This window comes from Neodiprion lecontei, chromosome 5, assembly GCF_021901455.1.
Source record: "Neodiprion lecontei isolate iyNeoLeco1 chromosome 5, iyNeoLeco1.1, whole genome shotgun sequence".
NCBI lineage: Eukaryota > Metazoa > Arthropoda > Insecta > Hymenoptera > Diprionidae > Neodiprion > Neodiprion lecontei.
This window is the reverse complement of record NC_060264.1, coordinates 17,243,416-18,252,181: the sequence shown is the minus strand read 5'-3', so window position 1 is coordinate 18,252,181 and position 1,008,766 is coordinate 17,243,416. Positions and strand designations below refer to the sequence as shown.

The 1,008,766-nt window shown below is 37.9% G+C and overlaps 5 protein-coding genes and 4 long non-coding RNA genes across 12 annotated transcripts; 5 read left to right on the top strand and 4 right to left on the bottom strand.

The window, feature by feature from the left end:
• Positions 1-7,003: 7,003 nt before the first annotated feature.
• Positions 7,004-9,082, top strand: LOC124294765. The gene is made up of 2 exons (XR_006904694.1): positions 7,004-8,216; positions 9,024-9,082. It is a non-coding gene; the product is annotated as an uncharacterized LOC124294765 (long non-coding RNA).
• A 19,800-nt stretch (positions 9,083-28,882) lies between these two features.
• LOC107225511 (arginine kinase) lies at positions 28,883-55,656 on the top strand. Its single transcript, XM_015666009.2, has 5 exons — positions 28,883-29,035; positions 50,523-50,880; positions 51,484-51,858; positions 52,899-53,096; positions 54,379-55,656. The coding sequence occupies exons 2-5, from the start codon at positions 50,536-50,538 to the stop codon at positions 54,526-54,528; spliced, it is 1,068 nt and encodes a 355-aa protein (XP_015521495.1). The 5' UTR covers positions 28,883-29,035; positions 50,523-50,535; the 3' UTR covers positions 54,529-55,656.
• Positions 55,657-59,351: 3,695 nt separating this feature from the next.
• On the top strand, positions 59,352-66,320 carry LOC107225504. Its single transcript, XM_015665995.2, has 6 exons — positions 59,352-59,572; positions 60,718-60,891; positions 60,984-61,185; positions 61,503-61,698; positions 61,773-61,858; positions 63,129-66,320. The coding sequence occupies exons 1-6, from the start codon at positions 59,386-59,388 to the stop codon at positions 66,280-66,282; spliced, it is 3,999 nt and encodes a 1,332-aa protein (XP_015521481.1). The 5' UTR covers positions 59,352-59,385; the 3' UTR covers positions 66,283-66,320.
• A 10,144-nt stretch (positions 66,321-76,464) lies between these two features.
• On the top strand, positions 76,465-879,295 carry LOC107220243 (UPF0489 protein C5orf22 homolog). Its single transcript, XM_046741662.1, has 8 exons — positions 76,465-76,802; positions 78,229-78,374; positions 81,744-81,893; positions 495,429-495,555; positions 557,313-557,507; positions 665,152-665,270; positions 874,548-874,766; positions 879,044-879,295. The coding sequence occupies exons 1-8, from the start codon at positions 76,746-76,748 to the stop codon at positions 879,174-879,176; spliced, it is 1,146 nt and encodes a 381-aa protein (XP_046597618.1). The 5' UTR covers positions 76,465-76,745; the 3' UTR covers positions 879,177-879,295.
• On the bottom strand, positions 92,311-134,952 carry LOC124294751. Its single transcript, XR_006904684.1, has 4 exons — positions 134,924-134,952; positions 109,591-109,936; positions 109,406-109,485; positions 92,311-92,386 (listed from the first exon to the last, which is right to left on the bottom strand). It is a non-coding gene; the product is annotated as an uncharacterized LOC124294751 (long non-coding RNA).
• Positions 110,618-130,190, bottom strand: LOC124294750. The gene is made up of 3 exons (XR_006904683.1): positions 130,178-130,190; positions 127,867-127,869; positions 110,618-110,795 (listed from the first exon to the last, which is right to left on the bottom strand). It is a non-coding gene; the product is annotated as an uncharacterized LOC124294750 (long non-coding RNA).
• Positions 614,314-627,075, bottom strand: LOC124294749. Its single transcript, XR_006904682.1, has 2 exons — positions 625,720-627,075; positions 614,314-614,486 (listed from the first exon to the last, which is right to left on the bottom strand). It is a non-coding gene; the product is annotated as an uncharacterized LOC124294749 (long non-coding RNA).
• Positions 879,296-943,649: 64,354 nt separating the features above from the next.
• LOC107227996 (U2 snRNP-associated SURP motif-containing protein) lies at positions 943,650-960,890 on the top strand. Of its 2 annotated transcripts, none has more exons than XM_015669336.2 (19): positions 943,650-943,972; positions 944,059-944,175; positions 945,157-945,253; positions 945,763-946,077; positions 947,202-947,266; positions 947,361-947,526; positions 950,104-950,267; positions 955,123-955,182; positions 955,602-955,645; positions 955,847-955,951; positions 956,294-956,521; positions 956,616-956,858; positions 956,947-957,133; positions 957,815-958,001; positions 958,599-958,732; positions 958,845-958,933; positions 959,071-959,230; positions 959,407-959,561; positions 960,248-960,890. In XM_015669336.2, the coding sequence occupies exons 1-19, from the start codon at positions 943,949-943,951 to the stop codon at positions 960,543-960,545; spliced, it is 2,838 nt and encodes a 945-aa protein (XP_015524822.1). In that variant the 5' UTR covers positions 943,650-943,948; the 3' UTR covers positions 960,546-960,890. The 2 variants fall into 2 exon arrangements, with proteins under 2 accessions (XP_015524822.1, XP_015524821.1); XM_015669335.2 differs by having other exon boundaries at positions 945,763-946,080.
• A 10,459-nt stretch (positions 960,891-971,349) lies between these two features.
• LOC107227995 (titin) lies at positions 971,350-1,007,855 on the bottom strand. 3 transcript variants are annotated; one of them, XR_001525736.2, is made up of 10 exons: positions 1,007,681-1,007,855; positions 995,982-996,117; positions 993,561-993,735; positions 992,288-992,577; positions 991,238-991,418; positions 983,786-984,748; positions 982,241-982,444; positions 980,952-981,027; positions 979,646-979,720; positions 974,516-974,651 (listed from the first exon to the last, which is right to left on the bottom strand). XR_001525736.2 is itself a non-coding variant. In XM_015669333.2 (9 exons), the coding sequence occupies exons 1-9, from the start codon at positions 1,007,685-1,007,687 to the stop codon at positions 972,781-972,783; spliced, it is 3,903 nt and encodes a 1,300-aa protein (XP_015524819.1). In that variant the 5' UTR covers positions 1,007,688-1,007,842; the 3' UTR covers positions 971,350-972,780. The 3 variants fall into 3 exon arrangements, 2 of the variants coding, with proteins under 2 accessions (XP_015524819.1, XP_015524820.1); XM_015669333.2 differs by lacking the exon at positions 979,646-979,720 and having other exon boundaries at positions 971,350-974,651; positions 1,007,681-1,007,842; XM_015669334.2 differs by lacking the exons at positions 979,646-979,720; positions 983,786-984,748 and having other exon boundaries at positions 971,350-974,651; positions 1,007,681-1,007,834.
• Between the last annotated feature and the right edge of the window lie 911 nt (positions 1,007,856-1,008,766).

Below are 1,008,766 nucleotides of genomic sequence, written 5' to 3'. Positions count from 1 at the left end.
TTGAAGCTTGAAAATCAACTGCGCATGCGCGAGTTTTATCGGCTGTTCCTGCAGGCTGGCCATCCCGAATCTCGTTGTCAAACTGTTTCTGGGGGCGATGTAGGCAGTTGATACGAATTTTCGAGGTTAGAATATCAAATAATTGAGGTGGTGACTCGGAAAGGTTTGGGAAGCATTTTTTATTTGGTCGTAGAGTTGATTCTTCAAAGAACGGTCGGAATTTAATGCTTATGCTCTTTCAAAATTCAAACGTACACATTTTTTGTACGTTGGCCCGCCTGCATCGCAAACAAGAATATCGCTGCGGGAAGATTTCGCCGACCAATGAGGTTGAATTGTTTAGCGCATGCGCAGTTGATTTTCAACTTTCAAGAGATTATCCCGGTGTAGAAATTTGCGATGAAAAACGAAAATACGTAAGGACTTGTAACCAAGACTGAAAATTTTTCTCTGTCAACAAAATTCATTTATTAACTCTTGTTTGAAAACAAGAAATTGAACGCAAGTTGAAAAGTCCAATCGCACAAATTTCGATCAATTACCAAAAAGGTTATAAAATTTCTTCAATCTGACGGTGCTTACGATCTCATTTTCTTCCAATATTAGTTATGTTCTGTTAATATAGGTAGAACTGCTATTAAATAAACACAGTGTTTTAAAACACATGTTAAATTCCATACAGAATTTTTACGCTTAGGGACAGGAATGTAAAAAACATGCCCGGATAAATTTTTCCTGGTTCGCAAAACGATTACTTTTTCTATTTACGACCTTTTGAAATTGTTGAACGCGGTATGTACTGCAGATAACAATCATATTCGATGCTTTTTCTTGCGTCAATCATTGAATGAATATTCAGACAAATCTAATGCCACTGAGTGACGTTTTTTTCTGGTCATTCAATAACGAGCTTTCGTAAAGTAACAGCGAGTTTCGAATTGAGACGAATCATTAAGATGCCATTTAAGTGATTGCTTGGTAGATTTTTTAAGTGAATGTTTTCAACATTTCCAAGCACCAAAAAAATCGAAAGCATACGAAAGTATAAAAACAATGTCATTGATTAAATCCATTTAAAAAATCAGAAAGTTGTCATCTTTCATAATTATGAAACAGGTGTTTATGCAGTAGAAAACACAAATTATTTTTTCCATTCTAGAATGTTTGTTGCGATAATGAAGAACGTACGTACAGTTCGGTCAAAAAAATTTTTGATTCAAAAATGATAAAACCAAGTTTTCAATGCACCGTCTGAGGTTCATGGAGTTGAATTTCATGGAAACAATAATTTGCTCTCGTGCCATAAAGACGAGGCAAGAAAAGGAATTTTCACCAGCAACGCTAGATTGTTAAAAACTTTATACACATGAAAATGCAAATTGGATATCGATCGATCCATCAAAATTGGAGAAAATCTTTCTAATCATCAACTTTACGTGCTATTTGGTAAAAAAGTCACTGTAACAATTTGTTCGTAACCTAATTTTCTACATGTTACAGATTTCTTTTTTACCTACTTTGTTGGTGCTAAAAAAAAAAAAAATCATCACAAGGTGTAAAATCATTGCAGGTACGATGAATAGGGAAGTAACGTCTTACCATAAACAAAATGAGTTACAGAACTCAAATTTGAAAAATTCGATGTTTCTTCAAACGCCGATAGCCAGAAAATGAAGAAATCGAACCTCATTCATTGAATACGCTTATTGATACTTTTGCGAGGATTTTCATATACTACAATGAAAAACTTTTTGATGTATATGTATAAGAAAAAAAAATCTTACAAAAGCGAAGAAATTGAACAGTCTGAGAACGCGATACAATAAAATGTAAGGTGAATTTCAAAATCGTTTATATTTTCAAAATTATTTGTTATCGTGCGTCCCCTTTTGATTACAATTATTCTAATGCTAGAGAGCGCACAGAACTTTACAAGTTAGATGACGAAGTATACGGGGCATTCCATGACATCTCAATCAAGATTCTACGTCGATGTTTCAAATTGGTTTTACAATTTTTTGTATTAAAGGACATGACAGAAAACGCAATCGCAATTTTTTTTCAGAATTTTTCGACCCAGCGTATATGAAGTACGACTTATGAACTTGAAAAAAAACCTCGCTCTTCAAAATTTGAAAAAATTCAGAAATTTCTTACAAAATACAAAAAGATTTTTGACACCTATTAGAAGATGGAGATTTCTTAACTATAATAAATAAGAAAAATAGAAAAAAAAAATGTATGTATTCTTATTGGGTTGTACTTTTGACATAAGAACGAACATAAAATTATGTTTTATAAAAGTTTATCTGAATTTTTTCAGAATTTAGAAAGTGCGGTTTTTTTTTGCAGTTTTTAAATCACACCTCAGATACGCTGGGTGGGTAAAATTGTGAAAAAAATTACGGCCGCGTTTTTTGTCACGTACCTTCATACAAAAAATTATAAAGCCAATCTGAGACATCGGCGTAAAATCTTGATCGAGATGTAATGGAATGGCCGATAGATTTTTTTAACTTGAATTGTGACGGGAGATTTGAGCTATAAATTCTATCCTGTTGAAAAATGTAATTTTTGACAAACGAGCCCCAAGTAACACACAATTTTCCAAAAATACAGACTTACTTTAATCCAGTGGAGGGTTCTCTTCAAGTTGCGCACGAATCTAGTATATATATGAAATTATATTACCATGTCTTTGAGTGTGTGATAATTGAAATCGCGAAGGCTGGTATCCAGAAAATCGATACTTTTCATTAATCTTAACACGAGATTTATTTGTAAACATTGTACATTCAATATTTGAAAAATTATTGTATTCTCAAGTTACGAAAAACTCTGAGAAACAAGAAAATATAAAGTATAATGGAACTGTAAAAAAAAGCTTAGATATCGATAATTTATTTTAAATCGTTATATAATTGTTAAAAATCTGGAAAATTCGTTCGATGTCGATTTGCGATGGTTCACTTCATCTAGAGGACTATTTTATAAAAATTGAATAAAACTGTGTTTTTTCCGTCATACTGGCATCATTGAACATCGAATTTCATGACACGACACCGATATTGATTACGATTATAAAATGGAAATTTCGAATTGACTGCTGAATAAAAAAAGAAAGAGTAATCTGTTTTAGTAAATTTTTAGAAAATAGTATTCTCAACGAAAAGAGCCATTGCAGAGTGAAATAAAACTAATCTAATAGATCTACAGGGATATTGAAGTGATTTGACATCTGTTTATTTTTCCAGTAAATATTTCGATTTTTTTTGCGTGTTTTCGAAATCTCCGTACAACATGAATATAATAATTCCATAAATGCTCAATGTACGTTTATATCGTAAGAAAATTAATTGAAAGTATAGATTTTTCAGTCGAAAAACTTCCTTCTATAAGTAAAATGTTTTCCAAAATGCACAAAGATCAATTGCCTGTAACTATCATTCCTATATTATTTTAATTACTAATTCATTGTAATACATTCGATTATTAAAATATTTTGCGACTCTTCAAAAAATGTCATTTAATTTGAAGGAGAATCGGAACCTCGATATGTATGTAAAGTTAAAACCTCAAATCCCAAATCCACTTCCTACAATCCTCCGATATATTTTGGTCCCTGTGAATAAATCTCACTAACTTTTTCCAACGCAGAATCGTGACTTGGCTTGGAATTTCATCGGAAATCGATACGAGTAATTGCCTTATTATTAAGGTTGGTTGAATACCGGATCAGGTTCTACGAGCAATACATGGAGCATTCCATGCCAAATCGGCCAGATCTTGACCTCATGCCGTTTTTGACACGATAGAATTTTTTTTCGGTGTCACAAGTAGCAATTACAGCAGCTTCAACATCTTTTTTTATTCATCCCTCGTAAAATTCTAGTTACGATTATTCAAAAAATTCTTACGGAAACACATTTTTTTTTTTTTATTTTTGAATTACATACGGCTCTTTGACAATTTTCATACTTGCAAGAACGAGTATTCGAACGTTTTGGATATTTTTATGAAATTCCTTAATCTTTTTGATACTGTAACAAACATTTCAAAATTGTAGTACGTAAGGTGAAATTTAGCACTGTATTATTTTTCACCATATTTTGAATTAATCCAGGTGAACAATTACCTTGCTACTTTTTTAGATTGTATATAGAAAAATGAAAAAGGTTTCAAAATAACTACCTAAATTGTAGTACGAAAAGTCAATTTCATTTGTAAACAGATATCTGCAGATTGTATAAAATGAATTTTGAACAACGTTAATATGTCGTCTAAAAAAGGATCAATTTATTATGATTTATAATCTATAATTATTTTGCGTAATTTGCTTAACAATTTAATGATAGTATCTACGGATTTCGGTTGCCAACAAAAATACCCATGATTATTCAATAAATCAGACGAATTGAAATTAGTCTTTAGCAAGGGATATTCGGATAACGATTTATCGAAAATATATATTTCCAACCGATGGAAATTTCCAATAACTATTTTTTCGCGTAATCAAATTATCGGATAATAACGGATACTAGAGTTTCCGGTAACAGCTAGAAAACTAATTTTACATTTTGTACCTAGAGCTATATTTTTCGATTGTGGCAAAAAATGAAAATAGTCAAGGACTGAGCGGTGATCGTAACTAAAAATTTCCTTCGGTGTATAAAATGAGCTTTTCGATTACTGGATAATGATTCATGGCATTAGAATGATCGTACCAAAATTTATCAAAACAAGTTGACGGATTCACGGAAGACTGCCGGAAGAACTGCCGCTTAAAATAGTAAACCCATTTGTTTGAACCTTGAACGAAAAAATCGATGATTGATAAAAAATTAATCGCATGCAGCCGCCGTCGAGTAAATGAGTTGAATCGATGCAAAGCTGGACGTAAAAGGAACTTGTGCAAGATATTGTTTTGAGGGGTAACACGACTGTGAAAATAAAAGAAAAGCCCTTTTTAGACATCTTTTTTTTCTTATCGATGGTCGTAAAGGTAATAAGATATTTAGGGAAATTATCAAGCACATACTTAAATATGATACAAAAAATAATTATCAACAAATATTAAAAAACGGCGACACTGGAGCCATTCTCGCGAGTCATGTTGAATTCTAAAACCACTTGATCTACGTGTTAATAGCTACAGAAACACGTAGGGGAATTTTAAAAATATTGGTCTTGGTGTAATTGGCGAGCATTTAAATGAAAATGGTCAATTTTCGACCAAAGAAATTTCGACCACTTATTTCTTGATAAATAATGTTTGAATTAACTTATCGAAAATCCCCAACGCATTTCTGTAGCTATTAATACATACTTAGGTGAGGTGATGTTTTTGTTTTCTTCCATAAAAAACAAAAACAATAATTAAATAAATTGTGGAATTTTAAGATATTTGCAGTCGTCTTATTCCTTAAAAAAAAAACAAGAAAGCTTTACTTCCCTCCGATTCCAGACAAAAAACCTTCAAATACTTATCATATTTACGACGTATAATTAAAGGGTAATAATTGACATCATGTGTCGGTGGAATGTCGTAATATTATAATAAATTCTATTAAGTGAGAGTCTGAGGAGGGGATTACAGATGGCCGCCTGAAAACAGCCGATTGATTTTCGGCTCTGAAATAGCCACCTGCTCTTTGTTTTTCATCCGTGAAATATTCTTAAGAGAATATTTCTTCAGTTCACCCCAATTTCGCTACGCTAATTTAACGCGACTAGAAATACACTCAACGCGCGCGATTCTATATTATTCAAATCCCCCGGTTTTCTTTCCAAGACAATTTCATTTCTTCATTTTCAAACGATGTGCTAGATTCTATTCATACCACACACGCACATTTCTTACACAACTATCTGGTTGACTTTTTTTCTAGACAAATGTACTTTCCGAGCGACTATTTTCATTTTTTACCACAGTCGAAAAATAAAGTTCTAGGTAGAAAATGAAAATTAGTTTTCTAGCTGTTACCGGAAAGTCTAGTGTTATGGAATATCTAGTAGTCAATTCATGCAGCGTGCAGATAAGTAATTATTGCGGGTGACAAATAGCTGTTGACACAGTAATTTTAAACCGTACTGTAACACTCGATTGTGAAGATTTGTAACGAAGAAAATTTCTGATCAAAGTGGAATCACCTATATAAATAAACAAATTAGAAGTATAAAGTCTTGAAGAAGTTCAACCTGACTTGAAAGAAAATATTTTCAATCTTTGATCGCAGTCTGTGGTTTGTTCGGAAATTCGTTTGTGCGTTTCGATTGAAAATTTATTTGGATATAAACGAACCGTGGACTAAGTAAACAAAGCTTTATCGATGCCAAATACATAATCGGTAAATTGAAGTGTTTAAAAAATATGTTTTAATTTGGAAAATAAGTAATTACTTGATCGAATTAAAAATGAACCCTGTGAGAGGCGGCAAAAGTCACACCACGGTTCTTATTTTCTATCTATGAAAAGCAGATTAGCAAATTTAAATTAACACTTGCAGACACGACGAGCAAAGGCAAACTCTGAAAAGAAGAATCTTAAAAATAAAATTGAAATAATAAATGCGAGACAAATGTGGCGCGCGTGAAGTATAATAAATAAGTTTTTTGTAGGTGCGCCTAGCTCCCGTTGATTAAATGAAACACGTTTTGGGCCCAGATCCAAGTATTCGAGTTTCCTTTTTTTTTTTTAGCTTCTCGAAATTACAAAAAAATAAGAAACGCGCGTGGACTGAAAAATGTGTTTGTTTATCCAACAGATGGTGGGATTATATTTGATAAATGAGCTTGGCCACATTCTAAAAATGTGAATGAATGAAAAAAAGCCTCGAATGCAGAACTGGCAAAAATTTTTAAAATATTCAAGTGGTCCAACTTGAATAAAAAGCTTCATGTAGGTTATGGAGAAAAGTTCGAAGACTCTTTAGTAAGCTTCTTAAGTCGTTGCCGGATGGGATTGAAAATCTTTGCGTCGCTATAATCGAATCCTTTCCGATGAAATCCTAAAAATAGTTACTCCGAAGACAACACTGGTCGAAAAAGAAGCGCGACGAGGAGTCGAAGGTTCCGGAAGCAGCGAATCGCTCATCGATGAGAAACGATCGTGATACCGAAGCGAGTAGCCGGGAGGAATTCGCAAAAGTTCGCAAATAGCAAACCACCAATCGTTCATCGAGGGAACCGAGTCTTCCAGATTTAAAGAAAACAGGGAAACTGATAAACTCGACTCAACGAGTATCGATGAAGTACTCGTGGCAATGTTGACAGCAATATTGTGCGAATTAAAAGGCAACTATGAAAGTCTTCGTTGGTTCTTCACCACGACTAAACATCGTAGTGTATCATCCTGATTTATAATCGATCATACAGCAATGTTGTGCTAATCGAAGAACAACGACGAGTGTCTCGATTCGTTCTTGGGTAAAACCAAACGTCATAGTGTATAATTCTGATCTAAAATCGATCGTTCGACGACGTTGCGTCGATTGAAAAGCAACGATGAAAGTCTTCACTGTTCGTTCTTGGGTACAACCGAACGTTGATCCAAGATCGATGATTGGAACGGAAAGATAAAGAATATAAAATGAAACGATGTGTTTGAGCGACATTGTGAACCAAGAAATAACTTCTGAATTCGTCGCAGTTAAGATGACCTCAAGTGGTTATAACTATAGTGTATTAAGAGTTGTTATGGGGGTGGGGAAAAGTTCCTCCTTCTACTTGGCCGGCCGCTCTTTGGGGCCGGGTGGAATAGGTTCGTTGCTTGGGGTGATCAAGAGATGGAAGCTCTTGGAGATGGACGTTTCGGGCTCTGGAGTCTGGTCCAGTCTTCAGGAGTTGGTACGTCTGATGACCGCCACTTGACGAAAATTAATAGAAAAACCGGTTGCGAGGTTATGTTCGATGATGTCATGGAAGTGATATCCTTAGATGTTCGATCGATTCTCGTTATTCCAAGTGAACGAGGACGTCGGCTATTTGTATACATGCACCGATGAAACTCGATTTGAACCACAATTTATACAGAAATCTGGAGGATAACTTGTGAAATGGAATGTTCGTTTTGGTTCTTTGAATTCAAGTGATTTTGGTTTTAAACGGTGTGCTCAGTGATGTCACGTGTGAAGTGTGTTACAAATCGAAAACGCAGCTTTTCGCACGATAAAGAAATTTTCCAACAGATCCAGACCGAAACCGGCGGACCGATGAAGGTTTGTGAAGCGAAATATTTTGCTGCCTTTAAATACGGAAAAATGTTGTTGATTTCAGCAGTGTCACCGATGAATCGAATTGATGCTCGTGACGACTTCGAGAGAAAAGGGAACACGTCAAAACTTCCCTTAAAACTTCGAGTACCGATCAAAAGAATTTACCAAACCCTAATATCAGAAATTAATAGGACTATCAATGGAATATAAGCCTCGATCAAATAGTGTCACGAATTAGCTACCGATTTTTTTTTTTTGTCTGAAATTATTACCGTACAGCTTTTATTCTGAAATTTTTCCTACTTGTGCCGCAGTGAACCGATAATGTAGCTCAATATTTGTGGGTTGGGTAATATTATTACTGCCATTTTACGTGTGACATAACCTCGCAACCTTCGAAAAGGTAACCGAGAAAATAAAGAACTGTGTGATAAACTGTGTTGTTATAATCTCACCTAGTAGTTGAATGATGAAAAATCGTCCATAAGATAAAGTGATCGGAGAATCTGGCGTAATAAAATGTTCATAGCGCGAGAATTTTCAATAAAATGGCGACTATATGCAACTAATATTTCGAAAGATTTACTGAAAAAAATTCTTTCATGTTTAGAAAATTACTTTGTCACATTAAAAATAATGGTAATCGAGTCTTAAATTCTTGTCTTTCGAATAGAGAAAAATGAATTTTAAGGTTATGTTATATCGGACATAAAAATGCCGCAAGCATGTACAGGTACTCCCTATCCCAAAAACATCAAGCTCTATGACTTGTAACACAGTTTCACTGTAATACAAGTGATGAAATTTCAGAATAAGACCCTAGCGAGAATAATTCGAGGTGGGAAAACCCGAATGAAACCTCACGTAAGTAATTTTCAAATTTTTGTTTGTTATAATGCTTAAACGTGAATCTACGTAAAGATGAATCGGTAATTTCGATATTTAATTAGCAATTTTTCCCCGTACCAATGTAATTTCTGAAATTTTACGGTAAAAGCCATTTTTGCTGCGCGATAAGTAACTTTCATGATTTTATTTTACACACGAAGGTTTTACATGAAAATCCCTAATAAGAAGGGTTTGGTCCAAGAATATCTTAACACATAAAATTCATTACTGTTTATTCAATTTGAGACCACATCCACATTCTTCTTGATTCCTTTGAAGTTATCACAAAATCAGTTTGAAATTTACAAGACTGCGTATTTGAGTAGTCAGCATTGCATGGATTTGAGTATATAATTCTCGTATTTGACCCACGTGTAATAATTTCTCATTTTCACGGTTAGAGTTCTATGAGATTGCTTATTTTTACATTGTTCCTAGACTTTGTAGACAGTGGATAGGGTATGAAAAAAGTATCTTCAAAGTTAATGTAGCATCGGTCAAGTTTAAATGCTTCATCGTCTTCTACTTCTTTCAAATTGTTACAAAGACAAGTATTTTTTTTCTAATACCTTGAAAACGTATGGCTCAAAAATAATTTTATTCTAGCATTTGAAAAGGGAAACTTTTCCGCCTTTCAAATATGGATTACAGTCGCTAGTAAATGGGACAATTTGATTGCTTCAAGAGAAACTGTGGAATTGTTTCAAATTTTTATTTGAGGAAAATCGTCGCATAGGAGAGATTTTTGAGGTATAACATTTTTCGACGTTATCTGAAATAACGTTTGGAAACATATCTATTAATACAGTAAATCCGAACAGGCAGGATCGCATTTGCTTCGCGAAACTTGATTGATAATAAAAATTTCATGTCAATCAAAAAAGCTTGGAGTTTTATCGACGTGTCCTCTTGATTCGTTATCAAGATGTTATCAAGCTAGTGGAAATGCCGTACGTCGGTTCAATTCGGCCAAATTAGTAATTTCATTGGAAATGAACGAGTAATCAATCAAACGACAAATATCACTAGAAATTGTCGAATTTAATCACTGAAATAAAATTATTCGAAATGCAGTTCTCCGTGATCGAGCTCAGCAACATCTTCTTTGTTAAGAAAATTAGACGGAAATCAGTCTGAAAAAAAAATTCAGCAAAGATAAAAAAAAAAGAAAAACCGTTCAAAAAGTCTCTCGCAATGTTATTGATTGGCTAATTATAGTGAACATGAATAGAATACCATCCCTACTGTGCAACAGACGTGATTCTAAGCTAATTAGAATAACACAAGTTAAGACGTTGACAATTTGAGAAAAAGGTTTTATAATTAGAACGTTCAAAATGCTTAAACTCTGGTGTTTTTGATTCGATTCCAATCCTCTCGGGTCTATTTTTCTCGCTGACCAATTCTCCAAAAGTTGTTCTGAATATGTATTCAAGAAATCGCACATTATAGTATAGTTATGTCATTGTTGACGAATATCTGTTGTATCGTATTTACAAAAATCCATTCGTATGCCTTTAGATACCATTATTCGTGAAATTTTTTCCATGCGATCACTGAATATTTCTATGATGAACAAAATGAGCTCGACAAGATTAGAATTGGATAAAAAATATCAGATTTTAAGTATTACGAACGTTTGAACTGTTGAACATTTTTTCAAACATAGATATATCTCAGCTTGGGGTACAAGAATTCTCTCGGATTCATTTCCGCTTCATAGTGTAGATTTTTTTTTGTTATAAGTGTTCAGTATCTGCAGTGGGGAAAAACATTGATGGTGACTTTTTAGTTGCCGATTTTTTCTTTTTTTAACTTGGTTCTTTCCGGAGGACAAGAATTTGGGTGAATTTGGGTCAAACGTGAAAAAAAAAGAAAATTCAATTAGTCCACATAACGAACTACATACCTTGGAAAACTGCTCTGGGAAAAATTTCATTTGTTATAGTAACTAGGAAAATTCAGTAAAACAGGTATCGTTGAAAGAACTGTTTCAATATTGATGGAATTACGAAAAACGAGGTACGCGAAACCATTTTGCGCTATTGTCGATCATTTTTTGGTAATTGCAACGCAAAATCAGTTTCTGAGGTTGACTCTACTTTTTTAGTTAAACAAGGCTTTAACCTCAATTTATTGTTGCACAAGCATTAAATTTTTGCAACAGTTGCAAGAAAATATAGTAACAGCGATCGTGATGAGAAAGAATAGTAACGGATACTAGACTTTCCGGTAACAGCTAGAAAACTAATTTTCATTTTTTACCTAGAACTATATTTTTCGATTGTGTTAAAAAACGAAAATAGTTAAGGTCTGAGCGGTATTCGAAACTAAAAATTTCTCTCAGTGTGCAACCAAAAAATCCTCCCAACAATTTGTAATCCTAACGTGCAAAAGTGTCGAAAGAAAATTGTATCCTTCTGCGATTAAAGTTACGACACACGCAAGGAACTTTTCATAGAAATCTCAAGAAAAATATTCGCAACTATCAAATCGCTCGACTCATCAAGCTCAAATTTGATTCGAATTTTAATTTCATGGTTCTGGATGAATAGTCAAAATTTTAGAAATCCTCACAGATTCAAAGATACGAAACTTTTAAAGATCACCGAAGTATTCCACCAAGGATGGAAGCACCAGGATAATTGCTCACATCAGTGCTTCGAAATCGCGTTCAATGTATTATAACGTTAAAAATCTCTTGCCGTCGATGAACGCGGAAATCGATGTACCAGACAAATGACAATATTTCCCCAATTTCGATACGAGTTCGGGATTCTATCCATCGGATCCCTGTTTCTTCAGACTCGCTCTCTACGAAACCGCTTCTGTTTCATCCAACAGGCATCGTCAACTCCACGCATGCTCTTTGGCCTTGCTGATGCACCTGCCGTCTTCCGGAGTGCAATTAATAACGCATTCGAAACGCCGCGCCACGAATCAGCGACGCGTTGGTCCATCTCAATGACGTTCCAATCCCGTCCGCTTCTATTTCAGAGTGCTTTGAGTCACGAAACGTGTTCTAGAAGCTTTAGTCGAGGATAGCCTTCCGTTTCTAATTATCAAGAAGCAAAGTTGTTGAAAAATAAAACAAACAATTTACTATTCAGATCTTAACACGTCTTCTTCAAAGATATACAATCCGTTTGGATGAGGGTCAAGTCGTGGATAATTTTCATAAGTTTTTTCAAATTATTCAAAAAAAAACAACATATTTTCTACAAATTGATGTCCCTGTTGTGAAATATTAAACATCGCGACATTGCACTGACATTGATGGCAATATTGGATTAAAAACAGCAAGCATCCTTAACGGCGAAACTTTTCTATCGCCATCTCAACTACTGTTCCAAGAGTAAAACAGCCGGCAATATTGATAAAACGTACCGTGATATTAAAAAATATTAATCGTAATTTGTACTAACATTTAGACTCGGAGGCAAACAACAGATGAATTAACGAAACACGGTCTTCTTATATTGTAACGAATGAATCAAGCACTGAGTATTATCGAAATCGACACATTTCTGACCGTACTCAAAAATATCACAAGGTTTTTTGACAATACATAACAAATAAATCAAACTAATCATTGAAAAAAAATTATCTTCAAAAGGTTGATCGTTGTGTTTGAGAAAATTCAAACCGTTCCACATGGTGTGCAGTCGATGTAGTTTTTCTTCGATCACAAAATTGATATAATACCGATTTACAATTTTCTCCGAACGCAATGTTGTTTTGGAATTTTTTCAGAACACTATTATCATATCGTTTATCCCTTTGACATCGATGATTTGCGAATGATAGGTTTAGGCTAGCATGGAAAATTCACAGAAATATGAATTTGTTAACGTCAAGCTTTGCACGGAATTCCGAAGACAGTTGCATAAAAACATCTTCATTGTTTACGACAGTAAGTTGTCAGCAATTGTGAATCATACGGAAGCCACGATCTAACATTTCGTTCACCGCGGACTGTTTTACCGACGGATTGATTCGTGCACTGTTCCCCCTTTCGGGCGGTGCGGGAACTGAAAGTAATTATGGATTCCGATCACTCGTATATCGATCACTTCACAATAGACGATTATCATAGGTGGCAAATTTTGATATTTAAATTTTATTGAATAAAAAAAAAAAAACGATTTTTAGGTGACTGTGTTTGGCATTTTATGCTGAATATATGACAATAGTGAAAACAAGTCACATATATAGCTTTATTTTATAATCTAACAAAAAATGTTATTTCTGATAACGATGAATATTGATTGCATGCTAGTAATTTGAACGTATCAATCGGTTTAGTAGCACATTTCTTAACAATAGTTTCGGTCGGTAAGAATCGAATCCAGCATATCCTTAAAAACATAAACTGTTGCCATTTGCCAAAGAGAATGGCGATGTGTGGTGAATTTATGAATGCAGGAAAACGACTGGAAAAAATGTTATGCAATTTCACTGTAAGCACCTAACTTACTCTTTGCAATGATTTTTTCTTTTTCTTGGATGTTTACGTTGGAGAAAAAAAACGCGTTTCAATCAGCTGCGTATCCAGAATTTTTCTTAAACGTTGTCTTTCAAAGGTTCACTGATTGTGTCGAGAAATTTATACTGTATTTATTACTCAGGCTGCACTTATTGGTTATTTCAAGATCGCTACGTTTAACAAGAAATATAGTTTCATACATCAACTATTCTGACAGGTAATTCTCGTGATTATGTTTAGTGACAGATGTGAGTAGAAAATTAGTATCTGTACAACGATTACAAAATAAGATTAGCGTCGTGTTTCGCTCGTGATCAGCTCAAATATTTCATTGAATAAATGAACAGTTGTAGAAAAATACGAGATTCTATAGTGGCAACAGCTCCATCGAGAAAAGTCCTTAACTGACTATTTTTATTATTGTTAATAACCAAAAAATATATTTCTAGGTACAAAATGAAAATGAGTTTATTTATCTTATCGTAACCAGAATATCAAGTATGTGTCGCTAGTTCTTTTCATTTCGACCACTCTTACCATATTTTCTTACAATGGTTACCATAATTTGATTCTAACGTGACAATAAATTGACGTTAAGATATTGTTTAGCTGGAAAAACAGATTTAACGTCGCAGTAACTGGAGAATCTGAGAATTTAATATTGAATACTGTAATTACGCTGAATAGTTACTTGTAAAATATATTTTCTAGTAATTCGAACATGCTTAAACCGTTCATGTAACGAAACTTTTTACCATAATTTTCTAGTAACTGTAACAAATCAATTTTTTCTCAGTATAAAATTGTATAAAATAGTACCTAATTTGCACTAAATGTTTCGTACTAATTGCAAGTTTTGATTTGCAACAAAAATAACTGTTCATCTGTAAATGAACTGAAAAAATCTTCAAGAGGATCGTGAGTTGAATTTTCAGGTGACCATTATTATTCCTGCACTGAGAGAAATTTTTAGTTTCGGTTACGGTTCGGTCCTCAACCATTTTCATTTTTTATCACAACCGAAAATATAGTTCTAGGTAAAAAATGAAAATTAGTTTTCTAGCTGTTACCGGAAAGTCTAGTATCCGTTACTATTCTTTCTCATTACGATCGCTGTTGCTATATTTTCTTGCAACTGTTGCGAAAATTTAACGTTGGTGCAACAATAAATTGACGTTAAAGCCTCGTTTAACTGAAAAAGTAGAGTAAATCTAAGAAACTGATTTTGCGTTGCAATTACCAAAAAATGATCGACGATAGCGCAAAATGGTTGTCGCGTATCTCGTTTTTCGTAATTCCAACAATGTTAAAACAGTTTTTTTAACGATACCTGTTCTACAGAATTTTTCTAGTTACTGTAACAAATGAAATTTTTCTCAGCGTGGTCCGTGAGTGAAGTTGCATTTGACTGCAATAACTAGGCGTATAAAAAAGGGGAAGATTTATCGTCTGCACGATGCGTAGGTGCAGCAGTAACGAAGTAAAAGACGCGGTCTTGCACTTGCCTGCATCTGTTAAACACCGAGCTGAGGGTCAGAGATGCGCCAAAAATATAATTCGCTAGCCAGAAGACGCCGCGACGCTCGTTGGATGCTGGATAATTTTGCACTCTGCAGCATGAGACGAAAATACGCCACGACACGAGGCGCATACCTCGGCGTGTGATTTCTTTTTTCTAAAACCATGCACAGCCCTGTACAGTCGATGCGAAAATCCCGATTCACGCACGCGTAATGGGGAATGAATTCACAACTCGGTACTCTCCGAATCTCAATTGCAAGCAATTTTTTTGCTCACACGTACGCACTGGTCGTGTAATGAATATACATTTTTAAATCGCGCGCCATTTCTCCGTCACAAAAAGTTGACAATCGATTCACGGTAATCTTGGACGGAAATTGCCGAACTGATCCGAACCAGGCCGATTGTTTGTTTGAATATTTAACGACAAATCGGTAACAGAAACAAATTTTTTACGAGTCATAGTGTGATTCAAACGGGAAGACAAGCTTTTATAATATAAGTTCATTGTCAAACTGATGTTTTTTTTGTCTTGTTTGATGTTATTTTCACCATTTTTATATGCATAATACGAAGTATTTGTGACAGCCACATTCGCAAAATATTGGCACGATTTTTGCGAACGTCAGGAAATATGCGTATGTTCGTTACGTGACCGTAGAAGTTAGTCACTTATTGTTAGAACAATATCGTTTCTTACAGTTGCCAGAAGCTTAGGCACCGAAAACTGTAATAACACTAAATGGCAAGGTGGCCGTTATTTCGACTTTGACGAATTTGTTTCCAATCTCATCCTGAAAATATACTCAAGGTGTGCAAAAAAAATGTTTCTAAGGTTTGAAAGCACTCGGATAATTTTAGCCCATGCCACCGAGCGATTGAAATTTTAAACGCAAAATACATATTGTATTTTCTCGATGCCAATACTCAAATATTTCTAACACACATAATATCGATGAAAAATGTTTGTAACTTGGTGCAATCTTTGAGCATATTGTGAGATGTGAAATTAAATTTTTGCAAATTTTTTTGATTTCTGATTGAAAAATATTGAACGATTGAAAACAATTATCCTTAATATCTTCCTAACTTTTGTAAGTAAAAAAAGGACACAGTTTTCACTGCATCCAGCGTTTCTTGAATATTTGATATATATCTGTAGTCCGATAGTTGAATTTCAAACGGGTCAAAAATTAGTTTCAAATGTTGAAGAGTGATGTCCTAAAAACGATTTGTGGTACTTAAAAATTCTTATAAGATGAAAATTCGACGGCTTAAGGGATATGTTATTTCAATCGGAACGTTAATTTCTTTGTGTAATGACCTCAAAGATATCGAGATCGTCGTGGTTTTTCGAAATCGAATAGACAATTTTTATTTTCACGCCGTTGTACCGCGGATTGTGAATTTAAAAAGAGTAGAATTATCCTCCGAGAATAGATTCGCTCGGAGTCTCGATGTTCGTGAGATGAAATTTTCGGATAAATAAATACGCTCTGACCAGGCATTTAATTGAAAGCTTGCATGAAATCTGCAAATTAAAACGACCAACAAAAGATCTGACAGCTGACGCGTTACGTCATTGATTATGTAGTGATGTTTTTCATTTGATACGCTTTGCTATAGATAGAGCACCGCCTATACTCAAAGAAAAGTTTATTCAAATGAAACAAGATTACTGCAAATTTAACCAATCTTTGCACATCCTTAAAGTTGAACAAATTCTAATTCAATTTTAAATAACATTAGATGCAAAAAAAATATTTCTCTAAATCAACCAAGTTCCTCAGAAAAACCATAATTTTCATGCGAAAAAATGTCATTTTTTTCTTCTCGTGCAATCAAACGAAACTTTGATTCTTCTGACGTTGAAACAATATATTTTACGCTTCGGATTGAACTATAAGGTATTCGAAAAAAATGTAACTAGTTATGATAGATGAGTTTATTTTTCCGACTAGAATTCTCTACTTAACCTTTCGATTGAAATTTGTTTTTTTTTTTTTCTCCGTGTCCTCAGCTTCGTTCGATAATACTCAATAATTTTGAATGCGGTCTGTAACCTCATTTCTTGATACACCAATACAACGAATCTCTCAAGCGCCGTTTCATCTTCCATCTTCCATGCAGGCACATTAGCCTCTGTTAATGAGGAAGAACTCGAGCAGATGAGTAAAAATATCAACGAATATATTTCGGGAACTCTCATCTCAATGTAACATTTTGTACAATTCGAGTTATAATTTCTTTTTTGAAAAAGCAGGTTTATTGAGACGAATTTACTAAATTTTTTGTGAAAATTTGTGTTCACAAAACGTTTTTATTACTGCTTTAGTCCTGGAAGCCTAGATTGTTCGAATTTAAATGAAAAAAAAACCCGGACCTTGACACAAAAATCTATTTTCACGAGAATCGATACTTTCTGTTCATTTTCTACGAGATGGTCACACATTGAGGATTTACCAAATTCATCGATACGCAATCTATAAGAGTTTTCTTGAAAATCCCTCTCAAAAAAAAAAATTCTTAAATTAAAAACAATCGAGCGTAGATATCGACTTTTCACTTCGAATCGTTGTTTAAGCAATCGAAAATCAAAGTGATTCGATCTTTCTAATTTGACGCATTGTTTCATCACATCATTGTCCGTAAACATTAAATTTTTCAAGACAGTTGCACGGCTATTGAATTTGATGAGAGAACCGGCATTGCATCTTTTAAAAAAAAATTTTGTTTCGATAAAGCGAATAGATGAATAGTTTTCCTAACAAAAATTGTGGCAAAACAGTCATCGTGGAGTAAAATCTGAGAAATTAACTAGATTCAACCATTTTAATGCGAGTGGAAACGAATATCTACGAATAATCCCTTCGTTTACAACTTTGGTATTTATTATTCTCGAATATTTAAAAAAAATCGTCCCAACTTCCGAATATATGAATTTGATAGAATCTCGATGTTTGACTATCGCGTAATTATTTGAAAAAAAAAAAAACACACTGACTGTGAGAGAAATTTTTAGTTCCGGCTATCGCTCTGTCCTTAACTATTTTCATTTTTTACTATAATCGAAAAATATAGTTCTAGGTACGAAATGAGAATTAGTTTTCTAGCTGTTACCGGAAAGTCTAGTATCCGTTACTATTCTTTCTCATCAGGATCGCTGTTGCTATATTTTCTTGCAACCGTTGCGAAAATTTAATGCTTGTGCAAGAATAAATTGACGTTCAAGCCTTGTTTAACTAAAAAGGTAGAGTTAACACCTCAGAAACTGATTTTGCGTTGCAATCACCAAAAAAGTATCGACAATAGCGCAAAATGGTTACGCGTATCTCGTTTTTCATAATTCCAACGATATTCAAACAGTTTTCTTAAACGATACCTGGATTACTGAATTCTTCTAGTTACTAAAACAAACGAAATTTTTCTCAGTGCAGATGTGAACAAAAATGTTCAATTAATCGAACGATCGCCGAGACGAATATTTTTAAGATCCATACTTTTTTCACCGCCATTCTGCGACCGGATGTTCCCCCTTATGGCATGAGCGCAGTTCCCTCTTTAACATAACCGTTCCACAATCCTCCGTAAGACAGCAGACTTCTCGTTTTACACACCTTCCAGACTTTCGAGAAGCTAAAAAAACACTCAAACATTTGGACCTGGGCCCATAACCTGTTCGATTTTATTCACAGGAGCCGCTTCGCGAAAGAAACTATTTATCGTACCACCAGGCTTCGCACCTGTGTCATTAGTCCGCTTCGCTCTGATCTTGAAAATAAGTCACACGTCAAGAACCACCCAGCGGCAGGACCTTGGCATTGAAGACCGAGTTTATCAATTATATTTACCTACACTAGGCTGTTTCAAAAATGAAAAAAAAAAATTAAATTCTTCTGAAATTTGGATCAAAATTTCGACAGATTATCTCGAATAAAATACCTCAGCCAAATATGAGCTCTTAATATTGATATTTTGAGGTGTCTATTTTTTTTTTTTCTTTCATTTTTTACTCAAAAATCACACAAAAAAATCGGAAAATTTTTTAATTCTTTTTTATCGTTATTTTCGGATTGTTTTATTTTAATTCGTTGTTATTGTTACAGGAAATTTTACGCTTTATGAAAAAAGTACCGACGAACGGATAGAATTTTCCTTACGCTAACCGATTAAGTATATTCGAGACTCAATATTTATAGGCGAATATCTCACAACTGGTTAGAGTTGGGAAAATTTTGTATGAGTACTTTTTTATGGACCGTAGAATTTCCTATAAGAATCTGTATTTAAACAGTTTATAAGTCAAGCCGTTTAAGAGCTAAAAAAAATTCCAAAATTTTCCCATTTTTGGAAAAAATCAAATAGGCACCTTTGATTATCAATTTAAGTGTTTTTAGAGCTCATATTTGGCTGAGATATTCCATTTGAGATGCTCTACCAAAATATTGATTTTTTTTTCAAAATTTTTCGGTACACTAACTTACACCAGGGAAGAGTTTGTTTGAATTCAATAAAATTTCTCAAAAATCAACAGTTTTAGGCATCTCTATACAGGGATGACAGGGGAACAATGAACCCCCCCAAAAAATGTTGGGAAAAAAACCATTTTTGTTTTTAATATTCAGATATTAAAGGATTATTTGATATGTGTTCAATCGAAGTATGCAACGTATTTTTTGGGAATAACAAATTTTTTTAAGATTTAAAAAAAATGATGATTTATCGTTAGGACAAAGGCTATTTGCTCTGGAATATAAATTTTTTTTTGTCATACATATTGATCGATAATCAATGATTCATTCGATACAGGTAGAATTAATGGATGCAGAATTATCTAAAAAAATTTGCAACATTTTTGGATGGATTCGTCGTGTTTCGAAAATTTTTGATTTTTGTTTTCTCCTTTATGGGAAAAAATTGATGAATTTGTCTGAGATAGATCAAAACAACTTGTACCCGGTGCTCAAAAGCCACAAAAATAATGAGTGGCCCGGTTTCCTCTACAGTTTATTAAAAATTCATATTTCATTGAAAATAATGTATTTTTTTATTCTTCTCTGTGCAAATGCATGGCTTTTTTCGGTAAATTTTTTTGTAACAAAGAGAGAAGATTTTTTGAATATTCTGGAATTGCACAAGACCTCGATTACTTTGAGTACGTTTTGGCTTCGGATTGAACCAACGGCTTAAAAAAAATATCATCTTACATTAAACAATTTATTCCTTCGATTTTAGTAAAACCATAACTTTTCACTCTCGTGGCCGCTTACGTAATAACTATCCCCTATTTACCGGCATTAAATACAAGTTGAAAATGTAACATTTAGTACAGGAAAATTATGAAAACCAAACACGCAAGAAGCGATCAACGTAAAACTCATAACAATCCATCTGTTTCCACTGCGAACGATATTACTTGTAAAAAGAAAAAAAAAAAAAAATCAAAGCATATTTTGTGTAGACAAAATTAAATCCGTTACGTAAGAAGTAGCGGAGCACGTTGAATAGAATCAAATATATTATTTAAAAATGTTCGGGAATAAATAACATTTAAAAACGGAGGCGTGCTCAAATCGCGCCAGCAGCTTATTTCTAGTACATATAAATATCGAATGTGTGAGATTTCGTTGTCGGAGGACGTGAATTATTTCCCTCTATACGAGTAACGGGCGTTGCAAGCGATTAGCTTAGAATTAACGTCGAACTTCGCGTCGTCCGACAACCTACTTGGAGAAATTCTTTTGCCAAAGCGCGTGTCTGTCAGAGGCTTATTTTTTCTAACCATTTTTTGTTGCGCGCCAAATTATGTCATGCTTTTGAAAATAAATTGAACTTGGAAGCTGTCAAGACTCGAGTTTGAGTGACGGATGGTTAGCCACCGGTATAGATCGGTGTCGTAATGAGGAAGACCGCGGAATTCGTGGTTCGGCATCCGTGGAGAAAAACAGGCTGCTGACTCTCTTTAAAATATCTTTTTTTTTTCGTGAATGACCGCACAGTGATTGTAAAACAATAATTACATTTTTTCGCAATGGACATGTACGATTTGTATTTTAATGAGTGCGTAACGCGTACAAGTCTGAAGGATTAGAAATGTTGCAGGGATTTAATTTTCAAGCTTACATTTTCTAATCCTGTATCACGAGATTTATATTTTGATTGATACAAGGGATGTGAGTCATAAATATATTGCAGAACAGCGTTGACCAGATATCAAGAGATTTAGTAAGCTATTGAAAGTTTGAAAGAGGTAAAAAAGGCTAGGATTGATTAGTTCTTTCATTACTTCCTCACGAGGTCCGTTTTGTTTCATTTTTCGAGTAAATTTGGGAAGGTGATCGCAAAGTTTTGAGAAATTCAGAGATTATGAATGTCCATATTCGTTAAGGGTGTTTTTCGTTTGGAAAATTTGAACAGACTTTGTTTTCATCGCTTACACCTCAAAAATTTGTACATTCCAAGGAAGTAATCCTCGTCGAAGGATATCTCGTAAGTTTAATTCTGAAATAAGTTCACTCTTCGCATTTAAATAAGACGTTTTGGTTTTTTCAATTTTCACCGCTCAGCCGTATTTTATGGTACTGACTTGATCGCGTATACTTTTTGTAAAGAATTAAAATTCCGTACAAAACTGTCCATCGAGCAAACTCTGCAGTTCGGATGGTTTGAAAGTTACGAGTCCCAAGAGTCGACTTCATGCACAAATTCATCGGTGAAAGTTTTTAGTGGTTAAATCATTGACTTTACGACAAAAACTGTAACGATACTTTTCAAGGTGATTCAATTTTCTACACAATGCCCGCGGGATGAGTTTTGTATCACTAAATGCGACTAAACGACGAGACTCGAATAAAAAAATGTTACCATTCCAACGTTATTCAAATATGAAAACTTCAAATTCCGAGAGCAAGCTATTAAAATTGATGATGATTTTTCGATTTGCTAAGTTGGTACATCAGGTTTTTTAGGTAGGAACGAAAATAAGAAGAAAAATTGCTTTCCAACTAAGCATCCCGGTATTCAAACACGTGACGTTGCTTACGTTGTCAGTTTGAAAGAAAAAAAAAAGAAAAGAAAAAAAAAAAACGGAAGACCTACGTTGATTAGGTAACATTTAGGTAGGATAATATGTTGGCTAGGTGCCAACGTTGTGGTAAATAGAAGTTACGTTTCGGAGCTGAAAATCCCTAGACAACGAACGTGGACGAAGTATTGATCAGGCACCTTCGGGTGACCTTTATTCTTGAGCGCAGAATCCACCCACAAGCCAGTGAAACGCGACCTACAGCAACCCGGCTGTCCTACAGCTGATGCCCAGGCAAACCCCCGCGAATACGATACCTACCGATTCTGCATTATGCGTATTTGCTACGTCCAGAGTCATGGTCCGGAACGAGGAACGAGAAGTTGTCGCTTCCTGCTACAATTTGCGTCACGACGAATGATCGGGAATTTTTGGGTGGGGGTAAAAATGTGGGAGGGTCAGACAATGGAAGAGCCAAAATATCGAATTGAACAGAAACGTAAAAATCCGATTTGTGGAAGGATAAAATGTAGGAGGTTCGAGTACGGAAATGTCAGAACGTACACTGAGAAAAATTTCATTTGTTGTAGTGACTAGAAAAATTCAGTAAAACAGCTAGAAAACTAATTTTCATTTTGTACCAAGAACTATATTTTTCGATCGTGGTAAAAAATGAAAATATTTAACGACTGAGCGATAACCGGAACTAAAAATTTCTCTCAGTGTACTAAGTTCAAAGTGTGGAAAACCGAAATCCAGAATCGTTAGGATGAATGAGAATATGATTCAACTTTCCATATTTTGAGTTCTTTTTTACTTCGATTTTGTACATGAAACAAATTTTGGCGCCTTTGAAAATTCGATATCGTGACCTTTTCGTTTTCGCATATTTTTGCATCCACCCCTACACCACATTTTTCACGGTTGTATTATAGAATTACGAATTTCTCAAAAATGATCGAAAATCTTACGAATATATGAATCGATTTTTTAAACCTTGACAGATCAGCGAAAATCTCCGGCGCGTGTGACGAAGATTTACGAAATTACATAATTCACTTCGCATAGTAGATCTCAAGGATATCTGAGGAGATAGAGAGATTGTTGCGAACTGTGATTGTTGTTGCAGATCACTGGCTATTCGATACCAGAGTTTTGAAACATCCTACTGACGATTCGCTAGCGACAACTGTACGAAATTATGATGAATTCGGTGTAAAAAATTTCCAAGATTTTCTAAAAAAATATCAAATCAGTTTTAAACACGATCGTAGTCTTCGAATAAAATTTTTCCTTTTTGTAACAATAATCGTTGAAACAGATGTCAATTTTTGTAAAATTCTGGATTCAAAGAAACAAGTTCAAATTTGTTTTTCCTATGACTGTTCACTCACTGTAACCAGACAGGATCAAAAACATATGACAGATTCTACAAATCCATCGAAATCATACTCGAGACATGAGGATAACCTTCTAACGCTGACATACTATTCGCCAAGTACTTGACTTATCTTCGGTGAATTTCTGTTGTGGACGACACGCGACATCTGGCGGTGGTTTAAGAACAGTATTTCATACTCTCTCGCAAATATTCCTAATCCTATAGTGAATTATTCTTAGACATTCATTTTCTACGAAATTCTATGGAAAAAAATTTTTCCATTTTCGAGTTTATTGATTTCCTCAATACTTTTTAGAAATCACGATTTTCTTCAACTACCCCCGTGAAACTATCATTCTTTCTAATTAAATTGTAAATTTTTTGTATGAACTTGTAGAATTCCCCCAGAGTTCGTGAAATTTTTTTCCCTCCTTAAGACTAGTAGATTTTTACGTTTTTGCTCCCAAAAAACTATCGACTATCATAATTTTTCGCCTAAGGTCTTGCTATTTTACAAAAATTAACAAAGTTTTATTTTCAGTAAAGATTGTTGTTTCAAGTATCGCGACTATTTAGTTTTTGGAAATTTGAATTTTTATTTTGTTGCGACTAATTGCAGACAGTTTCACAAAAAAAAAAAAAAAAAAGAAAAGATTCCCCCTGCAGTAAAAATTATTCTCACCATGGCCGCGAGTTTTTCAAGCTCATTTGATGACCGATTTGTCTCTTGCTTTTGGTTCTTTATCACAGACAGCGTGGTAGGTCACAAATTAATGCATATATTATCCACCATAAGTCTGTCGAGTTATCTCATCGCGTGACTGACATTCAATCTGGATTTTGCTGAGCTCACTATACGACATTCGTATCCGAGCAGGGAAAGGAAGGAAAAACTTGCGTGCCTGTCGGAACCACCCGTCACTGCCAACCAGAGCTCTTTAGATCCAATTTGTTGATATTGATTAGCAGAGCATCGAGACAAATATACGTGACATCTTCCACGAGCCTTAAATAATACCTATTCGCTTCAAAACATTGTACGGAAAGTAGTTACAGCTACGGTATCAGTTATTTCCTCAAATAAAACTTCACCCAGTTTTCTTCTACTCTTACGATAACTTTGAATTATCATTAGGCAATATCTGTTCACAAATCATTCCCGTCCCTTCGGACTGGTTATTCAAATCAAAGTCACTCTTACATTTTCAAGTGAAAATTTTATTCTGTGCTTCAAGCTCCACCTAACATAAATAAATCGGCCCCCTTTTTGATTCTTTTTTTTTTTTTTTGTTACCGATAAACTCAGGAAACAGCGAACCAATTCACACGAAATTTCTACCAATGTGCAACATCAGTTTACTCAGCCGGTCGATATCAAAACATGTTATTTGTTGTTATAAAAAGTACAAATCTAATGAAAATTTTGAAATTACGTTTTGACCGGTTTAAAGGCGAAGCGGCATTGAAGTATCTAATATATAGCCATGAGACGAAGCTTTGAGTATCTGGCAAGTTAGCCTGTGTTTCCACAACAGTCAACCTGGTGGTCTAACATTACTGTCTCAAATTTCAAAGCTGTCCGAGCACAGCTTGGCATCGATGCAAGGAAATGAGACCAATTGCAATACGATCTAGGTGGTATAAATTTCAAAGGTACTTAGAACAGATCCACCTTTGGCCCTTTTTTCTTCGGGGGAACTGAAGAATATTATTCACAATAATTGTTGTATTTGATTAAGGAGCAATTGAATTAGTTCCTTAAAGATGCTTTTTCACTTATTTAAGAATAGGAAAACTATAAATTCAGTAATTGCATCACTTTGCTAATGTCTTGAAGAAAAAAATGGCAAGAGCTGCACACATCGTGAAAACGAATCTCATCGTCAAATTTTGGTAAAATATCTGTAAAAAAAAAACTTGGGGGAAATTTATTAAACTAATTCTTGCACAAATTCAACAAATACATGCATAACTTGTTTCTGCATCCCGAGACAATTGTGTGTTTGATGAAATCTATTCACCAAAAATCCTGGCTTGTTTTCTCTCCGAAACTATTTTTTTGCCACATCGTACAACAGTTTTGATAAATTTATTTAACAAAATTATCATGGTATATTTTTTTTTTTTCTTACGATTCTCGACAGTTGGTCGTATAATTTTCTGTTCCACTGTAATTTCATTTGTAGGTTATTTTCTCGAGAAGATCAAGTGTTGTAATGAATGAACGACATCCCGATTCCTTGTTGCAAGACGAGTTAGAGATACGCGAAGAAATTCCCATTGCACAATTGCGAATAGGATGCGGTGTATGGCTTCATTTTTCCGTTTAACAACAAATACTGGAATTTATGTATGCAACGCGAATCCACCGTGCCATATTATTACCAATTAAAGTATTAAATACACGGAACTCACACCATAAGTATAACTCTGATTCATCTTTATTCATAACATCTTCACGATATGCCCATTGCATATTTTTTATCAACACGGTTCGTTTTCTCTTTGATTTTTTTTTTTTGATTTTTGTGCAAATATTCTACCTGACGTTTAAGTATTGAGAAATTATTTTTTTTTTTTCAATCCGACAACGAGCTATTCTAATTTGCGGGCGAAATTTTGAAAATTAAACGATCTTTTGAAGAAAATGGTCTTCCTGACGAAGAGTAAATAAGTTTTTGCATGGAAAATTAATCTAGGGCAGTGAAGAACGTCAGAAAAACTGGCATCGATGAGTCGAAAATTGTAAAAAAAAAAAACTCGCTATTTTATTAGAGCTCATCAACTGATATAAAAAATGAATTTCTCAATATTTGCATCTGCACGAGAAAATCAGAAGTGCCAGAACTTTCGGGTTAGCCCTCATTCATAACTGAATAAGAACTAGTTTTGCTTGAATAATAATAACACTCTTACCCTTGCGGATTTTAGTTCGTATAACAAAGTTTCATCTCGGAACTTGTTCTACAAGCCTGATCTGGTTTTAATGGTCACGCTGTGCATTTGCATTAGTCGGAATTCCGATGACAATTACAGAGGATCGTTTATCCTCCATGAGATCATTTTTCCGCGACAGTCGTTATTTTGCAACCACAAGTAAGAATGAAACTGAAGTATACGTAAGTAGTGAAGACCGCCGAAGTCTATTTCGCAATTGCTCCTTGGAACAGCTTAGTTATCTCCTTGAAATTATTGAGACAAACGATGAACGGATGGTAATATCCAGTCTTGGGCCTATTACAACAATTACAAAAAGTATCAAACCGACGATTCATTTTTTAAGTATTTCGCGGCCGCAGCAACTCGACAGCGTATATTTTTAGGCAACTCACTAACTGAACTTCTAACAAGTTTTCGATCGATCATGAAACATTGAAAACGAATCCGACATGGCAGATGAATTTCAAAATTTGCCACCGCTTCTTCGTCTTCATCGCTGTAACGAGAAAATTGGATGTTCTTTAAACCCTTCGGAACCTGATCTAGTTCGAATGGTTTTGCCAATATGTTTACTTGAGCGACACCAACGAAAAAAAATGAACTGTGGATTTTACGTAAACTCTGGTAACAACAGTGATAACTGTTGAACCAGCAACGTTTTTCGGTAAAGGATTTACAGTAAATGGACTGAAATGTATAACTCACAATCAGTGATGTAATTTCACCACGATTGCTGCAGATACAAAATAGTCTGCATTTTTATATTTCGAAGAACAGTACAAAAACGGTGTTTACAAGGATTATTGTTAGATTTCCTTCGTTGCTTCTTTAGACGATAAACATTTTTTGCAGTGACTGGAAAATTGACCTTTCAATAGTAAATATATTTGCTTGTTTTCCCTCATTTGCTTCATAATTCGATTAACACGTAAAATTTACCCAGACGATGTATCCAGTTTGAAAAAAAAAATCATTCAAATTAAAACAATATTTTGGGAATTTAAAAAGTCCCAATTAATTGACCAGTCCTAGAACGATATTGAATTGTCATTAGCCGTAAAGAATTGGATAAAAAAAAAAAAAAAAACTGCGAGCTTGGGGGTGAAATTTGGGGGAAAAATTTTCAGTTTCAAAAAAATGTTTGAATGAAATTTTTAGGATTTTGGGATCTGAAAAGTTTCTGAACCGCAGGTCTTACGGTTTGTGAGAAACAAATTGACAACTTTTTTTAGTCTCAACAGATCGATTATCACGTGCAAATTTTTATCGGATCGTTGTCGTGGGAGAAAAATATAGAGTCTGTGTTCTAGATGCTGAATTTTGATTTCTACCACGTAACAAATAAAAAAAAAAAATTGTTTTATTAAGTACAGTTTGCTTTTTTAGAAACTAGAATTCAGATTTTAGGGAAAATTACCTACATTCTGAAACATTTATTGTTAATAACAATTAAACGAACTTCAGTTTCTCGTTTAAATCACTTTCATTCAGAAATAATAATTAATAATAAACTGTAAACGTCCAAAGAATCGATGAAGAAAATTCAAAAATTAGTATTTTTCGTACTTCTATGTTTGTACGGACATTCTCGTATCAAACCATAAACGAAATCTTCCATCATGCTCTCTTTATACCGCCCCTGATAACGTCGATCAAAGTTCATCGCATCGTGGTAAAAACCTTCTCCTTGTTCTTCAAAAATTCTGCAGCCCATGATTTTAAAGCTTTCAAGCATAGTTTCAATCGATACGTTACAATTCTCAGCACTGTTATTTCCGAAAAAAATCATGAACAACCGTTTTAAGGCTGTTCCAGACTTGATTGTCGCGAGTATCGAGTAACTGTATAAATTCGTCACTGTCCATTATTTACATTATTCCCGATCCTACGAAAATACCCGCTTTCACATCGCCTTCAGATAATTCCGGCGAAAAATTCTCCAAACATTGGAAAGCTTCGGAATCTCGATACAAAAGCTGTTAAAAATTGAAGCTCGTGAGAACGCGGCCTAATTTCACATGCAACGGACGCCTCACAACCGGTTCCCGTTTCAAATTTGCATCAACGAAAAACTTGTAGACAAAAGCAAACTTTGCAGGCAACAAGTGAAGATTTTCGAAGATGATTCGGTGCCCGGAATAAAGATTTTTTTATTGCAAAATAGAAAAAATTCACATCGACCCGTTTACGATGCACGTTCGTCGTGACGTTTCGCCCGTTCTTCTCACACCCCGCAGGACCATTTCCGGGGATACGTAGGGAAGGTTAGGTCCGGGGGCACCGCAGGACTCGTTTCACCCCCGAATTTTTTCGCCGCCCCTGAAATCCCCTCCTCGACTCGGCCGCTGCAGCTGCGTCGTTTCGCCAGCCCTACGACAAGCGATTCTGATAGGGCGATACGCGGTGCGAATCGTCGCGTAACTGGTTCAGGACCAAGGTGGGGGTAGAACGCGGACTACCTTTGGCGAACACGACGCGACTCCACTCAGCTTCTGGCTAACGTATCTGACGTATCTTCAGCCAACCTCGAGGGTATTAGTGCCGTGCGGTATCTCGTAATACCTTGAATTGCTTGCCGCTAGGTAAGTCCAACCGCCTCGACTTAATCTTCATCCCATCCAAAAGATCCCAATCGTGCTTTCGATTATCGGAATTCACCGTCGTTATTTACGTTTCGTTCTCATTCCGGGCGGCTCGGTGGGCAATAATTTTTATCAATTTCGAGCGCTTTTACTTCGCTTCTGGACAATTTTCAGGGGCTGCGAAAGCTCGCACGTGCCACTAAACTCGCTGAAATCGATTAGCGGAACTCCTTTAATATTTCAACTCTGGTAGTTGACGGCTTGAGACGCGGAATACTTTCGATCGACTAACCCTGCAGTACGTCTGACTATAACGCAAGTTTCTACTTGTGCGGCTACACTATCAGCGAATTGTGTATTTCAATATTCTAGTTTAAATCGTTGCAGGTGTTACAAAAGTTATTCTTCGTACTTTTTTATACTCTGCTTCGATTATCTGGTTTCGAAAATTTTCCAACGGAAATCAAGCTTTTATCCTTGCTTTAGCCCGCGTCGAATTTCAGGATTGCCTGTGAATTTCGGAATCTGGTTAAGCTTTGAAATTCGATCGACATAAAATTTTCAGAATAATTATTGGAAATTTGCAATTGTCAAGGGTGACGGATAGAAATAAAAGGAAGCAACTCGCTGTGAAAACCTTAAATATTCACGATGTATCTGCAAATTCTCCCAGATTATTCCAAAAATGACGTATAAATGGTCAGTAATTGAGTATACAGTTCTCTCCGCTAGCTTGGCTGATTTGAACTCATTTTCCATGTATTCCTTTTATTTGCCAACGGTGTGGAAAATTTTTAACGAGTAATTTGATGTCGGAAAAGAATATATTCCCTTGTATGAAGGAATAGAATCCTGAATAAAGATTCTTCAATTGCAAAGTGCGTTTTCACTTGAAATAGGACGAACCATCATGTTACAAACTCCTTTTTGCGTTTCAACAACGTCGAGTCGATACAAAGATCGATATAAAAACAATAATTTATCACGCGATCTAAAACTGAAGTTCAAACACGTCATTTTTCTTTCTTTTTGAATATTAATCAAACCGGATGAACAACGACGTATAAACAAACACCATTCGTCAAGTCTATCCGAGATGTTACAACGAAACGATTTATATTGGCACACGTTACTTAATTCGTCGAGCCGTCGCGACGGTAAAACGATATCAAGCATTTATTGCTTGCGATTAGATTCAGCCGATAGATAAGCCTCGGTCGAGGCAACGACATCGTCAGAACTGCATATCCGGTACGGTAACTCAAAAAGTTGCTACATAGCCGAAGGAAAAAAAAAGTAAAACAAGACGATATAAATAAACGAGCAAATAAAATCTCGAAGAATTTTCGCAAAGCCTTCAAGGCTCAACTGAAAAGTCGAAAATGACGGAAAATTTGATCACAGGGTTTTGAAGCGACGATTGATGAAGTAATTTTGCTCTATTTAAGCACATTCTTCGTTGTTCTCGAGCTTATAGACTAACTTCGATATTCCACCACATATATATGTTTATATAATATACATTTACATAATATATATTATATATGTATGAAAAGTTACGTATGAGTCGGTGGGTGCAGCTCGGTTACGTAACGTGGGGCGAATCTCTGTCTCCGCTAGTTATTTTAACACAGCTGCTGGGCACAGATTTTTTTCCGAAGCTTCCAAGAAAAATAAAAGACTACAATAATATATTGACAAGCATTAGTGATTCGATTCCTTGTTTTTTTTTTTTTCTTCAACTTCTGCATACTTCGGCGCCCCAATTTATAAGTCGATTTATTTCCTCGAGTTCAAGCATATCGGATATAATATTTTAAATATCATTCGAGATTTTTTTCAACAACTTTTGAATATTCTGCCTTGGGCTCGTTTCGTAATTCCGATTTTTTCATAACGTGATTTCAATGTTTTCATGATATTTATTTCTGAGATGGAATGATATATTTTTTCCAATATAGGTTAAATTATGAATTCTCCCACGCTGGAATCTATCAGAGTAGAACATCCGTTTCTTTTTTTTTTTTAATCATTGCTGGGTCAAAATAATAACCTCGCACGGAAATGGGATTTTGAAGATTACGCTTTTTGAGAAATTCGTTATAAACTGCAAGAGACTGACGATCAGAACTTGTTTGTGTAACAATGAAAAAAACTCGTAACATCCTTACAGTAATGACGTGTTTGAGGAAGCTCGCGAGGTTCGTTTAAGCTTTCGCGAATTACACGGTTTTGAACGGCTTCAGAGATTCCGGCCAGTCCAATTTTCATCCCTTAAAGAATGAAAGAAGTCGATACCACGCCAAGTGGTTGAGGGGGGATTTCGGCGAAGTGTTGATAAAAATGATTTTCTCATTTTTGAAATGACCAAAAAAGATGACTGACCACAACTTTTACTCGTGATATGAAAAGTACGAAACCGTGATCTCGATTTCTTATTTCTCATGCCATTTCTTCATTTTCTCGTGAAACCAAAATGAATCGATATATTTTTGGTCGAAATTGCATGTAAAACACGATTTTTACGCCGTTTCTTGCGTTGCGAAGCATAGCCTCTGATAATAGCCTAAATAAAAGACGCGCTACTCAGTCGGTAAGACTGACTACAGCATCCCCTTAATAACTGCACTTTCATTGAAGAATTAATTAAATTTTTTTTCTCAGCCCACATTCCAGCACCATTTGAATCTTATAGGAATGATTATCCGACTACGTCGTTTATTACTAGTTTAAAAATACACCGAGATAAATTTTATTTGTTACAGTGACTAGGAAAATTCAGTGAAACAGGTATCGTTAAAAAAATTGTTTGAATATTGTTGGAATTGCGAAAAACGAGGTACGGGTAACCATTTTGCGCTATTGTCGATCCTTTTTTGGTAATTGCAACGCAAAATCAGTTTGTGAGGTTTACTCTACTTTTTTAGCTAAACAAGGCTTTAACGTCAATTTATTGTTGCACAAGCATTAAATTTTCGTAACGGTTACAAGAAAATATAGCAACAGTGGTCGTAATGAGAAAGAATAGTAACGGATACCAGACTTTCGGGTAACAATTACAAAACGAATTTTCATTTTGTACCTAGAACTATATTTTTCGATTGTGGTAAAAAATGAAAGTAGTTAAGGACTGAGCGGTAACCGGAATTAAAAATTTCTCTCAGTGATGTGAAAAATATTTTCCCTTCAAATCACGCGATATTATTTGCGAATTCGTTGCGCGTTCGTCTAAGCAAAGATCTCGCCGACGCAAATTCATACTTGCATTGGGTTGTCGACCGGAGATTCGTTTCAGCTGGCGCGCGCATACATTATAATGCGTTTGATAACTCGGAGCGGAAATTAGTTGTTAGCTACGCCCGACCAACTCCCCGCGCTCTTCGACGATCATCTACGAATTTCAATGTCCAATTATTGCGTCGGTGAAAAAATGGCGAGCAATAGTTGAAACTAATTTGCGATTAACGTGCGCGTTCCGTTGATAAATTACGTATATGTATGTACAGCGACGCGATGTGACTCAACATTTCTACACACATGTGTCATGTAAGATATTCTCTCGGGTTTATAAAATGCCGTGAATTACATCTGGTTAGAAGTTTAGTTTCTGATTTTATGAACACTGATTGTGGAAGATGTTGAATTGACAGGGATATGAAATGAACTAGGTTTCACCAAATACTGTTGAAAACGATCGTAAAATCGAAAACATTAGATCAGATCTACGTCAGTTGCAATTACATGTTGAAATATTCGTCCCATGTACGGAATAAAATTTTATTCGATGCGTAGAGTTTTGGCTCAACATTTTCTGTCACGTTGCGAGAAAACTACTTGTAACTAATATTTTATTACTGTACCTGAATGTGACGTTTTTTTTTCCTTTGGTACTCAAGCTTTAAGTTATTTTCTTCGAATAGTGCATAGATTAATACATTTGTATAAAAAAAAATGAGCATTTTTCATTCAAGACGAAATTCTGTAAATATCATGTACAGCAGTTTTTGAGAAAAGCGTAAAAAACGACAAATTTTGCTGTTTCCTCAAAACGTCAGATATGCATGTCAAAAATGACTCCAGATTTGAGTTCCTGAGGGTCGAACACCCATATACACAAAAATGCAGCGATACCCCGAATATTTTTTAACTCAGACCTGTTTTCACTGGACTACGAATGTCTGGCTTCAAAGAGCTTCCCGCAGCATGACGAGGAATATACCGGGATAATCTCTCGAAACTTGAAAATCAACTGCGCATGCGCGAGTTTTATCGGCTGTTCCTGCAGGCTGCCATCCCGAGTTTTCAACTGTCAAACTGTTTCTGCCGAATTGAATTTTCGAGGTTAGAATCTCAAATAATTGAGGTGGTGACTCGGAAAGGTTCGGGAAGCATTTGTTATTGGGTCGGAAAGTTGATTCTTCAAAGAACGGTCCGAATTTAATGCTTATGCTCTTTGAAAATTCAAACGTACACATTTTGCGTACGTTGGCCCGCCTGCATCGCAGACAAGAATATCGCTGCGGGAAGATTTCGCCGACCAATGAGATTGAATTATCCGGCGCATGCGCGGTTGATTTTCAAGTTTCAAGAGATCGTCCCGGTACAGTGCGGTAGGTCGTCTGGTGGACCAGAATTCAAGGGTGAACGTTATAGCTCGTCTCTCGGCGCGCGGCGCAAGCGCCCGAGTGTCTGTGAAACAGGATCGATTCAAGGAAGAAATCTGGATTCCCGGATATCGCTGAAATTAGTTCAGTTGGTCAAGGGCGTTTCATTCTAAAAATCAGTTGAAAATTTTCGAATTAAATATGACCGGAATAAAAGTGATTACACGAACGAACAAACTCGGAATAACAAAACTGAATTTTCACCTTTTTCCATCGGCAAATTTCAGTTCAACTTTTCACACGTGTGTATTGAACTATGTACCTTTGATGTTAAGAAATACAGCTTTGCACGATCGGCGCAACATTATGTGAACAATTTTGACTTCCGTCGCGAAACGTGAAACTTTTCCGGATTCACCGGCATTGTAAGAAAAAGACAACTATTTTGACGGCCGGTTTTTCCTGACAGCAAACGTTCAATGACCACGATTGTCTTTGAACGATAAAGACACCGAGTAATATTGTTGCGTCATTCTTTCTACAGCTCTGATTCCAGTGATCTATCTTTTTTCCTGCAACCTTTCCGGATATATCCTGAAAGTTAATCTGACCACCTACTCTTCAACTTTCCTCAACATTCATTTGTTTTTATATTAGAATTTCTGTAGTTAAATAGTTATCGTTGTGTCAAATTTTTCAATCACAGATCTTTCAGCTCAATATTTCGGCCTGTATTTTGTTACTCAGAGGTCTTTGAGGCGCTGATGACGAACTGCTGTCATAATCAGATAATTTCTACATCCAAGATGGCCGATCCAATATGGCGGATGTAAAATCGACAAAAACTATAAAAATTCGATGATTCTGGGCGAAACTTGTTACTCTAAGGTTTTCTGGGGGTATACGAAGTAACAAAGATCATTTTAAGTTGTAAATTAACTGTGATAAGGCTAATAAATGAAAATTTTTGTGACTGAAAGGCCTTGATGCTGGAATGTTTTTTAATCTACAAGAAAAAGTGATACAATTACTAACTATTCAGTGTAAAGTAACTATGGTTGTCAATACTATATTTTCTGGCTATGCGGAAAGTTTAAGCCTGTTCGTTCGGTTCGGTACACTTTTTTCAGTCGAACAAGTCCTTACCATAATAAAAAAAAAAAAAGAGAGAATAGTAAGAAATGCTCGGAAAAGAAGACCGAAGTCCGTGCGATCATTTCTATTATGACATGGTCAAGTGCTAATGTGTTATCACGTGAGATTATTAGGCAGCTGGCGATAGGCGGCAAAATCGTGACTGGAGAGCTCGCATTATCGCTGAAATTATAATCGGGGTAGATTAGAGGTTTGATTAACCTTGACTCGTCAGAGGCAAAGCTGGTTTATCTTGAGGGAACCCGAAAATTCTGTACAACTCGGTCGTGACGGTTCGAAGCTGCATTCTAATTTAGAAATTTATTTACACTCGTATTTCATACTTAAGTGACCAGGTCAAAATACTCGAGGTAATTTCTTGCGTATATCGGACAGGTATAATTTTTACAATCTCGAATATTGGGTATGATTTCAATTTGTCATCACAATCGTCACGGCGCAGTTCTGAGAATTTTCACCACAGTGCTTGATCGACGCGTTGTTTATCTTTACATATTATTAGTGATAACATCAATGTCGGTAAGGGGTAATTTTTTTTTTTTTTTCTAAGGTATATTGAATTACGAGAAAAATTGAAACTATCTAAATTGATATCAGTCGATGAAAGATACGAGCATACAGTGTTGAAAATGATTATGAACTTACCACAAATTTATTGTACAAAATAGTTGTCAAATTACGAGATCAGGCTGCAAATTTACAAATTTGGTGTAGCGACGTAACAAAAATGTTCAATTGTACTGAAATGTATAAAAAAACAAAAAAAAAAAAATACAAAAAAGTTCTCTGAATTTACTAAATTGCTTAGTGAATTTATTGTATTTGTAAATAGAATAAATAGAATAAATAGTGAACGTATGATGAATTCGCTGTTCCGTATCCGAATAAAACTTCCAATACGGTGTAGGCAGAAATAAGACAGAAATATTTAAGAGTATAAATGTTCTCTTTATGACGTTTAGCGTAATGTTATTTAAATACTTCTCAAAATCTTGCGAATAATCATCTTCAGAATTTTCGGAATTGATTTAAGAATATAATACAAACGACCATTTAGTGTGACTATAGTTATACATCAATGCTATGTTTTCTGGTTACAACTAGAAATTTTGTTCGGTATATGTTAATTCACACCGACATTTTTGTTACATGTAATTTTTTACAGTTTTAAAAAAATTCAACATCGCAATTCTCTTGACAAATCATTTCACAGTCAATTGAATGTTTACACGATGCGTGTAATTTTTTTTTTTTTTGTTTTTTCCATCAGAATCAGCCCCTCAAAAATTTCTCGGCTGAATACACGTCATGCAATTCTTCTTATCAACTTATATCATTCTCAACGTGTATCTTTAAATCGGGAATAATTTCTGTACAGTCTACTACTGTTTTCATATTTTGTCATAACTGAAAATCTAGTTTGCGTTACAGTATTCTTTATGGTTATGGTTAATTTTACTATATTCTCTTGAAACTTTAGCAACTTTTTGTAAATTTTATGTACGCCGAGAGAAATTTTTAATTCCGTTTACCCCTCAGTCCGTAACTATTTTCATTTTTTACCACAATCGAAAAATATAGTTCTAGGTAGAAAATGAAAATTACTTTTCTAGCTGTTACCGGAAAGTCTAGTATCCGTTACTATTCTTACTCATTACGATCGTTGTTGCTATATTTTCTTGCAACTGTTGCGAAAATTCAATGCTTACCTTACGCGTACCTCGTTTTTCGTAATTCCAACAATATTGAAACAGTTTTTTTAACGATACTTGTTTTACTGAATTTTTCTAGTTACTATAACGAAATGAAAACAATAAATACATGCGAAGGGCTCATAGGATTAAACAATTTGACGTAAACTGAAAAAGAAAGAACAGATTCAATGTCACAAATACCAGAAGTTTTAATATCGGCAGCAATAATTGCAATAAATATTTACTCGTGCTACATTTTTCTGTAATCTCAACAATATTCAAAACTGCTCTACCTGATTGCAGAGGCGGCACTTTGTTCTATTATAAAGCTTCGGACTCGGCTCACATCTGGCAGCGTAATTCGCGTGTATCAGCGAGTGCATGGTGGCCTATAAATATACCTAATGTTGAATTTTCTGGGGATGTTTACCGTCTCGGCAAAATCACCCCCGCCTAAAGAATCGCGGGCCTGGCGAGCGAAATTAGCTTCGCCTCGGCTCGACGTGAATCTTTTCAACACTTTGAAGCTGGACCCTTTCCAGATGTTATATAACACAATTGTTCCATATTTTATTGCGCAAAGACGAAGCGTGACTCGAGACGTCAACGAAACTTTTCATATAACCTGTCGACCGTTGTTATTAATTATCGGGCTTTTTCATAGACGAGAGGAATATTCGAGGCGAGGTAGGAGACAATAATTTGGCGCACAGCGTCGGAATCTTGATTTATGAACGCTGTGTAGCTGACTTTTTTTTTAATTTAACATAATTTTACGGATCGCAAGCCTCGTCACGGATTCGTTCAAAGCTGGTAATTTCACTATTATTGGAAATCCCGGGGCGCGTATCTTCATCTTTCTTGTGCAAAGCCAGTGTACTGCCAAATACAATATTCAGGAGGCTTCTGTGGTATGATGAAATGTTTTTGCGAAAATACTCTTTCAACGTTGGGTCAACAAACTTTGATTCTATTCAGTTGTACCTAGAATTTTCACGCACACGGGAAAAATTCTAAATTATAGTAAGTTGAACAAAATAGCGTCCAATTCTACACCGTGAAAATTTATATATATATATATATATATATATATATATTATATATTTTCTCGAAATTTTTGAATTCTGTCATACAATTATAACAAAATCTTAGCGCCTAAAAGCTCTACTAAAATGATTTCGATTAACCTAACGTGTCTTTGCGCTTTATTTGAAATAGAATTTGTACATACGAAATTATTTTCAGAAATTTCCAAAACATGTTACACGTATGCGAGATTATTTTTAATTCGCTGTGACAAGTTTCATTGTTTTTTTTTTTTAAATTATTTGAGCGTCAAGATTTTTACCGCCAGATGTAGGACGTTGAATAAAAGATGTAACTCTACAGACGGAAATAATTTCCTCACGTTTCTGCACGAACATTCAGCTAATTGATTGATTTTATTTTTACCGCGAATCTCTGAATAATCAGTAAGTATCGAGCTCTATAGACGATAGATTTTGGTTATTTTTAAAAATCAAATTATTCAAACGCAGGGAGAAAATGCGCGTTGATTTCGAACTAAGGGGCAGAAAAAATTGAATTACCAACATCCCCGAGAGGCCTGCATGTCACTTTTCACTGATAAGAATACGATCAATCGGCTACGAAACATTGCACAATGTGTTTTCGCCTTGTTTCTTGGCGTCCACACGACTTGACCCGGTTACCTTGGCTGGGTCAATAAGCTTCGGGACCCGCGTTTTGTCGGGCACGAATTGAGGACATGGAATTGTTCCAGGAAAGAAGAAATGAAGATTTTTCGATACGTTAAAAATTAATTATATTCCTTCATACGATAATCGGATATTACTGGAAAATCTTTTACAAATTTTCTGATAAAAAGTATAAGCACGAAAATAGAGTTGAAACGTAATAAAATAATTCATGGCATATGTGACACAATTTCCAATGGATACTGATGATCGATGAATGACGAATTACTTTTAAGGAAATTTCAGCTAGAATTTTAATGAAAATATTCACCAGACGAACAAAGAAGATGAAAAGACGAGTAACTCGCGTAAAAGCGTCGAGATTGGGCGGAGAATTGAAGAGAAGAGCGGAACGGAACGGATTGCAGATTCGCATATATTCCGGGAATTTCCTGCAGTAACGGCTAATGCAGCACCGCAGCTGAATATTACGTATGCCAGTCGTCTGCGGTAATTCTCATCACTGGTCCGTGGCTTGTCATCTCCGGTGCGTCGTCACTTCCTGCTTCGCACTTTATTCTCTCAATTCGTAGCCGCCTCCGAACCGGCTTAATTTAAAATCCCCCGCACAACTCGCGGCGTACAACGCGGCAAGTCCTTTTTCGTACTTTAGATTAACCGTCCAACCGTTACGCCACATTAGATTTTTTTGACTACTTCCGTGCTTCGTGTTTTAAGTGTAACGAGGATATAAACGCTTAGTATCGAGAGTTTTCGGTGAAAGTAACCACTCAACGCCAGGAGATAGGCAACCGAAGCTACATATCCGAAATTTAGCTGTCTTAGACAGTGAAACCTACATTTTATGTTAACGGCGTATTCAAAGTACAGCTACTGGACCAATGAAGCTACAATTTTTTTATTCACGGGTTCGAAATTCAGCTTGAGATTGATGTCACGTTTTGTATTCTCATGCATTCGAAATGGACGTATCAAGTGATCAAAGCTACATTTTTTACTTAGGCACAAACGAAATATAGCGATTGAAGGCAACCGAAGCTACATTTTGCAATTTTACAGATTTAAGATAATGCCACATTCTGTATTCCTTCCTAGACATTCAAAATTCAGCTAATGCGTGATCGAAGCTACATTTTTTTTTTTTTTTTGCCACAGATACAAAATGTAGCTGTTATAAACGAATGTAAGCTACGCTCTGTATTTCTATGAAACGAAACTACGTTTCATATTCCTACATACTCAAAATATCGCTATCAAGAAATCGAAGCCGAAATAATTTGTACCCCGATGTTTTCGAAATGTAGCTTTTGAGTAGCTGAAGCACACTTTGTGGTTCTAAACACCTAATTAAATTCTATCGTTCAGATTATCGGTGTTACGATTGGTATTCCGGCACATTTAAAATGTAGTTTGCACCCCGATGTCTTAAAAATGTAGCTGTTGAGTAGCTGAAGCACACTTTGTAGTTCTAAACATCTACTTAAATTCTATCTTTCAGACTATCGGTGTTACGATTGGTATTCCGGCACGTTTAAAATGTAGTTTTGGTTGCCTATCTGCCGGTTTTGATACTAGACTAGCACGTTTCACAGAAAACTCTTGGTTTGTACGACGCGAATCCCGTACAACGCCACGTGGTTTCTTTTTTCCTTTTTTCAAGCGAGGTTCGGAGGTCTCAGCGAATTAAAGTACACTTTTTAACCAGCTGTCACCGTTGATTGGTATTTCATTGCACAACATCCGAGACTTTGTAGCTCAACGCTCTGTCAATAATAGATTAGCCTCTGCGTTGGTAATGAGTTGCGAGAAGCTCTTCTATGCGCTTGACTCAATTTGCACGATAGGTACGTATATTTTTATCACGCCTACGAATCCGGAGATTCGTTATACGATATTGAATATCACCTTAACCTGATATTTTAAATGTGATATAATTTCTTCACATCGGTCACCAGACCTTGTTCATAATTTTACTCGAGTATTCCTGTGGGGAAAGTAGAAAAGTCATACTGCGGTAACATTCCCGCGGGATGAGAAAAACTCTGAGAAAATCTTGTCCGAATTGCGCGTGCGGAACGCTGGTGGAAACGGCGCTGCGCCTGAAAACTGTCAACCCGCATGCCGTCCGTGTATGCGATGCGTAAATAATAATAGCAAGTAGAGTAGGTAGCTCATAGGTGCGGCACGGTAAGAGTGATGAGTCAGCGTACAAATAGTACCTGTGTAATATCGTGCCTCTTTGTAAGAATTGAACTGCAGAGCGAAGCCGTCGCTAATAAAACCGATTAGATTACGCGATAGGAATTACACAATTCTGCGGCGAATGGCAGACGGGGGAAAAAAAAAGAAAAGAAAATCAAACAAACGATCCCAGCTTCTGTCGTAACTACTTCAGGGAAATACCGAATGGCGAGGAATTAACTGAAGAGTAGTATTAACAGCTTTCAAAGCTTTCGATACACAATTCGACCTGATATACGTAATATATGTAAAAATACTTTTTTACGGGCTTTCTGACCAATAGGATTAATATCCCTCACGACTACGAGGTGCTTTATTTCACGTGGCAATTTCCCGTTTGAATAATATGTCGAAGAAGATATTCATTCCAATTATTATTCCAAATTTTTTCAAAATAATCGTATAGTCCTGGCTTTATTTCAATATAAACGATAATAAATTTACTATGAAAAACTTCGGAAGGCCAGTTTCAGTCAGCCATTTTTGAAAAAGCTTTAAACAAGTTCCCTATCCCGGTTGCTGGGTCGTAAAAAAGCTAGTATCATTTTTGAATATGATTTAATTACCCACACGATTATATTCAAATGAGAAAGAGTCACGTATGGTACCATGAGAAAGTTGTTAGACCTAAGTTGAAGTTCTATGCTGAAGAAATTTCTTTGTGTCGTAAAATCTAACGTCAAGCTGTAAAAAAAAAATCGTGATAATTTGACTTGATTCGATAACAGTCAATATCATACATTCGGCATTCCCTCTATGAAAACGAAAAATGGGATTCTGACGTGCATATATCGATAAGAGTTTGAGATATATTTTGTTATCAATCGTTCTGCGCCATGTCATATAAGTCGTTTTTATTACAGGACATGTCCGTTCAATTATACAGCATACGTGACGACCGTTAACTATGTATATACATCTTCGCTCGATTTTTCGCACGATAATCGACAGCCTTAGACTCGAGTGTTTGTAGACTGTTCTGGATCGTTTGTCATCAGTTATACATACGTAACTGCTGTACATGTGTATTGTATAACATAATATTATCAATGAGTAACTCTCATAGAATTGAACAGTCATTGGCATTCTGTTTGAACTCAACAAATAGAGTTGTTTATTCGACATCGAATAATTCACTGCCTCCATTCAAAAGAAATTGGATGATTCATGATTCATTCATGATGGATTCCATCTCATTTGTATTATAAATATTGTCTAAAAAAATTTCCGCCTCACCGCTGGTTTCGAATGACAAATAAACCAACTGGCTACGGGTCAGAGTTTCGAATTGATAAGATTCAACTGAGCGTTGCGTCAAATTAGGATATTTCTCTATTTCAATCATTCGATGTCAGTCTGAAATTTGACAATTCGGAACGTTGAACACTTTTGAAAAAAAGATTTTTTTCGAGGCATCGCAGAAACGAATACATTCCTACGAATTTAAATCCCTCGTCCGAAAACATGCAACATTTTTTTTCCATTGTCATTTGAATTTAATTTTATTTCGACACCGTTCGAATATTTGTCACCGTATCAACTTTAAATTTCACGTGGTTCGAACAAAATTAATATTCACCAAGTCTTGTAGTTAATTGGTAACCTTTGATGAAGTAAGAACCAAATTCTCTGCAAAGTGTCGTGAGATTGATGATGTCAAAGTTTTGCAAACAAAATTTTCATCGGAAAGCAAAAATTCAACGTCTTCGATACGTAAATCGTCTAAAATCGAAGCAATTGTAAATTCAGAATTTCCAGGATTCGTATTTTCTAATATCAGCTAATGTCTATTACTTTACTGCAGCATGAAACGATATTAATAGTCAGAGTCGCTTACAAACAGGGAGAAGCTTTCTTCTAGGAAGTGAAGGAATAATAAAAATTGCGTTATCATAAAACGAAGGAGGCTTTGAAACAACTTTTCTGACAGACTCGAACTCTTTTTATAACTTCGGATCGTCAAAACTGTGACCGATTTCAAATAATATCGCTTCGAATTAGCACTGTGACTTCTTACGTGCTACGTCTTGGTGCTTTGATGTAAAATTTTATTTATCTAATTTCCAGTATTCGGATAATCATTTCATCCTCGATAACCGTGCTGTGATAGAAAATTGCAAACTCCCCACCAAATTATTGTTTCTTGATACTTGCTCTACGAATAATCGTTTTCTTTCGAAACTTCAAAAACGCGCGAAATTCAATTCTTCCGAAAAGTCCTCTCGTTCACTTTAGCGGATCATTTTTTCCGAAACATTTAAATTTTCACAAACATATGGTTACACCGTGAAAAATTTTTAGTTCCGGCTACCGCTCAGTCCTTAACTATTTTCATTTTTTACCACGATCGAAAAATATGTACAGTTCTAGGTAGAAAATGAAAATTAGTTTTCTAGCTGTTACCGGAAAGTCTAGTATCCGTTACTATTCTTTCTCATTACTATCACTATTGCTATATTTTCTTGTAAACGTTGCGAAAATTTCATGCTTGTGCACCAATAAATTGACGTTAAAGCCTTGTTTAACTAAAAAAGTAGAGTAAACCTCACGAAATGATTTTGCGTTGCAATTACCAAAATAGGATCGACGATAGCGCAAAATGGTTAGGCGTACCTCGTTTTTCGTAATTCCACCAATATTAAAACAGTTTTTTTTTAACGTTACTGTAAGAAATAAAATTTTTCTACGTTGAGAATTCTGTCAATAAAAAGTGCGGTGACATTTTACTCCTTATTAGCCTTTCGAACGCCTTTTTTTTAACAGGGACAAATGTCAAATCGCTGTGCTTCTGGAGTGCAGGTGACGTAACGGGACACTTGAATTTGTCGAAGGGGATTTATTGCCCGAGGTTTTAAATTTCAAGTGGGCCTCACGCCGTCTATCAGCGGATTAATCGGATCAGCAAACAAGTGTGACATACATACATGCACGCGGACAATTGACGCGCTATCACTCGAGTGATAAAGGTATTGAGTTGCCCGATGATTACAAGCACCTCGTTTCTTATCGGCAACTTGTAGACGCAATAAGAAACTTACGCGCGAGGCGCGTCATTCCTGTCATGCCTTGTACAAGCGTTGCGTTTCAAGTCACGTGACACTTTGATCATGTCATCCGGTCTTTGATGCTTTGGAAATTTTTCCAGGATCAAACAACGAATCAATTCAAGGATACTGGTGGTCCAAAAGGTTGAAAATCTATTAGATTCGTCGGATTTTACTCTGCAATTGCGCATTGTATTTGAGATAGTATTTTCAACAGATTCGACGGAAATGTCTCGTTTATCATTTTGCATCGTTCGTAATTATTTTTACTATTGAATTTGCTGCTGAGCAACAAGTCTGTTTCAGCTACTATTTGTGGAAAATAATCTGGTGAAAGATATGGTGCAACGTTGAGTAGATATCGACAAATCCTTGGATTATTTTTTCAACGATTTTTAAAACGTATTTGAACGAAGTATCGATATCTAATTGTAAGGTTTTTTTTTTATAACTACGACATATTCTATTTCTGTACTTTGACTTGAAATTATTTCGATAACTTTATGAATGCACAACGCACGATTATGTCCTACAAAAATCAACGAATAGTTCCGATTTTTGGCCAACCAACCTCTTCAAAAATCAAACTCAAATGGACGACAATCCTCTTGAGAACGTTCATCGCCCGTAAATTACATTTGCTTGTATAAAAATAATTCAATTCATGCACGCCGAAAGATATCTTTGAGCTGATATTTTTTAGTCAAGAAAATCAGTTGACTTTGACGAGCTGATTGAAAATTTCGAAAAAACTTGGGAACCTTTTAAAATACGAGGTGTATTCATTTATGGTGAAGGATATGGCTTCTTCGATTGCGATACAGTGAATTTCGAATTGTATTTTATACCAGGGAAGAAACTCCCGATAATTCTTGAGACTCTAATATCAATTTGCTATTTTTTCGATACTGGTCAACGCGTGTTTATTAATTTTCTATCTTTTCCCCTCTTTTTACTGAAAAAATAATAAACGAATTTATTACAAACACACGGAAAATAACAAGTTGAGTCAACATTGGTCGGAACCGACGCAGCTTTTCTGACAATCATTCAAGAAGTCGCAATATCTTGGGTCTTATCGCTGAAGTGGTTTCCGATTTATTTGCACAACGAAAGGAAAAAAGAATCTTCTATTTTCCATTCGTCAATAATAAAAAGGTCGATACTCAGACCAGTCCGATCAAGATTATCCAAGACAATAACGACTAATTCGTTGTAAATTAATCTTGCACCGTATAATTCGGCGAAGCTTATTGTTAATAACGCGGTATTCTTAAAGCCGCGTAATCATCCATCGAACGGATAAATCCCTGTTCCCAACAAGATCGACTCTAGGCGTGGTTGGTCGGACCGGTAGAGATTCACAAACACTACCAAGTACAGAAATAGGAACACATGCAGACACGACTGCGAGTATCCAACGACCTGCGTAGAAGTGCGTCGTCCGCGTCGCGACGCCGCCGCACGATGGCCGCGTGTTATTACGAATATCGACCGATCCCTGGCTCCAGGGTGTAACGCCGGCGTGCCCTCAGTTTCCCATGACCGACGAAGGATGGGCGGGGGTGCAGAAGGGGGGGGGCGATATGCCTGGGACTACAGGGGTGTCGGCGAAAGCTCGCCCCTTCACGCAAAATCCCGAGTACCGAGCTTCCGAGCTTTCGCCGCCGCCGTCAGGCAGGAGGAAAGTCTTCTCCGCCGCTTAGTTAGTGATAGCGTAGATACTGTAGTGTTAACATCAAAATATATCCCGGTGCATATAAATATACGAATATATATATATATATATATATATATATAATATATATATACGTGTATGTGTAGTTATATATATATACATACGTACACCTATCCACACCTTCATTTCGCATCGAAGAACTTTATACATTTAATACATATATACATTCGTACATACGTAGATGTAACAAACGCGCAGTCTGCATGCGATCGCAAATATTTCATTCTAAAAACGATTTTACCATCCACGCGACGAGAAAAATGTCAAATTGTACAGGTTACTGTACTGCGATTCTTTCGGAGATTTTGTTGCATACGAGTATACATGCGATAGTATTCGACTGAAAAAGTGGGCGAATTTTGGGAATTTTTTAACTGGACGATGGATTGTTGAACTAGATTGCCGTTCGTTTCATTCGAAAGTTTGTTGATCGAGTTTTTTTGAGCATGTTTTTTGATTGCGATGTATTGATTGAAAGTATTTTTGTTGACAATCTAACGCCACTATTTCGATCGGTGAGATGTTTTGCGCTGCTCGCAATATCTCAGAAGCGGATGGGACGGATTTAGTTGAAATTTTGGAGACAGGATTCTTGGTTTGTTCATCCCGTGATCCGAATTTTCTTCGCATCAAATGGCTGGTGTTTTGAGTTGGGATTCGAGTTTTGTCCAAATCAAGTTCAAGTCAGTTCATATTTTATGTGAATCGGTTGAAACGTTCCTGAGGTGTGGTGGGCACCGCAAAACATTTTACCTTGCGCAATTTTCGACGTTGTTGTCAAAAACAATAGGCATAATCATAGAATTTGAAAAAAACAATCCTACGATCGAACTGAATACCTGGTGGTCGAGATATAAATTCCCAAATCTCATCCTTTTCAGTCTTCGTCTCGAACACGCGCTTTTAAACTGTGTCCATTTTTTTTTTTTCGTAATCTAAAAATACAATTCCGGGTTCAAAGTGAGAATGGATTATTTTAGCTGTATACAGAAAGTTTAGAACGTGTAACTATTACATTTGATAACTATCGCTCGTACTGTATTTTCTTCAAACTCTTACGATAATCTGATGTTGGTACAATTGGTTTTATTTTATTGAAAAAACAAAGCAATCCAGGCAAACAGATTGTAACATTGTAACGACCAAAAAATATAGTACCGACAATTACAAATCGGTGAATAATTACTTGTGCCAATTTTTTCTTATTACCGATACGATGTGAAAAAATTTATTGTAACGATACTCGTTTCAACAGAATTTTCCCGAGTACAATAAACTGTAACAAGTGAAATTTTTCTCAGTCCACCCAGCTATTTTCTAAAGAAAAAAGAGAGAGAAAAAAAAACACACGATAATCTGGTGACAAAAATTTCGAAAAAAAAAAAAACAAAGCAAAACAAAAAAGTGCAGTGTAGACGTAAAAGTTTACGTATACACACGTTGATTAGGGGAAAAAGGGGTCTCAAATTGAGTGATTTTCTCGAGTGAGTCGGCCTTACAGATTTTTCTCACCACACCCAAAACAGGCGCTCGTCTAAGGGGCGCAAAACTGCAGCAGCGGCAGCATCAGCAAAGAGGAGGAGAGGACGAGAGGAGGAGAACCCGAAGGGCTCGATTCTCCCCTCCGAGGAGGCCGGCTTCCCGATCTGCGAAGCGAAGTGTCGTGTTGTCACCACAAACTTAATCGCGTGTTGTGTGCCGCGAGAGTGACACTTGAGATTTTTTAATCGACGACGGATAATTTTTTTGCACTTTTATACAGTACGATAAAATTCGATTGTAAAAACACCCTGCGGCGCGGAGCTGTCGAAGATTAGAATTTGGTCTCGTACTACTTTCGGCACAGCTGAAATACGGTGCGATATTTTTTGGCCAATTTTTTTCTACTCGCTTATTGATCATCGGTGTTCAAATTTTACTCGACGATATTTTAGTGGAAATTTCTGTGTCGGTATAGTGTTGATTGTTTATGTACGTATACATAATTCGTATACATATAGGTACCTGTATGTACTTTGTACCTGGTCACGTCGGATATTTACCCCGCATCGAGTGACGATCGTAGAGAAGGAGAAAACAAAGGGGGAAAAAATAATAATTTATTAATCTCAGTGAAAATTGTTCGTTGTTTATCATTGCAATAGTTACAATGGGTGGATGTACATCGAAGGATTCCACTAGTGGCGACGCGTACGTATACGACAAAAAGTATATATTCTACAATTTTTATTTTTATTTTCATACATCTGTATCGTTGAACAAATCTTCCAGCTTCGGAGTCGATTTTTGTTTTTTTTTTTTTGTAATTATCCGTTTCATCGACGCTATTGTCACGACATTCGATCAAAGAAGTAAAGAAGATGGTATCGATTTGAAATTCGATTGATTAAAAGCGTGCGTTAATTATATTGTACGGTTATTTTTCCGAAGCCGATTACGGAGCTGAATAGGAATTTGAAATCTGTCGAGAAATTCACGAGTAGCATTTTGAATACAGTGAATTCAGAACATTCGGCGAAATTTCTACACCGAGTCTTATTTGAACATTCCACGGGAGCGACAAATTTATCGGATGAAAGACATTCGAAGGGGAAAGTTTTTTTGAAACTGTGCATTAAAATTATAAGTTGATTCGTTCACGTAGACGATAAGAAAAAAAGTTTAATGAAATAGACAAAACAATTTGTTCGACAAGCTTTCTCTTGCTTACAAGGAAGGCATCTGGGACTCCAAATCGCCCCTTGACATGCCCTACTTTAAAGGGTGGTTTCACTCTCTTAAAGCGTTTAATGGCAGATATAAAGAAATACGTACCGGTTAGTGTTTAGCCTACTACAACGTATTACAAAATTATTCGTTCTCAGGATAATATGTAGTGAGTTTGATTGCGTGATGACAATACGCAAGTTTGTTGAACACAAACAAAAATTGTTCGGATTGATTCAATTCGTCACTGCATACAAGTGCCAGTTTTTATCAATTATTTACTTCATTCGTTTATAAGAAATGCCAACAGTGACTAAACTTTTCCGGTAACAGGACATATCATTGTAAGATGCAATCTCACTACGTACATAACAGAAGTACACTGGTTCAAATGTGCGTTGATAAAGAAGAACAAAGTTGATAAACCAATTGGTTAAACTAATTGAATAACCTCATCCTATCACCACTTTCTTACTTGAGTTTGAATGTGTAAAATGTATTTCGCCTGAGCAGTGTTTTTCTGCGATACTCAAGTTGTATGACAAAAGCATTTCCCATCGCTCAAGTAATAGTTACAGATTTTCAAAGTTCTATGTTTTCGTGGATACAAGCTACGGCTGCAAAAATTTTCGGTGATTAAATTCGAGTCGTTTCATCAATTAAGACGATCTTTCCGGATGTTTGTGAACCATTGGACTTTATGGCGATGCTAAAAGATCGCGAGCAGCTTAGATCTAGATCAAATACAAACCGCCTCGAAATACCCTCGTGATTCGTCTTGTTGATAATAAGTTACAAGTTATAAAATTCACATCTCGTTATCGCCGGGCATCTTTCAGCTCATATGCTTTCGGCTCGATAACGCTGAGAGGTTCTAATCCATCAAATTTAAAGGCACTGCTTACGTAATGAGCGATAAGAGGATGATAGTCATCTGATTTCAATCCGAACATGGATAAAACTTGAATAGCTGGTATGAAAAAATTCCATTGCCAGTAAAGGATCTATCAATTTGGTTCATTGGCGCTGCAAGCGCAGAACGACCTTTACTCTAAATATGACGTAAAATTGGACGCTGTAAGAATTAAACCACAATTTATCACGTTTACGCCAAAACGTACCGTGATCAATTCAAACCTCCCGCATTTATGCAATTCAACGTACACATCAGCAAAATACGTCTGCATTTATGCAATTCAAGGTACACATTACCAAAATACGCCTGCATTTATGCAATTCAAGATATATGTCAACAAAATACGCCTGCATTTATGCAATTTAAGATATTCTTCAACAAAATACGCCTGCAGTTATGCAACTCAAGATACATGTAATCTAAATACTTCTTCGTTAATGCAATTTTCGATGCATTTAAAGGAAACAGCCTGCATTCATGAAATTTAGAGTATATTTTGCCGACGTACTGCTACGTTTATTCAATCACAAAGTTCTTATATGACTGACATATAACCTAAACGAAAAGTTTTAGCTAGACGTAAAACGACTATAATAATAATTGTGTTGTTAGAAAGTTTTTTCAACCAATGAGAATTTTGTAATAATGCTTTAGTCAGTTTCGAATTAAACATGAAGGAGCCGAGCTTAAATTCATCCAATTGAAACCCAGTTTTACGTATATACCGATCAGACGTGAAGAAAATGAATAAGTGAACGCGCCGGTAAATAAACGATGGAATTGAATCGACAACTTCAGTCGGGATAAAACGTAAAAACTGGAAATCTCTTGTTCATAAAACGTCCAAACGACTTAAATTGCTTGTAATATCGCTATAGTCGTGGCAATACTCCGCCAGGATGAACGCTGGACGTAGTTTCTGCGGTGCTGTGACGAAACTGGCCCCGATGAACATCCTCGCGAAAATATTCGTCAGAAACTCAGGATGCGACAAAGCGTGAGTAGCCCTAAGAGGCTGGGGGGCCGAAATTAGGCAGCATAAAAAAGTCACAGCGAGTGGCTTTCCAATACTTTCCTTTACATGGAAACCCGAGTCGCTCTGGCAATTGTTACTGCATTTGTTTCTGCACGCTCCTTTTTTTTTTTTGACGCTCTTCTGTTTCTTGCCTGACGCCGCACGCGATTGAAAAGAAATAGCGTCATTCGTCGAAAGAAGCTCGTGCAGTTATTGAAAGGAATATTATATTACGTAAACTAGTACATTAAACCAAAAGTTAGATCACAATCGCGCGTGCGACATGACCGCCGTAGAAATTCGCGAAGGGATGAATTTTTTCACGGAGCGATCAGAACCAGGGTAATGTCTCGAGAGATTCTCACAATTCATACGTTTATATTATTGCAACAGTATCGATAATATTTGTATCTAGTATATTATTGAAAGATATTATAATCGCTGTATTATCATCATCCTAATCGCGTCTTGTGTGCAAGTGTGTGGTTGTACTTTTTCGAGCCCTGCGTGTGTGTTTTTTTTTTTTATCCTCTTCTTCCCGTTTTAAATTTCACTTTTCACCGCAAGAGAGTTACAACCAATGTGACATTTTTTTTCTTTTTAATTGAGAGAAAAGAGTTTGTTTATTCATTGAATCGCATTTCGTTGTCTTGCAGTAAGAAAAACACGATGGTCGACCAGGCAGTGCTGGACAAGCTTGAGACAGGCTACGCCAAATTGGTGGCTTCGGACAGCAAATCGCTGCTGAAGAAATATCTGACCAAGGAAATTTTCGACCAGCTCAAGACTAAGAAGACTTCCTTCGGCTCGACTTTGCTCGACGTGATCCAGTCCGGTTTGGAGAACCATGACTCCGGCGTTGGTATCTACGCCCCTGACGCCGAAGCGTACACCGTCTTCGCTGACCTCTTCGACCCCATCATCGAGGACTACCACACCGGATTCAAGAAGACCGACAAACATCCACCAAAGAACTTCGGGGATGTTGACACCCTTGGAAACCTTGACCCGGCTGTGAGTCATTCGCGACTTTCTTTCTGCTCTGTAACGGATAATTAAATTCAAGTGTACTATTTGAATATTAATCCGTGGAATCTCACTGTTATCAGCGAATGGTCACTCGTATTCGTTAACACGTGCATTACTGGATAAAAAATTGTGACCGTTAACTTTTACCAATGAAATTTCACTGATTCATACTAAGATAGCGGATTGGACGAGCATGATCCGAAGATTTTTTTGCCTCAACATTAAAAAAGTGAACGATTCGAACAAGATGTAATTCTTGTAGTATAAATTTCATACGTCTACGACTCAGGACACAGAGAAACATGCTTGAACTTACAAAACCTCGTTTCGTTTGCGGGTTACATTAATTTAAAAAATTTGAGCGTCAACTGTGTCAAAACTTTGTGTCTAGAAATAACGTTGAGATAGAAATTTTGAAAAACTCGTGAACACTCTTTCCGATAGGTAAGACAAATGATTTTAAGAAAGAACGCTAAAGTGATTTAAAAATTCGATTAAAAAATCTAATCGGATTTCAAAAACAATTCTCTATGTACAGTATTATAGACTGATTGTTATCATAATATTTAACGTCAAATCTAATTTCAGGGTGAATTCATCGTCTCCACTCGCGTGAGGTGCGGACGTTCCCTCGAGGGCTACCCCTTCAACCCTTGCCTAACCGAAGCCCAGTACAAGGAAATGGAAGACAAGGTTTCCAGCACCCTGTCTGGTCTCGAAGGCGAGTTGAAGGGTACCTTCTACCCTCTGACCGGAATGGCCAAGGACGTTCAGCAGAAGCTGATCGATGACCACTTCCTCTTCAAGGAAGGCGACCGCTTCCTCCAGGCCGCAAACGCTTGCCGATTCTGGCCGACTGGTCGTGGAATTTACCACAACGACGCCAAGACTTTCCTTGTTTGGTGCAACGAAGAGGACCATCTTCGCATCATTTCCATGCAGCAGGGAGGTGACCTAGGAGAGGTGAGTTTTACACAGGAAAATAAAAATTTGAAAATTAACGATCGGATGTCAGCTTAAGATCTGTCCAAATTTAATACTTTTCTTCTGTTAACCTCGTTACTAGCTGATGAAACATAGAGAATTCATGAATTTTATAAATACGCAACCTACAATGATTCTTCTGAAAATTTATGATAAACAGTTACTCGAGTTGTAAAGAATAGCTCAGATATCGATTTTGCATTTCAAATTGATTCAATCAGAGATGAAAAATCTTTCAGAGCCGATTGTTTTCGGTTTTTCTCCAAAGTTTAATATTGCTGTTTTCAATCAAAATCAATATCATCCCAATATCAAGGTGATAAAATTTGACTATCGATGGTCTATCAAGGAAACTATATTTTTCCATTCAATTTAAGAAACGATTGTTCGAATCAATGCAAACAGCCAGTTACTTGCAATGAAAATTTCTTTAAGCCTAATTTTCAAAGAACCGTAGTTCCATGATTAATAATAATAATGCTAATAATAATACAATCTCTTTTTATCACTTTACGGGGGAATCGCGAAAGTTTCTAGTAGAAATAATGAAAATCGATCAGACAATTCTTCGACAGTGTGTTCAAAAAGCACTCAGTTTTATTTTCCATCGTTTACTGCAGAACTTAAGTCGAAAATCGTTGTCACTCAATTCTTTCAATTTCACTAAACTTATAGGATTTACACAGAACCTTCACAAACGTTTCAAAATATTCTCTCATTTATCAAATCGTATGTATTGAACATAAATGTAGCCACATTTTCTGAAAAATTACTATCCAACTCTTTGAAATTCCCTAATATTTCACAAAATTTCGATAGTGATATGGAAAACGATGAAGGAACGACTTGAAAAGAGGGCATGAGGATTCCTCCATCGTATAAATGATTTACAAGTTTCCTACAAACGACACAACAATTTCCGAAATGAGGGGAAAAAGTTGCAAAATAGAATTTGGTCCAATTTGAATGACGATAACTGGACGTTTAGTAACACCTAATACATCCTTCGTTTTCTCCAGGTTTACCGTCGTCTCGTAAAGGCTGTGAATGACATCGAGAAGCGCATCCCCTTCTCCCACCACGACCGTCTTGGCTTCCTGACCTTCTGCCCCACGAACCTCGGCACCACTGTTCGCGCTTCTGTACACATCAAGGTGCCAAAGCTGGCCGCCAACAAAGCTAAGCTGGAGGAAGTTGCCAGCAAGTTCAACCTGCAGGTAAGCTGAACTTGCAAGAATTCACTAGACAATTATTACCAAGGTCACTCATTGTCAATATGTACACTTAGGGACAATGAATCTGAGACGGCTAATTTTTTGTCACTAGACAATTATGTTGGCAACACACAAGGTCCCTAGATTATACAGGCCAAGACACGCGTGTTCCAGTTTTTCTCACTATAACGTGGGTAAAAATGTTCTATGCGCGTTCGTCCAAAAAATATCAAACATACATTACCGCATTAACCAGTTTTGACCAACCTTGCTCAATTTTTTGAGGTTAAGCATTAACGAGTTGCGCCCCTAGTGTCCTGACGTTCACGAAATAAATAGAAGCACGTATATATTTTGAGGTTAATCATTGTGACAGGTCAGGAATCAGAACCACACCGGGTGCTTTCCATTTATAGCACAGTGTGACACAGTGTACAAATTTCTATTGTAAGCGACCAATCCGGGCAAAGGAATAGACCAGAAATGTTTACACCGTGTCATATTGTGCTCTAAATGGAAAGCTTCCATTGTCATACCAAACTTTTGGCGCATTCTCACTAATTTTTTTGCCCAAGAGTGTCTCGACCTGTATAATCTAGGGACCTTGGCAACACAGAGAAACGTACAGCGCCACAGTCGGCAGAGTGCGAAACAAACTCAATCTCAATAAACATAACATAACCCATAACCGTCGAACCTAACCTTAGAACACCTTATAACCTTAGATAACCTTAGAATGACTTTCTTCTGAAATTCTCTGCAAATCTACAAAATCAGATTTTGGATAACGGCGGAGTTTTTTTTTTTTTTACATCAAGTTATTGGTTTACTAATCGCCACTTGAAATTATTTTACCTATAGTGTTTCGACTTCATTCGTTCATCTGTTCAGAATTCATCTACCATTATGATAAACCCTAGTTCATGAAAATCGTTCAAACGATACGATTTTTTCATTGTAGAGATTTAATACTGAGATATCATCGAAGTCAGCAATAATTATGCTGTTGAAGCTGAAATTTGTGTTTTTTGGAAAAAAATGTTTCTTTCAAGAAAGTATTGTTCCAACTATATTCAACTCGGCGAATTTCATTCATACTTTCAAACTTTCGTTACATTATATTCCGTCTTTACGGCTCTTTAACTGGACTGTACGTTTGGTCATAGGGATTCTTTTTTTTAAATTTTGTAACCATACCTCTCCTTCATCTATCTATAATCGTTAAATAAGAATAGCTTCCGCTTTCCTTAGACTGAGAAATTATCTTCTTACCGACATTTTTTAGGTCCGTGGTACTCGTGGTGAACACACCGAGGCCGAGGGTGGAATCTACGACATTTCCAACAAGCGACGCATGGGCTTGACCGAGTACGAAGCCGTGAAGGAGATGCACGACGGAATCGCCGAGCTCATTAAGATTGAAAAGGAGCTCTAATAACTCGATCCTTTCGTTAAGAATGAAATAAAAAAGATATTTAAAGCAAAGAAAAGTAACAAATCATAAATAATAACTATTGTTTCACGCGGACATGTACAACAGCAATAACAACATGGAATAGAAGGAAAAAGAGAGATCAATTTTCACAACAGCGAACAGCGGAAACCCCTAGATTTGTTCCATCAGTCCCTCAGGTCGCTGCATTCTGTAAAAGAAAGTTCAGAGCTTTTTACCCCCGTACTAATTACCACCCTTCGTCTCGTTATATTATATATACATATATATATATATATATATATATGTGTGTAATACATATTTATAGCAATTAACACGCAGCTATATTAATATTATGTTATTATTGTAATTATTATTTTAATCATACGACTACTACGTTAAATTACTGTATCGTTATTAATAATTATTACTGTTATTATTATTAATTATATCAACTTTATCGTAGTTCCTTTTAATTAATATATTCAACGTATACCAAAAAATGAGAGATTAAATACTGAAAATAGTACGGAGATAGCAATTTTATGTATTATAACAATACAAAGTGCATCGCATGGTCAGTATTCATATTTATATGTTGTAACGAATTGAGAATTACAAAGAGCCTGGTATATACTATCGACCTGTGTAAGGAGGTATTACAAAACGATGTACGTTGTACATAACTAAAATGCAGTATTCCTCAGGGCACCGGATGCTGTTACATTATCGACTTGTTGTTGTTCTTTTTTTCGCTTTTATTATTGTTACGTGCTATGATAAAATATTCGTCGCCGCACAAACGACAAGTCAGTGCAGACGAAAAACGAATATTGTGATTTTAATAAACCGTTGTTATTGTTGGGTGTAAATTACACTGGTGTAACGGTCTTTGATCGGTCTAGCAGACGCATGCGTATAGAAAATTGTTCGTCTATTTAGGTATAATACACCATTATTATACTGCTATCACAGGCGCTTACAAAGTGCCGGATTTAATCTAGTTGTATTTGACTGAAGATTTGACCGATGTTTTTGTACACGCGCGAGGCTTCAGTGCAAGCCATCACCGCATTATGTACCAGCCAAATAAATTGAACACACCAAATAAAAAGACATACATCTAATCAACCCGATCGAGTTTCGTTTTTCCACCGAATTCACACCTTCCCAATAAACAGGCGATGTTATATGATACGTCATATATACGTAAGGGTGGTTTAATTCGAGTATTTATAAGAAGAAAGTTATAAACGTTTAGAAATCTACGTTGTATGTACTGATAAGTATTATACGGCAGCGATAAACGTTCAGACCACGTTCTGAGAATTTCGTTTGTTTATTATACGTTTAAAAATGAACAACTTGATGACGCATAAAAATAAATTCCAACATCAGTATATCTCACTGACGAAAAAGCGTTGAATAATCGTATATGTAGAAGTTGTATCGACTTGCAGCCTTCTACCGTTTAATTTCGACCATGATTATTGCGTTGTCAACTCTACTGATCAACGTTCAGAGTAGTGGTTGCAAAAAAGTATATTACTAGTAGATTAATACGTGTTTTGTATACCTGACACGTATGACTTTCAAACATTAATTCTACATCCTACCATCAAGTAAATAGGTATGTCCGTTTCTGTTAGGTGTGGAAGCGTAACGTACAGTTGCTCTGAAAATGATGTAGTAATTTCCACTTTAACGATTTAGTGAAATGCGCGCTATTTTATCTTACAATAGACAATCTGGACTTCACTCCATGCCTTAAGTCAACTTGTGAATCTATTCAAATTGTGCGTGTTTAAACTTTATACAAAATACTTAATAGTATCAGATTTCAGCAATACCCAAAGAATTGCCATGTCAAGTCTCGAATAAGTAATCAAATTTTCAATTTCAGACAATTACACTGCAAATTTACTGTATATCTAACAATTTACTAAATTTGTAAAGTAAATGCTCTTGTAAATTTATTTAAAATTGTATCGTGAGTGCGAATTCTGAAATTATAATCTTATTGATGAGTTTTTAATGACTGTATTATTTGTTAAAATAGTGTCCGCGCTTACGAAAAATCATTGACATCAATTCTCCACGGATTTCTGATCTATTTTTTGGAGTTTACTCCTTCAGAAACGATTTGAGTTATAGGGCCCGGTACGGAAATTATATGAGGAGTAAAATCAAGTGTAACACGAAAACTTGAGGCGTTATAGAAAGAGACAAACATATACATTGAACGTGCTAAAGAATGAGATGGAATACATTACACAGCGTATCCTATACTCGGGGTCTCCTCCTTGAGAGGTGCTTCGTAGTCTCACTGTATAGTTCATTACCTCTGGTCTGAGAGATGAATGTGTGCGTATGTTTGTACGTGTGTGTTGTGTGCATGCGTATGAATTTATAAGACGTGACGTTATCACGTCAAAATATTTGAAAATATGGAAAAAATTGATTTAGATGGTAATGAAGAAGAATCCGAAAAACACATGGATGCGGTTAATTGGTAAGCTTGAGAGTCGGAAAACTTTACAACATGGAAGGCTTCCGCGATTCTGTATTAAAAAAAAATTAGGTTTGAAGGATGAGATATGGAACGAAATAAAGTAATCAAAAAACTTGATTGAGCCAAGAAAAATTGTTGCAGTTTATTGACTCGCAGGGGAAAAGCCGCTGAGGCATAAAAACCCCTTATTATATAATAATAAAGTCGTGTCAAGAGTGTATGAGGTATCAGTGTATGATTAATGGTTTTGTCTCGCATGTGGAGAGCTGCCGTGAGATTAAGAAAAATGAGAATACCTAAGATGATCCGCGGCGATGTTATCGTTGCCGTAGATTCGATTAGACTGAACTCTACGAGCGTCAAATCCCGGTCATTTATAAGCTATTCATGCAACCATCAGCGCCATCTTTCACCATTAACGACGATCCACCCAATCGGTAGAGATTCCGGGTATCAGATGGGCTGGAAAGCGCGCGCGGACATGGGAAGGAAAGGATAGGTTCGGTCTGAACACTCGGAGGGAACAAAAAATTGGGCAACAATAATTCGAATTTTAAGCAGTAGGAATTACAACTGAACTCTCTCTACAAATCTATACACATGTTCAACATGGAACAAAGTAAAAAAAATAGGTGAAAAACTCTTTACCTAGACAATAACTTTTCGTCATGTCGTTACAAAAACTTCTTTACCGCACGATAATCACGTTTACAGTTGGTTGGTTGTGCTTGTCTAACTAACTAACTGATCTTTTCAGTGAAGAAATTCGGAAGCCGGTAATATGTGATTTGTTGTGTTGTTACGAATGTTATTAATTGATGCAGCCATAGTTGAGCCGATATTACCAACGGTGTTACGAATGTTTCCAAAGTCGTGAAATTTGAAATCAGTTGTATGTAACTCATTCTAATTGTTAACTACAAATCATCATATCCTCTTCGTACATCATCATACATAGTATTAAAGTTTGAAATCCGAATTTCGGATGTCCGGATGTCCAGAAATTGAATTTCGACGTTACCGAAAATTTTTTCTCTTCTGACGTCATTGATCGATAATCTTTGAGGACGAAAATCAGTTAGCAGAATTCCTCAGTCCGAAAATAAGCGTGCAGTAGAGAGGGCGTACGAAAATCGCGCTCTGCAAAATTCCAGCACCAAGTCCTCTACCTCCTGGATCCTGCGTTCCAGGCCCGCTAACTGGTGAGACCTAACTTCCAGAACTAGCGTTCCGTAGTTTATTAATCTTTGTTAAATGCATAACGATTGATTAATATTTATAACACGTAATAGTTATAAACTGATAATAGAATAATTATAATGAAAAAACAAAAGAATAAATTTACAAGTGTGCTTTCTTATTTATTTACCCCTGACAGGCAAACATCCAAACTGTATACCTCTCGTAGCAATGAGTGTAAAAAATACCCGGCGGAAATTAATTTCAAATATTACAGCTTCTAATAAAGCTGGCAAGATTTTTTTTTTTCAAATCTAAGTTCAAACAATTCCGCATAATATGCTTGTATTATAAAAGTAATCAAGTTGAACTAAACAAATAAAAATAACCGTTGAAGGGGTTCAATTCTTACGGTCTGCTGGAAAAGTACAAGATTTTTTGGGAGGGAATTTTACCCTCATAGCCTGTCAGGGTTAACGAAGACAACTTTTGAAAAGTGTTCTTTCGAAATCATAAAAATTTAGAATGATTATGATCTGAAATTATTTGTTTTTAATTTGTTTTCAGCCCACGTAAAAACCTTTTTTAAAAATAATTCAGATTTTCAAATTGTGTCAATCAAAAATATGGTTTTGAAAAATTGTAGCAAATTAAAACCTTGTTGAAAAAACTAAAAAAAAGAGTGTCTTTCAAACTCAGAACATTCATGTAAAAATCACGGGCCAAATGCGAGAGGTCAAGGGTTGACTCAAGTAAAAATAGTATGGACCGCCTCATATATTTTCCTCTCTTATCACTTCGGCTGCATTTATGCGAGGTCAATCGGATGGGTAGCTCCCTCCAGTGGTATATGCTCTGATATATATATACATATGATATATATGTATGATGCTTGACAGTTGTCTCTAGCGATGGATAGAACGATAAAGATTTTAGAGTTTTCTGTGTTCAACTTCACGTAAACGGAAATTCGTAAGGGCGGGTTCACATAGGAGTTTTCTTGACCGACAGGTATATTTCCTGTATTACCTACAGAACCATGTCAAAATGGTGGGGACATGTGTAGTTTGCTCAAGTATCTCTAGATGGCAGTGCCGACAGTACTGACAAATATCATTCGAAACGACATTCAAACGTCAAACACGCGTTGTAAGTTGCGATAACCTAAAATGTCCCGTCAAACGGCGCACGAAATAGGTTCAAAACCCCGTACAACCGACATAGAAATTCAAGAAGATGTCACATTTTTCCAGATGGGTGTTAGTCAACGCGTCTTGGACGGGCTTACAAACGCCGGTTTTCAGAAACCGTCACCGATCCAACTTAAAGCTATTCCGCTTGGTCGTTGTGGATTTGGTAATAATCATACACTAGTTATTGCTTGAAAAAGTATAGTCAGTATTAGAATAAGCATTATGTTTTTAACACCATGAATTTCATCCCGTTTCCACGTATTATTTGTGCGGTGTGTTGCAAACATTGTCATTCATAAATATCAAACGACAACCGTCCCATTCACATCGATTGTACCGCAATCTGAATTCCCGGTCTTTAAGTTTTTATATCATTCTATTACGAATGACAATTAACAATAGTTGTTTCAATTAATCTATAAGAATCGAGATGACGATTCAATGTGAGTTTAAGATTCCGAATGTTAATACGATGATACTTAGGAAAAATCTTTATCTTTATTTTGGAATGATTCAAAATTCAGTCGACCGCACTGAAGCAAAACGTAACTCACATTGTACAAACTTGACACTTTCAAAGACTTTGTAAAATTGTGTATTCTTATTTTTCTCTATTAATATGTCTTTACTAAGGTTACTAACTGCAATCCCATAATTGAATCATGATATGTTGAACAAAGATGTGATTTAAGTTCATAATATTAACACAGTGAAATTATTTTCAAAAAACTCAAGAATTGTTATAAAATCATAAATTATGGCACAACTAAAGCAATAGAGTCCCATTTTATAACTACAGGTCATATAAATTAAACATTGAATTGTGAAATAGTAATTTATTATTATCGCTTAGTTACATCAACAGTACAAATTTCAGCCACAGTAGATCAACTTGTGTAGTTATGTTCTCGGCAAGTGTGCATAAAATGAGAATTTTTTGATTACTGTAAGGTGCAGTTGAAGCCGAACTCAAGTACAAAACTTACACGAGTCAAAAAGTCCCTACACGGCAACATGCCACATATCCTATTATATTTAATGAGAATCGTTATTTCCGTAACTTTGGGATTATCTGGAATTGAGTATACTGTAATAATAACGATGATTTTTAATTTTAATATTTCTTGTCATTGACGTCACTTGCTTCAACCTTGTTCAATGTTTCAAAATAGACCATTTTTCTCATTGTTTCAATCTTTAACTTTATACCGGGCAACCACATAATACAATAATGCAGATACAGGCAATCCGAACTTGTAAAAATTTTAAACATTAGGAATTCTACTTTAATACTTTTTTCTTCTGCAGATTTAATTGTACGAGCAAAATCTGGAACTGGTAAGACGGCTGTGTTCGGCATAATTGCCTTGGAAATGATCGACATGTCTGTAAAAGGTGTGCAAGTCCTGATTCTTGCACCTACCAGAGAAATAGCTCTACAAGTGGCTGGAGTAATAACGTCCATTGGCTCGGAGTTCGAGGGTGAATATTTCTTATTTGTTTCAGGACCAAAGAATGTGGTACGTGAGATTAGTTACACTTACACCATGTAGTAAATATTAATTCCGTTCCAGGATTAAAGGTCGAAAGTTTTATCGGTGGAATATCGATTGAAGACGACCGTAAGAAGGCCAACAATTGTCATGTGGCGGTCGGCGCTCCAGGGAGAGTGAAACATTTGATAGACAAGGGAATTCTCAACGTGAACAGTATCAGGTTATTCGTCCTTGACGAAGCAGACAAGCTGATGGAAGTTAGCTTCCAAAAAGATATAAAGTAACTAAAATTATAATGTTACATTTATATATTATGTCAATGACAATCTTGGGCAATTCTGAATTTAAAATTTGCCATAGGATTCAGGACACAATATCTTCTTACAAAAATGATGGAAAATGCTAGCAAACGGTTGTCTGAGATATGAAACATGTTTCCAAGTCCAAGACAATTTTCTTTCGAGGCAATGTTTTTTACAATGACAAATACTTGAGACATTCCGCTGTAGACTCATGTCTTAACAAGAATTCTACGTTTTTCATAAGGAATGTAGAGAATTATCGAAAGATGTGTACACAGATTTTTGAAATTTTCAGTTACATATTTTCAAAACTACCGGTAAACAAGCAAGTCATATCGTCTAGTGCCACTTATCCTGGAGATCTCGAGTCCTTTCTAGGAAGATACATGCGTTCTCCCATTCTTACATCTCCAAACAGTGACGGTCCTGTGTTGATTGGTCTGCGACAATTCGTAGCGGTAGTTCAACAGCACCCGAACGCTATGAGACAGGTATGTATGAAACTTAATTTCATAGATGTATGGATTGATGCAACTGGAACAGTGTTAATTTTTTCTGACTTTAGGTTCAAATAAAGGTGAACGAACTTGCCAGAATATTTTCCAAAATACCATTCAAGCAAAGCATCGTTTTCTCGAACTATCAATCTAGGTAAAATTTTTTTACACTTACTGTTTATTGTATTTATTAACGTATGAGGTAGTTGTAAGTGAAAGTTTTTGCTTAAAATGGTTTAATTGGGAGGAATGCAAAAGCAGTTATTCAACAATTCAGTAAGAACTCGATATATCAAATCTTTAAACAAATTGTCGATGTGTTTCAAACTCTATAGTATTTACATCTCTGTACTCTGACTAAAATCTTCAATATTCTTCGGACTAAGGAAGTTAGTGGGTTGAGAATCAATGCTTTTCCGTTTCATTTTATTACAATATATCCGAATATTGAATATTCATCAAATTCTCATCTTTGTAGAATATGAAGAAATCCAATTTTCATTTTGACTCACTGTAACATTGACTGAAATCTGATAAAATACAGTCAACTTGCGGTTAAAGTAGACAAAGTTTTGCAAGGCGTTGTCGGATTATCAAATTTTTCGGACTATCGAATGCTGCCACTGACCCCTTGTATAGTTCGGAACTTTTTGAAAGACTGTACCTTGTAATCTGACAAATTATGAAAATGATGAGATGAAATCGATATTCATGGTGTTCAGTGGTCGTGGAAATGTCCTTGAATTTTGCTTGTCATTAAAAAGTCCTGGAAATATTCTATATTTAAAGTTTACTGCGAATGATACATTTATTTGTGTTCACTGAGTAATTGTTTTTAAAAAGTGGATCCCACCTCGAATCGCGTTTTTCATTATTCCCTACTAACAACAGGTTGTAGCAAAAATAATGTATATCTTGTACGTCGCACCGATTATGTACAGAGCCACATGCCATCTCCATTTGTGTGTTTTTCTGAAAATTTCCTTGAATTTGTTACGGATTTTTTACTGAATACTATGAACAATACTACATATACATAATTCACATGTCGGATTACAGAAGGCACTGGATTAGACATTGGCTGGATTATCGAGGGTCTACTGTAGTTCGATTCCAAAACATATGCCAGATTATTTTGTTGAGAAAACTATACTACACAATCCCACTAAGAAACTTTTTTTTATCACTGGCATCAATATATTGAATTTTTCAAAATTACTCTGCAGATATCGATGTAGATTAAAGAAAAAGTAAGATTGAGTTCCTATTCACAAAAAAGAATGTGTTGATCAAATTTGAGAAGAATAAGCCATTGTGGATTGAAATCGTACAAATCTTCGAGGTGTTTAATTATATTAATGCGATTTGAAATGAAAAATCGTAACATTTGCTATAATTTTCATATATCAAACTAATATTTTCAGAGCTCAGTCAGTCTGCAACAAACTCAACACGATGGGTTTCTCTGCTATATACATAGTCGGCAACCAAGAGATGCGCAAACGTATCGAAGGGTTCAAAAAGCTTAAGGACTTTAAGTGTAGGATAATGGTGACAACCGATCTCACAGCACGAGGCATAGATGCCGAGAACGTCAACCTTATTGTCAATTTGGATGTTCCGCTAGACGGAGCAACTTACTTGCACAGAATTGGCAGGGCCGGAAGGTACGGATCCCACGGTATTGCGATAACGATCATCGCCAACAACGAACTCGACAACTTCAGGGAACTGATCGGCTCTGTTGGCGGAGCAGGATTCCAAGTCCTTAAACTACCCCAAAATTATCCAGAAGACATTTGGATGGAAAACGACTCGAGATTCGAAAAATTGTCGGCAAAAACTGATAACGATTGCGAGGATGGCGAAATACCCGCTGAAAATGTTCTTTATTCTCCAAATGGAGCTCCTTTTGTCAGGATTGAAGAGACGTCGAAATGCAATTCTAGGTTTAGTCAGCAAACGGAGATTGAATTTGATATAAATATGAGCCCAACTCCTGAAAATGTCAGCACAAAAATTTCTGAAGGCACTAAAATTGCGTGGAAAACGAATTCTGAAATGGAAAACTGTCAGTACGAGACGAAGAATGTTCGCGTCTCGTCGTGTAGTCACATTGACACAGAATCATGCAATTTTGAACCAAAGTGCGTAGAGAGTAAGATTAAATTGGAATCTTTATTTAGCGACGAGGATGACGTATTTTCCACTAAACAGATCCCTTCGAAATCGATAAAATGTACAAAAGATCAGCGTGAGCGAGTTTTAAATGACAGGGTACATAAATTCACGGTGAAATCGGATAACAAAAAACGTTCGACGTTGCTAGAGTTGAATAAAAATACGAAGTTTGAATTGAATCTGTCAAATTTGTCCGATAACGACGACGACTGCAGTGCGGCACAAGAAGCAATTGCAAAATACACGGCAACAGGGCCACGCAGAGCATGTTCTACAATCAGCAAAGCTGAGCAGAAAAAGGAAAGCGAATTTGACAGCGAACCTAAAAGTCTGAAGACATTTGACGCGAAAAATATGATCAAGTCGCTGGAAACAAGTTTAGAAGAATTGTCGGCACGAGATCTAAATGATGACAGAGTTCCAAAGCTGAAGGATATTGTTAGCGACTTGAAGAAACTGAATTTTGACAACACTTCAAATTCCAGCAACGCAAAGCTGACGCGAAACGAGCTGATGCAATGGAAGGGACAGATCAATATCGAGATTGGTTGCCTGAAGTCTTTGACAGAGGTTCCGGCATATCGTGTGAGCCACACTTGGCATCGATTGTTGTATGAAAATCGCCATTCGGCCAAGTTGACGTTCCTAGAGATGCAGAAAAAGACGCTTCTGTGCATGTATCCGGATATTCAAAGCGACCTAGACGACTGTCCACCAGTGAGAATCGAGATATTCCGGGAAGTCGACGAGTTCAGGAGGAAACATCCCGTCATCAGGTCAAAACTTGATACCTACTTTCCCTATCCAACGAACATCGAGGCGCCGCTGCCGATGCTCGTCTTTTCCAAAATGGATATTGAGAGATATCGCGAGGCTGTGAAATGCTTGCGATCGAATTCTCAGCACGAGACTGTAGCGCTGAAAAAAATCAGAATTGCGACAGCTTTCATGAGTGAAAAGGACAGATACGAGTTGGAATTGAAACGTCTTGTTCGCGGCAAAATGTCTTATTCGCAGCTGGTATCTTTCGTCGAGCAGCAAAAAATTGAAAAACGAAACAGCAATGAGATTTTGGAAGAAAGAGTCACGGGCAGAGTTTCGGAGCGTAAAAAATTTTTGAGATTCTCAAAGGAACGGCTCAAATCGTTTTATCGAGACTACGATTCTATGAGCAAATTGTTAAACAATCTGACCGATTCGATTTTCGAGAAATCAGAGTACGATTCAAACGATTCCGATTCCGATTCGACGGACTTGCAAGATGACCAATGTGAAATAAGTTGTCAGGTTGAAGAATCATCAACCGAAATTTATTCCAGGTTGAGGGAAAATTTGTGGTTCCTGATAAGCAGAGAGTATTTGGAATGCCTCAAAGCATATCGTCAAATGGAATTCGAAGTTGCGCAACTCGACGATGTTCATGCAATGAACGAAGACGAATTCTGCGCTTTGATCGAATCTTATTGGCAGCTAGAATCTTCGAGGATTTCGGGTATATCTTTTCCTAAAGCGAGAGAATCCGACAAACTGTCCTCGAAATTAAAAACCCTCGAATCCGCATTTGATGAAGAGAAATTCTCGTCGCGATTCAGCGACGAAAAGCGCAGCTGCATGGAGGAATGTGTCAAATACCTGATACATGTCGATCCAATTGAACTGTGTGCCCGAAGGTTTGAGAGAATACTTGGCCTGATTGACGATCCGCGTTTTTCCGAGGTACGTGAAACTGCGTTAGCCAAAGTTGCTGAAAAACGGAATTCAGACTCGATTACCAGTTACGACGAATTTTTATCCGTCTTTGAATCCCGGGAAAATTTCGACAGACTGCGGGGGACGAATTTGAGGAACATTGATTATATGGCGTTTTTTAAATTTCTGGATGATGCGGAGGAAGAATCAACTGTGAGCGAAGCTGAAAAAGCGACAGAATCTTTCGTAAAGCTCGAGGAAAATGATTGTCAAGAATCAGACGGTGACGTTACAGATTCGTCATCCGATACGTCGGAGTCAGTGGAGTTGAATGACTGGCCAGAAGCGAGAGTAAACAACGATAGCTTCAATTTGGAAAAAAAATCATCTCCGAATCTTTCAGTGCGCCAGAAATCGAAATTCGTACCCATTCAAACAAACAACTTCGTGTACAACGATCAACCGCTAAGTTTCAAACAGCAATGTTCGATTGTCAATGAAAATAACTCGCAAAATGATCGTGAACATGCAAAATATTCGTCCAGTTATATCGACGAGAGTAGTTTTTTGTCTGACCGGGACGAATGTGAACCAACAAATGAAATGGAAGAGCTTGACAAGTGGTTCGAGGAACTCAGGCATCAAACGAATCGATTACAGATGGAAGAATACCTCAAAGGAATGATGAAGTATTACGTTGACCATTGAATCACTGTCGTTGCCGATTGATCAGTTAACGAATATCGGTCTCTAGAGTGTTTAAATAATGTAAAATATTCTTAGTTTCAAGGTTCGGATCTACGCGTGTCTGTGTGTGATATATTGTACGAAAATACATGATTCCATTTTGCTTGTAAGTGTTTTTCAGTAAGAAATAAATGTGAATATTTATTATACGTACTCGTTGTATTATGCGGTTACAATTTTTCCTTCAGCTCCTGATTATGGTGAGAATTATGTGGATCACCGGCTCTGTATTTACTTGAGCAATTTTCAATTTCTTCCAATATAAAATTGGTCGAAATTATAATATTGATTAATTTCTTTTTCAATTTCGATTCGAAAACTCATGATTAGTTTCGTAAAAATAATTTTTTCTAAATATACAACAGATTCTTCAAATCCACTAGGATCATACCGAAAAGATTAGAACAATCTTTTCATGTTGACCAACTATCTACTAGATACTTGACTTGTTTTCGGTAAAGTTTCATTGCAAGAGAGATGTGACATCTAGCGGTGAATCAAGGATGGTACTTCATAATTTTTACTAGATATTTACAATCTTATGGACAATCATTCCTAGAAATTCCTAGAATTCTACAAGAGTTCGCGGAATTATATTTCGATCTTTACAGCCAGTGAAGTGTTTTTAAATTTTTGATATAAAAAATTATCGATGACCCTCATTTTTCGCACCAGTTCGTAATTTTTTACGAAAAATTATGAAGTCTTAATTCAATTTTATGGGTAAGTTGATTTTTCATCTTGTAGGCAATTGCGGATGTCGCAGTTTTCCGTAATATTTCATCGTTTCATCAAAAAAAGCTTTCCAAAAATAACAATTTCCTACGAAAAATAGCAATTTTCTATTTTCTTATGTTTTTGTGAAATGTAGAAAATCAAAAGCTTCTGGTTCAGTCTGAAAAATGTCACCAGACCGCAAAAATTGACGAATGTGTAGCAGATCGAAATTCTGTGCACCTGAATCCATTCTGTGGGGAAGTTTCATGCAAAAAAAAATGTCTGCAATGTATAAATGCATCAAGTAGAGCGTTTGCACGTAATTAGTTCGTTTTTCGGCTTTTCAGCTACCAACGATAATTGCGCAAGCTACAAGCGACTGAATTTTAGTTTCTGATGGACTTAAATAAATATAGGCATGGGTATCTTTTCTCAACCTGTTGAATTTGCTTTAATTACATTTATTTAAAATGTACTAAGGCTAAATTATTCTTTCCTACTAATACGTCAAATAAAATAAAAAAACCATGAAACGTCAAAACAATTTCAAGAGTGTTCATCCTTTTAACATTCATAGTTTCGCCGAAAACCGAAAACAATGCCAAGAGGGACAAAAAAAGACAAATTTTTTTTTTAAATATAATTTCCATTCGAGAGGTTTGCCACTTTCAAATCTAAAACCTTTGCAAACCCTGAAATATTCTGAAATTTTCCTTTTACCCGAAACATCATGGAAAATTCGGGAAATTTTGTCAAATTTTACAGAAAAAAAACTGAAATTTTAAACCCAAACTGTTACACTGTTTCAAATGTTACAGGGCTGGCCAGATTTTGGCCGTATCCATCCGTTTAATGCGTGATTCAGTTTCAAATTAAAAATCTAACCATCAGTGAAGTGTAATGACTAACAAATTAATACATTAAATATAATTCGTAGCAATTGAGTCAATATTATTTCATTCAGAATTTTAATCTTAGACGGTAGGAAGAGTGTCGAAAAACCTGCAATTTCGGCTCGAGAAAATTACAAAACTTAAGCTATTCTACAATCTAAAATAAATGGCAGCTTTCATTCTGATAACTCCAAGCTTTGCAACATTTAGTCACGCACTTGAACTAGCAGGATGAATCTACCAGACTATCTGAAACATAAGTTAGGAAAATTCGTTCCAAAAATCTCTATCACTGTTATTTTCGTCAATGATGCTGAACGTGAATCTAACAACATGTCTCCTATGACCTATGCAACAGAAATAAATATAAACACATTTGAATTACAAGCTAACGTATCAACAATTCACGTAAAGGTTTCACATAACTAGATAATTCAAAATGATTAAATTCTGGTGTTTTTGAGCTTATTTCACTCATCACGAAGATTTCCACCAAACGCTTATCTCCAGGGTGGATGAAAATAGATCTATGTAAGCACGATAAAGCAGATATTCGTAAAAAATTGAGAAGAATGAACTCAAAAATGTAGCAAATGAATCATAAAAATCAAAGTTTGATCATATTGGACGTACTAATCATGAAACTTGTTTCAAATTGTTCGTATTTTATCTTGTGTTATTTAAAATTGCTCAGATTGATTTCTGTTATACAGTAGAGATGTTAATCCAATCATGTTCACTGCATAATTTTTGCAAATAATATTACCGTTTTTCTTTTTTTCTTGTCTGAACTTGCTATTCAGACGTCCCAGCCCAAACTTTGCACCGGATCCAATCCACCCTTATTTTGAAATTTTAACGCTTGTTTTAAGCGAAACGGTCTTAAAAGTGATAGAACTCAATGTTTCTGGGTGAGATAATATTTCTACGTTCATTCTACGCGTGAAACAACGAGGATTGATTATCGCCATCATCAAAAGCCAGATGTGTGTATAATGAAAAGAATTATAAACGCATTTATCTCTGTATTCCATGGAATGATAAAAAAAATCGTTCATAGAATAAAGTTGATTGCCAAAATTTGACGCAATGAGACATTCATACGGAGAAAAAATTCCTGGTGGTATAACTACCCGGGTGGAAATAATTTCTATGCCTAAGAGTTTGATCTTACGACAAAGTAGAGAAATCTGAACATTTTCGTAGTTTTGACGTAAAAGTTTTTGTAGATTATGTATTATTATACTCTTTCGTGAAATATTGTAATTTTTTACAGATAGGTGATTGTAGAATGGCTCAGGTTTATGCGATCGTTTTTCTTGTATCAAATTTGTAATGGATACAATTTATTGTAGAATATCGTATAATTCTTAGTTTAGAGAAACAACAAATGTTAGTTTTTTTATAAGACTCACCTATTGAAACAAGGGAAATTCAAAAATATACTACAGTTACTTCAAATCCGTCTAGGTCGGACTCAAAACGTGAGACGATCAGTCTTCTAATGTACATCCAAATTCTGGTAAGTACTTAATTTGTTTGCAATAAGTTTTCCATGTAAGAAATGAGAGAACCATCTAGCGGTGGTTCAAAAATGGTGTTTCGTACCTTCTCGTGCATATTCGCAATCTTATCGATCTAAATCGAATTCTAAAATTGCGTATCATCATAATTTTATGTAGAAAGTTGTGTTCTATGGAAATTCACGGAGTTAATAATAAGTTATACTTTTCACAGAGATGAGTAGGGAGATCTCCAACGCTCGGCTTTTCGTGATACCAGCTAAGTTGGAGCGTCGACGTGACACCTAGGCGGCCACGCACCGAAGGTGGCCCATTTCCGACCTGACATCAAGCGGCCATGCACCGAAGGTGGCCCACAATCGTGTATATATAGATACACTCGGCTGCTCGAGCAAGTGGTTGCCAATCGCATCCTTGTCCCCGCTCGCACAGATGTTTCCAGGAATGCAAGAATTGGGATTTTTTTTGTTTCAGTTATGAATGTCAGCGAATAAAAGTATCTCCAGATTTGATAAATCTTGGAATCAATTAGCGGACGCTGAACCAAATTAGTTGACTATTCCCAGTCCGAATACTTTTTTTTTTTTTTTTAATACATATTATTTTTTTATTGATATGAAAATATGTGACGCCTGGTATTCTCGAATATTTGTGCACGCAGTCTATGGAAAAATATACGAAGCCAGCTCGATAACATTTATGCAAAATGTGCAATGGGCAAGTGGTTGGGGGAAATTTTTTTTTTTCTCGAACTGAATCTTCCAGAGAAGCATCAGCGAATTCCAAGCAAGCTCCATAAACATACCGAGCAAACGCGCGCTCACGGACGTAGCTGTGGTGTGGCTGAGTGGATACCACATGAGGATGAATTTTCAATCACAGGTTTTTGCGCGAAGTTTTCCTGTATTTAAGTTAATTACTGCTGCCTTTGCTATAATACTGTATTCAAGTCTTAAACAAAACACTAAAAAATAAGTTAACCACTTAATGTAAAACAAAATGTTAGATTGAGCTTAAAATTTAAGCCGGAGTTACATAAGCTAAGATAATTACAAGTGCAACATTGTAAATATTGTACATTTATTGTTCATCTAAATAAATATGGTTTCTTTCTCAAAAAAAAAAAAAAAAAAAAATGAGGATGGAGTGATGCGGGACACGGGTTCGATCGCAGTTCACTCTTTTTTTTTTTTTTTTTTTTAAATTCAATCCCGGCTTTTGTTTTTGTATTTTCGGAGAGAAAAAACAAATGAAAGAAAGAAAATTTCCAGAGCCGGTCAATTTTTTCCTTCTTTCCTTTTGCTTTTTGTTTTACTGAACCCACCCTTTTTGTAGTGGGGGTAATCCAGAAGAGAACAAATAATTGAAACAATAAAATTCCGAGTGTGAATCGATTTATTCCCCGTTTTTGGCGCCTCTTTTTTAATAAGGAAAAGTTTTGACAGTAATGAAAAATAGAGATTACTAAAAACAAATGTATTGTTTTTTAATAACACCGGTCCACAAAAATAAAAAAAAAGAGGTCTGTACTTTTGACCGGACCTACCTATCTTTATGTATTTTGACGCACTGAATCCGAATCTGAAGTCAGTTTTGCCCGTACACCCTCAAAATTTTGAGTAAATTGCAAAAAACCATAAAAATAGCCAAAAATTAGCAGTTTTGGTAAGAAAAAAATTTATGGAAGTATAGACCAAGTATGATTTTTATGCATTTTGGTCCGCTAAACCCAAATCTGAAGTTTATTCAACCATAAGCCTTTTAAAATTTAATTGGGCCGGTGTTATTAAAAAACAATACATTTGTTTTTAGTAATCTCTATTTTCCATTACTGTCAAAACTTTTCCTTATTAAAAAAAAAACGCCCATTTTATATCAGTCTTGACGAGCATTTCTTAAGAATTTTGAGAGATGCGAGATCGGAACGACAAAATTATTTCAGTAGCAACAATGTATGGACCCCTCTCCTTTTCTGATATTGGCAGCCAGTTAAGAGGCTTCACAGTGTTCAGTTTAATGCCAGCAGCTCTCGAGGTATCAAGATGGTAAGTGAATTACATAATTATTTTACATGCATGCAAAAACCGGCAGGTTTGACGCTCGTCTATTTACTTTATAGATTAAAAAGAGAAAAAAAGGGAAGGACCTGTAGTCGTATTTTATACTTTATTTAATTTTCCTTGAATTGTCAAACTTTTTTATTTTTAATTGTATAGGAAGAAAATGTGTGGGGAATTCCATTCTAGTGCCCAAGAATGTAGTACACATTTTCGATCGTTTTAACTTTTTTTTTTTTTAGGAAAACATGTTCCTAAATTTCCAAATTTCCTTAATTTTTTGGTATTCAAATCGATTCTTAACAATTTTGCGCACAGGTGGGATTTCTTTAATTATTTTTTCCCTAAACCTGAGGATATTTCCTATCTGAGATCACTGTCAATAGGCGAGATTCCGGAAATCATTAATTACCTTTTTTTCTAATTAAAAAGAAAATCACATAAGGCCACTAAGAGCTCGAAATGAAAATCTGAAAAAATTAGAGATGGTTTTTTGTATTCGAAGCCATTAACGTAAAAAATCCGTTTAACGACCATCCTAATAGATATACATTGTATGTTGGGCATTCCACGTCAAATTTGCAACCCATGTACCTCACCCTCTTCGCTTTTGATAATTGTTTGGTATGATGTTGCAACCACGGTTTCAATCGACTTAAAACAGTGTCGGAATTTTTTTTGCAGATTTCTTTAGCCACCACTGAAATAGAAAAAAATTGTAAAACCAATTCTGAAAAAGCTTCTTTTAAAATTCTGAAGAAATTCAAACTAATTTTATAATTAAGAATATTATTTGTAAGTACGACACGATAACGTGATCTCAACATCTACTACTTTTCCAGCAAGTTTTTTTTCTCATGCCGGAATTGGAGTTTCTATTTATTTATTCGGTCATAAATTTCTCTATTATTAATGGATTTCAATTTTTCTGAAATCTAGAGGAATGCCAGAAGGCCTGAATATAGTTCATACCATTTCATTCTTTTTTTTCAAGTTATTCAAAGATCCAAGAAAACTAAAAACTTGCGAAAACTATAGTAAATGTAGAGATCCCGTTATCGTGTCGTGCTTAAGAATCATATTTTTAATTATAAAATCAGTGTGAATTTTTTCAGAATTTTGAAAGAAGCGTTTTCGGAATTGGTTTTTCAATTTTTTTCTATTTCAGTGGTGGCTAAAGAAATCTGCAAAAAAAATTCCGACACTGTTTTAAGTCGATTGAAACCGTGGTTGCAACATCATACCAAACAATTATCAAAAGCGAAGAGGGTGAGGTACATGGGTTGCAAATTTGACGTGGAATGCCCAACATACAATGTATATCTATTAGGATGGTCGTTAAACGGATTTTTTACGTTAATGGCTTCGAATACAAAAAACCATCTCTAATTTTTTCAGATTTTCATTTCGAGCTCTTAGTGGCCTTATGTGATTTTCTTTTTAATTAGAAAAAAAGGTAATTAATGATTTCCGGAATCTCGCCTATTGACAGTGATCTCAGATAGGAAATATCCTCAGGTTTAGGGAAAAAATAATTAAAGAAATCCCACCTGTGCGCAAAATTGTTAAGAATCGATTTGAATACCAAAAAATTAAGGAAATTTGGAAATTGAGGAACATGTTTTCCCAAAAAAAAAAAAAGTTAAAACGAACGAAAATGTGTACTACATTCTTGGGCACTAGAATGGAATTCCCCACACATTTTCTTCCTATACAATTAAAAATAAAAAAGTTTGACAATTCAAGGAAAATTAAATAAAGTATAAAATACGACTACAGGTCCTTCCCTTTTTTTCTCTTTTTAATCTATAAAGTAAATAGACGAGCGTCAAACCTGCCGGTTTTTGCATGCATGTAAAATAATTATGTAATTCACTTACCATCTTGATACCTCGAGAGCTGCTGGCATTAAACTGAACACTGTGAAGCCTCTTAACTGGCTGCCAATATCAGAAAAGGAGAGGGGTCCATACATTGTTGCTACTGAAATAATTTTGTCGTTCCGATCTCGCATCTCTCAAAATTCTTAAGAAATGCTCGTCAAGACTGATATAAAATGGGCGTTTTTTTTTTAATAAGGAAAAGTTTTGACAGTAATGGAAAATAGAGATTACTAAAAACAAATGTATTGTTTTTTAATAACACCGGCCCAATTAAATTTTAAAAGGCTTATGGTTGAATAAACTTCAGATTTGGGTTTAGCGGACCAAAATGCATAAAAATCATACTTGGTCTATACTTCCATAAATTTTTTTCTTACCAAAACTGCTAATTTTTGGCTATTTTTATGGTTTTTTGCAATTTACTCAAAATTTTGAGGGTGTACGGGCAAAACTGACTTCAGATTCGGATTCAGTGCGTCAAAATACATAAAGATAGGTAGGTCCGGTCAAAAGTACAGACCTCTTTTTTTTTATTTTTGTGGACCGGTGTTATTAAAAAACAATACATTTGTTTTTAGTAATCTCTATTTTTCATTACTGTCAAAACTTTTCCTTATTAAAAAAGAGGCGCCAAAAACGGGGAATAAATCGATTCACACTCGGAATTTTATTGTTTCAATTATTTGTTCTCTTCTGGATTACCCCCACTACAAAAAGGGTGGGTTCAGTAAAACAAAAAGCAAAAGGAAAGAAGGAAAAAATTGACCGGCTCTGGAAATTTTCTTTCTTTCATTTGTTTTTTCTCTCCGAAAATACAAAAACAAAAGCCGGGATTGAATTTAAAAAAAAAAAAAAAAAAAAGAGTGAACTGCGATCGAACCCGTGTCCCGCATCACTCCATCCTCATTTTTTTTTTTTTTTTTTTTTGAGAAAGAAACCATATTTATTTAGATGAACAATAAATGTACAATATTTACAATGTTGCACTTGTAATTATCTTAGCTTATGTAACTCCGGCTTAAATTTTAAGCTCAATCTAACATTTTGTTTTACATTAAGTGGTTAACTTATTTTTTAGTGTTTTGTTTAAGACTTGAATACAGTATTATAGCAAAGGCAGCAGTAATTAACTTAAATACAGGAAAACTTCGCGCAAAAACCTGTGATTGAAAATTCATCCTCATGTGGTATCCACTCAGCCACACCACAGCTACGTCCGTGAGCGCGCGTTTGCTCGGTATGTTTATGGAGCTTGCTTGGAATTCGCTGATGCTTCTCTGGAAGATTCAGTTCGAGAAAAAAAAAAATTTCCCCCAACCACTTGCCCATTGCACATTTTGCATAAATGTTATCGAGCTGGCTTCGTATATTTTTCCATAGACTGCGTGCACAAATATTCGAGAATACCAGGCGTCACATATTTTCATATCAATAAAAAAATAATATGTATTAAAAAAAAAAAAAAAAGTATTCGGACTGGGAATAGTCAACTAATTTGGTTCAGCGTCCGCTAATTGATTCCAAGATTTATCAAATCTGGAGATACTTTTATTCGCTGACATTCATAACTGAAACAAAAAAAATCCCAATTCTTGCATTCCTGGAAACATCTGTGCGAGCGGGGACAAGGATGCGATTGGCAACCACTTGCTCGAGCAGCCGAGTGTATCTATATATACACGATTGTGGGCCACCTTCGGTGCATGGCCGCTTGATGTCAGGTCGGAAATGGGCCACCTTCGGTGCGTGGCCGCCTAGGTGTCACGTCGACGCTCCAACTTAGCTGGTATCACGAAAAGCCGAGCGTTGGAGATCTCCCTACTCATCTCTGCTTTTCATCGAGATTCTTAGAATACTTCGAGAAAAAAAATTTATATTATCTGGGTCCGAAATTGTAATTATCTTTTATAAACAAGTGTAGAATATCTTGATTTATGGTGGAACTGATCGTTTTTTTTTACGAAATACTACGATTGTCTACGAAAAAAAGGCTATTTTGCCTGTGTCGGAAATTGTAATTATTTTTTACAAAAGATTATAGTTTTTTTAATAATTTTTCGTAAAAATTTATAATTTTCTACGTAAAATACGATAATTTTCGACGACTTTCCACAATGTTGTACGCTCTTCAACGATTTTCTACGATTTTCGAATAGTTCCTAAAATTTTCAACAAACTGCATTAGTTCGGCGTAGAAATTACGGTTACTCAATTATGCAATATTTTCAAGAGATGACCAAACCAGATCATTCGCGTTTACGAGATTATCTTGATATACCAAAAGTAACGGTCATCGATGTTTTGGCTTCGAAACAGCTGAAAATTAATGTCGAGGTCACGGCTTTACATTATACAGGTCTGGAAACTCCTATGCTGGGAACACACGATTATGTGCGTCATTTAGCAAGGGCAAGTTTCGGTTCTAGCGAAACCACTAGCTGTCGCTGCAATTCACTGATATTGCTGCAATTCTAATACCAGTAATGCCATGATATACATAACCTCGTTTGGCAACTAGTGCTGTCCTTGTCTGAACCACGGTCTCCCATGCGGGGTCAAAGGTATGAAGATCGCGACGAACCTAGTGGCGACTAGTGAACTACGAACGTGTGTAGTTGCCAACCTGTATGTAAGACCGTGATCGAAGTTGTATGGACTCAGCCGAAAAAATACTAACTAATCCTGACAATATTGAACTCCATCACTTACGTGATGACCGATTCACCACGACACAAGCGAAGAATTGCAGAATAAGGGATCTGAATATTTTATACATGCACACAGAACTATAATTTCCGTGTGATCCGTGTATGAATAATTTACAAACAGAAATTACAAATTTGGTTATACTGAAATTGACGATATCAGTAACTCGGCGACCCGAATGCGAGAAAATAATAATGCAATAAGCCGGTGCGCAGCAGGAGATGCGAGGGGCCGCTCGGATCAGCTTTGACCGTGGTTTAAATTTCAACGGTCCTCCGGCGAATAAGATTTGAATGAAAATAAGAAGAAAGCACAAAACCGAAGTACTGCCGAACAGTGCGGGCAGTAACCAGTCCCTCGGGATCCGCGCATAATAGCGCCGGGGTTTCGTCTTTGTCCGTGCGAATAATCGCGATTTGAGGAACCCGCGTAGCAGGCTTACCTTCATCAGTCGATTACCGAGGGTTATACCACGTGTATGCGCGTCGCAAGTGAGTTTCACGTATTTCCGCGGCAGTCGCGTGTGCATCGCATTTTATACGCAACACAGTGTCCCCTCGTTCGTTTTGTCCCGTCATTTATCGGCGTCAATCGCTTCCGGTTTACAACCGCGTATATACCCTAGAAATCACGGAAAAATTCGCCATGTCGCGTAAATACTTCGCCGAAACTCCCGTTTACATCGTCGAAAATCACGACGAGGTGAGTTACCATTTCGGCCGGACGAACGACCGTGTCGCGTCTGACACACCGACTGTTTACATTCGCCTCACATCACGCGTACACCAGCGACCGTTTTTTCACAGGCTCCTACCCACCCGCCAAGCATCAACTCATGCGGCAACAATATCTCGCAGTAGTGTTCCATTTTTTCCCGGACAAATATCGAGGCATCGTCCTATTTCCACGAGGAATTCACCGGGATAAGATTAGACGAGACCTGCTTCACGCGCATGATTGTTGCTTCGATAATTTCTCGCGTTATTAATTAACCTAGCGTCACAACGGATTCGCGGTCCACTAGAGTCAGTCGGCAATGTACCTACGTTGCCGCCCTTCTTTATCGACCGAGCCCCCCCTCCCCACTTTGAGCGCTCCGGAATTGCGCTTTAGTCGGTATCGAAGTACTTGCATACCGTCCATGTATTGTCAATAATTTTCAATGTTTTGCGGTACAGTAAGGATCGAAATTTATAAATTCCTTCTGAAGTGAAACACCAAAGAGAGCCAGATTCCATTAAAATTTAACAAAGTTTCAAATGACTTATGACGTCACTGATAAAATTTTAATGTGATGCGACGGAGCTAATTTTTCGGCATTCAAAATTTTGTAGGCCTTTTATGAAAAGTTGTGCTCTATGACCCAACGACGCATCATTTTCTCACTTATAATTCGAGAAATAGTTGCGAGATGTTTAAAGCTGTCGATCTCATTTGGACGGTGCGGCGGGATTTTCGAATCGTCAGTAATGGAAATTATGATTTCATTTTTTAGAATACGTTGGAGCTAAAGCGTTAAATAGATTTCCGTTTTCGTATTTGATGATTTTGTTTAGAAATAACATGGTTTAAGCTGAGTATGGGGGTGTATTGGCTAGAATCATGGAAGAAGAATTGTTTACACTAGTTAAACGTCAATAAATTATAGATTACTTCAAAGTACATTGTTATTTTCGCATAAATTTGATCAATTCATATTTTCGGTTTTATATGTAGATTTGTGAATTTAGACTTCTGTCCGTCGATATCTTATCAGTGGTAAATAATATTAGTAGGCAATGAACGAACGCATGTGCTGAAAATTTTTTCGCGTGTCAATCATGACCAGATATGAAAATGAGAATTGATTTCGTATTTTTTCGTTTCTGATTTATTTGACTCACTGAAACCTCATGTACTGACGACTCGGACGCCGTAGATAATTACTATGTCGACTTACATTTATGTGCGTGGTTACCAATTGCCGGTATAGCAGTTCGGCCACATTTGTATCAACGAATTTACAAACAAGCCGGAATGATAAAAAACCCTCGCGTTCATCCGGATTCTCACACGTATTTCCGAAAGTGTTAAATTCTTCGTGGTAAACATGGTGATTTTTTTTCGTTCTTGTTCATTTTTCCTCCAGATTTTGCCGTTCGTTTATCGTTGCTTAGGTTCTAAGCATCTTCCGTTCGAAGGAAACACCTTTATCCACCTCGATTCTCACCCCGACATGCTAATACCGAAAGATATGCAGGCGGACGTTGTCTGGGATAAGAACGAACTTTTCGAGTGAGTATCCAATTACCTATATCATCTATGCATCAGTCGGGCATTTCCTTTGCTCAACGAGCTAAAACACGCAGCCGATAAGTAGAGTGATTGATTTTTGTGGTCGCAGGTAATACGAGCTTAACATTATCCTTTGATTGAAAAAGGATAAAAATATAAAAATGAATTTATAATACCGATACGTTCTACGATTCCGCGAGTTTGTCTGATCTGCACGATGATTGTTTTCATTCGATATTTACAATGCGTTTTTTTTTCTTAAATTTTTGCGACTAGTGATAGTCTTTGGACGAAATGTTTTTCCGTTGTACATTTACTCACCTCGTGCACGGTATTGGTTTCGCCGATTCTACTAATTGTAAGAACCAAGCTGATTTATGTGCACTGCATACTTTATATTATACCGACGAGCGAAGTACGCAGGTATAACATTCGTGCCAAATGCCAATTACGCAAAAACGTTCTCATCACGCAGGTATACCGACATTATAACGATTAGGGTAATTGGCGCAATTGTGAAAGTTCAGAAAATAAGTTGCTAAGAAATATATGTGTATATATATGTATATAAATATATGTGCATTTATACACGTAACTTATATATTTATGTATAATGGTGGCGTTGTTAATCTTCAATGATTTTTCTTTTCTCATAATAATGGTACATTTGTTTCTTCTAAGCCGTTCGCGTGCACAAATCGTTTCGCGCTCGATTATATTGTGCTATAAAACGTATAAAGTCTGACGTATAAGGTGTACATACATCAGGTGCACCATTTGCTTTGCAAGGTCTAGAAACTTTTGCGAACCATCGCTAGAAGAATCTTCTGTCTGTGAGTCGTGAGTGAGGAATAAGTTAAAGTTTATGTACTATATTTCATTGCGGATCGGTCAGATCATTATTCCAACACGTTGGAATCATGATTTATTCTTACTGCTGAGTGATTTCATTGCTTCCTCTTCGGAGGAGGAAAAAATTTCATACCGGCATAACTGATTTTTCACAGAAATGCAATTTCTATAATAAATTCATAAGTTTATAGATCTGCTTATAAAAATCATAAATATATGGCATCGTGAATGTGTCATAGATGCCGCAAGAAGTCAGAGGTGACTGAAGTTGATTTCGCATTCAGGCATTCGCGATTTGACGAAAGCAATATGTATAAAAAATCTCGGAATGAATCACCACGTTGTGGAGTTTAGGCTATGAACAAAAAAACAACTTCAGATTGTAGAATTCCTCGTGATTCATTCTGATCGTAAATTGAATTTCTCTTCATTCAAATACAACCCACATTTAGTTTGAAGTCATTCACCTGAGTTCTTGGATTGCCGAACAACGTGCGTATGATTTATAGCCGTGTCGAATTGCAGAAACAAAGAGTTGTAGGCCTTACAGTCTGATCAAACTTGCGAATAAGGCGGGTCCATAAAACCTAGCAAATCTGGATATTTGTGGTGATGGATCATAGATTGTGTCTGAACTCGACGTTCTTTCAAATTCACGCTTTAATTTCGTAGAATTATGATTTCGGTACCTAGAAACAACGTCTTGAAAAATAAAAAATCTTACGAAAAATCAAGTGAAAGTTTTTTATCCAGTAAAAATTATATTCCTTAATATTTCCGGTATGGTGAAATCTGGCTTGGAATTTAGACCAGGAATTTAGGTTATAAATTTATGCAGTGGTCCGGTTGATATAAAAAGTAAATCTGAAATTAATAGGATCATATACAGTTTCAAAATTCAATCTCTTTTGATTTTTAGATCGTTATGTTTATCTTTACGGACGTATTTGATGGTCTTCGTTGGCTTTTTATTCCGGCTATTAACTTTCAGACTTGTGCCGAAAACCAGTTACAGTTATACTATAAGACCATATATTTAATGCGTCGATTAAAGACTTTTACTGTACCGTTAAAGTCATTTTAATATTTTCTATATCATACGATGACTCAGATTTAGAATGCAAATACGTATATTCTGGACAAGGATATCCGAAATACTTGGTCGATACATTCATTCGACTTACTTGAATTGCTTTTCTGTTCCACAAATGTCGCAGAACATCGTTAGATGATGACCACAGTCAGAAATAACGAAAAATTGCAATCAGTTCAAAAAATGTGATTTCTCTAGCGATTCAGTAATCGTATAATGTGACACTTTTTTATCCTCCCGAGAAATGATTGTAATGATTGAAATTAAATTTCTCCGGTGGGAAAAAATCAATACATGGTTTTATAAAAAAATTCCTAGAATTAATAAAAAACGAATTTAAGATACTATCGTGGTTTTTGAACAGAATTTTGAATTTAATTTCTCGCGGTTTTTGAGAACACTTGTAGAATGGCTTGCACTTTACAATTAATAGTTTTTCATACATCAATCGTTGAAACGGATGTCGTTTCTTGTAAAATAGCATAGATTTCCTTAGTTAGAAATTAAACTACTAACGGTCGTTACTTCTTACACTACTCAACTAGTGACGCAAAACGAGTTTAATAATATGTGACAGAATCTCTAAATTCGCCAAAATCTTAGGAATTGATATTTTTCTGCAAAATTCTATGAAAAACAATTATATCGTCTTCGAGTTGTGGATTTGTCGAATGTTCATTTACAGAACTTGTCAGTTTCTTTACAATTATTCACGTGGGACTACAATTATTTCTATTTTATAGTAGATTTTCGCACGAATTAGTATAAATCTAAAAGAGTTCACGGAATTTCATTCTCATTTTTACGGTCAGTGAATTCTGTCATTTGTATTTTGTTGTAGCAAGTTTTCTATCATCATAATCTCTCTTTGATATTCGTACTCTTTTACAATTATTCCTGGAATTTTATTCAAATTTTCTCGGGTAGTAGATTTTTTATTCCGTCTAAAGTTAATTGTAGGTGATTTAAATTTTTCGTAATATTTCATCGTCTTATATACAGGGAAAAGCTACAAAAGACAACGACTTTTGATTACTTTTTTTCTTTTTGTCTGTATTTTCGCAGCACATTGTGGAAATTCTTTTCACTAGCCGATCGTGTGCGGTTAATTATAGGTTCGGAAAATTGAAGGAAACATTGAAAGAATCGAAGCTGTTAAAAAGCCTTCCCGAGGCATATTGATGATTCAAAATTTTTGGCTTCTTTACCACACGAAACTGTTCAAAGTATCTATAATGTGGGATTTGAAAAAGTCGAAAAATTAACAAACCCCAGATTTCTGACCCTTTTTCCTTGTACACATCGAGTAAAATTCATGGGGATCCAAATTCCCAGCCAGATTTCAAAATCCCCGACTTATGTTTCGATCGTCATTGACGTCTGCGTAAATGAACTGAAAGATTTTGTTTTTGCTTACGTCGCAGTGAAATCAGTATAGAGAATTGGATGCTTCCGGCGGCGTATGCGGGTCACCTGAAGCACCTGATCTGGGTGAAGCCGCCCTGGGCAACGCAGATGCAAGACGGAGTCTCCACTTTCTTAATCGGGAAGCACAAGGACAACGGATGCATAAGGTGAGTCCCAGGCCCTCGGCTCAGCTGGCTTGTATAATCGTTACATGCGATGTCAGCTATTCCATCACACCTTCATGCTTTTAAATTAAATGCCAAATTCACACAGTTATACGATATTCGTTTGTAGTATGTTGTAACCTAAATGGAATATAGTTAGGCCAAGGTCCGATGGACAAGTTAGACACATCTGTGTCTGAGACGTCCTCTCTAAATAACCAACTTTCTATGGCCCACGCCAAACGGCTTCATTTCGCGTAATGATACGCGTAATGTGGAGAAATGTAAAATACTGTTATTCATCAATTAATATTAACTACAATCATTCGTTGTAATGTGAACTCTTCTGGGATTTTATTTGATCCAGACTAGCAAGTAACCTCTTAAAAGATACCACAAGTATGTGTACCATATATATTATATGTATAGTACAGGGTGATATCTGTGTTTGTAACATCGTATGTATCATTTGATGAGGAAAGTCTCTTGTAAAGTATAATACTTCGTGAGTGAGAGATTAATACCTGACAGCATGATCCAAGTGAAAATAAAGAACGATGCATTTTTTTTCAACGTGTCGAAACTTTTCTCCTTTCAATTTTCTCCGGAAGTCCTAATGCTGTGAAATTATGAAATCGTGTCAGCGAAACCGTTATGCAAAGTAAATTCTATTGAGATCAGATTATGGAACAAGAGTGAACTCAAGGAATGGAAACGGCGACGATTAATTTGTATCCTTGTTTCTCTTTTTGCGAAACATAACATAACTTCCGTAAAAAAGTGAAAAAATCATGCAACGTTGAACAAAGATAAATGTCCTCTTTAATTTTCACACATTTTTACCTGATCCTTGACATTGGTACACATCGTTCGTACTGATCCACATTTTTCTTATTACAAGACAAATGATTGTACGTAAGCTATTGAAAATGAAGCGTTGCAAACTGTATAGCCGTCTATTATATGTTTGATTAGAATTCTTAAGTTTGAACACGACAGTTTCACAGCGGTAAAAAACGAATAGAGTGAACGAATTGCGACTAGTTTTATTATTAATTGCAGGCATATAAAATATGTAGACACATTACGTAAAAAATTGAGATTTATCATCAAGATTTCAAGCGTGATTTTGTTGCGTGATTTAAAAACGGCTCGGCGTACTTTTACCCCAAATTTGGAGACAGTAATCTTGTATAGTTTATATAATACTGCATAAGATGAAGCATCACACGCTGATAATGAACCCGATTTCGGTTCATCAATCATCGATTTGCTTATCTTTGTACAGTCGCTTTATTTGCACTGAAAATCGAAACTTTAAAATGATTCTTTCTAGTCGAAAATTCACAAACTGTCACAGTTCGTTATGAATATCGCTGTTTCCTCGACGATTTCAATGATTAGAATTTCCCGATCCAGTGGTGCTGCATGGGAGTGAAAATTAGAAGCCTTTCTACGCTTTAACGATCCGATTCGCCAATCTATTGTGAAATGTTTGGTATCGATATCTCCCGATCAGTGATCGTCTTGACAATATATTTATGTACTACGGAGAAGACGATCACCTGCCCTCGATTTACCGATTCTTGTCTTCCACAGTGGCGTACAAGAATCTTGTGTCCTGCAAGGCCAATTCAATGAATGAGAGAATAATTTTTTTCTCCGATTTTTTGTTTTTTATATCTTGAACACTTGTACCGACGCGACGGCTTGCTAATTGCAGGATCTGCAAGGCGTATTATACACTGAGAGAAATTTTTATTTTTGTTTACCGCTCAGTCCATAACTATTTTAATTTTTACCACAATCGAAAAATATAGTTCTAGGTACAAAATGAAAATTAGTTTTCTAGCTGTTACCGGAAATTCTAGCGTCCGTTGTTATTCTTTCTCATTACGATCACTGTTGCTATATTTTCTTGCAACTGTTGCGAAAATTTAACGCTTGTGAAACAATAAATTGATGTTGAAGCCTCATTTAACTAAAAAAGTAGAGTAAACCGAACAAACTGATTTTGCGTTGCAATCAGGTACCAAAAATGGATCGACAATAGCGCAAAATGGTTACGAGTACCTCCTTTCTCGTAATTCCAACGATATTCAAACAGTTTTTTTAACGATACCTGTTTTACTGAATTAATTACCGTCTTTCCTCCACACTGAGAAAAATTTCATTTGTTACAGTAACTAGAAAAATTCAGTAAAACAGTTATCGTTCAGAAAACTGTTCGAATATTGTTGGAATTACGAAAAACGATGTACACGTAACCGTTTCGCGCTATTGTCGATCCTTTTTTAGTAATTGCAACGCAAAATCCGTTTGTTCGGTTTACTCTACTTATTTAGTTAAACACGGTTTTAACATGAATTTATTGTTGCACAAGCATTAAATTTTCGCAACAGTTAGAAAATATAGCAACAGTGATCGTAATGAGAAAGAATAGTAACGGATACTAGACTTTCCGGTAACAGCTAGAAAAACAATTTTCATTTTGTACCTAAGACTATATTTTTCGATTGTGGTAAAAAATGAACATAGTTGAGGACTGAGCGGTAACCGGAACTGAAAATTTCTCTCAGTGTGCAATACCGAATACAAATATTCAGAGAACAATTGTTTTAATTGTTTGACACAGCAATAATGTCAAGAAATGTATTTCTGTAATTGAATCACTTGCACTTATTGCACTCACAGATTTCCTGTCGTTTATGTTCTCGTATGAAACAAGAAACTAAATGGGTATTTTTTTCGGCGTTGTATAGATAATGGGATTATCTCCAGCTCATTTTTTAGGTTGGTAATGCGTAAATGTGAAGGGTAATAGTAAAATTAAGTGAAATTTCACTCGCTCGGCTCACACGACTATAGCGCATCCTCTCAAGTACTGCGAGGAGTATCCCACAACCAGAAATATTTCCGCCTATACATTGCATTGATTCCGTAACAATTTGTAATAACGCGTAGCTAATATTTCTGTGTAGATTTCGAATCGTGGACGTGGCGACACTGGGATTCAAAATGGAGGCGTTACTGTACAATATGGCGTCACGATGCGTCAACAGCTGATCGTTTGACCCAAAATATGCGATAAAAAAGAGATGGAAAACTTTTTGCACGTGATTCAATTGCTGTTTACGTACGTCGATTGAATATTCCCGAGTGAAATATACGTTGAAAAATGACTTTTATCGGGATTCTCACTTTGCAATGTGTCATATGGTGGAAAAAAATCAAACCAATGCAACACGAGGCTGACAGCTGACCGTTGACCGTGGTTTTTTCGCTTGTGGATGGTAGAACAGGTTCATCATTGATTGCGTTTCGTGAATCTACGCGACACGAGTAATTTGAAACCCTAAGAATTATGATTTGCCTCCGTTAAAATAAAAAACTTTGGTTAATACGCGGTAACAAAATGGCACGGACAACCAGACTCTGACGTAACGGGGACATTTTCCAACAGTCGAATCCGCTTCGGTCAGTGTAGTACATTTTCCTGCCACCAGATGTCAACGCTCGATATTTGGCGTCGTCCGCTCTTTCGCCCGGCAAAAATGACGGAGCGGGATCTCTGGTTCTGTAGAATTCGCGGAATTCTCATATATATTCCGAATAAGGCGAGCTGCCGCCGCGGCGACGGAACGCTACAACCGGAGGCTTAAAGTAGACTCGTGGAGTTATCCGCACTGCAGGAGCATGCAAGAGTGCAAATACTATCCGCGGCGTGTCGAGTGCCTGTCTGCCTATCCGCTTATATTCCCTGGCCGCCGCAACGCGGGACAGTTCGCAACTGAAGCTGGCAGCACGGCGTAAAAACGCATCACTTCCACCGTTGCGGTATGCATTCTAAGCGAGTGACTGCGTTTGCCTGCCTGCCTGCATAACCTCTCGGCTAACAGTATGCGGCTAACAAACTGACTGACAGTGGCCAAGGAAACGTGTCTCTATGCACGCGGTGAAAGCTCGGTGATCGGCGCAAAGGACTGCAAGCGTGTCGTGAACCGGGATCGCTTGCCGCGCCTCGATCATTTTCACCCTTTGGCATTCTCGGTTGTACGGATTATGCCTCGATGCGTTGTGCGTACACTGCACTCGGGAATTGGAAAAAAATAATTTGCCAATTTCCACCGTCGGGTCCCTCTCAAAAGTTTGTTTTGGATTTAACGGGATTCGCAAGTGAAATTCTAGCCCTACGATACGTGCACGTAATATGCTAAAAAGGTGCTGATTTTTTTTTTTTTTTTTGCTTTTTTGTTTATGCCTTTGGACAAGAAGTGACGTCCCATTTATGTCGAAAAATAATTCCGGTAAAATTTTTGCCATTTTCGAAATGGATATTTTTGAACGAAGAAGAATGAAGTTTATGTGAATATATACAAGCTCCGTCACTATGAATTTTTTGTTTTTTTTACTTTCCCGTATCACTCCTGCTGCTTCCGCTACTTTTAAGATCTATATTTCATGACAGTAGAAGACATAAAAAATGAAATTGCGGAGCAAGATTCGTCGATTTTTCACAACATGTCCTGTTGATTATTTCGAACAACTTCACGCATTGATTTTGCAACTTTCTCCTTCGATCAAATGCATTAATTTTGAAAAGAGCGAAGATCTTGCCGGAATTATTTTTCGACCAGGGACGTCATTTCCTATCCAAAACCATGTCCAAAATAAAAAAAAAAAAAAAAAAATATCAGCGACTTTGTTGCATATATGCATCGTAGGGCTAGAATTTCACTTACGGGTCCCCTTGACGAAAGGTTGTCTTATAAAATGAGCTTTCTACGCAACATCTAAGATGGCGCTCATTCGATTTTTCACTTTTTTTCATATATTTTTCAATTTATGCCGGGGTCCCGTTTCAATATGTTCTGGAACGCGCGCGATATTACCTATAAATATGATCTTATTTCTCTTACCGCTGTTCGCTACGTGGAACATAAATCCGCGCATGTTCCAGTACATATTGAGACGGAAACCTAAATTGAGAAAATGTGAAAAAAGTGAAAAAATCCAACGTGCGCCATCTTAGCCGTCACGTACAATGCAAGTTTTTTGAGAGAATCTTTCTATAAACCCAAACAAACTTTTCCGAGGGTGCCACGGTGGAAATTCTCTAATTTTCAGGCCACCAAGCCTCACCGTTCACGAGAAACACTTTCATCAATTATTTATCATGTTTTCGAACTCAACCTTTGCCTTTGTCGAAAAAATACAACCCAATGTATTTTTTGTGGAAACAGTCAATCCTTGCGAATGTGAAACTCGTTTTAAGATAGATTCTTAGGATCTGACAAATATAACATTTTTTCCACCTATCGAGTCCCGTGCATCTAGAGGATCAAGAAATATATTGTTCTTCATTTTTTCATGTCTATAATCAGATATCTCAAAGAATATCCTGAAGTATCGGAGTCGGATGAAACTGAGATTATCATTAAATCGGTATAAGTATTTCCAGGATCTCGATTTTTCTCTCTATATTCGATAACCCTGGAATATTTATACCGATTTAGTTCTGATCCTATTTTCATGCCGCTTTAAAAATTTCAGAATACACTGTAAAATCTTTACTTTTCCACACGAAAGAATTGAAATAATTCATTTTTCCGTCTCTTGCAGGCACAGAACTCGTAATGTCGAGAAATTTTTTTTTTTTTTCAAAGTTTCTGAGGATCTACCTCAAAGTCTATTTCATATTAGGAAATATCAGACTTTTTCACACGAAAAATATATTGCGCCATTTTTTTGATGACGGGAGGAAAGGTTTGATCTATTCCTTCGTGTTTTAGCGGTTCCAAAAAACAAACATCGCTTTCACGAAAAATTAGGCGTAAATTTGTTGCGCAAGAGATTTTTCTGAAATTCTATCAAGGTTTCTTACGAAATTTGATCTCCGGGGGTTATTTTCATCCTCAGATTTGAACTTGCGAGTCCGAAACTTGATTTTCATAATGGCGGTTCAATATGGCGAACATGAGGCAAAGTGAAATTAATCGATCGCGTCCGAATTGAAGCGAAACTCGATGTCTGGTGCTTTTCTCAAATCGTTTGTCTCGAATTCTGATGAATGTTCTATCATTTCGACAAAGATACTACATTGGATCGTGAAATTTTATAATAAATAAAAAACAGCGAAGTGTCAAGAAATTCTGATCTCAACAAGAAATCAGAGTGCACAACGGAGGCTAAATTTTCGTGTCAATTAGATGTTCTTGGGCGTTATTTGTAAACTTATTTGAGCGTTCAGTCATGTCATTTGGATAATATTTTACGACTGTAGATAATGTAGTTATAAACTTTATTCACAAGTTTTTCACTCTGAATTTCCTTGTATTTACAAATTATCAGTAATTATATCTGTCGCAGATCTTAGCTGCTCAATTTAAAATGAAACAATTCGAACTAATGCACTAATTGAAATGAATTCACGGAAATTAAAATGATTTTATGCGTGTCATATTAACGGGATTACTTTTCTCCATTACTTAGGAATGACGATATCATTTGTAGCAGTGAATGTTCACGAGAAGAAAATTTAGTATTTGCCGTTTGAACATATGCACTGAATCGAGTTGTTAATTTTTGTAAGCAAACGCACGAAAAGAAAAACATTGTAGATTTTAGAATTTTTAGGAGTTAGATCTACAGCAATTGTGACAAGATTGATAAATCCGCTGATAAGAGTTACAAAACCAAAAGTAAGAGTTAAAATATGATCAATTCATGTAGATTTGAGTCGAAAAAAGTGCTGTCCATATATTTATCACAGATGTAAAATATACACAACATATTTTTTTCGTGCGAGTTTTTTCAAAACGTCGGCGATAATTGCAACTACTCGAGTATCAATAAAGTTTTCGCCAAAAGTTAACGTTCAAATTGAGCTGATGAATATTTGTATAATTATTTCTTTTAAATCAATTTCACATTCCAACCAGCATTCATCCGCAAGGAACAGCGACATCTTTTTCCAAGTATTGAGTATCTAAGGATTTTTCCTGCAATACTCACAAAATACTGTTTTTTATGAAATTGATTCATTCACATACCTATTTGAAGAACTTTTGCTCGTATATAATAATAACAAAATAAAAGTAGTATAAGTTTTTGAGTTACGAATTGTTGAATATACGGGCATAAAAAGAAATTATCAGGAGAATAAAAGTGTCCATTATATGTAAGGAGAAATTCAAAACTTTCACATCTTTAAACGAATATATCTGAAATTTTTACCATTTATCGAGAACCCCAAAATTAGAATTTCATGCAAATACGAGCTTAATATTTATAATCGAGCAGTTTAAAGTTACGAATAGTGTTTTTAATTTACTTCAAAGGTTTCGTGCACATTAAGCTTTGATCGTAGCAGATTGAATTGTCTTTCGACACATGCGAGTAAGGCATGGATTGAAAATTATTACAAAGATTTTATAATAGGATTTTTCCAAGTTGTTTCATTCGTTACCTCAATTAGCTGACTTTTTTTGTTCTTTCATATTTAACGAAAGTTGCATGGAAGTCAACCCTTAAGGTTTTGCAGGGTCAAGTTTCTTGTTTGTACATCCGTCTTTCCTGTAAATAAATAAATCGCTGGTTGAAAATCATCGCGAATAATAAAACAGCGAAGTGCGCTTATCTGCAGGCTCTCTTGTACGTGTACGTGACGCACGTGAAGCTCGTAAATCGGGAGATACGAGTTCAATCAAAGGTGATTCGACGAGCCAGCTAGCAATCTCGGCAAATCGGTGTGATTTGAACCTCGTAAATCAAACGAACGCGCCATCAACGGCTCCTTATTTCACGAGCTCACGATGCAGGCGTAAGGTGAAGATCGATCGCGTTGAAATCGATGCTGAATCCTCGATAATACCAACGCTTAAACATTGGGAATGTGTTATCAACTGTTCTTCGATCAGATTTTTTTTTAATTCAAATATTATTGTTTCACTCTCACTTACAACAATATTGTTGATTGGAATTTTGTTTCTGAAATAATCGAATAGATCTAATGACGAAAATTTTTATGCGTTTTATCTTCATTTTCGTCTTGTTCATTTTAAATTGTAGATTTCGGACAATTTGTTTTACCATTTTTTTTCTTTCGTGACACTAGGTAAATTGATTGCATTTTTGAACAAATTTATTCATCGTATTAGCCAACAAGGATGTTACAATCATTTGAGTACGGCCCTGTCCGAGTCATTTTTGTGGACAATAAGGTTGCTAATTTTTGAAATCAGAACGGGATATAAGAGACATTTTAAGGGTATATTGATATTTTGTGCAGCTATAGGGAAAAATTGTAATAATCCTGTAGAAATCATCTTTAGGAAGAATAGTTAATAGCTGATACAATAGTGTCTACACTGATGTAAAATATAGAATTTATTTTTTTCGTATACGGTATCGTAGAAAATATCTGACGTAAGCTGTGAGATATAGATATAGGTTCCAATTTCAAAACACGCACGTTCAAACACTTCTAAAAATTTTCTTCAATGTATTATTTTTCATTTTTTATGGAAACCGGCGCTTTTGTACCACTCTGAAATAAAACGATGAATCTCCATTAATCTAGGAAAATATCTACCTTTTGATATCTTATTGTATCGGAGGCGTACTAAATAAAAACAATGCAATCAATTGTTTGAAATTCGATTCAAAAGATTGAAAAAAGGAAAAACGCCGAACAGTTTTATTAGTGACGATGATGATAAAAAAAAATGAAACAACATCCCTTCTATGGGATAGAAATGAATTTGAGCAATATTTGTAACGTTCCAATCAAAGAGATTTTTCTCCAAATTGTCATATCTTAAGCTTGTGTTATTCGAATTTGCTCAGATTCATTTTTATTGCATATAGTAGAAATGACGTTTTTTTCGTGTTCACTATAATTAGCGCAAACAGCGATGCTGGAGCCGTTTGAAACGGAATTTCCTCTTTTCCCAACCTCCAATTCAATCAACGACATCCATTCATTCTCAACTATAGATTGCGATACGTAACTGATTGAGTCGTCATTGGGGGTGAAGGTGTAAATTAGAAAACGAAAAGGTCCGGTAGCAGATCCTCAGCACCCATAAACTATCGATGATACTGGATTCCGGAATCCTTTTCCACGTCGCAAGTTGATACTCTCAAGTCGTGATCCAGCGTTAAATGGATACTCTTTGTCACTCGGCGATGATTGGCGGTTGCGGAATGGAACTTCTTACGATTTGCCAGCGGTAGAAAGTGCTCCGGGTGATGCAATACACACGGAGCAATCCGACGAGGCGTTGAATACTTATGGAAATACCTGGCGCAGCTTTGCGGGTACGAGCCGAGCAGCTTACAGTGCGTTCGGACTTAATTCAGCGGCTCGAGTAAGCTGCCAAGCTTCCACAACTACACAGCCTTGCAAGGTAATCTGGCCGATATGTGCCTGACCATTCACGCGTGATCCATGCTAATCCGCATACCGCCAATTCAATTTCACCACTATGTCAACCGTCAATGAAGCGTACAGGGCGTTCCCCAATGAACCTCGCAGCACAGCAGCTGGCTGTTCGTTATTGTGCCCAGCCAATCTTGGTACCGGTTGGTAGCGCAGAGGGTGAGACCACCGTGGACTGCCTCAAGTCGTTGATCAGACCTGCGACAAGGCAAAAAGTACTATGCCGGTTACGACAATCCTTGTGAATCTTATCGAAGTCTCCGGCAGGATAAAGAGGACTATTGGAGTTCCTTGTTTGTTCGACTAGTTCAAATTGGTAAATCAAGTTTGTCAAGTCGTATTCTTATCAGGATTCGATGCTGATGGAACATCTGGAACAGTAGGTGAATGGATTGGATCCGCAATAGGACCTTCGAAAATACACTATACCCCTTTTGACCTGTACCTAAATTCGAGTTCAATCCGGACTTTCCGAATCCATTAATCTTCTCGCGTGCAATCAAAGTACATATTCAATGAATCCTGTGTCCGAACTGGTTGTAACGACCAAGTTTGTCAAGTGGACCCAAAGTGATGTTTAAAATTAACAAGTATTCGAAAATCTTCTCAATGGCCGAAACTTGTAAATTTTACTTCTCACTAGATTGCATGGTCAAATCAGTAAAACTGGGTCACTAGATATGTAAACGCTAAATGTATCGCTTAAATTATTTCACTAAAGGTTTATAACGGTGTTCATGCTTCCGCAACAACGTAGGCTGGTAAAATGAAGAATCGATGTCGATTACGTTATCTTATCTCGAGTGAAATTAACAAAAACTGTAGTAGAAATTTTTACTATCATAACGTTGCACTCTGGTATTAAGATTTTCTTCCGTGTGGGACGGTTTGAATTCTGTCTGTATCATACGATTCGAGTGTTTCCGATGATGCTTTTAGCCGCTCCTTACGGATGTAAAGCAATTGTCACGTTAAAAGTTTCGATCCAACTTTTCACATAACCTCTCAATGTTGTCTGGACTTGGTTGATCTCTTAAGGAAGACTGTCCGGATGCTGTGAACCGAAAACAGGTTATTGCACAGCGTAATTGGGGAGTGTATGGTTGTATTGTTACAGTTTCAAGACGCTCCCTGAAATTAAATTTATATTTTCTAGTGCTTTGATGCTTCTGCTCTTGACGAAGTAACAACTCTATCAAAATACCAGCAAATAAGCACAAATAAGTGGTAGGATAGACAACTTGATGTATGGTTTGTTTGCATTCAGTTGTTATTTTACCTGCATTGTGTTTCCATAAGTGAACTCGAGTGTATTAAAATCAGTCCTTAGGTCCTGTAAGTTGAGTCAAAGTGTCGAACCGAAGACTCAGAATTCTTGGTTTTGTAAGATCCGTTGCACGGTACCGATGCAATCCGTTATTTTAAAAATTATGTAAGTGTTTAAAAAACAGGAAATTAATCTACCGGCTCGATTGAACATAGAATAAAATAAATACTTATCAGCAATCGTACGCTCATTTCAACTGGAAAATGCTTATCGAGTAACGGCTTGATACGGTTAAGTAAGTGAAACTGCTTTGCACAATTACGAATGCATTTGCGAGAAGCGTACTGTGTTGAAATCATGGCTCGTGTTAGATAATGATCAACGATCAAGCAGTGAACTGGATACAGCGTAATACACGTAATCGCATGAAATGTTACTTAATTGCATCGTATTCACATTGGTGCAATTTCCTGCAGTGGGTAGATGACATTATTTCAACGCTTACCGTACTTTCTACGTTTTCGTTACCTTCCACGTTTGTTTAGTGAGAAGAAAGAACAACATCTTTACCTACTACCTATTTATTTTGAGGAATGCAAAATCGGGAACATTCCAAATCAATCCATAAAACTATACTCCAGAGGAATTTAAGCGTATTTAGTTTATGCGTTGTCCTTGCCACAATATTGGTAAGTTGCACTTGAATCAAGTATACTGCATGGATGCCAACACAAGTCAACGACTTGGTTATTAAAAGTTGAGCGTTTTCTAAGAAACATCCTGTACAGTAAGAGTGGACGGCTATTCGATGCAATAAGTGAACACAGGTTAGACCAATGTGTACACGCGTTGGTCGCACGATGTATATCAGCAATATCAAGAACAATGATCTTACGTGTGAGTGGCGTTAGACGCGTGCTCAAGACAAGTTGGACTTGCTCCAGTTGAAGATATATGTGCGGAATTCGTTCTAGCGCAGCTGGAGCATAAACTACATCAGATATTAGATATCAGATACGTTATCGAACGTGGACTAATACTAATAATACCTGTTCGATTTTCATATGATGTGAAAAAATCTCGTCCCACTGATACCGTGAGGGCCGCTGGTGACGGAACGGAATGCCGTTCATTCGGAACGCGAGGTATTTGGGCCATTGTATAAAGATTCCGGTGTACCGATACTTACCGATTTCTTTCATTCACTTATCCGTGATCTCGTTTCTTCTCATGCAGTTTCTCTCCAATAGTTAATGGGCTTGAAGTATAACCTCAGAGTTTTCAGCCACTTAATATGTCGGCACACGCACACCTCCGCCTGCATGAGAACACGAGTGGGCGTCGGGGACACTGGTGATCGATTACTATAGAACTGTACGCAATTTAGATTTAGACCGGCGATTTACGAGTGCACCTCAAGTAGGTTGTAGGTATGCACACGATGTGACTGCGGTCAGACGTTTTAACAAGGTGCGATTTTTTTATTCCATTCTCTTCATGGTTCACTGGACTAGTCCTGCCGGCCCAGAAACCTTCGCCTTAAACGCTCCGTCAAATCGGCTGTAGAAATGGATAGCCAACTTCTGCAGTACAGGCCACTGCATTTTCAAAAAAAGTCATCAGATACTCTGGCCGGAATTTGTGTGAGTGGATTTTCAAATTACGTTCCTTGAACCAGCTATCAGTAAAGTCACTGGGGAAATTCGAATTCAATACATCAACTCCCTTGGGGACTGAATGTGTTGTAACTCAAGTTACAACATTCAACGGAAGTTGGCATTGCCGAACGGTTATCGTTATTCAGTCCCCCTAAATAAGCCTCATAACTCTTTTCCGTTTGCAGTAATTGATCGTCGCTATCTTCGTATTCCATAGTCACCATCGTATCTGATAGTATAAGCGGAATGTCATGCCGGCGATGCGAGGAGCTTCTGTCCATCGATTCCAACAGTTTCATAACTCGTACGAAGCTACTTGTTACCCTACATGGTATGTTACATGAGCGGCTGTCGGAAATTTTTTTTTATTGCTGGTTGATCTTGTCGTTCAACAAGTATATGACGCATGATGATCCGAGGCGATATCTCGCGGGTAGTTGAAATTGGTGAACTTTTTTTCCTACTCTCTTCATCAGTGTAATACGGTGCCGAAATTCTTACCGTCATTTTTCCGTTCGCTTGCCTTACGGCCAGGAATGATCACAAATGTATTTAAAGTATAATTTACCGTAGTGGCATTGGCTGCTTTCACGTGGAATTGTAATAGATTTGATTCGAAGGTTTTCTGATAACATCCAGTTTGGCAGCGCTGTTAAAAACTTGTTAATCAAACAAAAACCGTCTCATTCCGGATGCTTTTCTTCTACCGGCGTAAGTAGTACAAAACGTGAGAACACGTATGCGCAATGTTTGTATACTCACGTGCATGTACACCGCCCTGCATTCTTTCCGGTTGAAGAGATATTTCTTACGTCGTCAAATGCTCGACTCATTCAACCCGAACGTTTCTTATTCCGAGCCTACGAATCATTTGTATCGTCAGGACGGACTATTTCGAAGCCAAATTCTGAATCAATTGATCAAAAAAACCTGTGGTAAGTAGGTAATAGTTTCATCAAGATGTATTGAGTTTTAAATTTCAGTACATTTTCCGATCCAAAACATCGGATCCGCGATTTCCGAATGCTCGGTCTCTACCTTGCAGTTGAGACAAAATGAATCACGACTCTTTGAAAACTTTGAAAGTATCGTAAAATGGCGGTATTATTCGTTTCGTTTGTAATAAAATAAAAGCAATCTTTTTCTTGTTTGACTTCCACTTAATCCTTTCAGGACTGGTCGATAACGGACCACCTGACACTAACTCTGTATCGAATTCAGTAGAATAATGCAAAAATTCACCTACTCCCTCACAATTTTCAGTTCAATAAGGACCTTCAGAATCCCTTATTAAGGTATCTTCAATGAATCTTGTAGAATCGTTAGCTATGTCGACAGGTCTGTGCCGTAATGGCCGCCGGTAATGAAGTATGTATCAAGGTGTCGGAAGGCTTCCGAGGAACGGAAAGAAGCATGAGGCGGGGGGGACTAGGCGGAGCACCTGGCCAATGGTGGGGGGCGATTTTTTGGACGACATTAATGCGAGGCAGTGTACAGAAGCAGCGGTAAAGGACGACGAATAGCGTGACGGACGTATCAGCGGATGTGCGCCGGTAGGCGGTCGTTACAAGTCGTCTTGTAGTACGCATACCTATACACGCACTGTGGGAGATCTCCTGGCGACTTGTGCAATTATGCGCATAGGAAATTGGTGCGCAGTAGGCGCGCATTTTATGCGTAGGTATAGATGTACAGGGAGCAGGGAGAAATGGCGGCTTCATGGGAAACCGCGAGCCGGCTATTTGTCAAGGGGTGACTGACGGCGGTCCTTCGGGATTCAATTCTATCCTGGGAATCCCTCCTCGACCGTACATATCGATTCAATTGCCGCAAAGAGTTGCCCCTCCGCAATTCTGCGCAACTAAGATCAGCTGAGATCGCATGCGCCTCGTTCTTCATTCCGATCGCATTGATCGGATATCGGCTCGAGTACTCGTATATATACATAGAGATTGTACGTGTGTTGGAAACTCGAGAGTGATTTGATGCGATCTGCACTCGTGTGCAACTTGGATTATAACTCAAGAAGCGGCTCAAGTTTCATCCGCGATTAAATAATATATGAACTCGGGCAGATTTTCAAGCTGTGCGATGAGAATTACAAAGTGGAAAGGGTGAAGTGAAAAGTTGACGAGAATGAGTAATAATCTTTGAATTGACGGTATTCGCAGCGGTAGGTGGATCGTAGATCCATTGCTTTGACTTGGTAATGCAGTTCATTGTAAATCACCGCACGGGCAGTTGAAATTTATTAACCCCATTGCGCATTAACGCGCCTGGTGCTGTACTTTATACCTCGTACATGGGGGAACATATTTATGGACTGTGGCAACGCGAGGAAATCAACATAAGTTGAATATGTTTATGCGGAAAGAAATGATTTCGGTTAGATTACGCTGACGCAGTATGTCAACGCAGTAATGTACATGTTACCATTTTTTTTTAATTCCTTGTACCCTGAATACTAAAGCCACGGATGAATTGAACAAGTTCAGTGCTCTTTTTTCACTGCAAGTATTTTCTTGAAAAGTGAATTTACCGAACAGGAATAGGATCGTCGCATTTGGTTTCATTCGTTTCTGAAAATTAGAGTATAATGGATATCAAGTGGGATATTCACCAGCGTGTGTATGGCATGATTATTTTATACGTTTAATTTGAAGATTGGAATTGGTATATGTTCAGTTCTTCCCATCAATTGTATCATTAGGGTACCATTTTTTGTTTCAATTCTGCGAAACTAATTCTCAATTATAATTTCCACTGTTACTTTCACAGACCGTCCGTGTTTAAACTTGGAGGTGCATTTAACTCGCAGTACTTCATACGACTCTTGACGGGTGTAGTCTAGGTGTAGCAACAAATGCCTACTCTGTGACTCGCCACGACATAAAATGACGCAGGAATAATAAAGGTTCATCAAAAAAGTGTAGGTAAAACGTCAAGGGAGCGACCGAGTTATGAGAGATCTTGTCTCTTTCACCCGTTTCATGAGGATGTATCGATACTTACGGTTCAAATGGATACTCGAATAAGGTGAACAAGGTGAACATCTGTACACTGTACCAAAAAAGTTGCAGTCGAAAAGACCTCACTTCCTTCCATAAAGTATAGGTGAAAGTTTGTAGGTATTTAAACTTTCTACTTATGGGATGCGAGAGTTTTGCCACATCATTCTTTCTCTTCATTCACCAAACGTCTCGCAATGGAGATCCGAGCGTCGGTCTGATCCCGGCACTAATGTAACAGCCGAGTGAGCGAATCTGCAGCAATTTTCATCCGACGTGTGGGAACGTGAGCGCAGTCATCGGTGTCCTGGCATGTGGGCACTTAAGGAGTATCCACACGTCGATGTGCGGATATTCATATCGCTCATGCACACACGCATGAGTGAAGGTAGATTGCAGGACTGGGTAGTACCAACATATTGTATTGGCACTCGACCGCGCTAAACAATGAGATCTTAGGGCACATATGTGAATGTGCCTGCGGATGGTTTCATAATTCCATAAATCACTCTGGCAACCTTTACGTACACGCGGGACGCCAGCTTGGATTCTGCTCCCACGTGACGAGGACGGTCTGACATTTGGTATCAGAATTTCTACCATTTTGCAATAATTATTACCACGTTACGTTGTAACGTGCAGCTTTTGTAACCGTTCAACTGTATAACCCTAACTATAGGTACGCCGTATAAGCACTTGGGTATGTTCGCAAGAAATTTATATCATAGCACGAAATTGATTCGTTTCTCACGTCATTATCATTGTAAAGGTATTTGTCAGCCGTAGGCGTTAGTACCTAGCTTGTATACGATTCAGACAAATTTTAACCGTCGATACTCCATTTCACGGAACAAATTTATTTTTACCTGACTGGATTGACTGGATTCGGTATGTTTCTATTACGAATATTAATCCAAACGACGTCAAAAATCGTTGTTTTCATGATTATTGGTCAGATGATCCGAATTTTTCTGATTAGTTCCTAGTGCTCGGATTTCAGTCCTTTGTGAAGAAAAAATCTTTCGTTCCCTAATCCAATCTAATATTTACAATTATGAATAATTTCACGCAGCTGTGAGAAAAGGAATTTATTCCCGACTCAGTCGTAAAGTTTAATTTTTTCACCTCAAAAGCGGGACAAAGTGGCATATTTTTCCCTAAAACGCATTTGCGGGAAATATGAGCTCAATTTAAACGTCCCAATTTTCAAATATATATTGCGGCCAGAGTCGAGTCGGAAATAAAGTCTTGTATGTAATACAGGAATAAAAGTCGATTATTCCCTCGGGTGATTACTTTATTCCCTTATTACATAATCTGCTACTTTATACTGAATATTTCTCTGAGTCTAAATGTATGTACACAGTGCTTTCTTCCAATCGGAATCCACATCAGAATCGGGGCGCTTACTTTACTCACGATGGAATTCCAACTCGAAAATTCCCCCAATTTTCAGGCCCTTGATCGTAAGCCTTACCGTTTACGAAAGTTTACCTATACGTTGATCATTTTTATCGCGTTTTCAACCGCAACCTTTGGTTTCGAATTTTTGGCCCTCTTGTCGTCGAAAAAGATATGACCTGACGTGTTTTTATGGTAAAAAGATGCAATCTTACCGAAAATGAAATCCATTATTGAGAAGATTCTTACGATCTGTCAATCAAACATTTTTTGTGACAAAAATAGATGTTTCTCATTTTTATTCAAATCCAATAATTTTGAAACACACTACAAAATTTCTACGTTTTCAGGCAAATACATAATAACAATTGTTTTTCAACAAATATTCAGAAAATTCAAGATTACTGGAACATTTATACCGATTTGATAATTGTCCCATTTTTGCTTTATATCAAAAGAAAAAAATCAATTTTCTGGTCCTTTGCATATACAGCGTTGAAAACGTGAAAAAAGTTTAGTTTTCTCGCATAGTTTCTGAGTAGTTACCGAATAATGAATTTCATATTCGGAAAGTTCAAACTTTTCTGCACACAAAATACATTAGATCATATTTGTTTCTCGATGACAAGAAGTACTGAATATTCAAAGTCGAAAATTTAATTCGAAATCCTGGCAAACGTGATCAACGTGTTTCTAGTGAACGGTAACGAAGGTCTGAAAATTAAAGGATTCTCATGCCTCAGTGTACCAAGATTGGCAAAAGCCCGGTAAAAGAAAATCATTTTTTGAAAACAAAAGACGATTTTTTTGTAGGTTTTTCCTATGGAATCCCTATTGAATCCGTATAAAATTGGGTTTGATTCATTACATGTTTGTAATGCATTAATCATTTCATTTTATTTAACGTCATCAAACATGGAATTAGTGAGAACACCCATACGGTTATTTTATTAACTATTCATCAATATTTCAGTGTATGAGTCAAACCATACTATAAAGAATTTGTGTGTTTTCGTAACATGTTCGGTATAGTTTGCGCTATTTTGCCCGAACACTGTGGTTTTTCAATACTTAATAAACACGTTGATCTAAAATTATACGCTTCTCAGCTTTCTTAGAAAAACAATATTGAAAGCGAAGAAAACGTTTTTTGTAGGCCGTATTTTTTTAAGGTAGATAAAACCCTGTCGGCTTATTTTGGCGTCAGCGAAAATTGGGCTCATCCTGCAGTCTACTCAATAACATGTTCAAGTATTACAGCCGGATCGAAATTTCGAGCGTAACGAACTGGAGAAAAGTTTTTGCATCTTTACTAATATACTTAAAAGAATCAAACGATCCAGAAAATCGATGAAAATACACTTTTTATCACGAAGGTTATGGTAGACTAGACATTGTGAAAATTATAATCGAGTAATTTTCACATCAAACCACTCATGACTCGCAACCAAAAACGGGTTTTTGCATGGTTAACAATATCAGGATTCTATAGGTATCGAAAAATACCTTGCTTGTCGGAAGTTTCAACGAAATATTTAACGATGAAATAACTAAAAAGTTCGAAGAATGGATTTACTCGTCGGTGCGTATATGTATACTTGGCAACGAAATTTGACGGATACAACTACACCATTATAATTAATATCAGTTTAAATTTAGGGAAGACTTACAAGAACGGCAAAATACATTAAGTTCTGAAATATATATTATTTTATTTTGCTATTGATGAAAAAATTATTTAATTGTTTTTTATTAACCGTATATTTCATGCTAACGTAATATTGAGAGCACGTCATATGAATACTCTGTGTTTATTTGCAAAAGTGAAAAATTAACTTTTTTTTTCCTAGGTGACTTTGGTTGAAGCTGCAAGTATTTTGTGTTGTTTTTCTTTCACTTTTTGTTTCGTTAACTTTCCTTTCATCCTTCCGTGAGAATTTCTCACATTTTGTCTTATCGTATTGGATATTTTTTCAATAATTCCATTAAATTCACTCGACTAAAATTTCCACGGTAACGTAACGACTCCTCAAATACAAGACATTTTAACATTATTTTCAGATTTCGTTTAATTCAGAGTTTTTCTGGCAATATTATTCATGTCAATCCTACGATTTCATGTACACTTAGTTTTCGCAGGGATCGGTCAATTATCCGCAATATGACGTAAGGGCCCTAGCTTGGCACCCATCCGATACGATACTTGGGTGGAGAACCACCTCAAACATTCCATGAAACGGTGTGAGAAGGCAAGAAATAGTAAAACATGAAACTGTCGCAAGTCTGTTTCACTCTGCAATGCACGGCTGCAGCTGTCCGTGTTCCTCGCCTCGTTCCGTTTCGTTCCGTTTCGTAGGGTCTTCCATAACGATTCTTGAGGCAGGATGACACGCGTCGTCCTCTCCATTTACAGGGACTTCACGCACGCGAGGATATCGATGAGGCGGAATCGATCCTGCCGATTAGCATATTAGGCATAGCCCGCCTCTTAGGTACGCCACTGGTATTTGTAATCGCTTTTAATACCGTCAAGCCATGACCGACGATGCAAGCTGCAAGTTTCGTGCTATGCGTTTTTTGTTTCAAGTAATATGCGCTCTTGAGTTGAAGAATGCGTTTATCGTCTGTCGAAACAACTGTCCGCACTTGTACTCATTTTTCATCGATCTCTGTATGTATTTACTAATTGAATGGTCGAACAGCGTCCTCGGCACGACGTCCTGAGTCGATTAGAAGCAGACGAAATCGACACCAGCGCTTCAATAGCTAAAACGGAACTAACGAATCACGTGACTTTTGTTCACGAGGCGTATCCAGTAAAATTTTCCCACGCTCTACCACGTGACTAGATCTGTTTCTGACAGGCCATCACCCACGTGACTCGTTAGTTTAACTTCGGGTATTGCAGCGCTAGTGTCGATTCTTCGGGCTCCAATCGGCATTAGCTGCCGCGTGTGCTGAAAGTATGGGAATCAGATGACCATTTATAACAGAGATCAGTGCAATTTTTGCATTCGGATCGCAATACTATACTTTGCGACGCGTAGAAATTTTATATGAAAACTCTAAAATCAACACATCCATGTTTTTTGGCTTTTCACGCACAGAAAAATTCTTTTTTAATTCTGGAGCTGCTTTGTATTTCTTTTCTTGTTTCTTTTGCTGAATATTTTTTACATCCATCGATAATTTCTGTTTGGAAAAGTCGGATTTTTTTTTTTTTTTTTATAATTACAAATTCTAAAAGTCATTTTGTTACTGCGACAAGGATCTTGAACCGGAATTTCGATATCGACTTTCGTTCCCTACGCTTCTCCGATAACTAAACAAATAAAAAAAAAAAAAAAAATTGTACTCAGGGTCTTTTAAAGAATGGTACTTTTTCAAGTTGTTTTAAATAATACGATGGCACAAGTGGAACATAATTGATTGAAAGTGGGTTTTCAACTAATTATTTAACGAAGCTTTCTTACGAGTTCAAATTTCAAGCAAATGGAAATATCATCGATTTTCACTGACGAGTCACATTGTTAATCGATCGCCATGTTCGTGATGCATGACTGTGCGGTCGGCATTTTGTTAGCATAATGTGAAATGTGTCGTAATGCACGGATTGTCGACAAGATCGAGACAAGACCGGGAATGACAAATCTATATCGGCCAAAGCGGGCTCAGCTGTTATAAATAATCTCAAAAGAAGGAGAGGAAAAGAGGAAAAAACGAGAAAAAAAAATGCCGAACAATGAAGGTTAATGACGCAAAAAATACGAGAGCAGGATGGCGGCCGCGCGGTTTGACGATCGCGGACTAAGTACGTCTGTCCGTTTCAATCTCCGTCAGGGATCGGGTTCTCTTCAAGTACGGGAAAATACGTCCTCTTGGGGATAAGCCAGGCACGTATATTCAAGCGAGTTCAAGCACGTATGGGGTATTCCGTGACAAATCGAAGTACCATTGCAGTTGCCCTTTATCCTTCCGAACTCCATTTTTTTCTTTTCAACTTCTCGTTTCTCTGGTTTCAGAGAAAAAAAGAGTTTATTGTAATTACCCTGAAAATGAAAAGTCAAGTTTTCACTAGATCTCCACGTTTTGAAGTTTATTCGAGAACGAATTACCGGATATCAATGATTTTGGTTTCAATCGACGTGGCTTTTATAAACTTAGAGCTGGCTAGATTTTGGCTTTGATCGGTTCGGTACTGTTTCAATTATTTGGATAACAACATTCCAAAAGACGAAATACAAGTTGTGATATCTTGAGAATGGGTGAATGGATTTGAATGAAAATTTGTAGCATGAGTTTTTTTTTCGGTCGCTAATCACGGATCTAAGGTCAGATTTGCAAAATTTAAATTTGGGGTATTCAATAAGCTTAAGAAAAAAATAATAGCATTTGGATTTTTATGGAAATTGGTACTCGTCGGTTTGTCGGGTGGCTGTACACGAATCTCAAGTCAGATTGCCAGATCCAAATTCGCAATTTAATATGATGGAAAAAAATCTGAAAATGTTCCGATTTTGGGAGAAATTGGTAGGCGGAGGTTTTCAGTTTCATTCTGATTCATTAATTTTTATTAGTGTTCACCGTCATCGACGGAGACAACATTACTAGAGATGTTTGAAACGATTTTTTCTAATCTTTCAACTTTCGATTTGAATTCATTTGTCATAGTATCTAGAAAAATTCCGTAAAACAGGTATCGTGAAAAAACTGTTCGAATATTGTTGGTATTACGAAAAACGAGGTACGCGTAACCATTTTGCGCTATTGTCTTAGAACTTGTGTTGAACTTAGAACTATATTTTTCGATTGTGGTTAAAAAATGAAAACAGTTATGGACCGAGCGGTAAACGAAATTAAAAATTTCTCTCAGTGTACGGAACAATCGTAGGTTGGCACTCCTGCATGCTATCCCATCATATTTGCCCAACTCAATTAACGTTCGACTTGAGCTTTTACCGCCCACCACTCCGAGAGAGGTGTAAAATCTTGGTATACAGGTGAATCTCTGAACGTGGGGTCATCTTCCAGACTGCGGAGCGCACACCTCGGCACGATGCAGATGTGAAGACGAACGGGTAGACAAGTAGACGCGGCTCACGGGTGCTGAATATCAAGCCTTCACGATGTGCCAGCTACCTGCAACGCGGCTCTCTACCTTGGGCAGGAAACGTTTTGACGTCCGCCTCTTTCGACGCCTTGCAACCCAGACGTGTTGTAGCCGTATACCCCTTCCGTCGTTCTACCATTTATTCTACCAGTTGCCGCTGGAGTCGTGGCAATTACCGTAATTAATTGCGCAAACTACTCCGCGAGTCAATTATATATATTCTCAACACCACGGGAAAATTCTTTTCTACTATATGTGTAATGTCCGATTATGTAGGCAGGTATAAGGCGCGCCTTATGCTTTTCCAGAAAACGATTCCTGCGTACCAGGTGTACCCATTTCAAACGGAACGTCAGGATATCTCGCAAACCTTAAGGGTGGTACTGCACGATAAAGTTTTCGATGAAGGTTGTTCAGTTTCTATAAGTGCATCTATCCTGGAAATCGATGACACATTTGAGAAATCTTCGCGAGGATCATTTTTATTTTCGAACGGAAACCGATTTTTTTCCAAAGTAAAACTTGTAGCTATTAACTGTAGACGAATTTATATGTTTTGAATTTATTCGTTCGGACGGTTTTCCATCGAGTTAAAGTGCTTTGAATTTTTGTCGTCCGGAGTTCGAGTGTACAATTTCAATTTATGAACATGCCTTAAGACTAATTCCAAACGCTATCCGACCTCGACTATAGCCAATACGAAAATTCAAAGCGCTGCAATTCGGCAAAAATTGTTGAAATGACAAAATCCAAATACGTTTGGCATGTCTGGATTTGATTTGCTTAGAGATGCAAGTTTTTATTCATTTATACACGAACATTTCATATTTCCCTCTGGCAATTGAATAACTTTTTTTTATAAAACTCAGTGTTTACCACGCTTAGTTTTCTACGCATCCTGGTGACTCGTTCAAAATAGCACACCTTGTATATACAAAAACGCTTTTATAGTAGTCGGCATCACGCGCCTGCATTCACGCTTAATTAATCCGGTAGAGTACACGTGACGTATGCCCATCAGCTTGCATCGCGAATTGAATTAACCCAAGCTTGTGCGAATTTCTATCGTTGAATACTCAAGCTTACATGTACACTTCGATTTTCAAACAAAATAAATATGCAAGTGTAAGTCAAAACATTACTCAAGGGTTAGGACCTTATTTTTTCCTCATTATGTGAGCTTATCCTTGTCGTTTTCATTCGCTTTCTCGTCAGCTATAACTTTTTTCTTTATTCAGTTCGAATACCTGTCCAGAATTGTTCAAGTTGTTCATTTGCCGATGGTTGAGGGAATGTTGCTTTCAAAACGATTGCGGAGTAGCAGAGAAATATTTTGACCTCACTGAATTTGTATTTAGGTGTATTTAATCTTCTGAAGTCAGCTCCAGCCAATCTGACTCGCTTTAAATTATGCGTAGACATCTTATTTCGAATCCTGTGAAGTCATTCGGAGTCAAACACATACCAGTATAACGGTCTGTCTACTTTCCCTTATACTGGAAGTTTGGAAACTTTTCTGGAACATCTTCACTTGACGTTCCGTGACTAATTAAATGTCCTCCTCAATCCACCGAGTGACTTTGGTGTTTAGAAACTTGTTCACAAGCGAGTGATTGAACAACGATTTAAAATTTGAAAACAGATACAGTAGTTTGATTGATCATCGTTGTAAGAATTTTGAATCTTGATTTTCTCGTAATTTCCTTCCAGCAGGATCTGATTCAAGGAGTGAATCTTTACGAGTTCTTTGCCCGTTTATAAACTCGAGCGATTGGTAGTATTGCTGTAATGATGTATCTCTCCGTCTACCGCAGATAAAACAAAGTGAACGGCTGGAGATAATTTGTGCAGCAGATCTCAATAAAATGAAATAATTTGATATGAATTTTGTATATGCGTACATTTTTCTCCAGTAGAGAATAAAGAACCCGAGTGACTCCCTGCATTCGAAAATCTACTCTTCGTAGTGGCAACACATTTCAGAAGTTTGCCCTGGAGGAATTCAATCACAATACAGAGGATCAACATTCTCAATGAGCAACATTGATAGATAGAGCAGCCGCTCGATATAAAAATAAAACGTTGTGTTTTCGGAAAAGGAAAACGAATAAATAAACCATGAAATTGTATCAAGATGAGGAGTGAAATGATGCGACTGTCCACTTATACCTTTCATGATTGAGAGAGCTGGGTCGATGACTATGCTTTGGAATAAACCGTTTCTCATTTTGACTAAAATGAAGATTCTATACAGCTTCTCGCCGCGGTCGTAATACCCATCACAAATAAACAAACGATCCATTGAACAGTACAAAGATGAAGTGAGTAGTAGAACGATGTGACCGTCTAGTCGTGTCTTTGTTCATTGATAGATTATGTCGGACGATAACTATGCTTTGGAATAAAAAGCCCAGCATTCGGAGTGAAATAATGATTCGCGCTCACAACACCGACTATAAAAAAAATTGAGACCCTCGGCTGGATGGATTAAATAAACGAATCATTGAACGGTACAAATGGTACAAAGACGAATATTGGGTACATTATAATGGGGTGAACGTTCAATCAGGTCTTTTTACATTCCTAGATATGGCATAACAACCGTGAGTCGGGCAGTGACCAGTCTTTCATTTCGAGTAAAATAATGATTCTGAAGAGCTTTTCGAGCTCGTCGCAGTATCCACTAACAGTCCGGCAATAACCATCAACCTTTACGAGTAGCAGGTTCCACTGATACTGCTCGTAAGGTAAGAGGCGCAGGCTTTACGGGCGGTGGGTTTTTTGAATTATCAGGAAACCGACGTCAGCCTCTGCAGTGTCTCCACACGCGATACTGCTTGTAACCTTTTCTTGCGTACAACATCTCCGTAGGTTCGAGGACGGCGCAGACTGTGCACCAGTCCGAGCTTCCACTTCCAACGCCACATACTGCGCAGAGCACTCGGCTCGGAATTGTTCGTGCAGCACGAGTCGTTCAATAAATAGCTAATTTGCGCAGGATGCTCAATGCTCGCGTATCCAGTTTAACGAACCCGGGGAGCAAAAATATAAATTATTGCCGTGTAATAAACAGCACTCGCATACACGCTGCGCGCTATGGGGGTATGAAACTCTATAAGGAGGCCTTGCGTCTGCGCTGCACCGTATCGAGAACGGACATTTTTTTAATACCGAGCTTGCTTGTACGGAATTTTATTGTAATAACGCAATTTCATTGCGCCGGTTCGCTCCTCTTTTGAAACTGCGTCGATCTCCGGTTCGAGTCGGGATTTTTCTACGTACAATTTTTTTTTTTACGCTTCGACGCTGTCGATTTTGAAACTGGCTCGATGCGTGTAAAATCACGTCGCAAGCTCTCACAGGACAAAGTACCTGGATATCTCAAAATACGAAACTTCATTCTTTGAATCGTATTTAAGGATTGCCACAGACGGAATTGTCCACTGCTACATGAATTCGTTTCAGATTTTTCTTCAAGCCTTCCAGATTCTATGAGGTTTGGATAATTCGAAAATCAGTATGATACGTTACAACGAAATGCATAATAACGTGTTTAAATTTGAAGTTTTGCTGATTCAACAAGAATAGTATCATCATGAAAGACAATAAAAAAGGAAATAATAATCCTGTCTCCACTTTAAGAGAAACTTTACGATAATACAGATAATTTCAGATGCACAATATTTCTTTGTTTCATTGTCAAAAGATTTTTTCCACTCACACAATTTCTCTGATCGAGACATATTGACGTTACGAACTATTTATGAATACACCAAACATTTTCTCAAAGAAAGAACACAATTTGGTATGGGTCCAAAATTAGCTGAAGAAATGTTTTTTCAATTTCCTTACTGGTACAAAAACATTATAACGAATTGGAGGAATTCTAAACGCCGATGCACGTACAAATCCACAGTATTCTTTGTCTTATCGTGAACTACCAAAAAGTGAGACAAACACTTCGGTATGCGACGAAAAAACGAAAAAAAAAAGATAAAAAATCAGCAAGAGACGTTGGAATATGCGGAATTTACACGACGACTGGCGCCGATATCGTGGTGAAACATCCATCACTGAACGATCGAGTTACACTAATTGGAAACATCATCAGGACGCCTGATGAATCGCTCGGAGATATCGCACCTATCCAAATTAGGAACACTCCTCACGATAGAATGCCGGCATCATCCGATAGCCAGTGAAATAAAATACCACACATGAAAACAACGTAAGTTTTTGTACTTGAGGGTGCAGCAAGAACAGCGATTAGGAATTTAATTTGTATCACCAAATATACATTGGCAATTGAATATAATATACAGCGATTAGGAATTTAATTTGTATCACCAAATATACATTGGCAATTGAATATAATATAATATATTCAATTGCCAATGTATATTTGGTGATACAAATTAAATTCCTAATCGCTGTTCTTATATATATATATTCTTAATATATTATATTGAACATTGGTATCGATAGGAAATATGGATTTGAATCAATCGCATTGAAAAGAATTATAATTTTTTTTACCGATGTAATAAAAAATTTTCTCAACTTGTGTTCTTTGAATATGCTCGGTTTCGTTTCCGTCACATTCTGAGGATGTTTTTTTTTAGTCACGTTCACTATCAAAATTAGTTGAAAAAACCTTACTCGAAATTTTTTCAATCGGTTTTGTTATTTTACAAAGTATCGAAAGGAAAATGCAAGAATCTGAGATTTCAAATTAATCAAGCCGGGACAAGTTTTAACAAAAGACCATAAATCTCGGTGGAAACAGTTGAGTCGTAACAATTCAGATCAGAAAAGAATTCTATTAAATTCACCTGACATGAATTCTGGATTTGATCAAAACATTTTCAAACAAAGCATTAATTCACTATAAATATGCAACCTGTATTATTTTGCGTGTGTCGTTTTTCGCAGTCGATCGAAAAGCTCGATTAAAATTATTACAGCCATAATTAACTAAGGTTTACCATAATTTTATGCAAAGTACAGTTTTTTAACTTCCCGTTTCTCTGTTTTCAGAGAAAATATGAAGTTATTGTAAACACCCCGAAAGTGAAAAGTTGAGTTTTCACGAGACCTCGACATTTAAAGATCTAAAAACTCACCTCCGACTATTTTCGGATTCACGTCTGGATGTTTGTACGTATCTATGCATGTGTGATAAATTTTTCGCCCGATGATATCTCGAAATGTAGTCACCTAGATTTTCATGTTTTTGGTCTCAATCGACGTGAATTTTTAAGACTTAGAACTGATCAAATTTTGGCTTTGATCGGTTCAGTACTTCTGAACTATATGAATAACAAAATTCCAAAAAATAAAATAAAAATGACGATATCTGGAGAATGAATGGATGGATTTGAATGAAGATTCGTAATGTAAGGTTTTTTGGATCACTAATCGCACGAATCTAAGGTCAGATTTGCAACATTCGAAATTAATGTATACGAGATGGTGAAAAAAAAAACTAAGACCATTTAGATTTTTAAGAAGATTGATATTTGTTGGTTTTTTGGGTCGTTGATCTCGAATTTTAAATTAGATTTCCAAAATTCTAATGAGATAGTGACGTTGTTATTATTATCATTCATATTATTATTATTTTACTCACGATCAGCCCAAATCCACTTGTTTTGGCGGGTTTCAGCGGCCATTAAGTGCCCCATGTCGCTTTGTGACTTTCCAATTATCCTGGAAATTGTACGATATTATTGCTCAAAAACAGACGCGCATTAATTGCCAACATATGATTTACTTCGGGCAATTGGCAAATACGTGTATATACGTGGTATATACCTTTATAATACGGCCTGGAGCTGGTTTAATTGCATCTTATACGCTCGGCGATTAAAAAAGGGTTTGTCCATCCCGGCAGCAGGCTCGCCTTACGACCGCGTCGTCTTCCCAGCTGTGGTGTTTTTAATCATGAGAGACAAAGGTGTTCCGATGAAGAAGGCAGGCACGAGCAGTCGTATACCTTTACCCTCGATTCTTTATTTGCGGCGTAACTTCAGCAGCATTGCAGAAGAAGCAGCGGTAGAAATACGGCCGATAAACTTCGGCCCAAATAAGGGTAAGAGCTGCATCGATCAGGGCTCGGCAGCAGGCGCATGATGCTCGTTTTAAGGAATCATTACCCACCCTTTAAACGCCAGCAAGAATGGCCGTGAAAAAGAATAACGTGAGAAAAATCGAGGTCAAAAAAGCTGCAGGGTATGAACGAGTTGAACGTCAAATGAAAATAGAGGATACGAGAGGCTACCTCAGGTTTGACCGATCTGCAGAACTTGATCATTCATATTGTCCGGCTGATTCCCTATATCTTTATCAATTTACGGCGCGGTTTATATTATATTATAGGGTGGCCTTATTTGAGGGTCGGCAAAATTTTCATTGTGATCACCCCCAGACCTGTTCCAAATCATAAAAAAAAAAAAAAAAAATAAACTATTGTGACGATATGCAGTGAAAATAGGAGAAAACACAGAGTGAGAGAGACAGAGAATATAAGACGTGTGACAATAGTGAGTTGAAGCGTAAATCCTGGCCAGGTAGAAATTTTAACAGAATATAGGACTGAGAATACACAGACTTCAATCACAATATTTTTTATTCATTTTTAAAATCATCACCGTCTTCTGGTACATATCTACATGTCCGACTAAAAAACCTCTCTCGTCTCAATTTTATTTTACGGACAATTTTCTCCTCACTCGTCGTTTTATTTTTTCATTTATACGTCTGTGTGTCATTTAGTAAGTGTTTTTTTTTTTCTTCTTTTCAATCAGGCTAAGTTCGTTAGACCTGCGACGAGTAGCGTCCCTTTTATACTGTCACCATAGAATAACGAATTTAAGAAAGAGTGGAGAAATAAAAGAAAAAAAAAAGAAATTCCAAAAATTGTACAAATGACTCAATTTCTCTTGGTGTCTGATTTTATGTGTTTATGTCTTTGTCTGATTTTATTGCGTAGATTGTAGAAGAAACTAAAAATCGTTACACTGTGCAAAGTTTCAGGCCGCTACGTCAATGGTGACTCATGCCTCAAAAACCCGCGTGGACATTTTCATCACCGCCCGATCGGAGCCTGACCGGAAATGTAACGTGCATCGTTTCAGAATGCCCTGATGGGGCTGAGTTCAGGCTCGATGCGTTCAGTCCCTGATCAGAATCAGGGATAATGGCCTCATCAGGCGTTTATCAGGGCAAACTGAGGGCACTACCTGATCAAACTCGGGCAACAAATGTTCAGATTTGTTGATTTTTGAAACAACGCGAGAAATTACTTAGTCGTACGTGGATGCAAAGCAAAAGATAAATAGAATGAGAATCTGTTATCTGTAGACAGATGTCTATAAAAATGATAACTTACGAAATGATGTTTTGCATGATTTTGCCGGTGGGTGGCCACACTTTATTACAAGTCATCTGATACTTTTATCATGAGAACGCCAAGGACTTTCACGACGCCTGGTGGCGACTCGCGGTACTTGCAATGCGTCAGGCTCGGTCGGGGTCAGATCAGGTGCACCGTAGTAGAGTTAGCCTGACCTGAGCCTGCTCAGAGTCAGATCAGGCGTGCCTGATATTAACCTGACCATAGCCACATCAGGCGCGCCTCAGCAAGGAATCCGAATTCGAATTATTCTTGAAACTTTACACATATTTTTTTTTTTCCATCATTCCAAATTGGTTTGGGGAGCGTAGCAGTAAAAAATGTTCCTACCCTTAGACAAGGACTATCCTAGTATATACATAAAAACGTCCAACTTGTTTTTCCCCTCTGTGGGTATAACTTTTATCGCGCTATTATAACCGACACGTTTACTATCCTCTGGCTACAATCATTCTGCAATAATAATGGAGCGGTCATCACCAGTAATTTGTACCGCGGAATCATCAATAATAGTTGTTAAAATAATAACGATAATTGGCAATAGTTGATAAAGCCGTATGTGTATCCGACGTGCCTGTATGTATGTGTAATATGTACTGACGTATTAACAATTGCTTAGGTATGTATATTCATATGTATAATATGTGTATGTACGTGATACGTACGATTAAACCACTTACAAATTAGGCATGCACGGGATGTACAGTCAGCCCGAAAATTTTCTTCAACCAAAAACGTGATACAACGAAGGTTTGAAAAGTGAAATTAAAGTTTATTAAATTGAATCGAAGCCAGTCGGACGAACAAAAAAGCTCGTGTGTCGTTCAGTCCCAAATAGCTTAGTTTCTTTTATTACGCGTTCGAATAGGGAAAACTGGGGAAAATTGTCGCGTAGGAGAAAAACTTTGAAATGAAGAACGATACTGACGAAGAAACGAGTAAACGTCAAAACAAAAGTAAAAAAAAAAAAGACTATTTGAAGAATCGAGTGAAACGTTGCGGGATGAATTGTATCTAAATATGTAACAGTCAGCTAGAATAAATTGAGAACGGAAGGTCGTCTATTAAATTCTAAGAAAATTCTAGAAGACTTCTGAAAATTATGTGTTTTTTTTTTTGAAGTTTCTGAGGTACCGTCATTTCATAAACGGAAATTGAGAGATGATTCAAAAAAAATAAAAATTTTGTGAATAATGATATAATAATGTCGGTCTTCTGAAATTGTTCGCCCAAGTGGGTGTTTTTGCTTCAAAACACAGCGTTTAAAAATTTCAGTCTCAGTGAGAGTTTCCTAAACTTTTCGATTTCTTCATTCCACGTTTCGCCAAAGTTCAGTAAAATTAATAATATGATTCGTTTAAATCGATCAAATGAAGTTATTTTTAGTTTCGTTATTTTTCTCCGATCTTGTGATACGAAACATCGCATCTATGTAATTTGATTGTGAACCGTTTCGAACAGTTTGGAGTTTTTTCATGTTCGAATTAAAAATTCAAGTTTCTGGTACTTCTTTTTTTCGGTATATTCACTACAATTCGAGAAAAGCTATTACTGAAAGTCGAATAATATTTCCTAAAATAATTAAACACTTGATCATCAAGAAAAAAAATCACAACGTTTAAAAATAGTGATTAATTGGCATAAGAAACTAACGACCGGAGTTATTTTTTTCAAATACCAGATCATCTTCCTCGCTGTATTTTAGTTGAGGTGAAACGAATTAAATCAGAAAAGCAATCGATTAGAAAATCCATCATGAGGATTTGTCAGTAATATTATCTGTGAATTCGGAGCTAATGTTTAAATCACATATAACGAAACGAGACAATTTGTAGCTGCTATATTATCTTGTTGATAGATACGCCAAAAAGAAAAGTTCTGACGTGTAAAATATTCAGAACTTGACGTTGAATTTTCATTCGACTATTTTCTCGTCATTACTTTGAAATTTTAAACTGCAGTTGATTCTGTCATCGACAAAATTGATCGACTGTAATAAATTCGTTCGATATACATATTTACTAATTTCCAGAGCAGAGCAGAAACATTTTCAGTGACAATTAAACAGTCTGATAATCATTAACATTAAATCATCATTATCGTTTGAGTTCAAAAGCAGTCGCATGGTGCTAGAAGAAGAAACAAACCCGATTCGAATGCGATCTCGACAAAATAATTATCGTAGTTTGCATAATGGATTGTATTAAAAAATCGCATTACTTGCGTAACGCTTAGCGTTATGCACGGTTATTATTTTCTTTGTCATCGGCCACACCGTGTATCTATTATAGTCGGTTTATAATAAGCGGTGTGTCACAGTAATTATTTAAACCGTAATTACGCAGGTCGGTAGATTCTCGGATGAGAATTTCCCGTATATTTTTGAAATTGAATCATTCACTCGCTAATAATTCGCGTTGTTAGTATAACCGGCCCTTGCAATTAGGCCCGTTAATTTCGCGTGAGTTCCGAGCTGCCGCTAGAAAGTTAATTAAGATTTTAAAATATTCTCTTTAAAATTCTGCCTCGAAGCCAAAAAAATTGCCCTCTCTTATACACGCTGACACACACGAACGCAAAACGCACTACGCGCATCGACATGGACCCCTAATTAAAATCTTATAATTGACCACCGCGAACATCTGACGTAATAACAGATAATAGACGGATCGGGGAACGAGCGGGAATAATTGCTTATGGTTTGAGTATACCGCGTTACCTTATACGTATATTTATCTGCCTGGTATGGATTTCAAGAGTGAATTTACAAAACTGAAATTAATGTCTTAATAAATAACGCTAATTAATGAGAACTTGTTTTGAAGAAAGGTATAAAATAGCATGGTCGTTTATTCTGAACTTGCTTAATGATCAGGAATTGGTTGGACTAGTTGGATGGAAAGTTAGGAAGAGAGAAAAAATCGTTTGTAAAAATCTCAAGCAACGCTGTTTGCCACAATGATATAGTGAACACTAATGAAATAGCAGCCCTTACGTGTGTTGGAAGTGAATCTGAGAAAATTCGAATGAGATAAGTCAAGATATCAACGATTTGAGAAAAGCTTTCATCAGGAGAAAGTTTATAATGTTTGAATGCTGGGGTTTTCATTCCCATTTCAATGTTTTTGGACTCATTTTGGTTGCAAGAGCTTCGCAAGTCGTCTAAAAATATTTCAGTTTCTTTCGATTTTCACACAAAGCGACGAAAGTTTGAAGTCGAACCTCGATTTTTCATCAAAAATTGACGACTTCTTCTATTCAGGCAATTAATTGACCAGTGAAATAATGAAAAAAGTAGGATAGTGGCAAAGAGGACAACTATCCGAAAACACTGTCACTGAATTTGAAGTGAATTGGTAGCGTCAGTTTTGCGACATCGTAGATACTACAAAGCATGTCATGCAGCGAAATGGTTGACATTATTATCAACACCAATGTTTACTGTTAATTGATTGCAGTCAAAAAAATATGAACGTGAAGTTCGATGTGCATAATTTTAGATAAAATAAGCCCCAATTGAAATGGATCGTTTGTTGTTGAGATATAAATTACAAAATTATATCAATTTTTTAACCGTTTCTAAATTCGCTTGCGAGAATAAAGTAAAATTCAGAAAACGGTGTTTCCGCAGCGATACAATGGTAACGTAGAAAAGTAATCAGTGAAATATTGATAACTCAAGCTACGGTCTTAAGGGAGGATTTTAGGGTGAGCACGTTTTTTTTTTTACAAAGTTTTCCCGAATTTTTTCGTTAAAATCTAGGAGGAATTTTTGGATGCAGGTTTTTGTGGTCAGTAATACAAACTTCGAACTATCTTTCAGACTTTTTTTTATTGCAAGATATTAGAAAAAGGCGGCTGTAAGTACAATAGCGTAAAAAGTTTGCTTCTTACTGTTTGACGTAATTTTTGAACATCCAGTTGTTCTAAACTCCAAAATTCAAAAATATTATTCAAATATACGAGTATAACTATGGTCCGAACAACAATCATTTCATCTGGTTCGGTAGAAAGTATTCAAGTATTACTTTGACTCTAAGGTTATGCGAAATTGCGAATTTTTGTGATATCGACTTGAGAAAGTTGTGATTTTGCCAAATACCGAAACGCTAGTATCAACGTAACGTTAATTATACTCGTCTTGGATTCCTTATCATAACTTCGAGCCTTGAGAAAACCGGTCAGTTGAAAATCAATACCTTTTTCGTAATATATTACAGTATGGTCGCATAGCGAATATTTGTCAAATTATTACCGTTTGTAAGCTATTGTGTTTCCCCTAGAAATGCTACAAAAAAAAAAAAGAAAGTAGACTCGAATCACGAACAAGAGCTTGAATATCTATTTTTCATTTGCACTCGCTTGAGAAACGGTGAAAAATTTATTCAACTCGTTCGATTTCACCCTCCGATGACTTATTTGGCCACCTGATTTTCACAAATTAAGTGGTACAGATTTTTTTTATTCTCTCACTAAAAGTCAATATCAGTAGAACGTTAAAAAATTGCATATTCAGCGATACGAATGTGGTGAAAAAAAAAAGCAAATTAAAATGGTCTCTTGATCTTGTATACAATTTTAGTCTTTCTTTTTTTATTTCGAAGAAAAACATCACAGCTTAGGTAATATGTAACAAGTTCGTAGATGTTCGACATCTGAATATCTTATAATAAACTTATGAAAAAATACGGATTTTCAACTGTACAACCTCGTCGAATTCCGAGAGAAGCTGCTCCAGCAAAGAACACCGTCCATGATGTCTGTGCGAGACGTGAATAGAGGAAAAGTAAAACACGCGATTCCCGTTTTTTTTTTTTTTTTTTTTTTAAATTTTTTTTATTGGTACTGGTCAAGGCATTCCGTTCTGGCACGTAACTTTACAGTGTCTTATATTGAGCCCAATCTCCTCCTCTTCTTCGTTTATCCTTGCCTTCTTTTTTTTTTTTTTTTTTCATTCTCTTCTTTCTCTCCTCATCTTCGATCCTGGACCCCAACCGCTGCATGCGGGTAATATTTATTATACAATGATTTATGGGAATGGTTGAATAATAGCCGCAAGTGCTGCGGGAATAGAGTTTTACACAACCAGATGAATGTAGGTACATATATATATATATATATATATATATATATATATATATATATATATATATATATGCGACTGTGGCAATAGCTCGTGAATCTACCCACGGCCTGTTTCAACCGGACGCTTGTTTTGTTGTTCCCTCTTGAACTTTCATTGCCTACTTCGGGATATTGGGAATTTACGAGCTCGGCAGCTACGCACAATTTTCACAAGATTACAACAATCATCGGACCAATTTTTTATCCAACTCTATAAAACGCTTATTTTAACCTGCAATTTCAACACTCTCGACTGTCGATACGCGGTAAATAAATTTAGCCTCTGATGATGCGGTGATCTCAAGTGCCTCGCACGAATTTCAAGATCTTTTAATTCCGTTTCGTTCCGCATGACGAATTGCGCGCTTCGATTACACTCGAATATTCCCAGACTTTTGGTCGAGTAAGTTAATTCGACCGATGGATTGTTGAAATAAATCAACTGCCAATAGGATTTTTGTTGAATTTTTGAAAAGAATCACTACAAACACTTCAAAACATTCCGGGAACTTACGTAGAAGTTATGAAACTCTCAAAATAATGCGTGTATGCTTATGGCGAAGGATATTCTTCAATTGCGGTACGATGACTTTTTAATTAAGTTTACTCACAAACGATGTCTCCAAAATACAGGAAACTTGGACGTCAATTTGTCTCCATTAGAATTCATCAACGAGATTTTTTTTTTCCCGAGACAGAGAATTTCAGTATCAATTTCAACGAAAATTGGGAATTATCTCTTTGAGGATTTTGAGTAGATTTTCCGAGAGATTTTCTCATGCAGGATTTCAAGATTTCAAGTTTGATTAACCAAACAAGTTAAAAGCGATTAATGAATGGTTGGAAAATTTGTAATGATTTATGAAGTATCAGATACCGTAAAAAAAATTTTTTTCACAAGAAGATAGGTGGCTTCTATTTCTCGAGCTAATTATTTTTTTTGAAAGGTAAAAACTATTAAACTAGCTAGACGAGCAGAAAAGTTTTACTGTTTTGCTTTAGGCACGGACAGGTATTCCAAGTTCTCAATTATAGGTAAATTCAGTTCGTCGAATGTTCCATTAAAATTAAAAAATAAACAATCCAGTTAAACTGTTTGGAATGAATTACGTCTAAATAAGTTTCGATGAATTAAAATAAATTAAAAACGAATGGTCGTGTGCAAAATTCTAGAAAAATTTGCGAAAAGTTCCAAGAATCGTATGTTTTTGAGTTTTTTTTTTTTTTCTACTTCGAGCTTACTAGAAGATTATTTACTAATAGAAAATTCTACTTTATGATCCATCCGAAGGTTATTTATTTGTGTTTGTGAGCAATCGCAGTTGCGTCATTCCGCTAATGGCCTTTCAGAATTTTCACCAGTTGTGTAATCTAAATTCTATAACTTCAAATTTCGATACCTTTACATTATATTTCCATTATTTCTGACTTAATAAAGATTCACCACTTTGTTCTTTCGTAATTGTAAGTTTTCGATATATTTATGTTCGAAATTCTGACCATTCTGATTTTCGGTGTTTCTGATTTTTTACCAACACCCGGAATGTGGGTCCACGATCCATGTATACGTTTGCCAGGGTGTCCAACCGTCATAAATTCAGACGACAATTCGCCGCGATGCATGTAACCTAAAATATTTTTACAGCTGCCGGTGTTGACCGCGCAACTGCCAGCGACAAGCAGTGAGAAAATTTTTGAGGTTACGTTAGTGACGGTTGGCCATCCTGGCAAACAACCGCTCTCGAATCGTAGCGCATGCGCATCAAGCTAAAGCGATTCACAATGTATTGTACAACAATTCCAGAGTGTACTCGAGTACATATTTCAGCATTAAATATTATACACGCTGTGCCGCGTCGCGGGTTCAAAAGTCTCGGAATCTAACCGTAGAAAATTAAGTGTCAATCCATCGGCTGTGGCGTTCTTGGATCCGTCTAACGCCAAGAGACGATCACCATTGTGTGTATCGATTTGTCGACGGTATTACATACCCAACGTTCTATGTGCAGTTGCAGCGAACCGTTAGAGCTGATAATAATCCCGCACTGCCAGCGTGGCGGTAAGAATTTAACCGATTGTTCACGCGGTGTGTGTAACGGCTGTGCAGGCATCTCGAGGATAGAAACCAACACCTGCAGCCAGGCTTACACTCGTAATCAGCATCGCAGCGGGCATCGTTCGGTGTGTTTGCCGGACATGCATAGCCGGACGATGTGGGTTGATGGGTAAATGGCCAGGTATCGCTGCCGACTGCCTACGATTTTATTATTCCAGGGTTCGTACGCACAGGGAAAACCTGGAAAACCGGGAAAACTCGGGGAAAAGTCAGGGAATTTCGAAAATAAGACTGGAACTTTAAGTTTTTTGAAGAAATGAACTCGTTCTTGTACGTAAATTACTTGATATCAAACCTCCTTTCGTTTTTTTATTACTGAAAATCGCTGGCTGTTGTTTGTAAATTAGTAGTCGGACGGTAAATTAATTACTAGGTGATATTGAAGGTATTAGTATTAATAAGCAAAAAAATGCTCATTAATCAGCGGCATATTTTTTGGAAGGTTACTGAAAAAAATCCTATTTTCAGGCTGGAACACCTGGAAAAGTCTGGGAATTTTGGGTTCCAAAAAACGTACGAACCCTGTATTCATGTGTCGATTTTTCTTCCCCCTCACCCTCCCCAGCACCCTTCTATAGCGACTTTCTCCTTGTTACCGGTTCGCAGTAATAACACTGTGAACGAAACAACGCCTCTTGACAATATATACGAAGTTTTCGACTCATGCTGCTGAAATGACGAGAGTCAATTTTTAATACGACTTGCGGGTTGTATTCGAAAAATTGATTGACGAACGCCTTTTCTGTAAATACATCCGATTTTACATTATCTCAATTTCCAAGATTTTTTTATTATTTCGAGCATGTTTTAACGTGACTTCAGTTAACGATTTTAAGCGATTTTAAGAGAATTTTTTTCATATATGCGGTTTGTTATAAACGATTTTAAGAAGTTAATAGCCTATCGATTTTTTCGGTATCATATGCTATGATTCTTTGTGAATCAATTTAAATTTTGAGTTTATTAGGCTCAAGAGTCTTTGTGAAGTGTGCGAAATCTTTTCAATTTGTTAGTCTTGGCGTGACTTTTTTTGTCGCCGTGTCTAGAATCAGGCTTAAATTGTGGTACTAACTTCTTCAAGCCGTGCAGTGACTAAAAAATCGCATCATTTACACAAAACGCGAACAAAAATAATTAATGAAATTTATCTCGATAGCTCCGAACTCACATTTGTCCTTTAAGGAGGTTGGTCGATCGAAGATCAATATTTGATAATAATTTTTTCATGAGACTACATTGAGTATTCATCGAATTATTAAATTTGTAAATTTCAAAGGGTTTTTTATAAAATAAAAAAATAAAAACAGCTATTATTGGAATTTCGTACGAAAGCGTTGGATGTTGAACCCTTATTTCAAACCTTTTCAAACTGATGGAAAATATCGTAGATTCGTTAGATTTAAATATACGACGGCTCATTTTATTTGGACGAGTACTTTTTACAAAGTCGCTGGAATAGATTTGATGGAAAAAATTGTAATATCGATAAAATGACCCAGCGTAAAATGAAATTGAATAAATCTGCTTGATTTCACACTATTTTGGAGTGATTTGAAATGCAGCATACATGCCTAATTTTCTGATTATACTTTCAATATTTTATACGTTTGTATTCTTGAAGATATCTTCGTACTGTACAAATTTAACAAGTGGCGAAATATTTTTAAGCAGCCTCTTCGAAAAAAAATCGGCCCTTTATGGACTCGGTCTTGAAATGTTGGGCATATATAATTCAATTTTTGAGAATTTAAAAAAAAAACATTCTTTTCAAAGCCACTTTACATACTTATAAATAATTGAGCAGTTGAAAAAAAATCTGAAAAAATTCAGAGTACTGTTTCGGAGTACGGTATAATTGCAAAAATGTTTTTTTTATCAAAATCAGACGTCGGTCGGGTTCGCATGAAATTTCCCACATATATCGACATGATAAAAAATAATAAAAACATACGGATAACAGGTTTTTCTGCTCACAGTTAAAAAACAAATGACCATTTTGTGGCCGTAACTGAATTTTTCGATTATTATACCGTATCCCGACCGCGATAGAAATTTCCCTCAGTTTGTGCAGGGAATGTTTTATTCTCATCGGGTTTTGCTGGATGATCGGGTGCCGGTAAAGTACGAGCTGCATGATCTGCAGGATTCGCCGAGAGGCTGCTGCTGCACCGGACGTTAAGTACAGGGGGTAGAATTTGCCGCCCGCTATTAGAGGCCATGAACTTTTTTACGGCCTTGTAAATGCGGGATGGTAAAAGTTTCAAATTCACTGTGCCGAGCATCTCCCGCACGGAATTAAAAGCCATCCTACCTTTTACGTTGCTAATTCTCTCCGTTTCACTTGGCAATAAGGGCCACGCGGTTCACTCTTCGCGAATTATCTCATCACAATATCCCTTCTTCAGATTTCCGCGAGGCACGTTCGTTTTTCAATCGAGTATTTCGCAACAACGTTGCAATCAGCCAACGAGTAATTGATTCGTCGAAGGAGTCGCTCAATCAGACACCCATTCTTTCGAACACTACAGGAATCCGTCAATTTACGATGAGATATTTCAAAGCGTGAATTTTTCGTTTTCCATAAAATTTACTCAAATTTTTGCATCATTTATCATTTTTTATTTTTTATTTTCATCATATTTCACATTTTTCATAAATAAAAATTTGTTGCTTCTAGTTTAGGAAATTTCGAAATCGACGTGAAATCAATACAAACCAAGAGTGGGTTTTGTCCAACTTAGATCAATTTTCTTCCTCAAATCCTTTCGAGGATCAATCTTCATCTAGTTTCTTGGTTTTGGTTTTGCGACTGCAAAGAAATGCGGAAAATCTTTTTCTTCGACCCGATACAAGATTGAAATAGATAGAAAACGAATGGTCAAATTTTCAACGTGCCAAATTTATCCCTTGAACTTGCGCCAAAATGTTTTTCAATTGTAAAGCAATGTTCGTTGAATGAATTAATTAGCTTCTACAGATAAATGCCCTGATAATATTTTTCAAACATTATATCACAGTACATCAATTATTACAGAAGAGAAAAAAAAATGTCCTCTGCATCAACGTGCGGTTTCACCTTTCACAGATTCCAATGCTCCGCACGTCAGGTTCTTTTCCTTCCTGTCTCTCTCTCTCTCTCTTTCTCTCTCTCTCTCTCTCTCTGCGCGGGAAGAAAAAAAAAACTGCCTTCAAATTTTTAACCATTAGTGTAACGGCAGATGATCACTCTGTTCGGTAATTAAGATCTCGGGTTAGCATGACGTATAGCAACCCCGATTAACCTTTGACAACGTTGTAATGCTTCGCCGCATCGCATGGAGTTATTTTAGCGCCGGAAGAACCTTTTCCTTATCTCTGTGCTCGTTCCGTAATCTCGGCCTCAAAATCAGCGGCGAAAGGTGAAACCGGACGAATTGAGGATGCATAAAAAGATTTGGAACGGAGAACTTCGTGAACAGAGGTTTAAAATCAATAAATGACTTAGGTTCTGGCGATATTTCGCAAAAAATTGACCCTATAGTACGAGTAAAGTTGAAAACAGTCAATTTCGATCAAATAGTTCGGTGATTGATAATCTGAGATGGGGTTACAGTATCGTGTATTTTTATCAAGGATCTTGATGAATTGAAATTCAATAACTTTTCGCTAATTTATTGATCAGATCGTCGAACATTGAAAAATCAAAAAATTTATGTAATCGATGATGTTTTTAAAATTCGGGACGAAAAATATTTTTATTGAAAAGGACAGTCAAGTTATTGACATTCCATTCAAACTGCTTGAAAACATTTAAAGATTTAGTCCAGATTCGTTCGATTTCAGTCCACGACGGCTAATCTGAAACCGTTTTTCACAAATTTACTGAAACGATTTTTTACTGTCAATAGTAAATTTGCTATTTCCGTTTTTTTTTTTTTTAAATCCGGATTGGCATTGGCCCAATCTTGCAGAATGCCATTTTTATCGATAACAACGTTATAAACAATCGTGTTGGAGTGAAATCGTACCAACAGTCTTCTCAACAAAATAATTATACAACACTTTCAACCATTTCGAAGTGATCCGAAACGAAATTCGATATTTGGGAAAAATTTTCGATATTTGTATTTCATAAAAAAATATGGGAATAATAAGCATCAATTCTTCACTCACCAACTTCCTCAATACCAAATTCGTATTGTTTGCCCAATTCCAACGATAATGGATCATTTTTTTTCATAACCAATTTCTACAGTATTCACTGAACGTGGATTTTCGATGAAATTAATGCATTTTGAAATTAAGCATATAGTTTACCGTATGCAGACTATATTCATTTATCACGAGTAATTTTTTCAATCAAAATCAGAGTTCAGTACATATGGGGCATTCTATGTCAACTCGACCGATGATTTTCTATTACCATTTTTGATTTTTTTCATGATTTTTTATACGGTTCTTTGGTCGCAAAAAAGCGTTTCTTAGTTATTTCAGATTTTTTTCCTAAAACCGTTATTTTTTTATGATCATTTAAATCTATCTAAAAATTGGCTTTGTTTTTTGATCTCAAAAAATTCTCAAAAATCGTATTTTTCATCTCGATCATTCTGACATTCGTCACCTGGTGGGGCGGTTTTTTATTTTATTTTTTCTACCACTTTAAACATTTTGAAAATACACAAAATACCATGTTTCAACGTTCCGAAAATTCGCGAAAAATTACCGAAAATTCTGCGTCTTTACGGAAAAAGATTCAGAGTTAAATATCAAATTTTCGATAATTCTTTGAGAATTTTCGGAACGTTGAGACATTGTGTTTTGTTTTTTCCAAATGTTTGAAGAGCTGGAAAAAAAAATAGAAGAAAAAATCTCCCAGCATGAGCATGAGTCGGGTGTCAGAATATTTGGGATAAAAAATAAGATTGATGAGAATTTTTTGAGATTTTCAAAAACTGCCAACTCCAAGATAAATTTGAATAATCGTTAAAAATTAAGGGTCGTAGGAAAAAATCTGATAAAATTAAGAAGCCCTTTTGTGTGACCATAGAATCGTATGTAAGATTCTGAAGCTAATCAAATACGGTGAGGCAAAATCATCGGTCAAGTTGATATGGAATGCCCGATATGCAGATAATCTGTTTACGTGGCATGGCTTTTGCATTAAAATTAAGAAAGCATAATATTTTATTCAAAAATTTCCAGATGACTGAGTTTTTTGATTTTTTTTTGCTTTTGTTTCTTACAATATCGAGATGGCATTATTTGGGTCTGATACAACTTGACGAAAAATTGAATCGCAGTCGCGTTTGTTTGGTCCATTTAATAATTTCACTATTTTTCATTTCCAACGTTTGGAAATGATCTCGACTGAACAGTATCTTCATAATAGTGAAAATCAGTCCGTCGTGGGCGAGTAAAAAATTTTACACTATCAACATCGCGATATCAATTATTAATAAAAAATTGGCCACATCTTCATCCAGGTGCGCGGTAGTCAAATTTATTTCATACGCGCTGCAGTGGCAACGACTCGGACTCGACTCGTAGAATTACCGACAAGCTGCGGTATATTTTAGGTGTAAATCACGTATCCGGTCGTTCAAGCATAGGCACTCATTACTCCAAGTATCGCCGCCTTCAGAACGCCGTCGAGCTTCGGTCATTAAATCGAATCCCCGTATTACTGCCCGTAAACCCGGCAGCCAAACATCAGGTGTCAAGTGTCAATGCGCGTCGGACTCGCGGCGTCGTTGGGAAGGCCAAATGACTGTTACTCGGTGGAAATAATAATCCTTAGATGCCTCATAAATCGCGGTTGTCGATAAAACATCATTTATGCCACCTAAAAATCTCTGTAAAAAAATACAAGCGGTTCTTGAATGTGCTGAAGGGTTGATCGACGGCTGAAAAAATGGGCAAATTTGGGAAGCTTATAAACACTCGGAAAAGTATTTTTTTGTAACGACCAAAATATGGCCCCGTAAACCAAATTTAGGTGGAAATGTTTTTAGTTATATTTGAGCAAAGGTTTCACCCAACAATCTTAATGATTCTGTTGCGATTGCGAAATCAGATTTTCGCAATGAAGTCATTTTGTGAAGGTTGAAAAGTGATTGTTGAATTATTGTAACTTAAAAAATTGTCGTTTCATCGTTTATGCTTCGTGAATCAAATGTCACTATATACAATTGTCAATCGACAGGCTGATTCAATCATGTCAATGATAAATGAATTATAATACTGTTCATCCTAGAATTTAAAGAATTGTCGAAAACGCGAAATGTTAGGTCTTCCAAAATTTCCCGAGTGACTAACTAAACGTACCAAATGTGACCAGATTTTTAGAATACAATCGTTGGTCCATCGGGCATTGCAGCTTATCGTTAAGGTCGTGTAGTACTCCTACTCTTACCGACCGAGCAAACTCACCCTTTTTCTTCCTAGATTATATAGACAAACAAATTGAAAGGATTAAAATTTCTACGGTGTTCTTTTGTAGCGGAATTCAGAAACGTTACTTATATCACGAAAATCGTTTAAAAAATGGTTGGTTTTTTGACACGTGTCATTATTCCCACATTTCCCGTATTTCGGGGGCTAAAAAGCGCATAGCTGAGATACTTTGCGCAATTCTGGAAAGAATGAAGAAAAAATGAGCCATCGTGAGACTGTTTTTATGCAATATTGAGGTCGCTAAACGAGACTAGGAATCACAAAATGCTAAGAAATTATTGTAATTCCTATATCTTGTCTGGCGTCCTAAAAATTGCACGAAAACAGTCTCACGATGGCTCATTTAACTCCTAATAATTTGCGGAATTGCTCAAAGTATCACAGCTATGCACTTTTTGGCCCCTGAAATGCGAGAAATGCGGGAATAGTAACACATGTCAAAAAACCACACATATTTTTGACGATTTACGAGATTTGAGTAACTTTCCTGAATTTCGTTACAAAAGAGCGATGCACCGTCAAAATTTGAACATTTTCCGTTTGTTCGTTTATTTAATATAGGAAGAAACAGGGTGAGTTTGCTCGGTCGGTAAAGGTAGCAGTAGTACATGACCTTAATGAGAAACAGACGTGAATCTGGGGATAATTTCGAGTTCACAGTTTACTCATGCTTTTGAGAGATTGAATTTACTATCCCCAAAGTATCGATACTGTAACGATACTATTTTTTTTCACGGAGAATAAGTTGTAGTCGGTATTGGGTCGATAGTTGGATGGTGGGCGCCAAGATGATGTCGTTAAACAGATGCCATGTTTTCAGTCTTTCTCCCTCTCTTTCTCTACGGGCACGTTTGAGTGCCGGTAACGGTGTTTGAAGTTATCGAGAAACTTGTTGATTTGTAAATGCCAACATGTTAACTAAACACCCGGATAAGTGAACAGTCGGAAGCTTTGTACCCCGGTAAGGATGGTTTCGAAGGAAAATTAAAGGTCTTCTTTGATCGTCAGATGCATATTAACATTAACGGTAAACTTAACCTGACTCTTTTCCGAATGTAGTTACGACTCGATTATTTCACTCGTTATTCCCGTATTCTTAATGTAAATATAGGATGATTGGTTGGTTTTTTCTTTCTCTTGACGTCTACATTAGTTCTTAATTCAATTTGTATCATTGTAAACAAACTAATTGCACTTCTGAGGAGCGACCACCTTAAAGTGCCGAAACGCAAATGAGACTCTAGTCCTTGATTGACTTATGAGACCGAAGAAATATGGCAAAAGGAATGCTTTCTCGATTCAAACACCTGAAGTTACACTTGATAACACAAATTCACGTAGTTCGTAATATTTTTCATGATTCAAACAACGTTTGATTGAATGAAAAAAAGAAGACATTCATTTTTCCGTACAAGTTCGTTTTCTTCGTGTTGAACTTGAATGCGAGAAGCTCTGATCAGAATTAGTGAAACGGTAATGGCTGCTCAATCATCGCCAGACGTTTTTACTCATCAGAGACTAAATGCGTGTCTTCGGGTCTTACGGGATTCCATCGATCGCTGATCCTATCGGGAATACGTCATATGGGACTCTCGTCAGATCGCGAGCTGCTGGAAGAAGAGGCTCCCATGAAAGAAGTACAAACCTCAAAGCAATTAGGAAAGAAATACCAACTTCTTGTGCGGTAGAAGCTCTTGCTGCGACTGCAGGCCGCAAATTAGCTATTTGCCACGGTGCGCAGCACTCGCATTTGTACAGAATAACCGACCTCTAAACGTGCCTGGGAGCTGTCGATACTTCACTTCGGAATTTCTTACCGATGCGATATTCTACGTATCATAGCGTGCATTTATTCACGTTGAAGAACAATCTCGACTTCGAAATTTGCGAAAATAGAATCCAAGGAAACGAGGCCAAGCCGAGAGAAAATTAGGTAGGTACTTTTTTCTTCCGTCTTCGTGTTAATTTTAAACTTGTAGAAAAAATTCGGTCCGTTTGTCACGGAGATCAGTCGTGAAAAGTACGTTGCTCAAAATATCGTTCTTTGAATAATTTTCGAACGAAATTTATCATCCTCGTAAGGTTTCTAGGCGTATAATTGTAATTTTTATTCGAACATTTTTGCAATCTTTAGCCTTTAGAAACATCTGGACATTATTGGTATCTCGAGGAATTTTCAAATTTATTTCCACGGTTGTCTGACCCGATGAAATTTTATGGTACAGTATTTTTGATGAAATAAAATCTCACGCAAACGCTGTAAGAAATATATACGACAAAATGCAAACATGTAATCTTCCAATGCATTGTACATGAAAGTTGACGTAACTAACAAGGCAAAGAATCTCATTGTCAGTTACGTAAGTGTTCTATATAGCAATATTAAACAATATTATTATAGATGAAAAAAACCATGAAAATTATATTGGCTGATTTCTTTTTTTTTTACGTAAAACTTTTCAACACTGGCTCTGATGTTCTTTCCATCCGTTCATTCGCGTCATGTGTCACGGAGCTGACGGATTGTTTACAAAATGAGTTGTTCAATGAGAGCCAAGTCTTCTGTATTTTCCCAATTCTTGTTCTTCGCTTATTGCCAGCGTTCATTTTATTTTTAATGAAATTGGCGCGATCTTGATCCATTGTCGGAACTAAATATTTTTGAAGGCCACGTTACCGTTTTCTGGTATGATTAACATTGTATCATAATAAATGTACATTTCTTCGTTTGTTGGTCATATTACATATATTGTGACGTGGATTTTTCCCGCTCCTCGGTCACTCGGAGAAAATCACCGAGAACTTATCGCGTGCACAATAATTTGGCGTCCACGATGTACCCTGGATCTAAAAACAATATCGCGAAGATTTGTTGGGCGCCTGGCGTGATCAACACGCCTCGAAATCATCAATGCGCTATTCCTCGGGCATATGCTCGATAGCTCAGTACCGCGGAGAGGGGAGGGGTAATTTTTGGAGAGAGAGAGAGACACTCGAAATACACACGCTATTTAACAAAAGTAAAATAAAATCTTATATTTCCCAATAGCGGTGATACAAAAACAAAAAAAATATAATCCAAAAGTCGCTCGTCGCGATTCTAAAATTAAACAGAAAACTACACGTAACCTACCCTATTTCTTACTCTACTGAGCTCGCGGCTCCCTAACTAAAATGTCACTCAATAATCACAAAATCTTCATACGCAATTCTGAATTTGCAAATTCGCCATTTCTTCTCCATGGCGATTATTGCTCGAAACCGAAACTAAAACTAATTACTCGACGGTGCGCCGTCGGGCTACCGAACAGACGGCGTCCTCGATCTCACCCGAGATCTCACCCGACTCGGAGCTTAGACGCTACCGCGAGCTGCCCTAAATCTAAACGTGACAACATAACTTAACCTAAAGCTTATTTCCTACTTGTCTCAACTAAACGAATCCGCAAACGTTACTATATTTCAAACGCAACCAAAACTCAATACTCAAACTTCTCGTCTCAACTGCTGCTCAACGCAACGGCAATTTCGACTATACATCACCTCAACTCGACTAAACACTATCTTAACTGAACGTAAACTTAACTAAGCGCAAGCACCACTAAATGTAACCTCAACTAAACACAATCTCAAAGTAACACGACTCAATTGACATTATCTTAACTAACGGGTACGGAACTAAACGCAGGCGCAACTAAACGTAACCTCAACTATTCGCTATCGCAACGCATCCGAAATCAAACCTTCTCAAAATCCTCAGAAACGTTATCCGCTAATCCGAGCACTCCGATTCGGCACTTCCCGACCTCCTCGAGAGATGACACTGAAAAACCCGATAACGCGGCCTGACCCGGTACAGCGAAATTCGGCTATACTTGATTTCAAAAACGAGAGAGACTCAAGTAAAACCCGTGACTCTACTCAACTTTCTCAGGAACTCAAAATTTACTCTACTCTAACACGCGTACTCAGGCTACGGTCATCAAGCAAAAGAATCGGCAAAAGAATTTCGAGTACTTTTCTAAAACGCAAATCGAAAACGGCTATCCGTTACTCGGCAAGCCTTTTCGCAATTATGCTCGAAATTCAATCGCGGGGATAGAAGCAGCGCTTACCTTCTACATCCTTGCAACCCCCTTTCCATTCCCCTCGCGATTTTTGGGCGACTCCATTACTTCGCGAAACTCCCCAAAACGTGACTACTTATCACGACCGCCAGAACTAGAGTGGTTTCAAAAACCTACGACCTGCCGCAACACGGATCTCGATACGCCATCCCACACGTGACGTCATACCCACAAGAATACGCAATAATCGATCCGTCATCGATTTCGTCGATCGCGCAACTCGACGCGCACCTTCGACAGCATCGCTGCGCAGAACTTGAAGCTAGATCGCAATCTCGTCCTCCGCGCAGCTCCATGACGTCTTGGCGGTGAGCGTGGTGCTCCCTCGTCGCTAGTCGGTCCGTCGCAAGTTCGCCGGTCAATTGTTGGCGGGGTGAAGGGGGAGAGGCTGCGGCGCGCCGGCCGCCAGCGGGAATCGCGTCCACCTTGGATTCCCGCGATGCGGGGATCTGCGTCGGCTCCCCCTCTGCAGCCTCGACATCCTTCCTTCGCAATTGTCGCTAGTCCGCCACTTCGCAATTTCCTCGAATTCGGTGTCGACTTCTTGCCTGACGCCGTTGTAGCTCGAAGAATAAAAAAAAAAAACAAGAAACCTGAAATATCTTACGCTATTCGCTAAGGTGTCACCTCTCGTAGTTTCGGATGCGTGACTCTAGTCCTGGCGCTCTTTTTCAAAAACTTGGCGACTCAATTTCGGAAATACCTAAATTTTGGTTCCGCCCAGGGTTCAAGGAGCCCCTTGTAACGGGCATCAAAAATGCCACGTTACAGAATATACATATTTTTTACCAACATGGAAAATGACGACCTTGAGGTACTTTAACATTTCATATTCAAAAGTCGCAAACATCATAGTTTCGTGCTTAACCTTAAAATTATGGAACGTGCGGTATCGCATATTGTTGTAAATTTAATTTAACAAACACATCAGACAATGTCACGTCAAAAACAGACGTATCGATAGAAAGAAAAACAAATGTTTTGTTAAGCATTTTTGTTAATTTTTTGTGTAGCCTGAAGATGGTTGACGGGGCCTGGAAAACGTCGTTTTCTACGTTTGTAAAAAATGACCAACAACCGACGAAATCTACATTTATTAAGCATCTACCTGGTGACGAATTTTCACTAAATAACATGGTATCGTTGTTGTTTCTGCTAATTTGGGCAATCAAAATGATCAAGCTGTACTTTTTTGAAAAAACGAGGATGGGGGTTAAAATTCCGAACGATCAAAAGGTCGACTGGTCGAAAAGCCGAAAGTTTCGAGACACGAATTTTAAAATAACGAATGATCATTGGACCGAAATTGAGATTTTCGATGAATCGCCTAGTGGAATAACTTTTTTCCCGAAAGTTTATTCACACAAACGCTCTTTTATCCAACACTGAGAGAAATTTTTAGTTCCGATTACCGCTCAGTCCTTAACTATTTTCATTTTTTACCACAGTCGAAAAATATACTTCTAGGTACAAAATGAAAATTAGTTTTCGAGCCGTTACCCGAAAGTCTGGTATCCGTTACTATTCTTTCTTATTACGATCACTGTTACTATATTTTCTTGCAACTGTTGCGAAAATTTAATGCTTGTGCAACAATAAATTGACGTTGAAGCCTTATTTAACTAAAAAAGTTCAGTAAACCGAAGAAACTGATTTTCCGTTGCAATTACTAAAAAAGGATCAAAAATAGCGCAAAATGGTTAGGCGTACCTCGTTTTTCGTAATTCCAACAATATTCAAACAGTTTTTTGAACGATACCAGTTGTACTCAATTTTTCTAGTTACGATTATAACAAGTGAAATTTTTCTCAGTGAAAGAAGGATTTTCAGCACAGTCTGCAGTCCGAATGAACAAATCACAGAATGTGAAGATCTAGAAAAATGAAAGTTCAGAAATTAAAAATTGAGAGCGGCTATAAATACTTCGAACAGCTAAATAACCAAAAAAATTACATGTCGAAAACGAAAATACAGAAGGAGCAAAATTTTGATCCGCAAAATGCAGACGGATCAAAATTTCTAAACAACGAAATACCGAATCTCCTAAAAATTCGGAATTTGTGAAATTCGTCAATGAGACACTTGTTTTATCAAGATCATTTCATTGCATTAGACAATCGTCCGTGTCACGAAAGAAAAAGAATAACGCAATGAAAAAGGCAAGATATTTTTAATGATATTCAAATAGTAAATCGTATTTCCCATTCACTTCACAAGCGTAACTCCATCTTTTAGCTGCAGCTGGTGACGTTGGAAAGAATAAATTTACTTCCGAAGTTTTGCAACCTTTCGGTATTCCATCCATTCTATCTTAATAAGTTTCGGGATTTTGACCTTTCGAGTCTTTGGTCAGTCGTCATTGACAAATTGGGATTCGTGCATTTTCGAAAAAGGCACGAGTCCGACATTTAAAAAGCCGACTTTTTGACCGTTCGGTATTTTCGCAATTCAATTATTTGCGCTTCGCAATCTTGCCCCTTTTCCAAAAAAAAAAATAAAATAAAAATATATAGAATATCGTTACAAATTCATTTATACATTTTTGCATTCTCGACTTTTACGTCTCAACAGGAAATGTTTTCGTATTCGCGGTCTTTATACGTTTTTAACCGTCGGTAATTTGACTTTCGGGACTTGGTCCCTCGGGCTTTTTGGTCTTTAGCATTTTTCCACCCCAAAGAAAAACGAGGGGTTCCGGTATGCGTAAAACTTTGCGATATCGAGCCGATCGCGCGACAACGATGGGAAAATCCAGTATGGCAAATGTTGTAAAGAAGTTGGTAGTTTATAGTTCGGAGCAGAGATATTCGCCGACTAATTGAATTTACGACGTTAGTTCAGATCGGCGGAGTTCTCCATCTTTGCTCGGGCATCCCGAAGCGGCCTCTCATTTGTACTCCGCTTCAAGTTTGCCGGCGCTGCGCAGCTGTTGGCTCTCCCAACAAACGGGACCCGATATTCCGCTTGCAATAATCGTAAGTTCGAACCCCCGACGCGACGCGCCCTGCAAGAGGATACGAAAAAGTGGCAAAAGTCCGGTTCGCGCCGATCGCGCCTACTTGCAACCTAACTTGACATGCCGCAAGATAACTTGCGCCGTTTCCTGCCCACAGGCCAATGAATAAGGTACTTCCCAGATGAGTTTTCTTCGTTGCTATCTCCTCTGCATCTCACATGCCGTCTGCTGCGTATGGTTTTAGGTTGAATTTCTACTCGAATTGAAGAATTTTCTTCTAAATTTTCCATCACGAGCAGATCCGGACATGGATTTTCCATTTCAAATAAATTTGGACGTACATTTTTTACTCAAACCAGATTCGAACATGCGCTTTTCATTCAAAATAAACTCGAAAATGTATTTTTGAAGTGAAAACTTCTGCAGCACGGGAGTGATTTGAAACTCGATGGAAACGGAACGAAACGACCATCGATATAACGAAACGGAACGAACAAGATCAAAAACAGTAATTGACGCTGTATTTCAAAGATATATCGATCGAATCCAAACCAAAGCATTTATTTCATACTTTAGTTACCATAAGCCACTCGTGTCATTTGTTGATATTAAAAACATGGGGTCGGAATAATAAAATGTAAAATAACTTTTAAACTTGGTACCAACATTACATATAATAAATAAACCCTATAATTATTCCACTCCTGATACTGCATTCTCCTCATTTTCTCGCAGTTTAATTTCTGAAGGTTTCACTTCTACCACGTGTGAACTGCAGACATGTTTTTTTTTCATCCCACGAATAGATTCGTACATACATATTTCGCACAATGTTGTAGACAGTAATGTTTACCACTCAAGACATTGGCGGAAAAATTACTATTCTCAAATTTCGGAATGATTTCGAAGGAGCTGAGTTTTCAAAATGTATAAGTACATTTCCGTTCGTCAAGTTCACTGTATTTTGCACAAGCCCGAAATTGCAAGATAAAAAAATTTTATGAACATGCATCGTTACAATACCGTCGCTAACTTCAATCTGAAGTCTCTCATTTCAAACAGCTTCGTAAATGCATTTTCTACTTGTCATTAAAAATGAGAAAATGTGTGCTTTTAGCCGTTTACCGAATGTCTCTTTTCGAACGTATTTTACATTTTCTTTCAGTATAATTTTTTCCAATTCGAGTAAATTATATTAGAAACTCCAGGCGCATCCACTTGAGCGTTAACTAGAAGAGAGTTTACTTAGCAAATCATCAATCCATGCGATCGAATAAAGCAGTGATTCGATGACACATATTTTATCATTAAACTGGCATTCAATCTTCAATATAAAAATTGCGGATTTTTACAAAGTACTTATAATTTAGTTTCGTTAATGTATTGAAAATTTGTAACGTTTATACGAGCGCCTATTGAGGCATTTCAAGAATTCACATTTCAGAGTAAAGAATTTGAACTTGGGAATTGAAATTTTTATACTCTCTCTTCGAGGGTTCAAGATTTTCTGCTTATTATTGCACACGTTTTTAGGCTTCACCAAGTACAACCAATATCTGCAAGTAAAGAAGTATGAGGTATGAATATCGAAGCCGATAACGTCGAGACGAGTATCTAATAATTTTAAGGACACTTTCGAATTTTGAAATTTCTGAATTTTTGAATGCTCACGTCTGAATTTTCGAAAACACAACGGCTTTTCAAGATTTTAATATTCAGTGTTGGGTTTTACGATTACTTTTCATAGCATAATCAGTCACTTTTTACTGTTTCATGTTTCGCGTGATGTTGGAAATTTAAGCAACTTGAGACTGCCACTTTTTATTTCACGTACGAAATTCGGCAAAGCCAAAAGAAAACTAAAACACAGAATAAACACCAGCGGCTCAATACGATGAAAGTGCGTTATAAATTCTATAAATTCTAGAGATGATATGACTTGTTACTAGACGTATTTAAAATGTCCTCACATCCAACAAACGATCCGAATCATCCAAGAGTTACAATACAAGTTACAATACTCATTTTTGCTTCGTGAAAGTGCTCGTTTTTAGAAAATAGCATTCTAAATGAACCGAGCGGTGAAACGAATCTCCCAGATTTTTAATAACGTTGAAGCGAATCGAAACGAACCTTCGAAATCCAAGCCGTTGTATATAATTCTTGTATTTTCAATTTTTCATTTTTATTCTTGAAGAGACTTTCGTAGACTGATAAAAATTTCATTTGTTACAGTAACTAGAAAAATTCAGTAAAACAAGTGTTGTTAACATAAAACTGTTCGAATATCTTTGGAATTACGAAAAACGAGGTATGCCTAACCATTTCAGTAGAAGTATGTCAAAGGGAAGTAGCAAAATATAGAATTAGTCATAATGACTAGATAAGTTGATAAAAGTGCCTTAAATGCATTGTCAACTGCTAGCGTAGTCAGATGAAAATATACTCAATACAACCTGAACTTGTAACAAGACGTTGTTGATACGCAATCGTTTTGAAACAATAATTTAATAAAAAGTTGTAGTTTTTACAAAAAGTTTTTGTTTTTCAAATTATTAATATGTGCAGTAAAAAGTTCCTCAAGTGGACGTAAAAGTAAAGAGGAAATAAAAAAAGCACAACATCCTGTGCCTGTTTTTCAACCAACGGTACGTTATTATGATCTTCTTCTCTTATGCGCGAAACTTTTGCCAAAGCATACCTTTATCGACTGAGCAAACTCACCCTTTTTCCTCCTTTATTAAATAAACAAACGAACCGCGAGGCTTCGAACTTCGACGGTGCATCGCTCTTTTCTAGCAAAATTCAGTAATGTAACTGATATGCCGAAAATCGTTAAAAACATGTGTGGTTTTATCATTTTCGCGTAGGAAGAAAAAGGGTGAGTTTGCTCGGTCGGTAAATATAGGAGTACTACACGACCTTAATTGTACTCTATTCAATGGACACTTTCTATGCACGTAGATAGTCCTCCTTACCTCTACCTTCCATAGTAAAATCATTCGTGTGGCGAGTTGTGGAGCCGGCTACTGCAGCCTACGCTTCGCTTTATACTTTTTCATCCCACCTTCTTGTACGTTGTAATTCTCACTGTCATCGCTTCACAAAGAGCTGGGTGTGTTTCTTGATCGTGGCAAGCCGGTTGTGAATTGGTAAAACACATACAGGGTGGCTAGGAAAAAAAAAAAAAAAATGTGTCGAACTAATTATCGCCTAAACATTGTATTCAAATTCTCGTTTGAATAATTCGCACTAGTACGTTGAAATCGCAATTCATTGTTCAAAGTGGCTTATTGTGAATAACAATTATTGGAGAATATTCAAAAAAATTTGAGCACAGTATTCTTTTGGTCGATGATAGCTCGAAAATGAACATTTATTTCTGGAAAAATAAAAAGATGTCGATCAGTCCCTTTGTAATAATTATACGCTTGATTTCCATCCGAATATTATACGTTGAAATCTGGTTTAATCTAAACGATACAAATGACTGAATATTGCTTTTGAGATTATCAGTTTATTTATGCTGTTTGGATTTTCTTTGAAGCAATTTTCCGGTAATTTTATAGTACTGTACAGATAAATTTGACGTTCGAGTCACTGGCAATGTTAAAAATACAAGATTGCAAATAAAAATTTGCATGAGAAATATTTCTGGATGCGTTAAGTTTTTTTTTTTTTTAACCGTCATAGATTCCACGATACTTTTAGAACTTCACCTTTGAGCCCCATTGTACAATTTTGGTATGTGGCATTGGGAGGAAAAAAATTACTAGTCAATTATCAGCTTATTGTTGGTTATGAATTGGAGCTGGAAAGAAGTAAAAATTAATGCTAACGTGAAATTCTAACCCAATCTATGCTCAACTACGAACTGTTATAAGACATTCTGCCATTCGTTGTTCAATCGAACCGATCAATGCAGTGTTTTTTGAATTCATTCACACTTTATTGACTCGAAAAACACAATTGCTGCCAGGAAAAAATACGAGTCGCTTCAAAAATATGTAAAGGTAATTTGAAATGATTTTTATTAGAATATTTTTTCTTATATTTGAAATACTTCCAAGCATTATCGCACTTTTCCAGGTAAATCAGGAATATCTACGAAATCGATTACATGTTTGAAATAAACAAATCACTGAACGGCAGAATGTCCAATTCCATTATACATACAATATAACTTTCATCTTATACACAGAACTACATTTTTCGGTTTCGGTAATGAACGAAAACAGTCCAGGATTGTGTAATATCTACAACCGGAAATCTCTCTCGATGGATGGAAATTACGTGGGACGAGATAATATTCCGGCAGTTTAAAAATTGCCAAATCATTTTTGCGGACGTTGAAATGTTCCTGACGTGTTGCTGGAAGGTTAGAGCTGCAATGACTTGCAATCCTTGTGGAATATTTGCAAATTGCAGATTGAATATTCTCAAATGCTTTTGGCACATTTCGGGCCGTAAGATCGCCTCGAATCTTATACATATTGATTGGGCCAGCGAAAAGTTTCTATGGAGGTGAGAATTTTTTGCACAGTCATGCAGTAAAAAAATATTGACACGTCCATGACGTATAATGCATAATAACGAATTTTTTCTAAATTTTATAACAAAAAGTGTTGCTCAAATTATGTGCACATTTCTTTTCTTCGATGATTTTCGCGTCGATAGCAATCAAACTTAATTTGATCGATGAGTGGAAATCGATTACCATTCTGTTTAATCTACTTACGATATTTGTTTATGAAATTTGCGTATCCGTGAGACGATAATCTTCTTCGAAATTCAAGAAAGGCTCTTACTATTATAAAATTATAAACAGGAGCTTGGATATGAATTCTCCATTTCGAAACGCTTTTAGATTGTCAAAAACTCACCAGATTTGTTCAATTTTACTCAACGCTCTCTTATATTGATTCGAAAAACAGTTTCTTTTAAATAATTTACTGAAACAACATTTTTCTGTCGATATAAAAATTTTATTATCTATGTTTCAAAAACATTTCTCAGTGCGATAGAAACAAATAAAATTATGAACCTATCATCTTTCCACAATTTTGAAGCGATTTAAAAGGAAAAGTCGACACCTAGACTCTTTGAAAAAATCCAGTACTTTGTTTTTTTCATTTTAATAAAAATCTCTCCAAACATAATCTGATCTGAAACGTATTGATCTGAACGATCTGAAAAGTATTCGGTCCTATCGTATTAAAGTTAGTAACATTATCGTTACGATTCGTGCTTAGAAAAAACCGTCATTTTGCATTTTTGGAATTGTTCGAAACTCAGTATACTGTAAAAAAAAAAAAAAAAAAACTCACATTTTCAAATTTCACATCCTGCAAAGTAGTTTTAAAAATAATAGGACACAGCGATGTTTACCCTGATATTTCGTTACGATTACATTACTAACGTCAACCTCGTTCGATCCTCGACTTGCCAACCGTTATTAAAAAATTCCTACCGTTTTCAGTTTCTCAATAAAAAAAAAAAAAAAAATCCCCCAGCACACGGACTGGCGTCCAGTCCTTCCGTCCTGCACTGCATGGATAATTCCCGTGCATTGTGTTATTGAAATACTGATTGAAGAACACCTGTGTGTGGGTAGGTACCACTTGATACCTGAACGACGCGGGCTCAAACGAGCGCATTATAAATATCGTACCAACCGGCCATCGAAGCACAAGCGTGTGTATTTATACATATATATATATACACGTGTATATAATATATGTTGGGCACAAACACGTAGGACAAAAACGCACACAGGCGTGAGAATTTTTTGTGGTCAGTTTCGCCGGCCGGGCTTTCGTATAATGGTTCATTATCGAGTTAGGCCCCCGCTGGGAGCGCTGCCCGGTCCCTGAAACGGGTCTTCGGGCCCACGGGAAGACCGTAAGTCCCTCCTTTCATTAGTTCTGCGCCTTACGCCACGTACAAACGGTCGTCGCATCGCCTCGCGTCCCGTTCGACGATCATCCAACAGGATTTCACGCCCTGCAGGACCGACTCGTGGTATTGATCAATCATCATTAGACTCTGTCAGATCACAGGACAATATATAGATATTATTTACGCGGGAACGAGGTTTAAACGGTAGTCTTATAATCCTGAAATAAAAATCATACCCAAGTATAATTAGAGAAATATTCTTGGCTAATGTATAAAACGAGTCCCGCATTCTGTGAGAAAATTTTTCCGTTTCAGGGATTATATAGACGGTAGAAATTAGATAGGTTGACGGTAAGTTGGAGGATTTATGTTTTTTACGACTGTGGCATCATCGATTTTCAAACTTTTAGGGTTTTTTTAATGCGCACTGAAACGTGTGGAAATAAATTGTTTTTTTTTTTTTTATTTGACGTGAAATCATTACTTTCGAATAGCCCGTAGAGTATTGTTGCTGCAGGATGTCTTGTCAGGTGATTCCTTGGTCTGGAATGTGACGGAATTACAAAGAAAAATTGTACCGTTCTTTACGAAATCACATGATTCATGAACTCGACAAAAGATAAAAGACTTTGACATTTGACAAATAATGCAAGTTGAAAAAATAAAGTACGGTTTATAAAGAAAGTTCTCAATTTCGTAAACAACTAAAGGTATGTATAAAATTGCAAGATGAAAATAATAATAATTATGATGAACGAGAGCTTAGATATCGATTTCTCATTGAATTAATTCAATGATTTCATAAAATTTCACAATATTGCATGAAATTTCAGAGGATTTCAAGTAAGATTTGATGGGATTTCACTGGATGCCAGAAGATTTCACGGAGTTTAACGAATTTCACGAAATTTCAGATGAATTTAGAAGATCTCAAATGATTTGATATAACTTTGTATCGGAACTCTCAGAAAATTGGTGAAATATGAGTTTACACATGAACAATCAAACCTCGTTATAAAATACTGCAAACGACTTTTATTTGAATCAACTAACCGTAATTTGGTTTATAGGTAAAGTTTTCTCAAGACAAATGAATTTCATCTTTGATAACGATCGCGTCACTCGAAATGATGAGATAGTCATGTCATAAATAAAACTAAGTCGCAGTAGTAAATTTGTAGAATTTATGCCATTTCTTTATTTCTGCTGCAAATGAACATCCATTGGAGTGTTTTTGTTCAGAATTGTGTATAGAATGGGACTGTTAAGCCCTTTTTCGCTTTTGAGATACGTGCACTTCGATATTTGGAGATATTTACGTCAACGTGGAAAACGACCAGGGCACGATTTTTTTCGTTTTATATTAAATAAACAAACGAACGGAAAGGGTCCAAATTTCAACGATGCATCGCTCTTTTGTACTCATATAGTTAGTTACTCATATCCCGAAAATTGTCAAAAAAAATGTGTAGTTTTTTGACACGCGTCAATCTTACACAAATGTGATTTGTAATTGAGACCACAATAATATACGAGTTACATTCTTACTTTGAAATGCGAGGAAAAAGAAAATAGAAATTACATCGTATATTGCGATCATAGAACGAAATAGAATATAAGTTATATTATAAACATATATATGGAAATACGAAAAATTAGATTCGTTTTTGTAATTTTTAAATAGTTTATTCGTTCAAACGAAATTCAAATCATCGATTGTAAATAACAAATGTAATTTTTTTCACAATTACCAAATGAAAATATAATATAAAACTTATTTCATCCTTGTAATTCCTTGTAATTGTAATGGGAATAGTTACACATTGTAATTATGCGCTCCTAAATACAGAGTACAAGTAAAAATTTGATATGACTATAGTTTTAAATACGAAAATTTAATATGATCATAGTTGTAAATACTACATTGTTTAGAAATTTCAACAATAATCCGGTTGTTCGATTTACTACTTTTCCTCACAGTCAAATGGGATCTCAACGTCACTTTATTGTTGCACCAACATGGAATTATGGCAACGCTCAAAAGAAAATACAGTACAAATGGCTGAATCCAAAAGAAGGTACTTTTAAACAGGCTTAACTGTTTGGTCACAGGTGAAAAATAAATTCTGGTTCATCATCCATGACCACAAAGTTTTTATGCTCAGTTAAAAAATAAGAAATAACCAAATGCTTAAATTTGTAGAGAAATTTGTCTTTGTACACGATCTTCGTTCGCCACGTAAGCCCAGCTTGTAGTTATTTTTGCTCCTCTTCCGGTGACCATCGGAATACGCTCGTCGCGAACTGCAAGAAACATACCTTTGAATCACTCTGATAATAAAGAACATCCAAGACTCCTTTTACCCGGACGACAATTCACCGAGTCTATTATTCTAGCTAGACGACGAAATGCGCGCGTACAACGGAATGGAACCGTTGATAATCCGAACAATAATTATCCGCGTTGGTACCTGCATTGTGCCCGTACCAAACCGGCTACTTTGAAGTGCATCCCTCCCACGATAGAGAAAAACGACTAGAGGGGGGAAAAAAACAAACAACCCTCATTGGACTTGGGTAAACTTACGCCGCCAAACACGCGGTCCCGCACCTGTGCAGCGACTACCAACTTACCGAGGAACTCAGAGGGCTCTATTGTATTCATAGAACGAGAATTAAGTGGAAATAGTTTCGCTGGTCGGCCGGCAGAATCCAACACGTGGACTCGCTTTGGGAATTCCGTTTTTTTGCTCAACCCTTTTAGTTACAGCGGGATGCTCAGGGTCCCGCTTGAAAAACTTCCATGTCCAATGCACAGTTTATTTACGACTTCGAATGATCTCTGTTGCTTCGTATTATGGTTATTAAAATATGGAAGTGACAAATCTCGGCCGTATTTATAGAATTTTTATGGTTTCTTCGATTTTACATCCGCCATATTGGATGTAAAAATTATCAAATTCTGACTTCAGATTCGTGATCAGCGGCCCCAGATATCATCGAGCGTCAAAACTCAGGTAAAAATATTGAGTGAAAAAATGTTAGACTGAAAGGGTTAACGGAATGCTGTAGTCGGTTTTTACCGACTGCGTTGGGTTTCCCTTATTTTTACTATTATTAAAGCTTATACATCACTGATGTGAAAAAACGCAGTCAACGCAATTCTGCATGGAATACTGAGTATAAATATTCAAAAAAAGTTTTGTTTTATGCAACGATAATGCCAAGAAATGTACTCCCATAATTAAATTATCATTTACTACAGGAATACGTTTCCTAGAGTTACTTTCGCATGACATTGAGAAGTTTTTGGATAGTTTTGTTCGGTATTGCATGTAGAATTTCTCTGATTGCAGTATTTTTGCATCGGTGCTACGTAAGTATTGATAATACTCAAAATAAGGGACGCTTACTCCGTCGGTAAGACTGCTTATTGCATACTCTTAAGGGCCATTCCACGTTTACTGGGCGATACATTACCCACAAATCTAATGTTTCTATTTTTTGGTATTTCATTATTTATATTTCAGTCTGAAAAAAACATTTCTTTTCGAACTTCGCGAAGCTTCTTTCACGAGCTGATTCTGGAGAGTTTAATTTATCAATTATTGGAAAGACGATTATTTTGAATATTTCACCCTATTAAAGACGGGTCCTTTACCCTTTACTCAAAAAAATAGAATACTAAAAGCAACTCAATTTCAGTGCACATATGTGACCCTACTTGCTATATATAAATATACATATACACATATTTTTTTGAAGTTAATGAAGTGCCTTAATCTCATGAATGTGTAATTCTCCGCTCTTGTTAAATTTTTAACGGGTTCATACGCAGCTAAAAATTCCGTAAGTGCTCCTCCACCATACAACCTTCCATCTCATCTTACCAGTGTAAAAAATGTTGGTATAAATCGAGTCTGCAGATATTCATAGAATGATATATCAACAAATTTTCAAAAGGATTTATCAAATCTTGGATGCCGTGTTGGGTTTCTTAAGAGATATTGATAAGTATGACTGCAGAATACTCTATTACTCTATTTTCATTGTTTTACAAGCAATGTCGTTTTCCTAAGTAATCGTTTCAATCGTTTTCTTGAAAGTCACAAGGAGATATATTTCATCTTGTTGTGTAAATTAGTAGGAAATCATACACAAGAAAATATAATACGAGTGACCGAATTCAAAAAACTCGTAATACATACCAGGGTTTTTACAAGTCACAGCCAGACGAAGCTAATTTTCATTTGCTAATCAGATCTATATTCTCACATAATTATACGGAATGAAAATAGTTAACGAGGGTACAAAACCACAGCTAAAAATATTCTTTATTGCGCAATAGGTATAAGAACAGAACTATATCATTACCAGTTTTGACTCGATTCATTGACGACTATAACAATACCATTGAATTAGATGGCAGTGATCAAATTCAAGTCAGATAAAATTTTTTAGCTCTCAGTTTGCCAAAACTTTGATTATCTGTATTCTCAAATCGCAAAGAACAAAATGGCTCGAAAAAATACGTTGTTTTATCCAAAGCGAGAAAATGCGAAGAAGCGAAATAAAAATGTATGTGCCAAACGGTTCTGATTGGTCCGGAGTAAAAAGATGAAACAAACGGTGAATCCTAGACGATGAAGTTACGAAAGAATCCAGATGAAAACCTTCTAAATACATCGATTGTAAGCAAGTAGGTAATTTGGCTGACCTTGATGGGCCAGCCTGAGAACTTCCCGCTTCGATGGGTTTCGAGTTCATAAAACACTCAACAATGAAACGAAAATTTTTTTGATTTTCTTATTTGAATATTCTGAAAATTGCCAGCTCAATCAAATCGAAATTCAATAACATTGTTCTAAGCTAAGAGAGCCCCGTCGATTAAGACCAAAACCATTCAAATCCGTTGCTTCCTTCTCGAGATACCACTGATTTTGTTATTGTAATAACCCAAAAACTGCCAAAATTCTCACAAATCTAACTTAAAAAGGCCCCATCGATTGGGACCAAAATCATTGAATCAGTTTATTCGTTCCTGAGGTACCGTGGGCCAAAAAGTTCATAACACACACCTGCACCCTTCAAACTTCAAAACATCACGATCTAGTGAAAACTTAACTTTTCACTTTTGAAGTGATTACAGTAACTTCACTCATTCTCTTTTCCCCGTGGAATAAGAGGGACAGGAAGTTGAAAATTGGATTAACGAATCGTGCCGATCGATGAAAAACGACGACTTTATTTTTCCAGGAGGTATTCGTTACCCGGAAGAGGATCGCAATGTTGCGACGGCAAGTTGGCTCCACGAGCAGGTTGAGCACCACCAGTAGCGGTGGCGCAACCGTAGGCGAATATCGCGCGCGCGCCTGCGCACGTGGTTGTCGGTTGTGGGGCCAGGTTCTCCATTGCGGGAAAGTTTTTCGCCTCGGATGGGTGAACGGGGGACGCAAAAGAAGTGGAAAGGAAAGGTCGTTCCATTAGCAAGAGGTGAGCCGGAGACGCGACCCATTGTCGGTCGACGGAAACGTCCCCGTGCACACCGACTGCGGCCGGCGATCCGCTGCTCGAATCTTCGAGTCACGTACGCCTAGACAACCGCTGCTTGAATTTTTTCCCACCTTCTTTACGATGGGAGGGAATAAGGAACAGGGATTAACGGAAATGCTGCCTCCTCATGAGAAACGAACATATTTAACTTCCTCCGGCCTACGGATTGTAAGGGGGTGCGGGGGTTGGAGGAGGGTTATTTCACGTAATCCGATAATGAAAAGTTATGTTTTTACTAGATTCTCGCATGTTTAGGTGTAGATAATTATTTTCAACCATTTCCAAGGGAATGGCTAGGTGCTTGTCTGTGGTCAATTTATCGTCCGACGATACGTCGAGAAGGATCAAACGTCTGGTGAATTTTATGATTTTCTTCCCAATTCGCAGCCTTCTTTACGTAGAACTGAATAAATTTTGGATTTGATCAGTCCGGTACTTTTTGAGTTACTCCAGCAGCACGAAAAGAAGTTTTTATCCAAGAAATTGATGATATTTCAAGCACAGATCAACGGAGTTCGATGATTTCAGCTTCGATCGGCCAGGGGGTAGACAAAACTTCGGGTTTGTTTGAAAGAACCCAGGTCCTCAAAATAACCTGGGTAAAATTGGGTTTGATTCATTAAATCTTTGTGGTGCTTTTTTGTTTATCTCTCATTGAACATGGAATTAGTGAGATAACCCATTTGGTTATTTTATTAACTGATGATCAATATTTTAGTGTATAGATCAAATCACACTGTAAACAATTTGGGGTTTCTGCAAATACGCTCCTACAGTTTTCGTCTAATAGGTGTTCAGAAAATACTACGAAACAGTTCACGCTCATGTTTATTACTTTCAAATATAGTTACTACAAGGTACTATTTCACGGTCAGTCGTTCACCTTGTCGTTTTTTCAATGCATAAACTCATATAATCTAAAAATATATGCTTTTCGTCATTTTTAAAAAGCAATATCAAAAGAGGAAAAAAACATTTGTTTTATACTGCGTTTTTTGAGGTGGTTTTTTTCGGTTGAAACCCAGTGGGTTCAACATAGTACTTCTTGGATTTCTGAGTAATGGTTTCACGGCATTCAATGCAAGTTTTCATTTCGCATAAGATCGCCTCAATGTTCCAGAATAAAGTGAATAGCTGAATAGATGAACTGTGTATATAAATGCATTTCTAAGGCCGAGTCTCGTTAGGATCGCATCACACGTTGATGTCAAAGCGTCTTTCGAGGCGGAATCATACTCGCACTGAAAAAGAAAGTGAAACCTTGGAAACTTATCATTCTCTTACAGCCCCAGGGGAGGTAGGAGAGAGAAGGGATGGCTGTATGGAGAGTGAAGAGCGATTCCATTAGAGTGGGCGGAATAACGCCGCAAGAGCGGTAGCGCGAGACTCGCTGTTCTCTAATTGTCCCGATCCAATTATTTTCGAGTTGGGGCTTGCGAGCTGAGCTCTCAACTTTTGCGCCAAAGCGCAACTCGTCCTACGAAACTTGGGTAAAACCCGTCTCGACATCCTAAAACTCATTCTGCAGAAATACGCTGCAGTCTCTTACCATGGAAGAGGATGGTAACAAACGAAGGTCACGCAAGAAAGACGCTGTATTAGAAAAAAACCTTTTTCCTCGCGATTGCGCGAAAGCTTGATAGTAAAAAGTTCAAAAGTACTGTTTTGTCCATTGAAAATAATTATGCAGTTCTTTGAAACAGTCGAACGGTCTGCGCCGAAAATTGGACAAACACTGAGAGAAATTTTAGTTCCGGTAGAAAAGGAAAATTAGTTTTGTAGTTACTTCCAGAAATTCTAGTATCCGTTACTATTCTTTCTCATTACGACCACTGTTACTATATTTTCTTGCAACTGTTGCGAAAATTTCATGCTTGTGCAACAATAAATTGACGTTAAAGCCTTAATTGTTTAACTAAAAAAGTAGAGTAAACCGAAGAAACTGATCTTGCGTTGCAATTACCAAAAAAGGATCGACAATAGCGCAAAATGGCTACGCGTACCTCGTTTTTCGTAATTCCAACAATATTGAAACAGTTTTTTTTTTAACGATACCTGTTTTACTAAATTTTTCTAGTTACTGTAACAAATGAAATTTTTCTCAGTGTATTGTACTATTTCGTGGTCAATGTTATATTAATATGTTTTTTTTTACTAATTATTAAAGAAACCATTTGGTATAGTTGTATAGATGTCAACAGCAATTGTTATTGGCATTACCACTGGCCTGCGGTCACTGGTCACTTTTGCAAACGTTACGGTGACAATTGTTGATTAGTGATTTTACTGTTCGAACAATGTCGAGAAAACCATTTGGAATGATTGTACTGATGTCAAAAGCAATTGTTACCAATAATTTCTATTATAACTGGTCACTGTCGCTAACATAACAGTCTGCCAAGTTACAGTGACGGTTGTTAAGTAGTAATTTTATTGTACGTAACTATTGAGGAAATCATTCGGAATGATTGTACCAATGTCAACGTGAATTGTTATCAATACCAATTGTTGTTGCTGGTGATTGTTGCCAGAAAAAACAATCTGCCGAATTACTATAATAACGACCGAATTGTTGAATGATAATTTCGCAGTACGAGTACAAACGACACGTTGAGAAACGTTTGCAACTGATTTAAGGCACTTGTACATCCATCCAAATCTTATGATATAACCAACCATTGGTGAACGACAATTCACTATCGAACATTGGTCCAATCGCTATAATCACATTTGGAGGATTGTTCTTAGTTGATGGCGGTTAATTTAATGACGTATTGAAATTGATGATCACACCATTGAAAGAAATCGATTAAAAGAGATGTAATATCAGGAATATTAAATTCTCCGTACGCCGTAGCGTCGAGGTTTGAATTTCTTAGGATGGCAAAAGATACGGTGCCTCGTATTCTCTCTTTCTTTCTCCTTCTTCTTCTATACACGCACACAGGTAAATGTGAATACATACCGCCGAGAACAAGGAACCAGGAACCGGAAAAAGCGCCCGCCAGAGAAGGAACTTGCTTGACGGGTTTCTTCTTGGTTTTCGAGGACGGTGTCGCGCCTTGACGATGTCGTGGCTTTGGCTCGGCACTCCGGCCGCCGCACCGGTAGTCGAACTCGGTGAATCTTAATCGTCCACACTTAACACGGTCTTCGGTCACGCGTTCACCTCTCCGCTGTACCTTGCACTGATAATCGTCAAGGGAGATGAAGAAGGAAAAAAATAAAACAAATAAGAACGAGAAGAGTTACAGGAGAACCAGAAACGGAGATGGAGCGAAGAAAGGGCTCGGCTTGCACAATTTTGCGCCTGCACGTTATATCGATCGTTATCCGACTTGTTCGAAAAAATTGGTCCAATCGATCGGAACTTGCTCGAGTTATTAAAATTCGATCAAAAATTTACGCGGCCTGAGCAAATCGTTTAGTTATCTACTGCAAATTTTAGTCGGAACCTACCAAATGATCGTTAGTTGAGTGACAGATGTATTATGTTTCTACAAATAATTTGGTTAGTCGTATATCGTGATTTTATAGAATCCACCGAATCTCTGGTTTTATGGCAGTGAGTATTATGCAATTAATTAAAGTAGATGTTTCAATCATTGGATTACTAATTTCAATCAAGTATTTGTAAACTGATTTGGAGCTATTGCTCATTTCAATGAGAAGCCGATCTCCCAAGTATGTATACACTAATTAGTGACAAATTTATTGATCATCATTTAATGTTCCGTTTGACATGTAAGAATGCTGTTTGCTTTCCTATTAACGGATGAGCAATGTGAGTTTTCCTGAACCACACGGTGAATGCGTTAGTAAATGATCAGAAACAAGTCAATGACTGATTCAATTGACGGATGAGTTACTCTTGAAGCCAGTTATCCAGCGATTTTTACTCTCTGCTCATTTTTTAGTGTCTTGTGTTATAGTTCAATATCATGAAATCCACCGAAGTCTTGTGAAACATGTTCGAATCAGACAAAGACCCATCTAATATTCAACACTCCATTCAACAGAAAATACCGTAAAATGACTTGGAATCATGTCATTTTTTTTTAAATATTGACCCCCAACTTCGTTCACTCTTTGATACCTCATTGATCACACGAAGTCTTATGAAATCAAGTGAACTTCAGTCAAGTCTTATTTAAAGTTCTACGAAGTGTTGAAGTTCATTATCGCAATTTTCCAAAACGATAAAGCTTTGTTTTAACGAAGCATTCAAGCTGCCAGAGACAGTGAAGGCAAGTAGTAGCGGGAAGTAAGGGTCGGACTTTGGTAGCCACAGGTTACCGAATGCGAGATACTTTCGCGTATATTATACACTGACAATGAATCCCTGAGCTTGGGTACGCACAGTGCCTTGTAAGTACGGTATACTTACCTGCGTGACATGTGATTAACGCCATTTATTCAACTCCACCTTGTCCAGCAGCCGCGATGAAGTGTACGGACAATGTGACCGGCTTGGATTATGACAGCATATTATATGGACAGTACTGAAAGGCCTTGCCGGTAGTAAAAGAAGCAGGATTCACTAAAGAAATTTAGTGCTTTCACCAAATCGTTACGATTGAAGGACTTTTTTTTCACTGAAATAAATGGAATAACTCTAAATCAACTGAGCATTTCGTTGCGACACTGAGAATCCAATGATTTTTTGAATGAATTATTTTGTCGTAAGTACATACAGCTTCATTGTACAATTAAATACTTCACGGAAGTCACTCAACAAACAATTTCCTCAATTCAAATAAATATGTGTTTCGTCAAAGGGCAAGGCGAGAATTGGATTCATTCTAGCTAATTCGAGTTGATTGGAAATTCACTTGGGCAATGTACTCTTAGAGACTCAAGTAAATGCCACTGCACTTCGATTCAAATCTGACGTACCATCTCTCTAATTTTTCAAAAATTAAATGGTTCCAATATTTATTGCAAATTTCAATATTTTTTCTGCAGACTTCCATTGCTCGGATTTTATTGAGATTCGAGTCAAAGCGGATTTTTCATTCATCTTCGTGCTTAGTATTATTGATATATACTAAATGGTGCATGGTTGTATAGAATCTCAACCTTGATTTATGATATCTCAATTGTAGTTTGTACCATTTTTATGGTTCCATAGACTTTCAATGAAGTCTGTGCACAACTTTTACGTACCATGTATTTGTTCCAGTAGAAGTGGATATCGTGTTTCCTGAAAAGGAGTCTTCTCTACTTAATCCTTTGCGGGCAGTGATATTCCGAGCATGACACGTCGTTCTATGCGGTTTTTTCAAATTTTTTCTGCAAATGAAGCAATAAGAATCGAGGTTTTAAGCTTTTGAGACTTCAAGATAGTTAATAAACATAACGAATTGTTTTTTTATTTTTTTTTATTGCTAATTTAGCAATCGATACCAGCAATTGAAGGTTGAAAAATGTGTTTTTTTATGCATTAAATTGCTTGATGACGAAAAAAGTTTATAATGTCCCCTAAAAAAATTTATGAACTAGGAAAAAACGAGACATTTAGTAGAAATGTTTTCGGATTCCTATGAAATTTGGTACAGGAGGGTATTTTCAATGGATCATTACGAATTCGTCATGAGAATTTTCATTCGAAGTCGAATCTGCTGAACGGATTTCGATGAAATATAATATGAGATGATTTCTTTGGTCACCGATCACGAATCCATCATAGAGATTGCGATTTCATGGCTGTCCACGGATGAATTACTCAATTATTTGGCTACCGGAACTTCAAAAACGACAGAAAGAAACTACGAAAAATGGAGCTAGTACATTCCAACGTGCACATCGTTAGCTTTGGGTAATTCTGAGAAAGTTGACGTGGTTTTCAGAAAGCTAATATTTACGATATGTTATGAAAAATAGATTGAACTACAAAAAAATAAATAAATAAAAAAATAATAATCCAATTGTAGATTACCATAGTAACAAAAAATGGGCAATTTGTCTGTGGACAGCCATAGAATCGAAATTCTGATGACGGATTCATGATCAGCGACCAAAAAACCAATCCTATATCAACTTTCATCCGTATGGCAGATTTGATTTCGCACCCAAATTAGAATGAACATGGCAATTTCCACAGTTGACAGCCATGAAATCGAAATTCTGATGATTGATTCGTGATCAGTGATCCAAAAAATCCCCCTGAACCAAACTTCATCAAATTCCATTCGGTAGATATATTATGCCTCTGAAAAGATTAAATTCCAAGTGGTTTTTTTCCCATTTTAAAGACCACGATGATATTTTTAATGGATTTTGTGGACAGTTCATGGGTACCACATATTTATCTTTCAGCGAAAGTTTTGTGTTTACTAAACGGAAACCTTCCTCACTTGGATACCAAGTATAGATTTTACTACTTTTATGGTGATGGTAACGTTTTCAACGGATAACCCCGTCTTAGAATGAAGTTTGTGAACAACCCTACTAGCGTTGTCTTCAGTTGCAGCAAATTTGAGAAGAGTGCGGGAAGTTTCTCCACAGAGTCAGTACAGAGTCTTTCCTGACAGTAACTTTTTGCCATCTGACAACAGACTTATGTAAGATTTTGAATAATGCAGATTTTGATGTTAGACCCGCAGTCAAATGTGGAGGTAGACACGTCGAGTCTGCAGTTGCAGCCTATAAGTAGACATACCTCAGAACGCTACTAGTAAAGACTCAGATACATCATACTTTACTACAAATGGAAGTACTGTGCTTTCGCAAAAAGAAAACTTCCTTACTTGGAGTCGGAATGTTTTTTCACCAGATTATACGAATGTTTTCCTGATATCCATAATTTCCAAATAAGGGTAAGACCGAAACAAGGTACCATTCTAACTTCGATCCTCCACAAGTCGAATGCCAAAAGCGTACCGTATCCACTGAACGTATTCCCAGACATCAAAGTTCACCCCAAGAGAAATCATCTCGAGTAGGTATTATACTTTTACCCAGTTGAAGGAATCTATACCAGGGGAATAAGGAATGGCGTCGTGAGTCGCGGGTCATGCGCATGCCACCTGCGTAAGACCAGCGCCATGCGTAAACTCACTCAACACACTCATAGCCACGAACATCAGTGCCTGAAACCCACCCACTCGATGCTCCCTGAAATGGATTATACGTATTCTTCATGGTCGGTTGGGCGGGGCAACAGGAAGCTGGCGGGCGGTCTGGATGCACGGTACATTACACGTACAGGGTACATGTGACGGAGGGAAGTTGATCCCTAGGGGTGCGCGAAAGTGAATCTGATCCCGGTCGTCATGGCGACCGCCACTCTTCGTGGGCTCCCTGGGTATGAATACCTACATCTGCATTTGCGGAATCGGGGGACGGGGCTCGTCGAGACTGACGGAATCAATGGCGGACGCCTGCGAAACTGGCGTACCCTACTTTTCACTTTTTTAATTGCGCGACCTGAAGCGGCGGGGCAACTTGGCGCAGTACGCGAGCTCCTCGCCTTAATGACGAGCAAAGAGGGACCGGGGAAAGAAGGGAGATGGGGAATTCATCCAGCGATCGATTCTCCGTCTCTCCGCCCATGTATTTCGGAATTCTTCACCGTTATCAGCATCAACGTTGCGTCAATCGCCCATTGCTGGAAATTCGGGGATCATGAGTCGAATGTGCTTTTGCACTGTATTGTAATCGAATATACTCAGCATGTATTGGGACAGTATCCGTGGGACAGAACTTCATGGAAATAGGTAACGCGAACTTTCCTTCCTTGTTGCGTATAGGATTGAAAACTTATTGAATACATGTACATTGTACATGGATACATGAGTCAAATTTGTATTTTCATCGTCTTGAAGACATTTATTTTTGCTTTATTTAGCCTCTAGGATTTTTTTTTTTTTTTTACATTCAAGTTTCTACTGGCTACTTATTTTGTTGTTCAAAAGCTCTCATTTTGGGAAGTTCACTCTTGGATTCGAATTCAACTTGCGCCTCTAGGAAGTTACACGAAATAAATAGTTACAATTATTAATAATCATTAGGAATCTCACTATGGTTCCTGCAGGCACGAATTGCTGAGATTTTATTGAGAGTTGAGTCAATGCAGTTTGTTTATTTCTTCTTGAATAGATGTTATTGAAAAGAAACTTTTTTGTGGTTCGTTCGATTTGTAGACCTCTGAAATGAACCTTCGTATCGTAAGAATTTGTTCCGAAGTTTGGGAGTTTCCAAAGAACAGCTAACAACACTCGGTTAAGGTGCTGTCTGTCTATTCGTTGTACGAAAAAATCTGAACACATTTGAAATTTGCAACCACAATTCGTGTCTGGAAAAAGCGTCTGAGAGCAAATTGCAATGACAATGGGATTGGTATCTCGTCATTGGACATTGCCAAAAGGCAAAAGAATTAGAATTAGTAAAAGAAACTCCAGATCAAAATGACTAGTGGCCAAAAAAAAAAAAAAAATGGAAGCCATCTCCAAAAGAACAGAACTTTATATAGACATAAGACTTGTTTTGCTACTTGCAAATCATTATTCATCTCGATCTGCATTCACCAGCAATAATTTGCATCGTAGTTTACTTGGCATTGTAATAAAATTATTCAAATACTCCGTTGTACCATGCATGTTCAGTAAATTATTCTCATTGAAAGAGAATAGCGCAAAGAATTTTTGAAAGAAATCGACTTTCAAATTACAGCCTGAATCAGATTGTACAAAAGATGTGCTCCTTCGTTTCTCTTTCTTCCCCGGCTTTTTTCTTCGTCCCTTAATAATCTGGCGAGGAAGTAGAAGAAGGCGGCCGACACTTAAGCGATGGATTCTAGCTGGGCGTTGAGCTGCGGGCGTCGCAAGATTCAGGACCCACGAACTTCCGGTTTTTCGGTGCTTTGCGGCGAAGCGCCCCGCCCAATTCTGTTACGGTTTTTGAATCCTGCTGACGAACGGAGAACCGTTACCAGGGAAACAAGTCCCGGGTTTACACCCCTCGTCACACCCTCGTCATGATGGCTGCTTGCCTTTACCGCGCGTCGATACGCGGCCAAACCTAACCTAACCTAACGACCTTAACTGCGCATGAGCGCCGTGGCGGCGCTGAAAGAGGTGAAGTACGAACTGCAGTTGCCGTTGATTTTCTATCGTACGATCCATTCCACTAATTATCCCTGGACTATTCGGCGCCAAATTATCCATTTTGCCGAAATTTTAATATCTTTTTTTCGTGTACTGACATGCAAAAATCCGTTAAATTTCAGAACTCTAGCTTTCACAGTTCAGGAGAGGAAACGTGTTGAACGATTTCTTTTTTTTTTAACTTTGCATAAATCCGTTCTCCCTTCGAAGATTTCCAAATTTTATCTCGAATTCTACATTTTCATCTAGGTGCTCGATGATTTTCAGAATAGAAATTAAGTTTCTTTTCCGGCAAGGTGCTTGTGATTGGATCGTTTCAGCGTGAGCTACAGTTGATTTTAAGAAGTATCATACTTTTTTTTAACGATATTTGTAGCGGGGCAAGTTTCAGAAACGTTGGTCAAGTTAGGTTATTTTGCTACATGTGTAAATGACGGAGAAATATTTCGCTGAGACATGAAAAATGTTGTGCTTTTTAAAATCAAGTATATGAGCTCCTGCACAATGATTCAATTTCCAGCATCCTTCCAAAAATATTATTTTACGATGTGAAAAATTTCGATCTGCTGAATAAAGATACTGAATTTAGGATCGAATTTTGGGAACATCGCGGAAAAACGGTTTTTCACCTTCTTGTTAATAAAGTGTATTTTTCATAGTTACTGAGAATCTAGCCTATAGAACAGATTCGATGATCGGAAGAGAGAGATTTTTCTACAGTAAAACCAACTTGGATCATAATTATTTTTCGGCGGTAAAAAATGTAAAAATCAATCCGTCCATAAATTGAAGAATTAATCAATGCGTTTCTTTTAAGCGGTATAAAACCAGAGGTCTAAAGCTTGCAGAATTTTCGCATCTCAGCCACGTACTGTAACGTATAGAAACTGTAAAAAAATCGATACTTTGATCCAAGTTTATTTACATGTGATTCATGAATTCGTCTAGATGTAAAAATACATTCGGACTAAGGACGTGATATCATAGTTTGCAATTCAGCTACATATTTCCTCATCCAATTTGAGGTTAAAATTTTGCAAACCCTTACGACCGGAATTGTACAAGGAAATTAATCCCGTGTTTTGTGTAGAAAGAAACAGAACTACCCTGAGAAAAATTTCATTTGTTACAGTAACTAGAAAAATTCGCTAAAACAGGTATCGTTAAAAAAACTGTTTAAATATTGTTGGAATTACGAGAAACGAGGTACACGTAACAATTTTGCGCTATTGGCGATCCTTTTTTGGTAATTGCAACGCAAAATCAGTTTCTTCGGTTTACTCTAATATTTTAGTTAAACAGGGCTTTTAACTTCAATTTATATTAGCACAAGCATTAAATTTTCGCAACAGTTACAAGAAAATATAGTAACAGTGATCGTAATGAGAAAGAATAGTAACGGGTACTAGACTTTCCGGTAACAGCTGGAAAACTAATTTTCACTTTGTATCTAGAACTATATTTTTCGATTGTGTTAAAAAATGTAAATCGTTGAGGACCGAGCTCTAACCGGAACTAAAAATTTCTCTCAGAGTAGGGGTCACCATACATCATACTCTGCTTCTCTGTGTTTTTCGCCTCTCACCCGCAGTCCATACTTTAGACCTTTGGTGGCGCTGGCTCCGCTATAGCGCTGATCCCTTTGTTTCGCTGCCCCAGCACCCGTGATTTCAAGCCACGTTATACGCTGTATTCGCGAGGGGGTGTAGATCCCAACCACTCTGCAAAATCGGAGATTTTTTAACCGTCTCTTTTTACCCTCTTCAGTCCTTGCCTTTTATTATATGCGTGTAGATATGTATGTGTGTGTATATATATATGGGTGTGTGTGTGTGTGTGTGTGTGTGTGTTCGAAGCTGCGTCAAAGGGCTGCACGGAGATTTTGCGCGGTGAACACAGTTTCAGGTCAATAATCATTCTCTTCTGCTGATATTTCCACAGATCATATAGTACTTCCACATTTTCGAAGATTTTTTATTTTTTTTTTTTTTTTTATGATATGGAAAAACTTGATGCCCGTTATTTTTTCAGGTTCTGTGACTTAGGAATGAAAATTTTATGTGAAACCTGCCACTTTCCATGGTGGATGATAATAAATTATGATGTATTCCGTTCTTGTTTTTCAAAGTTTCATAAATAAAAATTTCATATAGGTACAATTTATTTTCGGATCGAATCTATCGTTCGAATTTTTACGGTTCATTTACGAAATATCACGACAACGTCTTGTCACGCCTGAACGTGATGCAATTTATTGGTCAACATTGCCGATTTGCTGAGTGAATTGCGAAGAACCGTGTCTGTCAATAAATATACATCCGACGGTCTGAATTCTTATCGCGAGTTTCAGGTTTGTATTTCATTCGTTCGAAAGTTTTTGTTATAAATTTTCGAATGAAATATTATCACTGCTGACTAATGGAAATAATTCTGAGAAAATTCGAACAGGAAATGCTCAGATGAAAAGTTTTGTAATCGGAACGTGTGAAATAATTCAACATTGGTACTTTTGGTCCCATTCTAATGTTTTTGGGTTCACTTTGCCGGCGCACCAGATCGTTACAAATTTTCCGAAGACGATTCAAGAAATGTCCGATTTCAATAAACGTTAACACAATAAGCCCAAAAACATTGAAGTTGCACGAAAAATATTAGAATTTAATTATGTCGAACATTCTAATCGTCTGAAAACTCATCTCAAATTATTTATATCTTAGCTTGTTTTGTTTGAATTTGCACAGGTTCATTTTTATTACGTAGTAACGATATTTCTTCGTTCGTATTTACAATAATCGGCGAAAATCGCATGGTTGGAGATTTTTTGAACGATCGTTCTTTGTTCAACTGAATTTTCATTCGGCCCAATCAGCCTTACAAAATCGCAAATGAATAAAATAAAAACAAAAAATAACGGATCGTCCGATAGCAAAGAAAAATTACCTACATTTTAATATGCTTCTTTGAAACAAAAATTTATCGCGATGAAATCTTTCGTTCCAATTGAATGAAAAACAATTACGCTCCTGATAAGTAAATCATTCAACAGACTTGTATTCAAATAGATAATATTTTCGTTTCAAATAAATCCGGAATAAATTTTATGCCACTGTGTATCTATCAAAAATTAATATATATCGCGAGTTTGCCGCAAATGATGCAAATTATTTCACGAGGTTATCTTCTCTGCTGCATTTTCAACGCCGCCTGCATTCTGCGCTCGTTTGTTTTTGTTCTATTTACTTCTGATCTTTCTACTTGTACTTCATTATCGCTGCAGGGACGCTATAATTAATATCCGAGCACATATGCCCGCGAGGCGTTAATATAAGGAGATATTGCGCCCGCTCCTTTTGCCCCCTTCCAGCTCCGTCCTCCTTCCTCCTTTTTCCACGTTCTTCTTTCTTATTTTTTACCTTCATACAAAGTACGTACGCAGAGTGTTTTTTTCCCCCGCTCTTATGTCTCATTTTTTGTTCATTCTCAAGCATTATCCAAAGTCTTGACGCACCGTGAGCGACGAAGAGGCGTGAACTTGTCTTCCTTTTCCAGCTTCGCATTTCCCTTTTACTCCCTCCGGCTTCTTTGTACCATCGTCTCTGTAATTCTTGTTTTACAGCGATGTTGTAACCCTTGCGTGAATCGAAATGTAAAAGGGAGAATATAGCAGACCTTTTCTGAAGATCGAAGTAAAACAGTCCAAAGATATCTCACGCAGGATAAACGCCGTATTGATAATGAAAAGTGAAAGTACATCTACAGCGTAGGTTTCGTGCAATGGAACATGAAAATTGTACAGTAATGTTCGTTAATGGGTTTCCAGTGGTTTACTTTCTTTTATTTTTTTTTTAATCAAAACTAAAACAAGTTTGCTTTGTATGAAAATTTTACGTGTATATGATCAACGTATCGTTGTATTATAAAACTTACGTTGAAATAAAATAACGTTCAATAACACAGATCGAACAAGAGATTGATTCTTCTTAAGTCAATATTTAAATAAATGAATTTTGATTTTATACATCGAATAATAATACAAAGCTTCATTTATTACTTATAAAGTTTTCTTTCGTCTTTCTGACGTTCATAAATAACACCGGATAACACGATTTTTGAGTTTGTGTTCTGGATGTCAAATTCTCGTTTCTTCCACGTAACTAATAAAAGAAAGAACAGTTTTATTAGATTAAGTTTGCTTTCGTAGAAACCGAAACAATATTTCGGATTTAAAAAAAAATTACCTATTTTCCTCAAACATTTATTGTGAATAACGATTAAACTTTGAAATTGGAATTTTTTAATCAAAGTGATTTAAATGCAAAACTGAAGTTTGTTTAATTGTTATTAACAACAAATATTTGAGAAAATAGACAATTTTTCTTAAAATCTGAAATATCCATCTGGCTTCTACAAAAGCAAACTTTATCCAATGTAACTATTTTTTCACGTACTAGTTACGTGAAAGAAATCAAAATTTGACATCGAAAACCTAAACCCAAAATTCATGTTCACCGGTGTAATCCGATCGGCTTAAATTTACAAGTAAAGTTGAGTTTTGGAATTTCATCAGATTAAATATACAAGCCGATAAGTCCGAGAAAAATTTAATACTTCTCCGTATATTTGCACAAGAAAAATCACATCAGTAATAAAATTGCAAGCAAAAATCATTCAACAGCAGAATAATCTTCAAAAAATAATCACGAACAAAATTTCATTTTTGAATCGAGTTTTTCGGTACCTTGTAAATTCCTTTTGAAAAGTCAATATTCTATACGTTATTTTTGATCTCCTACCTGCATACAGATATGAATTTCATGCAATTTATGGTCGCTGGAAAATTTTAGCGAAACGCGTGTCGGTTTGTAATTGTTGGGATTACAAGGAAATTAGTTAAATCTCGTGGAAAGGTGCGATTAAATATCGAAAAACGGATATCGCGACGAAACTACGGGGGTGCTTACCCGCGGTTCGTGGTTGGCAACAGCTATTATATACTCATTTTGTCACGTGACGCCTCTCCAAGGGTTCCGGTATTGATTATGCCGCCTGCACGGCAACGCCCAGTCGCGGCCATTTTTCTTGCAATTAGTGGATTCGCATTTAATTAGCGTACTTAGCCTCTCGGCGTGCCTACGTTATACGACTTGGGTTCAAGGTGTTTTCTGAGATCTCCAGGCATAATAATAATAATCCTTACGCAACGACGCCCCTTTCTATATATATGAGGTATTCCATGCCAACTGAGAGGACATTTTCCCTGACCCCCGCCAATCTGATTCATTATTTTTCATACGATTCTACAACCTGAAAAAAGCTCTCACCATTTTTTTCAAATTTTTCGTGCCAATCGTCCGTTTTTAAAAAATGTTACAAACCCTTTTACGGTACTGAAAAAAAACGCCATTTTTTATTTTGTTTTACAAAAATTCACATAACTTCTGGCTCCCAAAACAAACATTTTGAGCCATAGTTCAGAGTGGAGAATTGATTATTTGTATTTTTTAAGTATTATTTCAGAGGGATAATTTTTCTTATTTTGTACGTATACAAAACATATGTTATGTTTGTAATATTTTTTAAAAAAGAATGGTTAAGACGAAAAATCTGAAAAAATAGTGAGTTCGTTTTTTTAGGTTATAGAATCATATAAAAAATAATGAAGCAAATTAGCGGGGGTCAGGGAAAATGTCCTCTCAGTTGGCATGGAATACCTCATATGTATATATATGTATATGTAATATAATTCTATATAATAAATAATACATTATACGAAGTATAATAACATCCATGTATGCGCGTGTTGAGCGTCGAGACGTTACGAGGATCGCCGAGATTAAATTACTCGTTGGTTTGAGGAGGCTGGTCGGCCAAAAATCCATACCTTTCAATTTAATTTTACCTGGAGATATTCGTACATGACATTCGGTATTTATGAATGATTATTGTTGTATAAAACTACGAGCATCCCTCTGAAAGTCCAAGAATGGAAGATAATTGACTTGCCACTGACAGAAAATTTTCGTTCCGGTTATCGCTCAGTCCTTAACTGTTTTTGTTTTTTACCACAATCGAAAAATTTAGTTCTAGGTACGAAATGAAAATTAGTTTTGCAGCTGTTCTCAGAAAGTCTGGTATCCGTCACTATTCTTTCTCATTACGATCACTGTTACTAGATTTTCTTGCAACTGTTGCGAAAATTTAATGCTTGTGCAAATATAAATTGACGTTAAAAGCCTTGTTTAACTAAAAAAGTAGAGTAAACCGTAAAAACTGATTTTCCGTTGCAATTGCCAAAAAAGGATCGACAATAGCGCAAAATGGCTACGCGTACCTCGTTTTTCGTAATTCCAACAATATTTAAACAGTTTTTCTAACGATACCTGTTTTACTGAATTTTTCTAGTTACTGTAACAAGTGAAGTTCTTCTCAATGTGCAAACAAAAGTTTAAATATCGAAATTTTCTGGAACGCGTTTTTTTTTATAGCTCGTCGATATCTTTGAATATTTTATTCTTCAACATTATGATTAACAAATGGCAACATTGAACTGTCCGAATGACTTCGGAAAAAACAGTTTTCCGAATAAAAATAGCCATCGTGTAGTTAAATCTAACGAATCTGCTAGATTTTCAACAATTTCGAAGCGTTTCGAAACGAAGCATCGACATTCAAGCTTGCATTTGTAATTCCAGATCTTCGTATTTTCATATTTTTAGGAGAATCTTCGTAGCTGACTAATATACTAATTCGATAAATACTCGGCCTCATCGTAATAAGATCCTTAGTGCAAAGTATCGTATTACGGCTGATCAACCTCTTTACGAAAAGGGAAAAAATGATTCGATATCGATGAATTAAAAATGTTTGAAAATCAATTATTTGTTTCATCGTTCGATATTTTGATAAATAATTCCTATCGTTTCATCGGTGCATGTAACTGTGAATCGCAAATATTGCCAGCGAATGTTGTTTGGAAAATAATCGTGCGAAGAGAGGAGTTGAACACGATTCGCTTCTAATTCGCTTCTAATTTCTCCCCTGAAATTTTCAACCGACGATCTTAAAGTCGCTAGACATTTCAAATCGAATTCCTCCGCATCGATCGTCGCATGATCACGCATGCGTATATCATCGCTTCTTCTCAGCTAATGGGCGAGGTTCACAATCAGTAATAAATAATTGCCCGTGCATGGACGTTACAATCATCGCCGGTCATATTTTCATTTATTCAATTTAAATGTAAATCGCGGATATCACTCTCCGAGCTTTTAATTTGCAAATGATCGGCACGGCTCTTGCTCTTTATATATATATATAAAGTCATGCAATATCTATAAATAAAATACGGCATGCTGCTTCTTTCCTCCTCCTCCTCATCCTCCTCATCCTCCTTCACATCGTCCTGCAGCCTTCTGCCGTTGCACATGTCGAGTCGTCGTGCGTACTTAGGCCTTACAGATCCTACGCACACCAAGCTGCGTCCAATGACACGTGAGAATTATACGGAAACCGGTTAACACGATCAGAAACACGCAGACTGAACATCCGAATGTACATCGACCATATTTCACCGTCGTTATAATCTCTTAATCGCGCATTTCCGGACATTTTTTCTTCCTCTCCTTGGGTTAATTTTTTTTATTTTTTATGCCCAATTTTTAACCTTTTTCTTTCCAGACTGGTACTTTTGGATTTTTAGCGGAAATCTTTGTACAGATTTTTCATCGCAAGGAATCAAGCCTCGCAAAACCTTGCCTCGTAATCCTACGCGGAAATACGTTTGATTTTTTGCTACAATTTTTACTCCGAAAAAAAAAAAAAAAAAATCAAATTTTATAGCTGTTTTTAAATTTCAATACTAATTTCAAAAATACTAGGATGAACAATTGTTATAACAATTGTATACAAACATTAATTATTGTTGTGATAAGTTTTCTTCGATATTAATTTCTCATCATTTTCGATAGCAAGAACTGAAAAGCGTGAAGAAAGGAAGAAAATATCTTTGAAACATCCTCGATTTCTGTTTTCATTACATTCCGAAATTTTTTATCTGGTTAATTTTACTGATGGTTACTAAAAGGTTTCAGTATAAAATGATTATTCTATGGAATATCATTCGTTTGACGGGAAAATGTGGTTTAATTAACTATTGAATGTTATTATACAGTAATCAATGCTGCTTTTATTGGTTACTGCAACACCAAATCTGTTCGTTTCGTTTACCATATGTTTTCGGTTAAACAAGGCTTTGGTGAAAATCAGGTTATGGAAAAAAATGTGACTATTAAATATCGCATAGTAACTATAACCAGCAATTTTTCTTGACGCACCTAATTTCTATTTATTAAATGACCTTCTTTTTCAATTCTTCTGTTTCAGGTAAGATTTTTGCCTGCAGAGATATCTAATTGCCGGAAGAAGATTTTTCGATAAAGGGACAAAGTTAGTCATTTTCTGGTTACAGTTACAAAACGCATCTTTATTTCTTACCCGGAACTATATTTTTATTTAAGAAATTAATTTTTATTGAAAAAAAAAAAATGAACACTCCAGGATTGGAAAGCAACCACAAGTAAAAATTTCTTTTAGCCTGCCTTTATTTTATCCACAGGCTTCCACATCTCCTTTCAACACTAATTTACATACTTTAAATAAATACATACGATATACATTGTCTATAGACGCTGCATATTTCTGTTATAGGAGCTGTAAGTAGATTCGAAAAATAAATTTGTAGTAACGGCTTTTCTATCTACATCCAATATTTCACGTACCAAATTTCATCGTAGCGGATGAGTTCCATTCGAAATTGAAGTCGACTAAAATTCAAGGTTCATTCATGCGATTTCTCCTTCAACAGTTATATTCGACTGAAATTCACGGTTAGTTAGATGCTATCGAAATTCTTTATAAGTATTCGACAATCGTGTAAATTCATAACTAATCTTTGATAGCACAGGCCTGCGATGGTTTCCCCCTGATAAAACTGAGTAGTAATTTCGAGAGGTATTAGTTAGGAATGTATGAAAAATATGTTTATAAAATTCTGTCACGTAAATTTTCTGAGAAATTTGTTTACTTTGTCTGTTTCTTAGTACTACTAGTGTTAAATTCCAATTTCTATGTTAATCACATGTTTTATTGGTAGTGTTGACATTTAAATATTCATCTACCATCACCAGTTGTTGTTTATGGTGATTTTAGGCATACTTAGAGCTACGTAAGTGCGATATAAAAAGATTGAACAGTAGTTTTGAAGAAAGTAGAAAAAGTTATCATAAGTCTTTTTGATTAATCTAGTCTCTAAATTCTTGTTTAAAACTGCTGCTGTTCATTTTATAACTAAAAATTCAGTTTTATGTCAGGTACATTTTACTTTTTCATAAAAATTGTGCAATAATTTTGTAAATATGCATATCTTGCATAAAAATAAATATCGATGTGTTGTAAAAAAAAACAGCGTTACATTTTAATTCGACATACCTAAAGACGTAAAAACAAAGCATTATTATTTTAAGGGGAAATTGAAAACTATATTTCGCAGGCCTGTGTAGTATTTGAATCAATTTTCAGACACGAGATTTCGTGTTCAGTGCTCAATTTGTTAGAATATTTGTGCAAGACAGAAAAAAATTGCATTTCCGCAGAAGGCTGTCGCAGAATCGGATTCTTTGGTCGTTTAAATCGTGCCGCGGTAATATTTTCGTCCGTTGGTCAGGGGAGCCAACTTATTCAAAAAATCTGTCTTTTCACCGTCAAGTTGCGAATTGAAATTATGTTGTTTGGATGACTAGTAGCAGTAATCAGTGATCAATCAGTAAACAATAAAAAGTTTTCCTACCCAATCCGAATCTCTGAATAAGCTATTTGAGATCTGTTTAAGGTAGCCGAGGTGTTATCTTATCAAATACATTTTTAGACAAGAAAACAAGGAGGATAATACTTCGCGGTGCGAATACCAAAACGGGGTATAATTTTTTTTCATTCTCAATAGTTCCGTAGACTTATTTTCAAGCTGAATGTGGAAAAAAATATGGACGCCCTTTTGGCTTCAAAATGTTTTTTTCAATATTCAATTTGGAAACAAGTCTACGGAATAGTTGGGTGTAAAAAGAATTTTGACTTTAGATAGCTCTCTAAACCCAAGAGGGCGTAAAAGAGGTATAAGCCCTTTTGGCATTAGCACCACGGTTTGTTAATTTAGTTATTCATCCAAGAACACTTATTCGAGAATCATTTCATTGCCGCTGAGCCTGGATTCTTTCCAACTTTCATGAAAATCTGACATAATCATGCATCATAACCTCACTTTTTAGCTTCGAAATTGAGTATTTGCTCTCACCGTTTGGTATCCTAATGTTTTTTGATCAAATTTAGAATCACTATGAAACCCTCAGCGCTGCGCCTCGCTGTTCGGTGATTATACTTTCAAAGATAGATTTATTATTTATAACAACATTTATATTTATACCTTTTTCTCTGCGGTATTCACCCGGTGACTCGGTGTAAAGTTTTTTTACACATGAACGAAAAATGGTCTCTTTTCATATATTTGAATATCAAAGTGTTCCGCAAAGTGTGTGATTACGTAATGGTGTCACCTTGGCTTATGATGAATTCGCCTCACTTACAAATCCCGCATAAGCTGGGCTTCACGGCTAAAGCTTGAGTTGGCAAGCCTGCAAGAAAATTGTACGACTAAACTCGCGCATGCGCGATTCCGACCCAAGTCTTACCGTTTCCTCTCAGTATCTGTTGTAACTCGCGAATGGCGGATCAACGTTTTGAAAAAAAACAAAAAAAAAACGAAAAAACGACTACACGAGAGACACTCGTTTCCTGGAACGTCACTAATGCCCGCCCAACGCCCCTCGAACCCAATGATCATAACTCTGGATTGGCCGTGGATGGATGGACACTCGAACTCCGCATGCTGGTTGCGCGATTTCAATCAGCAGCCGATATTCATCATCTCTTCGGGATACGTACACTGAGAGAAATTTTTACTTCCGGTTACCGCTCAGTCCTTAACTATCTTCATTTTTTACCACAATAGAAAAATATACTTCCAGGTAGAAAATGAAAATTAGTTTTCTAGCTGTTACCGGAAAGTCTAGTATCCGTTACTATTCTTTCTCATTACGATCACTGTTACTATATTTTCTTGTGACCGTTTCGAAAATTTAATGCTCGCGCAGCAATAAATTAATGTTAAAGCCTTATTTAACCAAAAAGGTAGAGTAAACCTCAGAAACTGATTTTGCGTTGCAATTACCGCAATTACCAAAAAAGGGTCGACAATAGCGCAAAATGGTTAGGCGTACCTCGTTTTTCCTAATTCCAACAATATTCAGACAATTTTTTTTTAACGGTACCTGTTTTACTGAAGTTTTCTAGTTACTGTAACAAGCGAAACTTTTGTCAGTGTAGCTTGCTGTGGGCCAGCCCCGTTTCTAGTCGTAGGTACAACCGATTCTCGGAACATGTAACCTACGCGCATTGCACCCACTTATAATGCGACGGGAAATATGCCGGGCGGGTGTAATTGTACATGCTGTATTCGGTGTGTGTGTGTGTGTGTGTATTGTAGGTACGTTGAGGATTGTATGGGCACCAGCTGCTCAAACTCGGGTCAGAGACCAGGCGTCCTGCGACTGGATAGGAAAACTTTTTAAGGACGGATCGACCGGACCGTCTGGATCAAAAGTTAGGAAAGGAGAGCCAACAAGTTTAAAAGTCTTCGGCAATGTCATTTGTGGAAATGATTGTAAACTCCAATGAAATAACACATCTTTTATGGCGATCACGTATGGCGAAAGAAACTTTTTTTTGATTCAAGTAAATGTGACTTTACTCAATAACCTAAATTTTGTCTCCGAATACGTTTCTGGTTTAATCGAAATAAATCTTTCCCGCCATATTCGATCGCCATGTTCGATGAATTCAACAAATCCTTTCTCTGCGTGTAATGGAAATGAATCTCAGGAAATTCGAATGGCACAAGCTACGATATCAACAATTTAATAAGATTTGAACAATTTGAATTCGTTTGGAGATTGCTGAAGAAAAAACGATAAACAATACTCATTGTTTTGAATAAATGGATTCGAAAATCCGTTTTTGATAATGCATTTCCAAGAAATATGAGATATATCAACATTTAAGTAATTTTTACTAAACGTGTTGATAAATGTAGTATCAAAGTGAAGAGTAGATTCATGAATTTTACATTCTATGAATACTGATCTAAACTTTTCCGTTGTAGAAATATACACAAAGGTGTAGAATTATGATTCAATCAAATTGTGTTTTGCAGAAAGGAGTATTTTCTTTTAATTTAATTTCTCCTTCTTTTTCAATTCAGTCCAATGATTCCAATTTCAAAGATGATTTGCTTTGACTTCCGCATCTTTCCGGATGAGATTAAAAACTATTACCTATAAGAAAAGAATGTTTGTTGAATTGATCAAATTTCGGAATTAAAGTACCATTTTGACATTCGGCTTTATACCAATCAACTAAAATGGTTTACTATCGAAAACAATTAGAAATCAATTTGGAAATGAATATTTAATGATAAAAATTACTGTACTGCGGCGCAACGTTGAAACGGAAATAAGTATTGAGAAATTTACGCATTGTCGTTAATTATTAATCAGTAGAAGCAGTTTCGTCACGGAATTGACGTCGATATTCGGAGAAATTCAGACCATTGACAAATATTAGAGGTTTTGCTTGAATTTCGAGTACTTTTTGTTTCATATACTACAGAGGTCAGTCAGCGGAGTATAAAAAAAAAAAATGTAAAACACGAGTTACCGGTCAATTAGACAAGCCTGCGGTAATTTTTCATTCACCAGACAATCGGGCGTCATTAATATCAATTAAAAGTGAAAAATTCATAGCCGTGTATTACGAGTAGGTATCCTATTTCCGTCTATGGAAGCGGAAAACTATTGTTTCTCCGGATCAATTGTGCCGGGTGAAGTTTCCCCCGCGTTGTTTCGTCACGTGCGTTTGTCCGTCGCTTTAATGCCGGTGAATGTACGAACGATTCGTAAAACCTTCACCTGTGAACTCGTCGCTGCACTCTGGGTGAAATTTTAATAAATTTATCGAATTATGGGAACAGAAGATTCAAACTCTATTTCAATTAATTAATTAGAAAAAGCGGTACACTGAGAGAAATTTTTAGTTCCGGTCACCGCTCAGTCTTTAAATATTTTCATTTTTTACCACAATCGAAAAATGTAGGTTTAAAATTAATAACGATACAAATATTATTGGTGTTGCTAGAAAATTAGTGTGATCGTAGTTGTGATTAGTAAACTTTCCGATTACAGAGGTATTAAATCTGTCCGCTACATTTTTTTCAGCAACAAAAAATGGGGCGGTGTCAAAGTTCCGAATTTGAAAAGTTCCGAAGGCGCAGAATTCCGAACTTTTTCGTGACGAAACTTAAAGTAAAGAAACGAAACTTCGAGGAATCATCAAAGTTTCGAATGGCCAGAAAACCGACGGCTCAAAGTTCCGAAATGCAAGATTCCGAAAAGTAAAGTTCCGATAGCGCAAAGTTCCGAAAAGCAAAAATTCCAATACAACAAAAAACTCGAAACAAAGTTTATCGAAAATTTTATTTACTACAAATTTGGTTCACACCATTTTTAATGTTTCATTAACCATTAACTATATATTCAGCAATAACCGTGTTAAAGAAAGTTTGACGCGCTATAAATAAAAACCTATGCATTATACAGAAAAAAGTTTCGAATAAAAATGATAGGAAATTTTATCATCCACAAAATCTATTGTTACTACATTTTTGTCGGGTGCGGGTAAAAAATCAGAAAACCCAGTAATCAGAATGGTCTTCATGAAAACAGTGTCACGATGGCTTGTTTTATACTCCTTATTATTTTCGCACTTTTGGAATTTTGTCTTTTCGGTATTTTGTCCTGTCGGAATTCCGCCTTTTCGGAACTTTGTACTTTTGGAACTTTGTGCGTCGGATTTTCGACCATTCGAAAGTTTGATGTTTCGTCAAAGTTTTGTTTCTTTACTTTAAGTTTCGCCACGAAAAAATTCGGGATTCTGCGCTTTCGGAACTTTTCGAATTCGGAACTTTGACATCGCCCCCAAAAAATAACAGTAACCCAGGAAAAATTTTGCGATCGCAGGTAGGTACATAACTCATTTCAATTTCATACCCAGAGCTGTATATTTTTTATGCTATGGTAAAAAATTACTATAGTTAAAATAGTAAAAGATGTTAAACATTCCGCTGAGCGGAAAATACACAGTCGGCACGTATTCAAGTAAATTATAAATCGTTGCGAAGGCGTTTTTGGTGTGTGGAAAATCGCACGTCATTTTTACAACGCAATGTAAGTACAGGTTGAAGTACAAACAGCTTATTACACAGAGCGTTTAAATTGGTGTAAATGTAATTGTTTATGCCGCATAAATTACCTGCGGTTGTTGAGGCAATAACTTATTCCTAGAAGCGTTCAGTTATGATCCGCAAAGTACAAGCCGTAACTGTACGTGCTGCAGGTTCATTTCCGTTGAGCCGATACCATTGCAGCTCATTTTTAGTGCCCGGTATTCGCCATTGCAACAGTTTATAGTTCTCGGCTTATGGATAGAGAAATTCACTCCTAGAAATTGTGAACCGCAATCATCGATTCTTTTACAATAGGTCGGTTAGCTTATTTTTTTATAAACTGAAAACCAGGAGAACGCCGAGGAGTTTGATTCGAAGTAGGTACTAGGAAAATTTTTAGTTTCCTGATCGATTTTGAACGGATTATTGAAGCAGAGCTCTCTTGTATTCGATTTGAATTTTACGAGGAAAAGTACCTTGGAGAAAAAAAGATGAATGCTGAATATTCACCGTGGCAATAGAAAGAATTCGAACCAGCTTTAACTGTCGCAAAATAAGGCGTTTGAAGTAGCAAAAAATTATTAGATAACCGGAAAAAAATGCATATTCTTAGCATTTTCAAATATATTTTCTCACGCGTCAAGCGTCATTATTTTTACGAAATAAATCGATTCCGCTTCCGTGGGATTAAAATTTTCGGTTATTTTTAGCGTCGTGTAGAAAAAACATGTCCCTGACCATCGTGAAAATATCACAGAGACTCGAAATGGACGAGAGACAAAAATGATATACCTAATTTGACAAACGTAGTGTATCGAGAATGAGCGTAAGTTGGATAGAATGTTAAATTGGCAAGTTTCTGTACGATGTTTCTCGACGTATAGATGTGGGAAAGTTTTTCCTAGAGGAGATAATAACAGCGAGTAGGAAAAGGGAAGGCATTATACTTGTAAGTAGGGTGTGAAATAATTCCGGGTTACCCAATTAATTTAAACGCATGGCTACCTGTAATGGGCAAGATACTTACCGCGTGGGTGTTACATAGGTGTGTTTAAAAATATATTACAGCATTATATACAGCGTGCCGGTGTACATAATAATACGCCGGTATATTAAATGTAATTACGCAACCCGCGGACCACATCGGGCCACGTAATTAGGATAACTTAATTACCGCAGGCTAGACACACGTGTACCTTTGTATCTGTAATCCACTTACCGGTTTCACCTTACAGAAGCGTTTCGAATTTGAATCACGTATCCGAAATTGATTAATGTCCATGGGCGAGGTTCCGTAATCTACGAGTGGTCCAGCTTCCTAGATCGGTATATTAATTACTAGATTTAATCGCTCGCCGCCGCACAGCTGCACCGATGGAAAATATCTTTGAGCAATAGTCACGTTACGTGCGAGGGGCCGTTCGCTCAACGAAGGTAAATAGGCTTGACAGTGGGAAATTGAATTGCAAATGAACGGAATTTGAACGACTTAAATGTTCTTTGAAATCGAGACGAGAAATCAATTCGAGGTGTGTAACTGAAACTCATTGGGAATCACTGCGGATCACTTGAATGCTAAACCCAAGTCGTATAGAAACAGTTGCAAGTGTTGTGGTGAACGCAAATGATTCGAGTTCATTAACTTTTATTGATTTCTATCTTGTAATTTGCTTTCATTGATTTCCAACGTGTTACAAGCGTTCTAGACGATTCAAACCTATTTTCTATGTTCCTATGCAATCTCGAAATCACTGAAAATAGTCTTGAACGCTCAGAAATCACTGGAAATCGGTGAAAATCACTTCCTGCATTGAAGATTAATAAAAATCACATGTCCGATTAGAAATTGTTAGAAATCACTCGAAATGTATTTTTTTAGAAAGCGAAAACATAGAATCAACGAGTTTTTGGAAAACCATTTCAGAAATAACTTCGAAAATCATTCTGCTCCTCAAAAACTGTTCATTTTTCAACACCTGGACCGTTAAACTATGAGATAACACCATTTTTCCTCAAAGTTGGTAAATCTACAACGAACCTCAGGTTTACCAAAAGTTCATTAGAGCTTACGGCCAAACCCCGCAGTGTTTCATCGGCAGGTGGATACGCGTGCACATCTATAGGTATAGTTATTCACTTATTGCCCAGAATTGATTAGCGGCAAAACATGTGCATGTCCATATCTATTATCATTCAAGCATATCGCATTGCGTGAAATCGTAAATTGCGTCGTCTGCAACATTGTACGAATTAACACTAAAACAACAACAACAACAGCAGTAGCAACGGCGACAACGATAACACTGTGATCATTAATTACTTTTGTAATGTGCAATAAAAAGAATCAATGAATTCTGTAATAAGAAATGAAGAAAAAAATTGACCGTCAATCAATTTCGTATCATGTAATTTACAAAATTCGCATCACTCCAATTACCTTTGAAATTCACTTATGTGTATGAAGAAAATTCAATTCAACATCATTTTTGTTCTCACATTCTTATAATATTTATTTATTCACAGGACAATATTGACGTTCCATTTAAGGTTCTTCATATTACACACACAAGCTGCTCGTATGCATGTTACAAAATCAATTCATCGTTATTTTTTCCTACACATACCCATTAAAAAATCGATTAGTACCACACCTTCCGAATCACTCATTACAAAAGTAAATCGTGGTTAGATTTCTTTTAATCTAGCAATGTAAAACTAAGCGTCACTCGTACATGTAATTGAAAAATTACAGCATTGACTTTCTGAACTTCCACTGATCACTCATAAAAACGGCACAAATAGGTTTCAACATTAATTGGCGGTGATTATCCACGAGTTTTCTGGCCGAGTACTTGCCGTTTACAGAAATCCGCTCTTCGCCGTATCGCCATAACTCGTTTCATTTACACCCTAAATAAAAAGTGCGAGTGGGGAGCAAGCATCGTTATAAATATACGCGAAGTTACACGTAGATCGTACACTCGACGTGTCAGATTTTTGCCGATTCAGGTACCCCGCGTATTATTGGGCTCAAACACGAAATTCAATGAGAACCGTCTGATACGTCGATAAATCGGTCGGTAAAATCGTGCGCCTGGATCACGAGCGGGTCGGATATTACACAGCGCCGATGCGCGTGTTACCGACGTATCAAACGGTTCTCATCGGAAATCATGCTTCTGCCAAATACGCGTGCCCCTGAATCTTTCAGAGTCCAATATATTGCGTGTTCGTGTGCAGAAGGAACTGCGGACAAGCTTGTCTGCGCTTAATAAATGCGAAAGAGAAGGAATAACCCCATCGCACCGTGCATAAGGAGGCATGACCGCGGTGCGGAGTCAAGAGACGCCCACAACTCTTCTTCTGACGAGACAAATTGGAGAACCTGCGTTTCCGCTTGGCGCGTACCTAGGTGCCGTAACTCCGATCTTTAATTAGACACGATGCTCACATATTGCAGCTGCAACTAGTCCCCTGCTACGAATTTCATCTCGCGTTTCGCTTCGTTGCTGAGGTAGAATTTTTTCGAAACTTTTTTTTTTTTCCAACTCCGAGCTGTTCTTTTTCTTCCTCGTATTTCGTGCCGTAGGTGCGGATTGTTTTTTTATTTATTTTTTTTTTTATTACTAGCACTCGTTCGAAAACAAATCTGTAACTGCACGTTGTAACTGAGGTTAGAAGTTGTGCCGGATAAATTGGATTAATAAAAAATAAATAAAAACGAACATTATTTATAAATAATACATACGTGTAGTAGGGTGACTCGAAATAAAAAATTTTTTTTCTTCCACAATCGGCTACCTTGCGAAACTATAGTTAATAACATCGTATTGTATCTCCTGAAAGGAAACCGCTGTGCGATTTTTTTTTTTTTTTAGCGCATCTCCTGCATCGACATTTTGTATCTGACATTTGAATAACACGTAAAAAAATCAAATTCCGATGATTGGATGGAGATTATCATTTCTCTATACGTACATGGCAATGGACCGAACTTTGTATGGAGATATTCAACAGAGTGTATAACACAGTTATTGACCTTTCGAGAAATCGGTACCGAGAATTAAATAAAAAATGCTCGTCAAATACGTGGAAGTGACTTTATCCTAGGCAGTGATTTTTTTAAAAGTAAAAAACTACGTTTTGCACGATGCCTCGATTCGAAGGAAACCGAATTGGTTGTCAAACGCTACCATATAAAGTTGCGTCTATTGTACGAGGTATGATAATCTCCGTCCAAGGGTCAGAATTGGATCTTTTACATGTAAATTGAATATTCCATCGGATCATCTGATCGAAATGTAAAAACATGAGCGTGGGAAAGAAAACAAAAAAAAAAAAAAAACAAACCAATAACGATGATAATGAGTAGATAGAGAAATATTCAAGTTTTCTTAAAATACCGCGGTTATGTGAATAACGTTGCTTATGATATCTTCGTATCTACATTAAGAAACGTGTTTATACTGTTTATGTCACAATTAGCTATTTCCTGTCAACGATCTCAAGGTTAATGTTCGTTGATTTGGGCGTCCGATTTTTTTTTTCTCTTACGTTCAGATATTTTCTTATGAAATTCTATCGCTGGATTTCATCAGACTTTACGGTATCTCATTGAATTCCATACATTCAAATTCGTTTTAATACGGCACCCTAGAATACAGATTTTTCCAGACACGCGACACAAAATGAAATCTGAAAAAATATTGCTTCTTTAGAAATTAGTTCTTAATTTCTAATAAAAGTCTAGAATTTTGTCCTTAAACTTGAGTTCGATTTAGTCAGAAATAGCCAATAACTCAAAACCGGGCGTTTATCAGATTTTCCGCGGTAAAGTTACTCCGAAAATTCATTTTGATATTCACGTCTAATTCAATTCAGTCATGAATAATCAGAAAGAAAAAAACCTTTTAGTTTATCAGAGTATCGATTAAAAAATAACTTGCAAAATAATATGAACTATGGTTGGAAAATCTATACGGTTTCGAGAAGTTGCTCAGATATTACTGGAATAATTCCAACTTTGCCAGGAATAATACAGAATTTTTTTTTGATCATGAGAACTGTTAAAAAACGATGGACGAATGTAAGACGTGGCAGAGATGAAGGTAGCGTTTTTTTACAACATAAAATGAGAGAGAATAACGTAATTGAACACTGCAAGAAAGTTTCATAGAAAATGACAATTGTGTTTGAATTACTTGGCAACTGAAATGTTTGGCTTAAGAGTTTCAGTATTTTAGTTTAGACGTTTCTATCTCTTACCGGTTCCTCGTTTTTTCCTATTTGGAATTTTGTCAATGATTAAAATATTCCATGGAATCGCGTCGAGGAAGTTTAAAATCCTCAACAACCTCGGCTGGAAACAATTGACCAAACTTAGTAAAGTTTGACGACTCGACTTTTCATCCTTATTACGTATATCGATTAATTCAATGGATTTTACGACTCATTTTCAGGTTACCTTTCGCTATACAATCCTCTTTTTGGGTGAAACTTACCGTTCAGTGTTTCCAGTTGTAGCGAATTTCATTTATCTACAGCTTAATAAGCGAAAGTAGAATTAGAGCATTAGTTAAACTTTGGCATGAGGTCGGGTAAGAAAATTGGGCACATATTCTGATTAGCATTCGGACCAATATGGACAGATGTGTTTACTAAAGAGGATATTGACATGTATCTAACGACAAATGGATAACAATACCACTTTTTATAATCTTGACGTAGCGTTGCACAATGTGAAAAGACGTGCAAAAAAGTATACACATCTATTCATCATCCAACTTATTCACATTAAAACGGTTCAATTAATTTTGAATTCATAGAAAGACGAAACCTGTTACGAATGATTCTAAGTCGAGGAAAGTAAAATGTATAAATATAAAATAAAAAACAACTTATCACGAACAGCCCATTTAGGATTTTGCCTCGTTTAGGCCTCCGTTTCCTCTTTTAATTTTCATTGATCCCCTTTACACTCTGAATGAAACTATCGGTTATACGTTTGCTTTACCTCGATCGTATTTGTTTGCAAACTGTGTATTTTTTGTTTCATCACGACGAATATTGAAATTTAACGACAAACGTAGATTTTACAGACGTTTATAGTTTTTCGAAGAGCACACTCCACATTTGCTCTAGTCAGATACGTGTTTATTGTTCGGTCGTCGTCAAAGTGACCAGAAAGAGTCAAGGGTTCACCTATAGGCTTACTTACTAAATTTAACTAATTATTACTGAAAAAACCAATTAGTCAAGTTGTACTTTGAGTTAGGCGGGCGTATTGAAACTGTTAAAGTAGCCATCACCAGACTTTAAAATGTGTGCTTGACTCCTCGGGCTGTCGGTATTACAGTTTCCACATATTGCTCTGTTACTTGTTCACAGATGTCATTCCATGTGCCGTGTTGCCCAGTTTAAAAATTGCGATTCTCTCAAATTCAACGAAATCAAGAAATTCTAGCAGAGGTTTCCGATGTTTCAATCCTGCTCATTTATATTTGAATACGAATGGCACTGTTTTCGCAATTCGTAGTAACCACTTTCGTGTTCAGTAGAAAAACTCGTTTTCTCGCGTCAGATTCTGCGCAGTCGATGATTTACTTTCCTGATCTCGTAATGTCTTTAGTTTCAAAAACTTGAAAGCAAAATGTCTGTTACGCAAGAACGCTACAATGTACAATTTTCAGTATTATTAGATCTCAGATCGATACTAACCTGAATTCATTACTCGTCGTTACTTTTCCTGATCGATGAGGAAAATAGCCTGACTCGCGGTGTCGTTTTCAAAACATTGAAGCACATTAAATTCCACGAAAATCTTAATTCTGCGAAAGCTGCGGTCATGCATCTCACGGTATACCCTTGATTGACTTCCAATTAATTTAATACATAAAAGCATTTCTTCTCACCAATTGTACAACTCTTAAATCTTTGATCTAAACCTTCATAAAACATTTGTTCATTCAGAGAGCAGAAATGCAATAACTTGGGACTAAATTCGGTTGATCCCAGAACTTGTATCACTATATAATCACTGTTGTAATCTGATAAACATACGTCCCGCAATTTCGAGCACTTCATTTTATCTCTTGTAATCTCAAGTGATTCTTGTAATGGGTGTAATTCATTGCAATACTTTGTGAATTCCTTCAATTCTGCATATTAATCTCGAAACCGTTGTCATCGATGTCACCATTCGTAATCCTCGTTTCCTTGTCATCTTTTGTAATCCCTTTGTTATTTTTAATGTCATATTTGCTACCCCTAAATCCCTATAATCTTTGCAATCACTCGTAATCTCTATAATTCTTTATTACCGTTTGCATTTCCTTTGTATTTTTCATGTTATCTACGTTATCCTACGAATGAATTTCGCAATCACTTGTAATCTTTCGAATATTTTCGAGTCTTTTGTAATCATTTTGTATTTTTCACGTTATCTTTGAAAACCTCTTGATCGCTCGTTGTCTGAGCCATCCCTTGTAATCATTTGAAATTATTTTGGCACTCTCCATTTTATATACTTGTGATCCTTGAAAGCCCTGTGATCGTTGTAATTACATGAAATCCTTGTAACCCTTTGTAATATGATGTGCGATGCTTTTGTAACTTTCATATCATGTTTGCAATTCCGTAAATTGTAATAATTCTCGTAACCCGTATAACCCTACTGTAATTTTTGCAATCTCTTGGTAATCCCAACGATTTTTGTAACAAGGTTTGTAATCTTTGCAATCGCAATCGGTCTACCAACTCCTCGGATCGATCGAACCCATCGAAGTGCGAAAAGTGCATAAATTTCTCAAAATTCTTATCAATCAAGGAAGCTTGAATTAGCCTCACCGTTTTAGCGAGCAAAAAAATCGCTGCGTCCAGTTACAGCCTCTGGCCGATCATCGCTCCGGCGGCGGTGAGATGAAAGGAGACGAAATTCCTGCACGCGAGTGATTCTCGAGCCAAGGATGCCAGTATGTGAGTGCAACTGACGACAGTCAACATGTCGTACTATTAAAACGGCATTTCTGCAGGGGATCCTGATCTTGCCGCCGGCCGGACACTGCCGCAGTTGACATTTTCCACCATTTACTATGCCTGTCGAATCGAGGATGGTAACGGTGACTCTTTAAAGAGATTTTTCGACCCGTTGCCACGAGTCACATCACGATTGTAACGATAAATCAATTCATTCAGTCCCGAGCATAGCGGTGTGAGAAAAGTGCGAGGTTACCAAAAACGTCCGCGTTTCTGTATCGGGAGTTTGAAATTGCGATGCGACACTACCGGGCAATCCGCAAACTAATAGCGAAGGCGTCTCGGTTTGTACGGCTTCCAATTATGGAGGGTGGAGGTAAGGAGAACCGTCTCTGTGTAAGAAAAAGTGTCCGTCGAAAGGCGTGAAATTGAGGTGGCGCTACGGTAGCAGATGTGTACATTTTAAAGAAAGCGCCAAAAGTAATTAGAGTCGGATAGAGAAGTAAACAAGGAAAGTAAGATTTCCGCTTTGTTATGGCGAACTTTTTCAAATAAACAAGAAAATTGGAAAAGTAACGAATCGTAAATTGAATAAATATTTCATAAAAAATTATTTTACATACCGTTGGTACGAAAAAATAAACGAGACCGAGGCTCGTCGTTTCTTTTGTTTTTCATTTTTCGCCCACTTGGACAACTTTTCAATATACAAATTTTCTCCCATTATTTTTCGATTATTTTCAAAAGTTTTATTACAGTGTATGCTATAAAATCACTGAAAAATACTATCAAAAGTTCCCAAATATTAAATCACTCTCCGCGTTATCTCGCAGCAGTTTTATAGGTTATGTTTACTAAATTATTTTGGACTACGTAAATAGTTGATGTTTCGTATACTGCGATTTCATCAACTCAGCACACTTCACTCCGATTACAACAGTTAAATTCATGTCATACTCTTTTGCTGCGTTAGCGCTATTCTGGTGGTTTCTTGAACTGTTATTTCTAGCTTACAGCTGGACACTTTTTCAACTTTTCCCCCGTATAAGACGGTTCTCCTTACCTCCTGAATGTGCTCAGATGCGCTTGCACCGCGCATAACGAATCAATCGTATCCTGGCTTTCGATCATCTTTGGTAACGATGGCGTCGCTCTCGCAAAATCACAAATTCACGTCCAAACGTAATTACAACAATTGAAATAATTTTATATTTGTTATCTCGTACGTAACGGCATTCGCATCTTATAACATTGTCGTCGTAATTATTATTTCTGAACGAAATAAGCCGGAAAAACATTTTCCTTAAACAAGCTTCACAAGAATCAGATTTCAAAAGTTGATGTTTAAAAATTTTTTTTCCTATTCGAATGAAAACTTTCGTTCAACCTTCGGTTGTTTAGGTACCTCAAAAAAATGTCTTTGCGTACTTTGTTGCTTATACGTAGTGACGATGCTTTCTACCTCAAAGATTAATCTACGTTCGTTAGATTTTCACTTTTATATGAATTATATAATAATGATTAAAATTTTCCATGTTTTTATTTCTTCCGTGTTCTCCGAGGTACCTCCTCTCCTACATTACCTCGAATAAACGAGGTTCAACCGTATTCCTTTGATTTTAAATTAGAGATTGAGGATAGCTTACAAATGATCGGAACAACGGTCGGTCTTCTCAGCAGCTTTTGTCAAATTCGGTTTCGTACGTCAATACGAATTTGTGTAATATGGACGCGAGGCAGAGTTCCGCGAATTGCAATTAGTTGGATAATTAACGCCTTCGATTCTCATTACCGTGACATCTGTTTTTGACGGGCTCCGTTTTCATTCCATTCAAGATTTGCAAAAGGTGGCTGTGACGCGCGTTGAGAAAACAAACACCTTTATAATTACGTACACTTACCTAATCAGCGCCTTGCAGTTATCGATCTTACAACTTTGTACGAGATTATTCATGTGAATAACAATTAAATCTTATTCATTGTTCTAACTGTCAGATGGTCTGTTTTCAACAGCTCCTTGCCGTTCCGTGTACGCAGGCAATTTTAGAAACGGAAACATTTCATTGCATATATTACGCTAATCCATGGACGGAAAAGTACGATGCGAGATTTAATTCTATAGTCATCGAAAATTTATTTCGAGGTTATTCGTTTGTTTTGGAAAGAAGCACTGCATTACAATAAATCGTTGGATCGGAGGAAGAAGGTGTTGTTTGTGCTTCGATTTGAAAAAGGTTACACTGAGAGAAATTTTTAGTTCCGTTTACCGCTCAGTTCTTAACTATTCTGATTTTTTACCGCAATCGAAAAATATGGTTCTTGGTACTAAATGAAAATTGGTTTTGTAGTTATTTTCAGAAATTCTAGTATCCGTTGCTATTCTTTCTGATTACGATCACTGTTACTAGATTTTCTTGCAACTGTTGCTAAAATTTAATGATTGTGCAAGAATAAATTGACGTTAAAGCCTTGTTTAAATAAAAAAGTAGAGTAAACCGAAGGAACTGATTTTGTGTTGCAATTACCAAATAAGGATCGACAATAGTGCAAAATGGTTACGCGTACCTTGTTTTTCGTAATTCCAACAATTTTTTCAACAATACCTGTCTTACTGAATTTTTCTAGTTACCATAACAAATGAAATTTTTCTCAGTACAAGGTTTGTGATTTGAAATTCGATACTTTTTCGTTGTTCTGATTATCGAGCATTGAGGATTTATCAAATTTACAGAAATAGAACATATCAAATTAAATCTATAATGGAACAAACACCCTTCAGAATATGACCCTTGGGCTCTTAGCGCCTGTTTTGAAGGCAATTCCTCGAGATATCTAACTCGTGAATCAAAGTCGAGCAGAAATTTCAGATGAACACCTTTCGCCCATGGTGGCGTGATGAAATAATTGCACCTCCTGCGTTAAACCAACAGCGCAGCAAAATCTTAATTGCTTTGAAGTTTCCGTTTGCAGGTAGATGCCACCAAAAAGTCATTCTTACAAATATGCAATTTAATCGCCCATTGTTCTGTGGGAAATGCGTCATTCTCTTGCAAATTTCCTGCAGCCTCACGTTTTTCTTCGTATTGCAATAAAACGCCACTTCCGCAACTCCGCGATCCATCGCAGATTGTCTCAAGTTAATCTCGACATGTTTTTTCCGGGTAACGTGGTTTTTATTTTTCTTCTAAGTTACCAGAGAACGGAGGAAACCTTACGGACTGGAACTCTGAAATCAGTTGAACCAGCTGAGGCGGTTCATTTTTATTTTTCGGTATATTTTTCATGCCTCGCATTCATTGATTTTATTCTTCGATCGATTCTCGCCTGTAAAACAGATCGCCAGTTTATTTTAGTGAATATGAAAAGTGCACACAATGACTGAAAAAAATAATAGTTACAATAAATTGTCATTACTATGCAAATTCAGAGTTTTGTGTAAATTTAAATAAAATTACGTTGAATATCCCGTCGTTACTCCATTTTTTTATAAATCATGATCATTCGGATGTTTTGCGATTGTCACGAAAAATCGCAAAAGCCGTAATTTACTTATTCAACGAATCAAACCTGGAGAGAATACACTTCAAGATTCGAGCAATGAAAAATTAGTCTGGGTACATTGAGAGAAATTTTTACTTCCGGTTACAGCTCAGTCCTTAACTATTTCCATTTTTTACCACAATCGAAAAATATAGTTCTAGGTAGAGAATGAAAATTAGTTTTCCAGCTGTCACCGAAAAGTCTATTGTCCGTTACTATTCTTTCGCATTACGATCGCTGTTGCTATATTTTCTTGCAACTGTTGCGAAAATTTAATGGTTGTGCAACGATAAATTGACGTTAAAGCCTTATTGAATTAAAAAAGTAGAGTAAACCTCAGAAACTGATTTTGCGTTGCAATTACCAAAAAATGATCAACAATAGCGCAAAATAGTTACGCGTACCTCGTTTTTCGTAATTCCAACGATGTTCAAACAGTTTTTTTTTAACGATACCTGTTTTACTGAATTTTTCTAGTTACTGTAACAAATGAAATTTTTCTCCGTTTAACGACGCAAAATGGCCGTCGCATATTCGTTGATGGTTGCAGGTGCGTGACGGTTCTTCGAAAGATCGACTCGAACGATATCAGCTACCTTGATTGATTGATACCGCTCACTCTTGCCGTGGGACGTTGGGCGAAGGTTTCCGCCTTCGTACTGCGGGAAGTCGTAAGCCGAGACGTACGTTTTTCAAATACACAAATAGCTGCATCCAGTCGAATGTAATGAACTCGTGCAGTTTGGTGCATGATAAACTGTACGAGGGATATAAAGAAGTTTCCGGAAATTACTGTGGAAGAGGAAGGAAGCAGAAAAAGGGCAGTTTTCATCGACATTGGATTTTTCACTTTGTAGATTATTTCGCTAACGTGAGAAGCTTACGTCCAGAGTTTGCATCTCAAAAAGATTCATTTTCCGACTTATTTTTTAAAATAACTTTCATAAAAACGATAGATTGAAAACAAACTTTTCATCGAAGAGAAAAACTATGCGTACGGTTAAAAGACGAGGACCTCATTTTATTTTTTTTATTTTTAACACATATGACTTTTCACAAGATGCAGATGAGATTTTGCTATCCGTTTGTGCCCAAGTTCAAAATTTAATTAGACGTCTTTTCAAATCCATTATTCAAAACGGTGAAATTATCTTGCACATTGGCAAAAAGCTTCGCTAATTTTAGCAAACGTATAAATGTAGGTACAGTTTTTTTCTGCTTATGAAATATTTATTTCATTTTCGATAAACTTGTTGCTATTGAGATTTGAGAGATGGAAATATTCTTTTCATTATTTAAAGGTTTTGCGGAAACAAGAAATTTTATATCTGTAAAGGATATTTCGCTGTTTCTGATGTCAGCCAAAAGTGTGCCACTAAAAAACTCGGCCTTTTTTTCTCGTGCTATCTGAAAAGCCTTTTTAGGTTGACCTAACAGATTTTGCAAAAAAATTTCGGGACGTTGTCATGTCAAAAAAAAAATTAAATTTTATCCGGTAGACATATCTTATAGAAATATTTACTATAAATTTCAATTCAATCGGGCTTGTTAGTTTAGAACTCATGCACACCAGGAGATTGAAAATCAAGCTCAAAGTTCTGCTCAAAGACGTTCGGTATCTATCTTCATCCATTAATTTCTTAGCGAAAAAAGCATCCTTCTTGTTCCTGGAAAATTTCTGTATAATTTCTTAGTCTTCTCCATTCTTTTGTATTCATCGTCTCGATTCAAATCTGCGATGATGTCCGCGATTATTCAATTTTTGCCAAAAATTCTCTTACGATCTTATTCCAGAGACTTTGATCCGTAGTCTCAAAATGGAAAAAAAGCTGCAACCACCCTGAAGTCAAGCTGGTTGCATTTTCCCTGAAGGATAAAATGGACTGACGAGAGAATCGCATTCGAGTACAGTCATAATTCCTATAAATCCTCTCTGGAAGAGCGCAGACAAGCGCAGAAGAAGCCGTAAATTTTTGTTAAACGATAAGCGTTGAAGCGCGGAACAATGAGCCAGTAACGAAGGAATGCGATGGTCGTATTACGGCGAAGTTGCGAACCGGCAATAAGTCACGTGATACGTTATGGCGAAACTGCGAAGTTGATAGCAAGCCTGAAGCGTAACGGGCCGCGGGTCACGAAGTGTAATGGAAATAACGAGATTTTGATTGCACCTTGTTCACTGATAAAAGTAATCAAATCACTGCAGTTTCCTGTTCGGCACGATGCGCCTACTATCTGCAAGGTAAACCTCATTGCAGGTGCAACTGCACCCCTCGATCCCTTCGCTATGTGAGGTACTTTTGAGGATATGGGCGGGCACTCGATTAAACCGCATCAGGAAAAATTGAGTTCTGCGTAAGGCGAATAAATTTATGTGTGTTTCGCGCGTTTTTCCATGCGTTTGTATGAACACAAATTGCCTGGTTCTGTGACGGCCGAGTCAATCTGCGAATGCGCATGCGCGGAGTACGGAAAGGACCACTTTTCAGTCCTAGGAGTTTAAAGTCGTCTCTTTTGTACCGCGCGCATGCGCCGTCGCTAACGCATCTGGCGTTACGCTATCCTAACCTCAATTCCGCAATCTGCGAAAAAACCTGTAATATAGTTGTCTTGTTGTACCGACGCTTGTCGTATAAATTGTATTTAACAATTAACAGGTAAGGGAGTTTTTTTAGAGGATGCTGCAAAATGCTAAATGTACACGGAGAGAAAGTTTTAGTTCCGGTTACCGCTCAGTCCTTAACTATTTTCATTTTTTACCGCAATCGAAAATTTCAAAATTATCAAAAAAGAATCGACAATAGCGCAAAATGTTTACGCGTACCTCGTTTTTCGTAATTCCAACAATATTGAAACAGATTTTTCAACGATATATGTTTTACCGAATTTTTCTAGTTATTATAACAAATGAAATTATCCTCAGTGTAACACGAGTTTCTTGTATTTGTTTACTTTAGGTTTGGGTTCTTTACCGTATGTTTTCAAATTTTATATTTCATATTCGTATTTATAACTGCACATAAAGTGGTGAAATTTTATATAGTTTAAGAAATTCCTAGCTGTAAGTCGTATAATGTATATTTTCCAGCCCTGCGCACACGTAATAATTCTTACCTCTGCAAGATTGCTAATGCTTTGTATTTGAGGACATTTGAATCCGTTTTTTTTCTAATTTTTTGCTGGTTTCGATAAATGAATAAAAATGAATCGTGCGCAACGAGGAAGCGACGGTCGTTTCGCCTCGCGTATTTGCAATATTCGCCTTCTGCTCAATCCCGAAGAATTTTAGTCATGGAATGTTTATCCTTGTTCAATGAAATACAAAGTGAACAGTCTTTGCCGTAAAATTTTTCATTAAATTATTCTTAAAAATATCCTTCAATCCCGTGACGAGGTTCTTTCAATGCTCAAATCTCTTGGTTGGATATTTTGGTTCTAAGAAACTATGACCTGTGATTGAATCAACCCCAATAAGATACTAATGAGATGCCGACTGATAAACACTGCTGATACGTAATTAAGGTGAAGGACAGATTCGTATTAAGAAATATTTCCGATGCATATCCGATAATATGATTTATTTGTGTGCGAAATGAAAGCAGATTTAAACTCTCCTCAATTCACAGGCGGTTGAATAGTCAAGAATCAGTACTTTTTCTCTTATTTTATTGTGGAATAGTCACATATTGCAGATTTATCAAATCCTCTGTTCACAAGCTACGATAATTTTCATAAAAATTAAAAAACGAGAGCCTTCTGAGCCGATTGACTTTGCAATACAAATTGCTTTGAAGTGTTTAAAAATTTAACAGATTCGTTCGATTTTATTCCATAATTGTTCATTTCGTTAAGAAGACTGTACTTTAGAATTTCACTAATGCACGGTTTTATCATCACGTTGGTATAGATAAATATTCTACTTTTCAAAATTGCGCTGATACTGACTTTGGGTTAAGAAAAAAAAATAAAATAAAATGAGAAAAACTCTGTTGTAATCAATCTGTGCAAAATAGTTATCCAACAAAACGGACGGTGATGGAGTGAAAATTGAACGATACTACTACATTTTCGAGCATTTTGAAATAAAACATTCATAACTGTACTCTCGTTAAAAATTTTACTACTTGTTTCTCTTGAAATCTCACGAATCTCTAAATTTGACGAATTCACAGTGTTCAATCATCTCGTAATCAATTGGTTGCCAAAATGGTATTGATTTTCGAATTACCAAACGCTTGAACCAATTTAATTGGAAAATTGATCAGTTCCAACAGCTATTTGCAACTGAATTCAATCCGCATACATTTTGTTCCCCATTTCTCTGAGACATTATACAAGACCGGCTGGTCATTCCTTTGAAGAATTATACAGCCTGAATAAAAACGGCGTGACTAGTCAAGTATTTTCGTATTTAAATTTCACGCCGACAACGAGGTGCTAATAGATTTTCTAAAAATTCCGACTTCCTAATTCATCGATGACGTGGCTTACACTTATTCGCCGGTATACGAAATTCGTCCGGAACGGTGATTCGCATGTCTCTCGATGGGGGCTTCTAGTTTCGACAATTAACGAGCTTTCTGCGTACGAAAGAGGACCCCAACCAATCTTGAATCTGGATGAATAATGCAGGCAGATTTTCTCACGTCGCGGTCGTTTCGTAACAACCTGCGAAAGAAGATTTTCAAGCAGCTATAATACGTGTAACGGAGTTCCTCCGCGGGTTATTTTCACATCAACGGGTCGCGTATAAGCTTTCATATTTACGAGGATATTCTGGCGGATCGTACATCGTGCGTTTTTATGTCTTACATCACGGATGCCAGGCCTGTGATACAAGGTATGTATACATCCTTCGACAAAGTGTTGCGTTGTATCTTGACACTCGTGACATCGCGATTGAATTCTCGCTTACTTTATACCGTTCCGAATAAAGACGGAGAGGAATGATGTAAAAAACGAACTGAGAAAATATTATTGCCGCTTCGACCGTTGCGAGAATGAAAAAAGTACGAAGCGTGGGTAGACGGTTGTTTGGATAGATCACGTGCTCGATGTAGGAGTTGGTGAATTAGTATGTATTCGATGTCACGAGGAACACGAATGGAGAAACTTAAATAAAAAATTACAATTTCTTCCCACCTCAATCGTCTGGCTACATTTCGTACGTGAGAGTGAAAATTTCACACTTTTCAGCAAAGATGTCGTTGATTAACTTCTGCATAATAATATGCCGCGTCACTTGCGTCATCCTGTAAACTTGATTCCGAATTTGTCCGCTTTGGTTTCGAGTTGTTTTATCAAAAAATCACGGAAACACGGTACAGTTTCGTTCGAAGGGATCAAATCCGTTAGCAACTTGTTAAATACGTTATTCAGTGACAATCGTCTTGCTGATGAAATGTAGATGAAACACTGATTCTTTAATATTCGCGTAACTGTCCTGTTAAATGGTTCCTGTACAATGCAGAATATCCTTCGATAGTTTTTGTAGATTAGGACTTAAGGTTTGTACTGTCTCCATGAAAATTTAGTCTCAGGATAAGAGTAGCATACTCATTTTTGGATCGTGTCGATGACTTGTTCAGAATTTTTTCACCATTCCAAAAACTAGAGTTAGTGTAAACATATTTCTATGAAATCTTATGACTATTCCAGGATTTTGGATCAGTTTTGATAGTTGTTATAAACGTTTTGTAGTTATTTCAGACCTAATTTGGAGAGTTTTAATAATTCTTTTTTATAAGTTTTACGACTATTTCAGGACTTTAGGTTGACGTAGATTATTTTTTCAGAAGTTTCACGGTAATTCCTGGCATTTAGGTCAGTGTTGATGATTTTCACAGAAGTCTCGATTAGTGTTTATGATGTTTTTAGACCATTTCAGGAATTTGGATTGATATTGTGTAATGATTCGAATATACCCGCTAAATGAGCACAACGAGAGCGGATGAAAGTTGACACATGGAGTGGGACACGTGGCGTGTGTCTTCACCAATTTCGGATATAGTCATAAGAAGCGGGGCTTTTGGTCAACGACTCTCTTGGAGGAAGGAAGTAAGGAGGTTGCAGTCTCCGTAATCGAACATGAGATACCGAAGATGGACGAACGTCTTATCGAAGCAAAGTTACCGTAAAGATAGAAATTTAAAACTCAAACGGTAAAAACTCCAAAAGCCATATCAAAATTAGAGAGGGACGATTTAAAAGGAAGAAGCAGAATAAACCAAGTGAAATCCAAGAGTAAAGTGCATCGATGAAAGACAATTATTTACAATTTTAACAATATATACACCATTTTAAAGAATATACACATGGAATGAATGAATGACGGAATGGACGAACGAATGAATTTTAAACTTAACGACGGCTCGTGTTTTATATATCGATAAAGGAAAGAATTTGTGGTATGTTCGTCGTACCTTATGAAAAATGCGTAAAGTTTATTCATTAATTAAAAATAACATTAAATATTAATAAATTCTTAAAATTGACGTATACAGAAGTTTGACGATCCTCCACGAATTTGGGTAAGCGTTGACGAATCCTACAAAAATTTCCGTGACCATTCCCGCCCTCCAATCCAACGTTGAAGATTATCGCAAAAGTTTTGCCAGCATCCCAGAATTTGTAAGCTTCGCATGAAGGAGTGACAAAGTGACGGGTCGAAGGTATATAGAACTTTCTATCCGTAGGTGTAAGAAGAAAAAACCGGCCATCGCTCGTCGGCTGGAAGTCGAAGGAGGTGCGAGCCTGTGGAAATTATCGAAACGCGTACGGTAACAGATTGAACAAGCAATTGCAAACAAGCCGTACGGCATGTAATAAATAACAATAAAAACCGGCGGACCTTGCTAATGCAAACTTTATGTTCACCGGTTCTTACCGGGGTGTTTATTATACACCCGAAGGAGACGTGTGCGTGCGACGCAGGACGCACGTTGTCGACGAGGCGTCGGGGATGCGACGGGAATTCCTTGCCGTCGGACACGTTATACCTTCCCTACCTTTCCTTACCGACGCGGACGACTCGCGATCAAGTGGCAATTAGCCGGCAAACTCGGCGGCAACTCTTTCCGTAACATGCTGCTGCGTTCGGGCAATCAATAGCAGAAGTTACGGCCAATGCGGGTTACATGGCCACACGATTCGCATCTAATCGCAATTCTGGATCTATGAGAAAAAAAAAAAAAAACAATCGCCGTGCTTCATCGTTTCGAACGGATTTTTATTCTCCTTGGTCGTTTTTTACAGCTCCGCCATGTTTGCGTCTTTTTTTTTTTTTTTTCTTGAAACTACCATCAGGTGAATAACCCCGACTCGCTTTACTTGGCAGAATTTTTCGTGTACCTTGATTTCATGACTTTGGAAACAGCGAAATAAAGGGACAAAACGAATGTTGATTTCCCGGTCTTGTTTTAAAGAAAATACGAAAATGGTGCGAGAGGTTTTTTCAATATCGTTGCAAGTGATAAATCACCGAATCTTGGCGTGGGAGACACGGATAATGTACTTGATCGAAGTGACGTCTGATTTTCGGAAGACCGTTGGAGAGATTTTTGGCCAATTGCGATAACAATGCCGGACATCGTCGAATGTCTGAAAGTATTAGTAAATATTAAGTATCAAGCCGTTTTGCAGCAGTGAGAAGATCCGAGGAAATTTATACTCATCAGTTCCGAAAGCATATTCTTTCGTGAAACGAAGAAGCATATCAGATCTAATTTGAAGAGTTGCATCGATGGACGAACTTCAAAGTCGGTCAGAAAATAGCGAGTCCCCATCCTTTGTAGCTAGAATTTCCTAAACGATACCATTCCAAACGAAGAGGAGATTTCAATAACAGTCGCAACAAGAATATCCGGAAACCTAATGTACTTGCGACAAAAGCTTAAGGCTATCGGGTGTATGAAAATAAAAATTCAACGAGGCACGGTCTAATCGGTTGTTTTTTGTCTGCGATCGGAACACGATCGCAAGTTGAGAATAGAAATTTTCTTCTTGAAGCGCTGCTACTCGAGGCGTAGGTACAAAGGCCGCGGAGTGGTTGGGAAAGATTCGGATCAGTTTCGCCGGTGGTTTAATCAGATAGACGAACACGGTTCTGGGCAAGAACCGGAGTCGGCGTGGGGCAGAGATCAGTTGAAAGTCGAATTGATGGTCGGCGGTGGCGGCAAGCGTGTAAATGCGAAAACGGTGCGCAGACAGGTTGTGGCGTTCTATTAGCTGCTGCAGTGTCCTCGTCCGAGGCATGGAAGCATGACGGATCACAGACAAGTAGAGACCGTGGAGCGGCCTGCTGCCCTCGTTAGCCAAAGTTACACCTGCGCAGTGAGAAGAACGAATCAAAAACGAGAAGAAAAAAAATGAAAAACGAAAGAAAGAAAACTGGCCGACGGCTAATCACGACGATCAGGTGCCGAGATGTAGGTGTTATTATTCTTTCTTGTAAGAACGATTCGCAAATATTTCATACGGTACCATCTCTGTCATCAGTTACACTCCAGAGGTTGATCATCCTCGAAATCTAGTGCACACTGTTCGTGGAATCGTGTGAATTTTCTGGGAAATTTCATGCGAAACCTTTTGACATCTTTGAAGTATCGTGAAATCCATTGAAATACCATGGAATCGGTTGAAATGATGGATGATGTGTTGCGAATTTGTAAAACTTTAGGAAATCCTGAAATTTTAAGAAATTCTCGAATTTACATGGAACTTATCAAAGTCATAAACCTGCGATATTGCTTGAAATCTCTGAAATGTATTGTTGCGAATGGCAAGAAAGCTTTTGAACGTGGTGAAAACTTCGAAATCGCAACAAATTCAGGATGAAATCCCACAAGTGCTTTTGAAATCCTGTGAAGTCACCTTGGAAATAAAATCTTTCTAAATTGAGTGGAATTTTTTGAAATATCTTAAACCTTCGGAGTCACAAAAAACCCTGAAATTCTATGTAATCGTCTGACGTCTGTAGTCTCACAGGAAATTTCTTAAATTCTATGAAATCCTTTGAACTTCCGTAAAAGCATTTGAGACCTCTGAAAGTTTCGAAATTATAAATAATCCTATGAAATCTTCTGCAATCTTGCGGGATCTTGTAAAATCCGTTGACGGCTGTTGAAATCCTTCGAAATTCTTTAGAATTCTTTAAAATCATGTAAAATCACATGAAATTTCGTGAAAGCCTATAAAATCCTTGAAATGCGCGTCGACTAAAAAGTGGTTAACCCGTCGGTTACATGCAACGTGGCGATCAGCCGAAGCCACCGAGGCTCTCATGATGTCGGCGTCCCCATATGTGTCACCATGAGCAAATGCTGATCCCCTCCTTCTGCAGATCCATTCATTTCCCTCGCACTCCTCCGTGCACAGCTGGTGCAATGTCCTGGTCTGCAAGGATGTGATATTAACGCGCGCTCAACGGCAATGGAGGTCTGGTAGGTGAACCTACCTATGAATTAAAACCTTGTACAGCTACTCCGAGCGCTGCTGGAGTGCGGGAATCAGTGCAGCGTGAAACAGATGACTACCAAGTATCAGGTACTATTACTACTCCTAATTGCTTCCATCCGAAGATCAGCCGCACGATAACTGATCGGTCCAGCATCCTGGTCTTTTTGGTCCCTCCTTGCGACTACTAGAGATCCTAAGCGATAGGCGATAGGCCTACGCATTTTTACACTCCGCCATAGTCCGGTAATCGACCCAAGACGGATGATTGATATGACCGCCCTGTTCATCGGTATGTATTACCGACTCTGAATACGGTTATTGAAGACTCGGAGTGAGGACGACTCGAGTCCAATCAAAGCGTACCTACGCTTATTAGCATTCATCTTCTGTATCTGGTTTATGGTTACATAGGATCATGCGTCAACGGTTCAATTTTCAAATAACAAATGGAAACGTTCCGTGTCGTAACGAATACTTCTGATTTGGTTTTTTGGAATACGCAAAACCATGGCTTTGATTTGGTTAATCTCTTTGACCGATTACACGTTGGGGATCAAATTGTCGACATGATTTTTTTTGAGACTTGTACCGACATTCGGTGTAATCAAAGAACTTGAAACTGAATGAAATGAACTCATCTCACTGAAAATACGACAGAAAACTCAATGTCACGTAACAATTTGGATCGTTTTTGAGAACCTGAACAGTCAGAGTTCCCAGCAATCTATCGTCGGTGACACGTCTGGTAATAAGGACCTGTCGATAAGGATTTGGGTAAGAATACGATGATCCTTTTAGTTCAACGTACTTCTTCTCTAGATCATTAACCAAACTATGGAACACTGTAATCGCAAGGTTCGGAAGAATTCAACTTTCGAGTTACCGCTAGTCTTTTTCGACTACCAAATGAATGGGCGAGTCGACTCGAGAGATATGCGTGCAGTTTTAAGTTATCGCCGAGAGTACGATTTGGGACTTAGCGGGAAAAAAGGACAGAGGAATGAAGCGTTGCTCGTTTTTCCGGCGAGATGGAATCTCAAAGAGTTGCGATCAGTATGGCCGCTGCGCCTCGCGGGTTACGAAGAGTTAATGAATACGTTGAATCGAGCATTGTATGAAAATCCCTGTGGTCTCGGAGCCGCGGTTGGCGGTACATCGGGCAAACATCAAACCGGCCCGAAATTTCTGTCTTTCGATACCGCCGGAGGAAACAACGATCAGCACGTGGCCAGCATGCGGCGGTCTTGCTCTCCGTGCCGCGTGGACGACGTTGTGACTTGGGCAAGAAGAGAAAAAGGAATAAGAAGAAGAAGAAGAAGAAGAGGTAAACCATACTAATGAAATTACCGCCTTTGCTCCTCTCGTTATTCTCCTTTCCACACGCTGAGCACACGCGTCGCTCATTTGAGGATGAATAGGTTGGACCGTCTTGACCAAAAGTTACGAAGAGAGAAAAAAAACTATTTGAAAACTATATTCACCAGTTCCATTTGCGTCGGACACCATGAACACGAATGAAACAACTTTAAGCGACGCGAGTGAAGGTGTTAACAATTTGAGAAATGACTTTATAATAGCAACGTTCAAATTCATTGAATTCTCATGACTTTTATTCGGTTATAATATTTTTTAACCTGTTTTGTTCACCATAGAGACCTTTACGGATTGCTCCATGGTTGAAAAAAGTGGATTTCCACCAAATTAAATAGGGTAGAACTGATGTTCTTCGGTACTTACAATCACACGTGAAACTACGTTGCGATGCAACATTTTTTGAATGGTTTTTCAATAATATTCTTAGGTCTGGTTGATGGGTGAAATGAAATCAGAAGCCTGAAAATCGGTCAATCAAAAACATCCAAGTTTGGTGCTTTAGCACGTCCTAATTTGCAACGTTTTCTACGATTATCGGTATCTACGCTTGTGTTTTTAGAATTTTCTCAGTTTCATTTCTAAGACATAGTAGGGATTTCTTTTCAATTACGTTCACCATAACTGGCACAAATAACATTGCCGGATATTGAATGAACGGGTTTTTCCGAGGACTTATTCACTTGGAAGTGGACTGGTTGATTTCGACTCATTAATGTATTGATTTCCAAAGGTTTTCAATGATTTCCGGATTGGACAGAATCACATAAAATCACTCGGAATGCTGGGAAATATTTAGAAATCAATGGAAATCACTCGACGAACTGAAAATAAACAAGCACACGACGAGATAGAAATCAATAGAACCTCAACGAAGTGAAACCATTTGGCGTTCGCACCGCAATACTTGCAACGATTTCCAAGGATTGCCGCGGAATTTCTTCAACGTTATCAAGCAGTTTCAAGTGATTTGCAGCAATATCCAATCACCTCAGTCACCTCTATCGATTCCTCTTTATTTCAAAGAATATTTCAGCCATCCGAGTTCCTTCGAAGCCCAATTCCACTTCCAACGGTTAGATCGACGATTTTTTCGAGTGAATATCCCCTCGATTTCTGTCTATTAATATAAATTTGAATAGCATAAAAGAAGCGTGATCATCGGGGTTAGTCAGCCGGTCATTGAGGAGGATCGGCTAACACATGCCAGTTTCATAACACGTAAACAACCATCAGCCTCCTGGGTGAAATGAACAACGGTTAACATCCAGGAAGCCGTTTATAATTCGCGTGCCATTTCTCCGTGGCTGTCCGCGTATTGTCCGGCTGTGCAACTTGGCTGATTATTTACGCTCGTTGTCGTCCGACGTTCCTATCCCGCAGCCCTTCGTGCTATTCACGGTTTCCACTGATCGTCTCGCCTAGCCAGCCTCCGGCATTGTTCTCTCTGGAGCTTTGCGCAGCGTCTACAGCCATGCGTTAATCGTACTTCCGCCAACGATGCGAACGTGCGTTATGCCTTTCCAGTCGTATGGAAAAAAGAGCCATTTGCCGAGAATACTCTCGACGACACAAACGGCTTGTATTTTCTTTCTCACCGCCAAAACGATTTCTATCGCTTCTAAACGCTCGCAAGTTACATATCTTTCACGAGTTGTCGCATTCTCTGCAAGCCAGGAGGTCGTATTTACTTCCGATTCAAGTGACAAACGGTTTCGAATTGCGATCGAAGTGATTTTAAACGGTTTCAAAGCTGTTCCAACCTGCCGTAGACTAATTTCAACCGGTTCCAAACGAATTTCAAGTGGTTTTAAAATGATTGCAAAACGGTTTCAAACTAGCTTTAAGGAGTTTTGAATGATTTCTAGGTGGCTAGAAAGAGATTCCAAGCTGCTTCAAACTATAACATTTTTAAAAAGTATCAAACGATTACCAAATCGTTTCAAATGATTTCAAACAGATTGAAACTTGTCTTATGGACATTTGAAGGATTTCTGAGAAGTTTTGAAACGATGTCAAGCTGTTTCAAACTAATTTCGAGGATCTTAACACGATTTCTACATGGTTCAAAGTAATTTCAAGTGGTTACAATCCAATTCAATGAGATGCAAATGATTGCTAAATGGTTTCAAATGATGTCAAATAGTCCCAAACAATCACTAATGGTTTTAAACTGATTTCAAGGAGTGTCAAACGATGTCAGAATCTGACCTCGAACAGTTTCCGAGTGATTTAAAATTAATTCAAGCAACTTCATGCAATTTTTGAACAATTATAGCCAAAAGTGGCTGGTGATTCCAACAAATAGCCCCTCAGACTGCACTGGTTGTTACAAAATAGTATTACACACGAATGACTTTCTCGTTTTTTCGGCTGATTTGGAAAACCATTTCGAATTAAAATATCAGCGTGTTGAAATTTATGCTTTTAAAACAGAGCATATAGATAGTAGTTTAAACTAGTGGAGTCGGTAACATAACCCCCCAAAAAAATGTGCACATGATTATCTTCGATAAAAACCATATTCGGTACTGTGTTTTTACCACGTTTCAGTCACAGAAAACGGTTTCTTTCCAAGTCGCACGAGTCACTGCAGTTTCATCAAACGCATATCGAATCATTTCAGCGGCGTTCTTTTTCAACTGTGACACGATTTCAGTAATCGTGAACATATGTTGCGCGTTTCTCTGTATGCGTAAGTATAACAGATGGGTTTCAATCAATTCGAACGGTCGAACAAAGCGTGTATGATTTTCATTTCGAACAATTGCGATCCACACACGAGGCACCGGTGATTTTACTGCATCGTAAGTTGTGCGAAACGGCGAGCTTGCGTCGGTGTTTACGAATCCGTATGTATCCGGGTTTGATGCCGCATTTGACGAGCGTCGTTTTTACACCATTCGAAAGGCGACGTGGGTAATAAAGGTGATTGAGGTGAAGAAAATGTAGGCGCGAGTGCAGTTTTCAGTTGAGAATAACCCGCGACGAGTGGGTAAAAATTGCATCAGATGTATAAGGCATGAGAGCGCGCCGGTACGGCGTGATAAAAATAAACTAAACGATGGTAATTGCTCGCGTAATGGGAATTCGCGGGTAAAAGATCGCGGTTCGCTTTCTTGCGGAAAAGTAGGCTTGCTGCAGCTACCTTTGCAATCCGCGCATGCACCTGAGATTACGCGAAATCGTCCTGCCGCGTTCATACGTGTGCCTGCCTACTCTCTGTAAGTGCCTAGTCTTTAACCGCTAACCGCGCCGTTCCGCTGCGGCCGTAATCAAACTCGTCAGGTTTTAACTGCGGCCGTCGCGTCGCGTCGCGGCGTTTCGGTAACGCCGCGAAGAAACTGTAATTCCTTCGATTATAGCAGCAATTCTTTTCTAAAATAGTCCCAGAGGCATGGCGCGGCCATTTTTCACCTAGTTTATGCATGTAATATAAATTTAATAATGACGATGACGACGATAATAATTCTACCATTTCTTGTATACCTTGTTACCGCATTTTGCAGGTCGTTAAATCGCCTAGATTATACCTACCGAAGAACGAAATAAATATTCCAAAATATTACCAGGCGGTTAATGTTTGTTTAACTGATATACTTACTTTATTTGTTTACCAGCATGTATTTACTTTCTTTTGTTACGAACATGCGTGATACTTGTGTATGTATTCATTTCCGTTTATTCACACTAATAAAATGAAATACACGAATAACAGTTTCCACAAAGTTATCGGACAGATTTGATCCACGTGTGATCAATTTTAGGGATTTTCAAATTTTTCAATAATCTTTCTTTTGTTGTAAAATATACTAAACAATACATGATATGTATAGATATTGAAATTATTTATCGATAATTTATAGCAATTTTATCAGCTGTTCCTTTGATCCCTGACGAAATAGTAAAAACCTATCAAAAATGGTAAAGAATATTGGCCATTCCACTAAATTCTTCACTCGGATCCAGCCGCCAAATTTTTGATTTTTTTAAAACAATTCCTCACGTTATTTAGGTGCTAACAAAGAAATTTCTCAAGTATGAAAGATCTCTGACTTCATTCAATAGGGGTTTTCGTAATTATTGAATTTTGCTTCGAAATCTTCCAACCTAATTAAAGGGTTCAAAAAATGACTTTAAAAAAAATTCAAAACGTCGTTTTTGATTGGAAACTTTCTGAATTTTTCGAAAATACTGATCGTTATTTTCTTACTTTCATTTTCAGCGCTGAATACAAAAACTAAAGCTTAAAATGTCAATTCCACCATGTTCCCTATCGTTTTTTGAAAATTATATTTTCTTCTGAAAACTCAGAAAATTTCCGATGTAAATCATACCTGCAAATTGTCCCCTTGTTTATCTCCAAGTCGCAGTTTCGGTTTAAATAAAATTTGATCGCTTATCTTTCAACATTTTTCATTAATATTATACCCTGTGACTTGGAGGTCAAACGAGCGGAAAATTTATATACACAATTTGAATCAGAAATTTCTTGAATTTTCGGAAAAAAATCCAATTTTCAAAATACGATGGAGAACATGGTGGAATTGACATTTTAAGTTCAATTGTTTGCATCTTGCGCTGAAAATGAAAAATAAGAAAAAAATAATGATCACTTTCAAAAAATTCAGAAAATTTCCGGTCGACAACCGTGTTTTCAATTTTTTTTCAAGGCATTTTTTGAACCGTTTAATTTGATTGGAAAATTTCGAAGCAAAATCTAATAGTTACGAGAACTCCTATTTACTGAAGTCAGAGATCCTTTACACCCGAAAAATCTCTTGGTTAACACCTAAATTTTATAACACGAAGAACCTGTAAAAAAAATCAAAAATTTCGAGGCCGGATTTGCGTACAGAATTTGCTGGAATGACCAATATACACAATACTTCTGGACTTCACAATTTCAAATTGTAAATCGCAAAATGATGCAGTAACGCATGTACGCGACAGGGAAAAATTCAAAACTAGTCCGGTAAACTTCGGAATCTAAACTTTGCGACCGTTTTTTTATGACGTTACCAGCGTAATCCACAAATGCTTAATCGATGTAGTTAGAAACGGCGATTTTGATACAAACGTGTCACGCAGAAAGTTAAATTAAAAAAGAAACCTCAAATAAAAAATATTAAATGAATTTGGTTTAAAAAATCGTACGTTATAAACAATTGTTTTTTCAATATTGTCAATCAATGGGGGAAGAAGTAAAAAAAAAAAAAAAGAAACACAAAGACATCCGATCGATTTTGACAAAAATCGACGTTTTGATTTTTTTTCTCTAATTATATCAGTTCCAATTTTGCACCGGAAATGGTGAAACATATGAAGTGCAAATCTCAGATTGACGAAAAATATTATAAATATTCCGACGTGTACAAACAATAATATCGAAATATCGTACATTGCAGTTGTTTATTAGGTAATCCAAAGTATCTTATCCAGAATTGACAACAAGAATTCGATAAATTCATTACAGTACCAAAGTTTCCGTTCTTCCTAATCTTGATACATCACATCAAATTCGTAATGTTAATCAGACTCGTCATAAAAATCGCTAAAGATTCACCTAGAGATCAAAAATGTTTCTTAGCTATTTGACATCCCTCAGTTGCACATCCCACACATAGCATAATCAAATTCACATCTAAGTATATATACTAAAAACGTTCAGAGAAAAACCGGTTTACGTATAATATCGATCGGACATTGACTTTGTACACCTCAGAAATATGTTTAGAATGTTTAATAAACATCGCGGTGTCGATAATTAGAATGAGAAATATTGGATAAGGAGGAAATGCAGTTCTTATGATGTCTTTACCTTCACAACGCGCAATACAGGACTGTAAAGTCATTCAGCGAAAGTTATTTATTCATTTAGTGAATAAAAACTTGTTGTTGTGCGATTGAGAAATCATTTTGCTATGGACTTGACTGTTCTTTTGCAGATCAACATCACGTACCGATAATTGTGGAAGTTTGTGAAGCTGCTGCGATCCAGAATCTTTCCAAGATTTAGTTTCATTCCATTAATTCTAACCGCGGTGTCTGCAGCATTGCTAATTGAGGAACCGGAAAGCCGGGGAACTTGCAATTTGTAAAATGAAAAAATCCCGAATACTTCAGTATCTCAGGAACAAAAGTGAAGCCTTATACCGGCAGTGAAATAAACTACTTATCTTCAGACGTATGGTGAAATTCCTGCATACGATTACGTATATATATATATATATGCACGCATAGCGGAGCAGCATCGTTTATCGTGTTTTTTGATGGGCTCGTTAAACGCGCCAATTGATAGTAAGTAATAATAAACAATCCGGTAACGAGTGAATAATAAATTTGGCTTTGGTGCGTTTGTCTGCTGATTTTAGTATACGTTACACGAGGCGTGCACGGCGTATAATAATTATCGCCGAATCGGCGTGCCTTGAAGAACGGTCGTAAAACGTCTGTTCGAGTTCGTCTCACCGCGATTCTGAGCATCGCTGTGTTGCAGGAGAGGGACTGTGAAAAGTGTTACGTGTGTGCTTTCGGAAATGCGCTTGAAATGGAAAGCTAAAGATCCTTAGATATATACGTAGTTCAAATTGACAAATAGAAATGCTTTCCTCTGCGCTATTTAATACGGTAAATGATAATTCGGGGTTTCGGGGTATTTCAAATAAGTTCGAAAATATAAAATAGCGTATGGATACAGTGCATGTTCATATAATTTCTGATAATTGGGTATATATATACCTCGCTGGTTGTAATTTCATTTTACATGCGAGTAATTTTTTTCGACAAGCAGTTCTATGTGCCATTCTCTGTCATCGATGTGTCTCATATTAAACCACATTATCTTTCTACCGTATGAGAACAACCGTGAAACTGATGCGGATGGTTTTACACAAGTATGATAATTCAAGAAGAATATTTTAATGATTAAAAATAGGCATTATTGACAACGCTCGCGGTTTAAATCAAAATGTACGAAACTGACGATTAAACGTATGATTTTGATACAATTCGATGATTGCTCCGAATTTACGTTGTGTCAAATAGTATCTGTGAAGAAATTTTGTGTAGAAAAACATTGTGCAGAATAAATGACGGATAATTGTTTCTGATGAGAGTCTCGAATTCCTTCTTGTAGAAAAATATTGTATAAAGCAATACTTCTGTAGAATAACTTATGCAAGAATATTTCTAATGTAAATATCGAATTCTTTTCTGAAGAAATGTGTCTATAGAACATATTCTGTAGAAAATTTGCTCTGTAGAATTGATTTCGGTAGAGTATATTTATCAATTAAATTACTGCTTCACCGGAGCAACAGGATTAACGCATCGCTAAGTAAACTTTTCTCAAGTTGAACATTACGTGAAAACAAAATAGAAAATGCATGTTCAAATGCATTTGTTTAAAATAAATGTCCAAATTTATTTCGCACACATACTTGAATTGAACGATACGTGACATGTCCCAATCTATTTGCTTTGGAAAATGAATGTTCAAATCAATTGGAAGTGAAAAATACAGGAAACGTACGAGTATATCAAGTACATATTTCAAATAGAAAATGCATCTTCGAATCTATTCGAAGTTGATAACGCCGGCCTACATCCATTTGCAGTGAAAAATCTATGCTCGAATGTATTCTCGACGTATGTTTTTAGTGAAACCATTTCGATTATCATTCAGCCCTGCACGTCCATTAGCCGGAGGTAAGAAAATACTCGGTACCACAGCCATCCATGCTGCTTGCGACTTATCTACGCCCCCTGATCCCTTGGTCTAGGCGTTTACGACGGTGGCTCGACCTCACGTACGTTTCTCAACTTGTCAATTAACCCCTTGGTTCATCCGAAGCTAAGAAGCTGATGTCTCTATGCCCGTTATGTGCTTCACCGTTCGTATTCCTCTTCCCTCTAAACATCAGGTGTGCACTTCGCTCTTTGCCTGCACACTAGACCTGTCCTTAAGAAGGGCAAAAAGAAGGTTTACTGCACACAGTCGCGTCTCACCGGTTGAAAGGTAGCGAAGACGTTTTTTCACATTTATGCTCTTAAATGCAAATTGGTCATTGACGAGAGAGATCGAGAGAGTTGAGAAACCATGACTGACACTGAGCCAGTTCGTTATTCACCTGTAGCTCGACTAATATCGTAATCCAATTATTATTGTTTCAATTTTTATGACGAAGAACGGTCCTCGAGGAAAATAGTTTGCCGGCTTGACAAAGTGTGTTTTCGTAAGAAACGAATAAAACACTCTTTTCATCTAACTGTACAGAGTGAATCGCTCACGACGGAATGCTTCGTCGTCTGCTACAGCTTAATGCGCATGCGCTACGATTCGAGAGCAATTGTTTGCCAAGGCGACCAACAGTCATAAATTTAGACAGCAGTTCACCGCGATGTGTATAAGATCAAAAATTTTGACAGATGTCGGTGTTGAACACGCCTAAGTACCAGCGAAAAGTGCCAAAATTTTCGAGGTTATCTTCACGACGGCTGGTCGCTCTGGCAAACAATTGCTCTCGAATTGTAGCGCATGCGCATTAAGCTGTAGCAGACGACGGACCGTTCTGTCGTTAGCAATTCACTCTTGTATATTCTCTCATCGACAAAGCGTAGAAAAGTCAGCTACAGCAGCAAAATAAGCTTACGCCATCTGTAAAGAAATTTTCATTCGGTTAAAACAACCTTTTAATCTCTTTTCGATATTCCTCCTTATCTTTCCGTTGCTCCTTTGTGGCTGACTAAAACTGTAGGTAACTCATCAAAATTTCAAGTTGAAAGAATTCTCTAATCAACATTGGAGAATTGGGTATCGATGAGTAACATATGACAATTGTTTAGTAGACTTAGAACTTCAAGACCGGCCCTAACTCTCTAAGTCAAGAGCGTAATTATTAGTTTGCCTACACATTATTTTGCGCACCTTTAAATCGTCATAAGAATTATTAAAGTGCTTCGAAAAATCAGTACAGAATTTTCGGATAACTTGCGAGATTTTTAATGACGTTGGTGAAAGTATTCCAACAATTTACGTCGGTAAATTTATCTAACAGCTGAATATGCGGGTAATAAACTCCGAGGTTGAACGGCACTTGCAGGCTAATTCAGTCGCGATCTGATATACATACCAAGCTGAAGAATTTGCATCAGAAATTTCAAAGTATTTGCAGCTAAATAACCTCCCGTATTCTCGCCCAGTCCATGACACATATCCCGGCAGTCTACAATCACTGTTGAAACTCAACGCAAAATAAAAAGGTTTTCAAAAATTTGCATCTGACATGTAGAAAGACTGACTGAAAAAAATCTCTCAAGGTATCCAAATTGTCCAATTTCTTCCAAAATGAAAACATTTTCAAATATTATAACCGATTAAATTTTACTGATTTAGTACTATGCAAATATGCCGTAACATCGATGACGTCGTTTTGTTGTACACACGGCGAACGAACTTTACGAAATTGACCAAATATAGCGAAAGAAATTTTTTCATCTCGATTGACGAAAGTGTCGTTTGATTGAGCAAAAAAATTTGTGAGAACAATAACATCCGTTACGAAACAAAGCCACGTTTATTTGAACAGGTAAAAAAATATCTTTCGCCATGTTTGTTAAATTCGACAAATCGGCTCTATGTGCCTAAATTTTAATCGAATATAAAAACGAAAAAATATTACCTCATTATTTTTGCTTCTTCCGTTCAAATACGTTGTACATATGCATGTAAGTTTTTTCCAATCGAAATATCCAATTGGCGACAATCTTAGCGCGGGAATTACGGCGCACTCCTGACGTTAATAATCCTGCACGATGCAGGCGGCCGTATTTGGGCTGACGATCAGAGGTGAGGGTGTTCGTACAACGGTAGCAGGTGACTGTCGAGTGGCCGCTTCAATAACCATCCATCACCTCAGCGAGAAATATTTAGGTCAACCGCAACCCCGGGCGTTCTTCTCCCCCTCGAGTCGTAAATTGAACGCAATTCATTATATGTACCCTGAACATTATTCCATGGATACTGTATAACTGCCCTTCGGACGAGTAACGTATTACCGCAATGATCGCGGCACCGTGTGGGTGGTTCACGCACGCCAGTCGCATGACGGGAAAAAAGAGAGAGAGAGAGAAGCGTTTATTAAGAAATGTCCTGGAGCAATGAGTCCCCTAAGGACAACTCAAATGCACCGACAATTTACAGCTCTCGATGAAGAAAGTGAAATAAAATTAAAAAAAAAAAAGAAAGAAAAAAGTAAAATAAAATGAAAATAAACGTATAACAATATATCAAATATTTAAATTGAATCTATCCTTATCAAATAACATACGCTTATCAGGATAATATTACTAAAACTGGTCAGCTAAAAACTAATCCTACAAAGCAGATGTATGTATGAGTTGTAAATTACTCTGAAAAAATTGGGTATCGACATATTAAATTAGGCATAGGTGGTATCGGTTAGGAATAAGCGGTATTGCTGGTCAAATAATCCCTAACTTTTACTTTAAAGATATTTAACGAAGACGATTCCCGAAGAAAGAGAGAGAGAGAGAGAGAGAGAGGGAAATGCGCTCATTAACGTCGTATTAGGATACTGGGTCCTCTAAGAAGAACATAGTGTGTTCAAAAAATAAATTGTTCGACACCTTTGGAACTCGGTCTGTCGTCAGCCACTTTGATCGACTGGAGATGATTATAACCTTTGATACTGTACGTGAAATGTCTTTTCACTGGACCAGCGAGTTAAAGTGTTGATATAGAGACAGCAAGAAAATGTTGCAACAGGTATAATTTTGCAGGATTACCCAACGAGTTTGTTACATTGGGAAGCCCGATTCGCTATGCTCGCAAAACATTTGCTATTTCAGTGAAAATTCTCCCTATGTACGAATAATTGTAGATATTTATACAATGCAAGCATGCTTAAGACACTGTTTCATACTTGTGTTCGGTATGTAAAGTTACTGTTTCAGCAATGGTGAGAATGAGTCACGACTGCGCATGCGCGGAGTACAATAAAGAGAATTTTCAAGTTCTGGGAGTTGAAAGTGGTATTTTTTCTTACCCCGCGCATGCGCAGCCACGAGCAAATCGGACATTACGCGATCCTAACCTCAATTTCGTGATATGTATATGTATAATCATCTGCAATGTGGATACCGCATCGCAGGAATGATGAATTTTTTGGACGACCTTTTTTTTATTCAGAATTGATCTCCTAATAATTCAATATGAATAAAAATTTGTATTTCAAATCTTTAAGTGCATTAACAACGACAATCAATTACCACCTTTATTTTAGAATAAGAAGAGGCACAAAAAAAAATTTCGATGATGGAATGGAAATGGTTTTTTTTTTCCCGACGTATAATCTAACCAGTTTTTTTTTCGAGTGAAGAAATTAGTTTTGGAAGAAATTGTTTTGTTAAATTTATTGAAAATTTTCTCTGATTGTGTTGTTATCACCAATCAATCATCGTTTCTCAGTAAATACATATATAATATTGTTTAAAAAAAATGAAACACCTCCGAGTTGGGTCAATTTTGAAAAAACCGTCAACTTTGATTGAAAAATATCAAGTATGAAACTTTTTTTTCACTTCCATAAGAAGGTTTCGAGATCCGTAAAAATAATTGAAACGTTTCGGTGTAGAAAAAGAAAATGTAAGCTAGATAGATGCATCTTAAAAAGGTATACCTTGGTATTTTAGGGTGATTTTTGAATTTACCTGTTTTCTTGTACTACTGACATCATTTTTTTCCAATTACTTGTATATAGAGATCCGGTCAGTTTTTCTGTATCTCGTTGAGTTGTTGAAAAGATTTCTTCATATTACATTTTCAGAGAGAATCTCAGATGTAGACAAGAATTATCGTTAAATACCCCCGATTCGAACGAGCATAGATAAATAGGTTTGATAGATAAAATAGTCTTCTTCTCGATAAGCCTACATTCCAATACTTTTGTTTAGACAGTAACAATAAACGATGTTACTAAATTCACCGAGCGTATTTAATTATTTGGAAGTCTGACACCACAGTAATTTAGGAAAACGGTTTTTTGAAAAATGTGTAAAACATATATAGGTATAAATCACAGTCTGCGGCTTATCGAGAGAAATGCAGTTTTATTCCATAAATCTGTTATTCGATGTTTATTTAAATCCATACCAATGTAAATGTATGTCAAAATAGTATTTTCAACAGTTTAAACAGATACAAAAATATTAATTAAAATACGACGAACAAAAAATGTATAAAACATCAAGTAATTGGTGCATACAAATAGACTGTTTTATAAATTCGAAAAAACGAAAGAAAAAAAAACGGTTTCGTCGTATTCTTAAAATTATAGATCAAGTTTCGATTTTAAGGTCCAAAGTCCACATGCATTCAGTAACTCAGAATTTTGGCGCATTTTTCAATATGACTTCCAATCCATTCAATCACTCAATCCGTTTGACAATTATTACTTCGACCAAGACTTGAACAGGAATTTTTAACATGTGATATACTTTACACTGTTTGAAACGTAGTGCTAAAATTAGCCGGTGTGAACTTCCATAACAGAAGATTGTTTGTGGTGAATTAGAAAATTCGGCATCAGGCAATATTAGACCGACATGCGACACTCAATTATAGTCTGGAAAGTCCTTGCGAGCATTTGTCTTACCGTGTATTGTTCGAAAATTGGTTTCCGTCGACTGAGATTAAACCACCTCTGTATCATTTGTGACCACAACTGGTCTGTAAGTTAATCAAAGCCGACAGATTTACCCTAACTGAAATATTCCAGATAATATCGAGGTAAATCATTCAAGTGCGTGATGTATTAAAACATCGCTATGCGAGAAAATGACGATTCCATTCACTGGTCCCGTAAGTGAAAGCAAGTGTGTGTACCCTGTATAAATCGATAATCCGTTCCCCATCGAACTGTCCGAGGAATTACAGTTTTTTAGGAAAATTACGTCAATTACTAGATTCAGTGTCTCGAGGGAAACTTTTTTTTTTTTGATCGAAAGGACATAACCAAACATTCCTGCATCAGGCTGAGATTGAAAAGATGTTACCTTTCTTAGACCACCATGATGATCGCCTTGATCTTGATCGACTTGATTAACTGACATGCCGGTGAGAGTTGGATTGCGCAATTGTCGGATTCCGGAGGTTGATTGTTATTATAGAAAAGATTCTATCAGAGGATCAATTTCCGTTGGATTCCAAGTGTGCGTAGATCGAACCGATGAGCGTACATTGCAGGTTCATTCGCTTCTACGGTGGATAGACGATTCAATCGAGATTAGTCCGACAGTTTTGAGCTCCTCTACGTATCACCAGCGGCAAAGAGATGCGATGTCTTAAATTTATTAACCTGCCCGGATGATTACCATTCTCAAGGATGATTTAATACCACCGGGAAATAGCCGAGCCCACAGTAGCAGACTCTCTTCTCTTCTCTGGGTCAATGTAAATTCTGATTCACAGATATTTCACCTCCAATCTTCCTCAACGCCCGGAGGTTCCTCACGCACTCGGAAGACGGAGTTACGCAATAGGGAAGACCGATTAGAATCGGAAATTTTCGACACACTCTTGGAACGAAATAAACAGGTCCATGGTCCGGCGTTTCACGAAATGGTGGGCATTCATTGGTAATGAAAACTGTGCCGAAAACAAATGGTTTGGAGAAATCTCATCTAAGAAAGGTTTCGTTCACTTGTTTCAACTACTTTCTAGTGATTTTCAAGTACATCACATCCGACAGAACCTACTCATTTGAGGAAATATGACAGCACAAGCTATCATGTACTCGACCAGCGAACTACGAAATTTTCATTTTGTAGCGATGATGGTTAAAATATATATGTGAATTTACTGCTGTGCAAATAAGCTTGAATAATTTCGACGGGTTATTACGTTGGGTGCGAATTTTTTACTTTTTTTTTTTGTGAAGATATGAGGTGATTGAAGAAAATTACCTACGTGGCGGTATGTTCTGAGAAAATTCTAAGATACCGGAGTGTTCGTCAGAAAACATAGAACTACGAACAACTCTTCGATATATTTTTTTTTTTTTTTTTTCTGTGTAAAAAATATCCATTCGATGAATCGTCGAAACACGGGTCTGTTTATTTATGCTGAAGAGCGTCTAAAAAATGTCATGTTTAAATCAGTCTTACCGTTTGCGTCACCCCTCCTTGTCAGATTAGACCATGACGAGAATTATCCTTCCTCTTCATCCTACTCTCGAGAAGGCTATCAAAGATCATCGGGACTCCGGTGAAACATGAAACCGACTACTCGTCTCCTCCCCCTTCTTCAATCTTCGACGCCTATACTTTCAGTTCCTTGATATTTCTCCTATAATTCATGTTTTCTCCTCATCGCGAGGAATGCCGGTACGAGTAGAATCTCTTCAATAAGATTCGCGCCACTGCATGACTTGTTTTCATTGGATGTTCTGATTTGATCACCGATTAATTTATTCTTTGACAATTTTACAACGTACCCTTCGATTTAATTTCTAGCATTCTAGTCAAATTTTCTTCCAAATTAAGTAAAAAGTTGAGAAATTTATTGAGCTTATAACAATGAACAGTGAAAAGCCATCTACGAAAACGAAGTTTGTGTAACGAAAATTGCGGAAACGACTTCGATAACGATAAACAGAAGTAAAAGTCATATGAAACGAAGAAAAAGGAGAACAAGGAATAAAATGTTGTTGTTTGAAGAAGAAGACTAGTTCAAAGCATTGTCACAAAAATAGTTTACCCTGAGTATTCTGTGTCTGAAAGGTGTATTCTAATTTTGCGGACAAATGGATGGACGAATGAATGATTTAAAACAGTTAATATCCACAATTTTATTTATACAATTATACTCTACGAATCGATTTATTAGTTAAACAGAGAGAAAGTGTCTTTTACGTTGGTGTTATACCTAAACTTTTTCAAATATGTTTTTACAAGATACAGGCAATGTATTTTAAATTAATTGATCACAGCATTGTCGAGTAACATTTCAAGAATATTTTGCAGAAAATTTCAGTGAAAAATATTAAAAATCAAGCCGTTCGCAGCAAATCTCCGGCGACGTCTCGAAAAAAAAGTTGTTTTGCGGTGACAGTTCTAACTCATCACTGGGTCATCGGAAATCAAAAAATCAAATTTATTTTATCAGTTTATGAGTTTCCCCAGGTAACGCTGACGAGTTTTTTTTTAATTCTATTTCTTTATTAATTTAACAACTTTTGCTAACACTGGAAATTGAAAGACGCGATTTTCGCTACAACAAATTGGCAAATTTATTAATGTAAAATAAAAAATAACAACAAATCAAAAGAAAAACTCGACAGCGTAAGTTGGGAAAAATCATAAACTGATAAAATCAATTTGATTTTTTGATATCCGATTACCCAGTGACGAGTGAAACGTTATTCTACAATATTGTGATCGGTTAATATAAAATACATTGCCTGTATCTTGTAAAAAAAATGTTCAAAAAAGTGTTTTTTTTCACCGAATCAACGATACTCCCCCCCCACCCAAGCAAAATTATAACTTATAATCAATGTGTCCCGTTTACTCTTGATACTAATGAAAGAACCGATTCGTCGAATATCCAAAAATTGTTAAAACAAATCGTGAGAGCGGTCAATCGCATCGAAGGAACTCCGAGTACCTTGTACTCGCAGGATCGGGAGCTGTTATTTCTAGCTTAATTACGCATCCCGAACTATCGCGTGCGGCGAATGTTAATGAATAAATAAGGCCTCGCGGCCCGCGGTGCGGACGGACCACCCGGCTCACAATCAGCCAATGGCCATTAGGTGTCCGGATGCCGGACGGCCATGCCATAAGAGAAAAAGCAGGCGCTGGTATTGTTCCTCGCGCATGGTAGCATCGGTGTCTTTAAGCCTACGTACGCCGAGGCGGGTCTCGAAAATAACCACGAGAGATGTTAAATTATGCTCATCCCACTTCAGGCATTCAGGACCGGTGCTTTGTGCTTCCCGTGTCTGCCCGCTCGCCTGCCTACATACGTACAGAGGAATTTTATCTTGAGCACAGGTTTATGGGAGGCTCTTGATGATAAAACACGTTGACTGCGGGCTGCCTTTCCCCTTCTCTAAATACCGCCTCGCGGCTTTGTCGCCTCGTTATCGCTCTGTTAATAAAGTTCCCGTTAATCGAAGCCACCTCGTACGGTTCTGTTCGAAGGTACGAATAAACGAACCCCGATCAAAGACCTTCGACGAGAATATTAGCACTTGGACAATTGCTACCTTGAGCAATTTCCACCAAGGGCGTAGAGCTTGCGTTACTTTGACGTTTGAATGAACTACGAAATGTCGATGAAGGTATTCGCTTTGTATCCATTTAAAAAAACGTTTTCTCACGATTGAAACTACTGTTTTTTTTTTAAGGCACAAGTTTAAAGCAGAGTCCCCGTAGTATTTGTCATCGTGAAAGACGTCGTTTCCAGACTAATAGAAATTTCTTGCGCTTGAAAATTGTACGTTTCATCGTTCGCGCAACTATTGTCGAAATTTTTTTAACAGTCCGTACGTGTGTCTTCAGAAAATGCCGTGCCTCGAATTTTGGAAAAATGGGTTCAACGATTTGGATAAAAGTTGGGTGAAAAATCAACTATGGAGTAGAGATGATCGTTGAAACTTTTCAAGCTTCTACCGGTTCCGGTTACCGAACGGTGACTTTCTTAACTTTTAAAAAATGACTTGACCGATTTAGACGAAATTCTAGTGATACATCAAGCATTCGGTAAAGATATGTCACGAAGCTTTTCAAGCTTCTACTACTTTCAGTTATGTGCATCCTGATTTTCGAACAAACGGCAAAATCTTTTCAGAAAAAATTCAAGAAAAAAAAAAAAAATCAACTTTTCGGTGGAGTCATCACGTCATGTTATTTTATATCTCTTGACTCCCGGTCAAAAGACTGTGATACCTGAACTTGCGAAAAAATCATAATCCTCAAAAATAGAAAGACTTGAATCTTCGAAATGTGTATGACGATTCACTAAATTTCAGAGACTGTGTACACGGTACCCAAAACGTGAACTTGATGAACTTGAAGAGAAAACGACGTTTCAATTTGTGATCTCGGAATAAAATTATTGGCATCTTCTTCGAGCTAATTCTTGTAACTCTCGTTATTTTCCATTTCACTATCCAGTCTTCTCACAGTGAGGTGTCTTCAAAATCTACCGCAGCAGTGCTTTTAAATTTTCTTTAACCGTTGGCTTATGGTTTTCATAGTATAATTCTCTCGACGTACGCGAAGCGTGCCGCGTTTCAGTCACACTGAATAAAAATATCATCATGAAAACCATGACGCCATGAGTGTCATTGTCATGCTATTCTTTTTAAATCCTCACGGTGCAGTCCTCACCCTAAAATTCCTCGGCATGGATGACGAACAATGACAAGTGTTGTTACGATAATATCTCGGAGCAGTAATTAACACGCGGTAATTAATTTTCATTAGTATTTCTTTTCAATTGCGCCTGTGGAGGATAATTGTGCTCCTCTTGTTTCTTCCTCTTCCACTCGCCCAATACTTTCGTACAACTCAATGCGGGGCCGAACAACGTAACGCGCCGATTACAGTCAGAGATACTCGCATACACGGGGCATAATAAATTCCTTGAAGGCGTCCATGTTTTAATTCTGCAAGTGTCCCGAGGCAGGTATGAATAACTTGGCCAGAGTCGAAGGACACCCGTCATCAAAAAAGGCGTAATATCCTCACGCTGGATACACGAGACATTATTATAACTGTACGGCACAATGCAGTCGGCGGAAATGGCTAATTAATGGCTTTCGTTCAGCCGAACTCCACGCTCGCAAGCCAATTCTTTTAATAAGTTTTAAACCGTATTACCGATCCGCGTGTTCGTTCTTTGCCTTTGCTCCAAGCAATTCTTAGACCCTTAGGGGTGGGGGTAAGGGTTTCAGCGTAAAATAAAACACTTTGTTTGTGAATTTTTTTTAAAAGTATGGATTGAGCAAATTTAGTCAAACCTTTTGAACATTATCAAGTATACTTTTAACAATATTCTGTAATTTTTTCATACGGAAATATTGAAAAACAAGCCGGTGACAGAGCTTGCCCCAGAACGTTTCAGAAAAAAAAATAATTTCCGGTGTTCACTATATCTCGGTCGGAAATTATCTGATATCAAAAACCATTAGAATTTAGTCAAAGTATCATCAAATTCTCCCCCCAGCGTTCTTTGATTATTTTTTTTTTTTATTTCAAAATTTTTGGTGTCCATCTAAAGTGTAAACTGCTATTTTCCACGAAAAATTCCGCCATTTTTTTGGTGGGAAGCCCCCTTAATGTAAAAAAAAAAGTTTCAACTAAACGTTGGGGGGAGGTATTTTATATGTAGAAAATGTGTACCAAGTTTGAAATGAACCGGTCAAGTAGTTTTTAAATGGCAGTGAACACAGGCTTTGAAAAAGTAGTTTTGAGAAAAAATCACAAGTGCACGATCGAACGTAAAACGACAAACTGTCGCTCGTCTCTCGTTTTAAAATATTGTACAATGTATAGTATACATACAAATATAAAATATGTCTTTATGGCTTTACTTACCTGTCTTTACTGAATAAAATATTCTCGAAACAGGATAATGGACCAGAACGATAGAAGTGAATAAGCTGTATACCTGCTGTCAGAGCTATGGTGTTAAAGGGCAGGAGACTAACTAGACAATAACTTCAAGAGTTTTGCTCAGATCGACTTAAAATTTTGGGAATATATTCTTGAAATGTTTAACAATAAGATAAGACAAAAAAAAATTCGATTTTTCGAAAGCGCAAAACCTTACCCCCCCCCCCCCCCCCCCTTAATACCCGGCTATATTTATTTTATCAAGCGCGTATTCAGCACAAGATTTCAGGATATTAAATAAATAATGTAATGTACCGAAAAAAGAAAAGGGTTAGACTCGTTGATGAATATGATAACCAATAAATGGGAAATAACAGAATAATAAGAGTCAAATTGAAATTTTGATAATTTTCGGGCGATGTTCCTTGACAATGCCGAATCATTTTATAGTCATTTCCAAAAACCAAAAATGCTAAGGAATATCGCAGGGAAATCATTCCACGAAAATTCTCAAGAGAAAATAGAAAATTGCAGAAATTTCACTTTCAATTCTTACTATCCTCTCATTTTGTGTTTTATAATTCTCTTATACATGTATAAATACTGATATTCTCCGATATGAAGAGCCAGTTATCGATTGATATTCAATAACATTCATTATTAATAATCGAGTTGTGAATCAGCTATCGACGCATAAAATTTGTCCAGCTTCTGCAATTGCCGCTTCTTACAAAATGGCGCGCGCTGTGAATTTTGAACTATTCAAAATTTCCACGATTTTTTACCATTACTTAAGAAATTCGTTTTTCATTTTCATAATCAAGATCATTAGTTTTAATCTCGAAGAACGATTTGTTTCAAAAACGCATACTATTAAATACAAGCATTTTACAGAAGAAATGGTTTCGATCTTCGTCACTGGATTTATCATTGAAAATAGTTTACCAAATTTCCAATACATTTAAAACAATCAGAGTTCTCTACCATCTTTTACGAGGGTTGTAAGAAGTATTGAGCTGGACAATGAAATTGTTCATTCATTTATATGAACACGTATTCATAACGCAATCAACAGTTCTGATGTAACATAATGGCGACATAGATTAAAGTTCATGGCATCAAAAATGGCTCCTTTCTTGTCTTGTCACTGAGAAACATGAAATAAATCTGGAGCATTCCCATTACCAGTTCTCTATGTCAAGTACTCAAAAACTGACCACAACTTATCGAGTACAGAGTATTAATTTTTTAGGACCAGAGCAATGTCGCTTCGTTTTTTTTTTTTTTTGTAATCTTTTACTGTTACACCACGAAACTTTTATCATTTTATTTGTACAGTTTAAAGGTGCATCAATCAGGCAAGACCGAACCGATGAAGCGCTTCTGTCCATTCATCGTGAGAAAACGATGAAGTCCGAGAATGCCGTAATTACGCCCGGGGCGACGACGGTGAAGTCGCCGATTAATATTTTGACGTTTTGTCATCCGTCTTAACGGGGCGACGATCCTCGATGCCGAGCCGTAATTGGCTGGCCGTCTCTTTCTCCCACGTCGCGCATTATTCGTAGGTACCGGAGGTCATCGAAGGGCCGTGTTCAGCCGGCGGGAAGTGAGCACCTGTACCGATCCATCACCTACGATCGCGACCGATCCCCCGATACCGCCTCGGAAGGCCCGTCCACCGATCAGCCGGAGAACCACCCAGCGCTCCTGGTGGCGAAACCGGTCGAAATTCTACCTCGCATTCGTGCCGACTACCGTTGGACGTTGTACAACTATTCGTGATGTACACTTGGGGACAATGAACCTGAGACGGCTAATTTTTTACACTAGACAGTCATGTTGGCAACACAGAGAAACCTACAGCGCCACAGTCGGCCGAGCGCGAAACTAACTCGATCTCAATAAACGTAACATAACCTATGGCCGTAGAATCTAACCTTAGAATGCCGGGGGAATAATGACTTGTTGGATTGACGCGTATTCCAAGGTTAGATTCGACGGTCATGGGTTATGTTACGTTTATTGAGATCGAGTTAGTTTCGCGTTCGGCCGACTGTGGCGCTGTAGGTTTCTCGGCGTTGCCAACATAACTGTTTAGTGTGAAAAATTAGCCGTCTCAGATTCATTGTCTCTAAGTGTACGTGAGTAAGTTCAACCAGAGGATCCGGTCGATTCTTCAAATCTGTCGAAAATTATTCGAAATCGTTGAAAATAGTTTGAAGTCGTTCGAAAGTCAAATAATAATCATTTGGAATTCGAGCGGAAATCGCTCGATCTTGTTTATTATCACGATGTAAGTTGCTTGAAATCTAAATGATTTGAAATCGGTTGGATTATTATCAAATCGCGTGAAATTAGATGAGAAGCTCCTCGATTTAATGAAACTTATAATCTGAATCGAAGTTTTTTTTTTTAAATTTCTGACAGTTTTATTTGCGCTAACGATGATGAACGCGTGTAAAATAAAATATATAATTCTCGTGTAATAAACATAAATCATAAGCTGAGACGCTGATAATTTGGTAAAAGGTTTTATGGTTAGAAGGATCAACGTACTTAAGCCCTGTTTTTTTTTTCTTTTTTTAAATCTTACTATCTGGAATTTCAAAAATAATCTTGGAAAATGGTCTACAGCTTTTTGCATGATATCTAAGATCTCTCAGTAAGAGAATGTTAAAATTTGATAAATTCAGCAGCCGACTGCGCGTGCGCGAGTTACAGAATTTTCATGCAGGCTAGCCAACTTAAGCTTCAGCCGTCACAGGTAGTGTATTGAGGTTATGTAGGTGATGCTAATTTTTTGTAGGTTGCCCAGATTTTAAACAGTCGCTGTATAAGTGACTTTTTTGCCAACCGACTAATGACTGATAATTGCTACGCGTCATCCTACCAACATAATTTCAATTCACCATTTTGTTTCACGTATCTTACCCCATTTCGATCAAGTTGGCTCCCCTGATGTGCGTTCAGCCACCAACTTTTCAAGTCGTTTCATTACCTCTTGGCATAATTACGCCACCTGCAATTGTTCCTGGTATTTGAATTATCATTGAAACGTCACGGTTTAGTTTATCTTCAGTATGTTTTTGGTATTGATTCGATATCAGAAATCGAGTGAATACATTTTGCTCGGAACTGAATTCTCCAGATCACTAATGCTAACCTCTCGTTTCCAAATGACTCAAGCCTTAATTGGCGTCATTCGACAATTCATCCTGCACTAGAGTTCACTCGTGTATTTGTGAATAATAGAATATCTTAGAGTAGTTTCCACGTGTAAAGATAGAACGAAATGAAATTGGACGATAAATACTATTCCAGTACCCACTAATAATCGGATGCCGAAAATGACAGTATCCAGGTACAGTGAAAGTGATAGCCGCGATGGTCATTATATCACCTTCGGTATACCTATCGCAAATTCATGTAATTGATTGCAGTAGATAGTCGTTGTCTGCCTCGTGTTGGCATCGATTTTACAATTAACACAACTTTCTATCAAACAACTCTGCACTGCATAATTCTACTTCAATTATACACACGTATTTGCAATACCGGTATAAGAAAATTATACAGTTGTAGAGACTAGTTTGCGGTGAATTGATGTTTCCCTTTACGACCAATCATGTTTTCTGCAAACACTCTGACAATCAGCGAATTATGACCCCGTCTAATTCCTCCGAAATCCCTGGGGAAGAAATCGACTACAGTAAAGTTATATTTTTCTTACCGGAAGCGGTGGAGCAGTTGGTCAAACGGTCTGATAAAAAACCAGCAACTTTTGGGCCGGTCAACTTGCTTTACAAGCAAAATTCAACGACCGAAGCCTTTTTTCTCCTGATGTACTGGTTCGAAAAGTTTAAAACTGGTGCCGTACTCAAATGATTTTCACTTGTGAATAAAAGCAGACTCATAAACCGAAGCGTAGTAGGATACTATGTGAGGTTTCGGTGACTTGTGCATCACCCGTGATAACGACCCACAACGCTTTGATTGGCGTTCGCAGATGTCGTGTATTCATCAACGACGTCGCAGCGAAATTCAATTCACCAAGCTTTTAGAGGCGTGTTGGATGGTGAAAACGGAATCATGTACACGTGAAACGTATTCGCGAAATGGTTTGTATAACACGTTGTACTCCGAGTTCATTTGCTCCACTATCTAGATGCGCGTCAATCATATCGTTATACCCTACACGTGTAATTCTCCACCGTGCCTTCCTCATCAAAGGCCGCGGTCTAACATCAACGTCTGACATCGTACGTTCCATTATTTTCACCGCCTTAGCTACAGCCTGAGTCTTAGCTCTTGTGCACGGCGATCAGGGGCAGCAAAGATTTTCTTGAACGGAATTCAACACCTGAATCATCGTCGAATAAACGCAATGCAGATGGTGTCGTTGAATATGCGCAGAATTTCGTTTAATCCTTTCCGAAAATTTCTTTATTTTGAAACAGCTCATTTCTCATTTTTACTGTTATTCATGGAACATTGATTAGCTATTTTTTCTTGACGGATATTAATTTTTATCAATATTGTTCATCATTGATTGACGTCATATCGGATTTCACGTACTTTCGTTCCGACGGATTATGATTTTTTTTATCAATTCACCAATCAAAGAAATCTGTATTTTTCAACGATCGACAATTAGTCGGATTTCGATACTTGAACAATCGAAAGTACATTCTGTGATTCTATTCCAACGTGTTTCATCCGCCGAAATTTGAAATTCTATTTCGTTTTTAGTAACATCCACAGATTTCTTTTTAATTTTTTTTTCCCCACAAGGTTCGAAAGGAACGTAGCTCACTTTTCTATACTCGTATCCGAAATTCCGATTTATTTTTTTTGTTCGACGCGGTGTTCGGGCTATTTATCGAAAGTCCAACGACCTTTACGGACGTATCAAGTTGCGTCAGGTCTCCCAGTCTTTTCTCATCTGAAAAAAATCTCCGAAAACAGCATTCTCCGAATGGTAGGATCCCCTTTCTTCGAGAACTGGCCTTTCATCTGAGGTAGGATAATTTCGACGGGCCGACCGACAACATCGGACGTCTCGTAAAATAAGTAGGTGATTTTTAGTGCGCGATAGGCTGGACAGATAGGGCCAACGTAACGTCGTTTGAAATACCTAATGCCCGCTGAATGCTCGGGGTCCGTACGGGTATAATACCTATTTCAAGGGAAGAGGGAATGTGGGCCGCTTATTAAAAGAGAGTTGGTCCCGAAACTGCCGGCGAGGGGCCCAATAAAACCTGGCTCGTATCAAGTCCCTTATATTCCCGCTTTGCCTCGACGGAAATTTCTATTCGTTAGGTTATAACCGTCGTGTAGGAAAAGTACACGAGTGTGCATTAATACACACAGTACACACGGGGGGTAATAAACTGCCGTCTTGTTACCCGACGTTTAAAGCTATTTGATCGTTATCGAATAAGTTGAACGGGCACCGAACGTTTGTTACTTCGGTATTATGCAAATACAACCAGCATAGGGACGTACGCCGTGTAGGCACATACCTTTTAATACGTACGCCATATATGCACACATCAGCTGGGTGTAACTGTGCAACGCTCGCAACGAAACCCTCTGTGTGGAATGGATCTTATTCGTTAACGTTATGTTAATTCTAATAGTTATGTGCTATCGCTACTCACCCACTCCCTCTTCATTTCTATTACTCACGCACGCACGCGCATACATTCAACCACTTTTTACTCGTGACCTAGATATTCTTCGACCATTACGGAATGAAAAATTTTCTAACCGCTCGGATGTGAAACCGCGGAGGAAGAAGAACGAACAGAAGGAAGATGTCAGTGATGGGAAATAATTCGGTCGATGAAATAAAGAGGTTTTACAAAAGTAGCATCTAAAGAAAATGCATTTTTGATTCAATTCCATTGCCCGGTATGGCCATTATTTTGTCATCATCATCATCATCGTCATCATCATCATCATCGTCATCATTATTATTATTATTATTATTATTATTATTATTAGTCAAATTCGAAGGGGAATCAAGCAGAGAATCCATTTTTTAATCGTCCTCTTGATCGTCCCTTGAAACGTACGCCGAATGCAACTTTGGCACCTGTCTGAAATATCTGGAATATTTTTGAAATGGTTTCAGACTTCATGTAAACGTTGAAAAAAGTTCAAGATTTTTCACATAGTCGAGACGCCTGCACGAAAAGATATTGACAGCATTACTTTACGAAGGTTTCGGATTAAATTATAATTGTCACATTTTGAGGATGTATCAAATTTATGTTCCCGTATGTGTGATGAGATTTTTGTGAAAATGCGAGGAAAGTGAAACACTAGAATTATGAGTATACTAAGAAAGAAGAAACCACATTACCAGAAGTGTGTTCCGAAAAGCACAGAGAATAATACGAGTATTTTTCATACGTAATGCGAATGCAGCTTCGGTACAATATTAACCGCCAAAACGTAACTTAGAATTTAGATGTGGTTAATTTGCGCTTAGGTTCATGTTCAAAGGTTTTTATTGTCTTAAATTTTCGGTTATTTTACAACGGGTTGTACATAGTTTTGATACCTGGTCTTTGTACTTCACTTAATTTTTGTAGATATGGTAAGTATTGTTCGTTTTGCTAATTAATATGGTATAATATTGTGTGATGTATTGATTTTGGGAGAAAGTATTTTGCAAAAACCTAATTATGCTTGAAATGTGCCTTAAGAATTATTTAAAACACTATTTACATTGTTTTGTGGTTTTACATCCATTTAAGAGCATATCGGTCGGTTTTATTTATTGTTTTGTGGCCCGAAGGTTCAACTTTCATAACTCAAGATATTTTACTGTCTGGTTATTTATATAATACCTTATATTTTTTTTATATGCATCGTTTGATCTATTTACAGGTATGTGTAATGGGAAATATAAAGTTAGTGTTTATTAGTATATAGGTATTTATTAATTTGTAAAATGCAATATCAAGACGTATGTGTTGTAATGAAAATACATAGTTTAAAATATTTATCTCATAATGAATCTTGTGAGTGATAATAGTACAATGGTTATTTTCTCTAATTATACAAATTTCAGATTTCTTAATCACAGCAAAACTATCTCAGATTCTCAAAGTTTATATGTCTTCTTTCTTTCAAATTAGACACAATGATATAACACATAGGTACAAAAATTACATAGATCATACAAGATTATACAATGAGTTATAGCTGTGTAGAAAAATCGAAAGTGCCAGACATCGGTCTGGTATTTGATTGTTATCAAATGAACCAATATTTAGGAGTGTATAAAATTTGCAAAACATTTACACATGCAACTGTCAAGAGACATACGATTTTACGCAATAAAGAAAGCATTCGAGTCAAAAACCGTTTGACAGACGCGAAAGATTCAGTGAACAATGTTTCCACTGGGCCAAAACCACACTGGAGGTCGCTTATGGCTGTACGAAACAGATTAAAAGTGAGGTTATCTTATTGAAAACCCCGCGAAATGTGGATGTCATTGGACATGTGGCCAAAGTCATTAGTTTCTATCTTAACGCTATCTACTTGTCATAACGCGAAAAACTTTGCCACGGATTATTTCATTTCCGCTAGGGGGCCTGATATTATATTTATCAGCTCTCGGTTCCTATCGCGAGGTATATACTCAAAGAATGCGATTCAATCGCGAGAGGCGAACGCCATCTGGCGTGTGGCCCAAACGCGTACCGCGTACTGCTTGGTTTTGCCATTTTCAGGAAAACGATCCCGCGAATTTCAAAATATTGGGCAAATTGCATACCAGCTTCAGAACGGTTCAGGTTGTGATACTTGAAACTCACTCGGAAACTCGCAGAAGAAAACTTAGTTTTTTTTCTAGTATTTATTTTTATATTAATTTATTTTTGATCAACATTTGTTCAATGTCACTGTGTCGACTATTTTACAATTTTTTTTATAATTGAGATTTATGCAAAAACAAATTTTTATGCGCGTAAATAATCGTATATTTATAGTTTACATTTTTTATCATCATTTTTCACGACTTTATTTCTATACATTTTTCTACAATGTACGCAAATTTTTATTGTTTCTTGATGTTTTTATATTCATGTATTATTAACTTCTGATCTACTTTTACATCAAGTACAAATCTTGATTTCTATACATTTATCTACAGTTTACCTTACATAGTCTCTTAGAAATTTTGCAATAAAATTCATAATATGTATATCTATTATTAAATATTCATTATGTATTTAATAGAATTTTACACGTGAGTCCATAAAAATGAGGCTCTCGATTAATTTTAAAAAAGTTTACCAAGAAACAATCGCGTAAAGATAGTTTCATATGGTACAGAATCCATTCCGCCGGAGCGTAAAGCCTAGGGCGATAATTGAATGTGTAAGTGGATACACGTTTAAAAATTATTGCTCTACGCTTTTTATTATTACTTTAAGTTGATTGTATAATGTTTATTTTTCATCAAAACAGCGATGTGCTATTAGTAATGTAACGTACGAATTCCGCATCATGTCATACCTCCAAAAGTGATATTTCTCAATTTTGAATTTCGCGGTTTATTGTTCCTGAATATGGCGTCTGCCACACTGTTCCTAGACCTCCTAGACCCACTGTAGCGCTGACTCGCCAACAGCGCCATCTGGCTAACGTAAGTAAGCGAGGCTGTTTGGCTAGTATTGTAAGGTAGTATACATTCCGTGTCAAAAGTCAACACGTTTATCATATTTTTATCATTTTTTCAAGCAACGGAACCCATTTTGCATAACATATTGCCTGTGTCACTCTACGGCTCATAAACAATCTCTATGCAAAAAATCACGTCGCTCCGTTGCTGCTCGAAAGAAGGTCAATTCAACAAACCAACAAACAAACTTTCGAATTTATAATATCATCAGAGATCGTGAATTACAGTTTATGGAAAAGACTGCGTTTAGATAACATTTTCTCGTCACGTCAAGATCGGTGCACACTAAATTTTTGAAGATCGCTCTGATATTGATGTTAAAGGAAACAGTAAGATTAAATTTACTATTGTCGGAAAAAAAAATTACATCAGTTTCAGTGAATTCGCGAGAAAAATCTCCCCAACAAAATGAAACATCGTGGGGTAAAAATCGAATGAATCCACTACGTTTCTACCCATTATCAAGCGATTTATAGGTAAAATATATATGTAAGCTCAAGCTAATGATATTAGTATTATTGTTTCTTGAAATTTTACGAAGATTACCGCAACTTCCAACGATACAAGATTGGTAGATTCTAAATATTCGACTATCCCTTAATCGAGTTATCGAAAAGGTATTTAATTTCGGCCCACCAACTGACTTGATGAAAAAAGAATGCAATTGACGGAAAATTATTATATACAGCGCATATCGCAATTTGTTCATATAGTAGAGTGTTGCGTGAATCTGGGCGATTGTTTTCTCCTCAATCGGCAGAATTTTTTTTAAATGACAACTTCAAAGCCAGACTAATTGTGCAAGAACGATGATAAATTACGTATCGACTAAATTCAATGCATTGTTCTCGTTCTCATTCTCCTGCTAGAATATGAAGACCCTTGTTTGTCCAGATGTCAGTCAAGTTGAGTTTCATTGAAGCGTGCGACAGTAATTTTCTCGTTACATAATTCACTGCGAATTCTGAGAGCTGTTTGTTCGTTCACTTTTAGTTCAACTGAAATTGCGTTTCGATGCGGTTAAAGCCTCAATTATTACGCTTCGTTACCAAATAATCATATAGCTTGTGTGCATTTTGCGTACTGTTGAAGGTCCAAATAAGTTGGTAGAAAAAAAAAAAAAAAAATCAGTCGATTCATTTGTCAAACCCGGAAATCCGCAGCCGGCTCAATTAACATTTTATAATCGACCACGAGACGATTTTTAAGAAGTATACGAATATCGAACACTTGAACGAAGAAAAATAAATTGCTAGGAGAGTTTAAAAGGTCTGACAGACGTTACAAAGTTTTGTAAAAGTTGTTCAAGAATCAAGCAAACTGCAAATCACGTGAAGTATTGGACTTATTTTTTAACTAACGAGAAACAATTGGTCAAAACAGGGAGTTGTCAATTTGTTAATGATTCAATGAAAATGCTCAACAAAGTCTATGAAGCCAAGAAAGTCGAGTATTTTCGAAATCAGTTAATGAGAACCTTCTTTGAGCATTTATAAGTCTTATATATTTACTTTGACGATCAATTTTATTCGTTCTAAGGTTTTGACAATGAGCTACAAGCACTATTTTCAAAAATTTAGTTTTTGCCAGACTTTTTATATTTTAAAAAATGTGTGGTTAATTAATTAATTAATTATACATGTCCTTCTAATGAATCGTTTTTTTTTCAATCGAACCGTCAATCGTAAACCTAGATTCATTGTTTTTCATCACCAAAAAAACAATCATCGATTAATCGGAATTTTTAATTAATCGCTTTCTGGATTCAACGATTTCTCGAATAATTATAAAAACAATCAATCGAATAATCTTAGATATCGATTATTTGTTTATACAAATCATTAACTAGTCGTTTATTAAAACAATCGCTGATCAGGCCTTTGAATCAATTTTTTTTCGGTTAAACGACGAACCAAATAACCGAAAATACATTCGATTGAACTATATACCGGAACAATCTCTTTAAACTTGAAAATCAAGCGCGCATGCGCCAAATAAATCAATCTCATTGGTCGGCGAAATCTTCCCACAGCGATATTCGTGTCTGCGATGCAGGCGGGCCAACGTACGCAAAATGTGTACGTTTGAATTTTCAAAGAGCGCAAGCATTAAATTCCGACCGTTCTTTGAAGAATCAATTTTCCGACCCAACAACAAATGCTTCCCAAACATTTCCGAGTCTCTACCTCAATTATTTGAGATTCTAACCTCGAAAATTCGTATCAACTACATCGCCGCCAGAAACAATTTGATAGCTGAAAACTCGGGATGGCCAGCCTGCATGAACAGCCGATAAAACTCACGCATGCGCAGTTGATTCTCCAGTTTCTATATATTTTCTCGGTATATAAAATAACCGAAATTTAATTATTCATATTAAGCGATCCTTTTCTATCAGAAATGCTCGTAATAATCTGGGAAACGAAAACTCAAGATTTTGGACCACTGCATCTTGTCTGCGATTAACCGACAATTTTTTTCTCGCAAGATGCATGATTGGACTGCAGCATCGTTCACTGATCGCTGCCATTAATCATCGAACAAAATTCGTACATGTATACGTAAGTAAATTACACATATATGGTATGTATATTATACATATGATACGTACTCGCTTAGCATTTACGAAGCAATTAAAACTCTTACTTGTTATCGGTACGTTATACCCTAAATTACAGGGTCTCGGGACATTGATTGATCGATTGGTTAGCCGGATGATCTTTTTTTTTTCACTCTTTACAAATATTTCTTCTCTACCTTGGAGACAGGTTGATATATATATATATATATACGTACAGTGCATATATATATATATATATATATATATATATATATATATGCACTGTACGTATACTACGCATCTAAGGAGTTAACTTTATAAAAAAAAAAGAAAAATAAAAAAAGTTCCGAGTTTTCCAATTATACCGAATGAAATTTTTCGTCGATTCAAATAAATGTCTTTTGGTTACTATCTTTTTTTTTCATTGAAAGGAACAGAAAAACAATCAGATTCTCGAAGTGACAATATTTTTGAAACAGAACAGCGTCGTGGTCTTTGAATTTCATGCTGATTACTTTTTCTCAATGTTCTTCTTCTAGCGAATAAAGTGCCTCAATTTTTCCTGTTTGATTTTGTTTTTCCTCCAGCTTTCAGAGATGCTTATAATTTTGCTTGATCCAATTCACAGAACTCGCTTCAAGTTAACAAATGTGAGTAAAACGAATTGTCGTTCCAGAAGCGACAACAAACCTAAAAAAATGCGTATTTATGCATCAATAATTTCATCTGTTTTAAAACCTTGTCTTTATTCACGTCCTAATTTTTTAACCAATCTCAAAATACACGAACTAATTTGCTTTTGTTACGTAAGGAAGAATCTTGAAAAAAGTCAACATCTCTGAATTTCTTGCTAATTTTTTTGCTTAGAAAAGCCATGTTTGCAAATATTGAAAAGTTGGCCGAAGTTTCAAAGTTCCGTTGAAAAAAACTGTTCGCCTCAATTCTCAAATCTTATTTACGTAATATGAAAGATGTCCAAATCTCTGACTTTATCCAGGGTTTCATTAAAATTAGAAACTTCGCCAAGGATTTTTCAAGAATTTTTGAACGATTTTAAATAATTTTAAGACTACATTAAGCATGCAGAAATCCGATTAAAGTTTTCTTAAAACTCTCTAGAAGTTCTAGTACTGCTTGTTCAATTTGAGCAAGGAATCACTTGTCAATCAAAAAACAAAAAAGTTAAAAGAAAGTCTAATCAAGATCTAATTAGCTGGCACGTATAAATTGATAAATATTGGATCCCAAATAATTAAATAAATATTCAGCTAAAAGTCAAACCAGAATTGAATAACTTTTTACAAATTCACCAATCTCTCAGTAAATCATCGTCAAAAGAGTCAAATTTCTGAAATATTTATTCTTATCGAAATGCAAACATGCGTGATAAATCTTCAAAAAATGTTCCCAACGACTTGAATTCACTTTTATGGTTAATATTACCCAGGGCGTTGTATCATGGTTAATGGCTCCGGTGAAGGAGTTCCAACGGTACAATAAAGGGTGTAAAATGGTTTTATTCCTGTCGTCGAACAGACAAAAAGAGCTTTTTTTGCTACCGTGACCCGAAGAGAGTGGCGAAAAAAACTGGGATCCTAGGCTTCCGTGAGACCAAAACCAGCGAGAGATCCAGTTCCAAAGGGCGGTTTTTTGTTCGTTTCTTGTTTTTTATTCGCTACGCGTTGTGAACCTCTAAGCATGGGCATAGACAAAAGGAAGTACAACACGGATAACATAATATAGTGCCAAAGATCTGGGCGGACTCATTTCTAAAGGCCGTGTAATGTGACTAAACTTTGGATTGTAAGATTGCCTCACGCCTCCACATTTTCCAAACCCAAATTTGCAATTTTTTAGAATCTCTTTGCGTTCGTAGGAATAAAAATGAGAAACAGAAAAAAATTTAATTATAGCATACAAAATCAAGTTTCAAGTATAAAATTTCTCCAGAAATGCGTGAAAAATTTCTCAACTTTCTCATTTTTTCAAATGTTTCATACATTCTCTTTCAATTCTCTCTATGGCATTTTTTTTTTTTTTTTTTCATTTGAAACATGGTTAGAGAAAGATGAAAATTGAAAGAAATGACGAAAACAAAAAAATGCGACCATACTGGTTTGAAAAACTTTTTAGTTGGTACTTTGCGCACGTTACAGAATGAAGAATTTCTTTTCTCCTTAAATTTCACCAGTAGCTGCAATTAAGATCTTGAATTCCCGTGATTATAGCCAGATAAATTATAGTCTTGAATGGATAATTTGTATATCTCAGCCAGAAAGAGCATCCTTCTCAGTTACAAATTATAGATGAAAAAGTTTTCACTCACAAAAACACCTTAATTCGATGAAACAAGTCATTATTTCGTAATGTGTGACTTGAAAATCTATGAAATTCAAATTATAATTTCACTGTTTCGTTTATTTGAATACAATTTAAGGTATCTACATTCATTATTAAACAAATTTGTTAACGCCAGACGCCAAAATGAAAACAGGAGTGTTGAATTATTTCCAACCGATGATGAACCCAATGAGCGCGTTTCAGTTTTTGGAATTCGTAGCTTTCCCATTCAAATAACATGGAAAAAATGTCATTATTTCAAATGGTTAACATTTGGCGTTGCTTAATCATACGCGGTTGAATGTGAAACCCATTTTCTAGAAAAGTAAACTTTTTTTTTTTCGGAAAAGTGCTCCTTCAACTAAACCCGTAGCTCAAACGGTTTCCATATCAGTTGTACGATTCTTGAAAATCATGAAAATTCATTCTCCGACGTTTTCAACGATTAAACTATTGATTTTAGAAGAAAAAATGCAAAGACCAACTTGTAGGATATACAATTCTATACGAAAATTTTCCAAGAGCAACGTCTCTAGCTCCGGCGGTTCGCAAGCTATAATTCTTGAAAATCAATTTTATCCTCAAATTCTTTCTTAAATTCTGTTGATGGCTAAGCTATTAACATCACTAAAAATATAAAATTCCAAAGAACTTTCGTATAGAATATTTTACTCTACAAAATACTTTCAAAATCAAGTCCGTATCATCGAATGCAACCGAGTTCTGACAATTTGAAAAAAAAATCATATTTTCTCCACGTTTGAAAATTGCTGGTTTTGTTTATATTAAAGGAATAACGGAAATAAAAAATGTTTAAACTGAAGGAATTTTCGTGTTTTGATGATCTCGATGAGACATCAGTTTTACACAGCACATAAATGTGTTTTTCAGCCGAACATGAGAAAATTGGTAGTAAATAATTATCATGTCTCATTATTTTCAATCACCTCCGATTTAAAAGCTTCTGCTTTTTTTAACAACGGTAATTTCTCAGTACAATTTACAGTGTTATTCACTAATCTCTGATCTTCTGCCCGTTTTGAAATTAATTATTAATTTCAATTTAGGTATCCATTTTAGCAAGTTATTTAACCGAAAAGTAACTAGGCAGTCAATCTTCTGGTTACAGCGTATAATTAAGTCTGCTTGGTAAGTTTCAATGAATTTTTCCAGTTCAATAAGCGCTTTACACGAAGTTATTTTTATACCAACAGCAATCCATCGACACGCTTGTATAATCAAAAAGAATATTAACACATACTGTAAGATTTTCTGATTACAGCCAGGCAACTGATTTTCATTATGTATCAAGAACTGTATCTTTAATTTACAGTGAAAAATGAAAACGCAGCTTTGTAAGACTTCACTTTAACGATTCTTCAAGATTAACTTCAAGAAAAAAAAAACAATAATTAATCGGAGAAAGCGAAAATTCGTATATCCACCATAAAATTCCAACAATTACATCGCATTACGGCCTCGATTCTCTTTCGAATCTGTGTAATATTGTATACAGTTGCCTCAAGAAAATTGGATGATTGTCAGCTTCCAGCGCGGTTAAAGAGTTGGAAAAATTCATAACTCTGAAAATAATCCCAGAATTACTATATACGGAGAAACTTGGCATTATAATTTTATAATAGTCTATAATTTTCAGATATCGAGCGGTCGGTGATTCGTTGAATCTTTATAATTAAGACCGTATAATACCTACCCGCGTCACGACGAGTTATGATATTATCACGTATTTGCGCAAAATGAGCCGCGATTGAATTACGGATAAAATAAATAAGCGAAAAAGAAAACGAGAATGAAGGAAGGAGGAAATTACCAGCTGTTGTTTGAGAATCATCGGCTCGATCCTTAATGAGCGGGGACTCAAGAGCGCATTAGCGAGATTACAATTACACATCGAGTTCGCTAATTGTTAGTGTAGGTTCACCTCACTCTCGAGGCATACGTACGTACGTGAATCGCGAGCCGCATACAGAGATGAACGGACATCTTTCTCGTGGGACAAGCAGCCTGCATTGTCTGCCAATTACGCGTTTTAAAACTACTCGTTTCTCTTCGCCGCGTATCTTCGCTGCTTCTACGTTACGGAAGACGGTGGAGTCGAAATTCAATGCCTTTTCCTTAATTCCGTCACGCGGTCGTCGAACATTCAGAACTTATCAAATTTTTATGCAATGTACACTGATTGTGAGAGAAATTTTCAGTTCCTGTTATCGCTCGGTCCTTGACTACTCTCACTTTTTACCACGATCGAAAAATATAGTTCTAGGTACAAAATGAAAATTAGTTTTATAGCTGTTACCGAAAAGTTTGGTATCCGTTACTGTTCTTTGTCATTACGATCACGGTTACTAGATTTTCTTGTAACCGTTGCGAAAATTTAACACTTGTGCAACAATTAATTGATGTTAAAGCCTTATTTAACTAAAAAAGTAGAGTAAACCGAACAAACTGATTTTGCGTTGCAATTACCAAAAAAGGATCGTCGATAGCGCAAAATGGTTACGCGTGCCTCGTTTTTCATAATTCCAACAATATGCAAATAGTTTTTTTTAACAACACCTGTTTTACTGAATTTTTCTCGTTACTGTAGAAAATGAAATTTTTCTCAGTGTACAAAGTTACGACGCTCTTCACGGAGGTTAAATAAAAGCAATAAGTGAAATTGTCAACTCGAATTTCTTTACTGAAAATTGATTTAAAATGAGAAAAAAAACAAAATATTCCTAATCGATTTTTATTCCATGACGGGTTGGGTTGACCTAGGTAAGGTTCTGTGTCTGAGTGCAATTGCAGAAAATAGTCTTCCCAACAAAATAAATTATCTCGGAATAAAATCGAACGAATATTTACTCAATTTTCAACAATTTTCAAATGATTTGAAGTGAAAAGTCAACCTACGCTTTGATTTGTAATTTTTGTATATTTTATTTTCCTTTCTCTGTCAGGAAAATCTTAGTAATAATTTTATAAATATGTAAATTTTGTCAATCCTCTTTTGTGTAAAAACTGATTTTCCAATTAACAGCAGAGTTTCGAGTCTGAAGTAAGATTCCAAGTCATTTAATGAAAAGAAAAAACTGGCTGCAGTTACTGCGCCGCAGCTTTACAATCGATCGCTAATATTATCATTGATTAATTTCGAATAGCTCAATTAATAAAAAACTTATTATTGTTAACAGATTTTTCATTGCAAGTGTTCAAATAATTTCGATCCAGCCTGGGAATCGAAATTCAAGTCTGCTTGAATCTGCATTATTTTACACTATGAATGGGGAAAAATAATTGCCAAAATTCACTTTTCAGTAACGTCAATTTTTACCCTCGACATTAACATAGCGTTTAATATATCAGCACTTCGCATCTTTTGCAAATCGCGAACGATTTTTGTACATCTCATTTGTGACGTGGTCACAAAATTGAAGCGTCTGTTTTTAATTCCATCGTTTGTACAATAGTTATTATCTAACTATGCAAACGGTTTAACGAACCTTCTAAACTCACTTTTCAATCCACATTCCAAAAACGTCAACAAAACTTTGATCTCATTTATCACAATTTGAGAAAAATTGTAACGTCAATCGGTTTATCGATTACTCGCTAAATCTAATTGTACACATCGGCAAATAATTTCAGAATCTCTCTATCTAATAAAAAAGTTTCAAACAAATGAACGTAGAAAAAGATTATAATAACAATAGTAAAAAAAGATTATAATAACAATAGTAAAAAAAGATTATAATAACAATAGTATACGCATGAAGTTGGCGGTGGGGTGAGATCCCGAAAACAAAACAAAAAGCATCTAGCAAACCCTTTGACAGCTGTCATCGGCTGTTTATGACAGTCTTTGACAAATATCTTTATAGGTATCTGTTTCTGACGCGCAAAAAATGAACATGCAAACGAAAATTATCAAGATGATTCCCGACAGGAATTGTCTTTTTCGCGCGTGGGCGTATTGTGTATACGGCACTCAAGATCGACACGCAGAGGTGAGACTGAGTATCGTTTCAAATATAGTGGATAATTGGTCTACATTTGCGGGTTTTATTACAGGTAATGAGTCAAACGGTGCTGTGATTAGGTGACCTGGTGATTACAAATCACATATGAATAAAAATGCAATATATGCAGCTGCGGATATTTTTAAGATATGTTTAATCGTGTATCGCGAAGAACAAATTCATCCACACCGGAACGGATCACAAAATGGAACACAATTCTCGCTACTCTTCACCGGCGACGGAGACAGTGGACACTTTGATGTCTTGCAGAACCAAAATAAAATTCAGATAGTGAGTAATAAGTATGAAAAGTAACAATTAAATAATAGTAAATCTAAATATATCACCAAACAGTCAAAAGGACAGCCAGGATTTACGATGACAATGGAGAAAGGAAGAGTTTCAAGCAGCAGACAAGGCGATGAAGATGGTGAATGGTCGGAAGTATCACAAAAGAAAGAGGAAAATAAAATTGTAAGTGCGAAGAACCAAATAAGCCATAGAATAATATCCATCAAATATTCGTATAACCAGGAAAGAGAACGACCATGATCGATGTTGACCACAAGAGAAAGAGGTGATTTACGGAGTGAACAGCAACATAAATATAGAGAAAAAAATAATGTAAAGAAGGTGATTTTGGAGAATAACGGGCAGAGCGGTAGCAAAAATAATTCAGCAAGTCAAGGAGATAGATAGATATCAATAGAGAAGGAACACCAATTTTCAACCAACGAATGGAAGCTTAGATTGATAAAAAAAAGAAAAGTAAGCACAGAAGGAATTGAAGTGGACAGCAAGTGCAGACCTGTCATCAAATCAACATGAAGGAATTCGCCTGTCTACTAGACAATGCGTAAGGAAATAGTGAGGCGCGCAGCGCCGAGTGCCCGAGGCGCGTAGCGCCGAGATGGGGTTGGCGCGCGAAGCGCGCAGGGGCGAAGCCCCTAGTGAATAAAAAGAAATCGCCAGGCGCCATGAAACTATTTGACGGCGTTGATTGACTTAAAATAAATAAATCAATCTATAAAATTATTCATAAATTACAATGGAATGCCTATTTTCAATTCAATGACTTTTTCACTACGCGCACTACGAAAAATTTCATTTGTTACAGTAACTAGAAAAATTCACTAAAACAGGTATCGTTAAAAAAACTGTTTGAATATTGTTAGAATTAGGAAAAACGAGGTACGCGTAACCATTTTGCGCTGTTGGCGATCTTTTTTTGGTAATTGCAACGAAAAATCAGTTTCTTCGGTTTACTCCACTTTTTTAGCTAAACAAGGCTTCAACGTCAATTTATCGTTGCACAAACATTAAATTTTGTAAAAAAAATGAAAATAGTTAAGGACTAAAATTTCTCTCAGTATGTTTGAAGACAAAAGTTGTGCTCGATCATGTGCAAAATTCCGAAATCCAGTGATGGGAAATTTCATCGGTGTTAGAAATGCAGAGAACGATTCAGCGGTGAATTTCACGCCTAAATTCAGAGAATTCGCCTTTGATGACCGAACTTACGATCCGTTTTGAGATATAAACGCCACCGTCTCGTATTGCGAAAATTTCCTCTGCATTCTCACAGATCTGTCTTGGTATGCATCTAATTGCCCATTTATCTATCCATCTTTAATCTATCTATCCATCTTTCTACCCGCAAGCGACGATGAACCGATCATGCAGCTTATCGCGATGAAGGGGACTCGTTACGATTTCATTCTGTATCTCAGCTGGAATCCGCGGTTTCGTTTTCGTTTCGAAATACATAAATATGGTCAAGCAGAAACAACCGAACAAACAAAAGGATGAGAAGAAATATTTTAAAAGCGAGACGCGCTTACGATATTTCCATGAATCATTGTCGATGCGTACAAGACGCCTTGAAATTATATTCATTATGTAATACGATGTGCGAGTGATAAATGTGACGTGAAAGATAAAATTTTATTCTCAGAGGTAGATAAGTGAAAGGTAAATTTGAGAACCCTGAAAAAATGTTGTATTCTTTTTTTTCACCGTGGAACGTCACTCTTTTCGTCATTTTTTAGTTGAGAGAAAATCAAATTCGACACTTTTTTTGCATGTGAAATTTCGACGAAAAATATGACGACTTTTGAATTTAAAAATGTATGTAATGTAAGCTGTATATAATAATAATTCAGGAACTTTATTGCAACAAAGTAGAATCAAAAAGTTTGTTTTTAATTCAGTTTTTTAATTGACTCTTCGAACAAAAATAATTTTTTAATCACTCTGAATTCGAGTTTTTCAGAATATAAAGATGAGATTATCTTTCATTTTTCAACTCTTACTTGTATTAAAATTTTGTGCTCCCCCGAATGGATTCTTTGTAGGCTTGTGTCAATGCATACTATACAAACATTTTTTCTTGCTAGGGAATTAAAGAATAACCTGATGACAAACGATTCATGAAAGACAAAACGAGAGAAAAAGAGAGGAAGGTGAAAATACGAAGAAGTTAAAAACCTAACACTTGTAGAAAAAAAAAAACGGTTTGGTTTCATGAAATGTAAAAAATCAACCTACTTCGCGTAAAAACGCATTTTTTCACAAATATTAAGTAAATATATCTTACAGATTTAATTGAGTAGATTTGGGCTCAAAAACAATAAATATTTTTGGAATACAAGTGTAATTAATGCGCTGTATCCCTGATACAAAAAAACACAAATTTATTAAAGTTTGACAAAGAAGGCTAGACAAAATAATATGCTTTGAAATTAAGTAAGAACCTGTTCAACTGTAAACAACGATTTAGAAATTTGTTGGATTTCAAAGAGCTTCATTGAATTCGAATGAAGTTTTCTGTGAGTGAAGAGTAGATCACTGCTGAACCGACAGACGAATGAAACAGTTTCATTTTCTGGGTTCAAACTAACCCCTTTCTTTACCGAATCAATGAGCGAAGTTAAGTCGATATAGTATTAAATGATCTGCAGCTACGTAAGAATGAGACAAAGCGAAAATCGATATTTTAAGAATGCAGTAAAGAAGAAAGTTGATGACAGAAGCAGATCCCAAAAAGCTACGTGTGAAAACGAATTTGGACGAAGTCCTGTTTTATTTTGGTGTCTTTTTCACGAATTCGAATAGCTGGCGAAAAAAATAACTGGGTTATATTTTTTATTTCTGCAAGTGTACAAAAGTTATAGCTCGTACATACGATGGATTAAAAAAAAGGGTTACGACGTTACCTTTAATGCTCAGCTATTATATCCATACGTAGCAAAAGCACTGAAATACAGTCCCTTAAAACATTGGCAGTTGTTATTTTTTGAGAAAAAAGACATAAATGCGGCACAATTGTTTCAAGTTAATGTACCAAATGTACTTATCAGCATTCGAAAAGATCGCTACCCTACCATCGGTGACTCAGTGCTACCCTTAAAGCCGGCAAAACGCTTCGTTGCGGTTCCACCCTCGGCCGATTTCAACCCCTAGCGCTGTCGAAGTTCGCCGGAAGCTGCTGCCGCTGGTGACGAGTGACGGAATCGAGCGTTTTCCCTCCTCCCCGAACCCTTCCTCGATCCTTCGCGCACGTACCGGCCATTGGATACAGAAAGAGCGTATTCGCCACGGGGATCGGACGTAGGGAACGCGATGGTTGTGGGAAAAATGGGAATTCTAAATTGTTTATTACATAAAGAATGTGCCAATTTTTTGAATATTTGGCAGAAGAGAGAATCAAAGTTTGGATGACATCGATCACTTATTTATTGTAGACATGAATTTGTAATAAATTTATCTGTTATGGTAATTTGAGAGCTTAGGTGTCAAATGGTGTGCATATCGTGCGTGAACGATGAACTCCTTTCCTGCAATATCATGCTACGAAATTTGAAAATTCGCCAATTTTGCTAGAACTGACAGAAACGAAGCACGTGATAAGCAGTATATTAGAGAATTCATGTTTTGTTGATGTCATCGACAATTTGTTTTAATCTGGTTCAAATTATCGCTACTCTGATATTTCGGAATGAGACAAACTTAAAGTCTGAATCTAAAGTTAAGAAAATGTTAAACACTGTTTGAAAAGTTTTTAGCAATATTGTTTACGATAATGAGGTACTAATTTGGCGAAAACAAAAAAGAGAACCGGCTCTTTGTTAGCATTGAAAAAGAAATAAAAAATATTGCCACCAGACTATCGAATAAGAAGCAAAAGTCCCCTGAAACTTTGCACCGAGACTGATAGTTCTGAAGCTACGGCTTGCTGAAGTACTAATCTATAAATAAAAAAAAACAGACTTTTCATTTCCATTAAAAACGAAATAAAAAATATTTCCACCACACAATCGAATAAGAAACAAAAATGTCCAGTGAAACTTTGCTCTGCCAATGAGACTGACCGTTCCAAAGCTACAGCTTGCTGAAGTCCTGGTTAAAAAAAAAATCAGAATTTTCATTTTCATTACGGACGAATTGAAAAATATCGTTCCTGGAGAATCGAATCAGAAACAAAAAAGTCTATGGAAACTTTGCTCTGGGACTGATATTTCTGAAGCCACAGCTCGCTGAAGTACTAATGTGTCAAAAAATTGGACTTTTCATTTGCATTAAAAACGACATAAAAACTACTGCCACTAAACAATCAAATACGAAACGAGAAAATCCTTTGAAACTATGCTCTGACAATGAGACTGATGGTTCCTAAGCTACACCTTGTTGAAGTACTATTGAAAAGAGAAAAAAACCGCATCGTTCAGTTGCATCAAAAACGTATTAAAAAATACTGCCGCCAGACAATCAAATACGAAACAGAAAAGGACGAGTGAAACTTTGCCCTGACAATGAAACTGATGGTTCCGAAGCTGCAGCTTGCTGAAGTAGTAATTTGAAAAAACAAACGGACGTTTCATTTGCATTAAAAACGAATTAAAAAATACTGCCACCGGACAATCAAAGACGAAACAGAAAAGTCCATTGAAACTTTGCTCTGACAACGAGACCGATCGTTCCGAAGCTGCAGCTTGGTCGCGTAACAATTCTTTCAAATGCAGAAATCCGAGCGCCATACCGTCAACCGGTAAGGTCAGAGAAGAGCTCGAAATTTTCTTGAGATTGCACAACGCATGCGCGTAGAGCGTAGATACGTTCACCGATCGCTGCACGCGTCGAGGTGCCGGGTTGTACGTTAGGAAAGAGAATTGTCCGGTCCAACCGACGCGGGCTGTGACGGCATACGTTCGAGCACCAGGCGGGCACCGGGCGCCTTTGTTTAATTACAATACAGCCGCTCTCCCGGCGCGTAAGTAGAGAGACAGGGTAATTATTGGTTGCAGCGGCTACAGCGCCGCCCGAGAGAAAGGGTTGCTCGCTACGCGGCCAGCCTTTTTTGTTCTAGCTCTACGGCTACACGGGCAACATTTGGTATGCGAAGAGCGGCAACCTTCTCGCCGTCTAGGCATATTTATGCGCGGAGTTGTTCAACCCTCCGCATCCTGCGCTGACTTCGTGCTGCTCGCGAGGTACACTTGAAGACCATGAATCTGAGACGGCTCATTTTTTACATCGGACAGTTGTGTTGGCAACACTGAGAAACCTGCAGCGCCACAGTCGGCGGAGCGCGAAACAAACTCAATCTCAATAAACGTGACATAACCTATGGCCGTCGAATCTAACCTCAGAATACGCGTCAATCCAACAAGTCAAGTTAGATTCGACGGTCATGGGTTATGTTACGTTTATTGAGATTGAGTCAGTTTTGCGCTCGGCCGACTGTGGCGCTGTAGGTTTCTCTGTGCTGCCAACATAACTGTCTAGTGTAAAAAATTAGCCGTCTCATTGTCACATTCATTGTCCCCAAGTGTACAAGCATCTACATCTTGTCTATTCGGTTTAGTTGCGGGTGAATTGAAGCATCGCGACTCATTTAGAATTATTAATATCGTCCTGAAAACGACGGTCTCAATTTTCCTGTTATTACGCCGCCGTTTGAGAGGCTAATTGTTTTCAGAAAATTGAACAACTCGACTGAAAAATTCTTAATCGGAAAAATAACCGACCTAGAGGTTACGGGAAAGTGTCGCATTCATTGTTGTTGTAACTTAAGTGGATTGGAAAAATTTCATTCGTTGACGTACCTCTTCATATTTGGAGAATAGTTATACTTGTTCTGTCAACTCACTCGGTATAAATCAAAATAAGTAGGAAACATCGATGATTGTAGTTGGGTATTCATTTCTGATATGACATCAAGTTCCACAACGTAGATAATTTCGAACTGTCGATATTACGCTGAAAACATCGGTCGCGATTCATTTTTCTCATCACGCCGCCATTTTGGACGCAAATTTTTCACCACCAGAAAGAAGATAGCAGACTTACAGGTGACAAGAAAGTATCATCGCAATAATTTTATCGAACTTGTATACGATTCTAATTTGTACGTTTTACGTTAGCATATTTTAACATCTCGAGGATATTGACGTTCCTTTTTTTAATTCTTCCGGTACAATATGTTGAAACCAGCAGCAGAGATCGATGTTTTCGGTTCGGGGCTTATTTCCGGTATGACGTCAGCCTTCCGCTGCGTGTACAACTTACAAGACCAAGACTGAACCGAATAGACGAGCTGTACGGTCCCCGATACGTCCACTCAGGCACCCTCGCATCAATAAGAGACTCGGCGTGTCCTTTGCGGTATAAATTTCGTCCCATATCGTCGTTGAATGCGCCACTTTGTACGCGGCCGGAGGATAATTATCGTGTCTAACACGCCTGCCGCTCGGTAGCTGCATCTGGGCCCAAACGAGGGGCCACGTTCACCGAGGGAAGTTGTAAATTTCACAGTTGGAACATCGAATTGTAAATCAAAGAAACGATAAAGTGACCTGCGACGAGACGGCTGAAAAGGTGGGGCAATTTTCGGAATTTATACCTCGACAAACAAAACTGTTAAATTTGACTTAGAATTTTTTTGTTCAAAAGTGTTTCGATTGTGCTGCATTTGGTTCTTTGTTTTTTTTTTTTTCCATGAAATCAGTTATCAGGACAGATGGGTTTTGCCAATAAAGCCATCTGTTTTATCGGGTGACATGTTTTGCAATGTCCACGATAATACGGCTCAAAACGATTTACGTAGAACATTGACACCGTATTCCATTTTGTTTAACCACTATAATTTTGTGTTTTTTTGAATAAAAAAAATGAAAATTTGAAGTAAAAAATTCTGGGTAGCGGAAAGGAGGACAAATTTTTCAAGAATATTGTCGCGAAATTTGGAATAAATTGATTGAGACATTTTTTAGATACGTCGGGACTGCAAAACACGTCACTGAGCTAAACCGCGTACGTTACTGTCAATAATTATTCTTCCTGTTGATTGATTTGGATAAAAAATTACGTATATAAAACTTGATTAATGTATTTTTGAACAAAATAAACTCCAATATAATCAAATAATTTTTTGTCCAGTTATAAATTCTGAACCTTCACCCACGTTTTTAGTCGTCCACTTGTACGTGCATATCCGCTCAAAATTACAAGGAATCAATCGAAATAGTTGAAGCGATTACAAATATTTGCACATTAAAAACAATTTCAGCCACGCTATCCTCGTGTAAAAAACAATGCAATAACAAATCTCGGATACGTTGTAAAAATAATTTTAACAAACTTGTAATTTCTTGTAAAAGTTGCTTTCTCCGAATTCTAATTTCGAAAGTTTGACGAAAAATCTTTTACAGATCACTGAATAATATTGCGCTTATGTATCAACCTAACTTCTGTATTCCAGCGCGGTGAAATAAATCACATTATTATTTTATTTCCCATTGCATAGTCGAAAGTCACAGAGTTACAAATCCGCAAAATCGACGGCGAGGATAAAAGAGTGCCGTGAACAGAAATAGCATCTCAGTTATAATATAATGTGAAACGAATATTATAATACCGAAACAATTTTTCACGGTTTATAAGCACGGCCAATTTGCATGTCGGACAAAAAATCTTGCTGCAGACGCATTGTAGGCTTAGAAGGTATGGTTCTGAGGTTCTATGTACACCGGTATATAAGGGGTGTGTTTTATTTTCAGACGAGCGACTAAACGTCTCGAAAGTCATTGCGTTAAAAGAAGCCTTAAAACTGCATCGACGGAAAAAGGATCAGCTTTTTTTTGTCTGTTTTGAATCCATGGAATACGATATTGGATAATTTTTCAATTTTTCTTGTAGCGATGATGATTATAATGACATGAAACCAATAATTTACAGAGAAATGTACAATAACGGGAAAACCGTGTCAAATATTCGAACCATATCAACTATACATGTGTTTTTCTGCGGTAAATGTATCGGTGAAAATAGGATATGTAATTAACAACGTCAGGCGATGATGATGGAAGTCAGAGATTTTCGATGTGAAACAGGACAAACCGATTATAGTGCCGTGAATATTCAAATTTCCGGTTGTGTTTATACCGAAAAATTTAGTTCTGAGCACAAAATGAATATGAGCTCTTTATATGTAACCAGAAAATCTATTATACGCGTTAATGTTCCTCGTTATAAACCTCGGTCGACTATATTCTCTGGTAACTATTGCGAAAATTTGATATTGTCGGAAAAATGAACCGTCATTAAGGTCTCGTTTGACCAAAAAGATGTAGTAAACGGAACGAACCGAACACACTGAATAGTTGTGATAAATTTATTTGCGAGTTAACCGATCTCGCATTTTATTAGAATCTGGTTACCGTTATAAAATGCAATTCTTCTCAGTGCACACGGTTTTCGGAATATTTGACAGTCTACTTTGAAACGAGTCACCCTGTAGACGAATGCAGATATACATTGCACGTGGCTGTATAAACCAGGGTACTGATTATTGTTAATAAATCAGTGTCAAGAACAAGCTGAGGCTCCGCGTCGTCGTTTGGTTTTTGCACTCTGGTATACACGCATACAACAAGTCGTGGTGAGCTCTGAATCACGTTGGGTGTAAACAGCATAAAGCGAAGGCCTCACTTCACTTCACTTCACTTCACTTCACTTCCTGTTAAAAGTTGGTGCAGCAGCAGCAGCAGCAGCAGCCGTAAAGTGTGGAGTCTCCGTCACCGCGACATTCACGTGGCTGACAAGTGAGCTGACTATATCCAGTAAATGTTTAAAGTCTGACGTAATTTATCGCTGCGATGCGCGATTGTCTTTTTATCCCTCCCCCTCGCACTCCTTGGTTTTTTTTTTTCAACCTCTTTTTCTCTCTCTTTCTTTTCTGTCGACTGTTTTCCTTTTCTTTTTTTTCTTTTTTTTTTTTTCTTGTCTACAATTTATTTGTTATTCTATTTTCATCCGACACGTAACCGTGCATGCAACAACAGCTGTCGAGCTGTTCTACGCTCACGATGTGTGCAGGAATTTATAGACAGATTAATACTTGAAGCATCGCCTTGCACCCACACCTTTAGCTCTTTTAAACAAGCGGATCCAGAAGACCTTGGCTATCTCTTGCAATGCTTGCAGCATCCTGTCTCTCTGTACGCCTGTTGCAAAAATATTCTATGCCGAGAATGCAATGACGCGTGACAAGGCTGCAATATGCCGTAAATATTGAACCGCACCTCGGCGATATAAAATGAACATGTTTGAATTGGTTCAGACGTTCTCCAAGTGTTCGAAAACACACTCGAATAAGAATGGAGTTAGATTCAGGTGTGGTTAACAGTAGTTAGACGGTAACGTCAAATTGAATCTTAACCGTAACCCGTGTGCTCCATGTTCTTTATTATTTTTATCCTTCACTTTTTCCTACGTTGCCGAATGTTTCGCTGCAGACATTTTACCGAAAGACTTGTTCTTCGTTTATCGAAACGTCAAGCTCAAACAAGCAAGTAAAACCACAATATTGTAAGATCAATCCAGTTTTTCTTTCTTTTTTTTTTTTTATTTTCTTGGTAAATATATCATCATTTCACTCGTTCTATTGTGTAATACCGAAGTCGTATAATTTTGTTGATGTACGGATATTCTATAAGTTATGCATAACTGCACTCGTCGGAAGATCGCGTTAATGAGTGAACAAAAAAAAAATTGATTCTACGGGGATTCTCGGGTGAATTTTATGCCCGGATTCTCGACGGCCGTAAAGTGCTGCTTCTAGACGGCGAAAGAGCGAATTACGAATCGAGGCGCGATAAGCGTTCGCAACATGTATCCGAGTATCCGAGTAAAGGAAACAGGCGTCCGGAACTTTAGCGATGGACAGTACAATAAGACCTATAACAACAATTGGTATAAATAAAACAAAAAAAGAAAAAAAAAGAAAAAATTGTTCGCTTAAAACAATCGGTGCATCGTCGTTTAGCAAAGACTTGAGGATAGACACGTGACACCGAATTGCACGATGCAGTCCAGTATGGATTGTCATGTTTGGAACATAATTTTCCGACGAATTTATTGTTTTCTATGTTTGCTTATTGCTCCTTGTCACTTGAATTTTATTTCCGAGTGAAAAAACGAACACGACAAATGAATAGATATTTTTACGTTTTATATTTGATGTTGAAATTCTCTGGTCAACGAAGTGTTCGGAAAATGACTGGATGTTAATTTTCAAATGTCATTTTTGTGAACTTCCGACGAAAGCTTGAATTATAAATTCATACAGACTGATGACGATATGCATAGAATTTACGCGATATTGAAAGTCTTCGTTTCTTTTTTAAACACGATCTAAAAAAGCAAAACTAAAAATCAAAAAACAGACAATTCATCACACCGTCAGTTTTTGACCAAACATAAATAGAAAATTCTACAATAAGGGATTATTTTTTTTAGTTTCCCTGTAACATGGACGGAAGATTCTAATCGGTACATTATTTTGTCTAATTAATCGATTTGAGTTCTGTGTTTAATTTTTAATGTCAAAAAAGTGCGCTCTCTACGTTTCGTTTCGTTTTGCAAAATGGAAAAATTTCAATTTCACTTATTATAGTACCTGCAAAGTTCAACGGCGGTGGTCGACTTCAAGTGCAATCTGAAAGAACGTGCGAAACCGAGGAGAAAACGACGAGAGATATTTGTCTTGCTACCGGTGGTACATGACGGTCAATATGTACCCAGCTTCTGGGCAAACAAGGCTTGTCCAGCAATTGCTCTTCCTCCCTTAAGCCACATGCATACACACACATACGTACAACTACGCACACGCGTACAGTCGCTCTCAAAACTGTCGATCGGAACGGTATAACGCGTGTGCGCTTGAGTACGTAATTTCAAATTCGTATGATTCATTGTCAGTTATCGTTTAAAAGATTTGAAGAAACACGGGAAGAGGCGCGAGTTTGATAATTGTTGTCGTGACAAGAAAAGTAAACATTGCGCGTACGAATTATCAATATTCGTAACAACTGTTCAATTTCTTCATCTTGTATAATTTTTCCACTTGTGCAGATTTTTCTTCACTCTCAATTTTACAATCAGCCGGATTTCGTTCTGCACTTTGGATTTGCAGTAAAGGCTTTTGGGCAGGGTAAAAAATCCGATAGTATCGCAGGTGCGAGTTGAAAAGTATGATTCGGCAAAGAAGTTCTTTTAAAATGTTTCAAATTCGTTGAATTCAACTGTATGATTGTTTAAGCTAAACAGCGGATCAATTTCTCGCTAATTTAATTTATAATTATGAAAAATAGTGATGAAGTTACTGTCATTTACACATGTTTTTCAATTATCGAAGCATGTGTCGCGATAAATTATCCCGTATAAATTCGTTACCCAAGTATAGAAGAACTGATCTGAAAACGAATCTTACGGAATTACCTCATTTGTATGAATAAATTTCACTGACAACGAATATAAAGAAGTTATATTTAATTTCAATATTTTCTCTCCTCGGAATATGAAATTTTATTTCTGAAAACGAATAGACATTTATTCGTCATTCGAATGTCACGTAAATGAATCAAAAAATTTATTTCGTTTCCCGTTTTTTCTTTTATATGAAAAAAAAGTTTAATCGTTACGATAACATTTATTTCCGAAAAAATTTTTATACAGACACTTCTTTTGCAATCACTTTCAGATCACAGAAGGTTGAAATTTGACAAAAATCCATTCCGCGATGATTTCAAATATGTAGAATGAATTGTCTTTTATTTATATATATATATATATATTATGCATTTATACGTGACAGAAGTTATTGGTCAGAGAATTTAGCGCACGTGATCAGTTTCGCACGCAAACTCTCTCTCTCTCTCTCTCTCTCTCTCTCTCTCTCTCTCTCTCTCTCTCTCTCTCTCTCTCTCTCTCTCTCTCTCTCTCTCTCTCTCTCTCTCCCCCCCCCTCTCTGTCTCTCTCCCTCTCTCCCTCCGGAAGGCCGGTGACGCGGGGAAGCCCTGCGGTTTTAGTGGTCTTCCTTAATCAATTTGCGCCCGAGGGCTCGCGCCTTTAACAATGGAAACGAGGATCCGAATGGGTCAAGGTCGAGGTAAGCGTTCGAGAAATAGCCAACCTGCTGCTTTCGCTGTAAAGAATTGTTTGTCATTTTTATAAAAAGAAAAAATCTTGAAATTTTTTTCGATAGGGGAAAATAAGATAATACCTATAATTAGCCGTCGGTTAATTTTTTTTTTCGTCAAACTTAGTCGATTGTTTTTTTCCTTACCGCGCAGAATCAAGAATCTAATTATATTGTGGATTCAATCTCAAGAAAATGATTCCTTTATACATAAGTATCGCGATTCGTTCAAATATATTGCGATTTATTTAACAATCCCAACTCTCGGGCAGATGCCAGTATTTTCTTTTCCTTTCTCTTTCTTTATTCTCGAATTGAAAAATATTTTCTTTTCATGATGTTAAAAAGTTATGTTCAATCCTTCAATTCCCAGTTGAATAAACATCAGTTCTTGTAAAAAATTACTGTTTCGTGTGAAATGGACAAACCAAAAATCCGAATGAAAGATATAATTTCGACTCAAACAGTTCTACAAGTTTAATAAAGATTATTTTACCGTGTCAGTTAATTTATTAAATATTGAAAAAAAAAAATGAAAGAAAGAAAAAAATTGTTCAAAGTAAAGCAACAACTGTACATTTTTCTCTTTTGGTTATGAATTCCGTAAAACTTCTTCAATTACGAATTTGTTCAACTGTATCAAAGCCGTTGGAAAAATTTGGTTAAAATTTCGAAAATTTTATCGCACTCGAATAAACCTTACTCCGAGTGAAGGCATAATTAATCGTATTCGAATTGTACGGAGTTGGTAACGGTGCCTGGTAGTCGAGTGAATTCCGGGTCTCGTGACCGTGAATATTTGGCCCCTGTCCTTTACCTGTAGCGACCTGCGGCTCCATTGATATTCCGATTACAAGACCAGCAGCAGCCAAGCGAGCCTCGCTGTAACCCAAAGTGTTGTAAAGGTGTTGCAGCTTCTCCCGAACTCGACTACTTAATATATGTGGGAAGAAATCCCGTCGCTGCAGCGAGATCTCGGTACAAAAAAAAAAAAAGAAAAAAAAAAGGAAAGAGTGAAAAAAAAAACTATCCAACGCTGCAGGTGATTTGAGGCGAACCGGCGGGCCTGCGATTGAATAAATTTTATCCTATCCCGTACGTAGATCAGGACTAGGCACGGGAATCCAGGCAATTTAATTTAATACCCGATAAGCTTGTCCGCATCGATTTAATGGTTAGGTGGAATAACAAAAACGATAAATAATGTTCGTAAGAAGAATATGTAGAAAAAAAAAAAAATAAATAAAATTAAAATTATCCATCGACCCTGTAAACGATTCACTGATTTATGAACAGACCTGTGACTATCTACTTTAGTCCGGAAGCGTTACACGGCAGCAGCAGAAATTGGCCTTGTTGAATATTCAGTCTTTTACATCAAGCCTGAATTCATTTTCCATTCGGCAAAGACAATTGTACACTTTAAACAAGTAAATTACCGTACTTATCGCTGTTGATTATTTTTTTCCCACACGAAATTCAAAAAGGTGGCATCGATATGCAGGCATGTTTTTTATTCATTCCATACACTCGTATTTCTTACAGGACACAGATGCTTGTCTAGGACCGAAAAATACGATCATTTTCACTTAATTCTTCAACTTTTCAAACCTGAAAATGATCACGCTAGGCTCATGTAGTACATAATTGTGGATAAATAGCAGTAAAAACAGTATTTTTTCCGGTTCTTTTCGTCATCTTACAAAGCGATTTAATTACTGGAAGTACTACGATGAATTATGTTTCAAATATTATGTTAATAATTGCCTTATTTTCTTCGTAAAATAATTTCGTCATATTTCCCAGCATCGTGTAAAACGCCGTGTATTTCAGATTTTTCGCAACCGTATTTTAGATCACAGGGTCGAAAAGTTGAAACAAAATAAAAATAAATACTTAAAACAAAGAACGGTTTGTGACAATTATTCGTGTACAACATCCGAATGAAAACTACCGTAGATTTCAGATTTTTCTCATCGAGATCATTTCGAGACAGTTTTTCGAGACAGACTGACAGACGACGTCTTTCTAAAAACGTACTTTTCTTATACCGTAGAAGTCCGAGCACGTTAGAATTCGTTGAAATGAGTAAAATTATGCTTGTTTTTATCAAAATACAACACTTTTTCCTCAGTACCAGAAACGATACGATGTCAAATGGTATTCAAACACTCTGTATATTAAAAAAGATGAAGTTTGGCATTTCCTCTAGTCGTTTTTATCCCCGAAATTAAATTTCCCCCGCCGGCGATAAATCTTTCCTGTTCTAATCGGCCGTAGTTATTCTTTCCGATTCGATTCAACCCTGTAAATTTTGTCCCGCGCAGCCTGGTTAGGCAGGAGCTGAGACTTGGCGACGGGTGCTCTCGAGATTTTCAGTCGAAACAAAAGCTCAGAGTCGGGGGTTGGCGAGCATGTTGTAGACGGGGAGGAAGGTCGACCCCATGGTTAACGTACCGAGCATGGCTGCGGGTCCCGAAACCGTTCGACGATTTAGCTTAGCCAGGACGCAAATTCTGTCTGGCAAATAGCGTACCGTATGAATAAAAAATGGCGTGTAAATACGTGTATCGGTGCAAAGGTGAGCGGCATCGAGGGGGGGGGGGGGAGGCAAGGAGCTCAGGGTTGTGGGAAAAAAATTAACGTCAAAAACATGCGTCGCATTGTCCCCGATTTTAGCAACGATGCGTCGTACCGCACGGAGAAAGGAGAGACTGAAATACAGAGGGGGAAGAAGAGAGAAAAAATTAATGGTAATTATGCGGGAACATACCTGAGGTGAAATATGCGCGCTAAATACGAAACACTATGCGTGAAAGGCTGGAGCGCGACCTAGCCTGGGACAATGGGGTCCTCATGGTGAGCCCATGGTGAAAAGCTCTGGGGGAAAAGAACTGCGAGGCTCTGGCGCTATTTGCATTTCCGCCTGTCGCCGTTCCGTAGTTCGTTAAACTCCCGTGGTACGTAGGTACGTCAATGGGAAAGGTGGGTTTGCACACTCGGTCGTCCGTCCATCCATCCATGAGGAGTGCGTGCGACCCATCTCCGCGTCTACTTTGCGACCATGCAGTTATTTATGTGACATCGGCGGGATTATATTCCTCGGGACAAAGGATTCGTTTGCATGTCGTTTGTACTTGATGAGAGCTATTTAGATCACAAGTACCGCGGCTCGATACTTGTTCGAGTTATTGGTACATGCCGGGTTTATTAGACCTGGTGAAAAATGCCCGCTCGTTGGCAAACACGCATCCATATTGTGCCCTGTACGTCTCAATGTACGAGGGCTTCCACGGAGTTACGGAGAGAGTCAGGAGAAAGGCTGCGGCAAAGGTGGAATGTGTGATTCCAATACATCCACCTTCCAAAACAGTCCCAAGGTGTTTCGCATGGTTTTCAAACAACACGGGGCAACGGCGCTGCAATGAGAGACATTAATTCTTAATGTGGCAAAGTTCAAGTTATCTCTGCCATTGTGTCGAAAGTGATGAAAGCGTATTTAATCGCTCAAGCACAGAAACTGTGGTCTCGGAGTAAAGTAAACGGTTGTCAATTAGTCGTCGATGGATAGTAGTTGAGTGGTCCGATTTCCAGCATTGTCACTGATTATACATGGCATATTTTCTAAGCACTTGAAATAAGTGTGAGACTCCTGATTAGATCGGTAAGAATACATCGTTCGAATGCCGAAGTGTCTGAGCGATGTAAGAATATGCATTGTCACTAGCACTACAACTGTAAGCGAGTCATCGTCCCGCTTTCCTCCATTAACTCGATCAATTCTTGAATTTAGCAAATGACTTTCATAAATTCAATCCTACGACTTCAAAACGTAAACAACTTTGCCATTGATGAAAGGTCGAACCTGAGTAGTAAAAGCTATACACAATCGAATAACTTACTCGACTGCTAACAAGGAGAGTATCAGGATGCTAAATCATAAATTCTACTCGAACTACCGTGGTCGTTGCCTTGGCCTGAAATATGAAGCCTGTGATATGTAGTTTGTTGTAACAACCTTCTCTACGTTTTACGAAAATTTCACAATTTTCTAGCGTAGTTTCAAAGATACGATCTCATGGATTCAGTTATTGCAAACGGATGTATTATTTCAAAGCAATAATTGTCAATGTAGGAATTATAGATATTCAATAACCCGACTTGTTGTAAATAGAGGAATGGATAACCCATCAGATGAAATGATACATCAGGAATTTCACATTTTGAACCAAAGAAACAGCCCTGAAAATTTCAAGGGAATCCATAATTTTAACATGTTTTGCGGTGCCCACGGTATTTCAAGCACAGCTCAACCGATTTACTTGAAATTCGGGGACGTTATTCTTAGATAGTTTATCCGCTTCGTCTAATAAGAAAGAAATACAAAAGAGGTTAAATTTGCACATCGAAGTAGAGCGAACCGCAATCGAATCGAATAATTGTTTGTCGAGTACAAATTCCCAAAATTCACTCCATCCTCTAGCCGTCTTATGCTCGCCTACACCCCTTCAATCGGTCCTCCTTTGAAGTCCTGTGATTTTTTCCACGTTTCGCCGCTGTCTCAAATTGCCGATGACTCCTTGAAGTGAGTTCGATTCCTTTTCTTCGCGGAAGCGTTAACTTTTAAATCCCAAGTCGTCGAACCCCCCAGAGGTGGGTCGGGTACAATACTTGAGCACAATTGGGGAGTAAACATCGCTCTTTGGCCTACTAATAAAATATACGATTACGTTTCGGGGTCGAGTGGTGATCCATAGATCACCGATCAACTTCGATGAATGGGGGTCGGCAGACACAAAGCAGGCCCGGGACGCAGGTCCTACTGCCAGCGGGGGCTCGTTAAGAGCCAAGGGTCGCTAGGTCACCCTTGCAGCCAGGATTCAACCCTTCCCGAGCACCTCTATCGGGGTGGGGATGACGGAGCCCAAAGGGTCCTACCTGTGCCCCTCGGGTGGCAAAGCTTACGTCAATTGGGACTTGGTCTTGGTTAGTTGGCTCTGTGAGTTTCGTGGACTGCTTACGCCTCTGGAGCCCAATTCGAAGTCCAAAGTGTGGGCCGCGATTCATCGCGCCAAAAGTCACCGTAAGTGTGTTGAAGTGGGATCACCGAGTCATGAGTGAGTCTTAACCGTTTGGCGCATTCCTGAACAGGAGTTGGCCATTTTGGAAGAAGAAGAAGAAGAAGAAGAAGATGAAGAGTCTCGAGAGTCGTCTGGGATGAGCTGAAAGCTGGCGAAAACCGTTTGTGAGTACTGATAAACGAGACATTATGGGATGTGGAGAAGGTGGCGAACGTAGGTGAATTAGCGTTTCGCGATTATTCCATCTCTGAAATAAACACCACCGGTTGCGGTACAGAGATTAAGACGTTGCCTCGGCTCACGAAGCGGTGATGAGACGTGACCTTCGCAGTTATGCGCCTACGCACCTACGCGGCTGATTCTGGTTACGAGATAATCATGCAACCGGTTCTCCGGTATTCGCAATCATGCCGATACCCGGCTACGTTTCATTGTTCGCGAAAAAGTGCATCCATTTCACTTTAGAATTAGGGTGAAAAAATATTACATGCGGTTAATTGACATGTGACATCCAAAGTTTTCTTCTAATACGGGAAGAATAGCGTCATATTCTATGCGTAAGTGATTGAATGTGAGTAATTTTGAACATCAACCAATATACGAAATCCTTTAAACCCTTTCTGTTTTTATCCGTATGCGTGAAATTTAGGTGCATATATGAGGTTACAATTAGTTGGGAAAACTATTTTCATTAGAAGATTACGATCTATCTTCACTATACGTATGTTGCTTAATATGATGATAATTATGAATCTTTTCGCTACCAATTTTGATCATATTCGAAGCTGCTTCAAGCATCGCGTTCCTCACGTCAAATGCACTATATCATATTATTATTCCCAGTTACCCGGATGTCTGTCGATTTCGATTCCTCAATGTCTCCATTATAATACATAACAATTTCGCTAAAGTATTACTTATTTCAAGTATAGTTTTTGATGGCTGAAAAATAATGGCAAAGAATTTTCAACCAACTGACCCCACGACTCACCCACCCAAGCCTTACTCAGTATCATTCCTATTTTCTGGTGCATTTGGCGAATGGACAATAATATGCGGGAGAAAAAAAAACACGAAGAGAGAAAGAGAGAAAGAGAGGTGCACGTCTCACTAGTAATTTCTCAAAGTACTCCGCACCCGCACACTTTTCCATCTATGAAAAAAGTGCACCAAACAAAACGGGGGAGACGCTACGGCACGGATGTCATGCTGCGACAGATTGGCATTTAGAGTAATCACTCCAGGAATGGAACGGGATTCGAGCATGCGACAAAAGCTAAGTTAGCCGCCCGTCTACACGCACAAGGAAAGTATCCAAGGTGTGTACCTCGCCGATTTTCTTCATTCTGTGATATGCTGCGGTACATCGAAAAACTTCAGACACTTATTTTTTTCTACGTGCCGATTTAGCCGTTCAATGGGTAAGAGCCACTTCTAAAGTTCACTACCAAAAATATATTTTTTACGATTTCTCGATCAAGATGTGATATTTTCTCACAATCCCAGTGTGACATTATTCGTTATCGATAGTCGATAACGTGCGCAGTGGTCTTTACCCGCGGAGGCTGCATCACTTGTTTTTTGGAGGTGGTTTTTATTTATTCAAAGCCTGAATTAGCACGGGAAAAAATATTTGTCTGATGATTTTTAACCTACCTACCACAATATATATCACGGAATGAATAAACTCGGTAAGGTACACTTGAGACGCCTTTTGTCATTCCATGTCGATCCTGGGTGACGGATGATGATCCAATAGAGAGAGAAAACAATTTCTTCAAGCTCATTTATCTCTGAAATTGAAGTAGATCGGTTTAGTAGTGGACTTAAACGCGGGGCTGGAACGAAAATCGCGCTGCCAGCGGCTGAAGGCAGCGAAGGTGATGGTCCGTATTCCACAGCGAGATCGTTTCTCTGTAAAACAAATACTTGAGATCAACATTTTTTCCGTCATGCTAGCCAGAGCCATGGAGAGCTATATTTCTTACATCTAGCATTAATTCATCTGCCCATTTTATACATCCAGAGCCAGTCTGCACTCAAGCTCTTACTGTGCTGGAACAGCACTCTTCTTTCGTTGTGTAGACCTTGTGAAGTGATCATTATGGAAAACGAGATAAGAAAATCTACCCGCGTGATCAGGTTCTCTTAGAGTTCAACATTTCCCACCTCCATACCACCACCATATCCTCGGATGTTGTTTGAACAAGGCTGTATAACTCGACTGATGCTTTTTGTGGGAATAGAAAACACGTGAAATATGGTCGGCTGGTACGAGGAATCGACTGTAGAAAGTGAACTTGATTCGTATGAATCTATTCCTGAAAATATTTAGCTACCTAGATAAACGCCGAGAAGAAAATTTCTTCAAAGGTAGCCCCAGGAAAGGTCTAATTTTGAAAATGTCCGACTTCATTGAGCCGCCGAAATGTAGAATCGTCTTAGAAGTTTGGCAGGTTGATTTAAGTGTATCAAACTGACTTGTCAAAATTTCAATCAGTAAAAATATACTCACATACAGTGCTATTGGATTTCCATTGATCGCGAGTATATCGATCACTGTAAATCAGTCTTCTAACTGTATATTTGAACTTTGAGTGTACAGCGTAAGTTTTATACTTGGTAGAGAGAATTTAGTCGGGAGATGAATTGCCTCGATTGTTAGAAAATGGATTTTTATCTCGGCTTGTCCCGAGCCGCGATTCGTGATCCAAAGCATTGAAACCTCGAATTTGGTTACCTGCTGGTATTAGTGAAGTTCACCGGAGTGCCTGCGCCACCTGGGAGGACAGGTTATGTATGGCATAGGGTGTTGTTAACTATTCCCAACGGAAATAAGAGTTGAAGTAATAAAAAGGCCGAGATAGCGATCCGGCGCATTCGACGCTGGTCCACGTGACGCCCATCAAGCTAAGTGATACTGCTCTTCGACATGCGATCTATAGCCGCTCTGACCGGCAGTCCTCAGCGATCCGCGTTGCGTGGTCAGCTTCTAATAAATAACGAAGCAATTTTATCCCGTACCTTGCAGTTTCCGGTCTCATGCTCGTTCACCGGAGCCTGAAATTCAAACAAAAAAACTGTATTCAATTCAGATGATTTTACATCTTATCTTAAAATCACCTACATGGATATCGATTGCATTTGTTGATTAATATTTTCTCCTCAAAACAAATTTTATAACAGACCATTGGCAGTAGTTTAGATTTCGAATAGTTTCGATGGATTTATGCGAATTATTTCGCAGATAGTCAATTTGTCTTTTTTTTTTTGAAAATGATTCATGAATTATCCTTCGTGGTTACCACTTTAATAAACTATGGTGCTATATTTTTTTTCAGATACTTCTGAAATATTCAGGTCTTTCGGTATTACAGAACCACCAGAAGCGTAGACCCGAATTTTTCCTTATTTTAAAAACCGATTTATCTAAAACGGAGCTCAACATCGGACTAAAATTGACTTTCTACGCTTCTGGTACTCCAACTTAATACCAAGCTCAGGCTTGCGGTATCAGGTCATTTTTCATTTGCGATAATTACACGGAGTGAAATTTTGTTGGCGAGAAAATATGGGATAGACTACCTCCTAGTCGTTTAAAACTGGTACGCGGCATTGCGAGGTAATGTGACTGACTTCAAGAAATTCAGAAACCTGTCCGTGCGCAAGAAATAAGCAGTATTTGTAAGACCCTATGAAAACTGACGAAAGACTGCACTTTACAGCTGTATATTTGGTTGAAACTTATCAAAGTGTAATTCGATACCGAGGCAGCTTCTACGTTTCTCCGATGTTTGACCAAGGGTTTCGTATGATTTCAGACAAGCCTTGCGATAACCTGTGAAAGGAAAACATTTGGAAATGCACACTTGAATCACAAGATAAAAAGAGTCAAGCGTTGACCAATTCGTTTCGGAACGATGCTTTTTTGAAAATCAGAAACTCGGCGAAGCGTCGCCGTGCCAATTTTCCAAGTATCGGGTTCCACTTTCGCTTACCTTGATTCGAACCTCTCTCAACCGAAGCCTTGCGCCTACCCTTTATGTCGAGGTACTTGCGATCAATACGGCATAATGATGCGCGGCGGCACTGCTGCTAACTCTGGAATAAACTGTGCCGTATACTGTTTAAGCCGATGGCAGGGAAGAGACGCAGAAGAGCGAAACGGAATTCCGGTTCATAATTCCTTTGGAAGTCCTTCCCTGTCACCCATGAGTCAATCGCCCATTCATCACCGGCGAAGGAAAGAGTTAGGCGGTGAAAAAAAAACCCTCATTTTTCGGCTCATTGGATACTGAAAGGAGGCGCTTTATCGCCCGTTTGAGCCCGAGGCCCGTCGCTTTTCATCGGGCAGCTACTTGCCTCTATGGTTTATGGACTCCTCGCGTTGCGTTTCAGTGTTGGGGCGATATAGTTTGCGATGCTGATCAGGTGGCACATTTTTATCTAGGTAATTTACCGGCTCCTTTCGTATATCTCGTTAGGGAAATTCCCCCATCGTTCGTAGCGTAATATTGTCACCGGATACTGTTTATGCGATAAAAACGATTGCACCGATTATTCACTTTATCCGTAGTGTTGTCGCAATTTTTATCGAGTCTTGAAGAATTTTGGGAAGAGTTTAGATCTGGTGGAATTTTTTTTTTTAGAAAGTATAGCGAGATTAGTGAAAAAATTACACGGGTCATCTCCACATACGCGGTAAATCTTTGATAATCCCGCAATGATTTTCTCACGTCGTGAATTGTCATTCGTGTAATTTTTTTCCATTTTTGACTGACCAGTCTTCTCTACGGATAAATGACTGTAATTTTACCGGATCGTAAAAAGCGCATTCGATATAAAGCCGCAAGGATTGAATACAAGAAGAATAATGAAAGGACACGAACTTTTTCTAGTTACCGACAATGTGGAAAGTTCAGAAAAACGTTGAAGAGGATGACGGAAAGAGATGTCTGCTTGACAAAAAACCTACAGCTTAATTTCATACAACGATGATCACAGCTGGGTGGGATTTTGTTAAGAATAAGCGAACGGGGAAAATTTATTATCAACAACAAATGAACGGGGTGAAAGTTTTTCATCATTCTACGAAATCTGAGATGTCACGTCGTCTGGACGTTCGTGATTCAAATAATTTGTTTTCCTCGAATCCAAAACTTATCTCGCATAGAAGTTTGACCGTTGCGTCGTAAACTTTGCAAAGATGAGTGTGTTGAAATTTCAGACTCTCTGTGCTACGTAATAACGTATATGATATTTTTGTATTATATACGTATTCTTCGCAGACGAAAAAACAAACTTGATGAAAATATATGTCGTTGTTAATTGGACAACGGTTAACAAGATCAGCTAAGCATGCTTCCCCAAACTTCTTTCTTTTCACCCTCATTTGCTTCTCTTTCACTTGTTCTTCTATAATTTCTAAACCCATGTAAAGAATGACTAGTGCGATCGAATTTGAAGTCGACTCTTTGTATCAAGATTAGAAAAATGAATTAGGAGAAGCATTGTAATAAATATCATGAGGAATCCCTGTTTTTCAAAAAGCATAAGCGATTAATTAGTTTCAGGATTAATATTACTAAGGCTGGAACTTGGCTGAATGCAAAAAAATCAGATCATCCACTATTCAGAAATTGAAAGAATTTCAACCCCACGAAGAATTTTCCTTAGCAATATCTCTTTCACGAAGAAAAGCATCAGTTCGATAAGAATGGAATACTATTCTGGATAAAATGACATTCGCGATGATTTATTCACTTTACAAGTCCAAGTATTCTTATCACGTAAAAAAGGTATCGCGACCGGGATTTCCAGAGTGAAAAAATAGTGTGAAATCTGCACTAAAAGAGGCTGATGGAGTTCCCCTGTCACTGAAACACTTTCGGCAATCAATATCAGACAGCTAGATAAATGGAAAGGTTGTCAGGTTAAACAAGTACTACATTCCACGACACGATAAGTTTTTCTTCAGAGTCTCGCACCGCTCACGACAATTCCTTATCACTATTCAAGAGGCGTCAAATTCTCAGCAGTTTCGTTTTCGGATTTCAGTAAAAATGATCGAAACGGTTGCTTTCGACGAAACCTCATTTTTTTTTTTTTTTTTTTTTTTTAGGACTACGGGGCCACAAAATTATAAAACATTTTTTCAGTAATATATTTGTAATAAAGTTCAACTCGAGGTAAAGAAATTGATGTACTTGTTTCTGTCGATATAATCATTTTCTCTGTGGCGAAATTTTTTTCCAGAACTCGTAACTTAGGATGAAACATGAATTTGAAAAAAATAAAAAAACTCTGAAATTTTCTTCGAACGGATGAAATATAACGGAAAGCGAAAAACTAGGCTAATTGAAAATAATCCGGTTGAAAGTTCGGTGAATTGGGCATGTATAACCCCTTAGGTGTAAACGAAATAGACTAAAAAATTCGACTAGACGGTAAAACGAATCGCTGCATCATTTTAAAACTGGAAAGACGATTTCTCGCACTGAGAATCAAAGTACCTCACACGGCACGGAGTAATTTGTCGGTCTTAGTAGGATCAGGGTGGATGTTACGTCCCCCGTAATACAATAAAGAAATCACGATGATCGAAGAGGGATGTGGAAAATCCGGAGTTAATTTTGCGGCGTTTACTCGATCGTCCGTAGGACCTTAAGAGGGAGGGTGATTAGCAGAGGCCGCATGCGCCGGCTGGCTCGTCTCATGGAGCCAGCCGAGCTAAGACTAGAGGGAAAGAGAGGGACGTATCGGCGGAACGGTGGCGCGACAGAGTCGGAGAGAGAGAAAACGAAGCCTCCGTGGCTGCGGCCAAGGGGGGTCGGACGAAGACGCGGGGGCGGAGGGGGGCAAATTAATACGGGCGGGCAAGCGGACCCCGCTAACGAACGAACCGACGCCAAGTCTAGCTCCGACCGCCCGACCCTCAGCGCCGGGACGGTATCACCCTTCTGGCCATGGTGCCGCGACTTTTGACACTGGCGAAGTCTCGTGCGCATTGTTCTAACCGTCCTCGATTACACTCATGTTAGTTTCCCTCCTCGTTCGTATCCCGTTTACTAAATTTTACACCCACACGAGCTGGATCCGTCGTCGATCGGTTCACACTCTGTCAAAAAATGGTTGTGTTGAGTTAGTTGACCAATATTGACCGGTGCGGAACAGCCATGGAACGATTTTTGTGCTAAATTCGAAAAATCAACATTAGATAGCAGCAGTAGATTGACATCAAATGTTGTTAATCAAATCACATGAGATAGTGTTAGATCCGACGTCTAATAGTGTTGTATTGACATCAAATGGTGTGACACTGACATCAGGTAGTGTTTGATTGACATCCGTTAGTGTTGAATTCTACTTGAATAATGTTGAATTGACATCAGATGTCATCGAATCATATCAGATTATCATCAAATAGGGTTAAATTGACATCGTATGGTATTTGATCGACATCTTGTAGTGTTGGATTCACATCGAGTAGCGGTAAATTGACATCAAACGGCTTATAGATAGATATAGTGTTGTATTCTCAGCGAATAGTGTTGAACTGACATCATATTGTGTTGGATTGACATCGGGTAGCGTCAAATTGACATCGGGTAGTCTCAGATTCGCGTCGAAGAGTGTTGAATTGTCATTAGTTAGTGTCACATTAACATCGAATAGTGTTAAATTGACGTCGTATGGTGTTCGATCGAGATCAGATTAGGCAATGGTGAGAATATGCCGGGTAATTATGCAGTGATGTTCGGTTGAGATCAGACAGTGTTGAATTAACACCAAATTATCCTCAACATAACTCTGTAGCGCATTTTTCTCAGAGCGTTCGAATTGACGCCTCGCATCATCGGTTCACGCTTCATTTCTGGTCCGATTCGTGAACCAACCCTGCAGTTTTACGTACAACCGCACGCATGCGTCAATATCCTGCATGTACTTTTCGGTAGTACTTACAATTCACATCGTTAACAAATGTACTTGTGTATCAAACAGTGCTGCGTCAGTTGACTCATTATGGTGGAACTACACGAAAGGTAAATCTGCCTGCCGCCAACCTGCCACCTCTTTTTAGTGATCGATTAACGACCTTCTGCCCATCGACCCGTGATCGACGATCCCTAAATTCATCTAATCGAAACTCTCGTTCGACACGGCTTTTCTCGCTCCTTTGATAGACTTGAACCCTTGAGTGATTTTTCGTGTTTGAGCGTAAAAAACTTAACGTCGATGTATCGGTTTTGGCCACCGTAGTACCAGTTACGACCATCGTCTTAATCCAGTTATGGCCATACTGATCACGTGTAATTGGAAGTTATGGCTGGAAATGCAGGTACACAGGTACTTCAACCACACACAAAATTGTACCAAGGTGTTGAGAACTTCGGGTTGAAACTTGCTCAAAGTCGAACTTCAGTCGTGAATTGAATGATTGCAAAGATTGAAAATCAAATCATCAACTAAGAATTTTCTGAAGTTGACCAAAAGCGACAGAGTAACCAAAAACGGTTGTACCTTACTTTCCGGTTCAAAGTTCTGGTCTTTTCCTCGTAGTTGATTCAAGCCGAATATTTATCAGAACATCCAATGATTCACATTCCAGAATCGCTTATCAACTTCTTCAGAGTTTCGTCACATCGATTCGACTATCCCAACGCCTCTTGCGTGTCCGCCATTTTCGATTGTCTTACCGTCGCTATCTCCGCGCCTCGCGGCTTGCGGCAAAATTCCTTCAAGTTCACAGGAGGTCCGTTTTTTTTCCCTGGGGTTTCGCTAAAATAAAGGAGAAAAATAAATCGTAGGTTGTACGGTTGATACCGTGTAATAACACAATCGTGTTGTCTCATTCCCGGAATGATCCTCGTTTTCGAAACGTTGTAGAACCGCGTTGCATCGCACACATAATTATTTCGGGCGTAGGGTGTAAATGCCTATGCACACGGACTTCGCCCACCTCGAAATACCGTCCATGTGTTTTCCCCTTGGGGCAGGACATAACGCGAAGTGGTGCGAAGGGGTGGGAATACGCCCGGTAACCAGGCAGTGATGTTGCTTGTAGTGGTGACGGTGGTGGTGGTGGTGGTGGTGGTGGTGGTGGTGGTGGTGATGGTGATGGTGGTGGCGGCGGTGAAGGGGAAAGGGGCGGCGGGGAGAGCGAAGCGAAAGATCAATATAGGGAGTGTCGGTAGGAGAATACTGAACAGGGTGTAAGATGAAACGAGAACGTTATATGTACGTGTATACGGGGAAGCGGGACCCTTATACAGAGGCACTGTTTTCTAAACGGTCATGCTAAACAGGTCACCGTCACACTATCCCGATTCTGGACCCCTTGCCCTTCCCCTTTCCCTTCCTCCTCGTGCCAGGTGCTGGATGCTCCTCACAGACGGCAGTTAGCATTTTTTTCTTTATCAGCGAGAAAAAATGAACCGAGAAGGGGAAGGGTCTCGTGGTGTTTTTTTAGGACTCGAACAAACCGACCGTGTCAATCACGTTGTCTAAATTTAAGGAATGTATTACCACTTTCAACGAGCATGAGAATCGTTCAAATATCGTCATCCTGTCGTTCGAAGATGAATATTTTTGAATTTTTTTCTCATAAGAACCGCCTCAGTCGAGTTAAAATTGTTTCAAAATGTTGTGTTTGACGGTTTCAATTGTATTGGAAGTTTTACTTTTTTGTTCAGAGAAGACAACATGGGACATCGGCTGATATTTATAACGAGAAGTAAATGATTGAGATTTTTTTTAATTTTTGTAACCATGGAACAGACCACGAGGCTTTACAAATTTAACAAAGTTTGCTGAAAATTAAGTATCCTAATTGGTTTCATGTATATTACAGAAAAACAATGTCGTTCACGTAATATTGGAAATTGATTGTGAATTCGTTAATTCAGTTCAATAATTCTACAAAAATCTAGTCGTTCTACAAGAATTTTAAGAACTACTAAATGCACTGTACTGCGTGATTAAATGAACGTTGTCATCGCGCAGATAATGGTGAAATTCACATAATTCCATTATAAACGAAATAGAATTTACAATTCGTAACGACTCGTCGATGAAAAAATTTCGTCCCATCTGATTGAATATATTTGAGAATAAGTTTAAAATTTTAAATAAAAAAAAGTAAATTCTTAAGCCTAGAAAAAACTACGACACGTTAAGTAGTAGAAACAAATCAACTGACATCTTGGTGGATAAAAATCAAGTAATTCATTAAATTTGAATAAAATTAATGAAATTGACTACGTGTTCACGATTTGTACAATATATTTGATTAGACAATTAGAAATACAGTATAAACAGTGATCATATCTGTAATCAATAATATGATCGTGTAATGTAATGCATTCACTAAAAATATTCAGATAATAATAAAATTTATCCACAACGTGTATGTGTGTGTATATATATATCACAAAGAAGATTGGGTCCTTTGTTGCTTTGGCTGTCAACCCTCGCGACTTAGCACAGTAATCTACTTGCGGATTTTACTCTGCCCTCGTGTATACATCCAAGACACTGTAGCACACGATACACATACATTTGAAATAACCTACATGTTATCTAGATGTATACACAGGGTTCTGGAATCCGATCCCATTGAATTGGATAACTTCAGACTGAGGTTACGTTAGATTAACAAAGTGAAATATACAGAGCATTGACCCGATTGATGAACCGAATATCTTTCGAAGATATAACTAAAAACACGCAGAAAGTGATAAAATTTTTCGTAATTTCTAATATTTTCGTTCAATATACTTCATTTTACTATCTTTGGAATTTTAAATTCGTGCAATTTGTCGCGTTATTCAATAAGGATTTCATTTGTAATAAAACGTACCAATAAAAAATATTGCGAGTATCTGAATAATTGGCATCTGGAAAATAAAAACCTGGGTAAAGTCAAAAATTTCTATTAATTTGATGGAAAAATTATAACGACCCTTACGTGGCGGGTAGTTTTTGTTTAGTTGGACGTTGATTGAGCGTATATTATGTTTACCTCAAGGAATAGATCTCGCTATTGCTGCAGATAACAATACTTCTGAATCGATAATAATTTGGCGTGAGGCGACAATTGTGCTTTAAGTTTGCCTCATTAGAACCTGGAAACACAGAAGAAAAAATGTTTATAATACAATTAAGATTCGAATAAAAAAAAAAAAACCTGCGAAATAGGAATAATTACGATGCCTCGGTCGATAAGATTGAAATTCATATAACATTGACGTAACCTTGCATTTGTATGAAAAATTATTATTTCGCCATTGTAACCTTCCAGTGCTAGTCGAATTTTTTCATCAGTATCGATATTTTTAAAAGTGCTTTTATTCAAATATAATAACTTGGCACGGTGAAATGTTTTTCTCCAATTGATTGAAACGGGTGTCAGACTTGAAGTGTTGTAACACACGTAAATACTTTACAACCCCAACTACACAAAAAAGTAATTCCAGATTTGCAAAATATCGAGATTCTGTCTTCTCACATATTTCAACCTCTTTCAAGCCGTTGGTATATAACCTCTCCTTGCGTGTGAATTTCAACCGAAAGAACCTGCCCGAGGTTCAAGGTTTTCTCGGGGTAGGAAAAACCAGCGTCAGCGGATCGTGGCAAAAGCTGAACTCGTCTCACCGGTATCACACGGGTTATAATATCACGGAGAATGGATGTATAATATCGCTGGGGGTGGAAATGGGGGGATAATCCTGCAGGCGGTGCGGGATTACGGTGGATTCTTTGAGCTCCGCGACGTCGTGACGTCCTTCGCGCGCTGCAGTAAGGGTATCAGGCTCCGCAGAGAAGAGAAGAGAAGAGGCGTGGAGAGGAGAGGAGAGGAGAGCAGAGCAGAGGAGAGGAGAGGAAAGAAGCGCCCGGCGGGCTGCAGAGGCAGGACGAAGGAGGAAGGAGGGAGGAAGCGAAGGAAAGGAAAAGACGGAGCACTTCCTCCGCGGGTCGAACCCGCGTCCTCCGGCAACCCCCGCTGATATATTGTTCGCCTTATCCTCTCTTCTTGCATTATCCCCCTACCCTTCATCACCCTCCTTGCCCCTCCTCCACGCACTCACGCACACTCGCAGGTGAGCGCGTTCAGCACATTGAACACGTATAGGAACCCCTGCATCGAGGGGAGGAACAACCCTCGGCGAGAATCCACCTTCCGAGTTATTCCCCGCTTGTAATATCATACACTCGGCATAAAATAAATAACGCTCTTATACATTTTTTTCCCTCGGAACGCAAAAGTTTGCCGACAGTCTTTACCCCATTCCACACGCTTTATCTCTCATCCGCACTCCAGGGCTGCACAAACGCGTGTCTCATGCTGCTTCTCTTCGCCTTTCGTTGTCTTACTTGGGTGCTCTTGTTCTCCACGGTTTCACTGTTTAGGAATTTTCACGAAGGGATCTGGATCCCAATACTGATGGTTGAGACTCTTTGTCATGCGATTTTGGAGCCGAAATCTGGGACTTGGTAAATTGTGTGAACAGTTACTCGTCGCCGGCTTGAATAACCGTTGTGCCAATAATACAAAACTTGATGTGTTTAGGAATGAAGTGTATCTTCTAAAAATATTGACGCATTCATCGTGCTATTTTTTATTCAAAACTCAATTGAACATGTGCAACAAATGGGTCTTGAATGATTTTTCAAACGATTTTTGGGAAAACTGGAGGATGGAGAGACGATGCCTGTTATGTAACTCCCATTCCTGAAAGTTGTTGAGCAATCTCAATTGGGGAAAACAAAAATTAAACTTGTATCATATTACAATATTATGTTCACTAGATCCAAGTAAGCATCTAGAGTTTATCAAATGAGAATAATCTTCGCTGAATGATCTTCTAACGGTTCATTGTTTTGACGTTAATCAGCAATTTATAGTGATTAGAGAGCGTCAACAGCCTTTAAAATTTTTGGGATAATAAAACACGAAAGGAAAACTACGGTTAAACGCACTCGCGTATTAGGAACTTGATGGAACCATGTGAATCCTCGAAAATACGAGTATCATAGTCTCAAAATTGCGTGACACTATTCACCGTGTTGACATGTGTTCTGTATATTCTTGTCACACCGTTACTGCAACATGCGTCAAAAACAACATATTACCGTACCCTGAGAAAATCAGGGTCTTCCGTTCTGTGAAAAGACTCCAAGAGCTGTTTCACCACTTATTCTCTCTTCCCGGGCGTTTCTCGTAGGAGGTGCAGAAAAGTTGCGAACTCAATTGGTGCCCCGGTTCAGCACACGCATGTCCGTTTCTCCCTCTAAGAGCTAGCAGGGGTTGGCTAACTCGTGGGGCTCGATTGCTCGGCTGGGTGGTTCGACTGAGGATTCTGGAGCCGCGCGTCGAGGATGTGGAGCCACACCCACGTCCATCAATCACGCGCTCTTTACTTCGGATGAGCGAAATAAGTGCCCAATTTCCAGGTAGCACACTTGGCGAGATGGCGAGCATCACTTGATTGGTCAAAGCTGGCATAATGTCATCATATGACAAATTTGACTTACAATTGGAAGAAGACTGGAAAGACGGTGACTATTCTCCTAAGATGTTGCGACGACTGTCAGTAAGCCAAAAGTCGAAGCTGTGTTGATATACCCTGCTTCCACGAATGTCTTTAAAAATGTCAAGATCAAGTCAAAGCAGAAATAGAAATCAAGGAGAAGTTGTCTTGAACCGAGGATAGAGCATTGGGTCAATAATATCCTGAAACAACTTGCATTGCAGATTGGTGATCCAGGCCGATACCGTGAATTTGGGAATCAAGCCAGGACGATATTCTGGATCCATAAACAAACTCACAGCATTGACAGATCCTTCGGAATTGGATTGCTTTCGAAAAATCCTGCGCAGAATTATTGAAAACCAATGTATTTGCAGAAATCATTTAATTTTTTTTACTGAAAGATGAACCGTAATCTACCGTCTGGTAGTCAGTTTTAAAATTGAAAACTTGATGTTGTTCGGACTGTCGGGGATCTGGAGAAGGGCCGACTAGTCTACATTCATTTTTCTTTTTTCTGCACTATCCTTTCTCGTGTCGTATTCTTCCATCGAAATCGAATCACTGCCTCGAGCGATGGGGTGAAGAGGAGGAGCAACGAAGGCAGACGTCGCGTCCCGGCTCGACGTCTATTGCATTCCAGAGTTCGGCAAGAGCCAATCTCTGCCAGTCGTCAATCTCGCTCTTCCACTGTACATAAACGCGATCAGTTCCCTCGAGACGCGATTTCATTTTCCTCAATGGATGTATATGCCTACCTAGAGTCGAGGATTCGTCCTCTTTCATCATTTACCCGAGAGCGATTCCGGCTTCGATTCCAATCCTCGAAAACCTGGAACCCTACAGTGTTCCACCCGCGTTATTAGGCAGCAAATCACCCGCTAGCCACCTTTTCACAACCCTGGCTCATCGGGTCACTTTTTCATGCATGCCAAAAACCAAGGGTGAGGGTTAAGAAAGGTTGGAAGCGATGCATTCCCTCTGATACTCAGATTAAATTGTTATTGAATCTATTACTTTTGCGCTCTCTTGTGAAATTGTCATTTTATGTTACATGTTTTGTGCCATTGCTCGTACAATGACTTCAATCAGCCACGTCAGATTATGTTACGTCATTTTATATTCTTAGATTCGTGCTCTGTAGAGGTCTTGTAGTATTTTCTGACAGTTTCAGCGATCTGGAACATTGCATCTAAGTTAATTGAAAAAAAAAACTCGACCTTAAAGTCAGTACGAAAGTATTCTGATAAGTGGGTGTCGTTTTATTGGGTATCACATAAATGTAGAAGTTACAGATTTGGAGTGGTACTTTAACGTTCATAACCTAATTGGCCGATATCTAGGTTGAAATACTCCAACGACTTGAGTACAGCATAATTTTTCAGTGTACAATAACGAGATGAATTACGGTTCATTTTCTAGTATAAAATCAAATTGCATCTGTTGATTGATTGCGTTTCAACAACGTCGCGCCGGATTTTGCGAAACCAACACATTTCCAGTGGACCTGTCAACTCTGCGAGATTCTCTACGAACACAAGAAATCTTCACTGTTTGATGTCCGAATTCAGCTTGGAAGCTCGCCTTACCTACCTGTATTGTGACTTGTTTCCGGAAATTATGAGAAATGACCCAATGTTCTATCCCTGGTGCCAGCTCCTGCGAAATGCTGCACCATAAGATTCTTGCATCAGGTGTAGGTACATAGCCACGAACAATATTTTAGCATTTGCATGGAATCGTATGCTTACGAATATGACCCAGGTTGTCAATTTAGTCCACATTACGCAAGGTGACTGTAAATGCACCCGTTGTCATAAAAAAAATGGTCAAACGATACTTTGAAATTTCAATAATAACCAGACTTTGTCGATCCTCTTACATTCTCTGTAACAAGTTTTGTATGATATGTAGATTTTGTCTTAACTTCGTATTGATCTCAACGTTTTTTAAGACATCTGTCGACATTGAATTGACACAGCTTCCATTTCAAGCTTATTTACAGTCATTGCTACAGCTCCGGTGAACATTCACCACTTTGCTGACTTTCTGCCAATTCTAATAGAAATGAAACGTTTTGTCTGTGAATATTATGCCAGATTTAATTGATCAAATGATAGTCGACGTTACGACAAGTGTGCTATCCGGGCTACTTACACGCCTTGGTCATATTCCAAGAATATTGGCCATTGGAGAATGATCTTCAGGAGGTCTTTGCATTCAAGGTGTCATCGGAAGTTAAGGTTTAGTAAAATACGATGACCGTCATGAGCTGTTTACCGTCTAATGCGGATGTCCTTTTTGTGCGGCTAGATTACGGCGAGACGGTGAGACATACCCGACCAATGTTTTCGTTGTGGGGACACTTTGATCTATTTCGGGATGAAGACTGCCGCCTGGTTTCACGCTCACGAGAAGGCCTGCTGGCGGCTCAATTTATGAATTCACTGCAGTAAAGGTGGATTTACTGGCTGTGAATCATCCGAAAAGGATAGTTGAATGAGTGGCGTGCGGCGCGAGCGCTCTTAAAAAAGGAGAAAAGCGCTGGGAACGTCAGTTCCAGGCACCAAAGTGAGGGTGATAAATCTTTGGAAACGTGTCCAGCACTGTGTACTTAGTAAATTTGTTGCAATCAATGGACACGTTTCAACGGACACTGCAAGGTCAGCTATAAAAATCGTGCGTAACTGCGTCAGACAGTCTTCTTCCGATTGTTTCAGATCACGCTAAACAAGCTCTACATCTAAACAGCAGTCTTGCTGACAGATAGTAGCGATTTTTCTATCACACAAAATACACACGCACACCTCCTCTTCTTTCTTCTATCAAAACTTACCACTTTCAGAGACCACCGCTGCACGGATCGTGACGAGTTTCTGTACGTTGAACAAACCTTCTGCCATACTACCGTAAACCATGCTTCCATCATGACGACGGAATCCTCGCACGGATTCCACCATCGGCAACAGAATCACATTAAATTTCCAAATGGTGACGTTGTTCTTGGTATACAAATCGAAGAAGTAAGGGCTTGTTGCCTTGCGGTTCAAGAATTTGGTCGCTCAACGAAGAAGTAATTCATTTATAGTGCCAATGTTAGAAGCCTGGTTATGCTTAGGTTGACAGTGAATTAAACCCTTCGTTGGCAACACTGGTCGAATTGGCTCACTTGTATTATAAACGGCTGATGCGTGAAAACCGTACCTTCAATTTTGCCAAAGATATTGTGAAACATGCTTTAAATATCGTAGAACAAGTAGTTATATGGTGCCTTGTAAAATAATCTTCACGATATATTTCAAAAAATGGTAAAGCTCTGAATTAGCAAGAAATAAAATTCGCCTGAAAAATCTTATCTTTTGCAAATTTCGATATTCTTACAGAAAACGTACGAGAGATACTAATGACTCATATGACTGATAGGAAGGTACTTCAAGGAAAAAATTCTTTTCATGTAGTACGTCATTTTTAGGTACACGCATGTTTTTATTGGCAGTGGAATACAGTATTTATTGGGCCATTATAATCACAAGTTACGTTTTGGGCATTCACCTGACAAAATGGCTGAAACTGTTTCCAGTAATAAAAGTTAGACGTCAACCGAAGCGATTATCATCGACCATGCAATGGTTACAGTCTGAGCGCCAACAACTGTCATACACGTGTAACAACCAAGCTACCTCAATAAATTCCCACATAGTTCGTTGAATGAAAATTCCTTTCATACATTATGTACGTGGCGAATTTTATGATTACGGTTGGAATATATTATTCAGGTATATGCGGAGTTATAAAGGGGCGTAGGTAAAGAGAATCGTCAGATTCTCATGGCTATAAAATTCGGAAGGTCGACTTAGGGTCAGGATTAGGGATTTGGGTCCGCTGTTTATTATTCAAAGGAATGCACGACGCAACCGGTGACCGGCTAGTTTCTTGCAGGAAATGTTCCGACGGTTGCAGGTTATGCCGAGCGATGGATCTGAGGATCCACAGGGGTTTAACAATGCGTATTTTTGCGGGCATGCGTTGCGTACCCTCAGACAGGTATCATATGAATACATATTTGATGCTGACAATGGGACATAAGTGGAGAGTCGAGACTCGAGTCTTGACACTTTGAGCAGCTTCTGGTGCCCAGATTTAAATAACGACGAGGTATTTTACCCAGAGCGCACCGCCGTGCATTTACGTTTAATTTTGTGTCTAAATAATTCATACAGAAATAAAAATGAAAGAGGCAGGGGAAAAAAATCGTTCGTCTGCTCTTTGTCCAGCGAAAATACGTACACATATATTATATGTTATACATGTGCGTCCGTTTGCGTGTCGCGAAAAAAACAAAAAAAAAATGGAGACACAAATAGAAGAGAAGTTGTAAAAGTGAAGATAGAAATAAATATGTCAGGAAAGAAATGTATGGCAAGTGGTTCTGGAATATTCGATGTATAGATATATAATACACTTCGTCGAATTTATAATGTATTTCATAGTCATACATCGACCGGCTACTGTTGATTTGATTTTGAAATTCTGTGTCCTCATTTTTGTATTGCTGCATAATTTTGAAAAAATACAATGATGATTCGAAGTAACGAAATAAAAATTCTAAAAACTCTGTTACCCTTGTGGCATCATTTTGTAGATCGTTAGAAAGAAAAAATGAAAAAATAATTATAACCGAGAAAATATATACTCTCATCAGATTAATCGAATACTCGTGTCTAGTACACAATTCTAAGTATACAATTTATTGAAGTCGAATACTAGGGTGGCCCAAAAAAGAAACCTTATTTTTGGCGTGGGTAGTAAAAGTTGATTTTTATGCTAAAACAAATTCCCGTGAAATCAGAGCCCTGTAACTCAATTTTAAAAGGTCGTCCACGCGACTTTTGCACTCCGCATCTGATTAACACATGAAAAATCGTAGGGCCAGCGACAGGGAAATCGGTAAGTTTTGAATGTTTTTTCCCGCATTCATACTTCGCTGAAGCTGACGATTTGAAAAGGTGCAAATATCGCTGTCGAAAAAGCTCAAGATTTTTAGAATCAAGCTCAGATTCCCGTCCACCCGATACAACTTTCGGCTGTAACTGTCAAAGAACTTCGCCAAACAATGTACAAAACGACAAGTGCACTCTGTGCTTATTCAGAAATAGAGTGAAGTTTCCCCTGTTCGATTTTTTGGTTTCAGACCATCGATCCCAGAGATTTCATCAACAGCGCAGACCCATCTTTTCTTTGGACCTTAATCTTCAACTACCATTTTCGTGTACAAAAACTAACATGAATTTAAAAAAGTCTTTCTATGTATTTCTGGAGTGTATGATCCATTACATGTAACAATTTACATATCAATATTTATAATATAAGTCTATTAAAAAAATTTATGAAAATAGTCTTTTTTTAGCGCGCCATAAATTGGGTACACCCCTGAAGTATGTGCGAGTCCAATGGAACAGGAATTTTCTCAATATAATCGAACGGTTCTTTATTTTTCCTTCGCAGGTAAACAATTCTTTCTTGATACTAGAAGAGACAAAAAATAAAAAAAAAAAAAACAAAACTTGAAAGCGAGCCGCTGCGTCGAATCAAATAAATGCAAGTCGGAGAATCTTTTCTCATTCGAATTTGATCTGATAAATTTTCATTACACAGTAGGTATGTTGTTTCGTTCGTATCGAGCAGTTGCGTTACAAAGGTTCATCGGTTGTGAGCGTAGTCGGCGAGGATCGAGTGTCGTCATCTGCAGGGCAATTATAATACGTCTATTACTCTTTTTTGTCGTCCTCCCGTATCCCATATTCGTTCATACATCTCTCGCCCAATTTTTTTAATCCGCTCTCCCCTCCTCACCTCGTCGACAGCAGCGAAGCCCGCGGCGCGCATCGAATAACGAAACTCGTCCATTCGACGCAACGCAACGCTGCAAGCGCGATAACGAAATGGTAAAAAAAAAAAAAAAAAAAAAAAAAAAAACAAGTGTAATTTAAAAGGGAGCCGGCTCAACCCGAACACCTTTAACGTCCCGATGTATCGGCAGGACTCTGGGAACGGAGGTGACCGGTGTCCAGCAGCCGGCTGCTGCCGCTAGCCGATCGTGAGAGCAGGTGCATCTCTTCGTGACTTACAAGCCCAGCGCTCGATGCAACCGATATGTTACATACACGTGTTACGCGCCTCCTTGCGCTTATTCTACTTTATAAGTGCGCGCATAGGCATCGATTCGTTTCTTTGCGCCGCCGTGCGGCTGCGTTCGAAACGGACGTTTTTTTTTTTTTTGTTTCCCAGCAGCAAGAAATTAACCAAATATTGTCGATTACCGCTGGGGATATAATTCCACGAGGTATCGGTCGGGATCGGATTTTTTAACGGAATTTATTTGTTCCTTATTATTATAACGATGATTGAAATTAAATGTGAAACACGTTCGTCAAATCGCAAAATTTTCCGTTATCTTGTTCTTCTTTTGACAAAAAAAAAAGTTAGAACAATACTACGAAATCCATAAAATTACCGGGATGTAAATCTGTCTATAAGGTGTACAAATAAAATGTATAAATGTAAAAACTTGTCACGAACAGCCCATTCAGGATTTTGCCTCGCTTAGGCCTCCATTTCCTCTCTTCATTTTCATAGACCTCCGTTGCGGTTTAGATACAACTGTCAGTTATACGCTTGCTTTACCTCAACCGCGTTTGTTTGCAAACTAGGTATTTTTGGTTATATTGCCACGAATATTAAAATTTGAGGAGAAACGTGGATTCGATAAACTTTTTTTGTTTTTCCTTTTCAAGAGCGCGATCCGTATTGCTCTAGTTAGATACGCGTATATGGTTCATTCGGCGTCAAAGTAATAGGGGCGAGAAATGGTGAGGACGGAACTCATGGGCACAACAACGGAGGGCAAGCCTTTACGTTTACTGAGTTAGTCACATTATATTTCGATTTAGGCGGGCTTATTCGAGTGTTACAAAGTTGTGACTTCAGATTAGATCCATTTTTTTTGGGTGGAGGTGAAAATGTAGAAGGATCAAAAATCGAAGGGCTACAGTATCGAATTCTCAAAAAGGGCAAACTTAATATGTATAGAATTTAAAAATGGTGAAAATCGAAGTATGGAGAAGTGAAAGATTAGAGAGGTCAGAATATAAAATGCCAAACTGTTGAATTGTCAGAATCCCTCTCGACATATATAATCGTATACAGATTCTCCATTTTGCTGTTCCATGTTTTGACCTGTCTATAGTTTATCTTTGTATATCTCGACTTACTATGCTTTCAATTTTCTGTACTTGAACTTACCTCATTTTTAAATTCCACGAATAAAATTTTCGTATCTATGAAAATTCGATAATCCGCTCCTTCTATGAAGCAGCTATTCTAGTTTTTTATCCCTACCCACTTTTTTATTCGGTATTGCTGGTTGAAAAACAGAGCCCCATTTTCTTCTCATTTTTTAAATCAAACCTATCTGACGTGCGATTCGATTTTATATTTCCAAAGTGCCTCTGATTAAGACCCGAAGTAATTCAGTAGTATCTGGTAAAATGTCACAAAAAATTTTTTACCTTTGAAGAAAGTCAAGTTTTTATTGCAGCAAAAGATATATTGTTATGTAAGCTAGTAAATAATAACAATGATAATTGAAACAAATTTTTTACATCGAAATGAAAAAAAGCGTTCTAGTAATAAGGGTTAAAAAACACGTTCAGGCGATTAGGCGATAGTAACAAATATACATATTTAACATCAAATAAATATCACTTATAAATATTTATAATTATCATTTGAAATATTTTATAATATCATTCGAATACCTTTTGCAACAAGAGTTTTACTGTAATGAAAACTTCGGTTTTTACTAGGACTCGAAAATGTTGTTATGCTTGACTAGATTTTACTGAATTTTTTCGAAACGAGTGTTTCGGAAATAACAAATTCAATCATATCTCAGATAGAGGTTGTTAAAAAAATTCGAAATAAACGAGACTCTGCTACGTAAAATCTGCAGGTGAATCTAAAATCTCGGCTTCTGAACTTTATCGATACCTCGTACAACGAGTCAACTGCTACATGTGCTCGCATTTTTACCCAAACAGCACAAACCTGTAAAAGTCTTCAAAACCATATTTGAATGATGTTTTGTGATCCTTTTTTTGATGTTTAAGGCTCGAGGAGGGCACGCATCTCTTGACCATGGAGTTATTTTTTCAAGTTCAAAAAAACAGCCCACAAGACATCTTTTAGACGTCTTTTTAACGACTTTCAATATTGTGCTGTCAAAATTTTTTTTATTATTTTTCGTACATTGGGTGAGAGAAGTGAATGTTCATAATACTTGCGGGAATAAATAGATTTGTTGAGTTCAGCGTATTGTGAGGTTAAAGTTCGTAGTGATCTCATATTCAACAATGAATTTTTCGAAAAAAAAACTGCTATTTTGCAATTTTAGCGTTGCTTGAACGTCAATAAACCGTAACGAAGTGAAGATAATGATCAATGAATTTGCAATCTATCGTTATAAGCTTAACGTTACTATATACTTATAAATAACTTCAACGTCGACTGAATTTTCACCTTTTATTCATACGTCAATTGTTCATTTAGAGAATTGATTTCTTACGACAAGGAAAATCTTAAAATCTCAAATCGAGTAAAACGTGTTCGATAAATCAAGGTTCTTAGCTGGCAAAACTATAAAGGCTTCGATATGCGAAAATGCAATTTTTAATCCGTTCTAATAAGCTTGCATTTGAGGACGCACAATTTTGAGTCAGGTGAATGGAATTGGGTTATACTGGAAGTGTATTATTGTTGATACCGTTACTTTCACTCATTTTAAACATCCTATAATCATGTGTACATATTTTGAGGGCTTCAATGCCGCAGTGAAGCGATGAACTTGGCATTTGCGCAAATATCTCATCTCTGCTTAACTGGAACTGCATCACACTCGCAAATTCCTTGTCCAACGAATATTGGGATTCATGGGATTTCTCTCGTCACGTTATTCCACGTAAGAAATGATGACAACCTGGAAGATTGAAACCGTAATATTAGATTGCGTTTACTTTAATTGTTGTAGAGAAAAGAGGTATGTTTTTTTTTTCTCGAAGGAACCAAAAATGGCCACTATATTATTATTTCGAATCCAAAAAATTAGTTTTTACCTCAAAAGAGTATCGATCATTTCAATGTCACTCGTTAGCATCGAATTGATGTTCTCATGCTTTTAAATTGGCATCTTTTTTTGCAAATCCACTTTCTGATACAATTACGAAGCAGAGTCGCCTTTTCAAATTGGAATAAAGACTTCAAACTATACAGCAAGGACACCTACGACGAGTAATCGCATTAATAATGTCAACGTTAATGCTGGTATAGAAGCCGTTTGTTTGTGCCAAGAATCTTGGCTCGCGGATTGCGAAATGCGCTAAAGAAAAGGCCGGATTTCAAAGAGACTAATTGCTTCTTAGCTGCAGTACGCGGAATTGTTAACAAACGTGAATTCCGCGCCAGGTTCGACTGCTTAGCACCGGCTAAGCAATTACGAAACCGCACATCTCGCTGCGGGAACAGTGGTGATAATTATTGCAGTGAATTTCATGTATTCATGTTCTGCAGTTATGCGAATTTCGTGGTTTAATCGTTGGTCGAGAGGAATATTTTTCCTCCTTTTTTTTTTTTTGTACAAAGAACGTCCAAACGATTGTGTTCACGGGACTCAAGATCTTGCCAAAATAAAAATACAGACAGTATTTCCCTAATTCGAAACAGTCTACTCATCGTTATACGGTTTTTAATTACTACGGATAAAATTGTTTTTTTTTTTTTTCAAAATTCTAAATTTACCTTGATCTTCGAATATCATCCTCCTTGATTTTGCTAAGGAATTGATATAATGTACAGTACGTGTAATTACGGCCAAGTTGTTATAATAATATCCGCAAAAGTATAATTAAACCCACTTTTCTTTCTCTTATCATTTTCTTCCTCGACGATCGTTCGACCCGTGTACAGCAGCGATTACGACCCATTACCCAAATAATTATACAGAAGAGCGGAGTTATCTTTCGATCAAATGTTGTTACAACGAGCGATTTCCGATCAACTATCAAGCGGAGCCCGAACGTCGATGGAGATGTAAGATTAATAATTGATGGATACGGGATCATTTTTTACGTCTCATTTTTCCTTACCACTTCTCGACACATTCGACTGATGTTATTTGCGCTTGTCTTGCTCACCACCGAATTACGCGGGCAGCCGTAATAATTGCTACGGCAAACTTGTCCACACTGGCGCCCAACGAGTCGAATGCCAACCGGTAGCCACTTGTTAACTAATTGGTTAAACACTATGCAATTTCCGTAGTCAAACGATCGTTCGTTATTTCGTTGCAGAATTTCTTTGGTCGGCACCTTTTCTGGCTTTTACTTAATACCGATGTTTGCTTTTCTATTTTTATTTCACTTAACAAGAGTCATTTCCGGTCCTGCCTCATGCCGGAACAACGAGTTTGAAAGACTTTTCAAACTATCACTCTTGTCAGTTCACTTCGTGCTTGTCAAAAAAATGATACTCTGATATTCTTTTCTGCACAAAAAAAAAATTCAATTCGACAGAGATGTAGAAAAAAATGAAAGTTCTCACAAGTGTTCAATGTTGATTTTTCTGTGATATTGCATTTGCGTTGATCGAGTTTTTCAGTTACAGAAAATTATTATTGAAAAAATCTTAAATCGAATTTCCGTCTAGTTACACTAATAATAAATGAATTCAATTATTAGTTTAAGGCAACGGTCCGAAAACATCTGAAGTCTTTTATAATCTTCGAAATCTCTTGGAATCCTCTGAAATCTTTTTAAATCTTTTGACATCCTTTCAAATCTTTTATAATTTTTTAAATCTTCTGAAATCTTTCGAAATCCTTAGACAACCTCTGGATCGTCTTGAAATCTTGTGAAGTCCTTTGAAATTGTCGAAATCTTCTGATATTCTCTGAAATATCTTGAAATTTTTTAGAACCTCTGAAATCGTTTGTAATCCTTGTAATCTTGAAATAAGATTAACATCAAGTTGGTGAGCTATTGGCACTTCGGTTCGAGGCCTGTGTGGTTGGGAAAAAAACAGAAAGATGAAACACATTTTGGGGAGATGATTGAAAACAGTCGTTCGAGAGCCAATAAAGATGTCGCTTCTGCTGTGGCTGCTGCCTCCAGCAAAACATCTGGCCAGTTACTTGAATCTCCTATAATAAAAGTTCGCCCTGATCCTGTCTCAATCTATCGGACTAAAGACAGCGCCGTTCTTTTTTTGCTCTTTCCATCTTGGCAGCATCGCTCAACATCCGTAATTGCAAAATCAGTTTCTACACGGAGAGAAAAATCTGAGAAAAATCACCCTGCTGTTACTAATCGTAATGTAAAAGACACCCAATGCAGTTTTTATTGATGTATGTTACAAAAATTATGGGTTTTTGTGAAAAAAATTACTACCCTGCTTAGAAACTATGTATTTCGGCAGCACAAAATTTAAAATGTGACGATCCATTTTTCCGATGCAGCACGGTAAAAACTGCATTAGGTCTCTTTTGCATCACGATATAGATTATAACAGCAGGGTAATTTTTCACAGATTTTTCTCTCCGAGTAGTGGGGCAAGGAATTACCGTTGAACGTTGGATTCCACTGTGACAAGGTTTCAGTCTTCTTTTTGAAATGTGAACTTGACATCAAGTTCGTAATTGTGAGACTAGTTTAATCCCACTAAAAAATTCATAAGAACTTACGTTCTTTAGGCAATGATCAAAATGTGAGAAAATTCGTTGTACAGTTTTTCACCAAGTATTTTGGTATATTCGATTTTCACACCATTTTTGATTCGAAAATTATGACCCAATCAGGTATATTGTGGATATTTAAATTCATTGTAATGATTTTTGTCAGAGTTTTTTTGGCCGCAAACTCGAGCGGTTAAAAATCTTTGAGGTTTAAAACTACCGATTGCTAATGAAATTTACAAACTTTTTTTTACATCAGGATGAACATAACTCGTAATTTTTTCCACTTTTTTGGACACGCGTGCGATTGTTGAAGAAATTGTACCCCATTGTGGTTTAGCATTTTTTTACACGGGAAAATGATTGCTATTTTTTCATTATTCGTTCCCTTCATTGTTCTAGTTTTTGTTACAATCCGTAACTACTCTTTCATTAAATAATAACGAGCTTACGAGTTAATGACGTGTTTTATTATAATATCTCAGCTTTAATAACTTCTAAATTTACAAAATGAAATATGAGAATGTGCCGAAGTGGCATAAAATTTTCCGAAAATTTACTCACGGTATATAATTTTTTTTCTTAAGACAAAACGTTTCTCTGACGATGATTATACCTGCAATTTTCGTGTCCAAAACGGTTCCTTTCAAATATTTGAAACAAAATCGCAAGTCAGTTTCCCCGAATCGAATTCGAATTCCAAAAATTTTGAAAAAAATCCGAAAGCGTTGAGGAAAAAGTGGCTCAGCCTTCGAAACGATGCTCCGCATAGCCGAGCTGTAATGAAGATCGTGTCGAACGCACTTATTTTATTTCGTGGATCGAAATAAAATAACCACAGAGTTGCCTAACGAGTGCATTAAGAGCCGAATATACGCGGAGAAGTTTATTCCGTTCAATAAAGTGGCGATTTTGTTACCGTGCGGATCGTCAAAGCGCCGCGATGCTCGGAGAGTGCAGGCGTACGTAATACCGCAATCCGAAGCCTGCCCATGGTGAAATTTATTCGAAATTACGCTCTTGAATTTCCTCGCCGGGTCCGAGACCACACGTGTGCGTATAAGGTAACCCCGTCCTCTCATCTCAATTCTCAGGCGCTTCGGGCCGCGCCGCGTCACTCGGGCCGCATAACATGCCGCGGCGACCGCCAACGAGCCGGCGAAACACGGTCATCCTACTCATCCAGTGCTCAGCCTGCATACATCCGGCGTATCTTTTACACCGAGGCCTCTTCCTCTCACCGTTCTCAAGATATCTGCAGAATCAGCAGCGAGCGAGAGAGGGAGAGAGAGATAGAGAGGGAGAGAGAGAGAATGTGCCGCAGAGCAAAGTTGCAGCGCGCAAAATTTCAAGCGGAACTTGATCGGGCGCAGGGGGTTGAAGTTTAGAATGATCACGATGTCGGGGTTTTACAAAGATGTGGCAATTTATTTCGCAGAATTTGCGAGGGTGGAAGATCGAGGTATAGAAAAGTTGAATTGGAGAAGGGTAGAAGTATGGAAATCCGAAATACGTAATCGTCAAAATGCGATTGGCCACACAGTAGACGGATTAGAATATCGATATTTCATACGAGTGGGACTGAAAATGTGGAAAAAATATTAGAGGGTAAAAATGTTATAATAGCGAAAGTCAAGTAGGCGAAAATATATCTGGTATAAGTTTTTTTTTTTTTTTGTTTGCAGCTATTAAAAGCTCTATGAAAAGAAATTACACACCCAAAACCTTGATAGGCAATCGTCCGAAAATAGAAGAGCCACGTTATTGAATTTTTTCTTAAACGTGAAAATCTGTTTTATAGAATGTAAGAAATTTGTAGAAAGTTGAAATATATCATTAATAAAAAGTGAAAATATAAAACAACCAAAGTACAAAAGACTGTAGCATGGAATCGTCAGTATTTTAAAGAGATACTTGATTAAATGTTTACTTGTTAACTACAGTCAAGCATAAATCGTTTCCTTGGATCATATTAGATTTTTTAGTCTTTTTTTCGGAGGGTCGGATTTCAAGTGTCTTGAGTTTTCAACTCTTAAGAAACGAATCAATCTTCAACGTCTGAAAACTTTTCAAAATTTTGCTAGATCTAATGCGATGTTGTCGCACAGAAATAAATCACAAGCTCACACGTATAACTTGTGTAAGACTTGCATTAAGTTGAATAAAGTTGGTGAAAATATTCCCTTCGTCGAATATAATTTACTATAATTCAATATGTTCTGGTATCTCTAAATATAATTCAAAGTTAATTTCATTTTACAAGTCTCACTGTTACATGAGTTTATGCGTTTGAGATTAAACTTGATGCTCATTGATCCTTTGCAACAAACTTTTTTGGATATTCTTTTCGACTACGATCAGCCAAAGAATACGTTAAAATTAGGAACAAATTCTCTGTAAGAAAGCAACGAACGTTTCTACGAAACAGTTGCACCTGTATAAAGAGAAATCCAATGATTTTTCTCCAAACTGATCATTCGTTAGATGATCAAGTAAAGTCGAATGATCAGCCTATCTACATGCAGAGTATGGTGGTAAATGCTTTCGGAACGGCAATTTTTTATACCTCAAAGTTACGCGAATAACTGACAATTCGATTTAATGTATTCCAATCATAGAGAATCGTTGTGCGATGTTCGGCACGAAATTTTGGGAAAAGCGTACAGTCCATTTAAGCACAGGCGTTTGGCAACAGATGAATGTACAAGTTTTTTTAATTTACAACAGAAAATAGAAAGTGCATGTTCGAATCTATTTTCAATGGAAAATGCATGCTCAAATCTACTTGAAGTGGAAAATACATGTTCAAATCTGTTTTAACTGAAACATACATGTTCAAATCTAAATATGTTTTCCATTTTATATATAAAATAAAAAACGCATGTTCAAATCCATTCGAAATAAGAAGGACATGTTTAAGTCTAAACATTCTTTCAATGTCAAATAAGAGTTGGGAAAAATTCATAAATTACATCTGTTGGAAGTAAAAGGTACATTTTCAAATCTAAACATTCTCTATATTTCACACAAAAGTTGAAAAAAATCGTGTTCAAATCTATTTCAAGTGAGAAGTATATTTTCAAATCTAAACATTCTCGCCTTTTCAGACAAAAGTTGAAAAAATTCATATTAATATCTATTTCACGTAAGAAGTACATGTTGAAATATAAATATTCTCTCCACTTCGGACAAAAGTGGAAAAAGTCATGTTCAAATCGTTTTTCAAGTCACAAGTACATGTTCAAATCTAAACATTCTCTTCGATTCACAAAAAAGTTGAAGGAATTCATGTTTTAATCTATTTCAAGTGAGAAGTATATTTTCAAATCTAAACATTCTCGCCTTTTCAGACAAAAGTTGAAAAAATTCATATTAATATCTATTTCACGTAAGAAGTACATGTTGAAATATAAATATTCTCTCCACTTCGGACAAAAGTGGAAACAGTCATGTTCAAATCGTTTTTCAAGTCACAAGTACATGTTTAAATCTAAACATTCTCTCCATTTGAGACAAAAGTTGAAAAAAAATCGTGTTTAAATCTATTTCAAGTAAGAAGTACATTTTGAAATCTAAACATTCTCTCCATTTGAGACAAAAGTTGAAAAAGATCATGTTTAAATCATCTTTCACGTCACAAGTACACGTTCAAATCTAAACATTCTCCCGATTTCAAAGAGAATTTGTAAAAATTCATGTTCAAATCTATTCGCAGTGGAAAATGCACATTATCAACGAAGCCATTTCAAACATCAGCCAGTTCCGCTTATTGAAACTCAGTGGAGGCCAGGATAAATGAGATTGTAGATTTGAGTCTGAGGATTGAGAAAGGAGAACCGTGTGATTTCTGCTAGCGGTTGTAACGCATTAATTTTCGCTTAGGGATGAGCGGGCGGGTATGAGTCGCACTCACGTACGTACGTACGTAGACTCACACGAATTCGAAGCAGGTAATTGCGGGAGCCCCGAGGTTGGGTCCACCGCAATGAGCTTCTGCCCGAGGAGTGTAACGCGCGGGTGAAGGAAGGGTGTGCGGCAGGTTGGTCGGCTTACATGTGGAGCACATATCTGGATGTTGATGTCAATGATTATACCCTGCTGTACATACCCACTCGAACGGGGCAGAGGGGTATAATTAGTCGGTACATTAAAATTACTTATGCAAATATGCCCACAATCGCTCGTCTGCGTCGTTCCTTCGGATATTAATCTAACCGACGAATCGCGGACCACTCGCGTCGCTCCGCACTCCATTTTCAGATGCTAAGCAAATTGATCCACCTACCCAACTCGGCGTGCCTCCCCCTCCGTCTTGGTCCTCCTTCCTTCTTCTTAGACTGTGTGAAGTTCTACTCGTATCCGACTTCTACGCTGCTTCTTCGAGCATGCCGAGTCATGAAGTATACGACCTTCTTGCGCGGAACGAGAATTTTATCTTAGAATCGGGACTAGAAATTTAGCTGAGAAAATAACGCGAGTTCAATACTCTGCGGAAATAATTTACGAGGGATTCATATCCCGATAATCAATCGTTTGAAACTATTGAGGTTTATTTTATTCAAAGGTATGTGAACCAAACTTCGTTAACAAATTTTTCCATCGGAATAGATGGTATATGGGAGGCATTCTATAAGAGGTATCTCAAAAACGGCTCAACCTATTTACTTCAAATTTAGACACGGTGTTCTTGGATAGTTCTTCCCCTTAGTCGTGGTCCGAAATTTGTTCTCCTTATTTCGTAATTTAAATTAGGACCATTCGCAATTTGAATTCAATTCATATTCCAAAGTTTACGATTTTCTTACCTGATAAACGGAAAAATGTGATGGGTAAGATAACGCGGTTAAGCTTTAAAGAGAACAAACTATCATAGACTTCCGTCTTAAAATTTGAAGTAAACCCTGTCAACCGATCTCGAGATGTCGTGAAGACTGCAAAACAGATCATGGAAAGAAATGGTTGACGTAATTATCGATAAAATTGCTTTTCATCAATTGGTTTGAATGAAAATAATGTGTCACTGAAGTTTAATTTACACAATTTGACAAAAATGAACCCCAATCGAATTGAATAATCGGTTGCCGAGTTACTAATTTCCAAGACTCACCTACTTTTTCGGCATGTAACAGATTGATATTATCTTTTTTCTTAACACATTGAAACTGTGTCCAATCTCGACGATCGATTTTCGTTTCACAAAGGAAAAGGCGTCAGACCTTCTGACGCATTTTTCTGCGACTTCATTGGGCTTCAAAACCCGGTGATATGAATCGTTACAGTACGTTTACCTTGCAACGACAATGTAGCCAGGTAGATATAATTAAACTCTGATATTAACAACGTGTCTCCTCGCTGATTGCCTGCTGCTACTGTTACGTGCACCATGTGGTTATAATTACATCCGAGTGGTTGTCAGACGTCCGCGAGTTTGCCACGACACGTCCTCGCACCGATGGAAGATCGCAACCATGGAAAGACGTTAAGATTCCTGCCCGGTAGATATTTTCTGTGAGTTACATGCCGCAGATGAAACGAATGAATTCTGTTTTTCCGACTAATACAAATCAAAAGAAAAATAAAATATATTATTTAAAAGAAGAAACAAACTTTTCCGTCTTCAATGGACACTTCACTAAAATATCAACTACAGTCGAAGTCACAGTTTTACAGTTGTAATAATTAGAATTCAAATTGGTTGCAAACTGTTATTTGCCATACCATGAGAAATGCACCGAAATTATCCTGAATTCAGACGATTATAAAGAATGACGCAAGGTGTTTTTTGAACGTCAAATTTTGAACCTGAAATATTTATGATCTTACCGAATGCAATCAATTGTAACAGGTTGAAAAATTCTGTCAACGTATTGCGAAACTTCACCGTTAGTTAAAGTTTCATCCTGATAGAAAAAGTTTGGACCTTCCGCTGATGGGCACGTCCCCTAAACAGGTGGTAGAAAAAATGAAATGAAAAATTGAAACATCTTCGCGAAGATGCGAACTTGCGCGACTACTTACTTCAGCCCACATGCGTTGTACCTACCATAAATATGTATGAATTTATTGCCTGGTGCACACGTACGTGTAATACACGTGCCTGTGCGTCTCTCATTATACCTACTTACCGAAGTAAGTGCGTGCACTGTATACAAATACACGCCGGTGTATTTTTAAGTCAATAAATCATGGGCAGATGCCTCCACGTTTCACTTAGTAGGCAATCAGAAGATCGTTACCCTTGCAGGCTGGGTTACTCCTCCCCTAAGGACCCCAGCTTCGACCTCCCTCCACTACCGGAGCAGTAGAATAGCCGAAATTGGATATCAATTATGTCGGATGATTATAACGCGAGTTTCGCCGGGCTTAAGAAGAAGCAAACAAACAGTTACTATACACGCTGCGGACCATAATTGGGTGAAAATTATCGTCTTTCGAGTGCAGAGAGCCAGTTGCTCGGCGAGCGGAGAGCTGTAATTTTCTTTAATAGAGTAAATTTAATTAATCTCGAACCTCCCGCTCCCGGAGCTTCGTCGTTATCCCGGCAATAGCGATAATTTTCAAAGCCAAAATCGGAGCTTCTAACATCCTTGTTTTATACTCTCCTGTAACACGCACTCTCTTTTTCCCTCTTTTCTTCCCTTTCTTTTTTTTTTTTTCATTTATATTCCTTTTCTCGGCAGCTTGTCTGGTGTTTTTTTTTTCTATTCTTTTTTTTACATTTTACCGCACTACGGTTTAACCGGCTGTAAAAATTGTAACTCGAAACTGAATGTCTCACTTTTCATCATGCACTCTCACGAAACCGCCAACGAATCAAGGTGGTGACATAAAAAGAGAAGAAAACAAAGCGTCGACAAACATCGCAGGGTATTTCTTTTGCGGTTTATGCGTATTTTTCATTTCCTATCGCTGCAGAATTTCTTCGTGATTATCAGATCCTTGTTCTTTTTTTTTTCTTGTCACTTTTATTTCGCGGGAAAAATTGCTAGATGCCTGCATTGGTTGTCCGTTTTCCCGCACAATTATGGCATCAATTTTTAGCCGTGACGCGGCAATGAGGCGCCAACGAAACGCCAACAAGGCGCCAACGAAGCGGCTAATGATACGAATACAGAATGAAATATTCCCGCCATTCCGTATGCCGTTTTCGATCGCAACGGGTCAATTTTATTCACGAATTCAACCTAACCAGGCATCAAGAAATATTTAATTTTTTAAAGTTAATAGGAAATTTTAGTAAAACGAGTAAACGAAACGAGGCACTCGTGATTTTGATTGCTGGATGAAACCACGAAGAGGTTGAAATGATATTGCAAAGCTTTTTAGTTCGACAGAGTTTAGCATGTGGTTCAAGCACAATGAAAATTAATCCAGCAGTCGAAGTTGACACTCAAACGTGCTGTTTTCGTTGAAATAAGCACAGTGATCAAAATTTTTCTAATTCCATGGAAATATTAAACCACCGAAGAATCTCAGGAGATGCAAATTTCTCTCGTCCTAATTATACGAGGAAAAACAAATTCATAATTTATTAATCGCATCAGTGACTTTTTTTTTAAGAACCGGTTGAAAATTTTTCAGACACACGCTTTGGAATTCTCCATCTATTTCAGCAATTGAACGCATGTTCCGTCTTGGACAAACACAATTACCAAGCGTATTGGCAAGGAAAAGGGTCAAAGACTGAAAAAAGTAGAATCTCCGTGCGAACATTTTTAATAAGTATTCAACATTTCTCGAAGGTGATAATTGCAAGACAGAAGGACAAGGAGCAACTGAACTTTAGTTGTATATGACCCTACGATAAAGTTAATGGGTTGTTCTTGAATCTTCAGTTGCATCAATGAAGTTTACTAATCACACAATTAAATATTCAGCTATCAAAATTCAGTGTTATTTGTGTAATTTGAAAATCTTCTTCCAATTGAATCAAAATTTAATACCACTAAATTTTCGGCAGAGCCCTGAGTATCTAATAATTCAGTTTCCTCAACAGCACGTCATTTCTTCAGGTGTCAAGATTTTGGTGAATATTTGAAGACGTCCAAAAATGATTTTCAGTGCATCAACTGTATAGGTTAGAATCGTAAACGCTAGAATTAAGAGTCTCTGTCACAAAATACATGCAAATATCTAGACATATTTTATGCGTACGCCAATTAACTGAAAAGAAATTTCCTCCTGTAAAAGTATCTCAGAAACAAAGTTGAAGTTTGACTAAAAAAAAAAAAAAAAATGGTACATCAGCTATAGATGAAAATCTTAACAGAGTCGGAAAAAATTTGTACAGATTTTTCGTATGGATAGAGAACTTCCAGTAAATTTTAGGCCTGCTGAGGTTATTCGCTAGGAGTTCTGCGATCTTTCGATTGTCACGTCCCACCGCTGTCACCAGATTTCGTTCACACCGAGGAAAAAAAACCGAAACCTTGACTGTTTAAAAAGACTATTACCTACCCCGCAGCTACTTCCAGGTAAACGAGAAGGTTACGACGTTGAATAATGTATACATAATACTCGTGCCTCCATGAAATCTAATACGAAATGCATAAGTCATTAACATTTATAAACAAATATGCCAAAGAGTGAGGTGAGGCTAAGTAACACCAGGACGGTCGGTTCTTTTTCTCCTTCACCTCCCTTTTCCTCTTTCATCCCTCCTCGCATCCTCCATTTTTCTCTCTGTTCACCCGCCAGCAGCAGAACTGCGAGAGGTAACTCGGACGAATTTCCATTCGGAGACGCCTTTCGCCCCCCTCCTCACTTCGCCCCGTCCTCTTCCCGCTCTCCACCATCCAACCCGTCGCTAACTTCTATCCAATACATTTTTGCACTCTCTCACCCGCGTCTGGACTGTTCCTGCCTTATACCTCGCCAATTCGCGTTCGCCGATCTTTCTTCCTCCCGACTGTACGTGTATTCCATAGGTACCAGGAAAAAGTGCCTCGCTCTTCTCGTCGTCGTCTCCGAGTCCCAAAGTCTCTCGCGAGAGCTTTCAGAGGCGCGCTTTATACGCGGAATTCCAAGCTGGTCTCAAAGCAGCCTTCTATTCCTCCGGAGTGCTACGCCGCCCTGCCTTTGCCACTGCTGCTGCTTCTGTTACTCTCGGAGTGAAACCGGCGAACATATTACGCCCGAATACCTGCACAGCACTTCAACAACCGAGATATACACAATTGGAATTAACCGGCGAGCTCTGCAATAAAAGTTCCGCTTTGCCAAAGTCAGATCCCAACGTCGTCGTTCAGGCGAGAAAGCTATCAATTTGGCTTGCATTCTAATTCCGTTTTCATTTCTTATCCAACCTTAGTTCAAGCAGCACCATGAATCCATTCTTCTGTGCCTCGGCACTTCACCGTCCTAGACAATGATCTACTTGTCTCACCGAATGGACGCATCTAGTCAATCGATTACGCAGGTGCTAGAAGATCGCAGTAATTGGATGTAATTATCGAGAATGACTTCTTGATAAAGTATCCTCACGGCCGCATAATCGTGACAATCAATCGCCATCAATGATTATCAGTTCCGTCGGACTTTTAACTTGGAATCGAAAGTGTCTAGTTCCTCTCAATTATCCACGATTCAACTACACGATGACTATTGAATTCCAATCGATCTTTGACGCGTGGCTATTTTTCCGCGACAAGCGCTAATTGACGCTTCTGATCGATCCATTAACTGTCGGTCAGTTTTTTTAAGTGAAAATTTCGATCTAGCTATTTGGCGATGTTATGGTCTATATTAATTTTTTGATGTGTCTTTCGTGTGAAAAAGATAGATCTTTCCAACTGTAGAATTTGTTTCATTCGACATGTTTTTTCGACATTTTTGGTCCTATACGTGCGAAGACCCAAGAAATAAAGTAGTTTCATTTTTGTATTTAAAAAAGCAGATACTTTAGAAATGAATCCCAAAATTTTTAGTAAAGGATGACAACAGACTAATAATTTCCGTTCCGTGGTCGTAGAATTTTTGGAATTTATTTTTCTATTGATTTAAAAAAAAAAATAAGTTGTTATTTGTTTGTGTAAAAAAGTAGACAATTTGGAGTATATCCTGAAACTTTGAGATCGAGATGAAAGTGAAAGAAGATCCAGAGATCTCGATTTTTCATAATGTTCATCTAACTCTAAAAATTTCGGGTTATAGATCAAGATGTTCGATTATTTATACGAAAAAATCATAATAACGTCTTGATTTCTCCGCACATACATTCCTGAAAATTTCGGAAAAAATGCATCTCTTTCCAGTTCCTGAAAATTTACCTCAAAATGTATTTCAATATACGGAACGATCAGACTTTTTCTACCCAAAAAACACGTTTGATCATATTTTTATCGATGGCAGGAAGATCTGAGTATTCGAAAACAATGAGGATTAATTAAAAAACTGAATAAAATCGACCAACACATTTCTTATGAACCGTAACGCAATGCCTCGGAATCGGAGGATTTCCGTACCTTACAATAAATTATTGCATATCCAAATTGCAGCCAGGTCGTAATTTGGAGCCCAAAAAGCTGGCGGAAAGTCGATGGATCGGCCCATATAACGTGGGTTATAGGTATACATAATTGACCAAGATGCAGGATGGGAGCATCTTGATTGTGACCGAAAGAGGCGACCGTGTACCACCTACCCAGAAGGGTGCTGAACCGGAGGAACAGCTGCAGGTTGCCTCTCGTCCCGTTTTGGAAAGGCAACCGCCTCCCGGACGGCATTAATACTCATGCTCACCGTAATTTGTACACGGGCCATTGTCCACCGGAGGGAGGAGAGGGAGAGAGAGGGAGAAAGAAAGAAAGAGAGAGAGAATAAGAGAGACAGAGAGAGAGGGAGAGAGGAGTGTAGTCGCTGGTAATGAGATGTAAGCGAGGGACAAAAACACCACGTAATATATACTTGAGCGAGGTATACGGTGAATCTCGCCAGTTACCACCAGCTATACCCTGAACTGTTGAACAGGTTGGCAGGATCTTGGAGAAGACTGTTTCGACACCGTCAAATGACCTCGACTAACGTCTCAAGCGGATTAGCCATTATCCGCGAGTGGCATTATCCGTATTCCACCGTTGAACATCTGATTGCGTCACATGCGAATCCTTGAGGATTGATGCCATCCGAGCTTTCGAATCCGCATCCTGCGCAACGCTGTTTCGAAGTATATACCGCACGATGCAATTACATCCTCGTTAAGCGATGTACCGTAGTGTATTTTCTGATGTCAGTTATGAATCGTTGCATTATCTTATGTAGCACTCTCATCTTTTAGTATCGTACATGCGAAAGTCGCGAGTTGGACACTGATTATTTTTACAACTTCCAGCTTCTCGCTTTGTGCCGATTCTTCAAGCTTACTATCGCGTGGTTCATTCATCGCGTACTTTCTAGGTCACGTCTTCAAGGGTGTGCGGATGTAAAGGTTGAAATTGTGCCAGGTCTATGAAAATCATACAAATTGTTCTCATTTTTATTTTTAATACCTGTGTAAGATTTTGGAGTTAATTTACTCTCAATTTTTTTACTTCTTTTTTGTGATTTTACATTGATTCTTATGGGAAACTGTCAGATTCAATTTTAAATCATGAAACATGAAAAGTCTAATATCTCCGGTATGGCTTAGCCAACTGCTTTCAAATTTTACACAGGTATTTAAAATAAAAGTGAGAACAATGTGTATCATTTTCATTGTCCTAGTACGATTCTGACCTACACGCCTGTGCATCCTTTAATTAAAATTTGTTTCTTGACTTGAGAGAATCTAAAACAAGGTTCATTATATTCAGATATTCTTGAAAACACAAAACCAACTAAATGAATTTTTTCCGAATAATCGCTAAGTCAGCATCGTGTTAAGTTAAACCGTAATTGGCATGATAGCCCCATAATTCGTCTGGAATTTTTAGTAACCACTTATGGTTTCTTTTGAGATGAAATTTTTCTCCGCGAAGAAAATGAGATTAAACTTGCTGGTTGATGGAGCAAAGCACCGAAATTTTGAACACAATGTTTTTATAAAACCCATAACACGGCATGTATGTTGCATATGTTTGCCAAAATATAAGTTTTGACTGTCACGGATTTGTCTCACTCGTATTTTCTTATATATATATATATATATATATAAAATGATAAGCTGTCACAGTGACGTTCTTTCAGCGTATTGATAACGCCGAATGGGTCAAGCGGTGCTTCAAATCGCGACGTATGCGTCGGCGTCATGAATTTTTCAAGACGAAAAGAGTCCGATTAGCAAGTGCTGCAAAACCTTGGCGAACTTTACATGCCTCTCTGCGAAGTGAGCGCAAGCGGACAGTGAAGAAAAATCCTCTCGTGCAATAGAGAATCTATTATGTCGGAAAAATGGTGTGTAATTGCGCAAAGCGAGATAATATCCGGGTGTTTCCATATCAGCGAGTCGTGCCGGCCTTGCGATCCTCGACGGGCAATCGGAGATAATCGGGAGCAGTTTCTCCGTGCAATTAAATACTACGACCTGGTAATTCTGGCCTCTTTTTATCACGTATCTAATTCCATCCTCGAGGGGACATTGTCGGTGCTCATTGCGACCCCGCAAATCGCTCCGTGGAGAGTCAAACCTCTGCCGTGAATGGCGCATAACGTTTCCGTCGAAACGATTAACCAGTTCTCCTTCCTCAAGATCGTTGCAATTAACCGAAGCGCTAATGTCTTCTCGTTAAGAGCTGGTGGCGCAAGAACTTACGTACTGCTCTACTGAACTGCCTCTCAAATTATCGGAAATCGCCGCTGGATCTCTTTCCGCGAGGTCTGGACCTTGGAGGTTGGGACTTTAGAGCGAAATCCGCGTTCCTCGGAGTTCATGAAAAAGACAACAAGTGGTGAAAAAACATATGATATAAATTTCAAATATATTGTTAAACGAATTGGGTAACTAGTTTGGATCTGCGTCGAAGTGTTTCGATTGGGAGGAGCGTTTACCCTCCCTCCCAAATGAAAAACTTGTATATAAGAAAAAGGAATCTTCGAGGAAAAGTATGTCCTGAATTCAATTTTAAATGGTCGCTCTCTGGATTGAAACTTTTCCCATTTAGATAGCAATAGTTATCTGAATATCACTTTTTCCGAAAATAGTTGCCAACCAGTCGCATTTAACGATACGGACTTGATCCTGAAAGCATTTTGTGGAGAATTCAATTTTCTAAAAAAGTGGCATTTGAACTTCTGTTGAATAGTTCAGTAATTAAAGATGTTATGATATGAATTTTTACGTAGAATTGACCTTTAACCCGAGGCTTACTTTCGTTCAATAAGCACTTCAGTGGAATGACTGAATTCTCTACATAATGCAGATGTGTGGTGACAATATAAAAGAATGATGACATTTTCACCGTGTCATTTAAATGGGAAAACTTTCTTATTCGACCTTTCGAAATTGGGTCTAAGAGAATCCTTTCGCGAGGACTTTTCTCCTTCATTTTTTACTCGGTGCGTTACACACATACAGTTATTCAGATGGGATTGAAAAAACAATTTTGCTTCCAAAGGAAACACCGCAATCTTTATACATGTTTGCCGTTGAGAAAATCAGCTACGGGAATCCTCTGTACACATAGGCTCCTTTTTCAAGTCCCATGGGAGGATGAAATAGCGAGTGCGAGTGCCACCAGTGGAGGGAAGCAATATTGACGGATGAAGGGCGGGCTAAGAAATCCAAAGTAATAAAGGCGACCAAAACTCCGCGAATCCTTTTATTAATCCCCGTACCAGGATTGGATTTGGAGCCTTCAGCCTCCAGCCGGCGCCGAGGCGCCTTCGCTTCGTACCCGCTTTTCCTTATGCTCTCTTGAAAAGAGGGCGAATACGAGATTTCGTAACTTCCTTCCCTCTGCCGTCTGCTGATATCAACTAATTTTGAAAAATAAATTTCAAACCAAAAAGGAAAGAAAAACATGCACGCGAACCATTCCTATTAAGTTATTTAAACTTCAAGCACGGATTAATCACTTTGTGAAATAAAAGGCGCTTTAAATTACTGTAGGTGATAATTTTAAAAACTTTAATAGAGCATGTCAACTTGAAAAAATCCACGCGTAAAGCGTTCCTTGTTGGGAATCACAAGTATTTGATTTTGTAGCTTTTTACTTACAACAATTTACAATCACCCGATTTTACTCTGGTTTTTCTTTTTTTCTTGTTGTTGTCTGTCACATGTACAATTTAAAATGAACCAAAATCTGCGAGTATAATGAATATTCAAGCATAAGATCAGGTTTACGTGGTTATTGGATTAGTAGGAAGTTCTGAAGTATTTAGCAAAATTTTTACAAATTCTTCCTCTCCTTGTTTCAGGTATGTTGGGGTAGTATTCATCGTCGTTTCGACGAAAACCGGAAACAAGAAAAAGGAGATGAATAAGTGACGGTGAGGATTCAATAAGCCGTGTAAAAATCAGGCTCTGTTTATAGTGTACATTGCATTACTGTAAGTGAAATACAAATGCGAATAGGTTCCTACGCGACGGGCGGATCCTTGCGGGCGTAAACCTCATTCATATCCCTTGATAAGCTGCTCAATTAACGTAAACTTATTACGGTAAAAATCAGTTTGAAATTGCTTCAACTCTGAACGGTAAAGGTGAAGTGAAGGCTAAGAGAGGGATACAGAAGCGAGGAAGCCTGGCGGAGCGAGGCGACACGATGCGACGCAGGCAAACCCACCGGCTTTAGAACTTGGAGCGATATTCAAACTTTTTAAAATATGTCAAATTATTTTCCTTTCAGGGGAGCTGTCGTATAAATACATTTTCCATCTCTCGCGAATGTATTTAAATATCAGTGCGGAAGACTCTTTGGTAAGTATACGTCAGTAGGAGCCGGCGGATTGTTAGCTTTGGGTGAAAGAGGGTACAGTCCTCCATACTCCCATACTCCCACCATAGTAACCAGCTCGGCGTCTGTGCTTCGCTTTTACCTCTATTTGCGGAACAGATGGTTTCAAATAGGTGTAAGTAAATGCACAGCAAGTTGGCAGCCACGAGCCGTTGCTTCCTGTTTCCGTTTCTTTTTTTTTTTCTTTATTTGCAGAATCAATGATGTCACGAATTGGCAGTTTTAAACACTTCGACATGTGTCAGCTACCCAAAAATACCCCTGAAATCATTCCAAGGCTCTGTAAGGACACAGTGAACGAATTAAAAAACATTTCTTCTCGCAGCGATTCTTTCTCAATTTGACCTTTCGGGAGTTGCCTTTTATCTGTGATGTGGAAGAACCCCTCAAATATCGCGGGTGGTTGGGGAAAAATGAGAGTGGGTTATGTCACGTTACAAGTTATTGAGGGGCTTTCTTTCTCTCTCTCTCTCTCTAACAAGTACACCACGTACCGTTCAACTTTTTAATACCATTCCGGGTCGGCCGTCTGCCATCTGACAAAGTGTAACGAAGAGAGTCGGATCATTTAGAGGGAGGGGAAAAGAGAGAAAGGCGTTAATGGAAGAGGTCTCGTGTTAACCGTCGGCGCAGAACTTACTCGGGACTAGAGCGGCTATAAAGTCGGGAGAGACATATTGTAAACTTTACCGAGAAAAAGAGGAGAGAAGAAACAGGGAATGAAAAAATCCGGACGTCGACCTGTTTCAACAAATGTCAGCTTAAACTGGGCCAGAACTTGATCCGCTCTTAAGACAGCACTCAAACTTCAGATATAGGTGTATAATCTCAATTTTCGTTTTTATGCATTCTGAAAGTCAATATACTTCCAACTATTATACCTTCGGTCACCTATTTCATTTCTGAAGCATTTCAATACTGCATTAAGTATCAGTGGAGCCAGATAACCAACTATTTTAAGTTGACATTGGACCAATTCGAAAATATTTACCGTAGTGGTTGAATCAGTGATACCATTTTTTTAGAAAAAAGGATCTAAACCATAGCAATCGTTCAGTTTGAATATCGTAATCTAACTAGGAGCTCCCGAAACATTGGTTCTGTTCTCAGCGAATATCTTATACGTGTGTCAAGGATGAAATTGAAGAGTTCTCTCTTGATAACCCATCGTGTATCTGGATCAACGCTCTGACGATCCGTAACAATTGTCTGTGCAGTATTAACGTGTCACGAATGACTCACGATCAGATCATTCTCCGACAGACGTTCAAAGGTTCATCTGTTGCAGTTTATCAAGATATGGAAAAAGTGTTGATATTCGACACTTCAGTGAAATTGACTTCTAAGCCTGAATTGGCAATCCCGAGAGAGTATATATCTGAGGAACGAAAAGAGGAACAAGGTCGAATAAAGGCAGTGCGGCGATCCCCGGGCAGAAGGCTTCCTGCTGGAACGTTTGCCGAGGTCCTGCACCAAGGAGCCACGACGGCATGAATATATTGCCAATTTGGGAGTGCAGGTGTACGTGCGTATAACCTACGCGGAGGTGGGAAGGTGAATCTATACGTGGATCCAAGTTGGCACAGTGTGCGTTCTTCCGCTGTTCTCCTCTCCTCTCCTCTCCTCTCTCCGCCTCTACGGCTGTTCTCTTTTTCCATCTTCTTCTGGAGCCGGTTGACGCGAGATATTGGAAAATGGCGGCCGATGTGTGCGAAGTCGTGGTGCAGGTTGGGGGGTGGGTAAAAATAAAATGAATTGGCCAACATATCCAATAAGGTGTCGGCGCCGTTGCCAGGGTGACGCCGCCGCTGCCTCTATTTCGCACGAGCCAAACCGTTCTTTCGCCAACCACCCCATACACCCACCAACCTCCACCTCCACCTCCACCTACGAAAAACCCTATTATACCCCGCCGCCGCGCCTTGAGAAAGAGAGAGAGCCACTGATCTTCTCTTTCCATCAGCCTCAGGTAACGCTACTCGGCGCTCCCAACGACATGCATAATAAAATTCGATGATGAAACGGAGAAAAACTCTATTGAAAGAAGAGAAAAGGATGCTTTAACATTCCAGGTCTGGTCTCAAGTGAATACGACGAATATCGGAATCTCGAGATAACTGAACAGACGTCAACAGTGTACAAATTTCCGGGCCATCATTGTAAAATTCGATATTGAAACGAGGAAAAACCCTATGGAACGAAGAAAAAAAGATGTCTTGATTTCTATTTAACTTACCAGTCCTTGTCTCAAGTGAACGTGACGAGTATTTGAATAATCTCGAAATAACTAACCAGACCTAAACACTGTAGGAATGTCCGGGCCACTATAATGAAATTCGATGTTGAAACGAGAGAAAACCCAACGAAAGCAGAAAGTAAGATGTCTTGGCTTCTCCTCATCTTGTCACTTCTGATTTCAAGTGAATGCTAAGAGTGTGGAAATCTCAAGATAAATAAACAGAGGTCAACTCCGCGCAAATTTTCGGGCCATCATACTTGAGACAGCTGAGCAAGGTGATATCTTTACGCTGCGCAGCCATGATTACCTACCCGCCGTCACGCGGCACTTCCACGTTCGTTTTTTAAATTTCTTTAGGGGTGAGAAATAAAAAAGTTTCGGTGTATAAGTTGTCACGTAGAGGGACGTAGAGGCGACCACTTAGCAGATATTGAGCCTCCGCCGAGCCTCGCTGATGAAACTCGGTTCCTCCTCTTCTTCCTCCTCTTGTCCAACCTGTCCTCTCCTCTCCTCTCCTCGCCTCCTCTCTCCTACATCTAGCTATGAAAGGTATTAAGATTGATGGCCTCTCCTTCTTCCATCACGGCTCCGCGTCCTCGGTCTTCCTCAGCGCTCGCGTTTCTCTACCACCCGCAAATAACCTGATATCGGCCATTCTTTGCAGCTGGAAAATTCAAACACTCCAATTCATCCGATATCTATACCTCTACTCAACGTCAACGAGGGTAGAAAATGATTCCGGGTAGGGTGGCATATTGACTGAGCTCGTTGCACTGCAGTGTCTCACTCTTTTCAGACTTGCTTCTTGACTACGTGACAAAATGTGAAAAACTGAATCCAGAGAGTCTCAGATTAGGGTTATTGATGAAAGGAAGCCTGGGATAAGACCATCAGCCTAAATGGAGCACCTCTCATACTTGAATACTCGCGTAACTTTCTGTAGAATATAGACAAAATCAACTGGATAGTGATAATCTGTTTTTAGTACATTCAAATACAAATCATTTCGGGGAAAACTGGCGTCGTAAGCACATTGTTACTTTTTATCGTTACGATTTTCGTTTTCAATTATACATACGTGTAGTGTGCAATATTTATTATTTATTTCCATTCTTGAAAGTATTAGCGCCACTATGAACGACTTTTTCAAGGTTCACTTTCAGGTAGGATTTGTATTCAAATTCCTCTGTGATTACCCAAATTAAACTCTCAGCTCACTGCTCAGAAGAAAATTCATATTCTCCCGAAATATAACGAAACATTCCAAGCATCATTTCATTTTATGACCCTCTTCTTCTGAATATTCAGCAGATTATTCATGCATATATATGCTAAATCACCCAAGGGGATGAGTACAGAGTTTCGATGCCATATTGAAACGGACAGTGCTCACATACTGGAAATATTGGAGAAGGTATCGAAGTAACGCACGTACTTCTCCAAAGTGTTAATTAACGTTATCTGTATTATGTAGCCGTTCGCACACTTTATAAGAGATTGTATCTTGTACATCGGAGAAGATTGTGTAAGGTGAAATGTATCTCAGACATCACAATTGTCCTGAAACATGAGTGTAATCTAACCAAAAGTAGCTTAGTTCTTTGAAGTGATTGAAGGAAAATGACAAATCGCCAATCCGCCAGAAATCGAGCGATAAATGTAACGGTGAAGGAGGAATAAGGTAGGCTTGTAGGTAGTTGGGCAGGTATAGTTATTGTTAGACGTGGTGCAGAGCAGTGGCGTCTGGCTTCCGCCGAGTAAAATTGCGCATTATATTTCTTTCTCAATTCCGTGAAATTGGCAAAGGCGGCGTTCATCCCGCCCACCCGCACGCCTTCAGCTGCAGCAATATGTAAAGTAAAATAATGACGCGAGCGCGAAAGGAATGCGTAATGAGATCCGAGGGCCCCGTCCGTTATAGGTGGGTTGGTAGGTAGGTTGGTTGATCCACTCATGCGTTAGCTGCCAGCTAGGTGTGCGTGAGCTGTGGGCACCCGCCCATTATCAGTATCAGTACGAGATGTTACACAGTACACACCGTCGTCTCGAGTAAAACCGCGGGAATGCCAAGAGAGCAAATCTCCTCGCTCACCCAACTTTGATCTCGGACCGCGTCGTCACCGCAGGAACTTCTTGTCGCCTAGATCGTCGTCGTCTCTTCCTCTCAGCGCGCCGCTCCGTTCGAGCCAGAACCTAATTATGGGATGGAATTGGAAGGAAAATAGGCCATACTCCTCGGAGACTGTGGAATCTGAATTCAAAGACCTGATAAGCGAATACTACAGAAAATTCGCCAAAGACTGGACACTTGTCATTCTTTGGTTGCGCAGAGTACAAAGCCGAAGCAATGGATTCTGCGAGAAAAATGAGGTGTAGACTTCGATTGGCCGTAATTCTGTGTAAATCAAACACTATTTGATGTCAATCCAACACTATCTGATGTTGAATTTCCGTACTAACTACGGAAATTGTTCTAAAGTAGTCTTCAACGGTCAATTTTGGTCGGTCCTTACAATGAATTTTTACACGCGGCTAATGAATCCATGTAAAAAGTCGAACAGTGAAGAAGCCGGACTTGCGTCACAAAGTACGTCAGGACAATATAATAGGTAACACAATTCTACGTATTGCACGACGCTTCTTTGTTCATCAATTTGTACAAGGTAATAGAATGTCCGATTTTTGGGCAGGAGATGGTGCAAAAAAATATAATTTGAAGAACATTGATCACATAAATACAGGATAGTCTTCATTAAAGTTGACTGACTAATTTTACTTTTGTAACGGTTGATAAATTTGTCAACTTGGATTTGTGGACTCGAAATATTGTATTGGCCACTTTATAGTGGCTTGAACTCCAAAATGTAAGGAATTGGGCACCTGAATGCCAAGCACTATCAAGCATCGAAGAGAACGGATCAGATGAATACAGAAGATCGAGGATCAACCGCATCTGTTGTATTTGGATACTGCAAAGAGTGATAATGTGAACAATGTTGGGCATTCTCGTGGCATGGTTTACAGGGTAAAAAGAAATGAGTCAGATCTCTGCATCGTATTGTTGTTAATGAAGAAGAGTGGACCAGATCAAGCGACACGGAACGAATCCGTGCAATATCTTCCGTTGAGACTATCGTACCTGAGTAAAAAGTGACGCCGTAGGTACGAACTCCTCGTATGGTGCTCCAAGTCTTTGGCGAAACCACGCCTCGTCACGAGGTTGGAGTCCAAGATGCGGTGGAGGATAAAGAACGGGCGTTTCCGATTGGCCCCGTTTACTGCGGGCGCTCTCACATGCACCCTCGGGGTCTGACAGTCATCCCCAACGCAACCCACACGTGTTCTCAAATGGGAAGTTGTCTTCCCCCTATCTTGAACCCCTCCACGCAGCGAGTTGGCTCGTTGGCAAAAGAAAGAGGAAAGGAGTTGGCTCGTAAATTTCGTTACACCAGCGCGCGTTGCCCACCTTGAGCATGTGTGTCCTGGCTTTGGTGTCTGGGGGAAGTACGCGGCTTGCGTGGCCCATTCTGCGCAAGTCCTACGCCCTCACTGCCACCCTGCTTCAGCCATCGAGGCACTCGCGTATGACTGACTCCACCCTGACAATCAATCAAATTACCCTGATGTGTGCCTCACACACACACATGCACGCGCACACAGAAAGGCACTCGTCAGCCTCGAGTTGAAAAATTTCGGTAAGCGCTACTCTTCGACGCAGTTTCAAGTTTCAACCAATCCGTAAATTCAGGTTCAACGTTCTTTTTTTTTACCTATTTACGAACTCAATTGTGATCAAAATCATCCGGTGATTGGATAGGATTTTGCGAAAGTCTTGTTCTGGAAACTGAATCGAATTTTATGTCGTCCTGCTCGTTTGTCCGAGTCTTGGGTATTTATTAATTCTCATTGCTTGATAGAAACGCAAAGTTTTAGGTATAACGAAATAAAAATATAAGAGAAACGGGGCTGGTAACTTTTTAAGAAAATTATTCAATATCAGCTGAAAACTTTTGCAACGTACCTTCCTCCCGCGACGCGGTGGAGGTGGGGGGCAGGGAAACATTCTTGGAATACCTACCTAACGTCGGCGTCGCTAATTTCTTTAAAGTAGTTTGGCAATTTATTATTTTCCAATTTCGCGCGGATATACATGCTTTAAAAGTTGTCCTGCGGTATCCCGGCTGCCCGTTCAACTCACACAAGCAACCCGGAGACTCAAGCAATACCAGAGCCAAAGACTTGTACAATCTCGGATAAAATCGAGCTCTCGCTTCTCTCCTCCCAGCCGTTATTTCAACCAGTCGAAAGTCCTTCTCGACCTAAACCTGCACACGGCCCTTGACCCTTACGAGTCACAAAAGATCTCTGGCTACATTCCATCTCATACCAAAACGTTGAAAAAGTTGATTATTCGCTGTAAAAAATCCTGCTATTACAAATGACCAATATTTGCGGGTGTGGACTAATACCGAGGAATATTTGGATCGAATTCAACATCAGATAGGCTTCGATTGGCATTGAATAGTGTTAGATTCACATCAAATAGTATTTAATTTTTTTCAACAAACAGTTTACACAGTATTTTCACCACGATTTATAGCCAACTTTCGAGGAAGGTAAAAAGTTCCCGATAAAAGAGCATTTTTAGCATTCGTGAATTGAAGCAATGCTAAGAAATGGTTAGGCAACAATTACACCAGGAAAGGGATCGTATCAAAAATTGCTAACCAGGGTTGTTAAGAAGCTCGGAAAAACTACTGTCGAGACTTCTTTATCGGCGTGAAAATCGATCATTGTACCGCAAATGTTAATCAAGAATTAAGAATTAATTGTGCTCTAACATACGTTCAAGGGTCAGTGTGACACTTGAGCATTCGCTTGTTACTCATGAATATCTACGGAGTAGCGTCAAGTTTCATGTCTGCTAAAATCCTGTACTGCTGCTCTCCTTTTCGGACAATTCTGGAATTTGTTGTGCGCAACTTCGTCGGCTGCTTGCGTTGACTTGAAGAACCGGTGAAACGCTGAAATTTGAGAGAACAGTTTCTGAAACTGTCTCTAGAACAGTTGAACGAATTTCCTCCTAGTTTCTGAGTACGTATACTATTGAATAAACGGATCTGGAGATTGTCGTGAAACTGTCGTCTTCCATGGAAGTTGTAATATTGCCATTGCGCACGAATAACGCTCGCTCGGAGGAATGAGACAGAGCATATGGTTTGAGATTCTGGAGTCCAAATCAATCCGTCGAAGCTGATCCAAGCTGCGGTGCCAGGTACGTGTAAACGTACATAACTCGAGTCTTCGACGGTCATAGAAGGACCGGCAGGATTATTTCCACCGAGAACGGAGCTCGTATACTCGCAAGGCATGCTCTTAAAAATGCCTTCGCTTTGGAATAAAAGTTGGTAGTGCCGGCGGCGGTGGCCGAGAGGCTTTCATCCACGTCTCGGGCTGAAAATCGATACCCGAGGGAAAGGGTTGAGACCCCTGCGAGCGCGGCTGTCCGTGTAGCTCTGGGTAGAGACGTACGGCGACTTGCCCAGTGGTGTGTATGTGACAGAGGCCCGTCTGTTCCGTAGACTTATAGAGATAGAGTACGCACTACCTAACAGGCATTGAAGCCTGGTTAAAAAGAGAGCGGTATCGTCGACGTCTTTCTCTCTTTTTCTATAAAGGTGAATGGTGGGGGTCAAGATCGTTGAAGAGAGGGGTTGGATGTATTACCCCACAGTCGGTAAAGCCCCCCACCCTCTTTGCACCGTGCATGAGAGCACGAACGACGTCCAGACTAGTGCTGTACTTCGTGGCAAGCTTCAAGCGGACCGTAAGACCGCACGGTCTATCTCTATAAGTGTATGGTCTGTACACCAGCGGCCATATTTACGAAGGTACATTACTCCCGCAAAGGGGTTCTCCGGATAAAAGACACCTACTTCGCTGGATATTACATGGCAGCTTTGCGCTGGCTCTTTCGTTTTCGGTGCAGGTTCTGGCCTCGCCCGGTGGTCCCACTCATCGGGCATTCTTCACGGTGGACTATTTTCCTCGGATTACTCGCATACCGAATATGTCCATAATTTTTTCCTACCTTCCGATGGTTTTTTTACTCCTCGCTTTCGGTTCTGTTTCTTCGTTGTTTTTTTTTTCTGCTGGAAATGATATCCTCCTGCCGCACCGAGGAATGGAGAAATACTCGATTGGATAGTATTTAGAAGCTATGGTTAGAATGCACCTTTCTAGTACCTACTCACGCTTAGGATAATCACGTGGGGGACAGAGCTTGTTATTTTTTAGTGTCTCCGTTCGACGAGAACTCCCGGATATTTCGAGAAGCGAGTCTTAGGTACCCGAGCTCTCTGTCATCCCTGTTCCAGCGGTTCACCGATTGAAAAAAGTATGCAAGGTTTTAAGAATTGGGGTTTGAAAATAACCCTTCAATTGAAACTCCGATCACACGGGAAACTAATCTATTATTTACAAACATCTATATTTGAGGAGTATTGCGATCATATACGAGAAAATTGAAATCTATTCTTAAGCTCTACTGGTGAATTTTGTGCTCCAACTACGATCTCTATTATACTTTTTTTGAATGATTATAAATTTTTCGAACCACTTGACAGTACATGGAGTATTTTAGAGTCTGATAAAATGTGTGATACAAAAAAAAAAAAAAAACAAAAACTTTACTGCTTCGTTAATAAATATTTGACTACTATTTTCAGACTCCATAAATAGTTTTTCAGACCTAATAAAATTGCTTGTCAGTATTTCAAAACCGTTTGTGAACGTTTGTGTTCAAAAGATTTTGTAAACGAAATTCAAATTCGTTATATTCGAACCTTGAAAAAATCCCAACTATCTTCGGAACCTTAAAATTGCAATCGGCTTCAGTCATGATATTACTTTCCTCAAATTCCATGGGAAAAAATTTCTTTCTAATTTCGTTTCCTAGATTTGACATCCCGGAGAATTACATTGAGTGTTTGGCGAAAGTAGATGCAGATTTTTTCTAGGCCTCTATCACGCGTCCGGAGTTGAATGCAGCGTCCCAAGTCTAACTGAGATGGACATTTCCATAAATGAAAAGTTCATAGGTGTAACACGCGGCTGTCTTCGGACGTCTGCGTTCAGGAAGGACAATAGAATCCGGTGCGGAGCTCCAGCGCTAATCCGCCGATTAGCATAAGCCGATTGCGTTCCGGAGGGCGGACAAGCTACGTGTAGGCAGCAAGAGTGGGGGTCAAAAAGTGGAGAGACCAACGATATAAGGGTCACACTATCGAATTTTCAAAGATGTGAAAACTGGGTTCAAGACATTTCGAAATGTGGATAGTCAAAACGTATTATAGATGAGTCTAAATGTAGAATGATGGAGTCCAGAGAGATTAAATATATCCAGAATCATCAAGATTCTGACGATTCTATATTTTTGACTTGATGCATTCTCTTATTCATTCCGACGATTCCATCGCGAGGAAACAGTGAAACTTGGCAAGCTAAGCGACCGACTGCGCATGCGCGGGATAGTTGAACTCTATTGGTCGACGATATCGTACCACGGCGATATTCTGGCCCACAAGGTAGGAGAGCCAACTTACTAAAAACGGAGCATGGGGTGTCAAACTCTCGCACATCGAGTGATAAATTGAGCTTATGTTATTATGGTAACTCATAGCATTTGTTCAGTCGTAAGTTAGTCGACGATAAATGCCTTCCAAATCTTTTTGACTCAATTCATCAACTATTTGAAATCTGCTTAACCTAAAACAAATTGCTGAACACGCACACAACCTCTGTCAACTGCGTTTGACATGTGAATCTTGAGTTGACCAGCCTGCATCAAAAGACAACAAAGATTGTTCATGTACAGTTGATCTTTAAGTCTGGTAAGTTTCATCATCTCCTCTCGGTATATTTCGCCTTGTTGCACTTTGGTCTTTAAAGACTTTAATTTTTATACACGTGTTTTATTCAGACTTCTGTGTAATTCTGCGAATAAGATTTTTGCCTCTGCGACAATTCGGTATTTCGATGCTCTTGTTGCGTAGCCATTCTACTTTTTTCTTGATCTCGCAGCATCGAAAACGAGAAGAACGAAAAGAGGACGAGAAAAAGCACGTCGAAGCGCGAACTGGGAAATTACGATCGAGCGCGTAGCGGCTCGTTAATAAGCGTTTTGGAAGCGCGATGAGGAGCGGCGGGTGCCGCCAAACCGGCGGGAAACCACCGCGCAGAAATAAGTATAACGAGAAAAATATTGCGGCTACCTAATTTTGCGCGAACGCGGAACGATCCAGGACTTAATGACGACCGATCGGGCTCCCGGTTTCCCTGCACAGGCTGGCACTACTCTGCCACTATATTTTCCGATATATAATTTAACGGTCGACGATATATCAGCCTGATTGCATTTTAACTTCGTACCTACTCACGTTACCACCGCTCCTCAGGCCGCTTAACGCTCCTCGATTACTCGGATCTATAATAGCATATTACAAAATGCTTCTTCTTCCTCCTCTTCTTCTTCTTCTTCTTCTTCTTCTTTTTCTTCTTTTCTTCCAGCTTCCAGAATAACCTAAACTTCATTATTACTCTTTTGAAAACGGTAAACAACTCTTTATTTTCTCACCCATTATCCTAAATTTACTGCTGCCCGTTGATCCTCTTCTGTTCTCTGCCTGATTTCGTTTTCAATTTCTGGATTTATTCAGCAGTAATGCAAATATTTTCTCCAAGTTATGAATAACTTAGTTTTTCTTTCTACCTAATTCAAATTCACGTCCTGATCTTATTACATTCAATTCAATTAATTTCGGTTTCGGCTTTTCGAATATTATATCATAAGTCTCTCGCCTTGTTTTAATTTTTTTCATCTACCAAAACATTGTTTAAACGGTGTGAAAATTTCAAAAAAATTATAAAAATTTGAAAAAAAATTAAAAAGATCGGAATAGAAAATACGGTTTTTTTAGAATTTTTTAGAATTCTGAAAATGGTCGTTTTCGAACTCTGTTTCAATAATTATAAATAATTGACCCGTCAAATAAAAAATCTGAAAAAATTCAGTACGCTGTTTCAGAGTTGGGACAATTGAACAAAGAATTTTGAACAAAATCAAAAATGGTGAGGGTCAGACATTGGTGGAGTTCTCATGGAATCCCCCACATATTCTTTCAGAAAAATGTGAGTGCTTTATCAAAAGGATTTGAAATCAGTACTTCGATACAATAAATTCCAAGAACACTAACAATACACTGTGAATCGGAAATTGCACTGAAAAAAAGATTCACAAAGTTCTTTGCTTACGTACATAGTGTTCAACCTAAAGGGTACTTTTTCAGAAACGACTGTGTACTTATGAATTATCAATCGAGTTGGGGTACAAAAACAATCATGTTTCTCTACCAGAAGAAGTTGTTATCTTGCGTTGCGGTAACTGAAGCTTGTACGTTGAGCCTGAAGACAGTGAATATGCATGAAATAATATTTCCGCCTGAATTATGGCTCACGGTTCAAGTGCCTAGACCGCGGCAGATAAAACGTAGCGCCCCACACACGAGCACATAAATACGAGATTTTATTGGACCGATGTTCAAGGTCGAATTTGCATTAACCCTAAACGGCTAACCGATCGGTGACAGGTCGGTAAAACCGTCCCTATAATACACTCGAAGATCAATGAATTGGAAATGTTATTGGCCCACGACATATGCTCGGCTGTTCAACCATACGGCCTGGGAGTCAACAGCCGATTTTATTACGCCACTCGAAACGAGCCTCTTCCGGACCACAAATCGCGTCGAGCTGTTTGCGAAAGGAACCGACATACGTCCGATGATCGCATTCGGAACTAAAAATCGATCCCTTTTAAATTTTCAAGCTCTTTCAAGGGGATACCCGTAAAAAACTGGAAAAACGAGTGAATTTTTGGAATTTTGAACTTAAAAATTTATTGTTCAATTCGATTGGGGGTTGTTTTATTGAAAAGTATGAGGTTCAGGCTTAGTTCACATATTTATCTAATAGAATAAATTCATAGAAACCATTAATGTCAACCATTTTGCTCGGTTGTATGTTTCGCGGTGCCCACGAAATCTCCAAAACGTCTCAATCGACTCGATATTTGCAAACGGTATTCTTGGATAATTTATCCTCTTTGCCATAATGCCACGTCGTTTTTGAATCGTTATATTTTTCTTTTTTGTAATCGAACGGAAAAGTTGAAATTTTTTTATGAAATATCGCATCGTAACTGAAAAAAACCGTGACAAAGAGGGTCAACTATCCAAGAATACTGTCAAAGTTTAAAGCAAATTGGTTCAGCCGTTTCTGACAATGAGATATTGTGAATACCGCAACATGTCACCGATTGAAATGGTCGACATTGTTGTTGCTAACATTGCTCTCTACCAACTGATTCTAGCTGCAAAGAAAAAAAAAAAAAAAAGTACAGAGATGAAACTCAATCTAAATATTCTACAATAAACGAAGCTCCGATCATATTTTACTATCGGCTGTCGAGATATAAATTCCCAAAATTTACCCACTTTCTCAGCTTATTATACTCATATAATATACCCGTTTAAATCTTGTGAAAATGGTCCGCAACCGCGATACTAGCGACTGTAGACAATCAGTGGAGAAGGAGGCGGCGGCTGGAGAGCCTCTAACGAGATTAATCTCTTTTATACAGGTAACCGCGTCGCGCGACATGAAAGTAACTCTGGCAGCGGATTAAGAGAGGCGACGTCACTTTACTCCCCGCGGTCTCGCCGACCGGGCTCTTTGTGGGAAAATTTATAACATCCATCTGCAGCTGGAAGGAAAATATGAGACGTGGTGTTAACCCGGCGATATTACCTTTTCTCGCATCTTTTTCCACCACAAAAATCAGCTCATACCAGAAATTTTGAATTCTTTCAGACTCGCGAGTAGTACTATACGTATAATAAATAAAGTTTTAGCAGCTTTTAGCAAAAAAATATTTCGAACTCAACCACCATTCTGGGCGTGGATCATCAGATAGTTCAATAAATTATCTGTCGTACCGTAATTTCAAATTTTTTAATTTGCGTAGGCTGGTAATTGAACGGCTCAGCCTCATTCAGATATACGTATAATGTTTCCTGTTTAATTTAATACGTCGATTTGACAACGTGTATCTTCATTTACTATCCATTTTTGTATTATAATAACCTACGGAAACTGTATTCAAGTCTCTCAATTATACTTAAAATAGTAAAAATCCAAGTGCTTGTGCGCGATATGATTCTCTGTGACATTTATTGTCCGATTCAACAAGATCTAATTTTTCGCAGCTACTCCACACCTCTTGGAAGTTGTTGTTTTGATTCGAGATATTTTTTACATTCGTAACAAATTTGGGCGCGAAATGAAGAATTAACTAAATTCTATAATCTCTTCGGAAAAAATATTCCCCGTTCGCTAGACGCCGTTTCGAAACTGAAATATCCGCGAGAAAAGTAGTGCTAATTTCCGCGCTCAAAGCTTCCGCCCAGTGCGCCGAACCCCCGCACATATAATATATAAAAACCCCCGACTGGTTTCAATGAAATACTGCTATCGCGTTTGTAGCTGGGACCGGCGCCATGTCGTGCGCATTGAGGCGTATGAAAGCGCTGAAGACATAAGCGAAATCGTCGCAAAGTCAGGAGGCTGTATTGTCGGTGCCTCGGTTACATACATACTTACATACACACATATGCGTAGGAAAGTAAAGTGTATTCGAGATGTTGAGGAGGTGATATTACGACCCTGGAAGCGGCGCGGCGTCCGGAGCGAGAGCCCTTCGCGGAAAAAGGGGGAGAAAAGAAAAAGTGAAGGGAAAAAATGAAAAATACGAAGCGAGATGAAAAACTTGGTATACTCGGAGAAAAGTGCGGCCGTCGCGGCGGCGGGAGAAGCCTCGCGAACGGGGGGCGGTGAAAAAAGTATGAAAAACACACACGAGCTTGCGGGGCTGATATTTGCCGGTGGGTGTGGAACCAGGGCGCCTGCGCTTCGGGGGCGTCAATACCGTTTGCGCACGTATAACATGCGGCCGCACGTGATTGCGACGAACGTGGGGAACCTCCTTCCTCGACAGGAAGCTCAAGGGGATATGAGCTGAAAGTAAAAATTTATCTCTCCGTTCTGGATTATAAAGAAAAAAGGATAAACTGTCCAAGAATACTGTCTGAAAATTTTTACTGAATCGATTGGTAAGTTTTTCAGAGGTCGTGAAAATCACGAAACATGTCCTCAAACAAAACGATTGACGTTATTGTCAATAACAATGCTCCCTGTCAATTGACTTCACTGAAGGCAATATGCAAGTGAATCTCAATTCGTATACTTTTCTATGAAAACGAACCCTAATCGAATCAAACAATTCTTCGTCAAGTTACAAATTTCCAAATTTCACTTACTTTCCAGCCATATATTTGCATGTACCCCCTTAACTACTGCTCGATCAGACTTGGGAAAACGAGTTACTACATTCAAGATTTTTGGGAATCACGTAAAAAAATTTAACTCTCATACAAATGCGAGGACAAGGCTGCGAAGTAGGACTAGCAGATAATCGTAGGCAGATATCCACAAAAACAATTAACCGCAAAGTGAAATGACTTTCGATTTTGGAGACCTGGATAGATACACGTCGTGTGATATTTTGCCGCGAGAATGCCGAGTTCACCTGCGGCACCTGCTGGCTGCTCGCGGTACTGGTAACATGTCAGGATCCTTTAGGGTCGGATCAGTTGCGCCATAATGGAGAATGCCCTATATTATCCTTATCAGACCCAAATAAGGTAGTAGGATATGCTTGACTTACACCTGATTAAGCCCAATTTAGGAAGGTAGTAGCAGAGTTCGCTTGGCTTAGCGAAGGCTTCATTAGACATACCTTGACAACATGTGCATGACTTGTACCTGATTGGGCCCGATTCTAGTAGAGTTTGCCTAGCTGACACCCAATGAGGCTCGGATTAGAAACGCCTTATAATTGTCAGAATGTGCCCAACTTGCACCTGATTAAGCCCAACAGGCACGTCCCAACAGTTTGCCTAACTTACATCTGTTGAGGGCCAGATCCAGCATGACCTAATAAGATATGCCTGATTGCAGCTTGGAAAGGACCTGATGGAGGCCCCTATCAAATTTCCACTCGGGGACCTCATCTACTCGGATCTCGCTAAGAGAGCTTCGCGCTGGCTGCTGCATGGCCATGCCCGGATTTATTTTTTCCCGCACGAGATGCAGCCTCCTACACGCGTGCGTTGCAACGGTTAGGAATAACGGAGCGGTCCAATCTGGTGCCGGCTCCCCTCAAATATGAATACGGTAACGGAGGATACAGCGCTGCTAGCGACGCCCTGCTTTCGTATTCATATGAAAGTTTCCTCCTCAGCTCGTTAACTTTACATAAGGTTGCCGTTTGCGAACCGTTCCAGATCCGCGGTCCTCCTTCGACAACCGTCGCAATTTCAATTCCAGGAGCCTCTTCTGCACCTATGGCGCAATTGTCTGTTTCTTGAAGAAATCGATCCCGTATTTTCAATCCAATAGATATACTTTTACTCGCGAAAAACCGTTGCCAGTGGCTAACAGGAAAATCTTCTTTTCAGAGGATGTAAAATGACCGTCTTTATTAAAGTGGCGGAAAGAGAGGTAGAATTAAAATAAAACGTTTCTCCTCTTTGTATCTTTCATCTTTGGCCCGTCATAATGCTTTGCGACAAACTTTAAACACTTCAGTGACGTCGGTTCTCGAAAGTTTCACGCCGGGATCCCTCAATTACTGGGGCATTACACGGTAAAAAGTTTGACGAAAGTTGTGAAATGCGTCGCTCTCACCTGCTCTTGCGGTAGGTATAACTCGAGAGGTGGAAGAAGCAAGAAGTGATTCGCTTGTACGGACGTCTTTAGTCAACGAGCTTTTGCAGGCTAGGGTTGGAAGGGTCTGAGGAGAGCTTCCAACCAACGGAAAGAAAGAATGGCGAGCGAGAGAGAGGGAGAGTGAGAGAGAAAGACAGAAGTTGAATTTATTCAAAAAGTCGGACTACAAAAAAGTGGAGTGAATCTTCTGACCGTACAAGCAATTCACTCTCAATTTATATACGCCTGATCATCACGTTCTGCATCAGGTTTATGATTTGTTTCACATTTATGGTGCAGGTCAGTCGACACTGCAAGAAAAATGTGCTGATGACTTCTATGGATCAACGCACATTGTATGACATTGAAATTAAGACTAATTCCAATCAAACACTATTTCATGTCTATATTACACTGTTTGACGTCAATGCATCTGATTGATGTTTGAATTGATGTTGAATTTGCGAATTGACCACACAAATTGTTTTAAATTCTACACATTGGCATCCAGAACACAGCGTCCATGTCCAGTTGCAGGATGAAGAACAAACCTGAGTGCATTAGTGAATCTGTTGAACCAGGAATTGACCGAGCAATTTTGTACTCGTCAATTCGGCCAAAAACTGCGAGATACAACTGTGAAACTCAGATTGAGTTCTGCCACATTAGCAGCCACTCTAGATCTTAAGATGCTGCAAACTGGGACTCCATCCTGCTCTTCCTGTGTTAATACAGTACAACTGGACGCAATTGAACATTCAGAAGGTCAACCGGGCACCAACTTAATTGTGAGCACAGTTTCATAAAAGAGCATCTTAGTTTGCATCTGCTGATATAACAGTTTCCGATCATCGTCGAACTTTTTATTCTACCGGACTGCAGAACGAGCTGTAATTACGAAAGTGAAAAAACTTTTGCCACAAGTCTAACCACCACGTTCATGTCCAACTTGTGTTATTACTTAAATTTCTCATGTCGTTAATCATATTCAAGACTCATCCGTAATATCACGAACATTGGCAGGTGTGCCCGTACAGAGGACGTAGTTAAAACCGATACGAAGAAGAAGAATAAGAGAGGTTAGTTCTACAGCGAACATTGTACCCACAGGGTGTACCCAGCTCGCTGACAATCAAGTTGAACCTCAGGGCTCCTACCCAATTTAGGGTGCGACTGGTAGTACAAGGGGTCCTATTATCATTCTCCATCAGCGAGGACATTGGCATGACGTTGCGGGCGTAAGGAGTCGTGCTTTATCTGGGCAAGCTACAGAGAAGAGAGGAGCCCTACGAAGGATTTCTCTCTCTCTCTCTCTCTCTCTCTCTCGTCGATGCTGGTTTGCAAAGAAAGGAGATAGTGGATAAAAAAACGCTAGCAAGAGGACGAAAAGAGAAGGAACGGACGGAAAATAAAGGAAAGGAACGGCGTGGAAGGGGTTGCCGGTGCGGATACGTCGGGCAAGGTGCGGGTAGAAGGGTGAAGCAAGGGTTGGGCTGGCTGGCTGGGTGCCTCTGGCTGGCTGGGTGCGGCATTGATCTGCCGAGCGGGCAGGCGGCTCGTGTGTCGGCTTCCCTTGCTACACCCTCGCCGCCCCGACGCCGCGCCAGTGCGTTCTTCTTCACCCCGTGCTTTACTCTTTTTTCGTACCGACATCCCGCCCGCGTCCCTTCCGCCCCCCCTCCCCGATTCGTTCTTTCTGTGCCGGTGCTCGGAGCCGGCGGGAGAACGAGGAGGAGCCGGGGGTGGAAGAGGATGACGACGACTTCCACCCCGGCTGGGGCTTCGAGAGCGCTTTCCCAGATACTAGCTCACGGAGAAGTGTGCGGCGTCAGCGTTCCTTGCCGGAGTCCCGAATGCCCTCTCTTGTCCCGAAACAGCTCCCTGCAGCCACCCGCGTCTTCCTTGCCACCCGCAAGACCCGCGCTGCTCTGCTCTAGCGAGCAAAAAGAAATACTCTGCATCACGGTTTTCTCTGGCCTGTTTATTCACCCCTTAAATCACCACGCGGCTCGGAAAGGAGTTTCGGCGGAGGTTGGTATAACATAACAACGCAACGGAGGAGAGAGGAGGAAGAAAATAAGTAAAGAAGGAAAGGAAAATGAGTAAAAACTGCCGTCAGTATAGGCGCCGTTATCCTGGAGGTTCGTGAGCTTATGGGTGAAAGAGCCTCGCGAAGTCTCCCCAAGGTAGCGAGAGAGCGGGTCATAGTGTGGTGTATACGGTGAATCGATAAGGCTAACAAGGCTTTAGCTCACCGAGTAATAAAGGTTCCCGAAGCTCGTCGATAAACCGTCTTTGGCATCGCAAGTCGTCGCCCCCTTTCCGAAAGCTGATCGTGACTCAGGGGCAACAGCAGCAGCAACTTCACCGTCAAATCATCGATCGAGCGATCGATCTGGCGACTTATCAAACGCGGAAGTCTCGTTGGTCGGATTCCTCAGTGGCGATTGAAACTGTTCAATTGATCGAGGTACTACATCGAAAAAGGTAAACTGTGATTGGAGTGATGCAGCAATTGAATCGCTGATCCCCAGACCGCGGAAAAGGTAACCGGAAAGCGGTAAGCCTCCGTTGATGGTGACCGACGGTAATGAATGAAACGCAACTCCCTGTGAACCTAGTATGCTTACCTCATCTCCGACTCAAGCCCTGGCGCAGAAACACCCCATTCCATTTTACCCGTCCCCGTTACCGGGCACACGAGTCGGGGTAACTCGTTTCTTACGACAGAGAACGGAGCCAGCGGCGGCTGCGGCGTAATTTTACTCTCGGTAAAAAATACTCTCTCTCAACTTTTACTCGCTCATTATTCCTCGCTGCCATGACCTAACCTGACCTGACCCCAGCCTCGGCATCATTTAATAACCCAGAGAGCGACCCCGCCGCGGGACGATCTCCCCTCTGGATGCTAATTTGTAACTAGGGTACTTCCGGAACAGTGGTTCGTAATCTTTCTACGCTCTCTCTTAATTTCTCAACAATCACCATTCACGTGGAAGTCCCTGGTATCATACCTCAATCGAAAATCCTCCGTTCTCACTTGTTTTCCAATTATTTCCACACTTTGCTGCACCTCCACGCGTCGTCTTATCACCGAACGATCGTTCTAGCAAAGAAAGCAGCCGAGATGTGCCTTACCGATTTATACCATCCCACGATGCGTTGAAGTACACTAAAGAACATTAGATACGTATTTGACTGCTAGTCCGGTGCAAGGCATGAAAACCACCCTTAAAGCTTACTACTACATAATATGGAAAGCTTCTCCTGAGGGTGAAAATTTCACGCATATGATCGTCCGTTGCTAGTGGATAACGTCCAATTGGTTTTAATAAAAAAATTCACGGCAATAAACTTCCAACAAATCTAATCATGGTGATAAACTTCAAGGATAGTTCCCACTCCTTAAATGGCTGAATCATCAGGTAAAAAAATACGTGTCCAATGTTTTTTGTCGCATTGCATCATAGCACAAAACAAAAGAAATCGCTGAAGTACAACTCGGATAGTTTCGTTGTAAGTTTATTCAACCTAAGACATTGGCTTTCAGGCCGTGTCGAAGCTCAGAATATCATCCGTATCGGAGTAACTTTCTGGTCGTGTTTCAGCCGGAGTGCAGTAAATTAGAACTCGGTTAGCGGTGTTGATTTGGAGTCGAGTGGGTGTTAATAAATCAACAGATTGAGCGGTTCAAGGGGTTGCATTGAAAACTGAAAACGATCCTTGAGATGAGCAGCTTATCCAAGGTCCTTGGAAGGTTCAGGGACAGGACTTGGAGGGGTGGAGACGCTCGGCGTGGGGCGATGTTCCTTGCATCGGCAATTAACCCTCACCCGATGCTCCGAGCGAGGCAACCCCATCCGCATTTAATTACCTCGCCAGCCCCAGGCTAGCTGAGTGGAGGCCAAGGTCAGGAGGCATTGAACCCTCGCCGTATTCCGCCGTGGCACAGTGACCGAATTTACGCTCAAGGGTCGTCTTCGGTAATTAGCTTCCTCCCCCTCGGTTCTTCCAATTTTTTCTTCATCTACTGCTTCTCATTCACTGTAGATATAATGCTTATGGGACCAACTTCGAAGCCGCATCAACTAATCTATCACCGATAAAGAACATTGGAAAATTGCAAAACACATTTCTGCGGATTCCTCCTTGTTCATCATTTGTGTGTTTATATTTCATTCTAAAACAAACTTCCCTTCTTCACATGCTACTTGGTGTGCGTATGGATGGTAAAGGCACTCATTTCACGATACTTTGATGGGACCTCAACGTGGACCAGTAGAAATTTCTTCAAATAGTGAAGCCTTTCACCTGAACCTGCAGCAGAAATTTTCTTTCCGAGAATATTAAGTCATCACCTTTTGTCTTAATCAAAAAACTTGAGGATAGATTTTCAAAAGAATTAAACCACTTTGAAAGGCTGTCTGGTACGTTTTTCCTGACTTTTTCAGCTCCAAGTCCAGAAATCACGAGACCGATAAATAATTGGTTAAAAATACTAAAGCTGGGTCACTAAGTAAGCCGATTTTGAGCTTATGCTGGGTGGGTTGGCTGCACGGTAAGTCAATAGCCCCTTCGAGAAGCGAGTCGTTCGCGTAGGTAGGTCTAGGTAGGTGGGTAGGTAGGAAGGTAAGTAGGTACTGGAGAGCTCCCAATCAAAGGAATCGAATAAATCTCGTAAACTTTTACTTATCTCGTCGGAGCCCATATTTCTTCCTCTATTTTTATTCGTTTTATTACCCAGGCTTATTCGGATATCGTAGAAAGATTACAAACCGGCCGAGTTCGTCGCGTGTTCAAATACATTATCAATAAATCATCCCCGAGTAGATGTTCAACTTGAAATTTCGACGTTACTGGTTGAAAGTTAGGTAGTTACAGTTCTTGCCCGGATGAATCCGACCATTATCCTTCTCTTCTTGTAGACCGTGACAACAAGCTTCGAAGTCACGTTCTTTCGCAGGTGGAACGGAATGCAACCTACCTGATCACAGTCGTCGACGATGAGCGCATGTACTGTCTTCATATCCCTTTTGCCGTTATTTCGGAACGGAATAAGAAGACCTGGAATAGTCTGTTCGTTCTTTTTTCTTTATCCCTCGCTCCTGATCTCGGATGCCTGGTATATCAATTCGATTTCTCGGTTGAATCGAATGGATGTCATTTTCCAGCGAGGCATATCGCATGCTGGCAGGCGTGGCCCGAGCAGCGGATGGGGGCTGCGATAATATTTCCGTTGGCTGGCAGGGGTGGCGGCCTCTGCCTCTTGGTGAAAGTGTACCAGAGCCTCTGGGTGCACGACGATCCCCGCTCCCTAATGCGATTCCGATATCGGCCCCGGACATCTCTCCAAGCCAAATACTGCGAGGGGGCGGCAGAGGGCTGGTGGAAAAAAGGGAGAAGGGAAAGGGACCTCGCGTTATACGTATGAGGCGAGCCCACACCCGGTCACGCTGCCATCTTGGAATCGATGTTGATCAGGCGGAAGGAAAAGACTTCTGCGCAACGCGGGTGGCAGGTGGTGCCTTTCGGGGTGGATACACACGCACCGTCGCTCTTCATTCTATATACCCTGATCTGATCGTGCGTGGAATCCCAAGACGCTCTGCGAGCACGTGAGCTGGAAGTAGTAAAATGGCGCCGATGGTCTTCATTGGCTTCTTTATCTGAGCGATGCTTCGTTCAGAAAACATCGCAGCCATCCCAGGTAGCACACTTGTCGCGAGATCGACTTTATCCTTTCACTTTGTTAATGCCGGTATGATGCCGATAGAAAAAAAATACACTCAGAATTGCCAGGAAGCCAATAATTGACGGTCTCTATTCGCCTGGTGACCGTCAATAAGCATAAAATCGAAGCTTTTCAACCCTATGTCCACGATCATCCTTGAAACGTCGAATGCAAATTACAGTGAAAATAAAATTTATCAAACAGAACTCGCTCTAGTGAATGTAACAGGACGAATAAAGTCTATCAACTATCGAAATAACAAAGTTTCACTTCACTATTTTTTTCCCGACAACGAATAAACTTTCACGTCGTTGACCATAAATCGACAATCCAAGGGACATTCTTAAACGTCCGGTTGTCATGTAGTCAACTCGATACTGGCTTCAAATGCGCCCTTTTCATTTCTGTCTACAATGAGTCAAATATAAGTCGACCTTGTGTTACTTGGACACTCACACATCGGTACGTGAAGTATGAGTGGTCCCTTTTACACAAATGCATCCCGCGCAGTTCAGCATTCACGGATTATACATAAAAAGCCGTTCCCTTTGCCAGTTTTGATCGCTGAAACGATGAGAGACAAAGTGTTGGACGCGAGGGGGTTCACTCAAAGGATCGTATAGCGGGCGGAACGGGGAAGGACGAAAGCGATGTTTAATTTCAATGAAACGGAAGAAATGGGAAAAGGAGAACGTGAATTCCGGTACTCGACTCGAGGCGCTCTCCACGCCTGGAAAAATCACTCCACGGCTCATCCCCGATCGTCATATTTCCTTGAGCCTCCTTATCCATACAAAACGGGAAATTAGGAATAAGCCCTGAAATAATGGCATCTACGGTCAATAAATCCAAAGAAGGATTCCGCGGCGGGGTCCCTCGCTACTCTGCCCTCACCCACTCGCATACCTTCGTACGCGCGGTGAGGGATCCCTGGGCGAGAGGGCTGTTACGAGGATACGAAGAAGGCGGCGTGAGCGGGGTGGAGGAAGAGGCAGGGTAGAAGATTGATCTGCCGCCTCCAGGTCCGCTGCGTGATGCTCGGAGACGGTCGGAGGTGCTCGGAGGAGGGGCATTTTATTCGATTTCTCAGAGTCTATACGGGCCCATCCACCAACTTTTGGCCAGCTTTCAAGGTTAAGAATATCGAACTGGCTGCAACTTCGATATGTGTGGTGCATACTAACAAATGGGAATCATCAAATTTTAGAACCTCGAAACCCTGCCGCTTTCGAGAAATACACTTATCAATTTTATCACGCTCTGAACTAAACATTAATTGTCTTCGAATCTTCAATACTTTCAGTCCTCGGAAGGTAATAAGACCTGATGTGGTTTCTGTGTAACAAAAGTGAGATCAATCCGAATATGGAATCCATTTCGAATGAGATCCTCGGCAAATGCCGAGTAAACACATTTTCCGACATTTTTTGTCCTGTATATGCAAAAGATGAAAACTAGAATCATTTTCATTTCTTCGTCTGAAAAGATAGACATTTTTGAGCAAACCTTGGAATTTTCAAAGTGAGAGGAGAGTGCGATGAAAATTAAATATTACAGAAATCTCCGTTTCTTTTGAATACATTCTATTTCTCGGAAATATTTACACCGATTCGATAATCATTCTAATTCCGTCTAACTCTTAGAATTTCAGGATACACCCCAAGCTCTCCATTTATAACATAAAAAATAAGTACATTGAATTTTTTAGTCCGTTACCTTAAGATGTATTTTGAATTCGGAAAGATCAGATTTCTTCATACAAAAAACAAATAAGGCTATCCATTTCCCGACAGCAAAAAGTTTTGAGAATTCCAAGACAGAGGTTCAATTCGAAAACGTGATTAGATTTTTCAACGTGTTTTTCGTGTAAAGTAACACCCACATTCCTAAAAATCTGAAAATTCTTATATATTAGTGTAATTTTTATGACAAGACTCGAATATATCCAAACCATAACGTATCCTATGTCACTTCAACCTGTCCAAATTAGCCAATTTGAAATTTCGACTCTAAATAGTTAGTCTAAATTTGGTGTACTAGTCAATGTAATACACGGGAAACAAGACCGCGAATATGTAGGGGACTAAGCTCGATTTATGAGTAATTTCCACCTGCCGAGGTGACCTCATCGTTGGTACCGTTGTAAGCCCAGATGTGTAAAACCTCGACTAGTGGATTTGAAGAGCTCGAAAGTTCTGGAATCATTCGCTCCGATGGGTGGGACGTTAGCCCATTCTCCCACCCCTGAATGCAAAAAGTGATGACGCTGCTACCGGGACTGCAAGAACGGAAGGAACGAAGAGAGGATCTCCAGATCCTGCCAGACTGGAGGGTACCTTCACGTATCATCGACGCTTAATGGCCGTCCACGTGAAAGTGCAGGGGGAACCTAGGGGAGCGTGTAAGGATAGGAAAGAAGGGACGGTGAAGGATGAGGAAGACGAGGCGACGGGGAAGCGGAAGAGGAAGAGAAATAAAGATTGCTACCCTGCAGGGCATTAAAGACGCGAATGGAAAATGGAGGGCGTAATAACAATAATGATCATAATGTATGGAGCTTTGTAAGATATTGAAGGGAGGAGATCATAAATTAAGTTTCGGATCAATGGAGGCTTCCCGTTCGGGAATATTTAACATAAAATTGAATTTGTTATAACGAGGATCTGCCAGGAAGATGTGCTACGTACCAGGCGGAGGGCGGGGGCGGTACGCGCCATTACGCGACAAACCAGTCATGAAAATCCCCGATTGTGGCGGACGATTATTCAAACGAAACGGCTAACAAGATTTCCGTCAATCAGCGCGGGTAATGACTGCCTCGATGAAGCAGTTTGCATCAACCAGCTGGCACAGCCGGGCCGAAATTCGGTGGGCTGATAAGCCGCCCGTCATTAAAAACCCGAGAGTTGAAAACGAAAATCAACTCGAACTCCTAATTCGAATCAACAAATCTTGCTCTGCAGTAAATCCCAGCACCCTCTATCAATCTCACCAGATACTCAATTGATCACATGCAACTCGCTTTGATCTAATACCGCTGAAATTCATCAGTAGGCTACAACGAGACTGAGCAATCTTACTCGTTTTATGCCTCCTGACATTCGATTAATTCCAATCACAGCGAGACTCTACCGCAGCATTTATCTCTACCTTCTTCCTCCACCCCATGAAACGTTTCCGATCGCGTGTTTTACTCGTGGGAATTAATCCCTCTTGCAAATACACGTAGCCCTTGGTCAGACTCAAACTAACGGGTATTCGTGGGTCTGATATGAAGAAAGGGTCAAGGTACCGTAGCCTTGAAACTAATGCAAGCTACATTTGTCATTATTTCTATAACGTTGACTGTTTGGGGGAGGAAGATAGTTCACCTTTCACATTGTAAAAAAAAAAAAAAAACAAAACAAACCCGATTCAAATTCAAAGTTACTTAATGTCAATCTGATGCCACCTGATGTCAGATTAACCGTTTTGACGTGAATCCAAAACCACCCGATGTCAATTCAAAAGTATCCGATGCTAATTTAACACCAACTGATTTCAGTCCAACTTATTTAACGTCAATCAAAAACTAGCTGAGATCAATCTAATAGTATTTGATACAAACTCTCCATTTACTGATATCCTCCAATTATTTTCCGATGACAACATAACACCACCTGCTAGCAGTCTATTTTGTTTGATGTCAATCCAAACCTACACAATGTCAATCTATCGTTATCCAATGTCAACTTAACGTTACCTGATGGCAATCTAACACTATTTGATAATAATAGCCATATATGATGTCAATTTAATACAACGTGAAGTTAACGTAACATTACCTGATGTTGAATCTTCGAATTAGCCACCAAAATGATTCTTTAGTAGTGAATCCCGGTTAATTTCGTTAAATTCTAATTGCACCATCATGTTCACGGCGTGGTCTTTGAAATGGTGAAACTTGTGGTTCATTTTGTTGATTGCCGGCTGCTTGACTACCGGAAAAGCACGATGAGCATCTTTTGGCAATTTGCAACGGGTACGCTGTGAAGTTTTCATTTTCTTCTGGAAATCGTCTGTTCCTATTGCGTATCCGCCGAGTAGCGAGCAGAGCTGAACTCGGAGAAAAAGCGAGACGTGGCATAAGAGAGCGAGAAAAGAGAAACGATATTGAACTGCTCTAACGCTCCGGAGTTTTCCCCATTACTTTGAATTTCTCTTCGAAGCTTCCTTTCGTGCCCTTATATTCCTGCACGCTCTCTCGCGCAAATCCTTAAGTCTGAGACGAGGATGACACGTGTCGTGTATATAGACTTTTACGGTTATATGGTGACGGATTAGTCGCCTTAGGGAGGCAAAATCTCCTTCCCTGAAAACGGAGATGAAAAGACTACGGGGTATTTCCATGAGCTCGACAAATTTGCAAATTCTCAAATAATGGTGAATTGATACGCAGTCATAGATACTCCGATTAAAATATGCGACACGAAGATCCGCGCATTCGGCGTAATTTTGTGAAAGTCGTGGCACTTTGTAGAAATTTATGTGCTTCATGGTTAACCAAATGCACCTAAGCATACAGTTCATCGGTTTAAACAGATGTTATTACATGGTGTTCGTTCATGATCTGTCCGTGTATTCTGTGCTGTGAGCCTAAGTTTCAACGCGAAGTTTTAAAGTATTTTTCAGTCATTCTGCCTTACGTGAGGTCGCTGGAAATCCTAGTCCTGCAGAGAGAACTTCAAAGACAGTAACGATTAAAAACCCGTCTCAAGTTCTTCAACTATTTCGGTCTCGGGCAAGATTTCCAACTTTCAAGTCGTTCATCGGCATAAAGCATTCTCAGTCTCAACCATTCTCTCAACGAGTAAACCAGATTGAAGATTACACGGTTTTTCATTCACCCTTGCACGATATTTTTAAAAGTCTCGTTTTTTCAGAAAAGAACATCGAACATGTGACTTGGAGCGAAGAACCTTATTGGGTGACTGTTTTGAACGTCCTTCAGTTGTTGTAATTTTAATTTCCGGGTGGGTAATCCGCGCGATGCATTACCGCACGCATTTAACCCTCGAAATCGTGAACTGTTTTGAAGAGAAATCGAACTTGCCGAAAGTTGCCGACCAAAATCATCAGGGTGGCACGCAGGATAACGACACGGGTGTGTCGGGGTTGTAAAATCCGGGCATTAAAGCTCTCTCATTAGTGTATCTCCACTTTAAAGAAGCGCGGCTCGCTCTCACCCTTGACTGAGTCTTAAGTAAAAATCAATAATTCCTTTATCGTAGAAATTAACGTCAAGCATATTCTCCCTCCGTGTTCCGCCGCCGTTACGCTCTCCACACCGAACACTCAAGACTCGACACTCGATACTTGATGCTCCGCACCCTTCTCGCAGACCCGTTTCCTGCTTCTCCGCATGCCGCATGTATAATATCGTTCCGTCGGAGCTCTGCGATATAAAAAGAAAAACTAGCAAAAAAAAGAAGATGGTGACTCGCTGAGTCCGCCGTATTCCAATGCATAAATATACGCGTGTACCTAGATGTTCGTTTTCACTTTGCACCGTCCGCTCTTCGGTGCTACAGGTCTGCATACACACGTGACGCGAAGTCGATAAGAATCGGTTTATGAATAAACATAGAAAAATTCCCAGACTGTTCAACTTCGAGCTATCTGATATCTAGACGCGGTTTGTACGCGAGTGAAATTTACGTTATGTATGCGTGTGTGTGCATGAAAAATAACACATCAAGTGGGCGAAATTATTTCACTCAGCCACGAGGTAGGCGCCTTTTGCTTTATACCTAGACGTGTAGGTGTGCAATGTATATTACTTCACGCTGCCACCGATAACGAGCATACTATGCTAGTTAATTCAAGGCAGCTCTCTCGAGTCGGTGCCTTCTTTACTGTTGCTGAACAGCCGATCAACGCGCGCAGTTCTTAAACAACTCTTTCACACGACTTTCGAATGGCTGCTGCTACGCTGATTCTGGTGAAAAGAACGGCCGCCAAACGCGGACTGTTTTCATGTTCAATTATTCCCGGTCCGGTCCAATAGAGAAATGAAGACAGAGGAAGAGAGAGAGAGAGAGAGAACTCAATTGAATCGATATTGTACTTACACCCTAGTCAGACATTCGAAAAAATGGCGACGAACAATTTTACAATACATACAATATAAGCGGCCACGTAAAGATGAATTACATTCGATGGTATAAAAATTTATTAGTAAAAAAACATAAAATTTTTGGCTTCATAAATCATTCTTTGTTCTAATAACAATCTTAATCTTAATCTTACATGAAATCATGCCAACGCAGATAAACAACGCGTAATAGAGAAATAATTAGGTGGCAGGATATAAAGCACAAGACATCAATATCATCTGCAGCGAGTTACATTTCAACAACATCACTTGTCAGCGATGCATTCAAGCTTAAAAAGATGATGAAAAAGCCTAGTTGTAAAGATGACGAACGATGGAGAGAGAGAGAGAGAGAGAGAGAGAGAGAGCAGTGAAATCGTAAGAGAAGGACACGAGTTGGACAAAATCTGATTCACTACCTGTTTTAGTCAGAGTATAGAATACCGAAAGAAGTTTTAAGAATTTCAGAAAAAAATCATTGATTCACAACGTAGTGCCAACCTGATTAAAAAAAAAAATAAAAATTTCCACCATTATAATGATTTGGTGTTTTCAGAATGGTTCACCCCCCCGCCCCTCGTGGAAATCGGCCTTGAATTCTCTTCATATAAAGAATTGTGGATCGTTTTTTGTTTCACCGTAATGCCACAGCACAATTTGATAAATTATTGCAGGTTAAATCAACCGTGTGTTTTGTTTCGGATACGATCTTTTGCTTTGCGCAATATGTATGCGTGATACGCTTTCGTAGTCGTACCACTGGAGTAAATTTATAGTTTTGAGAATCTTAAAAGTTGTAAAGTTAAGATAACAAAAGTTTGTAACATGTAACAGCCGTATAACTTATTTTATGATCCCGGAGATTTAAATGAAATTCAAGGAGGAAATATGCAGATCGAGTCACACAACGTTTTCGGAAATCTAAGTATATGTATATTATGAATTCACCTGCTCAAGGCTTTCAAAGGTATTTCAATTTTCTGAATACATTGCGAAAACATTAATTTCTCATTCCAATCATAGATAAAAATTTATTTCTTTGTGTAAATGAAGTTTTTAATAGATTGTAATAGATCCAAATCGGCAATTACGCGCAGTTCCATTGTTCAAATAAGGTTTGATAAAATTTTCATTTTTACTACAAGACAGATGAGAAGTCCTATTTTTAAATTTTTATCGCACTTACATACACCTTAAATATTAGTGGGTGTATTTGGAGACGAGTTGAAGACTTGCCGAAGCAGCCGAGCTCTGAGTGACTCGGAAATACCTCAGTGAAATGAAATTCTTCTTTCAACTTTTCCATGAGAGATCGCTGCGCAACAGTGATGGCAAATGTGTTGGCATGTTATATTGTCTCAATGTGAAGATGAGAAAATTGGATGTATAGAATTTTCTTTCGGGAATGAACCATTTCTCTTATTTCTGGTGAACAAAATAAGTCTGCATACATCGAAATTGGATCTCAAACACCGGAGTTTGATTATTTTCAACATTCTAATTACAAAATCTTTTCTCAAATTGTTGATATTCTGGTTTGCGTGATTCGAATTTCCAGAGATTGATTAACGTGAGATATTAGATGTTCTTTCATACGCTTTCATCAAAATTGGCTCAAATAATATTGCTGAGAAAATTAAAAACCGCTCTTTATCTTTTCCTTAACCCTTGATCCAGGTGGTTCTCCCAATTTGTCCTTAATATCGAATCTCGCAATCAGTCGTATAATAGCTGACGAAGATCCAAAAACTAATCCAGCTCAATGCTATTTGAAAACCCGAAAATCTGCATGGCCGATGAAGCAAATAATCTGACGGTGCATTCGCTCGCAGATCAGATGACAATGAATTTTATACGGTTCCAAAATGATTTCAAACCGGTTTGAAAATAATTATAACCGGTTTGAAACTAATTGCAATAAGTTTTAAGCAATTTTTCAAACCATTCCGAAGCAGTTTCAAGCAGTTTAGAAATTATTACAAACAGTCTCAAACTAATGTGAGTGTGTTTCAAACTATTTTGAAATGAATACACGCGATTCCATGTAATTTTCAACCAATTTGAAGCAATGTCTGACCGGCATGTTGTTCCCGAGTAGTTCTAATGAAAAGCGATTTGCGATTTCACAAATTTCACAGTCCCTCGAAATATTCTAATGCAAAATCCAATCGCATGCTATCAAGTTTGGAAAAAGCTGTCGAGGAAAAGCTCCCACTACTTAATTTGTAACTGTTTCCCGTGCAGTCACTGGATCGCGAATGAATTTAAAAGAGAGCCCCATCACGGAGGGAAGAGGAAAAAAAAAATCACCGGACGTCACCGTCTACGAATAGCACCGATGGTCGCAGATAAGTTTTACAACCCTTAGACACCGCGGCTCGGTCTATCAGCGCTTATCGCCTGCCGCGAGCCGATCTGACAAGTATCAAGGCGCAACGAGAATACGGCAAACACGAATGCACCGATCTGGACGTGTTTATACGCGACACGGCTGCCCGGGGTGGTTATTATCCCGAGTCACACGATCCTATTCTGGTTTAATTGCGTAGTTCTTTCGCCTTCTGCACAGCGACTGGGACATAGATTTGGCTTATCGTGCCCGATTCACAAGCTCCTCTAAAATGTGGATGTTTCAGTTTAAGTATTCAGGCATTGGACTGGCCTCTACTTCGTTTTGAGAATATACTAGGTGTACAGTCTAGTTGAAAAAGTGACAAGGCAGAAAAAATATTCCACAAAATTTGTATAATCGATATCTGAATCGAACTCTGGTTACCTTGATCAGAAAATTATTCCATTGCCATGAAAAAAAAAAAATAAAAATTATCAAATTGCAGAAGTTTTTGAAGGAATTGTTCAGTCATTGAGTATCTGCGATGGGTTACGTTATCAAACAACTTTTGTTGAGGAGATTGCTGGCAAGCTATTCGATTATTCGATACCAGATGATTGAGAATTGAGAATTTATTTAATTTATACATCGTGTATACGTTGGCTACGATTATTTTCCTGAAAATTCAACGAAAACGAATACTGAATTGGTAGGCAAGATAGCTCAGCTATCGATTTTTCAGGTGAAATCGCTTTAACACTAGAACTATCACACCAATCAAAATGACTGTAAATGTCAATATGATATTAAATTTTTTCATTATTAGGTATTTTTTGAAGACCAGGCATTTTGACAAGTCTTGGTGGAAATAGCTTCGTCTTAATTTCGGTAGTTATATTAGTGTTAAACTGGATTCACTAAAACTGTTTTTTTTTTCTCTTGCCAATGATAGATTAAATATTGCCGTTCTGCAATCAAAATTACTACAAGTATAATTTCAACAGATTGTATGTATTTACCGAAACCGGTGTGATAAAAAGAAGTTTGTCGGTGGAATTTGAAAAAAAAATAATCTCAACAAAATTAGCCATTGTGGGATGAAATCGAACAAAGCTATCAACTTTCAACCACCGCAAAGTCTTTCGAAGTAGAAAATCGGTATCCAGACTCTATTTGTAATTTTTACAATATTTTTAATTTCTGTTTTTGAAAAAATCTTCTTAGCTTACAAATATGACAAGTTCTCAATGCTCGACCATTTTGTAATAAAATTACGAGAAAGTGTTGATAACTTACCAGCCCTTCTTACTACAATTTCGCTTATGAGTCTCTCCAATTCCAATGTTCAATCTGTTCAAAAACGAATTCTAGGCAATTCACTTGACTATTTTTGATAACGTAAATATATTTTGAAACATAATGCAACCTGTATGATTAATTTGAAGCAAGTCGCTTATTTCTGTCAATTAAAGAATTCATGAAAAATGATTAGGATCTATACGATTTTCAGACACATCATCGACTTGCAAACAAAATCAGTTACGAGTCATTGAAATTGGGCATACGGTACAGATTTTGCACGAAAAAAGCACACGGTGAGTTGTCTGAAAAGTTGTTGGTAATTAAACTCTTTTTGTACAAATCCGTTGGTTTTTCTTTTTCATGTATTTTTTTTTTTACCTTGTTTATCGAGCTTATAAGAACATTTTTCATTTTTCTACCACAAACAATTCGAGTCGTTCGGTCTTTGTTACGTTATTCTTTCGTTTGGACGTTGTTTCGACCGGACTGTACACCTGATTCGTGGTTAATTGCCACCGACCACCTACCGAGAAATCATTACCCCAGGCGACTCTACACGCTGGATTTAGAAACTCCATGACGTACTTCACAGATTTTACGTTACGTATACGATTCCTTCGAGTCTTGACTGACTTCTCTGAAATCTCTCTACGCACGGAGAAAAGATTTGTTGACTTTACCAAAGATGGAGATCAAGTAGACACATGACGAAGGAAACGTGTTTTTTCGGTCCAAAGAATCAATCATTAATTTAGTCAAAAACAAGTGAAGAAACAAACAATTTGTGTGTTTCGAGTAAAGTCACATTTACTAAGAAACAAGGAATGAAAAAGAAAAAGAAAATAAAAAAAAAAAAAACAAAACTTCTTTAGCCGTAACTCGCGAATTCAACCTGTGCGCGTACAGTATGAAGTTACATAAAATTTCAAAAACTTGGAAGAATATCGTATCGCCAGCCAACATCTTCCCTGACATCTTACACCGACCAACTCTGTTATTTAATAGCATCTGACCTCTCGGTCAGTTACCCGTTGACAATTTCTATAGGTCCGTATACAGCTTATAGCAATTTTCTTTTCACCTCTTACAGAGAACACGCGTGTAAACACTAATTAAGCAATAAATAAGCAGCGATTTATCCGACTTCGCGTATCATAACAAGCATCTTGGAAGTAATATAATACCTCGCGTAAACACATATCCTGAACGGCTGCATTCGAAGGTGCAGCAAAAGAGCGCCAGGCTTATATATAAATGTCATGCACCGTAGAAAACAGTCGATGTGCTTAGGTTAGGTTAGGTCAGGTTAGGTTTTTCCCGGATTTTTTCATTCAATCGAACAAGCTCACTGGGAATAAATTCATTTGTCAAAGTTACGAAAGTAAAATCTTGTGAAACGGATAGCGTTACAATAATGGTTCGATTAATTGTAATTGAAAGTAGAAGAACACTTTGTACAAGTAACTATTTTTATCGTGATTATATCTGTCGACACCACATTTTTTGGTTATGAAGGGGAGGCTTTAGTGAAATTTTTGGTATCGGTTGAAAATTGTCGTATAAAAAACCCTTTGTCCAATTTATAGATTAGGACAGTATAGGCTTTTCAGAAAAGTCTTAGTCTCGTGTGATGACAGAGTATGCGCAAAGAATTTTTGGCAGCGGTGGGCAGAATCTCTTTCAGTAGATTCCTTGCGCACATTTTTATCGTAGAATATTGAATTCTTTTTTCCAAGCCTGAACTACGGTAATTCGAAGACTGGTGGAAGGATTTTTTATACGACTTTTTTTGAGCAGTCGACCCATTGAGTCATAGTCATAAGTATTCTTATCACTTATTTGATATACATTTTTTGTACCTAATTCGGAGAACATTTCAACATATTTCTTGGTGGTTTTTTTCATACTGCTTCTGAAAGAATACTTGTGGATTTTCAATACTTGAGAGTAATTTTTGCGATATAATAGAAATTATCGTTGTTAGAACCAAATTGATTGGGAAAAATCGTGAAAATTGAAGGAATAATTTCCGAGAAAGTTATCATTCAACACATTCCTAAAAGTCTTTGGCGTCTCTGATTACGAATCTGAGATCGAGTCTTAAAGATTCAAGTTTGCGAATCCAATATGGCGGACGAAAATTTCAAATTCGATCGAATCCGGAGAAAAAGTGTGTTCAGGGGTTCTTGGAGCTGCTGATTACGAATCTGAAATCAGACTTTGGAAACGCAGTATGGCGGATCCAATCAGTGACACCAAAACCCATGTATAGAGTTTTTTGACCGTAGTCGATCAAATTAATTGAAATTTTCGTTTACTATATTCGATAATCTATATTCGAATACTATATTCGTAATCAGCGAACCCGAAAACTTTTGCGTAGAGTTTTTTGACCGGATTCAATGAAATTTCAAGTTTCCATCCGCTATGTTGGATCCGTCATTTTGAATTTTTGAAACCAGATTCCAGATTCGTAATAAGTGACCCCAAAAACATTGGAATATTATGTTCTTATCAAAGTTGACTCGGCACAACAATGTGTGACTCAAAAGGTTCAAAATTAATGAACCGTATTTTGGGCAAAATTTCACCGAAGTCACCCTCAAGACATTGAATCCCATTATTCAGTTTATTATATTTATTCAACTGAACACACCCTGAAATAATTATCGCAATAGTCGCTAGAAAATATGGTACGAATAACAATATTTGGAAAAAAAAGAAACAATAACATAATATACAAAATTTTATGATCACAGCTAGAAAACTAATTTTCATACTCTACCCGAAACCATATTTTTCGGTTAGGGTAAAAAACTGTAACTGGTTGAGCAGTCTAAACTTTGATTTCGAACGTATTGTTCTTCTCTGTTTCAGGTAGGACTTTTGCCTGCAGACATACGCTTCGGAACTCCACTGGAAGAAGACTTTTCGGCACTGGGAAAAAGTTTCGACTCAACACGGGGCGGCCTGTTAAGCGCCGAATAATTGATTGCCTCTAATGAGTTAAAGAGGATCGTCAGACAGGCATAAAACATTTATAGGTCACGACCCTGCCGCTGCCAGACTCTGCGGGGCGAATAAAGTGCCAAGCTTAAACAGTTGGACGCCTTCTCAGCGCCAATCCCACGAGACTGAAAACGTTTCATTAGTTGAATTATGATGCAGTGAAAATTTTCTTCTCTTTTCTTAGATTAGAATCTTTGTTTTTTTTTCTTTTTTTAAAGCTGTCGTAAATAGTTACCAAAGCCTCGCTCCTCACTTTCTCAAATTTAAGAGAAAACGGATACATCAAAATGTTAAAAGTATTCGCGGCTAAAGAGAACTTCTGTTAAAAAAAAAAATTTTCGTCGTTGCAACTCGATATTATTTCACCATTTCACCGCAAGTCTTTTGAACAATTCATTTGCGAAAAATTTTTTCCACTGCAAAGTAGAACTTACTTTGTTCCTCGCAATTGATTGGATTAGATGACAATTATTCTCTCAACGATGGACTTCGCGTGTTTAAAATTTCTTCGAAAGTGTTTTGTTCTCATGTTTTCAGTGAACGTTGATAACTCAGTCTTTTGTTCTTATCTGAAATCAAAATATTATGTTACATTTGAACTTGCGCGTGTTTCTTTGTTGCTCAAAAATCCTGCACTAATTAGTTTTTGAAGTCAGTGATGAGTCGGGGATTTTCATGCTTTCAACAGTTTAGCAAATTTCCTTACATCATGATTCTAATGGGGTTTATCGTCTATTTTGATCGCTCCAAACCGATAACTTGTGGATTTTGACTATATTTATTGAAATACTACTTCTAGAACTTGAGGATAATTTTTACAAAACTTTTTTGTCTATAAATTACTTCTTGTTCGAGCTCTTCGAAGAAAATGGAAATAAACAGCAAGAATCGTTAAAAGTAATAATAAAAGCGAACAAATTCAATGCTACAATCAACTTTCTAAACCTCTGAAAAAAAACAAGTTAGAAAACAAACCCTTTCAAAATTCCTTTAATGAAAATCAGTCACCAATGATGGAGTTAAAAGTTTTCAAAACCATGGATTTGTAACATAGGTAAATTTGTACGAGATTTAACTAGTGTCCGAATGAATCTAACGATTTCTTCAGAAAGATCCGTTTAAATATGAACTAATTGGAAAATTTTCTAGACTGGTAAATAAAAAAATATGCAAATTGAAAGGAATTGAAATGAAATTGAATAAAACTTTCCAACTGACGCCAAATGAATAATCTCTGACGTGTTATTATGGAAATACAATTTTTTCCTTCCAACAAGTGTCGAAAAATTTTATCCGAGTATGAGAAGACTTTGGTTTCTTTGGAACAGAATTAGTGGCGGGTAAATACCGAAATTGGCGGAGTGGTTGTACATCGACTGAATCCACCCTAATTCTCTCCATCCGCTGTCTGTTTCTCATTGCAGCCACTTGTTGAACGGTCGAATGCCCCTCAATTACAAACACTAATTAATTCCTAATCGTTTATGGTTCAGAGGCGTGAACTTGAGTGAAACATCGCAACTTGATTTTTAATAATCTATCAAAGTCAGAAATGACCAAACTTTTTTTTTCCGACATCCTCTTGGTCTTGGAGATCTGTAAAAATGCATGATTAAAGCTGTCAAATAGCTGAAAATAACACCAAGGCCTTGTACAATATAATGTAAGTCACTTTTTAAGTGAAATCGGAGACTTGTAAGAATTCTGGAGAACCGTCGGTCCGATCGAATTCTTTCGAAAACGATTTCGTTCAGAGGATTTGCAATTTTCGTTTCAATGAGAGAACCATTTCTTTCCATTCATTTAAAAAAAACATATTTTCAAAAAACTAGAAACAACAGATTTTTTCATGTTGATTTGTTAACTCAGGAACAAAATTAAGATAAAATAATTCTTTCATTGAAACGAGAATTGCATATCTTCTGAGTAAAAGGTGCTCCAAACCTCTTACGGCAGATGCCAGATTTCGCTCAGGCTCGATTTGGGAGTCATACAGTTCGTTTAAAAAAACGATCATTGTCCATAATCGACCTATTTCTTAATCAAAGTTCATTTCACATTTAAAAACAAATAGTTTCGTAATATTCTTCGATATTCATCGGATAATAATAATTTTTCCAATATTCTTCGTACAAATATGCGGAATCGTAAGAACATTTTTTTTTCCACTAAGCTATTTGCAAATTTCCGAGTTTCTTCAAAATTTGGAATAATTGATCTTAACTACAGGCATGATTTTTCTTTCAAAACCCCGCATTAAAAAGATGAGTAATGGCTCATCCAAGGATCTTCAGAGGCATGGAAAGAATGCATCGCGCCACCGGTGTGGAAAAATCCTTACGATTCATCCCGTACCAATTATTTTTCTTTTCATTGTGTAATAAACTTTGATGAAAAAACAAATAAATTCCGGACAGTGCTGAATTTTCTCAAAGTAACTGTACCGGTTCTTTTAAAACCAGCCGAAGAAATGGAATTTTCTTCGAAAGCGCCTAATTCCGAATTATTCAATAAGAGAAACTTTTAGTTCCGTCTACCGCTCAGTCCTTGATTATTTTCATTTTTTAACACAATCGGAAAATTAGTTTTGTAGCTGTTACCAGAAAGTCTAGTATCCTTTACTATTCTTTCTCATTACGATCACTGTTACTATATTTTCTTGTAACGGTTGCGAAAATTTAATGCTTTTGCAATAATAAATAAAAATAAAAAAAAAAAAGCCTTGTTCAACTAAAGAAGTACAATAAACCGAACAAACTGATTTTGCGTTGCAATCACCAAAAAAGGATCCACAATAGCGCAAAATGGTTACGCGTACCTTGTTTTTCGTAATTCCAACGATATTCAAACAGTTTTTTCAACGATACCTATTTTACTGAATTTTGCCAGTTACTATAAGAAATGAAATTTTTCACAGTGTTTGGTAGCGAAATTTGAAATAAAGAAATCAAATTTTTACGAAACAACAAAGTTTCAAACGATCGGAAACCGGACGGGTCAAAGTTCCGAAATGTCAGATTCCGAAAATTCAAGTTACGATAAAGCAAAGTTCCGCAAAGTGAAGTTTCGATCGAGCGAAGTTCCGAAAAACAAAGTTTCGATAGAGTAAAATTGTGAAAGTTGACAAATGACCAGGATTCCGAAAACAAAAATATCGAAAATCCGAAACAGAGAGAGATCAAAGTGGTGAAATTTCACCAAGCCAGAAATTTATAGAACCGAAAATCTTCAATCATTCCCAATTTCAACGTTTCAGATGTTTTAATTTTTTTATTTTCACACTTTCGGAGCTTTGACTTGTCGGAGTTACGCCGTTTCGAAACTTTGCACTTTCGGAACTTCGAGCTTCGGGTTTCGGACGACTCGAAACTTTGATTTCTTTACTTTAAATTTCGCCAGAAAAAAATTCAGCATTCAGCTCTATCGGAACTTTTCAAATTCGAAATTTCAACCCCGCTCCAGTGCAAGCTGCAATTTGCGGTGCGAGAATCCCTCCGCTTAGCTCCTTCTTCTCGCTAACGCGCCCGGCTAACTAAGGCGCGAATGCCGGAGATAAAAGAGCGTAGAGAGCTTGGAAAAAGGGGAAGGAAAAGTAAGAATGAAAGAAGTGGAAAATGAAACGGGGCGACTCGGCTCCGCGTCGTATTTACGACGTCATTTTCTCGCTGACTATCAATAATTTCCCAGGGGAGCCGGTGACGTCGCAGCTTTAGTGACTCGCGCTGAATCCTGCAGTCTCTGGATGTCGGATCCTTGGATCCTGGATGCGGGAAACCGCCGCGCGTCCTTGTTTCTCTGTAAATTAAATTTCTTTTGCCTTTGTACACGGAGAACGCGCTCGCCTTTCTCGTTGTGAGACGTATCGCAATGGCGGAAGAAAATTCACGCTTTCAAGATGAGAGCTGACATTTCACGGTATGGAAACCGGGAAGACGGAGAAAAGTCGGGAAGGTATGAATCCTTCTGATACTGGTCCGTTTATTAGAATTTCAAAATCTATCGGACCTATAATTAAAGTAAAGTGAACAAAATACTTGCAATACAAAATTTATCGAATCACAGATCTTTAAAATATGCAATAGAACTGATCTAGAAAAATTTAAACAATCGCGAATTTCGATCGAAAAAGATAAACTGTCACAAACTTTAGAGACTATTTGCGCATGGTTTTTGAAGTACTAAAAGTTTATTACCGTTTCGTCAATTTCAAATCATATTTATAACTAATTATTTTGCACTCGCAAAGTCCCAATTTTTTTTTTACATCTTCAGTTATTATAGAAAGAAGAAAAAAAACTGTCATTGGTAAATCCATTGTATGAAATTACGTGGCAATAATCCAATTAAAGTTTTTTCATCATACAACTTATCGGTCTCAAATATTTTCGTACGGCGGTTCGCAGAAAACTTCATTCACGATTAGAATGGGCTACAAATCCTCGAAAGAGGATAAACATTTCGAAAACCGCAAAAGTTGCAGAGATGTTTTGAAAATTGTACAACAATCTGATTTTAAAATTACCGTGATGATCGAACTTTTCTTATTCAATCATCGTCGCTTCATCCATGAGAATCAATTCGTGAATGCCTGCGATCGGACCTCGCAAAACTTGACCGCCGCATAATTTCGAATCAAAAATACGTGTCCAAAGAATCAGTCAAGAGTTCGAAGAATGCTTCGCGTAAAAAATAAAGTATCCGTTCAAAATTGACCAACTTTTCTATGGGGTTCTTCCCCACGAGACTTACAAAACAACAAAAAATCCAGGAAGAAGGATTTTCTCAAAACCGACTTTTTTTTCTTGTTGTTGTATTATTACATACCCATTAAAAGCAAAGCTTACGAAAAGTCAGAGAACTTTATGCAATGCTAAGAAATAGTGATAACTCTGAGTCAGCGGCAATTTCAATTGTGAAACGAGTCGAAGACTTTTTTTTACAGCTTTCGGTACACGGCTCCGCATTTTTTAGGGCTTGAGTTTTAACCGCTCAAAATCGAAAACCTGGACCGTGGCGCCCACGGGATCTTATTTGAGAACCAGTGATGGTACAAGGCTTGTTTAATTAAGCCATAAATTAAACCCGGGGTTCCTTTACTGCAGCCCTAAACCACGCCCGTCGTCTTTCGCGATATTCGCACAACATCGAATGAATTTCTCAGCACTTATTTTTACCTGTAACTCGTCTCGACTGACCTCACGAAATAAGGCGATTTTTTGTCTGCTTTGGCTATCTACATAAAAACCTGCGATTGTGCGTATAATTTGTGACCAGGTCCCAGTTTGGTTCTGATTGCATTGAAATGACAAGAAAAACATCCAATTTATTTATCGGGTACATTGGAATAAACAAAATAAACAAGAAAAAAAAAATCGTCATCACTTGTTTGAGTATAACAGACTTTATCTAAAGATGCATAGGAAGAAGATCCGTAAATTATCCTTATCTCAAAATTAACTTAATGTCACTTTGAAATGGAACTGGACATTTAAGGTGGTTCTTTAGTGACTCCGGAGTGAGCAGAAGGCCCTTTCGGAGAAGTGTATAATTGATGTACATTGAAGTTGTCGGAAATTTTAAGAACATTTTAGATGATAGTTTATTATAACTTTTTGTACAGCTGAAGTACTGCTTGGACAGTGTAAAATCATACTTGTTTTTAGAAGTTTATTTGAAGAAAATGAAAATACTTGAAGCAATTTCAGTTTGAAGGCTTCATTAATTATAGTTTCAAGAAAATTGTTGAATTTTTTCACTGAAATTAATAATCAAATGGTGGCATGGCGCATATAATTAGCGAACAACTCCAAACTTGAAGTACATGACTGTCCAACCTGTAACTGTGAAAAACTAATTTTGTGAGTTCAAATTGCCTTTTCGGGTTCGAGTGCGTTGCCCTAATGTTGAAAAAAAAAATTCCATATCTGTACGATTATGAACGAAAAATTACATTTTGCGACCGGGTTTTTGTTGTTATTTTTTTTTTTTTAATTTTCATAAAAAAGAACTGTGGGAACGAAATAAAAAAATCTAGTCACGAGCTCGAATCGATAAACAACTTTCAAAGATTGTGTTAAAATTTTAAATTGATCGGATAGTAATTGTACTTATACATGCACAATGCCACCATTTTGTTATTAATTTCAGTGAAAAATGTCTAAAATGTTCTAGAAACTATCAATAATAAATCCCTCAAACTCAAACAGCTCTAAGTGTTTTCATTTCCTTCAAAAAAAAAAAAATCCTAAAACTAGGTATGATTTTAGACCGTCCAAGCTGTACTCCCTCCTTAATAAAAAATGAACGTCTTAATCATCATGTTGTTATTACTAGTAATAAATCAAACCAGGTTATGTGAAAATACGATTCACGATGTTTAAATTTTGCGCCATATTCTTGGATCCTGGACTCGACATTTGTAACCTACGTACCACCGTGTTTGTCATTATAAATAAATCTATTCGAAACGGTCAGCAATGTCTCCTCTTCAATATGTCGTTGAAAAAATCATTATTCACACAACCATTATCTTGTTTTTCGTCAAGGTCTATGGATTTTATGAAATAATTGTGGTAGCATTTCCGATCAAAACAAAAAAAAAAAAACTTGAAACGGTCATAAGTACTATCTTAAAAATCCAATTGTAAAAAAGCTCCTTTTTAAGTTTTCGGCGGGTGATCTGGTCTGATATTCAGTTCATTTTTATTAACAATCAGTCCAAGTCTCACATGCAGCTGAGGACTTTGGATTGACTGAAGAAACACCTTAACAGACTATTTCAAGACTTCGTCCAATTATTTTTTAAATCAATCGATGAATAATTTTTGAATCGTCCGATTATTCGTTTTCCAATTCATTGATTCATCGAACTCTTGACCAGTCATTTTTCCAATAGATCGATATTTCTGATGGATCGGTTATCCGCCATTCGATTTGTCGGTACTTTCGACTAATCTTTGTCCGAATGAATCGATTGATTGGCCTCTTCAATTGAACATTTTGTCTACCAATCGATTACCCGGCATTATGAATTACGTTTCATCGACTAATCGATTCACCAGCCCTTTTAATCATTCATTGTTTTTTATTGATCGATTAATCGTTTCACTCAAAAAATAATTAATCGAAGTCTACGATTAATCGATCAAATTTTACAGCCCCATCTCGGAGTGAATATTTGAAATCGAATGCAAGGAAGCTTCAGAATCCAGACTCAAAAGTATCAATCAATCTTGCGTGACGTTTTACACAGATAATTCGTTAATTTATTCTCATTGTTCGAACAAATCTTTGATAATCCGTTGTCGACTGGAAGATGTCTTGAAAAAAAAAAAAAAAATAAATAAGAAAATTCTTATCGTCGCAAACACTGCGAAGAAATCCTGTGATACATAGTGGTGAAAAAAGCAATTCTCACGGCGTTAACGGCATGATCGAGTTGAGACCCAGACGAGATGAGATCGGGGAAGCAATTTATCACCGTGAACTTTACGCGATCCCCGATCGCGCGGAAACTCTGAAGCAGGTAGAGAAGCGTGTGTCCTCGGTATTATATGACGAAATAATAGCGAGCTTACTCGAGAGAATTACCTACGCTAAGCAGCGCCGGAATCCAGACCTTGTAGGTGGGTGGAACCGAAGTACGAAATCCTCTCCGTGAAGGATCAGGCACATTTGCTACCCGGTTTCGCGAGGCTTCCCCCAAATAACCTCTCACCTGACGACAAGAACGCACAAGGATAAGCCTCGAATTCCACACCGCAGATGGATGGTAAAAATTTTTGTGGGTTGAATGCGTTGGTGAAATTAATTTTTGAAAACTTTGGTCCTTGGTCTTTCTAGCAGCTTTTTCTTTTTCTTTTCCTTTTTGAGTCGGATGTGTGTAACGGTATTGACAGTGTATGAAAATGTAGACGAAATAAGTTGAAAATGGCAGAATCGATAAAAATCCATCCGAGTTTGAACATGTTGAACATATTTCTTATCACGAAATTTTCTTTTCAAATTGCTGGTAATTGTTATAAAAGTTATATTTTCATACAAACCGATTAGGACATTTTCTCGTTTAAAAGAAACATCTATTTTTTCGGCCTAGATTGATTTTAATCGTATTAAATCAAACGTTTGATAGGTTTGTATTGAAAGAAAAAAAAAAAAATCCCAACGAATTTCTTTCCGACGGCGAAAATTCCGGACGTGTACTCATGAAACTTATATATTTCATGTTCATAGGTCAAGTCCCGGGACAGTCTCTTGAAACTTGAAAGTCAAATGCGCATGCGCCAAATAATTCAATCTCATTGGTCGGCGAAATCTTCCCACAGCGATATTCTTGTCTGCGATGCAGGCGGGCCAACGTACGCAAAATGTCTACGTTTGAATTTTCAAAGAGCGTAAGCATTAAAGTCCGACCGTTCTTTGAAGAATCAACTTTCCGACCCAATAACAAACGCTTCCCAAACCTTTCCGAGTCACTACCTCAATTATTTAAGATTCTAACCTCAAAAATGCGTATCAACTACATCGCTGGCAGAAACAGTTTGACAGCTGAAAACTCGGGATGGCCAGCCTGCACGAACAGCCGATAAATCTCGCGCATGCGCAGTTGATTTTCAACTTTCGAGAGATTGTTCCGGGATGTCAGACTACAATTTCTTGCATTGCCCAATGAAGAGGGTAATATTACAATTGACACATTAACTTCATAAATATTTTTCAATTCTTGCCTAAAATTCTTTCAAAGTCCACGATTCTACATGCACTTGCAGAATCTAGCAAGAAATTGAATGCGTGCAATTATTATAGTTTTTCCCTAGCTCAGATCCTTGTGAATAATATTTCACTTGGTAATCCACGTTTATTATTAATATCATTTTAGCGTTTTTCAAATTTTACGTCTACTTAGACAAATCATCTTAAAATACGAATATATGACTTTGATAAGTTATACTCAATGTACTATTTCAATCTTGCAATAAAATAAGAATATTTTTCGCTATTTATACACCATAGAGAAGAGAATTTTACGCAGAGGATGGGGAATATTTTCACAATCCCCCTAAAATAAATTGCAGTTTGATATTCATAATCGAGTCTCCGGATTTCCTGACAGAAGAAAATGGAAAAAGCGTAAAACTGTTCAGTAACGTAATTTCCGTTAGATAGTAGACGTGAACTTCATACAATCGTCATCCTAATGGGGTTAGATAACGGGTAAGAGAGAATCCTTTACTTGGCCTTTAAAAATTCTGCGGCTTTAGGAGGGTGCGTGCCAGGCTTGGGAAAATTCGCCTTAAGGATGAATCGACCGGACTGTCTGAATCAAAAGTTTGTATTTAGTTTAAATTTTCATACAGTATTCTCGCACAGTTTCTCTTATTTAATTAAATCACATTTCGTATGTCAATTGCATGAAATATTCCCGGAAATCTTTGACTAGAGAGCGAATTTGAACTTTCAAACGTCGCTGTTTTCTTGAACAAAGGAGAAAAACAAACTTTCGGATCATGGATCAAATATGATAAGATATCCAAAAATATCGTCTCCAAACTTCAAGTAAATTGGTTCAGATGTCCTTGCCGAAACCGCATTACGTGTCACCCAGCGAAATTCTTCACATTATTTTCTGATCGATCTACGTATTTCGGAATAAAACAAACAATTATGGAATTGAACAATCGGCTGTCGAGCTATTAAATCATAAAATTTATACTCACTCTTCCAGCTGTCGACTTCTATATCGTATCCGTTAAAAGAAACGTATCAAATTTGGATACTAGTCGTGACATTTTTTTCAAGCCCAGAAGCATTAGCACCGGATTAAAAACAGCGAAGTTCGATCATTTCGAAGTTTCCAATTGTAAAATCGTTTCTCAAATCGCTGTTTCCGTAGTTTTCGTGATTCGAATTTTCTGAAATTCATTCGAAACCCAGAGTAGGGATGTCGTTTCGACGGTGTTCACCGTACGATTGGCGCAAGTAACGCGGACGGAGATTTTCATTTGACGCTTTCTACTTTCCTCGTAACTTTTGATTCGGACGGTCGGGCCGATTCGTCTCTAAGTCTGTTTGCACGCGCCCCGATAATTGGAATTCTTCCGGGCGTGAGACCTGAGAACGGTGAAAAATGTATAACAATATCGATCACCGCGAGCCTCGAGTGTATCTTGTGTCCGGGTATCAATTACACCCCGGCATCGCCCTCGGCGCGAAATGTCATTAAGATCAATAACAACCCCTCATCTCTCACCCCGTGTAGAATTATTATGTGTATGGGAGAGCGTCGTGCAATGTGTCACATGCGCCTCTAGCGCTTCGATCTTAGCCTTGGCCAACCCTGCCAATCCGGTAGCCTGGGGTGAAAATCTCGGGGGTAAACCGGGATACCTAATCGGCTAATTCTCAGATTTTCGAAGATCGATTAGATCTTCAAGGGTCGAGAAGTAACACCGGAGGAAAAGAACGAAGCCTGGTAATCGGCAGCCATTGTTTTGTAAGAATTTTGTCGAAGCAAAGTCCGCGTGAAGTAATTTTTAAAAGTTCTAAGTTGCAGATGTTCTGCACATTTTTTTTTGTTGCTATTTGAAAATACCATTCCGAAAAAAATTTTCCAAACCAATTGATTTCGTTCGAATAATATATTCGGTGTGATGTGGAAGGTCTGATTTGAATTAATTGAAATTCATTTTCACCACAAAATTTTTGTTTTGAAGGGGTCAGTTTTCTCGCAAGTTTGTTCCGAATGAAAGTTTGAATCAAATTTCTTCATTCTTTGGATCGTGAACGAAGAGAAATTCCTCTTTGATTCAAATATCTATTTCCTTGGAAGTAAATGTGTGAAAAACAGTCTCCGCAACAGGATAAACCAATATTGGGTGAAATCAATCTGATCCAATAAAAATCGATATCTCTACCCTTGTTTGAATAATTTTAGTATTTTTTGTCGTACGCATTAACTTTTTTATTCATCTTTTACAATCTTAATTTGAATATATTATATATAAATTATTGTGTATTATTATATATAACATATTTTTTTCTACACTGTACATTTTTTGAGAGGAAACTGTTTATCGTCACTTCTTTTTCCGTTCGATCATTTCACAATATCGCTATTGTTGTACGCCAAGTTTAGCTTGATTTGTTACATACTTGTATCAGACTAAAGCCTACTCCTATTCAATGATACATCCATCGATTATAGAAAAAATTGTACGGATGTCGATGAATTTGATTTTTGTACGTATTATCCGGTTTTCTCCGCTTTTCCTTACCTCTTGAAATCTCATAAATTTTCCGCGCTAATCAATTGTCTACTCCAATCACGAAAACTTCAAGCGATCTAACAGGCGATATGCTACAGATAACGAAATTCAAACTTATCGTTTAAACTGTGAAATTTACACTTATATACTCGTACATTTTTAACCATCAACCTTCACACTCTGATTTTATTCATACATTTTTTCAAGTAAAATATTAGTCATAAATTGATTTTAATTTTAGGACAGAATGAATGAAACATTATTTTCAAATTATCTACCGAATTTCTTTTTTTTTTTAATGATTTATCCTTTATATAAAATAAAATATTAGATTTAATACAATGAATCAAAGTTGGAAACATATTGTTGCACAAGCATTTGTTTCCATCCCACCCGAATGATCAAAAATTAACCTTCAACGTTTTGAGATGCAGAATATACCGCAAGTTTACACGACTGATGTCGAATTCCACCTGGTTCAGCTGTTCATTTTCTCACAGCATGGAAATCTCAGTGATCGCAAAGTAAAAGCAACCTCCAAATTTCACCCCCCGGAAAAAGGTCGCATCCCCCGAGAATAAAGACACTGCACGTATTATAGTCTATGAATTAAGAGGATTAAAAAAAAAAAAAAAATTGACATAGTTAACGAGAAATATTGGATAATCGATTTTTATGGATAAACCTTGAGGTTGATTTTTACCCTAAAAATGACCGAATTCGGATGTAAAAAAAATTACGCGCTTATCGTTTCTTGACGTTTGACGTACAACATATCGCAGAATAAATAAAATCGGTGAGTCACACCTCGGGTAATTTCCTAGTGAGTGCAATAAAAGAGTACAGCGTGGGTAATAAAAATGGTTAGCGTAGCAGTCGGTCGTGAATGTATATATGTATACAGGGGTGGTGAAAATTGAAGAGGTAAAAATAGAGGGAAAAAAATCACAAACAGAAAATAAAACACATCGAGCAAGACTGAAGCTGAGAGAGAGCTGCAGGGCCGAGTGTAATAAGGAGTTATTATAATAAATTTGTCGGGGCTTAAGAAGCGGAAACAATTCAGAGAGCTGGGAGCGGCTATAAGGATGTGCTTATCGTTGCTTTTATTCAAATAGAAAAGCGCTCTCTGCCAGCCGGCTCCTCGCCATCCAGACTCAAGAGAGGGAAAAGGAGAGAAAATAAGAAAGAGAGCGAGTGCGTCTGCACAGCATTATTGTGTATACACCTCAAAAAGAAAAACTTGTTTCAACATGTTCCACTCGTCGCTTAACTATACAGTTTCCAAGTTATTGTGTAATCTCAGACCCAACCCGGCGGCCGGTATAATTTCGTTCAGGAACGAATTATAGACTTTCACACTTCGAAAAAGTCATTGGCCAAAATTTTAGTCAGACATAAACGTCGAATTCATTCTGACGCGAAACTAAAATTTTTGAAGTTCTTCACAGCTGTACGGACATTTAGAAATATTCTTGACTTCTGGGTTAATTTTGAGGTGCAAAAAAGTCGCAGATTGATAATAGAAGAACTATTTTTAGTCATATATAACTGTCATCTATTTTCGTCACGGTTAACTTAACAATTTTCAGTCAGTTTAAGGCAGAAGCCGAAAAAAAGCGTTTTTTTTTTTTTTTTGCATAAATGTCTTCCTAAACTATCCAAGAATGTGTCCCTAAAATTTCAGAAGCAAATTCGAAATATTTTTGGAGTTACAGAAGAAATAGTGAGCAAGCGTCGAGCAGGTATACGAGAGGTTTTTTGAAGTTTTTTGAAGTTTTTTGAAGTTTTGAACCAGTTTTTTAAAGAGTCTGAAGGGCAACTCTATGGACCAGGAATCGCTGATTAGCATAATAATGCGGTAAGTTCAAAAAAATTACGATTTTTTATATACGAAAACTTTAAAGCCCGTTTGCACGAGTTTTCATTTTCACAAGTTTTAGAAAACGGTGCCGGCGATACCAAAAACGATATATGTCCGATCGAAAAAAATCAAAGTGATCTAGCTTCAGTATTAAATTATCTTCTATTTGAACTAAAAAAGTTGGACAAAAGTACTATTTTAATTACTTGTTTTGCAACTTAAAGTGAATTTTTTTTTCAAACATCAAAAAAATTTGGAATTTCATCATTTCTTCGGTATTTTTTTAGTTCATATAGAAAAGGAACTTATAAAAACTAAAAAAAAATTTGGTTCGACTGTTTCAGATGCATCGCACGACCTCCGTCACCGGCACCTATTTACAAGTGCAGACTTCAGGCGCCCCAGAAAAATCGTTACAACTTTGAAAAATGTCAATATTTTTTAATAATAAAAATTGGTTTTTAAAGCTTTAATATAATACACTATCGTCTCAAAATTTCGTTTACCGCAACCATTTCCTTCCCTTTCAAAAAAATTGCTGAAAAAACGTTTTTTTTTCGGCTTCTAAAGCAGACTACTGCCTTAATACTTGAACGATAATTGATTATGCACGCAATGAATTGTTGAAAATATAATTTTATACCGACACCTTCGAAACTCAACCGTGAAATGCCGATGAGAAGAATAATTTAAAAAAAAAATATGTATTATGTATTAGTACAACCGTTTTAGAATAGGTGGTGCGCTATTCGTTTCAACAAATGAACGTATTTTTCATACAGCTTATAGATCTCTAGGAGTCGCAATACTTTTCCTCACCCTGTATTGTATATATGTATAAAACTCAAAATCTTCCTGCCGTATGTTCGCTTACAACTTCGGAACGGCTGAAACGATTTTGATTCTTTCTTTTTTCTGTGAAGATCTACAACGTCTGACCAGGTTTTGTGCTATATTTCTTTACGACCAGATTAATAGTTTCGTAAAAGTAACGATATTTGTAAGCCAAGTCAGAACGGGATTATACACTCGTCCGAACGCTTACTAAACTTTTATAGATCGAGATTAGATTAGGTCAGATATTATCAGTCTTCATTCGAATATTCTTAACTGTATGCAAGAATTTTTTATCTGTACAAAATTTGGCATTTTATCACATTAAATTTGGATGCGGGCGAAGCAGCGACGGGTTACTAGTCTAACAATCAAAGAATTAGTTTGCGTGTAAAAAACGTTTCAGACGAATAGTGGAATATAAAACGAAACCAAAAAGAACATTAGCACCTACGACTGAAACTTTGAATACCTACAAGTTTTCCACAAGTTTTCGGAGTACGGTTTGAAAATGGATAATTATGAATTGCTATCCGTCCGCGTTTCCTTCTCTTTATCTTCTTCCCCTCCATTCTATTTTCCTCCTACCCCGGAAAGATGTCCCTTTTCTCTTGCGGAATCTGGGCGTTTAAATCGAATGCCCTGGCAACCGCTGTCGCGATAATTGGAACAACGAGCTGCAGCAGACTTTGTCTCTTCTCTTTACTCAGAACGACGAAATTGAAATACCGCTCCTTGGGTAGGGTAGGTTAGGCATAATATGGCCATGCCTTGTACAAGCTAATTCTTATACAGTGGAAAACCCTGACACAGACATCCATTGGACCGCACAATCGGTGTTCCGTTCGGAAATATTTGTCAAAATACAGAACCTTGTGACACTCCGAAACGCTTGTCGTAACTTCTTTTATTTTTTTTTTTTTTTGTTCATCTTGTGACAGGAGCGACGGAGAACGGTGAGAGCGAAAATCGGGACTTCGCTTTTCGCCACCGAAGACCAAGTCTCTGGAAACGCAATTCCGAGCCACCGGGTAGACGAATGTCTTAGCCGAAGAGTCCGTTGTTCAGTTTAGCTCGTTTCGCGTCACTCTTCGATCACGGCCGTGGGCTTTCATCTCGTAACGGAAAATGAAAAGTCGAGCTTTCCGCGACATCCGATCCCTTCGTTTCCGCCAACCGCAGTACCGCGTCAGTATTAACAGTGCTGAAACCCTTTGACCCGTAACTCTGAAAAATAGTGTAACATGAAAAATCTGTCAGGCATTGTAAATTTCCCCCTCGCAAGCGATTAATTAATTACCACCAGGGTGGCGACTGGGGGAAGAAAAGCTCGTTTCGAAAGGACGAAGCGGCGGAGAACGAGGCGCAAGGTCTGGCCAGATTACATGTTTGATTTTCTTTCTCTATTCGGAAGGGACATCACACGAAGAGTAGTCTCCAGCTGAGCTCCGCGTGATGCCGTTATTATTTTCGGTACCCACTCTTCTCTCGCTTCGTCTCGCAGCTTGCTAGCCTCTCAACCGTCACCCTGCAACCGCACATTATCTTCCCCTGGACCGGGTGCAGCGCATCACGAATATCGCGAGACGGTAATGCATCCGAGCTTGGATCGCGCGGTGTGAAGTAATGGATCAATTCGTCACTCGCCCATTGCAATTAGACCCGCGCATTCCTCGGCACATTCCTTCATCCAGCCGCGAGATACCCTGCGTAATACGCACACGGGGCACTAACCGTTACGTTGCTCTTTTGCGTCCACATCTGCCGGACGGACGCGTGAAAACTTCACCTGCAAGATTTTTCCCCGGATTTTCAAACGGGTAAATTATAGGAGTCGACTAGTGGATGACTGAGTGGATGTCGGGAATTTATATCTTGACAGCCAGCTGTTTGATTCGATTGGGTTTTGTTCGATTCAAAAGTGTCATGCTTTGTTTTCACATTATTTTTTTTTTTCCTTTTCTGATCATAACTATTTAGTGAGAAGCATTGTTATCGGCAATAACGTCAACCATTTTGGTCGGTGACCAGTTTTGTGGTGCCAACCGTGTCTCAAATATGGCTCGAAAGAGTTACTTACTTCAAAGTTGGAAACGGTATTCTTGGATAGCTTATTATTCTTACCGCGATCCGTCGTATTTTTTTGATAGATAATTGCACCTGAAAACTCTTGAATTTTAGATGAAAAATCGAATTTTAACTTCCAACGTTCACCACTGCGTTGGAAAAAAAGTATCCGATGATAGTTAACAGGGCAAACTATCCAAAAATATTGTCTTCGAATTTGTAATGATTCTGTAAAGCTGTTTTCAAGATATCGGGGGCACGACAAAACATGTCACCGAGTAAAATTGTTGACGGTATTGCCAATAACAATGCTGTCAATTAGGTTTTTCTTCGAATAAAATGAACTACATTTGAATTGAATAATTGATCGTCGAGCTATAAATTACCAAAATTCACGAACTCCTTTAGTCGTCCACTCGTGTGAAACCCTCTTAATGCACCACGTTGTGTGGATTCTGTAATAGAAGTACACCTTTGGGACATTGATCCTTACACTGTAACAAATGGTGATGTTGAAATTGGCCGAATTTATCCGACGATAAATACTATAATAGCACAATTACTTTGTAAATTGAACATTAGACATTGTTAAAGTGACACAAGGTTTTAGTATGTAGAAGTCTGCACAGGACTTTTCTTACTGTACAAAATCACGCATCGATGATTGCATCAGAACTCTTTTCAAAGAGACGAGAAATCGAGTCGGTCGACGTCACATAAACAGGTTGACAAACGATAATTTACGCGTGAAATAGAGTACCCAATAGGTTGTGCCACATACCAGACGGCTGATTAATCGCCCCGGTGTAGTATCACCCAGAGCTTACACAGACGTGTGCAATACCATTACGAGAATCACGATTACTTGATAAATTATATGATCATGAACATTTGTCAGTTGTCACCGAGACGATGTGTATATTATTACATGCATTGGTTATACTGCAGTTTATCCCTAGAAAGGAAGCAATCATCTTATCAATATTATCACGAATAGAAGAAACGATTGCTGGGGTGTTTGAACTGCAGTTTTTGAGATTCACACTCCGGAAACATTAATATCTATATTATACATTTTAATGGACACAGTTCACTTCACGATACTTGTTCCTTTTATTTTGGAGTCTTGGAAACCAATCCTACGATATGCTTGATTTCATCGGAAAGTTTCTGAAGTTTATCAGGAACTGCGAAGTTCCGTGAAACCCAATCAAGTTTTTCTGACATTTCATGGAAGTCAATAAAGACATTAAAGCACGTGTTTCGAAATTCCTTGAAGTTCGACGAAGTCCCGTGACATCTGTGAATTATTGAAGTCTGATCCGCACAATTTTTTAGTGATACCCTAACCCGTTCGACCGAAGGTGCGAAAAGGCTTCTAATAGATTCCAGAAACCTGTGCAACAACTTCATTATGTCAAAAACTAGTGACATGAAAGATGATTTTAACACCCAATGGAATGACCTCTATTAGCATAAACTGACAAGATACAATAAAGCGAGATCTGGACGGCGTGGAAAAATTGTTCTGTCATATCTGACGATTCGAATGATATGTGAAGAGCAAGGGTTCCGGAAATAAACGGAAGCAAACTTCCGATGTATGAGGAAGTAACCTCGCAGCGAGGTCCAACAAGGTGCAGCATTCTGTCCCGGATTGGTTGTTTTACCGTCTCCGGCAGGCTTAGACGGCTCACTTTATTTACACGAATCGATATCCCGTCTCTCTTATACATATATCCTTGAGAGAGAAGCCGGCTCCTTGTGCATTGTTGTTGTCGAGTAACGACGCTCTTTGTATGCATATATGTAACCGTGGTCGCGCGGCCGCTCGTCTTCTTGCGGGAATTTCCAACTACCATTGTGCAGAGATCAGTTACCAGATTCACGGGAGACCTTTGCAGCGGTTTCACAACGCGTGTATTCACCGCAAGGGTTCTGTCAAGGATACCCAACCCTTCAAGGATTCCACGTAGACTCCGGAGAATTATATGCCGCAAGTACTCTTCAGTTTGCAGCACAAAAAATTTCACATCGTAGGTCTCTCAACGATTTTCATACTCATACCTTTACTCGTGTACGGTGAAGGTAACCAGCTACGGGTTCACTCCACGATTCGCTGTTTGCGTGGAAGAGAATCAATTTTATTTATTATTCATTCCGTCTACCGCACCTTCCGATCACAACATGCTTGTGACGCGTTACACCGGAACTCATATTGATTATGTACATCAATGTGTATACAAATTCAGGTTCGATCCACAGAAGGACTCGTGTTATGCGCAATTGCCAATGTTCCATTTGCAATGAGCGGTTCATCCTAGTTTGCACGATGACATTGGGTGCAAGATTCTAGTGTTGGAGAATTCATCGCGCTTCTGTCAATGCACCTATTACAAAGTTCCCACATACCACCGATAAATGTTCAATGTAACGAAGACAACTCATTACCAGCTACTAATTCAACGATTTGTTATAAAACTTACGCACAACGCTGATGCAGTGGGTTGATAGTCGTTGTTCAGGACATATCAGAAGACGTTATGTCTTCAACTGACCTCGAGTGACTTAACGTAATTTCAAATGCCTTCGTGACTTCAAATGACTTTACAGAACTTTTTTAACGTCTACTCTTAAATTCAGAAGTGGTCATACCCTTGATATCACCGGATCCCTCATTTGTTACACAGTGTTTGGTTCCTGTTACAAGAATTCTCATTACCAGTTATCTTGACACTTGATTCATATCATTGTGATTCTACATTGGGATACTGCAGAAATTTTAGTTACCCACTGTCAATAATTTGTGGAAGCACTTCTTTGTTTCATCAGATTGCCATTTCCTGGAATATTTTTAGACAAACGACTGTAGGTGGTATAATTGCCCATTATAAGTCGTGTAAGGAACCTTTAATACCTCAATATTGGTTTGATTGAACTTGGTAATTTTATAATATAAACTCTCAACATGTTCGAATTCATGTAGTGACAATCGGAGAAATGTTGAGACGATTGAAAGGTCGTGTGAAGCCTGAACCAATTGACGGTTTGACCCACCCAAAGTACGGTACTTCGTACAACATTTATGATCACGATGACATTTTCATACGTTTATTTTCATCTCCAATAAAGACTGAGCATAATAACCATATTCTCTTTTCAGTGATACGATCAGGAGAGGAGGTAAGAAAATTTAAAATCATCACATAAAACAATCCGGTAGAGTGTAATACTCACCATGATTCATGAATTCATTACCGGAGACCAAGCAAGGTTACCAACAAATAACAATTGAAGATCATCTCTTAGTACAAGAACAATTCGGTATTTCGTATGGATTTCTGAGGCAAAGCTTACAACAACGCTATCATAATTCAATGAATAGAATGAGAAATAGAGAGTTTTGAGTTGAAAAAATTGATATGACCCGGAGTAAAATTTTCTAGTGACAAGGCGCCTATAGGCACGCGTGTCTTTATGCCTCACGATTATAAACGCATGCGCGCAGTGTGACAAAGGAAAGGATGGTTGGATATCTCAGCAGCGAAGAAGGTATAAAATTTATTTTGCACTTGCGGACCGTATACATAAATATATACATGTAAAGTCCCTGGAGATGGGATGTAATGACAACGTTAACTTGACCGCATTTCTCCGATATAATACGGAGGGCAAGAGTTGTTAACCACCGCCGGCGGTAAACACAGTATTTGAGTACGGAAGGACGAGAGGAGAATAAACGAGGGAGGACAACACGCCATCAAAGTGTAAAATGTAAAACGTAAATGTAAGATATATCGGCCCCGTCGCGCGGCGCGCGGCAGCTGGCCCAGTTCTTCTCGGGTTCCCACGGTTCGAGGGACTCTCGTATTATATCACTTGATTACAATGCAGATCGAAACACATCTTCCGCCGACATCCTCCTCCAATCGCTCTCCCCGCCTTCCGTCGTACACCTGCCTCCTACATCTTCGTCCCCGGATCACCCTCAGCAAATTATCTTCCGTCCGCTCCTCATCCTACCGATCATCTTCCTCCTAGTATCGAGGGCTCCATGCACACGCAGATATAAACCCATGCAGGGTTCCAAAACTGGACTAATTTTGGTTGAACGCTCATTCCAAGATACTATTATTCGCCCAGTCTCTGTGGCAACAATGAACCATCAATGCTTGTTCCTCGAATGGTATGAACGTACCAGCTCTGGTAAATGATACCGAACCTGCATTTATGACGTATGATCCAATCCGGAACCAATACCGAATACTTGACACGAGTTTGCCAAAACATGAACCATTGCAGTACTAATACCGGACCCCAATATCGGCATGCTTTTTGCTAAAACGGTACTGAGTCAAGGTGACCATTGCCAATGCTGGGTGAACATGTGGGATTATGTTGAATAGCTGGGCCAGTGCTGTTCACCCAATCCTAGATACCAGACCTGGCCCTGTCACCGGCATCGTTGTCAGTCCTGGCAAACTCTACACGGGTAACTTGTCTCTACTAGATTAATATCCTAGACTGACATCTTCGCGTATTTGTCTCTCCACCTTCGCCTGAGCGAGTCAAGGGGCCACATCTATATGGGCGTTCGAAAAAGGAGTCTTGTTACAGCTAAAATGTTGTATTTTTTTCTCTTACATGTAAATATGTTCTCAGAGTGTCAAAAAAGATCCAAAAATTTTTAAAATCAAGAAGAAGACGGCCGCCGTAAAAAGACGGTGGTCATCCTCTCGTCAAAACGATTCATCTGTAACAAAAAAAAAAAAGAAAAACGAAACGAGTTATTCAACTCAATAGATTTCACGAGTCGTTGACGAGCGCCGATTTTTGAAAATAATTTTTTTTTTTCAAATGGTGACCAATTGATATTTAAGCACGAAAAGTTTGTGACAAATTTCATTATTTTTGCAAAATTTCGAACAAATGAAAATCGATTATTAAAAATAAAGGTCGTCAATGACCTCTAAGCGAGCCTATTCGAAATTTCTAGTCTGATTCTGCGATTGTTGTGGAGCTCAAAAGAAAAGTGAAGATTTTTAACTTTGCTTTTAGTCATCAATTCGGTGGTCCTCTGCAGCAATGGTAGTTTGATGCAGCAATGAGAGGTCGACTTTCACTGTCAACGAGTGATTCTTCTAGCAATTTCGAACCCTTCGAGCGGTCGAACACGTTTCATAGAAAATGTCATAACAATGTCAATTTTGTAGATATCAATGGGCGATTTGAATTAAACTTAGGATATAAACCTTTCAGAAAATGCATTAAAAAAAATCAATTTTTCGAATATCCCACGCAGATGTGCCCCCTAAGCCGAAAACATTTCGCACCGAAAGTTTCAGTGACTAAGCAGTCCTTAACTAATTTCATTTTTCAGCATAGCAGAAAACTATAGTTGTGGGTAAAAATGAGAATCAGTTTTTTAACTGTAAATAGAAGATCCAGACTGTGATACTTTTTTACTTACCTTTTAATTATGGTCACGTGGACTGTATTTCCTTGTAACTGTTGCGATAATTTGATGTTGATGGGAAAATGAATCAATGTTGGCGCCCTATGAAACCAAAAAAATATATTAAACGAAATCAACAGATCTCGCATTGCAATAACCGGAAAACGCAGTATTGCCGACTTTATAGTATCAATTCAAATAGTTACTTAAAATACATTTTCTTATAGTTCCATGAGAAATTGAATTGTTGGCTTTTTATTAGTATATTCTAGTAACTAAACCAAGTCAAATTTTATCCGCTGCGGATTTACAAGACGATCTTTACAACAAGTTTTCTAAGGTACTGGATTCTAAAAATGGCATGGCAATTAATAACCGCCTGAGACTAGAAGTCTTTAAAGTGACGTTCGAATGACGTCTCACGACCCATTTCTTGACGTCTAAGAGCCGTGAAAGACATCTTTTGGTCATAGAGGTATCGTTTCCAGGTGAAAAAGGGTTGTAAGACATCTTTTCAATGACTTTCAAATTTATGCTGTCTAGGCTGGTAATTATATATCATGAAAATTTTGAGCTCAATATCGCGAACTAGAAGCTGAGAAAATCAGTTGAATATTTCTCCATAAATTGGCATCACGAGAGATATCAGATTGTAGGATTCGAATAGGTCAGAGTTTGTTGTCTTGATTGTACATTTCTTGAAATCTCGAAAATTTTTTCCAGTCCTATTACACGTAGCTTCACATATAGGATGTATGGTATGTACAGTGGGGTGGGCCAAGAAAATCGACTATTTTTTTTTTCACTTTGTACTCCGAAATCTTGGTTGGTAGAGACCTCAAAAACATTCTCTCCAAGTATGAGCTCTTAATTTTAATAGGGAGGTCCTCCGCCTCGCAGTTTTCTATTTTTTTCTTATGGCGAGGAAGAAAAATACATATCTCGGTATCTACTATTTATAAAAAAAATACGTATATCATATTTTCGTAGGAAATTGAATTCTGTACATAAAAGGTCTCCAACAATTTTTTTTGTATACGTCACTGTTCAGAAGATATTCACCGTCAAACTTCAATGCACACTATTTTTCGAGCCACTTACAACTATCATTTTCGAAAACGTACATAGTCAACGAAATTGTAATTATTCTACGAAATTTCCTTGTTTTTTTTTTTTTTTTTTTTTGTGAGTACTGTAGTGAAATTAATTTTTGGACTGTTTGAGTCAAATAATTATGTCTTACAAGAAGAATTTTTTAAATCGTGCACTGAGAAGAATTTTATTTATTATAGTAAAGAGAAAAATTCAGTAAAAAAGACATCGTTAATAAAAAACTGTTTTAATATCGTTGGAATTACGAAGACCAAGGTACGCGTAACTATTTTGTGTTATTGTCGATCCTTTTTTGGTAATTGCAAATCAGTTTGTGAGGTTTACTCTACTTTTTTAGTTAAACGAGGCTTTAACGTTAATTTATTGTTGCACAAGCGTTAAATTTTCGCAACAGTTACAAGAAAATATAGTAACAGTGATCGTAATGCGAAAGAATAGTAACGGATACTAGACTTTCCGGTAACAGCTAGAAAATTAATTTTCATTTTGCACCTAGAACTAAATTTTTCGATTGTGGTAAAAAATGAAAATAGTTAAGGACTAACCGGAACTAAAAATTTCTCTCAGTTTGATTGAAATAATTTCGTAAATACTAAATCAAACCAATACTATTAAAGAAGTAAGTATCTCGGGATATTTTCACACCGGACATACGAAAAATACCTAAAAAATTAACGGCACTCGACAAATGGATTACTGACATCAAAATAAGTGCAGGTAAAGATAACCTGCAGATGGGTTGTTGAAAAGATTTGGCAACCTGGTTTTACGATGAAATACATGTTCGCAAGGCTTCGTGAGACGTGACAGGAGTTTTTCCCGATCCCAAAGTAAGGTTTCAAGAAACAGTTGTTCACGCAAGGCTGCAGTTATCGTGCGTCATCTGGACCAGGTCTCCGAACTTTCCCACAGCAAATAAGACGAAGCAGAAAAGAAGGGGCAAAAAAAAAATGAGAAGAGTGCAGCTTCTTATTCGTATATAATGTGAATTGATGAATATATGCGGCTTGTTTTCCGTACAAATACTATAATTTTTTCAATCACTCGACCCGCCTCACTTTTACCGCAAATTCTCATATTTCAAAGTCTGCGGGCTCATATACGAAGAGAAAACCTCGCCGCCGTTTTTGGTGATGTATTTTTTCTTTCTCTGAATTTTTTTTTTTTTAAATAATAAATTCGCTTTAGGCTGAAGAAATACAAAAAAATACATTGCGTGCCTCGTAGATTAAATTCATGCTTCTGAATTCTTGTACAAAAGAAAATTTCGAATGAAACAACATTTTTCTCCGCGCGGTTGTTTGTGTACAAAAAATTCGCTTTCTGTTAATTTCGTCGAAAAAATAAAAAGTAGAAAAATTGTGCAATTGTGTTTGAGATTATTATAATAATTAATTCTTTATATCTACCATTCAAGCAATTTTAAAAAAAATCTTGTTAGTGGGAAACATTGAATTGAGAACATACGGATTATTAATGATTGAGACTTTTAATTACATGAAAATAAACAATAACTAAATTTAATAAATATTGAATTAGAAAACATGCTCAAGTACCCATAATTTCCCGTGAAAGTATGATTTTTCTATAATTTCTTCACATCGAGTTAAAAAAAAAAAAAAAAAACATTCAGTGTACGAAATTTGCGTAAATTAATTCGACGAATTGCACAAACTTCCGTAAGAAATATATATTGTACGCAGGAAAAAAGATCTTACATGACGAGAACTTTGTGAGTTAGATAAAACAAATATCACGCTCGAAAGAAAAAGTGACTTATTGTAAAAAACATATTCTTCAAATTCCTTTGTTCAATCCCAATGGAAAATGCATTCAAGATATTCAAATAAAATTGTATCGATTCGTCCTCCGAAACAATAGACACTTTATCGCGATGTATTATCAGATATAATTGATGAGAAGTATCGTTGTGATAAAAAAGCGAATAAATTCATGTTGAATAATAAATAAGAGTAACGCAGACGTTAGTTTTAATTAACCAGGGATGCAAAATTTTGTTGCATTTGGAAAAATTTAATTAAATTTCGGTAATATTTTGTGCGTGCGCGATGAAATCCTGTATCGTGGGTCCGCTTTCAAAAACCACGAGTGTCGTGATCGAAAGTCGTGCGGGATGCTCGAGGCATCGTACGGAGGTTCAAAGAGCCCCAATTTGTCACTCACATCAAAGTGTAACGGCGCTAAGAGTTAGTAACGGTTGACGGCAGTCAGTGTTCAATGGGTAACAATAAGTGACGGGTCATCTCGGCCCGGCTCTCGAGATCCTTGGAGTCATGCCGCGTCCAACGGCAATCCTTCGTTTCACTTTCAAATCTCCACTGTCGTTCAATGTCACATTGTGAACGGATTCTCCGCGTGCCCGACGATTCGGAGAAATGTCCTCTTTCTCTGGCCATCGATGCACGAGCGTCTTAAATTCATCGAGCCAGTTTTTTTCAATCCACCGCTTCTCTGTACTTGGAAAATAGAGGAAATTGTCATCATTACCCAAAAGACAAGTATGTAAAACGTTTTTGGAATGAATTATATCGAAATTGAATGACAGTAAATTGTCATTGGTTAAAAACGAAAGGTATTGAACCGAATACTAGGCAAATGCTTCGAATTGATTTTTGTTAAAGTTTAGGTTACTACCGTTCTTTAACCGAGGACTAACAAATGTTTAAACAAATTGCACCGTATCGAACATTTAATTGTTTCGTCCAAATTTTATTCAAATCGTTTTGTTCGGAATTCTGTTATTGAGATGTTAAAAAACTGACCAGTTAGGTATGGTAACATTGAAGTTGTTGCTAAATATTGCAATGATCGATTCGATCGTTATTGGAACTCTTTTCGATCAAGTTTGATCCATCGAAACTTCGCATACATTTTTGTCCGAAACTTTATGTCAAGAACGAATTTACGAATTTTTACGATGTTGGTCTTAATTGACGCTGTTCTTCGCAAATTCGAACTGATTAGATTCTGAGTGAAATTGGATAAACCGGTTCTGATTTATTACCAAAAATGTGGGGAAAAAATCTCTACAGTAACTCGAAAACGAATTATTAAATTTGTGCGTAATTTTGGTTCATCGGTTTGGTCTCAATCCACTCAAAACTGATCATATCCTGATAAAAACTAGCCCAGTCATCTCCGAGTGTTTTGCGAGAATTCAAATATTTCCGTAAAAAATTTCGAATTACCGGAATAACGGTAAGTTTTGAACCAATCGGTTCGCCCTGCTTCTTTACTTCCAATTACTTGATTTTCATTCTATATTAACAATGAGAGAAATTTTTAGTTTCGGTTACCGCTCAGTATTCAACTATTTTCATTTTTTACCGCATTCGAAAAATACAGCTCTAGGTACAAAATGAAAATTAGTTTTTTAGCTGTTACCGGAAAGTCTAGTATTCGTTACTATTCTTTCTCATTACGATCACTGTTGCTATATTTTCTTGTAACCGTTGCGAAAATTTAACGCTTGTGCAGCAATAAATTGATGTTGAAGCCTTGTTTAGCTAAAAAAGTAGATTAAACCAAAGAAACTGATTTTGCGTTGCAATTACCAAAAAAAGATCGCCAATAGCGCAAAATGGTTTCGCGTACCTCGTTTGTCGTAATCCCAACAATATTTAAACAGTTTTTTTCAACGATACCCGTTTTACTGAATTTTTCTGATAACTGTCACAGATGAAATTTTTCTCACTGCGTCTTTTTTCTCCGAGTCTTCTCCGTCATTCGCCTTTCAATGTTATACGCGCGAGTGTGCGCCAGTAATTTAAGGCCTGCGAACTATATCATTAGAGGTATGGCGGTCATTTGTTGACGCGGAAGTGCGAGCGGGCAGCGTGGACGAACTTTGGCGAAAGTTTGATAAATTTCATCCCCGTAAACTGGGTCAAACTCAACTCGCGCCCCGTCAATTTATATGTTTTAACAAACTGCAAGTTTTTAAGTAATTTCACCCCGCCCGAATAACTGGTTATGCAAAACCGCGAAAGCCGAGGATCTTGGGCCTCGCCCCTTCGCTGGTCCCCTGCTATTATATAGCGATTTCCCTCGGGGAGCTCGAAGCCGCTCGTAATTTACCTGCACGATGCGCAACTGGAGCTGTGCCTGTCAGTTAAGATGCACTCCGTAGCCTTCAGGAATCCACGTTCTTCTTATTCTGCGAGCGATTCGTGGAATACCCTTGGCTTTTGGCCGATTACGATTTCTTTAATGATCGACCACTCTGATCTTTCGTTTCGACGACCAAAACCGTCTCACCCTGTACAAGTTTTAGGGTTAATCTGTAGCTGGCGCCTTGATGCGGTATAACACCTGTACTGACAGCTTGGGATCATGCACCAAAACAAGTTAATATTTTGATTTGAATTTTTTTTTTTTTTTTACGTTTTCAATTAACTGTCCTATACATGATCAACAATAAATTTTCATTTTAAGGTAGTATCAATTTGTTTTAAAAGGTAGAAACTTTCGTGTTAGGAATGCAACCAACCAAATACTGTTTCGGTGCAACAAAAAATTTACTCTAATTTTTCCGTACACGAAACAGAAATATTTCAGCTGGTTCTTATCACGAACAAGTTTGAGGAATCAAATCTAGATGGTAGAATCATTTCGAAAAGATCGCACAATGACTGCCCGGTTATTGCTGGAAAAAAGAATATTCGTCGCGTCACATTCGATAGGTGATGTATTATTTTATTATGGTAACCGATTAGTAACTTCCACGATTTGGTAAAGTATGTGAAGCTATTTAGTTGAATCCACCAGAGGCTGCTCTAAAATTTAATATTTTACTGAATTCATCAAATTAAAATCGATTTTTGGTATTTAAATGTATCTTCTGATCAAACGATTTGTTTGCAATTTCAAAACAATTCCTTCAATGAATTTGGTATTTTCAACTGGGTCTTGTATGTTGAGAATTTTTTTCCGATCAAGTAAATCTCGAATAATTGACGAAGTCATTTTGGAATGGGTTAGAAAACTTTTATTATCAATCGACTGATGACTACTGCTACCACTTGCTACAGCAAAACAATTTCAATTCGTCATTTTATTGTACATGAGAATTTTACAGCTTGTGTCCAGCTTTGAGTAAGTTGGCTGCCCTGCCTCGCCGACCAATAGAATTCGATTATTCTGCGCATGCGCAGTCGGTTAAACAGCCTGCTAAGCTCCTTCGTATTTTCTTTTTTTTTTTTTCTCGGTGTGTAATTGTCGATCATCCCCACGTCAAGTTCAGAACAGGAATTCGCATTTCGGTGATTCTTGGCTCGCTCTTATTCCCTCTGAAGTGCCGAAGTTGGGCGTCACCTAAAATTAGACGAGATAAGAGAAGGAGCGAGGCAAAATGTTGGGGAAAAAAACCGGGCGCTCGCTAGCAGTTCGATATCCGGAGCCACCGCTCCGCCAAATAACATGAAAATAAGCATTTTTATATGCAAATTGCTTGACAGATACTTAACGAAGTACAGCTACGGGGACGCGTGATATCGCGCAAAGTTTCAAAGGTGCCATAAACAGCTGGTACCTGAAGGCAAGAAGTATATAGGCACGATGATTACTCATTTTATCAAAAATATATTACATCCATGCATATTTTTTTCCACACCCTCGTCGTTTTCCCTCTCAGGGTTGTCGTTTGAAAATTCTTCGGTAGCGCTTCCAGATTTCCTCGCGACATCGATTACCCAGAATTTTATGTAAAAAAAAACTAAAAAACAATGATGCAAAAATAAATCGTACAATTTCGATTCACCCATCTCCACTCTACTCGCGCTTCGTTCATTTTGCTACGCGACTTTTTTCCCCGAGAGCATTGATCTCTTCGATACGAAATGACGGAGGCGTTAAGAAATTCAGAAACAGTCGTCCATGTTTTGTCCCGAATTCTTTACCTGCACGCTTCTCGCCTCTGCGCTCTTTCTTCGGGGGTTTTCTACTTTTCTTCGTGACTGATTGAGTTACTGTTTCCTTCCAAAGAGACCTTGCCACACGACGAGGCGTGAATAATTGACCAAATAGCCGCCGGCTCTCGGCTGGCTTTTCAAAGGAAACTCGCCCGTTTGAATATGTATCACTTTCCGTGTACATCGTCAAGATGTACGTACAATCATGCCATTAGCTTCAGGTTTTCGAAGTTTTAGAATCGTAACGACTTGTGGGACTTTGGCTGACGGTATCATAATCCCATGATACATCGATTCATATTCGATTAACAACTCAGCGACTAACAAAACTACTTTCATGTCTGATCAAGTGTAATGTGAAACTGCAGGAACAAAGGCCCACATTATATTGGAAGCTATTGAACAGTATACCACTGACTTAATCAGTTATTATGGCAACTCTAGTTCGTAACTCAAATCCTATCGATTTTTCGCCCATCCGTGTAACAGAAACTTTACACAGAAACCTTGAAGAAAATTTTGTCGAGGTCAAACATGGTGCATGTCGACAAAAATTGACGTCGATAGTGAAGCATAACTGACGTTAACCAAATTCAGGAGAAACGTAACAAGTTTGTGTCATACTGTAGTGAATATGATGTAATGTGAGAGCATTTTTGTCAGAATTGAATGGAATGTAAGTTGAAGAATCTTATCTCACTAAAATATAACTTTATAAGAATTTTTCGACGTTCTTTGAATGAAAAACGTTGGATTGTGAGAAAAAAAAATTCATACAGGCCATTTTTATTCACGTTACCAATTTCCAGTTACGTTTCCGGTTCAAAAAATGATAAAATATTCGTACATGACAGGAGTTGTTACAAAACTTTCATTTCCCCCTCATTTCCTTTAATATCGTGTAAATATTTCATACAGTAAAACGTTGACAAAGATAAATCATTGTGCAATTCTGCCGTATCGGACAAACTACACTGTGTATTTTTCGGAGAAAAAACTAGTAAAATGATTTGTTTTCAGGTGTTCAGGTTTTCAGGTTTCCGAAATCTCTTTCGGAACATTATTAGCATTTTTCCAATGAGATTATACTTGACAATCTTTATTGTCAGCTGGAATTCTCGAAGGTCTCTTCTACGTTTTTGTTTCAACACATTTTCTAACTGACTGTACGTTCGACTCAAACCACGCCGCTATGCGGCGTCGAGCGGTATAAAACGATGGATGCATTCTAGAATGTACATTTTTTCAGCATGCTCGGATCAAATTCGTAGCACGTGCCGGATTACCTTACCTCCAGAGATTCGGCGCTCGTAGGTCTCTGGTTACATGGCTCACCACCGAATGGAGGTGGACTTGGGTCGACACGTAGATCGCCCTACGTGCACGGTACGACTAACAAGAAATCCGCTTTGAAATTATGAAAAATATTTGGCTCTGACTCGCAATTCAAAATTTAAAGAACACTGCGTTACCAACAGAGAAAGGATTTGTTCACTGAGAGAAATTTTTAGTTCCGGTTACCGCTCAGTCCTTAACTATTTTCATTTTTTACCACAATCGAAAAATATAGTTCTAGGTACAAAATGAAAATTAGTTTTTTAGCTGTTACCCGAAAGTCTAGTATCAGTGACTATTCTTTCTCATTACGATCACTGTTACTATATTTTCTTGTAACTGTTGCGAAAATTTAACGCTTGTGCAACAATAAATTGACGTTAAACCCTTATTTAACTAAAAAAGTAGAGTAAACCTCAGAAACTGATTTTGCGTTGCAGTTACCAAAGAAGGATCGACAATAGCGCAAAATGGTTACGCGTATCTCGTTTTTCGTAATTCCAATAATATTCAAAGAGTTTCTTTAACGATCCCACTTTTACTGAATTTTTCTAGTTACTGTGACAAATGAATTTCTTGTCAGAGTTGAATTCGCCAGACATGGTGGAACTAATGCTAGATTTATTCCTTCCTCACTTTCAATCGCCATGTTTAGTGGATATGACGAGCTGATTTTTTTTCGGGTTTATAGGGAAAAAAAAAAATAAACAAAATTCTATATTTATTTTGAGTCCAACGAACACAATAGTCGGCGGGTTTCCCCTTCCACGCGTATAAGAATTCCCTGGCAGTGTGACCTCAGGGTAGTAATTGGGCACCATCAATCACCCGAGAAATCGATCGATGAAAGCTCCGCGGTCGGGAAACATCGAACCTATTATTGAGGGGAATGCATGGGCTGATCCATGCACTTTCGGCCAGTTTTTTACGGTCGAAATTTCAATCTGGCTGCAGTTTGAATTATACATGGTTATAACGTACGTAGAGGTTGGAAAATGCTGCAATTTTCAGGCCACTTAGCCTGAACGATTACGAGAAACACGTTAATGAATTCTTGGCACTATCTGCTGTACGGGAGACAAATATGACCTAAAGCCTCTCGTCGAATTGAAATGGGTATATATTTCATGCGATTACAGTGACGAAACGTCGAATTTCCAATTGCGGTGATTGATAATATGTGGCTAGAAGAATTTAGGCGTGTCGTGTCGGTGTCGAGGAATCATAAAATATTACCGATTACGATTAATTATTATTGGATACAGCTTTTACATTCGATACTGCAGCCTCAAGATCCTTCCGCCAGGGTCATCGGAGGCTGCGTGAATTATTGTCTCGGTTTTTGCCTTGGCTCGTATTAATTATCTGGTGGTTAGAGATTGAATTAAAAGATTACAAGGGTACTCGTATATGTCCTGCGGTATAAGTTGGAGAGGTATGTGCGTGTATGAGCTTGGAATTTTGTGGGCAACACTTCGTGGCTCGCATATCGAACGAGCTGAGCTGACTCCCTGCATCTGCCCACTTCGTGATTCTAATTAAATAATTGTGCAATTAAAAAACTATATATATATATATATATATGTATATATATATATATATATATATATATGTTACTCTTCCATCACTTTAAGAGCTCATACATCAACTACGCGTATGTTATCCAGTCAAATTACCCATACATAATTTAGCCTTCCGACTATTTCAGACTTCGTGTATCAAATTTCAAAGGTTTATTACACAGTTTTTGTTGAATAAATTTTCTACTGCCGAGGCATTAAAAAGAGGTGACATTGAATTTGAAGTATGATTCTTTGGAGACAAATTACAAGAGCTTGGGTGGCTATTTTCCCCGTTCAGAGGTCAAAACTGCTTGACTAAACAAAATTCTTACGCCTAGGAATAATTTCAAGACCTGATGATCGCGTATGAATATCGACAAATTGAATGTGGTTATTGATTTGATATTATTCGGATATTGATTTTTATGTTTGCATCAGGCCCGTGAAATACCAGAAGCAAATTGGAGTTCACGTAAAGTGCTGTGATACTCTCTCGGTACGAAGTTACGGGTGACATGTTAATGTCAGAGGACCCGGTGACGCGCAGTATTTAGTGGGAAGCCAATTAAAATCTGACGATGATAAAAGCGAGGCGCGATGGTCCGTTCCGAGAGAGACCAACGCGACAGCTCTGCAGCTATAAAATATACAAGGATAAGGAGTAGATGCAGCGGAAGATGAACACGAGGAAGGAGAACGAGAAGAATAAGAAGAAAGGAAGAAGGAGGGGGAATAAAGCAGGAGCAAAAGAAGAACAGAATTAACACCAAACGGCCGTATCGCCTTGCAGGATCAAGACACGGAGATGGAACCAGAGAGATACGTCTACGAATATGTAAATGACAAAGTCTTTCCTCCCGAGGCAATGCTCGAGCAGCAGCCAACCGCCGTCTAAAAGCACCAGCCAATCCACCTTGCACGGTGTCCGTTCCACGTCGGATACAACCGGCAGCTCGGCGAGTTCGAGGGATGATTAAAAACGTCGAAATCGAATTCTCCATAACCGAACACATGTGCATTATTACGAGGTAACTCAACGACGTTTCAACAACTCGGTGCATCATTCCTTTTTTTTTTTTTTACCAATAACCATTTCACTCATCGACTCCAGATGTAATAGCATTATTTGTTATTCGGCTGAAGCCGGACTCTCCAGCAGGTTAAAAAACGTTTCGTTCTAGTCTGATGAATCGCGTTTTGTCAAGGAAGAGTTATGGATGAAACTGGTATCAGTTGTTTTATTCTAGGTTTTTGAGAACTGTCAACGTGCCAAATTCGATTACATCAAGAATTGAATTCAACACCCTGGAATTAGGTCAGTTTTTGCGCTATGGAACTAGAATAAAGACAAAATATATTCGAGCGTTTACACATCGTAAATACGAGTCGCTTCTTACCGCCAAAGAGTCCATATCTTTGAAAGAAGCCATTAAAAGTGAGAGGATATTTGCTCGAATCATTAACTTGATGGTCGGAAATAAAATTGTATATCGAAGGAATTCTAATGACATAAATGCTCTTATAAGCGACGAGGAATCCATCGAAGTTATTAGTATCGTTGAAAATCATTGCCAGTCACTCGAAATTATGGAAATCGATGTAGGTCTCAAATTGCGGTAAACGACAAATGGTTTCACATCGTCAAAATCGATGCATACTGTTTTACATTGATTTCTAACTCGTCACGTGCTTCACTTGATTTCCAGTTTACCAACAGATTATCCAACGACCTATGTGCCGTCCTTTGATTTATTGTGATTTCTTGTGATACCATTTCACCCAAAAATCACTGAAAATCGTCCCGAGTACCAGTAAATCAACAAAAATTACACAATAAGAATTAAATCGAGACAAACCACTCGAAGTCAATGTCAATGAATGGAAATCATTGAACTTGCAGGTGTCTCTTCCATCTTGAGGAAGATTCGATTTATTTCAATGAAGAAGAATAGATTGTTTGCCTGACAAATGTCAACCATAGGTCCATAACGTGATCGAAGAGAATCTGAACGTTGGTTGTCGTACAAGCCCAGTAGGCAAGGAACGGGGGAGCCGCGCGACACTGGCGTCGTTCATCTATTTTCGAGTGTTCGGGGTGTGTTCCCCAGTGTTCCCGAGGAGCACAGTGACGCAGCAGGAGGCGCCCATTTTTTTGTCGTCCCAGACATTAGACGCCTGCATCCAGAGGACCCCCAGCCTCGTGGAAAAACAAGCGAATAAAGGGGAGATATTTAACCCGAGGTGTAGTGTTCCCCGCCATTTTCTTCCCTCCTTCTCTTCACCCTCGCTTCGTGCCTTGCGTGTCCACTTCTAATATTCCGTTGTCACGAAGTCCAGCCGGTCTCGCCAGGTGAAGAGGGACCTGGTTGTACCCAAGTAACGTACAAGGGATTCATACTTGACTTGTTACCGTCAGAGAACGAAGTGAACTATAATCGGAATGTGATAAAAAAGGCGTATTGCAGCTAATAGTTGAAAACTCCATTTGTCGACGAGACGTTCCCGATATCCGCTTGGCTGTCAGTCTACAGCCAGCAGTGTATAACTTGACTGCTAATCGACTTGTCGTCATCAAAAAAGGTCAAACGATCCGATTATCACATTTACTATGACGAGTTTTATACTATAATTTCGAGTTTCGATCCTGACTTTGTCTTGAACTTAACGTTTTTCAGGAGATTAGTGAACACAGAGTTGACAAAGATTCCACTTCATGCTTATTGACAATTATTACGCGACCATCATACCCACTTTCTACCTAATTTGAAGTGAAAATTTTCCTCTGTTGATATTATGCCAGGTTCAACTCATCATCTTGACAAGTGTCCTACCTTGGCGGCGATCCATGCATGGTTTGCGGAATCAATTGCTGAATCCTTCTACACTTCGTTCCTGCGGGAGTGATACCGCCACGACGGACAGCGGGTGGCTACTTAGCGATTCCCTTTATCCTTGAGCGGCAAGTTGCAGAATCTGCTCATGGTTGATCTGGACGGCAGTCGCATGAACCATAAGCAAGTAATGGTTTGTCTGGCATCGTTTGCTCTTGGCTGTACTGTTTAACGAACCTATTATTTATCGATCTACTAGCTTATTCCGAGCATCGTCGGTAACCGTGGCCTTTTAACTTGACACCGAATATGGAAATGAAAAGTACCGAATAACTCTCGCTTGCATTTCAGTGCAGTCGACGATGATGAACCGACGGATTATCTGTTGTAGATTTGGGTGCAGACACCACTTGTCATCGTATCAGAGTCGGAGTATCTGATTGATGCCCTCTCATCGCTATGCGACGTGATCTACCGGTGTTTAACGGTGGGATAATCAAGTTACTCGAATATTCATGGCGTTTGAGTCCAAATAAAGTGAACAATTTAAATATTCAGACATTTATACAGTCGAAACGTATCTTCAACACGACTCAGTCTTTTAAGTAAAGTATTTTTAGTTGAACATGACCATTTTGATGTAATTTGCAATAGAACATGTGAATTCTCTTACAGTACCCGCCTGGAGAACCATGTCTGACTGTTAGGATACAGTACAAATGAATTTTATATGTCATGGACTGCGTAAGAGCTGTTTCTCGTCAATATGAAGTTCGCAGCACACAAAAGTCTGAAATAGATAAGGTTCTATGACTTTTTCCCTCTGAACTAATAGAAAACATCATAACTCGAGAGAAATAAACTCAAGATGACTGAAAAATTTTCATTAGATAATACACGAGCACATATTTTTTAGACCGTCTTTAAAGAATGCTACTCGTACGTGGAAAAATTTAGCATTGACAAAAATTGATGCTTGTGAATCATGGTCATGTGCAAAGTAATAATAATAATAATAATAATGTATGATGTATTTAGGTGTACATGAATAGTGTTTGTTGTTATTTTCAAATGAGGCGTGAACTTGTTTCCAGGAAGCCAAAATACATAGAATAACGCAATTAAAATTTATAGTTGAAATGGCGAACTCTCTTCAGTCTCTAAATTGAACCTGATTAATACAATTCTCAATATCAGTCCCATAATCCAGCTGAATTTTACAAGAGGATATCCGAAAAAATTAGACGATTCGTGCACAATGTATTGTATTGTATTATAAATGTATTTCCTCATTGTAATTTAAAGAAACACAGCTTTGATGTTCAAATTTTCAGTTGATTCAGAGTGACACACTGTATTTGTGAGGAAATCATTATTTACTGATTCAACATTGCAGTACACTGAAGCAATTTAACATTCGTATACCAAATTCATTTCAAGTCGGAGATTCCACTCATTACGTTGAAAATAAGGGCAACTCAAACTTTCACCGGGAAATGAAGGATGCAAATCTCTCTGTGCGTCATTGAGGCGATATCATGCTGAAAAAAATTATATACAGGGAGACGAAGACGGATGCATGCAAAAAAAAATCGATGAAAATTTCACAAACTGCTGGGCATGTCACGATCATTTTGCAGCATTGTAGGATTTCATTTTATTCTTTAACGGTGGGCTTTTTTTCCAAGTACCAATCGGCAGAACCAAGATCACGCAACCACTTCCAATATTAAAACTATGAAAAATAGTCGGAAATGATCATTGAGTATTGCATGTGTGCCACACTAGCCCCATAAGCCCTGTGTTATATTGTGCATATTCTAAGTTTCCGGATACCGGAATTTTATGTTTCAAGCCTCAATGCGATGGGACTTTCATTTTGTGTCCCATACTTCTGTGCATCAATATTCTGTGTGCGCCATGATCTATGAACCATGATTCGTTGTTTCATGATATCAATGTCACAGAGTAAATTGTAAAAAATGTTGTAAAATTGATCACTGTGGATTACCACAGAACAATTACTGCCATCAATTTGAAAACTTAGCATCAGATAGGGTTACATTGAAATCATGATAGTGTCAGTTCGACATTAGATAGTGTGAGATTGATATCAGATGGTGCTGGATCGACAGCTGACTGTGTGAACTGCATTGACATCCAGTAGTACTGGATTGACACCCAATTATGGTTTATTGAAGTCCACGCTGTAGTTCTTCTTACTGTGTATGACGAGAACCGTTGGTGACAGCTCATTCCAGTAGTTTGGTTTCACTTTACAAATCGCAACTACAGTCCTATCAATTTAAATGCAGTACTTCCAGATATGAGACACGATAGTCACTCGAGTAGGTGAGAATACATGATCAACACTCGGCAATTTATAACTATGACTAACACGTCTTTGAGTGCTAATTAATTTTCCCCGACCAAATTACGATAATTAGTTTCCTCGCCCGTAGGAGGGACCACAAAACCGTTCAAAATTGATCGTGGTCGAACGGGAGCCGCAGGTGTCGCAAAAGTGGCCAGGAAGGCAGGTATAACATCATGGCAGGGTATGATATATAACACAATATCTAAGGGGCACAATATCCCGTGGCAGTCACGGTCATCATCGCCGAAGGGTTCGCCAAGACTGCACCCTCGGTCAACCGGTCAGCCGATTGGTAGGTGATTAATTATCCCGGGTATCCGGCGCCTTGGGGAAGCGCATCGACAGCCGAACCGGAGAGTTATTGAACCTGTAACACCCGTGAAATCGAACCTTTTTCCCGGTTTTCACTTTTTCAGGGGTTCCTCTTGGCGTGGCTTAAATGCCTCGAAACGAATCGGACGGCTTGAAACATACATTTTACACAAGCATCCCAGAAGTGGCTCCAACCAAGCAGTCGACATTTCTGAATCGCGAAAATTAATTCAGCTCAATTAATTAATTCAGGTGTCACGAAAATCAGTGCGGATATTCGAAACAATTTGAAAAGTTGTGTTGAGGTTACAAAAGTTTCAAAACATTGCGTGTATTCACATGGAGAAGGAGCTTCTTCGAGTTAACGAACTTTCCAAAATTCAAGAAAATTCAACGTCACCTTTCTTGTAGTGTAATTAATAAGTGACGATTTTTTTTAGGATCTTGGCCTCATTTTTACCCTAAGTGTGAAATCTCGTCAACTGTGACAAGTCGACAAGGATTTTTTATTCACTGTACTGATCCAAAACCGGAATGATTTCCAGGTGGTTCTCAGAATCGATTCGTATATACGGCCTGCTTCTGCAGCTCATATCGCGCCCCAGGCGGTGTAAGGGAGCTGTGAAAAATAAGGGTGCAGGTATGGGTAGGAGAATAAATACGGTGAGAAAGGTGACGTCAATAATCAATACTGTGCCAATCTGAATCAATCGCTGTCAGGGGACAATTGAAGGACACGTTACCTGCCCCTCTCGAGTCTTTTACAGCTTGTTCCGCGTCCTTTATTCCTCATTCTTCGTACATCCTTTATCGCTGCCGATCACAATGGCCATTGATCCGACATCGATGCCTTCTATCCCCGGTTTTCGCCTTTCCCCCCTTCGACATCGCTCGGAAAATACCGCTTCCAATGAGGCATTGCCGGTGCCGGTGCCACTGATGACCTGACGTCCCGACCCTTGCAACCGCAACTAAACCCACCAAAGCCACTGTAAACCCACTAAATGACGGGGTGCACTGAGAGGGATGTTTCGGATTTGTGGAATGGAAGATTATTTGCTCGTTCTATTGTGCTCATGTTTGTTGTATTGATATTTATCGTCTCTTCAATGGGGCGGCTCTCGTGCACTTGAAACGCGTATCCGCATAATATCCACTTCTCGTGTTTCGAGTATAACCGGGCCTTATATTCTATTTGCAAATCAAAGGATGGATCGTTCTGTAAACAGTAACAATTCTCGTATCGTACAAGAGTTCTTTATCCGATATGTAAGTATCTATTTACGATCTGTTTATTACAAATGCTTTCGGAACATCACATCAAACGGGGTTAAGTTCGACGAAAATCGATACTTTTTATCAATTTCATTACGAGATAGTCGTACATTGATTGTTCATTAGATTATTATGTTCGTAATTTATTGTAAAATTTCTTTTGGAATAGAAACATGGAAAATGCTGGAATCGAAACGGGACCTTCGACATATCGATGCTTCACTTTGAAATGGTTCAAAATTCAATGATAATTCGTCCGATTTCAAACTTCGAAGCTTCATTTTGTTCGAAATTTATATCATCGCTATTTTCTAGAAATTCTTTGAAAGATTTTTTTTTTAATTTGCATCTGAGATGTCATAAAATTCAAAACACTTCTTGATCGTGAAATTCTCCGTTTTCTTTTATCCTAAAAAAATGTTTCTACAATCAAGAGCGTTAATATCACCTGTAAAGACGGTTTTTGTGCCCGAGTAATGCATAGTTTCATCTTATTCCCGCCACCATAAAATTAAAGAAAATCTATAACCAAAATAAGCCGTTTCAATAAGGTGAGACAAAACGTCTAATCCGTCTAACAGATTTATTTTTAAAAAATTCACCTAATAATCAATCAACCCAAGTTGACAGTTAAAAAAATAATTTTTATTTATTTTTTTTTCGCTTTACGATTGCAGACTGAATTATTTTTTCCGAATTAGCGTGATATCCATGTTATCATCGTAACAGAAGAGATTGAGCAGGGTGTGGGTTCCTTTTCGGTTTCATGAGACTTTAGGTTAAGGAATAATCATTTGTAATCCAAAGTTAGGGAAAAAAATCGGATTATTTCATGAAAATCACAAAATCCAGAGGCTACTCAGCTGCAGAAGGAGGTGAAAATTCCTCGATGAACGGCAGCTAATAACGTTGACGGGTCAGGGATTAGGGACCGGCACGTATACGAAGATATCTGCAAATGCGCGGTGAATGGCCGATTTGCGGACTCGTGCAGCGGTGGGATGTGACTCGTAATATCCGACCCTTGATTGTCAGACGGTCGGCTCTCGGCTCGAGTGTTCTCCCCGGTTCTCCGGCTCTGCATTCTTTCATTTCTCAAGTACCATCGCAGGGGCTTCGTGCCTAGCCGCCGATATTCCTCCCATGCCGAACCGAGTGCCCGTATCTTCTATCTAATACACCAGGCGGCTCCGTCTTTATTCTCCACCGAGTTAATCTCCCCTATTACCAGTTCCCGTCTAGGCCTCAAAACCAATCCTTCTACAAATATCGCTCAATTTTCCCGTTACACAGATATCAGTTCCGATGCCTCCTCGCTCAGAAATGAAACCGATCTCGGAGATAAAGTCGGTTTTATACAACGTGAGCATGTTTTACCCATTTATCCATGCGTGTTTCCCGTACACAAAGTACCCGTTTCTATGACGGTCGATTGAGTCTGCGAATGCGCATGCGCGGAGAACCGAAAAGACCACATTTACTACGCGCATGCGCTGTTGGGAACAAATCTGACGTTACGTGACACTAACCTCAATTTCGTGCGTCGGGAGAGAACGCGTAATATATTCTTTTTATATAAAGAATCGTGTACGACAAGGAGGCAACGATATTTTCGCCTCGTATATTTGCAGTATTCATCTTCGGTTCGCACATGCAAGCTATTGTCCGCACTACGACTCATGTTGTAAACTTGCGCTCGGTCCGAAAAGACCAAGTTTTCCTTCCTGCCACCCAATATACCTACTACTTTTGGTTACTTCTCGCGGTCAGGTTTAAACGACGACAAATATTATCCCAATCGCGAAAGAAATTGTCCACAGAACGAAGAAACTCATTTTGTCACGGATTTTGTTACTCATCAAAAATGAATACGTTCTGTTCACTAAAAACAATCCGACAAATTTATTTTCGTGGCAGCAAAGGTGAATTTTGCGGTTTTTCGGTTCAAGTGTTAACGAAATCATTCGGCTGATATAACCCTCTTTGAAGTTGTGATAAGAAAACAGTTCTCCGTTTGGAACGCGGAGTAAAAATGAGAGAAGAAAGAAGAATCGACGAAAACGCGCCTCGAGACTTGTCAGCGATCGAAAACTCAGCACAAATCCGAGAGCTGATAAATCGTCCCGTTGATTTGTGACGTTGGTAAGGCACGTGGGCACGGTGCAAGTTACAGGCATGGCAGTTTGTTGGAATAAGAAAAAAGAAACAGAGCCGAGTGGAAGGAGGACAAGAGGCAGGCGAAAAAAGCAACTCCGGGTCAATATATTTGGAACGGCAAATTGAAAACACGTGTTGCGACTCTCGAGGGTGGCTCCACAGGCCAGAATTCGTCCCCGGTTTCGAGGCGCGACGTCGCTGCTCGAAGCTGCACCGGCGGCAGACAAGCGCCAAGCTTTCTTAATCAGCTCAGACTAAACATTTCCCCCCAAGATAATAAGCTCCGCGGGAATTAGAGCGTAAGTGACACGTAACCGAGCAGAAATTTGATCAGCCCAGCCTGATGTCACAGCACGCCATGATCAGGTTAAAATCTGGCATGCCACATTAAAGCACATCTTACGTGGTCAGGTCAGCCTCGAGCATTCCTTATCAAGGCGTGCCTGTTGGCTCCCTGATCAGGTTGTCATCAACCACTCCTGATGTGGTTCTGGTCAGGTTGATACCAGGCATGCCTGATCTGACCCTGAGCAGACTCGGTTCAGGCAAACTTCACTACGTTACACCTGATCTGACCCTGACACGAGCCTGACACATTGCAACTACCGCGAGTAGCCACCAGGCGTCATGGAGGTCCTTGGCATTCTCATGATAAAAGTATCAGATGACTTGTAATAAAGTGTGGCCACCCACCGTGGAAATCGTACGAAATATCATTTCGCAGATTGTTGTTTTTATAAACATTTTCCGACAGATATCGGCTTCTCATTTTAGATAGCTTTTGCTTTGGATTTACATAAAACTAAATAATTTGTCACGTTATTTCAAAAATCAATAATTCTGAACAATTGTTGACAGAGTTTGATCAGATAGTGTCTCAAGTTGCCCTGATCAACGCCTGATCAGGATCGAACTATCGTACCAGAATTCAGACTAATCAGGGCATTCTAGAACGGTACGCGTCACTTTTCTCGTCAGGTTTTTTCACTTTCTCCTCTTAGTAAGCCTGCTAATTTTCGAAGCGGTCGCTCTCGGAATCAAATTGCTCCCATTTGAATAATTACGCAGGGAAAAGCCATTTTTTTCGTCAAGTGTCATTACTCAGCTACATTTGATGATACGGTCCTGTTCATAAAAGTATTTTATAGAGAATTGATTCCTCTATAAACTTGTCGTTTGAATTTTTCTCGCGATCTTACTCAAGACGTATAACTTTCGAATGGTTGAAGATGCAGATTTTACACTGCAAATTGTTTGATAGAAATTTGAATCGCATACAAAATTGTGATTTGTATTCATGTTCTAAAGACGACAATTTACCCACAACAGACGTTCAAAGGTGAACTTTTACATGAAATTTATTTTCAAAACTCGTGAACCGTTAAATCTACAGATTTTACTTTGTGAACATTTTTATAAAGAATTGAACCACCTATCAATTCAAGATTTGAAATTTTGTTACAAAGTTAATACTTTAACCACTCAAGACGTTATAAGAGTTGAGGTGTAATTATTGTTTCAAAAAAAAAGTTAAATCTTTCCCATTCATTTAAACAAGAAAAGTTTGAATTCCGATAGCAACCTTTTGAAACCGGATCCAAGAGGCACTTTGCGAGAGAGAATTTTTTTTCGTTTGTTACGTACAAGTTTTCTCAGTGGAAACGAAAAACGAATGTCGCGTCCGAAGGAAACACACGTGCACGTAGTAGGATAAGCTAGAATCCAATGATGTTTATTCCGCATTTTTCTCTTTCACCTCCGATTTTTTTTTTTTTTTTTTTTCTTTCTTCTCTTCGTATTGGTTTTCTACGCTTATCACGGCGAATGGATACACGCGTGTTTATAAATTGACGCATTCTCCGTCAGCTCTGGACGACCGAAGCAGCTAGTAAAAACGAGAGCGACGATGTGACGTTTGTTTATTTTCAGGATCAAACTAGTGTCTGGCTGTCGTTCTCCTCCTAATTGCACGGCGCATCTAATACATTTTTATCATCCCAGGCCGCACCGTTGTTTCTGCTTCGTGGACACGTCATTGGTGCCTGTTTACCGAGGTAATTGATAGACGGATGGTTCAAATTGGCCGTGCAGTCATCACCAAGGATCTGAGAGGAACGTCAAATCGTCCAGAGACATGCTGCGACAGAGCTTCAGGTACACTCATCAAGAGTGAAGTATAGCTTCGACTACCAGATGCGGGAGAATCTCGGAACCAGAGACCAAGGCAATTATCACGTTTCACGCTGAAAGGAAAAGGAACAGTTGAAGATTTCATCACAATTCACACGTTACATTGATGCAGATCAAGTTCGTATTTCGGGTTCGGAGAATGATAATAATGATAATAAACATGTGGCATTCTGCGGTTAACCGACACAAGTTGAAAGTAATTTGTTTAGGATTGTCTGAAATACACTGTGTAGAAAGTACTTTTGAACATTTTATGGGCACGGAAAAGTCAGGAATTTGTTTTGATTCAACATACATTCTGTTACCATCACATTCGTTTATAGTTTCTCAGAGAGTCGTGAGGAATATACTAAAATTATAAATATAAAACCTAATCATTCTCAGTACGTGATAATTTCAAAACAATTTTTGTATAATTGATGTTTGAAAATATCTGTCAAATTCATGGCTTGATGAATTGTACAAAAATCGAATTCTACGTACTTACATATTCTCAAGATTTAGTATTTCAAAATTATCGGAAATGACAAAGAGTAAATGATTAATATATGCAGATAATGCAGTGAAGATTGAGTGAATCGTGTTCATTCGGCATAATTATATGTTTCTTGGTACAGCTTATTTGGGTCGCATATTTCTAGCACACTGACTATTTATATAGTTTGAACTGGTAAAAACAAAAACTTTTTGATTGAAAAATTTTTATTTTCATAGTAATGATAAACGAGAAATAGCGTTTGTTAGTTCTACAGAGTATAATTCAGTCAATTGTAAATATGGTGAAATGAATCTCTTATTTAATGAGAACGTGGTGGGAAAAATTGAACCGATGATTTAACTCGCATGATGAGCACTATACCGCTTCCTTACGATCTTGTTGAATATAATTATACTTTTCTCATACATTAAATGAACACTTATTAATTATAAGTATATCTAACGATAGTCAATATTTCAAAGAGAGAGTTAGTAAAGTATGAAATCACATTATCCATAAAATGCTAATTATTTTCAATATTTTTCGTCAAAGTCATGAGAAGAATATTTTACCCAATTACTTTTGTCACTGTTTCATTTTACTCGAAAGATACGTTACGTTCGTTTGAAAAGCTCAGAGATACGGTATTCTAAAAAAATTCATAACTCGAGATCGAACAAAGGCGTGAATATGGAAAAATAATCACTAGCACTCGTTTCGATAGAAAGAATATTTTTTCAAATCGAGGAACTGATTTCAAGGTAGTTTGATTTAGAGAATGGAAGTCACCGCAACAGATCTTTTTTAACAGTCAATTCAATAGTGCAATGTATTAATCGTAATAAATATCAGTTTAATATCGTAAAATTGAATATTTAACGATGACAACATAGAAAAGCGCTTCAATGGCTTTGGAGAAAACATAGTCGTTCGAATAAAATGAGCCATATGGTAAAGTAAAATCTTCAACCATTTTGAAGAGATCAAAAGTGAAATATCTCTATCCAAGGTTTTGTTTCTTATTCCAGTATTTTTTGTTTCTGTATTATTAAAGAGATCTAATTCGCAGCTTGTGAATTAAATAATTTGATCAATACTCAATATGACTATGAATTTGAAAGAAAATATCGTTTCTTGCCAAACCAATCTCCTCAAACCAATCTTCCAAAATTTTCCTTTACTTTATACCGTGAGTAGAACGATAATTGCTGCGTATGGAATTCGTCCTGCAAAGTGCAGTGAAGTACATGCAAAAAGGGGCGATGTGAAGAATTTCTTACAAATTGACGTTAATAATAACCCGAAGTAAGCTTGTTTTGCTATTCCCATCGTCATTTGGATATCATTGAGCAAAACAAACTTTGTCCGTCCGGGGATTTGGAACCCAGCCAGTTGGAATCGTGACGCGAAACGAAGCTTGCCGTCCCGTGGGATGATTAGTTGACGCCTTGTAGGATTAATTGACTACCTTCCGTCAGTTCCCCCGGATGATGCGGAATTACGCATTAAAACAATAAAGCGGAACGGCATATTTTCGTGTGCTAATTAATTTTCTGTGTTTATATATCGGCGTTGCCCGAGACAACTGTCCCTCGCAGTAAGTAATTTCTCGGAAACTTCATCAGCTCAGAAAGTTTACCTAAAGAAAAAAAATCGGGCAAAGAATTTGTGAGAATATTCAGAACTGGAGAAATTACACGCTATTAGAGAATTTTCTATTGCGATCTTGTTTTTATTTTTTTTTTTTTTCTTATTCACTTCACCGTAAAAAAAGGTTCATAACCTGAAAATTACAATAATGCATTATTTAAGCATGTTTGTAAAAGTGGTACCTTATAAAAAAAATCAATCGAAAACTTTATTATGAAATTAATAGACTAATCAAAATGAACTTTCGCATGTCAAGTATCTTGCTGCAATATGAATGCAATATTTTTTTTTTTCTTTCACAAATGTCCAAACTGAAATATTTCTAGTTTTGATTCATTCATAGGAAGGATTCAGATTAACTGTTTTCATTTCAAGTATCTGATTGCAAAATTGATGCTATTCTATATGTCGACCTCCATCTCCATGCTTGTGTTTTTGTTTATTTTGATTTGAATGAAAAACATATGGTGCACAATTTTGTTACGTGAAAATCGAAGAAAAATAATTACGGCACTTTTCTACCTTTTTTTTTCATACACAATACTGATAAAATGAATAAGAGAAACATTTTGGACTTTCCTTTTCTTGTTGAGAAAAGTTCTGCGACATCGTTTGGGGTCGTTAATGAATACGAATATTTCTGCGGACCTTCTGAAAATGGTAAAATTTCGGAGTTGTCATGTCAGTATTCAGAGTTCACGAACAACAAACTTCTTGACTTTGTATGTAGTTAGTCAATATCAATGAGCAGGGTTACAGAAACTATTATCATCCATCAATTAAGGGCAGCGGCCCACAAGGTTTGGACTCGTATATCTACACACACACGCGCATATCATGATCTAGCATCTATGAACAGAGTCTCGTTGACGCCCGTGTAACGAAAAGTGATCGGTGAGACTAATTTGACCGGCGGGTTTCCTCTCAATTCGCTACGTTTCAACGATCACAAATCAATCAAACAATTCCGGAAGAGATTCTGAAAACGATCCAAGATTCGCTACCTGATGTTTAACATTTAAGCTGATGATTTATGCCTCGGCGTTACGTCAATTACTCCCGTGATAACTTACCGACCGAGCTGATTCAGTCTAATTATCATCTAACTGTATTACGAAATTTCTCTCCGATTGCACGCTCTCTTTAAAATTAAATTCGTGCTTAGCGCTACCATTTTGTCAACGTTCTCTTCCCCTTCAAACGTGTCATGATCTAGGCACAACTATCGTGTTTTTCAAATTTATAAAAGTTCTCATTAACAAATTCAACTGTGCTATGGGAAGCTGGGAGCTTAGAATTTCCCTACCTGATTTGATAATGGGTGGTTGATTCATCCTCCTTCTTTTTCTTTTTGTTCTTCGTTCGTCCGTTTTTGAAAATTAAAAATTCTGTACACGTCGTAACCAGGTAAAAATTTGAGGTTACATTTAAAGCATGGTCTTTAATATCTCCTTCTCTCGTACTTAGTTTAGTTAAGGTTGTCATTAATTTGATGCATTGCATATTTACTATGCTCTCTTTCTGCAATTTCTTTGTTAAATAAATAACATTCGTTCTGAGGAGGTCCCCCACTCGTGCCAACAGTTAGCAAGTCAATTGTTCCGTCTCACTTAATATCCAAGAAAATCCCCCGATTCATCCTAACAGAGGTCAAGAAGCAATTCTTTAAGATCCGCTACTGTTTATTCTCAAAAATGAGCCTAAGGATTACCCAACACCGATGCACCAAAGGTGCCCGGATTCCATCGCTACCGCAGAGGCGTTAAGAGCTGCGGAGATTGATGGATAGATAAGAAAGCATTGGTGGTACGGAAAAAAGGAAGAGCACGCGTTGTACGTACACTTTTTGAAGTCGCCCCCTTTCCTCGCCCCCGGATCATGCCGGTCATTAACCCAGGCAACCGCTGTAGATTTACCCTTATTTATTTGACGTAAAAATTTCTGGTCAATTGGCCGTAATGTCGAGGACAATGGCACGGGCAATGCAACCATCACGATGCCACACGGTGCGGTATTAAATGGGGCTTGACGGGCCGCTGCACTCGCGTTATTCTTATTATCTTCTTATACGCTCAGCTCGGTTTATTAAGAGGACACTGAAGTTTATCCGTCAAAGGAGCCACTCTCGAAACTGCGGGCGATTCAACCTCTGTCATTTTTTTCTTCCACCTCTTCTCTACATTGTGAATGCTGTTGCTCGAAATGATGATTCGTAAATTGAATATCTGTGAGGATATAATTATAATTTATGAGTCATGAGTTGTGGCTATTTTGACACGTTGTTAATTATTATGAAACGATTTTTATGGGCAGGATGAAGCAAAGTGACGATTACAGATGTTTTAAAACTTCTGGTAGTCGTTCATTGGATTGGAAAAATATACGTGACAATGGTCGTTGACGATTAAATAGAATTTGAGAAACAGATCGGTATGTATCTATTCATAAAAATATTTCTACTTATCTCCCTTAGTGAAACAGTGCAGCTTCTTTTTCCTATACCTTGCAATCCGAAGCATAAACAAAATTGGTCAATTTCATTTCATGTCTAGGCGTGAAAAAAAATATTTCACAATTCATGATATATAAAAATCATCCTTATTCAGTCAGCATTAATTGTAGAAATACTTTCAAAACTAAAGAAAAAATATAATCAAAGACTCGTGTATCGATATTTTACTGGACACAGAGAAAAATTTCATTTGTTACAGTAAATAGAAAATTTAGTAAAACATGTATTGTTAAGAAAACTGTTTGAATACTGTTGCGCTATTGTCGATGCTTTTTTGGTAATTGCAATGCAAAATCAGTTTGTTCGGTTTACTGTACTTTTTTAGTTAAATAAGGCCTTAACATCAATTTATTATTGCACAAGCATTAAATTTTCGCAACAGTTACAAGAAAATATGATAACAGTGATAATAATGAGAAAGAATAGTAACGGATACTAGACTTTTTGGTAACAGTTACAAAATTAATTTTTATTTTGTACCCAGATCTATATTTTTCGGTTGTGGTAAAAAATGATAATAGTTAAGGACTGAGCGGTAACCGGAACTAAAAATTTCTCTCAATGGAAGTAAACGAGTAGAACGTAAGGAATGTAATACTCGTTCAATTATATCAGTTTAAACTGGTATTTTGGTTTCTCGTTATAGAATGTTTTTCCCTGCAAAACTTGCCAAAATGGTTCAATCAACGTTGCTTTTCGAAAGTTCGTAATGGATTCTTCAAGAAATTATCATGAGTTCATATGCAATCGTTCAAAACCAACAAATCCTATAGAAAGTATTTTTATAAAAATCCTGCCACTCTCCAATAAGATGGATTTTGAACTTCCTATGAACAATTTCTGGTAAACGTATGCAAAAGAAGAACCACAAGATTTAGGAGAATGAAAAACCGTATGTTTCGACATATCTGTTAGTTTTTGAAATTTAGAGTATTTAGAAATAATTAGATCATATTTTTACATTTCCGTTACAAAAAATGTATGTTTCGACATATCTGTTAGTTTTTGAAATTTAGAGTATTTAGAAATAATTAGATCATATTTTTACATTTCCGTTACAAACGATAGCTACAAAAGTTGTATACAATAAAATTTTTCTGTTTTTGGTATGTATAGGGGGTATTCCACGGTAAATTAGTAAACCGTTGACCATGACATTTTTCAAATTTACGAAAGATTTTTCCTACGTTAGTACGAACCCTGAAAACTTTCCAAAAAAATGTTCAAATATTTTTAATCACTCGTTTTTTTCCTATGATTTTTTCAACCCGTCCCAAAAGCACCCATATTGATTTTGATGAAACAAAAACATTTGGTTCCAAACTGAAACATTTTCACGCAAGATTCTGAGTGAGACCTCGTATTTTTCAATTTTTTCTCTAATATTTTCTACTTTTTACAAATTTTGAAAAGGTATGAAAATATTTTTAAAAAAGTGATTAAAAAACATAAACGATTTGAAAAAAAAAATATAAAAAAACCAGATCCCACTCTGAATTTCGCGTGAAAATGTTTCACTTCGGAAACGAAATGTTTTTTTTACTAGTTCTATGAAAATCAATTTGGGTGTTTTTGAGATGGGTTTAAAAAACCATACGGTAAGGACGAGTATTTGAAAAAAAAAATTTCAAATTTTGTTGGAAGCTTTTCAGGGGTCGTACTCACGTAGGAAAAATCCTTGTTGAATTTAAAAAAATGGCATGATCAAACGTTTACTGAGTTGGCGTGGAATGCCCCATAGAAATATTTTAGCACGGATGACGTCACGCAGTATCTTTTTCATCCTGCTATACCTGCTTTCACTTTTTCACAAATGAAAAATAAAAGGTGCCTCGATTATTTGTCCGGAAATGAAGGAAATGTGAGTCATAAATCTAAAGGAAACTTGCATATATCATTTAAAAGGAAATCCACAAAGTGAACGGTTTGAGAAATCGCGTTGCATAAGTAGGGGAGATTCGGGTAAAGTGGAGATGTTGGTGGGAGAATCGATATAATTTGGCTATTTCGATGAATCGGATGTATGTAGTCCACTCACGTCCGTTATCCGAGGACCTTTATTTGACTACCATCAACAGGAAAATTTCAAATGTTTTATCAATGTACCAAAAAAAAAAAAAGAATCTTTTTACCGTTCAATGCAGAAATCCCAATTTTTCCCAAACGTGCGGGTAAAATAGAGACCATAGGGAAGTGATCAAAACAGCTATCTGTTTACAGTTGGAATGAAATTATTGCACAAACGAAAGTTACACTTGAAGTTGAGTAAAAGTTGCAAAAACGCTATCTATTATTGATCACAATAGTCATAAACATAGTCTGTGCTAGCACCATCAACACTGGAACAAACTGCTGGTTCGACTTCTTTTTGCAATTATTAGTCACCTGAAATGAACGAATAATCTATTTTGGCTCAATAACCTGACTTGGTTCGCTTACAGCATTGATGAAATACTCGTATACGTGGGCGGATATTCCCACTTTACCCTTCTCCAAAGCTTCTCATTTTGCCCGATCGTGCAATTTTGTAAACAAATATGGTTCCACCGACGGTAAAGTGAACAAACGGATCCAAGCGTTAACAAGTAGCTTATATGCTACACTATTAGGGGAATACATAGATTCTAATATATACTGGCCTCTTCGTAATCCAGGCACTCACACTACCCTGAATCCTCACACGGAGGGCTAAACAATTCCAATAACGGCTTTCCACGTACGTGTCCGGCGTTTGTTTTCATCGCTCATAGCTGCAAACAGGGAGGAAGAGGAGAGGAGACGAAATTTAAACCTGCCTACCAGTAAAAAGTGGGCCAGATACTGGCAGAGAGTCACTTAGTACAAGGCTCCACCGCACCGAGCGCACTTGATGTTCGATCCTTACAGTGGGTCTAGGAACAGTGTGGCCGAAACGCGTACCGCGTACTGATTGGCTTCGCCATTTTTAGGAAAACGATCCCGCGAATTTCGAAATATTAGACAACTTACATGCCAGCTTCAGAACGGTTCAGGTTGTGATACTTGAAACTCACTCGGAAACTCGCAGAAGAAAACTTAGTTTTTTCCAGTATTTCTTTTTAAATTAATTTATTTCTGATCAACATTTATTCAATGTCACTGTATCGACTATTTTGCAATATTCTTTATAATTGAGATTTATACAAAAACAAGTTTTTATGAATGTAAATAATCGTATATTTATAGTTAACATTTTTTATCATCATTTTACACGACTTTATTTCTATACATTTTTCTACAATGTACGTAAATTTTTATTGTTTCTTGATGTTTTTATATTCATGTATTATTAACTTTTGATCTACTTTTACATATATGTATCAAGCACAAATCTTGATTTCTATACATTTATCTACAGTTTACTCTACATAGTCTCTTGGAATGTTACAATAAAATTCACAATACGTATACCTATTATTAAATATTTATTATGTATTTAGTAGAATTTTACACGTGAGTGGATAAAAGTAAGGCTCTCGATTAATTTTAAAAAAGTTTATCAAGAAACATTCGCGTAAAGATGGTTTCATATGGTACGGAATTCATTCCGCCGCGCCGGAGCGTAAAGCCTAGGGCGATAATTGAATGTGTAAGTGGATACACGTTTAAAAATTATTGCTGCACGCTTTTTATTATTACTTTAATTTGATTTTATAATGTTCATTTTTCATCGAAGCAGCGATGTGCTATTAGTAATGTAACGTACGAATTCCGCATCGTGTGAAACCACCAAAAGTGATAATTCTCAGTTTAGAATTTAGCGGTTTATTTTTCCTCAATATGGCGTCTGCCACACTGTTCCTAGACCCGCTGTATTGTTCCTCTGAAGTATTATTATTATCGAGTTTAAGTGATAGCTAATCGCTGAAAAAATGGCTGGTCGAGTTGTTGTTGTTAAATCAGTACTCTTGCTCCCTGATCAGTACCAAAAACCTCTTTCACTCTGTACTCAGCTGTACTCTTTTCTCCATTTTTCAGCCACGTGCCTGGCTTCCAACGTGGTATAAAACAAGACATTCTTGTGAATCTTGAATATAATTAACTATACAAACAACAGGAATTAACAGGAACTTGGACTATTGATAAACGCAAATCATTGATTCCGCAACGTTTCGACCATTTTATTTGGCCTTCTTCAGGCGTCTATAAACATACATATAAATACAAAATATTTTAAACACAACGCATAATACATATAACAAGATTATACAATTAATAGCAAATAAATTTACCTCAATTTATAAGCGTAAACAATATAAATCTTCTTATACCACTTCATTAGCTCCTCATAAATAATTAACAAAATTCAAAAATTTATTAATTAAAAAGAACGCAGCTAACAGAACCGACTTGTACATGTAAATAAACTGTCGACCGCAGTCAACCTCAAAATATACATAAATGAGGAAACAGTAAGCGAATGAAGCGCCCTTGTTTCCCACATTCACCGCCGCGGGAATTCAAAACAATACTCTAAAACATTTCTACAATATCTGAGTCAAAAACAAAAATTAAATACATTAAAATAGTCTAAACATTCAAAAATAAAGTAAAACTAACGTGCGTCACCAAGATAATCGTTATAAACCGATAAAATCTCGTTGTACATTGCACTCAGATTCTGGGTGTCAGTACGCTTGTTTACCGTGTCATTAAGTTTAATCCAAACCATTTCACTAACCGATCCTTTTAACCAGTTATTCTCTAAATCTAAGATCTTCGCTTTGTCAAAATCAAACCCATGACCCGAGTCGAAGTCGAGTTATTAAAGATCTAGAGTATTGCATCAGTGCAGTAAAGTTAGACAATTGTAATGCGGCTGACTTATCCGCAGTGAAAGAAAATCTGAGATCTAAAAGTATCAACATTTTATCCAATTTTTGTAAGGGACAATCACGTTCTGAAGACCGTCTAATGTTAAATAAAGATTTAATCGTTACAAAAAAGTTTTTGAGAGAAAATGAAGATTTAGTGGTATCAAGATCAGACAAGGGGAACTCAACTGTCATCATGTTCCGAGAAGAGTACGAGAGAGAGATGAGCGCACTAATTAGTGACAGGACAACTTACCTACCTCTTCATAGAGATCCAACTCTCACGTACCAAAAAAGAGCCAATAACCTGGTGGCGGAGCTAGCATCTTCGGGTGTGATTGACGAAGCTGAAGAGAAGAACCTTCGGTCGAGCTATACTCGAGCACCACGGATATATGGACTACGTAAGACGCACAAACCAACTTGTAAGTTACGTCCGGTAGTGAGTTGCATACAATCTCCTAGCTATAAGTTGTCGCGAGTTGTACATGAAATTTTGACACCGGTTGTGGATACTTTTAGTTTTAATTTATTAAATTCTTTTCAATTCGTTGATTTTATTAGAGACGTTGAATTACATAGTGATTATAGATTGATATCACTTGACGTAGTCTCGTTGTTTACAAATATCCGTAAGGATTTAGTATTGAAGGTCATTAATGAATCTTGGGACAACATCAAACATTTAGTTAAAGTTCCTAAATATTTGCTTATTAAACTTATAGAGTTTTGTTTTGAAACCAGTTATTTTACGTATAATGGGGTGTTGTACAGACAGGTTGAAGGTTGTAGTATGGGCAATCCAGCTAGTCCGGTGTTGGCCAATATTGTTATGAATTATGTGTTACAACAGATAATTACGGTCCTCCCGTTTAACATTGCGTTTATTAAATTGTACGTAGATGATACTATCGCTGCAGTCCCTGAGACGGAATTAAACAGAGTCTTGGAGTTGTTTAATAGCTTTGAAGAGAATATCCAGTTCACCATGGAAGTGGAACAGAATGGTTGTATTCCATTCCTAGATATCATGGTTGAAAGATCCAACAACCATTTGAAGACTAATTGGTACACCAAACCAACTAGTTCAGGAAGAATTTTGAATTTCTGTTCCAACCACCCAATGTCACAGAAAGTGGGAATGATTCATGGTTTACTGGATAGAATGTTTAGACTTAGCAGCGAGGAGTATCATGAGGACAATTATCAAAAAATTGAGATATTGTTAACTAATAACAGTTATCCAAGATCGTTTGTTCGTGCAGCTATCATTAAGTTTAAAGAGAATAAAGCAAATGGTGGGGTTGGTGGAGTTCGTCCTACGAATTTCATCAAGTACTGCCGGTTTCCTTTTGTTCCGGGCTTGTCACATAAAATTAATAGTTGTTTTACAGGTACTAATGTAAAGCTGGCTTATTATAACGTGTATAAAATAAAATCATTATACACTAAGTTAAAGGATCCAGTGCAGCAGGATCAAAGAGCAGGTGTAGTGTACAAGATCCCGTGCTCTTGTGGACTTTGTTATGTGGGTCAAACCAAACAGTATTTAAAAAATAGGATTTACCAACATAGGAATAGTTGTAGGAATGTTAAAATCTTGGATGAGAACAAAACAGCGCTGGCCGCACATTACTTCGACTCGGGTCATGGGTTTGATTTTGACAAAGCGAAGATCTTAGATTTAGAGAATAACTGGTTAAAAAGATCGGTTAGTGAAATGGTTTGGATTAAACTTAATGACACGGTAAACAAGCGTACTGACACCCAGAATCTGAGTGCAATGTACAACGAGATTTTATCGGTTTATAACGATTATCTTGGTGACGCACGTTAGTTTTACTTTATTTTTGAATGTTTAGACTATTTTAATGTATTTAATTTTTGTTTTTGACTCAGATATTGTAGAAATGTTTTAGAGTATTGTTTTGAATTCCCGCGGCGGTGAATGTGGGAAACAAGGGCGCTTCATTCGCTTACTGTTTCCTCATTTATGTATATTTTGAGGTTGACTGCGGTCGACAGTTTATTTACATGTACAAGTCGGTTCTGTTAGCTGCGTTCTTTTTAATTAATAAATTTTTGAATTTTGTTAATTATTTATGAGGAGCTAATGAAGTGGTATAAGAAGATTTATATTGTTTACGCTTATAAATTGAGGTAAATTTATTTGCTATTAATTGTATAATCTTGTTATATGTATTATGCGTTGTGTTTAAAATATTTTGTATTTATATGTATGTTTATAGACGCCTGAAGAAGGCCAAATAAAATGGTCGAAACGTTGCGGAATCAATGATTTGCGTTTATCAATAGTCCAAGTTCCTGTTAATTCCTGTTGTTTGTATGATATATCATGGACGTTAATATAATGGATAATTAACTATATTACCCGACATAAAAAAATGATTCCAGCCTACATTGAATCGTTCGTTACCTCTGTCGCAGTGGCAGAAAAACCCGAATATCAATGGACCGATAAGCCGGCACCTTTGGTTGATGTATTAACATTTTTACAACGTCATTTTGTGTTTTCAAAGAGGATCAGACATCAATCGCGCTCAGTGCGGTGAAGTCTTGTACTAAATAACTCCCTGCCAATATCTGACTAAACTTTGTTCCACGGATTTTCGTGTCCTTAACTTTTCCTGCCTAGCTGCAAGCGAACCGTTCGAAAATGGGACGTTTTGAAAATGACCTTACAAACCCATCTGCAGCAATTGCGAAGGTATGAAAAAAAAAATAATAGAGGTTTAGCGGGGAACTCAACATTCTTTACGACACGTGTAGAATTTTAATAAAAATCGTTCATATTACTTCATGCATATATCCTCTGGCAAGGAGCAAAGCACAGCGGTAAGTATAAGGATAGATCGATTCGTTGCGGAGGAGGGTTTAATAATATTATTTTAGCACTCACCGTTCGCGCCTCGTCTCGCTCCTGTCTCTCCGCCATCCACTTTACTCCCGACGCCGGTGATGTTGCTCATGCCTCTCCTTTTTTTTTCCCCTTTTTTTTTCCTCTACACCCGACGAGATTAAGTGCAAGCGTTATTTTTAAAGAATCAGAGGCGAAAAGGTCGAAATCAGCCGAGTGTTTTCGCGTGGCTAAGAACCAGCCTGCCGTTCACATTTGACATTTGCATTTTGCAAAAAGTTACCGCGAAGCGCGCTGAGCTAATCCATGGACATCGCGCAGTCTTCTTCCCAAGCATTTTACTCCTGCAATCTCGACCGTTATGTTTTTCCAACTTCTTCCTCATCCTGCTGTTATCAACTACCTACAGTTAGGTACAAGTTTACCGAAATGCGAAATGGTTGGAACAAAAAATAGAGAAAGTTATTTCAAATGCATGCGATTGAGCAGTGTCACCGATTATAATATCTTTGAGCGATCCGGTACCGAAAGTTTGATTTTTCTGCGATCTTTATGTCTTGTAGCAAGCGTTGAGATGCGAAACTCCTTCAAGCTTTTGATCTTCAGCTCTTACATTCTAGTAAAGACACATTCATGAGTTTTTCAACATTGAATAATAACGATTTCCGCATTAAAATTTTTAGTATTGTCCTTATCGCCTAAAAAACACGATTCAAAATCATTTTTACGCAGAAAAGTCTGATTCTTCCAACCATGGAATCCGTTTTGGACTAGATCTTCCGAAACCGTATGAAATCCCGTTATTTTTCTAGCCTAGCCTTTTTTTAAATTATATTTTTCAACTTCTGTTTCAAATTTCACACTTTTATTTAGAAGCTTGCAGGTTTTTCTACGTGGGATAGTTAGTGATTTTTTTATAGTGCTTGAAGTATAGGATCGTGGTAGGAGTTACAATTGATTTTAGCGAGCAAAACAATGTTTTTCTATCTCCTCAACATATGTCCGTTTTATTTCCATTTATTCCAAAAGAGCTTGATCCTATTCACATTTGTAGAACTATATTTTGGCACAAATGTCAACAAAATAATAATATTCCTTTAATACAGAAAAAAAAACAAAAAATAAAAAACTAGAAACAGAACGTATGATTTCCCAAATTAATTTTAGCTGCTTCCGTAATGCCACTTCAAATATGACAAAAAAAAATGAGATTCTTATGCAAAACAAAAACTGCAAACTTGGAAATAAAATTAAAAATTTTGAGGCAAAAGTTGGGTGCGATTGTTTTTTGTATAAAAAAACGCACTTACGGTTACTGATGGTTCAGACTGAAACGAATTCAATGGTCGGAAAAATCGTACTTTTTCAAGTTAAAGGCAAAAAATTTATCCACGTCTTTCTCCTCAGCAACAGTAGAAGCTAAAATTCGGAAACTTGCTGCATTTTTGCATCTTAGTAGCTATTGCAAGATATTAACATCGCAGGAAGATCAAAACAAGGTAATTCGATCCCAAGTCTATAAATTTTTGACATAATGAATCCAAATCCAGTGCCAGAATTTTGAACTCCACCATCCTCAGGTTTTGAATACTCCTATTTTTCGATGCGCAAGTTGGAGTGGAATACCTCATATGTAACTCAAAATCTGAGGATGGTGGAGCAATCTTCACACCGAATTCGGATTCAGCACATATCCAAAAACACATAGGTATGGTGGCCTAGTGTGTTGGACGGGACAACCTTTTTTGGTATGGCTGTGTAATTGAAAGACCCGTCCAATTACTTTATACAGATCCGTTTTGATGAATGGAAATAACGAAAATTAAGTTTTTTATCCCCGGGTCACGCAATTATTCATGTGTAGGTACATTCAAATCTGCAGTGTTTCCTCCGCGAGTTACCACAGTGATAAAGACCGTACAGTTGTTGGAGTGTTGTTTGTTTGCCAGCGCTTCTGCTTCTGCTGCTGCTGCTGCAGCCTTGGGCTCAATGATTAACCCGAAACGAAATGAAATACGAGCAGGAAACGGGGCAATTAGTCATTCTATTACACATGCGTTATACTATCCTCCGGTAAGCGATAACTCGCCTCAAGCTGCGCGTTTATATTGCCAACATTGGCTGGGCACATTCCCAGCATCGCATCACGCTTTGTTCCAGACGATAAATTAATATCAGTAATTGTGAACTAAGCTTCGGAAATCACCTACCACAACACAGCCGTAAAAGTTGTGTAAGTACTAGGAAATAAGTCTCGAATCGAATCGAAAAGTGTTTCGAGGTGTTTCAAAATCTTTTTCGACAAAATCTGTCTCCGATGCAAGAAACGTTACAGATTCGTTGAGTGAACTTGGCTGGAACGCTGAAACGAAACTCTCACCATCATCTCACGTTATTCGTCACTTCAGAGATGACTCACTTTCGACAGTTGAGTCTGGGCGTTGGTAATTAACCCCGAAATAAAGGATGCAGTAATTTGGTCGACTTTAATCACGAGTATTGACAATTAGACTAATTGTCAATGTTGAGGGTATTGGTTAACTTCAAATAGTATCTAATACCATCTAATTAGCTGTGTAACACTGAACAGCATTCAATCTCCCATTGCAAATTAGAAGAAGCATCGCTGAGGAACCTCGGACTTGTTCTTAGTACAAGCCAATCAAATGATGACTGCACATTTTTATACCGTTTACCGAGGTTGGTGAGTTGAAAATCAATACGTTACTTAATTTGGTGAAGGAGATTGTCATACATTGAGTATACTATTATCCAATTAATACATTCCTGAGATACAATTATTCTTCCAAAAATGTAAGAAAGACAATAAAATAATACTTTGATAGTTACTTTAAAGCCGTTTAAAAATGGTCAGAAGATCATTAAGGATCGTTCAATTTCACTCCAAGATGGCTTATTTTGTCGATGAAATTGGTTTTTTGTTTTATACACTACCGAAAGGCATTTTTTTTCTTTTTCTCATAGCTAATTCGGTATCGGCATTTGTTGATCGAAATGAATGTCGGTGCAATCTTGAGAAACTGAATATTGAACTGCGATATCGTGATGAAGAAAGTAGACAACTGGCATTTGGTGGGACGGCAAAGAATGGTTATCTAAATAAAATGAGCTGTCGCAAAATTAAATCGAACGAAATTGCTAAATTGTTTAGAATCTTAAAATAATTTTCAACGAAAAGTCGACAACCTTAGGCTCCCATTTGTAATTTCAGTATCTCTTTCCTTCCGATTCAACGGAAACCACCACAGCTTCCGTATCTATAAGTTACGACCGATGCTCAATATTCCACTATTCTATAATTAAATTATCAAAAAACTATCGTTTCGTGACTTATCAACCTTTTTAGCGCTATTTTTTAGCGCTGGAATTCTGGCCCGGTACTTCTGACTCGCAATCAGTGTCCGTAGTTTCTACCCTTGAACTCTGCCGCAGATCTGCACGCCATTATTTTCACTCCCTAAAATCACAACATGGTCGGCTGTTTTACATATGTTGCGGTTTTTGAAAAATTTCTCATGCAATCCCGGTGAGTATTGCAGGTATCGATCACCTCGTGAATCAGCTGCGAGTCTCACGTGACCGCGGTACGTGACACGTGGCAACAGGGCGCGGCCAAGGTCAAGGCCCACGAGTCCCACCGCGGTCATTCGGGCCCAGCTCCTCGCGGCAATCTCGAAGGGTCCACGACCGCTGCACGTATACTTCCGTAATTACATATTACGTGGCGGTTCTTTCCAGCGAGCGCAAAGATACGCGCCGATCGCAAACCTGCTTGTTGTTGTCGTTGTTGTTGTTGCTGTCGTTGTAGTATTTGTTGTTTTCGTTTTCGCATTTGTTATCGTTATTGCCGTTGTTGTACTTATTGTTTTTACCGTCGTTATATTTTTTTTTTGTCGTTGCCGTTGTCGTCGTTGCCATTTTCGTATTTTTTACTGTCGTTACCGTTGTTGTATTTGTTGCTGTGGCTATTATTGATGCTGTCGCATCTGTTATTGTGGTTGTCATTGTTGTTATGATTACTATGTCGCGGTCACATTTGTTGTTGTCATTATTGTTGTTGTATACGTTATTGTGGTTGTCATTTTCGCTGTCACATTTGCTGTCGTAGGTGGAATTATTGTTGTTATACTTGCTGTCAGATTTGTTGTTGTAGACGTTATACTAGCTGTTGTGGTTATCATTGTCGCTGTCGAATTTGTTGTTGTTATTATTGTCGCTATGTTATTGTAGACGTCATTATTGACGTCATACCTGCTGTTGCGATTATCATTGTCGCTGTAACATTTCTTGTTGTTATTGTTGTCGTTGTGTTTGTTCTTGTGGTTGTCATTTTCGCTATCGCATTTGTTATTGTAGACGTTATCACTGATGTCATACTTGCTGCTGTGATTATCATTGTCGCTCTCACATTTGTTGTTGCGGTTGTCATTGTCGCTATCGCATTTCTTGTTTTTGATCTTGCCAGCTGGCGGGTGTTCTTCCATAACCTCTAAGTAAAACAAGCATCGATGTAAACTAACCGGGCGAACAGAAAAGCTCAGCTTTTTTACAACAGCCGCAACCGAATGATCGCATTCCTGGACTTCGATAGTTCAGTTTTGTCCATTACATACTTTGAATGGATAGAGAGGGGTAAATTAGCACACGAAAAAAAAATTTGAAGTTGTTGATGATATCGTGCGAGAAACTGATACACATAAACGAAGTAAGTTGAACAATCAAGTAATACGTTTCGAAATGTATTTTGCATAAATAAACACCACGAGCAAAAAAGGCTTGGACAAAATATGGTACAAAGTTGTTTTTTTTTTATTAATTGGTACTGGTAAGTAATTGCTTGTTCGATTAATCAGTCAATCAGATCTTTAAATTCATCGTTTTACCGATGTTTGCGATAAATTATTCTATCGATCAACGAATTGACCGGATTTTGGAATTGATTATTTTTCTATGAATCGATATTGCCCAGTAGTCGTTCTTTAGATTTATCGATCAACCCTTTCAATAACGCGTTTTCTCGATTATTTGATCAAATTTCAGATATGGTGGTTATCTCATATAACAATTTATTTATTTAAGAAGTATATCGCGCTGATCAAGCATCGAAGAAAATATAAAACAACGGCCAGGTATGTGCGTCAAATTATCTTTAATCCGACAACTGTAAAGATGAAAAGTTAAGTTTTCAATAGGTCTTGACGTTTCAAGGTCCAGGGAATCATCTCCAACCATTTTCGGATAATTGTTGGGCGCGTGTGTTTATGTGATCGATTTTCATCCAACGGTATCTGGATAATAAACAACCGAACGAATTTGGACGATTTTGGTATCAATCCTCGGTGCTTTTTTTTTTAAGTTAAATCTAATTAGAGTCTGGATACATGTTCGGTCCAGTAGTTTTCGAGTTACTCGATCAACAACACAAAAATAAGAAAACAAAAATATGATGATATTTTGCAAGTGGATTCGGATGATTTTAGTTTTCAACCGACGCAGATTTTTTTAGCTTAGAGCTGACTATATTTTGGATCCTATCAGTCGTGTTATTCTTGAGTTATTTGGTCAGATCAGGATGAAAAACAAAATTGTTCCTTAAATATCTTACGGGCTTGGAACACTTCCCAACGGGAAGATCTCAGATCGGCGCTATTAAGATTAGCCAAATTCACCACTTTTTTACGGTTGGGTGTATATAAGTCCAACGTAATTCCTACACTGAGAAAAATTTCATTTGTTATAGTACCTAGAAAGATTCAGTAAAACAGGTATCGTTAAAAAAAACTCTTTGAATATTGTTGCAATTACGAAAACCAAGGTACGCGTAACCATTTTGCGCTATCGTCGATCCTTTTTTGGTAATTACAGCGCAAAATCAGTTTTTTCGGTTGACTGTACTTTTTTAGTTAAATAAGGCCTCAACATCAATTTATTATTGCATACGCATTAAATTTTCGCAACAGTTGCAAGAAAATATAGTAACAGCGATCGTAACGAGAAAGAATAGTAACGGATACTAGACTTTCCGGTAAGAGCTAGAAAACTAATTTTCATTTTGTACCTAGAACTATATTTTTCGATTGGGTAAAAAATAAAAATAATTAAGGACCGAGCGGTAACCGGAACTAAAAATTTCTCTCAGTGTATTTCATAGCACTACGGTAAGCTCTCGTGATCTTAGAGCCCGAGGTGAGGTGATCAGCTTCGGGGGGTTCAACGCTCGAGTATAACGAAAGCGCGGAAAATTGGACGAAAGATGCCCCGCATGCCGGAGGGACACGTGAAGCGTGGCATGGCGGGCCCGATAATTTATAACTCCGCATGTATACGCACAGTGATTAGTTAGACGCTCCTGCGGCAGAAGGCGCGCATCTTTGTACCGCGTTTGCGGACGCAGGTAGCTAGAAAGGGACTCGGAATATCCAATCCCAGAAAGCCCTAGAACTAATTGCTTTCGATATATCAGCTCGCCTCTCGCAACGCAACGCAACGCAACGCCGGCACCAAAAAAGGATTGCTTTTTGATCTATGGCGGAAGTTCGGAGATTAAAAAAACTGATTTACTGCCCCGCCCGCCAGCCTGCAGCAGACTTCGAATCAAATGCTTGGGTACGAATAAACGCTACGGCGGTCCTCGAAGGACTCTAAATGGAAACGGCAGCCCTCTTCCTTCGGGATGAACCACAGTTCCAGGTTACCGTTCCAACTATTTCAGTACATGTGGTCGGGATTCCGAAAACTTTCTAGTTCTAGTTACTGCACAGTCTTTAACTTGTTTTAATTTTTTACCGCGACCGGAGAACAGAGATTTGACTACACAATGAGAATGTATTTTGCTGCAGTTGCAGCACGAAAATCCAGGATGAGTTACTATTATTTTTGATCATTTTCACTCCTACTATATTTTCTTGTAATTGTTGCGATGAATTGACGTTGCTGCCATAATAAATTGATCGCGCCCCTTATTTAAATAAGAAACATTAGTGAAATGAACAAACAGATTCAAGGTTGCAATAACTAGAAAATGTAATATTGGCCGCTATAATACAAAATACATAGTCAATCATTACTTGCACCTAATTTTTTTTTGTTATTCCAACAATATTTAAACCACTTGTTGAAACGATACTCGTTTCACAAAAATTTTCTATAATTAACTATGAAATATGAAATTTTTCCTAGTATACATCTAAGTTATTATTCTTTAATAATATACCTGACCTCATAATTTTTACTTCTCGTTTCGTTTCTCTAAATATTTTTAAGTAGAAATTAGTGACTTTCAAGCAGTACCTACGCGACAATTACCATCTTTCTCCGTATGACGTTTTTCGCGTTTTTCAATCATTGACAGTACCGATTCAACTTGCAAATTTCTTCACAGCATCTCTTATTTACCAAGACGTGGGTTTGTTGGTACTGCAGCAGAAATAATTTAACTGTGGGTGAAGAAAAAATTTAACCTCGTTACGAATGAATCTGAGAAACATACGTGTCTCCAAATTTTTCAGATATGAAACATTTCTGAAAAGGTCAACGTTTTGTTAAAAATTTTTGTTCTTCGCTTCAATATATTTCACTTTCACTTTTCGGATATTTGGAAACTGAAAGTATTCCGAAAATCGGTACGAATGTCACTATTCGATTAGTGTCCTTTCAAATTTCACGTACCTCGTTTGTAAAAAGATGAAGAAGTAGACGTCAGAGGGTGGGAATTTTGAATCATTTAAAAAATTAGACAAGCGAATTTGCGATTATAATATATTTACTTATTCAAAAATCTCTCACTCTTTACATTCCGCTAGTACATTTACCAAAATTTGAAGGTTAGTATAGAATCCATATTTTTTTATCTTGTACTTTGAAAATAAGTGCAAATGAAGTTATAAATTATGAATTTAATTGATAAAAAAATTACACGATACTTTTCTTCACTTCACCAACTGGAATTACTTTCGCTTATGATCGCAATCTCTTGTCGTTACCGACTACTCTGTTTTCATCGCTTAATTTATTCATTTTTAATAAGAATGTTTCCTGTTGCATTATCTTATTCGTTTTACAATTATTTCTGTAAAATTTTTCACAAACGTCATGCAAACTACGCGGTGATGCTTCGAATTTTTTCCATCGAAGTATACGTCCAAAAAAACGAGAAACTTGTGGTAATTTTTGATCCCCATCGCTTGATTCTAAATTCGTTTAAATGTCAGAAATCTCCCATCAATCTGTTTCTTAGATCATCGCAGATGTTTTTCGAGACCCACCGACAAGCCGACTTTTTTCTAAACATCTGTTTTCCATAATATGCAGGTCTGACAACGTAGATTGATTATAATTGAGGAAAGTAATATTCAATCGCATTCGGTACTTTTTCTTTATATCACCATCGTAGCGATGAAAAGATGAACTTCAATAGCTTTGATTCAGCGACAGCTGGTTGGTAATTGCAAAACAAGTTCTGGTGCCTGTAGAGAGAAATGCAACGCTGTTCGCAAGTATTATCCCATCGCAAATCAATTCTCTCAAGTTTTACTCAATGATCACCTGTACCGCGAGAGAACGTATAAATCGTAATTTATAAGTTATAACCCGTGGAATTCCCCGTTGATTAACTATTTTTCGTGACAGACGTGGACGGACGGCTTGGCCGAAGGCGAGGACATGATAGGCAAGCAATGCTGCGCCAACTACACCCACGCGTTGCTCTGTGTTCAAGAAATTTTCTCACAGTCAGAACATCGCCTCAGACCCGGCAGACCGACTGAATATCACCACTTTTCATCACTCGTCTAAATTGACCCAATTCACTAACAGGGAGAAAAAATGCCGCTGAACTTCGCAGCTCTCAACCGCTCAGGTCTTTTACTTGCAATAACAAAATGCGCGCTGGAAAAAGAGACTGACAAAACTTTGCACCTTGAACTCGCAGACAAAGCGTGAATTCCCATGAAAATGGATCTGAAGACAACATTGAGATTGGCCATCAGCTCGAATTGCCAATCGTCCTTAACGACCAGGGAAAAATATATTGAAGCATCATGACGTCTCAAAATTCCGAATGGATGGGGTTTCTGAATGGTCGAATTCCAGGATATTCGAAACTCGGAATAGATATGGTTTCAATCGATTAGATCAAATCTTGGTGGGACTTGGGACAATTTATCCGAAGATCTTTAAAGACTAGAATTATTCAGGAGTTAACTCGATAGAGTCTTAACCAGACCTAAGCGATTTAACACAACTATGGTTGATCTGAATTTTCGTCATTTTAACCTGCCTTCTACAATTCATGACTTTTCGGAAATTGAAGCAGGTACCAAAAGTTTTACCCGTAAAACTTGCCCATCGACAGAAGAAAATATTTATGTCCCACTATACCGGGGTAAAATTGATGTCATTGGAAAATTTTGAATAAACAATACTTAGAAGCATTGATGTATAACTGATGGCTAAGTGTTGTTTATGGATTATTGGAAATGTACACATGTTAACTGATCACCATAATAGATTGGACGTGATTACGGTTGGTTGAAAATCTTCAAGAATTGAAGTTCTTCAAGAATCTAACAGTAAAACTGATTGAAAATTTTTTAAACAGGTTATTTACAGCTGTGTATGTTTTATTGAAAGCTTCGTGAATCTTCCAATTCTCTACCATTAATACCGCAACAGTCTTAGGAATCCGTACACCCAAGTGTTCGCTTTGTGCATGCAAAAAGTTTTCCGTCTGTTTTGACAGGCTAGACAAATCTATCTGGTTTTGCTCCGGTGCCAACTGTCAATTAGTACAAACAATTCGAGATTATGTTGAGTTGAATGTGATGCCGTCATACTTTGGCTATCTAAAATTCTCTACGCAACACAACCTTGAGACATCTGCGAATTTCCGGAGCTAGTGTCTGGTCTCAACTGAGTTGGTCAACCTGTAATAAGCAGACAAAAAACTCGACGTAAATTTATCAAATATCTAGCAATAGAGAGATTGAACGATTTCGCGCATGCGTATTTGCGCGGTCAGTTTTCTGAAACTATACCACACTGAGAAAAATTTCATTTGACACAGTAACTAGAAAAATTCAGTAAAACTGGTATCGTTAAAAAAACTGTTTGAATATTGTTGGAATTACGAAAAACGAGGTAAGCGTAACCATTTTGCGCTATTGTCGATCTTACTTTGGTAATTGCAACGCAAAATCAGTTTGTTCGGTTTACTCTACTTTTTTATTTAAATAAGGCATTAACATCAATTTATTGTTGCACCAGCATTAAATTTTCGCAACAGTTACAAGAAAATGTAATAACAGTGATCGTAATGAGAAAGAATAGTAACGGATACTATACTTTCTGGTAACAGCTCGAAAACTAATTTTCATTTTGTACCTGGAACTATATTTTTCGATTGTGATAAAAAATGAAAATATTTGAGGACCGAGCTGTAACCGGAACTGAAACTTTCTCTCAGTGCAGGCGATATAGGCAGAAGAAAAAAAGGAAGAATGAGAAGAATTGGCGACAGACACTGATCGAAGCGTGACTAATAAAATCGTTGAATTTCAGGGATACCTGGCGATACAACCACGAGAGATACATGTATTTTTCTAGAGATTTCCACCTGGAGGTTACCACCTGTCCTATCGGCCCTTTTCTCATCGCTCAACGCCCAATAACGCCTATAAATGTCCGAGGCGCGAGACCCAATGGCGTGCACATGGCGTCGACAAAAAGCAGTCCCAGCTCTCCGTTTCACCCTTTACCTCCTCCCCGCATCGCAGCCGCGTCTTGTTTTCAGACCATGGATGCTTAGAGCGCCGCACTCCCGCCGTCAGATCAGAAAAAAGCTGCGAGGAAATGAAAAGGAACTAATTCAAAATTCACCTCAAGCCACATTTTTCTGGATTATACCTGTGTGCAGTTTATAATACCCTTCGCGAGCAAAGCGTATAAAGTTATTCTTTGATCTGCGGAGGGATCATCAATTTATCGACGGGGTTCCGCCAGCGATAGTTGATTAATAATAATAACAATAATAATAATAATGACTTACGCGCCCTTGTACTCTCTTCCGATCTTCTTTTGCTTCTCTTCCTGTTGTCATTTTTCTTCTTCTTCCTTCTGCTATGAACAGAAAAAAAAGAATCTTCCAACCTCTTTCTTAGTATAATCGATGTATTAAGCGTACAAATTATTTTCTAATTTCTTGCGTTAATCTTTGGTAGCCATTTCAAATTCGAATGTCCATCGATCCTTCTATGTTGTTTCAAGTGCTGACATCTGCGCTTTTAAAACACTGTACGAACTAGTGGAGCGGGAATCATAACCTTCAAAACAGATTTATACGAGGTAGCTTTTGATAAGAAACTGATTCGACACTGTATTCCTTTCGTGTTACAATTACGAAAAACGCCACTGAAACCGATGAAATGATTTGTCGCGCACTTTGTGAAGGTGCAGTGACATGACATGCCAGAAAGTGTTCGTCTCTATCTGGTACACTTGGGGACAATGAATATGAGACGGCTAATTTTTTACACTAGACAGTTACGTTGGCAACACAGAGAAACCTACAGCGCCATAGTCGGCCGAGCGAGAAACAAACTTAATCTCAATAAACATAACATAACCCATGAACGTCGAATCTAACCTTAGAATACGTGTCAATCCAACAAGTCATTATCCCCGCGGTATTCTAAGGCTAGATTCGACGGCCATGGATTATGCTATGATTATCGAGAATGAGTTTGTTTCTTACTCGACCGACTGTGGCGCTGTAGGTGTCTCTGTGTTGCCAACATAACTGTCTAGTGTAAAAAATTAGCTGTCTCAGATTCATTGTCCCCAAGTGTACATCTGTACATTACATATCTGTTTTGGAGGTTATGTAAGTCGTTCCACAAGTACAAACAGTACAAATTTCAACACTCAAAAATCGTGGAAGGATAGGTAGAAGGTGTTCTAATTTAGAATGGTTTTTAAGATCGGCAAAAAAGGGCAACAAACTCATTAGTAGACCTAACATATGCACCTACTCTATACTGCAGTGTTCGTATTATACATTATAGGAATGGATCGTTTAGTCGTCATTTTAATTTCCTTTTGGTAACAGACTGCCGCCGCTGTGATCACGGCGATTCTATCTTAGACGATCATTTTCACGTCCGTCCCAAGCCGATGTGGGTACAGGTGCAACCCAGGCGAGCGCTGATCGCACCGATTGCTCTCTTCAATATAAGTAACCCATATCGCGTCGCATCGTATCGTTCTTATTATCCGGTTCGCTCCGTACCACCCAACTCATGAGTCGTTATCCGTTATTGTGGCGGAAATTCATAAATCACATATCGGGACTCTGCACGCGAATTTTTCAGCCTGCTACGTCGGCGGGGAAAAGTTTTCCCGAAGTTATCTTTAAAGTTCATGAAATTTAATAATGTTAGATACAACACTGATTAAATATTATCCTACCTTGTGTAAGTAAAGTCAGACCGTCAGCATTAGATAAAACTACCTATCTTGTATTTATATGCTCATGGTTATCTTTGCATTCTCGTTTATCTGTCGTTTTGTGAAAAATGATGAATAAAATGAATCTTAGAAAGACGTAGTTATAACACATAAATTTCCTGGATGTTTTCATGTATTTTATAATACAAAAAGGTCGCAACAGTATTTGAAAATTAACAATCATAGAAATATGACGAAACCAAGAACGCTTATTGTACTCCATTGTGATGTAGTTGAACAAATTCTACAACCACGACCGGACTCAGATTTAGCATCAAGAACTGGTAAAAACGACTTCATTTAGTTTGTAAATCAGCAGAAGTGAAAATAGCCAGAAGCTTCGACAACCGTCAGTCTTTGATAAAACAGAACTGTTCGATCAAACGTTTAAAAAACGAAACAATTGAGCAGCTGTAAACATGTCCATTCTGCGATAGTCTAGTGGCTAATCGTATGAGTTTGTCAACGTCTTTCATCGGCCAACTTTAACTAAAGATCATACTTCTCCAAAGACGTGACAACTCAATGTGAGGTTTGTGTCGAGAAATTCATATTTCACTTTGAAGATTACTTGGTAGTTGCGGTTTGCACAATTTGTACTCACGATGTGCACGCTGGATAAAGTTGCACACAACGAAATTGTTGCAGGGCTTTTGGTACTTTCGAAAAATGAACGATATTGAATTTTTATTCTCGTGTATCGATAGCCTTGACGATCGGTGTTGAGTTTTTGCGTGTGTAAGCTGTCTACGAGTTTCCTTTTTTCGGTATATTTCCGATTAAATCGAAGATCTCGACTGATCCATTCATGTTTGCTTTGCCGTGGATAAAAATACGGCAAGATAGTTATCATACCTGTTTCTGCCCGCCTGCCTGTAACCTGCTTATACACCCGGCTACGTGGATGGTGTATATTTTATTGTGCGTATGAAAAGGCGTAAAAGAACCGGCCTTATGCTTAACGGTAATAAATCTATCGTGTCTTTAACGGCAGACTGGATGTCGTGGCTCGGAAAAAAAGCAAATGTAAAATGTGAAAAAAAAAAATTCGATGGAAAGAATTTATCGAGACTCATGGTAGCCACGGGTACGCGTGTGTCTACGCGCCGCGACACCTGGTTATTAAATATTATGCGCATCAACGTTTGAAGTGTGAAGAAATACCCTGTAGGCTTCGAATCAACTTCCCTCGTTACACACGTGGACACTAGGAAGCTATAGTTGGAAATTGTACCCTCATTTGCGATGTTGGCAGCTAAACGCTTGTTCCGCTCTGTTTAGCAACCATTCGAAAACGGCCAACGCAACCAGTTTCTGGTCAAGAAACACGTATGTCCAAGTCATGTCCTATCCCCTAATCAATTCATCACATGATCACTGCGCTGATAATTATTCCTCTCTTCCAGGTTGAACTCAATTCATGTAGTATCGACTCTGAAACACGAATGATCATGTGACTCGTCGTGAACTGAGTACACGCCATAATAACCTGCTGGTTTTATTTTAGCTGGTCATAATTTTGAAGTAGGTACCTACATACCTACTCAATTGATGCTCTATAATCTTTTTTACAGCCAGTTGAGAAAAACAGCATTGATTCGCATAGGTACAACAAGTGAGACGGATACTTCAGATTCGCTTCACGTTGTAATCATTTTACGAGAAGAACTCACAGGCTTTTGAGAAACTTATTTCAGTCCACTGATTTCGAGCAATTGGCGATTGGTGTTCAGGGATCAGTAGACGTAAATTTTTCAATTCAATGGATAGGTATTTGTAATTAGTTTTGAAGCTTCATTCGCTCTGATACCGATGCTTCGACAATGACCCGTGAAAATAAGGCATCTCACTCGGTTCATAGTTTCGTGAAAATCGTGATTACGGTAAATTTATGTAGTCCATTGCACTATTGCAACAGTCCAATGGAGCCGATGCTGCAGGTTAGTCGGAGCAATCTTGACGCCAACTTCCCCGAGACAAAGGAGAGCACAAAACAGTATTGAATAATCGCGTCTGATGAAACATTCATTATTGCGAGTAATCGAGGCGGCATTGCAGTCATCTTAGACTCGCGTCCATCAGCAGGACGTAGAATATTTTTTACATAAAGACGTGTGCACTTGCCGATGTGGCAATAGCGTGAGTCGTTCGAGTACTCGCAATGGAGGATGATGATCAGGAAATAATAACATCATTTGTAACCAGGATCGACACGGGCTGTAAAACGAGGTGGTGAGGTAGGCGAGGACCGGAGGTAGGAAGAAGCGGTTATTGCTGATTGAAATTCTCCGTAGGTTGGCCGACTGGCTGCCGACTCGCTCTTCCTCGCCTCGAGTACCTACCGAGACTAGAGATAGGCATGATACCAACTTTCGTAGCTCTACGCCAACGTGCGCCGATTCTCTCCCCAAGTCAGACACGTGCTTGCGTGTGCGTGTGAGACGCGTCTGGCTTGCGTGGGTGTTGCACCGTGCGTCGGTCCCAACCCCTGGATAAGTCCCTTTATCTGCTTCGTGTATCGTTGTACACCGCGAAGATCGGTACAGCCTATTTGTTTACACGCTTTGTTATCGCCCCGGTCGACCATCTCTCTCAGCCTACTCGGCAGTCAAGCAAACCGGTAGAATCGCCATTCTGTGTGGCAAATTTTTGGCGGGTACGATCGTCGAGGCTGAGGAAACGCGTTAACAGAACTCGAAACCTCTTCGATCGACATCGAATTGTAGCTGTCTATACATTTTGATCCATCGAGTACTCTTCTATCAATACCGGTTTGGATGTATTGGATTCTCAACGGCCATTCGCTCCAAGAAGTCATAAATTAAACAGTCGGAAGGCACACTGTAAATCAAATGAATCGAATGTGACGATAGCCATAAAAGAAAGGAAGAAAAAGACGAACAATTTTCGTTTGAACGACGAGAAATCAATTGAGATTATTGAAATCATTGCGAATCTTTTGAAATCACGTGTTATCACTACTGATGATGAAACAATCACGGAGGGAGCATTAAAAATCATCGAAATACTGTATGGCTCGCGATGAATACGTAAAATAGTTTCAATTGATCGTTAACATCTATTTCTAGTGTTTTTAGCTGATTAGGTACTATCTTATCAAGTGCTCTCGTTGATTTCCACTTTACAAACTGATTTCAAGATAACTAGAAAGCATGATGGTACAAAATCGAAGTACTAAGTGTCTTGCAATTATTGCTATACTAAACATTCTTCTCGGTGGATTAATAATCTTCCAAACAGATCGCTCGGCAGCTTTTAAAAGAGTTACTTTATTATATTATAGAATCCAAAAGCCTGCGGAATCATTATAAAAATTCCAACCAGGAGTCTTCCGAGAATTTTCTTTCTACACTCTATTTCTGGATCACTAAAACATCCACTGATTTCTATAGTTACAACAGTTACAATTACATCACACCCTCGATTGTACAAACGCAGGGCGTGCACCAATTATTTTCATCACGAAATAAATTTCCGCGGACTTGGAGTGAGCAGGTGATCGGCGAGTCTCTGGATAAGCGCATAGAAGGTATGAAGAAACCAGTTTTCCTTGAGAAAACCTCCAAGATACCATGTTGCAAGAATTTCTAATGCTAGAAATAGGCGGGAGTGAATTGCAGCGAAGAGAATGATGAATTGCAATTAGGCACCGATAAATCAACCGCGTTGCGACAGTTACGGTGCACCTACCGCGGAGTTGATGCCTGTACTTGCATGACCAGGCGAAGATGTGTGGTCGACCGTATGACCATCGAGGCTGTCGGGAGCTGCAGCTCCTTTCTGTTCCTGGGCGCACCTATTGCACTGCACAGGCACGCGTTACTCCGTGTTCATGAGTTGGTGCTGAGCCTGTACCCATTATTGGCGATGCATCCATCCTCTTAACAATCGACTGCAATCTCTTAGGGTTCTGATTATTCTACGTAGGCGTGATCAATTGTTTCAGCGGTAAAGTGGGAAAAAAGAGACTTGTGCAATTTCCTCACTCATGGTGTTGCCACAGTGTGTTCGAGGTTCCGCCTCCGTGGCATACGTTAGATGGTGTAATGATTAAATACTCTAGTTGAATTTAAGTTGTACTTTACGTGTCACTGAAGTTGGTATTATTGATATATTGTTTTCTTTGATTCTGACTATCCCTAGGTATGACGGTTCATTGTGTGTAAAAGACGCTCCATGCAATTAAACTAAATAAGTATGAGAAACGTAGAATCGACTGAAGTCATCAGCATCCAGTTATTAGAACACACATCGAATATCTTTTCACTTAATTTTCAATACGATCTGTCAACCTGATGATGGAGTATATGTGCTTGCAGATGATAATCGTTCACAGATTTTTCATTATTATAGTCATCTGAAAAAGAGATGAAATCAAATTTCTTTGGACATATTGTTACGTGTTTCAGAATACCCTCAGAGAATTTCGATGACCTGTAAATATTCGAACCTTGCAACGGAGATTCGGGCGCAACCTTAGGATAGGCATAATTCAAACGGTCACTTCTTGCAGATTTTTCCACGCTTCCACTCAAAATTGAACCCGTTATTGTACTTCATTACACTGTGAAAAATAATCAGCGTGAAGCACGATAGAACAACTGTTGCGGTCAATCCGGGAATTCAACATCAGACAGTGTAGGGTTGAGATTTGGTACCAAATTATAGTCAAGATAGAAATCTACACCCGGTTTTTCTTGCAGTGAACATTATTAAAATACAACCATCACGAGTTTTCGATCAAAAATCATTTCTACTATTTCAAGTGAGCTATAGTTTTATTCGCGTGCGCGTGACTTCTGTTTGCCACATCTTTCTTTTCCTAGATGCCACGAGACATTGGCATTCACAGCCTCATGCGTCTCATCCCAAGTTAACGGATTTGATCAATTTTCGACACACGTAAGATCAGCGACTGTAACGTAATTCAGTAAATTAGTCAATCACTATGAATAGTACCACCTCGAGTCTCACTCCCTGGAAATTAACCGCAGAGCGGTTAGTGAAAAGAAAATGCAGAGGGCTTCAGCGACCGCCCCCGTTCTGATCCACACCCTGTTAAAAAGTCGTCACCTCGGCAGCTTCTTTTCCCTTGCCTTATCTTTCGACCTTTTGTTTGGTTTGTCCGATTTCTCTCTCTCTCTCTCTCTCTCTCTCTCTTTGTTCACAAATCACGCTGAAATGCTTCCATCTCGCTTACGAGCTGTTTGCGCGTGCCCTTCCGCAGCTGTACCTGCAAGAAGTGAAAGGACAATCCACGTAGCGGTGATATTTCTCTCTCCCTCTCTCTTTATTGCAGTAAGCATAAATCACCGCTCAATGGATATGTGGAGGCAGGTAAGTATGCATGTTGTTTCTCGATTGTTGTTGGACCGCTGCTGCTACCGGGATCCAATCACTTTTACCGTTCAGAACTTGTTCAGAAACCGATCTGTGCGGTACTGGCAGAAACACCTTGTAAGTGTGATATTTGATACTCTTTCGAAGTTGAAATTTTCCTGCGTGGTCACATAAACGTGTTTTCAATGTTGGTTTGTCATTCCTTAATCACACTGGAATGCAAATTCTGCAACAGAAGACAATTTATGTTTTTTTCCATAATGAAATGAGAGAATAAGATGTTTGGCTTACTCAAGGTTACATATCGTATACTTCGTGAAAGTCGTAAGGGTCGCTCCAAGTCACGCGTCAACTTGGAATGAGGTAAAGATATCTCGAATTCAGCTTTTGGAGTCGTTTTTAAACCGGACCCAGTACAGCCTTCCACTTACAATTTCTGAAGGTAAAACATATGCATGTCCGTTTGAATATCTGGCCAAGTGAAAGGCCTTGATCACTTTTGGAAACGATAAAAAATCAATAGGCATAATGGAATTGCCAATCGACGAACTGGGCACTAGGTTGATAAAGGGATAACAAGATGAAAAATTGTTTCTATTAATTAATAGCGGGTGACTGGGGAATTCGTTTCTGGCAGGGCTTACATGCTTATATGTCGCAACTGACACTCACCGCGGTTAAGATAGAAGATACTTGACCCATGGCTCATCCAATTTGCAGTCTGATATTTGCTTTGTAATATCATATTTTTACGCCGCCATAAAAATAATGAGGTATAATAAGCGCGATGCTTAAACAGATAGTAATTGAGAATCAGCCGGGTACAATCAAAGTGTAGTGTACCTACCTTCATTGGTTACTCACCTCGGAATCAACGGACCATCAGACACCTTTTTCCCGTAAAGAGCATTCTGTCTCTATCATCAGTAATATACGTTTTTCACTCATTTTCCTAATCCACCACGAGACTATTCAGCATTTGGTTTATGTAGCTACTGGTCTAAACCAGCGTACATGGCAGTGCCGCAACTTTAATGAAACATCTCATGGTATAGAATTCGCATGAAAAAAATCTACTAGAGATCTTTCATTGCGAGGTTTTCATCGTGCAGTAACACCAAAAGATTCTAAGACTAAGACTTTAAGCTTAGTCATGAAGCTTCGCTCAAACCATAATATCACTACTGTACTTGCTCTTAGATTGATCAAAGTAGACCATGAACTAAAAATCATCCAAATGCAATACACAAGTTTTGTTGATGTGTTAACAGCTGAAGAGCAGGCATTCCTTATACGTTTGTGAGCCACGTTTCCAAAACATAAAATACACCAACGTTAGGACAAAAAGTTGTTACAGGACATAGGAATTGAAAATACTGTAAATAGTGAGCAAAGAATAACATGGATTTACTTTGTTTCATACTATGATGCCTGCTAAACAATTTTCAATATGCAAAAGATAAAGATGAAGTAAAAAAAGCGTAAAGATATCCATTATCGACAGATCAGCAAAGCAGGTTGTCTCGTAAACACAGAGTTTTATATTCGATCTACGTTTTTTTTTTTTCTTTGTATCGTCCAAGTACCGGGAAAGATCATTTCAGACTAGAATATTTTAAAATGAGAGAGATAAAGATCTTGAAGAATAACCTCCTACGTACTTGATAAAATGTATAATAAGCTTGAAAATTCTGGTCTCAAATTCAATTTCATTCGAAAGCCGCGTGCATGTGGGCAAAAATCGGGTGTGTCTATATCGCGATATTTCTTTCAATGCAAAAATCGAGGTCATTATTCATCGTTAAGAGTCGTGTAAAGAGGCGACAGCTGACTGCGATAACAACGTACCCACATGCATCCGTATACCTAGGCAGAGATGTGTATGTGTATAACGTACGTCATGTGCATCCTAATAAAAACAAATGGTACTACGTCATACCGTGTAGTACGTGGGACGCGTTTAAGCATGAATTAAAAAACCCATTATGTTGTAACGACGACTTGTGCACTCTGCATGTAGTCATCTGTAATTGAGAGCTAGAAAATTAATTCTGAAGAAAATGTCATTCAAGTGTCTTTCAGTTCATATAATGTTTCAGTTGATGTAAACCAAGTCATGTGAATTATTACTCCTTAGCCCGCATCAAAAAATCAAGTTCTTTGGGTTCATGATACGCTTGAAAATGTGTGTGCCTCAGATGCGATGCTCAGTTTTTAAATATCCGGCAGCTCTCAAATTTTTTTACCGTGAATTTTCAACTCTTCTGTGATCAGATCAATTCTGTGCATTGTTGATTAAATTTTTCAAAGCACTTCATCTGTTTCCTAACATGTTCCATTTTACCATATTCAAGAGAAAGATGACGCGAAGTTGAAGTGCTTCGCTACCAATTGGTTCCCAAATTTAGGAATGACTTTAGTGCAAATGGAAAATGTTCATTGTGGATTATTACTATAGTTAGTAGCTTTTATCACGATATATACTCCTCGTCCACGTACAATTAATAAGCTGCTTAAAAGTATCGTGCATGAAACAAACATGTTTTCAGATGATTCGAGAAAAGAATTTCTTTTAGTCAAAATTGACGGTAACTTCTCCTTAAGCTTACCTCTGTTAACACAGTAATTATAAATTGACTCGTACGAATATATCCGCACTTTTTTCGTCACCACCAATTTTTACACCCCACAGCAAATTTTCAACTCACGATTCAATTCTGACCAGTTGAAATATAGATTTCGTTGTAACCTTCTTCATAACTAGCAGTGCTGAGTAGTTGTCATTCAACACTCCTAATTATTCTGTATCATGGAAGAAAGTACTACCAAGTTTCGCTACTGCCATGGCAATTCACTTAGAAATTGAACGAACGGTTGTAATTCATTAGCATTGATTTCGATGGACTTATATTGATTTCAATTACATCTGTAGATTTTTACTAACCTATGTAATTAGTGATTCCCATTGCTATCTGATGTCACGTTATAAATGAATTTAAACTATTCGGTACGTTGAAAAATAATTACGAGAATTACATAGTGAATAAACACCGATGGAAATCAATACAGACGAACGCTGATGAATTGAATTGAGAATGATTAGACATTCATCACAGAATTTCCAGTGATCCACATTAACATCCAACGATTTCATATATCATAATTCGATTTACAGTGATTTCAGAGGATATTCAAGTTGTTCAGCATCCTTTGATCCACAATTAAACTTTCAACTGGTGCTACCGCAACATTTTCATTCGTACTTACTCATTGTACTTGTTGTGATTTTGTTAAGAACTGTAAATCTATTTTTCAGTGAGTAATGAATTTCCACCAACCCATTGCTTTGACTAATTGATCCGTCTAAAAAATGTTGACTCTCGAATTCTTGTGACATTATCTGGTGTGATTGGATCTGAATATTCGTTCCGAAGGGACTGCATTATAAGACTACACCTGTGATACGAACCTCCTTAAACAGAGACTCGGTCATTACGTCTGCACATTGCAGCGGTATTACGAAAAGTGGGTATAAACCGAATTGAACACGTCGGTCCTCATTTGCTCCGTTATAAAATATCTCAGTTCAAAAATACATTTTTTCCACGGAGAAGAACCACAATTATAAGTGCCTTCCTCCTCGTATATCCGCGTATCTGACAAATTACTCGAGCGAGCGCTGCAGGCTGACACCATGCGAAGATCCGAGAGCCTGGCTGACAAGACCCATCTCGGATGGGTCAACGACACGTCATCTGCGCCGCAGTATCTGCAGCTCGGTGAAAACACTCCGCGGCTCCGAAGCCTTTCTCTAAGTTCAGTAACCATACCATCACTCAGGGCGAGTCGGGCGTATCGAGGTAAAATCACCATCGTCGCTGGATTCACCGTCAAGGTTTTCACTTACACTGACGAAATTATCGTCTTTCAGATTTGCCAGAAAAATTTGGTGAAGCGAGTATCGTTACAGCAACGGTTGGAAATTCCATCTCTTCTCTGCCTATGAATATAAAACTCAATCTCTCTGTCTGTCTGTCCATATGTTTGCTTATAACTCTGAAACTATCTAATCATCGATGTAAATCAACTGAAAATAAGTACTCGAACAAAATTTGATTCAAAGTTATATTCATATTAACTTACATGATTATGGATCCCCAGGAAGTATTCGTCTCACAGAACAGAACCGCTTATTGTTAGTTGGGTCTGAAATACACTGTTTCTGAATAAACTGAATTCGTTAAGAAAACAAAGAAAAAAGTGTTTTTTGTTTTTACGCTAGCAGGTATATTTTTAGCATTTTGTGAAAACAAACAAAATGTGAGTACTTCGAATACTTTTATTATCCCCAGACAGGGTAACTTTATTTTTTTTTTTTTTTTCACAGCCATCGCATTGTAAACGATGCAGAAAAGCAGTCCCAAATTGTAGGCGTGTTTGCTACCTGGTATTTTATTTATTCATTCATTTTCTCATTTCTCTCTTCACCAATTTGTCCCGTCTTTGTTTCTTTTCTTGTATTTAAACAAAAAAAAAAAAAATGTTCAATCCTCTCTTGTTTTCTTTCTCTCTCGTGAAACGCCCGGCGCATCTATAGCACACGCCAAGCCGCGTTACAACGTTCCTACGCACCGCTGGAACCCCGCCGCACTGCTTATACCGAGAGTTCTTCTTGAAAGGACCTGTTCGTAACGCGCGCGATTCAACTTGTTTAAGGGGGCGCTATGGTCGATCTCGACGTTGACGTATATATCTCCAAGTATCGAAGTCCCCGTATCTTAAACGCAAAAAAGGGCTCCACAGTTCCACTCTTTGGACAATTCCGAACAAAAATACTCTAAGAAATTTTCGTTTAACGCAGAAATAAAGAAATGGCACGAATTCTATAAAACCGGAATAGTAAATCCGTAAAAAGAATGCCATTACTTCACTTCTGCGTTAAATGAAAATAGGTCACAGTGTTTTTGCTCAGAATTGCATACATAATCGTGCTGTTGAGCCTTTTTTCACGTTTCCGTGCTACGTAATACGTGGACTTTAGACATTTGGAGATATATACATCATCGTTGAAATCGACCAGGGAATCTCCTTAATTTTGATCGGCTGACATCCGTGCTCACAGCGTGAAGCAAATCTTCACTGACGTTAAAATATTCGCTGGAATCGATTGGTTGACAAGTGACAGTCAACCATAACCTCTTGCCTATTAAGAATCGACGAGTCACAGCGCCGCCGCGATTCACTACCAATCGATCACTCTAGGTAACATTTCTACGAAATGAGCTACTCTTAGAAGTTGGACGAGTTGCCATTGTCAAGTAGGTTCTTTCAAGCATTGTGTAAGGAGTCGGTTGTGCTCCGTAAAGGACCAATTTTTGTATCAGGTCGCGCAATCTGCCAATTAACGCCACGGCCAGTTGTAGTGAGCTTATAGCGCAGGCGCATGCGCGCGTTCAAAATACAACATAACCTAGACCACAACGTTGATAAACGCATCGCGTTGACTCGCATCGTTTCACGAATTAAATAAAATATTCAATTGTTTGGTTAAAGGCTATAGGATTCATGGTGGGACCTGCGGAGGTAAAATTATTTACATTTCCACTATGGGTGGACTGAAGAATTCAGTCAACGTTTCATGTGTAACAATCCAATCTACGTCGAAATCTTTCAACACTTTTGAATTGACCGATTATTGTGACGTCAACTGGCGGAACTTTTCTATTGGTTCGTCCGAAAAGCTGTAGCTGTAGCACACCTATCTCCTTACACTATGCCTTCAAGAAGAACTCTCGGTATAGACGGGAAATTAACGCATGTAGGCGCGGCGCTCGGTCCTCCCGAGAGGTTCAACGACACGCCTCGACTCGTTCGTAGTAAACAACTTGACGTAGCTTGCGAGACTCCCGCTCTCCTCACCCTTGGCTTGCCTAGCTCACCGCTTCTCGGTCAGCGCCGCCTATGCCTCTCGGATTATATGCCATCCTTGGCCTCTCTCAAGTGCCTGGCGAACAAAAAACTGGGACTACGCCCTGCGCTGAGAAAAACGGAACAATTTTTAACCAAGAACATTCTTATTTCATGTATTATCTAGTAATGTGGTACTTGTGGTTGGTGGATGCGACTAAAACTATTATCATTCTCTAAGAGGCTGCCCTAGTCGATTTCGACGTTGTCATATATTATCGAAATCAGCATATCTTACACACGAAAAAGGCTTCAACAGCCCCATTTCGTACGCAATTCCGAACAAAAACATTCCAACAAGTTTTCAATTCACGCAGAACTAAAGAAATGGCATAAATTCTACGAATTTACTATTGTGTGTTCGAAGTTATTCGAAGTACGCATGCGCCGAAGAATGTCCCATTTCACCGCACTCTTTGGAAATGGAGCACTTTACGCACGCTCCAAAGGCTTCGAAAATCTAAATTTTTGAACACGTGTTGGAAAAAAGTGAATCGAATATTTTTTATAATTTCTGCTAGGGAAAGTTCGATTCGAGAAATCACCGGTAACGCGTAAAATTGAGGTTACGAAGCTTATGCTGAATGCTCTAGTCTCTGACAATTCGTAAAAATATGTTGTTTGCGCGTTCGCATGTATACACGATACAAGAAACTATTTTTTCCGCACAGTTTAGGAATTAGCCACATTTCACACGCCCCACAGGTTTCGAAAATCTATCTTTCCAACCATGTGTTACGATAAAATCTTTTTGTACCACTAGCATGGGAAGTTTGACTTCGCGCGAGGCAACCGTTCCAAAAGTGTTAGATAATGTTGGAAAACTGTTAGGTAATGTTTATTCCCGCACGCTAATCTGAGCAAATCAGGCGTAAGTAGCGCCACCGGACGTGACGAGTCGTGACTACGACCGCGTCCGCTGTGTTGCAGCAACGCGTCTACATCGGGTTAGGGTGTTATTTCATGAGCAGTAAAAAGCAGCAGCAGCAACAGTTTTCGCCTATCACTTCCGGCGCAATTTTCTGCTGCTCGCAGTTCAGTTTCTCGAGGGACAAGCCACAAGATCACAAGAAGCCACGACCTATTTCATGAGCAGCGCTGCTGCTGCGTAAAATTACCAGACTGATGCTAGTGAAAACTAGTAAGTTACTAAACCACTGCTGCTTTTTACTGCTCATGAAATAGCACCCTTAGACTACTACGTTTACAATTTTCTCAAGTCGAACTTTCCATTACAAGTGTTACAAAAAATAGTGTACGATACGCGTGCGCGTACGTGACCCTTGCACTCGTGTTTTTTCACCCTTTTTTAGCTCGGCCGATAAACTCGTGCAAGAATCACATACTTCCCGCACTTGTATCGTATCTTACTATTTTGTAACACGTTCATCGATAGTCCCTCTTTCGGTGTCTGCGAAGCGTGTTAGAAGGCCCCTTATGGGCTGCGCGTGCGTGGATGGACTATAGTATCTGTTATACCTACTAGTTACTTTCCTGCACGCTATTTTCACACTCGTTATTTTTGCGCCGCTTTTTTAACACTGGAGTTGCTTTTTTAAACACTTCACAGACACCGTAATAGGGACTTTTTACAAACAATAGCATGTAACACTCGCACGAAGGAGCGGATACTTAACGAATGCTGTGAAGTCGGCAACACTCGGCTTCGTAACCTTGGTCAAAAGTCCTCTTTCTTGCACTAGTGTATCATTGAGTCCTATTTTCACCCACGGGATATTCGAGGATTACCGATCTCGATTTGAGATTACGGAACGCGTGTGGATGAACGTTGGGCAGGAAGAGGTGGAGGAGGGCTCGATAGCGTCGTCGATGCACACAGGTACGAACGCTGGTCCAACGTGCATGCATGCATGCGGCGCGTCCATCGACCCAACAACGTTACACGCTGCACGGCATTATATCGCTGGGCTGTTAATAGTTTCCTGCATAAATTACCGACGTACACATACCTCAGATACAGTGCGGCAGGATCGCCGTGCACGCGTGTTAATGTTTGTACAGATGCGTGCATGCGTGTATGCGTCTATGCATGCGTGTGCAGCAGCGCCCGTATGTTCTGCTCCACCGCAATGTCAGATTATCAAACTGTCCGGATACAAATTACTGTTTATTACCTTACCGTCGTTCACATCGGGATATCCAGATCCAACAACCCAGATGAGTTTCACCCTCAGATTATTGCATCCAAGTGCGTTACACTTCTCTCTCTGCACTCTCAGCCGTACACTCGGAAAAAAAGTGCAATCAATTGAAACAAGTTTTTTGTGCCGTTAATACAGTTGAACAAATATTTATTCGATTTAAAATAATATCTCGTTTGCCCTTCTTTACTTAACATAAATCAGTTAGTTCTTTGTCTCATTGTCGGTAAAACGACTCATCAACTATGTGTGCATACAACAAGGTGTTTGTTACAGAGGTCAATCTACGTCGTTGAATCGGAACGATATTTTTTTTTTTTTTTAATTGAACTTATACCTCAAAAAAAAAAAAAAAAATACTTTCATTATCAGAAAGAGCTATTTCTTTTTATGTTTCCGAAAATCTATCAAGATGGTGTTTACTTTGAGCAAATTTTTGGTTCAGGTTAAACGCAGGAATTTGAAAATAATGTTTTTTTGTAATAAATTACTTATTTCTCCGAGTGTGCCGACACGGATCATTACAACTAAACTTGTCCCGACAATTTCCTCGACTCAGCATCGCTTCTAAATATTCACCAAAACGCGTCTCTGGTATTTCGAGCACGAAGTCACGTAACTGATTTAAAAGTATTCACAAGATTCGATCCTGTTTTCGTTATGTGAAGTATTGGCTCAACTTCGGATTTTTTCTGATATGATCGCTCAGCTGTTAGGAAGTTCGCTCTGGTCAGCTGGGACCAATGTTCAAACTGTAACCTCAAAGTCCGTTTCGTAACCAAGTTAATAAATTTAAAATTTCGTTGACATTCAGTCGAACCCAATTGATCACAGCGCACTTTCAGGCGATAGCACGATCATTTTACAAAAAAAAAAAAAAAATATCCAGATCGATTAGCGGTGTCAAGGTGAGAAATAAATCCATTTCCACAAATACTCCTAAATTGGTCACGTGACCACCTGCGGCTTGTCGTAAAATTTTGGTACTGCGGTTTATGTAGATCAAATCTGTATACAAAACGACATCGAGAAGCTCTACGTACAGAGAGCTTTTGTATCAAACCGTGTTGCTCGCGCAGTTCAAACCTGGAAGCATGCGGCTCGTCGAATCGTCGAAAAATCAACGCTCAGCGCGGATTCGAGTCACCGTCTCTCCGTGTAGCTGCAGCTTGGGATACAAAAACAGCCCGATGAAATACCAGCCATACAATAATCGGGTTACCGAACTCCATATAGCAGCAGCAGCAGCAGCAGCCGAAGGCAAGAAGAACTCTGCCACAGCCACGGCCTCCTGCATCTGATCCTTCCCCGTTTCTCCCCGCGCCTTCAGGCATTCCAATAAATTGACTCGTCCCCACACTTTCGACCGGACGTCTCCTCTCTCTCTCTCCCCTCGCTCATCCCGTACATGCTTGTGCAGAGAAACGCTTTGGAACCCCGTCTTCCACCGTCCGAAAGAGATTGGGACAAGTTTATTATATTAGGCAATTCGTAGTGCGTCGAGGCGGTCGGTAAGGAGGCTACCTATATACCTACCCACCTACACGTGTGTTATATGTATGCAGCATGCGACATACGAACTCGCAACCTTTTTTTATATGCGTACAATATACCTACGCATCGTGTATATATAAAGGTGATGATACACCTCACGGGAATCTGCAGTCTGCCTTTTACGAGGGGTTAATTACTGTAGAAAAATTACGTACGCTTATCACGATTACAAAGATCACAAATCGATGACAATTATTACATACAGCGATAGGGAAGCATTGCACGTATTGCAGAAAGACTGCAAAGGATTACACAAGAATAACAAAAATTGCAAGAATTACAAAAGATCACGAAGATAACTCGGGATTACAAACAAGGTACGTGTAAATCTTGGTCCTCGTTTATCTGTAAAATTTAACCGTGTGAATAGGCGATTTTTCTTAATGTACAACATCGTTACAGAATCATTATTATTATACTTGCATTGATACTGCGGAGGAGAAATGCATCGAATAACGAAAGTGAAATCATTGTTCACTATTCAAACAGCTGCTGCGGTAGCAATAGTGCAAACAATGATAATAACAATATCCCTTCATTGGAATATTGATATAAATGAACAGTGACTTTGTACTGACATATGACATCAATATTTATCAACATAGTGTAATACAGAATAATTGTAATAGCTATTTCGTCAATAATAGCGACAACGATGATGATAGCAACAGTTTTTCTTCGAAGTAGCAACGTAACGAAAGAAATATAATTCGGAACAGCTTTAATTGCAACAGCAATGACAATAAAAATTCGTCTGTCTTCTGGAATAGTGTCACGATTAACTTGTTAACGGCGGGGCTGGTCGATATATCGACCTGTAGTCAGGTTCGGGAAACCAAATAAGAAATTTATTGAAATTATTTATAAATTTCAGGTCTAATAAATGGTCGATTTGACCTGATATTTCCCCGTCGTTGAAAGGTTAAACAGTAACTTTGTAATACTGGCAATATTCGACAATGTGTAATTTACAGAACATCTGTAATAGCATTTTTAATAACGATGACAACATTCTTTTGTAGAAATAGCAACACGACTGACAAGTTACTTGGTAATAACAGCAATGTTATGCAATCATTAAGCACTGAATAACCATAATAGCAAAATTTGCTTGTAAATTCTAAAATAGCAACACGAATGAACGGTAGCTTTGTGAAACTTACAACATATAGCAATATTGTAATACAAATTAATTCTAACAGCAGTATAGCAATAATAATAAAAACATCTGTTTGTAAAAATGGCGACACTACTGAAGAGTAACTTGGCAATAATAGCACTATCTAGTAATATTGTATTACAAAGTATCTGTAATAACGATGACGCAATTCGCAGACGATTCACTCAACTTTCAGCGTACAAGTGATTTCGTGACTTGGGGTGATGTGTGTGACTTCAGTGATTTCATGTATGAATTGTTTGATTTCAGATGATTTGTTGCATGATTACATTTGTGATTTCTGCTATTCTCCACTAATTTGGTATGATTCCAAATAATTGTAAGTGATATTAAAGTGACTTCGTACCATTTAAAAGCGATTTATCTGTATGATTTTATTCCGATTTCAACTAAGTTCAAACCAGGGTGTACAGCTGATTTCAAAAGTAAATAGCTTCTCGTTTGTAGTAAAATTAAAGTTAGCAATAGCGCCTTGCCAATTAATAAATACGTATCTATGCAAATAACAATGTCAGTATAAGTAACATCCATTGCAATAACGTTTATCGTCGTATGTTTCAATAGTAACATGCAGTAACTTGAGCAAGAACGAGAAGAATTGAAATAGTAATCTGTATAAAGTGTTAGTGAAAGTAGCGACATTGCAACGAACACTGAAAATCATAGTGTGTAGTTATGAGAAAAATGTTAGAAAAACTAGGACCATGTAAAGGGATGGCAGTAAGATCAACATCGCTGTTATTACAATCCAGAATTCATAACTATACCTGGCTTTAAGTAAACAACGCACAAAAGACAAAAGAATATGGCGTTTTCGTAAACGGAATGCGTTGATTCAAGTTCCAAAAATTCTTCATCCCAAACGAGTTAAGGAGTCGGTATATTTCTGGGGATTTCAAGCGTGAAAGAATGAGGTCTAAACTTAGGCAGCTGCAATGGCCGGTATTATGTTGCCGCAGACAAGGTTTTGGCGTTGCACCAATTCGCGAGAACTTGCAGCTCGCCCTCGCGGGGCTAGATTGGCACAATTCTCATAATTCTGTTGACGTTGCATGTACTCGAGGGTTATGCACAGCTGCGGTTCATGATTTATTCAGCACAATTATCAAACGCTACTGTACACAGTCGTGTGCGCGAAAATGTCCGTGCCAAAGTGACTGCGAAAATTACGATCCTCGTTCAAAGGTGTGGGAAAAAATTTTCGCTAGGTCGTTTCCTTCGGAAGTGAATTTTTTTGCTTATTGTAACGCAGCGAAAAAAAAAAAAAAAAGAGAAACTATACCAAAGCATGTCTCCAAAGAGAACTCTTGGAACCCAAAGTTTTCCCGTTTAGCTACTAGCTGAGGGAACATGTTATGGATTTTCATTAATTGTTACCACTCGATCGCGTTTAATCACAGAGACGTGGTCCTAAAAGAATTCTGTCTAGAGAATCAGTCAGTCAATGATTTGGCCACTAACGACGGTTACGAATGAATTTTTTTTTCACGGAAATGATTTTTGACGCTTATAACTTGTGACCTGTTCAATCATGGGCTGCAAATACCTTACAGACATTTTTACATAGAACTGAACTGCTTGAGAATTCATCGGTTGAATTTTTGCTTCAAAGACGATAGTTCAGTCATCAAAGATGCTTGAAAATGAATATCTACAAAAAGTTGACTTTCGAAGCTGGTAATATTTCTATCGTTTGAGCAACGGATTTCGCTCAACGAACATTGATGTGGAGAATTTAATGATCAAGAAAATATTTCAAAGATCAATGTTCGTATCATTGAATGTCACCGAGTGGCAACCATTTGAAAAAAAGGATTGTTATTTACACGGAAAAACTTTAAATAATAGATATCATTTCTCAAGAATTAATTTTTTTTTTCCTTGTTAAATACTACGAGTTAATCAGATATAGGATGATAAAAACAAATTTTTCTTCTCTTGCACTCTTTTCTGTCCCTCGAACACAGTCACAGAAATCTTTCGTCCGAATCCTCGGAGTTGCAGTTATTACAACGTCTTCTAGCCCGCTAATCGCCGCGCAATATTTACCGCAGCTTCTGCACGTGTCTTCGGTAATTCATGAATCTGCTACAACGGATTAAACCGCACCTGCATTAGACGCCGAGCACGAAAACTGGCGACATAAACGTGACGCCTCGAACGCATTGCGAGAAAATGATCGTATCAACTGCGAGGCTGAGATCCCGACGAGAACGGTCCGTTTATCAGACGGTGGATGAAAAGAGGGAAAAAGAAGTATGAAAAGAAGCAGAGGGGAAAAAAAACGAGCACAATGCGCATGCTCCTACAAACTCAGAGGCACAACATCGCTATATTTTGACAGTTTCCGGTCCATTTTTTCATCCGGCACGATCGTGAAGCGGAATGTCAATTATATTTGTCGTCACGGAAAACGTCGCTTGGAATGGAAAAAAAATTTCTTTTGGACTTTGAAACATATTTTGTCATTCAAAAAACCGTTTTCTACCTCATTTTAAGATTTGCATGTAAGTATTTGCAGAAACTGTTGTATAATTCTGCTGAAACTGCTTCGCCGATTTAGACTAAAGTTTGGCGAACAATCAACTATTGGGTGGAGTTGAAACTTTCCCAAGCTCAAAAAACTTTCTAAGCTCCTAAAGTTTCCCGTTGCCGAATATCGTTGGCGAGCCTTCTAACTTTTCAATAATCGTCTCGTATATCCTGAAATATAGAGGAATTACTCCACCGATATGAAAGCAATATTAGTGATACATCTCGTGACATATCTCGAAAAATTTGAAATTTTCAACACTTCCGGTTACATGGGTCGTTATTTGAATATCTGACTTCCGGTTAGAAAAAGGTGAAATTCTGGTGTTAAAAAAAATTCTGAACTGTTCCCAAATTTTTCTAGAATTCGGTACGAAACCCTTCGTCTTCAATTCATTATAACTCACTTAAATTACTAATTCAAAACCCAATTATGTAATTCCAAAATCGTTGAACTCGATTTTTGAACTTCCCTTTTTCCTTTTCCACGCGTATACGGAACAAAATAATTCACTGGATCAGCAAATTCTAGCGTTGATACAGAGACAGCAAGTGTTTCAGCTGCCGAAGCAAGAATCTTCACTAAAATAGCAATGGTTTTGCAAGCATAGATGAAGTGCACTATTAAAAATTTCCGTATGGAACTTGATACAATGTATTAGAAGTTTTATTCGGATACGGAGCAGTGAATTCACCGTACATTTACCGTGTATTCGATTTACAAACACAATAAATTTACTCCAAAATTTAGTGAAATCAAATTACTTTTTTGGGTTTATCCTATAAATTTTAGTAAAGTCAAAAATTTTCATTGTAAATTTGAAACAAATGCGTAGTAATTTACGTTGCCGCACTGAATTTGTAAATTTACAACTCTTTTGTACAGTAAATGTGTAGTAAATTCACAATCATTTTTAACAGTGCGAGCTTCCGAATGTATCAAACCCGTCGGTTAAAATTCCAAAATTCTATCTGTGGCAGTAAATTTTCTTGCCGTATCTACATCGACACTCAAGTTTGCCGGTCCAGCGAATTATTTCTTTCCGCGCATCCGTTCCATCCTTGACATTAATCGTTGCGACCACCCAATCGTGTCTTGGGCAAAAAATTGTAGCATTTTTGTACGTCCGTCTAGTTTTTGGCACGTTCCTCCGCACGATATCCGCTAAATTCCTAAAATCCGGTTGAGGAGTTAGCCGCTATGCAATTTGAGTAAAGCTCGCGCAGCGGAAAAAGCGGCTCACTGCAACGAGGGCGCCCGATATGTGGCAGCGGCGTGGCAGCAGCAGCGAGCGCGAAATTGTGCGAACTTAATTAGAATTTATGAATAGCCTTGCAGTAGTCCAGAACATACCGAGCCGTGTTACCGCGTACGAGTAGTCCGTATAAACACAACGATATCATTTATTCAAAGCGCACTGCTGCGGACCGCGGGGCACAATTAATATAAATGATGGATTATTACACCGCGCAAAGCGTCTCCCTCGCGCATTGCAAGCTGCGCTGAGCTGCGCATTCGGCGCAAACTCCTCGCTCCGTTCGAATCCACGGGTGATTATTCAGTCGGATAATACGGGAACCAGGGGCCTTGTTTTGAAATTTTGGCACTTCTCGCAGTGAAACTGTCATCTGTGCCCGGAAGTAAAAGAACACGTGCCACGATTTTTACTTTTCATCACCTTTGGCGATGTAGGAAAAGCATTCGTTTCGGTCTAGGCCCACTTTTTATAATTTAAACGAATCTTTACGTTTTCGAAACTCTGAAATCCGATAAACAGGTTTTCAGACAAATATCCAGAATTTCCGTCTGTCCGACAAACTCCTGCGATGATATTGAAAACGGATGGATGAAAAAATGTAAAACTTACAGGATTTTACGACGAAACGATGGGCATGAAAAATCGCCCGTTCTCTTTAAAACGAAAATATTAGCTCAAAATGCCTGTATTTCGGGCAATGAAACACTTTTTGAACGATTTTGAGATGCTTTGCACATGTTTCAGATGTTGAGTTTTTTTTTTTTCAATTCGCGTCTTTCTCGCAATGTGAGAATAATTCTACAAAACAAATAGCGGGAATCGATTTATCTGAAAAATGTGTCCCCATTTCATATACTTGACAATTATTTAATATGCATTGTGCAACGAGAAAATCGTTAAAAAAACGAAAATCAAGATTGTACACTACAGTGTATAAAAAAGCGAATGGGTTAATTTGAATTTACAGTTCTTATCTTTTCTAAATAAACGGTCATGTTTTTCCTAGTTTACATATTTTTTTATATGAATTTTTCTATTTTTTTACTATTCATAAAAATTTTTTCCAATGTTTCGTTCAAAACTTTTTCATTTGGCTGCCAAGTCCTATCAGTATCAGATTTTTTACTCGACCGTTTTCGAAATCATCGGGGAAATTTATCGGACAGACCAACAAACAATTCCCTTTTCATGGTCATGAAAAGTACCGCGAAAAAACAATGTTTCCGACTTGTTTTCACTCGGTCAATAACTTTTTCGATTCAAGCGAGACGTAATAGAATCTTGTAAATTTACTAAAATGACGCTGTGGTTGTTCGATTCAGTTTTACTTTCCTAACGGCAAGTCGATAACGGCTAAGGATTATTCAAATAATTGATGAGATTAAAATTTTTACTTCATTCGAATAAAAAATTCTTCAATCTGCGCGAATGTTATCCAAATTAAGTAATTTTCTTGGGATTCAAAATGCCTTTAATCTTTTAAATGGTACTAAAAGTGAGTCAATATTTTTTTGGTGTCAGTGAAGAAAAATTGAATATCTGTTGGTAAATTTATTATATTCTAGTACGTCTTATCTGAATTAAACAATTCAACCATCGAATGAAACGAACAATTATTTCTTAATACACAATCGTGTTAGAACTCAAAGTTTTTCGATTGGTTACTAACATTTTTATCTGCTCCCATTTTTTTCCTGATTCAATCCTCATGGCCAGAATGAAACCTGTGGTAAAGTGATTTATCAATCAATTCTATATGGTATGGTGAATCGTCCATGTCGGACAAACCAATTTCTGAAAATCTTACGTAATAAAACATTTTTCAAGTGAAAAGTTCCGAGTGACAACTGCAGAACCTTTTTGCGGGATTACCTGAAAGAAATTAGTTTATCTTTGTGAATCTGTTTTGGTAATCTAAAAATAGCGATCATCAAGTTTTTATTTCTAAAGGCGATAGAAATCATGCTTGAAGTTATGTTTCATCGGCAAAGAAACATCGAGCTCTAAAACTTGTATCACCGTTTCGCTGCAACACACGTAGTGGCTGATTTAAGCTCGTGTGTGAAATTAACGACGAACAGCCCTTTGCAGAATTTCAAATAAACTTCGGCTTCGGAAATCTCTTGGCCTAAAACAACAAGCGTTTAAATACCTTGGAGTAAACGAGATAAACTGCATGTCCAGATTTTACATTTCATTCAATCGAACATCGCACAGTTTACAGCAAAGTACAGTCTATTTTGGAACTTGTGTTTAGTTTCAGTTTAGTTTAGATTTACGTTATTCAATCGATGTTTGGCTCAGCTGCAGCACGTGTGATAATGTGAAAAATACGATACCTACATAAATGCAACATCAGTTTAGAGTAGAATTGTTACGTTTATTCGGATTGATTATAGTTTACTTGATTTCGAATAGGTTCATCTCACTTTAGTTTGATCTGAGTTTTCTTTTCTTTAGCGCATGATACTTTACATTCATCATAGTCAATGTTAGAGATTTGATTAGTTATCAATGAATTTTAGATTAGTTTCACTCAAACTTCAGCTCGTTTTTTCTAGTTAGAAGAAAATTCAAGTCTCGGATTTTTAGAGACATAATAGTCCTCACTATGCAACTATTTTTGCAACTAGATTAATGTGAAAATATTGATTTTTTATCACTCCAGCATTCTTAAGTTTAATTAAATTCTGTTTTTACAGAGAAATACCGTTTGTTGACTTCCCAAATACCTATGGCTGTCAAATGTAGTCAGAATCAGATTTTGTTTCTCTATATATCGAAGTATTTTTTGAATTAACGATAAGTGAGGATTAGCATAATATGAAATTAGAAAACGCGTAGAATTTCTGAAAGTGGCATTAAATCCTAATTTATGATTTTAAGCTATATTTATAGTCATGTCGACTTGTCATTGAAATTATAGCGAAATTTGTCGAAGTTATCGAATAAATACAACATAAACGCAAATGATTAAGTATATTCAATTTTTATTTATTGCTCAACGGTCACATAATACCACATATAAGAGGTGAAATTTTATTCATTTAACAATGTTCTTATTGATTGAAATATCTATCGAATGGCAGGTATTAAAAATAATTGAACCGCATGTCTCGACAGAAAAATGAGTTGTCACAAACGTGAAGGTGAGGAACAATGAATTTTAGGAAGCAAAATAAAAGGCGTTAACGGACCAAATGCATACAATATGTGAATCCTTGACCTACAAGTGAAATTTCCTTGAATTGTTTACGGGAAGAAATTTCCAAGTATGAGAAAATTTGTCGCGTATATAGACAAGAAACCCGTATAAACGAAATGTCAGTTCAATTCCATTTCAGTCGAGTTTACAAATTCATATCTCATAATTTAAACTCACATACATGAAGTTTAGTTAAAACCAAATTCCGGGACAATCTCTTGAAACTTGAAAATCAACTGCGCATGCGCGAGTTTTATCGGCTGTTCGCGCAGGCTGGCCATCCCGAGTTTTCAGCTGTCAAACTGTTTCTGCCGGCGATGTAGTCGATACGAATTTTTGAGGTTAGAATCTCAAATAATCGAGGCAGTGACTCTAAAAGGTTTGGGAAGCATTTGTTATTGGGTCGGAAAGTTGATTCTTCAAAGAACGGTCGGAATTTAATGCTTACGCTCTTTGAAAATTCAAACGTACACATTTTTCGTACGTTGGCGCACCTAGATCGCAGACAAAAATATCGCTGCGGGAAGATTTCGCCGACCAATGAGATCGAATTATTTGGCGCACGCGAAGTGGATTTTCAAGTTTCAAGAGATTGTCCCGGTATAAACTTCAGCGTACAATTGTCAGTTGGGCAGATACACGCAGGAATTGCAAAAGAAAGCAAACAGCGAACAATCCCGTTGCAAAACAAATATGCATACACGCACGCAGTCGAGTGAGTGGTAAGAAGACTGAAGGAACAAAAAAGTAAAATGAAATAGAACAAAAACTCTGCATTGTCCTATGCCTGCACATAGCATATAGCACATATGTGTACACATAGGTATACGAGTATACATATGCATCATTGCGATATACGATCGAAATCTGAATATCATCAACAACTGCGGCGCCCAATTAAAAACACTCCATTTTTTGTCCCATCCGTGGCCGTTCCCGAGGGTTCCTGCCCTTCCCGTCCACCCCTGTTCTTAACCCTCGGTGCAAAAGCGAAGGACCGATTCATTCCCGGTGATTCGTATAGAACAAAAAAAAGTAAAATGAAAAAGAGAGGTAGAAAAAAAAACACATTATACATCAGGGCTCATTTCCCTGCGTATACACACATGTGCAAGCTTAGGGCCTTTACACGGAACCTTGGCCCCTGGTTGGGAATTTTTTTGTCAAACCCTTCAAGTGATTTTTTTTTTCTCAATAACACAATCTTTTTTTTTTTTCTTTCACTTATACATTTTTCCCTCCACCCCGTTCCTCTTCGGCCTTGTGTAAAACCGTCCAACGAGATCGCTGAAGTAACAAAAGGCGCATGTCTGACGCCAGTTTTAGTTTCGTGTTTCAATACCGTCTGCTACAGTTAGTCCAGGATCACTCTTGTCACCTCCGGAGGACCCTGGGCGGTCTGCAGACTCCGGCAGACACGGGGACCCTGTTGGACTCGGATAACACTCATATTCACATGTATATATGCGAGTGTCCTTCGTGTTTCAACAGGCACGTATAAGTACATACATCGTCATTTTTTTCCGATGGGCGGACCGCGTCGTCAATTTTCGTCACGTCGAAAGTTTCAGAAATCAAAAAAGGAATTAAAATCCTGGTTTGATTGGGCCGGAGATGAAATTCCCAATTTTTTTGTGGCGAGACTTAAAGTAAAGAAACTTTAATGAAACATTAGAGCTTCGAATGGTCCCAAAGCCGACGCTCAAAGTTCCGAAAGGGCACAACTCTGACAAGTCAAAATTCTTAAAAATGGGAAAATGAGGAATTCTTTTTTTTTTTTTTTTGTCAAATAAAATACAAATATAATTTGTTTCAAACCTTTATCTCAATTGCAAAATTGAAATGTGATTTGTATTACATTTTATCGTATCGACAATACATGAATGTGAATTCTATTTCATTGCCTTACCAATTAAAACATACACATCCAATTTCCATTTTATTTTGTCCCAATTACAAAACTCATTTACGGTACGTATTTAATTTTCTCCAATTCGTCCTGTCTCCGATTACAAACCGCATATGCAATTCACGTTTTATTTTACCTCAATTACAGAGCACATATTTAATTTTTATTGTATTGTGAACTAATTCCGAAATACAAATGTAGTTTTATTTAAAACCCTGCCCCCATTTTAAAACACATGTAAAGTTTCTTTTTTGTCTGGTCCTATTCACAAAAACCGTATGTAATTTATGTTGTAATATTTCCTAATTACAGAATACGAGTAAGATTTGTTTTTTCATTACATCTGAATTGCAAATTGCGCTGCTAGGTTGTAATTGACTAATTTAGCTTTGGCCCTGGTAAATCTGGCAAACCAATGAACTCGGAGGGATGAAAGTCTACGAGACCATTGAAGATCGAGATCCATGTGTACAGAAACAACTAAAACCCACTTAAATCACTCGAGAGTCGTATGTTTAAAAACTGGAGTACCTTACTGAATTCCTGAATGAATCAATTCTTGGTACATCTCAACTTGAGAACACACTCTGCATATGCTTATCTTAGTTATACGACAATGACTCATCCGTTAGTAATCATCGTGCACGATAACACCGAAATGACACATTTCCACACATACCTTAGTAAAGAATAAGACGGTCTTCATATCGTTATTCAGATTAGTGGTGACTCATTCTGAATAGAATCTTTAGCTAGCTATATCTGAATTCGGAAATAAGAGAATACGATTATTTGTTGTTCGGTCATTGAACCTAACATCTGACCGCTGGAATTACATTAAAAGGTTACTGTGCGTCAGGATTTTTTAGCGTAACTTCATTGCGTGTGTTTTAATTTTATTTCAATGAAAAATGAGAAAACTGTTATTACAGATTTGAATACACATCGCAGACAAAGTTCAGAAGTCAATTAAATGGATGTCATCTATGAATTAAGAAACAAGAATTTGATCGAGTATTCGATGAGGAATTTGTAACGTCTTATCTATCAGCGGGATTTCATTCGGCTGCTGTAAATAAATTCGACTACCCATGCAGCTGATGAAAATTTATTCTAACCTCCAGGCTTACGCGTCGTAGTTTGGTGAATGTGGTTATTAAATTTGATTGATGGTGTCGGCATGCCTATGTATGGAAGGTTGGTAAAAGACCGAATAGAAAATTAGCGAACACAATCGGATATAATGGGGCGATGTCTTGGATAATGAAACCGAACTTCTTCTCAACATTTACGTAACAACTGACCGCGTTGTCGAGAACTAATTGGACGGTTCGTTTGAATCGAAAGTTAGTCAAGAAGAAAAAACCGTTCAAAAGATTTTCGGATTTGAAATAAATTTTCCTATTTTCATCAGTCAATTCAATATTGCCATTCATTGATCTATTGAAATATGTTGTAAATTTAAATATCTACCGATGCTCACCTAATGAGGAAAAGTGGTCTATGGAATTTGTAGAAAATAGTATTCGGAATAAAATCAGCCGTCGTGGAATGAAATCGAAGGAATTCAACAAAGTTTTAGCGATTTCGGAATGATTTGAACCGAAGCACCGATATCTAAGCTTTTTTAATTATCCCAGTTGTTTCCCCCTTGTATTTGCAAAGAGTGACATCGTAGCGTAATAATATAACAATTTGATAAATACTCAGTGTACAACTATTCCGTGTTCAAATAGTATATTGCGTCACAAGGAGGCGCACTCATTTTTTTCAGGGCGAGCATAAGTTTGCATTACGAGTCATAGGTGAGCCGAAGGCGAAAATTCCGAACACGCGAGGTAAAAAGATCATTGCTTCTTTGTTACACACGATTCTTTATATGACAAGAGTATGTCACGCGTTCTCTCACGATGCACGAAATTGAGGTTAGGGTCGCGCAGCGCCAGATCTGTTCGCGACAGCGCATGCGCGCAGTACAGAAAAGACCACTTTCAACTCCCAGGACTGAAAAATAATCTTTTGAGTACTCCGCGCATGCGCATTCGCTGACTCACTCGACCGAAATAGAAACAGTTACTTTGTGTACGGGAAACTCGAATGGAAATACGCGTAAAACATGCTCGAGTTATGTAAAACTAATACAGAGTGTCGCTGTTCAGCCAAACAACCTATTCAATCCGAATATAAGTAGACTCAGAAGCGTAAGAGCACTCGGCGGATGGAGTCTGTTCAGAGCCGTAATTGTGCTCGATATTAAACACACGTGGTTTTGGTGTGCGAGCAATGCACACAGAGACCCAAGTCCACGCGGTGTCGGCTTCACCACGTGCGTTAAACACGGCCGCCGCTTGTTTTTTGCCCGAGAAACGTGGCCCCCGTGGAAGCCGGCCTCCTCGCACACATATCAACTTCACCGCAGCTGCTCTCCACGTATCCGCACATCGATTGAACAAGAATCCGGGCTGATCAACGAGTCGTCTAATCCGCGCCGGACTATCCAATGATCATTACCACTATACCACTGCTCGGTGTACTCGTCTCCTCTTTTTGAAATTGTCCATTTTTGTCGCTGACACGATGCGTCATTGACGAATCATTGCACCATTTACCATTTCGACCTTGCACTGCTTGGTGTGAAGTTGCCGGCCAAGGGAATCTGTGAGACACTTTTACAACGGATGCTGGCAAGAAGTCAGAATTGTCACAGTTCAGGATCACTGTTATAACGATTGATCGAAACCCCGTATGGTCGAAATTCTGAAAAACTAGCGCTCAAAAGTGACGATGCACGCTCTCGCGTTCTGGATGCCCGTGTTCATGAGACAAGGCAACGTCGCACTCAAATAAGCGCACAGCACCAACGATATAAACAGTTCAGGCCGCAGACGACACACACGATCCACGTTGTCTTCGCATACAGCATTGCCGCGTTTTCTGCTCACGAACATGTTTCACGCGTTTTTCTTACACAAAGTACCCGAATCTACAATGGTAGAGTGAGTCGGTACATGCGCATGCGCGGAGTGCTGAAAAGACCATTTTTCAGTCCTAGGAGTCGAAAGTAATCTTTTCTACACTGCGCGCACGCGCTATCGCGAACAAATCTGACACTGCGTGGGCCTAACCTCAATTTCGTGCTTCGTACAAAAACGCGTGACATACTCTTGTTATACAAAGAATGGTGTGCAATAAGAAGGCAACGGCCTTTTCGCCTCGCGTACTTGCAATATTCGTCTTTGGCTCATCTACGACTCGTGTCGAAAACTTACGCTCGGCTCGAAAAGACCGAGTTTGCCCTCTTGATACACAATATACTATTTTCACACTTATTTTTATTATGTAGCCTTTTTCGTTACATGTTTGCGTAGCTGAGTAATATTTCGATCTTAATTTAAATTTGCTGTATTGGTAAATAAATGACAAGATGATAATTCTATCCATCGTAGAAAGTAAAATGTGTCATGTAAAGTCGAAACGATAAACATCTGATGACTCGATAATTAAAAATCACATTAACAGGAAACCGAATGAGACGATGTGAACAGATTTGAGAGCTAAAGAACGCTTGAAATTGTGTCAAAAGAAGTTGTAGGAAAATTGCAAAAAATATTATTTGATGCGAGCACCAATTGGACTCATGATTCATCGACGTACATTTGAAGGTTATACAGTGAACAACAATTATTTCGAATTTCATACGCATTTTATTACAATTGCTAGTTCTTGAATCGTAGCTACCTACAATGATGTAATTTTAACCCCAGTTTTTTCCGACCGTTTATAATTTTTGAGGCAACCTAACCGATTTTTGATCAAATATTGGAATTGCCTCGTATTTTTTCCCTTACATAACTAGATATATCTTACATTCGGACGTTTCCTCCTGTCACGATGTCTCTGGTAAGAGGGTAGTGGTTAAAAGGGAGAAGTATTACCGCACGTCCCGACTTTCGGCATAATCTTAAAAAATGTATGCCCGATTTTTTCCAGCCTCGTAGACATGACTGATCCGACACGGAGAATGACGCACATATAATGGGCATGTAGTAGTTTATGTCAGTTATCTCGACCCGCCTTGCCGGCAATGCGTGAGCCACATTTCCATCGATATTACTCACGGAACTACGTGTCAAGTGCGACGCTGCAACTTATTATAATCATGCGAGCCACGCGCGCTCCTTATTGAAACAAACGATCGTCTCTACTCGCAGCTACGCCACTCACTCACGGCCTTCTGTTACCCGTCAGCATCAAGAACATCGAGGATAAAATTGTTCCCTGTTGCTGAAACAAGAATCGATGATCACGGTGAGGCGGCGTGGACTTAGGCTTGCAAATAAATTCACTTACGGAAAACTTTTTTACATCCATTTTTAACAAAATCATATAATATTTTTGGGGGGACAAAACGTTTCGTTGCCAATACCAAGATTCAACGAATGATTGCTTCAAGATTGCCGACAAAAGGACATGAAAATATTGTCTGTCAAGATTAAATACTTTTCTGAGGGAACAATTTTACTGGGCCTCAAAAAAGTGAAACTGCATTTCACTAAACGTAAGTAAAAGTCAAATAGCAGCTTGGAGTTTGCTTTACTAAACCACTCGCAACAATTTCAAAAAGTAAGATTAACGAATAAAAATGTTCAGAAAAAAGAACAGAGTTTTGAACAAAGTATCAGCTCAGCGAAAGCTAATATCGATCAACTTGTATTAAATTTCACTCACTATTTGCATTATTCACTGCAAAATTTCAACGATTTTAAACCTTCATACGTCACATCCCACTTCTGTCACCAATTCAACGTCACGTTTGATGTATTTTCCATTATAGCGAATCATTTTGATTGACGTTCAGACAATTAGAATGGTGCGACGAATTTGGGAGTACCTTCACAATAATTCTTGTAAAATTTCATCGTTTCGTGACCTGTGATCGCGTACAAAATTCGTATGACACAACGAAGTTCCGAGCACTAAAATACAGCTGCAATCAAATCTGACAAAAGCGTAGTAAGAAAATGTTTGTGTCAGAAAAAAATAGTGCGAATTTTACTCGACTGGGCCTTTACACCGAAGTCATCATCGTTACTCAGAGGAACTCGGTTTCAAAGCGTATCTATGAGAGTGCTCCGTGCGGTTCACATACTGATCCGTTTACAATTGAAATGTTTTATGCAAATCAAATTGCTTCCAGTGGGCCGTTGGCAGTATCATTGCCTTGTATTCCGGTCAACGAGATATCAATCCAATTTTCCGCATGTATGTACACCGCTTCGACTGTTTCAATCCGTTATATCTCACCCCGCGTCGGTGCCATCCACTGATCCAATTCATCCCACCAATACAGGGAATGGTGAGCCTGATCTCGGGGTGGAATTCACCGATTCGGGGTATTTTTATTATTTTTTTTTTCTGCCTGTTTTCATTCAGTTTCAATTTAAGCCGGTATTTCACCCGCTGAAAAAACCTGTTTTCGGACACTTCGATATCAACGTTTCGGTTGGAAATTGTTTGCATATCGGTGAAAGGGTAATTGTTTCTACGTAGCTGCCTCCGATTTCAACGACGCGTGATATTTTTTGGTCCCATGTGATACTGCGGTTTAGTATTTTACGGTGCATTTGAGATTCTCAGTTTCCGTTACAACCTTTCTCGAATCACCGCAATCATCGATACTCGTTTCGGAGTATTGGACATTTACAACTCTTATAATTTTTCACTTTATCCGATCGGGCCTGCTGCAATTCAGCGATAAGAATATTGGAATTTTTCTGTTTCGGAACTTCGATCACCCTGCAACAATTCTCCATGTGTTAGGGTCTTTCCTCTATCCTTAATGTAACAAGTTGTAAAAAGAAATGTAGCACCGTTAATTTCATGCACTAAAATTATTAAGGCTTGAAAGAGAAAAATACGCTTCTCAAAACTTGTTTTCACAAGGAAGTAATTTTGGAAACTGGAAATTTTTTGGTTTGCGCGGTCGCTGTAGCAACTAGTTCCTATTTTTCAATTTAAAGTTTTATCTGAACTTGTGCCTTAAATAGCCTTAAATAACGAAACTTTTTTAAGAACTTTTTAATTGTTATATGTTCATTACAAGTTCACAGTTTTGCAATGATTTGAGCGAGTTTTAAAATGCTGTTAACTCGAGTACAAAGACGTCTTACTTCACTTTATTGCTTGATTGTCGCAGATTGAGTATTTAATAAATTAATTCATTCGTCAGTAACAATGATTTTTCTAAAATTGATCTTAAAGAAAAGTACTTACATTTTGAACAAGAGCTCAGACATCGACTTTTCAATTTCAAACGGTCCGAAACGGCGAAAAATACAGCACACTCATTGTATGTCACTTTGCGATAGCTGATTTCATTCAGAATTACAATATTCTCTATAATCCCACTGAGATACTTTCTTTTATTACTCTGGTATTGTGCCTATTCAATTTTCTAAGATCGCACTGATATCGACTTTTACTAGCAAATGCCATTCTGAATTGACCACATTGCAAATGAAAAATCTAATATAATGAATTTGTCAGGGGTAGTTTTTCAAACAAAGAGAACCATCAAGCAGTGAAATCCAGTGCAAACTTCAGGGGTGGTTTTTACCCTTATAACTGCTGAATCGGCACTTGAAAAAAAATACGTGCCGAATATTTTTCGTTGCTTGGCAACGTACCACAAAATTAAGAACATCAGCGAGGTACACCTCGAGCACTTTTCTCGCAACTCTTACCGTAAAGAAAGATTCTTGATAGAAAATCCAGCTGAAATACTCTGGGAAGAAATGGTTACCAGGAAATCGAGAAACGCTCATGAACGCCGATCAGGAATTACCGGCGAGTCGGGCGAGTCTCGAAGCCTCTCGGGTCTCTGATCTCGTCGAGAGGTCCTCTAGGAACCGGGCTTGCAGGTCGGTATGACGCAACAATAGCGGATCGAGAGTGGTGCTCGAGATGGCACTAATAATTACATGCTTAAAGGGCCTCGTGGTGCACAAGGCGAAGCGGCGATACGCTGCAGACGCCGTTTGGAAGGAAGGGCCTGAAGGGCTGGGAAGGGAGGGAAGGGAGTCTGCGGCTAAGGGGAAAGGAGAAACGGTGGTACAGGAAAGAAAGAAAAAGAAGGGCGGAGGGGCGGAAAGGGGGATCGGAGAGGGAAGGATTGAGGGAGAGAAACGAAGGGTGCGGAAGGCAGGGAAAGGGCAACATCCTCGGCTGGGCAACCGGGACTACTGAGAACCCTTGACGAGACATGGATAGCGGCAACTATAGTCTTTGAGTCCGGCCATGCCGCTTCTTTTTTTTCGCTACATTCTTTTCTCTCCTTTCATTTCTTTCTCTTTTCTTTCCTTTCTGTTCTCTCTCTCTCTCTCTCTCTTTCAACCCTGCTGTTTTCATTCATCCACTGTAGTCGCTGAGCCAATGCTTCGAAAACCATGCGAACAACTCGCGCTGCCTCGTGGTGTGCTTGTCAGGTACAATGACGAGCAGAGTATCGGACCACCGAATTACAGGTTTGCTTAAACTTCTTGGGGTGTTTCTTTCGCCAAAGATAAGGAGCCCGATGATTTACTCTACCAATTGGGTCTCCATTCGCTCGATTTATAATACGTTGGGTTGGCGATCTGCTAAATACTTTACGACATCTCTGAAATCCAAATGTACAACGGGTTTAATCTGTTAGGGCATTCCGTTCCTTGAATTGCTGATATGATAATTTTAATTCGACTTACGAAGGGTTCAATGGATGGAACTACAATTCAGAAGCTCCAGATCGCGGGGAAAAGGAACGCATGTAGAAGTTTCTACAGAATCCTTGATCTGGAAGTCTGATATTCTGTTTGTAAGAAGAATTGTGTTTGTCAAGGTTACGAGAAAATTCTAGTGATATTCGTATACCGTGTCATTAAAGGTTTTGAATATTTTCGGAATTATAAGAGTATCCGGTTGTAGTAATAAATAAGTCTGATTGTAATTTTCACTGCCGAGTTCACTGAACCCAATATGACCTACCCAAGACTTAGGATTTGTTTTTTTAAATCTTTCGATTTCGAGAAATCAATCGAAACAAATCGGATGTGAATAAATAACCAATTGTTAAACGTCTCTCGTTCTCATTTTGCACAAATTACAAAACTAGCGGAGTTGTATTGACCAATTTTCAAAAACGTGCGTTTCTGAATGAGCTGCCATCGACGGTTTTCAGATTCGTAACTCAGTTATTGGGAAATCACAATTAGACCGTATTGAGTCCACTTTCATTTTCTAATTATCACAACCCTAAAGCTTCCAGAGAGTGCAAACCTGAAAGTCGTCACACGAAAATGTTTCATAATCCGTTTACTGTTTCCGAAAAGATTTTCATGTCCATGAGGTGTCTTTCGTGACTTTAAAACGTCAAACAACAGGTTATAAAACATCATTCGGGCATCGTTTTGACGATTTCTCGTCTTCTATTGTCTCGTCTGTTTATCTCGATTCCATCTTGCACTGACTCTAAATTATTACCGTATTTGTCACAAGCAAAAATAGTAGGAATGACTCTCTTCAAACGAATCTTACCACCGTAAATTGATAAACTGAGCGAACTTCCTGTTTCTCGTATTTTTATCGATGACTTCAGATTTTTTTTTTTTTTATTCAAACGACACTGATACTTTGAAAGCTGGATTGCGTGCAATTAGGAGGAAACTCTGAGTGCCTCGGCTCATTTTAGTCGGTGTAAATGAAGCAAGTGAGAAGTAAAAAAAAAAAAAAAAGAAGAAGCTTATTGATTGCCCAACGAGAAATTTATAGTTCAACTATAAAGACAGGTATATATATACGGGTTTTTATCATCAAAAGACGCCGGTGATCGTATCGCGTGCAGAGCATGGTTGTGATGTCGTATTTATTTAATATGAATTTTTCGATTCTACAATCATATATGGGGCGTTACATGCCAACTTAAATTACCTCGGATCATTTTTTTCCTTTCCTTTCCTTTCTAATTCTTCGTCGAATCTTAATTAGATAAATATACCTTTGTGTAAACTGAACGCTCAGTTTTTTGCGTCAAATTCACCTTTTATATTAAACTCTCTCGCCGATAAAATACCTACAGTTTCGACAATCCACGCATTTACAAATTTGTCCTCGCGAATCTTCGAATCGAATCATCGAGTTGGTAATTTATTTATCAAGTTGTTTAACTTGAAATTTACTATTCAACAAAATTTCTCAGAAAATCTTCATACTTGATTACAACTTGTTTGTTTGACGAATAAAACAATCTGGTTGAACTGAAGTAAAGAAAATAGAAATAATTGAATTACCAATTGATTGGATGTTCGTTTTAATCCTGAAAATGTTTGAAAATTTGGTGGAAAAAAAGAATTGTAAATTTGCTACTCTGTTTCATTTCCTGAAAATCCTTCGAAATCGATGCAAATATTTGTTTTATCAATTATTGGCATCTGGGCAAAATATAAAAACTGTCGTTAATTTCGTTTTCCTAGAAATTGAAAAAAAAAAAATATAAATAAATAAATAATCACATATATTAAAATTGTGTATAAACGCTACTATGAATCTCTTTTTCATCCCAAATCTTCCTGAAGTGGTTTAAAAGGTAATAGGCTTGTTTATTTCCACTTTTCAATAGTGCTTCTTGAAAATGATAACTTTCAATAAATTTACTGTAACACTATTTTTGGTTATGTTGGCATCGTTGAATATTCCATTTCACGAAGTAGCGCCGATATTGATTCTGTTTAACAAATAGCAACGATGAAGTAACTGTTGAAACAAAAACGTTTCAGCTACTTTTTAAAAAAATAGTAGAGTGAAACCGCACGAATCTACTAGATTTTTAACAATTTTGAAGCGGTTCAAAATTGAAAACCGACATCCAAGTTTTAGATCACAATTCCTGTATTTTCTATTCTCGTAATTACAAAAATAAATCTGCAGAGTTTAGGAATATAATGATTTGATGAACACTCAACACACGACTATCTCGTAATAAAATTTACAAAAAGTATCGATTGCTAGCCTGCCAATATTCTCTATTATAATCGGTCAGTCCATTGAACGAATGCTTCAGATGCTGCGTCTGCTTTAGTTTCGTTTCGAATTTAATATTTATAATTACTGCGTTCATTTAACATCAAAAATGTATTCGATTGCTACTTTATCTTTATCGATGACTTGCGAAGATGTAACTATTAAATCTCTCTCTCTCTCTCTCTCTTTCTGTCTTTGTCTTGCACCCGATATCTTCGTCCACTTCCTTGCCTTTTTTGAACAAGCGAGAGGATGGGAATTCCCAGAAAGAAAGCCGATATTCAAAGAACTGAACGGAGTCGCTGCGGTATCCCTCCTGCGGACGGTCAAAAAGGGAAAAAAGGAGAAGAGGAAAGAGAAAGAAAAAGCACAAACGAAAAGAAAGGATTCCCGCGCAAGGCTGCAGGATTCAGAACCGTTTGCCTGCTTGCCTGCCGGTCGGACGGTTGCGTGACGGATGAAAAAATTTCAATATTCTCGTCGTGCACCCATTTTAACAATTGATAATACAATAATATCGTATTTTTGCCAAACAATTATTCTGAATGAGGAGATTTTTTTTTTTTTTTTATTCATCCGAAATTTCTGTAGCTACTTTATTCATTTTTGTATAGTACGTAAAACGAATCGCGGTTTTACGTGAATGGACAATTCTCTTTCTTCTTCGAGCTTCGCAATTCTCGTTGTGTTGAAGTTATCACGACTCGGAAACCAATTCTACTTTTAGTATTTTTCCCTCCCTGTTGATTTTTTGAATACGATGGGTGAAACAAATATTCGTAAATTTAAATGTAAGTGCAATCCATTTTTAAAAATTAGCAAATTTTGATCTACCTAAAAAATTACTTGAAATATATTTGACATCTAGCAATCAGTTATGTTTTTGGTGCAACATTAGGATTAACTGAATTTGGGACGATAAGCGTTAATTTCAGTGTTTTTAGATTTATATTCAATTTGCGTATGAATTTAACTCGTAATAAACACTAAATCAGAATATTTCATATATAACATGTTTTGTATGTGTCAAAATCGATATTGAGTTTTATTGAATTTTTCTTGGGGTCAGAATTATTACAATTCTCACGAATCACGATTTTTTTTTATATTAAATTGAAAGTAAAAATTTGCCTACCAAATTCTAGGAAAATTTAGGGAAAATTCTGAGAACAACGAATATTTTTAAGCTCGAGCTGCCGCCACTTTACAACCGGAAATCGAAAGATATTCATAAAAATTGTGTCTTATCCGCGTTGAATAGCTGATTTTCTTTTCAAATTTTATTCTAAACGATTTGACTATTAGTTCGGAATTAAGGATCACGTTACCGGAAGTAGTAAAAGTTTCATGACACACGTCTATTGAATGCCTGATGAATCATTAAAGTTTCTTTGAAATCGTTCGAGCCATTTTTCTATACGTCAGAATAAGCCGAATGATTATTGAGGTGTTGAAGTATTCGGTATTTAGTAATTGGAAGCGTTGGTAGCTTGGAAAATTTTTTGGATTTTCTCCACCCAATACTTGATTTTTCACTTAACTCTCATCAAACTCGGTAAAACCATTTTTCCGAAATTCAGGATAAAACATTTTCTCTGTAGGTATTTTGAAATGCCAGGCAACGTTCTGCGAGTGATGAAACGTGTTTTAAAATGGAAGAAAATTTCCTTTCTCAAAGCCTGTGTTTTTATCCTGCACCCTGTTAAATGTGCTAGCGCACAGAGGGAAAGGAATTCTTGAACCAACAAAATAGATTTTGTTGCGGTCCATTCACGTCAATCTACTGTCCCGTATCTGTTCCACACACAATGACTTCGATTCAACAATTTCGATTTAGTTAGCTTGTCAAAATGATTTAGTCAAGCGAATTCTTTGACCAACACAAGCCTTTCTTGTCGCGATCGAGTGAACCTTTCGACGTGTTTCCAAAATTGAGTCAACTATTTATCGTTTCATTTGAAGTTTATTTACTGTTCCTCCAAGTCGCATGTTCGTTGACAGAAACAATTGGGTACTTCAAATAAAATAATTACATGAATCTAGCCAACAACGTAAGCACATCGACCGAATGCCATACTTTGTCGATTTAACAGGAGCTTCTTTTGCGTAACTGGTTGAAACAAATACGCTAATTTGTTTAAGAAGTAAAAGAAACACCTCATGCTTTGAAACTAGTGGCGAATATATTTATCGTAAACCTCACGATCAGTAGACTAGTACTATGAACGGCCACTAGGCGGTGAACCTTCTCGCTACGGAAGTAGCTTCAGAGATGGTTATAAAACCGAATAGTCGACTAGGAGTCAGATACGGATAAAGCAAGACTAATTTGTCATCGGACCAATTACAACTGAAAAAAGATTACAATACCAAGTTTCGAGTCATTGAAATTGATATTGACTACAAATAAGCAAAAACTATCGGCACACATGTTCAATTTATAATTCTACATATCCAATAATAACTTTCCGGGTTAATCTATCAAGTATCGGGTAAGTCCCACAAAATTTTGAGTCAACAGAATGATAAATGATTATCATTCGTAAAATACATCTTGCGCACTTGAATAAATCTAATGTGTTCAATAAATGCAAAAGATTTTTGTAACATCAAATTTCATTACCTGTGTCAACCATTGGAACTCCTTGACTCAACAAAATTTGAATTGCAACAAGCTCAATTTGTTTTGATACGACATTTCGTATTTTAGGTGCGTTCAATCATATTTTCTAGTCATTTCAATCACACATTTTCTTGATACGAAGTTAACATTATTGCAAGGAACTTGCGCCATATTATCTTGAGTAACTTGAACGTCGGAGTGATCATTCAGAGGCTCGATTCAATTTTATATTAAGTTTTGTCACAAGTATTTCGGCCGGAAAAAGTATTTTGTTGACATAAGTAAGTATCGTGTTCGCCGCGTTTGACTTTAGCATTTACTCGAATCAAACGAATATCACTCGACTCAATTAATCCTTTCCCTCTGTGTATGGAAATACGTGAAAATTTGCAACGGCATATTGTCGATGGTTTATCTCGCGTATCCCGTTCAGAATGGCGTTTCCATGCCCGACTTGACGTTCCTCCGCGTCTCGCGTGACTGCAATGAATCTGTAATTTAATGTACGGTAATCATCGTTATGCATCAGAATTCTTGGTTGATTTAGATTGCGAGCTTCCCGAGCTGAACCTCTACTTCATGGAATATTTAATTTTCGAACAGGTGCCGAGGTGACGGTATAAAAATATAACTTACCTCTTTGCCCCGAATTATACGGACAGCCGGGACCCGGCCAATAAATCTATGGATTATTATTAGATTATAAAATTTCTAGTCGATTAATATCAACCTCGCCGCACTAGAACTGTACTCGTTAATTACACGTGAACATAAATAATGCATAAACAATTACGCAATAACTTGAACTTTATTCCTAACAGACTAACTCTCAGGCCCATTGCTACGTGATTTGCGTCGCAGTCAATGCTTAAATACGATTATGAAGACCTTCGACGCCTTCGTCTTTTTCTGAATTCAATGAAGGATTGAAGGGTATTGTGAAAAAGCTCCTAACGTCCAATATTCTTCAATTTCACCCGCGTCACTTCAGTTTATACTGAATCGAAGCCGTGTGGTTTTTTTTTTTTTTTCTTAGCGATTTCAAATTCTTTTACACCGCGTGATAATGACGATGGCAGTGAAAACTATTCGCTATGAGTTACGTTTTTCAAGGAACCTCGTGAAACATCGTCGACTTACATACGCGTGATAAGTGTTAGAAAATAATTTATCGAACTATTCCGAAAGTGGTCGTTTTTAGTTTTTTTCTAATCTCAAACGTTCAAAATTTTTATTCGACAATTCGTAACGGTGATTTATTAAATAATATAAAAATGTTGCGCGCCCGCATGAAAGTGTCTTAATTGATTGACGCAGTTCAGTGACCGCGTGACTAACAAAATTAAAAAAAAAAAAAAAACGTTCGTCAAAATGTAGAAATTTTTATCCGTGTTTCAAGTATTATTCTTCTCACTTTTCAACTTCATATCCTAATATTGGGACCGTATAAATTTCAAAATAAGCGTAATATCATTCATTCTGTGAGCCGAAGACCAGAGTGAATCATCGAAATGCTTGTGAAAAGTAGAACATATAGATACAGTTTAACTTGGACTGAAGACACATTCAATTCGTAAAGAAATAAATATTCCAAATAATCCACGTTTTGTTGTAGATGCCATTTTTTTCTTCCCCGATGTTGCCAATCTAATTTTGAAGGAATTGAATTTTCGGAAGTTCAGTTCTCACAAATAATTATTGTTTATGTTTTTTTATTTTTCCATCAATTTTAATATTTGTAAACTACGGAGGTCTGTTTAAGAATACGAGAACAAAAAATATTGAAATTGAACCGAGAAACTTAGATATCGATACTTTACTTTAAATTTCTTTGAAATGATTGAAAATCTTGTAGATTCGTTCGATATCACTTCACAGTAGCTAATTCTGTTCGTAAGGCTATTTTCTAAAAGCTTGCTGAAACACTTTTTCTATCATTTCCGTATGGCTAAATATTTTATATCGTGTATCTAATGGCATAATGTCGTACCTGCCAAGAATACGTTTATGGTTGCAAAAGGGAGTACAATTGTTTTTCACCATTCGCTCCAAAGCCAATTTTTTTTTGTTTTGCAAACGCTCTAAAGATTAAACAAAAAACTACTGAAACCCACAATGTCAAACCTTGTTAGTTTCAAACAATCTACAATATACAGTGAGGATGCCGATTTTCTGAACGTCGATTATCCAAGTCGCCAATTATCGGCATGACAGGAATAACAATAATTACATTTTTTTTTCAATTTTTATCAGGAACGAAAGGCCATATTTGCCAGCACATACGACGTTTTGCTGTTAATTGATAAATTTATACTCACAACAAAACCTAAAAAAATAGATAAAATATTTTTTGGCAGATGCAAACCTAAAAAAATTGGTACAATATTGAATTATCTACCGAAAAGGCGAAAACTTCCCTCCATCCTTCCCTCAAAACTTGCTTCGAGCCATCGCAGAATGAAATCTAACGAATTCGCTTGATTTGGTATCCCGTACTCCCTTAGTCATTTTGCCGATTTATTCTAGCGATTAATCTTACCGATTCGCGAGACGATTAAAAGTCTGCATCCATAGCAAGACTGCCTTAATCGTAAGGAGTAAGAAACGAACGGTAAATTTTTACACAAAGTTGGTTGAACAACACGCGTGATTGAAAAAGCTTATCGTACATCAAGTGCCGCGTTACCACAACCACGACGCAAAACACGCAGCTGTCGTGAATTTATGTATGAAAAAAAGTTCGAGCCGTCCACCTTTTCAATTAAAACGACGATATTCCTTCCGATTCCGGCAGGCTGGCGCGTAGCGCTCGAGAAATCGTCGGAGACAACGAAATGTTAATTCCGCTTGTGGTCAAGCCGATGAAAACCGGCGCGTTTTGTCAAGGGCGAGGTGCTTGCAGCGCGCGTCGGTGTGACACGGTGCCTAATTTGAATTTCTTGATCGGTCGCGTAGCTGCCAGCCAGCTCCAGTCATTAGGCAGATGCGTATGGGTAATTGGTCAGCAGTGTCCCTGCGCATGGAGCTGATCACCGATCGGTGCGATGGTCTCGCCACGAACATCTCGTATCGTCCGCACCTGCCGATCCGCCTCGATTATATCCCCTAATTTCCGCGTCCCTTGGTTATTATAATATTCGAAGTGTCGCGTGTCTTCGACGCAACGCGACGCGAAGAAGTCAATTCGAAACATAGAAACAGAAGCGAGGGTGAAGGGAATCGGAGGGTGGGAAAATAGAGTATTTTTTAACAAGGAGGCAAACTCGATTTTTTCAGACCGAGCGCAAGTTTGCCGTATGAGTCGTAGGTGAGCCGAAGACGAATATTGCAAATACGCGGGGCGAAAAGTACGCTGCTTCTTTGTTGGACACGATTCTTCATGTAACAAAGGTGTTACGCATTTTCTCACGAATCATGAAATTGAGGTTAGGGTCGCGTGGTGTGAAATTTTTTCGTGACGGCGCATGTGCGCAGTACAGAAAAGTAGTCTTTCCAGTACTCCGCGCATGCGCATTCGCTGACTCACTTTACGGATTCTTTGTATACAGAAAACACGCATGGAAAAACGCGTGAAACATTCTCACGTTATATAAACATTTATTACAGACAGAGAAAATTTTGCAACTGTCACTAAATCTTAAGGCTGATAGGCTTGACTTCTTGGAGTAAGTCCGTGAATTTTAATATAATTCTTACGACTCTCGAAGGCATTCATTTTTTTCTATACATTTATTCCAATCAATTTCAATTACCTTCCTTCTTTTTTTTTTAACCGAATTTCATATTCACTGACACAATTTGAACATCACGTGTCAAACATCGAAATATTTGAGCTTCAAACCAGCTATTCCATCTTGATTTTTTTCAACTACTCTTGCAAGAACTGTTCCAAAAATTATAAGAAAAAAATCAGTCGGCTCAACGCAATTACTTGAACATTTTTATACATGACGCAGCATTTCTTTCACTTGAAAAATACCTTGAAAATCCACAAGCTTCCGGTTTTTCCATTTCAAATTAATTTTTGGAAATCAAAATATTTTTTTACAAAATTCAAAATATTTTTCTGATGAATTCATCGGTCACCTTCGTTTCATTGTTACCATATTCCAATGCTGATGAGACATCGTTCGCAATTTCTCGGATTTCGTGAACCGTCAAATTTTCACTCTTCAGAACTCTACAAACGGGATTAGAAAAATATTGGAATAAATCAGGGATTGCACTATGACATAGCACAGAAAAACCCTAATTGGAAAACAAAATTATGGTGTCGAGGTTCGGAGGTGGCTCACTTCAATCGACTGTCTAATTAATTTCAGCACTTGCGATACGAAACTGTTCTGTCCCATTGTAAAAAACAAAAAAAAATTCTGATCAAAATGCGTCTAGAATCGACTTTGTTAAAAAAAAGGAAAAAGTTTCACAAAGTGTGCCTGTAAACTCCGTATAGATCAGAGCTTGATTGCGGGGAACCGAGACAGCCGGATACACGTCTCTCACATCGAAACGTATGATACGATACTCGAGATTGTCATCTGCGAGAGGAGTTAATTAACGTCATCACCTTTCACCATCAGCTGGTGTAATCTTATCGGTGGGATACACCTGTGATTAGCATATATTTAATTCCTGCGCGGGCTCGATGTCGCATACTGACTTCGCTTACACGATTCCTCTAATTGAATCGATTGAAATTCATTCTCGTGTACGCGACTGGGACGAATGGTTTAGAAAAATTAGATAGACAAAAACGCTTTGATCATTTTTATCGTTCTCCTACGGTAGGACAGATTATTTCAGGACACGCCTTACTTTTGCACATGTTATATCAATACTGTGAACTTGACTGACGGTTGAACCCAAAATTTCTATGCTCAAATCCTTCTGACGATACGATTCTGAAGATTCGATCAGTGCTGGTTTTATTCGGACAGCTTTATTACAAAACAGCATAAAAATATTCATCTCGTAGTCGGTTAAATTTTCGTTGAACAGGTGATTTGGCACTTCTACAGCATTTCGTGTCCAATCTGAATTACTAATTTATTTTAGAATCCATCGGTTCTTACCTTCGGTTCTTCATCACCTGGTCAAATTCCCAGTTCCTGTGATTTCCTGATATCGTTATACTCGACTTCAAAAAAGAGAGAAACCCGTTTAATAAATCTTCTGTAACGTTATTTAAGTCAACGAAAGTGAACATGAACGAAACAACATCCCTGCTGTAAAATAGCAATGGATCTGAGTTGATTCGAATGACAGAAGCTGAGATGTCAGTAATTTGAGAAAAGGTTTTACAATTGGAACCATGAAAATAATAAAACTCGAGTGTTTATTCATCCGATTCTGATGCTGGATTCACATTGTTCATCGTAGAGAGATTACCAGAGATTGCATAAAAGAAAATTCACATATTCCATGGTTCAAATTTTTTAGTCAAGTTGGCTGTTTCATTACGCGTTATCATTGACCTAGAATCCGAATATTGATTTCGAAGCAATTGTAGGTGATTTTCAGCGGTTTCACAACGATTACAAACGGTTTCAAACCAACTTCAAGAACCTTCAAGCTATATGTAACCTATTTAGAGCGACTCTAAGTGGTTTCAAACTGATTCCAAACGATTTCCCAGTGATTTCATCCAACTTCTGACCGATTACAATCGAAAGTGGTTTGCCGCTCGAGTCCTTTGGTTCGGATCCTACGTGTTCCGGAGCCACCTGCGTCAAGTAAAGAACTTTCATCAACAGGTCGTGAACAGACCACAAGTTGCGTAATAAACATTGAACCGAAGAGTTTCCCAAGACGGCGAAGTTCTCTCCGCTGGTATATTAGACGGTAAATCGTTGGGCCAGAGTTGGAGGAAGACAGCTTAGCCGCGGTGTAAGTTCATCAGTATCTCATTGCCATATAAAGTTACAAATCTTCGTCTCCCTACTAGTGGATACACACAACCATACCGACAGGAACAACGGCGCTTCGGTAACCGGGAAGCTCGCGGCGAGAATCTCTCTCGGTACAGGAAACGCATACGACTAGGCATGGTAGCCGAACACACGATGGTCATGGATCCTCGTCGACGTCTCGAGCCCGGGACAGAGCGGTAAAACATAGTTTAGTGCGTGCTGGCCTCTTTACCATAAATAATTCCACGCGTTCTGCTCTCCCCGGGTATAAATATCAATAATTACGACTAAGGCGTGTAAGGTACCCGCCCATACCTAATTCCGCCTTAGCCTTGAAGCGAAAGGTGTAACCTTGGGTCGGAGTCCCGTTCAAAAACCGGGGCAAAGGTCTTCCACTTCCGTTTGGGTATAGAAGAGTTCAGCGCGTTTCGAGGAGAGCTTTTTATCCCCTCTCCCCGGATCCCACCCTCTCGCTGATCGGGTTTCCGGTGATGGAACGGATTTCGGATTGATTCCAACGGTCGGACGGTCGGGCCGAGGATTCGTTCGCCGTTTATACCCTTCGCTAGCCGGGGCACGATACTTATTTTACAGTGTGGGCAGCCCAGCCGTGGCACCAGCTACGGTCTTATGCGCGCGGTGAACCACTCCCAGCGATCCTAAACACCCATAAATATCCGAGGCGAGGAGATGCCTCTGCCGGCGACCACGAGAAAGCGGGGGAAAAAAAAAAAAAAAAAAAAAGGATGGAAAGAACACGACGTGAGGGACGAGGGAATGGGGGGGGGGGGGGGGTGAGGGGGAAGAAGAGGAGGGAAAAATGAGACATTTGGTAATAGTAAAAAGAAAGGAAGAAATAAACGTGCGGGAAAGAGCGGCATCTTGCTGTATCGGCCGTATAAGACGACACGGCGTTGCATAATCCTAGAAGAAATACATCGAATAAATAAACCCCAATTCGAATGAAATAACACGTTACAAGGTAGGTTCGTAGGTACATACGAAAGAGAAATATTTCGTCAGAATTAATCGAGAAATATTAAAACGAGCTAATATTGAATCGTTGGAGAGAAGGAAAAAAAAAAAAAAAAATGAACAAAATAAAGAAAAAACACGAAAAATCGGATCGGTTTTCAAAGGTCGTCGGTAAAGAATACACTTGACACGGCAATACAGCTCGCTATACGGAGGAACGGGTATGACTATTCTTTCGTAAGGCTAAACGCAGTATGGATCAGGAATATTGTGAAATTTATTTATTTCGACAAATTTACGACTGTAAATTTGAAGAAAAAAATTCAAGATCCGTGCACTATTCCATTGGGCTCAATTTAAAAAATCTCAACAAAGAATAAATATACTATTTAAAAAAAGAACGGTAGGTATTCAAAATAAATTATCAGTCAAGTCGGCTGTAGCCGCATAATCACGGTTAGTGATCCATCCCTCCCTCACCTTGCACAATTAGCTAGTCGCTTATTGGGACATAACCGAGAGCGTGTGGCGGGTTCGAAAGTTGTTGTAGTTATTATTATTATTGTTATTATTATAAGCGGAATGTAAAATTGTTCAATTTACATGAGGCATTTTTATTGTTTGTATCATTTGCTGCAAAGTCCAAATGATTTCAATGCCTCACACGTGACATCCCACTTCCGTCACCAGTTTCACGTTATTTTTGACGTATTACTTCGTACATAGGATTATCTATTCATTGGCGTTTAGATATTCGGAGCGGTAATATGAACCCGAGCGAATCTGGTGGGTAATTTTCACTGAATCTAAGGATTTTCATGATTTATAAATGCGTATGAAATTCGTATTACGCGTCAGACTTCTACGCGATAATGCAACACGGCTGCAACTAAGATCGGTAAAAAGGTGACGCAATTTTCATTGCTAGGACCAATAATTTTTTTCAACACTTACACTCTCTTGGACTATTTAAAAACCAATACAATAACCGTGTGATGTATAAGATTCCAAATAACGTACGCAGAGTGCCTTTTCACTAGTACCGTTATTAATACCTAGTAAATCCTGGTGAATATGGTTCAATTACACTGTAAAATAATTACGAACAATCGTCTGTCCCGAAGTTTTTAGTTACTTGAAAGTGTGAAACGTGCTCTCGGTCAACGGATAGAATAATTGTTATTTAAAGGTGTATAATAACCGGGTGTAACACCGTATAACTGGATACTTAACCGGTGTTAATGAACTCTAACGATACGCGGTGACTGCAGCGTTATAATATCGCATGTGCATTGTACAATAAATAAATATATATATATATATATATATATATATATATCGATGAAAGAGCAATTTTGTATAACAATTCGTGTGGCGTACGTGGTGAGAGCTCGGTAGCACTGTTTTGACTGAATATAATTCATTGTGGCCGTAAAGCCGATGTTATTAGACTTCGGGCAGAGGAAGAGAGAGATGAAGAGAAAAAAAGAAGAGAGATAGATAGATTGTATATTTTATTATACATGGCAATGTTGGACGAGCCTGCGGTGCATTTACAGAGAGAGGGAGAGAGAGCAAGAGAGAGAGAGAGAGAGAGAGAGAGAGAGAGAGAGAGAGAAGAGAGAGAGAGAGAGAGAGAGAGAGAGAGAGAGAGAGAGAGAGAGAGAGAGAGGAACGGCCCAAGGCGGCAAGTGCACTGCCCCAGAGTTCGACTCGAAACACGCCCTTCGAAGAGAACTGAGCAGTTCGGCCTCCGGCGGCTCCAGGGAATAATTTTTGAACCTGCTTGGCCGCATATTTTTCCGCTCTTAGGACCGATCTATAGACGTACGAAGAATTATGGCCGGGCCTACATGAAGTATCCGCGTAGCTAGCTGTGACTGTCTATTTTTTGCTTTCTTCGTCTTTTCTATGCATATCACGTATATGTATATATATATATTTTTATTTTTTTTTTTATCCTCGTCTGAAGTTTTTGAATTTCGGATATTGGTTTCGTTTTTTTTTTGTCTCCTCTTAATTACGTCTTCTTGATGCGCGTGAAACAAAAAGGAGAAATCTTCGTTTACACGCGTGCATGTTGTGTTATCCTCCTTGCAGCAGCACCGGGTATATTAAATGTACCGTTGATGCGTGAAATTCGGCTGATATAATTATACGGGTATGAGCGGAGGAGCAGCGCGGCTCTCTTCGCTCATTATTCCACACGCCGGTATTCTAGTGTGGTATAATAATTTAAGATTATAGGCCCGAATGAAATTATTGCCCCCTCGAAGATACTTTTTTTACACTCACTGTCTTTTATTCATTTTTAATAAAAAAAAAAAAAAAAATTTTGTTTTATTTTCTACCTCGCGTTAACGGTTCTTAAATTGCAATGAATTCCAAGCAGGAAATAACAACATTCGATTACTTCGTTGCGATTGTCTTGCATAATTTATTATACATCGTCGGTCGACATTTCGTGAGATTCGAAAGAAAGATCTTCTGGATTTTTCTGCAAGAGAAAAATAATCGCTGCAATGCTCTAGGAAAATCATATTTGCTTTTGATTCGTGATGATTAATTTGAAGAACTTTCGTCGGATGGAAAAACACACATTATACAGTCACGGTGTAATTATTTTATGAATAAGTGAGCTTTTGACAAAAATTAAAAGAAATGTATTATAGGATTGGGTCTGTATAGAATGATCTGAGCTTGCGTGACCCTCATTCTCTGCGAAAGAAACGAAATTATTACGTTTATCGTGTTAACAAGAAATTTTACTTGCAATATCTACTTGTTGAATTCTCATATGCACTTGCTAATGAAAACACAACAGCTTTAACATGCACAGGTATTTAAAGAGATTGGTAAGTCGGAATTCAATATACATTTATCAATTTGTTTAGGAGCTAATCGAGCATTGAGAATTTCAAAATTTGTGTAACTGCAAGCGACGACGATTTTTCTCCGAGTTCAAGAAATACGAACAAGTTTGAAATATGTAATCAAGAGTTTGGATGTCCTGTTTTTTGTTTAAAATGACTTGAATATGTCTAAAAAATCTAGCAGAGCTGATCGACTTTACTTCAAGAACGCTTGTATATCGTTTGAGAAATGTTCTACTGTTTTTCACAAATTTATCAAAATTTGTACTCTACTCAATGTTAATATCGCTATTTTTTTTTTTTTTTTTTGTTTTTATCAAAATAAGTATGATCGTGACGTAAAACATCGATGTGTAGCAATGTATTAATACCATAAAAAGATGTCTCCGACGGATTGTAGAAAATAGCGTTCTCCAGAAAAAAAAAAAAAAAACAACACCAGCCATTCCGTGGATTGAAATCGAACAAGTCTGTCAAATTTTCAACCACTTCAAAGCAATTAAAAATGAGAATTCGATGTCTAAACAGCTAGTTTACAATTATAATATTTTTTTCCATTTTGCACCTTAATAAAAAAAAATCTCCAGTACTTACAAAACATGAGAATTTCCGAACCCTCAACGTACGAGTACCTCGTAACAAGATAAACTAAAAAAAACTATCGATTCTTAGCTCACGAAGTTCTTTTCAAGGTTATGTAGCAGTTCTTCCCTTACCGACCGAGCAAACTCACCCTCTTCCTTTCTACATCAAATGTACAAATGATCGTAAAGGGTTGAAACAACGGATTCAGGAAAGTTACTTATATCCCGAAAACCGTGAAAAACATGTGAGATTTCAGCCTTTCCGGTCATTTGCTTATTCAATATAGGGTGAGAAAGGGTGCGTTTACTCGGTAGGTAAGGGCAGGACTGTCACATGACCTTAAGGTCAATGGCAAGCTGATGAATAACTGCCACCAAATTATCGTCGACATTGATTTCAGCTGCAGTCATTCGAACGACTATCGACGCTACGTTCACCCTGCGGTATTTAGAATAAGCGATCGAGGGGCGCTGATCGGTATGCGTATCGTACTCTCCGGTGAATATTGGCTGGACAATCGCCGGATGTGTCGTCGTCCGCCGTTGTAGTCGTATTGCAGTAGGCGTGCGGCACTGCACCGCGTGTATTTACAAGTGAGCTGACGATTGACGCGTTAACGTGACCGACGCACGAAACGTACGATCTGAAAGTATCGTTACATTCTCGCAATCACCAGGTCATTTTTTTCATCCATCCGGAACACGCCCTAGAATTTATCAATATTAGTTAACCGTTGAAAGATATAAATTCGAAAAATTAACGACGGGTTAGTCAACTGTCTTCGAAATTCATTTCGCACCGAGGTAAATTTTCAACTGCGCGGGTCAAAGTCGTTCGCAATTTACAGTTTTTATCGTAAGTGAAAAATATTATTCTGGGTATGAAATTAAAATTCGTTTTGTTGGTGTGGGCAGAAGATCTAATACTTGTTACCTGTTCTTTTTCTGTTCTTAATTGGGATGATTTGGTGTTTGGTACAGCAATACATCGATGACAAGTGGTTTTCTTTGAATGAGAAAATATAGGCTACAAAAAAAAAAAAACCGATGTAATATCACAGTGCCCAGTAAACGCAGTGTTAAAAACTACCATCACACTGAATAGTTATACTTGTACCTCATTTTTTGGGCTTCCAACAATATTCAAACCGTTATTACAGCGATACCCATTTTACTAAATCTTTTATCAGTTATACAAGAAATTAAATGTTCATCAGTTCATCGAATCGAATTGCTGTGGCAATGTCCATAGTGACAAGTCACAATTGGCAATGCCATGTAATCAGAGTCAGAAACTATGCATACATACATCGTTACCAAATAGCCTTGTTATTGCCGCTATCGTAGCTTGTGTGCAGAAAAAATTAAATCTCGAAATTCCAGTGAAATATAGCCAGACGAATGTACCGTAATAATATTGTAAGGAATCGCTAAATGTTGAAACCACGGCGCGAAATTTATGACCGACTGCACATTTACGCCGAGTAGCGAAATACTCGCGTATTCGCACCAAAGCCCTGCAGTATCGTAGCTGCCTAAAACTGGTATCGCAGCTTAATTTTGTCATTTATGATTACTTCTGTCACGTGTATGGCGGTAGGAATGAATCTCGGTAACAACGATATCACATATTTATGATGCAATCAGGCGAGGCTAAATTCGTAATGAATTTTAACCGATGCACACGTATTATCGTATTATATAGAAGTAGCAAGGATGTAAATTATCGGAGTAGCCCGTGTGGTCGGACATAACATATGTTTGCAGACACATTAAAATTCGCCTCGAAATTATCAAGTGTGTTTTTCTTTACAAGCAAATAATAATAATTTAACAAAAAAAAAAGAAAAAAAAAAAGAAAAAGTTATGAGTCACCACGATTTATACAAACCCCGACAGGTTGCACGAAGAAATCGATATCGTAATAAATTCTTATAGTCTCGAAATCATTTACAACTATATAATGAAGGTGATTTATTTATTTGTTTCCTCTTTTAAATTCAAGAATAAAATATCGTGGATATTATTCTCAGAGAACTGATTCTAACCACAAGTTTCAAGATACATAGAAAAGCCGCGTTTACATTGAAGCTATAAAATTGAAATTTCATCCAGCCTTGTATGCACAGTTCATTTGTAATAAATAGTTTTTTATATAACAAAAATTTTAACTATTGTTTTTTTTTTTTATGAATAGTAATACGAATAAATTTTTTTCCCTCGGAATTATATTGTCCCGTATTGAGAGATGATTTATATGATTACCCATTTCAAATATAACCTGATAAACGGAAATTGATATTTTTAATATAGCTAGTAATTTACAGTCTCTTTTTTCCGTTCGAAAACTTTTTCAATTATCACATTTTTATGGAGATTCGTGAGTCAAGAATATTCAATTTAATTTTGTAAAATTTTCACACACTTGTAGGTTACAGCGGGGTTATTAAAACAAAACAGAAAAATCCTTCTAAAACGGTAAAAAATTTACTATATTATCCGTTTTTTCTCTGACGGACAATTTTGTTCATAAGACTATTTTTACAATTCCACCTAGAAACTTACGTTGATCACATTAGTACCGTTAAATATTGAGTGTTTCAAGACTGCACCGTAATATCGATCTCGATCAAACGTTAAAAGAAAAAAAATCCGTCCAACGAAATCGAGCGAATCTAGCCAATACCCTTCTGCACTTCGAATTTCCAGATTTAAAAAATTCTGTAAAATAGATAATCGCCTCTTTGAAAATTTGCCGTTTTGATTCTTCCATCCGCTAATCCTTCTACATTTCTGTCCCCACCCCGCATCTAACCAAGCCCTGCAGTATCCACATCATGCAGCGATGATATTAAACATCGTGTCCTATGAATCCTACGCACCTTTATTACCAATCAAATGTTTCGTTTCACTGATTTCCGCTATGCGCACGAAGCGGATGCACGTGTGCCGCATGTTTTCCGCCCGTTTATCGCCCGTCACTATTTGTCAACGCCGTCATACGGCTTCTGGTACAAGGAAAAAATGGTTTGATCGTCCGTCCGGTAAAAAGCGATGATCTATCGCTATCGGCCAGAGACTCCTAGACTGGTTTACGGACGTTCAAACGCTCTCACTCAAGTTGAAGAGATTTCAGGGTTCAAAATGTCGCAATTTTCATCACCAACAACTGAGCCATGAACTGAATGCAAAGCTTTTGGAATGAACCTAATGATTCAAGATTCATGGATTCAATCGAATGACTCATATATGAATACTGTGGTCTCTGAAATTGCCGGATTACTGGAAATCACTAACGATTACGCACTTAAACGGCAGAAGCTATATTTTATTGCATACATGTATGTATGTAATATTGTATTGTACACTACATTAGTACAATCATGCTATTGAAGTGTTGACACAAACTAAAACTGCAATAAAGAAAAAATTGAACTTACCATACCGTAATACTTTATTGTTTTGCATCAATAGTTTACATTATTCCATCGAAGTAGGAGGTATAAAATAATGAAATTACAGAGCTAGCTGCTTGGTAGCTGCCTGTATAAAAACGCCGTATTATCGGCAGGGCCGGAGTAGTTTCAATCGTCATGATCAATATGAATTAGGTGCGGTAATCTGTAACATTAAATTCAGCCACGCAGAGCTCCTTGAATGAAATGCTCAGCTGTTTTATTTTGAATTTGAGAATTACTTTGACATAATCGAATTCAGCGACCTTCGATAATCTTGGGAACTTAGTTAACTTCAGGCTTAGTCATCCATTTGGATCTGCAAAATTATGCGCTTAATCATTCGATACCGACTTGGCAATCAGCAATCCAAAAATCCTTGTGAATAAAGCTGCCGTTCTAACATTTGCTACGATTTAACGTTTCATTAATCCGTCCAGGGACGAAAAGTTTTTTACAGTTCTCATAAATCAAGAAAAACACTCCGCAAATAGTGAATAATTGTTGAGTTTTAGCTCTCAATAAATCTGTGTGCTACAGATCTACAGAATCGTTATCAGGAATACAGTAAAAATTATTCGTTCATTAATAATTTGAACCGTGTGAATTTTACTTTACGTAGTAACGTTGAAAAGTTATTACAGGTGTCAAATAGTCCTGCAGCAATAATAATTGTAATTTATTAAGTCACTTGTGACTTCGTCGTTGGTGAAATTGCCGTTTAGTAAACTAATCTCGGTAACTTTAAACGGCAAAATCGTTCTCTGTATCGAGAGAAAACTGCAAAGGTAACAAGAATGCGTGACAGAATGCGCATGCGCAAAATAACCGAACTCTATCAGTGGGCGAAATCGTATAGTGGCAATATTTTCGTCCGCAAGACAGCGCGGCCAACTGACTGAAATCGACAAGCCATGTCGAATCGCTGCATCAACTGTTCGAGGTCTGCTCAACCTGAAGAATTTCGCATCTCCCACACAATCTCCTCAAGTTCGGCTTGACATCCGAGAGTTGAGTTGGCCAGCCTGCACGAGGCTCGCGCATGCGCAGTCGGACGGTCAGTTTGGCAAGTATCACAGTTTTCTATAATAACACGATATACCGTTACACATCACGTTTCTTCGAGTATACTTCCGTGTCTATCATGAACCAACGAAAGCTTTCTTTAAGTCTGAAATTTATTCGAAAATCAGAAAGAAAGCAAAAAAAAAAAAAAAATAAAAAGTAGAAACTGAGACTGAAACATTGTTATTCGAACGTTTTTTCCACTCTCTTTCTCTGTACCTTGCCGTACGTATTTCTCCTGCTATTCTTCTTGGATTAGAGGTCTCTCCTCGAGTACCGAGTGACTGACATGTTTACCTTATACATTCCAGCAGCCAGCCGACAATGAGATATTCATGTAGAGTGTCACGGAGCGTGTAGCCGCGAGTACGCGGACGGCCACTCGAATGTTGCCTCTTGTCACGGAGTTTCAGGATGGATGTACTTGAATTATAATACGCACGACATCGTGCAGCGGAGTCATCCGTTCTTAAGAGATGTTGAGTGTTTGAGACCGCGTCCGGTCCCCGTGCTCCGCTAATTTATGTACGCGCACATTCTCCTTGGCTTTTGGCCACCCCCGAAATTTTCAAGGGCCAAGGTTGCAGGGAACCTCAGGATCCCCTACAACTTCCCAACCGCGATGGAAGAACGAATATTCCTCACAATCTAAGGACTAGGTAAAATTATAAAAAAAAAAGAAACAGGCATACGTTTAAAATGAAAACTGCAAAATTTGCCGCAGATGGTCACATGGAGGTGATTGCCTGGATTTCATTCCTGACGAGAAATGTAAAACGGGCGTTTCAAGTCGGAGGAAATCGTTTCGGATACGTGGCAATAGAATTTCGGAAAAAGTGTCAAATCCATTTAAACTAGAGGCGTTTGACGAGTAGCGAAATACGTGGATAGATTTTCGCCGTATGAAACGGAAGATAAAACATTCAGGTTAAAATGTATTTGAAATTGCAATTGCCAAATGGAATCGATACGAGATGTAAGATTGCAACTGATTTTGGAATACCGGAACACTGCCTTTGACCACTTGACGACCATTGTACTGTTCCAATACTGTGAAAGGATGTGGTACAGACTTTTGTAAACTGTAATTCGGTGCATATCTAACCCTGGTTGATTTCGAATATCCGCATTGGCGGTAAGAATTGTTTTATAATAGTTCACGACGGCCATTTTTGGATGATTTCACCTCTACTATTCTTAACATTACATTCTGGGAAGTTTGTTCTACTGAAAAAAAAGAATGAGTTAAGTTAAAAAAAACCATCCTGAGCTGGAAAATTCAAGTTTTCACTAGATCTCGTCGCTTCATGGTCTGGAGAATCGTTTCCGATCATTTTCGGATGAAATCAGGGTATGTCACGGGTATTATGGATAGCGGAAGTGGCCGATCTAGCCGCAGTGCATCGGTATCGACACTGCATTGTACTCTCACTTTGCTAAGCGGTGAGCGACGAGACAGTTTATCTATAGCCTTACCGGTTTTCTGAATAACTCCCGGCGATCTTGGAACTGGATATATGCACTTATACTCACGTCCCGCACGAACAACGTACATACCTTGACTTATTCCATTGTCAAACAATCGGACATTGATCATCCCTATCAAAAATACAATCCTTTTATACTCCGTCGATATTTTATATTGTTCTATTTCCCGGTTTCGCTCCTAGGAAAATCCTAGTTCCTTGGGCTAGACAGAGGAGTTATAAACAAACATCCAGTTGCGCAATTTTTCGCCCAGTACGATATTCGTTTGACGAGTGAAATGATTTTTTTTTCTCTTTGTCGCGGACTATAGGCAATCGGAGAAATAGATTCTCAATTTTTTACTGATTCAACCGGCGACACAAGGACTCACGATACGTGCATCAACTGTTGGAAAATGAATTCAAGTAAACAGAACTTCAATATTGCTCGTAGGTTTCATACTATGTACTTCAAAATCTTGACGGATTTTCGAAATGACGAGATCGAAACCGAATTCCGAAAAGCGTTTTATTCGTAAATCGTCACAACATTTTGTCGCTAAAAGTATAGCATTCAACGTAATGTTTTTTCAGTCACAACAGCTTTTTTCACCGTTCACCGAAAAATACTGCGAAAACTAAAAAGACCGGTGATCGGTCGATCTCATAATTTGAGTCACGGTTGTTTGGAATGTTAGAACTCTTGGTTAAAGTGTTTCGAAAAAACTATTTTTATGCACCCAAAAAAAAAAAAAAATGAAGGAACAAAATGGTGTAAAAACCGCAGTTGATCCGCAGTTTTCGAAAAAATAAAGCAAAAATCTAACTGACCAAAAGCTTGATGCAAATATTTTCGTAATCACCTCTTCGGTCTCAGTGTATACGATAATTTACCTACCAGCATGTTTCACTGACCGGTCTGTTCGCGCTCGCTTACTTTGTATATAATGAAAAACAGAACGTATCAATGAAATTGAGTCAAATCACCGAAAGCCGGTGATACAACAGCTGAAGTGGCCGGCCATGCGATGCGCGAGATGGTATTAATTTTTTTTTTTATTTCTTTATCGATTTTCTTTTTTGAGTGAACAAATCTCCATATGATAATGGGGCGATATAAATCATTGGACAATAGAGGTAGGCAGGAATATCTTTCTGTTTCTATACATCCTCGACTCATTCTATAGTCGGCCGACATAAATCCAGTGTATAAATCAAAGAGTAGAAGTAGTAGCTGCAGGGATCGCCGTTCCATCGAGTGATCTGTGGCCCACCAGCCTCGCAAGCCCCTCTCTTTCCGCTCTCCTCTCCTCATCCATCCTCTCTTTCTCTCTCTCTCCCTCTATCTCCCTTTATCTCTCTTAGTCTCCTACGAGATCCATTGATCTAAGCGAATACATAGTGATTGCGTTGTAAAAATATTCCTACCGTAAGTGGGATGCGTATAGGTAATGTACCCTACTTTGCGCGAAGACTGATTGTTCCTGGACACAATTGAAAACAATTTACCTGAACGTTGAATACTTCGTGCGTTAAAGTGTTTCTCCGTTTAAGTATCTGAGACAAGTTGCGCGAGTGGAGAAACACATTTTGGGATATTGATGAATACTTTTTAACTTCCGGTTTCTCTATTTTCAGAGAAATAAGGAAGCTGTTGTTATCGCCCCGAATCTGAATAGTTTAGTTTTACACTAGATCTCGATGTTTGAGATTTAGAGAATCACCATTTTCGGACGGATGTCCGTGTGTATGTATGTATTTATGTGTGTGATCGATTTCCTGTACAATAATATCTCGAGATCGAGTTATCGAATTTCAATGATTTGGTCTCAATCGACGCGGCTCTTCCAAACTTAGAATTGATCAAATTTTCGCTTTGATCGGTTCGGTACTTTTTGAATTATTTGGATGACGAAATTTTTAAAAATCAAACAAGAATGATGCTGTTTTAAGAGTGACCGAATGAATTCGAATCAAAATTGGTTCCGTAGGATATTTTCGGTCGCTGATCAAGAAAACAAGTCGGATTTGCAAAATTCAAATTTGGCATATTCAATAGGCTGAAAAAAATTAACAAAAACTAACTAAGAAAAACATTAGGATTTTTGTGAAAATTGGTAATCGAAGGTTTGTTGGGCAGCTGATCACGAAACGGAGGTTAGATTTGCAAAATCCAAAATGGCGGATCCAATATAGTAGGAAAATAATCTAACAATATTCGGATTTTGATTGAAATTTGAAGATGAAGGTTTTTGGGTCACGAGCAATGAATCTAAGGTCAGAATTCCAAAATTTGTGATGGTGCATCCAACTGCGTAACTTATACTTGGAACTGAGGACTCCAGAGCTCATCGTCAGTATTGAACTTTGTGTTTTACATTTAGCTAATAAAGACAAAGAATAGATACTGTAGTAAAATCTATCGAAAAATGATAATTTTGTGAAAAAAAATTAAGAAAGCGTTCTCACAGTGGAAGATACCCCAAACGGTTTCCTAACTTTTTAAAATTATTGCACTTAAAGCAATTGCGAGTAAAGTGAAATTTTTGGATAAGAAACTGTCAAGAATAAACAACAAAATTATAATCGCTGCTCAACTCCCGAAAAATTAGAATTGCAAGAAATCGTACGGTTTTCAGCAGAATTCATTTATTTCATTGGTTTTTGCGCTATCCTATTCGACAAGTTATATTGGATAACGTAGTTCCGAAAAAAATGCTCCGTTTGTTGCCTAAAAAAAAGTTACGTGCTCAAGATATGTGCAAAAAAAAAAAAAATTGTTCAAAACTGAACGCAGATTTTAGCAAAACCCAATTTGAGATCAGTGGGTCCGAATTTGATATCAGATTATCTAAATCTTGAGTGGCAAATCCAATATGGCAAACTCACATTTGAAAATTGATTCGTTTTGGTAGAAGGTAATTTTATCAAATAAATTTCTAACAATGAAAAATTCGGGCTCGACCACTCAACTCTATTAATATTTTTTTTTTTTTAGCTCAGATATCACGAACACTGATGCAATAATCGTTATCTGAATTTTAGAACCGTGTCAACTGCACCGAAAAAAACTAATCCTACGCGAAACTATTTCGAACAGAGTAGGTGAATGCATACAACGTATTGGGTGCAGGATACCCGCGGAAAAAAGGTTAATTGTTGAATATAAACATTGTGATTTAATGGTGTTTCTGAACCCTTAATTGGCGTGGCTCGAAACGATACTACTCGCTGATTGATCGCGTAGTTCTCTTATATAATTATACACGTACTTCGCATTTTTACCTGTCCACCGTCTGTACTACAGAGATTTCTGGATACGCCCGGTTCACCCTACTAATTAATTAAATGGGTAAGAATCACGGCCGCGGGGGGCATGCCATTCGGGATAATAAGGATCGTATGTATGCAGGCATCCATGATGGTATTCGTTACGTTTCAGTACACCTCGTCGAGTAATTCTACAGTGGAAGTTTAGTTTCTTAATTATGTGACATTCGTATGATTGAGTAATTATGCAGTCGAGGAAAAAAGTGAGAACTTCGTAATATAATGCAAGTAACTTTATTTCTTCTGTTTCGGATGCTTGAACGTTCTTTTTTCTTCTTTGCTTCAATAATTTTTCCTCGGAATTGTTAAGATTGACGTTTGTACCGTTAATGTAACAATGAATTTTTCATACAAACTACTATTTCGAAATTATTTTAAGTTATCTGAAATGTAGATACTTGAACCACGATAAAGTAAAGCATGATGCATACTCACATTTTGCAAATGCTTCTTTACGAGGTTATTCCACATGAGTAAAGCGACAAGTTTTTTTAAATAATTCATCACCACATGGAGCTGTCCTAGTCGATTTCAACGTTGCCGTACGTACCTCCAAATATCGAAGTCCACGTGTCTCAAACGTCGGAAAGAGTTTAACAGACCCTTTCTATACGCAATTCTGAACAAAAACGCTCTAATACATTTGCGTTTGACGAAGAAATAAATAAATCGCATGAAACCTACGAATTTACTGTTGCTATTTTATAGAATCCATGCCATTACTTCGTTTCTGCGTCAAATAAAAATGTGTGGGATTGTTTTTGTTCAGAATTGCGTAAAGAATGGAACTCTTAAGTCTTTTCTACTTCTAAAAACAAATCGGTCAAGTTAATTCTAGGGTAAGAATTATTTTACATTTTTTTTTTTTTCTTTTGTTTCACTCTTATCCAAACCCAACTGAGATTGAGATATGTTACTCACAAGATTTTAGTGCTTTGATGGTACCTACTATTCCATAAAATATCATTACGATATTCACAAGAGGCATTTTTACCTCACTTATCTTCCTGTGGCTTTTTGTTGTTTTAAATTTTCTAACCTCACCACATTTTCATCATCGCCTTCCTAGAAAAGTTGAAAAAATTTTATTACGATACAATAAAAATGAATATAACAACAACAACAACAATAATAATAATAATAATAATAATAATAATAATAGTAATAATCCAAAGAAAATATCTGAGATAGTGAAATCAAGTACGCGCGTATAATTCTGTTCCGCAATTAATGCCACCTTATTGCCAGATAAAAAATGTATTTTCAATAAAAAAAAAAAAAAAAAATCGAATCGTGCTCAAAAAAACAAGCGAATTAAGAGTGAGAAGGTATGTATATTAGAAATAATATCGAGGTCTGCAAAATCGATTTCGAATTGTTACGACGAGCTGCGTGCACACGGATGGGGGATACAAAACTGTTCTTCACGTTCCCCAGCAGGTTGTCCTGAAAACGAGAGAGGAAACGTGCGAGCGGAAGAGAAAGCGATAGAAGGTTGTCGAAGGGGGGGGGGGGGGGGAGGGGGGTAAATTAGGGGAGTTTTTGGCGTGAGCGTTATAACGCCGTCACAGCGGGTAACCGAGATGTCCAACGAAAGGAGAAATTGGAAGGCATTAGTCAACCATCACCACACTATAAACTAGGGTTGTGTTGCGATAAGGGAGTGATCATGAGAGGATGGCTGAGGACCACCTGGCGCAGGCTGCCGTCGGGATAGAGCCATCAATAACATAGATCGTTTATCGATCCCGGGTCCCGGACGCGAACCCCGAGCCTGAACCTAAGCCTCGAACCTGTCCCGTCGCTCATTGTGCAGCGGCTGTGACAGTGAATGCGAAATGCCGTTTGAAAGGGGCAAAAGAGACACACGTACGGGTGTTTTAAGGCGGGTTCGACGCTCTCGACAATGCGGAGGAAAGTTGAAAAAGAAAAAAAAAAAAAAAAGAAAGAAAAGAAAAGAAAAACGCGACAAGACAATACATCAGCGAATGAGTAATGGCGATCGTTCACGTAAAAGCCAGTCATTTATAATAATTTAAATCTACCGTTAACCACCCGTTCGAATACCATTACCTACCGCAACATATCAACATGGAGATTTAGTGTGTGATATACCCGAGGCAACAGACGCGCGTTGTGTTTACTCCGAAGATTTGCATGTCAACCGGTGATATTCATTTTTTTTTACCTCGTGTGGTGGTTGAGCTTTTTTAATTCTATAAGAATTCGAGCGCGTGACTGGAACAATGTTAAGTATAGCAAAAGTGCGCTTGTACCAGAGCTACCAATATATAGCATTAGTAATTCCTCTACCTTCTGGAAGGTTCCAGGACGAATATAGATCAAAAAAAAAGTCGCTCTAGTTGTTAGTTGCCTGTGTAAATCGAAACCAAACAATTACATTTATATATACCGTTAAATCTAGTAAGCCACTAAAATTGATGTTAATAAACCTTTTCAACAAACCACAAAATTACACTGTGTACCTTTTGGTTGAATAAATCCAACAAACAAAAATAACTCGTTTTCAGGCAGTTCGTTTCGTCTTCTGGAGTCTCTTACTTTTAACGCATTTCCAAAAAATCGCAGCTTTAGTCGGTTGATGGTGAAAACAGCATTGTAACAAATCACTTGGAAATGAAAAAGCTTGGATTCCATCAATTGACTCCAGTCATTTTTAGTGGATCAGAGTTTTTCCTCTTTTCTCGTATAATTTGTTTCCGATTTTGGGGCTTTTGAAATCTGGAGTCAAAGTAGGTACTCGGTTCAAGATCAGACTTAACTGTCCGGGTTAAGAATTACTCCGGTTACTTTCACGACGGAGTTCTTTCGGTCCTCCATATTATTTACAATCATTTAGCTAATAACTATTTTATACTTACCGTTCTACAAAACAAAGAAAAAAAATGTTTCTTTCCCTTTCTTATTATTAAGTGTAATTATAATAGATTTGTGATGCTCTTGAATCTAAGTATAATAATTATGAAAAATACGCATCACGTGTACTTTTCATGTAATGTTTTTTTCTTTATAAAAGGCTATTTTTGCATACAAATTATAATCAAACACTAATGATAGCGACAATGTTTACAAAGAAAAGTTACAAAGTTAAAAAGTTTAATCATTAAAATCGTCATAAAATCTATCTACGAGTCACCGATGGAATAGAAATAATAAATACTGTAAGAAATAATAACTATAGTGTAATTCGAGTTGTTTTTTAGTTTTCTTTCATTTCATATCGTCGATTGAAGTTTCACGACAAATCGACCAACAACAACCTGCAAGCATTTCTTCTGACCATTTTCCGTGACATCGTCGTAAACATAAATTTTTACTACAGGTATAAAATTTGTGCAAAACTTATCAAAATATCCAGCATGAAACAAAAATAACGATTGGATAATTTTTTAACGCACTGAACGACATGAAGTCACAAAGTTAGACGATATCTTTCTGTCTCTTTCTATCAGTTTGAACTGGTTTTCTATTTACAAATACTATTCAAATAGATTAAAGTAGTGTAAATGCAAAAACAAAAGACAAAAAATTCCAAATTTCCAACAGTCAAAGAAAATCATATCATATAATATATACGTGACAGTAAAAAAATGGAATACAGATATAGATTCGGCACATTAAAACCTTCATATCTGTAATACTTTGTTTTTGGAGGAGGATTTCGTTGCAGGCCTGTGTTATCTGGGGTTTAAATTTAAATGTATAACTTGATCAATCTTCGAACATTTGATAGATTCCATCAGCAAGCTAATTATGAAAAAAAATAACAAGTTTTTCGAACTAACTATCTTCGAACGCTATTATTGCAGTACGTTATTTCGAAATGGCCATTCTGCAAGCTTCTTAACTTTAAAAAAAATCACACAGCGTGGGCTGATCCACGAATCGTGATCTATGGTATATAATAATAGTATATAATTTTTTTTTTTAAATCAACCGGCAAATGTTGTTGAGAACGTTCGAATAAATCACAAATTTTTCTTGATGTCTTAAAAATACGTAACTGACTGAGGAAGCGTGACACGTTGCTTGAGTTTGATGAGAAATTTGTTTCACGTCTTTGTTATGAAGATGAAGCTTGAAAATTCGACAAATAACAATAAAAAATACGTTCCTGGAAGTAATTCCTTTTTCTTTCTCAAATAAAGGACAGTAGTAGCTAAAAATAGTCGAGTATGAAAGGAGTTTGGTGTAAGTAAAGATCTTGCCTTAGTAACCGGTGGGAAAAATTTTAAAAGTGGAGAGACTTGATTGGTAAATATCTACCCTCTCTTCCGATTGACTACTAGACTCTCATCAAGGGCGTTTAGTGCATATATCTTCATTGTGAGAGTGTCTCGATGTTTTCCTGACTCATACAGAAAATCGTTCGTAGAACCTGTTGAAGAAGCTGCTGAAGTACGCCCCTAACGATTCTTCGTTTCGAGTCAGCCGAGATCGACAACGATCGTTAATTTTCCTGTTCTCCGAATCATTACGAAATTTGAAAGACCAGCGTAAGTTTAACAATCGCTGCATAGGATAGCTATTATAATTCAACAGCCCGTTCAGATTAAAAAAAAATCTCAACTATTTTTGAGTCGATCCTAATCTTGGAAAGGTTTTCTAAAGCACTAAGTGATAAACAAGACTTCGGAGAAGACGTGCATTGTATTTATACTGGTATGAAAACAGTATTACCAATTGTTTTTTTGTATACAAATTGAGGAGTTGGCTGTAATCGCAACGTGTTTCAAGAGTCATTCCACTTTCAGGATCCTCAGAAAAAATTAGCTGTGAAACATCACGTGAACATTTCCAGGTCAAATTTTATCCGGAAACCATTTATTTGGAATTAAAACGAACGATTTAGATTTATTGTCTTCAATTTCTAGTACATTCGACTTACACTCACCTTATCACATCGATTTCGTTGATTTTAGCGTACACTGTCAAAAATCGTGGTGTTCAAATTGATGAAAATTGACTTTTGTGTAGTAGTCCACGCTATTATTATTGCTATGGAGCCATTTTTCTAGTCTATTCAAAGTTCAACATCAGATAGTGGTGGATTGACATCAAATATAGTCCGTAGAGAGTCCACACCGTAATTTTCTCTACACTCTAACCAGTAACTTCAAATGAGTTCCTAACCTTTCCAGGTGATTTGCATTAGATTGTATCACGAAAAATCGTCTTGAATGCTGAGAAATCATTGAAAATCAATGGAAATCACTTGGTGAACCAGAAATCAACGTTAGCCCATGATGAGATCAAAAACAATAAAAAAAAACTCGAAACAGATGATAAATTGAAAATATTATATACAATGAATTTCAATACTTGCAATGCTATTCTTCCAGCGGTATTACGTAATTTACCAATTGGCAATGATTACCAATGATTTCATTCACTTCAACTGATTCCTAATCGTTTCAAGGATAACATTCGAGTTATTTAAGTTACTGCAACAGTCCATTTGTTTTGTTACTGATAAGTTTGACTTCCTTCAACGAATGGCCCTTCCACTCTTACCGCATTCCAACGCCCCTTGTCGCTACAGAAACAATTTTTTCCATTCAACCAACGCAGCGTCCGACACTCGAGGTTCATAACGCATCCCACGTAATTGGATGAGAGCGTCGCATCACGTCAAAGTTGTGAATTGACAGGTGCCAAGGCGATGTGGCTGTTACCCGCGGTCTCAGTTCCGCCGGGGCGAAGCTGTAACGTTAGTTGCATTAATAACTAGCGATGTTAATTATTTTAAACGCGGTGCAGAGCTGCATGTCGTTACGATCCTTGTGCCCCTCTTCCTACCCATTCCAACGGCAATTACACACGCACACGAAACTTTCCTGGAAGCAATCTTTCCAACTGTCCGTTGCTGGAGGCGAACCGTACTTAGAGCGCCGGTCTGCATATAGTTGGTACCTCGAGTTTCAACCCGACGGAGAGAATGATCATCATACCGCAGCACTTCGTAGCTCAGAAGCGAAGGTGTGTAGTTTGCATATTCGCTGGAATCACCATGTCGAGCCCTGTACTTTGCGCGGATAAAGAAAGTCAATTAGTCAATCCTGGATCACGGACTCTCTCGCTGTTCGTCCTTCGGACTCTCTCGTTTGAGGATCATTCTCACCGTAAACATGATACTATCCGTAACACGCGTGGAAAGAAATTGCACGTTTCCGCCTCCGAGCACAACAGTGACACCATGCATGATCCAGTACTCGCAAAATTATGGTACTGTTGCTCGAATGTATCTGTGATCAGCTTCCAGCCGCTTCCTTAATCACCGGTTGCAAACACCTTCTGCATTTTTGTTGGGGATGAATCGTATCCAGTCAGATATTTGCGTCGTGGCTGTTTTTTCAAAGCCCCTTCCCAGACAGCACAAAATTGGAAGTTGTCGAAACGAAATCTAAAGAATTGGCCATCAAACATCTTCTAGAGCTCCTGTCGAAGACATTTACAATTACATAGTTTAGTCTTGCCTGGGCTTTTAGACAGCACCTAACTGCCGCCAAAGACGTATTTACGACGCAAAGATATCTTTTCGACGTCAAAAGATCAACTATACATACAACGTCTTTGGAACGTCTTTTCGGCGACTTTCAGTTTGGTACCGTCCGGATTCTTCTTTGGGACTCTTCGGGCCATAGAAACGAAAGTTCGAGTTGTGCATGAGGTGCCTTGCACGGTTCACACGCGGAAACTATTTTTAAAATCGGTTCATGCGGAACGCTTGTCACGTAGAAATATCGCGGGACCGTATATGAGAGACCCTAGCTGACCGGCACTTTTACGGAGGCCGGTATTACTTCCCTCTGTGCTGAACCGATCCGCTCGATATGGAGACTTCCGGACCTCGATGTCTGATTGACGCGGCGTGTGCTCTGACTCAAAAGTATCGGCGAGAGTGTCTGCGCTGCGCAAAAAACAACCATCCTTACTTCGTTCAGATGCTCTGGTGATACCTATACATATACATATACGTGCATAATATGCGCTGAAAACCTTCAACTCGATTGACCAGATACTTAAAGAGAAAAGGAAAATATTGTCACATCTCGCTCGAGTCTCATTAAATCAAGACCATCCCAAACCGCGATCCAAATTGAACTCTGCATTTACTTTTTCAAGTCATTGAAATAGAAGGCTTGAGGACATAAAAAATACCAACTCTTATTTCATCAGATTTTGAAATCTGTTATACGCATGGAACTCTGAGAATCTTATGTTAGAGAAGTAATTCCTTAATCTTCATAATGCTGCGATCTGAAATACTGTATCAGTTGTTCATTTAATTTCACAATATTTGCAGTTCGATGACGAATTTAGTATTTGCTATATTTTGAAATGATGATTCTGATTCGTTGAATATTTCTGCACCATGAACATTTTGCCCACATCGAAACACATGTTTAGTCCAATTGTTACAAGTATCGTATGCTTATTAATAACCCATTTTGTGTCTTTAAAAGTTCGTCTCCTTTACTCAATGAAAACGGTGATGCTGAATATCGATGCAGATTTACATGCCTGCTTACACTTACAATCGCAAACTTATCGCAGTCGTATTGTAACATTCCATGTAGTACACAAAACATGCGAAAGTGATCCTGCACTGAACCATATTAACGGCGCGGCGTGCAGTTAGATCGTCTACAATCTGACTTTGGATTTGCGCAAACGATCTTCGGCCAGTCTATAACTAAATCCGAATCAAAGTCCAGCAGGGTCAGCCATATTTCATCTCATCTTTAGGGTTGTGAAATACTCTTAGAGATACTGGAAAACAAACATTTAGAGGTAGCTTTGCCACGCTTAACTTCCAGGTTTTCCAGTCGTTGCGATATTACCGCTGGAATGACGATGTTCCAACCTTTAAACTTGAACTGATTTTTTTCATGCATTCGAGAGCCACCCTGAAACAAATCAAACTTATATCTTTCATCCAAAAGAGAGTTTAACCCAACTGTTCCCACCAAAGTCTAACCTCATAGTCACCGTACTCCTGATTCCGCAATCGTTAAAGCACCAGTTCTATTTGTACAGTTTTCAGTAGTTTGTAACTAAAAATCCTCGACAAGAGTCTGGCGAGATCAGCCACATTCCATCACAATTTCATGGTTAGGCGACAGTGGAAAACACGCTTCAGATTTCGCGTACATAAGAATAGTTGTACACCAACTCTTCACGTGGTTTGAGAACCACCCTGAAACTTGAATCCATTCTATCTCCTGTTCGAATGGATCACTTCTATCAAAATTGGTTCAGTTCAATGATCATCCTGTTTTTCTGATTCCGCAATCGTTAAGTTGAGCAGTGTCTACCAGCGCAGAAATAGTAGCGTGAAATGGTGAACGGAAATGGTTGTGAGTGACCAAAGAGAGTGAGCGACGTAACAGACGGGTACACACATTCCCGGTGAAGAGCACAACACCGAAATGCACTCAGGGCATCGAGAGAGTCTCGCGGGTAAGGAACGAACGGTCGTCGACCACACGGCGCGGACACACCGGCAATTAGAAGAAGAGCCGGTGAGACGAAGGTGGGAGTATCTAACTCGTTTGCACCTTAGAACGCCAAGCGCAGGTGCGTGTCACGCGGTCCGTAGATGCGTATACGCGATATCCGAAGGCCTAAGCGATTCGCGGCTGACCGGCAGCTACCGGAGTTCCTCTTCAAGTTTTAATCGCCGATCGGAGATAGATGATGTCGCATTTAAATGCAGGCTGGCAATCGGGTACATCAACGTTCACCGTGGTGAACGAAAGGCGAAATTACAGGCTGGACTTTCAGAGGATACAAAGTTCAAGTAACTTCGGCAATAATTCATGATCCCCGGACGCGCTGCTGCGTACCAGGGAACCGTGTAACTTACATCGTGGTCATTTTCCTCTCACCGCCAACATATACTCTGCATGTGAGAAAAGGAATGTTCGTTAGCTGGGCTTTCGTGGGTTAAAAATTCAATTTCAGGGTTCGCTTATTATCTTGTCGTCTTTCGGCACGGAAACGCTTTGACAAATCCTCACTCAAGTTATAGCTCTACCTGTAAGCACAGGTATCCATTAACTTTTTTACCGCGGTAGTTGTTAACACCATTGAAGAAGACATCAATGGAGTGGAGTTACCGCTCTAACTGTAGTCCGTGCAAGCTTAAAAAACACACTTTTCCATCATCCGGTGAATTTCAAAAGATTAACACATCGTTCTTCCGATGTTATTTCATAGATTCTTAATTTTTCTTGCCTTGTTCTTCAGGTTGATGGCGAAATAAAAAACAGTCCCTCGTCACACAATGTTGTCTAAAAAGTTGGTGAATACCTGCGTTCGCTTTCATGAGTAGTTGTCCATTCAGCGTATCTCATACCGACTTTTCGAAAGTCAGGTTCAGGCTCAAGTAACCCTCATTAAATCGTTAGAGTCCAAGCACATAGGCATTAAGCAAACAGTAGCAATTGAGTGTCAACATTCCTAATCTTGTAGCTTTATTTAAACCTTGAGTAACGTATCTTTGGAATTTTTTCAAGTGTTTGTGGTACACTGAGAAAAAGGTTTGTTGATCCAAGTGAATGGTATACTTTTGTGAGCTGTGCATCTGTTTCAGTCAAATATTTGTCGTTTAACCGAAATACAATTTGTTCAATCCAGAAATTTCAGCATACTTATACTTTGTTAATTTGACGATAAAGCAACGAGAAAAATAATATTACTTAAATGTAATTTTGCGATTTGTTTTATTATATATGAATAAAAAATCAGCTCATCTTGATTAAATTTTAAAAAACTGGATGAATTTTAAATGGATCGGCTGACAATGAGTTGTTCCTAAGTAATGTGCAAAAAAAAATTTATTCTTTTTTTTCACAATAACTTGAAAATGGACCGTATTTCTTTCGACGTTAATCGTCGTCTGAATTAAGGTAGGTATAATAGTAGTCTTACGATTATAAAGCGAAGATTCTGGTAGAAATATGAATTGGGCACATTTTTGTAGAAGCGAAACAGATTCGAAGTCACTTCGTGACGGCAATTGGTAATCCATCCACTTCTTGATATGGAATTCATTCCCCACAATGGATGTCCTCGGTATGGCCCATGTCCATAATTCAGTAGCGCAATATGTCTTCTACCTGTTTCGTTCAAGTGAAATGCTCGATCAACACGAAAACACATTTGCGTCAGCGTATTTGCTTTACCGTCTGTGGAATAAATAGAGTACTCATTTCAATATTCCTTATCTTCTTGGTCTACGAAGTTGTTAATAATAAAATTACTTCCACGATTGTCTTTCATATGAGACCGATTGAAGTTGAATGCAAAATGCGAAATGCGAAACGAGTATAAAACTGTTAATCCATTATCGTCCGTGCGTCAAATTTTCGAGTTCCGCTTGATCGATGTTAAAAGGCTTTCTGTTGGATTTGATAGTGCAAGGTACGATTTCGGAACATGTTTTTAGCGACGCTTCGGTACGGGATTCGAGCCGCACACACGTACAATATATAATAGAGCCAAACTCCATTAGGTAAATTACAGGTTTGCTTATACATTTTCCAAATAACTTGACGTCCAGAGGCAGCCCTGCTATCAGTGTCAAATTAGAGGCAAGGAAGGGGGCGGGGGTCGTTGCTCGGGGCCAAAAATAGACTCGTGGGTTTCTTTGATTGAGCCCACGAGTCTGACGGACGCAGGTAGAAGGGATAGCCGCACCCTTTTCTAGCCGCGTGGACAGGTGCTAGAAACCGCTTGGGCGATTCTCTTCCGGAATCTAGTTGGGTTAGGTTGGGTTGTATCAACACTGCAGCCTGCAACCGTTCACTTTTTACCTCATTTATTTACTCCTTTCATCCTTTCCCCCCCCCCCCCCCCCCCCTTCTTTTTTTCTCCTTTTCTCTATTCAAATTCAATTCCCCCAGAACTTCCGTCGAGCCTTCCTGTATCGCGGGCTATAAAACACTGTGAAAGAGCCTTGGTATATGTAACATTTCGTATCATATCGAATGTTGTAGTCAGCCTCATTTAACTACCGCTGCTGTATGATTAAATAATTTCTAGCCACGTCGTCAGTCGGACCTATGAATAAAATGTAACTGAATGTCTTTTGTTAAAAGTTGGAATCTATCGATAATCCTGAATGATATACTCGCACGCATTTTTTATCAAAAGATCGACCACTCGACAGTTCTTATATCCATCGGATTTCAGAATTTCAAATGATTTTACAGCAATTTTTTCTTCATCTTCAACAGGTATTATCCCGAGATTATGAACACTTTTATAATACAATGTTACGTCATGTGGTAGAATTATTTTAATACATTAACGTAATGCCGATAGCGGTATTAAATACCTACGTCTCTAGTTTTCTTTCACCATTTCCTGGTCATTGGCTTGAACTTTGCCGTGTTCCAACATTTTTCTAACTTATTAGAACGCACTGCACATTTTATTATTATATCAGTGATTTTGACACGAAGCTTGCTGCTTTATACGAGAAATCGATCAGTTCATTCGAACAAGAACTCATCACCAATGAATGGTCTTTTTTCTCGTCGTATCCCGAATTGAGTGGAAGGTATCGGATGCACTTGTTCGTCAGAAGTTCGAGTGTATCGTCGTTTGTTTTCAATCTAGCAAAGTGATTAAACTAATCATGCTTCGTTGGACTTTCTCATGTGTGACCAAAGCAGCAGTTCGAAGTATGAGCTGAGAATTTTCAATTCACGGTTCAAGCTCAGGTCGTTCAAAGTTCTTCAATTACGCGGCAATATTCACGAGTCGTTTACTACCAGGTGAACTCCTCGACCTCTTAGTAACGGCGTAACTTCTCCGAGGACGATCAGTTTGTGGGAGAGGATAAAAAGACGGACCGGTTGTTAAACCTATTACGCCCCGGAACCCTGGAACAGCGTCGGACGTTAATCAATTAAACCTGCTTTGGAGTTGATAAAAAGGCCGGACAAAAAAGGTAAAGAAAGGGAGAAAAAGGTCTTGAGGCGATCAACTGCATCACGCGCTAAAAGATCAAACTATGGGAGGAAAAAGCAGTATAACGAAATTGATTTTCGTTAAGGACTCGGTGTGCCAGTTGTACGTATGTGCCTCTGAAAAAGGGAATGTAGTACCTCGTATTATGTTTATTTGAAGGCGTCATAGCCGGCCGTACTATGAGAATAAATGTTTATTCACATCAAACATTCCGCTTACACGTCGAGTGAAGTTGACTCAATAGAAGTCAACCTGTTGAAGCTGTAGGTTCGACGTTTAACTACGAGACCATTTCTTAACCGATCCTCCGGCACGATCAGCGCCGGAGCGAATGTCAATATATGAGAAAAAAATTTAATGAATGTCCCCGAAGATACTGAAAAGTATATTTTCTCAGACCACGCCTTTCACGACACTCTTTACGGACTACTCGACACACAGATGCCCCATTCAAACGGCTATTGGAAATAAATACTACCGTCAAACGGTGAAAACTAACGTGAAAAGATTTTTCTCCCATGAAGTCGTATTAAAGTCGACGTTTACTTTCGAGAAACTTATCCTCTGTAATGGCTTTTCTGTAAATTGGGAACACCGAGGCAAATACCTTAAGGGGGTGCCATGGTAACGATTTCGACGATGACGTATATATCTCCAAATATCCAAGTCAACGTATCTCGAAAGCGAAAAAGGGCTTAACAGCTCCGTTCTAAACGTACCTAATTTTGAACAAAAACACTCCAACGTATTTTCATTTGACGCAAAAATGACAAAGAAATGATATGAATTCTACGAAATTACTATTGCGATTTTGTAGAATACATACCGTTTCGTTACTTCAGCGTCAAATGAAAATGTGTCAGGAGTGTTTTTGTTCAGAATTGCGTATAGAATGGGGCTGCTGAGTTTTTTTGCATTTCAGTTAATTTACGCAAGTTTACACCATGCTCTTTGTCGGACAAAATGGAAAAACTTTTCTGAATGAAAGTGTGTTTGAAACAAAATCAATGGAGCAGGATAATTCCTGGAATATTTGACGAAACGTCATTTGACAGTTACATATACATCTTCAAAGCGGAATTGTAATTTCACCAATGATTCTTCTTGATAATTATACTTTCCGCTTGTAGCAAACTAAGTTTTATAATTTTTTGAGAAATCAGTACATCGTTAATGAAAATCCAAACTTCGTACTCTTGGTTGAAACTATAGCATGAGATTCCACTGAGTCAAAATAATTACTCGAGTCTCACATATCTTTGTACTCGATCGTACAGTACATACATACATATCGACAGCTGTTTCAAAGCTGTACTCATCTGCTCGATAATTTTACAATTAGTTGAGTTATCGTCGAGTAATTTACAATGCAAATCGCTCAGATGAATCTTTTTTTTCCAAATGATCGTAATATTGCTGGTTCCATGCAGAAAGTAAATCTTCTAAGAGAACCGAAAATCAGCCCATAGCTCACTTTTTCTTCGAGATAAATATGGTCATTCCTCACTTCTCGGAATTCTAGTTTCTTGTTCAAGAATATATCCAGGAAATTGACAGTAGTGCATAATGGCGTTCCTTAAAATTTCGTAAGCCGTGTCGTAAAAAATGGCTGTGTTGAAATTGACCAAAATATGCCGATGTCGGCCAATGTGAAAAAATATTTAGTGGTCGGTTTGAAAAATCAATATTAGATAGTGTTAAATTGATACCATTTATTTGACAGTTCTGAATCGACATCAAATTACGTTGGATTGATATTGGCTAGTGTCATATTGGCATCAAATAGTGCTATATCAACATCGACCTGTGTTGTATCGACATCAACTAGTGTTAGAGTGACATCAAATAGTGCCAGATTTTTGTCGAATGAAATCAAAGACGTGTAATCACCGACATAAGGCAGTCACAGATTGACTTGAAACTGCGTTAGATTAGGATCAGTTGGTGTCGGACTGACGTCAAACAGTGTTATATGAATGCGAAATTGTGTTAGACCGACATCGGGTGGTGTTAGTCAAATTGACTCCAAATTAATACATATAGTCTACAGAAGTCCTTACCGCGTTTCTCTTCCAGCTCATGTCCTATTTATTTTTTGCGACCCTAATGATACACACTGCGCACGATTTCTTGAGGGGTGGCTTCCGCCCAATTCCTCGGTGACAGATACTTTCATGCATGAAGAAATACCAGAATGGCGGTGTACGCGTGTAACGTAATTCGGTTAACAGCTCTCGCGAAGCCGTAGATTAGGTTCAGCCGAGTTGGGTTGGGTCGGTCGCCGGGTCGTCGGGTTGGGCTGGGCTGTATTATCCTAATGAACACTCGTGGATACCAGACTCTAGGGAGTCGTGGAGCGGCTGATGGAGATGAGGTCGTTACCCTCGCGTGACTGTTTCCGCGGAGCCAATACACTAATTTAATTAATAAGGATGGACATTCATACGTGCGGTTATACGCAATCGAAACATACGGCAAAGAAATACACGCGCGGTTGTAAAAATTCGCGCATACAAACACTCGTCTCAAAGTTATTCAATCTCCGTGCGGCTGTGCCGTCACAGGGTGAATTTTGCGGTTCTCCTCGTGGCAATTATCGTACGAACTTTGGGTCACTTTGCGAAAACTTTATCTGGCAACGGTCGAGAAGTCTCACTCATTGTGTGAATTCAGTCGCATTACGATCAAGCTCGAACGACCGTAATATATTTTGCCATTTCAAAGCCGAAGTACAGATTTCTAAACGTTCCAGTTTCTGTTCTTCTTTCTTGTAGTGTGTTCCCACCCACTTATAGAGACCGGAATGATGTAATTTCCGTCAGAATCCCGCTCACTGCAATTACGTCGAATAGATATTCGAATACGACTAATCGCGTCGCAATAATTGCTGGAAATTGGAAAAAAACTCGAATGCATTTTTCATCCGTTATTCTGAATTGAAAATAGTGCCTGATCCCGGTCGAATACGCATGAAAAATCCATCCAGATGAAATGATTTGTCTTAAATCATGTGTAACCTCGAAAACGGGAAGGGATCGTTTGGTGATTACAACGAAAGAAAAGAAGTAACGGGTGCAAATTCCATCCACGGCTCTGTTGGCCGAATTCTAATTACCGCCCACTTCCGGCAGAGTTTGAGGACAGCGTCGTTTATATTTCACTTTTCACTCCTCATTCATCAATTTCTGTCCACGTATGTGTGTCCATTCACTGTTCATTCCGTCTCGAAGTCTCGTCACACAACCCGCGTGAATTCCGCGTTGGAAGAAGTTATGGTCAGAAACGTTACGAGTCGTGTACGAATTATGTTTGTAATTTGTAATGAAAAAAGAAAGAATACAAATTACAATCTATTTTGTAATTAGAACGTAACAAAATACAGATTACATTTTTCTTTCTTCAGTGGCGCGAAATTAAGTACGAATAGTGATCATTTTTTGTAATTGATGTAAAATGAAATACAAATTACAATTGCACCCTGTAACCGAGGCAAAATAAAATATAAATTACACTCAAGTTCTGTAATTCTGATAAAAAATAAAAAAACAAATTACACTTTTATTTGCTAAATGTACAGAAATGAATTACAAGGTACGTCTCTATCTTGTAATTGGAGGAAGATAAACTACGAATTACATTTATATTCTCTAATTGAAATGAAACGAAAGAAAAATTATATTTGTCCTTGGTAAATTTAAGGATATGAATTACAAATTATATTTATATTTCGTATGTGAGGTGAAATAAAATACACGTTACACTTTTATCCGTATGCTTGTATCCTTCAAATTATTGTATTATGCCTACCAATACTCATACGTACGTACAAATCCGTGCATTTTTATAAATATTCGCATACTAGAAAATTTCACGTCGTGATTCATAATTTCTAATAATTGTAATTAATTCAAATAAATGTATCGATTACATCACAAAATTTTAATGGATCTAAGCAAAAATATCTATTGTTAAAAATGTTGATCAACCAAAATCAACTATCAAGTACCAGTATAATTTTTATTTTCTCACGCTCTAAATACAGATTGAAATTGCAATTGGTATGCCGATTTCTTTCAACTGCAAAATACAAGTGCAATGTATGTTTCATTTCGCCTCAACGACAAATTAAAAATCTGACTCCCCCCAATTCTTTGCCCTCCAATTAACCCGTTCGCTTTCAAACGAACACCTTGATTCAAAAATCCTTTATTTTGAGATGATTTCGACACGTTTCAGTAATTGATGTTTGTTTCTTCGTCAAAATGTGCCTTTTTACAAAATATTAAGCAGCGGTCGTTTTTTCCGTAAATTTTACCTCTATTTCGCACACTTGACTATTATTTAATACGCGGTGCGTCCTCGAGAGAATCGTAAAAACCTAAAATCAAGATTGTACCCTGTAGTGTAAAATAAAGCGAATGGGTTGAAAAACGACAAATCGATTCGGTCGAAATTTCTGTCCGAAATCCAGGCTGTAGCTGCATAACGGACACAATAAGACGACGCATGCGTGCGGATGGAAGAGATGTTCGATCGTTGCGCGGAAGATCGTCGCTCCGGAGGCAGCAGTTCCGAGCCGAAAACCGTTTCCCACGGCGTGACCCCAGACATTTGGTCCAATAATAACACTAATTCCGTCCACCAAGGAGGCTATTGTTCGGCCAAGTCTCCAGAGCGGATGCGGCTCTGTTCTTCACTCTTTCACACACTGCGAGCACAAGGCACGCTCACCGTCTCACGGCGTTCGCGTGTTGCGCAGCGTGCCTGCACGTAGATGCACGCGTCCTGCATCTGCGGCGTGCATTGCGTCCAAAGTCAAGGATCGGTGTGGAGATGTGTACGAAGTCTGGTAATGAAGGTACGCACACAGGCGAAAACCCGCCTACGCACAAGGCGTGGATACGGCGGCCACACGTGGGCGCGTTTATGGGGGCTGTGTTGGATCGCATTTACCAGTTCCATCATTTTTATCGTTTTCACCAGTTTCCAGCATGGGCTACCAGGAGGTGTTCTTTGGCTTCTGACCTTTGGCTCACCGTTCAACTGAACTGAATAACAGATGGAAAATAAAAATACGTTGCCGATGTCACAATGTCGGCATTGTGAAATTCTTGCTTCACGAGCGGTTGCACGCAACGAAAAATATTTTTTTACGGCATGGGCATTGAAAAGGCCACTTTTTGTCGCAGTTTTCGTTCCGTAAAGTGACGCTTTTTACGGCAGCGAACAAAGTTGCGGAATAAAGTCTTTATTCCGCAGTTGCGATGCGCAGTTCGAAGTGCGCATCCCAAACTGCCGTATAAAGTAGCTTCGTCGAACAGATCGCGACGTAACCTCACTCTTCGTTTTGCTTTTCAATGCCCATACTGTAAAAAATATTGTATGTAGCATGCCCGTAAACCGTTTTTTGGCTCGGATAATTTCCGTACTCGCTTCCGGCTCACTTTCGGCTCGCTTTCAGCTCGTCCTGAAATCTTTATCCTTGCCAAAAAAACAGCCGGTTTACGGGAATGCCACATACAATAGCTGTTAGATCCTACATCTCCTGCGGTGAATGTGTGGACAATACTTTTTTCGAGTTGGATCTGCAGCAGTTGTGGTAAGATTTACAAATCCGGCAATAAGAGTTTTACAACATGCTTAGGTTGACCTAACACGATTGATGCAGATTTCACTCCAAAAAAGTGCTGTTCATATATTCATCGTAACGGATGTAAAATCTACATGACATTTTTTTCCTCGTAGAAAAACTACTGCAATCAGCCTGACGTGAGTTCAATGACGTTGACAAATTTTCCGCACACACTCTGAAAATTGTAGTATGGACTGAAATTATCGTACAGATGATAATTTCAAATTTTTTCACTCACTGCAAAATCTAGTCAAAACGAAAATAATTTTTTCGCTGACACCTGACTCGAGAACTATAACTCAAAATTTTTTCGGTTTCAATAGTCGATTGTGGTGTTACATCGATATTATCACAACTTCTGCCGGACACTTTGTAATATAATAGGAAGAGCAGTGATTGCTGGTTTGAATTACATCAGCCTTTGCCATTTAGCTTTCTCACGGATGAAATAGACCGGCGAATTGACTATGTCAGGTCAAAATCTCGACGCAGTGTAAGATGTCGGTATTTAATTGAAGGATTAGAAAACCTTTGAAGTTACATCATTTCACCTGATTCAAACGATTGTTTTTTTTTTTTTTTTCACGTAATTCTCTGATTGCGAATCATTTTTTTATCACACTGCAGCAGTATATTACTGTACGGAACACAGAGAATCTTAAATAACTTGAATTTGCACAATTTCCATAGATGTGTGAAACGAAACTTTTTATTAAATATCTGTCACATCTCGGAAAGTAGATTTTTCTTATAAGTTTGAATTTTTTTTTCTACCTCCCTGACTTGGCAAGGGGAAACTTCGATGCAAATTTTGGATAAAAATCGGTTTTGTAAACCTTACACGAAGAAAAAATATTCGTATAAAAAATCTTTCCACCAATTTTTAGGCTTATGGTATTGTATGCATTGAAAAAAGTTTCAATCTCCTGATTTATCTGACTCACCTGATTCCGAAAAGAACGAGAACGAAACCATATTTCGTTACTTCATCAAGCACGCATTCATGTGAATATACAACATCGAAAACGCGAGTCATGGAAGAAAAACTGTTTTTTTTTTTTTCTCATTGCTACCATTCAAATACTCAATTGTTTATGCGATGCTAGGAGCAGTTTCTCGATAAGAAATTTCCGGAATACTAAATTCGAAGCAGGCTTACAACTAGTACGTGTGGCCTCAGTCCTAATCGAAGCTTTAGTCAAAAGATCGAACTACACTTATTCTTCATTCCAACGGCTGAATCTGTGATTTTACCATTGCCACTGCAGGATCTTCTTGTTTCTTATTACTACGAGAGATTAATAGCTGAAAATCTCGTGAGCACAACAAATTGACAATCATTAGAATCATAATTGACTAACGATAAATCATCTATTTTTCTAATTTTTTGTTGCACCCTTGTTTCATATTTTATTCATCTAAATTTGTCAATACCGAAGAGGGAAAATTTTCTCCCGATATCATTATTCCTCGCATCGAAAAATTGCACATTCGACCAGTTCACCTTCGGTATCTTTCTGAAGTTGAAAAAAACTGTCGCGGTTGTCTTCTAAATAATCCGAACACGATAAACTCGTTTCAACGAAGCACGTCATATTTGAGATTTTCCAAATTCTTAAGATTGTTCACTTTTCGACAGGGGATTTATAATCTCAATTTTTGATATAAGTAATTCCGAAGATGTCCATGACTTCGATTTTTTAGTCGAATTCTGATTAATGATCCAATCGTTACTTTTTAACTTTGTATCTCGGTAATTTTTTATTGTTTAACAATTTCTACTAATTAACTAATTGAAAATTTCCTAATGCAAATTATTGGAACATCAAGTAGACGCCTTAAATGGATTACCTGATTTTCCTCGTAATTTTTCGAAAATATCCTAATTGGGGGGAAAAGAGCCCAGAACGAAATCGTTCATTTTGACCGGCGAAGGGTTAAAGTAAACAGAAAATCAAGAAGTAGAAATAATTGAAATCATCGATACGTCGGATCGGTAGTTAATGTTGACGAAATTTGATCCTCAGCTTACGTAACCATCATTTATTTCTCCCCGATCTGCCTTCTCGGTTTCCGTGACCTGTATTTCCGCCATATTAATGTCCGTTGTTTTCCGGTAGTTTCGTCGTTTGCACCGCGCCCTAAAATACCTGCCGAAGTGAGCTGCCAGGTAAGCCCGGATTCGGTAATTGTGGCGGCTCCACCCCGCGGAATTCCGGGACGCGTAGAACGACGTCTCTTAAATAACGTACGTCTACGGACGCCTAGCGTCGGACAGGATGTAAGGACGACGCGTTGGAATTTCCTTTCACACAAGGGCCAAGAGAACTCGAGAGGGGAATAGAGATAATCAGAAAAACACACAGAGCTAAATAATTGAAAGTCTTCGCCGTTAACTAGCGAGACACGCGGGACTTCCGGTTCGTCTTTTCTCCGTCCACTTCGTAGTTCAGGTTTTCTCTCGATCCACGCGGTAGTTTCATTCAACTTTTTTTTATTTCACTGCGAACAACAATCTGAAACAGATTTGACTTTCTTATCATTCTCGACTGCGATCCATGAATTCCCGAAATAAAAATCACACATCTTGCTGTGTCCACTGATATGGTGCTTTGCTTCAAAAAAACATATTTACTCTACGCTTCCGGTTGAAAAACTTGCAGGAAGTAAAACAAAAGAAAGAGCAATATACATTCTCGCTGCAATATATCTTTTAAAATCAGTTTTGAAAATTGACTCCTGAAAATCGAAGCTTTCCCGTTAAAGTAACCTGGGGAAAATTTGATTTTTTTTTTTATAAACTGCTACCATTCAGCCATATTCAATCATACGGACTTGATCCTGGAAGTATTTTGTAGTGGAGGTCAGTAAGGACGTTTGAAAGTGAATTTTTACACAGAATTATTTTTCAAGATTTTTAACTTGTGAACCGTCAAGGCTACAGGCTTATTCCTCAGGACATTTTTATGGGGAACTGAATTGCTTAAGAATTCATCTCTCGAATTTTGATTGTAAGGTCAATCGTTCAACCACTGAAGACGTTTAAAGATGAATTTTCACATAAACCCAACTTTCAAACCGTGGTTAACTTTTAAATCATTTAACATACGAATGGGCCTCATAGATTATTTGTGTATGGAATTCAACTCCTGTTCCACAATTTAAGGGGCTGCCCTGGTCTATATTTAAAATATCGTAAATATTCGTGTCATTTCTTTATTACCGCGTCGAATGAAAATGCGTCGGAGTGTTTTTGTTCAGAACTGTGTATAAAATGGAGCTGCTAAGGCCTTTTTCAAATTTTAAATACACGGACCTTGATATTTCGAGCTATATACTTCAACGATGAAATCGGCCAGATCACCTCCTCAAAACAAATCGAATACTTCCCCACGTTCTTTGAATAAAAAAGCTTCGAATTTCGAGAAAGTCGTTGAGAACATGATCGTAAAAGATAACATTTCTTAAGGATCTTTGTTTTTCTGCTAAAGGTACAAGTTTTCCATATAAGAACGAAATGAAAATATTGCCTTTAAACAATATGCCTCAAAACATTGGTTTATGATTTTTCGGTATCGATTTCATTCCCTTCTTAGGTACTTCCTCCCCCCCCTTTATCTCCGTTTCACACCAATTTTACTCCCAAGGCATTCTGGACGTGGATTCTGGCGTCGTTACGTCGAATCGGACTCGGTGGTGCAGAGATTCTCGCAGACGTGAGGTAGCCGAAGAAGGTGCGCTGGTGTCGTCGCGCGCCCCGCTAACCGGCAACCGGATGTGCTTAGACTAACAAATACAGGAGAGCCAGAGAGTCGAGTATTGTAAATCTTCTAGACACCTTCCTTTCACCGAGAGTGGGGCTGAATATTTCGTCACTGTCCCCTCGACCGGGAACGCATTCTTTATCCGATTTCCTATACACGTTACGCTGGATCTCCAGGCCCTTTTGGATGACCAAAATAAGCAATATGCTCCTACCGATTTAAAGCCGAACGAAAAATACTGCACTACTGCAGTACGCGATAGTTTCACATTTCATACCTATTCGTAACATGCACTAATTGACCATACGTGAAAACATGTTTTTTTTTTTTTTTTAAATTTACATACGTTTTTTAAATTGCTAATTACGTAATGCGTGCTCAAAATACAATATAATTTTTAGATGCGTTTTCAAATTACGGATAATTGCCATAGTGACTGACGGTAAAAAAAAAAAAATGTCCACTCGAAATGAAACTGGTACGTCTTCTTACTGGTACTTACTGGTACGAACAAAGTAGTACCATGAAAAATGCATCGAACGGTTCGATTTTCATAGTTTTATACAAAAAACGATGGAATAAATTACGTTTCTTGTATAGATATATTAACTATTGTAAGTATATACAGGCTTATGGTTCGATCCAGATTTAATATCGTTAATCGAATAAAAAATTTGATTTCAAATTAAAGTAGGTGAACATGGAATCGTTTTTTTTTTACAGCTTACTTCTGGACAAAAATCTGCACAGTTTTCAGCGAAAAATTGCGGTTCCATAATTTTTGTTTAAACCCAAATAAACGATATTTTCGAATCAACTATGTACAGATGCGTCTAAATAGCACTTTTTTTCACCAATTTTGAAAACCATTGCAAAATACATTATCTATTGATCTTCTTCTGATGTTGACATGCCGACATCTACCCTTTTGAAACACTCTATGAATTAGTAAGGCAGGCCACATAATCTTCAGTACAAATGTATACATGATGATAACATGATAAGAAGCATATTCAGCAGTGCATTATACTCCCATTCCAGTTGAAAAGGAACGACACTGAAGCCTTCGAAATGATTTGCCATGCTCTTGATGAAGGTGCAATGATACGTACAACTTAAAATGCGTTCTTTTTCAGTTGGAACACAAGAGTGCAATTCTAAATATGCCAGTATGTGAAACTGTGTTTTTCAGGTTATTTTACCCAATCATATACTGGTTGATAGAGTGCTTCGAAAGCTCGCATATGTGCCAACGCTTGAAAGTCGCTAAAATATCGGTAAATATTCTAATTTATAATCGTATACAATATAGACAAAGAAAAAACAAGCAAGAAAACTACATTGCGTAACAAGTGCGGAAAGTAGGCGACGTCTCAACTAGTGTGTCCTGCGATACGAGCCAAATGTGACTGCTCTAATCACAAAAGTCAAACATCGCACGAGTGTGAAACACGATATTTTTTACAACCCGAACGCGAAATATTTGATCTGAGAATCACTGGAGATGTCACTGACAGCACGTAAAGTTGCAATCATGCAGTAACGCACGCTTGGTGACACAATACATAAAATTACGTTATTCAAGAGTGCACGTGTGCAAAAGAAAGCCCTAGTGTGTAAAGTGTGGCATTTCCGTTGTGCGCATGCGTCAACCCTTTTCACCTCATCGTTTCGTTCTGCAAGTTCCACAGACTCCAAAAATCGAATTTGGTGGTACACACGATTACAAAATTATAGGATTTCAAAAGTTTTCAAAATGCTGCAAAAAATTTTAAGAATTTCGAGGTGTTTCGAAAGACCGCTAGGGATTTCAAAAGATTTCGTAAGATCAAAAGAAATCTCAAAAGATTTCGAAGGGTTTCAAATATTTTAAAATATTACAAAGATTTCAAGGATCGTAACGGATTTCCAAAGATTTTTCGAATTTAAAAAAATTCAAACAAAGGATACGATTTAAAAGTATTTAAAAAAATTCCAAAGATTATAAAGATTGCGATCTATTTTGAAAGATTTCTTGGATATCAAGGATTGCAAAGGACTTTACAAGATTTCATGAGGTTTCAAGGGATTTCAAAAAATTACAAATGAGTTCAAAAGATTTCAAAATATTGCTGGAATTTTGGAGACTGCAAAAAAAAGACTTTACAAGTTGTCGTGAGATTAAAAGGGATTTTAAAAGATTTCACAGGATTTTAAAAATTTCAAAACACTTCAGGAACCTCAAGGATTGTAAAGGGTTTCAAAATATTTCAAGGGCGTCAAGAATCGTCAAGAGTTCCAAAAGATTCTCGGGATCCGAAATATTTCAAAATACATCGAAAAGTTTGAAAAAATTTCACAGCTCTTAACGATTGCGATAGATTTCAAAGTCACAAAAGACTTTGTAAGATTCCATGCGAAGTCCAGATACTTCAAAAGATCTCAAGGGATTTCAGAAATTGTAAAATATTTCAAGGGATACCAGAACACTTGAAAAAAATTTTACGAAATATCGCGTAACTCAACAGAGAGGGTCTTACGCCAGATTTCAAGAGCGATCAACCTCTCGGACCCAGCGGAAAGTTGAAGAACGCATCGCACATCGCGACACTTCTCGTCACGCGGTTCGCGGAGTCGTTGACACACATACGTCTTGCGGGGATGGCGGTGACTGAAAAAAAGGGTTGACGGATAGCCGTTAAAAAGCGGTTCCCGTAGCGTGACTGGAGAAGAGTCGCATCGCTGTTGGGCACAACATCGGCGAGTGATGCACACGACGAGCTGCGGCATATCTCTCGTATATCTCTAACTGTCCGCTATGCGGATGTGCGGCCGGCTCCGCGCGTTTCATTAGGCATCACGGGTATCAGCCCGGTGTCATTAACGAGACGCCAGGCATAATGCGGACGCGTGTCGCGTCCTTTCGGCCGGAATTATACCCGGGTTTAGGTCGCGTGACACCGCGCGGCGCACGCGATTACACTTATTTAAAAAGGTGTGCTCTTAGCTTATTATTGGGCGTCGAAATAATCCCTTGGGCTCGGAGCCAAATTACCCGGTATAATTTAGTCATTCTTCCGTCGTAGACGTGTCACAGAACCTTTTTACTTTTGACTTTTAGCCAACCTTGTCGTACACACCGGATCGAACCTTCCACGGATCGTTCGACAAAAATTGACGTTTCCGCACGCGGAATTTTTTTGTTTTTTTTTTTCTCGAGCATCTTTCAGGAAGAAAACATTTTGCTTGAACATCAACTTATTGAATATAATTTACCTGACATAAATATGCGCAAATTTTTATTTGTTTCATCAAGATTTATTTCAACCCAATGATTTTTTGTTTTGAACGAACACATTTGGTACCACATATTTGCATTTTATTAATTGATCTTCTTCTGACTGTGATTTTCAGTCATTTCGTTACTAGATAGTCGGACGTTTAGTATTATATTGGTAAACTGCACAGATCTCTTTGAAAATATAAGAATCGTTAATACTAAAATTATAAACAAAAGCTGAGATTAATATCAAAGCTTTGCGTCAAATCCATTAAAAGTTGTTGAAAATCTAGTAGACTTGTCGCCTAAATTTCAATAATGATAAATAGTCAAAGTGTGCTTGTGCTGCGAGGACGTCGATTTTGCCAAAGTTGTGAGAAAAATAAATACTATATTACTGATTTTGGGGCAAATGTTTCTTGGAAATACTTACGTTTAATCAGAAAACTCAGTAAGATTTTGAGCATCTTTGGATCATCGACTTTCGATAGTAACTGTCTTTGTGTTTACAAAAAACACACCTCTTTTATAGAAAATAGTCGACTAAACCATTCAGAATAGTCAAATCAACTGCATCTACAGCAACTAGTTTGGGATGTTAAAGTTATTAACGTATTTGAATAATGCCATTTCCGACGTCATTTTTTTCACAATCAGTGTACAGTTGCGAACAAAAGTCTCAACGTCAGTTTCATGTTCCAAATCAGTTTAAAATAGTAAAATATCTCTGAAATAAATTTTTTTGATTCGACTTCACTTCGACAAAAATTATTAGCGGTATCTTGTGGCAACTGGAAATACCGAGGTGTGATGGTTTCAACTTTCACTTTACCTCTTGAATGTTATTTGAACAAGTAATGTGAACAAATTTACTTAATGATTGATTTATTCGACATACGTAGCCTTGATTTTTCGGAAACATTGAAAAATCAACACACTTAATAGCATGAATGTCGTCCTGAGAAGCATCCTGTAAAATTTGATCGATCAACACTCAGGCGCATAATTTCAACATTCTACATGTGAAATAACCTGACTGCTTGAGCTTCGCTCATGAACCTGTAACGTACGCGGTGAAATTGTCTTCGAAATTTTCTCCATCATCGTTACAAAGATATTTGAAAACACTCGTTACGTGACTCTGTTGGGCAAAATTTGGAAAGTAACAACTTTCAGAAGCTCAGCTGAAAGTTGATTGTTTTCACAGTTTCGAGTCTATTGAAAAGAAAGTCTGCAACGGACTCAAGAATAATTAGAAACGTGGCTGCGTTAAATTGGACTGAAAATTATGCTAACGATCGGTCCGAATAGTTTTGCAAATACGTTGCGGAAATCATTTGATAAATTGATTGAATCTGTACAGTTCCGTTAAATGTCACTCGTTAATGTTATTGAGGCGGTTTCTAAAAATCAGCAAACTCTGTGACAGTTTTACCTTTCATTGTGATTATTAGTTATAAGGTTCTTACATTCGTCCAATATTTTTCGTGTTCAAGATTTGAAAATATCAAGTTCCTTTCTGTTTGGGAGTTTTGCTTTAATGTGGACAGGTACACAAAAATGTATTCAACTCAAGTTAATTAAATATTTACCATCGTATGACAATTAGCGGATATGAATATATGCCTCAGATTATTCAAATCTCCGTTTTTTATATTCCGGGGAGTTGACCAGTCATCAATTTCACGCGACTTCCAAGATTTTAGAGAATTCAAATGATATCCTAAAATTTCAGAGGATTTCATAAGCCTGTTGGTGATTGAATGTGATTTCAAAGCTTTTAAAGTATTTCATATTATTTCATATATCGTTAGATAATTCCACAGGATTTTACAGGATTTCAAATAATTTTGAATAATTTCACAGTATTTCATTAAGTATCAGACGATTCGATTTTTTTTTTCTTCAATTTTAGGGTTTTCATGCAATTTCAAAGATTTTCGATATTTCAAATGATTTCGCAACAAGATTTGAACAGACTTCGAAATATTTTATAGAATCTCACAGATTTCTTATGATTTATGATACTTCAAACGACTTTACAAATAGGTTTCGGAAAATTTTGTGTGATATGACGTATTGTATGGAACTTTGTGGATTTTTGAAGCTTTCAGATAATTCGACAAAGGGATTTCAAACGGTTTCAAAGAATATCACAGTATTTCAGGGATTCATCTGATTTCGAAATTTTCAGATACCGCCGACGGTAAGATTGGAGATGATTTATAAGGATTTCAAAAAATATCGCAAGATTTCAGTGAATTACAGATATTTCCAACGATTTCATAAGACTTCACAAGCGGTGTACACCAGATTTCAGGATTGTTCGACCTTTATTTCCGCTTTGAACACCTGGCCTCCTCAACTCATTTCGAAATACAATTTCACCCGGTGTTTCGGGTGCGCGAAAAGCGATCCGAAGTGCATCCGTCGATCTTCCATCAAGTTTAAATTCGTCCCAAGCGGTCTAATTAAGGAGTTAAAAATATTTTTTAAAGAAAGAAGAAGCCAAAAAAATATTTCGGAAGTAGTGGGCAGAGTCGAGGCGGGTTGCCAGCTGCGATATTATGCGGGAAGTTCGTTGCTGCAGATCCTCGTTTCGACGAGCGGAGTCGAGTATATAGATAGGCGCTTTGCTCGTTATAACTGATTTATGTTTAATATAATTGCGTTCTGGCATTCTCAGAACTTGTCCGCCATCAGTCGAAACCAAAAAGTTGTGTGATGGATGATGCGAGGCCGATCCGAGCCGGCCGCTGCTGCGCACCGAGATGCAGTCAGATCTGCGGCGGGACAACGACCGGCAAACGCATCGACGATCGACGCCTGCAATGCCGGCATAATGCGATGCGGGAGCAGAAGCTCGAGATCGCTCGATGTGCGCAAGCTGCGGAGAAAATTTCATTTAAGGTGGTGTCGCGGTGTTTAAAAAACGATTTCACCGACTCGCTTCAAATTTGGCCGTACTTACGGATCGTTTATTTTCTCCGTCACGATCCAACGATCAGCGAACTTTTTTTTTTACAACAATCTTATCCTGTTCAACATTCCTTACTCGAACCGGAGTTTTTTAGCATTGAAAATGCTTCCAAAATGGGGGCGCTGGTTAGGCTGTAACCCCTAAAGGGAGGTTCCGGCAAAGATATCACACACTGAGAAAAATTTCATTTGTTACAGTGACTAGAAAAATTCAGTAAAGCAACTGTTTGTTGACCAAATGGCTTTTACAACGCCAGATCAATTTTGTATGAAATAAATGCGAGTGTCAGTTTATTCTGCTGCATGCAGCGAAGTCAGGTCAAGTTTTGCAGCGATTATGAATTTTTGTAACGATACTTCGACATCTGTGGCGTAATGATTCGAATATACCCGTAAATAATCAAAACAGGGCTGATGAGAATTTGACTGATGGCGTTAGACACGTGGTATATTTTTTCACCGGTTTCACATATCTTCATAAGAAGCTTGTCTCTCTGCCAACAACTCTGTTCAGAGTACAACGTAAGAGAGTTCTTCAAAATTTTTAACACCTTTCAAAAATTCTGAAACCAATTTACTGATGGTCTATATCGACGTGATTCTGCGAGTAAAATTCAATTAGTCCAATCAAAGTCGTAAAAATTGATTCTAGGCAGAAAAATTTCTGGGTCGAAAAATCGGAAACACGCAACGCTAACCCATGTGAACAACGGACCAAAAATTACGGGTAAGACACATAAAATTTGCACACTGTGATTAAAAAGGTGGAAAAGAAAGTCGCAAATTTATAACTTTCTTGTTTTAGCTTTTCATTAAATAAACCTCAATTCTATTAACAGTATTCGGGTGTCAGTGTGTAGTAATTTAACAAGTTGCCACATACTATCAAAGTCAAAACAAACAGAAATGCAAGAGCATGATTAAACATTATGTAACAATTCTGGTTATTATAACAGGAAAAATAAGTGCAAGATACATTATCTTAAGCAGAATAAGAAAAATGTTATATCAAATAGTCATTGTCGTAGTTAGTGAGTATAGTTCAAGTCTGAATTAAAATGAATAAATAATTGGAATTCCCTACATTTTATTGCTATTTTCTCAGCTGTTGGTCCCACTACGATTTAAACACATTTTTCCGAATTCTTGAGGTCCAATTAGTCTAGGAAGAGTTGTGGGAATAAATTTAACTTTTTCTGATATCAGCTACGCATTATCAACCTATGGTAACGTAAGTTTTGAAGTGTCATTGGCACAGTCTTATCAACTCTTATCTATATGAAGTGATTTCTGAAAAATCAGTAAAGGACAACTATAAATCGCTGAGCAGTGCTTAAAATCGGTGGAAAGCCAATCACAAATCACTTAAACTTGTCTGAAATCGTGGTTGCATTTACTCGAGCCGAGTCAGTTATGTCGAGAAACTTGAAATCGTATGAAATCGAGTGGAATTACCGAGAACCGCGTAAAGTCATCGAAACCTTGCGATCACTTGTAACGTAATCGGTAAGCGAACAGCCCCTGAAATTCTCCGGTAACTTTAGGAATAAGATTTTTTCTCTCATCGCCCAAGTATTTTCCAGCCATTGTAACGTAAGTTTCAAGGTGTCGTTTCCACAGTCCGATCGGCTCGCGGTTACACGTGTCGCTGGATGCCTATAATACTTGTTGTAGAGAAATAACTCCAACGAAAGCTCTGCATGGCGAGCGCTGCACTCGGTTCGGTAAATATGTAAAACGCGGGCACATGCGGCGTGTATGTAACCACCATGCCACACCATATACACACATACGTATATGGATAATTTGACATTTACAAATAGGTCGCTGCTGCTCGTTTTTCACCTCGCACCGTTCAACCCGCTCCGTGACTTAACGTGTAAATTACTCTCTTGAGGAGAGAAAACTCCGCCAACTGACAATATAAGGCCGCGGTTAAGACCTTGCGCTATCGAGATACGCGAGAAACGATTCGTGTGCTCGACAACTCACTGGAGTAAGAAAAGCAGACGTTTAAATCGTTCCTTTCATCCTCCACGAGATAAATCAAAACCATCAAACCGGATGGAAACATTGATCTAAGCGTATTGCAAAATTCGTTCATGCATTTTTGAATTGATTTCTAGTTTTTTTTGCACATCAATCATCGAATCACGGCTCTTGAAGAACGTGCACAGCGCTGATTAGAGTATCTTTGTACGGTCAATCACCTCATTTTTATTGTTATTCCGACTGTTTATATCTGGAAAAAAAATTTCAAATTTTCAAGTCGTCAACGTTTTTTTTTTTTTTTTTTTTTATGTACATCCCGAGTGATGTCGCCATCTTTTCAAAGCAATTAGATGGCAACAGATTTTCAAACCGTGGTTGATCTGATTCCTAATGACGGCTGCGTTTACTTTGACTGCGTGTAACCGTCAGTGGCGGTCGACGTCTCACGAATCCTTAGATTTATATAGATAATTCATCGTTTAAAAGACTGGTCGAGTGTTGTGGTAAAACGGCGTCATTAGAACCTCCCTTGAGACAGCACACCAGCTTTTTCTTTCCAGTTTTTCGAAAATTCACGCGATCAAGTATCCAGTTTTTCAACATCACCTGGCCCACAAATGATTGTAAAAATTACTGTAATAAGTTTACGTGACGTCTGCTGGGAATAATTGTTGAACTTTCTTTAGAAAATAGAACTCTGAAAACTTGACTCAGCTCACTGTGAGAAAATTTCGGGAAAAGACAGTGTTCACAACTTATTAGCCAGTTGTTCCGATCTATTGAACACATTTGTTTTTACTGTTTCAAAGTTTTATTACACAGGCAAATAAAAGAGCACAAGAATTTATTGACAAGCAAAGATCTACATTTTTCATCGTTCTGTCGATTTTCATTTATTCAAGGAATGAAAGCTCTCTGCTAACAATGCAATGTCAACGATCGTCGAAATGAATATTGTATCGAATTAATAAAAGCATAATGCACGTTCAGACAATCCAGTTGAAAATTTTCATTTTGTTTTATGAATTTTATTTTATATCAAACATTTATAATACATATTTTTTATTTTCTGGTGCAGAATCTGCGAATTAGAACTTTGCAGAATGATATTTGAGTGATGTATGAACTTTCAGGGAAACCATCTGTAAACTGCTGCATATGGAGACAAAGAATGAGTTATTATTTTAATTTCACCACGTGGTATTCATCGTTAGACAAAACGAATGTTATTTGTGCCAATGACGATGAATAAGTATAAAACACTATCTGACTACGTTATATTTAGAAATGAATCTGACAAAATTCAAATGCCGCAAGGTTACGATATCAACGACTTAAGATTAGTTTTTATAACTGAAACATTCGAAATCTTTGATTTTCTCGACTACAAAATATTGCCTCCCTGGTATTGGAGACATATTTTCTCATGCTGAAATCGAATTTTGGTTTTGAACCGACCGAATTATGAGAGCAGTGACAGATTTCAGGGACGATTTCAGAAACCCCATTTAAGACATTTTGAACCTTTTCATCATACAACCATTTCTCAAATTATTGCCACCTCATCTCCTGTTAGTCGAATTTCATCGAATTCGTTACTTTTACATATACAAACAAAACGGTTTAATTTCAGCAAATATGGCGAAAGAAATGGTTTCTTAATTGATTAAAACACAAATGATAGTTTCAACCAGTTTTCTATGGGATCAAATAACACCTCGTCGAATCTAACAAACCATTCTTTCGCAATGTTTAAAAAATTCAAGAAATCCTTTCTCCGTGTGCAGTGAAAAAACATTATTTCAAATTTGTTCAGTGCGGTCAATGGGGAAAATAAAACTGCCGCAGGAGTTTGTTCGAAGGGTGTTTCGTCTTTTTTCCAACCGATTTACGAGTAGTCGGTACATCCGATCATTCTTAAAACGACTCTCTACGATTTCCGTGAAATCCTCCTCCCGCAACGGCCGCAAGTCGGGCTCCAATACCGGATAGCCATAAATACCGTATTGAATCGACGATATCCTGCAAAGAGAGAAAAAGAGAGACGAGGAGGGGGTGAGAGCTCGAAAACAAAACGTTTTATACCCACCTCCCGGTATAACTATCAAATTTTTTCTATCTCCGGAGGCATTCGCGCCGCGCAACGCAGCAAACGCACCTGCGGCAAGATCGAGGCCGCGATCCCGCGCCCTGCAGAACGCGTCGCGTCGGGGATGCAATAAATACATATGCCATATGCGCGCAAGAAAGGTTCCCCTTAAGGGGACGTAACGCGGATGCTGCGGCTGCATTATAAGCGTTGTAAACAAGTCCTGAGCCGTTCGGTTTCAGGTTGTGCCGAGGAGGGTTATTCGGTATAATCGAGAACTCGGAGTCGTCCGTCCGGACGGCGATGCGAGAACCGAGAAGAAACTCTCGATCCTCTCGATCGCAACGTGATTCGAGTTTGAATCATTCCGTTAAACGCCGCTGCTGCTACATTGCGGTGAGTTCTGAAAAGAAAAAAGCTGGGTAAAAAAAAAAAGCCGTCAAACAACAGCTGCTTCTTTCCGAACTATTACATCACCTCCAAGATATTTTTTCTATTTCGAATCTTCTCCTTGCCAGCTGATGCGTTTTTATCCCTCTTTTTTTTATTATTCCATTATCTGCAATCGGGAAAAAATTAATTTGTGCAATTCCAGCATGTTTTACACGTTTTTACACATCCGTGTTCAGGTCAGGTGAGTCCGTGAACGCGCATGCGCGGAGTACTGAAAATACCACCTTTTAGGTTAGAAGTTAAATGTGGTATTTTCTGTACTGCGCGCATGCGCCGTCGCGATAAAATCTAACATTACGCGACCCTAACCTCAATTTCGTGCTTCGTGACAGAACTCGTAACGCACTCTTGTCATACAAAGTATCGTGTGCAACAAGGAAGCGACTGTCTTTTCGCCTCGCGTATTTGCAACATTCATCTTCGACTCGTATGCGTGCTCACAGACAACTCGTATTGCAATCTTATGCTCGACCCGAACAGACCGAGTTTCCCTTCTAGTTGCACAATATACCATTCTCAATAGTTGCCAGAAAATTATTGAAGTGAAATTGATACCGTTACAATAACGGTCCAAATATTGTTGGAATCACAATAAAAGAATTGGTACAACAAGTAACTGTTATCAATGGGATTGTAGTTGACAGTGATACATTTTCGGATTATTACAATATTGAATCTGTTTGTTTAATTAACGATTTTCTTTTCATCCAAGCGTACGACCTTATAACATGAATTCGTTTTTGTATTAAACATCAAATGATCGCAATAGTCACACAAGAAAATATGACACGAGCGACCGTAATAAAAAGAATGATAACACACACCAGATACTATTTTTCATCTTCTACCCAAAACTGTATATTTTCGATGTCTATTTTTTCCGAACTCTACTCCTCACAAAAAATAACAGCCCGTTTGTTTTGTGTAAAAAGAATCGTGTTATTTCAAAGATCCGTACTTTGCAAAGAAAGTAGATAGACCGATGGTTAAAAGTGCCTTATGAAGTTTGAAACGTCTAATTCAAATTATGTACTCAACATTCGATCTACACCGATTCATTTCGAAGTTGTGCCATTTCAAAGTAAATCGTAACGAATTTCCGAAATGTGGACCAAGTTCATCGTACTGTACGGGACTGGAGAATTTTTTTTCCAATTTCAAAAATCAGATTCTTCGAGCTTAGGAATTATCCTCTAAAATGCTTTTTTGAAACGTTTTCCAAGATTTCTCCTTGTCAAGTCGATCAGACACGAACTAAAAATCTTGAATACATGCTTCTACATGCTCACATGTAGATCGATTAAAATGACGAAAAAAAAACTCTTCCGACCTAAATAATGCTTTTCGTTTTTTCAACAATTCTATTTTCTCATTTTATCAAGAATCTCCCGTTTCCGTTGTAATCCTTCCGATTATCAATACTAAATGGTGAAGAATCCTACTTTTCACAGCGATAATTGTTTGAGAAACTGTCTTTCACCTTATCCATACGAGTTCTCGCGCGAATATTCCTATCTTCGTCAGCATAACGACACTCATTGCCTCTTTGCACAATTCTTATCACTATTATCGACGAAAAAAGAATCCTGACAAATTTCGGAACTCCCTCTGTTCCCCTCGGTAATAGACACATCGATCTCCTTTTCACACCGCGTCAGTGGTATTCGCGAGTATTTATTAATGACTCCGTATCGGCATCGAAGCCTTCGCTGTGTAACGTAGATCGAGATAGTAGCGCGTATTTATGGAGTTTGCGGATAGATCGTATCGGGCAGTAGCCAGCAGCATCACCCTATCAGATATAATCAGTGTTAATAGGCATTCGCGCCGTCGATAAATATGCACCGGTTGCATAATAATCCCTGAAAACTCGCGGACGCCTGCATGGGGAAAATCAACATCTATACGCGCGTTGTACACAAGTAACGTAATTAAGTTGCCGCAGAAGAGATTGCTGCGCGTATAATCGCCTCAATTTCCGGTCAATTTTCAACCCTCTGCCGTTAATTCGATCACAGTAGGATTCGACGAAGAAAAAAGAAAACGCTGAAGAATGTTGCGTTTTTAATCAAAATTCTTAATCATTGATGACGGTGAGTTTGTTGTGAAAAGAGAGTGCTGAACGAATTGACTTTTCGATAAATCGATATCCTCGTTCGAAACTATTTCCACAAAGTATATGCATATTTTTGTTTATTCAAGTATCGTGACAGTGTATTTTTATTTATTATTCGTTTACACGTTCTGTGTGCCTGAAATAGTGAATTTATAATGAAAAGAATACACAACATAAATAAATAAATAAATAAATATAATGCTTGTTCTAGTGTACAGTAGAATGCGTTTTCAACAAAGTTGCCCTAAGCAGGTGATAATAGATGAGGAAATAATAGATACCAGTTTTTTCATATTCAGTTGTTTTTTTTTTTTCGTTTTGCATTAGAACGATGTTCAGCTTTTGTGTAATTCCACCGAATATTATCATTATTCCGATGTTGTTAGAATTTTCATACATCAATTTTAAGACCTCCGGTCCTGACCGATTACAAAAAAGTTGCCGATTTGATTGTTTGTCAAATTTCTCTCTCCCGAATCTTAGTACTCGTCAAAAAAAGTCAGGTCGGCAAAAAAATATGACCCATAGTGTTTTTGTGTCGAGAAATGCATTAAGGAAGGACACGAATGATTCGGATTTTTCTGAAAATTTCCCAAAAAATTTCAACGAATGACGTACGATTTTTATGATTTTGGATCTGGAAAATATTCTGTGAATACTCGAAACGGCAATACAAATTGAACAAAAGAAACACTCTCTGTACATTGAAAATCTTGAAAATCCTATAATCAATCGTTGATCTTGGTGTTCATCAGACAAATTATGCGAAGTATTAATATTATTAATAATTTCCACACGCATTATTTTTTCGTAATTGCTGGCAAACTTATCACTTCTTCCGATCGTCGGTGTTCCAATTCCGCAGCTTTGCATTCGGAATTACCGTGCATCCCACATTGCATTATGCATTTTAATAAACGTGTTAAGTAGCCGTTAATTCTTACCAGCGCAGTATCGTTATAAGCCACCTGTCAAGTACTTCCTGGTTAATTACCGCAATCATACGCCTGCGTTTTATTGAGCAAATACATGAATATCATATCGCTGCTACACCCACCGGCAATTAAAAGCTCGACGGCAAGCCGTTTGAAATCATTTACTGAACCTTAAACGCACCACAGACGAACACACTCGAAGCGTCCGAAGTGTTTCAAACATTTTTACTACCGCGATATCTAATAAACGCTGTCTATACGCTCGACTAGGGCGAAGGTATTTTCACAGCGAGGCGTGGGATTTTAGAAACTGTGAGAAAACTCCAAGGCGGGTTATATATTTAACAGCGCCGATACATTTTTCTAAATTAGAAAAATCTCAATTCGAAATTAGCCAGAAATAGGCGGTTAGTTATTTTTATCTTGTTCGGTGAAACCGGAATATTTTTCACCGGAAGTACACGTGAGAGAAAGCGGCGTTATCGAGGCTAATCTCCGTTTTGGATGTGCGTGGGTGTTTCACATATCTACAAACCCACTTACATTACCCGCCCACTAAGCCTGGGACAGGTAAACCTTACTTCCACACACTTGTCGGTTCCATTTCGTTAAATACATTTACTCGTCGTGCAATAACAAGAATTATTTCCATTTAACCGAAGTAAGCCGGTGCTCGAATACGATTCTTCGTTTCCGGTGAAATTTATCCACTGGGATATTTACTAAACTATCCCAAGTGACGGTAAAATATTATTCTTAATATTACTATTGATATTGTTTTTGCCATCGCTTTTGTGTTATTAGCCGTTCAAATAACTTTTCCTTTGCAGGATATCGGGCAACAATCGTGTCGACAGTTGAACAATCATCGAAAATGATTATGGCTTTTTAATCCGTAGAGTAACTATATAGAAGATATCAGAAAAATGAGGTCTTTTTTAACCTTTCAGGTCTGCAGAATCCAAATTTGTCTCTTTGTTCCAAACCGTTTTTCACCGTTTGTTTCGACAAATTCAATGACAATGAAATTCAGGTCTCTGAAAATATCCACCGTTTTGAAACATGCGTCAAAACCACATTGCAAGGAATATATAGAAATGAAAATTAAAGTAAGTGAGAAAGAAAACTTGCATCCAGAGTTCAATTCAATGCCCTGAAAAGGTGAACTTGTGATGGAAGGTATTATCTCCCGAATTTTTATTTTCCACTTTATTTTATTACGGTTATTTATTTATTTGGTTCATTGCGAGAAGTCTTATTAATTTATCGTAAGATAAATCGGTGATTTGTTTAAGATGTTTCCTTTTTAGTTTTGTGAATTTCTGAAATCTCCAACTGGTTAAATCCTGGTCTTCAGTTCTCTGGAAGACTTTTCCTTTTGGATAAACTCAAGTTGCCGGAATCTCTCTGATGAACTTTTACAACAGAGGTGGAACGACTTGAATTGAATAACGAATCCAAATAAATTTTTCCAGTGAACTTGATGATACCAGCGATATGAAATTCGTGAATAACTTTATTTATTTTTCACAAAACGTCTCAATTTCCACAACATATTTTACCGAATCCCTTCTCCTCTCTTTCAGCACCAATCCCGTGAAATGAGCGTTGCTTATTAAACTTGAACTAATTTTCTACCAATCAAACATTTACAAATAATTCGAAATCAACTTGGAACTAATTTACAAACTATAAATCAATGAACAAACCTTTCCTACACAACGTTACGATGAGATCGCGATGTTACCGAAAGAATTCGCATTATGGTAATCAGAGAATGAAAAGAGGAAAGCCGAGTTGGGAGAATAAACACGAGGACAGAAAACGATCGACGAATGCACGCGGTTGAAGGCAGTGAAAGGAGCATTGATATTGGTCCGTTAGACGCCTGCGTAGAAATGTTCGTGCATTAGCGATCGAGTCCGAAGACGTCCTCCGACTTCCTAAATCCACTTATCCTTGTGAGCATGTGCGTATGGAGAATTATGCGGGGCGTGGGAAGCGGAGAGTCACGTGTTGACGGAAGGAGGCGGTCGGAAATGAGATGCAGGAATTTAGCGAGGGTTAGGATGATAGAAAAGCAATCAGATAAGAGACCGCATTCGATTAAGGACAAGAACCGACTCGTTGCGTACCTTATTCTTTCTCATGCCATTCGTCAACTTGACTTTCAACCTGCTTATCCGTTGAATTCCTGTATAAAAATCGATGTAGGCCAAAATCTACGTACACATTTTTTTTTTTTTTTTAATTGTTGAAAAACCATTTGTAGCCATAACCTTAGGTAATTAATGAATACGACGCAAATTAGATCAAACGATGGTCGAACCTGAGACATCTAACCTGATTTCAGTTTTTCCGTCATTGGTTCTTTTCGATTTAAGATTATCAAAGTTAAAGTTGGAGAAATTTCTTTTCCTTCAGCTTCGATCTGTTTATACTAAAGGTACATCGAGAAAAATAATATTATATTGTCGGTAATTGAATTTGCGGAACTACGGCTTGAATTATTATTTAAATAGATCGTTCTTTTTGGGATTTTACTCAAGGTAAAATTTGAAATCAAGCAACAAGTATGTGTATACTCAACGTAAATAAAATTGAGGTGTAAAGTAATCCTGTGTTAAGCATACCTCGTTTGACATCAGTGTGCATTCGTCAGTTATCGCACTTCCACCAGAAATATTCAATAAAGCAAAAAGGTTACAGCTCTGCTCGTCCGTTTCATACACTCAATTCAAAGAGTGTATCCAAAATTGCTGCCAAAATCTGCAGCAAAAGTTTTACAGATGAAAACAACAGTGATCCCGATTTCCAGCAAAAGTAGATTTACCGAGAAAACTAGACTCCAATTATTCGGATAAAGGCTGAATAATAGCCTGAGATTTAAGAGAAAAACAAATGCCATAAGCGAGTCGTTAAATGCGTAAACGAAACGGTTAATTGCCTGCTTATCATACGGACTTTTATTACCGACTTTTCATTTCATCGCCGATGCACGAGCCATAAACGAGAAAAACGGCCTACTCAAAGTATACAGATGGACAATTAGCGCGGTCGTTGATGCTCGATTCTGACTGGATACTAGATAAATTGTGTACATTTTCTGACAAGGATAGAGAAATGATCGCAGAGCTGCAGGCTGCATGAAAATACGATAAAACAGTTCAGTTCAGCTCAACACTCTTGGGCGTACAGGACAGCATTACAGAGCTGACCGAGCAAGGCTCTCGGAGTCGAGCTTCCCACGGCTGTTGACATGTTTTGTGTTCATTAGTCTGGCCTCCGAGACCCGGACGATTGCATAGCTGCTCCCTGTTTCCCGGATCTACGATCTGCACCGTAACCTTTTCTCGCCATCAGCCTTGCCCGACGCTCGGTATTTCTACACACGCGCAAGCATACATGCTCCACTTTTACCCGCGCATATTACGTCGAAGATTTTTCACATTTCTCGTGAAAAAGTGAGGCAGGTTAGTTTCAGCACGATTTTTTAGCGTCTCGTAGTTCGCGAATCAGAACGAATGATCGCGAGCGATCGAGGCGCCAGCTGTCGGTGGCGTCCCTCAACTTTGCAGCCCCGTTTGACCGTTTTGCATTTAAGGGAGGGGGGTTAGGGTTTGCACTTTCGAAAAATCGATTTCATTTTTGTCTTATCTTATTGTCAAACATTTCAAGAATATATTCCCAAAATTTTAAGTCGATCTGAGCAAAACTCTTGAAGTTATCGTCTAGTTAGTCTCCTGCCCTTTAACACTATAGCTCTGACAGCTGGTAACAGCTTATTCACTTCTATTGTTCTGGTCCATTATCCCGTTTCGAGAATATTTTATTTAGTAAAGACAGGTAAGTAAAGACATAAAGACATATTTTACATTTGTATGTCTATACTATACACTGTACAATATTTTAAAACGAGAGACGAGCGTCAGTTTGTCGTTGTACGTTCGATCGTGCGCTTGTGATTTTTTCTCAAAACTACTTTTTCAAAGCCCGTGTTCACTGCCATTTAAAAACTACTTGACCGGTTCATTTCAAACTTGGTACACATTTTCTACATATAAAATACCTCCCCCCACGATTGGTTAAAATTTTTTTTTTACATTAAGGGGGTTTCACACCCACAAAATGGCGGAATTTTTCGTGGAAAATAGCAGTTTACACTTTAGATAGACACCAAAAATTTTAAAATGAAAAAAAAAAAATAATCAAAGAACGTTGGGGGGAGGATTTGATGATACTTTGACTGAGTTCTAATGGTTTTTGATATCAGATAATTTCCGACCGAGATATAGTGAACACCGCAAATTGTTTTTTTTTTCTGAGACGTTCTGGGGCAAGCTGTGTCACCGGCTTGTTTTTCAATATTTCCGCATGAAAAAATTATAGAATATTGTTAAAAGTATACTTAATAATGTGCAAAGGGTTTGACTTAATTTGCTGAATCCATACTTTTAAAAAAAATTTTGAAAAAAGTGTTTTTTTTACGCTGAAACCCTTACCGCCCCCCCTTAAAATCCAGTCAAACCTTCGTATTTTCGCTTAAAATTTGGAAGGACTTCTCTCACCGCAACGCTGTTGCATTTACCGGTATTCCGTCGCATATGTGCTGACGCGATTGCGAGCAAACCAGTCATGAGGTCTGTACAAGATAAACGTGTTTGTTTCCTTCACTCCTTTGTCAACTTTACTGTTGCTGCAACTACGACTGCAAATTATGATAGTTATTTCTTTCCCCATTTCTCAATCCCTTTCTCTCCATCCCCTCTCTCTATCACTCCCGAACAAAGACAGAGAAATGAACAAGCAACTTGGCGTAGGTTACATACAAACGATGAAAGGATATAATCAGAGTGACGCAAGGTTTTGTCATTGAGGCTAGAACGTGCTGCACAAAAGTACAATGAAATTGCAATTTGTATGTCAACACGTCATTGGCGTACATGTATAACTGTAACGTGATCTCAGAGGCGACTTGGAGTATTCAGAAAATTTCGATCCACAAAAGTTTCGTCAGCACTAAAATTCTCACTATGCAGCAGTTCTGTGACGTTTATAAGGCCTGGCTCTTTTAAAAGTCAGCAGGTAACTCGGAAACTTTACCGAACGTGTTAACTATTTGTATACATAAATCATACCTCTAAGAAATGTCGGATTTCAAGGGAAAAATGCCGGCTCTTTAAAGGTCAATCGTTTAATTTCTCATTATCGTCATCATTGTTTTAATTTCATGTAACAAAAAAAAAAACGCGCACAATGCAAAAACAAATAGGTCACTGAAGGTACGACGAAGTAAAAAGCCTTAAAAAAAGAATTAAGCCGATCCTATTCTAAAGATTGAAAATAATTTTTCTCCAATAAAATTCCAAGGAATAGCTATCATTGATTAATGAGATGTAAGCAAAGATGAGCAAATTTGTAATAAGAATATTTTCGCGCTCAAATTACTTCAAGTATTGTAATTAAACTGTATTTCAATGCTCATTACTTTCATGATTGTAATTAAGTTGCATTTTGATGCTATTTCCTTTGAGCATTGTAATCAAAGGAAATTTTATTACAATGCCGAAAGTAATTAGCATCAAGATGTAGATGATATGCAAAAAAATCGGTACTGAATGTAATTAAATTACATGAATGTAATCGAAATACATATTTTTATCGCCCAAAATTGTTAACGCTTTGCAGCAGGGCGGCATCGAAGAGAGCACAACTATAACCATTGTTTCAGCAACTGCCCTAGTTTTTACGCAATTTTCAATTTTTTTTTTTTTTTTTTTTAATATTTTTGGTATCAGTTATATGTTCAAGAATAACAATCGCTTCGCAATAATTTGAAATCTTGAACAATTTGTTTATCCGAAGAAAAGAATGTAAAAAAATTATGATTTTTCTGTAGAAAATTAATTATCTTCCGAAGTTCTCGGAGTTTCTACGCCAAAGTGTCTGCTCGAGATTTGGAGGTCAGTAATTACAAATTTGTACTCAGATTTCCAAAATTCATGATGCCGGATCAGATTTGGCGGACTGGAATGCAGAAAGTCGTTTGACGAAAGTGAAATTGGTGTAGTTTGGTGGGTTTTTAGTCGGTAGGATTCCGATACTACTATGCATGGTGTCCATGACGTAGTTCCCCACCACCACACCTAAAAAAAAAAGTGTTTCATTACGTTGAAGTAATTCAATTAGTATGAGCATCAATTATCTCGGATTGAATTATTTTGAGTATTTGTAGGTGAATGAAATACAGTTACAATACTCAAAGTAATGTGTAATTAAATCTGCAATACTATAAAAAATGTAATCGATGCTGCCCATCTCTGGGCACAAGTTATTCGAGTGGACGCTCGCACGCATTTGCTTCTCTAGATTTGTGTCCACAGATTAGGATTTGCTTCAATAAAGCAGACGCATTGTTAAGAAAACCTTATAATCGTCTGAGTGTATTTTGGCCGTTAGACACCTGGATAAGGAAAAAAAAATCATTCGTGTTTCATCGTCTTTTTGCGCAGGCTGTCTTGAATATTAAGGTTATGCGGGTGATGCAAGGTTTCATAGGTTGAGCAGATTGCAAGCAGCTGATGAGCGGGAAGACTCGACAAACTCTTCTTACTAACTGACCGATGCCTAAACATTGCTGGACGTCATCGTAACAGCATAATTATAATTCAGCACTCGAAGCGAGAAAGTTTGACATCTCTTTTCCCGTTCGAATAAGTTGGCTACCGTGCGTAGCAGACGAAAACATTGTCGCGGTCGAATCGTGCCGACCAATGAAGTTTAATTGTTTCGCGCATGCGCAGTCGGTAACTTGGCCTGCCAAGTATCGCAGTTTCATTTCGGTACAGCCTTGATTGAAAAAAAAACACACGCAACAATTTATACAACTCTTTTATACGATATTTTGAAGCTAGTACTGAGAACTTAATTCCTAATCAGCAAGTCCCTAGCGCCATCTAGAGCGAGGAAAGTAATCTGAATGAAAATACCGAAGTGCAGCAGAGGTATCTCTACAACTCTAGCTGCGACAGTCAATTAAAATTCTCAAAAAGGTCCTCGCGCGGTAAATTGCAAAGCGACGCCGCTGAGCAGAAGACGCGACTCGGGACGAGACATGACGAGACGCCGTCACGGCGACGCCGACGAGACAACCGAGGCTCAAGCAGGTCTCGATGTCGCGAGAAACTCTCGTCGGGTTTATATTCGAGAGTACGAGCGGTATGCGACACCGCGCCAGCAGCGCCGGGATTAATGGAAGACAAATATTGTGCTTAGCTATTTGCGCGGAACGCGATACTCTCTCGGATATGTTCGTCTTGGCAGTGATAACTTGAAAACGGAATGCCGCTACCGCCGACGATGACGATCAATCCGTGCTACCGAGCTGTGCAAACGCAAGTAAAACCTCCGACGTTTCACAACATCGCTTTTCCCTTGGTTAACTTCTCTAAATCCAAACACCTTCGTGTAGCACCGTAACGCGTTCCGTGCTCAAACGTGCCGAATGAAACCTAACGAATAACTGCAGATTCTGAGTCAGTGAGAAACGTTGCCTCGCCAATCACATAGCCAGATAGCACAAAGTTGAAGTTTGTCAAAAAGACGCTCGCAACATGTCGAACGACTCATTTCTGACCTCGAAAGGGTATATCCGTGTCCGAAAAATGTCATTCCTGACTCTTAGCGGTCCAAAAACGGGTCGTAAAACGTCTAATATTGTTGTCTTTTTTTTTTCTTTTTTTTTTACGATTCTAAAGTTTTGTGCTGTCTGGGATATTGCAGGTATATGCAAGTTTTCCATGACAGAACTCAACTCAGAAGACAATAGAAAAATCAAAGTCGTCAAAAAGAATCTTGAAAGATGTCTTATTGCACATTTTTTTTCACCTTGAAAGGATATTTTTCTTATTCATTGGTTGTATTCAAGCCCAAAAAATATCTTTTGTGACGCTCAGATATAAAAAAAAAGGTCCATCAGACATCATTTAGACATCATTTTGATGACTTTTAGTTTCTTGCTGATTCGGTTAATTTTCTATGTTGACATACCAGTAGAAGAAATTTTCAAATAATTTCAGATCAATCCTTGAATTCTTCATTCCAAAGTGCAATAAAAGGTTTACCTAACCGTTAAATTTAAGATTCTTCAGGGAGTTCAGAAAAAGTTACAGCGAACGACGAGCCTTCGGATCATCTGCATTGATCAACCTCATTATCGAAAAACTCGCGTAGATTGATTATTACACCGTTCAATCAGGGTTTCTACGTTTTAATTCTTGGTCAGCCAAGCACTGTTAAACCAATTATAGCATTCACAAACAATAAACATAATTTTCATACGTCTGTATTTGGGTTCGCAATAACAATTGTCTTAAACAAATGAAGATACATTCAACAAATAAGAGCAGTGTTCTTCCGAATTAAAAAAAAAAAAAAAAAAATTAAACGTTGGAACTCAACTATCATGAACGTGACCCTTAGGTTTTGATTCAATTTCCTCAAATGAGAAAAGCATATCTGACATTCACGATTTAAAATGGCATATTTCTTTGTCATTATTTAATATGACACTTGATTCATGTTGCATAAATTACAATGAAACGCCAATTTTTTCAGTTACAACAATTGAACAATTATTTTTCAATCTTTACAAAATGATTTTACTGCGTAGATCTGATTTCGAAATTGCAACAGAATCTATGGAATTGTCGTGCCAAATCTTTTCTTACACATTGATAAAACATTTTCCTTTCCGTGCGCTATAAAAACAAACTAATGTGTAAAAATAATATTTGGTTAGATATATATACACTAATCGTAAAAAGCTGTAAACAGCTGCTGCTCATTCAACCGTATAGTGCAAGTATTAATCAAATTTATTGTAGCTGCATCATCGGAATCCTTGTTTGATTTGATCGGCTTTCATCCCAACAGATATTCAGGGCCAGAGTTACGGAACTAGACTAAGATTTAATCACAATTGCAAGATACGAAGCCGACCGCGAAGATCCTTTCAAAATTTCTGCCGCACTGTTAAACCATTCATTTTAAATATTCTTGCAAGTCTTACGACAATATTTTACCCCGCTATCGAAATACCCGATGCATAGGAATTGGTTGCTTCGGCGTGAAAAGTGCTCGACAGTTTGTATCTTGAGTCCATTACACGTTTGTCCAGCTGCAAGCTTCTTCCAAGAGTCATCCATAGGAGCAAGAAACGAATATTTGATTTAAAAAGGCCCCAGTCATGGGTTGGAATTTTGTTTTACAAACAGCATCGTAGGCGCAAGATTTATTATTTAACCGCTCGGACTTGATTTTCAAATCACGTGATGTATCACTATATCAGTTACTCATGACCTAGCATTCCATTGAGCCCTCGCCAGGTGGCAGCTTATCTGTGAACACGTATTTAATTTATACGAGTAATGTGATAATCTGGATTTATTGAGGCACTCTAACATACCAAATTCCTTCTCTTCAGGGAAATGGAGACTTAATGTTTGCGACGCGTTTTCTGGGAGAAGCTATTTCTCAGTTATGTGTTACGATTAGACACCATACGTCATTCCGCGATTATTATTATCGGTTTGGATGTCGCGCGTGCATTCTGCACAGCATGCATTACTAAACTACAGTATATCTGATATTATCAGACATACCACGTTGACGAAGACAGCCAGTAAGGTAACCGTACCAGTTATTGACACGTTTAGACTCAATTATTGACCCTTTTATTCTCCAAAATTATAAACTTACGGCACAAATTGTGAATTTCTCGATAACTGAAACCAATTGCTAGATGGTCGGACTCTACAAATTTATTTTTTCGTAATTGTATAACCGAGGATCAAATAGATACAACAAAAAAATGTCAATAATTGGGACAGTGTCAATAACTGGTACGCTTGCCTTAGTATCATTCGCACCATTAAAGTCCGCTTGATTATATATACTTAGCATAAGGTTTAGATTAAGTATCAAGATTTAATAGTAAGGAATTCGCTATAACTATAAATCGAAAATGGGCGAAGGATACGCTTTTTGAATCGAAAACAACTCTACACAATCGTACTATAAGTGGGTCTCACAAGGGGAGTGTCAAACTTGGGAATCACAGATTTCCATCACTTTTATATATATTGTAGGGCAGGGTCCCCTCAATAAATATATAAAGCGGCAAGACGCCATTCGTTTTTGTTATTGAGAAATTTCAACTCAAAGTTCTATATGTAAATTAAGTAGAAGGAACCTTTTTACCGGTTGCAGCAATAGTTCCGTGGCGTAGCGGTAACGCTCTTGCTTACTGAGCGACTTTATTTTTGATAATATTGATTACTTTGTTATTATAATTATTACAAATCCTATTTTTATCATTTTTTGTATTTTTTCCTAACTTAAAAATAAAAAAATAATTTATAGAAATATTAATTATTAATTATTTATTTTTGTATTAAATAATTTATAAAAAAAAAAAAAAAAGTAACTCTAACGGAACTTGAACAGCCGTTCGGTCCCTCAGTAAGCAAGAGCGTTACCGCTACGCCACGGAACTATTGCTGCAACCGGTAAAAAGGTTCTTTCTACTTAAGTTACATATAGAACTTTGAGTTGAAATTTCTCAATAACAAAAACGAATGGCGTCTTGCCGCTTTATATATTTATTGAGGGGACCCTGCCCTACAATATATATAAAAGTGATGGAAATCTGTGATTCCCAAGTTTGACACTCCCCTTGTCAGACTGATGATAACTCGATTTCCGCGAAGACCTTAATCCGCAATTTCGCCAAGACAATAATATCTGTTCCATTATTCCTGCATGAACATCCTCACAAATTTCCATAACGTATAGTTCCTGTAACTTTCGGGTATCGTACTGTTAGTTCACGTATCAAACTTGCCTTGCAGAGATTTCAACATGTTTGTCTAACTAGTTTGCCAAGTGACTGCAGAATTTCGAAGTGATACTCCTTGCAAACTAAAATCACATGCGGTATTCCGTCTAAGACGTCTTATTAAGGTGTTTCGAGTAACGTAATACGACGCTGGAGAAAATGGAATCGAATATCGTAAACACTCTTGAAACACTTCAAGGTATGCGCATAAGTACGCGTTACGGTCGCGCTGTTCAATCTCACACCGCGACTTATCACACATGCATACCTAAGTTCGCCTTCGACTCCGCTCGTTAGTGCTTCGAGACCCCAAGAAGAAAATTGATTATGCGTGCATGCGCTGCGTCACTTTTCAACGTACCTGCTCTTCGCTCTCCGGTTGACTCCAGCGTCTTTATCCACCATCAGACTGACTCGTCTACATTGAGTATTCGATCCCTGTGACTCGACTGCGGTCTTTCATTCCTCAGGGGTTCAAAAATCGCAATTTGGAAGTGGACGGAGTGAAGACAATTGAAAATAAAAACTCATGAAAAAATAAAACAAAATGACTATTTGATTTTATGGTACGTGGATAAGAAAATATTCTAGTAATGTCAGCAAGCATACTACAAAATATGATGATTATGCATTCGTTTCGTATGTTGAGTGCAAAATCGTCAGAATTACAACTATTATAACCATAAAGAAAAAAAAAAAAAATAAGAAAAATTAGAAGTTTCAAGTATGAAAAGAAAAATATTTCTCGAGTATTTTCAGCTTTAAACAGTCTGCGGCTAATCATACACCTAAAAAAGAGTTTTCCGATGTTACTAAATATGGTTATCAAATGTAGTGACCGAAGTGGTTCTTGATTCGAACAAATCAACTTTTACATGACGAAACAAAAATTGTTACTCTGATCACGAATCGAATGATTCTTTAACAGATGAAAAGGAGATCCATTCCTTTGCCATATTTGTGCAGTATTAGCAAAACAACGAAGATAATTGAACCGAAAATTTCACTGAAGGCTATAAAATTTCTTCACAGCGGATGCGCGCTTGTTTTCAGCGACCCGCGTTGTTTCCTGTAGTACCGGTTCAGATTTGAAAGCGAATGGCTTACATACAACCGAAACGGTACGGTTACGAACTGAGAAAGAAATTCGAGGGAATTTTTCGCAGCTATAACCGCAGTCAGGCAAATAACATGAATTATCCGAGAGGTAGACAAAAAAAGGCTGCTCCACTCGAACAAGAAATCGTAATGCAGTGCAGTAAAAGTATACGTGCGGCAGAGAATTGAGCCCTAGACGCGCGGTCCAGTCATTACAGCTTTTTTAGCGAAGGAGGAGAAGGGCTTGCCAACATGGCGGATTGAAAGGGATCGAAGCGAAATGAATATTACAGCGGAAAGAGTTGTCGCCGAAACTTCATTCGTATTATCATCGGCCACAATGGCAGTTGACTGTTGTGACAGTTACCTCAACGTGTAGATGTACACTGAGAAGAATTTCATTTGTTATAGTAACTAGAAAAATTGAGTAAAACAGGTATCGTTAAAAAAAACTGTTCGAATATTGTTGGAATTACGAAAAACGAGGTACGCGTTGCCGTTTTGCGCTATCGTCGATCCTTTTTTGGCAATTGCAACGCAAAATCAGTTTTTTGAGGTTTACTCTGCTTTGTTAGTTAAATAAGGCTTTAACATCAATTCATTGTTGCATAAGCATTAAATTTTCGCAACAGTTACAAGAAAACATAGTAACAGTGATCGTAATCGGAAAGAATAGTAACGGATAATAGACTTTTTGGTAACAGCTATAAAACTAATTTTCAGTTTCTACCTAGAACTATATTTGTTGATTGTGGTAAAAAATGAAAATAGTTGAGGACTGAGCTGTAACCGGAACTAAAAATTTCTCTCAGTGTAACATTACGATCGTACCTGAAGAATCATTACACTTCTGACTACAATTTTGTCAGAAATTATTACAACCGCACCATGATTCGATCATTTTAGGTACAAAAAGTTTATACGGGAGAACATAATTTTTTTGGGTGATTTCAATATTGCAGTATTGTGATGCAGTTAATTCTACCACGATGACTTAACAATGCTGTGTAGGTAATTTGAGGTTTTAATCATCGTCATGCTATTGCAAGCATCGCGCGATATTACTTTGCTATTTTTGAAATGTGCAGTATTATGTACAACAATTATACTACTGCGTCAGAAAATAATAAATTAAACCGTAATCATCTAGAATCTAGATCGAGTAGAAATAAACCTTCCACCTTCTGACGTTGGTTTTACTGTGGCTCGACTATCGTTGACAGAGCAAAATCTGATCGTCAAGACTGGCGAGCTCCTTACAGCTTGAGGTTCCAACTTATATATCTACAGAGTATGCGGTGGCGTGGCGAAGCTTCTCGGACCGCGCATGCGCATTATCAAAATATTCTTAGAGTCTGCGCGTGCGCAACTAGTCAGCGATCTTGCGATAAATGAATAAAAATCAGCGGGTGTATGATATATGTGTTGTCATTATTGAATTGGTGATATTTTATCCAGCACGCGAGAAGTCGAGACGATCAAAACTAGTGGACAACATATTGGTATCTGCTCTCGGTTTCCTGCAGATTACAAGGTTAAGTTATGACGAAGGGGCAGCGGGGAGTCGCTAACGGGGGGGTTTATAAGTATACACACGCGTTTTACTACTCTTGAGGCAAAGAATTCTCATAAAGCGAATAACGATCGCGAAATACGAGCCACGCCTCGCCTTTTTAGAGATGTATTTAATTGACGTCCATAGGGCAATGAATTATCACGAAAAAACCGGGAGAAAATGGGGGCCTCTTAGGGGGTGGGAATCCAGTGAGACAGAAATACCCGTGCAGCGTAGAAAGCGGTACACATGCATATATATGGGTGATTCTGCCGAAATGATGATTTTTGCCTGTAGTAAGCGGTTTTTTCCTAATAGTTACCGTTACGCGATGGAATTTTTTTTTTTTTTTTTTCATATACAGAACATAGCAGCCAAGCATATTTTTGAATAATTGTAGGAATTGAATTTTTGTTTCGAAGTATTACGTTTGCCATTACTTGCCTGTGTTTGACTCTTAAAATTCATTACTCTGAATTCATTACCTGTGATAATTCAAATTTTGAAACATTAAATTCACGAATGACTTACTGTCTAGATCAAATTCATCATTAATAATTTTGAACTCGATTTACTCACCAGCGATGTCCCTGAAGGTCGTGAAACTTTGACACCGACTTGCTCTCATTAAGACTGACGAGGGAGAAATTTTTTTTTAAATACCGGCGTTTCTTTCGCAAAAGATGCGGAACTTTCTTAATGCCGACAACTCTGATCAGCCGGTTGCCCCTGGCTTCGATCACGCCGTCTCACTTACAGCCTCATATTGACGCCTGTCGAGGAAGCCGAACAAGAAATCCTGGAGCCAACTGCGTGATGAAATGTCGGTCTGGGTAAGAGAGAAGAGAAAAGAGAGTAATGACACAAAGGAAAATGGTACACACGCTGGAAACCATGTACGAAATTCAGCAAGACAAGAAAACGACGGAAACAAATTACCCAAACATTTTAAAAATAAACACGGATTTAACTGCGGCGCTGTATTCAAAACACGCCGTCACTACGTGTTCCTCCATTATACTCCAGTCCGTTTTGTCTCTTCTTCTCTCTCTCTCTCTGTCTCTCTCTCTCTCTCTCTTAACCCTCTGATTTTCTCAACGTGTTTTCCAATTTCAGACACCCGGTGTTTGTCTGCACAACTCGCAATAACGCATCAAATAACCCACTACTTTTATCTCTTCGTTTCAGAAACTCTTACAGTATTGGATGATTCACAGAAAATATTGCCGGTCTAGACAGACTGTTGTATTTATAGCAATTTACGATTAGCTGTATGAAGAATATACGGAAAATTCCTCAAGCGCAAAATGCGTACAGGGCAAAATGTCAATCATCGGACGAAACGACGCAAAATTTGAAAATAAACGTTATAAGGGAACGTTAGAATCCGAAAAACAAATAGGGCGAATCAGATTTTCCAATTCAGGTTCTCATTGCCATCAAGCATGGACTTGGTTCTTTTCACCTGTCGTTAATTGATGTGAATACAAGTTCAGGTGTTCCATAATTTGTACAAAACTAGTTCCCCTGTGTCTTGTTTTTGAACGGACAGATATTTTCACATGACAGAATGAATGTGAGTATAGCTAGCTGAACCTTGTACAACGAAACACACGCCAAGCTACCCACGATTCTCTAAACCAATTTTTCTCACATCGTTGACAGCCTCGGAGGAAGTTCTTGATCTCATCGACAAATCCTGTCTGTCTATTCATTGTCCGCAGTGCACAAGGATTGCAATGTGACATTAGCGGGTATTGTGCAAATCGATATCAGCTTGTAAGGTGCGTGCAATTACCTTTGAATATTTGTTGCGCACGATTCGCGAGTGCACGTGTTATTAGATAAATAGGCACCTCACTCGCGGGCAAAAGCCATTATACTGATGCAGGTGGCTAATCATTATGGGGTATGCGATGATTGCATGGCACCAGAGATATTATATTGTCGAGATAATGTCAAAACCAATTTCATAATTCGATAATAATTAGGCTCGTAAGTATTGTGCAGTGTTAGTAGCAATAAATACTGTGCATTGTGACCAGGAAAGCAATGACAGTTAATTTTTTACAATTAGTTTTATTATTCCTTACGATTTTTATGCGTTTTGAAGAATTTTTTATTGCACAAGAATTTCGACCAGGCAACATGAAATCTTGGGAAAAGTCTTGGGTATCAAATCTCATGTGATTTATAAACTCTACAAGTTAGGCATATATGTGCACAATTTTCCGAAACGTTGTTTTTGCAAAAATTAGTTTCAAGAAACCCTGTTGATTTGACTTCCGTGTGGACCGCAGTAGCTTTCATAATTTATTGTGTCCTCTCATTCCTTGTCGGAAAAATTTGGCAAGAAGAAGAATTTGAACAAACTACTCTTCCAATTTCAGTCTCTGAGATATTATTATCTCGCGTAACAATTTATTGTAACTCGTCATTATAAAAAACATCTTATAAACCTTCCATCGAATTATCAGCGCTCACTTTTTTACTCATACCAACTTTCTTCGTGTCTAGTTAAATTCTCCCAGTTATTCGACGAAATTGATAACCGAGTCAGAGCTCTTTGTTACTTTGTGACTTTTTTTAGTATCAGACGCGGCTATTTTCGTTATCTGTTTACACGGAACTGCGTGGGTACATCTATCAACAAGTAGCTTGGATCTTTCCAAGGTGCAGAGTAGATTTGAATTGATCAAAGTTACGGCAATCGTGTTAAGGAATTGCGTTCATGTACATTCTTGAGCTGAATCAAAGATGGAAAGAAAATAAAGAAAGGACTGAGATGAAAAAGAGGCAAAAAATTTGAACTGAAATACCAGTTTTCGCGGTCAGATCAGCGATACGAGATGTACAAGCCAGATTCGAGGAATTAACATCGGATCGTAGCGTATACTCGAATGTTTATCGGACTACTAAGAATATCGAGCTGCTTGGCATACATGCAGCAGACTACCGCGGCTAATTAGCAATATGTATGCTCAATATGACACCGAATTACCGAATGGCTTGTGGAAACGAAAGAAGAGCAAGATGCCGCGCGCCAATATCGATGTGGTTTTATATTTGTATCCGACAGCATATTCTCGCACAGGCGAACCACGCGGTATCCCGAGGGTGTAAGTAACTGATAAGGTGATACATATATTTCCGGGATACGATGTAAGGACGAGAATAAAATCGTTATCTGAAATACTTTTTACCTCATTTTCATCGACGTTCATTCCGACACAGTGCAGCAGGTCTTTATTATCTCAAATCTTTATTTTGCATCACGCTCAATACGAGAAGTGTAGTTATAGCATCGGACCTGAAAGACAATTTTTCTTCTTCTTATAAATTATTTTCAATTTTCTCATGCCGACATGTATATATATATATATATATGTTCTTAACGTCTCGTGAATCACACTAGATGAAGCCTTCGAAACCCAGGGAATTTGCTAGAAATTATTTATAAGTATATTTTTTTGTGTCGAATAACGTTGAAAAACGATTCAGCAATAAGAAACGTCTGCATCAAAATCGTTTGTTTTTTAATCAAACGAAGCGAAAAGAAATTCTTGCTACCAGTTGAAATCAAAATTTAATGTGTGTGTGAATTATTTTTGTAGGTTTTTTAGTTTGCTTGTTTCGTTAAGAATTTTAGAATATTTTTCGTCTTGAATTGTATGAAGGTCAAATATCTTTTCTTCGAATGAGAACTTTTTCCAAATGCAGCCTAACAATTCACGCGATCATCGTTTTTTGCTCAAAAACTGAGTGATCTTTCAATTGAAAATGCGTAGACCAACATTCAAAATTGAAGTTCGAATATTTTATGTTTTCAACTAATGAGGAGGAAATGCAATTCATAAGTTTCTTAATGTTTTTGTGTTGCAGGCTGACCAGCTCCGAGGCATATTTCGTTAGCGAAGCGCTTTACGCACTTCCTGAAGAACTCGAGAACGTGAAAGAAGTCACTTTGCACGTGATTACTATTGGCTCTTTCATGGAAGATCCGACAAAGGTAGGATTAATTCGATCTTTTTTTACTTGTACCACCTTCCAGTGTCGAAAAATTGTGAAAATTACCAATTTCGAAATATTTCCACCTAATCATCTCCCACGTGACGATACGTAATAACGGATTCCTTAGTCTAAACAGAACGACAGTTCTCAAGCACACAAAAACACCCGCTTGGTGAACCGTTTTCTTTCTGTTGTTTAATATTTTCTTCGGAAGTATGAAATATCATTCTGCTTTCTTCTGATTTGTTAATTTCAGTTCAAAGTTCCTACCGCGCTCCAATTTTCTTATAATTTCACATCTCCAGCTGAAAAGTGTGTTTCATCAATTTTTCACAATTCCGGCAAGACGCTCGATTTGAAAATGCTAAGCTCGCGAATTAATACACAAATGTCCTTCCAGGGTTCTCTAAATGTATTTCATTCCATCTTGACTTTCGAAGGAATAGAATTCCAGAGGAAGATAGGACAATGTTGTTTTGTGAGACCAGAAATGATCTCATCATGGCCTGAAACACTATCAATAAAAAATGTCAGCATCCGCGCAATCTTTTCAGAAATTCATCAGCTTCGTTTAACACTTCTAACTCCAACGCCAGTGCGTGAGATGACGATCTGAAAATAAAAGTGATTAGCGTCAGAGACGATTAACCGTATATGAAGAAGGCAAACGTAGTTCAGACCACTGTAACTGCAAAATTTCATTGCGTGCTAGGCATGATAATTGTTTTTGGAAATGAATTCAAATTGAATACGTGCAGTGCAGCGATACCTAGAAATACAATTTTAACAATTGACTTAGTCTTCTATGTCAGTTCACGTTTTTCAAGCGAACCATCAAATGATTTCACTCAACTGTGAATACTACCAACATCAATACTTAATTCAACGCTTCTGGTGCTCTCTCACTCTTTAGAGGAAAATGAGAAAAATGAATGGAATCAGAAGATTCTGCTGTGTAACCTCTGTGCTTCTTGTAGCAAAAAATTTATCAAATTAGCCACAGGTGGGGTCATCATACGTGTTTCGCCTGAAGCAAGCACACAAACACACACAGCCGTTGTGCAATATCTGTGTGTGATACGTGAAGCTTGCGAGTCTCTGCGGGAAGTGTGAAGCGTGGTTTCAAAGACACGAGTTGAGCGGACGGAATATGGGCGGATGATATGAGATACCCGGGTGTATGCGAATAAATAAAAACATCGCTAATTGCCAGCGCAGATGTTTGCTCGCATACCCGGTAACCTTTCTTTATCGCTGCGCTGCACCAGGCCGATTAAAGCCGCTATATATGAGCAAAGCAGCGCAACATAAACCGCGAAGCGAAGAGAATTGCGGAGCATCGGAGAACGAGGCATCGGCAGGCGACCTGAGAGCTACTGCTAATTAAATGCAACTGCTAATTAGATGACTGATATCATATAAGTTGGGCATACTGGTGATGCTAATTCTTGAGAAGGAGATTTAACACGCCACATCACGTGTTTGCCATATTATACGCACCGCACTTCTTGCGCATATAATTATTCTATCCCATTTATCAACGTTGTAGGAATTCATAAATCATGGATGGACATGATACAATTTTAATGATGGCCGTCAGCTTCTTTCGCTCTTTTGATTAGGTTCTTTGGCATGGGAGAAAAGAAAATGTTAAATCGATAAATGTAAATTGCAAATAATAGTATAGTCGGAGGAAATCGTGAATCTTAGGACTTGAGCACCGCACTGCGCATGCGTAAGCCTTGTCGCGTATTCACGCAGGATAGCCAACCTCAACTTTAGCTCTTAAACACGAATCATGGAACTTATCTAGGTAATCCGAATTTTTTCAGGTTAAGCGGACCTGAAATATATTATATGCAGTGATTCGGAAAGGCTCGACAAGTTTCATTTTTCACCAAGTTATTTCGTCTCGCCACTCGACACGTGAGAATCGATTGAATTGGTTGCCCTGCTTGCTGAACAATAGAGTCCCATTGTTTTACGCATGTGCCGTCGGTTAATTAGCCTGCTAAGTTTCACCGTATCTTCGTGGCAAATGAATGCTTATGCATTATCCACTCCGATGTACCCGCTTGCTAATTCACTGGTACTCAGGCATAACCTGATATACGTGCGTTGTAACTGAACATTAACATGACCAAGCTTGTTTAGCGCCGAGAGAAGTTGACGCAGAAAATTAGTCCGACGACACGTTATAATCTACGCAGCTTATCACTGTGGAAGCCATCGGCAACAGTGTATACGAGACTTGGGATAATCGCACTTCTAAAAAAGGGGGAATAAAATAGGACTGACATGGATATAGAGTGGGAGAAAAAAGAAAAAGAGGGAAGAGGAGGGAGGAAACCTGTACCTCCGATGAACACGGTATGAAAACAAGGAGAAAAGAATGAGATTTGAAAACCTTTCACGGCCGTAGCACGGTCGCATGGCGAAAAGTTATAAATTCATCGCAATAAATTGACAGTCAACTGGTGCAGCAGTAATGTGCGTTATCTCGGCCCCGCGGAGTGGTAAGTATACGTATATAATACATTTTTAGTGAGGAACCTGCCTCACCTCATCTCGCCTAACCTGGAACGCGTTATCTGAACCCGGTCTCTGATTTATGGTTCGTACTTATACCCGCCTCCCAGCCACCGTCGCCTCCACGTACATAACCGTTCGCGTATATTCCCGTTTTACCCGATTTGCAGCAAATTTATAAACTCATGCACAGCCCGAGATGAAGTCCTGCAGGACGAGACCGCGATAAATGGCATTGTGAAAGCGTTACATCACCTCTCTCATCCTCTCCAATGTCGTAAATAATCCCTCGGTTGAGACGTTGCGCCCTTCTTGGTGGTGGTCATTTTCAACTCTATCCTACAGCTTTTCATATATGGCCAAGAAGTGTCCAAGCTGTTAAACCTTCCGGGAATCTACAACGAAAGAAACAATTTTAATAATGTTACACAAGTTTTGGTAGTACGGGAATTATCGCATTACAATTTAAATTCGGTAAAGTACTGTGGTGTTACATCATGAAGATCGTTTGGAGATATCACAAGTCAAACATCCAGTATTCATCTGAAGTTCAACGAAGAGTTTCAAGTTATTTATTATAAATGGTGCTTAAAATTATTATTGTATGTGGCCACTTTAATACACATCAAATTTTGTATCATGTCATAAAAAATATCATCAAGTTAGTATCAAGTTTTACCAAATTCCATCCAATCTATGGAAATCAAACTATCCATTCTTCTCTCTAAAAGATTAGTTAAATGTAGTGAAACTCTTCAGAAACACTTCAGAAATTCACGAAGTCTTGTACTTAGAACCTGACTACAGGTACCAAGCAAGTGGTAAGTATTGAACCTGTATTGCGAATTTGTGGTGTTGGTTCCATTTTGGAATGCAATGTTAGTTGAAGCTTTGATATGTAACTAATAGGGAGTCAGTGATGAGCCACGTCTCTATTTCAAATCTTGGCAAATTTGTATCAGTATCAAGAACGGTTCCAAACACTTCAAGCGCACTAGTCCATCCGTTAATGATCCAATATATTAGCTCAGTGATGGTCCTTGACCTTCTGCCAAATAGCTTAGTGGTTACACGTTGTGGTCTCAATACTGGTTCAGCAATTGGCTAACCGTGATTGGGAATTCTCTATCCCTGGACTCATAATGTGGTACTATCTCCGATACGACAAGTTTAATATGCATAGGGAAGTGGAACGCTTTGATCTTGTAGGTTCATCTTCTTCTGTCGATTCTTGGATCATTGAGAGTATAACGAGCGGAGTGTCATTAGGAACATCAAAAACTTTGAGCAGCGAATGTTACAAATAATTCACGGTACCATTGGCCATAATTTCTTCGCACAAGAAGCTGGCGTGATTCTGTAAATGTGAAGTTTGCAATTTACATTCTACTTTGCGATTGGTTGCACTGAGGTATGGTTCAAGGCATAGAATCATTTCATATCTGACTCGGTTCCATAAAAAGCTTGTGAAGTCATTCGAGGATTCTTCTGATTTAAAATTGTTGTTTGAAATCAATCAAGCTGATGCCTATAAATCTGCTTAGATGATCATCCAGTATCCATCCTCATGCTTCCACTGTATACGTGTCCTACTACGCAGATACAAAATTGGAAATATTTTCAAATCTCTGCACACGTTGCACTGCCTACAATGTGAGTATTCAAATAATCTCAGAAACAGTAATTATAAGATCCAAAAAAATCCAATGAGGGATTAAGAGATTCACCAGAATACGATGACGCTTTTGTGGTATAACTGGATGACTAAAGCAGCGATGATGAGCCTTTACTCGGACGTGTAGAAACTTGCAACCATATTTACACAGCCGGTGTTAGTTGTGCGATATTAACGAGCAGCATATTCCCTTTCGCTCTCGCGTCAATCGCCTAAACCACTACCTTCCACCTCAGTCTGAGCAAAAATCATGCCGAGCGGATGTTACGAAACTCGGAAAATAACTAGTCGAGCAGCTGCGGCCGGGCTTTGATCTGACTGCGACAGAGGCACAGAAAGTCATGGAATTTAGACTCGGAGTAGATAAATTAGCAAATACGGAATACAACTTTTCATTCGAATTTTTTCTCCAATATTATGAGTTCATGTGCAAGTAGAGGTTCTGAATTGTTAAAGTTCAGACTAACCGTTACATCGAATGCCATTAGTTCGAATTGTCAGATTCCCGAACAGTAAACAATTCCGGGATGCTTTCGATTCTGAGGTATTGGAATTTCGAATGGTCCAAACATCCAATGGTAAAAATTCGTAATCATTGAAACTACGAACGGTGAAATTCTGTACGTCACCCACGTTCACATTTGCCGTGAAAGCGCCCGAAGCTTTGGGGCCATTTGGTGTTGTAACCATTCGGACCATTGGAGGTTTCCACAATCCGGAATTTCTACCATTGGTATTGTGGACCATCCGGAATTTTTACCATTCTAAATAAACTACATCGCCACTTCCGATGAAATATTCAGATTTCCGACACTTCCGAGTTTGATATTTCGGAATGACCTAATAGTTGTGATCATTCAACCATTCGCTTGTCCATTCGAACTAATGACATTCGACGTCGTCGGTCAGTTTGAACTTTAACAATCCGGAATTTCGATCCGCACCCGCGGATTCGTGAGCCAACCACTCGAGTCGGATGAAACATCATCATCGGATGGACTGATTGAGTTGGCCGCGTGCAGCACCTGTTTCCGACGTATTGCTGCATACGTGTAGAGGCTATAAGAGGAGAGTACAAAAAGTGCTTATTATTATAATAGATACGTAGACTCTTCACTTCCTGTTGGTTTCCTGCTCTGCACGGTGACCACGGCTGCAGAGCTACTGCTGCTGCGGCATGAGGGCACCGCACAGCCTCAGAAATCGGAATAGCGTGCAAAGTGAAGGTGATTACGCAGACGAGTGAAGTGTATGACCCTGGTTTAGGCGCTCCATGAAGGTACTGCGTAATAACATATTATCGTCGAGGAATTCGGATGTTGGCACGCCTGCTATTAAAATGTATTCATTGCTGTATAGAGCGCTTGTAGGTGAGATATTTTCAATCCTTCGAATCGCTATGCGGAAAGTCCGGTCATCGGAGGACGTTACACGTAAGCTAGACCATCGCTGGTACATGTAAGGTACCTGCACAATTTTCGTCGCGTGTTGAATCGCGGTGTAGTTTGCATAACAACGATGTTTCGTCCTGCGCGTTCATTAGCGTTATCAGAGAGCTGAACTAACATCAGTATCTGGCACCGACTACGTACACCCTCTCTCTCCCCAATTGCTAAGGAGATTAGCACGTGTTATGAAATACTTTGTGGATATCGTGTACACGGAATAAAAGGATATTGCTGAAGTTACAACATTGGTATTCTCAAATTTTTGCTGTGTGAGCAATTACGAAAACCATTACAGTCATACTACGGCGAAGTCAATCACTCCCAAATTGCAGTATAACTAGCAGCTTCAGTTGCATGATTTACCGCAAAATCTAGTGTGGGCAATAGTCGGTTTGTTTTTTTTTTTTTTTATCTTTTTTCGATATCGCTATTGTGCCAGTCCAAGAAAGAATTACAACTGGAATGTTGTAAGTTCTACAACTCAATCTTCCTGTCATATCCACAATTGACTTTACTACAACTTCTTTGTCAATAAACGTCGCAGCTTATTATACAAACTACAGTGGGAATAGCAATGATCGCTGGTTGAAATAACATCAGCCTTCACCGTTGAACTTTTTCACAGATGGAGAAACCCGGCGAATTTCTTGTGCCAGTTAAAAATCTCGCAATATGATACATCGGTAGTTGATTTTAGAATTAAGGCACCGTGAGTGTTACTCTGAGTGTTCTGTTTAGGCTGATCTAGATGATCACTAATCTTTTTCCGCCGTGTCTTTACTTTTCTTTGTCCAATTCTTCTTCAGATTTCTTACAATTATTAGATGTGTTTGTAAACTGAGCACCGTAATGTAACGTTACGTCTTGTACAAAAATGATCTAAGTACTGTAATAAACGTGATGAATTTTAATTGAATGTAATGCCGTTTCATTTACTCTGCAACATTATATTGCAATTCGAAAATTCGTCAACACAATTAATTTGTCGCATTAAAAAATTTCAGAAATTCTTACGCCACGTATCTTAACGTCTTTTTTTATATATTTTGTTTCTCATTTGTTTATCATGCTTACCACGAATTAATCTCAGCAAAGCGAGAATGTTTTTGTATTTTTAAGCAGGTCGAACAGCAGGTTTATACACGTGAGTCATATCGGCATTTCGGTCTAGACAGAACTCGCTCTGCACACAAATGCCTACGCAATGAGAAAACATCGAGACGCTGAAACAACAATTCGACTATTGAGTCAAGCGCTATAAATCGGCGTCGTAATAATAGTGCGAGCCGTCCATTGTCAGGGGTTTGACAAAAACATGCTTGCGTGCTAAAATTGCTTATTATATCTAATTATTTTCTGGAAGGGGGGACATAGTAATTATAATTTTTACATATAAACATTCAAGTTTATCAGAGTATAATATTTTTTTTCTTCAACAAATAAGAATCGCAGAAATTATCGGGCGCCATAGTAACGTCATCATTTCGTATTGTGGCGTATTAATTTTTGAGATATTGAGAAAGAGAAAAAAGTTGTGAACTTGAAATGTGTTGCTGATCCATCGGAATGTGCAACAAAAAATATTGATGCTAAGGAGACGTCGGATCTTTTAAGTCCAACGAAAAATTTAGTATTGTATTTTGAAAACTCTTTCTTTTCCTGAACGATGAAATCGTTTCACACTTAGGAAGGTGTTGGAATTCTGAAAATTGATAAAGAGGTACAAAAAATATACGATTCAGCCAAAGCGCAGCATGCCATAACCTCAAACCGAGTGAGAATCAGTTGCGAGTATATTTACAATCTTCTGGCAATTTTTCAAAATTTATTCAATGATGCTACACAGACAAAATTAGATATTCTCTATGACTTCCTAAAAATGAAACGATTTCATTACTAAGGAAGAAAAAGTGTGTCTCAACGATTTGCTCACTTGGTCAGTATTCGAGAGATGCTGAGATTTACCGACTGAGTAATATTTCGCTCATTACGACTAGCATAGGACTAAATGAGTAACGGTTTACTCGATCGGTACGAACTGATTCTAGCATCTTCTCAACACCGATTTTCGTGTCAATGCGGATAAACATGAATAATGCAATATGCAAGGTGCAGGCGTACAAAAGCGCGAGCAGCGAGATACTCAGGCACTCATGGATTATGTTTCCATGTAACCGTCGCTAGGGTTTAAAAATCTGCAACACGGTTCACCGTCTTCCGAGTCAGATTATACATTTGAAGTTTCCTGCGCTGGTGAAAATCGGATATACATAAATATACGTATATCCCTGAATCATACATCGACAAGTGCGTCCGGTCAATCGGCCGGGTGTTTAAAAAGCAAAACCGGTCCGAGTTTGGTTCGAATCTCCAGTAGCCGCGCAGGGAAGAAGTCATATCGACGTTTTAATTGCCGATATGATTGTGAGATCAAAAATCGTGAATCACCGCCGCGGTGTTTAAGAAAAACGAAAGAGTAGTAATGAACGAAACATTTAGCGATGCTTGTACAATCAGTAACTGCCCCTGGTGGAACAACATTTGTTACGATTTTTCAACGGAATTGTATAGGATTCTAACAAATTTTCATAAATTTTTATACTGATTATTCTCGCACATTCGGAATACTTTCAATTACTTGACGGAAAGTCTATAAGAATGAGGTTTTTCATTTTTTACTTTGAATCTTAGAAATTGTTTTTCGAATAATGGAACTGAGTACCACTGAAATATATCAAATTTTTATTATCTTCTTCGTACTGCCAAGTTTTTGAAATATTTTTATCCTACACCAGCAATTGTTTTTGAAATTTGATTAAAAATATATCGATTTCAATTCTTCTACAAAATTGTCATTCAAGTCCTGATTTCTTGATTGAAACTCTTAAGAAATCTGAGAACTATGTGTGAAATCTTCATCGGATCCCTAAAAAAGTTTTCTAATTACTGATAATAATTAGAACAAAATCAGAGCTAATCAAAGTTTGTGAAAAATTTGTAAATATTGTTGCAGATTTTCGTTCGAAAATATTGAAAGGTATGTTTCAATTCTATTGACCTCAACTATCTGAGCTCACTGTGAGTTCTTCAATTGCATGTTGAATAAAGATCAAATATTGACTAAACAATCTTCTCATTTTTTGCGCGATGCCATAATCAAAATAAGAAAGTTTGTGCTGATTTCAATGAGGCTTTGAACTGAAATTTTGAATTGAAGCATACGAATTTCAAACCTTGAGGGAATTTGTCTGTAAACTGCGTAGAAGGAGACTTGGGTGAAATTTCGAAAATCTTCACCAGAAGTCGTATAAAAAAATCTTTCCACCAATTTTCAGATCATGGTAGTATAGGCCTAGAAATAAAGTTTCAACCTTCTGCGATAGAAGTGGATGCGCAAAGAATTTTTGCAGCCGTGGGAATGCTGATTCATTAAAAGTTAAAAATTTTTCTGTTTCAGTGTATAATTTTGTGATAAAAGTCGATTTCAATCGATCTGCAGCTCAGTTAAAAACAATATTTCACAAATAGCTGTGTGAGAACATTTTTTTTCGATTTCAAAACTATCTCACAATTATGATTGTGCATCGACAACTATGAAAAAATAATATCTGAACTTACACTCACAGATATCTAATTTGTTGAATGTATCAAACATGCGGTATGTCTACGAAAAAATTAATTCCCAACAAAGCGATTAGAACAAATAATTTGAGTCGCCGAGTGAAACCATATGAATTTGCAGCAACAAAAAACTTCTTACGCCAAATTCTTTTTTCATGTGTAGCGTCTATTCAATTATGTGAAAGTCGACTCCAATAGTGCCAAATCGTAGGATTCGTCGCTTCGCGTGAAGAAATTCTGAAAGTTTGCGAAAATTCTCATAGCGCGGAATGCAAACAAGTGCGAAATTCGATGAGCGAGGTAAAAATTGGTTGCGCGATTGGTCGCATTGTCTCAGACATTGCACACCGTTAAATTAACGACATTCCCGAGACGCCTCGACATTTATTATCCGTTGCTCAGAGTCTTTGACCGACTGGAATGCAGTAGCATATTGTTCGGGACTTTTGTACAAGCAGAATTAAGGCGTGTATCGCGTAGAAGATTCATCAACATCACCATTATCATTGTGTTTCACTATGATCGGCGCCGTGGCTCATAATTTGTTCCGTATTATACACGTTAGGGTGTCGACGAATTTTTTAACACATACCCGCCTGATATTTTGCAAAAAAATTCAAAAACAATTTTCCAATTTTTTCAGATTTTCATTTCAACTCCAACCCATCCCGATTTTAAGGGTGGATTTTCCCATTTAAAATACACGTATTTCGGACACATTTTCGGTATGTATTTTATTGTAATGGTAAAAATCCTCAAAAAAATATGTAATTGCGAGGTTTTAGTGGCCATTAGTGCTACTATCTGAGAAAAAATTCACATCATCATACCATATTTTGAATTTTTTTTTTTTTTTTGAATGGGAAAATCTACTCCATGGTCAGCACGGGTTAAAGCTGAGTTAAAAATCTGAAATAATTAGGAAATTGTTTTTGAATTATTTGAAAAATATTCGTCGGGTTCTTAAAAAGTTCGTCAACACCCTAATAATGTGGGACACCTTAATACACGTGTTGTGATTTGGAATGGAAATTAGTGGCATGTTTTAAATGCTTGCTGACGCAAACTGATCGGAGAGAGAAAACAGGCTTGTGGATTTCCTTGTGTCAGAAATTATCAGATCTTCACTCGTGTTTATCGGTTATTTTCATTCTTTCATCATCTTTTCACACTTGAAAAATTACTTCATTTTAATTTGCGTGAATCTTGAGCCTCTTCTCTTTTGATTGAGAATTTAATATCAGACCTTCTTTGTTGAGCATAAATTAATTGGTATTTTGTTTCATCGGTGCAATTCATAAACCACATCTAGCATTTCAACAAAGCATTTGTTTCGAAGGACCCATGTAGTTGGACTTAAAACAATTTTTTGGAATCAGTGAAGTTCTTAAAAAAAAAAAAAAAAAAAAAAAACTTATCGTACACAAAGAAACTATTTTTTTTTCGTATTTTTTTACATTAAGCAGCACTTTGTTTGCTTTGGACACATCTTTGATTGAGATTGAACAAGGGAGTTCAAAAACAATATTTTGTTACAAAAGTCGATACTTTTCATTAATTTTATCAACAAATTACAATCGAACATTAAGTATTCCGTGAATCAATGTATTCTTAAGCTACGAAGATCTCTTTAAAAACGTCAGAGTTTAAAACAGCGAGATTTTAAATAAATACCTATTGTTAGATTGTGTTAATGCTTTGTTTGAAATCGTTTAAAAATCGTTGAAAATCCAGTAAATTCGTCCGATTTCACTCTACGATTGTTTATTTCATTCCGCAGACTATACATTCCCTAAAAATTCAGAGAGATACACATACACTAGATGATCTAAAGTAATGCGGTGATGCAAAGAATTTTTTGAACCGATGGATCAAATTGATCGTATTTTTTCATAGAATATAGATAATTCAAAAATGGCGACAGCTGAGTTGAAATGCATTACAGACTGGACCAAAGAGATCCTGACAAATGGATACAATGCATGTATCACCGCTTTCTGCGGCGACAATCAATTGAGGTATTTCGAACTCCCGTCGAAATTTCAAACACGGCATATTTTCCAATCCCATTATCTTCAAGATAGCATGTCGTGCCTCCGATACGCCGGAATTGATCAGCGTCTCGAAATTTCGATCACTAATAGCGGCACCAGAGTGTAAAAGAAGTCATAGAAAATCGGAGCTACCGGCATTGAGACGGGTATCATCTGCAGGAAGTTTGATCACGGATTTAATTAAACGTGCAGCAGGCAGTCTTAATTAAACCCGGAGACTTTCGTCCCGGCACGTGATCGTTTCACGGCTCAATTATACTCTGTGCAGCATATACTCACATGGCGAGGTGCGCATCTCACAAAAAACTCTGACCGGCTGTGATTGAGCCGTAAAAATCTATGCCAAGAGGCTGGCGAGTCGAGAATAAATGTTCGTTCTTTTTTTTTTTTTTTGCACTTATTTTATTACGAGATAGGCGCATGTTGAGCATTTATCAAATTTGTGTAGTCGAACGCTGCGAGTAGTCTCCTGAAATTTCGAGAGAAAGATAAAACTGAAATCACAAGCCAGAGCTTTGATACCAAATTTTCCATTCAAACCACTTTTGAGTGGTTGAAAATCTGATGAATTGATTCACTTTCATTCCACGGTGTCTTATTAAAAAAAATATACATATATATATATTGTTCTCTACAGTTCTTCTGAAACACTTTTCTTTTGTCACATTGGTACAAGTGAATATTAAAATCAAGATTACACTGAGCACGATTTTTACCGTCGAAAAATCAGCAATATTCAATTTACTGTACGTAAAAAAAAAATCTGTCTCACAACTAGTAAAGTTTATGACAAATAGTTTTTCCAACGCAATGAAATCGAATGTGACTATTTGATTGTCAACCGTCAGTGCAAATTGAAATGAAAAATCGATATCTGATCTCTGTTGGATAATTTTCAAAATTGCTTTTATTTTGAATTTATGAGAAATTCATTGCGGCCTACGAATATATAAATTTGATAAATTCTCAACATTTCACTGTGTCATGATAAAATTAACGAAGAGATAACTAATTTCAATTCAGAAATTTTGAAGAGGTTGGTTGACCAGGAAATTATTCTCTTTAAGAAAGATAATTTAAAAGAAATCGTATACATTGCACCGCTATGATTGATTATGATCGACAAATGGCAATACTGAAATGACCACTGAAGAAAACGAAAATCTGTTTCAGTGATTTCACGGAAAAACATCTTCTGGACAAAACGAGTCATTGCATAGTGAAATAGAGAGAAACCTGCTGGATTTTTCCATCTTTATTCGAGACACGACGGGAAAAAATACGGATTATTTTTAAAACACTAGGTCCTACTAAAATTGGGTTCAATTCATTTCATACTTGTGATGCATTAATCATTGCATTTTTGTTTAGTGTCTTGAACATGGGATTAGTGAGATTTTTTTTGGATATTTTTTCAAGTAATAATCAATATTTCAGTGCATAAATCAAATCACATTATGAACATTTTTTTTTTCTGTAAATGCGCTACTACAGTTTTCGTCCAGTAGGTTGTACCATGATGTACTATGCGAACGAGTTCCAGCTCATGTTTGTTACTTTAAGATATAGTTACTATAAGGTGTTATTTTAAGGTCAATGGTTCATTCTTACGTTTTCTCAATACTGAATAAACACATATAATCTAAAAATACACGCATTTCATCTTTCTTCAAAAAAACAACATCGAATGAGAAAAAAATATTTCTTTTAGATTGGGTTTTTTTCGGGTAACATCCAATGGGTTTATTTGGGTTGGTTAAAATTGGGCCCACCCTGATTTGAGACAAAGTCTTACATCCCAGCGTTTTTTTTCAATCTCGGTATTTTTATTTTCATACTTTCAACCAGATCTCTAAGCTTGCGAATATCATAATATGATGAATACTCAACTCACGACTGTCTCACGATAAAATTGATAAAAGGCATCGTTTTCTGGTTTAGTCAACGACCCTGATTTTCCGGGCGTAAAGAAAATCGTTTAGCCACGGTGCAATGGAAGGTATATTTTTTTGTCGCCGGTGTGTCGTAAAGATTCAAGCCGAGCGTTTCTACTGGCGTTTGTGCATCGGCCCAGAGCTTATCTCCGGCAGATAACGGAGGTCTCGCAAAGGGTCAGCGACGCTCATGACGATGCACCGATGATGGCGGCGGCAGCAGGCTGCCCGGAATATCCACCGTATACCAGCCTTTATCTGACGATGGAGTGAGTGTCTAGGGTGTGATGCCCCCGATAACCCCGAGGAACGGTGACACGGAATCTTTCCCGCCGCACGAACTCGGTACGTCATCCGCCGACGCGTCCACCTCAATATCGGCATCAACCGGTCCAGGAACGTTTTTTATGCAGCAACGGGAGCGTGTTTTACGCGTTTTATTGTACATAAGGTACCCGTTACTATGACGATCGAGTGAATCTGCGAATGCGCATGCGCGGAGTACTGAAACTACCACTTTTAAGTCCTGAGAGTTGAAAGTGGTCTTTTCTTTGCACCGCGCATGCGCTGTTACCTAACATTACGCTATCCTAACCTCAATTTTGCGCTGCGTGAAAAAACGCGTAACATGCTCTTGTTATACGGAGTGTTGAAAAAAGATGGATACATCTGGATAGCACGAAAATGGAGTAACTTAGAGATAAACTGATAATAGGTTCCCGAATAATTTTTCCCTGGGAATCCAATGGTAATATTCGATTCCTGGCTCCGTCGTTAATTTTTCGAAATCACCAATTTTTCGAATTTACATTCTTTCGGTATTATTAGTTTTTGGACCAGATGGGCCCAGGGGGGCCTTATGAGGCCCAACTTTGAAATTTCATATGGAAACTCCAATTTTCTCGTTCGAATTTGGATTCAGCGGGAAACTTTACGTTCGAATACGTATCAACCGCCGCCGGGATCATAAGGCCCTTCCTAGTGCCGTAGGTTTCGATATTGAAGAATGCTGAAGAAGAAAAGAAGAAGGCCGTTCTGGGCCCAACATCTAATATCACCATTGAATTGCTAGGGACAAATTATTCGGAAACCCATTGTCAGTTTATTTGTAAGTTACTTTGTTTTCGTGCTATCCAGGTGTATTCAGCATTCTGGGGATTTCCATTTGAAATTTCAAAGTTGGGCCTCATAAGGCCCCCCTGGGCCCATCTGGCCCAAAAACTAATATTACCATTGGATTCTCAGGGAAAAATTATTCAGGAATCTATTATCAGTTTATCTCTAAGTTACTTCGTTTTCGTGCTATCCAGGTGTATCCACCTTTTTTCAACATCCCGTATAAAGAATCGTGTGAAACAAGGAGGCAACGGTCTTTTCGCCTCGCGTATTTGGAATATTCGCCTTCGGCTCTACGTGCTCACCTACGACTCATACACTGAGAGAAATTTTCAGTTTCGGTTACCGCTCAGTCCTTAACTATTTTTATTTTTCACCAAAATCGAAGAATATAGTTCTAGGTACGAAATGAAAATTAGTTTTCTAGCTGTTACCGGAAAGTCTAGTATCCGTTGCCATTCTTTCTCATTACGATCAGTGTTACTGTATTTTTTTGTAACTGTTGCGAAAATTTGATGCCTGTGCAACAATAAATTGATGTAAAACCCTTGTTTAACTAAAAAAGTAGAGTATACCGAACAAACTGATTTTGCGTTGCAATTACCAAAAAAGGATCGACGATAGCGCAAAATGGTTAGGCGTACCTCGTTTTCCGTAATTCCAACAATATTCTAGCAGTTTTTTTAACGATACTTGTTTTACTGAATTTTTCTAGTTATTATAACAAATGAAATTTTTCTCAGTGTATTGTAAATTACGCTCGGTCCGAAAAGACCGAGTTTGTTTCCTTGTTAAACAATATACAATCTTTAAACTGAATTTGACGAGGAATTGGAAAGACGCCGCTTTTACGCTTAGCTGCAGCTTCCAGTGCACCGAGAGAATATTCTGATTGCGGTCACCGTACAGTCCTCGACTAATTTCACCTCCGAACGTAAGCGAATAGTTATTGGTTTTGATAGAATATTTTTTTCAAATTCCTTCTTTCATTCTAGAGCGAAAATTAGTCTCTAAAGCAATCAACGTTTTGTTTCATATCACAAAATACGAAAGAAAGAAAAAAAAATTTCAGTTATTCATTTAATTATCATACAACATGGCACAGATTCAACACCATAGATTTTTCTTCGATGTAAAACTTTGTTTTATTGGATATATAGTTGATGAGTCATATTGCTGAAACAAAAAACCGAGTGATTTGGGTTAGACATAGGATGGTGAACAAAATGTTATTTCAAATTGATAGCAAAGATTCATTGGATTTTTAAGAAATTTCAACGAATTTAAAGAAATTTCTCTCAGAGTATATGGTTCTTCATTATGATTATTATCTCTCGTACTGAATTTTTGTCTAACCATTGTCATAATTTGATGTTATATTGGTATAACAACGAATAAATATTAAAGTCCTAATCACATGAAAAAATTTACTTAGTCAACTTAACTAACAGATTGAATGATGAAATAACCAAACAATGTGGTATCGACAACTGTATTCACCCTGAATAGCTACTAGGATTTGATCAAATCTTCATCTAATTCCGACAATATTAAAACCGTTATTGTTAAAAAATTGAAAAGTTTTCGTGAATTTGAGTAATTAGCCTTAATTATTTGATATATCACATGATATTTCACATCAACGTGTTTACTTCAAAACCTTGTCGTTTTTTTTTTTTTTTCTCTAAATTTTTCAACCGGCAATTGAAATCATCCTCCTTCTTAGACGATTATCTTCAAAGCACATTTAATATTTTGAAAAACTATCTTGAAGCCCCGATTGTGACATTGAAATTCTGATCAAATAAGAATATCTCGCGTCTGTGTTTTGCGTTCACTGTTTATAACGAAATGAACATTTACAACTACTGATAGAAAGAATGTTGTAACGGATTAAAACGTCGGTACAATATCAAAAAAAATTTATTTATGCGTAATGCAAAAACTCTGTCCTTCACAATCCCGTCAAACGTCAAAAATAGTATAATTCATGACTTTTTGCTCTCGTCTAGAATGATTTCTCAATACTACCGTCACTTGTACAAGTTTCGAAGTTGTCGAATTTTATTACCACCAATTTTCCAATCATCTGGTCGTTTATGACTACGTTTAACATTCATTCCCATGTTTTAGTCTCGTATTATTGCTATTTCAACGCGTATACGGATCATGTATCCAATCATCTACAATTTCTCGGTATTCTGACGGCTCTAATTAATTTTACATCTCTGCATGTACGTGGAATTGTTTGCTGTAGTTTCTCAGTCACTCGAAGCTTTTTAACTGTTCGTGTTAGTGCTTGTTTCGTTCAGTGGCTGACAATAAACTGAAAAACTTTCAATCGTCACCGGTATCACTTTCACTAACTTCTTCATTTCGCGCGAATTCTCAACTATTATACGGTCATCTCTTTCCCTTGTAACGTAATGTGACTAACTCAGTAAACGTAAAGGTTTGCCCTCCGTTGTTATGCCCATGAGTTCCGTCCTCACCATTTCTCGCCCCCATTACTTTGACGCCGAATGAACCATATACGCGTATCTAACTAGAGCAATACGGATCGCGCTCTTGAAAAGGAAAAACTAAAGAAGTTTATCGAATCCACGTTTGTCCGTAAATTTTAATATTCGTCGCAATATAACCAAAAATACCTAGTTTGCAAACAAACGCGGTTGAGGTAAAGCAAGCGTATAACTGACAGTTGTATCCAAACCGCAACGGAGGTCTATGAAAATGAAGAGAGGAAATGGAGGCCTAAGCGAGGCAAAATCCTGAATGGGCTGTTCGTGACAAGTTTTTACATTTATACATTTTATTTGTACACCTTATAGACAGATTTACATCCCGGTAATTTTATGGATTTCATAGTATTGTTCTAACTTATTTTTTGTCAAAAGAAGAATAAGATAACGGAAAATTTTGAGATTTGACGAACGTGTTTCACATTTAATTTCAATCATCATTATAATAATAAGGAACAAATAAATGCCGTTACACCCTCGAATTGTGACCTGAGTACATGATCCAGTTATTCATTCGGACGTGAGTAACCAATTATTTCGATTAACGACCATCTTCTCGGTTCAGACTCTTCTAATTATTGGCATCGTCGCTAACAAGAGTAGCAGTGATCAAATGATTTCTGACCAAGACGTACGGAAAAAAAACTGTAAATTATTATAGACAGACATAAGGTATAAATCACCGTTCGGATTATCAATCCATACGGCTCTTGTTCCTGCGACCGTATCCCATAAAACGTCTCTTTGCTCGATACTCCGTTCTAGTTTCATACCTTTTATACTTCAATTTTCATAAGTGCACCGTAGTTTCGACATTTCCTGTTTAGCAATGCAGCAGTTTACAGGTGGAATATCAGCCTTATGCCTAAGGCTTTGTGAAAAGATCGACTACTGTGAAGGCGATGCATGTCGAGGTTTTGTTTTCACGATATTTAAATGCATTGTACTTTTCTCCAATTAAATACGACGGTGAAGCGAATTTCTTATTCTATTTCAGGCATGCCAGCTATTTTTCGTTATTTTTTTTTTGTTGAATTTTCAGTACCTAGTCAAATTAGTATCCGCGATTTTTTTCCGATTTTTATACCATGCCAATCTCAAATTATGAATTTTTATAAAACTACTATCTTCAAAACTTTGATTGCCTCTAACCCAACAAAAAAAAAAAATATCGACATAAGTAATTATGCGATTTTGTTTATCTTGAGACAAAAATTCATAAAAAAAGAACATAATCTCATGCAGTGAATTTTAAACCGTCAAGAGTTCTTTATTTGTTATCAAAAGCACCAAAGTAACTATCCACAAATATATATATTTCATTCATCAATGAAACCTATTCAAATATTGTTCATTGGAAAGTCCATTAAAAATTTTTATTTATTGTTAGACGTGAGATTCATAATCAACTGATACAATTACTATACAGAAGTAAAAGATTTCTGTAGAAAATTATAAAATTGTAAATAAAACTATATACAGAAGTGGATCACAAAAGTTTAAGGTGCTCGTATTCGGCGGGCCAGTAATTAATTTATCATAAATATTTGTCGACCAGAACAAGGTGATTGAACTTATGTTACGCGGTACTTTATTCTAAACAAAAAAACTCAGCGAGTATGACCAATTAAAAGTTTCTACTCCCATTTCAAGAAAAAATGAAACTTTTCCGGTAGGTATGACAATTTTCCTGAGAAAACGTATGAAATCAAACTGCGAGCTGGCGAAAATTGTTCATTCGGTTAGTTGATTATTGTCGTTATCTTAATTTCTGGTTGGGAAGGCTGTGAACCGGCTGTTGAATAGTCGGATACTAGGTCGATGCGTTATCGAGTTTCCAAGAACGAATTTACTCCATCCTGCGGAACAAGTTGGCACAGAACTCAGAGTCACGAGCAGCGTTGGCGTAGCGAATCAAAGTGAAAAGAGGAAAAAACGTAAAAAGAAAAGAGTACAACGGGCATACCGAGAGACAGTGTAATAATCTATAAACTGCACACTTCCTACGCGAGTAATCAGCACTTTTGCAAGTACGAGGAAGCCATTACGCAACCATTAGAGCTCTAGTCACCGGTAAGCCAGCGAGTCCTCGACAATGGTGCAGCAGCATTCTACTCTCAAGCCTGTAATGTGCGAAATGGTAACAGTGGCTGTAAGGCAGGACTACTTTCCCACGCTATTCATGCCCTACGCACGACGCACCTGCGTGCAGTCTTCTTAGTCGCTAATTTCGCCTTAAAAGCCCCCTCGACTAATCATCTCCTTCCCTTCTTCCTTCACGCGGCATCGAAAATCATACACACGTAGCTGAAGAGGTTTCTCCTTTCCGATGATACCGTGCATCTTGGTACTGCCATGATTGTGAATGGACCAGTAATCGGGTTTCAAGGTAATGCCGAACTTCGGCAAACCTCGGACATCGCGTGTAGTGTGAGATGGAATGCCGTTCGTGAAACGCCAGATGATGATGATGATGTAAGGAACAATCTCGCAGTGTGTCGTGGTCGGAAAATGTGGGTATAGTGAATGCTACGATTCTACAAAGTCATTTGAAAAGAGTTGTGATGATATGTCGTGAATTTTGTTTCAAGATGGAAATGACAGTGAAGAAGAATGAGAGAACGTTCTTACCCAGTGTTTGTTAAAAACGATTGTGAACAGTTTTGAGTTACCAAAAGTAAGATATCAACATTTTGAGAAAAGGGTTTATAATTGGAACGTGAGCAATGATTGAAATCCAGTGGTTTTCATCCAATGTTCATGTTTTTAGGCTCCCTTTGCTCGATGATCAAATCTCCCAAGATTTACTGAAAGGCATCAGAAAAATCTTACATCGTAGCGTAAGAATCTGGACGTCACATGTATACGTTCACACATTTACGTGCGGTGTCGATCACGTTTGAAGATGCGAGCATAGTCAGTCGGTCAGTATAATAATTCACATCAATCATAAATGTGACAACTCCAATTAATACATAACCATCGAGACGGAATTTTAATTATTTATTCGTCTTTTGGAATCCCTTCGAACCCAGTTGGGAAAGTTTATAGAAAATTCTGATACCAATTACCACATTAATCGAAATATATATTATATAAGGACCGACGACTCAACATAAAGGATAAACATTTATTTTTAACGTATGTCGCCTCAGAAAATAAGAGTTAATTTTTAGAATTTTTTTTTTTTTTTTGTCTTGTTTTATTTAATCTCACATCAATATTTCTGGCCAGTTTGATCTGTATAACTATTTATATAATTATAAGATTCACATCACAATTATTTGTTTATGGCACCTGACCTACCAATATAAGAAATTCGTTACAGTAGCGTAGTTGTAACGGAGAAATGAAACTCTTGACGAACATTTCTTGCACGGATCTATTTTGCAACATTTTTCTAGGCAATTACTGAAAATCTCCATGATGAGCAACGTGAGGCCAAGAAGGTTAGAATCGGGTCGAAAATACCAAAGTTTTGGCATTTTAAACATGCTAACTATAAATACTTTTTTCATTCAAATGTCGAAACAAAAAAAAATAATTCCAGTCAATTCATGTGGTAGAGTAAATGACTTGAAAAAATCGCCGGTCAAAAAATCCTCGCATCGATTTATTTATAATATCCATGGTAGCAAGTGTCCCGACAAAAATTTCAACCTTCTATGATTAAAGCTAACGCGCAAGTAACATTTCCAAGAAACCTTAGAAAAATATTCATAACTTTCAAATCGTTTGACGCATTGATCTGAAATTTGTATGAAATATAACTTCAGTGTTCTACCCAAACCGTCACAATTTCAAGAAAATTCATTCAAAGATGCAAAACTTTTCAACCTCACCGAAGTCTCCCCTTGAATAATCTCTATTATTTGACAAAACTTTTCGCTGCTGGTATAATAATCCTGAAATAATATACGGTTAATTAATAAAGTACATCGGAAGGAAGAAAAGAAAAAGCGTTGAAACTGTAAAAATTAATACAATAAACACCAAATCAAATCGAAGATCATTATGGTCCCCGTTATCATGTTCAAAATGATCCCAAAATTTATCGAACTCGATCATTGTTATCTTCAAATTGAGTTGATGCCCACAATGTGTCAGTGAAAATGCATCTAATCCTGCTGAAACGATTGAGGAAGAAATGAAATAAGAGATTTTCAGAGAGAAGCGATCACGGCAAACTCTCGGCTACGTGCCCAAGCTCCCGAGGGTTCACCGGGAGCGATGTTTAGCACACAATTGACGGGAGTCACGGAGGCCCAGCGGATGAGGAGATAATGAAACGTTTTCCGTGAGCGCTGCGCCGCTGATAGAGGAATAATGACCGCGTATGCTCGAGCCTTACGACAGTCTGACCTTTCTTGCACGGCTGCGGAGTCTTAATCATCATCCCCGCGGTATCATGAAGTCATTATTCACGTACACATACGCACGCGGCGTATCTTCCGATATAATACCGCTTGTGACGCAAGACCGTTTCTCGATACGAAATTTATCATATTTATTACGAATTATGCGTAAATGCAATTACACCGCGATTTTTTTACCAGAGACATTATTATCGTACGTTTGAAGAATGGGTGCCTGAACAAAGCGTGGAATGAATCACTTTTTACCACAAACCGTTGCTGAAGTGGGTTGGAAAGTAGAGACGATGCACCACAAATTATTCATAATATCGAATTTTCTGAAATCCCAATATTCGACTGATAAAATTTCATAAACTAGAAAAACGAAAGATCGATACACTTTTCAACTGTGCGGTCAATAAATAACGATATGACAATTTTTATTCGTTGACCGTACGGTTAAAAATTGGCAAATAAGGGTAAAAGAAGAAAATGGCCGTGATAAAAAATAAATAAAAGCGCCATATGAAAGATTCAGAGATGTGACATTGTAGATAATGCGAATTACTTCGGGTTAAGTAGCTCTCAAATAGTTGCTACGAGTCGTCGTAACGACATAAATATTCGATTCGCCACTCGATGCGAGAGAGTCTGACGTCACCTGCTCCGTTTGGATCAAGTTGGCTCCCCTGAATCCTGGATCTCGCCAACCAATAGTGTTCAATTTCGTTGCGCATGCGCAGTCGGTCACTCACTGAGCTTGCCAAGTTTTGCCGTCTTTTCTCGGTAATTTACTCGTGTTTGCAAGCGATGAAAAAAATGCAAATGTGACAAAATAAAATAAGGAACTACATACGAAGACGAAGCAGGCCTTCTCAAGCCGTCGTCGACGACAATTGCAGCGATCCGAGTTATCAGAGAAGAAGCTGATGCTGATATCTCTGCAGCTTCGCGTATCCTGCAGAGCTGTTAGTATCGCTTAAAGACTGAATAACGTCGAGACTCGGTTGACGTGGTTCTTGGGCCATCTTGCCACTTCGGTAATCTTTACCACTGACCTTTCTCAGTCACGATTATAAGGCGATTGCAGCTGCTCCGAGTCAGCAGCGAAAATGCAGCGAGTTGTGGGTGCATCTGAAGCCTGACGCGTGCCGCTTCGATGACAGATAATTATTGCAATGAAACGAGAGGACGGAGCGCGGAGAATAACTAAGCAAAACAAGTCCGATCCCCGATTGAAGGTGGCAAGATAACAACGATCATCTTTACGAAAACAAGGCTGTGACATAATCAACTGAACTCGAATTAATAAAAATGGTGGGGATGCAAAAAACCGATATAAATTGAGGGTCGATTCATTTTTTAAATCTGTATTAGCACGTGTGTTTTTTTTTTTTTTTTGCTCCTTTGTTTGACGAAAAAGAGATATTAGATACAGGGAGCTGGATTTATACATGCATTAATTGAAGTAATTTATACCTCATAGTAACCTAACTGAAAATCACGAATTTATGTAAAAAATTAAGGTCAATTGTTAATGAGAGGAAATTCGGAGATGTTGTTTCGTCTCTTCTTCTTTCTTTCGAATGTCAAAATCGAATCATTCGACTAATTTCGTTCACATCGAGTAATTAATTGTTTTTATTGCTTTATATTGATATTCCTGAGAATTGAAAAAAAAAAAAATTTCCAATCATGAAGAATTGAACTTGAATATCGATTTCTGATATCGAACTTTTTCGGAATAGTGTGAAATCAATGATAGTGTATTTGATAGATTCAACTAGGTATATTTTCGGAAACCAGCTTGAAAAAGTTTCTTTCTTTCCCATTATAGTCAACGGTAAATATTTAATTTGTCAAGATATTAATTGATATTTATTTTGAACGAAAAAAGTAGCGATATCAGATTTACCGTATTAAATAAAAATCTGTACGCGTTAATATGTGTACAAAGGTTTTCTTAATAAAATAGTTAGTCACTGCGGAGTGAAATCTAACTCATCAACTGCATCTTTTTCTAAAGATTTGAACGTGATGTAGAAAGAAAATTCGATATCCAAGCTCTTATTCATAATTACAATATTTGCGTTGTCTCGTTGTAGCAAAAAATCGTTATTTCATGTTAAAAAATCACAAATTCAGAAGATTTCTCCAATTTCTTAGATATTTTCAGGGATCGAAAATCTGAATTTACAAAATTTCACTAAAAAATGGGAAAGAAAAAGTTTATATCAAGACAATCATTGAAATGACATATCCGACTAAACTTCGCGCATTCCTCATTCGAAAATCAGTACGACAATACTCTCGATACTTCCGCCGGGCCAAATTCGCACCGATTTCTGCCGTTGAACGCATTCTGCGATAACCGCGAAATGCATACTTTTTGAAGAAATGACCGAGTAAATCGGCGATGTGTCGTCGTGACGTATTCGAAATCCCGAGAGCCTCTCGCGACCTGCTGCTAACGACCGGGCGGGCCGTGAAAATTGCTTTATCATTCATGAGATGCAAAGCGCGCGCGGAATCCGGAAAAATACGCGGCAATTAGCCGTAAATCAAAATCACGCGGCGCCGCGCCGCAACGCGGTTATAACCCGTTATATACCTACCGTAACACCGTAATATCACAGACGGTAAGCAATGACGTGATAAGATTTACGCCCGGCGCGTTATTCACGCCGATTCCGAACTCGCGTTAAATTCACTTCGCGTTATTACAACACGTCACGCGGCGTATGCCCAAAAGTACCAACGAAATATTTCTTTTCACTCGCTTCAACGAACTTGGGATAGTTTAAAATTTTCATTATTACATACACTGAGAGAAAAATTTGCACATATTGTTGAAAATTTGTATAGTTGAAATATTATCGTTTGCCGCACTATAAACACAATATCAATTTTACAATACACTTATAGTTGATGCAAGGACGTCACAGGGACTATAATAATACTAAAATTAACTATATTTTTGTTCTTAATGTTCATCATGTACAGATGTTCATCAGAATTATTTTGGTATCCTGCCGTGAGCTTCGTTCTATAGTCTTCGACAGTACAGATTATAGCTCAATTAACTAATTTATAATCAACTATTTACGGATAAGAATTTGGACCAACCGACGTGATTCGTGCAACTTTTGGCAAAGTTGAATGCACCACACATAGTTTGACTCGACTTAAATACGGTTAATGCTAATACAGTAATTATTCAGACAAGATCATACGAACATGGTTTCAACAACTATACGTACACTGTTGAAAATATTTGAAAATCTACTACACATTTACAACAAAAAAGTGTAGTTGAATTACAAATTTCGTGTGATAAAGTGAATTACTGAGCATTCTCAATAAATGTGCACCATAATTTTGTCATTTTGCTTAACTTAGTTGGAAATACGCAAAAAGGTATTTTGAATTTACTTCATTGTGCAGTAAATGTATCAGGTATATTTGTAAATTTCATTTACGGTACTTGGAATTTACTAAACATTCTGCTGAATTCACTTGATAAATGGAATAATCTTATTGATCAGTTTTCAGCGACTGTACCCGTCATGCCCGTATGGACCGTACATTGTATTATGAATCAAATAAAGTCATAGGTTCCCATAAAGTAGTTTGGCATAGTAGGTAGGGTGCCCCGACTTATAATCCGAACATTGCGAGCGAATGGGGTTTGAGCTCCGATTAGAAAAAAATAATGCGCTAGGTTTTAATCGATCCAAAATGCGTTTTCAACACTGATAAGTTATCAAAATGGCGTCTGCGCTCACGAAAAATCATCGACTTGAATTATCTACGAGTTCCTCATCTATTTTTTTTCATTCCAGTTTTACTATACATTTACGATGAAGCTACTCGACTCGTACAGTAAAGTTAACAAACTGCAATCTAAAATTTCTGTATTGAATTTCCAAATTATAAATCGAGTAACGATAAGTTTATCACTTTTATCGCACTGATGTTTAAATATGGTCAGGTCTTCATTATTGCACCGTTAACCATACAACTCTTGTCAGATGTAACGATAAGTTCATAGTTCGGAACAATATAATGCAATAAGTTCTATTAACTATAAATTCGTATCGTCCCCTCAGCACGCCATTTTTTACAGTGAAGTCAACCACATTTTTCTCCGAGTGTATAGTTGTCCAAGCAAAAACTTGTTCCAATTAAAACTATGCCAATGTTGTGATAAACGAATCAATAATCGTTTCTTGAATCGATAAGTGATCGTTTTTCAAGATGCGCTGAAATATATCTTCAATTTTATAAACTTGTTTCGATCAATCGATTAATCGCATAGCACAAATATTTAGCTAAATAGTTAAATTTCAGAAATGAGGTAAAATTGAAATTGAAAAAACTTAGTCAAATCAAACGATGAGTTGAAAAACTTGTGGAAGAATAGCGATATTTATGCTTATCTTGAGTTGGAGGATCATTTACAACACAGAATAGAAAAGGGCCAAACTATCCCGCAGCGTGTACGCAAAATAAATTTGCCGCGGCAATATCGTCGTCTGCAAAGCAGGAGAGCCAACTTACACGAAACGATTCGTGAGACGTCAAACTCTGCTGCGTCGAGCGGCGAATTGAAATTACAATATCGTTACGATGATTCGTAGCAGTGATCAGCCATCGAACAGTCCACAATAAAACTTTGCCAAGCCTTCTCAAATCTCTACGTCAACTATTCCAAGTCTATGTGGTCGAATAAAAAAATTCGCATCACCTACATAACCTCCACGAGCCAAGTTTGATGGCCGAAGCATGAAGACCAGAGGTAAGGAGACCGAACGCTGTACTGGGAACGTGGTCTATGAAAGTGGAGAAAATTTTTAGCGTTAATCCGATAGGGGTGCTGCTGTCGCTAAGATGGGCTACAGAGAGAGACTGAGAAAAGAGAGAGAACGCTATATCGAACTGTATTGTACTGAAGAATACGTCAGGTCAAGGCCTTTCTCCCTTGTGCAGTTTTTTAGGTTATCTATTTGTTTTTAAATTTTAGCGAAGAAAAATCTATCTTTTGATGCTGGTAGGACAATAAAAAATTGTGCTCGACAATCTCGATAAGAAAACAGTACCTACTGAAAAGAAATTTCAAGAATTTGTAGCAATAAGACCGTCGTTCGTTATTGCCACGTGTTAAAAATTGGTGAAATTTCTTTTTCAACAGGTATTATAAAAATAATGTGAAAAATCTTATGACTTACCGTTTTGCAATTATGCGAAAACATGATGTCCGACAAGAATGCGATAAACAGACGCGAATTAATACTCGATAAAGATTTCACTATGCTCCCGTCACTATGTTCCGAACGATGCAAACGACAGACTTCAGGTCCTATCTTATGAACACGAGCGCTCGTGGCTGAATTTTTAACTAAATAATTTTCTCCACTTTTGGCTACCACGTTTTCAATACTTGCCCCATATGCGTTCGGTCTCCTTCCCTCTAATCTTCATGGGCCGGAGCTTGAGTTGGCCAGCCTGCGTGAAAATGCGATTCAGCTCGCGCATGCGCAGTCGAACGCTCTATATGCTAAGTTTCGCCACTTCCTCTCAGCGTATTTACGAATTATTATACAAACGTTCGGTCGCTGACGAATTATTGCACAATATGTAGGTGTACCTTGGAAGGTTGAAGTTGATTTATGGATGCATTGAAAAAATTATACACAATGGCAATGGTTTACAATGTGTGTGTGTGTGTGTGTGTGTGTGTGTTTGTATGCGCCTGAAAAAAGAAAAATAAGTTCAGGCGAGTGAGGGGGGCGGGGAGGAGAAAAAATCCGCTCTCTTTTATGCGAGCTGTGACAAAGTAGATATGAATAATCCCGTTCACGCACCTACGCGAATCGCGAGCTGCATACGCTATTAGCCGCGTAGCTGTAGCCGCGCGGTTTGCTGCTGCATTCTGACGCTTACCCAATGGCGTGCCGTATGCTTTATGTCTTATGCCTTACGCCTTATGCCTTATGCCTACTTGTGAACCGTGAATCTGACTCGAGCTCGCCTTTTCGCAAATGCGCGATACGTACGTACGTACGCGTATTTACGGATTACCATACAATGGATGCGTTTATTAAAGATCTCATACCTTCGGCCTAAGCCCGACAGCATGCGTGTTTATATGTATACATAACGTAGGTGTGTAGGTAGGTACATCAACAATGAGAGTGAAGATCAACACCGTCATCCAGCGACTGGTTCGGAAACTATCTTCATCTCGTTTTCCACATTTTGCTTTTGCTCTCTTGGCTGCTTTGATTTTCTTATTTTCAATCTGTATTTCATTTCAATAATTTACAATTTCGTCGAGGTAGGATATTTTTAAATTATAGGTTTATTAGAGTTTATTGAGGGACGTTTTGGTCGGACACCCGCCAACGATCTTCAGGCTAGAAAAAAGACACAATTGTTATATTTTCTTTGAAATGTTTAACTTCGCGTTATAAAGAACTAAAAATTGATATTTGACTTAAAGTATGTGTACGTCGCATATTTTGAATTGGATTACACTTGTTATGATATATTTGAGGTTATGTACAGCGAAATTTCAATTATTACCACCGTGAATGATAAATATCCCAGTTTTAGGCAAGATTGATGGAAAATTATTACTTAGCATGTTAAATTTTTGATATTCATAGATTACTTACTAAAAATTCACGAACTTCAGCTCAGATGTTATTACTAGCGCCATTTAGGAGGAGGTGATATTTTTGGAAATGATCGTGATAATCGAGGTACAATTTAAATACAGAGTAAATCGATGGAGGTAATCGATAATAATACACGGCGAGAAAATTATCGATTACCGTAATTTCCGTACAATTATCATCGCCCGATGCTAATGGCCACTGAAATAAAATGAATTTCAACGTCATAAAATACGCACTTTCACGTAAACCTATAATTTCTTTCGATTCTAGGGAATTGAATTTTTACAAAGTAAATTATCTTTACATTTCAACAATTTGTCAAGACTTATATGGAATCGCTATACCGCTTGCATTTTTTTTTCTCAGTAGAATTCAGATTTGGTTTTACTTGTGAAGCCATGAATTTTACACTTTGTCTTATTGCTGATTAAGAAGCTCGTTCAACCATACGCTATTCATTCGATATTTTAAAATATCCGTTAGTACCTGACAAATGTTCAGCAAAAAAATTATGATAACGAATAAATGAATTGAAACGTTCAACGTTTACTTCTTAATGGTACTTATCAACTCATTTATTCACCTGCTGATCATTTTTTGCATCTCATTACTTGCAAAATGTGGTGTAACTGTAATCACACCGAACGATTGATTGCTCAGAATAATTGTCATAAATCCACCAATATTTGAGCAGTTATTACAACGCTCTCCATTTTACTAGAATGTTTTCTAGTATCTTTATCGAATGAAATTTTTCTCTGCGAATTGCTATCGCGAATGAAAAATTAATGGCAGAAAAAATCGACTCTACAACGATCACTGCAGCATAATTAGATTCTCAACGCGATTACAAGAAGGTCTCGCCGATGCCTGGATGTATGTAGGTATATAAATATACTTGTGTGAGTAACTACCAGCCATTATAGTTACAGCGGTACATCGCCATTATACTAATTCCGAGCCGACTCACCTTGTCTACAAATGACGACTCCGGTTAGTGCAGCTTATTGACTATTAATGAGCAATTGATCAATTATCGTCACACGTTCTTATAGCCGTGAGGCAGACACTGGATTGCGTCATTCTTTTCTACGATGATTGTCGTTATTTTTTATTCCCGTGCCGCTGCTTCGATCAATTGCATTGTTGTCATAGTTGTCGCTGTTATGTCATTTCATTGCTCCTAAATTCTATGAAACATTGGAGTCTCTTCAAATATCGGATTAAACAGCAATTTGGTTTGAGTTTTTTTTTTTTCTCTTTCTTCAACTTCAACACTAGTAGTGTCATAATTTTTATGAAATCTATTCTTGCCTTGAATCGAGTCCGTCTATATGAATAATGAGAAAAAAAAACCTGAATAAGAACTTTAACGTATTAGTCGTAATGTAGAATATCTGTATCGAAATTAAAATGAGAATAGCACCCTTGGATATCTTTTGCTTCACAAATCAACGTCCTGATAAAAGTTTGCAAGCATTATCGCAAGGAATCAGGTGTGAGAAAATATTATACTATAACAGATTTTGAATCATTTTTTCACCAAACAATCCAATTTTACGTCGTCAGCAAACGTGAAACAAATCTTCGAGTATTGTAAAGAGTTGACAGATTCCGATGTTTCAAGTTCTACTGAATAAAAAAACGTTCAGCATCGGAAAGGAAAGAAAAATAACTTTCTAGTGGTGCCATCGAACTTCAGTTCTACCATTTCGATTTTATTTTTTTTTTTTTTTTTTTTTGTGACGGGTGACGAGATTTATTTTGATAAAAGGGGAAAGAAAACGACTGTAACAACCTTCACCGCGGTTATTCAAAACCACTAAATAGCAATGTATAGTTTTTAGCCTCAGATTGAACAGAATGCTAATTCTTTCCGGAAATGAAAATGATATCGACATAATTTGTTCAGAGATTGCCTATCAATGAATCATCCGCACACTTGAGGCAAACGTTGTCAATTTTCTTTATCCTTGCAATCCGAATTGAATAAATGTTATAGACACGAAGATCCGCATCGAATAATATAACCTGTCGTGGGCGTGTTTGTTAATTCTACCTGCTGATCGCGATTATTCAACATAGCTATTATAGCTAGTGCTAGAGTGCCAGAACTGTTTACCAATCAATCTAATATGATAATTAGCTTTGGCGCAATTAGGCTATCAGTTGATTTGACGCGGTGATAATTATTTGAAGACGTTATGTGACGGTATAATCGAGTCGGTTGACGAGTAATTTCATGACGAAATGAGGAGAGACGCGACAGACGAAGTGAAAGAGAGAGAGAGAGAGAGAGAGAGAAATATGTGTTGTGTCCATATTAAGCCTTCTTGGCTACTTCTGTTTAATTATTGTATTGTTTACATTTGTTGAATATTATTTTCCTGAAGCTTTCTTTGATTTTTTGTATATAACGCGTTAGTTAGTGTTTTCGTGAAATCGCTGATCATGAGATGCATGCGAACCTTGAATTGTACGAAAGGTTCGTAGCCCATTTTTATGAATTCATAGAATATAATCTTCCCATTGATTTCCCTTTTGGTAAATTATACGGTGTTGTATACAAACGTGATTTGCAAAGTTATGAATATCCGAAAGAATATGATTTTCTGAAAACAAAAGCTTTTCGCGAATGAATCGAAACAAAACTTGGCTGATTTTGTTTACATTTCAGATGTTTTTGCATAGATATTTTGCCTAAATTTCATTTTTTCACAGCGAATTGACTGGCTAAATTTCATCAAAATTGTTTACGGCTGTAACAGTGACTTGGCTAACTAAGCGATTACTAGAAAAGTGATTTTCTAAAAAATCTAGGATCTTACGAATACCACTTATATCAATTAAAAACACTAAGACGAAAATAAAATTGATGCTCCTTGATAACTTCATTACGACGTAGTCTGAAATTTAATATTTATCAAATTATTATTATTATATTCGTAAATTGTAAAAATCTCTTTCAACATATGTTGAAAAATAGAAAGTACTGAAATTACAAATCGAAGCTTAGCTATAGATGCGTCTTTTCAAATCAGTTGGAAATTGTTAAAATCGAGTATATTCGTTTGAATTTTCACTGTACGATGATTCATTTTATTAAAAATATTATTTTCCACAAATTCTCGGAAATACTTTTTTCACCGTGTGAATATTTCCGAATTTTTCAATTGATCTTCGCAGTCCAGGAACATCATAACGCGATAAATACCGAAGGTGCGACTATCTCATGATAAAATTAATAAAAATTATCGTTTTTCAGCGAACCAGCCGGCCTCAGAACAGATTCGCGTCACGTCGAGTCCCGCAATTCGCTATTTATAATACGTATAATAAAACAGGCTGTATAAGCCGTTCGAGGTGAGGGAGCGTGCAGTTTGCGCCATAGGCAAAATAAAAAGTCGTCCCGCGTATATATTATGCACATTCCTGAACGTACGGTATAATAATCGTAACGGGCGCCGCCATTCCACCATTCCACGATTCCGGACGGAACGGAACGGGACGGAACGGAACGGAACTGCGTTCCGACGACGAGTTGTTCCAACGTTACGCCGGGGCCTAATAGGCTCTACTGACACACATACGCCCGTGTATACATATTTACGAGTCTCCCTGCCGCATTTATTTCCTATTAATAGGCCTCTCGACCTCAGCATGCGAGCTCGAAAAGGCCTACGAACGACAGTCAGGCTGGCGCATTTAATGGGATGAAAACGACCACGAATATCTCCGCAGTTCTCTCGAACCGAGCACTTCCGTGTGTATAACCTGCGGAACTTGTGCCTCGCTTCTGATACCGGGGATGATGTGGTCGACGTCGACTGGAATCGGACGGAAATAGAATGGAAAAACTTGCGTCCGCTGACATTGAACAAACGATAAAGCTCGCGTTGCAGGCAACCAAGGGAATGCATGTCGTTAATTTTATCCAAGGACCGTAGCTGATTAAAGATGGATGGATGGACAGAAAAAGAGAAGGAACCTCATTCAACATCATTTGCGACGATGATTGTGGACGCGAATGAACGACATCACCCCTGATATGTGGTAGACATTATCCTGAGCAAATTTGAACCACACAATCTAAGATATCAACAAATTCGAAAAAAGGTTTCGTAATTAAGGACGTTCGAAACTATTAAATTTCGGTATTTATGTTCTGACTAATGCTTGTGAGTCTATTTTGCTTATCATCGAAGTCTTGAGAGATTTTTATGAATTTTTGTTTTAAATATTCATCCTGAGAGCAAATGAAAATGGATTTGTGCAAGTACGGCACGACAGGATGTTCATGAACAGTTACATTTGCGGTATATTACTCTACTGTGATGAAAGATTGCTTGACCGTTTCAAACAAGTTGTTCACTTCTGGCCAATGGGTAAAATGAACTTGAACACATCAGAATACGATCAAAAACACGAAAGTTCAATTATTTTGAACGTTCCAATCATAGAACCTTTCCTCAAAATGCTGATACCTCAGCATTTCCTATTCGAATTTACGGAAAACGATTTCGATTACTTAGTACCTGAGATATGTTTTGTGCGTATTCACCATCATTGGTGCAAATAAAATTGCTTTCGATATCTTGAATTGTTTTTTTTTCCGCTTCTTCTTAGGTGAAGGATGAAACCATTCTTTTAAGAGGATAACAGGAGTTTCCGATGAGGATCTCAATATTGTTTTTCGAGTAACCTTTACTCCAAATTCAATTATCGATTCAATTAAGCAAAATCTTGCGGAGAGGCAAGTCTATTGTTGCGATGTGTGTGATTGATTTAATTTTGAAAGGATGAGGGTATCGCTAAATCCATATACCTACGAATATCTGGCTGGAACACTCTTTGCAACTTGGATGAATTTTCTCAAACTTTTGTCACTCGTCTTACGACTCCTCATCATTTTTCTAACACGAGAATTACATTCTTCAATTAAATCTAGAAGTTGAAGTTCCTTGAGGATAATTTTGTCTCAAAAGTTATCGATGTTAATAGTGTGCAATAGTTCGAGAATGAAAACTGTCGGTCAGCGCATTGTTAATTAGAGAATAAATGAAATATAATAGTATGATAAAACGTCTTTAGCTTTTTTCATCAGACATAACTGAATTATTATTCGTTGTTCGGACAACAACTCATGCAGCATGAATCGTACAAAATATCAATTTTCACAATGCGAGATAAGAAATGCCAATGTTTTTATACTGGTAAATTCTTAATAAATCATCTTCCGAAATTAGTAATTTGAACATAGTTCTTCTTTCGAACAACTACTTTCAATTCGTTCAGCTCGAAACCAAATTTTTGCTGTTTTTCGAGTGATATTTCACCGCAGTTCCACTCTTCGCGAAGATTCCAGTTGCCAATAGTTTCCCTCTCCGATTCTTCGTACGGGTCTTGTATGCTTTGCAGACAACTGCTGCACAAGTCCATCAACTACTTAATTTCTACTGCCTTTCTTACCTAAGCAGTTATCTCAAATGAAGGGTGTCTTCTTCAACAATTCTTGTTCCGTTCGCGGCCTTCTGCTGTTTAGGAGGCACAAAAAGCAACATGCTGAAACACTTGAAGCAAACCGATAAAGCACAGCGAGCATGCGATCAGATCATTCTATAAGTGTGGTGTAACAAGAATCCGTATAGAAAAGCCAGTTAACTTCCGGTCGTAAGGCAGGTACGTACACAGCACTTTATTGGCATCTGCTGTTACGCCAAATGGCAAAAACCTGTGCGGAGATATTACAAGTAGATACGTGAAAGTAGACACGGCGTTTCTCAGATCATAAACACACGCATACTTGGACACAGACGGCGGAAAAGTTAGACACGAAAAAATACCACATGAGTTCAATTATATATTATGAAAGAACACAAACGACGTGACGGTCGGCCCACGTGTCCTTGTGAAAGTGCGTCGCGTGGAATTGAAATTCTGCTCAGCACGTGAATGGGAAATGAAAATGGTGTCAACTTTGCTTTAGATTTATTTCTTAAACAGCCTCTCGATTGCCTGTATTTTTCCGAGTTCATCGAGCTGTATTATTGGTACGATGTATACCGTTCCAAAAGCTTTTGCTACATCAACGTGTAACCATGAATTTCTTACCACTGTTGAGGTTGTTTTTGTGGATAAGGTTGTTCCTCTGTTTATGGTAGGTATCCTGCCAGTTTTATCCCGATCGGAATTTGTCTCGGCTGTGTGATAGAACATACTTTGTGTTTTGTCGGGTAGTAGTATCGATTACTTTTTGCTTCTTCTTCTCGGACTTGCACTACCTTATTCTTTTACACTGCGGTACAGAAAATCATATTTCATAAATTACGAAGTTATGCTTATGACTAAAAATCTAGCCCAAAGAACCCATTGACAATGTAACGATCGTCGACACCTCGCAGTTTAAGAAACAATACGACCGATCGATCCGTGAACTTGCAGACCTCTTTTAATTGATCACGACAGGTCTAATTGATTTTGAATTGTCCACTTTTGCTTATTCCATGTCACGAACTTGCACTAAATCATTGTTTTGCCTAGCTGCTATTTCTCGACAAGACTGTACTCGCTGACAGTTCTTTAAGGATTGGAATTAATCGGAACGATGCGTTTTCTCGCTAGAGCGGAATATGAATGAATCGGCATTCTGTAGCAGCAACAGTGGCTAAGAACTGGCCGTCTATTTTAGCGAAGGAGTTCGCAGCACGGTGGACTCATCCTGTACGCTTGTAAAACAATCCTTTCGCGTAGCTGGCTAGCTGTGATCATGCCTATATACGACAAGTGTCTTCCCAGTAGTCGATAACATGTTGCATGTGAATGAGTCCGCGATGACCATTCTCGGCCGATGTGCAGTAACTCCGGCGGCACTACTCCGCCAACCGAGAAAATGTACCTCCTTGAGCTTTTTTATCTGCAGCCATGAAACCACGGGTCGGAATGTCTCAGGCACGCTTCTTGCGCTCCTTCTTCTTCTTCCTCCTCCACCTCCTTACCGCCGCCACTGCACTTCTCGGGAACTTACTGTTGCTGCACTAGGCCTCAGAGCTTGTCTGGCAATACCGACAATGGCCCCATTGTTTTCTCCGTGGAAATTCTATCGTCTGTTCGGCCTCCCGCATCCAGCCTCTGCACAACTCTGACAGTCACCTCAAGGGAAGACGTGAGCGAGCGTAGAATCGGAAGAATGCAAGGTCGAAGAACTTTGACAGCCAAATCTCAGTTCCACAGCCCCGAGCAAGTATTTTATTCCAGTTTCCAAAGACATTTTGCGATTGTATCTTCTACAACGTTCTGGGACATTCATTCGGAATTATTAGAATAAGGAAACATCTGAAACTGAAAATACGTGATTTCGAATATTTATATTCCGATATTCGATTGAAAAAGGTCGGAGACCTTATTTTGTAACTTCGAGTGAAAACTCAGCAACATTCTCCTTATTACGACCACCCGCAGGGTATTTATCAGCGTACCAGAACTTACCTATCATCCTATGACGTATCCTACTGACCTTTAGATCATTGCATTATGACTTGAATGCCGGAAATGAATCAATTTAAATTAGTCACATTGGTGTGAAATCATCCAGACTCACATCGAACGGTAATTGTAAGAACTGACACTTCGCGGCGTCTGTAAGCACCGCTAAGCTTATTGAAGTATGGACGGAAGTTTGGAAGGGTGAGGCGTAAGTTGAATACCGGTCAAAGAGCCGTTCAAAGAACGTTTTGCCGTACAGGAAGTTTGCGAATTGGAACTGCAAACAACTCCTAACTGCGGCTGAACGTGTGATATTATATGGTCGCCGTCTCGCGGTGAATTGGCAAACTTTTGACCGTAGCCCACGTTGTTACCGAACCGTGACGCCCCGTGCCTTAAGTAGACAATCAATTAGCAAAAAATTTCGTACGCATACCACGCGCGACAAAGTTACATCGCCTAAACATTTGTACCATACACAAAGGACTTTTGTCCCAGCGACGTGGCTCGGACACTCTACTCTGTGCGTGTGATCCACGCATGTGCGAGCGTGCACACTCGCATCGCTTGACAGGTTTTATTACTTATCGCGTGTAAGTTCATAAACACCTGCCGCCCAGGACTTTTGTCGTTTGCCACAAACACGTCGTTCCTAATTAAAAAGAATTTCTTTTTCTATACGAGTGGTAGATAAGTTTATCTTCTTTTTTTCTTATATTGTTGAATTTTATTATAATATCTCGTTTCATTTCTAAGCTACGTGGCGTATCTTCGCTCACCCCGTTTTTAGAATAATATTGCGTGTTCTTAAGTCGAGTCTAAGTGAGTTCAAATCCCATCGAGGAAAACGGACAACAGATTCAACCGTCGCGCCGGTGACGAAGCTCGAAGCTTTCTGTATTAAAATTTCAAATTAGCATCCGTCTAGCGCGCGGGGCCAAGGAGATAATCCTTCTTTCACCTTTCCATTATTCCAACCTCGAATTTGGTTTAAATCTGGAACTAAGAGACGGTGGCCGAGTTGAAGAGGTTTTGATATTTCGCATAACGAGAAAAAGCTCGATATGAGGTTTACAGTGTGAGAGAAAATGCGTCACAGACTTCTACAGACTATAATTTAGTGTCAATCTTGCACTATACAATCCCGAATTTCCGAATTGACCACAAAACATATCCTATATAGTCCACATCGGTAAATTGTCGTCGATTTTATATACCATTTTCTACAGAACTTCAATCAGTTTCTTTCTTATTTTCGTCGATCTTGAAAACCAGTCTGAGCTGGAGTATACATATATCAATGCTTTTATGATTTTAGAATGCTGACATTTGCGCTTTCAAAACACTGTGTTAACAAGCCGAATGGATGACACAATCTCCGAGATAGATGTGTAAATCATGGTCTTTGATAAGGAATATCGCGTTCCAGCTGAAAAAGAAGGCCTTCTTTCAAGTTGCACGAGTAACTATACTTTCACCAAAAGTGCAACAAATCATTTTAGTGGCTTCAGCAATGTTTCTTTCCAGCTCGAACACGAAAAGAATCCGGTGTTGAATATACTCCCTGTCACAAGCAACCGCGTACACGTCTTTTTGAAGTTACGTTAGTAGCTCCACTCATTCACACTGTATACTTTCCCAAAGTATTTTTCCGAAACTTTTTAAAACTCATAAAAGGATCTGTAAGTATTCAAATTTGAAATGGTTGTCAGAATCGGCGAAAGAAAGGCAAGACATGAATTTGTGCACCTGATGTATGGGAAGGAAAACAAGTGAAGTCGTATACGTCGATGTCTGCAGTAAGTAATTACAGAGGACGGGAGTTTTTGATGTGTTTTAAATTGTGGTTGATCCTTGCAGCTGTGCACGTTCCCTCATGCACGTCGTGTCTCTGCCTTTCCCTGCAGCGTGTGCCGCGACACAGAGTTGGCGGATATTATACGTGCGGTGTTGTTTCGTAACTGCAGCTCTCATAGCTAGCCAAATCGTGATTTCCCAAAGGTGCAAAGAACTGAAACGTAAGCGTAAATGCACCCGCGAATGCATTTAACGCAGCGCTGCGCTGGCATTACGCTGTACTTGCACTCTATATATATATATATATATGTACCGAATGCGGTTTACACCAACCTCCAACGCTCCGAGGTAACTACCAGTTAACTGATCTAGTTTAACGAGCCGCACCATCCATCATGCCTGTAGAACAACTTCACTTCCTATTTGGAAATCTCATCGCCTCATTCCCGATTGCCAAATCAAACTCACACCAGATGCAGTTATAGGCTAGTCTATACCATACTGTCGGAAATCAGACGATTGAATTCGAAGCTGTTCCGATTTCACATCTAAGCTCGCTTCTGAGCCAAATAGTTATACTGTCCCATCGAAAATGCAGAATTATTCAGCGTCGTGAGCCGGTATATAGTTCAAACAGAAACGAAATAATCCCAAATCTCTTTCAATCGCCTTTTCCAAGACCTTAATTAGCCAGCACGGTTCCTTCTTCTTCATGCTCGTACGCCACGCTCCCGATAAACGAATCAGACTTACACCGGGTAATGTTATAGGCTAGCCTGTAATAGACTGTTGGAACTCGGATGATTGGATCCGATTTTATGCGAGAACCCTTTCTGAGGTGAATAATGACACTGTTGAATCGGAAAAATCAGCGTCTCGTCAACACCGAAACTGAATCAACCCTTTTCTTCTGATTAGCCTTTTCGAAGACCGCAATTGGTTCGTGCAGTTCCTTCTCCTCCATGGCCATTCGATTACCAAGTGAGATGGAAAGCTCGTGGTAATTGAATACGAGGGCTCGAAGCCGCGATTGGGATCGCGTGGCGGTCCGCTGCCATAATCTATTCGAGCGTCTATCCTAGATCTGGAAACCCATAACCATAAACTGGAGGAAGGGGGCCTTCAGGCCACGTCAGGTTGAATAACGCTCGAGAGCGACTCTGTGAGATAGTTCCAGCTCGACCTGACCCGCTGTATCAAATCCGACTCCCATCCTCCGTCATCCGCTGTGTAGGATCGCGCCATGCACCAACACGGCGGGTGGCTAACCGCGACACACGTTATGGAGCACATGTGTTTGTCTGCCGAGATGATAGGATGCTGGAATCCTCCGTTCCTTTTCAGCCCAGAAAAAGAGAAACGGATTGTGGGAAGAGGAAACAGCACCGCAAACAACCCTCTGCTCGTAAACATCCCTGGGATCAAGCGGCCTTCTCACAATCAGCTAGTACCCGAGTCGGCGTCTTGCGGTCGGGTTCAACTCCGCTGATCTTGCCATGTTTTACTAAACTGATGAGAGTCCATGGTCGGATGAGAATTGTGAGAAGGGCAGTGCCTGAAATGCTATGTTCAGTGTCAATTTTCGAACCACAATGTTCTCCAGATGTCGATGTTATTTCCGAGTACTGGCAAGGAGAAATGATGAAGTAGTGAACTACAGATCAACTACTGACAAATTTTGGATAACATTTTTTGACTGTGAGCATTTTGTGAACCAATCTTTATGCTTATTCTTGATGAAACGTATGAACTCAAACTTCACTTTCAAACATTAGTCCACGCATCTTTTCACAAGCAAAACAAGCAATCGATGATTGAGCCTCTTTATTATTGTATAATTAACTACCCAAAATATCGATAGAACTCACCAGTTTCTGGACAGTTATGAAACCACCCATGAAACAATTTTCCTGTATGCTGTACCTCAAGAAAAATCGAGTCAAATCTATACTGATCCAAACTATAAATTTACCGATGACAATAACAGGGCAAAGCTGATGAAATTTTTGAAAAAAAATATTTGGTTTCAATACGAAAAAGTCAAATTTTAGCGAGACGTTCATGAATCCTATCAGTCGTACATGTTCATTGTATCGTACTTGAGCAATATTACTGTACAGATTGCAGTAAATTCTTAGGAATATACGTATGCATGGTTACATTCAACCAGTAATTCGATCATCGAAGTGTTTTGACGAGCCTGTGGAATAGGTTCTCATCTCTTTAGTGATTTCATCGGATTCTTGTTCTCACTACACCCCCTTCCGATCAAAATATGGATATTTAGTTGCCAGCTCTTGTATTAACCATTAGGTCATTCCGAAATACTTGAGATTCTCTTAGTTCGCCATTGAGTAACATTGCATATGGTGTAACCTCGTCACTGGTGAACAGATTCACGCTATTCACTGTCTACTTGTCTCAAGTCAAGTAGGAAATTGATGTAGAAGTGTGAGTATCGGTATAGGTGAAAAGTCAGAGTCAGTATTACAAGTTGAAATTTGGTCTGTCATGGTCTGCAGTAGCAGTGTTAATTGACAATGAGTGACTTACTCGAATCAAAGTATAGAGGAAGGCAAGAAGTGTATTTACCATGACCACACCTTTCGACGCCCGGAACAAAGCTTGCTCTGATTGGACGAAATGAAGCTAGAATTTTCTGAAGTGCGTCTGGCGGAGCGGAACGCGGACTCGACGCCCGTCAATGTCCGTGAATTTTTGGTCCGGGTTGATGAGATGCGAGTTGGCCGGAGGCACGTATCGTCGACGCACGTCTCGTTTTATTACGATTCCATTACGGCGAGTAGGCAGCATGCTGCTTGGTGCAGAACGGAGCCTCGGGGCCTCGGAGGGCGCTTATTCATCGGAGATCGGCACCGCGTAGAACAAGGAAGGCAGTTATCGCGCGAGTGAATCGTTATTCAACGAGAATCAACACTCGGGCACCGAAGGAGTCTGACTCGGAGGAGTGTACGGGCCTCTCGCACAGCCATCTCTCATGAGCACCGCAAGTGCATATCCTGCCTCTAGTGCACCGTACCGTTTTCCCTCGATCCACTCTACAGGGGGTTATCCATTCGTGGTCCATACAAGATGAAAACACATACCATGAAAGATCCATATCCTTACTGGATCTCAGAAAGAAATCTACAGATATTCAAAGAAATCCACAATATCCATAGTTTGATACAAGACAATGATGAATATTCGTTGGATATCCATAAATAGCCATGCACCTGTACGTGACGGTACTTCAAGCAGCGACCAGGTGGCGCATAGCTCACTTCTCTCGCCATTAAAGCGAACGGTAAATTGGGTAAGCCCCTGGAAAGTCAGCCCTTACCTAGGTTTACTATGAATTTGGTCCGATATCTGAGTATTCGGTTATACTTGAGTGCCTGGTGTATATTGCCAGGCCTCGGACATTTTGTTTGCGGCAGAAAACTGTGCACATGGTAATTTCGGATATTAATATGTCCAATCCAATGAAGATCTAAGTGGATATCAAGTAGAGTTCTGTTGGATCCAGAGTAAGCGGATATTTGGTTTTCTAGTTGGGGTCCACCGTACGTAATTTCAAATCAAATGGATGTTTAATAAAGATATTGCACATCCATCACGAGTGTCTGTGACGCGTCCGTATGAAATCAATGTTCCGTGTGGAGATTCCCGCTTCAGCTAATACCACCTGAGGATAAACTTCGCCTCCACTTCACTCTATTGCCCCATAGCCATTGCGGCCACCATTGCCATTCGCACATGCAAGGAGACGCCTCAGCGCCTCAACTGCGGAGAAACAAAAGGCACCGCTTTACGCCCTGATGTGCCGATCTGCTCACTCGAAGTCTTCATGACCTGGGAGGAGCCGCACTGCTTCGCAATCACGGTCCGGTAGCTCGATGCACTCTCGTTATCCCTCGTGGAGATCTTCACAGATGCCCATTTACCCGCCAAGGCGCGGCTGCGACTCCTCATTCGCCCAGCACTGCGAGAGCCGCTGATTACTCGACTGTTTCGCCGTTATATGCAATAGACGGCGTGAAGCCAAATTACCGACTTCATCAATCTGTGTCAACTCAACCAGAAGCTTTTCCGTGGATCATCAATTTTTCACGTTACCTACAGTTATCATGCAGCAGGTAGTGGTTAACCTAAAAAAAAGTAATCTGGTAAATTGGAGAGTTGTCGAGAACTCGTCATTTGGAATGAAACATGAGATGAACACATCTCGGTTTTCTTTGATCGTCAATTTCTTAGGTTAAATTAGTCATCGGGCAGGGCATGTTCGATTTTTCCTGAAAAAATTAATTTGGCAAATTGTCCAGTTTTCGAAACCTCGTCATTTGGAATAAAACATGAGATGCATACTCCTCCACTTCCTCCGATCGCCACTTTTTCATGTCACCCATACTCAGCATGAGATGGAGCAAGTTATCTTGAAAAAATTCACCTAACAAGTGATCGAGCCTTCGAAACCTCCTGATTCCAAATGAAACATGAAATCCCCACATATTTGTTTAAGAATCAGCGTACTCGCCCTCTTCATGATTTGCTCGTAACGATCCTTTCGCAGGTACAATAGATTATAGCTCACTGCAGTGCGGAATAAAGACTGATCACCTTGCGGTGTAGAACTTGTGTCTTTGAAGGAAAAGGGAAGGAAAAGAAATGTCAAGGGGACAGGCTGAGTCACTGGCCTGAGCGGCGCAATTAATATTCAACCGCTTAATTACACCTTAGGCAGAGACAATGTCTATACTCTTGAACCTTCCATTCCGAGCATGCGTTGCCACGTAAGGTAGACATGTGTATACTATATGCATAATGGTACCCGCCTATTTGCATTTATCCTTATAACCGTACTGACATTATGCCTCGTAACTATAAAGCACCGGTGTTACCAGGCGACTAGCTACCTCACCTTCTTACCACCACAACATTTTAATCCCCTGCAATAAACTCGAGACTGGACATCGGTATTCACGCACACGTCAGCGAGTGTTGTCTGGAAGCTTCCTGGTGTACGCCACAAGCCGCTGCAGCTGCTCGTCCACTCTCATCGTCACCCCATACAATTAGATTACATTTTACACAATTTGTCCCCTCTGTCTTACGGCAAGTATAAATTGTCCGTAATTTTCGTGAAATTGAGAATACGATGAAACATTACCGAATGAAAAGTATCGTGGAAACTACCCAACCTTCGTTCAAGCTCTAGACGAGCCATTAAAGATGTCGTAGCAATTATAAAAATGGTAAAAATCACTGTGTTTTGGCTAATCGAAATACTAATACATCGAAGTTAACACCACAGCCATTGCAGACACCATATTTTTCACTCACAAGTGCAGATGATTATACAATGTTACGTCAACGGGCCGTTTGTTCAAAAAAATCATGAATTGAAGGATATCGAATCACGGAAATATTCTTCTCTGAAATTATAGGACATCTGTTGAGTTATTTCAAATCATTGGATAACGTTGTGAGTCTATTGAAGTCCTGCGGTAAATGCCTATAAACAGTTTCAATCCATCATTACTGATTTCCAATCTGATTCCTAATTTCTTATGATTTCTCAGGCTTTTAAATGGTTTTCTGTGATGGTATCTGATTCTGAATAGCATTCACTTGAAACTTTCAGTCAACACGAATTTTAATGAATTGAATCCATTCGTTTCCTTTCCAAATGAATTACGTGCATTGTCGAAAGTTGCTCATTAGATGTTCATGCGTAGACATGCATGCTATGTATGGATAGAGGATTCCCGATAGTTTAATAAAGAGGGCATCTGTTTCGGGAAGATCTATAATTGTCTGATCGATACAGCTGTAAATGACTTCTCTGTTGATCGGAGCAGTTTGAAACTTGTTAGAGGTTTGCAGGAATGTACATAAATGAAAGCAAGTGCCCTCCGTTTTCTCGGAAACTCCTGACCCTCCGTATATCATTGTTTTATCACACTTAACAGATAGCAAATTTCACCCTTGTTCAGTACCGACTATTTTGGCATCCGGTAAATGACGGTCATCCAATAGATTGCCAAACAGTCGCCACCGTTCAAATCTGCAATCGCCAGATTGTGAAAAGTCTTGAAATCATCTGGAATCACCTAGAATCTCTGAAAAAATTTAAAAGTCGAGTACTGTATTATTTTTAACCCTCTGAACACTTTGAAAATTACACCAAATGTCACTTCAATCTTATAAGAAATCATTGAAATCAACATTTTTTTGCAATCTTTCGATATGGAGAAAACTTTTACCATCTCATGACATCTTTTAATGAGAGATGAACCGTAGTCTTCAAAACAGTTCTCAATCCGAAAAATGGTTCTGAATCATCTTACATGTTTGGAAATAATCTAAAAATTTCCGCGTCAAAATACATTACGTACGAAAATTGAGGTAACCTTCACTTGCAGTTAGGTAAGCTTTGAAACATTAATCTGAGCCTTCTCCTTAACAAAATGAATATCATTTGCATAGAATATATGCGTTTCAGGTGTGTCAATACACTTGAGTTTTGGTGAAGTATTTTTCGGTCGTACACGTAGCCAGCTATTCTCCCTGCAGCGCAAAGGTCCATTACACATGAAGTGTAGACAGGTATTATAGGACTGCATGGTCCTCGTGCGTTCATTTTTCACTTCTCTTTTTTATACAGCTGTTAACGCTCGTAATTGGGTACCTCAGACAATGGCCGGGACATTCTGTACGCTGCTAATTTTTCGGGCCAACGATATAATTGCCCAGGCTGTATTACCAGCATTACCGGTATTATCTGCCCGAGCAACAAACCGGAACCGCAAGTCCGAGAAAATCCTCGCAGCCCGGAGTTACCCAAGTCTATTATTCCTCAACCATGAAGAATGGGGATGCAGTAAACACGGACGAAAACTATGGGAAAAGTGGGAAGTAACAAGTGGTTTGGTCAGAAAAAGGCCTTCTAATTTAAACAAAAGACTTATTGAACCTTCCGTTTATCGCGTTTTTATCGATATTTTTTCAACCTTCGCTCATTGTCAGTGAATAATGTCAGTCAGTTCGACAACGCTGTTTTACCACGAATGAAAACATGCTTAGATCCGTGAACAATGTTGTCGATTCCATCGATAGCTGTTATTTCATGCAAAACTTTGCGTGTTTGACATGTTTCGTTGATTGAACAGAAAGTTTTTAAGACTTGACTCGACTTTACGTATTATAAGATAAATGGTTTTCTCCGATGCATTGATAGGTTGGATAAATTTCATTTAAAATGAATAAACTTTGACCAACTCCGAGTGTGACTATATGTCCCACGCATCCTTAAGAGGATGCTATAATCAGTCCTTACCGGCCGAGTGGGATTTCGCTTATTTTTACTATTATCAAAGACTATGAATCGTTGATATGAAAAATTCAAAAACTTTATCGATTTAGCGAGAATAACGCCATAAAACGTATTTCTCCAATTTAAGTTGCAGTGATTAAATTACAGAAATATATTTCTTGACATTATTGCCGCGTGAATAGAAACTTTTTTCGACGATTGTAATCGAAATTGCACCTTTTTTTCGCGCCAGTAACGCATGAGCGTGGCTGATGGTCAAAATAAGGAAAATTTTACTCGGTCGGTAAATACCGACATCATACTCTTGAGGCAATTTGTTCGCAAACGTTCGCGCCCGAAAAGGATTCCGGAAACGTACTAACGTGACGCCGCTTCCGTCACCGTTCGAGGATCGCACAAAGCCGGCTGATAATAATCGGCGTTGAGCAAATTCTACGGTCACGTTTTTTCCGTGACTGGAGTTGAGGAGAGACGCGAATGCTGTGAATGCAATAGAATTCTTTCCAGGCAAGGAGAAGCTGCGGATTCCGTTCCCCGATATTTTTATCAAAGCGTAGAAGCATCGCCGCTCTCGCCGAGGCGGCTGCACTTAGGCCCCCCATTGTTAGCGAGACCGATACAAGTTAACCGCTCTCTAAAAGGTATCATTACACGCAATTAACTGCCGCTGATACGCTGGGGGAATCGGTAGAGAGAAACTACGGGCACCCTGGAATTTCTCTACAGTACTGCCCTGTACCCCTTACCTTATATCCTTGTATACGCCTAATTCTCCGCGGAATTTTGCGTCGTTAATACGACTCAGAAATTCACCCTTATTAACGCTTTCAGTCATAGTGGGACCGGTACGGTCCCATCTTTTAAAAAATCACCTCAGAGCTCTAGTATCGAACCAAGGCCTCTGAAAATACGTATCTGGGGTTTTTTGAGTCGCTGATCACGAATATGAGGTCAGATTTTGAAAATTCAAAATGGTGGATCCGCTATAGTCGATCCAATTGGGCAATGTGACTATAAAAATTTCAATCACGTAAAATCTCACTTTATCAGGTATATTCCTTCAAATATACATTAGAAATAAATATTTCAGTTAATTTGAGATGAAATTTGAGATGAAATTTGAGATAATTAAAATCCGTGGTTCCTTATCATCATCATTGATATATATATGTGCATGCGTGCGTCATAATAGGGATATTGAAAAAAAACAAGTAGAAGAAAAAAACAATAAAAAAACACAAAAAACACAAAAAAAAAAAAAAACAGAAAAAAACAAACAAATAGGTGGAACTAGATGCTCTCCACGTCCTCGTCGTTAGTTCCGGGTAGGGTTGAAAGAGAGACACGAATATAGACAAAGAAAGATAAGATGGCGTTTGCATTCTTGGATTTAGAAGTTATGACTTCAGATTCGTGATCAGCCATTCCAAAATCCCCCAAATGACTAAATTCAGACCAAAATATTGAGCAGAAAGATATAAGATATAAAACTTGACGTCCACCATATCGGACCCGCCATTTTGAATTTTGAAAATCTAACGCCAGATTCGTAATCAGCGACCCCGAAAATCCCCGAGTACCAAATTTTCATCGAAATCGGTGCAGATGAAAAATGCACGACTGAAAGGGTTAATCGTTCACTTTTGTGCGATGGAGAGAAATAACTTGCCGAGCCGGGAAATTTTGTAGGCTCAATATGGAAACAACAGGGATTTTTCTTTCCAATTTGGCAAGTCCTTTATTTCAACTTGCAGGGATATTAAACCTTGCAAATACTTGCCTGTGCAATGTATTATTTTTTTCTACGTGCCAGTTTTCAACATGCAACTGGTCGGTTTTCGACAATTTTGCACATTTAGTTTCGCTTAATATTTTGTATATTTTTTAGCAGGTATCAATTGCAATGCTACATCGTAATTTAGAATTAATATTGTCAAATTGAAAGCTTTGAAAATATAGTTGATAATTTGATTTCGTTACAATTTAATGAATTTAGGACGATCTGAAAATTTTTGGATCTAAAAACGCGTCGCTACACAAGATTTCAATCTTGTGAAAAATCGTACTCTCAACTCACCTTCGAGCCATCGTTCTCAAGAAAAAATAAAAAAACAAAACAAAAAAACAATACCTCACAATTATAACATTGGTATGTTTTTGGTGCAACGGTAAAACCTGTACGATAAATCAACACAGGCACATCATATGCTTCATGTCACAAAATGAAATTGAATTCTAATTGATAAAATCTTGGACACAAAAAGACTATTTTTAACTTAAAATAAAACATCCAACCTTGTGACGTATACTTTGTATTTGATTGTACTCTGCTGAAAATCTACAGAAACAATATAGTGATTACGACATTGCGAATGTCACTCGACGAATCCATGCATTTTTTTTACACCCAAGATAATAGCGTATAATCTAAGATATCGTGTACAAAATTATGTCGGATTTTTACAGCATATTTGCTTGCAATACAAATTTTCCACCTCTTTTCTTACGGAAAAGTCATTTGAATTCGTACTACAAATGAAATAATTCCCAATCGTTTCTGTGAAAACAATCGGATCAGTTATGTTAACAGAATAAAATTCTCCAATATATACTCACACGAATCAATCTGCGGTTTCGTTTTACTTATTTGTATGTACTTCTTTTTCTTCGCCAAAATCTTAATTGTATATTCGTACGATATTTTCTCAACTCTGTCTTAAAAGTTACTCATCAACTATCTCGTTCCATTTGAACAAATTCTCGATGTGTTCTCTAATTTTCGTTAGTAGCACTTGATGCACGAAATTGAAGTTCTTAATTCTGTCAGTAATATTCCTCAAATTTGTAATCGACTCGAACCCAAGTCTGCAGTCCAATTCACGTCAACCCATTAAAGAATGGTGACGAATGCTAGGAATAAATTCCATTAAGTGAAGATTCTCATAATTCAATTCACTTTTATCGTATAAGTGGTGCAAAGATGACCGTACTCGTTAATGAAGAAATGTTTCAACAGTCCCCTCTAAAAAACAGCAGTAAGTACTCAAATCATACCGGTCAACAAGATTTTTTCAACGGAGTGATGAATTATTCGATGTCATTACTTTTACCTCTAAATCATACACAACTGTTATTATATTCCGAAAACTTTGTTTCTTCGTATCCAGATAAACTATACTTTAAATTTTAATAAGAAATAACTTGTACATAACTACCAAATTAAATGTACAGCCGACGATCGCTTTAACAAAGTAAGACAAAACAGGTAAAGCGACAATAAGGTATTTTGTGACAAATTTTTTCAGAATAAGCCGTATTAAATTAAAAGTTACAAGTGTCCGGAGTTCGTTTTTATAATTGATCTGTAGCCGATCACTATAACGAAATTGAAGCAAAGTATGGATAGCTTTTTGACTTTTTTGCACCTAAACATGAAGAAAGTACAATTCGTGACAAAGACACAAAATATTTTTTGTTTACTCGGTGTAGTCTCAGATACAAACTGAGTTACGAATCGGTTGGCAGAGTTTCGACACATAGTGTAAAGTTTATATATTAAATTCACAGAGTAAAGTACAGTGGTATGCGTAGTTGAATTTTTGGGTGTCAAATTTATGGATATTAAATTTAACACCGAGGAAAATGAAAAACTAAACTTGGGATGTGGCAAAAGAAATTTTTTTTGGTTTTCATTAATAATTATTAACATTGTTACGAGTATACCTTAGATTATACACTGGTTGGTTTCAGAGTAAATTACGGCACAAATAATTCTATTAGACTTTCTTTATAACACGATTACATTTTTTGATACATTTTTTTTTCCGCGCCAGCAGAGAGTGGCATTTCAATTACTGTACCTTACCACAAATTTACTTGAGAATTCTGTACATTTTGCTCCCAAAACTTTAAATGCACAAAATCACACTTCAAGACTTAAAGCTTAACTTCAAATCAATATAAACACACAAATAATTTATTTTTTAATAAAAAATATCAATTACTTAGGATTTCAACCCACTATCTGCGGTTACCTATGATACGTCACAACGTTCCTACTCGAGTACGTCGTCTGTAAATTCGTAACTGTAACACACTGCAACAACAATCTGGTGAAGTTGAAGAAGAAAAACAAAAGAAAAAAAGACTGAAATATCTCTAATAATGATATTGAGGTGAATTTTTGAATTTCAAGTAAAGCGACTAATTTCGGTGTTCTACACCATCTGTGTAGCCTCTAACACATAGCGACAGAAATTGGTGACACTAGAAATTCAACCAAACGTTAATTTAACACCTCAGAGATGATCCTATGTTGATCATAGTTCTTGACAGTTGGACTCAGTTCGGTATCAATGTATGTGACATCATTTAGTGTCACTAGATTCTGTATTAATAACAAACACCGGTGAGGTTTCGAAGGTTAACAAAAGTATATTTTCTATAATCATTTTTAAGTATAATAAGAGAATCACTTTATTCAAACTTTAAGCATATGAGAGAACAATATTTGAACGGTATTTCATAAAATTTTCATCCAAAAATTTTGATAAATCTATCGTTTAGAAATGGTTTGCGGAGTACCCAGTATTAGGGTGGTCCTTATTTTGGGTAAGTCGGAATTTAAAACCTCTCACCCCTTGCATATCTCCCATTTGCAAAAAAAAAAAAATGTGTGCAAAGTTTAAGCCCAATCGGACAACGTTTACCCGTGGCCCAAGAGGGTCAAAGTTTGATATTGGAGCCAAATGGTAAAAACGAGCTTGAAGGCCTTTATTTAAGTAGACCAGCGAAAAAAAATCGTAGCAGGCTATAATCCACAAGATTTCTAACTAAATTCACAACTAATTGAATGTACTGATACCGAGTTCCGCCAAAAATTTCTATGTCGAGTTGTAGATGTAAATACGTAGATTCTACAACATACGTACATCTACAAATACGTACATCTACAACTCGACATAGAAATTTTTGGCGGAACTCGGTATCAGTACATTCAATTAGTTGTGAATTTAGTTAGAAATCTTGTGGATTATAGCCTGCTACGATTTTTTTTCGCTGGTCTACTTAAATAAAGGCCTTCAAGCTCGTTTTTATACGTAGATTCTACAACATACGTACATCTACAAATACGTACATCTACAACTCGACATAGAAATTTTTGGCGGAACTCGGTATCAGTACATTCAATTAGTTGTGAATTTAGTTAGAAATCTTGTGGATTATAGCCTGCTACGATTTTTTTTCGCTGGTCTACTTAAATAAAGGCCTTCAAGCTCGTTTTTACCATTTGGCTCCAATATTAAACTTTGACCCTCTTGGGCCACGGGTAAACGTTGTCCGATTGGGCTTAAACTTTGCACACATTTTTTTTTTGGCAAATGGGAGATATGCAAGGGGTGAGAGGTTTTAAATTCCGACTTACCCAAAATAAGCACCACCCTACCCAGTATCCTCGCGGTGAAAACGATAACTGACAGCTTTGCCTGAAATGAAAAAATCAAACACATTTAGTTAGCAGATAAGCACAGCTAGTTATTGAACGGAGGATTGGGGGAAAAAAATTGAAATTTGAATATTTGGCAGAGTTGTATGCAAAAAAGTACGATTCTCGGTAAAATATAGACCACGTCTAGCCTTGTAAAATAAGTTGCGACCAAAGAAAAACAAAATCCTTCTTTAACTCACTAGCTATATTCACCCACTAATTGAATATATTTGGTTCTTTGATTTCAGATAAAGCTATCACGAATTATCCAGTTCATAAAAACGAGTTGTCAATGGCTGAATTTTCAAAATTTTAGGATGAAAATCTTATAAAATACTGTTCTTATGCTTAAAGTTTGAATAAAATAATTCTTTTGTTACGTTGTTTTTTTTTTCTTTTTTTTTTCTAATCAGATAGAAAATACAGTAATCCTTCAACACCACGAACGGATTGAACTTGTTGAGACTACACGCGGTGTTGAAATGGTGTCAAATCTGGCAAAATTTTTTCCCCAACCGTGAAACAATCGGAAAAGTTGGCTTGAACTCGCGTCGATTGGCAAAGACAAAAAAAAAATCCTCTCGCCGTTGGTTCGCCAACATCGAACCTGAGATGCATGTGATATATGCACCTATGTATTATATATAATATACACCTATAATGGCAGGCTGTGGGATCAGCGCTGGTTCGTTAATAATTAAGAGACTAAGTGTCGAAAGCCGAGTGTGTGTGCATGGAGGAGAATAATTGTCGCGAGCTAACCGGGGGTTCAGACAGCCGGCCAGCTGCAATTAAGACGATCATTGCCGCATGCAAATCGATGCATTGTTTTTGCCCGTCCGTTGTTGTGGAACGTGGCGCGATGTCTGGTATGGTTCGTTGTTTTTTTTTTTTTTTTATTTATTTATTTTTTTCTCCTTCTTTACGTCCTTTTTATTTTTGCTCTCCTCTCTACTTCTTTTTATCGCGTAACGCACCGATACAACGAACGTACCTCCAACGAGCCGAACGAGTCAAGAAACATTACGGCTAACCAGCCGACAACAGCTATTCTATAGATATTTATATACAAATATATATTTATTACCTATAAATATAATATTTTCGCGCTTGTGAAATTGCGAAAAAGGATTAAAAAATCACCGGATGAACAGAAAAGCTCGGCTCTTTTGCGACAGGCGAGAATAATTGATCGCAATTCTAGTCCTCGATAGCTCGTTTTATAGCTTGTTCGATGTTCAAATTCGAGGGATCGGGGCAAATTGTAGTGAGAAAAAAAATTTGGAAGTGATATGAACGGTTTGGTATAAACGATAAAAATTATTGGAATAATCGAGTGAAATGTTTTGAAATTAATTATATTTAAATAAGACATCGTAAATTACAGTTAATTGAAAACGAAAGATTGTGTATAAAATTCTAAGAAAACGTCTAGATAATATTGAGAATTATGAATTCCTTCAAAGTTCCGGCCACCGCCATTTCTTAGTCTAAAGTCAAGAGGTATTTCAAAACATTCTGTCGTGTCTCTATCCGATAGTCGATTATCTTCCAAATCAATTCAGCCGTTTGTTCGAAATTCAGGCTGCATGTAACCGATATTGGTTGACGTTTCAAAAATCTTGTAAAAGGTTTCGACCAAGGGCTTTATACACCCAATGTCACTGAAATTTACTGTACCACTGTAAAATGAGGGATACTATTGTCAATGAAATAATCATATAACTGCACATTTGGCTGTTAATTGGTATTTTCGTAGATGAGGTTTGGACGTAAGAGTTGCACCAAAAATATCGGTTAAAAAGATTAAGACATACACTATAAAACTGGATATTCATTGATACTGCGCACCTGCAAATTCATATCTATAGGCAGGGCGGAGTTCTAGTTACGAATTTGAAAAATTCCGAAAGCACCTAATTCCAAATTATTTGTCGGCGAAACTTGACGTAAGGAAATCATACTTTTACGAAACAACAAAGTTTCGAATGTTCGGAAACCTGACAGCTCAAAGTTCCGAAATTCAGGATTCCGAAAATTAAAGTTGCGATAGCGCAAAGTTCCAAAAAGTAAAGTTCGGATAGAGGAAAATTCCGAAAATTAAAATATACTCACACAGTGTAGTTTACTCAACGGGTTGGTGTATAGAATCAAAAAAACCGAAAATCAGAATGATCAAGATTCCGAACGTAAAATACGAAAAATCCAAAACAAAGAAAGATCGTAGTGGTGAAATTTTACCAAGCCAAAAATTCACAGAACTGAAAACCCTCGATAATTCGGAATCTCGATCTCTTATATTTCAAATTTCCTCATTTTTGCATTTTCGCAACTTTGACTTGTCGGAGATCTGCCCTTTCGGAATTTTGAGCGTCACATTTCGAATCATTCGAAACTTTAACGTTTCCTCAAAGTTTTATTTCTTTACTTTGAGTCTTACCGCTAAAAAAAGAATCGAAATTCGGCGCTTTGGGAACTTTTCAAATTCGGAATTTCAACCCAGCCTCTTTGCAGGTTCGTCAATAATAATCGTTCAGACTGCACGAGTACAATTTTTCCGAAGATTCCCAATAACAATGCAGCCGCGTCAAAAAAGAAAGAAGAAAAAAAAAAAAAAAAAACCGATTCAACAAACGATAGAACGAAAATGTCACCGAGCAACGTAAAATAATTTGGGAGCGAAATGAAAGTCAGGAGAGAGGCGACGCGACTCGAATGACGCAGGTAAGGATATCGAACCTCTAACCGGAAAGGGAAGCTCCTAGGGAATTCTCTAATAATTCTATTCTTATCATCTCGATGACAAGTTGGAATTGACAAGCGGATACATAATGCAACGTGAGGTTGCCACCGAGAGACATGCCGAGGAGACCGGATGCGAGCTATGCGTTTCATGAGTTTCATGCGTTTCATACGCTCGCGCACCGGATGCGCCCACACCGAACCTGCATACTGATCCATCGACATCTCGTAACTTCAGCCCGTCACGATCTGATGGATCTGACTCAATTTTTGAGCCGAGGTTTGAAGAACGAGTGATTATATCGGCGCTAAAAATTGGATCGAGGCGAAAATGTAGAAAGAAAAGAAAAACAAAGGGTCGGGGTCACGATATTGAGTTTTAACCACACAACGAATAACGTTACACCGAGAGAAATTTTTAGTTCCGGTTACCGCTCAGTCCTTGACTATTTTCATTTTTTACCGCAATCGAAAAATATAATTCTAGGTACGATATGAAAATTGGTTTTCTAGCTTTTACCGAAAAGTCCTTCTTTCTCATTACGATCACTGTTGCTAGATTTTCTTGTAACTGTTGCGAAAATTTAATGCTTGTGGAACGATAAATTAATGTCAAAGCCTCATTTAACTAAAAAAGTAGAGTAAACCAAAGAAACTGATTTTGCGTTGCAATTACGAAAAAAGGATCGACGATAGCGCAAAATGGTTACACGTACCTCCTTTTTCGTATTACCAACAATATTTAAACAGTTCTTTTTTTTAACGATAACTGTTTTACTGAATTTTTCTAATTACTGTAACAAATGAAATTTTTCTCAGTGTATTTTTAACTTTTTTTACCTGTTCCCGAAACGGGAGGAAAAAACGTCCCAATCTTGTAAATACCATCTCTCGGGTACATCGTAAAGTCAAGGGCCTCATGGGCCTCATATTTGTTTTTAACAAAGAATCACGTTGGCCAAAAATTTTTTGCGTGTGTTCCAAAAAACGTTGTGACAAAAAATCAGTAAGCGGAACACGAAAAGGTAAGCCGTTCTTTTGTGGTGCGAAGCTTAAATTCGCGTGGGGTGTTTCTTTTTTTCACCCTCTCTTACCATTCTAAGGTCAACACAATAACCTTAGTAACAGCGTGTTAGAAGGTAGTAAATTCACAATTGACATTTGAAATTTCTATGAAACAGATTTTGGCGATTTTTAAAACTCAATATCGCCACCTTTTTATTTTTCGATCGTTCTACATTTTTACCTTGACTCGGAAATATTTCGATCATTTCGAAATGAACTCGTATTCTACAAATATTGTGATTTTAGATATTACAGATTGATACCCGAAAGACTTTTGCTTGATCAGTTATAATACATCATTTCTATGGCTGTAAGAATTTTGAGTTAAACGTAGGGTGATTTCATTTGCAAAAATAAAATCATTTATCATTCCCTCTCAAAAATAGTGCTAAGCTAAATAAAATGTGTCAGTACATGTTGTAAAATAACTGAGTTTCCCTGTTGATCCGACTAGTTTTACGAGTTATTTCCGATGAATAATGGTCACACAGTGCACGATTCACCTTGTAAATTTGAGGTAAAAATCCTATGCTTCGGAAGAATCTTTATAATTCGGAAAAACTGATGCTCAGACCATTTTCTGGTTCAGCAAAAATAAGAGAAAAAATTTGTCCGGTAGTCGTGTTCAACATTCTGAGTTTAGTTCATAAAAATTGGATAATTCTCTCCTCAAACAAGTTTCTGAAGTAAAAGATTTTGGCGTCTATTTTTATTGTAATTAAAATTTTAACAAACATATTGATTATATTGTTCCGAAAGCTACGAAACAAATTAACTTTATTAAACGTTTTTCTAAAAGATTTAGGAAAGGACAAATTTTTATAACACTTCATAGTTTATTCATTTATCCAATTTTCATTTACTGGTCTATTATTTGGAAACGTGATACATATACAAACATTTACAAACTTGAAAAGTTAAAAAACTTATTTTTGCGTTTTGTAGCTTTTAAGACTGGCAATCCAATGCGTTTTACTGATCATCATTACTCCAATATTTCTTCAAATCTTCAAATACCCTCTGTTTGTTAAGCAATTTAAACAATTGATCTAACTTTTACGTATAAAATTCTCAGCAACGTGATTGATTGTCCCGAATTACTGTCTAGGTTTCGTTCTTTTGTTCCAAACAGAATTTTACGATACAACAATAACTATTTCTCCCTAAACCTGAACAGCAATTCTTACTCCGTGATTGACCGTCTATCATCGTAACGTAACGAGAATGAAAATAGGTTTGATCCTTATAACACCAGTTTTTATACCATAAAAAACCTCTCTAGAGCTTTATTCAAGAACAAATCGCTGTTTGTTTGAAAACTGTACTACACCATTATGCCACTCAATACTTTACACATGTAGTACCTACATCCCGTTAATCTCTAGTAAATAAATAAACAAATAGAAGTATCATCCCAACCTGAAACGGTCTAGTTTGCATGTAATATAAAAAATTCAAACGGAGCAATAATGTTTTCGGGAAAATTTAGTGCAGAGGTGAGTAACAGCTCGGCGTTGCATCAGCAGCAACAGATGGACATCCCAGCCACAGCAGCGTCGCATTGTTCTAAAAGAATTTGATTGGAACGAAATCGAGCAAAGCCTCGACCCCTGCAAGCTTCGAACATAATAGAACGACGGAGTGACACGTGTGCCGCAGCGGCTCTCGCGGTGTTAATTAAAACAATGCTTGACTGGTGTAAACCGCGACACCAATGCCAGGGCAAACCAACCCAGAAGCTCGCATATGGTCTCGCCGCAATTCATTGACTTCGGCACAATAAAACGCCAGCCGTGCCAACTTGCGATTATTTTTTCGACGCTGGTGTTTTTTTTTTTTTTTTTATTTTTTTTTTTGAGTATTCGGATTCTTAGCAAGCGTGGGGATTCGAGATACGTGCAAAAAATTGCTCCAATCAACGTCCGAATGAACCGGACGAACCGAGATGTTCAAGATATGTTCGCAAGCTTCATCGTGAAATCGTAGATCGAAACGAATCGTATACATTAAAAAAAAATGTTTCAATTTGTTTCACTGAGAGAAATTTTTAGTTTCGGTTACGGCTCGGTCCTCAACTATTTTCATTTTTTACCACAATCGGAAAATATAGTTCTGGGTACGAACAGTTTTTTTAACGATACCTGTTTTACTGAATTTTTCTAGTTACTATAACGGATGAAATTTTTCTCAGTGTTGAAACTAATGAATTCTGTCTGATCACAGACCTCATACGTAAGAAAATTTTGGCGTGAGCGAGGAAGTGTTGTTGAATTTATTTGAAATTTATGTCGAGCAGATGAATATTTGTTTCACAAAAGTGAATTTTGCAACAGGTTCGTGTGACTGAATTTATTTTTTCCTGGTGCAGTTTTCAAATCCGATTAGTTGACTGTAGTTTCTAAAATTCGTAAAAATCGATCAGCTTATTTTACCGTTTGCATTTTTCATAACGACGAATAATTCTTACAATAAAATAGGAACTGGATTGAAGAGCGGAATTTCATTACAATCATCGTAGGACTCAGCGATAATTTCCAAATGCTGATGTCGCCTTTTCCAAGGAAGATTTAACTAATGAAAGCATCAACAATTCTTCTAGTACAGTAAAAATTGCTCCAGATCAATAACGACCTAATGTGAACAAGGAAATTAATTTTGCGGTAGTTGAAACCCTGTTGATATCACAGAAAATTTTGCGTTTTTTTTTTTTCTCTGACGACTAATTCGCTTGGTTGCTACTGATAATTTGTAAATTACAGCAAGAATTCAGAACACAAATTTCCATTGCAAAATCAAATTCCGAGCAAAAAAACAATGTGTATAATAGATTACCAAAAATATACTTCAGTTTTTCAAATTTTGACTGCAAGAGTTTTACATGGGGTAGACTAAAAATGACAATATCCTAAAAGAATATTGGTACTCATTTTTGAGTTTGGAAATTTACTTTTCTTTTCTTATAAACGATCGAAAAAAAAAATCGTCAAAACTACTTCACTCTTAAGTGAATTACGGAAAAAGAGGCAGAAAAATTTAAGATCTGAAGAAATAGTTACAAAATGATTGATTGATTCAAGTCTATCAGTTCTCGCAGCATCGAGTACTGAATCAATTTTGGGGAGCGCAAACTGTCGGAAAAAAATAATTTCCTTCCAAAAATTTACGGTCAACTGATTTTCCGATAGCGAATGAAACTCTTGGAACAATTAATAACAACCATAACGAGTTTCGGTCTCTCCCCATGACTGTGCCAACCGTTAAATCGCGATCAGAGCATGCAGGAATGATGGCATCTGCATTATACGGGTCGCGCATAAGTCGGTTTCGAATTAGTCGCGTGACTCGACCGGAAACAGTCGTTTGCTCGTCACCGTCAAGGGGTTACATCCATGAAAGAGACCCGGCTTCCTCTACGAGCCAAAGAAGAAAGAGAGAGAGAGACAAAAGCAAAAAAAGCGACAGAAAAAAAATTTTAAATTGAAAGAAACGAGATGAAAAAAATCTCCCGCGATTCGTATCGGACGCACGAACCGCGCCGCAGGGACGGAACGTGCGGATGGGGTTCGGTTTTTTTTTTTTTTTTTTTCCTCCTCATACAAACGCGCGAGATGATGACGCCTGACTCCACAGCTGTCCCACTGCCAGAGTGATGTCATCGTGGAAATTAGGCCACTGTCCAAAGATCTTACATAATGCATATTACGCGACGCATCGGAAGTCGTATATATTCTCGTAATAATTATAGGCTTGAAATGGCGTTCAGCAAATTCATCGTCCCGAAATGTTCACTGGAGGCTAATTTTTTTCTTTCACGTTTAAACGTTACTTCGTTTATAGATTTGCCACGAAACTTTTCATCGTATAAATTCTATCTTTGATTGTACATGTTTTTTAGCCTAAACTGAACGAATTGAAACAATTTGGCGAATACGATTTTCACGAGATTCCGCGAAACGTGGGAAAGTCGTGGGGATTTGTGATTTTTTCAAATTTTTCGTAGAAAACGATGGAATGTTACGAGAAATTGCGATTATTGCCAATTATCAGCAAAAAAATCCGAAAATTATGTAGGTACCCCGAAAAGTTGTAATTGAAATTTCCTGAATTTTTGTTAAAGAGTATCTACCGAACTTCTACAAAAAGTCGTGATGATGTCAACAGTCTTTTGTGCCGGAAAAATAAGAAAATCCACTGGCCGTAAAAACGGGAAGTAAAATTCTGTGAACTCTTGCAGAATCGTTTAAAGAATCTGTTCAAAACTCGATTATATTATATTGGCTCTAGTTTTTCTGTTATCGTAGTATTAAGTAAGGAGGGGGATGGTTTCTGATATAATTATAATTTTATTCGCAAATTCTTCGTTGTCAAACACCAAAATTCACAGAAAATATAAGCCCAACAATAAAAAAATTTCTTGTGTTAAGCTATGTAGCATTTTTTTGATAAGCTTTAGATATCAGAAAAAAAAAAATTCATATTAACGTTGGTTTTTTGAGTCATACGTGAAAATGCCGATGAAATAAATAACTGGGGCCAATTTTGAAAGACTTACTCCTAGGTTCATTGACATCAAATCTTACTAAGGCCACTTAATTTCTCGCAATACAGAAAGTACAATAAAAAAATCTCATATCTCTCTCAAGTAAATTATATCTTTTATTGTCATCCTGCTCATTCACTCCAGTCCGTTATCACTAATTCACGGATCCTACGTCAATGATCCAACATCTATCACTATCTCTCTAACCAGATGAAAAAAAAATCAACATCTTGAAACCAGAGAAAAAATTTTTGTACAAAATTTCGTAGGAAAATGTTATTTTTTGGCAGTGTCAATTTCATCTCGGTGAAATAAAGTAGATAAAAATTTCTACAATCTTGAGCAAAAAATCATGTCCATTTGAAAAATCATTACTATGCGAAAAATGATCGCCAAAAAGTGAACCATTAAATCAGTCATCGATGAAAAACGATTAAATTTGGCAAACAATTTTATTATAAAATTAAAACCTTTTTTTTTTCTTTTTCGAAATAGTACTTTTCACTTCTAGAGCTTAAATGCTTACACTCGAGTGCTCGGCGTGATTGCACGAGGATGTAAATCGTTACGCTCGTGATGCAAACTAGCTCTTTTCGTATCAAGGGTGTGAAGTTTTATTCCCGTGATGCGAATAATATTTCTCTTCCTACGTAGGCGTTGAATGTGGATTTTATGATCCGGGCATGGGGATAAAGTCCCGTTTTCGGACTACTAGGACAAAAAATTTTTTTTGCTGTAAGTAGGCGTAAATCATGATTTTACGATCCATGTTGCGGGTGTAAAATCCCGTTTTACACATACGTATGGCAAAAAACTCTTTTTCACACCCATGGCTGGAGAGTAAGATTTTCAAAGCCTCCGGAGCGTGCGTAAAATGCCCCATTTCCGAACAGTAAGCTAAAATGACTCTGGCGCAAGCGCTTAGCGGAAACTCTCAATTTCACACACTAGGACTTTCCTGGCGCACGCGTGCTTTCCGATTACTTAATTTTACACGCCGTCTTTATACACCCCCTGTGACGTCATTGAGCTGATTGTAAGTCCAACCCGAAGTTAGATTTTATAAAACTAGGCTTGTACCTCTGGACGTCTTCATTACCCTTGATCTGCTTCTTCAAAATTGTTAGATTACATTCGTTTGCTTTTCAAATCAAACTCTCCTCCATAAGCGTTATAAAAAAAAAAAACTATCGTGTGTCATATGTGTGGATGGGCAATTCCTGACTCGTATTTTTACAACGCTCACCTTGGCTCATACTGCAAACTTCGCACTCGTCGAAAGTCGTCCATTATTTTCCGCACTCGTAACACAATGTACTATTAATCACGTGCACAAGCAGTAATAGCAAAGAAAAAGTTTTCCACGACTTGATACTGAGTTATGGATTTCTCACGTATCATATGTACCCAGCAATAGCTGGTCGAGTTGAAAACGTACGAGAGTTAATAAGAGGGGGGAAAAAAAAAAAAAAAAAACCCCTCCATAAGAAATATTTTCTGTTACGTTGGAAAAAATTCATGAACGAAGAATGCAAAAAGGGACGATCCAAAAGAAAAATACCAGACAAAACAAAAAAAAGTAACGGAACTGCACGGACTGAGGCGACAAAGCCGATGTACAAATCAACGCGTTGCATACAAACAGGTATTCCGTCTCTATGTAAATCCGTTTCTCGCTTGGGTTATATAGGTGTATGATATATATATATATATATGTGTGTGTGTGTGTGTGTATTATTTGTGCAGAGAATCGTGCAGGCAGTCAGTGGCAATCGCGATATGAAGATCCAGCATGCAGCATGTATATAATATATACATATACGTTGTATGCGAGTATACTGATGATATAAAACCGAATCGGGGTAATTTTTTTTCTGCGCATCCGATGTACGCATACGTATACGTATACATTATGCATACATATATCTATCGTTGTATTATCGTTGTTGTTGTTGTTATCATTATTATTATTATCATCATTATTGTTGTACTTTCATTTTCCTCCCCCCCCCCCCGCCTTTTCTATTTCTATTTCTTTGTTTTCAATCCCTCCGTTTGCCGTTCGCCGCCCCTCTCTCAGTATTTCATTGTAAATGCGCATGCAAATTGTTGATCCCTGGTTTAAGCCAAGGGAACCTTAGTTTATGTGTGTGTGTGTGTGTGTGTGTGTACGTATATGCACATGTACCCAGGTATAGGTATATCACTTGGTACATACATACCGCGGATTAATTTAAGCGCAGTCATTGTTTTTTGCCAGTTATACCGATAGCAAATAAAAGAGAGTACGGTGCAAAGTAAAAAAATAAAAAAAAAAAAAAAAAAAACAAGAGAGGCAAAAACCCACGTGGAAATCCTCGTCACGCTTCTCTGGTACGTTTGCTCTCACATACATAGTCGTATATTATACGCGCTGCTGTACGGAACTTTACATTTGCGTGTGCAAAAAATTAGTCGACCAACGGCTTTTCCAACGGGGGGCGATTCAGCTTTGGCCCGGTATAAATTTCACCCCCGTAAACAAAAAGAATTAATAAAAAGAAAAAGAATAACAGCGGTATAATATGAATATTATTACCAATGGAGAAAACACGCCCGAAAGAATGCATCCGATTTTTCTATTCTTTCTTTTTCTTTTCAATTCTGGTTCGAATATAAGCACATGAGATTTTATCATTTTATTGAGACGATTCGTTCGATAACAAAAGTCAAATTTCACTTGTAGCTAATAATTTTCCCGACCTGAGTGATGATTAAAGAGAAAAGAAACTCCTTGAAAAAAAAAGATAGAAAACTTGCGTGAAAACCGAGTGTTTTATCACATATATTTGACTTCTGCATACGCATTGATTGTTTGAAAATAACGTAAAATTTGAATATTCGAAATAATATCAGATTCTTATATTCTTTGCCTTAGTCAATATTAATATTTCTCGATTTTTACGGCGCAATATTTAACGAGACACGAACCAAGCAGACTTGAGCAAAAAATATTTCAATGTGGCCCCGTAAGTTTTCACCCTTAATTACCGCATAAATCAAAAAACAGATTATACTACTTCAAGAAAAATAAGATTTTCCCTAGAACCAATTTGACCGAAAATTTAAATTCATTAATATTTTCCAAAAGGTTTCCCAACTCGGCGATTATTTTTGGCCAAAGTATAGTCCTGAAATGTTACCGAACTAACCTTTTTCGGGATTTTTCGAGCTTTCATAATATTGCCGATCTGAAGCTTTTGATTAAACTCGGTTTCGAAAACAGGTGCGGCTAAGAAATCACGAGTTAAAAAAATAAAAAATAACTACCCGAAACGATAAATTGTGTATTGAAGAGCGATGAGAATCATCGCATGATAAATTCTTTTCAGAAAGACGATTTTCCGGCGATCACCGCGTCTCTCCGTCGTTACCTTCCGGAAAGCGATACCCCGCTGATTCTTGACGTCGATCTGGATTTCTTCAGTACGAAAAATCCGTTCCGAGATCTCTACGAACGTGCTGGCCTGTATGATCGTCTGGCACCGCTTTACGCCTTTGATCGCCCCCATACGTCCGATCCTCAGGTGAGTCGATTCCTATATGTTACGTGTATAACGCATGAAAAGATGCTTCGTAATGACGAAAACAGCGAGGGTTGAAAAAGAACGGGAAACTGCATCGATTTTTACATAATACGAGGATATTTGTGCAGTACAAAATTACATGATACAACTATTTCTCTGCTTGTTTGAATTGATTGCAATCTAATGATTAATCCATTAAATTATGCCACTTATTTACGTTAGGCGCCCGAAATGTTCGTCTCATTCAACTTTATTGATACAATCGGCATTTAAAAAGTACACAAGCAACAGGAAGTCGAATTTTGGTGAAGGTCACATTCGCATATGGACTTGGAGGGTTTCGTGTAGAATTGCAAACGCCTGCATTGATCGACGTTTTTTTCTTTTTTTTCGCTTCAAAATTTTATGAGACACAGTGCTTATCCGATTTCCGGATTCCCAATTTTTACTACCATTATTGACAAAAAACACAATTTTAATATTGATTTTCCAATTTGCAGCGAATACGAGATATATGAAATCCAGTATTTTACACTTTTACTGTCATCACTACAGTATTAAAAGTGAAACGGTTGGCTGTCGTTCAAAATTTTCTCGATATAAATAAAAAAAAAAAAAACGTTAGTCACTGTATTATACAAGCTGAGTCAGTAAATTCACAAAAAATAGTAGAAAACAATTTTTTTCCTCAAATATGCATAATGCTTCAAATTTTTGGTTGTGTCAAGGACTCTAAAAGATATAGAAATCCATTATGAGTAACGTCACCGTGTTACGAGAATTTTCTAGCCTATGAGTTAAGTATATCAACAAACTATGATAACGTTTGTAAACTATGAGGTATTTTAAAGTCGACCAGCATACCTTTAGAAAAAAAAAAACTCTCATAGAAATAGATCCTTTCTTTCAAATCTTTGATATTTTTATGTTTTTTGCAAACAAATGCTCATTCGGAGAAATCCCGAAAGACGGATTCTTTTACTTCGGCACAAGAGTGTGTATAAATTTTTTCGTCACAATCGTAATGCGAGTTGTCATAAATCAGCCCACGCTAAACTCGCACAATGAAGAGGTTAACGCAAGCTTTGTGTTGTCCTTACAATTCACGGTGGCACTAGTCAGGAAAAACCGGAAATTCGCAAAAAAAGTTGACAAATTTCATGGCGGTATCGAACAATTGCAATACTTCCTCTACGAAGAAGCAAAATTCGAAGAATTATTGTTTTCTCTCCATTCCTGACCACTAAGTAGGTACATCGCAAACATATTCAACGCCTATTGATTCGGACATTCATTTATTAGATACTCGAATTATAAATACTGGATTGGATTCTACTCAGTGGAGAGACAGACAGGGAATGTTTTCGACCATTTATATTGACCATCGCGTGCATATAATGCAAAGAATAATTAAACGATGAACAATGCTCGACTCGATCGCAACGTGTCGCATATTATACGTAGGTATATATATATATATGCATATATAGTTGGACATTATGATGCAGCGTGCATATCGGCCGCGCATAATGTAGGGGATCCGCTTTGCAGAAGGGCGCATGTGTGCGCGGGTCACGCGGCGGGAGATTCGAGGGTAATAATAGCCTCGCATTGTCTACGAAAACGGCCTCGGAACATCCGGAATGAAAAGTACGACACGGGAAACGAGGGACGGGCGCTTAGATGCAAACCGGGAACCGAGCGGGTATTTAGCCGGGCTTTTCAACCCCTTGATCGTCATCTGGCTCGCGCCTAACTCCAAGTATGCGCAGGTATCTCTATACCTGATGGCGAATAAATCATCCCGTGTCGAGTGCGTGCAAACAGTCCAGTGGAAATCGTCGCTGCCTCTGGCTGCGCGGAGTTTGAAACTCTGAGCTTTTTTGATGTATACGAAACTTCGAATATCAGCAAAGTTTCGCGAAGCAAAAGTTTTCCTTCTTGTTTCGATGTATTCAGTACGTTTCAAGATATTGATTCAAATCGTGTATAAAATTGGTGTTTTTGAAGAACTCCTTGCGTCAACGCTTTTCACTAAGAAAAATTTGAATATAGTTAAACTATGAGACCAGCTTGCAAAAATAAATTAAAATGATGGCGAAAAATGTTATTGAGATATTGAAACATGGTGTAAAAAATGGTTTGAATATATATATATACAATTTCGACAAAACTTTTATCAATCAGGACAAAATATTACGAAAGTTTTTTTCATGTAATACCAATTTTAATATTTAATTCTAATCGGTAGAAAAATACTTTTCTTATGAAACTTTAGGGATAGTCAAAATTTCATGTCCGTCGTAAAAGTTTGGAATTTTACTGACTTGTCTTCTTATTGGGGACTCGTTTTCTCACAAGTAACGGAAATTTTGTTTTGAGTGTAACAAAAGGAAATACTCAAATTATTAAACAAATTATTATTACATCTAGATATCGATTTCTGGTTCCAGATTATTTTGGAATAGTTAAAAATCCAATAGATTGTACGATTGTATTTCAGGATGGCTTATTGTGCTGAAAAGACTATTCTATACAACTCTACCAAGACATTTTTCGTTCATGGCTGTCGTATCGGTAAATATTCAATTTTTCAAGATTGCACTCATACTAATTTTGATTTTAATAACACAGAAATATCGAACTTAATAAATACACAAAAAATACTTGGTTCCAACAAAATCAGCCAAATTTATTTATTTTAAAGCGATTTCAAATGAAAAATCGATATACAAGTTCTTGTTGATAACTTTGGTTTCTTTTTTTTTTTTTCAAATGTTTAGGAAAATCGTCGTATTTTATTAGTACAAAAATTCAATAAATTCTCAAGATTCGATTATGTCGTAATTAAATAATTGGAAATGTATTGAATTTTGACTCAACAACCCGGTAAAATTCACCAGTAAAATATCCAAGAAAACGAATAGCGAACATTTTTTGGTCACAGTTGCGAAACTGATTTTCATTTCGTATCCAAAATTTATATTTTCCGCCGTATTGCAATACATGAAAACAGTTAGGTACTGTGTACAGTAACAAAACTAGAAGTTTCTATTGACACTGTAATTATTTAATTCTCACCGCACTTCCCCGATTTATTTTCCTGTTCTTTATCATGTTCTTAGCCAGTCTTCTTGATAATTATCTCAATAATAAAACGTAGTATGGTCAAATCCTTCAGGCCCTTTCACCGTGTTCGTTGATGAGAAGATTTCTCATCTTTCGTACATCAATTCATCTTCATCACGCTCATAAACGGATAGGTTTCCTTTTTTCTTTCCCCGTGATTTCTATGACCGTATCCACTTAGCAAGTTATTTTTTCACTTCCTAAACCCGTATTCATCTCTGCTCACCTCTCTAATTCTCTCGATCTCGCCATTCTCTTCAGCTTCCTCGTCGAAAAATAATCCATAACATGTCAACGATGTTCGTTATAGCAAAAAAATTTCTATTCCTGGTTTCTTGATCCTCCCTTCTTTCGTTTGCCGTTACTTCCAGCTAATTTTCTTACAAGCTAACCATTCTACCTATATCAGATTCACTGTTCAAAGTCATAGAATTGGACCATCGATAAAAGCCACTCCCTGATCATTTCTTCAAAGACACGATTTATTTTCCAGTTCGAAAGAAATACCGAACCATCTTACAGAAAAATGGCATGAACTCGTGAATCTACAAGAGAATTAATAAGCTGTACGAAGATTGTTAGGTTCTCAGTAAGACTCTGAAAGGGGCAAGTGAGCCGTGTGCCTGGGTCACGTGTGCGAATGCTTCCGGTTCATAGCTCGGCCATTTTTCTCTCGGAACGGTGACCCGACCCGTAGACTCGGGCTTCTCACGCTCATCTGCATAGACGGGTGATTTCTGCACCCGGACTCGGGGAAGCACTCGAAGCCGCGGAAGCGACCCCCCGTCACTTTTCCTGAATCAACCATCGTCGATTTCAACGGAGAAATTAATACCGGCGAGGCATGCAAATCGGCGTTAAATGCCCCGCAACGCGACTCACGGAGCCTGTAAGGATGCATCCTGGGACGTACAGTCGGGTGAAAAAAATTTCTTAAGAATTGGGTCGTTTGGCTGACGTTGATGTGTTTTGAGTTGGTAAAATATTGTCGGATGAAGGTTTCTATTTTTTTTTTTTTTCCTATTACTTCGTTATTTAAATAACTTGCAAGCTGTCGGAACTAATCATCTCACAACTAAGAGAAGCCGCGTCGGTTAAAGCAAAAAATTTAAAAATCCGTTAATCCATTCTCGAGATGTCATCATTTTCGTTTGTTTTTTACTGTTCTTATTGTCATAACTCAGAAACTACCAAACCGATCAAATCCAAAATTTAATCGCTTCCGAGCTCACGAGAGAAGTGTCGATTTGGACCAAGATCAAGATCCGTTGATCAATTTTTGGGATGACATAATTTTTATTTCTCTTCCAATTTTGTGACTTAAATAACTCGGAAACTTTCGGGCCAATTGTATAATCTATAATCTGATCCATTCTAGCAAAACCCCCGGTGATTGAGGCTGAAGTCATATAGATTCATTGATTCGTTCTTGAGATATCGTCGAACAAAGGCTGATCACACACACACACACACACCTGGACGTTTTTCCAAAAATGGTCGTCAGTGATTTTCTGGCCCCTAAAACGTCAGGATCTAGTGGAAACTCATCTTTTCAATCTAGGAGCAATTCTAATAATTTTCCTTGCAATCCCTCAACTTTTTTTCCGATAAAAAAAACGTGGAAAGTTCAACGACAGCTCATTTTCTAGTCGTGAATGAATTTCTCACAAATCGCCTGGTTAGATTACAGATATCAATAATTTACTTTCACTGCTGAATCGTAAATTTATCATTTGTAGGTGGACTTTAACGATTGTACACGTGAGACTTTTTTTCGTGACTGAACAGCTCGAGAAAAAAATCGATCCCAGATGACTTGAAGAGACAAAATTTCGCGCGCAAATTAGAATAACTCGCTATCCGATTTTGAAAAAAAAAATTTATCACTCAGACCCCTAGGAATACTTTTGCATAAAAAAACCAGAAGTGCCAGAACTGTCGGGTTAGTCACACTGAGAAAAATTTCATTTGTCATAGTCACTAGAAAAATTCAGCAAAACAGGTATCGTTAAAAAAACTGCTTAAATATTGTTGAAATGACGAAAAACGAGGTAGGCATAAACATTTTGCGCTATCGTCGATCCTTTTTTGGCAATTGCAACGCAAAATCAGTTTGTTCGGTTTACTATACTCTTTAGTTAAATGGGCTTCAACATAAATTTATTGTTGCACAAGCGTTGAATTTTCGCAACAGTTACAAGAAAATATAGCAACAGTGATCGTAATGAGAACGAATAGTAACGGATACTAGACTTTCCGGTAAGAGCTAGAAAACTAATTTTCATTTTGTACCTAGAACTATATTTTCCGATCGTGGTGAAAAATGAAAATAGTTGAGAACTGAGCGGTAACTGGAAGTAAAAATTTCTCTCGGTGCAGCGTTGAACGAGATTTTTCTCATCGCGCTTAACTCGCTGTGAGCAAAAAGCGGGAGAAAAAAAAAACACCCTTGAATACGAACCGCATGCGCGGTATGTAAATTTGGAAAAAGGCCGGCTACCCAAAGACCCCCGTTATATACGCCTCTAAAAATCGAGTACAATCGGCCGAGCGCCCGTCAACTTTCCTTGCCGGCTACCTGTCCTGGTCCTGAGAACTCGTTTTCGCATTTGAATCATTTGAGATATTTAAATGACGCTTCGTGCCTAGCCGCCGCCGCGGCTTCAATGCATCGGTGCATACGCTTAAATGTCACAAATGCACTCTCCGCGAAGAAGGAAGCTGCAGGCTGCCGCAGAAATCTTCCCAACCGGGCATCGACTCACCTCTGAATAAGTAATTGTGAGAAAATACGTTGCCTTCTGTGCGCATTGAGAAAAAAAAAAAAAAATATTATGCAAGTTCTCTTACGGTTGATGGAAAATTCCAGAGAAATTGGCATCGTTGAAATCACAGTTTGGACATGATTCGAATCACAAGAAAATAAGGTGAAGGCGATTTATTTACCGCATCGCATTTTCGGTATTATTACGGTATTACATCTTCTAGTTATTGCAAAATTGAATCTGCCTCTTCGGTTGGGTAAATTTTTTACGATCGAATATGCCTTGATATTAGTTTCATTCTTGCACCGACGTCAAATATCAACGCGACCAAAAATAACCGTAAAACATACTCGATGTCGTCGTTACAGCTACAGACTTGATTCTCATTTTTTACCCAGAACTGTACATAAGTTTTTTTCATTTTTATGAAAAATTTAAACAGTTGAGGACTGCGTGGGAACATTCATCAACAACCTAGATATCTGTGCCCTGAAAATCAGCAAAAAAATTTTAACCACACGATGCGAAGTCTTGAACTAGGTATATGAATAATTTTATCAATAAAGGAAAAGACCTAAGCGACAGGAAACCGCGCCATTAAACGTAATTAGCATCGAGGCAGACTGAGAAATAACGGGGAAAACCACCAGCGTTATCGTGGTTTTATTAATTGAGCATAAATTAACGCTCTTTTTACATATAACGTGTGTATATATAATATATATATACATGTAATAGCAAAGTAGCATAGTGGCTTTGTTTCACTGCGCGGGGATGCATAATTAATTTTATATTCCTTTTTTTTTTGCACCGTGCGTCGTTTTACATTTATAAAGGAGTTTGGTTGGCGGGTTGAAAATTAACAATAAAATTTTTTTAACACTTTTTTAATGAAAGTGTTGAACACTAAGTATTCATGAAATTATTGGATTAGTGAGCTACGATAACCTTTTTGAAAGTAGGAAAATATAAAATACCGAAGCAATGCTTGCTTTACTTTAAATCGTTTTGAAATTTATGAAAAATCCAGGAGATACGTTCCATTTTATTCTACGACGGCTAATTTTGTTCAGAAAACTATTTTTTACGGAGTCATTGAGATACAAATTTACTTTACTTCAGTAGTCGATTCAATACTGCCATTTGTTGATCAGATTCAGCATCGGTAGAATTTTATAAAATTGAATACTCAGTTAACCCTGTCAAAATGACGAATAGAACAGTTTTGGTGAATTTGTAGAAAATAGTCGTGTGAATAAATAGTATAAAATTGAACGAATCAGATACATTTTCAACAATTTGTAAATGATTTCAAATTTTTTTATTACAATTCCGAAATAATCAATTTTTTTTTTCTTTTTTTTTCTTTTTTTTTTCAACGAATCCTCACATCTTATGAGTGAGCATGAATTTGATGAATACTCAATTTGCGTACTAGGTTAGAGAGAAATTGCCAAAAGGCATCGATTTTCAACCCACAGACTCTTTTGAACGAAGGATCGACGATAAAGAAAGAAAGAGAGAGAGAAATAGGAAGAAAATGGCCGTATAGAAAGCGTGGAAAGAGTTGGCACGGGAAACAAACGACGAGGAATAAAATACACACAATAAAATGTGGGGACGTGACACGAAAGAGGCGTGCTTGCTGCGGGGGGTGGGGGGTGGCGAACGATAGGAGAGAGGAAACTGCCTTGCAGACGAGCAACGCCGCCGCGAAACCACCCCCGTAAACAAATCCAATTTATTCCAAATTCTGGCACGTCAATGGCCGCCATGCCGTTACCACTTTTTTTTTCCCCTACGCTTCGCCTCGCCTCGCTCCTTTCCGGTGTTACATCAGCGTCGTAGAAAATTCGTATCACTTCGACATTGGCTCAAAGAAGAAGAAAGATAAAGAACAACCGGCTGTAGGCTGGTCGTGACCCATTTCCCAAATTTTCCGCACTCACGTTTCAGGTTCCAAGTTCACGGAAAAAAAAATAAATAAAAGAAGAATAATATCCAATTCGAATTTCGAACTGCTGTAACGATTTATGGATTCCCGCCTAGAGTGAGAACAACGACTGAAAGGAATTAGACTCGTAGTGTCTCTCTCTCTCTCTCTCTCTCTCGCTCTCTGCTAACACCTCTGAGAAGCATTAAATAGTGAATCGTTCCTCGGTACAAAGTCTTGTCGAATTTTCAAAGCAAATAAGAACTATAACAATTTTATAACGTAAAGTGCGTGTGAGAAAGTATGAGAACAATCGGCAAATAAAATGTGAAGTGATAGATTCAAACGAATCTCAGTACTCTTCGAAAACATAAAATACGTCACGAACATTGTCGAACGATCTATAGCCATTGAAGATCGCAAACCGAAGAGCATCGCAAGATTTATCCGGATAAGTTGCAACCAGCAAAACGAATTTCAACTTAGATGTGATGAAAGGAGCGGGAGATTTGTTTATGTAAATGAAAAACAGCAGAGACAAGTCAGAGTGACGAAAGACGAGATATATTAATATATGCGATTAAACTTGAATAGAAACGATTTTCACGTACAATTTTAAGTGTAGACGCATTTTTTTTTTTTTGAACTGATGATTGATATTTCCATATGAGCGAATGATTGAAGGAATGACCGGATGAATTCCCACACAATGTTATGCTGTAAAAATGATTTGAAGCTCGAAAGGGTCACATAAATAAATTCTATACAGTCGTTCATTTTTCCCGTGTGATTAATGTTTAGAGAATTCATATATAAAGAAACAAAAATCAGATACATGTATGTATATAAATGTATAAAAAAAATGTTGCACTATAGATTCAGATCGTTCAAGTTATCTAAAAATATGACGATTTCTTTTCATATCAACCATTCTAATAGATCCACCGTTACAAATTTTGGAAGTCTGACCTTGGATTCGTTATCGGTGACCCAAAAAACTTCCGTCTACTAAGTTCTACTAAAATGGGAAAATTTTTATATTTATCTTCCATCGTATTGGATTCGCCATTTCGTATTTCGCAAATTTTACCTTAGACTCGTGATCAGTCACCTAACAAACCTTCGATCACACCAATTTCCATAGAAATCCGAATGTCTTTAGTTTTTCTCAAGCCCATTGAGTAAACCACATTCAATTTTTGCAAATCTGACCTTAGATTCATGATTAACGACCCAAAAGACCTTACGGTACCAATTTTCTTTCCAACCCATCCATCCAACAGCAGTCGGCTAGCATATCGACGTCCCATCTTCTTTGGAAACCTTGATACATGTAAAATGAAAGTAAAAAAATACTTTTTCATCGGAGATTTGAAAACAAGAACAGGATACCAGATATCGAGTTAAACGTCAGCTTCACTCCAAATGAAACAACAAGCCCCACGAGTTCAAGAAAAAACCTGACGTGATGTCATTTTTTCGATTAATTATTTTTCTCGGTTTCAGTGAGTAAAAATCTGTAAGAAACAGCATGAAAAAAAAAAAAACCTATGCAGTTTTTCACACCAAACTTTCCGGTAGTTCGAACAGTGTTCAAAACGTTATCGCAACGACACCGGATCTTTTATTTAAATATGAAAAATGAAATTCATCCCCGTAACGTAGCGACACGAGGTCCTCTTTAAGAAAATCGTGCATTTCTAAAGAACGCGAGTCGTTAAATATGTAATTGAGTCCGGGAGCCGGTGGTTGCTCCCCTTGTATTTATCGATCTAATTGTCGAAGGTCTTAATTGCGGGGGATGCCGTCGGCCTTGAGACGCCCGCGCCGTTTTACCCCGGTATGTATATAATACGTTACGTAAACGGCGCGACTTCCGTGAGGGAAGGTAATTACGTAACTGACCTGCCCCACCGGCAACGAGCTTCTTCTTCTTCTTCTTCTTCTTCTTCTTCACTCGCCGCCCACGCTTCTTTTTTTCACCTCAATGAAATCAACTCGGGAAACAAAATTATCATCCCCATTAAGGGGGTGCAAAATCGCGAACAGGGCTGCGGATTCGTTTTACTCGAGGACCGTGGTCGTGGTTTGGAAAGACTTTTTGCCAAGGCTGACATTCTTTCTTCACATATTTTTTTGTTTTTTTTTATTTTTTTCGAAACACGTCGACTCCAATTATGGAATCTGAAATCGACCTGCGGATGAATTTCGAATCGAAGAAATAACATTTGCAAATAAGAATTTGAAATTTTCTTTGCCCGTTGACACTATCGGAGCGGAATTTTTGCGGATGGGAAAATCTTCCGCGTGGTCAAAGAAACACGTATTTTAAATCAGTTTGACGGTTCGTATAATCTATGATATCGTGAATTCCGAAAAAAGTTAGCAAATTGTAACACAATCAAATCATCGACAGATTTCAACCAATTTAAAAACGTCTGTTGATTATTATTTTTTGTGAACAACATTAAACCAGATAGGTTACCGTTAGTACAAAAAATGCCATCAGATGTCACTAAACGACTTGATTCGCTATTAGTGAATCATGTTTTCAAAATCATTCACATTTTATTTCACGTCTCTTTGGCGTTCCGCAATGTATGTATGATATTTTCGATACCAACGGGCATCAAATTTTTTGTATTTTATCACAATGACAGATTTTCTTTCGAGGCAGAATTATTTTTTCAAGGTCATACTGATCCACGATTACTTCGCTAACTTAAACTTTAGGTTGAACAATTTCATAGATTATTTTGCCTAACCTTTTGTGCTTTTTTCCTGACAGCAAAGGAGTCGACGAAATATAAATCTACGTTGTTGTCATTATGATCGTTGATTGTTTACACGCATAAATTCCGTGCTTCTCGTAACAAATTTGATTCTATACCCATTTAAGCATATCGATGTTCAAAAATTCTGTCGATATTTCGAACTAAGTAAAAAAAAAAAATGAAGTGATATCTATTTTGTATCAACCTTTCAGACCTGACGTTAACTTTCTGATTTTCAACCCTCGTTTTAATATTTAACAACCATCGATTCGTGTAACATGAAATGATTCTGTAGCCTATAGGCTGGATTATCGCAACGAGTGTTTGTACGATTATCAGAGGTGAGTATAATAATTGATTAAAATCAGGAACGAAGCGCTATAAAGCCTACCAGCGATTTGATAATAATTAAATACGACTCATTGTCAGTTGCGCTTTGAAAACTTTACGTATTCGATGGTAAAAATAATTGAAATTCCGAAACGATGCCCCGGAAACTCGTACGGGTTAACAATTTGCGCGGCTAGGAAGGACGGGATGAAATTTTTTTTGCTTCTTGGAGACCAAAAAAAAAAAAAAAATACGAATATACACGCAAAAAAGGGTAGGAGATGATACGGGGAAGAAAAACGGACTCCAGTGTCTCCGTTACTCCCGACAGGAACAGGAACGAAGGGACGAGCGCCTCCATCTAACCGTCCAGATATGAACCAACGATTCGTTGCAGTTTCCCGATAAGCCGCAGTCCGTCGCTGTGACGAAACAAACGACTCGCGACGCCGACGCGACGCCGGCGCAACGCGTCCAATATGGCCGAGAATCGTTATCCTGCTACGCGCAGACTCCTGCAGACACGCATGGGAACCTCGAAGGATGGCGAGGGCCTGCGCCCTGATACTCTTACAATTATGTACGGCCGCGTAACAATCGAAGGATCATCCGATCGTCCGCTACAAGGGATGGAAATTGGGTCTTTGCATTTAGACAAAAAAAAAAAAAAATAAAAAATCATTCCTACGTGTGTTTGACGCAGAGGAATACGTAACGGCTGGGTCGTATACCTTATGCATTTTTTTGTTTACTTACTTTGAACAGAATTATTTTGGGTGTTATAGCCAATCGAATTTCACTGATTTCGTAACGATGGTGTCAGTGACGTAATATTGTCGTACTTTTAAACCTGCTGTATTTTCGAAATTTTTTTTGTAATCGATTGGAGGAAAAAGTTTTACCTCAATATTTTTAGTTTCTCTGCTTAACCCCTTGTAGCCCCTTGTGACATTTCTCTAACAAACTAAATAAGATCCTACAAAGTCCATACGGAAGGTATTAATGACAAGTCCTTAAATGCTATTTATTTTGAAATTTATGATGTTGGGCTACAAGGGGTTGATATGTACATCATATTTTATCATCCTGACCAAATTACTTAAAAGTATCTGACCCTGCTTTGACAATGTTTTTTTTTTTTTCTTCTTTTCCTTCTTTTCAAGCAAATCGTTAAAATGTCGTAAAATGACGCTCATTGAATTGAGATTATTCCATTTACATTCTCTTTTCAACTAACCGCAAAATAATACGAAATATATTTGAATCAAGAAAAAATAATACATATTATATTTTTTATACGGAACGTGATAGATCCACGGTATTGGATCCGTGATGCTGAATCGCAACCCAAGGAACCCCCGTGTACAAAATTTTATCGAAATCAGTTCGTTAGATTTAAATTGTCCACGAAAGGGTTAAATGGGGAAATCCCATTAAAGTTAAAGTTAAAGTTGGGATAAAAATCTGAAAAAATTAGGAAAATATTTTCTGGGTGAGCCAATCGAAATTCCATAATGACATTTCTCAAGGACTACCCTAGTGCACATATATGCGTCTGTTGTATTGCGAGTCGCAAAAAAGATAAGCGGCTCGACTTCCGGGTGAAGGAGCGGAAAAGGGAGTTTCGAAAGTTGAAAGAGGGTGAAACGAGGCGGGGGTTGTTATATACATACGAAACCCCTCCGCCTGCAGCACACGCACGGATCTATTACAGACATCGCAGGAATAAGCGGGAAATGCAAATGACGGAAGAGCTATTTAATGGCGCTCGGTTGGTTTTACGGCGTCTCTTTACTCTTCGCTGCAGCGCTGCTCACATGCAATACAGGAAACCAACGGAAATTCATAAACATATCCATGCACCTCGCGTCGATCGATCGATCTATAAACCGCGAGGATCAAACATCCCGGCTAATCGTGCCTCCCTTACATTACCGATCGTAATACGCAGTTTTCTTGAACTATGAAATGGATGCGATGATGTATAGGTCATTCCGCGCGCACTCCATTTACGCTTAACCCTTTTAGTCGCAGTGGGATGCACAGCGTTCCACGTAAAAAATGTCCATGTCTTGTTAGCCTCATCATAGTTTATTTATAATTTCAAATGATCTTTGTTACTTCGTATGACTATTAAAATACGGAAAATGCTCATTTTTCCCACGTTGTATTAGACCCACGCACATACACAATTAATCGAATTGGGATTAATACTAAGCCACTCTTTTAGAAGGATATAAAAATTGTGACTTCAGATTTGTAATCAGCGACCTCAAAAACCCCCGAGTAACAAGATTCGGTCAGATTCATTCTATTTTGATAATTTTTTCCATTATACATCCGCCACATTGAGATCCGCCATCTTGGGTTCAGAAATGACCAGATTCTCACTTCAGATTCGTAATCAGCGACCCCGAAAACCCCCGGGTAACAAATTTCGGCCAGGAATACTCCAATTTTGATATTTTTTTTTGATTTTATATCCGCCATATTGGGATCTGCCATCTTGGATTGAGAAATGACCAGATTCTCACTTCAGATTCGTGATCAGCGACCCCGAAAACCTCCGAGTAACAAATTTCGGCCATAAATATTCCAATTTTGATGTTTTTTCGATTTTATATCCGCCATATTGGGGTCTGCCATCTTGGATTGAGAAATGACCAGATTCTCACTTCAGATTCGTGATCAGCGACCCCGAAAACCTCCGAGTAACAAATTTCGGCCAGAATCATCCAATTTTGATATGTTTTTTCGATTTTATATCCGCCATATTGGGATCTGCCATCTTGGATTTAGAAATGACCAGATTCTCACTTCAGATTCGTAATCAGCGACCCCGAAAACCTCCGAGTAACAAATTTCGGCCAGAAATATTCCAATTTTGATATGTTTTTTTGATTTTATATCCGCCATATTGGGATCTGCCATCTTGGATTTAGAAATGACCAAATTCTGACTTCAGATTTGTATTCAGCGACCCCGAAAACTCCCGAGTAACAAATTTCGGCCATAAATATTCCAATTTTGATATGTTTTTTCGATTTTATATCCGCCATATTGGGATCTGCCATCTTGGATTTAGAAATGACCAGATTCTCACTTCAGATTCGTCATCAGCGACCCCGAAAACCCCCGAGTAACAAATTTCGGCCAGAAATATTCCAATTTTGATATGTTTTTCTGATTTTATATCCGCCATATTGGGATCTGCCATCTTGGATTTAGTAATGACCAGATTCTCACTTCAGATTCGTCATCAGTGACCCCAAAAACCCCCGAGTCACAAGTTTCCGCCAGAATCATCCAATTTTGATATGTTTTTTCGATTTTACATCCGCCATCTTGGATTCAGAAATGATCAAATTCCGACTTCAGATTCGTGTCAGTGACCTCAAAAACCACAGAGTAACAATATTCAGGCCATAATATTGAGTTGAAAAATGTGTGACTGAAAGGGTTAACTTGGTCTCTGTATTTATTTGTACTGTTGTCCCAACGATTGGGGATGAATCGGTCAATTTGAATGAAAATATAGAATGAGAGATGCTGTTTTTTTCTATTCATTGAACACTTTGTTCTCTCCGCAACTTTTACTACAGACGATCTTCCCACATTATTGTTTCTCTCAACAATTTTGTTTAATAAACTTCGGGATGGGTCCGTCTATTTAAAAACTTTTTAGTAATCTGAGACGTTTTGGGCCGGGTAACGATAACTAATTTAAACCATTTTTTGGAACAGAATTCAGTCCTTATTTGGTAGAGCTAAAACCTGCTGTGTAAATATCTCGAAAGTCTTACCAAATACGGATTTGTACAAAAACTGCAATATGAGTATCATTTTTTATTTTTTGCCTCAAGTCAAATCAAATTTTTATCACCCAGTAACCACAAATGTACTTTCTGAAGTGAAAAATTAGTAAAAAAAGAGCGTGAAACGATTCATTTTTGCACTACTTATTTCAACGATTTTGAGAAGGTTTATGTATCAATGTAAAAAAAATTAAATTCCTTGATTTAAACCTTTATTTAAGGGGTTACATACACCTGGGACGGCTAAAACTAGAGTTATGTTGAAGAGTTTTTTTCGTGTATATAACTAAATTTTAATAAAAAACCATAACATACTTTTTGAAGTATGACGTTTTCTCTACGTTGTGTGAAAATTTGATCGAAAAATTTCAAGCGGTCAAAAAGTTGGTCATTTTTCTGGGACGTGTTTTTGTTGTTAGCGATCTTTAATCTGAAGAAAAACTAGATGCATAAAACTAGTACTTGTCGAGTCGGAATTCAAAAATTCATTTTTTTCGGATCGTGGCAGTTTTTAAAATAAAAAATGCGATTTTTCGCCTCAAAATTGTTCACGCGAAAAAAATAAACTACACCAGGTATCGAAAAAACGGCTCGACAAGTACGAGATTATTTTGTGAAACATAACTGTGCAAAACTAGATCCCGATCGGTCCAGTAGTTGCGAATATATTTCTGGTACCGATTTCGAAAACACTGTTTGGAGAAAAACGCGTTTAAAGTTTTGAGTACAGTTTACACTGACAATGAAATAACCGGTTTATTTAGAATTTAAATGAAATCGTCATTTTCCGGGCCACATGACTGATCTTCCTGAGACATCGACGCTTCCGTTAGATCTTTTTTTTTTTTTTTTTTGCTGCGTCAACCTCATTTTTCCTTCTTTTGATGCCCTTATCGCTGCTCACCCGGTCGGTTACAAAATGCTATAACTTCGTCATTACTGCGAATTTCTTTACGAAATTTTCAGGGCAGACACTCAAAGAAATAGTACATTCGAACGAGCACCTTTTTAAAAAATCGATTTTTTTTTTTCACCTATCCAACTGTACGTAACCTCTTAAGGTATGGCAAGAAAAATAATCGTAATTACCATATTTTGGGGGAATCGAACCGTAATCGTAAATCTTACATGAAAAACTACACAACTATGCATAAATTTGATTTTTATTGTAGTAAAGAATACGGTAGAAATTAGTTTACCTAATGCGGACTGTGCAAATTAGCAGCCCGTCCGTTTGACGTGATCCACGTTACCTGTTGCAATCAGTTACGAAATGTACACGTGAAATTGTTAAATAACAATTTTCCATGAAAATAAATAACGAACTTGAACTTCATTCATTCAGTTGTGCACTTCGTGGTCTCAAGCACGTAATCAAGTATTTCGTATTTTCCGTATGAGAATCCTTGACTATTTTCATTTTTTATCATAATCGAAGTACTCGTATATAGTTCCAAGTACAAAATGAAAATTACTTTTGTAGCCGTTACTATTCTTTCTCATTACGATCACTGTTACTATATTTTCTTCCAACTGTTGCGAAAATTCAATGCTCGTGCAACAATAAATTGACATTGAAGCCTTGTTTAACTAAAAAAGTAGAGTAAACCTTACAAACTGATTTTACGTTGCAATTACCAAAAAAGTATCGCCAACAGCGCAAAATTGTTACGCGTACCTCGTTTTTCGTAATTCCAACAATATTCAAACAGGTTTTTTTTTTAACGATACCTGTTTTACTGTATTTTTCTAGTTTCTAAACAATTGAAATTTTTCACAGTGTTGGAATATTTCAGTTTTTCAAATCGGAGTGTATATTTAGCTTCATTATAGTTTCAAACGAATATCGGACACTCCTAAAATTGTAGAATAACCGTTCTGCCTAAGAATAAATTACGAAAATCAACCTCACTTGTCTTTATTATTAATTTTCATCACGGACTGCTCGCCTCGCATAATTTCAGTAATTTTGCAATAAATTAAACGAGGGACGAATTGCAAGGTTCAGGCTGCAATATGTGCATTGCGCAGAAACCGCGGGCCTCGAGTAGAGTTTTTTTCTTGATCGCATGACTTTTAGCCAGCTTCAACCGCACGACCTGTATTATGTTATGTGTGGCTGGCTCTGAAGGTATCAATTTACTACGACATTTAGCAAGTTCACCGACCTCCGAAATACCACCTGCAATGAGGCACATTCATGCCGCGGTCTTAATACCTACACGCTTAAGCTGCATTGCTCGAGGTGTATCAGCGACACGTACGGGGTGTAAAAAAATTACCTTCCCTTGGATGAATTAACTCTCTTCAAAAGATGCCTGAATAAGCTCGAAAATGTGTTCTCTCAAAACTAAATCTCGAATCTACGCTCGGGAATGTTTTATATTTTGTAAAAACGAATTATTTTGCAACTTACCTTCGATCATTCGCACGCGAAAATGTGTCTTCAAAGGGATCAAAGTTTTCATTGATTTCAGCAAATGCAACAAGTTTACTTTACTGTATTTGAAGAAAAAATGTGTTTTTTATTGTAAAATTTATATTGCTTGATGTTCCTGAATCAAAAAACCGATTCTTTTATGGTTAAATAAAGAATAGCGAACGAGACATCATTTTAAATTGAATATGAATTCATTTAACAATGCAAAAATCGTATCAAACTCAAATATAGTTTCCTCTGAGTGTACAATTCGTATACTTTTCATACGATTTTTCAAATTTAGATTAGTTTACTGCTTTCAACGCTCGAAAATTCACCGTAAATATTTAAAAAAAAGGGCTGTATTGATTTTTAAATTATTCAACATTTCTAAAGACGTTTCATAGTATCGTTTGTTACAATTGTGAAATAATCCCTACTAATTTTATAAATGCGAAAGTGTGTTTGTCGGTTTATCGTTTTTTTTTTTTTTTTTTGTTTTTTTTTTTTTGGCGTGTCCTTTTTTCACGCAGCGACGGAGCAAAACGGATCGACGTGATGTTTTTCATAGATGGAGATAGTTTATGAGCGGGAGAGTGAAACAGGTTACTTTTTATCCCGGAAAATTGCATGGTTCCTGTGGGATAGCTATTTAGCATAATTCTGTAATTCCCTCTTCACACTGAAACGGCCGAACGGATTTTGGTGAAATTTAGTACATAAATTTCCTAGGTCTTGAAACGACGTATAAAGTACTCTTTATTCCGGAAAATGGACAGTTCCTGTCGGATAGTATTTATAACTAACTCTGTAATTGGTAGACCGATGCGAATGAAATTCAGTTTGTGAAAAACTCCGTTATTTTTCCTTAGAGTCACGGGAGTGAATCTGCCGGTAAGCTAGTTCTTTTTTTTTTATCATTATCAGAGAAACTAGACGAAGTAAAGATTTTCACAGTGTGTTTTCAAATTGTAAGAAAAAAAAAGAAAGAAAAACGTAGAGATACGAATCATTTGAGATTTTTCATGAAAAGATTACTTTGCATTTTGACACCGACTGTATTTCAATCTCCCTAGTTCTTTATTCGATCAAGTGTTCAGAAATAAACTAAAGAGTTGTCTATGATTCCAAATGTGTATTACAGATGACGAACATTGTGAACGCGCGATACGTCGAACGGGTTTAACATTTGTTTGCAGAAGACGGTAAAAAGGGTCCCTGAGGTTGCTTGAATTCTTTGCGTGTCTTGCCCAGCGGTTCAACCGCAAGAAAAAGGAATTACCTTTGCATGGCATCGAAATTAGGCAGTTTTGCAAATAAAACACAGCTTTTCACTTCGAGGCAACTCCTGTGACCTGCGGTAGCGATCCTTTACCGGTAACATATGCGTCGAACGCCCTTGTTCCTTGTGGCTCAAGTTATACAGGGTGTGTTTATATTAACATATTAAACGTCCATTGACGAATGATCGAATACCAAAGGATATCATACAAAATGATGGAAAGAAAGGCTATATTCGAGAAATGAAAACGGATAATCAAACTGTTTCGGATTTTCCTAATTTTCCTATTTTTCTTACAGGCACAACGTCGAGGTTTGGTTTTTTTTTCGAACTATAAATTTTCTCACAATGCAGGATTTTCAGGTCATGAATATGTGAAATCTATGGAGAAAAAAAAAAATAGGTTTCACACGATAAAAAACGGCTTTTTAGACTTTGAAGCCAATTTTCCGCGGTTCTTTGACGTTGAACGTCAGAAAGATAATATTTTTTTTAGAATCTTGCGGGTTTTCGGCAACGCGAAAATTTATATCCCCAATTTGCTTTTCTTACGTAAAAGAGGAGTGTGATATTAGATAAAAGCTTGGTTGCATGATTTCGATCAATTGAAAAATTGATGCCATATTAATTCCGATGAACTAAAGAGCCGGAAAATATTGAAGAACATTGAAACAATTATTTCTGATATTTATTATTCACACATGAAATTGGATTTAAACTGGTGTACCTGAGGTAGAAAAGTATTACGGGAAATCGGAAAACGAATATATGGTACAATTTTGTGTGTAGTATTTATTCTTTCACGATGTTACTTTGCTGCACTTGAAAAATTTGTGAACGTTTCGAATCATTGTTCATCGTTAGAAATAACTCTTTTTTCAAAGACATTATCAATATTTTTTTTTTGGCTTTCGTCTCATAATTTTTATTCGATGGGCTGGTTTTTTCGAGGATAAAGTCAAATCGTATTCTTCAAAAAAATTTCACAACGCGAGTTAATTTCAACAATCACTTCCTGCAATCCTTGAATTCGAAACTTGATCATTGCACGATCTCCCAAAATAATCACGTCGCATTGTACGTTTTAGTCATTGATCGATTCGTCGTTCCCGACTCTGCAATTTCGAGTCTGTGCGTAGATGAAAGAAAAAAAAAAACCCTCGAAACGAATAAATCTGCGTAATCGAAAAAAGTTTCAATGCCAAAATTTAGGTGTCCGATCGATATAGTTTCAGTCAGTTTCCAAGTATAGGTAAAATATCATTCGAGTTTAATTTCCAGAATAAAGTTCAGCGTTTCAAATATCATTTTCTTGTTTTTTGCAATACTTTCTCCCTTTTCTCTCTCTCTCTTCATATTTTTCAGAGGCAATTATCGATTGATTTAACTTTCCAAACCAACGCCTCCGAGTCCTAATTCATTCGTTCAAAGGCGGAACGTCCTTCCATTGCCAAATGCACGCCCCAATGTTCTCCGTCCGTATCGACGATCTTCCGCGTCACTGGTTCTTCAAAAACTAACCATTGTGTTTCATCTGATACTCCTGTTTTTTTTTTTTTTTTTCACTCTATCACGTTTCGGGATCCTGCTCAATTTCGTCCTCATTTATTCTACATTATCGCAGTACGTCAGTGTAATATTATATATCATATAATATTTCTACAGATTCTGTAAAAACATTCTTTGCATCATTTAAGGCGTATCAAAGTATTTTTTTTTTCTCCTTTCGTAATCCGTCGAATTTGAGCAGTAAACAGCAATGACAACAGAACTTAAAATCAATTCGGTAATTTCGTACAAAAGCATCAACCGAATCTGTAAGACATCGATGAACAAGACTTTATTTCAACACCGTAACAATGAGCGAAAGACAATCAGACTTCACTCGAATTAATTGAGCAGAAATTAGAAATACGTATCAAATCTAGTTGTTCGTAGATGAGAAAGAATATATCTTTATGTCTATGAACAAAGGTGGATTACATGTATTTTTATTAATTCATTAGGGTTTTACTTTCCGTTACTTTTTTTTCTCAACAACGCAGGAATCACAATGGGATAAAATTACTCTGCACTGTTTCGTGTGAATAATACAATGACAAACCAAGAAAAGAGAAGAAAAGAAATAAAAATCGTGAAAATCCTTGACATTAATGATTAATTGAATTTAATGCACAAAATAGGAGCGGGGTTGAAGTTCCGAATTTGAAAATTTCCGAAAGCGCCTAATTCCGAATTATTTGTTGGCGAAACTTGACTTAAAGAAATCAAACTTTCAGGAAACAACAAAGTTTCGAATGATCGGAAACCCGACGGCTCAAGTTTCCAAGATTCAAGATACCGAAAATTTGAGTTTCGATAGAGTAAAATTCGGAAAAATCAAGTTTCGTTAGAGTAAAATTCCGAAAATTTAAGTTCGATAGAGTAAAATTCGGAAAAATCAAGTTTCGTTAGAGTAAAATTCCGAAAATTTAAGTTTCGATAGAGTAAAATTCGGAAAAATCAAGTTTCGTTAGAGTAAAATTCCGAAAATTTAAGTTTCGATAGAGTAAAATTCGGAAAAATCAAGTTTCGTTAGAGTAAAATTCCGAAAATTTAAGTTTCGATAGAGTAAAATTCGGAAAAATCAAGTTTCGATAGAGTAAAATTCCGAAAATTAAAATATACACACACAGCGTAGTTTACTCAACGAGTGGGTGTAAAGAATGTAAAAAACCGAAAATCAGAATGAGCAAGATTCCGAACGTAAAAATATGGAAAATCCAAAACAAAGAGAGATCGAAGTGGTGAAATTTTATCAAGCCAAAAATTCGCAGCACTGAAAATCTTCGATCATTCGGAATTTCGATTTTCCAAATTTTTTAATTTTCTCATTTTCGCACTTTCGCCACTTTGACTCGGAGTTATGCCTTTCGGCATATTATTATCTTTCGGAACTTTGAGCGTCGGGTTTCAGAGCATTCAAAACTTTGATGTCTCGTCAAAGTTTGATTTCCTTACCTCAAGTTTCACCGGAGCTTTTTCACATTTTCGGAGCTTTTCAAATTCGGAATTTCAACCTCGCCCCACAAAATAAAAAATATGAAAGGAATTTCGCATCACGAGTCGTGCGATCAAGTAATCACGCTATCGTTATTGAATCATTGATTAATTACAGCTCACTGTTATACACATACATTGTTATACGTATCGATCCGAATGACTATTTATATTCCCGGTATTATCGTTGCTGGCCGCTGCGACGACGATAATATGCTATGATATATAGACGCAAGTGAATAGCTATTACTTACACATACGTGTGTATATGTATATATATATATATATATATACATACAGGCACACACAAGATACATGACACAGGTATTATATACCGGTATACATAAGACACTAACGCCTGCGATAATAGCTTACATGCATTTCTTGCAAAAACTGGTTCCCACTTTAAAGACGTGATGCACCTTAGTATGCACATGCATAGTTAAGCAACTGCACGTACACAACTGCGTACGAAAATCATTTACTAGTATCAGAGACGTGTGTCTGTCAATATTTTCATCATAGTTATTATTACGAGATCACGCCCACAGCCACCGGCAAACGTTATTACATACATACTGATTTATGAAATTGGATCGACGGCAAAATAATAATAATGATCGTACAAAGTGGTCGAGTGCATACGTGCTGACATATTTTCTCGCCATTTTTATTCGTTTTCTTTTTTTTTTCTTTTTGTTTATGTTTTATTTTCTTATTTTTTTCTTATTATTTTGTTTTGTTGTTGCGCGTACATTTCTTCTCCTCGTATTATTTTCCGGCATATTTTACGTATCGGTTTTTTTTTTTCAACCACGTAAAAAAATCACTGCAATACTGTAACTCTAGACTGAGAATTAGACTGAAGAATAAAAATGAATTTTTCAAACCGCTTGGAAAAATAGAAAATAACCGTTTTGTGCAGGCGGTTTTCTTTGTGGTTGGAAAGCCTGTTTTGAGAATAATTATGGCATTTTCAATATTGGAAATTTCGAAATGCCAAAAATTGACGGTGTTGAAAATTAATCTCAAACCTTCGTACTTCGAAAAAGTAAAATATCAGCTATTGGCATTTAACTCTTGACCCGATAATAAAGCTAGAGTCTTCGGGTTTTGTGACAGATGTTCGTTGATTAAATTTACGTTTTTCGATTCTGCTCTTTATGCGAGATCGTTGAAGAGAATTGGAAAACTTATTATTTTAAATAATTCTTGAATCTTGATACACGTACGATTTGGTGGCAAAATATACTAATCGAAAATTGGACATGACGGGAATTTTTCATTTTAGCATTTTTTTAATACGGATATTTGAAAATCTCGATAGTATTTAACGTTTTTCTTGATATTGTTGAATTTGTGGTATCGAAATGTCAAAAAAAAAAAAAACTTTCAGCTTAACCAATTGTTTACATTTAATTTGGTTTTTATTTTTATTCACCTATAATTTCGTTTTTTTCCTGCTTTTTTTTTTGTACCCTTTTTCTGGTTATAATGTTCATTTTGTTTATTCGGGTTTTTGAGCATTGAGATGAATAAGAATAAGATTTATCGATCTGTCTTGATCGGAAATTTTGAAAACGAATTTTTCCTTCATTTTGGAAAAAAATGTCGACGACGATGTTCTGAATGATACAATTTATTTTGCTGAATTTACAAAATTTCAGCAAAAGGTTTCACGTCGTTCGCAACAAATACGTTCTGTGTTATTCATCGACATTTTGTGACGAATTTCGAAAAAACATTGTCGCTTAAAAAAAGGCGAGAAAACGTGTTCAAATGGTTACAAATCGATATGTAAACCAAGTTTCTGGGGCTTGGGAAAAAATCATCGGCCAACGGGCGAAACTTTAACTCTGAAAAAATGTTTGGCGTGAGAGATTTATTGCTGGAATCGCCGTATGATGCATGTGTCTAAAAAAAATCTATTATCAACGAGCAACTGGGCGTAGCTGGCTGATTGGCCAACTGGCTATCGTCTTAATTATTACAGTTGGCTTCAATTTGCGCCGCGGGGGATACGGGAGATAAGTAAAATGTGAAATGATAGCGAGGTCCCGGTGAAAGTAAACAGATCGTTTAATGGAGTCTCGTGTGAAATTCGACGTAGACATTTCTGTGTGCAATTTTCAACGGCAATTTTATTTTACCCCTTCGCTGTTTTAGATCGAAGCAGCGCTTTTTACACTTCTCACTAATATACCTAACGATGAAAAACACCGTCGTTTTTATCCACTAGCTTTTTGCATAAATTTCACATTCGTTTGACTCTTTCTCAACTTTTTTGCCTAGTAGTCACTAAAATTTTGGATTCCAAATTTACGGAACCGTATTAACGATTTATAAATATTTTAAAAACTCTGTGTACGAATTTCTTTGACGGAGTGAATCGATGAATGTTGTTCATAACTCGTCATCAATTTTACATCGTCGTCAGCTAATTTGAATCGTGAAATATATTCCTCACTAGCGATTTATACACAGTTTTTTTTTTTTTTTTTTTCGTACAAAACTCTGTTTGATCGTCAAAACTTGTCAACGTCTGTTCCTTCTGAACCTTCGTTTTCGGCATTGATCGCAATGTATCATGTAATTCTTTAATACTCGAATTTGTATTTTTAATCACCAGCTGCGGAAAAACATTCGGTGTAAAACCGTTAATCGAAATTGAAATCCAAGAAATTTAAGACAATATTTAAAAAGATCGTTCCTCGTCTGAAACCTTTCACGTGCTCAGAATAATAATATTTTCTTCGGTTATATAGGATGTGTTTAGAGAAAAATTTGATCATACTCCGAAAAAATAACATATATTCACTTGTTCTTCCTGATTTTTTTCATCTGGTCAATACTTAATCAAACAATCTAATAAATTTACTAAAATCAAGGCAACGGTTGTGTTTTATTCGATTTATTTTTTTTCAACGACAAGTAAATACTGTTTTTAGACTATTCAAATAATCAGGGTGTTTTTTATCCCGATAATATTTCATCGATTCAAATGAAATATTCCAATTTGTATGAATTTCAGTCGAATCACGTGATTAGTTTAAGGATTCGAGAGACCGCAAATTATTTGATATTGCTTGGACAATATTTACTTGTCGCTAGAAGAAAAAAATCGAATTAAACAACTATAGCATTGATCTTGGTAAATTTATCAGATTCTCGTACATCGCATTTGAATTGAACGAATCAGAGGGCGAACAAGTAAATATATTCACTGTAACAAAGTAATTTTTTCCCAGTATAAACTTGCAAGAACTTTGATGCAAAAACGTGTTTATCTATCCTGAAGGGCTGATTGCCGAGTGTTAAGTGGTTTCGGATTTGGATTTGATCGAAGGATTCCGTGTAAGAGCGAGTCGTTCGGAACAGCAGCGCAGCGTTAAACTCTACGTTATATGGATCCAAACCGGTCACTGTACCTTTTCAAGTCTCCAGAGTCTGAGGATTTTACGAGCAAACATTCCAAGGCCCACTGGAAAGAGAACCTTTCCGAAGAGCAGGAATGCTGTCTTATCTAAGAGCGATATCCGGTCACAGATATTGTTCTTATCGGGTCCAGCGAGCAAAGTTGGTTGCGTCGCGGTCGTCCCGATGTTAAAACGGATTTAAAAGCACACCCACACGGCGTCTTTGTTCACCCTGGTCACTTTGACTCCATAGAATTCATTTTGAAGGCAGCCGAACTCTGTTGATAAATGTTTCAGGGGATTGGCGAGAAAAAAATGTCATATTTTCTATGAATTTTAATACGAGACGTGATTGTAAATTGAGTATTCGTCAAATTATTTTAGGTACTCATAAGCTGCGAAGATCTCTTCAATAGCACAAAAATTCGAAACACCGATTTTTCAAACGAAAGCTTGAACACTGAGGCTTTTTTTTGTTTACACAGCTTCGGAATTGTTGAAAACCCGGTATATTGATTTCATTTTTAGTCTTCGGTCGCTGATTTTGTTCAGGTGTTTATTTTCTCTGCCTACATGTAAACGAATTGAAGAAAACTCATTTTTTTTTTTTTATCAGACTGGCGTCGTCAAATATTTAATTTGACAACTTTGCACGAGTTGAATAGTATCGACTTCTGGCTTCTCAAAATCTTGATCGCTAATTTTTAGATCGATGTCGAGCCGCGTTCGTAAACCGATAATAACAACTCTCGAAGTTTGTGCTAACAAAAGATCGCAGTATGAACAATTTATTTTCATTAAAAACAAAAGAGAAAAAAAAATATAGATCTTCGATTCGAAAACTGCACATTTTGATGTACTTGGAACTTGGGTGAATCAAGATTGATCAAAAAGTGTTTCAATAAAATCTAAATGAATAAATCATCGAAATACGTAGCCATAATTCTACTTACAAATACAACTATACAAAAATTTACTATCGGGATGCCAGATATTAGTGACGATCACTAGCATTGTAAATTAAAGAATTAAAATTTCAGCGTTTTTTATATATTGCAACACAGGTGATCTTAGATCAAACAAGGGGATCTTAGCCCTTCGATATAAAAGCATGTTAGAAATAGATGAATTACTTGGTTGCTGGGCCAACAACTATTATTGTAAAAAAAGTTTTCCTCTAGGCGATAACGATTAGAGTACCTACGTCTTCTTCAATACACGAATTTGTATTGCAGTACAGACAATTGTCGCATATTATTGTTCATCTTGCGGAAATTCTTAGAAGAAGATCCGAAACTAAAAGATTACGCTTATACAACTTGCGTTGAAATTGTTGATAGAAAATGTTTGAGTCCCTCTGGGAAAACAGAAGAAAAAAAACCCTAATCACACTCCCGTTTTTGGCCTAAGATCATCGTTTCACATCAACAAGTACTTGTGAATTTTGTTGCAAAAAACAGCGTTTATGATACAGCTTAAATATCGAATAAAAGAATTAATAAAAAAATAAAGATTATATTTAAAATATTTTCGTGGTTTTCGGAAAAAGATCGATCACAAAAAAAGAGGAACAGAAAAATCTAAATTGGTCAGGATCACGGGTTCGGTGAGTTGGCATGGAACGCCCCATATACCACAGATGTATGCTTGCACGGCTGACGTCATAAATCTGTTACTTTCAATCCGACGTACAGGCTTAAATTTTTCTGCAATTCAGAAAATAAAATGTCACCCAACTACTTGGTCGTGAACGGTTAGGATAAATAATAGAGAGCGTAAAAAAAAAAAAAATAATATTAATAAATCAACAGCTCAACTCAAACTCGCCAATCGGAACTTTGGGCACGCTCATTTTGTCAGACGCCATTTCGCGCCTCTAGAGGAGAAATTAGGGCCCAGACATGATAAGAGAGGTCACAACTCTGGGGCAACTCGTTATCTATCGCTAGACCAGACGCTGCAGCGAGTGTTGGTGGGCGTGCTTGGGGTGGCGATATGATTATCAGGGACCACCTGGAAAAGCGAACGAACTCTGTCTAATCGGGAGAGAGAGTGAAAAGATGACAGGAAGTAGCTGAGCCACGATTTTTCTCACATTTTTGAAATTTGAAGCGTTCTCTGACAGAGACATTTTTCCCTGAAGTTTTGAACAATTTTTTTCGTTTTCTTTTGGCCGTGATGTACGCTGTGTATGGGGTATTCGTTGCCAAATTGACAATTCGAAAATCATCACCACACTGAGAGAAATTTTTAGTTCCGGTTTTACTGAATTTTTCTAGTTACTGTAACGAATGATATTTTTCTCAATGTAGGACCTTTTGTTTTTGTATGCAGCGATCATCCGTGCAACGTCAGAGTAACGACTTGTTAAAACAAAAAAAAAAAAAAAAAACACCACCATTTCACAACTTTTTTACAATGACTAGATAAAAAACTTTAAAGAAGTTTATGGCTCCATAAGATATAGAGTATAATACATCGTTTTACCACGGTTTAACTGCATTACATGCAATTCAACAGTTGCGAGATAACTATATTCTTTTGAATGATTCATCGTCAAATCAATCATATTACGATCATCAAGCACTCATTTTCCTAGATATTTCCATTGGGTTGCATTCTTCTGGTGCCGCAATAAAATTCAGGTGATCGATTTAACAACGTTTGCGAAACGTGACCGGCTTCCTCAAATTTTGTACCTGTAAACCATGCAAGTTCGGAACACTTTCGAACTTCTCATTGCCGCGCATGTACCTGGGTGTAAAACGTGCGTCGTTTCGAGACGTTTCCTATAGTTCGGAGAATTTTCACGGATCTACTCGAATGCCATGGGATATTTACTCCAAGCACACATCTGCACTTAGGGGGATTTGCTTTGCGAGATTAGATAACAGCGAATGGCCTTAACTACATGCCCTAACTAGACTCTCCTATATATTTAGTTAATTCTAACTTGCGGGAGAGATTTGTCGCGCAATAAAAGGCGAGGCACCAAACGGTGACATGGAATTATCGGTGCAAGACTTTACACTTTCAGGCGGTTCCCAATTTTCGATCAAATTGTCAATTCATTCTGAAAGAGTCAAAAATTCACCTCGCCATGTTCGATAGAGTGTGTATAGTAAAAAAAATTCAAGCTTTGGTCGGACCGATATTGATACAACTCGGAAATCAGGTTTTTTGGAATTTTACTACACGTTCATTTCGTCAAACCTTCTACTTGGGATTCAGATCCATCCATAATTGCCTCTGGACCATGAATTTTCTTCTTTGTCACAGTTTGTAAGACGAATGATCAGATTTGTTTATTATTTTTTGAAAATAATAAATATCTTTTCGAAAATACGAATTGGTTCGTCGGTGTGAAAAAATCTTTGCGACACAAATGTGTTTCTCAAAATTTCTATCACAATGAAGTTAGTAACCTCTGGGAATGTCTGAAATTTAGTAAACCATGATATACAAAATATATTCATATTTTGCAAAGCCAACTCCTTGAAAGTCATTCGAAAATTACGCAATAATGATTGTTCCCTGATATTTCCTCACGTTATCGTTACTAACTTCAGCCTCATGAATTTCTTCCGATGTCAAACGAACTTTGATGAAGTAACAAATCGATTCTGAATTCTTTTATAGTCGCTAAACTGAGTACAGTCATTATAATGATATTGAAGTTGGTAACGTTATCGAGACGATTCATGCTGAGAAAAAAATCGTTTTTTCCCGAATTTTCCGAACTTCTAAATAAAACAAAACGCACTCATATTTCGAAATTTAGTTAGTTCCTTCCATCGTTTCGTTACGATAAGGTTACCAACTTAAACCTCGTTTACTATATGATTCTGAAGTTTCGATGAAGCTTGATCACAGCCTCATGTTTTCACTCATTCCGATCGTTCAGACAGTAGACAAATATACATCAACGCAATATTCGTCCCCGAGTTAACCGTTTCGTGCTTTTGGATAGCTTATCGAGTTTCACTTACTCTTTGAGACCTTATTATCGGAGGTTTCGATCGAGCTTTATCGCTCGATATTTCAAGCACGATATAAATTTATTGTTACACAAAGTTCAAGCTTTTAACGAGTCTTGAGTGTGGAGTGATCAAGAATCACTTCTACCAAGTCGAAGGCTGAGTTCACGCATCGGATTTTCTACCGCACCGGACGCAGCGGTTGTTTCGCTCGGTGGTTTCCGGCTGGCTCACCACGCGCGCTGGAATTGCTCACAGCTCCCATAAGAGAAGGTGGCTGCGGCTTGTTGTCACTAACCTCGCAGAGCGGCGGAAAATTAACGATAATGCGAAAGCAGACTGCAGCAATCGCTTCCAGACCGTCACGACCGTCTTATTGCAGAATAATGGAAAAAACGTCGTATCCAAGACAATGTTTATCACAATACTCCAAATATTTAATCGTTCCGATAGTAATAATTCTATTATAAATTGGAAAATTAGTTATGTGTGCTTTCGCGCATCGTATCATTTTTTCTTCAAAAATAATTGATAAATCGTTGCACTGGTTAGTTTGCTGAAGTTCTGACGATGCGAACCAAAGAACTCGAGTATGAAAATAAAGTATCAAGCTCTTTCTGTCTCGCTGTAATTTAACACATTTTGTATACCTATATATATATATATATATATATATATATATATAGGTATATATATGCTGCAGTCGCTGCGGCCTGCGTTTGAGAAAAGTAACGGAAGAGCTTCTTTTTCGTTTTCATCTTCTGTTTGATCTTTGTTTTCGTCAACGGGTTTTAGATAAAAGCAACCCGATGCATGAGAGAATTTTTTTAAGGCACTTTAAAATACAGACTACTCGTAACTTTAAGGTTAGTTTCACGCACCTACTCCAAATCATTTTTTTCCGTTCCCAACGACTTTCGGATTGTTGTGACAATTGCGTTTCGAAATAATCTGTGACTTATTGTAAACAATTTCAGCAGCATTTCTTTTCAAGTATACACGTTACAATTACTTTTTGAACAGACTGTACGAATTGAAAATCCTCATCGGTATAAAAATCTGTACGTGAAATAGATTTCTAGTTGTGGTTACCATACGGTTCTTAACTGCTTTGATTTTTTTACCATACCCGAAAAATATAATTCCGAGCACAAAATTAAAATTAGTTTTGTAATAACTGTAAAAAAAATGACAATTCTCACGGTGCGAATGGTGAAATACAGTGCCTGCAAGAAACGGAGCCAATAGAATCGGCGAAAGAGCTCGATGACGTATTAATCGTCCGTATGCAAGAACATGGCGGCGAAATAGAAGCTATAGACTAATTTATTCACCCTGATCCGCATGTGATTCCTGTCACTTCGAGCTAGGCGGTACAATTTAACGTAGGCTCAGCAACTCGGTTCGCCATGGGAGGAAGAAGGATTGAAAATAGTGAATGGAAGAGAGTCATGGACGAGTGTGAGCGAGATCGAGAGAAAACTTGACGGGGATTAACGGCTGGGAAAACCTTGCTAATCGTAAGTTTCTAGGGATATCGCACACTTCCGGACGTTTTTGCGCATGCGAATTTTAAAATTCCAGTGAAACTACTACGGTTAAAATAACGGTTCAAAAATTGTTGAAATCGCATGAAAATTTAGTACAAGTAACCGCTTAGTGCAATTACAGTTGTTAATACTACGTTTTCTGGTTATCGCAACGTTTAGTCTGACCGTGAGTTTGCAGTTAATTACGGCTTTTATATTGAATTATCGGTATAGTTATGTGCAAAAAAATTATTTTTTGGTTTGTACCCAGAGATATATTTGGCGGTTACAGGGTGAACAGTGAAAATAGTTATGTAAGAACTGCGCAGTAACCACGAGTAGAAGATTTTTGCTCAGTGTGCAGTCGTCGCGATTCTCTATTCTTTTCGGTTCACAGACGAGAATTCATCGAATTGATATTATACGTAAATAATGTTTATCCGTATCACGCGATGCACCTCACTTTGCATTATAATTTCGAGATTTTCAAACGTCAACATTTTGAACTCTATTTATCATGTTTTTTTTTCAGTAATCGAATTTAGCATTTCATGCTTTTATCGCTATTTACACACAATGGCTACGAAAAAAAAACAAAATGAAAAACGTGGTTCAATAACGGGGTCGCAGGTTATACACTAATTTTCTTTCCAATTTAGTGGGCTTGATACTGATTTCTAGTAGGTTAATTGACTTAATTTCGTGTCTCTTTCGTCTTGCATTTATAGAGTTCAATACAGTAAATTTCTTCCAACAATATTGCAAATTAAAAAACAAAAATCAGTCATCAAAGGATATATTTTCCACTTCGATCATTACACAGGACCAAAACAAAAAAAATCAATAGTACATTATGTGTAAATGTAACAAGGTGGCAGGCTCGGTTTTTTTAGGTTGGGCGTGAGTTTGCAATATGAGTCATATAGTTGAGCCGAAGACGAACATTGCTAACACGCGAGGCGAAAAGATCGTTGTTTCTTTGTTGCACACGATTCTTTACATAACAAGAGTATGTTACGCGTTTTTTTACGAAGCTCGAAATTGAGGTTAGGGTCGCGTAACGTCAGATTTGTTTGCGACAGCGCATGCGCGCAGTACTCCTAGTAGTTAAAACTGGTATTTTAAGTACTCCGCGCATGCGCATTAGCAGATTCACTCGATCGTCATAGAAACGGGTACTTTGTGTACGAAAAACACGCGTGAAAAACGCGTAAAACATGGTCGCTATATACAAAGGGTATTAATTTTCACCAAAATGAAATTTCCTTTTCTTTTCATCCTTGCATCGTGCATACAAACAATTCTTTAACAAGTTTGGAGAACAAGAGACGTTCTTTATAGCGAATCGAACGAATTGAGCATAAAAAGGGGCCCGCTTTTCGAGCCTTCGCTCCCCATTTTACGCACGGAGCATCTATAGCTGAAGCAATATGTAAATTGGCAGTGCATCGGACGCACTGTCGTGTTACATGTACATCGGTCGTCTAGCAGGCAGGCTGCATAAGCGGCAGTTGCAGGCTCTCGGTTTAATCTTCGAGTGACAAATGGCCGTGGCACTGATTCGGTGACTCAAATCTAATCCCGGCGAACCACATGCAAACACACGGAATCGGGGCAAATATCTATGTCGTCGACTATCCGCACACGCATTCGACATAATTATAGGCACGCCTGAACCTCGCAATGATCCCCCATCGTCATTGTTCTCTTCGTCGCCATTTTGGAACAACATCGGGGCTTGTCATTGCATTGATTATATGACTGCACGAGGGCAATGATGAATAACAAGTAATCGCATCGACCGGACGAAAGTGATATTTGCTGGTCAGCATTATTGCAATTTTCGGAAACCGTAGTTATTGTTTTTTTTTTTTTTTTCTCCTCTTCGTAAACGAGTGTAAATTTGTAGAGGATTAAGGACAAAGTCTCGGTGTAGAGTAATTATTTTTAACTGCACATTGCCAAGTGCATAAATACACTGTACACTTGATGACTTTTTATTTATTTTCAAAGTAGAAATTACACATCATTTTTTCCAAATTGCGTGGACTTGCATTATTTGATTTTTTCAATTAGGTAACTTTTCTTCAAGAATATGCGAAGCATGACAGAAATTTGGAATTGATTAATTTAAAAAAAAAAAAAACAATTTCAATTTGTAGTTCGTTTTGTCTATTTTTTGAAAACAACGATTCAAAAAAAAAACGGTAAACTTCATTTACATACGCTGATGGAGAGAAGAATTTCATTTGTTATAGTTACTTGAGAATTCTAGTAAAATGTACATATCGTTACATCGTACACAACGGTTGAAAGATTCCTGGAATTACATGCAGGAAAATGTGGTCTAATTGAAAGTAACTATTTAGACTGTTCGCATCTGTTAATAAAAAATATCTTACATACTTAATACAACACGAAATTTTCTGTTTATTTAGTTGACTATATTTTTCAGATCAATAACACATCAATTAATTGTCGTAACAACATGAAATCATCGTATTAGTATCAAGAAAATATATGTATGTAGTAAAAGTGAGTCATATTATCGAAAAAGAGTATTTATAACACAAGATAGCTTTTCTAATCACAGCTACAAAACTGATAATTACCATCCAGTGCTCAAAACCAGGTATATATTTTTCGGTTCGCACGGTAAAAACGTTAACACTATAGTGATTAAAACTGTATAATAAACCACTACGAAAAATTTCTTTCGGTGGTGCAGCATCAAAAGAGATGCTTTCATTGTACGTGTCGTGAAGCGAGAATAGAACGAAAAAAAAAATAAATAAATAACTTAAAATAAAAATAATAAGTAAAAAACAAAGCAAGTAATTATACGAAAAAAGAATATAAAAAGAATGATCACCCACACACGCGCACGCATGCGTCCCCGTCAATCGTACGGAAATTCCGACTGACGTGACACTACGCGGCTATATCAACACGTGGTGGGGGCATAGGTTGAGACGTCGATCCGCAGGGCAGTCAAGGATGGGGGGGGGGGGTCCGATAGAACGATCGCGGCGGCGGGGGGGGGGGGGCTCGATGTGCGTATACGCATCGCCGCGTCGCATCGACGATGACGTGGAAGAGAGACGGAGAAAAAAAGAAGGGGTCGGGAGGGGGGGAAGGCGCGCTCGAGGGGTTTGGGGCTGGGGGCGAAAGGGCACGAAAGTACATCGCGTCGACCCACGGCCGCGAGAGATTGCGGGGGGGGGGGGGGGGATGGGGTGGTAGGCGCGAGGTGATTGGGGGGGGGGGGATAGACACGAGTCAACACACACGCGCGTAGTACGCTGCGGGCCACGGGCGGAGTACTCTACACGCATCACGAGATATCGCATCGCTAGGATGCCTGCGTGGGCAGTAGGGAGCGTGCGCACGTATCCGCGTTACGCTGCGCGATGGCGGGGCGCAGGGCGTGGGGCATGGGGGCAGAGGGGGGGTGTAGGGTACGTGCGTGCCCTACCCTGTCAACGGCTCCGAGCTGCTTGGTCGTACAGCGCGTCATCTTATGCTAACGCCATGCTACACTAGCGGCTAGCTAGACCGAGCTGTCCGGCCTGGCTTCTTAGATTCTGGACGAGGCGACGCGACGCGGCGGGCAGTACGCTCGTTAGAAATTCCTTCTTTCAGCGTTTCGAAATAAAACTCTACGTTTTTGTTGAAGCGGATGATTAGTAGGCGAAAAGTGCTGGGAATAGAATTGAGAAATGTGAACGGAATGAAACTAGCATTTTTTTTTTTGGTGCCGTTGTAATTTGATTATATTTCTTTCGATGGAATGCATTTTTTTTTCTCTCGTGTCGAACAATTATTTCTTCATTTATGTTACGGCTGAGATATCAGTGATCTTGAAAATACTTATGGGAAATAATCAATATTGCTGTAATTAGAACGATCAAAAGTTCTCTGACCAGCACATGTGGTTTTGGAGATTTTTGTACTCCGGTGTATAAATTTTATGAATTCATGTATTACGTGTTTCTATGTATATTGGGTTTTTTTCTTTCAATTACTGTAATCATTTTTCTAAATTTGAATTCCTCATTTTTTCCTCGAATAATGGTTACCGTTATTAATTTGTTTTTAAATTTTATCGTCTAATATATCGACGGTTAAAACACATTTATCAAAGCTAACCGCTACGTTATGTAACAGCAAGTTGACCAGCGATAATATTGCTGTATGAGAATTCTTGCGAAATATCAATATATTTCCTCAAGTATTATCGGTACTTTGAAATACCAGAATTTTAAATGCCTACTTATAAATTTGACGAGCTCGGTAGGTTGGGAAGAATCCACTTTTTTGTCACTAAATTTTTGCTAATTACATGCGTATAGATACAGAACTCGGAAATTCTGTTAATCGATCAATTAGGTAAAACGTAGCTTGAAACCATCCAATTCTATGTTATTCTATATATTTCTATATATTCTATATATATTCTATATATATATTAAGTTGACCCAAGTAAATTAATTTTCAACTTTTTCATGGCCAGCGTATGATCAATGTTAAAATACAATGGCTCCTCTTCAAGTATCATACACCGATACTTCGACTAAAAACCATGCTATTGATGGAATATTAAAATTATTTAAGTTGGTAGCACTAACGCAACTTGAAGTGACTGAAATGTCAACGGTACGTGAAATAATTGTAATGCCGAATCCGTTGAGGAGCGAACAAACACATGGCGAAACAGCGTGTGGTGCGGAGAAAATCTGGAACCACCCCAAAGGGTGTTAATTCGCAGTGGGCGGTGCGATTCGAACGCTGAAGAATCGCACCTCCGCCGCAGTGTCGCCAACTTCGTTGTCTCGAACAGTTTCAGCCGGGAGATTTAACAATTAGCGGGAAATTCTGTGATTTTAAATGGATCAGGTTAGATTCCAGGGGTAAATTATGCAACATTAAGATATCAATTATTGTCAATCGATTCATTACAAAAATCTAGTAATCGATGTTTTTTTTTTTTTTTTTGACAATTCGCACCGAGAAAAATTTCCATTTGTAGTTTCTTTACAGTTAGTAACTATTTGCACTTCTAACTGCAGCCAAAAAATATTTCTTAATTTCGGATAGAGAATGAAATGGTTTTGCAGCTGTATCCAGAAAATCTAGAAATTATTGTTCTTTTCGATTATATGGACACTGATACCATATTCTTGTTTGACAAAGAACATATATTCAACCGAACGAACAGATTATATATTACTAGAAAATCTGTGGTTAACTATACTAATCATACGAAATAATTACTTGCGCCAAATTTCTTTGTAGGTAATTCCAACAATATTGAATCCATTGTTTCGACGATACCCGTTTTACTACAATTTTTTAGAATCTGTTATTACATTTTAGGGGCATTCACGAAACTCTCTGGTGGAATAATGACAACCAGAGTTGGCAACACTGTTTCCGCTGAAGATGGCTGAAGCACGTCTCCGAAAAACGGATATCGGGTGCAAAGTTGTATGGCGCCAGACGCGCTATGCGATTGGTGTTTAAATAGGATTAAAAAAGAAATAAGCGCGAGTATATATAAATTGGGGGAAAAAAAAAAGAACGGAAAATTTACGTTCGAACATAACGTCTTCCGGAACAAATACGCTTCTCGCGCCGAGCCTACGCGGTGTTTTCGTAACAGAAATATTTCTACAACTCATGCAGTTCGCGCTCTCCTCGAACTCCAAGGCAGGCAGCGTCGCGTAGGTATCGCTTCGTTGAGGAATCAGCTTCGCGGCCGTTTAAAAGCGGGAGCAAAGTTCAGTCCTGCACCAGCGATATCAAATTACGAAAGCAGCTCGCGTTGTTACACACACAAACACAGTCAAACATTCCGCGCATTCGAACGAATATAACGAAGTCTAAAACCTTACGAGATTCAAGTTTGTGACGTTAATTCAACAGCGATGCGTGTTCAGGAAAAATCGTTACTTTGTATCTATGATCATTTCGAAGTCAGTAAACCGTGATGACCTGAAACATTATCGTCATATATTCTGAAACATTAACACTACTTCAAGTCGTTCGTAAATAGTTAGATAGTGATTTTTTTTCTCAATGTTTTGGCACTTTGACATCCTTATTTAACGGCTCTAGGATTTTTCAAACCCCATCAAACTGTGCAATGAAGCAAAAGTTACTGAAATTTTGGAATTTCTCAATGTTTCGTTAAGTCAATCTCACCAACTTCAGAGTCGTTATTTCGAAACTTTAGAATTTTTTTCAATTCATCGACTGTGTAGTAAAGCGAAACGAGTAACTAATAATTTGAAAATCCTTAATATTCTCCCGAAGTTATACCAAACTTACAAAGCAGTGACATTTGTTTATCGATGTTTCGTTACGTTAACGTTGCTAACTTCAATCCGATCGAAAACTCTGCTGATTCAGAAACTCGCCGTGTCATCCGTGCACTATTATTTGATCTAATACTAAACCAGGAACAACTGAATAGCACAATAATTTGTTAAAACTTACGTAAATGATCGTCGTTCGCACCATCTTCCAAGCACTCACAGTTCTTCCTTCTGCATTTCGACTTGCGCCTATATAATAATATATCTACTCCAATCTATATCTCTCAACGAGTCTTAAATTGACACGTGGTGCGACGACCGTTGGCTGCATTCTTTTCTCTCGATATTATTATTACTACACTTTTTCTGCTTTTCCGAGAATAGTCGATGCTGCGTTTTTCCTTTGTTTCGTTGTATTTGTATTTCTTTTTTTTAACGATTTTGTTCTTTGTTTCACTACGAAGAGCTTTCGGCAAGTCCAAGAGCACGGTATGAAGTTCCTACTTTCTGAATACTACGTAGGAACTCTATACCTCGCTGCTGGATCTCTACCATATTCACAAGTGAACGTTTTGCTGTTGTTTTATTTTTTTCTTCTTTGTACCTTCAAATTTTTTTTATATCCCATCACGTCCCACCGCCTGCTTAGCATTATCCTCTTCTTTATTCCGCTGCACGATCTTTTTAATTTTTTCTCATCTACCTTTGCCCATTTTGCCAGCAAATGATGATTAATTGTTGGAAATGAGAAGAAAAAAAAGACAGCTGTGCTCCGAAATGTGCAAGACATAACATTCGAATGTTATAATTATACGTGTGTACATAGTGCAAACAGTTACTTCCACTCTTTGTACGAGGCGTACATATATATACTGTGTATATGTTACGTAATATGTTCGATAAATTTTTACGTCGTCGATACGTCACCGAATTACGTCACACTTCATCTAAAACAAGAAAAACAAGAAACGCGTAATTTTGACAAAACGTTGGAATATTGTCGAAACTGCTAGTAAAAGATTAATTAAAACGAGTGAAACGAAATTAGATTTGGCTGAAAAGAAAAACTGATCGTAACAGGAACACATAAAAAAAAAAGTTTATTCAAAAAAATAAAAAGTTAATTCCAACCGCACTCGACGACACTTTTAAATCCCTGCACAATAATTGATAAATATTTATTATATTATACGTATACACGTCGCATGAGAAAAACTTGATCGAATGAAAATTTTTCTTCGAGACAAAACACTTGAACGAAGAAAATTCACTGTTGTACGGCGTAACCCGATCTTGAGATTCCCGATCACGATACGACGCTACGGTGATTGGCGAAGAAATATCGTGTGGATGCAATAGGTATGTCGGATTGTAACCGATAAAGTACCGTCGCGACTCACGTCTAAGATCCCGACACCGCGACCGTCTCCGACGCACTGAGTGCTCAGAACTGGAGATACACGCGAGCAAGTCACACGCGCCTGAGATTCCCCCACCCCGCCCCACCCTTCGCCGTGCCCGCCTCCCCTCCCCCCGCCCCCCTACGCCCCGTTCTCCTACTCGGCGAGGGTAGTGAACGATAGTGACGCCTCTGGCGGCTGCGAGTGACACTTGACAGACGCGCGGGAGAGGCATTGCTGGCTGATCGTGAGTGGGAGGGATGAAGGAACTGAGAGTAGGGTGAAAAGAGAGAGGGAAGAGAGGAGACAGTAATAATGAGACGAAAGGAGAGGAAAAATCTTTTTTTTTTTTTTGTTTTCGTTGGATGAAATAAAAAACAAAACGTTGTTGTTGTTGTGTATGCATAGGTATAGCTGTGCCGAGAATGACTGAAAAGAAGGTACTCTACCTATAACGCAGTACAGCTATTTGCCTCAATAACTCTCGCATGGATCGCGGTATACGTTTTTCAATTTCGGGATGTTGAGTCATCTGAAAATTTTTATTCAACTTTTTTTCCAATACTATAGACATAATGATCATTCGGTAGACAAGCTGTTATAGTTCTACGGAACAGATCTTTTAAAAGTTTTCAAATTACAGATATTCGTTCGAAACAATGCGTTACACGTTGAAACAATGTTCGAATTTTATGTTCCAAAGTTACACATTCTATGCAACTGAAAGTATCGTTTCTTTCTTTCGTTACCTGAAAAATGTAACAAGATCTGATGAGAATTTCACTGACTGTCTAACTGTTTATTCACTCGCGGAGACCCTTCAGTCTACATTCCAAGCCGGTGTAATAAATAACGATAGTGGTTATCGAGACGTGGAGTGAACTGTTAACAGCAAGTATAAGAGAGTGCCGATCGGTGACAGTGCGTGTGAACAGAAATCGGTGTTCCGTATCTCATGCACAAGTATGGTGTTAGGTGTGTCCGAGACATAGATTAGTAGTTGTTAATAGCGCGTCCTATATCCATTCGTATGAATCGTTCTTCAATATCAACAAGTTGGTATAACGGACGTTCAAGCTGTCAAGTAATGTTTTCAATTGAGTATATATGTATATTCATGTATATAGTTGGGTTAATGCAGCAGACACGGCTGCCGATCATTGCTGGGACAAGAAAGTATTTTTACACCGGTATCTATTCGCATCGCGAGCACGTTATATCGACAGTTGTTGTTGCCCGTGTTGTTTTGAATGCAAACGCAACTAATGTCACAATTTTGAATGTTCGATTTAACTCTCGAGTGCACGAGATGAATGACCATTTCGTTTAAAACCTGCAGCTCGTCTACTTTCAAACCTCAGCTGTCACCCCGAGGGTACAGTGAAATGGACTGTATAGAAGCCACGGCATTACGACGAATAGATCGGAAAGTCTACCACCTTGAATTCATTATAACCATCGGATAGAAATAATATTTTTCACATTTTCTGAGAGGTACTATAGTAATATCGACGGACACGTAGAGCGTGGTACGGGCTCCAACGCATGTGTCGTTAACCATCAACGTGCTTCGTTGAGTGGAGCACTTTTCCCTGACTATACGACCGTCAAGTCATATGTGTCCGTATAAATTTCTCAGAGACTTGAGTGGGGTCCAATTACTGTACAGGCATTACTTCAGCAGAGTAATGTTCGATGGAAAGCACATGTGTATTTTCATTTAAGTTTGACTCTTTTTTTTGACAAAGTTTATTATAAATACCCAATTAGCGGAGTAACGTATCAGTAGACATTCAGAACTCGTTGGAGACATTCTTTTAGGTAAACACTAATCATTCGCGTGTTAAACTATTTGACAGATACGTATTCTGAATCTCCGCATTATTATATCTCGAGTAATCACTATGAAGACAGTTTTGTTAATAAGTAATCAAGTCACCAAAGTTGATGGTTCCCTTTCGCTTCGCACTTACAATTAGCTAGCACAAAATCATACTCTACCGATATTAGGCCCTGAGAGGGTGAAAACACGAAAGACGCCTAACAGTCCCCTTTTGAGTCTTGACTGTAGTCTGACTTCTACATAACCATGAACTATATGGCGAACGTCTCAAAATAACAAGTACAGAGTGTAGTATATTTTCACCGTCAAATTGGTGCATATGCGATACACATGTGTGTTGGAGCCGGCTAATAGCTATCTAGGAGTTTCTTCTCGTTCTGGTTCTTCTTCCTCTCGTCACGGTGAACTCCCACCCAGGAGCGGGTGGCAGGCTCGAAAAGCTGCGGGACTCCGTGACTGGGTGGCAGCCATCTGGCGCAACGGAGCGAGCAAGATCAGGACGTCTTTCGGCGGAGTTTTCTGGTCCAGCTGAAGCGGTGCATCCTCTCGGGCGAAGTTAACCCGAACCAGCCCGACCAACCCACCCTAACCCAACCCGACTGGAACCCGTCCTGGAACTAGACTCGGCGCAACCCAGGCCGAGACTCAGAGCATCCAAACGCGTTCAATCTTGGACCGTATCGTTAATACCGCTCCACGTGTGTCTCAAACTCTTAGAACTTAGAAGATGGTTCGGGTCGACAGCGGGTCCGTTTATAGTTTTACGCATACACATGCGTGTGCGTGGGACTGGGTGCGGGTATACCTAGGCAGTTTCTGTCTCTCGTCCCCCCTTCCCCATCATTCTTTCTCTCATGCTCGGTTCTTTTATCTCCGTTCTCTTACCGGCATGCAGTAACGGCGGAATCTTTTATACTTCGTGGTACTAATACCCGTTCCTCTATCCAGACGCCAGACTGTCCGATTTTTTTCAACAGCGTTCTCCCTTTCGGGGCGACTGATTGTTATCGCGGTCTTGTAGTCAACTGCCCCGAACCAGCCCGCATCCCGTAGATCAACACCGCGGGTCATCTCCTTTTCGAAGAGAGGAAGAGAGAGACGGAGAGAGACGGAGAGAAGGAGAGAGATAGAGACCATATCTTCCTCCGTGCCGAAGGAGCAACGGACTCTGCCTGCATAGATGGCTTTATTTAGACCTGGACATCCTGACCTCTTTCCCCTCCCTTCCATATGCTCGACTTTGCCACCGTGGTCTGTTTAATGCCCGCATTTGGCCTGGCCTACGGCATCAGAGAATAGATGATATACCGCGGTTAAATACTTCCACGAAAACGTTTAAGCAGAGAAACAATTGGCGTATGATGATATGGTCATAGAAGTTCTTAGAATCTATAAGCAATAGCATTCTATGCAACGGTCACATGATGATGGCTTATAACGATCTTTGAAAAATATTGTTTCCGAGCCATTTGCATGGATACAGAAAACACAGAAGTATTACAGTGACTGACATTTCAGATCGCTAATATGGAAAATATGGATTATAACGAGATGGATATATCATAAGTGACAGTGTTGCAAACCAACTCATTTTTTTTTTTTTTTTACAAAGAACGCCAAAATTCAGATGAGACGTCCTAAGGTTAGAAAAATGTCTCCACATCTGAAGAATTTGTAACGATTTCTTCAAAGTCACTTCCAAGATAATGAAGAAAAGAAATAAACGTAACCGAAATAGATATCTCTTCACAAAATGTCTCACACGCTGTAAGTACGAGGTTCCGCTATACCTAGACTTGACATCACCGTTGAGCGTAGCAATCAAGTTAATGATCTTCTAGGTGGCACACGCGTATGCCATGTACATGTGAGGCTGGCGTGGCACGATTAGAAACGAAGGTTTTAGGTGATATTAAATATATATACTATATAATAATATAACCATAGTGCAAGTCAGCCCGCTGCAGGCCGTGCTCGTCGCGTTGTTCCTGCGATATTGCCTTTGGAGCCGTCAAGAGTTTTTACCGTGTCTCGTCCTTTTTGTTCTTTTCTTATCCTTTTCGTTTTTTTTTTTTGTTTTGCTTTTTTTTTCTTCTTTCGAGAAGAAAAGGTTCCTCGGCAGCTGGAGGGACCGCGGCCCATTTTGTCATGAACAAATGATCTTTCCGCGAACCTTTGGCTTTTCAACGAACGTATGCATTATATATGCATTGAAGAGAGTCGCCGTCTTTGAAACGAAACGCGGAAGTGCAACTCGCGGTAACGGTCATTTCGCCTTTAGAGTTCTTACTTCTTTCGGTACGCGTTGCACCATCATTACCCAATGAACCGTACCGTGTGCGCTTTGGAGGACCTCTGAGAGGGATCAAGGTTGATGGTGACCGAACGGCCGATAGATGATGTAACGCGTGCAGCTGCATTCGGCGTCATCTAATTGCCACGTTAACACCGGTGACGACAATCGTCGGTAATTCGAAAAGGCAATTAACAGCTCCGTGTGCTCCGTAGGAGAGAGAGAGAGGGGACCGCTATTTTCATTTTCCCGGATGGACAGAGACTGGCATCGGAACCATGTAATTGTCCTGTCTTATCGAAGATGCCGCGATGGGACGGCTCGTCGTTTCACCTATGCAATTATGTGTCCTTTATCGCGTTCCATAACTAAAAATTCATGAGTAAACGGTGTCCGCGGGTGATTGCGGGTACATGGATTATTACATGGTTTGCTGAAAGGCGATCGTTTGAATAATTAAACAGCTGTCCTGACGTAAATGAATTATAGTCACCGCCTACGGCACTCCCCGTCGTACATGCTGCTCTACGCGCCTATACGCATTCGTTCGTACATGGTATACCAAGTATACCAGGTATACCAGCAACGTTACGTCACGACATCGGCGTATAATGATTGAGCGACGGTCTGCATGAATCTTTGATCGGTGTTCGCCGATGATAATTTTGTAACGCAGTAAGCTGCGACCGACCCGCGCCACTCGGCTCAACTCCGTCTCAGTGTGCGGGATAGAAGGTGCGCCGTCCTGCGGCTACAATCATTTTCACCGTGGTCGAAAAGGGGGAATTTAACACTCTATGGTTGTGACAATATCGCCTCAACGCGTTATCTCTACACCATGGATTGGCGCATCGCGGGACGCGTTCTTGTCGACTCATGGTTCGGAATACGGTCTGAGGATACGAATCAATTTCCACTCCTCGACAATATAGTCATAAATGTTGTACACCAAACAGCGGACACTACGTAGCCACTGCCAGTGAAATGTCACGATTCGGCTAGCTAAAGTAGAACTTTTGTTGTATAGATGGAAAACTTGATCGGATGAGAATTGACTGATTAAAAACTGAACTGTGATAGGTGCTAATTTTCCAACGCTGAAATCCGGCTAACCTGTCGGACAGTGGGTAACAATCGGTGAGCAGATATTCAGTGAAATTTTGATTAGATGTTTGAAATTCCAAGAGCACTCTTTCATCGCATGACGAACTCATTACATCAGGCTTTCATAACCATTGCGTCCAATGCTTGGACTGGAACATATTGGGTCTAGCGATAGTTTGAGACAACTTTGTTCAACATTCTACACCACGTTTACAAATATGTAGATTCTAACAAATGGAAAGCCGTTGGAGATTTTTTCCAAAATGTATACAGGGTATTGTACGGAGCCGGTTCTGGGCTCCGTCTCGTTTGTTTAGGGAAGAAACAGGTTCCTGGTCAAAGCGTGAACTTGTGAAACGCTTCCGTGTGAAACGGAAGATTGAAACGGTAAATAAGCTGCATGAAAAGCAGATGATTAGTTTACGAGATATAGCTAACGAGTTGGTTTCTTATATTAGAATAATAAACTTCTTTTCTTTATTCCGAAGTCGCTACAATGCGTTACGTTTGCTGCGATTATAAAAAAATCAAGATTCTATGAGAAAGTAAAAGTCGAATGAATACCGTTTTATCAAAACGACTCTCGAAAGGAAGAGAATACAGACATCATGTTGTAGACTCATATAGACTGTAATTCGATGACGATAAAACACTATCTGACGTCAGTCTAGCACCATCCGATGTTGAATTTTCGAATTCATCTGCACAAAAACTTGTTCCAGAGTAATCCAAGCCATTTCTTACAGTGTAAGCTAGAACTTACAGCAATGTTTGAACACTCTCACGTCACTGTCACCATATTCTGGTTAAATTCGAGAAGATGAGTTCAGTCCACCAGCATTCACGGACAATAATAGTTTCTCTTTGTAGAGTGTAGATTCCGATCGAAATAGGCGTTGTTTTTTGGGGTTTCGTATCGCCATGGGAACGCAATTACCCCGTTTCTGTCTCCTCCTATTCCGCGGTCGAGAGGTTAAACGAAAGCTTTGTTAACGATGGGTTGATGCATCGGTTCTGCAAGGGCAGTTAGGAGGTGATCCTGAAGGGGCGTGTGCGTTTGATAAGGGAACAGATGAAGGAAGAAAAGGAGACGACACATGGCGTGACGCGGCAGTCAGCAATGCGCGAAAAGGTCTCACGTGCAGCGGCAAACGCAATCGCGATTCTCCGCTCTCCTCTCCATGAAAGAGACACGAGCATAAAAAGAAACCCCCGAACTATACCTCCGCTCGACCTTTCAACGCGGGGTCAGGAAGCCTCGCGGGGGGCTCCCAGATAATTCGCATCTTCCACCCCTTGGCTCAGACCAGGAGCCAGAGGCCATGGGGAGCGGCAAACCCTTGGAATCAAATCAATTAATCCACCCCCCGAACAGAGTCTAGTGATTGGATTGGCCTGGGCCAAGTTTGGCTCAGTTCCTATGTATGAACATTCTGTACTCACTCTGTCTGTCGAGTATCTGGTATAGGCGCAGTTTTAACACTGCCGCTTGTGCGTCTGTGAGCTCATCGTGTTGCTTTTTTGCAGTGCAGTAGGTATCTGCTCATTGGTCTGATTTGATTATCTGTTTGTGTAAGATGTGTGTAACTATTCTGTCAGGGTTCTTTCGTCACGAAAACAAATTGTGTCACGAAGTTTTTATCAATCCAAGTAGTATCGGTTCGGAAAAATAATAAAATTTACGCTAACTTGCCTCGAGTCCGAGTGAAATGAGAGCCAGACCAAACCAAATCATGCGACTGTGATTAAATTTAGTAGGGTAATTATCAACATATTTGATGAATAGACTTTAATATAAATTTCAGTTATTACTGCATACATTTTTGGAATTGACCGATTTTGGTATTTGTCAAGAAATGTATCACTTCTTGAGACTATAATTTATCGGCAATCTAACACTATTTGATGTTGATCTGACACTACCTGATGTCAATTCAACGCCACTTGGTATCAATTCAACACTACGTGATGTTACTCCAATGCTACTTGATGTCACTCCAATACTATTTGATGTCAATATGATACTATTTGGTGTAAATCCAATACTATCTGACGTCAATATAGCACTATCTGAAGCTAAATTTCCGATCTAGCAGTATTTGTTGTCGAGGGAAAAAAAAAAAAAAAAAAAAAAAAAAAAAAAAAAAAAAAAAAAAAAAAACTAGAACCTGAGTTTACAGGGCGTGTCGCGAATCTGAAGCAAATGTTGCCTGAAAACGCGTTTCGTAAACTACAGCAAATGGGCGAATTTTTTATCCATAAGTTTTTGGCACCGTTCCCGCGATCACGAGAAGATAAATCCTGGCTGATTTGGTTTTCTGTACTGCATCGTGAGCAATCAATCATCCGGCTTGACGTGCCCGCGTCTTGTAGGATGAAAATAATGAAAAAAGAAGAAGAAGAAATCTGAAAAACTCTTGGAGCAATCAAAGTTTCCGAGGAGAGGAGAGATCCGGTGAGGGTGTCTTTCGCCCCGGTTTACGAGCATACGGAGCCGCCCCCTCGGGAGCCGAAGAGCTTCGCGACACTTCGGGGGCACGTCGGCGAACTCGAACGGGAACTGGGATGAAATAGGACCGCGCATTATCGAAGGACAGAGCGATGTACAGGTGAAATAATAAAAAATAATCAAACTCAGTCGATCGGAGTTCCAGTTTCTCGAGAGTGCTGCGTTTAAACTACCCATTTTGTGAAGTGTTCGGTGCAACTTGAAACGCGAAATATGTAATACCGGCTACTGCCTACCTACAAAAAATCCGAAGATAATGTTCCGAGGGCGGAATGAGGGTTCTGCAGCCCCCCCATACTGCTAGTGTGCACGGACTGAATTCCGGGTCTCAAGTACCTGCACGACGCTCTTGAAGAGTGAGAAAGAGGAGTTAGAGAGCGGTCCATTCGTCTTTATCCCCATTTTCCTTGTCTCGGTACCCTTGGAGCACAAGTATCCGGGGAAATAAACGTATCACGCACACACAAACACGTGATGACGATTCAATGATATTTTTTGATCAAACTTGTCACGCCTATTTCATAATTTCCATTATTCTATCTCTCCGAGCACTTATATTCGTCATGCGCAAAACAGAATGCCCGAGCACTTTGAAACGAGAAGCGATGGCTGCATGAGTGACTTTTCGAACGCTGACAAATAAACTTTCTCACCTTTGATGAAGGAACAGGTGTAAAGTCGAAAGCCAAAAACGATGAGCGATTCTATCTCCGAACAAAAAAAAAAAAAATATCCCAGTTGTGAAGAGCGCATCAGAAAGCCAACCACTTGGCTAACGGACCACGTGAACTTATGTTCTTCGTTTAATGGTCTCAGGTTCCAAAAATTTCGGTTCAAGTAAAATCAACTCTACAGGATCTAGAGGTTTCAAAAATGCTGCAGTTTCCGACTGTGGATTCGGAAAAGATACCGGTATACGTGAGAATTACTATTTGGAAAAAGCATATTTTCCTTTGAGGTGTCAATATGTATTAGACATGCTCGGAAATATGTATACAGTTGTTCTCTTTCCAACAAAATGATACAATATATCATTGGCAAATAATAAGAAGGTGAATAAACACTTCAGTTGAACAGGTGTGTTAGAAGTTGTCAACTGGATACGCGTCTTATCGGTCATTGACACTGTTTACTGGCAACGAGTGAGACGTTTTTCGTTCTTTTACGACGAAGCAAGCCAAGGAACAGTAAATTCGACTCAACACTCCAAACCGCAATAGATGCAGCATAAGACCTGAGAATCAGATTTGATTTCGGGAATGCACGAGATATGAATGCGAGAAAAAATGCGCAGGCGATTCCGATTAATTGATAAGGATCTGAGATTTCAGATTATTTTCGATATTTTGAATGGGTCTATTAATTCACACTCATATGTTTAACGCTATCGTCAGTCCGAGAACTCATCCAATTGGAACGCTTTGTTAAAAAGATTGGAAGAAAAATCATAAATAGTTCGTCAATCGTTTCTGATTCTTGTATTTTGTTAATTAAATAAAAGTATACCTGATTCGCTGATTAATCTGCCGCCGCAGCAGTTGTAGATATCGTAAAGCCGATGAAATTCAGTGTTTCGAAGGCTTCTGGTGAGCGACCGGCAGGTACGAATGGCTTTATTGTTCGATCGTGTTTCGTATATTGTGGCCGGAAATGGAATTAGTCGGCGACCTGTTTTTATGGCTCAGCGGCGCGATCCGGATGCCGAGACTAGGGCGCGGACCCATCACCACGGGATTCATACACACACAAAGTCCTGCTATGAGTATCGAATATTATTCACGTGTGTAGGTCGTACGTCGTTTCATTTATTCGTTTGCACAATTGGTGTACAATTTGATTTCGTCTGCCGCGACACAATTGTTTTTCCAAATAGAAACATAAAAAACCTCGCACAGCGGGGCAAAATATACAGTGTTGAGGTAAGTGCAGTAGGATGTAATATACGTACAATGTTGGAAAGAAGTATTAAACGAATTGAAAGGAAAAAACGTTGCACAACAATCAGTAACCAATTATTAGTTTGAAGAGATACACTTTTTTGGGTCTTTTGTTATCAGAATGAAACTTACTAACTGTAATTTCCAAAATACTCTCAATTTCAGTTTTTTTTTTTTTTGGGACACAGTCGTTAAATGTGAGAAAATCAAATTTCACAATCCTTTTTATCAGGCAATGTTTCGAAACCAATTTCCAAAAAAAATTTCCAATTTCGAATCAGGTTCTGCAGCCTAAGCTCGGCGAGAAATATTTTGGTCACAGTAAAATTGGAAGTAGTATAAAAAGTTTCTATCCTGCATTGGTATATTGTAAGTTTTATTCGAGATCGTAAAACGACACAAAAATATGTCCAATGCACCTGTGATTCTTACAAGGCTTTTCCACATTCCCCGACGTGATGAGTCGTCTAATTCGTCGCCATTGGGATAATCGGGAGTAAATTTCGAAGGGTAATAAAACCGTTTTACAATCGCAAATTACCCTGTTCCTGGCTCACAATCATAAATCTATAAGCCAAGATGAATAAAACAAACGTACATAAATACGTCGGAAAGACGGTACACGAAAATGGTGGGGATCAAAAAATAGAACAATAACTCTTCAGATGGGGGACAATATCGAATTTTCAATTTCGACATAATCTAATACGTAAAATTTCAAAACGTAGCAAGTTGCAAAAAAAAAAAAAAATCCACCGGTGGTGACGCTAATCAAAAATTGTTAGGCAAAATTTCGAGTGTTCCGAAAAAATATAGAATCATATAAAAAAAAATCTAGGTATTTAGATAAAAATTTATGAAATCGTTAGAATAAATGTTAATATGTATAAAGTTGGTATAATTCGTTATTTTAACCTTCCTATTTTACATTTTGGAATTAAGTGAGTCCGATATTCGTATTTTGGAATATTTGAAAATGTAACCATCCTATTCTTTCACTTATACCCAAAAAAGTTGTACAACCCACAACGTAGATAAGTGCGGTTATCGAAATTGTCGGAAATTATAAATGTCAAAAATCTATCAAATATCCGAAAGATTCTAACCGGTTTCGAATTCCGATTTCGTACGTAAATCTGAACTAAGGGTAAAAAAGAAGGGAACTCTGCTTGCCTTGCGCCACCCCATCCTGGTGGATGAACGCCATTTTTGTCAGCCACCACCCCCGGCTGAAGTCACCCCAAAGCTTTTCTAACTCCGGGGGTTGGTTCTATAGGCTCATCGCCATTCCCCGCGTCCATACATAGCCATGTGCAAAAATGTAATTTTCACCGAAAATTTAGTAATCCATTAGCGTGAAAAACTAATTACTAAAGTCTATTGGTTTTTATTCTCATTCCTAATTATCTACAAGAGGGTCTGTTGTTTTTATGGGAATCATTTTTCGGAGATTGCGTTTAATGCGATGCTTGTATTGAAGAAACGAGGTTGTTTAGCTCTTCCGAGATACTCGAAACTGTCCTGTTAAATAATAATACGAGATATAATAGCAACAATATGATTCTTTGGTTACAATAAAATTTCAAACTGTAAAGAGATGCATCAAAAACCTATTCGAGCAGTCAACTTTTATCTCACTGTGAATTATGCTCAAAACTTGGGCGAAAGTTTGTGTAGCAAATGTAAATTTTCGAACTATTCAATTTTATGACATTTACACGGGGAGAGGAAAAAGAGCAGATTTCACTCAAAACTGCAGGAAAAAAGGGACACATCGAGGTTTTTGGTAAAAAATACCCACGTCAACTATATTCTTTACTATAAATGTAGCAAAATTACTCTGTGCGTAGTGGTTTTCACTGTTTTTAGATTAAATTCTACATTATACCAGAAAACTTGATTACGTCCCTATTTTCCTGCGGTTTTTTGTAAAATCTGCTTTTTTGTAAAACTGCGTGTATTTTTCTTTCACTCCTTCTTTCTCGTTTTATCGTCTTGTCTACATTGGGTTAACTAATTGCACGATTAGAGAATTCAAACCATAAAAACAAAGCGAGGTTGAGATCGTAACGAAACATGGAATGAGTTGAGTTTCTAATACATGAATATAATGTGGTATTATTATTCATTATTATAGTTTAACTGAATTAAGAAAAATCCTAAAGTTGCGAGATAGCGGATTTTCCGATAAAAATGCCTGACTGTTACATCAATGTTTATATGAAGTTCAACCTCATAATCAGAAGTAAGTAAAAGAACGACTCCCATGTGTCAAAATTACAGTCACATTGAATGAAAACAAGCAACTACCAAATCTCTCGATGGGAAAAAAGAATTTGTTTTACGAACATGACCCACATAACAAAGAATATTTCAGAAAACTTTCTGAAATCTGTCACGAAAGGAAAGAAACCTTTCAAAAATATTTCAAAAAAAGGTTGCTGCAAGTTGAAAATGTCCGCGCCAGAAACTTGCCAAAGATTTCTTGAATTGTTGTTGTTCTTAAAGAGATTCTCACAATCTTTCAGTAAAATATGTTACTGAAAGTTTCTTAGAAAGTTTTCGTGTTATGTGGGTATGAACAGAATGTCTCTGCGGGTGAAAGCACTGTAAAAATAAAAAAATAAATCGGAAATGAAATACATTTCCTTATTTCGAGAATGTACAAGTTGATTCGGTAAAACAAAACATTTATTTCCAAGCCACTAGAGGAGAAATGTTTCTTTATTTTTTTATCATTTTTTTTTTTTTTTTTTTTTTTTTATGTTCAAGTAACCCGTTTCTTCTCAGCGGTGGAAACCTTGAATTTGCGCGACGGGAAGGGCGATTCACGCCTGGATCGGGAGGGCGAATGGGTTAAGGGAATGCCGAAACGGGCCCTGCAGATGATAATGCGACGGCCCGATCAGATGGCCCCGGGCCTCTAGCACTGCGGCCTTTGCCTCCAGGTGTCCCGGTATTTGCATACGAAAGGGTTCGTCCCGACTAGGCGAGTAACGTCGACGGTGTTACGTGAGAGAGGAGCATGGGTTAATTCTGCGTAGGGTTTCGAAATCTCAGCGTGTGACGTCGTTAGACGCCTATTAATATTTCGTCAGACTTTGCGGGTCGTCTGCAGCCGGTGCTGAAAGCATCCTCGTTAGGGATTTTCGTTCTTACGAAAGAATCGGTTCGCCGGTCGACCTTGAATAAATTTTTTGAGAATCGATTCGGGAGAAGATCTATTCTCAGATGTGATCAACGCATTGTGAAATGATCGGAAAAATCGGTAGAATTAAATTCGTCATTATTGGCGAGCAGGTATAACACGAAAAAGCAGGTAAGATAGAAAATCGACGAATATAGCGATCTAACGTGAATCGATCCGGAAAATCGTTTAGAATTGACATCGTTTTTTATCGGTGAGCAAGTAAGATAAAAAAGCAAGCAAAATTGATCCGAATAATTGGTGGAGGTGAAATCGTCATCATTGGCCAACAATAAAGATCTAGGACACAAGTTCTATCGAAAAAGTATCGATCTAGATCGATCGATCCAAAGAATCGTGAAAAGTAAATCGCTAATATTGGCAAATCAGAAAATCTGTTAACAGAAGTAAATAAAACTGCATTATACGGAATGTAAAAATATAGCCATAATCAATTGATACCAAACGGAATACTTCTCCAATGCAGACTCATAATAATAATCACAATATGCATAAGACGGATAAATTTCAGTTGCAGAGTGAAAACTGGTTGAGAATTTGTGTTACACCGAATGGCATTCAGAACCGTGAAATCGTGAGTTGCTGGGAATTAGTTACATTCAACTCAACGAATCAAGGAATATTTTACGTAATCGAGTCAAAAGATCGATTTCTTGTACTTTTTCGATCGATCTGTAATTTTCGTTTCGTTTCGCGGTGTTCTTTTCGAACCCAATGCGCCCAATAAGGGAACCAAAAAAAAAAAATCAAAGTCGTGCGCGAAGACTTTTTTTTAAAAGAAAAGTGAGAAGACTGATTTTCTGTGGATCCGTTACAGCAGCGTCGATCCTTGAACAAGAGAAAACAGATGTTCTCTTCGAATGTTTCTGGCTTTGAAACGGAGAAATAACGTTCTTCAGGAACACACGGAAATAGTAACAGGTGTTGCCAGAATCGCCACCTCCTGGAGTTTTTAATACATCATGTTTTCTTATTTCATCCGTTTCCTTTCACCCGTTGCTACGAAAAGATGGGTATGAATTACCCTCCCCCCCCCCCCCCCCCCAGTTTCGAGTTCGCATTTAATTCAAACAAACGAATCGATTTCGAAAGAAGTTTGTTTCGTTAGTCAGTATAGAATTTCGCAAAGAACTTTTTCAACCAAAGGTGAAAAATATGGTCTTGTTACAATATTTTGGGTTTTCAACGAAAATAACAGACTTTAATCTACAAAAAGTCAAATCCTCAAAATCTCCGTCGTGCCTGGAGGTTGTAAAGTAGAGAGAGGAAAAAAAAAAAAAAAAAAACACCGACAAAAAGAATCTTACGTGAATTTCGAGAACACGAAGATTAAATAAATAATTTCCAAAAAACCAGAAAAAAATTAACATTTTGGAAGAATGTCCGTCAGGAGTAATGCAAATCTGAAGTGCAGCTGCGAGACCCAATTTGTCGGAACGCCGAACGGGGCGGGTAAATTTTGGTTGTGCGGTTTGCAGGTGAGTTTGTATCGGGTGTTAAATTCGCGGCAAACGTGACTAAAGCGTCGCACTCAGCTTTCGGGGTCTGCAAATTTCCGTCTAACTAATTTCGTACAAGTTGGACATATCCAGTCGGCGTTTCCTCTGTTATAGCTACATATACAAGAGACCTCGCCGATGGATGCGGGGAGTTTCGGCCGGCCGTTTACACCCGGTTACCATCCGCCACCCGGAATTACCATATATTTCCATACCTCCCTTCCTCCTGGGTTAAAGATCCGACTCGGAGGGTTAAAGGGTTGCATACACAGTAGCGTCGGTGCCGAAAACCAACGGGGATAAAGTACTTTGATTCCACCAAGAGAAATATATAATATTCATAATTAATGCCCAGTTTTTAACTACTTGCAAATAAACTTTTAAATACCGTATAACCGATTATGTCAAGATGATCGAGGCTCATTTTATTCGAACGTGAGTAGATTCAACTTCGTTAACATACATTTTTTTATCAGAATCAATTAATAGTAAGCAATGTTATTGACAACGTAACGTCAACCTCGAGTGACAGTATTATCCGACAGTTTATCCTCTTCGCCACGATCCTGCCTATTTTATAATTATCGTTAGACAATTTTTTGTGAATTAAATATAAAGAAATCTTCAATTTTTAACAAAAAATCGGATATCCACTAAGACCGTTGCTATTTTGTTGAAAATAAGAAGAAAAAATCGTTTCATAGGAGCGAAAGGTTTGATTTGTCCAACATTAATTTGTATGATACATATGTCGCGTTATATTTAAACACGAATCGAGCTCCTCTAACATTTCACACTTCACCAAATTCCATACAAAACATAACATACAATCATCGTTCGACACAAGATAAGACGTCTTTGATATGTTTCGTCACCAGAAACTCATTTTTTATTATTATTTTAAAATTATTCCCACTCACTGTACAGTCTGTGTAAATCCAACGATCAATAAATATCCTCTCGACTAACCAAATAGTTTCTATTCTCTTTCTCTCTAATTCTATCTTCTTCATTTATATCGCATACGTATAAATACCATGTAGAGATGGAAGAGGGTCGCAATAAACGCACAACAAGGCGTATCAGTGCCGAGTTTAGATACTAGAACGAGACATACGACCGCGATAATGAGCACAGCGATGAGGGTATCCACTCTTTTCTTACGTATAATAAACTTTCATCTCGGCGTTGATTGCTGACACTTTTTTCTAACCGCAGCCCAGCCTGCATACGAATACCATTCGTGAACGAAAAACATGTGAAATGTTCAGGTTGGTATGAGTGTTGAAAAGCGCATGAACCGTTGAAACATCTCACGGATATTTCTTCAGCGTTTGGAGAGAAATTGAAAGGACAACGATAATGAGAAAAAAGAACTTGAACAACAAAATACCAGAAAGGATATAAAAATCTACTTATAGCCAGATGGAACCGATTAATCGTCGTTTCTTAAGTGAGAAAGCGAATGATTCTGATAAAATAGATTTTTTTCTAACCATCCTATTCAACTATATCATTCTATTTCCGTTTCTAACGATCGAAAGAGTTTCAACTCTTAGCCACGTACTCGCAACGCTATCCAATTCCGTATAAATTATACCAATCGGATATTCATACCATTACATTAATTTATACCGATTTATCTGTATTTATTCATCGAATATGCAAATTTATCGCATGTTTTCGGTTATTCCGCAGTCCCAAGAATGTTTTGCAACGCGTTTCGAACGCTCAACCTGGCTCACGCTTTATAAGGTTGGGTTAGGGTAAGGTTAGGTACGGGGTTGAAATGTAAAATTATCGCGTTATCTTCGAATGTGACGTGATCGATTTCATACACTCATATACAAGGTTCGTTAAATCTACCGCAAATAAATACATGGTCCGAAATCAGGTTGCTTTCACTCGCCAACACGAATTGTTCGTCCATCTACTCTCTGTTTTCTTAAATCAACTGGCATTTTGCTAAAAAACGAAAAAAAGCAAGCCCTCGCATTGCCATATTCGTTTCGTTGGAATAAATGTCAGTTGCCTCAATAAAATCCCTTTACCGCACGTACTCGTTGCTTGTTTTTCGTCAATATACACTCACCCATAACACTGGCCAACAGTGGTTTTGTTGCTCTTGATATTTGAGTCGTTTTAGAAAGATTCGATGTCAACGACCTTAGGAGTAAGCGTAGTTTTTCGAAATTGGCTCTAGTTATTTATTTTATCGACATTTTCATATATGACTCAGAAAAGCAATGTTTAGGTGAAAAATTCGATTTCTTTTTTTTAATATCTAAAGTTTATCAAAAAAATACCATCAATAACCTTAATTATGCTTACTTTATTCGGGCAGAAGTATAAAAAATATAAGAAATATAATACTTTGTTGTTCTCGCCATGAAAAAGAGGGCATAACAAGTTTCTTCGAAATTAAAAAATTTCTCTCAAACACGCATCAAACTTTCGGTAGAGCATCTTATATAGAATATCTCAGTCAAATACGAGCTTTTAATATTGATTTTTTTCCATTTTCCATTTAAATAACAGGTAAAAAAATTTAGGAAAAAATATATCTCATAAACGTCTGACATATAAACCATCTAAACGTACATCTAATAAACTATCTGTATTAACAGATTCTTATAGGAAATTTCACGCTCTATAAAAAACTACTGATATAGAACTTTAACCGTTCAAGAGAAATTCGCCTTTAAACATTGAGTCATCTCGAATACAATACTACAATAACATAAAAACCAGAGCCAATCTAATATAATCATAATTATATTCGTAAGTTTTACGTTCTCAAACACCAGGATTCACAGAAAAAATCAGAGCAACAAAAAAAAGTATTTATTTTGTAGAGCTGTGTAATTGTTCGAACTCTGTAACGCGGTGTTCCAACGTAGCGCCATCTAAAATTCGGGCTCATCGGAATTTTTCAACGAGATCATGTACGCGAAGGGAAGAATTTTTTCCCTCTATGATTATCTCGGGATGCGGTAAGGCTGGAGGAGTAATTAGATGGTTTTAATGTAAGTATAACGTGTGGGACACACTTGGAGACTCGTGACTAACTTCTAATTAATGACAATTGCTCAATGAGCTTGACGAACTCAATTAATAACGGCGCGGCCATTTTGTTTCGGCCATACCGAACGGTTAAAGTTGGAAAAAACGGAAAAAAAGGAGAATGAAAAAATAACAACGACGGCAGTTGAACAAACCACCCGCCGAGTCCAGCGACCCATTATACCCACGCTTGGTCGTTCACTTATCTCGAAAATTTATAATGTAGTAACGGCCGTTCCTTGATTAATCCTAACGAAAACAATTCTGCATTCCGTGGTAGTCTTCATGTTTTTTCTTCTCGTAGTCTCGGTAAATTACACACATGCATTTACAACGGAAAAATTCGTTGCTTTACACAATGTCTTTCGGTTCTCGAAGTGGATTCTACAAAAACGGGAATAAATGAATTAAGCTTTGCAGTCGATCCACGTCTTCATCAATGCCTAGAATATCGTGTATTGTATCGTGGATTGAATATTATTAACTGTGAATAAAACCGGATCAATTATTATAGTATTCCTCAAAATTATATAAAATCTTCACTACTTGAAGAATAAATGCTGCTCGATGTATTCAGTATCTTTAATGACGTTCGAGTCCACAAAAATACTTACTTCGCAACTCAAGATTCTTATAATATTCGGTAAATCATAACAGTGCAAAATATACTAATTTTATACCTTCAAGCGTTCATTCGAAAGTTGCAGAATGATAAATTTTTTACGAATGTCTCGTAATCTCAACGTAACCCTTTGTACAAAGTGCTGGCAAAATTAACATTTCCTTAGAAATCACGGATAGAAAGATGCGTTGTGGACTTGTATGGACCAAGATTTAGTGTCGGGTTACCACTACCCGGTATTTTATTTCCGAAATGAAGACGCCGGTAAATTTTTACATAGATGCGAAACATTCTCATCGATCCTTTCGCTTCTTCTTCCCTTCGGCTGAGAAACTCTCTCTCCCACAATGCTGCGCTCTGTACCAATGTGGATATTACACATGAGCTCTACCTAAACCGTCTAGGTGTCTCCTTCACATCGCCATGTGTTTCGAATGAATTTCCACGCACACACGCGTTGGTCTAGAGACTCTAGAGGTTAGTGGAGTTAGCATGTGGACAGTAATTCTCGCCAGCACATGTTCCAAGCATCCGTGAAGCACAGTAGCCCTTGTTTTACTCTGCTAGCTTCGCTGCCTATCCAAGAGTCAATGTTCTTCTTCGAAAACTTATTCTAACACTCCCATGCAGTAGTAGCAATTTTTTATTTTTTTTTTGTCAATTTCGATTCTTCGATCACAATTCTCGCGTGTAAATTGTACCTACATACCAAGACTCCGTTTCGTACTCACAAGTTTTTTCTCCGGCGGAACAGATTGAGAACTTCGGATGCGGAACTGAAACAAGAAATAATACAAGACACGGTTGGTTAGTCGGTAAATTTCACAAACTTAAAAGCTTTCGAACGAGATGACGAATCAATGATACACGCAGTCCCACTGCACTTTTGCGTCGAAGCAGAAGTGAGTCGCAGTTGTTGTTACCGAGGTTGGTATATCGTTTTATTTTCAATCGAGGTGAACCACTTATCATGCGGGAGAACTGTGCTTGTCTCTCAGAGACTCTTTCCTAATATCAGCTGCAGCACAGCTTGTTTGTCAACGGTGTTACAACTCAGACATCTGGCGTCGTACCGAGCACACCAACATAAGTCGGATGATGTCATCCCGTAGTAAACACGAGGAACATCTCCTCGTCTCTCGTGGCTCTCGATCTTGTTCCAGTACTGTGATAGACTGACTACTATAGAGAAAAGGTGAAAGAGAGACTGCCACGCTGGAAACTCGGTATTGTGAGAAATGAGCGTGGAAAATAGAGCCGGTAACGTTAATTTGAACTGAAACGGAAGCTTGAGTTCCAGCTTTACACTTGTACACATAGACGACAAACATCTGGAAGTTATCCGCAGTCCTATTTTCAGTTCCTCGTATTTCAATTAGCGAGTCCCTCGGCCCTAATTCCGTTGGCGATCATGCAAGGTGCACCACCACGTTTTTGTTATTTATTTACTTTTTATCAGCCGCAAGGGAAGGTGATAAATTGTGAACAATAAACAGCGCGCACTTTAAGTTCCTTCGTGTTTTTAGAAAAATTTTTTTCATTGTTTTCACATCCAATTTCAGTCAGGCGAGATATAATTGCAGAGCGTCTCACATTTTGAGGATTAAATGCCCCGGAGAATTAGAAACTGAGAGTTATGATACTTTAATTGGAGAGCATAACAGGGTGGCTTCTCACGTTTCTTGCAGTTTTATTACCATCGTTCAGCAATTTTTATTTTTTTTAAATTTTTTTCTATCGCAGCCACGTCTCATTTTCATTCTAGTTTCGTCTCGTGAGACAGAAGAATAAAATCCTCTTTCACAGTTTGCAAAATTTACCAATTGCATCTGCGGAAAAGGTGGAGGAAGAATACTTTTGGCGGCAAAGTCTTGATGTTTCATTCTAGTGCAACACGTATCAAAACTGATATTTTGAAGTTGGTACGATCGAAGCAAAAATTTTTCACTTTACCACGTCAATTCATTTCAACACCAAACATTTCATGTCGCGTATTGTTGACGAAAAATACTTATTGGGATGAAGAAGCAAACATTTTTAAAAAAAATTCATAAATAATTCCTAGCATCTATTCGAAAGGTTACAAGAGAACTTTCAACTGTTCTTACATTTTGAACTGCAAAAATTGAAGAAAAAAAATATTGACGAATTCATTGAAGTTTCTTGGACAACGTGGCGTAAAAGTGGCTGAAATTCTCCTGCCAAGATAGATCTGGAAGCTCATTAATCTTGAAAGTCACGCGCATAGGCCTGAAATTTACTCGACGCGAGGCCCGAAAAATTACATTTAATATTTTTATTTTCTTGGTTCGAGGGCAACATACTCATGTGCCTGTTACACGAGCCCGATGATGTGCTTATAATGGGAGTTTCTGTTACCTGAAGTCCGGCGCGTTAAATTCTGGTGCTCCCCTCTGTTGGCCCCCCCCCCCCCTCCCCCTCTCACCCCTTTTACCCTTTCTTCTTTTCTCGAGGCACAAAAAACGAGAAGAGAAACGCAGAGGTGAAAAAGAAGGAGAAGAGCGAAGAAAGGTTTCAAAGTAAGCGGGCAGACTGTACGCCAAGATGATGAGTATTATCCGCGCAGCAAGGTTTAAAAATTTTATAATTAACGGATCTCAAGATTTTTTACTCAGCTCTTCTCCCGATTTTTTTTTTTTTTTGTTTTTTTTCTTCTCTTCCTCTACCCTGATCCTCGTCTCCCAACGGATCGCGCCCTAAATTCTCGCACACGATTACACTTTCATCTGTGTTTCTACCTGGCACCGATTACCAGGAGTCAACTTGTAACTTTTCGAATTAAGAAGCTTGATGAGTCAAAAATTAATACTTTTTCGTCAAAATTTGATTTTTACGAAATGATCACATATATGGAATTCACCAAATTTATGTGTTCACGATTGGAAAACACGACAAGTTTTTGGAAGATCCAAGAGGAAGAATACTGTAATTATAAAAAAGGCCTTAGATATCGATGTTTCGTTTCAAGTCATTTTAAAACGCATAAGAATTCAGTATAATCTGTCAAATTCATTCTGCGAATACTTATTTTATTCATAAAACTGTATTCTGTCCAATCCTACTATAAGATTTTTTTTTTTTTTCATCATGTTGGTATCATCAAATATTTAATTTTTCACAATTGCACTGATATTGATGAACAAATGGTCGTATCTAACTGATGATTTCCCAAAAAAGACGTCTGTTTCAGTGAATTTGTGCAGAATAGTTAGTCCAACAAAAAAAGTAAATCGCATTTCATAGTCTTTTTTCCCTCTAGAGTAATGAAATCGTTTCACAATATGCTTGTGTGGTATTTGAACCCAGTTCGGAAAACTGATGAAAACATTGTATTACATATTCACAATAGAATCCCACCTTCTTCTTATTCTTTCACTGATATTCCAAATTGCTTTCAATCATCACATATTTTCCAAAATTTAAGATGAAAGTGTACAATACGTATACTCTGATATTTAATTTTAAGTGCTTATTTGTAACGTGAATCTTTTTCTTGTGGATTTGTAGCTCACGAAAATCTTAGAATTAAACAACTAGAAACAATCATTGATTCTAAGCATACACTGAGAAAATTTTCAATTGTTACAGTTACTAGAAAATTGTAGTAAAATGGTTGACACGTCAATTTTACATTTTACGATTACAGTTGTCAATACTAAATTTTTTGGTTATTGCAATATTGAATCTGTTTGTTTAGCTGACTGACATATTTCTCACTTGCAGTTATAAAACCGATTTTCATGTTATACTCGGAACTATATTCTTCGATCATGGCTAAAAGGCAAAATAGTTGAATACCGTACAGTAACCACAACTAGACATTCCTCTCGTTGTAGGATCCACCGATATCTTTATACCAATAATGATCGAAGCAAGATGTCTTCTTGACGCGCGAGAGAAGGAGAACCGGGATGACAAGCTTCCTTTTCTTGCCGGGAGCTTTTCATATATTTGTTTATTTATTCCCCGGCTATAAGGGGTTGGCGACGGTTTCGAAACGGGACCCTCGGCTGCTCAAGCATTAGATTTTCATAAAATCCTCATAAATTATCGCGTTTGGTACACGTAACGCAGGGACGGCGGTGGACGGATGGGTATGACGATATTTCTGCACCCTACTAAAACCTTCCGCATAACCTTCGCATAATATTTATACCCCGTTTATGCGAAAGGGGTTGGCCGGCGCCTTTCACATATGCTTTTTTCGCGACCCTACAGCGTGGAAGATGAGTGAGAAACTCTAACTTAGAATGGGTTCCAGTATTTTGACGGCAGGGATCAAACGCAGACAGGTCAGAAAATCCCACCTGTACACCACGAACTCTCACTCACACAAGCATCACAGAGTGTGCTGTACTGTATTGTCAGAAGAAGATCTTAGAATCACTTTTGAAACTTTTACTGTCAGACTTTGAACTTGGATATAGTTGATGTGCAGTCGTGCGTTTTTCATGATATTGATTGTATATACTACACGGAATTTATTCTCGAACACGTGATTCTCGTGATCCTGGTTTCAGTTTAGGTTAATTTCAGTCAATTTCATTGGATTTAAGCCCAACTTCTTCGTCATTCCTTTGATTACTAGTTCTGAAGATACGGAACATTAATACAAAAGAACGTCTCGAAAAGTTGAATGCAACCCCAAGAGGAAGGAAAATGATTCAGTCTTGAAATGAGTTCACTAACAACTGAATCCAATCTTTCGATGATATGTGACCAAGTTTGACTCAAGTTGAACTCTCTCTAGTTTTGTGTCATTTATTTGTTCGATCTATTCCTATTTCATTAAGTTATGATTGGATTTTTGACTTTGTTCAATTCAATTCGTTTCTCTCTCTTCAACTGTACTCAATGTAGACTTTTGCGAATCAGTTTCAATTCAGTTGACGTTGGATCCAAGAAAACTGAAATCCGCTTTAGTTCAGCTTGACTTCGCTGCGATAGTCTTGAAAATGTTTATCACAGTTGGGGTACCATAGTTACAATTCCTACAAGTAAATCATTTCAGCTTGCCGTTTGTTCGGTTAAATGTAGTTCAGTCCCATCAATTCCCCCACAATGTGCTTCGTTCGAATGTATCTATTCCACGCTGCAGTTCAGTTCATCAGAATTCAAGTTGCTCGCCGTTAGTCAGTTTAGTCGCAATCATTCCGTCCAGCAGTCAGTGGCTCAGGTCAGTGAGATTGAATTGAATCGGAATAAGAAAAAAAAAAAACGAAGGGGGAAGAGAAAAAATATGTGTAGAAATAAAGGAGGGCTAGGATTCTTGGATGCTGGGAGTGGACCAACGCTCGGCGATAAATAACCACACACGCTTGGGTGGCTCCATACCGACTTTTGCCCACACAGACGAGGCGGGTCCGTTCGTTTCAGGTACGAGGAAGACGCGCAGGTAGATGGACCTTAGGGCGCCCATGGGACCATCTCTGGGCATGTGATCAAAGATTCACATGCGCTTAGCATAGAATTTCCATAGCATTAGACGCCGGCTGTCCAAGAGACAACCCTTGCGCTCCTAGCTCGAGACTGATATATTACGCGGACCCGACCTGACTCCCTGCGCCCCATGCCTGCCTACCCGGGGTTACAGGTATAATACGTATCATTACCCATACAGGGTGTCCCGATATTACGGCTACATTGCCTCACGATATCGTCGAGAAAAATTTCCATGTGTCTAGGCTGTTTTCGTTTCTTTGTACCATTACTGAGAAACATGTGGCCCTGGGTACATAATCGAAGTTAGTTTTTTAGGTCAACTATTTCGAAATTTTTATTCTCGTACAACGCATTTTTCTCAGGGTATAACGAAGTTTGCCTCCACATACGGTGAATTTCGTACACACTACACACCTTTAGAAATTTGCTTCGTTCAAAACTTCCCTAGCTTGTTGAAAGTTCATGACGTTTATCAAAGACGTGGTATGGCAATCGCTACAGGAATATGAAACTGAGTTCAGGAAAGATACAAAAATGTACGAAGTGAATGTGTACGATATCGAATTGGTGTAAAAAAAAAAAAAAAAAAAAAACACCGCTTTCTTCAATTGAACGGTACTTTGACTCTCTTGTTCCCGGTTTCTTCTATTGTCATCTCATACGATACATAACATAGTTTTGAACAGAAGGAGTTCAAAGTACCGGAAGAGGAATAAAACCTCCTGTGATTTGGAGAATGGTTTGAGGTTCTCAGAAGATCTTCGATACGACGTGTTTCCTAGTGTATTCTTCATTGGACTAATGAATAGTAAAACAGAGAATTCGATTTTCTAAACTTTGCAACACCTTTGATGACATATCGAATGGTTGCTAAATATTACCTGTCTGTAAATAATATTCGTTTGAAGAATTTTTGTCGTTACACCAGTGAAAACAGAAGATCGGAACTGTGGTTTCAAGACGTTGGTTGAATAAGCAAACCTCTCTCTTTTCTCTGTTGTACCAAAGTTCCAAACACGATGCACAGGCCAAAGTGTGTTGAACGTTACAAGAACACGCGGGCTTTTTGAAGGGGATAGGGTTAATGGATTGGCCTGTTCTTTGTGCCAGTGTATAATACAGCATAATGGGACGTGCAGGACCATTTTTAAAGCTGGTTGTTCGTCTTGCATCAGCGGTGTGTATCCTGCAGGTACCTGCCTGGAAGCGTTCCGGGTCTTCGGAGGTTGCGCGGGTATCGAAAATAATGCGTCACCTATCTGCATAGCCGGATATAACCCTTCCCATTAATATAGATTCGAGGCGAAGCAATGCAGGTTGTATGCATAGATCACGGATCTCCTTGCGATCGTGAGAATATTTCGAATTTGGGTAACCGTAGCGAGTGTAAATTTATTACCGTTGGATTATAGAATCATCAGTTATATATACGCGGGGAAATTCTTCTCACATCCTTGAATGGAAATCACAAGGCAGTCAAATATGACGTTATTCAGGCAGTATCGAACAGTGATAGTGAATTCTTCGAGCCTATACTCCTGACTTTCGTTTCATTTCCCGCTACTGAGGCGAAATTTTTTTTTTTGTTTTCACCTCACGTGATTTTGCACGCTCGGCTTTATGAGGGTAAATATTTAGGGCTTAACGTGGTTAGATTGGGAAAAGGGAAGAGTAAGATTCCCCTGTAAGTTACGACACTACGGTAATCACGCGACGTTGGGGAAAAGCAACTTCCGCCAGCGTTGGGACACATGCATAAGTACATTGAAACGTAACAGCGTGTGCGTCGGTTTATTTACACTGTGTACTGCGACAGAAGTTGGATCGTGCAGAAAAGTCATGCTTTCGTGAGCGGATGAAGTAAAAGTATTGCTTAACAGCGAGGCGAATGAAAAAGGTAAGAGACTATGTATAGAATAAAAAAGGCGAAAGGTTGAAAACGGTTGGTACAATTATAATTGCCTGCGGGACTTGTATATCAGTTTAACGGTACGGATATCAGAAATCAAATTCTTTTTCCCCAAAGCAAACTTAAAATTAGTGATAATGGTAATGAGAAATTTTCGTTATAAGCACGCGCATTGGATACGTTAGCTTATCTTTGCGTGCAATCACGAGTTCGGCTCTGGTTCACAACATGAGCGAATGAAAGAAATTGGCCTGAGCGCGCATGTTTCAGTTGTAGGTACCATTATCAATCGATCAATCATTTTCCTCTATGCCTTGTGTATGTGTGACATTTCACATTCGCGCGCTGTCCGCAGCGTATACGTATTGATCATAACTTGTGCCATTAAACGGCGATGTAAAATTTATCGGCAAAAAACCGTACGCACAAGTTTGTTTCAGAGATAGAGGGGGATAGAATTTTAGTATACGTGCGCGATTATCCCCTCTTGAAACATGCATGCGCGCAGTGAACTTTGGTCAGCTCGGGTCGATCTGCACGATTTACCGCAATAAAGTTGCAAATATTCCCAAACAGCTCGTGGCTGCCGCAATACTGCCGCACAAGATCGATCCAATATTCAAACGTAGCACATCTTTGTATACGTCCTTGCGCCGGGTCGTTTTTTTCTTTTCCCTTTTTATTTTTGCCCCGTACTCAAGTCGGAGCAAAGTGAAGGTAAACCGTTTTTGTTTGGAGAACCTTAAAGAGAAACTGCGCAAGACGCTTCGCGGTGCCACGCTGAGTCCTTTCTGGAGATTATGTAGTTACGCGATTTGACATTGCGCTGGTTTAAGGATCAATGGGCAGTGCCGTTTGAATGAAAACTCGTGTACAGAGAGAAAACGTTTAAGAAAAGGTTTTATATAAATTCAACACTTTCAATGCCAAAACTGATCCATTTGATCCGATTCCAATGTCCTTAGGCTCATTTTTTTCACTCATATGCTTATGAAATCTTACATAACCGTGTGACACTACATCAGTATTCACAAAATAAGGTTGGACACACGAGAAACGGATCGAAAACACTGGCGTAGCATTTCAAACGTTACGATTATGAATCTTTTTCTTAATTTGTTTGTATTTTTCAACTTGAATTCGTGAAATTTGGTTAGATTCTTTAAAATCACACAGTATGTTGGGATGTTGGTTTATTGGTATTCACTAACATTAGCGCAAAAACACACTCCTGGACATTCTTAAACAGTTTTCTTTCGACTCATTTAGATTTTTGTTGTTTTTCAGAACAGTGTAGAACCCATACAGTAAAAAACTGTAAGCCATCATAAAGACGTTTGAAGATGTCTAATGACCTGTTTAGTGACCTCGAAGAAATATCTTCATGTCCAAAAAACGTCCTTTGCCATTCTTGAACGGCAAAAAATGGGTCACAAGACATCATTTATAGAAGAGAAAAGATTAACGAGGCACAAGGTTTGCGACCCTTGCGGACGGGGAACAAGCTTCCTTCCCTGGTCCACGTCCCGTGACAACCCCACAGAAACAAGCACCGAGTCTATTAAGCCAATGAAGAAAACCACGCGGCGATGCGATGCGGGCGCGCTCTTGGCAACTCCGCAAGCTGTCTGAAGGGCATGTAGGTAGTATTAAATGAAACTTCGGGGCCTTCGGTAACTAAAGATATCAATCTGCAGGCGCATTGTACCCGAGGAGATAATTTGACGAGCGGCTGAAAGGTCCACGGCTCAAATTCCGTGACGATATAATAGCAATGCCAACCGCTTCGTAATGGCACTCTCTGCCTGCCAGGCTGCCTGCCTGCTTGCTTGCTTGCTTGCTACGGAGTCTCCGTTCATCAGGGTGGCAAAAAACCGCCTGCCTGCACAATCGCAGCGTCCAGCAAAGAACCGTTCGATGTTATCGCAACATCTACGAGTCGGTCTCCAACTGAAGCAACACCTGCGCCCTTGGTCCCACATATCTAGTCCAGTATAAAGTTGATGCACTTCAGCATCTTGATCGATTGGCCTATTTCTAATCGTACCAACAACGTTCAAAGAGAATCGACTACAAATGGCACAGAAGTGTTTATAGATCAGTCTTGTTAATTGTAAGCATTGACGTTTGAACAATCAAGTGTCGTAAAAGTTCCGTCCAATAATTTCCGTCGCTTATGCCACTGTAATTGATTTGATAAATGGTCCGAGTTATGGCACTAGAAACATCTAAGACATTTTTCAAGTGTGGTCAAAGATGGTTCCTCAACCCTATTATAGGTATCTGAAGTTTCGAAGGCGAAGCTTGATTGACAGCTCAAATACTTTGCTTATTCCTAGTGTTCTGATAACTTTTTTCGAAAGGAAACTCGGTCCAGCTTTGATTCCAAAAAAATAATGCGCAACTGGGAACTCATTAAGGAACATTACTGTACAAGCTTACCAAGCTTAAAGGAACATTACTGTACAAGCTTACCAAGCTTAAAGGAACATTACTGTACAAGCTTACCAAGCTTCATACTCTTCAGAATCTTATTACCAGCGTTTACGACGAAACTTGGTCTACCGAAATTTCAGCTAGATCCACGTGTAATCGATGCTTCGCTTCTGTAGGATGTACGGGTGTGATTTTTTTCTCCCAACATACAGAGATCAGACGAGTGTGTCTGGGGACGGGAATTTAGTCTCTACTCTAAGAACGCCACGGGCGGCAGGATCTCGGAGGAATATGAGGGCGGGGAACCGGTTCTAACTCGGAAAGCAACGGGACACTGACTCTTCAGGGAAGAGGCTCTCTGATCGTTCTGCCCGGGACTCGAGGAACCGCCGCGCCCCGACGGCAAACGAGACGCAATCCGACGCGACGCGCGTCCGACGCAGAGAGACAGAGTGGGCTTGAATCCGAACGTAGAACTGGAGACTGGCACATGCCTCCATGTGAACGAAATAGTCATTTCGAAGAAAACGAAGAATTGGTGATCGGCGGTTTTTTCAAGGAGCGGTCGAAAATTGAAAATCACTAACGATTTCTAAGTGATTTCTAATGTTAAAAGATAAGTTTTATACATCGACTGATATTTTCAAGTGATTCCTAAACATCCTAACTCGTTAGACTACTCATTGATTTTCAAGTTATTTTCAATGGTGAAGAATGACTCGAATTCAACTAAATTCCAACTGATTTTCTGTCTTCAAGCCAATGAACGATTTGAAGCTAGTTGACCGGATTCCAACATCGGAGCATATCTTGCGCACTGTACGCAATTGAAAACGGAAATTAACAAGATCAATTTTTGTCGATGGATCCCACACACTTAAAAATCTAACGGATGATATTTTGATTTAGTAAGATTGATTTTGACTGATTTTTCAATTGATTTCTACCTCGTGATTCCCAATAGAATTTTCATCGATTGCCTAGTGTTCTCGACAGTTTCCACTGATTTCCGAAGTAGATGGAATTACAGTAATAAGGATGGGAAATCATTGGAAATCAATCAAAATCACTTGGTAATCATGAAATCGAAAGCACGTGATAAGATAGAATCCAATAGAAACCACTTTGCATCAATATTAATGATCAATCGAAACCATTTCGCATTTACCCCAAGGCTTACAGCGATTTCCATGATTTCCAACGCCTGCCGGGCGATTTCTTCAACGCTACAAAATAATTTCAAGTTACCGAAATTGACTCCCCGTAATCTCAAAACTGACAGTCGAGTTCCTTTGATTTACAATGCGATTTCCTGCAACCGCCGAATTCATGCCTATCTCGAATGAACCGAGCCCCCCAATCTTTTCGTACCACATACCAACTTCTTGCGTCTTAGCGATAAATTCAAATTTCCTCACCGCGGGGGGTTTCTGTCAATGGTATTTGAAAACCGCAGCCTTTGTTCCACGGCTGTTGTTCATCGGGGAACCGCGTGACGCGGAAGGGATTCGATCCTATTACTACGTCAGTCAGGAATGGTTGCAGAGACCGCAGTCTCGTCTGGGCGACTTTCAAAGGGTCTTAAAAATCGGCTCGCAGTCCCAGACTCCGGTCCCCGCTCGGAATGGAACACAATGCGGCACCAGCAGCGCTGACGACAACCGGTGCTCGAGGCAAAGAAGGCCCTTCTTCTTCTTCTATTTATCCCATATACCCTCGGCGAGGATCTAGCCTCCAGGTAATATAATAGACTCTTCACCTTTCCCGGATACCTTGCTTTCTCAACAGAACACTTTGCGCCGCTAGAAGGACGCTTAAGCAACCTGTCAACGGCACGCGCCGCGGCTCTACGGATACTTTTTGCAGTCTGTGTTTACCGATTTCCGAAAGCATTCACTGACCCGAACCTCCTTTCAGCCCCTTTCAGGTTTTCAGAAAACGGTATCTTCTTACCAGGACAAACTATCCCGCTTTTTGTGTCCCGTACTTGCCGCGATTCTCGTGGGCGAAAAAAAAGGATGGGACAACATCTGCGTAATCTAGTCCCGGGTGAAAAGGACGACGAGGGAAACCGGAAGTTGCGCGTCATTCGGTTCTGGATTGTCTTTTCGACAAAATTAAGTGTGTGATCCTGCAGGCAGTTGACGCGCAAGTGGCATGAAAGTGTCTCCGGTCACCTTGCACCAATAATAAAAGCTTACCTGAATCTGAGCTGCAGCACCGCGTGACTTCAATAATTCGAAGTGAAATTTTAATCGTTGGAAATTTATGGGTATGTACAAAGTCTCCTCACGTACAGGCATAATTTCGCACCTCAAAACATACGTGACTCAGGTTTGATTGTTCCACTTTACATATGTATGTATACGGTACGCATAACAGAAATTACACTGTCGTTACAACCGCACTATCTTTTCGACGCTTCGAACGAGCATCAGGATCCGTATAATTCACCCAATATTATTTTACCCCATATTTAACACTGTATATCTTGTAAATTTCTTCACCAGAAAGTCACGCTTCACAGTTGTTATTTTTCAGTGGTTTATGCCAGGCTTGTTTCTGTATGTGTGTGTATTTTACTTTGTGTGTTAGTTATTACGTCGCTCTTGGTGAATAATTTCTTCGATAAATTATAACAGACGTATTTCGTGTGTGTGTAAAGTCGTTGGCGGTTGGATTTATCCTTGAATCGTGGCATGTTTCATGTTTTTATTTCATTCCCGCTCTGTCTCTCTGCTTCGTTTTTAATGGTCGTTTATCGAAAATGGAATTTAATAGTTAATAATTTCAGTTGTTTGATATTCGAAGATTTACGAGACTCTTCGGTATTCCATTACTTTAATTCCCGGCAACGGGTACGTTACAAATCCAAAGTTTCTTTCACTGCAAGAATGAATTGAGTTCCGTAAAATGGACTTTTCTCAGCTCGGATATTCAAAATGTGGATCGAGTTATGGAAATAGAAAAACGCTATCCATTTAAACTTGATGCACAAAAGTTGACAGTTGCATGCGACGACGCATTTTTCATTCATAACTCTGACTTCACTTCAATTAAAGGGATGAAATTGTATATTTCTCAACTGTAAGACATTTCTCGATACGTAAATACGTGAAAATTCTGAATTTCAGAAAGCTTCAATTTTCATGTTCAGTAACCGAACAAATGACCCCGTTAACGATCCTCGGGTTCGAAAACTTTCTTCACAGCATCGAAAAGCTTGTCAAATATTCGTAGTTATTTTCTCGATGAAAATCGATGAACCGTGAGGCTTAAAAACGAAACAGCCATGTCTGGCAGGCCGGGCACTGAAGGGTTGATAAAGCGAACGCTTTGCTCGATCGTGATCACAGGACGGAACGGCGGGTGGGTCTGTTCAGTAGGTCGGAAGAATGACAGGAGTGGTCGGATTTCCGATCGTGTCAGGGTTGCGAGGAACTCGACGAGGCCTGAGGACGACGCTCGCTCGGCGCTCGAGGAGGAGCGGCGAACGCGACGGCGGCTGGCACCTAACCGACAGAACCGATATCCGCGAAAGTCCGCCGCTCCTATCCATCCTCTCCCGACGACCCGCCCGAACGCTCTGCGCGGATTGCGACCCCGGCGCATTGGCTCCTACGCACACACGCGCAGCCCGCTCCTCCCGTTGCGTTCGCGGTGAAAGGCGCGGCGCGTCGCGCGGACGCAAAAGTGAAGTTCCGCGCCTTGCCGCGGCGGCGGAGCGGCGCCACCGACAGAGCGACCTCGCGAGTGGGGATGATATTTCATCCCCACTCACCCTGCCCTTCCTTCGTTCCCTGGGACGCCGGTCGAGAAGGAAGGCCTCTCTCGCCACGTGGTGGGGAAAGAGTGCGAGATACTTTTCTCTTTGTTGCGTGAGCGTGTGTGTGCGTGCCGAGAACGGGGCGGGAGGCATGCCCGGCGCGAAACAGTTGCGTGAGCGAATGCACCGCCGAGTTTCTTCTCATTCTTATTCGGATGGATATTTTTTCAATTCTATCTCAACCTCCGTCTCTGCTCGTCACGGCGATGCACACTCCTTTATTTACTTCTTCTCTTTTCAGCAACTTCTTTCGACGCGGGGATACGAGAGAACGGAAGAACACGAAACACGTGAAAAACGGAAAACGGAAAACTGGATCTTATTTTTCTTAGGAAATATACGCAGTATTCGTAAAAACCCGAGGAACTGTTATTAAAAATTAAATTATAAGATTATCCCTCTAATGCTGGTATGCAGTCGGGTATGAGGTTCACTGTGATTTTATGTAGTTGAAGCTCGTAACGTTGTGGTTACGATGCATTTTTCGTAAAACTCGTTATTCCGCAACTTCCGGAATGAGTAAAATTCAACGAACCTTAAAATACCATATTCAAAGATATTTTGAAGTTGAGAAATAGCAACGTTTTCTTCCACGTTTCGTTACGCTAATGTCACTCTCTTTAATTTTATATTATGCTACATTCACGAATGCATTATATATCACAATTTTCAAATAGGTGTTTGACTCATATATATGAAGTCGAGCGTTATAATTGCGTTTTCGGTAGGTTTACAGAAAAGATTTTAATTGCGGAGGCAAGCTTATGACTATTTTTTTTTTGTTCTTGACACCATTTTTTAGGCATTGTTCTGTAAAGTCACAAATTATTTATTTGAAATGTGATATTTTATCAAACCGTTCATAGTACAGGTGGATGTTTCCATTTACCAATTCAAAGCGTATTTAAACAGTTGTAGGTCAATGCTTTTATAATTGTTCGTTCGTTGGAACGTTATCAAATTTATCGTAAGAACCTTGTCTAAACGGAGATACGCGATGAAGCGCTTGCTTCAGAGTTATGTTTACATTATTTTTTCTTCTCCTCTCTAGATAAGCGCTTCTTACGTTGAATGTATTTCAGTCTGAAAAATCTAACGATTTCTTATTCACGAAGGATTCGCTCAGCTCGGCACTCCCTAAAACCGGGAAATCGCATATCGTAGAAAAAAAGCTGTGCTACAAAAGGAAATATTCTTTACAGCTACGCGTCTCGCAGTTTACCCGCGAGACTATAATCAACTCTTTCAGCAATAACCCGCACTGCCTTGGGTCGAATATATCGTAGAGCACAAAATGGTAACTCACCCGTCGGATTGCTGAATCACGCAAGGCGGAAGTGCATCTGCGTACAATTCGTGTTGCATTTCGTTATCATCCTGTTACGTATCGCGGGTACATATTGCAAGCACTGACAAGTATTATCAAACATATTTCAAAGAAACGGCTTACGAGAATATTCGGTTAACATTTATACAATGCACTTTGATATTTTCACCAAAAATTTTCTCCCCCTTCTTCTCTCCGGCAGAAATTTTATCGACTAATTAATAACGAGGGTTGAGTTCCGCAAGCCACTTGTCATTCGGTTCTCTCTGCACGGTCGGAGAGCGTTCGAAAATACCGTTGCGTCGTATCCTGTGCGGCACACCAGCGTTGTTTATTCTCGTCAACAGCAACGGTCGGGGTAGCGTTATCTTATCTCGACTGGCTATCGGCGGCGTTATCACGAGCCGGCCGCTTATCACTCGGACTATGTGTGCGTTATTTATAGTTGATAATAACGCGCGTACTATCAGTTCTAGGCACCGGCGAGGTATGCACAAGCTATGTCAACTCCGTCCTTCTCCCTTTTTTTCTCCTCGCACGAGATGTACGCACATTACGCCTTAACGCCTCGGATTTCTCCGCGGATTTGCGTCCGATTTATTATCATTTCGATTACTCCTGAGACCGAAACCCAATTTGTTATTCCCTCGTCGCGTTTTCTCTGCTTTTGAAAAGGGCGTAGTTTTTGATTCGACAATTTGTGCTTCTTTCCAGCCTTGATTTTCCGTTCGACGCGACTGATTTTTCATCCATGGCACTGGAGATGAAAGTTCACGCTGCAGTCTCCAGGATCTTGCGTCAGTGTACGAAGAAGCTTCTCGCTGCATCAGGTGGGCGGGTCACGTGCTCGGTTTCGGTTGACAGATATGTTTTTCGAAATTTATAGTCGAGTTAAATTCACGGCAATTTATCTTTTCATTTTCTGCTATTTATCCTCTTTTCATTTCGTTTATTAATTTTTTTGTTTTTGTCTTGATTTAACTAAAAACGTGTTTTGTTTCATTTTACATTCAAAAACATTTTTCAGATTTTTGTGTTTTCTTTTTTATTTACTATTCCAGATTATTTAACGCGTCGATTTGCCTACGGATACTTTCATTCCTTGCTGGTTGAATTTATTCACTGATTCTCGGATCGCGACAGCCGTCCCGTGTAAAATGGTAAAACAATTGGTGCGCCGAGCGCCACACTCTACGAAAAAAATACTTTTCATTCAATTCCATGTTCGTTGTTATATTTTTCAAGCGTCGTCTTATATTACGTCTGTAGATTCTATTTCCATTTTTTTTTTTTTTTGTCTTCTTTTTTTTTTTAAATTTCAAAGCTCTTTTGTCGCGGTCGTTTCGCAGTTGTTATCCCGTAACGAGTAACAACGTGACGGACAGATGGGATAAAATGTGCGATACGTCGAAAAGATCGACGGCGGAGAAATTTAAATAACATGAACTTTCGCAGCGACGGCGTCAGCAGAGCAGAGAGGGTGAAACGGCGACCGGTGGAAGTACAAGCGTTCGACTGGCGTTGAACTGGCGTGCGGAGCGATCGCGAGAGACGGCGACCTATTTCCCCTTCACTTGTTTGACCCACCCTTCGAATTCCTGTCATCCCTTCCCGCCGTCAGAAAAACCCGGAGGTTTAGCTTCCCCTCCACGTCCGAGTTGCACGTAGGTACATTTCGCGCGGATACTCAGGAGCGCATGATCGCTCCTCCCCGTCGCGGCAGCGCGCCTGATCCTTTCTTTTTTCCTTCCCTCTATTTTTCCGACCCCGCCTCGCCCCTTCGCTCGGCGAGGATTGCCAGACTGTGAAAAGCGAGGGGGGTAAAAATTCCTACCCCGCTTCTTCCTAAACCCCGCCTCCGGTTTTTTCACCCACCTTGACGCGCGCGCATGTGTTCGTGCCGAGAGCTCCTCGTCTGTGTTCACACTTACCGCTCTCTATTTCAAATATGGCGGCACTACGAACTTTCTCAATGTTTCCGCTGGCGGCGCTACTTCGCGCCACCTCTCGGAAAATTTTTTAACCACGGTGAAACTCGCGAAAATCTTTACCAAGATGATAACGCGCGATTTTGTAGCGTATTTTCCCGGCATTTTTTCCTTCGTACTTGACAATGTATACGTCAGATAACGATGCGAGTTGGGCGTTACGTTCTGCAATATTTGAGGCGCTGCGCGAAAAGGTATCTGCACGGTCTGCATTACCGACGCATAAGTAGAACTCCTCTGTAGCGAAAGAGGACAGGAGAGAGAAAGCCTGCGCAAAGGTGAAAGAATCGAATTTTGCCAAGGTTTGCGGCCGGTTCGTAGCGACATCTTGCGATTCACATCTGAACGATATTCAAACTTCGTCCATATGATCGGTGATGTGTAGTCACCCTTTAACGAATTATCCGATGCTTTTTTCCCATTTTTTTGTTCGCACTTCAAGGTTTCAGTACTCCGAGAACTAAAGCATTTAATTGTTATTCGCCGCTCCCTTATTTCACGATATTACTGTTCCGTTTCGACTTAAAATCTTAGCAGTCCGAATTGTAGTGAAGTATAGAAAATATTTCTCTGCCACAACAAGATTCAATACAATACAAATTTAAATTGAACAGTCAAAAACATTTTGTTTTTCATATTCTAGCGTACAAATATTTGTGCCATTTACTGTATACCCACTATTTTCAGCCGGATTTCATTTCTTAATAACAACTGTGAAAGTGACTGATGAAATTAGAAAGCCTGTTGCATGAGAAATATGTATATTTTTTCCACTGTGTAAATTAGTTGAAATAAAATAAAGAGTACGGTAGTAGTAATAAGCAAATTACAAAAGTTTAATATTTTGTTGTTTTTTTTTTATCCTCGCAGTAACATATTTGCGAAAAACTTTATGGTAAAGGCGACACTTTCTTCCCCATTTACATTCTTCGATTTATCAGAAAATTTCATATCTAGAACGAAATATTGCACGTTGACATTCAGACAGATATAAATTATATTACGCAAATCATATTGTTTGACTTGCCACTATATTTTGATTTTCGTTTTTTCACAAAACTTGACTTCACGTAATAGGTACGTCGCAAAATAATCAGGAGATTCTAAGAAAAAAATAGAAAGAGGGGTTGAAACGAAACTCTTCAAGTACAAAGGAATAAAAAAAACCCAACATTTTCGAAATTACCGATTTTATTCCCAGATGATTCCATAGGATTTTTTTAAATTTCTTACAAAATCAAAAGCGGTTGTAACGAAAATTGATATTGAATTGCACACATTCAATAAAGAAAAACGACTGTGTGCTAGAATTTTCAAGAAAGTTGAATTCCAATTAGCGGAATAATGTTTGATAAAAATTTGAAAGGAAAATTAACTGCATAAATAATAAATATTCCGAGCGAACACCGGTAGGCAAAGTTGCAAAATTACTAAGAGAGGGAGAATCGAAAGAGGGTAGGCGAGTATGAAGATTATGTAAAATAAGCTCGAAAGCGAGTTAATCCGGAGTGAGCTGTTCCCGCATCCAGGAGTTCAATTAGTGAGTCGCCGGGTGTCTGTAGCAAGTCACGATGACATTAGATTGGGATAATCGATCGTTGGGATGCAGAAACGGATGCAGGGAAATCAGCTTTGCGCATACAAGGATAGCAGCCGCGGTGAGATCGTGTCTGCGACAAAGAACGATTAAGGAAGGACGGTCGAAAGCATGAATCCTCCGGGTTAATCTCCTACGGCGGGTGCAGGTTGTGATTGGACACCGACTGTGAGGCTCGGACGAATGTGTCTGTGCATGCCCGTATACCTGCGGAATTTCACCACCCCTGCAACCCGATCTGCGGAACCCCCGCGGCGGCCTTAAGTGACGTGAGCACGATGACGCGTGCTTTACAACGACGGCAGGATTACGGCGAGTAATTGATTTCATTTAAATAGATAAACACGCCAATCAACCTAATGGAGGAAAAAGACTCTCGCTATATTGACAATTATGCACAGCCTTCGAGAGGCCTCGACATATCGAAGATTGACGAGAAGGTACACCCGGGAAAAAAGTCTGCTCGGATGTGAAAAGCTGTTGGAAAATTTTCTCGCCCGAAGCACAAATTCATCAACTCAAATCGAGACGGAAATCATTAAATATATTCATGTATTGAAACACAACCGTTTTTTAGAAGCCGAGAAGTTTTTTTTTTCTGTATGTCTATCAGGTATCTGATCAAGCGTCAGTTCATTCCGGGTACAATTGATAGTATCAGCAGTTTGTTGTCATATGATATGATATACCGTGAAAGATAAAACTTCTGGCTTATTTTAGCCTTGAGCATTAACTTTCGTTGTTCCCTGAGGAAGTGTTGATGATATGATCTTTATTATTTCAGAGCAGAAACAAAGCAGTTATCCATTTTGTAAGGCCTGATTTACTGTAAATTGGACAAAAGAAGGCCCCATCGGATGAAAGTACAAATCAGGAGCTCCATATTTTGGGCCAGAGAAACACCCCAAAAAGTTTCAGTAGAATCTGTGATTCCAAGGTATGGCATTTTTTTTTTTTTTTTTGTGAGCACATCTGGGTTCGCGTGAATGTGCGAATTCCTTTTGTTTGACGTAAAGTTTTTATACAAATATTCACAGAAAAATTCCGTCTTAATCCGATCTTGATAGTCGATTTGATGAGATTCCTGCTTTTCGATTTTTATGGTGAATGTTGGAACAATAGTTTTAAATACGACAGCTTATTCCAAGGCTGGTTTTACCAACAATGTCAATTTTACATAAGCTATCTACATTTTTGTTGAAAAACATTTCACGAAACTTCCACGCTTTCCGCATTCTGTACAGTAGTCATCGTCCCGAGCTGAATGTAACATTTTTCAGCGCGAAAAGACAAGTTATAACAGTCTTACAGACAATACCTACCTACTAAAAAAAAATTAACCATTAATGTAAGGTCGGAACGATTTTAAGTGTTTTCTTTGAATAGAAAAAGCACAGTATTACCCATACCTCAATCAGGTTAGGTCAGGTTATTTGCCATTGCCTTCATTCGATAGTGAATTTTTGTAACTCCGATAAATACCACGATGATTTGAATAAATTTATTGAACGTCCGGGAATAGATTGCTAATCACAACCCAGTGAAAAGTACTTTGTAGACAACTGCAATTCAACGTCAGCAACTCAGCGAAGGTCATTCGGTCCTCGAAATTTCATATAATTTCCTCTGATTTCTTTCCATAAGATTACATTAAGTTTGAGAAAGTTTCACACTCTGCAAGAATCAAGTATCCAAACTCCAGTATTCAGATAATTCAAACAATATAATGTTCTTGTAAAACAAATAACTCACGAAAAACAATTCCAATAGAACTATATACAACAATTAAGTACAACAAGATCATGAAAATTTTTGGATAAATTTGGCTTAGGTTCGTTTGTTGCTACCTGGCTGCTGTTACTGTCTATAGCTAAATGCAAACGTTCCCACCAAATTTCTTACAAAATATTTTAAGGGCTTTCATTTGAAACAACGACCGACATTAAACCAGGCGAAAGCGGAAGTCCTCAGCACCAAAAAAGTGTACAAATATTTCAGTTCAATCGCCCAAAAAATCCAAAAATGTTGACTTTCGAAATATTTGAATACAGGGCCGGGGAACCACTCTAGCGTAGATGTACTGGTTTCGGTCACCTTAGTACCAGTTGTGTTTATATTCATTACGTGTTATCAGAGGTTATGTCCGTAAGCGGTACAGAAATCCTTTGATCTGCGTAAACACCAACGTTCAAACAATGAAGCGTACCAAGTATTGAAACCGCTTTTAAAAACGTGCTCAATGTCGGATTTCGGCCACGAATTGCGTATACATTGAAGAGACTGAAAGTTAAATTATGAATTACAGACTATTGTGAAGGTTCCCACTAATGGTACAGTGCAGACCAGAAGTGGTCTACCTGGATACTCTTCGTAACAGTCTATTTGCAGTTGGCAAGTTCAAGGATAACATCCCTGTTGTGGCACCAAGGTGATTAAACAAAGTAAACAAGAGTGCTTCCCGCAAAGTCAAGTATCACTATCGCCTCCGGAGGATTAGCCACCTCGAGATTCGGTTCCCTTACCGAACCTTCGAAAAGCCCGGCACCTGCTCGGTGGACGGAAATAAGGGAGCGGTAGATCAGTGATCCCAACCCGCCCCTCGCAGTTATCCCTCAGACGTAATTCTACGCCCCCAAGATCACGGCTATCCGAATACCTGGAGTCTGGACGCAGGTAGACCGGCTAGATCGGAAGGGCTAGGGTTGGGCGGGAGTCGTCCAGGTAGGAACAGGTATCCTCCAGACGGTCACACGTACATGCGTGAGCGAGCGTGTGCCACGCTGATGTGCGGAGAAAAAACGTAGCGCGGTACAAGCACGGAAAAGAGAGTGTTGTCTCAGACTCCAATCGTATTGTCGTATTTTCATCTGCTACCGTCAGAGGTATAAACTGTTGTGACAGGTACAGCAATATGGAACTGTGACATCGTTGTATCGTCGCTGAGGAGTTGACGTGTTATTGGGTATAATTTTGTGAGAAATTGATGCAACCGTAACGCGATTCGTTTCTTCCAAGAACGGAACCAGTCTCAACTAACGACCATTGCTATTCTTGCTATATTTTGTGGTAAACAATGATGTGTGTTTAGGAAATTGGTAGTAGCATCAGTGTTGAAGAGACAGGCAAATTCAATAGTACGACTTACAAAATTTCAGTTGCTTATTCACAACAGACTGATGCAACAGTGACATGAAAAAGAAACTGTTGCTGTGTTCGTTACATTTTGCAAACGACATATGGTACGATTCAAGTTGGTAGGCGTACCGCAATTGCTTCGACACGATAACGACTTTAGTGTATTTTGACTCGATACATTAGTGACATTGATTTGTACTAGTTTCCTTAGCTCTTTAGTTCGTACGGTAAAAGTTTGACAATCCTTCAATGTCGCAACTGCAGCAGCCTCTGTTTTTTTACACATGATCCTCGAGAAACTAACGGCTCTGGTTCCGTTCAACGGACACGGCCAGTCGGACAGTGCGGCAGGAAGTCCCCCAGCCAAAAACGTGTTGCGGTAAACAGGTGCCACCTCCTTTCTAATTGAAAGTGTAAACACGGAAAAACGGCCCCGAAAAATCCGTCGGACGGTTCACGCCTTGACCAATCGACGATTAGGAACTCTTAGGCGGCTTCACGGCTGGAGCCGAGCACTGTCCGACAGGTGGTCATGTTTGAACTGCATGTGTCTTCGGCATTGTACAAGTTTTTCTCACGCAGGTATAGAGATCTGGATTCCTATTCACCGTTCTCCGGAACAGTGTTTAACTAGGAACTTCTCACCGTTGTACATGTACACTGTGTTCGTCTTATTCTCTCTCTCTCTCTCTCTCTCTCTCTCGTTTTCCTTCGCGTTATTGGAATGAATATTGTTTCGTGGATCACTCACCTCCGTCCTGACGGGCGCTCCTTACCAAGGCGGAATCCACGCGCCGGAGTGCAGGAGACGACGGTTCCTTGGCACAGCTGCCACAACACTGACCTGGCTTGCCGTTCGCCGCAGCTCACGCAATGGCTCAGGATCCGAGACGCAGTGCCGGTTGATCTCCCGCCTAAAATCCAACGGCACGATGCAGCCCCGATTTGATAATGAACGCCGAAGGAGGGCCGAGGAGGGTTTAGGATTCCGTTCGAAATCCGTGGAGTACCGGGACTTTTGAAATAGCTGTAAGGGCACGGAACTTGCCCGCACGATGATAAGTCACGGATATTATGGTAATGGGAGAAGGCGTCTATGCTCGCTCGGTGAAAATAAAAGAATAAACGGAGAATGATGAGAAAAAGAAGAACTTTGGTAGAAATTTATTCAACGATACTCGACACTTTACGATCCGGTCCCATGAGCGGGACAACAACGCGGAGTGAGCTCATGTGTTTTTCTCTCATCGCTAACGTTTCGTTACGAAATATTATTAATTATATGACCGCCGCTTCGGAATACCGGGAAGAGAATTTAAGTTAATTTACATCGAGTGTACAGTAAAGCACACTGATAAACAGGGCCATTAAACCTGTACACGTTATACATCGTGCTTTCATGCGCATATAAATACCTATTTATAATCGAAGGAATTACTCTACTGGCCTTTAAAATTTAACCAATGAAAGGAGCCTGCGGGCGGGCGGCCGAGATCGCCAGGTGCTTCCATAGAGTCTAATACTCGAGTAATTTTGTGCCGGCGGCAGCTAGCTTGCATAAATTAAGACGTCCTTTAAAACCACACAGAAATATCCGCCGGAATGGTCATCGTCGGTCTAATTAAATCCGGAGAAAATCACCCTTTTCCTACGGCCCAGCGGGCCCGGCGATACTTGGCATATTATAGAAATACTTGATAATGGCTCGGGATTTCCAATATTTAATAACAGTTCGGGATTCACGGTTGGTATGATTTAAAGTCATGGTTACGTTCTGTTGACTGTTCGCATTTTCTCCTTCATACCTAATATTCAATCATCGCGGTATAAGCTTGACTAATCACAATTAACGAAAGTAAATAATGGTAGCTTCGACGAGAAAACAGGCCAGAGACTGTTCTGCGATTAGATTGTGGTTCAGTCTTTAAAACTTACGATTTGATTATCACTGTTTAGGGTCTGCGACTCAACATTCAAATTTTATCAAAATCCTCAAGTATCCAAGACACTGGATCATCAATCACGTGTTACACCACATCTGCTATTCATGATTCATTAAATTTCAGCCTGATCAGTTCTTCAATTTCCACAAATATTCACCGTTCAATAGTTGAAGTTGCATGACAATTTGTTCAGTCTTATTTTCAGTCTGCATTATCGGAATCTCAGGGTTCAGTGTTTATTTTCCGAAGTTCACGACGATAATCGTTCATTGTTCATAATTTACCATCAATGATTCGCAGCTAGTAAACTTTCATCCTTTCGCCTTTCACTGCTTAGAATTGATGTCCATGTATATGCCTTATAAATTTTTACGCGTAATTCGCCGTTAAGGTATTACTGGACGGATATTCCCAACCAAAAGTGAGTCTGGGTGAGAATATTGAACACTTTGCGATGAGGTAAAAATTTGTAAAAAAATCAATCATAACCAAATTTATAAAATAATTCGTTTCGAGAAACAAAAATGCCAAAAAGTTGTTAATGAATTATCTGAGCAAAAATTTGTGTAAAAAATATGTAGTGAAATTTTTTGAATTTTATATAAAATGGATTCATTGATTTTTCTGAATACTTATGAATTGTTTGGAATTTTTGATGATTTTCAATAATTCTGTATGCCAAAATTCTCTAACGCTCTATTTATGAAACTATTGATTCCATGCCTCTGAAACTTCTTCAGTGAAATGTAAAAACCTATCCAAAAATTCAGGAACTTTTGTCCAATTTCCAAAATTGAAAAAATTCTCGAAACCACTTTTTTCAAAACCGCAGAAATTTCCCAAAAAAATTCATAGGTATTCAGAAAAATGAATGAACCATTTTTTACAAAATTAAAACAATTTCAATAGATATTCGTTACACGAATTTTTGTTTAAACAATTTATTAACAACTTCTTGGCATTATTATTATTGAAAACAAATTATATTATCAACTTGGTTATTATTGATTTTGATCACTTCATCGCGAAGTGTTCAATATTTTCACCGACACTCACTTTTGGTTGGGAATATCTGTCCAGTAATACCTCAAATGTTTGATCTATAAAATGCCCTATTTTAGTATTTTCCCAATCATCGACCCAAACAACGCATCCATTTTAAACTTTTCGATTCTTCGGCGATAGATCTGAAATCGTAGATCCGGGAACCTAGATCATGTGGATAGTGTTTCAAAGTAAATAAATATCTACCTCAAAACAGGTGACCAGGCACCAACTTCGTATTTTACAAAACCCAGTCCGATCTTGATCGTTCAAACGACCTCGTAAAGAATCGGAAGCTCGTATCGTCAGATGGAAGTTTTGATCAGTTTTCAGAGCTGGTTTCAGGTGTCGTTTCGCCTGCAGGTGAGTTCGTTATATCGCCGTTAGAAATTTTTCGATCCCCTTCGTTATTATCATAGCTCTCTTGTTCAAGTTGGATGTAAAAAGGTAAGAAGCAATTGCTCCTTGAACTCACAAAGAGAAGTCTCGCAATCCGTAAAATTAACAATATCAAAAAAAAAAAATAAATAAAAATTGACACTGAATTGAACGGAAACAATAAAATCGATGTATCAGCGTTCAACCGAACGGGCGTTTGTTAGCGAGAAAAAAAATACTGAAAACTTGTTTTAGACATTTTGAATCTTCTCGAAACACGGTGGACATTTCGTTCAACTGCCTTGTATCATTCGAATACTTTTCAACCGACTAGTTCCATATATTCAATTTTTCATTTCTGTTTCAAGCAATGCCATTATGAAATGAAAATTTCGTATTCTGTAGGTCAAGTATTGCAGAGTGTACGGTATGGTGGTCCTTATTTAGGGTGTTGACGAAGTTTTTCCGTTCCACCCCAAAATCGAATCCAAATAGGTAATTCAAAAACAGTTTCCTAATTTTTTCAGACCTTTATTTCAACTCTATACGCTGACCATCGGAAGCTTTTCTTCCACCGTAAGAATAGCACAGGATTTTATGATCACTTACTCACTGTATCACTTTATTTTTCACCTAAATAAAGAGCACCTTAGTGTACAATCATATTTACTTGAACATCTAGGTTACATTGGGTGTCAAGTATTCGGAAAACATTTGACAGGTGAAGAATCTGACCAAATGATTCTCATTATCAGTAAAATACAACTTTTTTCGAAAGATATGAAAAACAGTCTTTCAGTATTTTTTTTTTTTTACCCTCAACAAATATCCGTTCGATGAAGCGACAAAACTTTGCTCTGTTTATTTTTACCCAAGAGTATGTCTGCTTTTCATTTTTCATTTCCTTTCCTCCTTACAGTGCTGGTTTTGAGAGCTATCAAAAAGTTCTCCCCACGGCGAACGATTAAAGCGAGACCAAAGTTCTTGATCGGCTGTAATCTGTGCTCACGAGTTCGTACAACGTGAATATGTTAGGTACACCAGCAACATTAACCGGTTCAGAATTAACGGCGCTCGATTTTTCTTTTAACAGGCTGTCGCCGCGATGGCCAATCATCAAACGATAGTCACAAATCTCTCCTATTATCTCAGTTATTACCTAATTTTCCCCCGTTTTGTCTCTCTTGTTTCCCCCTTGGGACCAATTACGCAACCAAAATCAACGCGCTGCCTCTCGAACCGCGCTTTGAAGTCCCGGATCTGTCCAATTAGACGGTCTAACCTTACTCGACATTGATAATTAGCCATTGTCTCCGACCGGCGGTAATCGGGAATCCGTCGTCGGGACTAGCCAACGTCGTCGAGTCAGGAAAAACGAGTCGGTTACGGGAATAATTGACGGTTAAGAAATTGATAGGCTGAGAATCAACGCGACTAATGAAGTCGAGAGTAATCATCGGCGATTAATCTCGATCGTTGTAGAAATAACGGCACCGCGATTAGATTCGACTAATTATTTCGTAGAAAATATGGTAAGTCTACGCGTGTTCTAGTTTTTTTCCCACTCAGAAATCTTGTTTTCGACACTCGCGTGACCGACGTTAAATGTCACGAATCATGCCGATTGGACAAAATCAAGCTCGCTTTCTCAACTATCGGGAGGTGTGATAAATTTGTATTACTCCAAATTCTTCTGAATCATCGAAAGGTTTTACTTGATAATCGCTGATACAATTAGCACGTACAATAAATTTATCTACTTGATTTCATTAACTTTTCGTCCTTGTGATGAAAATTGATTTCACTTCGAGGTTTACAATTTACAGGGAAAACCTTGTATTTTGATATAAAATTTCCTTTCCTAAAATCAAGTATTGTAACCTTACTTTACTTGAGACAGAACGTTTTTCCACCTCTTAAAAATTGAGGCTTGTGCCGTTCTTCCTTTATATGCCAGTAATTGATAAATTGTAACGACCTTGGCGTTACAGAGTAAAATAAACACTTTCGTCAGCTTATGAAGCGAACTAACAAGCAGCGAAGTTATAAGTTTGGAAAAGATGCTTCAATTGCAATTCGTACTTACAGTTTAAAGTTTAAAACAAGACTGTTTTTTTTTAATAATGTTGGTTGACGCAGCAACCTTATTCGTTTTGTAACACACGAAAGTTCTCATCCGTCTCTTATCCATGGTGATTACTAGATCAGAAAGGGGGGGGGGGCAAAACGGGTGATTTCATCCTTTGTATCGATATGACGAATAATGTTAAGAAAGATTAGAGAAATGACTTTGGGAAGCAATTTTTGAAAATCTCAAAGTTGGTTTCCAAGCATTTTCTCGTCTCACTATTCGTTGATGTAAATTAAGAAACCTAAGTGAGGCACGCTGGTTTGGTGTAATCACTGAGCGTCGAAGCTTTGAGACAGAAAATCGTGTGAGGATTTTCAGCATTTTCATTTTTCAAACCTGCAGCCAGTTCCAAAATGATTCAGATCATTTCCATAAATCTTCTGATTTCAATTACGGATATTGTAAAACGTGGGAAAATGAAATATTAAAATTGAGGTCATCGGTCGAGCGTTTAAAAAATTGTCGAGCTTAATTGAACTGTACAGAAGTATCGGAATGTATCTTATTCGACACGATTTCACTCATCGAGCCTCAATCGAGAGGAGGACAAAAAAAAAAATAAGAATAAAAAAAAATCATCGTCACGTGAGATTTCTGATTACGAAATGCACTCAATTTTCCCCGAAGACCCTGGCATGCGATGGTGCAGGGAATTAAAAACGCGTGCATTCGCCGTGCCGAGATTACGTTATTCGTTTCGATCCGATCTTGCCGCAGGGCGTATATATTATAAAGATAAAAGGATAGTGCAGGTACAGCGGCTGCGGATATTGCGGATAAGCGGATGAAAGTCTGCTGCGAGTCAGAAGTATGTATGCTCAGCTGAAGAAAGCGTAGGTATAACGTGCCTATTTTGCATTGCTTCTAGGATTTATACGCGGTGGCGATAAGAGCTGTTCGTGAATCACTTGAGGTAACGAATCATTCGCCGCGCATCACGCGCGGCAGGTTAATTCATTATTTTTCGTCCGCCTTTGCGCGCTTTTGTACGCAGGTATTACATTTGTATAATAAAAAATCCACCCACGTGTAACCATAAATTCCTCGGGACAATCAAACGACGCGATCTAAATTCAACGCCAGCCGATCCGAATGTATTATAGGATCAGTCATGTACGTGATTCGCGATTCATTTGATTGATAAGAATCATAATACGTATGAAAATTCCAGCAGATGGACAAACGGTCGCACGGAGACTATTTAGAAACGTGATTGAGCTGCTTGTATTAGAGGTTTGAAAGCGTCTCAAAATCGCGATTAATTCTGACCGTTCGCTTCATCTCCTTCGATTTATTGGGATGAAATTAAAACGCTCTTCAGAGTTTTCCGTGAAATTCACCGCTCGAACGCCGGCAGATAGGCAATCCACGCTACACTTTATGTCTTCAGATATTGAAAATGCTGTTTCGGTTGTTTATCCGTCGATGTTGAGCAGAGAGTTTTACGGTAAACTCTCAGGGTGCGTGTCCGTTTATAAGGACTCCGATATTTCAACGAGAAATATTCTGCGATTTTCGATGTCGCGGATTAAGAATCTGAAACAAGATTTGAAAAATTCGAGATGGCGCATCCAATATGGCGGATGTTTCAAATTTGATTGATTACGGTCCAAAAACTCTACGAAGGGGTTTCCGGACTCGCTGAATACGAAAGTGATATCGGATTTTGAAAATTCAAGATGGTGATTCCAATATGGCGGACGTTTCAAATTTTGCAAACTCTATGCAGTGGTTTTCGGAGCCGCTGAATACGAATCTGAAATCACATTCAAGAAATTCAAGATAGCGCATTCAATATGGTGCACGAAAATTTTTAATTCGATTGAATCCAGTCAAAAAACTCTATGCAGAGGTTTTCGGAGTCGCTGATTGGATTCGCCATACTGAATTTTCAAAATATAATTTCAGATTCGTAATCAGCGACCCCGAAAACTTCAAGACAGTTTTTTTTCTCCGGATTCCATGAAATTTGAAACTTTCGTCCGCCATCTTGAATTTTCTAAATCCGAATTCAAATTCGTAATCAGTGACTCTAAAAATTACAATCTGTGTAAAACATGAGAGGTAACTTTCTCGGAAATGAATTGTTCCTTCAATTTACACAATGTTTTTCAATCAATCTTCTTCCAGCAATAACGATTACTCTCGAGTATTGTAAACCCGTTGGTATACTATCAGAAATCGCAAGAAACCTCAGAGAAATATGTATTCAAACTCCTCTGAGTATAGAAAAAATTGTAAAAAATAAGTGGTAAGAATATACTTACCAGTATGACTCAAAGGGTAAAAATCTCGCCGAAGAATAAAAAGAGTCTTATCATTCATCCGAATGGCGCAGCGACTATACGGCATGTTTGCCGAGAGATCGTCATTAGTATAATGCCTGCCATGCGTTGTAAGTGTTGTGCGCGCACACCGTAATACAAATGCTCCGTGCTTAACACAACGTGAAAGCGGTGACAGTGTTAATTGGCTCCCGCCCGTTTTCCGAAAGGGTCGGTAATTAAAAATACGCTCGTAAAGTTTAGAGGAGTCGTTAATTGCTCGTGAGCAAACCGAACGACGCTCCGCAGGCACAAGGCTCTTGTGTATCCTGAACAAGGCGAGACGCGACGTTCGTGCCAGTGGGTAAACAATCATTATTTATTCGCGGTAGAGACGTATCTGCATAATACAAGGAAGGCATGTGCATCATTCGCCTGTACGTATCGGCGATCAATAATCATCACCGCATCATCTCGCGTTCGGCGAGCCTGTTGCGCAACGAATTAACAAACAAGCTACACCATTGTGCAGTAAAATGTGTCGTACCTACGATGCGGGCATATCAGCGATTCCTAATCTGACCGGTACTTTGCCGAGTTATTAGACGTTGTTTATTATTCATAATATGCAGTCGACTGGTCGACTATAAACATTCAGCCTGCAATGCGAAACGGGTATATCTATGTATAAATATATCTGTTGTTGTGAAATAAACATTTTTTTTTTTTTTCACTTCCCACTGCATAGATACTCGTATGCTTGATGATAGTTGACGCTGGTTATACAAATAGCGAACAAAACGTACCAGGTTTTATGAATTCTCGCGTAGGCATGCTGCGAAAAAATATACATATATGAATAACTGCATTACTGACGTACCTATATTTATAATACTGATGCAATTATTCTCGTTTACTTTTTGCCTTGGCTGTGGTTTATACAGCAATTTATACCGACTGGACGTCCTCATAGAACTGTGAAAGAATATTGCAAAAATGTTATTACATGTAACTATTGGAATCGTTTCTTTTTTTCCTCTTTAACCTGATAGTGAGAATAAAAATATCAACGTCGATACTTTTATTACATTTATAATAACTATACCTTGAAACTGACGGGACAAAGTTTAATTTTAAAAGTATTCTTCATTTTATTTTTTTTATTTCGGAACTAAAATTCGTGCTTTCGTAAACCTTTCCGCCATTTTCCTATCGAAATATCTTGAACTTCCAAGGTAATGGAGAAACGCAGACAAATCCATCGTATTCAGCGTACCAAAACAATATTTAACATTTTCTCACAAAAGTTTTATTAACCACTGTAATATATAGTATGATATTATTTCTTTTCTGCGGACTATTTCTTACAATTCGGATTCATTAAAATCGATGGATCTGTGTATTTACATTTCACGCATCTAAAGTTGCACATAATATGTTCATGAATTAAAAACAATACACCGATTTATGTCGCCAATTACAATAATACAAAACCACAGATTCAACTCTAAAATATGTTTTCATGCATTCAGCCAGAACATTCAAATAAACTACAATTTGTTTACAATAATTACCTGACTGAGCGGGGAATGGATGTGTTTGTACGACTACGACGCGTTGTCGGCAAATGGATTAGCCAACGGCCGCTTCAAGCTTTATACAGGTTAGTTTTTTCCCACTCTGAAATGGTAAAAATTTTCGACATATTTATAAGGTGTTATTTTTTGATTTTACTTATTTTCATGACGTCAATAAAATATATTTATCAATTATCCATTAGAGATAAATTGTAGTGGTCAGCGAACCGTGAACTAGTTGTAGATAAAATATCGCGGAAAATTATGTGCAGATCGAGTTCACAATCTACACGTACGTGACGTAATAATTAACTGCATATTTGCTCGATTCAACCGGCAACCGATTTGGTCCGACTAGAGTTGAAGTCGTCGAAACTTGAATCCAATGATATTATTTCAATGGTAACTTGATCTATTAAATACTATTTTTTACCAACAGGTTCACTTTAACCGAATCGACTGTTCGAATAATCAGCTACATGCAACGGAAAATTTTTTCCAGTAGTAACAAATATCAGTTTACTTCGTTAAAAATTCAGTCGACGACGAAAGATATTCGTACTTCATTCTACAAATTCACATTATTTGATTAAATAAACTTTGGTGTAAATTGTTCGGTGTTGTACAAAAGAAACACTCCGATCTGATTTCAATGAAAAATGTGAAAAATCAAAACTATTTCCGATCATCTGTGATAATGGGACTTGGTCAGGTGAATCAGAAAATGAAATGAATTATTAACCGACTAATTTGTCTAAAAAAATAATACATGATAAGACTTTTAGAATTCCTTGGTGGTTGACATTTCGCCGACGTGAATACAATTTGCTTCTCTGATAACGAATGCAACAGGTATAGGTATTTATGGCCGCGCGATATCTTATCCAGCTAGTTCATGTTGCTGCAATTATGTTGCTACACTGTCTATGCAAAAGACCCCCTTATGCAACTCATAAATTATTCCAGAACAGGAATTTCATCTGACCTATAAACAGCTTTAACGTGTTCAATGATGCGGAGGTGGGCGCCGGTTAGATCCATATCTACCCGCGACATTTTACATTTATCGGCCCTGATGAAGACTAGCCGAGCTTGCAGCAACAGGTATTCGAGCTTTCAGGACAGCACCAATTTTTCCCCTCATCAGATCGGTTACACGACTCTGGACTTAGGGATACATTAAGTTTGCCGACTCCTAACGATAAGGTGACAAAGGTCAAATATCACAGATCTTCAGTTAAAATTCTGCACCATCGATCATTCACGATTCTTTCACACTTTTAACGGTAAATAAGTGAAACTTATTGGATCAAAAGTAGCATCCGGCAGAAGAATAACTAATCAAAAACTTTTTCGATATCACAGGTTTCCCTGGTCTAGTACAAACATTTTATGAAATAAATCGTGTACGTCCAGTTGCATTAACTAAAACAGGCAGAAATCAACAAAATCCGATTCTCTGATTATATTGCATGCAAATTATGCGTTCATTCTGTTTTTCGATTCTTCCCTCGCAGAAAGAAAACTAGTGGTGTACGATTTAGCCGGCCAAGACAGTTAACTGCGCTGAATCAGCTGAAATTTAGCTGGCTAAAACAATTAGCCGGCGAAAGTTAGCTAATGAGCTAATTTTATCCGGCGTAACCAAAAAATATACAAGATAAACCAAAAAACGAATTTTTCATCTTTCAGATTCGAGCTTGAAACTGGAATAAGTTTAATTATATTCACTTTACAGAATTATTATCATCCAATTGACCGGGGTGCCTAAAAGTTGATCAATCAATAATAATCAGCTAAGCTACGAATAAAAATGAATGTCCGTCAAATCGTGATACTTGTCTGGGTTGATTTTTCAAAGTCTCTTACTAAGATCCGCATATTTTCAAATAATTTGATACGTACTGTTTCCAAACTGTAGTTAGTATATTGTTCAGTACATTATAATATTGAAATTGGATTCGCTCAAAACTTGAATAATTATAAGCAACAAACGCCTATTTATGTAATATTTCACTCAGAAATTGGGATCTAAAAGGTGAAAAATTAATTTGCTCGTTGATTTTATGCATTTTTATCTTTGACCAATTAAAGTGTTCTGATTAGATATTTTTGGCCGGTTAAACCGGTTAACCGATTAACTTTTTTGGGCCTGCTAATTACTTTAGCCAGCCGAGTTAATAACTTTCAGCCAATTAGCCAATTTAACTCTCTTGACCGGCTAAATCGTACAGCACTAAAAAACACTCTCAGCTTGGGTGGATATTCTTACCCCCAGCTCATAGACAATGCTAAATTCTCATAAGAAAAAAGTTGAGGATACGAATTTACACCCAAGATGAGATTTTTTCTTTGATCGTTTGTCTCTTCGACGTGCGAAATTGGTAATCACCGAACAGAGCATTGCCAGTAGAATCGGAACTCCTGCTACATCACTGCAGAATTTCATTGTGTCATCCAATACGTGATTTTCACCAAACCTTTAACCAAATCGGTAAAGCTTGGAATTCAGGATACGTTTTCCGCGCACGCGCGCAATGTTAGTAAATGCTATGAAACGTACTTCCAAATGAAAGAGACTTTTTTCCCAATGCCAAGTATAACAGGCACCCCGTTAATTCATGATCGTACCCAAAAATGGAATAGAAGTAAGGAAACACCTGATTGCCGGACAGTTGACAGGCGATATTATCGAGATTGCACAATAAATCGGTTACGTGGAGCGGCTCTGCCGGTTCGAGACCATGCGGCATGATAATCGCATAACGCGAACGGAGCTTCGATCCAATTGGAGTGGTCGGTTCTTCATTAATAACACAGGGCCGTGATTGATGGCAATGCAGTAGCCGCCAGCCCGGAATACAATATCTCATTGCTCCGCGGACTGGCGCTCGAACATGATCATCATCAATAGTCACCTGCCAGATTAACGGGGTTGTTGCTCTCTCGCTAATTGTAACCCACTGATCCCGAAGACTCGATCCTATCCTATCACCCGACCCTATCGACATGCTCCAATTGATTTACAAACCCTATTAGTTATTCGAACAACATTGATCAATCCTCGCATGTATATATCGGCTTGTTATTCTGGTGAATAGGTTCGAGCCTGTGCCTGCAGGTTGATTTTCCGGCTTTGATAAGTCAGAGTGAAGTCCCTGATGAAAAAGAGTCTGGACAATCGATGCCATGCTTTTTCATTGGTTCCTTGAAACTGGTCGATAGATGGCGTAAAAGTATGCAATTATCAAGATGCGTGAGAATTATCGGAGTACATATATAACAAACATTCTTTGTTAAATACAATAATACAAGATGTATTTTTAAGAGGTTCTTCGGATAACAAAATCAGTCCGAAACAGTGCATTCTATGACGAGTGCCAACATAACCTAAAATAGCATTCTGACAACTGGCGGCGTCACTTGTGCGAAACTGATCCGGTCAAAAAGTTACGATGACGATTCTTTGATTATTATTTTTCCAAGACTGAAATTTCTTGGCGAATCATTTAAATGAGTACAAGCTATTTACTTTCGCACAAAACCTACAGTGGTAGACATTTTTTTTACAGTAGATTGGTGGCACTTGGGAGACAATTTCTCAAACCTTTGAGAATTGATATCACGTGAAATACGGAAGTTTATCGCCTTTCGACTGAGAATATCAACACGAAATCAATGGCTACACATCGCGCGGATAAGCAGAGGAATTTACTTACTCAAATCGGGTCATGAAACTCGGCCACATCAAGTGATGAGTTAAAATGATGTTGTAACCATAACCTGCAAAAGTCATCTCACAGTCACCAATAAAAAGCTTACCGAGCTTTTCTTGACTACATATATGTTCGACCTCTGCTTAACTCCACAAGCCACATCCGATGGCTGAATCTTGATGTGATCAGGCTGCACGAAAATGCGACGAAACTTGCGCATCCGTGGTCCGAATCTCAATTTGCCAAGTTTCACCGTGCGCTCTGGATATTACGCACTTCGTGAGGTTACACATACTAATTACCACCTTGTAAAGTATATTTTCAACTTTTCATAACAGATCGGAGTTAAATATCGTCGATTGACCGGACTTTATTTTCCAGCTCTTCCTCACTGAAAAAGTTAGCAGGAATACTCCTCCTCAAGATTCTAGGCATCGTCCGATCAGGGTAAAACTTTATACGGCCGAGTGCGCGACGGCGTTTCCATGTGAAATCGGGTAAAGATGACAGTCGGATAGCCGTAGGCGGTGCGGGCTGCGTTTGATTGCATTAGTTGTGCCGAGGAGGACACGTGTTCCCACGGATATACTGAACGAAGCTACAACCTAGTCGAGTTGGCGCACGTAGAGGTGGACTCGGACGGATAGGATTGGATATGTGGTATTGTGTATTCCCACCGCGCACCGTCGCTTCGGAGGCCTGCATGTCCTCTTAAATACGACCGTTCCATGTAAGCGAGATAAACGCGACCCCTATAAACGACCGTCGCGACTCGCGAACGCGGAAAATAGAGAGATTTCGAAAGGGAGAAAGTGGGCATCTCGCGATAAATCGAAGACCACTCGTGATGCATCCTTATGAACCGCAAATTGACAGTATATTGCGCAGGTGTCATCCCACTCGGGACTCGCACTATTCATCTGATAATCATCGCATGCACCTGCACCTAGTCGCCAGTTATCCGCATATCAAGCTTTCCAACCTCCGACTTTTCCTCGCGTGGTCGTCGATTTTTCTACAGGACACAATCATCCGGCAAGACGAAGAACTTCTTTTCGTACTTCTAAAACACTGTACCGCGACACCTTATTGATTTGGACATTGTTGAGGTTTGAGGTAGACTGTGAGAAAAATTTCGGTGTAGATTTTTATTGACTGTAATTTGGTGTTGATTTAAAACTGCCTGACGCCAATTCAACACTATTTGATATCTTATTTCCCAAATTGTTCTTGATTAGTCCACACCGGCCAATTCCCCCCCCCCCCCCCCCCCCAACTTTTTCACAGTGAAGCATGATGTGTATTTTGTAATGTTTTTTGCAAACTTCAAGAACATTCTTTAATGGATACGAGAAGTGGACAAAATCATTGTGTTAGGAATATTCAAAGCAAACTGCTGACTTCTAATCACAATCTCAAGCCATTTCACACAGGTAGACGATTTGTATATCTATATTTATTAATCATGTAGATATTTTTATCATTATTAATACAGGTGTGTCGATAATCGAATCACTAAATAACAACTCTCAATGTCCCAAGACCAGTGTAAGGCATCTTTTTTAATTTGCGTAGATAATCGACATTTCAAGTATATGACGAGCAATCCTGCGATCTGCGATAAAAATTTATCATCGCGCGGCAGAAGATATTTATGATTTTGCAGTAAAAATCTGTTAATTGAAAAAGAATGCTGTTCAATATCTAATTCTCCACAACAAGATATAGTCGTTAAAATACGTCCATTAACTGGTCTTTAAACTTATAATGAATATGTAAGTATCTGTACGTGACTCCAAGACCTTTTTTTTTCCCCAATATCCAACGAGTTATCCTTCTAGCTCTGCTAAAGAACTCGCCTCACGATTGGCTCACCCGAATCTTTCAATACAAATTTTACCTGCCTCTGTTGTCTATCTTTTGAGCAGATTCTTAGGAGTAAATATGCAAAAGAAGCCCTAACAAATCGCGATCGAATCCAGTTTCTGTACCCGATTCTGTGCTTCAACGTAAAAACAGATCATTTAGAAACTCACAACCCGTTGCATCGTCGGAGATGATGAAAACCTCATAAATATTGTTACTGTGACCAAAAGTACGACGCAGGTGAAAATGACCCCTCTAAATTGAAACGTTCAAGCGTTATTCCGCCGAAATGGTTTTTCGATGATTTATTTCTTTTCAAACCAATTTCTTGTAAATCAACCAAGCGCAGTGACGAATTAGGTTATATCTGTAAAAAAAAAAAAACCACTGGTTTGTACTTGTTTTCTCTTATTTATAATAATTTCGCTCGAACAACATCTGCCATATTAACCGTAGTCTCATCCATGTCACGCGGTTATAGATGCAAAACGTTAAAAGCGATCATTATCGTCGTTTCGATACTTTCAAGAGGAACTTGTTCAGCGTTTTACTCGAGAAGAAGTTCGTTTTTTGTTTCTTACGGGTCTCGCATGATACCGCGTGTAGAAATTTATCATCTAAACGTTGATATACTCTACGCCCGATGACCACTCTCGGTAATACCATGACGGTGGCGATGGTGTCCGGTGATATTATCGGAACCAGTTAATCATAGGAGTCCCCGGTGCCTGGTAATATTCCAGAGTAGCGGCAATTACTTATTTATCGACGCATCTTTTTCTCCTCGTCTAGCGTACCTACTTTCGTCTATTTTCATCCACTCGGCTGTACGCATTTGCATCCCGTACGTACGGTTGATTAAACACTCCATAACACAAATGCGTATTTCATCCTGACTTGATCACTGCTGAGCGTGGCCGTGGCTATTAGTCGGGGCAGCGCAGACAGACTTTATAACGTCGGTAATAAACCGAACAACGCACCAAAAATACACATCCAAAGAAAATTTTAATTCATAGACGATCATGGCCGCTCATTATTGCTGCCGTTACTTTTCTGAGGCGCCATTTACTCTTATTTACTCCGCTGCACGACGAGACGCATCGAGAAATGGGAATCGGTTGCGACTATTTCTATGTCAGGATCAGAAGTTAAAAGTCTCGTCGGAATTTATACTTCTTCTACAGCAATATAACGCTCTGCCATAATCAAAATAGAATTATATAATAGTGGAAAATGTCGGTAATCATCTGAATCATGTGAAAAAAGTGCCTGAGGTCACCCTGAAGGTACTCCTCAACCCTAAAATCACGTCCTGATGTGTCATGCCGCTTCAAGATTTTTACCCGACATGATCAATTTATCTCTTCACTTCATATGCGAGAAAGCTAATCGTAAATGGCGAAGGCTGATGTAATTTCAACAATGGTAATCATTCCTGTCACTAGATATTACCGGGACTTGAAAATCAACTGCGCATGCGCCGAATAATTCAATCTCATTGGTCGGCGAAATCTTCCCGCAGCGATGATCTTGTCTGCGATGCAGGCGGGCCAACGTACGCAAAATGTGTACGTTTGAATTTTCAAAGAGCATGAGCATTAAATTTCAACCGTTCTTTGAAGAATCAACTTTCCGACCAAATAACAAATGTTTCCCAAACCTTTCCGAGTCACTACCTCGATTATTTGAGATTCTAACCTAGAAAATTCGTATCAACTACATCGCCGGCAGAAACAGTTTGACAGCTGAAAACTCGTGAAAACACGAACAGCCGATAAAACACGCGCATGCGCAGTGGATTTTCAAGTTTCAAGAGATTGTCCCCGTATATCTTGTAGCAAACTAGGATGTCTCCTGTCGAAACTGGAACATAAATTGTTGATGGGACAGGCAAATTGAGTGGTGGAACTTACAACATTTCAGTTGTGAATTTACAACGGACTGGCGTAATAGCGACGTCAGAAGAATTATTACCAGTTTCACCGCATCTTGCAGTAAACAATTACACAATTGAATTTACAAATCGTAGATAAAGGATTGGCAGCTAATTCATCAGTGTCATTCACTTCTCCGTCATACCGTGAGTGTAATAGTTTTCCCAACCATTAGCGGAGAAAATTTTTCATAATACCCATGTTTCAAGTTGAGGAATAAAATTCTTCTTCCGTCTTGATACAGCCGTAATATTGCTGCGCGATGAAGATATTCACGTACTTTACTGACCATGTAATCTGAGAAATGGCACAAAATTACACTACATACGCCAGGGCGGCGTTACGGGCGAGTTTAGAGTCACTTACAGATGTTGAACGTGAATCACATGCCTATTCACCATAAACTCAAACCGGACCCATCGAGCAGCTGCGCTACGTCCAAGGTGCGCGTATGACTTACACGTTTTACAACTCCCCCGTCGGTTTCAAGGTGTAAAAGCAGGCACAGGACTCGGTTATTCGTTTCCTTCTAGATTTTTTTCTGCCTCACAACTTGCGGTGTTATTACCTTATCACGTACCTGTTTGACCGTGAACGAGGGAATTACGAATAGCGCGAGCATGGTTCTAAAAAGTACGAGTCACCCGATGCCTCAGAATAACGAACCGCCGTCTACTCCATATAGTCGATAACGATAGTACGGAAAAAAAAATCAAGATCCTCGACAAGTTTATGAATATTGGAGTTTCAGTACGGTCAAAAGATAATGAGGTATCATTTTTCTTTTAAAGCTGTTTCTCATTTTTTTTTTTTTTTTTTTGTACTCTTGTTCATACCTACGTGCAACCGATTTCAGCGTTTTACCTTCCTTGGCTTATAATTACAAGACTTTCAGCTGAAATTTACTAACCTTATTATGGATATTTTATAATCCACTTGTCGGGTTAAGACTTGAATTTGAAATAATTGAAATCGCATGACACGAATGATCGGTGTGAGACAAACATTCTTGCAAGTATATACCCTTCTTTTTCGGCAACAAACTTCTACATGTCTGATGTAATCGTCAAATAGTTACATCGTATTGATTTCGTTCGATAAACTACGAGAACACGATGGCTGGAAAAAAGATGGTCGATGCAAGAAAATAAATAGCAGTAGGCGAACGGTAGCAGTGTGAACCCATTGAAATAGCACAAAAATTTCAGCCCCCCTTCTCCCTCGTTATAAAACTGGCGGGTCCTTGAAGCTCGACCCTCCGCCACTTGATCCCTGCAACAGCAGAGGAATGGCCATTGGCGAAGACGCTTTACAGCGGACATGCACGAAGCTACGATCAATGATGATCCGACTGGGGATGAATACACCGGACTTGAACTCCTTTATGGCTTCTAAGTTACGTGGAAACTGAAATTACACGACGAGCTTGCAGTCAAGTTGTGCGAGATCAAATCTCTGCCGCGAAATTATGTTGTTATCACAAATCGTCACAAATTCATGTTTCGACGATATGGATTTTTTTTCTTTCCACAGGCTGTTTTGTACAAGTTTGGTTAATAATTTGCAAAGGAAACTTTTTCATTAATATCATTGCGATATAGTCGAACATCGAAATTTCATCAAATTTCTATATTCTCAAACTATTATGATTTTTTTATATAACCGAGAAAAAAAAATACCAAAATTGTAAATGAGAGCTTGGACGTCAATTTTTTAGTTTAGATTGCTTTGAAATGTTTAAACATTTCGTTCGATTTCGAATTTTTGGCGATAATAATTATATTCCAAAAATTCACCGGAGCAGTTATCTTAGCTTCTAGCAAGTTTGATATTACTGTTTTTTTTTTATCAAAATTAATTTCATTTCAATCTTGAAAGATCGAGCATGTGACAATTATTAACGTGATGAAAGAATCTAGGTATTAATGTATGATTTTAGTACTTTTATTTATTCATTTTTTCTCAATCTTCTAACAAGAAAAGCAGAAAAGCATTTATCCCCTACTCACCAACCTCTTCAAGCAAAGTAAAATAAAATAAGATTGCACACAAGCAAACTGTTTTCAAAATCAGCGGTAACAGTAATATTACAAAAAAAAAAATTTGTCTCCAAGCGTATACAAAAATTTCGGTAAAACATCCCACATAGAGTATCTCAGCCAAATATAAGCTCTTAATATTGATATTTCGAGGTTCCCATTTAATTTTATTCATTTTTCATTTAAATAACACGTAAAAATAATCGAAAAATTCTTAAATTTTTTTTTCATCAACGGCTTGATTTATAAACTATCTAATTACAGGTTCCTATAGAAAATTTCACGCTGTGTACAAAAGTACTGAGATAGAATTTTCCTAACTCTAACCAATTAAGAGATGTTCAAGATAACTCAGTGTTTGTAGGCGAAAATCTCTTGAGCGATTAAAGTTAGGAAAATTCTATCTCAATACTTTTGTATAGAGCGTGAAATTTTCTATAAGAATCTGTATTTAGATAGTTTATAAGTCAAGCCATTTACGAAAAATAAAAAAATAAAGTTCTAATGAAATTTTGATCCGCGTTTGGTAAAAAAATAATTTTTTTCTATCACTGTGACGAAGAAACGAACTACCAGATTGTAAATACTGTATTAATTAAGTTACCAAAGTGATAGAACGGCTTCTTTTGGGAGAAAGTTCATCAGATTTGTGTTAAATAAGTGTTCCATACTTAAACCTCAACGTGGATCCACCGTCTCGAATGTTTACAACGACGTCTCGCAATGAAATTATTCTAACAACTTGGCGTGATGTCAAATGAATCTATCCACCGGATGCGTAGCTGGCATAGCTGCAACGGGTATCATTTGCGATCTCGGAGCATCGGGGCAAGTCTTTCAAATACGCGATTATGAGGTAGGAGTCTCGCGAAGGCCACACGCGGCAATAGAAAACTTGCAAGGCACGTCACGCACGCGCGTAGGTAAATTATTATAGAAGCGGGCACGTTCGTGTGCCTCGACATTCCGTCTTTCATGCCACGGCAATCTGGCTGGCAATCAGTAACTCGGAATAGATAATACCGGGCTGATAGATCGCGGTGAGGTAATAAATTATAAACGATAATTAATAAGTATCTCCTATGTGTCTTCTGGACGTCGCAGAATCCGCCGAGTGTAATATATAATTGAGAAACGCGGCGCGTTTTCTATTCCTCGAAGATTGCGCAAAAGATGCTGCTGCACGAGTGCAGGAAATAGGAAATCCTCCGTCACTCTGCCCCTCTTGCTGCTCTAATATATATACACCTCTGTAATCTTAATCGACGTGGGATTTATTAACAGTGTGTCCCTGATGCCGCTGCAACAGTTACTGCAAAATTGCTCCGCAATTAGAAGCCGCTGCAACTAAGTGTAAAACTGGTTACAAACACACTCGTCGTGTAATCTGCCTGCAGGCTTCCGGGCTCGGAACACCTGCAAATTGCTACGCAGGTTTAATCGAGGTTTTACTTTGCATTTTCCTTTTTCCTCTCCTTCGTGGCTCTGACCTTTTTATTATTCCTCATTACCTTTATCACTTCTGGATATAAATGTAAATTATACCAAAAGGTGCTGATCGGGTTTTAAACTCGATGAAGTTTCTGTAAAATCCATAACACGAGATTGGTGATAAATTGTTTACAATCACGGTGGTAAATTAGGCTTGTATCAGTATCCTTTTAATGGCAAGTGCACAACTTAGTTCAGAGACATATATTTAGCGTCGATTCATTATTTCTTTTTTCAACGTTGCAATCCAAGTTTGTGATTGGTTGTAAGAATTCTGGAACAGGAGAGGAACGATGGAATTGAATCGGTATGAGGAAATTATGTTTGTATATATTGTTCGCGGAAGTTACTGAAAAGAAAATGCAACCAAATCTTATTGTTAGAGAAATACTAATTTTCGGATTGAAAGCCTCGACATGAATCTTTTTCGTTTTTACTTGCTGTAAATATATTCTCTCTGATCGCTGTTTTCATAACCTAAAAATTCATAATCGCTAATCGGCATAAGTACTCTTCATGCTTACATCGTGTTCCTGTTCGTTTATATTAAAATAGGGAAGAACGATTAAATAGAGTCTAATATTTTGCTCGTTGAATATCTTTTAAGTCAATTCGTTATAAAACAGGGTCCAAAATTAGTCCAATACAAAATTTTAGATACAGTCGAATCCTTGGCAGCGAATCCGCCAAGAGACCGAGAATTCAGAAGAGGAACGATGGATTACATTAGATAACAAGACAGCGTATGAATGCGATGTGTTTATAGAATTCTGTGGTTTATTAGAACTTGATTATATCTGAATATTAATTCACTCGTTAGTTCCCTACCTAAAATCCTTTGATATGTACTTCTCTTTCTCAATTGAGTAGTGCATGCAAAGGAATTTGAATTTTCACAATAATTATATAACTGTGATTCAACTACACCACGTATTCTACACAGTTTTATGCTACAGTTAACGATAATATATCCAGATAGCATGTTGCTTTCAAGTTTAGAAGACCACTGCAGCTATTTTATTTGTTTCAAGGAATTTTCGAACACGTAATTATCATCTGGTGTTTTTTTTTTTTTTATCGAGTACTGATTGCCTAATTCTTATTCCGATGGAAATTGCCGAGAGCAAATATACCAAAATTGGAATAAATGCAAACTTCTAATTCGATTACTCATTCGCATTCCAGACGGATTTACGTTTTATTATGAAGTAAATTAGTCGTTGATAATAACTCAATTTTGTCCAAAGCGCAGTTCTACAATGTATGAAGACACTACAGGCTATCACTTTGTCATCGTTACTAAATTAGGTTGACAATGAGATATCGATGACCTGCATCTGGCCTCGTGTTATCTACCCTAATGTGAAAAATGTTCAAACACACTTGATCCTCCTCGACGATTCAATTCGATTTCGATTAAATATCTCCCGTTGGATAAGTAGGCCGAAGTGTTCAACCGATAAGTGATAATCAAGACCATTCAGCGTAAATCTTGACCCGTCGGCCTCGCGGCTACTGTGCAGATATCGCACTCCTACGTCACCCATCGTCCACGGGCAAAAAGAGACCATTACACGGACTATGAGAGATAGCGATCGTTAATACAGCCTGGGCGGATGGACAAACGGATGGACGGATGGGTGCGACCGTAAACGGCAGAATGCAGATGCAGAATGCGATTCGAGCGAGGCACGGCTGTGGGACGAGTGGCGGGGACCAACTGGTACTGTTTGCTTATTTCTCCCGGAGCTCGAGTGGTTGTGGGTAATAAGAAACTGCGCGAGGCGAGTCGGCCGGGAAATGATAATCCAAACAAAAGAGATAGATTCCTGGCTAGCGATTCCTTTATTTGTCCAGCCGGTCATAACGTTTCTCCTTTAACACTCGTGTAGGTAGGCAATGCTCAGCCTCGGGGTCGCAACACTGTCTCCGCGTATATCTACATGACCATAAGCGCGTAGAAACATGCGCAGAAAGAATTCTTTCCCCATGCGCAAAGCCGCGAGTGGCGCTCGCTGATGTCGGGACGCGTTGGCTTGGCTGACTAGCCTGCGCGCACAGTTGCGCACGCAACGCTGCGCATAGTAAACTTGCTACTTGGGCTTACGGAGTCGCGGAATGTCGGCGAAAATACGCAAAAATTTGTAACTTGTCGACTAGCGACCTCTTCTATCGTTGCGAAATATTTGGTTCGTTGCAAGTCACTAGAAAGTTGTAGCAAATTTTGTTCCGAAACGGTTAACCTCTTTCAGTCACAATCGGATGCTCGCCGTTCCACCTCAAAAATTTCCATGTTCTAGCCTTATCACAGTTTATTTACAACATCAGATGGTTTTTCTTACTTTGTATAACCCCCAAAACCCGCGAATAACATGTTTTGGCTTAAATCATCGTATTTTGATAGTTTTTTAGATTTTACGTCCGTTACCTTGGATTTAGAAACCGCCAATTCCGATTTCAGATTCGTGATCAGCGATCCCAAATTAGCAAGAATCAGGCGAAAATATTGACTTGAAAAATGTGTGACTAATATGGTTAAGCATTGTTTGTATCACATGAAAACGTGATGCGAATAGTTAACTATTCATTTGTCTAACTACGTTTTTTTTTTGTTTACCTCAACGTTCTATCTGTTGGTTTAGTTAATTACATTTTTTTTAGTCAAGTGGGGCCTTGACGTTCAATTTATTGTTGCACCAACATGAAGTTATTACAATATTGACAGCAAAGTATAGTATCGCATACTCGGGTTGCAGCTACAGAATATATTTTTATTTTGTATCCTTGACTGCATTTTTCCATTAGGGTAAAAATTAAAATAGTCAAGGACTACATGGTAACATCATAAACATTTTTCACGAACTCGTCCGCTATTTTACTTGAATTCCAAAGAATTTTTCCAACTTTGTAAGTTTGTAGCAGTGGCTTAAAATATTTTGTGTCATCTGGTTCAGGTTTTCAAATTTGGCTTATCGCCTCTGATGATGGATGAAATGTTTAAGAATGTTACAATGAGACAAAAAAAACCAAAAAATATCAGGTAGTAAAAATTATCGTTTCAATGAATTTTCTGTCATGATTGGAACGGTCTTACAAAGTTGATTCTTTTTTGCGTCAACATTTTGAGGTAAGACATGCACATTTGAAAACTTGTCGTAACGCTTTCGAAAGATTTGATACCGCGCGCTTCTTTGTAGTCCAATGAATCAGACGTGATCACTTTCGACCCAATGTTTTATTCAGTCGTAGATAACAGTACAAAATTCTTGTGTGAAGTCAACAAAACAATAAACCTTGCAGTAAAAAAATAACAAAACAATTTGCGGTCTTTATAAACCGAATTTGAAAAAATTATGGACAACGAAAAGCTCAAGTGTGCATGTGCACAGTGTGTAGTGGACTTCTGTGAAACATGAAAAACTTTATATATTTCGAACTAAGAAAAAGTGTTTTGCTATTTATTCATTGTTTATCGTTTTTTTAAGCTTATTGTTTTGTTGACTTCACACAAGAACTTTGTAATTTGTACTACACACTCGTGAAGCTGTCCACAGTTGACATAAAGCACCACGTATGAAAGAAAAAATTTTTCTTTCACGAGAGTGATTTCTTATATTGCGCTTAGCTGCAAGATTCATAGATTTTTTTGGCACATGTATAGATTCCGTAGAAAAGGGTTCGGAACAAAAATGATTTGGGGTTTGCAATGAAAGTTTACAAAAGCGGGTCAGATAACACGGGAAAATGAACCCTGTTAACAGAAGATATAATGAATTCACAATTTGACACCTGGGCCGTTACATGTTGACGTGAAATATTGGAATTTTATTTTTTACCTTTACCGCGATTCAAAAAATTCATGCCAGTCTGATTGAAACTAATTTTGCGCTTCGCAATAAACATGCGTTATTGATTCTTTCCGCAATTCCTTCTGACGTTGAGTTATTAGATCAAGTCTCAGGTGTGTGTTGCTAGTGTTAAAATTCGCGTGATTTATCCAATGTAAAATAATTTTGTATTCTTGCACCGCCGCGCGCCGTCCAGGCGCTAAATTATTGTCATTTAGTCATAAAATCAAACACTTACATCAATGCACAATTTTATTCATTTTTTCTTACAGTATCGAAATTGCGGATTTATTTGGATATTTAATTACAACTCGGTGCCTGTGTACAATAAAAAAATTGCAGAAGCGTGCGTAAACGAAACAATTACATGAATTTTATTACACACCTGGACGATAAATCATTTAGGTAAAAAAAAAATATATAGACGCCAGTTATAATGATGAAGTCATTATTGCGAGATGTTAAGTACAAAAACTGTTGAACACTGATTTGCGAATCTTTATTATTAGTAAAGTTGGAATTGGCATCTTTAGTACAGAAATTCTGAAATTCAATTAATAACGCTACGTTAACAAATTAAATCCAAATGCTCTTGAACATATTTCTTTATTACTGACTTCACGTAGATGGGCTGCTCGATAAAATCTGAAATTAATCGCTCATGATGGATAATTGCGACCAAATCAAACGGTAAATCAAATTTGGTCCGCTGTTAGGCTGTTTGCTTCACTTTATCCAATCATGAAGGCAATTTTGTCCAATAAATTATTCTTTCATCGTCGTCACGAATCTTATTTCCGGATAGATTAGCATGTAATAATTTAATCTGTAACTTTTCCACTCACGTTTCCATCTGATCGTATCCAACAATCTGGACAGAATTAGTTATCGATTTTATCGCCTTCGCCTGACAAACATTTTCATCGAATTTATCGAGCTCCGCAGAATTGTTCTGCTGTATCAATTATTCCTGTACTTTTTTTTAACTTGGAGTGAAAGTTGCAAAATTCGTTTGAAAGAACCCTTCCTATACAATCATATCGAATGTAAGAAATATTTAAACTTATCCCAGCAGTATCGAATGCTTAGTTCACGTTAGCGCCGTACGATTTAGCCGGTCAAGACAGTTAACTCCGCTGAATTAGCTGAAAGTTAGCTGGCTAAAACAATTAGCCGGTCAAAGTTAGCTAATCAGCTAATTCTAACCGGCTAAACCTAAAAATATACAAAATAAACCAGCAAATGAATTTTTCATCTTTCAGACTCGAACTTGAAACTGGAATAAGTTTTATTATATTCACTTTACCGAATTATTTTCATTCAATTGTCCGGGGTGCCTGAAAGGTTGATCAATTAATAATAATCAACTAAGCTAAGAATAAAAATTAACGTCCGTCATATCGCAATACTTGTCTAGGTTTTCAATTTTTCAAAGTCACTTACTAAGCTCCGCATATTTTCGAATAATTTGATACGTATTATTTCCAAACTGTAGTCAGTATATTATTCACTAACATTAAAATTGTATTCGCTGAAAAATTTCTTCAATTGTAAATAAAAATCGTCTATTTATGTAATATTTTAGTTATAAATTCGTATCCGAAAGGTAAAAAATTAATTTGTTTGTTGATTTTATGCATTCTTATGTTTGGTCAATTAAAATGTTCTGATTAAATATTTTTCGTCGGTTAAGCCGGTTAACCGATTAACTATTTTGGCCGGCTAATTATTTTAGCCAGCCAAGTAATAACTTTCAGCTAATTAGCCGAGTTAAGCGTCTTGACCAGTGAACCCGGCTAAATCGTACAGCAGTAGTTCATGTAGCAACATTTTTTCCGCACATATCTTTGATATACCTATTTATTTATTTATTTACGTAGATTGCTGATGCGTCTTTTGTCATTACTGACCACGTGTTTCGGCGTGAGTAATAAATACTTGCCAATTTCATTCTCTCTCTCTCTTTCTCTCTCTCTCTCTTATCCACTTATAATGTGATTATGCTAATGGTGCGACCCCGTCGTATTCTGATGCAGCCCTGCAAGATTACTATCAATAATAGTAATTGAAGTAGCAGCTCATCCATCTTTCTTAGTAGCTTAAGGGGAGACTCCGATGAAATTTCGATAATATCGAGTTTTTTGTTTTTGAAATGACTAAGAAAGATGTGATTAAAAATTCCAACAAAATGATCCGTGCATCAAACATCGAATCCAGTGTTAGGTCATATCGAAAATTAGTAATGTCAAGCCCGTCGATGAATAATTGTAATTAAAATTTTCCCCAGTTTTAAACTGAAAAACAGTCCAATTTTCGATACAGAAAATCAATTATCGTAAGCTTATATGCACACTTTTTTCTGCATGTGTATCAAATATAGAATTTTGCAAAGGTGAGATACCTCCAATCAGCTCCAATATCGCGTCCCGTCACTTTTTTTTAGAGTTACTGTAAAAGCTCAAAACTGTAACGATGAAACGTTGAACTTTTTTCAGTTTTAAATCAGAAATCTGTAATTGACTTTCAGGTCAAATGAGGTCAGACACTTTGCCTCAACGTTGGAAAACCAATAAAATAAAAATAACTCTGAAATCAAAAAACCGATCAGCTTTGCCTGGAATGGAATTAGAGTGAATTTTGAATATTTCGCGAACCATTACCCATTCACGATTTCCAGCGCACGAATAAAGTTGATCTCGCGATTAGTGTAGTCGGAAAAGCACGGATAAGTATCGCATTTATCTACCTTGTATTGTACGTAGACACAAGCGGTAAAGAAAGCCCCGAGACACCCGCAATCCCCGATGGATTTCAAGTGCTAAATTGAGTTCGTTCGAGTTTTATTCCCTGCTTTACAGGGTTGTTATTGCCGCGAACTACGCGGGCGGCGTTCTATTGCCAATTTGTATACGCTTTTCAAGACGAATCGGAATCCGCGGAAACTGCACCCCCTTACATGTATTATACAGATATATTACGACTTGAGAACGGTTGCAACATGAGAGCGTATGCTCCGAAATCGTCGATCGAACGATGAAACCGAGGCTCAAGAGTTTTTCGAATGTCGGTGAGTCAGGGATCACTAATTTTTTTTTCATCGTATTCACGCATTCGTAATCTGCGAAGACTTTTCGCGACGTGGAAGAAACAGAATTACAGTGAAATTGTAAACCACAGCCTGAAATAAAATGGTTAAAATTTGATGGATTACTTCGATTTCGTTCAGCGATGAATTACTTTGTTGAGAAAACGATTTACGGTGTTGCTTCGTGGTTTCGAGAATATATTGTTCGTTATTTTGGCGAGAAAACTTATTCTTCAATGTCCGACTGATTGAAAGACGCTGTTTTTATCGCGTTGCAGGTGTCGATGAATATTCAATTTTTCAATATTGCGCGGATATTCATTTGGTTAAAAAACGGCGATGTTAAATTTCATGTTGAGAAAAAAAATCTGTTACGGTTAATTTATGAAAACGAGGTTTTCTAACAAAATATAATCCATCGTCGAGGAAAATCGAATGATTCTACTCTATTTTTACGTGTTTTGATGCGTTCTAAAACGAAAAGTCGATATCTTAGATCTTTGTAACAATTGCAATATAAATAATATTTATTTGATTATTATAAAAATGATTCTTAGCCAACGAATTAATAAAATTGATAAATTTTCGATAGTTAACCGTGATCCGTGATCTTATGTTTAATGCAATTTAATTTAAGGGTGAGAAATATTAAAATGGCCTCATCTTACATTCACTTTTAAGTATCTGACAAACGATGAAGAAATAAGCTACCGCATTACTGATAAGCGTTCGTAATTCCGCGAAAGATTTTTCATCAAGTCAGGCTGCAAACAAGGAGCGTGCAATTTAGTTTTGGATTTTACCAGTCTGACCGGATATTTCTTGAGCGGTTCTTCATCGCAGCAAAATTACTTCCCGCAGCACACGTACGAAAACAATTTCACTCGAACTGTGTCGAATTTTTTGAAATTCAATAAACTTTCGCCTATTTGATGTACAGTTTCGCAAATTGTTATTTAATTCAACGTAATATTTTGTCCACCGGTTTTATGTAACACTAATAGATCAGTTTCTAGTTTCAGAAGTATGACTTATTAACTGTTGAATTGAAAAAATTTTTCGAATCAGATTATTTTGAGGAAAAATTCAGTTTTTTTTTTTTTTATATTGAAAAAGCTGGTCTCTGTACATTTTCTGTAATCAATCGAAAAACTCGGATTACACTGAACAAATTTTCACTTCAGATTGAACGAAGAGATTTGTAAAGAATATTTGGATGTACGAAGTGAATCAAAAAATTTATATCCGGTCAACTTGATCATATGATTTTTTTTTATACCAAACGCGCAGAGTATCCTTCCGATCAAGAAGAAACATTCTTATTCACGAAATACGTTCGATAATCTGAATTAAACGGTAACAGAAAATTTCACAATTGAAAAGTCAATGTATCAATTCCGTTATTGGAACATATTCCGAAATTATTCACGAATTCAAGTATTTTAGTATTTTTTGTATCTAATAGATGTTTTTTTTTCAATCTAAGGTGTCATCAATTTCTTCTGCAATATAATAATAACTGATGTTAGAAATTTTGAAACTGTGTAGAGTGACACAAAATTCGAATAGTATTGTGAAAGTCTCCGAAATCCGTTCAAACAAGATTCCGAGTCGCGATAAAAAGTATTAATATCATGATTCCACAATCAGAATAGCTAAGACGTGAAATTTCGAAAAACCGATAAATATAATGGAATAAAAACTGGCAGATTAATCGCGTTCTCATGTTCCCGATACCGTTAAATTATAATGTCACAATTTTGACAGCCTTAACCCTTACATTTGAATTATTTTTACGTATGAAAGGTCTCAGTCTCAACCTTATTTATTATATTATTTATTATAAAAAAAAAAAAATCGTACATACTTCGCGCATCCGGAAAAGCTTTTCTAAAATCTCTGATTACAGCTGAAAAACCTGTGTTCCATTCAATTATTACTATTTCACATTATCGTTACGTACATTCTAGAGATTTCAAATTGCCAACGGCTATTTTTGACGAGTGATTCATCAGAAGTGTAAAAATTGAATACTACGTCTGCAAAAAATGAAAGTTTCCAAGCTTACCCAATCGCACAATTTCGATTTCAGTTTCTTGAAAATTGAATATCACAGCTAATATCTATTGATCGGCCACATTCCGTAAAAACATTAAAATCGAATCAGCATCACCGGATTCTTATTACTTTGGCCGTTGCAAGTGTAAAACCTCATCCGAAATTGTTGACATCTGAACCGTGTGCTCCAATTTTCTCTGATTCGGTGCTACTCGTACGTTGTTTCGTTAGTGTTCACATCCACTGGCCCGAATGACGTTGCTGAAGATTTATAAAATGATCGTTTCTCTTCAATAACATTTCTTTCCATCGACGCGGCCCATTTGTTCTAAACAAGAATCTTCCAACGCTCTATCAATAAATAACCGATCATTTTTCCGCAGCTCCTGAAGGAGGCTGTTGCAGCGAGAGACGAGCAGCTCAACGAACTCAAGGCGCTCTTCGATCATCTCCAGGAGCACCGGAGTCTTCGAGAATACGAAAGAACCGGCAACACTCGTCGGTGAGTAGAACCAAATAAAGGACAGTGAATTTGGGCGGTCCGCAGTGTCGCGATCCCCGATAAATCGTGATCAAAATCGTAGTTGTGTAAGTGGGATACACGTGCCCGATGTCGCCGAGATTTTCTCCGACTGCGAATCTCCTTGGAGATTTCCTCCAGGAGCACCAGCAGCAGCGGCGGAAACCCGCAAGAAGAAGCCAAGAAGGAGAATCAATCGAAGCGATTGAAAATTGATTAGGAAGACGCGACCGCGTTTCCGTCTGTGTCTGATGTAGACTTCTCTCCCTGAACATCTGTGTGACTATCTGTGTTTCTCTGCCTACCTTTTTTCACCGAGGATAGACTGCCTCGTTCGAGGATTTCAGACGAGGGAAGCCCGACTCGGCTGGTAACTTAATTTCTCGTATTGCCTATAGCTTTTGTGCCAGCGACTCTCTCCTTGAACTCTATTTACCGATCGGTACAAAATCGCACGTTAAACATGTCGGTTGATCGGTAGCCGATGTTCTCACATGTGGCACGCATGCGTACTGTGTGTTTCGCACATTGTTGACCATTCTCTGTAATTGTCATGCTTCTATTTGTCGAAATTTCAAAACGCAGAATGCGTATTGTGGTAAGGAAGTGTTGATCGTTTCTTGACGTTTATTCGCCCGGATAAATGTTTGAACATTTCTGCTAAGCGGAACAAAAAAGATCATCTTGAGGAGCCTGTTTTGTCATTCAATTCTATGCGGTGTCTCGATTCTATCTTGCAATGATCGATCAAATCCATCGTAGAACCTCAGCGGTTTGTACGTAACGGAAGTCGGTATGCGTACCATTGTTATCTTGCAGATGTCTTTTCAAATGACAATCAATTATATGCACAATCATTATCAGTATAGCGTATTAGTGGAAGAAAATAAACAATCGTCATATCTCGTAAGTTTACGTGCATAGCGATCGTACACACCATAGAATTGTAATGAATAATTAAGATTGTTGGTATGATTGAACATATGTTCAAAGTGATCATACAATTACTTCCGTTGCCCGATGCTTAAATTTCTTTTCGTTTTTTTTTTTTTTTTTTTGGGGATACGTATCATTTCTTAACGACATATTGTAAAAGACGATGGTCTTAAAATTCACCAAAATAAGCCGGTATATTTTAGTAGTCGCCTCAGAAATTCAGTATGACATGGTATTAGATTGGCACAAGAAACTATTGGACTGAAATAAAATGGTGTCAGATTGGCATCAGGTGATATTAAAACCACATTAGACATTGTTCGATTGACATCGGATAGTGTGAGGTTGATATCAGATAATTTAAGACTGACATCGGAAAAATATTGATATCACATTGACATCAAATAGTGTTGGAGTGAAATTAATTAGCGTTGACTTGACATTGAATAACTGAAGATTGATATCACATAGTGTCAGATCGGCCTTGGCTAATCTTGGAATGACATCAGGTTGACATCAAATAACGTCAGATTGACATCAGATAGTGTTAAATCGACGCGAGATGCCGTCGTATGGATATCGGGCAGCGTTAGATTGACGCGTGGTATTTTTCTCACAGTGTATAACCCTTGTACATCCAATGACAAGTGTCAAGCTTCTTCACAGTTCGAACAAAGTATAAATTTCATAACACGCAACTTGCAGTCCATAAATGTACACATCACTCGCCGGGCGATTAATTTTCCGTCTAATACCGGCATATAATGATAATAATAACGATGGTTATCAGCCAGCCAGTGTTCACAAGGCGTGTAATATCCGTATGCCGTTAATTTGTAACTACCCATGGGTATATTATTTACAGCCGCAGCGTAAAATGCAATAATTATGCGTACGGTGCAGGTTACGGTTAGTTCAGGCTCTATCACCCTTTAGTTTAAGGATATAATAATTGCCAATTGGATCGAGCGTCCTTCCCCATCGCTCCGCGAACAAACCCCGCGAATACTCGTGTGTAAGTATATATTCGTAGACATACCTTGTAGCGTATTAGTAGGTGCTTAAGCTCCGCAGATTAGTGATCAACGGGGATAACCGGCCACGCAATTTGTGCGGCATATGGTCGCTGGCCGAGCTACCAGCTATATTTAACGTCTACACGTTGCCGTGTCTGCGTCTGGGAATTGGCGTGCACCGTGCGTCTAATCTTATTGCTACGGATGCGAAACCGTGGAGAATTTTAAGCCTCTGCTAAACTCGAAAACTAGGACCATGCCAAATTGGCTAACTTGTGAATTGCCGCAACCACTTTTCAGGCTTCAGCTGTCGATCCGTTTCCATGAAAACACTTTGGTTTGTGATCCGTCGTCCGTATTGGCGACGAAGTATAATATCGAATTTGACATTTTTGGAGACGGTTTAAACGGCAGTCTGACTTCGGTGGAATTTTTAAAGTTGTTCTTACAGATGTGCAGATGCGTTCTGCGTGATTCTGAATCTGGGATTGATGCTGCGGAATTAGAAATAGCCGGTGAAAAATCTTCAGCGTTTTTAACGAAATTACGATACGTTACGGTTTGTTGATTCGAGTTACCGTACTAGATCTATCGATTCTGGATCGCAAATATTTTACACAAAACCTGCAAAATTAGCAAAAAATAACCTGAAATATACGATGAACGAAATTGAATTATCAATGCGATGTTCGTGTCAGAAACAATCGTGTCTTTCTTTTCAAAATTACTTTTTACGTTGCGTTTGGAGATATCTCAACAGATTGATTTATTCAAATTTTCTAACAGAATGTTATTTTGTAGATCTAATCTTCGTATTTCTGTGCAACTCCACTCTGCAGAGATGCTTCGATGCTGAATTTATATTTATTCAAACTTTGGTAGTTAGAACATTATGTTCTGTACAAACGATTATGTTCAATGTTTCACGTAATATATATTTTACAGAATCGCTCTGTCTAGGATGTCAATTTCGTAGATCTGCCATTTTTGGAATAAAATTTACGTCCAACAAATATAGGCACACCTACTCATGGTTCATTCTTTTTAATAACCTTACTCTGTAAAACAGATTTCTGTAAAACCGGTCAATTCTCAATATTTTTTTTAGAATTACTTTGTGTAGGATTTTCATTTCCAGAATAAAAATTCTTGTGAAAAGCTCCTTCAAGATATTCTCCGAGGGACCTTCAGTCTGTAGAGCACTTTTCTCTAGAATCAGAAGCTTCGTAATGTTTTCTGTAGAATAATTTTGTGTAAAAATTGTTTAATTCCGTATAACTGGCGCATGTAAAACAAAATTTCCGTAGAAAAGCTCGTTTTGAATATTCTCCTCAGGCTTTATATATGTGGAGAAAAACTTCTTGCAGAACCGGAGGCTTTACAATATCTTCTGTAGAATTGGTTTATGTAAAATGTTCACTTCCGTGATAGCAGAAGCCTGATAACGTTTTCGGTAGAATTAATTTGAGTAGAATATTCAATTCTGCAGACCTGACATACGCACAATAAAATTCCAACAGAAAATAAAGCTCATCAAAACAAATTGAGCTTGTTTTAATTTATGTTCTGCCGAATAAAAAAATTCAATGGTTGAAACAGGTAATGCAATTTGACGTTACACAAGTCTTTTGCATTTACTGAACATTAGAGTTATTCAAGCACACCAAATAAATGTATTCTACGAATGATGTCATTTATAATTCCGTTGATTCCAAATTTTGTGGGACTTACCAAATATTTAATGGGTCAAACTCCGAAAAATTATTATTGTACATGTAGAAGTATAAATTGAACACGTGCCACTAGTTTTTGCTTACTTATAATCAATATCAATTTCCATGACTCGAAACTTGGTATTGTACTCTTCCTTCAGTTATAATAGGTCTGACGACAAGTTTGTCTTACGTTGTCCGCATCTGACTTCCTGGCTGACTATTCGGTTTTATAACCATCTCTGAAGTTACTTCCGTAGCGAGAAAGTTCACCGCCTAACGGCCGTTTATAGTACTAGTCAACTGATCGTGAGGTTTACAATGAATATATTCTCCACTTGTTTCAAGGCATCAAGTGTTTCTTTTACTTCGTAATCAAATTAGTGCAATTGTTTCAACCAGTTACGCAAAAGAAGCTCCGGTTGAATCAACAAAGTATGGCATTCGGTCGACGTGATTTGTTTGTTGGCTAGATTCGCGTACTTATTTTATTTGAAGTACCCAATTGTTTCTGTCAACAAACATGCGACTTGCCGGAACAGTAAATGAACTTCAAATGAAATGATAAATATTTGACTCAATTTCAGAAACAGATGGAAAGGTTCACTCGAATCAATACTTCGTTCGATCGCGACAAGAAAGGCTTGCGTTGATCAAGGAAATCGCTTGACTAAATCGTTTTGACAAACTGACTCGAAGTCTTCGTATTCGGGACAGACAAGGGATAGTAGATTGAAGCGAATAGGTTCCAACAAAATCTATTTTATCAGATCAACAATTTCCTTCACTCCATGCGGAAGCCACAAGTTAGTCCCTCTTGATAAAATTGAACACGGGTCACATACAGTGTCTAGTCGGCGAAAACAATTTCCAAAGGTACGAGGCGAACATTTATCCCCCGGCAAACGGGAGTTACAAAGTTCGATGTGACTGGTACAGTGTGAGCGGATAAGTGGATAACGATATCGAGTACTCGAATATCCGTGCAAGTCTCAAGGTTGTGGCAACTTACCGTCCGCAGTAATAACGTCGGTATTAACCCGGCGAACGGGCGCAGAAACCGGTAGCAAAAAGATTCTATTTAATTATCGGTAATTATGCGCGCACTTAGACAGGTAATTGGGATTTATGATCATCGCGATAATCCGCAAGAGGTGCAGAGCCTCTCGAGTCGATGCGATGCGCGGGTGCTCGGTTGTTTAATTGTTATTTACGCCACCGGATCACGCCATCGCGCCGTGGGCGGCTAACCGAGCCGAGCTTGCGGCTTGCGGCTTGCGGCTTGCGGCTTCGGGATGGATTTATTCAGCTAATTTGCGACAATTATCACTGACGCACCGACACGCACTCCCCCGAATTACAGCCGCGTGCACGTATATCCGGCTGTGCGCGCAATCTCACTCTCGCTTTCACTCTCGCTCGAAATCGAACGAGCACAAAACTGTTCTCTCTTTTTTTCTTCCGCCGACGATCGCGAATCTCCGCAATTGTTATGCGGGAAACCCCGAGTGATTTATTTGTTTGGGTTGCACGCCTACATCGCCAGCTTATACGTTTATTATACACGCAGTGCATAAGTTGTCAGACGTTGCGCTAATCGCGAAGGAGAGGGGAGGAAACAGGGAAGTTTATAGAGCGAATGAAAGGGGCTATCCGGTTGAGAAAGTAAGCAAATTTAGGGAATTTATATCCCCGCGACCAATCCCTCGATTCGACTGGGATTTGTTTTCTTCAAAAGTACGCGAATTGGGCGTCGTTTGCAAATTTTTTTTTTTTTTTTTTTTTGTCTTCATCAAAATCAATTTATACGAAGCATTGTTATCGACAGTAGTGTCAATTATTTTACTCCGTGACGTGTTTTGCAAACGGATCACAAAAACGGCTCAATTGATTTACTTTAAATTCGGATGCAGCATTGTTGAATGGTTTATATTCTTCACCGACACCGGAATTTTTCTTAAAATAAAATGGTGATTATTCGAGAGTGAAATTTGAATAACGATACGTTTGACTCTATTAACAAAGAAAAAATCTGCCGGTTACTAAAGTGATAAAATACTTGAAATAACTCGGATCGATATGAAAATGAAAACCAGTACTTCGTTACATTTCCTAAATGAACATTTGTGATATTTATTGATTTGAGCGTCTACAAATATCGAAACTGTAGAAACGGTGCATCGAAAAACGTTGTAGCATGTATAGGATATTCCTGAAAAATACATGAAAAATCATTTTATCAAGACAAGTGAATTTTACGACACGAAAATTTGAGGAAATCTTTCATTCGATCTGATAAAGAAATATGACGTACAATAACATTGAATGCTGAGTTTGATGTTAGTTTCTTAAAACGCAATGACGTATTGCAATATTGTTATTTCAAGTTGTTCTAAATTCTCCGTTACAGAAATTCAACTGACTCGCCCCAGTTGCATAAATTCGTTTCAAAATGACTCGATTTTACGTGCAACGCGACTGGCGTTCTTCAAAAAAGAAAAATCGTAGAGTCATTTAAGTGACACGTTTCGAGCATGAATGATTACCACATTTTTTTGCTTTCGGATCTGACTGCAGTAGGTATAAATCTAGGAATAGCGTCCTCGTCTTTTTCTCACGCTGTCGCATATCCATCGGTTATCGGAAAAGCGTCAACTGTAAAATTTCGAATTACGATAGATAAAACGCGTTGCACCTGCTCTTCTCGTCATACACGGCGCTCCGCGTTCCTGCAGCGCAACCCTTCGCGTTCCTCGGGATCAGGATCGTAAAACTCTTCGGCGTGTAGGATCCTCCGGGTAAGGGAGGCGCTCCTGGCCGGTAACCAGTTTCTCCCTGTTTCCCCGTCCTGATGGAATGAAAAAATCCAACCCGCATCCCGCGCCTTGATCCGGCTAGCTTTGACCAACCGGACACTGGCCCAACTATCATTTCCCACGACCCACCCGCGTCTCTGATACAGACGATTCGTGGCCATCTGCGCGGCCTCGACTAAGCTGGAAATTTTTAGAGGAAGTTTGGAAAATTATAATATTCGTGAACTACGAATATCTCTTTGGAAATACGAAAAACGAAAGTGTAACTAGAATTCCAAAGAAAGGCTTGATTATCTATTCTTTATTTCAAATCTTTTCTAAATATAATAGATTCGTTCGATGTCTCTCCGTGCGTGATGGTTCGCTTCGTTTAGAAAACTGTTTCGTACAAATTGACTTGACTTGTTTTTTTTTTTTAGTTGTGAATTAAATACTGCAATTTCTTTTATCGTAATCGAAATCGGTACAATGGTGGAAAATTAAATATTGAACGGTGCCGACGTGATGAAAATAAAGTGTATCGTCATAGTCTTGGGCTCAATAATATTATAATGACTTCAACAAAAGTACAGTAATCGAGATACCGAAAATGAATGTTCCAAAAAGATGGAAACTTCCATCTTGAAATCTGTTATTGACAACATCCCTCATGTCTAATAGTAACAAATTTGAGCAAATTCAAATAGTACAAGCCAAGATTTCAACAATTTGAGAAAATCTTTTATGGTTGGAACGTTGAAAACGTCTAAACTCTGGTGTTTTTGGTCCGATTCTTAATTTTTTACCTCGTTTCACAAGTCGTTTGAAAAACACTCAAAAAATCTCATTCTACAGTACACTTGTAACGTGAAACTGTAAATGTTCACGAAAATCTTACGTAAATACATATTCATCCACTCTGGGAATAGCTAGTTTAAATACTTTTTCGGGTTGATCTCTAGAGATTTTTATGGTCAACGAAATAATCCCACAAACATTATAATCGGATCTCAAAAACACCAGATTTCCATCTATTTAACATTGTAACAATGAATCCTTTTCTCAAATTCTTGATATACTCGTTCGCGCTATTCGAATTTTCTCGGATTGATTTTCACCACATACTAGGAATGCTGTTTCATTTCCGTCCACCATAATTGACGCGGTTGACATTTCCGGACATTTTGTTGACCAGTATTTTCCCGCTTTCCAACTATTGATTCAGACTGTGGGACCCATTCATCCTCCACCGCTGGTGCGGGTTGAACAAGTGAGTAAAGTTTATCCGGATTGAGGATATAAGGCGAAAGGGGTGGAGGATGATCGTTTGTTGTTTTTCAGTATCATTTAGTAAAGAGCTTTAGCCTGTGCGGACCGGCGGTATTTTCTGTGTCTCTCCTCTAGTCCCCGTATCGCGTTCTAGGATATAACTTCCTATTACCAATCGGAATCCGGCTGGCAAAGAAAAGGTGCATTAGGAGATTGTGTTCGACAGTTGTTTACGACTAGCTCGCTCTAACTTTTACCAATCCCTTCCTCAGCGCTGGTTCGAATTTTCTCCCTTCTCGTCTTCCGTCCCGGTTCTCTTTGCCAGCCCGAAAGCCGGATGCCGATGCCTCTTTATCGCGCAGACTGGAAACTCTCCCCGACACGATCCTTATACTCGCCTCCTTCCACTCCGATTCGTTTCGGTATTTACGCTTGTGTACGCCTCCGTTGCTCTGAACCACGACAAACTAGCAACCCTTTCAGTAATCTCGCTAGACTCTCGCGCATTCCGTTTTTGCCTACACCTTGTCGACACGGTCAGGAGTTGTCGCCAACTTTGTACGCGCGAATTCTTTATGCTCGGGACAACGTGACTACTCAGTTTTTTTTCCCCCGCTAAAAAACGTCGATCATAACTACCGCCGATCACCATTACGGTACAGTCGAATTAGATTTCAACGAATCTTTCTCCCCCTCTTGAATGTTCAATATAGTCACATTTCTTGGCCCAAGAATTTCTGGGGGTTGCAAAAGTTTCGCGTGAAATCTCTTTTAACGTTCGTCCAATTATTTGTGCAAACAAAAAATGTCTGAAAGATTTCAAATGGAAATAATTGACTGTGATGAAAAAATTGTCCATTGAATTCTACAGAAACTGGTTTCTTGAAAATTAAGTATTCTTCGTGAATTGTAGGAAAATTATTTTATGAGAATAGAGCATTGCAATTTTGCACCAATACTGATGGAGTTTAGAAAATTATCGGCGTTGAATTCTATCACATATGTGATTTCTTACGTAGACAAATTATCAGAATCAATTCATTTTGCGAAATTAGGTTTCTTCCATCGTAGACACATAATTGGAGCCAGTGATGATGATTTCGATCTGACCATTATTTTCTCTAAAATCCCTTGCTACTAATTTTTATTCTAACGTTCAATTGGAACGCTACGGATTCATTAAATGCATTCTGTATCATCCGGGCTGTTATATTTTTAGTATAAACAAAACCTTGCTCTTACTTATAAATGATACTTCTCTTCTTCAAGCCTATTCAAGACTTTTCTAGCAAAATCATACAGTTCACATATATTTATACGAAAAGTGGACTTGTGGCTAACTATAGATTGCACTAGAACCTAACCTCAAAATCCTTGAAAATTCATGTAATTTGACGCACCGGATAAAGTCTACGTCAAATAGAAAAAAGAGCTATGAATTACGTGCCCTGTAAAGTTTTTAATTACTTTCTATCGCTCATATAGTTCGTGTTGAAATTGGTCTTGTGTTTAATTAATACGGAAAACCGTTACTGACAATGGATCTCGTAGGGATAAAGATTGGAAGTATTTTTTTCCGAACCATTCCCAGCCGCTTCTATGATATTGAATAGATATTCTGATCGATGACTCTCCTTGACCTGACCCGAATAATTTTCCATTCACAAAAAGCGGGGAGAAACTAGAAACGAGTGATAAAACTTGTTTTGTGGAGGCGTGCTTTTATTACTTAGTTGGTTCGAAAGAAAATAAATTCTATCCGAGCACATTTGAAGATTTCTCTAACCAAGGAGTCGATATTTTTCAGTTGATAAAGTCAACTCAACTGATAGGCTGATGAAACAAAATCAATCACTCGAAGATCCCAATGGTATATACGAAAAAATCACGACATGTAGAACTTGTGTCGTAGTGATGTAACTTTCAAAATACTGCACACATTATTATATAAGGAGGAGCTTCTCTGGTTACGGCATAACGAGTTTTCAATAGAATTTACTAGCAAACGAAGTCTTTCAAATTAATGGAACATTGACATGAACGTGTTTTCATTGAAATTAACCAACAATTTTTTTCGCTGATAATTTTTGCTTCAATTACACCAATGGTATGAGATCTCTGTAATATATTCTGGGCATGAGGTTATGTGCCCGATTACTGAGTCTTAACTATAATACAATATTTGCGTGAAACATTGGTTCGATGTAAAATTTTAGGCGATATGATCGTTTGGATGTTGGGAAATATGGCCGGGCATCTAGGACCGATAAGTCATCATATGAATCACCAATTGAATAATTTGAAAAATATAACCTCAAAGCTCGTCTCGCAGTGAAATAAATAGACTCAAAATCTGTGCGATATTTATTCAGTCTTAGCTGATCAGAGCTCTATTCCTGACAATAGCATCAAAATTTTACAAAAAATTCCAAACCGCTTTACAGTATTAATAAAGGGAAAAAAAAGTCTATTCTCAAATCGGCCGTCCGACTTCGTGTTCAAAACACCTGGAGAGATGCGCATCACGAGTTGAATTTTCGGCGCCTGGAGGCTGACAGCCCGGGTTACGCTGGTGCGAGGCGGTGTAGTATTGACATAACGGGCAGGCTGAGCGTTGTTCTGTGTTTCCGGAGCAAACGGGTTGTCTAACTACTTGGTGCAACTCAATTTGAACTTCGGTGCCTTGGGGGTATGAAAACGGGGCGCTAGGCTACCGCGATCAGCGAGGCGTGTGATGGCCGTTCGTTCGGTAGGCGCGCAGAGATCTCTCTGCATGCTTAAACACATTACACCAGCTATTAACCTATGCATGCGTGTATTACTCGGTAGGTATTTACGCTAGGTACCCCCGACTTCCTTAATACGCCTGTCGCGTGATGTGCGGTTACGCATTTACCCTGCTCTACCCACGCTTCCGGCACCGATTTATTCTCGCAAAATGTATAATTACGCAGGCTTGCAGTGATGCTATAACATGTGCGGCTTCAACTATTATACGCTTAAGAAGGGTGTTCCATTTTTCTCCGTTAAAATGAGAATTTTTTTGCAATTCAAAACAGAGTGAAACGGCGCAATCATTGATTTCCAAATTTTCAGCGTTTGTTTATTGATATTTTAGACGTTGAATAAACAAGATTGTCGATTATTTTTATGGAAAATTCCGCGTATTGACCCTCCTCGTCCGTGATCCCGCGGGTCCGCTGGTCTGTAGGATATCTTCACTGCTGGTACTTTGAAAAAACACCAAATGGCATTTCAGTTCGTACCATCGTCCGATGAACTAGCAAAAAAATTTTTTTTTCTACGTAATGTTCGCTTGTCAATCTCAAAAGATCGATATTGCACAATGGCTATGGAGGGTCAGCAGGTAAAAATTTTCGTAAAAATAATTGACAATTTTGTGTTGAACACCTAAAATATCAATTAACGATGAAGTACAGTGAAAATTTGGTAATAATTTATTGCTCGGGTTCCTTTTTTTTTTAAATTACAAAAAAACTCATTTCAACAGACAAAATGGGAAACCCTTCTGAAGGATGCGGTATTTTACATACAGGTGGATCGGATAAGCGTTGAAACTAACGTTCAAAACTCGCGATCCTTGAAACTCATCCAGTTCCTAATAAATGAAAAAGTCCCCGCGACACTAAGGAAAATTAAAAATTCCTCTTTCATTATATTGGTATCGTTGAATATTCTATTTCACAACATTGCACCGGCATTCAATCTGTTTCGTTATTATAAAACCAGTTCAACGCTCCGGAGTAACCACGAGTTTTACGTACTCGTCCGATCACTTTTCAATTCCAAACAGGATTTGCTCAGATCGAGTGAGAAGTAACACTCTGTGACTCTAGTTGAGCCCTCAACAACATTTTCAAAACTATCTGCAAATTGTGAAATTATTGAAATTAATTTGCGCTGAACAAGAATCAGGAATAAAAAGTCTCATTACTCTTATTGATAAATTAATTATTTACCAATAAAACGGTCCAAATCAGAGTAACGCATAAGCAACGCGATACGTTGGTTGACGATTAATGGAAATAGAGTGCAGAGCATGCAACGTTGAGAGACGAATACTTTTCGGTGGAATGCTCTCGTCTGAATAACACTCTACTGAACAATGAAACGATCAGGATTCTAGCTTTCAGTACTGGTGTAAATTTCATTAAGTCGAACGAATAAGCGTAACGAGTTGAACCTGCTCAAAGTCTCCTTTTACAGCCTGCCGTAATCTCAATCTCACTTTTAATTTTAACCACAGCAGGAAGTCCTTCTTCCTAGAACGTAGAAGCAACGCCTCATAGCTGTGGTATACATATAACTCAGAAGCGAACAGAAGCGTTCGTCTGAATCTTTCATTACAGGCACACCCACATCTGAACTTGAACAATAAAGCGAAGCATCGAAAGAGTTTCCGGGAATGATGGCGTACGGGTCGTTGACTCTCTTACACGGTATAAGAGCTCGCGGGTATCCCTGATACTGCGGAAAAGCACTGAGGAGTGAAATTCGAACCGCGGAGAATCGAAACATAGCGCTAACTTTGCATGCGCGATCATTCCGCACGCGTAATTTATAACCTGCCGTTCATCAAGCGCACGGAATACCAGAGGTAAAAATAGGTATAACTATGAGCAGAGTGCTTCCCGGAAGTATGATGGGTGTGTCGCGAATTCGTGGCGAATGGTCTTGGTGTCACTGCAGATCGATGTCTATCTTAATAGAAATTACAAATTGCACTCCTCCAACTGAAACCAATGAATAAAATCTAAACTGACTTGTACGGAGTCGAAAAACTTCACACATGGTAAGAAAATCTTCGGTGTAGAGTTTTATAACGTCACACTGTTAAAACGTCAGTATAACACTGATGTCAATCTAATACTAATTGATGCCAAATTTCTAAATCGACCAGACAAATTCTGCTATAACAGTCCAAGCTAGTCAATTTTTACACCACATTTTTCACAATGCATCTTATCTTATCTGATCACGGTTTTCAGTCAACATCTTACAGTAAAACAGATGTGAAATATAATATCATGTTCAGATCATTGATTAGTGTACTATTTGAAGAGTAGTGCACTTTCGTCAATTATATCCCAAAGAACGTCGTGATCAAGACCGGAACAAGTTGTCAAAATGCATATCGTTTGTAAATTGAAGAAACTGAAAAGTCGCGCCTGCATATATACGACAAAAAAGTTCATTGACCTCATGAAAGAAGAACAACAGAGTTTCAGGATTGTTTGATTTGTCATATCTCATCTGCAGCTACAAGAGAAAACCGAACGAACATGGCCAGAGTGAATTTTCATTCAACTGTGTAGTTCCGGTTTCATCCGAATCACACCACAAATTGCAATAGATGAACTCCAAATGCTAGCCTTATAAACAATGTTCAAATGCAAAGTTAATTCACGTGTCTCACAATTAAAATATTCTTCGTTTCATTAAAAGTTATATGCTGCGTTTCAATGGTAATGGAAGTCCACCAATCCCTGGTAGAAAATCGACATTATCAGACATGATACACTGAGAAAAATTTCATTCGTTATAGTAACTAGAAAAATTGAGTAAAACAGGAATCGTTCAAAAAAACTGTTTGAATATTGTTGGAATTACGAAAAACGAGGTACACGTTGCCATTTTGCGCTATCGTCGATCCTTTTTTGGTAATTGCAACGCAAAATCAGTTTCTTCGGTTTACTGTACTTTTTTAGTAAAATAAGGCTTTAACATCGATTTATTGTTGCACAAACATTAAATTTTCACAACAGTTACAAGAAAATATAGCAACAGTGATCGTAATGAGAAAGAATAGTAACGGACACCAGACTTTCTGGTAACAGCTAGAAAACTAATTTACATTTTCTACCTAAAACTATATCTTTCGATTGTGGTAAAAAATGAGAATAGTCAAGAATTGAGCGGTAACCGAAACTAAAAAATTTTCTCAGTGTATGTTCGTGCAATTCATAGCACCAACGATTCCAAATTAATATTCGTTTCCGTGCCTGTGGATATTTGTCAGATGCCAGTACTTACGACCTACAAAGTACCCAACTTACTAAATTCTTGGGTAATCGGATCTTCGATGTCTACTCCAACGTGCGAAGGTCTTAGGGTTTCGGAAATACAGACTGTTCGAGGTCCCGGATCCCTTTGTGAGGACGAAAATAACGTACCCACGTACGACGTCCGATTACCCAGTTGCACCGGAGGCAGAATAAGCGAGGAGATATAACGATTGTTGCACAACCAACTGCAGGTGTGCGAGCTCGTAACTACTTGCGCCTACAATAAGTACGCTTCCTCGGGCCGTGTGAAACCCCTTCCTCCTATTTACATATCCCACCCGGACCCGAGGAAAACAAAAAAAGATCGTCTCGTCATCGTTCTCAGTACTCATTCGATCGGCTCTGCAGCTGTCCTTAGTCCGGACAGCCTAACCTTCGAACCAATTTCCCCCCCGTTCTGAGCGTGGCTTCGATGTCGCATCGGCCCTTGTGAGATTAATAAATGTATTACCTGGCTAATAACACTGACGGCAGACGGTTGCGCGGACTAAAGGTGTGGCTCAATTTCATCACCTTCGATATCGAGGATTGTCTGGAACGTTTTTGTGACTATGTGGCCTTTTGTTCGCGCTGAATATTGACCGTGAACACCACCGATCAGCATTCCAAAATCGATTCAAATACCGACTATCGTTAGACGAGCACGGATGTTCTTAATATTGAAACATTTTGTGAGTAATGTAAATATGTCCTTGAACGGCATTTATTTCGAATAATTGTCAAGTTCAATGGTTCGTTACCAAGTATTAACCACTCTTAGAATCTATGGTCTGGATAGGAATTCTGCGTCAGACTTCTGCAAGTGGTGGTATTATTGTCAAGCCTGAAACAGGTTTAGGAACAGTCCGATGAGTGGCCTGGTAACGAGTTGAAACCAAGCGATGTATCTATCTCTTTATAAAAGATTAATGAGTTTTTTTGAAATCGTCCCAATAATTGAAAACCACATTCTACTAAATTTGATTACCGAAACCAATACAGTTTTATAAATATTAAAATTATTTGCAGTCTTGTCGTTGTAAGTCCGTGTATTAATTTTACCATGCCAACACTTGGTGTACCCTAAAACTGATACAAGGTCCCTTCCGATGTAATTTGTATTTTGATCGCTAAGGGATTCGCTGTCCGGATGGATGAATTTCGATAGACGCTCGGTTATTTGCCCCGGAAAGCACGCCATTTAAGAGAGTGGAAACTGGTGTCGTATTGTCGGTATTTCATGAGAGGGTTCGAATACGTAGGTATCTGTTCGAAGATCTGTGAATTGATCAAGAAAGCTATGAAGCGTCGCTTACACGCGGGTATGTAAATATACGCTCGTAAAGCGAAACAGCAGAACTGTAAAACGCGCTGCGAAATTTACCGGCTATGCCTTTTATACGGCCCTGCGTGTATACACGAAATGGTACACAGCTTGTACACCCGTTCACACTATCGGTGCACACGTGTCTTCACCGGAGTTCCTCGTCTATTCAATTGAGCGCCGAGAGCCTCGAATAGCGCAGGATTGTTTGTCTCGTGACCATCTGGCATAGGATGTAAGATTTATTTCTCGAAAGAGCTGGCAATGTGGAAGGAGACGGGATGGTAATTACGACAACGCGATTTCCGTACCACTATCATAACCCTATACATGGTCCTTCACGAGCGAGGGTTTGACCCCGTTGCGACTTGTCATGAAGTACGTTGTCAATCCTCGATGACCGATTGTCTCCTACAGTTTAATGTAGGAAGAAAAGTTGAATGATATCAATTTTTAAAGTAAATTTCCAGGTAGAACACTATTGACTGATCATCAAGTAATCGCTAACGGGAATCATGCTGATGAATGTACCAAGTCCAATCATTTTTTGTTTTGTAATGTGACAGTGGGGATTACGTTCGTGCACCTAATGTTGACCTAACTTCAATTTGCCGCTAATCATTTTCTACTACCGTTCCAGTCATTGGAAATAAGCTTTTTTGGACAAGTCACCGTGTGCCAAGTCGAGGCAGTTGAATGATTTTCAATCTTCTGGCAAGAGCGCTACTTGAAATGATACCATCAGAGTGTCAGTTTCTCAATTTTAATGGAAATGGTTGATTGATTAACCTTACTTGTCATTATTAAATCAATTCTGTTTCATCTTCGAGGTGGATTTGAAGCTCCGAAGTCTGCAAGTTCATGTTATCGGATTAGATTTTTTGTTCAGCCGTGATATAAGGATAAAGGATGGTTATAAATGCTATGAAGGCTTCGAGTATACCGAAGCTTTACGAAAACTTCTCTTCTGGTCTGAATAACTGTAATTCAAATTGGAAGTGTCCAAGACAATAGTCAAATATTTGAACACTGTATTTTTTCACCAATACCTCGTTAGAATGAGATAATATAAAAGCTGTTATCCAATTTCGAGATAATAACATTCATTTAAACACAAACCAGAAAATTATGCGATGACAAGTTTGAAGTGTGACACGCTACAGTTATCGTGATACACAACAGTACATATTCAAGTTCTTCGTTCACCATTCGATCACAGTATAACAGTCATGAATTATCTTTCTCTGAACGGCGCGTTTCCAATTTGACTGCACGGAACCCTTTCATACGGGGCTGTCTCTTTTTCAATCAACAAATTGATACGACATCACAGCGCTCTCTCCGTTAATGATGACGTTAGTTGGACTCGTAGGAACGATAAAGATTGCTCTCGATGTAAAATTAATGTCGGGAATCGTGCTCCACCATTTCACTGTCCATCCAAAATCTGGACAGTGCCCATCTTGGTCGGTTTTTTCCGTCCGGTTAATCGAAAACGATAAAGGCTAACATTGAACGCGCATTAGCACGTCCCGTCCTCTCATTGTGTACACCATACATGTCGTGTCCACGTGTATAATTAACCAGCTGGACCACTCTCTCCACCCTGCCGGAGTGAATGTACACCCGCTTAGGGTGACGGTTCACCTTTTACATAGTTGGATGGTTGCCTGTGGCGCTGGATCAATATGCACGGAGCGCTAATTGCCCTTGGGTTGATATTCGCGGACTACACAATGCGGTAATGCGATGGTCCAAGCATTGCGACGCGTGAAGTGAAAATGCAAGGCGACACTGCACGGAGAAATGAAAATTTTCAAGAAACTCCAAATGCATTATCATCTGCCACAATCGCAGGTATAAACTATCGTGACGGGTACTGTGACATATTGTAGCTGTAACTTCACTAGTGTTACTGAACATTCTGCGCACTACTTTCTACAATTTTTTAGGAGAGAAATGGATGCAAAGTTAACGTGATTGGATTGGTTCAGGTACCTGCTATCCAAGTACATGTGAAGTTAGACTGTTTTTTGTACGACTGTGGCGTCGTAGTAATGCGACGCAGTCCATTCTGTCACGCTATTTCAACATTGCTGTATCCTAAATTTGACATGAAATCGTATTTATGCAAGCATTACTCCATGTTATTGTACAGCAGTTTCAAGATGAGATATTCTGTGAAGCAAAATACTGCTTCGTACATATGCGTCGTACCATGTTATGATTTTAACCCGATATCACCAATTCACCGGGCTATCTCATTTCTAAGAAACATAAATGGCGAAGGCTGATAATCCCACACGGAAAGAAGTTTCTGACGATTATGTATGCTGATCGAGTTATGTATACTAATTTGGCAGGGCTCGATCCATGATATTAGAAGGATAGAGTACGTGAATAATCGGCATTCTCAGTGCTATAAGATCATATGATTATTACCATTAATTCGTAAAAGCATTCGCTAGAAATGTACAGCGTATCCCAACACCGCGTACGCTTTTACCAATTAATGGTACCAACTTTATACGTTTTCTGTGCAGAGATTAACATTCCATAAATACATACTTTTGATGCTGAAATTGAATAAATTTTTATCGGCATTTCCATGCATAAAAAGTATGGATCTCCCCGTGGAATAATCGTCAGAAATTTCTCTCCGTAGTTATCCAATAGTCGTTGCGACCGGAAAATTGAGTGGTAGAACTCACAACATGTCAGTTGTAATTTTATAACAGCGACATGAAAGGCTTATTCCTGTTTCGTCGGTATTTTGTCACAATTTATAAAATTCAAATTGCTAGCTATGCTGCAATTTCAACATTACAATCTTCGAGTATTTGCAGCAAATACCTACATCAGTGTCATTGACTCTACGACAGTGTTTTCGATTCTATATATAGTCATTTGTACAGCAGAAAATTTGACAATACCGACGTCGTAACCGAAGCTGTTGATTTCTCTATCCTTTCGCCCACACTCTCTCTTTTTCCTGTCAATTTCGCCTCTGAGCAGAGCGCAGCCACCCCTTGGGGCTCTTTTAGTCGGTCATCCATCAGCGGGTCCGAGCCAGTGCCGAGTGAGACGCGCATACATTAGAGCTGCGGGAGAACATCTGCCGTTGCAGGGATAGAGAGCCGACCTCCTCTTCACAAAGTTCTCGGTGCACCTTGAGACGATAAGTCTTTCAACGGTTACGCAACAGCCAAAGCTACGAAACGTAGTGTCGATGACCCTACCCAGCAGAACCGAGGCGCCACTCACGTCGATCGATTCATATTACAAGGATTTAGAACCAGGGTTAGAGACGAGGGTGGCGCTACTCTAACTCCGGGTAGTGAATTCGTGCTAGTCACACACCGCACAGGGTGGCTGGTGTAGGGTTACAGTCTCAACGACTTGGTCAGGCACACGCGAGTAACCCGCAGCTGAAACATGATCGACCATCAGCCGCCGTTTCGAGTCGAGGAAGAAGGAAAAAAACCTGATGCGGCACATCGCCGAGTCGACGTTGTAACCACCCGCCAAAGGCGAAGAACGATTACCGGTATCTCGGTACAGGCTGCAAGGACCGTACCAGCAACTCGGTCGACTTTGTTTCGTTGATCCTTATTAGGGATAAGATGCAAATCATTCCGGCCAGTCGGCACACTTCGAGCCTCGGGCTGCAGCTGCTTGGCCTTAAGCCGCTCGGTTCAAACTCTGAAGTGTCTTTAATGACATTCCGTTATGGGATACGCCTTCTGTCAGTGCTGATTTAACGAAAATTGGATTCGATCATTCGATTTTATAACCCCGTTTACCTGCGGTTGCAGACGATGAATCCTCAAATTCTTCTCTCACTCCACGGTTTGACACTTTCAGCTATTGCGACACTTGGAAGGAAATACAATCCATGTACCGCTGTCTGTTTCACCTCAAGCTCGACTTATGGTTTTGACTCACCTAAAAACACAGTATTTTTTACAATACTTATGGTGACGATGGTATCTTTGACGGCCTATTATTTTAACCTTGAATTTGAATTGAAACCTAGCGCTTTTTAGACATTTCTCTAGTGGATACTCATCGTCTAGTGTAGAATAGTTTTAGCTTTCGATGTACCAAGTCCATACTGGTTTCAGGCGTTGGTGAAGCGAATTAAAATCCATTGCACGGTGAAACTGGCCGTGAAATTGTATAAGCTAGATATTTCACCGACCGCATGGGTTAGAGGGAAATAATGTAGATCTCGAAGAGCTGGTAACGTTTCGTACCAATATTTTCGACCGTCTATTCTTATTGCATTACGTATGTATTATATTCAGAGAAAACACGAAATATGGCTTACAAGGTAATGCGAACTCTGTGCCTTTGTAGTCTGTCCGATATCATACATCAAAAAAGCGCACATTGTTTTTCTGGTAACGCAGAGTTAATTCACATCTTCTGGAAATATTGAAAGACTCATTAATTTTGCAACACTGAGAAAAATTTCATTTGCTACAGTAACTAGAAAAATTCAGTAAAGCAGGTATCGTTAAAAAAAAAACTGTTTAAATATTGTTGGTATTACGAAAAAGGAGGTACACGTAAGCATTTTGCGTTACTGTCGATCCTTTTTTCGTAATTGCAACGCAAAATCAGTTTTTTCGGCTTACTCTACTTTTTTAGTTAAATAAGCATTTAACGTCAATTTATTGTTGCACAAGCATTGAATTTTCGCAACAATTACAAGAAAATCTAGCAACAGTGATCGTAATGAGAAAGAATAGTAACGGATACTAGACTTTCCGGTAACAGCTAGGAAACTAATTTTCATTTTGTAACTAAAACTATATTTTTCGGTTGTGGTGAAAAATGAAATAGTTAAGGACTGAGCAGTAACCTGAACTAAAAATTTCTCTCGGTTAATGGTAAAATAATCATCCGATAACAGTGATATTGCAGTAATAAATCCATTCGTTGATTTTACTCTGCAAAAGTTTTGGCACCAGAACTGTGACGAAGAAATTATTATTAGGTAGATTGTAGCATGCGTAAGAAATTTTTAATTCCTAAATGTCGATGTAACGAACCTGGTGATAATTAGAACCCTCGAAATGTACGTAATGAACGGATGAATGAACGCGTGAGTCGCATTGTCGGGCTTAAAAGTTTTTTTTTTATATGAATTTTCGTTCCAATTAAAGTATAAATGGTACTACATGAGTTTTTATGGCAGTCTTAAAGAAACGAGATTTTTTGAGTTGTTAGAGTTTGATTTTGTCCGTGCGATATGTTCGATACGTATATTGTCACCTACTGAAAACAGAAAACTAGAATGAGAAATTTGCAACTAAATTATAATGAACTATTTTCAAACGTCTTCACATCTTCCGCTCATGATTCACTTCGTCGAGTTCGAAAAAATCATAATTGCGCCTATGTCGTATTTCTTCGAATTAAGGCTCCTCTGCTCTCGCGCTTCTCTGGCTGCAAACCTGCAGAAAATCCCACCCAGCATCCCTGATAAGTGCTGCCACTTCACCCTGAACGGAGAATCTCGGAACTAAAATATTTCCGTCCCGCAGGCAAAGTTAGGCGCGCAATTTATACCAGCAAAGAAACGTTACGCGGAGCTCGTTACGCAGACCGTTCTTCCTGTTGTGGAAAAGATTTACTCCTACTGTTTGATATTGGACTAGGATGTGGATCGTGCACTTCAAAGTTCTATGAGAAACTGGTAAAAAATAGATCGTATCAGATTAAAAATTCTACGGATCCAATATAAAGTCTTGCTGGCGATACATTTAATAATTCGTAAAAACATGAAACGGTATTAACGAATTGGGAAACACGTAAAAAAAAAAATAATTCGAACTATCAAATAAAAGTTTTCAGAATGAATCGTATTCAAATAAGCAACGGTGAATTACGATAAATAGAAAACGAAGAGTCGTGTACGAAATTCTAAGAAAATTCTGGAAGTCATGAATTTCTGAAATGTTTGAATGGATAAAAATTGATAAGAGAACCTAAAAAAAAGGTGTGCGCCAGCTGGATGATTTTCTTCTTTTCACCCTTTTCTGAGCTTTATTTTTTACTCTTTTTTGTTTGGCACAGCGGGAGCGGTAAATTGACATGATTCGTAGCGCGTGAATTTGACGTAAGGCGTGTAACCGAATAAAAGGCTGAGATGATTGACAGAGGAACCACCCGTACGGTTCGACTTTAAAAATTGTTTTGTGGCGTCGTGACGAGGAGGACGAGGCGAATCGACGCGTCAGTCAAAGAACGGTCTGCATAATGCAGAGGTTTAAGTATGTATGAAGTATATTGCTCGAAAAGAATGAATAATGTAAGATATTCCTGCAGAGACAGTCACCCTCTCTCTCTCTCTCTCTCTCTCTCTCTCTCTCTCTCTCTCTCTCTCACTCAATAATACACTTTTTTCTAAATCCTGACACCTCCCGAAGTTTGACATCAGTGGCCCAATTGTCGAGATCGTTTGTTTCCTTCGTTTATATGTACCTAGAATTCTTTCTCGGGTGATTTGAATTCCCGCTCAACCCCCGTCGGTTGTATGGGTTTATTTTATTCAGGAAGCGTCATCGAGTCTGACTAATGACCCCCCCAAACATCGAGATAAGGGCCGACCCGTCAACGCTTGTCAAACACCCGAAATATGCAGAGTAAAACAGCGAGAGAACATTATAGAAAAGACAAAACCTGCATCAGGAAGTAAATAAAAATGGAAGAAAACAGACCGCGTTTATTTCGGTTATGGCTAAATTTTAAACATGAAGAAAAGAGGCAAAGATTTGTTTTTTATTTGTTTACAATTACTAAAAAATTTCAATAAAATGGCTGTCATCGATTGTTAAAAAACTGGTGTTACGTGCTCACAACTCACTCTTCGTCCCTCTTATCTAGAAGCCTCTTTATTTCATTAGACTAAATAATCTCTCGCACACTCTGTAGCAGAACCCGACTATGTCCTGTTATTCCCAGAACCCTGATCGTGCACTCTGTTTTTTGTACAATTCGGGAATAAACAACCGTCAGGTCATTAAACTGGTTTGAATGATTTTGAAACGACAATCAAATTTTCTACAAGTAAAAATATGACTGAATTTTTTCAAAATTTTTGGAGCACTTTAAGATAGCTAACGTAAGCGTAAGAAGCGAAAAACCCCGTATAACAACCAACTTATACCGAAAACCATGTGACAGGGTAAGGGTTAATAAACTAGTAAATTTGATTCGGTGAATTTGTGAAAATCGATTTCTCTTACAAAATTCACATATCCTGTGGTGAAATCAAGCGAATATACTAGATTTTTAACCATTTCAAAATAATTTGAAATGAAAAGATCTATGCCTAATATTTCGATCACAATTCTCGTATAATTCATTTATCTTGAATTTTCTGACAAACCATCGTAGTAATTAGGTATGAATAAATTATTATTGGATGATTTCTCAATATTCGACTACCTCGTAATGGTATTTATTTTCATTTTCCACCCGTAGCTGTATTTTCCTCTTACGATAATAAAATTTTCTTAAATATAAATAAAAAATTAAATCAGTCGAAAGGTGTATTCCAATAAGAACCAGAAATTTCTCTACATATACGCGAAGAGCGGAATGCGGTCGTTGTTATGCAGCGCCTGAAGCGAGATAGCGAGAGTGCAGCATGGTGATGGCAATTTTAAACGTAGGGTTTCGAGGGCAGGCGTCTCTACGCCGGCGCCGCGGCGCCTCGCGTTGCTTAATTAATTTCAAGGGTGCCGTTTCCCAGAGACGTGAACTATTATCAAGAGCAGGGTCACCCGCTTCAACTGTGTCACCGTGTTAAAGTGGGATATAACTTCTAATTAGGTTTCCCGACCCGCTCAACTCGAGACTCTGCCGCCTCTCGCCGCTGCGCTGCAGATTCCGGGAAAAGTTTACCCGACAAATATCATCTCGAACTTTGCTCCCGGGATCGCGTCGAGCCCTCATTTTCACCTCAACTGTTTTGCTGCAGCCGATTTTACTCCGCAGTCTTGAAATAATACCTCTGGAATATCGTAAAATTTATATACAATATATGAAAAAAGAAAAGGAAAGAAAATTGCCTAAACGAGAGTAATGACGAACAGGATATTAGATGACGAATAGCATATACTTTTTTGTTACGTGGAGAAAAATTTTGCGCCATTGTGTTAAAGAATGGCTAAACTTTTTATGAATCTGTAAACTTTGTCAACATATTTAACTACGAATTTTCATGATGAAACTAATCTTTCGTTTGTGTTTCCTCTTTTTTATGGAATCCCAAAAAAAGTTGTAACAAAAGCTGATGAATGTGTACGCCGCATATATTACCAACCAAACCGCGACTGTTTTCAAACATTTATAGATCAGATTTATTTTTATAACGAGTGGCACAGGCTGACTCTCAAAATCAAATTTTATGTCGACAAATGTAATTTATTTTCAAACTATTTTGACATATTTCACGGTATAACTTTTCCACTACACGGAGAATCAAGTACCGCAAAAATCATTGAGGGAAATAAATTATATACATACATCCATTGACAGGGTATTTCCTAGTTGGAAGAAAGTTCGTGATAGGCCCCTTGAACAGTTTTTAGAATTTTATAATTCACCCCGAATCCAGAATCACACCTTTCTCAGACATCGTATCACCAGCCTTTGTGAGCAAAACTCGAGTTCATGTTTCTCTGAGATCCGGGCGTTTGGGAATGAGATTAAAGTTTCCAAAATCATTGTCAACTCGACTTTTTTGCAAAACTAGTCACTTACACACAACATAACTATCGCAGAGGGTATAAGAATCATTGAACTGTAACACAGCAATAATATGATCATACATTGAAAACTGAACCCTTTTGAAAATATTCTTACGTTAAAAAAATTGGAATATTTTTTAACACACGTCGTTACATCAAAGTTACAAACTTCAACCTTCTATTTGCACTAGGCAATGATGAATCAATAGGTATATGTTTCTTCAAATGTGCGATCCGAGAAAATAAATTTGTTGATACACCGCGAGTAAACGGTGAACTTGCCAAATTGAACGTCCGACTGCGCATGCGCGAGCTTTGTCTTCTTTTAACGCAGGCTGGCCATCCGAAGATCAGCTGTCAAACTCGGCTCGCGGAGGTTATGTAGATGATTGAAGCATTTTTCCGGTGGAGCAGATTTCGAATAGTTTACGTAGTGTTTACGGATGACTAGGCGAACCTTTATTATCCAGTGCTTGGTGACTGATGCCTGCTACAAGTCGTCGTAACAACGTAATTTCAATTCATTACTCGACGCGTGAAAATTCGACATCTCGTGCCTCGTTTCAAGTGAATTAAGCAGGCTCCCCTGCCTGGCATATGAAAATATCCACGCGATAGGATCTCGCCGTCCAATAGAGTTCGATCGTTTTGCGCATGCGCGGATGGTAGTTAACCCTGCTAATTGTAAGGTTCACCGCTTTCTCTCGGTATCCCGCGTTCTTGTAAATTTACCTCGCGTCGCGAGGACGGCGAATAAAGAAGAATAAAGAAGATGAAATAATAAAAAAAAAAGAAGAAACGAAAAAATGCTTTGGTGTTGGAAAAAATCAACAAATAAACGAAAATTCAATGGAAGTGAAATGATAAAAGAGAGACACAGAACGTCGGGAAAAATATGTATTCAAAAGGAAAACAGTATATACGTATGTATATATGTATGTACAGGAACGGCGTCTTCCACTCGAGATGCGAAGATGTACCCTCTCGCAAGAGAAGAAGGCTCAGAGTCCCGCATCCCCATTTTCCGTCCCCCTTTTCCCCACCAACGTCCCGTTTTCTCCGCGCCTCGTTTCTCGATGATACGAAGTATAAGGCGATGGCGGAGATGGAAGTGAAGGTGGCTGGAGGAGCAGCTCCGGGTGATTCTTGGGGTGACTCGGTATGGCAAGGGGATGATATGATGTGATGTGCGTTTTTATTAATACACCCCTGGCTCCAAGTGTGGCGGCGGAGAAGGAGGAACCCGGGAAGCGTCTCGACGCCAGCCATCTCAAAGTCTTAAAAAGATTGCGGAATGAATGAGAGGAGCTGGAGGGGCGGAGGGGAGAAAAGAGGAGGCGGATAGTGTGACGGGATCTTGTGGGCGAGGGCGACGGCCCGACCTACCTTAACCATTTATCGAAGTTGATCGTACGCGAGCCTCTCTTCTCAAATGAGAACGAGCAATAAAGAATGAGGAATGTACCGACGGGTAAACGCTTTTTCGTACAGCGGGAAAAACTGCGTCTGCCGACATCGGGAAATCGCCCTGACGACGAATCTATTATAATGTCAGGGTAAACGAAGCATCCAGTTTTTCTTTCGAACTTTTGCTGAGCTATTTTTGGAGAAGAATCAGGTCAGACTAGAGAAATTGACAATATCATGACGAAAATCGAAAGTTCAGTTTTTGCCGGATCTACGCGTCCTTAGATCCAGAAAATCCTCTTCGACCATTTTTGTACGGACGGCTGGTTGTGTGCTCGATCAATTTTTTTATGATGATACCTCCAAAATCGACCAATGAATTTTTATTATTTTGCTCCCAAATTACGTGACTTCTTCTAACCAAGAAACGATTTGAGTTAGGTTCAATCAGCCTTGCACAGTTTTCGATTTATTGGATTGATTAACACGAAAAAAAAAATTCCAACAATAACATCTCAGGTATTGGGGAACGCTTTTAATGATTTTTTTTTTAATCGATCCGGTTCCCCTAACCTAAAACTGATTACATATTACTGAAAAAAAAATATTCCTGATGATTTTGGTCTGAGTTAACGTGAGGCCTCATACTTTAGAACTGGTTAGATGTTTCCGAGTTATTAGATTTAAAAAAAAAAACTCAAAATCAAAACGTTTCATTTTGTTTCATTCACGAAAGCATGAACTTGAAATTATCCAGATGAAATATTTGTTTTTCTTCCAAATATCGACGCGACTAGATTTCTATTACGTGGTGTGTTGACAAATTTTTCCAGTTTCAATCCAAATATATATTTTTTATTTTTATACTATTCATAATTTTAACTTATATGCATGAGATTCAATGTAAACCAATACAAAAATTTGCACTTAGCTTCTGTCACTTTTGAACACACTTAATTGATACCGTCTAATATAGATACCCTGAAAATACGATATGAGTGATGTAAAGTTGTTTTTCCGAATAATGATGAAAAGTACTGTGAAAAGCTGCGACGCAGTTGTGAAAAACAAAAGTGAAACAGCCGTGAACTGACACATAAAAAATAAAATAGTGAAATTTATCATGTAAACAAAGGTTCACAGCTACACGAGAACGATAAATAATTGTACAGACTATCTAAGAAAGGGTTTAAAACATCGGTTTCTCGTCCGAAAATGGTTCCTATCCGCTAGTAAAAATTGCTGCACGAATTAACGTAGGCGAAATATTGCATCGCCTAATATTCTTAAATTATAGAATGCAATTCGCAAGGCGGTGTAGTCAGTTTTACATGTTTCGTTGCCTTTTGCCCGCACACCGTGTCAAAAACCAGCAACGAAATATATTTATTCAGCAAGTTCACTCTCTGGTTATTCAGCGTACTTTGCATGAATAATCTGCAAACTTTTAGCTAAACTCGCGCTCAAGTAAGGTTATATATATACACATGTATACGTATATACGTCATACTTCCTTGGGCGGAGTGTTGGGAGCTGTTGTGTGCGGTACAAGCTGGCGGTGGCGAGAGGGAACAGAGATGAAGATGAAGAAGAAGAGGAGGAGGAGGAGGAGGAGGAGGAGGAGGAGGAGGAGGAGGAGGAAGAACAGGAGAAGAAGTTCGAGCTCTTCTGCAGGGATTTACTACCCTTTCAACCGCGCGCATCCATCGGTCTCATATCTATTATCATATTTCACACGAGAGACTCGAAAACAGCCTGATTTATGAACGGACTTCCGGCTAAATAAACAGGAGGTTCGTCGCTCGCTCGCTTTTCTTGCTATCAGTAAAACTCACCCGCTTTCCTGGTTGAAAGTGTGACAACGGCTTTCGGGGGAGACGAGGCTCCTCCTGAAAAACAGAATGGTTCTTTTTATTTTCCGCACTGAGTAGCATTCCTGATCAGTCAAACGTGGTTTCGTCTTCATAAATGTATCAAACGAACAAAAAATCTACTCCAAGTACAGAAGTATCCATTAATTCGTTGATATTGATTATAGTTTAATTTTTTCACAGTTTTTGGTGCCAAAGAACGCGAGGAATTACAATTTTTAATATTTTAGTTTAAAGATCGAAGAACCTATTCTGATACACTCCTCGAGGCAAATTATTTATTACGAAGAATTTGCAGTCAGGATTACGTCTTCATGTTAACATCATTATACGGTAGTCGAACGTTGAGAAATTTTTAAAACAAATGTCTTCCAAAATTGTGAGGAAGTATAAATTTTCCATTATAAAGCGGCTTAAATTTGTCAAAAATCCAATGAATCCGCTCGATCAGAAACTACGGCAGGTTATTCAGTGGACAAAACTATTTTACACAAATTCACTGAAAAAGATTTTTTCTGTGAATGGATAATTTAGTATTGTTATTCTTCAATCAAAAGCAATCTCAGTGCAACATTTGAAAATCAAATATTCGCTGATACTAAGGTGATCAGAAAAAGTATTCTAGCGAGATTATAGAAGACAGTCGTTTGAGTGACATAACATAGTGGAATGAGTTCGAAAAAATCTGTTTAGTTTTAATCCATTTCGAAGCGATTTGAAATGAGAAGTCGATTAGGCTCGAGATAGGTTAGTATTTATTTTCACTGGCGTTGGCAGGAAAATTTTTAAAGTGAACGAATACGGGAATTTGATAAACCAAGGTAAGCAAAAAAGTATTGTTTCTTAGTTCATCAACCTGCTAAACTAATCAGATTTAATGGCAAATATACCCTACAATATGTCACATTAAAGGAGTTCATATTTGTATGCACGATGAAATCATCTAGAAACCCAAAAAACGTAGCTCAAATATCATGTGATCGATCAAAATTTAGTAGATTACAAATTGTATATTGCTGTATGTGTTCGAGAGGTAGTGTTTGTAATTTATAAGCTTCACACGATCGGCAATTTTTCAGTTTTCTTTGCTGAAGAAAAATATCGATAAAACGGCAAAAGAGCGAAGAGAAATGAGGCTGGGGTTACGTTATATCTTAAGCCAACAGAGCGACACTTTGCGTACGTTAGCTCTTTTCCTCCGCGCGATGCTACCGCGTGATATCAGACTTTCGAGTTTAATCAACTTGATCATACAAAACCGCGGAGGCTCCTCTGTGTAACTTGTTGCGAACGAACGAAGATTCAAGGCGAGTTATATAATATATATTTCTTTCTATAACAGCGCCCGTGGCGTAATATTACCATGATGAAATAAAATCCGCACTGAAAGAAGCCTTGATCATGGACGAGTTTTTTTATTCTCCAATCTACACTGAAAAAAATAGTCGTGTTAAAATTGAACAGAGTTTACCGGTATGGACTAGTAAAGAATAATTTGTGCTCTCAATTTGGAAATAACATTGAACAGTGTTAAGTTCACGGTGTTTAGTGTTAAATTGACATCAAATAGCGTTTGATTGCCACCATATAGCGTTGAATTGACATCGGATAGTATTACATTTACATCAGGTGATGTTAGATTCACATGAGACGGTATTGAATTGATATCGGATAGTGCTAAATACAACATCAGATAGTGGTCAATTGACACCAAATTACATAGTTCATAATAGTCCACGTCTCATTGTACGTACGGTATGAAAAGCCAGGCACGAAGATTCAACTCAATTTGTTGTAACCTCCTCCTTTGTTGTTCGACAATCCACGCGCACATTTCACTGGCTTTTGTAGATAAAAAGAACGTGATCAAATTTGAACATTCCATTCTGAAAAATTCACTGCTTCGACAGTCGCTCGATGGCGTTGTATCACAATATCAGCGAACACGCGATGTCTTTTGAAACTGGATAACTATAACAGCGGAAGGCTGTGTCGAGCAGGCGGAAGAAAGGGACCTTCTCGTAGCTGAGCATTCCGCGTTCGACTGACAAGTGAGAGACACAAATGCACACGTGGCAGGCTGGGCCAGAATCCCCTTGCCAATACCCACCCACGCTCACTACTTCACCCCTTGTAGAGAAGAATCGCGCCCAATCAGGATCCCCGTCCTCGTGAAGAAGCACCCTGCGTATTCGAACCGCGCGGACTGCCGCGTGTCCATGGAATTCGGTTTCGTCGCCATGACAACCCCGTCACGTAGGCCGGGAAAGTCGCGTTTATGCTCTCTGCGATTTGAATCGCAATCGCGGCTCGATGTGCCGAATCGAGATACTCTTCAGCCGCATTCTGCCAGGGCAATTAGTGACTGGGCCAAGGCCATGACCCCCTAAACCAAATTAGAGAAATGAGGGTGCGGAATGAAGGATGGAAATCTAGCCTTTCGTAATGTAAGAAAACAATCGGCGTAGGCTATGGTTTTGGTGTCAAGCTAACAGTATCTGATGCCAATCTTTGACTACTCGATGTCAATTTTAACACCATCCTATGCCAATATAACACTATCTCATGTCATTGTCAATCTAACACTATTTTATGTTGGTATGATACTATTCAATGTCAAATCTAATACCATCTGATGTCATATCCATACGGTCTGGTGTCGATCCAACATTATTTCACTTCACTGTATGACTATTTGATGATAAATTTTCGAACCGGCCACAAAAGATGTTCCACAGTAGAGGAGAGGCGGGCTAAACGGGCCCCAGTACAACGTCGATAACGCTTAAAATGTATTTTTAGGCCAAGGACAAAAAAATTGTGTTGTCGAAATTGGTTTAAGATTATTTCTCTCTCGAGGGGCCCATTTTGCCTACCTCTCCCCTAGTTCACGTTGGTCAATTTGATCACCACACTTTTTACACCGCATGTTCGTCTTTCTGTCAGAGTGTCGCTACTCGTGTCGCGATTCCATTTTACCCACTCAGTATCCATCGTACTATACGCGACAGTGAAAGGTGAACAGCAAAGCATCGGACTTTATACGACCTGCATGAGTGTAGGTATATAGCTTCGGATAAGTTTATAAAGTCCACAAAGTTTACAAGCCAAGATCTCCGAAAGTCTGCCGGTGTGGAAGTGTGGCTTAAGAAAGAAGGAGAAGAGAATATAAGCGGCAGAAAAGTATGGGAGGGAAAAACTCCACTTCCTCGGTCTGGTTTCATTATAATAGAAATATTACAACTCGCCTGTCAAGTCAAGTGCGCGTCGCTTTCAAGTACATTGCAAAGAATCCAAGGATTTGGCAAACATCTTTTTATGCATTCATTCCACTTTTTTTCTCTCTTTAGCAACGTTTATTTCTGCATACACATTTCACTCATCCTTAATATTTCTCATCTGAAATTCTCAGCTACCCTCGAGATATTTCCATCATCGAATGGACAAGATGGAACACTGCATGTTATGCGCACAGAATCGTAATACTTACAATGAGACTTGAAGTATCAAATCGTTCATACCAAGTAGTCACTATGAAATGTCATCAGGGAAAAATGAATAGGTCTTTTTTAATATAGTTTTCGATACTATGAATTGCGGTTCTTGCCAGTCATCGCCGTTACTTTCTCAAGTCGAATGATCAAGTCAAGTATCAGATAAAAAAATTTAAACCCACTAGAAGATTCCTTCTGTACGCCCATCCTGTGGTCGGCTCCTCGTTCAGATGTTCCGTCTGTAATCTGAATGATGTAAATATGGCCACTGTGAATTTAGAGGTTTAACGGTACTTCCAAACTCCAGCCAATTAACGTACACCGGAAAAAGAATCACGAAGAGAATAAGGTTCGGGTTGAAGATAGCCAAGTCCTAGGGTTTGGTCATGTGGGCCTCTTGTGCGGCTTTCTCGGCGCATGGTATCGCTTTTATCCGACGTCGCCAATAAAAATAAAACTCGCATCACGTATGATCGATTCCCTGGTTGGCTAGGGGGAGGCCAACGCCATTTCATCCTCGGGATAGGACGTGTAGCCGGGGGCAACATTCTTTACTCTATCAATTCTCCACGGGGTGGGCGACGGGGTGGACTGCGGGATAGGCTCTCACCCTCTGCCTGCCTCTCGCTCCAACTGCGTATCTCCGTTCCTCTCTGTCGCGCATCTTCGCCGCCACCGCTGCTGCTGCTGATTTCCTTCAAGCCACCCGCCCTTCCCTTTCTATCTACGTGTTTTCCCCTTTCACATGTGTACCCAGCTTCAAGTGTATAATACGCGCAGCACTGGGAGTACAAAGGGTTTTCGAATGATGAAAAATCCTTCTTTGATACGTCGTGCTGCAGCATTACTTACTTGCTTCATATACATATACCGATGACCAGGATCACGAAGCCGCTTAAAATGCAACGACTAACGCATTCGGGACTCTTTCGTGCAGCTTATTTTACACAGTACTTCAAGATCCTCAGTTTATTTGACGGCCCCACGTCCAAAGCATCATACAAAATTCACATGATAATTCACTAGAAATTTAGAAATCTATCGGAATACGATTAAATGTGTTCCAATCCCATCGAATTTGGCAGTATGAAGATCTGAGTAGCGTCGAACTACGAATATCACGTAATCCATGATTGATTCAAAGAAATCACAATCAATTGCGATTAACTGAAAAGAGTACACTGCAATGCAAAATGAAAAAGCCAGTATGCATTAATTTCTTTGAAGTACAACTGGAAGGAATAAAGACACATCTTGCGCTCGTAGCCTTCGGCTTACCACGTCGCACACTTGATCTGAATTAAGAGACCTCCGTAACGAGTTAGTTGGCTGATTTTGCCCATTCAATAACAAGCTTAAGCCCCAGCAGTATTCGTTTGCATCTTCGAAAGCGAAGCCTGTCGAAGTACCGAATACCCGACGGAGTCTCTCCGTCCTACCGTGGAATGATACGGACGACAAGCCGTCTGGTTCTCTCAGGTTTTTCTTAGGCTCGGATACAATTTTAGCTGGTTGCGTTCGCTACATGGTATATACGTATGTACACACATATATATGCGTGGGGGGATGCTGGATATGGGATGCTGGAGGGTGTGCGCTGGTAACAATGTCGGATAAGAAATAAAGTTCGAGGGGGCTGCGACGAGGCACGGCGCAGGATGGGTGGGTGGGTGGAAGATGTACGGAAAATAGGAAGAATTCAGATCACAGGATGTGGCAAGGGGTGACGGGGGCTGGGGGTGGCAGCAGCGGGTGAGCGCGTCCCCAGAGCAAGAACGGAATCAATACGGAGACAGCCGAGTGTGTGCCGTCACCCCCAGCTGCCACCCCAGACTTCAGCCTCACGGCAACCCATCCTTATAGTATATACCAACCACGCGTCGTGCTACATCCGCGAGCAAAAGTCCCGAGGTCTCCGGGACCGTTGAGAAAAGGAGGCGCGTGTACGCGATGCAGCTTCCTACGCTCCGTCAACAAAGCCCAACCCTCCTTCCGGGCAACATTATTGTTCGGCCTATGGGACACCGCTCCATTCGATACCCGCGCAAAATGTCCGCTAGCCCAAAAGTATCTGTATTCCAATATTTCCTCGATCCTTAGCCGTAACCGATTCTCCAACATGGCGGACATTCAGGCTACGCTGGGGCTACATTGCGAGGTAGTGCCATCTCTAAGATGTCAGTGATCTAGTCAGTCAGGCTAAACTAAATGTTCACTGGGTTCCACTTTAATGTTAGCTGAGTTCATTTTCAAACGATATTGATTTAGTAAATTGGAACTCTGCACGGTGATCGGAATTACAATAACAGGTAGTACGTATAACCACAACAGTCAACGCCACAAAAAAGCCATTACCAAATTTGAAATATAGTCTTCATATGCATGTACCCAATTAATCTTTAACTAAGTCACATTATCGTGGAATAACTTACGATCAGTTTTAAATGTCGAGAATGTGCAGTCATTGTTTCTGCAGACTTGTGTTCAGTATCTACAATATTTGTTGCGATGTAGTAACTTAAAACGATTAGAAGTAGATCAAACATAATCGCAATTGTGATTTACATCGTTAACTAATCTGTGTTATCTCACTAAATAATTCTTACAGCTAACTCCAGAGCAAATAACCGCAGGCACTCTTTGCTGGCGAAAAACTTTCGCAATGTGAACGTGAGAAAACTTTCCCAGAGTACACAATGTCGTATATGAGGAACTTACTGAATTTTCTTGAAAACATCTGTTGAATACTACTGTAGACATAGATACTGATAAATTCGGAGGTACTGATATTACAAACCGCTGACATCGATCCTTCGAACAAAGTATGAATAATACGAAAAATCTGACATAACTATACATACTATGTGTAATGTAAGGAAAGAATTGTGCTTCTACTGTTCACGTCATGAAGATTATAAATTTGTTTCTATCTGCTGTACCGCTTCCGATTGACCCTATCAAGTTTCACAAGACAAGATTAATTGTTTCCACTTATTCGACATGCATTACCGTAACCTGATCTCATCCATACACTCAGTAATGAATACGTGTCATCAAATTCCGACCGTGTCTTATGTTTTCACAAGCTTGTCTGATTCCAGATGATAAATGAGTTGACGACGATTTGCTGTCACAGGTTGTTTGTCAAATGGTTCAAATGGCCACGGCATTACATCGTTGCGTTTTGCCTCAACTTTCGGATTCGTCTGAGCATTCGCAAAGAATTCTGGAAATGGGTTTCGCTTCAATTTCACATGGATGTGCGACTCTTCCGTCGTACGAAGCTCCGTTACAATTTGGATTAGTTTTGTCACGGCGTAATTCCAAGCACAATTCCATCTCCTTTTTGAGGACACAAAAAGTGCAAGGTGATGAACGAAGGTGAAAACGAAGCGAAAGAAATCCTCGCCCATCGTTTGCGAGTCATTCGTGCGCGCGTAGACATTAGCGTGGTGGCTCGGCGTGGTCGGGTCTCGTTTAATGCCGAACAGGAAAAGAAGAGAAGAAGAGAAAGAGAGAAGGCAAGAGAGAGACGAAGCGAGGCATGAATGAACCCGCCGCGGGGGCGGCAGCGAGAGGAGATAGAAGGAGAGAGAGATAGAGAGAGAGAGAGAGAGAGAAAGGGAAAGGGAATCGGCTTATAATTAATGTCTTGGGGTAGGTCGCAACGACGCGGTCCTGCCTCGCGTTTTCTGACTTTCTTCCGGAATTAAATTACGTCAGCTGCTCTGCGAACGACCTTCTCCGCCTCCTACCGACGCCCTTATCTCTCTTGCTCTGCTTTCGCCAACTCTCGTTAACTGATCCTCTTTTTTGACACGACCGTTTAATCTCGTTTCCAGGTCCCCACTCACCCGGCTCAAACGGGCTTACGGTCTTTACCCTGTTGCAGCTTCGTCTTCAATTATCGTTACAGGATACAGAGAGGTTAACACTATGCGTTATTCTATAACAATCACCGATGGATTCTTCTCCACGATTGCAATTTGTTATAAAGCTTTGACAACTCGTGCTATGACGTGGATGTTAATTTTTTTCAATTGAGCAATTACATCGCAAGCAAAATTAGGTGTCAATCTAACATTATTTTATGTCAATCTAACGCCATCTGATGTTGAGACGAGACATGAGTGTAATATTCCTCTACTCATTTAATGCAACTAACTTTGTAATTTGGTTTAGTTGAAATTGTCACATTTTGAAAATTCGCTGTAAGGTGAAATATGCAAGACTGTAAAGCGTGCTTTTAATGACTTGACGTGATTGGAAGAGTCTTCATTTGTATACGTGTGAAAAGTTAACTACATCTAATGATTACTTCAAAAAACGTCAACTATTCATTTCCATCCGTGGGCGATCCCTTTGGTGATTATCTTCCATCGGTTATCTTGAACGTGAAAACACGAAATAGCGCGGAGATTGGTAGAGCAGTTTGAAATGAAATTTATACATACGCGTATCCCGACGTATCGGAGAGCTAAGATCGATTTGTCGTGTTTCGAGGATACCGCAGTACCCAGCAGCTACGGCTTAGGTGTATGAGACATTCGCATCGTAGGGACTTTGCGACGTATCTTCAATATTGGATGTAGGTTGGTACGTGGGTATAACGCTGCACACCCATACGACGGTGCACAAAAGCGAGTGGGAGGACATGGAAGGGGGGATTTGAGGGACTTGAGAAACTGAGACCAGAGACTAGAAGGAGCAGTGGCATGTCGAGGGACGTCAGTGTCGGGACTCCGGGAATATACGAACGGAGGAATAGAAGACCGCCATTCCCCAGGCTGAGGGGTGGATGGGAGGGGGGTTGCAAGCTCAAGTGGAATGAGTGAGCGAGCGAACGGGAGTCGGCAGAATCGTGAAATAGGATCGAGGCTAAGGGTGCGGTCGTGGCGAGTCCTGCAGACAAAAAATACGCCAACCGTGTACACGCGGGATATTTTTCGATAATGGAGAAGTTCAACATTCGGCACTGGAAAAACGATTTGTCAGTAATTCTGAACTTTACTCGTCACAAACATATTATTTAATATTTGCTTCGGGTGAAAAACTACTGCGTTCGCACTTTTCGGGGCATAATATGCCCGGGAGACAAAAATTCGACTTGATCTGTCCTTTCCCTTTTCCCATTCGCTTCAACCTTGTCGAGCACCTTTTCCCGAAGGTGATTCCGAATCCCAGGCATTTTAACCGCACCTGCCGGTGACGGGAACTCGAAACGTCTGTTAGATCTCGCATTCTACCTCTGGCAGGTACTTCCGTGCTCGTATACGTACACGTAGACAGTACACAGATGTGTAGATGCCGATCTGCCAATGCACTTCTTCTTGGATTCACTGACAGAACCAAGAGTCTTGATTGGTTTCTCATCAGCGAAACGCTGCGACACTCGATATGAGCTTATGTCACCATCGAGGTACGAAGCTAAGTCCACGTTCTCAAAGCCAAGTGTTTGTTTCAATGAAGGCGACACGGAAAGTGAATTGGTGAGGCCGCGGACGTATCGGGGGGACGAAACCGAATACGGGCTCAGCCATTTCTTTGCTAAGGTGGGTGAAACTTTACATTTAAACTCGGCCATGGGTCCTTCAGTCACGTATCTTCGGAGTAATCAACGTGTTGCAACTGTACGAGTCGGAGGAGAGATCGAGGCGAACAGGAGAAAGATAAAGAAAGGTGCGGGTGTGTGTACGAAGGCAGTTATGCGGGGTGAATATTTCAGAAGGTAAATTCAGTTACCCTCGAGGACTCGCGAGACACGTAGTCTTCCCAAGTATTTCAGAATATTTCAGACTTAGTTAGAACGTTTGCTCTCCTATTTAACATCTACTCTTGTCCTACGACGCTGCTGATGCTGCTGCTTCTACTTTTACTCCTTCGGGATTCCGGGCAACGAGAATGCCTTTCTTATACCCCCTTCGCAGAAAATTACCTTACAGCACTCCGTTTCTTTTTTATTTATCTTCTTCATCTCATTCCACACTGCAGGATCAAGAGACCTGGAGTTCTTGTACCGATACCATCGATCTACCTATCCAAACACAGGCCGTAGTGCTGCTTTCCAGTTTAACGGAGTCTTATGGTGTAAATAAACATTCTTTTTTAGACATAAGCAGGCCGATTTCTCAAACTCGTCGAAACCGAAGACTCGTTCCCCATTCTTCTTTCTACCTTTATTTTTTCTATCTTCATCTTCGTCGTTACCGTATTCAACCTCCTCCTCCTTTTCCCTCATCCTTCTCGTCTCGCCGGGGGAGTTTGAGACAAAGAATTTGTATCGAAAGTCGGAATGCAAATGCGAATAACATCTACACGGCATCTCCATTCGAACGAAGGGTGAACGGGGCGAGCAATGGAGAAAAAAACCAGGGGGTGGACGATCCCTAAATTTAAAGCGGCATTCCTGCGTCCCAAAGAAACCCAGACAAACCCGAACTGACTCACTCTCACTCCGTTTCACTCTGCCCAACACATACATATGTAGATCATACGTGCTTACCGCACGAGAATGCAAAGAATATCATGCGATCGTATAAGTCTCAAAAATTGCTTCTGTACCTTGGAGATAACTGCAAAAATTGGTAGCAACAACAGTACCGATGACAAAATTCCGTGTTGAAACTTACGAATGGTGAAGTCCAACCGGGTCTCATTTCAAAACTTACTTCGACATTCGACTAGCAATGTACCACTGTACAATTTCTTCATTCCTATTTCGAAAACAGTATAAAACGATGGTGCCAAATGATCAATGATTTCAAAATTCTTTCCCAAGTTCTTTCTATGCTGTAAGAAAAATGCCGTGACAACTTCTGTATACTATGATTTGGTTGAAATCTAACACGACTTGATATCATTTAACACTACGTGGGATCAATTTAAAGAAACTACCCAGTCCAGGTTTTGAGAGGATACAACGTTCATATTTTTGTCCCCGTAAAAAATTACGAAATATTTTATCTTTTACTGGTATCCATCTTTCATCGAGTAATCATGAGCATCAATCAGAGCGTTTAGAGAGCGATGTGCACTTATGGTCAGAAAGCATTCGCTGATCTGGCTGACTCTGAGTAAATGACCGCATGATGTATCAAGGCAGAAGACGAAGAAGAAGTAAAACGAGTTTACAAACCAAAAGTGTGCCCACCATCAAAGTCATTGGAAATCAGTTAAGCTTGATGATTCGACATATTGCGATGATCTTCTGTCACGTCAAAAAAGACGATGAAACATGCATTATGGGTGTTGTTCTCGAAAATAAAGGAAAAGAAAGTACCGCCTTCTGCTGGTTCGACGTTTTCGCGCAAGGGTGGCTTGCCAGGCGAGCGGCGTGGTTAGTCATTGTGAAAAAGCTTCACCTCCTCCTGCTCATCCTTGACTCAAAGTAAAATTCAACCCCTTTGTACGCGTCACGGACCACCACGCAAAATCTCTCCCGGAATTCCAATAGAGATGCAACGGCTGTTATTAAATTACTATGGATGCGGAAAAATTTACCACGCCACGTCGAGAGGCTACAAAACCAAGGGCGTGATCATCCCTCCAGAAAATTAACGATATGAAACACGGTCGCGGTTTCTCCTTTCTCCTCGCGTCATAAAAATACTGAACCCACTCGAGTGAAAATTAAACCCAAGCCGAGGGAAGCGGATAAAATTCGAGCTGAGCTTCGTCCGTCCTCTGTTAATTGGAAACGAGATTCCAGGTAAATTTCAACCCTTACCTAACATTGGTACATCCACGGATTAGCTCGATATTGAACACTCGTATTCGGATTAAGCTTTGAACAAATTCGGTGTGTACAAACTGTATCTTTCGGCAAGTTCATAGATTGGACGGTTGAACACATCCGTTACAAGGTGAGTTGTATACTGATTGTGAGCACTGATGCTGAACTAAATATCTTGGAAAAAAAGAACCAATTTCGTCGAGTCGATTTAACAAGCTAATGAGCTGATTTCAATGAATAAATAGAAGCTGCTGTTTTCTGGTCGTTGATTCGATGGATAGGCTTCAGCCAATCGGAGAATCGACAACTATGGCTAGAACACGTTAACGTGTCTCAGTATCAACGAGTCCACTCAAGTATGTTCACTCGAATCGCATAATGTGATTGCGAAAAAGTGAACCATGATCAATAATTAATGCTCAAATTAAAGCTACACCATTGGAAATTGTTGTTCCAATTGAACTTATAGATGTACGAAATTCTCTGCAAGATCTTTTGAACTGCTGATTTAATGAACAAATGTGATCGCGAAGACTCGTTGCTTCTTAAACTACAGACTAACGTTTCTTTGGAACAAATCAAATTCAACTTGTACGTAAACTTTTTTCCACACACCGCACAGGAGTTTGTAAGACCATATGTTTGTAACCGCGTTACATTGAGCTCCAGTGAAATGCGTTATCCTCAAATTGGATTCTCAGTTGAAGCGCAGTAATACTTCCGTGACTCTTATTACTTTGCATTATTGTCCAAGTCTCGAGTTCGCGATACGAAAGCCGGGAAATTGTGCTCAATATCGTACCAGCCACTCCTCGAAAGTTCGGATAAGCTTGCACCCTTTGGCGCGCCTCACCCCTTTACCATTGTAATAATGCGGCGGCTGGATGTACAGAATAAATTCGAACCTGAGCGAGGCGCACATACGCAACTCCCAAGTCACGGGAAGATTGCTCCGTCGCGGATTGATTCCATCGCGAGCATCCAGCGTCGCGGAATCTCTTGGCTTTGCGTCCTCGCTCACAGATTGTATTGTAATGCCGTCTTAGGGCCCGCCCGACGTTCAGAAAGCTGGCTTTGATTTATACTCGCGCTCGATAAGAAAAGGATATGGTAGTGCAGGTATTGAGTTATGTTCGTTCCTGAAAATACGCCGAGAGCCGCCCCCTCGCCTCAAAGCTTCCATAACATATATTAGGTGTGAAAATTAATTTCTTGTCGTTTATTTTTCTTTTTCCCTTCGCTGTTCTTGAAAACTTTTTTAAATTAGAATATCTACCGATTCTCTTCTGATCTTCGAGTGCTGATATCTACACCATTTCGAAACATTGTATGAACTGATACAAGATTAGGTAACATAACCTCCAAAATTGATGTTTACACGGTGGTCTATGGCTAGGAGTATATCCGGCAACGCATCCCTTTCACCTTCTGGCTAAAAAAGGATACCAGTTATCCGAGTGTCCTGTAATGGTTTGACAAGGAGAGGACCCGAGGTGTACTTTATCAATTTTCTTCAATCCGTGACACGTTTCAGTATAACGAAAAATATTAGACGCATATTCTTCCACCTGCTAATTCAGCCATTTGAAGGGGTAAAAACTATCACTAAAGTTCAGCTCCAAAAACTGATTTTTGAAAATTTCTCGTCAGTGCGGTAAGATTACCGGTGGAACTAATTGGATGTTATTCACTATCAGCAGACAATAATATGTTCAGTGTTTACACTCTGAGGGATTGAATCCTTCATTTTTTGGGAGGAAACTTTAAGGCTGGTACTTGGCCCTTAATCGGTCAAATTGGCACGTCAAAGACTACGTATCTGATGTTTTATCAATGTACAACATAATATCAGAGAATGAAGAAGATCGGCGAAGTACACGTCGGGTACTTTCCTTGTACGTATTATTTTACTTTTTCCACTCGGTGATTTTGGATATAACCGTTCTTATATCGCTGTTCTCTGCGACAGCAGAATAAGTAAAATAAGTGGAATAAAAGGAAGAGGTAAGGAGAAGAACGAAAAAACTGCTGACTCCGCAGGCCTCTCCTTAAATCCAGAGCGACGCGGCGGCGGTCTAAGCACCAACGGCGGGTAACGGTTCCGTTCCACTGAAATTTATAGTCGGCTTTTAGCGGGTGGAATTGATTCGCCGAGTAAACTGATATGTAATAGGATATTTCCCTCTCCTTCTCCGGGACACCCCCTCGCTCGCTCGCTCGCTCGCTCACCCCTTATCCCATCCCCTCTGTCTCTCTCTCTCCATCTCTCTCCTCCTCAGTCTCCTCAAGCCTTCAGACCCTACGAAGACGCCACGCGTGCTCGTGCTGTGCTACTCCTTATTTAACCGGGGGATTTGCTCAGACTCGATGTCAAGAGAAGAGAAGAGGAGAAGATAGGAAAAAAGAGAGGAGGAGAGGAGAGAAGACGGTGGCAGTAAGTGAGCAGCACCCACTGCTCCGAGCGGTGATTGGCTCGCCGGTTGAAACGGCCCCCAAACGAAAATTCCCTTTCGCCTAGAAACCCGAGACTGGGTTGTAAAGTTTACCGAACAAATCTGTCCGTCTATCAGACCGACTGACTGGATACGGAACTCGACGAAGGCGTCAAAATGGGAAGCATGGATCAGGCGTTTCCTGGACGAAGAACGTGCTCTCTCATCTACGCACACATCGTCATACAGGATCTTACGGTACAAACGACGTGTGACGTGATTCCGAACGTCATGCTGTCAGATCGATGATTCGGAGGCGATAGTCTGAGTTTCAATTATTCCCGAATACCTTGGAATAAATTCGGTTGGGTAAAATTGAGCTGCTGGAAACCTCGAGCTCTCCATTAGAAAGGAAAAAGGCCGGACGCAGACGTTGAAAAATTGTTGCAGAAATCTCAAGTTTATTTATCGACAGACACAGGAGGAGGATTGATGCTCCGTGAAAGTAGACCTACGTACATAAAAGAGGGACTTTCACGGTGATAGTGGCAGGAGGAGGTACGTGCATACAGTTCGGGGAATTCGTGTCTAGGTATCGCTTTATTTTTCCAATGACGTTGTGCAGCCCGAGGCGGCTCTCGGCGCCAATTAATCATGCCTCTTCGATGTCCTCACACGTACTATCAATCATCACTGTATCGTTTTTCGAGAGAACAGAGCAGCGACCCTTCCATCCTTATCCTCGCGCTCCATCCTTCCGCCATTCTTCACTCAGAATGTTCCATCCATAACCGGCGTGCGCTGCGCGTATACGCTCTTTTTCAGAGGCAATGAGATTATAGACGTCTCGTGTTTGTTGTAACGTCGACAGTTGCACGACTCCAGAAGAGCCAGGATGTAGCAAGATAATGCATTGTGTGAATGTAATGATGTACGAGAAATTGAACTCTGGAGTGGAAGTAAAAATAAAATAGTTTATTTCGAGCAACGAAATTCTATTGGCAATGACGATGTTTGACTGCCCTGAGTTATGTAGTTTTTAAATTTTATGGAAAATTCGATTTCGTGAGAAAAAGTTATATTGTAAGAGTCCTGGCCAGGAAGAAAAAGTCGAGAACATGTGTGACATGAAAAGCGAATGTTGCGTACATAGACACAGCCGTAAATAATGGAAACGAAAAATTTAAGCTTTCAGTAAAAACGTGAGCAGATACTCCAAAGGATGTAAAAAACATGTGCCATAGATGAATAAATTCGAGAAACTTCTGATTCTTTGTAAGAAAACCGGATACGATTTTTAAACGGAAATTAGTGAGTATTTTCAACTGTCTCGTAGAAGATATTCATCTAAGTCATGTCATGCGAATGATTTGGCCATTTTCAATACCCGGTATCAAATTTGTAAAACTGCCGGACAATCGAACTTGAGTTAGAATGTCGCACGTCGTTTTCATGGATGAAAAATTGCTCACGAATAACCGTGATAATTAACAACACTTAGTTTTCAAATATTCTGCTGAAATACCGCTGGATAGTTAGAAAACGATGCTGGGTTGGATTAGGAAACTTTTGATGAGTAATCAGTAGTTCGAAAATTACTTGAAATGAGAAGGAATCGGATTTGTCACACGTTGTTTAAAATTTGTCAAAATACTTTTTTCGACGCAATATTTCAATGGAAAAAACATACATTTTCAAACATCACTTTTGAGTGATAAGATTTATCCGATAGTGTTAAAAAAAAGTTTGAGAAATTCTAGATAGTTTTACGTTGTACCAAATTTAAGGTCGAGTGGGCTGAATACCACCCGAATAAAAAGTAAGGAAAAGATAAAAATCGTGCTGAACAATCTCTAGTTATGTTCAGTTTTTAGTTCCAACGATAATAATAATACGAATGAAATGAGATTCTTACTCTGGAAAGAAATGATTCTGAATAGATTTCAAAAACACGACCTAAGGTATCAAGAATCTGAGCAATGATTTTGTAATCAGAGCATTAAAAATGATTAAACTCTGGTGTTTTCGATCCAGGTCTAACATTTTTTGAGTAGAAACAACAGGAATTAACAGGAACTTGGACTATTGATAAACGCAAATCATTGATTCCGCAACGTTTCGACCATTTTATTTGGCCTTCTTCAGGCGTCTATAAACATACATATAAATACAAAATATTTTAAACACAACGCATAATACATATAACAAGATTATACAATTAATAGCAAATAAATTTACCTCAATTTATAAGCGTAGACAATATAAATCTTCTTATACAACTTCATTAGCTCCTCATAAATAATTAACAAAATTCAAAAATTTATTAATTAAAAAGAACGCAGCTAACAGAACCGACTTGTACATGTAAATAAACTGTCGACCGCAGTCAACCTCAAAATATACATAAATGAGGAAACAGTAAGCGAATGAAGCGCCCTTGTTTCCCACATTCACCGCCGCGGGAATTCAAAACAATACTCTAAAACATTTCTACAATATCTGAGTCAAAACAAAAATTAAATACATTAAAATAGTCTAAACATTCAAAATAAAGTAAAACTAACGTGCGTCACCAAGATAATCGTTGTAAACCGATAAAATCTCGTTGTACATTGCACTCAGATTCTGGGTGTCAGTACGCTTGTTTACCGTGTCATTAAGTTTAATCCAAACCATTTCACTAACCGATCTTTTTAACCAGTTATTCTCTAAATCTAAGATCTTCGCTTTGTCAAAATCAAACCCATGACCCGAGTCGAAGTAATGTGCGGCCAGCGCTGTTTTGTTCTCATCCAAGATTTTAACATTCCTACAACTATTCCTATGTTGGTAAATCCTATTTTTTAAATACTGTTTGGTTTGACCCACATAACAAAGTCCACAAGAGCACGGGATCTTGTACACTACACCTGCTCTTTGATCCTGCTGCACTGGATCCTTTAACTTAGTGTATAATGATTTTATTTTATACACGTTATAATAAGCCAGCTTTACATTAGTACCTGTAAAACAACTATTAATTTTATGTGACAAGCCCGGAACAAAAGGAAACCGGCAGTACTTGATGAAATTCGTAGGACGAACTCCACCAACCCCACCATTTGCTTTATTCTCTTTAAACTTAATGATAGCTGCACGAACAAACGATCTTGGATAACTGTTATTAGTTAACAACATCTCAATTTTTTGATAATTGTCCTCATGATACTCCAAAGTCCAAATAAAATGGTCGAAACGTTGCGGAATCAATGATTTGCGTTTATCAATAGTCCAAGTTCCTGTTAATTCCTGTTGTTTGTATGATATATCATGGACGTTAATATAATGGATATTTTTTGAGTAGGTTTGTTCGGTGATCAGATGTCCAAAATAGTTGATAACTTAACTTGGTTATTCACACTTCTTCAGAGTCACTTCAACAACATATTCGGGATGTTGTTTCATTCGTGTTCAACATCGTTGTCGTAAATAACACGACTGGTGATTTTGATAAACTGCAATTTTTTTGTCGTTTCCTAACTTTTTATTCATTCGTGACAAACTCTCGATCAACGACTCGCCAATACACCGTCCGTCGGTGTAAAAATCTGGTGTTATGTATTAGCGATGACTAATAAGCTAAAGATAATCGATGCATCGATTAATCGAGTCCGAAAAAATAATGAAACATGACTCGATTGAATCGGTAAACATTAAACGATTATTTCATATTTTTTGAAACAATGCATATGAAACCAAAATTGCATAAATTTCAGTATATACTTTGAACAGCTGAAAAGTTTTTTATAAATTTATAGTTTCTTTCATCTTTCACTTGTTATATCAAATAAGCACTTAGTAAGTAAGACAATGATAACAATTGATATTTCGATCACATAAATTGATATTGTATTGCATCGTTCGCGGGAGTAAAAAACAAAAACCGATTGTAATGAAAAATAATCGAGTCTGTCGATTAATCGAGTTTGAAAAATAATCGAATATACTCGATTAATCGGGAAAAAATAACCGACTATTTTTTGTCATTCTTACCATGCATCACTCGTGGCAAAAATCCGTGCTCAAGTTGTTCCAAGAAAGAGTCTAAAGACTTGAAATCGACGATTCGACGTGTGTTAGCGGCGCGCGAAATGCGCAGGTTGGAATCGCACTATCGGCGCACAGCTAGGAGGAGGAAACGGTGCAGGTATCAGGGGCGTAAGAGGGGCGGAGGGAGAAATATCGCGGATGATAGATTGCCGCGTCTCGCCTACGGTGATCTGGCGAGAAGAACGGCTTCCCCGGATCTGGTCCTGCAGCCTCTGGAACCTCGTCCTCGTCCTCGTCCTCAGTCTCCGCGATGGCTGGAGGAGGCTGGAGGCAGCCGCGCAGCGATGGAATGATAGAATGTATCATCGCATGATTTATTATCTGCGCTTGTCATACCCTGGGCTCCAAGGCCCCCGTTTCTTCCTCTGAACTCCTTGCGAGGAACGCAACTGTCTTATCTCCGCGACGCGACCCGCAGGATCAGGGTGCTTCTTGCATCCGAGAATCCTGGGGCGTAGGATGTGTGGCGAGTAGACGCCTCTTTTGAGCCTCGTATTTCCTAGCTACTTTTACAGGCTGAGAATCGATACGTTTTTCTTCATTTTTTTACGAGTTGATCGCACGTTCCGTGTTTAAAAATTCTTAATACATTCGTGATATATAACGGTAAGTAATTGTTTTGAGAACATGAGAAGATAAAATTAAAATAATTACCCAGAGTAACAAAAACAACAAAGCTCTTGAATCACTTTGATAAGGTAAAAAAATCTGTTGTATAATTCATCCGATTTTAATCTGCTACAAATCATTTTATTCAAAAGACTATTCTTGAAAAAAATCAACGTGACAGCTTTTTGTATCAGATTGTTTCCGTTCAATATTTCATTTCTCAAGATCGCACTGATATTGATTGAGACCTATAATAGTTATATTGAGATGAGAGAAGCGAATAATTTATATGAAGGTATTTGTGTACAATTTTCGTCTGTTTTTTTTTTTTTTTTCGCCACACGAGGATTATACTAGCTTATGAATGCAATGATTTAGTAACGTGTGTTTTTTTAAATGTGTTCTTCGTCGATCTCGGTTCAAAAATTTTCGAGATAATTTGACGAGCTTTCCGGAATTGTCAAGATATTCTCAAAATCGAAAATATGTTTGAGAGTTGTATTACTTTGCTGCAAAAATCAAAAATTGAAATTTTCAAGACTTCAAACTTTTTTTGTCACATATTCCGACCCAGAGACACGTTGACCAATTGAACAATTATGAAAAAGTCAATGAAGTTTTCGTCGAATTTCGAAAAAAATAAAAATTTGAAACACAAAGTCTCATATCATTTCATCATTGATTGAATAACTTTGCTATGAATGAAGTACATATACTTTAGAATAAATAAATATAATTTCTCGTGTTTGATTCAATTTTTTCCGTTCTTATTTTGATTTTGTTTTTTTTTTTTTTTTAGTCGCTACTTGAAAAACAAAATCTCTGCATTTGAAAAGCTTGACAAAGGCAGAGAAATTTACAATAAAGAAAAAAAAAAAAAAAAACTTAGGCAACCTTGTATTAACTGAGTTTCCTGTAAGAAAAAAGCATTGTTTCCTACAGAACTTTGCGTTTGGGTGATTTTTTCAGAATAATATAAACAACAGTTCTAAATCAGCCAATATTTGGCTCTCGCTAAGAAACCAACGATTAACTCGAATACATTATTTGGATCCATGTAGTTTTATGGTCTCAAACTTGGTAGGACTAGCCGAAAGTTAGTGAACAAACAATTTGATAAGACCAATTCGATATTCGTTAGATGATACATCAGTAAAAAAAGAATTTTGTTAACTGAATCAAATTTTAGTTGGTTGAGGGAAACTATTTTTTGACTTTTCTCCGGCACCTTATGACATAAATATCATAACTCTATTCTCAGAAGGGAAATTTCGTCACTGTAAAAACTAAGATCAACAACTCATTTAGCATATGAGTGACGACAGATGGGAAAACAATTTTCTATAATAATATGGTGCCATTTTACTTCGCGTCAACCGATTGAAAATGTATCAGAAGTGGTCAAAATTAATTAAAAAATTTGATATTTTTTTCAGGAGCTCTTTCCAACATTTTTCATAAATAACGGCACGGAATTTGCGGTAATAATAATAATGTAATAATAATAATTTAATTATGCGCAATGCGATGTTGGACAAAGATTACATTAACAGAAAACGGAGTACAGAAATTTTTGAAAGTAATTACAGCATTAAACTAAGCTAAGGACATGAAGAGTCAAAGAGAGAAAGAAGATTCAGTGGTAGGTCAATTCCTTCGGAATAAAACTGGTAGAAGTTGTTTGAATGTCTGATTTATTTTTCACCGGTTTTCTGCGTTGCATTCAGCGTGGAAAGAAGTGTTCGAAAAAAAAAGTCACCAGTCCGATCGGCAAACCCTCCACTTAACCGATATTTTTTCCCACTATTTCACGATCTCCGCAGTATCTCGGCTTCGTATGAAATTCGCTATCGTTGGTCTCGCGTCAGGCGGAGCTTATTCGCAAACTATTTTACACTCGATTCTCGGTGAACGATAACATTGACGGCAATGGATGTACTTAAGCTCAATGGGCGTGTAATCTGTTGGTGTTTATGTGTCGCGCAGCGCGCTTATGCCAAAGGCGAGAGAGATACGCGGGGCTATTTTCTGATCCTATATATTCCAGCAGCGTCTCTGGGTATCAGGAATATTGATACATAATCTTCATGCATGGGAAAATCTCGTAGGCTTCGCTTCTCGCTGATGGCGCGTTATTTAAACCCCTACGTCATCTCCAGCTTAGGTCAGGTTAGGTTGGGTCGGGTTATTATACGGCATACGCTCATCCGCATACAGAGAAAAAAAAACGTGGAAAAATTTACCGAACGTGGCGATCAAATATGGCGAAAGAAATTTCATGTTTATTCGAATGAATTTGGGTTTACTAAATAACCTGAATTGCTGTTTCTCATCACTTTTCTAACGAATAAAAAATAAAATTTCTTCGATTCAGTGAAGCATACTTTTCACCGTATTTTTTAGAAACAATGAGTCATTTTTCTGTGTGCACGTTAAATGAACGATACCATTTTTTCCGATTTCTTCATCGTCATTTTATCACTGAAGTCCAAATTGGGCAAAATCGTGAATTCCGTTCCAATCTCAAATACGCGGAATTAGTTAGCTCTTGTAACTTTATCCGATTCGTTTAACCAATAAATCGAATTCAAGGTGTCATTTTAGGTTAGGAGTAGAAGTAACTTTTACTGTGTTTCAACTCAAATTTGAAAGCCTTTCGTCAAAACCTCAACGTCTACAAATAATTTTCAGCTTTTACAATTTGGAAACAGTATTTATGCGTCAATGATTTTTCCAACGGTTTTCTTTTCTTCAGATCGTAATGTCTGGAATTTTTTCCTGGTTTCGCTAGCGCACAAATACAGTTTGCTATTTCTTTTTATTCCATTGAGTTGATTTTTAACGTCCTGAACTCAAAATCTTGGACATCGAAACGTCGTTCCAAATTGCTACAAAGTTTGTTAATTATATATATATATGGGTCAATACATCTCTATACCCACCTGTTGTTTCGGGTACCTTTGGGTCCGATCTCGTTTCCGCTCTCGAGTCGAGCAATGGAGGAAGAAGTAAGAATTGATGTAAGCAAGGCTTATGATGGAATGTATAAATGCTTTATTATAACTGGAAGGAGTTGTAATTGTGTAACTATAATGGGTGAAATGAATGTTTAAAGTGGAACTGAAGTTGAAGTTAAAATTTCAGTTGATTATAAGAAAGTTGGAATTAAAGCATATTTGACGGAGGGTGGAAGAGAAGTGTATTTGATGGAGGATGGAAAGGTGCGAGAATCCAGAATACTGGGGAACAAAATTAGCGGAGAGAGGAGATAATGAGTGGCGTGAGGCTGGATGGATATAGGGGACCAACACGGTGACTATAACATTATCATAAGGAATGTGGTAAAGTTAGCAGGTAGAGGCGAGAGGTGGTCGAAGAAAACGGAGGAAGACGTCTGACGAAACGCCGGACGTAACATTTTAATCAAAAAACTATTTCACACAAATTGAAACATGATTTTTTGGGCTGCTTTGGCATCGTTGAGGACTTGACTTTGATATATATCATCGATATTGGTCATCGTCAATGAATGACAATATTGTATTGACTATTGAAAAAAAGAGAAACTGTTTTAGCAACTTTCTGGAAACACGTATTCTGAATGAAATGTAACCAGTCATATAACGAAATCGATCGAACCTGCAAGACCTTCAACGATTGCTTAGTGAATCGAAATAAAGCATGACCGGTATCTGAACTATTAATTATAATTTCAGTTATATTTTCTATTTTCATTTTTAAAGAAATCGTCGTAGCCTACGAATATAATATTTTAATAATACTCAGTGCACTATTGTGTCCTATATAAAACAATAAATGAGTACCGATTTGTCGCAAACCAAGTTCATTTATCATCGTGGCAAATCTGCACTTGTGCTGGTGGTTTTGGGATATTGGAGTTCGCAGGTTGCATCACCGTACGTAAGATATCTAAATCGCTGAAGGAAAAAAGTTGAAATTCATTTCGGCAAACTGTCGTTTTGGAAACCAACTCAGCGCACCGGTTTTGCCAGTTTCACCCTCCTCCGCGAATCCCAAAGTCATCTCGCGAAGCCTGCAGAGCCATGGAGCCGGCCAGAGATGTAGATAGCGCAGGGACAAATGGGCAAATATATGCCCTCGATCCGGTCGTTGCGGTAGAAAATGGAGTGTAAGGAATATACGAACTCGTGAAGAATCCACGACCTTACGGGTTTAATACGGAATTATCAAAGCTTATATTTACAGAATTCAAAGTGTGACAGAGCAATGGTACTCAAACTATTAATGATACTCAAAAAAGTTTCATATGAAAGTTACGTTGTTCGAGAAGGCCGTCGTACTGGACCATCTTATTTCTTTTTCGATGGAGGCGCTGAAGCTACGTCAAGTTCAACGTCACTTTTTTAAATGGAACAATGTGTTTTTTTTTTTTCTACGAGATTAGTACCAACTTTGAGGCAAATTCAGCGATCCACAACACAAGATCGTTCTAGGCACGCGAAGTATGAAAATAGTCGAAAAATCGAATGAAATCAAAATAATTATTTTCAAAGGATTTACTAACCTTGGTTTTTGTCTCAATACAAATTGACCTCGTGTTTTAGATCACTGAATTTCCTTGAAAGTCGGTAATAATGTCGTAGAAAAAAAACACATTGTTCTATCTGAAAAAGTGGCGTTGACCTTGACGTAGGTTTAGCGCCTCTACCGAAAAAGAAATAAGATGGTCCAGTCTGACGACGTTCTCGAACAATGTAACTTTCATCCGAAACTTCTTTGAGTATCATCGATAGTTTGAGTACTATTGCTCCGTCACACTTTAAATGCCCCACACTGTATAATATGTGAAATAACTATGGCAAGGATATGAGAATCAAAATACAATTGAATTACAAATGAAGCGATCTTACGTATCTTCTGCTGTAACGAAAGCTCAATTTTTGGTAAGGGTTGAAAAAAAAATTGTACATTTTCCTCGATTTGTCAGTTTTAAAAAAATGGCGTCCATAAAATTAGCAAATTTAATAATATCTCTGACGAAGATGGTTATGAAGATTTTATAAAAATAGGATCCTAATTTTCCGACCAGCACTTTCACGAAAAAAACATTCACGCAAACTCGAAGTCACGACTTCCGATCTTGATCGATATTTCGTGGAATGGCCTATATCATGCACATTAAAATCCGAAGGAACTTTCTCGATCAGAATTCTTCGGGGAACAACACACGGAGAGCGCAAGTTCACACCTAACGTCTTTTCAGTGGAAGATCCCCTTGTATATATGCGGAATTAGCGAGATTTACATCGTGACATAAATAAGTAACGGTCCGTCGTAAAAAAACCCGTCACAGCATCGGGACTTTCGTTCTACGGGGAATCTTCTTCTTTTTCTTCTTGTTCTTCTTCTGGTTTTCCTCTTTCTTACACCCTTCACCGTATCACCCCGCCATTCCGTAATGTCCCCATAAAAATTCATTGACATAAGCGTACCGAATCGCAGGAATGGCCAAAGTTTCAATGTAACTCCCTGTGTAGAAAGTACTGCAGCAGCCTTCAAGGGGAATCATTCCGTTTGTTTTCTCGCGTCCCTTCCAAACTTTTTTTACAATTCCTTCATTTTGTTATTTTTTTATTTTTACTATTCGTCCCGCGTCGTTTCATCTTTTCCCACATGTTCCTCTAGCCCTATGTACGATTACATATACACTGTTTTGCAAAAGATTTTTAAAACTTCTTCGAAATTTTCTAAAACCTAGGTACCGAATGACGAAAAAATTGCGTGAATTTCTTTCAATTTTCATAATGAGAGATTTTGGGGGTCCACTGATTAGGAAACAAAGATAAAAAAAATATGAAACATCGAAAACCGGCAATCGTATCAAAAACGATAAATCCAAATAAATTTCTCTTTTCGGCTGTATAATTTTCAATGCTCGTGGTAATTTGATTCAGAATATTTATCACGAATCTCCTATATAACGTTAGAGTTTTCTTCACTTTTTTCAACTGCTAAGAATAAGAATTAGTTTCTTTATACACGTGATGATTTTGCTTCTCAGTTATGCGCAGGTTTGACAAATACGGAAGGTACCTAAAAATAACATTCTTCTGTGACGTGAGGCTGAAGATCGTTTTTCCAACATCGAAAGAATTTTTCGATTGGAAAGCGGTACGGTGGCTCACATGCACCCACACGTAAGCCCGAGTGCGACGGAAAAATAACAAGGAATGATGGAAGCACGGAGATGTGGATAAAAAGGGAGAGAATAAAATATGCGAGAGTAGAGGAGAGGAGAAAAATTTCTCCTCGCACGAGAGCCGCCAGCCATCGGGTTGCGTGTAACAGCGCATCGAGTATCTTCCTGCCCGCCCCCCGGGGGTTGACGCCGCATGTGAGGGCGGGGAAGATACTCGTACGCTCCCGGAATTCCATATGTGAAAAACGATGGCGACGCCCTCGACGAGCCCGCGATTACTAAGCTCGAGCTTTTGCACAATTTCGCGACGCCGCGATGCCGGAGATACGTCTATACCGAGAGAAAACGGTGAAACTTGACGGATCGAGCGTCCGACTGCGCATGCGCGACCTTTGTCGTCTACTCACGCAGGCTGGCCAACTTAAGATTCAGCTGTCGACCGTGGCTTACGGAGGTTATGTGATAATAAGCAGATCTTAGATCAATGCGACGCTTCGGGAAGACAGGGCAAGCTTTTACGGTTGAGTAACCGATGTCCGATTACGACTGCAAGTCGTCGCGCCAACATAATTTCAATGCGCCGTTTGACGCTGAAAAGTTTGACATCTCATGCGCTGTTTAATGTGAGTTGGCTCCGTTGTCTTCCGGATGAAAACATTGCCGCGATGAGATCTCGCCGACCAATGGAGTTCAATTGATTTACGCATGCGCAGTCGGTCACTCGACGTCGTCAGTTTCACCGTTTCCTATTTTCGCTCAAAAGTATTTTGATAATATGAAATTCGTTATTACTTTGATCAATCGTTTTTCTCACTTTTCTTTATTTCAACTTCATTTTCGAGTAATCGAGAGATAATTTTTAACAATTAGATAGAACATCGAATTTGTTTCAACGAATAATATTGTTGATTTTTGTAGTTTATTCTTGCATGTGATTAACTCAATTACTATCTTTGTCAAAATACTTTTGAGCGCTACTGGTATGTGCGTGCGGGGATTCGAGGAGGGTGAAAAACTGAAGATTATGCGATCAAAAGCGGATAAATCAATATTAGCAAAATATAAATTGGTATTCCGCTTTTTTTTTATATTTTTGATCAGCTTGAATTCAAAATTCGTAATCAGAGTATTGTTCATCATACCAAAATACAAACTCATTAACATAGTCCCTAAACTCTTGTTGTTTATTAAATGTTGTTTTTTAATACAAGATTATGTTATCAACTTCAATACTTTTGTCATCCTATTATATTAACATTATAAAATCGTAAATCTATCAATTTTGGACAATCTATGGACTCTCGGTGATTTTCATCCGAAAAATTTTGTCCAACTTCTTATGTAAGGATTTGTCTCTATTTTTGAAAATCTATACCGACCTCCTACAGTTTACCTAACACAAATGCCTCTCAAGAATCTAGATTCTAGATGTTCTTGAAAATTTCGTTATGATTTACTAAAATTTCGTGGTTAATTCAAGATACAGACTTGAATATTGTTACTAAGTGCGATACCGTTTCTTCAACTCTGTTTACTTTCGTTTCTCATGCAAAAAAGCGATAAGAAAAAGAAACGAGGAGACAAAACGAAACGTGCATCCAAATCAATTACGAAACTTGTGCTTACTGATTATCAATTTCGTGTTATAAAAAAAAAAGTGTTCAAAATCGAATTTGAGCGAAAGGGAGTAAGGAAGTTTGAATTTTTTCAAATCAGATCAGCATAATATGTGCTGTAATCGTGAGGCGAGCCTGTGCGAAGGGTGATGGCCCCGTAACTGCCGTAAATTAACATACCATGTCGCCGACGCTCCTTTCCATCCCCTCCGACTCGATTTACTCGGTTTCTCCGGGAGTCTCGGAGTGAATGCACAGGCGCCTCGCGCACCCATTAACACGGATTCATCCGCTGAATAAGAAGGAACCGCCGCCACGATCCTGACCTACGTCAACACGCACACACAAAAAAAAAAAAAAAGATTCGCACACATACTCGCAGATGTAATATTTACATACTTATCACGCTTAAAACCGTTCTTCAGTTCAACCGTCTATTTTCGAGATGTCTTTGACAAGGAAAGAGTGAAAAATTTCACACTGTAATTATTATTGCAATAATCAAACCGCATTTTCGCACTTGGTGAAGAATTTTTTACAATGTTTTCAACTTTCAATTAATATGTCAAAGGATTCAGTTGAAAGGATATTTTCATATTTTTTTCATATAATTTAATCGTACAGTTAAACTTACGCAGGGTGAAAGTAATCTTTAAACTCAAAACACGCTGTTTAACAAAAAAAAAAAATCGTTTGTTGCAGGTACCTACTAGAAAGTTTGAGCAGAATTCATATCTTTACAATAATAGTTTGAGTCTTATTTAAAAATATGAAAAACAAAGTATAGAAGTAACTGTTGAGTACAATTTTAATTGTCAATACAGTATTTTCTGGTTATTGCAACATTAAGTCTGTTTGCTTCATTTGTTTCGGTTTTTCGGTCGAATAAAGCCTTAACATCGATTCATCGTAGCTCCGATATTAAATTATCACGGAATGTACAAAATTTTTGTTACAGGCGAAATTCAACTGACACCGAGCTGACGTTTGAAATAGACATAACGTTCAATGCCAAATTCACCTTTCTTGCCGAAACAAATGAACAGCAAAAATTTGCACTATAAAGTAGAAAAATGAATGAAAATAGTGCGAAAAATAAAGTGTTTTAAGTCAAATACCAGAAAAACGTCAACTTTGGACTTGTGAAACATGAATAAGTCTTTATTAAACGTAACGTTTCTTGCTAAGACGTTCTAGAACTACCCTGATGAAAATGATTTCCACGATTTTATATGAATTTTCAGAGAAATTGGGACATTTCGTACAATTTTGTGAAAAAATAGCTTTCGTACAAAATTGTAAACATGCACAGTATCTCATAAAAACTCGTAGATTTCCATAAAAATTTGTATTTTCTCGGTCAAAAATCTAGAAGCTACTACGAACTTCAAAGAAATTTAACAATTTTTTACAAAAAACTATCCATTTTTACAATTTTGTAATATATAATACGAAATGTTCCAATTTCCGTAACAATTCGTAGAAATTTTTACCAAGGTATCCATTATAAATTGAGTAAGTAATAGTAGATAAAATTTTATTCCATACGCCTGAAACAAAACATTTACTTCAAATTAAGTTATGGCAAAAATTTATTAGCTGTCACTAAACATGTGGTACAGGTTCGCGTAAGGAACTGAAAATTTACTCGCCCCTCAGTAATTAATTTTTCTTCAATCCCGTCACCGATGGCACCAGCATCGAATAGAAAAAAAGACGCAAACCCGGATATTTCATAGGAAGAAGATCCCTTCGCGCATCCTTCGAGCGGCTGTGCCTCTCTCCCTCTCCCTCTCCATCTCTCTCTCTTTCTCCGGGGATTCGCCCCGTTTGTAGGCTACATCCACACGGTATATATGCATATGTAATATACATACATGGGGCATGTATGCGCCCGGTTTCAGAGGCCGCGCCGCATCACGTACGCCGAAAAAAAAAAAAAAAAAAATCGAAAGAAGGAGAGAAGACAATAAAAAGAAATGAAAAAAAGCGTCCTCGCGCCAGTTTCGAAACAGGGACTGGGACATCCGAGGGATGAAATCCATAACACACACTCTCCATTCGCAGCTACATACATAAATATATGACTCGCTGCAAATATATATTCGCCTGGAACAGCGAGGTCTCATGCATCACGCAAGAAGCCAATCGTACGCACTGGGTTACCTTTTTGCCCCTTGGCAAGAACACGATTTTGTCCCCGGGTCGTGTTTTTTTTTTTTTTTTTTTTTTTAATTTTTTTGCGGTTTTCTAGAAGTTTGGGCCACTTTTTTTTTGTTATTTTGACAGAGATTCATGTACAATAGATTGTTGCACATTGGGACAATTTTTTTTTTTTTTTTCTTGTACAGGCCGGGTACACAATAACCAAAAGGTACAAAAAATCTAGGTCTGCCGATGTATGGTTTTTGATTCTTTTAGCGTGAAAAAACCAGGTATCACCATGTTCGTAACCAAGTCAATTTAACCTAACCTAGTTCTACCGAAGTATGATTTTTCATCGCTTTAACGTAGCGAAACCAGCTACCACCATGTTTGTATCTTACCTAAGCTATTTCTGCTGAGGTATAATTTTTGATAGCTTTAACGAAAGGAAACAACCACCACCATATTTGTAACCAACTTAACCTAACCTAACCTAATTCTACCGAAGTATGGTGTTCATCGCTTCGACGTAAGGAAACCAGCTACAAACATGTTTGTACCTAACCTCACCTAGTTCTGTTGAGGTATGATTTTTGATAGCTTTAACGTAAGGAAACAACCACCACCATGTTTGTAATGAACTTAACCTAACCTAACCTAGTTTTGCCGAAGTGTGGTTTTTGATCGCTTCGACGTAAGGAAATCAGCTATCACCAGGTTTCTACCTAACCTAACCTAGTTTTGCTAAGGAATAGTTTTTGATTGTTTGAACGCAACAAAACTAGCTACCATCATATTTGAAGACAATTGTTTCATATCTATATCACGACAATATCTACACCAGATCGTAATTACGAATTTTTCCCCGCGTCATTCGTATGAGAAAAAACATGCAGATGGGCAATTCTTAGTTGGTATGATGATGTGAATTTTTTCTAAGATAGTAGCACTAATACTCACTAAGTCTTCGCAATTACAGATTGATTCGAACATCGTCACTCTTACAATAAATTATATGCTGAGAATGTATCTGAAACAGGTGTATTTTAAATGGTGATATCCATCCATTTACAGGCACGGATTAGAATTGATATAAAAATCTGAAAGAATTAGGAAATTGTTTGTGAATTATTTATAGTTGATTTGGGGCGTGGTCTGAAAAAAATCATCAACACCCCAAGTAAGGATCACCCAAATATATATATTTTATCGTAGTCTGAAACAGTCCGGTGAGCACAAGTGTTGAAATTTTGATTCTGATGATCTGTAAAAAACTTCAGAGCTCCGCCTGATACGAATTCTGACTCCTGAAAAATTTGCGACTTCTCGTCGAATAGTTTTGCCGGAAAAATTTTCGGCTAATAAAGTAACAAAATAAATATTTGAAAACTGAGAACATCATAAACTTTCATGAAAGAATTTTTTTCCTTGTAAAAAAAAAAAAAATTGGAAACAAAGTTTAGTGAAAAAAGTTCAGCTGTTAAAAATTTCGAAAGGGCTACATAGTTCTTACTTTTTCTTAATTTTCAGGTAACACATTGTTTTTCCTACTTCTATAGATCACATAAATTGTTCATAAGTTTATTAATTAAAGAACGTACCGATACTGATTTTGCACACAACATTTTTGTAATGAACTCTTTGTCAGATCTGACGGGAAAGGCTGAAAGTCATCTCAGACAATTTATAGAATGATTATTCATAAACCAGTCGGGCCCTCCTCAATCGAAATTGGATAAACAATTATGCGATTTTTATGTTCAAGGTTACTGGACAATAATGTGACCTTTCAGGAATTAGTAAAACAACCAAACTCACTTGGCTGATTTGGATGTTTTTTTTTTAATATCGACATAAGATTATTTCAATAAACTTCAAGTCAATCAGCTTGAGTCTTACTTTTTGAATCCTCATCTCATTGTCTCGTTATTCTCTTAATTTCCCACTATAATCCGCACATTCTTCATCAAATATCCCCTCACATGAAAATCGCCCAGGTTTTTGTTATACAAATATTAACATTGATATAAAATATAAGTAGCAGATCAAGACGTGGCTATAAAGACACGACTTTGTTGTTCTCATATTCAAATCTTGACATACCCTATATGCATTAAATTCGTACGGATGGGGAAGGATAACGCAACGCAGATCCAGCTTTTTCTTGAGCCGCGAAAGCTTTTCCAGGATGAGGGATCAAGAATGCTAAATCCGGGATGCTGGACTGTAGGCATAGCATCATCTATAGTCCGACACATCTCACATCTCTTTGTTTCTTGTAAGCACGAAGGTCGTACAAAAAATAACTGAAATTGCACAGTAATAGCTTAATTGATCCTAAAAATTTTGCTCCCGAGATCTTCACCTATTCATACTTAATGATAGTTATTATTATTAATATGTGTTCAGTAAGAATGATATTGCATGTACAGTCAGACCGAAAAAGTGTAGAACCAATTAACGAGTGACGCAAAAAGCTTGAAAAAGCGTTAATGAAACTGATATTGTCAGATCTATTTATTTTTGATACTTTGACCTTTCTACATTTTGATTTTTCTATATCTAAATTTTCTTATTAAAATTTTGAAATTCTGTGCTTTCAAGAATTTGATATTGCAACAGTTCTTTTTTCTAACATTTTTACGTTTTTACTTCCATCTGTATTCCAATTTTTGGTTTTCGATGCTCTACTTTTCTACATTTTGTCTTCTCTTGTACACTTCGACCTAATACATTAAGAAAAATGATATAAAAAAGATTTTCGCGCTTTTGAAAACTCGACATTGTGACCCTTCTGCTGTATAATCTTCCCACACCTTCTCCCCCATGGATAAAAATTACATGTTAGCAATATCTGTAAAGGATTTAAAAGCAGGATACACAATTACGTTCGGTATCATATGGCATAAGGCGTACAGACACGATCAAATTGCGGATGAGAGGCGGCTTCGGGTATGTTGCGTGTTCAAAATTTTATTGAAATCACCGTACATAAAGAGCCGATAATACGAAGGTAATAACTCCGGCTCTGATACGGGATGGAAAATACGCGAAAAATGCTGAAAAAGAAAGAACAAGGAGAATGGAACAAAGAAGAAGGAGAAAAGGAGGGACAGAGACGTAGGAGAGAGATTTACTCCGAATAATATTATACGCTATGGGCTACGCAGGGATGCAGGGGCGATACTACGATGGAAGATGGGCGGAGTGAAGGGGAGAGATATGTCGCAGTAATCTTTTACCGTCTCTTTTCTCACGCATCACATACCACCGGAGAAAGCCTCCCATACATGCGGCACAAAAGTTGAAACGCGCATTTTTCTACAAAATCATTTTCAAATCCATATATTATACCGTATAATACAGGAATATATCGAATGTGTACAGTCAGTTCCGAAACTTGTCGAAACAAAAACATACCGCGACAATCTCTTGAAACTTGAAAATCAACCGCGCATGCGCCAAATAATTCAATCTCATTGGTCGGCGAAATTTTTCCGCAGTGATATTTTTGTCTGCGATGCAGGCGGGCCAACGTACACAAAATGTGTACGTTTGAATTTTCAATGAGCATAAGCATTCAATTCCGACCGTTCTTTGAAGAATTAATTTCCGACCGAATAACAAATGCTTCTCAAACCTTTCCGCGTCACTGCCTCAATTATTTGAGATTCTAACCTCGAAATTCGTATCAACTACATCGCCGGCAGAAACAGAGTTTGACAGCTGAAACTCGGGTTGGCCAGCCTGCACGAACAGCCTATAAAACTCGCGCATGCGTAGTTAATTTTAAAGTTGCAAAAGATTGTCCCGGTATATGTTGAACAAAAAGTTTAAAAGCAAGGAATCCGAACGAACTAACTTGAATTTATAATCATACTAAAGTTTATCTCACGAAGAGACAAATTTTTGAACAAATTCCAAATTTCAGGTCACTACACGCAAAAGATCATTTTCTTTTGAATATAATAAATATCGTCTTGAAATTTAACGTAAGAGATGATTTTTACTGAATCGAATAAACGCAAGTTTTTTACTGAACGAGTCAAATTATTCTCATAATCAGTTATTCTTGAATCAAATAACATTCCTATGAATTGAAAAACGTCATTTCTCTCTGTATAGTTATACGATAAAATCAACAAATCGTTCTTCCGTTTCTGCAAACGCCAAAATTTCCTAGTGGAAGCAATGCGTATAATTTTCTATAAAAAACCCTCTTCGATTATTCAGGAAATTTAAGACACGATCATAGTTCTTGAATGGAATTTTTCATAAAATTCTGTGGTTTCTCGCAGATAATTGTAGAATTGCTTACTTTTCGTACTCGTTTGCCGTACACTGGGACTCATAAAAAGTTTGCCGTCACTGGTAATACGGGCCAAACTTCCATATTTCCAGCGCCAGTAATAGTAGAATCACCATCACCGGTTTAGTTTCTATAGCCAGATGACGTAATTGAAAGCTGTGCTAAGAAAGCTCCGAAATAAATAGTTACGCAAAGTTCTTTTTTCATGAATCTTCCGAATTTGCCTTCAATCCACACTTTGCAGCGACTTGCAGTTGTCTGACCACTTAGCATGTGACTGGACGGATACATAACCTCTGTTACATTTTGGCTTAAGTTTTGCTTTTGCATTGTAGTTGGGTTATAACATTGAGTTTACGTGACGCTTGCAACTGCTGCTTTATAATGCCTTGTACAACAAATATGCCCACTATTCTCTAAAATTCGTCAACTGTTGGGAATGTCAATATTTGAGCCGCAAGTTTCCAAGCTAAAGGAGAATTCAGGTTTAACCTCACATAACCGCAAATTCTTCTTACGTATTGATGTTATAGCATGATTTGTGTGTTAGTAAAACAATAGTGAAGCATCATCAAATAATAAATCTCAAAGTCACCGATTATATAGACCATTCGGTTCGCCTTGCATATAAGGACATCTTGGCCGAATAGACTACGTACTGACTTCTTAACCCAAGAGTCACAGGTTTGAGTCCTGAGTAGATGCAGAAAAACTTTAATTTCTTAGAAGTGTACATACTGTATACTATTTATAACCAAATGATATTCTCTGTTTGTAACTGATTCCCGATGTAATTTCTAGTTAAAAAGCATCACAACGTCCGTAAGAGGTAAGCGGTGCTCTGTTTCGTCGGTCGAGGGTCGGATCAGTACGGTAGCGAATGCATAAGTTATACTTTGATTTTCTTCGACCATCAGATACAATTTTGATCTGAAAAAAATACTAGTGTAGCGATGGCCAGCAGTACTGGCAAATTGATGGTTAAAGATACCGGTGAAGTGATGGTCAAGAGCATTCACTGATGGCCAGCAATACTGGCTGGTTAACGATAGGACATAATGGCCCAGTGTTGATCAACGATACTGGTCCAAATCTAGACGTCAAGCGTTGGATCTACCGCATCATTTCAGATGATAATCAGCGTTAATTCAACACTGGGCCTGAAAACTGGGCCGCAGTTCGTAACATTGACAGCAGTAGCGGCCCTGTACTGAGCCCGTGGTAAGAATTTTCATGGGTTGTTAACATGGATATCACTTACACCGAATATTGCGGAACTTGAGGTTTATAGAAAAAAAAAACAATGTTGTTTTTCATAAGGATCACCTATCGAGACAAAGCCAGTTCAAAAATATGCAACAGATTGTTTAAAACCGCTGAGATCACAGTGAAAAGATGGGATGCGTCTTTAAATATGTGTAGATGCCTTATCTACTAGGCACTCCAAATTGTCTTCTGCAAGGTTTCCTTGTAAGAGAGACGTGGCATCCAGAAGTGATTCAAAAATTGTGTCTCATGCTTTCTCATAGACTTATATAATCCAATAGACTTCGTAATAGTTTAGTTGATCATTCCCATAAGTCAATATTTTTCTGCATAATTCTACGAAAAATAATGTCTCAGTTTTTGAGCTGTAGATATTCTCCCAACACTAATTGTATAAGAACCTGTAGATTTCTACGATAATCTAGACGTAAAACTTTAATAGCTGATACTAATTCAATTCTCGATTTACGTCTCAATTTTCACAGGTCCAAAAGATTTCACGCAATTTCATTTCCATTTTTGTCTTAGAAAACCGTCGATCGTGATAATTTTTCGTAAGATTTCAAAATCTTTCGGTAAAATTCATGGAACTTTGTTTCAATTCTTTGAGATATTTGATTCCGTACTTTTTTATAAATGATTGTCGATTATTGCAATTTTTACAAAAAAAATAAACAATTTCTAATGCGAAAAATAACGATTTTCTACGACCGAGTGTTTCTCCGTACAAGTCTCGTGGAATATCGTAGAAATTATTTTCACCAAGGTTACCAAATCACTCGATTTCAATTTCTCTCCGTCACGAAATTGTAGACCTGATTAAGACTTCAAGAAAATTCCAAAGTTTCCGAGGCTTATACGTGAAATCTTCCCAGATGGGAAAGTCTCCAGTAAAAAAGACCGCATTTTAACCTCAAAACTGCGCATAAGTCCCGATTCCGTCGTTTTACGTTCTATTGAATACGGTTGAGATGTTGGAATTCCAAAGTTGACTCTCGACCCAGAAGTTTTTTGAAATTCTACGCTCTATGGAGTCAAAAGTGAATCGTAACGATCTGCAGGATGTCAATGAGATCTAAATTCGATGTTGCAAATCTAAACCACAAAGCAATAGATAATAGAGAAGACTTTCATAGATTTCTAAAATTTCCAGTTAGACCCGCGGTACCAAAATGGCCGTCGTCGTGTCACCGATGAATTGTCTTCGGTGAATCGATCTTGTAACTTAAACTAACAGCTACATGTCTATACTGTATATCTATGCGTCTTGACAGTTGACGACCCCGAGTGCAGGTGTTTCTTTTTGTTCTTTCAAGCTTCCTACGTCGGAGTCGAAGACGGTTATAACGAGGAGTATCCCCGGCAGCTAGAGCGCGAGTATTGCACTGTGGATAGACGGTTTCCCGGTGCGCAGTATAAGAGCGAGATAGGCAACGGGCGGAGAGAGACGCGGAGATTGTTATTTCCAAAATTGATACATGGGGCGGGCCGAGTCGCGACAGTATCGGAGCCGCCGCCTCCGAGGAACGGCATGTGTGTTGTCGGGTGCTTTTCGGGGGCGGAGGGGAGGCGAGGGTGGGCGAAGGCGAAGGCTGAAGGCTGAATCCCGCTGACTGATGGTAAAACTTGAAAGGCAACCCGAATTGGGTCGGCGGCGCGATGCGGATCGAGCATGAAGCGGAGGAGGTGAGGGTGGGTGAAAAGGGGCCGGGAACGAGAGAGAGGAAAATAAAAGACGAGATAGGCTCCTCTGTGTCTACAGAGACCAATATAATATACGTGGAAAAAGATAAAACGGAATATACACACACGTACCTGTGTGAGCTGCACGTATCAGCCGTCGCAACCACTGTACTGGAGAAGACTGTGAAGGTATACCTACCGACTACCAAGAAAAGCACTCGAGGTGCACCTCATCGATTTTTTTCATTCTGCGATATGTTGTAAGTGAACTGAAGAAGATGAGACGTGCATTTTTTTCAGTTGCCAATTCAGCCGTTCAATGGGTAAAAACCACACCTAAAGTTCACTCCGAGAGTTGATTTTTTAATATCACTCGATTACGATAATCAATTTTTTGATCACACCAGCTGGTGATGGACCACTGTCAACAAACTACGACGTGCGCAGTGTCTTGGCTCTTCACGGATTGTATCCTTCACTTTCTTGAGGGTAACCCTTGGGGGTGGATTTTTCTGCGTAAACGGGCGAATTGGCACGTAACATAATACACGGGTCTAGTGTTTGTTAATGCATTACAATACATTTCGGTATGGAGAAAATCGGTGAGGTGCCTACATGTCGCGTACTTTCCTTGTCAGCTATATTACGGTGCTGCCGCCTTACGGCAGGGATGGGAGATCTATGTTCTTAGAATTCGTAACAATGAACTCAAATGATTCGCAATGGTTTCGAACTATTCTAGGCATCCGAATGGATTACACATGATTTGGAAGACTGTTCAAGTCATATGATTTCATTTATTTTACAGTTTCATTGGCAGCTAACCTCACTGGGATTTCAAACGGTTGAATTCATGATTTTCACGAGGAAATATAGCCCTTTGTTCCATGATCATCGAACTTTCTTGGTGTACTTCTGACAAAGAACTGGAGAGTATCAGGCCTCTGGATCATGCAATTTACCCAAAATATGGAGCCTGTGACGTGTAGTTTGATCTACTGGGCCTTTTTTACTTTAAAACACGTTTCACACTTACAAAACCGTTTTTTCACCATTTTTCAACGTTTCTATTACCCGGAACCACCGAATGGTCAATTTTTCAACCAATCAATGTAATCATTTTGTGTATTCTAAAAAATAGAAGAATAGTCCAACCGATTTGATCGAAATTTTGCTGATACATCAAGTATTCGATAGAGACTTGTCACGATTCTTTTGAAACTTCTCATATTTCTGATTACGTATATCCTGAACTCCGAACAAACGGTTGAATCAATTCTAACGAAATATGGGACGAAAAATTAAGTATTCGATGGACATACTGCTCCATTTTTTAATACACCCTTCGACTTCTGGTCACAAAACGGTTGTAGTCCGTAATGAAAAAAACTTCGGAATACGTATCCAAAATCTTCCCTAGATTTTCCACCAATTCCAAACATGACTATTATTCACAGTAACTTATTTAGATATGATTTATCCCGCAACATTTTACTCGATATTTTGATTTTTTTTGTCTTTTTCATGGTATCCGTTCTTCTGTCAATATCTTTCATCATTCGATATTGTTTCCTTGTAAGACGATTTACCCCACGGTTTCACCCGTCCACGCATTTAACGAAATAAACTGATTGCGAGCTATTGACGACTATAAGGAATGCGATTATCCCAAAAAAAAAAACAGAGCTTTCTCATTTGATCCGGTGATGAATGTTGCGAAAAATTTGATTCTTCTTATTTCGTTCGACCAGTTGTCTTGAGAATATTAATTTTCATTCACCCGAACATATCGGTATTTTATTCGACAAAAGTCTGTGTGACAAAAGACACAGAAAATCGCCTCTCTCTCTCTCTCTCTCTCTCTCTCTCTCTCTCTGCCGAAGAATCTTAAGGGTGATAAAGCGTCAGAAGTCGTTTTCCAGTCGCCTAGATTCCGTTCTCGGAACGGAGGCCGGGTGCGGAACGCGGGATGAGAAGGTGGGGCAAGATTAACGACATTCGGACCCGGCGGTTTCCCACGAGGACGAGCCAACCCTGCGACCCTGCAACCCTTCTCTTCCCTTCCTCCTGGAACCGCGGAAGTTTGAACAACACACCGCCCGGCGAACCGGAGGCATTATCCATGCAAAGCCGGGACGCCGAGTTGTTAACCAGGCTGAAACCGCGCCGGGTAACAGTCGGCGTTTAATTGGCATGAATAATGAATTCCAGAGCGGCTTGCTCCGCGTTCCGGCCGCCGATGGAGGGGCGCAAAGCTGGCGGAGGCGCTCCGGGAGGATGAGGGCGAGACCGGCAACAGGTGGCACTTAATTATTGAGCATCACGAGCTCCACGAGGAGCTCCGAGACTCTCGCGGACCGCAAATTACCCGATCGACAAATCCCCGCCGGGCGAGGCGCGCGCTGATTCGCGTTTCTGCGCTGAAAGAAATTTTTAGTTCCGGTTACCGCTCAGTCCTTAACTATTTTCATTTCTTACCACAACCGAAAAATATAGTTCTAGGTACAAAATGAAAATTAGTTTTCTAGCTGTTAACGGAAAGTCTGGTATCCGTTACTATTCTTTATCGTTACGATCACTGTTCCCTATATTTTCTTGTAACTGTTGCGAAAATTTAATGCTTGTGCAACAATAAATTGATGTTAAAACCTTATTTAATGGTTACGCGTACCTCCTTTTTCGTAATACCATTAATATTTAAACAGTTTTTTTAACGATACCTGTTTCACTGATTTTTTTTAGTTACTGTAACAAATGAAATTTTTCTCAGTGTACACCGACACAGAAAATTGGCCCGTGACCAATTTTTTTTGTGGCATTATCTTGAAATGTCCTTGAATAGTTGATGAAAAGATAATCAGGCTACATTCTTGCTGTTTTTCAATTTCACTAAAATTGCAATTTATACGATGGGTTGAAAATGACAAACTTACTACGTCACGCATGTTCAGATATATCCGTAGGTATAACAAAAACACTGAAATCCAATCGCCTACACCATTCTGAATTGTAATTTTTACGGTACAACAGATGTTCGTAAGCAATCACAATCGTGCATTGCAAGTGTATTATAATGTAAAAATTATCGAATGTTCAGAAAATTTGTCGAGATCTGTCAACGAGTAAAATGAGCCCAACAGCATTAAAATCGGACCAAAAACGTTACAGTTTGATCAGTTTTAACTTTCCAATTACAAAACCTTTCTCAATTTATTTTTCTCCTCAATTAGGAATTTTCTTGTACTATGTGAGAGTGACGTTTCTGGTTGTTTTTTCTCCAAAATTCTAAAAAGAAAATATTAAAAAATCTCACAACGGTCGATGCACTGATTTTTCTGTATGAAATAAGTTTCTCGTCACAAAAGCATTATTGCAAGTTTTCAATTAATTTTTGTCTTTTTTTTTTAAGAGTGTAGATTCAAAACAAAACCAATCTTAACCTGCAACGTGTTTTTTACTTTGAGACTCGAATTTTCAATTCCGTGATGCAAGCTGTCTAAAATTCCTCCATCCCGATAATGACCAAATCTCTATGGTTGAGAATAACTCAAAAACAGAGGTCCAAAGAATTGAACAAAAAAAAAAAAAAAAATCAGAGTTGATTCTCTCAAACAGTACAATGAAATATTAAAAACAAAAAGAAAAAATCAAAACGAAATGGTACAATGATGAATCGTTTTTCCGATTGATCGGTTACATTGATCCTTTGATTCAATCATGTTTTCGTTCAACATGTCAATCAGTCTTTTCAACAAATTCTTTTTCCGATCAATCGTCTCTTTCCAATAATTTGTTTACCGCTTACGAAGATCCATCGTCAATCGATCGATCGAACAGGATTTCGCGGCGAGGGGAAAAAGATGTCGCAAAATTTTTTTCCTTCCGTGCGCGTGAGTCGCGGCTGGTTAGACACGCACCGTGGCCTTAGAAGATACGCGTATACGTGACGCCTTTACGAATACGAAGATAGAAAGCTTTTCTCCTAGGGGAGAAAAGGCACGGAGAGAGCCGAAGACTCGCGTAGGTATTGATTTTCTATCCAACGTATGAGAGATGCCTGTTTAGGACAGTTTTCATTTGCATCCTATACACGAATACGCACATCACGTGTAACTAAGTATACGCTTAAACCCCGGCAGCCACTCTTCCTTTTTTCAAAACTTCCGCGAGCGACTTCGTCAGCTTCGATTTGTCATCGGAGCGAGTTTTTTTCTCTGATGCCAAATTTTAGAGGACGAAGGTTCTGCTTTTATTTAGGTCGCCTCAACATTTTCGGATTTTCTATTGACAAAGTATCATTTACGTGAAAATTTTTGTGACGACTATCCATTTTTTAGTATTTCATTTTTCTGTCAATCGAATTTTATGTAATTGGGGAAAAAAATAACAGTTAATTCAGCTGATAAACTAAATGATCAAACAATCTGCAATCAAAAAATCCTTGCAACAATCTTGAGACCATGGTATCAAGTCTGTAGACAAAGATCGTAGCTTTTCTCGATTAAAACTTAAATGTGCAAGAAACGTTTCGAAGGAACCTTGCATAATTTTTATATCTTTCAAATCAATTGACTTGTTGAGTCGAGATTAGATTAGGATCAAATTGTATTTTTAGGGTTATAGGTAAATAGTTGAAACTTTAGAAATAATTGTTCAAAGATACGAACCATTTGAATATCTGTTGCTAAATATTTTAAATTTTCGATGAAAGTTAAAAAATCCAACTACCCTTCGGCAAATATGATGCAATATCATTCACTGAAATTTTAGTACCTGATTAAAGCGATAATACAATTATTTACCAATTTGCGAAAAAGGTGTCATACGTTTATCAAAATTCTTAAAAAATTTAACCCAATTAAATTTATGAATATGTGAAATTTGCAAACATTGAGTTTTAGTTGTTGACTGCATTATGAGCAACTGTAGCTATTAAAACGTGCTTCCTAACAGACTTATTGAAAACATTTTTAGAACGCAGTCGACCATCTTGTGTGAGAAATTTTTGACAGAGGTAGCAAAAAAATCACATCACAAGTATTACAACATTCAAGGATTCAAGAGTCGGTGACTAATTTTCAAGAGAGGTTCAGTTTATTAAATCCTGCATCAAAAATGCAAAAAAAACTGTTATGCCCTTGAGCGTCGATTTTCTCACATGACTAATACTATCACAGATCTAGATTACAAATGTACGAAAATGAAGAATCGAAAGTACCAGATGAGATGGTCGATTTCGTGCTTTCGACTTTCGGCATATTCGCAGTTTTGAGCTTAAAGACCAATATTTGACTAATCAGAGAGCTTCGAACCTAGTTGAAGTATGAAAGTGGCGAAATGCGAAAACAGAATACCGATGACCGAATCAATCTCTGCCATTTGCATGTAACTAGACTGCGAACAGTGAAGGTTCACACATCTGCAAACGCGCTGAAATTTTTCTCCTCGAACGAGCACTTGCGAACTTAAAAAAAAAAAAACGGATCGCCCGAATTGACAGTGACGAAATACCATTCGGAAACAACTATTAAGAAACTCTCGATACATATAATACGAGTGAATAGTCGAGTGCGTGAAAATCAAGCGCGCGTCTGCCTCGAGGAAAAACGTAAAGTTAACTTGCTCGAACTTCCTGCAGTTTCCCCGCTTCCATTTTTTCTTTTTTTTCTTTTTGTTAGCCTTGGGATCTCACAGAAGGCAGTTTTTTCTTACAAGTAGTCGTTTTCACCAACGTGTCAATCGACGAGCTCGTATTTTCGCAAATGTTATTTCTTTTCTAACTGTTACAGCGACACTTGAATGTTACAGAATAATTTCAGAACCACGTAGTTGAGTATGAAAAGCGGCTGGGGTTTACCAATATGGCAGTAATGATGATTAGATTAAATCCAAAAAATATTAAAATATCTGTTTTAGTTCAGCTTCGAGTTTGTGAAAAATAGTTTTTTCGACAAAAAAAACCATCGCGGTTTGAATATCGAACGATTTTGCTAGATATTTAATTTTCTTAAAACGATTTGAGATAAAAAATCGATATCCAAAGCGCTTCTTCGTAATTTGAAGTAAGTTTTTTTTTTTTAATTTCTTTCAAAAGTTATTGGATCTTGACTCACAAAGCACCTCAACTGTTTTGAACGCACGTTCTTACAGTTTACTGTATTGAAATCCGACAACCAGTTCTCCGAATCGATCGATCTCTGATATAGCAAGAATATTCTGTGAAACTGGCCAAATTTTTTGAAAATAAAATCCTTTCTTTCAATTACCACCTGCTAGCGTTGAGCGGTGACTTTCGCAGAAGACTTCTTGATCGTATTTAATATTTCCAGACACTAAACGTTTGACTGTCAGTGACACACATATGGGCAGAAAAAAGTCGTGCCACTTTTGTCCCATGACACATATGTGGGCATTTAAAAAAAGACATATTTCCACAATATCGATTTTACTGTAATTTGGTAAATCATCGTTTTTGAGGTCGCTGAATCCGAATCTGAATTCGGATTTCTAAAATTCAAAATGGCGGATCCAATATGGCGGACGCAAATTGGAAAAATCGTTCGATTCCGACGAAAGTTAGTGTGTAATAATTTTTAAGGTCGCTGAATCCGAATCTCACATCAAATTTAAAAATTTACAATTGCGGATCCAATATGGTGGTAGAAAATTTGAAATGTAGTTGGATTTCGACAAAAATTTTTATCTTCAGATGTTCGTAGTCGCGAATTTCGAATTTAAGTCCTGACTTTAATATCAACTCAATCAAATAAAAAATGAAATTTCCTCTCGCCATATTGCATCCACCATTTTGAATATTGAAAATCCGATTTCAGATTTGTATTCAGCGACCTCAAAAACCGTACGGTACTCTCTTTCGTCGGCATTGAACTATTTCTCAAATTTGCGTCCGCCATATTGGATCCGCCATTTTGAATTTTGAAAATCCGAGTTCAGATTTCGATGCAGCAACCTCAAAAATCGTAATACTAAAATTGTAGAATAAACCTATGAAAATTTTTTTTCCAACACAAAAGTGGCACGAAAATTTCATTTTCGCCTGACAGCGAAGAGGTTAAAAGTGCAGCTTTGACTGCTTGTTCACCGGCGTTGAGCGGTTAGTCTTGCAAAAAAACTCTTGGTACAACTAAACAAAGATCGCTAGATGATAAAATCGTGGCTTCGATTGCCTACGTGGCGGCGTTGAGCGGTTAGTTTCACAGAAAGCTAGTCGCTAGATTGCAATCTTACGCGTAGCGGCGCTGGCGAAGCCGAAGAATCGCGTAAGATGACACTCGGCGCACTGTATCAAGCGTAGACATATAAGAACAGACCGCGTGAACGGGCTGAGAAGGCGATAGCGCGGTAGAAAGAGAAAGCTGCGTATAGGCCCCCCTCTATCCTCGTCCAATCGCGCATGCGCGGGACACGCGAGTCGAGTGTGCCAGTATACTGCACTGCGAGAGAACGCTGAGCGCGCATGCGCGCGATTAGACAAGGACAGAAGGATGGGCCCATATGCAGCTTTCTCTTTCTATCCGCTATCGCATTTCACCAACGGGCTACCTCCGAGCTCGCGCGGTCTATTCTTATATTCTTACATGTCTATGGTATCAAGTCGAGGAGCCGGCTCGTTGCGGTTATCCAATATCGCTCGGATGCATGTATACAAGGGACATGGGGCTCGTAGCTCACCAAACAATTTCGCGGGTCGACGCTGCAGTCTTTAAACTACAACCTTGCGCCCTCGCCTCTTCTCCCGGTATTCCATCTCCTCTTTCCTCGTTTCTTTCTCCACCCCTTTTTCACCCCTTCGCCCTCGTCACCGAAGCACTTGGTTACGGAGCCTCATGTACATGGGTAATTCCACCTCGTTCCGGATGGATTTATAATTTCTTTCCACCCTGTATCTTTCAAACCGACTGATATTTACTTTTACGAAAAAAAAGTACACGCGGCAAGAGAGAGCACGTATTTTCACATCCGTCGGAAATAGTTTTTTCTTCTTTTTTTTTCTCGAAAATTACATAATATTCGCGTCAGTTCAAAAGTAAACGGCGGTCTTCGTACCGTGTATTTTATGCACTTGAGTGCAGGTTTCAGTAAAATTGTCAAATATTTCAATTCTAGTAACAAATGTATATTTAAAACATTACGAACGTTGGTAACAATTGGAATACCGTAATTTTTCACCAAATCCGTTTTAAAACGGACGTTCCATCATTTTCAGTAAACTTGAATATATACATCCATAAATTAAAAGGAAAAATTTGATCCGCTAACTAATTAGGCATAATCTCGCCTTTTTCGTTTACTCAACGTTGAAAAGATTTCGATCGATTTAAAAATACGAGGTCTATTCTTGTTGCATTTGACGTGGAATCACCCATATACATAGGTGGCTGCGCAGGCATGCATCGCCTTTATCTCCCAGCTACCTTCGCCGGTATCATGGCTCGAATAAAATTGTGAGATTATATTGTATTATTTTTGCAGGCTGAGAGGACTGTAGCCGGCGAATACGGTACATTTTCTCAGCGAAATTGAACCACCCTTGAACTGTCATCTCCGCGCTTTCGAGTTCCACATACGTAGGTTCCTTGATATTCAAATACCAGCGAGCTTCGGCTTGCAGCTGCAAAGGCAGCGCCATTTTCCTTACGTTTTGATCTACGAACAATAACTCCGGTGTTTTGTTTTTTGAACATAATTCCTGTAATACAATAATTGCATTAATTACTTTATACTTATATCACTTGTCGATTCTAGATTTTCGTTTCTATTATTATTATTGTTATAATTATTATCGTTTTGTTACATGGGCTGGAAAGTTTTTAGGTTAGAAACCCGATTTTCGAGTTAGAATACCGGTATTTTAATATCATTGTTTTCATTAATTATTTGTACAAGATTTTTAGGTGAGAAAGTCAAATTTAACGTTTGGAGTAATGAAACTACGACGACTTTTTTCTTTTCCAAACTTCTTCCCAATGTTTTCAGGCGAGAAAGTTAATTTGTATGATTTAATACTGGAATTTCAATATTTATTTTTCGATCAAATGTTTATTTTTATGTGTTCAAGGCAACTGAGCCAAGCTTACAACTTGGAATCCAAACCGAATCGAAATTGAAGGGTGAGGGTCGAAACTTGGCAGAGTAAACATTTCGAACGGCCGATATATCGAAATTTCAAACATGAAAAAAGAGAATAACGAAAGATGAATCGTTGGGATTTTGATTTTTAAAAGTCTCACCGATTAGTAATCATTCTAATCAGTGACATTTTCGAAAGTCGACATTTCGAACAATTCAGCTATCGTTATTTTATTTTCTCATGTTTTAAATTTCGATATATCGGCTTTTCGAAACATTGATCCTTCGAAATTTTGATCCCCACCCAAATAGAAGAATAAAAATTCGGGCAATTTCTTCAAAAAATTAGCATTTCATGGTAGGAAATTTTTAGATTCGAAAGCCATTTTTTAGGTAAGAACCGTGCGAATGCGCAGTTCAATTCATCAATTTCATTTTGGTTTGATTTAAAGTCATTTACATTACGTAAAAAACATTTGGTCAGCAAAAATTTGTTAGAATATCCGTATTTTAGCCCAAAAATTGGCTTTCTAATCTAACAGCTGCCTAACTAGCACGTCACAAAATGAAATATAAATGGAAACGTAGAAACGATGAGTGACGCGTGTAAAATAATACATGCATCTATTGTATCATAGTTGAATTATACTTGAAAAACAACGATATGATAGATTGAAAATAGTAAAAGACTGAGCGATAATCGGAACTAAAAATATCTCTCAGTGGGTACGAAAAAGTCTTGCTGCAAATGTCCAGCCACTCGAATTAAATCTGTAAAGAAATACAATCTAGACGAAAATATGGCACGAGCGATAAAAATCGAGACTTTAAAGTTCATCCGATGTTGACGTACCTTGAATATTTGCATGTAAGGGAATAAAGGAGAAGAAGCATATAATGTAATAAACTTGAAATAAAAAAAAAATAAATAAAAAGCCAAGATGGATGCAGCGTTGATACAAGTACGCGCGCACAACACGCATACGCAGAGCATTTACGAGGGTCGTTTGTGCTTGTATTTATATACCTACATGCCCGTCTTATACGTAGATATGAGTTTTTGGTTAGCATTATCTGACGTAAAATATTCAAATTATGACGTACGCGATTTTTATTCAGCTATATTTGAATGTTATGAAATGGCCGTCGTAAAACGGGAGCCTGCGGCCGCACGTACGTCACACACACGAAGTGCCTCTCTATTGAGATTTGGCTTAATAATCCTGCGCTTCGGTGGCTTTCTCGTAGCTTCGGAATGAATAAAAGGTACATCCTTTGCTGGAAATCGTCAACACCGTATTCCGTAGTATAAATTGTATGTGACGGGAGTTTTTTGCGAGACTCACCGCTTCTGTTTCACAGAAAAATCCCGGCAGGACCGAGCTTACAGGAATATAACAAGTAACGTGTTTAAAAAATGCCAGCAAATCACGAATTCGAATCGAAAAACTTGTTGCGAATACGGAGAATTAATTTATCGTTTACCATTCAGAAATCGACAATTGTCAAGACTTTGTAACGTCTTTCGTCACGCAACTGATTCATCTAGACAAAAATAACTGGAGATTTGAGTAACGCTATAATTTTTTGAGTTTAGTTTATTCAAATTAATTCCTGTAGTTGAACTTTTTTTCTTATTTCAAATCAATTTCATTAATTCACAATCAGATAAATGTCTTTAATTGAACTTGATTCATTTCAATTCATGAATTTCAAGTTTTTTCTCTGTAATTGTCGATAATACACGCTAATTCAAGTGAGTTTCAAAAAATTTCAATTCATTCTTTTGTGTTTCCTGTTAATTCAAATTCAATTTCTTTCTTTTAATCAACTCAACTTTCTCATTCCATTTTAAGTTTCTTTCTCTCTGAACAGATAATTCTGACACGAATTCAAACCAATTGAAATTATCTTCACTTAATTTTTCATAATTTAGATATTTCTTAGTTGATTCTCATTATTTCGGTTAATTTTTAATAACTCAGTGAATTGTCATTAATTTAGTTATTTTGCATTAATTCAGTTAATGTTCATTAAGTTAGGTGAATCAGAACTAATTCACAAACCTATTAACACATCAATTGAGCTAATTATTTCCCCCTCGTGTTCAACCTGGTTCTATAATCATCCAACGTTCGTCTGATTCGGTAAAGTCGATTTATGGTTTTGAATTTTCATCGTGTAGAAGACCAAAGATTTTGAAATCCTGCGAGAACGATTCATTTGCATACAAACTTGAGAAATAATGTGTTTATGTGTGTGAGACATGCAAATTTTGTCAAATCACAAGCTCATAAATACATTTTGAACGGATTAATAAAAAACACGAGCCTACCATACAATCTCAAAGTAAATATTCTGTTTCGAAAAATTGATATCAAATTGTTTGAATCAACTTTTGTAACGCAAATCCAAAATTTCTCTTAACACTTTCAACAGGAACGACTTATTGAACTAGATCTAGAAAACTGATTTCCATTTTGAGTGCGGAACTATATTTTTTGGTGACGGTACTTTCTAAATGTGAATCAGTTGTAAATATATCACTGGAGAAAATCAGTGTATACGCACGGTAAATCAGTGAAATATCAGTGAAAAGTCACTGAATCGTCGGTTTATACGGGGCGGGGTTAAAATTCCGAATTTGATTAGATCCGAAGGCGCCAAATCCCGAATTTTTTCGTGCCGAAGCTTAAAGTAAAGAATCAAACTTCGACGAAGCGTCAAAGTTTCGAGTGGTCCGAAACCCGACGCTCAAAGTCCCGAAAAGGCGAAAATGAGAAAATTAAAAAACTGAAACATCGAAATTCCGGATGATGGAAGATTATCAGTTCTCTGAATTTCTGACTTTCTAAAATTTCACCACTTTGATCCTACTTTGTTTTGAATATTCAACATTTTTACTTTTCAAATTCGGAACTTTAGCCCCGCCTCATTTATATACACTGTTTTTTTTTTTTTTTTTTTTTTTTTTTTTCATTTCATCCCAGTAGTATACCTATAACTGGGAATGAGCGAATCTTCACTGATTCTTCAGACAGTGAGAACTGAAAATAATTTCGGACCGTACAGTGACGACAAGGAGAAATTCCCCCCGGCTTACGCGTCCGCTATTCTTCCCTCCCTTTATCGTGTTCATATATTTTCATCCTCTTCTTCCGGTGTAGGAAGAATTCCAGAGCCGTGGGGAGGTATAAGCTGCGAGAGAAAATCGGTACACAGCGATAGCGCATTAGCATTTGCTATTTCGACGCGCATAGCTCTTCACATTTTCGGTGCCTCGGGGTGATGCGCGTTGTCACCGTTCACCAGCATGCAGAAAAGAAGAAAGTGGAGAAGGACAAGGATGAGGACGAGGATGAGGATACCGGTGGTATGATATGCAAAAATATGAGATAAAAGAGAGAGAGAGAGGGGGGAGAAATATTCCTCGCCCGCTCTTCTATTTCCCTCTTCCTGCCGACCCGCTATCGGAGACAAGGCCCCACGGGGCATCAGGACGCGAGACCCGGGAAAACCAGCAGGTGCGATCCCGGGATGCGGAGAATCTTCATATTCATACGTACGGCACAGGTATGTGATACGTCTGCGTATGTGTCTGCACGAGCCGCGTAACCATGCTCGGGACTGGAGATCGAAGAAAAAAATCACCAGGGGTGATATACAGTTCCATTATCTTCGTGAGTATGAATTTTTTGGTGGGGTTGAAAGCTTACAAGGATCGGAAGGTACGGGAAGGGTTACTATATCGAATTTACAAAAACGCCGAGGTCCATTTTGCAGAATTTTATCGAAATGTTGAAAGGTCAAAGCTGTAATGATTCGAATATACCCGCTAAATGAGCACAACGAGAGCGGATGAGAGTTGACACATGGAGTGGGACACGTGGCGTGTGTCTTCACCGATTTCGGATATAGTCATAAGAAGCGGGGCTTTTGGTCAACGACTCTCTTGGAGGAAGGAGGTAAGGAGGTTGCAGTCTCCGTAATCGAACATGGGATACCGAAGATGGACTAACGTCTTATCGAAGCAAAGTTACCGTAAAGATAGAAATTTAAAACTCAAACGGTAAAAACTCCAAAAGCCATATCAAAATTAGAGAGAGACGATTTAAAAGGAAGAAGCAGAATAAACCAAGTGAAATCCAAGAGTAAAGTGCATCGATGAAAGACAATTATTTACAATTTTAACAATATATACACCATTTTAAAGAATGTACACATGGAATGAATGAATGACGGAATGGACGAACGAATGAATTTTAAACTTAACGACGGCTCGTGTTTTATGTATCGATAAAGAAAAGAATTTGTGCTATGTTCGTCGTACCTTATGAAATATACGTAATGTTTATTCATAAATAATTTTAAGTTTCAACAAATTCTGACAGAGCACAAATTATAAAAAGCCATAACATAGGTAGAATCGTTAAACTTGATAAGAACGTAAGAGAATTTTGGTGGTTTCATGTTCCGGTTCTATAGCTGTGCTTCAACTTTCTACTTTTAGACTTTTCTACATGTTTAATTTCTGTTTTAAATATTCTATGGAATGAATTTTCACCTTGTTGGACAATCGATACTGTCAACCTTCCGTTTTACGATATTTCTACCTTTATTTCTAAAACTCGATATTCTTCTGCGAATTAATTAATGGCACCAACCAAAAGTGTCATCTCGATGAGTTTGGCGGAACGAATCGTTTTATAAACGCGTTTTTTCATCTGAATTCCAGCATTGAGTGTACAACTCAACCAGCACAATGACTTTTTCAGTATCAGATAACCAGCAGTGGTCCAATCTCAAAAAAATTTTCCGACTAAATTTCAACAATTGAGATACGACGCTTCGCAGACATTCCACAAAATGTACAACAAAAATTATTTCCGCGGGATGCTTCGTCTCTGAATCCGTAGCTAAGACCTCACTATTAAACCGAACTATGAACCATAAACATTCTCACGAGTGTGATATTGATGGTTTTGTTGTTAAATGAACAGTAAACTTCAACGAAGTATCTAAATCCACCAATCACATATGTAAAAAAAGGAATAACAGCCGCATTCTGCATACAATTATGAACGAAAACATGCCGAAACATTTTAGTTTTCCGGAAAAAAAAGAAAGAAAAAAAAAACGACAACAAATCTACAAAATCACGGTAATAGTCAATCATCACGATTTTATATATTTCGCATATCATTTATTTCAGGCTGTTTTTATTCAGAAATTGCATGTAGGCCGTGTTTCTTGGGCCCCTTTTCCACATTCCGCGTTATCGAGATGTAAACATCGGAATAATCCCAAAAACTTTGAAAATAGAAGCTGTTGCAAGAAACATTTGTCGCCTTTTTTACAACGGCACATTATAATTTGCTGGTCGTTTTTCTTTCTTTTCTTTTCTTTTTTTTTTTTTTTTACACCTGCTACAACAAATGCGCAAAAACGATTAACGAAAGAAGCTCCGCGCTGCAAAATCTGCGAGTACGCGGTTGTTCCTTGACCGAATAGACCGATGAAAATTTCTACTACTTTTCTACGTGCGAATCGACGCAATATCCTTCTATCAATTCGCACAAATCAGCACGGAGCGTCGTTAAACGCAGGCAGGTTTTTTCCGCTCTCTTATATCGAATGTGAAAATATTCGTGTAAATTTTTGTGATCTGGAGAACAATTTTCACGCTCTCGTATGTGCTTGAAAATTTTTTTAACATCGCAAGGACGCCTCGGCGCCGGTGTTAAAGTCGGGCCAAGTCGTTACTCAGCCGGGTAATTGTCGGGTGCACCTTTATCGCCTATTAACACTCCGGCCCGTTTCCTGCCGCAGCTTGCGGCTGCAGAAGAAGGCGCAGCGTTCCCGGAATTTCCGCCCTCCCCTTCATCCGGCGGTGAGGATCGGTTGCCAGGATAATTTGCATCCGTTGGCGAAACCCGCGTAATTCCATAATTCCGGTCAAATGTACTGAAAAATCGCACCGCGCCTTCAGCCTCTCGCCTCGCTTCCCGCTCTTCCGGTCCTCGCCTTCAACCCTTACCCGCCGCTTTCCGCCCCTCCCTGCGAGAACATTTCTCGCCTTGGTCTGGCGCCGTTCGCAATCCCGGGTAAAATTGTTCGGCACGCAGCGCGCGTGCAGTTGACAGCTACATTTATACGGTTTGCAAATTTTCTGCATATCCAGTTCTACGCGGAAATTTTTGCACGTCCCTTCCCTCCCCAGTTTCGCTATTCGCTTGAGGGGTAACACCGCTGTAAAAAGCTAAAAATCCACCATACTTTTTTTTTTTTTTTTTTTTACTACTACAATCGAAGGAAAGGTAACAAGATAATAACATTTGAGGAAGTTGAAAATAAATTTGAATTTGGAAAAGAAATCACTCAGTCTACGTTTTAATAGCTACAGAAATGCGTAGGGGATTTTCGACAAGTGAATTTAAGCATTATTTATTAACAAATAAGTGCGCTTTCTGTGGATGAACATTGAACATTTTCACTCAAATACTCGTGAATTACACACACTGGGAAAAATTCATTTTTTACAGTAACTAGAAAAATTCAGTAAAACAAGTATCGTTAAAAAGTCTGTTTGAATATTGTTGGAATTACGAAAAACGAGGTACGCCTAACCATTTCGCGCTATTGTTGACCATTTTTTCGGTAATTGCAAAGCAAAATCAGTTTCTGAGGTTTACCCCACGTTTTTAGTTAAATAAGGCTTCAACGTTAATTCATTGTTAAACAAGCATTAAATTTTCGCAACAGTTGCAAGAAAATATAGTAACAGTGATCGTAATGAGAATGAATAGTACCGGATACTAGACTTTCCGGTAACAGCTAGAAAACTAATTTTCATTTTGTACCTAGAACTATATTTTTCGATTTTGATAAAAAATGAAAACACTTAAGGACTGAGCGGTAACCGGAACTAAAAATTCCACTCAGTGCAAAAATCAATATTTTCAAAATCCCCTACCTATATAATATCTCTAGCTATGGACATGTGGATTGAGTAGTTTTCTTTTCTTTTTTTTAGATTCAAATTTGCACCAGTTACACTGCGTGTCGCATGTCTTGCAAGGATGGCTCCAGTGTTACCATTTTTGAATATTTGTTGATGATAATTTTTTGGATCATGCTTGACTATATACCTAATAACTTCATTAAATATTATTATCTTGTTACCTTTTCTTCTACTCGAAAAACAGTAGTCAAAGAAGCGCTTTCATAATTCGTTGAAGGATATATGAAGCGTCGAAAGAATCAATTGGGCCACTGGTGTGGAAAAATCCTTGGGACATACGGTTTTTTTTTTTTCTAAACTTATTTCGATGAATGAACTGAGGGAACGAACTTCGATTACGGAATAAGTCAATTTTGGACTACGATAATTTTACTTTTAATGTAGCTGTACTGGTTCTCTTAAAGAGACTTGCATACCTTCGGTGAAGGTGATGCCGAAATTCTAAAAAAAACAAAATATCGATGAGTTTCAATAAAATAACAAGTTGATGTTAAAATTTCAGGAATTTTCATGAGTTTATTTGCGAGTAAATCCTATTCATAAATCATTTTGACACGGTCGAAGAAGGTCCTCCCCCTGCGTAATGAAATAAACAGTATTTTGATAGCTTCGTAACTTCGAAAAAAGTTTGCTAGTTTTTAAAAATTCTTACTATGATAATATGATATTTACTACACTTGCTACGATTTTTTCGTAAATTTTATTACCGTTTATTAGATATTGATTAATAGATCATGATCGTTTTCATCAATTCAATAGTTGAACTGATTTCCTCGACAATAAAATGTTAAGATTAAATTTTTCATTTTAATCGATTGAATTATAAAAAGGAAGGTATTCCACAGGCGATGAACCTTCTTACGGAAAATTGGATGGCCACGTATCGATAATTTTTTACGAATTGTATTAAGATATGATCTTACATCGAAAGTGATTCGAATCATTATATTCGTAAGCTACGGAGATTTCTTTTAAAATAAAAAGAAAATGGAAACCACTATAATTATAAACAGAAGCTCGAATATTGAGGCTTCGTTTCAAATCATTTTAAAATTGTCTAAAATCAAATAGTTTCAATTAATTTCACTTTGCACCGACGTATTTTATTTAAAAAACTATTTTCTCCAGACTGTCTGAAACACTTTTTTCTTTCACATGTCAGCATCGATTAATATTTATTCTCCGAACATTGCACCGATATTAAAGATCACCTGTCTAAACCACTTTGTAGAAGATAGTCTCTTGAAAAAAATTATCCATCGTAGAATAAAATTGAACGAATTTACTAGATTTTTTTAATATCTTTGGAACGATTTAAGACACAGTACTGATATCCAATATTTTATTTATAATTCCAGTACGTTGTGATTTTGTATTTTTGAACAAACCCTCGTAACTTACGAATACGATAATTTTATAAATACTCAACCTACGGCTATCCCGCAAAAGAATTGAAAAACAGTACCATTCACAAAGATATTTATAAACACACCCCTTTTTGAAGGATTCGTGGGATATACCATCAGGTCAGAAAAGAGTTCACACAAAAAATGATGCAAAAAGTGTTACTAATCACTTAATCTAGTTAGATCCAACTAAAAAATTCCACTTGATACAAAGAAAAAAAAATAATTTAATTAACGAATTTTCAACTGCAAATACCCAATTTTATATCAACCATTGGGATAATTACATTGTTTGATCACTTTTTTTACCAAGAAAACCCGCATTGCTGGTACAATTTTAATTAAAAACACGTAATTTTATTCACGAATAAATTTTTCAGAAATCTTCTTTAATAACAATAACGTATTTCTTGCTGAATTACGTAAACTTATTATCTTTAAATTATAATAATTTCGATACACATCGGATTCTTTTCACTAAGCAGGCGATTTGTCGGGCAATTCATTTGTGTACGTGAAATTGGCTGCTTTGCGTTGAAATCGACTAAACTAATTGTAAGTAAAATTTTTCACATATATATCAAAAAAAAAGAAACTAGTGAATACTCCAAGAAAATAAAGAAACACACCTTATCCTTGTAAAGAAAAAGATTCGTGATTGAAATGAAAAATTTTGACACTCATTCCACAGAAGAGAATTGAACATGAAAATGCGAGACGATAATCGTGAAGAATTGTATTCAAAACCCTTTTTCACTGGGTAAATCACCATCGTCGACACTAGAAATAATCAATTGCTACGTCTGTCCTCAAAAGAAGAATTATGTAAGTATATTCCGAATAAAGATTGCAACAATATTTGACAGCGAAAGAAAGAGAGAAGAAAGAAATTGGGTAAAAGTGAGTTTGAAGAAAAAAAAAACACGCTCTTGATACGAACTGCAGCTTCCCCGACAAATATCGAAACTCACTATCCTCGAGCCTTCCGCATTGCAGAGGTGTGTTTTGGGCCAGATCTACTGACGCACTAACCCTGTCATCCCGAAAATCGACCCCTCCAACAAAACGGATCACCCGGGGTCTCGGAATCCTACCTGGGCCCTACCTTCCTTCCCCTCGACCCGCGAGGGCTGAAATAGTATATTGTGTAACAAGGACGCAAACTCGGTATTTTCAGGCCAAGCGTAATTTTGCAATACGAGTCGTAGGTGAGCCGAAGACGAATATTGCTAATACGCGAGGCGAAAAGACCGTTGCCTCCACGTATAACAAAAATATGTTGCGCGTTTTCTCACCAAGCACGAAATTGAGGTTAGGATAGCGTAACGACAGATTTGTTTGCGACAGCGCATGCGCGCGGTACTTCTAGTAGTTGAAAGTGGTCTTTTCTGTACTCCGCGCATGCGCATTCGCAGACTGACTTTAACGTCATAGAAACGGGTACTTCGCGTACGGAAAACATAAATAGAAAAACGCGTAAGATACGCTGACGTTGTATAAATAAAGTTATCTAGATCGTAGGGTTATACGAGTTTCAGTAATATATTTTTTGCTTAATTTTTTTATGGAATAAGGTGCAAATAATGTTCACGAATTTTAGGACTTTTTAACTCGAGTCTCGAGAGATGTCTCAAAATATGTGATTTTTTCCCTACTGAAGTTAAGGGGGTATTCTAGTGTAGAGGCATGAATTTGAGGTGTTTTTTGAAGTGCTATAAACAAAAAACAAAAAATATTTTTACCATCCATTTTTTTATCAGGCGTTTATTATTATTTCACGATTACAAAAAAAAAAAAAAAACAAGTCAAAAAATACAAAATTGAAAGTGCTATGAGTTGTTGAAGTGGGGGGTACAAAAAAAATGGCGCGCCAATGTTGTCACGATTGCAAGCATTTTCAAAATCAGAAAAAAAAAGAAAAGATTATTAATCTACATAAATGCAGCTATCGTACTAACTAAAAAAAAGTTGAAAAAAAATTTTTTTTTGCCAACTTACGGCTGTCCGAAAAAATAATACGTTTTTTTGATTTTTTTGGACGTTTCTGAATTTTTTAAAAATAGTAAAAATTATTATTTCGTTATAATAATAGTTCGTGCGATAGAGACATGTATTGAGAAGATTCTCACCAAATTTCAAGTAAATCGGTTCAATAGAACTTGAGAAATCATGTCAACCGTTTTGAAAAATGTAGTTTTGAGAAAAACGCGTTTAAAGTTTCGAGTAAAATTCGTTCCAGCCGAGCCGGTATTGAAGACGTGTCACTAAAATAGCTATATCTCTGAAAATAATTGAAATTTTGACTTGTCCTTTTAAGGACACATTCTTGAAAGGTTAAGCTTTGAAAATATAAAAAAAAAAAATCGATTTTTTCAAATTTCTACACTAGAATACCCCCTTAACGTGACGTACAAAAAAAATACTGAATATTTATTCCAGTTTCTTCGCGAAATTTTCCAAAATGCATGAAAATAGTAATTCCGTTACTAACAACTTACGAGATAATATACTATTTATTCTTTCAACCCTTTATTTAACGAAAAAACAGTAAAATTATGTCTCCGATTGAATCATCCACAATCACTTGATTTTCAAAATATATTCGTTACATCGAAAATCTGTGCAGGACGATTAATTCTGCCGAACAATTTATTCACGAACAATACGGTGACCTATCACTCATTAAAACTGGACAACTTTTACAAAATTGGATTCTATGTTAACAAAAGGTGCTCGTTAATTTATCCAATCTCGATATCATTAACGAGTGAAGAAAATTTCCATGAAAAATTGGAGGTTCTCGATTTTTCTTTGTTTTTTTCCTTCTTCGCGTTTTTAGTGTAGGGCATAATTGTCAAGACATTGAAACTTGCAATAACTAAATTTCAGTGATTGATCTTTAACCCACTACTATTCTCTTAGTTTCTCAGTTTCCACTGGATTGTTCCGACTGATGCATCCTCATACCGGGACAATATCTTGAAACTTGAAAATCCACTGCGCATGCGCGTGTTTTATCGGCTGTTCGCGCAGGCTGGCCATCCCGAGTTTTCAGCTGTCAAACTGTTTCTGGCGGCGATGTAGTTGATACGTATTTTCGAGGTTAGAATCTTAAATAATTGAGGTAGTGATTCGGAAAGGTTTGGGAAGCATTTGTTATTGGTTGGGAAAGTTGATTCTTCAAAGAACGGTCGGAATTTAATGCTTATGCTCATCGAAAATTCAAACGTCCACATTTCGTGTACGTTGGCCGGCCTGCATCGCAGACAAGAATATCGCTACGGGAAGATTTCGCCGACCAATAAGATTGAATCATTTGGCGCATGCGCGGTTGATTTTCAAGTTTCGAGAGATTGTCCCGGTATAGAAATTTACGATGTCACTTTAAAACACTACAGAAAAACTGTTCTACCCTTACTTGCCGTGTCATAATTCGCCAGAGCGAAAACTCAGCAAACTCTTGTCACTCTAGCGTTACCCCGTATTCAAGGAGGAATGAAATTAGCCAGGGCTTATCGGGCCGATCGCCATCGGTGATCGATCGATCCACAATTTATGCACATACTTACATACCCCTATCACCATGTATACATATACCGATGTATGTACGTACACGAGTACTCGAGCCATTCCCAAACGTATCTTATATGCCTGTATGCATATACGTACATAGTGTCCATAATGTGTATAGGTATGTAAACCTTATACGCGGTTGTTCATCGAGCTCTCAACTTTTGAACCCCGCCGAGCTGAGTGAATAATATATTTGCAAATACTCGCGTGCCTGTGTGTTACTGGCTATACATGAATTTCTCTCTCTCTATATATTATATATATATATATATATATGTATACCTGCGCAGCTTTCTTTCGTACGTATTACGAAAAGCTGGCAAGTCGCAGGTTTAACAGCATCCCTGAAGAGGGCCGAGCGAATAATCAGCCGCATAGACAGGGTCCCGTGACGAGAGAGAGAGAGAGAGAGTGAAGAAGGAAAACGACAACTGCTGACGTACGTACGAAAAAAATATGCAAATTTCGTCGCTCTCTCTCTCTCTCTCTCTCTTTCTATCTCTCTGCAGATACTCGTTGTCTGCAAATACGTATACATACCGAGCGTTTGTATACCTACAGCCAAGTGTTTTGCATGACAATGTCATTCCGCTCAACCTATGCAAATTACTGTATACCGACCCCTTTTTTTTCTATACCTATTTTTCGCTTTCGGTTTTTCCTTTTATTATTTTTCCACCTCTGGTATAGCTCTTGGTTCGAGAATTCGTTCCTGATTTTTTTCATCTCTTATCTTGCACGGCGATGATTCAATAATCGTTGACTTAAGTTAATTGCTTTTTCAATCAATTATTATCGATAAATCTGTTGATCGAAATTTTCATTAAAAGCTTTTCCGATAAATCAGGTCCGTTAGTTTTCATAACCGATCAATTTTTTTCTGTTGCTCTGATAAATTGGCTTTTGTAATCAGTGGTTTTTTTCAAATGATCAACTCGTCAGTCTTTCCAATTAATCTGTTCTATCAATTTACCGTTTTCTAGCAGATTCGATCTTTTCAATCGATCATTATTTCTACTATCCGATTCATCTGCCCTTCCTATCGATCGTTTTTTCCGAACAATACATAAAACGGAATGATAATTGGAAGAACAATTCTTCGAGGTCTACGATTAATCGAATAATTGAGCAGCTTCGATTTTGATTGAAAATAGACTGTTTTTTTTTTACCTTCTCTGTTTTATTCGTTCGACGAATGGCACGCATTTTTTTAGTCTCGGATACCAAAATCGTGTCCCGTTTATCGAGTCTTTAAACACGCAAAGAGTTTCAGCGATCGGCGGATTATCGAAGAAGAAGAAAACGCAAACTTTCAATCTCGCATGAAAACGTTTAATTTTTTCAAAATATTTTACAATGTCAACGAACTCATCCAAAAGATAAAGTTTCACATATTTAACATATGGATAACTTTACGAGAAATAACAGTGCCATCAATTCTTGAAAAATAATTTATCGACGCAGTTGAAAGAACCGTGAAATCGTAAAGGGCAATGAAATTTGTAACACATTGGGAATCAAAGAAAAACCACTCATCTTTATTGTACAACGATCAAGTAAATAATCAGAAAATAATTCTTCCCAAGAATCCTAATCAAGCGTCCATTTTTCAAGGCTTTTCCATACGAGCGTTCTCTTCGATGTCCAGTCGATAATTTACCAAAACTCCAAATTCAAAAATATCAAAGCATTGAGTCCAGCGCGAGAATATTCTTCTCAAATTTCTTCTCAATAGTAAAAGTAATCAGATCGAATCTCGATTATAGAATATAATCATAAGTAATCATCTCTGCTCTAGTAAATTTAAATTCATCTATTACGGAAGTAACAAGTAAATAATCGCCATTGTCTTTCCCGGTAATTGAATATTTTTAAGACAAATTCCAAATCTATCGCTCGTAAAAAACTTTGTTGAAAAATAAAAAAAAAAAAAAATAGAAAGTGTCCTATATCTAGTTCGAGAGGATAAGAAAGAAAAATGAACCGTTATTTTCAAATAAGCAAAAAAATTGAAAAATTAAAAAAAAGAAAAAAAACTCTAACCTCAGGCTTATTTTAAATCGTAACTTAGACAGTTGAGTTTTCGTGTTGGATATGCGTGAGTAACGCTTGTATGTCTGTATACAATATATGTAAATTAGTGATATTGTGACGAGGAAAGGCGATGTTACCCCGTGTAGCCGTAGTTTCGGTCGGTTATTGAAAAGCCCTTGAACCATGCAGGAAAAGAGTCCAGGTAGACGAGGACTGAACGAATGCAAATCCGCCGAATGAAAATGGCGCGCGCGCTTAACCTTTGTCAGTTTTTGAACTGTGCAGAGGACCGATTTGCATAAGTGTTTTTCACGTGCAGCTGCAGCAGCGATTCCTTAACCCTGCAGCACAGGTCGAGGCTCCGATCGTGCGACTCGCTTTGGAAGCTGCGCAGGACATTTTTTATAACAATTTAGAATCTTGGGAAATTATCGATTTGATTCATTGCGAGGAGAAAAGTAAACAAATGGAAGAGAAGAGTGTGAGAAGAGAGAAGGAAAAGAAACGGAAGATTAATTTTATCACGAATTCATGATTAATAAACTGAACTGAACTTCGACTACAACAGAAGAGATTATTTTTCACAACTGAAAGTGGGAGAGATGAAAATTAATAAGGGTTGACGTATTGCTTTGTTGCTGCAGTTTGTGCTGTTATAAGAGGAACGGATGGAATAATTAATGAATTCTGCGGTATAATTATCAAATTTGTAATTTATACGATCATCCGTGATTTAACGTTAATTTTTTAATTATTGCGTACAACGCTATTGAAAATGGAAGAGTCGTTATAATGTGAATCATGATGTGATTTTGTCGTCAAAGATTGAGGTTATCTGTTTCGTTTTTTCTATACTGAGGAAATATTAAGCTTTTAACCTAAGTGAACTTTCAGGAGTCGGTACACCAAAAATACGTACTTTTCATTAACTCTGTCACGAAATAATCCTAGATCAAGTCATTATATTTATAAACTGAAAATATCACTTTTGCAAAATACAGAAGTAGGAAAAGTGTAATAACAAATAATGGATCAAATATTGACTCTGATTGGCTCATTTTTTCTGAGACGACTGTTACTACAATATAGCTGTTTCTACAATACTAAAAAAATAATAGTTCGTCAAATCATGTTGGCATCGTTGAACATTTCAATCAACAACATTGCACCGATATTCTTTATTGATCAACAAATGACAACCTTCAATCGACTACCGATAGAAAATTGAAATCTGTTTCGGTTAAACCTTGTATGAACAATTTTTTTCACAAAACGAACGATCGTGAAGTGAGGTTGAACAAATCTCCCAGGTTTCCAACAATTTTGAACTGATTCGAAATCAAGCATCGATATTCAGTTATAAGCCTCCGTTCCGAATACTAATATTTTTCCAACCATTAAAACAATTTTCGACGAATGTGACAATCAGATAAATACTCAACTTACGGCTACCTCGTAATAAATTTACAAAAAATTATATCGATTGCCGATCAACAGCCTTCTCCAATAAACCTCATTTCACATTGTTCAACTTTAATTTCCTATTCTTTCGATCTCGCGTTTATTTTCGTGATCGGACCGATAGACCCGATAAATCCCGAACACCTTACACCATGTGCGATCCAGCAGCAACAAAGAATTGTTATACACATCAGCGTGAACTTGACAGAATATCCTATACAATATAAAATTCTCCGTAATACATGAAATTCACATCTGTCGCACTAACGACGCGCTTTTATAAAGAGGAAGAAGAAGAAGAAGAAGAAGAAAATAACAACAATAATAACAATGAAAAGAAAAACTTCCGGGGTCGAGTTTTGAGGGGATGGCTGAGCATATCGGACGAATGGCGCCCTTGTCGAAAATTCGCGGGTAACACGCGTTTGTATCAGGCCGCGTAGCTAGCTGCAGCGGATCCGCTGCCGCCCGCCTTCGGATCTTGAACCGTCGTGAGCGACGTCAGAGCTCGGGAATAAGATATGGAAATTTTCAATTCGGGGTAAAAATGGAGGCAAAAAGAGAGGCGGGAGGAAAAAAACGAGGAAAGAAATGAAAGAAAAAAAAAAAAGAAGAAATATTCAAGAATCCACCCCCGGTGCAGGGCTGGAGGGTCGAGGATATGTATTATGCGCGAGGCGGGATGTGTGTGACGTGTGTGGCGGCCATTACCGTCGGGGAAACGGGCGGGAGGGGTTGCCTGGCAACGCCACCGTCTCCGCCACCCCCGATTCCACATATGACGCACACACGCGACCCGGGGACACCCCGTCATCCACCCTCGACTACCCGGCACCCATTCCTCCTCGTCCATTCCAATTCGTCCCTCGATAGACTCGATTTTGTTCGCGAATCGAAAAGAAACGAGCCACTCTCGTGTCGGGGGCGAATGCACTGAACTAAATTTCACTTCTTATTTCACATGGTTATCGGTGAAAAATTTTTTCTACCTTAACGATGGGATTGGATTTAAATTTTGCGTTAACGATGGTAAGGTTGTACCAACGAACGTTCGAATATGTTGTCTGAATTCCAAGAATATATTTAGTACCAGTGTTTAATCGTATTGTGGGTGGAAAAAAACGCTTTATCCGCTCTCAACCCCTTGAAATGTTGATTTTTTTATAGACAAGTAGGTACTCACGAAAAATTAGCTCTCTGGCTCAAGTCTGGCAGGTAGGTTTTTTAATTTTCAATTCCCGTTTATTTGACATGGGAAAATTTCAGTTTCCGTTAAGAGTTGAAATACTCGTAAACTATTCGATATTTTTTAAACTCATGCACAGGTCCTTAAAGCTGAGTCTTTAAGCTTTCCAAACCTTTGTAATAAAGCATAGTTATCATCATTAGAACACATAGTACAGTCATCTGAAGCGGGGAGCTCATATTTTGGAAGGATCTTTCTCTTACCAATCACTAAAATTTGCACGCGCAAGAACGAAAAACCAAAACTTTTTTTTTAATCACTCTAGTATTCAGTCTGAGATCATAGTTATAAATATACTAAATTTTCTGGATACGAATCTTTTCTTTTGTTTGTTTTTCTAGGGGTTTTTCGTGGTGCGGCACTTTTTTTTTATCATCATAGAGAGATCAATGCTACATTGAATCTGTTCGTTCATCGTTTGTTGCATTTTTTCCAGTTGAAAAATGCCTCAACAACAACTTGTTGATTTTTTTTTTATTGTATAGATACTGATAGAAAATTTCTCCAAAGTTAACGACTGTACAGTGTAGTATTTTCACTGTTACCATTGCAAGGATAAACATTTTTTATCGAATTTTTCATAGTCGAAATAAACGAAATTTCTTTCGGTGTGTAGAAATCTCTTTTTTGCCACAAAATCAGTACCATCCTATTGGAAATATATGTTTTTCCTCTAAAACGTAAAAATAAATAACATCTATGACATTTAGTTCAGCACACTGTTTTTTATTATTTTCTCTCCCCCCAATCGTTACATTATCATTTTTATCAACTTCTAGAATTCTGATTATAAGAAGAAAAAACAACTCTATTCCGTTCTAAGCGTGTGAAAAAATATTGAAACGATTCGTGAACTACTTTCACAGAATTATTCAAACAGTGACACCGTTATACACAGAACGCGTGTTGTGAGCTCGAGTTACCGCACGATTCTCCATGCAAAGCCATCTGCTTTAATTTCAACCTGCACTTCTCAAGCTGAATAAGGATGGAAAGAAGAATTTCATCGAACTTCAAAATATTACCACATCGTGTTAGACAACTATTTCTTATATTCAAATTGGACGTAAGTCAATTGTCGAATGTCAAGAAATGAAAATAAACAATTTTCCGTCGCGATAATTCACGCACACGTTGAAATCGAAACAGATGTGACGGAAATATCCTTAAACGCTTTTATCGAATTTAAGTTGAGCGAAAATTCGAATAATCATTAAACTTTTTTACTCTCGGAAGAATTGCAAGTCATGTGCTGTGCTACAATTTATACAAATGATGTCAAACATCGATCAAATGGAATAAACAATGTCCTTCTTTTAACGCTCTCCTTTGCTAAGGCGGCGGTTGAATTCATGCGAGGGGAAAAAACAATTTTGTTCTACAAGTTCAGAGCGCAGTTCAGCCATAAAATTGAAACACCTAGTGAGGAAAATAAAAAATACTTCATGCGCTAAATTCTACTTTTAGACTTGTTCAAAAGAAAAGATAGATAGACAAAGATAGCGAGAGAAAGAGAGAGAATACATACAATACATATACCTATAAGACTGGGACAGGATAGCTCATATCTACCGACCCTTGTGAAGAAGGTGCAAAGAAATGATGAGACATTCTTTGTGCGTGAGTTGCAGTAGAAAAATACTTGATGAGGTCAGACTCTGTATAAATAAAGTGTCAGACTTTTCGTACAGCAGTGGTGAAATTATTATTTCCTACCCTCAGCTCGGAGCCGTTTTCGTTCCCGAGGGGTGCAGTGATACTCGTACTTACTTTAATGAAAAGGAAAAAGGATATAGTGAGAGGAAAATAGTAAGAAACGTCGAATTGTGCCTGAAGAACTTGCGGAAAAAATTTAATTCAAGAACAAAAAGTATCGGTCTTCGATAAACGAGCCTGTTAAATGGGAAATAATCGGTCTTTCAACTGAAACTGTAAGATTTGGAACAACATTACTTCATATGGTCTAAACATAAATTTGAAATAATTACGAAAGATTCAAAAGATTTGACTGATCATCATACGTTATAATTAAAACATTTATTTTCTTGGGAAATACTTGGATGATCTGATACGGCGTTTGTCGAGAGTTCATGCAGAATCAAAATGAGTCCGCATCCATTAAAACTGGCCGCAGAAGAAAAAAAAAAGAAAAAAAATGATTCTGGTGATACACGAAGTCAGTTAAAAAACGAAACCACAATATAATCTTGTCAAAGTTAACAGCATCTGAAATTTTTTTACTCGAATTTGAGGTTTTTCATTTTTCTTACAAGTAATTCTTCCAACAAAATCCAACTCGAGGCTAACTTTATTTTTAAACCCTAACCTTAATATCAATTTCTTTCTTCATATACCAATTCAGTTTTGGTAATAACTAATTGATGTCAGAGTTTCATGAATTTGCGATATTCCGTTTAGAAGTAAATCCGATTCAAATGTTGCCGCATTCGAAGAAGTTCCCTCCTCATCAAAATACACGCGGTATTTCCAAAGTCTCGTAACTTTGGCACACGTTGTCTAAATTTTTTGAAAATTCCGCTGTAGTTTTAAGACATTCGTTGAACCTGCTGTAATTGTTTCGCAAATTTTTTTTTCTCCCTTCTAGGATCAGTTGAATGAATTTTCTCAACTTAAGAAACATTGATTCCGCGATTGAAGAAATCTTTCTCAGTGCTTACATTGAATTTTCATTATTATCCGACTGTATCACAAAAGTAACGTCGTCAAGATATTCAGTTGAAAAAATAACAGGACTGCCTCCGCGGAATAGGAGCGATAATTCGAAGAGTCCGGATGTGATTTGTCGTCACAGTCGCGGTCTCGACGATGTGTGCACAGGCATATGACCCAAATTGGAATATCGAATCGGTGTAAACAGGACACGCATCCATCGATAGAAACGTCGTGTACAGTGCGGGATTCACATCCTAATACGAATCAAACGGGTCGCATTGACTGTCTTAAATTGGGTGTAACGTTGGTTGTTGACTCTGGGTTATAGCTGGCCGAGTAGCATTCTCGAGGAGCCAGAAAGGCCAAACCCGTTGTGCGATCGTGTGTATTGATGGGTCGATAGGCACCGAAGTATTGTGCAATCAACCGCCTATTTGGTGTCATTGTGCCTCCAGTGGCCGCTTCTCCTTCTCTTATACATATATCCATGAGCTACCTGCGACCTTCTCATCCGCTTCCGCTGCCCTTTTTCCCCTCCGCCTTTCCTTGGGTACACTATCCAGGATTTTCTATCCCGCACAATGCACACTGCCTGCAGGATATATTACCGCACATACACTCCTCTGTCTGTCCGTTCGACTGACTGCTCTCTCTCTCTCTCTCTCTCTGCCTATCCATGGATCCACCTTTTAGGGGTGAAAGGGTTGCGTCAGTTGAAGAGCCGTGCAGGTATCCCAGACTGGGGCTCTTCGCCAGGGAGACCCAAGCCCGTCAAGACTACCTGCGCCATCCGATATTGTCGGCGTCTGCTCTCCCATAACATCCGAGATCATCAAGAATCGATTATCCACGTGCGGGATGATTATTCATGACGAAGCTGCCCAGACAGCAGAAAACTGAAAGTCGCAATAAAGACGTTCGAACGATGTCGTATGAAACGTTTTTTCAATCGCCAAAAGATGTCAGACACCATTTCGACACGATCGTGCAGATGACTTTTAGTTTTCTGTACTGTCTGGGTACTGTGATGCTTGAACTAATCGATGCGATGACTAATCGATGCGGTAAAGACTGTTGTTTAACGTGCCTCGCAAACTTGATAAGCGATTAGGACAGTAAGAATGTCACACTTTCAGAATGGTAACGGACAATGTCGACACGATGTTCATGTTCATTTTAAACCGTGTATTTCACGGCTTACTCGAACGCCAATGTCTTATGCTTTTAACATTTTTCGTAGAATGGTCTGAACAAGTAACAATTTATTTAAATAACCGTATGAACTAACTATTCTGAAAGCCATGGAGTATGACGAAAGTACACAAACACATCAGTGTCATCTACTTTTGCGCCAAAACGTGACTGTAATAATTACTGTAGTTTCTCGTACAGTAAACATTTCACAATATCGATGTTCCGACTTCAGGTACGTCCATTTTTCTTGTGTATGCACATTGAGAATTCGAAAAATGATGCGACTCATGTTTATCCTCGAGTCAAAGTTTACCTTCCGAACCCTATTACGACAAGAATCCAGCGAGTAGGGTCTTCTGTGTATTTTCACACCGTATAACAGTCATCCCCAAAAACGGTCCCGCGACAGGTTTTACACAGTTTCACACCGCCTTTCCAAATACCCAAAACCATATTTTCACAAAAGCCCACTTTGCGTCGTCGAAAAGAAAATAAAAAAAAAAGAAAAAAAAAATACACCACCACCACCTTTACAGAAGGAGAAAAAAGGTAAGCCCGAAGGAGGGGGTCGCGGTTTGGGTCCACGGTGGGCCGGATCGGGACGTTGTCCTCTAATGCGGCATTATATTGGTGGCGGTTATTAATGATGTTCGAAGGTAGCTTGCCTTTGATGCCCGTGTGTTCTCATCGCATTGTTCATCAGATATAATATGCCCGTCTGCACCTAGTCGAGCCCTTTTACTTCCCATTGTGCCGCCTCTGTACAGGGCCCCATAAACGTTTGCTCCGGTTCATCTGCATGGAATATAATATAATGCGATATTATTATTGCATATTATCCCCGACGTCTAGTCTGTATGAGGATGGTATTCTCCTTTAATGACGGTTTTGTAATTGTATAACCCGAGCTGGCATTGACGATCACCCCTGATCACCGAGCCTTGGAATACCCGCTGAAACAACCGAAAATGAATCCTCATCCGCTTTCCTCGGCGTTTCATGGTGTTCCGTCAAACTTATTTATACCGGACTGTCTGTGACTTGAAGTTGGCAGAGCTGCCTGCATTGGATCGCGATGAATCTGGGGAAGAGCAAATTGGCAGACCTGCAGCAAGGTTCATGCAATCCAAAGACGGCACTTTAACATCATTGTACGTAATGTAGTACGGTCTCTCATGTCATGCACAGAGCCAATTTCGACAAAGACACTTCGAGGGACGTTTGGAGTTAATGTACCAGTTGCGTCAAGCGTTTAATTCAGTTGTGGCCATTTTCGTTATGGCATATGAGATGAGATTATGGGCACAAGTAGTACAAAACTGATCGAGTCCAAGCATAAACTAATTTTCAAAAAATCAACTGCATGTACCAACTTCCTGCCATGTGTAAAGGATCTCAGTTCCGTATAATCTATACTCTGGTTGACGAAACAATCTACACACAGAGAAAGGATTTGTTGAATTTAGCAAGTATGTCTATCAAATATGGCGGAGAGAATTATTTTTCGATTCGAAGAAATTCTATTTGATTTGACAAAAAAATTTAAAAAAAATGGCTGCGTGTACTTATGTACGCGCGTGAGAAGTTATACTTCTTTGGCATCATTGAACAAGCCTTGCCGAATTTTTTCAGCTTCCTTGGCAGCTTGCTTTCGATTGTAATAGGTTTTACACATTTCCACATTTGTTTTACCCATCTTAAAAAATTGGAATAGAAATTGAATAAATAATTTATAAATAATAATACATACGGATAGTTAACCTCAATTATATTGGAGCACTCGAAAAAGTATATAAGCACAATTTTTTTCACTAATATTTACGAATAGCAAATAATATTAATCAAAATATTCAATTTAAATCACCACTGAATATAATTTATTAGCACATATATAATTCGCACTTGTATGAAACTAAAACACATGTTGTGAATCTAGAAACTAGAAACATGTGGATAAATATTATAAATATGAAAACAGTGATCAGAGGCGACGAGCGTGCCAACATGCGCGACTAATGGAGGTTCTATTTCTATTTTGTTGGTAGCTATGAGTGGTTTAGCGGGCAGCTTCAACCTGTTACTTTTGTGTTACAGTGATGCGCGCGAATCTTAAAATTTCACTCTCAACGCGCCTAAAGAAGTATAACTTCAAAAAGTCATCGAGACAATAATGCGCGTTACCAATATTGAAATCACATTTATTTGAATTAACAAAACGTTTCATTTGATATATTTGGTGAATTTATCAATTATTTTATTGTATGTTCTTCGCGTCAACTAATTCGGATAAACAATGCATAAAAATGTTCCATATTCTGATAAACTTTATACCAATGTTGAAAATTGATCATATTGTTGAGTTATTGCAATTTCAAATTTGGCACAGTTTAGTACGAAGGAATTGACAACAGTTGAATTTGCATTTTGGTCAGCTGCGTTCCCTCGACAATATTTGATAAAGTCTTTAATCCAAACTCTTTGTATCAGAAATCTCAAGAAATTAAATCATAATCACCAGGGAACCAAAATAGAAAGTTCCTGATGTTTTCGATTGTGAAATTAGTTTTACAATCAGGAAAAACCGAAAAATAAAGGATTGTTGCGCTGACTCAAATCTCAAACTTTACCTCATTTCGTTTGACAATTTCAGCCGACATTCTGAAGAATCAGAATAAATTTACCCTCCAATTTCTCAAATATCGTAAAATTTTCACGTTTTAAAAGTCTCACATAACTTCCAACCTCACGTGTATAAAAAGAAAACAACCACAAAAATCACATCAATTTTTTCACTTACCCCGACTGAACAATGTTTAAATTTACTGTCAACTAAAACAAAAATTTGCAAAAAAGGTCCACTTCGAAATTTCTTGATTTCCGCCAATCTTAAATATATCAGATTTGCAATAATTTACCACTGAAGTCGTCACACATCCAATCTTGCGCAGAATTTCTGTACGGATGTAAGAAATACGTTTCGCGGTATACATATAAGACGCGTTAGTAATGGTAACAAGGTTATATTATATATACACGCGCCTGACGGTGCGGGTGAGGCGTTTATACATGCCACATCTATTAAATTATCATCGGTAATTGAATTCGAGATCCCATTCATACGCCCGCGAAGCTGTAGGTCTCATATCCGTTTACCGTGCTCAACTCCTCGTACTCCAATATTATACATGCCTATAGCTACAGAGCCGGCAGTCGCCCACCCTCTCAGGATCCATGCATACACCGATTTTCATACGCTGGAACGGCGCGAGCAGAAATCCACGCTTCGCGCGCATGCGCGGAGATTTCTCTTGCGGAAGAACGCGCGTGTCTGGGACGTAATGTAAGAAGTGAAACCAGGCGGGCTATTCAAATTGATTCAGCGCGTATCGTCTTCATTATTATTATCATCATTATTATTAGCGTCATTGTAATATTACACGATTCCGTTCTCAATGCCTTTTTTCGCAATGTCGTTCACCGATACGTATAATATTTTTTTGTGTATACGTAATTGTGATACACTTGTCGAACGTTCAGGCAACTATTCGTCCGACAATCGAAAAAAATCTGTGTCGATGAGTTTACAATGAAAAGTAGGTATCGGTGAAATTGATGATACATCGATTTTACAAAATTTTATTACATGTGAGAATAGATGCAGTAAAGTTATCAGTTTCAGAATTTTTATACGAACTTTCAACAATTTGTAACGTTCTAACGATTTTTTTATGAATCCTTACGCTCTTACTACAAAGGCTTAAAAACTTATTGGCGAATTGTGTCAACACTTTTTGACAGCTACCAATCTATTAGTTAATAGGTCATTGGGAAGAATGGAGTAGTTTTCTTAAATTGTTTTACTAAATGTTGGTCATCGGCTTGTAAAATTATTGTGATTCCTTTTTCACACCGAAACAACTATGCATGCCTACTTAATACTTATAGTGCAATTCTTATCGGTTTTGAACAGTCTTTTGTTGATTCTTGACTGAAGCCAGAAAAGTCTCGTTTAGCGGAACACGAGGCAATTACAATCATTTCCTTACAACTAATTCTAAAACACTTAACTTGTTTAATATTAATGTGTCTGTGGAGTGATATAAAAACTAAATTAGTTTTCAATTTACAGGCTACTAATCCATAGGTATGATTGAGTGCGTACATTTTTTGTATAATTTGAAATCTGTTTTGCCTGCCATTTCTCTGTGTGTTTGCAACCAAAATCTTGAACATCCTTGTCAACGAATTTTGTAAACCGGAATAACGGCTAGAAAAAAAGAGTGCAAAAGACTACCGACGACGACGTGAGATGAGTATAAAAAAATTGAGTTTTCTGTACTTCAAAGTCAGATTTTCCCAGTTTCTTTAAAGTTAACTAATTCCATCGAGTTTCCCAATATCGGAAAATCGCTATCGCAGTTCAACCCCATTTCCGATCGGTTGAAAACCCGACTGTGATTTTCCGACGGACATGTGTACGATTCAAGGCACGTATGCATATAACATAAGAGTATCGCGAGGACATATGTTTGATCGCATAGGTTACACAATATAATGCGCTTCGCGTAGACGTATTCATAAATAAATTATACACGGTAGAGAAAGTCCATAGAAGAGAGGCTTAGCTCTTGCATAGTTGCCCGCAGTTTCAGGGTCCCGTTATAAAATAGGCTGTACCACTTAACATGGCCGAGGATATTAAATCTTGCGCTGTCTGCTGCAGAGAGCTAACCTTTTCCGGCACCCGTTGGCTCGACTGATTTATTACAAAATAACCCTTTTTCGACCCAAACCCACGGCTGCAGGGGGTAATCGTATGCATTTCACGCTCTCCCCTCAATCAGCGTTCCTCTCTCTATTTTCTATTTTCTATTTTTCCCCACTTTCGTCCGGCGCGCACATAAATTAAAAATTTTGCATTTCGCCTCCTTCCTCCCTTCGGCTCCCCTATTTTTGCCACTTTTTCAATGCCGCTGTACAAAGGTCGAAGGTTCTGCCCTGCGTCGGCAGCTTCGAGGGATCGCCTCGTTCCCCAGACACGCGTACCTGGCCGACCTTGGGACACGGAAACACGTTCAAATTCAAACTGAAATTCGGCTCGAGTGAATGTCTATGGTGTGCAAATATTTAACGCGTGTTAAGGACCCTCACCAAACATTCCCCTTCGGGGGACACGCCGATATCTGTCGTTACAATGCCTCGAGTATGTTTACTCGGGTTTCAACTTGACCCCCAATAATACGCCTAATTTTTTCAATTTTATACCAGTTTTTTAAGCAGGGAGCTCTGAAGTACCAATCTATTGTCTTGACAGCATTCCTTTTCTCTTTTAACTCACTGTCGTTACGAAAAAGGACGGAGCTTAATTTTTCTAACATTTTTAGGATCATCAGGGGATTTGAAAATAATAATTAATTGCATATTCATAGTTCTGATCCAATTCGAAAATTGTAACAAATTTATTCCCTACCGATTTTAGTGTATGCAGCATATACATATAATTCATGTGATAAGCCCGATTATCAATTTTACAAAACAGCGAAAATCTTATTCCAAATTGACTAATTGTACGCCAGGTGGCGGTTGGATCAATGGGATCGAGTTAAATCTCATTCAATTATCTAAGCAATTTTTTTTCCAGAAGCTGGTAAGAAAAAATTAATATTTCTTCTTTCATTTTCGAACGAAACGCGTACGCATTGATTATTCATCGACTTGTTGGTATAATCACGAGTTCCTTCAATTTCAAAGGAATTACAGTCAAATTTAGAGCAACTGTAAAAGGAGTTCAAATAAATATCGTTATTATCTGCCTATTGACTCGTCTTCGAGTTAATCGGAGCACAATCATTCTCCTCTTATACGATTCCTGAATTTCGGACTTATTATTGATCTCTGACACATAGTCATAGGAAACCAAAATATGATACAGTTGTAATCGTGTGAGTGAAAACAGAACCCGAATAAAAAAATCCGCCAAAAAAAGTGAACTGCTAATTTTGAGAACCTCGACGTCGTTTCTAATGCCTCGTTAATTGTCGAGCACGTCACAATAAGAAGATAAAGGTAATTCGAGTAATCTCTTCTCTTAGACCAAGTTTGTGGAAATTGTTAACCGTTCCCAGGTCGCTTATTTTTAACCTGCTTTCGCGGCTCTCCCTAAACTCCAGAGCTGATCTCTCCTCTTTCTCACGTCTCTTTCATTTCCCTCCTTCCACCGTATTATTTCTTTATCCTCGTTTAGCGTGAGGAGGAAAGCGTGAATGGACAGCCATAAGCACGCTGAATAAACGCGGTTGAATACCGTCCTGAAATTAAGCGGCCAAAATTGGACAGCCAGGTTTGCCATTCATTAATACTGAATAACTCCCTTTTTCACTATTCTGTTTTGTTCCTCAAGACTATTTTCTATAAAACTTTACTGAAATACTTTTTTTTTTATCGCGTTGGTATCGTTAGATATTCAGTTTTACAACATTGCGTGGACATTGATTATTGTTAACAAATTCCAATATTAAACTGACTACTGAAATCTTTTTCAGGGAATTTGTAGAACATAGACGTCTGAACAAAGTGAACTGTCTTGGGACGAAATCGAACGAGAATTCCGAGAATTTTAAACAGTATAAAGTTGAAATGAGGAACCTTTTGCTTGATATTCCAATTTTTTCAATTTATCTATTTTCAAAAAGATTGTCGTATAATCTTACGAAGAGAATAATTGAAATTATATCATAATTTCTATGAAGTATGGATTTTGGGCCAACCAACCTCCTTAATTTATCCGTTGAAAATAAACTTCTGAATATTTTGATCGTGATTTAAAATATTTATTGAATGTTCAGTAATCACATTCACTAATTACTAGTTTTACCCACGGCGCAAATTTTTCAAGCTTTAAATAGGTCTAAACAAAGAATTTGAGATTCTCAAAAACTATGTCACACGCAACAAAGAAATCGCATTGAAACATAATTTCTCTGAATAATCAATAAATCTGTTCATACCGCTGCGATGTTTATAAATAGTTTTTATAAAAATGTTCCGGCAACATTTGTCAGAAATACGATAATTTGAGGTGTCTATCCAAAAGTAGGAATAAAAATCAAAACATGCTTGCCAAAGTCACCAACACTCAGCAAAATTATTGAAGTCGATTCGGTAATGGCATACCTATTTTGAAATTCTTTTGGTTCAGTAAATACCGAGAAGCGTTTTCCGCCTCGTAAAACGAACCATGACGGAAGCAGAACTCCGAGAGCTTTACTCGAGTGCTTCCGTAGTTCGGTTTCCACAGTGGCCTGAACCGAGTTTAATCGACGTTCTGAACCCAGAGCAGAATGAATTATACTCGAGTTTAGACGATGAGGAAATTAAACGGGCGTTAAGTAGAAGCTTTGTGCCGAATATAAACAGTGAGTAGGCATACGCACCCCGGATTTCAGATTTACATCATGGCTCAATTCCACGCGCGGTTTTCACCAGAGCTTTTGTACTCCGCGAGTGAGCTTGCGGATTTTATTTCCTTTCTGCTTTTGCGTCGAGTCGTCGGTTCGGAGCCTCTCAATTATATGTTCCTGTAACTCGTTATAATTTCACGCGATGTTCAGCACCGAAAAGCCGCGATCGAGAAAAAATCACACCTGAATAATGAATGTCTGATTTTTACTCACAAAGTCATCGTAACATGCAGAAAGAATTTCAAATAATTAATTTTCAACTATAAATACCAAAATGTTAGAGGAATCACATTATTTTGTAGTTTGTTTATCGAAAAATTCAAAACGGCTATCCAATTTTGATAAACAATTGCGAATGAATTTCTCACAAATCAATCTAGTTGGATTTTATATATGGGGCATTCCATGTCAAATTTACCCCTTTTTTCCCTCACCATTTTTGATTCGTTCCGCGATTTTTTATACGATTCTACCATCTAAAAAAGACACTCTTGAAATTAAAAAAAATTTTTTCGCTAACCTTTTTTTGTTAAATATTATTCAGACCAATTTCGAAAACGGTCCTGATTAATTTTAAAAATCTGAAAAAATTCTGAAAAATCTAGTTTCTCATTCCGATCATACCGACACCCGATCGATAATGGGCTGATTTTTTCTTGTATTTTTTTTTTAGCACTTTAAACATTTTCAACAAACGAAACACTATCTTGAAACGTTACGAAAAATCTTCAAAAAGTTTAAAAAATTGAATCTTTCATTTCGATCATCTTGACACCTGGACCATGATGGTCCGATTTTTTTCGATTTTTTTTAGCACTTTTAACATTTTCAACATTTTCAATGCATAACGTTGCAAGATAGAGTTTCGTTTGTTGAAAATATTGAAAGTGCTGAAAAAAATCGAAATAAATCGGACCATCATGGTCCAGGTGTCAAAACGATTGAAATGAAATACTCAATTTTTGAGAATTTTTAAAGATTTTTCGTAATGTTGCAAGATAGAGTTTCGTTTGTTGAATACGTTTAAAGTGCTAAAAAAAATAGTAGAAAAAATCGGCCCATCATCGGCCGGGTATCGGTATGATCGGAATGAGAAATTAGATTTTTGAGAATTTTTTCAGATTTTTAAAATTAATCAAGACCGTTTTCGAAATTGGTTTGAATAATATTTAACAAAAAAAGGTTAGCGAAAAAATTTTTTTTAATTTCAAGAGTGCCTTTTTTAGATGGTAGAATCGTATAAAAAATCGCGGAACGAATCAAAAATGGTGAGGGAAAAAAGGGGTAAATTCGACATAGAATGCCAGATATATTCATTGCTGAATTGAAAGTTTATTATCTGTAAATTGCAATGATTCTATGTACCGGATTTTCTCACTAATTGAAGTAAATCATTCAAGAAGAAAATTAGCTATTTTTTATTAAACTACATTCATTGCTATACAGTTTAAGAAATATTCGTTAGATTGGAAAAGGCATTTTGTTTAATTAGCTTCAAGTAAAATCTGTATTTTTACGCGGTAAAGAGCTCACAAAAATTAATGAAATTTATTGTGCCTCAATCAATACTTTATTTGACATGAACTTAAAAAAATACTATGTTCAATTTATTGATTATGCAACGTAGAAATGATAACTTTCTCTTAGAAACTATTTTATTCACAATTGCTCTCCCAATTCATCCAATCTCAATACGAATATGGATTTGAAACCAATTTCAACACACTGACAATGATATCCAATGATTCGATCATTAATTTCTGATTAAAAAGAAAAGCAAAGAAGAATAAGCAATTTGTTCGAATCACAAAAATACTTTACTAAACCAACCAAAATGTCAACCAGATAAATTTTGAATGAATCAAAAAAAAAAAGATGAATCTTCAAATCAAATAGTATATTGTGTAACAAGGACGCAAACTCGGTCTTTTCAGACCGAGCATCATTTCGCAATACGAGTCGTAGGTGAGCCGAAGTCGAATATTGCAAATACGCGAGGCGAAAAGATCGTTGCTTCTTTGTTGCACACGATTCTTTATATATCAAGAGTATGTTACACGTTTTTTCACAAAGCACGAAATTGAGGTTAGGACAGCGTAATGTCAGATTTGCTTGCGACGGCGCATGCGCGTAGTACAGAAAAGACAACTTTATACTCCTAGGACTTAAAAGTGGTATTTCCAGTAAGCCGCGCATTCGCATTCGAAGATTCACTCAACCGTCATAGAAACGAGTATTTTGTGTACGGAAAAAATGCATGAAAAAACGCGTAAAACATGCTTGCATTGTGTAAAAGAAAAATTCTTCGTCGGCTCAAATCGAATCAAGCGCTCAAACGTTTCTTTGTACAGAATGAAAATAAAAAAAAATCAACAAATAAAAACACCGTCGAACAAACTATTTCGTTGAGTCGACGGAAATTTCACTGCGAGTGCGAGTGTGAGTGCAGCATATAATTTAAACGAGTTCGGTGCAACGAGACTGGCTGCCGCACACATGGCAATCGCATGGCGGTGAGTTTCACCCCTTGCTCGAAAGCAAAGAGCGGATGATCGGTCCGTCGATCTCCGTCTGGCGTTCGCCTTCCTGGCATGCAGGTACGCCGCAGGTAAAGGACGAGGACCAAGCGAAGACTACGAAGCTAGATTTTATCCCCGAAATTATACGTCTGTCTCGGCTGTCTACCCTGCTCTCGCGATATCAAACGCTAATCGTATGTTCCGACGACGAAACTCTCTCTCCCGCTCTCTTTTTATCTCTCTTTGATCGAAGGAAGAGGAACAAGTAGAAAAAGAAATGGAAGGAAGGAAGGAAAGAAAGAGAAGGAGATAAGGGATTGGGATTCGAGAAACAAAGGGTATGAGATACGGGAAAACGGAAGAGGAGAAAGCTGTCAAGCTCGAGGTCACAATTCTGCACTCCGAAAAGTTATGCGTGAAACGTTTGGGAGTCAAATTGTACGTCGGTGAGATAAAAATTTGCCACATTTTTCAAGAAATAACAAAGCATTTTCATTCATGGATAGTTTGATGAAATCTTGCAGCTCTTTCAACCTGTCTGCCTTATATTTTGATTTCAGAAAATCTTTTCTTGTAATTCTGTGGTATTACAAATTATTCAGTTGTGTTGAAAATTTTTCTTCGATCCACGGACGTTGATTCGTTTCGGATTTTTCAAACGCATTTTTCTTATTCAGCCACATGGAAAAAAATCTTGATTCGGAGCAATCAATATTTATTGAAGCTGAGTGAATATTTCTTAAGCTTAGTGTAAAATGCTAGGTAAATCGACTAACGATAAATGTATCGTCACCAACTCGTGTCGAATCAATTTTATTAGATCATCTGGAATTTTTTCAATTCTAGTAAATAGTTTTTTATTTCCTGTATTCGAGAATTCTACAAACTTTCTTCGTTAAAATACTATTGCAAGTTAGTTAGAGAATGTATCCTCTTAGTGCTCAAATTATATTATAATACGTTAGGAAATCACTAGAAATCAATATAAATCACTAAATCGAGTAAAATTAAACTTAAAAATCACTCCGAATCAATGCTGAACAGTGCTTCAGCATCAGTTTATTATTGCACGAACATCAAATTATTCCAATATTTACAATAAAATACGGTACGATTGACGATAACAGAAAATAATATAAAATTTTTTGAATCAGTCACACATAGCAGATTTTTCTGATTACAACAACAGATTACTGTTTAAGGGAAAAATATTCGGAAGATATAAGATAGTTAAAGAAACTTCATCACTACGTTGTAAGAAAAATCTTCGAAAAATAGAAAGCCTTTCAAAGGATATCTGTACAAGTTTCCAATATTTTTTTCCCGACTAGCAAATGCCGAGTCGGCAAAACGACGACACACGGATTTCTTCATTTTGACCCAAGAGTACGTAAAATATTTTTTGTCGAATACGGCCTTTCGTAATTCGCGATGTCTCCTTATTTTCAAACTAAGGGACCGATCGCCCATGCGGAAAAAAATCGATCTCGGTTGATCGAGAAGATCGTGCCGCGGGAATATTTTCGTCCGCAGGTCAGGAGAGCCAACACAGTCAAGACAATGAGTTACGATGCGTTAAACTCTTCCGCGTCAAGCGGGATATTGAAATTACGTTTTCACGACTACTCGTAGCATTAATCACTCACCAGTCAGTTGACAATAAGAATTCTCTAAGCCTCCCGGAATGACCGAATCGACCGTTCGCTGTCTTTCTAACCTAAAAACACTTCTCATCACCCGATGCATAACCTCTGCAAGCCGCGTTCGACGGCCGAAGATTGAGTTGGCTAGCCTGCGAAGAGACGCGAAATCTCGCGCATGCGCAGAGGGACGATCAGGCTGGTAAGTTTGGCCGTTTCCTCTCGGTAAAACAGCGACGGGCGAACGAAAGTGGAAAGTAACGCAGACCGTATGCGCGGCGATATGCAAAGACTGCCCGAAGAGGGGTTAAGATAAAATATGGCTCCCCCCGGGGCCCGGCTCCTCGGGTATCCGGGTGGCGTCGAACCCTTTCAACGGTCACCGGGACGGGCGGGATGCGCCCTCCGACCGATGTCGCTCATTGTGCATCTAATAATGAATTATATTCTCCTTTTCCGCCGAAGCATGTATTGTAATAGTTTTTAGTGCCGGTGCCGGCGGCGCGGGAAGAGAAATAGAGGCAAAAAAGACGAAGAGGAAAGGCGATGTGACGGGCCGAAAGGGGTGTGTTCGCTCCTTGCGTCGCCCTTCCCTGTCCGTAGAACCGAACCAGGAACCGGGAACCAGGAACCGAATCGAACCGAATCGAACCACCTTTGCATATTACACGCCTGCAGCAACGCCTGGCGCAGGTATATTTTTGGAAAGCGACTAAACGACAGACCTTCGACACCCTTCGATGCGGTCGCCGGCCAACTTGTAGCACCTCGCATACGTGCCCTTTCTGCATGCCTACCTTCTACACGTATAACGCACAACGCAGACTGCAGTGGATCGGCATTACGCGTGCTTAATGACCCGTCAATCGGAGCGTTACGCGCTGTTTTATGACAGGAAATGGAGATAAAACGCTCGGGGACAATGGAAGAAAAAGGTATTCGAAAGAACTGGCTGAAGAGTAAAGGATTGAGTGGCAACTTATTCTCTCCTCCCCCGCTTCATTTTCTCGAATTTAGATTCAAATTTCTATCGAAAAAATATTTAGCAACACGCGTTCAAATTATACTGGGTATTGTAATTGGCAGAGAAATTCGGTGTAACTAATTTATTAAATTTACTTGTGACTTTATTAACTGAATTATTTACCTAACTCTATTCAAAGATAACATGATGCGAAATATTTCCCTAATTTTTATCGGTCGAAGCTTGATATATTATACAGTTTTCACTTGGTTATAAATTCAATTAAAAATATCTTTCAGCTTTCATTTTCGATACTTTAGAACACGTATCCATAACCATGTTCAGTTATCGCTTATTGATGATTGCTTCATCCTTCAAGTGTTACCGCGAAAATTCATAATCTGTTAATTATGCGTCAAATGTTTCACACTATGCAATTTCTAGTCTTATCGTACTAGGAAAAATAATTTCTCACAGATATCTAATACTGTCTATGAGTTTGATTAATTATATTGAATAAATCTTCATATTCCGAGTGCAATTTAAGAGCTCATCAAATATTTTGTCTCTACCGTGTATTTTTCATTCGTTAACGATAATCTTAGAAGGATGTGAAAAACGATTTCGATTCGTTGAAGCCCTGGTTGCTAATTTGCATCCGGAGAAAAAAGATAATCATCGTTTTTGTAAGAATATCCTTTGTACGAAAATTGTTTTTCATGCAAGGTTTCGAAACGCTTTTTTCAAAAGTTTTCCAAATCTCGGATTAAAGTTTTGCAGCATCTAGAGCGAACAATTAAATCTATACGTGACAATTAACTAAAGTCCAAATTCCCGAGTTTTTGATTGGAATCGCTGCATGGCACGATAATCATCTCATTTAAATTAAATTCTGGCTTTTTTATAACTGAACATATTACGATCTCACGATCGGTTTATAAAATTCGTTTCACGTACTTGAGCACTGTTAGAGTATAAATTGAATATAGTGTAACCAGTGACAATTTTTCCCAAAGAGGCACCAGATTGATTATTTTCATTTTTATAGGCCAAAAAAATTTTTCAAAAAATATATACTTCTGGAAGTTGTACTGAAAAAAAAATGTCGAGTCAAAAAATATTTCCTCGCTAACATAGCAACATAACAATCATACATAACTGCTTCAAAGTGAACTGAAATTACAGTTCATTTTTACCTGAATCAGGTTACACTCACTGTAAAATAATTGTTGTAAAAGTATGTGGAAAAAGTGTTTCGAAAATCAGTTTTAGATGTTTATTTTTCCGTCTACATTTTCTTTCATTTATAATATATTTCCTCTAGGAGAACGTATAATTAGCCGCATGAAACTCCGCGAGGACTTTCTTTATAATCTATGCCTGCGTTACGCAGCACGGTTAAAATATACTTGGGTATAAAATATCGTGTGTGTATAACGTAACGTTTCTCGGTGAGCTCAATATCGAATTCTTGGCGTATTGATCTCCGCGCTAAACGCTGCCACAATTTATCTCTGTGTATGTGAACGCCTATGCCAACTCACATACGGCATGCCTGCTTATGTGCTTCTGCACGATTCGCTCGGGTCTTTCTGTATCCCCGCTAGTGGCAGCCAAAAAGCAAAAGCTTTCAAGCACTGAGCATAGACGTATTCGTATAGGTATACGAATACACGAGCATAAGTATAATGTGTGTGATACGCGATACACACCGCGATTATTTCACGCTTCTTTCTATCGCGCAAATATGATATTTCATATCGTAAAAGCTCTTCGCTCCAAACAAATCGTTGCGCATTTCTCTCTAAAGGACCCGACGTATATTATACATTTCACGCACTTTCATTCCTCAAGTGTAATAGCAGAAAACGTGAAATAGTATATTGTGTAAAGTGGAGGCAGGCTCGTTCTTTTCAGGCCGAGCGTCATTTCGCAATACGAGTCGTAGGTGAGCCGAAGTCGAATATTGCAAATACGCGAGGCGAAAAGATCGTTGCTTTTTTGTTGCACACGATTCTTTATACATCAAGAGTATGTTACACGTTTTTTTACGAAGCACGAGATTGAGGTTAGGATAGCGTAATGTCAGATTTGCTTGCGACGGCGCACGCGCGTAGTACAGAAAAGACAACTTTATACTCCTAGGACTTAAAAGTGGTATTTCCAGTAAGCCGCGCATGCGCATTCGAAGATTCACTCAACCGTCATGGAAATGGGTACTTTTTGTACGGAAAAGTCTCATGGAAAAACATGTGAAACGTATTCGTGTTGCATAAAACAATTTGCGTATCCATGGATTGTACGATTATTTAAAAAAAAAATTAAAAAAAGGAAAAACCGATCGAATAATTACGCACTCGGAAACCTGCTAAACTGCGCTTCAAGGTCAGCTATAATTGATAATAAACAGATGGGCAGATAAGGGCTGTCTTGTTTTTGAAAAATTTTTCAATTTTATCCTATTTTCAATTACCGATTCCAAATGTGAGGTGCGAAATGAGGGTTTCTAGATATTTATTATTATTATCATCATTCCTCAGATTGTAAAGAAAAAAAAGGAAAAGTTTAGAGACTTTGTCTAGAAAAGTAAATTTTGCTTTCTGAACGAAAAAAAAAGAACATTTGATGGAAAATAATTAGAATGCACGCAAAAATTACGTGAAGTTGACGGGAAAAAATTTGTGATTTTTTTTTTTTCATACGTGAGTATAAAATTAATCTTTAAAATCGTCTCAGACAAGTTAATTTCTTAAACTCGTTGGTCAATGTGAAAACACATGATATTTGAAATCGTTATAATTACAAGTAGAAGTATACTTGGGACTTAGCATAAGTAGAGCATAATTGTTACTCAAAAATCAGACTCGGATCTTATTTACGATTGTAAAATCTATTTCCTGGTGAAAAGTGATACAACAATTTTATATCTCATTGAAAATGTTAACATTACGCGAGCTCTTTGCCATTGTAAATTCAGGGTTTTGAAATTTTTTTCTCCAACGTCTGGGGGAATTTCAAAGTTTTTTCAGTTTTTATTCTTTGTTTTCCTCACTACATCAACAAATATCAATAATTTCCAAATAAACATAAATAACAACTGCACATAAGATTGATAAATTTCTATTCAAATTGACAAACTTTCTTCCGATACCTTCCAAAATCTAAATCTTCTCATCTGCACGTTTTTGTTTCGACCGGTTTTTCGACCCGACTGTACCTTTCATAGATCCTTAATTTATGCCGAGTAAAGATGTGTCGCTGATGGCGTTTCCGGCATCCTGTTTCGCCTCTTGTCAGTTCGCATTCACATATGACCGAGCTTTCCGACCTCTTCTTGCTGGCTTTGTTTAGTCCCGCAAGGGTCGAGGCACGCCGCTGCGCCGGACACATATTGCTTGTATAATGTCATCGCGTCCTCGGTACGAAAAAGGGTTGCGCGACATGTCGGAGCGCAAAAAACGTGCCAAAAAAACGTGTCGGAACGCCCGAAACTCGACCCCGAACACCAGTGAAGTTGCCATCGTGGGGTCGTAATAGATTTTATTTTGTTTGAGTCTTATATTTTGCTAGTTTGGAAAAGAATAAATAGATCGTTCGATTTATTTTCGCCGTTTGACAAAACAAAGTTGAAGCAAATTGTCGATAAGTTGAAAAAAATTCTCATGCTGAAGGAACGATATCTGTGTTTTGAAAATAGTGAAATTCAATTGTATCATATACCGAAACAATCTCTTGAAACTTGTAAATCAACTGCGCATGCGCGAGTTGTATCGGCTGTTCGTACAGGTTGGCCATCCCGAGTTTTGGCTGTCAAACTGTTTCTGGCGGCGATGTAGTTGATACGAATTTTCGAGGTTAGAATCTCGAATAATTGAGGTAGTCACTCAGAAAGGTTTGGGAAGCATTTGTTATTGGGTCGGAAAGTTGATTCTTCAAAGAACGGTCGGAATTTAATGGTTATGCTCTTTGAAAATTCAAACGTACACATTTTGCGTACGTTGGCTCGCCTGCATCGCAGACAAGAATATCGCTGCGGGAAGATTTCGCCGACCAATGAGATTGAATTATTTGGCGGATACGCAGTTGATTTTCAAGTTTCAAGAGATTGTCCCGGAATAATAACAAGACATTATCGCTCAAGTTGAAGGCCTTATTAATTTTGACTTTTGGATTTATTGTAAAAAAATTTTCAGGTCACTTTTTTCAACAAAGAACTTTAACCCAAAGCGTTTTTGTTAATTTGAAATAAATTTTTTTTTATTGTTATTATGCAAAAATTTCGGAGAATAATTACCAGTTTTTAACTTGTGATATTTTTATTTTACACGTCAAAGATGACTCGCTGTGAGAAAAAAATTGCCGGAACAAAATTTAGGGAAAAAAATCACTTCAACGTCCATTGCAATTAATGACAGGATATTTTCGAATTTGAACTGAAAATTGAATATTCCCAAACTCCACGATTTCCCATTTTGACGTTATGTTTAAAAAGAGAAACTAACGTTTTGATCCCCCGATTCAACATGTGACAAATTTTTATTTGATTCTGGATTTTCTAAAATAAAGCTGACTGTTGTATACAGAATTCCCGAATGGGTCAGTGAAGTTTATTTTTAACGATTCAAATTGTCGTTATCGGCACCCGATTCGAATGATATAAAAACAAAAACGTGAAAAACATGAAAAACATGGGTAAACTTTTCCCGATATTTTCCTTCTTTTTTGCAACTGCCATGCATTTGAATTCAGTTGAGAAAAATAAGTCTAAGCAGAATGCACGATGTGTATTTTTCTGACGTTATTATAAAACAAACAGCCTTAGGCTAGCCATGAGTCAGCCTTCGAACGAAGAGAAAAAAATATTACTATCCATTTCAAATTTCGAACTACCAATTCAGATTCGTGATTAACGAATTAAAAGCCTTCAAGTACCATATTACGTTTAATTATGACAATTGGTTTTATTTTTTGAACCACTATAATGGATCCACCATTACGAATATTGGAATTCTGACCTTGGATTCGTTATCGGTGACGCAAAAAAACCTCCACCTACTAATTTCTACCAAAATTCGAATATTTTCCGATTTTTTTTGTACCACATTGAATTCGCCATTTTGACTTTCGCAAATCTAATCTCAAATTTGTGATCAGCCGACCGAAAAACCTTCGAGTACCAATTTTCATAAAAATCCAAATTTTTTTAGATTTTTTTTCAGACCATTGAATACGCCAAAATGAAATTTTGCATATCTGAATTTAGATTCGTGATCAGCGATCCAAAAAACCTTACGGTACCAACTTTCATTGGAATCCATTCTTCCACTATCAAAACATCATCGTTTTTATTCTATTTTTTTGGAATTTTGTTATTTAAATAATTTAAAAAGTATCGAGCTGATCGAAACCAAAATCCAACCGGTTCTAAGTTTAGAAAAGCCGCGTCGTTTGAGACTAAAATCATTGAAATCCGGCAACTAATTCTCGAGATATCGTCGAAAAAACAATTCGCCACATTCATACGCACTTGCACGCACAGATCTCCATCTTAAAATGATCGGAGGTGATTCTCTAAGCTTCAAAACGTGAAGATCTAGTGAAAATTCGACATTTCATTTTCAGAGTCATTACAACAACTTCCATCCTTCTCTGAAAACAGAGAAAAAGAGAATTGGAAAGTGAATAACAGATTTTTTGTTGCATGTACAAAAAAAAATTCCGGATCGCAGAAACCTTCTTTTTCTCTCAATTATACGGACCTGCATCATCTTCTCCGGTTTCAATTTCCAAAACTTTAATTGCGTCACGATTTTGTTACGACAAAGTTTTTTATCCGACTGTACATCTCGGGCCCGTCTTTCTCCGGCACGGCATATATACTAATTACATATGCAGGACCTTTAGGCCTCTGTGTGTATATATATACCTTCACACACCTATGTACGTTATGTATATAACGCACACCCAAGGATACGGCGCATAATAAAAACGGGGTCGAGGATGAGGAAGGGAGGGAGGGAGGGAGGGAGGGAAAGGGTTAATGGCTGATGAGCGCAACCGGTGTCTGTCCGTCTGCATATATATTGTGCGTTATATATACATATACAGACGTTGCCTTTTCACTTCCTCCCTAATTCACCCCGTTCACTCCGTTCACCCCACCACCGAACCGCTCATCACTCGGATAACGATGAACGAAATTCGCGCAAGGGATGCTCTGCAGTTTCACGTCACGTCTTGGTCAACGCACCTCGGGCTCCACTTCTCTTCGGCGAACGAATTGATTTTACGATTTTTGGCGCTTGTTTTTCAACCCCCGTTTTTCAACCCTAAGCCGATGGGAGCGAATCGAAACCTTCGACAAAAACGTGAATATCCTCGATTACACCCACGTGACGTGTGTGTTTATTATCTTGTACGAGAGTACTTTTAATTGACTTACGTGCAGCGACTGATCAACGGCGATGCAATTTTTTCGGATCGAACATCGTCGAAGATTTGAAAAAATCTATGTCGGGACGAATATTCTGACAGTAATTTAAGTTATGGGAATAAATACTCGCCATCGATAACGGCGACAGTGACTGCGATGCGAGTGAAAGAAAACGGTGCAAAATTTATTTTTATTTTTCTTTTTTTTCTAATTTTCTTACCATACCGATCACCAAAAGTCTATGCGAGTTACAAAGTTCATCTTTAGACGGATCAAAAATTGTTTACCGGAAATTTAGACCGATCGAGCGGGATTGAAAATTCTAATGATGGGGTCTTGAAGGGTTGAATACATTATCTCAGTAAGCTATCTAAAATCTCAGTTAACACTACATTTGCAATATGTATACACATTCGTTGGGATTAATTAAAATTGAGTTTTCGATCAAGCTCGATGGATCAAAATTTCAATAACGTGCGAAATCGCTTTTCTTTTTTCCTTCTTCTTCTTCTTCTTCTTCTATCACTCGTCACTTTCACTTCAGTCCATTTTTGAAGAACTGCGTGACTCGGAAAAAATAAACGTGTTAGAATTAATCGTTAACAATCAATCAAATTTCAACGTAAAGTTCAACTGCATCGTGAGTTCAAGTGCAAAATTAATGTGGAAAAAAGACTGCTGCAAACGGTATTATTGACGAATAGAAAATCGTATGAGATCATGATTTTTGAATTCGGAGGTCGTGAGATTCTGGGATAGAATTGTTTATTGGTAGAACTATTTATTAGGAAAAAAAAAAATTCATCTTACCAAGAATTTGAAGCACTCACAATTCTTTTGAAATCAATGTATCTGTCAATTAGTTCTCGACTTACAAATATTCGGAAAATTTCATCATTCTGATGTCGTGTTACGAATTTGTCGAATAGGTATTAAAAAATTGTACCTCCTGAAAACAGACTAATTTTTTTTCAATTTGACACAAAAAATAATCTTTCAATTATCGTGGTTCCATTTTATGTATTTAATTTTTTCTCAGAAAAATATCGTCAGAAGCATCAGTATTTTTATAATTTTCAAGCCACGGATGTGATTAAGGACCGACGATTCATTTTACACATTACCTTTTATTTATTCAATTATGATAAAGGTATTCTCGAATGTCGGCTATGCAAAAAAGTTAATTTATCGTCAGGTGAGAAATTCATTCGATCGACGTGAAAATTGAATTTGATTTCCAGCGATACTTTAAAAGACAAATGTTTTTTTTTTTTTTGATTCTTTCACACAAAGCAACATTCTACAAATTTTTCTCCATTTGACGAGAGAAAAAAAACCAGCAAACTATCAATTCTACCTCAAAGTTTAATCCGGTTAAAAAATATACTGTCTCATAAAACATGGATACATTCACTGAGAAAAATTTAATTTGTAACTGGTAAAATATAGTTCATAGTAACTAGAAAAATTCAGTAAAACAGGTATCGTTAAAAAAAACTGTTTGAATGTTGTTGGGATTACGAAAATCGAGGTACGCGCAACCATTTTGCGCTATTGTCGATACTTTTTTGGTAATTGTGTAACAGAATCAGTTTGTTCGGTTTACTCTACTTTTTTACTTAAATGAGGCTTTAACGTCAATTTATTGTTGCACAACATTAAAATCTCGCAACAGTTGCAAGAAAATCTAGTAACAGTGATCGTAATGAGAAAGAATAGTAACGGATACTAAACTTTCCGGTAACAGCTAGAAAACTAATTCTCATTTTCTACCTAGAACTATATTTTTCGATTGTTGTAAGAAATGAAAATAATTAAGGACTGAGCGGTAAACGCAACAAAAAATTTCTCTCAGTTTTATGCTTTAATAAACGATTATTAGCGATTCATCGCTCGAACAACAATATTATAAACATGAAAACCTTCTCTTATCACAATGCTGCAGAAATAAAATATGTAAAATGAAAGAGGAAACCAGAATTATCGCTTATAACGCATAAGATGACCTCAAGACCGGTAAAAATCTCCATGAATAGCAATTTTCAACACGTGCCGCATTTCGAACAACGATTTATGGCTCGCGTTCGGGTTTTCCTAACGTAAGATTGGTCGGCTGAAGAGGATAAGGACGATGTGAAGGTGGAGGGAAAATTTCCTATAACATATCTCGTCCTACGGTATAAACACAGACGTAGCTGAACAATTTCGCGATGTAAAAATGAGGAAAGAGAGAGAGAGAGAGAGAGGGAGAGAAAGACCGAAGTCAGGAAAGAGGTGAAAAGTTGTCGCGGCGACGATTCGGGGAAATGCTGCAGAGAAAAGTTTTCCTGTCGTACGGATAACTCTTTCAAGATAGTAAAGAGCAACACGGATCCCACGAAAATATTTATCTACAGGCAATTCCGTGACAAATCGTGACAAATCACGTTTGTGCGATTTTTTACACAGAAAACAATACAACACTCAACTTTTTTTTTTTAACATTAAACTATCTGCTTGAGGTTCATGTTTGTGATAAACTAAAAAAAATTTACCGATCATCGGGTGAAAGAATATCGGCTCCATTTTTCTATTTATGCAACAGTATGTGATATACGTATATTAATATGTGAGGTATTCCATGCCAACTGATAGGTCATTTTCCCTGACCCCCGCCAATTTGCTTCATTATTTTTTATATCATTCTACAACCTAAAAAAAGCACCCACAATTTTTTTCAGATTTTTCGTCCGAACCATTCTTTTTTAAAAAATGTTACAAACCCTCTTATGGTCCTATAAAAAAAACGCCATTTTTTTTTTTTTTTTTTGCAAAAATTCACATAATTTCTGGGTCCCAAAACAAACATTTTGAGCCATAGTTCAGAGTGGAGAATTGATTTTTTGTATTTTTTAAATATTTTTTTAGAGGAATAATTTTTCTTATTTTGTATGTATACAAATTGTGAATTTGCTTTATTATTTTTTAGATGATTCTATAACCTAAGAAAGTACTCACGGTTTTTTTCACATTTTTCGTCCCGACCATTCTTTTTTGAAAAATGTTACAAATATAACAAATGTTTTGTATACATACAAAATAAGAAAAATTATTGCTCTGAAAAAATATTTAAAAAATACAAAAAATCAACTCTCCACTCTGAACTATGGCTCAAAATCTTTGTTTTGGGACCCAGAAATTATGTGAATTTTTGCAAAAAAAAAAAAATGGCGTTTTTTTTAGGACCATAAAAGGGTTTGTGACATTTTTTAAAAAAGAATGGTTGGAACGAAAAATCTGAAAAAAATGGTGAGTGCTTTTTTCAAGTTTTAGAATCATATAAAAAATAATGAAGCAAATTGGCGGGGGTCGGGGAAAATGACCTCTCAGTTGGCATGGAATACCTCATATATTATATATCTAACTTTTACTTGATCGTTGACTTACGTTTCCGCTTGTGCCGATAAGTAATAGACAGATTTATTCAACTTATATGAATATAAAAATGTATAAAACTTTGTTGCGATAGTAACGAAAATTTCTTTGAAATTTCTTTACTCTTTGTTTGTTTATCTTTAACTGATGCGGTTCTCAGTTATTACAGTTACTTAATCGCTTGGTCCTTAGAAAAATAGACGGAGTCGAACGGTATATTTTTTTCTTTTACACCCTCGTCAATTTTCATGTTATCTTGTTTCTTATCGTTATATTGCAGACTTGACTGACTTGTTTTGAAAATATAATAACCACCTTACGGGTTTCGGGGTGGAATTTCACGGATATTTCAATAATTCCTCTCTCGCGGATATAAAACTTGAAATATACGGATATCTTAGGTACGGCACATTACAGAAACGCATTTGAGCGATCGACATTATATTTCTCAGTCGTTGAGAATTGTTCATACACCCATACCATAGCGTAAACAGGGGATGTGACTCTTGTTTTTGATTGTAGCTCCATTTTTCTTCATACAATTCGACAGGGGAAAAAAATTTTCCGCATTCACTGCTTATTTTCTTTTTTTATTTTTATTTTTGCTAAATTTTTTGAATTCTTTCGTTGCTATTAATTCGAGAAAAAAAATTCCAACTTATTACATACATCCTACTTTTACTAAAAAGCTTTCAATCAAAGATTTTCTGTTCACAAATTTTTCCGGGTCTTATGGTCGCAATTCTGTAATCACGATCAGTTTAAAAATTGACCGTGAAAATTTATTCAGATGTCAATTTTAGAATTTCATTCGAAAATCTGTAATCAATTACCCGACGCTATTTAATTATTCTTCGGTCTCAAATAATTTATACGGTAGATTTGCTTAAAATTAGTCAGATATGCAGACAAACAATTAGGCACAAGTTCTTTGCATAGAGAAAATTGATAAACCCACATATGTCTGACTGTAGAACAAAAATAATCCGACCTAAAAATATCTTTAAAAATTATTCGTTATCATGTAACTTACACGAACAAGTCTAATCTTTATCTCCGAAAATACAATTATGCCTACGCAGTATATAATCCGAGGTCAATAAACTTTGATACCTGTATGAAAAACGATCAATATCTGCTCTGCACAATTAAATTATCGTTAGACTTATCCTTGTGTTGAAATTTCGTAACATCGTGATAAACGTACACGTTTTTTTCCGGTAAAATCGAATACTCATCGAAATTGTATTAAAAAACATTTAACGTCAGTTCAACGCACGTAATAAATATCAATTACTGTATTTTCGTTAAAAAATAATTATCAAATATCCAGAGAAGATCTATAACAATATATATACGGTCACTTACCTAATCATAGTTGAAGATTGTTCTTGTTCCATTTTCACCAGGCGAGCGTCAATTTGTCGCGTATCGTTCCCGAAATGAACCGCGAAATTCTCTACATTCGTATAAAAAATTCGATTTCCTCAATTATCAATAAAATAAATAAAAAAAAAAAAAGAAAAGATTAACCTCTAAATCAAAGCTTTTCCCGCGTGTAATCACCCGAAGCTTTAAACCGATTACAGCGTACATCCGTACCTAATAAATATACAACCACGTACAGAAACACAACGCGGCTTGCGGTTTGAGGGGTGGAAATACAGGCATTTGGGAAGGGAACAATTATAAAAAAAAAAAAAAACGGATAGAGAGAAAAAGAGAGAGAGAGAGATATTTGATAGGTGTGCTTTGTGTGTTAACGTGCTGACAAAGGCGGGGAGGGGGAAGAGCTCGAGTGGTGGGAGACTGATTAACAGCGAGGATGAGGAGGGGGGGGGGGGGGGGGGGGGCGGAGAGGAAGGGTTGGCGGTGTGCGAAGGTGGGAGAGGAGAACATTGGCGGAGAGGGGGCGAGGAGGATTGAGGGGGTGGGGGTGGGAGGGAGGATGACGTAATTAATTGGGAATAAAGGCGAGGGCGCAGCGCGAAAGGGGACAATCAGCTGTCGGCTCTCCTTCGAGAGAGACAGTTTAGTCGGGTGCGCGACCTTCCTCAACACTCGTCTCCTCCTCGGGAATATCTGATATACAACAATAAGCCGTGTTTTGTCTCGCAACTACTTTCCTTATCTTTACCTATGTGCGTTTTTGTGTGTGTGTGTGTGTGTGTGTGTGTGTGTATTTGAATAGTTGACCTCGAATTTTTGTACCCCTGGATTAATTTTGTTTCCGATAAAAGTATTTTTTTTTTTCTTTTTTCCCCTCTTTTTTTTTTTCTTTCTGTTAATCTAGTTAACTAAACATATTCAACCGTTAAACGTATTTATTATACGATATTATTATACACCTTCTTGATTGTACGTATTATGTAATTATTCCTTCGAGTGACATGTATTAATTGTAATTATCGATAAATTTGAATCATTCTTGAAGGATTTTATTCGTGTACATATACATATATATGTATGTACAGGTAGATGACTGAATAAAAAAATAGAATACATATTTCGGGAAATGAAACCAGTTTAAACGTAATTCCTCTGCATGCGTAAAGTGACGGATGCAGAATTTTATTCGTGTGTGTGTGTGTTTTCTTGTGTGTGGCTGTTCAAACGAATATTTATGATATGCGTAATATTGTTTATCAGGTACTGTGAGTAATTTTTGTGATACCGGTACGTAATTTTAAAATCGACGTAAAAACGGAGAAGAATATGGAGAATTTCATGTCCGCGTGTAAAAAAAATTTTTAAACTTATGTGCAGGCGAGGAAATTACTTCGATATCCGGTCTCCGATTTCCTCGTAAGGATCTTTCGTGATAATAGCATCGCGTACGTACCCAAAATATTCGACGCGTATTTTGATTCGCTATTGTTGTTAATTTTTTTCATTCTTAAAATGGCTTTAACTAAGCATGTTTCGCGTTACGGTATGAAATTTGTTTAGGGCGAGAAAGACAGAATATTTATGAATAAGAGAGAAGGAAAGAGAGATGCGAATGAAAGGAAAAAAGACTCGAGATAATCGACGACGAAAATTATTTATAAACTTATTCTAGGATCCGTCGAATTGATGAAAGTTTTCAATCCGTCGCGTATTACTTTACACCATTGAATTTGTGTAATTTGAAATATTTAATAATTCGCATTCTAAATTATCAAAATTGTCTATGTTTAAAAATAATTATTCATCTTTTTCTTGTTCTTATATTCAACCGTGAACCGTTTCAAATCCACGTGTCAGTTTCAACAATCAATGATTCGAACGCAGTATTAAATTTTATTATTACGAACTTTTAATAAGACATAATTTTGTTCCAAAATACGATTTATAAACAAATCCCGATTACAGCGAGGAATAAATATTCTTACCGGAAACCAATATAGACAGTGATTGGCAAAAATTGAATTTACATCATATGCCTTATACATAGAATGGCAAAAGTATAAATCGAAGTTCTCGAAGTTAACGATAAGAGGACATGCGTAATATATATCTATATATATATATACATAATATACCTATTTTACAGCATTGTTGGGATCCTGCAGAATTCCAATCGGAACAATTTATTCAATTTTACAATTTTTCGAGAGAGAAACGGCGATGCGGTGACGAGACGTGTTTTTTGTTTTTTTTTTTTTCCTTTCATTTTTGATTCCGTTTTGCGTATATACTCGTATTTTTACGTTCTTTTCTATTTCTTTCTTTCCTGCTTTCTTTCTACCGAGCAAGAGATGCGGAGAAGCTGAGGTCGTCGGAAATGAAAATGGTACGTGAATCGGGGGATGAATCGAAACGAGCCAAGGAAGCAAACAAGCCTTTCGAGCCGCTCCTTCGCCGTGGAGCGTCGGATTACAACTGCGCCTTCTATTCCGCAAACCGGCAACGGTACGCCTGTATCAGCCAGTCGAACGTCGCGACGCCGGCGTCGCAAGCTCACGCCGCTTTTCACCTATATCTTATTTGTCCCCTTTTTTTTCTTCCTCGCACCACTTTCCTTGCTTCGCCACCTTTTCTCCGATCCCGCGCAGCTTCACGTGTCCAAAGATGACCGAAGCAAGTCTGAAGAGTATTCCGCTCCAGCGGCGTGAAAACGTGAGCGTAATTTTCATGGTCAGATTTCGGCGTAAATTTGACGGTATCGGTTTTCTACATTTTTCAAATTGCTAAAACACACGTCATCGGAAAATTTTCCCAACAAGATTTAGGTCATCGTTGTACGTGTTCGGAAAATAGTACCTACTCGGTCTTTTCGCGTCGAGCGTAAGTTTGCAATATACAAGTCGTAGGTGAGTCGAAGACGAATATTTCTAATACGCGAGGCGAAAAGACCGTTGCTTCCTTCTTGCACGCGATTCTTTATATAACAAGAGTATGTCACGCGTTTTCTTACGAAGCACCAAATTGAGGTTAGAGTTGCGCGATGCGAAATTTGTCCGTGACAGCGCATGCGCGCAGTACAGAAAAGCCTGTTTTCAACTCCTAGAACTTAAATGTGGTCTTTTCTGTACTTCGCGCATGCGCATTCGCAGAATTACTCGACCGTCGTAGAATCGGTTACTTTGCGTACGAAATACGCGCACGGAAAAACGCGCAAGACATGCTCGCGCTGTGTAAAAAGAAAAAAAATTCGACCTACTGCGATGAAAGTCTGTACGGAAAAAATTTTTCACACCGATGTGAAGGACATTTTCTGACCAAAACTTCTCACACGTGCATTTTCGTCGTAGAAGGTTGAAATTCATTTTTTTTTTTCATAACACGTATCGACATAACCTAAATCTTGCTGGAAAGAACTTTTGATCACATCTTTTTCAGTCATTTCAGTAACGAAAAACTTGATTAGGGTAAAAAGATGATTATATAAGATCTCCAGCAGTGAAGTTATCAATTGCGCTAATGATTCGGAACAGGAACGAAATATGTAGCATCCTTATAACATGTTGTAGAAATGACGTTGAGTAAATTCGAACGACACAAGCTAAGATAACAAACAATTAAAAATTTTTTTTAGACTATTATAACATTTCAAATCGTTCTTTTTTTCAACTCTGGTTTTTTCTAATCTATTCCAACATTTTGGGACACGTTTGATTCACCGCAGATATTTTCAGAGATCGAATGGCTGGAACAAGTATTACAAATAGATTTGTACGTTACTACTGTACTATAACCCTGAAATTTATCGAATGTTTTTCAGTCAATTATGGGATCTAATCGGTGAGGAAAATAGACCCAAATCATCCGAATTGAATAAAGACGTTGGAATTATGAAACTTTTTCTGAAATTGTTGAAAGCTTGACTTGTGTAATTCGAATTTGCTTGGGAACGCTTCTACCGCATAGTGAAAATAATATTTCATTCGTATTTTAATTCGGAGATTTTTAATCGAACTGTACTCTCCTTTTTTTTATTATGTTTCCCGAATTTCCGATCTCCGCGATAAAATGTGTCATTACATACGGACCGATTGAATATTAATGTTATGTCAAGCTTATCAAGGAAATGACTAAAACATAACCTTGTCAGAAAACCGAGCGTAATTGATCAACGAATGAGTAGAAACTGCGTTTCTTCGACGAAATGAATTATTGAGAAAGGAAATAGACAATCATAAATGAATTAAAACATGGCCTTGAACGATTTCGTTTCGATCGGCTTACCAAAACCATTTCCGAACTGTTACGTACGTAAAACGGAATATAAGACAACCGTAGGTATGTGCTCAAATTACTCAATTCATCAAAAATCCACACGTTCGTGATTTGTTAATCCTGTACATAACATCGTGTATTACACAAGTGTCTCTTTCTTTCTTTGTACGCTCACCTCGGTTATTTTTTGTTTTTTGTTTTTTTTTTCACGCACTCTGACATTTCCTTACACATTTTCGAACTTTGGTCAATACTTACGCCTCCGGAGGGTCGATCATCCCCCTGAAGTATAAGCTGGCCGAAACCCCACCCCCTTTTCACTTCGCCGGCGTCCCGACGCCCTTTACGCAAGCGTCAACATGGCCGCCAACAGACTGCAGCCTTCCTGCACGTCGAGTAAAAACTGCGTCTACTCTGCTGGACTTCCGAATTACCGTATATTTCACTAGGTATCGGTGTGTACTTTGTTGATCGGGATTTTATTGTGTCCGTTGTTCTGTATCGCAATTTTATTTCTTGTAAAATTGTAGGGATAAGACTGTTCTAAAACATCGAAAATGACAAGTGCAGATTGGATCATTTTTTGATAAAGTAATTTTTTTTCTCTCGAGGACACTATCACCAGCGATTCTTTTCGAAAAATATCCTCATCGTACGCGCTCACGTAAATATGGAAAGGATTCGATTTATGAACTGTTTAGTTCGTCAACAATTACAAATCTAAGGTTTAAACAGCCAGATTTTAAAATGCACTGATTTCAATCTTCACTGTGAATTAAAAACTTGTTTAGTATTTTCTTTTATTTCGCGAAAGAAAATTCAAACTCGAAGACGACGATTGTTAATTATAAATTTGAGAGTGTATTATGTAACGATATAATCCATGAATAATGAATAATTCAAGGTATATGCGAACATTTTCTCAACATGACAGTATAGCTAATCTGTAACCTAATATTCGTGTGCATATTTATCGTTAACGGTTCTTCCGGTTCCGACTCGTCAAAGACTTTCATCTTGTTGCGTACAAAAATACAGGTAAATTTTTACTTCAAGTTTCTGCATCACGTTCGTCACAGTCTCGCAATTAAGTTACTCGTGTACATTAATATTTCCTGAACGTGACAAGTGACGATTATCGATTACCCTCTTTACCTTCAAAAATAAAAAAAAAAATCAATATCATAATTCGTGGCTCGTTATCGTAATTCAACATTTTTCAACACTGAAGGCAAGAAAAAAAAATCCAATCTCGATCGTCGTCGCACGGATATCGATCAGAAGTAGGCAAAAATCAAAAATGGTGCGAAAAAAAAAATGAATAAAGAAAAGTTTACTCGAGTTTGCTCTCTACAAAAAACCCAAAGATCGACGAAAATCAAGGAATAAATAACCTGTAAAGTAGGTAGATATAATGTAATATATAATGGCAGGTACTTACATATATATATATATATATATATATATATACACAGGTATATTATCAGTTTGTATAAAATGTATGTAGCTTCACCGACCTCAGATATGGGTACATGTACGTCACACAGCCGGCTGTTGTTGGTTCCTCGTATGCAAATCGGGGGTTGCAGAGGGGGGCGATCATCCAAGGGTGTATTATACACACGCATCGCATACCCGCGCACACAGATATACGCGTGTGACGCTTGAATACTCTTCACTTTATCCACACACACACACACATTTACCATATACGCTATAGTATAATCCATGCGTGCTGTCGCGTGTGTCACGTGTGTTCCACATGCGAGGTGAGGGCTGAAAAGGAGGAGGGGGCATCGAAATGGGGGGATAGCGGGAGGAATGGGGAGAAGCTCGTTATTTTCTGATAGGGATACGAGGACATGACAAGGGGGCCGGGGTGGAGGGCGAAAGGTAGGGATGGCGGCCATCATGCTCCCTTCTGCCCCCGGCCCTTGAGCGGGCGGTTAGAGGGGCTTGTTTACACCCACCCCCCCCCCTTTCCCCCCCCCCCCCGTAGAAGCAATTGTTTACAACTCCAAAACGGTTATTTTATTTTTTTTTTTTTTCATTGTCGTTTTTGTAATATTTTTTTTCTTTTCGTCTCGTTTTTCGTCTTTTTTTTTTTTCAAGTCTGTACCACCCTTCTTAACGTTCGAGTGTACAGGAATTATATACGGATCAGGGGCGGGTGATTTTTGAATTTTATCCCTCCCATTTAGGCTCATAAATATGATTACCGAACTGACGATGAGAGAAATTTTTTGTTCCGGTTATCGCTCAGTCCTTAATTATTTTCATTTTTTACCACCAATCGAAAAATATAATTCTAGGTACAAAATGAAAGTTGGTTTTGTAGCTGTTACCAGAAAGTCCGGTATCCGTTGCTATTCTTTCTCATTACGATCACTGTTGCTAGATTTTCTTGCAACTGTTGCGAAAATTTAATGCTTGTGCAACAATAAATTGATGTCAAAGCTGTATTTAACTAAAAAAAAGTAGATTAAACCGAACAAACTGATTTTTCGCTGCAATTACCAAAAAAGGATCCACAATATCGCAAAATGGTTTTTTTAACGATACCTGTTTTACTGAATTTTACTCGTTACTATGAGAAATGAAATTTTTCTCAGTGTGCAGGATGAAGCTTTTGTTTTTCAAGTTTTCAAGATTTTTTGCCCGCAAGATTTTCGTATTACTACCAATTTTAATGACGTGGAAACTTTTGTTTCGATACTTCCTTTCTTTCTTTTTTTCCATCAGAGTGATGCCTCGAGAGATTTGACAATTGGCAAATTTCTTGAATCAATCGTGAAACGACAATGCTATGTTAGTTAAATGAGAAATTTCGAAAACCTAGATAATTCTGTTTACTTATTTATTTATTTTTTTGTTCTTCATAATCTAGAAAATTTTGATCTACTAAGATCTTTCAAGAATCTTGTACGTATTCAATTCTTCGTTTGTGTATAACTAACGCATTCTTGATGTTTTTGCTATTTTTTTTCATTGTCCTTTTTTACCGATGACCAAATGTGTTAGCAGAATTATCCATCGGTGTATCTATTCATTGATCAGCGATACAATTTGACCGTCAATTTTTGCTCTTCTTAAGCATCGATTCTATCAAGTACTCAAAGCATAATGTTAGTAATTCATTTACGAACACGTAAAAGATTGTTCATGGCATCTTTAAATAAACATCGATTGTTACGTTAAGATCGCAATTTCACAACCTTTAAAACATTCAAAATCGTTTCAAATGTTTCATAATTGAGTACGAAATATTGGAAATCGACTTTGTAACGTTTCACTCCTTTATTTTCATCTTTGTCAGAATTTCAGGTGCGTTTCAACGATTGCAGGATTCGACGATGACTTCGCGGGGATGATTTTGGCGGGCTCGCTGTTTACATACGGAATCCTCGCAACCGCGCAGCAAAAATTAGGCTGATTATGAGTTGAAAATTAGCTAACCAGTTTTACACGCAATATAGAACTCAACGGATCTTTCGATGACTCGGCAAAAAATTATTTTCATCGGCGAAAAGTTTCTTTCAGCGAGCAATTCTGTCTTCTTTTCATTAATTTTTTCTCCCATACTTCTCACTTTGTTTTGTCCAACTATTTTTCAGTAAATTCAACTCCTTGTACATCCAATACGATGTGCGACGATATGCATTTACGAATGTTCGATAATACAATAATTCGCTGAAATATAATCGATTAATCGATGCCCTAGAGACATTTTTTCCTTACTCTCTAGCCCAATCTGTATTGAAAGAACAAAAAAACATACGCGGAGAAGTTTAAAATGTTCGAGTTTTTGAACGGATGTAGGTAAAAAAAAAGAAAGTATCGCGTGTTGATTAACGTAAAAATGAATTGAAAGTCCACGATGTAATATGGATTCAGAAATGACGTGTCAATTTTACTTCAGTACATGTACTACACCTAAACACCATTAAAGTCATCGTGTGACTATGGTTCTACATTTTCCTGTTAAATGTGAAAATTTTCTCCATACTGAGAGAAATTTTTTCTTCCGGTTACCGCTCGGTCCTTAACTATTATCATTTTTTACCACAATCGAAAAATATAATTCTAGGTACAAAATGAAAATTAGTTTCGTAGCTGTTACCAGAAAATCTAGCATCTCTTACTATTCTTTCTCATTACGATCACTGTTGCTATGTTTTCTTGTAACTGTTGCGAAAATGTTCAAACAGTTTTTTTTTAACGATACCTGTTTTACAGAATTTTTCTAGTTACTATAACAAATGAAATTTTTCTCAGTGCAAGTTTTTATTTATATTCAGTGTTTACCGTGTCACTCGCATCATCATTTTCACACAAGACCCATTATGCTAAGCGTTCTCTTTCTACGCGTTCAGACACCAGAAGAATATACATGTACATGTATATTATTTATATAGATATTAGAGTCTATCGGAAAAACATAATTTGCGATTTTCCTTAATGGCAACCCGTAAAAAGTTTGCTCAAGTTAAAAGAAAGATTCTGTCACAAGATGAGCGTTCTACGTTACGTGGAAGATCGCGCTCATTTGATTTTTCATTTTTATAAATTTGTTTAAACTTATGAAGAATCGTGAATACAATTTTTTTTTTTTTTTTTTTTCTCGCTTATATCAATCATAATATCAGATTACGTCACGAAGAAGATTCGCACTTGTAATATTAAGTCTCCGGTTGATGTTTAAAAAGTACATCCGACGACTTTTTCGTTAATAATTCAATCTCTTAAAATAGTTATAATTCAATATGAAATTTTAATCTACGAGAATAAGATTTCCGGTTGATATACCGTTGTGTTATGGATCGTGATTTTCCCGTTGAATATAACTGTCAGGAATTAAATAATAATTGAAGTGATAAGAGGTGTTTCTTTACGAATAAAAAAAAAAAAAAAATGTGGAAAACTATAAAAATCAAGAGAGCGCGATTTTTCATGTAACGTAGAACGGTAATATTTTCACAGAATCATTCTTTTAACATAAACAAACTTTTTAGGGGGGTGCCAAAGCGGAAAATGGTTGATTAATTTTTTCTGAAACACCCTGATATGTATATATATATTAGGGTGGCGCAAAAAAACCGACTATTTTTTATTTCTGAGTCTCGCGTGAAAAAATGATAATTTTTTGTTTTAAGAGCCTCCTCCAAAGGACAGCTCAAAAAAAAAATTTTTAAGAGGTCGCTCCAAATTTTTTTAAATTTCAAAATCCATCGAAAATCGAATTTTTTTATTTTTTTATTTCTTGTCTCGTTACGGTATAATTTTGTAGACAAACAAAAAATAAGATTCTGAAAGTTTCAATTCAAAATTTGAATTTTAAAAGGTCACTCAGAATTTTTCTTTATTTATTAGGGCATGACTTTGGATTTGTTTGAGCGACATTTTAATATTCAATTTAAAATTTCATACATTTTTTTTCTTTTATTTAATAATATAATTGACAAAAATTTTCCATATAGTAAAATTATTGTGTTAAAAAAAAATTATGTTTCTTTTTATTTTGTTTGATTTTCAGTTCATCTCGTGGAAAATTTTTGTCAATTATATTATTAAAGAAAAGAAAAAAAATGTATGAAATTTTAAATTGAATATTAAAATGTCGCTCAAACAAATCCAAAGTCATGCGCTAATAAATAAAGAAAAATTCTGAGTGACCTTTTAAAATTCAAATTTGGAATTGAAACTTTCAGAATCTTATTTTTTGTTTGTCTACAAAATTATATCATAACGAGACAAAAAATAAAAAAATTCGATTTTCGATGGATTTTGAAATTTAAAAAAATTTGGAGCGACCTCTTAAAAATTTTTTTTTGAGCTGTCCTTTGGAGGAGGCTCTTAAAACATAAAAAATTATCATTCTTTCACCCGAGACTCAGAAATAAAAAATAGTCGGTTTTTTTGCGCCACCCTAATATATATATATATATATATATTAAAAAAATACTAAATAAAAATACATTGACCTAATCCGAAAGAGTCCGAGGTGTATAAATATGCATACGTGCGATCCGACTGCAGGGCGCGATAAATCAAGTCAAATCGACATTGTGCCCTGAACAACCGTCAGGTAGGCAAGGCTTGCGTGAAGGGGGTGAAAAAAGGGGGGTTAAAATCGTGCGGAGACGCATTTATGTATGCATATAAGCTACCTGGGAAAAGGAGTACGGTAAAATTCGAGCCGCGGGAAAACGGAACGTTAACCGTGGGTAGCGATCGAGGACCCGCGAGGATATTCAAATTTCGAATTTTGAATCCCGAGCAGCCGAACCCTCGTTAGCAACGATTTCAATGCGGTAATTTATCATCGGACCCCGCTGAGGTGCGAGCAAAACCCCGTCACAATGCTGCCTACCTGCATATATAATTTCTATCAATGCCGCGTGATTTCTGGGGCGCTGCAGATTCCAAGGAAGCCGAGCTTACAACGCGATCCAAGAATCGCTACCCTAATTCTAACGATCTCACAATGCCGGAACACGCCGGATCATGCGCGGTATTTTATGCAACAATCGTGTTCCGGGCGTTGCTTTGGACTAATTTCTACAATATTTATTGGCCTTGATTTACATCTTTCAAGAAGGTTCGTTTCTCAAAATACTGACACTTTCGATCGATTTATCACAGTTATTGAAGCTGTAAAGATATTTTTCAAGATAATGAAACGGAACATACTGGAAATATAAACGGAAACTTGGGTATAATTGATACTTTGGTTCAATATTAAAATAAAACAAATATTAAAATAAAAACTCGGTAGATCCATTGATGGAATTTTTACAATGTCGCTTAATCGGATGCTCTTTTGTTTTCCGTGATCAATTCGATACAGCGATGTGTGGATCATGATCAATTTTAGAACGCGAAACTGCCAAATAAAAACAAATGGAAAGTCAACTTTTCTTTACTTCAAACTCGTGCCGTAATCTCAGTCATTTTCAATCAAGTTTACTTCTATTTTGCTCGTAAACGACTTTCTCGAGCTATTTAACTCAAATACGATAATTATATTCTAGTTCTCTTGTGATTTGCAAGTTTATTTTAGACAAGTTTCATCGTACTTCGTTCCGAATTATCACGACACTTTACAACTTCTTCCAACTTCGATATAATTCGGAAGAAATTAGTAACAAATTTCACTCGACTGATGACACCCAGAAAAAAATTAAGCACTCCATTCAGTGAATCGGTTTTTCGCTTGATCATCGATCAATTATAAGAACAATCAATTGGAATCTATGGAATCAAATATCGGCATAGCCTTGTGAACAAAAATCACTGTACTTTTTGAAACAGGGTTGAAATTTGTGACGTTGATTTGACAGCGTATCGTTAAAAAAAAGATCATTATTTTGCACTTGGGGATTTTTTTAATTTTACTAAGCTATATGATAAAAAACTAAAAACATCCCGTATTTTGGAAACTTTAAATTCATTCCGTACAATTGCAAAATCGTTAAGTTACCGACTCAAACTCCATGTTTCGAATAATATTTGCTATACATATAATATATTACAATTTTTGTCAACGTGATATCTCAAAAACTTCTCTCATTCTCGTCCATGGACGATTGCCCAATGATTTTATGCACTATGTAAACGAAGCAAATGCATGAAAAGTTTCCGAGCTGTACTTCACTGATTTTCTTCGTCCGCGATCTGTTCTAGTAAACCAAAGAATATTCGACACGTATTTATTATTACGTCTCAATTCAGTCATCTGAGGGATAAAAAACTCCCCCGAGGTTTACCTTGATGAATGAATTTCTTAAAATTCCTTAATAATGAGAAAACTTTTTCGATAATAACAATTGTACATTATTCACTATCACCAGGATGTAATATTCGCAGTATTTTCACCCTTACGAGTTGCAGCCCTTACGGTTTGTGGGTATTTTATCCCTGAAACGGCTGAATTGGCGCTTAAAAAATACGTATGAAACGTTACCTGTGAGAAACACGTCTGATACTTTCTAGCCCAGTCAAAATAGGTCTGGATTAAAAACATTCCGGATATTGCTGCATTTTCGTGTAGAAAAATTTTCTACCCTCAGGAACTCAAATCTGAATTCAGTTTTGAGCTGCACAGCCGGCGTTCCGAGAAAACGGTAAAATTCGTCGTTTTTTGCATTTTCCTCAAAAACTGCTATCGATACATGAAAAATGACTCGATCATCGTGTAGAGCAGAAAATTCTACAACGAAGAATGTCTCTTTTTTCTCAATTTGCTAATCCGACTCCGTGCCTGCCATATAAGGACATAATTCGATGTATTTTTCACATTTTTCATCTAACGATATTAGCAGTTTTTGAGGGAAATAGAAAAATCGTCAAATTTTCCCTGTTTTCTCGAAACATCGGCTATGCGTCTGAAAAATGACTTCAGATTTAAGTTCCTGAGGGTCGAAAACCCCTCTGCACAACAAAAAAAACGCTACCATATCTGAAATATTTTGAATTCAGACCTATTTCGACTGGACTATTTCCTTGCAGGTTACGCAACGCACGCCGAATTTCGATCCAGAGAAAAGAACGTTGTCATCTACCTGCGGAAGGGCCGCATGCAGCCTGTGCAGCAGCGCAACCCTTTCTTCGAATCCCTCCTGCATATTTACACGGAAATTTATTTCCTTCTTCACTTCCTTCTCGCCTCCCTTCCGGCGAGCATTGTAAATTCTCTACAACGGGGCCCTTCGCCTTCTCTCAGGGCTAACCAGTTTCCCCAGGAGACCGTGCAGCGCCTTTTACCTGGCCTCGGGTCGCCGCTGCATTGACATCCTGCTCTTATTCAAATCAGACGAGGAGAAAAGGGGCGAGAGCACGCAGCCTCCTTCCAAAGAAATTCAATGCTCTCGTAATTATATGCACACACGGCACACGCACACGACACGACGCGTCATCCCTCAGGACCGTTAAGGAAGAGGCGAACTGAGCGGGCGAACGGAAAATATAATCCGTCACGACGAGGAACCAACGTCTCAACCATTTTCGGAGGAATCTCTTCGGCTCTCTCGATTTCCCCGATTTATCATCCTGGCTCAAAATTCTCACTTGACCCTTTCAGTCACACATTTTTCGAATCAATATTTTCGCCTGGATTTTCTGTGCCGGGGGTTTTTTGGGTCACTGATCACGAATCTGAAGTCAGTATTTGATCACTTCTAAATCCAAGGTGGAGGATCCAATATGGGGATGTAAGATCGAAAAAACTCAAAATTCGATGACTCTTGCCGAAATTTATGACTCGGGGGTTTTTGGGTCACTGATCACGAATCTGAAGTCAGTATTTCATCACTTCTAAATCCAAGACAGCGAATCCAATATGGGGGATGTAAGATCGGTAAAACTCAAAATTCGATGACTCTTACCGAAATTTATGACTCGGGGGTTTTTGGGTCACTGATCACGACTCTGAAGTCAGTATTTGATCACTTCTAAATCCAAGGTGGCGGATCCAATATGGAGGATGTAAGATCGATAAAACTCAAAATTCGATGACTCGTGCCGAAACTTGCGACTCGGGGGTTTTTGGGGTTACTGATCACGAATCTAACATCAGAATTTGATCACTTCTACATCCAAGATGGCGAACCCAATATGAGTGATGTAAAATCTAAAAAACAATAAAATTAGATGTTTCCATATTTCAATAGTCACTCGAAGTAATTAAAGATCATTTAATTTTGTAAATAAACTGCGATGACGCTAGGACATTATATTGTTTTAGGTGACACGCTGAGTATCCCACTGTGGTTAGTTATCGAGGCTTGAATAATCGCTTACGAAATCATACGTTTTTTCTCGTCATTCAGTCGGTTTGGATGAAAAATGTTTCAGTCGAGAACATCAAGTAGACTCACAGGCTGATAAAAAACAATCAACTAGGTACTCAAACATTGTCACAAAATTCTTGACAAAATCACGGTAAGTATAATATATTCCCAAATCACTGCGAAAATTTCCAAACAATTTAGGATCATCGTGTGGGAATTATTCAAACTTGAAAACACCAGGCGGAGGATTTTCATAAAATTCATAAAAACTTGAGCCATTCGGACCTCGTTTGGCAAAGAATTATCAATTGGGTATATTCAGTGAACTCGTGCCATTGATCGTTCCGATAATTTCCGTCATTAGAATTTGTGACTTACACTCGGCTGACTGTTTGGAAAAAATTTTGATCACTGCAAACGCTTTTGTGAAATTAAATTATTTGATGCATGTGGCAGTAAACATTAAGAGCTTTCGTTACTTTTGATTTGATAATTGGCAAATTTTCAAACATTGCTTGAAATTTAACTGATTCTAAAATCGTTTCACGTTGACACGTTTTCGTCTTATCTGCTCTGTTTTTTCCTTAATCTGTTTACATGACCAGAGGACATGAATCTGTCCGAATCAAATCTTAGCCAAGGAGGAAAAACCGTTAATAATTGAGTAAATCTTCGGCAATGTTATTTGCGTTGATGATTGCGAATGTGAATGGAACAACGTCTCTGATACTCTACTAGAAATGATTTTAGGCAAATACGAATAACACAAGCTAAGTTATTAATAATTTGAAAAAAGGTTTTATAATTAGGACGTTGAAAGTTATTGAACTCTGGTGTTTCTGATCCGATTCCAATATCTTTGGTCGCATTTTGCTCATTGATTAGATCCCTACAAATTGTATGAGATAAAACGTAAGACCATCTGGATTATTCATCATTCTTTGTCTACGGGTGCGTAGAAAAGAAAACGAAAATCGTCCTATCTCCTGAATTACATTTCAATCGGCCGAAAACTACAGTTTATTCTTTAAAAAACGCAAAGAAGTAAGAAAAAAGTGTTGAAGGTCGATTTATTGTAATAATAACGCAAAAATTGAAATCTGCACAATCTTCTTAGTTCAGCTCCGCACACACGACTTATGTATTACATAATAGCTATCTCCAATATCGTCAGACTTAAATAAGCAGAGTGTGTATTGCGCACACATACATATATACGTTTTACACACAAGGCACCGTAAATACATCATGCAACGTATCCGCCTGTATGAAAAAACGAAGAGGAAAAAAAATAGGAAGGACGAGAGGAACAACTGTAAGAATGCATGTACTTGCTGCATCACGTACGCCTGTAATTCTATACGTACGTACATACGTTGGTATGTGTGTGTGTGTGTGTGTATGTATGTGATATGGCGCACACAAGGACGAGTACAGGCAAACATACGCCCGTGCTTTTCTACCCTAGCAAGGCGTACACCGTGTAATGCTATATATCGATGCACGTATGAGTTATCGCCAGGCTCCAAATTGGTTGCCAACGAGTGATGTAGAGCTTGGGAGCGTGGATTTATACCCGGAGTAAAACGCGTCGGCTGAAAATCGGAACGGCGAGAGAATAGGAGGAAAATAAAAATCTAAACGAAGTAAAAAACGAAGAAGAATATCGATATCGAGACGGTTAGCCTAGTCTAGAGACTCGGACTTGATAATCGAGTCGAGGAGATTGCTTGGTCTGAAATCGATAGGTATTATACAGTTTAGTTTTGCAAAAATTATAAAGAAACGTGCCGGTATCGATGCCTCGTTTCAAATTGCTCCAAAATTGTTTGATATCTGGTACATTCGTTCGATGTTTACTCTACGATAGTTTACTTTATTGAGAAGACTGTCTTATGCAAACTAGCTAAAATAGATTTTACTTTTTTTGCTAGGGAATTCCACATCGCCTTCGTCGATTGTAATCAATACCTTTGATTGCTTTTTACTTCTAATTTACTCCCGGTGGTCACCCTTGACCCCCTCTTGCCGTTGTCTTGCCTTTTACCTGTGGATTCAGTTTTGATATTCGACTTTGTAACTACCAAGCCTGTTTGGTGGATATTTATATTCCACTTGTAAGTGCCTTGCCTGTGCTTATGCTAATAAATAAATAATAAAATACCGATGCCATATTGTGAAATTGAAAATTTAACGACGTCAAGATGAGGAAAAACGTGTTGCATTTGAATTTGTAGAAAATAGTGTTGTCAATAAAATGATCCGTCGTATAGCGAAATTGAACGTGTCAACTAGGTTTTTAGCAATTATGAAACTATTCGAAACGATACAATTCTAGTATTTTTCATTTCACTACTTTTACAAAAATCTTCGTGCCTTGGGAATATTCTTTAATTTTAATTATAATTTTAATTAATTTTTATTTTCTAACAAATACTCACCGTACATCTATTTCGTGATAAAATAATAACAAGTATCGATTTTTGACCAGCCAACATCCTTGAATAAAGTGAAAGTATTGCACACATTTTGGTATTAAATTCTTATCCAAATTCGCACCATCATAATCGTTTCGGCAATAAATTAGGTATGACTGAGAAATTTTTTACGGGAAGGAAAAACTGTGATAAAACAAAAATTAATGTGGTTTACAAAAGAAATCGTTGTATATATTATGCGGTAGGTAGTCACGTTTTGAATTCTTTTTTTTAATAACATATTTTGAGGACATCGTTACTCTGGTGATGTGAATGAAGAAGCCTCTCAATAAATTTCCCCGCATCAAGGTAGATAAATGTTCGATGCAATGAAATAAGAAATCGAAAACGTCTTGCCTGACGAATTTGCTCTATCGTACTTATTCCTTTTACGAGCCAAGGTAAAAGTATAATTTTAATTGTGTGTGAATTCTGCATTGAATATTCGCGAAAAATAAGTCACTTTCATACTTATGTCACGTTTTTCCACCATTCGACAAAACTTACATTTATTTTCAATCATTCGTATACACCACAATATAAATTTTGTATACCACACCTGCAGTTTTGTTTTCCGATGAATTTTCCAACTACGTTGTCAAGTATTGCTTCCAAATTACACAAATTTCGAAACGAAATCGCCCCAAGAGCTTCGGGAATTCGTTAAACAATCCCAAACTTGGATAAACAAAATGAGATTGAAAACTTAAGACAGTGTCACAAACTCTATTACAAGTATAAAAATCTACACTACTATTTACTTGACTGTCTTTCAATTACCTCGCGTATATCTCGCCTATAATAAACTTGAATTGTAATAAATCAATCGTTCGTGATGAAATTGATGAATTTATTTTTCCCGTACGTACGTTACACGCAAGATAAACTGCCGCGTCGATTGGCTGGTTTAATTATCTCTCTCTACGCGTACGTCCGAATATGCAAAGTGTATAATAAATTTACCATCGACTCGGTTGCTGCGTTATAATTGCAGTCGGTCACACAAATCCAACCTGCAGATTATACTCGCGTTTCCGGAACGCGTGATGAATTTTCACCCTATTCACGCATAACCTCCACTTTGTCAACGCCGCTCAATCAAAGCTCACATTATACGTTCTACAGGCCGGGCACATAATATATGAAGAACCGACGTCGCGTGACCCACGTCAGGATGACATTTACCTACAGCTGATCCCTCGCTCCTAGACGCGGCTGCTGCATCGCGCCGTAAAATCGATCCAATTTCCGTCACGACATTCGGTCGCTTTGTCTTTTTCGGTTTCCGGCGAAATTTATAACATACCCACCGCGTAACGGTCACGCGGAATAGGGATTGTAGGGATTTCTGGAGAAAGATATGATCCTGGATTATACCTAGTTGAAAGATGTCAGATCTTCAATTTTTGTCACCAACACTTGTAAATCGTGGCTAACACTTTTCAATCTTATGCACGATGGAAGGATTTCGAACCTTCGGAAATCCTGATTAGGTCTGTAGTCTGTAGAATTATTTGTGCGGTCACTAACAGAGGTTCCATATTTTTTGTTTTAAGAGGTCCATAATGTAGAATTCGTTTGTCATAACCTCAAAACGAGCGAGAATCAGACGCTTGTACATTTATGTAAGTGTTTCGTTAAATGAAACTGAACTCTTCTATCTATCTAGGTAGAATGGTTTATACTGTAAATGACAGAAGTCTGGAAGAGACATCAAAACACTCTTAAAAATCTCCAGCAACATTACTCGTCCTAATGATGATGAATTTGACTGAAACAACACCCTTTCAATGTGATGAAGATCAATTCAAAAATATTCGAATAACACTGACTGGGATATCAAAAATTTGAGAACAGTATAATTCGAACATTCGAAACGATCAAACTCGACTGACTCTTATCTTATTCTAACGGTTTTGCGCTCATTATCTTAACCATGAAAATTTTTCACAAATAATTGAATCCAAAAACTCTACAATTATAGAAAATTTATGGAATGTTTTTAGAGAACTTCTGAACCTCCGTAGTGGGTAAAATGAACCCAAAAAGTTGAAAATCGGATCAAAAACATCAAAGTTTGATCATCCTCCTCTCTCTAACTATAAAACGTTTTCCCAAACTGTTGATATCTTGACTAGTGTTGACACTTCATTTCTACAACATAGCAGGGATCTTGTTTTATTCATGTCTATCATCGTGAAAAATATTTCTGGAGATTATTTGAATATTTTTTTTTTTTATAATCCCAACTTTTGATTCAGGCAGTACCTGCATCCATCCACCCCAATCACTATAATCCCAATAGCAAAACCTACCGTTTCCCAAAGTGTCGAAATTTCCTGAATCGGGTTATCAGTGAGAAACAAATCACTCAAAAACCATAACCAATCCCAAGATGTGGCGGTTCAAATTTCGTTCAACCTTTACCCCATATCTCTGCTTCTGATTGCCATCGGAGAGTCGACCCGGGGTACAGAATTTGCCAAATTTCAGGCATGGCCGCTCCCCGGCGGCGCCGGGTCAGGCCACTCGTGTGAGTAATGCCTCTCGGCGAAGGGGATGAACGGCATCAACCCCCGGTTGCCACAGTCCGGGGAACGATCGAACGCCGGCTCTGACCAATCGGAAAGCGGCACAGCTTGGAATCCCTCGGGTGGATGGTGCAGTCAACCGCCGACTGACCGCTGCCTCCTGGCCTAGCCTACTAGCCCGATTTCATCCGACTCGTTCCTCGTGAATCGACGTGGTTTTCATAATGGCAGAAAGATGTTTTTTTTTTTTTTTTTATCTAAAATAAAAATGAACAGGAAAGATTAACGCCAATTTTCACTCTTCCGGCGAATTTATCGGAGAATAAATGGTGAAACTTATTAGGAAAAGTCACGGAATAAGAGACACCGATTTCGACGAAAAAAATTTGACACTCTCTCGGCTCAAAATAAAGATACCCGTATTTCGGCGTTTCGCCGAATGGGCGTTTGTTATCAATTTAAAAAAAAAAAAAAAAAAAAGAAAAACTTTGAAAGCTTATTTTGGATATCTTCCGATGCGGAAAATAATCGAAGTCTCGGTTGGTGAGATCGTACCGCGGTGATATTTTCCTCCGCAATTCAGGGGAGCCAACTCCTTCGCGACGGTAAATCGGATGTAAAACTCTCCGGCGTCAAGTGGGAAATTGAAATTACGTTGTCACGATGACTCGTGGCAGTAATCAGTCGTCAGTCGGTTCACGATAGAAGTTTGCCAAGTCTTTCCGAATCGCTAATTGGACTGTTTAAGGTCTGCGTAGCTTGTAAAAATTCTCATCGCCAGTATAACCTCACTAAGTATCGTCTTCTAGCTGAAGCTCGAGTTGGCCAGCCTGAATGAAAAGACGACTGAACTGCGCATGCGCAGTTGGACGATGAAACTGGTGAGTTTTACCGTTTCTTCTCGACACAATCATGCGTGGTAGGTATATCCGCAAAATCAAACACGAGCAGTGAAGGGCGGAAAGCGCGTGTACAACGGGTTTTAAACAATACACGATCGATAGAAGTTTGTTCGATATATCTCGTGCATGGGTAAATATAATACCATATGCTAATGGCGTGGGCATATACGACCACGATGACTATACGACGTCGCACATGGCGCGGGTATGGGATCGGGTAAAAAGATGAAACTATGAGGGGAGGGAGCAGAACGAGGGAACGTCGCATCACTCTTTACGCTCGCGGTATTATATTCGGCCTTGAAAGAAGAATAGAACAGACAGATATTATATTTATCCGCGTGTTCTATACCTGCGGATCCCCGCAGTTCCTGTCTCCTCGAATCACACGCTGACTTGTCTTCTCCGCACTGGATTATACTCAAATGTATAACCAAATCCCCTGAGCTAGTAGGTATACATATATATATATATATATATATCCACGGTATAAGCCCAACGGTGATTTATTACTTAATTCGTTATTGTCTGTTACATAATTAAACGCTTTCATGAGAGTGCCAACTTCGGGAGAATCTGAAAATATATTTCATAGATGTAGAAGATATCTTAAATCCATTTTCACTAAAAATTCTCTTTCAACTAACGTGAGGAAGATGTCATGTTTTGTTAGTTTTAATTTCATTGTAAATTGACAAAATTTCGAACAAGTGATGATTCGATACAAAGCTCGAAACTGGAGTGTTTTTTTTTTTTTTTTTCTGCAAGAGACATTTGGAGGAATGACAATACGAAACCACGACTCGACAGCAATAAATCGTAGAAGGGTGGAAATCTGTTTGTTTAATTCAGTATGTAAACGAATTTGAAAATCGGGTTAATTGAAGTTTGAAATACGGAAGTTTGCTGAGGCGGAGGGAATGCCTTGTATATCGTAGCGACTGTACACTGATCGTGAAGAAAGTAAAATATGCGTGACATACGTCACTATCAACTGCAGGTGGCGCCTTTTCTTTCCACCCTGCCTGCTTGCTTTCCGACGAGAAAGGTATACTTTGCCATTTTCCTCGGAAATTGCCAAGTATTGAATCACTTACTAAAAGATAAAATAAACAAATACATCTAAAGCGTCATGACGGTAGACTGTGAGAAAATCTTTCGTCTGGACTTCTGTAGATAAACCATAATTTGGTGTCAATTTAATATCATCTGATGCTAAATGTTTGGATTGTCCGCAAAACATGTTATATCGTTTTTCACGCCGGTTAATTCAACCACCAAATTTTTTACAGAGTACTCCTGTTGGAAATTATCTATGGATAGTTTTCTAGGAATTTGATCGATCAATCAAATCAAAATATCCGCGATATGCAATCAATCGGTGCAACGATTTATCATTTTTCGTTTTAGACCATAATTGACAACGAGTCCGTCAATATCCGTCTATTTAAATCTGAATAACACAAATCAAGGTATCAAAAATTTGAGAAAAGATCTTAGAATTAAAATGCTCAAAACGATTAGCCTCTGGTATTTTTTTTTTTTTTAACCGTTTCTATTATTTATTAATTCTATTAAAATTGTCGAAATCTTAATTTGGTTTATTCGATTTTGCTCAGCTCCATTTCTATCGCATAATAAGGACGTTGCTTTATTACCGTCTATCATTACTGCCGCAAAAACAATTGCTGGGAATTTTTCGAACTATATTTCTTCTCTCTTCTGAAACTCAATAGGGCCATTCAATTCACTGTAAAAGAAAAAATACCTAAAAACAAAAGAGAGCTTGAAGAAAACGAAGAATGGTGAACGTGCGCAGATCTATCTAGCGGCGGACAGGAAAACTACGGTGTTCCAGTTTTTGACGAGTCGATAAAACAGACCAACGCCGACTCGTGCACCTTCTTTCTATCGCCCGCGGGGATCGATGAGGAAGAATCCCTTTTTTCCAGGGGCGCGCTTTCAGCTGGGGTAGTTTTTTTCGACAGTGGCGCTCCCCGCGGCGCCTGCTGGTACTCACAGCACAAAATATCCCCAATCTGGTCATCCGACTTACAAAAGAAGCAGAGCCGCGTATCACATAGCAATTCCGAACCGACTCTGAATATTATTCTCCTTTTTTTCTGCATGTACGTCCAGTAATACATTTTACTGGAGTAATACATTTTAATTCAAATTAAAATTCGTTCGACATTAATTTTTCCATATAATAATTTGAAAATTATATAGAAATTTTCGTCTTCTTCAGTCTCGAGTGCTATAGAGAAAATATTCTTTACCGTCGGAAGCTTTGTACACGCGGTGTAATTTTATCATACATATTTATGTGTAGTTGTAGAATTATGGCTCGTTTAATCCTTCGTGGCTGCGATATCATGATTTATTATTCCGGTGATAGAGAAACGCTGAACGCGCAGATATTCGATACTTGAAAAAATGGAATCAACATATCTTCGCAATTGATAGTGTTACCTTGTTTAGTTGTATGCCTGTTAAGAGACGAGCTTTAATTCGACTTGAGTAACCTTGTCGATGATTTTTTCTCTTCTTTAAATCACACCTTACCGTAGGCAACTCTCGATACGTCGGTACGTGATGCCGCAACCCTCATTGATCTGCATCTCGTCTAGGGTTGCATTTTAGGTACGCCAATGGGCACAACAGAGTGTTCGAAAAAAACACGGGGTGTGTAGGTATTTTTGGCGTCCGTTTTACCCGATGAAACATTCGATTGACATCGTTATTTAAATTCATAAACAGTTGGAACTGAAATTATTATTCGACAAAAATTGAATGAATTGAATGTTCTGTAAAACGACGAGGGGTTGATTAAGATAACTGAAGTCATTGGGAATTATTTCGAATTGATTGAGAGCACGAAGTAGCGCTGAAGAAATTATTCGATACGAATGTCAATTAAGTGTGAATATTTAATTCTCTGCGTTCCATTCGGGTTTGTTCTTTACAAACACTCGAAATTTAATATTCAATATCTCGTGAATCCAAATTAAAACTATTCTGTATGAATTGTAAAAAACGATCAAATTTGGTCAATTGGTCGTGTTTAACTAGCCAGATTGGTAAAGTATTTTGTTGTGATAAGATTATTTCATTTCAAACTTAATACGTACAGCATGAATATTGACGGAAATCTAAAATCGTTTCGGAATCGTGTTGGTAGAGAAACAATTGAAAGTAGTTCTATTAATATTGTAGAAGCTAGAATACAAAATAAGAAGACGTTCGAAATGAACAGGGAGACAGAATATTAATTTTTCATACATCATTCATCATTTCCATGCACCACAGAATAACTTAGAAACATCCTTCTATTATTTCTTAAGTACTAAAAAAAGCATGCCTCGTACAATTTTCAATATTTCAAGCTAGAATTTTACCCTGATACTATCGAGATGAACGAAACTTAGATTAAAATAACATAAAATAAATTAGCACAATAATGGTGGTTTGAAAAAGAGAACGAACGCTCTTTACAAAATACTTGCACAACTTAATTTCAAGAAAAGTTTAAATTTTGCGTTATTCGTTAGACTTAAGGGTTAACATACGTAGATAATATGTCTGGATCCGCAGCTATTCCAAGTCGTGAGATAATTTTTCGAAGACGATTTTGAATGTCGCCGGCATGCGGCAGGTGAAAAGGCCAACGTCTTCTATCGCCTCGAAGTAATGAAAATCTGGCCGGACGTTTAGATGGTCATCTGTTTTTTTTTTTATTTATTTTGTTCCTTTCATTCTTTTTTCAGGGGGTGAGAAGACAGGTTCTTAATCGTCGGGGCGGCCGCAATCCTAACTAACTGTTGTGTTCCTCCCGAAGCAGTACTTCGTCCTTTTCCTCCCTTTTCTTCTTCCCTCTCTCGGGACGTTCGTTAATCTGCGGCCACCGTGTTCGGAGCAGATGCTCAGTCAGAGTCGCGTTCTGTGTTCCTGTATTTCACTATCATTTAAAAAGCCAGATTTAGGGTCGACCATTATACGTGCCCTCGACTATTATACGCATACGTATATGCCTGAAAAGTTCTCCCCGTTATTCAGATCTAAGAGATACACGTTACACCGCGGTAGTTCATCTGTTACGTGTGTATAAAACGTATTTTCATCCACGAAAGTAAATTAACTTTAATCCCATACGATGCCGGAGGATGGTCCGTTTTTTCACTCACCGTGGCGCTGATTAACTCCGAACGCAAGGATGCAGCCTTAGGACAATGTTTCGGGACCTGAAATTTAATTCCTGTACTTAAATCCTACCGGGGAACGCAAAGACGTGAAATGAAAGGATTTTTTATGCGACATCGTGATTTGTAGTTATGCAGCTAAAGTGAAAAGAACGTGATGAACCGTTATTTTTGGCTTTCGGAAGACTTGGTTGGTAATTACTCGGCTGACACTGATACCTTGATAGGGTTGAAGAAAAAAAACCTATCAACGCCGGAGAATTAAGAAACAGTTATCGATGTCTTCGACAAAATTTCTACCCACAAATCAATGACCATGTGAACAAATTATTCGCGCAACGTAAGGAACTCGATCGCGATTAATTATCTTTGTAAATTTTAAGGCAGTATTGAATTAGTATCGCCGATTATAATCTGGCCAAAATTTAGGACGTCAAAACAGGCTGCCGGAGATATAGATCCAGTGAAATGAGAATTGTTTAGTAACGAAGTTCGATTCTATCAGGTGAGCCACTTTCTCTGCCCCGTCTTCATCGGAAGCACAGGTGATGTACAGGTACAGGTGCGCGAGTCGAAGATGTAAACTCGATAATAACTATTCCCAGCTCGAGGCACGAGAGTGAATAAATTTACCGGAGGCGACGCCAAGAGGAAACGAAACTGCTGAAAGATTTAGGAGGTTCCACACTTTTGGCGAAAGTGACGTCGCAATTATCTGGAAAAATAAAAAAATTTGAAAAATCTCGTTGGTTATTTTTAGGAATTTTTTCCGGAATTTTTTCAGTGATCTATTAATGACTTTTATTAGACTTGCCGTAATCTTTCAAAATCTAAAGTCATACTCAGCATCTCTCATCTTCCGGTAACAAAATGGCGGTAACCCGAATTCAAACTGTTTTTCCTAATTTTCAGAAGTCTTTCTAGAATTGTCTTAGAATTCGATAAAGAGCCGTTCGTTTTCAAACTATTGTAATCCGCTCTCACTTATTTAGATACGATTAATTCCAACATGTTCGACTTGCTTATTTCAAATACTTGTATTTCTTTTTAATTCTTATATTACGTGTAGCCGTTTCTTCTTCTTCCAATTTGCCCCGATCTTCCCTATTCGAACATCTAACATATTGAACTGAGCTATTCGGCACTCAGTCGTGGCGTTTCCAAAAAAGCTAAGTTTTTTTGTCCATCCAGCTATTCGTAAAAAAAAAATGATCCCTACCCTGTGTAGCGGGGTGAAATTGAAGAGACAGTTGCAGATATAGCGGGTCAGTGATGACGCCGCGGCTTTTCATTACGAGTATCAAACCTTTCATTACGGGAACACCTTTTGTCTTCAAGGGTTGGGAGGAAGCCTCGCAGTCTGTTCGTCGTCACTGAAAAAGCACTGAAAGGATTGCCTAGCTGGGAGCTATTCATTTCGGAGAGTCCTAACGACACCGGGCACACCCCTCCTTAATAATGTAGCTAGTTTCGTTGTCACTGCCGTGTATTTTTTCAAAACCAAAAGACGCAGACCCGCAGCCCTCGCAATGGCGCGTTACGCTTCCGGCCGGCTTCAAGGAACACCCAGCAATCAGAACCCGTCCTTAAATCCTTAATGAGAGAAACGATTCGCTCCCGCGAAATCAGAGCCGATCAAAACAGCGCTCAGGAAAACCGATACTTTGTTGTTAGTGTTTAGAGGGCTCAGTTGCCCAATTAACTAGCTGAGCTGAAGCCATCGTTCGATTAATCGAAACTAGCATTATGTCAACAGATGAAAGACTTTACTTGGTATTGGACAGAAAGTTAGCAGGATGTTGGGTCGTGATGTAGTAATGACTGTTGATCAACCTGAAATTGAAGCTGGGTTGAGTAAATGTCCTCAAAAAACTAAAAGACTCAAGAAAAATTTAGACCAATAAGTAAATGTAATAGGATGAACAAAGTCTGGTGATAACTATCAAAGTTTCAAACTTTTGAACCACATTCACTTGCAAAGAAGGCCTCACGGTGTACTTTCAATCATCTTTGAATCAGTGTACAATTTTTTATTTTTTTTTGATTATTTCCGTAACTACGATTTGAAACCGAATTTAGCCAACTCATCAGTGGCCTGATTAATCGGCTTTATTTGAAACCAAATAAATAACGTCACAGATTTTTTTTTCGATTTTCCGCTGTCTTAGATAGTTCTTGAACTGTAAAATTCCTTAAGCTCTCGAAGACGGTAAATGCAAGTGTTTGAAGTTTCCTCAAATAACCTGTCATCCGTAAAATCATGTGCGAGCCGATAGAATGTGTATAATATTTTTAAATTCTTCGGAATCCGTAGATTTTTTCTATCAAATCATTGAAACCTTCGAATCTGTTGTTCCAAACTTCACGAGATAATGAAATCATTTGATTTGGCTCTTAATACGTTGAGCTTTGCTCTCTTTCTGAGAAGAGATTAGCTTTTCACTGTTAAAGCATAAGTCAATGTGCTATTCCAAGAGCCGTGATGGTTTAAGAAACCCTAAAATTTAAAACTGCTTGTCAGAAAAAATATAGTAAATATACCCACAAGATCATGGTATTGCAAATCATTCTGTGAATATGGAACAACGCTTCAAATTAGTTCGTGAAAAGTGTGATCTGACCAAAAAGGGACTCCGCAGGTGTCCCGGACAGGTTCATATACAGTTTGAGAAATGTCCAACGTCTCGTTGAACGATTGCCAGGAAATTCCATTAGCTTAATGGAGCGGTAGCGACAATGATAGGTCAGACTCTATCCAACCCCGAAGACGAATGTGTCGTGAGTTTCCAGTTGTAGCACCGCGGGTGGTTTTGGGACTCGAATGACATTCCTTGGCGTTTTTCTAGCCTGCGATATTTCACCCACGACGAGGGCATTATTCAAAAACAACTTGTAATTGGTATACAACAACTGTCAAGACTCTTGCACTTTGGAAACTGTGTTTTGGGGGCCAGATGCGGTTTGTGATAAGCTTCGAGTTCTTTTTAACAATCTTGCGAACAGCCGTACATGTTGCATTTATTTAAATAAAATTACGACATATCATTGCGGATAGTAAATTGTAGAGAAGATCAAACCCGAAGTATGACAGTCCTTCTTTTCATCTTCTTTCCACAATGAAACAACCTGCGTACAAGGGTGCGTGGATATATTTTCAATGTGTGAAATCGAAGAAGTTCTGTTTCGAGTAGAGAGAAATGTTACAATTAATAACATCAAACACAAGTTTTACCGTCGGAAATTAGTCACTCATTACCTTCCAATTATGAATTGAATTTCTGAATCTCATTCCATATCGTAATCATTTCATTGTTCCGGCAAATTTCGAGCATTCAAATGACGCGAATTTCTCAAGGAATGTGGAGAAAAGAAGAGATGCAGTTAAAATTGTGGAAGCATATAACGCAGCGCAATATCACAGGCCGTTAAAAATCCGTACAACGATTCGTTCGTTCGTTCCTTTGGTATATTTACATAAAATTTAGCAAGTCGTTGGAATTTTTATATCAAATTCCTTATCGAACCAGGAAAGGCGAAGGTGAGTCTATCCCTGGAAGGTAACGAGCTCGTAACTGGAACCACCTCCAGCCTTCTTCCGGCCCTCTTCGTCTCCCTGCAGCAACCCTCCGACCAATCCTCGCCTCACTCTTCGAACCGCCGTCCGATAGCGGGAAATGAGAAAATGATAAGAAAATATATTTTACATATAAAAGCGGCGGGGCGCAATGGAACCGCCAAAAATCTCTAGTATATAACACATTATGTACCTTTAAAGTATACATATGCGCAGGGAGTGGGAAAATATTCCGCTCGATGCTGTCGCTGATGACGTCAAAAATCTTCCTTCTTTTCCAACCTGCCTTAACAATTGAGGACGAAAAATATTGAAGTCTCAAAATTTGAAATCGTGGAAAAAAAGTTCGTGTTTCATCGTGATTATATCGAATCTGCTGGTAGATTTCTGCTTCTCACTCATCCTTTTGATACTGCGATTTCAGTTTTTGTAATTTTTAGTGAATTCGGTATTAGGCAGTTGAAAATTCAAAGTTTCGCTGAAATTTTCTAACAGAAACTGTCTTTTAATAAATCCCGTTAAAATACTCGTAAAGTTGATTTCAAAAAGAACAAGGCTGTGTAATTCCATTTTAAAAATCAGGATCTTGCAATCGCAAAAGTACGACATTTTTCTCTGTCCGTGTTACTTTTCAAGATATTTTCTAGCGGATCGGTTACAATGGAAAACTCGGCAATATGTGCTGGAAGAAGTATTTTTTCTTTTTTTCTAATTCTGCATTTTCGTATGGTCTAAAGATACTTTTATTGATGTATGAACATGAGTTGCCCAAAATTGTTTTACAAATTCGGAATTTGATCCAATTTCGTAGCTGAGATGGGCAAAGTTATGATCAATCGATTAAAAATTACGGTTGATGAATATAACTTTCAATAATATACGACAGCAAAACACAAATATATACGTAATTGGAGGTACATACATAAAATACAGATCACGTTTGTCATCGTAAGTACACAAGATAAAAATGACTGTACATTCGTATTTTGTAATTGGAGGCATATAAAAAGTGATGAGTAAAAAACGAAGTGCAAATTACACGGAATTTGCAATTTTGACGTCAGCCAAACATGCGGAGGTGAAAAGAACGCAAATTACATTTGTATATTGTAAATTGAAAGAAGATAACGAAAGAAAATGTTACGTTGGATATTGCAGTCGGAAAGAGAGAAGAAAAGAAAATTTAATTCATTTCCATTTTGTAATTTTCATAAAACAAAACACAGTCGCACACGTACCAATTTGTAAGAGAACGCTATTCAATTACAAATTGTAATCAGGCATTGCGCGATTTCGATTGAAAGGACCGATTAGTCGAACAAACGAATAACGGGAATTCCTGATTGATCGATCAATTTAAAACGCAATCAACCCTTGGTACGTACGATTAATCGATTAATCGGGCAACCCAACCGAGAATTTAGTTCGTAATAAATTCCATTCCAACAACGAACGAATCCGAATAACGAAACGGCTTTTGTATCGGCTGCTGGATAATCGTAGATAATCCGATCGCGGATCTCGTCGACATCTTCGGAACCTTTTGAGCTACGTTGATGTCTCGGAACGAAGTGCTGCCTGAAGTCTAGCGGTGTTGAAATCGGGCGTGGAATGGGCATTTCCGATGGGTAAAAATGATCGAAATAGAAAGCCGAGGAATCCGGCATTATCTTCTCCTCGATAACGACACCTCGACGCCGACTCACATCACCTCATCAATTATAAATCCCCCTCCTCTCAGTTTGGCGTTCTCCTTTTCTATCCGAGATTCCACTTCTTCGTCTTCATCTTCTTCTTCATCTCCCGTTGCCTTTCTCTCTCTCTCTCTCTCTCTCTCTCGCATCGTCCGTCTTTTTTATCACTATTATTATCGCTTCTTGCTTCTCTCTTTCATCTCGTCTCGACCTCGTTCATCCTCTCGACGATCCTCCCCATTAGTGTCGCCGATGTTGATAGGCAACCGAGACTCAATCCCAGACGCAGACTCGAGTCGTCGTGGCCTCCTCGTTCCCACAGTATCGAATCGGGGATTCAAGATTTTAAGATATTGAAGATGCCTCGTTATCCTTATCGTCGTCGCAAACTCGTTCTATACCCGCTGAGGGAGCGACGCGAGTGCTTTTTTTTTCTAAAGAGATGATTATTTATTATACTCTTCTGGCAATACAACCTGAAGCTTGTTGGAAATTAATTGACGAATATAATCAAATGGCTTTACGGATTAAGGAGGGACGTTATACGAGTGTTCGGCTGAAGAGCATCTTGTTGGGAGGATTTTGGGAATTTCTAGCTCGACGAAAAATTACTCAATTCGATTGGAAGTTATTTCGCTCGAAGCGTGACAAAGAAACTTGACCGATTTGTTTAGAATTTTGGATAGTTTGTTACTTTACTTATACTTCGTCAACGTATCACTTTTTCTATATGCCCGTATTTTCTTGCTAATCAAATAAAAACTTGACTTGAAATTCCATTTCAAACGGTTGCCATTGCACGAAAAAAAAATTTGTAAAAACATTTTGAATCACGATAGAGTGGATATAAGCTATTCGAGAAGACTTTACCAAATTTGAAGTAGAAACATGTAACTGAGTAAAATCATTCACGTTATCGTCCATAAAAATGCTTCTTTTATATTTATTCCAATGTAAAAAAATTACTTAAATAAAGCTGGACTGACATACTCCTAAATGAAATAAACTTCAATCTAATCGAGTAATTGCGTGTCGAGTTACGAATTCCCAAAATTCACCAGCTTTTTCCGCCGTCCTATAAAATCATTTCATTTTTTTTTTCCTCCGTGCATCGCGTTTCATGTTCCTCTGCAGAGTGGATAAATAAATAGTCATTCGTCATCGACATCAAGATTAGATCAGCTTTTCTGTAATATTAATAAGAATCCAAGTATTATAACCTTGGATTAACGGTTTTTGAGAATCGGTGTATATTATGGATAATAAAAACGGCTCCACGATTCGCGATACTTCAGAGAAGAATCAGAAATTACAGAATTTATTGGCATATCAATGAACCGATAAATGTTAAACCGGGCCGTTATTCGAGCCGAAACTGGTAAAATCACGCCGTTAAATCGGCGTCGTAATGACGAATAAATATGTCCTCTTCTTCTTCTTCTTCTTCTAAAAAAAAAAAAAAAAATGATAACAAAAGGAGAAAATAAGGATAACGTGCAAGTACAAGACTGTTAAATATGTATGAAGAAGAGTCCAGCACTTGAGAAATCGTCGCGAAGTATCAGTTTCTCCCTTTCTCGAGGTTCATTAAGTGTTTCTGCGGAATTGTGTATATATATATTTATGAACCACCCCCCGTGCACCACAATTTTCACCCCCTTCTCGGTAAATCGCCCTAACATTTCTCTTCCCGAGCCGTTATTGTTGCATATGCATCGGTATTCTCGACAATGTGGAAGGTGAAAAAAGAGTGAAACACTATCAACAACATATACCGCGCTAATTATACGCTATTTGTATTTGTGTGTGTGTGTGACATGAAAGATGTAATGAATTTTCAATAACGTAAAATTTTTATTTCATCGTATCTATTTATCTGTATTTCTATAACCGAATATTTGTATGAAGTGGAAATTATGTATCATTAGGTTTATAACATTATTCAGGATGAAAGTATATTTTACAATGTTATTCAAATGAAATATATAGGTATATTTACTTGTTGGCACATTTTCAGCTGTTGGATTATAACGTATCGAAATTGGTGAAGATTGTTGAAATATTTTTCTTACGAATTTCATCAACAGATCCGAACGCCGCGTTAAAATCACAATTCGTAATTGATTAGATTTCAATTACAAGTTACATTGCATTGTATAATCCCGACTGAAGCAAAAAACAAATACTATTCACTGTACTTCAAATCACCCTAATTTCAAATTACTCGCATATTTCTATTTCATCGTCGTCTCATTTACAGATTCTGATTATTATTAAAAATTAGAAAACGACTCGGTCGACGCAGCTGCTTCCTCCTTTCCGTCTGAATATGTCTAGCTTCCTGTATCGCTGCGTTGATAATAATTTTTCTCAGAGCCAAACTACAATCTTCACTCGCGGTACAAGATGAAAATATTTTAAGGGACTGTACGGTAACGAAAATTGGACGTTTTTCTCTGCGTATACTCGTAAAGAAAAAAAAAAAACAATAAACGTAGTACATGACCATCTTGTTGTTCAGGAGGACGATGATTGGTGGTCAGTCGTGCTTGACCGGTGTTGCCGCTCCAGCGGAGTTGCACCGCCTTAGGGCGACATGTGGATTACGGGGGCAGGTGATCGAGGATGAAGAATGCTCGAGCAGGAGCGCCGTGGCACCAGTTTTTTTTTTTTTTTTTTTCTTCCTTATTAATTCGTAATACTTTCGTACCTCGGACACGGAATTCAACGAATTTTTCCCGAGCTAAAAATTCCAATACGATACTTTATAATAATTAAGACGTGATCGGTCTCCACCGACGAAAACTGCTACTAATTTATCTGTTTATTTGTTGTTGTGTTTTTGAAAGAAAAAAATCCTCACGAATTTCCAAAATACTCAACAATCGGGTATTACGTTATGTCCAGATACGTATTTTCAGTTTGTCCGACAAAATTTCTTGAATTTGCAATACTCGTACCTGTAATGGTTTCAACTGAATTCGACGAATTTTTTTCGCATTGAAAATGCTCGAATGAAATTAATATTAAATGCGCAATACGAACCAGGAATTTAAAATGAAAAGAATCGTCTTCGCACGGGTGAATTTACAACTTTTTAATTGTACTGCGGATGTGCAGATTGGACACGGAGAAAGAAAAACTAAGAAAGAAACTTATAATTTGTCATGCAATGGCATACATTATATAACGAATGGCACCGTTTTTATCCTTACACCTTGAGTTTCTTTTTTTAACTTTTTTTTTTCGTCTACGAATAAGAGTTGGTATATATATATATATATTATACTATTCACGTATATATGGGGAATTCCACGTCAATTCGATTAAAATCTGACCTCACCCCTTTCGATTTGGTCCGCGATTTTCTATATTTCTATTCCAACTTTAAACAGCTTTACATTTTTGAATTTCGATGGAAATTTCGTGATAATTTTTGTATCAGTAAAGATACATTGAATGCTGAAAATTGAAAAGAATTGTTGGTGAAAGAATGAATTTCATCTTGAGGCCTTACTCAACTCAAGACTATTGAGTAAATGTAACAGACAGATCAATTGTCGGAACAGCCAAAAAATTTGATCAATGACATCTGTAACACAGGTCGATATTAAAAAAAAAACATTTTTGAGGTTATATTTAAATACATAAATGATGATTCTATACATCAAATAATAACCAAAATCAGTATTTATTACTTATAAAGTTTGCTTCTGTCTTTTTTAAGTTGATAAATAACACCGTTCAAGACGAATTTTGAATCTGGGTTCCAGATGTCAATTTTTGATTTCTTCCACATAACTAATAAAAGAAAAAACAGTTTTACTAGACAAAATTTCCTCTTGTAAAAACCGGAACGATATTTCCAATTTTAAGAAAAGTTACCTATTTTCTCAAGCATATATTTTAAACAAAAATTAAACAAACTTCAGTTTCGCATTTAAATCGCTTTAAAAAATTTTAATGCAAAACTCAGGTTAGTTTAATTGTTATTTCCAATAAATGTTTGAGAAAATAAGTAATTTTTCCCAATATCCGAAATATCGTTCTGGTTTCTACAAAAGCAAACTTTACCTAACAAAAAATGTTTATTCTTTTATTATTTATGTGGAAGAAATCAAAATTCGACACGTAGAACGCAGATTGAAATTAATTTAACACAATTTCCTTTCAATTCCGACAATATTCGAAACGTTATTGCAACGATACCAATTTCACTAAGAGGCGACGGCTTCGTTGGGGCGATCGATTATCGATTAGCAATTTCTCCCGAAAGTGTAAGACATCACGCCAGGAATTATACGCGGCACGCGCGGTCGAAGATGAATTAGCGCAGGAAACAGGTAGGAAAAGTAGGCGGCTTGTCACTCCCACGACGCAAATGGTCGTAAGACATTAAGTTAATTGCTCCTTCTACCCCTGAACACCGGCTACGGTCTTCGACGAGTTCGTTGGCCGGTGAGAGGTTCCCTGCCGAAGGGGTTTTATGCCCGGATATTTACGTGGGAATATTTTACGAGCTTCCACAAGTTATTTAGTTTCGCTGTATCCTGCGAGACTTCCGCTTATCGGATGTAATTACACGTGTTGTTTAAGCGCGCCTTTTTACGAGCTGAGAAGCTCCAGGTGATGCGAAAAACGAAATTTATCGATGCGCAATTGTAATTTCAAACAATTCGCCGCTCATTGTCCAACACGTCGTTACGTGCAACGTTCCGAAGCATGCTTGGGAAGTTCGATTTTCGAAGCCTGCGGAGCGTGCGTAAAATGCCCCTTTTCTAAACAGTTCGGTAAAACGACTCCCCGCGCATGCGCTTAGCTGAGAATCATAATTTTACACACTACGGCCTTCTTTGCGCGTGCGCATTTTACAATAAATCTATTTTACGCACGGACTTTACGCACCGCCGGTGACGTCGTTGGCCTGAATTCAGTCTCAAGCTTGCGCATTTGAATCAGGTTTCATGAAGTCGGTCTCGTGCTTCTAGACTTCTCGATTATTTCGATACTTTTTCTGAATCATTATATTATGTTCGTTTACTTCTCAAAACGAACTTCATTTTCCAAGTGTTGGAAACAAAGCGTGTGTTACACACGTGGATGGGCGATATATGACTCGTGTGTTTACAGCGCTCCCCTTTGCTAATGCTGCAAACTTCAGACTCGCCGGAAATCACCCACTTCCCGCACTTGTAACACAATATGCCACTGTCTAAAACAACACTCTCTTTTCAAATAGTGTATTTAAAATTTTTTTGAAATAAATTTATCGATGCTTTATAATGTTTTACAATACTAAATTCAATGCCTATTACGATTTAAAGCATAACAGATGTGCGTGGTGGAATAAAAATCAAGTATTCAAAAAAAAAAAAAAAGGCAGCAATATTGACAGACTTCCATTTTATTCCACACTCTTAATGAGATTGGTTAACAAAAAATTGGTACTGTTTATGATTTTTATTACAAGACAATCGCGCATTGAACATTCATTAAATTATTCTATCCGTAGGCTATGAAGATCTCATTGAAAATACAGAAATAGAAAGTACTGGAATTATAAACAAAAGCTTAAGTACCAATGCTTCGTTTCGAATCCCTTTAAAATCGGTGAAAATTCATTAGATTTGTTTGATTTTAGTATACGTTGCCTTGTCGAACTTAGTTAAGTTCAAGTTGAAATTTGAAAGCTTGTATTTTCACAAATTACAATAATTTCAGTTTTCTGGAAACATCTTCATTCACTCTTAATTGATGAAATTATCTGCCCAGACAAACAGAAAAACCTGATTCCTGAATAAAAAGCATCATACTTGTACGTAATTCTTCACATTCCCGGTGTACAAATTCTCTAGGTTAGCCTGTTTATGGATCAAACCCCACACGAGTGTGTGTATGAAACTATGTATACCGAGGGTTTGACATTTCATGATTAAATCCCCCGCTCCGAAGCATGCGAGCACCCAATTTCATTTTCCACATGAAATTATTCATTGAACTCGCTGGACTGGTCGATAAAATGGGAAATGCTTATAAAGGATGGATGGGACGCAAAGTTAGGTCAACAAAGCGTCGACCCAAAACCGTGACAAAAAAAAGGCTTAAAAATTGCTACTGAAGCTGACCATATCACGTGTCTAACTGCATAAGGTGATAACCGCCAAAACTGTGATTTTGGTCGCAAAAAGACGTGTAATTTTTTTTTTTTTTTTTTTTAACATTAGCTCTGAAAATGATCAAAATTTATAATTCAATCTACGTTAAATATTTGAAAATACAAAGGTAAAAGGTCGTATGTTGGGCAGATTCGACCTTTCCCCATTAAAAAGTATGTGAAAAAAAATAATCAAAACAGAAGGTCGTAACAAGCATTTTTTTTTCTGCAATCCCTTTGGAAACCATTGAAACGCATAGATAAATCGAAATTTGCGAAAATCGAGAAATGTTATCAAAAATATTCTCGAAAATAAGAACAGAAGGTTGTAAGCATCGGTTTTTTTGTCGTTTTGCAAACCCTCTAAAAACCACTGTAACGAATAAATAAATTGCATCTGCAAAAATCGAGAAAGAAATTATCAAAAATTCTCGGAGATAAAAACAGAACGGCGTAGCCACCAAATTTTTTTTTTTTTTGTTTTTTTTGCAAACGCTCTAAAGACTATTTGAAACTCATAAACAATCGAAACTAACCAAGTTATAGGGTAAGGATATTGATTTTCTGAACTTCGATTATCCAAGTCGGTAATTATCGGCATGGTAGGAATAACAATAATAATTTTTAGCTGTTACGCTATTATGCAATTACCGTAGTAGATCATTTTTCAAATTTTCATCAGAAGCAAAAGGTCATGAATCATTAGCAGACAGTCGTATCTACCAGTAGGTATGACCTTTGCACTTAATTCAAGTGTTATTCAATTTCAACGTTCTTGACTATACTTTCATGTTTTAAGCCTAGATACGATAAAAAGAAAATAAAAATATACGCCCATTTGCCTTTTTCAAAATTTTTACATTAGACACGCGATATGAATGAGATGATTATGTGGAATTTTTTTAGTCGTATGTAATTGGATCAAAATTTCGGTAAACCTTTTTATTATCACATTTTGTATTGAACACTTTTATGGCTCGATCTGCATGAATCTTTAATTAGGTTCTATTCTTGTTACAAAACAGAAGTGTCTCAATAATTTGAAGCTGCGAATTTTATTAATCGGTCTAACGAAACAACGAAGACAAAAAATCGTGAAAAAATCCGTAAGCTGTCATGGATATGAATTAGAAATTTGAAACCTATTAAGAATAGAACTAAATGTGGTGGGAAACAGATATAAAAAAGAAACCAGTAAAACGATAAGGATTTTCAATGAAAAATAATAATACAGCAGATCAATGCAGTGCTTGCACCGAAAAACATTTTTGTTTTAGTTGCAATTACCGCATGTACAAGTCTTGACTACTACAATTTTTTGCCATAGCTGAAAAATATGACTTAGCATAGTTTCGTAGCTGTGACTAAGAATTCCTTTTAGTTACAGCTAAAAAAAAAAAAAACTCATTTTCATTTTGTAGCCGGAAGTACAGATTTCGATTGCGGTAATGATGAAAATATTTTTAAAAACTGTACATCAACCAGAGCTAAAAATTTCTCTCGGAATAAAAAGCTAGTCTTGATGACGGCAAAGTTTACTTCGAGAAAGCTCGTACCTATATCCCATCTTTTTAGTACCCACGTTCCTTTGACTAATTTCTCGACGCGGCCGATTTTCCGCATGGATAACACGTATCGAAACTATGCGGCTACGATATCCACGATTCCAAGCGAATAACCCCGATGTTTTCCTGAACAACTTTATCGGGTGACGATGACGCTGACGCTTCCTTGCGCACCGCTGGTTTCGTCTTTGCCTAAAAATTTCATCATCTCAGGTTCCTTCGAGCCAGCTTGCTGTGAAATCTCGAGCTTCGAGCCTCTTCCACATTATTAAAAAACTCTTCTGGTTTCCTCTTTTACCACACGGTCACCTTTCACCCCTTTTCCAATTGTCCTTTCACCCACCTTTTAACCACAGCTCACGACTTTGCTGATCTTATCGCAACTGCAATTAGCCTGTTGACTAGCAATAAAGTGTAGGTAGATTCTGCAAGGACTGCCGCGGTATGGAATTACAGGTTTCCTTGTATCGTAATATACGAATGTTTATTGTAAATTTTTTTTTTTTTTCACGTACAACGCATACTAGTTGAAAAATTATAAAGACAGGTAAAAAGGTTTAACAAATATCCAGCGATGTTTCTCCGACTGATAATTAACTCGAATGAAACAACATCCCCGCTATGCAAGGACCCGTTTACTTATGGGACAAGTTTAAGGGGGTATTCTAGTGTAGAGGCATGAATTTGAGGTGTTTTTTGAAGTGCTATAAACAAAAAACAAAAAATATTTTTACCATCCATTTTTTTATCAGGCGTTTATTATTATTTCACGATTACAAAAAAAAAAAAAAAACAAGTCAAAAAATACAAAATTGAAAGTGCTATGAGTTGTTGAAGTGGGGGGTACAAAAAAAATGGCGCGCCAATGTTGTCACGATTGCAAGCATTTTCAAAGTCAGAAAAAAAAAAAAAAAAAGATTATTAATCTACATAAATGCAGCTATCGTACTAACTAAAAAAAAGTCGAAAAAAAATTTTTTTTTGCCAAATTACGGCTGTCCGAAAAAATAATACGTTTTTTTGATTTTTTTGGACGTTTCTGAATTTTTTAAAAATAGTAAAAATTATTATTTCGTTATAATAATAGTTCGTGCGATAGAGACATGTATTGAGAAGATTCTCACCAAATTTCAAGTAAATCGGTTCAATAGAACTTGAGAAATCATGTCAACCGTTTTGAAAAATGTAGTTTTGAGAAAAACGCGTTTAAAGTTTCGAGTAAAATTCGTTCCAGCCGAGCCGGTATTGAAGACGTGTCACTAAAATAGCTATATCTCTGAAAATAATTGAAATTTTGACTTGTCCTTTTAAGGACACATTCTTGAAAGGTTAAGCTTTGAAAATATAAAAAAAAAAAATCGATTTTTTCAAATTTCTACACTAGAATACCCCCTTAAAACGATTTAAAACGATTTCTATTGATTCGAAATAATTTTAAGCTGTCTCGAACTAATACCACGGAGTTTTGAATGTTTCCGAAGTGATTTCATGCGGTTTTGATGAACCATTTGAAAATTATACCGAACGGTTACCAACTAATTTCAAGGAGTTAGAAACGATTGCAAAGTGGTTTCAAACGGTTTTAAGTGGTTCAAAACTTATTCTAAGCTTTTGAAACTAAATTCAGAAAGGTTCAAAAGATTTCAAGTCAATTTAAGCTATTTAAAAATGAATCCGAACGGTTTCAAACTGATTTTAATCTACTTCCAAGTGCTTCGAGCAATTTCGAACGTTTCTTGAACTATTGTATGAAAAAGTGGTTTACGATTTGGACGATTCAATAACCCCTTGTTACTTTGTAATCAAAACGGTTTTTTTCACAAGTTACTATCATCAATTCATCCTAAAAATTTTTGTTCATCTGGGAACACATTTGAGAGACACATTTTCGTAACATTCTCTCTTCATCCGTGTACAGAAACGAACAAATTTTTTACTGCCAGTCTGAACCTGGTCTCATATTTAATTTACAAAACATCCAACTTTTCAACTCCTTCTTGAAACCATCCATGCTACCTGAATTGAATTTTTTGGGGTTTGGACTTTAGACTGCACATCAATAATACCTACACCTTGACCTTTTTGGAGTAAATTTTTTACGAACTAATAGGGAACGCAGATTCATCCTTTGTTTCTATACCGTATCGTATTTCCACCTGTAATTTAATTTCTTCTGATCGAACGACGTTCGCGTGATATTTTTACCGCGAGATTATAATTTGTCGTAGCAAAGCTACATAGGTATGTAAATAAATTGGTGCTGCTCGCTCGGCTAGTTTATACGCAATTCACCGCGTGCAGTACAGAATCGCGTGCTCTATAGCCGGCTACGTTTAAACGTGGGCATACAAATTGCAGCCTTGCATCAGGGTTCGTTTAAACACGGCAGACCTCAAACGCCGAGTTCACCCACACACCTGGTATTAGCTTCCTTTACCCTCAACTGTCTCGATAATTTACTTGGTTGCCATTAGAACCCCGCGGTAGCCGTTACTTTTTGCAGTTTTTCAGTATAACTGATCAGGAAATAAAGATACGAATAAGAGAATGTAGAAGTTTTTTTTTACTCTCGCCAGAAAATGAAACTAATTATAGAGAGTGTTGCTGACTTGATAATTACAAGTAAATAAAATTAAGGACATGTGAGCTGCGAAGCTTGCAAGCTAACCTCAAATTCGACTCGGTAGAGGGTGGTTGGAGATCTCAGAGCTCATTTAGTTTCTTTCATTCGCTTTCACTCCTGAAACACCGTACAATTTTTGAAAATACATATACATCGGGACACAAAATGAATAGAATACAAGCAAGTAACAATTAGAACAAGACTGGAAAGTGAAGTGACATTAACGAGTCACTGCATTAATGAATTTACCTTATCAGAAATTCAAGTTCTTGAGAAAAAAAAGAGGTCCATCTCAAAATTGGAGAAGCCATCATTCTCCCATGAATCACTATAGATGTTGGAATTAACCAGGATCGTGAAACTATAGGTGAAGATTAAGTGTACACCTGACTTCGGAAAACTTCATCAATCACTTTCACGACTCCAAGAAACTGTCTGCCGATTTCAATCACTTCGACTTACTTGAGGCTTATAAGTCTACAGTAACGTCGAGTAACTTCAAGTGTGTCTAGTTAGTGATTTCAAATGACATAAACTAATTTCAAGTACTCCAAATGACTTTCCATAGCTATAAGTGATCGTTCAAGTCATAAGTTCTTGACATTCTGAGTGAAGTCAACAATATTCGCGTTCAGTACTACAGTGACTTCGGGCTTGATCAAATCCGCAATCACAACCTTCGATTTTTATTCACTGTATGAACAGAATGTTGCAGTACGCAGGGTTGTAGAAGAAAATAACTAGTTAAGACCAAAAGACTTGGGCCGATATCAAGAATCGTCGTTATTTTCAACAATAAGTGAACTGTCATGAAAACTACCACTACTAAAGTGAGAGCGTCTGTCTGTTTGTCATCGATAATATCAAAAACTAGTGCCATAGAGGGTATAAACTAAAGTGTTCCTTTCAAGGAGCCGTGAAAAACGCAATGAAAAACTAATCTCCATCCACATTTGCTGTAAACAGAGAGCGTTTGTTTTATTGCCGTCTATAATCTCAAAATTAGTGAACAGATTTTCAGCAAATTTTAGCAGAAACTCCTTCACCATCTTTTAAGCGTCATAGGAAATATTTGTAAACTGAATTTGTCTCGTCAAATACATGGGACTAATTTTTAACGGCATGGTCTCTGAACTATAGTTACGAAACTTGAACATCAACATTACCGAAAGCACTGTCTCAGCATAAACGGTCCTAAAAATAATTCTGAACACAATGGTCACACACAATTCCAAACTCTACGCCCAAAATATCTCAGGCAAAGCAATAAGCTGAGATTTGCCAATCCAAATGTTAGACGGTTTCTTATCTGAAATTCTATAAGCAATGAAAAATGATACGTACTTATAAGTACACAGCGATCAATGGCAATATTTGTGTACAAAGAAACATCGAAAACCTGATCGCCGACATCTGCTGCGCATGTCGCCAATGCCAGCCACCTTATCTATTATGCATGCTCGTGAAAACTGTATACTGTACACATCGTGCGGTATACTTAGAGTGTGGGTTATATTCCCGGTAGCTGTAAATTTGCTCCGCCCACGTGCTCCCCCGACATTGTCCTTCGCCCTTCACCTATCAAATATTGATGCTACGTGAGCCCAGCACCCATGTGCCAAGCCGATGATGATGGGGGTTGAGGGGGATTCTCTGGATAAGCTTTCGGGGTGAAGTTGTTCGATGGAAGCCATGTTGTAATCGAGTGATTACAATGGCAGATAGTGACCTACAGAGTGGAGTGACGACTGTTCTTTCCTGTGGGTATGCCCTTATAGCTGCACTGATCGTGAGGAAAATTTATAGTTCGACACATTTTGCAGTCCTTGATCATTTACAATCGTTACCATAAGCGGAAAATTCCAGTAGTTCTGGGTTCGAAAAGGAAACTAGTTTTTCAGTTGTAGCTGTTTTGCAATTTTGCATCTTTCGTAATATATGTATTTTATTCCCAACTCAAGCATAAAGTGAACTTTTTTTTACCACAAAAGTGGGAGGAAAGTGGCATATTTTTCCCTAAAATGCATTTGCGGGAAACGTGAGCTCATGTTTCCCGCAAATCTAAATCAAGAAGAAGTGAGAGTAAATAATTGCCCGCAAGACGCACCCGCACCGTCTACGACGCAGCAAATTTAAAAGTCCAAATTTTCAAATAAATATCGCAGCCAGAGTGGTGTCGGGAATAAAGTCCTATACTTTATTCCCTTGTTGCATAATGTACTATTATTCCCGACTTGACCGTAATAGGGAAAAAAGTAGCACTTTTCTCCCGCACCTGCGAAAAATATGAGATCTTATAAAAATAAAAAACAGATGTGTAACATCTTAACTCTAGAAATGTGTAACAGTTTTCTCTCTTTATTTACCATTTTGAACCACGATCTCTCTGTATTATAATTGATTATCATGTGAATTGTTATGATGCTGCTAATATCGAATAAATACCAGACAATTATTTTTATCGTATTTCCAAAATTTTTTTTAATGTCATTTTATTCTTATAAAGTATATTTTCGATGTGGGGGCTTCTCTACTACTTATACGCGTTGTTCGGATTTTCTCTTCTTTTTTCTCAAGTCAAAAATGCGTCCAGCGTTGAGTCGGAAATAAAGTCCTGTATGTAACACAGGAATAAAAATCGATTATCCCCTTGTTACGTAATCTACTATTCTTGTAACTATGATGGTGCAATAATTTGATGATACTGCAAGAACAAATTGATGTTGAGACTTTGCTTGATATAAAACATGTTACGGTAAACTAACCAAACAGATTTAAAGTTGCAAGGACCAGAAAATATAGTATTGACAACTATGATCTTACTAAATAGTTGTTTTTATCAAATTTCTTTGTAAACCGGACAATACCCAAATCGTTATTGCAACTGTAATAAATTAAACTTCTCTCCTGCGGAAACTTTCTTAAAAACGAACCTACAGAATTACGCAAATTATGGACCTAGGCCTGAATACCGACTTTCAAATTCAAATCACTTTACAATTGTTGAAAATTTTGTCACTTCGTTTGATTTCATGGAATATGAAGGCTTACTTTATTGAGTAAACTATTTTCTACAAATTTACTCTAACAAGTTTTTTATTTTTTAAATTTTCACACATTCAACAGTGATTTTTACTGAGAATACCGGTACTTTATTTTGATCAGATCATTTTTTAATGCATTTTGTGTAAACGAACCATCGATAATTTTCCATCATCTGTCAGTTGAAAAATAATCTTTGAGAACTGTATTCGATCATCTTGGATTTCGATCTCCTGTGTTTCAGAAAACAGAAATCTGCACGAGGTTTGTACACTTGAAGCACTTCTATAAGGGTTAGTCCGAATAAACGTGAACAAGGTTTGACCCCGAACCTCACTGAATTAATCGCCAATTTATTTCCCACTTCTACTCCACCAAATATGCATTTTTTAATTTTCTCAGATTCTTTCCGCCTGCCGTTTAGGCGTAAAAATTCTAGGTTTCATCTTCCGTAACTCGTGAACTGTGTATTTGGGAAAAAGTTGCGAAGTGAAAAAAATTGTTTTGTTTCTGAATTTTTTCTGAAATTCACAGCAACCGATTTTTTTCAATAACTGCTTTCGCAAAAAATTTGAAACTTTTTGTGAATTTTGATTATCTGAAAAAGAAAAATAACTTCTTTACATTTGACGCAAAATGGGCCCGGCCGTCGTTTCGAAGCTACGGTTCTTTTTGCATATGAATATGCATGTTATCGGATGAAAAAATGATTGAAGAAAAGTTACAATTTTTTTTATTATCGATTAATTGGCTTACGATTTCCAAAAAATTCTGAAATAATTATTTGCAACTGATTCTGGAAAAATACAATTTTTCTCCCCTTGCAACTTTTTCCCAAATGCACAGTTTTAAAGTTACGCAAGATGGGATCTAAAATATCCAATCCTGAACGGCAGGTTCAACAAATCTGAGAAAATTATAAAATGTATATTTGGTGGAGTAGAAGTAGGAAATAAATTGCTGACCAATTCGGTTGGGGTCAAACCTTGTTCACGATCATTTGGACTACGCCATAAACTCTAGCAATGTCAGCCAACATCTTACGAGTGTTGAACCGAGTTCCAGCTGGAAAAAAGTTCAGCCATCTTTTTTTCTCCGTTTGAATTTTTGTTTTTACTTCAACCTACACGTCATTTAACGTTCGTTTGGTAAAATCTGCAGTGCACAAGCCAGAGAAGAAACTCTATTGTGATATAATACCTGAAAATTCGTATATTTTTAGAAAACAAATACCCACGATTACTGAAATTTAATATAAAGCCGACAATCTGCGTTTCGATAATTCTTTCATTAGAACCGTTGGTTTAAGAAATTGTTTTTTGTAAGTTTCTCTAATCAAAAAGTGTCCGCAGTAATTAAAATTCATGTGTCTCATTTCGCTATGCAGTTACTGGAACTTCTTTTTATGAAATATAGTGCAACGAGATTACCTTTGTTATTAATTCCTCGCTTGTATTAAATTAATCCAAACAAGGGGAAAACAAATAAAATATATAAGAATAATCAGTTTAAAGATTTTATCAAGAAGAAAGAAATATTTTGTTTTATATTGGAGTTAATTTCATCGATTCATCTTTTTATATTCTCAAAAATATGTTGTCTTAGAGCCATCATTTCATGCAAATACAAGATATTTAATAATTTCCATTCATTCACCTCATTTGTACATTTGAGATTCTTTTATCAAGTGAAATACGCCGTTTCAGTTAATTAATTCCGTTGCATCAGTTCTCTTTTTATATTTAATTTGGTTGTCAATTTCTAGTCATTATAAACAGGTTGTCGTTATTAAATTAACAGTTTTGTAACTTGTATTTTTAGTTTGACCCAACAGGTTCCGCTATCGATGTAAATTCCGATAATATTTTTTTGATATGCGTTTTCATAGATTGGTTATATTATTTGGTAACCTGTTACGTTTGATCAATCATTCTTCTTTTAAAATATACAACGGTTTGATGAATAAATATTGAGAAATCGGATACTGTAGAAATTAGTTTCAAATTTTAAAAATAACTTATCAAATTTCGCACTGCTACGAGGAAAAAAAATTGATGTTTATAGTCAAGCGTCCTCTCGCAGAGTTCTTCGGTTACAAAAATTTGGTACAAGTGAATATTTGCGATAATAGGTATAAGTTTTCTGGTACTAGCGTAACAATAATCTGTATATCCTGTTTACCACGTTTTTTTGGGGTAAAATAAACATATTCATACAATTAAATATTTTAACTCTCGGCAAAAAATATAAAACGACTGATTTCATAGAAAAACACTTTTCATCTTGCCTTCGCTCAAGGAAGTCATAAATTCAAAAGTCTGAAATCAAATTCTAAATCGTATCGAATATTACATTCTGAACTCACGAGGGATCAATGGATATAACTGAAATCATTGCGAAAAACTTGAAATCACGTGACAGAAATCGCTCGATGTCAATGACGATGAATAATGCAATCACGGAATGATTGATTTATGGATTTCCGGGCAAATGGCTCCTCGGTGAAATTATTTCTTGGTGTGCCTTTGAATCGGTTGTTCCGCCAGCGTGACGTGAAATTAAGTACCGGATTTGTATCGCTGTGTAAACGCCCCGTTAATTACCGTAATCTCATACCCGCACCGTATACTGTAGATATTAACGGTAGGATATATCTTTCGAGTAATATCTGCAATATAGCCAATCTGCTGCCACGGTAATCACAGCGCTTAGTATAATACCGTTGTAATATCGTTACGCGCGTTTCATTACTACAAACGGCAAAGCTCCGACGCAAAGGAGAAAGAATATGAAAAGATAAAACCAGGAAAGAGACTAAAAAAAGGGAAAAGTGAAAAACGCGTCTCGAAGAGGCTTCGAATGATCATCGGTACGTCAATATTTCGTTCGACTCGCTCATTTTTTGCTTGATCGTTAATTTGTTCTGTGAAATTATGAAAAAACGGGTGTATAATTTTTTTTTCGGAACATTGCGCTTCATCTTCATTGTCGAATTGTTTAAAACTGTTTACAGTTTGCTTGGATATTACCAATTAGTTTTTGCGCATTATAATGTGAATAGATAACACGAGTTGAATTCTTTTAAAATTACATTTAAAATTTATACCATTACGGTTATTAATATCGATGAGTTAGGTGCAGTGGATGGTAAATTATGTATTACTATTTTTTCAATATTTACTGATCCACATATTTTAAAACTTTCATAAGCCACAAAATATATCTTCTGTACAACATGTACAAACTTCATGTTATTATTGCCTGTGAAAATGAATAAACAGTTTTTAGTATACGGGGCAAAAGTAAAATTCCAGCTGCATCGATGGATGAGAATTTCGCTATAAGTTATGCGATTAAATTCTTGAAAAAAACGAGTTTACCAAAGTGGGTAATAAGATAACTACAACATAGATATGTAAACTTGCTGTTCGTTCATTCCTCATTCGCCAGCCAAAGATTCAAGCTTTCTGACGTAAAACAGAACCGCAATTTCAGATCAAAACTACTAACGATGAATCCGATGGAACAGGATCTAAAATTGGAGAAATTTATAGGGAGGCAAAATTTAGCTAGAAAGGATTTTTCGAAATATTCAAAAAATCAACCACGGATCTTTTGTTAAATCGCTGGAACTTAAACGATCGGTGATGCAGCCATTTCAAACCCAAGTACAACAGCTTCATTGTTTCTCGGTATTTTTTGATCACCGCATTTTGCGAACTGAGAGTAATAATTGCCCGCTTGATCTCATGCACGATTGCCTCCTTTAATTCACTTCACTTCGGTGGCTAGGTAATCGGTCTCAACAGCCGAATGAAATCGGATGATTAGAGCTCACTTTTTTTCTGATCCCAGAGAACTTTTTTCTGCAATAATAAAAGGAATGTTTAACCAAGATCCTGCGAGATTCAAACTTGAACAGCAAAGTTGGACATGGATAAGTAGGCCAGGTGGCAGAGGTTAGGGTTCATCCACAAAAAGAGACTAACCATCGCTGTCATCTTCTTAATTTAAGAGAGGATTCAAACTATGGTTATCAACATTATTCGATTGAACCATATTGCCCGATAAAAAGCATATTTGCAATTATTTTCTGCCTTTAAATTTGCCTGATACACTTCTTTGATTCGCTGACGTAGAAGCTAGTTTATCACTAAAGGCTTTTGCCGTTCGAATTTAGGCACCATTAACCCTAATCTGTCACACCTCGGTAGAATCGCATAACGGTCGCACTGGGTGAAATTCACCCCAACTCCAAAAAAGGGATATCCCGTTTCGACATTGAGTTCTAAAAATCTAAACAATAATATCTAGGTAATGATTAAGGATCGCAGAAAAAGCTCTTCCAGTTTTTCTAACCAAAATTACCATGACTAAGGGACTCTGCGAGGAGTTCGAAAGATGTTTGGGGTGAAATTCACCCAGAGTAACCAATTAAGGTTAAGATAAAACTTGGCACCGTGTTCTCCATACCCTCTTCATAAGAAGACCCTGCTAGAATCTGAAATCTATAAACTACTAAATCCAACCACTTCTTAGTCAGGAGCAGTGATGGTATTACTGATGAGAATATCGGTAGCACTGGGTGACAAAATCAGTCGTAATGGTATAAGCAATGATAATGAGGGTAATGGCAATGAAAGTTATGGTATCGTTTCGGACTTAGTTGCGAAAGCGAGGAGCAATAGTGCCGATAGCGTTGCTGATAGTAGATACAATGGTTATAGCATCAGTTGCACGAGCAGCAGTAGCAGTGTGAGTGTGAGTGATTTGGTGACGCCAATATTGAATTCCACCACAAAGTTTACCATCAGGATTCAGGGTGAATTAATTAATCATCCGTGGTAACTCTTGAATTCAAATTCCTCACTACAGCGCAGTAAGAAGTCAATTGCAAGGTAATACTCAAGTGCCGTTGATTAATTGATCAGTCATCACCTATTGGACCAGAGTTTGTCTAAAAAGGAAAATCCAAACTCGGTACAGAGTCGAAGATCCAGATATGTAACCGACAAATCGTTAAGCTTGCCAAAGTCAACAGTGTTAGAATTTATTGATATTTAAAATTGTTTTTAATTAATGTATAAACATTAGGCATATTTCGAAAGATACGACGAACATAGCACAAATTCTTTTCTTTATCGATTTATAAAACACAAGCCGTCGTTAAGTTTAAAATTCATCCGTTCGTCCATTCCGTCATTGGTTCTTTCCATGTGTACATTCGTTAAAATGGTGTATATATTGTTAAAATTGTAAATAATATCTTTCATCGATGCACTTTACTCTTGGATTTCACTTGGTTTATTTTGCTTCTTCCTTTTGAATCGTCTCTCTCTAATTTTGATATGGCTTTTGGAGTTTTTACCGTTTGAGTTTTAAATTTCTATCTTTACGGTAACTTTGCTTCGATAAGACGTTCGTCCATCTTCGGTATCCCATGTTCGATTACGGAGACTGCAACCTCCTTACCTCCTTCCTACAAGAGAGTCGTTGACCAAAAGCCCCGCTTCTTATGACTATATCCAAAATCGGTGAAGACACACGCCACGTGTCCCGCTCCATGTGTCAACTCTCATCCGCTCTCGTTGTGCCCATTCAGCGGGTATATTCGAATCATTAAAACAGAAAGTAAAAAATGGTACGTTTGCACCGCACTCGCACTCGCAAATTTCATTTCAAGGCTTCCCCATCGAATGCAAAATTCACACCCATGTATCTACCAGTGAATAACCACCGGCGAGGCCATCATACGTTGGACTTTGTGGCAGGTCTTAGCATTCCCCGAAACGACGATGTGCAGCGAGAAGGAGAGAGGGAAAGAGGGAAGGAACTTCCTCCTAGTCGCGGTGGTGAGGTAAATAAAGGGCATGGAAATAAATAAGGAGGAAAGAAAGCAGCTCGTTAGGGGACTACCGTTGAGTTTCCAAGTAGGTACCTATATACACCCGACCACTGTGTACCACCTACCCACCATCGACGCCGCCGTCACCATCACCACGAAACCTGGAACCCTACAACCCGCACGATATTCCGCCGCCTCCCCTGTTACTCACTTTTCACCAATATTTTCAACGTTACGTGTCTTTTTCCTCTCCCCCTCCCCTCCCTTCGAGCCCGCCATAATTTTTTTACACCAAAAGTATGAATTGAACGTGCGTATGTGAGTTGAATTTTACTCGCAAGGCCGTAAAATAATTTCAAACATACAAAACTGAGCAGAGACGGCAGCTCAAAGTGCAGTATCAAATTTTTCCATAAATTAATTATTTTCGTTCGATCATCTCCTGAGCGTTATACGTAGTTGAAAATAAACGGTGACAATGTTTTTGTTTCTTTTTTGTGAGAATTGACACGTTCTGCCTTATTTTTCATCCACGAATTCTCTGATACGAAATATCCGTTTAACGATACATTAAACGTTATAATTAATGATTCTTGAACAATTCAAAACTGTTCTGTATATTTTTACAAGTTTGAAGATACTTGTACCGTAAAACACACAAAATACAAGGTGCGACTTCTGATGCGAGTAGCAGGTAATACCTGATTCGCCTAATTTACGGTCAATCTGATTTGGATCATTGTATCACGCCACGCTTTCACGCCATGGAAGTTAAGAGGGTACGCATAAAAAGTTTCTAATCATACGTTACGTGCAGACGTATTTTTCACCCAATGACGATGATTTCTCGTCAACCTGACTTGTAAAAATATGTCAATAAAATCGCCTGCTGGACAACGTTTTCTCCAATGTTCAACAACACGTTGTTCAACTTATCTTGGGCCGTCCAAAATATAAAAAAGTTTCGTTGGGTATCTTAATTCGTTGCTGCAAGCTTTTGCGTTGTTCTTTCCTTTTGCTTTTTCGAAATACGATTCTGCTCTCGAGCGATACAGTTGTTCCTAACTTAGAACTGACAGAATGTCGTTTCTACGACAATTAATGATTTTCACGAACGGGTTCTTTTTTCTTCCACAATAACTCGCAAACGGATGAAACGATTCGTATGAAATTTGATCCATTATTTCAGGTACTTCAAATTTTGAACTAGCCAGATGTAAAGTAAAATGGGCTGATCCATGTCAAAGTTATTTACCATCGAGGGTGAGAATTTGTTTAACAAAAATTCTTATTGATAACAAAAAAAAAAAAAAAAAAGAAACGAAATAAAAGAAAACGACATTATCAACATATTCACGCAAATGTTTCATTCGATGAAATACACATTCCTTGAAACTTTGAATATTCATAATAATCCTTCCCACCGCTGCGTGTAGTGAGAAAAATGAGATAAGAGCAAATGTAAAAATATGGCCGCCGCATTCCCACCGGTTTCGAACCGCGGGGGAGGGTATAGTTTGCAGCAAGGGTCGCGGAACGCACGAATAAAAACGCCTCGTTCGTCGCTCGTCGTTGGCGGCGCTCCTGGGTGCTGCGACCTGAGCTAAAAGCTCAGGGGTGCCGAGGGCGGGCGAGTCAGGGTGAGGGTTACACGAGCGACTCGTGATCTGATCAATAAGCCGGCATTGGGGGATTGTTCCGCGACAGATTTCGCGCACCCTCGTTTCCTTCGCGTGCACGCATATATGTATTCTGGACAGCTTCGAATCGGGACGATAAATTTGTTTTTGCTAAACGAAGAAAGGACGGAACGTCGTTTTTTGTGGAACTGAGAACCCTTCTAAAGTGCAGCTGGTTTCTTAGCTCAAGCTTAAGGGGTGCTTTATACTCCTCGTTACTCTTTCTCGTGTTCCTTATTCGAACTTCGTCGCAGAATTTTTCGGGATAATTATTTCGTATGGTTTTGTTAGGATACAAATAATAACGTACTTGTCTCTGTAGACTTTGAAAAATATGCTTCAGCCGGCCGGTTTATCAAAATCTATTGAAAGTCTTGATTCTGATTATTTCTAGTTCCTGGTTTGCTCCAACGTTGAACAAAAGCTGACGTCATTTTTTTAAGATAATTTAATTATCCGTACAATTGTATCCGTATATGACTGCACGCACTCGAAATTATTTTTGGAAACTTCATGCAGAGACTGCGATAAGTATGATTTTTTCAAATTTTATTTAAATAGATTGATACAGATCAATCATTTTTCAGAGTGTAACTATCTAACAACCGGTATTGGACAACGTCTAATTACAATTTGTGAGAAATTACATTCTTGTTACAAAATTCGCATGTGCGATTTGTATTTTTTCTGCAAATAACAAAATGCACTTGCAATTCGTGTTTTGTGTAACTCGAGTCACACGATGAATTGTAACTGTAATTTGAAAGCAATTACAAAATACAAGATTAATAACTTTTTTATCGTATAAATTACTAAATACAAAATTCGTAATCCACTGTCGTCTGAATTATAGAGTACACAGTTTGTAATCGATTATCGTATCAATGAAAAATTACAATACAATTTGAATTCAGTTTTATTCTAGTTACAAAGTAGAAATCCGATTTGTGAATACGACTTGCAAACATCATTTGTATCCAGTAGACATTTTACTCGTTTTCAATTGCAGAATACAAACGCAATTTGTATTTTACGCAACTCCAACTAAAAATAAGAAATACAATTTGCATTCTGACGTCATCTGAACTACAAATCACAATTGCAATTTGACAATTTCACCCGTCCCTGGTACAGCTTGACGCGTGGGTGAAAAAATATTAGTTATTCTCATTCCAACTTTTCCTCCTTTGTCTAAAATTTTGTCGTCACTTCTGCTCGGTGCCGAAGGTTGCGTGACTCGACGTTGCGATATTTCCCCAACCCCCGGGTCCCCGATGCCGCTGCTTTTGGTACCGCACCCCTCGAAGTTGGGTTTCGCCGAAGGACGTTTCCATTTTCTGGGTTTGGCATTCACGCCAGATTTTAGCATTTTAAGAGAGGCTGGAAAGCGCTGCCGTATACATATATACATTTATACATACGTATATATGTATAAAATGCGGGAGGAAGTGAGGTGCGGGTAACGATAGCGGGGGTTGAGCCGCTTTCCAAATTCCGTTCGTCTCGTTTTGTTTGGGCGCGAGCAGCAGCGAGCAGCGAGCTTGCGGCAACCAAACTCCGACGCTTTCCCGGGCAACGGCTGCTTTCCCATCAATAGAAGAGGCATGAGGGCGAGGAGACGGGGAAAGCGAAGGAGGAAAAGAGAGCGATAGGAGGCGGCTTAACGTATAGGTATACACGACTGACGCGTATTCGTACGAATTGGATTTGAAAGTCGGTCCCGCGTAAGGCGTCGCAACGGAAAATCTGAAAATCTCGTTGCGAGGGAACATTTTTCGCAATCAATAATCACGCTGAATCACTGCTGGCCTCTCAATATCGTTCTTTTTTATCTTTCGAACCTCTCCAAATTCCTGTTTCTGTAAAAACTGTGGAAAGATCTTGTACAATAATCTATAAAGGTCGTTGCTAAGGTCGTTTTGAAAAAAGTTCTTTGAATTTACATCCTTACAAAAAATAGTTTATAGTTGTTGACAAATTTTATACCCCAACGCTGCTTGCGGAGGTTGCGAAATTTATTGTATTACCTTTTAGGCGTGAAAATTTTGAAAATCAAGCTCAAATGACGCGTTGCTGAGCTTGGAAGTTTTAGTTGCGAGAAAAAATTATAGAAATTTTCGAAAACAAAACAAATGAAGGGGCGAACAAAGGCAGAAGTGTCAATCTAATCTGCATATTATTTTCTGTAATCACAAAATACGAGCATAATAAGTATTTTATAAAAAAAACTCCGAATTACAAAATTTATATAAAATGACAAAATATGAATGCAATATACGTAAGAGAAACGTAAAAAAACGGTACATGAAGTACAAATTAAATTATGATTGTATTTTATGTACCTCGAACTACAAATTACGAATCCACTTTAGGGGAACGTGGGGCACAATGGACCCCCTAAGTCGTTAATAATTTTTTGTGGTTTTTGAACAACGGGTACAAGTTGTTTTGATCTATCTATCTGAAACAAATTCGTCGTTACATTGCCATAATTTTTAAGAAAAAAAAAAAATCCGGGACACAACGGACCCCCTCCCAAAAATGATAAGAAAAATACTTCGATTTTTTTAAATTTTTCCTTGCACCCGAAATACTCTATTTTGTGTACAAATCGCTTATAAACTCTCAATTACAAAACTATTGAACATGACAAGGTCCCCAAAATACAAGTGTAATTTGTGTAATTTGTGTAATTCATTTTTTTTCTGATTACGAAATATAAACGAAATAAACAGAATATCAATGTCATGAGCGTGAAAAGAAGTAGGAAAGACATGTAAAATACGATTTTCAAATTTAGTTTTGTTTATTTTTTATTTCACACTGATTACAAATTACAAGCAAAATTTGTATTTTGTCTAACTCCTATTACAAAACGCAAACATGATTTACATTTTACGAAACTCTCATGTCTAATTACACAATATAAACATGATTTGTATTTTATGCAACTCCAATCATACAATGCAAACACGATTTGTATCTTGTGGAATTAAAATCACAAATTACAAGCAAAATTTGTATTTCGTCTAACTCCTATTACAAAACGCAAACATGATTTGTATATTATAAAACGCAAATTACAAAATGCAAACATTATTTATATCTTACAAAATTCGCATTTCTAATTGCAAAATACAAACACAATCTGTGGTCAATGTTACTCTGATTACAAAATACAAAATAATTTGTATTTCACGTAACGCCAGTGACAAACGTTGCCTTTCACTTACCACATCTGTGAAAATCGGGCCGGGGCAAAACTTGCTCCCTTCCGTATATGCTCTGTGTACATAGAGAGTACATGTGTACCTATGTATTTTCGTAAATGGCGTAATGTAACGAGGGTATAATGATCCTTGCATCTCGCACTTCGTGTATAATTCCCGTCTTTTCAAAGGCTCGACCCCGCCAGTGAAATTTAATTGTTGGACATTGTTGTGCCTGACTAATTTGTCGGGCCACTTCATGCCTCGGTAAGTTTGAAGCAATTAAACGTATAACAATTACTACGGGTAAATGGTCCCTCGCCGGGTCTCCGATCGAGCTATTAGCCGCGGGGTAAAGACTTCCAGGGTCTTGAATGTAATTCTCTCACGTCTTTTTATTTTTTCTGCATTTTCGTTTCTCCCTTCTTCTTACCTCCAACGTAAATTGTTTAATTAGCCACGATCTCTCAGCGAAATGCTTCTTAGATTTGACATCGCAAACAACATCGGGTCGATGAAAATATTTTTTCTTCAACCTCGAACGTGCGAACCGTTTTTGCGGTATTTTGGCAAATTTTGAGAATTTTGTATCCTCGATTCCGGAACATCGACTTTAGCGATTCGGACAAAATTTTAATGGAAGATCAAATTTTTCGGTGGAAATGACTTACGGAATTTTTTAAGCTCCGATCAATTATCAACTTGTTAGATTCGGATGAAATTTTGACGAACATTCAAGTATTTGATGAAATCGCAACACTTTTTTAAAAATATATCGCAGTGAATATTTGTCAAATGGTATCCGCGTCGGTTTTAAAAATATTATTTATTTCGATATTGCAGTAAAAAACTGAAAACAAAAGATACACATTATAAACTGTGCGCAAAAACTCATGTACCAAATTTTGTGGAAATTCGTTGGAAATTGTGAGAACTTGCTATGTTTAGAAAACCAACGTCAAGACTATTTGACTAATATACTTTCAGCCTTTTTTAGCCTTCGTGAAATGCCTATGAAACTTTACTTTTGATACAAATTCGTACATTTGGTTCAATTTACGAAATATTCAGAGGTACATTGAAAGTATATCGAATCATTGAATTATCGAAAGTAGAATACCGAGAAAACTACTGTTAGATAATTCTGGAATTATAGGTAAAATCCGATTATTCTTACTTTTTATTGAAATCTCTGTGGTCTGATACAAAACCTGTTTATAAAAACAGAAAGTAACGAAAACTATTTGCACTGCAAACAAAAAAAAAAAATACTGATAGGACTGATTTAAAAACCGATTCATTAATTTCACAGTGCATTAATTGATCGGTAGTATCGATCGATCATTCTTTTCGATCAATCTATTAATCAGCGCCCTGGATCATAGCTGTTTTTTCGGTCAGTCGCACAATGCCAGTTGGAACGGATCTCCATACATCGTGAAAACGGCAAGAAATGAAAGCCCAAAAATAATCCCCGACTATCCACTGTGAATTATTGCAAAAATATCGCCCCATAAGCAGTTGACGTTACTTTTATTCCTGTTCGTACAAGATCCGCAAATACCAATTACCAGTTTTGGCGATTCACGTCCCTCGGCGTAAAGTCCTGGTAGCGAATTTTTCGTATGAAGAAATACGACACCCCTCGAGACGCGGAAATGAAACTTTTGTATCCCCGAACAGGCAAGCGAAGAGAAATGAAGGAAGAAAGGAGAGGAGAGAAGAGGAGAAGAATGATGAGGGAATAAAAGAAGCGGCGGGAATGCGGCGGGGCAGGAGACTTATATACCAACCTCGCAATTATTACGTGAGGCACAAAGCAGAGCGCTCATATCTCGAGGGTAATGCCACGGATATAATAATGCCTCGTTGCTGCAGACACAACGTGAGCGATATTTTCCCCGGGTAAATTATACCTTGTCTTCTTCGTCCTCTCCTACCTTCCTTGCATTATTCCTCTTCCTCTTGTATTCTTCAGGCGAGAGACTGCTCCGAGTCACAGCGCCATGCAGCTGTAACAAACCACGGTGCTTCGTTATCGATTACGCCGTGACTTACACACTCTGTCTCAATCTCTGAAAGGATTTATGCTAAATTTATCCACGCATTGAACTATTGCTTGCGAAAGCCACGCGGGCCGATAGTCGTTTCACCCTTTTTCCCTTGCTCCGAGATCTTTCATCGCGGATCTAAAACTACAATTCGAGGTAAATCCTTTCAGGCAAGCGTACAAGCTTTATGAAAATGGGAATTTTCTCTACGGTTTTTTTTCCAGCCGATTTTAGGAATTGTTGTTTTTCTTCAAATGAACAAAATTATCCAACACAGGAACAAATTTATTTTGTTCGAAAAATTAATCCAAATTCTGCTACAAAATTTATTTTATACATAACGTGGAATTTGGTCCGAATAGCTTGCCTTTTCCGTAAAACGTACTGCGGTATAAAATTATCTCCGTAATATGTAGATAGTAAAGTTAAAATTTTCTGAATACAATCAAAACTTGAAGAAAAATGACGTGGATGGAAATGCATTCTTGCCCTTTTCAATTGAGAATGTATCAGGTGTACAGTAGGGTGGTCCTTATTTGGGGTGTTGACGAATTCCGACAAGTGCGCCCCCTAGACACGTTTGAAATAAATTTAAAAAAATGTGTGCGAAAACGGAGCGCTGTAGTCCAATTAGAAGACGTGCCTATAAGCTCGTTTTGTTTTTCATTTGAATAACATGGGATTTTCAGACTACTTCAGTCATTATGTTTTTGAGTTGTCCCCATGAACGCAAAAAATTCTTTTTTCACATAAATCTGTTGTTCATGGATCTCGGAATATCGTAAAATCTTTCCCGATCCAAAAAAACAGACGGCGCGGCGATCAAAATATTTTAATTTTAATTATTACTTTTTAAAAAAGTGTAAAGTATAAACGATGTGTTTTGAAATACACTAATTGAAATACATATTTTTTCCCACGTGTACAATTATTTTTTTTTACAAACTTATGACGTAGATAAGACTGCCTTTTAATTGGTGAAATACTGCCAAGCACCAAGCGGCTAAAAAGAGGTATTCTCACGTTGATCAATTTGCCGTCGTGTATAATATCAGGGGGATGGGGGGGCGTAAAGGTTGTGATAACGACTTGTGGAAAAATATACGCGTAGTTGTACCCATGAACAACAGATTTATGTGAAAAAAGAATTTTTTAAAACATAATGATTGAAGTAGTCTAAAAATCCCATGTTATTCAAATGAAAAACAAAACGAGCTTAGAGGCACGTCTTCTAATTGGGCTACAGCGCTCCGTTTTCGCACACATTTTTTTTTCATTCATTTCGAACGTGTCTAGGGGGCGCATTTGTCGAAATTCATCAGCACCCCAAATAAGGACCACCCTAGTGTACAGTCCAGTCAAAAGTGTCCAAGAAGAAAAATTTAAAAACACAGACTTAGGAACAATAATTTAATCAAGTTGCGATAAGTTTTGTCTGAAAGCTGGCCGGTTGCAAAAACAGAAAAAATATTTCACTTTTTATTGACAATAATCCAAAACTCGTCCATTTCAATTTCGTATAGTTTCAATTTCAATAAATAATAGCTGAACAATTTTGTTCCGAAATGAATTCTACACAAATCCAGTGCCGGATTTAGGTACGAAGCACCGAATAACACAGAAATGGGGGCGAAATTCGGGTTTTCACTTTTTTGGAATAACAAATTAAACATGTTTTCAAAGTTGGAATTCTTTTTTGAAAAACTTAATCACCAGCCATGTTGTAAATACGATTTGGGTATCCACCTGATAAATCCATTTTCTCCGTGCGCTTGAAGTGCAACAGCATAAATAAACACGAATAGAGGAAATTTCGATTTAGTGCTTTTTCGCGATATACATTTGTGTGTACTCCATTCATCGAGCTTACACACATGGAAGTAGCTTTACAATGCTCGCATACGGTATAAAACTGATCCTCACACTGCGACAGTGAATCCAATTGTGATTATACCGTTTGTAATTTTTAAACACACCTTTTTCTCCGTGTTATTACAAGTAACTCTGCTATGTATAAAATTGGGATAAAGAATGATTGTGACGAAACGCCGAGGGAGAAATAATTTGTCGAATTAGGGTATCAATGGTATGTGAATAAATTTGAATTAACATGAATTAAATGCAATCGTATCGCATTACATAAATCAATTCGAATGAAGCGAAATTAGAAAAAAATGTTTGAAATCAACTCAAATCAATTTAAGCTAAGCAGAATTAACGGAAATTATTCTGAATTATTCAGAGTCAATCTAAAATAACCTAAGTTTGTGTCAGAATTACTGTCATTTTTCATTTGAGAGAGATTTCTGAATTAGTTTAATTTGACATGTTTCGATTTGGGTAGCGCATATGACGCGGTTATTTCCAATTATTTAAGGTGCGGCAAAACTTTAGTCCGATGACTAATTCGGGACAAGACTTTTTTTCAGATTTGAAAACTGACACCTGACATAAGTGCCACAAGCGAGTGACTTCCGTCTCAAGTTACACGTAGTAGCACGGTTAAGGTGCCTCAAAAGGGAAATGATATAATTCTTTTTGATTTTAAACATGTTCGCTAATGTCGGTATGTAGTATTTTGGAAGTGAATCCTTAGAAAACCCTACTTTAGTTGATTCAATAGTTTTCGATATAGGGAAGAACCGGGTTATTTACGCTGAAAACTCGCACCGGGCCCCACGTTTCCTCTAACCGGCACTGCACTGATCACTTGATACAGATTTTTGATAGTATAGAAACGTCTTTTGAAGTGAAGCATTGGTTTGTCGTATACGATCTGAATTGTTTAACAGATCAATTGGAAAGCTCAGTAAAAAATAAAGTTTAGGAGATTCGTAAGTATAAGTTTACCTATTACAAAAACATAACCTGTAATGTAATTTAAATTGAACATTCCGCACAGTTTTTTCATTAATAAAAAGGAGAGAGCGTTCTTTTGCCTCAGAAGTTGTTAATAACTGAGTTCCTTTCGTGCATATCTGTAAGTTTTTCAATTTTAATATCTTAATTAAGTTACTTTATTCAACTCAGTAATACTTGATGGGTCTACACTTGATAAATTCTCTCATTAGAATATATATATATATACATATTTTTTTTTTTTACCGGAAACATTCTCAGTAACTCTTGGTCAAGTTTTTTCGTACTTTCTACTTTGATATCTACTACATCTGTGATTGGCAATATCGAGTAGCAATATTGTACCGCGAGCTATTCAATCAGAAAATGTTTTTAGGTTAATTATGCGACTATAAAAGTGTTCAGAAAACTTAGTGCAAGCTGGTAGACATTAGTTTTTTCACTTTGAACCGATGTACCGAAAAAAATCCAACGAAAAAGGTGGTTTAAAATTAAATATGGTAACGTATTTGTTCGCCGCCAGATGTCAGAGCGCCATATTATGAGGGGGTGTAATAAGAGGAGCAAGCTAAGAAACGCTGGATCGCTTTTCGCGGGTAGACTCGGCGCCAAGGCTTCGCCGAAAGCAGTTATCTGAGGTCCGGGACTAATTACTTGATTGCGTAATTGCCATCCCCCGCAGCCGCCCGTTTCCCGAGCTCACAGACCTGCCCCACTTCACCGGAATTCTGAAACGTCGTCCCTCCTTCTCCATGACCCGAACAATTCCTTCCTTCCCCTTCCTCCCTCCCTTCCTCACTCCCTTGTCCTCTTCCTCTCGGTCCCTCGGGCTCTTTAACGCTTACGTCAAGCCGTTCTTCGGGGTATATCAAATCCCTCAGCGTACAAGGCTGTACCCACCCCATTAATCACATCGTGGCTGAGGCCCGAGACCTACGGCAATAATTAGTAATGCAGACTCGATAGTCGAGATTTGGGGCGAATTAGACACGCGATATGCCCGTCAGTATTTGTAAACTCAACCCTTCTGTCTCTTCCATGTGTTCCACAACGGAACGTATCGATCTTTGATCTTTCAAGTTTCCGCATTTCCTTTTACCTTCTAGTTTGCAAAATCAGGATAAGTTTGTACTTGGAAAGAAAATTCAAATTTTCAGTAGATATTCGGCAGAAGGAAGATCTAACACGATTTGGATAAGTCTTAAAAAAAGTTGATTTATAATGGGGAAATTCACCAATATCATTGTGATGAATTCTGACATTAATTCGTTTCGTTTTGCCACTGGAGACAGTCATCGACTTCGACTTCTGTATCTAACAGCAATGCTCAATTACAGGTGTTTTACAACTGACAAGGAAACAACATTCAGAAATGTCCAACTGGTGCGAAACCGATTTTATGAAATATTATTACTTCAACAATTACTATGAAATAATTCTTTGAATATTAAGTTACATCGTGAATTCTAAACAGAATAATATTCGATCAAAGTGACATTAGTTTGATTCTGAATCAAGCCTAAAGAATCACATTTATTCCAGTTTCTTCTTGGAATCATTCATATCAAAATGAAGCCAGTCTAACCATCAGACCGTATCACACAATCATTTATCAATAATTCAGCGAAAATAATGAAATAGGAATGTTTTTCACATGTTGTTTAAATGGAAACAAAAACTTTAAATGCACCTAGTAGACTTAACCTGAGACCTCGAATATGATATACTTCGGGTTGACTTATTGTTCGAAAAAAAAATTTGAACCTTCAGATCTAGTCACATTAAAACAAGATAAAAGAAAAAGATGTACGGATTGCCCTAACCTGAAACAGTTCAGTGAGTCAGAATTGCCACTTTAATTGCGAAATCCTGGAAAGCCTGGAATAGGAAGGGATTTTTGGAAAATTCAAGAAATCTTACAGAATATATGAGAAAAAAAATGTCGATTTCCGACCGAATCTTTTAAATTGTCCCAAGTATTACAGATTCAGCGAAATACGTCATGCAGTTTCAAACACAAAATTTTAACTACAAAAAGAGTTTTATTCCCGACTCAACCATAAGGTTAACTTTTTCCACGTCAAAAGCGGGACGAAAATGGCATATTTTTCCCTAAAACGCATTCGCGATCATGAGATCATATTTCCCGCAAATTGAAATCCAGGAAAAGCGAGCGCCTTGAAAAAAAAAAAAAGAAGCGAGCGTAAACAATTGCCCACAAGACGCACCACACCGCAGTCGATTTAAAAATCCCAATTTTCAAATATATATCACAGCCAGAGTTTAGTCGGAAATAAAGTACTATATGTAACACAGGGATAAAAGTCAACTTTATTCCCTTGTGACATAATGCACTCTAAAATAAACACGTATAAGGATTAGTTATACTTTTTTTTTTTTCTTCCTCTTGATTGTTTCAAATTTAACTCTACATTCAAAAATTTGAATCCATAAAATTCGGGGAATTTGAAAATCCAAAATCAGTGGCGATCCTCGCACCCACTTTTTCAAACCTAATAAAAATACGCCCGTACACCGCGTTGTGGAGCGATGTGGGAGCGGAAGCGATTCTTCGCGGGTTGATTTTTCGATCGAAGAGCGTACGAAGCTTGTATAGTATAGGTAAAACGGAAGAGGCCAGGGAGCGGGCAAGAGAAAGAGAGAAGGAGTGAACCACCACGTGGATGTTTATTCGCAACCGATGTTGAGCGGGCTGGTTTGCCGGAGGGGTGAGGTGACGTATACGGGGGTGGGGGGTGGGGGGAGGGGCGGGGAACTCTCCCTATCCGACGTCGCTCATGGAGCTCGTTAGCGTTACCCTTGGCAACACCCTCCACTCACTCTCACTAACCACCACCACCACCGCCGTGACAACCACCACACCCCCGATATATCTGCAGCCCTCGCCTCGTCTTTAAGAGAGCGCGAGAAAAAATAGGGCTGCGCGCCTGCGCCCTTCCCCTGCACAACCCCTTACCACCCCCCACGCCATCGCCTGACGAGCGGCGTGCGCTTGATGCTTCGGAAAAGGAGAAAGAATAATTGACGAAAAGAGGACAAAAAAAAAAAAAAAAAACGGATTCGAAACAGGGAAAAAAACGGACATGCCGCACGCCTTGCGGGAAATTTTTGCGGTCATGCCGAAGGGAGACTTGGAAGACACTACGAGTGACGCGAAAGCTTTTTTGGCCCTTCATGCTGCACATGCGACGAAAAACGATCTTCCATCCCTTCGTTATTGGGGAGGCTAGACGAACTTGACGTTCACAGGGCTTTTATAATTTCGTTTCGAAGGAGCTGTGTGCAAGAGGCGTGGTTTACCGATTTTTTAAATTCTATGATGTATTTCAACCGGAAAATCAAACCCAAAAACATTTGACTCGTGAATTTTTTACGACAAGATTCGGCTATACGAGAAAAACTACCTCTAAATATTACCCCCAACGATCGGTATATTGAGATTTCTCTGTAATTATGTCCAGTTTTTTTATAACAAATATTAGACATTATTCAGTATTCTTACGACCCTCAATTTTTGGGGGTGAAGTTGAGGGGTGGTTTTTAAGCCTCAAACTACCGAATTATCACGTGAAGAAAATAGATGTCCAATGTTTTTTTGACGCACTACAAAGCATCGCAGAATGAAAGACAGTTTTCCAAATCTTCGTATTGAAATTTTTTTCTTTCCCTCATTTCGCCGATCCATCGTTAATTGTTAAACTTAATTCTACAAGATGTTATGCGGCCATTAGATGTAGTCCAAAAATCAGAATGCTTGTAGAATAAAAACGAGAAACAGAGTTAATTTTTGACACGTATACGCTGTGCCTGCTTCAATATGCAAAATAAAAACCTCACACGTGCAATATTATCCACATTTGGAACGGTATTGGGTAAAAAACTTGCAAATGCTTTTTATGCAAACAAATATGCACGTTCTGGGAAAATTAAAAAGGACGTGAGAGTTTTACCTCGTTTTCTTCCTGCAGGTATTATTCCCTTCGTAACAGTTATGTATGTATAATTCCACCCCCGGAGCAATGTTATTTCTCAAGGTCTCTCCGGTGAACAGAGCAAGTGTTTCCGCTACAGTGAGTAATAAGAGATTCTTAATTATTTTCATTTCATCTTGGGTGCCTCGTATCTAACTTTCCTCCGCGTCGTTGCCGCACCGCGAGTACAAAAGACCGATGATATTAGTAATAACGTCTGATTCCTCGTTCCGTTGGGATTTCATTAAAGGCAAGGGAACTCGCCTCAGCTATATCCGCTTATGGGGTGTAATTAAAGTTGAAAAATTGTACTTAATGAATATTCATTTGTGTCTCTACGTCTTCCATATTAAACGCGTTATATAGTCTTGCTGTTAGCGTCGGACTGCAAGCTCAGCGGGCTTTTGTACATCCCGCAGGGATCGGGAACATCAGATTATAACAGAAACAAGGTATAACGAAGGAGAACTAATTATTTGCACGCTTATCCGAATCCTCGATAATGTAATGGAACGTTTCGTTCGACATTTTTTTCAACTTTTCATCACCCTTGGTTGTATAAGAAAAGCATGTTTCGATTGAAATCACTTTTTCTAATTTCAACGGATCTTTACGGTTTCGAATTACTAGAATCCGAAAAATAGATTTTTAGAAAAATGTCGGTCGGGATTTCCGTCTGTTCTACGAACTCCCGCGATCATCTCGGAAACGGCTGGGTAAAAAGAATTGAAACTTACAGGATTTTACAATAAAATGATGGGCATATGAGATTGCCACATCCCGTTTAATTTGAATTTCCGGTTTTACCGAAAGATGTATACGTTTTTCTCTCTTTATTACGTTTTCTGAACAAACGATTATGTTTTTATGTTTTTTTTTTTTACTTTATACATTTTTTGTTTGTCAGATTTTTTTCTAATATCTCTTTCCCCACTTTTTCATTTGGCTACCAACTCCTATCAGTTTCAGATTTTTCACTCTGCCGTTTTCAAGATCATCGCGAAACTTTGTCGGACAGACCGATTCGACGGACTCTTCCCTTTTCGTGATGATGAAAACTATCGCGAAAACACAGTTTTCCGGCTTCTTTCATTTCTATCCGCACCCTTAGCCGGTTTTTTCTAGATTCAGTACCCATTTAATTTTCATTGCATTTTTAAAATCGAAAATCAGCTACTGTTTTAAACGAAGACTCGGAAAGTATCACTTGAGTTAATATCATTAGATGTATTATGTATTATGGATGAAAAACGTCTGTGTAATTATTACAAATAAAATTCAAACTCGATTGAATTGTTGACTTAAATACCTCACGCCTTCAATAGTATTAAAAAAATTACATTGATCTGTCAGAAGTTTTTTATTGCTATTCTAATTTTGAAAAAAAAAAATTATTATAGATCGTTTTATTCGTAAATGAATTCCCAACAAAATCGTCTCGCGTAAATTTTGATTAAATGTTGTTCATTTCTTACTCAATCATGAGTTTATCATTTGTCAATTATGACGATTTTGCGTAGCCACATTCGTCCAACTGGCGAGATGGAGAGAAAGGTATCTTCCAGAATGAACAATTTTTTATCAGACTCTGACAAACTATATACATTTTTCGGAAAAACAAAAAAAAAAAAATTAAGTACAATATCATTTCTCTCTCATTGTTCGTTTATAAAATTGGTATTCACAATTGGAATTCAGTGTTTTGTAAAAGAAAAAAATTCCGATTCAGAGAGGATTTTTCGGGATTAAATTTAACTTGATCGGTTACAGTTGGTAATTCAAAGAAAAATCGTTTGATCTGGTTGCTTTATCGATGTGTAAACTTTTTGTAGACCGAGAGGCAAAAAAATTTTCTGCTTTATTTCTAGATTGAATATAGAGAGCGGTAGATAAATATACGGATAGACATAGGTTTTTATTGTCCATAGTTGGACAATTTGTGGAATTAGCCGACGATTTGTACGTCGTATTTTTTTCCCGCGTCTTCTTCTCCCGTCCTTTTCATCCACGGGCAATATTTTCACCCGAACGTATTGGGTCGATGCTGATTTAGCAATTTATGTGCGGGGGAAAAATAATTCCTCTTTCCAATTCGGAATCGAGCGGTGGTACGCAGGGAGACGGTGGAAACTAGGATAAAGGAGAAGGGGAGGTCGGGCTGAGGAAAATGGAAAGGAAAAAGGGAGAAGATTGTAAGTAACGGGGAGGAAGGGAGCTGAGAAATGAGAAAGCTACTCGTGTTACGGCCGGCGTACAAAGATCGCCGGGTGAACGTGACGGTGCTGCATACGACCTCATTGATTGGTAAGAGGGAATTTAAAAATTCATCTAATCAGATACCCAGTGCGCCATAATTCACGGCCAAGGCCCAGAGAGACGCCTGTAGAGGATTAAACGGAAACAAGCTGGGGGGGGGAGGAAAAAGTGACGGAGGGCTGCGCGAGGAACGAAAATTACTCCGTTAAATACAAAATGACCCGGTAACGAGATCGGGTGACGGGGAATTGTAAGAGAAACCGTAATAGCAGAGCTTATTAGCGCTTCTTATTTCGACACCTTTACCAAAAGCTTCTGGGGTGAAAACAAGTTCAACTTAATTTACGGCCACGACGAAACTTCGAGTTAACGAGAATGTAACAAACTCAAGAGTACAACGATTAACCGTCAACTTTTATGGAAACAGTGTGCGGTTAAGATTTTGTAACGTAAATTCCTTCACATTTAATAAGGAATTAGATTTATCTATCGACAGTCGATCGTATTCGTTAATCTGTGTTAATTTAGAATGTCTGAAATTTGAAAAATCGTCATTGCCTCGTCTGTTTCTTGGTAAGTAATCACTTTTCGATCGTCATTTAACAGCTATTTGAAACAAAATTGATATCAATTGTAAAACTGTGCGCAAAATTTTTGAGGTTTGCATTATTGTGGCATAAAAATTTGACTTGAATTTGAGTTGAATAGATCGAGTCACAGTGGTTAAATGTTACCCATACCTTATAAGCATATAATGGGTACTAATGGATTTTTTAAATACACCCTACTTTTCATAAACTCTGCTATTTGATGTAATCAAACGATCACCATTACGCTAATGACAAATTATAATTCTCCCAATTCATTATAACAATTTACACATTCTCTTTCTGACTTAGAAATTGGCTGGAAAATATTTATACTTGAATCAGTTGTGTTTCGTTTTCATTGTTTCTTTTTTCATAGCAATTTTCTAGACCCTCAAGAGAGGCAGTGGTGAAAATGAAAATGGTAATTTCCATTTCAAAATTTTTTTAAACGCTGTGAACATAATATGAATTCTGTCTTTAATAGCAATTTTATTGTAAGGTTAAGAAAAGACCGTTGATCACGAAATTTGATTGGGGAAAAAAAAAGCCTTTCAGCGACTCATGAAAAGTTACGAGAAGTGAATCGTTATTTGAAGAAGCAGTAAAGTAAATGCTGGTTCGTAATGAATTGTGTAAAACAGTCTACATGAATAAGTAATGAAGTTAACCTCCAAGATCATTACTTGATTTAACCGAATGATTTTATTTTATACAAATTAAATACAAATGATTTTGTTTATGACATTCTGCTCGTGTAAGAGTACGGCTTAAATCCGGCCTTGATAAAGTTCTTCGTAAACTTTTTCATATTCTCTTCATTCATAATTATCGTTTGAATGCTTCATCGAGAAACTAAGATATCTGGTTGATTTAATGCCGTTCCAAGTATTTTCTATAGCCTAAAAAATGGGAAGCAGATTTTTTAAACATAGTGTTTTCAATGCGATAATAAATCACGCAATTACTTTTTCTGCCATTGTATATTAATAATATTTGTAGCTAGGCTAAATAATGCTTTATAATTATTCCACCGAATCTTTGCAGAAATCTGTAATATACCGAGTCGTTCGGTCGAGTTGCTACATCGGCAATTTTACCAAGGGTTAAAATCAGCCTGCATTTATACAATTCAAGTTAAATTTGACCAATTTTACTGATGGTCAGTCGGCAAATCGTAAACAATAAAACAAACGGAGGTCGGTATAAAGTGTACTTTGGTTTTCCGAACTGCAGCCAGATTTTGATGAAATATCCGGCGAACCGCGTAAATGCAGGTGGATTAAACCGTCAACATTAAATCACCCATGTTACGATATTAATAAAAAAATATTCAGATATACAAGAAATATATATTAGGCCTGTTTTTTTTTTTTTTCGTAAAACCGAATCCTGGTAGTAAAATTCTAAAAAGTGACTCATCCGATTTGAATTTTTCAAACACTCTAACCGAAATATCTCAAAAACTTTACAAGCTAGGAAGCTGATTTTGGTTTCATTTTATAGATAAGCAAATAAAAAAAAATAAAAAATCCGTGACTACTACGTGACATTATTTGTATCCGCTTAGAACACGGGTGAGATGAAAATTTACAAGGTAATAGGCATCTTCATTCATTTATTCAATGCAGTCAACTTTGGACATTCGTATCGAATACAAGATGAACATTTAGGTGCATATCAATCCCGACCATTTTTTTATACAAAATTTTGATTACTTACTACATGAAACCAAAAACAGCATACCAACTTGCATATTTTTCGAGATATTTCGGTTAGTGTTTGAAAAATTCAAACCGGTTAAGTCACGTTTTCCAATTTTTCTACCGAATCAACGTTCCACGAGGCTTTGTTTTTTGGCTAAAAACTAACTTTCCGAAGGGTACGGAAACAGAAAAAAAAACGACCTAATATATATATAAATTATTACAAATAATATGAAACAACGACGCGAGGGGATAATAATTCCCGAAACCCCAATGTACAATATTTCATTCCGTTTTTTTTTTTTTTTTTGTTTTTATCCCCTCCTCACCGACAAACCTCGCTCCGTATTCCATCTCCCCATACATAAGACGTGAATACATACATTCTCGCTCGTGTGGATTTGCTACGGGTGCAGAATGAAGGAAAGTGTAGGAAGAAAACGAAGTAAACGAAGAAGAAGAAGAAGAAGAGGAAGAGTGAGGATGAGTAGGGGAGGGAACAGCAGGTTAGGGGTATACCGGGGTAGGTAGAAAGTTAGGGAGCGATGAAAAAGCTTCTTGCGTCACTGTCAGCTCTCTTGTAACCCCCTCCTCCCCCCCCCCCCCCCCCTCGCCCTTCGCCGCTTCACCCGATCCTCTCCTACGCTTTTTTTTTTTTTTCTTTCCCCCGCGTATCCTACCACCGAATATTGTACATATGTATACGTATACATACGCATATACGTATATGTGTATATAGACGAATGCGTATATATATATATATACGTATCGTCGACACCGACGACGTCGCCCATCGTTCCATCTTAATATTATTATTTCATTCGCGGGAGCGCGCGTGCAGGCAGCGAGAGTTTTTAGGGTCGCTGTACCTAATCGTGCGAGTGGGTCCTATCTCCTTTTATCCCCCCCCCCCCCCCCCCCCGCCCCCCGCTTTCCATCCCCCTTCCATTTCTGTCCCCACGCCATAGGCTCTGCTCCCCTTTTTTTCACATCCATCCGCCCCATTCCACCCCCTCAAGAGTCCTCCTCCCCCGGCCTGCCACCCTCTTTTTTCCTCCTTCTTATTCGCGAGTGAGCCTAAAGCTTTACCGCTCCGCGCCACTTACGGATCAATAGAGTATGGAAGATGAATGTGCCCGTGGGCCTTCCCGTCTTTATACGTCCGCTTGCATCTTAACTCGCCGTCGGTTTTTAAAACAGCAACTGGATTCTACTCTCAAGAACCGGATTCGTGGGGAACTGAATCGCTGGTCCGTCCATTACCGACCGGTTTTTACTAGGCTTAGGGTCAAGAGACGCTCCGACACCGTGAAAAAGCTTTAATCAACCCCAGTATCGGAATTCGTTCTGGACACTGGCTGGAGTCTGAACGGCTTTCAAATCCAAACAACTCGAGCTTGGTAATATAATACCATTACTGATACCGCTGCTTGTCCAATAGTTCGAGAACCTGATGTTTCAATCGATCAAGCTTCGTCGTGAGGAATTTTGATGACCAAGTAAATCAGTACAGCCTTAATTTCTACCATTTTTTAGGGTCAAATATCGCCAAATGTAACATTGGAACTGATATCTATTCACGGCAACTTGAGTTCTCAGTGAAGCCTGATCGGTGGGAAGGTCAAGTATGTGATTAATCTGCATGCATTAAATCCAGCACTCCGGCGACTCAATTTGACTCTAACAAAAACATGAAGGAAGAGTTAGGGTACTCATAGTATTTTAGAGCCGATGATTCATTAGTCGGCATCGAGTAAAGATCTTCATGTTAGAGATCGTTGATTAAAATTGGAAAAGGACAAAGTTATGAAATACCGAAGTTTCAGGTGGATGGAAGGTACACATCAATAGACTACAAAATACTCATAGAATTCTGTATTTCTCAACTTCACTTTCAATCTCTTCCATTAATCATTTAATGACTGAAATCTGTCATTGAGCAACTTTTGGATGAAAGTTTCAATGCTGGGCACGCATCGTTATTTCAAAATTAGCGTTTACCGTCACCTCTGTTCCACTTGTGGACACAGCCTCTGATTAAACGTGATGAACATGAGGAGAAATGGTACCGAATAGCTTTGAGAAGGAGTTGGGAGAGAATCTTGTGTCGTAGATTAGTCAAGAGAAGAGGTGACGCACAGCATATTCTATAATCACGTTGTTTCACCGCGCATCTCGGAACGCCAGTCGTGAAAACTTGAGGGATTTATCAAGGGGTCTTTACCTCGTTCCTCAGAGATATAGGAGCACCGATTAGTATCTCTCACGTGCCTACGGAGAGTAACTCAGGGCGGTTACTAATGCCGCAAGCCAGCCCCGACTAATTATAAGACCATCATCGCACAGGTTCGCCGGTATCCCATAACAGCTGACTACCTATCACGACTCCCATCTCGCTTAATCGACTGTCCGCTATCAGACCGCACACGTATATTTATCTCGGGCACCGATCTTTTAATTGCGCATCGCGTTCATCCTCGAGCTTCTCCGCGAGGCGAATCTGTCATCGACTCACGTAGTTGCGTCTCAGAGCAGATTCGAAGAGTTTCAGAGTACTTGATGTGATTCTTGAAAAGTCAACCTTGAAAACTCTGCCTTGGTATAAAATTTCGATAACTAAGTGCGACTATTCGCACTACGGCTAGATAGTTTGGCAGACTGCTTATTCGGTGCTGTTGGGACTCTGTTGACTATTCCTTGAGCACGTATTCATATGGCAGCCATATTGCATCCTTTGAAAGTGGTAACACTGTTCCGGGAATTTTGAATTTCGGCCGGAGTTGAAATATCTTCAACATTTATCCTGATCGTGAAGTTTGGTCGGAAGAATAGGCAACTTTTCCAATCTCCCGATACACCCAACGCAAACATTACAGCACTTTTCACTCACGTCGTACGTCATTGACTCCACGCCTTGTCTCGCTCAGATTCGATCTTCGATTGTGTCATCCCACCGCTGACACCATATTTCATATTATTACAAGTTGCACAAAGCTGGTACAGTAAAAATTTCGCGACTCGAATGTTGACTACTCCATATCCGCCTAACGATTTCTCGTCGATAAAAGATGACCTGGGCTTGAACAGCGACGAGTAACGATCGAAACCGTGTCGCGGTGATAAAGGACAAACTGGCACTACAAGCCATGCTTGTGTCTCGTTTTCACAAGTGTGGGTAAGACACTCGGGAACGGGTTAATGCTCACCGGCCGGGGTCTCACTTGGGACTGGCATCCATTCTCCGCCGGTACCGTCCGCTTTGGTTGGTATAGGTACTCTCGCATTATGTACCGTAGTCCATAATGCGGACGCAGTTGGGGCACGATCGAAAAAATATCTCTACACACACTTACGCTCTAATTCATGCACGGTCATACTTCCCGGGTATGCAGATTCGGTCACGAACCAGTCCAGGCCCTACCTCCCGATTCCTTCTCCACATTGCAGCTATCCGCCACGATCTTACGATCCTGCCCTGATCTTCTCTTTTGTCTTCTATCGTATGTTCCAAGCTTCAACCGTTTAGAAAACTCGCCGTAAGTCGACATGAAGTTGTTACACCATTAGCTTGTCTATCCACTGGATGTCGTTATACTGACTTTTATTCCCAAGATACTCTGTTTGTAAATGAGAAACCGGCACATTTTTACGTTCTTTTTCTCTCAGAGACTTACGGTTCTTAGAAAAGTTTCAAAAACAGAGTCACCAGCTGAAACAAGCCCATTCGGAATCAGTACTCGTATAAAACTTTGTTAAATATCCAGTAACTGTTTTGGGTACCACGTAATTACAATTTGTAATTGATGATTGAATTTCAATTTGTATTTCGAAATTCGCATCAATAAAAAAATGCAAATCTATTACTGATTGAAGTATGCTAGCTCTAATTACTAAATGGAATTCAATTTGTCGGCATTTCGTTTCAATCCAATTACACAATGAAATGTTCTTATCAAGTTTCGTTCTGATTGCAAACTGCAATGTAATTTTTATTCCATTTCAAACTCGATTACAAATTGTGTTTGTAATTTGTAATTTACCAGTTACACTTTTTTCCCTCACTGCGTCGTAATTATTTTATGGCCTAAGCGCAACTGAACCTGGGATCAAAATGAAACGTAAGCTTGTCTTACGAGAATCTATATGCGTGCGTCATACGTGAGCGGGTCCGTTAAACATTGAAAAAACAGAGAGAAAAGAATAAAAAATAATGCGTAGATGAGGGTTCCTTTCGGAGTTGCTTGTCCCCTTCCGCTATCGCCGCCGCCGCCACCCGGCTCAGCTTTTTATCACAGCTTTGTTCTAGTCCCGTAGCGAGCGGCCCTTTATGCATACATCGGATCACAATGTGTCGTTTTTTCACGTCCCGGGTCTGATGCGATGCCTGCGGCCCACCTTGAGATCCCTTCTCAGGGTGGCCCGGGAACCAAGGGTGAAGGATAAATGAGAATCGTGCATTAATGCTAATCAGCGAATTATACACGCTATTTTATACTCAGGCGTGCGTGTGTTTGTACGTCGCGAGGATTTGTCGACTTAAGAAAAGAATCGTTTTAAATACTGAAAAATTTTGTCACAAGGAAGGGCCCGCCAGTGGTCATTACCGTGTGACTTCGTGCTTAACCTTCGCTCGAACGTCTTTTTTGCTATACCTCTTCAGCACTCAGAACTTTGTCCGCCATATTCGTAAAATTTTCAGAAAATACGGTTACATTGTAGAATCATCTGTGGGTCTGTTTGCTGTTAATTTTTGTTACATCAGCTTTTTGACACTGCAAAATTTTCGGAAACAGTATAAAAATAACCACACAATGATACTGATTCTTGAATTAATTCGCAGGCAAAATACCGAACTTGAGCATAAACTAGATTATTACTTATTGAAATATTCGAAATACTGTTGATCTTTCGTCTGAACATCCAATAGAATATTAAGTTTGTGAAAATTCAAAATGCACAATTAACATAACCTAATTCGATAGAGACTTGCTTAAAAAAGATCAGCGATTCTCCAAATTTTTCCACCACCAGGTCATATAAATCAGAACTCTAACTTTGGAGATAACTGTGTAAGAGTGAAAAATCACGAAGTTTTCAGGGCGTAAGAATTAGCTCCAGTACCGGTCAATCACAGATAAAATATGGAAAAAGGTCTTTTCCATGGACAGCGAAGATGCATAATGAATTCGAATTCCCATTCCTATAATAAACTGCAGTAAGTCGTTTAAAAATCGTCCCAATACCGCGTTCCCACCAAATTATCTCGAGGGACGTTGACCCCAGTCTACGGCGGGACTAATACGGTTCGGTATATGATTAAATGAAACCTGCGGACGCTAGAATTCCGAGGGTTTCTTCGACCCCTCCCACCTCGATCCCTCGTCCATCCGGTTCAACCTTTTCTGACCCTTTGTTTCTCCGGGATTTTTTTCCTTCATCCTTCTTCTTTCTTTCTCCTAATTTTTTTCCGCTATTCATTTGTTTGTCGCTTTTTCGTCCTTACAATATTTTTTATCGCATTAACCGTAAACGGACGTGTTTACTTGTGAACAACCGTGCACAGCGAGCAGTAATTAAAACTGTGGGAAACACCAAAGTACACCATTTGAACTGCAGTTGAAGGATTGAAGTAAAAACAATACTGCAAGGAAACGGAGGACCTACCAGAGTGAGTGTCCAATTACGCATGCGCGAGGTTTTTCGAATTCTCATTCAGGCTAGCCTCAAATTTCAGCTGTCAAATTATGGAGGTTATGTAGACAATGCAAGTTTTTTACGCCGACTTAGAAAACTTTTATTGTCATTTGACTGTTTCGAATGATTGTAACAATATAATTTCAATCCGCTACTCGACACGGAAGAGTTTGAAATCTCATTCATCGTTTCGGAAAGGTTGGCTTCCCTGCCTCACAGACAAAAATATCGCTGCATCTTGATCCCGCTGGCCAATAGAGTTCGACTGTTTTCCGCATGCGCAGTCGATCACTCGTTCTCAGCCTGTTAAGTTTCACCGTTTCCACTCGACACTCATGAGTAATATTTGAAATGGTTTCGATTAAAACAGGCATTTTGCATTTAAAATTTTTAATATTCTCAAAGTAACTAGTCACGTTTACCCATTTAAATTATGTTTTTGAAAGCATTTTCCATTTTTCATTTTAAGTCGATCTGTCAAAGCATTTTACCCAGAAGTGCATTTCGGTATATGAACTGCGATAATATAATATGTATCTACGATAGTGAAAACATTCGCTGCTTGTTGAATACTCGTATCGAAATCGCACGTTTAATAAGTAACCGGGTCTCAGACACTGTCTGCAATATCAACTTTTTTCGCGCAAAGTAATTAGAGACGAAGAAGCGATAACTCAAGAATTTCAAGATCCTCCTCGGCGTATTCATTATGTACATATAAATTCGTATGCTGGCCTAGTCGACGGTAAAATTTTCCCAGTTGGAGCTCGTAGATTGTAACTCAGAGTCTAGACGAGTTCGCTAATTTTCGATCGCGGCTCATCGATCCAGAAGAATCTTGGCTCGCGTTATGTGTATGCACCTTTACATGTACGCGTCTGTAGAAATCGGACTGATTATCTACCAGTGCGAAAATCATCCAGGCAGTGAACTGGTACATTATATTTATGTATGCACGTATATATCTATATACAGTATTATGTATGTCTCTGAGATATCCAGATTGCAGTCAGATTCTCTGAAGGATCGAGTCTATTCATCTCGTCCGCGGAATGTAGAAGAAGCCGGAAAGAAATTGAAGGTGAAAGAGAAAAGTGAATAAATAAATTAGAGACGAAATCAGTACTTTCTAGCTTCGTTTTCACAGATTAAAAACAGTGAAGTGAACTGACGCAGATGAATCCACAGGACCGTTTGAATGGAGAATTAGAAAAAAAGAAAAAACGATTTGACGAATCTACAGCAATATAATTAGCGCCAGTGTTGGAGAAATCGATTGAAACAACATCCTGAGTGTGTAAAATTAACGAATCCGAGCTAATTCGAAGGACACAAGATAAGATATCAACGGATTGAGAAATTCAAAATTAATGTAATCTCTTGCGTCTTTCATACTATTCTTAGTTACATTTTCCGACTCATTTTGCTCGCTGACCAGGTACCCAAAAATCAGTCAGATAAAATACTATGGTGAGCAAAATAAGCCCAAAAACATTAGGACCAGATGACGAAAACACAGTTTAATCATTTCGAACATTACAACAATAAAACAATTTTTCATGACATTGATATGTTAACTTGTGCCAATCAAATTTGCTCAGATTCATGTCCTTCGTATGGTGTGAAATTTTCTTCACTCGTATTTACCGTCATTGCCGCAAATGAAACGTTGCTGGAGGTTTTTTGAACATTTCTTTTTCTCTTACCTTTCATCTTTGGGTAACCTTTTGGTTAACTATACATACACTTATTATTACGCTGATGCTAGCCAGCGTAATTACCAATCCTTTAGCTCAAGTTAGACTCTCTCTCACACCGGTTAAGCGAACCAACACCTCCTAATTATCGCGTGATAAGATTTCTCTCACTCTATATCTCTCTTTCTCTCTATTATACCCGACTCGTACCTCCTTTTACTCACTTTGGAAGCCTGGTGGGCTGTAGTCGCAGTCCTTTAACAGACTTTTCGTACTACTTCGTACGAGACACTCTCCGCGGGTAGCCGTCCTTTAATATGCAAAGTACCGTTTCTGGGCTGCGTTTATTCTCTTTGGAGAAACTGAACAGTCGTGCAGTGTGCAAGGCCAGAACGCGCAATTAAACTTGCACAAGGATAATTCCGGGCAAAAAGGTTAGAAAAAAAAAACAACAAAAATGATGCAGCAAGGACCGCGCGTGCAGAAATTCATTTCTAAAAGAAACAGAAATTTTTTGCCATGCGAAATTGTATGTCTGACAATCCGAACGCTTCTAACATATAGGTACTCAAAACCAGGTTTAAAAATACACACCGTTCCGATTTATGTTTTTTTTTTTTCTAAATCGCTAAGAAGGAGAGGAAAGGACAGAAGTGTGTGAACACTAACCAGTTTTCCACAGTCTCCTTTCTTCCAGTTTCAGTTCCCTAACCCAATTAAGATACCGTGCCTGTATGCAAATCGAGCTGCACCGCAGGACGCACGTTAGCCGAAAGCTACCGAGAGGAAGCCCTGCGCAGAGTTTTGAGGCGGGGTTTCAAGGCGTTGTAACCCTGATGCATATAATGTGCATAAGAAAACACCTCGTCAACTTCGGGTATAATTATTCGCTCAGACGCATGGAGAATGAGTTCGGAACGAATTATGCAGCATATGTAGAGTGTAGTGAACGTACTTGCAGTTCGCGTACGATATATGCGCATAAAATCTGCGACATTGAATCATGACGTAGAAATCTGCGGTTGAGGTGCGTGAACGATTTTATTTTATCATTTTTTTAATTGTGTTTGTTTTTTTTTTTTCTTTTATCCATTCGTTGCGTGAAATAAAATAACGGTGAAAAATGTTACAGATTGAAAGAAACTGATCTTTCTCTGTTCTTTTCTCACAACCGAATAAAAAATTCTGCAGACATACTTGACTGAAAAGAAAAAATTCAAAGAGTTGTATGATGGTTAAAAAACTTCATAAAGAAATTGAAATAATTTTCATTTAGCCGCTGGAAAAATATTTACCTTATGTTGCGCAGACGAGTTAACCCCGAAGTCAGAAATAATCAGTCGGTATGAAATGCAATTGTTGTTTGAAATCCTGATGTTTGTCTGCATTTTTTACCGGTTCACTGGAAGAGTTATATCTTTTAAACAGCGATGAGAAAAATTATAACGAGGCAATTAAAAATTGTGTCAACGATAATGAATTGCAAATCGTGTTTACAATTTGCAATTTTAGGTGCATAAAATTTAAGTTGCATCTGTATTTTGTAATGTGAAAATAAAATAAAGTGAACTACAAAATATGAAAATGCATTGTATTTTGTGATTGGAAAGAAATAGGGGTGAAAATCAAAATACAATCAATTAGAAATTGTAACTAGGGGATGCCCGATACTGATTTGAAGACTTTCAAATATCGTTTACACGCTACCTCGAATTGATTTAACGTAAAAAGTGAGCACACGTGTCAGATTTCTCTTCGACGACGTGACAAGATTGCGAGCTGAGAAAATCTTGAGACGTACATCTGTCAGTTGCCGATGGGGAGGAAGCAACGTAAATTTGCATCTCTCATAAGAGGGATGTATAAGGGAGGTTTACGGCTCCTGTACAGGATTGCACCCCTGCACGAACGAGCTGCCGCGTTTATGTCTGACCTCGCTCGTTATTATAATATTCTAAAGCTTTATAATTAGAAATGGGCGGCACCGTAGAAACGCATCAAGCTGCTGCACGTGAACGTTGAGAATTCTCAGGCGTTGAGCGGGGGTAAATTATGCTGTTATTTATTTTTCTGTCTACATGCAACACTCAGGGAATGAGAGAAAAATAGAACAAGTTCATAAAATGTACGGGGGGGCAAATCATCTAGACACCTCCTACCGATGAAAAAGTACTATACTTTATTCGTATGTTTGAATTACGTCGGAAAATTATCAATAAGAACACATTCGAAGATGTTGCGAATACATTTTTTTTTCATTTATCCATCATAGATTATTCGGAGATCGGTCTCATGCATGATAGAAAAAAAAAAATTAAAAATTAAAATTCAATTTTTCTCCGTGTACAAATGTATGGAACACAAAATAATCGCATGATATTTTTTTCTTTTTTTTTTGTGTCAAAAACAGGAATTTCTTCAAGCCTACGAAAATGGAAGATTTTTTAACAACCACTTTTAATCCTCCAATTTTACATTCTCTTGCAAAGTGAAATATATAAAGTTTGATTTTCGTACAGTATAACAATAAATCAGTCTTAGCTGCTTCCTACGTAAATTTCATTTGTTTTAAAAATTAAGCGTAACGTTGAAATCAGCGATCGTAATTGAAGTCTTGATTCTTCCGACGATTTTCCAACATCTGTGTTATTATCGTTAGTTAAATACATACTATTAACAGTTTGGGGTTGTACTGTTTGATCTACGGCGAGGGTGAACCGTCGAAGAAACTCAGATCAAGACGCGCCTTCACCTTTTACACCTTGACGGCTGCGACGCCATATCGAGTTCTGCAAGCTCACGCTGCTTCCATTCCTCGCCCCCTCTTCGCCCGTTGATCGTCGCCTTGTCAGTTCACTTATATTCGCTTTCTGGCAGTTAACTTGCGTATTTAACGAGAACGTCGTGCCACGTAGTCTGCAATTACTCGCTCCTGCGGGGCGGGACGGAGAATCTCTCTCTCTCTCTCTCTCTCTCTCTCTCCCTGTCTATGGTCTTTTTTTCCTTTCTTTCCCCGTTCCTCCCCCACCCAGATGGTCCGATTGCCTAGACCATATTATTCCAAACCGTCGTCAATCTTCATCGCTTATCTAATGCCCTCGATCCTTCCGTCGCATTTTATCTGATCCCTCCGAAAATCGTGCGCGTGGTTAGCTTCGCATCGATTCTCTCCCTGCAGCCGGTCAGGAATTTTGAACTGCAAAAAGAAGAGAAAGAAGAAGAAGAAGAAAAAAAAAACAGTAGAAAAAGCACAACAACGGTCAAAAACAGAAGGAATGAGAAAAGGAAGGAGGAATTGTGATCAAAGACCGGACGAAAAGCAATTTCTTCCCTCACTTTTAATAACTTCTTTTACGTCTAATATCAGCGATCTTCTTTTAATTTCGTATACAATTACATCGCATCACGTTCGGTTGATTCTGTATTTAATAACGTTCTTGTCTTACTGTAATAACACACTCAAGTGTTCATAGCGAGAGGAAACGGCGAAAGTTGACAGGCCGAGTGACCGAAGCTGCGCATGCGCGAGATACTTCATCTCTATTAGGCGGCGAGACTGTGCCACGGCGATATATTTGTCCGCAAGACAGGGGGGCCAACTTCAACACGCTTGCCCCAATCGCTACATCGAATATTCGAGATATGCTTCACTTAAAAATTTCGCGTTGACTACATAACCTCCAGAACTCGTGTTTGACAGCTGAGTTGGCGAACCTGCGCGAAAAGACAACGGATACTCGCGCATGCGTAAGTATACAGTCAATCTAATAAGTTGTACGATTTTCTCACAGTATATTATTCTCGTTCTTAACTGTAAGCAAGCTTCTTTCTCTATGGCTTTGTAGGCACACGGTGTTAAGGAAAATCGAGCGCGTGTAATATTAACGACGGAGAACGAGTTTCCAAGACTACGACGATACAGCGAGCTGCCTACGAATCGCCCGCAGCGAAAATCCGACCATATTGTCCCGCCTAAGCTGCTGGGCCGAGCTGGAGAACGATCCCAATCGAGCTATTTCGCGTTTTTGATAAGTATAACTTAGAACTCAGATACGGCGAGTGTGACGAACCTTGTACCGCTGTTTTTTGCGATTATTCTTACACGAAGGCTGCAATTATTAAGGCAACAAAAAACGAACAGTGAGAAAAGTTGAGGTCCGGATTAGAAAATTTTGTTACGGGTGTTCCAAAAATTAACGGTTTTGAATCGAAAATGATGACTTCATACTGCCTAAATATGATTTCATGATGTTATGAAAAATTTAGCCCGCAAGCGTGAATGACGAACAGGATTTTTTAAGTTATTAATTATACTCGTTATCAGATTATCTAATAAATTACCAATTACGTAGTTGATGCGTCATTCAATTCAAACACGAATAGGAAGTGATAGGAAATTGAGTAAAACCTAATTTTACGTCGACTTTTAAGGATGAATCGAGTAAACGATCCAAATAAAAATTTAGGGAAAGAGTAAAAAAATGTTCAGAAAATCTCCGAAATTCTTATTCGCGCTAATGATTGTGAACACTGACAAAACATCTCTACCACGTAACAGATATAACTCTTATTGTTAGCAAATTCGAGTAACACAAGCTAAGATATCAACAGTTTGAGAAAAGGTTTGATAAAAAGAATGCTCATACTAAATTAATCATCGTATTTTTTCACCAGTTCTAATGTTTTTGTCTTGTTTTGTTAACTATCTAAATAGCCAGAGATCGCATGAAAAAATTTGTATAATTCGTTGTCTTCAAATAAAGAAAAATAGGATTGCGGTAATACAGTTCTATATGATCAAACGTTTATCAACAGTCAAATCGTATAACTACGTCAGAATCGGATCAAAAACACCAGAGTTCAACAATTTTGAACATTCTAATGATTAAACCTTTTCTCGAAACGTTGATGTCGTAGCTTGTGTTGTTCGAATTTACTCAAAATTCGGTTCTACTGCAAATCGTAGGGATGTTGCTCCATGAGGATTCACTAAAAGCGACGCAAATGACATTGCTCTAGATTATTTTAACGGTTTTATGTCTTCTTTCAACTTTTGACAAAGACAGTGCGTCCCATTCATCCGTAACACAAACGATCGTCGTTACATTCGAGGACCCTTTTTTCACGTGGTGGAATAAAAACTGTCGATAACATTATACGATAAGCATTACACAGTGATTTCATCGTCAATTATCGGCCAATTAAAATCGACTAATGACTAAACGCTAAACTGTGACGAAGAGGCGGTATAGTAATTCTTAAAAGCGAACTCAAGGTTCACTGACCTCAGCTCATGGCTGGGACCCGGGTTTTTGTTACCATACACGAGCCGAGTTTGCCGCCGCAGATGATCTGCAGGTATAGAGGAAACTGATCGCGGAAAACGAGCCGAATTTTCACAGTCTGTAAACAGGTTCACCGTTCACTCGGAGCCATCAATCAATCACACGTAGCCAGCGTGTAAACCCAACAGTGCTACCTGCCGCTTGTAGCTTGTAGTGCAGTGTATGCAGTCGAATGCACCGGCTTAACGTGCCTCAATTCAGGGACCGATGGGTCGATGCAGGGGATAAACGTCGGTGTATTGATTGACTTTTCTACCCCTGCCGCTCAATCCGATACCTTATACCTGGCCGTCGCCTTTACCTGCTCCCTTCATCCCTCAAACCCAAAACATGTTGTAGGATCGCGTATCGGCAGGTCCCACTTTTGCCATTCATCGATATAATGGCCAATAATGATCGGTTGTGGAGAGGCGTTTAGAAATTTTGAGGATTAATCTGCCACGGGTAATTTTATTGATGCGTACCTGTGTTGTTGCACCTTAGAAATCGTTTTCGATGAAACTGAGCAGTGTTGAAATCGATCCAGTGATCGGTGCATTGAGTTCAACCATGATTTGCGATTTATCAACTAATCTGTTTGAAAATAAAAATGATCGGTTGGCTCTGTCGTTTGAAAACGATTTTTGATCGGCCGAAAATCAATATAAATTATTATTCTTGTTGATCTTGTGATTTGCGAAAAGTGGCCGATTGCCGATGAGTACCAAGTTGACTACACGAGTCGAAGAAGACTGTTACAATTTCACGAGTGCTAGTGTGATCCCAGCATTAACAAAGGCGCGCTCTGTAATCACACAAATCAGATTTCACCCATCCGCGCACGTGACGTTCGGTATTTTCCCAACACCTGTGAAGAAAAATTTGATTCAAGAAGCACTGAAAGTGCCACTGACAGCGTGTAAAAAGGGGGTCAAGTAACTCGCGCTCAATGGCACTGCAGTGCGTTAAATTGAGTGAATCGAAAATGCGCATGCGCCAAAGTGAGCACTAGGGTGTAACATCGTGCATTTCAGTTGCGCGCATGCGTCAACGTCGTTTTACCGCACTCTTCGAAAATGGGTCACTTTACGCACGATCAACAGGCTTCGAAAATCGAATTTTTCAACCAGGTGTTGGAAAAAAAACGGTTTATACATGTCTTTCTGTTTCCTGATGGCTCCTGGAGTATCTGATACGCTGACCTGCCGATGGTGGGCGAAAATTGGGCCGGTGGGACTCGTTTCAGGCATTTGTGTCAGGCTTGTTGTTGCTGCGGCAAGCGCGAGCACAGCTGTATCTGAATTTACCGATCGGATACGACGATGGCGCGCGCGCCTGCGCAAACCGAGGTGAGAACGGGATTTGGGGAACCGAGCACGTATCTCTCGATCTGACCGGTGCGGAGCGATCACTTCTGAAACGATCTCCCTGGAGTAAACACTTCTAACCTAAACGCCATGTCTGATAAACAAACGATTACCGAGGGCAGCATGTGAATGATTGAAGAATTATGAAAACTCGACTGAATTTATTTGATCTCATTTCACGATGGCTCGTTTTATTTAGAAAATTATTCCCCACAATTCCGATGAAACACTTTTCTTAGTCATATTAGTATCGTTATTAAAAATACTTATTTCACAACGTTGCACCGATCTTGATTACGATCAACAAATGGAAGTATTGAAACGGGTACTTACTTAAAAAATACAAGGTCCGTTTCAATGAATTTGTGGAAGATAATCTTTTCAATTTATTTTAAAGTTTAACTTGAATGTGGAAATGAAATACTTGAGCGGAAGTAATAAATTCACAAAATAATTCATCCGTCGTTACATGAGTAAATTCATTTCTTTTAAGAGACAAATGTTTCAAGCTACGCAAAAATATTCATGTATTGATTGAATCTGTGCATTTTGGTGCAGTGAGATAATAAGAAGAATTTTAATCATTCTTAGCAAAGCGAAGCCACGTTGTTCCAAAGAATTTTTATGTACTACAAGGAAAAACAATTTTGCAATCAAGGCGATGCACCTTACCGAGAAAATTTTATCACGAACAAAGGTTTTCGGACTTATAATCTTCATCGGAGTTGTAAAAATATAATTCTAAATTCATCTGAACGTGCTTTTTCCCGTTTTACAAATGGAAAGAGCGAGTCTATTTCAGCCCCTTGTTCATTCTATTCTATTATTTGTAACTTGTTCAATATCACAGAATAAATATTCATTTTATCACCTTGTTATACACTAGTAATCAAAAAACTCACATCACGTCCTTAAGTTCAAATCAAGATAAATCACTTTGTGGATAACTAAAATAAACACCGCTTCTCAATTTCACAATCAAAATTCACTGAAAATGCCAAGGAGTTTATTTCCACACCTAGCTGGTCACGTGGTGTAAAACAGTTGCCCGCTACGCCCTCACCATCGCATCCACGACGAACCCCAAAAAACTTACAATGACACACGAAGCCTTTTCTGAATTATGAGGCCGAATGGAAATCCTCCGGGTTGGCCAAACTCCACGTACCTACGATCAAATTATACGGAGAAGCATGTACATTATACGTGGGCATGTGGTGAAGCAGCACATCGTGAGTTCCTTCCGTCTTTTCATAAGGCACGGTGATCAGGACCGGTTAAAACCCGGATAGGGAGACCGTCGGCACCCTAATCCCAAGGCTCACATGACACGGATACGTTACATTGTGTAACCCACGAATAATTACACGTAGAGCTTATACGAGTGTCGATGTTAATTCTTCCACCTTGTATGTACGGGTTTATCTTATACGAAACGGGCCAAACTCCCGTTTGACCTATTTCTTGAATTTTCCCATCATTAAACCAAGTTAGTCGGGCACTGAGAAATATTTTCAAATTCTTTAACACACCTTGTTACCGAATAAAAAATTTTCAAAAATGAAGCGTCTTGTTTAGCTGATGGATTGCTTGAAACTGTCGTATCTTGTGATATCCAAGGAGACAAGATTTCGGGCCTTACAAAAAAACACAAAACAGATGTTGAACTTCATTCTTTTTAAATTGTAGAACCAGATATTACGTGTTTAATAACGCCGAGTTGCAAATTATGCTGTATGACAAAAATAAACTTATACGTAAATTAACATAACCATAAGTCAGTGTTGCATTTGTTGCATTGCTTATGGTTTCATTAATGTTGGGTAAAAAATAGAAATGTACCTACGATTTTCAAATTGTTAGAGTATTCGATTGGTCTGATCGATAACTGTTTATATGCTCAATGTATTTCCGAACATACAGTAATGTTCATTAATGGGTCGCCAGTGACTCACTATTTTTTTGGAATCAAAACCGAAACAAGCTTTCGTTTTAAGAAAATTTTATGTGCCTATAATCAACGTATCGTTTATTTTTTCTGTCACTTGGCGTCACTAGTCATTAACGAAAGGTAAATTCGTTCCAGTCTTGATTCCAAGAAAATATTGAGTCACTGGTAACCCATTAATGAACATTACTGTACATGAAAAGAATGCAGTGACAGTGAAAAGAAAAAGAAAACGCTATACCGAACATTGATTACAGTGTATTGTGGAAAAGAGAACACAGGATTACGCAAATTGATTTTTTCACTGGAAGACTAAAATTTCCACAGGTAATCAAACAAAACGATCATATAATTAGATAATTGTGGGAAGGAAGAAACTTTATTTATTTTACTCGTATATTTCGCATTGACTGTGAGATGCGAAATATCTTATCTCTTACTCTTTTTCCCAGAACATTACATAAAACGTTTCGACAACTTTGCTTCGGAACTTCTTCAAAGTTCGTATCGTGTCAGATAAAATACGTGTTTTGCAGTGAATTTCTGCGTTAATGTCGAACGAATAAGGTGGCGAAAACTTTTTCAGCTTAGTTTCTTCCATCGTCGTTCCTCTTTTTTCTCTCTTCGTTTGCGGCGATCAGAGAACTCCGTTGAGCGAGGCCCTGAAGACTCTTCGCACAGTTGACTAATGATCGATGGCGTCCTAACGAGTGCAGCAGGAGTCACGATGAGGACAAACTGCCAAGGCACTCGGGCCTCAGTTTCCCATCGCAGGTTGATGGGTACTTGAGGGTGAAAAATGATTGTGCATAGAAATCAGTTGAACCGTAAAACGAAGACTTCATATAAGCCTCTGCCTGCAGGCGGAGTGCCGAAGTCAATGGGAAATACGCGGTGAAACGAGAGGTGAATTTCGGAGTGAGAGAGGGGAAAAAAGTGTCGGTATCTCTGATAGAAAAAAAGACAATGAGGAACAAAGAAGAAGAGCAGAAAAAACAGGGACCGAGGAATGAAGTACAAAGAAAACAGAGCACCAACCACTCGCGCAGAGTGTAAAGATCTCCGATGGGATAGCGGCTCGGGAAAAACCAGATTCTTCTTACGGTATGGAAATTCATGCGCGCATATCGCTGCGTCTCGATGTAAATGAACAACTGCAAAGCTAGGCGAAAAACCGGCATAATGCCTGCAGGGTAATGGATACCCGCGATCTTTCGCTGCAGGCATCCGGTCCAGGTACGTTATGTCAACCCTCGTTGTTTTTTTACCTCATTTTAATAATTGATCATATGATTAGGTTACGTTATGTATGCGCTTGGCTCTCTACCCTGAGTTCCCTTCTTCGCAGGGTTTCACTCTCTGTGTCTGCTCTTTTTCACTCCAAGATTTTTTTTAAACATTTTTTTTTCTCAACGGGGTGCCAACACAAGAGCAGTAGAAAATGTTCATCGTGTTGTACGGGGGTAAGAATGTCGAAAAATTTATAAAGTGCAAGGGTCACAACATCGAATTTTCTATGACGTGAAAATCTATTGCATAGAATCTCAAAGTGTGGAAAATTGAAGCGTAGAAGAGACAAAATATGTGAAAGGGTCAAACCATATGCAGTTCTGTGAGGAAATTCTTTGCTTTTTATCATGAGGCGGATATCTGAAATTTTAAATCCTGATTTTCGAATCAATTTTTCATTCATTATTTTCTTCGTATTGAAATATTGAAATTAATCGGTTCAGGTAAAAATGTAGATATATTACAAAATGGAAGGGTCACAATAGCGAATTTTCAAATACTCGAAAACTGGCAGTAATTAAGTTTGAAATGCATATAGTCAAAATATGGAAAAGTAAAAAATTTTGACTTTCTAGACCAAATATAAAATCTTCGGAACGAATTCTGATTATTCTATATTTTGATTTTTACTCTTCCATATTTTGACTACATGCATTTCAAAATTAATTACAGCGAGTTTTCGAGTATTTGAAAATTCGCTATTGTGACTCTTCCGTTTTGTAATATATCTACATTTTTACCTGCACCGATTAATTTCAATATTTCACTACGAAGAAAATAATGAACGAAAAATTGATTCGAAAATCAGGATTTAAAATTTCAAATATCCGCCTCATGATAAAAAACAAAGAATATTTTAACCATCGGTCCTGTTCAAGTAGAATGCTCGACGAAAAAACGATTTGTAAAACAATTATCACGCGCTTTTATACTGAGAAAAAGATCGGCTGTATTAAACAAAATAATGAATAATTCAAATTTTATCATTTTTTCCATAAAATCTTCCTACATTTTCAACTAATTGAAGTCTTTTCTTGTAATTCTACGAAATGATGCATTATCCTGTTCAATTAAAAAACCTATCGTTGATCCACAGAAATGGATGAATAGCGGCTGCCGATAAAATATTCTGTAAATATAAAATCCATCCCCAAAACATCTCTGAATGTAAAAAAACGATTCGTAACTTAAACCTAAATTTTCAGGTTTATCAAAAACAAGTTCATGTACGATACAGAAGCTACAAAAGGAAGCTACAAAAAGTATAGGCACGCACATTAACGATTCTAAAAACTTTTGATTCTTCGAATACGTTTCAGATTATATGTCGTACGAACGATAGGAGAAGATTTGATTTTGATCATGAATACCTTTTTCTTCTCCTGTATCACATAAATCGGAAATTCGTATAGCTTTCAAATTCTACTTTGACAAATATTGTTTTTCCTAGAGATTATCACCTCGCCGCAACGAAACATTGAATCGAACAATAAAAAAAAATTTATTCGTGCTCTTACGTTGGTGAACCTTTTAATTTTTTTTTTTTTTTTTTTTTTACCTTCACTTTTATTATTTTTTCTACTTCCTCCGTTTCATTCACTCATCGTTGGATTATTCTCGTACGATCCCAAGCCATTTCTCTCTCTCTCTCTCTCTCTCTCCTCTTCGGCGCGCCATTTGCATATACGCCTCTCTCCCCTTCCCGTCTCTCTCCATCGCCCCTTATCGCCCCCCTGTGATCGACAAACAATATGTGAGCCCCTACGTAATGAACCCCCTTCTGTTTTTTCGTCCTGGCCCCGCCATTGTTCATTTTTCGCTTTCAGTCCGTAGCTATATATATATATTCGTGTGCCATGCTTGAACTCACATATATATGTATAAATATATACGCGTGCAAGCGTATATTCGAACCTCAACGATTCGAGACTTCGTGGCCCCGAGTTTTTTTTCTCTTCCCATACGTATTCTGCTCTCTTTTTTTGCCACCATTTTTTCTAGGCGCAAACAGATTTCGATATGATTTGTACAGTGAGTGGAAAAAATTTATGCCTGTGTGCGCGTGTGCGAAAAGGCAGGAAACCGGTTGAACGGCTCACGTATTACTTATACGAATCAAACCCTTACGTGCGTATAAAAGCGTAAAAGAGATTTTTTTCTTTTTTCTCGGCCCTTGCGTGTCCGTCAACGAATCGACGATATATTTCCTTCAGAGAGATGATCGTATTATTGGATGTTTCAATAGTGTCGTTAAGATACGGGAATCCTAAAATTTTGAGACCATTAAGCTTTATCGCTGGAAAAAAACATTCTAATCTATTTTATCACATGTTCAAATTCATACCTATTATTCGTCTTCGTATTTTTAACGCTCCTGTCGTCGGGAAAAAATATAACGTGACAGTTTATTTACGTAAAACAATTTGCTCTTTCTGAACGTGAAATCCGTTTAGATTCTTGGAAACTTTCAGAAAGACACGTTTTCCGAAATTTTCAGTCCTTCAGATGCAAAGAGGATAAAAATGAATTGTTCTTATTATTTTTACTTTCGCGTGGAGATTTAGACGTTTTTGAGTGTATCCTGAAATTTTTAGAATAGGATTAAAGCGGGATCGTTATTAAATCTGTTTCAACATCCCAAGGACACAGAATATATTCAATTCAGAAAATTTGTCATTCCTGGAAGACACATACCGATTTAATTATGATCCCATTCGCATCCCACTCTGAAAATTTCAGGATTTACAACAAAGTAACGACCTCATCATAAAAAAGAAAAATAGTCTATTTTTATTTCCTTTGTACGTACAGGACTAAACATTTCGTCAAAAAAACGTTTTCGAATAGATAAATCCTTTATAAATGAAAACGTATCAAGTGATATTTTTTTTAGACAACAGCAAGCGTTGAAAATTCGAAGAAAAAGGTTGAGTTTATAAATCTCACGAAATTTTCCCGCGTGTTTTTCACAAACGGTAAGATCTAAATGCCCGAAAATTGGAGAATTGCGGCTATATCAAAGTTTTGCCGCTACAAAAACCAACCGAAAATCGGTGGATCAGTCCACATGCGTATCACGTAGCTGTATAAGCGATGAGATGTCAAGATGGAACACCGGTTTCTGAATGAAAAGTGACCAGGGCACCGCAGGTGCGACCGATGCAGTGTCCGTAGCTGTAGGAAATAATTAATATTTCAAACAGAAAAGAAAGCGGAATGGTGGGGGGGAGGAAAAGGAGGGGGGAAAAAAACTACCAACACTCCGTATGTCTACAAATGTAATGCAAAAGAAAGAAAAATTGAGGATGAATAATAAAAATATACCGATACGTTTACAACAGTTAACACGGTGGATATGGGATGCTTATCAACTCGTGGCACCTGGCACGCTTTAATCCATTTTAGATTAGCCGGCCGGCAGAGCGCGCAACGTGCGTTCCGTCCACTGAAAAATATAACGATACTAGACAACTCGCTGCGTGGCCGGCACGGAGTAGTAGGAACGAGACAACACTCTGCGATAAAACTTGTCCCCAGTTTTGAGATAACGTAAGAGGAATTGTCTAAACGCGATTTGAGCGCCCCTTACGGAAGAAAATGTGAAATTTTCGCTATAAAATGTAAAAAAAAAAGAGGGCGGCAATCGTAACCTATACGCCTCCGTTTTATAAACATACTCCGTAAATTCGTAAAATACGCATATGAAGTGACTAAAAAACGGTAAAAACCGAGCGATTGCTTTTATAATCTCAACCGACATTAAATCCGAGGAAAAGGTTTGCAAACGGCGAATCGTGAGATCATATGGGGAAGGGGGTGGGTGCGCTATACGGGCTTACACCGCAAGAGGCGCTTAAATCGCACCTTGACAATTCTTCTTACGTTGCCCCAAAAACTGGGCCAGCTTTTGAGCCAAGTGCTGCTCGAGTGTTGTCTCCTTCCTACTGCTCCGTGATGGCCGGTATACGGCTGACTTTACGGAGAGAGAGAAAGATAACACGGAGGTGAAGTTTTGTCTCTCTCGCACCGTTACAGTCTTTCAAAAAGCTTGTACACAGGAGATCAGTGCTCCTTTCGCGCGAGTCTTCTTCCGCAAATCAGTGACGTTAGATTTCGGGTTAGACTGTTCCACGGGTGCGCGGTAACTGGTAGAAAGAGACAGAACTTCACCTCCGAGGTATCTCTCTCTACGGAACATCCACCACCGCAGAAAGCGTTCCAGTATTTTTATATTTCAGTGGTTCCATCCGAACAAACATCGGTCAAGATTAGCTAAACAGTGTTGCCAGTTTGATGTACAATTTGTTGTACTAAATCCAGTACATTTTCAAAGTATTTAGTATGGCGGTACTCCTTTCGTCAATTTAGTACGTTTTTCAACTTCAGTACCCTAATAAGAAAAAAGACTCGAAAACGAATGAAATCCCCAGGGAAATTTTTGCATTGTTGTTGTTGTTGTTGAGAAAAAATGATGCATCGAATAACAAAACCAAAAAAACCAATTCAATTCAAACCAATCGAATGAAAATTTAGTGGGATCAGTTGAGTTGTGTTGCGTTTTGTTGTTCTGAATTTGTGTTTATTGGGTTGTGTTGGGTTCGACGAACTATTATTCGACGAATTGTTTTCGACGAATTTCCCGCAAATCGAAACCGAAACACGGAAGAGAATATAAAAACTATTGTTCTACTATATAGTTTTATAAGTCAGAACTGTGAATCGTGATCAGACGGTCTGTTATAAATGCAAGCTGCGATGTTAGTTTGAGATTTAGAAGAAAACAACAGCAATAAAATGCTAACGTTTTGATGTATTTATTATGTACTCTGTTTGATTCGAAGTGACCGCCAATTTAGTACGAAAATTCGAAATCTGTTACGATGTGGCGCTGCCGTCTAGTACTAAACGATATCTCACGCTGGCAACACTGTATCTAACCCCAAAACCTATCCGTGAGGCTATGGCGATTGCATTTCAATAAGAAAAAGTGAATATGCACTTGGCATGTGAAGTGTGTAAATCACCGTAAGCAACAACGCGAATGATTTTCGGATTTACTGATATTTGACAGTGAGGGGTTTTCGTCGATAGTTTTTACCAGTATACCGATAAGAATTGAGGAAAAATATCATCGCTTATAGTTATATACTAGAAAATTCTGGAGAAATGGAAATTTTTACACTGATGGTTTAAGTATTGGTTCGAGTTCACAGGCGAATTTGGTACAAGTAACTATTCAGCGTGATTATAGTTACCAATGCTACATTCTCTAGCTATTGCAATATCAAATCTGTTTGTTTAACTAAATACACGAATTTACGACCGTTGCTGAAGAAAACTTCGTTCTACTCGGTTATTATTTATGCTAAAATCTCGGACGTTAACAGTGTGAAATAATAGAGGAAGATAGCCTCAACATACAGATGATACATGAACCGCAGATATTGTTTAACAAATTGGAAAAAAAAAAAAATTGTAAATCAAGTCCTACGCTGTGTCATTTCTTCTTGGCAAAATGGCTTTTCCTCTAGTTAAAAGTCAGGAGCTGACGTATTATCGAAAAAAAAAAACGCGACCGAGTACGAAGGAATCAGTATAACCGAAAGACACGAAAATAAACGTCACAGTATGCCAAGTTAATTACTTCATCATCGCTCTAGTTACCAGAGTAAAATCCATGCGTGTTTGCATATTTTACAGATAAAAAAGGTTGAAGAAAGGTCTCATGAAAATTCGACTTCCGCGCTTGCAATTTCAGTTTCGAGAAACGCTGTTGCGAATCATGAAAAGTAATTTTGGCTGCACATGGTTGAGATACGGATATCATTATGCAGGAGATCTTTGAAAAGTAGCTTCCTTAAACGCAACGAGACGCTTTAACGAAGTCTCCTTGGTTCTTCCCTGTTTCTCATCTTCATCCGTTTTCAAAATAATTAGGCATCAGTTATTAAGACACTTGAAAATTGGTTTCTCATCATTTTCATAGTGAAATATCAAATATTTCCGAAGATATCGCGTTCTGAAGACTCTTTCATGGATCCGACTTACCGTTCTTGCTCACGATTCTCATAGGCGATATTACATATTACAAACAAAGAAGAATTTTCACGTAATTTACCTCGTAAAGGAAAGTGTCACATTGGTTTCCGTCAACTGGACAATTGAATTCGAATGAGAGTAGAATTTGATCAGATTGCGTTGAACGCCACAACCTGTTAATTGAATGACGACATCACCTGTCAGCTGTGGCAAATTTCATCTACAAATTGTGAAGCTTGATGGTAAAAACTATACCACTAAAAAAAGAACGATTGTATTATAACACAAACGTTGTTGGACAGTGAAGTTTCATGGAATCCATGGCACTATTTATTCGGTATTAAAATAATTTCGTACGAAGTTTCCGAAATGATACTGTGATAACAGGTAAAAAGTCTATTAAAAATATCACCTGTTCTCATACTTGGCACTTTACACTTTAACACCGTCATTGCTGCACTGTAAAAAAAACGGCGGTGTTAAAATTGACAAGAATCCAGCGATGCTTGGTCTACTATTCGGAATTTGAACATCCGATGGTATTTCTAGATTGACATCAAATTATGATACATACAGTCCGCATTTTCATCAGAGATATTAGAGTATCCATCTTTTCCAACTGCGATGCCGATTCGTAGTTTTAAGTCAGCAAAACACAACGTCGTTAACCAAATATGGTGCGCGTAACGTGTGAATGGGGACCGATTCATGACGGTGAGGAATAAACGTCATGGTTTCGGAATACAAGCATTTTGCCTTGGTTGAGTTGTTTTTAAAACCCGTAATTTGGGCGTCCCAAGTTCACTCGACGAGTGCGTCTGCCAACTTGCACGGCTTTTCGACTGTGGAGCGGGCGCATTACCGCAGCATATTAGTGACCAGCATGGCAGTTATATACCTTCTCTTCGTTATTACTGACATTAGCTTCACGACTATATGGCTATTTGGTGTCAAATGACGACAAGGCTGATTCGTAATTCCGTGCTTTTCGTGTCGCATTAATATTTCCTCTGTCTTTTTCGGAATTTTTTTGTTTTCTTTAGTTTTTTTTTTTTTTTTTTTTTTTTTTACCCTTCCATTCCTCGGGAATGGAGGCCACACTGTATGGCTACAGCGGACCATTTACACGTAAATAACAGCATATCCAAGGACACTTTACTGATTCTGAGCACCGTTAACTCATTTCCGATTCGGTATTTGAACTCGAAATGCGGAGAATCATTCCATTGAGATTTGACCAAGTCAAGTATCAATGTCATTGAACCAGAAGAACCTCGGGTTTTTTTTAACCCATTAATTGAAATGCTACTCACTTGAAAATTAATTTAATGATAATATCCATTCGTGAACATTGATTTCGAGTAATTTCTACCTCGTGATGTGATTTTCGTTGATTTCTGGTGTATAGGAATCAATGATTTGCATGGATGTCCCGTGATTTCCTAATATTCTATGCGAATTTCCAGATCCCAAAGAATCACTGAAGATTACCTAGAACACGGTTGGAAATCACGTAAAGTATGCGATAAGATAAAAATCAGCAGAAAATACTCGACATCGATATCAATGACGAATTGAAACCATTAGTCGTTTACCGCAAGACAATTTGTTCTTACCATGTGATTTCCAACTAATTGCTCCTTGATTGAAAGAACATTCGAGTCATTTGAATTCCTTTTGTCCGCAATTTGATTTATAACTGTGAAATTTAAGCCGTCCTCTAGCGAATTTCCCGAAGTAAAAAATCATCCCACAATCGAATTATAAATTAAGAAAAAATAATTCCAAAAAGATTCTGCCTACATCACAGTCGAGAACAATCTCTCAACAAATATAAATTGTAAGAAATTTGCACTAAATTGCAAATTGTGATTTTTTTACAAGTAACAGCTGAAAACAGTAGGAAGAGTGCTGCATAAGCACGGTAACTTTTCTCTCTTCAGTAGCCCAAGTGGCCGGGTTTCGACCTGATTTTCCCACTCTTCCAATTGTGCTCTTGTTCTTTTATTTATCTTCCTCGAACGCTGAACTTTTTCACGACCTCTTGGATCGTCTCATAAAACACGTGAATCTAAATACTAGATCCTAAGATTACGTGATAGACATACTTGAAGTATATATAAAAAAATAAGCACTAAATTAAATAGTAATCTCCTGTGTTTTGTGTATTGACTAGAATTTACTACGTTTGCACGAACCTTTATACCAGATAAGTTTTTACTGTGTTTGTACGGTGGGAAAAACGCACTTTCAAACCTGAAACTCCCATAATTGATAAATAATTGATTCAATTTTTGGATCACATGGGAAAGAAGCAGTTTGAATTGCTGGACGACGATCTTTCTAGGATTACGAATAGCTTCTGGTTAGCGTTGATTGATGTTTCAGACAACACAATTAATATTACAGCGAACTCTATGTTTTTGTAAATTCTTTATGCTTCGATAACAGATGAGACAGTTCTTCTTTCGCAAAGATAGCAGACGATAATGAATGATTTTCAAAACTATACTTCGTCGATGATCAAATCGAAGATCAACTTACGATGAATAACAATCATTGATACCGATTATATCTCACGCTTGCGAGTACTAAGAACCGACAAAAGAAAACGCGCCTGAGATTTTCTTCGCTGACGCAATATTTGGAATATTTGTCGCAGGTACGAAGAAGTCGAACGTATCTTTCGGGAAGTCACCGCGGTTTACAAGGAGTCGGAAGTCGACTGGACACTTGTCCACGACGCTGGATGCACAAGGGACGACACGGACCTGCCGCATCACGTGACTACCCAGCAGGACTTGAGCCGTCTGATAACCGGAACATTCAGAGCTTTTCTCGCCGCTCTACCAGCGCCACCGACAATAGTGACAATCGCAAGGTTGGTACCCGTGACTCGATCAAATCGCAAATGGCGAAACGTCACTGAGGGAAATTTTTATCTCCGGTTACCGCTCGGTCCTTAACCTTTTAACCCTTTAAGGACGGGACTGGTTGATATTTCGACCACTCAAGTATCATAATATTTTCGAGTTGTTTTGGGGATAATATTACGTGTTGAATATAGCAAAAATAGTGTAACCATTCTGGGAAGGATGTTTGACATTGAAATAGTGATTTCAAGGTCAAATTTTTTCTTCGGTATCTCGACCTGAAAATTGGTATACCCACGTATTTTGGTGCTTCGAATTCGAAAAAAATAGTATTGCGTATGGTAAAACGCATCTTCAAGGTGAATATAAAGTCGAAATATTTGATCACCGTTAGTTTCCACCGGCAGATCAGCACATTGTTTTTTCTCGCGGAGGATTTCTTATCAATTTCGGGTTAAAATAGAAGAAGCAATAAACTTGACCTTGAAATGTAATTTTCAAGGTCAAGGATGTGTCCTGGACATCTTTTACTATTTTTTTCGTATTCAGCGTATCCAATTACGTAGTAAATCACTCCTAACTCGCCAAATCAAATTTTTAATATTGGACTTTACGTTGCAGACGGGAGTGGTCGAAATTTCGACCACTGGGTTGGTCGGACACTCGACGTGAGAAATTCATTGATATTATAGTACACAAATTTCGTGTAAGATAAAAGGTCGATTTCAACGTAAAAATTCCCGTCCTGAAAAGGTCAACTATTTTCATTTTTTACCACAACCGTAAAATATAGTTCTAGGTAGAAAACGTAAAATTAGTTTTGTAGCTGTTACCGGAAAGTCTAGTATCCGTTACTATTCTTTCTCATTACGATCACGGTTACTAAATTTTCTTGTAACTGTTGCGAAAATTTAATGCTCGTGCAACGATAAATTGACGTTAAAGCTTTGTTTAGCTAAAAAAGTAGTTAAACTGAAGAAACTGATTTTGCGTTGCAATTACCAAAAAAGGATCGAAGATAGCGCAAAATAGTTACGTGTACCTCATTTTTCATAATTCCAACAATATTTAAGCAGTTTTTTTAACGATGCCTGTTTTACTGAATCTTTCTAGACACTATAACGGATAAAATTTTTATCAGTGATCGGAGGTGAAAAAAAAATAGTAGTACTGTTTTGCACTGAGTTGTTTTTAGGTATTAAAATTCCTGGAAATATACTTCAGTGGCAGAAAATTCTATTTCAAGGTTCAATGAATTATCTTGAATAACGTAGAAGTTACGAAGTTTCTAAAAGTTTGAATGTCCGCCATTTGGCAACCAAGTTTGGAAAAGGTTTGAAAAAATTATCGTCACATCGTCTAAATGTGGAAAAGATTTTCTTCATATCACAATCAAATCGGAAGTCCGGAAATCTGTAGCTACGAAACTTATTTACTTCTGCACTGTATATGATTGAGAATTATATTTTGGAAAAACTCCTAAACAGGCATGGCAGAATTTGTGAATTTCGAAAAAGTTTCAACATTCGCAATTTTAAAACTGGATGTGAGAAAGGTCCGAAGGAATTACTGGAATATCATCCAGATGTAGACACTTTTATCTCCAAATTACAGTCACGTCGGTCAAATAATTTGTTTCCTACGGCACCTTGTTGGAAATACGAGGTACGAAAATGCACGAAACATCAGATATATAGTAAACTATATGACTTTTGATCTAGTATATCTGATGATTCGTGCTTTAGTAATTCGTCATGTGATTCCTTATACATTTTATCGAGTTTACAAGATAAATCATGTAATAAATAACAAGCTTAATTCTTTCAAAATATTTTATAATTTGACACGTGAACATATTTATTAGGGTATTAGGAAAAATCGGACACGCAGACGCTACAGTAATACATCAGTTTTTGAAGACAATTGAACGCAATTTGGTATACGTCGACCAAACAAAAGTTTTGACAAAGTTACACAAGTTTTTAAGAGTAAAGCAACGTCTTTGATTCGAGTAAATATTATTGAACACATGTGGATAAGCCTTCTATTAGATTCATTATACGTTATGCAAGTAAACTTTAGTTGCTTCGGGGTAAAAAGCTTCGATTATATGTATAAGGCAATTGAATTTTCGGTTTAATACGCGCCTACTAAAAATTTAATGACACCAATTAAACAGAATCAATTGAATTGAAAGAAAAACTTTTAATTCAGATAGAATGAAGGTGAAAAAAAAAAAAAAAAACTTCCAGCATAACACCAATCTCTGATAGTAAAAAACGTCCATCATTGAAGGAAAAATAATCTGTACGGTAGATAAACCTTCTCTCGGGTTAATACGCAACTGAAAATCAGTCGCTTTTAACGCTTAGTTTTTCCGGGTGGTAAAATCGAGACGGCGACGCGCGACGAGAAGAGAAAAAAAATTGTCTCACCGCTTCCGGAGCGATGTTGATTCGTCGGATGTTAAAGAAGTCGTCAAAACGAGTAGCGGAGGCACGCAATTCCGGCTGCGGCGCAAGATTCGGTTATCTCTGTCCGCACCGAGTGTAAAACGCGCGGCCAAGAAGAATTCCGGGCCGCAGCCCGCGCCTTTCAGTGTTGCCAAATTGAATTTCTCCGCTTCGTGGACGCGATCATAGATGGCGCGAGTATAGCCGAGAGCAGGCTATGCCGGGAAACGGGGTGGGGCGAGGGCTAAGGGTGGGTTTGATTATGGTCAGGGTAGGACGCGGGCTCCACCTCGAACCGACTTAAGCCCACCCCGTAGGAGCCTCGGAAAATACTCGGGGGGATGAGAACGGATCGAGAAACCGGGAGAATACCGCGAGGAGGGGGAAGGAGGAGGTGAAAGGGAGGAGAAAGGAACCACAGGGGTGAACAAAATTCTTTTGCCCGATCCACGGACTTCGCTTCTTTTGCGACAGATGGCAGCTTCGTACAGTGACGAGAATTCCTACCGGGTTCAAAAAAAACACTTTATTCATATTTTTAGGGTTTATTAATCACCGAATTACAGTCGACCAATGATGCTGTTTCTTCCATGTTGTAATTGCCGTTGATATTTTTGTGCACAGTATGAGTTTTTTTATAATCGTAGTCCGATTAATAATATTATAAATAGACCGCAGTTGTTTGCTGTCCAATTTTTAGGGGCTTGAGAATAATTGGACACGAATTAAATAGTTGTTTTCAAATTGAATAATATCAATCTGTTAAAGAAATTTTGAAAAATTCAAATGTTTTCAACAGTTTTGATGATTCAGGCTTTCTTCAAATAGTTTGAACGTTTCGATTGGTTCGAATTTTTGTTTCAAATAGTTCAAATGTTTCGAAGATCTCGAATGAATATTTCGAATCTTCGGAATAATTAGACTAGTTTAAATATTTCGAATAGTGAGAACGTTTGAATTGAATTTTGCGGTTCTTGGAATGTTTCACATAGTTGCAATGGAATATTTCGAACGTTTCGAATAAGTTGTTCGTTTTCCAGTTCAACCGTACTGATAACTTCAACTCCCAGTGAAATCGTAATTTAACCACACGTGCTATTGTTGTGTTGAGTGTGAAATAGCGTTCAATGACTTCCAAGCGCTATGAGTGACTCGAAACTCAACCAATTTGAATAACTCGAACCTCTGCGAATTTTCTAGACAGATTTTATGACAATGAAAATTTCGGGAATCTAATCGATTATAAGTAAAAGTTGTAAAGCAGTAGCTCTCGCCATCTGTCGTCACGAATATGGAGTTATCTCGATTACTTCCGGGTCTGACGTGAAAAATCGATATATCTAGAACCCGCGACCATCCCCGCTTCGCCACCGCCGTGCTTCCGGTAAAAACAAGTCGTCTGAAGTCACCTTCGGATGAACCCACGCATTCTTTCTACTTCCACCGGACCAAACGAAAAGAATTTTTTGCTCAAACATTTTCTATTTGAAATTGTATAAACTCTATACCGCTAAACAGGTTCGAACAGCTTCAAGGACACACCGTTTGTGGTCAGTGTGTAATTTGCGGCCACCTTTATAAAATTCTCAACTTTTTAATTCGAATTTCCATCCGTTCGAGGATCTGTTCAATTGTTCGACATTTACGAGTAGAATCCGACTTTAAGAAGGTTTTGGGCAGAAGTTTTTAATATCTGCAACACTTTCTTGTTCTCAAACGAACACCGCTGTTGGTGTCATTCGCGGCTATAACCTCAAATTAGACTCAATGAATATGGCTAGAACTGGTACATCTATTCTACTTGATAATTCATCAATTTTGAAATGTTACAGGTCGAGCCTGGACGATTATTGCCCTCCCGAGGACGTGGATCTTATTCAAACCAGAGTTCTCGACGAGTTGCGTCACCGCCTGGGAACCGTCGACATCAAACTTGCCTATCAGGAGCTGCAGGAATCTCCTTGAATACTACGAATAGCCTTCCTTACTTGCGCCTCGTATATGTAATCCTTCGAATTGCATTTTTATGGAAACTTATGTTCTTACTGCGCATTTTTCTCTCAGGTATGGAATAAAGGCATGAAAAATAACTGTCTGACGACTGAAAAGTTGTTTGCTGGATTCCCTTTTTTATTTTCCCGCTTTTCTATATATTCGGAGAAGAGGAAGGGGTGGATAGGTACTATAATCACCTCGAAAATGAAAAGTTGAGATTCACCCAATCTCGACGCTTTCACTCAAGTACAGAGAATCACCTGCACTGACCAATTTTCGAGTGCGTTTTTGTGTGATCAATTTTTGTCCGATGATATCTCGGAGACGAATCGATAGATTTCGATGATTTTCGTCCCAATATACGCGGCTTTTATTAATCTAAAATCGACCAGATTTTGGACTCAATCACTGATTGAATAACAAAATTGAAATAACGATATCTTGAAAACAGAAAAACAGATTCTTATGATTTTTGTCCCAATCGACGCGACTCTGCTTGACCCAAAACGGATGAAATTTTTGATCCGATGATTCCAGTAGTTTTCGAATTATTTGAATCACACATTTCGGAAAAATCTTCGAACTAACAATAACCCCTGAACCCAAAACGCATTAACCATTCGATTTCACCGGTTTCGGTTATTAAGAGCCTGCTCAACTTTTTTACGGCCATTTTTTAAGGCCCTTATGCCGCTTAGACGGCTACTTCTCCGGGGTCCGGAGCTCGTGTTTCTCTCGTGATTTACATACGATCTGTACCACTGTGCCACGGCCCAAGGCCCGCAGGCACTTCCACAATGCGTTTGCACAATGACAGAAAAAGGTGGTGGTCGTTTTTTTCTTTTCCTTTCCTTTTCTCTTCTTTTTTGTTTGGCCCCTTCCTGACCGCCGCTTTCCTTCTTCCTTGTGCCGTTCTATACGTACATACTTACGTATGTGAACGTTACACGTATGCATGCGTGAATGTATATACACAGTGTACAATTGATATTTGCATAAGACGCTGAGGATCTCGGTTCGTTCCCACCGTCTCCGGCTTCTCTAACCCTTTCATTCTCCTCCCATACGCACGTACAAACAGTTGGCGCAAAAAATCTCTTCCTTCCTGGCGATGAATTTATTTGTATGTAGAATGATTTTTTGTTTTAAAAATTTCATTCAACCCTCCGTCTTTTCCTTTTCATACTTTTTTTTTTTACACATCGTTCTGGTTGTGATACTTCTTATTTGCTATCGATCAACCCGATCATATTTATACATGGAACTCGACATGCGAGTATAATGATATATTTGACTCGAGGGATTCATAACAAATCGTATAAACGTACATTTTTAAACTCACCGTTGTATTTTTAATCTGGAAAAATTGTTTGTCTCAAGTATTTTCAACAAAATCAAAAAATATCATCCATTCCATATAATTTGTCAAACCCAAAAAAAAGTGTTTTCAAAACAAAAGAAGACGAACGAACAGATCGTCACATCGTTCGGCATTTGCCTAAACAAACTTCTACCCCTAATTTCATTTTTAAATATGCTCGCATAGCCTCAGATTCGTGTAAGAATAATATCTAGACATGCAACTCCGGGATGAAGCACCCTGCATTTTCCTTGCTCCGTCTGTTGTTCGGTTACTGGTTTTTATGCAGATCAGTTCCGGACGGGATTATAGGCATCAACGCCACGCACCCGTGTTGATCAGGATGCTGTGAGAACTGCGCTTTTGCCCGTCCGTGTCCTGGCACATCTTTCGTCTCTTTCTATTTACCTCTGCATATTCTCATGTGCATGTAATATATATATATATATATATATATATATATATATATATATATATATATATATATATATATATATATGAGTATATAATAAGTAGCTATATTTTACCCAAAAAGTGCGCATATTCTTTCATTTATCTCAATAATATGCATTTAGTGTAGAAATATAAAGATAAAGGGTATGTAACTAATTTAGTTTCAAGTATATACCTAAGGCTAAACAAAATAGATGCGATTCAAAAATTACACCAAGCTGTTTCAAAGTAATTTCAAGGAGTTTCAAACGAATTGAAGGTAGTTTCACGCGATCTTAAGCCGGTTGAAAATGTTTTCGAGAAATCCCGAATGATTTCTGAACAGTCTCAAGTACTATCGAGCAATTTTCAAATGATTACAAACCGTTTTGAACTAATTACAAAGCGTTTGGAACGCTGCTTATCTGATTTCAAGCCATTCGAAGCGGTTCCGAACGGTTTTAACCAATTTCTAAGTGATTTGATACGAATCAAAACGAGTTCAAACTATTTTCGACGATTTTTCTCAATTTTAAAATGTTTTTTAGCCACTCCAAGCGATTTCCAAGTATTTTCAAAATGAAGATCATCAATCGTCAAACTAATTTCAAGTACTTTCAAGCGGTTTCACAGTGGTACCAAAAGATTCCAAGTGCAGGTGCTAAACTGATTCAAACCGATTTCTGAATGATTTCACACGATTTCAAAATGAATACTAATGGCTTGAAACTAATTTTCGTGAGTTACAAACTGATTTCAAGCAATTTCCAACGAATTTCTGATAGATTGTAACCAAAAATGGTTAGCGATATGACGAAGTCAACGCAGCCCTTAAAAAATCATTCGACTCGGGTTCCTCAAGCTTTTCTTGCGAGCATCTGGAAGCTGGAAAAGCTCGCTGCCTAATTTGCACAATCCCGTGGCGTCGTCCCCGTTTCCCGCAGTGTTATTACTACAGTTCATATAGCTGCTGCAGCGTTGCACCCGTGACAAACGGGATCTCGGGATCACAGTGTAATATGCTAATGCGTCGGGTTAATGCGATGCACAAAGCCAATTATACCGCGAAGCCCGAAGGTCTCGAGCGTCGAAGCTACCGGTTCCTCTGCGATTTGTACACGCGAAATATTCGCCTGCAGCCTATAGACAAAACGCCCGGTAAAAGAGATCCAGAGATGGCATGTTGTATAATAAAATCTAGAGGGGCGAAAGGACGAGGGATGTCCTCGATCGACACCCTGAACATTGTTCAAGGGCGCTATTTGTGTTTGTTAAAACCCTTTGTTCGTTCCGAAACACCGGAGGTGGGGTTGGATATGAGGAGAGAGAGAGAAAAAAAAATTACTCACGTCACAAATTCGGAGACCATCATCAGTGCTGCTTCTCTGTCCGGTCACTCGACAGTCGATCCAAGTAATGCCTTAACATCGGTCCTCAGCTTTACGTTTCTGGGTAATTACTTCGACTCAAATGCAGACGCAAGCTTTTTCTCTGTGAGAAGGAGAGTGAGAGAATTTTTTCGAAATTTATCCATATAGAAGAGTATTTTTTCTTCTTCTCTTCAATTGTTCAGTGAGGTTCGAACATTACGTAGTTTCGCCAAATTCATACGGGTATATTACAGAAATTGGATAGTTGGTTCAGTGAAAATTGGTAACATCTTTATTTGAAGATTCGTACAGAAAAACAATTTTGAACTGACGTAGGTCCAGGGAAATTGACAGATTGCGTAAAAGTGTGTAGTTTAATCTTACATGAATAAATAATCATTGAGGCCATTCACTTGAAACTCGAACTGATGATTTCAGTACATCAATATTGATTTCTAGTGATTTCCATCGTGTCATGTGAGTTTCGTTTATTTACGGTGTACCGAGTTATTTCAAGTAACTTCTAACGATTTTCAGTGATTTCCGGCTTACAAATCACTTGGGATCATCTTTTTTTTATTAATTAAAGCACAAGACAAGACACTCGATGTTGGTATTAATGATCAATTAAAACCATTTGCGACGATTTCCATGATTTTCAACACATGCCGGCCGATTTCTTCAGCGCTATAACGTGGTTTTAAGTGATTCACAACGATTTGTAAAATTTATCATTCAAACAAACATTAGAGTCATCTGAATTTCTCCAATTTACAATCTGATATTCGATTCTTAAACTTATGGTTTCCTCGAGTGAATGCCCCTTCGAAAAATGGCGTCACCGCCACATTAGAAATGGGTTTCCTCGACCCCAATAAAATACAAAATAAAAAATTTCACGTGATTTCGTCAAATCTTTAGTAATCATCATTTCGTTTCGCAGGACGTCGAGTGATCCGTTATTCGGTAATTATAACCAACGACTGCCAATTTTCGCTAGTGAAATTACACGAGCTCGAGCCGAGTTTACGACGTCATCGATGCCCTGCACTAATGGACACGCAGAGATCGTACAATGATGACGCAGTGTGGAGGTGCGTGAGAGTGGACGAGGAATATATAATCCCCGTCTGTATAGGTGCGTGCATCCAGTTCAGCCGTTGCATCCGCAGCCGGTCAGTTGCTCGATACCAGCTGAATATATTCTACCTCGCGTGCAGAGAGTGCAGGCCATCCTAAAATTCCGTCCATCCCGAGCGGTTCGTCATCGATTTCGTTCGAACGTCGTCGATTCAACTCACAATCGTTTACGCCTAGTCGGGATCATCCGAAGACCGAAGGCTCGAAACTCTCCAGATTTTCGAATTTTGAATCAAGATGCTCGTCGATCGTCTTGGTGACTTCGTCGAGTGCAATCCGCTTTTATCCACATCCAATATCGTTCCTCTGAATTACTTCCGATGGTGTTGCAGCTGCCGGTGATGAAGCTTCTCTTTTCGAATGATTTTCTGGAGTAACGGAAAGTACGAGTGATAATTTGGGATTAATAGATGTGCGGTATTTTAAGATTGTGAGGTCAGTGATACGCAATTGTGACGGAGGGTGAATCACTCGGTCTCCTTGTTTAATTAGTGTTGTTCGGTCTTGCGGTTGAGAAGAATTGAGAAGAAACGACACTCGAGGCCCGATGAAAAACAACTTTCGAAGTAATGTGACAGTCTTACTTCAGTGGAATTTATCTTTCGCGTCGAGTTTGGTTGGGAAAAATATCGATAAAAATACGGAATGTATAAGAATGAGGTGTTTCGTTTTCACTCAAAATTCCATTCCAAAAATCTAAAAGTCGAGAATCATTGAATTTTCATATTCACAGGTATCACTGCTTTTTTTCACTTATTGCAACTTTTTTTTCGTAGCAATAAGCGACGGAATTTGACAGTCTGGAATCGTCAGATTCCAAATTGGAAGTAGCGACTTTCGTTCTTTACCGTGCTATCCGGATAAGTTTGAAATTACATAAAATTATGACCTACGAAATCCTAATCTATGAGGTATTTGAAGAGTCGATAACGGTCGATCCAAAGACAGGCGGCAAGTTACTTGATTCGCGAAACTTGACTGGTATCTAAAATTCAGATCTTGACCCACGATTACCAATTAACCTCATAAAAGTTGAACTTCGACCCGATGTCCAAAAGCGAGGAACCTCGCGTTTCGTCAGGTTACGCGATACGTTACTCTTGAACAAAATGGTTGCAAGTGGGACACGTAAACGCAGCGATGGGGATGGTTTATCTCGAATACACAATCCCACCCTCTCCCCACGTCCCAATTTCCCCTCGTGACTGCCGAATCTCGCGTTCCCGGCCAAGAGGGGGATTCGGTAGGTTCGATGTGAAGGGAGGCGGTCGGCTCCAAGGGTGGGAGTAACATCCCTCGATGTATTCCTACAAAAGTTGCGCACCAGCAAATTTCACCGGCAACAAAAGAACGGAACGAGAATTATCGCTGATAACGAACCGGCTGCAATGATTGGAATTAAATATCCCCTGTAACGAAATTTTCATCGGTTACTTACGGTTGTGCGAAAAGATCTGGATTCTAACATTTCGTATTTCAACTGGAAAATACGACGTATCAAGCGCAGATCTAGTTTTCCGAAACTAAGCTGGCAACACTTACCAACACGCAAGGTTTTATTACTTGACTAAAAAAGACGAATATGTACGCGGTAAAACTTTGATGTTTCGAACGTACGATAATTCCTATTTTTTTATAGCGCCACGTTTCTTTTTCGTCAGATTCAGGGCTGATATGCATTTACGAGTATCTACTTTTAATTTTGAAAATATTTGATACTTCCAAGTCACCGTGATCCTATAAATATTTATTATTTGAGCTTCTTTATCCGATTGGATTTGGAATTATCGAGTTTTTTCTATTTTTTCATAGAACGAGAACCATCTAAGAACGATTGCTCGACGAGTATCAAAAAAATGAAAATACTCAACACGCGTATTTTGAATTCTGTGTGATTTAAAGTTCAAGCAAACCAAAATAAAAAAATACTTAAAACTAATCGGTAAGAAATATTTTTAACGTTAAGAATCCGTAAATGCATTTTATTTTGAAACGTGAGAATCTGTTAAATTACAAAGAACTTTAATTATTACAGGTTTACCATAACCGTAATTTTCTTCTATTAATCGCATAATATTACTGTAACATCGTTCCTAATCGCTATACGTGAGATAGCGTGTTACGTCTATAATGCATCAATGTATTCGGCTGTACAGGTTCCGAGAACAATGAATTCTACCTGCGGAATTCGTATGCAAACAGACAATGCAACGTGCATTTGGTTCTGTGGTGTCTGTAGGACAGCGGACGTTCAGAATATAATTATTATTATTGGCGTAATTATCGGAACGATGATTATTAGTGCAAAGGATCCCTGCGGCAACGGATCCAGACTGTATAATGCGGTTGTTGGTGAGACTTGAAGGAATCGCGTGGCTGGACTGAAACTTTTCCTAGAATGCCCGAGACGACTCCCCGGGGTAACGTTCCCTAATGAATCCTCAATCTGAAGTTTAAACTTTCAAATTGTCGACAGTCAATTCAACAAATACACGCGACACTCGCGACGCCGTACGTCTACTGCAACCGTATAATAAGCAGCAATAAGAAACTTTGACTGCAGCGTCGTTGAGTAAATGAGGAGAGAAAAGAATGAGGGAAAAAAGAAATTGCTGAAAAAAACAGGGATAAGTAGGCAAGAGGCAGGAGTAGAAAAATAAAAAACGTGAATGCCTGATGGGCAAGGACCAAAGCATATAAGTCATAAAGAAAATAAACCAGATGACAAAACTTATTACAGCGAGTAAGAAACCGTTTTACTATACAATTATCGGAGAATTGAAATATTTTGAAATCACAAGCAATTTGCATGAACACATTGGCATGATTGAAGAGCAGGTTGAGTCAATTTGTTCAAGCGTAATAAATAATAATACTTGAATTTTTGTGTAGCTAATAATTTCGAATGTTAATAATTAAATGTCACTCTTCTGCGCGACTTTTTTCTGCAACCTTAATTGTAGTGTAGAACATTGAGAGGTATTTTCTCAACGCATAGTGATACAACTTAGCGGAGCTTAGCACAGTAAAAGTATTGAAATTTACTTTTTTCAATGAATCAAAGAATCGCGAACAAAAATCACTGGATGAATTTTCGAATAAGAAAAGCAAGGGAACATTACAAATCATGTGAAAACCGTATTCGAACCATTTCAAAGTGATTTCAAGTAATTTCGGGCGACTTAAAAGTAACTTCAAGCTGTTACAAACTAAGTTCAAGTAGTTTCAAACCATTCGAAAGATATTTTAAGCAATTCCAAGCCTTTGAACATCATTATGAACGGTTCCGATCTGATTTCAAGGAGTTTTCAACGATTTTAAAGTGATTTTAAGCGGTTTAAAAACAATTCCAAGTTGTTTCAAACTAATTTCAAGAAGTTTAGAATGATTTTAAAGTGGTTTCAAGAGAGTTAAAAATAATTTAAAGCTGTTTCAAACTAATATCAACGAGTTTCAAACGATTCGAAGCAAGATTTTAAGCAGTGTGAAATTAATACGAAGAAGTTCTAAACGATTTCAAAACTGTATAACAGCGATCCCAAGCGTCTCCGACCTGATTTCTAGCAATTTCCAAATTACGTCGACCAATTTTAAGCGATTTAATGGGATTCCTGAACAATAATTGTAACGAAAAATGTTATGCGATATCAACGAGCCATCAATCCTTCGGAAAAGAGAAAACCGAACTAGAGAAAAACTGTCACAAGCTACACCGACCACATGGGGATTTATTATATTATTGTGGCATGTATCTATATACATATACATTCGTTGTTTACGCCGGCATGAAGCTGGAGAATCAATATGAGGGCGGGTAGCGGGGGCGGTTTTTTTTTTTTTTTTCTTTTTTTATACCAAGGGAGATGTTTCGTTTCGAGACAATAAGTTTTCCACTCCGGTCTCCGAGGAAAATCCACCCTCGCGCGGTTTTTCCCTACCTTTCTCCCCGCCGCCGCCGCCTCTCTCCCGTATCCCCGAGTCGAATCGACTCATCCCACGCCAGAACTCTGCCAAATCCTCCGCTGCTATACTCGAGCTCATGCATGCGAGTTTATACCGGGCGGTGCAAACACGCACACACACAGACGGAACCCGTACCCTTGCTTCACCGGATTTAAGAAAGCTCGTGCAGCAAGGGCGCGGAGGGCAGTGACGCGTGTGCCCGCCGGAAAGCGTCTTCTCTCATTCGTATGCTCACAGCCATTACAAATCAATATTCCGGACGGAACGGAACGGAACGGAACGGAAAGGAATGGAACGGGACGGGACGGGATGGAACGGAACGCGAATCCTCCGCAAGAACGAACGCCTCGGTGATTCGAATTCATGAATCAATTTATAGAATTGCAAATATCGCCCCGCCTCAGCCTTCGCACGACTTATAGGTATATATACACGTTACGCTATGTATATAGATATGTCACATGCAAGCTAGAAATGGAAAAAGAAAATTGAAAAAGAAAGAAATATCGTCTCTTTTGTAATGTTCTCGGTTGTTCTTCTGACCGCTTCTTTGTCGAATGAAAGAACAAAATTTCTGTGAAACAAAAAACACTCTTTATTGTCACCATGTTTGGTGTATTCAACGAATCACTTCTCTCTGTGGCATATATCTCACAACTACAATTCAATATCCATTTAAGAAGACGTTTTTCATCTCTGTATGTATGTTGGACCGTTTTATTTTGAAGCAACTCTTCTTTTCTTTCCTACTTGGAATACTCGAAAATAGCAACAAAAAAAAAAAAATCTTCGAGGAAGAATGTACCTTACATCCGATTTTGAAAAGGTCGCTCTCGAAAGTTGAAATTTTCATAGTCAAATAACGTGCAGCGAAAACAGAATGTATTTCTTGAAATCGTGAATGTAATTAAATTTTTTATAAAAGTGTCATGTCATTAAATCTGACCTTCAAACGTTTCAAATGCGATAATCCTCTTTAAAAATTGCAACAACTCACCAGATTTTCACGTGTCGATTGCGCCAAGTTTCCCGATTTATCAATAGGTATAACCATGTGAACCCTTTCCACATTCATTTAATGATTCATCATCTAAAATGATGTATCAAAATTGACTTACATTTGTTCCCCATGCCACGAATCGTATCAGAATCCCTGTTACAAAACATACGGAGAAAAATTGTAAGGGTAACAGTAATCGGCTAAATTGTAATTGCAGCTATTAAGCTATAAATACTGTATCAGACCTGCGAGCAGGTAACCAAGCGTACCTCTGTATGGGTTTGCATTTGATCTTTTACATGAGAAAATGTAAACAATCCCATGAAAATAAATGAATTTGCGACAATGACACTCTATGAAGTCGTGGAGAAAGCATACATACGCTTTTTTACATTTCTTTTATAGATCCATCTCGCGTGCTTTCGTTCATCACTTTCTTGGCGAGCCTTGACTTTGTGTGCACCGATTCAACAGAGATTTTATAAACCGATTTGCTTACCAATTACTCGCTGGCGCGAGGTAATTTGATGAAAGACTCGGGCTGTAAATAAGTGCTTCAGGTAGCTCCGGGTGGTTCTATATACCGCATATTACCTGCTGTATATACCGAAGACGAGCTTCCGTTTCGCTAAAGGTATCGATATTTACTTTGACGTTACCGCAAACTGGTGATGGTTAAAATCTACTGCATCACGGAACCCGCAAAGTGAACGTTAAAAATAATAAGAAACTAATTTAAGGGGATGTCGGACCTTCGAGTTTTATCGACAAAGTTAACAAATTGTATTTCAACTATTTTTCTACTCCTGAGCGTCAACATTGCTTCAAACGATGGAAGATGTCGAGGTTTGTGGTCTACTCACTCCCAATGACTTTTGCCTTATCACGTATGATTTTCAACGATTTCCAGTGAACCAAGAAATGTGAAGTCTTTAACTGTGGCGAAGAACGATCCAACGGACAATCGTCGATTGTTCGAACTTCAGTTGACGACCACATTACAGCACCATTGCAACATCCGTAACTTCCCAAAGTTCGAAACGATTTCATATTACTCGGGAGAAAGAAGATTCCGAAGTAGAATTTTGCTTACTCGATCGTTAATTCGAAATCTTCTTAATGAGTTGTAATATCGTAACATAATTGAACTATGTCTGTAAATCTTCACTCCGACAACGAGGGCTGCAGAATATTCTGAGCGAATGGCTGTTTTTCAAATCGAGCACATGACGCGGATCAACCGGGATGCCATGGGTCACAACCGATCCCAATTGACTGATCGATCGACTTTTAACGTTTATTTACATCTTCAACTTATTGTCCCCTTTGTGCCGATCTCTGCGTTTAGACATGTGTACCCATATTCGATTCCGCATTGTCAAGCAGTGGCTGGTTCTCAGGTAATAACATCCATTTGGTGTACGATGATTTATGACTCTGCCGCTGCAGGACCGCCCCGAAAAGGGGATAATGGTGCTTTGGCTAGTCGATACATTCAGTCGATGTACACAAAGCCAAAAGAAGCGGTGCACTTGCCTCGGGCACGGCTATATTCATTCGTTAATAATTCAAGCGCTCGGTTTTGAATGATGTCTTTGAAAACCACAGCTGCAGCTAGAACTTAAACGGAAAATGTCAAATGCTCGCGATACTGTGGTGACAGTTTCATTTCAGATTGGACTAAATTCGTTGTATAGCTGTAAATGTATAAATTTAAAAACGTCGTACTTCTTCAAAATGTGTACTTATAATTTGCGTACGAATCGATTGAATTTGACTTGACGAAAAATACGATTGATTCCAGAAACTGCAACTTGATCGTCTCACAATGCACGTTATTCTTGACATGTATGTATTTCGTTTTCTTGGAGTCAGATGAACAACTACGAGATCAATATCACCAAAATATTCAGAGTCAGGTCATACCGAGTTATTGAAACCAGTTTCACGTAATACGAAATTGCTTAATATCGTACAAAGCGGTTCGGAATCTCATAAGCCACAATGAAATCATACAATTTGATAGTCGAACGGTTCTTCATGGAAAGCTAAATCGTGCGGCGTGGAAAATTATTCGGGTTTGCTGTTCTAATAATCATTCAATACGTACACGTGAAGTTATTTCAAGTCTTCGACGAGTGATAGTTAATCGATTACAGCAAAAATTGATGTACATAATATGAGTAGGCGGTTCAAGAAGTAATTGAATTTTTGGAAATTTCTATCTCGACGAACAAATATTCAACTCGATTAAAGTCTATTTTGTTTAAAAGTATGTAAATTCAGCTGGCTTTAGATGTGTTTTGAACAGAATCAATCGATAGGTAGCATCGCTATTGACAGAAACGTCAGTCATTTCATTCGGTGAGATGTTTTCCAATGCCCACGATATCTCAAAAACGGTTAAACCGATTTTTTTCTAGTTTGAAGACAGTAATCTTAGACAGTAAAGTTTAGCCTCTTTGCATCGATACGATTTTTTGTTTCTTTCTTCGTAAAAATGATGACCGTTTGAAGTTGAATATCGATCGAGGATTAAAAAAAAAAAATGGGATCACGGTAAAGAGAATGAACCACCCAAAAATACCGTCTCCAAATCCGATGTAAACCAGGTCAGCCGTTTTCGAGATTTCGCGAGCACCGAAAAAAATCTCATCGACCAAAATGATTTACATTTTACTTTAATGAGTAACAATGCCTCCCATCTATCAACAAAGTCTGGTAAAAAAAAAATAAAAAAATTCCGTACACGAGGCTCAATCTACGCACTCACGAGTAAGTTAAAAACCAATCGAATTAATTCATCTGTTGTCGAAATAGAAATTTCCAAAATCCACCAAATTTCTTAGAAAATTGTCCGTCAACTAGCCGACAGAAAATTTAATCAAAAATTGTTTTGCTTGAGTGAGTAAACTTTGTTACTTCTCATTCGTTTCGCTTGCTTATTCTCAGTCTCTCTCTCTCTCTCTCTCTCTCTCCTTTTTGCGCGCGATTATCCCCGCGTTCCCAGGGTGAGCGAGGCGAAGGTATATCGCAGTGTTTACGTCCCTTTATTTATTTCTTAGTAAATTACTTGGGGCTGGTCGCGGGACCTTAGAGGCGGTCACATCGGCTGGCCACCTGTTGAGAGACTGTCTTTCCTAATTAATTCCATTTTACACCCGGAGTCACGAGGGTCGATGGCTGCTCTCGCGCATGGCCCAGAATTGCTCCGTGAATACTTGACTCTGCTTCATCCCCCGTTCGCGGTAATTCCTCCCCTCCTCAGCCCCTCTCGACAAGTCTATCTCTCTCTCTCTCTCTCTCTCTTTTTCTCTCTTTATCCTCATCTGCAACGATCGAATTCATTGTTTAATTACAGTCATTAAGCACGTCCAGCGGTACCCTGAATTAATAAACATCCCACAAAACGATACGATTCCACGATATTACTATTACTTGTTTGCACAGAGAGATCTTCTTCATATTTTTTTTTTTTTTTTCTTATTGTCAATGCCGTAAAGGTCTGCTCTTTCATATACGCGTGCGGCTGGAAATGCCGATGGGATCGATCACCCAATTTCAACGATTGCCTATTTCGAGGGTCTCTTTCTGAGTGCGAACGGGTCTCTAATGGTGGGGCTCCTGAGGTTGGTTTCAAACGTCAAATGTCAGGTACAACACCCTTTGAGCAGGTGTGCCTGCCAACCGAGCCCCAAAATCCTGCCACATTTCCCTGCACGTCTGTACACTATGAGACTCTGCGGAGATGACTAATTTACCTTTTTTTTTAACCCTGAACACCGTCATATTTCAACCAATGGGTCATTCGTTCATGGTTGTCATTCATTAAATTTAAAACAAACAGTTTTTCAATCAATTTACGAGAGGAAGGAACTCGAATAACTTGAATGTTTCGTGAAATCACGGAAAATGCTTGAAATTCCAGTGATTTCCTAGCGTTTCGAGTGATTTCCAGCGATTCTACATGATCTGAAAGCCATTAGAAATCGTTCAAAATCCTGAGAAATTATTTGCAATCAACGAAAATCACATAAGAGAAATCACTTGAAATCGATGCTGATAAATTAAAATCATTCATTTGACTACTCGGAGTAAATGGCCTCTCATTTTTCTACTGATACTTCTTATATATTTTCCTCGGTTGCAATTTTTTCTCCTTACCTTAATTCACACTTTGGCATGTTATCAACCGATGTACAGGTAAAATTCTAATCGGATAATTAAAAGTACAATTATTCAGAGTCGTTATAGACCACAGAGGTTGAAGTTTTTACTCATGGGAATTCGCAAGAGTGCGTAAAATAGTATATTGTGTAACAAGGAGGCGAACTGGATTTTTTCAGACCGAGCGTGAGTTTGCAATATGAGTCATAGGTGAGACGAAGACGAATATTGCAAATACGCGAGGCGAAAAGACCGTTACCTCCCTGTTGCGCACAATTCTTTACATAACAAGAGTATATTACGCGTCTTTGTCACGAAGCACGAAACTGAGGTTAGGATCGCGTAATGTTAGATTTTTTCGCGACGGCGCATGCGCGCAGTATTGAAAAGATCGTTTTCAACTCCTAGGACTTGAAAGTGGTCTTTCCAGTACTCCGCGCATGCGCATTTGCAGATTGACTCGACCGTCGTAGAAACGGGCACTTTGTGTACGGAAAGCAGGCATGGAAAAACGCGTAAAACATGCTCGCGTTGTATAAAACAATTTATACCGTGGTGACTGCATCGGGCATGCTTGAGAGAATACAAATTTATGCACACATTATACATTCGTCGGCACGAAAAGGGAATCGACGACGAAGACTTATATTGGCGTTCCCACATTAACTATGTGCGGATATTTCTATACCTGCAGTTGAACCGGCGGGTTTTGGGCATGGGAATAAATATATTCCTTGTACCTAGGTGCTGCAGTGCATATTTTAACGCTGGTCTTTTATTGCTGCAGAGTGTGACACATGGAAATTTTCATACTGTTGGTACTATTATTGTACAACCACCTTGCTTGCACGTTGGACTGATACTCGAACTTTGAGTATATATATGTATAACGTGATCGTGTTTGCAGTCAAGGGCCTTAAAGAGGTTTCTTTCCTTCGGTGACAACGTTGTCAATATTTTTAGTAAAAGTTCCGTTGTTCCGTTTCAATACGAACAAGTTGACGTTAAAGTTTAATGAATTTTACAGAACTCCTGCGCGAGTAAAACGAATTCAGAACTCAGTGCGTGCCCCCGGCGAGGAAACTCCTCCTCCATGATAAGAACACACGCCGTATTTTCAAAGTTTCACAATTTCGCCGCAAGTTCCTGCAAATGCTTCGAAATTTTCACCATGACTTTCATCATATGTAGCCGTTATGCTTGCCGTGATTTTTCGAAAATCCCATCACCGTTTTTTAACAATTATTTTCTTTTTCATCATCCCATTGTTTGAGTTAATAAATAATTTTCGCAGCTTTGTTTCCATTTAATTTCTGTAAATAATGCAGATCAATTTGCAGAATTACCAATTTGACTAGTGCAGAAATATTTCGCACTATGATAATCATAACGTTACGTATACTTTAAAAAAAAAAAAATGCAATAGGTACGTGAAGAAACGTGATTATCGTTGTTTTTTTTTTTTTTTTGTTTTTTCTACAATACATGTCAAATTCACCATTGAACGTTGAAGTCTCAATTTTTTCGATTGCACTCCTCTTCCAAAGGCAGATATAACCTCATCATCAACGAATTGAACCAAAAAATTGTTCCGACCAAATAAGAAGGAAAACAAAACATTCAAATTTACTACTTTACCTGTTTAAATTGACTATATAATAAATATAAAGCCACGCTTTTTTATTTTTATACACGGTATGCGTACGAAATGGAGAGACAGTCAGTATTTACAAGATTTACACAATGCGTTTGCTTGTATATAAATATATATATATATGTGTGTGTGTGTGTGTGTGTGTGTATAGCGTGTATGCGTATAGCACAAATCGCGCCCATAACTGACGAGGCGAACGATAATGGAGGCCATCGATCATCTCGGTGTTAACGGCGACGTATCACCAGCAGGCTTGTCATCACCTTGCAGGTCCTTGCACTATAAACACTTCTTCGTCTACTCGACCTGCAAAATTTTTGAATCTTTATTTTATTCACATTTCTACGTTGTTTCACTTTTTTCCTTTTCTATGCTCACGGAAAAAAAACCCCGAACTCGTAGTTGATGCTGAGTTTCCGGAAGAAAAAAGTTGAGGTTACGAATTAACCACCCAACAAGTTGAGGTTTTTTTTTCGTGAAGGTAGTTCCTACCTCCTTGCCGCCCAGTTTGTGTCCAAATTTAGGCGCGTAAACGCTGCCGGAGAAAGTCAGAAAATCAAATGATTTTAGTTCATTGTAACGTTGATTTCGAGTGATTCTGAAGAATTCAAGTCATTCGTGTTCGTTTGATACGGAAATCAATTTCCAATTGATAATCCTATAACTTCCTAATCGATCGGATATTGAATCACTCGGGTAAGATTAGAACTGAAACAAAAAAAAAAAAAAAAAACGAAAAACCCAATCATAATAACAATAATCGCTCGAAGGATCCCGGCAGACGATACAGACAATATTACAAACCCTCGGTACAAATTTGTATCTGGTATACGTCCAAAGATTTGACAAAAATCAAGTCAATCAAAAAACAAAAATTTTGTCCACCTTATCATCGAAAATGTTGATATAAATAACTTGTATTTTACATTGTGCCTATCATATTTTATATTTTAATCAAAAAAATTCTCAAACATCCACAAGTTATAGGCTTTTCAGTTTCATTGCCCTGTCACTATTCGGCATTAGACGTCGTTGTATTCGGTGTAAGTCTAAAGCTAGGAACAACTGTCCTGGAATATGTATAAAAAATTTAAAAAATTCTCCAAACAGTTTGCAACGAAACTTGCAGGACGCAATTTTGCAAAACTACCGCAAGCTCACTAACAGCTGTTGAAGCTTCGTGGCCTTGCTCGGATAATTGTGACGTAATTATATTCCAAAGTCTGAAACTGGGAACAACTGTTCTGAAACAAATAAAAATGTTAAAAATTCTAAAACCAGTTTGCGCCGAAACTTGCAGGACGCAATTTTTCAAAACTATTGCAAGCTCACTAACAGCTGTTGAAGCTTCGTGGCCTTGCTCGGATAATTGTGACGTAATTATATTCGGAAGTCTGAAACTGGGAACAACTATTCTGGACCTAGTAAAAGATTAAAAAATTCTAAAACGATTTTGCAACGAAACTTGCAGGATACAATCTTTCAAAATATGCGATAAAAAGGAGAGAAGATTGAAAAACGAGCCCATCGTCGCAAGCTCTCTCCCTGCGCGGCCGAAGCTTCGCGGTTGGCGGGATGTCGAGCTTTCCGGCAGAAGCCTGGAGTAAGTATAACCAACATACATACATACATGCGTACATACACGTACATAAAGTCCCTGCTCACCGGCGCGATCAATAATCTGTATTCTTACGCCGCCTTTCCGCACACACATTACGTAATCCCGGAGGAGGGCGAACGAACCCAGCGAGAAACGACGATGTGTGGGAGTCACAGACGCTCTCTTCTCTCTCTCTCTCTCTCCCTCTCTCTCCTCTCCTTTTTCGCCCTTTTCGCGGAGCTCGCGACTCTCCGACGCCCACAGAAACGTCAATCTGCACCCCCAGAGCCGCTTCAATCGGCGAATGGCGTTGCACACACGCGTCAAGCCTCGAAAGCTCTCCAACTTCCTTCCGCAACTTTGAGGGGATATATACTTGATTCCAACGCGAACATGTCAGATATCTTCGAATATCTGGGTCCACGGATATCGAACGCGAAAAAAGGCGTAACAGCCGCGATCTATTTTCGATTTCGAACAAAAACGTGAAGAAATTAGATGAAACCCATGAAACGATGATAACTTACTATCGCGATTTTTACATTTTGGACAAAATTGCACTTCCGCGTAAGGCCAAAATGTTTCGTTAATATGCGAAACAGGGCATGTGAGTCACGTTCGTAATTGAATTCAGAACGAAAACGTACTGGAAACATTTTTGTTAAAAGCAAAGGTGAAAAAAAGGGGATAAAATCTACAAAACCGTAATAACTGACTATCGCGATTTCTATATTTCATGCCCTTTCTTTTCTCATGCGTAAGATCAAAATTTTACCGCTCTTTTTTGATCAGAATTTAATGTAGAATGTGGCTGTTTTGCCATTTTTCTCGTTTGAGATCCTTGGATTTGGATACTTGGAGACATCTAACAATAAGTCCAAGTCGAAATCGAGTATAGCATCCCCTTAATCCACAACGTTCAACCTTCTTCATCCCTCCACATGCCCTCGCACGTGGGTATGTCCGTATGTCTGTGTGTGCGTGTATATGGGAGAGAAGAAGAGAGAAAGGCATCGAAGAGTCGACGAAAGGGGAAGAGAAACGAAATTCAAGTCGAGCCACGGCGGAGAAGCCAGATATCGAATCAATCGGAGAAGTTCCTCGCGGAGTTGGAAATCTTCAGGCGTTACAAAAAAAATTCCAACCAGAGAGAAACGTATTTTAAGGGACGCATAATATTCGAGATATTTTATGGCTACGTTAGCTGTTTTTAAAATATTTTAGATTGCAAAAACTAGACTTATATTATTGTCTAGATAACTTGTATTTAATTTCGAAACGGTTCACCGTGAAAACAGTTATATTAGAGTAATCGTATTTTTGCTTCTGCTTCTACGTCGAATTTTCAACTTTCTTTGTTTAATTGAAGCTTCATTACTGCAATTAGCACATGCGTAACCTTTGGTTTGTTGTTATTATTAATATTATTCATAATATATGCTTTTGTGCAACTGCCGATGAATTGTGAATATAGTTCCAACCCTTTTACGATTCCGCATTCTTTGGAAAAATTCAGAAAATTTTCATTTTCTCTTCTAATCGTGCGAATCATTCCTAGACCGAATCTTATAACATGAAAAAGTAATTTTTATTCTTCTAATTTTGTTACCAGGCTGAAGGTTTTAAATTTACAAAAATTAACGATCCGACAGCCTAAAAATTTTAAATTATTCATAAATATTCAAAACAGCGTAGCTAATTTTACGTTAAGAAACTTTTTCAAAAATTCTTCGACGCTTCGAAATTGATATTTTGTAACACAAAATTTTCAAAGTATTTACTGACACAACTATTAAAACAACATTCTCATTGCATAACCGGGATTCAAATTATCGGGAGAAAAGGTAAAAATTCAACAAAGAAAAGGTGACATTGTAAGGTTTCAATAATCATAACCTAAACATAATTTTACCGCCGATGCAAAAAAATGAATAATCGGGGTTTCCGAGTTGCTGCTATCCGGTGAAAGAATTTCGGGAAAATTAAAAATATAGTAAGGTAAAAACGTGGTCGAGTTGGAAAATTAAAACAACATTTCAAACGGTTCATAAATTGTGTAGCGACGAATTTGAAATTTGAAAGACTCGATTCGAGGTTCTACGGCACAGATCATTTACCAATTTTCGAAATAGCGATATTTTTGCTTATTGATGAATTCGGGTAGCTGCGAAATATAAAATTTTGATGAACTGATGGAAAAGTGCAAAAAAAAAAATTGATGCAAGAACTAAAAATCAATCTTACTTCTTGCAGAATCCTGTTTAAATCAAGGATTAGCGGTATTAACACATACCGATCCTTGAATACGGTTGAAGATAGTAAACTCGGAGTTCAATTGGCCCCTTTAGCGTAATTCCCGTCTTTGTAATTGGATGAATATGCACGCATTTCAACATTCGTCATTGAATATCCGAGTGAAAATCAAGTCGGCTGCCACGAGGAGGGAAATTCAGTCGGCTAATGAGATAAATTATACTGATGAATTTCCACATGCGCAATTTGCTGTGAGATTTCACTCGAGACTCAACACCAGCACTTGCTTAAAATAGTTCTGTTCCAAGTTAAAGCACCGCAATAGTCTCACAGGGGAGTGAAAAAAGTTGTGTAATAAAAATGACATTGATGTTCAGAGTTAGAAAACATGATGGCGAATTTTATTTTGAAAATTAATATGAAAAGGTATTAGTTTCTTTCATTTTCCGATGATGATGAAATTATGCAAGTGGATTTCGGTTCGATTGGGAATAAATTTGAGCGTCAGAAATTATGCAAAATTTTCATTTTCCCAGCGAATAGGCTTAAAATTTTACCTCTCCGTGTGATTATTAAAATTCTAATCATTTTGTAAGAATGCTTGTAGAAATTTTGGAGCTGGTGATTAACCGGAAAGAAAATTAATTCAAAAGGCCAATTAAACCGCCAATCAATTCCCTTCAATCGAAATTGTGATTAAACGATCGGTGGAAAAAATAATTGATCGAAGTCTACGATTAATCGATGTACAAAATTCCGTCTTACTTCGACGTACACAAGCTTAAAGCAATCTTCAAAAATTATTTTGCCATAGCCATAACACGCTTCTGCAATTAAATAAAAATTTTAAAAAATAATTACGAGGACAAATTTTCTCAACACATTGAAATAAACATGTGCAAAATTTAATTGAAATTTAACTGGTTCCCTGTGTAATTATTTGCGAAGTATGTTTGATGGCTATAAAAATTCAAATACTCCAAAGCTACTTTAATATAATTCGGAGAAAGAAACGAAGCGCATATTTTCGCATTTTCCATCATTGTCCCTTTCATCAGGTTCCAAAACACAAAAGAACGTGTTCCATCCACTCCTCGCTCCACCGGGCAAACATCGCGCCTCTCTTATTCCTTGATTGATTCACTTCGTTTGATCAGAAACAAAAATGTTTTTTTTCTTTCTTTTCTGACAAAAAGTATATGTACATAAATAGGTCGACCTTCTCACCGATTGGAAAAACTTAAAGGTAATTGAAAATCGGGTCTTCGGAGCGTCAACGAGTTTATTTGAGAAATGTTTATCATCATTAATACTATTAATAGATTTGACTAATATTTTCAAACTTCATAAAAAAGATAACTACCATTTCACCCACTGCAAAAAATTTGATGCCAGTAGTATAAAAAATAACACCGAAATTTGACTGAAAAATTAACCTTCAATTTCACCACGAATTAATAATTTTCAACTCTAAATCAACTTGACGTTGAGCTGATTGCGAGCTGTTCTACACTTTGTAATATTAAAATCCGAGTTCGTTGATTTAGCGGTTTTTAATACGAGCACATAATTCCGAGGCATGAAAGTAAAACACAACGTCGAGGTCGTCGGTCCGTTAAAAAAAAAAAAAAGGTTAATAAACTTATTACGGTAATCGCGGGACGTCATTAGCCCCGACCTACCCGACGGCTTCATTTGAATAACAATAATAATAATGATAATAATTGCTCGGCGGGACAGCCGCGGAGCTCCGGTAGACTTAACCTTGCGCGGTGTAACAGAAAAGCACCGAAGTTCAACTTTCGTTCTCACTCTCCCGTTTTTCTTCCCTCCATTTTCCCAGCAGAGCCGTGCGGACTGAGGAAAATTTAATTTCTTACGATTATTAAGAAATTTCGGTGCCACGTTTCAATTGAATTGCTGAAAAAGTAGGCAAATTTTGGGAATTTATACCTCGGCGATCGATTATTCAATTTGATTGGGGCCTGTTTGATAAAAATATATGTAGAACAAGCTTTATTCGCATCGTTTTTTCATTACTCGATTAGCGGACAGCATTGTTTTTTGACAAAAACGCGAACCGTTTTATTCGGTGGCATGTTTATCCGATTTACTTGAAGTTTGTACAGTATTTTTGAAGTTGTCTTACTTGCAACAATTCCAATGTTTTCCGTAATGGCGATAGTTTGAACTTGAAATTCGATTATTCGTGAGAAATTTACGACTCTCTTATTTTATTGACAAATTAAAACAGGTGTCAATGAAATAACAAACGAAGTTCCGCGGTTAAGTTGTTCAAGAATACTGTCACCAAATTTGAAGCGAATCGGCCGGGCGGTTTTTGAGATATCTTAATCACTGCCAGACATATCACGGAACAAAATGGTTGAAGTTTGTGGCATGTATATTTAAGAGGTTACTAGCCCGTCTGGTCCAAATAAAATCCCACATGAGTTCATATTGCAACAAATAACATTTATTAACGAATCATAGGCTTTTTTTACATGTCTTCACATTTCACGTCTCAGTAAAAACTGATTTAGAGAGTACGTCTCGTACACATATGTGTCTATTTTTTCCATCGGGCGTTAGCCTAACTATTTTGCATTTAGCTTACAACAAGTTATTACCGATAACAATGCATCCTGATGATCGATTCTAGTGAAACAAAATAGGCATACGAAGCGTGAACTCAATATTTTCGAATAAAAAGTACTCCAACGAAATTGGTTAAGTATTTTTTGAGACGAAATCTCCCAAAATTTGCTGAATTTTTTAGCCATTTAAACTCGGCAAAAAATTCTTTGGGATTTGTTTGAAATGAGACTATTTCCTTCTATTATAAGGCTGTTGACGATTTTTTTTTTTTTTTGTTGTCGTTAGGAAAAACCATTTGATTAGATTCAATCAAAAGTCATTGTAATTCCTCAAATTTTTGTTACGAAGAAGCAAATTTCCTCACAAGTTCGTTTTCAAACAGACGTTACTTCCGCAGGTCACTGCAGCATTTCATATCTCTGTCGAAACCAAGCCTTAATATCAATGCGCTATCATCCAGTATAACCCGTTCAGTCACAGTGAGATTATACTCAATGTCCCACCTCAAAAATTTCCGTAGCTTAACCTCATCACAGTTTATCATCAATTCCGACTTCAGGTTTGCGATCAGCAACCCCAAAAACCCCCGAGTAACACCTTTCGGCCAGAATCATCCAATTTTGATACGTTTTTCGTTTTCATATCCGCCATATTGGATCCGCCATCTTGGATTCAGAAATGATCAAATAGCCCAAAAACCCCTGGGCAACAAAATTGAGTGAAAAATTTCGTGACTGAAAGGAGTAATCTTCGGTAAAAAAAAGCTATCTCATATACGAAATCCTCTAACTGAAAAAATGTATTGAATGTCGACAAAATGTTCATTGCGTATTAATCTTGACCGTTCAACTTAGTTTTTGAGGTTAAACGCCTTAAGGATGATCGCTTCGTAGTAGCCACGGCTAGAAATTCTTCTCCGGCGGCATGTGGGGGCGGTTAGGTCGCCGGGAAATGACAGGTTGGGTAACACGGGGGTTAGGGGGGAAGGGAGTTAGAAAAAACACATGGTGAAGGCGTCGCGACGCGGATCGATGTGCGTCGGGTTCCGACTGCGCATTCGTCCAGAGCAACTTGGCCAGGCAACGTGTTTCAGTTTTTAACTTTTTACTAACGCGAGTCGACCTTCGCTTTTCCATGTATAATAACCGTACCGGACCAGCCGCTCGAATGCTGAACGAAACCAACATCAGCCCGTTTTTCTCTGATTATCAGCTCTACACAAAAGTCAGAGAAAATTTAGTCATTAAGAAGTTGATTTTCTTAGTGAAAATTATGCTTTTTTCGGTTAGAAAAATCCAAGGGGTCTTTCACCCAAGTAATCACGATGTCGATAACATTCGAAATGATTTCGTAATATCCTAAATCACACTGAAATCGGTGATGTTGATACAAAATTCTGCGTTGGTAATCATTGGTAGTCGTGAGAAATCATTTGGGAATGCAAAAATTTTTTTGTCATCTTGAGATATCATATGAAATGACTTAGTAGAAGCAAAATTATTTGTCAAGTAATCTCTCGTAATCGCTCTATAAAATCTGGGTAATCGTGAAATATCGTAATCACGGTGTGACTTTTTTGTCAGTGAAACGTCCGTTGGAAAAATCTTGACAGAAATTGAAAAATTCAGTTTCTTCGATCGATTGAAACGAATTTTATTTCAACCAAACAACATTTTTCTCACATCGTGAAGTTATCAGAGAGCTTCTCTAATTCCAATCCATTCGCTGCATTTTTTTAAATTTCGTCCCGACCGCAAGATTTGATAGCTTTTTTTTACACATGGATTATCCAATTTTGTGCCGTTGCTTATTTGAGAATCTTATTAATCAATGGTTATTTTCTTTCAGGAGTTTTTGTCTCTAGAATCAACGTGACCAACCGTATAATGAATTTACAGAGAATTTTGACTGCAAAAATGTTGAGAATCTTCGTTTTTTCTTTAGACAAATTCCACGCTCTCTATTAATTTCGATTTATTGCACTAGATTGCCAATCAATACCACTTTTTATTATTATTATTTTACTACGTTCGCCATTTTACTCTGTGACCCTCGTGCCGTGAAATATGAGCCCGTTCAAGAAGAGAAACAAAGGGGAGGGACAATCTGTATATTTTACGAGTATCCATGTATACGAGTTTAAGTATAAATACACACATTTACACAGAAGATAATTAACTTTGTAGGTTTCAGGCCGCGTAAAAATCGCCTAATTTAAGCGTGCCTATTGAAAATATTGTACTCTGCACACGAAAAGATAATAAATATTGAAAATATTCTACGTATTTTTAACAAAAAAACTGTACATGAGAAATAAAGTTCATTGTGTGAATGACAAACCTGAATATTTGTATGAAATTACAAGTTTTCCCGTTTTTGTCGCGAAGGTGACGAAAATTTATCATCAATTTTGACCAAAGTTTTGAGGATGCTAAAATAATTCTAATCACGTCGATTAGAATAGTGTAAAAAAACATTTTGCAGATTTCAGCAAAACACAAGTCGGGATTAAAAAAAGGTGAGTAGTTATCGATTCACATTTATTCGTCAATATAAACATACCATTAACACCGACGAGCATAAACAATAAAAATACAATTTGCATAGAAACGATGAAACGAAATAATTTTTAGTCAAGAAAGTTGAACGGATCTGAAATAATATTGAAATACGAGAATGAGTCAGAAGCTTCGCGTTTTACGGAGGCTTATATATTACATTCTTCCTTATTCTTAAAATATCCGCGAGCGGAAAAAAAGAGAGAATAAAGAAAAGCATTCGTGTATATTAATACGTTACATAGGTCTGTATGTATAATATGTACATACACCCATATACATAACGCCGGATGTTAAATGTTCCTTGAATTATGGGGTGTCGCCGGCAGTATTCACACATTTATAATTCGTAACCCCTCGCGCTCATCCCGCGCAACGAAACAATTACTTTGCCCGCTTGAAAAAACTAAACCGTAGAATGCGGGGTGAGGGTGAAAAACCAGAGCTGAGACATTCGCCACCGATGAGACACTCAGACTTTCCGGAATCTTGAACTCACCCATTGCAGCGCTTTGTTACATGTATTATTTGTTACAAAAATGTCGCTCTGCAGTTTCGCCGTTTTTTTTTTTCGTTAATTCTACTGACCCGATTGAAAGCCACTTTTCAATTGAACTCACCTTTCGACATCTTTTGTCATTTAATTTTCGTTCTTTCCTTCATTTTTTATGAATGTTTTTTTTTTCTCCAATAGTAATACGTGTAAGGTAAGTAATCACTCGTGTTTTTCAAGAGCTCATGTTTCAAATTAGACAACGGTAAACTTTAGACACAGTAAACAGTAAATCGATATTAGGGATACTTTAAAATCGTCGGAAGCGAACGAAGATTATCTGGTCGTTTGGGTAATTAACAAATAAAGCTCCTTTTCCTAATCGGAAAGCGATGAAGATATTCTGGATTTCTCGGAAACAAAAACACTGCGGTATAAGCTTCGTTATTGTCCGAAAAAAAATTGCACCGTCGATTGAAAGTATATGTCGAATAGGCTGAAAAATTTTTATCTTCACGAACGATTTGTATGAACTTTATAGTACCGGAAAAATTTTGGCGAAAGAAAAAATAGTTCCGGAATTAACGACGTTTCTGAAATATTTGAATTTTAACTGGTTAAAACAGCAGTGTTAAAGGGCGTTTTTAAACTTAGTATCTTCCTCTTTACAAATATACGCCTTTCTCATTACACTGCGGTCTTAAAAATTTATTTGGAGTAATTTGGTTCCCTGTTGAACAATCAAATCTGATAAATGTACAGACTCAAAAAATTTCCTGGCGCACCATCCTCTTCTGTAATTATAACCGTGGTATTTAACCACAGTTAAGGGGGCAGCATTGCCTTAGTTTTATCATCCTGAGGGAGAGTTTTCGTAAGTTTGAATATGTTTTTTACAAGTTTTATCAATGAGAGAAAGTCAAGTGCTACGAGACATGTCTCAAACTAAATCTAAAATTCCTACATAATTCGGGGGAATTTTTAAGACGATTAGACCTTGTTTCGCTAAATAAAAAATGCAGGCCTAGTTTAAAACGGTTCAATTCTAATATCAATCGACTCACACCCAGGATAAGTAAAAAATTAGAAATTCAATGCTTGACTACGATTGTAAAGGGATAAAGTTTTGTGATTTAGGGAGTCCATTATTTTACTGGATGGGGGAGGAGGTCGCAACGGCTGAACCGCAACACTCGTCGCGAATCGCTGTAATAAGTTGAAAAAGTCAAGAATATTAATTTAATAAACCTGACGAGGAGTTATCGTGTCAATTTATAAGGATTATCGGCGAGGCTGAGGGACGCCTCTTTCCTCTCCTCTGCTCTTCCCGCTTTACTCGATCGCCATTTCATCCCTCTCCACGTCTCCCTGAGGGATGAAAACTGGGGGTTAATGTCGCGGCATCAGTCAGCGTCAAGAGACACCCCGGAACCATGCCTCTATTTCTTCTTTTTTTCTCTCGAGGATTATATTTGTATTAGTGGAGATTACAGCTCTCTGTTATACCGACAATCATTACTTAACTTTCGCCTCAAATATACGTTTGTATAACGCGAGCATGTTTCACGCGTTTTTCCATGCGCGTTTTCCGTACACAAATTACCACGAGCGGAGTATTGAAATAAAAAAAATTAAAAATTAAAAATCGTCACTTTCAAAAGACCACGAACCCTTTCTTCTATTTCTTGAATAAAGATTGTTGACGATGAAAAATAATTTTCAAATTTCGACACTCTGAGAACTCGAAGCTAAATTTTATCGAATAAAATTCGTCAGTTTTCGAATCATTATTTTAATTTAGTCGTTACTTATCATTATTTTCGAATGAATGAATTAATTAATTTGATTAACAAAAATAATAAATAAAATAATTTTGACTCAAGTATTTTTTTCAATAAAGCAGATCTGGCAACACCGCTTCAAACAGCTGTTTATGTTGATCTCGTTGTAAAATGCTTAGGTTAATTTTATTTATCCCAAAGAGTATAAGATATTCTTATGCTCTTTGATTAATCTTATAGAAATGAGTAATATAAAGTATTTTAACTTACTCGATATTATTTTACCCCCATTACTAATTATGTTTTATACTCGATACTATCATTTTAAAAATGGTTTAATTTCAAATAAATTCAATAAATAATTAAAGTATATTTACTTAAATAAAATAAACATCCACAAGAGTAACCGGTTGTGATTACAATTCAAAAAGTTGGCGCGTTTTATTTCTTGCGATGTTGCCGGACTCATCTGAGCCACGTGACTAATTTATTTTCAATCACGGTGGACGTATATTTTTGTGAGTTTCTTGTGTTTCTTATTGAAATATTTTTAAAAGCCTTCGTCAGAATACTTTTTGACTATTTTTTACGTATTCTAGGAAAGTTAATCAGTAAAAAGAAAAGTTTTGTGTTTTTTTATCTTTTTAATGCATGTTGTCGACGTTTCCTATAGTCTCAATGTTGAATTTCGATATTTTAATAATTAATTACTCTTCGTCAGATCTTGCTCAGAAAATTAATTTATACTTGTTTAACATCAATTAATAACGTACTAAAATTTGAGAATTTTATCCTGATATCGCCGTAATGTCCGAACAACCTTAATTTAAAAAAACTGCACGACGACGCGACTCTTTGGTATCGAGTCCGGTGTATCAATTCAACGAATTTGATCATTATTTCATCCCCGCCATTCGCTCAGGCTCACAAATTCTCTCTCCCTCTCTCTCTCTCGTTTTCTCGCCGCGTCTTCGTCCTGTAAAAACAGTTATTATTTTCATAGGGATTGTTCGAGCAGAGGCAGATGTCTATTGAAAGGTCGCGAAAGGCGGCGTTGGCTGATTTGCATATACGGGAACGAATCGAGCCCGCAACAGGCAGTCGGGAGGCAGGCAGGTAGGAAGGAAGGTCTCGTACAAAACAGCGTGTTACGCGTACGCGAGCCAGAGAGCCGATTCTAATAGAATCGAATGAAATGAAGTGGCCTCGCATTAATATAAGTACAAAGAAGGCGAAGAAACGGGAAGGGAAAACCCGGCCTACGCTCCGCCCGAAAATATATCTACACATGCATACATGTACAAATGTATAAATTAAATTATACCGCATTGTATTAAACGTATAATGTATGTACGAAAAGGTTCGCAAGGGGGCGAATTAATCTCACAGCCAGATACATATCCGACCGGTTTTAAACGCAATGTTGTTGCAAACGCAATTGTATAATAAAGTCATCGAGATTGACGATTTGAATAATAAACAACAATTTCAATTCGCTTGGTTAATCGTGTGATTTTGCGCATTCCGCTGCTTCAACCTCGTGAAATTTTTCGTTGTAACTACGTGTGCAAACGGACAAATTATTCCGATGCTTATTGCGAGAATTATGATGATATATACCTTCATGTGGGTATTTAATCGGAGTAAAATATTAAGTACCGGAAATGAAATAGAACGGATTATCAAAAAATTTGTAAAACGATCTCTCGATCTCTTCTATCAATCACTTCACGTATCGATTCGTCGAATGGAGAAAAAAGTACTTCTTGTACATGTTCACTCAGAAATAAAATTTAACCAACCACCCGAAATTCCATACAATTAACTAAATTTTTTCTATACTTCATGGTAAATCAGAAATTTAAGCGGTCTCAACAAATTTTTAGTTGATTCAAAAATGCAGTTTCATATGTTCAAATACTATAATTTCGTTGATTACACACATCGATTTGATAGAACCCATAAAATACTTGATTGTAGCGTATGAATAATTGAATTTCATTATGTTCAAGATTCAAGAAGTGTTTCAGTTGAGTCAATCGATGGATTCTAAACATCAATCATACGTTCACGATAAGCTTATTGAAAGTGGTTATATCTGTTTCGGTAAAAAAAATCACACGTCCCGCACAAGGTTTTATTAAGAAGACGAAATTGTTTTTTTTTTTTTTTATATTGTGCGTGCAAATATTGTAAAGACCAGGACTGAAAAAAAAACTGATAAACTTGATAGGCACTGGATATTTTGGGAGTTGTGCAACTTATTTTTATTAATCGTCGTCTTCAAAGTCTTTCTCGTTTTTGACTACTTCATTATCGGATCCACAACATCTGACGTATAATCTTGTATTTAACTCGACTTATTATTTTACCATAAAACGGAAGATAAAAAACAGAGATGGGAAAACGTAAAAACGCAATAATAATTCCCCGCACGCGTCATTGCAGAGAGAATTGCGTCTTCTCGACGATCAATTAATTACTTTATTAGTTTCCTGAAAGTAGAATTAAGTGTCCCAATAAACCCGCATTGTTATATACGGCCAAGTCTATTTTATTGCGTGTGTAAATCGCTTAGGAGTCGGCCGTTAACGCGTTTGGCAGTACGTGCCTTTTATTCAAATATCCCAATTACAAACACAGATGCTGATGCACCGCCACATTCCTGCGCGCATTTAACATGTAACGGAGAACCACTGACCAAGTCGTAAGACAGAAATCTGCAACATCGTCGGTAAGGCAGGAAGCTTCGGCTTTGTTACCGGACTGCGAGGCGCGGAGCTGCATTACCGTCAAAGCGGAAGGCCGGTATTCGAAAAGCTAGCGTCTTTGGAACACTCATAGTGTTTCCATCTAGCGGGAAAGCGATGAAACAGTTGAGGCGCAAATATCCGCCAGCAGTTCACCGACCGATGTACCGTCGGAGTTTTTATAAATGTGCCTGCAATTCGAAGCGGTAATTCCAATTTATTTACGTCTGCCATTTGTTGCCGAAATTCGATTCTTATTTGTTTGCTGGATTATGACGACTTGCGAATTCATGTACTAACAATTTATTGTTACAACATGCCGTACTGTACGTCTATTATTTGGCTAAAATTATTTTATTAGGTTAAATTTACTACCATTTTATCATTGCGTAAAAGTTCTAATTCTGGGCAATACATTTTGTCAATGTAATTTGACGGTATTGCAAGTAATTCCCGTCACAGTCATTGATATGCAAGCGTTTTCACTTTATCAAATATAACGGCGAAATAATCACACCGAATGAAATTTCGTTTTGTTATGGTTACCTGGAAATGGCTGTGATTAAAATAATTATGATTTTCGTTAAATTTACTCGAAAACGTAGTACAATTAAATATTTATTGTGGCGATCACGTTCATGTTCTGGTAGTTTTGATTCAATTAACGCCCTGACGTAACTGCAATGATGCACCAACGTGAAATTATCCCAAAAGTTTAAAAAATAAAAAAATAAAAAAAATACAAGATGATTTGCCGCAGTAAAAAGGATAGCAATAAATACCAAATTCTCTGGTTTAAGCTGCTAAACTCATTTTCATCTTCGACTCAAAATATTATGCTTTGGTTGTCAAAGAAAATGGAAATAGTTAAAAAAAAAAACGATATAGTAACCAAAACCAGAGATCTTTTTGAAATCTCAAAGTAAGTTTGATTAAAGCTCATGGTTATATACGTGATGAATAATAGAAAGGAATAGATGCAAGGCAGACATCTTGAAATAATCGTGAAAATTTATAAAATAAACGTTGATAACTGGTTTCACGTAAGATATTTTCGGTGATTCTCAAGTGATTCTGAAAGAATTTAGATTGCAGAAAATAGACGATGAAGTGAAAACAGTAGGAACAGTTATTGACATACCAATTGAATATTTATGCGTGGGCATCCTTTACACTTTTCGACAGAGTTTCTTAATTTTACTTCTTTAATAAAAACAAACGATACACGATGACAACGTCAGATGTCGTATCTTAACTTGAGCTAATAAGCTGAAGGGCATAAAATGAAGTATATTAAACGACTAATTACAGTAAAAATCGCTATCACAGTGTTTCACAAACAGTCTATTCGCCGGTCCGTCGGCCGACTGAGAATTCGCATGATTTTTAACTGAGAAACGATTGCGTCGCCTTACTTTATTATATCCAGGGTATTCACAGTGCATGACAAACAAGTTAGCAATTGTTATTCCCTGTAAATGTTCACTTGAACAATCAGAAAAAATATTTTTTTGACTTTCAAGAAGTATTTTTCCAATTTGTTTCAATTAATCCAAAGCAATAATATTGTAGCCAATGTGTTTTTTTGATTTTACAAAATGCACAGAATCAGCTTCTTTACTATAATTTCTGCGGAATCTAGTCGATGTAAAAACCACTTTTCACATATATAAGTAAGTGAGTTTATTCTCCCAAACAAATTTCCTTTGTTGGAATATTGGTTAGAATGAACGAGTCGTGTTGGTAGAATAAAAAAAACCGCGTTTCACTCGCGTGTTGAACAGAGAAGGATAAACCAGATATTGTTACAATTATATATTAATTAGTCCAATTGTATACAGCGGTGCAAAAACTTAACGATTAAACCGACGCAAATGTTTCTGTACTACTATTCTGCTAAAAATATTTTTTCGACTCTCGCCGTTGCATCTAAAAATGTATCACACGCGTTTGGATTCTATACATATATATTATAAATATGCGTATATGAGATATAGATCTGTTCAACGGAAAGGAAATTAGTATGATAATAAGTAGGCTCCAGCTGGGTGTCCGAAAAAAACAGCGTGTGTGAATTTGATTATTCATTTTCTTTTGTTCTCTTCAGCACCTCGACTTTTTCGTTTTTAATTTTTTTTTTTTTTTTTATTCTTCTTTTTCTCTCAACACTTTCACGATACCCTCCATCTCTCGCCTCTGTTCAGGCAGTAAATAAATTTCGCAGCAAAAGAGAGACAGGAAGGGAGGGAGATGAGCTCTGTTCAAGGCTCCTTTGAAGTCTTGAACTGAAGTTGTACCGTGGGTACAAAATCAACCCCTTAACCCCGAAGGCCGCCCTTTCTCCACCCGTGTCGACGTCTGTCGTGAAAAAATTATTCTCCCAGAGTCACGTACGCCTGAAATAATGCACCGATTCCGTTGTCACTGTGAGTTTAACGTTCGACGAGAAACGTTCCCAGAGTCGAGGAACTAGGTTGGCCGAAAATCTATGCTTTCCATTGAATTGAAGGAATGAATGAAATTTAGGTGAAAATGAAAACGGCGGAATTGTTAAAGATCGATGCTCAAATTCCGATCGTTTTTAAATGCTTAGGAAATATAGTTCGTTTGTTCGATTTCACTCTACGATGACTCGTTTTAATCAAAAGAATATTTTTCACCGAGTCACTGAGATTGATTCTTTCTCTGTTATTTCAGTACACAATTCAATATAGCCAGTTGTTGATCTTAAGCAATGTCGGTGCAATGTTGTGAAATCGAATATTGAACGGTGCCGGTACGATAAAACGAAAGTATTTCATTAAATTTGTAGTAAATAGTTTTCTGAATATTTAAGTTTCGTCGTAGAATAAAATCGAACGAATCTGCTGGATTTTTATCAACTTCAAAACGATTTGGATCGAAGCATTAATATGTGAGCTTCCATTCATAATTCCGGCATTTTTAATTATTATATTTTCAAAAAAATATTCGCAGCTTTATACGAATAAAATAATTTGATGGACACTCGATCTGCGACTATCTTTCAATAAGATTATTGAAAAGCATTTAGTTTCAGGCAAGCAATTCCTCCTTATCTCATCACGATAATACGAAATATACTCGTAACTGTAAGTTGCGTTCCTCTATGAAAGAAATGTGTCAGAGTAAAGGTTCAAAACGTGTCACTAACGTTAATCAAGTTGAACTTGACTAAACAAAAGTCACCGTAATGAATGAAAAGTTGTTGGAACACTGAATTTTCAAGTGAAAGCCTCATTATATTAACATATATTTGAATAATGTGAAAAAATAGATTCGTTATCCAGTTTTTTTTTTTTTGTTTTTTAATGCCCTAATTGCCGTAAAATCTGAGTTTTTAAAATTTCGAAATCCATTAGTAAATATACCGATGAATATAATAAGATTACCCGCAAATTATTCGAGTAATTTAATTTCGAGAAAATTTACATACAGAATTCGATCGTACAGCAAAAAATTTTTATCCTATGTATTGTAAACGGTGTTATTCATTATACGATCACTAATTAATATTCAAGAGAAAAATCCGTAAATAGACTTCGGTTTCTATTTATCAAGTTCTTGGATCGAGTGAAGAATAATAATTACGAAGAGTAATGATAGATGCAATTATTCAAGAATTCGACACGCCTGCAGTAATTTCTAAAACAATAGTGAACTTAATAAGTTAAACGTGAATCGTGCCATTCGATTCAATCCGTCCTAAATATCTACCTACCTGCATGTCGTGTGACCCCAAATACCTTTTGGATGGGCATAAATACTTGGCTTACAGGTGTCAGAATTTGTCGACAAGTGTTAATCGGAACCGAAGGTACGTCAGGTATCGTAGGGTATTGATATATTCAAAGCCGAAAATAGCAGGGAGGATCTTTTTCCTACCTGAGCAAACTGTGAGGGCTGTGAGATAATTACATTATTTGTAGATTACGATTAATTGTTTTTGTAATTGACCGATTACTCGAAAAAAACAATTAATTTGAAGAGCCGATGCATCGAATAATCGGAATAACGGTGAATTGAAAGGACCGATTAATCGATTTATCGGAAAATAAAATATCAATATCAAAAGTGTTATCAAATATTTTTCAAATTAGGAATATTTCTAATAGTTAACCCTCACGCTGCACGCCGGAATCAAAATCACCCCACGTCATGTTCACCGTAAATGCCATATGAAAAATATACAAAATAATCTGATTTCACCCGAGATAAATAACGAAACATCGTGAAAATCGTTAATTCAGTCTTTTTTCAAAAACTCAACCTTACTTATCAAAATAAATACCTTTTTTCAACGCGCTGTAATTCCATAGTTTTTTCCTTAAATATCTACGTTGTCGAAGTTGCTTGGTAGGTTTTCAGCCCAAGATATTGAAAATTCATTAGGTTATGATTTTTTTTAGTAAAACGATCCATTTTCCAGTATTTTGTTTTTTCCTGCATTTTTTTCATATTCAAAATTTCATTTTCATAAAAATAACTGATTTACCTTGAAATATCATAGTTGAAAAGTATCTCTCAATTTTTCCAAGTCATTTGAATCGATATCTCCGTTTCTACGCAACGATTTTTGATTTGGGGTCTCCAGCGGTCTCAGTGTGATATCAGTATTATACACAGAGGGTTGCACAGCGTGATGGTTAAATTCATGGACTAATCTCTAAAAAGTGCAAAGAGAATTACAAAACGGAGCCGGTTAAAATTTTCTTATTTTTTTCATCTTTAGATCCGTGTAACAAATGAAATTCTCGCTTTCTTAAAAGTAGATTATGGCTCCAGGATCGATTCTGGAAATTCCATAACCGTATCTTTATCATACGACTTATTTAATAATAAGTTCGGTTCGAAAAAGGTTTTCATTCAAAAGTAGAAAAAACATTGTAAAATTAATGCTTTAATATCTTCGAGAGAGACTCCAATGGTATTATTGTAAAAAAAAAGAACACCTAATCTCGACGTCTTGGGTATCACTAAAACGTCTCTTAATATAGAATATTGGACTCGGTATTCCTTCGTATCAGTATAGTTTGTAATGTTTCGCAACCGATAAATAACGTTTCAGCTTCTTGAAAAGTGAAAAAATCGAAAACGTTTCATCTGTTGCTTCCACATACGTTCAGATACCGGAAACCCGGTTCCTCCATTTCCAATGTTCGCAACCCTTCTGCTGCGTTCTTAAAGGAGACGACGGCAGATGTATGAGAATAAAAATTAACATGACTACAAGCAGCGAGCACAGTAATGCGCAAGTTCTCATTTTGACGCGGTCGGTTGTCCAACATTCGAATCTGTCCATCATTTCGTGAGCTGCGAAGATTCTTTTAAATATGCAAAAATAGCAATCATTGGTACGATAAAAAAAAATGCTTGAATATCGATACTGTACTTCGAATCATTTCAAAATTAATGAAAATACGGCAGATTCTTTTATATAGCATGCGCATGTTTTACGCGTTTTTTCATGCGTGTTTTCCGTAACCAAATTACCCGTTTCTATGACGATCGAGTGAGTCTGCGAATGCGCATGCGTGGACTACTGAAAGGAATACTTTTAAGTACTGCGCGCATGCGCTGTCCCAAACAAATCCAACATCACGCGACCTTAACCTCAATTTCGTGCTTCGTGCAAAAACGCGTAACATAGGTACTCTTATTATATGAAAAATCGTATCCAACAAGGACGCAACGATCTTTTCGCCTCGCGTATTGGCAATATTCGTCTTCGGCTCACCTACGACTCGTATTGCAAACTCACGGTCAGTCCGAAAAGACCGAGTTTTCCTCCTTGTTGCAAAATGTACTGTTATTTTTACTCTACGATGGCTGATTTTATTCGGAAGATTAGTTTTTGCCAGGTCAATGAACGAGATGTTCTTTATTTCAATGCTTAACAGAAATTAAATACTCAAAACTGCTAAAAATTACTGAATCGCTAGAAAGTAGTGTTCCGAATAAATCGACTCGAGTGAAATCGAACGAATCAACTTTACTTCGAAACATTTTTAACGAAGCATCGATACCAAAGATTGATTTATGATATGGTTATTTTCTATACATACTTATAGATTACGCCGCTTAGAAATATATAACAACCTGATTAAAGTTCAACGCACGTCTATCTCATGTAAATAATAAAATAAACATCAAGATTCTAAACATCGAGTTGATTAAACCCCCGGCAGAAATCCTGGACCGCATGTCCAACGATATAAATTTCGCTAATTAAAATTATTTTCGAAATCTCGTCGGCGCATTCTTATACCTCGAGTATCAATCCTCCCGGCTGGTTGATGCAAAAGAGGGAGTCAAAGAGATCGAAGAAGCGAGAAAGAAGAAGAGCTCGCGCAATAAGTCAAACCTTGTTTGCGAGTTGCTGCCTAGTTAGAGCTTCGTAAGGGGGCGAAGGGCGGAGGGCGGAAGAGAAAAAGGAGAAGCGAAGGGGATGAGAGGCGAGTCCCTTCCTCATCGACCGTATAATTAAACTTGGCGCTGATTAAAAAAGTTGCCGTGGCCGTAAGATCATTACACGAGCCTCTCCCTTGCCTCCCACCTCCCCCATCCCCCTCCCCCCTTTTTCCGCAATCCTTCACCCCCTCTCTCGCAAATTTACTTCACCCTATCCCTATGAACCCAACGGCATGCGGCAGAGACGCAGATACTGGAAGTGATCAAGCTCCGCTGCTCCGCAGAGCTATACTCATCTTCCAATTTGTACGACCAAGTTCTCAGGTTTGTGAAGCAAACTTCTGGCTGGATGAACAGAAGGGCTTAGCTTTTTTTTTGATATTGGCTCGACTGGATGATCGCCATTTCAGACCCCGATAGCTCAGCTTAATCTCGAAATTTTTTGGAGTGAAAATTGAGCCACTAGGGACAGGAGTGACATTTTACTAATATTTATGAAAAATTTGGAGAATTGGAGAGCTGTCTAAATTCTTTTCACTGAAATCTCAGAAGAATTAATTCTTTCAGATTTTAGGGCTCTCTTAAATTTCTCAAGTTCAATCTCTCCTCTGTCCGGAAATTGAAGAGAAAAGATGATCACAGAAATTTGGAAGACTCGGAGAGTGACTTTGTATTTGAATTGTAGGAGAGCAACATTTCACTCCAACAAATTTACACGGTGGTGTTCAGTAGATGTTCGAGTAGAGAAAGTCAAGGCAAGTTGTCGTGCTGGAAAAATGTGTAACTGATAAATGATTCCGAGGGAGAAACGGGTACACTCATAAAAAAAAAAAAAAAAAAAAAAACATTACAACGATCGAGTAAAAGGTTTTCGAATTAATTAGATCCGAATGGGGAACAGTGAGTCATAATAAATTGAAAACGTCTGGGATTTACGAATTTGTTTTTTGAAGTCACGCTACCACCACTTTGTAACCGCAAGTGGAAAGATACTTTTTGTTTAAATCGTATCGCATCTCCATCGAAAAGTTGATTTACTTTCCAAATTTTATTAAAAGAGATTTGACAATTTTTTCTAAGGCTATAATTAGGCTATACGTAACTTGAAGTAATTATAGAAGTTCAAAAATTTTTGCGACAAGTCTCTACGGAATATTTGTTTTACCACACAAATTTGATCGAAATCGTTCGAACCATTTCTTTGTAATTTAGCATAGACGAAACGATTCTTGTAAAGTAGTGAGTTTTTCCATAGAATCTTGGAAAATTTCGTGCGTTATCTCCAGCGAATACTTGATTTTTCGCCCAAATTTCAATTATATCGGTTGAGCCGTTTTCCCGGAATTTAGGATACAGTATTTTCCTCGAAGAATCATTATTTCTCCGAAGCGAAGTGTTTCGCGACGACAAATACCGCAGACATTCCGCTTGTTCATAAAAATTAAGTGATATAAGAAAGAGAGACAGGAAGATTCTTCCCAGCGACAATGAATCAAAGAGAACAAACGGCTCCGCTGTAATCCCTTCAAGTTCCTCTTGCACCACTCATCAAACTGATTATCAAAGGACGCTGCGGTTACTTAATTCAGCGGGCAGCCTGGGCGGCTGTAATCTTCACAATTACACTTTTGTCAATCCACTGTGTGACAGAAAATTTCGAAGGATTTAGTCCCCGGAGAACTCAGCTGAGTTATTTTAGTCGATGGGACGCAAATAAAAACGAATTGAAAATTGCGTAGTATAATTTCCCCGTTCCACCATAACTTTTTTGCCGTTTTACCGTCTGTGATTGAATTAATTAGGCATGCGCTTGTCAATAAATCAGATATCAGCCGTTTTTGCGAGCTATTCGATATTTGAATTTCAATCCCCTTAATTACAAACGGAAAAAATGTTAAGCAATGTTAATGTCTCATTTCGATGATTTGTAGCAGAAGAAATTGACCAAGCGTCAAAAATTTGTACTCAAAATCGCACGGAACTTTGAATTTCAGGATTTCCAAAATCAATCAGTGATCACGAATGCCCGATACAAAAATAGAAAAATTCTGTTTGTTCTGTAATACGCATTTTTTTAAATGATGACTGTTTTTGGACCATATAAAGAATTGAATGCTTGTAAACAAAATTTTTGTCATCCGATAGCTGTTTCTAGGTAAGCAGCATCATTAATTATAAAACTTAATTGAGCTGATGAAAAAAAAATACGGCAATTTAACATTGCAAACCAAGGAACTATGCAAATTCTATACGTTGTATAAAAATATCGATTTTCATTTTCATATTTCTAACCACATGCAAACGAATCACTGTGCTCAACGTTTGTCAAAAAAAAACAATTTCAATGAAATAGTAGAATCAGCGAACAATTATTGTGGTATAAAAAACATATCCTCAGTAAAGTACACAAGAATAATTGAAAAAGTAATATTTGTGAATTTGCGTTATTGATTTGGATCGAAAATTGGTGAAAATATATTCCCCTCAATTATGACCAGAAGCAAATCGTTCAAACATAGACGTAACAAGGCAAAATTTTTGCCTTAAATATTATCGACACGTAGCCGCTGATCATTGCAGCTGAAAATTTCACAACAGAGCGCGACAAAAGTGACCGCGTAGCTGTAAAAGTTATTCGACATAATAATGTTGTCAGGGATAAAAAGACAGGGAACAAAGAAGATGAACCGGCGAGGATAAAAAAAAAAAAGAAATAAAGAAAAAGAGTGAGAGGGTGGAAAATTTGTAGAGAGGGTCGAGGCATCGGGGAGTTCCTCGTCGGCAGGACTCAGTTTTTCCTCTCTCGACGTCTATCCAGCTTCTTGCTCCTCCTTGGCTGGTGGATTTCCTGAAAATTCAATATACCAACCCCGGCAGGAGCGAGGAACTCGCCCCTTCGCCACCCCCTCATGGCGACCAAACCGTTACCATGGCGATTCTTTTGCTTGACAGCCGGCGACCCTGTTCCAACGAGAAACGACGAACCAATCGGGCGGGCCGAAAAAATATTCAATCAAGTGTCAAGGGCCGGAGGCGGCCCCAATTATTCCACCCTTACCCGAAGCTGAAGCCACCCACCGACAGGGGGAATAATAAAATGTCCGGGCTTACATATTCAAAATCAATGGCTTCGCTCTTTACCAACAAAGGGTGCCTGCACGCTTCGTAGGGTTTTACGCGTTTTTTCCATCTCACGTTTTCTGGGGCTGGTTACTCTGTTTTCAACCACCTTATGGACATCGCTTGCCAACATATTTCATCCCTGATGAGAATCGGCGCAGTTTTTACAGCTCGATTACTTAACCCAACGCGGTTTGCTGACTGGTCATTCGCTCAATCAAGTCATATATTTAACGATTGGAAATCGAAACGTTGATCGGAGAGACTAGAATGACTCGAATTTTCTTTGAAGTCACGAGGGATCAATTGAGATAACGGAAATTACCGAAAATCACTTGGAGTCACGTGATAGCGCTGAAGAAATCGACTGGCAAGCGTTGGATATCATGGACATCGCTGTAAGTCTTGCGGTTAAAGCCAAATAGCTTTGATTTATCATCGACATTGATGTCGGGTAGTATCGATTTATTTTCACATTATCAGGTGATTTTTTGTGATTCTATCCAATCCGAAAATCACTGGAAGTCTCATGGAAGGCTAGAAAATCAATTGAAATCAATGGAGACTGTCTGGTACACTGGAGGACAACGAAAATCACATGGTGAGGTTGAAATCGTGATATCACCCAATATCGATATTGACAAATTAAAATGATTGATTTTATTTCAAAATCAACGGCTCTTCGCTCTTTGCATGTTTGAAAAAGAAGTGAGAACAAAAAACGCACCATACAAAGCTTCCAAGAATTCAGGTGGACAGGAAAAAATGGATTCCCTCCAACCGCATTTGATTCATCCGTTGAAGTATCATGGAGTCAATTTTTTAAAATGGACTCTTGAGAAGATTATCAGACTTGTGGATCAGGAGTCTAGAGTTATTTCCTCAGTCTCAAATGTGAAGCCTGTAGTGAATTTTTACCTCAACTTGCAAGTCGAAGTGAGAACAGCTGTGGAAATTTTGATTTGATCTTTGACCTCTTGGCAATAGGCAATTCAGTAAACTATTGGAGCAGGTGAGCGTAATCATCGATATTTTAAGGAATTATGATACACAGGTTATACATTTTTTGATAACAAATGGCGGAACTCAACGGAAAGTCGACTTATCGAATAGTTAACTTTTTCCAAAGAATTATGAATTAAACGATTGGAAATATGAGCAGCAGTTGACTCCGTTTCTCCCGCCAAGTTACGTTACGATTGTATCATATTGACGAACAACTCTTCTTGAATTAAACACAGTACGTAATTAATGCTCGTTGCAAGCGTTTAATTAAAATTACAGTAAAATCGGTACTCAGAGTGAAAGTAAATTAAAGCGATGAGCACATTTTTATTGCTTATCGAAACCGGTGGATGTGGTTGATGAGTTTCCTGAACACTAAACTGCAATTTCTTCATCTTCTGAACGACTGTGAAACTGTTACTATAACCCAACGATAACGATGCTGAACCAAAGCAATCACAAGGGCGTGTGAATTAATTATTAATTAATTGTACGTAGATTGAACCGAATCTTTTATCACCATTACGAAAAAGTGAAGCTCTGGTGATTGAAAATGATCTTTTTTAAACGTAATCCTTACAAAGTTACGCATTCAAAATGCAGCAATGAAATGCATAACATTAATCACACGTTGATAGTTTTTCCACTATCGGTGACCGGTAATTAATTGTCCACTGTAATAAAGTCGCAGAATCACTAATTACCGACAATAACAAACGCGTTGGTTTCCCGTTCCATTGAAAAAATTGTTTGATCGTTCAAAAATCGCGTCACTGAATCCAATTGCTTGTCGAGCGTTCGGCAAAGGCACGGAGTTTTTATTTATTTCTTTTTTTTTCGAGCATCCGATCGAAAGCTTTCGGTGCAAGCTGCAATACTGCCGCCCGATTTTACAACTTCGTTATGGTATTTCGGCCACGCGCGGGCTAAACAACGGAGAAAATTAGGGGTCAACCGTCCCTCGGACCACGTGAAGAGCGACTGTCGAGTGGTTGAATTCATACGTGTGGTTTCCAGCCCATGACGTGGGGAACGGATGACTGTTTCTGCAGTGGCCATTGCGATATGGCCAGGGCCGGTTTTGACAAACCTGCTTCGGGCTCGAGTGCAAAATAATGTCTGCACACAGCCAAAGTACTGAACAACACTTCAGAGTTTCGGTAGTCCAGCGAAGCTGCTGCTGCTGTAGAGTAGAAATCATTCCGCACGAGTAGAAAAGAATTGCATTTTATGGTAGAATTTGAAGCAATTGTAATAGACTCAGCAACAATTGTGCTGAAATTTAGTTAACGAGTCGTGCGTAATGACCACCGTACCGTAACGCATGGTAGCTGAACCACTCTACGCGGAAAAATCTATTCATTACCGCTGTCCCAGCAGTATTTTGCAATGGAATCATGAAGAATTATGATTAAATCTGCAACAATTGTGGTAAGTTAAAAATACTTGGTTGTACATTTCGTCCAATTTCCGTTCTCCATTTTATCCAATTTCTGTAGATCCTGCTGAAACATATTGCTGCCTCAATAGTTATCACAATTGATGTGAAATTGAAAACTTGATTTTTATTCCGTGTAGATGGGTAGTAAATTCTCCTGCTAACAAAGTTTCGCATGATTGGAAAGTTTAGGTTTTGAGGACTCTCGTCGAATGGTAATCAAACACACGACACAAAATTATAAGTCGAAATATTGTCCTTCTCGTTCACCGTCTATAATATCCTATCAGAATACGTCATGTTCTATAATTGAAATTTTTTAACAGGGTCACATTCGCACAGCATTCATAAAAATATTAGATCATAAAACTTTGCAAGGTTCAAAGTATTCTGTTTCAGTGACACTGCGATATTTCTTTGCATATCACACGGTTTTGCTTCCAGAGAAAATTGTCGCAGCACGTGTGTAATAAACTGAAGCCAAACCATCATTTCACCTTGAATTATTTGATGATAACAGAAAAGTTAATAAATGGGAAAACTAACTATGCGTGGGTAACCTTCGAAATGAATAAAGAGTGAGAACTTCTCGGTGCATCTTCGAATTGCAAAGACTTGTTCGGACTTTTTGAAAATCTGTGAGTTGGGGGTACGAATTCACCCCCAAGTTGAAGGTTTTTTCTGCAAGGGTGGGAATGATTATTGATCAACTCCCCATTTCAATTGCGAGACTGGACGATGAGATATATTTGATAAAACTAGTTTTACGTATATCGCAAATGAGTAACAAAGTCATGCAGGAATTTTTCCGTTATCATAACACATTCGGAAATTCGACAATATTTGTAAAAAATACCACCACCTAACCGCCGGCCATGACACCATGACCATGATGGCATCTTACTCTAAAGTAGAATTGCCGGAAGTCTATTCAAAGTGGTCTAATTCAAATAGAAGACGCATTTCAGGAATTTACATCTCGACAATAAATTGTTCGATCCTATTGAGATTTGTTTTATTCAAAAGTATACGGCTAAAAAAAAATGTCCCATCAAATCTAAAATTTTTGGATTGATATGACAACTTTTTAATGTAAAAATAAGTGAAATAAAAAGTTAAATCTACTAACTAAATGTTGATATGACAATTTAAGTGTAAAAATTTGAAAGAATTGTGTCATATTAAAGAAAAGAAATGTGACAAATAACACAAATATAAAGTGGACATTGCGTTAAGTCAGATTTTTCTACCACTTTATACAGATAGAGTTTCATTTGAGTTTTTTTTTCTTCCTTCATTGGGATCAGCGCGCAGGAAGCAACGTTATTGACAAAAACGTCAACCATTTCGCTAGGTGAGATGTTTCGCGGTTCGCACGCAATCGGAAAAACGTCTCAACCGATTCATGTACTTCAAATTTGTAGACAATATGCTTGGATAGTTTATCATCTGATTATCAACAACAATACATCCTGTTGATTGATGTAAAAAAAAACAGTAAAAAAAAAAGAAGAGAAGAAACAAGTAAATGATACTCGATCAACGTACTGGTAAACAAATCATATCTAAATCGAGTATAACGATCGATTGTCGGGATGAAAATTTCAAAAATTCTCCCACTTTTTCAGCAATCTAACCCACACAGTATACCATTCTCATCCATTCCTACTCGCCAGAATAGTTATGCGCATAAGTGAGCATGTGTAATGAACTCATTCCTGGGTTCGATCACCGTCCAAGAGTTCCGTTAAATTCTCGGTGCACGTACGTAGTAATATAATAGAATTTATCGTGTGCACGAATCGGACTCTCGGTGCAACAATTGGGGCGAGATAGCTTCGGCGGAGCGGCACAACCTGGCATAACCGCGTAGGTATGTGTATGAAAAAATATGAAATGAAAGCAAACCATCGAGTGACAAGGTGAGACAAAAGGTGGGCATTTTTTGCCCGGCGACGGCTTCGGCCCAGCTGCCGGGGGATGGAAGCCATTACTTAATGAACCCGTGCATCCGGGGTGCGGTCCAGCGGGCATTGTTTCGTTTGTCCTGCAGGTCCAGGAGCCGGCGATTGAATGGCCGAGGAAGGAGGGACGCGAGGCGTTCTTGATCCGGTCGAAGGGCTGAAAGGCTTCCGACGGGTGGACAACCCTTCACGTTCCGAAGGTCGGACTGCAGGACACCTGGATGGGTCACGCGTTAGAGGAGCAAAAAATTATTATTCCCTCGCACACAACGGTCATGCGGGCTTAATCCGTCTGGTCCTTGCAAAATGACCTCCTGCATGACGAAGAGAACCGCAGCTATTCGGTCAGCCGTTCAACGATGAGCCGCGGGTAGATGCGTACCTGTTGGAAAGGTCCTCGTGACGTCAGTGCCTCGATGCCGGCGCCATTTTGTCACCGCATAACCTAAGTTTTTAATTTTTAACCGAGGGAAATCGTAATTCTTTGGTTTTCAAATTACTCGCGTCGCGTACGTTAACGAAACGTGATCAATAATGTATCTTTTCTGTCATTTACACGCGAAAAAACACGGCCAACGGTCAGCCGTCAGCCTGCTCGCATTCGTTTCATCTTTTTTCCACCAGATGACGCGATGCAAAGTGACAATCCGGATACTGAAAACCAACGCATACTTGTCAATCGGTTCGAAACGATCGTAAAATAATGATTTTTCTTCGTGTTTTGCCTTGTAAGTTGTTTCTTCGAGGATGAATGAATCCCAACGTCTGAATTAAAAGGCGGGAAAAAACCTGTTTAACAAACCTCTGGCAGTTTTGTTCGCACCGGTGATAGACGAATGAAACGACATTTCTACCGTGCGATACGAATAATTCAAATTCGGAAAAAACGAGCTAAAATATCGACCATTTGAGAAGAGATTTGCGATTTGAACGCTCAAAAGTTATTACACTGTGATTTTCTTTATTCGATTCTAATGTTTTCAGGTTAATTTCGTTCACATCGAGATCTTCGAAAATCACTTGGAAAATTCTTACAAGCGGTTATCTCCAAAGTGGATAAAAATAAAGGTTCGTAATTATGATACAACAAATTTCTATCAAGTATTGTATATCGATTGTGTCTTATAATTATACTATAATGAAAGATTTCTCTAATGTATTCAGAATCGAATTCAGCATTTGTAGTGATCTGCAGCAAAATGAGCCTGAAACATTAGAATCAGATCAAAAATACCATAGTTTAATCGTTTTGAACATTTTAATTACAACACCTAATCTCGAATTGATGATAATTGTATTTGCGTTGTTTGACTATTGTAATTTATTCAGTTTCATGGACACTGATTAAATATCAATACATACTCGTACATCCTCCTCGGTGTCTCGGAATAATTGAAATACTCAAAAACATGTCGAATTGGGCACGCTCACAATTGTGAATTTTGGGATAATACGTATTTTTTAATCTAAAAGAAAGAAACATCATTTTCATTCAAAATCTTTCAGGAAAACATCTGAACAACTAGTGAAATTTATAGGACATCAAGCAAAATATGATTAAATTCATAAAAAGAATTCCAAATTCAATTTCATTTTTAACGTGTGTTTATAAAGAACGTTATATAATATGAGAAAGCAAAGGGAACGACAACAATATTGCAAAACTTGTTTACAAACAATTCCAATTATGTCGTTAAAAAATTCCATCAATTTTATGAAAACCTATTCAAAAATTTGCATCGTTCATGTATTTGAAAGCGATCTTTTCATTTTCCATCCATTTCTGTGAAAAACTCTGAACTACTGAAACCACAAAAAAATCGAAGCCTTATCCAGGGAAAAATACATCGGAATCCTTATCAATTACCCAAAAATGTCGCTCGTGTTTCATCATTTCATACTAAACACGTGAGCATGCCCAAAAAAAGTAATTGTTTGTTGAATCTGCCTAACGGATAACTTTGTCAAGAAAATCGTTTGCCAGAATGAAAAAAAATGGCGTTTCGCTGAACGCAAATCATCTCCACGATATTTGGTTGGCATATAATTAGAATTTAAAACAAATATCAGCGACATATGATAGATAAATGATTTCTCTCTGTGAATACAATCCGTCCATATTATCACTAAACATTTCGACGTACTTGACCGTATTTATTGCAATTAATTTACTATGTTATCGGTTTCTAGACACTTCTGGCAGCCAGCAATCAATGACACTGCTATATATCTCAACTTAATCTGACTCCCTGCTATGTACATACGCATGAAAATCGTCTTAGGAAGGAAGGGTGGATGGATTAGTGGCACCTTGATCAGCGGTCGGAATTCGAAATCAAACTCTCCCGACTTCGGTATTCCCGTCAGCCCGGTTTCCCAGTCGATTAATCGACGGATTAACCGCTGGATATCCGAACGGCGTTTAATCAAAGTCTTGAGGATACATTATCGGTTCGTTTATCCCCATTATCCGTCGCCTCAGACTCTTCGAATCGGGATTGAAGAGGATCATATAAATTTTATCCTTCGCTACTCGATGCGATCACATCCAACTTTGATTGACGTTAAATTTAATCCACAAGAAATATCTTCGAACTAATATTATTTAGAAACTTGATAATTGAGTGACGGATTGCGGTTAACTGATTTGCTAATTAAAAATATTCTCGACCTGTGTTAGAGACAATGCTCGAAACTGTAAACATGAGAGGAATGTGAAAAGCACAACGAAATAACCTTACATTAGAAGCTGTAGCACAATAACATTTTATTCGAAGCTTGATTTAGAACGCCAGCATTTCTCGTAAAAGTCAAGTTCGCTAACATATCTCATTGCTAACATATACAAGAATTACGATGCTTTTGTCGATTTCTATCACAGATTTTCTCCGTGCCTGGATTAATTTGAGTCTCATGACAAAACGGAACAGCCAAGTGATAAAAACTCATTGAACGGACAGTTAAAACAATTAAACAGTGAAACGTTAAAACACACGATTCAAGGATTTTCGAAAATGCAACGAATATTTGTGACTCGACAAAATTCTGATATTATTTTGAAATGTAATGAGGGAAGAAAAAACTTGACGAAATATGAACCAGAATTTAGACAATGTAATTTCTATACGATGAGAATGTAGTTTAAAAACTAAAAAAAATTCTCATCCACAATGCTACAAAGTTTAATTTATACCGAACTGTCAGTGCAAATTTATAATTGACAATACTTGTCAAATTGCACAGCGCGTTCGACTAAAAATGTTAAATTTATAATCATTTTTACAACTGACAATACTTACAGTTGTCTCAACGATTTCACCTGACAGCTGACAGAGTTTCATAAAATAAACTTCAATTCATAAGGTCTCAGACATTAGATATAGTTTTTTACAACATTCGAAGGAACTGCTTATCAAAAAATTTCCGGTGTTAGACGATCCGGTCTTGAGCTGCGCGAAAACCGGTCCCAGGTTCTCATGCAGTTCCATCGAGGAAGGGAATAATATCGGGCCCGGTTGTCTCAGTCTGAATGACGATTATTCTAATGAGAGAAAGGATACAAAACAATAGCCTGGCAACGGCTTCACAGCTGGTCTCGTCTAGCCGACCAGGTTCAGGGCGCTACAGGTTTCTTGCCTTTCACATACGGGACAACTGCAACGGTGCTCGAAACGAAGGGTTGCAGAAAACGGGTCCGAAGCCTCGGGAAGGGTGGACGGCTTCCCTATTGTTTTACCTCGCACGACTAGTTTTTGTTTCACTTGGCTTATTATAATACGCGCGTGTCGCCGCATTCGCTACATTCAATTGTTTCCCGCCGATGCGGCACGTCCGCGTTACGACTGCACAGGGTGTGCAATTTTTTAACCTCTTTTTCAAAATTCCCGCGCTTTTTCCTCGTGATTAATTCCCAGCTTTGGATGGACGCTGAAACTGGCTTGCACAGGTTCTTCTCCGTGTTGTGCTGAAAAAAAAAAAAAAAAAAAAAAAAAAAAAACCCCAGGTTACGAGCAAAGTGTTGATGAAATATTTCTCTACCGCATATACCAAAAAAACTGTTAGGAATTAATACGAAGGCGTGGCTAAACAATATGGCGCCGAGAACTGGACTTTCGGTAGATGCAGGTTTTATGTGTCAATTATGCGAAGATGAAAATACAGATGACCTAGTGAACGCTATACTTTCACATGCAATAGATTGACTGTGAAAAAATACGGTGAAAAATGCGTTTTAAAATTAATATAGCACGATTAGAGTGATACATTTTTGTGTCACCAGATGTCGCAGCGCCACATTTTCATATAACATGTGATGCGACAGAGCAGACTTTTCAATTGACTCTAAATTTCAAAATTGGTAGCTGTGAGGCCACTGATTACGAATATGAGAAATCAAAATGGCGGATCTGATACGACAGAGGAAATAGCGACAGGCCATTTGATTCGGATGAAATTTAGTAGTCGGGGGTTTTTGCAATTGCTGATTACGAATATGGATAGGAAATTCGGAAATTCCAGAATGGCTGACTTTTCGGAGTCGTTATTTTGAATTCTTTGATACCGAATTCAGGTAGTTGAACCGAGGTTTGAAACGGGCAAATAGCCAGCTCTGCATTGTTTCATGGTGCGGATTGCGGTACGACACCCTGTACATCTGTGCGACGTTGGAATATGACGAGGAGGAGAGAAAGGGGTTCAGCTTCCGGGCGAGCTGAGAGCGACTTCGGTCAAACGTTCCTGCAGGAGCAGGCAGCGGCGGCGTCGCAAAAAACAATGAAAGGGTTAAGTTGATACAATTGAAAATGGGAGCGCAAACGAGAATACCTGATTTACTATACTAATATACCTACGGACTCGCGCCTTGTTCTTCAACCCCTTGCTTTTTTTCACCGGTGCGATCCGTGCACCCTTTGTCGGTAGCCTCGTATAATATGAATATGTACCATTGCACCATGCAGTCATTCTTCATCGTTCGCGAGAAAATTACCCACAGAAAATCACCTCCGACTGAGGAGTGAAAAAAAATATTCATTCAATTCATAATAATTCTACCGCGCCAGGCGGGTAATTTTTATTACAATTTTTTACCCGAATGAGCAAACTTCTCAATGAATTCTTAGTCTCAAAACCTTTTTTAGAGCATCCGAAAACGTGTCCATTTTTATTTTTTTTTTGTTAAAATTGATAAATGTTGCGACAAATTTGACAAATGAAGGGTGACAGGTACAATTGCAACATATTTTCGGCGTCGCTAACAAAATAGCTTATTGAAAATCATTTAGAATTTCTTTTACAGACTTACCCACTATACACTCATACAGGCGTAATATGTCAATAGTATTATTCGATTTGTTACAGTAAAATAATTATGAAATTGGACAAAAAGAATAGAAATCTTTCGTGAATGTCTCTCAGGGTCAACGAGTTCTGTGGATAAAATCGTTCGACTACTTGAACAGAATGAAAAGAAAACCGATGAGGCAATCGTCGTTACCGGAAATGGAAATGAAAAGATGAAAAGAAAGATGAAGAGAGAGGAGGAGAGGAGGATTGGAAACAATTCGAAGGGGAAAATATTCGGGGTACAAAGGTGCAACAATCATTTCCACGTTCTAGAGATAGTCGACTTAAAACGAGGGTAAGAAATCTGTCGAATCAACGATTAAATCGGTGGCTCGTGGAAACAACGAGAAAGGTGGAATAATGGAGCGAAGAGAACAATATGAGACAAAGGAGGCAAAAGAAGATTACAAGAAAAGGGAGGTTTCTGCCCCTGCTGGCTTCCAGAGAACAATTAAGGTAGAATCAACTCCCGAAGCCTGTACAACTCCGATAGGCTTTTTGTCGACAATTTTATTCAACTCCGACATTAAATCACGTCGAGAGCGAGCATTTATTCGGGGTGGGACTTTTGACAGTAACGTTACTACTTAAGGGGGGAGCCTGTTTTGGAGGCTTCAAAAAATCTATTTTTTTTTTTTTTTTTTTTGCATAAATGTCTTCCCAAACTATCCAAGAATGTGTCCCTAAAATTTCAGACGCAAATTCGAAATATTTTCGGAGTTACAGAAGAAATAGTGAGCAAGCGTCGAGCAGGTATACGAGCGGTTTTTTAAAGTTTTTTGAAGAGTCTGAACCAGTCTTTTGAAGTTTTGAACCAGTTTTTTGAAGAGTCTGAAGGGCAACTCTATGGACCAGGAATCGCTGATTAGCATATTAATGCGGTAAGTTCAAGAAAATTACGATTTTTTATGTACGAAAACTTTGACGCACGATTTCTCCGTTTTTCCATTTTTACGCTTTTTCCTAATTGGCGGGAAAGATAGAGAAAAAACTAAACGTCCTATCGAAACGAGACAAATTGCATTGTACTCGGGATGAAATTCTCTTCTAGTTGAACCTAAAAAACCTAAGAAAGTTAAGATTAACCCACTTTTTAAACAATCTAAAGTGAATTCTTTTCCCAAGAAAAATGAATTTTTTTTTTAATTTGCGAAAAATTGTTGAATTTTTCACTTTTTGTGGAATTTTCTTGTTTTAACTAGAAGCTATACTATTGAGAAGTGAAAATATTTTTGGTTTCTTTGTTTCAGATGGAAATTGCGACCTGCACCTTTCCCGCCGCACGACAAATGCATACTCGAGACGCCTCGGTGAAATGCTTGTACCGGGCATATGTGACATGTATCCTAATGAAAAAATTCGAGAAGACTGTTGAAATACAGAACAATAAACCCTGAAAGTTTCGTTTTCATCGGGTATTTCTTTCCTTCCCAAAAAAATCCTCGAAAAAACCGATTTTTTGAAGCCTCTAAAGCAGGCTCCCCCCTTAATATCAGACGCGAATGTTTATGTGAACAGCATACACCGACTGATACGGAATAAACAAACTATGATTGCTCGTTTTCAAGTCCAAGTTAAAATGGCAGTCGTCAATTTGTCCCGCATAAATAGCCCTTTGCGCGTTGAGTTAACTATAATATGATACAGTGAGATATATTTTACGCCGTTAAAAGTCTCGTTAAATAGGTAATTATAAAATAAATTCATCCTTTTTTGTCGACAGTCTATCTAGAAGTATGCGTCAGCAAAGTTGAAATCGTCGCATCGCCCAGACGTTAGGAAAAACTTTGAATTGAGAGACACGTTTCCGCGATTGATTTAACTATTTCATTAATTGATTTAACGCTTTTTTAAATTTCAATTTTGGGAAATTGAATCGGAGTGAATTGAAACGAACCGAATCGAATCACGCTGATTTTAATTTAATTGGGAAATGCCTGTAATTGGCAAACACATTTTCACAATTCGTTAATGAACTTTTTAAACAAATCTGTGACATTCAAATTAACAAGACCCTCTTCTGCGTGCCCTTTTGTTACATGTTGTTACGCTGAATATATAAAAACCCCCCGGTCCCCTAATAGTGATCATGATTTATGGACGACCCCGTATATGAACGTTTAAAATGTTAAACAGCCACTCTCCGAAACCGGAGTGGCGTAGAAATTTGAGGATGAATAGAATGTGCGGTAAGATCAAAGATGTGTCGTCATAAAAACGTGACAGAACGAAAATTTAAACTGCGCAAGTAAATCTGATCGAATTTCATCCGATAAAAAAAAGACTATTTAACCGAAAAAAAACTTTGAAACACTCAATTTTGATCGAAAACGTTCTGTTATATTAAAAAACCCAAATAGTTCGTCGTATTACGATAAAAAATGGCGCATGTTACTCGTAACTGAGTTCCCTTCCAATAATTGTCTCGAACAGATTTTCTCTTGAGCTGGGCATTTGGTGTAAAAAATCTGAATCATACATTCTTTATAATTTACAGATGATAAACTGTTACTTCGTTCAAAAATACATTGCTGTTAACGATTTGCGGAAAATCCAATCGAGCATAAAACGAGCTGTTCATCAGGACCGAACAAGCTGCGTGAATTTCCCAAAAATAATATGATCTCTCTGACATTGTAATTAATAAAATGAGTTGCATACGAAAAATGTAGTGTTTCAAACGTTCACCCTGACCAATAAAAAAATAAAAACCTACTGGAAAATTCACTTGTTCGAAACAAGAATTGATTCAATTGAAATGTTCACGTGTCGGATGCAGGGAAATATCCTATGTCACATAGCTTAGTGCAGTAATATTCGTTAAGCCTTCCTCTTGCGGTTATCTTGTTTGTGATCCGAAATGAAATGCGAGTTCGATTCCATTCGAAAGTGACAATGACTGGTTATGCGGCTGTTTTTCTCAAGTAACTGTTGAAAAATTCGTATAAAATTGAAGTTATCCGGAAAGGGAAGGAATTACGAATATTACTCTACCAAAAATTGCACGAATGCAGGCGTACTTATCGTATGCAAAGTAGCCCACAGGACATTTTGATATACTGTATTATACAGGAAATTCCATGTGAACACGACCAATGTCCGACCCTCACCATTTCTGATTTTGTTTAAAATTTTTTCTGCAATTATCCCAGCTCTGAAACGTTATTCTGAATTTTTTCAGATTTTTCATTCAACTGCTCACTTACTTATAAATATTTAAAGTGATTTTGAAATGTCCTTTTCAAAATCACTCTCAATATTCGTAAATGAGTAACCAGTTGAATAAAAGATGGAAAAAAATTTGAGGGTACTGTCTCAGAGTTGGGGTGATTGCAGAAAATTTTTGTGAATATAATCAAAAATGTTGAAGGTCAGAAGTTCGTTGGGTTCGCACGGAATCCCCCATAGATATATATATATACCTCATTCGTAGACACAGCTAATGCAATGTTAAATAAGGAGCGAATGGGGCGGGCTTTTGGCTTCGTGTGGGAGTCGGGGGAGAAGGGGATATAAAAATGGGGAAAAGGGGAGGCTACATCGGTTCTTTGATCAATAATGAAACCACTCTTCGTCTCCACCCCTGCAGTAGCATCAGCAACCCCCAAAGCCTAGCCGGACCCTTGCTGCACCTCGTCATATCTTGTCTTGCAGAGTTTTTAACCCTTATTTTAGGAGAGCATTCCGCTGATGAAGACTCGAGTCAAAGCGGAGTCTCAAGTTATAACAAGCCTTGCCCAGCCACCAGCCTCGCGCTGTGCCGCGGGCTAAACCGTCTCGAAAAATAATTTATTGCCACCCCTAGCTCCGCGTCGCAAGAGGGTGCACAAAGCGCTACGGTACCTACACTTATTCAACCTTGATGTCGTTTTCTGCGACAATGTAACGCGTATTATCGGGCAAACGATCGTAAAGATCTATTTAAGTTACGTATGGTTAGATCAAAATCGATCGATGCAGACAAAATTTCGATCTAGTTAGATCTGTGCATTTTTTTTTCTCCTTTGTTAGATTTTTCAATCAATATCTCGCTCCCAATTGGTCAAAATCAAGTTAGACGATCTGCAGTTTCACCAGAGTCTATTTTGTATTCATATAATCTAATTAGTTCTTCTTCACACTTTTTTTTTTTTTTTTTCTTTAACCACTTTCGGCCCAATAATGAAGCATTCTTCTTCATCTAACCTAATATATGAAGAGGTGTCTATCTGTTAAACATAGATTTTTTATTCTATATATTTCCTAACGCACTCTGCAGCACTCTTGACTTCGTTTAATTTGCAGCATCACCTTTTCCTCAAAGGAAAAAGACTTTCATAATCAGGAGTAAAATTAAAATATTGTCGCAAATCAACTTATATATGCAATATGCAATGTAATATATATAAATATATATATATATATATATATGGTGCGAAAAATATTGCTACGTGAATTGAACTCCATGAGGGAAACAACAAATATTGTAGTAAATTTAATCCTCTTAAAGTAGAATTTATCACATGAAATGATGACAACCTATTTTTCTCAAAAAACGGTTTCTACGTTTTTGCTGTGGATTACAAGAATATTCCCGACAGCTACAAAAATAAATTTTTTATCAAAACAGTACTCTTTGAATATGAATAATAATATAAATCACTTGTATAATTTATAGTTGTGAATGTATGCCACTGATAGCGATAGTGAGTGATCACTTTCCAATCATTAATTAGCGTTTTCACAAAAATGTCCACTTTCTGAAAATGGTCGATTAAACTGTCGATACAGTTTCCAATATTTGACGTGCCTGTCTCAAATAAAACGTTATTTGTCGTGAAGAAAATCCAGGTAGAGCTGGTTAGTTGTATTCTATGAAATTATATTTCTAAAAGCTCGCGTCCACGCGTACTTTATAGGACTGATATTATAGACTCATTGTCGGTAAATCATAAAACAGATCAAAGGACATATGACAATGCGACAAAGATCAAAGTCGAACGAGTGTTAGCTAAAACCTTTATTTTTCAACTTCTCATACCATACAATTACGTACTGTCTTGAACTACTCGAATACTGCAGATTTATAAATCAGGTATGTTCTGTCTGATTTAGCCATTATTACAGCTAAATTACTGAAATCAAAAATAACGTGATTCAACTGCAATTGTACTTTTATCTATTAGATATTATTACAAAATCATATAAATTATAATAAAAGTTCAAGTTATAGCGATGCAACATTTGTTCAAAAATGATAATCTTTTACTAGAAAGCACGCAATTTATCTACAGAATGAAAATACTTAATTTCCGATTCTGTCTAATTTTCGCAGCGAAAGTATAGCAGTATAACCAACGCTTATTTTGAGCTGAAAAATTAGACATGTTATCCGTGATTCAGCCGTGTACCTTTGTATACATTTCGTTGATACTTGTTTTATCCAATTCACAAGAATTCCGTCAACAGGGTTGACACGTAAAATCGGTATAAATATGTCCGAAGATCTCGTCAGCGAACGGATTCGTTCATTTACGAAAATCACAGACTTGGTGAATTTCAAACTTTTTAAATCGGTAAGGTTGGGTGCCTCGCTAAAACGATAATTACTAGCGAAACTTACAGATACTTTCAGAATTCCGTACCGGTCACGTTATCAATCGAACAACGGTTGTAATAAAAACTAATCCCAAGCCCGACAATAAATAAATCTATTCTTGCTAATTAATTCCATGTGAGCATAGTAAAAAAAAAAGTCAAGATTGAAAAAATAAAATTGAAAGTGTCAAATTTGAATACCGGATCCATATTTGCCACCGTACATAACTTGATCGTCCAAACGCCTCGTCAGCTGTTCCTGAACTTGCGGACCTTCGTAAAGGCTAACGCTGAGCCATCCCTTAATAATTCTTTTGCATCTCCACCTTGCCGAACTTTTCGACCCTCCCTCAGGAGATCCGACGGCATCACATCCGCGGAGGAAGACTGAGAGCTACAGGGAACGCAAAGAACCAGAATCCGGAATAATGGTTAACAAGCTGACTTAAAAGGGTCGGCCGCCATTTTGAGTCAATACTTGAAAGTCTTTGCTCATTAAGAGAATATTTCACGTATTTTTTCCCTCTTCTTTCTCCACGGCTCTTATTATTGCCTTGCCTCTGTTCGTTTTTTCCTCCACCTAACGTTTCATTTTTTTTTTTTTTTTTTTGTTTTTTTATTTTCATTTTTTTCTCTTCTCCTCTTTTCGGATGATACGAGAGTTGCGCTGGCTGCACCGCAGCGTCGCGGGCCCTCGGGTGCAAAGGGGATTGTCGGATGGCGTGGTAGGGGTTGGGGGTGGAGGAACGGGGGATTTACGGTGGCGCAGGATGCACAAGATGGTAGTTATTTACCCAGCAGTCGGCACTTCACCCACCATTGCAAATCCTGCCGAGGGGTCGGACGGGGAATTTTCTCCTAAGCCCCAACCCCAGGCCCGGCCCACACCCTCGTCGAACCCCATCAAGCCGACCCTCGACCTAACGCCCCCCCCCACTCCCCCGGTAATCACCATCCCATTTCGTGGCGTTTTTCCTAATTCCTTCCAATTCCGTTCTTAGCATTTCAATTTATGCGCGAACCAATTCGTTACACTGACGAATTATTATCAACTCCCCAGCATCTCGGACAAATTTCAACGCGCGTATCTCCGTGATCGAAGGTGAAATTAATTTTTCAGATGTTATTATACAAATTGTACGAGCAGTACGTTACTGTTTTAGGGTGTCTTATTTCAAGCTCAACTTAAGTTTCACTGTATATCGTATTGTGTATATGTACATTACGGTGGTCCTCATTTAGAATGTTGACGAATTTATTCCGGATCACCCCACCAAATCAACTATAAATAATTGAAAAACAATTCACAATTTTTTTCAGATTTTTATATCAACTGTAACCCGTGCCTGTAAAAGGATGGATATTCCAATTTAAAAAATACGTGTTTCGGACACGTTCTCAATACATATTTTACTGTAAGAGTAATAATGTTCGAAAAAATCCACGAATGTGAGGTTCTAGCGAGCATTAGTGCTACTATCTGAGAAAAAATTCACATCATCATACCAGGTAATATAGACAATCGCATTTCTTATAAATAAAAGGAAAAAGTCAAATTTCTAGGGTGTGCAATTCGTCGAGATTGGTTGGTATGAGGATGTGAATTTTTTTTCAGATATTAGCACTAATACTCACTAAATCTTCGCAATTACAGATTGATTCGAACATCGTCACTCTTACAATAAAATATATGCTGAGAATGTATCTGAAACAAGTGTATTTTAAATGGTGATGTCCATCCATTTACAGGCACGGGTTAGAATTGATATAAAAATCTGAAGGAATTAGGAAATTGTTTTTGAATTATTTATGGTTGTTTTGGGGGGTGGTCTGAAAAAAAATCGTCAACACCCTAAGTAAGGATCACCCTAATGTACATCCAGTATTCTTACAGCTTTCATCTACGAGTATAAATGGTGATGTGCATAAAAATGATATGGTGTACCATTTGAAAACCTCATGAGCTACAGGATAAATCGTTAGCTATGTGTTGAAAATCGAAAATATTTTTGAGTACCATAAGTAACAAATGAAACTACAAATAATGCGAGGCGTGAAGAAGCTGCGAAATTAGAAACTTGTATCGTGTACAAGTTCTCAGTTCCATTCAACACTTTATGTACACACGTGTAATTGTACATATCTGCTAAAAACAATCTTGGTAAATACAATGCCACTTGCAATTTGCCTGTTCTTCGTACAGACGAAAGAAACAGTATTTTCAGAAAAAGAAAAACAGGTTTCCGAAGACAAGTGGACTGTTATTCATACAAACATCCAGTAATGGTACCCGTAAAAATAAATTGTAGTTTAGAATATTTCATGAAAAATTCAATACCGCGTCGATAGTTAAGTAAATGTGATTTTGAATACGGTACACGAACCGATACGTGAAAACAATTAGACAAGATCAGTTCATCTTGTTTTTTACTAGTGACAATTTCACAATCATTCATAACACTTCCTCCGTTCTTTTATTCCAACAACTTCTGTTAATCCATCGTGTACTGTTTTTGAAAAAAATCCATGTTCATCTTCGGATTTCTCTATTATCAATACCACGTTATTACAGGTTGATCCAATTAAGATATAGGATAATGAACGGAAGACCTATAATATAGCTATTGATGGGTTACCATTGTGTAATACTTATGGTATTTGCGCCTTGTATCTTATTCAATTTGCAAAAGCTTCTCTGATGTAGCTGTTTGTCTATATTTAAGATACAAGGCTGATTCATGAGATCAAATAGGACTATTGAACAACCAAAACAATTGACTACACGCACGAATTAGGTAATATACAATCTTGTGAAAAATCACCCCAGAGTCGATGAAAAACAACTTGGCAAATTCGTGGAACCTTACGTTGTTTTGGTTGATTACAAAAATCAAAATTGTTAATACGAGGCGATTTTTATTCCGCAAAAAATTTGGAAATCGCTCAATACGATCAAGCTCTAGATTCGACCAGTTCTACATTAAATGACCCCAATTCAAAGGATGACATTTTCAAGTTTTGTTGGACAACGAAATTCACATTTTTGCAAATAATTCAAGAACAGTTTGCATGATTTCGCTCAAGCTTTCATCAGTTCTAAATCATGAAGAACCGTATCGATCGAGCCCAAAATTATCGAAATCCGTCGATCCGTTCTCGTGACATCTTTTAGACGATAAATTGATTGCATACACAAGCAGGCGTCCATTCGAAAATGGTCAGAGGTAATTCTCTAGACTTTAAAACGTCGACATCTATTGAAATCTCAACCCCTCACACTGGAGATAATTGTAATGAAAAATGGTATTGTGCATTACATAATTGGCTAAGAATTGCTAAAAGTAGCCCGCCATGGGTATTATTCTGACGAAAACAGTGTCCTACACTTACTGATTCGCTTAAAGGGTTACAATTACAATTGATTGACACAGAGTCCTTCTAGGGAGAGTCTCGCGGACTCGACTCCATATGCTGCAGCCAGGTAAAGCATGTTAACAGTAAAATGCATGTATACCTAGGGGCCATCCATAAATTACGTCACACGTTAATGGAGGGGGGGGTATCACCGTAATGTGACATAGTGTTACAAGGGGCAGGGGGGGTCAAAAGCTTTGTGACGTCACGTGTTAAAATTTAAAATACTAAAACACGAAATTTATATGTGAATAAAAAATTTTTTAAATTTTCGAACTTAATCGATATTTTTATTAATAATTTAGCACTCTCGCTATGAGATTATCTCTCACGCAACAACATTTAACTTCTAAAGCGGCGTTGTAATGCAAGTAAGACACTCAAATTCACAAGAGTTTTGAATGGTAAGGGTTTAAATAGGTTTAGGTCGTCGGCTATATATTTGACTCTATGTTGATTTTATTAAAGATTATTTAATAAAAATAAGGAAAAAATGAAAATAACTGTTTTCTTTTGATTATTTTTAAATACATGCATAAGTTGCAAAAATTTGTGACGTCACATCAGGGGGGAGGGGGTTCTAAAAATGTGACAACCTGTGTCAAGGACGGGAGGAGGGGTTTAAAAGTTCTAAAATCCGTGTGACGTAATTTATGGATGACCCCCTACATGTATGTACCAATCAACTTATATTCAGTTGACTGAAGATATACCGAGAGGTTCTTTTGAAAAGACTTGCTCGTTGCGCGCGTGACTCAGTTTACTCAATTTTCATTGGCTGACATTCATTCTCCGAGACCTTAGAGCGTATACTACTTGGAGCTACCCATCTCGTCCACCTCGCGAAAAATGCGACCAAAGTGATGAGAGAGAGGTATATATATATTAGGGTTGCTCCATCTCTTTCACTCTGCATTTGATTGGCTGAGAGGAAACGTATCAGCCAGTCAGGTGTGGAGCGAGAGAGAGAGAGAGAGAGAGAAAGAGAGAGATTATACCAACATATACTTCTCTCTCTCACTCTTCCACTACACTTCCGGTACATGCAAAGCCTCCTCCAGTAGTATATGCTCGAAGTCCCAGTCTGAAACAAGCCTTCGCCACATTAACAAATTCCTTAGAATTGACTGCTTGACAACTGACACTCAAGTGACTTATAGAGATAGACATCTCTGCCAATAATCTCTATATGTGTGGTCTGTGCGTCGAGCTGAAGCCGTAATTAGAAAGAGAGAGCACAGCTGGAACCCGTCGTCTCTGTTGTACGATCGAAAGAGTGGGCAGCAACCGCCAGTCAGGGAAAGCACCGAGGTAAACGAGGAGGTATACTTGTATGAGTCTATGTGCTTCCCCCGCCAAGTTACCGATTAGAGTGAAAAGTCCGACTCCAGCTGCTGCTCTCTTTCGTAGACACGAACTTGTAGGACCGCTACTTGTAAAAATGATCTTATAGGATCACCACTTGTAGAAACGAACTTGTAGAACTGCTCACTTGTAGGACTTATACTCGTAGAAACGATGCCCTCTCGTTTTCAGACGTGTATGTAAGGTCCTGGCCACTGAAGCAGAGAGCGAAGAACAAGGCTAGTCCCACAGTGGTCCACTCTCTGTCGCAAGTTCAAAAGAGTGTCGGTCAGCTGCCAAGCACGAAAAGGGATTCGTCAATTCGTCATGTTAGGTGTCCGCAGTGCCCTACTAGTGGCCACGAGCTGAAACTTTAAAAAGAGCTGGAACTCTGATTCAAATTCGATTCAAACGTGAAATAAATAATTGATATGCTATAATAATATGGACGCAACTCGTAAGAAACGAATAAGGCATTGTAGTTTACCTGATTGTGCAGTTGAGTTTACAAATAATAGTATTTCCCACACATATTGGAGAACGTTAATTATTTATTACAAGTTTCAATGAAATTTGAATCCGAGTTTCAGCCGTTTTCAAAGTTTTGGCTCGCAGCCACAAGTAGAGCACTGTAAACACCTAACGTAACCAGAGGCCACGGTCTCACATACAGGCCTTGCAACGAACTGAAATTTGAGTGGTGGGGGTAGCCGCGTTATTGTCCAAATTTTTTTTGCCACTACTGACCACTACGCGGTGCTGTCAGTTATTCATAGACCACGGTTTTATAGACAGGTCTGGGCACTCCAAGCCCCTTCCTATACAACGCAGCGTGACCGTCTTGAAGCCTGTGTTTCTCAATTTGTGCACCAAAGACCGGAGCGCAGCAATCTCCGAGGCCGGTGTATGCGTACTAATTAGGCCTCTCCCTCACTAGCGCTAGCGGCGAAAATTCACAACATCGGCTTCATTTTCGAACACGGTTTTACAGCCGGAGTTCCCAGACCTGTCTATAAGACCGTGTCATAGACATATGAGTGACATTACAACATCAGGTTATCTGTGTATGAGTATCAAAAAGATTGGTTAGGGTTCCGCCAAATAATAATAATAAGCTTATGAATAACTCGTAGCGCCGCTCTTGTGGCCATAAGTTGTACTTTTGTTCCGGACGTGAACTGATCACCCCCCACCATGTTCGTTGCAAGACCTGTATGTAAGACCAGCCCCCTGACACACGCTGTTAACAGTGGTTCGCAAAATGTCCCTCGATTCTGCCGCCAATTTCCACCACTAGTAGCGCTAGTAGCTGTCTGATAAGCTTGCGCGCGGTCAGCGAGGGCAGCGAGCGTGTCAGAAGTCAACTAGCGTCACGTAGAGGAACTAAAAAACTGGGACAAAACGCGTACAATTTTTTAGTATACGAGCAGTGGTGAGTGTCAGGGGGATGTGTAAGACCGTGGCAGAGGCAAGCGAGGAGCCATACTGATATAAGCTGTATACTTGTATAAGCCCATACTCATGAAGTAGGAGAGGTAGGAGGAGACAAAACTGTAGGAACAAAAACGGAGCCAGAGTATAGGTGGTGCTGTTAACAGTGCGGAACTGTTTACTTTCAGTTGACTATAGTTGTTACACTTACGCGTACTGTACCTATCTCGGGGCAGCATGACCCCACTAAAGAACGTTGCATCGTAGTTGGGTGATATTATATGCAGTGTTGATGAATGAAACTTTTTGTTGATAAAATAATTACAGTGTTTAAAAGGTTCGTGATTGCCCGATGCTCATATCAAATGAAAAAGCTAAGCCTTTACGAAAGCAATCTAGACTCACCTTAGCATATAAATATAAAGTAAAGCATATTGCGAACTTAAATAACTTATACTTTTGTCACAAGTATATTTTATATAAGTATGTTTTTATTTGTCGACAGTAAATTATATTAATTTTTCTAATGAACACAAATTTATTTTCATTGGCTCTTGAGCTACAACCCACAGAGTCTCACCAAAAAAAGGAAATCCACATTACAGCTAGCTCCTAGTTCACGTTGATACCGGTTGCATGTTACAAAAAGTATAATAAATTTTACGATATTCATGGATGAAGTTGCATGTTTCGTAGAAGGAAACTTTTTTTTACAATCACCGGAAAAATGGGTAAATAAAAGTCGATATATTTGTTGAATTATAAGATCATACGTAATACAGTTGCGTTCTATATACTACCTTCTTCTGTAAATTTTCTGTAAGCAAGTTCTGTATTGCAAATTAAATCGATTCGAATGTTTCCGCTAGCCGGGAAATATCGGTTCCACACTGTTAAAATCGCCACCTCTTCTCCCGAAAAATGGGACCTCACTTTCTGTTAGTGAAATATGGGGGAGATTTGTCTCCTCCATACCTATCTATGTGATTCCCCCGCCAAGTCACTGAATAGAATGAGAGGGCGTACAGGTACCGCCAGTAGCTATTTTTTTCTCTCTCTTGTCAAGGCTTCAGCTCGATGCACAGAGCTCGCAGACCATCTCTATAAAGCTGGGTTTACATACGTGCGGCGGCATTGAGCGGTGGAGCAGTAACTGATCAAAAGTCATAAAATATAGTGAACCCAGCTTTATAATTTGAATGCCCAAACGGGCCGGAAAATAATCCTGTTCATGAGTACCAAAATTTGAAAATGGTCTTGATGTGCAATGTTAAAGGATGCCAAAGAATTTCGAATCACGATAAACGACACTCCAGCTTCCGATTACCAAAGGATACTGAAACGTTAGTTCTTTGCTGAAACGAAGCAATATTCCGTAGCCGTCTTAACGTCTAATGAACCCTCGAAGATTATCCTAGAGTGTCCTAGCTCCACGTGACCAAACTGATAGGGGTTATAGAGAAGATCAAACTGAGTAAATTAACCCAAAAAACATGTCGTCTCCGAAGTCGCGTTGGCGAGATACGACCGGTTAAAGAAGTCCCGCTAAGCGCCGGCATGTAGGCAACCGAGCATACAGCAGCCACTGGTTAGCGGTCTTGTTGATGCGCACTCATTGCGTGCTTGACTATTGATGCAAAACAAAATGGTTTCAAATTCACGAATTTCAAACGAAAACACTCTTGACATTGAATTTCCCCCAAACACAACAACGAGGACGTGCGATGGAAATAGCCTTATCATTCATTCACGTTGAACTGTATAATCGGTCTCATTCGGTTTTGCATCGTTCTCGTTTAGTATTCTGAGTGGTATATTGCTTCTTTTTTTGTTGACTAGCATGCCGCGATTGACGTTCAATAAACAAGCTGACATGCAACTTGCATACGGAGCTGCAGAAAGAAATTCGCTGTTAGCCCAACGGATTTATGAGCACCGCTTTCCTGATCGAGTACTTCCGCACTACCGTACGTTTACAGCAGTGCATCGGAGGTTCCGTGAGACAGGTTCGTTTTAGATATGTTTCAGGTCATTTTCCAAATCTGTCAAACAGTTTAAATACGAAACATTTTTCGAATTATTTATTATCATTAGGCCTCGCGTAAACCAAGGGAAAAGAGCTGCAGCATTTCGAAAACAACCGGTCAACGAGTTTCCGTGCGGCTGCATCTTCACTTGACATCAGCCGTTCAAAGATTTTTCGAGTTTTGCACGACGATGGGAAAAATCCATTCCAACGGCAGAAAGTTCATGGTCTCTTTCCTGAGGATTAATCTGCTCGGGTCGATTTGTGTTGGTGGTTGTTGGAACGCGACGCGAATGACCCAGAGTTCCTCAACAAAGTTGTTCTCTGATGAGTTCTCATTTACGCGAGAGGGGATGTTTAATTCACGTAACAGTCATGTCTGGATTCAAGTGAACCCTCATGCTACTTTCAAACATGCACATCAGGTAAAATTCGGCGTAAACGCGTAGGCAGGGATTCTTGACAACCAGCTAATTGGAGTTTGTTTCTTACCGTCACGCTTGAATGACCGAATGTACCTAATTCGTCTGAAAGAAGTCCTACCGGAATTCTTGGAGAATGTTGCACTTGGTATCAAGCGCCAAATGTGGATAATAAAATTTGATATCGAAAACACTGTTGTAGGGAATTCTTAAACTCGAAAACGTTCTCCATTTTCATCACGCAGCTTCGTTATTGTATTTGGCGCAAATTCAATGTGCGTTTCGAGCGATCAACAAGACCACTAATCACTGCCTGCTGTATACTCGGTTGCCTACATGCCGGCGCTTAGCGGGACTTTTTTAACCGGTCGTATCTCGCGAACGCGACTTCGGAGACTACGTATTCTTTGAGTGTATTTACTCAGTTTGATATTTTCTATAACCCCTGTTAGTTTGGTCACTTGGAGCTGGGACACCCTGCATCACCATTTCTGTGTTAAAAGTAAAAATAAATGATGTAGCTAATTCATAATTATATATTTATTCTCAAAGTTAAGAATCGTTATTTGCTTCACGTATTCAATTACTATAGTATAAATATCAGTGCACGCTATCTACAAGTTGTATACATCTTTTGTTTACAGGAGTGATAAATGGTTGAAATTCGTTGAACAAAACAATGATTTTTGTCATATTCGAATTTGTACAGACCATTTTGACAATAACCTGATTATAAAGAAATTCCCAAGGCCGTTGTTAGTATGAAATGCTGTACTAACCATTCGTAAGCTTCCTGAGGCAAAATAGTCCCTAAAATCACACAGCCAGAAATCTGTTGAAGGTATATAAATATTGGTTTCTATACCTTGATCGATATATTTTTCGTAATTTCATGTGTCAATGTGGAATTTCGAATTACAAATAAACATACAGGGTCGGGTTTGCTAAAAATAGCAGAACAGAACAGAGTATCACCCGCTCAAACACAGACAATCAATATTCATTCCAATAATGTATCTCAGATAGTGATCTCAGGTGAGGACGGAAAAGTAATTGTAAATATTATCAATGACCCAAGAAACCCAGTAGTTACACATCAGAACGTACAAAAATCAAATCAAACCTTAGCTACTAAGTAAGCATGTTTGATTCTGCTACTGGTATCAATCCAACTAATTGTACATAATAAATTTAAGTTGACATTAATTATCGATCAATACATAATAATTGACATTGTGATATTTGATTAATAATAATTACATCTAAGATTGGATACCGTAATATTATTATAATATCTGGTAACGGTGTGCTGAATACCATAAAAATATTTCTTGCCTATTTGGAATAAAAATTAATTTTTCAATAATGAAATATTTTGGCATCATCTTCCAACGCACACTCCTCTCAATTCACCGTGTCTGATTGTGAGTTTGAAATTGGCGCTAAGGATTGGCCGTTTAAAAGGCTGAATTGAAAGAGGCGCTGAACGCCGTGAACATCATTGTCAACACAAAATTACATTGCGGCCTTATGGCAGCCCCCTGACACTCACCACTGCTCGTATACTAAAAAATTGTACGCGTTTTGTTCCCGTTTTTTAGTTCTTCCACGTGGTGCTAGTAGACTTTAGACACGTCGCTGCCCTCGCTGACCGCGCGCAAGCTTGACAGACAACTACTAGCGCCACTAGTGGTGGAAATTGGCGGCAGAATCGAGGGACATTTTGCGAACCACTGTTAGCAGCATGTGTCAGGGGGCTCAGCGTTCACTCTATCTAATTCTCTTTGCATAAACCATGACATAAAACCTTTTTGCATTCGATGCTTCGGGTTTTTCGAATCGTTGTGTGTCTGCGAAAACTGCTGAATAAAGTTTACTCAGTGACTGACAAATGTAATGTAACATTATAAAGTCCGTGCGGAATTATTTGTCTATTTCGTTCGGCGAGAATTTATGCAGTTGAGACACTTCCATCGATTTTCGTCCCTGCCCGCAAATATCGCGTCGCGAAAGATGAATTTTTAGGTTAAGCTTATCGCGTCGGATTACCCGATTGTATAGCCCTTATATTCATACTTCCACATCAGTCTACATCACAAAAACAGACGAGATGGCGGACAAGGCAATGATGAAGGTACGCCCACCTAATTGTTTTAAATTTGACAGTGAATTATATCGGCACAACACGTACATTCAGCCCTTGCGATTTTAACGTTGCAGCAAATTGCTGAACAGAAGTTGAAAGCGTTCTCCATAGGCACGATGGGAAAGCGGCCTCTCAGCAAAAAAGAACTCGAAGAACAACGAAAAAAGGAACAAGAGCAGGCAGCGGCTCAGGTAGATAAAGTCTCACAAACGGATAAAGAAATTCAATGCTGTCTTTCGCATGGAAGAGGGACTCTGCTAGAGTCGCCTATAAACACAAGGCATTGCAATGTCACTAAATTTTACGATTTTAACATCGATGATCACATGCGTTAGCAACTCTGAAGCAACGCCACTTTAAATTGTAGTATTATTGTAGAAAAAGAATATCATTATTACTGAAAACTTTTGTGATGATTAAAGAATGAAGTAGACGTGCTGTATAAAACAAAAGCTAAGAGAATAGAAAAAAACTGTACAAACAATTTTCAGCCATATTATTTGCGTCAATGGTGGTGAATTTGAATGACATAATATCTTTACTGAGTGTTGGAAATGGATCCGAGTAAATTCAAGTCACATGTACGATATCAACAATTTCAGAATTTAAAATACTTGAGTTTTGGTGTTTTTAATTCGATTTTAATGTTCTTAGACTTATTTTTTGCATAAAAGTTTTCCAAAGATTATTGTACCGTATTTGCAAAAATCTATGGTCATTTTTTTTTGAGAACTATTTGCTAAACATTTGTCAGGCTACCTCTTGTGATCTCTATAGTGAACAAAATAAGCCAAGAAACATTAGAATAGAATGAAAAACACCATAGTTTAATAATTTCAAATATTGTAATTACACCACCTCAAATTGTCGATATCCTTACTAGTGTTTTCCAAATTTACATAAAATCATTTCTATTACATAATAGCGATATTTTTTCATTTGTGTACACCAAGATTAGTGGGCAAAAAATATTGCTGGAGATTGTTTAGATGGTTTTTCACTTTTCCTAATTTCTGATTTATTCTAATAGTGACCAAATTCATTTTATTTTTTTGCGAGATTCGTGTGGCTAGTAACTAGTGCTAACATCAGCGGAGTCACTATCTCAGAATTTACCTATTTTTAAAAGTATTTCTAGCTCGAGAAAAAGTTAACAATTTTTCTTACCTTAGGCTTTTGAAGAGTTTGTCGCAACATTTCAAGAAACTCCTAACAAAACAAGTAATAAAATCTGGGTGAAGGCCGGAACTTACGATGCCGGAAAACGACGTAAGCTTTAGTTATTCAAATTTGAAAATTAATCTTATAACGCTGAAAATGCAGCTTCAATCAAAGTCTGAGAATTCAATGTAAAAAAAATTGCACCTTATGATACGATGTCATCAATTTTCAATTATTCTTGCTGTCATGTATACCTTTGGAACAAAATTGTATTGAATAATTAGAATTAAATTTTTGAAGCACCGGTATGTTCGAACTATTTGCATAGAGAGTTTTTCACAGGTAGTTTGAATTAAATTTAATAAACACTCCTAAAAACATTAACACAATTCCTAAGCAAAAGAAGTCTCGAATTACATCGATGATTCCTGTTTGCTAATTATTTTATTATAATTTTGGAACTGTCCTGGAATTTTATACGTTATTGTTATCTGTTACCTTGTGTTCGTAATTTCTCAGACTTAGGACGTAATCTTTTACACATATCTCAAAATTCGTTGAAACCAAATTGTGCCAAATCTTATTGTAAAATTATTTTTGAAATCTCGTTTACTCAGAGGAGGACACAAGGGAGAAGGGTAAACTTTACAAACCACAGTCAAAAATCTCTGAGCTCGTGGACAACAAATCCTCGGCTGAGCAAGCACAGGAATACGCACGACTGCTTGGTAGCAATGAGAGGAAACTCGACAGATTGGGTAAAAAGAAGAAGGAGGGTGAAAAGAAGAAAAGCAACCTGGAGCTTTTCAAGGAAGAACTTAAAATGATACAGGAAGAGCGGGAGGAAAGACACAAGTACAAGGGAGTAGTGAAAACAGTAATTTCAGCCCAAACTGAGGACCCGATGCTCGCCGCTCTCAAATGCGTCGAAGGTGGTAGATATTTAACCATTACTTAAATTTTTTTTTTATTCTCAATCCATCTCTCAAAATCCTAGTCAATCCAAAGTTCGATTTCTTCATTGAATTATTATAGCCCAAATTCACACTTTAGTCATAGTTATTGAACAGTCTATGGTTTCAACTTCAAATTATTCGTTCCTGGTAGTCTCATTGAGTCGAATTGCAATTTTGCTAGGTACGTGCTTCTATCCAGACCCGCGAAAGGCTAATCTGCGTAACTTCATAGACGATCCTAGTCTCCTAGCCCTGATCTACTCGGGTAATTCCCAATCCCATCCTACAATTTATTTGTCCGCACTTTCAGAGTAATTTTCTTCGTACTTTACACAGAATTCACCCATGGAGTTCATTGTCAATTTTTTTGTGAATTGAAGAAACGTTGCTCTTGATAGAAACACTCAAAATTTAATTATTTTTCCCTAAATTCAAAAATGTTTTGTGTGTCAACTACAAACTTTTACTAACAGGAAAACATTTGTATCTACAGCGTAGTGATTGAAATATCTTGACCTTGATTCATCAGCTATATTTTTATACCAAATCTTGTCAAAAAAATCGTTTGGAATAAATTGAAGAGACTAAATTTCGAATATTTCAAATTCTGTTTAAAACGCTCAATATTTGATTGCCAGCGATTACATTTCATTATCTGTTCCACAATTTTTACTGAGCCAATACTAATCTATGTTTGTATAATACAGATTTATCTCAAAATGCCAACATCGAAACTAACGAAATTGTTTGATTAGCAAAATCTAATAAATTTCTTTTGGATATCTTCAAAAAAGTTTTCGATTTAACGCACATTGCAAACATATGGAAAGAGATAATTAGCCATAGTATCATTGAATTTATGGAGAATAATGTAAGGTAACAGTAAATGTAAGGTACAATATATTATAAAACGTCGTTATTTCAGAAACAAATATTTCTAAAATGCACCGCTTCATGTCTTCTTGATTTGAGCAACGTTTTTTGAATATTAAGAAACGACCGTGATCGCCTTGTGGCTGTGATGGGAATTCTAGAACGGAATTACTCTTCATTGAAAAATAATTAAAAGGATTTTCAAACACATCAATTTGGCTTTACAGATGGTTCCTTTGACAACGGAGATCCAAACACGACAAACTTGTACCTTGGTAATTTGAATCCAAAGGTATGCATTCGCCCTCTTTAAGCTTTTCACAGTACTTTGTGTATCAATTAATTTCCATCTGTGTCCCTCAAAATTGACATTCACTCTCTGACAGATCACAGAACAGCAGTTAATGGAAATATTTGGCAAATATGGACCGCTGGCCAGTATAAAAATCATGTGGCCTCGCAGCGATGAAGAAAAAGCCAGACAAAGGAATTGCGGTTTCGTTGCATTCATGAGTCGCAAGGATGGCGAACGAGCATTAAAAAATCTAAACGGTAAGTCTCTCACTTCCCACTAGCAACAAACTTTGTCCAACAGTGTACAGAAAATCTTTTGCGAAAGGTTTCTTCTTGCATTGAAACTTTCATCACAGAAGATTAACATTTTTTTCGCCGCACATACTACTCTAATGTACATTAGGGTGGTCCTTGTTTAGGGTGTTGATGAATTTTTACCACCCCATCACCGAAATCAATTTCAAATCATTTAAAAAGAGTCGCCAAGTTTTTTTCAGATTCTTACAGCAAGTCTGAGATAGCCCGCATTGTGATCGAAGTTTCTTATGGAAGTGACATCGGAAGAACTTTTTTTCGCACTATATATTTTATCATGAAAGTAATAATGTTTCAAAAAATTTGTAACTGCGAGGTTTTCGTCGGCATTAGTGATGCTATATGAAAAAAAAATACACATCATCGTACGAGGCAATCTAGACGAATTGCACTTCCTCTAAATAAAAAAGAAGTCAGGTTTCGAGGTTGTGCAATTCGTCTAGATTGCCTCGTACGATGATGTGTATTTTTTCCCAGATAGTAGCACTAGTTCTCACCAAAACCTCGCAGTTAAAGATCATTTGGAACATTATTACTCTTGCAATAAAATATATACTGAGAAAAAAAGTTTTATCCATGTTAAGGCCGTCCTCTAGTTTCTCGGCTGTTTTTTTATGGCTTTTTCAATAATTTTTTTACGGGCAAAGCATCGAAATAATCAATCTCATTATTTTTGCATAATCTTTATTAACATTTGAATAAGCTTTACAAATTTTTTGAAGTCAAAATATATAATAGAATAGCGGTTATAGTGGCCGACAGGAAGACATCAAGTAAAAGAGGTGCTTGACGGTAACCAAGATTGTGGCTGTTCTGCTTATCTGAAATCAAAAAACTAAACGGCATTTTAATCTTCATATTCAAGACTAGCGATTGAACTAGAGTGAATTCTAAATTACAAAAATTGACTTTTTTATACACTTTTGAAAATTACATTCTATTTTTTACTCATTTTTTCTTAAGTTTTTCGCTCGTACGAAAAAAACTATCGAAGCAATCATGATAATCCTAGTTCAATCGCTGGCTTATAACATATTAAAGATGCTGTATAAATTTGAACACGATCGGTGCAATAGTTTCTGAAATATCGTGGTTACCGTTTCGAAAAATGGTGTTTCGAGAAAAACGCGTTTGAAAGTTCGCGCATGTGATTTATACTAAAAATTCCATCTCACCGTCAATCTGCTATGCCTGGACCATACAATAGGCCTTCCTCTTTTTCTTGGAAGTCACGCAGAGCTGCTCTGTCTTCTCTTTTCGCGATTCGGGCCTGTTCTACAACATCGCTCGTGCGCCTTTCTGAACGGTCGATCCGAGAGCTATCACGCTGTTGAACATATCCTTTAGCTTGTGGGCCGATTTTCACTCCCATGGTTTCCAAGGTCTTCAGGATAGCTTCGAATCCTTCGTTGAAGATTGTGACAGCGAGAAACGTGGCGATTTCAACCACTTTTGGCCCAGAATGGAGGTGCTTCGGAGCAAAAGTCCAGATTTTTGGGCATGAATCTATTTCTTTTTCTTTCTCACACTTGCACGCCATAGAAATTTTAAAGCCCAATCCTCGTATATCACGTTGATGGAAAGTCACCGTACTTTTGCACTCTTTACAAATAACAGCCGAAGGAATGGTTGAAAACACACTCACAAAATTCAAAATACAATACAAAACAGTCTGTTCAACGTTCACTTCAAAATTTTTATTTTGACGAAGTTTCGTCGCTGACGCCGATGTAAACGACTTGTCTTGTTCAAAAGTGTGTCGGTTGCCTGCGAATTTTCGCTTTTTAGGTCGATCGAAAAAATCAGCTACGTGCGACTCGCAAGAGAAAATATAGTACGCTTCGCAACTGCCACAGCAAAACTGAACTAAAACTTCACGGCGTCTTAGTCAATATTCGAAAGCGTCTGTCAACGGTCTCGGCTCCCCTTTACTCGGGCCTAATACACAAAAGGTTCAGGTAGCAGTTAGATTTAGGGATATCAATACAATGGTCAGCGCCGCTCGGCTTTTGGAGCAGCCCGGCGCGCGCTCCTGCTCCGTTCCAGGGCCGTAACTTGTGAACCACTTCGAATATTGAAAAATCCTTTGGCACACATTTTCTACACATGTTGTAGATGTGATTTATGAAAAAAAAAAAAAAAATCGATTTTTTCGACCCGAGAAACTAGAGGACGGCCTTAATTTCCATAAGAAACTTCGATCACAATGCAGACTATCTTAGATTCGATGTAAAAATCTGAAAAAATTAGGCGATTGTTTTCGAATTATTTGAAGTTGATTTGGAGGATGGTCTGGCAAAAATACGTCGACACTCTGAATAAAGACCACCCTAATGTACATCTTGTAGGAAAAGTTCTCTGACTGCATCCTTTTTATTAATTTTAAAATTGATAAAGCAAGTGTTGTTTTCGTCACGATTTCCCCCCAGCAATCTCTCATTTGCGAAAATTTAATGGTGGAATTCTTTTTTTGAACCATGTTTTGAACTCTAATGAAAAACTACTGTTTCCAAATTTCAGGACGTGATATAATGCAATATGAAATGAAACTGGGTTGGGGTAAAAGCGTGCCCATCCCTCCATACCCGATATACATTCCGCCAGCTCTGATGGAGATAACACAGCCTCCGCCTCCGTCTGGCCTTCCGTTCAATGCACAGCCACACCGCCGCGACAGACACAAGGTACACACAAATCAAACAGCTCGAAGAAGCGTGCATAATAAAACGCCCAATTATACCGATAATTGCTTTGTTTCATTCATTTTTGTGTTCGACTTACCACCCTCGCTGTGTTTTCAATTTCTCGATACTCATAATAGAAGGTGCTGAATAATTGAGAGAGACACGATTTCGGTTTAAGATCTAGAAAATTTTGTGTCGATCAAGTCTGCTAGAAACTCTGATCGTTGATCCTTTGAAACCATGAATTTCAAATCACTTCTTCGCCTTTTTCTAAGATAAATTGTTTACAAGGATCAACTTGAAACCTTCGATATTTGTGTAGAGGTTTTTTACATTCCATTTGTCAACTGTGTGTCACGGAAACTGATTAGTACAAGATGTAAATGCCCTTTTTTTTCTTGCATACTCCGAATTTTGACGATTCCAAAAATTCGCGATTGATGTTTGCTGCCTCAATGTCAAAAACCACATTTTCCGCACAGCTGTTAAGATGACACAACTAAATAAGTATGGAATTTTAGTGATATTTTGTTACTGCATATATTCTTTTGAAAATTGCAGTTGTGCTGATTTAATACTCAAGCTAACACAACTACTCGAATTTTTTGTTAAGCTGAACCAGGGTGGTATAATTGAATGCTCTTCTTGTTGCTAAGTTGTTGCCTTACTTTCAATTTCGTTGTACCATCCATATTTGAAAAAATCACTATCTTGCTGACTAAAGACTAAACTTGGCACAACCGTACTTTTCGGTTTTTCTTCTCAAATCTTTTAGGATTGTATGAATATTAAGTTCATTAGTCTTTTCAGTAATTTCAGTACTTACTTTTTTGCACAAGAATACTACTTCGAATGACACTAATGCTTTGGGAAAGAAAGTAACCACACATAATCGAAGATTATCATGTAAAAGGAACTGCGCTACACTCACTAAGCAAAAAAAAATGCGTAAACACTACGCATAAATATAAACGCGATTACCAACGTGTACGGGAATAAATTATTCACTGGATTAGCGTATTTTAGTATTGATACAGAGACAGCAAAAATGAACACTGAAATAACAAAAGTTTTACAAGCGTAGCGAAGTGAGCTTTCCAATGTAGCGAACCCGACAATTAAACTTACAAAATTCTAGCTGTTGCAGAAAATTTTCTTGCTGTCTCTATATTAATACTTCAATTTGTTGGCCCAGCCAATTTTAGTGTCATTAAAGCCACTTCAAGACATGTGCTGTAGTAGCCAGATTTTCACAAATTTAACCGGTTGAGTGGTAGGGCTTTTGACGAGCAGCAGCTCCAAAAGTGGTACGACACAGGTTTGCGAATAAATGGCTGAATTTCATTACTCGGGGGTTTTTGGGGTCGCTAAAACCGAATCGAGTGTCAGAATTGACCAATTCCTAAATCCAAGATGACGGAGCCAAGATGGCGGAGATGGAATGCCAAAAAAACGATTTTGAACTGAATTTCATTACTCGGGGGTTTTTGGGGTCTGTGAAACCGAATCCGGTGTCAGAATTGGCCAATTCCTAAATTCAAGATGGCGGACATGGAATGCAAAACAAAAAAAAAAAAAGATTTGGACATGAATTTGGTTACTTGGTGGGTTTTCGCGGTCGCTGAAACCGAATCGGGTGTCACAATTGATCAAAGCCCAAATCCAAGGTGGCAGATTGAAGATGGAGCACCCGACAAAGGCGCACACGAAATTTCAGAACCGAAACCGAAACACGAAGTTGTTCTCAACAGTCTTTTTACCCGGGTGTTTTCGAGGAAGCTGGTTATTTTCACGCCCTCCAGATGGCGTACCCTCACTACTGTCGCTCTTGCAGAAAAAATACGGGACATTATCCGGTTTTATGGGGCCAATTCTGACAACGGATTCGGATTCAGCGACCCCAAAAACCCCCGAGTGATAAATTTCATGACAAAGTCTGTGTTTTTTTTTTGGCATTCCATGTCCGCCATCTTAGCTCCGCCATCTTGGATTTAGGAATTTGTCAATTCTGACACAGGATTCGGTTTCAGCGACCCCAAAATCCCCCGAGTAACAAAATTCATGGCAAATCTCGTTTTTCTTGGAATTCGATGACCGCCATCTTGGCTGCGCCATCTTGAATTTGGGGAGTTGTCAATTCTGACACAGTAGGCAGATTTACAGAGCCCGAGAACCCTCGAGAAACCATTCTCACGTCCATTGTATGTAAACGATACTGTGTGACTAAAAGGACAAACTGTCTTCCATTTTCCCGCCATTTTAGAGTGTTGATAGGGCGCCCCCTGTGGTCTGGACGTGAATTCTGAGTACAGATTCGGATTCAGCGGTCTGAAAAACCCCGGTATACCGATTTTCATGCAATTCTAGGGTCTTCTGCTGGAATGATTGCAAAATGTTGATATATGCTTCATCACCATTTTTGGCACGACTTTTTTTTGTTGATATATGCTTCATTACCACTCAACCGGTTAACGAACGGGATTTGTTACATGTGAACTCCACTTGGCTATAATTGCCAACGGGAAAACTTTGCACTGCGGTCAAACTCTTGCTTCTACAGCTGAAATTCTTGTCGTGACCCTATTAACACTAAAAATTTGCTGGTCTAAAGCGAACGCAAACACATGTGCAAATACAATCATGAAGGCAAGAGCAACCGCAAACGTAAAAACAAAATTAAAAGAATATAGTTGTGTTAATTCAGTAAAATATTAATTTTTACAAAATTGGGTGGCACAATAAAATTGGAATAAAACAACAAATTAGCCAAAAAAGGGCACTAAGTTTGGCCACCGTAGATGAAATAAAAATGTAAAATTTTAGTGGTTGAGCTAGCTCAAGTATCACATCAACACATCCACTATTTTCAATGAAATGTGTACAGTATGTGTATGTGTAATCAAAATCTGCAATAGCGCAACTAATTAGAAAAAAGAGAGCACTAAATTACTATACTTGTTTTTTGTGATTGTGTTCATTTGGTTGTGCCAGCTTAATAGACGAACATGTGTAAAATGTGGTTTTTCATATTGAGGCAGTAAATAAACATTGACCATAATTTTCAAAAAATTCACAACTTGCACTATTCGAAAAAAAAAAATGTATATTTTTGCATCCTATAATAATCAGTTTCCGCAACATACTCGTCCCCTTCATTTCCTGTGCAATGTAAGGGGTTTTAGGAGCTAAATTATTATCACAAAAGAGCAAAAATTCATGTAATACAAGGTACAGGTAAATTTTAGGCAGGTAAATTGTATTTGATGCTATTATTAAAAGCCACCGTATTCGTATTTTTTTGCAATACATGTTCACAAGTGAGTTTCGCGGGATAAATTCTCGGTTATTGAAATTGCATTGTAAGTGAAATTATACTTCAGCAGCTCTTGCTATCATTTTGTTTGGCGTGAAATAACGTTTGATAACCAACGAGGTCCGAAAATCAGTTGAGAATCGAAATAAAATTTCAAGTGTGTCTGACAGCAGCCATTTTGATTCTGGACCCAAATTCGAATCCACCTAAGAAATACCGTAAAAAACATTGTTTTCCTCGATAATATACGGACCTAAAATTGCACGTCCTTTCACATTAAATATTTGAGACAAGTCTTTTAATTTTCACGAATCTATCGCGCGAAAATCACCGATACGTGTGTACTTGCGTTATAAAAAGAAACGGGTGTGGTTGACTTTTAGTTATAAACTTATGGAAGTGAAGAACTTAAATTTATAAGGGGTGATCTTACTCTAAGCCATTTATATAATGTTCAACCTTGAGGAAATATCGCTGTTGTTGAGAAAAACTCAAAACATATTGGGATTATAACTTCACTTCCGAGCGATGACAGAAATAAACTTGAAAGGCGCGGGAACAGCACAGCAGATTAGCATTAGCTATCTTTACAATGCAATAAGTGTGAGCCTGAACTCTGAATGGTTTTAAACAGTGTACGGCATATAGCTGACATCCAAAAAATGTTACCAAAATGCTTAAATGTCGCTGATCAAATTACATGATGTTTAATCGACCCAAAGAAGTTGTGGGGGTATTGCCAATCAGACATCTGAAAAAGTGGATGAAATTTAGGAATTCTGATCTTGACAAACAATTATTCAATTCCATTGAGGTTTATTTTGTTCAAAAATATGTAGATCGAGCTTTGTTCAAATATTAGTTTTATTAGAATCAATCGATAAGAAGAATTATTACTAAGAGTAACGTCAACCATTTCGCCTGGTGACATGTTTTCCAGTGTCTACAATATGTCAAGAACGGCCCAACTGATTTACTTTTAATTTAGAGACAGCATTCTTGGATAGTTTATTCTCTTTGTCACGACCTGAATGTTTTTTTTTTCTTGTATCCTAAACAAAACGGCGGCCAGTTTAAATTGAAATTGACGACGTTTTCGTTTATTCAAAAAATTGTATGATAATTTTATAAAAGTGGGATTGTAGCAAAGAAGATAAACTATTCGAAGATACTGTCTCAAAATTTGAAGTAAATCGATCGATTTGTTTTTGAGAAATCATTGACACATCATAACGGATCATGGAATTTTACCATAAAAAATTGGTGACTTGGCAACCCTGAGAGACTGTAAAGAAATATTCGCAGAGTACGATCCCCCCTTAAAACAGCACTCTTCTCGCAGCCTGTGCAGAGAACAACTATAGATGAATTCGTGTTCTGAATTGAAATGTTTATTTTCATTAGAGTATGGTGACTGATAGTTCGTGAAACGGAGCTAAGAATGATAGAAAAAAAGTGACGATTTTTGTGAAATTTGTTTAATGAAAATTGCCCGGCTTTGCTAAGAACCAGTATAATCATGTTTTTGAAACATAATCTCAGATACCACGTATTCGCAACATCCAGAGCGCAGACCCAGAGGAGAAGGAAAACATTGAAAAGGTAACGCCACTATATTCAGCTAGAAAAAGCCACAACCTTAAGTCAAGCCTCTAGTGCCTCCCTAATTAGACGAGTCATAAAAGTAGGGAGTGTAAATGGGTCGAAGGTTCGAAGTTTGATCAACTTCTGGCAAAAGACTTTCACTTTTCGTTGATGAATACAATAAAAAAATAAAACAAAAAAAAAAATCAAATGCTGAGACTGATTCGCATTACACATGTGTGCTTAATAAGTATGTGACACAATCAAGTGCAAAACTGACTACCACAATAATATGTTGGCCCCTCTAATAAAAGTTTAAAAATTGTGTTGTGTTGACTTGTTGGCGTTCGTCCTTGGGGGCGCATTTTGGCATTTTGGGTGGCACGCTCCACTGTCAACCATCTATCACTCTTGCACTGTGATCCTGGGCTTGACAGATTTTGCAGAATGCGGTTGTCAAAGTGGTTATCCCGACCGAAAGGTATTTCTCAATTTTAGTTGCCTTTCAAGAATTTGTAAGTATAAACATGTGGAAAAACTGGTAGCTATAAACTCAGTGTACGCAAATTTGATGCTCTCTTCATTTTTCAGCTCTACTTCTTCTTTTTTTTTTTTTCTCTCTTCGTTCGTTCACAGTATGTCTCAAACAATTGGAATTATTAATAAACATTATTCATTGTAGGAACTTAGTCATGTTGATACATAGAATGGTCGAGTTTGTCATTCGTGAAGGACCGATGTTTGAAGCCATGATCATGAATAGGGAATTGAATAACCCGATGTTCAGGTAAGTTCTGCAAAATAGTCATTCACTTAAACAATTAAATTTCACCAATAATACCAGGTATTGAAACTAACTTACACCATGCGATCCATATTCCCGAATTGAACCAAAGTCTAAATCCGATTTTCTTTTGTGGAAATGATACACATACCATGATATATTTCCTTCAACTATGATTGACGAATACACATTGAAATTTTTAGAAATTGAAATTAGGAAAAATCGAATGAAATTTGAGCAAGTCTGACTATTTCCACTTGAAAAAATCAATTTTTTGTGGAGAGAGAAACGCCATTGACGTTAGATACCCTGAAATTATTTAAAAAAAATCACATCTTGTTTCAGGTTTCTGTTCGAGAATTATTCTCCCGCACATACTTATTACCGATGGAAATTGTATTCAATATTGCAAGGTGACGCGCAGAAGGAATGGCACGTAGACGACTTCAGGATGTTCAAAGGGGGCAGCGTTTGGAGACCACCGCCAATAAATCCATGGACTCAGGGTATGCCGGACGAATTGATTGAAATGGAGGAGAGACAAGAACCACGTAGAGGAAGTCTTTCGAACAGGTATTCAGTGTATTCTAGTTTGTATTCCACTGTCAACCAGATTGCTGTATAAATTTGTTAATACGTCGATTGACGATTTCTTTCATGCCTGCAGCCAGAGAGACCGCCTAGAGGATTTGTTGCGCAACATATTACCGGAGCGAATAAAGGTAGCTGAGACGATGGTTTTCTGCATTGAGCACGCAGAAGCAGCGGACGAAATATGTGACTGCATAATGGAGTCCTTGTCAATACTTCAAACACCAGTGAACAAAAAAATTGCTAGACTATATTTGATATCGGATATACTTCACAACTGTGGTGTCAAAGTGACAAATGCTACGATATACAGGAAAGCGTGAGTATTCAGTATAAATCGTCTGAAATTATGTACCTGAGAATCATCTAGCGTACATTTTAAAACGTTTTTTGGTATTTTCGACAAGATTTGAAGTCAGGCTGCTCGATATTTTCAACGAAATTCATCTAGCATACAAGCAACTAGACAGCAGACTCAAAGCTGAGGGATTCAAAGTTCGTGTGATGAGGATGTTTCGAGCGTGGGAAGAGTGGGCGGTTTACCCGCGAGACTTTTTAGTCAAGTTGCAAAATGCCTTTCTGGGTTTAGTTATGGTAAGTTCATTTTTTACATTTTGGTAAGTGATATTTCTACGATTGAGGAGGTATTACATGGGAATTTATATCCAGACAATCAATTACTCCGTTTGACAACTTGGGGACAGTATTTCTGGATAGTCGACCTTCTTTGTAACGATCCCATTTTCATTTTAGTCGTCATATTTCTTATCCAGCGAAATAAATATACGATAATTTATACGAAAAATCAAATTTCAACTACAAATGGTCGCAATTTTGTTGAAAAAAGAATTTACGACAAACTCGGATCCTGGAAAAGAAGATAAGACTATTCGAGAATAGTATCTTCTAATTTGAAGTAATTCGATTGAGCCATTTTCGACGGTATTTTAGCCAAAATAAGTCGATGAGGGAATTGATTAATTGTCAATAACGATGCTTCCCATTAATCTTTCTCATAAAGATAATATGAGAATGAAACAAATCCCGATCGAATTAAATAATTCGTTGCCGAGGTAAAAATTCCCAAAATTTACCCAATTTTTCAGCCGTCTATTCTTACAGCTCAATTCTGAAACTTTAATGAAGCGAAGTGAAGCTAACACCAAAATCAATAAAGGAACATAGTCTGCATTAATTCCTGAAGATGAAAAACTCCTGCATTGATATGAGCATACATCATCATATAAAGTAACGTTTATCATTTATTTTCGGTAGGCCGATGAACCCGAGCAAGAGAATGATGAGGATATTGACGGAGCGCCATTATCAGACTTGGAAGGTGATCCTGGTGAGGATTTAGATGGAGTCCCGCTTGACGGAGCTGCACTTCTCAAAGGCGCCTTGAAGCACGGTCTCACGCCTCAACCAGTTACTAATTACGATGATATTGACGGAGTGCCAAGTAAGTTTGAATAAATACTGTGTGCATTATGCGTTTTTTTGTAAATTCACAACAGAAATGCGATATTCCAAGTTTTTATTTACAAATTTACGATTTGACTGATATTTTGGTGATTTGTTACGAATCTTCAATTATTTATTACCAAGGTCAAATCGGTAACATCCTTTGATGTCTCCTAATCCTTGGAATAGTGAATTGGTTTTTCGATTTTTCAAAACACATGAATAATCGCTTGTATATAGAAGTTGTAATATTATGATAACAACAAAACAAAAATACGCCATTACAATGGTGTTAAAAATTGATGAAAAATCTATTGTTCTTAATTATTTATGGTTGGTTTTCACGAATAACTGAAATTAATATATTTACATGGTTTTCTAACAAGAGTTTTTTTGATTTTGTATTTGGCGAATAAAAACAACAGTCTAATGTCGATTAAACGTTCATACAGAAAAATCATCCTGTCGGAAATGTTCGCGTTATTTATGATGCGCTTGTTAATGAATTCTTGCTTTCATCATCTTTGTATGAAAATACTACATGCATATGCATGCAGTTCCAAAACTGCTTAATCCAATCATTATTTTAATGCAGTGGATGAGGACATTGATGGAGTACCGATGGAGGACGAAGATGCTATCTCCGCGAAAGCCAGAGATGATGAGAACAAAGCATCCATGCCTGCAGGCTTTGTACCATCCAGATGGGAAACTGTGGATCCAGATCAGGTTCGTCAATTTCAATGTTTGACAGTGCGGATTCACATTTCACAAAAGCATATTGCTATCATTGCTAATATATCCTGATTAATGAAGTGCTTCGATTTTCCGGCCATTATAGGTAGAAGCGCAAGCAATGACGACGAGCAAATGGGAAGAATTAGAACAAAACGATGATTCTAATTCTCAGGACGCTAGCATGGACTCAGGGTAACATTTTGATTAAAGAAAAAATTTATCTTCCGAATAAAATTACTCGCGAAACGAACACGATGGAAAATATATGGCATATCTTATTCAAGTATAGAAAACCGCAAAGATAATGCAAATAAATAACTATGTTCCAGTGGGCGCGATTATAACGAGGAAAGACGGAACAGGCTAAGAGAAATTGAAGTGAAGACTATGCAGTACCAGGATGAACTGGAAAGTGGCAGAAGATCTCTGAAACCTGGAATGACGATACAAGCGCAGGTCGAACACTACAGAAAAAAACTTATTCGAAAAGTGAGCAATTTTTATCTGCATCAAATTTAGTCGTCATATTTCAGATGTTTCGTTTTTTTTTCTCATGTTGCTGCATCTGAAAAAGATTACTTAATTAATCACATAGATAGAGTATCATTGGTTTTAAGTTAGTTTGACAAGGTAACAAGCTAGCGTTCGTTAATTTCAATTTGCAGAGCGAACGAGAAATGAAAGATATGAAGACGGAGGACAGGGATGAAGAGCGTAGAAAAGAAAAGAGGCGAAGTTCCACACCGGAATCACCTAGCCATCAGAGAGACAGAAGACGCGGCTCTCCCAGTCCTTCATCGAAATCCAGCAGCCGATACAGGTAAAGAAATTTTTACTTCTCAGGTCAATGTCCCAAAACTTGAAAATATAACGAAATTCTGATCAAGCCACAATGACAGTAGTTAATGTTTAATTAGCAAAATTTTTCGTGGCGCGAATAAGTCTAGTTTTTCATCTATTATCAATTATCACCATAACTTGATGCCTAGAAACTAGCCGTGTGCCAATTATGGTCGAATTGAATCAAATCGAATAATCCCAATTTTTCACGTAATTCGATTCGAGTTCGAATAATTCCAATTTCTCGTATCGTTCGACCAAACCCGGAATTTTAGATTCATATTTTACATACCTATGACAAAATATGCGGTTTCTACATTTTCTGTTTCTCCAAGTTCTGAAATATGGCGATCGTACGAAGTTAATCACCTTGTGACTTGAAATCGATTCACTAGAATTATATAATTACTCTCAATTCTCTGTCAAAAAGAATGCCGATGGTCATACCTTTCATTCGACCAAGTACTTTTATAACAGGGGAAAGAAAACGAAGTATTTGAGATTTAAACTATTTTGAGTAATGGTAGTAAATCGGGGTATTCGAATTATACAGAAAAATTCGTAAACTGTTATTGAAATTCGGCATTTTTATGAAATAACTACACATTTTGTACTTAAATGAATGAAAATTTATATATATAGTGCTCGAGAATTTTTCAATTTTAGATCGAGAAGCAGGTCGCCTCGCGGAAAGCGTAGATCTCGCTCTCCGCACAAGAAGAGGGTACAAGCACCAGCACCAGCGACACCGTCGCCTCCGCGAATCCGGCGTTCGCCTTCCCCGTCATTTTCCTCGTCAAGACTGTCCCGCCGATCTCCAGGCAGCGAGCGTGGCGATAGAAAAAAGCGAGTAAGATCACCGAGCATGTCGCCGCCACCACCCCCCAGGACATCTTCCAAACACAGAGGAAGCAGTCCGCCATCTCCGGTGCCGAGGAAGCACAGGCATAAGCATAAATATTGATAATAAATGAGAGGGCATGTGTCTATTGTTGAAAGTGAGCATGTCAAACGATTTGTTTATAAGATGTATATCAAAACCATCGATGAGTTTTTATCTACATACTTCATTTCACAATCTTCCAGACTAAGTACATGATGAAAATATGATTTTGTGATATACTATACCTCGTAGAATGAAATATCGTTAACTCAACGTATCGATTGAATATAGGTATGTGTTAGATTCGTATGTATACCGATAACATTTCTACGATTCTGTATACTAATTTTTCTCTTTTTAACTAATAATGTTATAAGATGAAAATGAAAATACACACGCGTTTCATGCTTTCCAATCATAATAATATTAAAAATTTGTTCATCCCAGTATTTCCTTATAACACTACGATTTAAAAAACTGCACGTATAAAGTGTGCCCGAATTTCAGTGCGCAAGGCGATCTAGAAAAAATTATTTCTATACCACATTAACCAGATCTTTGTTTCGACTGGTTAGAGTTTGAACTTCTCAAAGAACTGACCTCTTAATTGCGAATTTAGAAACTTCTTTTCTCGATAAGTAATATTTCAACACTTTATGAAGTGATGAATTTAATCGGTGTTTTCATTTGACAATCGACTTGTCCTGTAGTGTCTTCGCAGTGGATTGGAAGACGAAGAAGCGAACCAAGAAGATTTCTTAGTATTTTTGCCCTACTTTCTCAGTTTTTAGTCCTGCGATGCACGAGTTGTCGATTTTGCTTTTTTGCGGTCCAGATAGTCTAGAAAGGGTCATTTGAATGGATCCTGAGACCAAAAGTTTTTGGCTCGAAAATAAGGAAACCTAGTCAATGGAGAACTTTACTTCGAAAATTGATGCTCGTACGCACAAGGAAAACCTGGAAAACCGAGAAAACTCGGGGAATTTCTTACAAGGGAAAATCAGAGAATTTCGAAAATAAGACTGGAATTTTGAGTCTGGCAGAGCAAAAAACTCCTTCTTATACAAACTACTGCCGATCGTGAAGAAAAGGTGGCACTTAAAATTTTGTTTCGTCGTACCACTTCATAAATCTATGAATATTACTTGATAGCAAACCTCCTTTCGTTTTTTTCTTACGAAAAATTGCAGGCTGTTGTTTGTAACATAAAGTCGAAATGTAGGAAGGTTACAGTATAGAGAGCTATAATATAAAATTGTTATAACAAATAAGAATACATCGGGATTGTGAGGGTTCTACAATCTGATTTTCTATACTTTACCTGTCGTTTTGACTTTTCTGTACTTCGGAATTCTAAGAAATATATTTTCATTTATTTGCAAATTCGCTATCGTGACGCTCTTATTTGCAGGTTTTTCTACATCTTTGACTCTGCCCGAATTCATCTGTTCTACAGATCGTCGAATATGACGATGTTCAATGTTAATTATGTCATGATAACGCACAAATGTCATAGAAACCATCATACTTGGATATACGAGAGTTTTAAAAAAAAGAACGGGGAATGTACGGGAATTTTGAATTCTGATATCGCTGGACACCCTGATTGAACAACAACAAGAAGCTGCAAATCAACAACTGCGGCTTTCAGAGGCTGCTGAGGGACAATAAAAAGCTGCCGCTCTAACACCAACAACAGCCCCTCCAACTGCTTCAAGCCCAGCAGGAATAGCACAGTCCGGACCGCGAGGCTCAGATGCGCTCGGAAACAATTGTAGGATCTGTTTTGGACGACTGTGACAACCCTTCAGGCAGCGAAACCATCAACGATTCTGGAGAACCTACCTACACTCCTCGAGTTTCCCCTGTGCCGACGTCTCGCACCTCTCCTGTTCCGGCTCCAAGAACGGACCCCCCGCCCATAGTTTATGATGACCTAGTACCCCGATTAGAGGACATAAAGTCTGTTCCTCTATTACAGGAGTAGAAACTACCCCCCCTTAGTAAGCCGAGAGTAATAGATGTTTTATCTTTTCTGTCTAAAGATGAATTTTCTGACTATGATAAGCTTAGTTCTGCGATTAAATTGAGATACGGAGACAATCATTTGACAAAACTGTACATGACTCAACGACAGACCAGAAAACATGGACAAAACGAAGATCTTGCTTCCCTCGAACAGGATATCAAACGACTCTCGCGCATAGCTTTACTACATAATGTAAGGTGGTCCTAGAAATCTTGGAGGTCCTGAAAAAGACCCGGAAATATACTTATTTTTAAGCTTGACTGCGAACGATATATTTATTTGCGTTCACTCAGTAACTATTTAAAAAAAAAATTTGAGTGGATTCCCACCTCGAATCGCGTTTTTCGTTTTTCCCTAGTAACAGGTTCTATTAAAAATAACGAATATCTCGTACGTCGCGCCGATTATGTACAGTGCTTTCTACTCTCTACAGTCCTGTATTATTATTTTTCCCGAATGTCCTTGACAACCTCTGAACATGTCGTGGACATGTCCATGAATTTGGCACAGATTTTTTTACTAAACACCATGTACCAGAAGAGTAAAGGTCTCGTAATTTCTTACCATATGCTCTTTTTGACATTGCATTCCTGAGGTTCCAATTAGTAGGAAAAGTGTCGAGCAAAACGAATCTGAGGCGAAAAGTTTCCGACCTCCAAAAATCAGAAAAAAGTAAGGCTCGCCCCTTTGGATTTTTTCGGTCCATTCTTGGCGGATTTTGAAAAGTGCTGGAATCGATTCATTCATACCCTATATCGATGTAATTTTGCCAGAGGATCCATTGCGCATAGTCTGGACGCGTTGCGAGCAACCAATCGAAACTCACAGCTGAAAAACGTCAATTTAGGCCCGGATTTTAAAGAGGTGGGGCAAAAAAAGCACAAACTCATATCTACAAAGTTTCAGTTCCAGTTTATTAAATATGCCTTAGTCCTAGTACAAGTGTTCAGGAGTCAGTGTGTACTACTTTACCAAGTTTCCGAATAGTATAGTATGATATACTGATACATTTGACTAATAATGATATATTATACCAATATATATTATATTATTATATCGACTCATATAATGAATATAATATTTCCAACAGAATTGGAGTTTAGGAAAAAAAAATGTAACACAATGATAAACATTATAATAGGAAATCTGACTACTATATACGGGAAACAAAACTGCGATATACATTGAACTAAGCAGAATATAAACAATGTTGTATGAGTTGATTATTATTGTAGTTTTATAGGCGCAGTTTAAGTTCCGGCCTGCGTACAGGTGCAATGCACCTATGCAAGATACAAAATGTGTAATATTGTATTGTTACTATTGTACGTAACCTGGGATAAAATGTGTAATACCTACATGAATTTATCTGTTTTTTTTTTTCATATCGATATATCACTATGACGACGTAACTTTGCGAGAAGAATTGATTGGACGCAGCCCGAATACGCTACGAGCAACGTATCGAGAGTTACAGCCGAATAATGAAAGATTTCTTTTGTAATGTCTGTGCTGTTGGTTCTTGTTGGTGAAGATTTCGGGTAAATAAGTCAATCCGGCTTAATCCGAAGTTGTACGAGCAAATGCGAAATATCTCTTCGCCCCAATACGAGATCATCCGAATTAATCTGAAGCAGGTTTTTAAACCATTTCAATCCGTGCAACTTCGAGTTCAATCCGAATAAATCCGACTCCGATTATCTAACAGGAATCCGAAGCATACTTTATTGCATTTAATTATTAATATCGCTTCCAATAATTTCCATAAGCAACATTAACTTATAATCTACAACAGCTAGTTTCAATCAAATTTCGGAGGCCAGTGTAACTGTTTCGAGTCTGACTAGCGACGCAAGCCGTTGAACGGTGTAAGCGTCCCGTGAATGGATTCGAATCGGTTTTCTAGAGGGCAGAAGATAATAATTTTCCCGCCCTTTCTGTCGTACCCATCGAGTGGAATTATCAGGAGAATTATAATCTTCCGTCCTTCAGAGAACTGATTTAAATCTCTTCTGAGCGCCGTACGGCATCAGTCGTCATGGTCGTCATCGTGTAATCGGAGTGAGATCGTTCACGTCCTCTCTCACTATCAGTTCAACATTCAGACCGCGTTGTACAGGTTATGTCACGTTGTTCCATCAGTGTATTTCCACAATTACTTATTTATGAATAATATACGAGGAGCAGCGTGAAGCCTCAAGAAAAACGGAGCTTCTGAAATAAAAACATCCTGCGAAAGTTGAAGGTTAATTTCGTGTCCCGAGTTTTCATTGTTTTGCGTAACTTCAGATTTCACTGATAGACATTTTTGTCTCTGTGCGTCGAGTGTTAATATTATTATTTTTTAGGTGATTTTCCGCAAATGCGCAGTTGCATTGTCAGCAAGTTTATTCAGTCGGTTCAAACAGACAGCTACAGCACAAAAAGTGTTTATAGAATCGAGTGTTATTGCGGTGTGGATTTTTGGATTATAAGAGATTAGTGAAGATCTGAATTGTGTAAAAAGTGCGTCGCGTCACCAATAAACCTGAGATGCTACAAGACCTACTACATGTAAAAGTGTGGAGCAGCCCAGACTCGAGGTAACAATGCTTATTTTGATCATTGATTGATATTCAAGGTGTTACATATAAAGCCGAACTTTTGTTCTTGCATAACATGCAATGAATATGAAACTAACCAGTAATAATTAATTTTCAAACTGAAAAGCCAATTTGGTAAATTAATTCGTGTTCTGTTTTGTTTTTTACAGATTTAAGCAGTGACTTCCAAGTAATTTTTTCATTTCTCAGCAACGTTAGTGAGATTGCACGTATTTAGGTTACGGATATTTTCCTAGGATTTCTCTGTCACGTGCGTGGCGGTAATAATTGTTACACAAATCTTCGATTTCTTAGCTGCATGCCATGGATAAGCTCATTCGCGATTGCAACGTGCTTGACTTTCAGTCGGATAATTTTTTTTTTCGCAATTTAATTTACCGTAACTTACTTAAAGTTAGAAATTTTCCATGCTGCTAAAAGTGGAATGAACATCGTGACAGGTAACAACGCTTACTCGCAAGATTATATTGTGTATCGTAACCGATGTAATAATCTACGTTTGAATTTACCGATGATGTCGTTTAAGTGGTGTGTTTACCTGAAGTTTAAACGTATTCAATTATGCACATTATTGTTAAATCGATAAAATTCTAAAGTCTGGCATAACGTAACGTAATCAAATTGCATCTTATATTATATATCATTTTCAATCTTTTAACAACCAACAAGTAATGATCGACTGCAGGCTTAGCTCACTTAGAAAATGCTAATTGGCATACAGGATGTTTCTAATCAATTTTCTAAAAGGTTAATATACCGATAGTATGCTAACATTTACTAAAATAATATACAAAATATTAGAGTTGGCGGGAACAACTGCGATACTTGATTCTGAGTAGGCAGACTATGATACAAAAACATTTTTCTTCCAATAAGTAACCAACAAAATGTAAGTCAGTGACCACGGCGAAAATGATGAAGAATGATGTTGGAAAAAATGGAGAATCGTTTAGATCGAATATAAATAACTAGGTAGGTAGGTGGACGTTTTAGGATCCGTCGAAGGGTTTATACATGTGTGTGAGTTTCTCTTTTCCGTTGTGAAACAGGCAAGGGTAGGAAGGTTGCGATGTACCGTGATGTTACGAACTTTTGTAATCCACAGTGTTTTTCCCAAATGACTCCGTATCCAAGTCTTTGAACCATTTGTAAACATTTAAATATTAACGACATTGAATTTCCCATTTCTTGTCACTCTGCAACCATTTTTCAATCGATATTCAATTCAATTATTTAGTCATTACCGATCATTATTCCATTCAATTGAGCTCTGTGACCGTCTGAATGGGCAAAACGCATCTCTGGATCATCTATCGCGTTGCGTGGTACGCTAGATGGGGAGAGATGCTGAGCTCGAAGATTTCGCGTCGAAGAGGACCACCAACCGTCACGTTATACAATAATGCATGCCCTCCAACCTCCCTCCCGATTTCGATTCGTTTTGTAATCTGAGAACAAGAATCCGCATAGCAATGTATCTAATTCAGAAGGATACAGATGTGGATTGGGTTTCTTCAGAATTTTTGGGGCAAGTCCCAGATAATATAAAATTTTTGACAGTTTAATCTGTCGCGCCTTATTGCGCGTGAATTAATCAAGAGAATTGGACGCAGCTTTTGGCGCGTAAATTAATAACGGGAATCGGACACGTATTTATGCGCGTCGAATTTGCGTACAGTATATACAAGAGTTACGCACTCGATGTGCTGATCTTTCAGCTTTTCAGGCAATTTTTTTACGAATAGTAAAGTTTTTAAGTTCAATGGCGCCTTTTGCGCGTGGACTTGATACCTTTCAGTTATGAGAGAAGGCGTGGCATTTAGAACTCGGCGCTCATCGCGTAGGAACGATCATTTCGGTAGTTTATACTGATAGTGGAGAATCTTGGCGTAAGTATTTATGAAATATATCTGAAATGTACAGAAATACTCTATTGACTAATTGTATTATTTTCTGTTTCAGGGCAATAAAACCAATTTTTTAACAAATGTACTGAGAGGTATAGAATGTTCAGTCCAAATAGGTATTCACTTTAATAATTCAAAGCAAAAACAGCTGTCGATTGAAAAAATTAAGAATGTTTTTTATTCATCAATACCATTAATAATCGAAGCAATGAATGTTAAGGCGAATATCATGTTGGACTCGAACCATTTTTTGTCAGTGTATGTACTTATGTGATTGTGCTAACCAGACCGTCTGTTTCGGCTAATCAAACCTCTTGTCTGTTTTGCGGAAATCTTTAGAAATACTTCGATAGATCAGAATCTTGTCTCCAAAAAGACCAATGGATTGTTGAAAACAGAATACTCTTGAAGCTTCCGAAAAGTCTTACAACCTTTCATTTGTATTTTTTAACAGAGTTATCGTGGGTAACACAGGTGAAGACGAATTTTGACTTTGGGAAGAGGGTATGAAATTTCGATAGATTTATCGATAGTTAGACGAAAAAAATATATATGTTGAAATTGAATGAAAAAGTTTGCTTTTGTATCCAGGACAACGGTTGAATAGTATTTTAGAAAATCCATAGTTAAAATTTTTATTCATCGATAACTCGAAACAAATATATTTATATGGAATTTTTATCAACTTTTACTGTCATATTAAATTACAAAATAGTGGAAAAAAGTTTAAAGGTGAACCCTATTACTTTTTCTTTCATGTTCATAAGTACTTTCTCTCACTAAACCCCAAATGCAGTCCCCGATCATATTTTTGTTGTATTTGCCTTGATAACGTTGTTCGAAGTTCATAATATCTTGATGAAAACGTTTTCCTTGTTCTTCTGAGTGCGCCCCAATGTTGTTTTAAAATTTATCTAAATGAGCATGCAGCATATTTACTTTTAGAGACATTCTGCAACCCATGGTTTTAAAGTTTTTTAACATGTTTTCAACTAGCTCTTGGTAATTTTCAACTTTGTTATTCCCTAAAAATCTAGAGACTACTTCTTTAAAACTATTCCAACTTTGTTTTTACGGTATTTTTAAATATACCAGAACTATTCAATATTTCTCCGATAACTCAAGAAAATGCATTATTATCAAAACTACTACAAAACCAAACTTTATATGGAATGTGGGTACTTTTCCTTTATTTTGGAGCATAATGAATAGAAAAATCATAAAATAAATTTTAGGACGAAGACAGCAAATTTTTTTGTAGAGTTTTGTAATTGATGAGAATTTGATTATAAAGAATCCGGAAAATCCATCTATAGATAATATCAGTCGTTAGTTTCTGAGATCCTATGTATAGTATTATTACACAATTGGGTATTTGCATGATTTTTATATTTCTTAACTTTTGATGTTTTTCGATTCTATAAATTTTTTTAGAATTTTTGAAAAAAAAATATTTTGTTTTTGTTTATAAATATTTAAATCATTTAATAAATAAAAGTGGTCCTAAATCACATAAAAGTCACGTGACATAAAACGGAATGTGATTGGTTTGACGTCATTGTGCTGCTACTGGCGCGTTTATTTGAATTCACAAAGAGTAATGTACAATATTTTCTAGCGCTAAAAAAATTTTAAGTAAGTTTTTTAAACTTTAAGTTTGATACATTGTATAATTAATGTCAGACTTCGGTGAAAATAATTAAAATAGAAATAAATTTTTGTGTGTTTTTTTTTTTTTAACTCACACGGATAATTGTGTGGAGGTTATGATCACGTCAATGTTATTATACTAAGAATGTTAAGCAAGCATTAGTTTGAGTATTTTTACAAGTTGGTACTATACACCAACAAAAATCGTTTTTTAATGACATATTAAATAATTTAATAACTTTAGTTTATAATAAACAGCACTATCAGACTTTCTTTTCATCAATCACAACACAGAGCAACAGCTGATTACACGTACGGCGTGCTTACAGGAGAACTTGGCGCTAAAAATTTCAAAAAAATTCAGCATTGTGACGTCACATACGCGAGATGGAGCTACTTATTCATTTAAATATTGCCTTTTTTTTATTTATTAAATTATTTAAATACTTATAAACAAAAACAAAATATTTTTTTTTCAAAAATTCTAAAAAAATTTATAGAATCGAAAAACATCAAAAGTTAAGAAATATAAAAATCATGCAAATACCCAATTGTATCCTATGGGTAATATTATTATTAGGGGTTACCGGGAAAGTGCTAAAATAGTATCGACTTTGTCGAAAATACATATTCTCAAACTCGAAATTCCTAACAATCAACACGAGCACAGCCATAAATGTATAATAAAGTGGACAGATATGACTAATTATAATCTGGGCCACTTGATAATCAATTCATCTGTTAGAAAAACGTATGGTTTTGGATCTGTACAATCTTGTGTTTCGGGGCTCAGTGGACAGAGTCGCAATCTAGCCAGGAAATATGCGTAGAAGTTGAAAAAAGAAGCTTGATCATCTTAAGTTTTTTAAAGTTACTTTTGTGATAATGATTGCCTAAAGTTCGTCGGGGGTTGTTACAGCATGGACTCGAACATTAGTAACAATCGAGTCTTACCTAATTTCCAAAAATATTTCCAATTAGTATTTTTGTGCAGAAAGGTCTGAGTTTTCCGCTGCAAATAAACTGCATTTTTAAAAAACCACGGAAATCTAACGTCGGTTAAGAAATTATTTTTATATGTCAGCTGCGTCTTCCTTCGAAATGAAGATATAAGCGTTGACTGAACATACATATTATTATAATATCTTCACTTAACAGTACAAGTCAAGTATTAAACATATGTACAGAAATTACATAAAGTATATACCTATAGGAATTATATTTCCATCCTTTGATCAACTTCTTCGACTATGTCTCCCATCCTTTTTATCAAGAAAAGGTTTCTAACTCTGTTAACGGTAATCCAGGTGCATATGATTATTGTGTATCTATTTGGATAACATTATGTTTGTCGATCCGATGGAGTTAGATTGACATTGCGGAATATGGCCCAAATGAATTAGCGTAGTTGAAAAGTATACGGCGTCCGGGCAGGAGTTATGTGAAAATTTCAGTCTATTTACTTACCGATCGCTTACCGGATTGAGTTGCACATGTAGGGGAGGACGCCAAAGGACGCAGAGGACGCTGCTTGACGATGAATTTATGTCGGCCATTTTCGATTACGAAAAGCCCTATAAAACGTATCCTTGGCATAAAGCTGGCACTCTTTACGTATCTTCAGTCAAAGGATATCATATACATGCATAACTGGCCAACATAACCTCATTTTATTGCAACCTGTCGTATACCTCTTTCCGTGCATGTGTCGAACAAATATTTTTTGGAACATTTTTTAAAGTTATTTTTTAATTACTAAACTGTTGTATTTACTGTCGCAAAAATTATAGATAATTTGATTTTACGCTAGCAGGATCCTAGAACATTGGCGCCATCTACGCCGAGTTTGACGAATATAGACCCTCATTCTTCAAGATGTTCTGAATCCTCGGGATTTATGATCTATCATAGTTACGCGGTCTGCTTTTATTTTAACGAACTTTTTTTAATATTCTGCAAACTTACGCGACGTTATATGGTCTAAGGATAGATCCAAAACCATACGTTTTTCTAACAGACGAAGAAATATCTAAGAATTGCTTATCACATTACACAGATAGAGCTTTTTGAACCAACCAGGAATTGATGATTATTAAAAATTTTGCGGGTTCGTATACAGGTTATCACAATAATCAGCTCAACCCGTTATAAGCTGTTTGCCTCAGTACCATTTTTCTGTAAATTTTCCGCTGACGATACGATGGAAATTGATATAAAAATAACACGCATACAGGTTCTGATTTTGACAAGTGTTTAACAAAACGCGTTTCATTACAGTCTGTATGTTATAAATCGCGCAACTTGAGACTTTTAATTAGGCATTGCCTGCTATAACTAACGTCATGGTTACACATTCTGAGAACTGAAATGAAATATGTCGAAAATTTTGCGGTTTGATTAAAAACAAAAAAAAAAGAAACACACCGTAATTCAACCAGACAATAAAATCGACACTGAAGCAACACAAGGGGGGAAGTCTGCAACAATTGCTGCACCTGATTCCAATTTTTTGCAAACTTTGTTTATAACGTCATTTATATTATATTAACAACCTTCTTTCTCATCGAACGTTGTAGATATTCACATACTTGTTTTATTACATTCAAAACGAGTGCATTCTTCTGTACGAATCCTATCAACACAGTTTACGACGGTACGCAGGCATATTCTGAATTTGCAATCGAGCAATGGAAAAATGAAAATATCACTTTTTATTGAATTACCCGCCAATAAAGTGAGAAATAATTGCCATTAATTTTACAAATTCATTAATTCTCACACAAATTTGTAACGTTGACTTTTTATGTAAATACTCTGTAAGTGAACACTCACATTAATATAATATTATATTAACCATATCACTCGAGCTTCAATTTTGGTTTAGGCACAACTATAAAGCTCATCTCACTTGATAAATTGATTTATATTATTATCGATCGACACTGTTCACCACTATATAGTTTTTACTTTATTTTTTTTAATTCTTCTATGTTGAAGTTTTTATCATTCACGAAAGTCAATCCAAACCTTCTTTATTTTCTAATACAACATTCAGAGGATTGATATGCCATTTCAATCGTGGACGTGCAAATACAATCGCTATAGCAACATCGATTCAAAGCCGAGAAGAAAAAAAACGATGAAATTGCGTCAAAATACATGTATTCAATAAATGTAATGCATCAGTTATAATTTTTTTTTACATACAAAATGATGACCCTCGGGCTCAACGTTTTTTAAATTGGTGTGTGAAGAATTACGACGTCACATAACGTGGGCGATAACATTTGAAAAATATATAGATCATTTGCAATTAACTGTCTTTGAGATACGAATTTTCAAATGAATTCTTCTGACAGTATTGGATCTATCAACCGTCGTAATTTTGACATACCGCAATTGAAAATCATGCAAGAACCTCATCTGCCGGTCCTGTCTTCAAAATCTATACATCTATGATAAGGGGTTAATGAAAATGTCAAACAACGCTGCTATCTTAAGGCTTGTACGCAGATCTAAATAGAAACTGAATCTGGTATGCAAAAAACATTCACTAGATTATAAATATACATAGTTAATAAAAAAATAATAATTGATATAACTCAAATAGATACTATACCTAAAAAATGCTCAGATAAAGGTTTGGTAATACAGAAAAGCAAACACTACCTTCAATATGGGTAATATGACAAACGTGAAAGTGTTTCGTCTAAATAACGAAAAAATGAGAGAAGGAAAGAAAAATGATATAATCATGATTTATAAATAACGATACGGCGTGCGGCGGTGCGTAAGGCCGCAATACGATAATGCAACGATTGCTAGAGAAATATACATTATACCAAATATCTGATAATCGCAATATGGGATAGAAAATCGCTAGATGCAAGATACGAAATCAAAAAACATGAAAAGAAATGACTGATAAAGTGAAATATGCGTACTCTAAAAATCTGTTGTGTTGTAAAATTATTCGAATTTCGAACACTGCGCAGCAACCTAATAGTAGTAGGAAAAGTAGTAGCAATAATAATATTAATAATAATAATAATAACAATAATAATAATAATAATAATAATAATAGTTATAATATTAATGATTATTGTCAATTCGCTGCCCTCGTAGTATTATGACTTAGACTCGGAGGGTTTCGCTGCTTCTTCAGCCGCGGGGCTTTTGCCGCTCGTCGTTGTCGTTTTCGTCGTAGTCGTTGTCGTAGTCTTGGTTTTTCGTCTCGGCGGGACTGGAACTTCGCCAACAGGCGGTGTGTCCGGTATCGAAGCATCCACCTCGAGGGATTCCGACGGTTTCACGACCTTCTTCACCATCTTTACCGTCTTTTTCGGTTTCTCAGTTGCAGCGCTTGAAGTTTCTGCACCATCATCAGTTTCCTCCTTCGGTTTCTTCACAATCTTCTTTACCACCTTCTTGACTACCTTCTTTCCCACAGTTTCGCTCTCCGCCGCTCCTTCGGCGCCTTCAACATCCGCAGGCGTCTTCTTGACAACTTTTTTCACCACCTTCTTAACCGATTTCAGCGGCTGATCCTCCAGGCTTTCCACACCACCAATTGGTGGACTGTTTGGGGGCGTGGCTTCGGTCACAATCGGTGTTGTCGGGATCCTCGAGTCCTTTGTTCTGATCGGTCGAACAGGGACCGTTGTGCCTGGCGAATCGGGTGGCGTGAGTGAGGCGGATTTCGAAGACTCTTCTCCGGAGATCTCAGCCTCCTGCGGAGCAGCAGCCACGGGTTCGATTTTTACCGGTGCAGGGATTTCCGGTTCTGGTATATCAGCAGGAATTTTCGGTTCTGGTATATCAGCAGGAATTTTCGGTTCTGGTATATCAGCAGGAATTTTCGGTTCTGGTATATCAGCAGGAATTTCCGGTTCAGGTATCTGAGCAGGAATTTCCAGAGGAGTTATCGCAGAGCCGACGCCATTACGAAACGAATTTCCCGCCGCCTTCGACTCTTCAGCGGCTTTTGCTTCCGCTACAGTTTCCGATACAGCAGTCGCCGTTTCGAGCACCGGTGCAACTACAGATGAAATCGCCTCTTCGGTTACCGGCCTCTGATCTTCCGACACCGATTCCTTCGGTTCGGATTGCAGCACGGACTCCGCGACTTGAATCGGAACTGAGCTGCTGTCTAAAATAAGTTCAGTCAGCTCACTCGTGGCGCTTTCCGTACCGAGTTCAGTTCCAGATATTAAACTTGTACCCGAAACGGCTAATGCGGCGGATGGTTTTGCTTTCGATTCAGTTGTTTCTGCCTCCAAGACCGCTGACGACTCTTTTACAACGCTTTTCGGCACTTCAAAAGTGCTGGCAAATTCCTCGAGCTTCGTCTCACTGACAGGATCAGTTTCTTCCTTTGCATGTAGTGAAATTGGAGAAGGTTTAGGGAATTCACTGGTAGCTGTTTCTGGATTTGATGGTGGTACCGGTTCAATATTTGCAAATGGCTCAACTTCCGATGCAGCTGAAGAAGATACTTGACCAGCCATTATTTTTTCTGCAGGTGACTGGCCTTCGGAGAAAATTGAAGAAGGTTGAATCAGGATTTCACTGGTAGCTGTTTCTGGCTTCGATAATACCGGTTCAATATTTTCAGGTGGCTCAACTTTTGGTAAAGCCGGAGAAGTTTGAAGAACTTCAACCGTTTTTTTTGTTAGTGGTTCCGTTTCTGCACTTTCGGGTAACGGGACTTTGGTCGAAACTGGAGATGACTGAACCGTTTGAGTAGTGACTTTAAGTTCTTCGGCAGCAAATTCCGTTGGGATTTTTTCTTCCGGTGGGGATTTTCCCACGACAGATTTTGCCTCGAGGTCGGGTTCAACGGATTTTGGTTCTTCTGGGAGTTTTGGCTCATCTCGTACGGTTAAGGGTTCAACGATGGGCTCGCTTTTCAAAAATTCAATTACATCGTTGCTATGAAGCGTCGCTACTGATTCTCCGGATGGAATAGAAGGGGAAGAGACGTCCGGTGTTGTGCAAACTGTGTATTTGTACAAAACAGACAGGCAATGAGTGCAATAAAAATGTGCTGATAGAGTACTGATATTTTGTATGCAGAAATAGATGTATGTAAGTGTATACACGTGGAGGAAAGAAATGGTTGTACTATTATGTCTACTATTGTTAATTCACTACGCGTAGCGCCGGGACAGGAAATTACGAAACTTGCCCAACTGAATGACTGACTGCGCACACGCAAAATAATTGAAATCCATTGATCGGCAAAATCGTACTGCAGCCATATTTCCATCTGCAAGGAAGGGGAGCCAATTTACTCGGTACGAGAAATGAGCTGCTAAATCTACCGAGTCAAGTCAGGAATTGAAATTATGTCATTATAACGAGTAATCGGTAAACAATAAAAGTTTGAAAGGCCTTCCCGAATCAATACATAAACTATTTTAGATCTGCTTAAGCTCAAAACGATCTAAAAGTCTAGTTAACCTTCGTAAGGCGCGTTTGAAAGTTGAAACTTGAGGTGGCCAGCTTATATGAAGAATTCTCGGTACAGCACCCAAGCAATTGCAGTGAATTTAACAGATTGAAAAACTAGATCTACATTTTTAACCCTCCGCATACATACAGGGTGTATCAGACACTGTCCTGAAGTTTTACTATTCTAGAATACAAATCTACATTTTTAGTCAAATATATTGAAAAGTTAGTTAATGGAACATTAAATTTGACTGTTTAGTTGACCAATTTTTTTCAGTTAAATAAGGTAATAACATTCTTTTATTGTTGGACTACGGAAAATTATTGCAATGGTAACAAAAAAAAAAAAATACCTTGACGGAAAAAAAACCTCAACTTGGAGGTGAATTTGTACCGCCAACATAGATAATGCTGAATCCCCATAAGAAAAAAGTTGAGCGTACGAATTCTCCCCAAAGTTGATGGTTTTTTCTGTAATGGTATAGTAAAAGTGACCATACAGATTAAATAAGAAGAGTGACCCGTACTGGATTTTCGAATTACAGTTGAAAAACTAATTTTCGCGTTATACCCAGGATTATATTTCTCGGTTGTCGTGAAAAATGAAAATAATTAGAATGTATAGTAAGAGTAACTAGAATTTTTTTTCTCCGTGCGCATAATTTTAAATGTTCCATTCCATTTCTGCACACAAAATGTTCATTAGTAGTAAGTGATATTTACGATCTACGTGTCGGAAAAATTTAAACAATACATTATGCAAATATGTGTATGTAGAAATTTTCTATATGAATATGTAACATCATCCGTTATGATAACACGATAACTCCGTGTATGCACTAAAATTGACTGTAAACTCAATCGCTAAATATCGGACGAATGAATGAGTCTTTATTGAAAATACTAAATTGGTAATAGAATAGCTTCCCAAAAATAGATACATGCACAGTAAAGGTTTGATAACATCATACTCTGAAGCAAAGAACATTTTCTTTGAAATCTCGAGGGTGTTTCTATGTCGACTACATTTTTTACTTTTTTTTTTATAAAAAGCTACTACACAAAGTGTAGAAATGTCAGAGTTAGCAGACATTATGATAAATAAGTCTGTTCATGTTGCGAGTGCAATGAAACTTTATTATAAAGCACATTCAGCCAGAAACCCTATAATAAGATTTAAATAGTGTGAAGGCGTTGTTTAGTTTTCGACTAGGTCTGGTGGCCAAACACGTGATTCTGTGTTAAATCTCAGTTACTTTACTGAAAGACTGGAAGAGTAAAAATGAAAACATTGTTCAAGACCAAAAACACCATAAAATTAGAAAATAATGATGGTTCCCAAATGTTTCGTTACGTTGATAGTTTTCGAGATTATACGCTCCACGGATTAGTGGGAAGGACATAACACTCTGCAATCAAACTTGTCTGAATGCGATTCGAGCGCCTCTGACGGGAAAAAGAGAAATTTTCACTATAAAAGGTGAAAAAAAAGGGCGGCTATCGTAACCAGTGATCGTAACCTATTAACCGTGCTATAAACATGCACCGTAAACTCGTGAAATACGCTTTTGACGCGAGTCAAAACTGAGTGATTGCTTTTCCAACCTCAATCGACATTGATTCCGAAGAAAAGGTGGTAAACGGCGAATCGTAAGATCATAAGGGAAGGGAGGAGAGCGCTTACCGGCTTACACCGGAAGAGGCGCTTAAATCGCATCTTGACAATTCCTCTTACGTTGCCTCTAAAACTGGACCAACTTATGAGCCGAGCGCTGTTTGAGTGTTGTCTCTTTCCTACTACTCCGTGACATGCTCACAGAATGTTTTCTCACGTTTTGTTAGAAAAACTGGCAGTATACAGGGTGAGGAACTACCTACATAATTCGCAATGGGTAGCAAAAAAAAAAAAATTACCAAGGTCAAGTCTTGTGTAATTTTTAACAAGAAACTCAACGATGACGATGGATTTAACTTTGAGGCACAATTCAAGGTCATTTCAAGGTCATTTCAAGGTCAACTCAATTTGTTTTTAAATGGAAACCCCTATTATTGACCTCAGAATGGGAACCCCTAAGGGTTATTTAGATCCATAGCAGAGGTACATACCTGCACATAAAATTGTACGACCTTTCTAATTCTAGAATTAAAATGTTTTCCAATAAAAAATAAAACAAGTGGACCTTGAAATGACTATTGTGTCTCAAAGTCGAATCCAAGGTCATCATTGAGTTCCTTGTTGAAAATGACACATGACTTGATCTCGGTTATTTTTCTTTTTGGCACCCATAGTAAATTATTTGGGTGTTTTCATACATTTTCCTCACCCTGTATATAATAAACCTAATTTTAAGGAATGTTGGAAAAAAACTAGCCGAGTTGTTGAAGAATTTCGTACAGTCCTCAATTCGTTTTTCTAAGTACAAGTGCAGGTCATTTAATCCGTGTAGTCCAAATACGCATGTAATTAGTATTCACTTCTTTATTAATTTCTTAAACTATCATAAATTGCAAAGAAATTTCCTGTGTTATTCTGACGTTACCAAACCACATCTGTGTATGCATCAGAGTCAGTATCTATGGGAATACATTTTTTGTAATAGAAATATAAAATTGTGGTCCGAATCGACAATCAGCATTAAAAGCAGTATGTTAGCAGAATTTCTCAAACCTACATAGCTGAATTGCAGCTGTATTGTATACTTTGAAAATTGTTAATCAAGCGATCTATGCATGAATAATTGATGGTTGTTAAAGAAAAACATTCCTATGACCATAGATATATCCACATTCCGCATGTAGTTTCATGCTATAACTATCGAGCTGTTATTCGCTATGTGGCATTGAATAAAACTCATCTGGATGACCACAATAATTTTCTGTAATTATCATTGCCATAAACTTAAGGGAGGCCAGTATTTCATCATCAAGTATTTCTGGTTTTCGACACATAGTCAGATTATTGAGCACTCTACCATCGATTCTTTGTTTTATCTACTTTTCTCAATCAATTCTTGGCGGCGGACGATAAGCTATAAGTTTGTTCAATTTGTTGCCAGATTAAAAAAATGTCAAATCTAGAGCCAGGACTCGTTGGCTCCTTGCCTCAAATTACTGCCAATCACTAATTTTTTCCAATACACACAGCGAATAATCAGCAATTAGTACATTAACAGACAGTCTTTCCAATTCTGAAAGCCTGTTCAATAACAATAAACGATCCCTTGAAAGGACCACCAATTCAAGGGTTCAAAATCTGAACCTTTGACCCATTGCAGTGATTTTTTTAACTATAATATGAATAGGTTAATACATGTAGAGTGAGCCAAAACGTTAGTGTTGAATTTAAGGTATTCTGCATCTAAGGATAGTTTCAGTGTATACGGATTTTTTTTTTTTTTTGATAACTTATACTTTATCGAAGAACTTATCCCAGTTAGAAGCAGAAGTACCCGAACCCTGTAAAAACTTTTTTTGGCCATAGAACAGAAGTGTAAACAGGTTTAATGATAATAGCAGTGCTGGTAGCAGTCAATCAAGACGTCGCAGCCACTCAATAACAAATTTTGCATTGACGGCCATTGAATTACACTGGTTTTTCCATAAGTCATAAAAGTTGACAATTATGCTGTTACATACAAGCTATAAAAAAAATGTATTACTACAGTTTTGAATCTTTCTAACCGTATAGATGCATATTAAAAAGATGACTTTTAATACCGACCAACTTCATCGACATGTGGACATTCAAGTAAATCATGCATAGATTAACCTGCCATTCAAGAATAAAACTCTGTGTTTGTGATGGCTGATTTTATTCGCCACACTGCTAACTTTTTTTCAACATTTCGAATTATATACAATGCTTTGTTGATGATAACCGAAATATATTTTCGCTAATTTCTTTCCAGATTGATATCCAAGTATAAATGGAAGTAGTTTCAAATGAATCAGTCTTGAAGCTGCGAATGTTTAATTTAAAAAAAAAAATAAGTTATTTACTCTTTTGCCCACTGATGAAAAATCCGGCAATTAACTAAAACTTAAATATCATTGTCTTTCGATATTAACAGAAGGGTTCACAAATCTGATGATTCATTTTTTATATCCAGAAATAACCTTGCAGAGGTTGATTCTAAGATGCAGTTCACAGGACTGTGGAAACAAATATTTTGTTTCCCATCAACTTTACCACTTAGTATAGGTTAACTTTAATGTTAATTGCAATTAAAAACTGACTTTGTAACGATTTTTGATTTCAAAATTAGTAGCAATGTTAAATTACGTGGCTGATGAATTTCACTTTGATTGCTTTACATAAAGCCATTAGAATGTTTCAATTTGAGGGAAAACTTGACGATGTTCTTAACAGTAAACCCTACGACAGTCGAATTTTTAAGCAGCATCAAAATTGAAAATGGCTGGAACGATAAGAGAAAAAGTGACTCGCTACCAGCCCTGCGATTCTCGAAAATTTGGGTCCAGTTAGAATACGAGTGTCTGGTGTGAGTCGTGAGTGTCTGGTCTTCTTTAAATATTTACCCCATCAAAGCAAAACGACAATACAAGACGCAGCAGTGCATGGCGGCGCGGCCTGTTAGTTGCTCTCCTCTGCTCCTGTGTCAAACACTCAAGTTATTATAAAAGTAATATCATAAATACCAAACAATGACGGATATCACATCACTTATTGTTAGTATTATATTCGGTAGTATTGTACTTAAATATACGGAGATGTTCCAAACCATTTCGACTTGGCCGTGAAGCTTTATACGATTTTCGATTTCATTTATCAGTGGCTTTTCGTTTCTTGTCGAACTTCACTTGGACAAGAAAATTATAGCATTTTCCGTTGAGTGTACTCAGAAAATTTGTATCCTAAATTTCAGGAAACCGGTCTCATCGATTTGGTTAAAAATCGGGAGAGAAATCAAGTATTGGGTGAAGATAATTCATGAAATTTTCCGAGCTTCTACAGTTTCGATCTTTTCAACCACTATACCGTGCAACTTAAATTTGAACTTTTTGCAAAGAAATTACTGTATAAATTTCATCAAAGTCATTGTTGAAATGATCTGGAACTTGAGGTATTAACATTCTACCAGAAGAACCAACCAAAATCCCAAAAATGGACCAATTGCAGCTGCTTGCGTGTTTTTGCCTTTGCGTCATGAGAATAGACGCGAATTGTCAGGAAATTATACTGTCATTCAACACACAACCAGGCCACAAACAAGCGGTTGCAATTTCTGATATATCTGTAGGAAAACACGCCGTGCATTCTCCATGTCAGCATGAAAGACCAACCAGAATAAACAATAAAAAAACTTTTCCACGAAACATTATGCGATAAGCTTGTGAAACGCAGGAAAAACTAGAAAATAAATAGTCAAGATAATAAACAAGTTGTATATAAAAGAAAAAAAAAACCTTGTTACTAATTATATAGCTTATGAGAATACTTGAGCACAATCCGATTTTCGGTATCATTTTATACCTGCACGTATGGTTTTCTGGTAATCATTCATCCCTATAAAATGTAAATACCGTTTAAAGAGAGCAGAAGCAAGCTCTACTGGCTTGCCGAAAATACAGCAAACGATATTTCACACTTTTCGTCCCTGCCGAATAACAAGATCGCTACAAAATTTCGGAAACGACAGAATTTTAAATAGTCTGTACAAACGAAATTGCGATCGGGGCTAATCTGGAATCCCCTTAAATCCGCATTGAACAAAAATAAGTGATTTATCGTAACGAACTGAATTTTGACGCGTTTTTTAGGATTGCATCATCATTCATCATGAATTCTCCTTTCATGAATCTGTAACACTCCAATTGGACTTACCGGCTATTGAACTTGATGTAGCTGCCAGAGGCGAGGATGGAACAACAGGAGAACTGATTTCAACATTTTGTGTCTCCTAAAACAGTAGAAAAATGAATCAGGCAAAGCTTGGTGAGTTTTGTTCACTCGATGATATTTATCAGTGCGTTTTTTCAAAAGCTCCAAAACCGCATCCAAATTTCCTTCAACCTTTCATTTTCATTCTATCCGGTTAAAACTTGTCCGAAATTCCTGTATTTTTCAGAATTTCATCTTTCATAGCCGCTGTATATTTGGACAGCTTCAACCGCATTCAAAAACTTTTGCATAGGCACATTTTTCGACATACTTTTATGAAATTTTCATTTGCAACGTCAAAGAATGTTATAAAAGTAATGATGAATGTTCTCTGATGTGTAATAGAAATGATTCTGAGAAGATCCAAACACTTGAAGCTAGGATGTCAACAATTTGAGAAAAGGCTTTATAATTAGGATGTTCCGAGTGATTGAACTCTAGTGTTTTTGTTTTCATCCACTGACCTGATGTTCCCAAAGTGTCGAAAGAAAATTTCCGTTATAATACAGTTGTGAAGTGAAAATGTAATTATTGCTAAATATCTGTTATATCGTACTTCCACAAAATTTATTATTATCTCCTCTAGAGATGACTATTTGTAAAATTTCATTCAGGCGATCTCTGAAAATATTTGAGCCGAACAAAATAAGCCCAAAAGCATCAGAATCTGATAAAAGCACTAGAGTTCAATAATTTTAACCATACTAATCATGACACCTTTCTGAAGTTGTCGATATCTTATCTTGTCATTCGAATTTGCTCAAATTCATTCCTATGACATAGTAAGAACGGTCTCTTATCCGTGCTCACCAGCATTAGCGTAAATAACATTTCAAGATTATTCAAGCAGGTTTTTCTCTTTTCCTAACTTTTAGGGTCATGAAAATGCTGGAATACTCGATAATAAGCCACAATAGTTATTTTTCTGGCAAGTGCGCATAGAATAGGGATTTCTTGACGAGTGTAAAGTGTCTACATGCGCACATGCCAGGAATCCTGTTTTCTGCGCTAGCCCTTGTAAAAAATGAGAATATTAACGAGTTTTTATAATCACTAGTGCTTAAAAGTCAACTTTTAAAATCACTTTGATGTCAACTTTTAAGCACTAGTTCTCATACAAACTAGAAAGTATTAGAAGATTAGTTGACGGAGGTGGCGCTGAAATGGAATTGCGATTTAGACAGTATGTTCACGGTTTGGCATAATGCAGTAATTAATATCCGCCGGCATACCATAGAGGGCGATGGCTGGTGTTCCGGAGGTTGACTTATAGTACTGAGAATCTTCTTCCAGATGTTGTCGAAGCTGTCACGCCCCATGTAATCGATTTGACCCTGTTCCCAGCCTTGCCTTCTCATGTGTTCCTCAAGTGCCACTTGTTCGGCGCTCCTCGGTTCTCCCAAAGTCATCTTTGCCAATGCTCCGGCAATTCCAGCCTAGAGAAGATCACAAATGCAGACGTATTCTTAAATTAACAATCTTGCAGGAAAAATGGGAAATATGAATCCCCAAATGGTGGCTGAAGGGTATAAATACCAAAATGTTGATGTTACATTGTAGATTTTCGATTCAGATGGAGCATGCTCGTTAAAATTAAGCAGAATCATGGATGATTGGAAGTTCTCAATATTAAACCAAAACCATCGGTCTTTGGTCTTTGGTCAGCCATTTTGGTCACTAACGTTCTCACAATTTGCTCCGAATCTGTTTATGAGACGGCATCATTTTCTACAAGGTGGGAAATTTAGACTCAAGAAATGATTTCGATTTTCACGCTCGTTTGCGTATACATAAACAGGAATATGATAATATATTATTGATGTAAAGTGTTGAAAGAAATATATCAATTATAACTGTAACGTCAATTCGGTAGCATGTTGCACATACAATAATTTCTCACGAACAGCATGCGATAGTCAATTTCTTTCATGCAATTTATGATTCAAACTCAAAACATTATAGTTTATCGTACAAAATACACGTAGTAAGATTATTCGAATGTACCACGCGAGACTCCGACGTCTACAGCTTTGTCAACAGTTTTCATTGACTACTAGTTCAGGACCAATTAAACTGATCAAAACTCTGCCAGTTACTGCTTTTTTTCAACAGAGATATCAATGAATTTTTCGTGCTAAAAATACGCAAAATGCCTAATATCAACAGATCATTTCATCATACTAATTACAGTAAATGATACATTATACTTACGAAACATTAGATTGTTTTGTTTGGAAGCAAAATTCTTTTGCATTTTACCAAAAAAACCTTGTACATAGTATAAAAGTCATCTTTAAATCCTAGATTTGAAAGGTAGCTCTAAGAATCTAAAGTTTCTTCATTAAGATAATATGGTAGAGATGTAATTTTTTTAATTCTCACCACTCATTGTCCGCCGCGTTTAATGATATAAACTTTATCTTTAATTTTTTTACATAAAATTATTTGACTTTTGAGGCAAGGATGATAATAACTATAAATAACTAACAAAGACGATGATAACTTTCGAACTGTCCGATCGTGGGTTACGGATTGTGCTTAATAGAAACTTTTGTAGAGAATGTAATTATCGAAAAAATTAGACTGAGCGGTCTTCATATTCCGGAAGTGTCCTTTCGAAATTGAATTTCAGAGGTATCCTTCCTTAAAGATTCTTTTTCGCTAAGTACAAGATTGATCGGGTGAGAGCAAAAAATAAAAATTTCCTACTAAGCGAAACCCCCTAACATGTAGGCATACGTAATAGAAAAACATTTTATATGACAATAATTACTTACGTCATCGACCGCTGGTTGCCCCTGATTGTCTACGGATTGTTCATAGTGCTGGGCTACATTGTGCGGAGGATCTGTACAAGGCTCATGATTAGAGGGAAATTCGGATTGGGAATGTGGAGTGGCATCGATAGATCGGATAGATTCAACTTCTCGTACAGAGTGAAAATCGTCAAGCCTATCATTTGTTTGCTCTTCCCTAATCGAGTCATTTGGCTCTTCAGGATCGTGCCTGAAATAATGATCTCTGTGCAACCGATCGTCGATATTTTCGCGGCTTGTTTGCTCTCTGAAATGCTCAGAATGTTCAGTCTGACTCTCCCGCCATATTTCATTGTTAACGTCTTCAAAATTTTTCGGTACTCTAAAATCCCCGGTATTATCAACAAATGTTTCCCTACGTAAGTTAGGACTGTGATACGCCTCTGTCGATTGTTTTTGAACATGCTGATAATCATTCTCACTCTGCCAAGGATTATGGTAATTTTGATTCCGGTTCTCGTTCAGATTTTCGTCAAATTCGCGATGTTGCGACGTTAAACTGTACGCGTCAAGGTTTACCGACGGAGTCGGTTGCTGGGGATTATCGACCGAAAGTCTGTCGTGACGCTGAAGTTGCTGTGGAGGATTATCGAATGCGTAATTTTGAAATTGCTGGGAACTCTGACTGTCATTAAACTCGTGTGGACCGGTATTATAATACTGCAGAGTGTGATCTCTTTGATGATGATAGTCCAGATTTTCCGGCGGAGTGTAATTCGGTATATACTGTTCCCACGGGTCGTTGAATTCGGAAAAATCAGCCGGTTTCGCGATGTCGTCTTCATAGTTGTAATTGGATTTTCGTGACTCTGATCTGTACGAGTGACTTTGATTCGATTCGTTACGGATTGGATACCAAGGAACGGACGTGCTGGGCAAAGGAGGAGTGAATCTGTGCCAAATTGATGCCAATGTGCTCCTGGCCTACGCAAGCGTCATGTCATGCCAAAACAGAAAAAAATACACACTCAGCTTGTTAGTCGTCCACTATAAAATGCAGTGTCCATTTTCGAGCAGTACTGTACCAGACTCTTCGTCGATCTATTGCATTCAAGTTCAATTGTGGCTGTGCGATTAATCGATCTATCGTATACTTCGATTAATCGATTGATCAGGAATTCCGGTTAATCGACTAAGCAAACCTCGCAATTAATCGTTTATTCTATTAACCGATTAATCGATCACTCACCCCCTCCCCCCGTCCGATTCATAGGTTAATTCGAGATTTTTTCGATTAATCGAATTATCGGCCCGTTCAATTTACAATTTTTTCAATTAACCGACTAATTGACCCTTTCAAACCATAGTTTTTGCAATTAATAGATGAATCGACACTCTCGATTCAAGATTTTTCCGATTAAATGAATAATCGGCCCTCTAAATTAATCGTTTTATCGATTAACAGGTTACTCTGTCCGTTGAAATAGTCACCTTTTCCATTGGTCGATCAATCGGTCCCTTCAATTAATCATCTTCTAGATTGATCGATTAAACGTACCGTTCAATGAATTGTTTTAAGATTAATCGAAGTCTACAATCGATCGATCAATCGCGCAGACCTAGTATTTGTCTTGTTAAAAAACCCAAGGAATTTTTCTGTCAGAAAATAAACCGAGAATCTAATAGCTTTTAAACAGAGGCTAATTGGAAGGTAAAGGCTATTATTAGGGTCCAGCTTCCATAAACAGCTTATAATGTCCAAACATATACCATAATATGGAATACTAACAATAAGTAATAGTTATACTACGTAACTAATTGACCTTATGGTTTTGCTTGGTCTGCCATGAAACTGTTTCAACCTTATACTACTGCGTAAAAACTACTGGAATCTCAAATTTTATGATAATATAAGTTCTTCCTTAGCGTTGAACATTCCAAAATTTATATCATTGGTGTCACAAACTTATAAGAAGTTCTGGTACATTACTTTGCACGTAAATCATGCACAAGTATATTTGTAACATAACGTCGAAGAGATAGAATAAGTATAAAAAACTTTATAGATTGTCTGGCAAATCTCTTATGATTAACTGTAATTGCCGCTTTGCGTTTTTGTGAGTATTTTTTATTTATTTTTTTTTTTTTTAGTCTACGGCAGCATTACTTTACGTGATAAAACATGTAACAAAGAAGACAACAGTGCGAAACTATTTGTTCAATCGTCTAGTACAGAACTTTAATATTTTTACTAAAATTGTGTAAACTTGGAAAAATTTCACGTGTAATGAAAAATCCTACTAAAATTAATATTTTGATAAATTGGTGACATTAAAGTGATACATAGAGAAAAAAATTCAAGCAGGATACAAAAGTAAGAGTAAGAAAAAATTCATGCAACGCTGGGCGTGCAAAGAATATCGGCAAAATTCAGATAGTTAAAAAACCAGTTATGCTAAAATTAACATAAAATATTTCGTATATTATATTTGACACACTTGTGCATTAATAATAAGAAATGAAAGACGCACACCTAAAAATAGACACTGGCAACGAACTAAAAAATGATTATCAGTATTGATTATCTAAATACTAATACTAAAAGCTGTATTGAAAAAAATAATACGATTTAGGAATCTACCATTGATTTTGTCACGCCATTGGAAAAATTTCCGCAAGCCAAATTTCAAACGAGTATCTACATTTGTCAATTAACAATATTGAACAGGTCAAGAAGCCAAACACTAATAGATCAAAACTGGAAAAGAAAAGAACTTAAATGAAAGTAAAAGTGGACCGGAAATCAAATATTCTGGATTTACATATTTAAATATTTCTGCAATTCTTTTTTGCATTCACGTCGAATGATAATTTTCAACGGATACATGAAAAGCAATAATTCTGTATTTGAAGTAACGAACAATAGTCTGTTGTGATATTTGAAAGGCCCCTGGTCTATGTTATTTGCAATTAGTCATTTGGAAGAAATTAATTTGTGGAGACTGTGAGTCGAAATTCATCAATATTTATAATCTTTCTTCTTTTTTCATAATTTTTCTCAAAATATACGATATCAGAGTGAATTATGTAGATGATCGGAAATTATGATATTCCATGATTAAGTGCATTGAGATGATTTGTGATTGGTTCTAAAACTTTTTATGTCAAAGTAATTGTCGAAAAGTAAGCCCCTAATCTTTATTAGATTTTTTGAACTTTGTTTACCTGATATCATTATGAATATGATCTGAAAATATTCACTGCCGTGTGCTTCTTTGAACCCGATACTGAGACTTTGTTTTTCAAGCACTTTCGAATAAAAATTCTTTAATTAGATTTGAAACATCGCGGTGTAAGATATCAACGAATGTTCTATAACGGAACAATCTCTTGAAACTTGAAAATCAACTGCGCATGCGCCAGTTTTATCGGCTCTTCGTGCAGGCTGGCCATCCCGAGTTTCAGCTGTCAAATTTTTTCTGGCGGCGATGTAGTTGATACGAATTTTCGAGGTTAAAATCTCAAATAATTGAGATTTGACTCGGAAAGATTTGGGAAGCATTTTTTATTGGGCCGAAAAGTTGATTCTTCAAAGAACAGTCGGAATTTAATGCTTATGCTCTTTGAAAATTCAAACGTACACATTTTGTGTACGTTGGCTCGCCTGCATCGCAGACAAGAATATCGCTGCTGGAAGATTTCGCCGACCAATGAGATTGATTTATTTGGCGCATGCGCAGTCGATTTTCAAGTTTCAAGAGATTGTCCCGGTACGTGAACAACATTGACACAAATTGAGTAATTTTGGTCAATACAACAAAAATGAGAAATATAGACAGAAAAAAGAAAACGATAAATAATGTTCATAATTATAATTATTATATGACGAAGGACAAATAAAAATAGTTTTTAATACAGCTTTTAATATCGTTGAACAGAATACAATTGTATTATCCATGTACAGATTGAGTTTTTTTCAGCGGGTATTCGATAAACTATCGAAGAATACTATAATTAAATTCGAAGTAAATCGGTCAAGCCGTTTTTGAGATATTGTCGAAACTGCAAAACATGTCGCCGTGCGAAATGTTTGACATTATTTTTAATAACAATGCTTGTGTCACTTGATTTCAAAAAAATCTTTAAATGAAGCTCGATCTACATGAGTTCGAATAAAGCGTATCCCGATTGAATTGAGCTATTGTTTGTAGAGATATAAATTCCCAAAATTCATCCACTCTTCAGCTATCTACTCGTATGTAAGAATAAACAATAGTCGTGGATTGGGAAATATTATGTTTCCAACACATGCTTGGAAAGTTAGATTTTCGAAGCCTGTGGGGCGTGCATAAAGTGCCCCATTTCTGAACAGTGCGGTAAAATGACACTGGCGCATATGCTTGACTGAAATTCTCAATTTTACAGACTATGGCTGTTTTAGCGTATACACACTTTCCGATAGCTTAATTTTATGCACGGACTTTAAGCACTACCGGTTACGTCATTCGGCTAAGTTCATCCTGAAATTGGTGTGTTCAGATTAGGTTTTATGAAGTCAGGCCGTGTCTCCGGATATCTTGATTTGCTTCTCAAATCAAACTTTCCGTCGCAGGTGTTGGAAAAAATAGGGTGTCACACATGCGAATGGGTGATATCTGGCTCGTGGGTTTAAAGCACTCGCTTGGCTCATGCTCCAAACTTCACATTCGTCGGAAATCAACCACTTTCTGCACTTGTAACAGAATATACTACTTTGATTGACTGAACCTCGAACCCCGAAAAGAACTCACGCTGTACGTATAATTATACAAATAGTGTGATTAGGTAAAACAAAAGAAAAATATACCTTGAACCCCATGCAACGACTGATATTAAGCGCAAATAAGTTAGAGACCCAATATCAACATTCACGACTAAATTTTCAACCAAATTGGAAACTTCAAGGACGTGACAAGGGTTCAAAGTACATTCTACAGTCTGAAGCTTAAATCGTTAAGCCTAAATCTGTGAATGAACAAGGTAAAATTACAATGTATTTTCAGATTAGAAAACAATATAATATGACACAATGAATATTAACAAAATATCAAACGAAATGAAAATAACTTCGCGGGTGTTTATTAAATCACTATATTTACGGTAAAAAATCATTCCTAAACCAAAATAAAAACGCCTTTCCAATTGAATATCATATTAAATAAAACTCGAAAAGGCCCTAATCAATTACGGGTATACCCTGCTCGAAATCACACGTCCCTTGAATTTTGTCGAATATTTCCTAAAGGGTGCATCCAAATCGTGTTTCACCGCAGCTTTGAATGTTTCTTGAGGAATAGATTCCGATGAAAGCATAAAGTCACTTAAAATCGAGAAAATTTCACGCCATGTGAATCGTAAAATGCGGGCGTGTTACTTATGTCAATTAAAATCTGAACCTAGGCACGTTTCATCCAAAAAAGGACATAAATGCCCCATTCTACATGCAGTGACGAATAAGAAGATTCGAAAACATGTGCACATTCGTTCATTTCAACGAGAAACGCACAGGTTTTGTGATCTACCTATTCGGGACTGGATGTAAATGGGGCCGTTATACCCTTTTTTGGATGAAAGGTACACTTAAGGACAATGAATTTGAGATGACTAATTTTTTCCATTAGACTTAAGGTTAGATTCGACGGTCATGGGTTATGTTATGTTTATTGAGATTGAGTTAGTTTCGCGCTCGGCCGACTATGGCGCTGTAGGTTTCTCTATGTTACCAACATAACTGTCTAGTGGAAAAAATTGGCCGTCTCAGATTCATTGTCCCCAAGCGTACCTAGGCTCAGATTTCAATTTACATACGTGACACGCACTGCATCAGATACTTGAATCAAATGTTAGGTCCCTCTTCCATTTTTAATTTTTATCTTCGAGTATGAAATAATACAATCAATCAGAAAAAATTATTCAAAATTTGTAGCTCCAAATTGAATTACAGATCAGATGTTTTTTCAATGAGTTTTTTGAAGTATTCCAACAAATTTTTAAACGTTCCTATAGATATATATTTTAATAAATGCAAATTCAATTTTAGAGTTCATACCTAGAAATTGAAAATTCGAAACAATACTCATATTATATAAAAATTGGACCTGTGAATATCGCATTACTATCAATCGTATTTAATGTCTTGCGCACAGGCGAATAAAAATAATGAAAAAAAATACACTACTTTCTGAATGAACAAATTAATTAATGTGAGCGGAACTTTGTATTTAGTATTTCAAAAAATTTAAGCAGGTGGAAAATCAACATTTTTCAATTTTTTTAAAAATAATTTCATTCTCTTGTATGAAAGCAAGTTGCAAATTCAAGTAGAATTCGATATCGAGTTGAACATTGAATCTGGAATAGAGACAGAAATACCCGGCCCCTAGATTGATTTATTTGTAAATGCGAGCGCCTGAGAAATCCCGACATAACGTCTCTAATAATACAAATCCGTGGGTGTGATAGATAATTCGATGTAACAGCCAGCTGCATGCGTGTGCGAATAAAGGCTAACTTTTTTGGTAATTTGGTAAGAGAAAAAAAATCGAAACAAAGATGTCAATATAACGGTGTCGAAACTATACTCCTATAAAAAAAAACCAAACCAAATGTATAACAACATTGTGATAAGGATAATTAAAAATGAATAGAAGAAATAGTTATAGCATACACATAGTCATAAATGGTCACATGTCATTCAAGATCGATTAATTATCACCTTACCTGATCGACAAACGGCTCGGTATTCCTGTACTCATTGTTTGGCTTGTAAAATCAATAGAAGAATTTTTATTTGTACTATTTATCTTAGTTTCTCAAACTGGATGTAACCCACGAGCAAAGTATGTACAATTCATAGACAGGGTTGTTAGTTAAGCTTTAAACGGTTGCATTAGTTTTTATAGATCAACTTTTCACGGTTCAATTGAATCTTTACGAAAAGAAAAACACGAAAAATCGAAAATTATGTGTGTCATAATAATTGCGGAAAGTTTCGAAAAGTTCAAAAGTTTTCTCAATATCTCAGAGATGGATTTTTTTCTCAACTGTGGCCAAAACTCACATACAAAATTTTTTGAATTGTCATCTCAAGAATATCTTTCCAATCATAAGATAATGACATTTTTCAAAGCCTGATCTAGCAAACTAGTGACACTTTCTAACCGAAAATTGAGATTCGTTTATAGCAAAACTCTTTGGGTAATATGAAACTGCAAGAATGTTATACATATAATATATCAAAATATAGTCCAATCAATAAGCGGACAACTGATGCTAAGATGATGCAATGTAAATTTTCTGGATCTGCGGATAAATTAGAATGATAAAAAACATTTGACTTTGTTCAGAGTAAACGCGGCTCTATATTCACGTAATGTGATGGAAAAAAGGAGAAAAGAAACAAGAATAACACATGTATCAAGAGATTAAACTCACCATCACTGGTGATAGCTTAGGGTAAACGTTTTCGCAGAAAATGTTCCACCAGAGTTGCAAAAGTGGCTGCAAATGATTGCATCCTGACGGCGGATGGACGGTTGAAGTTTCAGTGTCGAAATATTGCAGCCAAGGTTTTGTGGCGCCGATGAAATGTATAATACGAACATTTTCCCCAAATCTGCAAGATAAGCGAGAATTTCTAAATGTTCAACCACGAAAGTTGGGCTGTTTTTGGTTGTTGTTTCGGCTTCCGGCATATAAAACAGCAAGTTTTGTTCTCTCGGAAACTTAAACGTTAAACCAACTCGGAGATGAAATTTTGAAAGATGGTGCAGTGCGATTTGGGATCTTGATCTTAAATCTGATTCTTAAAACCGAAATTATAAGTAACAAGTGTTTAAAGATAAAAATGGCGGACCTAGAGATGACAGGAAAGTATCGCAATAATCTTGTCCAACTTATTCAATCATAGTTTGTAGCATTGGTTGAAAAATCTTACATTCATTGGCACATCTTCTCACCCTGTATAATAAATCAAGGATTTCAAGATAAATGCAAGTCATAAATAGATGAATTACTGGGTTACCGCGCCAACAACTACTATTGTAAAACAGTCAGTCTCAAGACTTTGATACGAGAATACGTCTTTCTAAAATACACAATTTGCTCTATATTTTCCGCATTTTGCTGCACTTGTTTTATTTATCGGAGAACTCATTATTTTAAAATAAGTCAAAAGTTACGATACATATTCAAATAAGCAGCAAAGATCAATGTTTGTAGATAGGGATTCATTTTCGATACAATCTCACATTTCGTGGTGTAAGCCATGACTAAACCAATTAACTAGACGAGCTGTAAGTTGGCTCCCCTGTCTTGTAGGCGAGAATATCGCTGACCAATGATCGGTTTGCATTTTGCGCAAGCGAAGTCAATAACTCAGCCTGCTGAGTTTCGCTGCGTCTTTTTAACGCATGTAAGTATGACGTGACGGTGTGGGAACCAGGCATGAAATAACTGCACTTGAAATAAATGCGAGCGTCTTACTGTTTGTAGGCGGGCAGATACGAGTAAGTTGCCGTTGAGCACATGTTGTAGATGAACGGTAGATGCTTGGAGATGTCCTTGTGGGCCCAATCACTGAAGTACGAATTGAGAAGACCTTGGTCACCACCGTCGAACGAACCTTTTTCCGCCGCGAATGAAGTGATCGAGGCGAAGGTCTGCTGCGACGGCTTGAATACGAAAACTCCCGAGTTGAAGCAGTCCGGCCATCCGACGTCGGGTGCTGCTGTCAATTCTTCTCGTTCAAACAGTTCGTCGCAATTCCTGACAACCTGTTAAATGTGCGAGAACGTCAGGTTATATATAGGACTGCGAGAAGAAAAAGGATGAAAAATAAATCCATGTATTGTAAAATCGATGAAGAATTACTTATGAAATTCACAGGGATCAATTATCTTTAGGTATCTTTAGGGAGGTTGATAAACCAAAAATCGATACTTTTTATTGACTTTATTACGATTCAGTCGTACATTGAGTATTCATCAAATTTTTGTATTGGTAAGATGTGAAGATCTTTTTAAAGATACAGAACTAGTATTATGAATGAAAGCTTATAGAGAGTCATTAGCCAACAGTCGAATGCTCTAACGCGCTTGCGCTAAAAATCTAGAGCACCATCAGTTGTTTTATCAGGCTGACCAACCGTCCAAGTTCAGTTGACAGATCGCCGCGATGTATGTAACCTCAACTGTCCTCAACTCCCAACATTTTTAAGGTTACATACATCGCGGTGACCTGTCATCTGAACTTATGACGGTTGGTCGACCTGACCAAACAAATGCCATTGCTCTAGAAATTTTGCGCATGCGCGTTAGGTCATTCAACCGTCAGCTAATCGCTGTAAATATGGATGCTTTAATGTCATATCGTTTAGTTGGTAAAAGTGTAGTGAATAGATTCGATTTAATGATATCGATTATGATCAAGAAATGGCAATATTGCATTAACTGTTGAAAAGAAAGAAATTCCATTTCAGTGACTTCGTGAAAAATAGTATTTTGAATAAAATGAACCATTGTGAAGTAAAATCGAAGTAATCTGCCAAATTATTAACAATTTAGAAGCAATTCGAAATGAAGCGTCGATATCTAAGCTTCTCTTCACAATTCGAATACTTGTTTATTTTTATTTTTTCAAAGATATCTTCATAGCTTATGAATATGACATTTTGGTAAATAAACCTTGGTAATAAAAAGTAACAGAAAGTATTGACTTTCGGTCAACCAAAATTCTTAATAATTGTTGGGTAACTTACGAGAGCATCGGCATCCACGAAAACACATTTTTCGTACTGAGTCAACCGCCAGCAGTGTAATTTGGTGAATGTGATTCCGAGTTCGGGTCGTGCAAGGAGCGCGAGATTGGCCTCATCCTTTGAATCCAGGACGTTTACTTCCTGGACAAGAGAATATACCGAGGCCAATTTTTCCCTGTAAAATTTGAAAAAAAATAACGATCATAATGTCAGATAAGTACTAGATTCATACGAATATCGAGAATGAATTAAAACAGTTATAGTAAATTGCTCAGTTTACAGAATCTCAAGATTCCACAAACCAAAAACTGTAAGTTCGTTCATCGCGATTCGAGAATTCGTGACAAACATTTACCAAATGGGAAAATGAAACAGTCCGGAATTTTACATTATACAATGATTTTGGAATCAACGAACGCCAACTTTTGAGAATTTATTCTTCCGAGTTATATAAAGAAAAAAATGTTCAAGTATTCATAACTGGAAAATTTTAGCATAACGAAATAAATAATGCAAAAAAATGATACAGGTTTAACAGGTGCTAAAATCACCTGAAAAAATTCCTACTGCATATTAAAAATTGTGCGAGGTGCAAATTTGATCGAGTTAGCACATATGAAATATACTTCCATAGTTTTTACTCGTACAAAACTTCAGTATTTTCCAGTTCATCATTACCCGTAATAACAAAACGAGAAAAGTACCAATATAACGTCAAAAATAAAATTTCTGGAATACAAAATGAGCGTACAATGGCAGGGATTAAAAATTAAAATGACGCGGACTGCGATTTATTTGCTTTATTATAAGTATAGTGTCATAGGATGCACTCTTGTATACATTACATCTATTGTCACACAATCAGATTTCATCGTCAGTGCAAGACGGGCAGAACGCCAGAGAATTGTAGCGAGACGTGGTTGACAAATGAACTTGTTTGTAAACAATTAAGCCAACCTTGTTTACAATTAAATACATAGGATCGGTGCCAATGATCATTGACCGCATTCACTATGACGTACAAATCAAGCTTCATCTCACTAAATATTAATGAATTAATACCTTTGCGATGTATTAATTGTTAGCATAATGTATTCACTGTAATTTTCAAAAAGAACCTAGCACGATAAAATACAGTCACCAAATTAATTTAACCTTCTATGTATGTAAGTAACTTTAGTATTATTTATGTTTTTTACAGATTGAAAGGTAGCAGAGAATTTTTCTCAAAAATTTCAAACATCCATTTTTACGAATCCAATATTTTCTAAAAAAAAAAAAAGAATGAAAATGAATGACTTCATTATAAACCAATTTTAAAAAAGTTCGGACTATGAAAAGGTTTTTAAGTATTCACGTTTATACAATAGAAAAATAAATGAAAATCGAACTTGAAAAGTGCTTATACTATCAGCTGAAAAAGTTTCAAACCAAATGGAAAATGGTGATTCCAAACCTAGTCTCACTGGCATGGGATTCTCCATATACGTTAAATTTTGTCACCACTACGGATCAAAGTGATAGATAGGAATGATCAAAGCTAGTACACATCGCCTGAGAAAATTAAGTGGTTGAATTAACCCTTTGACTGCCATTGTAGCATATTTGCTACAATGATGAAACAGCTATTTATTTGAACATCTTCTACAATTTCAATTTAAAAGTCCTGAAATAATTTAAAAAACACTAACGCACTCTAAAGAAAGTTTTCACTAGATAATTTAATTTGAAAAACTTTCTATTTAGGCATGAAAATTGAGAAACTCTATTTGTAAAAAGTGTAATTTCTCAAACATTTTGATTGAGAAAAATGCTTTTTTTCAACAAAAAAGAGGCTTCGTCGTTAGAGTTAATGTATCTAGTATTTAAACGGAAACTAACTTTAGCATCATAATTACCGAAATACTTGATTAGGAAAATTAATTTACAACATTATATCTGCTTGTATCCCTATCGAATAAATTTTGCACATTGGTGTGTCAGATAAAGTTCCATTTCAGTCGACTGTACAGTTGAACTGTTATTCAGAATTCACGTGATTGTATCGCGAAAATTATTTTTCGAATTGATTGTTCATATATTTGTCGATGTTGAAAAATCTGAAATTGACAAGCGCGAGCGGCGAGCTTTTTCCTGAATAATTATTGACATTCAACGTCAATAATTATAAATGTCGGAGTCCTGTTGTCAGAATAAATTAATATTACAATTATAATGGTAATATAAAAATTGAGAAAACGTGAATTGCAAGAGTAATTTGTAACAGCATTTTTTTCAGTTTACGCATTACAAAGGTAATTAATTGGAGATCTTTTCAATTACAATTTTCACACAGAATTGGTGATAACCATGTGATTTTACTTATAGAAACAATACTTGTGCACCAAATTGATCCCATAGAAATGCAAGAGTAAAACTTACCTCATAACCTGAGTGACACCCGGGGTTATAAGAATTGCCAAATCATGCTTGGTACCGGCCCGGCGCAGGGAATGCGCCAAAACCAAAGCTCCAAGTGAGTAAGAATCGTTTGTGGCCAACGTCACCCATGCGAAACCTGAAAAAACGTGGCAAAGAATAAACGATTTAATACAATATTATCGAATAATCGAAAATGTGCAAGCAGTTATTGAGTTTGTTTCACACGTTTGAAATTCGATAGTCGTATACATACAAAATGATTTTAGGGATTTACCAAATACGGCGGGTGAAATTTTTTTTATTTTCGCTTATGGTTGAAAAAACTTGTCGTTTGATTGAACAAAACAGTGTTCATAGAAGGATAGTTTAGGTTGTCAAATGAAACCGAATAAGTTATTTGAATTAAGCCAACTTTGCTGTTGCCATATATTTATTACATTTAGCAAGGTATTTTTTATAGTAATATACCTATACCTCTAATATTGCTAGGGAAATAGAAAAGAGATGAATTTGCAGGGTCGAAAGTCTGAAAGAGAAAATGACTGTCTTTGGAGTTATTTTAAAATAGCATAAACACGAGGCCGAGGAAATATGTGTCCAAAATACTGATCTAAAAAGGACGTCTAACAATAAGTACGTATATATAAATTATACCGTAGCTACGTCTTGAAGACGTATTTCAAACGCTGTGATAATTCTATGACGCGTTATGTTGTGTAAAAGGGGGAAAACATTGTAAGTGTCAAAAATGACCGCCAAGTAAAAAATAGATTTGATCACAGCGGCCAAATGAGTGAAAATTATATGGGCTGTTCTATGCCAAGTCTGTGGAAACTTTTGTAGGTGATGGTGGCATCTCTAAAACCACCAATATATTTATGGATTTTGTGACAAAAGGTTTTTGATCGCTTTTCAATTACTAAATAATTAAACCTGCTTCAAGTTCCACGCTTTTGATAATTCTCAAAAAATTATCAATAATTAGGTTTTTGGTAGCAATCTTTTTAAGATTGGTCCGATGATGCATAGATATTTTTTCCATTAGTTATTTCGGTATTTTGAAAATTTTTGTTCAAAGAAGAACATTCCTCAACGTTTTCAAAACATTACGAACATTATTTAACAAATTTTAATTTATAAAAAAAATATGTTCAAGTTACGTGAAAACAAGAGAAAGTCGATGTTTCGAAATTATTTTTCCGTAACTGTGGAAAAGTCATGTAGGCTAAGCTACATTGTAATTGATGAAATATACCAAAGTGCTGGAAGAAATAGAAAAATAGCCAATTCAATGCATCGCAAGCTTAAATAAAATTTTTTTGATTTTCAGGTTTATGCTTCATCACATTCTGCTTTCGTTTGTATAATCAATGTAACGTACGATTGAATATAGCTAATCTCTTTACATCCAATTGGAAAAAGTCCCTGTAATACCAATAAGAAAATTGAAAAACGCTGAATTCTACATGCAAACAACCCATTATATAATTTACGATTGTTTTTATAACTATTTATTTAAGTCAAAAAAATATGTTGTTCAACCGATTCTGATAAACAATAAACTTATTTTATTTGTAGGTGAATTTTTCACTTATATTACATTTTTATGTCAATTTTGACCATCAATCATCATATTTCTTGGCGAATCATAAGTTTTTCATACATAATAGTTGTAACGATTGTAAAACTAATTTTTTTTTCTCATCCACCGATATGCTCAAGATAAAAATCTGTGTAAGATAGTTCGTAGGGAATTCATTCATGAATAAAACGAACTCTTTTTCATTACAATCAGACGAACTGTACGGATTTGACGGTAAAAAAAAAAAAAAAATGAATACAATAATGTGATTTCTTTGAGGTTGTTAATAGTAATATATTATTAGTTATATATTAACAGACATTAATAAAAAAATTGCAATTGCGATTTTTCTGCCTCACGTATCGATATAGATACGGGTGGGCATGTGGATACACCGTATGTACATATATTCAACGCATACATATAACAGTTGATTTAAAAGTTTTTACGGTGTACCAATAAATGACACGTGTTCAGACAGGCGAAGGCATTTCCTGTCGATAAAGATGACAGGTAATTTATAGATTCCGCAATTAAATTGCCTGTGACGATTGGAGGTAGGCCAAAAATTTACCGGATGTGTAGCGTTCGAATTCGCGTTTATACAACATATACGAGTGTGCCTAAGGTTATATACATATTCACATGTGTAAATCACCTATCGAAATCCGGAGTTATTCGATATCGAATAAAGTATAATCGGCTGTATGTGTAAAATATTGCACTGCAACTTAAATAATACTCAACCTTTGCAAGATTAGAACTGTTCAAGTTATGCCAATGGTATTCAGAGTTCAAGGCTCGTCGAATCAGTGATAAGAGAAGTTCGACCTAGTCTGTACGCCTGAATTATAATCAACTCTTTAACAAAAAATAACGACAAACGTAACAATGATGTCTCAATGTTGATAGTAATCACGATAATTATACGATTATACAAATGGCAACGCGGTAATATACATATAACGCTGATAACTGAGCGAATATACGTGTATATGTTAGAGTGTTTCAGAAAAAACAATTACGAATTTCTAACGTGGCAATCCCTAAAACGATTTTTATGCCAAAGAAAAGATTCTGGGAAATGATAAGCATTTTACGTTAAGTGGAAGATCGGCCGCATTTGATTTTTTATTTTTTGTTTTACAGTTTTTAGAATTCATGATCAGTAATATGAAATAATTTTTTTTTTTGTTTCTTATATTAATTAAAATATCAATTTACGTTGTAAAGGAGACCCACACTTTTGATATTAGGTCTCCAATTGATGTTTCAGAATTGTAGGTATCTCATGAGTTTTTCATTATTAATTCAATTAACTCATAAAATTGCTATAATTTAATATAAATTTTTAACCTAGGAAAATCAAATTCCCGTTCGATATATTTTTATATTACCAATCGTGATCTTTAGGTTGGATCTTTGGGTATAAATTTGTGCAAGAAATAATAATTGAAGGGCTACAACATATTTCAACTTGCTCATTTTACTTCTCTATTTTTATTTTACATTACTTTTTTTTATAATTCGATAATCAATTGGAGACTTGGTATTACAACCGTGGGTCTTCTATACGACGTTACATGATATTTCTATTGAAATAAGCAATAAAAATGTTTTTTAATCACTTCTATTCCTTTATTCATAAATTCAAAAAAATGTAATAAAAAGAAAAAAATGAAATGAAGAGGGTCTCTTCCGCAAGACGGTCATGTTTTCCCAGAATCTTTCCTTTAACCTAAACAAACCTATTCGGGGTTTCCAGATTGTAAAATCGCAATTTATTTTTTTCCGAAACACCCTAATACATATGCGTACAGATTAATTATTTATCGAAAGAATGTTCTTTCGTCTGCTGTAATGCGCATGCGTTAAAATTAAAGAGCAGTTGTTTGCCAGGGTGACCAACCGTCGTGTACGTAACCTCAAAAATTTTGACAGCTGTCGGGTGTTAAACACAACTGACGGTTGTTTTTGAGGTTACGTTCATGACGATTGGTCGCCCTGGCAAACAACTGCTCTTTAATTTTAACGCATGCGCATTACAGCAGACGAAAGGACATTCTTTCGATAGATAATCACTCTGAGTATGCATATGAATGATTATGTTTCCGAATGCAAAACCGTTGCGAAGAATTTAAGCTGGGGAGGTAAGAAAATCGAGGTGAATTACGCACATATAATTATATATATATATAAGAAACGAAGTCTTCGGAGGATAGAAAAAAGTGATACATGAGAACGCAATTGGCTTTAGTCCAAATCTAAATATACCTATTCAGACATTCGACCACTCTATATACCTACCTGGAATTTCTGCCTTTTCTTCGGCATTGTGAAACTCGTTGCGGACGCATTATATACATAAACTAAACGAAGTTATGTAGCCATTCATATTTTATACAAAGAAGAAACTTCGACTCGACGACGAAACTCTTTCGACGCATGGCGCACGTTAATTGAATGCAAAGATTCATACGTTATAGCTTGGAAGGAACCATTTTTTTTCACTCCTCTTTGAAAAACTTGTTGTAAAAGGGTATCTGTTAAACCAAATTTTAATAAATTGCTCTCGAGATCTGACTTTTTTTTTACTTAAATAAGGTGAGGGATATTTCGGTGTTTCTTAAATTGTTATGACTTGTGGTTGGATTTGAAAATGTCAACTTTGTGATGAAAATATTTTGTATGGCATTGTAATCGTGATTTTCAATCTGTTGTTTTTGCTATTCAACTTTTGTTCAACTAAATAGAGGAAAATTATGGCCAAACTGATTCAGCTTTCGCTGCTTATCATACGCATTTACCACAGCAATTCTTCACGCGAAGATCGAATGATTCCAATCTTTTCTATCCATAAAGTACGAGTATTACTTGAATGAAAAGTTCGTTTTTAAACTTTATCCGTGTCTTTTTCAAATAATTGATTCATTGTATTTTTTGAACGATAAATTCTGACTACCCACAAATATTTTATCGGAGCATAAAATTGAAAAAACTTGATAAATTTCAGGGACGAGAGTAAAATTCCAAACTATCAGTTCTAAGATTTCATTTTCCAACTTAATATCTAAGTTTTCCAAGTCTGAATAAATAAATAATTTATACAGAGATAAGAAAAAAAACGGCAGCAATATAATATATATATATATATATCCATTGTATTACGCACATCGCAGTGATAAATTATCATACTATGTATAACTGGCCGCATTGTAGTGGACTGTATAATTAATTATACAATCAATATCGCCAGCAATAAAACTAATCAATGAACCAACGCGCGAATGAATGTAATTACGTTATGCGAAAAAAAATATCAAAGCACACAGTGCAGTGATTCGTATTTGCAAAAGTTGTCAGTCCACTGTCTCTCTTTCTCCATCATTGCTCTTCCACATTGCACAGTTGCAGTCGTTTATATATAACCAGATGTTTGATGTTATACTTAGGATAAATACATAAATTAAATATGCGGCATGTCATCGTTGATATACGTACAAAATATATTGAATATATCTCTACGTAATTATACGTTGAAAATATGTACCAGAAGTAATACTTATCTATACTTATTATTACACGTATATTAAATTGTGTATTTTTGAAAAAGAGTTTTTTGTACTCGGGTTTCTTTCAAACTCAATTCAAACGAGTATCTTCGATTTAAGTAATATATTTCGGTGTTTTTGCACAAAGTTTATTGGGAAGTTTCATTCAAATTGATTATGATTATCAGCCGATTTATGAAAATCGACCGTAAATAGCATGTAAAAATACTTTCAAAGTGAAAAAATTGAAACACGTTTCAGTACAGCACACAAATTTTTTTTCCTGACAAACGTCACGATATACGAATGTGTCTTGTCATTATCTATCGATATTCTCGTTATGTTTTATCAACGTTAGAATATTAAAAATGTATGTACCTGAAGATTGAATCTAACAAAATTTATCGAGAAAAGTTCAAGAAGTTTAGCTGTAATTTGAATAATTCTGTACTCTCCAATAATTCATACTCAAGTTTCATTCGTCAAAATTATTATAAAAAATGTTAATCATAGGAATTAGATTTCAATCAAATTTTCAACGCTTTGAGTCATACATAAATTATTGCGCTGAGTCAAATATTATAACAAAATAGTATTCTACGATTTCTGGGGTCGCTGAATACGAATCTGAAAGCAGGTTTCAAAAATTGAAGATGGTGGATCCAACCTGGTGGACGAAAATTTGAAATTTGATCGAACGTGGTTTAAAATCTCTACGCACGGATTTGCAGGGTCACTGAGTAGACCCGCCATCTTGAATTTTTTAAATCCGATTTCAGATTCGTAACCAGCGATCCCAAAAATTTATAATTTATCACGTAATTTATGTAAAATATGTCATACATATAAAAGGGTAACTTTCTCTGAAACGAATTATTGCTTCAATTTTCACGATTTTTGTCAATAAATTTGTTTCCAATAATAATAATTTACATTATATTTCAATAATTACTCTCGAGTGTTGAAAACCTATTAGTGTACTGTCAGAAATAGCAAAGAATCGGAAAGAAATATGTTGAAAAGTTTTCTGAACATACAAAAAAAAAAATAAAAAATGGTTACAAAATAGGTGGTCAGAATACTTACCACTACGAGTCAAAGGGTTAAAGCAATAACTTCGCAACCTTTGGCTAATTTTAGAAAATTATTATCATTCAGCGTTTCATTTTGAAATTGCGATCAAGCCTGACCGATAAAGAGTTCAGATTACAAATTGAGAAAAAAGAATTGACATAAAAGCTCCGTAGATGCCGAGAGACTTGATAATAATTAATCAACTCGCCGTCCATTCTCTGAAAGTGCATCGTGCAGCCAAGAGCCAGAACCTACAGTCTGTACTTGACGTGAAAAGAGAGACTGTAAAAACGCGTGTCGTAGATAGGCAAGGTACTTTATACATGATACCCGTGGTGAAACCTGATACAGGGAGACGTAGAGACACTAGACAGTGCCCAACGACCGGGTATGTATATTATATATAGACTCAGTTTATATTTACACGCAACGACTTTGGGCCCATAATAGATGCGCCGTATATGCATTTGCGAGAAAATAGGCGCGACGATGCATCGCATTTATTCGCTTTATATACTTATTTATGTACGCGTTCGCTTGCAGTGCATCCCTTGCCTTGGGTCAAGATGCGCTTAATTGTAAATTGGCCATTCTTAGCAACGAGTGATTTTGTTCAGTGTTTTGTTCCGAAGCCGCCATTTTTTATCGCCCTCGCTGAGAAAGTTGTACATACAAAGAAAAAAAAAAAAAAAGAATAAACCTAAATAACATTTGGGGGGGGGGGGGAATTTTTTTCTTCAAACTGTCACTGCTCAGTCGCATTTAACGATATGTGCTTGATTCTGAAAGCAATTTTTTAGAAAATACAATTCTCTGCAAAAACGTAATTTGAAATTTTGTTGTCAAATTAACAGTTTGGCCACTAAAGACGTTTGAAGGTAAAGCTTTACGAAAAAACGATTTTCAAGATGCATAATCGGTAAACCGTTGAAGCCACAGACTGCTTTATAGAAATTTTTAGAGAGAATCGAATTGCCTACACATTTTTACTTTGCGTGTATATGTTACGAAGTGAATGGTTTAGCCACTAAAGACGATTGAAACTGCATTTCTACACAATATTGATGTCAAAGACTAATATTTTGTAGACTGTGAAAGTAGAGACTTTGCTCTACAGACATTTTGATAGAGAATTGAATTGCCTAAAAGTTTGTAAAGATTGTTTCAATTAAATTCAAACGATATCTATCGAACCGTGAAAAAATTGAGCCCGGTAAAGAAAAAATAGGTGAAATAAATTGATATCACAAGTTTTTCGAAAACACTATGAAAAGAAAGACCTGGCACTTTTTCTAGTTTCTAGAATACACTTTTGGATTTTTATAAGAGAGATGGCACAGGAATTTTCATAGACGAAAGACTTTCATAACGGACTCAAGATATAATTTTTCCATTTGCTTCAATGAAATTAATTATCTCTGTATGCATTGTTTCGAATTCCAGCAAGTATCCGTAGAAGAGGTATTTAAGACTTTTTTTTATAATACACATTTCTTATTTGGCAGTTCAATCCGTCGACCATAAACAATTTTTTATATCTGCAAGGTTGGCTCAGTTGTATAAAGTTTCACGTTGCATAAACAGATGACGAAATTCTTTTCTTCTTCATTCTTCATTCACACCCATGTAGTCAACTCAACAAACGGTTTTCCCTTAAACCTCATCGATATATTTTCAGCTTGTGACGAAGGAATAAGAATATAATAAAGCTTATTTTTTCATCGTTTATGATCGAATTTCAATGAACGAATTAGCTCTCACTATCTTCCCCATAAATCGAACTTTCGTTCAGAAATTTTCGAGCATCGGTGGACGTGTACTTTCTATTCAGCTGTTATCGTTCGCCTTACTTTTCTCTTTGTAAAAATCTGAGTAATTTCGAGAGAAACAGTGATTCTGTATCGAAAGATTAACAGAAACCGAAAACACCGATAATTGGACCAAAATTTTGTTTTTCCATTTCGGGATTAAGAACTCTGATTTGAAGACAGTTGTTGAAAATCCATACGGTATATAATGTGAGAAACTAGATCGTAGAGGTTAAAATAAAATTCGAATAGGTTTTACACCTACTCTGATTTGTTCAGTTGCCAAAGGATGAAGCTATTTCAGAGCAAGATGTATATACGTCATTTTTCAACAAACATATGGTTTATTCCACGCTGTTTTGACCTACTCCTTGGGCATCATGAAACGTTATTTAAACTTTTTCGCCCCTTCACTTCTTTTCTTTGCATACATTCAAAAAGTTCGTCGATAAAGAAAACTGAATTAATTTACATTAGTTTGCTGTCTCGTAACAAAAAATTGTCAACTTTCGCTCGAGATTTTTCAAGTTTTTTCTAAAAGTAGAATTTCATACTGTGAAACATTTTCCACACCTCTGCAACGGCATAGCTGTAACCGGAAATTATTGGACTCGACACCAGAATAGAATTACTAATTACCTACAGAAAATGACACAAATATAAAAAAAGAAATGAGGTTACAGACAGGAAAATTCGTACATAATGAACATATCGCACGCATGACATGCATTTCGTTTTCTACAGTTTGGATTTTCTCTATAACTGCCACAGCAAACCAGCTGGAATTGTCAATTCATTCTCGTAAAGCAGACACGTTTTTTTTTTAATAATAGTTGAACGTGTTAAGGGGGGAGCCTGCTTTAGAGGCTTCAAAAAATCGGTTTTTTCGAGGATTTTTTTGGGAAGGAAAGAAATATCCATTTAAAACGAAACTTTCAGGGTTTATTGTTCTGTATTTCAACAGTCTTCTCGAATTTTTTCATTAGGATACATGTCATATTATGCCCGGTACAAGCATTTCACCGAGGCGTCTCGAGTATGCATTTGTCGTGCGGCGGGAAAGGTGCAGGTCGCAATTTCCATCTGAAACAAAGAAACCAAAAAAATTTTTACTTCTCAATAGTATAGCTTCTAGCTAAAACAAGAAAATTCCACAAAAAGTGAAAAATTCAACAATTTTTCGCAAATTAAAAAAAAAAATTCATTTTTCTTGGGAAAAGAATTCACTTTAGATTGTTTAAAAAGTGGGTTAATCTTAACTTTCTTAAGGTTTTTTAGGTTCAACTAGAAGAGAATTTCATCCCGAGTACAATGCAATTTGTCTCGTTTCGATAGGACGTTTAGTTTTTTCCCTATCTTTCCCGCCAATTAGGAAAAAGCGTAAAAATGGAAAAACGGAGAAATCGTGCGTCAAAGTTTTCGTACATAAAAAATCGTAATTTTCTTGAACTTACCCGATTAATATGCTAATCAGCGATTCCTGGTCCATAGAGTTGCCCTTCAGACTCTTCAAAAAACTGGTTCAAAACTTCAAAAAACTGGTTCAGACTCTTCAAAAAACTTTAAAAAACCGCTCGTATACCTGCTCTACGCTTGCTCACTATTTCTTCTGTAACTCCGAAAATATTTCGAATTTGCGTCTGAAATTTTAGGGACACATTCTTGGATAGTTTGGGAAGACATTTATGCAAAAAAAAAATAGATTTTATGAAGCCTCTAAAGCAGGCTCCCCCGTTAATTCGCGCGTAAGAAATATACGTCAGCGGTGTTTTTGGCCTGATAGAAGATAAAAAATACGGGAAGACAACATTTAAAAATACGAGATATCCCAACAACGAAATATCCGGCATTTGGCAGGGGGCCGTTTCACTGCGAATGCCAGGAATAAACCCTGGAGTCAAATCTACTACTTCTCGACGTTCATCGCTTGCCGGTTTAAGATCGGAAGAAATGCGAGCTTCTCTCTTCCCAGGAATAAAATTGGAACATACTGCAAGCTGAAGCACCGCACTAATTCGAGACGATAATTAACGCGATAGATAAATCACAGCAGATGATATGTAATAGGAGCTGTCTTGTTTTTTTTCTGATTGATTCGTTCTCGGTTTTTCTATTTTAATTCTCGTGAGACGTATGTTGTATTTTTCAATTTGAAATAAGAATGACGTTTCCAAGATTTCATATTGAACATCATTTAGTATCAGTAATTTTATGTTTTCGCTACTTTGGTACAATTGCTTTTCAATTTCGATCACGTACTAGAAACGAAGGATGGAGTCTGTTGTTAGTCTCGATAATCACGTTTAGCTGTAATAAAAATGCAAAATTAAGGCTTTTAAGACGATTTTAAGAGGACCATGTCTTAATTCAACGGCCTCACGAGATCCTCGAGACGTCTTTAACGATGTGTATAAAATGTGCACACAGATTTTCAGTGTTTGAACAGATTAAACTCGCATTCGTTGTAGATCCAAAATTTTCCTGTATCTCCAGTTGTATTTTGATTATTATTATTAAAAAAATAATACAAAAATATTGAAGTTACCGTATGTTCAGTTTTGTTCTTATACTCTCCCTCATTCATTATCACAGACGACATGAACGAAGATATTACGTACAACAATAACAATTAATCGACAAATGTTTTGTTTCGATTTTTTTCGAGGTATGCAACTTTGCTCGAACAAAATCTTTCTTCTGTACTTTTAGATTCATAAAAAATTGAAGAACGTTCATTAATTTGCAAGTTTAGCATGACTACGAACAAGTTGAGTTTGTCGAATATTATGAGTGAATATTTAACTTTGTTACGGCTCATTGAATTTCATAAAATCCTATAACTGCGAAATAATGATTTGCTTGATAGAAATCCATTATGCTATCACCTCTTTACGTACGACATTTCCCATCATTAATTATGTATCCATTTTATGCATACAAATAATAACGCATACATATGCTAAATACGCGATACACGTACTAATGTTCTTCCTTTTCCCCCCAACAGATTATCGGCCTATAAAGATACTATTAACCTACAAACATGAACGTAGAACATGTTTTACCGGTACCCGTCAGTCGGTTGTTTATGGCATAATTTCACCGTCCGCCTGATGTTGCATAAATCATGTAGATGACAATCTCGTGTCAATTGTTAAAAATAGCTCGAGAGGGTGCTTAATATATCCAAATTCCTCAACAAGTTAGACAAAATAAGTATGCAGTGCAGAATTCGATTTATAAACTATGTTTTATAGTTTACGCGACACGATTATGCCAAAATCGCTAAGCAACACCACGCAATCAGCTAATCAGGAATAATTATCATAACGTGTGATCCGAGCAACATAGCTGGGCATGTATCAAACCACAAGCTGAAATGCGAGTACATAGTATGAAGAAGGAAAAAAACGCTGTTTATAAAATAAAATAGAGGAACCGTCTGCTAATCGTTATTTAATCAAGCATGGGACCGGCGGGGTTTGTGAGCGTCGACACTAATAATCGTCTCGTTTGAAGGTCATTCGGTCGCAGCGGGAATCGGTCTAACCCCAATCATGTCCATGACCATGACCGAAACTAGCCGGGTCCTCTCCGAAAGTTGGTTAGGGAAGTGGTGAATGAAATCGATAATGTCAGACGGACTCGGTTGGCTGGTGATAATTAGTACGATATGAAGCTTACCGCCCATTGTTGCTGGTCTTGTTAATCAAACGATTTTAAATTCTTTCCAGTATCTATCTCAGAACACACCCACGACTCAGAGAGACCCCGTGTAACTGACAGAAGTGTTCTCTCTGTCAGCGCCACGACACGAGTGACGAACCGCGACGTGATGTGATGTTCTACATTATCGACCGAGTCTCGTGCAAGTGTGCAAGCCTTACCGACCGACTAACTCGCCGACACTGCCAATCCGGCTTCGAGTGCAAGATTTAAAAATGAACCCAAGGAGAATGGAATTGGCGAATTTTTCAATTATCTCTTTCGCTCAAAATTCACGCGAATATACATTTTAAAGAAAATATCCTCGCATCATCGAGTGAACTTAATTTTTTAGTTTATCTTGAGGATGTATTCAAATCGCGCTAGATTAATGAAAATCATACGAATTGTTCGTACTTTGATTTTAAAGACCTGCGTAAATTTTGAAAGCGATTGTCTAAATCATAACGGATTTACTTTGCTTTTCATTTTTCATGATTGTATATGATTTTATATGAAGCCTGACAGTTTCCAATAAGGATCAATGTAAACTCGCGAAAAATTGAAAGTACAATAACTCCGGTATGGTTCAGACAACCGTTTCGAAATTTTACACAAGTGTTCAAAATAAAAGAGAGAACAAATTATATATTTTTATTAACCCAGAACGATTTCCACCCACACGCCTGTAAATCCTCAAGGTCAAGTACTTGATTTTTTTTATAATGCATGGGTCACTTTTTTTTGAATGTGAAAATTCTACTAAATAGTCTGATGAAAACAACATCAGAAATCGCAATGAGTACCGATCTGAAACTTGACTCCACAAGCAATAAAATATTATGTATGACACTATTTTTTATCGCACTTACAATCTGTTTATTATTCATATTTCGAGCAATCTTTTTTGTGGTGTAAAAATTTCTTTGCAAGGATATTTGTGATAGTCAAAACATCGTTGAAATAATAACACTATACAAACAAAGTTCAAAACATATTACCGATAAAGTTGGATACATTTATTTTGATTTGAACAATGTCGCTTTAACGGAAAAAATATGATTC

What these genes read in the sequence shown, in the direction of transcription:
- LOC107225511 (XM_015666009.2), top strand. Translation starts at nt 50,536, where the DNA reads ATGGTCGACCAGGCAGTGCTGGACAAGCTTGAGACAGGCTACGCCAAA. An exon ending in AGGGAGGTGACCTAGGAGAG is followed by an intron (nt 51,859 to 52,898) that starts GTGAGTTTTACA and finishes CGTTTTCTCCAG; the next exon opens with GTTTACCGTCGTCTCGTAAA. An exon ending in CCAGCAAGTTCAACCTGCAG is followed by an intron (nt 53,097 to 54,378) that starts GTAAGCTGAACT and finishes GACATTTTTTAG; the next exon opens with GTCCGTGGTACTCGTGGTGA.
- LOC107225504 (XM_015665995.2), top strand. Translation starts at nt 59,386, where the DNA reads ATGTCCCGTCAAACGGCGCACGAAATAGGTTCAAAACCCCGTACAACC. An exon ending in GCTTGGTCGTTGTGGATTTG is followed by an intron (nt 59,573 to 60,717) that starts GTAATAATCATA and finishes TTTCTTCTGCAG; the next exon opens with ATTTAATTGTACGAGCAAAA. An exon ending in CATTGGCTCGGAGTTCGAGG is followed by an intron (nt 60,892 to 60,983) that starts GTGAATATTTCT and finishes ATTCCGTTCCAG; the next exon opens with GATTAAAGGTCGAAAGTTTT.
- LOC107220243 (XM_046741662.1), top strand. Translation starts at nt 76,746, where the DNA reads ATGTCGCGTAAATACTTCGCCGAAACTCCCGTTTACATCGTCGAAAAT. An exon ending in TCGTCGAAAATCACGACGAG is followed by an intron (nt 76,803 to 78,228) that starts GTGAGTTACCAT and finishes TTTTTCCTCCAG; the next exon opens with ATTTTGCCGTTCGTTTATCG. An exon ending in ACAATAGTGACAATCGCAAG is followed by an intron (nt 874,767 to 879,043) that starts GTTGGTACCCGT and finishes GAAATGTTACAG; the next exon opens with GTCGAGCCTGGACGATTATT.
- LOC107227996 (XM_015669335.2), top strand. Translation starts at nt 943,949, where the DNA reads ATGGCGGACAAGGCAATGATGAAG. An exon ending in GCTACGATATACAGGAAAGC is followed by an intron (nt 956,859 to 956,946) that starts GTGAGTATTCAG and finishes ATTTTCGACAAG; the next exon opens with ATTTGAAGTCAGGCTGCTCG. An exon ending in AAATCCAGCAGCCGATACAG is followed by an intron (nt 959,562 to 960,247) that starts GTAAAGAAATTT and finishes TTTCAATTTTAG; the next exon opens with ATCGAGAAGCAGGTCGCCTC.
- LOC107227995 (XM_015669333.2), bottom strand. An exon ending in GGCAACCAGCGGTCGATGAC is followed by an intron (nt 982,445 to 983,785) that starts GTAAGTAATTAT and finishes GATCTTCTCTAG; the next exon opens with GCTGGAATTGCCGGAGCATT. An exon ending in TACATCAAGTTCAATAGCCG is followed by an intron (nt 974,652 to 980,951) that starts GTAAGTCCAATT and finishes ACAAATACACAG; the next exon opens with TTTGCACAACACCGGACGTC.